Here is a 1,058,008-nt window from a genome sequence, read left to right as displayed (position 1 = left end):
AGGCTTGAAAGACAGCAGCTAAGGTCAGTTTATGTTCCATTGACTTTAATAGTCAAGTTGTGTTTCTGATGTTGAACCAAATGCATTCATTGATTTAAATTGCAGATGGGATCTGATTTGAACAGCAGGTATTTCCTTTCATCTAAAGAACAGTTCCATTCTTAAAAATAGTGTACATCCAACAGATATGTAGAGTCTAACTCACGACTTTGTCGCAAATGAATTATGCACTGCCCTACAACCAAATGTAATGGTTTTAGCTTAGCATGTGCTTCATTTATTCTGTTCATATTGCCCAAATCAAGGATCGCCAGCCAACCAGACAAGCAAAAGAAAAAATTACCTCATTGCCAGCACTTTTAAACAAGCGCCAACATATCGCTTGGTGCTGGTGAGCAAGGTTCTGCACATCAAGTCCTTCATGTGCAGCTGGATTCTCAGCACCACTGCACAAGGTTCTTGAGACAGCTACAGCAAGAAAAAGACCACCAACCTTCACCTTCTGGATTGTACATTTACAAAGCAAGTCTGGAAAGACACAATGGTTCATGGCAAAATTCACCCCCATCAACTTTGTAATACAAGACTCCATGGTCTATGGGCTATTCCCAGACAAACATCAACTGCTGCTGGAAGGTTAACAACTCAGTAAAAGGTGCCCTTTGTTCTGTCTGAAAGTTGCCACCTGCCACTGCCAGGAGCTGTCTGTGATCTAATATTGTGGACTGGCACATTCCAAAGCCCAGGACATGTGCTGAAAGACATGTTGAAGCTTTGAACAGACATGGGAAAGACCACTGATGGCCTTCCTGGCATTACATACAGAGAAGCAGGAAACACTGTAAAAATAACCCATGGAATTATTGTACCAGAAATAAATACATTACTAATCATCTTTGTAATAATATAAAGTGAGTCCCATCTGCAAGAGGATAGAAATACCATAATGCACCATACTCTGTACATAACCACAACAATTGTACTGCACAATATGAAGAGTGACATTTTGAATAATATATCTTTGAAAATTTTAGGAATAAAATGCTTTTTTGAAAAGAGAAAGAGAAGTAAATGTTAAGCATTAGGATGCTCCATTAGGATTGCATGTTGAGGGGCTGGAACCCATATAAAAACATATTGGACTCCTTGCACCAGAAATGGATGTAAAAGAAATTCTCTCTGTAATCTATTTTGTCTATAAATGCAAGAAGACAGCCTGGTATGTCATACACTGAACTTAACAAAAATGGTCTGAATTGCATAATGTGAGGTATGACATTTTAAATGTATTGTAGTGTTTCTTGGTTAATTATATGAATGAAGTTTAGTTTGGAATAAGTAACCTTCATTGTAGCTCAACTAATTCCTTTTGCACTGATCCCTGTGAACACAATATGCATTGCATTATATTATAAATTGTAATGCAATTCAAATTTTATGAATACATGTGTACCTTTGAAACAAATAGAAAAGTGACATTCCCTAGAGGAAACCTTGAAGGATGATTCGTATGCTCTGAACTTATGTTATCAAAACCACTTGACTGAGCCTTCTCCATCACGGTGGTGGTAGGGCCATCATGGATAGGTTCATATCCGGTGACACTTTGAATCTGACCCACTGCCAAGATCTTGAGTCTGTGTGCATGCTCAAATTAGTTCATGCACATCCTCATTTGGGGAAGTATGCACACAGGGGGCACAACTAATAGGACAATCACCTCACAGCTGCAGCGACTAAGGTTCAATCTGACCTCCAATGCTGTCTGTGTGGAGTTTGCACACTGTTCCTGTAACCACATGAGTTTTCCTTGCGTGCTCTGGCTTCCTCCTGCTTCCCAAAGACGTGCTGGTTGGTAGGTTATTTGATCACTGTAAATTGCACCTAGTTTGTGGATGAGCTGTAGAATCTGGGGGAAGGGTGGGGGGGGGGGGAAGTTGCTGGGAATACGGGAAAATAGGTTACAGGGAAAATTAGTGGGGGAATGGGATTGCTTTGATGAGCCTGCATAGTTTTGATTGGCCAAAAAGGCTACCTCTCTTATATCATACACTAACATAGTATACATAAGGGATTTGGGAGTTGGGAGTTGTCATGTGTCAATTGGAACTTGTAACACACAGCCTGAAATATCTGAAACAGCTCACTAGGAAAGTCCTAGTATGGCTAGGATTTTCACCTAGCCATTACTCCTGCCCTGACTGTGACCACCTTCAGTTTTGGTCAATGAGAACAGCATTATCTGCTAGTTCACCTCCAGCACACACCATCCTGATTTGAACATATGTTGCCATTCCTTCACTTTTGCTGGGTCTAAATTCTGGAATTCTATTTTTTCCACCAGCTCTCTGGGAATAATTTCATCACCCTGACTGTGTGATGGTATAAAACAAACAGTATATATCATCCATAATAACTTAAAAAATAAAATGTTATCCTGCCACATTAAACATTCTCGTGGTTTGATTAAATGCTTAATTTATATCCTCTGTGTCTGAATTTTACTTATTTAGCTTATTTTCATGTTTGTTTTTATTGAGCACACCATATATTAACATTAATTCCAAGCTAAATCAATATTGCTTATTTTTATAAACACATGGGGGCTTTTAATCTCATCCCACCTCACATTAAGTTATGCATGGGAAGATTTAATATCTCCCAAATCCACTTAAATCTGATTCAATGCTCCCCAGCTACACTCATTCTTTCAAGCCCCAGTTAAAAAAAGGATAATTTCTATCCTGACTCATTTTACTTCAATATTTAGCCTATTTTAACACTCTCTTCTTGCTGGTCTTCCACCCTTCTCCCTGAACAAAACCCGATTTATTAGCATCTTGCATTATGACTCATTGAGCCAACAACACAAACTCCTGTCCTTACCATCTCCATTGGTTCTCAGTCTTCCTATGAATCACGTTTAATATTCTTGGACATAAATCCCTCAGGTCATTTCCACTGGCATACCTCAGAAACTTCCATCAATCCTATATCTCATTCTTGCATTCCATTCCACTGATATCCATTACTCAACTTCCCCCCCTCCCACCTTTCTCCAAACAGTCTCACACTATGGTCACATCACCATATGCCTTCATCTGCTTTGGATCTACTTTGCAACTTCCTTCCTAATTCTCTCTTTCCCACTGGACCCTATATCCAAGTTTTGTTATTATATTTTCTATTCTCTCTTGTTTGGCTTCTATTTTCTTTAGCCCTCTTTGTTCAGTGCCTATGTTTTCTTTATTGTATTATATAACTAGAACTTGGTGTCATTGTTTTATGGAATTTAGAAATAACCGTAATTCCCCTTGAATGTGGTTGCAGTATTTGCAAATGCTTGTTTCTAAATTAGCATCAACTTTGCAGTGTTTGTTGGATCAAATGGGTAATTGGTGTATAGTGAGCCAGCTGATGTGTTTGATTGGGTGGATAATGTTGTTATTCACCTAATCACGTTGGTTATTTTTGAATCCGCAGGTTCTTAGAGGAGTCCAGGAATGAGTTGAAAACAACTTGGTGCTTCACAAAGTTTTATTGGGAAAGTTTAAAACAAAGAAACAGTCACAGAACACATGGCCCTAGCTCTACTACTAGGAGATGAGCTGAGCCAAAAGGAACTAAAGATGAGCTCGGGACGGGGGAGAGAGAGCAAGAGAGAGATAGAGGCAAGAGAGAGCTTAACAAAAAATGACACCTTTTATACCTGAGATAAGAAGTACTCCTTGGCTAACAGTAGTCCAATCAGGAAACCTATGAGATACCTGTGGCCAAACCAACCATGAAAGAACACATATTCACCTGATGGACGAACCAATAAGCTAAGAAGCGGCCATTCCTTGTGCATCCACTCGAGGTGTATTAAACACTATACATGTTGAAAAACTAATTAAAATAGTCGAATCCAACAATAACTTCTAGCCATACACAACTATTTTGTTGATGATTAGGAGTCTCACTGATTCCACAATCCAGCAGGGGACATTATATATGACCCTTCTCCTCATCACCCATGGCTTTCAGCAAATGGCTCAGTGAGCCTCCAAGGCTCCATTTGTAACCTTGACAAATTCCAGGTATTGATCAACCTGGATTTCATTGATTCATTCTCTTTTTCTTGATTCCAGGGAAAGTAGGCATGAGAAGGTACTTGAAAGAATTTTATCCTTGTTAGCTTCCATCAAGCGGAACAGTTCAATCAGATAAACGATTGCTTCATAAATAGAATAAATTGATGAGATTTTCTTGTGTAAGTGAATGTTTCATATGGCAACTGTCCACAGGGATGTGTTTGAAATTAGGAAGAAGCTGCCTAAGGCTTTTAAGATGAAAACCCACTGACTCTCTGCTTCCATGTATTGGAGCATTCCCTGAGGCAAGGCATCGATTTGGATTGAGGCATTTAACAAAAAGTTACTGAGTAACACACCATCTGTCACAGTATATAATAATCATCTGAAGTATTAGAATATTATGTCTATCTCCCAGTGCTCTTTATTTCTGCTTGTGACAAGAGGCAGTTTCTGTAGATCTGTGCCCTTCATGAGCCCAAACTTAAGGATTTTAGTAACACTTTGGCTGGGAACAATTACATTCGGTACTAGTAAGCTGCATAACACAACTGTTGTGTAACTGCTCTCGTGTTACAACAGATGAAACATTGTTGAGTTTACCACAGACAAGGTCTCTTATTATAAAATTATGTCTTAGTGGTTCCAGATACCTTCATTCATATAAGTACTATATTGTATTTATGCTACCCAGCCCATTCAGCTGTTCACAGCCCATCCAATTACTAAGGCTAGCCCATCCAACTACTGTTCACAGCCCATCTGACTACTATTTGCAGCCTTTCACATAATGTCCCTTATTCTTTTCTGTGGCTCCTTGGAGATTGCCTTTCTTCTGTGGACTGACAGGTCTACACTGGTGAATCCTCTGTCTCAGACTGGGCTGATGCATTTCATACCTCGGTCAAGCATCCCAGTGCTGTCACACATAGATCTAGATTTACTAATGTCAGTTCAAAACAATGTGGCATGACTCAAGAGAGATCAAAAGTAGTCATGACGACACACAAGAGACTGCAGATGCTGGGATCTGGAGCAGTCCTGATGCAGGATTTCAACCTGAAACATCGACAATTCATCTCCCCCCACCCCACCCCACCCCCGCCCCCAGATGCTGCTGGACCCACTGAGTTCTTCCAGCAGGTTGTTTATTGTTCCAAAAATAATCATGGTGGATTTACGAGCACTGAAGATAAACCAGGGAAGGAAAATCAGTGGAAGTGACCTTCCAACTTCAACTGAGACAGCAGGAGAAAGGATAGGTCTGTTCACAGGGAATTAGAGAGGAAGTCAAGAAATATACTGTAAAAACAGAAGCATGAAGATGGGGACCCTTCAGAAGGAATCAAAGAGGAAAATTATGAGATCAAACTCATGCGATTTACTAATAAACCAAATGAGATGCATAATCATAATTGATGTCGACACAAGAGAGACTGCAGATGCTGGAAACCTGGAGCAATGCACACAAGGTGCTGGAGGAACTCAGCAAGTTAGGCAGCATCTATGGAGGGAAATGAACAGTCAACATTTCAGGTCGAGACAAAGGGTCTTGGCCTGAAACGTCAACTGTTCATTTCCCTCCATAGATGCTGCCTGACCTGCTGAGTTCCTCCAAAACTTTGTGTGCATTGTTCATTGTAATTAATGTAGTATTTATTAAATATTATTAGCCTTTGTTAACTTTAGTGTTAACATTTGATATTTGGAAAACATGTAATACAATGTCTTAATAGTTATGGGATAATTGGTCAAATGATCCATGAGAATTATCAGGACATATGGTAGTTTCTGCAGAGATTGTAGGTACAGGTTGTAAAGAACACTAAGAAATTTACCTTCTTATAGACTGATGGATAGTCAATGGCTGACATTTAAGGAACAAATGTGAGATCTGCAACAGTTAAATTCTTGTGTAAACTGCACCAAAATATTTTTCTGTATCTAATTGTAAAATTTCATATATATAAATAGTTAGCTGATGTAATTAAATATATCTGGATGGTCGATGGTTTTCATGGATTTGTTACCTTTTACTTAAAAGGGAGCCTGTAATTTGAGTGTTTACCTTTATGAACCATGTTTACAATGTGATATGACTTTTGATACAGTGTTGTATCAGACACTACCAGTAACTGGGAGCTAACTACCTTCAATAAAGAACGTTTTGTTACTTTGTGAACATCAACATAAAAAAGCCTACATGCATTGCAGTTGTGGTGAGAGTAGCAGAGCTTTGAGTGCTCAAGAAAGACACTTGGAAAACTTATTTTTGAAATTTTGTCTTGACTTCAAACAAAAGTTCTTGTCTGCTTGCTGGCAATAAAATATGTTACAGATTAATGAAATGTCAGCACATTTTTCAGACCATCAAAGAGAAGAGCACTCCAATGAGAAACAGAAACAAAAATTAACATGCAATTCAGATTTGCTAAATTTACCACATTATGTTCAAAATGATTTAGCAGTGAAAATGCAGCAAATATATATTTGTTTCCTATGAAATGTCTTATGTTCCAAATTAAAACTCATCTTCTCCGCACTTGCCATGGCTGGAACATTTTCCTCAGCGTTCATATAAACTACCTCGGATCTAGACCGATTGGTAGCTGAAATAGTGTTATCAAGCAGAGATAATAGTGTTAGTGACAGGTGAAACACTGATGAGATTAGGTCGCAACATTTCCATCCATGTTACTATGATGCAGCTGCAAAGGAAACTGGCACTCACCTCAGCTAACATTAGTTTAACCATCCTATGATACTAGTTACCTATATTCTGCTATAGGTGGTAATATTCACAAAGATTTCAGGAACATAACTATTGATGAACTTTGGAAATACAGATGTCCAGTGAATTGAAAAGATTGGTACTTTTAGTAGTTTTTCACAAAGTATTACCTGGTACTGAAACACTGCTGATTTCTTTAATCTTGAACTCCATTGTACCCCATAATCTTTGATACTTCTTTGGATCAGGATGATTAACTCCAGTGACTTGGAGCTTCATCACGTGGCTAGCTCCTCAGTACAGGACTCAAGATGTGCTGTTCTGTCAGAAGAGCCGTCTTGAAATAGAACAAGGGCCAATCCTTACCCCTCAAACCATACTACAGGAATACCCGGTCATTATCACAATGTTGCTTGGTGTCTGCATATTTTATTCCATGTTTCTCTCAGTGCAACATTGACCCCCACTGAAAACAATATTTCATTGTTATAAGACTCTTTGGGACAACCTGTCATGAAAGATGATATGGAAATGCTAAATATTTCTGTATTGTTAGTTCAGCTGATGCATTGTATTTTCTTTATATATTACTGCAAATCAAAGCATTCTGCTGTTCTGAAATGAATTATTTTGCCTTTGATGCAAAGACATTAATATGAAACTTCAGCCCATATGATGCAAATCTGATACTCTGCAATACCAGTTTCATATTCACATGATGTTTAATATGATCAAGACTCCCTGAATATAAACTTGATCCACTTCCATCAATATTGATTTACTTTGCATCTATTCTTCAAACTGTAACAAATGCTTTCCCTGTTGTTACTCCTTTAAAGCCTGTGGGTATTTCAACATTAATTTGCAACTCCCAGAAAGCTTTTGCTGGAGGATAGAATTTAATGACACCTACCATTAGTTGGATCTGCTGCTGCCTGATTTCTTTCCCATTTTTTGCATTAGAAGTTGCTGAAAGTGCAAATTGCAGCAAGGACGCAGAACTCTTGGGACCTAAATAAATAGGGCAAGCAATTCTGCACTCGTTTACCAATCAGATGGAGAGATTATTGCCTAGAAGAAGAATTGCACCAAATAGGAATGCTAAACCTGCACTGCTCAGTTAACCCAGGATGATTCATGCTGCTGACATCTGGTATTTGAGTGTGGTCCTGGTGAAAATTACCATGTCCATTTTGAATATGAAATTCACCCTTTAAGTTGTTAATATGCAGGTTATATTCACTAGTAGATCAATATTGTGCATCTGCCGAGCAATTCCTCCTCTAATTATCATTGTTTTTCCAGTTCAAGGAGAAGTCTGCAAGCAAATATGACCAACTGGCACTTTCCGACGTGCAGATGTACATGCTGAGAGACACACTGAAGCCTGGTGCAGCCACCACAAAGGCTCTGTGGAGAAGGACCACAGTCTAGGGTCCATATGACCAACTGGCACTTTCCGACGTGCAGACGTACATGCTGAGAGACACACTGAAGCCTGGTGCAGCCACCACAAAGGCTCTGTGGAGAAGGACCACAGTCTAGGGTCCTGCTACCACGGGACACTGAGGAGCTGGTCCCTGTGTAACTGCCTTTCAAATTATTTCAGTGTTTAAAGATGAAATATTAGTGGCATTGAATTGCTTGGTACAGTAAATAAGGAAGATGACATGTCTTGACTATATTTACTGTATATATTATACTGATTATATTTTTTGGAAGAAAAACTGACGTCTTTGTCAAGGTTCATCCTATGCAGCTGTGTAACAGGTCTCTGTGCTTTACAGGTGTTCCCTTTGATGAACCCTAAGACTAGCATTGGCTGTTGCTCAAAGATCATGAAAAAATGTTTGTTGCAAGGATATTACTGTAATTTTGCATGATTTTGTTCTATGTATAGACTGACCAAATTAAATCAGTAATATTACAGTGTAGGAAGAATTCCTGGTGTGTCCAGGATGGGTTTTCGGATTAGTATGTTGTATACCCAACTATAGAACAGGTTATCCTAGACCTGGGTATTGTGCTACGAGAAAGAGTTAGTTAATAATCTTATTGTGCAGGATCCATTAGGGAAGAGTGACCATATCTAGGGTCCTAAATCTAAATAAAGGAAACCATGAAGGTGTGAGTTGCCTTTGATAGATTGGGGAAGACAAAAGAGACTTCAGATGCTGGAATCTTGAAAACTGGGTCGATAGGTAAGTGTGTGTGTGTGTGTGTGCGTGCGTGCGTGCGTGTGTGCGTGCGTGCGTGCGTGCGTGCGTGTGTGTGTGTGTGGTGTGAAGAAACCAGGGGGTCTGGTTTACTTGAAATTGGAAAATTCGATGTTCATACATTGTACGCCACCCAAGTGAAATATGAGATGTTGTTCTTCCAATTTGTGCTTGGCCACTCTGTAGCAATGGAGAAGGCCAGGGACAGACAGGTCAATGTGGGAATGGGAAGGAGAAGTAAAATAACAATGAAACCCAGAAGCTCGAGATGGCCATTGTGGACAGAGCACAGCTGCTCTGCAAAACTATCATGTAGTCTGTTGGTGGGTCGTCAATGGCTGACATTTAAGGAACAAATGCAACAACTGCAACAGTTATACATTCCTGTTTGGTGTAAAATAGTAAAATGTAAAATAATCCAAGCCAAAAGAAGTTAAGAAGAGTATTAAATCCAGAGAGGAGTCATATATGAGAGAAACATTTTTTTTCAAGCACAAACTGGAGGAACAGCACCTCATTTTCCATCTTGGAACCTTGCAGCCTAATGTCATGAACATTGAATTCTCCCACTTTAAGTAATCCCCACACCCACCCCCCACAATGCTTCTTCTTTTCTTCCCTTTCCTAGCCTATCTCTCTTTTTTCTACTCCACCTTTCTTCTCTCTCCTTACCTTTGACCCATCCCCAGCAGATCTGCTCTCATCTCCTCCCCCACACCTGCTTATCACTATCTCTTACCGGCATCTACCTATCACCACCTTGTGTCCACCCCGCCTCCCCTCTTTTGTCACTGCTCTGCTTTTCCCTCCTATATATTGGGCTTCTCCTTTTCCTATCTTCAGTCCTGAAGAAGGGTCCTGACCCAAAATGTTGACCGCCTGCTTTTCTCCACGGATGCTGCCTGGACTGTTGAGTTCCTCCAGCATCATCGTGGTTTTCATGAGGATATGTTATTGACAGACAAAGTAGCAACCTGAGGAATGGGAGCAGTTTAGATTTCAGCAAAGAAGGGCAAATTGATTAAGAGAGCAAAAGTAAAGCATGAGAGTGAACAGGCAGGGACAAAACAGTGGACTGTAAAACCTTCCATAGATACAAATATAAACAAAATATAAGTGCAGTCAAATGGAGGTCCCCTAAAATCAAAAACCGGAGGATTCATAATGGCAACAGGGAAATGTAGAGAAATTAAACAAATACTTTGGTTCTGTCTTCAGTAAAGAGGACACAGTAAATTTTAGGGAACCAAAAACCAAGGGAAATTAGCATTACTAAGAAAATAGAGCTGGAGAAATTAATGGCACTGAAAGCTGATGATTCCCCAGGGCCTGATAATTTGCATACCACTGTACCAAAAGAAGTAGTGGTAGAAAGTGTGGATACATTTGTTATTATTTTCCATAATGTTATGTTATCTTCCATAATGTTATAGATCACAGAATAGATCTTGTTGGTTGGAGGATGGTAAATGTAACCCCCCCACCAGTTCAAAAAATAGGCAGAGAGAAAAACAGAAAACCACACATCAGTTAGCCTAATGGGGAAAATGCTAGTGGCTGTTATAAATGTTCAGATAAGCAGACACTTAGAAAATATCAATGGGATTAGACAAATTCAATATGGATTTCTGGAAGGGAAATTGTGTCTGACAAACCTACTGGAGTTTGTCAAGGATGTAACTGGTAGAACAGATAAGGGAAACCGATGGATGTGGTGTTCTTGGATTTTTATAAAGTCTTCGAGAAAGTCCCACATGAAAGCTTAGAATGTAAAATCAAAGCACATCATGTTGTGAGTAATGTATTGGTATAGAAGAAAAAGTTGTTGACAGAAAACAGAGTGTTGTAAGAAACTGTTCTTTTTCATGGTGGCATGCAGTAATTAGTGGAATTCTGTGGGGATCAGAGCTTGGGACTCAGCTATTCACAATATATACCAATGATTTGGATGAGGGAGTAGATTGTAAGATTTTGAGGTCTGCTGATAACAAGAAATTGGGCGGGACTGTGAATTGTGAGGAGGCTTTGAGGAGAACACTCTATGCAAAAGATGCATTTCACTGTGTGTTTCAATGTACATGTGACTAATAAAGATATTTCACCTTATCTTAACTTCAACTAATTGAGTAAATGGGCAAAAACATAGAAGATGCAGTGCAACATGAGGTTATTCACTTCAGTCAGAAAAAGGTGCCATATTACTTAAAAAGTATGAGATTGGAAAGTGTTGATGTACAAAGACACTTGAGTGTTCTTGTAGTCCAGTCAATGAAAGTAATCATGCAGGTGCAGCAAGCAGTTAAGGTGTTGGACTTAACAGCAAGAGAATTTGAGTAAAATGATAAATTGATTTATTATTGTCACATGTACTGAGGTACGGTGAAAATCTTTACTTTGCATGCCATCCATATAGATCATTTCATCATGTCAGTGCATTGAGGTTGTATGAGGGAAAACAATAACATAATGCAGAATAAAATGTTACAGTTACAAAGAAAGTGCAGTGCAGGCAAACAATAAGGTGCAAGGCCATAACAAGATAGATTGTGAGGTCAACAGTCCATCTTATCGGACTAGGGGACAGGGTGTTTTGCTGCAATTATACTGGGCCTTGGTAGGATCACACCTGGAGTATTGTATTCAACTTTGTCTGCCTTATCTAAAAAAAGATATATTTGCCATAGAGGGACTGTAGCATAGGTCCACCAGACTGACACCTGGGATTAGGTCAAATCGGTTTGTATTCACTAAAGTCTGGAAGTACAACAAGGGATCTAATTGAAATTTACAAAATTCTGCCAGTGTCTGGCAGACTGGATGCAGGGAGCTTGTTTCCCCAAATCAGTTGTCTAGAACAAGGAGTCACAGTCTCAGGTTACAGGGCAAGAGGTGCAAGACCGAGATGAGGAGAAATTTCTTCACTCAGAGTCTGGTGAACCTATGGAATTTGCTACCACAGAGGACTGTGGATGCCAAGTTACTGAATATATTTAAGGAGAAAGACAAACTTCTAGTCATAAAAGGCGTCAAAAGGTATGGGGAGTGGGAATATGGTATTTAGCTGTGATTGCATTAAATTAGGGTGCAGACTCAAAGGGCTGAATGGCCTTCTCCTGTTCCAATTTTCTATATTTCTATGTTTGCCACATTTTTCATATGTTATTCAACTACCTAAAGCAATGAAATTAGAATATCAATGCAATGATAAGATTTCAAGGCTTATTGGTGGTTTGTTGATATCCTTAGAAGACAAGAGTGACTTACACACCTGTATGATTGAACTATCATAAAAATCTGCATATAAAATTTGAGAATGGAAACATAAATTGTATCTTGAGGACTCAAAGTATTAATCACTCCGATCAAGGCAGGCACAGTAGTGTAGCGGTTAGCATAACGCTTTACAGCGCCAGTGACCCGGGTTCAAATCTGGCCACTGTCTGTAAGGAGTTTGTATGTTCTCCCCGTGACTGCGTGGGTTTTGTCCGGGTGCTCCGGTTTCCTCCCACATTCCAAAAGACGTACGGGTTAGGAAGTTGTGGGCATGCTATGTTGGCGCCGGAAGCACGGTGACACTTGCGGGCTGCCCCCAGAACACTCTACGCAAATAGATGTATTTCACTGTGCGTTTCGATGTACATGTGACTAATAAAGATATCTTAACATCAAAGCACATCTAAACACATAAAGTAAAATTAATTTACTGGCAGTTCTTCCAGTTAAAAGAATTTAATAATTGTTCAAGACTTAAGCAAATGCAAAATATTCAATGTTTTGCTTTTAACTTTCCTTCCAGAATAAACAATACATTATACACCATTTCTCCTCTGCCTTCTTCTCCATTTGTTCGTGCAAGAAATGCTCAGCAGAACAATTATCAACATAAACATAACTAATTTATTCCATTACCCTGTAATTAAAAATATCTGCCAGTCGTACTGAACTACACCCATCTAATAATTAAACCTTAAAGTGGTTATATTCTTGTGTTGCCTGTGTGTATATAATTTCATCAATTATCACAGAATCTGATTTTAGATTTTGTCTAATTCCTTTCATGGGTTAATTTAGAGCAGTTGTTGACTCGTTTGTATGGTTTCCTTCATGCCTTAGTTTAACCCAGACATGAACTGAACAAAAATACTTTAGCTGGTGTCTACAGTGAAAAAACTAGAGCACAAACATGTTAATGTTGATACTAAAAGCAGAATGAAAAGGTAATTAAACCTCATGGTTTATTCATTGTGTTAATTTTGTTTTACAATCAAAGGATTTCCTGCTTTTTACATGTTGTACAAAAATTTAAATCAGTCTTCTTTTCAAATGGCCTGTAAGTAAACCAAGGATGTTGATTCAGGAATATATTTTTGCACCATTTTAAGGAACCGTAAAGATATGTAAGAATGAGCTATTCATCAACACATCAACACTCATCTTATCGGTGAATACTAAAATCTTCCCTCAACTAATGCTTCTTTAAAAGCTGCCATTGCAAATTAGACTTTTGATCACTCTAACACTGACAAAGCACATACCAAGAGATTGAGAGAAGTTTCCAAGCCAAATGAGGAAAACAAACAAAAAAAAAGCTCAGGCATGCATAGAACTGGAAGAAATGTGAAGACCTAACCTCAGTCACATGATCACCTTACCAAATCATGTGCAGGTCACAAACAGGACACAAAAAGACCCTCCTTCCTCACAAACCCTCTTTCTAAGTTTATTCTTTCGTCCAGTCAAGATAATGCTGAGAAAATATGTTTCTTTCTAACAATCTCTATTTAAATATCACTTTCCATGATATTAAACTTGGAAATAAATTAAACATTTGTATTAGAAAATTCCCTTATTGTGTTCATACCTTTGAAAGAACTGTGCAATTAAAGGCAAATAATGTTAAAAGATATTGTGTGGATTTATGGGGCAGAGAGTTATGTGTTCTTAAAAATAAGGCTGGGCATTTGGCAGTGTGTTATTTAGATGCTAGTAAAAATAAAATATCTTTTAAAATGTGCATTGAAGCAGGCAGCCAAATTAAAAGTTGCAATAAAAATGAAGTAAGAAGACTGTAATTGGAATTACACAGATTGGAAGTCAGTTTGCAAACACCCAAGCTAAACCAAACAATATGTGGATCAGGATGATGATCAGCATCTGATGCTTTAACATTACAAGAAGGTCCAAGTTTCTGGATCAGTCTGAAGATTTATGCAAAAGAAATTTCATCAGAACTTTAATAACCATTTGGTAAATCTATTCTGAAGAAATCATTAAATTATGTCAAAGCTCTGTAAAACATACAAATAACAACTTTACAGTTTCATTTATACATTGTAAAATAAAATCATTGGAATTGATTCAAAACAACTCATCAAGCAAATAAGATTGTTGTTGGTAGAATCTCAGATGGCGATGAGGAGGTCTACAGGAGCCTCCTCATGTACCAAAGACTCTTACAAGTTTCCTGACTGGTTGCATCACCGCCTGGTATGGAGGCTCCAATGCACAGGATTGCAAGAGACTACAGAGGGTTATAGTCTCAGCTAGCTTGTTCATGGACAAAACCCTCCTCACCATCGAGGACATCTTCAAGAGGTGGTGACTCAAGAAGGCGGCATCTATCATCAAGGACCCTCACCCATCCGGGACATGCCCTCTTCTCATTACTATCATCATGGAGGAGGTACAGGAGCCTGAAGACCCAAACCCAATGATTCAGAAACAGCTTCTTCCCCTCCAGCATCAGTTTTCTGAACAATCTATGAACTCATGAACATTACCTCATTATTCCTTTTTTTTGCACTATTTATTTTTGTAATTTACAGATTTTTATGTCTTTGTACTGTACTGCTGCCACAAAACAACAAATTTCATTTCATACGTCAGTGATAATAAATCTGATTCTGAATATGCATAATATGTACACATTTCTTGAGAGCAGAGCAGAATTTTTAAACAATAACTGCTGTGATCTGTAAAATATTTTCGGACACTCACAACAATTTTAAAGTTTACAACCAAATACATTAATGTTTGAAATAAAGTCTTAATAAAATAGTATAGAATGAAATTTATAAATGGGTTATTTATACAAAATTACATCACACCTTTATTTATTAACCCACAGTCTCTTTTAACTCATCTGGTCTTTGTTGGTATTTATTACCATGTGAGGCTCTTCCTACCATTATTCATCACAATCTTTCTGCATATCTTTCTATTCCTTTCCCCCATCTAGAAGTATTAGCTTCCCCTCAGAAGGTAATTTGTCATGTGGTACAACATTCAGCATTCTCTTGCTAATCCTATGAATTCTTATTTAGATTCATCAATGACTCTTAGATCCACAGCCCCTAATTCTATTTCATTTTAAATTTAAATGTATTTGCCTGCATGGCATTAAACCAAACAGCTTAAAATTTCCCAAATTCCATCCCTGGCCATGTTAGCTCAGAACAGTTTGGGCAGCAATTTGGAAGGAGCAATTTATCTCTGTACTGAAAGGAGATCACATCAGGCTCCCATTTGCAATCACCATCCCCTGGTATCTGCTAAACTGTCTGCATTTGATGGTTTCAAGTATGCCCTTCACCCTGAGGGCGGTGAATCAGTGGAATTCCCATCACACAATGCAGTAGTTGCCAAATCACTAAATATTTTCAAAGATGTAGACATATATTTTTAATGCTACATGGATTAAGGGATATGGGGAGATGGGAGAACAGGGTTCTTCAGTGAATATGATTGTGTTGAACAGTATGCTCAAAGAGCTAGATAGCCTAATGATAGTGGTAGAATAAATTCACATATGAAGGGAGCTACTTGGAGAGATAATGTAAGTCTGCTGTTGCCTTTGGAACTCCCCATCAGGTGAGTCAGCACTCTGAGGAGACAAGCATAAAGACAGAAAAAAGGATTGAAGACATTGTACAAAAAGACATTGGACAATTAAGAATTTAAATTTGTAATGTTCAGTATTTTTCTTCCTCTATTTTTATTCCTTTTTGGGATTTGGGGATAACTTTAACTCAGAACAATAGCATTTAGTATGAGATATCAGATGAAATTGAAGTCAATAGAAACAAAGTAAATTGGTGGCTCAAACATCGCCATTACCCTTCAGCTCTGATGTCAAGCCATTCTTCTTTCAAGAAACTGAGCAAACTGCTCAAAAGCATGGGCCAGGGATACTCCATCAGCATGAGTAAGAGTGGCCCATATTGGATTTGTTCTGTCACACCTCCATTCAGTTAACCCAGCTGCTGTCAGGGACTGTAGTGAACTTCCCTCTATCACACCGTACATTGAAAAGTAACACCCAGCTCCAATATTACATTGATGATTTAATATGGATGTAATAGAGAATGACTACAATGCTTTAATCAAGCAAACTCTTGACAAGTCAATAAGTGAACAACTCAATAAAGAATCATGTTCAGTTCTTCATCTCTGCTCAGTGAACTTATTTAACTGAATGTCAATGCCTTCAATTACTCCCAGCACCACTGGCAAACGTGCTTGGACTTCTGGTTCTGACACTATCAGTAACTCCGGATTAGAAATGTCAGGTATAATTATGCCTTGGTTCTAAAGCTTTGATTCTAAAAACAGAAAGACAGATTATTATCTGAATGCTGCTAGATTGGGAAAAGGCAAAGTGCGACAGGACTTGTGTGCCCTTGTATACTAAGCAATGCAGCAAGTGTTAGGAAGGCAGATAGAATGTTGGCATTTATTGTGTACAGCAGCAAGGATATCTTGTGGCAGCTGTACAGGACCTTGGTGAGAACCCCGTCTGTAGTTTTTCTGTGAATTTTGGCTTCATTATCTGAGGAAGGACATACTTGGAATGGAGGGAATGCAACTGAAGTTTACCAGACTGAGATGGCAGGACCGATGTATGAGGAGAGATTTGGCTGATCAGTATGATATTCATTGGCATTGAAAAGAATGAGAGAGAATGGCATAGAAACCTGTAAAGTTCTGATTTTACTAGATAGACTAGATACAGGGAGGATGTAGCTGATGTCTGCGGAGTACAGAACCAGGATTCACAGAATCAGGATGTGGGGAATGCCATTTAGAACTGAGATCAGGAGATACCTCTTTACCCAGAGGGTGTTGGAATTCCCTATTGTGGAAGGCAATAAAGGCCAAATCATTAAATATATTCAGGAAGAAGGTAGATATATTTCTTAAGGCTAAATGTATCAAGGGATATGTGGAGATGGGGGAACAGGGTACTTCAGTGAACATGATTGTGTTGAATGGTGGAGTTGTCTCAAAGGCCTGGCCTACCTCTGCTTCTATATTTCTCTGTTTCCATACTTCTTGCCATTCTTGAGCAAATTAATTTTTGTGATTCATGCACAAGGTTGGCCACAGGAATGGCTGGCTCGCTTATAACTCCACATCAGCATGTCAGGATTCAAGAGACAAGAAGAGTAAACTTTACATGGAAGTCAGCAATCTCCAAGGAAAATATATTTTCATGGAACCATCGAAATCACTGGGTATAAATTGCCAAAAGTGTAGGTGGATAAAATCAAAGGAAGTGCATACATAGAGATAAAATTATGAGTGCTTTCGAAATAACTTGTGCTGCAAGAGTTCCAAGATGAAACAACTTATAAATTAGTCCCTACCCATTACCATTAAATTCACAAAGTATCAAACTTACATGAATTTATATATTTCCAGTTTCAATAACATTTAATCCTTTCCTGGAGTCTGCCCGGGATGGTTTAGTGGAAAAATAAGACTTTAGATCCATCAAAGTTAGTGCTCTGACACTGAGCTGCACCTCACAAATGGAATTGTGAAAATATAACAGCTGATCATTCATAACCCTCAGATCTCACCTCACCATAGGTGATGCAACACTTGTCCTTTCACCTCGTCCGTTCCAACCAACCAGGGACCCAAACAGTTTTTCCAGGTGAAGCAGTGATTCACTTGCACTTCTCCCAATCTTGTGTACGGCATTTTGTGTTCACAATGTGGCCTCTACGTTGGAGAAACCAAACACAGACTGGGTGACTATGACCACCCATATTCAGTCCACAGTGGTGACACTGAGCTTCCCATTGTCACAAGATCACAAGATAAGGGAGCAGAAGCAGGCCATTCGGCCCATCGAGTCTGCTCCAAGGAAAGGGAAATAGAAATGAGAAATGGGGAATGGGAGAAGAAGAAAAAAAATATTCTAATCCCAATTACCGGCCTTATCCCCATATCCCTTGATATCCTGACTATTTAGATATCTATCTATCTCCTCCTTGAACGCCCCCACTGATCTGGCCTCCACTGCTGTACGTGGCAAGGAGTTCCACAAATTCACCACCCTCTGGCTAAAGAAATTTTTCCTCATCTCTGTTTTGAAACTGTACCCTCTAATTCTAAGATTGTGCCCTCTGGTCCTGGACTCACCCACCAAGGGAAACAGCCTAGCCACATTTACTCTGTCCTTTCCTATCAATATTTTAAATGTCGCTATGAGGTCCCCTCTCATTCTTCTGTACTCCAGCGAGTACAGTCCAAGAGCCGACAAACGCTCTTCATACATAAGCCCTTTCATTCCTGGAATCATCCTCGTAAATCTCCTCTGAACCCTCTCCAACGTCAACACATCCTTCCTAAGATGTGGGGCCCAAAACGGCGCACAATATTCCAAATGAGGCCTCACTAGTGCCCCGTAGAGCCTCATCAACACTTCCTTACTTTTATACACTATACCTCTCGAAATGAATGCCAACATAGCATTCGCTTTCTTTACCACCGATCCGACCTGGTGGTTAACCTTTAAGGTATCCTGCACGAGTACCCCCAAGTCCCTTTGTACTTCTGTGCTTTGGATTTTCTCTCCTCCTAGATAATAATCTGCCCGCTTATTTCTGCTTCCAATGTGTATAACTGCACATTTCCCTACATTGAATCTCATCTGCCATTTCCTTGCCCATTCTCCTAAACTGTCTAGGTCCCTCTGCAACCTTCCTATCTCTTCAATACTCCCTACTCCTCCCCCTATCTTGGTGTCATCCGCAAACTTAGCCACAAAACCATTTATTCCATCATCCAAATCGTTAATGTACAAGGTAAAAAGGAGCGGTCCCAACACCGACCCCTGCGGCACACCACTAGTAACCGGTAACCAACCAGAACGAGATCCTTTTATTTCCACTCTTTGCTTCCTGTCAACCAGCCAATGCTCCACCCATTCTGTTATCCTACCCGTAATTCCATGACCTCTCATCTTATTAATCAGTCTCTTGTGAGGCACCTTATCAAAGGCCTTTTGAAAGTCTAAATACACAACATCTACCACCTCTCCCTTATCCACCTTACCTGTGATTTCTTCAAAAAACTCCAATAGGTTGGTCAGGCAGGATCTTCCCTTCACAAAACCATGTTGGCTAGGACCTATCCTGCCCTGCGCCTCTAGGTATTCCGTAACCCCGTCTTTGAGGATAGATTCCAATAACTTTCCCACCACTGACGTTAGACTAATAGGTCTGTAATTTCCTTTATGCTGCCTCCCACCTTTCTTATACAACGGAACTACATTTGCGACCCTCCAGTCCTCCGGAACCACGCCGGAATCTATCGATTTCTGGAAAATTATCGCCAATGCCTCCGCTATCTCTAAAGCCACCTCCTTCAGAACCCGGGGATGCACCTCATCTGGTCTGGGAGACTTATCGGTCTTTAGTCCATTTAGTTTTCCTAGCACCTTCTCCCTAGTAATCTTAACTGAACTCAATTCCATTTCGTGAGACTCCTGACTAACCGGCACATTGCTGATGTCCTCCACGGTGAAGACCGATGCAAAATATTCATTCAATTCCTCTGCCATCTCTCTATCGTCCATTATAATAGCTCCTGCACTGTTATCAATTGGTCCTATATCAACCCGTGTCTCTCTTTTACACTTTATGTATTTAAAAAAAACTCTTAGTATCCTTTCGAATGTTATCCGCCAACTTCCTTTCATAATTCATCTTTTCTTTCCTAATGACCTTCTTAGTTTCTCTCTGCAGGTTTTTAAAAGCTTCCCAGTCTTCTGTTTTCCCACTAATTTTTGCTTCTTTGTACGCCGCCCCTTTTGCTTTTATTTTAGCCTTCACCTCTCTCGTTATCCACATTTGTGCCTTTTTTCCATTCAAAACCTTTTTTCTTGGAATATATCTATCCTGCAATTTCCTTATTTCCTGTAGAAATTCCTTCCATTTCTCCTCTGCCGTCCCTCCAGTCAGCTTACTCTTCCAGTCAATTAGGGCCAACTCCTCTCTCATACCATTGTAATTTCCTTTGTTCCACTGAAATATCAATACACCAGTTATCAGTTTCTCCTTCTCAAACTTGAAACTGAACTCAATCATATTGTGATCACTGGTTCCCAGTGGTTCCTTTACCTTTAGTTCCCTAATCACCTCCGGTTCATTACACAGCACCCAATCCAAAACAGCCGATCCCCTGGTGGGCTCTTCAACAAGTTGCTCTAGAAAAACGTCCCTTAGATATTCTACAAACTCCCTCTCCTGAGTACTACCGCCATTCTGGATTTCCCAGTCCACCTTCATGTTAAAATCCCCCATAATTATCTTCACATTGTCACTCTGGCACGCTTTTTCTATCTCAAACTGCAACTTATCGTCCACTTGCTGACCGCTATTAGGGGGCCTATATATGACTGCTACCATTGTCCTTTTACCCTTGCTATTCCTTAGCTCCACCCACAAGGATTCCACCTCCTCTGACCCAATGTCCTTCCTTTCTATTGATTTTATATCACTACTAACCATCATGGCCACACCTCCCCCTCTGCCTACCCGCCTATCCTTCCTATACACTGGGTACCCCTGGACATTCAGTTCCCAATCACATCCATCATAAAGCCATGACTCGGTGATTGCCACAATGTCGTATTTATTAACCTGTAGTTGTGCCACTAGGTCATCTACTTTATTCCTAATGCTACGTGCATTTAAATATAGTACGTTTAGTCTGGTATCTGCTATTAATTTTGTTGTACTTCTATTGTTCAGCAGATTATCCTGGCTTTCCACCTGTCTATCCTTCTTACCATCTTCACTACATACTACCTTAGACATGTTCCTATATACCTCATCCCCTATCCTAACATTCTGTATCCTAATATCCTGACTTGTTGTACTTCTATTATTCAGCAAATTATCCTGACTTCTCACCTGCCTGTCCTTCTTGCCATCCTCATTGGACTTGTTTCTATAAACTCCCTCCTTTACCTTAGCATCTTGTAACCTAACATCCTGGTTTCCATCCCCCTGCCAGATCAGTTTAAACCCTCCCCTACAACTAAATCAAACATTCCCGCCAAGATATTGGAACCTCTGGAGTTTAGGTGCAACCCATCCTTAGCGAATAGGTCATGCCTCCCCCAAAAAAGGTCCCAATTATCCAAAAATCTGAAGCCCTGCCCCCTGCACCAGTCACTCAGCCACGCATTCATCTGCCAGAGCTTTCTATTCTTCCTATCATGACACGTGGCACAGGTAGTAATCCTGAGATTACTACCCTTGAGGTCCTACTTCTCAACCTTCTCCCCAATGCCTTGTATTCCTCCTTCAGGACCTCTTCTCTTTTTCTACCTATGTCATTGGTACCTACATTTACCAAGACTTATGGCTGCTCACCCTCTCCCCTCAGAATATTCTGGACCCGGTCCGTGATATCCCGTACCCTGGCACCAGGGAGGCAACACACCATCCGAGACTCATTGTCGGTATCGCAGAATCTGCTATCCGTACCCCTTACTATAGAATCCCCAATAACCACTGCATTTTGCTTCCTCCGCTGGACCACAGTACCAGGCATGGTGCCAAGGTCCCGGTTGCTGAGGTCTTCCTCTATCAGGTCATCCTCTCCAACCGAATCTAAAATGAGATATCAGTTTTTGAGGGGGACCGCCATAGAGGTGCTGTCTACAAACTCTTTATAACTCCTATCTATTTCCTGCTCGCTCTCCCTAACAAACCGAAGGTCATCGAGCTGCAGCTCCAGACTCTCAATCCATTCCTTGAGGAGCCGCATCTCGGTGCACTTTGCGCAGGTGTAGTTATCGGGGAGTTTGGTAGTCTCCCAGGGTCCCCACATCTGACACTCCAAACATAAGACCAACCCTAGATGCATCTTGCTGAATACCACTGAGTTCAACAAATAAACTAATAACTTACCCCCTCTCTATTAGTCTCGCCTCTTTCCCGCTCTCGCCGAAGCCCGTTGAGCCAAAGCCTAACCCACTCTGCTCCCTCTCACTCCGCTGCCCGCTCCGACGCTGCCCGCTAGATATGTTGGTCTGCCACTTTAATTCCCCATCTCACTCCCACTCTAATCTATTGGACTTTGGCCTCCTGCAGTGTTACAATGAGGCCTGACACAAGCTTGAGAAACAGCACCTCATCTTACATCTGCACGTTGCAGCCTTCTGGACTCAGTATTGAATTCTGCAACTTCAGGTAACAGTTTTCCATTTGTGATATTGGCTCAGCTTGGTTGCTTTTTTCCATTATTACATTTTTTTTCCCCTGGGAGTGGAGGGCATGCCGAACCTGACCTGCAGGGCATGTCTTCCAACTCTGCGTTTTGCAATTCCTGCAGTCTATTCCCGTCTATGTTTTTTTGTCTATGTTCCCACCTTCCTACTTACTACCATTCACTCATGGAACAGATGACCATGTTTACGGCTTATCCCCATGGTCACCCCATTTTTACCCATTCAGAGACATTCCCCCCTCCCCCACCTTCCCTGCTGCTTAATGAGCTCCTTTTGATCCTTACCAGTTCTGACGAAGAGCCATTGATCTTAAACGTTAGCTTTGTAGCTATAATTGTGGCTGTATCAAATGGGGTGTTTCTGTCAGGACCACCATACTGAAGCTAAGTTTCCTGAAGAATTTTTCCTTACAGATTTTCATGTAGAATTGCTGACTGAAGACCCTTGTTGGTGGGGCCACCTGCTGAAAGCACCTCCACCCCTTCCCCTTTCCAGATCCAGTAAATTGCCCCGCCCAGCCCTGCCTATCCTCTGCAACAACACACAAAGCACTGGAGGAACTCAGCGGGTCAGGCAGCACCTATGGAGTGAAATGGACAGTCGACTTTTTAGGTCGGGACCCTTCATCTCGACCAGACCTGCTGCCTGACCTGCTGAGTTCCTCCAGTGCTCCAGATTCCAGCATCTGCAGTCTCTTGTGTCTCCTGTATATCCTTTCCTCATTTTTCAATCATACAGTATTCCCAGGAAAACATTACTCAACGCTCTCCTATCTCTAAGTGAAAGGGTCTGCTGAAGCTGCAAAATGAAAGCAGAGTCCTTCTTCCTGACACAACACACACTCTTAACTTCAATGAAGTCTAAAAAAGCACTGCTCCAACCTATAGTCAGGAAAGCCTCTAGCAACAAGGCTGCAAGCAACTGATAATCAATTTCAATAGATGGGGTTCCTTCCTGCCGCAAAATACTGGATCCTCCCTGGGTGTTGAATGCATGTCATTGGCTGCATCGCTGATGTTCAGCTTGTCAGGACATTGTGTCAGTACTGCCCACAAATAGACATCATGATCTACATAACTTCAGCATGTGGGGGTGTTGCATGCCTTGACCAGTGACCTATGGTGACCAGCCTGAATCATGTAACAAATGAAATAGTATTAACCCTAAAACAGCCCATTCCTCATATCGACCTTTCTAGTGAAATCCTCAACAAATCTCTTAAACTTGTGAAAGAGAATAAAAGTTGCTCCCCTGAAAAAAAAAGAGAGGAAGGTGAGTAAAACATAAGAGCAGAGGAGCAGGTGAGGGTACACGAACTAAATCAGTGAGTTTTCTACAAACACATGGGAGTATAATAACATTTGGATAATCCAACACACTCGAGACATAGGTGGTGACAGATTGGCTGATTTGCTCAACTATTGACTGTTATTCCTATTAGTACCCCAGCACACTTTTCGTTTACTTTTTTTTTAAGATGCTACACAGTGTTATAACAAAATTTTCAGTGAAATGAGTAAGTTTAAAGGGAGTGCAGGAAACAGGACCCTGCTGAGTTTAAAGGGAGTGTGGGAAATATCATCTGGTTAGCCAGACGCCAAACCGTTGGGATTTTCAAATAGTCAGATAGCATAATATTGGACTTTTGAAGTTTTGCTGTATAAAGAACAATTTGCAAGTGCAAATTCAATTAGTAGAGTGTACTGATCACTTAACATTCCTCACTGTGCCATATTTGATACAATAATCAGCAATGTATCCTTATTTATGGTAGAGATGGTTTCATTCTAACTGGTCCATAATTTGCTGGTTTCCCTCTCTCACATTTCCTAAATACACTACTCATTTAATCTGTACATCTGCTCTTGTAAACCCTTTCGACAGCAAATTTTGAATAGCTGACAATGCAAGGATCGATCCTTGTGCCACCTCAGTGGTTACAGCTTGTCAACTTCGTTTATTCCTGCTTTCTGTTCTTAAATCAATCCTTTCCATGCTAATATACTTCCCCAACTCTAAGAGCCCTTATTTTGTGTAAAAATCTTTTGTATGGTACTTCTTCAAAAGGATTTTTGCAAGTCCAGATATGCAATGTCAAGTCATTCCACTTATCTATCCTTCTTGTGAAATCCTCAGAAAAATCCTGTGCTAGTATTGTTAACACACACTAACATCATGGAGGTTTGGGTAGCCTGCCATATTGGTTTTTAGGGTAATACAGATGTGAGCTTCAAAACATCGAATGTTATTTTTTCCCTATTGTTTTCCCTCAAAATTGCAGCAGCTTGCTTCCCGTTTACCATCTCTTCCAGTGCCCAGATTATTCCAGCCAAATTTAGAAGCTGCAGATTGTATCCAAGGGCCACAGCTGCTCAAGTCCATCTGAAATGTTCTCAGTAGATTTCCACAGCATTCCACCTCCTAAACTACAGCCTCAGGGGAAACACTTCACAAGAGAAACCAGGCAGAAAAATTAGATCTCTTAAAGGGGGGGAGGGGTGCACAAGGATGATGCATATTTCTATCTGTTCACTGTTAAATATGGAATTGAAATTTTCAGTAAAGCACACAAAACAAGTCCAGAAGCTAACCAGCAGCCTGCAATGTTAAACTAGTGACGGAGCTTAAATATTTCATGATCCCTTTGAATTGTATAGTTAAACCGCTCAGTGTGCCTGCTAGCAGCACAAGTAGTGGGCAGATTCAACGCAAGGTATGTTATGCATCTGAGTAAATCAACATCAAAAAAGGACCATAATTTACATGAATGGCTTAGGCTTATGCTCTTGACTCCAACAGAGAATTCCAATCCATCCTGGCAGCTGGCATATTTACAGCTGCAAATGCGTGTCTACTTCCTGCTTATCATTTCGAAGGCTTAGGTTGTCATTCGGTGCATGAGAGATGAGCTTTTCTAGGCCACTGAGTTATACACTGTTCTCTGGCTAAAGATGCCAAAAGGCATGTTGCAAAAGGCTTGGATGTTACAAAAATTTTTTTTCAATAACCCAGTTTGGCTATCCAACAGTTTTATTTCCAGGGCAGCACAATGGCACAGCAGTCAGAGTGCTGCTGCACTGGTTCAATCCTGACTTTGGTTGCTGGTGGTGTAACGTTAACACATTCTCCCCATGACCACTTGGTTTCCTCCTGGTGCTATGTTTTCCTCCCACATTCTGAAGCTGTGCTGGTCAGTTCATTGTTAAATTCCTCCATCACAGGTGGGTAGTAGGAGAATCAGAGGAGAGTTGATGGGCACGTGAGAGGGAATAGGTTAGAGGGAAATAAGTGGGGGAATGCGACCGATTGAAATGTTCTGAGAACTGGCATGGATTCAATGGGCCAAATGGCTTCTTTTCATGACATAGGGAAACACAAGAGAGATGTGGGAAAATGCAATCCCAGCTTGGCACCTCTCACTGGTGTAATAGTCAAGAAAAGGAATTTGTTGAGGAGAGCGCTTTGGTGAGAGGGGGTGCAGTGATGATACGTGGGCAATTCACAATTCAACTTCATTATAGGCTGGCATTGGAAATATTTTTATTAATATTTGTTTCATTATTTTGACAGACAAATATAATCAAAATATTAGAAAGAAACTTTTTAATGAACTATGATGGTTAATCAAATTGTGAAACGGTTTATGATTTTCCAAAATCAAAATATTTTGGATGCTGGAAATCTGAAATAAAAACAGAATATGCTGGAATTACTCAGATACCTCTTGATGAAAGACAGTCGAAACACTAAATCTGCTTTTGTTTTCCTCCACAGATGCTGACTGACCTACTGAGTATTTCTAGCATTTCCAGTATTAATTTCTGGTTTCTAGTTGGTATTTGCTGGTTGCCTTTTTGATCTACCCTGAAGGATATGAACTGAAAGGAATGTCCAGAGGCTAAAAGAAGATCACTCTTTCAGTATTAACAGAATTTCATTTCTCTCTGATAATGGTTTTCAAATATTTCTGTGTGGAACCCTCCCCTGCAAGTATCAGTTTAATCCCATGGACTCCAAAGAGTTACAAAAGGCTATGGAACTGTTCAATAATTAAATTTTTTTATGCTCTTTATTTATCAATTGGAGCAAGCTAAAACAAATTCAGCCTTTGGGAACTGCTGTCTCTTTTGATTTTATGACACCTAGCCAGCTGCAGTGTGGGCCTGTTTCCTTCTACAAGCTCTCCTTGAACAAGAAGCATATTGCAAATGCATTTTTCTCACAAAATATAGCAAAGACATCCCCTCCCTGCTGTCAGCACAGATGTGACTGCATCAAGGTTGCACACAACTCCAGTTTAGCTATGGAGCTAATATCCGCCCAGTGCATCATTTGAAAGAAAACTGCTAAAGCTCTGTGAATATTGAAAATCCTGAAACCAGCTCAGTCAAAGGCACTTAAGGCAACACAGATAATGAACTCAATGTCTGAAGGCCAGACTTATCTTCCTCAAAATACATTTGTAAAATTTGCTAATTACAATTTGCCTTGATTACAGTTAAAAAAAAGATTCCTTTTTCTTTGATCTCTGTTTTAACAACTGGAGTTTTCTAAGAACTGCAAGTCTTTCTTTTTAACTGAAGTTGAAAATTCAATGGGGTAGTTTGGCCTTTTCCATTAAGATCAAGCCTTTGATTTTAATACACCAGGCAGACAGAAATATCACAGTTGCAGCTCTTTAGCGTAGATGTAATTACAGTAATTTTATTTATGGCTAACTGTGCCCTATTAAAAACAGGCCATCTTACAATATGTCAGAAAAACAATTTGTGAACAAACAGTTAAAATCACTTAATTTTCTAAATATTTTGAAAAGGATTCTATTTCTCAACTCCAAATGGAACTTAAAAACAATTGCAACTTCTTTGTTAAGCTTTCTCTAGGGTGAATTACAAGTTTTAAGTGGAAATTTTCAATACATCAGTTTTATTGAGTTTATCCCCAAGTTGGACATCACTGTAGTGGATTGTAACCTGAGATACCAGGCCCCAAAATGTTGAATAAATCAACATTAAGTCAACTCTGATGTCAGAAATAAACCGAGAATCATGTCATGCATTACTTAACCTGTTGGCAGAGCAGTGGAACGGATCTTGATTGCTTCAATTGAAGCAGTCTGGCCACAACAATTTCTCCAAAGACTGTAATATTTTTAGTTTGTTCCGGTATGTAATATAACTCCACCCCCCCCCCCCCCCACCCCCATGGTAGTGGACTGGTTCTGGGAGGAATAGCTAGTAGGGCTGCAAAAAGTAACAGCTCTGTGAATATGCCTGATAATCAGGATTTGACTTGCACTATTTTAAGCCAAAGGTCAGAGACAACCTTTATATTCAAGGACTGGAATTCATCGAAGCAACCAAATTTGGGTCCAGAACCAGGTGCCATCACTGACCATGAACAGGGGTAATGCCAGCATATAAAAAGTGTTTTTAACCTGCTGCCAATTAGCTGGAGAACATACAGAGCAGGCTTGACCTTGCAAATGATACATTAATCACCTTCTTCACAAATCTGAAAAATGCTGCCATACTTATGGAAATTATACCCTGTGTTGTTTCCTGAAAGTACGCTGTGATGTTGTCAGCTAACGTCAGTGCCAAGCCACCGGTGCTGCCCAGCTAGAAGTTGGTTTGCAGTAAGTTAAAAAAACTCTGTCATAGACTCTCTTGTGAAATGCAACCTTTGGAGATCCCATTTCCCAGGTAAGTCCCAGTAAATGCTGTGACAATGACAATAAGTTGGAAAACATTGTGGAAGCAGTAAATATCCAAGCACAGCTGATGAACATCTTTTTATTATTCCAATGACTAACTTGAAAATATCTATTAGAGTAGAATCATAGAAAATTTACAGTGCAGGAGACCACTCAGCCCATTGAGTTTGTGCTGTTCAGAAAAGCTACCCAACCTAACCTCACCTTCCAGCAGTAGATCTGTTGCCTTGCAGGCCATAGCTCTTTCAGAACACATCCAGACATTTTGTAAATGTGCTGAGAGTTTCTCCCACTAGCACCCTTTCAGGGTTTGAGTCCCAAATTCTTCCCACCATCTGATGAGAAAACCAAGAGGAATAGGTTCTTTCTTATCTTGATCCCTCATAATCTCTTACATCTCAGTAGGTCCTCCATAGATTCCCCTATGGTCCACTATGCCCTAACAGGCATTGGAAACAATTCTAGCATAACCTCCCTTTTTTTATAATCTGTCCCTTAACTAATAAAGGAAAGCATCCCATATACCTTTTTATCCACTTTATTGACTTTCCAGCTGCTTTTGTGGGCATACACTCCAAGATCCCTTGTTCCTCTACAGCACTCAATACCATCCCATTTATTGCACATAACCCTGCTTTGTTGCACTTTCCCAAACACATTACCTCACGCTTCTCTGGATTAAATTCCATTTGCAACTTTTCTGCTCAACTGACCAGAATATTTGTATCCTCCAAAAGTCGAAAGGTTTCCTCCTCATTATCAACCACATGACCAACTTAGGTATCATAGAACATAGAACATAGAACACTACAGCACAATACAGGCCCTTTGGCTCACAATGTTGTGCTGACATTTCATCCTGTTCTAAGATCTATCTAACCCTTCCCTCCCACATAGCCCCCTAGTTTTCTATCATTCATGTGTCTATCTAAGAGTCTCTTAAATGTCCCTAAAGTTTCTGCCCCCACAATCTCTGCCGGCAGTGCATTCCATGCACCCACCACTCTCTGTGTAAAAAACTTAGCCCTGACATCCCCCTTCTATCTTCCACCAATCACCTTAAAATTATGTCCCCTCGTGTTAGCCATTGTCACCCTGGGAAAAGTCTCTAACTGTCCACTCGATCTATGCCTCTTATCATCTTGTACATCAGCTGCAACCTTCTTTCTTACTCCCCTATATTTAAGTCTAACTCATTAATATATACAGTCAACTCCCAATTATCTAGCAGCAGTTCACTGGTTTATGAGTCCACCATGTTGGCAGAACATCCCCATCCTATGACACACAGCACTGCTCTAGCATGACCTCTGGTCACCTCCTAAGAGACTTCCTGCCTGGAGCCCTGATTTGGACCATCACTGTCCAGGCTGTTGCCTAGACCAGACCATCAGTGTCCTGCATGGAGCTCTGCAACTGCTGGTTCTTTCTTCATCTGGGGACTCATGTCCTGTGATCAGTTTCCTGTGCCAAGCATAATTAATCACAGTGTTTACTTTGTTGTTGATCCACTTTTTGTTGAGAAACCTTCTTACCATAGTGCATAAAGAACAATGTAAGATCTGTGCAGTATGCCTGATACCTGTTTATGTGCTTTCATGTGTTCTGCATTATCCTTTGCATTATCTATATTTTTGCGTTATCAATGGAGACCCTCCCCTCCATCATGCCAGCTCATGAAGAATCAACTGTACAACCAGGTACTGAACCTTACCAACCCTCACCGGTAACTCAGAATCTTCTGGTTCCTGCCACTGAGCCAACTTTGGAGCTAATTTGTCACTCTCTCTTGGACCACATGTGCATTAACTTTTTTGACCAAACTGCCATGCAGGATCTTAACAAAAGCCTTGCTGAAATCCAGAAAGAGAACACCAAAAGCACTACCATCATCAACTCTCCTTGTTACCTCCTCCTCAAAAAATTCAGTTGTTTATAAGCCACGACCTTCTCTTAACAAGTTCATGCTGATTGTGTCTGATTAATCAGTGTATTTTAAAATGAAGGTTTATGCATTCCCTCAGAATTGATTCCAATAACTTGCCCAATATCAATATTAAACTAATTAACCTGCAGTTACTTGGTTTATCCCTTCCTTTTTTAAACAATGGTACATCAGCAGTTCTCAATCCTCTAAAGCCAATCCTGTAGCTGGGGAGGATTGCAAAATGATCATCAGTCTCTCTGCAATTTTCTTCTTTGCTTCTTTTAACAGCCTGGGATATATTTCACCCAAGCCTGGTGATTTATCCACCTCTGTTATTATGCTTATTCGATCCAACCTTTTACACATTTCTTCCTTAATTACAACATCAAAATCACCTCACTCTTTTGTAAACCCAGCTGCAAGTATTCATTAACAACCCTACCCACATCCTCTGCCTCCACGGATAGGGTACCACTTGGTCCCTAACAGGCTACACCCTTTCTTAGTTATCCTTTGCTCTCAATGGATTTTTAGATTTTTTTTAAAGTTTGCCTGCCAATATTTTTCCCGTTGAGTTCCTTCAGCATTTTGTGTGTTGCTCCAGATCTCCAGCATCTGCACTCTCTCTCGTGTCAATATTTTTCCATCCTCTTTCTTTGCGTTCCTAATTTCCTTTTAAATTTTACCCAACAATAAACCCTACCATTGCCATGAGTAAACAGGATTACAGAGTTGGAGATACAATGAATTAAGATGTGATCTTATTAAGTGGTGTAACAGGTTCAAGAAGCCAGGTGGCCGACTCCTAGTAAGTACATACATAAGTTTATTACCAAAAAGTTAACAGTAACAGAGGACTACCAAAAGATGGCATAAATTGGCACATTATATTCATATAACAGATCCTGTTGTATGAATATAACTGTGAATGCTCCTTTAAACCTTCTGTGCTGTCATTAGAACTTCTTTGAAAGGAGACAAAATAAGGCACAGTGCATTCTCTATTCTCATTCCTTTCAGTTGCAACTGTACCAGTTGCTTGACTTCATTTGCTGGGATGCACATTAGGGATGGAGATCTGGTAAGTGTGATCTCCACTGCATTTTCAGCTCCCCACCCCCTCCTCCGCACAACCCCATCCCCTAGCTCATAAAATATTCACCCTCTGCACAACCCCATCCCCTAGCTCATAAAATATTCACTTTATGTCTTATTGCCTGAGACAAATGGGTCCTTCATGGCTCCACTTCTAATATTTTCAAGTCGTCTACTTTTCTAAAAGGAAGTTAATGTCAGGTAGATTTCATGTTTCTGGTGAGCTACATTCTGTGTGACACCATATTTCATTAAATTGTCATAGGTTGAGTTTAAATTTCGTGCTCCATCATGCTTTAGCAATCTTAAAACTTAGAAAAACATCCATGGGCTTCATTACCAAAGGCAAAAGCAGCACTTCCAGCAGTACTAGAACTAAAAGACTTCTCAGTTCACCGCATATGTACAACCGAAAAATATTTACATTGCCATTGAGTCGTGGACATCTAAATTGAGAATGTCAATGAGACAGATTATGATGTGATTTTTTTGGGCCATTAAGTCAGGCAGACCAGGGGTGAGGGAAAGTTGGAATTCTGTCTTCATGATTAAGTTGAGCATTTGGGAGAAAGCTGAATAACAAAATATGTTACTCAGTCTGGATTCCCAGTGAGCTGACTTTCTTACTCTAAAGGCATATAAAGTTTAACCCCTGATTCATTCAAAGAAATCTTGGTAAAGTACTTCACTGGAATTTCAAGAGTCTGCATTACCTTATAATGTGAGGCAAACAGTGGAATAAAAGTAGAAATCCTAAAACCTGCAATGTGCTGATTTGGTGGGTCAGAGGAGTAGTTAGAACATAAAGCATAGCCATGCAGCCCAGGAACAGGCCATTCAGCCCAACATGTCTGCATGGACTATGATGCCATTCTAACGAATCCCATCTTCCTGCACACAGTCCATATCCCCTTAGTCCCTGCCTGTTCCTGTGTCTGTCTAAATGCCTCTTAAGCATTGCTATCATAACTGCTTCTACCATCTTCCCTGGCAGCACAGTCCAGGCACCTGTCATTCTCTGTGTAAAATAAAACTTGTCTTGCAAATCTCCTTTAAATTTTTCCCTTCTCACCTTAAATCTATGCCCTCTAGTATTTGACATTTCCACCCTGGGAGAAAAGCTCTATCTACCCTATCTATGCCTCTCATAGTTTTATATACTTCTAGCAAGTTGCCCATCAGCCTCCTATGCTCCAGTGAAAACAATCCAAGTTTGTCCAACCTCTCCTCACCGAGTGACCAGAACCGCACATATGTGGGCTAACTGAAGTTTAATACAACTACAACGTGACTTGCCAACTTTTATACTCATCGCTTCGACCGATGAAGGCGAGCCTGCCATATGCCTTACTCTACTGCCCTATCTATTTATGTTACCACTTCCAGGGAGCTATGGACTTGCACCCCAAAATCCCTCTATACATCAACGCTCCTGAGGGTCCTGCTATTTAGTGCATACTTTCTTCTTGCATCTGACCTCCCAGTTAGAAATTATATGGTGTATAATATATAAGAAATATATATTTCACAAACAACAGAGGTCCCAACACTGATCCTGTAGAACAGCACTGATCACAGACCTCCAAGTCAGAGAAACACCCCACCACCACTACCCTCTGTCTTCTATGACAATGTCAGTTTTGTATACAATTTCCCATCTCACCTAGGTAAAAACTTTCTATGAATTAAAGGGGGTAAGATATGAAGTATCTGAAATCATATGTAATAGAAAGAAGTAATGCTTTCATCCAGAGAGTGTTGAATTTTGGAATTCTCTTTAGGCTGCTGAAACTCAGTCGCTGAGTATATTCAAGACAGAAATCAATAGTTTTTAGATGTTAAGGGAATCAGGGGACATTGGTTTAGAGCAGGAAATTGGTGCTGCGGTAAAATATCAGCCATAATTTTATTGAATGGCAGCGCAGACACAATGGGCCAAATAGTCTACTTCTGTTTCTATTTCTTATGTTTCCTACATCATAGCTATGTTAACTACGTTGAATTTTACTAAAGCTAGATTTTCAGATTAGCTGGTTTGACTAATACTTGACAGTATTGGTGTTAATGAAACAGTAAAGAGCTCAGAACAGGGTGCAGTAGCCTCAAATCACAATGCAAAAACCTAATCGTGTAGTCTGTTCCCTCTGGTAAAAGGCCTTTTGGTGAAAAATCTGAGGAAAGAAGTTTAGAATCATGTTTCCAGGGCCCAAATAAAGATGAAAGTAAGACAGGAAGGTCCAGTTAGAAATTTAAGTTACTTAAGCGGGTCCAAACCCGAAACATTGACCGCCTGCTTTTCTCCACGGATGCTGCCTGGCCTGCTGAGTTCCTCCAGCATCATAATGTTTTTCATCTAAGTTACTTTCACCCTTGGGTCCAGAGCAAGAGAACACCCATCACCCCCCTTAATTAAAGTATTAACATGACAAGGTCAAGTTTTCAGGAAAACCTGAAGGGCTCATTGTAGGAATACAACTTCTTATCATAGCTGGAAAACATGGATTCCATCTCAATAAAAGGCACAGAAATGACAATCAGATATGTTTGTGACTTATCATTGCCTACCACTACTAAAAGCACAAACATCCATGATTTTAATAATGGCAGGACTGCTGTTCATCCTTGCCCAAGCCTCCTATTGCCTCCTAATGCTGGAGCCCTGCACTGCTGTGCAACATAACAGATACAAGTCCTGCTGAGGTGATGGTTCATATACGCAGCCTCTTCCTCTTTATGGTCATGTGGGTTCAGACACTCCCAGGTGACTTGCTGAAGACACTATGGATGATGAAGTGATTGAGACAAAACATGTTTGTTGAGTGGCAACAAAAATATTGAGTTGAAATTCAGCCTTGCGCTAACTTCATCTGTCAGTATTGGGGCAGTCCACACTGATCACTGGGCCTCCAGCTCTGCTGTTTTAGATGGCATATGTCAATGTGATTCTACTTAATCCTCAGTCATGTGCAGACACGCTCCACTGATGCTGACATGGCTGGCACATTGCGGTCGTGAGAAGGAGAAATTTTGTGACCTTCCATGATACCTCCTGAGCTGTAAATTTTCTTCTTCAAGCAATTCATGATAGTTCAGTGCTCATGTCCATGACCAAGTGAAACTGATCTGCTCCTGGTGAGCTCCTTGTATATAAAGGAAGGGATGCTTTCATTGAGAAGAGAAAGACATGTTTTGATCTAGCAGCCTTCACTATCTTGGAATGTACCAAAGTGCTTTACAAACAATTCCATCCATTTCAGGTATTGTCACTGTTGCGTAGGAACTACACAGAAAGATCCCACCAATGGCAGAGTAATGATGACCAGGTAACAAAGAATTTTTCAGTGATGTTGAAAAGTTTTAGTTAGGACACTTCTAAGGTACCTAGGGGAGGAGATGGCAGGGAGGTTAGGGAAGGAATTGGGAGCAAGCCAGAATTTCCTCAAAGCAGCTCTCCACTCACAAAGCAGTTCACTTTTACATTCTTCTGAACAAGAAGACATGTTAAAAAACCTGCTGAGCACTTCCTGATCCCTTCCTGATAAGCTTAATGCATTCTATGCACATTTTGAACAGAAGGGGATTGGTATAGAACATAGAACATTGCAGCACAGTACAGGACCTTCGGCCCACAATGTTGTGCCGACATTTTATCCTGCTCTAATATCTATCTAACCCTTCCCTCCCACATAGCCTACATTTCTCTATCATTCATGTGGCTATCTAAGTCTCATAAATGTCCCAAATGTATCTTCCCCCACAACCTCTGCCAGCAGTGTGTTCCACACACCCACTGCTCTTGTATCAAAAACTTACCTCTGACATCCCCCTTGTACCTTCCTCCAATCACCTTAAAATTATGCCCCCTTGTGTTAGCCACTTTCGCCCTGGGAAAGAGTCTCCGACTGTCCACTCGATCTATGCCTCTTATCATCTTGTAGACCTCTATTAAGTCACCTCTCATCCTCCTTCTTTCCAAAGAGTATGTCACCACCCACCCCGACAACCTCCAATGCACCTGAACCCACGATGAGGACATAAGACCAGTCTTCTGGAGAGCAAACCCGCAGAAAGCATCTGGCCCGGATGGTGTCCCTCACCATATCCTTAAATCCTGTGCAGATCAGCTGGCGGGGGTATTTTCAGACATTTTTGACCTCTCACTGCTTCAACCTATCATCCCGGTACCTAAGCAAAACACGGTAACGTGCCTTAATGACTACTGCCTGGTGGCTCTGACAGTCTAACATCCACCATCATGAAGTGCTTCAAGAAGCTGGTCATGGCACACATTAACTCCAGCCTCCCAGACAACCTCGACCCACTGCAGTTCGCCTACCACCAAAACAGGTCTATGGCGATGCAATCTCCCTAGCCCTCCACTCATCTCTGGAGCATCTGGACAGTGAACATGTTAGACTATTGTTTATTGACTGCAGCTCTACTTTCAATACTATAATTCCTAGTAAACTCATCACCAAACTCCAAGACCTGGGACTCAACACATCCCTTTGCAACTGGATCCGTGACATTCTGACCAACAGACTGCAATCAGTAAAGACAGGCAGCAACATCTCTGCCACAATTATTCTCAACACTGGTGCCCTACAAGGTGTCCTCAGCCCCCTACTCTACTCCCTATGCACTCATGACTGTGTGGCCAGATTCTGCTCTAACTCCATCTACAAGTTTGCAGATAATACCACCGTAGTAGGCCGTATCTCAACTAATGATGAGTCGGAGTACAGGGAGATACAGAGCCTAGTGACATGGTGTCATGATATCAACCTTCAACATCAGCAAAATAAAAGAGCTGGTCATTGACTTCAGGAAGGGGGGCAGTGCAAATGCTCCTGTCTACATCAATGGTGCTGAGGTCAAGAGGGTTGAGAACTTCAAGTTCCTAGGAGCGAACATCACCAATAGCCTGTTCTGTTCCAACCACATAGACGCCATGGCCAAGAAAGCTCACCAGTGCCTCTACTTCCTCAGGAGACTAAAGAAATTTGGCATGTCCCCTTTGACACTCACCAATTTTTATCGATGCACCATAGAAAGCATCCTATCTGGATGCATCACGGCTTGGTATGGCAACTGCTCTGCCCATGACTGCAAGAAACTACAGAGAGTTGTGGACACAGTTCAGCACGTCGTGGAAACCAACCTCCCCTCCATGGATTCTGTCTATACTTCTTGCTGCCTTGGTAAAGCAACCAGCATAATCAAAGACCCCACCCACCCCGGATATTCTCTCTTCTCCCTTCCCATAGGGCAGAAGATACAAAAGCCTGAAAGCATGTACCACCAGGCTCAAGGACAGCTTCTATCCCACTGTTGTAAGGTTATTGAACAGTTCCCTAGTACAACAAAGTGGACTCTTGACCTTACAATCTACCTCGTTATGACCTTGCACCTTATTGTCTACCTGCACTGCACTTTCTCTGTAGCTGTGATACTTTATTCTGCATTCTGTATTGTTTTACCTTGTACTATCTCAAAGCATTTTAATGAATTGATCTGTATGAACAGTATGTAAGACATGTTTTTCACTGTACCTCTGTACAAGCAAAAATAAAAAAACAATTCCAATTCCAATCTATTCAGCAATATTGCAGAATATTTACATACATCTCCCCTAGTCCGGTGTCCTCTGCAACTCTCCCTGCTCCGACATCCAATCCTCTTACCCTCCATCTGCTATATCACAGAATCCTTGTAAAAGATTCAATTATTTTTATCTTTTGTTTCCAAAGGGACAAAATAATTTCAGATTCCTTAAAACATCCTATGTGAAAATAACACATGCCAAGCAACCTTATATGCAATATGCCTCACATATTTGGAACAGATTGGAGTAGATTTCCTGCTTGAGCAAGAACTGTTCAGGCCAATGCCTTTGTTGCAAAATTGGGCTGATGATATACCAGATGCTGCCATGGACTGATAGAAAATTGTAATCAGTTCTTGAAATAAAAGTTTCTTTTTCACCAATCTGCAATGCACTGATGCTGACGAGAATGTTTCAACTCCATTGTTTTTTTAAGCGTCTTTCAGAGATGTGGGCATCATTAGTGAAACCAGTATTTATTATTCATCCTTAAATGCCCCTGAACTGAATGTCTTGGTAGGCCATTTCAGAGGGCAGTTAAGAGTTAACCACATTGGTAAGTCTGGACTCACATGCATGTCAGATCAGGTAATAATGGAAGAATTCATTCTCTGGAGGGTGTCAGCAAATGAAATAGTTTTTGAATAGGGCTGACACTTTATCACAAAAGGTAAAAAGAAAATCCATCATTTTTTTAAATTAATGTTCATGATTAATCCATGAGTTCTGATTAATCCATGAGTTAAGTCTTCCTGAAGCCATCCCATACATTCAGCCATGTTATCTGAGAGAAAGGTGTCCAGAACAAACACAACCCACAAAGCTGCTGGGAAAAGTGTTGACAGGCAGCAAGAAACTCTTGGCTTAGCTGGTATAACGTGTTCTGAATTCCTCTGACACTTGGTACCATTAATAGAATACTGTAAAATAATAAGTTATTTTAATCTTCTGTCTAACTAGCGCAACTGTGATAAATTGAATTTAAGGTTTGTAAACCTCTGTAGTACACTGACAAACAGAAGAGGGATGACGTGTTATGAATGCTTCAGAGAAGTCTCAGCAGATATAACTTTTGTTTGGTCAAACTCTCTGCATGTCATAGCATCTCAATGTATCTGAAGTAATGATATTCTACATTACCATGAGCCATTTAGTTAGGGCTGATTTTAAAGGTCAGAGATAGTCGAGATCAGTTGCACATTGACAATTTTTGTGTGGCAACTTGCTGTAAATGAGTGTGAGAGTGGAGTTCCAAAGTATCTCTACATCAGCCCCTCAGGTAGTGCCTGTGAGTTCGTGGATTATTTTAATTCATATATTGGTCTTGCTGATAAATGCTGGTGATAGGTCAGCAACTTTCAAAGGTCAGTCCAAGGTATGTTAGTGTCAGGTCATGGCGAACTTTTTTTCCCCACAGAGGGTATTGTCAAATGTTATGGTTTCCAGGCAAATTGCAATGTGGAATGCAGTGACCATAGATTTTTGCAGATTTAGCCACAGCCAGTGCTTCTGAAAGCATTCAGCCTTTATAGTTGTGTCTACTGTCAGAATGTGTTTCAGGTTCCTGAAGTTCTATTCATAAATGCTGTGATATCAGTGTAGGCAAATGTACTCAACTTTGTGGCAGTCATATAATTGAGTATTGGGTCGAGGACATTCCCTGGAGATAGACTGTTACAAAGAATTTGTTGCTTTCTATTTTATTCCAAAGGTGAATCCTTTCGTTGCAGTTGCCTGGAGATAACCATAGAAGGTGAACTTGGCAAATGACAGCAGCTTGAGCATAAGCCCATGCTTCCAGACCTGTGTCTGGTAGATGATCATTCAATGAAAGTGACCTGTCTTAGGCCACAGTGGAATCCAGTCTTAAACTTTCTCCCTGTTGTGGTATACCACAACTGATGTGATCAGATCAGAACTGAATGCGAAGATCTGCCAAGCAACAGAATAACATTTTAAATAAAGTACACTCGTAAACAATTAAAAGCAATAAAAAATCTCAATTAATTCAAAATGTAAGTTACCGGTATATTATTGTTTAACAGTGCAATTAAAAATGCAACTTTTTTTGATCCTGCAATTAATTTCTTTAAATTGCTCATAGACTTAAAAGAATAATCTGGTAGTTTCACAGATGTCATTAATGATACCAGCTTTACTATTCCAAATGTATTTAATTGAATTTAATTTTCACAACTTCCACAGTAAGATCCATGTTCTCACCTCAGGATACATGTCCAGTAACTTAACCACTGTACCACATTATTTTAAAAACTCTTTGGTGTTCTACTGGAAGTAAAATTGTTTTGCTGTCAAATAATTTCAAAAACTATTCCTGGATAGAGTCAATCTTCTCCAGTAAACTGCTCAGATGTGATTGTAGATCTCTCTCTTAAAAGTAGAAAATGTAACAACTGTCTGTTTTTTCAATAAAGGGTACTAGTAAAACAGAATATTCTCTCTGTGCTTTTAAAATGCCAATTTGTGATTTCCTTTCTTTGGGGCTGTAAACCGTAGACCTGTAAATGAAAGCATTTTGAAAAATATGCTTCACATCTGGACATTGAGCAGATGTACAACTCCCCATTCTCCCATGCAAGACTGTCATTAGTACAGCAACGTTCACATAATGGTGAAGTATGATGCTGTTATCAGATTTAGACTTTCTTGACAAATATTCATCAAGACTAAATTAATTAACTGCAGTGTAATCTAAGAGGACTTGCTTTAAAATAATTTTTAAAATGCAGAATAGTAAAAGGAAATTAAATTAACCAATAAATCTCTCCATCTGATGTTTATTTTAAAAATGTTTTAATACTTACATTTAACCAGAGGATCTGTATGAGATAAATGTGTCAACAGAAAGATTTTTTCCTGATTATTTTCATTCCATTACATCATTTTGCATCAGATTTCAAAGCAAATAATTTCTCTGGTGATTAAGCTCCAGCAGATATTCTACATCCTTCACTGTGAGTTGGAATGACAAAGTTTCAGAAATTTGTGATTTTACATATTGACCACAGATGTGCATAGCTTTCTAAAGGCACATGAATTCAAATTTTAATATAATTCACTGTTGTCACCTAAGCTTATGTTATAAATTGTATATAATTTAGCAGACACTAGCGGACTGCTGAAATACTTAAATGATAAATACATTGAATTGTGGTGGATCCCAACTGTTCGAAATTCAACTAAATCCACTTTGGATTCCATTTTTCTTAATAATAACCACAGAACAATTTAGAAAAATCATAATTTGTGCATGATTGAAATGATCTTACAAATAAAGTTTCCCAGTGGTCTATGTTTCATGCAATGATATAATGGCAAACATGGAACTGCAGCTTCAGTATGTTAGCAGGATAGCTGATCTTATGGCTTGGGCAATGCTGAGATTTCTGACAACAATGCTGTCCGTAAGTTTTTCCATCTTAATAGTGGCAAATAAACAATCTCTGGTCCTTGCCTAAAGGAAAATAAAAAAAACTGCAGATGCTGGAAATCTGAAATAAAGAAACAGAAAATGCTGGAAACACTCAGTAGGATAGCAACATCCATGCATATGATGAGGCTAGGATTGTGGTGAGGATGAATAAAACACCTCATCTTCCATCTGGGATCTGCGGACTTTGTCGTCTTCCAGACTCAATAATGAATTTTCCAAATTTAAGTAACTTGCATTCCCTGACTATATCAGAATGGGCAACTTCTGTTAAAAGTGTCAGTCTGTGATATTGCTTCAGTTTATCTCTCTCCATTAGTACAACTCGACCTGCCAAGCACGTCAACAAGACGAAGCACGGCTACAAGACGAAGTCAGGCTGCATAGCTAACAACAGCGCATCCCTTCCAGATGAACTTAACGCATTCTATGTGTGTTTTGAACAGAAGGGAAGTGGATTGTCACCATCCACCCTGACAGCCACCAATGAAGCTGAACCTGTGATCACAGTGGAGGACATAAGATCAGTCTACCGGAGAGTGAACACGAGGAAAGCACCTGGCCTAGATGGTGTCCCTGGCCGTGTGCTCAGATCTTGTGCTGATCAGCTGGCAGAAGTATTTGCGGACATATTTAACCTCTCCCTGCTTCAAGCTCAGGTTCCCACCTGTTTTAAGACCACCATCATCCCGGTACTGAAGAAAAGCAAGGTAATATGCCTCAATGACTACCAACCAGTGGCTCTGACATCCACCACCATGAAGTGCCTTGAGAGGTTGGTCATGGCACACATCAATTCCAGCCTCCCAGACAACCTGGACCCATTGCAATTTGCCTATCGCCGAAACAGGTCTACAGCGGATGCCATCTCCCTGGCCCTACACTCAGCTCTGGAGCATCTGGACAGTAAAGACACCCACGTTAGACTATTGTTTATTGACTACAGCTCTGCCTTCAATACAATAAGCCCAAGTAAGCTTGTCACCAAACTCTGAGACCTAGGACTCAACACCTCCCTCCATAACTGGATCCTTGACTTTCTAACAAACAGACCGCAATCAGTGAGGATAGGCAGCAATACCTCCAGCATGATTATTCTCAACACTGGTGCCCCAGAAGGCTGCGTCCTCAGCCCTCTACTCTACTCCCTATACACTCATGACTGTGTGGCCAGATTCTGCTCTAAATCCATCTACAAGTTTGCAGATGATACCACCGTTGTAGGCCGTATCTCAAACAGCGATGAGTCGGAGTACAGGAAGGAGATAGAGAACTTACTGGAATGGTGTCATGACAACAACCTTGCCCTCAATGTCAACAAAAGAGCTGGTCATTGACTTCAGGAAAGGGGGTGATGTACATGCACCTGTCTACATCAATGGTGCTGAGGTCGAGAGGGTTGAGAGCTTCAAGTACCTGGGAGTGAACATCACCAACAGCCTGTCCTGGTCAAATCACGTAGAAGCCATGGCCAAGAAAGCTCACCAGTGCCTCTACTTCCTCAGGAGGCTAAAGAAATTTGGTTTGTCCCCTTTGACTCTCACCAACTTTTACAGATGCACCATAGAAAGCATCCTATCTGGATGTATCACTGTTTGGTATGGCAACTGCTCTGCCCAGGACCGCAAGAAACTGCAGAGGGTCGTGGACACAGCCCAGCACATTACGGACACCAGCCTCCCCTCCTTGGACTCTGTCTTTACCTCTCACTGTCTTGGTGAAGCAGCCAGCATAATCAAAGACCCCACCCATCCGGGACATTCCCTCTTCTCTCCTCTTCCATCTGGTAGAAGATACAGGAGCCTGAGGGCACGTACCACCAGAGTTAAGGACAGCTTCTACCCCACTGTGATAAGACTATTGAACGGTTCCCTTATACAATGAGATGGACTATGACCTCACGATCTACCTTGTTGTGACCTCGCACCTTATTACATTGCACTTTCTCTGTAGCTGTGACACTTTACTCTGCACGGTTATTGTTTTAACCTGTATTACATCAATGCACTCTGTACTGACTCAATGTAACTGCACTGTGTAATGAATTGACCTGTACAATCAGTTTGTAAGACAAGTTTTTCACTGTACCTTGGTACAAGTGACAATAATAAACCAATACCAATACGCCCCTTTGCCCAGCTATTAGCAATACAACAGAGATAAAGAAGTATAATCATCCTCTAACTGCCCCATTAACTCATTTTACTGGACAACTCATCCTACAGCAATTCTGGTCTCGCCTTATCACAGCTATTCCATCCCTCACACCACTTAAAACTATCTTTTTAATCTCTCATTCCTATTTCTGACAAAGGCTCTCTGACCTGAAAGTCTGACCCATTGAGTGCTCTGCACCGAAAGCCCAGTTCTTTATGCCATGTATTTGGACAAATCTTAACTGTGATTGAAGCTGCTAATTGCCGAGTTCATTTCATTTTAAAGCTTCTCCATTTCCAGCTTCATTTTTGGCTGTATAAACCATAAACCAGTTAAAGTGTTTGTAGTGACTGCAGAACATTCTGTACCCTTTACAGGATTTCTGGCATTTGCACTTGGGACAAGACACACCCAGCAGTTTCCTGGAATGTGTAATTTGATCCCTTCTGTTGAAGAGTAATTGGAATCTCTTTGTAATGTACAATTTGATCCATCCATTGTCAGGGAAGCTTCTGAGTTTAAACAAAATTTCTGTATTCAAACAACAATATGACATCTTTAACACTGCAAAATTTGACTAGGTAACGGTGTACAATTTAAGCCTAAACTAAATTACAAAGGCCATAAACTAGTCAGCATTAAATCTGCCCTTTTATTCAACACACGAAAATGCTGGAGGAACTCAGGGGATCAAGCAGCATCTATGGAGGGAAATGACTCTTTGATTGACTGCTTGGAATTCTCTGGAGTTAGCAGTGTAATCACTATCCTTTCTCTGAAATCAGTACTGTTACTACTGTGTGTTCCCTAATGTCAGGAGGAGGCCAACATAGATATTGACAGTGTGCATTTGTTGAACTTGGTAGTGTAGGAGCTATGCAATCTCTGAAATCGATGGTGGTGGTCCCACGTTTTATTTATTCATTCATGGGACTTGGATGTCACTGGTAATGGCAGATTTATTGTCCATCCCTAATTGTCCCTGAACAGAGGAGGCAGTCAAGAGTCACCCACATTTGTTGATCTGGAGTCATTTAAAGGCCGGGTCAGGACAGCAGGCTTCCTTCACTTAAGGAAATTATGGAACCAGATGGGTTTTTACAAAATCTAGTAGTTTCATTCTTACCCTGACTATACACTCTGTAATTAGTCATGTTAGCCAGCATATTCTCTGAAATCAGTAGTGGAAAAGCTGCATGTTCTCTGAACACAGAAGTGTGAGCGGAGTGCAATTGCAAACTATGGCAGTGTGAAAACTGTGCACGTTCTCCGAACTTCATAGTCTGAGCTCCCTGCATTCTCTAACCCCAACTACGTGACTGAGTTTTCTGAACTTGGCAAACCAGATCCATTCTCTGAATTCGGTCCTGTAAGTGGTTTGAATTTATGCAATGGCTCCCTGTGACTAAGAGCACCTCCTGCAAAATTATCAGCCCTGCCTTTAAATCCTTCCATGCCTTTACCTCTTGATTTTCTCTGCAGCCCACAGCCAACTCATTCCAGTGCAGAGGAATTTATTTTTCCAGGAATCTAGTCTTGGATAGGTATAGAATCCCACTGTTCCTGTTGTTGTGCTTTGGGTATATGAAGAAATTATTTGCCCAGACATATACAAATCTTCGGTGACCTGATGAATGTAGTGGGTTGCTAAACAGGTGGCCATTTCCCTGCTCAAGAAACCATGGTATGGTCAACAGACTTATTTAATATCTGAGGAAAGACATGCTTCTGCGCATTTTTGAGAATTCCTGTCATCTGCCAGGTTACTGAGGCACAGAAAGGCTTCCAAATAAATTCCCATCTAAGGTGCTTAAACAGAGAATTAAACTTGCTTTCAATAAGGGAAAATGCATGAAGAAAAGGGGTGGTGAAGTGGTGAGAAGTTGGTGCTGCTGCCTCACAGCTCCAGGGACCTGACTTCAATCCTGACTTCAGGGATGTCTGTGTGGAGTTTATACGTTCTTGCTGTGACTGAGTGGGTTTCCTCTGGGCATCTGGTTTCCTCCCACTGGTAGATTAATGCTACTTTAATTTTCCCCTAGTGTAGGAGAACCAGGGAGGAGTTGATAGCATGCGAGAGAGAATAGGTAACAGGGAAATTGTGGGGCATAGGTTTGATAGAAATACTGTGAAAGCTGGTATAGACTTGATGGGCCAAACGGCCTCCCTCTATGGCATAAGGAAATATCGGAAACCTGAAAAAGACAATGCAGCTATCTAAAATCTATCCTGTAAAATAATGTGCCACACTTATAAAAAAGCTGTTAGAGTCAGAGTCATACAGTATGGAAACATGCCCTTTGGCCCAACTCATCCATGCTGACCAAGTTGCCTACCTGAGCTAGTCCAGTTTGCCTGCACTTGGCCCATATCCCTCGAAACCTTTCCTGTCCATGTACCTGTACAAATGTCTTTTAGATGTTGTTATTATACCTGCCTCAACCACTTCCTCTGGCAGCTCATTCCATATATTCACCACCCTCTGTGTGAAAAGGTTGCCTCTCAGGTCCCTTTTAAAACTTTAAACTTATGCCCTCTAGTTTTAGGCTTCCCTACTCTGGGAAAATGACTGTGACTATCCACCTTATCTGTGCCCCTCGTTACTTTATAAACGTCCATAATGTCACCCCTCAGCCTCCTTTACACCAGGGAACACAGTTCCAGCCTGTCCAATCCCTCCTCATAACTCAAGCCCTCCAATCCCAGCAACATTCTTGTGAATCCTTTCTGCATTCTCTCTTGCTTAATCACATCCTTCCTATAGTACGGCAACCAGAACTACACGCAGTCTTACCAACATCTTGAACAGCTGTGACATGATATCCCAACTCTTGTACTCAGTGTCCCAACCAAGGAAGGCAAGCATGCCATACATCTTCTTCACCAGCCTGTATAACTGTGTCACCACTTTCACTGAACTATGAACTTGTCTATCTGTCCTGCAACACTCCCCAGGGCCCTGCCATTCACAGTGTATGTCCTGCCCTGGGGAGTGTTTAACTTCCCAAAATGCATCACTTTGCACATGTCTGAGTTAAATTCCATCTGCCATTCCTTTGTCCACTTTCCCAGTTGATCTAGATCCTGCAATAACCTCAGTCAATCTTCATCACTGTCCACCACACCGCCAATTTTTGTGTCATCCACAAACTTACTAATCACGCTGCCTACATTCTCATCCCAATTATTCATATGTATGACAAACAACAAGGGAATCAGCATCAATCCCTGCAGCACACCACCAGTCACAGGCCTCAAATCTGAAAAACAATCCTCCTCTACCACCCACTGACTCCTTCCACCAAGCTGATTTTGTATTCAATTGGCTAGCTCATCCTGGTTCCCATGTCAACTAACCTTCCGGACTAGCCTACCATGTGGGGCCTTGTCAAAGGCCTTGCTAAATTCCACGTAGACAACATCTACCACCCTGCCACTGTCAATCCTCTTGGTCATCTCCTCATAAAACACAATTAAATTCATGAGACACCATTTCCCATGCACAAAACCATGCTGACTATCCCTAATCAGTCCTTGCTATTCCAAATGCAGATAGATCTTGTTCCTCAGAATCCCCTTCAGTGACTTTCCCACCGCTGATGTAAGGCTTACCAGCCTGTAGTTCCCTGCCTTGGCCTTGTCACTCTTCTTAAATAAAGGCACAACATTAGCCACCCACCATCCTTCTAGTACCTCACCTGCGGCTAACGCACATACAAAAATCTCCGCCAGGGCCGCAGCAATTTCTTCCCTTGTTTCCCTTGTCCTGGGATAGATTTGCTGAAGCGGCAGGGATTTATCAACATTTATGCACCTCAAGACCACCAACACCTCTTCTTTCATAATGTTGTTATGTTTCAGGACATCACTTCCTTGAACTCCTTAGCATCCATGACCTTCCCAATGGTAAATACAAACATGAATTAGTCACTTTAGACCTTGCGCATCTCCCGTGGCTCCACACACAGATAACCACACTGATCCTTAAGGGACCTATCCTCTCCTTAGTTAACCTTTTGCTCTTAATATATTTAAAGAATCCCTTGAGATTCTCCTTTACCTTTTCTGCCAAAGCTATGTCATATCCTCTTTTTTAACTCCTGATTGCCCTCTTCGGTGCACTCCTACATCCCTCACACTTCTCAAGGGATTTGCTTGATTCCAGCTGCTATACCTAACATATGCCTCCTTCTTTTTCCTGACCAGAGCCTCAATATCCCTTGTCAACCAAGGTTCCCTAATCCTGCCAGCCTTGCCTTTCACTCTAACAGGAACATCTGGCCCTGAACCCTCTCTGTCTCACTTTTAAAAACCTCCCATTTGCCAGATGTCCCTTTACTTGCAAACAGCCTCTTCCAATCGACCTTTGCACGTTCCTGTCTAATGCTATCAAAATTAGCTTTGCCCCAATTTCCTGGATGCACTTCTAATCCCTTAGCACTATTCACAAAAGGCTTAAGTAAATAGGGCTCAAGAAACAGAGGATACGGTTCAGGTTTCTTATCTGGAAAATAACATTGCCTAAAATGACCTCAAAGCTGTTTCTGGTTTTCTGCTGTAATTTTAGGAATTCTCAGGAATAAACCACACACAGCAAAGAGTTAGAAAGCCCCAATCCCGACAATATGATTTTAGAACCTCCAATGAATCTGCATTGTGCCGCCATTGAAAACCTAGACAGAGGACAACACGACCTTATCACCAAACAAAATCGTCTTTATGATCCTGGAACTGCACTGATGCAAAGCTCACTAACCACTGCTTTAATTATTTCCCACTCATGAAATCAAAATAGGTGACAATATACTCTTTGTCAGTTTCTCAAAAGTAGGTCAAGTATTATTGTCCACTGGCATTAACAATCATAAAAATCATAGAAATCATAGCATTTGGACTCTGCCAACTTATTCTAAGAGCACTCCAGTTCATTCTAATCTTTGGCTCTTCACCCATAGCTTTGCAAATCTTTTCCTTTAAAATACTTATACAATTCCCTTTTGAAAGTCACAAATAAATCTGCTTCCATCACACTTTCAGGCAGTACGTTCCAGATCATAACAAATCACTGTAAAAAAAACATTTCCATTGTTGCCAATCACATTAAATCTGTGGTTTTCAACTCTTCTGCCAGATTCTCTTTATTTACTTTGGCTAGAACCCTTCATGACTCCGAATTCTTTTTGCAGCTTTCTCTGGTTGTAGAAGAACCACACTTTTACCTCAGTCTATCTATCTGCATATCTTCTTCATTAGGTAAAATTATAATTGCATCAGCGCACGAGGAAGACAATATGTTAAAAACACTTCTCACTGGGTAACATATTGTTTCCCACACAGGACCATCACTGTCATTTAATCATATCTTATAATATTAAAATAGCATTTTTAAGTTGCACGAAGATTTCACTATATGGCCTTCATAGGTCATTTCAAACCTCCACTATGTACAATACTATGCATGCTCCCATTAAGAGTACAAATAACTAATAAACTACTGTTGAAATAAAATTCTGAAAATCAGTGAGGTACAGGAACTGAAGTGAAATTTCACATGTACTCTATGGAAGCAGTGCTGATGCAATTGTAGCATTACCATGATTTCAGATAGAAAGCAACATATTGAGGGAAAGTAACAAAAAGATTTTAGTAAGGAATTTGACAAGGTACCTCATGGGAGGCTCACCCAGAAGATTAAGATGTGTGGGATCCACGGTCAATTGGCCATTTGGATTCAGAACTGGCTTGCCCGTAGAAGACAGAGGGTAGTGGTCAATGGGACTTACTCTAGCTGGAGCTCTGTGACTAGTGATGTTCCTCAGGGATCCATTCTGGGATGTCTGCTGTTTGTGATGTATATAAATGACCTGGATGAAAATGTACATCGGTGGGTTAGTAAGTTTGCAGATGATACGAAGATTGGTGGTGTTGTGGATAGCATAGAAGATTGGCAAAGGATACAGTGGGGTATAGATCAGTTGCAGATAGGGGCAGAGAAATGGCAGATGGGGTTCAACCTGGCCAAATGTGAAGTGTTGCACCTTGGGAGATCAAATGTCAAGAGACAGTACACTGTTAATGGCAAGACCCTTAACAGTGTTGATGAGCAGAGGGAATGTGGGGTCCAAGTTCATAGCTCACTGAGAGTGGTTATACAGGTTGATAGGGTGGTAAAGAAGGCATATGGCATGCTCGCCTTCATTAGTCGAGGCACTGAGTTCAAGAGTCAGGAAGTTATGCTGCAGCTTTATAAAACTTTAGTTATGCCGCATCTGGAGTATTGCATTCAGTTCTGGTTGCCCCATTATTGGAAGGATGTTGAGGCTTTGGAGAGGGTGCAGAAGAGGTTTACCAAGATGCTGCCTGGATTAGAAGGCATGTGCTATGAGGATAGGTTGGAGAAACTTGTGTTGTTCTCTCTGGAGCAACGGAGATCTGATAGAGGTTTATGAGATAATGAGAGGCATAGATAGACAGCCAGTATCTTTTCCCCAGGGTTGAAATATCTAATACCAGAGGGCATGCATTTAAGGCAATAGGGGGTAAGTTCAAAGGAGATGTAAGGTGCAAGTTTTTTTACACAGAGAGTAATGGGTGCCTGGAGTGCGCTGTCTGGGGTGATGGTGGAGGCAAATACAATAGGGGTGTTCAAGATGCTCTTAGAAAGGCACATGAATGTAAGGAAAATGGTAGGATATTTACATTCTGTAGGCAGAAGGGATTAATTTAGTTGGGCATTTTATTACTGATTGTATTATTACTATATTACTGATTGTATTATTGTATTATTACATTTTATTACTGATTACTGATTGTGGGCCAAAGGGCCTGTTCCTGTGCTGTACTGTTCTATGTTTTGTGTGCTATGAATTTCTGAGTTGAATCCTTTTCCCTGCCATTGAGTCATATTAAAGGCCCAGATTTTGTTTTAATCTGAAAACCTGAAGGGAAAGAATGCAGCCAGGGCTAGGGTTGAAATTTTCTTTTAAATAAGCATATGCTTTGGGAATAGTATAGACTTTCTGAAACATTAATCCTCTTCCATCTCAAGCAACAGTGCACCTACATTACCAACCATCATGAAGAGCACCTCATCAATGGATTTTATCTCATGGCTTCATGATGAATATTCTCTTTGTTCATTCCTTGTCTTATAAAAACAAGTCACATCTTCTGTTGTGCTTCATTCTCAGATTGTGGGCAGTATTAGCCAAGCTGTATTTCTTTGCCCTTGACTTTACGCTGGTGATGCTTTCATAATAACGTATATAAGAAATTCCTCATTTCTGACTCAGTGATAATGATAGAATCATGGTACAAGCCTAAATCAGAATGCTACAATACCCAAAGCAGAATTTGGAAGTTATGGCATTCTCCTGGCTTTGCTGCTCATGCACTCCTCAGTAATAAATTACGAGGACGAAAGCTACTGTTATAGATTGTTATCATCATAGACTGCAGCCACAGCATGCTGGTGATGGAATGATTCCAAAAGTAGACGCTGCAACCTTGTAGGCTACTTTTTCCTGGACAGTGTTAAGCCTCTTGAGTGTTGCGATTACAATCTTCCAGAAAAAACTCATTTCTAAAGCTTTACATTCCTGGCTCCTTTACAGAGAGTGAAGAGACTCTGGGAGGTCAGGAGATGAGGCACTCATCACAGATGATCCAGATTTTGCCCTGCATTTGTAGCCAACGTTTTTTAACCTTTGCATCATGAGGCACTACAAACTATGACTAATGATTTTCATTTTTAATGCTTGGTCCATTTTGTGCATTGCTTTGGGGAGGATATATTTCAGAAAAGACAGGTTGAAAGTCACCTATAGCAATTGCATATAATGGGCGAAACTAATGAGAAAATAACTTGTTACTTCAGGGTGCATCATGATAAATCAGTAAGGGTTAAAAACTTTCTTCATTACATCAGGACCACACTTCCAAAGTACCTTACTGGTCGGAAAGCATTTGTACATGTGAAAGGAACGTAAATGGCACTATATTCAGCCAAGTCGTTCCTTTTGTTTGAATTAATTCACATTGCATATCCTAAAACAATCATGGAGCAAAGAACGTTTACTGCTAATAATCAAATCAATGAAAGAGCAAGATTGCATAAATGCAATATAGAGTCATAGAAACATAGCACAGAAACAGGCAGTTCGGCCCAACTCGTCTGTGCTGATCAAGGTGCCTCCTGAGCTAGTCCCATTTGCCTGCATTTGGCCCATATCCCTCCAAACCTTTCCTATCCATGTACCTATCCAAATGTCTTTTGAATGTTGTAATTGTTCCTGCCTCTACCACCTTCTCTGGTAACTCGCTCCATATACTCACTGTGTGAAAAAGTTTCCCCTCAGGTCCCTTAATATAGTCTGTACAATGCCTGTGGGTACAACTCTGATTGCATGTCGAAATTTTGATTTCTTGCTGCAGCATTCATTTGAGAACGTGGAGGAAATGCATGCGAATTGGATATTACAAATTAAACTTAAAAGCATTTTGAAAGACATTGTTCAGTCTTGCAAAGCTCCTTCATCAGCGAAGAGAAATGGCAGTCAAGAATAAAGGATAAGTATAAACAATCAAATCAGAATATGCAAACAATCAAATCAGAACTGCTCCCAAAGCCAGTGGATGGCTGATGGCTGATTGGGATATAAACTTTTGGAGATAGGCAGGTACAGACTTTTGTGGTGGTTTGGGAGTTTCAGAACACCTACTCCAGAGGATAGCGCTTCTGGGAAAACTAAAATGTAGCAGAAGCATTTTTGTGCTACTTAGGAGCTCCTCCCTTATTCCTATTGCAAAATTTCCAAGAGCAAATATGGAGCAAACACTGCAGATTTTCATTCAAATTAGTGCATCAAGCTGGGACCTAATGAAGCTGAAGCCTGAATGAGTACATACTGAATGCTGAACACTGCTGAATTGCAACCCAAGCAGGAACTGGTGCAGAACCTGCTCTTGCAATTCTGCACCCCTCCATGCATCTTGAACACCTCTGAATCTGCTGGAATCTGATCTGTTACTTGCAAGTTGTTTTAACTCAAAATATGCTGTTGTTTAAGATAATAGACGTCCACCGTAACTATTGAAATCGGTGCTCTGTAATTTACAGTGGTAATCATTTACTGCTGCTGTAAAATTTAAGTGATTTGTAAAGGGTGGCTTTAATATATTACAAATAATATACAGACTATTTTATATTGCTTAGGCATTATACAAATGATAAAATAATTGACTTTTTAAAACACCTGGCTCTTTCATTTCACTCTGCCATAAGATTCTGCAACAATAACAAGGCAAAGTAATGGCAGCAATTGGTTTGCTCTCTAAATGAAAATAATAACTTAAACCATTAAAAAGTACAGTGAACAAAGCCTGGGACCTTCTACTGTACAGTACTTTGCACCATATTGGGCTGTCCCTTTACCAAGTGCAACTGGAAGTTGGTCCTTCGGTGTCTTGAAAATACAGAGGATGTGGAAAAATCAATTTTTTTGAGAAGCTGAGGGAAATATCCTCCACCCTTTGCTCTAAATTTTCACATCTAACAAAATGTTTAGTCAATACCTCTCAACATTATGTGCATATGCAGGGAATTATCCCTGGACAATAAATTGGAGCCTTACCTTCCAAATAATCATTAACATTCCAAGATATGTTAATTGTGCCATTTAGCATGTGGCAGTATCACTATAATTATGTGTTCTTGCTGATCTCTTCAATAGTCACCTGTGGACACATCAATAAAACAGCCTAAAGCATGTGATATGGTCATTAAGTAAAGATGAAAGAAGGTGCAGATCTCTTTAAAGATCCATCTATAGTAATGGTGCAATTTTTAATTACAGGATTAGCCAATTACATTTTTATTTTCAGATAATGAAGATCATCATTTATATTCAGTCAGCTTAAAAAAATAGAATGCTGAAAGCAAAATATCAAGTCCATATGTACATTTATAATTTTTTTCACATATAGCTGGACATTTGTTTCATATCCTTTTACCATTATATCACTATTCCCATCATATGGTTAATTTTCGCTTCGCAATTATTTCACTTATTGGAAACAATTCCACCATAGTAAATGTAAAACAGTTCTGACATCTTTATTCTTACCAGCAGGATGATTCAAGAATAATAATTAAAAGCCATGACTTAGCCCATTCATTCCCAGCAAAGGCTTTTGCAGTATCAGCCACACTGGACACTAGCCTTGTGATGTTATATTGGAAATGAGACTGTCATCCATTTCTAGAATGCATCTTTGCCACCAGGAAGTGATGGGGAGAGATGCAGGACTATTTGTCAAAGTTCATCCCAAAGAGCTGATACAGCCAGTATGAGCATTTCCCATGGCACATACTGAGACACATATCAGCTGCTGATTGAGAACCATCAATTCAGTGGAAAGCACCTTCCTATTTGGCCAAAACACACTGTTATTGTCTATGACCATATGCTGCAAATTGGCATACTGTACGTTTCTGGACAATGTGCTAAGAAAAATGCCAAAGCCTTGAGCAGCCATTACAAGGGCCACAGTCTAAGGCTCTCCCACCATTGCATACTGGCATTCTCCAGCTGTTAAAATATTGCCCAGCCTTTTGACTCTACAATTCACCTTCTTCAATTTCAGTTACTTTGCTATTTCCTTTGTTTTTTAAAGTTACATCCATTTTGAAATCTCAATTCCACTGCATGTAGCCAAACGCGACACATTGCTGAAAGGAAAACTCAGAGACGTGGAGGCTGAACCGGAGCGCACTTTACTGTAACAAGCAAAACACGCGCACATGCACAAAAGTACCCGAGATCATCTCCAGCGGACGTGATGTAAGATTCCTGCCGGAAGGTCTGCCCCGCGGTTAGTCTACGACGCGCTCCTGCGCATCTGCCCACGGCCGCCGATGGCGGTTCAAGTCCCATGAGCACAGGCCACTACACTAACCCCCCCCCCCCCCCCCCAGAAATGTCCATTGGGGGCGTGGGACCCCCAGTCTGTGTGTCCCTCTTGGGTGGCCTGCCCCACCGGCGCAGTGAGGGTACCTTCACCAGCTGCTCAATGACCAAACACGCCGGTTTGAGGCGGTCCACTGTGAAAGTCTCCTCGCGGCCGCCCACCTCCATGACACACGTAGATCCATTGTGCCGGATCACCTTGAAGGGTCCTTTGTACAGCCTCTGTAGAGGTGACTTGTGCATGCCCCTGTGAATGAAAACATACTCACAGTCCCGGAGATCCTTAGGGATAAAGGACGGTGTGGTGTCATGTCTGGAGGTTGGAAGTGGTGCCAGGGTCCCTACCTTGTCCCACAGCCTCGTCAGCAGTTCTGCTGGCGTCGCTGCTGGACCTTGGGCCTCTGGCACGAACTCGCCCGGGACCATCAGGGGAGTGCCATAGACCCAACTCCACTGAGGAGGTGCCCAGGTCCTCCTTGGGGGCCGTGCGGATGCCGAGTAAAACCCAGGGGAGCTCATCTGTCCAGTTGGGCCCTCTGAGGCGCGCCATCAGGGCTGACTTGAGGTTCCTGTGGAACCGCTCGACCAAGCCGTTGGACTGTGAGTGGTACACCGTGGTGTGATGTAACCGGGTGCCCAGCAGCTGTGCCAGTGCTGTCCACAAACCTGACGTGAACTGTGCCCCTCTGTTGGAGGTGATGTCCGCTGGGAGTCCAAACCTGGTGATCCAGTTTGCAATGAGCGTCCTGGCGCAGGATTCGGTGGACGTGTCCGCTAGTGGCACGGCCTCTAGCCATCTGGTGAACCTGTCGACCATGGTAAAGATATACCTGGTGCCCCGGGAGACAGGCAGGGGGCCGACGACGTCCACGTGGATATGCTGAAACCTCCCGAGCATCGGCTGGAACTGCTGGAGGGGGGCCTTCACATGCCGCTGGACTTTGGCGGTCTGGCAGCGTACACAGGTCCTGGCCCAGTGTCCGACCTGCTTGCACAAACCATGCCAAATGAATTTGTCCACTACCAATTTGATAGACGCCCGGATGGACGGGTGGGCCAGGCCGTGTCGAACACCCGTCGCCTCCATGCTGCTGGTACCACAGGCCGAGGTCTGCCGGTAGATGTGTCGCACAAGATCCGAACCGCTGTCGGGCCGACAGGGACGTCCTCCAACTGGAGTCCCGAAACGGCGGTGCGGTAGGCCAGGATCTCGGCGTCTGCCTGCTGCGCCTGCGCCAGCGCCGTGTAGTCGATCCCTGGGGCTGAGGTGCTCACTGAGTGGATGTGGGGGTGGGACAGCATGTCGGCGACCAAGTTGTTCTTCCCTGCAATGTGGTGGACATCTGTGGTGTACTCCGAAATAAAGGAGAGGTGCCTCTGCTGCTGAGCCGACCATGGGTCCGATACCTTTGCAAGGGTGAAGGTGAGGGGCTTGTGGTCTGTATACACGGTGAAATCCCTTCTTTCGAGGAAATACCGTAAGTGCTGGATAGCCAGGTAGAGCGCTAGCAACTCCCTGTAGAAAGCGCTGTACTTATCCTCCGGTAGTCGCAGGTGTCGGCTGAAAAAGGCGAGCGGTCGCCACTGATTCTCGATGAGCTGCTCCAGGACTCTGCCGAGCACCGTGTTGGAAGCGTCGACTGTGAGCGCCGTGGGTACATCGACTCTCGGGTGTACTAGGAGGGCCGCCTTCATCAATGCCTCTTTGGCCCGCTTGAAAGCCTCCGTGGACTCCGCGTCCCATGCCACCTCTTTGGCCTTGCCGGCCATCAGACTGAACAAGGGTCTCATGATGTGCGCCGCCGGCGGCACAAAACGATGGTAGAAATTTACCATCCCCACAAACTCTTGCAGGCCCTTGACCGTGCTGGATTTGGGAAACTGGCAGGTGGCCTGGACCTTGTCTGGTAGAGGGGTGGCTCCATGCTGGTTGACCATGTGGCCCAAGAAGTCGATCTCCGTCAGCCCGAACTGGCACTTTGCTGGGTTGATTGCCAGTCTGTGGTCACTCAGGTGCTGGCAGAGTTGGCGCAAATGTGCCACGTGCTCTTTGCGTGACCTGCTAGCCACCAGGATATCGTCCAGGTAGATGAAGATGAAATCCAGGCCTCGCCCCACTGAGTCCATAAGCCTCTGGAAAGTCTGGGTAGTGTTCTTGAGGCCGAAAAGCATCCTTAGGAATTCGAACAACCCGAAGGGGGTGATGAGGACTGTCTTGGGCACACGTTCGGGGTGCACGGGGATCTGACGGTACCCCTGGACCAGATCGATTTTTGAAAAGATGGTCGCCCTGTGGAGGTTCGCCGTGAAATCCTGGATGTGGGGCACCAGGTATCGGTCGGCGGTTGTGGTGTCATTGAGTCTCCTGTAGTCCCCGCAGGGCCTCCAACCTCCTGCGGACTTGGGCACCATGTGCAGCGGAGATGCCCAAGGGCTGTCCGAGCAGCAGATGATCCCCATCTCCTCCATCTTCCGGAACTCCTCCTTGATGAGGTGGAGCTTGTCGGGTGGGAGCCTACGGGCTCAGGCATGCAGCAGTGGTCCTTGTGTGGGGATGTGGTGCTGCACGCTGTGTTTGGGACCGGTAGTGGAGAACTGTGGGGTGATGATGGAGGGGAAATCCGCCAGCACCCGGGTGAACTCGTCACCTGAGAGTGTGACGGAGTCTAGGTGGAGGGCCGGGAACTGGGCTTCTCCGAGCTGGAAGGTCTGGAATGTCTCGGCGTGGACCAAACACCGGCCCTTCAGATCGACCAGAAGACGGTTGGCTCATAGGAAATCCGTCCCTAGTAACGGCCGTGACACCGGTGCTACCGTGAAGGTCCAAGTAAAACAGCTGGGCCCGAAATGCAGCGGGATGGTACGCAGGCCATACGTCTGGCTGGTGGTGCCATTCGCAGCGGTGAGGTCGGGGCCTGGGGCCATGTTACGGGTGTCCATGTTTGAGGGGGGAAGGACGCTGATTTCAGCCCCGGTGTCCACTAGGAAACGTCGCCCGGAGTGTCGGTCCCAAAAGAACAGGAGGCTGTCGCGATGGCCAGCCATTGAAGCCACTAGCGACATCCGGCCCTGGCGTTTCCCGGAAAGGCACACGGTGGACGGCAGCGGCGCGTGTTTGACCCCCATCTCTGATGGTAAAAGCACCATTGATCCGAACCCTCGTCCTTGTCCCCTGTGGGTCTCAGTGGCTTCGGTTGTGGGGTCTTGGCCTTAGGCTGCGTGATCATGGTTAGGCAGATGGAAGCCGCTCCCCACTGCTTACTCTGCCACAAAATGTCCACCCTGGCCGCGAGGCTGCGCAGGTCGCTGAAATCTTCACCTGCGAGGAGGAGGCGAATGTCCTCTGGCAGTTGCTCGAGGAACAACTGCCCGAATAAAAGGCACGGCTTGTGGCCATCCATGAGCGCCAGCATGTCGTCCATCTGTTACGGACTCAGTGAAAGTCCCTTTAAGATAGAGAGTGTGTGTGTATGTGTGTGTGGGGCGTGCTTACGTCAATAGAAGATAAAGGACGTAATGACGTTGTTGAAGAAGTCAGAAGAAGAAGAAAGAGAGAGAGAGAAGGGAGAGAGACACCAGCCTGCTTGTTTTCTCTATCGATGGATGAGAAACAATAACTGTGTTTGCCACTGAAATCCATGTATGGAAGTTGGAAGTAATCCGGTGGAGTTCACTTTGTTGCTGACCTGTAGAAGGAAACAGGTATTTGTGTGTGGACGACCACGGTTCGGATGCTTTTCGGGGTGAGGAAGTCACTACCGAGTAAACACTGAAGTGTCGTTTGGGTTCCATCGTGGAACATTTGGATTTCGTATGTACTCTCTCTATGTTTTTCTACATCTACATCTTATCTTCAGACAACGGTGGTTGTTGAAGAAGCCCTTGCTCATGTTTCACCTTATGGCTTGCGGAACTGAACTTTAAGAACCATTCCGGAACTGGGAGTTTTGGACTTTGTCACACACACACACGAAGAGTTTAGTTTTGGGGTTAACGTTCGAGGTTTAACATTTTTGAATTCTAACATACTAAAATTTTTACTTTTATTTTACGTATTATCATAAGTAGTGATTAATAAAATAGTTTTTAACACTGAATCATGCTCAGTGTGTTTCTTTTGTTGCTGGTTCGTGACACATCAGCTCGGATGGCTTGCAGTCACCCAGGCCGTCCATGTGCAGAAGCCGCGTGGCTTGTTCACGGCGGGAGAGTCCGAAAATGTGGATGAGGAGCGCTTTGATCTTAGCGTACCTGTCCTCCGTTGGTGGCTGGTGTAGGAAGTCAATGATCCAGCCTGCCGTGTCCTGGTCAAGCGCACTGACCACGTAGTAGTACCGCATGGCGTCGGCTGTAATGCCGCTGATCCTGAACTGGGCCTCAGCCTGCTCGAACCAAACGTGGGGCTGAGCGGCCCAGAAAGTTGGGAGCTTGAGCGAGACTGCGTTGTGCGAGTCGTTGGAATTCACGCCGCGGGTTCCAGATGCCATCTGGAAGCATCGGGGTCACCAAATGTAGCCGAATGCGACGCATTGCTGAAAGGAAAACTCAGAGACGTGGAGGCTGAACCGGAGCACACTTTACTGTAACAAGCAAAACGCGCGCACACACACAAAAGTACCTGAGAGCCTCTCCGGCAGACGTGACGTAAGATTGCTGCCGGAAGGCCCACCCCGCAGTTAGTCTATGACGCGCTGCTGCGTGTCCGCCCACAGCCGCCAATAGCAGTTCGAGTCCCATGAGTACGGGCCGCTACATGCATATCTTTAAAAGGATCTTGAAGACCTCAGAAGGGATGCGTAATTGTCATTTAATGATGAAATATTTTGCTTGCTCACAAGATTGATTTATTCATTACTTACTTGTATGTTCCCAACTGCATGGTAGCATAAAGGTATTTTGCACAACTTCGGAGGAAATATAATGCCTTGTGTGGAAACATTTCTCAGATGTAGGGAAAAAAAAATCACTATTTAGAGACCAAGCCAGAGGAATAGTGTGAATGGTGTGGCATGAAACATTAGGCATTGTAACATCACATTACCACTGGATGTAGTTTCTTCTGGTCATAATCAAATATGGAGCATCAGAAAAGTTATGAATGCGTTATTTTTGGATATGCTCATTTCACTAGAAATACTAACAAAAGGAAACCTTTCCCTATTTGTTTATGATGTTTCTACAATTCCCATCAGTCTTGCTCACTCATGAAATGAGTTAGGTTTTCTTTTCCACTCCATTACATATATTCATTATATCTACTTCTGCTTATATGAGCCATGCAATAGATACTGGAACTTTATAGCTGGCTATAGAGATTTTCTTCTTGAATTATGCACAGGATTCTGCATATCTATTCATGGGAAATGGAGCACATATTTTATGTGCAGCTGCTTTTATTTCCCACAATCTAAGTTGCTTATGTTTGCCTAATCACCAATTTAATAGGTTCTATTTAATCACTTTGGAGTATTTTTTATCCAGGATTAAAAAAAAGGCTCATTGATTCCTTTCATCTTATAGAATGTTTAAAGCTGATAATCAAACAGGGATTTGATAGAGTGGGCTAATTTGGCTAGTATCTAAAACCTGGATCATTGGGTTAGTGTAACACGTTCATGTCTCATCACAGCAGCAGGGAAATCAAAATGAAAGTGTTTAATTAACTTTGGTATAGAGCAATATATTATCAGTAATGATGGCGATGAGACTCAAACTATTGAAAAAACACTCATGCTCTCCTATCCTTACCCAGACTCATCTGTATTTAACTCCAGACCCATCAATGTGGTTGACTCTTGATTGACAACTGAAATGGACTGGCTGGCCACTCAATTCAGGAAAACAATTAGGGATGGATAACAAGTGCTGGTCTTACTGGTGACATCCACATCTTGTGCACAAATAAGTAAACAGCAAAAACAGATACTGCTGAAAAATACCAGAGATGTTTCAAGTCTATAAAAAAGAACACTGCAAACAATAGTTACAAAAACAGGAAAATTACTTAAGAAAATAAATGAAAGGATTTAATAATTGATATTTAAATTATTCTTGAAATATATTGCCATAATTAATCATAATAAATCTTCTTCCTCCAGAGTGGAAATGTCAAATACTAGGGGACATAGATTTAAGGTGAGGGGGGGAAAGTTTAAAGGAGACTTACAAAGCAATTTTTAAAATACATATACAGAGTGTGGTAGGTTCCTGGAACGTGCTGTCAGGGGACGTGGTGAAAGCAGATACCACAGCAACACTTAAGAGGCGTTTCAACCGATGCATGAACAAGCAGGGAATGGAGCGATATAGACAATTTGCAGGCAATGTGTACGATGTCTGTGCCGACCGTCAATTGGCATCACAGTCGGCACAGACATCATGTGCCGAAGGGCCTGTTCCTGTGCTGGACTATTCTATGTTCTAAAAATGGTCCCTTCTGAAACTTGAAAGTAAAATTATGCACAATTCATAAATTGTGTCAATTAAACATGCAAAATAATATCATTCAAAAAATGTAAATTAGCCTTTGCTTACCAGCTGTAGTGTCTGGAAACCCACTCCACTATTTTGCACATTGATTAGAAGTTTCTGCTCTGTTAGATGCTTCCTGATTCTATACAACATCTGGGTGCATTAGAATTCCCAGTACATGCAGTTCATTACAGTATCATCTTATAATGAGTGATTATATCATTTTGTTTATTATATACAGCAGTAAGTCAAGATCAGATAGGGAAAATCATTACATAAGTTTTTTCTTTAGAAAAGTTTTATAATCAAAAGAAAAATTCCAAACAATTTGACAATCAAAGAGCAAGACACCTGTATAGTTTTTTTCCCCCCACTATTATTTGGAAATTAATGAGGCAAGCTAGTGTCTTTGGCTAAGCTATCCTCAGAGGTCAAGAAATCACATTTCTAGGTCTATCGCAGCCTCAACATAGCCTAAAACACTTCATGGCCAATCAACTTTCATGAGTTTAATCATGGTCAGAATTCAAGAAATGGTGCAGCCAATTTGCAAACAGCAAACTCCTACAAGCATCAAAGTTATAATGACCAGAGAATTTGTTTTAGTGCATGACTGAGTGTGATTTTGGCCAGTCATTGAACATTTCAGGTTTTCAGCATCCATTGTATTGTACTTGCTGGAATTAACAGTGCAGCCACCAGTAATAATAGAATCTGCAATATACTGTAAAAGCAACATACATATTTGCCTATTGTTGTTGTTAATAATCTGAGATCATGATCACCACTTGCGAGCTTTTTGTTAAGAAACATCAGGAAAAACCTGCTGCTGTAGAGTTTGCCCTGATTGGCAAGAAATTCTCCAAGAAATATTATAATGCACCACATCAATCATGCAGCACAGAAACAAGCCCTTCAGTCCACTATGTCCAAGGCAACCATCAAGTACCTATCTATACCAGTCCCACCTACCAGCACTTGGTTCATGGTCTTCTATGCATTGTTAATTCAAGTGCTTGTCTAGGTACATCTTGAATATTGTGCCAGTACTTAACTCTATCATTCACTCAGGCAGTGTCTTCCAGATTCCAATCATCTTCTGGATGAAAAGGTTCTTCCTCAGATACACCCATGCCCTCTAGTTTTAGATACCTCTGTCATGGGGAAAAGTTCCTTACAATAACTATGCTGCTCGTAATTTTGTATACCTCTATTGCCCCCTCCAGCCTACTCTGCTCCATCCCAAACAATATCCTGGTGAATTTTCTCTGCACTGTCTCATATGCAATCATGTCCTTCCTATAGTGTGGCAACCTGAACTGTACACAATACAGCAGCTGTTGCCTAATTGATATTGCATAAAGTTGTACAAGAACCTCCACGCTCTTACATTCGATGTCCCAGCTAATGAAAGCATTGTATCCCATCTGCCTTCTTGGCCAGATTATTGATTGGTCACATTGAAAAACAATTGCACTTGAACACCAGACTTCCTCAATACTCCCTGAGACCCCATGAATCATTGTTTATATCCAACGCTTACTAGTTTTCCCAAAGTGTTTCATCTCATACTTATCAAGATGAAATTCTATCTGCCACTGTTCTGCCTATCTTACCAATCAATATTATTCTGTAACCTATGACTATCTTCCTCACTCTCAACGCTGCAAGGTTATTTACTGACCAGAAACTACAGCCATTCATCATTAGCTATTGAATATTAATTATTCAAAATTACCTATATTCACAGAAGAAAACAAATAATGTAGAAGAGCCACTGTCGAGATATAATTAATAAAGACTGTTAATTATAGCTTGTAGACTGTCCCACAATTCCATGTTTATATGACTTCTGGCTGTGAGAAAACAACAGTTTCTTGTTTATGGTTTGGCATTGATTTGCAAGTGAGAATCTTCATAACACATGCAATGTTGTAATGCTAACCTGTCATGAAACAGCTCTTAACCTTGAAAGTAAATTTAGACAACCACGATCAAGTTTAGCAATGATTTAATATTTAGCTGATAGCTTGTTTTTAAGGAATTCAATTCAGAAAGGTATCTAAATTATCTTCCTCATAATTATGTAACATACAATGCTACTAATTCTCCAAAAGAATGACATTTCCTGTAGATTTGTTATATCAAGCTTTTTAAATCAATATTGATGGTACACCATTCTATTCTGTTATAAATACATATTTACTTGTAGCACAGCAAATAGCAGTAAGATCAACAAACAATTAATCTGTGATAGTTGTGGTTGAGAAAAAAAATATTAATCAGTATTTTATCACACTGCCAACACTTCCTCAAATTGTGACAAGGGATCGTAACTATGTACCCAAATATTCAGAATAGACTGAGCAGAGTTTGATTTAATGCATTATCTGAAGGACACCACCTCCAATTTTGCATCATTAATTTAGTGTTACAATTAGAATGCCAATCTGAGTGGTGGGTGCATGGAACACACTGCCAGCAGAGGTGGAGGCAGATACATTAGGGATATTTAAGAGACTCTTAGATAGGCACATGAATGAAAGAAAAATGGAGGGCTACGTGGGAGGGAAGGGTTAGATAGATCTTAGAGCAAGATAAAATGTCGGCACAATATCGTGGGCCGAAGGGCCTATACTGTGCTGTAATGTTCTATATTCTATGAAATTGGGTTTGCACCTATATCATGAGATGATGCAAATGTTAAAATACAAGCTACAGAATTGACTGATCAATAAGTGATCATAAATGCAATAACTTTCAGAATAAATTACCAGGAAATTTACTTTTCAGTATATTACCATTTGTATGTGGCTGCTGTGTGCAAATTGTCTGCCATGTTTCCTACATTTTAACACTGACCACAGTCAAAAGTACTTCATTAGTTCTGAAGTGCTTTGGGGTGTTCTGAGAAGAATATGAATAGTTCTTTCTAAAGGCAAGTCTTTGTTTTTTTGCATCTAACAAAATGTAATATCTGGTCTAGGTCACAAAGCAAAGAAGTACTTGATTCAGGACTAAAATGGATGGGCTGGGTGATCCTCAATCATAATGTATTTTGCATTTATTAGAGTCATTACAAGAATTTAAATACCTTCATCACAAACAAGTAATAAAATTTGGAGGCATTTATTTCAAATAAAGTAATCTTTCAGATTAGCCAAATTTCCCATCAGTAAAAAGTGAGTTAAACCAAACTATGTTCACGTTATATTCAGCTAAAATCAAGATTTTAACACAATATTTCCAAGTTATGTGATATGACCACCCTCCACACATCATCAATCAGCTCTTATAAAGGATAAAAATTTGCATTTACATAATGCCTTTCACTGCCTCAGGATATCTCAGAGCACTTTACACTCAAAGAAGGACTTTGTAATTATTGTTTTAATGTAGTAACCTGGCAGCCAATTTGCATAAAACAAATTCCCACAAACAAATATCCAAAAATGGACAATAATCACTTTTTTGTGATGTTAAATGAGGGATATATATTGGTCAGGCCACATGGTTAACCTCCCTGTCCTGCTTTGAAACAGTTCATCCCTTTGAAAGAGCAGATGGGACCATCCCATACCAAAGATGTACTCTGCAAAAGTGTCAGCCTAGATGGTTGTGCTCAAGTCTTTAATGTAAGACTTGAACCCACAACCTTCTGACATGAATGCTATCAAATCAGGCACTGCTTACATGATTAAATTCACACAGAATTTAGCATAATTCATAACCTAGATCATGATAACATGTTAACTATATCTCAAACATGATGCAAAGATTTTTAAAGTAAATATATTATTCCGTACTTTAACACAGTATTTAGTCATCCAATAGAGAATACACAATGAACCTAGAATTATATTTATAAATGAGGAAGTGAAAGTTTCCAATGTGCAATTCATAATTCCCTTCAGGATAATTAAGTAATTAAGATTCTTAAGACAAGTGAGTTACACAAAATTTAAACCAATGGAATAAGGAGTAATGTGCAAATTTAAAATTACAATCACATGCCCCTTTACCTCACAGATTCTAACCAACTCCAGGTTTCACTCACATCATTCTCCAAACTGGAAGTTCCATTCTATGTGATGATCAGTACATTTGTGAACTTCCTGACAATAGTCTCAAATCTTTCCTATAGTCCAAGTTTTTTGGGATGCACTGCAACTTTGAAAGGTGCTACATAAAGAGCCTGGAAGTTGCTCCATACCTTTTTTTGTAATCTTAAGAGTTTTGAGAATCGCATTAACACTGTTTGCGAATGTTGCCTAAAGAGCAAGAAAATCAATTGTAAGGTTCGCAGAATGATGTGTTTGGGATTCTCAACTGACATGTGTTTGTTCCACATCACAGATCCTGTGCCTGTTTTTGGGAACCATCATCTTTTGCCTTCCCAAAGTTTACTTCCATATTATCATGTGGATTTTTCAACACTATCTCCAGAGATTTTTTTTCTGGTGACTGGAAATGGGCAAAGAGCTCAAGATGCAGTCTGATGAAGCAACTTCCTAAAAACTTGAAAGGGCAGATTTTTCTCCTTTCTCTGCTAGACAGCAAACCACCAGTGGCAAATTAACTACATATTAAAAATCTGCCTGAATTTTCTTTCCATTGTCTTGCTGACAGCTGCTTTTCACTTCAACAGAATTAGATTTCAGAGGAGCCAACTGAATTTATTCCTCAGATTTGAGATCAATTAGTGATAAAATGCATCCACTGCAACTGCAGAATGAAATACATATTTAGCGCCAGATATGAATGAAGGACAATAAAATCAAAATCATGCTCCAATAGTGTTTAAAATGTGATTATGGAACTTAGTTACTTAGTACTAATATACAGCACAAAATATTTTTGTAGGGCGTAACAGAAAGATATTAGAATAGTAATACCCTATGTAAGAACACAAGAACTCTTTCAGTCTGATATTGAGAACAAGAAGCAAGATACCTTACATTTAAAGGCACATTCCTTTACAAATAGTTTGCTGGGCAATAAAATAGACTTTGACAAAATTTTCCAGGATATTTCTGCAGTTAAACGTTTCTTCTGATACATTCTACTACACCCTGTAACAAAACAATTAACTTGAAACTGGTGCTCACCTATAACACTATATCCTCTAGTTTGAATACCAAGAAGTAAGATTAGTATCTATGTATAAATATCACACTGACACAGAACAGTGTTTCAACCATAATAAAAACATAGTTTGTATCAGGGTGAGACAAAAATACTCAAGAAGCTGAGTTACTTTTTTGTGTGAGAAAACTTACGTTTATCTAGATCCTTCACAGAGCCAAGTATATTTTAGTACCATTTTTTACAAAAAAAAAATTCATGTCCTTATTGCACCAGAGAGGAATGTTCCTTTAAGATTTTTAATAGCATTGTAAACCTATTTGTATTTTTATTTCATCAACATTTGTAACTCTCTTTAAGACAAATTATAGAACATTGTAACTTTAGTATTTAAATTATGCTTTTTTCCAAAACTAAAGTTTTTTTTTGCATTGACAGTGGCGGTGTTGTGGCTGATAAAGGCTTCCACATTAGAAATGCTATGTTAACAGTCATCCAATTCACCTAAATCAGCCTCTGGTCTATGAGTTTCAAACGATGCAAGTTCAGAATAGAATCAGCTATGATTCGAGCTGTGGACCTTTGGTAGCCTCCAGATGTCACCATAAGGATGGGTATCTTATATTTGCGGGCTGCCTTAAAAATTGCTTCATCTCTTTTAATAATTCCCTAGACAAAAAAAAAGAAATAAGATTTATATTACTAGGACACATAATAATTTTAGTTCCTATCATTATAAATTATTCTACAAAATTGTTGTCTTTCCAAATGTCAATGCAAAAAGCAATTCCAATTTCTTATATATATAATCAATATAATACTATATTTCCAACCAGGCATAATTATGAATCAGATTTTGTTTTAAAACAATGATGTTAAATGTAATGTTGAAATGCCCAAGATTAAATTATCGGATAATAAGTTCTTTAGCAAATACAAATTAAATTTGTAGCATTGATGCAGTGATATTTTTCTAGTTAGTTTGAACAGACTTTTGTATACTCATTTATTTACAAATCATAGACAAGCATAATTATTTAATAGTTAAGAGATTTTAAGAACATATGCATCTGAATTAGTGGTAAATGAAGCATTTCTTTTAAAGTGCTGTTACTTTCCTACTGGATTATGTACATGACAGTTAATAGCAATTGTTGCAAATTCCGAAAACAAAAGCTAACTAGAAATGAGGAACTGATTCATTTAATTTATTTTAGCTCAGGGTGGGAAAAAAATGTCAAATTGTAGTGAAGTACTGCACAATACAAAAGCAGAAATTACATACATCACTTGCTCAAGCTAATGAAACTCCTAGAACAAATGTCCATTGAATTGAAAAAATTGCCAAGTATAACAAGGCATTCCATTAGATTTCTACAAGATAGAGTGCAGGTGAATTTTAATTTGTCTGTATTTAATTGGGCTTGGGTGTATTTCAACATATTGCATATTTCAAATTTAGGGCTAACTTATTTCTGAAAGCAGCTTCATTTATCTGCATGCAAAGTACAAACCTCTGGGTTCCCCTGAATTGATCTCACAAACCTGAGGTGAAACAGCCAGTCCTCCCAGTTGATCACCATCTAAGATGTCAGTGCCTGCATTGTACACAATGATGTCCGGAGTGACTTCATGCAATGCTTTTGCCACATGTGTTTCCACTTTCTCCAGATACTCTGAATCCTCTGTGTCCCATTCCAGCTCAATTTTCCACTTGATGGCTCCTGGTAACAATTCATGAATAAACTATGTTCAGCAATCAATCATTTCACACAGCTAACTCAACACAAAATAAATCTTTTAACACCTTGGAAAACAATACAAATCAAAATCCACCAACAGTTATTTAATACATTATTAACAAGTATCCTTTATGTTAGATTATTCAATAGAAAATGCTAAACATCACAATGACAAATTATTTTTGATTAAAAGGCATTAAACATACAAAAATCATGGATGGATTTCAAAAATATTAAATGTGCATACAGTACTGATATGCATCAGCAACTATTATATCATAACTATCTTCAATTAATTACTGTTCAATTTTTTTCTCAAACAGTAAAGTGAAGTATTTAACCACCAACATAAAGAACCCTGATACTACAACTAATTCTAACTATTCATTAGAAACAGGAACATTTAGAAAACTCAGTGGGAACAGAATGAACATGAAGACTAACATGCCTTCACTTGACTTACAAGCTGCAACAAAAATTACTTCTGCATGGTAAAGTTGAAGGAAGTTCAAGAAATGATGACTGAAGAGGATCAGAGAAATGCAGAATTGTGTACCAAATTACTGCAAATGGCTGGCTCATTAATTGTCTTTTTTCCTCTGTCTATCTGTATATCAAAGTAAAGGATCTGGTATACTGTCTGCATACCCTGTACATATTCTGTAATTTGCATATATTGAACATTTTTATTAATGATTTTCGGACAGTTAATATGGTTCCAATGGATTGATTACAAGGAGTCTGCCAGAAAACAGTTGACTGTGCAAATATTTGGAATAAAGAAAAATCTACCCAAAACACAGCAATGAATGTTGAGAAGGCACAGGATGTGAAAAGATCTTTACAAACACAATTACAAATGTCACAAGGAGCCAAATTTTTTGCATGCAAAATATACTTATAAATTTAATTTAGGCTATTGACTTTCAACATCAAAGGAAATGGGAAGGTTCAGATGCAAGATAGAATTAACTCTTTTTTTTGCTCTGCCCCAAAGATGTTCCTTTCCCATAAACCTCAGACATTTGTGCTCAACAAATGTAACTTGTCTTATTTCAATCATCCTCCCTGAATGAAAATGACAATTTCCTACATGTCTGTGCTGATTCATGAACAACATTGTGTCGTGGACTTAAGCCAAGTAGGAACTTGACTGATAGTGCCTAAAGTCATTGCGTACAAGTCCGTTACAGTTAACATCTCATCATCCTTGTCTAGATCTAAGTCCAAGTACCAGAGTCAAACAAGAGCATGCTGTTGTACTGCAACTTTGCACACAAGAACATAAAAACAGGAAAAGAAGTAGGTGCAATCGTCCCTTAAGCCTGCTTCACCATTCAATAAGATTATAGATTTATCAAAACTATGGCCTCAACTCCACTTTCCTAACTGATCCTCCTAACTTTTGGTAGCCCTTTAGCCAAATAAATTAACTAACAATAATCTAACTAATCAGACGAATTCCAAAAGATGGCACAGTAGTACAGCTAGTAGAGCAGCTGCCTCACAGCTCCAGTGACCTGGGTTCAATCCTGACCTCCACTATTATCTGTGTGGAGTTTGCAATATTCTCTTTGTGACCACGTGGGTTTCCGCCAGGTCCTCTGGTTTCCTCCCACATCCCAAAGACATGCAACTTGCTAGGTTAATTGCCCACTGTAAAGCATCCCTGGTATATAGGAGTGTAGTAGAATCTGAGGGGAGTGGATGGGAATTTGGGTGGAATAAAAAATGGGATTAGTGAAAATGGGTACTTGATGGTCGATGTGAACTCAATGGGCCGAAGTCTGTTTCCATGCTGTACTACTCTATGACTCAAAGATTCACCGCCTTATAGAGAAATTTTGCCTCATCTCTGCCTGTGGCTGCCCTGTATCCACGACTATACCCCATAGTTCTAGGCTTCCCCATGAAGGAAAATCTATCCTGTCAAGCTCCCTGAGAACTTTGCACACCTTAGTGAGATCACATCTTCATTCTTCTAAACTCCACTGGCTCATTCTACTTATACTTTTCTCACCACCCCAGGAATCAATACTGTGCCTCTTTGTGCACTGCCTCCAAAGCAAGTATATCCTTCCTTAAATAAGGAAACCAAAACTGCACAAGGTACTCCAGTTGTGGTCTCACAAGGGCTGGTGCAATTGCAACAAGACTTCCTTACTCTTATGCTTGCAATTTTAATTGGTTGCTCTATCAGAATGCTGTAAGATTGCATTTTTATTTTGGTGTACAAGTTCACTCACATCTCCCTGAAAACCAGCATTTAATAGTGTCACACCATTTAAATAACAGACTGAAATGAGTTGACAGTGGGTCCATAAGAGCTACCAGCTAGTGATAGTCTGCATGGAGGTGTCTTCTAGATATTTGTGCCTGTGCACTGCATTGTGGATGTCAGGAACACGTTGAAGGTCAGATGTTCATATTCCTGCTCCCTGAAAACTTAACAAGCTGAGCCTAAGGGAGTTCTACATATTATTGAACTCCCTTGGTCAGTGATGCCCTTCAGATTAGCCAGCATTACCAACCTTCATTTAGAAGTTTAGGAAAGATTTTGTTTTATTTTTCTTTACTTACATTTATGTTTGATAATTAACAACAGTTTTCTGTTTTAAAATTAATCTTAACTTTTTTTTCTTGTTAATCAGGTACATTTAGAAGCAGTGAATAAGCTTCTGACAGTATGAACGGTTCGAAAATCATTAGGATGGTTTATGGGCTATATCTTAGTCCCTACTCCATAGCCTACTTACTGCTCAGAACACTCCATGCATTGCTGAAGGGATCAGTCTGTCAACAGTGCCAGAAGTGTTTACTGGCCTGAGTAGGTCAGCAAATATTTAGTGGAGATGGAGGGCTAGTGTGGGTGCCCACTGCAAGGCATCGGCTGAAATCAGTACAACCTGTTTACTCAGTTTTTCTAATCTTCTTACCAATATAGGTAACCTCATACATTTCACATTACACTCCTTCTGTCCTCTTTTTGCCCAACCATTTAGCCTGTCTATATTTCTTTGAATATTGGTTATGCTCTCCTCATAGCTTTCGTTTCCACTTATCTTTGTATTGAATGCATACTTGAAAACATTACATTTTGTTCCTTCATCTCAGTCATTAATACAGATTGTAAATAGATGAATCCCATAGGACTGACCCTTGATGTACCTCATTAGTTACAGCTTACCAACCTGAAAATAACCCATTTATCCACTTGCTTTGTCTACCATCTGTTAATATATTACTCTCATTCCCTTGAGCCCCATCTTGCACAGTACTCTTTTATGTGGTAACTTTTTGTTGGGCCTTTTTAAAAATCCAAATACATTATATACAGTAGCTCTCTGTATCTATTCCACTGGTCACAATCTCAAAGAACTCTAAATTTGATAAACACAATTTCACTTCCATAAAACCACATTGACTCTGCCTAGCCATGTTATGCTTTTCCAGATGCTCCATTATCACTTCCTTAATACAATAAAGAATTCCAGCTCACTGGCCTGAATATTGCTGAATAATAGTTGTGTCAGATTTAGCTCTGTGTAAAACAAAAGACTGAGACAAAAAGTTGTGGATTCCAGTGATCACATATTCAAGCAGTAGTTAAGAGATTGGTACACTATCAGTTTGATGGTTTTCAAATAAAATGTTATGCTCTGGTACATGTAAAGTTGCTGTGCCACTATTCAAATCTCCTAATTCCCTGAACAAGGTTTCCTCAGCCAAAAATCTCTAAAAAGAGATTATCTGGTTACTCATCATTCACTGGCCATTCAGAAGAGAAATTAAGGCACACTTTTCATACAAAGGGTAGTAAAAGTGCAGAATTTGCTCTCACAAAGTATGCTGAGAGATGTGGAGCCAAGGGAGATGGAGGCAAAGGAGTTTTAAATTTTTTTTAAATTTTACTTACAGCGTGGTAACAGGCCCTTCTGGCCCAACGAGTCCGCGCCGCCCATTTTAAACCCAAATTAACCTATCCGTACATCTTTAGAATGTGGGAGGAAACCGGAGCACCCGGAGAAAACCCACGCAGACACGGGAGAACGCACAAACTCCTTACAGACAGTGACGGGAATCGAACCCCAATCGCTGGCTCTGTAATAGCGTCGCACTAACCACTACGCTACTGTGCCGAGGGCAGATTATCTGCAATATAGCAGATTGAGGTGGTTGTTGATAGAATAAACAATACCAAGGCAGACTGCAAGAAGTTACATTAATAAACTTTCAGAAGAGAAATATAACTGGCAAATAAATTTCAACAAAGTGAGAAGCGTTAAGCTTTTGGTAAGGAAAATAAGGAAGCTCTAGATAGAACTTAAATTGTGAAGGGGAACAAAGGATTCTCCAAATACAAATTATTGAGACACAAGAGAGACTGCATGAAGGGTCTTGGCCTGAAACATCAACTGTTTAGTTCCCTCCATAGATGCTGCCTGACCTACTGAGTTCCACCAGCATTTTGTGTGTGTTGCAATAAGACTATTGAACAGTTCGCTTATACGATGAGATGGACTCTGACCTCACGATCTACCTTGTTATAACCTTGCACCTTATTGCACTGCACTGCACTTTCTTTGTAGCTGTGACACCTTACTCTGTACTGTTATTGTTGTTACCTGTACTACATCAATGCACTCTGTACTACCTCAATGCACTCTCTACCAACCCAATGTAACTGCACCGTGTAATGAATTGATCTGTACGATCAGTATGCAAGACAAGTTTTTCACTGTACCTCGGTACAAGTGACAATAATAAACCAATACCAAAATTACTCGGGTTTATTTCTGGGATAATGGAATTAGAAACTAGAGAAGCTTGAACTTTAGTAATAACATGCTACCTGCAATTCATCAACAGGTTGGTCCAAATGGCCAGATTCAGTGCTGCATGTACTTTGTTAATACAAATAAATTGATGTTACAGGTTTGAGAGGATGATTGGCAACACATGTTCCTTTTTTAAACTGTTGTTTATGGACCTGGTGTGAACAAATTAGCTACTGTGTATGCCTATATTAAACAGTAATTCTATTTTAAGAAAGTGCACCATTGGATTTAAAGTGTTTTGAGATACTAAGGGCAATAGAGCTGCTATCTAAATACATGATTTTTTTCTTTACACACAGTTTACAACAGTTGGAAATGAAAGTTCTGAAACAATAGTTGAGCAGATAACAGTACATAACATGTTGCATTACAATACATTAAGGCATTTCAGTTCGACCTTTATTGACCCTCTTAAACTGAACTTGATTATTGCTGAGGTTTGCAGCCATAGTTGTATTCTTAACAGTACATGCATGTTAACTCCTATTGTCTGCTGTAGGAGTCATTACTTTTGGTTTAATGTTCTTCACCCTGAAAGTGAACAGAGGTCTCTGTGTTTAAATGAGTTTCAAACCCGTCTCACTCTATTTGATCACAGATGTCACTTCGACTATTCGTCTCCAATTTAAAGGATTAAAGGGTTGGTTTGAAGGCAGCAGAAATCTAAATATAATTGTGTTTGGGAGTTTTGCAGAAATCAAATTTCTGCAGATTTTCAGTTTGCCATCTGGCTGTAAAGTTGACATTGCAGATCAGTTGCCAGTTCAAGAAATCATCTGATTTTCATTTCCATTTAAATGGTGCTCAGTTATTGTAGACTAAGCATCTGCTGATGAGCGAGCAGGCATTATTCCATTACCATTTTGTTGGCTTTTTGTGCCGTCTGCTTTAATTTTATTTGAAATTCAGTAATAAATTCTATTTTAAAGGAGAAAAGGTCAAAATGTAGAAACATACAAAATAAGCATCTTAGCACTGCTATCAAAATCTCTTGTCCCTTCTCAGTGCAAGTTAAATTGTCCACTTAACACAATTTGATAAATAGCAGCTGAAAATATTGAATCTAATGTAATTATGCAGGGATTTCAGCCTTTGTGATCATTCATTTTAACGATAAATGTAATTTGAACAGAAAAGCTTAAGAATATAAGAAATAGGAGCAAGAGTAGGCCATCTGGTCCTTCGGGACTGCTCCATCATTCATCAAGATCATGGTATAAATTAAAAACAAAATAATCCTTATATATGATTTGACAGTTTTGACATGTGCAGCCTCCCAAATCCAGCATGATAGAGAATGTAATATAGCATTTCTCTGCTACAAACAACTAAAGTAAATTTAGGAAGTATCAGCATCTACAAACTTTTAAGTGAAGCATTGTACCAGTCGTACACTGCAAACAGCATTCAAACTCCCACACACACTGCAGGATAATATTAAAGACTCTGCAGGTAACACAGGGACACTGCAATTTATCCAATACTAATCAAAAAGATGGCCAGTTGTGGATAAAATAGTGCCAAAACTAGGTGCTTCTCATATTTCCAGTACATAGAGCCAACAAGCAGATACACATGGAAGGACCACCACACAAAGCAGAAGACCTACATAAGATCTATGTGAAAGCTCATTTGACTCATTACTTATTTCTCCATGGTATGAGAACACAACCTTTTGCCTCTGATCCAAAAGGTTTGATGCGGTGAGTGAAATTTTCTGTGGAAGATATCTAGACTTGCATATTGAGAAGTTTTGAATAGTGGGGACATTCGCTAGTAAATAAGAAAATTAAAGTCACAGTTTCCAAACAATCTGGATAAATAAAAACATCAAATGGACAGGTGACATCGCTCCTATCAACTTAAAAATTGGTTATGAAAGACCAAATTTGTCACAGTTGTAACTGACTTCAATGAACATGAAATAGATGTCAGACATATTCCAAAATACACAGGGCATAATCCAAACTAAATTAAATGAACATAGTTGCATTCAATTGCAACAAAGGAACAAGACATTTGTCCGAATTGATCTATTGCAATGTTTACACTTCATGCAGGTCTCTTTCAATATTATTTCATCTAACCCCACGTCCCCTCTGTAGCATATAACTAACTTGTTATCTATCTTTCCCATATCTGAAGAAGGGTCTTCAACCTGAAACTTAAATTTTGTTTATCTTTCCACAGTTGCTGCTGAGTATTTCCAGCATTTTCTCTTCTTGTTTCAGATTTCCAGAATCTGCAGGGTTTTTAAAACAATTTTTTTCAGCATATTCTTCTATTGCTTTTTGCTTATAATGCTAAACTAGCTTCCCTTAAATTCATCTTTTCCATTTGCCTCTGCCACACCATTTTTTTCTGAATGTCTCACTGGATATACTGGTGACCATCTTATAATTAGTTTTGGACTTTCCCCCAATGGAAATGTCTTCTCCACATCAACAGTACCAAATTACTTCATAATATTAAATAGTTTAGGTTACTGTCAGTGTACTGTTTTCTAAAGAAAGGAGCCCCAATCTGTCCAATTTCTTAATTCTGACGTGAATATTATAATTTTTTTCTGTACCTCCTTCAGTGTCTCTGTAAACATTCTGTGTGCTTTGAAAAAGTTAGACAAAAGTTTTGATGGATTTTTAAAACTGATCTACTTTAGTGTTAAATTTGATAAGTGAAGTACATTAGCACAGAGCTCAGTGAATATGATCCAAAAGAAGGCTTTAATAAGACATCAGGCAAAATCCCATTTGGGATTTTAAAAAAACCTGTGGATATAATAACTCTGTTCTAACAATAGTCACTCAGCCATTTTACTGCTCTCCTTCCTGCTTTTCTAAATCAGATCTAGATTGTTGAATCTTTGCAGGCTTAGGTAAATCTAATTGGTCGTCCTTTGATGCAAACAAGAGTATCTCAGTTTCAGCAAATCAGTGCTGGCTCTATTCAGTGATGTGCTCCGTGTTTATTCAATATTCAGTGCACACAAGATCCTAGATAATACTTCTATTTTCCTCAAAATCTGTTCCCCCAAAAAGGAATCTATGAATACCCAGAGGGATTTCTCACACCCAATGAAAATGTGAAAATGAATGTGGATGGGATTCATACCTTTCCTCAGACAGAAGAGGAATCTGGAAGAACATGGCCAAAATCATTCTAAAATCAAATCTTCTTGGTTTTAATTCAGCAAGGCCCTAATGTTTGACATTGATTGGGGAAGTATCAGAAGGACTGTGCTATGCCAACTAGCACTGAAATCATAAAACCACCCAAATGCACTGAATTGAGAGGTCACTGACTGTTAGGAAATGATTGTTTAATTGACTCCTGATTTACATATGATTAGGCGCATCTATTTCATTATTAACAACTAAAACAAAGGCAGTTCTCGTGGGTACATGTTTGAACTTGAAACATATTATCTATTCATGATGTCAAGTTTGGGGGCAAGCATTTTAAAGAATAATCATGATAATCTTGAGCTACAATTGGGAACCAAATGTGGCATTTTGCAGAGTTTTAAAAGCTTTAATCAGACATTGTGGTAAACATACAAATTCAGCCATGGAGCCCTCTGGTTTGTTTTCAATGTGGGAAATGCATCACATCACTATTTGTACTTGCCTGGAAACACCTGATCCTGTCTGATCTCAGAAGCTAAGCAGACTTGGGGCTGATTCATGCCATCTAAGAATACCTGGTGCAATAGACCATACTTCAAGAGCAGAAGGACAAAATAAGGCTATTCACCCAAAAAATCATCTATAAAACAAAGCATTTTGCAACATCTAAGGTTCCCCAACAATCATACAGGCCTCATGATGGACCATGACACTAAATGTGAAACACTGATCAGTGCCAAAGGTTAAACGGTCAAATTCAACTGGTACATATGTTCTATGATGAGTTCAAAGTTCTACTTTGTACTGTAGCTCCTCATACACTAATGCTCAGATTTGTTTTTTTCTTTCTAGCACTTATTCCAAAAAGGACAACCAAGCTTGATATTATTTTTTGAGGCTAATCATTAATGCTGATTATGACCACTGTTGTCACTGTAGGACTTCTGTAGCCAAGGAAAGGAAAATTTGGATTTGTCAATTCATGCAACAGAATTCTTAATCCTCTTATGTCTGTCTAATCTTACCTCCTCCTGAAAATTAGATCTGACGTTAAGAACAGAAGATAAACTGGTGCAAGGGTACATCATACTTTTAATTTGATACAGAAGGGAACTTGAGGTGAGTTCCTTTCCTGTATTCTGACATTCTTTTTCACCTGAATACTCAGTACATAGTTTCTCCAGAAACCAAGATGTTCTGAGAAAGATGCAAAATGAAAAAGATTTCTATGATCAATTGTTCATGCAGATTCTACACAGGAGCAACCATTCAAATGTCACACAAATTCTGGTTCTATTTCAAAGGTGTTTTCAAATTATTTTTAGATCTTGCCACACTAGTAAAAATTCACTGCATATAAATCTGATGCAATACTAATTACATTTGAAATTTAGAAAATGATCACTTACGCTTGGCAAATCCATCCCCTGGGTAGATGTATCTATTAAAAACATCCATAATATAGACTCTGTTGTCATCCATAAAATCTCTCTCATGTCCATTTCCCTAAGAGTAAAAAAACTGATGATTATTTTAAACAGAAAATTGTTCTTTGCTGGTCTTCTAAAAATAACACTGAGTATTTTTTAATATGGTAGCATAATGTTAAAGTGCATCTGAGGCAGACAACACCCTTGAATGTATTCTATTTGTTGAGATTTTACAACATTTCAAGATAATCAAGGAGGTTCACTTACTCCTTTAGTAAGCATTATGTTTTACAACTCTGCTTGGATATCCAAATGATATCTCTATTAATTATGTTATTATTTGTCTGTAATATCTTTATTTACAAAGGGTAAGCAGATAATATAAAATGGTATTTGTGTGTATGGGACAATCACAGTGGCTCTAAAACTCTAATAGCCTGACACTTTAAAAGCCGAAATGGGAAAATGCCAAATTCCCGTGACCTCATCAGTGAGGCACCCAAGCAACCTTAGCTCCTGGGTCTTAGCAACCTGTGGTTGCTCTGCTAACTAATATAAGTCAACACGAAGCAGCAGGTGGGTGGTGGATAGAGGCCAGACGTCCTGATGTACAGGCAAGCACAGGAAGGGGAAATCTCTAAGGCTCTTGCAATCTTGAGGTAGAATATGAAAATTCTGTGCAGCTGAGGCCAATGTGTTCCTTGTAACCCTGAACTTTCTGGCTCCACAAGGAAAAATTTAAAAAAATCTAAAATAAAAGCCTCTTGGTTTCTCTAGGCCCCTGCTCCTGCGCCCTCTAACTTAATCTGATAGGAATGTCACAAAAGATTCTTTGCTCAGGCCACGTGTTAAAATAGCAGTCAAATCCTAATGATGTTGTAAGGGTCTGGTTTGAATACTTAATTAGCAGATCAGCCAGTTTTAGACAAATATCCTAGCCTGATCCTCAGGAAGACAAGCAAAGGTTCCAAAACATAGGAACAAAGTCTATGTTAAATCATCTGGTTGAACTTAACCACCGATCGGGTTTCCATTGGCAAAATTCAAAATCCAACTTTTATCCTCATTTAGTGATGTAGAGGGAGGAGAATTCCACCGTGAATAATATCAATGTTTGTTAATTTGATTTTATAGGGCACTATTAAAGTTATAAAAATCACAAAGTATTTCACAGAAGCAGGTGCAGAAAACGACAGCAAGCAACACCAAGACACATGGGATAAGGAGCAGTTACCAACAGCTTGCTCAGCAAGAGGAGAAATCATAAAGGAAGGTGGAGACAGGAAAAAGTCATGGAAGAAACTCCAGAGTATGAAGGTTGTGGCAGAAGGGGAATCTGCCAAAAGAGGAGGGAATGCTCAAAAGGGGAGGGAATGCTCAAAAGGGGAGGGAATGCTCAAAAGGTCAGAGCTAAAGGAATGCAGATGGTTTAGGGTAAGAGCTGATAGACTGAGGAGGGAGGGAGGGGTGGTCTTGGATGAAATTGAGCAGGACATCATCAGGCATTATGCGCATGTGAGATAATGCAGGTTGGGTGCAGGAAAAGGTAGCAGTAGCAGGAGAAGTGTACAAAGCAGACTGGTCAGGAAAACAATGAAGCAGGTAAGCCTGGGGCTGAGAAAGGCATGGATGAGTGTCTCAGCCAAAGTGGAGCCAAACTACTCCGAACAATCAATGTAAATGCTTATCAGTCATTGATCATATTCATGTAAGGTCAAAAGATTCTTGGGCAATAAGGGCTGATATGGAAGAGGACACAAAATAACTGAGGCAGTGGAAAATCAGCCATGATCTTACTAAAAAGCAGAGCAGGTTTGAGAGGCCTTCCTGCTCCTGTTTCTTATGTTCCAAAGAACAGAAATAGCTATAAATGATATTACAGAGGTCTTTGTGATGAGAAGGATATGGAGCCCATGTTTAGTTTCACTTGACTATTAATGGCTGTCTCATCTGTCCACTGAATTCATATAATAATCTGATGTGTGCTATACTCTGTACACTATTACGAAAGAAAGCTATGTTATTTATGTTATAATAAACCTCTTTCATAAATTCTAACCCTGCTTGTGTTTACCACAACATAAAGTGCTGTGCAAAGGGATTTTATAGTAGTCATTAATCACATCCCACTAGAGCAACATCTGAAAAATGCCAGGACAAAAAGGGCACCTCTAGCATTTCCTGCATTTTATAATCTTCACTGTTGAAGTTGAAGTCAGCTAAGCCCCTGTGTATTAATTTAAAACAAACTGGATAGGATTTGATTTTCTTGCAATGTCGCTGTGATCTTATCTTTCCCACTGGTTCTGTAGAATTTATTTTAAAGCCTTATTCATTTAGTAACCAGAAAGCATTTCAACAAAACATCCCAATAGACTTTATTATAAAATTATTTTATCATAGAAGCACACCAACAAATGCTACCAACTTAAAAATAAATTTCAAACCATAGCTTATAAATAGCATTAATTTGGTGTTAATAGTAACATTTGTGCTGAGAGAACTGAAAAAAAACCAAGAATACATGTGGGTTCTCTTTAGTTTATTGTATTAAAAATATAATTTTTAAGTAGATATGTACATTAATCCAAATTATATTTTATTGCTTTACAGTGCTAACAGTCAAGAGGTTCAGGCAGATTCATCACTTAACATTAGGCTTTAAAAGTGGTGGGAACAAAGCAGACAATGTCACAGGCTAACATTTAAAGAATTATTACATAGTTTACAACAAATAAAGATACCTTTAAGGCACAAAAACCCAACAGGAAATGTGGTCCAACCGTAGTTAACAGGGGAAGTCAAAGAAAGTACTAGATCAAAGGAAAAGGCTTATAATTTTGCTAAAAAAAACAGTAAGCCTGAGGATCGGAAAAAATTCAGAATTCATCAAAGAAGAACCAAGAGATTGATAATGGAAAGTAGAATAGGATCATAATCTAGCCAGAAACATTAAAACAGAAAAGCTTCTATAGATACATTAAAAAGGAAAAGATTAACAAATGCTAATGTGGGTCACTTACTGACTAAGACTGAACAAATTATGTAGGAGAAAAAAGGAAATGGCCAAGAAATGAAACAAATATCTTACATCTGTCCTCATGAAAGACATTAAAAGATTAAATGCCCAGAAATTGTGCAGAACAACAGGTCTAGAGTAAATGCAGGGATGAAAGGAATTTGCAGCAACAAAAAAAAATTAGTGATTGCAGCAAAAAAATTGCAAATGCTGACAATTCAAAACAAAAACAGAAAATGTTAGATGCACTCAGAATGTTCAGATGAAGGATCCTTGTTCTGAAACGTTGACTCTCTTTCACTCCCTGTGGATGCTGCTCAACTTGCTGAGTGCTTTGGCATTTCCTGTTTTTGTTCACTGAAAAAAATAGTGTTGGAGAAATTAATGGAACTGAGAAATCTCCAAGACCTCATGACCTGCATCCCAAGGGTTTGAAAGAAATGAATATGGAAATGGTGGGTGCAAAGGTTATCACCTTCCAAAATTCCACTGACTCTTAAAAAGGTTCCAACTGATTGGAAGTTAGCAAATGCAAACCCCTAGCAGAATAGATGAAGGGGACTTTCAAAAGGTCTTTGGGAAGGTGCCACAGAGGAGGTTATTGAACAACATGGGATCAGGGAGAAATATATTGGCACAGATTGAGGATTGGGAGGCTGTTAGCAGTGGGGCACCAGAGATCATTGCTGGGGCTCTGGTTGTTCAAAATTAATAATTTGGATGAGGGATCCAAGGATAATATATCCACATTTGCTGGCTGCAGTCCAAGTGTGACAATGATGCAAGAAGGCTTTGAGGGGACTTGGATGATGTAAATTAATAGATATGGCATGCAGATGAAATATAACGTGGGAAAAGAAGTCATTCACCTTGCTTGAAATATAAAGGTGGATTTTTTTTTAAAAATGATGTGAGATTGAAAAGTGTTGGTGATCTGAGAGACCTGGGGAGCATTTGTACACGAACCACTGAAAGTTAACATGCAGGTACTTACTATGACACAAAAGGAGGCCATTTGGCCCAATGGATTGATCGATGCAGTTCCCATCAGACCAAACCCATCCATCACATTCCCCCCTCACCTTCCTGTAACATATCCCTATCAAATTCCCTTTGATCATTTTGCAATTTACTTACTCTACAGATAAGTTACAGTTAACCTAGCAGCACATCTTTGGGACATGGGAGGAACAGGAGCACACAGTCACAGCGAGAACATGCAAACTTCACACAGTCAACACCTGAGTTCAGGAATGCATCAGGTTCCTGGAGCTGTGAGGCATCAGCACTAACTGCTGTGCAACTTCCTGAAGGCAAACCGTAAGTTGTTTTTTTATTGCAAGAGGTCTTGAGCACAAGACTAAAATTATCATCCTGCAGTTATACAAGCCATTGGCAAGACTGCCTCTAAAATCCTATGTACGAATCTGATATCTTTGCCTAAGAAAGAATATACTTGCAATAGAACATAGAACAGTACAGCACAGTACGGGCCCTTTGACCCACGATGTTGTGCCGACCTATATAAACGCCTACTCCACAATCAATCTAACCCTTCCCTCCTGCACTGCTCATAACCATCCATTTTTCTTACATCCATGTCCCTATCTAAGACCATGTCCCTATCTAAGAGTCTTTTAAATGTCCCTATGGTATCAGCCTCTATCACCACCTCTGGCAGTGCGTTCCAGGCACTCACCACTCTCTGTGTAAAAAAACCTACCTCTGACATCTCCCCTTAACTTTCCTCCACTCATCTTAAACGGATGTCCTTTGGTATTGGCCATTGCCGCCCTGGGAAAAAGGTGCTGGCTGTCCACTCCATCTATGCTTCTCATAATCAGAATATCAGAATCAGGTTTATTATCACGGACATATGTCGTGAAATTTGTTGTTTTGCAGAAGCAATACAGTGCAAGACATAAAGACACAAAAATTACTATCAGTTACAAAAATAAGGAAATAGTGCAAAAGAGGAATAATGAGGTAGTGATCATGGACCGTTCAGAAATCTGATGGTGGAGGGGAAGAAGCTGTTCCTGAATCGTTGAGTGTGGGTCTTCAGACTCCTGTACCTCCTCCCCAATGGTAGTAACGTGAAGAGGGCATGTCCCAGGTGGTGAGGGTCCTTAATGATGGATGCCGCCTTCTTGAGGCACCACCTCTTTAAGATCTCCGCGATGGTGGGGAAAGTTGCGCCTGTGATGGAGCTGGCTGAGTCTACAACCCTCTGCAGCCTCTTGCGATCCTGCACATTGGCGCTTCCACACCAGTCGGTGATGAAACCAGTCAGGATGCTCTCCGCCATACATCTGTAGAAATTTGCAAGAGTCTTTGGTGACATACCAAATCTCCTCAAACTCCTAATGAAGTAGAGCCGCTGGTATGCCTTCTTCGTGATTGCATCAATGCGTTGAGCCCAGGATAGATTCTCTGAGATGTTGACGCTCAGGAACTTGAAGCTGCTCACCCTTTCCACCACTGACCCCTCAATAAAGACTGGCGTGTGTCTTCCCGACTTCCCCTTCCTGAGGTCCACAATCAATTCCTTGGTCTTGCTGATGTTGATTGCAAGGTTGTTGTTGCAACCAACTGATCTACCTCACTCCTGTACACCTCCTCATTGCCATTTGAGATTCTGCCAACAACAGTGGTGTCATCGGCAAATTTATAGATGGCATTTGAGTTGTGCCTAGCCACACAGTCATGAGTGTAAAGAGAGTAGAGCAGTGGGCTAAGCATGCATCCTTGAGGGGCGCCTGTGTTGATTGTCAGTGAGGAGGAGATGTTACTACCAATATACACTGACTGTGGTTTCCCAATACGTACTCACCGGACAATGGTCTAATCTTATACACCCCTATCAAGATGCTTCTCATCCTCCATCACTCCAAAGAAAAAAGCCCTAGCTCATTCAACTTTATCTCATAAGACACGTTCTCTAATCGAGGCAGCATCCTGGTAAATCTCCTCTGCACTCCCTCTAAAGCTTCCACATCCTTCCTGTGATAAGGCAACCAGATCTGAACACTATACTCTAAGTGTGGTTTAACAAGAGTTTTATAGAGCTGCAACATTACCTCACAGCTCTTGAACTCAAACCCCTGACTAATGAAAGCCAGTACACCATGTGCCTTCTTAACCACCCTATCAACTTGCACAGCAACTTTGAGGGATCTAGGGACTTGGACCCCAAGATATAGAGTTTTTCGAGGAGGTTACCAAGAAGGTTGATGAAGGAAAGGCAGTGAACGTAGTCTACATGGACTTCAGCAAGGCCTTTGACAAAGTCCCGCATGGGAGGCTGCTCCAGAAGGTTAAGTCGCTTGGCATTCAGGATGAAGTAGCCAATTGGATTCAACAATGGCTTAGTGGGAAAAGCCAGAGAGTGGTAATAGATGGTTGTCTCTCTGATTGGAGACGTGTGACTAGTGGTGTGTCGCAGGGATTGGTGCTGAGTCCATTTTTGTTTATCATCCATATTAATGATTTAGATGATAATGTGGTAAAATGGATCAGCAAACGTGCGGATGACACCAAGATTAGGGGCGTAGTGGACAGCAAGGAAGGCTATCAAAGCTTGCAGCGTGATCTTGACCAGCTAGGAAAATGGGCTGAAAAACTGCAGATGGAATTTAATGCAGATAAGTGTGAGGTGATGCACTTTGGGAGGACAAACCAGGGTAAGACTTACACAGTGAATGATAGGGCTGAGGTGTGCAGTGGAACAAAGGGACCTGAGAATACAGATCCAGACTTCCTTGATAGGGTCAGAAGGAGAGTTTTTGGCATATTGGCCTTCATAAATCAGGGCATTGAGTGCAGGAGTTGGGATGTTACGTTGAAGTTATACAAGACGTTGGTGAGGCTGAATTTAGTGTAATGTGTGCAGTTTCAGTCAACTACGTACAGGAAAGGTATCAATAAGCTCGAAAGAGTGCAGAGAAAACTTACGAGGATGTTGCTGGAACTTGAGGACCTGAGTTATAGGGAAAGCTTGACTAGGTTAGGATTTTATTCCCTGGAGCGCAGGAGAATGAGGGGAGATCTTACAGAGGTATACAAAATTATGAGGAGTATAGATAGGGTGAATGCATGCAGGCTTTTTCCTCTAAGGTTGGGTAAGACTAGAACTAGAGGTCATAGGTTTAGGGTGAAAGGTGAAATATTTAAGGGGAACCTGAGGGGAAACTTCTTCCCTCAGAGGGTGGGCAAGTGTGGAACGAGCTGCCAGCGGAAGTGGTCGATGTGGGTTCAATTACATGGATGGGGGGGGGGGGATATGGACTGGGTGCAGGTAGATGGGACTAGGCGGAAGATCGGGTCAGCATAAACTATATTGGCCAAAGGGCCTGTTTCTGTGCTGTAGTGCTCTCTGACTCTATCCCTCTGTTCCTCCATGCTGTTAAGAATCCTGCCATTAACCTTCTACTCTGCCTTCAAGTTCGATCTTCCAAAGCGCATCACTTGAGGGAATGCAATGAATGCATTCACCAGATTGACTACCTGGAATGGGGTGGGAGGGGTGGTTGGGGCTGTGTGCTAGCTATATTAAGAGAAGTTAATTGGATGGGACCTTTAATCTATACAGTTCAGAAGAATGAATGAGAGGTGATCACACTGAAATGTACAAAATTCTTTCAGGACTTGATAGGGCAGATGGAAGGATGACATTTCCCTAGATAGAACCAAGGGACACTATGTCAAAATAAGGGACTGGTTATTCAGGGCTGAGATGAGAAGAAACTCCTTCAGCTGATGTGAATCTTTAAAATTCTCTTTCCAAGAGGGCTTTGGAGATTTAGTTGCTGATATAATTTTTAAAAATTAAGGGAAACAGGGAATATGGATATTTGTACAGGAGAGTAGAGCTAAAGTAAAAGATCAGCCGCGATCTTACTGAATGATAGAGCAGATGTAATGAGATAACTGACCTGCTCCTGCTTCTATTTCTTACGTTCACCCTGACCAATGAGTCAAGGATGTTTTCTGGAGAATTATTCAACAAATGTGTATTAAATGTGACCACAAGATGGAGCTATAACATAACAAACAGATTGGTGAATGGGACATTGAATTTAATCTGAGCCATTAATTATTTTCTCTCTTAGGAAACAAGTTTCTGCATACCTACTTTGTGACTTGTGTCACCCAGCCACGCACAGTTTAGATTGCAAGCGTATAATACTTTGTGGCTAACCTAATCTCTCCTTGAATGCTTTTCAATATTTAAGGTGTCAATTATCACAAAATATGAACTGTTTTATAGCTCCTTGATAATATGAATTAAGCTTAGAAAAGATGTGTGAATTTTTATTTTATCTTTTTTTATACAAGTAACTATAGGTGTGGGCAAATACTGATGAATGGGAATGCATTCAGCCTACATCACTCCCACTCCAGAACCAAATCATCCACTTTAACCTCAATCAATCTGCAGTACACAGAACAAAGCTTGTTTCTGTGCACATAGAGAGGCTGAACTCCAAGTCATCATCAACTCGTTCACTGAATAGAATGGGCCTTAAACTAAACATTCATAAACAAAAGGTGCTGTACCAACCTAACAATGCCAGCCCCAAACAATAAAGGTTCATAATCAGAAATAGAGGATCACTTTCTGTATCTCTGGAGTCACCTCTCAGTGAAGGCAGACATCAACAACAAAATTCACAGTGTGCCCGGGCAGCCTTTGGCTGTTTGGGGAAAAAACGTGTTCAAAGATCAAGACCTCAAACCCAACAGCAAATGCCTGGTCTACCTGGCAGCAGAGATCCTTGACCTCCTGTACATTTCAAAGACAAAGACCATCTGCAGAATTTACCTGGAGTGGTACCACTAACACTGCCTCTGCAACATACTCTATATCCATTAGAAAGTTCAACATAACCAATACCAGCATCTTCTTTTAGGCCAACCTCCACTGCATCTACGCTCTAATTCCAAGCTCTGGTGGGCAAACAACACAATACTCTGAGCTTCATCATGGCAAGGGGCTGCTTGGAGGATAGTAAACACATTTCATGGATGTCTTTAAAAAACTATCTTCCCCAAGTCATAGGAATCGCTAGCCTGTGACCAATCAAAACGGACAAAGAGTATCCAGGAAGGAACTCAGAACATCTGAATGTCTTCGGTAGGAGCAGACAAAAATGGTGAAAGCAGCACCCTACCCGCTGAACTACCCACCCATCTGATCACGTACTTCTACCCAGCCTACACCAGAGCCTGCGGATCCCACAAAGGTCTTATCAGCCATCCCAGCATCCAAAGAGCTGTCAGGGAAAGTTGCCATCCTTGATCTGGAGAGACTGACTGTCTATAAAGCAGACTTGCAAGTGAGGGACTGGGATCATGATTGAAAATGCTCATTTAGGTGATATCAATTTTTAGCTAGCTCAATCAAGCTGTACTTTGATGCATTTATGCCAGTGGTGTGAGGTGATGTTAGATTGTCGGCCACGCAAGTTCTGACATCATGCACAATTTTAGAGTGGGCCAGGGAGCAGTATGGAGTATAGGAACCAAAGGAGACTTTAAATGAAATGTTGAGGCCTGTCTCAGGTGTTAAGAGGGGTTGAACTTTTTTCAGCCTACTACTGTGGAGCCCAAAATTATCCATCATCTTGCAGGTAGCTCCTGTTTTAAGTAATCTTCGGTGTGCTCACACTAACCCTCCCCACCACCTTGGCTGCTAGAAACTTCAGGGTCCAATCACAAGTCTAACCACCCCACAAGCCACCCAGATCACCCCCCAAATGTGTGAGCAAAACCTGCTGCATCATTCACTTGCCCTGGGCCTCATACTTGATAAACTAGGACTGCAAGGGCCTCTCAAAAGCAGCCTCCCCCCCCCCCCCCCCCCCACCCCCCTTAATGTGCCCTTCTGTTGCTGTAGAATTGCTAGCTCAATAGGTTTAAAGGTCAGTTATTCATTGCCTGCAGTTACTGGTTACTCAAAGTCAGAAAGTCTTTGAATTTGAAGATGGACAGAAACAACTTCAACAAGGGCATTTATTTGAACTGTACTATTTAATGAATGGGTTGCTGCAGGAAATGCTGTGAAAATATTCTTTGCAGCACAGAGTTACCTATAGATTAACAACTGCAGTAGATGACCCTGGAGATGACAACAACTAAGGCCTCCAGCAGCTGGGATTTTGGGGCTAAATGGAGAAGGTATGCTAGTAATAGGTCCATTCACTCCATTGGGTAAATTCAAGCTCTTTTCCACACTTTGAAAGAGGAACACCAATCTAGATTTTTTTTGTTCATGTGAATGGGTTTTGGTGTATAATCAGCTGATGAATGAAGAAAAGGGCGTTGAACATTAAAACCTCAAACCCAAAACAAAAATGTACGCTCTACTAAGTGAACCCTGCCCCCCTATGTTGCTAAGTTTTGGACGACATACAGCAGGCACCTCAGGGCACTCGAGACACCTGATGCTGCCTTCAGTAAGTTCTCCAAATCTACTGGAAGAACAAGTAAGCCAACATCGGTGTCCTGTCTGATGCCAATGCCCCCAGCCTTGAGGCCCCAAGTACCTTCATGTCACTCCATGAGGCAGGCCACATTGTTCACATGCCTCACTCCAGAACAAACACCCTACCCTCAAGCTCTGTCACAGGTGGGGAGAGGAAAAGATTTAAGACTGTTCAAAAAAATCCTTGAAAAAGTGAAACAATCAAGCTGATCCCTGGGAACCCCTGGAGAAGAAGCATGCATGATAGCACTGAGAAACTTGAGACCCTGCATCAGGAGCAGTTGGAAGTCCAATGTAAACAAGAGTAGTATGCCACTCAAACTACCTATCCACTAATCCTCTTGGGTATCTCAAAGCCTATGTGTGGTATAATTTACAGGTCCCACATTGGCCTCAATCACCTCAGAATCCAGAGCGAGGAAGCAAGTGCTGCCTTAGGCAGCAACTTCAGATGAGTTTCTGCTCAATAGGTTCTTCGAGATCCCAAGATACTAATGGTGAGGAATTCCGTGACACTTTCCTCATTGGCCCTCTAATTCTTGCCCATGTTTACTGGTATCCTGTGCATCAAACTTGACCTTATTTTTGTGGATCTGTAAGTGTCAACTTCATGTAACATGCAAGACTGATCTTGGAGGAAGAAACCCTGTGCATCCATAGGGTTTGAGTAGTGTGGGGTTGGTGAGCAGATGCCAGAACAAGTTCCGTTCATGATACAGCTGCAAAACATTTCAACAGCTGACTTAGCCATGGCCCCTGGCTTAGCTTTCATCAAATTTGACAGCCAATTCTTAATATTTCTGAATATGATTATGACATCCTGTTGATTATTATCTTACACTCCCTGTCAGCTCACAAATCAGTACTCTTCCATTTGGATCTTCAGTTGACCCAAAACATTTAAAAATTAATACTTAATAGTGTTGCAAAGTACAAAATTTCAAAAACCAAAAATACAATAGCTTAAAACTAGTAAAAACATTTAATCAAACTCAGTTAGTCCAAAAACTAAATTATCTAATGCTATCATAGTCCCCTTCAGCCACCTCTCACAATTCAGATGAATAAACATGTTATTTAAATGTTTTAATTAATTTGGTTTATTGTTGTCACATGTACCGAGGTACAATGAAAAATTTGTCTTGCATACCGTTCATACAGATAAATTCATTACACAGTGCATTGAGGTAGTACAAGGTAAAACACTACAGAATGCAGAATAAAGTGTTACAGTTACAGAGAAAGTGAAGTGCAGGTAGACAATAAGGTGCAGGGTCATGTCAGGTCAAGAGTCCATCTTATCATACTAGGGAACCGTTCCATAGTCTTATAATAGTGGGATAGAAGCAGGTGTTAAGTGCTTTCAGGCTTTTGTATCTTCTGGCCGATGGGAGAGGGCAGAAGAGAGAATGTCCAGGGTGGGTGGGGTCTTTGATTATGCTGGCTGCTTTACTGAGGCAGCATGAAGTATGGACTGAGTCAATGGAGGGGAGGCTGGTTTCCATGATATGGTGAGCTGTGTCCACAACTCTCTGTAGTTTCTTGTGGTCATGGGCAGAGCAGTTGCCATACCAAGCTGAGATGCATCCAGATAGGATGCTTTCTATGGTGCATCGATAAAAGTTGGTGAGGGTTAAAGGGACACGCCAAATTTCTTTAGCTTCCTGAGGAAGCAGAGGTACTGGTAAGCTTTCTTGGGGGTGGCATCTATGTGGTTGGACCAAGACAGGCTACTGGTGATGTTCACTCCTAGGAACTTGAAGCTCTCAACCCTCTCAGCCTCAGCACCATTAATGTAGACAGGAGCATGTGCACTGCCCCCCTTCCTGAAGTCAATGACCCGCTCTTTTATTTTGCTGACATTGAGGGAAAGGTTGTTGTCATCACACCATGTCACTAAGCTCTATCTCCTTCCTGGACTCCAACTCATCATTATTTGAGATACAGCCCAGTACAGTGGTACCATCTGCAAACTTGTTAATGGAGTTAGAGCAGAATCTGGCCACACAGTCAAGAGTGTATAGGGAGTAGAATAGTGGGCGGAAGATGTTGCTGTCTATCCTCACTGATTGCGGTCTGTTGGTCAGGAAGTCAAGGATCCAGTTGCCAAGGGAGGTGTTGAGTACCAGGTTTCAGAGTTTGGAGATGTGTTTACTTAGAATTATAGTATGGAAGGCAGAGCTGTAGTCAATAAACAACTAATGTTGTGTCTAACGTTAGGTGTCTTTACTGTCTGGGTGTTCCAGCGATGAGTGTAAGGCCAGGGAGATGGTGTCTGCCATAGACCCATTTTGGTGGTAGGCAAATTGCAATAAGTCAAGGTTGTCTGGGAGGCTGGAGTTAATGCGTGCCATGACCAGCCTCTTGAAGCACTTCATGATGGTGGATGTCGGAGCCACTGGGCAGTAGTCATTAAGCAACGTTAGCTTGTTTTTCTTAGGTATCGGGATGATAGTGGCCTTCATCCCAGTGTGAACCTCTGATTGAAGCAGGGAAAGGTTAAAAATGTCTGCAAATACCCCCACCAGCTGATCTGCACAGGATCTAAGGATGTGGCCAGGGACACCATCTGGGCCAGATGTTTTCTGTGGGTTCACGCTCCAGAAGACTGATCATACCTCTGCAATGGTGACTGTGGGTTAAGGTGCATTGGAGGCTGTTGGGGTGGGTGTTCAAATCTGCATAGAATGCGTTAAGCTCATTGGGAAGAGATGCGCTGTTGTCGGCGATGCTACCCGACTTCGTTTTGTAGCCCAGTTGTAGCTTTGATTTCTGCCACCAGTTGAATTTTTAACAATATTTACTGGCCTGAATATTCTTTTCCTCCACAATCTTTTAATTAAAATGAAGATTAGATTCTCAGATTGACATCATGGGATTTGAATTAATATTTTGTGAACAGTTAGCCAAGGCCTCCAAGTTACTTGTCCAATAATATAATCACTATACTACCACACAGCACTCTTTGCCTTCTTCCTCCAGAGACTACAACTGCAAAAGATCAGTACTTGAGTATTTGATGGTGTTATTTGGACAGATTGGACAAATTTGTTTGCAGCAGTTGTAAACAAAGGTACCTGATTACATATGCACCAATTTGATACAACCATTACGTAGAGCAGAAGCACATAGGAATGGATGAATAGGCAACTAGCTCGAACAGTTTAATTAGATGTAATATGGAATAAAGATATCAACAAAATTTTTTTCAGGCCTTACGTGTATCATTTACTGTCACAGTTGCTTCTTCATTGCGTTATACCTGCTATATGCAATGTGTGCACAGCACATGACTAAATACCTGAGAATACAGATGCAGTTGCCTGATATACATCAGTGCTAATAGCACCAAGTTTTACATATGGGCCTTAAAAAGGTAATGCAATGCAGAAACAGAAACAACTTGCCAAATCATATTGGGGAATTCTAGTGAGGTTTGTCTGGAGTGTCAAGATTTTCATATCTTTTGTCACCCTCAATGCTTCTCACAAAAAATAAACTACGATTCAAAAACTGTATTATGTCTTTGAAAAGCTTAGTAAGACACTTATCAAAGCAGCAATACTTGGCTTAACAAAAAAAAACAGACAAGAAATAAAATGCAACACAAATAAAAGCAATAAAGCGATCCTACTTCCTTCCCAATGCAATGGCTATATTTACTGCACTGAATAAAGTTTAAGGAAATTATAATTTGTAACTTTACACTACTTTTGTCATATTTCATTACATGATTGATTGTTGGTGTTCTGCTATCCACCATATAAGACTGTTCTTGTAAAAATGCCAATATAGATCAACAATACTTATCTAAGCCTACCATAATATTTTGTAATTGATTGCTATATGTTTGGTGCTTCATGTATCATAATGCTAAAAGATATTGCAACATTGTAACCTGAACAAAAATTTACAATTATTCGAATACACAAATACTTTGCTGGAAAATAAATATAAACATCTATCTTTACAATTAAATTTTATGACCACTCATCAAATCACTTAAATTTTATGACCACTCACTTAAATCAAGATGAACATTTTTCAATGTCAATTTTTCCTTTCACGGTTATCCATTTCAGATTACTGCGAGACAGAACTTGGAAACTTGGTGCAAGCCCATTCTGCCATTATTGTCTGCAATTAATTTAGACTGAAATTTTCTATTGACCTCCAAGAAATTTTAATACTATTCTCGACTTACCCAGTGCCTTTTTAAAGTTGCAATATTGATTATTATATTTTGCAAATTATGACTTTAAAATACATGTAATTGTACTTCATTACTTGAGGCCTGCTCAGCATACGACATCAGGATGTGGAGGCCAGCAGGTCAGGGACAGCAGGTTCTGGCTCATGAACTGGAATTCTAGAGCCACAGTCTAGGTGGACATTGCCACCCAATGTTACATTTAATTTTCTTTGGTTAATTTTCAAACTTTACATTTTGAAATGCAACAGCAGTAATTTTCTGGAAGCTAAGCAGCACCTTGAAACAGGTAGACTCTCAAACATCTGTTTTTTTGACATCATTCCCACAACACAAGGCTCCTTTTCTCAAATAGTGGCTTCACATAAGAAATAAATACTTTCCAAAACAAGAGTTAATTGAAAATGAACACAATTAATAAAAACAAAACTACAAAGCAAGTAATACATCAGGGATTCAAGATTTTTTTTATCCAATGCCAAAGCTTCTTGACTACATTAAAACACACGAATTTCTTGGTAGAAATGAGCCATTAAAATTTTAAACAAATCACAAGATAAGGAGAACTCAGTTTAGAACTCCAGAAGAAAAATGTATACAATTTTCCTATGACAGGAGAGAAATGGATCTTGAACACCCACTGTACTTTAACTAATTTTTAAGAAAAACTTCTCAACATCTGACCCAAGTTCCTTTGTCTGCAATATCAACCCAGGCTATGACTCATCTTGCAATAAATCCTTGAATTCATCTGCTTTCAAGACCATGATCCCAGTTCCTGCAGTTCAGCCTCATTGATCAATCCTCATGACAATGATCAGCATTGTAGCTATTCTCCCAACAACAACCATGCTAGAATATTTCCACAAAGTATAGTTGGCCAATACCATAATCAATATTCAAGGATGGGCACAACATTATGCAATTGCATTTTGATCTTCCTATACTTTACTTACATAGCAAGGTAGTGCAGTATTATGTTCCTATTATGAATTGCAGATTAATATTGATCTGATATATGAAAATATATATTAATTGAAAACGTAATGTACTGGAAGGTTGAAATTTGAGCATTAGTTAAAATGAAGAAAAAAACCTTGAAAAAATTTATCCCTGTACTCCACTACTCGACAAGTTAAAAAGGGGATAATTATAAGCACAATTCCATGAATAGCATTTTTTTTTAAACAAGCTCCTGGCAGTACAGTAGTGCAGCTACCTCCTAACTCCAGTGACCTAGGTTCAATCCTGACCTCTTTTTCCTTCTACAGAGAAGTTAGCATTCTTTACTCTGTGACCAGATGTTTTCTCCATGTGCTTGGGTTTCAATAAAGTAGATTGACGTGGATGACTATTTGATGGCCAGGGCAGATGCAGTGGGCCATAGGGAGACACAAGAGACTGAAGTTGCTCCAGATTCCAGCACCATGCAAGGCGCTGGAGGAACTCAGTGGGTCAGACTGGATCTATGGAGGGAAATGGACAGTCGACGTTTTGGGTTGAGACCCTTCATCTAGACTGAAAGATGGAGAGACAGACAGTACAAAAAGGTGGAGGAAAAGGGGAGGAGCAAGAGCTGGCATGCACTAAGTGGATCCAGGTTAGGAGGGGTGATAGACTGATGGAGGAGGGGAGACTGGGAAGTGACAGAAGCTGAGAGGTGATAGGTGGAGGCAACCAAGGGCTGCAGGTGATGAAATCTGATAGGAGAGGAAGGTGGAGCATGGATTCAAGTGAAGGAAGTGGGGAGGGCAGATGGGACCAATGGGGGCTCCATCACCAGTGGGAGTGTGTGGGTGATGGGAAGATAAAGTGGGTGGAAGAGGGGAAAGAAACATTGTTTCTGTGATGTATGATGTTATGATAATGGCTCTTCCAAGCAAAGTCCAAAGTGGAGGTGTAATTATCACCACCAGGCAAAAGGAATGAGAGAATTTAAACAGAAAGGTCCCCATTTGTCACCTGAAAAGGTCATGATCGGCCATTCAAATCAATTGCCGTCACATTGATGTCATATTCAGGGAACATTATAAATAGCAACCGGGCCCCGCCCAAAACTGGCAGACAGCAATAAGGCTACTTAAAATGCAAATCAAAGTTCTACACAATTTGTAGGAACATGATGGGAAAGTATAGATGTGTGCAGCTACAGCATATATCATGTATATTCTGCCTATCTCCATCAGACAATGAATGGGTTCATCATCGGTAATTGATGTGATTGTTGTAAGCCAGCCTCCGGATGGGTCGATTTCATGCACATTACTACCTCCCCCTGCCAACTCCAGATCAATAGGATACGCTTTCTCTCCATCCCCTCCAACCTTCCCACCATCCACCGTGATCTCAGACCTGACCCACCAACCAGTATAAGTGCTGTTTGAATATTTGGTTTTTACTGTGCTTAAAGAATAGGTAATTTCCCTACACCATTTATAACTCCATAAATAAACTTGGCTTCTCATCAGCCCATTCTGACATACTTAGAAACCAATTATCTCAGCAAGTTAGTTATCTGCTTCAGTTCATGAAATAAGAGGGAGTAAAAGAGAACAGTTTGTTATAAAAAAAATTGTGGTAAATTACCTGGTGTGCATCTAAATCAATGATCATAGCCTTAGAAACTCCTTCCACTCTCTCAAACAAAAACTGCAACAAGAAACAATCATAATTACACTTCAGGAATGCAAAAGTTGTTGCATAACTTTAAAACTAAAACTACTGCACACATCACAAACTTTCAGGAACTAGGAAATTTTTAATCAATGGAACAAAAGAGAAATTTAAACAGTTGATACAAGACACACGAAAATTGTCAAATATATTTACCTATTATCTGTTTATACCTGGCACAGACTTTGAAAATGACTCCTTGGATTTCAATAAATTACAGGAAACTGCACTGATAAACAAGGTGTGTGTCTCCATATGCAATTTTAAAATATATATTTTTTAAAAGTATTTGGCCATGGTATATGGTCTATGGAAAAATGATATTGTAAGCTCATCCAATAAAATGCTCAAGGACAACAGGACCTTACTCTATCCATGTTGTCCCATGGGCATTCTATTGTCTACAGTCCATGCTGTGCTGATTCAGATACAGTGCTCATGGCTACTGTTCAATGACAAATTTGCGCACCAGTAGCAGTAACCCACAAGATAATTGTCAGCAGTCAGCTTTTGGCATCCTTATCAACACTAAGCCATAAAGGCCACTCAGCACAATCCAGATGCACAGAGAAATGCTTTGCCTTGTCTAAGCAGTGCATGATAATCCCAGTTTCCAAAGGACATTGATAATTTCTTAGAATAACTATTACTGTGACTAGATTACACTCATAGTTTTAGGAATTCCAAAACTCAGGTCATGTAGAACTTCTTCGTATGACAGAGAGAAACAGGACTATCACTTGTGCGCTCAATTCAAAACAGGCACCAAGGGGGTAAATTCTCTATTGAGTTTGATGTAGGTATGGCAAGTCAATTTAGGTCTGCTCCCTAATTTTACATTCAGTCTGTAGCTTCAAAGCTCTGTTACTGTTGATAAATGTAACTGAGGACCAAAATAGGAAGACAGAGCAGATGAATGCATGGCTGGAGAGGTTGCACCTCATCATGTACTGGACTAATATCCTTGCGGTGTTGGGGGAGTGGAGTAGGGGGGATGCTATGGGGTTGACGGGGGAAGGGTTCAAACTAGATTGGCAGGAGAATGGGATGCTAAAGGTTGAATCAGTTGGGAGAAAAGCTAAGCTGAAAATAGAAGCTAGAGCTCAGGTGAAGGGGTATTTAGGCAGGCAAAGAAAAAGGAGAAAGCAACAGTGCAAGGCAGTGAGAGAGGTAATGATAACTAGAGTGTAATCGAGAAGGGCAAGAACATACAAGCATAAATGTGCATCAGCACAAAGAGCCACAGTAGCAAAAAAATGCAGAAGGAAAATTAAAGGTTCTGTATGTGAATGAATTCATAACAAGATCGATGAGTTGACAGCCATTACAGAAAAGTGGTTGCAAGGTGACCAAGGCTGGGAACAGAACATTTGATCTTTCTGAATGATGGGCAAGAAAGGTAAAAACAATATGATTACTCCAGTGGCAAGGAATGATAATGGTTCAGAGATCAGTTTGGGTGGAAATCAGAAAGGATCAGGATAAGATGTCACTGCTGGGAAAAATACAAAGGCCCCCTAACAGAAACTACACTGTATAAATTGAGAAATAATGGGAGCTTGTGAGAAAGGAACCACAATAATCATGGGCATTTGAGGATGGGGGGGGCATTAATATATTGGCATAGATAGGGGTGTGACTAACTAACAAGAAAGTGAGTCAGGATGAATGGGTCATCTTTAGATTGGCACTGATCCATATGGCATTGTCAATGCCTCAATTATTTATGACCAATATTAATGACTCAGATAAAGGGACCAAATGTACTGAAGCCAAAATTGCAGGTGGTAGCAAGTTCTGGGAAGGAAACAAGGAGCCTACAAAGAGATTTGGATAGGTTAAGTGAGTGGGCAAGAATCTGGCAGATTTGGAAAAGTGGGAGGTTTTCCACTAAGGAAGAAGGAATAAGAACATAATGTAGCAACTCACCGTCCGGGCAAGCGAACCGGCTCGGCGGTCGGGTTGCACGTCGTTGAAGTGGCGAGGCCCAAGATGGCGGTGGGCCTTCGTCTTCCCCGAGCGACAGGGAGAACCCGCGCGCAGGAAAGGTTTGATGACGTGGCGTATACGTCATTGCCGTTTTGAGTGGGCGGGAACAGGATCTCTTAAAAGGCCTGCGCAAGGCGGGAAAATAAACCAGTTCTGTTCTGAAACTCTATGACTAGTGTCTTGTGTTCATTCCACGGTAGCGACCGCTACATTGGTGACCACGACGGTCCAAACGGATTTTGAACCCGCACAATGGACGACAACACAGCATCCAATGCAGTGGCACTCAAGCTGCCCACCTCTTGGACGCTTCGTCCCAGCGTCTGGTTTCACCAGGCCGAAGCGCAATTCCACCTTCGGCGGATCACCTCCGACTCCACAAAGTACTACCATGTGGTCAGCTCTCTGGACCAGGAGACAGCCGCCCAGGTCAGTGACTTCATCCAGTCTCCTCCAGAGGAGGATAAGTACCCGGCTTTCAAAGACCTTCTGATTCGGACCTTCGGCCTCTCCCGTCGTGAGCGCGCCACCCGCCTGCTTCATCTCGTTGGCCTGGGGGACAGATCCCCATCCGCCTTAATGAATGAGATGCTGGCATTGGCCGAGGGACACAGCCCTGCCTAATGTTCGAACAGGCCTTCCTCGAACAACTACCCGATGACATTCACCTGCTGTTGGCCGACGCTGATTTCAGCAACCCGCGTGAGGTGGCTGCCCAGGCAGATGTCCTGTGGAAGGCCAAACGCGAGCGTGGTTCGTCCGTCGGCCAAATCGCCAGGCCGCGAGCCCAACGTCTGCCTAAACCAGTCCCAGCAACCGAGCGACCACACCCCAGAAACACAGACGACGACAATGGCAACCAGCTGTGTTTCTACCATCAGAGGTGAGGCACAGAGGCCTGTCGATGCCGCCCACCCTGCAAGTCAGGGAAACGCCAGAGCCAGCCACCGCTAACGGCTATGGCGGCTGGCCGCCGACAAAGCCTCCTATTCATTTGGGACAAGCAGTCCGGGCGGCATTTCCTCGTCGATACTGGAGCAGAGGTCAGTATTTTGCCCCGACTGGCCGTGACACTCGTAACAGGCAACAAGGTCCGGTACTCAATGCCGCAAACGGCACAACGATACGGACTTTCGGTACCCGTACACTTCAGTTACAATTCGGCGGCAGCCATTTCACCTGGACCTTCACCCTTGCCACCGTCGCCCGACCACTCCTAAGAGCCGATTTCCTTCGGGCCCACAACCTGTTAGTCGACCTGCGGGGGAAACGGCTAGTCCACTCCAGAACCTTCCAGACCTACCCCCTGGGAGAAACCAGCCTACCAGCCCCACGCTTGGACTCCATTTTCCTGTCCGGCAACGATTTCACCAAGCTCCTAGCCGAATTCCCATCAGTTTTGGCACCTCAGTTTACGAATTCTATGCCCAAACACGGGGTGCAACACCACATCATTACCACAGGGCCACCCCATCGTGCCCGAGCACGACGACTACCTCTAGACAAGCTCCGCCTGGCAAAGGAAGAGTTCCGTTGCATGGAGGAGCTGGGGATTGTTCGCAGGTCAGACAGCCCCTGGGCCTCCCCCCTGCACGTGGTCCCCAAAGCCACCGGCAGGTGGAGGCCCTGCGGCGACTATCACAGGCTGAATGACGCCACCACCCCAGACCGCTACCCCATCCCTCACATCCAAGACTTCGCAGCGAACCTACATGGGGCCCGTATCTTCTCCAAGGTGGACCTTGTTCGGGGATACCACCAAATCCTGGTCCACCTGGATGACGTCCCCAAAACTGCGATTATCACCCCATTCGGCCTCTTCGAGTTCCTTCGAATGCCGTTCAGCCTTAAGAACGCCGCGCAGACGTTCCAGCAGCTGATGGACGTGGTAGGCCGAGACCTGGACTTCATGTTCATCTACTTAGATGACATACTAATCGCCAGCCATGACCGCCAAGAACACCTTTCCCACCTCCGCCAACTGTATTCCCGTCTCCGTGATTTCGGCCTCACGATCAACCCAGCCGAGTGCCAACTCGGGCTTGACTCTATTGATTTCCTCGGCTACAGAATCACCAACGACGGAGCGACACCCCTACCTGCCAAGGTGGATGCTATCCTCCATTTTGCCCGCCCCAACACGGTCAAAGGCCTACAGGAATTCCTGGGGATGGTCAACTTTTACCATCGGTTCATCCCTGCAGCAGCCCATATCATGCGCCCTTTGTTCTCGCTGATGGCTGGTAAGGGCAAGGACATCACCTGGAACAACGAGGCTGCAGCTGCCTTTGTTAAGGCCAAGGACGCCCTGGCAAATGCCACGATGCTTGGACACCCTAGGACAGACGTCCCAACCGCCCTCACGGTGGACGCATCCAACACCGCGGTTGGTGGGGTACTGGAACAACTAATCGAAGGTAGTTGGCAACCCTTGGCATTTTTCAGCAGGCACCTTAGACCACCCGAACTGAAATACAGCGCTTTTGATCGGGAACTTCTAGCACTGTACCTGGCGGTCCGGCATTTCCGGTACTTTTTGGAAGGCAGGCCTTTCACCGCCTTCACTGACCATAAGCCTTTGTCCTTCGCCTCCTCCAAAGTCTCTGATCCCTGGTCAGCCCGGCAGCAGAGACATATGTCCTACATTTCCGAATTCACAACGGATGTCCAACATGTCTCCGGGAAGGACAATGTCATTGCTGACGTGCTTTCCAGACCAACTATCCTCAGCCTGTCCATGGGTATCGACTACAAGGCCCTGGCTGACGCACAGCAAGCCGACGACGAACTGCCCAGCTACAAAACCGCAATCTTGAGCCTGCAGCTCCAAGATTTCTTAGTTGGTCCTGGTCAGCAGACCCTCCTTTGCAACATCGCAACAGGTCAACCCCGCCCTGTAGTTCCTGCAGCCTGGCGGAAACACGTTTTCAATCCGATACATGGGTTGGCGCACCCGTCCATCAGATCAACTGTCCGGCTGGTCGCCAGCAAGTTCGTCTGGCATGGTCTGTGCAAACAGGTCAGGGAGTGGGCCAGGACTTGTCAGCACTGCCAGACATCGAAAATCCAACGATACAGCAAGGTCCCACCACAGCAGTTCGAGCCTACCCGTAGAAGGTTTGACCACATCCACGTCAACCTCGTAGGCCCTCTGCCGGTTTCAAGAGGGGCCCGGTACCTCCTTACCATCGTGGACAGGTTCACGAGGTGGCCCGTGGCAACCCCTCTATCTGACATCACGACTGATTCCTGTGCCCGGGCGCTGCTCACAACTTGAATCTCACGTTTTGGTGTTCCAGCCCACATTACTTCAGACAGAGGCACCCAATTTACCTCCAGCCTCTGGTCTGCATTAGCAAACATGCTGGGGACGCAGCTGCACACCACCACGGCCTACCACCCTCAATCAAACGAGTTAGTGGAACGTTTCCACCGCCATCTGAAATCAGCCCTGATGGCCCACCTGAAGGGTCCTAACTGGGTCGACGAACTGCCTTGGGTCCTGCTCGGCATACGCACTGTCCCCAAAGAAGACCTCCACGCTTCGTCAGCTGAACTCGTGTACGGAGCACCCCTGGTCGTCCCAGGGGATTTCATACCCTCCCTTTGGGACCAAGGGGAACAACCCACAGCAGTCCTGCAAAGACTGCGCGAAAGGCTCAGCAACTTGGCCCCGATTCCCACTTCGCGGCACGGTCAAGCCCCATCCTGTAAGCCCAAAGAACGACGAGACTGTAGGTTTGTTTTTGTTCGCAGGGGCACACCTCGGGCACCGTTGCAACAACCATATGAGGGGCCGTTCCGAGTCATCAGGAATAATGGGTCCACCTTTATTTTGGACATTGGGGGCAAGGAGCAGGTCTTCACGACGGACCGCCTCAAACCGGCCCATTTAGACCTACAACAACCAGTTGAGGTTCCAGCACCGCGACGCAGAGGCCCACATCCTAAGCAGCGGCTAACACAGCCCACGGACCTTGGGGACCGTATCGCCGGTTCGAGGGGGGGGGGGGGGGGGGGGGGGGGGAGGGGTTGTGTAGCGACTCACCGTCCAGGCAAGTGAACTGACTCGGCGGTCGGGTCGCGCGTCGTTGAAGCGGCAAGGCCCAAGATGGCGGTGGGCCTTCGTCTTCCCCGAGCGACAGGGAGAACCCGCGCGCGGGAAAGGTTTGATGACGTGGTGTATACGTCATCGCTGTTTTGAGTGGGCAGGAACAGGCTCTCTTAAAAGACCCGCGCAAGGCAGGAAAATAAACCTGTTCTGAAACTCTACAACTAGTGTCTTGTGTTCATTCCGCGGTAGCGACCACTACAATAACTTACTACTTAACTGGAGGGAAACTACAAAATGTTGCAGTACAAAAAGATCTGGGGTCCTGGTACGTAAAACAGTAAAAGTTAGAATCCAGGTTGGTTGAATGTCAATTTTAATCAGGAGTTATGTGGAAAGCAGCCATTAATACAAACAAGAACCTGTCTTCAAAATAAAAACCTGTTCATGTACAACTTACAAGCATTAATCATTGTCTGCAAAAATTGAAGGCTACCAGTTCAAGTGGGAGATAACTTAAGAGATATACTTGGGTGACAAGGCAATCTCTTCTATTGACATTTGTACAAAGATACTTTATTAAACAATATAACATCCATGAACACTTTAAAGACATTGAAACCAGTCACTGGGTGTGGGACATTCTGCTTTTGCACCATTGTAAATTATACATGGGAAAACAATAAATGAGCTTTTTTTTCCCTCCATATTCCAGTACCTGTAGTCTCTTGTGTCTCCAAATGAATGATTATATTAATTATCTCACAATGCAGCACCCAGGATGAGATCAGGTAAGGGATTAAGTGGCCATCCTGTCACATAAAGACATATTGCTGCCACTTAACACATAATTAAAGATGTATTTGTTTTGTCAATCAATATGTGGGGTATTTATATATTCAGGCAGCAGCCCCACAATACTGTGATAAAAGAAGTATATTTTGAATGTCTGGGGTTTTCCAAACATCTCCATGCGTTTGGATATTCAAAGCTGTCTTGTCAGTAAAGATATGCTCCCACTGGAATAATGCAACTCTACAGAGCCATTTCTCCACATCCAAAATGTTGAAGTTGAAACTGTATTTAATAACCTGGCGTTATGTTTATTCTTAAAGTGTATAAAACCTTCAAAGAGAGATTCAGAATGCCTTCTCGTCATGCTGAATAAAGACCTATTACATCTACGGCATATTCACAGTCACAACATTTGGGGGCTCGTCCGGGATATGTTTGTGACCCACTATGCAACCAATGACTCCAGCAGTCTAAGGGGGAAGTACTTTTATGGGTAGCACCTCATAATTAGATCTGTTTGGGCCAACAACCATAGGATCTTGACATATCAAAGAAAAAAGCAGACAGCTGGAGAGGAAGATGTAAAATGTAATTGTGTGTCTGTGTAAGGGACCAGCTACATTGAACTACCGAAGGTCATCGGTTATGGTACATGGTTAATCACTGTTCAGGATGTTGGGTGGTGGAGGCATATATACTCAGTGCTAAGTGGACACACACAACTAAGGGTGTTATCAGTAAATTATTGAGAAGTAAAATTCTTATAGGGATTGACAGGGTAGAAACATAAAGTAGGAGCAGGAGTAGGGTACTCAGCCCTTTGAGTGTGCTCTGCCATTTAATATGATATGATCATGGCCAATCTTCATTCTCAATTCCATTTTCCCACTCCTTCGCCATTCCCCATAAACCATTTTGTGTCTCGAAAGGTTGAAAACTGAGAGTATATTTTCCTCAGTGGAGTATCGGGAATGGGGAAATAGTTGCAGACAAGGGGTCACCCATTTCACAAACTGACAAGGAGGAATTTCTTCTCTCAGAGGGTGAGGAATCTTTGGAATTCTCTATCCCAGAGTAGAGGCAGAATAATAATCTATATTCAAGGGAGAGACTGATAGACACTTTAAAGTACAAGGGCCTCAAATAGCAAGTAAAGGATATCAACCCTAAACCAACAATTTTGGGTGTACAACTGTAACTAACTCATTATAGTTATTGCAGTGTACTCATGAAAACAGAAGCTTAAATAAATACTCTCACTAAATAGTGCGGAAATGAAAGGTTGTTTAAGAACTTCAAAATCTGAATACCTAAATGACCTGCACAATCAATGAGCAGGTTGAAGACTGTTGAGGGTGTCACACTGTAACTCTGCTCTGACAACACATTTAGAGTTTTGTAAAGTTCTGGTCATTATGCCACAAGAGGGATTCAAAGTTCTGGAGTTCAGCCTGATCCCAGGTGAGGTAGTACTGGGTTATACAGGAAGGTTGTGAAAAAAATTAGAATGCCTCAGCTTTGAAAAGGCATGAATTTGTGAGGGTGACAGAATAAAAAAAAAGTTAGAAAAAGCCCAGGATACTCCTTCAAACTGAACCATGACATGAGAATAAAAAGAAATTGCTTTCATCAAGTGTGCATACTATAGTTCAATCAACTATGTAGTACATTTTGAACTAAAACTGCAAAGTTCTCATCTTCACAAAATGAAAGCAACATTATGAATAGACATCTGAGTAAGAAGTGAAAATAAAGACAAATGATGGGAGAACAATAAGGTTTTTTCTGGATGGATGAACAAGGACTGGTCAAATGGCCTTCCTCATACAATTCTCTACTGGACCAAGATTAATGAATTACACACACTGCTGCTAAAACAATGAAACTTGAATATTTTGTGGACATTTGCTTTGAAGGAAATGAATAAATACCAAGTGGAATGAATTACAAAATTGTGAATAGAAATGAAACGGGTAAGATTTTGTCGGGTAATGCCAGCAGTTCTGCTCACAGTCACCAGCAATTCCCTATATAGGTGCCAACAAGCTTGGGATTCACATACACATGGAAAGACACCTGTAGACACCTGTTCTGAAGTATTTTCCTGATTAAGCTCCATTGATGGACTCCTCATGCACCAGGTTTAGATCTAGTGTAGGTACAGCATATGTATTAATTTGAAAGGAGAGGAATAGCTTTGAGAAATCATGGTAAGTTTTAGTTAAATTGCATATTTTCCATTTGTTTTTATTTACAGACATGACTTTTATTATACTTGTTATTTAAGAGTTTGATGTGATTCTCAATAGTTTCTGAACATTTAGGTATATTTCTGAATTACAAAAATTTATAAACATTATTTTGACAACTTCAATATAGTTAGCCAGGTGTCAACAGTTTTTTCAGCATTTCTATGGGCTGGGTTTGTTTTAGTCTCATTTCCCCACCCCACCCAGCAGCATATGGTAAGTTTTACACCTGGAAGGCTCCGCCTCAGTACAAGGCCTTACCACCAAGGATAGAATTTCTTTTGTTCAGCAAGCTGCGCTCAATATGACCTGCACAAGGTATGTGTAATCTTTCTCGTATCTCAGCAACAATTAGAGGTAGCTTGCTACTAAATATATATTCTGAACAAGATAATATGAAATGTCTGGAAACAAAACCTTATGTTACAAAATGCATTGTGATCCTAAAATGGCAAACATCTAATGGTTTCCTAGTTCCATAAAAGCAGACAGAATGAAAAAACGTAGACCTAGGAGAGTTGATAGCACATTTAAATGAGTCTGGTACTGATTTTGAATGATGTTGTTTTACAGGACCAAATTGCATTCTTCCCTTCATAGTTTTAATGGAGGGATAAAACTATTACTTTTGGAGATCTTGAATTGGAGGGGAATTCAAATCAAATGGATTGTGCATGCATGATAATATTGCTCCTAATGTACAGGCTAAAATTTTATCTTTGCATTTAAATGCAGTAAGATGAATACAATTCAACAATTGTATACAGTTTGCCAGGTTGGGAAAAAATAAACTGATAATGCAAGGGTCACTTCAACTGAAATTTCCTTCCCACAAATTTGCTTTGCTGCTCTAAGCAGTTTATCAAAAGGAACTATGAACATTAGCCTAAGCTGATACAAATTTTAAAACCAATTGGAGTTACCATCACTTTGAGGATTTTACACCAAAAATATATCTATAATATCTGTATCACACTAGTCACTAAATTCACTTTACATTCAAAGCAATTCAAATAACATGTGCTGTAATGGGTGCGATATGGGCTCTCATGGGTGCAATATTTTCATATTTTAGAACCTAGTTTTCAAATCTTAGGTAATGAGAAAATATTATTTATTTACTTTCTATTCTCACCTTAATTGCCAGAGTTATGTCAGCATAAGCACAAAACCCTCCTCCTTGGTCACTCGAGCAATGATGGAAGCCCCCACCTAATAGAAGGAAAGCAGAGATAATTATAGAATCTATACAGCTGAAATTCACTATACACAAATTTTTATTTAACACAAGATGATTAAGTCAACTGAGAAACAATATAAGAATGAGTACTGGCACTTCAATATCTAAAACAATTATTCAAAGTGTCAAAAGGAGATAAGTGGATAGCCATAGAGGACGGGTTTCATACAAGGAGTAAAACTAACCACATAACCATGTGCATAATGGAACCACAGATAAGTTGTGAACTGCCTTAAGCTATTTAAACGTAGTAAGTTGCCAAATATGGATTAGAGGCTCATTTTGGAAAGCTGACTACATCATCCACATCAGTGCATTACTGATGGAGTGCTACCTTTCAGAGGAAAGGTTAAACTGAAGAGATTAACTTCAATAGCAAGTTTCCCCATTTAGGGGAATATAAGAGATTCTGTGGGACTATTCAAAGCTGACCAAGGGAATTTGCCTAATGCTCTAGCCAGCATTTATCCTTCAACTAATTTATTTTACAAAATGATTACCTGGACTGCCATCTTTAGACTTTTACTAGGGCATAAACTGTCTGAGTGATTTCTCTATATTACAACAAAGACCATTCTTTGGTGGTTCATCTCTTTTGGACATTCAAGGGATGTAAAAATGCATAAATTTTTCCAGAAATGTTCACTGAATGTCCTTTTCGTAAATTGTGGTGAAAATATAGTTATTAGAAGAAAATCGGTGGACTAAAATCACGCATACATCCTTCAGATGGAAGCCAGGTGCTTCAAATACTTCACATGGTGTTATGAATGTATTTTCAAAACAAGAAAAATTTTCAATAATACTGTGCAGTCACCACATTTTCTCGAAATTACTAGTATGCTCTGAAATGACGTACAGCCGTGCAAATGTCCAATGCATCAAATATAATTCTTTTATCCCCCAAAACTAATCTAAACACTACAATGTTGATAAAATGACTCAGAACATGGCATTTTTTATACAATTGATTGAAAAGGAAAACAGAGTCATCTTCATCACAACTGAAATGACTTTTGGAATTAACAAACACAGCAGATGCGTTCAAACTTAACATCAAATAATTTAGCATGTCTTATAAATCTGGTTTCTACAAGTCTTCATTGGAGTATTTAAGACAAAATATTACCAGCTATTATTAAAAGCTTGTAATAGTCTCCACAGTAATAATTTAGTCAGTTGCTGGATATACTGCAAGACTAATAACCTGAGCTGTCAAGGTGACAGAGATGTCTGATTTAATAACTCATCACTCAGCAAACTGTAGCAGAAGGACAGTGGAAATATCTGATGAAATCCATTTGCAAGAATAATATTAAGTTACACGTTATACAGTGTAACACTATTAGAAAAACTGCTTTTGCAACATACCTTATCAAGCATATTTAGCACTTTTACATTCAATTAGCCAACTGATGAACCATGAAAAACAACACCATTTATCACTTTAGTAGTCCAGAATTGTGGTTTTGTAGTAAATTAAAGTGCAGACAAAGATGAAGACTAGATGGCCTCCAGATACTTCTAACAATTTTCTGCTACCTACCAACGTTGATTGCCCATCCTCGTTCAATAGCAAGTTTCCCAGCCTAAATGTTAGAAACAAATAAAGGAAACAATTTATTATTACAACAGAGCTTGCACGAATTAAATGATTCAAATATGCAACAGTAATGTATGACCAACAGGCCATAAAGACAGCTTTATTTACACAATGTGGTCATTATAATGTAAAGTTTAGAAATAAACCACCACCTACCAGTTATTTATTAGCTCGAAGAAAATGCAACAAAATTCAAAAATCACGCAAGACATTGGTCAGCCACATTCATTTCAGTGATGACAGTTCCTTGTGAAATGCAGCAAATATTGCAGTTCAGCACTAAATGACATGACCACTTGCTCCTGGTCTGAGAAATTGATGATAATACTGAGAGGCCCCCAGACAAGGAGATTCACATGAGAGTCGGGCATATGACTGTTTTGTGGACAGACATTTGTTCAAGTAGTATTCAAAGGTTGGGCTTGCACTCCATGTTCTACGGTCTTTTAAGCCACAAATTTTCATCAGAGTATGGGTGAATTGGTGCAACCTAAAGTTCCTTATTGCTCCAATTAGTCAACACAAGTTTAAAACGATGTGAAATATAATTTATGATGAAGTAACGTACTTAGTCTGGTTCCCTAACACTGATGATTGTGAAACCCTAATCGGTGATAACTAATTTTCAATACCTAGCAGTTCCTTAAAATAATTACAGGAAAACATGACCAGAATCCAGTCCCATACACATAAACATTAACTCCACACATACAAGGGAGTTATCCAAAACTTAACAGTGTAGAAATGTGATTCTATGGCACGGTTTAACTTCAATACTGCATGATTGGTAATGGACCTTTCTCAAAGTGAAATGCTGTATTAACCATTCCACGTCATTTTGGATCACACTGGAAATTCAACCAGATATGCACTGGCACAAAGTCACACTTTCACATCTGATGAGATTCTGGTGCTGGCATAGAAATTAGACCGCCAAAGGAATTAGGTTTTCATACCCCAGCTTGGAACTCCACTAAAGCAAGTTCTATTACTTGTTTTCTTTCATTCAGAGGCACTCTCCCAAAGCAGGTACAACCACGCAACCCCCACAACATCCCACTGACCTCACCCCCAACATCCCAAATCAGCCCAGGTCATGAAAACTCCCCACCCCAACTGCTGCTCCTTCAATTGCCCCTGACCCCAACTCCCTGATTAAACTTGGCCCCAACTTGGTGCCAATCTCCATTACTCCCTAACAAGGGTCTGATCAACCACCAGCCAGCCACACTCACAAATGCAATTCCCAATCAGGCCTCTGAACTCCACAACACTTAGTCTCAATTTGACCTCTGACCACTGGCCCTCTCTCCAGCCTGGCCCTCCAAACCCACCCATTGTCCTGAATGCTTTATTTGGTGCACTGTAGCAGGGGAAGGAAAACATGTGGCAGTCATTCAGCAACATCTAAGCCACTGAAACCTCTCATGGTTTTAAATTTCATACAAATGCATATAAAGCAAAAGTTGAATTTAAAAGTTTTACTGATCTGTTCCAATATTGATTTATTTTAACTACGAAGTTCTAAGAAAAAAATAGTTGAAGTGACTGTAAAATTTCTCCTAAGATTTATTCTAATAAAAAGTTTAGCATTACAGTAATTAACAAGTGTCTCTTAAAAAGTGATTGGATTTTTGCTGTAACGTGATTGAATCAGAAATTCAAACCAAGGACAAAGGTCTTGTGTGAATGGTTACTTCATTGAAAAGGGAAAAAAAGATTACCATGACAAACGACAGGCACAAGTTTCATTACAAACCATTGACTAAACTAATTCAATGATGTAAAAAAAAGGTTTTGAAAAGTGAGCAAATGTCAGTGCTTGAAATGTCGGGTATGAGTTCTCTGCAGATTTGCTCCATTGAAACGGTGTAAACCATAGAGGGTTGAAATTCCTTGTCAGTCGCAACTGTCATGTGTGACACATTAATGTATGCTCATTGTACTCCTGTCCTGAAATTCAGTTCCATTGAAGTCAATGAAATGAACACTGGAAACAACAGCACATCCACACTACTATAGTGCAACCACCGATGTGCAGGTAGGCTACTGGTCCTCTGTGAGGATCGCTGAAGTTGTGGAGTTGATTTTTCACTTTGCTCCTCTTGGACTTATATCTGCAATTTTGCATATGTCACACAATAGCGTACATGATCAGGTGTCAAAAAGCAATATTTTCAGAGCCACATGTTGACAAAAGTTGTAATGGCTTTGCCACTGTTTGGCGCTATAATGGATGAAAAGGATGAGGAGGAGGAGCAAAAGGTTAAAAGACACAAGGCACAATGACTAGAGATTGCAGCATCACTACGAATTAATTTGGCAGTGAAGGAGAAAATAACTGATGGATTCAAAAGTATGAAGTAATGGCAGATGACACTATTCCAATGCCAGAACATGAAATTGCAGCAGATGACACAAGTGTCCACATGCAGCAACCCAGCAGGTGGTGCAGCACACTACGGAGATCCTGGAAGCTCAACAGGTAAATTGGAGGAGGGCGAGGGGCAGTGTTAATGTACAGCACATCCAAAATGCAAAGTGGGAAAGATTCTAATGCCAGGACGTGAACTGCATAGTTACACACTGCAGAAACATAGAGGCCAAGTAGAATCAAGGGACAATAAGCTGATTGATCCCAGAACCCATGGGTGATGCCCTATTGGAGAATTCCACACTGGTAGCCACCAGGATAGTCAGACTGAGAGCATGCCAATGACACTGGTCTCCAACCAATGAAAAGTTAAACAAGGTCAGACATCAACGGCTGATAAATGACCAACACCTGGAAAATATTCAATCATCAAGATACAAAGTCAAAAATTGAATGGTTTTAAAATTTAAAATCACATGCCTCACCAATGAGCACAATTCCTGGGCACGCAGTGAAGGTGGTAACCACTAAGTCAGAGATTTACTGTGGCATCCTTATATTATTATAAAATATGAGCACAGTCTGAAAATCTAGCATCAATGATAAGTAAGAAAGAGATGTTTCTGTGATTAAGGTTTTAATATTTTTTAAATCAATTATGAAAAGGTCTACATGACTGATTCTTTAAAGGAGAGCCAAACAATAAAAATGTTATTTGAGGAATCTCTGGCAGTGAGGAACAAAAAGTACTTCATGGTGTGTGGTCATCACCAGCAAGCCTAGCAGTTATTGCCTTCTCCCAGTTTCCCTTCATACGTCAAGAGCCACCATCTTCAATTGTTGTGCTGCATTGAGTACAAGTTAAAGGAATACAAGCAACCTACTCCTTCAGACATCTCATTGCCCTCCATGAGCCTGGGTATTGATGGCTCAGGAGCATAGTTATCACCTGCAAGGAGGTTGGCAAGACTGCAACCTAATCCCCAAAACCCTGGACAATCTTCTGATAATAGGTAGCTCTCCCATGCTATAATCCCTGCATACCATCGCTGACCACAATTGGCTCAAACTACAGTACTTTTGATCAACTCCAAATTTTGCAGGAATCTTAACAGCCCTTGGTGTTTCTCTTCTCCAGAGATCACTAACTACACAGTTAGTTCCTCTCACCACACAGTCCCTGCCCACTGTACATCCATGGGGACTGAGGCACATGCACCCCACCCTCAACTCTAACTCTCTCTGGTCTCCTACTGATAAGCCTTGGACAGCCAGTGAGGTGGGTATAATCTGCTGCAGAACATAAGGAGACAAGAGCAGATGAGAAGGCTGCACCTCCACACAAGGAGAGGAAGGGTAAACTGGTCTCCTACTTCTAGCATTTCAGCATTCTCCTTACAAAGGCGGTGTTAGCTAGTTTTAGTTGTTAGTGTTAGGTGGTGTATGCCAGATTGGATCATTATAGTTTTCCCCTCACACCTGTCCGCTGTCTATGACATCAGCGAAGTGGCACATTGGCCATGGCCACTTCCTCTTACTAGCCTTCCTCATCAGCAAACTGAATAACCATATAGGGAGGACAACCTGCAAGTTTTCATCCCTGCAATTTACATCTCATCTTTACTTCATCTTGTAACATTTCTACAAAAATGGAGATGCTGTGATACTTTTTTTAAATGCAATTTTTCAATTAAAGTCAACAGTTTAAAATGATTTATTATTTTATGTAACACAGATAAAGGATACTGACACTTTCAGAAGTTGCACTAAAAAATGACATCTCTTCTGACTTTATACTGAGGGGGATGTGATTGTTTTCACAGTAGCTTATTGATAATGCTCTTTCCAAGTTCTTAGATTCATCATTATGCCCAACATGATGCAGTCAAATTGCTCTTCCAAGAAATGTTGCTATAAATTTGCAACAGGAAAGCCAGGGTACAAAAGGGCATCATTAATGCCACATGTTGTCATTTGTGCTGTTCCAGGAAATCTGGACTGGTAAATCTGCAACTAAACACCAATAGCGATTTCTCCTGCATAATTACTCGACATCTTTTCCTCACCATTCTCTCTTGGGAAAACATTATAATTGATCTTTTAAAAAAAATGTTATCATAAAAATGAGAAATACTGCAACCATTACAATATGTAGATTGTAGACAAGATTGCCTCTGATAACACAAAATTAAATAAGGATTTAATGATTACTTCAATATTTTTACATGATTATCAAGACTACATTTAGCAAGGATATCAAATTTAAATGTAAAGCTAGCCAAAACTTAGTAACACGTCATAGTGAGAAATGTCAGAAGTTGCTTTGGCTTTAAACAATGAAATAGTGATATGATGCTTCATATCCATATATTGATAGGGTGAAAAAATATTACTAACAGAGCCAAAGATGGTGGCAATCAAGTGTCGGTGGATGACAAAGGACAAACAGAGAAAGCCTCAGCAATATATGCAACTAATTTTTCGAAGGGCAATATGAGAATATGAATTTAATTTTCAGAATCATAAAACACTGGCATCAGTAAAGTGAATGGGAAGGGGTTGTATTGTCAAAAAAAAACAATAGACACTGTTTCACAATTGTTCTCCAGGAAAGAAAAGGCCATCCTTTCCTGGACTGATTTACATGCAATTCAATTTCAATTTGTGAACTGATTAGAAACTCTGTCAAATTCAGAAATTTATTGTGTTTAATTTAGATGTTTTATGACTGCTTTCCATTCTTCAATTTCATCCCTGCTGCCTTTTAGTCTCTCTCAAGTAATTTAATCTTTTAAAATTTCTCACTTAATTTCTTATGAATTTTAAATACTTTCTATTTATTAGACACTGACCTCCAGGTTCAAACAAGTTCTAGTCAGCTCCAATTTCTGACTAAACGAGGCCCAAATGTTGGGCATTGTTTCTCCCAATTAACTGTTTAGTTTTAATGAAATTAAATGTGTTTTAATTCATTGCTTTAAAGCATGAATGATCCCACATGCCTCATCTTCAGCTCATTTTTCTGAATTAAATTTGAATACCTCCTCAGTCCGGTTCATCACTTTGGTACATTGCTTGCATTTGCATAATTAATTCCATTAAACACCATCAAAGATGATCTTATTTTGCGTAGGAGAAGGGGCCTGCAGCTGATCTCCCAAATCCAACAATGGGAGAGGATCCAAAATTATACAGTAGCCATTTTTATGTGCCTGTCAGCACATCTTTTGAAGATCACTGTAATTTCTCAGCAAAAGTAATTCGTATAGAGAACTGGCTTAAACATTAACTTTGGAACTAAGCATTCTTCTCTACAAAATATTTAGGAAAAATAGGGAAGAAGTTAAAAATCTGTTGAGGATACAGTGTGTGATCAAAATTATACTACAGTCCTAATGAGATAAATTTCTAGATACGTCAAAGACTGAATCAATGATAAGGAAATGCTCCATTTTAAGACAACACCTCAAACTGACCCCAAATATCAGAAGCAAATAGAGGAGCAAATCTCCAAGACAAAATACAGCAAGTAAAATTAAAGCAGCAATAAAGGAACGGACTTCAGTTACCCTAATATAAATAGAATTAAGTCTCTGTTGGAATAAGGGTGGCAAATGTGTAGTCCTCTCACCATGATTCTTGTAAGGACTCAATTCCATTCTCCCCATTTCTCCTGCTCCATTGTGTCTGTTCAGCTGACAAGACATTCCATATCACACCTTCCCAGATGTCTTCTTTTCTTCTTAACCATTGTTCTCCCTCTACTGTAGATGACACAACTCTCAACTGCATTTTTTCTATTTCCCACTGATTTCACCTTCTCCTTTCCCAGCCAGAGGAAAAACAGGGTTCCCCTTTTCCTCTCCTTCCACCCCATCTGGCTTCCAAATTCAACAGACCAACCTCTGCAAATTCCAATGAGATTCCACCAGACATATCTCCCCCTCCTCCATTTTCAGCAATCCTAAAGGACAATTCTCTGCTAATTCCTGGTTTGCTCTTCTATGCCAATAATCACTCCCCATCCCATGCAATTCTAGCAAATGTAACACCTGCCATTTTACCTCGTCTCTTCCCATCAACTAAAGTTGCAAACAGTTCTTCCAGATGAAGCAGCAATTCATTTGCACTTTTTTCATTTTAGTGCATTACATTCAGTGCTCACAATGTGGTCTCCTCATTAATGGGGAAACTAAAAATGCAGACTGGGTGGCCACTGTGCAGAACACCTCCATTCAGTTTGCAAGGGTGATCCTGAGATTTCAGTTGCCTTCTAAATTTTTCATCTCATTCTCACTTTGATCATTCTATCTTTGGTCTCCTACACTGTTCCAATAAAGCCCGATACAAGCTCAGGGAACAACATCTCATCTTCAATTAAGGTACACTGCAGTCCTCAAATTCAATAGAAAATTTTCAGATCACCAACCATGTGTGTGTGTGTGTGTGTGTGTGTGTGTGTGTGTGTGTGTGTGTGTGTGTGTGTGTGTGTGTGTGTGTGTGTGTGTGTGTGTGTGTGTGTGTGTCAGAACAGATAGTTCTGATGCAAGGTCATCCACCTGTAACATTAGTTAGGTTTTTCTCTCCACAGATGCCATCTGATCTATTCAGTATTTCCAGTGTTATCTTTTTATTTCAACTGATGTGTTCCGCAAATCACAGTTCCATCATTGTTTTTTTCCCTCTCTGCTGTCTCATTAATTTCCCTCCATTTACATTCCTCTGGAAGATTAGCTGTGATGAACAAGCATTCATCATTGTCTCTTGGTCAATAGTGTAGGGGAGTTATCCTCGTTGGCTTACCCAATATCCCAAAGTATTATTCATCTTTTCTGCTTTGCTGCGTACAAGAATTCTTTAATGTGATTGGTTGCCATGACTGCTCGATTTCCCAGCTGCTGGATGCCTGGGATCTCTTTGAACTGATGCACAACAACTCATGCCAGGAATGTGGTAGTTCAGCCATAAAAATTACATTTTCTGACTGTTTGTGGAAAAGTGCTGTGTACAAATTGATTGCCCTAGTTCCAGTATTACAACAGTAGCTATTCTTTAAAAGTATTAAAGTGCCTCAAGAGACCATGAGGTTGAGAAAGGCAGTATAAAAATGGAAGTCCTTTCTTTTAAAAACAATCTCTGTAAACTATAGCCAATTGAACTCCTGAACAAAACCACAACATCTCCTGAATATATCAATGTAATCTCTCTATGATAAAGGACAGCAGAGGACAAGCATCTGTAAAATCAATTTTATCCATCTCTCTCAAATATCAGTACAGGATTGACATATTTTACAGAAGGCAAAGTCATAGGTCAAGTAATGCAATATTTTATTATACTGCTGTCTCAGGCCTCACTTTATCCATCTGAGTTATCCAGATCAAAATGAATTCCAAAATGCAGGGGAAATATATACAGAGATACACTACCTTTCTATCTGCAACAATACAAGTCTTAGAAGAAGATGCTTTTGTGACTTACAATTGCTAAAAAGTTCTTAATGTTTTGTTAATTGTGTCTCCAATTAAAAAAATGTGATTATAGTTCACTGATCTAGGTTTCCTATCATGTTGATGGCTGCATTGTGCTTTGCCTTCCTCATTAAACAATGGATTCAGAAATATACTAGAGTGACGATTGAGTTTTCAGTTTCCAGACCCATGTCATGCACTGTAATGAATGTCCTTTCAAAAAAGTCAATGCAGTTTCTTATGTAGTATATGTAGATTTGGTGAATGTCAATTTTTGGTACATAAAATCTGGATGCATTTCCTACATCTACAAATTTCCAGTTGAGTGATAAATATGTACATCTCTAAACATTAATACCACACATTTTATAATTGTCTTAATATTTTTGCAATTAATGCTGTAAAAACTCAAAAAATTCAATATCCATATTACTCTGTGATCTCAAATGTATTGGGCATCCAATTCTTAATCCCCTAATTATGTATATTGGTCTGCCTGCAATTTTTTTTAGTTTTACAAAATACAGTATCAATATTAAAACACTATGTAAATAATATCTGGAGAATTACACATCAACCAATACTCTGATTTTCTTCTATGGTATGCCGGTCTCCTCCTAATCCAATCCTATCTACTTGCATCGATTATTCCACTTTATGCTTTTGCTTGAAATCTTGTACTGGTAAATTCAATTGCTCTCACAATGCAACTAAATCACATCTTTTATTCTTCCATGCCTTCTAACAAGCATTACTTATAAGTATAACCTTACTTCAATCAAGTTTTCAAAAACAGTTTGTTCAGTTCTTTTCATAAATCCAACCTCTTCTCTTTGGAGAATAACAACAAGAGATCATCAGGAATTAGCCATATAGCCTTTGAGCCTGCTCTGCCGTAGTCATAGAGTCATTCAGCATGGAAACAGGCCATATGGCTCACCACATCGATACCAACCAGTGGGTACCCATCCGTATTAATCCCATCTTCCAGCATTTGGCCCATAGTCTTCTATCCCTAGATAATTCAAGTGTGCATCCATTCACCTCTCAAATGCTGTCAACGACTCTGCTTCCACCACTGTCTCCAGCAGTGTATTCTAGGTACTCATCACTCTATGGGTAAAAAAGGTCTCCCTCAGATTCCCTCTAAATCTCCTTTCCCCTACCCTAAATCTAGCTCTTTAATTCACCTCTGATAAGGAGAAAAGATTCCTGCAGCCCAGACTATCTATACCCATCATAAACGTTATATACCCCAATCATATCCCCTGTTAACATCCTCTTCTCCAGAGTGAACAACCTAGTCTCTCCTCTTAACCAAAACATCTATCCCAGGCAACATCCTGGCAAAACTCCTCTGCATCCTTTCCAGCACTCATTCTTGTTTTTTGTCCACTTTCCTCAGGAGACATTCCCACATTCTCCTCACAGCACACTTCCTAAAGGTACATTCAAAGATACAGCAATAGGTGTAAAATCAGATGAAAATGATTATTTGTGTTGTAGCTCAAGTTTGATGAATGCAGGTTGATTGATAAATGTACTTAAATTACATTAATTTATCTTCAGCAATAAAAGACCAAGTGCCCAAAAATTTCCTTTGAAAGATGAAATAGGAGGGGTTGACTTTATCATATGGTATATAACATTTAATTTACTGTGGAAGTTTTTCCTTTTCCACACTATGTTCATTCTGATTTCCTAGAATCACTCCAACATTCAATGTCACTGGAAACACCATAACAACCACATTAAATTATATACGTAGATGTTAAATGAATTACCTGCACAAGTTTGATCTTTATCTGAATACAACTGACTGAATCTCAAAATGATTCCGAAACCCTAGGATTACAGAAGATCTCCAAAAATGTTCATAACTAATTTTGCAACAGTCAAATTGCTGGAAACATTGTACTCAAGGATTTAAGGATAACCCCAGTGCTTTGCAGGAGGTAATAATCTTAGTGATATTTATTGAAAAGGCAATAAAAACAGAAAACAAAACATCTAAGAGGTAACTGAAAAACAGGAAAACATTGATTCTACCTTTTGCAAGCCCAGATGTACGTATTTACCAGAAGCTAGGAAAGAAACAGGAAGCAATAGTAGAAATACATCTTGCCTTAACAAGACCACACTGGGAAGACTGCATATACTTCTAGTCTCCTTATTTGAAAACTAAGATATTAGTGGGAGTATAACAGATTATTTAGTTAATTGCAAAGTAGAATTAGCAGACTATACAAGGAGTTACTTGGCATCTTCACCAATTTCAAATTCAGTTACTGATTATGTAAGAGCTATTTAAAATTATGAAGACACTGTAGACTACAAATTCACGTTTACCCACCATATGTGATGGGTTAAAGAAACAGGGGTTGCAGATTTAAGATGATTAAAAAAAGCTAGAGATTCATGCAGATATAATTAATGCACAGAACAGTCTACCAAGGATGGCAGCATCACAAGTTCTGGACCAAAACCTGCCGGTAAATTCCAACAGTTCTTTGGCAAACTGCAGGCATTTACTTGCACGATGCAAGTAAAGTCCCAAACTTGGTGATAGCTTGATGATGCGCCTTGCAGACCATGAACTTACTGAGGCAGCACAGCACTTACTCTGGAGAATCTATTCAGGAATCCTGCACCAAGTTAAACATGGCACAGGATCCATTTATCATTTCAAGGGAAATCTTACAGCTGCAAGAAATAGAAAATACAAGTTACATTTTAAAAAATTATTCATTTTTACAGTATTCATTAAAAGTGCTTTATATGATTAATCTTTTGTAAAAAGGTTTAAGTTTATTGGGTTTTTTAAAAAATAGTTTCAGAATGCCAGGAACTTTCAGCAGCATTCAAAATGCTAATAACTATAACAGATTACAAGGCTAAAGGAGTGATTTTGCCACCGAAGTTTTTCTCAGCAATTTTGTGGGTGGGGGCTTGTTCTGACCCAGTTACATGACCTCATGAGGCCCTGGCATCACAAAAGGCCTCTGCAGGTACAGCCTTATGGACAAGGTAAATATGGAAATAGGGCATCCAAGTGATTAGTGCGGGCAGAGGGCTCCACTCAGCAAAATTCAGGCCTAAAACAAGAGTTGAACAAGGATTGGTCAGGGTTATTGTAAACAAATGGGATTCACAATTACTGGATTGGAACTTGTTGGGAAATGCCTGTAATTCCACACTAAACTGCCAGCAATTACATCCCACAGTTGTCCAGAAAAAAAGGACACCTCTGCAAATGCAGAAGCTCTAAACTTGCTGGTTTCCCACTTATGGTCAGATGGTCACCATATCCAGCAGAACATGAACTTGCTGAATGAGCCACAAATGCGCCAGGTGAACAGTGGGTGCATTCATTTGAATGGAGAGGAACAGCTGGGATGGAAAAAGTACATAAGTCTTGCAATTATTATTTTTGTTTGTTTTAATTCTTCAAAAGTGTTTATAGGTGTTTTAAAGTCATTTATGCTTTCATAGCTTTTAAAATTATTCACTATTTCATTTTTAATAGCTTGTGAATGATTTTGAACATTGGGACATTTGGAACTAAGACCGATAGAATGACAAAGCAAAGGGCATGATCTGTGGGCAGGCTTGTTCTGACCCACTTACTTCTGCCATTATGTCAGGCAGAGCCTGCTCTACACAGAGTCTCACAACTTAGAGTTGGTCCCTATGTATCCGCAAGTGATATCTGCAGAAGCCAAATAGAAAACTCCTCCACTTGTCAGCAGCAAAAGCATTCCAATTCTTACATCTAAAATTGTATCACATTGGTAATCTGGTGGGAAGCCAGGCAGTTAAACATGATGGACTATTTGTTTAATCCTGCCTGAAAAATGTTTTATCTATTGCATTATGTCATCAGGTCAGAGCACTGTGGGGTCAAAAGGACTGCTGCTGTATGCTGAAGTACCATTTCAAATGAAGCATTTTGTTTTCAACCTAATTCTAGCCAGGAATTTTAAAATATGAAACTGGTAATGAGACATGACAGGCAAATGATCAGATGTTTATGTTCCAGAATATCTGGCAATTTTGTAGAAAAAAGGTCCAGATCTCATCACCCATTAGGCCTCAGGCAGTATTGTGAGGAGGGCCTATTCCCGAAAAGGCCCTGACAGGCTTCTCAAAAAACACAGCTGGGTGCAGTGCATTGCCTTCTCTCAAAGCTGTCATAGATTTTGACAATTTTTAAATGACTCTGACATTCAGTGACATTTAAAAACTAAATAAGTCAAAATAAACTTTTTTTTAAAAACTGGATAATCCAAACACATTTTGAAATAATTAAACACAATAAACACATGCAATATTTTGTTTTACTTCATTTATTTTTGGGATCCAAGCCTTGCCGATAAGGCCAGCATTTATTGCCCACCCCTAATTGCCCATTAGAAGGTGAAGATAAACTGTCATTTTTAACCACTGCAGTCCTTCTAGTGAGGTAATATCACAGTGCTGTTGGGCAAGAAGTTCTAGCATTTAGAACCAGCTGCAATGATGGACTAGTTATGTACTTCTGAAGTGAGGATAACCTGCAACTTGCAAGGGAACCTGCAAGTGATGGTAATCCCAAGTATGTGCTGCCCTTGTCCTTCTTTGTGGTTACAAACCAGCAACAAACAAAACACACTGAGTCATGATTCAGTGTTAAAAACTACTTTATTAATCACTACTTATAATAATACAAAAAATAGAAGTAAAAATGTTAGTATGTTAGAATTCAAAAATGTTAAACCTTGAACATTAACCCCAAAAACTAAACTCTTCGTGTGCGTGTGGCAAAGTCCCAAACTCCAAGTCCAACGAATGGTTCTTAAAGTTCAGTTCCGCAAGCCATAAGGTGAAACATGAGCAAAGGCTTCTTCAACAACCCCCGTTGTCTGAAGATAAGACGTAGATGTAGAGAACATAGGGAGAGTAATTACGAAATCCAAATGTTCCACGATGGAACCCAAACGACACTTCAGTGTTTACTCGGTAGTGACTTCCTCACCCCGAAAAGCATCTGAATCGTGGTCGTCCACACAAATACCTGTTTCCTTCTACAGGTCAGCAACAAAGTGAACTCCACCGTATTACTTCCAATTTCCATACATGGATTTCAGTGGCAGACACGGTTATTGTTTCTCATCCATTGATAGAGAAAACTAGCAGGCTGGTGTCTCTCTCCCTTCTCTCTCTCTCTCTCTCTCTCTCTCTCTCTTCCTTCGACTGACTTCTTCAATTTTGGTTACACTGTGTGCTAGTGGTGGAGGAAATGAATATTTAGGGCAGTTGATGGAATGCCATTCAAGTTTGCTGCTTTGTCCTGGATAATGCCAAGCTTCTTGTGAATTGTTGCTGCTGCACTCATCCAGGTAAGTGGAAAGAATCCATCATGCTCCTGTTCTGTACCTTGTTGATGGTGGAGTAGCCTTAGGCTGTCAGGAGGACAGTCACTCGCCACAGATACCTTCTCCTGGCCTGTTCTTAGAGCCATGGTACTTATGTGGTGGGTCCAGTTAAATTTCCTATCAATGTTGACCCAGAAGATATTGATGGTAACAGACTCAGTGTTGGTAATGCCATTGAAATTTGGTGATTTAACTTTCTCTTGTTGCAGATGGTCATTGCCTTGCCCTTCTGTAACATACCACTTATCAGCCAATATCTGAATCTTGTCTAAGTCTTGCTACATGCATGCATGGGCTGCTTCACTTACTGAGATTTTGCAATTAGAATTGAACATTATGTGATTGCATCCATACTTTGACCTAAGTTTGAAGGAAGGTCATTGAAGCAGCTGAAAATGGTTGGGTCTTGGACACTTACCCAAGGAACTCCTGCAGTAATGTCCTGGGGCTTGAATGACTGACCTCCAACAACCACAATCATCTTTCTTGTTTGAAGTATAACTCCAACCACAGGACAGTCTGGTCTTCACTGACTTCAGTTTTAGCAGGTCATCTTGCTGCCATACTTGGTCAAATGCTACCTTGATGTCAAGGGTAGTAACTTTACTTCACCTCTGGAATTCAGCTCAAGAGTCCATATTGGACCCAGTCTGGAATGAGAGGAAGCTGAGTGTTCCTCATGAAACCCAAAATGGGGATCAGTGTGTAAGTTATTATTAAGCAACGGCCACCTGACAGCTTCCTTCACTTTGCAGATGATCCAGATTGGAGTTGTCCTGCTTTTTGTGAATGGGACACACCAGGGCAATGTTCCATATTGTCAGATGGTTGCCAGTGTTAGAAATGTATTGGAACATCTCAGCTAGAAGTGCAGTTAGTTCACTACCATTGTCAACCAGACTGGTACGACTGCAGGGTTTCAATCTGATCAATTGGTTGTAAGATTGCTTTGCTTGGTCTATTGCTGCTGTATTGCAACTCCATTGGGCTGGCACTCTGGTCTGCCTGGTGCTGCTCCTAGCATGCCCTTCTGTACTCCTCACAGAATGAAGGTTGATTCCCTGATTTAATAGTCATGGTCAAGTGAGGGAAGGTCTACACTGCTGCTGATGATGGTGTCTCAGAGATGGCCAGTGGAGCTGCTAGAATCTGTTGAGTCTGTTCCATTTAGCACATTCATAGTACCACACGCGACACAAACTGTATAGTGGTCACTTCTACCATTGTTATCAGGGATAGATACATCTGCTACCAGTAGATTAGTGAGCACGAGTTCAAGTAGATTTATTCCCCATGTAGATTCGCACACTACCTAGCCTAATCGAGCAGCCATGTCCTTCAGGATTCAGCCAGCCTGGTCATTGGTGGTGTTACCAACCCACTCTTGGTGATGCCTTTGAAATTCTCCATCCAGAGTACATTCTGGTTCTTCCAAATATTGGCCAACATGGAGCAGCACTGATTCATCAGCTGATGGAGAATGGTAGGTGGTAATTAGGAAGAGGATCCTTGCCTATATTTGACCTATAACCTTAACACTTCATGGGTTTGGCAGCAATATTGAGGAATCCAAGAGCTGCACCCTCCCACGTACATCACTGTTTTGCTACCTCTGCTGGGCCTGTCCTGCTGATGAGATTAGACCTGTTCCTAGCAACCACCACCACCCCCCCCCCCCCCCCACCCCACTCTTCTAAGGGCACCTTCCCTTGCAACCACAGGCGATTTAACACTTGTGCTTTCACCCCTTATGTTCCTAACATCCAGGGAACAAACTCTTTCCAGGTAAAGCAGTGATTCACTTGCACCTATTTTAAAATCTAGTGTACTGCATTCAATGTTCACAATGTGGTCTCCTCTACAATGGAGAAACCAAACGCAGACTGTGTGACTGCTTTGCAGAACACCTGTGTTCAGTCCACAGGAACAACCCTGAGCTTTGTGTTCCCTGCCACTTTAATTCTCCATCCCACCTGCACTCTGACCTATCGGACTGTGGCATCCTGTACTGCCACAGTGAGGCTCAATGCAAGCTTGAGGAACAGCACCTCACCTTACATCTGGGCATGTTGCAGCCTTCTGGATTCAGTATTGAATTCTATAACTTCAGATAACTTGATTTCAGTTATCCATCTGTGATATTAGCTCAAGTTTGTTTTTTTCTCCCCCTTTTATCTTCCCTGGAAATGGAGGACACGCTGGGCATGTCTTCCTGGTCTGCATTTCACAACTCCCATGTTCTTTTGTCTATGTTCCTATTCACTCATTGACCAGATAACCTTCTTTGCAGCTTATGTCCATGGTCATCCCAGTTTCACTTTATCAGAGACATTCCCCTATCCCACCATCCCTGCAGCTTAACATGCTTCTTTTGTATTCTTTTCAGTTCTGACAAAGGATCTCCAACCTGAAACGTAACTCAGTTTCTTTTCCGACTGATGCAGCCTGACATGCTGAGTATTTACAGCATTTTCTATTTTTGTTTTAGAGCTGTTCAAGGATTCAGATGGCAGAGTCTGGAACATTGTCTCCACCGTATGATCTTTGAGCATAACCATGTCAGGCTGTTGCTGGACTAATAGTCTATGGAGAAGCTCTACCTATTTAGATACCAGTCCCCACGTTCGTCAGGAGGACTTTACAAAGTTACCTGGGCTGGGAGCAACTTGTGTCCAAATATGGTGCCTTGGACAATGTCTGATGGTCTATCCAGTATTTAAAAACAAACTAACTTCCTTTAGCTCCTAATATGAGGGCTTAAAATTTCCACTGGAATTATCGGTTCTCAGATCCTATGCCAGTTTGGAGGCAAGTTTCCAGCATCACTGGGTTCTGCCATTGGACTCTCACATGGAATCCAACAAAGGACTATAGTGATATATTCAGTCCCTAAACTTTTAGTAAGTCCCAGACTCTCAGTACAAATCTGGGACTTCAGGACCACTGCAACAGCCAGTAAGATTCTGACCAATATTTCCTGTTAAATCAAGTGGCCAGAGTTATTATAGACTATGAGAATGCACACTGGATTAGATATTTCAAGTGCAGTATACTATTATAAATAGGTTTCCATTTTTTTCCCCAAAGTTTTGTGTAGCTTATTAATATACTCTCATTCACGAACAATCCATCTATTAGTCAAATGTTAACAAATGAAAATTTAAATCAAGCAACAGCCAATCCTTCCCTAAAAGTTAGAAATAATAAGTTATTTCATCAAACTGTAATTTTTGAAACAGGAGCCATTTTGAGCACACAAGCTACACTGCTTACATACACTAAATGTCATAGCATTGCCAAGAAGATGACTATGGACACAGGTCCCAAATCTGAAAACAACCAGCAAAATAAGAATAGATGATAATGACCACTCAAAATTTGCAGTGCATAAATAGAATGTATTAACAGTCAATATTAATATAGAATAGGATATCCTAATTTAAAAAGTTATGGGTACTTTTTTTGAATGTCATCATCACTAGCTCTTCTTGTTACTAATCAAGACTTTCCACCAACTGCTCAATACCTGGTTAATACAATGGCATGCATGGGGAATAATTATAGTAAGTTTTGTTATATGAACCACATAGTACAAACCCATACATCCCTTCACAGGTATGCGTATTTTATCAGAAAGGCTAACTGATAAATATTGGCACAAATTGCAATCTAACGCTGTTTTTGTCAACAAACTAAACATTTACAGTGGATATGAATATACTGTATAGTGCACCTTAAAATCACAGGAAAGAGCAAAGCACAATATGTTATCACTATTCACTCTTTTGCATCAAGTAATTCTCCAAAACTGGTTAGAGCTAAACTTAATTATCTCTTTCTGATTTCCATTCCATCTGTCCTTTTATAGCTGATCAGGAAGTCAAAGGCTAGATCCTCCTCTATCTGCAACAGGGGATTTGTCCAATTGAGCTACCAATTAATACAGAATCTTCCCTCCAAGCTATGATCTTCCTGGCAGCTACTCTCAATGGACTAACTTAAATGAAACTATTGCAACTTATCATATGCAAGTATTGATTGGAATGTTATCCAAAGTTTCACTTCCTCAAACTCAGTCTTCATTTGGATTTTAGCTGTGTTTGCTAAAGCATGACTATTCTCTGGATTAAGCCCAAATTATGTGCTGGATTCAGATTGATAGCAACATTTTAATAGCAAAATTTCTGCTCTGTCAAATGTGTGAGCAGGTAGAACTAAATAGTAAAGGTGGGAGCCATGAATTATTTACAAATTACACTATGTATTCATGCACATCAAGATTTTGCTAATGAACATAGAGATCTTACTGAAAAACTGAACTCTCTTAGCATCATTTGCTGGTGCTGGGAACAACTTGAGCATTAGTATTGAAACATTTTGTTCTTTTTCTCGGAAATTCTGTTGTCATAGTGCAAAAGTTGCCTGTTTTCTAGTGGTCAAATGTTGGCTGGGAATAGTGCTGCTGATTTGCATTTGCTTTCCAATCACAGGGAAGCAATTTGGGTGTTTGGCAAGGGGCTTTTACAAATGAGTCTCCATTAACAGACCTCTGTTATTTTGACATTTCTCCTGTTCAGGGGAGAAAGTATCAGTTATTTACATTGTAATGCATGTGCCATCAATGTTGAAAAGGGAGGGCAAAAATAGACATTCCACCCCCCCCCCCCAACACACACACACACACACACACACACACACACACACACACAGAGCAGTGAAATATATTGCAGAGCCAAATTTTGGTGGAGAATGATCAAGTTCACCTACAAATTTACACACGTGCACAACTCAGCAGCAACTCTGTCCTCAAGTAAAATAATTTTCTCACCATTATTGTTCCACCAGTCTGCGTCCTGAATGGCCTTAGTACTTTCCGTTGGATGATAAAATTAGGCAGGAATGCCACAGGTAGTATCTCAGTAATAGTGGCAACTATAAATGACCACTGCAGGAAAAAAAGATACAAAAGAACATTAGGCATTATTATAACCAGGTAAATTTTGCCTCATGATGAAAGGAATATTGGGTCCAAAGTCAAAATGGATGAAATTCAGTTCTAAAAATTTTAGAATTACTGCCAGAAATTTGTTTGAATGCTGTTCTTAAATTCCATTCATTTAAAATTGCACGAATGATAAACAGATCATGTGTCAATTATAATAGTAAGGAAGCATTTTGACAACTAAAATTAATAATTAATTACTAGTGAATAAAAACAAGTTCAAATTTACATTTGGGTAATATGCATACTATACTCAAGACAATTAGTCAAATATCTTAGATTATATCAATTTTTACTTATTACAGCTATCATAATTTCTACTGTTCACACATTTTTGTATAACTTAAAGAAACAAAGCAGCAAACTGAGGTAATTTTTAAAAATAAATTGCAACAGTAACCTTTAACATATTAATTTTTAACTCTGCAATAGCACATTATCACCAATCTTTTTTTCAAACTGCTACAGAAGAGCTCTCTATTGCTCAATCTTCACCTCCATGAGGCAAAATTAATGTGTCTCTTGCATATAGCACTTGTGCCCAAATAAATAAGGATTTACTTATACACCTACACTGGTGGCATTAAATCTCACTTGATCCAGATCAAAAAAATATAGTGAGTACTTTCACAGCAACATAACAGAACACAGCAAACCTTTGAATAAAGTGGTCATTGGAAAATTAATGGTATAAATCATTGCTGTGACACATTTCAGCAAATTGTAGTGTGGGCAACAAGCCGTCATTTACACCAGATAAAGTTTTCCTGGGACTTGCAGTGGTCTTCTCTGAAGCTAGGCATCATTTTCATTGCTCTGCCCTACTGTAAAAATCACTACTGGTGTCTGCCTTTGCTTTTATTCCCTCTACCATTGAGACCGAATCTGAATGGTACTGGTGATGAGGCTGCACCATTATCTGTACACCATTATCTGTACACCATTATTTTTCATTAAGTGAAAAATTGAATGAAAACTCTTCAAGAAGCTGGAAGGGACACTAGGCATGTGCTTAACTAAACAACATTCATATTTAGTGCAAAACACACAAGTTAAATTATGCATGCAAATAGAAGAGCTGGACAAACGTACTGCCTTTGAAGGTACTGGCCCAGCTAAAGCTTTTCAAATGTCAAACAGCAAAAACATTTCTATAAAAAAAAGCTATAGTAATCTTAGCATCTACTAGTTGCTATACAAATAAACACACAAGCGCGCGCGCGCACGCACACGCACACACACAGATCACAAGATTCAAAATGGTAATAGATCTCTAGAAAGATGCCTACTGGTTGCTCTCTCTGATCAGAGTCTGGCAGTTATTCCATCATCAAGCTTTTTTTTTAAATTTCTTTTGTTTTACCATTTAATTTTGGCTGAACACCCAAATAAATCATTTAGTGTATCAGTATATCCTAAGTGGAGCTTGATAGCTTTTTAGTTAGTAGAATGAAAAGATTAATGCATTGGCTTCACTGCTTCAAGAATGTCACTGCCTATGCTTTTAAAGATCTTTGCATAAAGCAACTTGAGGATCAAGACACACAACAAACTGACTTGTTTACTTGTGCCCAAAATATACCATGCTGGCAAATTCCAGTTCAATGTTTATTTGTATACCATTTTCATGTTCTGGAATTTATTCCAACCCAAACCAAAATACTGTTTTCTTCACTGGCCAATATCTCCATAAAACTCAGGTACAAGTCATTCAATAACAGGATAGGCAACATCTTTGTTTTAAATGAGGGAGGAGAACCAAAAAGCTCCCAACAGCAGTTAATTGTACAATTTTCTTTTAACAGCAATGGAATGGGTATATTTGTTAAATTACATTAATTCAAAAACAATGTCACCAACAGCCATCTTAAAGGTTCACTTTTTTTTCTGTGAACGTTTCTGTGTACCTACTGTAATGAATCCAACATAAATCATTAAATCAAAGTACCAGCAATACCATCGAATAGTTTCACAACATTATACAAGATTTAGAATGTGGAAACATCATTTTCCTATTTATACACTAGATGAAAATTCTGCCTTTAATGTTTATGAACATAAAACATATACACAAACAGTAAGCATTCTGTAAGCACATACAGCAAGCCAAAAAAAAAAATCAAGAACACAAATTGGAAAACAACATATAGGGCCAAATTTCCCTGCCCCTCCACACATAGATATCATTTGTTTACAAAAAAAATATTCACATTGCAATTGCAAAGCAACTGGTAATGTGCTTGCTATTACTGTACTTAAAAAAAAAGGAAATATACTCCCATACCCACAGATTGCTGGGAGAATTCTAAACTGTTCTGTTTGCTGCATCTTACAAAAAGTTTGTTTTTTCCTCATGTATAAATTAGATTAATCTGAGAAATCAAACATTTCACAAGTTGTTGGTTTGTTGTGGTTATTAGGACAAAACAAAATCAATGAACGATGTGCAAATTTTACTTCTAAATGCTGATAATATCAAAATAATTGAGGTGGTTTACACAAGGTTTTCAACAATGATGAATTCCTTTCTATAGAGCTTCCAAATGTCCATTTAAAATACACTTGTGTACTTTTTAAATTTGATCACAAACTCAGATATCAGACATTTAGATCAATCATAGGTAGGAAGACTAGACTTTCACTCATGAAGGTAAAGCACCAATTTTGTACTTCCAGTGCAAGGGTGGAGAACTGGGCCCATTCTACTTAACAGAAACAGCGAATTTGATCTGTATTAAGGTTGCATTTTCCTTTAATGTTGAATCACAAAAAATGATTATGCAAAAAGTTTAATTTTAATAATTAATAACCACCGCAGGCAAAAGAAATGTTAAACACAAGATCACAATCTTGGACTAGCTTTCAAGTTTAATTCACTTTCACAAGCATGTACACAGCAGAAGCACAAGATTGACTGGGATACCTCTTGTAAGCCTTCCAAGAAATGGTTCTGTATGCAGCAAGAAAAGAAAATATATTCACAGAATTTAAACTGACATAACAATGAACAAATCCATTTTATGTTCCAGGACAATAGATTAAATAAAACCAAACATCATGATGAAAACTAAGTCCACCATGCAAAGACAGCAAGGATAGCACCAAATCAATACAAATGACGGTTATGTATGTACTTCCAGATACAACATTCAACACTAGGAATTCAGAATGAAATGGTCTTGGAAGCATTTGTTAAAAAGTACCAAATATGTCATGTTATCCCTCATCACATTTATTTAAATTGTATTAATAAGTTATTATAATACAACAATTTGGGATGTATATGAAATAATATAACTACAATAAATCCTCTAATAAAGAGCAATTTATAAAAGGAAACTCCGTGGCCAAGGCAAAAATTTATGCTTACCAGTAAAAGGGAATTGCTTTGAATACCAGAGATATGGGAACTGGTATTTACTGAAAATTAATCTCAAATGACAGATATGTGTCCATGATGACAAAGCATGAAAAATAAAGAAACAATCTGACAGATTATTAAAAAAAGAGTCCCACCTTATATCTTATTTATAATCCACAGTGACTATGAAAGGTTTCTTTGCTAAAATATGTAAGCAACATTTTATTTTGTATGTATTTTCTGCCAAATTCATTTGGTTGAATGCTGTTATTCAAAACTGGTTCAGAATGAAATTCAGAGAGCTAGCAGACATCCCTGCTCTTTTAAAGGGAAGAGTAGTGCACAGATTAGGGATACTGCTTTGAATGAATTATCCTTTCTATGTATCACAAGTTGCTGAATGCTTCTGCACTAGCTTCTATATGCTACAAACTGTTAATTGTCATACTAAAATATTCTTATGAATTACTATTTTTTTCTATAAGCCAGTACTCCATCAAACTAAATAGTACAAATAAATCGGCATCTCCAGATCTTTTTGAATGAAACCTTCCCTGCACCACAAAGCTGTTTAATGATCAAGCACAGATTTGCAAAAATACTGCCCTGGGATTTCAACTAGACTGCACTGTTTTCTCTCCAGTGCAATGTCCACAAATGGAAAACAACTAAAGCAGTGCAAAAGATGAAGGAATTTCAAGTGAAAATTACATTAGCGCAACCTTTGCATTGATTTCAAAGTATCACCTTTTAGTCTGTCTACACATCTAGTCAAGCCACTGACACAATTATCAGCACCAACTCCATCTATTCACAAGCCTTAAAAAAATAAATACTTGATTTTAAGAGCATTTAAGTCCAAGGACACTAAGTTTTTTTTAAACACCTCTTCCCCCAGTTTCCAAGCCTGACAGGTGACATAATAGGTTGTAAACAGTTCTCTACAGCTCTTAAAAGTCATTTTCAGATACCATTTTTTTACTAACCCCATATTTCAGCTGTTTAATCAAACAGCACCATTAACACTCTTAATATAATTTTTCAAAGCATTTATTTTTAAATTATGTTCAAAAACACCGCCAAATTGCATTGCGTCATATCAGATTTTACATTTGATGATATACAAATAAATTTCATCACATACCTTCAAAAACTAGGAATAATTAACACCCAGAGCATCTATTCCAGCTAAAGCAGAAACTTCAAGCCTCTAACATTTGGTCTCATGATCTTTATTTTTCTCAGAGCAAAGCTATGTCTAACATTACACCTCATATCATATCTTTGTATAATAAGTTTATTTCTATATGTAAATAAAATTGATAAGAAAACAATTTGCAATAAATATAATTTTATCCTAGTCACAGAAGCAAAAATTTTGCAGCATGGTGTTTGACTGGTGATTCATCTCATAAGTGCATTGCGTAATGTTTTAATGTGCCATATGGGTCAACAAACCCCAAATCTAGTCCCCAAGTCTTTATTGAGTTTCCTGATCCTAGACACAGTAACAGGGTAATGCAAATGGCTTTTGTCTCTCTCAGGAAATGGGATAGATTGACAGTGCCCAAACCAGGATGCCAAGGGTTCCTGTGGAAAATATATTCACGTTAAGAAACTCAAAACCATTTTCAAAAACAACAGTGAATTCAGTAAGCCTGCATTTGACAGCAATAAAATGGAAACAATGTTGACTAAGACTTTGAGAGAACTCTTGCTCTTAGGGACTTTAGCTTCCACTTGAACAATAAAAATGAAATCCTTAAATCCAAAGGACAGTTAACAATGAAGTATATCAGAGGGACTGAAAAGGTTACAGAATGAAAAGAAGCCATTCAACTCATCATATCCATGTCATTGTTTTGCAAAAGCAATCCAGCTAGTCCCACTCCCTCCATATCCCTGCAATAGTCTTTCCTTTCAAGTATTTATCCAGCTCCTATTTGAACATTATGACTGGATTTGCCTCTACCACCATCCCTGGCAACATATTTCACACCCTAACCAGTTACTCTCCAAAAAAAATTCCTCAAGTCACTTTTGTCATTCACCTTCTTTCAATTCTCCTGGTTCTTGACTCTTCTCCCAATACAAATAAGTTATCTCTATCTGCTCTACCTAGATCTTCCATGATCTTAAAAACCTGTCAGGATCCCCTCTTAGCCTTCTCTGTTCTGAGGAGAGCAACTTCAGCTTCTCTTCCCTCATCTCCCGAATCATTCTGGTAAATTTCTTCTCCATCCTCCCTAAGGCTTTCACATCTTTCTTAAAATGTTATGTATAGTTTTGGGCATTGTATTCCAGTTGCTGTTGAACCACTGTCTTACAAAGATTCATCATGCCTACATAAATAAAGCCCAGGACCCCATTCATTTTCAAACTACCTTCTCAACCTAGCCTGCTGCCTTCAATATTTATGCACAGAGAGTACTCTCCCACACCTCAGTTTTTGTTCCTCTTATCGAAATCTAACACTCTGCATTTTTTCTTCATTGAATTTTATCTGCCTCCTCTCTCTGCATTCCATCAGCCTGTCTACATCCTCTATGTCAATCCTCTTTATTGTTCACCATGCTTAGAAGTTTTGTGTCATCTGCAGATTGGGTGAATTGTGCCCTGTACACCCACTTCCAAGTCATTGATATATTAAAAAAAAGTAGTGATCCTATTCCTAGCCCCTGGGAAAGACATCTTCAGTCCAAAAAAAACTACATTGTTTTCTGTCACTTTGCCAAATTTCTATCTATGATGCAAATGTTTCTAATCCATTGTCTTCAATCTTGATTATAAACTTATCAAATAACTTAAGCATGACACCACAAGAACCACATTTCCCTCATCAATCTTCTCTGTAATATCAAAAATGTCTATCAAGTTAGACAAACACAAATTACCTTAAACAAATCCGTGCTGGCTTTCCCTAATCAATCTACACTTGTCCAAATGACTGTTAATTCTGTCCCTGATTATTACGTCTAAAAGTCTGACCATCAAGGTTGAACTGACCAGCTTGTAGATGCTGGGTTTAAACTTCATTATCAGGGTAAAGTGATTTTTAGCCCATCCAGCATCCAAATCAGATCATTCTTTGCTGAGAGTCCTGTAGCATCGGGTTCCTTGGTAAGGATCAATGTAAGGTATTCAGTACCTCAGCTTCTCGCTCCATGAGAAGACCTCTTTCATGATCTGTAATAGGCCCCTTCTCTTCCCTCACTAATCATTTATTGGTTATATGCGAATGGAAGGTTTTTGGATTCCCTTATATTTACTGCCAATCTTTTTCTCATTTTCTCTCACTTTCCCTCTGAACTTTTCACATTCAGTCTGGTTCTCAGCACCAAACATCAGACAGTCCACACAGGATCTTCAGTTGATTTGATCCACCCAGGCTCTGGAACCCTCAAAAATCTGGTCAGCTTCATATTTTTAGTTACTAAACTATACTGGTCTAGGCACACAAACACTTTGAACATAATATTCTATTTTTGTTGAAAATTTTTTAAAAAACTCAACGGTTCAGGCACCATCTGTGGAGAGAGAAGTACAGAATATAGAACTATTCTGACAAAGGTTCTTTGACCTGATGTGTTGCCTTTGTTAACTCTCTTCCTAGATTCTGCCTGACCTCCTGAATGTTTCCAGGATTTTCAGTTTTTACTTGCAATCTTGTTTGTGTATTTCATTTTTCAAAATTTCCAAGGAATTTTGTAATTTTCAATTCACAGCAGTTCCAACCTGTGTTGCCAACCAAAGTTGCCATGCATTATCAGGGTAAACTGATCTTAATTTATTTTCTATTAATCAGACTTAGTACAATGTTTATTTTGAAATAAAGAAGGCAGGTCAGCGATTTGTCCTCTACACGATAGATCTGTCAACTACCAAAAATCAAAGCACACAAGGCAGTCCAGATACATGCAACAGGCAAACTTAAAATTACAGCAATGGAATTACACTGCAAAGAGTCATCAGTTTCGGTTGATCATCTTCGAGTACAGATTAAGACACAGAAGTTCAGTTTAAGGACCACATGATGGAATTGCATGTACAGCAGTTGAGTGACTGCTCTGCAATTCATTGACTCTAACATTTCATCATACTAGGCTACGAGATAGGCTTGGCGAGCCCAACGTGATTTTCCCCCCTCTCTTATCCCAAACATGATGTGGATATTGTAACTAATAAAACTGCAAACAATGAAACATTATCTTCTTCTTTTTCTGTCTCCCCCTTCCATTCTGTCCTCTTCTCCACTGTTTTTCTCTTGGTGTCTTCTTTTCATTTAACACTTTCCCTAACTTTTTGCTTTCCCTTTGACTGTCATCTACTTCACACCACTATATAGGCCTTTATTTTGCTTTCACATTTATCTCAACAACTTTTCTCTTTTACCCTTCCATTAATCCCTAGCTCCCAATCCCACACACAATTTTTTTGTGATGTTCATTTTTTTTTATGTAGGAAGAAATTCAAGTGAAAGAAGATTGGGTCTGGAATGAGGGACAGGAGTACTAACAATATGAAGGCAAGAACAGCATACGAAGAGCTAGGCAATGTAGCAACTCAGTTCAAGAGCACAATGAGGGATTTGCCAAGCAATTATCCAAGCAACTCACATGGACCTGGCTTATAGTTTAACCACCATCACATTGGTAAGTCATACTTCAAAAATGATGTATATTACCAAGTTAAAACTAGATGACTTTAAAAACAACAAGAAAGTATACTCATACTACACAATCTTCAAGATTCAATTTTAAGAAAAAAAAACAACTGAGGCAAAATAAAAGACATGTCACCAGAAGGAGTCTATAATCCACATATTATTAGTTTTGAATTTTAAATTGATTTATTTGTTTAGTACAAGGCAATCTGTGAGATACTGGTTATATCCCAAATTTGGAACTGGCCAATTTCAATTTCATTTTTGAGGTTTGCAGTTTTAATTTCAGGTAACTAGTAAGTTAATTGCAGGTTCTTGATTTCATTCCTAGTGCAAGGCAAATGAAGAGTATTAAATAAAAATCAGAGAAAATGGAAGGAATTATATTTATTTAAAAAGACTTCAAGGAGGAAAATTACATTATCTTCTGTTCACTGGAACACTGGATGTTTCTCTCAAGCTTCTATGAGATTACAAAACAAAAAAATATAAGATTAATTCTATTTTTGGGTTAAAGACAATACTGACCAGGAGTAAGAGTTTTGCTTTCAGTACATTTTATTTTTCAGAGGCTAGACTCTTCTGGTATCCTGTAAACATTAAGGCAGAATAAAAAAAACTGAGTGCAAAACAGTTTTTTTTTTTAAATTTTACATCTCCGTTAGTATTTAATTTTTCAAATGCTGTAAGGTAACATATCTCCCAATGGTTTTTAATACTTTGGCACATAAGCGTGACTTAATGAACTGGACATTGATCATTTCAGTTTAATTCACATAGATAGTTTTCCATCCATGTGCAGTTAAGAACCATGAAGAAACTACTGAAATCAAGTTACCTTCAGTTTGTTGAGGTACCGCTTTGAGTGCACAACTAATAGGTCATCTTCCTGTGCTTCTAGGGCTCTTACAATGGTTTCATCCTTTATCATCATCTCTTCTAAAAGTAAACAAGTACAAGAGAAGTAAAAAGTTAATGATCTGCAGTGCATTTTTAACCAAAACTTGCATCAAAGATTCATTTAAGACCAACTCTTCCCAAGCTGTTTTTTTTCCTCCAGAGCAAAATATTACTCTTATGCTTACAATCATCCACTTCCCTATGCTCTCAAATATATATCACTTTTCAATGTAAAACAACTTGACGAACAAAATGCAATTTATGAGCAAATCAATTAACTAAAAATTCATTTGAGTTGCAAAATATTTCAAAAGTAAAAAAAAGATAAATTCTTCAAAAAAAATGCATACCTTTTAAAAAGTTGACAATTTTCCCCCATTTTCCCGAATCGAAAGGATGAAGTTTTTCCAAGCCCAAGAATGTGATATTGTAATCAGGAGAATATACGATAGGCCATAGTGTTGATGGAAGATCAATGTATAGGTTGGTTCTATGTGGCCTTTAAATGAGCAGTAAAATATCAAGGACCAGAAAGATAGATACATAAATAAAAGAAATGAACAAAGCCAGCTATATTTTTAATTCATAATCCACAGACATTTAGGGGTTACTGAACAGAAACTTAAGCAATCCTCTTCTGACCAAAATCCCTAAACCAAGTCTGAAGATATGGAGACCACCTAGGTACAATAGCAGCAAATCTGAGGGATTGAATACAGGGCCGTCTCACACAGTAAAGCTCCGCACAGCACTGAAAGCTCACAGCAAATGTAATTAGCTCAAACAATATTCTTGCTATTAACTTCACATTGTTTTTGCTACATTAATTAATACTAAAGTGAACCTCATTCATATCTAATTGCAAATGTCAAATATATCTCAACATTAACATTTTTATATAAAGCTTACAGTTTGTCTCCCTTTCTGCTTTGTTCCACTGACATCTTCTTTCTTACATATTCGTTCTTTTAATTAATCCTGGAAAAGAAAAAAATAATTAACACTTTCTTGAAGTTACTAAATTTGACACTAACCCCACACAAGGAAATGTTAGTGCAATGACCAAATGCTTAGACAATAAGGGAGGTTTTAAGGCACATCTTAAAGAGGAGAGAGAGGTAGAAAGCAGCAGGGAAGGATTTCCCGAGTCTAGAGCTTCAGCAGGTTACAGCTAGGACACTGATGATGGGATATTTAAAATTAAGGATGCTCAGAAATGCTGATATCTCATAGGCACATTGACTTGAAGAGGTGGGAGCTCATGAGGGTTGAGGCCATGGAGAGACTTGGAAACAAGAATAAGAATTTTTAACCATGCAGAAATAGAAGCAGGAGTAGACAACACAGTCCCTCAAAACTGGTCTACCATTCACGGATGATCTGGTCTTGGGCTTCTACTCTACTTTTGACCCTGAGCCCCATAACCCTCAACTCCATTAAGGATCAAAAATCTCTCTCTCTTAGCCTTGAATATATTCACCAATTCAGTCTCCACAACACTCTGAAGTAAAGGATTCCAATAATTCACAACCATCTAAGAAATTCTTCTTCATCTCCATTTTAAATCAGGTGACCTTTTATTCTGGAATTATGCCCCCTAACTCTGTATTCCCCATAAAGGAAATTATGCTCTTGGCATCTATCTTGTCAAGTCCCCTCAGAATCATATGTTTCATAGAACACAGAACAGAGAATAGTATAGCACAGGAAAAGGTCCTTCAGCCCACAATGCCTCTGTCAACCATGATGCCAATTTAAATTGCACATCTGCCTGTACATGATCTATATCCCTCCATTGCCTATTCATGTGTCAGTCTAAATGTGTCTTAAACTTTCAATAAGATCACCTCTCATTCTTCTAAACCCCAGTGGTATGGGCACAACCTGTTCTATCTTTCCTCATAAAGCAACCCCTTGATCCCAGGAATTAACACTGTTGAACCTTCTCTGAACTGCTTCCAATGTAAATATATCCCTCCTCAAAGAAGGAGAACAAAACGGTTATGTAATATTCATCAAAGCCCTATACAATTGTTGCAAGACTTCTTTATTTTAATACAAATGCTCTGTGCAATAGAGACCAACCTTCACAATCTTGAGATTAATTATAGACTGCACCTGCATGCATGTTTCATTTAAGAGGACATTCAGATCCTTCTATACAGCAGTATTCCATTGTCTCTGACGAATGAATGGAATTTGTTGTGAATTAGGGCTCAGGCAGCAGAATTTTACATGATCTCATGTTTATGATGTGTACAACATTGTAGGCTGGACAGCAGAACCTTGGGTGAGTCATATCTAAGAGTAACAAAGACGTGCAAGGGGATTGCAGAGAGAGGCTGAGTTACAAAAGGTGAAAATAGGCAGCTTTATCTGAGGCACTGACGGGGTCATATACTAAGCATAACACCAAGATAACAAACAGTCTGTTTCATTTTCAGATGACACCAGGCAAAAATAAAACAACTGGTCACTTGGAAATGTATTTACCTAAAAAGAGTGCTTCATTGGCTGTGAAGTAATTCAGGATATCTCAAGACTGTGAAAAACTACTGCGAAATTATACTTCTTTGCATTAGATGCATTTTCTCTTGCTCTCTCAGTATTTTTTAATTACTTTACTGATGATTGATAGAAGGCTGATGGCACCATAACTGAACAAACAGGATTCATGCTGCATTTTCAAAACAACATATCTGAGAAATAGAACCATAGAACACTACAGCACAGAAGACAGGCCATTCAGCCCTTCTAGTCTGTGCCGAAACATTATTCCGCTACTCCCATTTACCTGCACCCAGTTCTTAACCCTCCAGACCTCTCCCGTCCATGTATCTATCCAATTTATTCTTAAAACTCAAGAGTGAGCCTGCATTTACCACGTCAGGTGGCAGACTGTTCCACACTCCCACCACTCTGAGTGAAGAAGTTCCACCTAATGTTCCCCCTAAACCTTTCCCCTTTCACCCTAAAGCCATGTTCTCTCGTACTTATCTCTCCTAATCTAGGTGGAAAGAGCCCACTCGCATTTACTCTGTCTATACCCCTCATAATTTTGTAAACCTCTGTCAAATCTCCCTTCATTCTTCTACGCTCCTGTTCAATCTTTCCCTGTAACTCAACTCCGGAAGACCCGGCAACATTCTAGTAAATCTCCTCTGCACTCTTTCAATCTTACTGATATCCTTCCTATAGTTAGGTGACCAGAACTGCACACAATACTCCAAGTTTGGCCTCACCAATGTCTTATACATCCTCACCATAACATCCCAACTCCTATACTCAATACTTTGATTTAAGAATGCCAGGATGCCAAAAGCCTTCTTTACACCCTGTCTACCTGCGATGCCACTTTCAGGGAATTATGTATCTGAATTCCCAGATCCCTTTGTTCCTCTGCACTCCTCAGTGCCCTACCATTTACTGTGTAAATCCTACCTTGATTTGTCCTTCCAAAATGCAACACCTCACACTTGTCTACATTAAATTCCATCTGCCATTTTCTGGCCCATTCTTCCAGTTGGTTCAGATCCCTCTGCAAGCTTTGAAAGCCTTCCTCGCTGTCCACTACGCCTCCAATCTTAGTATCATCAACAAACTTGCTGATCCAATTTACCACATTATCATCTAGATCATTGATAGAGACAACAAACAACAATGGCCCTAGCACAGATCGCTGTGGCACACCACTAGTCACAGGCCTCCAGTCTGAGAAACAATCATCCACTACCAATCTGTCTTCTCCCACACAGCCAATTTCGAATCCAGTTTACAACCTTTCCATGGATACCTAGTGTCTGAACCTTCTGAACTAACTTCCCATGTGGGATCTTGTCAAAGGCCTTACTAAAGGCCATATAGACAACATCCACAGCCTTTCCTTCATCTACTTTCTTGGTAACCTCCTCGAAAAACTCTACAAGATTTGTTAAACACGATCTACCATGCACAAAGCTATGCTGACTATCCTTAATCCCTTGGCTGTTCAAGTACTTGTATATCCGATCTCTCAGAACACCTTCCGATAATTTACCTACTACTGATGTCAGGCTCACTGGCTTGTAATTACCTGGTTTACTTTTAGAGCCTTTTTTTAAACAACAGAACTACAGCACCACACCTGTAGCTAAGGACATTTTAAATATATCTGCCAGGGCCCCTGCAATATCTACACTAGTCTCTCCCAAGGTTCGAGGAAATATTTTGTCAGGCCCGGGGGATTTATCTACCTTTATTCACTGTAAGGCAGCAAGCACCTCCTCCTCTGTAATCTCTATATGTTCCATGACACTACTACTTAGAACATAGAAAAACTACAGCACAATTCAGGCCCTTTGGCCCACAAAGCTGTGCTGAACATGTCCCTACCCTAGAAATTACTAGGCTTACCCATAGCCCTCTATTTTACTCAGCTCCATGTACCTATCCAACAGTGTTTCCTTTCCTTCCATATCCACTATGCCAGTTTCCTGAGTAAATACTGATGCAAAAAAACTAATTTAAGATCTCCCCTATCTCCTGAGGCTCCATACATAGACGACCACTCTGATCTTCTCGGGGACCAACTTTGTCCCTTACTATCCTTTTACTCTTAATATACTTGTAGAAACCCTTCAGCTTTACCTTCACATTATCTGCCAAAGCAATCTCATGTCTTCTTTTTGCCTTCCTGATTTCCTTCTTCAGTATTTTCTTACAGTTTCTATACTCTTCAAGCACCTCATTTGTTCCTAGTTGCCTATACCTGCTATACACCTCTCTTCAAGGGATATCGCCAATATCCCTTGAAAACCAAGGTTCCTATGCTACAACATTTGTTCAATGTTCAACATTTTCTGGTATATGCCAGCATTGTAGCTGTACTAGTGCAGTTTGGTTAGATATGCAATTGGTACTGGAGCACAAGGTTAAAAGCACTATTGCCAGGTTGACATTAAAGCCCATATATTTTTAGTAAATCAAGACATTTACTGATGATATATAGAGCAAATTAAAACTATTGGAGACTTGATTCTGTGTTGGTGAGAACCTCAGTACCAGACCAAGAGGGATCATCCACTCAAGTCTTCTAGATGAATATAGATGCAAACACTTCACCCTTATCTTATGCATTTGTTTATTGAACTCTGCCATTGTTGAGGATCCTCCAGTCAATCATTTACCACCACTCATTGCAAGGAGAGGTAGGACTGCACATTTTTGATCTGATGTGTTGTTTATGGAATCTCTCTATAGCATGCTGCTTCCACTGTTTAGCATGTATTTAATCCTGTGTTGTAGCTCTACCAGGTCCAAATCTCATTTTTAAGAGCACACAGTGCTGTGTTAGGTGCGCTCTTTAGCAATCCAAACTAAATAGTGGTTGGTCCACAGGCCTCATGGTGATAGTAGAGTGAAGGATGTGTAGGTTTCAAGAATACAGATTGACATATAACACAATTTTGTTACTACTGAAAGCTGGAGTGCATGATCAATTCCCAATCTTGAGATGTGGCAGAGAAACAGAAAATGCTGGGGAAGAAAAAAAAATCAAGTCTGGCAGCTTTAGGGGAAAGAGAAACTACTTAACTTTTCAGGTCAAAGACCTGTCATCAGTTAACTCTGTTTCTTCATCTACCGATGCTTCCTGACCTGCTGAATGTTACCAGCATTTTGTGTTTTTATTTCAGATTTCCAACATTTTCAGTTTCTTTGATTTGCATTTTTTGAGGCACAAGACCTGCTTTGAAAACGTCTCATTTAGTGCTGAACATAACGTAAGAAATAGCAGCAGTAAACCATTTGGCCCCTCTTGTCTGTTCTGCCATTCAATAAGATTATGACTGATCATTTGGCTCAGTGCTACTTTCCTGCACTACCCCACATCCTTGATTCTCATAGTATCTAAAAATATATTGGACACTCAGCTACTGAGCCTCCACTGCCTTTTTGGATAGAAAATTCCTAAAATGAAATATCCTCCGGGGAAAAAATGCTTCTCAGCTCTGCCAGAATTGGTGACCCCTTATTATGAGACTGTGACCCTAGGTTCCATGCATCCCTATTAGGGAAACATCAACTCTGCATCTCCCCTCTCAAACCTCACACAAACTGGATCAGAAGTGCAATGCCCAAGAATCTAAATGATTAAGAGGTTGATTTCCCAGGGTTAACTGAGCTTTAATAGAGCTTTGAGCACATCCTTGTATCTTTTCAATCCACCTAGTAATCTCTTCCCATGGCAGAATGGAGTGTCCAATGTCAGGCATACAAAGGATGCAGCCTGCACAACATAACCAGGGCATCAATGCCACATTTAGTGTTATTCTTATTATAGTTTATAGTAGCAATTTGGTGCAAATGAGTAGCTTGTTAAAACAATTAGTTGGGCAAAAATCAACGACAATGACATGGGATTGGAGTTAAATGTATGCCAGATCAGTAAATTCCTTTCCCTAAAGGACATCATAACAACAAAGGTTTTGAACACTCTGGCAGTTTCATAATTGTCATGACTGATAATAGATTTTCATCATATTATTAATGATGTAACAACTTAATTTCCCCAGTCACCATCATCAGGTCTGAACGCAATGCTTCTAGATCAATTGTCCTGGCCTCTAAAATATCAACAATGTAAGCACTGTGTTATGGTTTCCTTTGGTTCTGCAAAACAACAAATGAATTGAATGGACTGGAGTTTGGCAACTATGTTGCATTCCTGGGCAAAGGGGTCAAGTCCTTGGCTTGTCCTGGAAAGAACTAATGTTATTCATTGCATTATGTTCAGAAATCACACATTTGTTGAAATATTGCCCTTGAAATTATTCATTTCTGCAGTTACATCAATTGAAATCTATGGCTTCAATGTGACTTACAATATTAATAGTAAAATTTAGTGGTTGGTATATAACTCATTAAACTCGATGGCTTTCATATTGTCTGCTTAATCAATCAGCTCCAATATTCTATTAGAATCATACTTAGTTGAAGGGATCAATGCAAAAACAGTAATACAAAAAGAGGCACCAATCCCAAATGATCCACCAAAACCTTCCAGTAAGGCAACTAAATTAATTTGCTTCAACTCTTGGAAAACGGATGACCATATTTCACATTTAAGTAATCTAAATTGCTAAAGATCCAAAAGGAATATTTTATACAAATTAAAACAGAAAATCATACATCACAAAAGGTTTTATTTTAATCACTGAATCATCCATTACATCTTCAGGCTCAATGTTTGCTTTAATGTTTGAGCAGTGCTTACTCAACTATCTCTGCCCAGTTTCCCCATGGGTCACTTAATTAAAAAAGTTTCACTTCATGCAATATTTTGTTTTCAAATTTTTAAAAAAGTTTACCATTTAACAATTCAGCCAGTTAACAATGGTCAATGTATATCAAATTTATCTTATTTAAATACACTTTCATTTGTGATGAATTTTCCTTTACAAATTTAGCACCAAGAACAAAGGGATTATAGCTATGGTAGTGGCCTTCGATTGTTAATGAACAACCATTCACTTCTAAACCTGGTACAACCTTTTCGATTGTCCAGTCCAAAGCATTGTTCCAGAAAACTGTCCCAAATACATTCTAGAAATTTATTTTCTTTACAACTAAGCTGTTCTGCTTCTCCCAGTGTATGTGGAAATTAAAAAATCATCCATTACATCTTCAGGCTCAACAGGCTTCTCAAGTTTCCAAACGAAACTATACAAAGAGGTGTAAATACTAATTAAAAATAGACTTTACAGGAAGGCATTAATTTGCTTGTGCCTGTGCCAGATTTTTTGAAGGAACTGTCTGGTTAGTCTCATTCTCCTGCAATATTTTCCTTTACAAATCTTTACTTATTTCTGAATTTTCTCTGAATGATCAGATCAATCCTGACCTTGGGTCTTGTCTGTGTTGTGTTTGCACATTCACCTTTTAGCCAAGTGGGATTCCTCCCACATCCTAAAGAAATGCATGTTGGTAGATAAATTGCCAATAGTGAGTAGGTGAGTGGTAGAATCTGATGGTAATGTGGAGAGAATAAAAATGGGATTAGTGTGAATGGGTGCTTGATGATAAGCGTGGGCTCAATGCGCCAAAGAGCCTGTTTCTATGCGATATGATTCTAGTTGGGTAGTATTGCCTCCTACAACCTATTCTGTATTGATGCTATCTTTATTTCATTTTACACTTGCTATCATTCCTTTGATATGTTATTTCCAACCAAAACCCATCTCTACATTCCATTGCTCTCCCTCTCTCTTATCTGTTTAAAAGTTCTTTCAATCGTGCGATTTAACTACCGCACCCCCCAGCAACACAATTTATGCTGGTCCAACACAACCACCGATATCATTATCATATGATACATAAATGCCCTAGATATGCATGTTTACAGTGACACAAATATTTATTTCCCCTTCCTGAACTATGGCCAATATACAAACGTAATTATAACCAAAGAAATTAAAATATATTTGTATTCCTCATCGAATCAGACCCTTCTCGATGCTACAGGTGGCGTCCAAATATAAAAAGCCCCAAAAACTACAAATCCCATGACGAGTTGCAGCTGCCGTACATGTGCACGAGTTCAACGCCCCAGTTCAGGATATAAATAACACACGTTTTACGCAATTGGGGTAACAACACTTATTGGCAAACCTAGAGTAGGAGATGAAGTGCAACATTCGCACGTACCTGTCGGGATTGCGCGCTGATACCCACAACAACCCTGGCAACGAGAGAAACTCCGCTCCCGGGGCCTGACGAATGCAAAATCCCAGCCGGCAGGGCAGCCCAGGGGCTAACAGAAGCTGCGAATCCAGCCCGACTTCCTCGGCGCGGCTGTCTCTGCAAGCGAGGCAGAATTTGCGTCTTAGAACACTTATCCGCTTTCACCTTTGAAAGGTCATACTCTGCTATTCCGCCTGAAAGGTGAAGACTGCGCTGTACATGAGCTGCGGGCACAACGCGCTCTCATCACGCACCGCCTCACGCCGATTGTGCGCAGAGCCAAACGTCACCGGAGGCAACACCAGAGTTTGCGCTGCTTCTGCTTCAGTCGCAGGCGCTCTGTTCAGACGGTGCGGAATGTGGGCGAACGTAGAACTGCCTGAACGGGGTGGGGGAGGGGCACCCTTCAGTGAAATTGCGAAGCTGTCAGAAAGCACGGTGGAGAGCAGCTTTCGACATCACTATGTGGTCGAATTCTGCACTTCCCAATACATTACATTAATGAAGAAAATTAACACATTTACAATGTGCCAGCGGATTTGTGCTGGTGTTACAAGGCCATTCAATAGTGCAGAAATCACTGGTTCACCAATGGCTTTACAAAACTGGCTTAATCTGCAAGAATTTCTCTACTCTTAACTATTGTCAGCTTTCAATGTACTTCTGCTCAAATTTTTGACAGGATTTGGTCATTTGGTGCCTCAAGCCTGTTCTGCCATTCAACAAGATATGGCTGATATTTGGTCTTAAACACCATTTTCTTGACTTATCCCCATATGACCCACATCGCTTAATTCCTCTACTATCCAGAGATCTATCTATCACTGTCTTGAACGTGATCATACAAAAGCTTGAAAACCTGTATCACCAGGTGCAAGGACAGCTTGTATCCTGCTTGCATGACATGGCAGTTAGCATAACACCATTACAGTGCCAGTGATGTGGGTTCAGTTCCAGCCACTGCCTGTAAGGAGTTTGTATATTCTCCCAGTGTCTGCGTGGGTATCCTCCAGGTGCTCTGGTTTCCTGCCACATTCCAAAGACGTACGGGTTAGGAAGTTGTGGGCATGCTATGTTGGTGCCGTAAGTGTGGCAACACTCACAGGCTGCCCCCAGAACACTCTATGCAAAGACGCATTTCACTGTGTTTCGATGTACATGTGACTAATAAAGAAGTCTTATTATAAAGATGAACTCTTGATCTCTCAGTCTACCTTGTCATTGATTCTTGCACCTTATTTTCTACCTACACTGCACTTTCTCTGTAACTGTAACATTATATTCTGCATTCTGTTATTGTTTTTCCTTTTGAACTACCTCGATGTACTCATGTTTAGAAATGATCTGGCTGGATGGCATGCAGAACAAAGCTTTTCACTGTATCTTAGTACATGTGACAATAATAAACGAATTACCACTGATTGGGGCTTTTCAGCCCTCCAGAGTAAAGAATTCCAAAGAATCACCACCTTTTAAAGAAATGTCTCCTCGCCTCAGTCATAAATAAAGTACCTCTTATTTTGAGACTGTGACCACTGGTTTTGGACTTAGCCAGGGGAATCACCCTTCCTGCATCCACCTTGTGCCCATCTACCCTGTAGAGCCCTCTAAGAATTTTGAATGTCATAGAGTCATACAGCATGAAAACAGGCCATTCGTCCATGCCAACCACTATGTCCATCCCAATTGCCGGTGTTTGGCTCATCACTTTCTAAACCTTTCCTAGCCATATACCTGTCCAACTGATTTTTAAAAGTTGTTATTGTACCAGCCTCAACCACTTCCTCTGGTAGTACATTCCACATACGTACCCCCCATGTGTAAAACAAAAAATTGCCCCTTAAGTTTCTATTGAATTTTTCCCCTCTCACCTTAAACCTATGCCCTCTAGTTCTTGATTCCCCAACCCTGGGGAAAAAGACTGAATGACTTCACCCTATCTATGCCCCTCATGATTTTGTACACCTCTATCAGATCACCTCTCTGTCTACTACGCTCCAAGGAATAAAGTCCTAACCTGTCCAACCTTTCTCTGTAACTCAGCCCCTCAAGTCCTGATAACATCTCTGTAAATCTTTTCTGATTTCTTTTCCAGTTCAATGACATCTTTCCTATAGCAGGGTGACCAAAACTGAGCACAATATTCCAAGTGCAAAGTAACAATATGGCAAATGGAATGCAGCGTGAAAAGATGTGAGAGTACTCCTTTCAGTAGAAAAGCAGAAACGCCGAGTATTTTTGTAAATGGTAAGAGATAAGGAAATGTATTAACTTGATTTGCCAGGTCTGTACAGTCCCCCATGATTACTGTAATATCCCTGTTACGTGCATCATTCAAACCATTGCTGAGACACTTCTTCAAAACAACTCAAACACCTCTCATTTACCCGAGAGAAACAAAGGACTGCAGATGCTGGAATCTAGATGAAAAACATGATGATGATGGAGGAACTCAGCAGGCCAGGCAGCTGAGTTCCTCACCTCTCATTTAGTTCCTGCTGAAACTTGTTTTTTTAAGATAAAATACTGTATCCTAAGCACCGCTTGTGCTGGATTCCACCTCAAGAGCATAATCTAAGAGGGTTGGCAGGGGGTGGTGGTAAATGGTCACTTACACTTTTCTGTTGATCTTATGATTGTATAATGACATTCTGCACATTGTTTTGGGGGTATTGTAGTTCAATACTGAAAGTGAAATCATCATTTCTACCCATCTACATATGGGGTAGGAATTCATGCTTGGTTGCATGCACTTCACATGTTAAAAAATCAATTTGATATTCCACTTCCAAAATTAAGTTCCTTTTAATTACAGGTGTCATGCTTTGAATTATATTATAACTGTAATACTTTTTCTTTTTGGTTGCTTATTGCTAAATTATCTTCAGGTGTATTTGTGTAGGTTCCACACAGAGATTTCAGTATATCTTAATATATTATTTTATGAGTGATGGCACTGAAGAACTTCAAATACAGGTTTAGTTGCTGTTAAGTGCTCAGAAACTCTATGGATAGAAGTTTAGGAACTTTTTTGATTACTTACGTGTAAAGATATTACAGTTTAATGATTTTTACTAAATATTTTCATGAATTATTTAAGGTGGTAGAAATGCACACCACTTTTCATTTTGTTTCATTAATAATATAAAACACCACTAATATAGAAGTAATATTCTATAAAGACTATATTAAAAATGATGAAGAATGGAGGTGTAATATAATTTTGATGTTGTGTGATTATAAATCATGGCCTGCAAAACTGAGGAAGTGAATCAATAACTTATTTTTGTAACTTGCCACTTCCTGTGATATAACATCTACCTAGTCAGACAATATCATCTTGCTTTCATTTCTAATTTAATATGTTTGACTCTTGAGCTCAAATATAGACAGGGCATTTTGTTTTCATTATTTACCAAAAGCTTGTTATAATTCACTCATTCTTGAATTAAAATCACTGAAACACCAGGTGGAATGAGAACAGTGAGTCAGTAGGAGACTCAGATGACATATTCCTGAAGAATGAAATAAATGCAAATGAGAGGAACAAGGGAGTAATTGCCTGTCAGCAAAAAAAAAGAATGTTAAAAAAGATCTTTAGCAAAGCACAGCCAAACACCAATAAACCAATAGCAAATCTATAAAAAAATGTCAGTAATAGTACATCATATTTACTTTTATATTTTGTTTTAAAGTATTATATCAATGAATACAGATATATGAAAAGTGAATCAATGGCACAAGATATTGTAGTTACAGAATTTCACAATCTACAAAAAGTAAACAGAAAATGCTGGAAAAAATCAGCAAGTCAAGCAGCATCTGTGGAAAGAGAAACAGTGAAATTTTCAGGTCAAAGAACCATCATCAGACTGTTCTGTTGAAGGGTCTTCAACCTGAAATGTTAGCTGTTTCTCTTTCCACTGATATTGCCTGACCTGCTGAGTTTTTTCAGAATTTTCTGTTTATTTTAGATTTCCAGCATCTGCAGTTTTTAAAAAATTTTCATTTACAATCTACGTGTATTTCTCTTGTCATATTGATATTCTTGAGTTACAATGCATTCTGTGAGTTCAATTGATAATGGCTACACTGTTTGCATAGACAGAAATTTGGCTTATTTGGTAAAGCACTTGCCATTTGGTGAAGTATGATGTGCCAAAGGACCGTACTATTATAGAATATCACTCCAGTGCATTAAGGAGAGAATTCTGCACTGTCAGATGTGTTCCTTAAGTTAATGATTTAGGGGCAGCATAGAAGAGAGAGATGCTCTGGGTACAAAGAATCTGTGAATTTAGGAGTGGTGTGGGAAACAGAGGCCCTGTAGATTTAAAGGCAACACAAGGGACTTGAGGCGCATGGATTTAACAGCAGTCTTACAGACAGAGACTGTGTGGACTTAGTGACAAGGGTGAAACATAGAAGTCTCATAGGTTCGGGGCAGTGGGATAGACCGAGGTCCTGCGGGCTCGGGGCATTGGGACAGACTGAGGTCCTGTGGGCTCGGGGCAGTGGGACAGACCGAGGTCCTGCGGGCTCGGGGCAGTGGGACAGACCGAGGTCCTGTGGGTTCGGGGCAGTGGGATAGACCGAGGTCCTGTGGGTTTCGGGCAGTGGGATAGACCGAGGTCCTGTGGGTTTAGGGGACCAGAGCAGAACAAGGTCATGTGGGTTTCAGGGCAGTGGGTAGACTGAGGTACTGTGGCTTTAGGGGCAGCGGGGTAGACCGTTTTGTGGGTTTAGAGGCAGTGGGGTAGTCTGACATTTTGTGGGTTTAGGAGCAGCTGGGAAGCCAAAGCCCCATGTGTTTAGGGTCATGGTGTTAAGGGATGATGGTGGCTGATACCAGGAAACTGCGACCTGCGGACACCAGGCAGGACCATGAGTTTCGCTCGGATGCCTGAGAAAATTTAAGGGAGTCCAGAGCAGGGAACCCGGCTGACAGGAGAGTATCTTGCTCCCTACCTTCTTAAAATCAGAAGGGCAAGTTCAATGGTGCTTCTAAATCGGTGATCAATTCTTGGGGTCGTTTGCCTCTGAGGTCAAATATAATAGCAGGCGATATAGAAGAGAAGGTGGTGGAGGAGGAGGTCAAAACAGAGGGAGTGAGCCCTTTCCAAGGTGGATCATATGAGTCTTGAATTAGCACCTTGACCAACTCTGGAAGAAAGCCAAATTGAAGACCATTGCTGCTTAAAGCTTGACTGACTATTCCATAGCAAGTAGTTCATCTTTTTATAAGATTATATTGATAATTATGGTCTCTTTCATTTCTTTTGAACTAATAGACTACTCTATTCCTTAACTATCTGGATAATGTATAATTTATGGTGAAGTTTGAAATCTCACTGTGCCGTGTATAGTTGGCTCTTCTGTATGTATTTTGTAATGCTAGATTATGTTTTGTAAATCAGCTGTTTTCAGATGAACTTCACATTATTAAGGCCCTTTGTTCACACTAGAACAGAAAACATCCAGAGAAAACAATAAGGAGGCATATTAATAATAGATTACCAGCCCTTCCCAGTAGAATAACTATGTGTGCCTGGAGAATATTTGTTTTGTTCTTCATATGTGTCCATCACTAACAGGACAGCATCCAAGTTCCATAGTGTTTAGTAGAGCAGATAATGTTGGCTGGTTTCCTTCATCGAAGATCAACAGTGAATGGGTTTAATGTTTCCAAAAATATAGCACTTTTCATCGTTTTCACTGGGTGTTGTCCAACAAGATAACAGAATTATTTACTTTCATATGTATTAGTCCAGTACTTCAATGGATTATATAACTGTATCTGCTTGTACATGAGTAATCATGATCGATCTGACTTGGGGTTTAAGCTGAGCTCTTGTTGAAATGGCATCATATTTCACATAGTCTGACTATGTTTGGGAGGAGAATGAGTCAGTAACTTATGGACTTCCCTGCATATGATATGATCACAGAAGATGATAGCAGCTGGCATGGACTCTGTGTATCAAATGACATCCAACTGTGCTAAATAATGGCGACCATGGTGGTGACATTGTGGGGGTGGGAAGGAAAAGTATGGAGGCAGCTGCGCAAATTTCATTTGGCAATTATATGATAAGTGAAAGGCTTGAGAAAGAAAGCCAATAACAACACTGAGAAGCATGAAATCAAAAGTGAATGTGAATTTGATGGTCAAAAATTTATGGAGAAGGGATTGAGGAAATAGAAGATATGTGTCATGGGAGAAGTGATGTAGGTAAAAAGGGCAGAAGGTAGGGATGTAACTATAAATAGATTACTTCAGCAATTTTTAAATTTCATCCCTGTTTTCGAATTCCTTCAAAAGCTTGCCCCGCCCAATATCTGTGACCTCATCCAGACCTATAAGCCACAGGGACCTCCACATTCCTCCAGTTCTCCACATTCCTGACATCCATTGCCCCACCATTAATGAACTACTCGGGCCCAGATCTATGGATATCTCTTTTTATATAACCCTATCCCCCATTCCCATTTTAAAGAACTAACTCTGAAACCACACTTCTGGTCATTTGGCTTGATGCAGTCATTGTTAATCTCTGAGTTTTTAAATGATAACATTCTGTGGAGTACAGGAGGAGAGAGAGAGCTTAGTGGAATGGTGTCATGACAACAACCTTTCCCTCAATGTGAACAAAACAAAAGAGTTGGTCATTGACTTCAGGAAAGGGGGTGGTGTACATGCACCTGTCTACATCAATGGCGCTGATTTCGAGAGGGTTGAGAGCTTCAAGTTCCTGGGAGTGAAAATCACCAACAGTCTGTCCTGGTCAAAACACGTAGATGCCACAGCCAAGAAAGCTCACCAGTGCCTCTACTTCCTCAGGAGGCTAAAGAAATTTGGTTTGTCCCCTTTGACTCTCACCAACTTTTACCGATGCACCATAAAAAGCATCCTATCTGGATGTATCACGGCTTGGTACGGCAACTGCTCTGCCCAGGACCGCAAGAAACTGCAGAGAGTTGTGGACACAGCCCAGCGCATCACAGACACCAGCCTCCCCTCCTTGGACTCTGTCTTTAGCTCTCGTTGTCTTGGCGAAGTAGCCAGCATAATCAAAGACCCCACCCACCCAGGATATTCTCTCTTCTCTCCTCTTCCATCAGGTAGAAGATACAGGAGCCTGAGGGCACGTACCACCAGACTTAAGGACAGCTTCTACCCCACTGGGATAAGACTATTGAACGGTTCCCTTATACATTAAGATGGACTATGACTTCACGATCTACCTTGTTGTGACCTTGCACCTTATTGCACTGCACTTTCTCTGTAGCTGTGACACTTTACTCTGTACTGTTATTGTTTTTACCTGTACTACATCAATGGACTCTGTACTAACTCAAAGTAACTGCACCATGTAATGAATTGACCTGTACGATCAGTATGCAAGACAAGTTTTTCACTGTACAATAATACACTGTGACAATAATAAGCCAATACCAATACCAAAAAACATGTTAGAATTCTTTTTTACATTAAAGCTACTATATAAATGTAAATTGCTATTACTTTGAGAGAAGAACACAGAGTGCAGGAACAGAGGGACCAAGAATGTTTATTACGTGAAGTTTTGAAAGTAGCATGTTGAGAGAGTGGTAGGTAGAGCAGATGGGCCCCTTGGCTTGATATGGTGAGATGCAGAGTACAAAACCAAGGAATACATTGTCAGGCCCTCACCGAAGTATTGTGTCGGGGAAAGATGTGAAGGTCCTACAGAGGGTGCAGAAATTATATAGTAGAATGTTTCTGGGAAATATGGATTTCAGGTATGAGTTTATAGAGGAGAAGCTTAGGCTGTTCACTTGGTGCAGAAAAGACTGAGGTGAGATTTGATACAGTTGATATTGGGTTAGATAGGATAGGGGGAAGCTGCTCCTCTTAACAGATGGTTCAGGGGCCATGGAGCAGGAGCTACATTTTGGGGCAAATGCTACAAAGCGGAATGATACAAGGAGGAAAAATATTTCTGTGCAAAGAACAGCTATGATCTGGTATTCTGGAGGGATGGTGAAAACAGAATCCAGATTCAATCAAGAGGGAATTGGATAAGCATCTGAAGGAAAATAGTTTGTAGGGAAAGGACATGGCAGTGGGACTAACTAGATTGCTCTATTGGAAGCCAGTATAGATTCAGTGTTTCAAATGACATCCTCTGTGCCAAATAATTCTATGATTTCAGCAGTGACAACAATTACATCAATGGTTCAGTCATGACATTTGCATATTGAATTGGAGGTGGGATTGAATGTACAGGTAAAAATATTTGAGGAGCAAGTTCATCAGTGAAGGAGATTAGAATTTTCTTTCCATAATAAAATGATCTTTGAAAAATCAAGATGGTTAGTCGAGATGCAGAGAATGTGTGAACTGGTAGAGTTAACTCTGATGATAAATGCAGCAACTGCTTGTTCAGTATTTTATTTTGCACACAAATTATTGGATTATGCAACTAATTCAAGTTTAGCAAAAAAAGAAGAGGCTTTATACAAAAATGAAAATGTCACACACAATCCCGATCTGTTAATAACCTTCCTTCTAACTCCTGGAATTCCCCACCAATAGCATAGACTACAGCAATGCAAGGTTGTGGCTCACTCAAAAGCAGATAAGGCTGGGCAATAAATGCTAGCTCTTGTCATATCCCATAAATAAATTAAAACATTTTGCCGCAATACTGCAACTGCATGGGACCTTTCCAGAATTTTTTGAAAGAGGGGTTAATTGGACTGGCTTGTGCAAATTGATCGTGGAAGTCTTTGTCTCCTCTTTTGCCTTCAATATTCTGTTCATTGCCAGGAATCCTACTAATTTGCAGAGGAGATGGTGAGTGCCAGTGGGTCTACTCCATCATATTTGCCAGTATCAGCCAGGAGCAATGTTCTAGATTCCTATGGGGGCCATTGGACACTGTGACCTCTCTTCCTGTTATACCACCAAGATACAGAAGAATCTCTACTGAGTCAAAAGGAATTACTACTGCGGCTCTGAGACTCTCTATTAAGGAGGCTGATCAGGTGCCGATGTGCATCTGAGCCCACGTTGAGATTTTCCAACTTCAAGCCCCACCAAGTTACCTGTACATTAAGAAACATCCTCAATTTTGTGTAGTTACGATACTTTTTCCACTATATGTATGACCTCAGTTAAAATGTACTCAGTAGGAACACCTTTGTCTTGTGAAATGAGTTACTTATCTTTAACCAAGAATGAGTTCAATTCTATAACATGGGGCTGGATTGTTTGACTGGCATCAATCTACCACTTACCTTTCAATTATGACCATAATAGGCACCTCTTGGCATTTCCTCAGTGATCCTACTGAGCCCCCAGCAAAGCTCAACAGTCCCTCCACACTATAAAATCGCACACACTGCTGACCCCTTTAGTGCACGTGGGAGGTCACGTGACAGCTCCTCATGTGCACTGATGATATCAACACTATAACCAAGCAATCCCAAAAGCCTGTTTTTTTTAAAAAAAAGGCATACCCAATGCCTGCATGTAAAGATTGACACAGATCAGCTCCAGATTGTTAGCAGGTTTATCGTATGAGAGAACAAGCAGATTGGGCCTATACTCCATTGAATTTACAGGGAGAGTGATCCCACTGAAACACACAGAATCCTTCCTGGGACAGACAGGGTAAACACAGGGATGACAGGAGATGAAATTTCTTTATCAAGAGAGGACTAAATATTTGGAATTCCCTACTCAAAGATGATCAGCCATTAAATATATTGAAAACAGATCAATATTAGATATTAAGGGAAGCAAGGAATATGTGGTTAGTGTGGGAAAGAGGTCCCGAGGTAAAAAATTAGCCATGATCACATTTAATTTTGGCACAGGCTGACTGGCCTACTCCCTTTATTTGTGTTCATGTTTTTACGGCTTTCTCTAATTCAAGATGGTCATTGTCTGGCACTTCTATAGCGCAAGTGTTACCTGCCATATATCAGTCCATGACTGAATGTTGTGGACTGCCGCATTTACCAGAATGCTTCAAAGGAATTGAACATCACACAGTCAGCAAACATCCACCTGTCTGATCTTGAGATGGAAGGAAGGTCAGTGATGAAAGAGCTGATGATGGCTGGGCCTAAGGCATGGCTCTGAGAATCTCCTCAGTGATGTCTTGCTGCTGGGATTATCAATCACAACCATACGGCTTTGTCCAAAGTATGACTTCAACCATTTGAGTGTTTTCCTTTCAATGCCCATGGCTTTTAGTTTAACCAGGGCTCCTTCATGTCACACTCAGTCAAATGCTGTCTTGATATCAAGGGCAATCACTTTCACCTCTTTGGAATTCAACTCCTTAGTCCAAATTTAAACTGAGGCTGTGATGAGGCATGGAGCCAAGTGTTCGTGGTGAAACCCAAAATGAGCATTGGTAAGCAGGTTATTAGCAAGTGTCGCTTGATAACACTATCAAAGACACCTGCCTTCACTTTGCTAATGATTGAGAGTAGTCCAATTAAGCAGTAATTGGTCAAATTATATTTGTTGTGAGGCTTCCCTTTTGGTCACCCAAATATCCTTCATGGCTGTGAAACATCAGGCCTGGTCTTCCAAGGCTGGCGGGCACTAGAGAGACTGGGGTATATGAAAAAAAGTTAGAACATCCCCCTATTTTGATTCATTTAATTTTCAAATAAAATGTTTTAAACTGTACAAATAAAACTAACAAATGTAATACCAGGAGGCCTTATTAAGAAATCAAGAAAAATCAAACATTGAGTCAATAAAATAATCCTAATATCTATATGTTTTGCTAAATCACAGAAATAATGGATTTATTGTCATCAGGGTGTTTAGACAATAAAGAGAGATTAAATAATTAGCACTAATCTGTAAAAAGAAAAATGTTCCATTTAGCTAGAGGTCATCCACAGTCCATCTGCTCTAACCTCAAACTGTATTTCCGTGGCTTACAAGGGGATGGATTTTATTTATAAGGATAAATGAAGAATGTTGACAATGGTCTAAGCTCTGTGATGCTTTTATTATAAGGATTGCAATTAGATAAATAGTTTATACAAATTATCCAAAGTAAACCAACTCCTCTGAACAGTCCTTTGGGATTTTGCACTTGTTCATCTTACAAATACATTCTTTGAAAAATATACTTTAAACATAAGGTCATACACCACGGAAGCAGGCCATTTGGCCCACCAAGTCTGTGCTGACCATCTATACTCATCCTATTTTCCAGCACTCAGCCCATAGAGTTCTATGACATGGCATTTCAGGTGCTCATCTAAACATTTGGAACAGGTACTGCATTCCAAAATTAATCACCCTCCTGGTGAAAAAAATCCTGTCTAAATGTTCTTACCTTAAACCTATGCTCTTTGGTTAAAAACCTCTGCTAAAGGTGAAATGTTTCTCACTATCTACCCTCTCCTGCTCCTCATAATATTGTGTACTTCAGTCAGGACCCCCCATGGCCTCCTCCACTGAGTGTGACATGACTAAAATCAATAAGCATCAAAAGCCTATCTGGTCTCTTATAGCTGAATCGTTCCATCCCAGGCAACATCCTGGTGAATCTCCTCTGTGCCCTCTCTAGTACAATCACATCCTTCCTATAGAGTGGTGACTAGAAGTGCACACAGTACTTCACTGTAACCTAACTAATGCTTTATATAGTTGTACCATAAACTCCTTTCTCTTATATCTTATGCCTCCAGCTAATGAAGACAAGTATCCCATATACCTTGTTGATCACCTGTGCTGTTCCCTTCAGGAATCCTTGGACATATACATTCCTGTTCCTCGGTACCCCCTGGACTACTACCATTTATTATGTATATCCTAGCCTTATTAGTCTTCCCAAAATGCATCCCTTATATCTTTCAGGGTTAAAATCCACATATTTCTTCATAAAATTTGCATTCATATATCACCATTTACATCGCAAGAAACATCATCTATTTACTTTCAATACTTACATTATACCGGGATCGCAATATGATTTTTTCCCTTCGTTATACATTCGATACGTCTGGGTACAAAGCCCCCAGTTGCAAAAGCGGAAGGATCTTAAACTGCGAGTTGAAAGGCAGTCTTTGTACATTTCTAACAGGTTTATTGCATTGCAACGAGTTTAGGGAGGAGGGGTATTCAGCCTGGGACTCTCGGGGAAGCAAATGAACGTGATCAGGAGAAGCAGCTGAGAAGGACTTCCTCTTTGTTATCGCATTGAATTGTGACTTCTCGGTGCGATGGGGAAGGAGAGCAGCTGTCAGCTGGTTAGCTTATCTCATTCCAAAAGCGCATGCGTTACCTTTCAGGCTTTTGAGCTGGTGCATGACGTTGGTCAAATGGTTGGAAAAGGCGGGTTTTTCTTGTGTGGAGAACGGTAGTATTAGTTGTAAGAAAGATTGCGCGTTGCAGATATATTTTTAAGAAGATAACAGCACAAGGAAACATCCCCCAGCTCCGTTATATCCAGCCTGGTCTGAGAAGAGGCCGAGTGTGCAGGGCCTTTAAGGAGAAGCGGGTGAAATCAATGGTCTCCGCCAACAGTTACTCCATGCGTTTACCAGTTGTCCAGTGAAAGTTGTATTATCAGCAATGCACAGAGTACAAGACTGAGCCGGGCGCCGTGAAGCGCGAGTTACTTTGTTACCCTCAAACTGCAACCTGTCTGATGGTCTTATTATCCTCCTTGAAGTGGAGGCACTTTCTCTGGCTGAGCCCTAACCTTGAAATTTTCATTTTGAAACCAGTTTTTAACCTCGTGTTTTGGACTTGAACTCGAAAGCAATAACTGCAATTACTTGTCGTAATTGAACTGTCAGGGAGATCATGGCTCTCTGCTTTCATAACTGGATATTGATAGTGGCGAGCTGCGTCTGTTTTTGTTCTGAAGCCTCGAAACTGAACATTCCCAAAGTTTTGCTCCCTTTTGCTAGGAGCACAACGGTCAATTTTACACTGGAAGCGGCGGAAGGATGTTATAAATGGTAAGAATAAACACGCCGAATTGGTCAAGAGCGATTATCTGATTGTTTATAAACGTTACTATTTAGTCTTTTCCTTTCCAGATCTAGCAACAAGTAAATTAACCAGTTACTAAATGAATTTGTGATTTCAGTTCAGTGACTAGCCATTGAGAACACGTGAGCGGTTGATTTTAAGGTTATATATCATGCCTTCCTTCTGGAAACACAAATAGGAGCAGGGTTAGGCCATTCATTATGACCCTGGCCCATTCCTGATCTCAATACCTTATTTCCCTGTTCTCACTCTACCTCTTGATGCCTTTTTTTTTGTGACTAGAAACCTTTTTCCGGCTTTAATATTTTCTCCCCAGGCCCACGTGGTAGAGAACGCTACAGGTTCACAGTGCTCTATGTAAAGAAACGTGTTCTCGTCTCATACCCGAAGTACCTTGCCCCCGTATCTTGAGGCTCACTCCACGCTAAGGAATCCAAGATTCACGGAGTTGTACAGTAGAGAAACGGGCCCTTCGGTCCATCGCGTCTATGCTGTCTATCATTCCTATCTATGCTAAACCCACTTTCCTGCATTAATTCCATATCCCTCTAGGCCTTGCTCATTCAAGTACCTATCCAGATAGCTCTTAACTGTTACTGTTCCTGCTTCCACCACCTCCTCTGGCAGCTCATTCCAGGTACCAACTACTTTGCGGGTGGGGGGCGGGGTATTTACCCCTTGGATCCCCTTTAGATATCTCTCTCTCTCTCTCTCTCTCTCTCTCTCTCTCTCTCTCTCTCTCTCTCTCTCTCTCTCTCCCCCCTTGCCTATGCCCTCTAGTTTTCAAACACCCCTACCATTCCCTTGCCAACTTTCCTGGTTGGACTATGTTCTGTTGTAACCTTAAACAACCACCTTCACTATACCACCAAGTTCAATTCCGGCCACTGTCTGTAAGGAGTTTGTATGTTCTCCCCGTGTCTACATGGGTTTCTTCTGGGTGCTCTGGTTTCCTCCCACATTCCAAAGACGTACAGGTTAGGAAGTTGTGGGCATGCTACATTGACAATGGAAGCGTGGCGACACTTGCAGGCTGCCCCCAGAACACACCTTATTTTGGTGTCATCTGCAGATTTACTAATTATGCTGTCTACATGCTCATCCATATCATTAATATATTTGGCAAACAACAGAGAATCCAGCACCAATCCCTGCAGCGTACTGCTGGTCACAGTCCTCCAATCTGAAAAACAACTCTCCACTGCTACTCTCTGCCTCCGACCACCAAGCTAATTTTTTTATCCAATTGGCTAGCTCACCCTGGATCCTATCTGTTCTAACCTCCTTGTCCAGCCTACCATGTGGGACCTTGTCAAAGGCCTTGCTAAAGTCCATGTAGACAATGTCTACTGCCTTGTCCTCATCAATCCTCTTGGTCACCTCTTAAAAACAAACTCGTACAAATTCGTGATATGTGATTTCCCATGCATAAAACCATGCTGACTATCCCTAATCAATTCTTGACTTTGCAAATGCAAACAACGTATCTTGGAATCCTTTTCAATAACTTTCCCACCACTGATGTGAGGCTCACCAGCCTGTAGTTGTCCCTGCTGTCCTGCTTGCTTAAAGGCACAAACAATATTAGCCATCCTCCAAACTAGTTTAAAGCCACCCAAGTAGCACTAGCAAACCTCCCCGCAGGATATTATGCCCCCTCTGGTTCAAGTGCAGCTTGTCCCTCTTGTATAGGTCATTTGTTGTGTCCTTGATTACCAACAAGGTTGTATGAGTGAGATTGATAACACAGGTTGCATAATGTTCTGCATGAAATTGGTGCAAATTCTCATGGGTATGCTTGGCATTCATATGGGCATACTGGATACCTAACTTTTGGTCAGTTTGAATAACAGAGCCAACAGATTAATTTGCTGTGATTTTTGAAATACTTTTTTTTGTCTCTGCACCCTTTGTATTTGGAATGTAAGATGTGTGAATGTATTTGAGGTACGGTATTCGCCATAAAAATTGTCAATGGCAAATTGGTATATTATAAGAAGATATCTTCATTAGTCACATGTACATCGAAACACAGTGAAATGCATCTTTTTTTTGCGTAGTGTGTTCTGGGGGCAACCCACAAGTGTCACAATGCTTCTGGCGCCAACATGGCATGCCCACAACTTCCTAACCCGTATGTCTTTGGAATGTGGGAGAAAACCAGAGCACCCGGAGGAAACCCACACAGACACGGGGAGAACGTACAAACTCATTACAGATAGTGGCCGGAATTGAATCCAGGCCGCTGGTGCTGTAATAGCATTACGCAAACCACTAGACTACCATGCCTGCCCTCTACACTAATTTAAAATAACCTAACAGATGAATCATAAAGCATAATTTGGTCAAAGAAAATAAAGTAAAAAGAGCAACAAAGCCAGAATTATGCCACTTTTTTGTCTCCTTCCCAATTCTGACAAATGGTCTTCAACCTGAAAGGTTAGCTGTTTCTCTTTCTGCAGATGTGGTCTGACTTGCTGAGTATTTCCAGCATTATCTGTTTTTATTTTAGATTTTTATTTTTGATTTTCATTGAAGGGCGGTGTCTGAAAATGCTTCTTCACAATATGAAACACCCCATTCTCTCTTTCCCCAACCCCTGAAAAATATGAGACTGAGGTTACTCAATTAAAAATAACAGGAACTCTCAATTTTGCCATGCAGAGCCAACATAAGTAGACAGTTTAAACATTATCTGACCAAAAGTTAATCAAGCATGAATAGGCAAAGTCCGTGATCATCTTTCTAAAGATAAGGAAAGCAGACAAGATGTCACAAAGTGTAAGCCCCATGAAGCACAGGGGAAGCACACTGAGAGCACAGGATGTTCTTGAGTTGCCAGCCATTGATCTGATTAGTACCATAGGTATGTGGTGGCTCAGAAAGGATGTGGTTGTTTTAAGATGTGCTGTCATGGCTCCTGCTATCATTATGAATTACTTTTGTTTCTCTGGTCCAGTTTTTATTGTGAGAATGGCAGTAAAGTTGTTGACTCGGTCATTAGTGAAACCAACAGCAGCTTTGGGTTTCTCTTGCATGTGTTGTTCAATGTGGGAATCTTGAGATTGCTCTCAGAGACTTGGGTGTCACCCACTGACACTCCTGTTTGCAGCCATCTTAACTAGGGCAATTTCATTAATTGCTGTAAATTTATTTAGAGAGTAGGCCTACTATAAAATATGTTTTGAACCATAATTATTGCTTGGCAAATCTTATCTTTAATTTTGTAATTTCTTCTATGAACTTGCTTTTAAAATGATCCTTTATTATTTTTGAGCTTCTAATCATATTTGCATGTTTTAGCTTTCATTCAGGTCACTATTTGTTTCTTTGTTGGCTGCTGACCCATCTGTAGCCAGTTTTAAATTGCTACTGAATTTCTTGGCACCTCATGGAGTCATAGCATCATAGAAATTTACAGTAAAGAAGGAAGCTGCTCAGTCCATTTTATCAATGCCAGGCAAAAATGGACATTGAATTAATCCTACTTCCCACCTCTTGGACCATATCCCCACTGTCTTTGGTTCTTCCAATGCTCATTTGGATACTTTAATCTAATATGCTATGGATCCCTTGGATTCCAGGGGTTTTCGCTCAATAAATTGAGTTCCCCGACTCTCATTGTGTGTATTTTTTTCACAGTACCCTTCTAATAATTCTACCAATTAACATGATTCTTTGGCACATAGTTACTGAGGTTTATTCCAGGGGAAACAGTTCTTTTCTGATTACCCTGCCTTGGCTCTCCAAATTTGGAACAAAAGTGACTAAAATGTGTATCAAAAAAAACAACCTACGCCTAGGGAGTCTCTCCTCAACTATAATTCATCAACCATGGCAGGAATCTTATATCTATCTTTTTTTCATGCTATCATGTTTCTTTAGTGTTGTGACTACAACAGTACACAGTAATCTAACTGGTTTTTCTGATCTTTTGTGCAGCACTAGTAAAATCTTCCTGCATTATGTTCTATGACTCGACCATGAAAGGAAGGTATCACATTTGCTGTCTTAACCACCGTTATCTAACTATTCTGTTATCTTCAGGAATTTGTTGATATGCACTCACAGATTCCTCTGTTCTTCTACCATTCTTCATATTTTATTGTGTATTCCCCTGCTTTTTTTTGCCCTCCCCAAATGTACTACTTCACATTCCTCCTGATTGAATTTGATTTTGCCATTTGTGCTGATCTAATGAGTTCACTTACATTTTGCTTTGGCTAAAAAAAATTTTTAAATTGTTATCAACCGCATTGTGAATTTTAATATTATCATGAGACTTCTTAATTTGCACTTAAACATAGAGATCACAATTATTTATAAACCATAAAAAGTAAGTGGCCTTGTACTGAGCCCTGCAGAACCCCAGACTATACAGTCCTGTGTCTTTAGCTTTCTGCCATTGAGCCAACTTTTAATCCTACTTGCTACTTCCCTCTGGCTCCTTGACTTCTTACTCAATCAACCAGCTGCATGGAACTATGCTTAAAAATCTATTTAGACTATATCAAGCACTTTAATCTTAACACTTTGTTACTCTCTCAAAAAAATGCAAATATATTAGTGAGAAGGGAATGACTTCTATTGGATCAATGTTGACTCTTGTGCCTCTAAATGCTGATTTGTGCCATCCTCTTTTTAATAATTTGCCCATGACCAATAACAGACTAACTGGCCTATGGTTATTTGGTCTATTTTAAACAATGTTACATAAGCCTTTGTCATCTGGAACAATGCCTGTAACCAAACACAGTCATACAGCATGGAAACAGGCCCTTCAGCCCAACTGGTCCATGCTGACCAAGATTCCCATCTAAACTAGTCCCATTTGCTTGCATTTGGCATATATTTCTCTAAATCTTTCCTATCCATGTGCCTGTCCAAGTACCTTTTAAATGTTGTTAATGTACCTGCTCAACTACTTCCTCTGGCAATTATATATAGAGCCTGTGCTTTCTCCTCCCTTGCTCCATTTTATTTAAGGCCTTTTGATATCATTGTTAAAGACGTTAAACTTCTTACTATATCTTTATATAATTTCCATTACTTTACATTCTTCCATAAAATTAACACCTACATCATCCCCCTTTTTCTGTGAAGGCGTAGGCAAAGTATTCATTTAGAAAGTTACTCCATGGTCTGCACACTTGAATTGCTGTTTTGCTCTTTAATACAGGCTACTCTTTCTTATCCTCTTTTCCCATTAGGTATTTGTAGAACTTCTTGGGGTTTGCATCAATTTTATCTGACAGGTTTTTTCCCCCATGCACCATCTGCCTTCCTGATTTCCTTTCTAATTTACCTCTACGCCCTCTACAACTCTACAACTTTTCTGTGGTGTTGGGCTCCTGGATTCTGTCATTAGTTTCCCTTTTTTTTTGCTTTATTGTGTCCATGGGGATTAGATTCAGGACTTCTTCTTTTTCTTTTCAAGGGTACATGGTTAAGATTTAGAACAAATCTTTGAATGCCTGACTGCTCTGGTACTGATTTACCTTCCAGTAACTCCAGTCCTTTTTTTTTTAGCCAAGTAAAATTGGCCTTTGGTACATATTATTAATCCTAGTCTATGCTTGTCTTTTTCCATAACTAAATGTAATTATGATCATTGTGCCCAATATGGTCTCCCACTGTCACTTATTGCACTGTTCAGGTTCATTCCCCGTTTACTGTTCCTTGTGAGGCTTATTAGATTTTTTAAAATCACTAATTCTGTTCCTTCTGCCCCTTTGTTCTGTTACAGTTTGTTGGGATAGTTTTAATCTCCACCATGCTATTTTTGCACTTCTCAGAAATTTACCAATATCTTCCTTCCTGATGTTACTTCCTACTTCCTGAGCTTTGGTTTCAGTGTTTCTGGGTTACTGTGGGTACCTTCCCCAGTGTTCTGCTGTTTATTTGTAACCATAGGTAGTGGTGATGGTCCAGACTGCTGGGTGGAGTTGGTGGTCCCAAACAGAATGTCCTGGTTTAGCTGTTTATACAGCAATAAGTCTGGACTTCAGTGTATGTGTTGTGAATCACAGAAGTCCTGAAATTATTGGTCAACTTAGAATGATTGCTGAGATTTGCTGGAGGAATCAAAAGCTTTATTTATTTCAATTTTTATAGTTTTTGAATGTCTGAATGTCAGAGTGATATAAATACCCTGAGAAAGTGGGGATTGCCTGTTGAAGCTTTCAGGGACAAGCCTTCCCCCATCCAGATTACAATGCAATTCTTAAACTATTCTTAAAAGATAGATTTATTATCAATGGCTCTTGTTCCTTTTTATATAAAAATCATAGCAACTTTAGGAGTATCTTTGAAGGCTGAAAGGGGTAAAGTTAATGGAAATTGCTATGATAATTGTATTGATCCTTTGGGAGATAACCAGGCCCTGGGTAAGGTTGTGTTTCACAGTTATGTTTTCTTAGGATTGTTCAAAAATGTTATAGAAGCATGATTTGTCCTGAATGGTACTTGTGCCACAAATTTAAATTATTTTGGACCAGTCTGGTTAAATCCAAGCAATTTCCAATGGGAGGACCACTGCAGGGATGAGCAATATTTAATCAGACTGGCAAGCGGGAAATACTAAGGGGAAGTGAACCATTTGAATTGGGAATAGAGTACAGTTTCAAAATTTCAGAAAATACCCATCTGCAGAGATTAATAAGGAGAAGTCACACAGTGTTAATGTTTATACACAATTCTTCATAAGTTGCAAAATGTTCTTGTTTAAGCCCAGACTAAAAGAATTTTGCCAGGTTTTTCCAAGAGTTGCATCAAAGATTTGAGGTGAAGGATTCTGATGGCAACAAAAATGTCAAAAAGCTCAGGAATAAATCAAAAGGATAGGTAATAGATATTCATTCTACACAGATGTGAGGTGCTGAATTTTGGAATGAAGAAAGAGGTTGCCAAATAAATGTCTAAAAGATGTTGGAGAAACAGATCTGAGATTTGGATAGATAAATCTCTAAAATTAATAATGCTGAGTAATGAAGCTGATTTCACACATAAACTGGGATTTCAATCTAGATGGATTGAATTTGGAAAGCAAATAAATTCTGGCAAACTTGCAGTAAAGCTTGGTTAGACCACAAAGGAACTGTTAACTGTTGTAGTCGCATTATGGAAAGGGTGTGTATGGAAGCACTGGTAAAGGTCTAAACTGGATATCTTTTGATCTAAATCAAACTAGATTTCTTTACTTGTTTGTAGGTTCATTTGTCAGTGAAACTAAATACTGATGAGCAAAATTACCTAACAACTATATTCTGAACTAGCACTGCTATTATGTACTAATGCTGTGAGATTATTCCTAATGGCAGTTTAGTAGTTTTTGAAGGCAAAATTTTAATTATGATTTGTTATTCTAGGTGGTCAACGAGACCAGATGTTGCCAGTATTGAACTTCTGAACCCAAATGATCAACAATGTTCGCAAAGCGCAGTTATTTTGTCACGTGCATCTCAACCAGCTCGCCTCACCAGCATTATTTTTGCTGAAGAAATAGGTATGGTCTTCTGAATTAAATCAAGTTACACAGAAGCTAATATTTGCCCATCCTTGTCAAGAAATGTTGCCATTCTTTTATCACCTAAACTTTGTCACTGAATAAATCCATTAATCCATTTTTTAATTAATAGCCTGAAAGTAATACATGGCTTTCTTTCAAGGTACTCAATGACTCTGTGTAACCAAATAGGAAAATAATCTTGGAGGTGTCTGAGGTTGCATGTTTACTCAATAAAAAATTTGGATGAGTATGTAGGTGACATGATAAGAAAGTGTGTGGGTGACACCAAAGTTCATGTGTAGTGGACAGTGAAGAAGATTGCTCAATGTTACGATAGGATCTAGCTCAACTGGGAAAGTGGGCACAGAAATTGATGGAATTTAACGCAAAGTATGAAGTGATGCAACTTTGGAAGTTAAACCAGGGCAGGACAAACACAGTGAACAGTAGAGACCCAGGGGTACAAGTACATAGTTCTTGAAAGTGTAAGACCAGAGTAGTGAAATAGGTATATGGCATGCTTGCTTTCATCTGTTGGGGCATTAAATATAAGAGGAGGGATATCATTGTTATAGCTGAACAAAATGTCAGGGAGACTGCACTCGGAGCATGGTGTGCAGTTCTGGTCACCATCAATAAGAAGGATGTGATTAAGCTAGAGAGAATGTAAGAAAGATTCACAAGGATGCTGCTGGGCCTGGAGGGCTATGTCACAAGGAGAGACTGAATAGGCTGGGGCTGCTTTCCCTGAAGTGAAGGAGGCTGAGGGGTGACCATGTAGAGGTCTATAAAATCATGAGCGGCAGAGATGGGGTAGGTGGTCAGTCTTTTTCCCGGAGTATGGGGTCTAATATGAGAGGACATGGGTTTAAGGCTAGAGGGGAAAGATTTAAAGAGAAATAAAGGACTGCAGGTGCTGGAATCTAGATGGGGGGGAAAGCACAAGATGCTGGAGGAACTCAGCAGGTCAGGCAGCATCTGTGGAGAAAAGCAGACCGTCAATGTTTTGGGTCAGGACCCTTCCTCAAGACTGAAGGAAGGAAAAGGGGAAGCCCAATTTATAGGGGGGAAACAGAGCAGTGATAGGTGGACAAAAGAAGGGAGGCGGGGTGGGCACAAGGTGGTGATGGGTAGATGCAGGTGAGAGATAGTGATAGGCAGGTGCGGGGGAGGAGGGGAGAGCAGATCCACCGGGGGAAGGGTCAAAGGTACGGAGGCAGGCAGTATGGGGGAGGGGAGGAGAGGAATAGGAGAGGGGAAAAAATGGTGTGGAGAAAAAAAGAGGCTTGGAGAGGGAAGAAAAATGAGGTAAGCTGGGGGGGGGGGGGTGTTGTGGTTGGGGGTTGGTTGGTTTACATAGTGGGAGAGTTCAATGTTCATCCCGTTAGGCTCTAAGGTCCCAAGATGGAAAATGAGAAATGAGGTGTTGTACCTCCAGTTTGTGTTTGCACTCCTCTCGGCAGTGGAGGAAGCCGAGGACTAACATATCAGTGATGGAGAGGAAGTTGATGTGACTGGCCACGGGGAGATGCAGATCAGTTATGGACAGAGCACAGGTGTTCTTAAAGGGGACTTGAGAGGCAAGCTTTTTCCTACAGAGGTTGGTAGGTATATGGAGCGAGCTGCCAGAGGAGTTGGTAGAGGCACAAACAATTACAATGTTGAAAAGACATTTGGACAGGTTCATGGATAGTAAAGGTTCAGAGGGATATGGGCCAAATGCAGGTAAATGGGGTGAGGTCAGGTAATCACCTTGATCGGCATGGACAAGTTAGGCCAAAGGACCTGTTTTCATACTCTATAACATCTCTATGAATGCTTTAGCCTTTTCTAAGCAGTCCCTTGAAAGCAATTAAGATTTAGAGATGCTTGGGTTTTTGAGACTGTTAGTTTTCTTTTGTTCTTAGATATTTTAAGTGTTCATTGTACCCGTGATAACTTCTGTACTGCAGGCTTCATTTAGTACACAACACAAATCATTATCTTCCTATATGTGAAGAAATTTCCTGTGCTGGTTCAAGACTGATATGCTCAATCCTCAGTTCTTCATTTTTTTCTCCAGCTAGTGTACTCTTTTAGGTGTTGTGTTATCTCAGCACTGACATCACTAGTTGGAAAACTTGGGAATCCACAAGCACAGCTTGTTCAAGGATGAAAAATGATGGTCATGATAATCACTTTAAAATTTTAAATTTAAGCTCATGGGATTTAAGGGTTTTGGTGAAAATTAGACTGAGAAGTGTAGTAAGTGTATGATTTAAAAGAAATTAAATTTTTATAAGACATGTTTCCAATTTATCATGAACAAATTAAAAACTTTGACTTCGAATGAAATGTTTGTGTTTTTGAAAAAAGTCCCTTTTAATATTTGTCTTTTATTGTGCACATTTTTCCTTTAATAGCAGTTGGCCGGGTTTTGCGGTGTGACGTGATAGTTGATGTCATCAGCGAGATTGAAATTGTGTCTACAACTCGTGAACTTTACTTGGAAGATTCTCCACTGAAATTAAGAATTAGGGCTTTGGATTCAGAAGGTATGCAAATAATTGTATGGCAACCAGCACTTAAGTTTTGTATGAACACAAGTTCTAGGTTTCTTGGCTATCTTATTTGTCATGGGATCATTTGGATGCACCATCCTTTCCATTTTTGAATACTGATAGGAAGACAGTTATTAAGTGTTTTGTTCTTATTTACAGTGAGAAAATGGATTGCCACATGAGATGCATAAGTCAAAGATGAAGTTGCTTTTCATAAATTTGTGGCCAATTGCAAACTCAATGTACTTGACCTGTCTACTTGCCTCCAAAAGCAAAGAACTCATGGACTTGATTGGCACCGAGATTACTCTGCAGTCAGATGTCTCTGCTGCTTTCATCAATTTTCTTGCCCTTCAAGCCGTGCTGCTGCCATTGCGCCCATAGCCCTGACATTTTTTTCCTCATTTTTCTCTTATCTCTCCTCTTGCCACTTCCATGCTTTTAATGTTCTTGAGACCCACCAGCTGCTTTGACCCTTTCACCCCTACTAAATTGCAGACTGCTCAATTTCTTTATCCTTGACTACTGCCCTCTGTTTCATATATGGCATCATCACCTTTTCAACTGTTGATTCTTGAGTCCTTCCACTAAACTTCTTTCTTTGGAACGTATTTGTGCTTCTTTTATTGAATTCCTTGTTGAACTTCTGCAATCCTGTCAGAGTATGAAAATGTTTTGCATTAAAATCACCAATGAAATCTTAGTTAATTGTGATGAGTTAATCAGTTCCTCTTCCTCCACTTGACTGCAGACTTTGATTTTTCTTAACCACACCATCCACCTGAGAACAAAAAATAGAAGCAAGAGTAGGTCATTCAGCTCCTCACATCAACTCTGCCATGGCTGATTTTGTTTTTAATCTTGTTGTTACTGCAGGAAAGTGATGCTATGTCCCTTGATTCCCTAATATCCAAATATTTATCAACCTGTCTTGAATATGTTCAGTGACTGAGCCTCCTTGAGTAGGGAATTCCAAAGATTTACTGCCCTCTGGTTGAAGAAATTCTTCTCATCTCAGTCCTGAATGGTTGACCCCTTATTTTGAGACTCGTGTCTTTGATTCTAAACATCCCAACTGGGGGAAACAGCAACTGTGCACCTACTTTGTGAATCCCCATAACAACTTCGTACATTTCAGTTCTTCTAAGCTTGGGCATTTGTTACAGTCCCTCTATTGCAAGTATATCCTCCCTTGGGTAGGGAGACCAGGTATGTGCATGATATTCTGGAGTGGTCCTGTCACGGCTGTATATAATTTCAGTAAGATATCTTTACCCGTGTAGTTAAGCTCTTGCAATGCAGGCCAGCATATTGATTGCCTTCCTAACCATCTGCTGTACCTGCACATTACCCTTCAGTGATTCATGAAAAATACCTAGGTCCCCCTGAACAATTTTCAATCTCTCACAATTTTCCTTTTTTATAAATCCAGATTGATTCTGCTCAGTCCTTTTTTTAGGTGTGTTGCTACCACTTTTTTAATAGACCCCATTCAACTCCTCGCTACCATTGCTGAGTTCCACTCTTGTATATCAAGTCATATTAGAGAACTACCTGTAGTAGCTTCTTTCTTCATCATTACCTCTGCTATCTCTTCAAGTATCTGTTATTGGTTTCCTCTATCTCATCTGTGTGCTGACAAAAGTCCTATGAAAGTACAGCATCACATTTATGGTGATGACACTGCTCTACCTCAGCACAAACTCTTTCAAGCCTTTCATTAATCCTAAATTATCAGACTGCTTATCCAGCATTCAAAACTGGATGAATGAAAGTTACCTGAGGCTGTCAGAAACTGAAATAGACTACTTATAACCTTGGTGTCATATCTAATCATGCATTGATTAGAAATTAAAATTGATTTCATGCATATAAATAAGGGCAGATCACTTTGAGATTATACTTGTAGGCCTCCAAATAGTCAGCAGGATTTGGAAGAACAACTATGTAGAAAATAGCAACAGGATTTAAAAGCAATAGGGTTGTAGTACTGATTTTAGCTTTCTTAATATTGACTGGGACTACCTTGTTATGAGGGGCCTAGATGGGGTGGAATTTGTTAAATGGGTCCAGGAAGGGTTTTTAAAGCAGTTTGTATAATCATACTTGAGAGGGAGCTGTACTTAAACTTAGTTTAGGGAATGAGGAAGGGCAAGTGGTAGAAGTGTCTGTGAGGAACTCTGATCGCTGACACAATTCAGTAAGCTTTAAGGTAGTGATGGAAAAGGATGAGGTTGGACCTTGAGTTAAGGTTTTAAATTAGGGTGGGCTGACTTCAATAGTATAAGACAGGACCTGGATTGGGAGCAGCTGCTTGAGGGAAAAACAATATCTGATACATGGGAGGTGTTTAAAAGTGAAATAGAAGTTCACTGATAGCATGTACCTGTAAGGGTGAGAAGCAAAGAAGGTAAGATAAGGGAACTTTGTTTAACAAAGGAAATTGAGGTTGATCAGGAAAAAGAAGGAAGTGGTTGTCAGTTATGAGGGTAAAAAAAGTGACATAAAATGGCACTTTTCCCAAAACCTTATAAATATATTAGAAACAAGAGGGTAGCTAGGGTCAGAGTAGGTCCCATGAGACCAAAAGGGAAGCCCTTGTGTGGAGTCGGGGGATATGTGCGGTGTCCTGAATGAATATGTTTATCAGTATTCCTCAGTAAGCCTTGCACCACTAGAAGAGAAATTATTGGCATTGTTAGGGATAGGATTTATGAACACTTAGAAAGGCAGGGACTGATTAGGGGGAGTCAGCATGGTTTTGCTCATGGAAAATTGTGCCTCACAAATCAGATTGAGATTTTTGAGGTTTCTAAGAACATTGAAGGCAAAATGTTAGATGTGGTGTACATGGACTTCAGTAAGGCTTTTGACAAGGGCCCACATAGTAGGCTGGTCCAGAAAGTTGGGGCACAAGGTGTTTTGGCAAACTGCATCCAAAATTGGCATGGTGGTAGGAGGCAGAGGTTAATGGTAGAGGAATGTTTATCTGACTGGAAGTCTATACCCAGTGGTGTACAGCAGGGATTGGTGCTGGGATCAGTGTTGTTTGACATGCATATAAATGATTTGGATGAAAATTCCTGCATTCAGATAAGTGTGCTGAGAACATGTAGATTGGTGGAGTTGTAGATAGTGAAGATGGTTGCCTAAGGATACAGAGGGACATGGATAAGCTGGAAAGTTGGGCGGAGTAGTAGCTGATGGAATGCAAGTACAAGGCAATATATTTTGGGCAATCTAATAATGGCAGGACATGTACAGTAAACAGCAGATATCTCAGCATGAAAGTTCATAGCTCCCTGAAAATAGTGACACAGGTGGATAATGTAGTGAAGAAGGCATTCAGCTTGGTTGTCTTCATAGGCAGGGGTATGGCGTATAAGAATTGGGACATCATGCTGCAGCTGTAAAAGACATTTAGGCCAGATTTGAAATATTGTGTGCAGTTCTGATCAGGATATGGTAGTGTTAGAAAGGGCACAGAAGAGATTCACCAGGGTGTTGCTTGGAATGGAGGGCATTAGTTACAAGGAGAGATTTGGAAAGGCTGGGATTGTTCTTACTGAAGCACAGAAGGCTGAATGGTGAAATTAGTGGTTTATACAATTGAGGGGCATGGGCAGGATAGATGGTAGGTGTTTTTCCAAGGACAGGGGAGTCTAAAACTAGAGGACGTAGATTTAAGGTGAGAGGGAAATATTTAATGGAGCACTGAGGGTGAACTTTTTCCATTGGGTGGTGAGTATATGGAAGAAGCTTCCAGATGAGGTGGTAAAGTTTTTAAAAAGCATTTGGACAGGCACGTGGATGGGAAAGGAATAGAAGGATATGGGCCACGGGCTGGAAAATGGGATCAGTGTAGATGGCCATCTTGGTCAGCATGGATGAGTCAGGCCAAAGGGTCTGTTTCTGTGCTGTGGCACTCTACGACTATTGACCTTTGTACTGCATTTATACCATCACTTACGATGGCTTATTTCCACCCTAACATCACCTGACTCTGCCTTTGCTCCTATTTATTTCCTTCCAACACTCTCAGTCCATTCCGTTGCTAGCTTTGAGCTTGAATATTCCTGTCCTGGCTGATCTCCCTCATTCCAGCCTCCATAAACTTGAGGTCCTAACAAATTCAGCTGGACATTTTCCCAACTTGCAATGAGTCTTCACCATCCACCTTTGTGATTGTTGACATGATTGGTTAAACAAGATCTTAATTGTAAAAACTTTAGTCTGGCCTTAAACTATTCATGGCTTCAAGTGCCTTGTATCCTGGTCTTAACTCTATACTCTTCAATTTGGTTCTTTTTGATCAACCTCAAATGAAATGCTCCATGCTGGTCTTATTTTCATCTGCCATAGCCAAATTATTGGAGCTCCCTCCCTAAAATTCTCTGATCATGTACATGCTCTCCTTTTTAAGATGCTCTTTAATGCCCCCAGACAAAGATTTTAGTCACCTGCTCTAATATCATCATTTAGGTTAATGCCAAATGTTGCAAAGTTGTTGCATCTGGGGATATTTACCAGCTTAAGGTGATATGTCAATAAATATGCTGCATATGGAATTTTTTTTAAAAATTGCTTTGTTGATGTTCTTGGTAAGGATCATCTTGGATTTAATTTACTTTATGTCCTCTACCGTAGTATGCAGTGTTCTAACACCCCTCCCCAACCACCCTACAAATAAGTTTTATTTTAAATGGCAGATACTTGTCAATTAAACCTTGGGAGATGCTTGTTACTCTTTTTGACAAGCTTTTCCTGTATCTATTACAGAAACTGATTGTCTAATCTTTGGGCTATAATTGCTCCATGCTGCTCGTGGCAATGCCTGTAGCATAATGTTTTGCATTTCCCAAGCCTATTCTGCAGTGAAATTCTTGCTTTCCATTCAACTCAGCTTCTCAATATTTAGAGCTTGGCTGTTTCAGCACATAAATAGCAAAGGTTTGAATGTTTGTTGGTTTTGGATACATTTTGAACAGTGTATAGCTTTTAAAATGTTGGCACCTTTTGGGTCCAATTGCTACCCACCCTGCAAGGACATGGGTGGTTTCGACTTGATTATGTATCCTGGTGGTCTCCATATGTATAGGAAGTTTTGAGACTTCCTTTGTATGTTGATGTGGCTATAATATGATTCCTTACACTATTTTCACTGCACTGACAAGTTAGTGTGCAATATCTTGGCCAGTTATAGAATGCAGAAATATGTACAGTTTAAATTTAATTATCCCTTCTCCAGAAGAAATGCGTTAAGGCACCATTTATTTTCCTTCTGTGCCTCATTGATTCCACCTCTCCAATCCACTGCCAGTGGCCTAAATCTTCCTCTTTGCTCTCTCTAACCCACAGCCTTAATAGGACTTTTGTCATCATCTATGATGATGAAATCCAAACAGCGAAACAATAACTTGAAGCTCCAAAATAGACTAAAAATCAGACTACCAGATCAGAATGAGAATGGTGACTGGACTAGCAGAATCAGAGAGATGATGGACAATAGCAGAAGGGGTAACTCACAAAATGGAGCACCAATAGCACTGGTCCAGGGAGAACAATGTTAGGGAAAACGATGTTAGACAGAACACTGGTGGAACTGGAGAGGAACAGGTGCGGTATACAAACTGAATTGTTGTAATGTCATAGAGTCAGAGCACTACAGCACAAACAGGCCCTTCAGCCCATCTAGTCCATGCCAGCCTGGTTTTCAGCCTAGTCCCATCCACCTGCACCCAGACCATAGCCCTCCATACCTCTGTCATATACGTACCTATCCAAACTACTCTTAAATGTTACAATTGAATCTGCAGCCACCATTTCCACTCTGAGTCAAGTAGTTCCCCCTCAGATTTACCTTAAATCATTAATATAGATGATAAACAACGGACCCAGCACTGATCCCTGCAGCACATCACTAGACACTGTCTCCAATCAGAGAGACGACCATCTACTACCACTCTAGCTTCTCCTGCTAAGCCAATGTTGAATCCAGTTGGCTACTTCATCCTAAATGCCAAGTGACTTAACCTCCTGGAGCAGCCTCCCATGTGGGAATTTTGTCAAAGACCTTGCTAAAGTCTGTGTAGACAACATCCACTGCCTTCCCTTCATCAACCTTCCTGGTAACCTCCTTGGAAAAACAAAGATTGGTTAGACGTGACCTACCATGCACAAAGCCATGTTGACTATCCCTCATCAGGCCCTGTTTATCCAAATACTTGTATATCCTGTCCCTCAGAATACCTTACAATAATTTACCCACGACTGATGTCGGGCTCACCAGTCTATAATTTCCCAGCTTATTCTTGGAGCCTTTCTTGAACAACTGAACATTAGCTATCCTCCAGTCCTCTGGCACCTCATCTGTGGCTAAGGACGTTTTAAATATCTCTGCCAGGGCCCCTGCAATTTCTGCACTAGCCTCCCACAAGGTCCAAGGGGACACTGTCGGGAGCTGGGAATTTATCCACCCTAATTTGCCTCCAGACAGCTAGCACCTCCTCTTCTGTAACCTGGATACAGTCCATGACATCACTACTCTTTTTTTTTACCTCAGTTCTATCAACTCTGTGTCTCTCCTGAGTAAACACAGATGCAAAAAATCTACTTAAAACCTGCCCCATCTCTTTCGGCTGACCACGCTGATCTTCAAGAGAACCAATTTTGACCTTTGCTATCCTTTTGCTCTTAATATAGCTATAGGAACCCTTTGTATTCTCTTTCACCTTGTCTGCCAGAGCCACCTCGTGTCTTCTTTTTGCCCTCCTGATTTCCCTCAAGTGTTCTCTTACATTTCTTTTACTCCAAGCGCCTCATTTGATCCTAACTGCCTATACCCAATATGCACCTCCTTTTTCTTTACCAGGGCCTCAATATCCCTGGATAATAAAGGTTCCCTAAACCTGTTAGCCTTGCCTTTTATCCGAACAGGAACATACAGATTCTGTACTCTCAATATTTCACTCTTGAAGGCCTCCCACTTACCAAGCATCTCTTTGCGAGAAAACAACCTATCCCAATCCATGCTTGCCAGATCCCTTCTGATGCCATCAAAATTGGCCTTCCTCCAGTTTAGAATCTTAACCCTAGGACCAGTTCTATCCTTTTCCATAATTATCTTGAAACTAATGGAATTATGATCACTAGATCCAAAATGTTCATCTATACTCGCTTCTGTCACCTGCCGTGTCTCATTCCCCAAGAGGAGATCCAGTATCGCATTCTCTCTATTTGGGACCTATACATATTAAGGAAACTTCCCTAAACATTTTGACAAATGTAATCCCATCCATTCTGTCACTTACCGGCAACAAAAGAAACACACCAAGTCATGTATAAGTGTTAAAAACTATTTTGTTAATAACTACTCATGATAATAAGAAAAATAAAAGTAAGAATGTTAGAAGTAAAAATGTTAGATCTTAAATATTAACCCCAAAAACTAAACTCGAAGTGTGTGTGTGTCAAATTCCCAAACTCCAAGTCCAGGAATAGTTCTCAAAGTTCAGTTCAGCAAGCCGTAAGGTGAAACGTGAGCAAAGGCTTCTGCAAAACCACTGTTGACTGAAGAGGAAATGTAGAGAGAAAATAGAGAGTAATTACGACACCCAAATATTCCATGAGGGAACCCATATGACACCTCAATCACTGATGATCTCCATTCCTTTGTTCCCAAGTATCTGCCACCCCAAAAGGCATTCGAGATGTGGCCGTCGACACAAATACCTGTTTCCTTCAGGTATTTGTGTCGACAAGGTGGACTCCACTGGATTATTCCAAAAATCCATACGTGGATTAGTAGTGACAGACACAGTTCTTGTTTTTCGTCCATCGATACAGAGACCAGCAGGCTAGTGTCTCTCTCCCGCTCTTTGAATGACTGCTCCAAAAATGTCATTACGTCCTTATCTCCTGTTGTTGTTGTTGTCGTCATCACAACACACACACACACACACACACACACACACACACACACACACACACACTACTGTGCTATGTCTTAAAGGGACATTCCCCAATAGTAACCTAATCTGTAACAATTCCTTTTACAGCGTTGGAGTCCCAGTCAATATGTGGCAAGTTAAAATCACTTACTATCACAACTACTCTCTACAAATTTGCTGCTCTAAATCCTGCTGACTATTGGGAGGTCCATAATATAGTCCCATTAACGTGGTCATCCCTTTTTTTATGCCTCTGTTCCACCCAAATTGCCTCAGTAGTCAAACCCTCCAGTATGTCCTCTCTGAGCACAGCCGTGCCATTTTCCCTGATGAGTAATGCCACCCCTCCCCTTTTAATACCTCCCCTCTGTCATGTCTAAAACAGTGGAATCCTGGAACATTGAGCTGCCAGCCCTGACCCTCCTGCAACCAAGTCTCACGAATGGCTACAGCATCATAATCTTACATATGGATCCATGCTCTAAGTTCATCTGCCTTACCTACAATACTCCTTGCATTGAAATATACGCAGCCCAGAACATTTAATCCCACCATGCTCAACCTTTTGGTTTCCATCTTTTTGTAACATCTACTTTCCCCACAGCCTCTCCACTTGCTGTCCTGCCACTCTGGTTCCCCCCCCCCCCCCCCCCCCCCCCCCCCCCCCCCCCCCAAGACCTTCCCGCAAGGATATTGGCCCCCTGCCCCCCCTCCAGTTCAGATGCAAACCGTCCTGTTTGTACAGATCCCACCTGCCCTGGAAGAGAGCCCAATGATTTAAATGCCTGAAGCCCTCCCTCCTGCAGCATCTGCTTAGCCACACGTTAAACTACACTATCTTCATATTCCTTGCCTCACTAGCACCACATGGCATGGGTAGCAATCCTGAGATCACCACCCTGGAGGTCCTGTCTTTTAACTTGGCACCCAATTCCTTGAATTCACTTTGCAGGACCTCCTTACTTTTCCTGCCTATGTCATTGCTACCAACATGTACCATGACCTCTAGCTGCTCACCCTCCCCCTTAAGAATGCTATGGACTCTATCAAGACATCTCTGACCCTGGCATCTGGGAAGCAACACACCATCTGAGAGTCTCATTCTTATCCACAGAACTCCCTGTCTGCTCCCCTAACCAATGAATCCCATATCACTACCACATGTCTCTTCTTCCCCCACCTCCCCCCCCCTCCCTTCTGAGCCAAACAGCCAGACTCAGTGCCTGAGATCTGACTGCTGTGGCTTTCCCCTGGTAGGTAGTTTTCCAAATGCAAGTGACTTTGGAAATTTTGGAAATCTGTCAGAACTTTTGACTTTTCCCACAATGTCAGCAAAACAAAAGAGCTGGTCATTCCCTTCAGGAAAGGGGGTGGTGTACATGCACCTGTCTACATCAATGGTGCTGAGGTCAAGAGGGTTGAGAGCTCCAAGTTCCTAGAAGTGAACATCACCAATAACCTGTCCTGGGGTAACCACGTAGACACCACAGCCAAGAAAGCTCACCAGTGCCTCTACTTCCTCAGGAGGCTAAAGAAAGTTGGCATGTCGCCTTTGACACTGACCAACTTTTATCGATGCACCATGGAAGGCATCCTATCTGGATGCATCATGGCTTGGTATGGCAACTGCTCTGCCCAGGACCACAAGAAACTGCAGAGTTGTGGACACAGTCCAGTGCATCATAGAAACCAGCCTCCCCTCCTTGGACTCTGTCTATACCTCTCGCTGCCTTGGTGAAGCAGCCAACATAATCAAAGACCCCACCCACCCAGGTCATTCTTTCTTCTCCCCTCTTCCATCAGGCAGAAGATACAGGAGCCTGAGGGCACATACCACCAGGCTCAAGGACTGCTTCTATCCCATGGGTGATAAGACTGTTGAACGGTTCCCTTATACGATGAGATGGACTCTTGACCTCACAATCTACCTTGTTTGACCTTGCACCTTATTGTCTACCTGCAATGCACTTCCCTGTAGCTATGGCACTTTACTCTGTATTCTGTTATTGTTTTTACCCTGTAGTACCTCAATGTACTGTGTAATGAATTGATCTGTACAAACGATATCCAAGGCAAGTTTTTCACTGTACCTTGGTACAAGTGACAATGATATACCAATACCATGGGATTTTTGAGATGAAGGGAATTTTTGCCTCATTCCATTGCAAACAAATTTAACGAATTGTTCAGTTTTTAAAGCTCTTTCCATATTTGAAAGAAATTAAGTGATTAAAGGAATGTATTTATGAAATAAAATATCCCTTGAATAATGAAATGAATGCATGTTTTTGATACATTACAAAATTTAGATCATTAATTGTCTCCTGCAAGTGGGAATGTTATATGAACTGTTCCTCCCAAAGCTCTGGTTCTCTTGGGTTTGATGGAAAATGCTAGATGCTTGTGCCAAAAGTTGATTTTTTTTAAATTTAGTAGTTGACCAATTTGATTTTAAGGTATGTAGCGTAACTTCTAACTTGCTAAGAACTTGATGTCAGTTATGGATTTGCTTCATAGTGAAGTAAGTATGAATTGAACTCCAAATTTTTTTAGGGACATGACCATTCACATCGTAGGGACTGTTAGTGCAGAAGAGGAAATAATGGAGTAAGTGACCTGAACCAACAATTGTACCAAGCATATTCCTGGGATTTCTATAAAGTTTTACATTGTCTTTGCTGAAAACTGTTAGGTTATTATTGTTGTTCCTGTGGCAATCCAGTCTTTTGATGTATGTTTACCAGTCCTTTTCAAAGCTACATAGACAAAAATAATGTTACTGATGGCAATTGTGATTCATTGCTCCAAGATGGGTGCAGAAAATCAGTCTGCAATTCAATTTGTATTCCATTGTGTTATTTATGTTTACTCTGAAGCATGTTACTATAATTTTCTGATGGTAATTATACTGAGATGTTTTCATCTCCATCACATCATAAATCATGATGTAACCAATTCAGTTTTCACTTGTCATTGATTTAGCTGAGTCTGTCATTTTCCTTAATCTTTCTGTCGTGGTCATGTGAATATCTCAGCAAACTATTAGCCTTGATGCGAAGCTGAATTGTAGATTAAACTTATTTATGAAGCTACACTTCAATCCATTTAGTGTCTCTTTTGCCTGTGGAAAGTGAATGTGCTTTCATCTTAGCTCTTTGATCGGTGCCAAGTCTCTAATTTACTAATATATCAAAACTTACAAAATTTAAGATGAGTTAGCTACACTGAGATCTACCAGCTAAACTGTGAGATGTATGCATGCATCACTAATCATGCTACTCTAAGAAATAATGGACCACTATCAAGGTTACAGATGTGGCTATTTGCCATGAGAAGAGATTTTTGGTTTCAATTTGTAAATAGATTAAAATCCTTGATGTTAAGAGAATTATATTGGAATTGGTTTATTATTTGTCACTTGTACCAAGGTACTGTGGAAAAACTTGTCTTGCATACCGTTCATACAGATCAATTTATTACACAGTGCCTTGAGGTAGTACAAGGTAAAACAATAACAGAATGCAGAATAAAGTGTAACAGCTACAGAGAAAGTGCAGTGCAGGTAGAAAATAAGGTGCAAGGTCACAATGAGGTTGATTGTGTCAAGTCCATCTTATCAAATTGGGGATCTGTTCAATAGTCTTATAACAGTGGGATAGAAGCTGTTCTTGAGCTTGGTAGTATGTGCTTTCTGCCCAAATGGAGAGGGGAGATGAGGGAATGTCTGGGGTGGGGCCTTTGATTATGCTGACTGCTGTACCGAGGCAGCAAGTAGTATAGACTACTTCATTTCCGTGATGTGCTGTGTCCACAACTCTCTGCAGTTTCTTGCGGTCCTGGGCAGAGCAGTTGCCACTCCAAGCCGTGATGCGTCTGGATAGGATGTTTTCAATGGTGTATCAATTAAAAATTTGAGTGTCAAAGGGGACATGCCAAACTTCTTAGCCTCCTAAGGAAGTAGAAGTGTTGGTGAGCTTTCTTGGCTGTGGCGTCCACATGGTTGGACCAGGACAGGCTATTGGTGATGTTCACTCTTAGGAACTTGAAGCTCTCAACCTCAGCACCATCAATGTAAACAGGAGCATGTGCACTGCCTGCCTTCCTGAAGTCAATGACCAGCTCTTTTGTTTTGGTGACATTGAGGGAATGGTTGTTGTCATGACACCATGTCACTAAGCTCTCTATCTCCTTTCTGGACTCCAACTTGTCGTTATTTGAGATATGGCCCACTACGGTGGTATCATCTGCAAACTTGTAGATGGATTTAGAGCAGAATCTAGCCACACAGTCTTGAGGCTATAGGGAGTAGAGTAGGGGGCTGAGGATGCAGCTTTGAGGCACCAGTGTTGAGAAAAATATTGCTGGAGGTGTTGCTGCCTATCCTTACCGATTGCATTCTGTTGGTCAGGAAGTCAAGGATCCAGTTGCAAAGGGAGGTGTTGAGTCCCAGGTCTTGAGTTTGGAGATGAGTTTGCTTGGAATTATAGTACAGATGCAGATAAAGCAGTCTGTGATTGAGTCCATTATTCTTAGTGTGAATGGGAGAACTTGTGAACCAGAATTTGCTGTTTGTCCTCCACCTACCATCACAACAGGTATTTGGTGAAATTTCTGGTGAGCAAATTGGAAGAATGGAGTGTCAACAGCTGAATTTTGGATCTCTGGAATAAATTTCTGTATTTCTTGAATCTTGAACTGGAAGAGTCTTTGGCACATTGGCTTCCATTTGGCCTTCTGTGAACATAATGGTTTGGGGAGTGAAAATAACAGCAGGAAGAAACTTGTATTTTTTTTAATAGCACCTTTCATGACCTGTGGCATCCTGAAGTAACTTGCAGTAAATTAACTACTGTCGAGGAGTAACCATACTTGTAAAATTTGGAAATATATATACTAGTTTGTGTACAGTATGGCTCAGCAAACAGCACCAGGATGAATAATTTGTGTGTCCTTAGGATTAAATGTTCACAGACCATCAGCAGAGCTCCCATTCAGTTTAAATAGAGGAACTTGTGTGTCCACCCAAGAGAGTAGAGTTGGTTTAATGTGCCAGTTTAACATCACAGTTGAAAGATGGCACTGTTGACAGTGTAGCATTTTCTCCGTACTGGAGTGTCAGCCTAGATCTTTGATCCATCCCAGGAGTCGAGCTTGAATAAACAATATGATTCATGAGTGGGCTGCAGAAAAAGAAGTTAATGCCAAGCATCCATTTGTTTAATGTAATTTACATTGGGAGATGGAGTAAACAGCAACAGAAGAGGAAAAAAAAGTTAGGATAGACTTCACCTTAGACCCATCCCTTGTTATTCATGAATTTGTTATTCACTGTTTCAAGTATTCATGACTGCATCAGTGGGACACTGGGAAAGATGTGCTTTCTGAAACTTTAGAAAGTGTTATGGTTTTGCATATCATGTCTCCCCTGCTTGCTGGTGCAGCAATGTGCTGTGGCACCTCCTGCAAGCCTCTCTCCTTTCTCTTTCTCTCTAAAAGTGTTCATCATTGAATGTTTATTGGCAATTAAATCACATAAGCACCTTTTGCAAAAAAAAAACAAGCTGCTGGAGGAACTCAGTGTGTCAGGCAGCATCTGTGGAGGGAAATTTTCAGTCCGTGTTTCAGATGGAGTCGCTTCATTTGGATCCTCAGGCTGGCATTTAATCAGCTGAGAGATCGATAGCAATACGATCTATGAAAACCTGATCTATAGAATACCAACTTGGCATTCCAAAGTGCACACCAAGCTAGAGTTCTGGTTTCTGGAAGTGATAACATAAAAACAAATTAAACTTGCATACAAGTCTGCTTGGCTGGGGTTGCAAAAGAGGCAGAAAAGGAAAACTGATGCAAATTGAAGATCTAAAGTGTTATTTCTTTGTGATACTCGAATGTTCACAACATTGATGATCTTACTGTGAAATTTCATTTAGTTGAAGTGCAATTGACTGGGGGAAAACTGTCTGCTCCACCTCTTACTCATTGACATTCTAGCTGAAGTATATTCTTCTGACAGATGTTGGAAAATATGGAACACCTTATCAAGGGCAGGATTTGCTCACCAGATAATTTTAGTTGCAAGTCAATGATGCCTCTCGTGCAAAATCTTGTTCAATTTATCCAAATGTTATCATGAGTTTCCACTCGATTGGCATTAATGCAGACACTGAGGAGTCCAATTCATTGTAGTTCCCTGTAAGAAAATGGAATTGTTTTGATGATGTGACCCAGAATTCCATTCTTTCTTTATACTACAGCTGATCTGCTTAGAATTTACAAAATTTTAAAGAAAGGGGTTTCCTTTTAGAAAACTAGTTTTATGCATAGAGATCTAATCATCACGACGCAGACTTTGCACCTTAAACAGTAGTGTAACTTTTCTTTCCTCCTTTCCTTAGTGCAAGGTTCATTTGGAGTGTTTCCTTGACAAGGCAGACTTTCTAGTACCTGCTGTTATGGGCTTTCTACATTATGCACTCTGTTTCCCAATCTGCAGTCATTAAGGTCAATTGTGGTAACTTGCATATCACACTCATTGTTATCACAACTCTGAGGAGACCAGCAATGGAGCTTTCATGCTGTTGGCCAGTAGAACACTATAGATGGTGGGGTGGAGATAAACTAATGAAGAATTTAGACCCAAGGAACTGACTTTTTTTGTATAAATTGCGAGTTCTCATTAATATTGAGCAGTCCAAATGGTTAAAATGTGCTACTTCATTTCCAGTGCTGAGGGGCAGTGAAGGAGAGGTGGGTCTTCAAGTTTGGAGGAGGACTAAGTGGCAAATCCTGGTTGCTTTTGTAATGGGAGGGACATGAAAGATTAAAAAACCACCCTTGAACTGGGTGGGTGGAAGGGGTAGCAAAATGCCAGTGTGAATCAAGGAAGAGAGGCTGAAAGTAGCCAAGGCAATTAAGAGAACAAGTGACAAGAATTGTATCCTTTCCATAATGAAGCATCTTCACGTAGACACAGAGGCTCCCTGTGTTACGGAAGACCTGGCTTGCGGAAATCCAACTTTATACAAATTCTCCCATAGGTTTTTAAAGAATTTTTCAAGGTAGGAAAGTGAGGTACGGAAATGCAAACATCTTCAGGAGTTATGGAATATGGGCAGCAGCTAGTTATTTCAAAAGAAAGCTGGTCTGTTTGCATGAAACTTTCCTGCAGTAATCAAGTAGACACCAGAACGCAGGCTGCCAGTTCACAACGGGGGGCTACTTAAAGGATTCGCTTTGGAAACTTACAAAGCAGTCTCTTCTATTGACACTTGTAAAATACTTTATCAACCAACATAATATACATTAACATTTTAAGGCTATCAAAACTGCCATTGGATGTGGGACATTCTGATTCTGTACCAATGTAACTACACAAGGGAAGACAATAAGTAAAAGATCGTGTTAATCGAACCTCACTGAAATTGCTTGTTTCTGACGATTTATGAACTTGCATAACCCAGGGACTACTGTAGCAGTCTTCAAGGAAATTGTAACCAATTGATGTAGAACTATACCCATTGCTTTCAATTTCCTGCTGTGTGTAAAAATGTTACTTTTGCTTTAATATTTGATATTGTTTTGCAATGTTGGCAACAACTCAGTGCATTTTTCTTTAGATGTGCAGTACAATTTGTCTAATTAAGAGAGCTACCAAGGCTGTGGGTCCCAATATCCCCATTAGTTGTGACACAGTCATAAATGATCTACTTGTGTTATGTGGTTAGTAAAATAAATTGGCTCACTGAATATTTGGTTTGAAATACACAAATGTCATGTTGAAAATACAACTGGTGCAAAATCCATATTAAGACCCCAGTTTTATCCAGCTTCAGGGATCACTACGCAAGTTGAAATTGCAGTAGTATTTTTGGTGGGATCTCCTATTGTGCTTTCATTCCTTTAAGTACCTGTTTACTTTTTCCAGGGGGTCCTGAAATGGACATTTCTAATAGTTAGAACCTGATAGTAACCAGTTAAGCTGCAATTGCAAAATTAACCTGTGGTGCAGATACTGAGTTTCTTATCCCCTCTTTTACAGGAAACACATTCAGCACATTGGCAGGAATCGTATTTGAATGGAGTATAGTGAAGGATACTGAATTTGCTAGATATTCAGATTCCCATAATGCCTTAAGGTAGGTGTCTGGACTCTTCAGGTGCAACTCTTTTCCACTTTGAGTGATTTATCATTTGCAATAAAATAGTTTATCCTTTTGTTTTTAGGTCTTAAAAATATAACACTTCTCTTTAAAGCAGCTGGTTCGGCTAATAGTTATAACATATTCAGCAGGTTCTGTAGAAGCTGCGCAGTGCTTTAATCAATGTTCAAGAAAGATGAGGCTAGATCATTGGGAGTATTTAATGAGGAAGTAGTTAATTTTTTTGAAAGATGAGGGATTGAGGGCTATGGGGAACTGGCACAAAAGAGATGTGACCTGAGGAAGACCAACCATGATCATATTGAATAGTCGGGCAGGCTCCTACTCCTACTCCTACTCCTATTTTATTGTGCTCTTCATTCTGATATTGGTGTTAACCAATGTGGAGGAACTGAACCAATGTTTGGTTCTTGGATATTTTGGAATCTGTATCTTGTAATTTTTCACCTTTAAGCCAGGTTGATCATAAATCAATAGGCATGTGGAATCAAGATATTGATAGAATATATCAAAATATTCTATCCATTTTGTTTCTTGGTTGTAGATATTGTTTTCTTCCAGCAGAATTTAACTCTGAGGGTCTTGATGTATAGATTCTGAACTGTGTGATAATGTAGCTCTGAGTTCTCCACTATCAGTTGTCACACAAACTGCTTTCCATTTGTTTTACCATGTCTTCTCTCATGCAAATGCATAGTGAGCTCAAGGAAGGGTGAAATAATTTAGATTGCAGCTTCTCATTGAGATTATTCGGCTAAATTGGGTTTGCTTTTTGAAAATCCAATGCAAAGGGTCCAGTCAGAACAGAAATGTCTGAACTATTTCTCTTTGACCAATTATACAAGCATGATATCATTTCTCATTCATGAGTGGTTTCTAAGTTTCCTCCCATACAGCTGGAGGCAGGAAAGTGCCATGACTTTGCAAGATCCTGCCAATATCCACAAATAGTTCACGTGATTATTAAAAGAACATTCAGGCACTCCCATCTGAGTGCAGATATCATCAGGACTAGATCAATTTTGCATTGGGGGGGGGGGGAGAAGCAAGCCTAAACTTCTAAGCTGGAAAGTAATTGAAACAAAACCAGAAGCTGAGTGATGCACTCAGTGGGTCAGGCAACATCTGTGGAAAGAGAAAATGAATTGATGTTTCATGTCAGACACTCTTCATCAAAACTAGGAAAGAGGAAAAAAACAAATTAGCTTTGAGTTGCAGAGGGGCTTGGTGAGGAATGGATAGGACAAAAGGAGTGTCTCTGGGGTCTTGGCCAGAGTCGCCATGGTGCTAAGCTGTTGCTGAAGTCATTTGGAGACTTCCAAATTTTCCCATGTTATAGTCCACTTGCCAGATATTTGGCCACTCATTCAGCCTATCTATATCCATTGGTAGCCTCTTTTTTTTATAAATAACTTGCTTTTCTACCAATCTTCATGTCATCAGCAAATGTAGTGACCATACATTTATCCAATGTACTGTAAAAGTTTTGTGATATCTTGTGAACCAGAAAAAGACCCAGTTATGCCTCTTGTGTTTTCTGTTGGCCAGCCATTTTTCTACCATGCCAAAATGTCATTATCTAACCATTTCTAGGATTCAGTTTTTTCTTGTACTTGTCCATATCACAGATTTCATTTGAATCCTCCTATTTACTCTCCTCCTCAGATGCCTTTATCAGGTGCACAGTCAGTTGTGTCATGCAGTCTCTCCTGGCTCCCTATCATAGATCTTCTATTTGTTCTCTCCACTGTCCTCTGCCTTTCTCTGCAAGTTGAAACTTGTTTAATTTCTAATTTTTCCCAGTTCTGATGAATGCTTATGGACCTGAAATATTAACCCAGGTCCTTCCCACAGATACTGCCTTACCTGCTAGGTGTTTGCAACTTTTTTTTTATTTTGTTTTGACTTTTAGTAGCTGCAGTTACTGGATTTTCATATGGAGTAAATGGCCCAACTCACTTCAGAGACGGTCCTATCTATCTGTTAATCACACATCTAAAGCTTGGTGTCTGAAGCCGACAGCAAAAGCTGTTCCCAATTTAAAATGGGTGAACTTGCAGAATAACTGCTATGCAGGACCTTCCTGCCATGCACTTGATGTTTTTTTTTGTTTTGTTGTTGTTACTCAGTGCACCTAAGATGCTTGTAAATTACAGACCACAACCTGGGCATCAAGCTGGTGTTGTCTGTCGTTTTTTTTTTTAAATTTTACTTTCCTTGCATCAGTGAATCAGTCCTCAAGTTTGTTTTTCTTAAACACTTTTGAGAGTAGGAATCGAGGACTTGAATCTGTTTCTGACTGCAAGCATATTGCCCATTAGTGTTGACAACTGGGGTATATTTTTGCCAATTTGATTTTTTTTTTAAAGAAATGTTTACTTATTCCTCTGTACATAGTATGTAATGGTGCTGACTCCTATGTATTATGCACAACTTCATTTCTTGTAGGTGTGGCCAGTAGTCATTTTCTCTTTAATATTTGCATTTTAACTAATATTGTGCAACATTGCCATGATGTTTCAGATAATTACATGTTTATTACTCAAGTAGTTTGTGAAATGTTGTAGTTCCTGAATAAGATCAGATGCTTTCTCTTTTGGCTGATACAGGTGTTCATACACAATAAATCCATTACTTGGGACATTAGAATGGAGCATTCTTTTTGTTGTCTTTTCATAAATGACACAGAGGTGTCTAATAAATAACTAAATACCTAAGAAAATGTTATGTAAACTGAGTCAGCTGATTTGAAAATTTCTTGATACTTTAGTTCTTTAGAGAGAAAGATAAATGATTTGAGTAATTACCTCACTCTTTTTATTGCAGGATTGTTAAGTTTTCTGAATCTACCTACACTCCACCAATGTACATATCAGAGATGGAGAAACATGGCAAACAAGGGGATACAGTTTTGGTGTCGGGAATGAAGACAGGAAATTCAAAACTGAAAGGGAAAATACAAGAAGCAATTTACAAAGTAATTTAATATTGGCACATTTCCAAGAGTCTCTCTTAAAATGCTGTGATTAATGCATGAGACTTATTTTCTATGCTGTTTCTTCTTGCAAATGGGATCTAAATGCATTTTTTACTTGTTTTGTGTGTTTTTTTTAAATGGTGGTCTCATTCAAAACACCTCTTGGAGCAGTGATACAATGAATGATGGCAGTGAATTTGGGAGCTGTATCCACAGTTTTTTCCCCACACATTTTGTAGAACATTTGTACTTTCATGCATTTGTGTGATTAGAGTATGTGTACGTATGTGTCCATGGAGCCTGGTCTCTGGTCATCTTGACTTCCTTGCTGTTGGATCATGGCCTCACTCCATCAATTCTAGTGCACAAATCTAGTGTGCACCAGCCATCCCTTAAAGAATCTGTGCACAGGCATCTTCTACTCAATGAAATTATTATCTTGGAATGACAGATCCTTCATAGGGTAGCTAGGGTGGTAAAGAAGGTGCATGGCATGCTTGCCTTCATTGGTTGGGGTGCTGGAGTGATCATGACCCTCAAAGGTGCTCTGGGCAAGAAAGTAAGGAAAGCTAACAATGGAGTTGTCTTCCTGACAACGGTTAGATCATGATCATGACCCCATGGCCATACACCACCAATCCAGGAACCCTCATCTGTTAAGACTGTCCCATCATCTCGATGAGCAATCTTAAAAATGTTCGTATCATCTAATGGACCAGTCTCTACCTTCACCAATGTCTGCTCAGTCACATTCACCAACCACTTCCCTAAAGGGTGATGGCCATGGAAGCTCTGCTACAGGAAAACTTATTTTGGGGGTGGGAGGAAGAATTCAATCAATGAATTGTGCCCAAACTCACTATTCCCAACTAGCAAGAGCTGCTGTGTGTCCATAATGTGACATGGTCTCCCTTGAAGTTCACAATAAATAGCACTTGTGAAGAGGCTGGTTTCTTTACCAGAATACACACGGACTGGCTTTTTTTGAATGACCAAAGGATTTGGGAGCTAACAAGTAAATGCAAGATGTTCTTGAATTGGAAGCAATGAGGGGGGTGGGGGAGAAAGGAAGTGCAGATAAGATCTTTGGGCATCAGAAATCTGGGGTTCAACAAAAAAAAATCATGACCTAGAGAAGATACTGTTGATGGAAAGTGCAGGAGATCCAGCAACTAGCTAATGACCATGCCTTGCAAAGATTCTTCAGCACTGTGCAAGGTCCATTAACCTATCCAGCTAAGAGCAAAGATCAAAAACAATTGAGGCTAGATTATTACAACAAGTAGCCATTGGTCGGAACAATAGTTCAAATGGTGACAAAAATGTCACGCTTTTTTGTTTGAACCCTTCAATTACTTCCTGAACTGCACTTAATGTGAGTGTCTTTGTCAGCACTCTGCAGTCTATCTGCAACAACCTCAGTGCTACCGTAGCCCAGAAAGAGATTGATGAGGCCAGCCAGTGGCTTAAAAGCAATAAAGCCTCTGGAGAGACTGAGCTGGAATTTCATTATTAAAACATGGTGGCAAAGTACTTTTAGCCCGAATTCATGACTTTTTGTCTGTTATGTGGGAAGAGACTAGAAAGCTGAGACTGTTTTCCCTTGAGTGAAGAAGGCTGAGATATATAAAAAAAAATAATGAGGGGCATAGATAAGGTGGATGGTCAATGTCTTTTCCCCCAGAATAGGGGAGTCTAAAACTAGGTGAGGTGAGAGGTACAGGTTTAAGGTGAGAGTGGAAAGATTTAAAGGGGACCTGAGAGTCAAGTTTTTCATACAGTAAGTGATGGCTCTATGGAATGAGGTTCCACAAGAAGCGATAGAGATGGATACAATCACAACTTTTAAGAGACATTTGGACGGGTATATGGATAGGAAAGGTTTAGAGGGATGTGCAGACAAATTGGTCTAACTCAGGAAGGCACCTTGCATGCTTTCGGACTCTGAGAACATGCCCGGGGAACTCTGCTGTAATCTAAATATCTTTAAGAAAGGGGACCTATCGAATTGCTGTAGTTACTGCAGGTTCTTCTTGCTGTCTGCCACAAGGAAAGTCATTGTGAGGATCCTCCACTGCTTATTGGTCAAAGAGCTCCTTTCCACTTCCTGCCCACCCCTCTTTCAAGGAGCAGAGTGGGCAAGATCTTCACTGCATGCCAAATCCAGAAAAGAGAAGAAAATAGCATCAACCACTGTAAATGTCCTCCCCTGACCTCCCAATAGCCAGGAGGATTCTGACATTTGGTTGCCTCAAAATTCATCTTCATCCTCAGTCTCTTTCTTGATGATATTAAAACTGGAATCCTCACCAATAAAGATACCAATCCAAGTGTAGACTGAGATCCAGCAAAATTTTCATTGCATGAACCCTCTTAATCTTTTTCACTATAACACATAACCTCACTTCCAAAAAGCTCCCTTGTTGGAGTGCGGCTAATCTACAGGACAAGCTGGAAACACTTAAATCTTCAGCTCCATCCATAACCAAGATCACACCAGTTTCAGTCCTTAAATTATTGTGCAGATAGCACTTGCGTATGTGCACTTTTGCTCTTGAACACCAGACCATCACTGATTCCTTCACTGAAGTGTATTAGAATATGAGCCTTGCACTAAACATCTAGAAGGCCAAGGTCCTATACCTCCCACACAGCACTGCATCCCAACTGACAGGATCCATGATGAGACCCTGGCGAACAAGGATCACTTACCATATCTTGAGAGCCATCTCTTAGTAAAGCATATCATCAAAACCTGTTGATGCTGGCACGTTGGAGACATAGTCTTTGGTCATTTGTGGAAAAGCATTTGTAGACCTCATTTCCAATGCGAAAGTCTTAGCCCATTGAGCAGCAGCTCTCCTCGATGTATTTGAGATGTCCTTACCTCTCAGGCACCTCATATCAAAGGAGTAGCCTTGCAATATCTACCAAATCCATGGGCATGACAGGCAATCCAATATCGGCATTCTCTCCCAGGCCAATCTCCCCATCACTGATGCTCTATTGGATGTAACCAGCTTTAATGGTGATCCACATCATCTACGTGCCTGATGCCAAACTCCTGAATTATTGCACTACTGGGGTCAGTAATACCAAAAAGTTTCTGGACAAGAAAAAAATAGTTTATGTCTTTAAAACTCCTTGGGTAGAATGGGGAATAAGTATGGAAATATAACTTCCTCACTGACTCATGGGAATGCTGGTCCAATACAGCTCAAACCAGTGGCAAAGGCACTAAGTATTCTTGGAGGCCAAGTGAAAGCAGAGGAAGGGATCTTTAAGAAGCTCATCAGTCAATCGACCAACCCACCTAGCTCTGTGTCAGACACTGAAAATTCCTGCATGAGACTCATCAGTTGCTGCAGAACCATAGCACAAGCAGGTCATTGAGGAAGTGACTAAGGAAATGATAATTTTGTTTGAATTCTGATCCACTTTTGTCTGACTTTAAAGAGGGGAGATGAGAATTTTTACAGAGTATTCTGTGATCCAGCAAAGGAGAGAACTTGATCTAAATTTTGTTTCACTTTTTAAATAACTGTAATACGCTGATAAAAGTGGCAACTGGTTACTTTGTAGAAATGTTCTCCGACAGAGAAAAGTTTCTTTTTCTTTTTAATCCCTCCCCTTCCATTAACAAAGTAGAGAACAATTTGGTACATAATGGGATGAATTTACAGTTGCATTCTTTGTAATACACTGGTGTAACTTTTTTGAGTGAGGAGTTGCTGACTATTGAGATTCACTTCAGTCCCCGCCTTCACCAGCCTCTTTACCTCCTTGTCCCCATTTTTGTACTATTCTAGACCCAATTGCTGATTTTACAAATGTACACAGCCTCTACTCTTGAAATCTGTTCCACAAAGTAAAGAGAAGAGTAAGATGCAGTTCAATTCCAGAATCCTGCAACTTAAAGAAAGTAAATGTTCACCATTTTGGATCCTGTTCTTATTTGTTAGAGCAGTAGTCTCAGCCAATTTGCCACAATTGCAGCACTCAATGTATTGTAGGCTACACCCACATAATTTAGTTCCCTCGTATCCATTTAAAATTGTTTGTAGAATGTATTGGTATTGGTTTATTATTGTCACTTGTACCGAGGTACAGTGAAAAACTTGTCTTGCATACTGATTGTACAGGTCAATTCATTACACAGTGCAGTTACATTGAGTTAGTACAGAGTGCATTGAGGTAGTACAGGTAAAAACAATAACAGTACAGAGTAAAGTGTCACAGCTACAGAGAAGGTGCAGTGCAATAAGGTGCAAGGTCACAACAAGGTAGATCGTGAGGTCATAGTCCATCTCATTGTATGAGGGAACCGTTCAATAGTCTTATCACAGTGGGGTAGAAGCTGTCCTTAAGTCTGTTGGTACGTGCCCTCAGGCTCCTGTATCTTCTACACGATGGAAGAGGAGAGAAGCGAGAATGACCCGGGTGGGTGGGGTCTTTGATTATGCTGGCTGCTTCACCAAGACAACGAGAGGTAAAGACAGAGTCCAAGGAGGGGAGACTGGTGTTAGTGATGCGCTGGGCTGTGTCCACAACTCTCTGCAGTTTCTTGCGGTCCTGGGCAGAGCAGTTGCCGTACCAAGCCGTGATACATACCGTGGGCCTCAGCAGCATGCTGATCAAGTCACAGATTGAGAATTACCGTGTTGGAGTATCTTAATCGGAATGTTTAGATTTCTGTGCGTGATGTATGTCCCCTGTTATCAAACAAAACCTGAGGATAAGGGAAGATGTATGTTATAGCAGAATTTGTTGTTTATTCAAATGAAATTTTAGTAATAGATTTAAGTAATTCTGCCACAAAATTGCATCTGATATCTGAACAGTATTTTTGTTTTTAATGACTGCGTTGTCATTCTTTATCTCTAAGAATGTGCCTGCTGCAGAGGTTCAACTCCTAATCCTAGAAAACATTATGCTGAACCCAGCTTATGATATCTACTTGATAGAGGGCAGCTCTATTCGTTACTGTGTGCAGAAACTCAAGCAAGGAAAGATCACAGGTTTGTCCTTTGCCTTTTATTTTTGAAGCCTGATAAAATGTGAAGGAAAAGTACATAAGCAAACATTATGACCTGAACCATTCTAGCCACATGATTGTAAATACAGTCTGGGTTCACTTAACCAAAGGATAAAACATTGCCCCTTTTGGAACATACAAGGGTTTTTACTTTTACTACCCCCTAGATATTTAATATTCTGCATTTTCCAATCGCAAATCATTCACTATTTTGTATACCTCCAATGGTAGTCACTAAAATGTAGAGGACCAATTGAGCATTGAAAGAACCACAATATTGATGCTTGATATCATTTTGGCTTATGTTGTTAAGGGGATCCTGGAGAAACTAGAGCTTTCACTTTGCAAGGAAACATAAGGGAATTTATAAAGTATCTTTAAAAAAAATTTAACTATGTAAGAAAAGTAATTGGAAAAATTAATCAAATTAAGGGGCATTCAAAATATCAAAATGTTAATTTAATGCTTTTTCAGGCTTGTATTCTTTACTCTCTACAATGGAAGGAAACTTCCACCAAAAATGTTTCTGCATCCAAAATATTATAAAAAGTGGTTCCATTACCAATCCATGGAGACTTTACACTCTTTTCCTTTCTTCTGCACTATAGTGAAACCCCATAAATGTACCCACACAATTTTTTTTTCAATGTCTTTTGGAAACCTGACCAGATTATCTATGTTCCAGTTTTTGGCAATAAAAAAGTCCATTTAGGTTGGTGAGGCAAGTTACATTTTCCTCACTGCAAAACTTATTATTTTATTAATATTTAATTAAATTAAAACTGATTCTGCAGTTGCTGTAATTTGTCTGCCAGTGGCACCATGATAACACAACTCCAAGCAAATCTTTCTGAACCATTGTTGATATCTCTCAAATCTCCTTCCTTGTCCTTTTCATGAAATCAGCAATAAGTGCTATGCCCAATGATTTATTCTGAGTCTTTGAGTCTGCTGAGAATTTCCTTCATTTTTTTTAATTAACAAAAGGATCACAACAATACTTCTGACACAGCTTTCCTCTCCCTTACAAGTTCATTTAAATTTCTGGAATCCTCTGCTTAATGATCTGAGCAGCAACTTTCAGGTCAGGATGTTGCTTTCGGGAAGGTATTTCAGAGATTTTCCCTGGAATCCAGTTTATTTTTCCCCACCTAAACTTGCTATGACTTTGTGTCGTGGGGCCATCTTACCATTCTGCTCACATCACAGTAATGATATCTGCTTATATAATTTCTGAGATTTTTAGGTCGGATATCAAATGTTTAATCCTCTTCCCATTAGTACAGATTTTTTTCATGTTTTTATAATGCAAAGACTGATATAAATATGTAACAAACTGATGTTTTTTAAAAAGTTATTTGAAGTGAATAGCAGCATCAACAGTGTGACTGCAGACAGGCTATTCTGACAAACATGATTTTTGCATCTGCTTTGCACTGTAATGTGGCTAAAAATTTCTATAAATTATCTTGGTAAATTCTTCATTTTATTTCAGATTACTAAAATTCATTTACCCTTTTCCTTCCAGAACTAATGATGCCTTCTGACCAATATGAATTAGAACTGCAAAATAGCATAGCAAGTCCAGGGGGAGATGCAAATCGACCGGTGGGCAAACTAGAGCAAGCTACTTCAACGGTAACCGCACTGCAGCAAGGGCAAATAAACTTGGTGCTAATGCACAAGAGTATCCTTTGATGTTTTGGAAAAACAAGCTTACACCTTGCAGAAGCTGAATGATAAAATTTTTGACAGGAACAATGCTATTTGTACAATTATGACTGCCCCTCACACTAACTTAATAAGCCTATATGGTTGTACTTTGAGGAGCCAGCTGTTTATTTTGCTGCACTTGCATTTGTTTTTCCTGTTTTGGCATGTTTGCTGCTAATGGTCTTTGCTCAATGCTTATTCTGCATAAAAGGTGCGAGCATCATTTGCTGGATGCACAATATTTCCATCCTTGATGCATGAAGGGTCAGAATCTACATAGTTTGTACATCTGTCATACAGCATTGTGCAATTAATCTAAATTATTTGGAGTAAAGAGCCAGGTTTTCAATTTAAAAACAAAACAGGGTAACTATGTAGAAATTAAAATAATATGCTAACTGTTCAGTTTGTCGTATGATTCAGTTTGCAGCTATGGTATAAATGGCTTTTTGTAGATTTCAACTGAGTACATCAATAGCAACCAGCTGCTTGCATTTATGCTTAATGTTTGGTTGTTTTCAGCTTGTATAGCAAAACAAGTGTTAGCAGTCATAATCTTAGTCTTACATTATTGTGAATTTTGTTTATGTACACTGACTCTGTTTCTAAATGCAATATAATTTCAGCTTTCACTGTTGATTCTGATCTTTATCTGATGCCCAGTTGTACTCGTCTTTTCTGTTTCATCAGCACTCTTCTGCTAACTTCTAAAATATGTAGGAAATGTTAGTAGTTGAAGCTAACTTCTAAAATATGTAGGAAATGTTAGTAGTTGAAGCATCTGCTTGGGTCACTCTCACCTTATGCACAAAAAACCTGCTCTCCCACAAATTCTTTTTGAAATCAGTCCTCTTCTCCTAACTCTGATTAAACTTGTCTGACTGTAAGTTCTGAACTGCATCCTACTAAGGACTATCTTTTTAAGCTACTCTATTAATATGACATAGAAATGTCTTTTCTTTGGATTGAAATTATGACTTATGAGCATTTCTGAGCAATGGGAGACCAAGCAACAATATAATGTAGTTTGAGCTAGTTCTAGCCATTGAATTAATCAATGAAATATTTGATGGGTTGATGTGGAAGACAGCAGCACCTGTACCTCCTTCAACCTGCATCATGACCATAATTCAAGGGCATGCTGAGAAATTATTTTAGGTTCATCTCAGCTTCCAATCTGTCATTTTGTCTTTGGGTAGGGGTGCAAGTAAGTTAAATTTTCCAATATGGTCATATCACAGACTTGGTGTCAGACACTTTTTTTTAACCATTATGCCTTACAAGCATATTTTTACCTGTGCTTTGGGTCCATCCAAAAAGTAAGTGTATTCCTGTGCCACTAATTTAATATTATTGAATTTTGTTAACACTTATCCTTAAAATCAAGAAGCCTGGATGACACAGGAAAGTTGTGGTTCTTTTTAAAGCAACAAGGTGTTCGTTGAACCTTTTAATAGCATCATCAATTATGTTAATGATCAAGACTTGGCAGAGGACCATAAGGAGGCATAAAGCATAGGCATTTGCACCACCAGCAAATTGCAGGTCTGAAATAATGGGGGTGATGGAATGTCTGCCTTTGCAAGCACTTTGATGTTACTCAAAATAAACAACTTAATCATTTGTGGGCCATCAGAATGCCACTTGAGGAATGTTTTTGCAATTTTTGATTATTTTTATGAAGGCTTTACTGGCAGGAATTGAATTATGTGGTCGGGTGGGGGAGGGGGGATGAAGGAACTTTTTGATCCACCACTTTTAACTCCAATGGATAATTTTGCTTTAAAGCTTCCCCCTTTTGTAGAGAGTATTTTGGATTTAAGTGAGGGAGACTGATGATTGGAACTTCGACTAAATTAGGAATTAGCCCTTTGATGTCAGGTTGGCAACAAGTTCTTGCAGATCTAAGAATGTTGTTGTCATTAGTATCCGAGAATGATTTATAATCCATGTTGGTATATGTTTATTTGAATAAATAGATCAGTAGCAATTTGGAAAAAAAAATTGACCTTAACAAATGTGTAGATATTCGTATGCAAGGTGTATCTCGGTTACCAAACTGCACAATATACGTTGCTGAAGCACGATACCTAGGTTAGTATTTGAAAAGGTATATCAGCAGGACATCAGTCAAGAGGTATGTGGTAGCAAGGCAGTTCAGTTATTAGACTTGCAGCCAGATTTCTGGACCATCGGTTCAAAGACACAGAATCAGGGAATGATACAGGCAATACAGGAGGTGGCCATTAGGCCTATTGTGACTGCATCACTTCTCTTTTAAAAGCAGTTCACATTCACCTGCCCTCTACCCATTGCCTTGCAAATTTCTTTTTCAGCTACTTGATCAGCATCCTTTTGAATCCTGCAGTGTAACCTGCCTCCACTACTACGCCTGGCAGTACATTCAGGACCCTTGACACTAACTTTATTCTATCAAAAAGAAATCTCCTTGTCACTTTTGGTTATCTTTTCCCAATTGCCTTCATTCTCTGTTGCTTGGCTTTGGCTTTTTACCCTCCACCAATGGGAATAGCTTCCATCTACTCTCTACCTTTCATATCCTTTCAGATCCCATCATAATCTCTTCTGTTTCTTGGAAAACAACACAATCTTTCCCAGTCTATCCATGTTACTAAAGACCTCATTCTTGGAATCTCTTTGCCAGATCTCTTTTCAGTGCTCTCCAAAGCCTTTTACTTCTTTCCTGACTGACAGTGCCCAGAAGTGGAGACAGTAATCCAATTGTAGCTGAACTGGTGTTTTATCAGTGATTTGAACTCTATTATGGCAGCCGGGGAATTTAAGTTCATTAGACACTGGATCCATCCATCAAGTTCCAATCTGGTCCCACTTTCCAGCACTGAGCCCAGAGCCTTCTAGACTATAGGGTTTCACATACTCCTCTAAGTACCTAAATCTTGTGAGAGTACTTGCTTCCAGCACTGCTCAGGCAAAGCATTCCTCATTTCAGTCATCCACTGGTGCAAATATTCTTCCTCAAACTTCCTCTTAGCCTTTCACTGTTACCTTCAGCCTATGTACTCTTAGACACCTCTTCTAAGTTGCACACTATTCACCCAATCTGTGCCCCTCATTTTATATACTTCATTTGGGATCCTCTAGCCACCACCTTCAGCCTTCTCTGCTACTAAGAAAACAAACTATCCAGTCTCTCCCACAAATTCTCAATCCCAATAGCATCCTGGTGAATCTCCTCTGCACCTTCTCCAGTGCAATTTCATCCATGCTATAATGTGGTACTCAGAACTGCACACAGTACTCCAGCTATGGCCTTATTAATGTTTTATATAGTTGCACCAGAAACTTTGCTCTTAGCTAATGAAAGTAATTAATCCTTATGCTTTAATAACTGCTTTATCTACCTGTGCTGCTGCCTTCAGGTATCCTTGAGATGTGCATCAAGGTTCCTTTGTTACTCAGTGCTTCCTCAGGTCCAACTGTTCATTTTGGATGGGTGTTATTCTGGCTGGACATCCATGACCAGTGGTGTAATATATACATACATACATAAACTTGGATGAAAGAATACATGAGTGGGTTGGTAAGTTTGCAGAGGACACAAAGATTGATGGAGTTGTGGACAACATTGAAGACTGTCAAAAGATACAGCAGAATATGGATCAGTTACAGATATGAGCGGAGAAATAGCAGATGGAGTTTAATCTGAGCAAGTGTGAGGTATTGCAGTATACCACTGGCTTCCAGCAAAGAAGCAACCCTTACACATCACCTTCCACCAATTTTGGATCCAATTTTCCAAATTGCCCTGAATCCCATTGTCTCTAACCTCACTCTTGATGTGGTCTAGATGGTGTTCAGTAAGACCTTGCACAAAGTCTTATTGAACACCATCTAAACTACATCAATTGAATTTACCTAATTGCTGTTAGTCAACTCCTCAAAATTCAATCTAATTACTGAGACAGGATTGCCCCTTGCAAAGCAATGCTGACAATTCTTAATTAACCTTTGCCTCTCCAAGTGCTAATAAATCCTGTTCCTCAGAATATTCTGGAATTTAAGATGTTAGTCTTGGTTACAGTAACCACGAAACTTGTCATTTAAAATAAAAATCATCTGATTCTCTAATGTCCCTTTAATGAAAGAAATGTGCTATCCTTGTGTAGTCTGGTCAATGGTGGGTCTGGAGTTACTGAATAGGGTTATCTCTTACCTGCCTCTCCAGTTAGGCATGATTGGGTATGGACAATAAAAGTGTCTTTGTCAACAAAATTACTTTCTTGTGTTTCATGAATGGTCACTCCCCCAGTGTTAGTAAGTAGGACATTTACTCAGAAATGGAATAGGGGTAGAGAACTCATGATTAATGTTTGTCTTAATTTTATGTTCCTATTCAAAAAAAATTAACAATGGATTTTTTTTCTGCACTATTCCTCTTAGACAAGGGAGATTGAGACACATAATGAAGACAGATAAAGTTTTGTTTAATTTGCATATTCATGCATTTATCATGTTCAATCTTCAATTCAGGGTAATAGAATGACTGCAGAATATGTTATTATTCCATGCTTGTATTAATGCTAGCATGAAATTGTTGCAGTGAAACTCTGATAATCTGGCATCCTTGGGACTTTGGTGACAGACTGACATTTTTTTGGACTGTTGGTTAATACTCCTATTAATATCACAATGCACTTTTCACACTTTTAATTCTGTTTTTAAATGTTACACAATAATATATTTTCTAGTGAACCTAATTAGTTTAAAGGGAGTATGGGAGACCAAATCCAGTGAACCAGATACCGAACCATCAGGATTTCGGAACAATCTGGTAATGGATTATCTGGGTTTTACTGTAAACCCAGTTTTAGATAGAAGAGGTTTTTAAATCAAGAAATATACTAGTAGTTCATAACCTAAAACATTCGTTCAACAGCCAAACAAACCACATTGTTCTTCCTTGATCTCTGAATACAAGGATTTATAATATATTCTTCATCTTCCTGTTCTTCATTTCTGAGCAGTGCTGCTCAGGTGCAAATATGTTTGTAATTTTTTTTGTCATTTATCTTTTTAAATACCTGGGGCTACTCAAGTAGCTCTTTCTTACTGCATAGAGAAATATTTCTCTATGCTTAGTCTTAAGACTGCATTGGAATTGAACCAAATACATGTCTATGAATATTGCTGCATCTTAAGATAATACATGTCTTTGATAGATGGACCAATCCAACGATTTTATGGCAACCTCTGTGACAGATAATTGCTGAGGTTTTGCTGCAGTAGTGAAGAGTTGATAAGCTGTCAAGGACAATTGATCCATCTTTTTGGGATTGATTATTCTATTCCTCTTTCTTGAATATCATGTACAACACTCAGGTGAAACAATAGACATTCAGTGGTGGCTTAGAACTATATATTTTTTGGTTTACTGGACAAGTATTGCAATTTAATATAAAACATCCTGATGCACTTGTACACAATATAATAAGTACTGACATCAGTAAATATATTACGTGAGAAATCCATTTTATTGAATATTCTCAGATTTGTAATTGCAGTTGTTGAGCAATAGTTGTGTTTGTAGATAGCTTTTGTCACCTTAATGACTATCAAATATTACCAACTTTGTGTGGTGAGCAATGTATTAACATAGAATGCAGGAACATTTTCCATAATGTTATTTAGGAAGTTAACTGATCATAATAAAATAATGCCCCAATTTTGAAAAGACCTCTTGTAACGCAGGACATTCACAACTCATCTCAGCTGAGAAGAATTCGAAGTGACAACTCTCCAGTATCCAACTTGAGCCTGGTCTTCCTAATGGTATCAATATAATACAAACTGCCCTTTAATATGAGTCATGCATTCATTTTGATCTGCTCTGGGTCAGTCAGAAGAATTATGGCACAAACCTAGATCAAGGACATTTTATCGTAGGTGTTTACTGACATGGCCACTGAAGATGCAAAACTTAAAAGAGGGAATGCTTTCTAAATATCGCCTGTTTGTATAACATCTTTATGTGAAAGTTGAGCTGTGCTAAGGCTATATTGAAATTGAGTAACTTTTTTTATAGGTTTTACAGTTCATCCTGGTGACAGATGGATTTTGGAAACCGGCAAAGATTATACTCTAACAATTGAAGTGTATGATAAAGAAAGTAATAAATTTTATCACTCAGATGTAAGTATTCTACCTGAGAAAAAAGATGTAGTTGGTTCAATTGTGAAACTTAAAAATTCCCAGCAATTTATCTTCAAGATGATTGTGCTGTGTATGTATAACTTAGTTTGTTTTAGTCAGTTGCTATCTCTTGCTTATTTTTGGAATATATGCACAGTGTTTTCAATTGACAGTGCAAAATGGTTTGGCAGCTGGCTCATTCCTCACTTCTCCATTTAATTAGAAATTTGTGTCAATCTGTGCAAGGAGTAAGAAAACCAATCAGATGTAAAAGATGTGGTACAAGCTCAGTTATCCAGTATTTGCTGGACTTTGACAGGTGCTAGTTAATCGAGAGTTGTTCCGGCTGCTTCCATGGCATTGTCCCTCCCTCTGGCCTGGCTGCTGCCTGAGCATCACCCCTGTTACTGTGCTGGGCAACCAAGTTTTTATTGTAGCATCATTAATTGTGACTCTTTCCCTCAATGTAACTGGGTCTAGATGTCACTGAGCCAGAATTTCTCAAACAAGACAAACTTCCTGATTGGTTCAACTTTTTCTTGTATCCTTCAGCTCAATCTTGCTTTACCCTGGAAGTATAAGGAGGGGTAAAAGGCATTCAGGGCCTTGAGAAATGAAGGGACCAACAGTGTGCCTCTTAATCAATGAGAATTGAACATTAAGAAATATACAGAGGAAGAACCAAAGGCCGCAATTGAATAAATTCATTGTTAAATAAATTAAAGAGAAGGAAGCATATTAAGTTTCCTCTGACATTTAAATTCTCAAGTGATCTACTACCAGAAAGGCCAGGGCTCCACACTGATTACCCATCAAACTTGAGCCCAGAAATGAATTCTCTTTAACAAGAGTACTTGTGCTATGAGTTACAAGGTTGAACTTTCACGGCACATTAAGTGAGCAATTAATGTTTAAATGCAGAAAACTCATGAAATACACAGGGAGGCGAAGGACAAGATGTCATTTTCACAAAGCTAGTTACAAATTAGAAATCATCCAGCAACTTGTGATTTTCCATTCATGGGATAATTCTCCCTCGGCACAAGTTATGGCTGATTTATGGAATAACTGTATGTGTCATTCACAATCTTAGCGTTTCAGGAAATTTTAGGTCAAGGTCACGCCATCTATACACTAGATAAAGCTTTAAAAACTAATGACTGCTTATTTAATTTTTTTTTAAACCCAACAATGGAAAAATGGAATTAAGAATTGAAAGTCACATTGTCAATTTTGAAGTCTGTTGCCTTGTTGGAAACCATGAAAGTGGCAATTTTCAAAGAGAAATTTTTAAACTTCAATACCTCCCCTCCCCCCCACTCAAACCTCAGAAGAAGGTTGAACCTTACCTTTGAAATGACTTGTGATTTAGCAATCTGAAGGCCATGTCTTATCATGATCATGTTTATGCAATATCATTTGCCATTCTGTTTGGTCCATTTGTTGACTAATTTTACATTCCTTGTAGGGGTTGTAGCTAGTTTTTTTTTCTGCCAGATTTTGGTTTTATAAATTGAGACCATGAAATACAAATTAGATTTTGGTTGCTAGTGCTACAATGATTCCAAAAGTAACAACTGTCCTTTGTTTTCCCCAAGTATTTGATTCCAAAGTATCAGGAGGAGAATACAATGAATGACTGGTACTTAGACCCCACTAAACAGTGGCAAAAGGCTAATTCCTGCCTCTTCCTGTTATAATTGTGCGTATCCTATCCACTGTATACAAGTTGAAATATGCATTGTTGAATGTCTGTAGCTAATATTTTGTGCTAAACCATTTTTTTGTGACAACATAGGATATCAGAATTAACTCTGAAATTCCAAAGGAGTATTTTGAAATATTGGAGAGCTCTCTAAATGGATCATATCATCGTGTGAGGGCATTGAAGAAGGGACAAACAATCATTGATGCATCGTTAAATAAAGTGGTATCTCGGGTGAGGTTGCATTTTGTGTCCTGCCATAAGTATTAATATATTGAATTTAATAGACAAAGCATAGCCCTTTTCTATAGATGAAGCAGTTATACCCTTCAGTTTCTGACCCATTAGGACCACAGGGTTATATAAATAAAGAGCTTCTTTATAAATTGAATGGTTGACATGCGTTAGATTTTGAAGTATTTATTTCAATTGAGGTTCTTTGGACATTTCACATATTCATGTAAAGTGCTCTTAGCTAGTTTTCAAAATTGATGAGAATTCTGTTTGCAGTCCTTGTTATGGAAAGAAATAAAATCCAGTTACTTGAGTAGTGTTTAATACTGTAATAACTTTACAATTAGTGCTTAAACCATTATCCAATTCAGAATTTAAATTTTGATCAGTCACACAAAGATTACATGTGGATGTGACTGAATGCAGGATCAATTTTCAAGCAACTAAGTATTTAATACACAATGATAAACTTTGAAATGCTGATTTAATGCCGTGTTGGACACAGTCAGAACAATTCTGAGGAATTCAGATGCTCTGCTTAAATTTGGAATATGATATGGTATAAAATGTAGCATTACTGTAGTTTCTGTTATGAATTTAATCCAATATAGTTTAAGCCTTTTTATTGGGCTTTAATAATTTATCCCACGTCACTGTATCAATCATGGCACAATTGCTATTTTTACTTCGAGTTACATAATTGTGGGTTGAATCCCTTCAGGATTAGGAACACATCAGTTCAGCATTTAATTGCTGCTTGTGGCATCATTTGAATGAAATGATAAAACCTTCTACCTGGTCCAGTCGAAGTAAAACAAAAATACCATTCAGTCAGCAGAGGCATGTTCAATGTGCACTGAACAATCTTTGTTCCTGAACCAACACTTGGAAAAGAAACAGTGGGCTGACTCAAGCAGGCTTTGTCTTTGGAAATGCCAGTATTCAGCTGGTCCCAGATAAGTAAATGCCAGACTTGCAGAACTCATAATAGGTCCAGTGCAAGTTAACTAACAGATAATGGCACATCTGTTCTAGTACATCTCTGGATTCCCTTGTGTTGTCCCCAGATCTGGGTGGGATCAGAATCCACATTCATTTGCATACAGGTGTCTGGTTGTGTAGAAAATTTCTTTGGCTTTTCTTTGCATTGTTAAATTTAAAAAGTAATATTTTTTAATTGAACTAATTTTAAATAACTTTTAACTACTGAGGCTTCCACACGTTACCTGGGGAAGAAAATTTTAAAAAATTCTCATCCCTGCATACTTATAAAAATAATTCATAAAATGTTGAAAATTACTGCAAGTATTTAATACATTTTTCTCTACCCTATGCAACCGGCCCAGGTAAGTGTGGGTGGGTGAGCAAGAACTGCAGCAAATCCAGGTGACAGGCAGAATCCAACTCAATCGGGTCTGTGATATCCTTTTATTAGCTGTTTCTGGGACTAGGTGCAAATTGTTTGTCGTACTTAACAATTTTTATGAAACTCATGCAAAAATGTTAATTTTAACAGATTGTTCTATATCTATCTAAATAAAAATAAAAATATGAAGGAATAAGAATTTTATTTTGTGTCACTGAATATGGAATGTATATCTTAGTTTTTGTAATTCCAAGAATCTTAAAATAACTATATGCAAATTTATAATTACTACTGTGGTTCTTTGAAGCAGAAGCAGACTTTTGCCAATTTAGAACCATAGAACACCACAGCACAGAAAAACAGACCATTCAGCCCTTCTAGTCTGTGCCGAAACAGTATTCCGCTAGTCCCATTTACCTGCACCCAGTCCATAACCCTCCTGACCTCTCCCGTCCATGTATCTATCCAACTTATTCTTAAAACTCAAGAGTGAGCCCGCATTTACTACATCAGATGACAGCCCGTTCCATACTCCCACCACTCTTTGAGTGAAGAAGTTCCCCCTAATGTTCACCCTAAACCCTTTCCCTTTCACCCTAAAGCCATGTCCTCTCGTACTTATCTCTCCTAATCTGGGTGGAAAGAGCCTACTCACATTAACTCTGTCTATACCCCTCATGATTTTGTAAACCTCTATCAAATCTCCCCTCATTCTTCTGTGCTCCAAGGAATAAAGTCCTAACCTGTTCAATCTTTCCCTGTAACTCAACTCTGGAAGACCCAGCAACATTCTAGTAAATCTCCTCTGCACTCTTTCGATCTTACAAATATCCTTCCTATAGTTAGGTGACCAGAACTGCACACAATACTCCAAGTTTGGCCTCACCATAATCTTATACAACCTCACCATAGTCTTATACAACCTCACCATAACATCCCAACTCCTATACTCAATACTTTGATTTAAGAATGCCAGGATGCCAAAAGCCTTCTTTACAACCCTGTCTACCTGCGATGCCACTTTCAGGGAATTATGTATTTGAACTCCCAGATCCCTTTGTTCCTCTGCACTCCTCAGTGCCCTACCATTTACTGTGTATGTCCTACCTTGATTTGTCCTTCCAAAATGCAACACCTCACACTTGTCTGCATTAAATTCCATCTGCCATTTTCTGGCCCATTCTTCCAGTTGGTTCTGCAAGCTTTGAAAGCCTTCCTCGCTGTCCACTACGCCTCCAATCTTAGTATCATCAGCAAACTTGCTGATCCAATTTACCACATTATCATCTAGATCATTGATAGAGACAACAAACAACAATGGCCCTAGCACAGATCCCTGTGGCACACCACTAGTCACAGGCCTCCAGTCTGAGAAACAATCATCCACTACCACTCTCTGTCTTCTTCCACACAGCCAATTTCGAATCCAGTTTACAACCTTTCCATGGATACCTAGTGTCTGAACCTTCTGAACTAACCTCCCAGGTGGGATCTTGTCAAAGGCCTTACTAAAGTCCATATAGACAACGTCCACAGCCTTTCCTTCATCTACTTTCTTGGTAACCTCCTCGAAAAACTCTACAAGATTTGTTAAACACGATCTACCACGCACAAAGCCATGCTGACTATCCTTAATCCCTTGGCTGTCCAAATACTTGTATATCCAATCTCTCAGAACACCTTCCAATAATTTACCTACTACTGATGTCAGACTCACTGGCCTATAATTACCTGGTTTACTTTTAGATCCTTTTTTAAACAACACAACTACATGAGCTACCCTCCAGTCCTCTGGCACCGCACCCATGGCTAAGGACATTTTAAATATATCTGCCAGGGCCCCTGCAATTTCTACACTAGTCTCTCCCAAGGTTCGAGGAAACATCTTATCAGGCCCAGGGGACTTATCCACCTCTATTCGCCGTAAAGCAGCAAGCACCTCCTCCTCTTTAATCTCTATATGTTCCATGACACTATTGCCTGTTTCCCTTCCTTCCATATCCACTATGCCAGTTTCCTGAGTAAATACTGATGCAAAAAAACTGTTTAAGATCTCCCCCCTCTCCTGAGGCTCCACACATAGACGGCCACTTTGATCTTCTAGGGGACCAATTTTGTCCCTTACTATCTTTTTTACTCTTAATATACTTGTAGAAACCCTTCGGGTTTACCTTCACATTATCTGCCAAAGCAACCTCATGTCTTCTTTTTGCCTTCCTGATTTCCTTTTTAGTATTTTCTTACTTTTTCTATACTCTTCAAGTACCTCATTTGTTCCTAGTTGCCTATACCTGCTATACACCTCTCTCTTTTTCTTAACCAGATCACCAATATCCCTTGAAAATCAAGGTTCCCTATGCTTGTTAACTTTGCCTTTAATCCTGGCAGGAACATGCAAACTCTGTACTCTCAAAATCTCACCTTTGAAGGCCTTCTACTTACTGAGCACATCCTTGCCAGAAAACAACTTATCCCAATCCACTCTTCCTACATCCTTTCTCATTTCCACAAAATTGGCCTTTCTCCAATTTAGGACCTCAACCTGAGGACCAGACCTGTCCTTATCCATAATTAACTTGAAACTAATGAAATTATGGTCACTGGACCCAAAATGCTCACATACACATACTTCTGTCACTTGACCTGCCTGATTCCCTAATAGGAGATCAAGTATTGCATTCTCTCTCATTGGTACCTCTATATATCGAGTTAGAAAACTTTCCTGAACACATATGACAAATTCCAAGCCATCCAGCCCTTTCACAGTGTGGGAGTCCCAGTCAATATGTGGAAAGTTAAAATCCCCTACTATTACAAGTTTCTGTTTCTTACATCCGTCTGCTATCTCACTATAGATTTGTTCCTCCAATTCTCTCTGACTGTTGGGCGGTCTATAATACAACCCTCTTAGTGTGGCCACACCCTTCCTGTTCCTCAGCTCCACCCATATGGCCTCAGTAGACGAGCCCTTCCGGGCTGTCCTGTCTACGCACAGCTGTGATATTTTCCCTGACTAGTAATGCCACTCCTCCCCCTTTCAACCCTCCCCCTCTATCACATCTGAAACAACGGAACCCCAGAACATTAAGCTGCCAGTCCTGCCCTTCCCGCATCCAAGTCTCACTAATAACAATAATGTCGTAATCCCATGTGCCAATCCACGCCCTAAGCTCATCTGCCTTACCTACAATACTTCTTGCATTGAAATAGATACACCTGAGAACATTTCTATCACGTACAAACCTTTGATTTCTGTCGATACCTGCAGTCCTTGCATGACCTTTTTCCTCCTCCACCTCACTATCTGCTCTAACACTCTGGTTCCCCTCCCCCTGCAAATCTAGTTTAAACCCCCCGGAGCAGCACTAGCAAACCTACCCGCAAGAATGTTAGTCCCCTTCCAGTTCAGGTGCAAACCGTCCCGTCGGAACAGGTCCCACCTTCCCTGGAACAAAGCCCAATTGTCTAGAAACATGAAGCCCTCCCTCCTGCACCAATTCCTTAGCCACGTATTTAGCTACATGATCCTCCTACTTCTAGCCTCACTAGCTCGTGGCACGGGTAGCAATCCTGAGATTGCAACCTTGGAGGTCCTGTCCTTCAACTTTGCACCTAATTCTCTAAACTCTCTTTGCAGGACCTCCTCCTCTTTCAAATTTGAATAGAGTGCATAGCCACAAATGGTGTTTAAATGGATGTGACCAAATTGCAGCATTGACATGAAGCTCTGGAGCTCTGGGTGTCTTTAAACTGATGTTAAACTTTTTAAGCCTCTGCTCATCCTTGTTTTCTTTCATACCAATTGCATTCATCATGGCTATTTCAGTACTGTTCACAGTTTTATTAATACCATTCAATATCTTGTTAATTTTGACTTTCAGAGTGGAATTGTGCATTCCATGGCTGCCCCAGTGCGAAACCAACAAGAAGTCGAAATTTATAATCCAATCATTCTTACGCCAAATATTTTGACATTTCCTTGGCAGCAGGTGGCTGGAGCTTACCAATATGTAATAAAGGTGCACATTTTGTGAATACAATATACTTTACCTATACATTATATTTCAATTTTTAATTGCATTCAGTAGAAATCGTTAATTGAGTGCAGTTTGCTTCTTTCAAAAATTGACAGAGAAATAGCTCTCTTGATCTTTATCTTTATGATCATGTAACTTTATCTGCTTTTCAAGTTTTCTCTTATCTTATGATAAGAATCTTTATATTTAAATTTAAGCTCAGTCGAATGGCTCAGATTTAATTAAGTATTAATGTGAAAATTGGGTATGTCATTGTAAAGAGTAGGGATGTAAAGTTTTCTCATTGGTTTTGACCTAATAAATAGAGCCTACCTACTGAACCCTGATTGGCATTGCCTGCTTTTTTGTTACTGGCCCAGTAAGAAATGACAAATACTATTCCTGTACACAACTCTTGTAGTTGGCAGCTATTTACTGCTTCAGTGCAAAAGAATGTATACATGTGATTTTGTTTTGGACTTAGTAATAGTCTTGAGTGGCTAAGCACTTGAGTTGCTCATTAGGGATGACTGCCAGGCAGTTCAATGCCACTGAATGTTGAGAGGTGATCGAGCACAGTTGTCACTGAGATGGTCATTGTCTGGGACTTGTGGAGCCAGGTACAATTTGTCAACTGTTGGATGTTATCTTGGCCTTGCAGCATGTAGATATGGATGGCATCATTAACAATGAAATGTGAATAGCTTAAAGACTGCAGTGCACAGCCCCTTTTCTGACTGCAATGGAAGGAAGATCATTTGGTGAAGCAGCTGAAGATGGTCAAATTTAAGAAATAAAAGCATGAGTAGCATCTTCAGCACCTTGTGCCTGCCTTGCCATTCAGTAAGATCATGACCGATCTTTACCCCAACATTGCTTTCCTGCACTAACTCCATATCTCTTAATTCCCTTAATATCTAAGATGACACTGCTCTGATGAATTTCTGTAGAGATGATTAGCTTCCAATTCATAAAATAACTGTTTTCTTTACACCATTTCTGACTACGGCACTAGGCCTGCTTTGACTTCATTTTTAACTGTGCTTCTTGTGTCTCTGTAGGTTGAATACAACCTTGATGTAATGCTTCAGGAATTTAGTTCCTTTTTAGAGTAGGCTCTAACAACTTAGGATATTTTGTTCTGCCTAGTCCATTTGCAGTATAACATCCTAATAATTCTGTTAAGATATTCAGTATGTGATACCAAACGTACTTTTCAAAAAAAGCAAAAAAAATTGCAGATGCTGGAAATCTGGAATTAAAAACAATAAAATGCTGGGGATTCTCAGGAGGTCAGGCGGCATCTGAAGAGAGAGGGCAACGTGTAACATTGATTAAAAATTTATTTTAAAAAGGCATATGCTGGAAATTTAAAATAAAAACAGAAAACGTGGGAAATACTTGGCAGTGCAGGATGCATCTGTGGGAAAAGAAATAAAGTTATAAGTTTCAGGTCAAAGACAATTCGTAATATTGACTGCTTGTTTTGCCACAGATGCTGCCTGAGTGAGTGTTTTGAGCACTTATATTGGCATTGAAATGAGATTCTGCTCAATATGATTGAAGGTATGATATATTTCAGTGACAGATGAATTGCATTTTTATTTATTTTAAACTCTTTATTTGTTGTATAGGCGGAAGGTGGGAGTGGAAATTTTATTTGGTCATCATCCAATCAAGCTGTGGCAACAGTGACAGTTAAAGGAATTATGACAACGGGAAGTGATACAGGGCTAAGTGTAATAAAAGCACATGATGTTCAGAATCCATTGCACTACGGACAAATGATGGTAATTTTCTTCATTTTTACCCTTGCATTTCATTACTATTTACAGAACATTATCTATAAAAGAAATATGAAATGTATCTAGTGCTGAAATGAAGTGTTCAGAATTTATGGAATGATAAAAGTAAACAATGGCCTGGATTCTGTGGTTTAAGAAAAATAATTATGATGCTGAGAGTACCATTAAGTGTAACTTGTTCAGTGACTTCTGGTTAAGTGTAACTTGTTCAGTGACTTCTGGTAACAGTATGTACAATTAAAAATGAAAAGCAAGACACTGCTCTCCAATTTGATTTTTTTTTTGACCAGTAGTTGGAATCTTGCCAAATGGCTTGGGATTGAAGCGCATGGAAAGGTGTGAAGTTGTGATACTTAAGTGATAGACACTAGCTAAATTTACCAGAAAAATTGCATATTGTATATACTAATATGTGCATTTTTAATTATGCATTAAGCCTTTATTGCAGCCAAACAAACCCCTCTGGCACCAAAAATTAATTTTTGTAGTCATAGAGTTTTATTTATTCTATATTTTAATAATGAACAATTAAAAACTTTAAATGCACCTTTTCTCCCTTGTCCCTTATAACCCCATCTTTGTTTTCTCCCTTTTTTATTTTGTTTTCTAAACATGTTTTGGCAACAAATTCACTGTTCCAATGCTTCATAGTTAAGACTCTGTGCAGCAGTAAGGATTCTTCAATTTGACTGATCTTGCCCTAGTCATGCAAGTTCTGGAATACCAGTGGTTGGTGCTCTAGTGTCTTGGCTCTCTTCATAGAATTTCCATGGGCCAGTATAAGTGGAATGAATGTCTTCTCATATGCTGTTGACATAAATATTAACTCTTAAGAACATACTCATTTTCCAAAAGGGTTATTTATGTGGCCACTTGTAGAATAGCTTGTGCAAATTTAAATTGAGCAGTTTATGGCCCAAAAAGATGCTGTGTTGTCCTGTGCATCTCCAAGTCTTTGGAAGACCCTTTACAAGAAAGACAAAAAAGCTGCAGCTTTTGTATTATTGGTAAATGTTACTGCAGTACGAAAATTTTTTTGAGGGGATTAAAGACAACTTCTAGTGCTGTTTCAGCACCTGTAAAATTCATTATAGCTAGCCCTTAGTGCATGTAACTTTTCAATGCATTTTCCACTGGTATCCCAGAAGAATTTTAGAAAACAATGAAGTATTTGATTTAATTTTTAGTCCTATTGATCAGTTTTGTAATTAAAAATGTTTATTCCACTTTAAAAATTTCCTTTTTGATTTAAGTAGAAAACAATACGAATCTGGTATGGTGTAATGTATGAATGACACATGGCCAAGCATGGAGAAATCTGTTTTATCACATTGAAACCATTGACTTGGATCTTCTCTTAGAATGTTTACTTCTCCATAGTATTTTTTTGTGATTCTTAGTTGGCTGAAAATGGCACTAAAAATATATATAAGTAATAACAAAATTGGGACTAACCATTGTATTCTGCAAAACTCTGACAGCTGATCAGAATGTTTTCAACCAGAGATATAATATGCACGTTATAGTGGTCAGTTTGGTTTGGAAGTTGGTATTGTCTCCTGAGTCAAAAGGAAATGGGCCCAAATCCCACTGCAAACTTGAGCACAAAACTTTGCTAATATTTCATTGTATTGTGAAGGAGTGCTATATTGGTGGTGCCAATATAGGATGAAACTTTTAAAATAGTTGTGTCCCCTTGCTTGTGAATGTACAAAATTCTGGGATGTTATTTGCACATGATCAGAGAGTTTCTGCCAGTTACCTAGCTAGTCATTTTAAAATAAGTAATCTGACACTGTAAAGCTAAGTGTTGGTATGGCAAGTATCATGATTTAGCTGTTAGCTGTAATGTCTTGATTTGTCATAAAATTATAACTCTTTTTACTTTGAGGTATATGTAATCGAGCCAATCCAAATGGAGTTTGCACCTTGCCAGGTGGAAGCTAGAGTTGGGCAACAATTGGATTTGCCCCTCAAAATTTATGGTCTTATGAACATGGAAACACAGGAAAAAGTTATGCTAACTGACTGCTCCCATTTTGACCTTGTGACAGAGATTGAAAATCATGGTGTTTTCAAAAATATAGAAGGTAATGAAAGAGAGCATTTTTTAATTAATAGTAGTAAAAGAGTAATATTATTTTGCGGCATTCTGCACTACTTGTCTAAATGTAAGAAATTGCATTTTTCTATAAATGGAGGAATATGTATTTACAGTGGAATTCTGCAACATGATTAACCATGAGGAAGTAATGGTGCTCCTGTAAAAGCAGGAAAGAATTGAGAGTTCAAACATTGCATTAAAATCAATGATTCTGTATTGAATTGACATGTAAGCATGTGAAACAGATGAGCAGGAAACAACTAGATGGTCCTTCAGATATGTGCCTCACATAATGAGTGGCAGTTCATGAATAAGCTTCCTGACCCACTCCCTGCAGTTAAGTACAGTACTTCCCTAAGTTATACAGAGGGATTGCATTCCTAGAAAACCATTCATATTATGATTTTCTGTAATGAGAACCCTTGACAAAAATTGACAATTTACATTGTTTATATTTGACCTTTTTTCTCACATAACTTCCATTAGAGCGAATTTTTATCCTGTATCTCGGAGTATTTGGTAGTGGTTTCTGAATTCCATAAGGGTGAATTTCCATTACAGGAACTGCCACAATGCAGGAGTACACTGAAAAGGCAGAAGAATGAATAAAAAATCATGGCCTATATGGGGGCTGGAGGAGATGAGCTCTGGAAAGTTCCTCTCTGGTTCCCTCAGGCAATCAAAATGAGTACAGTAGATCCATATAAACCAAGGATTATCCATAAAGACCTTCCCATATAATGCACTTTTTCCCAATTCAATGACCAACAGGATTCCTTCTGGGATTTAAAAAAAAATGAGCATGCATCACATCAGCCACTACCCTGGGAAAAGAACAACATAATATCCTTTCTGTTTCTACCCTTAAGTGGGTTAAAGTCTGTACCTCCTAGACCGTGGCAAATTATTAAACTGGAAACTAAGATCATTCCGGTATACAGCACTTCAATTATTTTATAAATTTCTATCGGGTCACCTCCAAATCTAAGCTACACTAAATTAAACGAACCCATGTATATAGATTTCTGAGTAGCTGAAGTTCATTAAGCTGAGAAACAATGTTATGGATCTCCTTTGGACTATTTCCAGGACTGCTATAATCATCCACTATTGTTAGGTGAAGCAGGAAGGTTTTTGTAACTGCAGTATTGTTCTATGAATTAAACGTAATGCATTGCTTTTCTTGATGGAACTGGTCATATCTTAAAATGTCAACAAAATTATATTTTTCACACACAACCGTTTTTTGGAGACTAAAAGCTTAGCAAGCAGTGGTTGGTGGGGTGGGGGGGGGTGCATGGAGGAGAGAGAGAACATTAACACATTAACAGGGAAAGGAATGACTGTGGTGGTGTTAATATAGGAAGGCTCTAGCATTAACTCCTGACTGATTTCAGCCACAGTAATGAGTGGGCCGAGACACTTTGCCCCTGGCTTGAGGGGGACACAGTTATTCGCAGGGTGTGATGACCAATGTTGAGTAAGATCAGCATTGGATTTGGTACCTGTTCTCTTTTTCCAACCCCCTCCCTCCAGGCCATGCAATGCATGATATACTGCTTTATAATGTTTTTCAAAATGAACTTATTGAATCAATGTACCCAGTACAAAATGTAGTAATGGTGTATTTAAATAACTTCAGCTATTAACATACCGTAACTCAACTGCTGGAACTCAATATAACAATTTTACACCTGAATACCTGTTTAATCCAGATGAGTCAGTACATTATAATAGGCAACTGACAGTTGCAATTAATGCATGTGCCATTTAAATTTGCTTTGTAAGAAATTTAGAGCATTGTCGAAATATCATAGCAAAATATTTCTGGAACAGAAGAAAATTTCTGCAGTTAATGATGGAATGACTCATGCTTTATCTGAGGAAGGGATAGATTGGATAACTTGGAGAGCCTGTTTCATTCCATGTTGCCTGTATTATCAGTGGAAATGTCTCCTTCCAATCAGGGAAAATATATTTTGCCAATTATCTCACAACCAACTCATTGGTGGAACAATGGGAGTAGAATTATAATGCAGTCTATAAAATTGATTTGAATGTTAAGATTTATATTTCTTTATGTTTTAACAGGGAGATTGGAACCAGGTGCTAAGCACTGCAGTGGAATAAGAGTTCAAGCCGAAGCCCCAGGCTACACAACTCTTGTAGTTAGTTATAGTCACGGCCATGTGTACCTTACTGCCAGCATCACAATTGCTGCATACATGCCACTTAAAGTAAGTACTTATAATGAAGACTTTCAGAGAGTCATAGAGTCATACAGTACAGAGATGGGTCCTTTCAGCCCAGCTTGTCCCTGCTGACCATAACGTCTATCTAGGCTAATCCTATTCGCCTCCATTAGGCCCATAACCCTCTACACCTTTCCTATCTAAATAACTGTTCAAATTCCTTTTAAATGTTGTAGTTGTATCTGCCTCCACCAGCTCCTCTGGCAGCTCATTCCCACCCTTGATCACCTCCTTTGTGTGGAAAAATGTACCCATCAGATCTCGTTTAAATTTCCCCCTTTGGCATAATTTGTAGATAGCTGATGGTCGGTATGTATCTACTGCTTTTACGACTATTGTATTAATGTAGTTATCTCCATGATTATGAAGATGGGCTCAGTGCTCCTCGACCTACTTTCATGTGCTAAGTTTTCTCAATCTGAAGTTCCCTGAGGAACATCAATCAGATATACGTGGTTAGTGGCTTGAATGATGGAAGGCATGGTCAGTGCCTTCTTTAAATTTCCTTTCTTTTCACGTCTATTTTTGTTTGCACTAGCCTTGAATATCAATTCTTTTCGCATCCTGGTTTCAGAGTGGCAACTAAATTCCCCTCCCCAGTCTGTGATACTTTTTCAAGCATAGCCTTCATACCTGACTCCTGGAGTGTCTGTTGGTTTTAGACCAGCTCCAGGCATCCAGGTTCAATCCTGACCTGCTGTGTCGTCTATGTGGAGTTTGCACATTCTCACTATGACCTTTGAATTTCCTTGGTGCTTGTCTCCACATATTTCCCAAAAACTTTCTGGTTCATATGTTAATTGGCTACTATAAATTTCCCCTTATGGTAGGTGGGTGGTAGGAGATTTGGAGGGGACCTGCGTCATTGACACCCCAGTAATTCCTTGCATGTAAGTGTTAGCTGTCAACAGCTTGGTCTTGATCACGAGTATGAACATAACTGAAAATGCTGGTACTTATTGTCTATCCCTAATTGCTCCTGAACTGTGGAGGCAGCTCTGAAAATTGTAGTTCTTTGGGTACAAAATATAATCTAACTCAAAGTGAGCTTTGTGCAATGTTCCACCTTAATCACTGTTGGTTGTAAGCAGTAGTTTTAGAACCAAGAATGCAATGAATTGAAGTTACACATAGGAATTTATTGAGTTTGTGGTATTAGTGGCAAATGAATTTGTATAATAATTTTGCAATGTGTTGTTATACAAGTACAATGTTTATCTTCCTGAATATTGTTTCTAACTTCAGGCTGTTGATCCAGTATCTGTTGCTTTGGTAACTTTGGGATCATCAAAGGATATGCTTTTTGAGGGAGGACCCAGGCCATGGGTCTTAGAGCCTTCAAAGTTCTTCACTGATCTTACAGCTGAAAATGAAGAAAGTATCAGTCTTCATCTTATAAGCTCCCCTGCATTTAGAAACCAACCAAAGCATTTGGTTAGAGCTACCTGTACAGCACTGGGAGAGCAGGTGAGAAACAGCAGCCTTTGCTGTGCCTTGTATTGTAAATTAAGCTACTTTTAACAACAGATGCCTGACATGTATATTACAACATTATGCAATAAGATGTTTGTTATATCAGCTTCTTTCCAAGATGAATATAGTACTTTGTGTGTGTATCTAAGTAGATCTGTGAATCATTTGTAAACATTCATGATATTTGATTGAAAATATCTTTTTCTTTAAGTTGAGTTTACAGCTGGCTGCATCTCACCCTATCCTTAGTACTTTGGGAATGTTGCAATAGCAGAGGGTCATTCATTGCTTGTTATTTTAAACTATTTAAGCTTTTCATTGAATGTATTTTTCTTTCCTTTTTAGGTCTTGGCTTTGACCATTGGCAACAAACCTAGCTTAAAAAACTCCTTCCCTGCAGTGGAACCAGCTGTCGTCAAATTTATTTGCTGTCCTCCTACAAGGCTTACATTGGTTCCCGTGTACCTGAGTTCTCAGCTGGACCTATCATGCCCTTTGCTTCAACAAAATAAGCAAGTTGTATGTCAAATCTGAGTTTTTAAATTGTAAATTTGAAATTTCTAACAAGCTTAATTTTTCATGCCAAAATATCAAAATGATTATCAAGTTCATATGAAACTTTGGACTTTTATACATATGTTGGTTTCTTTTGGGCACCTATTGTAGTTTAGATCCTTTTTAATGATTTGTTTTGAGGAAAAATTTAATTGAAATTATTACATTATGCTAATAGTACTGTGTCTCTTCTAGGTTCCTGTGTCAAATTATCGTAACCCAGTACTTGATTTGGAAGCATATGACCAGCAAGGGCGTAAATTTGACAACTTTTCTTCCCTTAGTATTTTGTGGGAATCATCAAAACCTTCCTTAGCCAGCGTTGAATTCAGCATGCCTATGCAAATGAATTTGAAAGATCATGGAAATGGACAAAAGAAGCAACATGGTATTGTTAATATGTAACTAAATTGGTTTACGTTGCAAAAGTTAAATAGTTTGCTTGGCCTCACTATGTGGACTTCATTCTTTTAAGGTTTACAAACTGTACTGGTTCATCGTGAATCAGGAACAACTTCTGTCACAGCAAATGCAACAGGCTACAAACAGGAACATCTCATTGCAGCTAAAGTTAAATCCAGGGTATGTCACCTAGTTTAAGCAAAATGATAGAGTAAACTAAAGCATGTGAGCTTATTCAAGAATGATTTGCCAAGGGCTGATTCACCTATTGGGGGGGGGGGGGGGGGTGCGGAAGTAGTTTTAATCTAATGCTAGCTGATAATGTAATTAGAGATGAATATTGGCCACTCTAATTCTGATTCTCCTTTGTAACAGTATGATCCATTACTACCTGTATCAGCTACAATTGAATTGTTGCTTGTGGAAGATGTTAAAGTCATTCCAGAGAATGTTACCATTTACAACCATCCGAATATTAAGGTAAAAATTCATCAAATATTTTGGGATACATGTTCAAAAAGGATCTCTTTAGAAAATATTGATTGAAGTTTGGAGTTTTCTTTTCTTTAATCTAAAAGGCAGAGCTTTCACTTAAGGAAGGATCAGGATACTTCTTTATTAATACAAGTTCAACAGAACTGGCAAAGGTTGTGTATCAGGAGGCCCAGAACACTGCTCAGGTGAGTCATTCTCCTTAATACTATGGGAGGGGCAGGGTGAGGGGAGGAGTTCTTGGTGTTCTTAAATCTTTGATTACAGTAAAATTAAACTATCCTGTGGTATTTTAACAATGGATGAATGGAAATATCATTGGAGTTCATAAAGTCTTTTGTAGCTTTGGGTAATTTAGGAATATTAAATTGTCTTTAATTGAAAATACTCAGCAATTATTAATTACGATATCTAAACAGATACATGTAGAAGCTTTAAACCAAGGAGGTATTCAACTAAGTATGTTTTGTTTTGTACAGGTGTGGCCAGTTCATCCAGGAATTTTAACCGTTTTGGTCCACGATTTGTGTCTGGTTTTTCTGGGGCCTGCTAAAGCTGAAGTGCACATATCTGATATTTTAGAGTTATACGTACGGGTGGTGGACAAGGTTCGTCAATGAAAGTTACTTGCAAGTGCAAATGAATAAAGACATAACAAATAGCACTAAGTTTTATAAATAGATTCTTGGATCTTAAGAGCAAAGAAATAAGTTTCAATTTGTTCAAGGTAATGGTTGGAACATCGGGTAAAAGTACGGCTCTTCAAAAGTTGAGTTTAATGTCATTTACACAAGTACACCTATGCACAGGTGCAATGGAAAACTTATTTGCAGCACCATCACAGACACATAGCATCATATAGGCAGCATTCACAAGAAAAACATAAATTAAACATAAATTGTACACAATTTTTACAAGAAAGAACGAAATTAGAAGAAAAAAAACAAAGCCCATTTTAGTGCAAAGTGATCAAAGTGGTTATAGTGTTGCTAAACTGTAGTGTTGTTGCTAAATTGTAGGGTTGTGCCAGTTGGTTCAAGAACTGAATGATTGAAGGGAAGTAGCTGTTCTTGAACCTGGTGTTGTGGGACTTCAGGCTTCTGTACCTCCTGCCAGTGATTGAAAATATTTTTTAGGATGTTCACTATACACTACAGCTTGAACAGGATGATAAAGATGAACAACTTAGGGAGAAAGACGAGTGATTGAGAACCAGTTATACTGGAACAGAGAAGGTAAAAGGAGATTTAATACAGAATTTTTAAAAGTAGCAAGGGATATGATGGGATGAAGTGGAAAATAAAATTTCTCTGTGGCAGTGATATGGATGGTTTGTCAGTTTAACACTGTTTCATCATGTAAGGAACGAATTGAGGGAGAATTTTCTTCATGGTGTGTTTGAGCATAAAATGTGTTACCATAGTAAATAGTTGAGACATCAGTAGTTTCTTTAAAGAGAAAACTATTCTTCAAGCAGAGCAAAATGATGAGGTTATGAGGAAAAAGTAGAAAATTGTTATGAACATGATGGCCTGAATTATGTTTGTAAATTTTTTGCGGTTTTAGAATGTGTATTAATTTGTACATCTAGCAAAATTATAATTGAGGCATTCCATCTGTATTTGACAAATGTTTAGTTGCATTTATCTCTACTGATTTTGGTCTTGAATAAAGCCCATTGCCCAAATTATTACATAAAAAATATACAGATTTTATTATAACTGTGCCAGTACATGAAGTAGAACTGTTTTATTAAAGGGAAAGGGTTCAGGAGCAGGAAGCCAAAAGAACAATTGTGTGATGTATAGGAGTTATACAACAGGTAATAAACAATAGAGACACAAGAGACTGCAGATGCTGGAATCTGGAGCAAAAAAACAAGATGCTGGAGGAACTCAATGGGTCAGGCAGCATCTGCAGAGGGAAATGGACAGTCAATGTTTTGGGCTGAGATCCTTCATCTGAACTAAAAGACAGAGTGGAGAAAGCCAGTATAAAAAGGTGGAGGGAAGGAGTGGAGCAAGAGCTGGCAGGTGATAGGTGGCTCCAGTTGAGGAGGAGTGACAGGCAGACAGAGAAGTGGAGCATAAATAGGAGGTGATAGGTGGAGGCAATAAAGTGCTGAAGATGATGGAATCTGATATGAGAGGAAGGTAGAGCATTTTTATTATATCTATGAAAATTAACTGCATGCTTGGCTGTAGTGACATGGAAAATATAGATTATTGTTACCTGCAGGGGGAATAATTGGTTTAGACATTTAGGGACAACAAACTATGAGAATCTTAACTGAATGGGGGAAAAATAATAAATATTTTGTTACTATTGTATAAAGCTTGATGAGCTCATGCACAGAGTTACCAGAAATCCACTTTGTTTCTCAAATTATTTAAATTACACTTATGAAAACATTTGGTATTAAAATAACTTTGTCTTCCACAGGTGGAGATTTTTAAAACTGTGAAAGCCTATGTGAGAGTTCTAGATTATTCAAAAAAACCCTTCATGTCCAAATACTTACCATTCATGAAGTTAAAACTGAAAGCAGCTTCTCAAATACTTTCTTTGGAGTAAGTAACATCTTTTGACCTTGAAAGAGTGATTAGCTCCATCTGTATTAATCTCCCAATATTGAAGATCAGGTTCTGCTGGTGTAACTATTTGGCTCGTGTTGCATTTTCGTTTTTAATCATTAATGTCTGAACTAATTTTGTTTTTAACCCTGCCCTCCCTCCACCCCATCCCACTCTCCATCCACTCTCACTAAACACACTTTCTGTTTTAGGCCACTTGATGAAATCCTTGATGATTATACTGTTGGCTTTACTGTTAAAGGTGTAGCTATAGGACAGACTAGCTTGACAGCAACTGTAGCAACCAAAGATGGCAAAAAACTAAGTTCTGCACCTCAGCAAATTGAAGTAAGTTTGAGCATGTTTTCTCAAATTGATTGAGAAATCTTATTATTGTGATATTATAAACCAGAGAACAGTCATACAGAATTGTAATTTTCTGGACATTTAAAAATTAAGAAAATATCTGATGTAATTTTGATCTTTAGTCAATGAATCTATATCTGTTTTTGTTCTCTCTGTTCTGTAGGTATTCCATCCTTTTCGATTGATTCCAAGAAAGGTAACACTTATTGTGGGTGCAATGATGCAGGTAGGTTATGATCAGAAAGTGATTACTTCTGACAAGATGTAAACATGCTGAAACATTTTAACTTTAGATAAAAGGCACAGAATATTGAATGTTACAAAATATTTCTAAGCCTGAATGTTTAAATTTACTATGTTGCAGATTACTTCTGAAGGAGGTCCGCAGCCTCAGTCCAACATTCTATTTTCCATAAGTAATCCAAACCTTGCTACAGTAAATAACATTGGGCATGTAAAGGGACTTGCAATTGGAAGTGGGAAAGTGACAGGTGTAGTCCAAGTCATTGATACTGAAAGTGGCAAAGTGGTGGTCATTTCTCAGGTAAGCATGGAGGAACAAAAATCTGATGTGCCGTAATTGTATTTTATATCATTCCATACATTATTTGTATCTGTTAGTTACAGAAGTTGTTTTGATGAGAAGGATCTCTGAGGGTATAAGCACCTTAAAGTTCCTACTCTACTGAAATTCCTCAGACACTTGTACTGCTAATGCTCTATGGAGAAAGCAGATAACATAAATTGTATCCTTGGGTTAATCCTCTTTTTGAAAAGGGAACTTTCAGTTAAATCTTCTGAACATTAATATTGCATGCAAAGGGGTCTTTTAAAGGTACACAGCAAAATCCTTGCAACATTTATTCACCAAATCAGACCTTCAAATGTATTTTATTAACTTGGAAATTGTGCTGTTATGAACTAACTTAATTTCTGAAATTTTTATGATTAAAATAATTTCATCTGGTCTCATGACAACAATCATGAACTGATTCTTTTATGAAGGCAGTATTCCAAATCAATAACTGTCTCAGAATAGTTAATGATCATATCATGGGTTAATTGTCAATAAGAGGTGGGTGGTCGGTGGCTGGCAAGCTACCAGCAATGCAAAACTTTATTTATCAGAAACAACTCTGCATTCCCATACCTCCAAGTCTTGGTCTTCACTGGTTTTCATCTCCACTATTCTATTTGACTTTACCTTCCACATAAAGAAAAAATTGTCAGTATCAATTAGAAGTTTACCTAATAGTTTAAAACTGCCCTTTTATCTTGCTTTTACATTGAGTAATATTTCAGACCTAGTCAAGATGAGCTTGTTGTCATATGCACAAATATGGTGAGGTACAGGTACAGTGAAAAACTTGCTTGCAGCAACATCACAGGCATGTAGATTCAGACAGCATCACACAGAACATTAGTTGTACATAAATTATACATGACAGTGAAGAAGAAGATGACTGCAAAGCAAGACATTAGTACAGGAAAAAAACCACTATCAGGGACAAGTCCATGGTAGTTCCATGGTAATGCAATTGGTGGTCTGTAGTGTTCTGTTGCTGAGGTAGGATTAAGGTTGTGCAGGTCAGTTCAAGGATCCAATGGTTGTTGGAAAGTAGCTGTTCCTGAACCTGGTGGTGTGGGACTTTATTCAGACTCCTATTTTGTGAACAACTAATGGTTGCTAGGGCTTTAAAATGAAAAGTTTCTCCAGTCTTTCCTCATAACTTGCAACCTTTTACACACTGAAAGCAATGAGTCCAGTGTCAACCGTCTCCATTGTTTCTCAGCAACCAGAAATAATGACCAGATGACCAATTCATTAACAACCTCTTCTGATTTGAAGTCTTTTCTTTTGATATATAGTCGAGTCTTATCTCAGCTTTGCTGATTGCTACTCTACATTGGTTGGACATGCCAAGATCTTGCCTCGGACTCGTGGGTATTTTTCCAACAACATTGTTGGCAATTGCTTCATCATTTATTGAGTATATGTCATCCATTTTTCCCTTGTGTGTAGTACTTAAATTGCATTTGGCTCTTTTCTGTGCACATACATAGTTTTTATTTCATGAGCAGCCTTTTTAGATTGCTGTGTTTCTCCCTAGTTTAATATCTCTGTAAATTTGATAAATTTACCTTGAGCTTCTGATCCAAGACATTAATAATGTTGGGACTACTATAGTTTCTAAGTTACAACTCCTGTGGCACCCATTCAGTACTCTAGACTCTCTCCCTTTTCAACTCCACCTTGATTCCTCTAAATTTTGTTTATTATTACTGTAGCCTAATACCTTTAGCAAGAAGAGCATTTACCTTGATAAACCAAAATTAACCAAAGATTCTATCCCATTATGCCTTGAGACAGGACCATTTTAAAGCAAATTTACGAGAAAAACTGGCCATAAGCTGAAGAATCCATAAGAAATCTTCTTTTCCCCCACAGACAACGTCGACCCCAGGATACAATTTATGTTACCTATTTTTCTCCACTGAGTAATACGAGGGTCTGAGGAATTTCAGCAGAGTAGGAACTGTTCAAGGTGGTGTTAAGCTCAGAGCTCTTTCCCATCGAAACAATCATCAAAAGTTCATAACTAAAACTGATTAAGTGATGTACAGACTTAAAAGGAAATAAACTGAGCATAGAAGGAATAATCACAAAGGGCAGGGCTTGAGTCAACACGTCATGGGTGTAGCTCTTATCACATGGTAAAAAGAGAGGCAACCTGCAACAAACCTGTGTAGAAGGGAGCCAGATCTTCTTAATCTGATCACCAGGGTGCATTGTGTTCAAAATTAGAGTTTGAGCTATTACAAGAGAGTTGAAGTTACAGTTAAGAATTAAAAGCTACTGAAATTGTTATGGCCCAAAGGCTGCAGTAGTGCATTGTACTTTATTACAATTTGCAGCATTTCTTATCCTATAATCCTAAATCATAATTTCTTTGAATTTCCATATAAAATGTTATAAATGATATAGCAATAGTGTTACTTGGCTTCAACAAACTTTTGGAGTGTTCTGTGTTGTGCTGCACTGTTCTGTGTTGTGCCAGTTTAACCTCTGCCAGACAAGTTATGAGTACAAGGGAGGACTGTCTACATTATATGACCTGAACAATTTTTTATCTTCTTTGTCAAATGCCCTTATGGAAATCTAAACCATTCAGTTTCCTGCAGTACATTTGGGTATTTGCATTTAATGCAAACTGTAACCTGTGCAGCACTAGTTTATATTTTAAATCAAAAATAGATTGTGTATGTGTTTAGTATAAATTCCTTTGCACTTGTGGTTGATAATTCCTTCATGATCTTACTTGTAACTTGTCAGAACTTCATACCGTTAAAATAAATTTGGCTGCATTACTTCCATGGAAGTAGCTTGTACATGCAGTGGCAATAATAACACACTGTTATCTACATTACATTTACCCTGGTTCTTTAAAAGTGCATAATAAACTGCGGTGGGTAGGAGTTTTAGCTGTGAATATACGTGCAGCAACTTTGTTGCAGCTTGTGTAGTTGTATATTGTCTTTTTTCAGGACTTTATACAACAGACAGCAATATATTGAGATAGTTTTACCATCAAATTTTAATTAATCTGTATTCTGCAGCAGTGGTTTTCTTGAGATCCTTGGGTGTGTAGGTATCTCCTCTTCATTAACAAAAAATATGCCTGTCTGCCAAAAGGAGAACTATTAGGTTGCATGGGGGAGACATTTAGTTAAAGTTGTTCACTTTAATAAGAAGGGTTTGAAAACCACTGCTTTGCAAGGCCCAACCTACACTCAACAAAATACGGGTTGAAACTCTAGCCCAGCATTCAGTGGTCCAGCTTAGTAGTGATCTTTTAGGAATCACTGGAGTCAGGGAGGGTCCCAGAGGACTGGAAAATCACAAATGTGACAGCCCTGTTTAAGAAGGGAGGGAGGCAAAAGACAGTAAATTATAAGCTGGTTAGGCTGACCTCAGTGGTTGGTAAAGTCTTACAGTCCGTTATTAAAGATGAAATTTTGGGGTACTTGGAAGTACATGATAAAATAGGGCAAAGTCAACATGGTTTTGTTCAGGGGAGATCTTGCCTGACAAATCTGTTTGAATGCTTTGAGGAGGTAACAAGCAGGTTAGACAAAGGAGAGTAGGTGGATGTTATTTACTTGGATTTTCTGAAGGCCTTTGACAAGGTGCCACACATGAGGCTGCTAAACAGGGTAAGAGCCCGTGGTATTAGAGGCAAGGTACTAGCATGGATAGGAGATTGGCTGACTGGTGGAAGTCAGAGAGTGGGGATAAAGGAGTCCTTTTCTGGAAGATTGCCAGTAGCTAGTGGAATTCTACAGGGATCAGTGTTGGGACCGCAACTTTTCACTTTATACATTACTGATCTGGATGAAGAAACTGATGGCATTGTGGCCAAGTCTGCAGACAATACCAAGATAGGTGGAGGGACAAGTGGTGTTGTGGAAGCAGGGAGTCTGTGGAAGGACTTGGACAGGTAGGGAGAGTGGGCAAAGAAGCGGCAGATGGAATACGGTGTAGGGAAATGTGGGGTAATGCACTTAGGGAGGAAGAATAAAAGTGTAGACTATTTTCTAAATGGGGAGAGAATTCAGAAATTGGAGGTGCAAAGGGACTTGGGAGTCCTAGTTTGGGATTCCCTTAAGGTGATCTTGCTGGTTGAGTCGGTAGTAGAGAAGACAAATGCAATGTTAGCATTCATTTCGAGAGGACTAGAACATTAAAGCAAGGATGTACTGCTGAGGCTTTATAAGGCATTGGTCAGACTGCATTTGGAATATTGTGAGTAATTTTGGGTCCTGTATCTAAGGAAAGATGTGCTGGTCCTGGAGAGGGTTCAGAGGATGTTCACAAGAGTGATCCCAGGAATTAAAGGTTTGACATATGAGAAGCGTTTGATGTCTCTGGGCCTGTACTTGATGGAGTTCAGAAGGATGAGGGGAGATCTCATTGAAACCTACTGAATATTGAAAGGCCTGTATAGAGTGGATGTAGAGAAGATGTTTCCATTAGTAGGAGACTAGCATTCAAAGGCATAGCCTCAGAATAAAGGGACATCCCTTTAAAACTGAGATGAGGAGGAATTCTTCAGCCAGAGGGTGGTGAATCTGTGGAATTCATTTCCACTGAGGGCTGTGGAGGCCAAGTCATTGGGTGTATTAAGGCAGAGATTGATAGGTTCTTGATTGGTAAGGGGGTTAAGAGTTATGGGGAGAAGGCAGGAGAATGGGGTTTTAAAAAAAAATCAGCCATGATTGAATGGCGGAGCAGACTCGATGGGCTGAATTCTGCTCCAATATCTTATCTTAACTCCCAGTTTCCAGAATCTTTTGAATCTGTAGTACATATCTATACTAATTCTAACTAAGATCTAAAATTAACTAAGATTTGTGCTCATTAACCTACCAGAACAAGTTTTGCCATCTCAGCCAACAGCATTTCCGAATTACAGAAACTTCAGGTTATGGACAGTTCTCAGAACCCTTACATGAGCTGAGGAGAGTCTGATCGGGGCAGTTTCTGTGGTCTGGTACCAATCAGGTCCCAAGGGTACTGTACTAAAAATTTCAGAATAAAAACACAAAATGCTGTAAATGTACTGTGGGGCAGCATCTGCAGAGAAAGAAGATGAACTTTCGTGTTGATTTCAACCTTTCACCAAAATGGAAGCTTGGGAGAGGGATAAGTACGATAAGTATGGTCCATGATGGAGTAAAAGACAAGGAATGGTGCAGGACCTAGGCTTAGTAATGGGACAAGTAAAGAACTGTTTCATGGAAAGCTGCAGTTTTTCCTTCTCTCAATGCAGTATGCAGCATTGAGAATAAACCATGCATCTGCTCAACATGTTGTATCATCTGGTAAGGTGCTTAACTTCTACATCAAATCCATTTGCCTGTGCATTGCTCACATCTTATTTTTCTTAGTTCCCAAAATATTAACCTTTTTAATCTTAAATGTATTCATTGACTGAGCACCTACAACTTTTTGAGACAAAGAGCGGCAAAGATGTACAAATCTCTGAATAAAGCAAATTATTCCCATTGCAGTGTCAAATGACTGCCTCTTATACTGTGCACCTAGTTCTGGAGTCACCAGCCAGAACAAACAGCCCCTCCACATAACTCTGTCAAGTATTCTTGGACTTTTATATATTTCCATGAGAAGACTTCTAATTTCTCCAAATAAAGACACATTCTACTGAATTCCTCCTCAAAAGATAACTTTCAGGAATCATTTTAAGGAAACACCACTATATTCCTTCTCAGTAAGGAGAATGAACTTTATACCCATATTCTACATGTGTGCTCAGCTAACCCTATTTGATTAAGTTATCACCCACCTAGCAATAAAGGCTAATGCACCTTTCCCTTCCTAATTGTTTGATGTAACTGTGAATAGCATATTTCATTTGAAGCTGGATTTGGAGTACTTCAGCTTTTATGTGATCGAAAGGAAGTGAGCCACAAGAGGTAGATTTAGCAATCTGTTGACCTGTGTATAATTCTTGTGAAATTATTTGAGTAATAGTTTGACTGGCCAGGGACTGCTGCATCCACTCAGTATTCAGTGCTGTATGTACCTTTCAGGAGTCGACATGAGAGATGATTAAGTTGAATTTAGTCTACTTTACCTCGAACCAAACAATGGAACTTGCCTTTTCTGTAGTTTGTCATCCTTGCTTTTTGCAGAAATATGACAGGGAGACATAGTCTCAACACAACTATAATTGCATTATTTATGTTCATTTTGTTCTACTTAATCCACTGCTCTAATGTTATAAGATTTAGCATTCTGCATTTTGTACTTGTCACAGCTTTTTTTCCTCCAGTTGAGAGAGCCATTTTCTGTCCTTCTTGGAAAAGTGCATAATGCATTGGCACTTTCACATGTCTTATGCTTGTTACTGCACTTGCTACTCATGAGTTCTATTCAAGCTCTAGTTAATGTTTCTCTTCAGTCTCAAATCTGGATCAATCAGTCAGTTCACCCTTGTATTCACCCCTTTTTGTTTTCAATTTATGGAGGCCAAGCAGTAGCAGCACCTCTTGTCACAGCATGCTGCTGTCAATTAAGATATGACTTTTCACCTGCTGATCTTTTTAACATTGTGTCTTGGTTCCATTGTCAGTGAAGATCTGACCAAAGAATCAGCTAAATGATTTTCCTCTTTCACGTCTCTTGTTTTTGACTTCTCTAAACAAATTTCCCATTCCGGCAAATGCAGTACTATTTTTCTTCAAGAACTGCTCAAGCTCATTTACTAGTGTGGCTGTTCGCCATCTGGATGTTATACAGCTTCAACTTTTACATTTCATATCAGTTGTAGTGGTGTCTTTGCCTACTTTCCTCAGTTTTCCATCCAAAACATAACATGAAAGAAGTTCTTGTCTATTTTGGCAATAGGAATTCATCCTGATTTATATGAATCCTGATTCGCTTCTATTTCCAACTGCCCTTGGAGCTCATCCAGGGTTTATCTTCTAACATTACAAATAATGGAAAACATTAAATCTTACTCATTAGTTCTGCCTTATTTGCATCAGACCCACCTAATGATCTAAATCTATTCAATCAATCAGGTTGACATTGGGTTTTAGTCAGTTTTAACCTTTTGCTTTAACCAACATATGTCGTCAAGAGTCAGCTTTCCTCAGATGTTGGCAGTCCTGCTGCTGAGTCATAAAGTTGAATGTTCAAGCCCTGCTGTGGAACTTGAGCATTTAAGCTAACAATGCAGTAGAATCCTACTCTGTTGGAGCTGTTGCCTTTTGAATGAGATGTTAATTTGAGGTGTTGCCTTCAACTTTGAACAATACTTATCTTGTTACTGATGTGGCAGAATAATGGAAAAACAACAAATCAAAATGTCTTATGCCTGTGTCTGTAATATCTCTAATACTAACTGATGTAGGTACAAGTTTATATTACCTTCAAACACAAATGGTCCCTTGAGTGCAATTTGGAATAAAGAGCTGGAGAGTTTCACCAACATTTTTGGCTCACACTGTATATTTATGTACTAGCTGCCGCTTTTGACAAGGTAACAATGACAATGCTTCAAAGGTAACATTTTGCCTAGGGTCTCTTCTTCAAGATGTAATGAATGCTTTGCACATATATATCAGAACTTGCCTAATTCAGTTTTGTGGCTGAATCTGTTGATATCGGAACCTTATTAATGGATTTGTATATCAGAATCTGGTTTATTATCACCAACATATGTCGTGAAACTTATTGTTTTGCGGCAGCAGTACAGTGCAAGACAAAGATGTAAAGGTTACTGAAAGTTACAAAAATAAATAGTGCAAAAGAGGAATAATGAAGTAGTGTTCATGGGTTCATGGACCATTCTGAAATCTGATGATGGAGGGGAAGAAGCTGTTCCTGAAATGTTGAATGTGGGTCATCAGGCTCCTGTACCTCCTCCCCGATGGTAGTATCATGAAGAGGGCATGTCCCAGGTGGTGATGGTTCTTAATGATGGATGCTGCCTTCTTGAGGCACTGCCTCTTGAAGATGTCCTTGATGGTGGGGAGCGTTGTGCCTGTGTTGGAGCTGGCTGAGTCTACAACCCTCTTTCGATCCTGCACATTGGAGCCTCCATGCCAGGTGGTGATGCAACCAGTCAAAATGCTCTCCACCATACATCTGTAGAAATTTGCAAGAGTCCTTGGTGACATACCCAATCTCTTCACTCCTAATGAAGTATAGCCGCTGGCATGCCTTCTTCATGATTGCATCAATGTGTTGGGCCCAAGATAGATCCTCTGAGATGTTGACACCCAGGAACTTGAAGCTGCTCACCCTTTCCACATCTTGACCCCTCAATGAAGACTGGTGTCCCGACTTACCCTTCCTGAAGTCCACAATCAGCTCCTTGGTCTTGCTGATGTTGAGTCTGAGGTTATTATTGTGACACCACTCAACCAGATGATCTGTCTCACTTCTGTAGCCTCCTCATCGCCATCTGAGATTCTGCCAACAACAGTGGTGTCATCGGCAAATTTACAGATGGCGCTTGAGCTATGCCTAGCCCACAGTCATGAGTGTCAAGAGAGTAGTGTGCTAAGCACGCATTGTTGAGGTGTGCCTGTGTTGATTGTCACTACCAAGCCACACTGACTGTGGTCTCCCGATAAGGAAGTCGAGGATCCAGTTGCAGAGGGACGTACATAAGCCCAGGTTTTGATTAGTACTGAGGGGCTGATGGTGTTGAACACCGAGCTGTAATTGATAAACAGCAGCCTGATGCGTGTTTTGCTGTTGTCTAGGTGCTCCAAAGCTGAGTGGAGAGCCAGTGAGATTGTGCCCACTGTAGACCTGTTGTAGCGGTAGGCAAATTGCAGCAGGTCCAGGTCCTTGCTCAGGCAGGAGTTAATTCTAGCCATAACCAACCTCTCAAAGTACTTCATCACAGTAGACGTGAGTGCTACCAGGTGATAATTGTTGCAGCAGCTCACCCTCCTTGGGCATTTCTAGGACATTTTGAGTGTCATTGTAATGCTCCACTATAATTTTGCCACATCAGCCCACAAATATTGTTCACTCTTCACCCAGGTGGAAATCTCTATTTTGCAAATAAAGCTGCCTATAGAATGAGCTTTGGCACTGACTATCCAAAAGAGTGAAATACAGTCTAGTGGTTGCTGGTATTATTTGCAACCTTTTCACGAATATTGACAATACTGACCTTTTTACATTAGCTGGTTCATCCATAAGTGATTGTGGTGTAATCCTAATGTTGTTCCCTTAATTTGGAGATACTTTCCTTCCCTGAGTGGAATAACCAGGTTCAAACCTTTTATCTAAAATCAAATTTGTTTAAATATGACCACCAGTTCATAAATTCAAATAGACAGCAAAACAGGAATGCAGATGAAATATTTTTCTGTGCTGATTAGTTCTAACTTGTACCTTCTGCCTACCTTTTATGTTGCTATACTGCTACAATTTTATAACTAGAGGATGAGAAATATGATTGAGATTTATATTAGGTTATATTACTACCTGAACTTTAGTTCTAACATTGGATGCATGGTAATACCCAGTTATTATCATGACTAATATATAAATCCTGTGTTTTTAAAATGAAGTTAGTCATGTGGATGAATTCTTCAGAAAGCATTTTTAAATAAATCCTTCCAAGTGCTTAAGTTATTGTCTTCTAGAAATTAATAAAGCAGTACGAATTGAGAACCGGTAGGATGAGGCAAATGTTTTGCCTGCCTGGCTCTATAATGCTGTATATAAGCTGTTTTTATTTCATTAAAGGATGAAGTAGACGTGGAAGTTGTTCAGCTTAAAGCTCTGAGAATCCATGCACCCATTACGAGAATGAAGACAGGCACTAGGGTAATGTTATATTCTTGTATTTTTTTTAAATCTCTGGATTCTTGAATATTTCTGATTATCCTTATATCTCTAAAAATACTAAATATTAGCAAAGCAGTTACAAACTCATAAATTCAAGACAATTAAAACACATCTACTGTTTTTTACATGTACACTGTTTTCAGTTTGGTGATATACATTGAAAATGTCAGTAGTTTTGATTAACATCATTCATTCACAGATGCCAATCTATGTAATGGGAATTACAAGCAATCAAACACCATTTGCATTTGGCAATGCAGTACCAGGATTGACATTTCATTGGTCTGTCACTAAAAGGGACATCATTGACTTTGACACAAGACACTCTGAGGTAAACTGAGCTTCTAAGATTCCAAATTCAGTTTTGCTATTTACATATGAATATTGTTCAAAGTAACTGTACATTCGAACTTCAAGAAATTGACTCCCAATATTGAAAGTATTTTAATTTTTTGTGCTAAGTTTGTCTTATGTGAATTTAGAGAGCTTTCTTTTCTGCATTTTCTGTTTTAAGGCATCTTTTCAGCTTCAAGCAAGTAACAACTTTGCAATGAATGTGTACAGTCGTGTAAAAGGTAGAACTGGACTGAAAGTTGTTGTAAAAGCTACAGATCCAGCAGCTGGACAGTTTGAGAACAACGCCAGGGAATTGTCAGATGAAGTGCAAATTCAGGTATTGTTCCCATCCCTTTTTCACTTTCTTGGCATCACTGTTCCTGCAGCATCATTCAGTGGGGGGAGTGAAGGCAAGAGCTGAATGGTGATAAAATGCAAGTATGGGAGAAAATTATCAGAAAGCTGCAACTTGTCGCCCTTTAATCATAACCAGTTCGTATAAGGAACCCAAAAAGGAATTGCATTTATTAGTGAACAGTGTGCAGAACAGTCCATACTATAATCTGATTATTAGAATTTGAGAGGAAAAGGAGTAAGGGTTCATTGCCTGTTGGATTTGTGTTTGTTTCCTTGCCCTAATCCAACTGCCATAGAATGCAGTTTGCAGCATATTTAAAAAAAACTCTTGATTTGTTCTGTAATTGTTAATCTTGCCAGGCAACAAAGTCACAGTCCTCACCACTAACCTCGGCCTACAAAAATCTAGCAATATCTGACATAAGCTTACTTTTTGTTTTCATGTCGGTTCCAAGCAACTGGGAAGCGAGATATTATTGATCTTATTGAGCAACCAATCATGCCAGCTCACAGATAGCAAACCAGGAAATGAAAAAGCATAATTTCAACCACTTTTTTTTCATGATTAGAGTACAAAATTAAAGTAGAAGCTGAACTCAACTTTAAGAAAGAAAGAAATTATTTTTAAATGCTTTTTAAATATTTGGGTAATTTACAGTCCATGCATATAAAAGATTAAGGTCAGGGAAGCACTAAAGAATTCACTTCCACAGCTCTTTCTTTTACTGTGCACTTTTCATTAGCTGTATTTTTACATATTACAGAAATGTTAAATTGTTTTTCCTTTTAGGTGTTTGAAAATCTGCAGTTATTAAACCATAAATTTCAAGCAGAACAGATATTAATGTCACCAAACTCTTTCTTTAAAGTTCGAACAAATCGGTAAGTTTTAAGATGTAACAAGCAATTTGAATTTAGATCTTGCAAGATTTAAACACTATCATTTAGATTTTCTGAAAAACTAAAATTAGAGGACCAGTCCAACTCTTTTTGTTCAAAAACATTACTTGGTCTAGGCGATGGTTCTTATGAATTTAGATGCTGTACTATTGGTTGCTATTGTAAGCAGCCCAAGTAGTTTTTTTTTCTTGCTGAAGTTAATGTATGCTATTGTTTCATCTGCTTATGTTAATGTTGGATCCAGATATTCTTTTGTTTTGCATGATTTTATTTAACTGAAGGCATACTAAGATGGCATTAAATATTGAGAAACATGATTCAAATTATTGAGCCATTTTATTCTACAAAAAGGTACAAATGAGATGACTGGTTAAGATCCAGTATAATTTTCTTCAATTGATGCAGTTGACCTTCATGTAGTAACACACAAGTAATGTACACAATTTGCAGGCTGACATAAGTAGGTCTATTCTTCCTTTACCTGGATCTTTGCTATCCAAGTTGAGGGTTCTGTTGTAAACATCAAACTGCTTTAAGGATGTCTGGTATTCTGCTTTAATTCTGGTCACTCAAGGAGATCAAAACCTTCCAACAGAATGGAAAGGAGACGAGCTAGCAAATTGGTTATTCTATCTTTGAAGAAATGGCAGTAAGGCTAGTCAACCACCTACTTAATCTTTCTAGCTTTTGGGAGTCTTTTATTTTGAGTTAATGCTTCAAGTTGATCATCAGGTTTCGTCAGAACTTCAGAGTTCCCTTATTTTAATCTTTACAATAATACACAATGCATTTAAAACACTGAAGTACATTTCCAGATCCTTGTGTAGAGAAAATACTTCAAAACAATCATTATTCATGGTTATGGAAATATTGTTTAATTTATTAAATCTATTTAAAACAAATGGTATGCTTACTATGTAACCAAAGGGCCACACTGGAAGGAGTTATAAAGTACGACATTAGGGACTAAAGATCATTACACCTGTTTGGGGAGCTGGTTTTCTCAAGTACCCTCTTCATTCTGAAAAACAGTACATTGTCTTAATACACTTTCTTTCCATGAGGCCTCTGATTTGCATCCTTAATAGAAATAAGCCAAGATTGCAGAATGAATTTGTGAAGTATTAATAATAATCATAGAATATCATGTGATGATAAAGCAATTTGAGTTAGTGGCCTTGATCTCAACAAACACAATTGTTGAATACAATCCCAAAATGATTGTATTCCTTACAAATGATAAATCAGCGGCCTACTTTATCAACTGGACCAATTTTATCTCTGTGGTACGTCCTATGGTAACAGGATACCATCTAATAGTATTTCACTTGGAGCTAGGATTGTACATATGGAGTTGTGATGGTGAGTTATTTGAGTGGGGGAGGATATTAATTATACAATGTGAAATTGTCCATTTTAACAGGAAAAATTATTTAAAAATGCTGAGATTTAGATAAAATAGCAGAGCTCTGAGATACAGAAGGATCCGGCTATCCTAGTGCATTATTTGCAAATGGCTACTGTGCACATACAGCAAGCAATTAGGAAAGCTGACAGACTGTTATTATGTTATGATAGGGGAATTGAATGCAAAAGTAGGGAGGTTCTGCTTCAGTTATACAGAGCATTGGTTGTACCATTTCAAGAGTACTCCATACAGTATTCATCTCCTTATTTAGAGAAGAATGTTAATGTGTTGGAAGCAGTTCAAAGAAGATTTCCTACATTAATATCTGGAATGGACAGGTGGCCTCACGAGGAACGGTTGCACAAACTAGGTTTGTATCTGTTGAAGCTTAGAAGAGTGAGAGAGGACTTTATTAAAACAAAATCTTGAGGAGTTTTGACAGGATGGATGTGGGGAGGATATTTTTTCTAATGAGAGGATCTAAAACCGAGATCACTGTTTAAAAAGTCAACTTAAAACAGAGATGAGGCAGAATTATCTCTGAGGGTTGCAAGTCTTTAGAACTCTTGTTCAAAGAAAGGTGGAAGCAGAGTCTTTGAATATTTTTAAGGTAGACAGATACTCAGTAAGCAAGGGGATGAAAGGTTACCAGGGGTTGACAGGAACATCGAGTTGAGGTTACAGTTAGATCAGCCATGAACTTATTAACTGTAGAACTTGCTTGGGGGAGGGGGTGGGTGTAGGGTAGGGGCAAGAGGCCCATTCTAGCTACTAAATAGTGTGCTTACCTATGTGATTAAAAAGTCTCTGCAGTTTTGCTGGAAGACCCATCACCATCAATTGTTATCTATAATTAATATCCCCCCCCAACTCAAATAACTCAACACTACTATCACAACTCCATATGTACAATCCCAGCTCCTAGTGAAATACTATTAGATGGTATCCTGTTACCATAGGATGTACCACAGAGATAAAATTGGTCCAGTTGATAAACGAGGTTGCTGATTTATCATTTGTAAGGGTCTTTTGAGGATTGTACTGAATAATTGTGTTTGTTTGAAATCAAGGCCACTAACTCAAATTGCTTTTTCTTCTTTCCTGTCTATCTTTGTCATCATTGTACAGTATATGGAGAAAAATGGATTATCATTGCCACGTCTTGGCCCACTCTCTTAACTTATCTTTACCCATTGTAGTTTCCTTCATTGTAGCTTTCTTTCCTGTCTATCTTTACCATCATTGTACAGTGTATGGAGAAAAACGGATTATCATCAACAAAGATTCAAAAGAACATAAATAATAGAAACAAAAGTAAGCCATCCAGCCCTTCAGGCATGCTCTGCCATTCATCGTTCGTATCTGATTTTCCACCTCAGCACCATTTTCCTGCACTATCCCCATTCACCTTGATTCCCTTAATATTCATAAATCAATGTACTGTATGTCTTGAATATACTTGGCAATTGAACCTGCATCACCCTGTGGGTTAGAGAATTCCAAAAATTCACCACCCTTTTAATGAAGAAATTTTTCCTCATCTCAGTCCCAAACAGCCTATCCCTTGTTCTGAGACAGTGTCCACTGGTTATAGACTCCGCAGCCAATGAAATAGCTTCCCTCGATCCAGCCTATCTAGCCCTATAAGAACTTTGTAAGTTTGAGTTGAGATCACCACTCATACTTCTAAACTCGAGGGAATATAAGCCTAGTATACTCAATCTCTCCTCATGCTACAAAGTTGATATCTCCTAGAACAAGACCATTCAATCTTTGCTACACTCCCTCTATGACAAGTATATCCTTTCTTGGGTATGGAGATCAAAAATATATATACTATCTCGGGTCTGGTCTCACCAAGGCCCAACACAATTGCAGTACAACGTCCATATTCCTGTATTCACTCCTTTCATAATGCCTGCCTAATCACTTGCTGCACTGCATTTTGATTTTCAGCAATTTGTGTGCAAGTATGTCTTTGACATTCCCTTGAGCATCAACAATTCTTAATCTCTTACTTTTTTTTGAAAATTTCAACATTTCTGTTATGTGCACCAAAGTAGATCTCGCATTTTGCCACATTATATTCCATCAGTCATGTTCTTGTTCACTCACTCAGTTTGATCTATCCTCTTAAAGCCTCTTTATGCCCTCTTCCCTACTTCCACCTAACTATGTAAACTTCGAAATGTTACATTTGACTCCCTGAGCCAAATCATTGATAATAGATCCCCACTATGCCTTGCTAGTCTGAGCCTCCCAAGACTGAGATGATTCTGTTATTCCCACTCTTTGCTATTTGTCAAATAACTAATTCTCAATCCATGACAGCATGTACTCTAAATTTGACCAACTTCCTGGCCAGAACCTTATTGAAAACCTAGCATAATCCAAATGTACCACATCCACTGTTTTCCCCTTTATCTATTACTCATAGAGTCATAGAATCGTACAGCATGGAAACAGGCTATTGGACCCATCTTGACCTCGTGCAAAGGGCACCCTTCCATATTAATCTCATTTCCCAGCACTTGGTCTATAGCCTAGATGATTCAAATGCTCATCAACTGAGCTTCAACCACTCTCTGTCGTCTCCTCAAACAACTGGAGTGGATTAGTCAAATAATTTTCTTTTCATAAATCCCATGCCGATTGCTGCTCAATTCTATTATTTTGAAATTTTTCTGTTGTTATATCCTTCATTATAGAATTCAGCATTTTCCCTACTACTGATGAAGTATTAGAGTATTGAATTGATAATCTGATTTGTAAATTATCCAAGTACTTGCATTTTATGCCTAGTTATAATTAAATTCAAGCTGTTATAACTTTTTTACAGTTTATTCTATTTTGTCTGGGATTTTTTCAACTCTGTTATGGTTGTTTAGAAGGAATTGACAAATTTAGGTAATGAAGTGTTATCCAGAAAGCTTTGAATGAGTACACTTGGCTTCCCTTGGAAGCATTACTGTTTATTGGTAATAACCTTCAGCAGCTATTTGTGGATTTAATTTCACTTTATTTTAAGTGGATTTTTGAAGGTTACCATTTGAATCTGCTTTATTTGATTAGGTGTTTGATGATGTGAAATCATTGCCTAGCTTTTAAGTGACTTTACAAAATAGATTTGATACAGTAACTAAATCTGTAATTTACTTTTTGAAGCAAGCATCCCAGTGATAAAAAAACTAATTTCCAAAGAGCACAACAATTACTTGGTTGTCACTGCTGTAATCTGTATGTTATCAAATTTGCATTTCTCTCCCTTTAAGGAGCCCAAACTTAGTTCAAGAGGACAATGCCTGTGTAGCATGAAATTATCACTTTTTCTTCAGTAGTTAAATATTAACTATTTTCTATATGCAAACTAGGAAGAAGAGTCTGACTCAGATTTCTCTTGAATATTCATTTAAGTTATAACCATGCAAACCCATCCTATACAGGTCTACAAGAATTCATTACAGTATAAAACATGTGATGCTAAAACTTTGGAGGTACTTGGTTAATATTCTGAAGTGAATTCATTTAATACAAATAGTCTGGCTTAATTTTCTCAAGGGAAGTTAAACTAGCACTAAGTAATGGCAAAGCACAACACAAGGTGGCACTTAAACTTTGGCAGAAGGAGGTAGAAAGTTAGTTCACAATAAGTTTCTGTGGGTTCAAATAACATGGATGTAAGGAATAGTGATGCCAATATATTTGTTCTAGCTGAACCATTCTAACTTAACTCATTTAAAGTTACTTGTATTCTTTCCTGATTAGGGAAAATTAACCATTTCATAATCATTATGAACGTTGTGGATAAGACAAATGGAGGAAAAAACGGAGACACAAGATGTTTCTGTTTCCATCTCTGGAGACAGATTATCCACCAATATCTTTTACAAACCCACTGACTCCCACAGTTACCTCTACTACATCTCTTCCCACCCTGTCACTTGTAAGAATGCTATTCCCTCCTCTCAGTTCCTCCACCACATCTGTTCTCATGATGAGGCTTTCCATTTCCAGGACATCTGAGAGATCCTCTTTTTATTTTCCCTAGTAAACCAGGTTTCCCTTCCACCACCATCAATGCAGCCCTCACCTGCATCTCCATTTCCCATACGCCTGCCCTCACCCCATCCCCCCCACCGACATAACAGGGATAGGGTTCCCCTTATCCTCATCTACCACCTCACAAGCCTCCGTATCCAACACATCATTCTCCACAACTTCCTTCATCTCCAACGGGATCCCATCACCAAGCACCCCTCCCCTCCTCCCACACCACCATTCAGGGGCCTGGACAGTCCTTTCAGCTGAGGCAGCACTTCACCTGTGAATCTGAGTGTGTCATTTATTGCATCTGGTGCAGCCTCCTCTACATCGGTGAGACCCGACATAGATTGGGTGACCGCTTCTTCGAGCACCTTCGTCCAGTCCGCCGCAACACCCAGGATCTCCCAGTACCCAGCCACTTCAATTCCACTTCCCATTCCCACACTGACATGTCTATGCACAGCCTCCTTTATTGCTGCTCTGAGGCCAGATGCAGGTTGGAGGAGCAACACTTCATATTCTGTCTTGGTAGTCTCCAACCTGACGGCATCAACATCGATTTCTCTAACTTCCGGTAACTACTCCCCTCTGTTTTCCTTCTTTCCCCTCCGCCTTTGTTTACCCTTATTCCTGTAGCTTTCCCCTGCCCCACCCTCATGACCTGCCCATCTCCTCCCCCTGGATCCCCACCTCCTTCCCTTTTACTCCATGGTCCACTGTCCTCTCCTATCAGATTCCTTCTTCTCTAGCCCTTTGCCTCTTCCACCTATCACCACCTGGCTTCTCACATCATTCCCTTTCATCCCCCCCCCCCCCCCCCCAACCGACCTTTCCCCCCCCCCCCCCCCTCACCTGGATTCACCTATCACCTGCCAGTTGGTGCTTCTTCCCCTCCCCCTACCCTTTTACTCTGGCTTCTGTCCTCTTCCTTTCCAGTCCTGATGAAGGGTCACGACCTGAAAAGTTAACTATTTATTTCCCTCCATATATGCTGCCTGACCTGCTGAGATCCTCCAGCATTTTGTGTATGTTGCTAGAGGAAAAAACATCTTCTTTTCTGTTTTCTATGAGTTGACTTATAGAGGTAGAAACATTAATCGCATTTCCAAAAGAATGAGGAGAGAAGTTAGCAACTTCTAGTGATTGCATAATTTAACGATTTATATTATGTTGGTTGGTCCCAATCTGTAATAGCTTTTAAATGGAAGGAAGATGCCTTTTGAAGAAGACAAAAATTAACAAGGTGTGGGGGAAATGGCAGACGAACAGAGTTAATTATTGTGTTCCTGCAGACAACTGTCACTAAGGCAAAGTATAATTGGCCATGACTGAACTGCAAATTAAGATTCTGAACATCAGTATTAAATTAGCAGAAATGAAGGAACTGAATTTGCCATGCAATCTTTCTTCTTAACTTACAAATGCAAACTTGTTGAATACGCTGCTGGGTATTTTAAACTATTTTAAAATTGAGAATCAAAACTTCAGCTCCATCGATATTCAAATACTGTGCATCTAAAAGCTGTTGTACATGATTGATGTCTTGGGTTAATAAAAAATGTACAGTATTGGTGAAAGTTGTGTGGGGGCCAAATGTATAAATGGTGGTACCTAGTGACATATGAACTGATAACAAGCTATTGTACCTCCAGCAATTGGTATAGACTACCTAGAAATGAGCTATTTATTGGGTAACTGCATGTTTTGATGCTTCAGTAATTGTAAGTGCAGTTCAGGTCTTGCTCCTCCAAGATAATGTTGCTTTTCCTGTCTATTATTGCTATGGGACCAATTTGCTTATGGCTGACTGTTCTTTGCAGAAGAGGTTCAGGCACCTATTTGAACATGTACTGATTTTTAAGAGGGAAATGGGAAGGAATGAGCTGACCCAAGACTAAAAAGGTGAACAGCCTTTATTAGAATAAAGAACTTGGTTGATCTCATCACAAGTAAAGCCATTTGTTTTTGTACTATATGAGAAGTCTTTACTTTGAGGATGCAGGGTGATGGTGGAGTTTCCATGGAGCCACTGGTCAACTGTATGCCTGCAGCTTTGATGGTTTAATGAACATTGAATTGCCATGGTTGGTTTAAAATCAATGTGCATGTACCACATCCTGCTGCCTTATTACTCATGATCTTTTCATCTCTTTGAACTGTATCATAGTTAACTCTACATGCCTATATGCCATTACTTTGGGTAGCAGGGCTGAAAGCTTTCTTATAATTATTTGTATTTGCTCAACAAAGATGTTTTTAAACTGATAATGTTAATGCTTGTTTGATTGGCAGAGATGGTGTGGCTTCTCTTAGTTATCAAGTACAGGACTGTTCTGACAAATCTCCTGTGATACAAGTGGATGAAAATGGACTTCTGACATCTGGTTCCATAATTGGATCTTGTACAATTGAAGTGAACTCTGAAGAACCGTTTGGTATCAATCAAACTATCACAGTTGCTGTTAAGGTCAGAATAAATCATATCTTTTTTTGGTTCTCTTTTGATATTTTTATTACAGTTTTGAATTCATTGCCTTTACCAAATGTCTAGGCTTTGACTTGATGTTTTTGAAAAAAAAATAAGACCAGATCTTGCTGCCTCTCTACTTTGTGCCCAGTCCCTTCCCACCCAAGCCTAGAATCACTGTGCACCAGTTTCACACACCTGTACATGACTTGGATATGAAGGGCCAATCATGTTGCCCTGAAACATCCTGCATGTTGGGGGCATGGTCTGAACATTCATAGCTCCTCATCTTCATAACATTTCTGATTATTTGAGTAATGCTATTGGGGAGATGCTACTAACAAGTTAAATATATTGCCAGATTATATTATTGTTCACCTTGATACAAGTTTCCGTTTCACATTTGAATCAGGATCCAAATATCTGAAACTTAATCTTAAGTGTTTCTTTTTGCTCCAACCCAAATATTCAATTGAATATTACAGTAATTACACCATGCTGCTTTAAAGGGACAACAAAATAACGTGATGTTTTACATTAAACTACATTCATGCTGCTTCCTGATATTTGACATGATGCTTTGTAATTTTTAGGTTGCACCTGTCTCATACTTGAGAATCAGCACAAGTCCTGTAATACACACACTCAACAGGGAGCCTGCACGAGCCATTCCAGTGGGAATAACTTTAACTTTGACTGTTCATTTCCACGATAGCTCTGGAGATCTCTTTCATGCCCAAAATACAATGATAAATTTTGCTATGAACAGGTAAACTGATGATGGTTATATAAGGTTTTTATATTTGTGGATTTAAAAAGTAACATTTGATTACTCAGAACATAATAGGGTGTTAAAAAAATCTGTTTTAACCATGGTTTAATAAATAGCATGTAATAGAAGTTTGAAGATTTATGAAGCTTTGTTAATTTGCAATTTATTGTTCAAATATTGACCTTATTGAACAGGTGGCAGAGGTGAAGATTTTTCCATAGTATTGTTCATCATAAGCCAGAGGTTTTAAAAACAGTAATTTTGTGGCAAGTTGTAAAGTCAGCAAGGTGCATTAGAGGGCAGGAAATGGCAAAGAAAAAAAACAATGGAAAGGGGCTGGAGTGTTTGATCTAAAAAGGATTAAGGCAATATGGGGCTTAATGTTCCTTTTATCTCCCTGCATGTTAAACATGATAGACTCTGAATCCATCCCAATGCTACCAGACTTTGACTGAGTCAGTATTCATCAATTCTTTGCTCCACCCGACTATGGATACTGAAGCTCTCCTTCTGTGACTTAATTGTAATATATTTCCACATGACAATTTGCTGCTAACCACTTTATTGGATTTGCAATGAATGACAGCACAGGAGATCAAATGATGTGCGATGTACTTTGTAAAACAACAAATCACTACTCGGATGTTTGGGAAGATTTTCTGGTGCACTAATGAGCAAAGGCGCAGGCTGCTAATAATGAATCTACTGCCAACAAATAGCCACCAAAAAGTCAAATAGTTAAGTGTAGTTTCATTCCAAGTTTAATTCAAATGAAATTCTCAAAATATTTTTTGGAAATTCCATCCTCTGACAGGAGCATGAATTAGAAAAGAAGGTCTCCAACATTAAAATATTTAATAAATTGGGCAGGGAGGAGACTTGGATTTCTTTGTGTACAGGAATTCCATTATTTTGAGCTGCTGATCTGTTTGGGTTTAGCAGAGCAACAACTACTAATTTCATTTGTGTAGTGGTTTTAACACATCCAAAGTATCCCAAGTAATTTCAGTGTTATGAAGCAAACAAAATCATCACCAATGCACAGATGGTAAAGTTTGGTCAAAGCAATAGGTTTTAAGGACTGTCCTTGAGGAAGACTAAGAAGTGTAGTGGGCTGGGGATGGATTTTACAAAGCTCAGGTCTTTGACTGCTGAAGCCAATGGTGAAGTATTTAAACTTGAAGATGAAAAGGAGGCCAGAATTGAAGGAGAACTGATATTTCAGTATATCATTGGGCTGAAAGTCAGTAGACATTGAAAGAGCAAAGCCATGTGGGCAAGGATCTGAAAGCAAGGATAAAGTGGGTATTGCTTAAACAGGGCCCATTTTAGATTGACAAGCATGGATGAAGGGTGAATGGGGTGTTTGGAAATAAGGACATTATCAGAAGCATTTGGTTTGCCCTCAAGTTTAAAAAGTGAAATAAGAGAGGCTGACGATGATGTTTAAATAGACAAGTCCCAAAGTACAACAAGCATGCATGAAACTTTCAGCAGTTAAGTTGGATGGTGGTAACGAAGGTGGAAAGAGGGGATCTTTATAAATGGCATGGATGGGTTACCTTAGGCTTGGCTTGGAGATGCATCTGACACCAATGGTCTGATTCAATTTCAGTTGCCAGGGAGAGAGATTGTGACTGGGACTAAAGGCCTTGATCTTCCTAATATTTAGTTGGGAGAAATTTTCTGCTTATTCAGTACAGAAATGTTCTGACAATTTAGAGGCAGCGGAGAAGTTGGGAGAGATGGTTGGATGTCATATGTGCAAATTGAGACTGTGCTTCTGGACAATGTTGCATAGCACAGCACATAGATGAAAAATAGAAAGGGCCAAGGACAGATTTTTGGTGTTTGTACCAGTATCCAGTATAAGAGAACCCCAGATTTTAAAGTGGCCTGAAAAATAAACAGCAGCCCTTTTTTAAAAGAGGAAGAGGAAGAATTTTCGGAATATTTTTATCTCTAACCTCATTTACCTTTTCACACACAACTTTAATTCAAGTAGGTGCCTGTTGTTAACTTTGAGAACAATAAAGCTTCACGAGAGATGGGGAAAAAAATTAAGGCAGCATGTGGCTGAGACTTGGGATAAGTCAAAGCAGAAAGGGAGAGAGAAAAACACTCCCATTCCACCTTGCACATTTAATTCTCTTTGAGTGGATAACTACATAAAGGGGACTTCACTAGCAACATAACAACAATTTAGGAAAGCTCACATATTTTGTTTAGAGCATTACCAATGTTGGAGACGATGGATTTCAATATTAAGTCTTTTTAGTGCAGATGATGTTTTAAAATTAGTCAAAATGAGTAGAAAAACTGATTGCTATTGACCATGCACACTTTAGTAAATCATTATGTTTGGTTGTAAATACCTGCACTGAAATCCGTGGGGGTTTGCTGTAGACATGAAATAAATAACTGAACAACAGGATCCAAAATTAGACAAACAGTCTGCAGAACTTGTATATTTTTTGGATCACAAATATGAACATGAAAGAAAGAAATATTCATTTATCCACTGAGGTTCAGGTTTTGATATAAAGCAGAGATATGGTATGGAATACAGAATTATGATTCATTATTTCTTTGTGTCATTGTTAATCAATGTTCATTTTGATTGCTATAGGGATGACCTCCTGCAAATTGGCAAAGGATCCAGGAATAATACCTTTGTAATAAGGACTGTAAACGTGGGACTCACATTGCTGAGCATATGGGATACTGAACATACTGGCATTGCTGATTATGTTCCCTTGCCTGTAGATCATTTCATCCATCCTGAATTGCTGGATGAACTTGTGGTTGGTGATGTTGTATGTTTCAGCAGTAATCTAGTTCATCAGGAAGGTAAATATCTTGTATTTTATTTGATATTCAAATCAAGATACAATGTACAACTGCTTGATGAAATTCAGCATTTAATCTGTGTTCTTACAGGTCAATTAGGAGTTTGGAGTTCATCTTCCAGTAACATTCTTCAGATTAGCCCTAAGGCTGGCACAGCAGTTGCAAGAAATTCTGGGCTTGTCACAGTATATTATGAAATACCAGGATACTTAAAAACCTACAGAGAGGTAAGCTTTTCTAATAACAAGGAACACCTGCTGAGTCTAGTTTTTTTTTGTGCCTAGATTTTGTCAATTAATCATTTTTGTTGGAAGAATACTACAGAGCATGACTTAAAATAATTAACTGTTTCCTGTGAAACAACTGGGAATATATATTAATATTTTACTAAATTTCTAATGTCCATACCAAAAGAAAGTCTGCCATCTTTTGAGGGTGGGAATCTTTAAAAAGCCTTGGAAGATTGGGGTACAGATCTCAAAAGATTGGAATGGTTTAGCCAGATGCAATCAAAACAAGTGTAATGATGATAACTAATTGTAGCAAATGTGAATGCAATAAAATCAAAAGTGATAAGCTATTCAAGCCTGGATGCATATTCTGCCCAGGGTCCATGGAGGATTATTCTATTATACATTTTCCTTCCCTCACCACACCAATTCCCCTATCCCTGACAACCTCCACCCCTCACGTCACCTTATCGATTTATTATGGCTTTTATTATGATTAACCTGATACCAAATAATGCTGCAGTGAACTTAGATTCACAGAGTTCTTCAGCCCAAATTATCCATGTCGACCAAGATACCTATCTATGCTAATCACATTTATCTGCATTTGGCCCATATCCCTCTAAACCTTTCCCATCGATTTGAATAGTTTTTTTGCTGTTTACCAGTCACTTGCTGTGATTTTAAGATATTCTGAGAGTGACCTGTTATATTGGCAATACCTGCCGCAGTGCACATGTGGTACTATAGGAAGTATGATTGTGTCTGAAATGTTGCTACTACCAAAGTCCATTTGGCCACAAATTGGCAACACAACATGAAATATAGTATTTTTCTTTTATATGTTTAGCAACATACAGCAAGCTTTCACAATCACCCAATTAAACTTCCAATCTTATCTGAACTGAGGTCACTAAGTACTTTGGGGAGACTGCTAAGTATTCAAGTTTATCAGTCTGCATTCCCATTTCCTTCAACTTGCACAACTAAATGCATTCCTCACTAAGTTGATTGTATATTTAAGTTCTGTTCTTGAGGGGGGGAAAGACGTCCTTTTGGCTTTGATAATAGTAAATGCTGGAAATACTCAGCAGGTCAGGCTGCATCTGTGGGAAGAGAAATGGAGTTAATTTTGCAGGTTGAAAACCCTTCGGTAGAACTGGGAAGGAGAGAAGTTTGTAAGCTGCAGGAGGTGTGGGGGAGGGGAAGATGTCTCGATGTCGCCTGACATACTGAGTATTTCTAGCATTTTATGCTCTTTTCTTTTAGATTTCCAGTATTGTGGATTTATTTTTTGATTTTCACATTGTTTTTGCTCCAATCCTTTTTATCTCTGTTTGCACCATTACTGGATGTGCTGCCTACACATTTTAAAGTTATTTTATCATTCCAGATTAATGTTACTATCCACAAATCTGTCCTTCCTTTATTAGTGACTTCTAATGGATTAAACATATTCAGCAAACACTGTTGTTTTTTCAGCTGGTGGTTAAGAGTACAGGAAAGACTCGTGTTCTAGTGCAGAGTGGTGCACTTCTGTCATCCCAGGCTCGGACTGTGCCATTTAAGTTTCCCGTTATCATAGGAGAGAACAACAACAACTTGAAAGGTATTTTTCTTGGGTAGGTGGGGGGGGGGGGGGGAGGGTTGTGTTTGCGCAGTGGTTGAGTAAGCCAGTCTGCCTTGTACAGTTTGCAACAATCTTAATAACGAACAGACATGTAATAATGTCAACAGAATGAGGCTGAGCTAAAAGATGGAAGTCTTTACTGCATACCATTTAGATGGCTATGGTAATCCATATTGTCACTGAAGCATCTTTTACAAATGTCAGCCATCCTTGTCTATTCTATATTAGTCACTGAGGGCTGTTGACATAATAGCTTGCATTGCTTTGATTTCTGAGCAATCATCTCCAAAGATTTGTACTTCCTATAGTATTCCTGTAGTATTCACAAATAACAATGAAGCAGGTGTCAAAGTTGAAACTGTTTGTCCTTCGCTGTAAGAACTTGTCTTCCAATGTACTGGAAGGAAGGGAATAGGTTTCAAATCAAGTTAATATTTTGCTGAAAGTGCGTGGCTGGTCTTGCCACTATAAATCAGCAAAATTAATGTTATGTCGATAACAAGGAATAGAAAATTGTGAAGGTAAGTAACAGAAGCAATAATTCAAATTAATGTCACTATTTGGAGAAATAGTTGAGTATTATTATTACTGTAAGATTTAAACCATTCATGGATCAAATTTTAGTTTAAACTCAACTTTCAGAACTTTTCAGATACATAGTGCAAGGGCTGAAGAAAAATGTGTTATTATACAGATATTTTATTGATGTATTGATATTGGTTTATTATTGTCACTTGTACCAAGGTACAGTGAAAAACTTGTCTTACAAACCGATCTTACAGGTCAATTCATTACATCAAGTTAGTACAGAGTGCATTGATGTAGTACAGGTAAAAAAACAATAACAGTACAGAGTAAAGTGTCACAGCTACAGAGAAAGTGCAGTGCAATAAGGTGCAAGGTAACAACAAGGTAGATCGTGAGGTCATAGGTCATAGTCCATCTCATTGTATAAGGGAACTGTTCAATAGTCTTATCATTGTGGGGTAGAAGCTGTCCTTAAATCTGGTGGTACGTGCCCTCAGGCTCCTGTATCTTCTACCGGATGGAAGAGTAGAGAAGAGAGAATGTTCTGGGTGGGGTCTTTGATTATGCTGGCTGCTACACCAAGACAACGAGAGGTAAAGACAGAGTCCAAGGAGGGGAGACTGGTGTCCGTAATGCGCTGGGCTGTGTCCACAACTCTCTGCAGCTTCTTGCGATCTTGGGCAGAGCAGTTGCCATACCAAGCCGTGATACATCCTGATAGGATGCTTTCTATGGTGCATCGGTTAAAGTTGGTGAGAGTCAAAGGGGACAAACCAAATTTCTTTAGCCTCCTCAGGAAGTAGAGGCGCTGATGAGCTTTCTTGGCTGTAGCATCCACGTGGTTTGTCCAGGACAGGTTGTTGGTGATGTTCACTCCCAGGAACTTGAAGCTGTCAACCCTCTCGACCTCAGCACCATTGATGTAGACAGGTGTATGTACACTGCCCCCTTTCCTGAAGTCAATGACCAGCTCTTTAGTTTTGTTGACATTGAGGGAAAGGTTGTTGTCATGTCTCCAGAATTAAGAAAATTCTTATTCTTTAGTTGCAGTCCTAAAGGACAAAGTGTCAGCCATTGGTTGATGTTCATGCTGTCGCTTCTGTGTCAGGAGGATGTGAGTTCAAGCACCATTCGGACAGTTGAGAAAATATTTTGAGCTGAAACTCCCCAAACCAGTGCTGAGAAGTTGTTGCAATAACATGAAACTTAAACTGTTACTATTGTTACCACTGTTATGATAATAGAAAATCTACCTGCATTCTCTCAAAAATAAACTTTCTCTTTTGTGTAACCTTGCTCCATTTCCCTACAATTTTAGGACTAAAACCACTTCATTGGCTGTAAAACACTTCTGCTATGCATTGAGTTATCTAACTGCAAATTCATTCCTTAAAAAAACTCACTTAACCCCAATATTCTGCTTAAAACAAAAAAACAGCTGAGTCACTGAAAATCAAGACTAGTAAGTATAGAATGAACCACTTCAGCTTAACTGAGAGCCAGCCTCAACACCTGTGCCATGCTGGTGGTTTTCTGTTAGATTCCAACAGGCAGTGCAATTCTCCACAGATTTCCAAACTCATTGGCTGGGAAATCTGCATGATGAGTCTGCCCCATTGAACTGAATGGGAACAAACAGGTGCAGACAGATGAGCCTTTATTTTATTTTGAAAGTTTAAAGCTATTTAATTGTCTTGTGTGTGCGTGTGTGTGTGAGAGCGTGTTTGTGTGTTTGTTTAGATGTTTCCTTTACAAATGTTAATATTATGTTACAGTTCATTAGTCATTTTGATTGCTTGAATGCCAACGACATTCGGAAATATTCAGTTTCATTGATGGAGAGTAACCCAGAATACCATTCTGGCATCACAGCTGGTTGCTTACAATCAGAGCCCTTGAATTGGACTGCACTATACTGGGCCAAGGGAAGACAATACCTTGGATCATGCTGGAAGAAAGAGCTTGGTCTAAAGGCAGGCAGTTTGTAATCTGTTCTATTACATAATCTCCATATTCAAATTTGCAATCAGCAGTCACGGATCTTTGCAAGTGAAATAGTTGATATTGCCTTGAACAACAGTGAACACTAGTTTACATAACTAATGTCCTCTAGACCCCGTAGAAAGAAAATATGAAGGTATATATCATTTCTAAAATTAGGATAGTTTACATTGTGCTTAATTTGGTCAAGGTTTGATCTGATTTGTACCTCTCTCAACTTACAAACATTTTAAAACATATAATTTAACGAATGCTAAACTAATATTGTTTAAGAAGTTTGACATATTTAACATCTTTTTAAGTATATTGAATAATTTCAACTCTGTGCCATTGTAGCATTAACAAGCTCTCATATAACTTTTGGAAGCTACTTCAATCAGTATAGAATTTCTTGAAGCGAACTCAATGTTCCAGCAAATTCTCATGGAAAGACGATTTATTTGAATATTTGAGTCACTTCAGATGCTTGATTGAAGTAACTAAGTTCATGTTTGGAAGTGAAAGGAGTTGGAATTTTTAGGACTTTGAGGCAATGTTACAGAGGAATTAAATATCTATTGTTAAAAACATCTACATCCTTTGTGAAAAAGTTGCTTAAAATTATTTCAGAAAACATCTCACAATTACAGCCAACATGTATTTAACGTACATTCATTGTGTCCTAGGATAAAAATCAGGTGACCAATGTCCATTTCTATATTCTGAAATTGCATCCATTTATATGAATTAATGCTGGTTCCTGCTGTTACTAAAGTTATGTTTATGGTACCGATAGTAAAGTTCTGTTGCTGACAAGTTCTGAACATATAAGAAAGTAATGATTAGTACAAGTTTGCATTCAGGCACACAATTCCACATAGAAAAAGATTTGGAGTTATTTTAATGTTGTGATTTTAATGGTCTGTATTCATCCAAGCTGTGAGTGGGGAAACATACCAGTATAAAGGTAAGTAAACTATAGACAAAATTAAATTTTCAGTTGGATCTATTGGCTAACTGTTTACCAGAGGGTATGATGGGCTTTCCCTTAAAATTATGATCAGTGGGAGATTCAAAATAGAAAAATCAAGTGTTAAATAAGCTGCAAGGTCAGTAAATTTTTGTAAAACAAAGTTGTGAAGGGATGACTGTGATGAATGTAAAAGGTAGTTGAGACTTCTCAGACTTAAATTAACTTTAAGGTGGCTGACTGATTTGAGGAGGAATTTAGCCATTTGCAATTATTACATGAAGGCAGGCTGTACCAACTAAACTAGGTAAATCCTTTTTAAAACCATTCTTTTAGTTCCTCTGAAATTAAATAACTTGTCTGGCTGCCTCTCAGCAAGAATTTCTTCAGTCCACATATGAAGAGAGTAGAGATGCACATGCACCTAATTTTGTGAAGGTCAAAAGTGTACTATTGTTGCACAGCTATTTAAGTTTGTATGGAAGTTTGTACATGTCAATTAAACATAAGACAAATCCCGCTGTTCTGAGATCTGTTCTAACAATTGACATAATTCCAGTTTGGATGCTCCTATTCTTGGTGAACAGCATTAATAGCCATTCCTCAAAATATCTAGAACTAAGTACTAATTAATAAAGAAATTCAGAAATTTGAAAATGATCTGCTTGACCTCAAGCTGTCATGCAGAACCTAATGCTGCCAGAGTTCGTATTTGTCAGTGGTTGTACTGGACTTCCTGACAAGTTGTACAACTGTACAGATATGGCTTTGTAAATAGTACTGTACACTTGAGATTTAATGTTTTTCTACTATCCTTCTTAATCCCCATTTGTATATTCATTAGTAGGAAGGTGAAATAAATTGCCAAACTGAGTATCTACTTGGGCAGATTGCTCCCGTCCTGAAGCAATCCCTTGACTCTCCATAAACAGCTAATACAACACATAGTACAATGGTACTTCTTAGAGAAAAGTGACCCTTTTCCACCAGTGTTCAGTAGATCAGCTTTGTGCCAGTCCATTCACTCCTTTGTCTTGTAGTCCTTCACTCGTATTGGTTTATTATTGTCACTTGTACCGAGGTACAGTGAAAAACTTGTCTTGCATACTGATCATACAGGTCAATTCATTACACAGTGCAGTTTCATTGAGTTAGTACAGAGTGCATTGATGTAGTACAGGTAAAAACAATCAGAGTACAGAGTAACATGTCACAGCTACAGAGAAAGTGCAGTGCAATAAGGTGCAAGGTCACAACTAAGTAGATCGTGAGGTCAGAGTCCATCTCATCGTATAAGGGGACCATTCAATAGACTTTATCACAGTGGGATAAAAGCTGTCCTTAAGCCTGGTGGTACGTGCCCTCAGGCTCTTGTATCTCCCGTTTTGTATATAGTGAAGATAGCATTGTTGGAAGTTGTGCAGAAGGAAGTCGTATAGAATTTTTCACTAAGCTAAAATTGCCATTGACAGTTTACTGCTGTAAACAGCAGAATTTAGCGTAAGTACTTGAGCATGATATCTATATAGGTCCAGTTTTGAAGGAGACATTTGTACCAAAGGCATCAAACTGTACATTTGCCTTGAGGTTTAAGTGTAGGATATCTTAAAGATCTCTCTCCAAGCATAACCTTAATAAAGTATATATTTGAAAATGGGGTGGGAGGGCAGGGAAAGAAAAAAATATCTGCTACTTATATGCTGTGATATTTTTGCCCTGTGTTATATTCCTAAAAGTTGTGTTTACATTTTTAGAAACCACATGTTGCCAGTATTGAAACATTGGGCTTAATAACTTTTAAGATGTAACTGTGAGCATTTGACATCAATAAATCAATGTGTTTCTACGTCCTTCAATGTATACATGACCTTCTCTCCAATGGACTTGGTACTTCCGAGTGAGCATTCCACCAGCATTGAAGTGTCAATTTAAACCAAAGGTCTTATTTCCAAAAGTACTGCTGTTTCTGACTGCTATTAATCACTTTTCAGGTGGAACAATTCCTAAAGGTCCATAGGATTCCAGTCTACAAACTTTGTAGGAGGCTACAATTGAAAATAACAAGCATCATGCTTTGTGTTATGAAGGATCTTTTAAATTTAAGACTTAAGCTGGGTAGAATGATAAAACTTTTTGTAAAAATGACAAGCTACTAAATGTTGTAGTACATACTTTCACATGTTGAAGCTAAATTGTTCGTATTATGTACAAATAGTTTTAAACATATTTGCTTTCAGGAGACTGTACAGCTGCACAGGTTGAAGCAATTGATCAAATACACCCAGAGTCCATTTTCACTTGCAATCTGCAGTTTAATAATGCAGTAGAAATACCAGCTGAAGATGTGTTCAATGTCCAAACTGGATTTGATGCCCATTCGGGTAAGAATTAAGACTTAATTGTTGTATTTTTTGTATTCACTTAAAGTAGTTTAAATATTATAGTTTAAAGTAGTTTAAATATTGTAGGAAACTAATATTAAATTGAAGGAAAATATTTTCACATAAAATAATATTTTAGCTTTTCATATGTATTTGGCATTGCTATTCATGATTTTGAGTTTGCTTTCCATTATTTAAAAACTAAATTCAAGTAAGTGCTCTAATAATATTTTTCTTCCTTCCTTCTTAGGACATTACACTTGCGCCGTTACAGTGCAGAAATTGACTGATCACCAGCTTAAAATGCTAATCAAAGACAAAACCACTGTCAATGTGAAATCCTCAATACTTGATGGACAATTCATTGGAGAACAAATTGGGGCCAGTGTCTCATTTTTACCTGATTTTTACACTGATCATTCAGAAATTTTTTTGAGCAACCTACATACAACTACTGAAGTTATAGTATATGGGACTTCTGAAATTCTGGCGAACTTGGAGGTAATGATCTGACTGGTATATTGATACATGAAGTTTTATTACATTTTGAAAAATTAACTGCACTCCACTAATATATTGAACAGTCAATTTTACTTTGTGTTTCATCACACCATTTCCAGTAATGAAGCAAGGCAGTTATTTAGTACTGGAGTGAAAATACTTGAACTCTAGTTATTATACTGGAGCTGATGCATTACTTTGAAATGAGTTTGAACCTCCCCTCTAATCACCTTGTGGACTGAAATTTGCATTACTAGGTAGATGCATATTGTCTGTTGACTGGTAATAGTTGTCGAAAGTGCACTGAGAGTCATTATATATGGACAAACTCGCCTCTGCAGTGATTTGTACAGGTATCTGTATATAGAAACAACATGATTCCAAATTTTGAAAGAAGCTAGAACACCCAATTTCTTTGGCAAGTAGGACATAATATACTGCTTAATTATAGCGTTATTTATAAGGAACGAGTCAACAGAATTGAATCTTTTGAAAAATCATTGTAGTCTTCTCGGCTATATATTTTGAATTTGGGAAGCCAATCAATAAATTTGTAAATGTTCCATACAAATTGCTTTTGTGAATATCATCTAGAAATTGAATATATTTTCTTATGTCTTGCTAACTAATAACTTGAACTTCTAATCAACTACATATCTTCACATTTCTTTGTAAATGTAGAACTGTACTCTCAGAGCTAAGTAGAGTTGATGTTCAATGTACTTGGTACGAAAGCATCCTTGTCATATCAGCAGTAAAGCTGGCTTTTCGCGTGGCCAATTTCGATCATTTTCACAACCCTGTCACCATTGTTGGGAAGGTGGGAGTGAAGAAAAGAAGGGCTGAAGCACAAGATGCAAGTGCTTTTATTGAAACAAAATTAAATCCCACCATTCTTCTCTAGGTGAAAAATCAAAAAAACTGCTGATGCTGGAAATGCTCAGCAGATCAGGCTGAATCTCTGGAAAGAGAAACAGAGCGAACGTTTCAGATCAAAGACCCTTTGTCAGAACTGGGAAGGAGACAAAAGAAACTTGTTCATTTACAGGGAGGGTGGGGGCAGGGGGATGTCTCTGATAGGGTAAAACAGAGGTGACCATGGTGATTAGCTGTAAACAAGGTTATTTGGTCAATGAGTGAATGGGAGCAATTAGTGAGCGAGAACGTAGACAAAAGAACATAGACAAAAGAAAGTAGGAGTTGCAAAACTCAGAGCAGGAAGACATGCACAGCATGTCCTCCTCTCCCAGACAGGGAAAAAAAGAAAAATGTGGGGTTAAAACTACAACCAAGCTGAGACAGAATCACAGATGTTAAGCTGAAGGCTGCAATGTGCCCAGACGGAAGATGAGATGCTGTTCCTCAAGCTTGCAATAGGCCTCATTGTAACAGTGCAGGAGCCACAGACCTATAGGTCAAATTGGGAGTGATTTGTGGACAATTAGTGTTCAGCATGCAGAAGCAGCCCTGACTTCCTGCTGCCTGTCACTTTAATTCTCCAGTCAAATTCCACTCTGACCTAATCTTGACATAATATTGCATTCTACAACTTCAGGTAACTTGATTTCTGTCTGTATCAGTCATCCATCTGTGATCTTGGTTGTTTTTTTTCTCTCTGGGAGTGGAGAAGATTTTCCTCCTCTGCATTTCACAACTCCTACATTCTTTGGTTTATGTTTTCATCCTCTAACAGCACATTTTCCTCCTCTGCATTTCACAACTCCTACATTCTTTGGTTTATGTTTTCATCCTCTAACAGCTCCCATTCACTCACTCACATATACATTTGTTTACAGCTTATCCCCATGGTCATCTGAGAGGTCTTGATGGTGTGGACATGGAGGGAATGTTTTGTCGTCTGTGGGAAACTAGAAGTGAGGGCCTCTGTTTAAAAATAAGGGGTCGCCTCTTCAAGACAGATAATGTGAAATCCTTTCTGTGAGGGTTATAGGTCTTTGTTCCGCAAAGGACATGAAAGCAGATACTGAATATTTGTAAGGCAAATCAAAGGAGTAAAAGACTGCTGGGTATAAGCAGGAATGTGCAGTTGGGGTTAAAATCAAAAAAGGCACAACAAATGATGGACCAGGCTTGCCTGCTCCGAATTCATATATTTGTTATTGAGTAATGAATGTTCTTTTGCCCCCTTTTAGGTTACACCAGGATCATCACTGATAGTCATTCAAGAAAAGGAAAAAATCTGTGGATCCCATTGCTATGTGAAGTTTGCAATCTCCCTGTCTGACACTCGATTAATTAGCCAGGAACCGATATTAACTACTCTTAGTATTTCCAGCTCGCTGACAGACCAGTCAATCTCTCTTCCAGTCAAAGTTTTGTATATTTCTGATAAAAATAATGAAGCACAATGTAAGTTTGTACATCTGGATAACCTTTAGAATAATTAGTTGATACACTCTTCTGGGACAGGATCATTCTCCATAAATAATTATGGGTAATCTAGATATCACTTCAAAACTAAGTCCAAACTGAAGGTTGTTTAAAGTGCTGTCCTATTCTGGTGCAACTCTAAATTCATTCCCACTTATCCTGGAGAAAAGCAATGTTGGTGAGGGTGGGAAGAGAAATGAGTCGAGGGCACTCTATAGTGGAGACTTGCATCCTACCCATTGCTTTGTTCATAAATAATAGCATTGATATTATTTATGATATTTTCCAAATTGATATTTTCTGTACTGACAAAAAAAACAAAATGTGGAGTTTGCCCCACACTCATGATGTCTGGGACATCCTGATTGGACAATCAGGAAAATGCCACCTTCTAGGGAACTGAAATCCTTAACTAATTTGCATCCCTCCAAGATAGAAAAATCAAACAAAGTAATTTGGAACCAAATGAGTAAACAATGCCCCTCTCTTTCAACCAAGATGCTAGCATCTGATATACTAATCATGAAAGTTAGCAATTTTGAAACTTAATCCACATCTCATTAGAAAGATGCAACTGAACCTTGCAGTTTAGACCTCAGTGCATGTCACATTCCTTGACAAAAGAATTAAAATGTGTTTATTGAAATGTTTTCTTGTTAAACTTGTGTGAATTGGAACATGCAGCTCAGTCACAATTTTAAGGTGGAAGTGATTCTTTTGTTAAAGTTTTACCTGTTCAATTTTTCTTAGCAGATATCACAACAGCTCGATTAGAAGGTGTTGGTCTCTTCCAGCAATTCATTAATTCCTATCAAGTTGTGTTCTTCACATTCTTTGCTCTACTCACTGGGACTGCAGTCATGGTTATTGGTAGGCATCACTGAATTGAAGTAAAATTTAATTTGTTATGATTTTACTGTTATTAAATATGTCTTTTCATTTTCAGCCTATCATGCATTCTTTTCACCACGGGAACAATTTCATCACCCAGCATTTGCAAGGACCCCATCCCCACCCCCACGTCAGACAGGTAAATAACACCTATCCCCTTACTATTTCCTGTGTATTAGCAAAACTTCTCCATTGAAAATTGATATACATAACAATTTACTTTGATGTCAAGCCTATGCTTTGGACATCTTTTACATTTAAATGAGTTAAGGTTTTGTATTTCCCCCCATGTTTTTGAACTATTCAATGAAGATGCATGATTTTAGTTGTGTGAAAATGTTATCTCTTTTGTATTGGATTAGTCTTGGTATCTTAATTGCATCTTATTGATCAATGCTTTCCAGAAAGGTTTGATATCACTGACCTTTCTTAAAAAAACCCTCTATGCAATAAATTCTTTTTCAGAAATATTTGATTTGTTGCTAACTGTATTCATAGATAGAGTTAGTAGATTATGAACAAATGTTTTAGCATGTAAATACTATGAAGTCTGAGAACACCAGGAAAGATTCATATGTTGTGTTGAATATGCTTTCTACTGATTAAAACCCAGTTGAATAATATGCATAGAAAGTAAGTCCTTTAGAGTTTTCAGACTAATAAGAATACAATGCTATTGATTTCTTCTAGAGTTTACGCCATCCCCTACTCATTTCAATCCAAGCCCACTTTCCAGCAGATCTCATTCTCCACTGTGGAGTGTACATCCAGCCAATCGATCTTAAGTAGAAAACAGCTGACGTGAAGAAAATTTTGTCTAATATGGCCGAGGAGCATTTGTTCACCATCTTTCTAAATTGTGGTGCCTTTGCCTTTGCTCATTTCTAAAGTGTTTTTATCCCTACCTCACAGGAAAGTTGATCATTTGTTGGTGTCTGGTTGTACAGACACCTATTTGTGCTGCAGTACCTGCCTGATGGGTGATTCATAGATGGGTAGATTCAGTCGGCTCTTGAATAATAGGAATAACACAGCCATACCACACCTGCCCTGGGCTGATGTTCACGAAGAAGCACTGCAGTATGGTTGTGGTACTGTCAGGAGGGAAACTACTTCTCTGCACAGAAGAAATAAGGTCGATTTATTGTGTATTTATTGAAGTCTGAGTTGGGTAACTGAGCACAGACCAGTGATTGAACCAAGGTCTGCATGGCTCATATTTTACAGTCAAATTTTTAGCTTTTAGGAAGCTTTCCAATGTCTCTCCAGCAGATTGAAGTGAAAATTCTTTGACTAATCTGTAACCTGATGGGAAAAGGTACATTGTAGTCGATAAATAAGTTTGCTGTGATCATCACCAGTTCACTTTATGCAATAAAGACTGGTATTCAAAATAAATATTTAGCAGTTGATAGTTTAGACTTTTCATTCATGTTGCTTTGTTAATAATGCAGAGTGGGTTTTTACTGTTTGAATTTGTTTAAAATGTACTTGACCAACAGTATGAAGTAGTGGTTATTTGTAAAAAAAAATGTTTTGTAATAGTTACTTTGAGCAGTTGAGAGCCTGAATTGCTTTTTTTTGTGTGAAATTGCAAGAAAATTTATTTAGACAAAATTGTTTTGTGGTATTAATCTTGTATTTTGACTATTTCAGCAAAGGTCAAGTCTCTTCAAAATTAGTAAATGGAAACTTTTTAATTGCATACCAGATATAATTTGGAAAATATGCAATCTTTTTTCTCAGGCAAATTACAATGTGAAAATGTAGTTCACTTTTGTTCAGCTACTGTACCACAAAAGCAATCATTATAGTTGGAATGTGATAAAATGTGAAGACAGTCTTAAATGCTAAGTGTACTTGAACAGACCAAATACTTGGCATCAGGCAGTCCTTTAATTTAGCCCACTTCATCTGTTCTTGTGAATGTGATTTTAACCTTGAAGTTTTATTATGGATGTGCCTTAAAAACCACTGCAACTAATGAATGATAGAGAAATGACTGGTTGTGATTTTTTTTACATTATTTTTAATTTAATGCTTTCAGAGTGATGTACTGCTGTTTTTTCTAAGTGCTTGGCAAATAATAAATGTCATCCAAATCTTCTTTACTATTGATGCCTTTGTTTAGTAATTTGTTTAGTTGAATATATACATTCTTATCAATCACATTTAGATTGCTGACTCTTGGGACATTCACCAGTAAGTATTAAATATTCATGGAGACTATCTGAGTCTTTGGGAAAACTCTGCCAAAAAAACATTATAATGCAGCTGTCAAATGTAGCTTAGTTCACCAGTAAATAAGAATTCTCCTAAACTTAGCTACATGAAGCCCACATGAGGATCTGAATAAAATACTTTTGGTTAAACATAGCAAGCTGTTAAACCAGGTTAGATATACTGTTACAGGTGCATAGAAGGTATCAGAGAAGTAAAACAAGAAATTCAAGCTTTTTAAATATTAACCCACCACTGGGTTAATTGGAGAATTCTGATACCGGCTAAGAGCACCTCAGGAATCATTAGGGACCCAAACAACTACCCTTCCCCTTCTGAAGGAGTGGCACTCCTTTTATCTTCCCTGCATTAACTTCCTTCACCACTTGATCATACAAAGAGGTTTTATATTCTCTAGTCCAACCACATTTTATTTTAGAGACACTGTGTTTTAAAGGGCACTTGCAAATTATCAGGACCCTGAAACTAAATTCACCTTGAGCATGCTGGTGATTTGCTCAATGAAGCAGCTGGGTTTTGAGTGGTATTGGTTGTACGGGTCCTAGGGATGAACCCAGGGCAAAGAGGTTGAAGACAGTGTTAACTGCCACAACCCCACAACCGCTGGTTTACTGATCAGCAGGGGTCATTCCAGAAGGTTCTCATTGTATATACACCCCATGATGATGATGGGTATAGCCTTCTGTGAGCTGCACAACTCTGCTGAAACTTTGCTGATCCGCTCTATCCTGTGCACCTGGAGATAAGAACTATCCTGCTTGCGATCCTGAGACTCTTAATACTATTTGTTCAAAACATAGTAGCATTTGCAGCACCTACACTGATGTGGGCATTGAGAGCAGCCAAGTGTGGGTCACACATTTTCACCTCACATCTAGAAAGCAAACTGCCAAGTTTATGAACTTAGCTAACCATATACGTGTGTGTGTGTTTTATATATATGCACACACACACATATATGAAACGCTGGAACTCAAATTTTTAAAGTAACCTTGCACCGCTACAAATTCTGTGAACAATCTTTTCAAATGGCTGTGAGGTTGTTCAGGGACTTGCCTGTCAAGTCTTCAGCCGTTTCCAATGCTCTGCCTTTCATTAACTGTTTCAGGAAGCTTGAAGAAATGCATGCATTCAGTTGCTATACAAAATCCTAGCAAATGTCACTCCAATTGAACCATTAACGTATAGCAACTGGCAGCAGATCTCTGCCAAGGGAATTGCTTCCATGCTCTCTGATGTGTTCTTGTTAAAAGTGGAAGTCAATAAGTTAATAGCAGCTTCCTTACACAGTCACTTTGGTGCATTTAACTTTTCATTCACTCCCAAATCCACATGGATTTAAAGTTTAGTTCAAAGGTCTTTAAAAAAAGTGAAAAATAACTTCAGTATTGACATCAAAGAATATGAATATCATATCAACTCCCCAGTAAGGAAGTTCTTGCTATCCGTCTTAATTCATCGTTAAATTCCACTATTGTTTCTTCCAATCACCATAACTCTCAAAAATGCCCTGATTTTCCTCGATTTCTATGTTTCTTTAATGCCAGCCATGTTTATCATATCTCATTGTTCACAGCACTTCAGCTGCCTGGAATTCTTTCCCTGAATTCTTCTCCTTTTCCATCTCTAAACCTGTCACGAACCAGCAACAAAAGAAACACACTGAGCATCATTCAGTGTTAAAAACTATTTTATTAATCACTACTTATGATAATACGTAAAATAAAAGTAAAAATGTTAGTATGTTAGAATTCAAAAATGTTAAACCTTGAATGTTAACCCCAAAACTAAACTCTTCGTGTGTGTGTGTGACAAAATCCCAAACTCCAAGTTCCGGAATGGTTCTTAAAGTTCAGTTCCGCAAGCCATAAGGTGAAACATGAGCAAGGGCTTCTTCAACAACCACCGTTGTCTGAAGATAAGACGTAGACGTAGAGAAACATAGGGAGAGTAAATACGAAATCCAAATGTTCCATGATGGAACCCAAACGACACTCCAGCGTTTACTCGGTAGTGAAAAGCATCCGAATCGTGGTCGTCCACACACAAATACCTGTTTCCTTCTACAGGTCAGCAACAAAGTGAACTCCACCGGATTACTTCCAACTTCCATACATGGATTTCAGTAGCAAACACAGTTATTGCTTCTCATCCATCGATAGAGAAAACAAGCAGGCTGGTGTCTCTCTCCCTTCTCTCTCTCTCTCCTTCTTCTTCCTTCTTCAACAACGTCATTAAGTCCTTTATCTTCTATTGACGTAAGCACACCCCACACACACATACACACACACTCTCTATCTTAAAGGGACTTTCACTGAGTCCGTAACACCTCCCACCTAAAAAAAATTTTTCCCAAGAAAAATTTAACCGCGCATACAGTTAGTAATGTTAATAATTATCATGCTACACAACTACAGACTATCAGATTAGTACAGATACATGTTTCCCATTTAACATCGGGAAAGACAATCAGCAATCACATTATCTTTGCCTTTAATGTGAGTTGTCATGAGATCAAACTCTTGCAAAATTAAACTCCAGTTTAACAGCCTTCTGTTCTTGTTTTTGACTCGGCTCAGAAACACCAATGGGTTATGATCTGTATATACAGTCAATGGTTTCTGAGCGGTGCAAACATATACACTGAAATGTTGCAAGGCTAAAACAAGCGACAGTAATTCTTTCTCTATGGTGGAATAATTCTTTTGATGCTCATTAAATTTCTTTGAAAAGTAAGCTACAGGATGGTGAATATCATCAAGGTCACCCTTCTGCAATAACACAGCTCCTGCAGCTTCATCACTGGCATCTACTGCTAATGAAAATGTCTTTTCAAAGTCAGGTGTTTTGAGCACAGGATGGTAGCATAAAATGGCTTTCAGCTTCTCAAATGCTTCTTGACAAGAATCTGTCCAAACAAACTTTACTCCCTTCTTCAGAAGATTAGTTAGGGGAAGAGCAATATCAGCAAAATTTTTACAAAATTTTCGGTAATATCCAACCATTCCCAAAAACAGTCCTCGTACCTGTGGGAATAGGGAACTCAGATATTGCTTGAACTTTTGCCTGAACAGGAGCTTGCTTGCCTTGACCTACAACATAACCAAGATACGTCACAGTGGCATGGCCAAATTCACTTTTAGCCAAGTTAACTGTAAGGTTAGCCTTGGAAAGTCTTTCAAACAACCTTTCTAATGCAGAGATGTGATCTTCCCAAGTATTCCCAGTCACTAAGTCGTCAATGTAGGCATCTGTATGTTTTAACCCATGAATCACTGAATTAATCATTCTTTGAAATGTTGCTGGAGCATTTTTCATTCCAAATGGCAAAACATTGTATTCATACAATCCAGAAGGGGTTACAAAGGCTGAAATCTCCCTTCCTCTATCTGTTAATGGGACACACCAGTACCCTTTTAATAGGTCAATCTTTGTAAGAAATTTTGCCTTTCCCACTCTATCTATGCAATCATCCACCCTAGGAATAGGGTAAGCATCTGACTTTGTTACAGCATTCACTTTCCTGTAATCTGTGCAAAATCTAACAGTTCCATCAGGTTTAGGTACAATAACACAGGGTGAACTCCAATTTGAAGTAGAATGTCTAATAATATCATTTTCCAACATGTACTTTAGTTCCTGATCAACAAGTTTATTTTTTTCCACATTCATTCGATATGGGTGTTGTTTGATTGGTTTTGCATCCCCAACATCAACATCATGGGTAATTATCGATGTTCTGTTTGGAACATCTGGGAACAGATTTTTAAATTTTAAAATTAATTCTCTCATCTGTTGTTTTTGTGAAACTTGTAAATGGTCCAACTTCGTTTCAAGGTTCTCCATGATATTTTGGTTTTTTAGTTTCGATGGAACAATATTTGGTCTAAATTGGCCTTCCTCAACATCAACATCAGGCATTCTAGAAACAACCTTTACATCATCCACCAAGGCCACAACTGAATCCCTCTCATAATAAGGTTTTAGCATGTTTACATGACAGGGTTGTGTTTTCTTGCATCTATCTGGTGTTTTGATTATATATGTTAGATCAGTCACTCAAGATTCAATAACATAGGGTCCAGAAAAACGAGATTGCAAGGGATTATTTTGGCTGGGGAAAAATACCAACACCTTTTGCCCCACTGCAAATGTCCTAGGCCGAGCACGTCTATCAAAATATGTCTTCATTCTTATCTGGCTGGTTTTCAAATTCTCTCTCGCTAGCTGGCAGACTCTCTCCAACCGAGTTTTAAATTTTTGGACATAGTCCAACAGACTCAAGTGCACTTCCTCATTAACCCATTGCTCTCTCAACAACTCCAAAGGTCCTCTCACCCTATGTCCAAATACAAGCTCAAACGGACTAAATCCTATTGACTCCTGGATTGATTCTCTAACGGCAAACAAAAGTAAATGAATACCTTCGTCCCAATCCTTTGTGTTTTCAAAGCAATAAGTCTTCAGCATATTTTTGAGAGTAGAATGAAATCTCTCCAGAGCTCCTTGAGATTCTGGGTGATATGCAGATGATACAATCTGCTTTGCTCCCAGCTCATAGACTAGTTGTTGAAAAAAATTTGACATAAAATTACTACCTTGATCAGATTGGATTTCTTTTGGCAAACCAAACAAGGTAAAAAATTTTAAAAGAGCCTTTGACACCGTCTTGGCCTTAATATTTCTAAGGGGTATTGCCTCTGGAAATCTAGAAGTGGCACACATGATGGTTAACAAATACTGATTTCCAGTCTTAGACTTTGGTAATGGGCCAACACAGTCCACAATCACCTTCGAAAAGGGTTCACCAAAAGCAGGAATTGGTTTCAACGGAGCCACAGGGGGTTTTTGATTTGGTTTACCTACCATCTGACATGTGTGACAGGTTTGACAAAACATCACCACATCTTTTCTCAAACCAGGCCAATAGAATTGTTTCAAGATCTTCCCTACAGTTTTATTCACACCAAAATGACCACGCAAAGGCATACTATGGGCCAGGTTTAAAATTTCATCCCTATAAACTTTTGGAACAACAACCTGATGAATAACTTCCCATTCCTCATTAACAGGAACATGAGGAGGTCTCCATTTCCTCATTAACACTCCATTTTTGACATAATATCCCATTGGCACTTTTTCAATCTCCTCACATGAGAGTGCTTTTTCTTTCAATTCTGTCAACTCAGGGTCCTTTGTCTGTTCCACCATAAAATCCTTCCTCGACAAAGACAAATCTTTAAATTCAGGCTCACTATAAGGATGTTGATCCTCCAGTGAAGACAGAAAAGTCTCAGATAAGGCATCATAATTTTCTTCCTGTTTAGGACTGTCACAAGGAACCACATCAGACTGCATCAGACTGTCTATCTTGGCTAATTCTTTAGCTCTAGCTCGAGTCACCGCACATGATGGGTAAACATCTGGATCATTCTCAGACTCATCAATCCTTGGTTTGGTTGTCAACCATACCACAGGAACAATTTCTCCATCTGCAAGGTCATTTCCCAATAACAAAGAAACTCCTTCCACTGGCAACCTAGGTCTTATCCCTACCTCGACTGGTCCTTCTACGAACTTTGACTTTAAAATCACCCGGTGTAAAGGGACAGATATGGTGTCATCTGTAACGCCTCGTATTAGATTTACCTCACCAGTGTCACTTTCTTCACCAAAATTTAAAACACTGTCCAGCAAGAGAGATTGACTAGCCCCAGTATCTCTAAGAATTTTCACTGGCACCTGGGGTGACTCATCATTCAGTGAAACAAAACCCTCTGATACATAAGAACGGAATTCCTTTCTCACCTCCTCCAACTTTTCCGCTTTTACCTCTTGCAAGGACTGATCTTTAACAGCATCTCCTAAACCTTTTTGATTTTTAATTGCCTGAAAGCAAGCATTGGGCACAGCTTCCTTCCTTTTCTTCAAAAGGGCACAATTAGATATCACATGGCCAGGTTTCCTACAGTAATAACAAGTACGCTCAACAGGTTTCTCCAGCCCTGGCTTCTTTTCATCCTTCCCTTTTTGATTACCTCCCAATTTAATCTCCGGTTTACCTGGATTGTCCTTGTAACTCTTTTGAAAGGTTTTAGGTTGTCCCCATTTGGATTTATGGGTTAAAGCATAATCATCTGCCAACCTAGCAGTTTCTTGTAAAGTTTCCACTGCCTTTTCATTTAAATATGTTGTTAATTCAGCTGGAACACATCTTTTAAAGTCTTCCACCAGTATCAATTCTTTCAATTTATCAAAATCCCCATCTACATTTTTAGCCATGTACCATCGTTCAAAACATATTCTCTTTCCATTGGCAAATTCCATATAAGTCTGATCTGCAGATTTCCTCAAGTCTCTAAATTTTTGTCTATAAGCTTCAGGTACCAATTCATAGGCCTTCAATATAGCTTGTTTTACCTTGATATAATCAGCTGCATCCTCAGCAGACAAAGCAGAACAAGCTTTTTGAGCTTTACCTTTAATCACACTCTGTACCATAAGAGCCCATCCTTTCCTTGGCCAGTTTGAACTCACAGCAACCTTTTCAAAATGTTGGAAATACTGATCAACCTGATCTTCTTCAAAAGGAGGGACTAATCGAACCTCCCTGCTGGCTGAAAAACCATCATCAGAATCAGATTCCAAACTCCTACGCTTCATTTGTAACTCATGCTGCCTCTTTTTCTCCTCGTTATCCAGCTCCATCCTCCTCAATTCCATCTGCTTCATTGCTAGATCAGCCTCTATCTTCATCCGAGTTAGCTCTCGTTCCCGTTCAGCCTCTAACTTCATCTGAGTTATCTTTTGTTCGGCCTCTATCTTTTTTTGTCCCAACTCCACCTTCAGTTGTGTTTGTTCTAACTCCATCTTTGCTATCTGCACCTGTCTAACAGGTCTCTCTGACTCACCCCCAGAAAACTCTTCTAACTGTTCTAATTCTTCCTCCTCCAGATCCTCCACCTCCACTGGTTGAAAAGTCACATCAGAAATTACTGGTTTACTCTCAGGAAACTCAACTACCTCACTCAACTCAAACACTTCCTTCTCCAAATAATAGTCAACTATCATTCTATGAATAATTGCTTTTCTCATAGACTGCTTTACTTCTGTAAGGTTCAACCTTGTAGCAATCTTTATCAAATCATCCTTTTTTGCCATCTCCAATCCCTGTAGGGTTGGTGACTCCAAAAATGCCTTAATATCCATTGCTGCTGGTTTCCACACACACAAGCCAATTAAAAAGAATTTATCAGACCTCCCTCAAAATTCTTTGGATTGAATCCCGAACAAATCTCGTCAATCTGGGGAACGATCCCAGATGACACTGAAAAATCCTTGGATTGGATCCGGGACGAATCTCGTTAACCTTGGGAACTATCCCGGACGAGCCCCCAATTTTGTCACGAACCAGCAAGAAAAGAAACACACTGAGCATGATTCAGTGTTAAAAACTATTTTATTAATCACTACTTATGATAATACATAAAATAAAAGTAAAAATGTTAGTATGTTAGAATTCAAAAATGTTAAACCTTGAATGTTAACCCCAAAACTAAACTCTTCGTGTGTGTGTGTGACAAAGTCCCAAACTCCAAGTTCCGGAATGGTTCTTAAAGTTCAGTTCCGCAAGCCATAAGGTGAAACATGAGCAAGGGCTTCTTCAACAACCACCGTTGTCTGAAGATAAGACGTAGACGTAGAGAAACATAGGGAGAGTAAATACGAAATCCAAATGTTCCATGATGGAACCCAAACGACACTCCAGCGTTTACTCGGTAGTGAAAAGCATCCGAATCGTGGTCGTCCACACACAAATACCTGTTTCCTTCTACAGGTCAGCAACAAAGTGAACTCCACCGGATTACTTCCAACTTCCATACATGGATTTCAGTAGCAAACACAGTTATTGTTTCTCATCCATCGATAGAGAAAACAAGCAGGCTGGTGTCTCTCTCCCTTCTCTCTCTCTCTCCTTCTTCTTCCTTCTCCAACAACGTCATTACGTCCTTTATCTTCTATTGACGTAAGCACGCCCCACACACACATACACACACACTCTCTATCTTAAAGGGACTTTCACTGAGTCCGTAACAAACCCCAGCACATTATCCAAATTCTTGATTGTCCCTCATTGCTTTCCCAATTGGTAATTCTATTGTACCTTGGGACATTTAAAGATATTATATAAATGCTGGTAAACATGGACAACATATCATGGGAGCCATCTCTCAGCGAAGGCGGCCATCAATGATGAAATTCACCATTGTCTTTGGTCAATTAAGAAAAAGGTGTTTGGAGATCAAACTTCAGACCTGGTACAAAACTCAAGCAGCAATCCCTGCTTTCCCATCTTGATACTACCTACAGCAGGCACCTCAAGTTACTGGAAGGGTAACCACCAATGCATTCTCTACAAAATCCTCAGGATTCATTGGAATAAATTAGAATTGGTTTATTTTTGTCGTGTACCAAGGTACAGATTAAAAACTTGTCTTGTATACTATTCATACAAATCAATTCATTACACAATGCATTGAGGTAGTGCAAGGTAAAACGATAACAATGTACATAAAGTGTAACAGCTACAGAGAAAGTGCAGTGCAGGTAGACAATAAGGTGCAAGGTCATAACAAGGCAAGGATAAGCAAACCAACAGCAGAGTCCTCTCCCAGGCAATATCCCCTGCATTAAGACTCCAATTACACTCAGCCAACTCTATTGGGCAGGACCTCATTCAGATGCCTGATGCCAGACTCCTGAAGCAGATGCTCTTCTCTGAGCTCTGTTGTGGGATGAGATTACCAGGCAGACAGAGGAAAAGATGTACTCAAAGCTTAGGACATTGAAGGTAAAACATAGAACATTACAGCACCAGAACAGGTTCTTCAGTCCATGACCACGATGCATTCCAAACTAATTCCATCTGCCTGCACATGGTCTATATCCCTCCATTCACAGCCTGTTCATGTGCCTGTCTAAATGTCTCTTAAGCGCTGCTGCCATATCTGCATCCACCACCTCCCCTGGCAGCACATTCCAGACACCTACCACTTTGTGTGTAAAAAAAAATTTAACACAAATCTCCTTTAAACTTTCCCCATCTCACCCTAAAGGTATGCCCTCAAGTATTGACATTTTCACCCTGGGGAAATGGGCTCTGACTATTTACCTTTCTTTGCCTCTCATAATTTTATATTGTTTACATCAAGTCACCCCTCAGCCTCTGACACTCCAGAGGAAACAATCTAAGTTTGTCCAGCCCCTCCTTATAGCTAATGGTGTCCAATCCAGGTGACATCCCGGTGAACCTCTTCTGCACCCTCTCAAAAGCCTCCACATCCTTTCTGTAATGTGGTGATCAGAACTGCACGCAATACTCCAAATATGGCCTCACCAAAGTTTTGTACAATTGCAACATGACTTCCGAATTTATATACTCAACTCGTTCACTGAAGAAGGCAAGTATGCTGTACATTTTCTTTATCACTGTATCTACTTGTGTTCACCACTTTCAGAGAGCTATGGACTTGCACTCCAAGATCCCTCTGTACATCGGTGCTCTCAAGGGTCCTGCCATTTACTGCATATTATCTCTAGCATTTGTGACCTCCCAAAGTGCAACATATCACACTTGTCTGGATTAAACTGCATCTGCCATTTCTCTGCCCACATTTCTCACTGCTCTATATCCTGCTGAATTCTTTGACAAACTTCCTTACTATCTACAACTCTGCCAATTTTGTGTCATCTGCAAACTTATTGATTAGCCACCTACATTTTTGTCCAAATCATTCATATAACTGAGGTCCCAGCGCTGATCCTTGCAGAATACCACTGATCACGCAGACCTCCAGTCAGAATAGCACCCCATTCATATTACCTTCTGGGTTCTGAAACATTTTAATCCTGAAATATTGAGCTGCCTACTATATCGAAAAAGAAATGCAGCATCCCCAGTGACACTTGGGGATTGCTGGCCAATACATTTCAAAGTTTCCAAATTTCAAAGGAGGAGTATTAGGGACAATGTTGAAAGCCTCAAGTCCATGCATTGGGAGCACGAATGTAAATGGTAGAAGGAATGTACCTCCTCTCAAACTACCTACCTGCCCGCCTCCCCCATCAGGTATCTCCTACCCCCTCTCTGAAAGAGTTTACAGTTCCCAAATGGCTTCATCAGTCACCTCTGAACCCACAAAAATCAAGCAGAATGAAGTCATCCTCAATCCCAAGGGACTGCCAGTGAAGACGAAGGGTATCAGTAGAGACACAAGAGATTGCAGATGCTGGAAATCTGCAGCAACACACACTTGACACAGAGTGGGTGACTGCTTCGTCGAGCACCTTCACTCCGTCCGCCACACCAGCCAGTGGCCAGCCATTTTAATTCCACTTCCCATTCCCGCAGTGACATGTCTGTCTATGGCCTCCTCTACTGCCATATTGAGGCCAGATGCAGGTTAGAGGAGCAACACCTCATATTCCGTCTTGGTAGTCTCCAACCTGACATTGTCATTGATTTGTCTAACTTCTGGTAACCCCTCCCCTCTGTTTTCTTCACCCCCCTTTGTTTTCCCTCATTCCTGTGGCCCCTTCACCCCTTCTCATCCCCCCCCCACCCTCACGACCTGCCCGCCTCCTTCCCTTTATTCCATGGTCTACTGTCCTCTCCTATCTGATTCCTTCTTCTTCAGCCCTTTGCCTCTTCCACCTATCACCTCCCAGCTTCTTACATCATTCCCTTTCACCCCCCTCCCCCACCTACCTACCTTTCCCCTCTCACCTGGATTCACCTATCACCTGCCAGCTGGTGCTTCTGCCCCTCCCCCTACCATTTTACTCTGGCTTCTGCCCTCTTCCTTTCCAGTCCTGTTGAAGGGTCTTGGCCTGAAATGCCGACTGTTCATTTCCCTCCGTGGACGCTCCCTGACCTGCTGAGTTTCTCCTGTGTGTTACTGACTGGTATCAACGATTGAGACTGGCACAGCTTCACAGTCTTGTCTCTCCCCCAACTTTGGCCACCACAGATCCTGGCAGGAATATCTGCATTATTGATAGCGCTCTTTGAAAACTGATAGACTTGCATTTACATAGCAGCTTTATACATCCTTCAGAACGTCCCAAATTGTTCATAGCTAATTTACTGTTTTTTTGAAATGTGGTTACTATTGTAACGTAGAAAATGCAGCTGCCAATTTGTGCTCTGCAAGCTCCCACAAACAGTAATATGTCAATGACGAGATAATCTGTGCAAGAAGTGCTGACTGAGGGATGAATGCTGGCCCAGACACCAGCAATAACATATCTTGACAATATGAAGTAGTGCATTTAGATGTTCTTCAGTCACCTGAGAACAGAATGGTGTCTCATCTAAAAGACTAATTGTATAGGTTTCCCTTTACTGCAGTGGGGTGTTGACCTAGATTTTTGTGCTCAAATTGTGGGAGTGGAGCTGGAAACCTGAACTTTCAGACTCAAGAAATGCTGCTCGGAACTGAGCTATAGCTGATGTACATTGTTATTTGTCAGCATTAACTTTAAATGATGCCACTTGATCAAACTAGATTAGCAACAATGGAACAAATTACATCTACCTTCTACTTTTCTGCTACAAATTGCGAACAAAATGCAAGATATCATCCCAACAGGATCATCTTAATATTGGATGTGTTGATTTATGTTCCACTGATTTAGCAATATAGTTCACAGTGGCCTGACAAATTGATCCCCAAGCATACTATTACTTACCTTTTTTGACTTTGCAGTTTATGAATTGTTCACCATCCATTATGTGATGCAAGACAATGTACAGTTCCTTGCAGTTATCTGCCACTGTTTTGATTTGCAGATCTTTTGTCAATTGTAACTGATTCCTCTGACTTGATTGCCAAAATTTCCAAGTTCTCACTTCCCTGCCCAAGTTAGCAGAGTTTAATATTTCATTACTTTGCTACTTAATGTAAGATAATTGCCCAGATTAACTTTATTGAATATTGATATGACATTACCTTATTTCTGGTCTTAAGGAACTTGAAGAGATGGTTCTTTACATGGAGCACCTCTCACACAACCCTATGACCCCAACCAACAGGAACCACAGAATATCCACTCCCTAAAGTTTACCATAATGAGTGGTCATGTGTCTTGGTTCCTCGACCAGAAAATGCCTGGACAGGTTTGATGAGAATCCAGGAGCCTATTAACCACAAATGGAAGGCATTCTTGGACTGGAAGGTCCGTCCCATGCATCAAAGGAAAAGAAACAACACCATGGGTGCCTGGAACCTGAGCTAGAGAACAGATGGTGAGTGGAAAGTACACAGGAGGTCCAAGATCTCTCTGATAACCATGACAAGCAGATTCTTCAATGCTGTTAGGACTATCAACCATCCAAACACCCAAGGAACCTTTGTACTCAGAGCCAAAGAATGGTGGTGAACTTATCCATGACAGAGACGCAGTCAGTATCCACAAGAGAAAGCACTTCAAAGAACACCTCAACCTAGTTTCTTGTGGTTCTTCAGTTGGCATAAGAACTTTCTGACTTATTGTTCAGGGTTGGTGACGACGTCCTTGCCTTCATTCCACAGCAAACTGTCCGGTTCAGCCTCGTCACCAACCCTGACCAACAAGAAGTTGAAAATGTCACACGCCAACTGAGAAACAAGGCCTTGGAAGCAGACACTTTCCCTGCTGAAGTTCTAAAACTTAGGTAAGAGGAAGCTCAAGCACAGGTTCACAACTTCATCTTACAGGGAAGAAGAGGACATCGAAGGGAGCTCAGACTCTGTAATCGTGACTATCCTCGAGAAAATAGACAAATCTCATCATGGTTCTACAGCAGGGTCTCCCTGCAATCTGGTACAGGGAAATTCATCTCCAGGGACCTCTCCAACCATGTCCTTACAGTGGCCGAAGAACTGCTACATAAATTGCAGTGCGAATTCCATCCATCCAGAGGCACAGTGCATGGAACTTTCACCACAGAAAATATATGAAGCAGCATCAGCCACTATACATGGCATTTTTACACCTCAAATAAACCTTCTCAAATGTGTCTGTCCATCAAAATTCCATCTCCATTCTACATTTGCCACATGATCCCATGCAGATAGTGATCTTGAACAAATCGACAAGGAACCCAATCCTATGCAGACTGGTGTTAAGCACTTGCACTTCCCTCAGTGTTTCCAACTACAATGCTACTCCTCACCTCCAACAAGCTTCCTGTTGGAGTGGAGCTAATCTACAGGACCAATCGGAAACTGTTCAACCTACAGTACCCACACTCCAGAAAAAATATCACTCAGACATTAGTCTTTGAGCTGCAGTGTACAGATGATGCCTGCATGTGTGCGCATTTCAGAAGCCATAGTCTAAGTCATCAACTCATTCACTGAAGAATACAAGAGAATGGACCTTAAATTTAACATTGGAAGTCAATGGCCCTCTACCAGCTTCCCCTGCTGTATAACACTACCTTCCATCGATATGGAATACGTGGTCCTCTTCCCATACCTTGGGAGCCACCTTTCAGATAATGAGAATTGACCATCACCTATAAGTACACCAGAAAAGCCTTTCCCATCCGAGGGAAACAGTATTTGAAGATCAAGACCTCAAAGCCAATTCATAACCTATTGGACCACAGTAATCCCTACCTTATTATATGCTTTTTGAGACATGGGCGACTTACAGCAGACTCTTCAAAGCACTGGAGAAATACCACCAATGCTATCTCAACAAAATCCTCCAAATCTATTAGCAGGATATATGAATCTTTAAGGAAATAGGCTGTTGGCATCTTCTCCAAATACTATGACCATAATTACACTCAGCTGACTCCAAAGAGCAGGCCATGTCATTGCCATGCCCAGCACCAGGCTCCTGAGACAAATACTCTATTCCAAACTTTGTAAACATAAGAACTTACCTGGTGGCCAGAAGAAAAAATTCAAGGATGTTTTCAAAACCTTGAAAGTTCGCCATGACACAAAGGAATCCCTGACGCATGGCTGCTCTTAATGGAGAATGAGAATGCGAGAAGGCATCGAGAACCTTGTCCGTTCAGCAGGAGCACACAGAAGCCCTGTAGAAGTGGCAGAAGGAGTGCGTCACCACCCAGATTACCCACTCACTTGTCCTGTTTGTGAAACCACCTGGAGTTCTCACACTGACCTCACCTGTCATCTCAGTACCCATAGAACGGGTGTAAATGCAAATCAACTTTGATTCTGGGGGATCGCCAATTAATAAGAATAATCTTACAAGATCCTCTCAATTCAGAAACTCCTTAATTTTGAATACTTTGCACATTTCATCTTTAGTCTACATTCAAACCCTGAAATTGATGTCATCTGTCCCATGGGTTTACTTTGAGTTCTCTTGAACTTTCATCCTGCTGAGGTCAAAATTGGAAAATCTAATTCTATTATCACTACAAATGACACGTCTGTTAAAATAGACTTAGCCACTGACAACTTAAACCAAGCATTGTCAATATTAACTATTCCCTCTTCGTTCATAATTTAATCCTTCATGCTTTTATCCTCTTTCTTAACCATCTTTTGTAATACAGGAAGATATTCTTGCTGTTTCTGGCAAGTGCAATGATGTTAATTATCACTTTTCTCTTTGCCCTTCTTCTAACCCTTCTGGTATGTTTCTAAAGTTTCTTGCATTTCCCCACGGATTCTCTTGTCTTTCATCCCTTTCTATTTCACTTCATTTGTGCCAGTAATCCATTTAGGTTTAAGCTTTTTATGGCTGTGTTTAGTAATCTTCATAATTACTTATCCTACATGCTCAACAATGCACATTTTGAAGGTGTTCCTTTTAATCCTTTACTGAAGAATCAAATGATTTTTCTCAGTTAATCTGTTTCAGCTTTTGCCTTGTATCCTTGAAGCTGACTTTTCAAAAAATTTCATCCTGGAATTAATTCCATGTATTGAACTTCAGATCATGGCAAAATAAATGATATTGTGGTTGTGATTGACTGAGGGTACCAGGCCAGCTCACAAAGGGTAGTTATAACTGATCATTACCACCCTAAGTTAACGCTCTCTAAAGTTTTGTCTTATTTTAAATTGTGTTCCAGTTAATTTCCTACTGCTATTTGAAGTTCACACATTTTCTAATAAGTGCAACTAAGTATTATCTTGGCTAAGTGGCAGTATTTTCACCTCTGAATCAAGAGTGTGAACTCAAAACCCAGTCCAAAGAAACAAGCATGTAAATCTAGGCTGACACTTCTGTAAACAGCCGGAGCTGTCAACTTTCAGCTGAAATGTTAAACTGAGAATCGATTTGCTTGTTCAAATGGATATAAAGGATCCCATGAAAATATTTGTCAGGAAATATCCCACAATATGTAACCTTCAAATAAAAAAAAACAGGAAAAATCATCTGATTATTCATTGTTTTAATGTCATAAAAGGTGTTAAATAAATCCAAAATCTTTGTTCCACCAAATTTGTCCTTAAGATGGAAGAGAGACATCCTGAGGAAAAAGCTGTTCATGCAGTTTTACTGTCCAACCTCCTGATAAGTGAAGTGTCCCTTTGTTTTTCTCTCTAACCTACACCTCCCAATCTCATTTCAGCCACCTCACCCCACAACCTGCAAACCCCCCAGCAAATCTATTTGGTCTGGGGCAAAAGGTCTCACGTTGGAAGTCAATATAATTTTGTTCTTTAATAACTTAAGTTTCAACATTTTCATGTTTGCGATTTTAAATGTATTTAACCACAATCAATTTACGGTTAAGCTTTGTAACACAAGTACACAAATTGTTTTGATTATATAAAATGTACAGTTTGACATATTGCAGCCATAGTATAATATTGTGTACAAAGACAAGGAGTTGTTTAATCTACATGCAGCCACTAAAACTTAAAGATGGTGAGTGGTCTCAGAATTTCAGGAATTCATATTTTGTGCTGTTGCTGGTGACAACAGCTTAAAACATGGGATCAGGTTCTGCACAGAAGCATTGGCAACCGACTCCACATCATCACCTTTTGTCCCTTCACTGCTTTTGGCTTGTCAGATTGTTTGTCTGGCATTCAGTCTTGGAAGAGTTGCAATTTCCTTTATTTAAGCATTGGGATGACCAAAGTCATCATTGTCAGTCTCTGCAACATATTCCATTCTCATGCTGCCAATTCTATCCCACTCCACAGGCAAACCCAAATTATTAGAAACATTGCCGTTTTGTGTAATCCTAAACTCACCGTCCACTTCCAAATTCTTTATACCATTAAATATCAACTTTCCTTGTTCTTCCTCACTACCCCTCAATCCATCTGGTGGCAAAACTCTCATATCTTTTCCTCTTCCAGTCTCATCTATTTCAATATTCTTCAATCTGGCCTCCCATCTTTCAACCTCTTCAGTTGCCCAAAACTCTGCCACCAAATCTTATACTAACTTAATCTCACTCACCTCTAAACTCTAATCAGCATCCATTGGCTCTAAAATCCTCATCCACTTGGTTAAATTCCTTCAGTCATTTCCTTCCCCAACTCTATAAAGTTCTACAGCCTTACTTAACGAAAAACTTATGGCCTATTGTGCAGTTCCTCCACACTTTCTTTACTCCACAAGTAGGTCACTGTGCTTTCAGGTATCAGGCCCCCAAGCTCCAAAATCTCTCTCCTAAACCTGTCATTGTTATTCATCATTATCCTCTTTAAAAGCTCAGTGCTTTTATTCAGCTATTAGTCTACCGTTCTAATGGAAGGGCCCTGCAGTAGAACAGCGTGACTGAGGGGTACAGGTACATAGTTACTTGAAAGGGACGACACAAGTAGATAGAGTGGTGAAAAAGGCTTTTGACACAAGGGCCTTCGTCAGTTAGGGCAATGAGTACAAAAGTTGGGATGCCACGTTACAGCTGTACAAGAAGTTGGTGAGATGACATTTGGAGTATTGTGTGCAGTTCTGATTACCTGGCTATAGGAACAATCTCTTTAAGCTGGAAATGGCACAGAAAAGATTCACAAGGATGTTACTGGGACTAGACAGCTTGAGCTATAAGGAGAGACTGGATAGGCTGGGGCTTTTTTCCCCTGCAGTGTGGGAGGCTGAAGGGTAACCTTATAGAGGTATACAAAAATCATGAAGGGCATAGATAAAGGCGAATGGTCAGTCTTTTTTCCTGGGTAGGCAAGTTTAAAACCAGAAGGCATAGATTTAAGGTGAGAAGGGAAAAATTTAAAGGGGACCTGAGGGACAAGTTTTTCACGCAGAGGGTGGTGGGTATGTGAGATGAGTTGCCAGAGGAGGTGGCAGAGGCAGGTACAATTACAATGTTTAAAAGACATTTGGACAGGTAGATAGATAGAAAATGTTCAGAGGGATATGGGTCAAACTCAAATGGGACTAGCTCAGGTAGACAACATGGTCAGCATGAACAAGTTGGACCAAAGGGCCTGTTTCCATGCTGTGTAAACTCTGTGACTCTTTGGTTCAGCAAAGATTTTCCTCTAACTACGAGGAAAATATTATTTCTGTACTAAATTGAGGTGAAAAGCAGGTGAACAAAAAAGTAAGAGGAAGTTTTCATGTTCATGTTAGTTGAATTATAAAGTCAAATAATGAATTCACCATTGTTATGTTGTATATGACAAAAAAGTGAATGCTTATGGGTTCCACTTACAAGACAAATATTCTACTTTCTAATACAGCAAAAGAATCAAGTAGAGAAAGAAATGGAGATTATTTAAAGTAAATAGAAAATCAGGTATCAAGGTGAATTTGCGGAGAGTAAGGTGTTTCCAGCCTCTCACCATTTTCCCTTGGAGGGAGCAAGGAGGAACATGGGCTGTGGATGTGGATTTGAGATCTAGTGGAACAAATTAATTTAAGGTAGAAGGGCAGATTACAAGAGCTAATATTGTAAATGGAAGGACTTGTGCAAGTCAGGGTGTGGATGATATGACATGACAAAAAAAATGAGGGAGGCAAAGGGATAGCACTACAATATGATTAAAGGGATGGGGGAAGCATGAGTGAATGAAGATGTTTGAGAAGGAAGCCACTGAATGCCACATTTTCCTCCCCCACAACAGTCAACACCCAATATAATTTTCTTTACTTGAGGGACGCAGAAGGAAATGAAAAAAAAACCAGGATGTTGAATATGGCTTCTTGTAGAAGACAATGGGGATAGTAAGAGATTAGCCATATTCAACCATCTTGTTCTGACACAAAATGATAATGATCTGTCTCTTATTTAACATAATTATCTCAACTTTTGCAAATATAAACTCAATCAATATGAAAATCACTGACCTATGCCTTATGGACTTAAGGCATGAATGAAGATTTTTGAGTCTGTTTTACATTTTATTTTACAATGAATACTTTGGATGGGATGTAGGGATGGGGTTGGGGTGGGTTGCTGTTAATAGGATTGATGCATTTTCTCTGAAAGCCAGTGTAGACTTGAATGGCCAAATGGCCTTCTTCTAAGTTGTACAGAAATATAAAATACAGAGATATTTTACATTTTATTTTACAATGAATACTTTGGATGGGATGTAGGGATGGGGTTGGGGTGGGTTGCTGTTAATAGGATTGATGCATTTTCTCTGAAAGCCAGTGTAGACTTGAATGGCCAAATGGCCTTCTTCTAAGTTGTACAGAAATATAAAATACAGAGTATAATAAATTAAAGTTATTCATTTCTTTATCAAGCTAATTCTAATGTTCCATTTAGTATTACTCATATACCATTTCATAAACAATTTTACACCTTATACATATGTATGGTGCTTCAAATAAAATCCTTCATTCAGATTCCACTTTCCTCCTGTTTTCAGTGCTTTGTGAACATTCAGACTCTCATTTCAAGGAAGCCCAAAAGGAGATGGGGAGTGTCCCAAAATATTCTACAAAGTTTTTTCCAAATCTGAAGGACAAATTAAGGCACAACCCTAATCAGAGCTTTATATTTGATACTTCTCTAAAATCTGGATGAACATATCTTTCAGCAATAGAGGCATAATTGCATGATTTCTGCAGCATGGTTACTTCCTACATGAAAGAAAATCACAAGACTTCAAATTCCACTGAAATTTCCAACATACAGCACTTTATTATAATTGAGAAGTCCTGACTTAAATTTAAGGATTGATTTGGGTCCCTGCCAAAGTTTGACATCTGCCATTGATTTAAGCTTTTCCTATATTGTGCTAGCAAAGCACAAAACATTCAAAGTTAATTTCATGTGGAAAAAGTGTCAGCAGCTAAATAATAAATATTATTCACACCGATTTATCACTGGCCTCATCTTGACAGGCTCAATACTTTGCAATATTAGGATGGAGTGTTGAGAGAGCCCCATCAGAATGAGAACTGCAGCAATTCAAGGTGAAAGTCCACTGCCATCTTCTCCAAGAAAAGGGATGGGCAATCCAATCATGGTTAATTAGGTGCTGGGGTTGGAAAAAAGAATGCCAGGAAAATAATATTTATTGTTTTCTGCATCAGATCTGAAGTAGCTACAGCCAATAGAGCAAAAAAACAGACTTGTTAATCAGATTTACATGATCTACATGGCAACTGTAAATCACAAATAGAGTTATATTAGTGATATAAACACCAGCTTTTAGGGTAATGAACCAGTTCTATAGGTATGTTTGTTCAGCAAAGCAGGTTCAAAAAATAAGTGATAAGAAAGAAATAGGTCTTACAGATATGACTGGAAACCCCTCATATTCATCCGAAGCAATGATAGCTTTATCAATATAAGTATCACAAATACAGCAGGTGGGAATGTACTCCATACATTTGCAGGTAATTATGTTCAGTCAGAGACAGGCCATTTGGTATCAGTAGCAGCAGCATGTTGAAAATCCAAAACAGTCACTATGGATTGTTGAGGGCATGTAAGAAATGTCCACTAAATGTCAATGCTTCTTCCCTTTTGCCACCCCAAATTAATCCAATCTCTACTCAGATATTGGCTAACAATATTGGCATTCAACCAAATAATAATTTTGGTCCCAAAGACCATGAATTCATGAACCCTTGTCAAAGTGTAAAATTACATTTAACTATTTTAATAAAATATCCTTAAAAAATAATCTTCTCTTGTGAGAATGCAAGTGCTTCACATGTTACCCCTACCCTTTCTGACTTTTAAGTTGAGTCCACATTGTGGGATGAAAAATGATTTTCAACATTATCCTGTTTCAACAATATGGCAATCTAATGCTAAACCCAATAAGCAAGTAGGTGTTTAGAAGAGTAGGGCAAAATAAGCTCATAGTGAATCAGTAGCCTTTCTACACAGCACTTAAATGGACTGATGATTGGCCATGAGTCACCTTAACTCTGCAATGGGCAAAAATTGGCAGCTTGCCAAAGCCAATGCATTAAAAAAAAACATATTTTAAGAAAATTGCACTCCAAGCTACAGGCAGCAAATTCTATTTCACTGGGTCTGGGAGAATACATGAATTGAACTGAAACTGGGTATTATGTCTTGTTCCAGAAAGATGTGATTTGCTTAAAAGAAAGTTCTTTATAAAGATTGTAAACCAGATGGCACATTTTAAATGTCAAGTGTAACAATGCTACACGGACTAACAAATGACCATACTGCAACATGAAACATTGTCAGTTTGGCACACACTGGCCCTGCAACACATCTTATTTTTGTATAGTTTGTGCGCTGATATCACTTGCAGACCTATAATAATTTTGCTGTGAAATGAATAATTCATAACGTAAACTCATAAGCACATTTTCTGAGTTCACACGATTAAGAAGCAGCGGCAAAATTATTTGATGTTGTCCAGGTACAAATGCTTTCATTGGTATAGTCTCTGCTGTGCCTTATAGGACAGGAAATCAAATTTGGACCTATTTAAAAAGCAGAAGGTATATATTTTTTTATTTACAACTGTGCGTCTTCTTAGTTAATTGTAATACACAATTCAATTTGAATGGTGTGCAGCAGTCTGTCCTTTTGCCAGCTGTTTTGAAGTTGTCAGGAAAGCAATTGTTTTGAATGAAATGATTGGACTGACAAAGCAACAAGAGCAAATGAACTACATGGGTATTCTCTGAGAATGGGAGCAATTTTTTCCCCCTATTTGATGCATTACTCTGATACAAAGAAAAGGAAAAAAAATTCAATTTTTGGAGAAAATTACTTGTCGGAAAAAGAAGCATGCTTGTGAGTCTTAATCACTTCTCCAGTATTCTGCTTTATAATGATCATTAAGATATTTGACAACCAGGTTCATTTTAATAAGAAGCCAATGCTTTGTACACGAACTTTGTACATATTTGCATATTACACATTATTTTTAACAACAATCTAAAAAAGCACTATGGTTATTGTGTCATTTTTATCTCCCCCTGTCTGTCTTCTCAGATGGTCCAGTTGCCTGTCCATCAAAATTAAGTGGAACCAAGAACACTTGCATGGGCCCTAGCTACATACCTTTTCGTTGGTTATGTGGAACAGTCTTTGTTCCAAACTTACTATGGCACCACTTCCCAACTCTTTCTCCACTACATCAACAACTGCATTGGTGCTGCCTCCTGCACCCATGTAGAACTCAACACTTTCATCAACTCCACTACTAACTTCCTCCCTGACTATCTCTGACACCTCTCTCTCTTTTCTTCATCTCACTTTTTACATTGGAGGACACAAACTATTCACTGACATTAACGACAGACCTACTGACCCCCAGAGTTAGCTAGACTATAGCTCCTCCCACCCTGTCTCTTGTGAGGATGCCATCCCTTTCTCTCAGTTTCTTAGCCTCCGCCGCATATGTTCACAAGGTGAGACCCACTCCAGGACATCCAAGATGTCCTCCTTTTTCAGGAAATGGGGCATACCCCCATTGTGGTTGATGGAGCCCTCACCAGCATCTCCTCTATTTCCCACACTTCTGCTCTCAACCCACTTCCCCCCCGCCCCCAGGTAGAACACCTCCCCCCACCCTTACCGTTCACCCGACCAGCCTAGAAATCCAGCACGTCATTCTTCGACATTTCCACAAGCTACAACATGATCCCACCACTGGCCACATCTTCCCCTCCCTACCCCTTGCGGCTTTCTGCAGGAACCACTCTCTCCCTGACTCCCTGTTCCCTCATCCCTCCCCACCCATCCTTCCCCCTTCCCAAGCTCTTACCCCCTGCAACCATAAAAAGGTATAACACCTATCCCTACACCTCTTCCCTCACCACCTTCCAGGGACCAAAACAGCCCTTCCAGGTGAGGCAGAGATTTACATGGACCTCATCCAATCTTGTCTATTGCATTCGGTGCTCTCGATATGGCCTCCTCTGCATCAGTGACCAGCACAGACTAGGCAATGCTTTGCCAAGCACCTGCAATCCATCCACCTAGGCCATCTGGAGCTCCTGGTTGCCAGCCATTTTACTTGTCTTCCTCAATCCCACACTGGCTTGTCTATCCTCGGCCTCCTCCAGGAGGAGGCCAAATGCAAACTAGAGGAGCAACACCTGATATTCTGCCTGGGTAGTCTACAACCCAAAGGCATGCCCATTGAATTCTCCAATTTCAGGTAACCTGCTCCCCCTCTATCCCTTTCTCTCTCCTCCTGGTCTACCCAGTTCCTCCTGCACACACCCATACCCCCTCTCCCCCCACTCATCCTCTTATCACCCATTTTCTTTCCCCCACACCATCTGCCCATCACCCACTCACTCCTCCCACTGGGCCCACTCACCCAACTGTTCCCATCTTGCCACCACACCTCTCTTATTTGGTTCCATGCTCCACTTTCCTTTCCTATCGGATTCCATCACCTGCAGCCCTTTGTTACCTCCACCTATCACCTCCTGTCACTATTTCCGCCCTCCTGTCCCCTCCATCTGCCTATGACCCCTTCTCATCTGGATCTACCTATCACTGGACAGCTCTCACCCCACCTCTTTATACTAGCTACCTTTCAGCCTGGATGAAGGGTCTTGACCCCAAATATCCATTTCCCTCTACAGATGCTGCCTGACCTGCTAAATTCCTCCAGCACTTTGTTTTATGCATTGAAATTAGCCGTTTGATAATACCATCACTGCTGCAGGAGGTGTATGTTTCCTGTAAATGGAGGACTTGATTAGAGGTTAAGCTTCATTAGAAAATATCAGCAAAATGTTTTCACATAGTAATAGAAAATATTGCTGGCAATATTTTATGAAATAAAGCATGAACCTTTGGAGGAACTTAAGAATGTGTTGCTGAACTAGGCAATCAATCACATGCAATTAGATAATTAAAGAGGACTGGACTATTGATACTTTGTATGTACGAGAGAGTTTTACTTGCAGTTTTGAAGATTTTAAGGAGCACTGGCTTTGTAAAAAACATTCAAAGGATAACTAAAGCTATGAAGATTAAAAGTGAAAAACAAAAAGGAAACATTTGTTAAGTCAAAATTTTAATTCAGTGGGGACACAATTAGAAAACAAAATATAGAGAAAATAATAAAACTAATAGGGACAAAGAAAATATGGCAATGAGAAAGGGAAACAGAAATTTTTTCATAAACATGTAAATAGCAAAAAGGTAATCAAAGGTCGGGCTGATGAAGGACTAAAAACAGAAGTCCAGAGTACAAAAGCAGGAAAGTTATGCTGAGTTTACTTGGGCCCAACTGGAGTATTCTAGCTAGTTCGGGGAACTTCACTCTCAAAAAGACATCATAGACCACAGAGTGTTCAGGACAGATTTACTAGAATTATATGAAGGACAGAAGGCTCCATTTATGTGGAAAAACCAGGGAGACCGGGGTTCTGAAATGAAAACAGAAAATGCTGTAAGAAGGTCAGACAGTATCAATGGAGAAAGACACAAAGTTAACAAGCAAGTTTTTAAATTTTAAAGAACTTAAAATGTTATCCATTCTCTCACTATTTGCTACCCTCGAATCCAGAGAAACAATTCCAGAATCTAAAGAATATTGGAAGACGATATCCAGCCACCTCCATCACAGCCAGTTCTCCCCTCATACATTCTTTTGTTCTGACAAGATTCTGGTTTCGTATTGAATAACATCACGTTCAAACTCAATGTAAAATGTCATCATATTATGGTTCCTTTTCCTGGAGCCAGGGTTTTTTTGACGTTCTCTCTCTCTCTCTCTCTCTCTCACTGCCCTCATTAACCCAGTAACCTGATGAACTCATTTACAGTTTATCCTCACTGCAACCCTGGCCATACCTTATCAGCGATGTCCATCCCTGTCCCACCCTCTCTGCACTTAGAACCAACTTGTTCTCTCTCTTTCCCAGACCTGACAAAGGGTTTTCTGTTTATTTTTTCCACAGATGCTGCCTGATCTGCTGAGCGTTTCCAGCATTTTCTGTTTTTATTACAAAGGAAAAACAGGTAATGGGCAAAGGAGAGGGGAATGAGACTAATTGTGTTGTTCTTTCAAGGAATCATATGATGTACAGCATATAAATGGCTTCCCAACCAGTCCATACAAATATTTATGTTCCACTTCAGCCTCCCTGTCTTTTCTTATTCCAGCATGACTCTGTAATTCCTTCTCTCTCATATGCCTGTCCAGTCACCTCAGTGGAAGTGAATTCCATGTTCTCACCATTCTTTGGATAAAGATGGTTCTTCTAAATCCCCAATCGAATATCTCAGTAATCATTTTACACTGATGACCTCCAATTAAGTCCTTCCTCACAAGTGCAAACATTCTCCCTGTACCTTTCTTTCATCAATTCAAATGTCTACGATCATCTCTCAGCATTCTTTTCTCAAGAGAAGAGGCCCAATCCACTCATCCTTTCCTGATATATATCTTTGCACTTCTGGTATCATCCTTGTAAATCCTCCTGTAATCTCCTCACTTTCTCGATATCATTTTTATTATCTGGTGATTAAAACCACATGCAGTACTCCAAGTGTGATTGAACTGGGATCAATATAGATTTAGCATAACTTCTTAACTCTTTAATTCTGTTTCTCTAGGAATAAACCTTAGTGCTTGGTTTGCTTTCTCTTTGGTCTTGATAACTTGTAGAACAAGTTTTAATGATTAGTGTATTTATATTCTGAGATCCATTTATTTTTCTACTCCAGCTGGGCTCACATCTTCCAAGTAATGAGCAGAGATTCTGTGGACCAATGGCCTTCTTCTGAGCTGTATCACTGTATGATTCTGTTAAATGTATCAAAACAGAAGATGCCTGTAATAATATTGCAAAAACAAAAAGGTGTTTTTCTCCTCTCAAATGTCCACCTGACTGCACCATAAGATCTGAAAATGACCTTTTCCAGACCATTTGTGTGACCATGTATAAAATAATATTTTAAATTATTACATTTACTTTTTACATTGTTAAAATAATTATCAAATTAAATATGTTGTATTTCATATACCAATATTCAGACTAAGGAATAACACATTATCTACTTTAACATCTGTTTGCATTCATTTTGAACCATACGTTTTGAAAACAAATGTCATCTAATATTGCACTTATTGCATATTCTGACAGAGGGTCTTCAGCCTGAAATTTGAACTCTATTTCTCTTTCCACAGATGCTTCCTGACCTGCCAAGTGTTTCCAGCATTTTCTGTTTTTATTATAATCGTAATTTATTATTTCCTTGTTAAATGCACAATGAAATAGTTCTAATACCAAGATAATCATGCTTCAAAAATAGCCACAAAATCACTTGGATTTATGCCACACAAAAATACAATTTATTAAGTCTAGAATTTAATTTGATGTATTTCAGGAAAGATAAAGGATTAAGGGATTTGGTGAATATCGTGGCATTAAGAAAGGTAAATTGTTTCCTTTAATTTCAGTTTTTTTTCTCTTTTAAATATTTTTATGCCTTAATGTAGGTGTCCCAATTCTACCAGTAGAAAATGACGGTCTGAGATAGCTGAATTAACAAGTATACTAGATGTAAAGATTTTCCATTACCAACACCAACTTTTGGATGACAACTTTGAATTGATTAGTCATGGATTCAATGTAGCTCACCAGCAGGTGCTAGAATATGTTGTGACTCCTTTGATAATAAGTCAATTTGGAGCAAATGAAAGCAAACACAAATGGATTAATGTTGTAATGTAGACTTTGATGATTGTGTCACATTTTCCCACACAAGTTTGTTAAATGTATGTTTGAATTTAACGACGTGAACTAAAATCAACATTGGATGAGAATGCTGTGCTCTACTTTTGCTAAACCTTTGCTCGGACAGTCAGGTAGGAATCTAACAGAGCAGATTCCAAGTGAATGATTGTATTACAGGGTGATATTTACCCAAATTCTTGTATGAACTCTAACCCTTAGCTGAAAAATCAACATCATTTTTACATAGCAACTTTAAAAGTTGTTTTTAAAAACCTGTTGTAAAAGAATATATTGATAAATATTTGAAACAACCTGATTTGTTTACCAATTCAAAGCTAGTTGGTTAGTTGGGAGAACGATCCCTGTGAATTACTGTGGGGTATTTTGAAAATATTAATAGATTGTTGACATATCGTGCTGTGCCTACTGCAGGCAACTTTTTTCGTAATGTTAGAGCAGGATAAAATGTTGGCACAACATCGTGGGCCAAAGGGCCTGTATTGTGCTGTAATGTTGTGTTTTCTGCAGAGGACACGATGAATAGCCATGTACCTGAGCTAATGACGCTGAACCACTTAACGTAACAGCAGCTACAGAGATAGGAGCAAAAGCACAAGCCAAAATGCACCAAAGACAAAAAAAAATTGGAGACCCAGAATTGAACTACATAATCAAAAGATTGGGAATTTACAAAATCATGAGGGAAGTATTTCCGGAATGGATGAAAATGTTTGCAAATAATATCTGCTTCCTGGTGGGGCTGCCACATTCTTGGACTCTTAATTCAACCTCACTTGGTTATTCTGTTATTGTCACCTTAGCATTTCCCTTTTGTATTACTTCTGATCGCACTGTTATCTTTGCACCACTCTTGTGCTTGCTCTATTTGTTGTTGTATTTGTATTACCATTTATACTGTTTATTCTGTAAGCTTCATGTGAGCAAGGAATTTCACTGCGCCCTAGTGTACATGACAATAAACTAATCTTATCTGATCTGATCTAAAGGAAGCCATGGGAGTAGGCAAAAAAAGCTCATCCTGCTGGTTGAGATAGGCTCAGATGTGATACGAATTAATTTATTAGTGGTGCATGAACCACTAATCCGAGAAATTGAGAAGAAACTTCAACTGGAGCCCTCAGGAATTTTATGGACCCACAGGCACATGCCAGGAGAGGTGACTGGTTGTTCTGATATTGTTGATCAAAAGTGCTTAGCACAGTACTGCAAACACAGGGCAATCTTAGTCTATGCCTTGAGTTTAATAGCAATGCAGGAGAGAGAAGAGCCCCGAGTTTAATAACAATGTGACTAAGATTCCATGAATTTAACAGCAGCACAGGAGGTAGAGGTGGAGGTGGAGGCGGAGGCAGAGGCCCCCCCCCCCACCCCCCAAGTTTAGATACAAATGCAGGAGACAGAAGGAATGAGCTTAAAGTCATTGTATACACTGAGTGATGATGGGAGCTGAGCGAGATGCCTTTGTTCCACCAGGATGAACTCACCCCCACCAGCTGGAAACACGAGCCAGGACCCAAAAGATTTCAGTATCTATCAGGTTCAAACTTCACATTAATAACCAACCATAACACCTGTGGTCATTTTCGACCAGGGTCAGGTATCCCTACAATGGCAACACTTAGGCATTTCCAAAAAAAAAGAATTGAAAATCATATCCATGCTGTGGCCTCAAAGCTGACAGGACATCTGTAAATATTTGTTTGCATTCACATTACTCACAAAGATGGAGAACACTGCATGGAAGCCAGAGCTGGGCTTGACATCAATGAATAATCTGCACCTGTCATGATTATCAGTAAATTGCTATACCTCCTGCACTCTCTCCATCCACTGCCTGTTCTTTAGTTTGGCTGTTTCTCTGATGAACCTTGGCCTTCAGGAGCCTGTAGTCCTTGAGGCTTGGTGAAAGTTCCATTCTGAGAACTTTGTGTTTGTGGTTAACGGACAGCTGGATTTGCTGGTCATTCTCATCAAACCAGTCCTGGTGTTTCTGGTAGAGAAACCAAGACCTTGTTCGTAGATGCCAGTTATGGGGGACTTCAGAGCAGGCCAGATGCCACACTCACTCCGCACAACCTGTTCACTGGGGGAAGTTGATTTTTGTGATTTCCCTTGATATGGAAGAGCCATTGCAAATCAGCTTCCAGATGGTCATGGCAGTGGTAAGGGGGTGCAAGACGATTGCTTCAGATGCATAGACATTGAAACACACATAGGAGGACACGCACCTAAGGACCTACCCCATCGAGGCTCAAGAACAGCGGTAAACTTAACAGGCAGAGGGACAGTCAGCACTTGGTGGAAGGAACACTTCAAAAACTCCTCAACCAACGTTCTGTCCATGACATGAGTGTCCTTAACTCCATCTCACAGCAAATTATCTGGTCCTGTCTTGCTGCCATCCCAGGCCAAATTTTGTCAAAATTCCCATGTGCCAGCTGTACAATAGAACTTCAGGAGCAGACAGGTTCCCTGCTGAAGTTCTCACAGCTGACGGAGACAAACTTCAGTTGCAAATTCACAACAGCATTTCCCAAACTTGGGTGGAGGAGATGGCAGGGGAACTCAGAGACACCGTAATAATATCCATCTTCAAGACAGGAGACAAAAGCACCTCCCTACTGTATGCCACAGGAAAGTTCTCATGAGGATCCTCCACAATGATCTCTTCCTAGTGGTCAAAGAGCTGCTTCTTGAATTTCAGTGTGGATTTCATTCATCTGGAAGCACAATTCTAGACCTTCATTGTGTGTCAATCCCAAGAGAGGAGAATGCAGGGAACAGCAACTGAAATTTGCCTGCATTTTACATCTGCTACATGATGGCATCTTAACCAACAGGTCCACAATGGGCCAAATCTCAGTGCAGACTGGTGTCAAGCAAGGCCATGTCATCATTGTGACATTTTTCTCAGTCTTTCTCATCACAATGTTGTATCACACCTCCAAAAAGCTTCATGCCAGGAGGAACTACTCTGCATGTTCAATCCATGATGCCTGCACTCTTCAGTCATCAAGTTCTAATATGGAGACAATGTCTGTGTATACACATGTTTGGATGCTGAGCTCTAAGTCACTATAGACTTGTTAACTGAAGCACAGGGGAGAAGGGCCTTACTCTTAATGTTTGCAAAACAAAGATCCTCTACTAACCTGCCTCCATTATACAACACCACCTCCTAACGAAGGTCGGTAATGAGACCATGGAAAACGTGGATCACTTTCCGTATCTCAGAAGCCATCATGTTGATGATGAAATTCACAATCACCTCCAGTGCACCAGTACAGTTTTTGGACATCTGAGGAACCATGTGCTTGAAGATCAAGACATCAATCCCATTACAATGCTAATGGATTACTGGGCAATAGTGCCCTCCTGAAGACAGGGATGACCAGTGCTGTCTTCACAAAATCCTCCAAATCCACTAGCAGGATAAACAAACCAATGTCAGCATCCTCTCCCAAGCCAACATGCCCACCAGTGGAACCTTAATTACATTCAGTTGGATCAAATGGCCTGTCCATGTTGTTCACATGCCAGACATCAGACTCCTGAAACAGACATTCTACTCTGAGCTCAACTGTGGTATGAGATTACTAGGTGGACAAAGGAAGCAATTGAAGGAGATACTCAAAGCTTCCTTGAAAAAGTGTAGTATCTCCATTGACTCTTGGGAACCCTTGGCCCTTGACAGCTCATGCTCATTGGGAACATGTTGGTATCCAGCATAAGCAGCAGAGGCACCAGCTATCTAATCACCCATCAGCACCACCTGCCGCACTTGTGACAGACTTTAAAGGTCTCACATTGGCCTCAACAGCCATCTGGAGTGGAAGCAAATCATCCTCAACCCCAAGGAATGAGCTAAAAACAGAAGAAGAAGAGAAACACATAAAAGCACAAGATTACAAAGCAATGAATTAAATGGGAAAAAACATGGAAAATTGATTTCAAATATGAGATCATTCATCTTGCACCAAAAGCAGACAGATCAGAGTACTAGCTAAAGGGTGATTAGCTTGAATAATGGCAGAGGTTCAAATAGACTCAGAGGTCAATGTTGATACTTCATTAAAATGTCATGGACAGGTACAGAAAATAATTAAAAGGGATTCAAAGTCATGCTACAAACTATGCAAAACCTTGGTTGGACACACCTGGAGTCTAATGTTCAGCAATGTGTGCCACGGAGGGAATGCAGCTCAGTCTTATCTGAATGACATCTGGACTCCAAGATTAAACAATGAGGAGTTAATACACCACCTTGGGTATATTAATTAGAATTTATAAAATATGGGATGATTTTGTTGAAGTTTGTAGGATATCAAAAGGACCTTAAAGAGATATTAAGATAGATTGAGAAAATATTCCTGCTGGATAAGATTCAGGCATTTGCCTAAATATTAGTGTCAGACATTTCAGAGGTGTATTAAGAAACACTTCTTTGATCAAAGTATTTGGCAATGTATGGAAATCCCTTCCATATCAGTGGCCAGTGCTAGGTTAATTATTACATTTATATTTGAGATTCCTGGATATTTGTTGAACAAATGTACTAAGTGACATGGAGATAATGCAGATGTTACAGAGTTAGGTCACAGATTAACCACAATGTCATGACTGACAAGCAAAACATTGTGTGTCAGTCCCAAGTTGTCTTTCTTCATAACCCAGTTGCTTGCTGTGCCATTTCAGAACAATACTTGATGTGTGTTCCGTGATACATTTGGCCAGAGAAGGACTTTAGATTTCATTTCTTAAAAGGACATTAGTGAACAAACTAAGTTTTTTTGTGACAATCCAGTAGTTTCATGGTCAACATATTTATTCCAAAATTATTTAATTAACTGAATTTATTTCCTCGGCTGCCATGTGGGATTTACACTTGCCTTTCCAGATCATTAATTCAAGCCTCTGGATTTCCAGTCTGGTAACCCAACCACCACGCTAGCATACCCAAATGTTTTTTTACATTCCTTGAAACCTTAGGATGCAGGTCATCGTCTCTTTAATTTCCCAATAATAATGTTTTACTTACACTAATTCTTTGCGCTCCTCGGTCTGGAAGTTTTCTGGCGCCAGTAAGTCTATTGCACGTGACACTGCAATAAAGATGGGCTACTTTTAAGAGCCTTTGCTGGATCTGAACAGGTAGTAAATTAAGGAAATCCACGGGATTTAAAATATTTTCCCGCAATTACAGTAATATAATGTAGATTATATTTGGAAGAATCGTAGATCGTGCAGTGTTCATTCATAGCTACCTGCTCTTATAATATATTTTAAAAGTGAATTAAATTAATTATTAATTTATCAGTAATGTTCGTTTAATGAAATTTTAATCCATGAAACAAATCAGATTTTCTAGATCCAAAAGCAAATTAGAATAAATGTGCCGCAAAATAAGAGAAACTGGGAAAGTCCATAGCAGAGTAGGTCTTTAAATCTAAACTACATGAAAGATGAACATCCCACAAAAGAGAAGTGTGCACGTTTAGAGTGTAGCTGTTTCTTTCCTCAAGTCTACTTCCAAATCGTAAAGAGACGTCGGAACCATTTGAGCACAAAAGGAGACTTCCCAATGGGCGACTGTTGAAAATGGTTTACAATCAGTGCTGAAAGATCTGCCCGTTTATGAAGCAGTGGCCGTGCGAGCAGACCCTCGCTTAATTAACTTAGAAAAAGTTTTTACTTTGTTTTTTTATTCGTTACGCGCCGGAACAGTTCCTGTGCCGCGAAGCCTTGACATGTGTAATTATTAATGAACTAAAATATGTAGTTAAGAAGAACACAGGAGAGATGTCAGGCTTATTGAATACTTGGTGCGGGATACTAAGTATCTTTGTAACCCACAGAACATTTGTTTTGATTGCGCATTGAAATATGGTATCTGTCTGTGTTTCCGTTTGAGCTCCCAACACTTCTTGCTTCCGTCTATTGTTTTGGCAATTATACCCGACGAAAATTACATCCGTTATACAAGGAAACCTCACTGAGTGCTGAGGAAAAAGCCACATCAGAGCAGGGTAGAACAGCAGCAGGGGCAAGTGAAGTGTGTCATTCCAGTGCATCGGACGTTGTGTTGGAATGGCTGCGAGAAAGGATATGTGATATCCCAACAGAAGGCGGTCTGTTTATGTACGCTCTCGCACCTCAACATAAGCATTTCCACTTTTTTGGCGACAACTTCAGGAATAGCACGTTATACTTAAAAAAAATTAAACCACGGGACTAATTTGAGGAACTTGGCTGGTCTCATCAATTTTTATACCCTTCTTCCACACAGATAGGCAGTTCGTACCTTATCAATTTGGCTAAGAGAATGACGACTGTTTAAATGAATGGTTGAGAGTAATTTATAATAATAGAGTCGTTGTATTCAATAATACAACTTACTGCGATTGAAGCAGATTAATGGTTCTGGAAAATAGTTCCACATAGCAATGGCGGTATTTGTAAAAGTTGGAGTTGTACAAAATGTATTTTGTGCCTCCTGGTATTTGTCGCGTAGCTGTCCCGGCCTTTGAATGGTACTGCTTTGCAAGGCGGTCGAAGGTTGATTCTGCTTAACATTCCAGTCGTAACTAGTTGTAGAGGTGCCAGAGCTAAAAAAAAACACTTCCTTTATTCCACAATTTATCAGGGTGGAGAAAGCCACGCAACATGGAATTTTTTTAGAAAAGTGTTTTTCTCCCAAATACAAAAAGATGAAACGCCCTAACTTTCTCTCCAGTGGATAATTCCAGCGTCATCATTATATCTTCGCCTATTTCAAAGTCAGCTGGGTACATCAGATATTATTCATACCTTGGTTAAATTGGCGTTTCACATAATACATAGATAATAACGATATCAGAAAAAAACACTACAACATGAAAAGAAAATGACGATTTTTTAAAAGGGTGATATGTGCATCAAATGCACCTGACACCAATGTGGTCAGATTTTGTTTTTGCCGGACCTGTGCATGGAAGGCAGGCAGCAGCCACTTAATGTTTCTTGTCACAGATCCTTGTGATCCCCACCTGGGTATGACATGCCGTATCTACAGTGGTGATTTCTTCATGGATGGCACAAGACATTGGGACAATCAACCAGAGTCATTGGGGTCCCGGAGACAATCATGCCTGGAAGTATGGTGCAGACTAAGCCAAGGCGCAGATTGTAAATGAGTACCCGGTGACCAAATCCAACAGCAGACTCTATGAAAAGCAGCTAGACACCAAGAATGTTATTGCTTTGTTTAGAATATGTTCAAATATTCAATAAGTAAATTGCCTGCTGCCTCCAAAATCAGTCCCATAGGCTAATTATGTTTGTTGTGGTTTTGAGCTATTAGGAAAGGCTAAACTATTATTGGACAGTAGACTTGAAATGCATTGTTATCTCATGGTTTAGCTCTGATAGAGAATGAGCACTGATAGAAAAGTATCAATTTATTTCTATATACAGAAATTCCCATTCACAACTGTGAGAGACAGAGTACAAGGGGAATGACTTGTAAAGTTTAATCCATTGTACCCGGCTCTAAACTTGGTCTGATTTGTTTTACTATTTTCCAGGTTGCAAGTAGGAGGAGTTGTGTCAGTCTTCAGCTCTTTGTGAGCTTTTAAAAGGCAGCACTGGAGATGTTTCAGGGATTTTGCTGCTTTTTCTTCAGGTGAAGCATTTTTGGACATGCAAGGGTAGGGTAATATAGGAACAAAGGACAAGAAAAGAGATTTCTGATGAAATTTATGAACCTTTAATGAACAACCAGTATTTTTAATATATAGACAAAAAACATTGGAAGCATTCAGCAGGTGATGCAGCATTTATGGGAAAAGGAATAGAGTCGATGTTTCAGGTGAAGGGCCCTTCATCACAACCGGAAAAAAGCATGTTTTAAGTTGTTACTCCTTCTTCCTCTGCAAATTAGAACATGCTTGTTTTTTTCTCTTTTCTTGTTATGATGAAGGGCCCTAATGTTTACTATGTTTCTCTCCCCAGGGATGCTGCTTGACCTGTTGAGTACTTCCAGTATTTTCTGTATCTCCAGTATTTTCTGGTTTTTTTTTGGGATTTCCAGCATCTGCAGTTTTTGTCCCAACTATTATTAATACATTGCACATGATGTCTTTCTTATACATGTACATTCACAGTGTGTGGATGATCTGCCAATACCGGGGTTTATTCTCTTTCATTAATTGCCCCTGAACTGAGGAGGCAGTTAGAAGTCAACCACATTGGTGGGTCTGAAGTTCTAGATACGCCAGAGAGGGTAAGAATGGCAAATTTCCATCCATGAATTGCATTAGTGAACCAGATGGGTTTTTACATCAATCTAGCAGTTTCATGAATACTGTTGCTAATACCAGTTTCCTTTTAAATTCCCTATTTATGTTATCACGGAACTTTAAAATTCCCACTGCAATGATCGGATTCAAACTCATGCTTCTGGATCAGTGGTCCAGAATTCTGTCTGCCAGTCCAGTTACTTAACAATAATTTATATTGTTTTAGAAAGAATATATTCACAAACAGTAGGTAACCAACACTGTGAACACAATGTATTTGTTTAGATGGCTTCATACTTTTGAGATTGGATTAAATATTGGGCTAGAATGTCTGACATCATTCAATATCTTTTATCTAATTGTTATGCCTAAGCCATAGCTGATGCTTATGATGGAGTCTGTCTACCACACTAGCAAATCACAAGCTGCACTAATATAATCAGCACACACAGGAAGTTACATGACCACCCCTTGCATGTGCTGATGACAGCAGTCTTAAAGGTAACCCCCGCCCCTTCAATTTTTTTTTTCCAGATTCATCAGTTTGACTTCCTGGTTCAGAATGGGATTTGGAACTTTAGATGAGAAAGAAATTATTTTGGTCGCATATAATGTAATAATTATTCTTGGTTAATCCTTTGCACATGTGATATTATTTCACCAGCACCTGTCCTCAATATGTAGCCTTTGTTCTGTCCCTTTTATGTTGTGTGTACTGCAGGAATCTCTGAGTCATGAGTATTCTGGTGCAAGGTTTTTGGTGAGTGTTGCATATAAAATGCTGCGTTGTGTTTTTCCATTTTCCACTTGTCAGGTACAATTTTAAATTGTGACAAAGTAGTGAAGGTTTATTGCCCAAACTGTAGTCCCTTTCTAATTGATGTTCAGCAATGTTTAAATACTTCTAGATTATTTAGAAACATAAGAGTAGTTGTTAAGCTTGGTCCTAGTTTGACAGGTTATCTGTTGTTTTCAATGAGAAGTTAAAATTAACACCAATATTGTAAATCTACTGCTGCAGTACGTGAATTTTTAAATTATGTTTTATAAAATCTGTCATGTGTATTCATAATTAAAATTTTAAGAGATTTTTACCATTTTGATAATTGATGCAATTTTATGATGCAGGGTGGAACCAGAAGCTGCTACCTGAAACAATTCTTTGGTTTAAAAATTAGACTTTAGTCTATTCAAGCTAAGTTTTCATAACTGCATAAAAATGTAATTCTTTCAATATTGTACTCTGTTCATAAGTAACATATTGTACTGAATTGTTTTAAACACTTGTTGTGAGCCTGCAGATACTGTTCCATTCCTTCAGTGACAAATTTATTGTTTTACTTGCAGTAAACTCTTTTTAAATGAAAAACGCTATAGTTTTTTTTTCCTGCTGGATTATGCCATTATTGCAATATTATATCTCCAACCTTAAATTTTGTTTATATTTCCCTTGTTAGACAATTGTATAAAGCAATACATACAGAGTTCTTTTCCATTTTAGCCAATTTCAGAGGTGTAATTTATTTTGTTGCCTTAATGAATATTTAATTGTACTAAAGTTCAGCATAACATCCAGCAATAAATTTCCTCCATAGGAAATTCTACACTCCATCTTCCCCATTACCATTCCCTCCAATCTTAGACTGGACCAGTGATCCAGTTCCTTCTCAGGTTCTCACAGAGCCAGAGACCTCCAACCATTCAGCAGTCCAGATGCAATGAAAAGTCTTGATTGTGCCTCGAACAATGGCAATAGATGCTGCCTGTTGATGCAAGGGCCTGGAGATTCTAAGCTCAAAGTGGTATGGTTTGGTGATCTGGTCATATTTTGGCCCAAAGTAAGGGTAACTGCTGGTTGACAGGTCAGACAAACCAACCATTGCTTTTATGGTATTGATATTTTTGACAGGGGTGATACCAAATACTTTGTGGCCATACTTATGCTGCATTTCTGGTTTCAGTCTACATATCAATTTTAACAACCCAACCAGCAAGAATGTAGGTAGAGTGGAAAGTTCAGATTACTTGCAATTCAGATCTTAATTTAACTCTAGCACAATCCCCAAGTCTTCTCCCTTCTCAGTGCTAATGGTGCATGAAATGGGTTAAGATATGGCAAAATTCCACTATTGGCTTGAGACCACACCATTCCCACCCAGCTCCAGATATAAACATCAGCAGCCTCAGCTCCTGTTGCAGGTAAGCAAGAAGCTAATTTCATTTTTTTTAAAAAAAGAGTTGAGGCCCAATAATGTCAGCTGCAAGTTGGCCAGAAAGGTCAAATTACATTAAAAAAACATTTCTGAAAAATCCTTGTAAGCAAGGGGGAGCAGGAATACCTTCCCTCTGTCCCACAAGGAGCCCTCGGCCAACCCACCCTTTGTTTCTTAAACCTCATTGTGGTATCAGCTGTCAAAGCCTTCACCCAACACAAATGTTCCCATTCCCTTGGGTCCCTAGTTTCTTAAGAGTCCTGAGCCACCAATCCTAATGTTGGTCCTTTTAGTTTAAGATGATAGTCAGTGCTGGCATATACAAATCAATCCACATTAAAACAGCCCAGCCTTCAAACTGGGACCAGAGTGGATGTTTCCCTATTTTCTGTACTCCATCTGTGACAGTCAGTATTGAAGACTTTGCCTCAGATCGTCACTGATACAACAAAAAAAAATGAAAATGGCCATCACCTTCATTCATCCCAGAGCAGTCAGCTTCTCTGGGGCATCATTGTCCTTGGCATCAGCAGAGCAAAGGATAAACCAGGACATTTTACTCAAAAGGAAAGCTGTCATCCATCAATGTCCAACCAATCTAGGATCACTGCCAAGAGCTCATTCAGTTTGTTACAGATCTGCTGTTAGCAGCACTGTGCTTTAATCCTGATGCACTTCCATCCCACCACCGTTCCTTCCCTCCAGATAATTAAGAGGATTATTGGTGGGACAAGCAGCATCTATTGCACATCTACCTCTACAAGTGAGGTAAGTTTGAGCAGCACCCCTACAATAGTATCCTTGTGATGACTGGCAATGCTTTTGACAACATTAATAACTCTTGGAGCCATCTACAATATTTCTAAGTGGGAATATCATAGTTGTGTGCAACATTTTGCACCATATAGATATACAACAAATGAAGATATTGGAAGAGGCACAGCAACGGTAAATGGCAAAGTGCAATGTGGAAGGATTGAGAGAAGATGAGAAATGGCTGAAAGAAAGAAAACAGCACAGTTTCTAGTGGACGGTGAAGCCAGGGAGCAGTTGATATGAGTGTCTTCAATAAGCCCCATTGATTTAATCAAACAACTTAATCTACATCTGGAAAGTGACAAATAAATTCCACTTTATACGCATGTTACCACTTCTGTCATTACATATTAAAGATTAACCTATTCAGCCAACCACTGTGCCAGTGAAATTCCAACAATGGAGATTAACTAGCCAAAATAAGAGAAGATCCTAACAAAACACCAAAATGTGAAAAAGGATTTGAATTTATTTAGAAGTAATAAACTAGGGTGGCACAGTGGCAAAGCATTAGCGCTACTGCGACACTGCTTCAGTGACTCAGGTTCACTCCTGACCTTGGGTGCTGTCTGTGTGGAGTTTCCCATTCTCCCTGTGACTGCATGGGCTTCCTCGTAGAGCTCCACTGTCCTTCCACATCCCAAAGACATCATGCTGACAGATTAATTGATCGGCCTCTGTAAATTGTCCCTATTGTAAGTGGACGGCAGGAGAATTATAGTGGGGGAGGGGGGGGAAAGAGGGGGGTGGAATTGATGGACATGTGAGGGAGAGCTGAGGAATGGGAGTGATGGGAATGCTCCAGGACCTGGCATAGACTTGACAGAATGAATGGCCTCCTTCGATGTCATAAGAAAATATGAATAATGAACAGAATTAAAATTTAGACACACAAATGGTTTACCGAGATAATTTTCAGAATGCAAGTTTTCTTCATTCTCTGATCACTATGAGGCCCTCAGCTGGTCGTTTCACTGGAGCTGATGAGAAACTGCAGTTGCTCATGTGGAAATGCCTTTGATATGACCATGGCCAGCAGCCTTGCTCAAACCCGTAGATTGTCAAACTATGGCTCTGCCAGGGCAGTCTAGAAAGAGATCAGATTTGCCAATGTAAGAGAGGCCAAAACATACCGTTCCTGTTGTTTCTTTTCCCACTTCCATTGCATTTATCATATTCACTGTTCAAACTGCAGAAGCTGAGTTTCTTTTGAAAATCCTCTAACCATTTGCTTCACTATTTAGCCCGAGATGGTGGTAGCCATATGATATTCATGTTATACTGCAGATTGCTGATGTTATCCAAGAAAAATGCAATCAAACTGGAAATAATCTCCTCCAAAACTTTCAACAATAGTGGTAAAATTCATTCAAATGTGGTGTGAAACAAGCAATTTTCTACCCATTGCTTGGCTCCTAAACCTCCAATGGGTTGTAGCCCAAGCCTTCCCTGCCACCACTACTTGCTAGGTGCATTATCAGAGAAAGATTTATTTTCTATTTATTCATTCACTCACTCTCACAAACCTCCACAGATGTACTGTTGAATATATCTTGACTGGTTGCATCATGGTCTGGTACGGCAATTCAAATGCACAGGAACACAACAAGCTGCAAAGTGTAGTGGACTAAACCCAATACATCATGGGAACGTCCCTTCCCATCATCAAAAGTATCTACATGAAGCGCTGCCTCAAAAAAGCAGCATTTATCATCAAAGAACTGCACCATCCAGGCCGTGACATCTTCTCACAGCTACCATCAGGCATGAGGTATAGAAGCCTGAAGACTTATACCACCAGGTTCAAGAACAGCTACTTCCCTTCAACCATTTAGTTCTTGAACCAACCTGCACAACCCTAATCATTACCTCAGTATAGCAACATTATGATCACTTTGCACTACAAGCAACTTTGTTATTTTTTGGTTCTAATTGTGTTTTTTTCTTGTACAATTCTTGTATAATTTATGTTTTTCCTTCTGATATTATGTGCCTGCGATGCTGCTGCAAGTAAGTTTTTCATTGCACCAGTGCATACACATACTTGTGCATATGACAATAAACTCGACTTGACTGAAAGTAGTCTTTTGAAAATCCAGATTTATTTAATTACAGAAATTAAATTGCTCAATTGCCATGGTGGAACTTGAACTCACGTCTCTAGGTCATTAGTAGAACTCTGGCTGCTCTAGTCCAGTAAATTAATCACTACTCCTCTGTGTACCACCTCAGAAGGACTCTATTATTATGCACTTCTGCCATCTTTGGGAAGCCCTGGTTATCAAGAAGACTTTTGGGGAAACAAAGAGTAAAGATTGTATTGGAAGCTGCATTGTTGCAAAAGATGTACATCACAATCCCATTTAATGTAGTCAATCTGACTGAATGTATTCTTTTCTGCATATAGTTGATAATAACAGTTTAATGAAGCTTTCTGCCCCAAAATGACATCAGCAGTATACAAATTTTCCAGGACCAAGAGATTGAATAGTACTCTATTGATCCTCTGAAATAAAAGCTCAACTGCCCAAAACATTTTTAAAATTAAATTATTTATTTTGTATAAATCTGGGCATAGCCTGCATTCATTAATAATCCCTGACCGAAAATTTTTAAAAAACTACAGATGCTGGAAATCTAAAATGCTTGTTGCTGAGAGGAATGGAAATACTCAGCAGGTCCCCAATTGCCCTGGAGAGGAAGTGATGAGCCACCATCTTGAACCACCCCTGCCATTCTTGTGAAGACATTCCTCAGTGCTGCTGGGGTAACAGTTCCAGGACTTGCACCTAATGATGATGAAGGAAAATCAATATTAGTAAGTTTATAGATGACATGAAAATTGGTGGTGATATCCATAATGAGGATGATTATCCTCAGCTAGAAAACAATGTTAATGATTTAATACGATGGGCAGAGAAATGGCAGATGAAATTTAATCCTGAAAAATGTGAGGCAATGCATTTTAGGAGGATAAAATAAGGCTAGGGCATACACCAAGAGTGGCAGGATCATAGGAAGCACTGAAGAACAGAGACTTTGATGTACACGTCCAAGGATCCCTGAAGGATCAGCACAGGTGTAATAAGGTGGTTAAGGAGGCTTTCATTAGACAGGGCATAGAACATAAGAATAAGGAAGTAATAGTACAATTATATAAAACATTTGTTTGGCCATTGACTGAGGATTGTGTGCAGTCTGGTCACCACATTGTAGAAAGTATGTAATTGCACTGGAGGGGATGAAGACGGAATCCACAAGGATATTAACTGGAATGGAGCTTTTTATCAATGAGGAGAGGCTAGATAAGCTGGGTCTGTTTTCCTTGGAGTGGAGAAGGTTAAGGGGTGACCTACTGAGATATACAAGGATAGATACTGAGAAACCTTCCCTCACAGCAGAGGGGAAAGAGAGTTTAGGTTTAAGGTAATTGATAGATTTAGATGAGTTTTGAGGAAGAATTTTTTTTCACCCAGTGGATAGTTGAAATCTGGAACACACTGCCTGTGGGGATGGTGGAGGTGGATACTCTCGCAACATTTGATAAATATTTAGATGAGCACTTGAAATATCATGGTGTAAAAGGCCACAGGTCAAGTGCTGCAAAATGGGATTAGTTCAAATAGGTGCTTAATTTACCCCAGAACATTGATGGTGGTAGTGCAATTGAATTTCAAGAGTCAGACCCTCCCTTGTTGGAGATTGGCATTGCCTGGTACTTTCATGGCGTGATTTTTACACTACTTATCAGCCCTTCCTATAAATTGTTTAAGTTTTGCTACATAAGCATGGACTTCTTCATTCGTGTGTGAATGGAATTGAATATTGTGTACTCGTCAGCAAACATCCTTGTTTCTGAGCTTATAATGGAAGGGGAGGTCATTGATGAAGCTGCTTACAATGTTGAGCCTAGACAATGTCCTGAGGAATCCCTTCAGTACTGGCCTGGTTCTGGGAATGATCAGCCTCCAGCAACAATAACTTTCATTATTTGTTCAAGATATGACTCCAACCGTCAGAGTGCTCTCCCCTCAATGCCTTCAATTTTATTGGGGCTCTTTGATTACATGCTGTGTCAAATACTGCTTTGATGATTGCAAGTCAAAATGAAGGTCAGACTTTGTTAATATTTTTGATTCCAAATGTATGCTTAAGAGCAGCTTTCCATATTTTGAAACTATTCTATATGTATCACTTGAGGATTTGCTCTTTCTATGTATTTAAAATAACAACAAGTAACTATACAGAGTGCTGAAAAGGCCAAATGGATTACCTTAATTCATCACATTTGAAATTCACGTAATGTGAGATAGTTTTCCCTTGTGGATCCCACCCTCTGAAGTCAGTTTAGGCCCTAGATTTGTAGGTTACACTACAATGTGCTAAGCAGGCCTACACCATGAGTATATATGTGGCACAAGTAATTAAAAACAGAGAATGCTGGGTTTTACTCAGCTGATCAGACAACAGCTGTAGGGAAAATCAGAGTTAACATTTCAGGTCAATAGCTTTCCATCAGAACAAAAAACAAAGTTGGTTCTGGTAAAAGAACAGTGAGTATTTCCAACTCTATCTGTTTTTATTTTAGATATACAGCACCCATAATATTTTGCTTTTGAACTATTGTGAGCTAGGCAAAACAAACAGTTGGTAATGCAGGGAATGAAGTCTAGGTTTTGCTGTAAATATTTTATTATTTGTTTTTAAGAGAGAGAATAGGCAGTCCAGATGTTTGATGAACACTGTTATACATTACATTTTAATCTTCACTTGCATGTGTAGTTTCAGATAACCTGGGAAAAATGTTCAATAAATGACAAAATTTCAGTGAACCAAATCATTTCCAGTTCAGCCACAATGTATGCTATTCCAAGGTCCCAAAACACATGCCATTCAATTACTTTTTAAATGCAATATTTCTGATTCATGAGTGCTATTGAATCACAAAAGTCAAGTCAAATCTGGAAATATCTTCAGATTCTCTATGAATAATTATCAAAGCAGAAAAAATAATAGCCATATTTAATATGCAACAGTTTGGTGAAAACTATCAAACTATTTACTAAAAACATGACATAATACTTGTCAAGGTTTCACTTTTAGGTGATATCATGGCAAAATTAACACTTAATCACAGAATTACAGCAAATAAATACTTTGCTTCAGCAGCCAGCACTGGCTTTTCAACCACCCTATCACATCCAATAACATTATGCTGTTCTTCTCCATATCCTTTAAAATATTTATTTTTCAAGTACTTATCCAATTCTATGTTAATTAATATTTTAGCCTCAGTCATAATAGTCCCTGTGGTAAAGCATTGCCTGTACTTTGTGAAAATTCGTAGCATGTCCTCCAACCCTAACTCATACAGGTTTTCATCAAGATAATGGTAGCATACTCACGTTTGAGTTGAAGTTTTAAACCTTACTCCAGAACATGGAGCACAAAATCCAGGCTGGAATCCGCTACAGGACAAGTTAGAGGGACCACACTTGGGTTGAGATAACCCTGCTCTTGGGGATGAAGGGAAATGACTTCATGGCACTATTTCTAGCCCCTCCCCTTCCTCATTTAAGGCACTTAATGGTAACCTTGCCCCTATTTACCGGACAATTCATTGTTCAGTTCCCCTTCACCTACGATGCTCAAAGTGCCAGAAGTTCAAGGCCATCATTGACCCTGGAGCCCTTATGGCCACAAGAATTTCATTATATTTCACTGCTCTCTCGGCCCCATTACACTGTTTGCTAAAAAATTGGGGAATCGTACTAAAATATGTAACCATCAGTAATTTTGTCATCTGTTGGTTGGTGTCATCCTTTTCAGGGTGGTCACACTGTCACCTTTGAGTCAGAGGGTCTTATGTTCAAGTCCCAGTAGAGGAGCACAAAGTCTTGGCTCACACTTCTCTCGGCTATTGCGGGAGTATTGCACTGCGTGAGAAACCTTCCAGACACTCCTTTGAAAATAGACGATAAACTAAAGCCGCTCTGCTCTCCGCTGGATGCACGATATCCCAATACACTTATTGTTTGAACAGCTGTATGGTCCTCTCCGTGTCCCGTCCAATATTAATCTCGCAAACATAAAATCTGGTGACATCATATCGTTGTTTTTGGGATCTTCCCGTGCGCAGAATGTAAGGGTGTCGCTTTTCTATGAAATGGAATTGTTGAACAATTAAATGGGCTGCGTTTCAAAGTTTGCAATGACATTATTTTAAAACACCTTGCTGAAATTCTGTCACCGTGTATTTCCCCCATCTGAGCACAATTGTTTTGACTAAACAGTTACATCCTTCACGCTAACGACATGATTTGGTGGGACCCACAGAGTCACAATTCGAAGTTAACGCTTTGTCCTGTCCTTTAAACATTCTCTTTGCACTAATTTCTCTTTTTTCCTTAAAGAGACATGCAAAGCACACGCTGTAGCATCAGAAATTATACTGGAAATTGCCTCTTTAATTGAGTTCCCTCAATTAAGTACAGCTAGCTGGTAAAATCACGTCGAGCTTGTACGTGTGATGAACATTGAGCTCAGCTGGACGGCATGCGGCGGTGGCCAAACCTCCAGCCACACGTTCACTCATTCACTCAGTGCAATACAAACAATGGCGGAAAGCAGCTAGGAAAAGGCGTTTTGTGTTTACCTCAGTGTTAAGGAAAAGCTGAGATTCATTTTCCCGCGGGCGAACGAACTTATGCACAGCTTGTATGTTCGCCATGGAAGGCGCAGCGGAGAACCCGAACCGAGCTGTGGAATATCTGAAAGAGCTAAATAAAATAATCGAGACTCAGCAAGAGTTGCTGGAGAACCAGAAGAAGCGCATCGAGGAGCTGGAGCAGCAAGTGGCCGAGCTGTGGAAGGAGAATGCTTCTCTCAAAGAGGAACACCAGCGGCATCTGGCCACTTGCCGTTTGCAGAGCGCCAATTATACGCCTCTAGCATCAATTAAAGAGGACTTAAAACAAGAAAAGTAAGATCTGATGATACTCTGTGCTGGTTTATATGTTCTATGTAATTCCATTTGCCAAGTGTTACCCGTTATTCTAGGCTATGATTGAATTTTGCCGGCTGCTTAATGTTGTAAGTTTAAAATTGAAGTGCCGATATTTTACAAGTATAGCAAGGGTTATTATCGACACTGTAAGGTCTGTGCTTTCTTGAATATTCATTGGAATAGTTGGCATGAGGCATACTAGATTTTTTTTTTGCCAGCGATATAAAGTAAAAGCGCAGGGACTGAGTGAAATGTACTGATTTAAGTTCTATGGGTACGGATTTAGATGCTCCATGGAAAATCAAGTCTCAGTCGAAACCTAAGCTATTCCTCTTAAGGATCTCTAATTGCGGGGCAATTTTAATAAATTTCCTGTAATTTCCTTTACAAGGAATCAAGTGATCATATGACTGTGCCCATTGCTCTTGACTTTACTGTCATTTTGGAAACGGGCTGCAGAAAGTGAAGCTACTGCATTTTATTACAGGTCCCCAGCTGTTATTTATTTGGTAGCTGGTTATGAATACAGATCTGGAGAGTTTTAAGGAAGAAACCCTTTTTTAAAAAAAATATAGTCTCAAATACTTTTTGAAGAAAATGATTTTAGATAATGGACAGTTTTGAGTTATCGATGATATTTAAATTAATCTCAAAATGTAATTCAATTTCATATTCTCCTTAAAAATAAACGCGAGTCGTTATTTCTAGTTCTTAAAACAATTTAGAATCATCTGCTGTTCTTAGCTGTCCAAGTAGTCTACGTGATGTGAGACTAAATAGAAGATAACTTAAGTATTCAGAAACGCAAATGCCGATGTTTTATATTCCAAGTGTTTATACACAAACGCGGTAGATATTTATAATTTTAAATATGAGACGAAATAACTCGAATAGGTTTAGTTTCTGTCAAAAAATAGATGTCTCCAATTAATGCGAAGTATTTCAAAATATTGAACGATCTTTTAAGCGCGGAGGACTTTCTGCTAGCTTATTGCATGCTTTTCTGAAGCGAAGTAAAATACTGCTTCAGTGAAACTGGTATAATATTCGTTACCATCTGTGGCATCTTGGTATTTAGGACAGTGTTCTGATAAATCCATTTAGTTAATCTGTAATCCGCGGTATTTTTGGTATCTAAACTCGTGGAATAGTGGCCTTGACTTTTCCGATACTTTAAAAGCCTTCTCGTGTTAAGGATGTCCTTTATATATTTACAAACACTTCTGAGATTTGTGTATTTCAGCAACAAATCATTCTTCATAAATTTATTCATGTGCTTGGGTGAATGAAATAAGTAGGCGTATCTGTCTTCATGATTGCTCAGGATCAACGACGAGATAACTTGGACACTGCTACTGCTAGTTTCAACACATCGCGACTCATTTTTAGTGTCAAAATACTTCAAAACAGGAAGTATTATTCTTGTTTGATGAATAATGCATTGCAACCCGCAATTTCCCAGTGACACTCTTCCTTTTTAACGTTTTGATATTTCTTAGATAAAGTGAGCCCGAGGATTTTTCTCTTGAGGAAAACTGTAACAACAGCACCGTTATCCGTCTAATAATACCCGAGAACTGGAAAGAAAGGTGCCGACATGGGTACCTGTACATTCGTAAACGTAAAGAGAATCAATCCATTCATACTGTAAGCGAGATCGATACATGACAGCGGGTAAAATGCCATTTAGCTGTAATGAGTGCAGTTGAAGCGAGCTTTGTTAAATTCCAATATGAAAGGACATCAGCAAGTACATATTCTAAAGAAGTCTTCGGTAGAATTTCACAATGCATTTAATGGGACGTTCAATTTAAAAGAAAATGCAAGAGTTCGGCATTTAAGATTGGCTTTATTCCCTGATCAGGGAAGGCTGAATGGCTCAGAATGATGAAGGCTGATTGCACTATACTTGCTGTGGTTTTGCAACGCGACTTTCCTGTCATTGTTTTTATACATGCATGCAGGTTGGATCTTTAATCGCAGGTGACGTTAAGGCTGTGTATATTGCTGTTTCCGATCACTAATGCACGCCGCCGTGATCGATCTCACTGAGTCCCCCGTCCAGCTCGCCGCCAGCTCCTGTCGCGCTGACGGAACAGGACGGAGGAAGGGGCGGCGGCGCGCATGCGCGGAGGCGGGGAGCACGAGGGAAGGGGGCGCCATGTTTCCGATGGTCTTTTCAGCTCGAAGATGGCGTTGGCCGATGTACTTAAACTACTTTGTTTTTGCAAGTTTCATGATGCATATTTGGCTCAGCAATGCAAACTGTAACGGTGGCTAGATTCCCCTCCCTCCCAACTTGCAGTAACATCTTGAAGGAAAGGAGTACAGTTTGAGTCCTGACGAAAAGTCATCCACCTGAAGTTGGTAACTTGTTTTCTCTCTCCACAGATGCTGCCTGGCCTGTGGAGTATTTCCAGCATCTTTCTTAAATTTCTTTTGTTATAAGTGCAGTTTTCTGATTTGGGTTATGCCAGTGGCAAAGAACTGAAATGCTGTAAATACGAAATTAAAACAGCAATGCTGGAAACACTCAGTAGCATCATTGGGGAGATCAACTGAGTTAACCTTGCAGGTTGATGACTCTTGAGGAATGTGAATGTTTAGGAAACAACAGGCATATTTAAAGTTTCAAAGAAAGGGAAGGTTGGCTGGAAGAAAGGGAATGTGTGCGTTGGAGTTGAGACCAAGACTGTGATTGACGTAGATTGGAATTAATTGAGAGGGTGAAGGTGGCTTGTTAATGACAGGTGATTTTGTCTGAAGGAGGTGCAAATCCAGGGTAAGTATAGGAGGAAACAAAAACCATGATGGAAGTGGGAAATACAGAACCGCACCTGCTGGGAATCTGAAAGCAAGGAAAATGCTAGGAAAGCACAGGAGGTCAGGCAGCCTTTGTGAAAAGAGAGTAATGGAAATAGATAAAAATTGGACCAAGATTGAAAAGCAAAACAAAAACATACAGGTGCTGGAAATCTGAAACATGAGATTTTTTTTGAGGAGAATATGTACCATTTGACACAACAAGACAGTATGTATTAGCTTGGGCTTCCCATTATTCTCTCAATCCCTTCATGGTACAGAAACGCATCAAAGATATTGAATTTATCACCTAGGATTTTACTAGCTCCTTCATAAATTTTGTTCACCAAGCTTCAATGTAGCTTGTCCATAATTTGTTGCCTATCCCTTGTACTTGTCTATACACATGTTTAGCAGCATAATAGCAGTATGGAGATATTTTTGGATAGTAAAGATTCCAGTATTACTTTGAGTCAAGGTAGGAATTGGGTAAAATTGTTTGCAAAATTGTTTTTTTTAAAGCACCTGAAGCTCACTTGGGGATCGGGGCCTGTTGAAAGATACTGGTGTTGATTTTGCAATTGTAATGATAAAAGAACTGCTAATGCATCCTGCTAGTATTACACTGGAGTGAAACATACTTTCCTCCAGTCAGCGGTTCCGTCGAGAACTACCAGTGATATCATTCTCACGGGCTGGTTCTTTGATTTCCCTGTCTGTACATTGAAACACATCCAACTACTTTGTTTTATTCAAGCTAGGGCTGTAAGTACTGTGACCTCTTTCATTTGAATTGGGTTGATGACCTTGATTATTTTTCTTTGTTATCTTTAGTTTTAGGTATTTGTAAGTAAATCTTATTTTTTAAATGTTTCTTTGAATTATAGAGACATTTTAAAAGGCAGTTGCGCCAAAGGAAAGTGCAGTTGCGCCAAAGGTGCAAAGATGAGAATGGGCAGCAAGCCATACATACAAAGTTAAATGTGGTTATCCAGAAGTTGCTACCAGTAATCCCCTGTTCTTTCACAGTCTAAATGCATTGTTTTAGCAATCATCTCCAGTGTAAATAAACAATATTATTGAGCAGATGAGCGTAGGATATTTATAAACTTTCAAAATACCCTGAAAATGTTGCACATTGAGGTAAAATAGTTTTTAATAGCATACAAAGGTATAATTAATGCTTGGCAAACTTTTTGGGCTTAAATTATGACCATTGAGTAGATGTTTCAAAATGCAATGCATTTTAATTTTATTGAAATGTTAATATTTAAATATTAACATTCAATCTTTATTTCATGCTCTGTAAAGTGGTTAAATTAGCACAAATTGGCTTTTGACTTCCTGATTTGCTTGCTGAGAATACTTCAGTAATTAAACTGGCCAAGCATCCAATGTCATCTGTTATTCACATGAACAAACACTTGACAGCAACTAACATTGGGGAAAATATGGTGCATGTGATAGTCTACTGGATCTTTTGCAAGCTGCTTTCTTCATGAACAGTGAATGCCTTTAATACTTACCACAAAAACTAGACCATGACACCTACCATGAAAGTGCTCTTTAATCTATGATGTGTGAGACATAAAAACATAGAAGAGCAGGACATTCAGTCCTTTTGAGCCTGCTTTACCATTCAATACAGTTGTGGCTGGTTGTTGATCTTAGTACCATATTCCTGTCTTCCCATACCCATTGATACTATTGCATCTAGAAATTTATCTGTCTCAAATATATTGAGTGACTTAGCCTCTACTTCATCATAGAATCATAGAACAGTACAGCACAATACAGGCCCTTCGGCCCACAATGTTGTGCCGGCCTTTAAACCTCGCCTAAGACTATCTAACCCTCCCTTTTGCACTTACTAAATTGAGTAAACATATGACTAACCCAATAGTTAAACATACAATACGAATATGGTTTCAATTCTGTAAATTCTTTGGATTGAATAAATTTAATTTATCAAGCCCCATTCAATCTAACTTTTTCCTTCAACCATCCAGAATTGACTCAGCTTTTTCTTTACGGAAAATGAAGGGAATAACATGTTTCCGTGATTTATTCATTGGTAACTTTTATCTTTTGAACAGTTGTCTAATAAATACAATTTGCCTAGATCACACTTTTTTTGATAATTACAGATTAGAAATTTTTTAAAAGTTACTATGCCTTCTTTTCCAACTCCATATAAAATTGAAATTAGAGAAAAAATTTTAGGCTTTAATCCCTATCAGAAGGGCTTGATAGCAATAATTTATGATCTAATTATGAAAATGCGTCCAGAGACACTTGATAAAATTAAGAATGAATGGGAAAGAGAACTCCAGATACTTTTACCCACAGATACATGGAAGAAAATTCTTCAATTAGTTAATACATCTTCAGTGTGTGCCAGACACTGTTTGATACAATTTAAGGTGGTTCACAGGACCCATATGTCGAAGGACAAGTTAGCCTGTTTTTATCACCATATAAATCCTATATGTGATAGATGTAATTTGGAGGTGGCTTCCCTGACACGCATGTTTTGGTCCTGTCCTCTTTTGGAAAAATATTGGAAAGACATTTTTAACATTATTTCAACTGTATTGAATATTGATTTACAACCTCGCCCAATCACTGCAATTTTTGGGCTACCAATGATGGAATCTGGCCACTTAGCTGCTGCTGCTTGTTGTATGATTGCTTTTGTTACATTAATGGCCAAGCGATCCATTTCGTTTAAATGGAAGGATCCAGTACCTCCCACTACTTTTCAATGGTTTTCTCAAACTATATCATGTTTAAACTTAGAAAAAATTAGGAGTGGCACTGTTGATTCTTCGCTTAAATTTGAGGAAGTTTGGAGTCCATTCATTTGATATTTTCATATGATATAGATCCCTTTTCAATAATCTTTGAACTTAGAGGAGCGGAGTTGACGACATAATAATGCTCTTTGTTCATCGAGAAATGTCAGTCCAGTTTTTTTTTCTTTCAAATTTTTTTATTTTTGTAGTTTGTTTCATTTCATTACTTATAATTTTTTCGATTTTGGGTTTTTTTTATACAATAAATCTTTTTCTTTCTCTTTTTGACTTTCTTGTAATATATTCGTTTACTAAGAAATTGTGGGGCCTAGAATATATTTTTTTATTCTTTATGATTATATATGTCATGATTGTCCTCCCAATCTCTTTGTATTACGTGTATAATTACTGATGTTATATGTATTAATTTGAAAATTAATAAAAAGAAAGTCTATCTAACCCCTTCCTCCCACATATCCATCAATTTTAAATTCCTCCATATGCTTATCTAGTAATCTCCCAAATTTGACCAATGTACCTGCCTCCACCACTGCCCCAGGCAGTGCATCCCATGCCCCAACCACCCTCTGGGTAAAAAAAACCTTCCTCTGATATCTCCCTTGAACTTCCCACCCATTACTTTAAAGCCATGCCCTCTTGTATTGAGCATTGGTGCCCTGGAAAAGAGGCACTGGCTGTCCACTCTATCTATTCCTCTTAATATTTTGTACACTTCTATCATGTCTCCTCCCATCCTCCTTCTCTCCAAAGAGTAAAGCCCTAGCTCCCTTAGTCTCTCCTCATAATGCATACTCTCTAAACCAGGCAGCATCCTGGTAAATCTCATCTGCACCCTTTCCAATACTTCCACATCCTTCCTATAACTTCCTTCTGTGATGGTGAATTTCATAGGTTTACCACCCTCCAAGTGAAGACATTTTTCTTCTACTCAGTCCTGTCCATATCTTACCCATATTCTGAAACTGCAAATCCTTGTTTTAGATACCCTAGCTAGACAGAATATCTTTCTCTCATCCAGTCTGTCTAGCCCTTTCAGAATTTTATAAGTTTCAGTTAAGTGCCCTCTCATTGTAAATTCTAGAGAACACAAATCCAGTTAACCTAATATCTCCTTGTATGGCAGTCCTGTTATTTTCAAAAATCCATCATGAGAACTGAGAAGTGGATTCTCCTGAAGAAGCTTGATTGTATATTTTCGAACTGGGAAAAGATAGTTATCATGTATTTTAGCAGCCTTCAAAGCATTCCAATTCAGTTGAAAGATAACCGACAAAAATGAGCAGACTTTAATTGAGGAAAAAATTGCAATTGAGCACCAGTTCTCAATGAATAATCAGATTTGTATAGCACAGAAACTTGCCTTTCGGACCAAGTTGTCTACCTGAGTTAGTGCCATTTTTTTTCTGTGTTTGGCCCTTATCCCTCTAAACCTTTCCTAATTATGTACCTGTCTAAATATCTTTTAAATGTTGTAATTGTACATGCCTCTACATTTTCCTCTAGCAGCTTGTTCCATGTACCTACCACTCTGTGTGCAAAAAGTTGCAGCTCCGGTCTTTTTTATATCTTTCTCCTCTTACCTCAAATCTATGCCCAACCCTGGGGAAAAAAACTGCGACCACTCATCTGTGTGTCTCATGGTTTTATAAGTCTCTGTAATGTCACTCCTCTTCCTCCTATGCTCCAAGGGAAAAAGTGCCAGGCTATCGAGCCTCTTCTAGGGGTATTATATACCTGTACCCATAGATCTCTATTCTATAACACTCTCCAGGGCCCTATCATTTACTGTGCAAGTCCTGCACTGGTTCAGTTTGCAAAGTGCAACACCTTGCACTTATCTGAGTTAAATTCCATCTGCCATTGTTTGGTCCACAATCCCTAGTTGGTATTAATCTTAGACAACCCTCTTCACTGTCTACCATACCACCAATTTTGGTGTCAACTGCAAACTTAATAACCATGCCAACTACATTCTCATCCAAATTGTCCAAATATGGAAGATTATTTTCTACTTTAAATTTGTCTTTTTTAGTTTGGTTTTGTCTCTGCCATGAGGTTTATAGCAGCAATGGAAGTAACTTCAAGGAACTTAAATCCCTTTAGTAATAATATTTTAAGAGAAATTAGGAGAACAAAAAAAAACAATGTTGTGGTTTCAATAGAAATCTGGGATACAAGTTCATGGGTAGATGCATGAGAGGTAAACTTTGGAAATCTCCTTAATTCTGGAACTGTCCCAACGGATGACGAATGTACCATTGTTATTTAAGAGGTGGGAAGAAATGGGAACTGTTTCCTAGTTAGCCTGTCATTTGTTGCTCGTGAAATATGGTAATTTGAGGGTATTGTAAGAGCGCACTTAAAAAATCAAATGATTATGCAGCTTCAGCTTGGTTTTACAAACTACAAGCTGTGTTTGACACTCCTAAGATTTTGGAGAATATAAGTATAGATCGGGGAAACTGGGGGAAATAGTTGATTTGGATTTTGAAGGCATTTGAAGTACCACAAGGTTGGTACCATTTAAAATATGAGCCTGTGAGGTTGGGGATAACTTCATAGCATGAATAGAGGATTGGGTTAAAGACAGAGAACCGAATAAATGTGTCACTTTCATATTGATTTGCATTTACTACTGGGATGCTTAAGGGATTACTACTGAGCCTCCAGCTTTCCACAATTTTATATTAACAATTTTATATTATATTAGATGAAAAGAGCATTAAGTTTATTAATGTTACAAAGCTAGGTGGAAAAATGAGCTGTATGGAAGTCACAAAGGGATCTATGTAATTTGGTTGAATGGACAAGATGGTAACAGATGAAATATAATGTGGAAAATGTGAGATTATTTAATAGAAATATAGAATTGTTGAGGGACTAAATATTGCTGCATAAGGGTCTTGGTATGCTGGTTCATAAAACTCAAATAAATGTGAAGGTAGAATAAACAAGAAGGGAATATGTGATATGTTGGTCTTTATTGCAAGGATGTTGGAATATAAAGTAAGTCTTGCTTGAGATTTGATAGCTCATTTGGAGTACTGTGTTCAGATTTGTTTTTCATAACTAAAAAGAATATACTTGGTGTAGCTTGGAATCATTGGAATGAAGTGGGATTAAGTTTAGTCTACGCACTGTGAAGTTCAGAAGACTGAGAGGTGATCTTGGAATCTTTTAGTGAGATGGCTTGTTTAGGGTGTTTGCTAAGATACTATTTCCTCTACCTGGAGAGTCTAGAACTAAGGGCTAAAGAGACAGCTAATTGGGACTGAGATGAGGAGCAATTTCTTTCTGCATAAGGTTGTGTGTCTTTATTTTTCTAACTCAGAGGGAGGGCCGTGGATGCTGAGTTGTTGAGTTTATTTGATACAAAGAGAAATGGACTGAACATTGGATTTGAGACTGAGTCAGAGTCAATGGTCTTTGTGCTATTGTATTCTCCATTTGTTTTGGTATAGCACGTTGACGTGGAAAGTGTCTATTTAGCATTTATTTTTGTGGAGACTTGGCCAGCCATTCTTCTGCTATTGTTAACTGCCCAAAGGTTATTTTTAGTTGCTAGTTCTGATTAAGCATGATTGACCTAAAATGTTAATTGTTTCTCTGTCCACAGATGCTGCCTTCCCTGAGTATTTACAAAATCTTGAAGAAGCAAGAGATCTGCAATAAAAATTTTTTTTGGGATTTTTCACTTTTAATTGCTTGACTAGTTCCATGTGTTTTCAAAGTGTTACTGGATATGGTCTGTGGGCTTCTGATACTGTCTAATCATCCAGGTATTGAGGGCAAGCAGTTCAACTGTTCTGTTTTCCATTCACACCATTTTAAGTGGTCTAAATGAATACTATGCCCAGAGAGGGAGTCATTTTTTGATTGATGAAGCCTGCCTCCTGTTCAAAAGAGAACCTATCTGGACAGCAGTCTGACAAGTTTGGCTTAAGAATGAACAGAAAATGTTGGCAATACTCAACAGGTGTGGCAACATCTTTGGATAGAGAGAAGCAAATTCAATGTTATAGGTTGGTGACGATTCATCAGAATTGTATAAATGGAGAAAAATAAACAGGGTTAAGTTGCAGAGGAGTGAGAAAGACGTGAAGATGACAAAGGGAATGCCTGTTATAGGGTGGAACCAAAAGAATCCAGATAACTTGGATGTTGCTGATGCCATTAAGAGGAATGTTTGTTAATCATTGCTGAATTGACTGGAGGAAGTTTAGAGAATGAGGAATAAGGGCAGAAGAGAGCAAGCAAGAAACTATGCTGAAACTAATATGCAGAACACAGCACTTTTTGGAGGTTTGAAACAGAATGCTGGAAGTATTCAATGGATCAGTGTGGAGAGAAGAAAAATTGAGATAATGTTACAGGTTGATGAACTGGCCAGTTCAGACACAAATGGGAAAAGCTGGCTATCTGAAATTGCAATCCTTGGGATATAGTATTGAATTCAACAATGAATCTCAAGAAGACGAGGTGCTGTTGTTTGAGCTTTTACTGGATTTTTTTTGGAACAGTAAAGAAGTGAACGTGGGATAGAAAATTAAAGTGACAGGCAACTGAAAGATCTGGGTCATTCCTGCAGGATCAAAGGAAGGAAACCAGACTTTGCATAGTACTATTTCCAATGGAGATGCCTCAAAAGAGGCTGATGGAGGTTTTTGGCATGCCCCATTTTAACATTGAAAGAATTTGCAAGTAATCAGAAAAAACTTCTTGGTGTCTTGTTATTTAGGCATGCTTCCAATAACCTGTTCGTAATCTTTCCTTTCAGCCCTCAGTTTTCCTAATATTTCCATTTATTTGCTGTTCCAGTGTTCTTTGTTCACCCAATGCCCTTCTTTCAAGCCTCTGTGAATCACTTCTGTTGGATTTAGCTAATGTAATGTTAGAGCAGATTGTGTTATGTCTGCAAATGTAAGCTGAATTGTGCTTGGATTGCTTTTTATTCAAATCCTGCCTTTATTCATGTATTTTCACATTTTACTTGTCAACTTTTATTTTTGGGACAATACCCGATTAAGATCTGTTTAAGATTTGATGACTTTAAGGCACCTATTTCTATTAGTACATATTCTACTCTGTACATGTGGATGTGGGTCTTAGTTGGACGACCAGCATTTTCTCGGGGAAGGGCTAGGCTTGGATGACTAGCCTATCCCTTCCCCTAGCAAAACCGGTAGTGTCTCCTTGATTTGATATAGGGTAACTCCACAGCAGGGACCATGCTGTTTTTAGGTAGGGGATTCCAGGTTTCTGCTCCATCGATTATGACAATACTGTATGTTTCTAAGTTAGGGTGGTATATGACTTGAATGGTAATTTGTGGGTTGTGGCACCTGCTTACCTTGATCATCTCGTTATGAGAAATCAAGAGTTTGGGACTTGCATTTGAAGAAGCTATGGTGAGTTGGTTTCTTACGTAGCTGCTGAGTGCATCTACGTTAGGCAGATGGAGGAAGAATATTTGTTTTAGATGATGGATACATTGATGCTTGTTTTAGACATTGTCAAGGTTATTGTGTCTTTTTTTTGGGGGTTGCACTTAATCAATGTGTACATCAATCTGACTTCCAAATTTATTGATGGTGGAAAGACTGTGGGGAAGTTGGGAGGCAATTGAATAACTGGAATATCTGGCTTCTGATCCGCTTTTGTAACCTTGTTATTTGTGGCTGGTTCAGTTAAATTTCTGATCATTGGTGACCACTAAGATGTAGTTGAAGGATTTAATATAATTGTGATTGCATCTTGGGAGTAGGTGGTTAGACTTGTTAAATGACTATTACCTGTCTCTTGCGGTATGATGTTCCATGTCATGTGTCAGACTGTTTTCATCTGGTATAAGAGGGTATTTGACTCACGGAATCAATGACATTAGCCAAGTCTATGCCAATTAACATTTTCAGAGCTCTCTTTTGTATATTAATTTTGGGACTTGGCTATTGCTGGTAAGGTTGGCATTTATTGCCCAGCCTCATTTACCCCGAGAAGGTGCTGCTGAGCAGCCACCTTGAACTGCTGCCATTGTTAATAGAACATAGAACACTACAGCACAGTACAGGCCCTTTGGCCCACAATGTTGTGCCGACATTTTATCCTGCTCTAAGATCTATCTAACCCTTCCCTCCAACATAGCCCTCCATTTCTCTATCATTCGTGTGTCTGGTGTAGATACTCCCACTGTGTTGTTGGGCATGAAGTTCCAGGATTTAGACCCAGCTATGATACATTTCCAAGTCAGTTTGTGTGCAGCCTGGAGGAGAATCTGCAGGTGGTGGTGGTCTGTGCCTTCTATGCACTTGCCCTTCTTAGTGGTAAAGGTTATGGGCTAGGAACTGTTACTGGTGTAGGCTGGGCAAGTAACTACAGTGCATTTTGTAAATGGCATACTGCAGCCACTGAGCACTGATAGTGGAGAGAAAGAATCTTTTAGGGCAGTGAATGGGATGCAATTAAGTAAGCTGCTTTGTCCTGGATGGTAACATGGTGCTTGAGTTTTTGGCACTGCACTTACCGAGAGAAGTAGGGGGTATTGCATCCCAATTTGATTGTGGGAAGGTCTTGGTGTCAGGAGGTAAGGATAGGTGGTTGGATTTTCTCATGTCAGAGATGGTTATTGTCACTTTTGTGGTGTAAATTTTACTTGTCACTTATCAGCCCATGCCTGAATGTTATCTAAGTTTAGCTGCATGCAGGCTCGGTTTGCTTCATTCTCTAAGGAGTTGTGAATGGAATTGAACATTACAATTATCAGTGAACAACTCCCCTTCTGACCCTGTGATTGGAAAGAAGGTCATTGATGAAGCAGCTGGAGATGGTCAAGCTTGGGGCATTGCCCTGAGGTGCACCTTTTTGGAATGATTGGCAATCTCCAACCACAACCATCATCTTTTTAGGGATTAGTAAATTCCAAGCACTGGAGTGCCACACTGGGTCAAATGCTGCCTTGATGTCAAGGGCAGTCACTCCTTGCCTCCACAAAGCTCTTTGGTCCTTGTTATTGGTAACACTGTCGACAGTGGGTTCCATCACTTTTTGGTGATTGAGAACAGACCGATTTTACATGGTAATTAGCTGGATTAGATTTGTCTCTGAATGTGACATACCTGGGCAATATTCTACATTTGTCAAGTTGTTGCTAGAGTTGTAACTAGGCTAGTAGTACAGATAGTTCTGGAATGCAGGTCTTCTGTACTAAAGCTGGCATGTGTCTGGTCCTGTCGCCTTTGCTGTGTTTGGCATCCTTGATCACTTCTTGATATCACATGGACTGAATCAACTTGGCTTGAGACTGGCTTCTGTGATGGTGGGAATCTTAGGAAGAAACCAGGATTTATCGTCTATTTGGCACTTCTGGCTGACTGTGGTTGTGAATGCTTCAGCCTTGTCCTCAAGGATGGGAATGTTCTTGCAACTGTTTCTTTCCATTACTTGTTTAATTATCCACTACCATTCACAACTGTATGTTGTAGGACTGCAGAGCTTTAATTCCAATCTGTTGGTTGTGAAATTGCTTTGTTTTATATATTGCCTGCTGTTTCTGTCGTTTGGGAGGCATGTTGCACCTCATCAGTTTTAATTGGGTTTGGTTCTGCTCCCAGTTAGTACTGGTGCACTCCTTATTGAACTAGAGTTGATCACATTGGTTTATTATTGTCACTTGTACAGAGGTACAGTGAAAAGCTTGTCTTACAAACCAATCGTACAGGTCAGTTCATTACACAATGCAGTTACGTTGAGTTAGTACAGAGTGCATTGATGTAGTACAGGTACAAACAATAACAGTACAGAGTAAAGTGTCACAGCTACAGAGAAAGTGCAGTGCAATAAGGTGCGAGGTCACAACAAGGTAGGTCATGAGGTTGTGACAGTATTCATAGAGTGAGCAATATGGTGGGCAGTGAGATTATAAGTTGTAGTAATGTGCATTATTGTTGCTGCTGATTCATTGATGCCAAGTTTTGAGTTGCCAGATCTGTTCTGAGACTATCTCATTAAGCAGATTTGTAGTGCCACAAACACAATAGAGGGTGCCCACTTTGTCTCCGTAAGCTCCGTGCAGTGGTCACCTCAACCATTGCACTCCCTGAGCAGGTGCACCTGTCATAGATTGCTGAGGATGAGTTTGAATAGGTATATCCCTTGAGAAACAAAGGACTCCAGATGCTGGAATCTAGATGAAAAACACTGATGCTGGAGGAACTCAGCAGGCCAGGCAGCATTTGTGGAGAAAAGGTGGTCAATGTTTTGGGTCAGGACTCTTCTTCAGGACTGAAGATGGGAAAAGGAGCTATATATTGGGCTTCCCCTTTTCCTATCTTCAGTCCTGAAGAAGGGTCCTGACCTGAAACATTGACTGCCTGCTTTTCTCCATGGTTTATCCCTTGTTGCTTCATGTGCTACCTGGCACAGACCCAGTCTTGCAGCAATGTCTTTCAGTTCCCGGCCAGTTCGGCCTGCACTGTCATTCAACAGTTGGGTAGTAACAATGAGATTCCTCACCCAGAGGATATTCTGTGCCCTTGTTGCTTTCACTGCTTCCAAGTGTTGTTTAACAGGAAACTGTTCGAGGAGACTCTTATCAGTTGAGGAGGGATGTTAGGTGTTAATCAGGAGGCTTCCTTGCCCACATTTGAACTTCTGCCATGACATTTCATGAGATCTGGAGTCTATGTTGGGGACGTCAAGGGCTACTCCCTTCTGCCTATGTACCACTGTGCGGCCACTTCTGGTGAGTATGTCCTGCTGGTTGGACAAGTTGCATCCAGATATTTTGATACTGTGAGTGTGACCATGTCAGGCTGTTTCTTCATTAGTCTGGGCAGACCACTTTCTCGATTTAAACGCCATCCACTGATTTTTGTGAGGAAGACTTTTCAAGGTTTGCTGGGCTGAGAGCAAGTTTGCTGTGTCCATTTCAGTACCTAGGTTTATGTGTGGGTACAAACTCCTTTAAGTGGTTGTTATTGGCATTGAAAACTTTGCGTTCGTCAGGAGAGATCTTTGCTGTTGAATTCATGATGGTGGCAAGGTATTTTGAGCAGCTGAAAATGGTTGACTAAGGATGTTACCCTGAAGAACTCCCTGGATTTAGATGATTGGTCTGCAGGAATTGCAACTATGTTAGATGAAATTACAACTAGGAGAGAGTTTTTCATCTTGACCATTTTATTTTGTATTAACTAACTTATCAGGGCTACTTATTTAAGTGTGCATGTGCTGTCCATACTGTATAGCATTGTTATGGATTAGGTTACTATTGGTGAATGTCCCTTTAAGACATAGCACAGTAGTGTGTGTGTATGGCATGATGATGACGACAACAGGAGATAAGGATGTGATGACGCTTTGGAGCAGTCGGAGTCAGTCAGAGAAAGGGAGAGAGACACCTGCCTGCTGGTATCAGTATCGATGGATGAAAAACAATAACTGTCTGTCACTACAATCCATGTATGGATTTTTGGAATAATCCAGAGGAGTCCACTTTGTCATTAACCTGTAGAAGGAAACAGGTATTTGTGTGGATGGCCACGTCTCAAATGCCTTTCGGGGTGGCAGATACTTCGGAACAAAGGAATGGAGATCATCAGTGATTGAGGTGTCGTATGAGTTCCATCGTGGAACATTTGGATTTCGTAATTACTTTCTATTTTCTCTCTACATTTCCTCTTCAGTCAACAGTGGTTTTGCAGAAGCCTTTGCTCATGTTTCACCTTACGGCTTGCTGGACTGAACTCTGAGAACTATTCCTGGACTTGGAGTTTGGGAATCTGACACACACACACACTTCGAGTTTAGTTTTTGGGGTTAATATTTAAGATCTAACATTTTTACTTCTAACATTCTAACATTTTTATTTTTCTTATCATGAGTAGTTATTAATAAAATAGTTTTTAACACTTATACATGACTCGGTGTGTTTTTTTTTTGCTGGTACGTGACAGCATAAACAACAAAACCATTAATTTGCTTTGAGCAGCAAAGAATTGGTTTGTTGGTATTACATTCCTTGCTGGAGATTATCTATTGAGTTTGTGCAGGAATAGATATTGTGCAAGAATTGTTTTAGTGACTTCTTGCAGACCAATATATTTAACTCTTCCCAAAAAGAAAAACTATAGTCCTAATATAGTGTAACCAATTTTACTTCTGATTTTTCAGGACAGATAACTGCATTCAGTATCCATTTCAGTTCTTTAAAGGCTTCTCTATTTCTCCTTCAACATTGTGAGACAACTTATAGGTTTTCAAAGGTTTTGGGTGAATTCCATCCCTCGTTGATCCAAAATATTTCTCCAGAGTGAGTTTCTCATTTTACCAAAGATCCTTCATTAATTTATCATCAGTCTGTCTGATCCTTGACTTTCTCATCACTGAAAAGATTAAGACTGGGTGTCACTGATATGCTGGGTCTAGCCCCACTACTCTTCTAAAGAAGAAAGTGTTAATGACATTTGTGAAATAATTTGTTAATTAAATGACTATTTCTCTGAGGGGAAAATACTTGTCCATGATAACTCGACGATGTAAAGAATATGAATTCCTTTTGCTGTCATGCTTTAGATTATCTATCCCACTGAGTATTCTTGGCATCTGGATAGCACATGTGTGCCTTGGAAAAGTTATGGTTTTACATTTTGCCTCTGCAGCACATTATAAAGTCTGCAATAGCAGGTTTTGCTGCCAAGCCTCTCATTTTGTTAGTTTTTTAGTTTGTTAGTCTATCATTTTGTTGACTTTTTACTCAATGTCAGCTTATCTTTTCACTTTTCCAGTTGGCTCAATGAAGAATCAAATTATACTGTCCATTGAAATTTAGGTCATTGGGAATTGAAAATCTATTGGGGAAATAAGGGAATAGCCAAGCTCAGTGTATATGTATTTGACTTGAAATGGGATTAATTAATGCTTTCACTGTGGCAGTGATCATATTGAATTTTACATTCAATTTGATGAATGAAAGAATGGGTCCAAGATTACTATTTAAACATGAATGTGCACAATTATGAGGGCATTAAAGTAGACACAGCTAGAGTGCACTAGCAAATTAGGTTAAGGGATTAAGGAGAGCGAAACATTCCGTGGTAAGGACCCACTCTCTATAGTTAACTGAAAAAAATGTAAAGATGGTACCAAACTTTTAAAAACTATATAATTGTGCAAAGACAGGTGGTAGGTTTTAAGATTGTAAAGAGTATTTCATTAACATTCCAGTTGTTACTTTTTTAAAAAAAAAGGAAGAGAATTGGATTACAGGATGAAGGTAGCCAGAAGTGTCAAAACATTAGTAAAAATTGGTCTCAGAGAAAGCAAGTCTAGAGAATAATAGGAAACAAGGAGAGAGCAGCAGATTAACAGATATTTTGCATCAGTCTTCACTTCAGAGGATGCAAGTAACCTTGCAAAGTAGCTCCAAATTGGGAACCAGGAGAGGAAAAACTCAGAAAACTGCAATCACCAGGATAAAGATACTGAGGAAATTGAGCTGTGGGCTGACAGATCTCTGGGTGCTGATGGATTTCATTCCCGTGGTCTTAAAAGAAGTAGCTAGTTAAATAGTTGATGCCTTGATTTTAATTTTCCAAAAATTCCTAGATTTGAGGAAAGTTCCATTAAATTGATAAAAAGCAAAAAGCTAGGGAGACAAATCGATAAAGTACAGGTCAGTTAGCCTAATATCTGTCAAAGGTAAAATGTTGCAAGTTGCTATTAAAAATATTAGAGTTGGGCACTTATAAAAATTCAAGGTAGTAGAGCAAAGTCAATGTAGTTTTGTGAAAGGGAAATTGTGCTTGGCCAGTTGATTGGAATTCTTTGAAGAGCAAATGTGCCATGAATAAGGAGGAAGCAGTGAATGTACTATTTTAAAATTTCCAGAAGGCATTTGATAAGGTGCTGCATCAAAGATTGTTGTAGAAAATTATAGCCTATGGTGCAGGCGGTAACAATGGCATAGATAGAAGCTCGTTAGCAAATGTGAAATGGAGCAGACACAAATTGTTCTTTTTCTGCTTGGCAAGGTGTAATGAATGGTTTGCCACTGAGATTGGTGTTGGGGCCTCGACTTGTAACAATTTTGTATGAAATATTTGGAAGAAGGTGCCAATGACACAACGGTAGATAAGAGAGCAAGTTGTGAAGTCAAAAAGAGGCTATTATGGGATGTAGATTAAGTGAATGGGCAAAGAGCTGGCAAATGGGTACAATGTGGGAATTGTCCACTTTCAGAAGAAAAATGTTTTTAAAAAAAATTTATCTCCACAATGAGAGATTGCAGAGCTCTGAAATCAAGGGATTCAGCTGTCTGAGTGCATGGCAAAAAAGCTACAGTGCAGGTACAGCAAGTAATTAGCAATGTTAATGGGAATGCTATATAAAGGGTATTGGTGAGACCACATCTGGACTACTAAGTACAGTATTGTCTTCATATTTAAGGAAGGGTTTTAATACATTAAAAGCAGCTCAGAAGGTTTACTGGACTAATATCTGAAATGAATGAATGTCTTATGAAGAAAGCTCTATATATCCACTGGAGTTTAGAAGAGTGAGAGGCTACATGACTGAAATGAAAGATCATCATAACAGGGTGGATGTGAAGAGCATATTTTTTCTTGTGGAGAACCTGAAACTAAGGGTCACTGTTTAAAAATAAGGTGTCACCTCTTTATGATGGGTGAATTTTTTCCCCTGTGAGGGTTGTGAATCTTTGGAGCTCTCTTCCCCAAAGCTCAGTGGATGATGATATTTTGAATATTTTTATGACCTGGTAGACAGATCATGATGAGCAAGGGGGTGAAAATTGTGGATGGGAATTCAAAATTGAGATTACAGTTAGATCTGTTATGATCTTAAATGGCAGAACAGTCTGGAGGAGCTGAGTAACCTACTTCTAATTTGTATGTACAAATGTGTTTGGTAGATCATTGAAGACAAACATTCTGCCTGCTGATTTGCCTAGGAATTCATTGAGATCTAATCTCCTGCAAGAGGGAGAAACTTTGATACATTTAAGGCAAAAGGAAAAATTACAATGTTTTTATTAGCTGCTCTTAACCCATAATAAGATTATATGTGCACACTTCACTCCAGACATTCTGTATCCTGCTGTTTTGCTATCTATGTTATCCTGCAGTCCCACTAAAGAAACAAGGGAGCAAAAAACTGAAAATATGATTGAAATGAATTATTGTTCAGCCTAATTCCCACAATTCTCACAAAAATCAGAGTCATTGCTGCAGTGATGGAAGCCAGTTCAATCCATTGAGCCCCCACTGGAAGAAGAAAATTTCTTCTCGGAACTCTTCCAGGGTAATTGAATGAGGAGGATTTAAATGTGAACACTTGGGATTCTTTTGTTTATGATCAAATATTATTTGTACATGTTGAATAAGTGTTAAAGGCAAATCTTGTTTCTATATCCACTAGTGTATTTATAAATACTCCATTGCATTTTGATGGGACCTGCAATGAGGTTTCATTGTGGTTGCCAGCCTGCCTATGATGATAAAATGATCATTCCTTGAATATTTGTTGTGGGAATCTGGAAAACTGACTGCTAAATTTTTGGGGAGTATTGAATATTAGTGTAATACTTGGAAGGCCCAGATTTTGGAATTGCAGCAATGACAACTGTTGACATTGATAATGTAAACTTCTGGACATGCAGTAGCTGTCATTGATTCCCTGTTTCCAGGTTATACTTTTCCAGCAAAATCTTAAGGACTTGGTAGTCTGAAAAACTTTCAAATGTTTACAGACTATTGTTTACATTTTTTTTTAAAAAAAGGCCCTGGTAATGATAAATTTTGTCCCTGAGGCGCAAGTGGGTTTAGTAACATGTTAAGCCATAATTAATGACTCTCACTGTTTTATAAAATAACTTGTTTTCCTCACAATTATAGTGGATTGTAGATTTATAATAAGTTCTATTTAATCTTGTATGCTGCAATCTTTATTTACAGTCTGTGAAATGTTAGTGCTTTTAGTTCCAGGTTTGCTGCCTAAGAGTTCTTCACTGTAATTGGCTATTTACCTAACTTGATGCCATCACTATTGCTGGAGGCCAAGGATCATCCAGAATTGACATCGGATAGCAACATGCATGGGCAAAAGAGGTTGCTAGTGTAGTGGTGAGCCCCAGTTGCTTCAAAGCTGATCATAAAATCTGGGTTTGTTTCAGACTGCAATTGCATTTCCAGCAGTAAATGCATGTTTTATTTTATGAACTAGTGTTTCTCTTGTGGAGCAAACAGGAAAGTTATACCACTGGAATATGTACAGCTATGTCTTCAGGGGCATCTGTTGAATTTTTAAGTAAATGCTGCTTCATAATCTTTTTTATTTTATCATTCATTTCTTGTTTCAGCTCAAAGCATTACTGGCATATGACCACATCATATGGGATCGAAAATGCAGCTGTTTGCTAAGGATTGCACAACATTAGGGTGAAGTCCGTATGCGAAGTAACCTCAGTAGGAGGTAACCTGGATGTTGGGTAACATTCACAAAACGCAACTGTTGGGAAATGTAAATCAAAGTACTGCTGGAAATCTTAAAATAAGAAATGGAAAATGCTCAGCAGTTCAGACACCATCTGTGGAAAGCGAAACAGAGTTTAATACTTCAGGTCAAAGACACTTTGACAGAACTAGGAAAGAGAGAATGTAAGTTGCAGGGAGGGGAAGGGAAAGCTGGGATAAAGGGAATAATTGTGATGGGTGAGCCCAGGTTGCTGAGGTGATAAACTGTTGGTTTGAGAGAGAGAATAAAAAAGGATATGTACAAGCTGTGAAATGTAGGGCTATAGGAAATGCCCAAATTGAATTTAATATTACCAATGGATTGCTTTGAGCAGAACTGGCCAGTTCAGATACAAGCTGAGAAAGTGAGTTATATGAGGTTGTTGAATTCTATATTGAGTCCAGAAGGTTACAATGCATGCAGACCAAAGGTGAGGTGCTGAAGACCAGAGATTCTAGATGCTAGAATCTGGAACAAAGAAAATAGAAGACTGGAAGAACTCAGTGGGTCAAGCAGCATCTTTGGAGGCAAAAGGTATAAGCTGACATTTCAGATCTGGGCCCTCCTTTTCCCACACATCTGTTCTCGCCACCCCCCATCCCCACTCCTTCCCGCACAAAATAACAACAGAGTTCCCTTGGTCCTTGCCTTTTCAACCTGCCTGCTTCCATATCCAACATGTCATCCTCCACCATTTCTGGCAGCTCCAACATGATCCCACCACCAGTCATGCCTTCTCCTCCCTTCTCTCCTCTTTTTTTTCTCCCCCCCCCCCCCCCCCCCCCCAAATCCCCCTCTGCTGGGGCCTCTATCTTCGTGACTCCCTACTTCGTGACATCTACTCATCCCTCTCCATCCCTGGCACATTCCCCCACAGCCCCAGGAGGTGTAACTCCTGTCCTTTCACCTCTTACTTCATTGCCATCCAGGAATTTAAACAGCTATTCCAAGTGAGGCAGTGCTGCACCTCTTCCAATCTGACCTACTGCACTCAGTGCTCACAATGAGTCCTGCTCTGTAATCATGAAACCAAACACAGACTAGGCAACAATTTTGCAGAGCACCTGCACTTTATCCGCAACAGTCATTTCAAGCTTCCAGTTGCATGTCACTTTTAACTCTTTACCACTCACACACCTACCTGTCCTTGGCCTTCTCCATTGTTACAGAGAGGCCAAATGAAAATTAGAAGAACAACATCTCATATTCCACTTGAGTAGCTTACAACCCAATGATATGAACATTGAATTTTCCACAGCCCCAGTGCTCTCCTCCCACACATGCTCACTTGTCCATCTAGTTTTCTTTTCCTTTTGTTCACCTTTTGACATCTGCTTCCTTTACCTGGGTCCATCTGCCCATCATCCCCTCCATCTGGTTCCTCCTATCACAAACCAGCCTCCTCCCCCCACCCCTTTTACTGATTATATACTGGCAATCTTTCCTCTGAGTCGTGATGCAGGGTCTCGACCCAAAACATTGACTTACACCTTTGCCCTCCACAGATGCTGCTTGACCTGCTGAGTTCTTCCAGCGTTCTGTTTTTTTTTGTTCAAAGATGTGGTGCTGTTCTTTGAGCTTATGGTGGGCCTCATTATAATAGTGCAAGAAGCCACAGACAGAGATCAGAGTAGGATGGAGAATTAAAGTGAAAGCAGTTCGAAGTTTAGGATTTCCTCTGCAGATTTGAATGCCAGTGCTTTGCAAAAAGGTCACCCAATCTAAGTTTGATTTCTCCAACATGGAGGAGATCACATTGTGAGAACTGAATGCAGTTTGCGAGATTGAAAGAAATGCAAGTGAATTGCTGCTTCATCTGAAAGGGCTGTTTTGGTTACTCAATGGTGAGAAGGGAAGCAGTAAAAAGATGGGTGTTGCATCTGCTGTGGTTGCAGAGGCAAGTACACTGAGAAGGGGATTGCCTTTGTCACTATTTTACAGAGGCTAAGTGTCAGATCTTGCAACAACTCATACCTCCCACTGGACTATGACGCCACACTGACCACCAGGCTATTGTCTTCCATAAGACATGGACCTTGTACCCTCAGGAGGTCTTTCCTTCACAGGCTCCAGCAGGTGATCCTAGCCCTGCACAGTCCACATCTACCTCCTAGCCAGGATCCACAAAGACGACTTTGGGCAGATGCATTGTTTCAGCTTGCTCATACCCTACTTTCTTTTCTCCCCCTACCTTGGCTCCTTCCTTTGTCCCCTTGTCCAGTCCCATTTGTCTTTGCATCTGTGACAGCATCTTGATAGTATCCAATCTCCTGGTCCTAACTGGATCGTGTTTACGTGGATATACCAACCCTCTACACCTCAATCTCATACAAGATGGTCTTGAGGACTCTCCATTTCGTCCTTGAACTGAGGCCAAACTAGTTTTCCACCAAACTCCATATACCTGGCTGAATTCATTCTCGCATTGAATGTCCTCCCTTTTAACTCCAGTCACTTTTTCTAGATTGAAGGTGTAGCTATGAGATCTGGCATGGGCCCAAGCAATGCCTGATGTTTTGTGGGTTACTTAGAGCAGTCCTTGCTTCAGTCCTTCTTGAGATCTACTCCCTTAACTTTTTTCCAATACACTTGATAACTATATTAGTGCTGCATCGTGCACTTGTACAGAACTCAAAGATTTAATTACTTTCGCTGTCAACTTCCAATCTGATCTCAGTCCATTTCAGACTTCCCTTATTGGGTCTCTGACTAAAAGGCTAGGTTAATGATAAATATGCATTACAAGCCCATAGCTGAATATTCTTTGTCACATCCTGTAATAATTCCACTCCATTCTTCCTTTTCCAATGTCGTATTTGCTTTGATGCTGCCTTCCACATGTGTATCTGAGATATATTCCTCCTTCCTGAGCCACTGCTTCCCCTTGTCATGGTCTACAAAACCCTTTAGAGTCACAAAGCTATACAATATAGAAAACAGGCCCTTTGGTCCAACTTGTCCATGCTGACCAAGTTGCCTGACTGAGCTATTCCCATTTGCCGCCTTTTGGCCCATATCCCTCTAAACCTTTCCTGTCTATGCACCTAACCAGATGTCCTTTAAATTGTACTCGCCTCTACCATTTCCTCTGGCAGTTTGTTGCATATATGGACCACCCTCTGGGGGGGGGGGAATAATTGCCCCATGGGCCTCCTTTACATTGGAGAAACAAGATACAGATTGGGTGACCACGTTTGCAGAATACCTGCATTCAGTCCACAGAGATGACCCCAAGCTTCCAGTTCCCCATTACATCTCCATTCCATTCCCACTCCAACATCTATGTATGGCCTCCAGCACTGTTACAGTGAAGTCCAAAATAAACTTGAGAAACACCACTGCATATTCCTTCAGAGCATATCGTAGCCCATACCTCACGTGGGCCCAAGCGATGCCTGTCTTTTTGTGGGATACATGGAACTGTTCTTATTTCAGTCCCTCTTTGGATCCTCTCCCTTAACTCTTTTCTAGACTTTATCAAATTCAACAAAAGTTGTTTGCTTTTTGATTGCATCAGAACTAGCCAGTGAAGCTGGACATCATCCATCTGTAAAATTGACTGTTTTTCTTTCATCTCTAGCACAGCCTGACTTGCTGGGTACTTCCTGCAGCTCTGCATTTCAGTTTTTACATGCCCCTTTGTGTCTACTCCCTGTGTTTCTTTCACATGAATGCATCTTTAACCATGCCCATCATCATCAATATCTGGGAGGCACGGGCAACAAACGACACAACGCAAGCTATAAGTTTGGGTGAATACCACACTTAGCAAAATTCTGGAACTTGCTTCCTGACATCTGCACTGTGGGTCTGCCTTCAGCACATGGTGATTAGAGGCTTGGCTTCATTGATCTTTTGGGCTTTGGATGAAATGATATACATTATGTTCTTGAACATTAGTAACTATTTGCCTGGAATAGGAATACAAAATGAAAGTGGGTATTTTTTGTCAATTTTTTTCCCCAATTTCTCCCTGCACTGTGATGAAATAATATGTATCCTAGTAAAATATCAAAGCTTTCAGTAAGTTTGGATGATAGGTGTAAGTGGGGAGGTAATTGTGAAGCAAAATATTATTATTATTATTACTCATCCATTATGCATTTTCATTTGTTTTATGTATATCTTTTGAGGTTGGACTCTAGATTTGGGCAATGTAAACAATATTGAATTGCTCCCTTTTATTCTCGTTACTGTAGATGTTACCAACAGCAGTAGGATAGTGCTTTAAAATCAATTTAATATAGTAGGCTGTAGTTCCACTACAATTTATGATGCCATGTTGTTTACAGTTGGTTAAACATTACCATGATTTGTACCTTGGTCAGTAACTGTTGTGCAAATTGGTTTGGCTACTTTTAGTTTAAACTTGGTCTTCTAATCTGTTCTATGTGCATCTATCTAGTTTCAACAATATTGAGAGTAACTGAGAATCTGATCCTTTTATAGCTTTGTTCCTGGAAGTTAGAGCACTGTTTAATAACCTATTGCTTTCAGGATTATTACATGGCACCATTGTTAAGCTGAAGTAAGTTTCATTATACACAATGCAAATAACCTTACAGATATGAGATCATTTTGGGCAATATGACCACTCATAAATTGGAGTTAAATATATGGAAGGTTTATGTACTATTTCAATATGCTTTATAGGTAATTGTGTATTTTTTTTAAATCCTCAGGATTTTTGTCATTTTGATGTTTATGTACAAGAATCCCAGGCTGACACTCCAATATGGTACTGACTATGTGCTAACTTCAGAGAACATATTAAACTAAGGGTTCTGACGTTGTTTCAGATAATGGCGAGTTTGTTGCTCGTGCTTTGATCAATATTTATTGCTTAAACAAAATTACTGTGCTTACTGAAAGAGGAAGATATTTGGTGGTGGAATCTTATCGAAAGTTGTGAAAATTGTGAGGAATGTTCCATTGAATGTGGAGGCTGGTGGGGTGGAAGGTTAGAACCAAGGGCACCCTATCCTTACTCTTGTGAGAAGGAAAGTGGATGAGAGCAGTGACTCTCTGGTTGTAGCTCCCAGTGCAGGTGCTTTGCCTTGGAGAGGAGCAGTTTCTTGGATCTTGAGGTAGGAGTTGAGCAATAAAAGCTAAGTGAAATATAGTATTCTTGATGGGAGGGCCAATGCTTAGAAAGACAAGGAACTGGAACAGAATATCAAAAGGCAGATATTTCTGGAGGGAAATTTGTATATATTAAAAAAAATGGTTGCTTGTTAATTTGCTCACACTTTCAAATAATTTTAGTCTTGCTTCCATTTGTTTACTCAGTCCAGTACTTCTACTCCATAATGTACTTGCTAAGCTATTTCAATGAGTCAATGAGGTCCAAAAGGAGATGAATAAAATAAGTGTCAGTTTTAATGAATTACCATACTCCAGGAAGGCACAGGAGTTTCCTAAACTAATTAGTATTGATATAATGCCCTTAACTTAGTATAAAACTTGAGACATTTTGCAGGATTGTGATGAAATAATTTTTTCATCGAATCAGATATGTGTGAAAAATGCTCGATCTGGGATGCACCTCAAGTATCCTCCCTGTAGCTGCATCAAATTTTTTGCAGGTCAAATCAAACACCCTCAACGCCATAACTGTCCTGTGAAGTAGAGTTGTTTGCAAGAGGTAACTTGGCTTTGCAGATGGTGTTCCTGTGGTTTTGCCCCTGGACTCCCCTGCTGACAGTTGGATAGCTTATGCTTTTTTGGATCTTCTAACTGTTTCCAAATAGCTTTTATAATCAGATGCATTTCAGAAGAATTTAAATACCTATATTTTCTTGGGAAAAAATTTTTTTGGTTAACTGTGTTAAAACTTTAGACTAGCTTGTATTTTTTGCCAAACTGAATTCTGAAACCCCATTCAATTGATTGGGTCATTGTTCAGAGCTGATATAAAGCTGAGTGGTCAGATACAAAGCATTGGTGGCCCCTTAGTTCAGCATATCTATCTCCGTAGCAGACAGAAGGTCGGGTGTCCTGGCATCTCGCCTCCATAGTATTTGATAATTTCTGCATTGCTTTGTATAGATGTGAAGTCGAGAACATGCTGGCAGTTTTCTACAGAGCTACTGGCTGCAGTTCTGTATAATTTGGCCATAATTTAGTTGAAGGAAGTTTCTGCTTGGCTAGTGTTCAAAGCAAAGCAAAAAGGCCTAATGTTTGTAGTAGAATTGTTTGTCATCAGTGACATTGGAAACCAGTGTTTTATTGATGTTGCTGAAGGACCTGTTTCCATGCTGTATGACTCTCAGTGTAAGACCAATAAGTAATGCTGCACGAATAGGGTAAGAATGGAATCAAGCATGTGCACCTTGTGTAGCTGGATAATGGAGAGAACTAGAGGAGCATGATGCAGTCAGGTGTGTGTGTGTGAGAGAGAGATATTAAAGTCATTTTGAGGGTAGGTGGGAACCTTTTTCAGATTATTTGTCTAATGGGCCAGGGGAAAGGAGGGAAAGCCAGATCAATAGATCAGATTATTTCAGCCCAGGTAGCAGAAGTCCCTGAACTCCTTGCATTCCTTCTGTAAACTGAGGCTTGGGAACATATGTAACACAAGTATTTTAAAATTCATTCCTGGCTCTTTCCTGATTTTAGCAGCAAGATTTATTCGCAAACAAAGGAGGCACTATATTCGTGATACTTTATTAAAGTTATATCAAGGATAAAATATAGAAAGGAAGAAGAATACTTAAAATACAGAAGGAAGCAAAATAATACTTATCAACCAATCGACGAACTGATCTTGTATAATGCTGGAGGGAACCTCAGATGTCCAACAGCCTTTCACGCAGCCTTCTGTCTGTGTCTTAGCTCCCAGCCTAAGGGAAGGTCCCAATTTGCACAAAGAAGGTACCCCCTTTTATACCCCTCAAACTTAACTTTTATCCCAGTACTTTTCCATTCTTTAGGGGTACCAGCTTGTACCACCTTATCGCTCGTGACCTTCAGCCTAACCACCTAAATTAGAAACAAAGACAACAGGTTTGTAAAGAAGGAAACCTCCTCCACCTAATCTCAAGGATGTGCATCAGTACTCCCGTAAGTTCTCAAAACATACCCACATTCTGAGCTGACACCATTTTGTGTTACACACTACTGCACATACTAAGGAGGAATCAGAAATGACTTTTGGTTAATTTAACTCTTTCTTTACAACATTGTGGTGGGTTCAAGAAGACTGCTGACAGTAAAAGTAAAGGGACAAATTCTGGAAATCTGGATGATCTTAGAGTAGTGAGTGGTAAACCAGTTGTCCACTGTTCCAATTTATGTCTGTATCTCTGGTCTTGGGGTAGCAGAATTGAGTTCTGAACCAGAGAACATATGGGGATGAAAAAAAACCTTAATGGGTACAAGGAAATCAAAGGTGAGGTGTAGTTGAGCAAATTGATGGTCATAGAGATGCAAGTGAAAATGGGGCCAAGGTGAATTGTTGGGATTTCATTAAGTGCTCTTTCAGTGTTGGATGTAGGAGGAAGTGGTATGGAGTAAAGAATAATATGAGGAAGTGATCAAAAATAGTCTTCTAATCAAGCTAATTGTAGTAGTAGTAGCACCAATTGATATTGCAAGACCTAGGGAATGGATGAAATTTTTGTAGAGGGAGAAATTAAGAGCAAAGGAGGGTAGAGAATTTGGTAGCATTATAAGTTAAAATGGTGCTTCAAATTGTATTTGAGGGAAAGTATACTTGGCAGGGTTTGAAATCTAAGATTCTGATAGGGTAGACACTGAGAGGCTGTTTCCTCACACCGGAGAATCTGGAACAAAGGTGTGTATTCTCATAATGAGAAGTAATGTCATTTAGGATTGTTAAGAAATTTCTTCACTTAAGTAAAAACAGAAAATGTTGGAAACACTCAGCACATCAGGTAGCATCTGTGGAAAGAGAAACAGTTAACATTTTGGGTCAAAGAACCTTCAGAACTGGAAAAGAGAGTAAATGGGTTAGTTTCAGATAGTAGAGAAGTTAGGGGAGGGATGGGTAGAACAAGGACTATCTCTGATAGGGTGTGTCGGATCCGGTTATTTTCGAATCCGCAGGTTTTTTCAGGTGTCCAATAATGAGTTGAAAACAACTTGGTGCTTCACAAAGTTTTATTGGAAAAGTTTAAAACAAAGAAACAGTCACTGAGCACATGGCAGCTTTACTACTAGGAGATGAACCGAGACTAAAGGAACTAAAAATGAGCTAGGGGCGGGTGGTGGGGAGGGCGGGGATGAAGAGAGGGGCAAGAGAGCGAGAGAGAGCAAGATAAACGAGAATGACTGACAAAAAAAGACTCCTTCTGAGATAAGAGGTACTCCTTAGCTAACAATAGTCCACTCAGAAAACCTATTAGATACCTGTGGCAAAACCAGCCAATAAGAAAATGTGTATTCACCTGATGGACAAACCAATAAGCTAAAAAGCAGCCATTCCTTGTTAGCCATTTGAGGTGTATTAAACACTATACATGTTTTTTTAAAAAAAAGCTACTTAAAACAGTGGAATCCAACAGATGAGACCAGATGACAATGTGGCAATTAAGTTGCAGTTAGATTCTTTTTCTATTTAATGTGTTGCTGATAAGGCTGTGAGATGTGCTGAGCATGCCACACAGTAGAAGAATTTGATATCAAGTCTTGGAAATTGCACTGTGTCCATAGGGAAGTTGAGGTGCTCTTCCTCAAGTTTGCATTGATCCCTCTTGTAACGATATGGGAGGCTACAGATAGAAATGTGGAACAGGAGTGGGATAATAAAGTGGAAAGTGGCTAAAAGCTCCTGCAGATTGTGTACAGGTCCTCCATAAAGTGCTGGCCCAATGTGCATTTGATTTCTCCAGAGCAGAGGAGACTACATTGTGAACATGGAATGCAGTACACTACGTTAAGGTCCCAGACCTGAAATGTTAACTGTTTCTCTTTCCACACAGCCTGACCTGCTGAATGTTTCCAGCTTTTTCTGTTTAAATCCCAGATTTCCAGCATTTGCAATTAAAAATTATTTTTCGATCAACGCTGTTGTCTTCAGAAGTCTCTAGAAGGCTGTGGATACTCAGTTAAGTATATTGAAGACTCTGATCTTTTAGATGTTCAGATGTGTGTAAAGGGAAATGAATGTGGAGAAGGTGAGAAAATAGAAGTAATGTTGAGGACCAGCCATTATAATCTTGTTTTGGTTTGGCCTGCTCCTGACCCTGTTAAGTTCCCAAAAATGCAAGTTGCTTGGTACAGATGATGAGGGTAGAAAGTTTTCATGCTTTTGAGAGTTTAAGAATGGAAAAAAAATTAAATGATCTGAATTGGACTAAACATATTGAGAAGCTCCAAGAATGTGTTAGGGAGCAAGGGAATGGATCAGTGAATGATTTGATAATTGGAGACTGCACTGAAACTGTTGAAAGGGATTACTAGGGAGGCATAGTACATCATTCCTCAGGGTAGAGTCTGTTAAGGTTGTGATGGAATCATCTGTAGTAGTTTATGATTAGCAAAAGTTTTTGTTTACAAGAGGATGGTCTTTCTGAGATTTGGATCAGGCATCACATAGGAGAATTCACTGGGTCAGCAGCAACTTGGATGAATTGGATGGAAAGATTACAGCCCCTGCACCCTCCTCCCCTGACTTCCTCCAGTCAGGTATGTTGAGGAGGGAGATTGAGAGAGTAGGATAGAGGAACTGGGGTTGCATCTTGTTAGGGGATGGTGATCAGTGCTTTGATCCCTCCAGGTTATACCAAGAGATATAGAGGGATGCTATGGGTTTAATCAAGATGTAGGCTAGCCTAAAAGTATCAATAGAGTAGGAAGATCAAGAAATATTGAAGGTTTTAAGGTGGAGATTTAGGAGTGTGGAGAGGGGAGAAACAAAAGGAGGCATGATGATGAGAGAGATCTATAAATTCGCCGATGACGACAATGTTGTTGGCACAATCTCAGATGGTGACGAGGAGGCGTACAGGAGTGAGACAGATCGGCTGGTTGAGTGGTGTCACAACAACGACCTCGCACTCAACGTCAGGAAGACCACGAAATTGATTGCTGACTTTGGGAAGGGAAAGTTGGGAGAACACATACCAGTCCTCAATGAGGGGTCAGCGGTGGAAAAGGTGAGCAGCTTCAAGTTCCTGGACATCAATATCTCAGAAGATCTATCCAGGGCCCAACACATTGATGCAGTCACAAAGAAGGCATGCCAGCATCTCTACTTCTTTTGGAGTTTGAGGAGATTTGGTATGTCACCAAAGATTCTTGCAAATTTCTAGAGATGTACAGTGGAGAGCATTCTGACTGGTTGCATCACTGCCTGGTATGGAGGCTCCAATGTACAGGATCGCAAGAGGCTGCAGAGAGTTGTAGACTCAGCCAGCTCCAGCACAGGCACAATCTTCCTCACTATTGAGGGTATCTTCAAGAGGTGGTGCCTCAAGAAGGCAGCATCCATCATTAAGGACGCTTACCATCCAGGACATGCCCTCTTCTCATTACTACCACTTGGGGAGGGGGTACAGGAGCCTGAAGACCCACACTCAATGTTTTGGGTACAGCTTCTTCCCCTTTGCCCTCAAGTTTCTGAATGGCCTGTGAACACCACCCCATTATTCCTCATTCACACTATTTTTTTTGTAACTTGTAGTAATTTTTATGTCTTGCTCTGTACTGCTACTGCGAAACAACAAATTTCATGACATATGCCTGTGATAATAAATCTGATTCTGAGAGTGTAGTTCAGGAGGAAGAAACAAGATAGGAAATAAGCAAAGAGGTTGAAATATGTTTAGTATGGGTCCCACTAATTAGATTTTTTTTTGATGACCATGCACTAAAGCTTGATAGTGCAGCTAGAAAATGTGAGAATTAGACTTGATGATTGTGAAACTAAAACAGCGTTGTTCATTTTAATTTGCACCTCAGTACTATAAGCCAAGATGTACCTGACTAACTTGAAACCCACATTATGATTTTATTTTTCTATCTCTTTGCATAATTATTGATTTTTATTTTCAACAATGTGACTATGGATGGTCAAAGAATACTGTTCTACTTCCTTCTTCTAAATTATTAAATTTAAAAATAACAAACAGGTGTTCTGCAGAAGACTATGTTTCATTGCGAATACAATTTAATGTTTGGACCTTTCCTTGTAAGAGGCAAAGCCAAATTAATAAACTTGTTGTTTCCTAGCATTAAACATGCAGATAAAAACATTTTTAAAAAAACCAAAGCCAATTTCTGGGTTTTTTTTGCGGTGCCTATTACTGCCATTTAATCCTTTATAATTACTAATGAGGAGTGAAGTTCTTATTTTAAGGACCTAATAGGAAATTGGCCTATTCCAGTCAGGCTTTTGGAATGTGTTTCTGGTCTTGCTTGTAGCTATAAAAGTAAGCAAAAATATTTTCACAACAATAACTGAAGCAAGAGAAACACTCTTGGTTGCCATTTCAACCCACGACTTGCTCTTTCTCTTCCTCTTCCACACCTCCTGAGAGGTGGCATTAAGTTGGAAAATTTTCTGCAGAAGTTGTGAAAGATGCCTTGTAATTTTAGTCTTGATCTCTAGCGCACAGTGATTGCAGTATAAACATCTAGCCAAATATGTACTCTAATTTTGGTGCAAAAATCATTATATCAATGATGTAAATTCTATTAAATCCTTTGGACAATATTGTGCCAGTTTGCCAACATGTTTTGCATCCTGGTCTTTAGCCAAAGAGTTGTTGGGTTGAAGCTCTGCACTGTTGCCTGAGTGGTACTGAGCGAGTGCTGCATTGGTTTTGTGCATTGGATAGACTGCCTATTGAGGAGCGTTTTATGAAACTTGTAGCCCTTTTTCAAATTATAGAGAGGTCAATTATTGCCTTGGCTAATGTGCTCCAGTCAGAAATATTTACTAGTTGTCAAATCAAAAATCTTGTTACTACTAAACCCAGTTTTTAATCAGGGTTGAATTCTTTCTTTGTACAATCTAGTGAAATATTCCTTCCCTGATCAGCATATTTGTTACATATTTAATTTAGATGGGATGCTGGCACTGAGCATTTAAATATAAAATAGTTCTTCCCAGAAAGTTGTTATGTGTAGTATACTTTGCTTAATTTTTGAATGTTTTCATTTTTTTCTCATTCATGTATTTTTTTGTTAAATGAGTTTCAATGCTGCTTCCTTGGGAGAACCATTTATCACATTCTGCCAAGTTAATATTCTCTCTTTTAGCCTAAAGCTCTGTTTTCTAGCTCCTATTCATATTTTGGCATCAGTTCCATGCACCAGTTGTGCAAAAGATTTTTTGTGCAGTGTTCCCTCACTCCTACTGTTCATAAATTTTAAGCTTACTTTCTAAAATAATGTTTTTCCATCACCCCTCTGGCAGTGATAAAGAATTCTAAAGTGGGTGACAGAAGTTACTGCCACATTGTGTAATGAGCTTTTTCAAGTTGTGGTGGAATCCATTGTACAAATGTAAAAACAAAGCAGGCTTTTTTTCTGAAAAAACCCCCCCGCAATTAATTGGGTTTAAAATGTTGACTATTAAAAGATGGGAGAGGTTTTGTATTTATTTAAGCATTGCTACAGGATATCAATTTGCATTTCATGGCTAGTATTTATATTAAAATCCCTTGTAGAGCAAGAATGTACATCAAACTTTAAGTTGGTTTAAAGTCAAGGTCCAGAAATTTAGAGGCTTTCTTTTCATTCGACAAAATTGGAAATATTCCTTTTTGTATTTCGATAGTACAGAAACTGAACATTTGTTAAAATTGTTCTAGATTGTGAAATTGCCATTAAAATTCCAGCAAATAGTCCGAAGAATTTCTGATGGGGGTACAGAAGGAAATAGACTTTGCAGATTGGCATTTGGAGGCAGCCTGCTTCAATCCTATTAGGAAGCAGAATTAGAAAAGACAATTAAGTTATTTTTCATTAGAGATTTTTTCCAAATATATGTAATGGTCAATGTACAGAATGTAAATGGTGAGATTTTAATAAATATTGCAACTGTAAAGCACTTGTTCTGAACATTTTAAAGGTCACTGGAAAGCTAGAGATAGTGGAATCTGCATTATCTGTTATAATAAGCAACAGCTCTCCCCACCAAAAAAAACATAAAGCAGGTAATTGTATTTTTATATTTATTAAGAACATGAAGATGTTACAAATAACCAAACTGAAATTCAAAATAAAATTATGGACAATGACAAATTACATATATAGCATGTTTTTTACAAATGGAAAGAAACCTGTCTCAAAGACTAATCTAATGATAATGAAGGTATGTAGAATTTTTCCTGCAAACATTGGGAGGTGATTGGAGTACTCGGGCTTCACTGTTAATTGATATAAGGTAATCTAATTATCAACTAATTTGGGCATAATAAAAACTTGGCTGAAGAATCTCTATGCAGAGAAACTGATTATCATGGAAATTATTTACCTGATAGGATATCCTAAAAATTTAGATTATGGCAATAATGTTTGTGCAGTGTACAACAGGAAAGGATCATATTGTTACCTTGAACAAAGATTAAAGGAGGGGGAAGTAATCTGATACTTTGCATTGGACTGTCATCCTTCCATTTCTTTTCCCTTACTTGCACTGATCACTGATTCATGAATTTATCCTAATGCATTTGGAAGTGGAATTTTATATCCTAGGTAACTTAGATGTTATCTGCATTGGATTACTGTAAATCTGTTCAGAGTTCCAACCAAATTTCTGGAAGAAATTTTAACAAAAGATGGAACTGTTTGATTAGTGGAAATGTGCAGTCTTTAGGTAAATTGGGACTTTGACTTTCGTTGTGTGAAATTTCAGCCAAGCACCATGGCAGGATGGGATGAGTTAATTTAAAAAAAAATACACGAGACTTAAAAACACTTGAATGTTTAAAGGAATTGAAGAACTTCCTGCACCGGGTCCAGCCTGATGGAGGAAAAAGAAAATAAATGCTGGAATACTTGGCATGTCGGGTAGCGTCTGTGGAGAGAGAAGCTGAGTTAATGTTTCAAATAAATGACCTTCAGCATTTCTGATGTAAGGTCATCCAGCAATGAGATTAACTCTCTTACTCTTCTGATCTGAATATTTCCAGCACTTTTTTTTATTGATTTCTGGTATGCTGCGTTCCATAGTGTCTAATATTAAACTGCAGCTAAAGGAATGCCAGGCATGGATACCAGCAGGATGGAGGATTCACATTTATGCATGTGTCATATCTTGAATTTGCCTGCAGTTGTGCCAATTGTCTTTGCAGTGAACAAAGTTCACTTTCCACAAAATAAGTGACAGAAACTAAATTATGTAAATTCCAACTTTCCAAGAACTTATTAAACTGTGTACTTGCTTTTCCAGCTTAATGCAGAAATCTTGCATCTTACTTGTGATCAGATTTCAAAATCGGTGACAACATTTCAAAATTACTTCATTGTCATAGAGTCAGAGTTGTTCAGCATGGGAACAGGCCTATTGGCCCAACTTGTCGTTGCTGTTAGATGCTTTAGGATATCCTGAAAGGGATGCTAAAAAAGGCAAAGCAAGCCATTATTGTGTTTGGATACATCTGGCTTGCAAATTGAAGATTCTGTTGATGAATGGGGCAGTCATTTGTTGAAAGACAGATTTTTTCAGTAGAATTTTATGCACACAAAGCAATTCAGATAGTATTTACTTTTAGTAAAGTTGTACTATGACTTGAAATTTATTTAAATTGAATAAATTTCAAGTCCTACAAAACCAAATGTGCAAATTATCTAGTTTCTAATCGTATCAATAAGATTTCATTAAGCTGGCTATAAGATAAGATTTCTTTACTAGTCACATGTACATCAAAACAGTGAAATACATCTTTTGCATAGTGTTCTGGGGGCAGCCCGCAAGTATCATCACACCTCCAGCGCCAACATAGTGTGCCCTCAACTTCCTAACCCATATGTCTTTGGAATGTTGGAGGAAACCGGAGCACCCAGAGGAAACCCACGCAGACACAGGGGGAATGTACAAACTCCTTACAGATAGTGACTGGAATTGAACCTGGGTCGCTGATGCTGTAATAGCATTACACTAACCGCTACGCTGTTATTTTTCTAGTGTATGTGTATTTAAAAGATTTGAAAACTACAAGCTTGCTGAATTACTGAATAGTTTGGAACTGGTATATCTAAATGGGACAATAATGCAGGAAATGCTTGGTGGGCCTGCTAATGTCTGTGCGTGTAGTTGTGGGAGGGGTGGATTTTGATAAACTAAAAATAAAGATGTAACAGAACAAGGAAGGGGGAAGGAAAACCATTTTATTTTTTGTTTTTCTTTCATTTTCTTTCAAATGTTGACTTTTTTATGGTTCTTTTGAAGTGATGACTAATTCTCTGTATCTTGATACTAATGGATTTGTAGGTTGCTCTTCCTGGTATTATTTTCTTTTGTGTTTCTAACAGGTTTAAAAGGGATACAATTGGAATTGTTCATTTGAGAATTAGTATTAAAGCCAGCAAGAAGATGAGAAAATTGTTACTTCAAGGAATGCTTTTCTAGTGTGTTTGGACACATCATAGTTTGGTTCTATCATCTATTTCATTGAATCATGCATATTGACTGCTTGGAATCTGAGATAAGACGTCATGCTGCAATGCAGGAACAACTTGTAATTCATAAGAACTTTTATTATTTCTCTAAGTTATTGGTGACGTAGTTCTTAATGTCAATCTGGCTATGCTTTGGAATTTATTGATTTATATATATTTTCAAAATCCACACACAAATGTAATTGTTTTCTTAGACCTTCAAATGGATTTCTTTGTTTTTCTTTACAATCCTTTACCTGGAAATTTCAAAGGCCAATGCTCATTTAAAATCCTGATAACTAATGTTAGTTTTCTGCGGTCATGATTAAACTTTCAGTACAGTTCTGAGGACAAAAGCACAAGTTGATTCTTGTTGTGAGTATTTTTCAAAGAAATTATTTAATAATAATTTAATAATTCAAAGAAATTTTTTATTATTGCTGTGAATGTCTGTCATTGAACTTCTTTGACCACCCCTATTTAATTACTGTAAGCAACTCTCAAATTCTGTCAAAAAAGTGGTGCCAGCAAAATATAGTAATTTCATCTATTTCTTTAAAAAAAACATGGTAAACGGCTTTAAATAATTGTGGACCATAGTTGCTATCCAAGGAATTACTGCTACTACCATTTTATTGAAGCTGGAAAAATGCAATAATTAAAGAATTTCTTAGCTGCACTCTGATGCACAGGAGGACTTTTGCTATAAGTATGATGTGAAATATAAATGGCAAATGGAAAAGCATTGTACTGATCAAATTAAGGCAGCATCTTTCGTATCCAGTTATAGTGAACAAGGGTTCAGTATCGCAACGGGTGGGTTTGGAGGTCATCAGATTGCTGTTCATTTGGGTTAAATTAAGCTGGATGACTTGAGCTGTGTCTGATGTTTTTATTATTTGTTGTTTTTTTTCACCCAATGTGTACAACAAACTTTCTTGTGCTATGTACATTTTTTGTTACAGGCGACCCTTGCATTGCAGCTGTTTGGATAATGGAAATTCGCCCTTACAGACTTCAGAAATCACTACCCAAAAATTTGAGATGTAGAATAAAATTCACACGTTCACAGACTTTATGTGGAGGAGGGAAATAATTTTTTTTTCAACTCTTGGTGTTTTTTTTTGACACAAGTACAGATGGAAAATCACAATATGGGCCATTTTCTAGAAATGCAACACTTGGGTTACCTATATTGATGTTTAAATGGAGTCCCAGACCAGCTGTCAGTTGTGGCAGGGCATACAGGCTACAAAACTAAGTCAGATAGCATCACTGACAACAGTACATCCATTCTTAATGAACTTAATGCATTCTATGCATGTTTTGAACAGGAGGGGATTGGTATGTCACTACCCAGCCCGACAGCCTCCAATGTACCTGAACCCATAGACACTGTTGAGGATGTAAGATCAGTCTTCTGGAGAGTGAACTCCCGAAAGCATCTGGCTTGGATGGTGTCCCTGGCTGTGTCCTTTGGATCCCGTGCAGATCAGGGTATTGCAGACATTTTTAACCTCTCCCTGCTTCAACCTGAGGTTCTCTCCTGCTTTAAGAAGACTACTATCATCCCAGTACCTAAGGAAAACAAGGTAACATGCCTTAATGACTACTGCCCCATCATGAAGTGCTTCGAGAGGCTGGTCATGGCATGCATTAACTCCAGCATCCCAGACAATCTCGACCCACTGCAATTTGCCTACCGCCGAAACTGGTCTATGGCAGACGCCATCTTCATGGCCCTATACTCATCTCTGGAACATCTGGACAGTAAAGACACTTACATTAGACTATTGTTAAGTGATTACAGCTCTGCCTTCAATAATAAATTCCAAGCAAGCTCATCTCCAAATTCCAAGATCTAAGACTCAACGCCTCTCTTTGCAACTGGATCCTTGACTTCCTGACCAACAGACCACAATCAGTAAGGACAAGCAGCAACACCTCCGGCACTATTTTTCTCAACACTGGTACCCCACAAGGCTGTGTCCTCAGTCCCCTATTCTGCTCCTGATACACTCATAACTGAGTGGCCAGATTCTGCTCTAGCTGCATCTACAAGTTTGCAGATGATGCCACCATTGTGGGCTGTATCTCAATGATGAGTTGGAGTACCGGAAGCAGATAAAGAGCTTAGTAACACATGGTGTCATGACAACAATGTCCCTCGTTATCAGCAAAACAAGAGTTAGTCGTTGGCTTCAGGAAAGGGGGGGGTGGGTGGTGTGTGGTGGCGGTGCACATGTTCCTGTCTACATCAGTGGTGCTGAAGTCAAGAAGGTTGAGAGCTTCAAGTTCCAAGGAATGAATATCACCAATAGCTTGTCCTGGTCCAACCACGTAGGCACTGTGGCCAAGAAAGCTCACTGGCGCCTCTACTTCCTGAGGAGGCTAAAGAAATTTGACACTCACCAATTTTTATCGATGCACCATAGAAAGCATCCTATCTAGATGCATCACAGCTTACTATGGCAACTGCTCTACCCATGACCGCAAGAAACTGCAGAGAGTTGTGGATGCAGCTCAGTACATCACAGAAGCCAGCCTCTCCTCCGTGGACTCTGTCTATACTTCTTGCTGCCTTGGTAAAGCAGCCAACATAATTAAAGACCCCACTGACCCCAGATATTCTCTCTTCTCCCCTCTCCCATCAGGCAGAAGATACAAAAGCTTGAAAACCCCTACCACCAGGCTCAAGGACAGTTTCTATCCTGTTGTTATAAGCCTATTGAACAGTTCCCTTATATGATGAGAAGGACACTTGGCCTCACTATCTACCTCGTTATGCCCTTTCACCTTATTGTCTACCTGCACTGCACTTTTTCTGTAGCTGTGACACTTTATTCTGCACTCTGTTATTGTGTTACCTTGTACTATCTCAATGCACTGCGTAATGAATTGATTTGTATGAACATTATGCAGGACAAGTTTTTCACTATACCTTGGTACAAGTCACACTAATAAACAAATTCCAATTCCAAAGGGCTTCCTCAATGTATCCTTCGGGTACCTCACCTGCGTTACAGTCAGTCTTAAAAACCATTGTTCCAACAGTATATTCTTATTTGAATTCAAGTTGGAAAGAATAGATTTATTGGTAAACAATAATCCCTCTTTGCAGGAGATTGCAAACAATGGAAATGAAATAACACTTCCTCAATTTTTAGTGTGGAAGCTATAGAATTTTTTTGGTAAAAACCTTGTTCATCAATGCAACCTGCGCTACGATGCAACTTATTGGACCCGTGTGCATTTTCTTCTAGCTTCAACCATGAGTGGACTTCTAATTCCACTTTCCCTCAGAAGTCTTTTGAATGAGAATCATTAAGCATGTCCAAAATCTGGATTAATTCTGTAAATGCACTGGACGTGTTTATTGTCCATGCATTTTGTAAAACAAAGTTGACCTGATCCCATCACAGGTTCCAGTACATATTAAAATATGTTTAAATATTTGGGTATGTATATTTGGTAACAGTATAACAACCTCTTAATCCTGTGTAATACTTGGTTGATAAATTACTTTGGTTGCTTAAATGAAAATCTTGTCAAGTTGAGTAATCCTGCCTTGCCATGAAGGAACATTGTAACTATTTGCTCACATTTCAGTTCAGATTGAAATTTGGACTGTGAAGTATTGTATATAATCTAATAAAAAGTAATTATTTTTATGATCAGTATGTTTGTATATTCTGGTAGTTGAGAAACTATTTCCATTAATAGGAAGTGGTATCACAGTTTTTTTGATATTTAGTTAATGATCACCATTTTTAATTTGGAATATACAGTCATGAAAATTTCCTGGACGATCCAGAAAGATAGAATTGTGGTTTGTTGCTCATAACTTACTGGTTGAGACTGTGTATCCACACTAAGTTAACAGTGTAAGATTTTACCCAGTTCATTTCAATAACATTGTTTATTTTTCCAGTTGAAATCCAAACCATTCACAAACCTCGAAAGAGCATTTCAGGACTGGGGACTGTGGGGGTGGGTGGAAGTCAAGGGAACGATAGTTGGTATAATGAAGTGCGGGGGAGGGGTGAGAAGGAGCTGGTAGGCTATAGGTGGAACCAGATGAGGAGGGGAATGATGGGCAGATGGAGCCAGTTGTGGGAGGGAAGGAGGGATGGAAAAGGTAAACAAAGGGAGAGAGAACCTGGCTGGACTGAAGGGAATGGGAAAGGAATACTGGTGTGGGTTACCTGCAGTGTCTTGACTGGAAACATTGACACATCCCTTTTGCCTCCAAGATGCTGCCTGACCCACTAAGTTCTTCTAGCAGCTTTTTTTTTTGCTCCAGTATCCAGCAGTCTCTTCTGTCTTCAAAAGAACATTTCACATTTCCAACATCTGCTGTTTTTATTTTATAAACAGAATTGCTGGCAACACTCAGCAGGTCATCTGTGAAAAGAGAAACTGAGTTAATTGATAAATCTCTGCTCCTTATAGATTCCAGACACTCAAGTGTTGTGCTTTGTTGCTGTGAAAAGGTATTATTGGCTTTTCTTTAACAATACAGGATACCTGCTTATTCTGTACCTAGTAATTCAGTTTATATATTTTAAGAAAAGCCAAGATACCAGTTCTTTTATCCAGTAAAACCCTTTGAGTGTGTCACATATTGTGTGTGCTGTGCTTGATAAGCTTGTACTTAAATATAGCTAAAGATTACAATCTCTCCTAGAAGTACCAAGAATGAGGTGGTGGAAAATGATACTTTTATAAATTGATGCACTTATAAATTTGATACCGGAAGATACCTGGTGTCACAAAAATACTTGAGCAATGTGGTCGGCCTTTTGAAATGGAAGGGAAATAGTAACAAGGGAAAATGGAAACTTTTCAGAATTGAAAATGATGGGATCAGAGCAATTGGATTTGGCCTTCTCTTTTTCAGTATTGAGGTCTTGAGAGTTGTAGCTAGACCCAGAAATGATTTTGTGGGATCCTGAGATCTTACCTGCTGCAGAGCCAATTTTTTGACCTGGATGGTGTTCCAGTGGATGGAATTGTGGAGATGTTCCCAAGATCACTCTTGTTGCACTTCAGTGCCTTGGTTGGAATTTATTCTGGGCCCTTCCCTCAGTTTGGGGATGGAAGAGGATGGAGGTGGTAACTGGTGATCATTAAGAGGTCTTTTTTGATGTTGGAAGAATTTAAAGATTATACAAGTATCCACAGTTAAGGTTACTTTCTATGTTGACACTCCTTTTGAGTGGATATTTCTGTGAATACAATCATGATGTTTGACTGACTGGGTTGAGATAGTTATAGTGCCTAGTGATCTTTAAATAATAAGCATTGAGGTCAACCTGCTGTTATGAAACTTGAATTGTATCTGGTTTAGACTTTGAGGTGGCAAATATCCTTCCCTGAAAGACTTCTATAAAATAAAGTTCTTTTGGGTGCTTGCTTGCAAAAATATTAGCTTTGAAGTCATTGCAACTTTTTAAAAATGAGGGGGGGGGGGGGAAGAAAAGAGTTCTTGACTGCTGGATTGCCATTATTTCTAAGCCATGGGTATTGAACTCAATTTGCATAGAGGGCCTGCTCCACTATTCTGTCATGGATTGTAGCCCACAGACTGTTTAACCAGAGTGTAAGATGGGTTCCAGTTTTACTAGTTTCTGGACATGTGGCCACAAGCATATTGGTCTTCCCTATTTTTAGGAATCTCAATTCTGCATTTGATGAATGTAACTAAGCAAGGTGTGTACTAATTAGTTTCTGGAGCCACTGGCTAAACTTGGTAGAGCATGTGATGTTCCAATTTGCAGTTGTGATTTTAAAGGGAAAAGCCCATTTAAGAAATGGTGAGCAACAGTTCTATTTTACTTCCTCTTTTGGGGAAAATAGTTCCAAAAGTCCTCCCATCTCCATATTGCTACAATGGACATAACAAAATGAGGTAGAATTGGGGTACTGCTGCAGTACAAAATTGGTCTCTCACAAGCTGGAAGGTTAGTACCCCATTTCAGAATGCAAGACAGCAGTTAAGTGCAGTCCAAGTTAAATGTGCCATATATTTGATATCTTGAACTAGGCTATTGTACCTCGGTTGTTTCAATTAAAATACCCCCTTGTGGTGTTGGTTGCATATTTTGAGTTGTCCTTGAAGAGTAAATGAGTATTTTCTTTGCTGTTTCGCAACACGAACCTAACCCATGCAATACTACTTTGGGATCACAAACGTTTTTTTTAAAAAAATCCTGCAACAAAATACTAAATTGGTGCAAAATTCTCAAACGTGAATGACTGACTATTTTGCTTTACAAGCTGAAATACAAAAGCTAGAAACAACATCTTCGGCCAAAGACACAGCTTAATAGAAATTGAACTGCAGATCTGAAATTGTTTTGAGAAATATTCCATTGAAATATTAAAGATTGTTTTTAAAATTTTATTTAGGAAATGCACTCAAGTTCTTTTGTCTCCAGTTTTTTTTAAATTATGTTTATTGCAGGTGCTGCTTTTACAACCCATGAAGTTAATTCTATAGTATGGCAAATGTTTTATGCAATGCATTAAATATTGAGTTTTGTAAGTTATGCAGGACCTTAATTAGCTTTGCAAGAAGATATAATTGATTACACTTTTCTACAATAACAAAGGGTCTTAAACTTTTAAAATCTTGTACAAATATTATTATATTATTGGAACAGTTTTTAAAAAAGAAACTAATACCTTGAGCTCGTGAGCTGGATTTAATTTGTCCGTTTAACTGTAGAGAGTTAATGAAGTTATGCTTTCCCAAGGAGATGTAAGCTGTTTCCCCTGTGCATATTACTTTTGTATTATAGATTCATTCCATAATAGTCATTTTGGTTGTGGTGGAACAGTGTTTTACCATTTTAGTTTGAGTACAACTGGAAAGTGCTGAATTTAATTGCAATTTGTATTTCATTCAAAGCAGAATCGATATTCACTCTGGGGTTTAATTTAATTGCTCTACCTGCTCCTTTCTGCACTTTTATTACTATTTCTAGGATTTGCTTGAGTATGTTTCTCTCTCATCTGGCTGCAATGCTTTTTGTTACTGTTCTTGGAATTCTTTCCTTAATTCGCCCCATGAGTTTGCTACAGGCGATATGCTTTCTCTTCCTTCACTCACTTGGTCTTGCAGTATATTCCATATCCAATTTCCTGATGAGAGAAGGAGGCCATTCAGTCCATTGAATCAATTTTAGCTCTCAGACCAATCCCATTTCCTACTTTATTTCTCTGTAATCAATTATTTCTCACATGCTTACCACACCTTGATTCTCTTGCCACCCATCTACACTAGAGATAACTTAGTGGCCATTTAACCTTTCAGCGCATGTATGGGATGAGAGGGGAAACCGGAGTACCAAGCAGAAACCCACACAGTTACAAGGAGGGCATGCAAATGTGTAGCACCACTGTATCACTCTATCTTGTCTTTGTATTTTGGCACTGTTTACTGTTCCTTGGCACTCTCAACTATAGTGTAACTTCATGCTGTCACTTCCAGTAGGTTATGTGGTGATGCTTACAAATTTTGGAAGAATGCTGTATTTCAATTGCTTGTCATCAGCATTATGGGGAAAAATAACTCATGTTCCAAAGGTGGATAAAACACTCTGTCCACAATTGACAAGAACCAAATTTTTTTTTTGTTATAAAATCTGATTTGTGGCATGCATATACACAGCTGGATTTGGATGAAGGCAGTTGGGCACCTAAGAATAGATGCTGATAAACTGTTGTACTCCTGCACCAAGTTGCCACACAGAGGCATACCCTTGCCAAAGATCTTCCAGTCCACCCTGGATGAAATTTTCAAGGGAATTGACAATTATCTGTGCAACAAAACCGCCTCCTTAAACCTTGCACACTATCTGTAGCAATAGCTATGCATTTTGAGGGAGCACAGAAGCAATGATTTCATTTCGACTTCATTTCAATTGTACTGCCTTCAGCCAGAGGTGGTATATCTCAATGTGAAGGTGGATCCTTTAATAGGTTTAAACCTGTTAACCACTAGACAGATGTTGTCATGAAGCCTAAGCATGATAGAGCTTTGTTCTTTTCTGGAAATGATTCAATATTATTCCAGGTGTTTGCCTGACCTAGTAGTAATGCTAACGACATTGCACCAACTTCTTCAGAAGAATGAGAAATGGAATTGGACTGATGTGAATTTGATTAATAGAATCAAGGAGTTGTACAGCATAGAAATGGACCCTTCGGCCCATCATGCCCATACTGACCTTTTTTGCCTATCTCGAGTATACCATTTGCCTGCATTAGGTATGTATCTTTCTACGCCTTGCCTATTTAAATGCTTGTCTAAATGTCTTTTAAATGTAGTGATTTGTATCTGACTCCAACACCTCCTTTGGCAGTGACTTCCACACATCAACCACTGTAAAAAAAACACAAAAGAGCATAACTTTAAAGGGGAAGAAAGGAGTTTTAAAGGGGATTTGAGGGGAATTTTTCTGATATAGGGGTATCCTATCTGACTATCTATGCCTCTATGCCTCTTATTTTATAAACCTATATCAGGTCATCCCTCAGCCTCCTTCATTCCAGGGCAAACAAGCCCAGCTTGTCCAATCTATCAATGTGACTAAAGCCATTCAATCCAGGCAACATCCTAGTGAATCTCCTCTGTACTCTCTCCAGCACAATCACATGCTTTCTATAATGTGGTGATCAGAACTGCCCACACTACTCCAAGTGCAACCTAACCAGCCTTTTGTAAAGGTGCAACATAACATCCCAACTTTTATATTTCATGCCCAGACCTACAAAGGCAAGCATGCCAAGTGTACATAAAAAAAAAAATCATCAGGTGACACTCCAAAAGGAAATTAGATGGGCGGATTGACCACAAAGCTTCTCTGGTAGACAGGATTAAGGTAAATCCAAAGGTGTTCTGTAAGTATATTAAGTGCAAAAGAATAACCAGGGAAAGACTAGGGCCCACTGGGGGCAATCTGTGGAGCCAGCAGGTATGGACAAGGTCCTAAATGAATGCTTTTCATCAGTTTTCACAAAGAAACTGACTTTGTAGTTGGAGTGCTCAGTGAAGGAGAAGGTGAAATTCTAGTGCAAGTCTCCATAAATAAGAGGAAATTCTTGATGCTTTAGCAGGATTAAAGGTGGATAAATCCCCAGGGCTGGGTGAGATTTATCTCAGGCTGCTGTGGGAGGTGAGGGAAGAAATTGCTGGTGCTCTTGTTGAGATTTTTAAATCCTTGCTGGCCACAGGTGAGATGCTTAAATCTTTGCTACCAGATGACTGGAGGATGGCAAATGCCCTCCTTTTCAAGAAGGGTAGCAGGGAAAAGCCTGGCAATTCCAGGCCAGTGAGCCTAACATCTAGTAGGGAAGTTATTGGAAAAAATTCTGAGGCAGAAGATTAATGTTGAGTTGGAGAGGCAGGTACTATTCAGAGATTGCCAGCATGGCTTTGTCAAGGGGAGATCTTGTCTGACCAATCTGATTTGAGTATTTTGCAGTAAATATGTTTCACGTGGACTTCAGTAAGGCCTTTGATAAGGCCCCACACAGGAGACTGGTCCAAAAGTGATCCAGGATAAGTTGGCAAATTGGCTTGACAATAAGAGCAACGGGGCGATGGAAGAGGGTTGTTTTTCTGATTGGATGCCTGTGACTTGTGTTCCACAGGGTTCGGTGCTGGGACGTTTTGCTGTTTGTAATATACAGGAATGATATGGATGTAGGTGGTATTATCAGTAAGCTTGCAGATGACACAGAATGGTGAAGTTGTTGACAGTGTGGAGTGTAACCTTCCTTTATAGGGTGATGTTGATGTGCTGGTGAAATGGCAGATGGAGTTTAACCCTGATAAATGTGAGGTGATGCATTTTGAAGATACTAATGAGGATTGGACATACATCATGAATGGTAAGGTCCTAGGGAATAGTGAAGAATGGGGACCATGGTGTGCAAATCCAAAGATTATTGAAGGTCACAGTGCAGGAAGATAATGTGGTTAAGAAGGCATATGTGATACTGGCCTTCATTAGTCTGGGCATTGAAAACAAAAGCAGGGAGGTTATGCTCCAACTTTATAAAACTTTGGTCAGACCTCAGCTGGAGTACTATGTGTGCAGTTCTGGTCACTGTGCTATAGGAAAGGTATAATAATGCTGGAGAAGATGTGGAGGTGATTCAGCAGGATGTGGTTTGGGGCTGACCATTTTACTTGGGAGAGGCTAGGTCTGTTTGTCGTAGAGGAGATTAAGAGGGGACATGAGGTATATAAAATTGAGGGTTATAGATAAAGGGTAAAGGTTCCTGCAGTCTACTTTGAAACGTGAGTACAACTATAAGATTAAACTAGGTTGCTTAGAGTATGAATTTTATTTTTAATGGTTAAAACTGAGCATGTAAGATGTAGTTAAAAGCTGAGATATTGGTCAATAACTGCACATTTAGTGCACCAGATAACTTCATACCATAATCTTGCCATCACCAAGACCACTTCCTCCCCACAGTCCACACATCTGTGTCTCAGCTCAACTATGCTTCTGTTGCCTGCAGACTTTTTCCAACACCATGCTATCTGCCCTCTCTTGTTCTACATTCCTTAAACTCGTCCAAAATTCCATCTGCCTCTACCACAAAGCATATTGGACTTCTGGCTCCCAGTTAAGCAATTCCGCACTTTCAAATCCTTCTGCAGCCTCTCCTTTTACTACAAACCTCTGATATTTGCAGTTATTCAATGTTGGCCTTGCACACAAAATGCTGGAGAAACTCTTAATCAGGACTGGAAAGGAAAAGGGCAGAAGCCAGAATAAGGTCAGGGGAGGCGGAGGGGTGCAGGCTGGCAGGTGATAGGTGAGTCCAGGTGAGAGGGGGAAGGTGGGTGGAGGAGGGGGATGACAGAGTGATGCAAGAGGTGTCAGCTGGGCTAGCTGAAGGAGGAATCTGGTAGGAGAGGACAGTAGAACATGGAATAAAGGGAAGGAGGTGGGTAATGGATGAGCAGGCCATAAGGGTATGGGAGGGGAAAGAGAAGGGGTGAGGGGGCCACAGGAATGAGGGAAAACAAAGGGAAGGGAAAAGAAAGGTGGTGGGAAAGAAGGGAGGGGTTACCATAAGTTAGAGAAATTGATGTTGAGGCTGTCAGGTTGGAGACCACCAAAGCGGAATATGAGGTGTTGTTCCTCCAACCTGCGCCTAGCCTCAACGTGGCAGTAGAGGAGGCCATGGATAGACATGTTGGTATGGGAGTGGGATGTGGAGTTGAAGTAGCTGGCCACCAATCATCGCTTTTGTGGCGGGCGGAGCGAAGGTGTTTGACAAAGAGGTCACCCAATCCGTGTTGGGTCTCACTGACGTTGAGGAGGCCACACTGGATGCAATCAATTACACCCTCAGATTTACAGGTGAAGCGGTGCCTCACCTGGAAGGACTGTCTAGGGCCCTGAATGTGGTGAGGGAGGAGGTGTAGGGACAGGTGTAACACTTTGTATGGTTGCAGGGATAAGTGCCAGGGGGTTTCATCAGTGGGGAGGGACCAGTAGACAAGAGAGTCGCGGAGAGCGTGATCCCTGCTGAGAGTGGGGGAGGGGAAGATGAGCCTGGTGGTGGGATCCAGTTGGAGGTAGTGAAAGTTGCAGAGAATGATGTGTTGGATGCGGAGGCTCGTGGGGTGGTGGGTGAGGACAAGGGGAACCCTGTCCCTGTTATGGAGGGAGAAGGGAGGCGGAAATGGGGTGAGGGCAGACATACAGGAAATGGAAGAGATGTGGGTGAGGGTTGCATTGATGGTGGAATGGAAACCCCATTTACTGAAAGAAGAGGACATCTCTGATGTCTTGGAATGGAAAGCCTCACCATGGGAATGAATGAGGTGGAGGAACTGGGAGAAGGGGATGGCATCCTTGCAAGTGACAGGGTGGGAAGAAATTCAGTCAAGGTAACTGTAGGAGTTGGTGGGTTTGCAAAAGATATCAGTGGTTAATCTGTCTCCGGAGATGGAGACAGAGAGATCCGGAAAAGGGGCAAAGGTGTTGGAGATGGACCAAGTAAATTTGATGGTAGGGTGGAAGTTGGAGGCAAAGTTGATGAATTTGACAAGCTCGGCATGGGTGCAGGAAGCAGCACCGATGCAGTCGTCAATGCAGCGGAGAAAGAGTTGGGGAGTGTTACCTCTGTAGGCTTGGAACATAGACTGTTCCACGTAGCTGACAAAAGGGCAGGCATAGCTGGGGCAGGCATCACTTGCAAGGGTTCTACTCCTTCAGAATGAAAATAATTTTTAATACATTTTAATCAGGGTATTAATACTTTAGGAGTAGCAAACACATTAAGTTTCTGGAACTTGGCCATAGTTACATAAATTTCAGTGTTCTGAATCTAAAAACAACCTTGATCTCCATCATATCTGATTTTTATTTCAAGAAAACATAAATGAAACGTATGTTATCCATCAGTTCTATTGTCAGTACTGTAGCAGTACTAGCTGTGTCTTGTGGACTGCTCTGATTCACAGGATATCCCACAGCAGCACGGCCTAGAGGAAGTTTAGACCCATTAGGCTGCAAAAGTGTACCAGATCAAGCACAATCTTGCCCTATGTTTCCATAGCAATTTAATGTAGAAAAACATCCCAAGGCGCTTCATGGGAGCATCATCAAACAAGATTTGCCACATAACATTAGGACAGATAGCCAAAGCTTGGTTCGAGACGCAGATTTGAAGCAGCAGCATTGAGAAGAAAAAAATCTAGTTGGAAGCTGAAAGTAAGCATTTATGAATCTTTTGTTCTGGTTAGCAAGAAGAATAAGTGGTATGCCACAGGGGCCACAACACTTTACAATTTATTGAAATGATTTGTACAAAGGAAACAAAGGCATGGCTGCTAAATTTACTGATGATACAATGGGTAGGAAAATAAATTATGAAGAGGATTAAAGGAGGCTAGAATGGGATATAAATAGATTAAGTGAGTGGGCAAAGGTCAGGCAAATGAGGTAAATGTGGGAAGATACAAAACTAACTTTTGACAGAGAAAATAAAAAAAAACCTAAATGTTGAGAGCTTGCAGAGCTCAAGATGAATAAGATGAATGATCAGAATGTCTGACTGCGTGATTCACTTGGAACTGGTATGCAGATATAGTAAGTAATTGGGAAAGCTAATAGAATATTATTGTTTATTGTTGGGGGATTTGAATACAACAGTGAAGTAGCGCTTCAAATATCAGTCACTGGTGAAACCACATCTGGAGTGCTGTGCAAAGTATCAGTTTCCTTGTTTTAGGATGGATATAAAGGCATTAGGAGCAGCTCAGAGATAGTTTACTGCACTAATGTTTGAAGTGGGCTTGTTGTCTTCTGAGGAAAAAGTTGCATCGGCTAGGCCTGTATCTGCTTGATGTTTGAATGGAGAGAGGGGACTTGATTTGGACACACAAGATCCTGAAGGGTCTTGACAGGGTGGATGTGAAGAGGATGATTCCTTGTGTGAGAAAATGTATAACCATTAGTTTAAGATGCAGGTGAAGCAAAAGTCTTTTATTAGAGGGCTGAGAGTTTGGAACACTCTTCCTCAAAAATATAATGGTAGCATTGGATATATTTAAGGCAGAGGTAGATGAATATATCTGAAGGCCATTATTATTGAATTCTACTTCATTTTTGCATGTATGCCAACAGACAATAGGAAATATGAGTTCTGACAATTATATTGATATTTGTTTTCTTGATCTGGGGAAAAGAAAGTTACAGATCAACCTACCTTTGCCAGGTCCAAGATTGCATAAATTAATGCAGCATAAGCATTGACCTTGTGATTTCTTATCCATAGAATTCAGCTATTGACCGAGCTCAAGTATTTCCAATCTCCTTGGATCTGTATTTTATCAAAAAGCATCCGCAGACATATTGAATTATTCCTCCTAATCATATGTTCTGTTGTTCAAAGTTGTGTCATCTGGGGGTCAGTTTTTCTCCAATCACTTCATTGCTTTAAAAGCTGTTATTAGAAAAGGCTAGCAAAAAAATCCTAAACGTTCTCTAAACATCCTAAACATTGACAGCAGCTGCCAATCTGGATCAAGAAAACCTGTGTCAAAATGCACTGGAGTTACTCACCAAATACACGACCTCTACCACCAAGAAAGATGAGGGCAGCCGGTGGAGTGCAACGGCATCACCGTGGATGTTCCCCTCCAAGTCGCACACCATCCAAGTTGGAAATGTATTGCAGGTCCTTGTGCTAGGTCTAATTCCTAAAAAAAAACTGCCCATGCAACAAAGCAGTTGGAGTACCTTTACCCACAGAATAGCAGTTCAAAAAGAAGGCTCCGGGCAATTAAGGATAAACAATAAATACTAGCCTTGCCAGCGACTACCAGATCCCAAAAATGAATAAGAAAAAAAATTGTATGTAGAATGATTAACTTCCATATTAGGAAGTTTATTGAAATTTTACGGGATCTGAAGCTAAAGAAAAATATTAGTCAACATGTTGTGAGAATATAGAAGGCCTTGCTGTGTAGACTTTCAGACAGAAAATACAAGAAACCACTGTACAGTTTGACCTCTAGTCTAATATTTTATTTTGCACATAACCCCAGTTTTGTGTCCTTTTCCCATGTGCCCTATTGCATTCCCTTTTGAAAGCTCATTAAGTTATGGTGCGTGTCTGAAGAACTGCTTTTGTTTTGGAGAGATGCCATGCAACATCTCTAGACCAACCGGTAAATGGCCTTGCCATTTTCATATTTGAGATATTTAATGACATTATTTTGCTTGTCTACTATCAATTAACTCTGAGCAAACCAAAATTGAACATTTAATCCTTCTGATTAGATTTTTGTTATGTAGTTCACTTAACATTCTGTATTTTAAAGAATTTTTTGAAGATCAAATTTCTCCATATTTTGGTCAGTACTATAAGGAATTATTATTCACTCCTCTGTTCAATATGATAACCAAAGTTGCCATCAATTATAAATTTGCAACTGTTTTTATCTGAAAACTATAACCACTGTGTTCAAACTTGTTACTGCATTTGCACTATTTGAAACAAGAATGAGGCTTACAGGAATTAGCCCTGTATCACTGGAAGAGCCAGAAATTAATTTGTCTATCATGGACGGGCAGGAGAATACAGGGATCTGTGACAGTCATCTGGAGGCTAGTTGAGAATGTGCTGCATATCACTTTGCATTAACTCTTCAGTGGTGTGTAAGTGGTTCTTCAATAGCAATTAAACATATTCCATGTTAGATTTAGTTTTAAGATGTCAATTCTGTCTGTTCTGAGGTTTGATTTCATTGTAATTTTTCATATCAAACTTCACAGTGGAAACCATATTTGATGAGATTCAGATCTGTCCCAAGCATTTTTGTGCACAACCAGACACCTAGAATTATTAGTTGTTAAAATATAACTTTTTAAAGTGGTGATAGCAGCTTCAGAGAAACCAATTCTTGCACTGTATAAAGGCCCAAATCATGTTGATTGATAATCAGTGGGTCCTTTTTCTCAGAATCTCTTGAACTTTTGTGCATAGACAGAAGTTGGAGACACGCTGGAGCCAACACATCTGCTCCAACACAACTTGCCATCTTCTATGAATATGGGGATGTTATGACTTTGCACCTTTATTGTCTACCTGCACTGCACTTTCTCTGTAATTATAACACTTCTGCATTCTGTTATTGTTTTACCCTGTACTACTTCAATGCACTGTGTAATGAATTGATCTGTATGAATGGTATGCAAGACCAGGTTTTTCACTGTACCTTGGTACATCTGACAATAAACCAATTTCCAATATATTGTCTCAGAGGACAGGAGAATTGTAAACCTGATCAATTAAGGAGAGTAAATAAACCAGCAAGTTCTTGCTCTCTCTTGCTCTCTTTCCCCTGATTCTGTTGAAGGGTCTTCAACCTGAAAGGTTGCCTCTGTTTCTTTTATTGTGAGACATGTCCCTTATTTTTTCTTGGTATTAGTTCAGGATGAGGGCTTTGAAGCTGTTTTGTCTCCAATACATTATTTTTGGTTGTGTATTTAGTACCTGCTGTGCTCAGCAGTTTTGGTATTATAAATGCAAAGATTTGAAGGAAAGCTGTCAATTGGTTCTTAGGTGCACTTTGGTGGAAATGAAAGGAACACAAAATCAAAAGACAATATATGGTGCCAGGAAGCAACTGCACTACACCTTTATCCTGTTAATTGAGAAACATATATGCGTGTTTTGGCACAGTCAGAAACAGGTCTTGAAACTCGAGAGGTAATTTTGACTGTAATAGCTTGTCTAACTAATGCAAAAGCTGTCTCTCACCTAAAGCAGTGTTTATTATATGGAGTATAACATTTTTTGTTGCCTGTAAATAAATCATGCCTTTATTTTATGAGGCAAGCATGGTTTACTTTTGTACATCAGAAATTCCCTTGATTTAAATGGAAAAGCAAACTTCAACCTTAAAGTTTATGCATCATTTGAGCAATGTATAAATTTGAATTTATGTCAGTTTTGGAAATTTGAAGACAGTGAGGACATCTGCAAGGAAAAGAGGGCAGTTTGTTTCTGGTGGGTTGGGGGGGGGGGGGGGATGGTGGTAGTGGAATCCAGCCAAAGGATTGTTAATGAATGTTCTATCCTTTGAGTTCCAAATGACAGAAGATGTTGGAGATATATAGACTGAAAACTAAGTTAGGCCATAACCATTATCAGAAATTTCATTTGAGTCTTCAATTTATTTGAAAAAGCTGTTCCTATAGAATTGATGTGAGCAAGGCATGATTTAATCAACAGGAAAAGAGGGCAAAGAAGAACAATAGTTTAAAATTAAGAATTCAAATATACTTCCTACTTTAGCAGGCAGCTAATTAAAAAGGTGATGAAGGTCTAGAGCGTTCACAGTACAGAGTTTTCATAAGGATTAGATGTGTTGCTACATGGAAGCTGAAAGTATTCAAAAGTCAAAGGTGAATAAAGTACAGAAAAGAAATAAAAGTGAGTAAGGTTTAAGATGCCTTCTAGGGCCATCTGGCAAGAAAGTGGAAGAGAGATCCAAGATGTAAATGGCAGTGTTAACCAGAGAGATGAAAATTCTATTTAGCAGTTGCTTCTCTGGAAGTTTCATTGAGCTTATTAGGGTAATTGAAATCTAATGTAGAGGAGAAACATGAAATTTGCGCGCACACTGTGCACAAGCATACTACATGTATTTCAAGAGTGCAGGAATTTTGTGAAGCAAGGAAATTGCGTGACTTGCGGGGGTGGGGGTTTGTGGTGGGAGTGCTATCTTGGTTGCAGAGGAAGAAATTAAATGAAAGCGTGACATCACCAGAAGGCAGGCTATCTGCTGTATATTTTATTTTTACTTCAATGGGTTTGTTCCAAATCATAATATTCTGGAACTAAGAAAACCTCATTGTTACCATTAAGTGACTTATGAACCAAATCAAATTGTAAAGAAAAATGGTAAGTGACTGTATAGTTGAGGAGGATGGGTACTATTCTTTGTAACTGTGAGTGGGATGTTCTGGAGGCTTTGTTGCCTGCTTGGTTCTATATTTAAGGACATCTTAGAGCTGTAGATGAACTTGGAATTGGAGGGAAAATATCTATTTGTTATGTTCCATTTCTGTATCAGTGATATGGGTAGAATGTGGTTCTGCTAAGGGAATGTAAGCAGCTAAGATCAAAACTGAAAAGCAGAGCCACCAAGGGAGTAATCTCTGAATTGTGTAAATTAATCACTGAGATATGAGTATGAAATGCCTGGCTCAAAGAATGATGTTGGCAACAAGGGTGCATTGGCCCCAGTGATGGAGCATGAGGGAACTGTAGCTTTGGGGCAAGCTTCATTTCAACATCTTATGAATCAAATAACCTAGCCCACTGAGTAGGCTTTAAAGGAAATAATATGGGAGAGGTTTGCGGTGAGGGTAATTTGGAAAGTTAAAGAGAAAGTGCAAGGTGATAGTGCAGTGTGTGTAACTGTAGGTTTTAACAAGATCACAAGTGTACAGAGCTTGTGAGTAAAGTCATGGTAGGGGAAAAAAAAGATTAAAATTAGAGGTACTCTATCTGAATACAGACAGCTTTCATAATAGGATAGACTTGGTTGCAAAGTGACCAAGCCCTGGAACTAAACAGTCTGGGGTATTTGACATTTCAGAAGCAAAAGGGTAGGTTCGCTAATAAAATGAGATCAGAGCAGTAGTGAGAAATTATCTTGCTGCAGAAGATCAAGACATACATTAAAATTTTGTTCATCCAGAACATTTTGGACTTTGGTGCTGGACTGGCAGATTTTCTATTGAATGTTATTCCTGCACAGAGTACCCCAGCACACTTAAAATGCTACCCAATAATGTAATAAATTTTGAAATGAACCTGTTAAGTGTAAAGGGAGTGTGGGGAATAGAACTAGGTGAGTTTCAAGGGAGAATGGGAACCGGAACCCTGTTGCATAAAAGAGAGAATGGGAATGAGCACCTGCTGAGTTAGAAGCCAAACCATTGGGATTTCTGAACAAGCGGATAATGGATTATTGAAGTTTTACTGTAAATTAATTTGGGTGGAGATGAGGAATAGCAAAACAAAGGAGTCACTGGTGGGACTAGCTCACCTATCATCTTCCTTTTCGTCCATTTTAGCCAACTCTGCCTTTTTATACCTTTTGCAATTGCCTTTATTGAAGTCTTAAGACACCTGCTTTAGAAACAGTCTTCTCACCTTCAAACTATGAAATAGTACGTTGTGATCACTCATTACCCAAGGGATCCTTTCCTCTGACATTCCCATTCTCAGTCTCCCAACAGTAGTAACACTGGACGCATCAAATCAGCAAAGGTAGCTTGAGGCCATGTTCGTAGAATGTATTTGAGGAATTTCTTGGAACGGTGTTGTGGAAACAACCAGCGAATAGCCTGTTTCAGATCTGGTCATGTGTAATGAGCCAGGATTAATGTCAGAGGAAAGGATCCCTTGGGTAATGAGTGATCACAATGTACTATTTCATAGTTCGAGGGTGAGAAGACTTTCTGAAGCAGGTGTCTTAAGAATTCAATAAAAGCAATTGCGTAGGTATAAAGGCAGAGTTGGCTAAAATGGACTGGGGAAATGGACAAAAAGGAGGATGATAGGTGAGCAGTGGCAAATATTTAAGGAGGTATTTTGTAAATCTTAGCAAGGATATATTCATTGAAAAATAAATATTCCACAGGAAGAATGATCTGTGGAATCATCTGTGATTAACCAAAGAAATTAAGGATGTAAGCAGTGTTGCAGAGATCAGTGGGAGGTTAGAAGATAAAGAAAATTTGACAAATTGACTTAAAGAAACAATGGAGAGAAAATGGATTGTGAGAACAATCTAGCAAGGATTAGTAGTTAGTAACCTAACTGGCTGGCCTATTCAAGGACGTATTCAACCTCTTGCTTCTGGGGCCCCAAGATTCCCACCAGCTTCAAAAGGGCATCTACAGTACTGGTGCCCAAGAAGAACACCGTCCGGTAGCATTTTCAATCACCATAATGCAATGCTTTGAGAGGTTGGTTATGGCGCAAATCAACTCCAGCCTCGTGACCTGGATCCCCTTCAATTTACCTATTGCAACAACAGATCAACGGCAGATGCTATTTCACTGGCTCTCCACACAGTTTTGGATCATCTGGACAACAGTAATGCACGTCAAGCTGCTGTTCATTGACTACAGCTCGGCATTCAACACTATCAAGCTCTCCAAACCTATCATCAAGCTCTCCAAACCTATCACCAAGCTCCAAGACCTGGGCTTCTTTACCTCCCTTTGCAACTGGATCCTTGACTTCCTCATCAGCAGACCTATCAGTACACCTTGCTAACCTCTTCTCCTCGCTGATCATTAACACAGGTGGACCTCAAGGCTGCGTGCTTAGCCCCCTGCTTTACGTTTTTTACATCCACGAATATGTGGGGCTAAGCACAGCTCCAATACCATCTATAAATTGGCCAACAACACCACTGTTGTTGGCTGAATCACAGGTGTTGACGAGTCGGCATACAGGAATGAGAGAGAACATCCAGTTGAGTGGTGCTGCAATAAGAACCTCATGCTCAACATCAACAATACCAAGGAGCTAATCATTGACTTCAGAAAGAGGAAGTTGGGAGACCATGTGCCAGTTCTCCTTGGTGGGTCAGAGGTGGAGGTCAGTAAGCAGCTTTAAATTCCTGGGCATTAACATCTTGGGTGACCTGTCCTATGCCCAGCACAGAGATGCAATCACAAAGAAGGCATGGCACCACCTCTGCTTTGTCAGAAGCTTGAGGAGATTTGGCATGTCACCAAATATTCTAAAAGAAAAACTTCTGCAGATGCACTGTTGAAAGTATCCTGACTGTTGCATCGCAGCCTAGTACAGCAATTCCAATGCATAGGAATGTAAGAGACTGCAGAGAGTAGTGGACACTGCCTCCCCCTGCCACCACCATGTACCGTACTTGTACACATGACAATAAACTTGAATTAAGGATTATGAGAACAGACAATTAGCTCTCAAAAGTGTATGAAAAGGAAGAGAGAGGCTAACATAAATGTTGAACCCTTGGGGAATGAGACTGGGGAATTAATGGGCATTGATGTAATGGCAGAGACATGGAACAGTAGGAAATTCTCAAAGCTTCCAATAACTGAAGAAAATTTGAGGACAAAAGAGAAACTACAAAACTATATGTAATGTGCCTATTCAAGAAATGAGGGAGGACTAAAATTGGGAAACCATAGACCAGATGGCCTCTCATTGGGGGAAATACTGGAGTCCATTTTGAGTCAACATTGAAATTTTGAGTCCATTTTGAATCTATTTTGAGTCAACATGAAATCATGTTTGACAAATTCTTTGAGGATATAACATAGCATGGATAAAGAAAACCAGTAGTTACTTGGATTTCCAAAAGACATTTTATAAGGTGGAGCAAAAGTTTGCTGCACCCAAGAGCCCATGGCATTGGGGTAATAGCATGTAGAAAGGATTGGCCAACTAGAAGAAAACAGAAGGTTGGGAGAAATTGGTCATTTTTGGGTTGCACATTAACTTTGGGATGCTGTAGGGAACAGTGCTGGGGCCTTTTTGCAATCTGTATCAATGACTTAAGGGACCAAATGTGTTGTAGCCAAATTTACTGATACAAATGTAGAAGGGAAAACAAGTTGAGAGTGCAAAGAGCCAGCAAAAGAATATAGATAAGTGAATGAGCAAAAATATGACACATTGTGTATGATGTGAGAAATATGAGGTTATCTATGCACTTTGAGTGGAAAAATAGAAAAGTAGAATATTGTTTGAAGGGAGGCTGCAGAACCTGTTGAACAAAGTCATCTGAGTGTCTTTGTAAATGAAACAGCTTGTTAGCTTGTTGGTAATTAGGCAGGCAAATGGAAATGCTGTTCTTTATAGCAAGGGGAACATAGCATAAAAGATAGCAAGCTTCGCTACAGCTGTACAGGTGAGGCCACACCTGGACTACTGTTTAGAGTTCTGTCCTCAGTTAAGAAGGAATAATAAACTTGGGTGCATTCCGAGAAGGTTCACCAGGTTGATTCCTGGAATGAAAGGGTTTTCTTATCATTCAGCAGGTTAGATCTAAACTCCATTAGAGTATAGCAGAGTGAGACGCGATCTTACTGAAATGCACAAGATTTTGCAGGGGCTTTTCAGTGTGGATGCTGGAAGGATTAGGGAAGATCTAGAACTGGAGTATATAGTTTCAGAATAAAGAGTTGCCCATTTGAGATTGATAGAAATGAGCAATTTCTTCCAAGGTTCATGAATTTTTTTGGGATTCTCTACCCCAGAGGTTTGTGGAGGGAGGGTCACTGAATATTTTCAAAGCTGACAGATGGGATTATAGGGGAGTTGAAGGTTATGAGGAACAGAAAGGAAAGGACAGCTGAGGCCGAGATCAGATTAGTCATGGTCTTAATAAATGTTAGAAGAAGTTTGAGGGAGCACACTGCCTATTGCTGTTCCTATTTCTTTTGTTCATATGTTTTTGAAAACTAGAATGGGAAGGGAGGAACTTGCACATCACTTCACTTCAGGGTAATGTTTCTGGACAGAATGCTTTTCGTAAAAAAGCTGTTGTCCCATCTGTTTGCTTTATCTGAATACACCATGATGACCAGGTATACGTGTTAAATATGTAAACTAGTATTTAACATGGAAACAAAATTCCTCCTGGAAATACAAAACCAAAGGAACAGCTGTTGCACTTCTAGCAGAAAGTGATTGTACCAGAGCAGGCATCTCTCAAGAAGTGGTAGTTCCTCGGCTTGGATGATGCTATAAATTTAGATGATCTGGCAGGGGCGAAGATCAGTGAAGGGGAAGAAAATGAGACTTGGTCCTAAACAAATAGAGGGATAAATTGAGTGAAGATAATGTGAAAATGCCATTTTTGAAGCTCTGCTATAAAAATTATTTGAATTTGATTTCCACTTAGAAAGTTGAGCTAAAGTGACCTTTTGACGACTGTCAGAATGGGTATACTTTCAAAGCAGCAGAAATTCTCTCTTCCTGCAACTTTTTTTTCCCCCCAGAATATGTCATGATATTGGTAATCCCACAGAATTAAACTGCATTGAGAGAGTGGTACTCTGTTAGTTTGGTACAGTGACAGAGGCTGTGGTTTGAATGCTGTCAAAAAGGTGATTTAAAAACAATTGCTCCTAAAATGGAATCCACTTTTTTGCTCCTGTTAAGCAAATGACCAGGTACAAAAGAGAAGCTTGGGAATGCAGTAGTACCTTCGATTCCAGGATGAAAGGGTAGGTAGACAGCTCCTTGATCACTGTCTGGGCAGGAAGTTTTCAAGAATAGTATATTTTTTCTTCCTGCATCTTGGATTTTTCAACAAATTAGTGTTTGCTGTAGGCATACTGGCCTAATTATTGGAGAATGCTGTTGTAATGGCATACAAAAAGTAACAAGATAAGTCTACAGTCATTTAACTCGTGGGCTCACTGTTGTAATATTGGATTGCATTGAAGGTCTAGGGATTCAAAAGAGGGAGATTATGATCAAAGAGATTGCACAGTTTCAGGATTGTATAATTTTCATGATCAGTAGTGGCTAAGAAGTAAGAGCATCAAATTAAAGCTTGAGGAGTGTGTTATTGGCTGCTAGTTGGAGATGGTAGTTGAGTTTTATGGTGATCAGGGGGTACAGTGGGGGCGGTGCATAACTGATTGTGGTTTTAGGTGAGGTATTGTGGGTAGAGATTGTTAAGGGGTGATTTGGTTGGAAAGGGCTGCATCAACTTAACAGATGGATATGGGTTGGACTTGCTGGGAAGCTGGAGTTTGGAATTGGAGGCTAGGGATTCATGGGGGTATTGGGGCAAAGTTAGTGGTGATGGGGAGAGGATCATGACTTCAGGCTAGTGGGTGTGGGTCAGGTATGTGTGTGTGTGTGAGGGCCTGGAATAAAAGGTGAGTGGAGAGACTTAAATGGAACTCCCTTCCCCTCTATAACATGATCACCAAGCAATCATGATTTGTGCAAAGGTTACTATGGAAAAGGTCTTGGAGCTAGGGAATTCGGGAAAGAGAAGAGTGATGTTATGAAATATATTGACATTACAAAAGAGGTGGTGCTGGCAGTCTTGGGGCACACTAAGGTGAATAAATCCCTGGGGCCATACCAACTTGTATCTGAGAACATTGTGGGAAGCAAGGGAAGATATTGCAAGGGCCCTGGCAGAGATTTTTACATCTTCCTTGGCCATGGTAAGGTACTGGAAGACTGAGTGGGTGGCTAATGTGACTTTATTTAAGAAGGGCTGCAAGGATAAGCCAAGGAACTGCAGGCTGGTAAGCCTAACATCAGTGATAGGAGTTACTGGAGGGGATTCTGAAGCAGGATCTATCTGCATTTGGAAAGGCAAGGACTGATTAGGAATAGTCAGCATGGTTTTGTGTGTGGGAAATGGTGTCTCATGAATTTGATAGGGTTTTTTTTGGAGGGGGTAAGAGGATTGACTAGGGCAGGGTGGTAGATGCCGTCTATGTGGGCTTTAGCAAGGCTTTTGACCTGGTCCTGCATGGTAGACTGGTCTGGAAGGTAATATCACTCGGGATCCAAGGTGAGGTAGGTAATTGGATACAAAATTGACTGGGTGGAAGGTGTCAGATGGTGGCAGTGGAGGGTGATTTTTCAGATTGGAGGCCTGTGACCAGTGGTGTGCTGCAGGGATCATTGGTGAGTCCACTGTCATTTATTACTTATATTAATGATTTTGATGAGAATGTAGATGGCATGATTAGTAAGTTTATGGATGACACCAAAATTGGTGGTGTGGTGATCAGTGAAGAAGGTTTCTGAGGCGACAACAGGATCCAGAGCAATTGGGAAAGGAGACAAAGAAAAGGCAGATGGAATTTAACTTGGGCAAGTGTGAAGTGATGCATTTTGAGGAGTTAAACCAGGGCAGAACATACACAGTGAATGATGAGGCCCTGGGGAACGTTGTTGAACAGGGAGATGTACAACACAAGATGGTGAAGGTGTATGGCGTGCCTGCCTTCATTGGAAGGGGTATTGAGTACAAGAGATTGGATGTCATGTTACAGCAGTACAAGACGTTGGTGCAGCCACACCTGGGAATATTATGTCAGTTCTGGTTGCCATACTATAGGAAGAATGTGACTAAGCTGGAGAGGATGCAGAAAAGATTCACAAGGATGTTGTTGGGACTGGATGGCTTGAATTATGAGGAGAGACTGGATCGGCTTGGTCTATTTTCTCTGGAGTGATGGAGGCTGAGACATAACCTTATGGGGGTTTATAAAATCATGAGGGGCATAGATAAGGTCAGTCTTTTTCCCAGGGTAGGGGAGCCTAAACTTAGAGGGCATAGGTTTAAGGTGAGAGGGGAAAGATTTAAATGGGACCAAAGTGGCATGTTTTTCCACGGAGGCTGTGGGTATATGGAACGAGCTGCAGGCAGAAGTGGTACAGGTGGATTACAATTACAGCATTTAAAAGACCTTTGGACAGGTACATGGATAGGAAGGGTTTAGAGGGATATGGGCAAAATGCAGGCAAATAGGACTGGCTCAGGAAGACACCAATGTATAGATCATTGGTTTCTTTTCTTGCCACCTTCCTTTTCCTTGGCCAATATGATTTGAGAGAAAAATCTTTTTTTCCTTTTACAATGGTAAAGTTCCTTCTGGTTGATGAGGTACTGCCATGTCAGATTCTTTTATCTATTTTCAAAGTCTCTAATAATGGGAGACTGTTATTTGTCATTTGTCCTGAACCAGGCCAAGAACTACTTACATTTCCTTGGTCTTGGTGCTATTACCTTTTTTCCTTCCTCTGCATGCCAGATCTAATTTAAAAACGTGAGTCAACTTTTGTTTAATATCTGCTAGATAAAGTAATGATTTAACATTTTTGCACTTATCCTTGTGCATTTTATTTTTAACTAGTTTGCTGAGAATTAGTGTTACAGAAGCAGAGATAAAACTACAGTGCTAATGTGACTTATTTTCTCAACAGATGGCAGAGCTCGGTATTTGTCACCTTTTTGAGCAATTTGTGTCTTTTCTGTTTGCAATGTTGTGAACAGAATTTGATTGCTCTATTTCCAGTTAACTACTTTTCAGGATTTTTTTTCTACTTTCTGTGCCTGCTTTCAACAAGTTGGATTCTTGAGGTAACTATAAATGTAATATAAAATGGCTGTGTGATCTTTTGAAGCTCTGATGCTAAAGATCATACCTTCAGGTGTGTTTTCTTTGGAAGGTTATGTAATCAAGATAAATGATTTACCGACACATTGATTTTTTTCATACATTTTGCCAAGATGTCTTTTTCAACAGTGTTATTGCCATTTGATTTATTAACACTATTTTAAAAATAAAAGTGCAAGTCCTATTACTGAATGATTTGAATTTTATTTTGGTAAATAGGAATGTTAGTGAATCCCTCGATTTGACTTGACTCAAGTCATATCCTTGGCCCTTAAGTTAGTCCTTTAAGGTTGAGGATGACTTGCTTCCACTTTGGCTCTGTAGGTTTGGAGATGACTGATGTGGCCAGTGTGGGACCACGATATTTTGCCTCCAGTGTTGGTTTACAGGGTGGGTAGATGGTTGGTTTGTAAGGTGGTCTGCTCCTTTTTAGATGGGCTTCCTTGTGCTCTCAACAGAGACTCCAGATTCTCAGTGCCAACATGAATGTTCATTCTCTGCTTTGAACACCCATGGGCTTGATGTTCCCAGGATTCAGTGGGAATATTGCATTATTTTTCAGAGGTTTTGAGAGCATCTTTGAATCTCTTAGTCTACGTTAAGTACTCTCTTACCATGTTAGAGTTCAGAATAGAGTGTCTGTATTAGGAGTCTGGTATTAGGTTTGTAAATGAGCCTGCTTAATGGCACAGGTTGTGTTTAATGAGAGCCTTAGAGTTGGGATGTTGGCCTGGGAAGCAGGCTGATGTTGATTTAAATCCTGCCAGTAGATTTTACAGAGACTGCATTTGTGGTCTGCCTCTGGTGTTCTGAGGTGCCTGCTGTGGGTACTCCAACTCACAAATAGGTGGGCAGGGGTCACTATTGCTTGGTAGACTATAACTTTTGTGCCAGGTTTGAAGTATTGTTCTTCAAATACAATTTTCCTCAGACAGCCAAAGGCAACAGTAAATTTCAGGAAAATAAATCTGAGAGGTGTTTCCTGGCTAAAGTTTTCCGAGGCCTTGTTGTGGATCGTATTAAAATCATTTCATTGTTTAATATACCATTTTAGGGAATGCAAGCTCTGAAGGCAGAGAGAGTACTGATATTTTATCCCATTTTTTTCTTCCCCACCAACTTCATTCTCCCTCTCTACATTCTGCCCCATCCCCAACCAAAAGGCAAAATTGTCACTAATGGGTCATTATACTATTATCAGTTATGGATGTGGGTCATACACCAGATCATCCTGTTGTGTGTCTTAAATGAAAAGTGAGCCTGTTGCTGCCATTCTTATCACCACAAGCTTAGATAAACTATTGAAAATAATTGTTCTGGTGCAGAGGTCCAGCAACATCCTTTTGCTTTTTTCTGGCTATAAGGCTTTTTAGAAGGTCTTGTTCAAGTAATTATCATCTCTTACTTCAGAGTTCCTTTCATGTGCAATGCGAGCATGACTTTCAGTCCATGTGAAGGATCTGGAAGTTATAAGATGAGGGAACTGTATCAAAGGGGGGAATGGTATATGCAGGTTGGAAGACCTTGTATCAACAACAAATGTTGTTGATTAACTTGCAGCAAACTTTGGAGACCTGGAGACAATTTTTACTTTCAAATATACATTGTTACGTTGGACATGTATATCATAAGCAGTCATATTAAATAGTCCATCTTAGTAATAGATTTTCATCTTGTTCCAGATTGTTTTCCTCAGGATATGAATTTTACTAGTTTCTGTTTGGAAACTAGATTTCAAAGTTTTTTCATATAGTTTTATTTACAGATAAAATGATGTACAGAAATGGTAGGCTAGATGCTATAATAGTACAATTATCTAATTTTATGATCCTTGTTCCCAGTGAATATTTTAGAAAGACTTTGTGGAATGTAGTTTTCTTTTGTAGTTCTGATAATTCCCTTCAAATCAGAGTTAAATAGTAAACTAAGGTCGACCTGTACTAACTCAACCTTGGTGCTTCAAGAAAGGTCTGACTGACCCTCAGAAGTCAACAGTGACCAAGTAAAAGCTGCTTCTTTTTGATTGACCTGGCTTTAATATATGGCATTGTTGAAAATCACACTTTCAGATTGCTAACAGGACTTCACAATAGGCTATTCAATGAAATAAAATGAGTAGTCCTGAATACATAAAACTAATATTTGCAGTTATTCTGGAAATACAGCTGACCTCTGCCAGTTTTAATGTAGATTGTTGCTAATCATTTGACTTCCATCAATTCCTGTATTTATCACATCATCTATAATGCTGTTGCAGTGCAAGAATGACCTAGATTTATTGGACATTGTCTTTGCTACAGAAAGCTGCTTGCCAAGATTTAGCAAGCTCTGTGGATTACTCTTACCTGATCAGGTATCGCTGTCTAGTGTCCAGAAACAGATGTACGAATGGACTAAGCAATAGTGTTAAAGAACTCTCAGACAGCAAACCAAGAAGTTTAAAGGACTAGTTTGTAACCTTTCAAATAATTTTCAGAAAGCAAAATAAATGGATATGTGCACAAGATACTGGAGGAGCTCAGTATCTCAGGCAGCATTTATGGAGGGAAATGGTCATGGACATTTTGGATCGAGACTCTTCATCTCATCTCTCCAGATGAGGGGTCTTGACCCAAAGCGTCAACTGTCCATTTCCCTCGACAGATGCTGCCTGACCTGCTGAGTTCCTCCAGCATTTTGTGTTGCTCCAGATTTCATGCATCTGCAGTCTCTCTTGTACACAAGATTAAGTTAGAAACTAAAAAATCAAATATTTGAAAAAATCTTGGAATTAAACTAATCAAGGGAATTAAACCTTGGACATATGAAATGACGCTTTTAAGGAGGAACAATAATGATTTTGAATAATAGATTACTACTGGAACAGAGAACTTCTGTGTTTAACTGCTCATATGCATTCCCCAGAAGTTGCAGTCAGATTCCTCCATTGTAATGCTGATTAGCCTTGCCATTTCCTAATTGCAGATTCCAGGCCATTGTTTCAAACCACAGTGGTCAAAGGCTGTTGTCAGACTGGAAAAGTTCTTGCACATGACAAAATAAGAAATAACCAGTAGTTTGCAGAAAATAATGAGAGTCAAAGTCAAAAATTATTATGCTTAGCCATAGGCAAAAGTTGATGAGTAGGTCACAGCTCTTGGTCTTTGGAGCCCACCTGGACACAGGTGACATTATCTCATGTTCTCTTTTCAGTCCAACTGTGCAATTCTCAGACAAAGGCCTCTTGATCAGTTTCCATGCATGATCTTTCACTGGCCATTGTGATTTTAAAAAAAATGCCATAGCCATTGAAGATTCCATGTGATCTTTTCCTCCAGCCTGGTCAGCACTTAATGGTAATTTAGCTATTCTTTACTATTATCAGCATCACACCGATCACATCCATTTTAGCTGCAGAGCTGTGGTGTCATGAACAATTGCTCATACCTTCTTGTCTCAGTCAGTTTACTGGCTTGGTTCTGGCCTCTTTGTTCAATCTTTCTAAACAACAAACTCTCTGCAGCGTTTCCTTGTTAATTGCAAAACCAAAAACCTTCAATTGCATTTAAGAGAAACAACACGACATATTAGCTACTCTATACTTAACCCTAACTAGCTGGGCTTCTCATCACTTATTGCAATTTTACAACTATTCACAAATAAACAACCAAGAGGTGTTTGAAGATCAAAATAAAACTGGAGATGCTGGAAATTTGAAGCTTAAAAAAGCAGAAAATGCTGGAAACACAGCAGGTCAGGCAGCATCAGTGGAAAGCAACAAGTTAATACTTCTGGTCCGGGATTCCTAATCAGAACTTTTGCATAGTTCTTGTGAAGAGTGCTGGATCTGAAACGTTAACTGTTTCTTTCCACAGATGCTGCCTGACTTGCTGAGTACTTCCAGCATTTTCTGTTTTTGGCCAAGAGGAATTTGTTTGATAGCACACCATTTCTCTTAAAGAGCATTCAAACAAAACTGAAGATGTTGGAAGTCTGAAAGAAATCAGAAAATACTGAAAACGCTCAGTAGGTCAGGCCTCATCTATGGAAACAGAAACAGAGTTAACATTCCAGGTTGAAGACCTTTAGTTAGAGCTGGAAAAGAGAGAAAACTTAACTTGTTTTCTAAGTTGCAGAGAGGGTTGGGGGGGGGGGGGGATGAATAGGACAAAGATAAGATCTGTCAAGGGGAGGCGAGGGTATGGAAAAGCTGGAATGGAGGTAGGGGTTGTAGAAACCCTGCAGATCAAGCAGTTTCAGCAGAGAGGAAAAGAAGAGTTAATATTACAGATGGAAGACCTACAGCCCAACTGGTCAGTTCCTTTACTGAGCAAGTGAATCAGCTGTTGAATTTGATGTAGAATCCAGAAGGCTGCAGCGGACCCAGACAGAAAGTGAATCTTCATTTGCTTGCACCTTGGTAGAAGGTAGAACAGTGCAGGAGGCCACAGACAAATGAGTTAGTGGAATGGAGCATGAAAATAGCAGACAACTTGAAGTTCAGTTCATCTTTGTGGACTGAACACAGATGCTTTGCAAATCTGCATTTGGTTTCTTCAAGGTGGATGGTTCTGGATTGTGAACACAGAATACAGATTGGAAGAAATGCAAGCACATTGCTGCTTCACGTGAATGGACAATTTGGGTCCCTGGATAGTGAACAGGGAAGAGGTAAAAGTACACGTGTTTCATGTTCTGCTGTTGCATGGAAAAGTACTGTCAAAAGGTAAGAGGGTGGTGGAGATGGAAGAGAAAACTAGGGATTCTTGAAGATGATGATTTCTTTTGAATGCCAAAAAGAGATTTGAGGTGAAAGCATGTCTCATAGTGATACCTTGCTGAAGGTGGCAGAATTTGTAAAGGATGATTTGTTGAATACAGAGAATGATGAGGTGTGAAGTTGAGATCAATGGGAATTCTGTGCTTGCTCTGTGTGGTGGAGAGAGGGTGAGAGCAGAAGTCCAGGAAATGGATGGGGTTAAGGGCTGTGAAAATAATGGTAAAGAGGAAGCCACAATTAAGGAAGAAGGAAGACCTCTGAGGATGTGGAAAGCCTTGTCAACTCCAGGGTACCAACTGTTGAATCCTTCGATGCTGAAGAATAAACGCAGTCTGGCAATATTGCTGTATTTGTGCTGACTAATCATTTGCATTATCGGCTTGCTTTCCATGAAAAACTTAAGATATTTCTGCTCACTTTAAATCTGGGAAGGAATGTTGTCATTATCAGAGACTAAAGCTTTTACAATAAAAATTAAATATGAAGAAACATATGTAATGTTTCAGGTTGATAATATTTCCATCTGAGTCATAATCAAAAAGGTAATCCACTTGCAATGTTAACTGTTTCTATCTGTAGATACTGTCCGATATGCTTACTGTTTAGAATATTTAGTCTATTTGGACCTTTAAGCATTGGCAGCATTAACTTTGTCAAATCACTAGTATTAACTAAATGCTTCCTCACGATTGTAATCAGATGCATAGAATTTGAAAACTTTGGATATTAATATATATCATTCATCAAAATGAACTGTAACTGTGATTTAAGAATACTTTCAGCTTTGCTCAGAAATGTTTAAAGTTATGAGAGGCATAGATAAGGTGGACGGTAATGGTCTTTTCCCTAGGATAGGGGAGTCCAAAACTAGGGGCATAAATTTAGGGTGAGAGGGGAAAGATTTAAAAGGGACCTGAGGGGCAACTTTCTCATGCGGAGGGTGGTGAGTATATGGAATGAGCTGCCAGAGGAAGTGGTCGAGACAGGAACAATAGTATAATTTAAGAAGCACTTGGATCAGTGCATGGAGGGGTGGGGGTTAGAGGGAAGTGGGCCAAATGCAGGAAATTGGGACTAGCTGGTGGGCACAGTGGTTGGCATGGACTCGTTGGGCCAAAAGGCCTGTATCCATACTGTATTGCTCCATGACTCTATAATGCAAAGTAATACTTGATGTACTCTCCTTTTGGATTACAAAGGAACTGCAATGTTTTTATAAAGTCTACTTAATCAAAAATCTCATTTATTGAAAAGGTAATAGATGTAAAATGAATGAGGAAGTGTTAAGGGGTCCAGCATCTTTTGAACATGGATGCCAGCTTGGATGAAATAAGGAAGGAAATGGCAAAGGCTCTGATCCATTTTTTAATCATCCCTGGCTATAGAGGATTGGAATACTACTAATGTTGTATTTCTGATCAGATTTTTTTGATACTTTGAAATAAAGGAACTGGGGGATTATGGAGTTAGTGCAGAACCTTGTGGTTCCACAAGGGTCAATATCCAGTTCTTTGATTTTTGTTGCATTTATTGATGATTGAAGCTTAAATGTAGTGTTGCAATAACAAAGTTTGCAGATGGTATAAAAGTCGTTTGTTGTTGATGGTGAAGAAAAAAGCTTTTAATTTCAGGAGGATGGAGATGGTTTGATGAAGTTGTAAATGGAACTTAATCCAGAGAAGTGTGACGTAGTTCAATATACAATAAGTGAGAAGTGTAGAGGAAAAGTCGGATCTTGGAGTGTGTGTTCACATATTTTCAAAGGTAGTTGGATAGGTAAATAAGGTGATTAGAAAGGGATATGTAATGGTTTTTCTTAGCTGGGGCATAGAATACAAGAGTAGGGAGGTTATGCTTGAATTATGTACAACATTTGTTAGGCCACAGCTGAAGTAATATATGCTGTCCAGAACTGCATACATGCAAGTAAGATGTGACTCCACTGGAGAGGATTCACATAAAATTGGGGAGGGGGTGGGTTCTGAAGGGGGAGGAGTGTTGCACTGCTGATCGGAGAGAGCATTACAGCAGTACACAGTGAAGATATCCTGGAGGGATTGGCAAATGAAGCTATGTGGGTTGAACTTAGAAATAAGAAAGAGGTGATCACTTTGGGCTTGTACTATAGGTCTCCAAATAGTCAGCAGGATTTGGAAAAACAAATATATAGACGAATAACAGTAGGATGTAAAAGCATAGGGTTGTTGTAGTGGGTGACTTTAACTTTCCTATTATTGACTGGGATTGCCTCAGTATAAGGGGCATTGGTGGGGTGGAATTTCTTAAATGATCCAGCAAGGGTTTTTAAAGTAGTACCTAGGGAGTCCTATTAGGTAAGGAGCTGTACTTAGCCTTATTTTAGGGAATGTGGATGGGCAAGTAGTGGAAGTATCTCTGGAGAATGCAAACAGTGACCACAATTTGGAAAGCTTGAAGGAAGTCATGAAAAAGGATAAAGTTGGATTTAGAGTTAAGGTCTTGAATTGGGGGGAGGGCTGACTTCAATGGATTGGGAGCAGCTGTTTAATAGGGAAGAAGAACATCAGATGGAAACACTGAAAAGTGAAATAGTAAGAGTTCGGAGTCGGCATATCTCTGTAAGTGTAAGATGAGGGAACCTTGGTTAACAAAGGAAATTGAGTGTTGATCAGGAAAAAGAAGGAACTATATGTTGGGTATAGGAAATAGTTGTCAAGGAAGTCCTTTAAATTTAGAGGATATAGGAGAAACCATAAGGTAGTTAGGAGGGCAGAAATGGCCCTGGCCAACAAAATTAGAGAATGCCAAAACCTTTTATAAATACATAAGAAGCAGTAGGCCTGGTGCTAGAATGTGGGATGAGGCTGGACAGCTTTTTTTGACCAGCATGGATGGAAGTCATTCCTTCTGTTTTTCAACTTTTCTATGAAATGATTTGATGAAATTTATTTTGGTTTGGGATGGCAAAGGTGGAAGGAGAAGCCATTACTAATGGAAACAAGGTCCCATTTGGAATGGTACCTTTCCAGAAAATAATTTTGTATAGTTGAAAAGGTTTGTTTTCTGTTGGGAGTTGGATTTTATTTCATTTCCAATGGAGCATGTAATCAAGGTTAAATTTGACTGAAGATGAAGAGAATGAAAACTTGGTAATGGACTGAAAATGAGTAACAGTGATATTTTTAGCCAAGATCTTACTAACCTGAATGGAACATAAGAACAATAGTTGACCATGTAGTTCCCTTGTAATTGTTGGAACCAAAATTCATTTACCCACAGGTGTACCATCCCTCCTAGTAACATTTGGTTAATGTCTGTGAATTCAATTTAGTGTTTCTGTGGTTTTCAAACTTTTTTTTGTATACTTTTAGTTGCCCAGGAATCATACTATGCAATTCCAGCACCATGTCTTAAATGCCCCCTCCCAGCACTTATGTATTAACATAAGCTACATTGACTATATTTTTCATCAATCCTCCTAATATCTTCCCTCCATTGTACAGTTTTGTCTGCTAACACCTTTCATGAAATGCTTTGTATGCTTTCTTCAAAGTTGCATAGTACAATTTATCAGTCAGTTCAATTTATTCAATGTTATCAATATCCAGCTGGGAAAACTGATTTTGGTAAACACCTGAGCCCAGACCACAACCTGCCTCTATTTGCTCCAGTTCTATACATGTCACCTAGCTAAGCGATCCTAGTACAGTGACTGAGTTGGTATCTACCAACGAAGAACTTGAGTACGCTAGAACAAATGAAATCCAATCACTTACTCAGTAGGAGTTTCTCAAGATAGTATCTCAGATGCTAATAATTAGGTCAGATGTTGGCTTTAAACTGCAGTGTTTAAGTCTATTTGCAACTCCAGATAATGCAGTCCATGCCATATGCAGTAAGACCTGGGGTATATTGAGGCTTGGGAGGACAAATGGCAAGTAAAATTATTGTTCCCACTGTCAGGCAATAATCATCAATAAGAGGGAGTCTAATCCTCTAGTCTACATCTTGGAGGTCGCTATTGACCTAATCTCTCAAATTTTGTGTAGGCCTTAGTCTGATTAGGAGCTATGCTGATGGCATTGTAAGAGGAATTGATTGGAATGGTCATTAGCACTAATCTTCTTTCGCATTAGCTTTTGGCATATGATTTGTCCTTTGGCATAATATCTGCAAACTCAGTAATGAGAATCATGTAATCTGTGTTTAATCTGCATAATTTAAACTCTAAAGATTTTTCCTATAACATGTGAGCTGTGTGTCTAGCTATACTCCACCCTCAGATTGTTGTACCAAATGAGGTAGGTATTTGATCTGCTTGGGGAAAATTAGCACCCCCCCCCCCCCTTAGGAAATTTGACATTCTACTATGCTACAAAATATCGTGTCTCTCTGGCACTGGTAGGGATATTTCTTTTTGATTTCAACTTTGCTCTGGCTTTTGTCCTTTACTGAGAGGGAGACCTGTGGAAAGGTTATCTGCTGCTCTGATGTCATTTTTTGTTGGGGAGGTAATTAATCTTCAATTCTGCTTGAGTTGGGTTCCAAAGTAAGTTGGAGATCCTCCTCTTTTGGGAAGGAAGAAAGAGTTTGGAGCATTCTTGACTGAGGTAATATTGTTAGTTTCTCACTACAGGTAAATAAGCAGGGCAAAATGTCTATAGCTGATTACTAACTAGAGTCTAGTTTCTTTATTGGTCAGATGGGAAAATTTATGCTAATTGTGCTAGATCAAATGAAACCCTATCGTCTCAAGGCTTGTATAATTGCTGCAATATTGGAGTGCACTCAGTAGAAATAGGGTCCTGGTAACAAAAGCATGTGGGGATCAGGGGGAGGGGCTGTTATAAAGATATTCTTCTCTGTAATAGATTGCAATCAATTTTGGCAAATGCATGTATCTAAGCATTTGCAAAGTATGTCTTGAATCTCTGTGCCATTGTGATTAGAATACAAGTGCCATTGTTCTTGCTGACACTGAAGGTATATCTGAACTGTCCAGCAATGAGCTTCAATGTTTGTGACTGCTCCCAAAATTCAAACACTCAGTAGCATTGTATTGGCAATGCATCCATGTTTAATACACTATGCTGGACCTTTTGGACATGCCATCATAGGGAATAATATTACTCTGATTATATCTCCAGCAGCTTATCAAACTTCCCCTCCATCCCTGAATGTTTCTTTTATTCTCGTTCTTCTGTCACCTCCTGGGGTTCCAATGGCCCAGCTTCCACAGTGGTAAAAATGGACTTTCCTTTTTCTCAGGATCTCTTTGCCATCCTGAGATCCCATTGTGGATTTGCTTCTTGCTGGTCTTTTGAGTCTTTCCACTGCCAGCGCCCATCTGGTTGTCTTCCTGTCATCCTCACCACTCCCCACCCCCCCACCCCCCTCCCCATTGTGAAGCCAACAAAATCTTGCAAGCACAATGTACAAAAGGTTATCTTACTCATGTGACGACAGCACTGTTTAACATCCAGCGTTTGCAATTCTTTCAAAAACTGGATATTGTTTAAATTGGCACCAATAACCACTGTGTTGTGTATATGTTCGTATATTAAAAGGACAGCTATATTTGCCCTGAAGTGTGTGGAAGTCGTCTTTGTCAACACAGCATTATTAGGTTTAAATTTGTTTATACCTATCTAATTGGCTAACTCCACATACAAAAGGTTCATTCTGCCTTCTCATTCCCATTTCAATGGGCTATTGACATTAACTCTTTTGGCCTTTTTGTATGTGGATGCTTGAAGTATCAGGCCATGAATTCTGGATGGATAAGAGTTATTGAGTCATCATTGAGCGGGGTCACTGAGTCCCAAGTGCCTCACTAGGGTCTGCATCTGTAATGATACGCCAGATTGTGTCTTGCTCTTTTGAGTTAGAACCTCAGTGATTTATGATTAGTCATACAGCACGGAAACAAGCTTGGTCCAACTGGTCCACGTCAACCAAGATTCCCATCTTGTCCCATTTGCCTGCATTTGGCCCATATCCTACTAAACCTTTCCTATCCATGAACCTGTCCAAGTACTTTTTTAAATCTTGTTAATGTACCTGTTTCAACCACTTGCTCTGGCAGTTCATTCCATGTACCGACCACCTTCTGAGTGAAAAAAGTTGCCCCTTGGGTTCCTATTAAATTTCTCCTCTCTCGCCCCCAGTTCTTGATTCCCCAACCATGGGAAAAAGACTGTGCACATTGAGCCTATTTCTACCCTTCGTGATTTTGTACACCTCTGAGATCATTCCTCATTCTCCTACACTCCAGTGGGGGGTGGGAAGTAAAGTCCAAATCTGCTCAACCTCTCTCCATAACTCAGTCTCTTGAGTTAAAACAACATTTTCATAATTCTCATCTGCACACTTGGAGGCTTGTGTGCCAAAAGCCTTCTTCATCACCCTGTCTACCTGCAACGCTACTTTCAAGGAACCATATACTTTTGATTCAACCATAATTATTTTACTGGTTGGGATTTGTCTTGTGGTTTCTTTTCACAATGCAGATTATCAGAACAAACTGCCTCTCCTCTCTCAATTATTCATTCGTTCTCAGCCAACTCTTATAGTAATGGGAATGTGAGCAATTGCCACCTCTTCAGTTTTTCCTTTAACTCCATGAGGCATTCAGCATGATCTACCTTGATAGCAATCTTATTCATTAATCCCTGACATTCTTTTTCAGCTGAACATTTCATTGGTTAGCTCGATCATCACTTGTTTTGACTATTGCGAATCAACTGCTCGAGCAATCGCAATACAGCTGCTGGCATACAGTCCCTGGAGTGTAACTGTCAGTTCCTGACATCCAGGTTTCTTCCAAATTGTTTTATTTTTGACAGTGTTTCCTCCAGTTCCTTTCTAATTTTGTTGCCCTGGACAGAAATATACTGCATACATCAAAAGTTGCCCACCTGCATTTATCCTTTTTGTTTGCATAATTTAACTCTTCGCTTTCTCATATGTTGTCATTTCACTGCCAGTTAAACCCCTCCTCCATTTTATTTTTCTGTGCCACAAATGGAAGTAATAGTTCTTTTACATGTCTTTGGTCATTTTTTTTTCCTCCCTAAATCAAAGCACACATTGATTAAGTTCACAAGTCTCAGGCTAATCTCCAGAAGTCTAATAAATTTAATGTTTTCAAGTTGATATTTGTTGGTAATGATGACATTTATGAGGTAGCCTTAAGCAGCAGTTTACAAAACCAGAAGTGAAACCTAGTACTCGTGGTACTAGGCAAAAGTGTGCAGTAGCCTTCTATTTTCCACTTTATTTCTGTATCTAGATGCAGAGCACCCCAGCTGCCCAGTGCTCCTTCACCAAGTGTAGATTAACAAAAGGAATTAAAATGCACGAGTGCAGGATCCTAAAAGTTGATTAGCAACGTAAATGCAGCTAGCCCACATGCCTTACTGGCTGAGGTATAGAAAAGAACAGAAGGGAGGCAGTGCTGGAAGGGTATGAATTGCCCATTGTAGTAGAGGTCTGAAACTCCAAACACGTTTGAATCAGAAAACCTGTCCTATTTTAAAATCTACCTGGATACTTGATTCTTGATTTGCTCCAACCTCCAAGACTTTAAACCAAGGGCTGGAAAGTGGTAATAGTCACAAGTGTTTTTTTTGATGGCTTGGTCACAATGGGCCAAATGGTCTCTTTTTCTGCCATTTGTGATTCTGTAAAACAGGTTATCTGGTAGAGCTCGTTTTTTAAAAAAAATTATAAATGGTAAGGTAGACATAAAGGAGATAATCACCTATAAATCCATAAGAATTTGGAAGACACTTCCTTTATGCAGAGTAATTAGAATATAACATTTGTTACCATGAGGGTAAAATTGAGTTATCCAGAACTGATGCATTTAAGTGGAAACTAGAGAAATATGGAATATTCAGATATGTTTAGATAAATAAGTTGGCAGGAGGTTCCTGAAGAGCATTACTCCGGCTACTCTCTAATAGTTTTGATACTGTTTAGGTACTTTTTTTTTGAAAAAGGGGATTTGCCAAAATGCCTGCAGAAACTGGTATGAATGCTACTCTCAACTGGAAATTCTTTCAAAGTTTAAAAACAACTGGCACAGGCAGTATTGTTGTGACCACTGTGTTTTTCTTCCACATCTGTATTTTAAATTATAAACTGGGATTTACACTTCCAGCCAAGTTGCGATTTGGCTAGTGCAGTGTTTCCTTAACAGTTTTACTTGCATGTCATTGTTTTCTATGTAGTAAAGTTGGTATCCCTGACACGGAAGTATTTTTGATTAAATTGCCTCCCTTCCCATATCCAAGTCACTGTCCTATTTCCCAAGTAACAATCCAGAAAATCTAGCTGGAAATAGTATCTTGAGTTTCAAATTTCCATAAATGCAGTGTTTCTACATTTAGTCTGAAGCATTGCATTTTCAATTACGGAGGAGCTCAGAAGACTTGATCCCTGCTGCTGTTCTGGTCTTTCTCTTTGTTAAAACAAAGCTATGGTTTATAATTGTACATTTTTCACCACTTGCTGTTTTGAAACATTATTGACCTGCTGAGAAATACTCCGGCTAACTTTTTTGTGTTTTGTCGGCTGCTTACATTTGTGATGACTGCTGCCCATCTTCTGGATGCTAATTTAATCCTACTGTGCCTGCAGATATGTAAAGCTCTAAATCCTCATGGAAAATATCAGAGAAGTCATATAATTGCATGGGTCAGACAGATTATCAGTTCGCCTTTGCGTGGCAGCTGGGCAATAGATTTAAATTGATTCAAATCTATAAACTTAAGCTCCTGTTCCATCACAGTTTATTACCAATGAAGTCAGTTCCTCTCCGACCTTCTACAAAATGGTATTTACTTATCGGAGATGCAAAGGCAACATTGAAAATGGATTTTCTGTTGGATAATTTTTGAAGCAGAAAAATACTAAATTTGTTATAAATACTTCAAACATACAACCAAGTATTAGTAAATCACAGATTAACCATGTATTTCAACAGAATTCACTGCTGGTCATGATTTCTGCCTGAACAACGTAACATTAACTGAATTCAGTTTATGGTTCTATATTCATTTAATTTGTCTGCAATTTACTGTTCATAAGTTTCCAGTAATTGGTCATTATTATCTAAATTGACCAAATTTATAAAATTTTATGAAGTTAAAGAACATTAATCACCTGTGAAATTAATTTTCTACCATTCAGTATTAATAACTAATTCCTGTATTATGTCCTTCAAGAAGTAGTTCATTATTTCTAAAACTGTTTTCCTGAAAAGCACTATATCAATCTAAGAACATCTATCTTTGAACTTGATGCTCCTTTAACTTAGAATTCAACAAGGACTACCCCTACAGTAAATTGTGTTAGACATAGGAATGCACATACATAGCTATCTTCAATCTTGGATCTGTATTAGACTTGTAAGGTTTGTATTGATATGGCTAGTCAAATTATTAAAGGAAACAATTTTCTCAATGAACTAGAGATCTTGTGAATCTTAAAGTTACAAATTTACATTCCCAACAAGAACATCTTTCATTTATAAGGTTTTTGTTACACTGCCAATTCCACTTTGGCAAATCTATGCCTCAAATACTCTTTTTTTTGGAAAAGGCAAACACCTTCTGCCAGTTTCATTTGCCAACTGACCACAAGGGGATACATGCATAGTTTGTTGAAATGAGCCGAGCTGTTATTCCTGGTGAAAATTGTAAATTTAATGTTTTGAGAATTGTAAACAATCTAACAATTCAAGACACACTATGCTGAAGTAGCAATCTTCTTTCATTTACCCCCTATAATTCAGCGGCTCTGTACATTTGTACCCTTGTTGCATTCAAATGTCTTTATAAAAAAAACTAAACATTCCACTGTTTTTGTTTTGTCAATCCCAAAATCTGGAACTGATGACTTCTCAGTTCTTATTAGAAAATTTCTTGCCAGTTATCCTATAATTAATTGATTTTATTTCTGTTTTATCTGACGAATGGCCAAAACAAAATTGAGCAGGTTGAAATGTCACTGCCTCTTTGAAATTATATGTTAGAAGTTGTTTCTAGACTTCAAATAACCTACACCATAATTCCATGAGTGAAAACAGGAAATGCTGGAAGCACTTAGCAGGTCAGGCAAAACTCATGAAAAGAGGAACAGAGTTATAGAGTCATAGGGGCATCCAGCATGGAAACAGGCCTTTCAGCACACCAGGTTCATGCTGACCATCAAACACCCACTCTCACTAATCCTATGTTAATCATAATATTCTCCCCACATTTCCATCAACTGCCCTAGATTCCACTACTCACCTATGCAATGGAGGTAATTTAGTCCAATTAACCCACCAAACGGCACATCTTTTTGGGATGTGGGAGGAAAGTGGCGGACCTAGAGGAATCCCTGCAGTTAGGATTGAACCCAAGTCATTGGAGTTGGGGGTCTACTGACTGTGTCACTGTGCTGCCAAGATTTAATTGTTTGAGGCTGATCCTAATTCTGATGAAGGTCAAAATTAAAAAATAAATATTTATAAGTTGCAGAGAAGGGTTGTGATAACAAAGAGAATAACTGTGATAGGGTAGAGACCAAGAGAGACTGATGCAAATAGGGGTGGTGAAGGTTGTAAATTGCAAGTTATGTCTGGAGGAAATATAAATAGAAAGAGATGAATGAGAATGGAGGGAGAAAGAAAGAATAAAAAGCAGTGCTGGAACTGAATGTTACTAGAAATCTGAAATAAAAGGGAATGCTGGAAATGCTCAGCAAGTTGGGGCTGCATCTTAGGAAGGAGAAAAACTGAGTTAACGTTACACAGTGGTGCCTTTAGAACGTAGAAGAGTAGAGCACAGGCCCTTCAGCCCAAGATGTCTATGTTGACAATGCCAACTAGCTAATCCCATCTGCCTGCACGGGGTATGTACCCTTCCATTCCCCACCTGTTCATGTGCCTGTCTTAAATGCCTCTTAAACCTTACTATCGTATCTGCTTCAACTACTTTCTCTGGCAACTTGTTCCAGGCATCTACCACTCTCTGTCTAAAACCAAAAAAAAATGCCTCATAAATCTTTAAACTTTTCCCCCCCTTCAACTTAAAGCTATTCCATCTAGTATTTGATATTTCTGCCCTGGGAAAATGACTGACTATATAACCTATCTATTGCCTCCTGTAATTTTATATACTTCTGTCAGGTCACCCCACAGCCTCTTTCTATCAAAACTGGCCAATTTTTGTTTTGTTTTTCCAACAAGATTGTCTTTATTCCATTACTAGTGTTGTTTAGGCATGATGACCTTATTAAATTGGTGGTGGGGAATAGCATGGGTGTTATTTATATTGTGCTAAATCCAGCTTGGGCTACTCATTGTACCAAAAATTCAGTTGTTGATATTGAACTTTCATTTTTAATTTATTTGCATGGCAGCATTGTTAATATTTGCACACAGAAAAATATAAACCACCTTGTTATAGATCAGTTTGAGGCTACATGATGTATTTTATTGCCACAACATTTAGGAAATTATTAATCTGTTGCATAGTTTTCTGACAGTGAGGTGGTTGGAAAACTTTAAATTTAATGTAAAATGTGTGTTTTTTCTTAAAGAACATGTGAAACTCCAAGGTTAAATTGAATGATTTAGTGTTAAACTTGTAATTGTGGGGGGGGGGGGGGGGGTACAATTGGACATGATCAGCTTTTTTTTCATGCTGACAAGCATAAATATAAATGGGGAGTTCTCCAAGAATGCAGGACCATAAGATGGATATTTTAAAATTAAATTTTAAATGTGATTGCATATTGAGACCCCTTTTCCCTTCCTCCAGGGATAGGGAAGAGAATCTCACTCACAATGGTTAATTTCATTCTAGCTCATTTCTGAAAAGGAGTTTGTTAAACATCTCTGTATAGGATTGGAGTTATTGTTAGAGGCATTAAATGTGAATTTTAGTACAAGAAGTTAGTGGTGGTATGGATAGTAGAAACCTGGGATTTGGGGAGATGCTAATGTTTTTCAGTAAAATTTAACAGGTATGTAAGTACTTTGCATTGAAAAAATACTGATGCCCTGATTTAAAAAAAAATCTGCAGATGTTGTTAAAGCTGAGCAGGTCAGGCAGCATCACTGGAAAGGGAAACAGTTAATATTTCAAGGTGAATGAAGACTCTTCATCAGGACAGTTTAAAAACATTTAAAGTATAAACTTCAGCCATTTTTATTTCCAGGTCAAAAATCCACAATTAAATAAATGGGGATTCCATCCTCTGCCAGATGGGTGCACTTATCTGGGAGCAGATTTGCCTGACAAAGGGTCTTTGATGTGAAATCCTTTTTCTCTTTTCACAGACGCTGCCTGACCTGCTGATGTTTTCGAATTTGGTGTTGATGATCATGTGTGGTCTGTTGAAAATCAATCAAGTGAAAATAGTCTTTTTTTAAAAATGTTAATACTTGCCAAGTGCAGTTTTTTTTAATTATGCTTCAAGTCATACTTTGTGGATTATTTGTATTTAAGCAAATTCTAAATTTTATCTATTTAAAATGAGGAATATATTGATAAATGATTTTAATGAGAATAAATGAAATACTGAGGCATGTCAATAGACAAATATCTTTTTTAACATTTACAATCTGTGCTTCATAAAATATTCATGCCTAGAATTTCAATCACATAGTGCTGTTTGTTTCAGCAAGACACACAATTTAAAATGGATGCTTCCTGGAATGAAATATAATAACAACCATTTCTGATTTGCTTCATGTCACTCCAGAAAATTTAATCAAGCACTACCTGAACTAATTTCCATTTCAAAATGGGTGTTAATTATTATCATTCCTCGTAGATTAGACCTATATTGTCCCAGGAGCAACGGTTATTGGACCCTCCTGAGACTCTTTGGCCAACATTTGGAAATCCTAAACTGTGCTCCATTAAGTACTTAAGAAGCTGGCAGATTTGAGTCAATCTAACATCCTTGAAGGGGAAAGTCTGGACTGATATTTTGTTATTCACTGTTTTATGTTACTGTTGTATAGAAGTGTAACTGAGATGTGAACAAGGTCAAAAACTAAAACTAATTTCATCTTTCGTTCTAAGTTAGTCATGGAGTAAATATTTTACATTGATTAATACTTCAGACTTGGATTTCACAAATACTTTAAGACTCCAATATATAGAATGATTTATTGTTCAAGCAATATTCTGCAAGTGCTACCTGAGTGAATTCTTACTAGCTGTATTTATCAAAATCCCTCATTTATGTCTTAAAAACTAATAACATTATGAGTGATTTGCTTTTTAAACATTTGCCCAGATTTTGTTTTATTGAGCTAGGAGCACTTGATTTAACAACTGCTAATTTACCTAGAGCAATCATTCCAGTGATATATTACATAAAAAGCTGTGGTAATGTGCAGCTTCTCTGCATTGTTGTTTCATGTTGCCTTTTTTAAAAAAAAAGAGACACATGAAAGTTGAGGCTAGATCTGCCAACAAAATCAAAAACTAATGGGGTAAAACACTCCCAGACATGGCTTGAACTGCTTTGAGGGGTAATTAGTATTTAATGATCCTCAAAACCATTTGCAATCTTTAGAAACTAATTCTAAATTAATAAGCTATTGGAGAGATTTTACAAATTTTTAGATTTTTTTTAGAAACCTTCTTAAGTTAACAAACTATTTAAAATCTGTTACCTGGGTCGCTCATGGTCTTATTCACCTTTCATTTAAAATCTTCCACGTTAAATCATTCTTCTGAGCTGATGTAAAATCTTCAGATGATTTAATTTCTTAAACAGTAGAATCAAATTCACATTGGCTAACTGGTCTTCTGACTCTGGATTGCTGAGAGCAATTTTAGGATTTCCATGATAAACCATGTTGACTAGTTTCACAAAGTACTAAGGCTACCACCTGTGTTTCTATCATTACTATTACAAAATAGCAGCATAGTGTATTGAGGAGGAAATGGGAACAATCCTATTGGTGTAGAAAGATGACAAAATACAGTTCCGATTGTGTTAATTATGTATTTTGTGGGGATTGTGTCCATATGTTTTGTTTTTGTGGCTCAGAACTTCAAGACATAACAAACTGATAAACCCATCTGGGAGACATTGAGCTGTCTGTGGTCAGTAGATCCAAGGGTAATCACTGCTGATATTCTTTATTACCTGCCACTATCACCTATCCTGCTGAATATTTACAATTATTTTTAATTTTTAATTAAAATTTAGCATCTCTCTTAGCACCACAGTTGATCCAGTATGTGAATTTTGAATATCCTGGTCAGAGGGAATTTGGAGTTTGGGAAAGATTTATTTATCTGGAACACTTCACAAATGAGACACTTAGAGAGGTTGCATCTTGTAACCACTCCCACTGTGGAAAGAAGTTAAGATCTACTCTTGTAGCTTATCTAAGTTACCAAAAATGTGACAAATGTGATCCAAAGTAGCGAAAGATAGTTTGTGAATGATCACTGTGTAAATAGAAATTAAATACATAGAAAAGGAAATAATCAAATCAATCCTATAATTGTAGAATGGTAGAAAATTTACAACTCAGAAGGAAGCCAGAATTAAAACAGAAAATGGTAGAAACACTCAGCATGTGAGGCAGCATCTGTGGGAAGTGAAAACCCTTCATTGGAACTGGAAAATAGGGGAAAAACAATTTAGTTTTAGGTAGCAGACATGGTGGGGGAGGGATGGATAGAATAAAGGAAGTATCCCTGAGAGACTAGAACTAATAACTTAATGTGGCAGATAAGTAGCAGTTAAAATCGGATTAAACTGCTTTGTCTACATATTGTGTTGTTAATAATAAGGCTGTGGGCCATGCAAATAAAAAGGAAAAAAAAAACTGTGCCAAAATGATAACAGGAAGAAAGAGCAAGTTATCTAAAGTTAGAGAACTCCATATTGACTCCTGAAGGCTGCAACAGAACAAGACAGAATATGAGCTTGTGTTCTTCAAGCTTGTGTTGGGCCTCATTGTAACAGTGCAGGATGCCTCAGACAGGTCAGAATGGGAGAGTGCTCTTCAATTGCTTGTCCAAGTCTCTAAGGGATGGCATAGTGACGCAGTTAGTACAGCTACATCAGAGCTCCAGTGACTCTGTTGAATCCTGACCTTGGGTACTCTCTGTGTGAAGTTTGCATGTTCTATCTATGTAGGTTTCCTTCAAGTGTATCTCCTAAAAAGATGCAGATCAGTGGGTTAATTGGCTAGTGTTAATTCACCCTAGTGGGTAACTGAGTGGTAGAATCTAGGGGGGAAGGCAGGTTAATGGCTATACTAATTACACTAAATCCTCAAATCCAGGCAATATCCTGGTGAACCTCCTCTGCACTGTCTCCAACACAACCTTGTAGTGTGGCAACCAAAACTGTACACACTACTCCAAGTGTGGTCTAACCAGTATTTTCTAAAGCCACATATAAGGCCCAACTTTTATTTTCTATGCCCCGTTCTATGAATGCAAGCATGCCGTATGCTTTCAGCACTTTATCAACCTGTTGCCACTTTTAGGGAACAATAGACTTGAACACCAAGGTCTCTTTGATAATGAACATTCCTTAGTGCCTTACTTAGTGCCCTATCGTTTACTAGGACTAGGTTTATGTCCTGCCCCTATTTGACTTCCCAAAATGCATCACCTCACAGTTGTTGGAATCAGAATCAGGTTTATTGTCACTGACTTGTATGATGTGAAATTTGTTGCTTTATGGCAGTAGTACAGTGCAAATACTGTACATTAAGAAATTACTATAATTTACAAAATAAATAGTGCAAAAATAAAAGGAATAATGAGGTAGTATTCATGGCCCATTCAGAAATATGATGGCAGAGGGGAAGAAGCTATTCCTAAATCATTGAGTGTGTCTTCAGGCTGCTGTACCACCTCCCCAATGGTAGTAACAAGAAGAGGGCATGTCCCACGTGTTGAGGGTTCTAAGTGATGGATGCTACCGCCTTGAGGCGCCGCCTCTTGAAGATGTCCTCGATGGTGGGAGGGTTGTGCCCATAATGGAGCTGGCTGAATCTATAACCCTCTGCAGCCTCTTGCAATCCTGTGCATTGGAGGCTCCATACCAGGCAATTAGAATGCTCTCAACCATACATTAATAGAAATTTGCAGGAGTCTTTGATGATATACCAAATCTCCTCAAGCTCCTAATGAAGTAGAGCTGCTGGTGTGCTGCCTTCATGATTGCATCAATGTGTGGGGCCCAGGATAGATCCTCTGAGATGTTGGCGCCCAGGAATTTAAAGCTGCTCAACCTTTCCACCGCTGACCCCTCAATGAGGACTGGTGTTGATTTTGGTCTTGCTGACGTTGAGTGCAAGATTGTTGTTGCAACACCACTCAACCAGCTAATCTCTCTCACTCCTATATACCTCCTCGTCGCCACCTGAGATTTCACCAACAACGGGTGTCATCTGCGAATTTACAGTATAGATGACGTTTGAGCTGTGCTTAGCCACACAGTCATGAGAGCGAGTAGAGCAGTGGGCTAAGCATGCATCTGTGAGGTGCGTCTGTGTTGATTGTCAGCAAGGAGGAGATGTTATTACTGATCCATACTGACTTTGGTCTCCTGTAAGGAAGTAGAGGATCCATTTGCAGAGGGAGGTACAGAAACCCAAGTTTGGAAGCTTGGCGATCAGTACTGAGGGGATGATGGCGTTGAACCCTGAGCTGTAATCGATTAAAGAGCAACCATTTGCTGTTGTCTAGGTGCTCCTAAGCAAAGTGGAGAGCCGGTGAGATTAAATTCCATCTGCCAATGGTCGGTCCAACTTTTGACCTGATCTATATCCTGCTGCAGCCTTAGACAACCTTCCTCATTATTTACCACACCACCAACTTTAGTGTCATTTGCAGACTTACTAATCATACCTTCCTACATTCATGTCCAAGTTATTAATGTGTATCACAGACAACAAGGGTCTAAGCACCTATCCCTGTAGTGCACCACTCATCACAGACTTCCAATCAGAAAAGCATCCTTCCACCACTCCCCTCTGCCTCCTATCACCCAGCCAATTTTGGATCTAATTAGTCAGCATGCTTTGGATCCCATGTGTTTTAACCTTCTGGAACCAGCCTACCAGGAACTGTCAAATGCCCTACTAAAGTCCACATAGGTAATGTCTACCATCCTGCCTTCATCAGTCTTAATTTCCTCCTCAAAAAAACTCAAATTAGACAGACTTTCTTCCTTGCACAAAGCCATGCTGAGTAGTACTGATCAGTCTCTGCCTTTCTAAATGCACATAAATTCTATCCCTTACAATTTTTTCCAGTAATTTTCCCACCACTAACGTGAGGCTCACTGGCTTGTACTTATCTGGCTTATCCCTGCTGCTTTTGTAAAATCGAGTTTATTGTCATATGCACAAATACAGTGAGGTACAGGTACAATGAAAAACTTGCAGCAGCATCTCAGCATGTAGATTCAGACAACACACAGAACATAAATTATGCATAAATTGTACAAAAGTTATCCAAAGCAGTGATGAAAAAGATTGTGCAAAGCAAGACATTGGTACAGAAAATACAATTAGAAACTAGTCCATGGTAGTGTTAGAGGTGATCCATTAGTATTCCGTTGTGGAGGTGGGATTAGGGTTGTGCAAGTCTGTTTGGGTTGTAGGAAAGTAGCTGTTCCTGAACCTGGTGTTGTAAGACTTCAGGCTTCTGTACCTCTTGCCCAATGGTACCATATTAGCTATCCTCCAGTTTCTGTCATCCCATTTGTGCCTAACAAAGATGCATAAATCTCCATAAGGGCTACAGCTATCTCCTCCCTTGTTTCCCATAGCAACCTGGGATAGACTTTATTTAGCCTTGGGGATTTTTCTACCCTTATGTGCGCTGTAATATCTAACAATTCCTCCTTAATGCTGATCTGCTTCAGATTATCCAAGTATCCCTCCCTGAATTCACTTTTTCCCATGTCCTCTTCTTCCACCCCCCCCCCCCCCCACCCAAACCCCAAACTCCTGATATACAATGTCTTGGGGTTATCCTTAATCTTGCCAAGGATATTTCATGGTCCTTTTTTGTGCTATTTCTTTAAGTTCTCTCTTACACACTCATTATTTCTCAAAAGACTTCCTCAGTCCCAGTTGCCTATATCTGCCATGTTTCCTTTTTTTCCTCGATCAAACCTTCAATATCATTTGTCACCCAAGGTTCTCTAACCTTGTTATTTTTGCAACTTGCTTGTACTGAAATATGCTGGCCTTGAATTCTTACTAACTCTCTCTCAAATTTTTAAAGACTTCCATTTGTCTGCTGTCATTTTACCTGCAAGCATCAACTCCCAATCTACTTTCAAAACGTCCTCTCTTGCACTAATGAAATCTCCCTACTCCCATCTCAAGAACCTTAACTTGAGGATCAACCTTATCCCTTTCCATAACTACCTTGAAATTTATAGAATATGGTCACTGTTCCCAAAGTGACACTGTTCCCACTGACCCTTCCACCACCTACCCAGTTTCATTTCCTAAGGTAAAGTACTGCCCTGTTTCTAATAGGGCTCTCCGCACATTGTCTCAAAAAACTTTCTCGGGTGCAATTAACATTTTTTACCCCATTTTAGGAGTAGTGACCACTAGGCTTGGGGAGTAGATGAGACTAATTTGTTCAAGTTCAAGTTCATTGTCATGGGCATGCACATGCTGGGTATAAATGCCATGAAAATTGACTTTTTTGCAGTAGCGGCACAGTATATTACAAACATGATAAATGTATTAACATGAATTAACATAAATTATTTATAACTTGCATGACAAAATAAACATAATGACATCAGTGCGAGTTAAGAGGTAAAAAAGAAATATAGTCCAAGGTAGTGTTTTAATTTATCTGTATCTTCATTAGCTTCAAAGTTGCCAGTTATTTTCAAATTGTGTAACAGTGGCTTTCTCATCAAGCATCCTGTGATGTTTTGAGCATGAATAATCTGCCTGTAGATCATTCATTGTCTATAGCAGAGCACGAGTGATAGCTTGTATTCATATACATGCCGTCCCCAGGTTATGAATGTCCAACTTGGGTACTATCTTACAAACGAGCTCCCATGATATTAAATTCAAAAGTTTGACGTATGTATATATACGTTAGTTCCTATGAATGGCAGAACTAGTTTCCTTCCTCTTTCCACTTCTAGTAATTGTTAATTTTTTATCAGTCTTCTTTGCTTTTGGTGCCGTTCATTACAGTACTGTGGAGATATGGTTAACATATCGAGTTTTTTTTTGTGTGTATTTTCCAACTTATGGACAATATCTTCTTGTGAGCATCTGTACAAACAGAACCCATTTGTTACCCAGGGATGACCTGTAATGCCTTTAATGTAGTGGGATGTTCATATATATATGGGCATTATCAAGTAAAACTTGGCACTCAGCCATCATGTGACTTTTGGATCAGATGACTAAAAGCTTGTTCAAGGAGAAAATTTTCTTTGAAAGTTTTAAAGGGATTCAAAGAAGTGTTTGAGAGCTTAGATGGCAGCTGAAGGTGTGGGAGAGCAATTAAATTTGGGGTTGATGGAGGCTAGAATTCAATGAGTGCAGATTTTTCAAATTTATTTGTACATTGGATCCAAAAATCACTTGCCCCTTTAAAAGTCAACCACATCCATGGGACTGTAATTACGTAGGCCAGAATAATTTAAATTCCAGATTTATTTAAGTGAATTCCCCTGTAGCTTTAGTGGATCAATCATCCAGAGCTTTCACAGCTTGTCCAATGCTTTGACCACTACATTACCATACCCTTAAGAGGGTTGTAGATTACTGAGAAGGTGAGAGGTTGAAGTGTTGGTTAAAGTTGTAAGCAAAGGTAAGAACTTTAAAATTATTTCCCAGTTAAGAAGCCTTCGATGTGGGTTAGCAAGTACACAAGCAATGAATGAATGAACTTGTTGAGAACTGCAATACAGGAGGCAGGCTTTTGAGTGATCTTCAAGTTTATGCAAGGCATTTAAAAAAAAATCTCCTGAAATAGGAGAATTTGTGATTGGAGTCTGAGCAGATTATCAAGGTGATGCTTAAACTCAACCCAAGAATATTAGACAGCAGTGTATGGGGAAATGTCAGATCTGATTTCTTTATTTCTGACTGCTTATTGATTTTTCATACATCAGTTATAACTTTGCATAGGAAGTAAAAGACTTTCCTTTTGATTACTATATTAGTTGTTCAGTTGTGACTTTCCTGCTGTGCTATGAATATGAAACTTGAGTCAAGTCAGATCAAATATGATGTCAGTCACATACTGAGTACGTTTGGGAAGAAAGATCTCTCAAATGGAGTAGAATTGCGTCTCATGAAATTAATGTCTGGGTGTTCTGTAGATCTTGTTGGAATGTTGTTTATTATTGAGCTGCTTTTGGTTTCTGACTTTGCAGTCTTTCTGGAAATCTGTCCTGGGTGACATCTGGCAAGAAGCTGCACGTGGGGAAGGAGCAAGTGAAACTTCAACTCAGTGGTGACCAAATAAGACTCATTACCCTTCCAAATGATGTAAAGATTCATGATATTATAATATCCAGTTCTAAGAATTGCTGGAAAAGTAGGCTTTGTTTCCCTGGAAAGTTTTACCACAACAGCTCTTACAATAATACCAGCAACCTACTGACACAGCTGATCACATGAGCCCTGAACTAATCTTCTGGATATGAGAGAGTGTGAAACCAAAACCTTAAAGAAGTTGTAATTGCATTCATGAAAGCTCACAATTTACCAAAATGCAAAGTATATTTGTAGTTACTGTAGCAGATGAGAAATGTTATTAGCATATATTAAGTTTAATGTTTAGTGACATTTTGATGTTTTGGAAACAGTGTAGTCAATGTATTTATAGCTGTGCATTTTTATTGAGACAGTTAAGTAAAGGTAGCAGTTACAGTGGTGGATGTGGGACCTGACACATATGAAGTCTGGAAATAGTCCACTGAATGATTAAACTTGGTGCAGGTGCTGCAGAAATGTAAAGTCCAGCTCAAGAGTGAAGCATTCCATTGTTGAAGAAACTTGGAGGCTCTGAGTAAATGTGTGTTTAGGTTCATGCCATTGCTCTCAGTAAATATAGAGCAAGTTATCTGTAAATAATTTTATGCATATAAATAGCTAATAATTTGGGTTCTTTAAAGAGTAAGGGGATAGTATATCTTTTTAAAAGCTGCATAAAATGAATGTAGATTTTATTATACCAGCCTGCAGCTCACAGTTGAATATCTGCAGAAAAGCTTGTTTTGTTGGTAGCTGCTCTTTGGATTATATTAAGCAGTTGTGCCAAAGAGCCTGCAGACACTATAACAGTAGTGAGGAAAGTCCAGAAATAGATAGATAATGGTGTTTTGTCAAATGTCTAGTGACAGGATGCAAATTCACTTTAATACCTTTTTTTTGATGTAGGTGCAAAAGCTGTCAGCTCACAACTTAGTCTTGTACCTGGTGTTTGCTATCAAAGATGCAAAATTTTTCTGCTTGTGATATGGTGCAAAGTGGAATAGGTATAGATACTTAACTTCTGTTTGACCAGTAATTTATGGTACATGATTTTGCTTTAGGGAAATATATCACCCCTACCCCCGCCGTCATTCTGGATTTGTTTTTGGATATATATACACTTCCTTTTAATTTTGTGTGTTTGGTGGTCATGTGACTAATACCAGTCACTTATAATCTTTGGATTGCTTAGAAAAAAGGTTTTTCTACAGTCTTCAACAGTGAAATATAGAATTCCTCTATTATTATCATAGTCATTCTAGCAGCAGATGCAACTAGAACTTGGAGAAATAACTAGTTATTTGTTATTTTAAAGAGATAATTTATACTTAAGTTTTCATTTGGATTTTTAGAATTATCTTCCATGTAAAGATTCATGCAAAACTTATGCACAAATTATTTTTAAACAATTTATAAATCAGCAAATGAAGGCATGGTGATGTCTTTGGAAAACCTTTAATTTCTTAAACTCTGTAGTTGCAAATTTTATGCTGGAGACAAAACTAAAATTTCTAGGTATTAAGTAGTTTCCTGGGACAATGGTCAGTATTACAAAGGGAGTTGTGCTAAAAATTGAAATGTAAGTTTTCAGCATTGATCTACCAATTAGGCTTTTAAATGTAGTTATGGCCATACAGTGGATTAATTTTTTCTTAAGGATGTAATTGAAAATAGCCAATTAGGTTATTTTAAATCGTAACTATATGTAAAATTTATCAGAGTGGTTTATGGACAGCTGTTGGATTATGCAATAGATAAGAATATTTTTCATGCATCCTAATAACGGAGGCAGTTGTTATCAGTTATTGAGATTTTCTATTTTGGAATACATCTCCAAATAAGTAGCACAAGGCAGCACAGTGGCACAGCTAGTAGAGTCACTGCCTCACTACTCCAGAGACCTGGGTTCAATCCTGACCTCAGGTGGTGTTTGTATGTTCTCCCAGTGATCACATGGATTTCCTTCCAATGCTCTGGTTTCCTCCCACATCCCAAAGATGTGCTGGTAGGTGTGTTAATTGGGCACTACAAATTGCCCCGGTATGTAGGTGAGTGGTAGAATGTGGGGAGAATAAAATGGGATTAATGTAGGATTAGTGTAAATAGGTGGTTGATGGTGTGGACTTGGTGGGCCAGAGGGCCTATTTCTGTGTTGTATCTCTTTCATATTATGATGAATATTTTAACTGTTAACTTCTATTAAATTTAACATTTAGGATTGCAGATTGGATAAATATAACTTCCACCAAAACATTCAGTTAAAGATGATCAGCTGAATGAATTTGTGGATTCTTGTATTCTTCAAATCATTGACAGATTATTGTCTGTTTTGCATTTTCTTTGCATATTGCAATGGTGTTGGCCATTCTGAAAGATGCTGAAACATCAGGCTTTCAAGAGGATCCAAAAGCCAATTGTGGCAGTGCAACTTGGGTTACACTTATGTAACACAGTGACTGGGACATAACATTACTCTTTGTTGGAATTGCATTTCTTGTCCGTCTGTATGTTCATAATTTTTCAACAAATTGAAAAGCTTTTGGAGCCAGGATGCTTGCAAATTTCATAATTTGCTTAACCAATTCAATTTTGATTAATTTCTGGCCTCCTACAAAGAGCATAAGATAAGATTACTTTATTGGTCACGTACATTGAAACACACAGTGAAATGCATCTTTTGCGTGGAGTGTTCTGGGCGCAATCCGCAAGTGTCGCCATGCTTCTGGTGCCAACATAGCATGCTCACAGCTTCCTAAACATTGGGGTATATCTTCCACTCCCCACCAGTGGGTAACTGTTAGCACTTATGGGTTGATTGGAGGATAGGCTTAAGTGCCAAACTTTTTTACCTAATTGTCTATTTTCCAGTGGCCCAATATCCAAGACCCTGCTTCAGTGATGAGCTCTCCAAGCAGAATTTCCTAGAGCTTGCATTGATGGATAGTCTCCACTACAAGCAATCCAAGGAAGTTCACCCCAAGTCAGATTGGCAGGAGAGCTCTGTCTTAATCCTGGAAATGGATGGGGGTGGGGTTCTGTCATGGCACCTAGAATGGAGTGGGGGCATTCTTGTTTTGTATTTCACACATTGAATGGTAATAAGTGGTATTTCTCTGTAACTAAACGGTACTTATTAGAGCTTCTGGTATTGGTGAAGCTGTATGTCATGGTGTGATTTATATATGCTCTATGAAAGCACTTCTGATGAAGGTGGTTGAAGGGTTAATAATTGCAAATGGACAGAATTTTTATCTTTCTGATATGCTAGTAATTCAAATCGGTTAAGAAACAACTAAGGGTTTGACAAAGATGGAGAAGATGACTTGCTGAATTAAGATGTTATGGTCCTTTTGGCATATAGAACTTGACCCAGATAGGGTGGAAATTAAACAAGATTTAGACTCTCCAACATTTAAACACCTTTGTCCCTTTCTAATCACATAAAATGGGGAAAATAAAATCGGCTCTTAAAATGTCCAGACTAGTGGCTCATTTTTGTTTTAGTAGCATCCTTCCCCTAAAAACCCATCTTTCTCTGAAAGATCTGAAGTGTTATGATTTTCACCATAAGTCTCATTTTTAAAAAAATTTGTATTCAATTATTAGAATATTGCTAAACATTGTTTATAATCAAAATAATAAAGATGCATTATGTTTCACCCTCTCCCCTCACTAAACTTGGATCTCTTGGATTGTCAAAAGGTTTTGTGGACCCCACACTGAAGACCACTGATGCAGAAATCAGCCAATTGATCTGATAGGGGTGGATGGCAATAGCTGCATCCCAGGGTACTTCTGTTCAATTTATCTGCGCATGTAATTTCTAATTGCTATCAAACCACCCGCTTCAACTTCCCTCTATAATCAGGACAGAGATCAATGCATTAAAATGTTAATGCAATTATTTATTTTGCCAATTCCTTTCTGCTTTATCAGTGTTCATAGCATTGATTTCAGACTGCTACTAATAGCTGAAAGGAAATAGTATTTTGGGCAATGGGTGCCACTGCTTTGACAGCTGGTGAGCCCTGCAGGTGGAGCCTCACAGGCTGTCAAGGCAATTTAAGGGTGGAGCTGGTCCTGTGGTTGGAAATGCAAGACTTTGATTAACAGGGGATCGGCTTCCTTTTGGAAAATTGTGCCCAGGAGCACACTGTCCAAAGCGGCGTGCACTCAAATGGCATGCCAACTGATCACTGGCAACTTGCCATCGGAAGAACTGCCCTGATCTGAATCTTTATTAGTACGCTAAGATGACAATTTTTCTGGTCAGCCTTCTAGTGCTTGATGTGCTGGTTTTAACACAAATAAATCTCTCATCTAATATGGCTTTTCTCTCCAGATCTGACAGGAATGGCGTTGCATGTATATTTTTACCATCTTTCTTCATAACCCCTAGAAATTGAGTTAATTAAAATGATATGTAGTTGTAGTTTGAAATGGTACTTGATCAACGATCTTTCGTAGATTTGTCCACCTAGCTTTGATGAAATCAATGTCTGGCTCATAAATAGTTTAATGCAGTGGCAGTGGCTACTGGGTGCAAAGATATTCTAAACTTGGGTTCATAATTTAATTTGAAACATGCTGCTTAAATGTAACTCATTTCTAAATGCCCTTTTTTGCAGGAAAATATAAAGTCCAAAATATCTTTCACATCCATAAAAGTTTTTCAATGATTGTACTTCACCAATGACATTACATTTAAATGAAGTGAAGAGTTTGAATTATCAGTGGATAACTATTTTTAAGCAAAGTTCTTGGAACTTGATATATTTTGTCAGTGTTTTTCAGTTAAGCTACAAAACTATTTTCTTAGTTTTAGATTTGCTGAATGCTTTTAATTTTTTTCATGTGTTGACATGATAAGTTCAAAATATCATTTTCCCTGAATATTCTGTTCAGTTTTCAAGTAACCTGCATGTAATATTCCTCATGCTGCTATTAATATGGTATTTGGCTTTTCTTCAAATTCTTTATAGATTCAGAACTTGAATTTTGACAGTTGAAATTAAACCATGAGCCTTTTTATTAGAGCATAACTGGTTGTTAAATGAGTGCAATTATCAATATTCTGTCATTAGTTTTGTTTTTCAAGGACTGTTAGTCTATTGGATTAGGGCTATAGGTAAATCAACTAGGTATTGTACATTACAAACTATTAATTTAGCAGATATGAACTGATTTGAATTAGATGAGTGTCAAAGGTCTTTGTAGAAACTTTATGGGTATTATTCGTGGAAGTTTAGTATGGATCAATGAAGAAGGGAGTTCTGTTCAATACAAAGTACATCTTGACTGATTCGTTCAGCTCATATTCAATGGGGTGTAATGAATGAGCTTTTAGAGAGCACAAGTAGTCAACGTAGGTTTAGACATAAAAATAATTTCTGTTATTAATAAAGGAGGTATCTAAGCTGGCATTGGAGGTAATCTAGTACTTGCAATTGGAGCAAAAAGCTTGCAGATGTTGGAAATCCAAAACAAAAACAAAATACTGTAAGTATTCTGCAGGTGGGAAAAGAAATGGTTGACATTTTGGGTTGCGGGTCCTTCACTGGAACTAGAAAAGTGAGAAAGTAAGTGTGTTTTAAATTGCAGAGAGGGATACAGTGAAGAGATGGGATGTTTGTGATAGGGTACAGAGGAAAGTTGTCGAGCTAACAATTACTTCTAAAACTGGCATTTAGAGACCCACAAGAAAAAAAGAAACAATGGCACAACCACAGCTTTGGAGAGAAATGTGGAAGAAGAAAGAGATTAACTGAAACTGAAAATTTAATATTAAGTTCAGAGGGCTTCAACATACCCAGAAGGAAGAAGTGATGCTGTTTCTCACGTTCGGCATCATTAGAGCAATGTAGGAGGCTGAAGACAGAGGTCAAAGTGGGAATAGGATGGTAAAAGGCTACTGGAAGTTCACAGTCACCCAATCCAAAAAGATTCCTTTTTCCTTTCACTACTGATTTTGAACAATATTGTTACTTTGACAATTTTGGCCTGTACCCTATCACAGATGTTGCCACTGATCTCTGCACCCATTCCCTCTCTGCTAATTAAAACATGCTTTCACTTTCCAGTTCCAATGAAGCGTCCTTGACCTGAAAAATTGAGGGTGTGCCTGTGCTCCTGGATGCTGCTTGAACTGCTGAGTGCTTCCTGCATTTTTTGTTTTTGTATCCAATACTTGTATCTTTCTTGAAACTTGAACATATCATTGCCAAAGTTTCTTGTGGAAAGAAAGTTAGTCATATAAAGTTAATATAATGTTAATCACAGTGGGCCTGGGAATTCAGGAAAAATGTCTAAGCCAGCTTTTTTTGCACATAGCAAGGGTATTACTTTGTATCTGTACCAGTACTCCAACTTATTATCTTAGTCAGAAGTGCTCAATTTAATTGCATCCTGGCTTTACCACCAAAACATGTTGTGCAGTCTATGATTATCACAATGTCTGGAAATTCAGATAGCTTTCGGATTAATTTCCTTTTGGAATAGGCATGACAAATAGAAACCACTAGATCAAATACAGATTTTGTTTCAAATCTTAGATTAAGGCTTGTGACAGTAGCAGAATGGTTTGTATAAAGCAGCAACAAGCAATTTAAAATATGTAGGAAAGTTTCCACTTACAATTGTCTACCCTGTAAAAAAAAAATTGTTTTCTACATGTAATAAGACATTTACCTAACAAAAAAACTTTTAATCATATAGTCATTAAAAAAACTTGTTAAACTTTGAATGTATTTTATTTTTATTATATAGCATCACCTAAATGCTGTTTTTCAGATTTTTTGTTGTTGTTGTGGAATGACATTTAATTTTAAACATTATTAAGTACGGAATGCAATGCCTACTTTCGAAAATAATCATGAAATATAATTTATAAAGACTGCAACTTAGTTTTCCAATTTTTCTGTAGTTTTATGTTTATTATAGAATATTGTAAATAAGCCTTATGATTTTGTAGTTAAATTCTATGGTCTCTACCTAAACTCCACAAGCCCAGAAAGCCCTACTTGAAACTATGGCTGATTGCTAGATATCAATAAAGAAGTTTAAATTTTTTCTTCATTAATTCTACTTCTCTATAAGTCACATCTGAGACGATGGTGAAGGTAGTTATTATGCACTTGAGCTCTTTATAACGTTTGTATGAATTTATAAAGGTATTTTCTTCCTTTGAAAATTGTTTGGATTTTAATGAAAATGATCTTAATTTTGCACTTTAAAAGCAATAATTTCCAAGTATCTGTCAAATTTTATGAGATAAAACAAAACACAAAAATTCAACTTGTGGGTAACAAAAAAAAGAAACATTTTCTGTTTAGTATTTAAAGTTATTTAAACTAGTATTTAAACTATATAGAGTTCTTTGAGGATATAATGAGCGCAATGGATAGACGTGAACTTGTATACTTGAATTTCCAGAAGGCCTTCGATAAGGTGCCACATAAAAGACATCCATAAGATAAGGATGCATGGAGTTGAGGGTAATGTATTAGCATGGATAGAGGATTGGTTAACCAACAGAAGGGAGAGAGTTGGGATAAATGGGTGTTTCTCTGGTTGGCAATCAGTGGTGAGTGAGGTGCCACAGGGGTCGATGCTGGGCCGACGACTGTTCATGATATACATTCATGACTTGGAAGAGGGGACCGAGTGTAGTGTATCTAAATTTGCTGATGACATTAAATTAAGTGGAAAAGCAAATTGTGCAGAGGATGAAGAGTCTGCAGAGAGATACAGATAGGTTAAGTGAGCGGGCAAGGGTCTGGCAGATGGAGTACAATGTTGGTAAATGTGAGGGTCATCCATTTTGGAAGGAAAAATAGAAGATCAGATTATTATTTAAATGGTGAAAGATTGCAGCATGCTGTTGTGCAGAGGGACTTGGGAGTGCTTGTGTATGAATTGCAAAAGGTTGGTTTGCAGATGCAACAGGTCATCATGAAGGCAAATGAAATGTTGGCCTTCATTGCTAGAGGGATTGAATTTAAGAGCAGGGAGGTTATGCTGCAACTGTACAGGGTACTGGTGAGGCTGCACCTGGACTACTGCGTGCAGTTCTGGTCTCCTTACTCGAGGAAGGATATACTGGCTTTGGAGATGGCACAGAGGAGGTTCACCAGGCTGATTCTGGAGATGAGGGGGTTAGCCTATGAGGAGATACTGAGTTGCGCTGGAATTCAGAAGAATGAGAGGGGATCTTATAGAAACATATAAAATTATGAAAGGGATAGATAAGATAGAGGCAGGAAGGTTGTTTCCACTGGTAGATGAGACTACAACTAGGGGACATAGTCTCAAGATTCGGGGGAATAGATTTAGGACAGAGGGGAGGAGAAACTGCTTTTCTCAGAGTAGTGAATCTGTGGAATTCTCTGCCTAGGGAAGCAGCAGAGGCTACCTCATTAAATACTGTATATTTAAGACAATATGTTAGATTTTTGCATAGTAGGAGAATTAAGGGTTATGGGTAAAAGGCAGGTAGGTGGATCTGAGTCCATGGCTAGATCAGCCATGGTCTTATTGAATAGCAGAGCAGGCTTGACAGGCCAGATGGCCTACTCCTGCTCCTATTTCTTGTGTTCTTAATCATTCAGTGTAATGTTCAGTGCTTTGTTAATATCAAGACTTGTATCCATCTAATTAATGCTGAATAAAAGAAGGTAATAGGGTGCTAGTGAATTTTATTTCTGACTAGGTCGAGTCAGAATTGTCGCTTCTCCATTGCTTTTAGATCTGAAAATAGCTAATTAAATGAAAAGCATCTTAAAATTCTTTCCATGTTTTGCATTAACTTTCCCTCTTTTTTTTACTTAACAGGTATGAAGGAGAAAGCTCAAGAAGTGTCAGGTTTGTGTTCAGTCACCATTCTTCATGTCATAGTATTCCTTTTGGAGTGCAGTACTTAAATGAAACTCTGTCCTTTTGACCTCTCCCTTGTTGGTTGACTGATTGCACCTAAAATCTGGATGCAGTGGATCTCATGCTTTGAATGCAAGATATTTTGGGTTCATTAATGCTTACCTTCTCATACCTTTAGGGTAGTCTAAAATAAATGTTATTAAATCTGTGTTGTTCATTTGAGCAGTACTTTTCATTTGGTATTACAATGTTGTTGAATTGTGAAGAATACTCTCTGAATAGATCAGATTTTGTTTTGATAGTTCAATCAAATAATTTGTTTGAAGATTCTACTGTCATTGTTCCATGTAGAAATTTAAATTTCTTGTCAATATCCATTGTAGAAAATATGTTGTTGAACATACCATATGCTATCTTTAAAGTTATTAGTGATAGTCTTTGTATATTCTAATTGAGTATGATATGAGTAGTTCAGGTCCAATGCTTGAAAGCATAAAGAAGTAATTAATTACAGGTTTTGGGCATTAAGAAAGGTTTATGTTTAATATTATGTTTAATATATCTAGTATATAAGTTTTACTGCAACTTTTTTGAATTTTTCACCAAGTTGACTTATTTAGTGGCTTCCAGGGTATTCTTACCACATGGATTTTTTGACTACTTTGCCAATTAGTTATATCATTAACTTGCAGTAATTGGTCAAAAGAATTTTGTTTGTATACAGCCTTACAGCTAGAAATCTATTTCTAAAGAGGAACAAGTTACACAAGTGTAATGAATTGACCTTTACGATCGGTTTGTAAGACCAGCTTTTCACTGTACCTCAGTACAAGTGACAATAATATACCAATACAAAATGTTTGGATCTAGTAATGTTAAAATTTGACAGAAAGATAGTTAATAAAATGGCAGGGAAAGAAAGTGAAGGCTTTGTTTTATAAATTTCACTTTTCTTCCAGATAAAATCTAGTTAAATTCCTATGAATCCTTTGGAGTTAGCAAATTCAATTGATCAAACTGAAAGATGTTTGCAATGAAAAGATGTATTCATCTTAATGGTTTTCTGAAAATGATTTAAAATGTGTTATTTGATGAGTAAAAGACTAATCTGTTTTCATGCATTTGTGATGTTGCTTTCTGAAATCCGGATCAAAACCAGAACATATTAATAAGGTTAACTTATCTGTGCACTACTTTACAACTAAAGCAATCTGCAGAGAGAGGTGGTAGGTTAAGGGGAAACCTGTCCCAAAAGAGAGATTTGAAGCATGCTGTGCTCCTGCCACACTTCATAGCTGTCTAAAGAAGAGTCTAAGAAAGCAAATCGCTTTCTTGTCCTGTAAACCATTTTCCCACATTTTGTACATCTTAAGTGCTAAAATATTTCCTTTGTAATAAGATGAAATCAACAAGTGGTCCTTTGGGTTGTATCTTCTAAGCAGAGTGCTGAACAAAGCTCTACACAAAACAAACAAGTGCCTACCAAATGGGTTAAATTTCAAAAACATCGTGGTCTTGAACAAAACAAATGGTGGAAAATGACAAATTTAGGAATTGCCAAATTTGAACTATTTGCTCTATTTTGTTTGTACTTAACTCTCTTGAAATGTTGGAGCTTTTAATTTTGGAAATGCTGAGGATTTGTACATTGCAAATGATTTTTTTCTTGCTATTTATTTATGGAATGCAGGTATTGCTAGTAAACATAGTATTTTATTACCTGTCCCTTGAGAAGGTGATGTTGGGCTGCCATTTTGAGTCACTGTGACCTTTTTAGTGTATGTATTCCCATACTGCTGTTGGGTAGGGAGTAATCCCATCCATTGACTACTTCCTATTGTAAGTTCTGAGCATTCACTTTGCAATATCTTCAAATCGCACACTGACCACTTTACATGTATTGGAACTAGTTGCCCCTGTTTAGGGATTAAGCTAATTGGGTGATAGAAATATTTTTAGACATTTAAATTGATAAATGCATGCATAGTGAACACTTAAAATAACCTTTGTTCCCCCCAAGTAATAAATCTTCTAGGCAGATAGGTGTTTCTGCAGCTGAAAATGTGATCCCAGGATGGTGTTTTGCCTCTCTGGTTCCAGGAACAAAGATGTCACTAAAGGGCAGCCAGAATGTTTGAAAAGTGAGAGATAGTTTTCCATTTCAATGTTTGTTTATTGTGTCTGTCATTTCCTTATTCCCCAGTATAATTTCTTCTGTGTTCATCTTGAAGGGCCCCACTTTCACTTACTATTTTTTTTCCTTTTACATACACTGATACTTCACCTGCAGACTGCTGATTTCTTACAGCTCTCCTGGTCCTACAGTCTAAACGTTCACAGGTATGAACCCCATTGTGATTTTTTAAAAAAAGGCACTGGCTCTGGTCATGTGCTGTACTCTGTGCTGGAAACCCAGCACGTATCCCTGACCTCCATTGGAGTTCTCGATGTGTGTGGAGAAGTGGGGCATTTGAGTTCTCCATGTGTGTGGAGAGCTGGGGCTGTTGAGGTTGTTACTATGGAGAAATCTCAGGAATGGGGAGAGCAGAGCAGCCAAAGGTAGACAGACAGGGAGATAGCAGCTTCCGTCACATCCGACAGGAGGTGATGAGGGTGATGATCCAGGCAATCTGTCAACATGTGGAGCAGGTGCTGCTTGATCTAACAGTAGCCTGTACTCACTGTGCCAGCCAGCGGAGCCCTGGGCCCCACATCTCAGTACTGCACAGCTGTAGCTTTTTACCCTGGCTTGCCCAATACCACCTCCCACATATGGTCTCTACATACCAATCTACTGCTACAAGAGGGCAGGGATTTATATTATATTCCCAACAAAGCCCTGCTGTTAGTAATGCATCCATTTATATAAAATGCCAGAATGGTCCCTTTTTAAAGCTTATTTCATGAACGTTCTTGTTCGTGGGAAAGCATCCTGAATGCTAGATGAAGTGCTGGTGTATCTGTAAAAGTTCATAATTTGTTTTTATGTATCTTGCCAGCCTCCTTTCTCCTCTTTATGCCTTGGTCCTGGTTTTTTTTAAATTCTGAAGATTCTCAGTCTTCAGGATTGCCGATTTTTTTTTAGGCAACATTATATGCCTTTGACCAAATAGTACCATTTAAGTTCTCTTAGAAGCCATGCTGGATTACTTATTCCTGTTAGATTTTTATTCCTTATTATGAGAGGATAACTACCATTCTATTACTGCAAATTCAGTTTGCCCAGTCTATATATAGATTAAAGTCCCTCTTGATTATGGTAGTACCTTGGAACATCTACCTCTAATTTACTGATTTATACCATGTCCTTCACTCCATGCCTATTTACAACTCTCATCAATGTTTTCTCCCCCCTTGCTGTTACTTTCCTCTACTGAAGCTGATTCTGTACTTGATTTTCTGAGGTAATGGCCTTCTTCTCTCGTTCCTTTGTTATTCTTTAATATCAGAAGTAATTTGCCACATTTTCTACTTTGCTTCTCTACTAAAATTCAAGTATCCTTTCATGTGCATCGCTCCCAAATTTGGTCACTTTGCAATGACGTTCCTGTCATACCTATTAAATTGTGCCCATTTATTTCTCTTTCTATTTCTGCTGTTCATTCACATAGCTTGCTAAGAGTGCCATGTGCATGTAGATAAAGAGCCTTCAGTTTTGTCACAGTACTACTCTGACCCTAATTGGGGATACACTGTTTTGTTTATAATCACTGTCCCTTCCTGAACCACACAACAAACTGCTGGAGGAAACCTGCATCAGAATCTCGACCCAAAACTGCATTTCTTCAGCCCTCAGTGCCACTTCCAGTTTTAAGGATAATTGAAAGCAACATACATAAATGCAGTTCTGATGAAGGGTCTTGACCCGAAACGTCGACTGTCCATTTCCCTCCAAAGATGCTGCCTGACGTGCTGAGTTCCTCCAGTGCTTTGTATGTTGCTACATAAATGTCCAATTATCCTTAGAACTGGTATTGATGCCAGAGGTCTGGAAAATTGCTAAACGTTATAACGTTGATCAAAAAGAAAGGAGCAAGGATAAACCCAGCTATCACAGACCAAAGTGGTACACAGTACTGTAGGTACAGTCTCAGCAAGTCCCAGTATAATTGCAATAATTATTACTGCATACAAATCCTCTCATAATAAAGGCTAACACATGATTATTCCTCATAATCACTTGCATGTTAGCCTTCAATGACTTGTAAACAAGCATACCCAAGTCCCTTTGAAATCAACATTCCAGTCTCTCACTATTTGCTTTTCTGTGCACCACTGTGGATGACCTCACGTTTTTCCCACAAGGTCTTCCAACTGCTATGTTCTGCCCACTCACTCAACTTGCCTGTATAACCCTGAAGCCTCTTTGCATCCTCTTCTGTATTCACAGTCCCTGCCAGTTTAGTATCATTGGCAAACTTGGAAATATGATAATTGGTTCCTTCAGCCAAATTATTGATGTAGATTGTGGGAAAAATGAGCCAAACTCTGATCCCTGCAGTTAATTCTCTAGTCACAGCCTGCCAACCAAAGATCAATCCACTTATTCCATTAATTAATTAAACAGAAAAGTAACCTTTTGGGATCCTCCATGATTGACAGCCCAGTGGGCTAAGGCTCTCATTCCCACCCCTTTGTTATCTTTTGTTCTGTGTGGTGTTAGATTTTCATGTTTTTGTAGTAATTTGATGTTAAACTTGTTCAGCAACCACCATTGTTTTAAACCACTTATTATGCTGTACATTCCCAAAAAACAGTACATATTTTATAAGATTCTTTTGTACTTAATATTTACCTCGTGGCGACTCACCTTACCGGTATCGAACCGGCTCCCGAGATCGCGAGTGTCGTCGGAGGCCCTGACCAAGATGCGCGGGGCCCTCCTTCTCCATCGTTGGGCTAGGAAAGCCCGCGCGCGGGAAGGTCAGGTGGTCCGCGCGTGACATCAGTGCGGGAAGAGTTCGAGAATAAAAGGCGCACTGCGCCCCTGTCGAGCATTTGACTTCTGACTCCAAGCAAACCGACTCCAGTGTCTTTATTTTATAGTAGTGTAGCTAGACGCTACATTGGTGACCCCAACAGGCCCAAATGTTTTTGGACCCACGATGTCTGCACAGCAAGAGGTACAGGCAGTAGCCCTTAAACTGCCCACCTTTTGGACCCTCCAGCCACATGTCTGGTTCGACCAGGCCGAGGCCCAGTTCCAGATTCGCCAGATCACCAGGGATGACACCAAGTACTACTACATGGTGAGCGCCCTCGACCAAGACACCACAGCCCAGGTCGAGGACTTCATCCAGGCGCCCCCGGAGGAGGAGAAGTATGATAAGTTCAAGACCCTTCTTCTTGAGATTTTCAGCCTTTCCTGACACAAACGGGCCTCCCGCCTCCTCCACCTCGATGGGTTGGGTGACAGACCTCCCTCGGCGCTCATGAATGAGATGTTGGCCCTGGCAGACGGCCACAAACCCTGCCGATTGTTTGAGCAGGCCTTTCTAGAGCAGTTACCCGACGACATCCACCTGCTTCTTGCAGATGCCAACTTCAGCGACCCCCGGAAGGTGGCCGCCCATGCTGATGTCCTTTGGCGGGCGAAGGAGGAGAGCGGGGCATCTGTCAAGCGTGTTGCCACGCCACGTACCCAGCGGCCCAGCAGGCCAGACCCAGCAATCGACCGCCCTCCACCCGCCACCAGGTCTGAGACACCAACCGACCAACTGTGTTTCTACCACCAGTGGTGGGGCGCAGATGCCTGCAGGTGCCGGCCACCATGCAGGTTTCCGGGAAACACCAGGGCCAGCCGCCACTGATGGCTACGGCAGCTGGCCACCCGGATAGCCTCTTGCATGTGTGGGACAGGCGTTCCGGCCGTCGTTTCCTGGTAGATACCAGAGCCGAGGTCAATGTCATGCCTCCCAACAGCTATGAGACTGGCAACCGCACACCAGGACCCGCCCTCAGAGCCGCCAACGGCAGTGCCATCTGGACCTTTGGCACCCGTTCGGTGCAACTCAAGTTCGGCACCAGCAACTTTACCTGGAAATTCACCCTGGCCGCCGTGGCGCAACCAATCCTTGGGGCAGATTTCCTTCGCGCCAACAGTCCACTGGTTGACCTGCAGGATAAGCATTTGGTACATGCCAGGACCTTCCAAACGTTCTTGTCGGGTGAGGCCAAGCTACCAGCCCCACACCTCGACTCTGTCACCATGTCGACCAACGAGTTCGCCAGGGTCCTGGCAGAGTTCCCGTCTGTACTAACACCCCAGTTCTCCACCACCTTGCCCAAGCACGGCATCCAGCATCACATCCCCACCCAGGGCCCACCCCTCCACGCCCGTGCCCAGACGGCTACCCCCGGACAAGCTCCACCATCGCGAAGGAGGAATTTAAGAAGATGGAGGAGTTGGGGATCATCCACAGGTCGGACAGCCCATGGGCCTCTCCGCTACACATGGTACCCAAGGCAGCCAGAGGCTGATGACCCTGCGGCGATTACCGACGCCTGAACAACATAACTACTCCGGACCGGTACCCCGTGCCGCATATTCAGGACTTCGCTGCCAACCTGCACGGGCGGTCCATTTTTTTTCCAAGGTCGACCTCGTCCACAGCTATCACCAGATCCTGGTGCATCCGGATGACATTCCAAAGACGGTGCTGATCACACCTTTCGGCCTCTTTGAATTCGTCCGGATGCCCTGTGGCCTCAAGAATGCTGCTCAGTCTTTCCAACGACTGATGGACGCGGTCGGGTGCGAACTTGACTTCATCTTCATATTACCTTGACGACATCTTGATTGCCAGCAGCAGCCGCCAGGAACATCTCACGCACTTCCGCCAACTCTGTTCTCACCTGAGGGATTTCAGCCTGACCATCAACCCAGCCAAATGCTAGTTCGGGCTCGAGACAATCTATTTCCTGGGCCATCGGATTGACAAACACGGCGCCTCACCCCTGCCTGAGGGGTTCCCAGATCCACCTCACCACCGCCTATCATCCGCAATCCAATGGGCTGGTGGAGAGGTTCCATCGACACCTGAAGTCAGCACTCATGGCCCGCTTTAAGGGGCCCAACTGGGTGGAGGAACTCCCCTGGGTCCTGCTGGGGATACGTACCGCGCCAAAAGAGGACCTGCATGCCTTGTCGGCGGAGATGGTGTATGGAATGCCCTTGGTCGTCCCGGCTGAGTTCCTACCAGCCCCTCGGGGACCAGAGGAAGAACCTGCTGCAATGCTTGACTGGCTGCGCGAGCGGCTTGGCAACCTGGCCCCGATACCCACCGCGCGACATGGACAGGTCCCGACCAGTATGCCGACGTCCCTCCGAGACCATAAGTTTGTCTTTGTCAGGAGGGGCGTGCACCAAACACCGCTGCAGCGGCCGTACGAAGGGCCATTTCGGGACGTCAAGAACAATCGGTCTACGTTTGTGCTGGACATTGGGGGGCATGAGGAGGTTTTTACAATTGACCGGCTGAAGCCTGCTCATTTAGATCTGGACCAACCGGTAGCGGTCCAGCAAGCGCGACACGGGCAGGCCACCCAAGTCATCGTTTATTTAATTCCGGGTTTCGCGACAGTATTGCCGGTTCTGGGGCCGGGGTTGGGGTTATGTGGCGACTCACCTTACCGGTACCGAACCGGATCCCGAGATTGCAAGCGTCGTCGGAGGCCCTGACCCAAGATGGCACGGGACCCTCCTCCTCCTCCATCGTTGGGCTAGGAAAGTCCGCGTGCAGGAAGGTCAGGTGACCTGCGCGTGACGTCAGCGCAGGAACGGAAGCGCGGTGAGAGTTTGAGAATGAAAGGTGCATCGCGCCCCTGTCGAGCATCCGACTTCTGACTCCAAGCAACCGACTCCATGTCTTTATTTTATGGTAGTGTAGCTAGACGCTACAGCCTCATTATTTTTGTTCAAATTCTGCTTCAAGCTTTCCTTTTCAATACATAATTGCTTGTGCCTGTATCATTGGAATAATCACTTTGCGTATCCAATGCAAGTGAGTTTTCATTGCCTTTGCTAGGTTGGCAATAGCTTTGTTCATAGAATTTAGTTTTTCAAGAGTTATGATCACTCTTGTAGATGTTTCTAAAACCATTTTAAACATTTTGGTTGTGTATCATAAATTTTGCAATCTGAATCTGATAATTAAGTTGACTTCATGGAATTGACGACATTGTCAATTTCTTCTCTCTTGATTTAAAAATGCTTAAGTTAAAAAAAAATTCAGCCTGAAGTTATTCTTCAGTGAGGTTACGCAAAATCTAAAAATTCTGTGTGTAACGCTGAAGTTGTTCTGTGGTGCATACTGTAGTGGGTAATAATTGGTGTGTAATCACATTACAAACTCAACCTTTATAGGATACTGTACTCATTGCTTCTAGACCACACATGGTACTAATGCAATCTGCTTATTTGTATGTGTTAAGCAGCTTAAAGAAAAATGTAAACTAATGCTTGAACCTGGAAAGTGAGTGGTGGTTTTCTGAAGTATTCTCACCCAAGGCTCATACACCTATTAGAATTAGCCACCTTGAACCTTTTTGCTGATACCTGGGGGGTGGGGGTTTAATTTTAATTTAAAGGCTGCTTAATTGATGTCTTAAGTGAAAACCTGAATAAGTAATTGTTATGAATTGTAAACACATAGCCAGATGCAAAATTGTAAGAATATTAATTTAACCTACTAGTTAATGCCAAAGTGGAATATAGAAGAATGGTTGTGTGAAGTCCGCATAGAATGTAAAACATTCAGACTGGAACAACAAGTTAAGACATTGTAATCTTGGGGAAGATTCTTTTCACAAGATTAAATGCTCAACTGCTGCCATTTCCTTTCCCTGCTATAAAGTAATTATAAATGTACAGCAAAGGAAGGATCAATAATAATTCCAGCATCCACAATAAGCAAAATGAAAAGGAATTGATTAGAATGGGTACAGGAAGTGTGGGGGGGGGGGGAAAGTGTTATGTCATCTAATCAAAGGAGAAATTCTGCTGACAGGTCATCAAAGGTTTGTACAAATCTTTTCAAAAAAATCTTAGCAGGAAGTTTGTAGAAATCTGCAGTTCAATGATCATAAAGTTGAAAGTTGGCAGCAATGGCAAAGGCAGGCCTATTGGTAAAACAAACAGCTAATTTATCCTAGTCTATATTATTATGTTGAATTGTTGGGCTATAGGAAAAGCAAGAGATCTCAGAATTGATATGATAAATAAACTGGACACAGGCATGTTAGGAATTGTTTTTGTTTAAAAAAAAGTCAAAGTGACTGAAAATGGCAGAGAAAATCTGAAAGGCACTGATGGTGGGAAGTGTTTGCCTAAGAGTGGTTCAACCTTGCATTTGAGCAAATTCAGATGAATTGGAAGATTTCAGAATTAGAAACTAGAGCAAACCTGTCTATTTGATCCCCTATGCCTATACTTGCCTCTGGTCATTTAACCCTTAACAATCAACAGATATAATGCAAATTATTAACTGAAGGACCTTTGAAAATGTCTTCATAAAGATTAAGCTGTGAAGATTCTTTTTAAGAATTGGACCACCTTCTTACACACCTGTACATTGAAGCAGGAGCAAAGTAAAAAAAAAAATCTGTTCAGTCTGAAATGAAAAAGAGAATATTGAAGATACTCAACAGGTCAGGAAGTTTAGATGAAAGGTCTTTGACCTCAAAAATTGGCTCTGGTTTTCTCTTGGGTGCTGCCTGATCTGCTGGAAGTCTCTGTGGGTTTGATGGCTAATATTTTAACCATTCTGAATACAAGAGCACAGAGATCTGGAAGAATTGGCATTAGGAATTCAGGAAAGGGATATCTGGAGATAAGGAACGTATTTTCTTATAACAAAGGAAGAGGCTATTTGGCCCATTGAGTCTATGGTTGCTCTCAGACTATTCCAATCAATCCATCAATAGTAGGTGATTTTAACATTCCTAATATTGACTGCAACAGGCATAGTGTTAAGAGATGAGCTGGGGCAGAATTTGTTATGTGTCCATGAAATGTTTCTCGAGCAATATGTAGATGGAAAGATTTAAAAGTGATTGAGGGGTAACTTTCTCACACGGTGTGAGGTGGGTTTATGGACTGAGCTACCAGAGGAGGTGGTAGAGGCAGGAGCAATTACAACATTTAAAAGACACTTGGGCAGGTACATGAAAGTTTGGAGGTATATGGGCTAAATGCAGGCAAATAGGACTAGCTCAGGTAAGCATCTTGATCGACATAGACGAGTTGGGCCGAAGGGCCTGTTTCCATGCTGTATAATTCTATGACTTAATTCCCTGTAATTTCCTTGCACGCCCATTGATATCCCAGATTCTTACAATAGCCAATTAACCTACAAACACATTTTTGGGATTTGAGAGGAAACTGGAACACCTGGGGAAGCCCATGCATCATAGGAGGAATGTGCAAATTCTATGCAGACTGCAGTCATTGTGAGAACTAAACCCAGGTTGCTGAAGCACTATCTATTCTGTCGCTGTGTCAACGTTCTGTACTGCTCTGCTATCCCTAAACCCTAAACAGGATGTCGTGGTTGTTCTTGAAGAGCAGACCCAATTGAATCAATTAATGAGGATTCAGAACTGATAAAAGGAGAGATCTGGGAGAAGAGAAATTGAATGATATCAAACAATAAAATCATCATTTGTATGTGTACTTAGTAAGTGAATTAATTGAAGCAATTAACAATTAAGTGAACAGTGTCTGAAATGTGTGAAATGCACAACACATTGCTTTCAATACCTACTCTTGATGTTGAGTCTAATTAATGGACCAGAATAGCCAACTTTAGCTATCAGGTAATGGAGCTGACGGCGTGCATATACAGACTACAACACGATGGAAGGTATTTTTCATTCATTCTGGTGGTCCAGAGAAGAACTTGTTTGTTGTGATTGAATTAGTTTATTGATTTAATTAAATTGCTTGTAATTTACATAGTCCCTGGATAACTCTGTTCACTTTCACAATTAATTAGTCAATAAATGAAAAGTAAGTGTAACATTTAAATCTTCTCCTTGTGGCCATACTACAATGTTTCAGTAACAGTAGTACATAATGAAAAATGAATCCATGTTGCACTGTTTTAGTTTTGAATCTTGTATAATGAGTAGTGCATAAGCTTTATGATATACAAATCAAATTGAAAACAAAGATTTTGACCTTGTTTTGAAAAACTGAAGGTTAATGAGTGCCAAAAATTAAATAAAGTATGCAGAATTAAATTGACTTAACCCTCGTATAGATTTAGGTTTTCCTTTGATTCCATTAGTCATCACTCTTTTCTTAAAAAAAACTTCAGGGCTCTAAACAGCTTCTTTCAATTCCTTCTACGGATCAAAACAGTAGCCCAGGGTAATCACATGGGCCTTAGATATGCCTGTCTTTCATTTGGCTATGTGGAACAGTCCTTGTTCCAAGCCCATTCTGACACTCCCCCTACCCCCCCCCCCCCACCAAACTTTTTCTCCGCTGTGTTGACGACTGTATTGGTGCCGCCCTCTACACTTGTGTAGAACTAGTCAGTTTCATCATCTTTGCCAGCAACCTTCATCCTGCCCTGAAATTCACCTGGACCTGACAACTCTGTCATTTTTCCTTTTCTAGATGTTTGTCATCTTCTTGCCACTGACACCTTTTATCAACCCACCGATTCCCACAGCTACTTTGACTATACTGCTTCTCATCTTGCTCTCCTGTAGGAATGCCAACCCCTTTTCTCAATTTTTCTCTCTCTGTCACCTTGATAACAGAGGTAACAGCCTTCTGATCTGGGGCTTCTTAAAATGTCTTCAGTTCAGAAGCATGGCTTCCCTTCTGCCATTGTTAATGAAGGCCTTGCACATTTCCTACACTTCCTGCACATCTTCTCCAACGCCTCCCCAACCCACCACCCTCTCCCCAGGCAGAACAGCAATAGAATTTAATTGGTCCTCACCTTTCACCCCACCAGTCTCCACATTCAACATGTCGCAATTTTCACCAGCTCCAATGCGATCCCACCACCAGTCGCATTTTCTCCCCATCCCATTTCTGCTTTCTGTAGGGATCACTCTCCTCTGGTCCACTCATCCCTCCCTATCCCCTGCATCTGAAAATGGTGCAACACTTCTTCCTTCACTCACCCCTCTCACCACTATCCTGGAACCTAAACAGCTCTCCCAACTGAGGCAGAAGTTCACCCACATCTCTTCCTACTTGGTCTACTGCATTCGGTGCTCATGATGTGGCCTCTATAAACATTGATGAAACCAATCGTAGATTAGGTGACTATCTTGCAGTGCTATCTGCAATACCCATCTCCAGCTTCCTGTTGCATGCTATTTTAAGTCTCTTTTTATCAGTCCTATGTCAATCTGTCTATCTTCTGCCTTCTCCATTGCTATGGGGATGCAAATTGTCACAACCACTTCATATTCCTGTTGGACATCTTACAACCCAATGATATGAATATTGAATTATCCAATTTTGGATAACCCACATCCCCGATGCCCTTCTCCCACTCTCATTCACCTGTCCAACATAGTTTTCTTCTCCCTTTGTTCATTGCTCCTTTCTTGTCTATTGTTTGATAATATCAAACTTTCTAAGTCTTGTTGGTGCTCTGCCTTACCAGGCAGGTAGAGCATACTACACATCGCACTTCTGACTTGCATGAGGCATGTTACTGCTGCAGGATGCACAGCCTCAGACATCTCTCTCAACCAGTGTTTGTGACTTGATTGAATGAGGACTCGCAGGACAATGAAATAATTGATGAAAGAGTTGGTTATGGAGTAACGATGGTATTAATTAAGGAGTTTTTAATCCAGTCACCAAAATATGTGTATTTGTCCAAGTAAACCTAAAATAGGAAGAGTTGCAGTAATCTTAAGCTTTAATAGATCTGGAGCCTGCTATCATTAAGAAATGTCTGTGGTCTATCTGAATAGAGAGTAAGCTAAACTAAAAGATGATTGCCTTGTGTCCATCTAGTGCTTCTAAGATTTTAATGCTCTACCAGGCTTCGGGCAGTTCCATTTTAATTGCAAGATTTGTTCCCACAATATTTGTTATCTGCGGATAAAGACTGAAGGCTCCAAAGTATAAGTAATGGTTAAGTGTAACCAAAGTACTACACTTAAAGAAAATAAACACTTTATCCAAGTCTTTGAATATGTTACTCGGAAAATTGAGAAAATGTGCAGAATGTCAAACGATTATCAATGTGAGAGCTATGTGATAGTCTGCACAGTTTCTCAGGAGGTATGCTAATAATAAAAGATGCTCAGTACTTATTGGTTGAAGCTTTACACTGTTAAGTGCAGTTTCCATAAGTCCTACATGCCATATCCCCCATATTTAATATGTCATGCATTACCTTCAGGTAAGCATAGGCATAATTGAACCATGATAAATAGACTAAAGATTTCAAATTAGCATATTTATTATTAACTTTTTCCAATATAGTTCTCATCCACATTTAAGGTAAATTGTTGAGACTGTGAGTAATCGGAGAGACATCGAAGCTGGTTGATATAAAAGGTCTTTATTCATCACATCAAGCAGGTGTTCTACTGTACTCCCTCCCTGAACTCAAAGTACATCATTTTTATAAAGAACAAAGGTAACAGCAGGTGATTCAATACAATTTCAATACTTACAATGACATTTTTTGTTTGACAAATGGTTCCACTGAATTACATATTTACAATGAAAGCACATTGTAACTGACAAGATACCTCTGAATGTTCAAACACCTTTACTAGGACAAAATAATTCACGTGAATGGTCTAACAGCTTCTGAGGACAGATCCCAGACATCCAAAGTTAATATTGTGAGGGCTGACTCTTTGAGTACACAATAATTTGGATATTTGTGTATACTTTGAGTATACAAATATCCCAATTATTGAGTACTCAAAGAATCAGCCCTCACAACATTAAGGAGGGCTGTTATTTCCTCCTTTATAAGCCCTCAGAAAGCCATGCTGCCTGTCCCTAATCAGCCTATTCTTCTCCAAATGCCCATAAATCGTGTCTCTATGAATCTTCTCCAGTAATTTGCCCACCACTGAAGTAAGACTCGCTGGTCTGTAATTCCCAGGGTTATCCCTACTCCCTCAAAGGAACAACATTTGCCACACTCCAATCACCTTGCACTACTTCTATGGCCAGTGAGGATGCAAAGATCATCGCCAAAGGCACAGCAATCTCTTCCCTTGTTCCTATAATAAATTTGGATATATCCCATCTGGCTCCAGTGACATATCTATCCTAATGTTTTTCAAAAGTTTCAGCCCATCCTCTTTCCTCATGTCAACATACCCTAGTGTATCAGCCTGTTGTGCACCATCCTTACAAACATCAAGGTCTCTCTCACTGGTGAATACTGAAGCAAAGTATTCATTAAGGACCTCCCCTTACCACTTCTGACTCCAGGCACACATTTCCTCTTTTATCCCTAATTTAGTCCTACCCTCACTCTAATCATCCTCTTGTTCTTCACATACATGTAGAACACCTTGGGGTTTCCTTGATCCTACTTGTCAAGGCCTTCTCATGCCCCCTTCTAGTTCTCCTAAGTCTGTTCTTAAGCTCCCTCCTGGCTACCTTGTAGCTCTCCAGAGCCCTGTCTGATCCATGTTTTCTAAACCTTAGGAAGCTTCTTTCTTCCTCTTGACAGGATGTTCTACGTCTCTTGTCAACCACAATTGGTTCCCTCACCCTACCATCCTTACCCTGCCTCAATGGGACAAATCTATCCAGAACCCTATGCAAGTACTTCCTAAACAACCTCCACATTTCCGCTGTGCACTTCCCCAAGAACATCTGTTCCCAATTTACGCTCCCCAGTTCCTGCCTAATAGCATCATAATTCCCCCTCCCCCAATTAAATACTTTCCCATATCATCTACTCCTATCCCTCTCCAAGGCTATGGTAAAGGAGTTATGGCCACTCTCCAAAAGAGATCTGAAACCTGATCAAGCTCATTGCCTATTACCAGCTCCAGATTGGCCCATAGTCCACATACTGTGTCAGGAATCCTTTCTGGAAACACCTAACAAACTACACCTAACCATCTATCCCCTTTACATTAAGGAGGTGCTAATCAATATTACGGAAGTTGAAATCACCCATGACAACAACCTTGTTCTTTTTGCACCTCTCCAAAATCTGCCTCCCGATCTGCTCCTTAGTGTCTCTGCTGCTATTGGGGGGTCTGTAGAATACTCCAAATAGAGTGATCGCTCCCTTCCTGTTTCTGACCTCCACCCACACTCTCTCAGTAGACGATCCCTCCAGGACGTCCTCCCTTTCTGCAGCTGTGACACTGTCCCTGATCAGCAAAGCCACTCCCCCACCTCTTTTACCTCCGTCCCTGTCCCTTTTGAAACATCTAAACCCTGGAATATCCAGCAGCCGTTCCTGCTCTTGTAACAGCCAAGTCTCTGTAATGGCCACCACGTCATAGTTCCACATACTTAACCATGCTCAAAATTCATCGCCCTTGATCCTGATACTTCTCACATTCTGAAGTAGACACACTTCAGTCCATCCAACTGATTGCAATTTGCCCTTTCAACTGCCTATCCTTCCTCTCTGTTTTCTACACGCTGCATCTACTTGTATACTAAATGCACCAACCTCTGACCTATCACTCAGGTTCCTATCCCCCTGCCAAACTAGTTTAAACTCAACAGCTCTAGCAAAACTGCCCGCAAGAATATTGTTTCCCCATCCAGTTTGGGTGTAACCCATTCCTTTTGTACAGGTCATATCTTCCTCAGCAGAGATTCCAATGATCATCAAATCTGAAACCCTGCCCCTGCACCAACTCTGCAGCCACTCATTCATCTGCCAAATCAACCTATTCTTACCCTCACTGTTGCGTGGCACAGGCAGCAATCCAGAGATCACTACCATTGAGGTCTTGCTTTTCAGCTTCGTACCTAGCTCCCTATATTCCCTCTTCAGGACCTCATCTCTTTTCCTACCTATGTCATTGGTACCAATATGTACCACGACCTCTGGCTGTTTGCACTCCCCCTTCAGAATGCTGTGGACCTGTCCTTGACCCTGGCACCTGGGAAGCAACATACCATCCGGGAGTCTCTTTCATGTCTACAAAATCTCCTGTCTGCTGCCCTTACTATCAAATCCCCTATCACTACCGCTCTCCTCTTCTCCCTCCTTCCCTTCTGCGCCAGACAAACAGGTTCAGTGCCAGAGATCTGGTCACTGTGGCTTTCCTGTGGTAGGTCATTTACCACCCCCCCCCCCCCCCCCCAAAACAGTATCCAAATGGTATACCTGTTATTGAAGGGAATAATAACAGGTATACTGCCACAGGGATACTCTACACTATCTGCCTATTCTCGTTCCTTCTCCTGACAGTCACCTATCTACCTGCCTCTCTGTAGCTCTTATCTATGAATTCCTCAGTATCCCGTAGGAGCCGAAGGTTATCCAGCTGCATCTCTAGTTCCCTGTTACGGACTCAGTGAAAGTCCCTTTAAGATAGAGAGTGTGTGTGTGTGTGGGGCGTGCTTACGTCAATAGAAGATAAAGGACGTAATGACGTTGTTGAAGAAGAAGAAGAAAGAGAGAGAGAGAAGGGAGAGAGACACCAGCCTGCTTGTTTTCTCTATCGATGGATGAGAAACAATAACTGTGTTTGCCACTGAAATCCATGTATGGAAGTTGGAAGTAATCCGGTGGAGTTCACTTTGTTGCTGACCTGTAGAAGGAAACGGGTATTTGTGTGTGGACGACCACGGTTCGGATGCTTTTCGGGGTGAGGAAGTCACTACCGAGTAAACACTGAAGTGTCGTTTGGGTTCCATCGTGGAACATTTGGATTTCGTATGTACTCTCTCTATGTTTTTCTACATCTACATCTTATCTTCAGACAACGGTGGTTGTTGAAGAAGCCCTTGCTCATGTTTCACCTTATGGCTTGCGGAACTGAACTTTAAGAACCATTCAGGAACTGGGAGTTTTGGACTATTGTCACACACACACACGACGAGTTTAGTTTTGGGGTTAACGTTCGAGGTTTAACATTCTTGAATTCTAACATACTAACATTTTTACTTTTATTTTACGTATTATCATAAGTAGTGATTAATAAAATAGTTTTTAACACTGAATCATGCTCGGTGTGTTTCTTTTGTTGCTGGTTTGTGACAAAATTGGGGGCTCGTCCGGGATAGTTCCCAAGGTTAACGAGTGTCGTCTGGGATTGTACCCCAGATTGACGAGATTTGTTCGAGATTCAATCCAAAGATTTTGAGGGAGGTCTGATAAATTCTTTTTAATTGGCTTGTGTGTGTGGAAACCAGCAGCAATGGATATTAGGCATTTTGAGTCACCAACCCAAAAGGGATTGGAGGTGGCGAAAAAGGATGATCTGATAAAGATTGCTACAAGGCTAAACCTTACAGAAGTAAAGCAGTCTATGAGAAAGGCAGATATTCAGAGATTGATAGCTGGCCATTATGTGGAAAAGAAGGTGTTTGAGAAGGAAGTGTTAAAACAGTTTCCTGGCAGTGAAATAGCAATTTCTGAGGCACAGGTGCAGCTGGCAAAGATAGAGGCTGAACGAGAGCAAACCCAGTTAAAGATAGAAGCTGAACGAGAGGAAAAGAGATTAGAGGCCGAACAAAAGCTAACTCAGATGAAGATAGAGGCTGATCTAGCAATGAAGCAGATGGAATTGAAGAAGATGGAGCTGGATAACGAGGAGAAAAAGAGGCAGCATGAGTTACAAATGAAGCGTAGGAGTTCGGAATCTGATTCTGATGATGGTTTTTCAGCCAGCAGGGAGGTTCGATTAGTCCCTCCGTTTGAAGAAGATCAGGTTGATCAGTATTTCCAACATTTTGAAAAGGTTGCTGTGAGTTCAAAACTGGCCAAGGAAAGGATGGGCTCTTATGGTACAGAGTGTGATTAAAGGTAAAGCTCAAAAAGCTTATTCTGCTTTGTCTGTTGAGGATGCAGCTGATTATACCAAGGTAAAACAAGCTATATTGAAGGCCTATGAATTGGTCCCTGAGGCTTATAGACAAAAATTCAGAGACTTGAGGAAATCTGCAGATCAGACTTATATGGAATTTGCCAATGGAAAGAGAATATGTTTTGAACGATGGTGCCTGGCTAAAAAATGTAGATGGGGATTATGATAAATTGACAGAATTGATACTGGTGGAAGACTTTAAAAGATGTGTTCCAGCTGAATTAACAACATATTTAAATGAAAAGGCAGTGGAAACTTTACAAGAAAACTGCTAGGTTGGCAGATGATTATGCTTTAAACCCATAAATCCAAAATGGGGACAACCTAAAACCTTTCAAAAGAGTTACAAAGACAATCCAGGTAAACCAGAGATTAAATTGGGAGGTAATCAAAAAGGAAAGGATGAAAAGAAGCCAGGGCTGGAGAAACCTGTTGAGCGTACTTGTTATTACTGTAGGAAACCTGGCCACGTGATATCTAATTGTGCCCTTTTGAAGAAAAAGAAGGAAGCTGGGCCCAATGCTTGCTTTCAGGCAATTAAAAAATCAAAAAGGTTTAGAAGATGCTGTTAAAGATCAGTCCTTGCAAGAGGGAAAAGCGGAAAAGTTGGAGGAGGTGAGAAAAGAATTCCGTTCGTATGTATCAGAGGGTTTTGTTTCACTGAATGATGAGTCACCCCAGGTGCCAGTGAAAATTCTTAGAGATACTGGGGGCTAGTCAATCTCTCTTGCTGGACAGTGTTTTAAATTTTGGTGAAGAAAGTGACACTGGTGAAGTAAATCTAGTACGAGGCGTTACAGGTGAGACCATGTCTGTCCCTTTTCACAGGGTGATTTTAAAGTCAAAGTTCGTAGAAGGACCAGTCGAGATAGGGATAAGACCTAGTTTGCCAGTGGAAGGAGTTTCTTTGTTATTGGGAAATGACCTTGCAAATGGAGAAAGTGATCCTGTGGTACGGTTAACAACCAAACCAAGGATTGATGAGTCTGAGGATGATCCAGATGTTTACCCATCATGTGCGGTGACTCGAGCTAGAGCTAGAGAATTAGCCAAGACAGACAGTCCGGTGCAGTCTGATGTAGTTCCTTGTGACAGTCCTAAACAGGAAGAAAATTTTGATGCCTTATCTGAGACTTTTCTGTCTTCACTGGAGGATCAACATCCTTACAGTGAGCCTGAATTTAAAGATTTGTCTTTGTCAAGGAAGGATTTTATGGTGGAACAGACAAAGGACCCTGAGTTGACAGAATTGAAAGAAAAAGCACTCTCATGTGAGGAGATTGAAAAGGTGCCAACTGGATACTATGTCAAAAATGGAGTGTTAATGAGGAAATGGAGACCTCCTCATGTTCCTGTTACTGAGGAATGGGAAGTTATTCATCAGGTTGTTGTTCCAAAAGTTTATAGGGATGAGATTTTAAACCTGGCCCATAGTATGCCTTTGGGTGGTCATTTTGGGGTGAATAAAACTGTAGGGAAGATCTTGAAACAATTCTATTGGCCTGGTTTGAGAAAAGATGTGGTGATGTTTTGTCGAACCTGCCACACATGTCAGATGGTAGGTAAACCAAATCAAAAACTCCCTGTGGCTCCTTTGAAACCAATTCCTGCTTTTGGTGAACCCTTTTCGAAGGTGATTGTGGACTGTGTTGGCCCATTACCAAAGTCTAAGACTGGAAATCAGTATTTGTTAACCATCATGTGTGCCATTTCTAGATTTCCAGAGGCAATACCCCTTAGAAATATTAAGGCCAAGACGGTGTCAAAGGCTCTTGTAAAATTTTTTACCTTGTTTGGTTTGCCAAAAGAAATCCAATCTGATCAAGGTAGTAATTTTATGTCAAAAATTTTCAACAAATAGTCTATGAGCTGGGAGCAAAGCAGATTGTATCATCTGCATATCACCCAGAATCTCAAGGAGCTCTGGAGAGATTTCATTCTACTCTCAAAAATATGCTGAAGACTTATTGCTTTGAAAACACCAAGGATTGGGACGAAGGTATCCATTTACTTTTGTTTGCCGTTAGAGAATCGATCCAGGAGTCAATCGGATTTAGTCCGTTTGAGCTTGTGTTTGGACATAGGGTGAGAGGACCTTTGGAGTTGTTAAGAGAGCAATGGGTTAATGAGGAAGTTCACTTGAGTCTGTTGGACTATGTCCAAAAATTTAAAACTCGGTTGAGAGAGTCTGCCAGCTAGCGAGAGAGAATCTGAAAACAAGCCAGATAAGAATGAAGACATATTTTGATAGACGTGCTCGGCCTAGGACATTCGCAGTGGGGCAAAAGGTGTTGGTATTTTTCCCTAGCCAAAATAATCCCTTGCAAGCTCGTTTTTCTGGACCCTATGTTATTGAATCTCGAGTGACTGATCTAACATATATAATCAAAACACCAGATAGACGCAAGAAAACACAACTCTGTCACGTAAACATGCTAAAACCTTATTATGAGAGGGATTCAGTTGTGGCCTTGGTGGATGGTGTAAAGGTTGTTTCTAGAATGCCTGATGTTGATGTTGAGGAAGGCCAATTTAGACCAAATATTGTTCCATCGAAACTAAAAAACCAAAATATCCTGGAGAACCTTGAAACGAAGTTGGACCATTTACAAGTTTCACAAAAACAACAGATGAGAGAATTAATTTTAAAATTTAAAAATCTGTTCCCAGATGTTCCAAACAGAACATCGATAATTACCCATGATGTTGATGTTGGGGATGCAAAACCAATCAAACAACACCCATATCGAATGAATGTGGAAAAAAGTAAACTTGTTGATCAGGAAATCAAATACATGTTGGAAAATGATATTATTAGACATTCTAATTCAAATTGGAGTTCGCCCTGTGTTATTGTACCTAAACCTGATGGAACTGTTAGATTTTGCACAGATTACAGGAAAGTGAATGCTGTAACGAAGTCAGATGCTTACCCTATTCCTAGGGTGGATGATTGCATAGACAGAGTGGGAAAGGCAAAATTTCTTACAAAGATTGACCTATTAAAAGGGTACTGGTGTGTTCCATTAACAGAAAGAGGAAGGGAAATTTCAGCCTTTGTAACCCCTTCTGGATTGTATGAATACAATGTTTTGCCATTTGGAATGAAAAATGCTCCGGCAACATTTCAAAGAATGATTAATTCAGTGATTCATGGGTTAAAACATACAGATGCCTACATTGACGACTTAGTGACTGGGAATGATACTTGGGAGGATCACATCTCTGCGTTAGAAAGGTTGTTTGAAAGACTTTCCAAGGCTAACCTTACAGTTAACTTGGCTAAAAGTGAATTTGGCCATGCCACTGTGACGTATCTTGGTTATGTTGTAGGTCAAGGCAAGCAAGCTCCTGTTCAGGTAAAAGTTCAAGCAATATCTGAGTTCCCTATTCCCACAGGTACGAGGACTGTTAGAAGATTTTTGGGAATGGTTGGATATTATCGAAAATTTTGTAAAAATTTTGCTGATATTGCTCTTCCCCTAACTAATCTTCAGAAGAAGGGAGTAAAGTTTGTTTGGACAGATTCTTGTCAAGAAGCATTTGAGAAGCTGAAAGCCATTATATGCTACCATCCTGTGCTCAGAACACCTGACTTTGAAAAGCCATTTTCATTAGCAGTAGATGCCAGTGATGAAGCTGCAGGAGCTGTGTTGTTGCAGAAGGGTGACCTTGATGATATTGACCATCCTGTAGCTTACTTTTCAAAGAAATTTAATGAGCATCAAAAGAATTATTCCACCATAGAGAAAGAATTACTGTCGCTTGTTTTAGCCTTGCAACATTTCAGTGTATATGTTTGCACCGCTCAGAAACCATTGACTGTATATACAGATCATAACCCACTGGTGTTTCTGAGCCGAGTCAAAAACAAGAACAGAAGGCTGTTAAACTGGAGTTTAATTTTGCAAGAGTTTGATCTCATGATAACTCACATTAAAGGCAAAGATAATGTGATTGCTGATTGTCTTTCCCGATGTTAAATGGGAAACATGTATCTGTACTAATCTGATAGTCTGTAGTTGTGTAGCATGATAATTATTAACATTATTAACTATGCGCGGTTAAAATTTTCTTGGGAAAATTTTTTTTTTAGGTGGGAGGTGTTACGGACTCAGTGAAAGTCCCTTTAAGATAGAGAGTGTGTGTGTGTGTGGGGCGTGCTTACGTCAATAGAAGATAAAGGACGTAATGACGTTGTTGAAGAAGAAGAAGAAAGAGAGAGAGAGAAGGGAGAGAGACACCAGCCTGCTTGTTTTCTCTATCGATGGATGAGAAACAATAACTGTGTTTGCCACTGAAATCCATGTATGGAAGTTGGAAGTAATCCGGTGGAGTTCACTTTGTTGCTGACCTGTAGAAGGAAACAGGTATTTGTGTGTGGACGACCACGGTTCGGATGCTTTTCGGGTGAGGAAGTCACTACCGAGTAAACACTGAAGTGTCGTTTGGGTTCCATCGTGGAACATTTGGATTTCGTATGTACTCTCTCTATGTTTTTCTACATCTACATCTTATCTTCAGACAACGGTGGTTGTTGAAGAAGCCCTTGCTCATGTTTCACCTTATGGCTTGCGGAACTGAACTTTAAGAACCATTCAGGAACTGGGAGTTTTGGACTTTGTCACACACACACACGACGAGTTTAGTTTTGGGGTTAACGTTCGAGGTTTAACATTCTTGAATTCTAACATACTAACATTTTTACTTTTATTTTACGTATTATCATAAGTAGTGATTAATAAAATAGTTTTTAACACTGAATCATGCTCGGTGTGTTTCTTTTGTTGCTGGTTTGTGACATTCCCTAACACGGTCTGTAAGGAGGAGCAGCAGCTGGATGCACCTCATGCAGATGTAGCTTTCAGGGAGACTGGAGGTCTCCCAGAATTTCCATATCTCACAAGGTGAACACACCACTGACCCTGGAGCCATTCTAACTACTCTGGCCTGGAGCATTACTGGAACAATTTTGTTAGATTGCTGTGCTGCTGGAGGATTAGCCTTTGAATAGCTGTTTAGAGTCCTCGGGTACGCCACATAATAGACCAGGAGAGGCTTCAGTTTACAATCACCCTAGCACCACCTCCAAGGATAACAGTAAGGTGATCTTTGGCTGTCTTGAAGCCTGGAGTAGCTTTCTCATTCCTCAAGATGAATGTGTGCGAGGATATTCTCTTTCAAAATTTCTTAGTCTCATCAATGTTAAACATTTGTTTAGGAGAGTAGTCACCTTCCTCCAATTTGCTGTAGCTCCTTGGGAAAAAATGTCTTCTGCTATGGAATCTGTACCACCCCGCCCCCCCACCATAAGATAAATATTATGAAGGTTTGCATGTTTCTCAATGTTAAAGCCAGCAATGGGTGGCTTTGAATACATCAGCAACTTCAGAAAATTTATTGCCACCTTCCCATTTCTTTCACATGTTGGCATAGTGGTCAAGTTTTTTTCCTGCATCATCATCAAACTGTGGGGTATTTGGCATTGATTCTGATCTTCTAATCACATGCTTAACTCTTTTTCCATTATGACATCGCTGCCTTTCATAACATGTAATGCAGTTCCAGTGTTGACACTTCAATTTGATTTTGTCAGTGTTGTTAAATTGTTCATACGACCATACATGTAAGATTTAACAAGCAGCTTGGGTTGACCAAACATTCAACTTTTTTTGCTTCAATTTAGTATTCAAGTTGGAGCTCTTTGTGAAATATTGGGGAAAGTGCAATCCTTAGTATTGCTTGAGCGTTTTGAAGTCATCTTGAAGAATGCACAAAATGAATTGCCAACAATGATGATAAGCACAGCACTGCTATCTCTATGAAAGTACAATGGACTGGGAAGATAGAGATATGTGAAATGTATTATGGACTGAAAGTGAACTCTGTGATAGTGAAAAATAGCTTTGTAAATCAAAGATCCCCAAAAAATAAACAATATAGCAAAATTTAGTCAATTGATTACTCATAAATTAAGGAATTTCTGTATGTACTTTTTTACTTGAACTTTTGTAAATCATTTTTTCTACCTTTTTGAGGTGTATTCTTTCCAGGATTTTCCAGGTCTAGAAAGTCATTACAAATTGTATTTTGGATTTTGAAAAATTCTCTTGCAATAATGTGAACCAAGCAAGCCAAAGAAAATAATCAACTATGCGCAAAGTTTTCTATCCACTTTTATTTCTCAGTAAACTGACTACAAGTTTGAGATTATTTCAAACATAAAGATGCACATATTTCACTGTAATGTAGTTTTTGGGTTAGAGTCATCTGCTAATGAATTATTGATTCTGATAGGTTAAGGAGATAGAGGGAAAAAATAACCTTGTCTATCTTTTGAACATTCATTAAGAATTTACTGTAGTTGATGAATGAATGTTGCCTACAATTCATTGGACTTGCCCTTCCTGTTTAATTGCCATGAGCTTCTGTACTACAAGTTGCCATTAGTGGTTCAACAGCATGGTTCAGCTGACTTTCCTTCCTTCACTATAAGTTGAGCTTTACTAGAATTTTGCCAATAAATGCATGGGACATGTTAAGTACTGATACTTAAGAGATACATAATAAAAATGGTAGAAAAAATTGAGACTTGCCTATCCTAGATTAGGTGGATTTTTAAGAAGTAATTCTGAATTGTAACTAAACAATTTTAGACACTGAAAATTGCTCATACTATTTTTTTAAAAAGATTTTAGTTATTGGAAACTTTTATAAAACAAATTTTCATCTTATTTCTTCCATTCCATCTTCCTCACCTGTTATTTCACCTTCTGTTTAACTTGGCATTAAAATAAATATTCAGTTTGACAAATGAATATTTATTTTAATGCCAAATCATAAACAAAAATATTCTTTTGCCAACTAAAAATTCTTCAGACCCATTGTTTAGATAAAAGCTGTTCAGATCCCCCGTAGAGGACAGAACTGAATTAGACTTCTAATTACTGAACTTCCAGGACAAAAGTTAGTGTGGATGAGTACAAGTGTTATGAATGGCTTATATGTCCATATCTTACTCACTCCCAAATCCGAAACCCTTATTAATAACCAGTGTCGAGTCTGAACCAGTTAAAATAAGAAGACAATGTGCAATTTCAAATTGAATACAGAAATTAAAACAGGGAAAGAGAGATTTGAAGGATGAGGTTAGGAGCTAAAAATAATCTCCTACACTTGGAAGCTACAGGAATGAGACTCAACATTTAAGTTAATTTTCAGTCCTAGAGAGATTGGTTGGCATTATTTAAGAATTCATCACAGTTTAAAAGGGTACATAGATATGGTACTTTTGAGAAATAACTGCCAATCTGGGCTCCTCTGAACTTGCTCACCACTGTTAGAATCATTAAGTTATACAGCATGAAAACAGGCCCTTCGGCCCAACTTGTCCATGCAGACCAAGGTGCCTTCCTGAGCAAGTCCCATCTGCCTGTATTTGGCCCATATCCCTCTAAACCTTTCTATCTATGAACCTTTCTTTTAAACTTTGGCTCTATCACTTTCTCAGGCAGCTTGTTCAATATACCCACCACCCTCTATGTGGAAGAAGTTGCCCCTTGGGTCCTTTTTTTTTAATCTTTCCCCCTCAGAAACCTATTCCCTCTAGTTTTAGACTCCCTTACCCTGGTGGAAAAGACCATGACCATCCACCTTATCTGTACCCCTCATGATGTTATAAACCTTTCAAAGGTCACCCCTCAGCCTCCATCATTCCAGCCTATCTAGTCTCTCCTCATAATTCGAGGCCTCCAATCCTGGCAACATCCTTGTGACTTTTGTTTTGCACCCTCTCCAGCTTAATCACATCCTTCCTGCAGTATGTCAATCAGAAGCACACACAATACTCTAGGTGCAGTCTCACCAACATCCTATGCAGTTGTAACAAGATGTTCCAACATTTGTACTCTATTTCCTCTATCTAACAAGGGTAAGCATGCCAATTTTGGTGTCATCTGCAAATTTATTAATCATGCTACCTACATTATCATCCTTTTTGCTACCTTGATGTACTTGAGTATGGAATGATCTGTCTGGATGGCACGCAAACAACAGCTTTTCACTGTATTTCGGTACATGTACTATAATAAACCAATACTGATATATATGACAAACAGCGAGGGACCTAGCACAGATTCCTGTGGCACACCACTAGTCACAGGCATTCAATCTGCATAACAATCCTCCACTACTTCCAGCATGGCAATTTTGTATCCAGCTGGCTAGCTCATGCTGGATCCTATGTGATCTCACTTTCTGGACCAATCTGCCATGCGGGACCTTGTCAAAAACCTTGCCAAAGTCCACGTGGACTGTGTCAACCACCCTGCCCTCATCAATCCTCTTGGTCACCTCTTCAAAATAAACTCAATTAAATCAGTGAGGCACAATTTCACATGCTCAAAGCCATGCCTACTATTCCTAATTGGTCTGTGCCTTTTCAAATATTTTACCATAAATTCTGGCACGATATTTTTGCCACAAAATCTGGATGACCAAAAAGTTGATAAAATTTGCCTGCTATAATTTTTTTTAACCCAAAAGCGAAGCTTTCAATACAAAAGTTTATAAACATTAAATAAGAATTTACTTTGGTTGATGAATGAATATTGCCTACACCTCATTAGATTTACCCTTTTGTTTGATAACCGTGAGTTTGATCTGTTGAGTATATCCAGCCTTTTCTGTCTACTTCCGGTTTGAATGATTGTTTGCAATGTGTGCAATGCTGGAGTTGCTTCAGTGGGATTTTGCCATTTAACAGGAATATTTCCCTGCATTATCAATGTATATGATTGTTGTACACCCTGGGCAATTTTAGTCGAGAAATTTTCAGTGTTTTCTCCAGATCAAGCTAGCATTAGGTACTTTTTGTTTTGAATTAATGTGACGAGATAGGAAAACAGATTATTTCAAATTTGACAATACATTATGCAGGCCACCCCCTGGTTAAGAATGCTTGACTTATGGACACCCCTACTTATGAATGAGATCCCATAATGTAGTTAGTTACAAAAGTCTGACATATGTACATGTTTGTTCCTACGAATGGCAGAACTAGTTTCCCCCCTACCCCCTCCATTTTTAGTAATTGTTCTTTCCTATCAGTCTTGTGTGCTTTTGATGCCCTTCATTACAACACTATGGAGGTACAGTCACCATGTTGAGTGATTTTTTTTGTGCATTTTCCGACTTAAGGTTGTCTGTAAAGACTGAACTTGTTCATTACCTGGGGAAGGCCTGTATGCAGCTGCAAATTCTGGGGCAAAAAAATTGTTTACTTGACAGCTGGGGTAAATGCAATTTCTCTACATGTAATTTCAACATATTTGGCTTTGTTTGAAAAATAGTTTCGATATAAAATGGAGGATGACCAATAATGTTTTTACCTAAAGTTTCAAATTAAAGCTATCAACTTTTTATGTCTAGTCAAAGAGCAAGATTAAGACTTTTTTTTATATAAGTTCATACATCATAATTCACATGACATTTATCCTGCTGAAGTGGTGAAAGGAAATACTGTTTTTCTTTTCTTGGTTTGGGAGGTATTGTCAGAATTATAAAACTGCAGTAGCATAAATATCATAGTTTTAGATTTACAGCCAGGCTGGCTATTAACAGGACTTGTTTATCAACCCTACCTCATTAAAGTGAAGTGGAGAAACAAAACAGTTTAGGGTTAATTGGCTTTGCTGCATCATTTAAAACCAGTTTCAATTTGTGTATGGGAAGTGCAGGGTCATGCACTTTGGTGGAAGGAATAAAGTCATAGACTATTTTCTAAGCGGGGACTGAATTCAGAAATTGGAGGTGCAAAGGGACTTGGGAGTCCTCGTGCAGGATTCCCTGAAGGTTAACTTGCAGGTTGAGTCGGTAGTAAGGAAGGCAAATGCAATGTTAGCATTCATTTCAAGAGGACTAGAATATAAAAGCAACAACGTATTTCTGAGGCTTTATAAGACATTGGTCAGACCACATTTGGAGTATTAGGATCAGTTTTGGGCCCCATGTCAAAGGAAGTATGTGCTGAAGAGGGTCCAGAGGAGATTTACAAGAATGATCCCAGGAATGAAAGGGTTAACATACGAGGAGCATTTGATGGTTCTGGGCCTGCACTCCATCGAGTTCAGAAGGATGAGGGGGGTCTTATTGAAACTTACCAGATACTGAAAGACCTGGATAGGGTGGGTGTGGAGAGGATGTTTCCATTAGTAGGAGAATCTAGGATCCGAGCACACAGCTTCAGAATAAAAGGACGTCTCTGGACTTTAGAAGGATGAGGGAGGATCTCATTGAAACTTATCAAATATTGAAAGGCCTGGATGGAGTTGACGTGGAGAGGATGTTTCTACTAGTGAGAGAATCTAGGACCGGAGGGGACAGTCTCAGAATAGAAGGATTTGGTTGTGGAGCCAAGTCATTGGCTATGTTTAAAGTGGAGGTTGATAGGTTCTTGATTAGTAAGGGTGTCAAAGGTTATGGGGAGAAGGAAGGAGAATGGGGTTGAGAGGGAAAAATAAATCAGCCATGATCGAATGGCGGAACAGACTCGAAGGGCTGAATGGCCTAATTCTACTCCTATGTCTTATGGACTGAAGATGAGGAGAAGGTTTCCTTAAATGATAAAAATATATTTTCCCAGCAAAGTTTTTTGAGGTGTGCTATTTCAGTAACCTTGTCCTTTTTATTTATTCAGTAGGATGACTTTTATATGCCACTTCCATTGTTTATGAGGTGGTGCATCAATAGAAGCAGAAAATTATATTTGTGTACCTCCACATTACAGCTGTTCGGGTAACAAAAATTCACCCAATCACTCGGGTAGGCTGCTATTGAAAGTTAGATTGCATAGAATCCAGGGAGAGCTTGCTAATAGGATATACAATTGGCTTGATGGTAGGAAGCAGTGGGTGATGGTGGAAGGTTGTTATTCATACAGGAGGTCCATGACTAGTGATGTTCCCCAGGAATTGGTGCTAGGCCCATTGCTATTTGTCATGTATACCATCTATATCAATTGTTTGGATAAGAATAAACAAGGCATGGTTAGTAAACTTGTATATGACTCTAAAGTAGGCAGGGTGGTGTCACGGACAATGAAGATGGTTATCAGGATTTATGGAGGGATCTGGATCAGCTCGGTAAGTGGGCTGAGAAATGGCAAATGGAGTTTAATTTGGATAAGTGTGAGATGTTGCATTTTGGGAAGACAAATGAAGGTAGGACTTTTAGAGTGAATGGTAGGACCCTGGGGAGTGTTGTATAACAGAGACACCCAAGAGTACAGGTACATGGTTCCCTGAAAGTGGTGTCGCAGGTAGATAGGATGGTGAAGAAGGCTTTTGGCATGTTGACTTTCGGTCAGGGCATTGAGTATAGGAGTTGGGATATTATGTTGCAGTTGTGCCAGATGTTGGTGAGGCCACATTTGGAATATTGTGTTCAGTTTTGTTCACCGTGCTATAGGAAAGTGGCTAATAAGCTGGAAAGAGTGCAGAGGAGGTTTACAAAGATGTTGCCAGGCCTCGAGAAACAGAATTATGGAGAGAGATTGAGCAGTTAGGACTATTTTCATTGGAGTGGAGGAGAAGGAGGATTGATCTTATAGAGGTGTATAAAATCATGAGGGGGTAAATACAGTCGTTTTCCCCAGGGTTGGGGAATCAAGCATTAGAGGACATAGGTTTAGGGTGAGAAGGGAGAGATTTGAGCAACCTGAGGGGCAACTTTTTCACCCAGAAGGTGGTCAGTATATGGAATGAACTGTCAGAGGAAGTAGTTGAGGCAGGTACATTAACACCATTTGAAAGGCATTTGGACAGTTACTTGGAAAGGAAAGGTTTAGAGGAATATATGGGACGAGCTTAGATGGGAATCTTGGCATGGACTAGTTGGGCTGAAGGGCCTGTTCCTGTGCTATATGACTCTATGATGCTACTCAAAAATAAAGTTCACTGTCACGGAATTTATGTGAATCTTGACACATGCATAGATGATGTGATTTCATGTCATGGAAAATCGTGGTATGGACTGTTTTCTCGGAATGCACCCACCTTGCCCAGTAACGTAAGTGATATGTTTGTGATGGATTCTGCACAATTCAACTATTGTTCATAAATGTAATTTAAATAGGAAAATGTCAATGCAGTTTTGCACTGGCAAGAAATCCCATTTTGTCCTGCAGTTTGTTGAAGAGCTGATACTGAAATTGAATGGAAGGTGCAAGAAATGTTGGTCAGTGACTCTGAAATTGCAGACAACATGACTTTGAGTCTGATATTTTCTCTTAAAAGTGCAGGTTCCCTGTATCCTTTCCATTGAAGTCTTTCATGATTCTTATTTAGATTGGCAGCTCCTTCTGAACTAGATGAATAAATGAAAGATGCTCTCTATAACCTCTGTGTTTTGATTGTCAAGCTGGCATAAATTCTATCGATATGTTTAGTAGAGAACAGAGGAAAAGAATAACCTTCATTCAGGTTATTGAATCGAATGTTGCCTTTCATGTTTTGCGGTACTCATACTTTTTTGGTGTAGACAGCTAATCGAATGAAATGAAACTGCTTGACTGATTTTACAAAATTAACATTTCAAATTCATCTAAAAATCCTTCTCACTTTATATATAGAATAACAATCTATAGCTGAACTCTGTGGAAGGATGAGTTAGTAAGTTTGCAGATGACATGAAGGTTGCTGGTGTGGTAGATAGTGAAGAAGGTTGTTGTAGGTTGTAACAGGATTTAGACGGGCTGCAGAGCTGGGTGGAGAAGTGGCAGATGGAGAAGTGGTACACTTTTGGAAGAATGAAGGCACTGTACATGGTTAATGGCAGGATTCTTAGCAGTGTGGAGGAACAGAGAGATCTTGGGGTCCAAGTATGTGGATCCCTTAAAGTTGCTGTACCAGTAGATAGGGCGGTTAAGAAGGCGTATGGTGTGTTGGCCTTCATTAGCCGGGGGATTGAGTTCAAGAGCCGAGAGGTAATGTTGCAGCTCTATAAGACTTTGGATAGATCACACTTGGATTATTGTGTTCAGTTTTGGTCACCACGTTATAGGAAGAATGTGGATGCTTTGGAGAGGGTGCAGAGGAGATTTGCAAGAATGCTACCCGGGTTGGAGAACATGTATTGTGAGGAGAGGCTGAGCAATTTAGGGCTTTTCTCTTTGGAGCAATGGAGGATGAGAGGAGACTTCGTAGAGGTATATAAGATTGAGAGGCGTAGACAGAGTGGCCAGCCAGCACCTTTACCCCAATACTAGAAGTCAGCTGTTTAAAGTGCGTGGAGGAAAGTTCAGGGGAAATGGCAGAGGTAATTTTTTTTTTACACAGAGTGGTGGGTGCCTGGAATGCACTGCTGGGGGTGGTGGTAGGGGCCAATACGATAGGATCATTTAAAAGACTGTTAGATAGGCACATGGACAAAAGAAAAATAGAGGGTTATGAGAGGTGAAGTGGAGAGGGGGATAGATTGAATGTGGATAAGGTTTATACAGGTTGGCACAACATCGTGGGCTGAAGGGCCCATACTGTGCTGTTATGTTCTATGTTTTTGATTCAGAAAGTACTTGTGAAGCAATATTAGGGATGTGCAATTTTGTTGCAATCTTAGGCACAGATTCTGGCAAAAATATATTTTGCCAGTTTAGGCTATTGGTCTACAATTAAATTCATCCACCAACAAATTCAAATTTTGAACAGAATTGGTGAGGACCAAGCAGTCTATTTGACTCCCTGTCGGAGTGTTAATCATGTAAAAACAAATTTTAAAATTGGTCATTTTTAATCTTACTGATAGGGTAAAATGGGTGACCATAGGGATAAGCTGTAAATAAGGTGATCTGGTCAATGAGTGAATGGAGCAGTTAGAGACTGAGGACACAGACAAAAAACAGAATGAAGAATGTTGGAGTTGTGAAATGCGGAGCAGGAAGACATGCCCAACGAGGCAGGCAGGGCACATTTTCCACTTCCAGAGGAAAAACAAGAAAAGAAAAGGGACGAGAGAAAACAAACAAGCTGAGCCAATATCACCGGTGACTGATACAGACAGTGGAAATCAAGTTACTTGAAGTTGTAGAATTCAATATTAAGTCAGAAGGCTGCAATATGCCAAGACAAAAGTTGCTTCTCCTCAAACTTCCGTGGGGCCACGTTGTAACAGTGTTTGCTTTTTTCTGTTTTCCAGTGTCTGTTCTCATTGACTCATTGGTGAGATAACCTTGTTTATAGCTTATCAGGAGTGTGACTCTCTAAGTTTTGATCACAGTTGAAATGTTGGGATGGCATTCTTGAATCTTGCAAACCTAATGGTTGAACTGCAGACCTGCAGTAAATAATAACAAAAATTCTTGTATCTTGCCTTTTGTTTTTAATGAAGTGTCAGGAGATCTTAGAGTACCCCCCCCCCCCCCCCCATTAAGTATACCTATAGAGAAGGGAATTGATTGCATAGAGGTGCAGGAAATTTGTTTTTATTTTGGAAGTAATAAAAATAAACTTACTCAAGTATGTCCTAAATTGTTCTTCCCTGCATATTTTTCACTTGCTCTCCTCTCCTTGATTTCTTTCTTAATTGATTCTACTTTTGTGCTAATATTCATTGGTTCATACCAGTTTTAAAGATGATGAAGTTAGGAGATGACATGCAATCTTTTCCAACAAGAATCAAAATGATTTGGGAGAAACCCAAGTAAGAAAGACCTCTCCACAAAAGCCCAGACTTGTCTCTTTGGCATCTTCGCCTCCCTCCCCTACCACCCCACCCACCCCCCATCCCCACTACACTCAAGCACCTCACTTAGTTTTATGCCTCTTGCCATTCCATTCCATTCAATTCATTGTTGCCTACACATTACCCACTACCCCAATTTTCTCACCAATGTTCATTTTTTTTAAGCCAAGCAGTTGGTTTCTCCTCCACTCTGATCTAAATTAATACCTCATTCACCCTTTCTCACCTAAATTCACTAACTCATTTTCCTGATTGAGCTATGCAAACCTTTTAACTTGTACTCTAGCCAACTACCCAAATTTGGTTCAGAGATCGTAGAGCTCTCAGGGGTAGAGGGATCTGGATATCTGAAAATCTGGCATGGAAGTTCTGCAAGTAATTAGGAAAGCTAGCAATGTTATTGTTTAATAAGAGGGGAATTGAATACAAAAATTGGAGAGCTTATATTGGGCTTTGGTGGGTCACATTTGGAGCACTGTGTTAACCTGTTGGAAGCAGTATTTCCAGAGGATGTTTACTGGACTTGTACCTGTCATGGGTGGATTGCCTTCTGAGGAAAGGTTGGACAGGCTAGGCTTGTCTCTGTTGGAGTTTAGATTAGAGAGGACTTGATTAAAACATAAGATCCCAAGGAGTCATGACAGGATGGATGTAGAGAAGTTTAAGAGACTCAAACCAGGAGTCACTGTTCAAAAGTAAGAAGTCACCCAGATAATACAGATAAGATAAAATTTATTTGAAGGTCTTGAGTCTTTGAAGCTCAGCTCCCCCACTCTTTGAGGAAGAGAACTTTTGAATATTTTTAAAATGGAAATGGGCAGATTCTTGATAATCAAGGGGATGAAAAGTTACTGAATGAAAGTGGGAATGTGGAGTTAAGGTTACAATCAGATCAGGCGTTATCCTGTTGAATGGTGGAGCAGGCATGACTACCCCGCTTCTAATCTAATCAGAATCAGGTTTATTATCACGGACATATGTTGTGGTTTGTTGTTTTGCAGCAGCAATACAGTGCAAGACATAAAAATTACCATAAGCTACAAAAATAAATAGTACAAAAGAGGAATAATGAGGTACTGTTCATGGACCATTCGGAAATCTGATGGTGGAAGGGAAGAAGCTGTACCCAAAACATTGAGTGTGGGTCTTCCCCGATGGTAGTAACAAGAAGAGTGCACGTCCTGGATGGTGAGGGTCCTTAATGATGGATGCCACCTTCGTGAGACACCGCCTTTTGAAGATGTCCTCAATGGTGGGGAGCATTGTGCCCGTGATGGAGCTGGCTGACTCTGCAACCCTCTGAAGCCTCTTTTGATCCTGAGCATTGGAGCCTCCATACCAGGCAGTGATGCGACCAGTCAGGATGCTCTCCACCGTACATCTGTAGAAATTTTCAAGAGTCTTTGGTGACAAACCATATCTCCTCAAACTCCTAATGAAGTAGAGCCACTGGCATGCCTTCTTCGTGATTGCATCAATGTGTTGGGCCCAAGATAGATCCTCTGAGATGTTGACACCCAGGAACTTGAAGCTGCTCACCTTTTCCACCGCTGACCGCTCAATGAGAATCGGTGTGTGTTCTCCCGACTTTCCCTTCCTGAAGTCCACAATCAATTTCCTGGCCTTGCTGATGTTGAGTGTGAGGTTGTTGTTGCAGTGACACTCAACCAGCTGATCTATCTCACTCCTGTATGCCTCCTCATCGCCATCTGAAATTCTGCCAACAACAGTGGGGTCATTGGAGAATTTATAGATGGTATTTGAATTGTGCCTAGCCCCACAGTCATGAGTGTAGAGAGAGTATGGTAGTGGGCTAAGCACGCATCCTTGAGGTACGTCTGTGTTGATTGTCAGCCAGGAGGCGATGTTATTACTGATCCCTACTGATTGTGGTCTACTGGTAGAAGTCGAGAATCCAGTTGCAGAGGGAGGTGCAAAGGCTCAGGTTTTGAAGCTTGTTGATTAGTACTGAGGGAATGATGGTGTTGAACACCGAGCTGGAATTGATAAACAGCAGACTGACGTATGTCTTGCTGTTGCCCCAAAGCCGAGTGGACAGCCAGTGAGATTGCGTCTGCTGTAGACCTGTTGTGGCAGTAGGCAAATTGCAGCGGGTCCAGGTCCTTGCTCAGTCAGGAGTTAGTTCTAGTCACGACCAACCTCTCAAAGCACTTCGTCACAGTAGATGTGAGCACTGCTGGGTGATAGTCATTGAGGCAGACATTTGAACTCTCATGGTACATACATGACCATTTACAATGACTTTTGACACTCTTGTCACTTGTTATTTCACAGAACTTCTCAATGGGGCATAAGAATTCCACCCTTCTGAAGACCTAGTTGTTGCCAAATTCTTTTGCTGCTGTGCTGCACTCCTGCAGCTGTAGGAATGGAACATGCAAAACAAATCTTTGCTACCTGCTACATTTACTACAGACATATGGCACTCTGAAAGTTCATTAAGTTAACCTACTTTTTTTTCTCCAATGTGATCAAGATGATTTCACATTTTTGTTCAAATCAGAGCTTAGTGTACTGGAATGAGGTATGGTTTCTTGTAAAACTGTTTCCAGAAATGTGATACTTGTCTGAAGTGTTGTGCTTCTGAAGATCTAATGATTCTTCAAGAAGAAGGATTGCTTTGATTGCTGTACGAAATATATATTCATAGTATTCCTGTATAAAAACAAGGACTAGTTGTGGCAGAGAGAAGTTTTGTGTCTCTTCCTCCAACTACATAAACTGACAAATGAATAGAAATTCCTAATTTGTGTAAAACACAATTGTTTAACGAACACGTGACTAAATGCATATAACTCAACTAGTAGAAACTTTATTGATGTGGTAAAGAAACTTTATTTATGAAATGTGGGCATCACTGTCAAGTCCAGCATTACTTGCCTTCTGTGGTGGTGGTGATGGTTTGAGTTTTTGCAGAACATGTTGTGCTCCTGCATGGAACATGGTATTCCTATAGCACCAAGGGTTTGTTCAGACTTTGAACTGGGGATGGTCTCATTTTCTTAAATAAATTGATTTTAAGAGCAGCTTTATTTCATAGTAGAGCATAATATATATTGAGCATGATTTAAAACAAAAATGGATAGGAAAAGCTGACTATCTGTAATTGTTGAATTCAGTCGTTCATGATGGTTATAATGTACCTAGTCTGAAGAAGAGATGTTGTTCCTCATGCTTATATTGGGTTTTGCTGTAAAAAATATAAGTGGCCAAAGATTGATATCAGAGTGTGAGTGGAATGGTGAACTAAACTGGCATGCACCTGGAAACTCGGGGTCATCAACTGAAGACTGAACAGACGTGATCTGCAAAGTGGTCATCCAGTCTGTGTTTGGTTTCTCCATTGTAGAGGATACCAAATTGTGAGTGCCAAATGCAATACACTGAATTAGAAGTACAAGTGAATCACTGCTTCACCTGAAAGGATGTCTTATGAGGATAAGTTGAGCGAGCTAGGGCTTTTCTCTTTGGAGCAAAGAAGGATGAGCGGTGACTTGATAGAGGTGTACAAGATGATAAGAGGCATAGGTCGAGTGGACAGTCAGAGATTTTTTCCCAGGGCGACAATGGCTAACACGAGGGGACACAATTTTAAGGTGATTGGACGAAGGAATGGGGGGATGTAAAAGGCAAGTTTCTTATAGAGAGTGATGGGTGCGTGGAACGCACTGCTGGCAGAGTTGGTGGGGGCAGGTACATTAGGGACATTTAAGAGATTCTTAGAAAGGCACATGAATGATAGAAAAATGGAGGACTATGTGGGAGAGGAGGGTTAGATCGATCTTAGAGCAGGATAAAATGTCGGCACAACATCGTGGGCCAAAGGGCCTGTACTGTGCTGTAATGTTTAGATCCCTACATGATCAAAGTTAAAGTTGAGTTTATTATCATATGCACAAATACATGTATGCACAGGTGCAATGAAAAAATTTGCTTGCAGCAGCATTGTAGGCACACAGCATCATATAAGCAATCACAAGAAAAACATAAATTAAACATAAATTATACACAATTTTTACAAGAAGAAAAGCACACAAGAAGAAAAATTAGAACAAAATAAAACAAAGTCCATTTTGGTGCAAAGTAATCAGAGTGGTCACAGTGTTGCTAAACTGTAGTGATTAGGGTTTTGCCGGTTGGTTCGAGAACTGAATGGTTGAAGAGATTGATAGGGAAGAGAGGAAAAAGCCAGGTATTACATCTCCTGCAATTGCATGAGAAGGTCCTGTGAGGGGGGGGGGGGAGTGGCTGTTGGAGATTTGATGTGTGATGCAGGGGATTGTAGAGGGAATGGCTCCTTTGGAATGCTGAAAGGAAAGGAAAATGTGGTTATGGCATCAAATTAAACATGGTGGAATTTGGAGGATAACTCATTGAGTATGGATGCTGGTGGCTGGAAGATAAGGACAAGGGAATCCTTACCTTTGCTATGGATAGACGGAGAAGGGGTAAGAGCAGAAGTGTGGGAAATGGAACAGATGTATTTGTGAATCATGTCAACTATGGCGGAGGTGAAACCATGATTTAGCAAAAAGAAAACCTTTTAGAAGCATTGGTGTGGAAGTTGTCATCAGAAGGCATGCAGTGGAGCTAGAAAAATTTGGAGCATGGAGCGGAGTCTTTGTAGGAAGAAGGTGGGAAAACTGTAGTCAAGGAAGCTGTGGGAGCCTGTGGACTTGTAATGAATACCAATTCCTAATCTATCCCCTGTAAAAGTGATGGTGAGATTGAGGAAGGGAAGAATCAGGTATGGACCATGTGAAGGTGAGAGCAGGATGGAAATTGGCAGCAATGGTGATTAATAAATTTTGAGCTCTATATGAGAGCAGGTTATCAGTGATACAGTTATCACTGCATTGGAAAAAGTGAGGGAGGCTGTCTGTGTCAGACTGAAATGTCAAACTGTTCCATCTATCCCACAACTATAGCACGGTCCATGCAGGATCCCATAGCTACTCATATTTTGATTTTTGACAAGGTGAGTGGAGTTGAAGGAAAAATTGTTCAATGTGTAAGGAAGTTTAGCATGGTGAAGGATCGTGATGGCAGAGAGGAACTGATTAGATATTTGTAAAAGGAAGAAATGAAAGGCCCGTGGGTCCTCCTGGTATGGGATCGATGTGTAGTGGGGTTGATCAATTTTTTTCCACCTGCCTAATTCCAGGAAAGGGCTTTCTGTGAAATCATCAGATGTGGCAAAGAATGAACTAGAACAGTGGACCAGGAGAGAGAGCAAGAGATTGTATGTGCTGACACAGAGCATTAAGCTTGGATCTTAGCAAGTGATTTAGAACAGTGATGTGGAAATGCTGAATTTCTTGAACATGTCTGAAATGATGAGTCGACCTGAAATGTGAAGGGAAGAATTTTCTTTGCAGGACAGTCATGATGTGTCTGGTTCTCAACAATGCAATAGTTTCACAGACATTTTCAACAATGCAATAGCTTGTCTTTGGTCATTTTGCTGTGTTTCAAAACATTTATAAGGACATTATAAAAGGGAAGATTTTTTTGATCTGTAAAAGACTGTATATAATATGGTTTTTTCATCAGGAAGATAATCTTTTATGGGAGATCATTTACACATTTTGGAGATATGGTATGACTGCTGTTTTTCGTCAGTAAATATATTCACATTTGCAAAGTAGGTGACGTGGATGTCACTGAAAGTATATAACGGACATTTTAAAAAAAAAAGCTTTTTTTAATGTTTGGTTATTACCTGGCAGTTGGAGTTTATTGTGGGGGTTTGCAAGGTTTTGATGTCAGAGTCAAATCCAGATATTTTTTGGGGAACTAGGAACCATAGTGAATGAATCAAATTAATTTGGGTGTTAACATACACAATTCATTAAAATAAGTGCAAGAAAAAACACATGAATGATGGATTTTTTTTAACCAAAAGAGCTTTGAAATTCAGAAGTGAGAAAGCAAAACTGCACTTGTATGCAGAAACCATTTGGAATCCTACATACAGTTTTGGGCTTTGAACCCTGGAAAAACTGCATTGGCTCTGGCTGGATACAGTGTGTACCCACTAGATTACAACAAGAACAACTTACTTGATTGTTTGTATATTAATACACATTTTAATTATCTGATTATGATTAAGTAATTTATCCTTGCAATGTTTGTTCTGGAACCCTCTTATAAAAATGCTTAATTGCACTTGTGGAAACTTTCATAATATTGTCATTGCTCGCAGTTCTGATCATTTCAGGTTACCCAGATTTGTTCCCTTTCTAACTTTCAGCTCGTTGTCCAAGCTGGATATTGAAAACAAACTTCATTGTTACCCCTGTCATAATTCTTTTAGTATCTAGATGATACTCTAATAAATTGTGAATTTCAATTTAAAATTATAATAATATTTAAAATCAGTACATTTCACATTTTGTAAAGTATTTTCAATTTCAAACAACACACCAATAATTAATGATAAATTAATCGAATAAGCCTGCATCCCCTCTCGACAAGCATTCACTAAACTGTTCAATGCAAGGCTAAATTTAACTATAATTAGGGCAATAGGTTTTAAGTTAGAAACTACAAATTTAAGCACAGAATCATGTAAATGTACAGCACAGAAACGTGACTTTTGGGCCCACGTAGTCCATGTCGATTATGATGCCTATCTACGTTAATCCCATTTGCCTGAATTAGGGTCATATCATTCTACGACTTTCGTATATCTGTCCGAATGCCTCTGGTAGCTCCATCCAGATAGTCATCACCCTCTGTGTGGGGGAAAACACTTGCATCTTAGATCATCTTTAAGTTTCTCCCCTCTCACCTGAAACCTGTGTCCTCTAGCTCTGGAATCTTTTGCCCTAGGATAAAGATTCTGACCATCTATCCTATCTCTGTCCCTCAAAATTTTATAAACCTCGACAAAGTCACCCGTCAGCCTCCTATGTTCTAGTGAGAATGAACATAGCCTGTCCAACCTTGCCTTTATAACTACAATCCTCCTTTCCAGGCAACATTCTGGTGAATCTATTCAGCATTCTCTCTGTTGCTACCACATCCTTCCTATAGTGTGGTGATCAGAACTCTACGCAATACCCCAAGTATGATCTATTCAACATTTTGTACAAGTGCAACTTGACTTCCCAACTCTTGTATGCAATGACTCAGTCAATGAAGGCAAGCATACTAAATGCTTTTTTTCACTACCCTATCTACCTTCGTCACCACTTTCAGGGAACTGTGGGCCCCAAGGTCTCTCCGTACATCAGTGCTCCCAAGGCGCTTGCTATTTACTCTCTGTCCTGTGAGAACTTGACCTCCCAAAGTGCATTACCTCACACTTGTCTGGATTAAATTCCATCTCCCACTGCTCCGCCCAACTTTCCAGCTGATATATATCCCAACGTACCCTTAGACAACCTTCTTTGCTATCTATGACTACATCAATTTTTGTTAAACAAAAATAAGATGGTAGAAATTGAGAATTTTTAAACCTACAATCAACAATTGTCTTCAATTCAAGTGGTGGCCAGTGCATGTTTGTGTAAATGCATTGAATTTCTCCGTTGACAGTAGACTTTGAGGTGAAGAGATATGTTATGTAATTATTCAAAACTCAATTTGTATGTTCATACAGATTCTTCATGGGCATAAGTTGATTGTTAATTAAGATGAATCTTTTATTGTGAATCATAAAACTGCAAAATTAATCTCTTTAGGTGTTGACACTAACTTCATTTCTAATTATACCTGACTGCTCTGGCATGTAATTGTAGACATTAATGGTTACCCATCTATTCAGCCTTTCAAGCTTAAAATGAATATCCAATGAGTTGCCTCTTTATATCTCAAGCAGGATGATTGCTATTGGGAGAATCTTCCTGGATTAGGCCTGCTGGTTAGAATCACTGCCTATCTTCAAATCATCTCTGGAAGAGATCAAATACGGATGTTGAACCACTTGATGAAGTTGTCTGAGTTTTGCAATCTGGAGGTTGCATAATTTGCATAAGCAATGATTTTCTGGTTAGGAACTAGAATTCATCATGGCTGTAAAGATTTCGGAACCCCTAACAAGGCAAAAGAAATTTAACATCTGTTCCAAATCCATGCATAATCCATTGAGACATGTATATTGCATGTGTACAATGTACCTCCCTTAATATCATCTACTGCATTCGATGCTCTAAGTGTGGCCTCCTCTACATTGGTGAGACCAAATACAGACTAGGTGACCATTTCGCAGAATACCTGCGCTATGTCCGTTACAGCGATCCGCATCTCCCCATTGCCAGTCACTTCAAATCCCCCTCCCGCACTATCACTGATATGTCAGTCCTCGGCCTCCTCCACTACCAGGAGAATTCTAAGCGTAAACTGGAGGAACAGCACCTCATTTTCCATCTTGGAACCCTGCAGCCTAACAGGATGAGCATTTTTTTTTACCCTTTTTTTTCCGTCCTTACCTTTTGGCCCATCACCCAGTGGATCTGTTCTGCCCTCCTCCCCTGCATCTGCCTATCACCATCTCTTACCTGTATCTACAATCACCGCCTTGTGCCCACCCCGCCTCCCCTCTGTTGTCCACCTATCACTGTTCTGCTTTTCCCTCCTATATTTTGGGCTTCCCCTTTTTCTATCTTCAGTCCCGAAAAAGGGTCCTGACCCAAAATGTTGACTGCCTGCTTTTCTCCACGGATGCTGCCTGGCCTGCTGAGTTCCTCCAGCATCATTGTGTTTTTCATCTGGTGTACAATTATTCCTGGGAAGTATGTGAAACCTCCAATTGAATAGTTGGCCAGGTAGAAGGTGATCAAAGATGCATATGAATCTGTATGTCTCAAGAATGATTATCTTAAGAAAAAACTGGGTATGGTGTAATAAAGAAATAAGCTGGTATTGCTCTTGCTAGAAAGTCATTAACTGTGTGAATTTTCACCAGAAGTGTTTAACTAATGTTGCTTTGTAATTAGTACCTTAATTATCACTTCAGTGGTAGCAATCCTGCTGTTACTGCAGAAGCAAGGCAGGACACTTACATAACTTGAAACTTTAAAGGTTTTCCTCTGTGCAAATTGGTATGAAGCAATTTAACCAGATACTAAAAATGAGCTAGAACCAGTGAGAATTTCTCAGTAGAAAAACAATGAGGACAACACCATCAACTCGGTATTATTGGAGTGAGGTTTCAAGCCTGAAAATGCTTGGCTGTTACCAGCACGTCGAACAGTTTGACAAATTATTTTTTTTAACTTGTAAGCTCAAATCTTTTATATTAAAATCAGGTGAAATGAGCATGGGTGAGTGTGAATTTTAAGATGTGTTCACTGGGTAAATGACATGCAATTTTACTTTATAAAAGATTACACATCTGTTAGTTAAGAAAATGATTTGCTGATTCATGGGAATGTTTAATATTTAGTTAATTTCATCATTGTCACCTTGAACCTTGATGTCCTAGACCCTTTATCACTTCCACCTATCACCTCCCAGCTTTTTGCATCATTCTCACACTCCCTCCTCCCTCACCTGGATCCACCACCAGCTCTTGCTCCATTCCTTTCCCCCGCCCCCGCCTGTTTATACTGGCTATCTCTTTCCAGTCCTGATGAAGGGTCTCGACCTGAAACGGTGATTGCCCATTTCCCTCCACAGATTCTGCCTGACCCACTGAGTTCCTCCAGTACTTTTGTGTGTTGTGGCAGTTATATTGTGTTGGTTTGCCCATAGTCAGTGTTCATGTGGTGCAGATTTTGGGCATTGCACTGTGATGCATCATCTTAGTTATATAATGACTGGGATCAATGAAAACAATGGTAATTTTTATTCTAAAAGACAAAATCCTTGGAGCTAACTGTTCAGGGCCGTCATGACTGTAAAGATGAATCCAACCCCCCCCCCCCCCCCCCCCCCCCCCAGCCAATAAACACTTCTGGTACCATCCCTACTTTCCTGATTTATGCAGATTCAGTCAGGGGCAGTCTCTTCCCAACCAACTTTCCACTTCATTCCTATTGGCATCTTCACTCACATTGTTGACTTCCTCTCACTCCTTTTGAGCGAGTTGTCAGCATCATTGGTTAGCCAGGCTGAATCTAATAGGGATTAAGGCTTGCATACTTTGTCAGTTAGAGGCAGGAATATAAACTGGGTTACACATGGTGATGAAGAGTGCTGATGAGTACAGTGTAGGAGCCAGTGGCATGGTGCTGGATAGCCAGGGAGACCAACTCCACGCTTTTGAACTTTTGCATGGTAAAGTATAATCATTGGTTGATGCAAAAATGCCACTTCAAAGTACCAGGGTATCTGTTCACCTCTTGGGAATCTTAAATTATATCTCTCTAATTTTAGAGTAGGCTTATTCTACCCAGCGGAATAAAAATAACTGGGTGTGTTTGTGTGGCACCTTGAGATTGGGGAGTTCTACTTTATTATATCCTAACTTCAGTGAAATTTATATCCACCAACATATTTGCACCAACATTATAGAATCATCAAATTGTTGCAGCATAGGAGGAGGCCATTCATCCTATTGAGTCAGTGCTGGCTTCTACACATTCAACATGTGTAGAATTTAGCGTTGAGGACTCTATACCAAAGACAACAATCCGGGTGTTCCCAAACTGGAAACCATGAATCAACAGGGAGGTCCATTCCCTACTGAAGTCTAGGACTGCAGCATTCAAATCAGGTGACCCTGACTTGAACAAGAAATCGAGGTATGACCTCTACAAAGCTATCGGAGTTGCCAAGAGACAATACCAGTCCAAAATTGAGTCCCAGACCAGCTGTCAGTTGTGGCAGGGCTTACGTGCTATAATCAGCTACAAAACAAAGTCGAGCAACATCGCCTACAACAGCACATCCCTTCCCGATGAGCTTAATGCATTCTATGCACATTTTGAACAGAAGAGGATTGGAATTTCATCACCCACCCCAACAACCTCCAGTGTACCTGAACCCACAGTTACTGTTGCAGATGTAAGATCAGTCTTCTGGAGAGTGAACCCACGGAAAGCATCTTGTGCTGTGGACACAGCACATCACGGAAGCCAGCCTCCTCTCCATGGACTTTGTCTATACTTTTCGCTGCCTTGTTAAAGTAGCCAACGTCATCAAATACCTCACTCACCCTGGACATTCTCTCTTCTCCCCTGTCCCTTCAGGCAGAAGATACAAAAGCCTGAAAGCACGTATCACCAGGATCAAGGACAGCTTTATTTCCTGTTGTTATTGGACTATAAACAGTCCCCTAGTATGATAAGGTGGACTCTTGACCTCACAGGCTACCTTGTTATGACCTTGCACCTTACTGTCTACCTGTCCTGCACTTTCTCTAACTGTAACACTTTATTCTGCATTCTGTTACTGTTTTACCTTGTACTACCTCAATGCACTGCTGTAGTGAATTGATCTGTACGAACGGTATGTAAGACAAGTTTTTCACTGTACCTCAATACATGTGACAATAATAAACAAATTTACATATTTTCACAGAGGTTGCTGAAGGAATAGTCTTGGACTGAGAATCATTAATTATGTTGATTGGCTTTCAGCAGGATTGCAGTTAAACTGAGGAATCCTCTTTTGAGGGAAACGAAGAACTAGCATATCATATAGATGGCACATACCAACCTTGTGGAGATTCTTATCTATCCTAATGCCATTTAGGATGAGTTATAGACTGAGGGAAGTGAATAGAGGAGTGCATTTGAGTTTACCATGGTGTTGCACACCTATTTTTGTCTTGTAAAACTTAAATAGGTGCCTTTTGGTTTTGCATTTAATAAATGATGTTTAATTCAGAATTGTTAAGAAAGGCATAATTTCATTTTGTGCTCTCTGTTTCCTCTTGTGAATATAGAAGTGAACCTGTGGTAATTCACCACCACAAAAAACTATGATTGTGTGTGTGTATATATTTCAAAATATGAAGTTTTTACTTATTTTAATTTGTTTAATGCTTTCATTTTAAGATTTTTTTCTGCAGCTGTTAAGTATGAATATTGATTAAAAACAAAATTCAAAAGCTGAAAGCATGTCATTTGTAAGCATGGCTGCATTTCAGGGACATATTTTGTTTTATCATATAGGAACAACATCCTAATCAGTCAAAGAATGTCAGTTTCATTAAATATACTTATAGGAAATATTTTGTGGAATGGATCAATGTTCAAATTCTGGTATTTTCCCCCTCCCCTTTAAACAGTCCCTTCCCAGCTCCTATTCTCCATTCCCCACTCCCAATGCTTTAAAAAAGACACCCAACTAATTTAAAATATGCGTGACATCTTTTGTTCATCTCTGAGATAATTACAGTAAAATTTATTTTTGGAATAAATTTGGCAAAGATGCTTATTCATATGCGAAATGTAGTAAGATGCTGTGCAATAAAATTTAAAGACTTATTATGTGGAATTCTGATTGCCCCATTTCAGGAAGGATGTGGAGGCTTTAGAAAGGGTGCAGAAGAGGTTTACCACGATGCTGCCTGGATTAGAGGGTATGAGCAATAAGGAGAGGTTGGACAAACTTGGTTTTTTGTCTCTGAAGTATCAGAGGCTGAGGGGAGACCTGATAGGAGTTTATAATATTATGAGAGGTGCAGATTGGGTAGGCAGTCAGAATTTTTTTCTCAGGATAGAAACGTCAAGTACTGGAGGACATGCATGTAAGATCAGAGAGGGAACGTTTAAAGGAGATGTGCAGGGCAAGTTTTTTTTACACAGTGAGTGGTAGGTGCCTGGAATGGGCTGCCAGGGGTAGTGGTGGAAGCAGGTATAATAGTGGCTGTTAAATAGACACATGAATATGCAGGGCATGGAGGGATATGGATCACGTACAGGCAGAAGAGATTTAGTTAAATTCGGCATTGTGTTCAGTGTAAACGTTGTGGGCCAAAGGGGCTGTTCCTGTGCTGTACTATTCATATGTTCTATCACATGAGTGCGCATTTTGTTTTGGCAAAAAAAAGTTATCCATTATAACAACCGAAGGAGTCTTTTTTTTTTCACTCCAGAGCACTGGAAAGTTCTTGATTAATAACAGCTGATCTGTTTCCTTGTACCTATTAAATCACCCCCTGAACAGTAAATCAATAATCCGTGCCTTGTCCAGGATAGCTTGAATTGCAATTGTCACCACTTGTTTATGGATCCTTTTGACTAAACTGTGAATTATACATATCCATTCGTTCTTACTTTTCAAGTATACAAATGTTTTTAATTACAATGTAACTAGAAAAATCATTTTTGTCCCAGGATGACTTTTTCTAAACAAAAGACTAATGTATTGAACTGGGTTTAATAATTAGTATCAAGGTGGCTCACGACATTCGGGGAATTGGAAATGATCAGAGTTGGCTTTCCTCTAGAAACGGTTTCCCACTAATGGATTTTAATATGTAGGAAGATATGAACTTGACATACTTGTGGGGTTCATGACCGCAAACTCTAATTGAAAAGGGAAGGCCTTATTGTCTTAATTTCCCCTAAATAAATTTGGCACTGAAAATTAATGTTAGTAATCATTTGACCAGTTTTTAATTACTGTTATTGGTTTAAATTTTTGAAGTACTTTTTATTTCTCTCCTAATCACAGGGAAAATGGATGCGGCTAATGTTGTGCCTTTATTTATGAATGCGTTGCAAGGACAAGCCAGGGAACAGCAGGCCAGTGAGCCTAACATCAATGGTGGGAAAATTATTGGAGGGGATTTTGAGAGATGGGATCTACTTTCATTTGGAAAAGCAACTGCTGATTAGGGATAGCATTCTTGATTGTGCTTTTTGAAAAGGTGAGCAAGAGGATTGACAAGTGCAGGGCGATAAATGTTGTCTACATGGACTTTGGCAAGGCTTTTGAGGAGGTCCTGTATGGTAGATTGATCCACGAGGTAAGATGACATGGGATGGAAGGAGTCAAGAGGGTAATAGTGGACGGTTGTTTTTTAAATTGGAGATCTGTGACCATTGGTGTGATGGAGGGATCAGTGCTGGGTTCATTGTTGTTTGTCACCTATATTAATGATTTGGATGAGAATGTAATTGGCATGGTTTGTAAATTTGTGGATGAAACAAAATTAGTGGTACATCAACTGAGGAAGTGGGACAAGGAATAGCAAATGGAAATTAACTTGGACAAGTGTGAAGTGCTGCATTTTGGGAATTAAACCAGGGTAAGACTTGCACAGTAAATGACAGGGCCTTGGAAAGTGCTGCAGAACAGTGTGACCAAAGGGTACAAGACATAATTCCCTGAAAATGCAGGGTCTCAACCCAAAATGTCAACTTACACCTTTTGCCTCCACAGATGCTGCTTAACCTGCTGAGTTCTTCCAATGTTCTATTTTTGTTCTAGATTCCAGCATCTGCAATCGCTTTTGGCTATATTTCAGGGAGGCTGTACAAGCACGTGAAAGAGGCAGGAATAGATGGTTATTCCACTAGAGTTTGAGGTCAAACAGGTTCCAGGGGAACATACAATGGCACTGGGTTGAATGGCCAAATTCTCTGTCATTTTGGCTCTAACAAGGGGACATAAGTTTAATGTAAGAAGGATTGGAGGCAAGTTGAAGAAAAATCTTTTTATCCTGACAATGCAAAAAATTTGGAACATGCTGCCTGAAATAATGATGGAGTCAGAAACCCTCATTACATTTAAAAAGAACCATGGATGAATGCAAAACAACTAGAAAGTTGGATTAGTCTAAATAGAGATTATTGTAAATAAACAGACGATGAGCTGAATGACTGCCTTTATTATTCTGTCGGTTACTGAGAGCAAAATTGAATTTTGTCTCAATAAAATTTGGTTATTTTTGTATATTCAGATAATCTTAAAATATTTCAGCATGAAGTGCTTGAAGCCAAAAAAATCCTTAGAATGGTCAGCATTATGCTTTTTTTTGGTGAAAGAGTCTGTGGTTCTCAAGTTGGCCTTGCTAACCACCTCGGAACCCACAAAACCCACTATCCAAAGGAATCGCCAAAGGAGGAGAATTTGAAGCAACTTCAGACTGCACTAAATAACCCCAAAGTAGGTAAAAATATCAACTTGAAACCCTTGTTTTATTTTGGTGAAGATGAAGAGTTTAAATTTACTACTTACCTTTTTAAGCTTTGTGACAATGCTATGGGTTGTGAAATGTCTACTTTTTAATGAGTTGAATCCTTATTTTGTGAGCTGTGAGGATGACGCAGAGAGGCCTTGGGTTATAGACAGATTGAGTTAGTGGCAAAGATGTGGCAGATGGAAAGTAATGTGGAAAAATGTGAGCCAGGTATTTTGACAGAAAAAATAGAAAGGCAGAATGTTTTTCAAAAATAGTGAGATATAGAAAGTTGTTTGTGTTCAGAGGGACCAGGGTGGCCTTCTACACAAATCGCTAATAGTTAATGTGCAAGGATGACAAGCAAGTCAGAAGGCAAATAACATGTTGGCTGTTATTGCAAGAGGATTTGAGTACAAGAGTAGAGATGTCTTACTCCAATTGCATAGATGCCTGGTGGAACTACATGTAGAATATTACATGCAATTCTAATTTTCCTTACAATGTAAAGAAAGATATCCTTACAATAGAGGGAATGCAACAAAAATCCTTCAGTTTGATTCCTGAGATTGGGGTTTGTCTTATGAGCAGAGATTAAGTAGAATGAGCAAGTATAATCCACAGTTTAGAAGAATAAGATGGTCACCTTGAAATATGAAAAAATCCTTGCAGTTTAACATGGTGGATGCAAGGATGAAGGGTGATGGTGGACCAGGAGTCTCAGTCTCAAGATAAGCGGTTGACCACTTAGGACATAACAGGAATTTATCGGCCAGAAGTTAGTGAATCTTTGCAGTTTTCTACCCAAGAGGTCTGGAGGATCAGGCCCTCGGTGTATTTAAAGAAAATGTTGGTTGATTTTTGGATATTAAGGCTATCAGTGGATATGGAGTTAGTACAGCAAAATGGTAGAAGATCAGTCAGGATATTTCTGAATGGAAAACAGGTGCAATGAGCCAAGCAGTATACTCCTGCTTCTATTTCACATGTTCTACTTTGGTTATCAAAAACTTGATTGGCTAAAATGAAAATTATGGGACGAGGCAAAGGGGGTTATTAGAAACCATTAATGATTTGTGGGATCAGATTATCCAATCTGAGTGTCTGTTTTCAATTCTAATTGTGGATATATGAAAGCAAGTCATGAAGAAAGTCAGTCACCAAAATATGGTAATAGGAAGTCACTTGTCATACATCAGAAGCACATACAATTTGAAAAACCTTACTTGGATTTTGTCTTCCCTCTTTGTATTCTGTCTTTGTCTTAAGTAACTGGGAAAATGTTTCTTGATTTGATCTTATGTAAGATTTCTATTTATTGCAATTATTTTTTCATAAGATGAGCATTAGCTAATGTTATATTATGCTTTGTTATATGATTGAATCTGACATTTGTTCACTTGTCCAGAGCTGACATTTGGCACAATGAGTGGCATCTCCACTTAGCTTCAATGGGGTGAGTCACTCTGGCTGTCTGTCATTCTTCCACTGAATTGTCTGTGCTACTAGGTCCTGGAGAGGGGTTGTGTAGTTCACTCGAATGCTTGGACTTCTGTGTATGATGGCACTGCAGAACATTAACTGCATAATTGAGCACAACAGCAAGGTCATGATTTTGTTTAAATGATGTCTCTTTTAGTTTGATTGGACCTTGGGTTAATTTATTTTTGATGTGCACTTTTCACACTGAGGGGGTCACTGAAGAAGTTATTTTCTCTTTAACAGTGGACTTGCTTGGGACCAACTCAAGTGGTTCAATGGAAATGGCTCTCCTTGCATCACTGAACTATTCTAACTGCTTAATGATTTAACATTGCCGTTTTAAAAATAAAAATACTGCTAATTCTCAGAATATTTACAATTTTTATTGTAATCAGTTTTGGATCCCCTCCTTTCCCTAGTTAAAATTTTACAAAAACACTTCTGTGAAATGGTCTAGTCTCAAAATTCAACCATTGGTATTTGTTCTGAATGAATAAAGTTGGTTCATTAAAGAAAGAGTCACTTTAAGGATTTTGATAACGCTGTGGAATTTCACTGTTTTGACTGGCATGAAATCTTGCTTCAGTGATAAGCATCAAACTACATTGGCGGTATAATTGCCAATTCTTTTATCTACTATGCAACAATAATAACTTTTAAGAAGGTATCTCACACACTGCAATTCATGGTCAAGAATTTGAAAATGTATAACTTCCATATTTATCTAGCTATGGTGGAGTAAGTCAAAAGCACTCAGCACCATTGATAGAATCAGATGGTAGTAAGAACAGAGCTAACATTTCCAGTCATTGACTTTTTAATCACTGCTAGCAAAAGTTAAAAATTAAATGTTGCCAGAGGAGGGGGAGGAGTGGAGAGAATAAAGAGGATTCCTTTTATATGATGGAGTTATGACACAGTGAATGACCTAACAATTTCCTAACAATTCAGCTTTCCCCAAGAGCTGGTTATAATAGAAGACCAAACACAACTTTACAATCTTACCATCTGATCCTGTTGATGGTGGTAGGACCCACCTATAATTGAGGAAATTACTTTTTACATATGATATATGTACTCTGGTTTGTAGGTGGCTTTGCTGGTTGATGGCTTTATACTCTCAGCTGATCCTTCTGGAGGAGATTTAAATAAGAGGAGGTCAATTAAGGACAGTGGAAATGGGAAATAAAATACTGGTGCTGTTTTTCTTTAGCTTGACTGGTTAACACATCAGACTGTGACTCGTTTATGCATGGTATCCTAGACTTGCTGTTTGTAAACCTTGACACACACTCCTTGTCCAACTCTACCCTCAAAATTTTCTCCCAAATGGAAGGAGACTGACCAGGGAGTTGGTAAGGTGGAATGAGTGTAACCTTATAAAAGCATTTGAAGATTTTTTAATTGTACATGAAGCCACTTGACTGTAATTATGATGCACTGATCTAGGCTGAGTCATAACTCTTATCCTTTGTGACAATGCAGCCTTGGACTTGTGGACAGCACCTTAAGCATCCTAGGAAGTGAGCAGTCATGAGTAACATTCATGTTGCTGTGACCAGTCCCAATTGGGAATATATCATGAAACAGTCCCCAGGTGTGACATTTTCACTGCACTGAAGGCAAAGGCAGAAGCTTTTACTTAATTAAAACTGCTGATTACAGCTACCTTTTCCTCACAATTAAGCTTTCCCCAAGAGCTGGTTATAATAGAAGACCAAACACAGCTTTACAATCTTACCATCTGATCATGTTGATGGTGGTAGGACCCACCTATAATTGAGGAAGTTACTTTTTACATATGATATGTGTGCTCTGGTTTGTAGGTAATGAAGATGCAGGTGACTCTACCCACGTGCATTGAGTTTGGAATTTTGTATCGGGTTCCGGTGGAGAGGTTTTAAATACATACTTGAGAAGTTGCCTTGGCAAAGGACGAAGAGAAAATTGGACATGAGTCAACCTTTGCTGATTTTTTTGTTGTTTAATAGCTTCCTCCTGAACCTTTGCTTTACAAAGTTTTCAGGGAAGCAAGTTGCAGAGGATAATGGAGGGGGATTTTTTTTGTAATGTTAAAAAAAAACAGATTACTGACCATTCTGTGAAGTATAATTTTGATTGAAATGCTTCAATTAAAATTTAGATTATTTTGAAAGATCAAGTTAAGAATTGGGAGCCAGGACTCGGACGCACTCTTATCAGGGGAGTACTACTGTAGGACTCAAATTTTCTCTTCTACTAGAAGAAGCAAAGCTAGTTAAGCACAAATCAATTGCAGATGGCTCCAACTTGTGTTCTTGCACTGAATAGCTTATCTATCCAGATAATTTGACCTGAGTCACAAAGTCTTTTATTATTTTCGATCTCATCAGCAGGGTGCAGTGATTTAACTTAGCAAGTGAAAGTGATGCTTGGGTGATTTCAGCACGCACAATGCATCCAGGAACTGATTATTTTGTGTAACACTATAATCACTTTGAACTTGAAAATCATTGGGCTAGAAATTTATCAATGCATGGCCCTATCATGACTACCCATCACCATGGCAGAGAGCAAAGATTGTGGAGAGGTTTTTCCAAAACATATTGTTGGCTTCATGGAGTGGTAGAGGGAGCAAATCAATAATGAAGAAGTTGGATTGGGGGAGATCTGATGGGGATGTTGGTGATACATGGTGTGTGCTGATAGCTGGAATGTGTATGAGGATATTATCAGGATGCTTGATGAGGGGGTAATTGTCAGTGAGAGGAAAATGGAATTGGAGGAGTGGAGGTCTTAAGATAACTAAGGAAAGATTTGGAAAAGGACACTGGGAAATTGGGGATCAGCGAAAAGGTGTAGCTCTTAGGAGTGAGGTGGTTGGGAAGTGGGGATGATAGATGAAAGATCCAAAGTCCCCATGGAGAATATTGGGAGGGTGTGTTGACAAAATGCTTGAGAGCTTCAAAGAGGGGTGAGAGCTGGTGGAATGGTTGAACACTTGAGATGAAACCATCTCAAAAGTTTTCTTGTTTATGCAGTTGGTTTCAGGAAAAAAAAGATTGATGTGATTTGTCTACCTTCTTTTGCAAATAAAAATACCTTGCAAAGGTGATAAATTTTTCAAGTTTATAGATGTCAGTTAAAAGACTATTTAATACAGAAGCTGAATTCAACATTTAGAACAGTCTTTTTGGGCAAGTTCCATCATGTGCCTTTTAATTACAAATTAGTTTTCCTCTCCTTTTTGTCTACAATTAGCTTGTGAATGAAGGATGTATTTGTGGAGCAGTGATGCAATATTTCTCAAATAAAGTTTTAAACAGTACAGTCATTGGAGGTTAGAATGATTCTAATTGAGGCACCTAAATATCCAGCAATGTTAATTGAGTTTTGAATACCACAACTTATTTGCAAACAATACAGAAAATAACCCCCAGAGATGGTATTTGATTGGGTAGGAGAGCTGGGAGCATAATTCTTGTCAGTGAATGAGACATGGCATACTAATAATTTTGTCAGAACTCAGAAGACTAAATTATAAATAAACTGGGTTTGAGCTTTAAATGTGGTGAAGAATTGCAGCTTAAGCCATTAATTAATGCACCTTTTGAAAAGGCATCTTGTGCAATGATATTGATGGCCACTGAAGCAGTTTTGATGTTCATGTTGAACCAGGTGCTTTGAACAAACATTTGAACAACTTGACCTTCTGACTCTTAATAGTTTTGAATCCTGGATAATGATCATTGGGGCTGAGATACCTTAAAATATCATTGCTCTGCAGCTTACAGGTTTGCAAGTGTTAGCGCTCCAATGAGAGAAGCTTTACCTTTTCTACTTTTTGCCATTATACACATCCATTTTGTTGGTATCAAAAATAAACCCAATTACATCACCATAATTAGTCATTGGAGAGTTCGATGACTAGAGTTTAGCCAGAAGAAGAGTTAACAAAAAGTTAACATTTTTGTTTGCCTGGGCAACTTATTGTGCAGCTATATTATTTTTTACACAATGGACATTTTTACAGGACACATTGTCCCTCTTTAAAACCTTTTCCTCCTTTCTCGCTATTACATGACCAAGAGGATGGTGGTTGTGACTAGCAGAGCAGTTCCTCAGTTAACTGGTGGGAGGTATCAAAGGGCAGATTTCACTGAAAGACAAATATTCCCAGGGGAGGGGGGCAGGGAGGAGGAGAAGGCAGCGCAAAATGCAAATATTTCCTTGAAAGTGGCTGAGATTTGGATTACTGTATTGGCAAACGTGGGCCATTTTAGAGAATCTAATAAGAAAAAAATACACCATTTGATGACCTTTTGGCTCAGTTGCTACTTCAGAAAGGTTACCTCTGGAAAAAGAACTTGAATATATCACTTTCACTATTTTATTATCTGTTGTTTTAAAATTTTAAATGTAGGCTGATAGTAATACTAATAGATGTGCCTATTTATGTTTTTCCCCGGAATCCTTGCTGAATTCCCTTTATCTCTTTAATTTGAGGTGGATATCTTTCAGTTAAAATATGATTTCCTGTTTGCTTCATCAGGAACAGTAATATAGTCTTCTGAAATTCATACGTGTTGAATTGATATTGATACCAAGATTTGAAGAAAAAGCAATTCCTGTTGAAATCTGAAGTATTGGTAAATGTTCACTGATAAAGAACGTATTTGATGCAGACTGTACTGCTGTCATGGTAAACAAGGATGCTTTACTGAATGATTTGGGGGAGAAAATACAATGAGAATGAGGATATAAATGAAGTTGAAATGCACATAGAGTAAAGGGTGAATTTTAAGATTTATGAATCTTAGAACCAAGACATTCTGTGTTTGTAATTACAGTTTTATGCAATAAATGAAATACCGCATAGAATAGAAGAAAACACTATTTCATATGGACTTGGATAACCCATTTTTTATTTGCATGCAACAGAAGCTGTTCCACAAAAATGGGAGTGTAGTACATTCCCATCACATGCAGGTTTTGAAATGTTAGTATGTATGATATCAGCACAAACTATAATCTTAATATTTAATTTAATTTCCTATTTCTGGTTTAATTAAAAATAAAGCTTTGAGGGCAAGTATTGTAAAACATCTTTGGGAAATTAATTTGATTTACGCTAGTCTTGGTTTTGGTATCAATTTTTGTTTAGATTATAATCTTATTGTGTTGTAATTATCTGAAATTAGCAGTAGAAAAGGGGAAAAATTACATGTTTTAAATGTGAGACAAGGGCTGGAAGTTGTGATTATCTGAAATTGTTGAACTCATTCTTGAATCTGAAGGCTGCAGTGTTTCTGGCTGGAACATGAGATGCTGTTCCTCAATCTTAAATGTGAATTCAGAAGTCTGAGTGCAAGTGTCAGTCAACTAGGAGCTCTAGGTCATGCTTGAAAACTGAATGGAGTGTTTTGGAAAGCAGTCACTTAATCTGCTTTTGGTATCCCAACTGAAAGAATACTTCATTGTGAGCAACGAATATAGTATTTTAAATTGGAAGAAGTTTAGGAAAGGAAGTGAAAAACTGGGAAAGGACCATGTGACAATGAGAGTAGGATGCAATTTGGCAGCAAGCATGATGCAAATTTCTAGTCATACAGTCACTAGAGAACCCTCCCTCACGTCCCTTATTGGTACAGTGATCTTTGCCACATCCTAACCTTGTACTGAACTTACAAAGTCTCATCACCTGTACATTGACTAGTTGAAGTCTAAAATCAGAATTCTATTCTTCATTTTTGTACACTTCTTAATTATTTATATAAGAAATTTAGGAGAAGGCCAAACAACCTATCGACTACTCCACTATTCCTGACTGATTAATTGGCACTATCAGCCATGCACATCTAAAACTCTCTGCAGTAGAAAGATACATAAATTAACAACCCTGTGAATGAAGTTTTTCCTTAGTCCTAAATTGTCAACCCCTTATCCTGTGAAGGACTTCTGGTTCTTGACTCTCCAAGCAGAGGAAATTACTCCTCAGCAACTGTTGTCAAACCATCTCAGGAGTTTACAAGTTTCTGTGAGATCACCACTCAAACTTTCTTCATGATATGAAAGCATTCCTGGCAAGGTCAGGTATTGCCTCTGAATTGAATGCTGATGCAATTAAGAGTCAATCAAATTGTTGTAGTCTCTAGTCATATAAAAGGCAGAAGATTTCTGTCCCTGAAGAGTATTTTTGAGCCAGATAGTTTTAATGACAACCCAGTGTTTTCATGCTCAGTTTTAATGGTTCTCTTTATTCTAGATTTTAAAAAAAAATTCTTGAATTTAATTTTGTCAGCTGCTATGATGGGATTGGAACTTCTTTCACCTCGTCAGTTGTCCAGGTCTCCTGATATTAATCCAATAACTTGACCAAAATGCTACCTTTGAAAATGAAATACATTTTGTTTAAAGTATTTATAATTTGTAACATGGGTTATTGCTTGATAGTTTACAGGTACAAACAGCAGATCTGCCATCAGCCGGGATGTCAGTAGCCACAACCAACCACCAGACTCTAGTCTGCATATAAATAATGAACTACTGTAATAATTAACATGTACATTCAAACAGTTTAGTGCATGGGATAATATATGATTTGTGGTTCTGATACTGTGTATTGAACTGTCGAGAAAGATTTGTAGTTTGCCAGATCATCAGAACAAATAGTATCTTGGGTGTAGTCTAGCTTCTTTATACCTTTCATTGGTTTAGCTATGTGATTGGAGACCTGGAAATGCAGCATACAAAAGCTTAGCAGTGAGAAAGTCCCGTGACACAATCTGCAATCCAGTTCTGATAAAACCTTTAACCCATGCCAAGGCTTTATTTGCCTCTCATCTTGTTAGCTGCATTATTTGGTTTCAGGATTTTCATAGTGTTCTTGTTATTGACTTTCTTACCTGGTTGGATTTAACAGAGATGGTGTGCCTGCTTTATGCCTCATGTTTTGACTTAATGTCATTATGCCCTATTATTTTTTTTATAGGCAAGGATATGTTGTAATTTTTCCTAACCAGGAATAGCCTGTTCCCCTCAACCTCCTGCTGGTCGTAATCTCATCACTGCTGATTTTTTCCAAAACAAAAAGCCCTGAAATAGGAAATAACAGTTTGATTTTGGGCTGAGACTTGCAATTGAATTCTTTTAGCTACCAAGTTAAAATTGATGTTGTATTTCGCCTTTTCAAATGGGGGTAACTTTAATGATTTACAGGACACTGGATGAAAATGAATTGAAAGTTATTTTGCAGCAGGTGTTTTTTCTGAATTTCTGCAGTTGTGCAATATTGTTGCTGGTTGTTAACACTGGGTTAATGCAGTGTTCTTCAGAAGTTGCTGATAGGGCCAACCATTATTGAGGACAGCTGAGGTAAAAGGGTAAATGCAACTTCAGACAGATATTTTAAAAATACAATTGAATAAATTGAAGAAGGGTGCTGTCCTCTTAAAGAGTATAAAATGTATTGATAACTGATGGAAATGCTCTGGTTATTTGGCATTCCTGAAAAGGAACATAGCAATCTTGGGTGTAGTGGATTCTTTATGATCAGTAGTTGTCCTACACTTTCTGAAAATGTAAAATACACATTCTTGCATGGAAAGTATAATCTTAAAACACTTTTAATTAGGGAAATCAGTTTATCATTTAATGATCAGGCCAGAATCTCATGAACAATTACTTGTGTTTTGGTGTATGTAGTTGGATTTCCCAACATAATTTGTAGAAATATTAGGTGCAAGATGAGGAGAAAGGAAAAAAAAAGTCGCTCAGAGATTAGTAGAGATCTGGAACTAACTTTGTGAAAGGGTGGAGGAGGCAGAAAACCTCAATGCATATTTTTTTTAAAAAAAGTATTCAGATGTGTCCTTGAAGAGCTGCAATTTGTAGGACTATGTATCTAGTGCTGGAAGGTGAAATTAGGTTGGGGAGCTCTTGTCAACCAGCCCAGACTAGGTGGGCCAAATGGTTACCACCTATGTTGTAAATTTTCTAATTCAGACACTGTAGTTCTTTGTAAGTGTGGATGCTATTGAAGTACAAGCATCACCAAAAAGGAGAAAAATACAATTTTAGAAAAAAAAGTTTCCCAAAGTACATTAACATGACAGAGGTCTTATTAATTTTTTTATCAGATGTACCTTCTGGTGGTAGCAGGTATCTAGACCTGATATCTCAATTTGTCTTCCAGTTTCTGTGATTAAAAATTGGTTCAGTGTATGCTTGAGGTTGCAATTGCATCTATCCATTTTGAAATTTGACTTGACTTATTTGCTTTTGATCATTTTTTAAAAAAGTAATTCTGGTGTGTTGCTTTCAAAGATTACTATCTTATCTTTAAAGCAACTAGTTAATGTAGATGTATAGACTATTAATTTTTGAGTTTTGCTAATATTTTAAGGTTGACCTATATGCATATGGTCATGTTGTTAATAATTTAGATTGTACTAAAATGTTAGATTTGATACTGACCATAAGCCATGGACTGGTACTGGGAGATGACATTCTCAGCTGTTTTACAAAATTGCTCTCCTGTGTGAGGTGGTTATTTTAAACAATGATTTTTGCCTCAGGTCATCATTGTTAAATGTCATTCAGCAATCTTCTCTCTGTAGCACTTGGTGATCTAATCTTCGGTGAGTTTTACAAAAAGATACTTTCATGGAGGAAAATTACTCCTATGTGGCCTTTCATACTGTGCTACATAATTTCGATCAAGATGCATTTTAAAACCATAGTTTACATCGATCAACAGCTACATGGATAAATACTTCAGTTACATAATAGCAGTGGTTAGGGAACTTTTTCCAATCACTTCAGTGGTTACCTGTCTAAGAAATTGACATTCATTTTCCAATTCTACTTATTTTAAAAAATTGTAAGTGCAATTGTTGAGCAGAAGCAATAATCTTGATTTCACTCTTACAGCAAACATCATGTATGAATGCTCATTTTATTGCCACTCGAAGATGTTCTTCTAAACTACATTGCTCAGTTATCAGTAGAGCTATAAAGAAACATTGGTACTATAGGTCTCTGCATAGACTTTTTCAAGCAATGCTCACAATAAGTGGGAATCATAGGCTTTCCTCATTTTTTTAAAGACGAGTTGAACAATTGCCTGCTCAGTGGTATTGATTAACTATGCAGTAAGAATTCGGCATAGAAAGAAACCTGGAATGATGTTGATATATCTGAGCAGTGACCTTGATAGATATTTGTATTAATGATTATCAAATACTTTACAAGAGTCGGAAGTTTTGTATCCAGTGTGCCTCAGTGGGTTATCTGTTGCAGAAAATAGATTCTCTCTAGCAGAGTATATCATGATGGAAAGGAAGCGACTGGAAGCAAAGGACAGGAAAAGGCAGACCCTGCAGGCATTATAGGATCCTTTCCTTCATCTGGAAAGAAGGAACAGCTTGCATTTATATAACAACTCTCTTGGCCTTGCAATTCCCAAGCAGTTTATCATCAATGAAGTATTACCAGAGTTGTATTCTATTTTGTAATGCACCGAAATGTTGGAATAAATTAGGTAAATAGGTTTATTATTGTCACATGTACCAAGATACAGTGAAAAACTTTGTTTTGCATGCCATCCATACAGATCATTTCATCACCTCAGTGCATTGAGGTAGTACAAGGGAAAACAATAACAGAAGGCAGAATAAAGTGTTACAGTTACAGAGAAAGTGCGGTGCAGGCAGACAAGAAGGTGCAAGGCCATAGTGAAGTAGATTGAGAGGTCAAGAATCTATCTTATACTAGGGGATCATTCATTAGTCACATAACAATGGGATAGAAGCTGTCCTTGAGCCTGGTGGTAAGTGCTTTCAAGCTTTTTTTATATTCTGTCTGATGGAAGGGGGCAGAAGAGAGAATGTCTGGGCTGGGTGGGGTCTTTGATTATGTTGGCTGCTTTACCAAGGCAGTGAGAGGTGTAGACAGAGCCCATGTAGGGGAGGCTGGTTTCTGTGATGTTCTGAGCTGTGTCCACAACTCTCTGCAGTTTCTTGCAATCTCGGGTAGAGCAGTTGCTATACCAAGCCATGATGCATCCAGATAGATTTTGCGCATAAGCAGGTCTTACAGAGAGCAGTGAAATATAGGAAATAAATATCTTTCTCTGTAAAGTTAGTTAATGAATAAATATTGACCAGGGCACACAATTTTCCTCACCCTCTAAAAGTGTAGTACTGAGTGGACAGGCTGGGCTTCAGATAACCTTATCTGAAATATAGACCCTTCCAAAGTAAAAACCCTCTCTCCAGCCTAGATTACTTGATAAATTTTGTAATTGTGGTTTGAACCCACAACCTCAGAACTCGTATGAGAATGCTGCCTCTGAGCCAAGCCTGACCAACCAATGCAAATTGCTGGTTGAGGAACAGATCCTGAAGGAAATGATGTTTGTGCACATTATGTAGAACATGGTCTCATGCAGCATTTTTGAATTAGATGGAGGGCTCTTTTTAGCAGGTGGGTAAAGAAGACATGAGATGCAACTTTAAATCAGAGCTGGGGTTTTCAGTCAAGAAGTTAGCAAAACACTATTTTATGCAGAGAGTAATAGAAGGAAGTCATGCAACTGGTTCAGCCACAATTGCAGTATCGCATCCAGTTCAGGTGCCTAATGTTAAGCAATATGTAACAATTTTGAAGAGGATGCAGAAGAGAATTACCTAAAAGATTCCAGAGTGTAGACTGAGCAGCTGGTGTGAAATTGGCAGAAGGGTCAAGAACTGGGAGAAGGAAAGAAGGTGATTGGTAAAAGAACAAAAACTGAGATGAGGATTTTTTTTTAAAATAGAGGGGGTCTAAATCTAGAATTCTCTGCCTGGAATAGTAATGGAGATGGATTCAAGTGTAACATTTGCAAAGAAGCTGAAACACCACTTTGTTCTTGTAACTGCTTTGTAAAAGAGTGGTAGTCTGGTGGCTGTTATTAAACAAGTAATCCAGGGTAATGGACTAAAGGTTCAGAAGGCAGAATTTCAAATTTGATTGTGGCAGCTGGGGTATTTAAATTTGATTTATAATGTGGAATAAAAAGCTAGGACCTATCATGGTTGTATCATGGTTGTATCATGCTCATTGTAAATCACCCATAGTTCACTCATACCCTTGAAGCAAGCGAATCCACTGTCCTTGTTCAGTCTATGTGCAATTCTAGAGTTGCAGCAAAGAAGTTTGGTAAATCTCTTCTGCATTTCTCTCCAAAGAAGTTAATTAATTGCCCTCTGAAGTAACCTGGTGAGCAACTAAGTTGTAATGAAATGCTAATACAAAACTTGTTGGATCAGTCAGTATTGACCTCAGCACTGGATTCTGACATGTCGGTAGTACAGCTAGTTTAGTTGACACTGCAAAGTCCTCTGCACTTTTTATTCAATTATTGAAGTGGACTCTCTTATATACTCCTAACAATACTCCTACATACTGTGAGCAGGAAGCTCCAGGATTTGGACACAATGACGCTAGAGGAATGGTGATATATTTCCAAGTCAGGATGGTATGCGACTTGGAATTTTACTGCATGGGAACAGCCCCTTCAGTTCATGATGTCTGTATCAACTATGATGCCGGATTTAAACTAATCCCATCTGCCTGAACATGATCCATATTTCTCCATTCCCTGCATGTTCATGTACCTGTCTAAGTGCCTCTTAAACATCACTATGTATCTGCTTCCATCTCCCCATCCCTGGCCTTGGAGGAAAGTTGAACATGGAATTACTACCAGTTGTCAGCTGCCCTTCCCCTTTGCTGGTGAATGTTGCAGATTTTGAAGCTGCTGTTGAAGATTCCTTGAGGCGTGATTTGCAGTATTTTGTAGATTGTGTACACTGTAGCCATGGTGAGTTGATGATGACTGGGATGCCATTCAAGCAGGCAACTTTTGTCCTAGATGCTAATATGTTGTTTGAATTGCACTGATGTAAGTGGAGAATATTCCATAATGCTCTTGATTAATGCCATGTAGATGGTGGAATGACTTTGGAGACTCAGGAGATGAATCATTTGATAAAATATCTAGTCTCTGACTTGCTCTTGTAGCCACTAGACTTATTTGGCTGGTCCTATTAAGTTTCTGGTCATTGATGACTCCTGTGATATTGATGGTGGCGTTTGCAATAACAGTAGATATTATTTTATGAGACATGGTAACTGAACAATTTGTGTTCACCTGTTGGATGCTAATTGTCATAGTATGCCTGAATGCTATCTGGATTTTGCTGCCTGTGAGCAAAAGTAGTTTCATTTTTTGGGGAGTTGCAAATGGAATTGAACATTGCAACCAGCAGTAAACATCTCTACTTATCATGTGATGGAAGGAAGGTATTTGATGAAGAAGCTAATGGTGATTGTGCTGAGGACACATCCATAAGGCAATCCTGCAGTGCTGTCTAATGATTTGAGATTGACTTCCAACAGCCAAAACTATGTTACTTTCTGTGAATTATGACTCCAGCCTGGGAAGATATTTCTCTTAGATTTCCATTTACTTCACACTTCTATTAGGGCTCCTTGATGCCTCTGATACATTTTCAGATAGGCTTCTGGAATGTACACTCCTCACTGCATCAATGCATTCTGGCAATGAAATAGTAGGCAATTTGGTCTCTTATGACTGTGTCACCATACAGTCAGATTACCACTGATCTCATACCTTAGCAGCATTTTATTACAATAACCCAATATCCTTTGGTTCCACTAATATCTAAAAATCCTGGATCTCTTTCTTGGATGGCTCAGCAGGCAAGCCTCATCATTCCTCTGAGTGTTAGTCCATTGTAGCACTGAACACGGTCACTTGCATGAAGAAACAGATGACTGCACCATTTAAAGCTTTTGCTACAGGCCAGAAATAATGGAATGGAACCATCAATGGACCAAAGATTTTTTGCAATCAGAGTTAAGTTGGAAAAAAAATTGGTGATCTGTTTGGAGATTACATCCCCACTGTTTGAATCCCAACCTTCTGCACAAACCCTTCCACAGTTGAGTCTGAACAGGTGATGTTTATCACTCTCATCAGGATGGAAGGGGAAATACGAGAGAACCATTTTGGACTTGGAAGCACTTAGATTTCTGCTGTGTATTCCAGAGTATTGGATCGAATAACTGCAGAATTATAGAAGTTGAATATCCTGATGGAAAGCATTATTAGTCCCTATTAAAGGACTAGTTTGCAGATGGTCTTGTTGTAGGATAGGGTAAACAAGGACAGGAAATAGAACAGGTTTTAGAATATACGCAACATTCAATTGCAGATTTGTTTTGCGTCCATTGATTCTGAAGAATTATTGGCAGTTGCTCATAAAATGCAAACCAGCCCACTGCCTCCAGCCAAATGAAACTCTTGGCAGGTGGCTTTGTAATATGAATCGTATTTTAATTGTGTATGTGCCACCATATGTGTTTCAATATTCTGAAAAGTTGTCTGAGGAGCGTGAAGGTCGAAGCCAATGATAAATCAACTGAATCTTAGAATGATAATGCATTGAAGGGATCATTTGCCGCATTATGCCTTGCGAGCTCTTTGTCCACTTCTGTTGCACCTTCCCATAATCCTTCAATTTTTCTCCTTCAAATAACTGTCCACTTTTGAAAATTATTGTTGAATCTGTTTCCACCACACGTTGGCTGTGCACTCCCGATTGCGTTGACAAAATCTTTTAAACAAACTTATTACCTTGCCTTTATTTCTTTCACTATAACACCAGTGGAAATATAGTATGAAAAAATTATCAAAACCTTCATGATGCATTTCACCTCAATTAATTGTCAATTTAATGTCCTCTGCACCAAGGAAAGCAACCCCAGAGTCTTTCCTCTAGCTATATAATTGATATCATTGTTTAAAACCCATTCTGTGCCCTCACTAAGCTTTGAAATTATTTTTATAGTATCCAGAATTGGATATAGTAATCGAGGTGGGGCCTAACCAGTGATTAATACAGATCTATTATAATTTTACATTTTATGTTGATATTTGTGACAATACAATATCTACCTTTTTTTACTACTTTTAAGTCTAATCACACATGGTCTCAAGCATACCTTCTGGGTGAAATAATCTATTAATGCTATTTTCATTTTGGCATACTGTATTTATTATTCAGGATATGGTGGTCTCTGCAGTGAAAAGATCAAATGTAAATCAAGTGACACTTTGTTGCAATACCTCTAAGAGTTCACAAGTGTGATTCCAAAAATTTATCACTTTATTTCTCTGTTTCATTTCCACAATCTCTGACTATTTTTGTTCTGTACTATCCCAATGAACCTTGATGTAAGCTTGAGTAACAGCACTTTGTTTGATTGGGTTCATTACAGCCTTCCTCCATTGAATTCAACAGTTGTATTTGCATTTGTACCTCCTCTGGACACACCTTTTGCCCTATTGTCATCTGCTTTTTCCTTGCAACATCAAACATTGATCTCCTTTTAAAAAAAATCTTCCCTTTTGGCTCTTTTCTCCTACCACTACCTTCTTTGTATTTTAAAACCCATTATTTTACACGTACCACATGGCTCAAGGACGGTTTCTATCCTGGTGTTATAAGACACTTGAATGGACCTCTTGTACAATAAAGATGAACTCATGGTCTCTTAATCTACCTCGCCATGGCCCTTGCACCTTATTTGTCTACCTGCACTGCACCTTCTCTGTAACTGTCACATATTGCCTTCTATAATTGCTTTTCCCTTTCTACTACCTTGATGTACTTATGTTTGGAATGGTTTTTTCACCTGTACATGTGACTTTACATTGCCACCTTTACATGTGACAATAATGGAACCAATTACCATTTTTATCCAGTTCTGATGAAAGATCATCAACTTGAATTGTTATATCAGATTGTCTCTGCACAAATGCTACTTGTCCTACTGAATTTTTCCTGACTTGTACTGTTTTTATTTTGGGTTTCCAGCAGTCTGCAATATTTTGCCTTCATATTGTGACTCCTTTTGGCAAGCTGTCCTGTGCAAATTAGCCATATTTCTGACATTATCAAAGAAATTACATGAGGTCATTAAAAACAATATGCTCCTAGTTTTTTAAAATTGATAAGTACCTTTAATCTAATTCCAAGTACATATGAACAATTATGTTACTATGCAGTTCTTTTTGGATTTAATATCCTTTTGTATTAAAGAATAGATAACATTTATGTTGATGCAACATTAGGCTGTTTACATTGTGACCATGGTTTTAATTTGTATTATTGACAAATTGTGTCATTGGTTTTAGTATTGTTCTTGCTATAATATGCATTATTTAGTTTGACATAAAACTTGGGTCATAAACTTTGTAAACTGTATTAGATTTTTTCAGATAACACAAAAGTTAAGAGTGGAACTTGTACAATATGCTAATGCTATTTTGAATAAATTTCGAACTGATCACACATTGTAGTGATGAAGTCTCTTAAGGTTACAGAACTTGACAAAGTATGGACTTTTGCAGTTTTTCTTTTTATAACAAAAAAAGTTTCAATATTTTGCACTGTGGAAGAGAAAAGAAGTAGCAATAAGAACAGAAATAAAAAAAAGTTTGAGAATGAAGGCATTTGAAAGTAAAGAGGAAAGAGTCCAGGTAGGGCACCGATTTGGTGGCTGAAACAGTGGCCATAAACAAAACGGGCAAAGGAGAAATCTAGTGTTTGTGGACGTACGTGTGTGTGTGTGTGTGCACACGCATGTAGGGATGGACAGCTGAAGGTTGTTCAGGCAGAATATTATAATTTCTCTTTTGAAATAGCTGAGAACCAATTTGTAGAGTATTGTTGGTGTAGCTGTATGTCATCTATACTTTGTGTTTTTTTTACAGCGTGGTAACAGGCCCTTCTGGCCCAATGAGTCCACACCGCCCATTTTAAACCCAAATTAACCTACCTGTACATCTTTGCAATGTGGGAGGAAACCGGAGCACCCGGAGGAAACCCACGCAGACACGGGAGAACGTACAAACTCCTTACAGATAGCGACGGGAATCAAACCCCAACCGCTGGCGCTGTAATAGCATCGCGCTAACCACTACACTACCGTGTCTGCATCAATTTTAATCTCCTTTTCCTTTTTGAGATCAATTCATTTATCCTTTTAAATTGCCTCCCTGACTCCTGCACTTCTGAGTCAAAATCATGGATTTAAAATGAAAACAGTAAGGTTCCTGAATCTGAGTCCTGGGACACTCCACTCAATATTTTCCTGTTCCCATTTTAAAAAATACTCAAAGCTTCTTCACTTCACCTAATTTCTTATTCACGACCAAGATTTACCCTGAATCTCCACAGCTTTGATATCAATTAATAGCATGTTATAATTTTGCCAAACTCATCTGGAATTCGTCTGGAAATCAAGGTGCAAAATGCATCAAATCCATGTTAATTACTCTTTATTATTTCTAAAATTAAGACTAAAACAGTGACTACACGAGTCATTATTTTGCATGTAGTTAAAATAAGACTAACGTTTTTCTAGTTCCCCACATCTGAATAATCACCTGTTATGAATGTTCACACCATATTGGCCTATTGTCAGTCCACCATAACTTGTGTCCAGTGATTTACTTGTATTGAATGTTAATATTGTTTCTTTTACAAAGCCTGCTTTAACACAGTATTTATTGGGTTAGATGGTCCCAGTTGCATAGACAATCTTAAACTTTTTTCTTCTATAATTTCTTTTAACCATAATGAAGCAATTTTATTCTGTTTACACTAATTTGTCAATATCTATTGCAGTAATCTTTAGTTCTCCCTCAATTTGCTATTATCCCTATCTATCATGTGCAAGTATTGATATTTCCTTTTGTCTGCATCATTTATGTACATGGTAAAACTAGGCTACAGCTGAAGACTCTGGACTACCTCACCAGCTGCAACAGCTCTACATTATGCTGTTAGTATTTATGGCTCTTTTCTGCTTCATTATCTATGTTTACAAATAAATATTAGTTGGTTTAGTTTGAGAATCTAATTTGTCTATCCACAATATCTGTGGCATAATAGTACAAGACTGTATCTAATCCAGTAGGCAAACAGAATAATTGCAGATCTTTAGGGAAATGTGTTTATACAAGAGCAGACTACTGGAAACGTAAAGCATCCAAATCATAAGCAACATGGGCTGCTTACAGCTACTGCTGTGAAATCATCAGAACAAAATAGTTCATGAAAATTAAATAAAATGTTCGAAGGCATTATTACAAAAGGAGCAATTTAAGATACAGAATGTGGTGGGGAGGGGAGAATCTAAGTATATCACATTGACAAAAAGTGAAGATGTTTGAGCTTCCAAATGTAGATCTGATATTATAAAGTTTTGTACCTTTTGTCATATTTTGTATTTCCAGCTCATTAAAATTTGATAATTAATCTGTTTACCAAATCACAATAGAATTGGTTAGACTGCAGCTGTCCAGGATGTACAGTGTGGTTTTTCTTTTGAGTACTTCAGTGCAGCTAAGATTTTAAAAAAATCATAAGTGGGACTTGAAGCTGCATCACTAAACTCAGTGGTGTTTAACCAATCACAAGGTGCTTGGTTCTGCCTAGCTAAATCTGCTGTGGTTTTAATTAGTTTATGGAGGTTTTATAATGCTACTGAGGCTGCAAAATAGCACAATTACGCAATTTTTATTCCCTTTTCTGAAACACTTTGTTTTTATGGCTGGATAAAAGGACTTTTATTTTGGCAGATCTCTTTAATTTTTAGGATCAGTCTAAAGTTTTTTTGCCTGAATTTTAAAAGATTAAAATTATAGCTTTTTTTTCCTTCTGCAAGCTATTTGAATTATCTTACTATATGCTGGTGATTAAGGTTTATTGTTAAATGAAGAGCTATGATGTGTTGTATTTCCTTTTGCTATTTTTTAAAGTACTTTTTAGCCTGCAGGACTCAATATTAAATTCTCCAACTTCAGATAACTTGGTCTTTCTGTTTGTATAAGGACTGGTCAGTTTTGCCTGTCACTCCTCTCTACCTCTTTCTTGCATTTGTATATTCTGGCTTGCTGGGCATGCACCCATAGGCCAGAATTTACAACATAACCAAGACATGAGCAAGACATTACACTAAGGATTCATCATTGCACCCTTGCATTCGTCATTGCACCCTTCACAGAAATTCCCTTTATTCTGCCCATTGATGTCCCTCACCTTTGTTGCCTAAACTAACTTATTTTCTCCCTTTCTCAGTTCTGATGAAGGGTGTTCAATCTGAAGCATTAATTGTTTTTCTTTCCATTGATTCTTACTGACCTGCAGAGGTTTTCCAGCATTTTCTGCTTTTATTTTATTTTTAGAATTGTGCGTGTGTATATACATGCTTTCCATGAGTACATGATAAGTTAGGGCTTGGAGATGAATCAAATAATTCTTCCTTGATCAGTTTGTATTGATCTAGAAAAACATTATTTTAAATTTCAAATGCAATACGGAATTTAAAAAATTCCTATGACACTGTTTAATAGCATTTAACTTGTATTGTTTATTTTGGCAATTAACTTGAATCCTTAATTGATAAAACATGGTAATCACTCTAGTAGTAGCATACAAATAACTTAGCCTACCATTTTTCTACTCTGTAGCATTGATTTTTTTCTTATAGTATTTTAGTCTGAGTGGTATATAAAGGGTTTGGAGAAAATTCCTCAAGTAATAATGAGCTTCAGAGTCTTTAGAGAATATTCTTATGCTTCCATAATTTATATTTCTTTTGGCTAGTCATACCTTGCATACAGATATAGCACTTTTCTGATCAAATTTCCTTGGAGATTCGATCTGTTAATCAGCTAGTGTTATACAAAATTTCTGCATGCATTTTATGGAATTACCATTTGGTTTTTGCTCATGTGTTTCTGCAATTAATTCAGCTTAACGTGTTATTAAAGCATAATATAATGTATTAAACTGCCTTAAAGTACTGGTCCCATAAATGCAGCTACCTTAGGAAGAGTAAAATTTTGAACTTTTCAGTCATCTGCAAAGAAAATGTTCAGTCATGAATTCCTGTATCAATGGAAGTCAGAGATTTTACTGACTTTCCAGATAGGAAGCTCAAGAGGTCCGGTGGAATGCTCGTGCTAACCCAATAGTACCCTACATTAACCAGTAACATGTAATATCAGCAGGATATAAAACCAGGATTGCACTTCCTCAATGGGTTAGAATAAAATTGTCTCCACTTATAATTCCATCAGTTGTTTAATCATATCTTTTGCTTTGAGTTTGCAATGTTATTGTCCCATATTATATTTTATATGATCATAACAATATAAGACCATCTTGTCATTTCACAAAGATTTAGTCTTCATTTAAATGTTTGGAAGAATGTCAGGAATCAAGTTTGTTTAATAGGTGGAATCCACAGGTATAGATTCCATAGTATTCCAGGCAGAATGTAGGTTTATGGCTTTGTACATGGAATAGTTGTGTACTATATTTTCAACCACTGATAGTATTTTCATAAGTTGCTCCATCTGAACCAATTTAAGTTCTATCACTAAATATTTAACTTGTAGTTATTCCAATAGTTAAATACCTACTATTCCAATAGGTATTTAAAACGTGCCCAAATGATATGGAGCAGTTTTATTAAGTTGTAAGAATGGCCAGACTCTGAACATTAAACTTATCTTTCTTTTTCATTGCACAGAAAACTTTCCTTCACTTAAATGTTCACTAAACCAAAGCTATTATCTTCAATTTCCACCACAAACTCTATTCCCATAATGTCAACATTTTCTCTCTCTCCCTGGCTCTCTGAGACTCAAACTTGGTGTTGTGTTTTGCCTTCAAGCAGAATTCAGATTTGACCTATCTTTGACAGCCAGTTACTACTTCCGTGCCATTACCTTACTCCTGGCTCGGCTCACCTGCTGCTGAAACCATTATCCATGATTTTGAACAGAAGAGCTTAACTATTCCTTGGCACTTCTGGCATGCCTCCTTAATTATTTTTCATTTCCTTGTTGATCCAAACCTCTGCCACCCACATTTTAACTATCTTCCAATCTCAATCATTCACCATCCTCTTGGTTATCCAAGTTGTTTGTGAAGAACTATATGGTGTACTCTATTTGGGCAAAGGTAAAATATTTGCTGACTGTTGTTCCTACTACTTTTGCCAAAATATTTATATATTTATTCCTTATTATTATGGCAAGATGCAAACCTTTCTTAGGCTGGCTATGTCGATTGTGAATTGCTTTCTATGTAACTCCATCACTGAGAGTAAAACAGTCCAGTTCTGGGACAATATTCACACTTTTTATGGTACTGAGTGGGAAATATTTATTGTTGGAATATACAGAGAAACTTGAGCTGTAATAGTCTTTGATAAGTGGTCCTAATAATGGTGTTTTGGAGGAATTTCCAATATTTTAATCCATGAACAGTGAATTGGTAACCATTATTATACAGATTAAGATTGTGTGTGCATCTCAAGGGAACTTCGAGGTGATGATGTTCCCTAGATATTTCTGACTTTATTCTATCCTTTGAGTAATTCATGGGAGTGCGCTCATTGTTGAATAGTACAGTATTATGAGCTACCTAAATGTAAGTGAAAAGAAATGTGAATTATGTGAATTAAGGGGTGTTCCAACACATTCCAGCTGCAAATTAAGTTTTACCAAGAAAATATTGACGTTAATTTAGCCACAGATTTCCTGCTTCTGACTTTTTTTAATTTATATGTTTCAATTATTATTGGAATACAGTGTATGTAGTTAGCTTAGAACCAGAAATAAGAGATGGAATTGAGTAGCATATGTTGTAAATTAATGTTCGTAATAAAAACAAGTAACCAAATAGTTAAAAAAAATGTAAATTCCACCTGAAATGATCAACTTTGTAAGTTTTTCTTTGGCATGTTACAGCAGTTGTTAAAGTATTCTTGAGACTTATTATGGAATAAGGAACAAATATTGAGCTTAATTAACTAAGATCAAGAAGGACATGTAGGAGATTGCATTGGGTCATTATATCACAGCTGAAACTAAAATTATTTACTATTTGCCACTGAGCTCCTCCACTTTTTTCAGTAATTTAATGTCACTATAATGCAGAGACTTGACTACAAAAAATTATGCCAACAACTGGCTGGACTGAGGGAGTGGTGTGTCTTTGGAGGTGGTCCATTTTGGATGAGGTATTAGACAAATGTCTGTTTTCTCTGGCAGGCTATTAAATATTCTATTTTAAATTATTCAGAGAAGAACAGGGAGCGAGTGTCCTGGCCAATATTTAGCTCTCCCTAACATCTAAAAACCGATTATCTAGTGATCATTGTACTAGTGTGCTGTGTGCAGATCAGGCTGCTACCTCTCCTGCAATGCAACATTGGTTACACAGGCAAACCTTCTATTGCCTGTAAAACACTTTGGGGTGTGTTGTCTTTGCAAGTCTTTTAATTGCTTTCCAACCTAATTGGAAGTGCAAAATGTGTCTCAATGTTGGACTTGCTTTTTTGTTAATGGAGTTAGTTGAAGAGTTAGTCATTGACTAAGCCAAAGCAACCTGTCTGACAACCCCCCTCACTGGCATATTGAACGCTGCAAAGTTGTAGTGCCATACACAATGTTTTCATGTCACTGATAACATCATTTTGAAAATTTCTGTAAAACATTTTGTGATGTTTGTTAGTAAAAGAAGCATTCTTAGTACCCTGTAAGTGAAAATAGGAATCTTTCTGCCCCCTTCTGGAAGTATGACAATAGTGCATTTGGTTAAGATTTTGCAAAATACAATTAAAGGTTGCATAAAATTATAAAATAACGTCATATAAATTTTGAAACAAACTTTCAGCTGGTTGATAAAACTAGTAATTGAGGATCTGTTTTTGAATCAGAAGCCCAAATTCCTGTATATTTGGCTGGATTGAGTACATTAAATGATTCATGACGTATGTTAATATTTTTATTGTTCGGGTACAATGATTTTATTTACTTTTACAAATGAGTACAATGTGTTCTTAAAATTTCATGCAACTTTTGGTTTTAAGAAATGAACATTGAAGTGAGTGATTTATTTTAGTCAACTAAAATGTATGTCTATGTGTAATTATCAATTTTAATGAAATACATGCACTTCAAAGAGAAATAGAGAATTAGATTATGAACATTGATTCAGAGTCAGCAAAAATTTCCGTGATAAAGGGTTGATTATAGCCTGTGTGTAGTGTAAAGAATTGAAAACAATCAATGCATAATTAGCATGCTACTTTAGAAAGTCTTTTAGAGCTAACATGGTATTTCTATTACACATTGTTTTTAATACTCCAGTTTTAGCTTGAACTCCTTCCAAGAAAGTTGATGGAAAGGAAGAGAAATGGTGCCGCTGTGGTGACGCATCCATCCTCAAATTAAAACTGTCAACAAATACTATTCAATAGATGTGCGTTGTTTCACCTGTAAACCACAGGTTACTTAAAGATAGCTCAGCTCTGCTATCTAGTGATCAAATTACAAGTTGTTAGTGCCGCATTGCTCAAACATCTAAAAGGTATCACGCAGTCTTCATGAAAAAATATCATATTCAGCTGAACTTTAAACCATAGAAAAAGACATTTCAATCACTTGGCTCTAGAATCATGGAAAATTTACAAAACAGACGAAGGCTGTTTGGCCCATCATGTCCATGCTGATTAGAAAACTTCCAATTCAAATAATTAATAGCCTTCACTACCAATTATTTTCAAAACCAATAACATGGGCTCATTGGCTCTTACAAGAATGAACTGAATCATGCAACTAAATTATTATTTTCAGCCACTTGGTTTTCTTCCCTTCATACTGTGTGTGCAGCTTAAAATATTTAATGTACTAAGCATAAAAGAACAATTCTAAATTAATTCTCATGTAGTTTCTTTACTATTCAAGATGCTGGAACCCAGTTTATCTCCCTCAGTCGAATGACTTAATTTCTATCTTGAGTCACAGAAAGTAATTTGGAAATAATTTGGAACTTGGATGCTAGAGAGCAATAATAAAAAGTTATTCTCAATCTTATAGCATTGATACAGTCACATTGTTAAATTCTCTGGCAAAGGGCTGATTGTGACTTAAATGGCTGATATACAGGCTGACCCCAGTTTACAGACATCCAACTTATGAATACCCCGCCCTCCTCCCTCTTTCTAAATTCACTTTGCCCTTCTTCTTTATGCCTTGGGATATTGTTAGTAAGTTAAAGTCAGCTGTATGTACTTTATCCCGGCCTTGTCTTTTATATGGTGGAAACAAAGATGCAGCTTCATTAAGGTTGTGTATTGATATTTGATAGCTACTTGATGATGCAGGTTGTCCCCAGGTTACGGCAGGGTTCCACTCTTGTGAACTGTGGCTGCTATCTGAGATTCCAGGTGGCAGAAGATGCCTGCAGCCCTGGAGCAGCTGGCAAATCTGTGCTGCTTGTCTCCGAAGCGCTTGTCCGTATTTACGGGCTGTATATAAGTCTGGTGGGACCTGAATTGGGAGCTGACTAAGTGGGTTGTTTCATTTATATGCAAGTTCTGAATTGGAGGTTGCAATGTAGTCCCTTGCTTCTGCAGTGTGGCAGGTCCTTTGTTCATCTTGTGCATCCGTTATAAAACAGAGTTCAGTGCAGTACAATGTTTAAATTATAAGAATGCAATATTCAAGCAGATCATTGACCATGTTTTTGCTGCAGACCATACGTTGTGCCAATGCACCTCAACAACCAGACTGTTCAATTAAAGTTGGACCCAAATATGATCAAAAAGGTCACCTTGACCTAAGCTTGCAGCCAATAGAAATGGGAATAATTTCGGTAAAGGGAAAGCTCTGAAGGCTTAGCGTTTTTGTTCATTTACTGTTGTTTTGTGACTATAGAGTCTATAGATCAAGTATTCATATTTGTATAGCACCCAGCAGGCAAAGCCATGGGCAGATATGCAGCTTCTCTTTTCATTGGTCATTTCAGAAATGCCTTGAAAGAAATTGCTTTATATTGTCTCCTAAAAATTCTGACTACGAAAGCTGTAGACATTGGAATAAAGGTGAAAGTTACACTTTGAGGATGCAACTTGGCAGCACTGACTATTTTTGGATTTTTTTTAACCAGTATTCTGGGCTTGTAATCTGTTTCAGAGTGTACATTGATGATATTGATGTAGTAGAGTGGTAGAGTCAGTGGAGAAAATGGAAAGTGAAGATTAGCTGGACACAAAGATGGGCATGTACTTCATTGTTTCATTTATGTAAAATGCAAAAAGTCTCCAATGATCTCTGAGACTCTATGTTGACATCTGTTTTTATAAACCCATCACAGGCATTTAACTACATTGGTTTTCCTCTGGCAATTCATAAATAGTGCTGAGTATTCTCCTAAAATAATAAAACATACCCTGATAAAATACCCAAGTTGTCTGGACATCTGCCAGGCTAATAGCCTTATTGCAAAGGACTTTAAACAGAATTTTGGCAAGCCTAGAAATCCAATGTTGCCTATTTATGAGAAGATTTTATAGATGTTGCCAAGACGCTTGTTTCCATTCCTACTTGTTGAATTATGGCAAAGAAATTCACTTCATTGCTTTATTTTGCATTGTTGTAACAGAAACCTTTAGAATCCCCCAAAGATCAATACTTGGCCACTCCATCAGAACTAAAAGTAAAATTAAGATAAAAAGGATGGTCAGGAGTAATGTGGGTCCTTTAAAAAGAGTAAAAGGTTGGAAAAGTTGAAAGATTAGTTTGTATCTGCATTTGTAGTGGAGAAGGGGGATCATGTCCTGTCAAACTGTTGAAAGTCAAAAAATTGCAAATGCCTGAAATCTGGAATTAAAAACAGGAAAGGGTCCATCCTACCTGAGTTTCTCCAATGCCTCAACACCAAATGTTGTACACTAGATTGGAAGATGTGCAAGTGAACCACCTGCTTCAGTTGGAAAGAGTGTTTGAGACCCTGGATGTTGGGAAGGACAGAGCTGACAGGATTGATGAGGCATTTCTTGCAGGTCGATGCCCCACCTGCCAGTAGAGCAGGTCGATGCCCCGCCTGCCGGTAGAGCAGGTCGATGCCCCGCCTGCCGGTAGAGCAGGTCGATGCCCCGCCTGCCGGTAGAGCAGGTCGATGCTACACCTGCCGGTAGAGCAGGTCGATGCCCCGCCTGCCGGTAGAGCAGGTCGATGCCCCGCCTGCCGGTAGAGCAGGTCGATGCCCCGCCTGCCGGTAGAGCAGGTCGATGCCCCGCCTGCCGGTAGAGCAGGTCGATGCCCCGCCTGCCGGTAGAGCAGGTCGATGCCCCGCCTGCCGGTAGAGCAGGTCGATGCCCCGCCTGCCGGTAGAGCAGATCAGGGATTTGCAAAGGTCGAGGGCTCCATCACATATGGTAGAGGTAAAGCCACAGTTCAAGGAGAAGGAAGATATTACAGAGGCACTCTTATAGAAAGTCTTGTCATCATAAATGTGATTGAGACAGAGGAACCGGGACATACCAGAGTTCCGCTGGTCCTTGCCTTCCATCCCACCAGCCTCTAATTTCAATAAATCATTCTTCACAATTTCTGCCAGCTTCAACAACGTTCCACCACCAAACACATCTTCTATGCTCCCCGTACAGCATTCTGAAGGGACTTTTCCCTTTTTGACTCCCTAGTCTGCTCTACTGTCCAAAAACCACTCCCCAAGCAGTCCTTCCAATTGAAGAACTTCACAGGGCTGAATCAAAGTTCCTGTTGCTATCCATTTTCATCCTCACTCCCACTCATACCCATCTGTTTGGCTTCTTGCACTGCTCAAGATAAGTCCTAGAGTGACAGCTTGGATATAGGCCCTTTGGACCACCATGTCCATGCTAAACTACCTGCCCATCTATACTAAAGCCCTTTGTTCACAGCAGGACTGTATCATTCTATGTCTCACCTATTTAAGTGTCTATCTAAATGCCTCTTAAACAAAATAATTGTATCTGATTCCACCACCTCCTCTGATTTGAGGAGCCAGTACCTCATCTTCTGTCTTGGCTTGTTGCTGTCTTACGGACTTGATGGGGAAGTCTACAATTTTGGGTAAATCCTTTCCTCTCTCTCTATCAGAACTGGCCATTTCTGTTGAAAGTCATCCATTTATGATATTGGCTCAGTTTTCTCTCTCCATTAGCACAGCCTGACCATGCCCTATATTTTGGACCTTCTCATGGTCTTTGTTTGTATTGTCACTCTCCTATTCCCCTCATCTCATGGCTTTCATCTCAATTTGTTTTTCTTTAAAAGCCCCCATTTAACAAAATGATTGAAAGACCATTAAAACATCACCATGGCAACTCTGACCTCGCCTATCAGATATATTCCCTTCATCCTATTCATTTCTCCCATACTTCTGCAACTTACAACTAGCTTGGTTTCTCTTTCTCAGTTCTGAAAATGGATCATTGACCTGAAACATTAACCTCGTTTGTTGCCTCACCAGCTGAGTGTTTCCAGTAATTTCTGTTTTTATGACAAAATGTTGAATTGGGTAGAGACTTGCCAAAGTTAACATGAACAAAATTGCAGCAATGAAGAAAATAATGGCATTAAAGTCTTGCACATGGATTCCATTAGAGTTTTAAAGAAAATAGATAACAACCTTTCAGGTGCCACAACTATAACCATCCACTTGGGGCCTATTTATTCAGATTGGAAAATCCTGCTATTATTCCACTATTTAGAGTGAAAGAGGGAAAACAGGGAATTATAGATCAGTTAGCCTAACATCTGTTGGAAAAATGCTACTGTCAATAATTAAAGAAGAGTATGATCAAACACCTTGAACATTTTCATTTGATCAAAGAGTATCGGCATGGATTTGTAAATGATAAGTCATGCCCGTCAAATCTGATTTGAATGTTTTTTTTGAAGAGGTGATTAAATCTGTGGACTGGGGAATGTCTATGAATGTTATTGATATATACATCTGCAGACATTTGATAAAAGTCCTTCCAAAAAGAAGTTGAAACTGATGGAATTGAAAGCGGTATATTGATTTGGTTAAGAAATAGCATGTTGTGATTGAAAAGCACATGTCCAAATTTGCTACTGAGATGGATGACGATGTAATTTGTGGAAAGGGAAGCATAGAATTGCAAAAATGTAATAAAACTCTGGCAAATTCAAGCTCATTTTCTTTGAATCTAAACTGGATAGAACAGTGTATTGTCTAACTGGTGAAAAGATGAAACATTGGAGGTCCAAAGACTCTGGGGAGGTTTGGTTGATGGTCATCTACATCTGTAGATGATTAAATACAATGGATAGGTGCAGAGGGCGATTGAGAAAGCTAATTGAATACTGGCTTTTATATCTCGAGGACTGGACTAGATGCCATTCTAGAGCAGTACAAGCCCAAGTTTAATCATAACTGGAATACAATAAAAAGTTCCAGAAACCAAATTTTAAATCTTGGGGAGAGTACAGGATGGGTTTACCAGAATGGTAGTTGGACTTCTGTGATTTGACCATGATGAGAGATTACACAAACAAAATTGTGTTCCCTGAAAATCAGAAAGTTAACGTGTGTTTATCTGGGTACTCTGGTTTCCTCCCACGTTCCAAAGACATACGGGTTAGGAAGTTGTGGGCGTGCATTGGTGCTGGAAGCGTGGTGACACTAGCGGGCTGCCCTCAGAACACTCTGCGCAAAAGATGCATTTCACTGTGTGTTTCGATGTACATGTGACTAATTAAGATATCTTAAAAAAAGTAAAATTTTGAATTTTAAAAACCAGTTATAAAATATTGTGAAAACATTTATGGAGAAGACTTTGATATTCATATAGAATAACATGTAATTTGAAATAAATGGTCCAATAAATGTTCAAAGTTTTTACTTGTGATTACAATTGGGACAATTGACCATAAGAGTTTTGGTCTCAATAGAAAGAATTTTAAAGGAATGATGTTTGTTTACCGGAACATTAAGTTATTTATAAATAATATCTATTTGCACTTTTGATGTTTTGGGAAACATTCTAAAAGAAGTGTGGTGTGGTAATATCTATTAAATATTTAAAATAGTTTTTTGTTACTCTTACAGTTTTTAAATTCCTAAACTGTTATACACTGCTGCTAGGAAATAATGTATTTCCTTCTGTCACACAAGACTTAATATCCTAGAAACCATGAAGTAGTTGTGACAGTGATTTACTGTGATAAGAAATGAAGAGTCAACAGCAGCACCTGTCACAGCAGCCTCATTAAAAGTTTTTTGCTTGTTACAAATTTGAGTTGTCCCAAAGTTCTGAAGGGAGCAATGCACTATAATCATGTTAGCATGTTAAATTCTGCCTCTGAAATTCAGATCCAAGTATCATGCACTGATGTGATTATGTGGAACTACTAAGGTATGAATTTTTCAATAAAAATGTTTCAAAAATTAATTCTGCTATTAATCACGAATGCTCTTTGATCTGATGAGTTTCCAGCATTTTCATTTTTTTAGCTTGGAATAATTGTTGTGACATCTTTGTGAGAAGCAGTTCACAGGTCTTTGGTATATCCCTGAGATGTTTTTTCTCTCCATTAAATAGATAGAGGAAATAACATTTGGACTAATGGCAAAGGACTTGGGAAATATAACTAACATGTTGATCTGGGGGTAAAAACTTGGTTTAGAGAACATAAGTCAGAGGCAGGAAGGAAAGTTTGAAGGCAGTCTCGAGAGAGGAGCTTAAATAAAATATAGTTCTGAAACCAACGATGAAGGAAGATGCACTAATGATTCAGAACCTGGAGGAATTGCTGAACTGCAACCTTAGAATTAGAAATTTTATGGCACAAAAGGAAGGAAGACATTTGGTCAATCATATCCAATTTTCAAGCACAAGATCCTTGGCCTTCCTACTGATGGCTCTTCAAGTACACATCCAATTCGTGTTTAAATTTGACATGACTTTCGGCCTCTCCATCCTTTCAAGCAGTGAATTCCAAATGCCTAACACTCCCTGGATGATAGAGGGCTTAGCTTCCATCTTTTCTAATCTTCTACCAATCACTTTAAGTTTATGTCCCTGATTTTTGACCCCTCTGCGTAGAGAAATGGGGCCTTTCTATCCAGGCATCTCATAATTTTATATATCTCAATTAGTCTCTCCTTCACTACATCTGTTCCAAAGAAAATAACTCTTAACCGATCTTTGCTCATAGCAATAATTTTCCAATTATGTCAACATCTTAGTAAATCAGCACTATGCCAAATTAAATTCTGTTGAAACCTAAATTTCCATCTTTATCTGAATTAACAAAGGTGTGTGGTACAGCCAATGGTTTATACTTAGCAATTTCAAATGGCATTAATATCCATCTATACTGTCAAAAATTGTAATTCACCTGCCACCATTGCTCCTCACAGCCAGTCTTATAGCTGGCACCTTTCAATGTAGAACTGGAACAGTTTCAGGGGACAAATTTCCCATCATAAATGGTAGGAAATTGTAACAGGTTCAGACGTTGCTGCTGGAGTTTTATGAGGAGCCCAACATTGGAATGCAGTCAGCAGAACCTGAGGAAGTTCGGGATTTCTGTGTTTGCAAACTTCCTGACGTGGGAAATGATGGCAGGTCAGTGTGGGGCTGTTGGTATTTCCCAACAAATTCTAGCCCTATGGAGACCCTACTAAAGGAGAAAATAGAAAGGCATTTCAAGCAATTGAGCCAAATGGCTTATTTCTGTATTATATATTTTATGTAATAATAGCAGTATTAAGTTTATGTTAAAAGTTATGCTTCTGATTACTTTTTATAGCTACTCTTGTAACTTTTAAGAATGCCAATTTTCACCTTTCTTTCTTTTCGATTCTTTTTATTAATTTTCAAATTAATAAACATAACAGTAGTAATTATACACATGATACAAAGAGCTTGGGATTACAATAATAACAGTTAACGTATACAGACAGAGAGTAAAATGTGTAATCTGAACCTACCAATCTTTTGATAATTGAGCATGAAAAAGATTTAAAAAGAAATTTGATTATATGAAAGAAACCCAAACCAAAAAAAAAGAACAATAACAAACCAAATAGTAATAATAAACAAAAAAATAACCAAAAACTAAACAAAGACTGGGCTGTTGTATTTCATCGGTTAAAAGCATTATTATGTCATTAACTCCGCTCCTCTATATTCGAATAGAAAGTTATTGAAAAGGATTCAGAAAAAGTCAGCTTACATCATGTGAAAATGCTGAATAAATGGGCTCCAAGTTTCTTCAAATTTAACTGAAGGCTCAATAGTACCACTCCTAATTTTTTCTAAGTTTGAACATGTTATAGTTTGGGAAAACCATTGGAATGTAGTAGGGGGTTTAGGATCTTTCCATTTAAATAGAAAGGACCTTCTGGCTATTAATGTAACAAATGCAATCATACGACAAGCAGAGGCAGATAAATGGCCAGAATCCATCATTGGTAACCCAAAAATTGCAGTAATAGAATGAGGTTGTAAATTGATACTCAATACCACTGAAATAGTATCAAAAATGTCTTTCCAATATTTTTCCAAAAGAGGGCAGGACCAGAACAAAATGTGTCAGGGAAGCCACCTCAGAATTACATCTATCACATATAGGATTTATATGGTTATAAAAAAATGAGCTAACTTATCCTTAGACATATGGGTCCTATGAACCACCTTAAACTGTATCAAAGAGTGTCTAGTACACATTGAAGAGGTATTAACTAATTGGAGAATTTTCTTCCATATCTCTATAGGTAAAAGTATCTGAAGTTCTCTTTCCCATTCATTCTTAATTTTATCAGATATCCCTAAATGTATTTTCATAATCAGATCATAAATTATTGCTATCAAGCCTTTCTGATAAGGGTTAAAACCTAAAATTTTTCTTTAATTTCAATTTGATATGGTATCGGAAAAGTAGGTAGAGTAACATTTAAAAAGTTTCTAATCTGTAAATATCTAAAAAAAATGTGATCTAGGCAAATTGTATTTATTAGACAACTGTTCAAAGGACAAGAAACAGTGATCAACGAATAGATCACGAAAGCATGTTATTCCCTTCATTTTCCATAAAAGAAAAGCTGGATCAATTCTGGATGGTTGAAAGAAAAAATTGAATAGAATAGGACTTGATAAGATAAATATATTCAATCCAAAAAATTTATGAAATTGAAACCATATTCGTATTGTGTGTTTAGTTATCGGATTAATCATTTGTTTATTCAATTTAGTAAGTGCAAAGGGGAGCAAGGCCCCTAAAATAGAAGCCAATGAAAACCCTTGCACTGACTCATGCTCGAGATACACCCATCATGGACATTGAATTACATCTAAATCTTGTGTCCATAAAATTAAATATTGAATATTAATTGCCCAGTAGTAAAATCTAAAGTTAGGCAAAGCCATACCGCCATCCTTTTTTAATTTCTGTAAATATTTCTTACTTAAACTTGGGTTTTTATTCTGCCATGTATATGAAAGAATTTTAGAATCAGTAATATCAAAAAAGGATTTAGAGATAAAGGTTGGAATCGCCTGAAATAGATACAGAAATTTAGGTAAAATAGTCATCTTAACAGCATTGATTCGACCAATCAATGATAGGGACAATGGGGACCATCTAGTAAGCAATTGTTTAACATGATCAATTAAGGGTAAAAAGTTAACTTTAAATAAGTCCTTATATTTCTTGGTAATTTTAACCCCCAAATAAGTAAAATAATTGGTCACTAATCTGAATGGTGATTGCCTATAGATTGGAATTTGCATATTTAATGGGAAAAGCTCATTCTTATTAAGATTTAATTTATAGGCAGAAAAACCACTAAACTGAGCAAACAGTGATAATACCAGGAATGGATTTCTCAGGGTTAGAAATATAAAGTATCAGGTCATCTGCATATAATGATACCTATGCGTCCCATCTCCACGAATAATGCCAAATATGTTGGAAGAGTCACGAACAGCAATTGCCAAGGGTTCCAAGGCAATATCAAATAGTAAAGGACTTAAAGGGCAGCCCTGTCTAGTGCCTCAAAAAAGCCTGAAAAAGGAGGATCTCTGATTATTGGTAAATACAGAAGCCAAAGGTGTATGATATATCAATTTAATCGTGGATATAAAATTTTGGCTAAAATTAAATTTCTCAATTTGTTAAAAGTTATGCTTCTGATTACTTTTTATAGCTACTCTTGTAGCTTTTAAGAATGCCAATTTTCACTTTTTACTCCAACAAATACAGTTGCCAGCTTTCCACGAATAAACTTCGAGGTTATGTCTGTCTCTAATGAACATCAGAAAGAAGCTTGCACTATTACTTCTTTTTCCGTGTGACAATTGTGCCTTTACCTTTCTCATTTACTCTACATTGCACTTTTCTTGTCGTCCTCCACTCATCCACACTGTTGTTATAACAGTGCTCTTCTGAACTACATACTTCCTAAGTAGAGCAAAAACTATCCTATATAGTGGACCTCTTTCATGCATCCCTTCTAATAGAGTTGCTTGTCTCACACTTTTCTACTCTACCTTTTCTTTTTAAGGTCCTGGATATAGTGGAGGTTTTCTTTTCCTTTTTCATGCAGTCTTCAGACTGTAAAGGCAAGTGCTAATTGCCAGCTAACTATTTATTATATTTATTTTGTTTATCTTTTAATTTACCTTTTATTTTACCTTAACTTCATTCTTTTGCTCTTTTATTTTTCTTGTACTTATTATCCAAATCTTTGCTCTCCGTGCCCCAAAATAATTATACTTCAGACTTTGAAGTATTAATAACTTTTTCAATCAATCCTGTTTGTTCAGCAGCAGTCTGACCTGTCCGTATGCAATTTTCTTGATTAATCTACCTGCTTTTTTTAAACTCTTGACTTGTCCATTTTGTAGGGAGCTCTAAGGGTGTGTCTTTTTTTAATAGCTTAATCAGTGCTGTGAAGTTAGTTTATCTTTAGGGAGTATTGAACATGTGGGGGAGTTTGGCATTATCCTGCTTGGTAGCATTGCACAGCTTCCATTGTATTGAGTATGAGCGAGGAGGAAAATGAAGGATTTTGTGCAAGGTCTTATCAATGTTTCTGTCATTTGAAATTACTACACAACTTTGAAAGTGTAGTTATTGCTGAGTAGGAAACAGCAGCCATCAATCTTGTACCGTCTGCCATCTGGATTGGTAATTGACTGCATTTGTTTGAAGTAGAATACTGAATATGTGAATAGGGCTACAGAATCTTTGTTAACCTGAGTGTTGGAATAAGTGGAGTTTTTTTTTGATTTGATGCTTCATCCAAAAGATGGTATAACTGATGCTGCAATTCTAAGATACTGAGATTCATAGAATTGAGGCATTCCACTTCATGTCTTAATTTGAGTCTGTAACTTTTCTGAATTGTAAGTGAGTGCTCCCAACCCAGCCAAGCTGGTGCAATCAAATCAATAGATGAAGATCATCCTTTGTAGAAATAGGCATGCATCAAATTGTCCTGATATGCAGGGTTTTGACCCGAAATTTTGACATTTCCCTTCTTCACCCCCCGCCCACCCACCCACGGATGCTGCTCGACTAGTTGAGTTCCTCCAGCAAATTCTTTGTTGCTCCAGATTTCAGCATCTGCAATCTCTTGTATCTCCAAGCATCAAATTGTGTTTTTTGAAATAACTTGATTGTGCCCCTAAATAATTTTCATTCACACTTTTGTATTTGTGTCAAATCTATACACTATGGAAACACTGTTATACTGCAAAGTATTTCTTAACCCTGTACTGGGACCAACTCACATCCTGTCTAATCAGGACTCTAATAAGCTGTTTTGGAACTCTTGTAATAATGGCATCTGGCTATCACTGTGGAATATTGCTTACTATGTCCCAGCCTTAAGAAAAAAAGGATCATCTATTCTGGGTGATTATTGTCCAATGTCTACTGTCAATCCTCAACAAAGTGATACTAGGTGTTTACAACAGTGCTATAGGGCAAGGTATGGCATTTGTTCCTTTCACTGAAAGATCTGCACCTTACCTGTGCAGATTCAGATTTCACTTCTTATATTATTAGGTCGATGGAGTTCTGGGAACCTGATTAGGGGGAAATAGTAAATTAAGCTTGGTGAAAATTACTTGAGGAAATGAATTGCTTGATCAATTCACATGCATATCATTGTTAACTAACAGCAAATGTATTTGATGTTTTCATTTGTTACTAATACTTTACTTTATAAATTTTGTGTGCATATATTCTGATCAGACATTTTGTACAGCTATAGTTGTGAAAGTGACATACATCTTTGGATCACATTTAATATACCATATCAGAATTGGGAGGTCAATTATTCAAGCGTGACCTCAGAGACTTTTATTACAACACTGAAGGAATATTTGGAGGTGTTGTCTTTCAGATGAGACATTAAACTGAGCCCTATCTGTCCTTGGGTAAATGTAAAGGATTCCTCAAATGAAATCATAAAGTGCTATAAATGCTTGGCAGATCAGGCAGAATATGTGGAAAAAGAAATAGTTTCTAGTTAATGCTTTTGTTTTTTATCAGTTTGGGAATAAGTTGGGGATCAAACAAGTTTTATGTTGCTGCACTTGCCTATTATTAAGCTTGTGCCCTCTACAGATCAATCAGGACCCCAAAAAATAATTATCAGATGAAATAACTTGTGCTGTTCTCAACTTAGTATTCTCTTCTGTTACTTACCTGCTGCCTTCTGCATTTATGAGATCAAATGCAGATCAAAAAACCAATTGCAAGAAAAACTTAATTCAGTCCATAAGAATGACCCCCCAAGCTTCTGATTAGTTGTCATTTTAATTCTCTATCCCACTACCCCTCTGCCTGCGCACGCGCACGCACACGCGCGCACACACACACACACACACACACACACACACACTTTTTGACTCTCATCATTGTACTGTGCTGTCATTTAATCTTTTCTGCCCTGCTACAGACCTCTTTCATTCAATCCTCTCCTCTCTCTGTTTTCTTTGCATCATAAAACTTGTCTTATTTCTAATACTTTGCATTTTGTATGAAAGGTCATTTGCCCAAAATGTTGACTGGATTGTAGTCAGTCCAGCCCACTCCCCATGAGTCTGAACAAACATAAAACTTTGACTCCATAGCCATCCTGCACAGTGAAGAGGTCTGCAAAGGTTGACTAGGTCTCGGATGGAAGATCTGAGGCTTTGTTATTGATGCCATGAACGTTTTGCCAGCTCTTTTTGGCCTACTTTTAAATGTCTTGGATCATCAGAGACATTTTTTAAAAACAACTGCTCAAAAGGTAAAAATAAGAAGTACTTATATGTTTGTTTGTCATATAAATTAATTAAAACATTTAAATTAAATAAAGAAAATAAATCCAAATCACTTTACTGTATTTACCTTTTTAATCCAGATCAGTGCTGCCACAAGACATCTGTTCTCCCAGATTTACATCAGCCGTGGCTGACACATGTAAAGCATATCCTGCCCGTCAGCTCAACTTGACCGAGCTCTGTCCCTGCTCTCTGCATGAGACAGGCAACACGAGACTGCAGATGCTGGAAATCTGGAGCAAAAAACAAACTGCTGGAGGGATGGGTTGAGCAGCATCTGTGGGGGTGGGGGAAGGGGGGCGGAATTGTCGATGTTTTGGATCAAGACCCTGCATTGGGACTAAATCCAAGGCTCATCAGGAGGGAATTAGCTGAACTCCAACTCATCCCCAACTTCCACACCAAATTTGGATCTCTACCAAACTTCCAACAAAAGAGGTGCCAAGAAAACTGATGAGGGCAGGGCAGTAGACATTTTCATGGACTTCAGTAAGGCTTTTGACAAGGTCTCACGTGCTAGGCCAATCCGGAAGGTTGGATCATATGGGATCCAGGGTGAGCTAGCCGATCTGGCACAAAATTGGCTGGTGGAAGGAGTCAGAGGATGGTAATGGAGGGTTGTTTTTCCAGTTTGGAAGGCTGCGACTGGTGGTGTGCCACAAGGATGAGTGCTGGGTCATGTATGTTAACAATTTGGATGAGAATGTAGGTGGCGTGATTAGTACATTTGCGGATGACACCAAAATTGGTGGTATGGTGGACAGTGAAGAAGGTTGTGTAAAGTTACAAAACAAAATTTAGATCAACTGGGAAAGTGGGCCAACAATTGGCAAATGGAATTTGACTCAAAGTGTGAAATGATGCATTCTGGGAAGTTAAACCATAGATAATGAATGACAGAGTCCTGGCAGTGTTGCAGAATGGTGAGACCCAAGTTCCCTGAAAGTGGCAACACAGGTAGACAACGTGGTGAAGGCATATGACATGCTTGCCTTCATCAGTTGGGGAATTGAGTACTAGAGCTGGAATGTCATGTTACAGCTGTACAAGAGATTGGTTAGACCATACCTGGAGTATTGCATGCGGTTCTGGTCACCCAGCCTTAGGAGGGATGTCATTAAGTTAGAAAGGTTTCACAAGGATGTTGCCAGGACTGAAGGGCTTGAGTTATAAGGGGAAACTGAGTAGGCTTGGACTGTTTTTCTTGGAGCAGAAGAGGCTGAGAGGTAACCTCAGTTGTTTATAAAATCACGAGTGGCATAGGTAAGCTGGATGGTCAGTCTTTTTCCCAGGAATGGTGAGTCTAAAACTAGAGGGCATAGGTTTAAGGGGAGAGGGGAAAGGTTTAAAGGAGATCTGAAGAGCAACTTTTTCCACACAGAACATGGTAGGAATATGGAACAAGCTGCTAGGGAAAGAGGTCGAGGTGGGTACAATTACAATGTTTACAAGACATTTGTACAGGTACATGGATAGGAAAGGATTAGAGGGATACTAGCCAAATGCAGGCAAATGGGACTAGCTCAGGAAGGCACCTTGGTCAGTTTTTGATGATTTTCTGTGCTGTATAACTCTAATTCTTAGACTCAAAAAGGTAGGTACATATGGGGCCCTTTAACACTTTCTTTCTCCACAGATATTGTTTTAATTGTTTGTTTTTCCGGAAAGTATGTCTGATACCTTGGCTAATAATGATCCGTCAATAACACTGAAGTATATTTGGGGCCAGTAATTTTATTGCTTACTGCTTTCTCTAAGCAGTAGGATCAATAACTTGTGACCAAAGTGCAGGTATCTGTAGGTGTCTATCCTCACAGCTTCAAGGACCTGAGTTTGATCCTGACCAGTTTTGACTGGGTTTTGCATATTCTCTCTGGGTGCCATAGACTAAGCACTGGGAAGTACATTTAATCAGAACAGTTTTTTGTTGACATAAACATGATGGCCCACATGGTGGCCTCCTGTACCATCATTTTTTTCATGTTTCGACATATTGAGGTCCCCTATGTTAATGACTTGCCACCCATATGGAGGTATTGGGCATGGAACAGAGAATTTAATCAGAGTATAATGTGATTACTGTCATTGGTGCAATATAGAATGGAAGCAAGCTTCAGAAACTGAAAATATCTTAATTGGTATCCGAAGGCATGTTCCAGCTCCACCATAAGTACCTAACAGGTTGTCAGCAGCTCCTCAACTAATATTCACAGTTAATTTGATGTTTTAGAATCCACAGATAAAGCTGGCTCCTTTCTTTGTTGAGGCTGTAGGGGTCAGAACCACCATGAGTATAAATATTAAGAATTATTTTGGTAATTGCTGTCATGATAAGAGATTACACTTTTTAAAATTGCACTTCTCAATACTTTGCTGATAATAATCCCACAGAAAGCCTAGGATTTGCAGCACTTGTGCATGTTTTGCTGATTGTGTGCAAAAGAAATGGATCCACACCCTGAAAGAAGTTGCACGGTACTCTGTGTCTCCGTTTTAACTCATTGTTTTCAGTGCAGAAGAATTTCTATGCCAATATTTGGTTAATTATTGTCGTGTTGTGTGGGGAATTGGGGGATTGTGCAGTGTATGAATTGGCCACCGTGTTTCTCTCCAATGATTATACTTGAGAGAGTGCATCTTTGGCTGTAAAGTGCTTTGTGATGTTCTGAGGTCATGAAAACTAATGTGTGTGTGCAAGTTTTTTATTTGAATCTATGTGTCAAAGATCAAAGCACTGCCTCATTTCAACACAAAGTGCTGGAGGAGCTCCGCTGCCTCATTTCAACTTGACAATTGCCTTTCCATGCAAAACTTACAGGTCATGTGGTTTCTCCTTTCATTACTAAGAATATGTCAACTCAACATATTTAAATTTTTAATGTAGCTAAAATGAAACGTTGACCTCCCTACCTTCTGAGGCTGTCAGTTAACAACGGTGTCAAGCTGTTTGTAAAAGAGAAACTAATTAATTAACAACATTAAGATTAAGTAAAATAAATCATTTATCAGCTAGGTTAAGTATCTTCTGTCAAAAATGGTGTCTTTATGAAACCTTTTCAAAAATGTATTGCCAAGGAGCAGTCATTAGCAATGATGTATATTCAAAGCATAGGGCTACTTATGGACATAGAGCCCCATTTTGTTCTGAATGAGAGGTCCCTGAAAATGTTTCATTGATATTAGTGATGCCCAATCCAAATGGTCCTGACACAAGAAATGCTTCTGTGACGGCTTTTTGGTGTACATAATCTATTTATCTTTTCTACCGGCCCAGAACAAAGGAAATAGCGTATGATAATGACATTATAAGCGTCTTGCCTACGTTGGCGAAGACCAATGAAGGAATCTTTGGAGTTAATTTCTCACTTAGAGTTTTTATTTTGATCAACTATTACACATAAAGGCAGTTGAAGTATTGCAGGAAGTTTAATATAGACACAATATTGTAATTGAGCAAAATAATTTCACCTGCTTCTGCTGCAGTTCCCATTAATTTGAGTTGTGAGTTTTGGCCTGAAACATGATCTGTCAATCAGAAAGATCAAATGTATGGAGACATAAGCAATTGCAGATGCTGGAATCTGCAGCAAAATACAAGCCACCAGAGGAACTCAGTGGGTCAGACAGCATCTGTGGAGGGAATTGGACAGTGAGTGTTTAGGATTGAGATCCTTCATCTGGACTGAGAGAGTAAAGGGGAGATAGTGAGTATAAAGAGGTGAGGGGGGTGGGGTGGAGGAAGAGCTGGCAAGCGATAGGTGGATCCAGGTGAGGAGGGGTAGATTGGCAGATGGAGTGGAGATAGCGACAGAGGCTGGGAGGTGATAAGTGGAGACAACAAAAGGGCTGCAGCTAACCTTTCTTATGAGATCCATAATTGCTATTGGTTGAACAGTCACTTAGGTTTTGAAGGTTAACTGCACTTCCACGGGAAATTTGTTTCAAGTGAGTTGCAACATTGTGGTGAGAAAGATTAAGAAAAGCCTTGATGCAATGATGTAACCTTGTTTAACAGCAACCTTCACAGAGACTGGTTGTGTTGTAGACCCATTGGTTAGTTTCATAAGCTTGCATGCCATCGTAGACCAAATGTGAAAATGAGACACATTTCTGTGGGGAGTTACATTTGAGAACTGTGTTTGATAGTCCCTCCTGGTGGAGTCAAAGGTTTTAGTGAATTCATGTAAGCCCATGTATAGAGGCTGGTGCTGCTCCCTGCCTTTTTCTTGGAGTTTTACACAGTGAAGATCGTGTCCACAGTACCCCTAATGGACAGTGTCTGCACTGCAAGTTGGGAAGCAGCTCTTCAGCCACTGGGAGGAGGATATTGAGGAAGACCCTTGTGCTTACTTTCTATGTGGTTGATTGTAAGGAGACCCCTCTGTAGTTACCATAATAGGATTTGTATCATTTTTTTGGAAGATGGTTGTGGTATCATTCAGGTCCCAGTTATATCCTCCTCTTCTCAGATGTGGCTGATGAGATTGTGAATTTGTGACTGAAACTCTTCACAGAATTTTAGGATTTCAGCAGAGATGCAGTCTGCACTTAGGGCCTTGTTATCTTAGTACTCCTAACTTTATAAATAAAAATTACTTTGGAAGGCAAATTTATTCTTGTTTTATATCATATGACATAATGCCACATATTACTTTGTCAATATCTCACAGAAATATGAGATGTATTTGATCTTGAGAGTTATTTGGGCATACAACTGTAATGATCACTCATGCATTATTAAGTTAAAGAAATGGTACTGTGTGATTGAAACGTTTACAAAAAAAATGCTTGATGTCTGTAAATATAAAATATTATGTGAATTTGCACACTAAATTTGGAAGCTTTTCTGAAGTTTGTTGTAATTAAATTTCAAGGATTTTACAATTAATCTTTCTCTGCCTTGCTAATTATGCAAATGTTCATTAAACCTAAATACATCTACAGCACCACTCATTACGTCGTGACTGCTTATAAATTGATTTGCCATTGTCAAAGGGACTAAGATTTGCCTCAACTGATAACTGCTGTTGCCATGGTGATATGGCACCAATCGGCAATCACTATTTTGGACTGAACTATATTGGTTAAATAGAGGTGGGAAAATAGCTTAAATGTGACTATATTTCTTGCATGTTTGATTTTGAATGTAAATTAAATGACTGCAATTTTGTTTAATTTGTAAAGAAGTATTTTTTAAATGAGGTGGCACATGCAGAAAAGCAATCTTTTGGCAAAATATTATAACCCCATCATATCTTACCCAGTGCTCAGTTTAGGTGATGCAGTTATTTGCTAGTTGCATCAAACCTCTCTGCTGTATACGTTGACCCTTTTAACTGAGCTGGAAGAAATGTAGAAGTCCAGTGATTGTAGTTTTTGCAAATAGCCTAATGAACCATCTTTGCTTTTTATTCGATTATCAAGGTGACACAGCTTCAGAATGGCCTTTAGACACTGTCATTTGTAAGTACATGGTTACCCCATATTTCTGAAACATTTAAAGGTTATGGCTTAAATAGTTAGTGTTCGGTAACATTAAAAGATGAGCAAAAGGTCATCTGATGATTGGAAGCCCCTTTGTAGTGATTTAAATATAGCATCTGTCTTCAATGCTGTAATTTTTCATTTGTCCATATTACAAGTAGAAGCAGATTTTATAATATACAAGGTGACGTATAAGATGGTTGCAATCAGGTGTACTGCGAGAAGGTGATTTAGACATCAAAGCAAAATTCTAATATTGAGGCACGTCTGACAGTGGTTCATTGCAGGTTGTATTCAAAATACAGAAATGTATAGACAAGGATAGAATGACAATTTTGTAATGTGTCATGACGTATTATTGTTAAAGTACTGGTCTTTCTCAAAAATAAACTGTAATTAGAAAAGTCAAATCTTGATTTCTGGGTGTGGAAATGTGTTGCAGGTGGGGTAAGAACCAGAAGATCATTCAACATGGAAGCAGTCACGGTTTTTAGATGGATTGTAATAAATATATGCATGATCAATTCCTTAGTGTGGTGAAATATTTTGTGCATAGGACTTCCCAGATTTAACCGATGATAATAAAGAAAAAAATTTCTGTTAACAAGCAATTTGAGCTAATCTCACTATCTCCGGTGCTAATTTGTAAATTGGATTGCTTTGTTATAACAGTACTTGTAACCTGCACTAGTCTCAAATGTGCGTGGAAAACAAATGTTTTGTGTAATATAAATGAGAGATTAAATGGGAATTGAAAGCTAATGTCTGTCTATCCTTATCTTCTATGCACAGAAATAGATGTATTGCTCAAGGCCAAAGTGGAAAACCTTTACTTACTGTGTTAATACTGCATTTAATGACAGTAATTGCAAATAAATTATGAGTGACCAGTTTATGAAGAGAAAAGCCATGACTGAGTGCCATTATTGATATGTTGTAATTATATCAGCTCTCAAAGATTTGAAGGTAAAGTTTATCACAAAAAAATCCTGACTTTATTGCTTGTTCAGTTCCAAGATGTTTGAAAATGTTAATTTACCCAAATGTGTTCATATAGATGTATAATATTTCAACTCCTTGCTTAGTTAATACTTTCATCCAACTATAGGCTTATTAGCTGTTTTCAGATGCAATAGATCTTGGGTCTACATTGATCTCTTGAAGTAATGGTATTTGTTGAGGGCAACTAAAGTTTTTAGAAAAAAATTTATCTCTGCAATCTTCATTCTCTTTTACTATTTTAAAAGAATAAGGGTCTATATTTTATTGAAGATGTGTTTATTTCAGATATTGCAACTCTAATTTGTGAAGTTTAGTTTTACATTATCTATTATATATACACAATATCACACAATTCATGTAGTTTTTATTTGGAACTATTTGAAAAGACTGCTCATCAATATATCTGTAAGGATTAACAAACCAGGCTGTTTATACAGGATGTTCCTATTTGATATGTTGAACGGTACGGTAAAAACATTAGACACCATTTAAGCTTCATTAAAAATCATCATAGCTGACCACAGACGATTTGAATTTTAGATAATTTGAAGTTAAGTGAGAGTTTGTAACTAGAGCACAACTTTAAAATTTATGCCACCAGTGTGAGTTGGCATAATCTTAGATGGCTATGAGGAGGCATACAGGAGTGAGATAGGTCATCTGGTTGAGGGGTGTCTCAACAACAACCTCACACTCAGTGTCAGCAAGACCAAGGAATTGATTGTGGAGGTCGGGAGAACACACACCAGTATTCATTGAGGGGTCGGGGTGGAAAGGGTGAGCAGCTTCAAGTTCCTGGGTGTCAACATCTCAGAGGATCTAATCTATCTTGGGCCCAACACATTGATGCAATCACGAAGAAGGCACGCCAGAGGCTTTACTTCATTAGGAGTTTGAGGAGATCTGGTATGTCACCAAAGATTCTTGCAAATTTTTGGAGATGTATGGTGGAGAGCATTCTGGTTGCATCACCGCCTGGTATGGAGCCTCCAATGCACAGGATCGCAAGAGGCTGCAGACGGTTGTAGACTCAATCAGCTCCATCACGGGCTCAACCCTCCCCACCATCGAGGACATCTTCAAGCAACAGTGCCTCAAGAAGGCGACATCCATCACGAAGGACCCTCACCATCCGGGACGTGCCCTCTTCACGTTATTACCACTGGGGAGGAGGTACAAGATCCTGAAGACCCACACTCAATGTTTCAGGAATGGCTTCTTCCTCCCACCATCAGATTTCTGAACGACCCATAAGCACTACCTTGTTATTCCTCTTTTGCACTATTTATTTTTGTAACTTATAGTAATTTTTATGTCTTGCACTGTACTGCTGCTGCAAAACAACAAATTTCACAACATGTGTCAGTGATAATAATTCTGATTCTCTGACTCGCTACAGTGGGTGAATTCTAATTCTGATAATGGCCACTGCATGCTCCAATACTTCTGGCAGTGGAAGGCTGTCAGATTTTTTCGATGTGACCCCCACATGCATCCTGCACTACTGAGAAACAGATGTGCTACCGTAGCTTTGAATCCAGATGGAATGAAGTGCATTGCTTGTAAGGTTAGTTTTCATTTTGTCTGAATCTGCAATTCATTATCCACTAAGCTTCAAAAATGAAACATGTACGTAAGTTTCTCTTTCTCCCCACCCTGTTTAGAAATAAGGGACCAATAGGGCCATTTAGCATGTTTTCTCAATGCTACAGGTAGCAAGATGATTCTAATATAAATCGCTTAGCCTGACCACACATTTTTAACCCAACTCAGTAAATTGTGTAGAGCACCACCTGTGCCGCATGCCAGATGTTATGCAGGAATCCGCAGAGCAGACAATTTATGACATTGATTCTTGTGTAACACTGAGGTGATGCCAGTCCTGCCAATTTGACAATGCACCTAACACAGCGTTAGGTACACAAGGGAAACTTGTCATTTAGTATCAAGCAGGTACCACCAAATCCATCGGCACAATTTTAGAAAATCACCTCAGTTATGTACGGATCTGTGTGATTTGAAGAAGTATTGGTTTACGAAAGATGTTTTGGTTTGTGAGAAATTCTATGGCTAAGCTCATGATATGGCAATTTGTCTGGAGCCTTGAGACTTTTTCTATGGGTATGAGATCGTTGGGAATGGACTGTCGTAGGGATAATGATGAGTGGATCTGCAGAGCATGTCACACTGCAGGAAGGAGATTGCAATAGGAGAAATGTTCTCAGCGTTAGGAGGGGACTAGTAATAGCATCTGGTGACTAGTTTTCCTTTGTGCGTCCGACTGATGCATAATATTATAGGAAACCCTGCTTCAAGAAGGAGGTTGTCACTAAGATCTGCTACAAGATGCAGGCACAACAGCAGCTACAGAAAAGACCTAGAATTTTCTTGGACTTGGCATTTAAAATCACAGTATCCTTGAATTTCTTTGCCTTGGGTTGGTTTCAAGCTGGTGTGATGTCTTGTCCAAAACCTCCCATTTTGCTGTGCACAGCTTTATTGGGGAGGTTACTAGGGCTTTCTGGTCAGGATGAGTTGAAATCATCCTTTAAAGCAAGCACAGGGACCACTGTAATGGTTACAGACTTTCCAATATTGCAGGGTTCACCTTGAGGGCTGAGATGTACGTCAACTGGAAGATGTAAAGTTGGGTTGTAGCCTTCAACCAGAAAAAAAAACTTTTTTTGTAAGTTCAAGATACCCAGAAGCAGCTGCAATGCCTTTATCCTGAACAATCGGCAGTGCCTTCAACTATTGACAGACCAGATATTTGCTTCCATGGAATAAGTATTGCTGCCTTATTACTAGTTACTGACAGCATTGCATTGATCTGAAATGAAGGCCCAGTGCTTAGGTGAGAAGATGATCTCTGAGTTTAAGTAACACTTCTGCCTGACCTGCTCCAAACTTTCTCAAACAATCCAGAATGGGCGTCAAGATTTCTGGTGGTTTTCGGGTTTCTCACAATCTGAATCTAATTTTGAGGGCTTGTATATTGCAAGTAGCTGGACAATAGGGGCAATATTTGCATCAGGAAGAGGAATAGTAAGGCTAGAGGCAACATCAGCAGCCCATTAGCAAAATATGGCAGATACCCAATATCTGCAAATAAAACAGGAAATGCTGGAAGTACTCAGCAGCTCATTCTGTATTTGTGAAGAGGGAAAGAGTTAAAATTTCTAGCATGATGACCTTTCATCAATCTAAAATGTTAATTCTGCTACCTTTTGTGATTTCATCATGACTGGCAACTTGGCGTGGAAGCGGCTGAAATTGGTCTTGGGTAGTTCTGAGGGTGGAAGGCCTGGCTTCAGACTTTACCATCCTGCTCTGATTGCCTGTCAGACAAAGACTAAGGCTATTGCCAATGTTAAGGTTACTAAAGGAATGGCAAGAGTGGGAGATTAAATGTTATCTTCTTGAAATGGGCATCCTCTAATGAACTCCTCCCTGAAGCAATGCATTAGCAATCATATGAATTATTAGAGTACACCCTGTTGACTGCTGTGGCATGTTTGAGTTCCCATTTCAACACTCAGACATTGGGTAACTTCCGTTTATGCTCCAAAGAAAAGTGCTTCATTGGCCTTAAGAGGTACTTGTTGGTAAAAGTTGTTAGTATTAAAATAGAGGTGCTCGTTGATTCCAGGTTGGCAAAGTGCAAAGCCCATTGTGATGTTAGAATTGGACTTCTTCAAAGTCCTTAAAATTACAAGCAAATTTTTTTGGAAGACAGGCTAATAAGTCAAGCACTTCATTGCACATGCCCATCAGCCACGCTCTGCAGGCAACCTATCAAAGTTTATATCTGAGACTTTGCAGTAGAATTCAGTGTTACTTTACGTTCTGATGAGCTGGCGTCTGGACTGCTCTTTGTACCCTTGTCCTGGTCCAGCCCATTTGTGCGCTGTAACTTGCCATATGGAGGTTCTGCCTCTGAATTAGACTCTAAGTTATGTAAAGTGACTGTGCTGTGACTGTTAGATAAAGTGGGCTGCTGTGTTCCTCCCTGCTAGTGGGGCAGGTGGGAGTTGTTGGCTATGTGAAGAGAATGTAATAAAGATAGGATTATTATAAAGGCAGTAAAGGGTCTGTGGAAGCAGATGTCCACAGTCAGCATTTGAAGTGAGAATGTGAGTTAAATGGGAAATGGTTGTGAGAATGATTTGATAAAGCATATGGCCAGAATCTACAGTCAGGGTGGCAACTATGGCCAGAACATCCTGGATAAAACCAGGAGGTTCTCCTTCAGCATAATGAACATTGGAGAGGTGTCTGACCCCTACTGGAGAATGCCATGGCAAATTGTATCCTACCTTGTCTTGCATGAAGGACTTGTTTGGCCAAGATGCCTGCCATAACTGAAGAGGTGGCAGCTTGTGAAAGTTGCAAGATATGGATGTGAGATTTAGAGTAGTGGTGAATGTATGAAGATGTGGTGGAATTTGTGAATATTAGGCCCAAGTTATGCTTGATAGAGATTGCTGGTTGGTTGAGTGAGCATTGTAGTATAGCTGTGTGTGAGGATAATGGTGCATTTGGGGAAAAGGGGAATAAAGTTGCATCACCAATCATAACTACTTGTTGAGGTTATTAAATGGCTTCCTGCACAAGATTCTGAACTTTGGAGCCTACTTTTCATGCTTTCTCCCATTACCCTAACCCTTGTGAGCAGAAGATGTCTTTTCTGCTTTCACCAGTACCTCCAGTGCTGTGGCAAAGAAATGGGGGGACTCCTGCTCCCTGTCACAATTGCACCAGGTCTGTGTAATCACTCGCATCTCTGTTTCCAAGCGCAAATACCCTCCCCTTTACAGGGTATAGGCCTAACTTTGATTTGTTCTCAGCTATCACCAACTTGTGGCAATCACATTTAAATTTTGATGCACATTGGTAAGATCAACAGCAGTGGAGCTAGCACTAGCTGGTCTCTTCAATCATAATATGGCAGGATGAATTTTGGGTGTAACCACTCCAGCTCTGATGATTGCACTTAATAGCACGTTCTAAATGTCAGACCAATCTTCTGGTGCCAACCAGTTTGCTCCATCTTTTCATTATTTCCCCTAGACTGGCTGCCTAATAGTCCCCAGATATTAACATGTGAAACTAGTCAATATGTGAGCAAGCTATTTTTGCTATGAATTGAGTCAAATCCCGTTTTCATTAGCAACCCACTTCACTCCAGAGCAGGTTGGGAGCATGAGTTTTTATGAGCTTTTAAAATAATAACAAAGTGCTAGAAACACAGTAGGTCAGGCAACATCTGTAGAAAGAGAAACCGAGTTAATGTTGCAAGTCAAAGGCTTCATCTAATGATAACTCAGTTTCTCTTTCCAAAGATGCTGTCTAAACTACCAACTGTTTCCAGCATTTTCGACTTTCATTTCATACTACCAGCATCTGTAGTTTTTGTTTCAATTTCTAATGAGCTTTTCCTTTGCTTGACCATGGACACTAAAACTAATGCCAGCTATTTAAAACTAAAACTGAAGAAATTTGGCATGGCCCCTTTGACACTCACCAATTTTTATTGATGCGCCATAGAAGGCATCCTATTTGGATGCATCACAGCTTGGTATGGCAACTGCTCTGCCCGTGACCCACAAGAAACTGTGGCAAGTTGTGGACACAGCTTAGCACATCACGGAAACCAGCCTCCCCTCCGTGGACTCTGTCTATACTTCTTGCTGCCTCGGTAAAGCAGCCAGCATAATCAAAGGTCCACCCATCCACCCACCCCAGACATTCTCTCTTCTCCCCTCTCCCATCGGGCAGAAGATACAAAAGCCTGAAAGCACGTACCGCCAAGCTCAAGGACAGCTTCTATTGCACTGTTATTAGACAATTGAATGGTCCCCTAGTATGATAAGATGGACTCTTGACTTCACAATCTACCACGACATGACCTTGCACCTTATTGTCTACATGCTTTGCACTTTCTCTGTAGCTGTTACACTTTATTCTACATTCTGTATTGCTTTACCTTGTACTACCTCAATGCACTGTGTAATGAAATGATCTGTATGAACGGTATGCTAGACAAGTGTTTCACTGTACTTTAGTACAGGTGATAATAAACCAATTCCAATGATGGTATCAACTCTTCCTCTGCCTGAAATCAAATAACTCTTTACAATTGTAATCTTCTGGTCTGCATGCCTTTGTGTTGCTTTAGAGAAATCTTGTATGTAAGTTTTTATTGAAATTGACTTGGCAATTCCTGTCTTCATATTTTTGGGATTTAAAAAGATACAATATCTTAAAAGTGTATAAACTCATTTTTGCAAAATAATGCATGAAGTGTGTTAGGCATAACCTTAGTTTATTTGATTTACATGCTTTCAGTTGAAGAAATTAACTAATGCATTAAATTTGATTTTTTTTTCAGATATTTCCTTTTATAGTTGCAGTTTCACTTAATGTTTGCTGTTTATTGTATCAGACGTCTTCGACAAAGGGTTTTCAACTTGAAACTTTAACCTTGTTTCTCTGTTCACACATGCTGCCCAACTTGCTCTGTGTTTCCAACATTTTCTGTTTCTATTTAGTAAAAAGAGTAGTCTTCAAATGGATCCCTTGGGATCATCGCATACATGTTCTTCTTGTACTTAAAAACAATTATTCACTATACTGTCTTATTTTCTACTACTTGGTTGATTTTTACATCTATGCTGCTACTACCCCTTTTATTCCATAAGCTTTAATCTTGATGACGAATCTTTGGACGGCACTTTGAAAGTCAATTGACATTACATCAACCACAATTCCTTAATTGATACTCTGTTACTACTTTCAAGTTGGTTAAACATTATATTACCTTTTAACAGATTCATGTTGGGTTTTCCTTAATCAATCTATGCCTGTCTTAGTGATTGCTAATTCTGAGCCTGATTATTATTTCCAAAGGTTTTCCCAGCACGGAGGTTTTAAAATGACTGACCTGCAGTTCTGGATTTATCCTTGCATTTTTTTCATAACATAATTTTCAAGTCACCACTTCCATATCCACAAGGTGTATGAATGATTATGGCCAAGACCCATGCTTCCCTCAGTAAACTAGAATGCATCCCAACAGGACCAGATGATTTATTCACATTAAATACAGACAGCAGTGCTCATACCTTCTCTTTATCAATTTTTAGTGCATTTAGTGAGGTAACTCTTCTGCTCAGACTCCAGCATCTTGTCATTTTACCTTTTCCTCTGTGCTACAGTGAACATCCAGTCAGCTCTGAAGGTTATTGAAGAAAGGACAACAAAACTTGGGAAAAGGTTAATTGCTGTCGCCAATCAACCTGAAAAAATCAACAGAATTTGCATGTTCCCTCAATATATGAATGAAGATGATAGATTTTTAGAATGCCAAATGCACAATGGTAGCATTCTCCGAGAAATATTTCAACATTTTGTTACAAGGTAAAAAGAGGCCATTTGGCTTATAGACACGTCCTTTTCCTCCACTAGGTTTCCTGATGCAGATCATCCCCAAGTTATGGCAGAGTTCCGTTCCTATGAACTGTTTGTAACCCAAACAGTTCGCAAGTCAGAAATGCGGTTGCAAACTGAGTTCCCACATGGCAGAAGAGGTCTGCAGCCTCGCAGCAGTCGGCGAATCCTTACCACTGATCTCGCAAATGCTCGATTATATGTATGGGCTGTGCTTAAGTTGGGCATTTGTAAGCTAGGGAGGATCTGTAACTTATTCTCCCTACATTCCCATCAACTCCCCGTAGATTCTACCACCCACCTATACCAGAGGAATTTACAGTGGCCAATTAACTTATCAACCAGTACATCTTTAGGATGTGGGAGAAAACTTGGAAACGCACACAGTCAGTGGAAGAATGTGGAAACTCCACACAAACACTGCCAAAGGTCAGGATTGAACCTGGGTTGCCAGAGCTGTGAGACAGCAGCTCTACTAGCTCCGCCACTATGTCACTCATTCATAAATAATAATGTCAGAGGCAATGTAGCACTAAGGCTAACAGATTATCTCAGTTATTCATTGCAATACAATTTGTGTTAAAATGGAATTTTTTTCAAAAAGAAAGCTGTTATCAAGTTTGATTAAATGACCACATGGAGGGGATTTTCCAAAATTTACTTCCCTTTAAATGTTGGATCAAAAGCAATGACTACAGGAAACACCATTGCACAGATTACTGTTGGAACATCTAAGTGTTCAGAAGTCCATCAAAAGGTTTGATGAGATATTCTTTGTTTAATAGGATAGTTCCAAGTAGTCTGATTCAGCCAAAGGTTGCTGAGGAGGAGAATGGAATAATTGACAGGGATATAAATTTAGTGGCTGAGTACAAATGTTTAGGTCATCTAAATGTTTAGCTGAAAGAAATTGCAGATTATCCAATATTTGGATGAAGTAAAACTAGCAGAGGTTGAAAGAAATGTTCAAAAGATAAGTAAGAGTTATCAGCATGTGAGTGAAGATGGCCCCCATTTCTGTAATTTATATCACCCAGGCACGACATTTGAATCATGAAAAGGAAGGTGCCATTTACTGATTATGGAGGATGATGGAAATGACTGTGATATCTGAAAGAGAAGGCAGAATTTTTGAAAGTTGAGCTCAATTAAATAGATAGAGTATGTAACAGCTATAGCATTCTCACCAAACTGATAGAAGGAAAGGGTAGTGTGGTTAATTACATAAAGGCTGCAGAGCATTTGAGGATGCTGAGTTAATTAAGTGCATTATCTCTTTCAGTCACCAAATTCATTTGTAATTTTGATAGAGGTGATTAGCAAAAGCCAAAAATTTGGGAGTTAATGCCTCATTAAAGGACTTCAGACACAAAAGTTATAAAATGAAGACAGTGGAACTTTGCAGGACCTCAGATTAATGAAGAGAAAGTAAAATAAAGGAGCAGATTAGACTATTTCTCCTCTTTAGGTTTTGCAGATTCAAGGACAGTGTTTAAACATTGTACATCTAATCAGCTGAATATTTTAGCTTTTTATGAACTTAACATTTTCTTATGCTGCCCAGGCAGTTTTGTTACTGATTGTTTAAGAGGGTGGGTCGAAGGCCTCTTGTTGCTCTGTGAACAAGGTTGACTGAAAAATTCTGCTGTATCCAGGATCACATGCACCAGAGGCTTTCTGTCGATGCAAAATATGGGAGATTTGTCATTATCAGCAGCATGACAAAGGACCTGTGAGTGCGCAATTGGAAGGTTGCTGGTTCAGAGGTCAGCAAATGACTGCCAGTTTGGCCATCTTCCAGCATAATGCCAGATATGTCCGATGATCTGGACATTGTACTGTTTCACAGAGAAACAATCCATATTAGTATACTGTTTAATGTGGTGTAATGATATTTTAGCAATGTCTTAAGATTTTAACTCCAAATGCCAACAATGCCATTATATTCCTATATTTATTAACCATATAAACCTTGAAAATAAAAAAAAATGCAGATGCTGGAAATCAGAAATAAAAACAAAGTGCCTGAAAAACTCAGCAGGTCAGGCAGCATCTATGAAATGAGAAATAGTCAACATTTTAGGTCTGTGAGCCTTTATCAGAACTGAAAGAGGGTTCCAGCAACAGCAGTAATATTTTCTGTTAATCTTTCCAGCAACAGCAGAAATATTTTCAATAAGCAACCACAGGTGTGAGCAGCTTCTAATGTGTTTGTTACCAGATATATGACTGGTACTATTAACTAGATTGACCTTGAAACCTAATCAGGGTTGTACATTGTGAATCGTATTGCTTTTAAAATATTTAAGTAGCCTCCTTTGTAAATTTTTCATGTATGGTTAGTTTCGAAGGCAAGAACTGCATTTCAGTTATCAAAAAGGATATACTCTGGTCCTGCTGCTGTTCTGATACTTCATTTGGTGTTCTTGCCAAGGTAGGCTTTAAATATTGGTTGGTCTGAATTTTTCTTTTTGTTTTAAAAAAGGACACCCAGCACTTTGAAAATCTATATTGAATAGTTGTCACAAATGTGTATTACACTTGAGAATGATACTGATCCAATTTAATTGATTTAACAGAATTGTTTATAGTGCATTCTGCTCCACTTCTGAAATTTGGTTCAATTGACTGAGTTATTAAACTGATTCAAGCCTGTAACTATTACTGTATAGCATGTTGAACATTACTGAATGTATGGGATGAATTTCTGGGCATTAATCCTTAAAATAATTAATGACCTTTTCTGCTACTGTCAGCAGCCAAGCTGTAGGAATAATAGATTGAGGAGATTTTCTTTTTGCCAAGAGTTTAGTGATGTCTCCACAACCTGTTTTATTCTGACATTCTATTTTGCATTTGTTTTTCTTCCAAAATTAATTCTGTCATCCTACATAAACCAGCTGATATAAAGCTTCCTAGCCATATAATCAGCAGAGGAACCAAACGCAGTACTGATTTTATATACTTAATTTGTGAATCTTTACAGAGATGCAAAGGACACAATTTAATATGTGCCAAGTTATTTCATTACAACATTCATTGCAGGAACAAGCTAATTGAGTATCATAATCATGAGAAATGAGCCAGTAACTTGGTTTTGAAGATTGTTTTGCTGTGTTAAATTCAACATGCAGTAATCCACAAAAGCAAAGATACGCAATAAAACCAGAAGATGCTGGCGGCATCATTGGAGAAAGATATGACATTTCAGGTCAGAAATCTTTCTTCAGAAGGTGGGTATGGCCGAGAGAACAAGGGAAGGACGGTGATATGGTGGGGGCGTGAACAGAAAACGTGATGCAGGTGGCGGTGCTGATGGCTGAAATTGGCTGGTAAAAGTTAATGAAGAATGAGGTATGCCCGGAGGTGTAAATAAGAGAAAATGAATGAAATATGACAAGTGACAAGATATGAAGTGGGGGAAAAAAAAGATTGGTTGTTGTAAGTGTGAGGTACAAGACTTGATAATTTGATATTGTTGAACTCGATGTCTAGTCCTGAAGGCTATAATGTGCAGATCAGAGGATGAAATGTTGTTCCTCAAGCTTGCATTGAGCTTTGATGGAAAAGTGTAAAAGACCAAAGACATAGGTCAGAGTCGGATGAGAATTGAAGTGACAGGCAACTGGAAGCTCAGGGTAACTCCTGGACACCAAATATAGATGTTCTTCAAAATGGTCACCCAGATTTTGGAATGCCGAGATGGGAGGAGCCTTGCCTGGTGATAGCATCATGTTGAAAGTTTTGGAAATCTGTTGCATGGTGGAGGCTGGTGGGTTGGAAGATGGAGACACAGAAAACCCTTCCCATGTCCTGAGTGGAAGGAGATGGGTTGAGTGCAGTGACTTGATATGATGTACTCGTACTCTGCCTCCTGCAACGTTTCCATTCCATTCTCCCAATTTCTCCCTCTCTGTTGCATCTGTTCTGAACACAGTACCTTTGTTACCAGTGCTTCCAGTATGTCTTTCATTTTCTTCAACAGTGGTTCCCCCCTCCACCAAAGTTGACAGGCTTTGAAGTTCGTTTGTTCCATTTCCATTACTTTTGCACTCCCCCCTTCTCTTCCACCAGCCCCCCCCCCCCCCCAAATGATGTTTTCATCTGTGTCAGCAAAAACATGAGGAATAAATGGCCTTGGTCACAGTCATATGGAATGTTATTTGGAGAGCTGGATGTGTCCAAATAAGTAAATTGCTATATGCTTATACTTTTAAATGATATTTCTTTCCAACCCAACCTAATCAGCAAAGCTTTTATATTAATCATGCTCAGTATTATAAGTGGAATAGAATCTAGGTCTGTTTTGATTTATTCCATCATATTTTGCGATGCAGCAGAGCACCTGCTCTTGCTAGGTTTATTTCATGTTACTGTGTTTCCCTTTTTGCACAAGTTACTGTACTTAAAGAAGTAGATATAAGAAGTCCAGGACCATGCCATTACAAATGTTGAATCTACCAGACCCCTCTGCATGTCAAACCTGTTAATATTTTAAATTGCTGTATTATAGTATAATGAGACAAAATGCATTAACATGTATTTCTGGGATTGGAGAGACTGGATAGGCTGGATCCTTTTTCCTTGGAAAGCAGGAGGTGGAGGGGTGATCTTATGGAGGCATATAGGATCATGAGGGGCATAGATAAGGTGGATATCACTGTCTTTTTCCCAGGGTAGGGAAGTCTAAACCTAAAGGGCATAGGTGAAAGCAGCAAGAGGGCCTGAGGGGCAAGTTTTTCCTCACAGAGGATGGTGGGTATATGGAAGGAGCTGCCAGAGGAAGTGGTAAAGAGGAGCTTTTAAAGACATTTGGACAGCGACATGGATAGGAAAGCTTTAGAAGGATATGGGCCAAACACAGGCAAATGTGAGTAGCTCGGGTAGTAAGCTTGGTCAGTACTGACCAGTTGGGCCATTGAGCCCATTTCCCTGCCATATAACTCCTTTGACTGTAATACAGCTCCAAAATATTTTGCATGCAATGCATGGTAATTTAAATCCTTGGAATTAAGATTTGATTAAGAAAGGCAAAATGCATTGTAGTTCCTTTACATGGAATACAACGCATGGGAATAAAAAACACAGCCAATTTCGTTTCAGGTATTTGAAAGATGTTGCAGAAATATCTAGTATCACCCAGAAATTTCCACAAAATTACTGGTTGTTCTGTACCAAATTATCAGTAAAAAAAAAAACCTTTAAAATATAAACATTCTGTGCTACCTCCTTTTTGTGCACTCACATGTGGAACCACTGATAGCCACTGTCATTTAGATTGCACTCTGAAGCTGGACTTCACATGGAGCCCATTGATAAAGTGTAAACTTCCACAATTTCACCTGCCCACTGAAGCCCTGGTGTAGATGCAGTGGTTCCATTTCTCAGCTATGGGAGATGGATGTAAGTTACTAGTAAATTAAATACTTTGATTTAATGGAATTAATTGAAATTGCTTTAAATTTTTCTAGATTTTTAAGTTTATAATTTAATTTAAATTCAGAGAGCATTTAATTTTTAAAAATTGTGTATTTTGAATATCAGAGGCATTCACCAACACTCAAGTGCTTTGACAGGTGTTAAGCATGGGACCTCAGTGTAACCTCCTGTAAGAGTTTCTCTGGATGGGGCTGGTTATTTGCATTTCTGTGGCCTTGCTGGTCCTGTAAATGTACATGCAATATTAATAGGCGGCATCCGTCAGCAGTGAGCAATTCCAAGGAAGTTCTGGGCCTTAGCTTTCCCCAATGATCCATATTAGGGCCATTGCTTTTTTTTAAAAAAAAATCTGTGTTAATGATCTAGACTTGGAACGATGAAAGCCACAATTTCTAAGTTTGCAGATGAGGCATAACTTGCCAGTATTATAAACTGCAAAGAGGATAGTGATAAACTGCAGCAGGATATAAGCAGGCTGGTAGAATTGGCAGGTGCTTAGCAGCTGAAGTTTAATGCAGAGAAATGTGAGGTAATACATTTTGGTAGGGAAAATGAGGAGAGACAATATAGAATAAAGGATACTATTCTAAAACGGGTGCTGGAGCAGAGAGTGTGGGTGCACAAGTCATTGATAACAGCAGGGCAGGGCAGTTCATGACGAATACAGAACTCTGGGTTTTACCAGTAGAGGCATAGAGTATAAATGCAGACAAGTCATGCTGAACCTCTCTTAAAAATGAGTGGCTCAGCACGTCTATACTCACTGCATCGGTAAAGCAGCCAGCATGCTCAGAAACCCCACCCACCTGGGATATTCTCTGTTCTCCTCTCTCCCATAAGGCAGAAGATACAAAAGCCTAAAAGCACATGCCACCAGGTTCAAGGACAGCTTCTAATCCTGCTGTTATAAGACGACTGAACAGTTCCCTTGACCTCACAATCTACCTGTTAGCCTGACATCGGTAGTTGGGAAGTTGTTGGAATTGATTGTCAAGGATGAGATTACAGAGTACCTGGAGGCACGTGACAAGATAGGCTGAACTCAGCATGGTTTCCTTGAAGGAAAATCCTGCCTGACAAACCTATTGCAATTTTTTGAGGAAATTACAAGCAGGCTAGACAAAGGAGATGCAGTGGATGCTGTGTATTTGGATTTTCAGAAGGCCTTTGACAAGGTGCCACACATGATGCTGCTAAACAAGATAAGAGCCCATGGAATTACAGGAAAATCACGAGCATGGATAGAGCATTGGCTGATTGGCAGGAAACAGAGAGTGAGAATAAAGGGATCCCAGTCTGGTTGGCTGCCGGTTACCAGTGGTGTTCTGTAGGGGTCCATGTTGAGGCCGCTTTTTACGTTGTATATCAACGATTTGGATTATGGAATAAATGGCTTTGTGGCTAAGTTTGCTGATGATACAAAGATAGGTGGAGGGGCGGGTAGTGTTGAGGAAACGGAGAGTGTGCAGAGAGACTTGGATAGATTAGGAGAATGGGCAAAGAAGTGGCAAATGAAATACAATGTTGGAAAGTGTATGGTCATGCACTTTGGTAGAAGAAATAAATGGGCAGATTATTATTTAAATGGGGAGAACATTCAAAATTCAGAGATGCAAAGAGACTTGGGAGTCCTCGTCCAGGATACCCTAAAAGTTAACCTCCAGGTTGAGTCGGTGGTGAAGAAGGCGAATGCAATGTTGGCATTCATTTCTAGAGGAATAGAATATAAGAGCAGGGATGTGCTGGTGAGGCTCTATAGGCATTGATAAGACCTCACTTGGAGTACTGTGCGCAGTTTTGGGCTCCTTATTTAAGAAAGGATGTGCTGACGTTGGAGAGGGTTCAGAGAAGATTCGCTAGAATGATTCCAGGAATGAGAGGGTTAACATATGAGGAACGTTTGACGGCTCTTGGGCTGTACTCCTTGGAATTCAGAACAATGAGGGGGGACCTCAGAAACATTTCGAATGTTAGAAGGCCTCGACAGGGTAGATGTGGCAAAGTTGTTTTCCATGGTGTAGGGGAGTCTAGTACAAGAGGGCACGACTTCAGAATTGAAGGGCACCCATTCAGAACAGAGATGTGGAGAAATTTCTTTAGCCAGAGAGTGGTGAATCTGTGGAATTTGTTGCCACGGGCGGCTGTGGAGGCAAAGTCATTCGGTGTATTTAAGGCAGAGATTGATAGGTATCTGAGTAGCCAGGGCATCAAAGGTTATGGTGCAAAGGCAGGGGAGTGGGGCCAAATGGGAGAATGGATCAGCTCATGATAGAATGGTGGAGCAGACTCGATGGGCCAAATGGCCGACTTCTGCTCCTTTGTCTTATGGTCTTGTTATGACCTTGCACCTTATTGTCTACCTGCACTGAACTTTCTCTGTAGCTGTGACACTTCACTCTGCATTCTGTATTGTTTTGCCTTGTACTACCTCAATGTACTGTGTAATGAATTAATCTGTATGAACAGAATGCAAGACAACTTTTTCACTGTACTTCGATATAAGTGACAATAATAAACCAATTCCAATTTCAAACTGGGGAATTTTTTTCATCTCTGGTCACCTCTTTATAGAAATGATGTGTAGGCTGGAGAGGGTCTAGATGAGATTTACAAGAATAGCTCTTGAGAGAAAGGGCTACGGTTATAAGGTTATATTGGTGAGGCTGGGGCTGTTTACTTTGGAGAAGAGTGGAGGTCGAACAGACGTGTATAAAATGATGAAGGGACAATGGAAGGCTGATCTCATGGGTGGAGGGATTAAGGATGAAAAGTCACAGTATAATATAAAGGGAAAGAGAGTTTGGAATTTGAAATGTACTGCTGCAGATGTAGTGGAGGCAGCTAACATTATATCCTTCAAGAGGGAATTGGATAAAGATATGGTGAGGAAAAATCTGTAAGACTACAGAGAAAGGGCTGGGTTGTAGAACTTGAGTTGCTCTAATAGAGAGCCGGAATGGAGACAGTGTGACAAATGGCTGCCTTCTGTGCTGTACCCTTCTATGATTCTATGACATTTCAACTAAACTTTAGTAGAATTGTACAGCACATGAACTTATGAGCCCAGGGTGACTCTGCCAACATCTGAAGAAGTTATCCATTTTGTCCCTTTCTCCAGTTTTTCTGAGACAATTTTTTAAGAATGAAAAAAGTTGTATGGAATCTGACTTCACCACTTTTGTGTTGCCCCTCTATTTCCTCAACATTTCATCCACTCATCTGAAGATTCATCTGTAGTGTGAAACCTGATGCCGTATGAAGTGCTGCTGCCAGAAGATTTTAAGCTTTTATTATAAGGTTATGATTATCTTTTGGCATTTACTTCATATACCTCTTTGTAATGTTTCTGACTCGATTGCATTGGCTTATAATCAAAACAAATCTCATGAGCTCATTCCCTTACCTTTTCCATGTTCCTTTATTATAGCTTTTGAAATAATTAAAATATCACCTATCTGGTATAAATTTGAGAACTTCTGCCCAGCTGTTGTGCAGATCATTACTGTTGTATCAATGTAGTGATCCAAAGTTGTATTCTGAAAGCCATCTTAAGTTCTGGATTGTGCTTCATGAATGCCAGCAATACTGGTATACAACTGTAGTTAACGTGGTGTACTGTGTGAATTTTTCTGTCTGCATTTGCACTTGGTGCTATCCACCATCTTCCATTTATGGTTAAGATGTTTAGATCTGCCATGGGTTGTCCTAAAGCAGTTGAAAGCAAATCTGCCGGAGGGAGAAGCCGATCATCAGATGTCTGATCAGATTGTTGTAAGGGATTTGGCTTTCTGATTGAAGGATGTTGATGAACCAGAGAGGTTTTTCAGATAATCCTGTAGTTTCCCGACTACCATTCTTGAGGCTAGCTAATTAAAGATTTATGCAGTAACTTGAATTTAAATTCCCCAGCTACGAAGATGGGATTTGAATTTATTTCTACATCAGTAGTTCAGAATTCTAGCTGTTAATCCAGTAACAACCAGTACATTACTGTACCTCTAAATGTGTACCCTGAGTGTTGTTTTTGATACACTTGCATTCCCCGATATTGGTAGTTTCCTGGTGCATTTGTGATGGATGACATTTTGCAAGCATTGCTGGCCAAGACAGAGGTGTTGGCTGAAGCACATCTTTTAAAAGAATGACATTTTACAATGGTAAGATTAAAGTTTTAAGACTGGTGAAGTTGCTTGACTATAATTATCACTTATCAAACCATTTGAAGATTCACATGCACCTGAATGTAATAACACTACATTTTAGTGGGAAGTTAATGAACAAGTTTTCCAGCTTAATGCTATTACGTTGATCTCAGTGCCAAGTTGGACTGAAGGAAGGACTGATTCTGTGCCACCTTGGAAAAGAAGGGGTACCTCATGACTGATTGGAAGTTTAACTGCCGATGTATAGACTACAGAAATTATTGTTCATTTGCTTACCAATGGGCAATCATTATTATCCATGTTAATTCAGACTATTCATCTTTACTGCATTGTAACATCTTAATAAGATACAGATGTGTATAACTATCATTGAGACAAAATTTTTTATGTCAAAATCAGAATTAAATATTTGCAGAGCAGCATTTGAATGGGAGGAAACTATTTCAGTAGAGATGTGCCAGTTTCTGTTTTGTTTAATTTTTAATTGTTTTCTAGTTTTTAAGGATTTTAATTTATTTTTGTTAAGTAATTGACCGTAACTTTTGAATATTTATGAAACATTCAAGCTCAGACAATTTTGACAACTGGGAGCCTGGGAATATGGTTTAACTGGCTCGCAAAGCAATTCTGTGGGTGTAACATGCTTGGGTCTTGCCAAATGAAGTCACTTAAGCTTGAAAAGGTCCAGTGCTCCAGTGGGCCTCATCGAGCAGCTCACAAATAATAAACCTGTGGAAGATTGTGTTTGGAGAGCTGCACAGTTTGAGAGGTTGCATCATATGGAGCACAGCTATTAAGATTTGCGTGGTCAGTGCTATCACCCAAACAACTTGCTATTGCCCAAGGCAGCAGGCATGAATTTTATAGCTACATTTACCTTTATTAGGTCTGGGTTCTTTGATTTTATTATAATATATATTTTGCTTTCCTCAGGAAATTATTTGGCTGCTAGGGATAAGAGATCCCTTGGGCATCATGATTTTGTGGCACAGGTGAAGGAGCAGATGGCTTCTCACTATTTTTGGATGCCCATATTATTTCCGTAGTTTTCAACTGAACTTGATGATAGCCAGTTTTCCCAATCTGCTTTACGTAATGAGGAAAAGAAAGGAACATGTTATAAATAATTGATTGACATTTTATATCTTTATTGGAATTGATGTGCCTGAAAATTGGTACTAACCCATTTTACTGTATCATGATGCAAACTAGATTGGTATATTTAACATGCTTCATTGTTGTTTTGATAATGACTGGAGCAAGGAGTGAGAATGTGGAAGGGGTTTGGAAAACTTCAATTCTGTAATTGCTTTTTATAAGAGGTGAATAAAAGCAGAACAAATGATTTCTAGATATAGGTCTCTCTCCAGTCAGGAGTATGTCAACTCCTAGTCACAGACCTCCAGCTAGAATAAGTCCCATTGACCACTACCCTCTGTGTTTGATGGGCAAGCCAATTCTGAATCTAAACAGCCAACTACCGTGGATCCCATATATCTTAATCTTCTGGATGAGCCTCCCATGAGGGACCTTGTCAAACGCCTTACTAAAATCCATGTAGACAACATCCATAGGCAATTACCCTCGTCACCTCCTCAAAATAAAATCAAGTTAGTAAGACATGACTTGCCCTGCACAAATCCATGCTGTTTGTCCCCAATTAGGCCAAGGTTTTCCAAATGCTCATAAATCCTATCCCGAAGGATTCTCTCTAGTAACTTCCCTACCACTGATGTGAGACTCACCGGTCTATAGTTTCCAGGATTATCCTTGTTTCCCTTTTTGAATAATGGGACGACATTAGCTACTCGCCAGTCCTCCGGGACCTTGCCTGTGGCTAGAGAGGACGTGAAGATCTTGGTCAAGACCCCAGCAATCTCATTTCTTGCCTCTCTTAATAACGTGGAGTATATCCCATCAGACCCTGGGGACTTATCCACCTTAATGCTCTTTAAGAGATCCAACACTACCTTCTCCTTTATCTTGAAGTGCCCTAGCATATTAGCACACTCTGCACTGATCTCCCTATCCTCCGTGTCCTTCCCTTTGGTAAAAACTGACACAAAGTACTCATTTAGGACCTCACCCACTTCCTACACTTCCAAGCACATGTTCCCTCCTTCATCCTTGAGTGTTCCTACCCTCTCCCTAATTATCCCCTTGCTCTTGATGTATAAATAGAATGCCTTGGGATTAAATAATCAAAAACAAAATCATTTAAAAACAAAACTAAAGCTCCCCCCCCCCCCCCCCCCCCCCAGAAAACCGACTTCTATTTGCATTTCCTTTATCCTCATTGCCTTAGGATCTGCACTAAAATCAATGGAGTTGTGAGTATTGTGTCAGGATTTCCCTGACATTAGATCAGGGCACTAATACCCTGCTTGGCGTAAATGCTAGGAAACCTCAGCAAAATGGAGCTCTGCTGCTTGATTCCATGTGGAACCATGTACAGCAGAGTAATGTCCTGACAGATACATTCAGTAAGTTTAAAACACCTGCATTTGATTACATAGAATCCCAGATTTGTTGCTGTTTAAACAGGTTCTGGCTATACTGGTAGCCTTCACCCTTCCTCCCTAAATGGACGTGGGGTATGACTTATTTCTGGATGATCTTCATTTCCTGCTTACTGTTTTGTGTCAATTTAGTCTGTTTTGCAATTGAGAAGAAATAAGTTTGTGCCTTTCATCTTGTTCTTGGTACATTAGAATATTTGTTAGAAAAATGCTCAAGCGTAAACTCGCATTTAATCACTGTCTAATTACACCATTTATTATTTTTAATGCAAGACATGGTATAATTAACTTCAATACCTTCATTCTGTTCAATTTAGTATCGATGATCAATGTGATTTAATTTAGTATGAGACACTTGATCAGCAACCCGACTGTTGAGAAGAATGGACTGTAACATTCTGGAATTTTGGATATATCAAATTGAAATAGATAAAGTCCTCCTTGGGCTTGGATAAGGCTGAGAGGCTTTTTCTCCTTGCAATAGTGGAAGATTGGCCATGATCTTCTGGAATGGTGAAGCAGCCTTAGGGTTTTAATCCTGTTCTTTTATGTTCTTCTTGATCCAAGTACATATAGTTGAACTTAATATTGCGCGCACAACAAAATAATACATTGGGATGCATTTCACAACAATAACAGAATTGATTCAAACCTTTTACCTGCTTTGACATTCCAGTACAAAGGATGTGCCAGTTTTGCTCATGTTTTCTAGTCTTAAATAACAAAATGCAATTGAAAGTCATTGTAATGCTAACTGCATGTCACTGCAGCACTACAAATCATATACTTTGGTGTCAAAAATCTACTATCATGCATATAAATAAACTTTTAAAAATATTGTAGTAAAAGTCACTACCAAGAGCTCACTTGCAAATATTGCTATTAATTGCTCTTTCCATTAGCAAATTTTCATTACAACAGTATATTTACATAATTCCTGTTCTTCATGTAAACAGAAGCGAAATAGGAAAAAAAACCCTCCCAGTAGAACAAAATGTCTGCCTTCTGTGAACAGGTTTGTGGTTACAGGGTTGGGTTCTTGAATCATTTTGGGACTGAATTATAAGTGTGCAACCTTGAATTGAGAAATTGCCAATGTGTGTCCATAATGAAAGCAAAATGCTGCAAATGTTGGAAACAGAAATGGAAAAACAAATGCAGAAAATCAGTTGATCCAGCACTATCTTGGGACACAGTTGTTTTCATGTTGATGACCATTCATTTTCATCACTTTCTAATGCAATGAATAATTTTAATGAAGACATAGGGCCAAAAACAAAAGTAGTGTGGCAGGAGAGGAAGTTCTGTAATTGGGCAGATGTGTATTAATTGACAAATTTGCCACTGATGAAAGGCAATTTTATTGGTCATTGCACAAGCAGAAATACAAAATATGGGTTCAGAGAAGTGTAAATTGTTAACATGGAATCGGAAGGGGGCCTGGAAAATCAGAGAAGTGCAAGGCTCCTTAACCTATGAATGGGGCAGAAAGATGTTGGGGTGCTGACTACCCTTCCAGTTGATTGCTAAGGGAGCACCATTCCTGGTAGGTCCTGGTATATGGCCCCCTTCATTGATCCAGCTATTTTCCTAATAGTGGCAAAGGGGAAGTACTTGCTACTGACTGTGAAGAAACGTGTCTATAAATGCTACTTCTTTGGGATCTGTGGTCTAAGATTTCCTTCCTTGCTGAGATCATTTTCTATCAATCGCCTTCTGTAAGGTATCTGTGATATCCAGCAACAGTGATGTCATTAGCCGGCTGAAGAAATATGATGCAGCAAACCAAGGAGCAAAAGCTCTAATTTTTTTATATAACTTTCTAAAGACACTTTGGAGAGTAAATAAATATTGGCTTGAGGTGAAAACGTAACATTTTTTAAAAATTTTGAAATCAATAGAATTCCAAAGAAGTTCTGAGCCAATTATGCACCACACATACGATTTAGTCCCTCATGACCAGAAAGTTTATTCAGTTGGTAGGGCTCAGTAAGATACTTAAAAACACAGTCACACATCTTTCAACAAAGCATAATATTTTCATTTTCTTTCAGTGAGAATAGTGCGCAAAAAGTTTGTTTAATATCTATTTACCATGCTAATTGCCTTGGTGAAAACTGCAGCAATGCACACTGCAGAGCAATGGGGTGTCTTTGACAGTAAATGCTGGATTTTTTTCCTTTTGCTGAATTAGCACAGCAATCAGAACCTGCTTATATTTTCACAGTATAATCACAGCAAAGGCTGACTTTGTCATTGCAGTCATAAATTATAGACATTAGAAGGAGTTATTTGAATACACACTGAAACTGCATTTGAATAATGTAGGAGAGAAAAAAGCAGGATAGAAATGAGAAAAAAACTGTGTGGTTCTGTGTTTTGTTTTAAACTTAAAGCCTGCTTTATTCACAATTATTAAAATGAACACCATAAAAGAAGTATTTTGGAAGAAGTGAAGATTGAGTGATTTTAATTAATCCTATTGGGGAGGTTTTGCCATGAGCCCTTGAATTTTTGTATTTATTAGCTGCTGAAATTGGTAAGCCCCTTCGGCAATAAGGGTTGAGGATATATTTTTTGAGGGAACCAATTAAGTGGGAAGTTGAGCTTGACTAGTTGAAGCAGCTACCATTCTTGATATTAATATAAGGAAGAATTTTATTTGTATTTGGTACTGTTACAAGCGTTTGGAAGAGAAGTAACAAGAATTACCTTATAAATTAGTGTAGATCAGAGCTCTGAAGAACTTTATTTAAGCTAGGAAATATTGTGAATTGCTGACATTCACAAATGTAAATTGGTGAAATAATAATGAGAAAAGACTTTATATTTTATTTTTAAATAATAGAATTATGGTGCACACCTTTATGCCACCATGACATTCTAAGACATCCTTTTTTTAAAATTTTAATATGCTCTGGAATATTCCTGTCCCTCTCCCTGAAATCTGCAACTATAAAATCTTTCTTCTTTTTAACATAGTTGGGAAACATTAAGGCTTCGCCCATGTCCTCTGGTTCCACGAAAATAATATGGTAAAATTCAGTTAAAAACTATTTTGATACTAGTTCTAAAGTTAATTAAGGCAAAAGTGGATTGCTTTTCGATAAGCAAAGGGGTGAAATGGTACAGCATTGCATAGTTCAAGTTAGTCAGATTAACCTTATTGAATGGCAGAGTAGGCTTGAGGAGCTGACCAGTCTACACCACTTTCTAGTTCATATGTTATTGTAAAATTTTGTTTAATTCACCTTTTATCTAAATTATTTTATCAAGGAGGTTGTATAGATACATAGGGATGCAGTATGGAAACAGGCCCTTCAGCCCACCAAGTCCTTGCCAACCATCAACCACACATTTACATTAATTCTATAATCCCATTTTTAAAAAAATTCTCCCCACATTTTTGTCAATTCTTCCCAGACTCTACCACTCATCTCTACACTAGGGGCAATTTACAGTGACCAATTAACCTACCAACTTGCACATCTTTGGGGCATGAGAGGAAACCGGAGAACCTGGAGGAAACCCAGATGGTCAAGGGGAGAACGTGCAGACTCTACACAAGCAGCATCCAAGGTCAGGATTGAACCCACTGTATGAGGCAGCAGCTCTATTCGCAGCACTACTGTGCTGCCATAGTATTATGGAGTGTTGCCATATAGTTAAGGCTTCCTCTAAAGCAATTGGATGTCGGTAGGTTACCTCCCAGGCCAGGCTGTTATAACCAATGGCCAGCTGGAATTAAAACCTATTCCTATGTGATTGCCAAAATTTAAAACAAATTATAACAGCAGCAATGGGAAATGGAAACGGATGTTGAGGCAGAAATAAATGAGAAAGTTGTTGTATATTGTGGGGATGATGAGATGAAAATTGAGAATGCTTACAAGAATGGGACCAGGAAGATGAGAGACACAACACACCATAAATGAGGAGAGGGAGAGTACAACCTGTGTTTGTTTGTGCATGTATGCACACACAAGCAGAGGAAGCATGATAAGGGTACACAAACAATATCAGTTAGAAATGAAGTTGGTCACATTCCTGTTTGTGAATATTATATGGTTATGCAAGTTGTAAATGCCCCTTCCTGTCTCATTTATATTGCAGCAACAGGCAATTTTCAGGTGCATGCACAGAAGTTACTTCAGTGCAATCTTAAATGAAAACTGGTCTCAACCTCTTAACCATAAGCAAAGGTCGTTAAAAATTAAGCCAGTAAATTTTTATCTTGCATTGTAGTTAAATTGTAGGAGTTACCTTACAATTGAATCTTCTTTACTGATTCAACCACTCAAGTTAGTCGAAACAGTTCACAAGTCGGCCACTGGACTGTAACTAGTAACAACATAAAAAAAGTAGGAGGAGCAGGCCATGCGGCCCCTAAAAAAAAACTTGCTACGCCATTCTATGAACTCATGGCTGATTTTCTACATCAACACCAGTTTCCTGCCCTATCCCCATATTTCCTTGATTCCTATAATAGTCAGAGATCTATGGGTTTTGAGTTCGATCAGTGATGGCCTCCATAACTTTCCAAGGCAGAAAACCCCAAAGATTCTTTACCTCTGGGTGAAGAGATTTCTCCTCATTTCAGTCCTAAGTGGCCTACCCCTTATTTTGAGAGAGTGATTCCCAGTTAGATTCCTTAGCCAGGGGTAACACCCTCCCTGCATTACCCTGTCAAGCTCACTAAAGTATTTTGTTGGTCTCAATGAGATCATGTCTCATTCTTCTAAATTCAAGAATAGAGGCTTAACCCACACAATTTCTCTTTAGATGACATATGCAACATCCCAGGAGGCTGTCTGGTGAACCATTGCTGCACTCCCTCTTTTGGATCTTAAAGTGATAAAGTCTCTAAACTTAAATTGAGTTGAACCACACTAGAACTTAAATTCATGATTTAGATTGATAAACTTGTATTATATTGATGGTGCATTAACTTGATGTCGAAGCCTTGGTTTGAATGAGGAGTTAAATAATAGTTTAGTTTGAGAGTTCAGATGGTTATAACATTTCCCTTGTCACTAATGGAAGAAAACCAGGGGGTTTGAGACCTTTCTATCTGCTAGATATGTCCATGTAAGTGCACTACTTAACTAATCCTTTTTATCGCAAGTGTAAAGTGATCTGTAGATTTAACTATACAAATCTTCGATGTTTCTTATCTCCCTCAGTTTGTCTCTCTATTTGTCTGTTTGAATTCATCTGTGCCTGTATGTACAGTACATCTGCCTGTCTGTCTCTCTGTCACTTTTTCTTATTCTTTCCCTGTGTTTCTTTCATTCTTGGTTTCCTTTTTTCTCTACCCCACCCCCCATCTTTCTCCCTTTTGCTCTTTTCCCCCTCTTTTCTTTTTCTCTCCTTTTCTCTTTCCCACTCTCTTCTCCCCTGTGGCCATGCATGGTATATTTGTGCATTTCTGGTCACCACACTGCAGGAAGGATGTGGAGACTTTGGAAGCGGTGCAGAAAAGATTCACCAGGATGTTGCTTGGATTATAGTGTTAGCTATAAGGAGAGGTTGGATAAATCTGCATTGTTTTCTCTGGAGCATCGGAGGCTGAGGTTTTCTCCGCCTCCCTTTCTCTCCCTCTCCTGCTGTTGTGCATTCACTGTCATACTATCTTGTGTCCCCTCTGAGCTAAACTTGTTTTCATTTTCCACTACCATTTCACCAGGACAAGAAATCCTATTTATATTACCTTTTTTGACAGTCAATTTTGTGTGTGTCACTGGTATTCCTTCAACCAAAGTGTGAATGCTGAATGTAAATTTGTTTTGATATTACATGAACCATAATGTTTTTATATATACAGTTAATGTGTAAACCAATTTCATATTTTGGGTTGAGCAGTACAGAAGCACCTTTCATCTATTTTCTTAATAATTTTAAGCAGGGTTTTGAAAGCTTCAATAGATTACAGTATAGAAATTCATTCTGTCATATTTTTTAGCTTTGATACACTTTTTTAATTAACCTGAGGCCACTTGTTAAAGGTGTATATTTTTAAGCTAGTCAGCAAGAGTGTCAAGGCATGAAATGTTTTTAAAACTCCAATTGTATTTTGGATTTCAGTGTTGTATAGATTGCACTATTGACTCAGAGGAGATTACTATCATCAGCAGAAAATGGGGAACAAAAGATCATTGCCCTTTTGTCCCTTGAGTGACATGTATTTCAATAGCATGTCACAAGACAAATAACCTCCAAGTTAATCATCAGAAACTTTTGTGTTGGTGAAGTATTTTTTAATTCCAAATTATTTATGGCTAGGAGCTGAAGAGAATGATATTGAGGAGTTAAGATTCCAACCATTTAGCTTAAAATGTACAGATCACATGGGTGCATTTTTAAAATGCAGTGCCATTATCCATCTAGAAGAGAGATTTTCTGACTCAGCCATTCCTCACTACTTCCTACCCACTTTAGGAACTTCAGTGGAATCGCCAGTCCAAAATGTAAAACTAGCAATGCCAGTAATGTTCACCCCTAACATAGTAAAGTTGTTGCTTTCCTGCCTGTCCTCTCAATACTGCAATTATTGGGAAACTCAGGAAACCATAAAAATGAATTGTAACTTCTCCCTGGGACTGCAAGCATCCTTGTCCATCTCAGTGATGCCACCATTCTCAAACTTCAATCCTTAAATCCACTATTCCTTTATTCCTAAACCACCATCAAAGAAGCATGTCAATAACAGTATTAGAATGCATGCAGTATTCATTTGGTTGAGTATCCGTAAGATTTTATGATTACCTGATTTGTTTTGTCATTTTCTAAAACTAGCCAAAAATGCTTGGTGGTACAATATCACAGAGAAGTATAAACTCCTCTCTGCCACAAACCACCGGTTCTTTTTCTTCCATAACGGCATGTTTAATTTCAACTCTAATTCTAAGGGATTCATGAAAAATTTCACATCTTAAGTCGGGGCAACCTGCCTCTTTTAATCGTCTCCCAGTTTATCTCAAAGGCCAGCTTTCCCTCTTGTTACTCATGATTGTTACCTATATTGTTATTCTTTTTTGCTTTCTTTTGCTTCCCAGAACTCAACGTGCACTTTGTGCATTAAAATTACCATCCATTTTCTCCATCCATACCTATTTGGGCCTGCTAAATGTGCTCACAAAACTCATTTCACAGGCCACATGGCACCCTTTCAAATGCACTTTAGCTGATCCTTTTTGCACAAGTTTATGCAGTATATATTTCTTACAAATGCATGTGTAAAAATAAGAAGTTTGTCTTTTGCACGGAGGAGCTATAAAATGGATCACAGGATTTAGCTAGATACAAGATTGAAGTGATACAAATAATCATGGAAATAATCAAGCAATATTTGAGACAAGATCTTTGTAAATCAATTGCATGTATTTTCTTCAAAGAAAACAGGCTTCATCACTTTTGCATTATGTTCTTGGCCAGCTATTTCATTTTTAGAAAGGGTCAGGAGATGTACTGTGAATGGAAGTATAAAAAACTGCAGATGCTGGAAAAAAACAGGAAATGCTGGAAACCCTCAGAACATCAAGTAGTATTTGTGGAAAGAGAAGTAGAACTTGCATTTCAGGATGAAGATGCAAAACCACACCCTTTAGAGTAACATTGGGAAAAAAAATCTTTGAATCTTTTTTTTAACAAATTGTGATAAAGAGATTATTGAAAAAACTACAGGTCAATCAGCTATGAATTCAGGAAGGGGAGCTCAAATTCAATCAAATTTGCAAGCTGTTATCACTATAGTGAACAGGAGAAATGTAGTATGTGTTGATGTAAACTGAAAATGCATTCTACACAGCTGTATGTTCAGTAATTAATGACTGTGATTAAAAGTAATAGACTGGGCTGGATTGTCCAGGAGCTGACATGCTGCCCCCCCCCCCCCCCCCCACCCACACTTTTTCTCCCAGATGCAAAGGGCTGAATGAGCTGACCCTGTAGGTCTGATGGGCCTCTTGAAAGGGAGAGTGTAACTGAGTCTCTGCCTCCAGAATACCTCAGGCAACCTTTTGAGAACTCACCAGCTGACAAAGGCATTTTAGCTCTTTTTAAATTCTATGATAATCAGGGACATTTAAAAATTATGCAAGTACATTCAAATAATTAAAAACAATTAAAATGGTATAAGTTAAAAGTAATTGCATTAAAATTCTAACAAATAGATAAAATTGTTAAGGTAAAATAAGTCAAGACTTTACCTGCACATGCGTTTTTCCACAGGATCAGGTACCCCATTCAACTGAGTGGGGCTGCTATTTCTATACCAGAAGACCAGTATACAAAGTGCAATCACACGCTTTCTTCACATCTTACTATTGAAAAGCCTGACACTGCGTTGAGTCCAATAGTGGAATGGAAGAGTCAGATGCAATTAGTGGGATGATTTCAGCCAATGTGTCAAGTAGAATGCAATGAGTACCACGGGAGTAGATTTCATCACCCCTTTTATTTAAGGATGTCAAAAGCAAAATATCTGAAATTGAAAATATCTGAAATTGGCAAAAAAAAACTTGCCATCAGATTAAGAAAAAATCCACTCTATCAGGAAAAATGTAATTACTTATAATGTTCCAAAATGTGCATTTGGTCGTAATACTGAAAATTATTTGAAAGATGGGAAAGATCTGTGAATAAGTCAAATAGAAAGGATGTATTCCAGATGTCCCCTTGTTTGGTTTTGTTTTTACATTCGAGCAGAGTGAGTATTTTTCAAAAATAGTTTAATATTACTGAAGAGCTTAAAAAATAACTGAGTGCGTCTGCTGCATACAGCTAGAGGGAGTTGTAGTGCAAAATATGTGATTGTCTTGTCCAGTTTCCATCTTTTATTTGATAATTCCAGTTCTAATTTCCTTAATGCAGTATGTAGAATAATTGAAAATTCACAACACAGAAGGAGGCTGTTTGACCCATGTCTGTGCTTCTCAAAAAGCTACCCAACTTTCCAGCACATGATTCCCAGCCTTCGGCTCAAGGCTCTTCAACCACATGTCCAGGAATATTTTGAATGTGGTGAAGATTTTTTCATCTACCGTTCTTTCAGGCAATAAGTTCCAGACCACTACCAATGTCTGGGTGAAAATATTTTTCCTCATCTCTCCTCTTGTTCTTGTACTGATTACTTTAAATCCATGCTCCCTTGTTTTTTGCACTTCTGCCAAGGGAAATAGATCCTTCAGATTTACTCCATTTTACCCCCTCATAATTTTACACACAGCAGTTAAATCTTTCCTTGCCTTCTCTGTCCAAATAAGATAATCCTAGCTTAACTACTTTTTCCTCATAGCTTCAGTTCTTTAAAGGAGAGAAACTAAGGACAGCAGATGCAGGAATCTAGATGAAAACTACTATGATGCTGGAGGAACTCAGCAGGCCAGGCAGCATCTGTGGAGAAAAGCGGGCGGTCAACTTTTCGGGTCAGGACGCTTCTTCAGGACTGAAGATAGGAAAAGGGGAATCCCAATATATAGGAAGGCAAAGCAGAGCTGTGATAGGTGAACAAAAGCGGGGAGGCGGAGTGGACACAAGGTGGTGATAGATAGATGCAGGTGAGAGATAGTGATAGGCAGGTGTGGGGGAGGAGAGGAGAGCAGATCCACTGGGGAATGGGTCAAAGGTAAGGAGGAAAGAAGGGAGGTAGCAAAAAGAGAGGCTTAAACCCATGCCCTCTAGTTTTAGAATTCCTTACACTGGGGAAAAAGACTGACCAACATCTTATCTATGCCCTATGAATATGAATAGCTATGAATATGATCAGAAAGGGCAGCAATATTGTGGGAGTAGATTCAGTTAAGGAAATAATTAGATGAATAGGTTGTGAGAATGAAGTTAGTAAGGGAGGTGGTCAGGGAGGGTGGAGGAATTATTGAGACTATGGCAATAAGGAGAGGTGGGAGTGATCAGTTACCATGTGAATTTAAAGGAGATGTCCAGCTGGTGGAAAAAATGGGTCCCTTGCACTCCTTGGCAGTGCAATATCTAAATAATCTAGTTGCAGACATCAAATCCCTGGTTGAGAATAGTTTGTGGCCCAACACATTTTAGGACTTGGTATGCATGGTACGGCTGCATGAATGTGATTTTAAAATGAGTGTTGTATACTTTTTGACTTCCCTGTGCGTGCTTGTGTATATGGATATTATGTACACACAGGAGCTGGATCTAATTTCAAGTATGCCACCCTGTCTGCATTTTATTTAAATGCCATTACCTAATGTGCACAAAGAACCACTCTACAATGAAATACTCAGGCCAATGCTTTTTAAAATCTCTTCTATTAAAAATTATCTATTAGACTGGATGAACTAGTATAGTAAATTATGCTCATTTGCAAACTTATTTTAAATGTTCTGTAGCTCTTTTAAAAAACAAAACAGTATTTTGGTATCTGCAAGCTCCAGATGTCATGATTTATCAGAGTGAAAAGCATTTCTGCTTCCTACAGGCATGTCCCTTCCTGCTGCAATTTGTATTGTAAGAATACTTAAGATGAGTCCTGTACTTATTTATGAATTAATCAAAAGATGACGTATTAAATGTTTTACTTGCAGGTGAAATTTAATGTGTTTTGAGTTAAACTATAAGAATACTAAAATAAATTGCAAACCTGAATTGCCATTCACGTATAAGCATTACGCACAAATACTTGGAATTTGCAGGACAGAAATACCCCCATTTCATGTAGGGAGTTATGAACCTCAAAATTCTCCTGCCATTTCAAATATTACTTGCAGTATATCCTTCAATTCCCTTCATATGCCAGTCAAGCCTTCACTTAAATTCATGTGTAATGGTTATCTCACTTCTGTATGCATAATTCTTTATAGATTGAAGGGGTATCATCTGAATTCGCAATTTAATGATTCCTTGATGACTGTCTGACATTTATAATCTCTAGGAATTTGTTGATACAAATGGAAAGATTCTAACTGACTGCTCTAATATCTGTCATGATTTTATAGGTCTCTTTTCACTCCTTCCATCCGTTTTTAAGAAAGAAGAGACCTACCTTATTCTTCCTTTCATGGGTAACCTTGCATTTCTGCTGCCAGCCTGGCAACACCATTTTGCAAGCTTTCCAACACCATTTTATCATGTACATAAAATGGTGGTCAGAGTTGTATGTAGCTTAATTGAGGTTGGTACAAGTTTAGCATAATTACTTTATCATCCTAACCCTCCAGTAATAGGCCTTGGTGTTTATTTGTTTTCATTATGACCTTGTTAACCTGCATTGCTATTTTGTGATTTCTGTATTTGTATTCCAGGTTCTTTCATTCCTGTACTCCATTTGCATTATTCTCCATGTAGAGATCTTTGTATCTTCTTTAACCACAGGCGAAGTCACTGAGGACTGGAGAATAGCCAATGCTCTTCCTCTGTTAAAGAAGGATAATAAATAAACCAGGAAATTATAGGCCAGTGGGCCTTGAATCAGTAGTAGGGAAATTATTGGAGAAGATTCTTGTGGAGATTTACTCATCTTTGGAAAAGCATGGAGTTATTAGTGATAGTTAGCATGGCTTTGTACTGGGGAGGTCATGTCTTACAAACTTGATGTGAGTTTTTTGAGGAGCTGATGAAGATGATTGATGAGATAAGGCAGAGGATGTTGTAAACACAGAGTTTAGTAAAGCTTTTGACAAGGTCCCTGGTAGGCTGATCCAGAAGATTAAGGCACATGAGATCCATGGAAACTTGGTAGATTGGATTCGAAATTGGCTTGGCCATAGAAGATACAGGATAGTGGTAGAGGTGTGTTATTCTGATTGGAGCTCTGTGAACTGGCAACACAAGCGGACAGGATGGTAAAGGCTGTGTATGGCATGTTTGCCTTCATTGGTTGGGGTGTTGAATTTAAAAGTTAGGAAGTCATGTTGCAGCTACGTAAAATATTGTTTAGGCCACATTTGGAGTGTAGTATGCAGATCTGGTCACTGCATTGCAGGAAGGATGTGGAGGCTTTGGAGAGGGTGCAGAAGAGGTTCACCAGGATGTTGCCTAGATTAGAGACCATTAGCTATAAGGAGAGAGTGTACAAACTTGGATTGTTTTCTCTGGAGTATCAGAGGCTAAGAGGTGACCTGATAGAAGTGTAATAAAATTATGAGAGGGAGAGATATGGTAGTTAAATTGGTTTATTATTGTCACATGTACTGAGGCACAGTGAAAAACTTTGTTCTGCATGCCATCCATACAGATCATTTCATCACATCAGTGCATTGGGGTAGTACAAGGGAATATAATAACAGAATGTAGAATAAAATGTTATAGTTACCGAGAAGGCGCAGTGCAGGTAAACAAAAAGGTGCAAGGCCATAATGAGGTAGATTGTGAGGTTAAGAGTCCATCTAATCATACCAGGGGACTGTTCAGTAGTCTTATAACTGTGGGATAGAAGCTGTCCTTGCGCCTGGTGGAACCTGGTTTCAGGCTTTCATATCTTCTGCTTGATGGGAGGGGATGGAAGAGAGAAGGTTTGGGGTAGTTAGTCAGAATATTTTTCCTTGTCAAATACCAGGGGGAATAGCTTTAAGATGAGAGGGGAAAGTTTAAAGGAGATTTACAAGATTTTTTACTCAGCTTGGTTGGTGCTTGAAATGCTATGCCAGGGGAGGTGGTGGAAGCACATATGAAGGCAACATTTAAGAGACATTTAGACACTTGCATGAACAGGCAGGGAATGGAGGGATATGGACTATTTGCAGGCAGATGGAATTAGTTTAATTTGTCAACATGGTTTACACAGACATTGTGGGCTGCAGGCCCTGTTCCTGTGCTGTACTGTTCTATGTTCCATATAATAGCTTGCACTTGTGTTGAAATTCATTTGCCAATTACATGTTCATTCTGTAAATATTTTAATACCACTTTGTAATTTGTTATCATTTCCTAGCAGTGACCATCTCCTTGCCACCCCTAATTGGATATCATTTCCAAATTTTGGAATCATCTCTTTGATGCCAATGTCTAAATAAATTGTTACTCTAAATAATGAAACTGGGAGTGATCCTGGCCCTAGTTTCCACTTTCCATCTTTCACCATTACATCGTACAAATCTCTTTTTAGATCCTACATGAATTACAGTGAGCGGTTTTGGACATTACAGCTTAGGGATGATATATTGGCCTTGGAGGGAATGTTACATAGATTCATAAAGTAATATTAGAGTGCCAGTGATCAAACTATGGTTGTATTTTCTGAAATTTGGAAAACTCAGAAGTCATTTGGTTAAAGTGTTGAAGTTACTTGGGGGAACTGATAGGATAGACATAAAACTTTGTGTTGGTTAGTGAGTCAACGACTCGTGGGCACTGCCTTAAAAATTAAGGCTGGAACTAACAGGAAGCAGGACCTCTTACAAATGACCATTGATAGGTTTTTACTGACCTAAAATATGAAAGTGTATAGGGAAAAGGCAGTTTATATGGTGTTGGATCAAAGATTGTCCACGATCTAATTGACTGCTGGAACTAGAACAAGGGCCTAAATAGTCTAATATTATTTCTGTGACAGTACCACAATTTCCCTTTATCCATAAATTACAAGGATCACATCAGTTTTATGTTCCAATATATTTCAGGCCTCTACATCATGCCTAATTTTAAAATGTTTTCTCCAATTGAATATTTTGGCACAAAGTATCAGATTGAACTGCCTCCAATTTGTCTGCAACTGGTTTCTAAAAGTGCAGACAAGCTAATAAGGTGGATGATTCATCAAGAAAGATGAGCAGGAATAGACATGGAACTCTTTGGGTCTCCTCTACCAATCTGTAAGATAACTTGTGCTTTATTTCACCACTCTGTCTCCAAACTCCGTTAATTTTCGTAGTGTAAGGGGGATTATTCCCCCTGTTGCTCTTCAAAATCATGGCAATGGGACCTTTGGTGTTTATTTGAAGAAAAATGGGGAACGAGCTTAACATTTCTTCTACAAAAGAGAGAGTCAGGGGGCAGAAGTGAGTGTAGTCACTATTACTGAAGAGAAGGTGCTTGGGAAACTAAAAGGTCTGAAGGTAGCTAAGTCACCTGGACCTGATGGACTGCACCTCAGGATTCTGAAAGAGGTAGCTGAAGAGATTGTGGAGGCATTAGTAGTGATCTTTCAAGAATCACTAGAGTCAGGAATGGTTCTGGGGAACTGGAAAATCATAAATGTTACTCCACTCTTTAAGAAGGGAGGGAGGCAAAAGACAGGAAATTATAGGCCAGTTAGCCTGACTTCAGTGGTTTGTGAGATGTTGGAGTCCATTATTAAGGATGAGTTTTCCGGGTACTTGGAAGCTCATGATAAAATCGGCCAAAGTCAGCATGGTCTCCTTGAGGGGAGATCTTGCCTGACAAATCTGTTGGAATTCGTTGATGAAGTAACAGGCAGGATAGACAAGGAGAGTCAGTGGATGTTGTTTACTTGGATTTTCAGAAAGCCTTTGACAAGGTGCTGCATATGAGGCTGCTAAACAAGATGGGAGCCCATGGTTTTATAGGAAAGGTATTAGCATGAATATAAGATTGGCTGAAGGCAAAGAGTGGGAATAAAAGGGGCCTTTTCTGGTTGGCTGCCGGTGACTAGTGGTGTTCAGCAGGAGTTAGTGTTGGGTCTGCTACTTTTCATGTTATATGTTAATGATCTGGATGATGGAATTGAGAGCTTTGTGGCCAAGTTTGTGGATGGTTCAAAGATGGGTGGAGGGACATGTGGTGTTGAGGAAGCAGGGTGCCTGCAGAAGGACTTAGACAGGTTGAGAGAATGGGCAGAGAAGTGGCAGATGAAATACAGTGTAAGGAAGTGTATGGTCATGCACTTTGGTAGAAGGAATAAAGGCGTAGACTATTTTCTAAACGGAGAGCGAATTCAGAAATTGGAGGTGCAAAGGGACTTGGGAGTCCTAGTGCAGGATTCCCTAAGGATTCCCTCAACTTGCAGGTTGAGTCGGTAGTAAGGAAGGCATATGCAATGTTAGTATTCATTTCGAGAGGACTAGAATAGAAAAGCGAGGATGTAATTCTGAAGCTTTATAAGGTTTTGGTCAGGCCACATTTGGAGTATTGTGAGCTGTTTTGGGCCCCATATCTAAGGAAGAAGGAGGAGATTTAGAAGATTGATCCCGGGAATGAAAGCATTAACGTATGAGGAGTGTTTGATGGTTCCTGGGCCTGTACTCGCTGGAGTTTAGAAGGATGAGGGGGGAATCTCATTGAAACCTACTGAATATTGAAAGGCCTGGAAAGAGTGGTCATGGAGAGGATGTTTCCAGCAGTGGGAGAGTCTAGGACCAGCGGGCACAGCCTCAGAATAAAAGGACGTCCCTTTAGAACAGAGATGAGGAGGAATTTCTTTAGTCAGTGGGTGGTGAATCTGTGGAATTCATTGCCACAGACGGCTGTGGAGGCCAAGTCACTGCGTGTATTTAAAGTGGAGGTTGATAGGTTCTTGATTAGTAATGGTGTCAAAGGTTATGGGGAGAAGGCAGGTGAAGAGGGTTGAGAGGGAGAAATAAATCAGCCGTGATCGAATGGGGGAGCAGACTTGAAGGGCCAAATGGCCTAATTCTGCTCCTATGTCTTATGGTCTAAAAGCCATCTCAGAAATGGTATTCTGCTTCTGAAATATTACAGAATGGTATCTGCTGTGAAAACAACATTTCAGAATTATTCTGACTAATTATTGTGCTGTGATAAATTCAAAGTTTTGATATTGGCAATATCTCTAAGTGGGTAATTTCAGTGTTTTAACTGAAAACCTTTGTCCAGGTTGCCATAATCTCCAGGAAGGATTTGCATGTAGTACTCCTGGTATCACCTAAAGCAAAGCCTGAGGAAATTGGAAGCTCTGCTGTTGGAACAAAAGCAGCATAATAACACCAATTACCCAGCAGCTTAAAACACTGTCAAAATACTGCTAGGCAAAGAGTAAGAGTTTTTTTTAGTGAAATGTTTACATTCTGTATTAGGGTAATAGCCTGGTTTCAATAAACTCTTTTCAGAGTTTAAAGATAGGGGGAAAAATCAAATTATTGAAACAATGTAGATAAGGTCTATGCTGAGAGTACATATTAAAGCATTTATCTCCCTTTAGCTAAAACAATGAATCATTGCTAAATAAAGCAGCAGATGCTCTCCATAAAGAAGTGAAAGCAAGCCACTTGGAAAGCTTGTATATCACATATTTCCCATTTCTTCTTTAATTGGTCATCAGTATTCTTCAAGATCTAGCAATATCAACTGGTGATGAAAATGTGGATAATGAGTGCCATTTTATTCTAGTTAGAGGGCAGTGTAAGTCAAACTGTAAAACAATTTTATTAGCCAATAATGAGGAGTTAATTATAAAATACTAAATTATTATTTACAATATTTTTTGCTCAGTTTGATTTCACCATTGGCTCCTGGACAGTTTTTCTTGCTAGTTTTAATTTGGCACCTGATTGACCCAACACCTCCATTCTATTATATTGCAATTATTCATATCAGACATGGAAAAATCATTTAAATTTGCAAAATCAGAGCCACTGCACATACTAAGAAGAAATGTTAACCTGAGAACCAATATGGATTTGCAATGATTGGCCACATCCCTAAACTTAATGGAATTTCTTGAGGGGAAACAAAAACTAATATCTATGGGTATAGTTGGTATTGGTTTATTATTGTCACTTGTACCAAGGCACAGTGAAAAACTTGTCTTGCATACCGATCATACAGGTGAATTCATTACACAGTGCAGTTACATTGAGTTAGTACAGAGTCCATTGATGTAGTACAGGTAAAAACAATAACAGTAAAGTGTCGCAGCTACAGAGAAAGTGCAGTGCAATAAGGTGCAAGGTGACAACAAGGTAGATCGTGAGGTCATAGTCCATCTCATTGTTTAAGGGAATCGTGCAATAGTCTTATCACAGTGGGGTAGAAGCTGTCCTTAAGTCTGGTGGTACGTGCCCTCAGGCTCCTGTATCTTCTATCCAATGGAAGAGGAGAGAAGGGAGAATGTCCTGGGTGGGTGGGGTCTTTGATTATGCTGGCTGCTTCACCAAGACAACGAGAGGTAAAGACAGAGTCCAAGGAGGGGAGACTGGTGTCCGTGATGTGCTGGGCTGTGTTCACAACTCTGCAGTTTCTTGTGGTCCTGGGCAGAGCAGTTGCCGTACCAAGCCGTGATACATCCAGATAGGATGCTTTCTATGGTGCATCTGTAAAAGTTGGTGAGAGTCAAAGGGGACAAACCAAATTTCTTCAGCCTCCTGAGGAATTAGAGGCACTGGTGAACTTTCTTGGCCGTGGCACCTACGTGATTTGACCAGGACGGGCTGTTGGTGATGTTCACTCCCAGGAACTTGAAGGTGTCAACATCAGCACCATTGATGTAGACAGGTGCATGTACACCGCCCCCTTTCCTGAAGTCAATGACCAGCTCTTTTGTTTTGTCGACATTGAGGGAAAGGTTGTTGTCGTGATGCAGTTTTCCAGAGGCCTTTTGTTACGATTCCACATAATGTAACTGTTAGCTAAAATTAAAGGTGAATTGAAGGCAAATTATTGATCTGTATAGAAATTAATGAGAAAATAAAAGACAGTAATGTTATGTACTCGTATTGGAAGAAATGACTGGGGTTGTTTAACAAGAAGGCATGCTGAGGTGTCAACTATGTATATTTATTAATGTCTTTTTTTTTACATTTACTAATGTTATGGAAAACTCAATAGTCACATATCCAAACTGGATGATCCAAAAATTGGTGATTCAGAGAGTAACCTAGATTAGGAAATAAAATTAAATAACTATTAGAGTCATGTCAGTTGAATCATAAATATTAATAGACTACAACTCTAGTAAGTGGATTTTGACACAGTTAAGTGTCAGATATCTCCAGCCAAGAATGGTCAGACCTTATATTTTTTTAATATTCCTGTCTAGCAATGTTTTCGTAAAGGGGTCAGCCATTCAGCCTTGCGATGAGAAGGAAGAGGCTGATGAATCATTAGAAATGTTCATTCAAGAGGACTGGAATCTCTGTTACTAATACATTTAGGACTGAAATTGATAGATTTTTGAATATTTAGAATATAAAGGGATAAGGGGTTGGTACAGGAAAATGGTACTGAGATAAAAGCTCAACCATTTTGTAATAAATAGCAAGAGGGCAGGCAAGAGGGGCCAAATCACCAACTGCTTGTCTTTTTATTCTTGTAAATATTTCAAAATATAATGAACTTAAATATTTTTTGAACTGTTCCATTATTTCATCTTCTTTCGTTTGTGTATTCCAGTTTTTATTTCACCTCCTGCAAAATCTTTAAAATAAGTCAGATGTTTATACTTTGTCCTGCTATCTGTGTGAATTGTCAAAGTGATTGGCTGCTGAGCAGCTTGATGACACAATAGTTGCTGGATGCCAGAGATCTGTTGAACTGGCAGGAACACAGGTGTTGAAAAAGGGGAAGACTGTGCAATCATGATTGCTAAATATTTGTGTTAGTTTATGAGATCAGTGTTGTGTGCTGTCACTTTGTTGCTGACTCTTAAATCCATTGTTAAAAGCTTTGAATACGTTATGCTTGTTGAATTGTGTTGAAATACATTTTATCACATCATTGAAAAATCTCAAGTGTTTCCCAAACAGAATTGTCTTTTTGACTGCTGATATCCTCCTCTTCAACCTTTGTTTTAACACTGTTTATTCCTCCTCTAATTTCAATCCGCACCTTATTTTATCATGCTTTCTTTCCTCTTTCACTCTATTAATTCCTCCCTTTTGTACAAGGCCCTCAAACTATATTTGTGCCTTTCCTCTTGACCTTGCCATGTCATGTGATTTCAGTACTGCTATTGTTTCAATTAGAAGGCCACTTGTGATTGCTTTCATGTATCACTGTCCACCACATCCTCCTAACTTTCACGTACAGAGCTGGAAATAAAACTGCCATTTCATTTCTACATTTAAAAGAAATCTCATCTGCTTTAGTATTTGGCTTTCCAATCAGTAAAACATTTCTGCTTCTACTTATCTGCTCAGCAACCTCTTTACCTCCACCTTTGATGTCTGAGTACCCATTAAAATGACTACTCTCTCTCACCTTGGCTGCTCCCCAGTATATTCCTCATCTCTGCACATTCAAGTGCAAAGAGATGCAGATTCTGAATGGATATGATAGATGACTAGTTTAGCCATTGACCACAAAATCAGCTGGACTACACAAAGCATTATAGGACTATGCTCTTATTAGCCAGAACTATTCACTCTTTCATGATCTTACTGGTTAGCCTGAGACTGTTCTAATGATGATATTCTTTGGTGTTTACCACCAATTCTAAAATGCCTCATTATTGTAGTTTATTTTTCTAAAACAAAGGAAACCAGAGCCATCATAACCCTTTGAATTTTGGCTGGTTCTCCATTTGATATGTTTAATTTAATACCAATAAGTAGTGAGGTTATTTTTAAAATGCTCATCCTTTGAATGATGCTTCAGTCACATATTTCTGTAAAGACACTGAATTTCTTTTTCTTCATTGCAGTAATTTTCAAAACATTTCCATATAATGATACCAAAGGCAGGCTGATGAGAGACATAAATGGACTATTAAGCTTATAAATAATATTGGTACTTTTTTTTGAATCCATTAGTGTTTTTACAGTGTAATATTTACTAAGTGCAAATAACATCCTCATTCTATTGTACTTTCTGTGGTATCTACATTTCTCATTCAAAAATGTTATTTTAGAATTAGTAAGTGGATTGTTAGACATTCGTCACTCCAGATTTTATCAATGTGATTCAGTTGCTACAGCAACCATCATCAGCCTATCTGTACTACTCAAGCTTGCAACCTCCACGGTCAGGAGGGTGCCCACTGAGCACCATGTGGTACAGATGATTAGCTTCTCTGCTCACAGAGCTGATTGGCAAAGGGTGACGGGAATTAGATAAAGCATAATTAGCACCCTGATTGAGTAAGGTATTGTTTTCGTTGTCATTCCGGGTTACTGGGAAAGGCACATTTCTCACACTGAATAGAAGACAATGGAGCAGCTGTAGTTCCGAAATTAAGTGTCCAGTGAAGACAGTTTTGTTCATACTGTACTTGCTATAGTTGAGCTTCTTATTTCTTTGTTAGAAAAAGAAGTCTGAATTTGAGATTATCTTTTTGAGCAACTATCATGCATTTTTTTTCCAGATTTCAGCATTATTTGATGCATCTTTGGGAATCCAGGGAACAATGAACACTTAAGGTTTCTCACGCCGGGATTAAAATTACATAGTAAAAAGCAGGTTTCGAATGACAAAGAAGTACCGATTACCATGCTCAGTATGTTGAATAGGCTTTGTAAACTCGAGACGATGTTTAAAAAGTCTGATGACTAAAATAGAAATTTGCTGATTTTCTTGTCATAAGTTTTTTATCTCAGGAAGTGTAATGAGAATAAGAGCTACGTATCTGACTTCTGTAAATATTGTTGTTTTGAAGAATGGAACTCCAAGATCTGTGGAAGAATATTGAACTACTTTGTGAATATAAATGCTTCTGAGATCTTAATGCTGAATCCTAAACAGTAATTTCACTGTGAATTATTTAAAGACAATTTAGTGAAATAAAAAAAATCAACTGGCAACTTGTAAAATGTTAAAATTGAAAGCCTTCTGCTTGGATTACTGGCAGTTCTTGTGTCTACAACCGATCCATGGATTTTATAAAAGGTAAGACATAGATTATATTGCATCATTTGGTCCATGTGCATCATACTTGTGTACAACAATGTAATTTGCAGAATGTTCTGGTGTTATTCTAATCTTGCTTTTCGATTTGAAAGAAATTAGTTCAGTGAGTTTCCACATTTGGAAGATAATATTAATTGTTAGCACAGCCTCAAACAAAAGTAGCTAGGGTCAGCTTCTGTGGAAAGAACTTTTATATATTTTAATGTTGGATTTTCTAGTTTTCTAGAAAATTTTCTAGTAAGCTTTTTGCACATCAGCATTTTTTTTAAAGTTTCATTTCAACAGAAGGCGTATGAATTATATCAATATATTGAGGTACAGATACTTGCGTAAAGAAATTTGCTAAGTAACAATTGAAACTTAATACAGTTTCTGGATCGCCAAAAAGGGAGTGTTACTATTCATCTGGCAAGCAGCTCTCTAAAGAATGACTTCAGTGTTAGTGAATTTCCAATGAAGTTCATTGTTGCCTGCTGCTATGGTAGCCATTTGCATCGTAGTTACCAAAGCAGAAAAAAAGCTGGATAGTTACAGCTCTTCAAAAAGGAGTGCCTTTTGTAATTGATTAAGATTCGGGGAAGAATGAGGGAGTACTAGTAGTTACTAAGATGGCAAGCAGGAAAGAGAAGACCAAACATGATTTTTTTCTAAGCATTCTGTATGGTCCAAGTTGAAAATCACAGGTTAATTACTTCCCTTAAATATTTTGGAAGCTGGAAAATCTGGGGGAAAAGTTGTCCCAAATTTTTTTTTGCTACTCCCCATTGCTCGCCATCAGGACATTTCTCATACCTTCCCAGTAACCCTACCTTGCTCAGCAAACTTTGACATTATGGTGTAAGACCATCAGTGACCAACACAATTCAGTGGAATTCTACTTGCTGTTGTCAGAGTATAGTGGGCACCTATACAATACTTATGTTACATGGTGAGATGTGGCTGAAGTGCTACCTGAAGTTGGAAGCTTTGGAACTTACCATAGTAGTCATTTGTTCTTGGTGAGATCAAACCATCTTCACTCTGGATCTGGCTTACTTTTCAGTGGCATTGCCTTTCAATTGCTAATTGCTGTTGCTCCCTCTCACCAACTCTCTTCCGAACTGTTTCACTTTCCATTTCTTCTGAAGTTAATGATACTCCTGATAGTTATTTTCTTGCCTAATTGGTCAGTCTTCACTTGTGAGAATAAACACAAACTGTTGGTAGGAGAATATTGGTGGAATTAACAACTGATCTCCAGCTCCCATATGTATTTGCGAACCGGACAAAAACCAAATCAGGAACAATGATTTTTTTTTATTTTCTCCCTAAAGAAAATAAGGAACATAAGAAACAAGAGCAAAAGAAGACTGATGGCCGCTTGTGTCAGCTTGCAAATTCAGTACGGATTCTGTAAGGTCATAACTATCAGATCTTTGATCTTACCTATGTGTTCCTGCTTAACTTTCCACCCTTCATCCTGCCTAATAATTTGGATACACTGAATCCAAGTAATTCTTTTACTATTCATCCAGATTCAATAAATGTACGTGAAAAAGCTCAGCTGCGCTGGGTTTACCTGATAACATCAACATTTGAAAGAAATTAATTGTAAAAGCTGGGACCTCCCTGGATTAGTACTCTATTGCACAATTACCCCATTTTAGAAGGAACTATTATTGCCACTGGCTGCCTTCAGTGCTCAGGGTTTTGTTGAATTGTTGGTCTGTGGAAAGATACTAAGGGCAAAAAGAGCATTTAGAAATTAAATCACCTGTTTACATTCTTTTAAAATGTGATTGCATTTGATGCTAATGCTACATTGTATCCCCTACAAAAGGCCATTCAGTAAGATTTTGAGATATAACAAGCCACTTAAGTAATTGGAGTAAGGATTCATTCATGTGGTATAATTTGTGCAGGTAGACCTGCAGAATGAGATGAGGGATTTTTATGCACCTCTGCTCTGTCACCTGACAACTGATGTGCTCTATAGTTGAAGGTAATAATTGGAGTGTGGAGTGGGTCACTTCACCTACTTTTACGCAGCATACAAAGTCGTACTCCCCAGAGTAACTTCTGTATGTCAGCGAGTCCCTTTCTTGGCCTTCCTGACAATGCTTCCCTCCTCTCCAGGCTCTGCTTCATCACTCTCGGGCACGAGATCTCCTTGCTGCTTGTCCTCTGTTAATAGCTGCTGCCCTCAGTTTGCAAGAGTGCATGCTGTGCAGCACAAGATATAGTCTCTACATTTGCCAGCAAAAAATTCTTACCTTGAGGAGACTAATGACATTTCTATTATCCTGGGATATGCATGGCTGCTATTGGATTCATGCTCAGCTGCTGTGGTTGGAGAGAGCTTTGATGTAAGCAGCTATGGAAGTAGAGGATAAGACTTATTCCCCAGGATTCTGGAGTACAAGTACTAAAATAAACTTCCATGACTGCTGTCTGCTGAGTTCGAAAGTTGGTTGAACAACCTGCAGTGAGATCTGAAGCTACCCAGTTTGATATCCCAATGGCAGAAGTGTATAGTTTCAAGTAGTAAAAAAAAAGCAAATGAACTCCATGTGTTCCTAGTACAGTGTAGGCTATACCATGACGATCACAGCTTTGAGCTCCAAATTATTCTGATGTGGACTAAAATAGGTGTAATGCAAATACCTGTGGCTAAGGAAGATCAGCTGCACTAATGTGGACAGTGTACAGAAATTTAACTGTTTCAATTTTGTGATTGTCGTGACTTCATCTGAAAAAGATTCCTGATGTGACCTATTCTGGATAAAATTGAATTTTGTGTGATTGATGTCTAAAAATTGGATGCTGTGTGGGGGAAAAAGATGTTTAGTCAACAACGTTTTGAACAGAACTGAATTTCCAAACTAAGTGTACTTTGTTTATGTAGTTTACATTATTTTTTTCCTCAACCAAACATGAGGGTAGCTTTCTCAAATTATGGAAATAATTTTCCTTTTGTTTGTTCTTATCCCTGTTGAGAAAATGATCAGAATGAGATTTATTATCATTGCCGTGAAATTTGTTTTGCAGCAGCAGTACAGTGCAAAGGCACAAAATTACTATAAATTACAAAAATAAATAATGCAAAAAATGAGGTAGAGTAACAGCAGAACCTCCCTATCTTTCTTTTTCACTGTTTGTACTTGATTATTGTTGTCATAAATATAGCCATTATCTATTGTACTGTGGGTGCACGCAGCCCCAATTGATCTCATAACACGACTGCCAATGGGAAAATGTTGATCAAGAGAAGGGTTTCTTTGTTGATTTTCTTCTGGCAACTAATTGAGAGATAATACCTAAGTAAATATTGAGGGTCATATTTAGGATTTTACTGGTTTATGATTTTAACAGGGAAAAACCTCCCTATCTTTCGTTTTAGATGATCAATACAGAAATTTACAAGTCCATTCATGTTGTTTTTTGCACAACAGAGCAGTCAGTTTGGACAGCAATGGTTTCTTTTGATAGATTGTGACTGTTGTGAACAATAGCAGCACACATTTTACTTGTGTCCTGACACCAGAATAAAAGATCCTTGTACAATAGGAAAGTGAGTCAAGTTTTAATCACAAAGAATTTGTGTTTGTCAAGGCTGAATTTGTAGGATTGTCTCTGTGTTAATTGCATTCAACGATCTGACTTGGATGTCAAATCCTGATGTCATGACTGGAAATGAAGCAGGAAATGTGTTTCTATTAATTCTGTATTGTAAGATACAAGTTTCCTATTAAGCTTGTATGGTTTCAAAAATAGTGACTTAGCTAGTACGTGGAATGAAATATCTAACCAACAAATTGTCAACTTACTGATGATATTGGAAAATAAAACCAATGGTGTATATTGAACTGAAATACCTCTGTATAATTTTACTTAATTGTATGCTGAAGAAATATATTCTTTACAAAATTTTAGTGCATTAACTCAAAGTTTCATCTGTACTTTGGTATAAACCCAAGAGGAAACCTTACATGTCAACTAGGAATGCTGCTAAGTTTTAGAACATCCCAAGAATGGGAGATCAAAAGCCCTTGGATGTTTTTTTTAAGTAGATTATGTAGGCATTGTAATTCCTATTGTCAGTATGCACTACATTCTTCAACTCAATTGGAGAAAGAAATGATGAAAGCCTGAAGGAAAACTTCAAATATCCAAGGCACAAAATTCTTCTTGGAAAATGTTGAAATTTTACATTGAAAATAATATATACATGTTAATTTTAAACACTTGCAATTTTTTCAATTATTAACTACAAGCCAAATTGAAATGATATTTGGAACCTAATAATCACTTCCCCAAAATTTAACCTCTGTCATGTTTGCATCTAAATTTCACTAAGAGCCATGTTGTCTTTTCTAGAATCAGTTTAGACACAATGACCTCAGATTTACATACATTAATGAACAGATGATTGCACACCAACCCCTCACAGTATTGATGGGATTGCTGTGTAAATTGCTGATTACACTAGTTCCTATATGACATTCTACACGCAATAACTGCTTAAACCTGCACAATATTAAATGCATAAGAAAATATTTGGGTTATATTTCTAGGTACTTGACAGGACCAAATATTCTTATCTAAACTCATAATTTCATACACATAGTAAATATTTATTTGTATATCAAACTTGACACTGAGGGAGCCCGAGTGTGAGACGTAGGATTATGCCGCTTGAGGTGGACACTGCCCTGTTACTTGAGACTGAGAGATTGTTGAAGGCTAGTCTACATTGCACAACTGTAACATTACAAATGAGCTTAGCATCAGTATTAAGATGTATTGCAAAAGTTCTTGGCAGTATCTGACTTATGACCTCGTCCTTAACAAATGACATTTCTTTAATTGTCCCATTACTATCCTCTTCTGACATGTGTCATTGTCCTTTTTTTGTTATTTAATCTCTTGGGCCTTCCACCCTGTCACAGACCTGACCACTTTTGTTCTTACCACCTCTTCACCTTCCACTCCATTTTAAAGCACATTTTTGAAGAAAAGTCATCCAAGTTAAATGTTCCAAAAGCTAAATACTATAGATGTTGGAAATCTGCAATAAAGATAAAATATTATGGAAGCAGTTAATATATCATCCAGACATTTTGGAGCAGCTGTTGTGAGAGTGGTTGTTGTTGAGGTGGCACCAAAGACTCTTGCAAATTTCTACCGATGTATAGTGGAGAGCATTCTGACTGGTTGCATCACCGACTGGTATGGAGGCTCCAATGTACAGGATCGCAAGAGGCTGCAGAGAGTTGTAGACTCAGCCAGCTCTATCACAGACACAACCCTCCCTGCCATCGAGGACATCTTCAAGAGGCCTTAAGAAGGTGGGATCCATCGTTGAGGGCCCTCACCACCTTGGACATGCCCTCTTCACATTATTACTATCGGGGAGGAGGTACAGGAGCCTGTAGACCCACACTCAATGTTTCAGGAACAGCTCCTTCCCCTCTGCCATCAGATTTCTGAATACTACCTCGTTATTCCTCTTTTGCACTATTTATTTCTGTAACTTAAAGTAATTTTTATGTCTTTATTGTCTTGCCCTGTACTACTGCCACAAAACAACAAATTCCATGACACATGTCAGTGATAATAAATCTGATTCTGATAGATGGGCTTTAGTGAGATGGTTACACCTAATGTGCAGGCAGCAGGTTATTGGCTGACCAACAGGAAAGATAGAGGGGGGTAGGCAGAAAGTGCAGGATTCCACTCTGGTCGTTCCCCTCAGTAACTCATTTTGTACAGTGGTGGTGGGGGGTGGGAGGGATCACCTTTCAGAAGAGAGCAGTAGCAGCAGCCAGGTTTGTGGCACAATGACTGGTTCTGATAGACAGCAGCAGGGGGGGGGGGGGGGGGGGGGGGGGTGGAAATAAGAAGAGCTACGGTGACAGGAGATGCGATAGTTTGGGGGACAGACAGGAGATTCTGTGGCTGCAAATGAGACTCCAGGATGGTATGTTACCTCCTGGGTGCCAGGGTCAAGGATGTCTCTGAGTGGTTGCAGAACATTCTCAAGGGGAGAGGGTGAGCAACAAGCGATCATTGTACACATTGGTACCAATGACATAAGTAGAAAAATGGATGCGGTCCTGCAGAGTGAATATAGGGAGTTAGGCAGAAGGTTAAAAAGTAAGACTTCAAAGGTTGCAGTCTCAGGATTAATTCCCTGGCCACATGCTAGTGAGGGTGGGAATTAAAGGATAGGGTAGGTGAATGTGTGGCTGAGGAGCTGGTGCAGGAGGGAGGGATTCAGGTTTTTGGACCATTGGGATCTCTTCAGGCAGAGGTGACCTGTACATGAGGGATGGGTTGCACCTGAATCGGAGGGGGATCAATATCCTGGCTGGGAGATTTGTGAGAACTACTTGGGAGGGTTTAAATTAGTCCAGCGGGTGTGGGAATAAAGCAGTAGTGTGGCTGATGAGAAAGTTGTAGCAAATATCGCAGTTAGAGCAAGCAAATTTAGTCGGCAAGACAGGCAGGGGCAAGGAGAAATGTAGACCTAAACTGCATTTATTTTAATGCAAGAAGCCTGACAGGCAAGGCAGATGGATGGATAGGTACACAGGACTGGGATATTAAAGCTATCACAGAAATGTGGTTGAGCAATGGGCAGGACTAGTAGCTCAATGTTCCAGGGTACAGATGCCACAGGTGTGAAAGAGATGGAGGTAAGAAAAGAAAGGGTTTTGTATTTTTGAGTAGGGAGAATGTCACGGCAGTTCTGAGGGATCATCCAGTGAGGCCATATGGGTGGAACTTAGAAATAAGAAGGGGATGATCACTTTGGGATTGTACTATTGGCCTCCTCAGTTATCGGTGAGAATTAGGGGAGCAACTATGTAGGGAGATTGCAAAAGGCTATGAGAGTAATAGGGTTGTAATAGATGTTGATTTTAACTTGCCTAATAGTGGCTGGGACTGTCATAGTGCTGAGGCTTGGATGGGATAGAATTTAAGTGTGTCCAGGAAAGTTTTCTCATGCAATGTGTAGATGGCCCTTCTAGTGTAGGGGGCAACACTAGACCTCCAATTGGGAAATAAGGCGGGGCATGTGACTGAAATGTCAATGGGGGAGCATTTTGGAATCAGTGACCATATTTCTATTAGTTACAGGAAAGGATAGAGCTGGTCCACAAGGTTAATTTTGATGGTATTAGACAGGAACTTGCAAAAGTTGATTGGGAGAGGCTGTTTGCAGTAAAGTGATATCTGGAAAATGGGAGACTTTTAAAAGTGAGATGGGAAGAGTTCAAGGCCAGCATGTTCCAGTTAGAGTGAAGGGCAAGGCTGGCAGAATTAGGGAACCCTGGTTGATGAGGGATATCGAAGCTCTGGTCAGGAGAAATGTCAGGTATATTCAGCGTGGATAAAGTGAATCCCCTGAGGAGTATAAAGGATGTAGAAGTAAACTTGAGGGAAATCAGGGGAGCAAAAAGAGGACATGAGATAGCTTTGGCAGATAAAGCAAAGGAGAATCCTAAAAGATTTTACAAGCATGTTAAAAGGTTAGCAAGGGAGACAATAGCTTCCCGTCAGGATTAATGTAGTCATATGTGTGTGGGACCACAGGAGATGGGGGGAGTCTTAAATGAATATTTCTCATCTATATTTACCATGGAGTAGATCATGGAAGATGGGGAATTCAGGGAGGAGAATGGTGATGTCTTCAAACATATCCACGTTACAAAAGAGGAGGAGAGGAAGATTTTTGAGGTGGGGGCATAGAAATACGAAGGTGAGGCCTTTGCTGAGTCCAGACCGCTCAGCATCAGAGAGGGGGAGGAGAAGGGGGGATGGTAAAGACTCGGCAGGGATTAGAGTTGGGACTGGAAGATTTTTTGAGGTGGGGGCATGGAGGTACAGTACGACCCCACCAGGATCCTACCTACCCCTGAACCATGACCCCACCGAGGACACCAGAACATTATCTACTGCACCATCACTGACCTCATCACCTCGGGAGATCTCCGCTGCCCCCCCACAGCTACCAACATGATAGTCCCGCAACCTAGGACTGCCCGCTTCAATCTCCTTCCCAAAATCCACAAGAAGGACTGTCCCGGCAGACCTATTGTCTCTGCATGCTCTTGCCCCACGGGGCTCGTACCTGGACACTATCCTGTCCCCTCCGGTCCAATCCCTTCTCTCTTACGTCTGTGACACATCACAAACAGAGATTCACCTGCACCTCCCTTAATATCATTTACTGCATTCGGTGCTCTAAGTGTGGCCTCCTCTACATTGGTGAGACCAAATGCAGACTGGGTGACTGTTTCTCAGAACACCTGCGCTCTGTCTGTAACCATAATCTGCATCTCCCCATTGCCAGTCACTTCAACTCCCTTTCCCACAGTATCACTGATATGTCAGTCCTCGGCCTCCTCCACTGCCAGGAGAATTCCAAGCGCAAACTGGAGTATCAGCACCTCATTTTCCGTCTTGGAACCTTGCAGCCTAACAGCATGAATATTGAATTCTCCCACTTTAAGTAATCTACATCCCCTTCCCCACAACCCCCTCCCCTCATCATGCTTCTTCTCTTCTTCCCTTTCCTAGCCTAACTTTTTCTACCTTTTTTTTCCTTTCCCTCCTTACCTTTGACCCGTCCCCCAGTGGATCTGCTCTCCCCTCCTCCCCTGCACTTGCCTATCACTATCTCTTACCTGCATCTACCTATCACCACCTTGTGCCCACCCACCTCCCCTCTTTTGTCCACTTATCACTGCTCTGCCTTTCCCTCCTATATATCGGGCTTCCCCTTTTCCTATCTTCAGTCTTGAAGAAGGGTCCTGACCCGAAACGTTGATCACCTTCTTTTCTCCACGGATGCTGCCTGGCCTGCTGAGTTCCTCCAGTGTCATAGTGTATTTCATTTACAAAAGAGGAGGTCCTGGCGGTCTTAAAGGACATAAAAGGAGATAAATCCCCTGGTCAAGTGTATCCCAGGACGTTGTGGGAAGCAGGGGTAGGACTTGCTAGGGCCCTGTCAGAAAGCTTTTAATCAACATTAGCCATGGGTGAGCTACTAGAAGACAGGAGGGTGGCTAATGTTGTGCCTTCATTTAAGATGGACTGCAAGGACAAGGCAGGTGTTGAATTGTCTGTGTTGTCTTGTCTGTTTTATAGAAAATTAAAACTTGTTGACTGTCATATTATCTCTGCAGTTGATAATGCTGATAAAGGAATTTTTTTATTCACATTTTGGGTAGGGAATTCGGCCCAGTGACCATGATGGAGTGCATTATATTTCTAAATTGGAATAATGTGCAACTTGGAGAGAAACCTGCAGATGGTATTGCCCTTGCCCTTGGTGGTTAAAGTTGTAGGATTTGGAGGTGCCAGCAGAGTAGGCCAGTGGATTAACCATAGAATCATAGAACAATACTGTACAATACAGGCCCTTTGGCCCACCATGTTGTGCCGACCTTTAAACCACGCCTGAGACTATCTAACCCCTTCCTCCCACATATCCCCCTATTTTAAATTCCTCCATATGCTTAGCTAACAATCTTTTGAACTTGATCAACGTATCTGCCTCCACCGCCACCCCAGGCAGCGCATTCCATGCACCAACCACTCTCTGGGTGAAAAACCTCCTTCTGATATCTCCCTTGAACTTCCCATCCATTACCTTAAAGCCAAGCCCTCTTGTAATGAGCATTGGTGCCCTGGGAAAGAGGCACTGGATGTCCACTCTACCTATTCCTCTTAATATTTTGTACACCTCTATCACGTCTCCCCTCATCCTTCTCCTCTCCAATGAGAACAGCCCTAGCTCCCTTAGTCTCTCCTCATAATCCCTACTCTTCAATCCAGGCAGCATCCTGGTAAATCTCCTCTGCACCCTTTCCAACGCTTCCACATCCTTCCTTTATTGAGGTGACCAGAACTGGACACAGTACTCCAAGTGTGGTCTAACCAGAGTTTTGTAGAGCTGCATCATTACCTCGCGGCTGTTAAACTCGATCCCATGACTTATGAAAGCCAACATCCCATAAGCTTTCTTAACTACCCTTTCCACCTGTGAGGCAACTTTCAGTGATCTGTGGATATGAACCCCCAGATCCCTCTGCTCCTCTACACTGTCCAGAATCCTGCCATTCACCTTGTACTGCGCCTTGGAGTTTGTCCTTCCAAAGTGTACCACCTCACACTTCTCCAGATTGAACTCCATCTGCCACTTGTCAGCCCAGCTCTGCATCCTATCTTTATCCCTCAGCCCTCCACACTATCCACAACACCACCGACCTTTGTGTCGTCTGCAAACTTGCTGACCCACCCTTCTACCCCCTCATCCAAGTCATTAATAAATATCACGAAAAGTAGAGGTCCTAGAACCGATCCTTGTGGGACACCACTAGTCACAGCTCTCCAATCTGAATGCACTCCATCCACCATAACCCTCTGCTTTCTACAGGCAAGCCAATTCTGAATCCACACTGCCAAGCCTCCCTGAATTCCATGCCCTCTGACCTTCTGAAGAAGCCTACCATATGGAACCTTGTCAAACACCTTACTAAAATCCATGTAGACCACATCTACTGCACTATCCTCATCAATCTTCCTGGTCACTTGCTCAAAGAACCCTATCAGACTTGTGAGACATGATCTTCCCTTCATAAAGCCGTGCTGGCTGTCCCTAATCAGTCCATGATTCTCTAAATGCTCATAGATCCTATCTCTTAGAATCCTTTCCAATAGCTTGCCTACCACATACGTAAGGCTCACTGGTCTGGAATTCCTTGGACTATCCCTACTACCTATTTTGAATAAGGGGACTACATTTGTCACCCTCTAATCCTCCGGTACCATTCCCGTGGACAATGACTCAAAGATCCTAGCCAACGGTTCAGCAATCTCCTCCCTTGCCTCGCGGAGCAGCCTGGGGAATATTCCGTCAGGTCCCGGGGACTTATCTGTCCTAATATTTTCTAACATCTCCAACATATCCTCTCTCTTGATATCTACATGCTCTAGAACATTAACCTCACCAACACTGTCCTCAGTGACACCAAGGCCCATCTCCTTGGTGAATACTGAAGAGAAGTATTCATTGAGAACCTCACCCACTTCCACAGCTTCCAGGCACATCTTCCCACCTTTGTTTCTAATCGGTCCTACCTTTACTCTCGTCATCCTTCTGCTCTTCACGTACGAGAAAAAAGCCTTGGGATTCTCCTTAACCCTACTCACCAAAGCCTTTTCATGTCCCCTTTTTGCTCTCCTCAGCCCCTTCTTAAGTTCCTTCCTAGCTACTCTATATTCCTCACGAGCTCTATCTGATCCTTGCTGCTTATACCTTATGTATGCTGCCTTCTTCTTCCTAACTAGATGTTGCACCTCTCTTGTCACCCATGGTTCCTTCACCCTGCCATTCTTTCTCTGCCTCACCGGGACAAATTCATCCCTAACATCTTGTAAGAGATCCCTAAACATCGACCACATCTCCATAGTACATTTCCCTTCAAGAATGTCATCCCAGTTTACATTCCCAAGTTCTAGCCTTATAGCCTCATAATTTGCCTTTCCCTAATTAAATATCTTCCCGTCCTCTTTGCTCCTATCCTTGTCCATGGCAATGCTAAAGGTTATGGAACAATGGTCACTGTCCCCCAAATGCTCACCCACCGAGAGATCTATCACCTGACCCGGTTCATTATCTAATACTAGATCTAATATGGCATTCCCTCTAGTTGGCCTGTCAACATACTGTGACAGGAATCCGTCCTGGACACATTTAACAAACTCTGCCCCGTCTAAACCTTTGGCACTAAGCAGGTGCCAATCAATATTTGGAAAGTTGAAGTCTCCCATGATTACAACCCTGTTATTCTTGCAGCTTTCCAAAATCTGCCTCCCAATCTGCTCCTCAGTATCCCTGCTGCTACCGGGGGACCTATAGAATACTCCCAGTAGAGTAACTGCTCCTTTCTTGTTCCTAACTTCCGCGCATACTGACTCTAGAGAGGATCCTTCTACATTATCCACCCTTTCTGCAGCTGTAATAGTATCCCTGACCAGTATCGCCGCCCCTCCTCCTCTTCTCCCCCACCTCCCTATCCCTTTTAAAACACTGAAATCCAGGAATATTCAATATCCATTCCTGCCCTGGTGACAGCTACAATATCATAGTTCCATGTACTTATCCAAGCTCTCAGTTCATCACCCTTATTCCTGATACTTCTTGCATTTAAGTAAATGCACTTTAGCCCATCCACCTTTCTACTTTTATGCCCCGTACTCTGCTTCTCCTTCCTCAAAGCCTCTCTACATGTTAGATCTGACTTTTCCACATCCACTTCTTCCTCTGACCTACCCCTCTGGTTCCCATCCCCCTCGCAAACTAGTTTAAACCCTCCCGAACCACCCTAGCAAACCTGCCTGCAAGGATATTGGCCCCCCTCAGGTTCAGGTGTAACCCGTCCTCTCTGTACAGGTCCCACCTTCCCCAAAAGAGATCCCAATGTTCCAAAAATCTAAAACCTTCCCTCCTGCATTAACTCCTCAGCCACGCATTCATCTGCCATCTCCTCCTATTCCTACCTTCACTATCACGTGGCGCTGGCAGCAATCCTGAGATTGCTACCCTTGAGGTCCTGTTCTTCAGCCTTCTGCCTAGCTCCCTAAATTCACTTTTCAGGACCTCATCCCTCTTCCTACCTATGTTGTTGGTACCAATATGTACCACAACCTCTGGTTGTTCTCCCTCCCGCTCAAGAATACTGTGGACCCGATCAGAGTAACCCAGTGCATTTTATAGATACAGCATAATGCACCCACATTTGTGTGCTGTTACTGGATTAAATGAATGATTAGGGTGGTGGATGATTTGCCGATCAAGCGGGCTAAGTTATCCTGGATGGTATTGAGCTTTATGTTGTTGGAGCTACAGATAGTGAGACGTGTCGAGTATTCCTTCATGCTGCTGACTTGTGCCTTGAGCATGGTGGAAAGGCTTTGCGTTGTCAGAAGGTAAGTCAATTGCTGCACAATGTGACAAACTCTATGGCTACAGTATTTACCTGACTGTTTGAGCTGAGTTTCTTGTCAATGGTGTCCCCTCAAGATATTAATTGAGGATGACTTGGTGACAGTAATGCATTTGAATATCAAGGGTAGGTGATAGACTCTTTCTTGTTCTTTACACGTCTTGCATGGTGTGACACTTATTTGGACTGAATGTTGCCTAGATCTCATTACATGCTGGCATTGAAATTGGAATGGAAGCTTGTGTGATCCCCATTGAACATCCGTACTTTTGTTCTTATGATGGAAGGAAGGTAGTCAGACCTAAGATACCGCACTGAGGAATTCTGACAGTGTTCTCTTGGGGCTGGGATGATGGACTTGCAACAACCAGTGATCTTCCTTCATAGTGGTACGATTCCTTTGATTAGACTGTTTTCCCTTTGATGTTCATTGACTAGTTTTATTGGGCTACTTATTACCACATTCAGTCAAATGCTGCCTCAATGTCTAATAGTAATCATTCTCTCCTCACCACTGAATGCAGCTCTTTGGTCCATGTTTGTGATGAGGTCTGGAGTCGAATGGTGAAACCCAAATTGGACGTTGTGAGCAGGTGCCATTTGCTAGTATTGTCATGATTGAGAGTAGCAGATTGTGTGGTAATAAACCAGGTTGTATTTGCCCTGCTTAATGTAAACAGGACCTAGCTGGACAATTATCCACAATGTTGGGTGGATGCCAATTTAGCATTTGTATTGGAACAGCTTGGCTGGAGTCTCAGCTAGTATTGAGACTCTAATGTAATTGAGACTCTAGTAATGCAAGAGCAATTCAGTGCTGCTACCAGGATGTCTGCTCCTGCAGGTAGTAGAGCGCAGCTGTTTCTTTAGAATGAATTTAGTTGGCTGAGCAATGGCATGTGAGATGGTGAGGGACTTTGGGAGGGAGCCAAGATGTATTATTAATTTGACACTTACAGCTGTAAGTACCTTAGTATTTGGTATTCTCATCTGGACCATGCCAAGGTAAAGGATGGGATTGTTCTTGGAGCTGCTGTCTCGCCTTAGCTTACTTACTACTTTCATAAAGAAGTTAGTTGGCCCATCGGGTTGATGTTGGCTCTGAGCAGACCAAGCCTATCTGTCCCACTTACTGCTCCATATTTTCTTTCAGCCCTGAAACTCATTCTCTTGCACATGTTCATGAACTCCTCTTTGATTCTTTTATCATTTGCCTACTCTAGGAGTAATCTATTGTAATCAATAAATCTACCAGAAATTTTTTAGGATGTGGGAGGAAACCAGAGCACCTGGGTAAACCCACAGGGTAATTAGGAAAAATGTGCAATCTCCAGACAGCACCCACAGTCAGAATTAAACCCTGCTCACCAAAGCTGTGAGGCAGCAGCACTACCTGTCGAAACACAGTGTACCACCATTCATGAATAGATGCTTATGGTTAATCTTGAAGGTAATGAGGAGACACTTAAATATTGGCAAATTAAATATACAAAAATGCACCATGTCTTATAGTGGATCTTAGAATGCAAACTTGAGAACAAAAGCTAATATTGTGTTCCAAAAACTTACCTCCATTATGAGATCAGAAGAGGTATTGTGCTCTCACCAGTATGCCCATTCCACATTCCTCACTGAATGAAAGTTGATGCCCCGGCTTGATCATAGTGAATGAAGGATTATGTGGAAACATGAGGTCCACAGGGTTGTGATTGCTCATAGTCTATTGCATGTCATAAATGCCAGCTGTGAGCTGTCAAAGCCTTTTCTGAATTTATCCCACTGAGCACCATGGTAGTGCTGAGGGTGCTCTTTGTGTCAAGATTGGACTTTATCTTCCACATTGGTTAGACTGCACTTAGAATATTATGTAAAAATTCCGGTCACCATATTATAGGAAGAATGTATTAGAATGAAAAGAGAGAGATGCAGAAGAGATTCCCTTGAGGTTGCCATATGGATGGCTGTAGTTATAACGAGAGATTGGATAGGCCGGATTTATTCTCCTAAGAATTTTGGAGGCTGAGGGTTGACCTTGTAGAGATTTTTAAAATATGATATGACAGTCGGAGTCTTTTCCCCAGAGCAGGGGCGTCTAGAACTAGAAGGGACAGGCCTTTAAGGTGAGAGAGGAGCGCTAAGGCTAAGTTTTTCCATACAAGGGTGAGTGAATATCTGGAAGCAGCTGCCAGAGGAAGTGGGTGGGAGGCAGAATATCCATTACAATGTTTAAAAGGTGTTTGGGGAGGGTACTTGGATAGGGAAATCATAGAAGGATAAAGGGCCTAATGCAGGCAAAAGGGGATTAGTGTAGTAAGCATCACGGTCGGCATAGATGAGGTGGCCGAAAGGGCCTGTTTCTGTTGCTGTACCTTCTATGATTGAAGAACTGTTTGGTGGTCACATAGCAATGCTTTGTGGATATTGCACCTGCTACAGGTAGATGAGTGAAAATGAGGTCAAATAGGTTTATTCCTTGTATTGGTTGGCTCTTTACCTGCCACAATCTGGACTTGCCTAGCTTAGTCACTGGTGGTGTTTCTGAGTTACTCTTGATGGTGGGCATTGAAGTCTCCCATCCAGAGTACCTCCTGAGCCCTTGCTTTTTTCAGTGCTTCAGGAAGGTTTTCTTTCCCATGATTCTATGAGACCTTATGGTTAATCGTGAAGGTAACGAGTCAATGTTAAGGATTCCCAGGGCTACTCCCTTCCACCTGTATTCCACTGCCTCTGTTTAGTGTGTCCTACTGATGGGATGGTGGTAGAGGTAAGGATATTAATGGAGGAATCTAATACATTGTAAAGTATGTTTCAAGTGAGTATAGACTGTGTGAGGCTGTTGTTTGGCTAGTCTGCAGGACACCTCTCCCAGTTGAAACGCTTGTCTGCAGATGTCATGAGGACAACAATGCAAAGTTGAACTGGGATGAGAACAATTTGCTGTGTCTGAATTCATTGCAAGATCAATGCTAGGTAGTTTCTGTTTTTAATTATTACCATTTAATGGAGGAATCCAATAGGTGGTAATCAGCAGTGTCTTTGCCTTTGCTTGACTGATGCTATTTTGATGCTCATGGAATTAGTGTTGAGAGTTCCTTGGGCCACTCCCTCCCACATAAATAACACTGTATCACCATCTCTAGCCCAAGATGCAATAACTTGGATGTTGCTTGAAATCAATGATTCTGTGAGTATGGCCCTGTCAGGCAGTTGCTTTGGCAAGTTCAGTTGAAGCACTAGTCCCCAGATGTTTCTGAGGACTTTGCAAGGTCAACTAGGTGAATGTGTCTTTGTCATATCCTAATCCAGTCCCTTGGTTGATGGCCAGGTGGTCTGCGTAGTTTTATTATAATTGTATTTTTTTATTAACTGTTTTGGAGCAGCGAGGCTAATTCAGAGATTATTTTAGATTTCATGTCGGTGACATTTTAAATGCCGTCCCATGGCTCAATGCATTCTAAAATGCATTTATACGACTTATCTCCAGTTGGCAACTATTTTTAAAATGGATTTTTGCCATTATTGTGACAGATTTACTACAGTCTGAGTTGCAAATGAAAGTTTCCCAAAATTTTGTATGCCATTTATTCTGACTCATTTTGAAGTCTGCATGAAAAGGCAAATCCGTTCAAGAACACAGTGGGCAATGACAGGTAGACAGGCTGACATCAAATGAATGTTGCATTGTGTCTGCTGAAAATAATAGCATTTCTCTCAATATCACTTTAAAGGGGAAATATAGCTTATTTTAACTTTATTCATTTTGAGTTGCATGTTTATGTTTGAAATTCAGTTCATTGTATTTGTGGCATTTAGTGCCGTTTATTTACAAGATGAAAGATTATGATTTTAATTTGCACTTCTCTCCTGACTGAGATGCCCAAATAAAATTGATTTTTAACAATAAAGTGTCGTAATTTTTCTCATATTATTATAAAATGAGGATCTGTATCTAAAAGTATACCTTTCTTTGTTGATTACAGACTTTTGGTCAATTTAAAAGATACCTTTGGATGTATTGTATGAATCTAGACCCATCTGGACTTTCAACTTTGGCTTCTTTTGCTACAGTTTAGGATAAAAATAACCAACTTTTAATACTGATTTTTAACTCAAGAATATTCTTATTAACTGCCAATAAATCTCATCAATAGGTTCTTTATTGCACTTGTGTAATTTATGATGAGTCCTGTCATGGAAAGGATTTTTCCTTTACACTTCTTGGGCAGACAACTCCTGTCCCAAACAATCAATGTAAGAGTATTTCTGAGGATGTAATCTTATGCCAGATTGTTAGGACATCTGCCTGAGACTCACCAGTAGTTTTCGATTTCAATGCCACTCACTGTCCTGTAAACCTCCAACTGAATTTGGTAGGCTAGGCCTCTGGAGATCTCCAGATAATCAATGTGCTGCTCATTGATTATGTGTTGAGCAGTGACAGGGCTTCCAGAAACTATTGATCCACGTATAATGCTTGATCTTCCCAGGTAGTTGGCAGGGCGACACTTGGGGTTGTATCCATTTTTGAGGTGGAGAACGAATTTGTATCCAATCCCACCACTGTATCATCACCAAAGTTGCCTTGTTAATCACCCAGGAGTAAGGGTATATTTAACAAAAAAATGAAAAAGCTGCAGTATTCCTGCCCTCATTTAAACTGAGCCACTATTCCTCCACCATATGATACAAAGCCAACTTCCTCCAGACCTCTGGATCCATTCCTGGTCCACCTCTCATTACAAGCAATACACCTCAGTCAGAGTCCTTGGATCACTCAGCAGACCCCTCCACTCCTCCACATTGATGCCCATTTACCTCCATATTAGCAGACAGCAGCCATCATCATGCAGTTATAAAATGGACTGCCAAGTCCCATCCCAAACACCTGCACTGGGGCATGTGAATGAAGGCTTGCTTGCTATGACAATCCCATCTCATCTCTTTTTTCTTTCTTCTGTTCTCTCTTTCCCACTTCTCATACCACTCCCACCCCACATTCCCTTGGTGTCATACTTGATCCCGTGATTAACCTCTCAACATCGCCAAAGCTGCTTTTGTAAGCTCAATGTGCCTTGGCTTAGCTCATCCCCGCCTTTTTGTTACTTCTGGACTTGACTATTCCAATACCTTCTTGACATATCCTAATCAATATGGAATCGCATTCAACTGCTTCTAGCCTCGTTGAAACTATGCAGATGTCCATTGAGTGAAGTCTTGAGTTCTCAAGACTCGGTCTACTTTTAAAATTCCTCCAATATATGTCTGTCACTGCTTCAAACAATTATCTTCTACGCCAACAATCTTTTGAGATTTCTGTGCAACTCTAATTCTGGTCTTCTGCTCCACACTGTTGATGCTTTGCAGATGCTAAAGCTTTAAGTTCCCAGAATTTTTTTCTCAATTTCTTCACCTTGCTACCTCTCTTCTTCCTTTAAGACAGTTTATGAACACCATCAGCTAAGTTTTCTTGTTCTTTTGCAGTATGGTGTTAATTTTTGTTTCATATTGTTCTTATGAAGCACAGCTTTCCTTTCGCCATGTTTAAGTGCACCAGTGCCTCTACTTCCTCAGGGAGTCTAAAAGAATTCGGATTGTCCCCATCGAACCTCACCAATTTTTATAGATTCATCACAGAAAACATCCTATCTGGATGCATCATGGCTTGGTATGGCAACTGGTCTGCCCGGGACTGCAAGAAACCACAGAGTTGTGGACGCAGTTCAGCATATCATGTAAACTAGCCTCCCCTCCATAGCCTCTGTCTACACTTATCACTGCCATGGTAAAGCACCCAACATAATCAAAGACCCTACCCATCCTGCACATTCTATCTTCTCCCCCCTCCCATAAGGCAGAAGATACAAAAGCCTGAAAGCATGTATTACCAGGCTCAATGACAGCTTCTATCCCACTGTTATAAGACTATTTAATGGTCCCCTAGTATGATAAGATGGCTCTTGACCTCATAATCGACCTCACAGTCAACCTCGTCATTGTCCTTGCAGCTTATTGTCTGCCTGCACTGTACTTTCTCTGTAACTGTAACACTATATTCTGCAATCTGTTATTTCATTTCCCTTGTACCACCTCAGTATACTGATGTGATGAAATGATCTGTATGGATGGCATGGAAAACAAAGCTTTTCACTGTACCTGGGTACATGTGACAATAATAAACCAATTTAGCAATTTAATAGAGTTGTATGCCACTGGAACAGGCCCTTCAGCCACCATGTCTATGCTGACATTTTTGCCATCTACACCAATCCCATTTGCTCATTTTTGACCTGCATCCTTCTAGTCCTTTTAAGTTCATGTTTAAGGCGCACCTCAAGGATGCGTGCTTAGCCCGCTGCTGTACTCTCTCTATGCTCATGACTGTGTGGCTAAGCACAGCTCAAACACCATCTATGAATTAGCCAAAAACACCACTGTTGTTGGGAGAAACTCATATGGCAATGAGGCTTACAGGAGTGAGATTGGCTGGTTGAGTGGTGTCGCAACAACAACCTCATACTCAATGTCAGCAAGACCAAGGAACTGATTGTGGAATTCAGGAAGGGGAAGTTGGGAGAACACACACCAGTCCTCATTGAGGGGTCAGCGGTGGAAAGGGTGAGCAACTTCAAGTTCCTCGGCATCAACATCTCAGAGGATCTGTCTTGGGCCCAACAGATTGATACAATCACGAATTGGTCACTCCAGCTGCTCTACTTCCTTAGGAGTCTGAGGAGATTTGGTATGCCACCAAAGATTCTTACAAATTTCTATAGATGTACGGTGGAGAGCATTCTGACCGGTTGCATCACAGCCTAGTATGGAACCTCCAATACACAGGATCGCAAGAGGCTGCAGAGGGTTGTAGACTAAGCCAGCTCCATCACTGGTACCACCCTCCCCACCATCAGGCATCTGCAAGAGGCAATGCCTCAAGAAGGCAGCATCCATCATTAAGGACCTTCACCATCCAGGACATGCTCTCTTCTCGTTACTACCATTGGGGAGGAGGTACAGGAGCCTGAAGACCAAACTCAGTGATTCAGGATCAGCTTCTTCCCCTCCGCCATCAGATTTCTGAACAATCCATGAACACGACCTCATTATTCCTTTTTTTGCACTATGTATTTATTTTTGTAATTTATAGATTTTTATGTCTTTGCACTGTACCTGCTGCCACAAAAAGAAATTTCATGTCATATTGTCAGGGATAATAAATCTGATTTTGATTCTGGGGGAAAAACGTCTCTTGAATGTAATGATTGTATCTGACTCCACCACCTCTTCTGGCAGCAAGTTCCAGATATCAGCATCTCTCTGTAAACAAAACAAATCATTCCCTCAGACCCCCTTTAAAACTTCTTCCTCCTCATCTTAAACCTAAGCCCTCTTGTTTCCCCACAAGGGAAAGTGTTACTGACTGTCTAGCCTATCTACACCTCTTGTTATTATTTAAATACCTCCATCAGGTCATCCTTAGCCTCCTGTGTTTCAGTGCTTTAGAACTCTACATCATCCGTTGTCACTGGCAGAACATCATTGGGCTAAATCACACCGGCTGTGGCCAGCACTTCCAAAGGGAACATCAGCGTTTAGCCAGGCCACCTTATGTCAGGACCTATGCAGAGCCCAAAGCTTGAAACATGCTGAATTATGGATGTTAGTACATCTGCCTCTGTAAACCTTCACAGGACCTCAGATAGAATCTAATACCATTACATCCAAGAATTCCCCCCTACCCCACCTTCCAATTTCCACACAGATTAGATCTGACATAGGATTGGAGTCCCCATTTTATTGAAGAGGGACTTTTGACCTCTAGGTAAGAGGGAAAAGGGTAAGTTAATGTATTTTTTTAAAGATTTGTTTTAATGTGTCTAAATAGTTCTTTAGTGTGTCATTGTTTATTTATTTTTGCTTTCAATTATTTACAGCAATTTTAAGATTTTTAAATTTCTCTAAATAGTAGAGACATTAGAAAACTGTAAACAGAGTTTCATAGGCTTTGGCAGGAGCACAGCTGGAAGCAGAGCTTTGCCCTCTGTCAAAGACCATTGGAGCATTCTGGGCCAGAGCCTCGGCAGTGTACCTGCTCTGAGCTTGCCAGATGCTTTCCAGGTGTTTAATTCTGAACACCTCTGAAATAATCCTCTTTGCTCCAAGGAGAACAGCGTCAGTTTCTTTTCACTTACAAAAAGTGAACAGTCATTCAAATCTGGTATTATTTAATGAATCTCTTCTGCACTTCATATAATCTCTTGAAATCATAAACCATGACGCCCAGGTCACATCACAGTACTCTATGGCCTGGCTAGTATTTCGTAAAGATTAGCATGACTTCCTTATTTGATTGAATTCTTTGAGACCTTGCAGAAGGTTCATGAGAGTAATGTGACTAATGTTTGGTGCATGGACTTGTGGAACATAGAACATTACAGTACAGTACAGGCCCTTTGGCCCACAATGTTGTGCCGACATTTTATCCTGCTCTAAGATTTATCTAACCCTTCCCTCCCACATAGCCCTCCATTTTACTATCACTCATGTGTCTATCTAAGAGTCTCTTAAATGTCCCTAATGTATCTGCCCCCACAACCTCTGCTGGCAGTGCGTTCCACGCACCCACCACCCTCTGTGGGGGACAAAAAACTTACCTCAGACATCCCCCTTATATCTTCCTCCAATCACTTTAAAATTATGTCCCTTTGTGTTAGCCATTGTCGCCCTGGGAAAAAGTCTCTGACTGTCCACTCGATCTATGCCTCTTATCATCTTGTACACCTCTATCAAGTCACCTGTCATCCTCCTCCTCTCCAAAGAGAAAAGCCGTAGCTCCCTCAACCTATCCTATCCATGTCATCCTTCTAAAATGCTAAAATACTTTTAAAAGGTATTTGATGAAGTACCACATGGTAAACTTGGAAAAATCACATGGAATTAAAAAAGCAATGGCTGCGGTTATGAAATTGGCTGAGGACCAGAGAGCAAAATGTCTGGATGAAAAGCTGTTTTTCCCAGACTGGATAGGATTGTTGCATTGTGCAGCTGCAAAGGGTAATTTTAAAGTACTTTAAGAAGGCTGATCACACATTTATCTTTCCTTCATCTGTTTTTATCCTAAATTAACTTTTCCACTATCACCTCCTTTATGGAGATATTGGCATGTTTAGTGAAGACAGTTAGAAAGTAAGTATTCAAAATGCTGTCATGTTCTCTGGCTCCTTAAAATGGTTGAGCTCTTGATTCCTTAAGTTAAAATACAAATAACAGCTGCCATATTTCAATCATTTGCATTGATACGCACTTAGTTTAAGTAATGGTAAGAATAACTTAATTTTGTTTCAAAATTAACATAACGTGTCTGGAACCAGAAAATTGGGTGCGGTACTTCGCATCAGTATTAACCAAGGAGAGGGCCATGGAGGATAGTGAGATCAGGAAGGGGCATGCAGATATTTGAGGGCATGTTGATATTAAGGTGGTGGTGTTGGGGTTCTTGAACATTATGGTAGATGCGTCCCTGGGGCATGAAATCTAGCCCAGGTTATTAAGAGAGGAGATTGCAAGGACCTTGACAGAGATCTTTGTATCCTCTTTGGTCACAGGTGAGGTCCCAGAGGACTGGAGAAGAGCCAGTATTGTTCCTCTGTTAAAGAAGGGCAATAGAGACAAACCAGGAAATTATAGGCCGGTGAGCCCTTGCATCATTGGGAAGTGATAGAAGCAAATACAATGGCAACATTTAAGAGGCATATGTACAGGCAGGGAATGGTAGAATATAGGCAGATGGGATTAGGGAAATTATTGGAGAAGATTCTAAGGGATAAGGTGTACTCGTAGCTGGAAAAGCATAGGCATGTTCAAGATAGTCAACTTGGCTTTGTGCAGGGGGAGGTTGCATCTAAACTTGATTGAGTTTTTTGAGGAGGCGACAAAGATAATTGATGAGGGAAAGGCAGTGGATGTTGTACACATGGAGTTTAGTAAAGCTATTGAAAATGGTAGGCTGATCCAGAAGATTAAGGCGCATGAGATCCATGGAAACTTGGTGGATCGGATTCAAAATTGCTTGACCATAGAAACAGAGGGGTAGTGGTGGCGGTGTGCTATTCTGACGGGAGGCTGTGACATGTGATGGTTCTGTAAGGATCAGTACTGCAACCTTTCTTTGTGATGTATATAAATGATTTGGATGAAAATATAGGTGGGCTGATTAGGAAGTTTGCAGGCAACACAAAAATTGGTGGAGTTATGGATAGTGATGAAGGTTTCCAGAAGATTAAGTGGGATATAGATCAGTTAGAAATGTGGACAGAGAAAGTTTAATTCAGACAAGTGTGAGGTGTTGCACTTTGGGAGGTAAGCACACAGGAAATGGCAGGACCTTCAGGAGCACAGGTGTACAGAGGGATCTTAGGGTGCAAGTCCATAGCAGCCTGAAAGTGGCAACACAAGTAGATAGGGTGGTAAAGAAAGTGTATGGCATACATGCCCTTCATTGGTCAGGGTGCTGAGTATAATAGGAGATCGTGCTGCAGCTGTATAAAACTTTGGTTCGGCCACATTTGGAATATTGTGTGCACTTCTGGTCGCCATATTGCAGGAGGGATGTGCAGGCTTTTGAGTGGGTGTAGATTACACTAGAATCCAGGATTTTGCCTGGATTATAGAGTATTAGCTATAGGGAGAGGTTGGACAAAGTTGAATTGTCTTCTCTGGAGTGTCGTAAACTCAGGGTAGATCTGATAGAATAATAAAATTATAAGAGGCCTAGATAGGATAGATGGTGTCTTTTTTCCAGGATGGAAATGTCAAATACTAGAGGGCATAGCTTTAAGGTAAGAGGAGGAAAGTTTAAAGGAGATTTATGAGGCAAGGTTTTTTGTACACAGAGAGTGGTAGGTGCCTGAAAAGTGGTGCCAGGGGAAGTGGTGGAAATAGATACAATAGTAACATTTAAGAGGCATTTAGATAGCCACATGAGCGGGCAGGGAATGATGGGATATAGGCAGATGGGATTAGTTTGGATTGGCATTATAGTCACCACAGACATCATGGGCCAAAGGACCTGTTCCTGTGCTGTACTGTTCTATGTTGAACCTTAATAAGCTCGAAGTAGTTTTAGATTTATCAGGAACTTAACACTGTAATTGAAAGAATAAATATTTCCTGTTTTACTTAGGAAATTTTGTGAACTCCTTTAGGCCTTCTGAAGAATGTGCTTTGAAAATCCTTAGTTCTGAAGAATTTTGCCTAATCCAGTCCTTGTTTTGCAGTATTATTAACTAAGCTTCCCTCAAAGAATAGCTGAACAAAATGTTTCCAGATTTAGCTATTTAATTAGATATTAAAATTCTACTAGAAAAGTTTTAATTTCTGGAGCTCTGAATTTGTAATCTTCAAGTGGTGACTTCACTGAAATAAACAGTTTCTAAAACCACAATTTATAGTTCCTTGCCAAATGTTTTATGGGGGAGAGACACAGATCTATTCATCACTAACTCCATATGAAATGTTTTATTATACTAGACAAGTTTAAAAAAACTTAGCAGACAGCTGAGAGTTTAAACAGTCCCTACCAGATGATTTGGGGTGTGTTGTTGATTGCTTTCTGTCTTCTGGTAAGTAATATTCAGAGGCCCAACCAATCTTATCCAGTGCTGAACTCGACTGTCAAATCACATAGGCTTGTTTGGACTTTTACCTTACTTGGTAATTGTGAGCATCATACGTTTTCAGTTACTCTTTTTCTTTCAACAATCAACAAAATATTTATCAGGAAAACACATCAATGTTGCAAGTACAGTGAAAAACAAAATCTTGGAAAAATGTTAACAATGTTCTCTTGAGGCTTCAGGACATGCACATTTTCCTTAAATAAGTTGGGATGGAAATTGTTTCATGCCTGTGAGTCATTTACTGCCTGCTGGTTGCACCAGGAAATAATTTGCTTGGTCTTGAAAGCTCCCTTTTACTCTGCTGCAACTGTAAAACTCCATGATCTTTAGAAATAAAATGACCAAACTGGCAATTTTAAAAACATGTGGAATCTGATGTGGAAATACTGTATCTCTGTGCGGACGATCAGGTAAGATGTGCTTTAAGTTCATTTATTTGTTGTGGCAGAGTTGTGTGTATATCATCTTCAAGAATTTGAAGACTTTCGAAGGTTTTATTTTCTCTCTCAAAATAGGCTGATAGTCTAAAACATAAGGCAGACATAGTATAAACAGTGACATTCAAACATTAAATTCTTGAGTTTTGATTGAAATGCTTTTAAAGCAGCTGCTTATGATATTTATACCTAGGTAAAGATGCACTGTTGGTGCCAGATTTTACTTGTAAATGATAGTGGTGCTAAATAGGACAGCAGATATTTATGAGTTTTGATGCCAGAGAGTACAAAACTTATATAGTCAAAGACAGAAGTCCCGAACTTCCTAAGGTTGCCCAGCATTTACACTAGTGATTCAGCTCATGGATCCTGTGCTACTTAGACTCGGCATAGAATCAACAGCTCCATTGATTTCAATGGGGATTGTAGTGATGTGGAGGAAAAAACATCTTTAACTTTAACACTGTTAATTATTTGTGTTTTAATTGTTAGCCAATTTTATTTTAACAATTTTTAATGACTATGAACAGTGAAGTAAAACTTACTGAATTTCATAGACAGTAATATATTTAAAACCCTTGTAGCTTTGAGAACTCACAAAGGCGGGGACAAACTTCTGCTAGCTGTGAAAACTTTAAAGGCTGAAAAAAAGAAAATGTTGAGAATACTCAGCATGTCAAATTTTCAAGCATTTTCTGTTTTATTTCCAATTGCCAGTGTCTGTAGTTTGTTGATTTTTGCAAACTGAAAATCTGAAAACTTCACCCAAATCAGGCAATTTGAGTCTGGGACATTTTGGACCAGCAAAGTAGGTCCTCTGCATCCAGATTAGATATGTTTATGCATAGGTTGGGTAGGGGCTCAATTGCAGGCAGTGGGCCCATTCCAGCAGGATCTAACCCTGTTATTAATAACATCTGACTTGCTATTTCAATGATTTCTGGTTTGAGCTAAGCTCACTAATCTCTATGTGCATCACTAGGCTCAATATAATTGGCTTCTGTGAGCTGACCTGGTCAAAATACAAAATCTACAAAATAAAGATCCTGGAATCTAGGGATAGGCTCTGCTTTGATGCTCTTGGCAATTTAATAAAATTGAACCATAGAACAATACAGCACAATACAGGCCCTTCGGCCCACCATATTGTGCCGCCCTTCAAACCACACCTAAGACTATCTAACCCCTTCCTCCCACATATCCTTCTATCTTAAATTCCTCCATATGCCTATCTGACAATCTCTTGAACTTGTCTAATGTATCAGCCTCCACCACCACCCCAGGCAGCGCATTCCATGCACCAACCACTCTCTGGGTGAAAAACCTCCCTCTGACATCTCCCTTGTACTTCCCACCCATTACCTTAAAGCCACGCCCTCTTGTTTTGAGCATTGGTGCCCTGGGAAAGAGGTGCTGGCTGTCCACTCTACCTATTCCTCTCAATATCTTGTATACCTCTATCATGTCTCCCCTCATCCTCCTCCTCTCCAACGAGAACAGCCCTAGCTCCTTTATTCTCTCCTCATAATCCATACTCTGTAATCCAGGCAGCATCCTGGTAAATCTCCTCTGCACCCTTTCCAACGCCTCCACATCCTTCCTATAATGAGGCGACCAGAACTGAACACAGTACTCTAAGTGTGGCCTAACCAGAGTTTTGTAAAGCTGCATCATCACTTCGTGGCTCTTAAGCTCGATCCCCTGACTTATGAAAACTAACATCCCATAAGCTTTCTTAACTACCCTATCTGCCTGTGAGGCGACTTTCAGTGATCTGTGGATATGAACCCCCAGATCCCTCTGCTCCTCCACACTGCCCAGAATCCTGCCATTTACCTTGTACTCCACTTTGGAGTTTGTCCTTCCAAAGTGTACCACCTCACACTTCTCTGGATTGAACTCCATCTGCCACTTGTCAGCCCAGCTCTGCATCCTATCAATATGCCTCTGCAAGCTTTGACAGCCCTCCACACTATCCACAACACCACCAATCTTTTGTGTCATCTGCAAACTTGCTAATCCAGCCTTCCACCCCCTCATCTAAGTTGTTAATAAATATCATGAAAAGTAGAGGTCCCAGAACCGATCCCTGTGGGACACCACTAGCGCTCCAATCTGAATGCACTCCCTCCACCACAACCCTCTGCTTTCTACAGACAAGCCAATTCTGAATCTACACGGCCAAGCTTCCCTGGATCCCTTGGCCTCCGACCTTCTGAAGAAGCCTACCATGTGGAACCTTGTCAAACGCCTTACTAAAATCCATGTAGACCACATCCACTGCACTACCATCATCAATCTTCTTGGTCACTTCTTCAAAGAACCCTATCAGGCTTGTGAGGCAAGATCTTCCCTTCACAAAGCCGTGCTGGCTGTCCCTAATCAGTCCATGATTCTCTAAATGCTCATAGATCCTATCTCTTAGAATCCTTTCTAACAGCTTACCCACCACAGACGTAAGGCTCACCGGCCTGTAATTCCCTGGACTATCCCTACTACCTTTTTTGAATAAGGGGACAATATCCGCCACCCTCCAATCCTCCGGTACCATTCCCATGGACGATGAGGACTCAAAGATCCTAACCAACGGTTCAGCAATCTCCTCCCTTGCCTCACGAAGCAGCCTGGGGAATATTCCATCAGGCCCCGGGGACTTATCTGTCCTAATATTTTCTAATAGCTCCAACACGTCCTCTTTCTTGATATCTACATACTCTGGAACATTACCCGCACCAACACTGTCCTCAGCATCATCAAGACCCCTCTCCTTGGTGAATACTGAAGAGAAGTATTCATTGAGAACCTCACCCACTTCCACAGCTTTCAGGTACACCCTCCCACCTTTGTTTTTAATCGGACCTACTTTTACCCTAGCCATCCTTCTGCTCTTTACGTATGAGAAAAAAGCCTTGGGATTCTCCTTAACCCTACTCGCCAAAGCCTTTTTATGTCCCCTTCTCGCTTTCCTCAGCCCTTTCTCAAGTTCCTTCCTTGCTACCCTATATTCCTCACGAGCCCTGTCCGATCCTTGCTGCTTACACCTTATGTATGCTGCCGCCTTCTTCCTAACGAGTTGTTCCACCTCTCTCGTCACCCACGGTTCCTTCACCCTGCCATTCCTTCTCTGCCTCACCAGGACAAATTTATCCCTAACATCCTGCAAAAGATCCCTGAACATCGACCACATCTCCATAGTACATTTCCCTTCAAGAATGTCATCCCAGTTTACACTCCCAAGTTCTCGCCTTATAGCCTTATAATTCGCCTTTCCCCAATTAAATATCTTCCTGTCCTCTTTGCTCCTATCCCTATCCATGATAATTCTGAAGGTTATGGAACAATGGTCACTGTCCCCCAAATGCTCACCCACCGATAGATCTGTCACCTGTCCCGGTTCATTACCTAAAACTAGATCTAATATGGCATTCCCTCTAGTCAGCCTGTCAACATACTGTGTCAGGAATCCATCTTGGACACACTTAACAAACTCTGCCCCATCTAAACCCTTGGCACTAAGTAGGTGCCAATCAATATTTGGAAAGTTGAAGTTTCCCATTACAATAACCCTGTTATTTTTGCACCTTTCCAAAAACTGCCTCCCAATCTGCTCCTCAGTATCCCTATTGGTACCGGGGGGCCTATAGAATACTCCCAGGAGGGTAACTGCCCCTTTCTTGTTTCTGACTCTAGAGAGGATCCTTCTACATTATCTACCCTTTCTGCAGCTGTAACAGTATCCCTGACCAGTACCGCCACCCCTCCTCCTCTTCTCCCCCCCCCCCCCATCCCTTTTAAAACACTGAAAACTAGGAATATTCAACATCCATTCCTGCCCTGATGTCAGCCATATCTCTGTAATAGCCACAATGTCATAGTCCCAGGTACTTATCCAAGCTCTCAGCTCATCTCCCTTATTCCTGATGCTTCTCGCATTAATGCACCTTAGCCCGCCCACCTTACTACTATTATAGACTGTACTCTGCTTCTCCTTCCTCAAAGCCTCTCCACCTTTCAGATCTGACTTTCCCCCATCACCTTCTTCCTCTGACCTACTCCTCCGGTTCCCTTCCCCCTCACAATCTAGTTTAAACCCTCCTGAACCACCCTAGCAAACCTGGCTGCAAGGATATTGGCCCCCCTCAGGTTCGGGTGTAACCCGTCCTCTCTGTACAGGTCCCACCTTCCCCAGAAGAGATCCCAATGATCCAAAAATCTAAAACCCTCCCTCCTGCACCAACTTCTCAGCCACGCATTTATTTGCCATCTTCTCCTATTCCTACCTTCACTATCACGTGGCACTGGCAGCAATCCTGAGATCGCTACCCTCAAGGTCCTATTCTTCAGCCTTCTGCCTAGCTCGCTAAACTCACTTTTCAGGACCTCATCCCTCTTCCCACCTATGTCGTTGGTACCAACATGAACCATGACTTCTGGCTGTTCTCCCTCCCGCTCTAGAATCCTGTGGACCCGATCAGTGACATCCCGGACCCTAGCACCTGGGAGGCAACATACCATCCGGGATTCATGCTCACTGCCACAGAACCTCCTATCTGTTTCCCTGACTATCGAGTCCCCTATCACTCCTGCGTTCCTCTTCTCCTCCCTTCCCTTCTGAGCAGCAGGACTGGTCCCAGTGCCATAGACCTGGCTACTGCTGCTCGGCCCCAGCAGGTCATCTCCCTCAACAGCCTCCAAAGTGGAAAGCCTGTTACTGAGGGGAACAGCCTCTGGGGTCCTCTGCTCTATCTGCCTGTTTGTTTTCTTTTTCCTTTTCCCTCCCCCAACAGTCACCATTCTATGTACTTCCTGGACTCCAGTAGTACCTGCTCTAAGGGGGGTGACCATCTCCTTATGTACAGTATCTACAAAACTCTCCCCCTCTCTGATGCTGCACAGTGTTTGAAGCTGCAACTCCAGCTCATTGATTGTGAGCTGAAGTTCCTCCAGCCTCAAGCACTTACTGCAAGATGTGGCCATCGTGGACCGCAGCAAGGTCTACTAGCTCCCACATCAAGCTGCTGCAGCACACCACCATATCCTCCATCTGAACTAATTCTTTCTTCCCCCTAGTTTTTCTACTTAAAAATTTATAACAGATAACAGGTAAACCTTACCTTTACCTACCTACCAGCTACTCACCTGCCTTGCCCCTTTTCGCCAAAGCCCGACCACTCTGCTCCCTCCACTCCACTGCCTGCTCTGACACTGCCTGCTGGATATGGTGGTTTGCTTTTTAAACTGCCCACGCCTTACCTGCCGATGTCACGTGCCTGCGCCATCCAGCCCCTACTATTCCCGATTAAAAACTTATAAAACAACTTAAAGAACCTTATAAAATCTAACCCTTATAATAAAAACCATATTAAAAAAAATTGTTCCAGGATCTTTTGTCAAATCTGAAGCATGTAAAACGATGCTGCCCTCAAGGTTTCAGATGGCACCTGGCGTCCATAAAGCCACACTCATTCATGTTAAAACACCTCCAAGGGAAAAAAAACTAAAGGGATTTTTAAAAAAATACTGTTGTGAAGTTCAGACTTTTTAATGCAATGTCATTTTTAACATGATAAAATATCTACATTTAAAAAAAACACCAGTTGCGATATCAGAATGGCCCTTTGTCTTTGGGGAACCACTTGGTCTCCTCTTGGTTATTCAAAGGCATGACATGGAATTTGGGGTCATGACATGTGATATGAAAGGTATATGTCTATTTGGTTGGGACATGGGCATCCAATTTGAATGCTTTTCGCACACATTTTTAATAATAATGTTATGTTTGAAAGTGTAGGTTAATAAGAATTTATGGGCATCAGATTTGTCACGAGGAGGATTTTATTAAGGGTGTATACTCTGTATTATCATATTATTCCTTGGTCTTTGATAGTTGCTTTATACAAGCATCAATTTTGAATGGAAGTTTTAAAAATTGAGCCGAATTTAAAAATAAAGGTAGAAGTAAGGAAATGAAAGTTTGGATTAAATGTGCAGGATATACTTATATGAATAATGGAAAAAGTCCTGTTCAGGACAGGAATTTAGGAAGAACCACAGTAAATCCCTTTTGGTTGAATGTTTAAACTTGAGCATTTGATGAATACTTAATCAAATCATTTTACTTGGCATTTCTAATGGACTTAAACCTCTGTGGTATTTTTTCATTATTTTGATTTAATAGTTAATCTACAACAATAAAACTTGTATCTGGGCCAATTATAGTCTTTTGAAACTAAAGGTTTCAATTAATACCAGTCTGCCTATCAGAATATATAAGCATAGGACTTATGTTGATAGTAGTGTGCCTTGCTCTGCAATATGCATTACATGCTACTCTACTGCCTTTAATAGAGTCAAATCATATTGGAAAGAATGCAATAATCTCAGCAACCTTTTGTTATTACACTGCAGTCTTTGCTCTGGTGATAACCAGTGGATCTGCTGAGCCTTGTTTTTGTGAAAATCAGTGGGATTCTAACATTGGTCCAGATTTTGTGTCAGTGGCAGAACAATAGCAATTGGCTGCAATAAGAAGCTGTCTGCAAACATCTAGCAATCTGTGTGGCTTGTATTTATCTTCTCCTGAGACTGGTTACTGTCTGGTATTCTAACCAACCTCCTGGGTCGGAAAGTAATGATGTGACTAAGCAGGCTGAATGTTGAAGAATTCACACCAACAGCAAACCAGGAAGTTAATCAGCACGACTTTTAACTAATATTTTAAATATTTTATAAAGAGCAAAATAGAGATTGGGGCATACACTGTAACTTTTTTCTTATTATTTCAAATGAAGGAATGACCCACCCCATATTCTAAATATGTTTCTTTGTGCTAGAGGGATTTAGTGCCATGTCCCATTAAGAACATGGCCAAACAACATCAACATTTTATTTGTTCATTGGATATAGATGGCAAGGGTGGCATTTATTGTCTCTTCCTGAAGGTCAATTCAGTGGACAGACAAAAGTTAATCACACTGGCAGATCTGGAATCTCAAATACAACACAGCTGTAGGTCTACACCACTAAAGATGGCAGATTTTCTTCTATGAAAGATGTTAGCAAAAATTTTTTTGTAATAACAATTCTGTAGTTTTCTTGGTTATTTTTTCATTTTTCAGGATCTGGGCATTTCCAGCAAGGCCAGATTTTACTGTCTATCCTTAATTGCCCTAAAATAATGAACAATGTGGTGAAGGTATCCCTACCCTTTTAGGTAAAGGCATTCCAGGATTTAGACCCAGCAATGATGAAGGAACAGTGATGTAGGTCCAAATCAAGATGGTGTGCTATTCCCATGTACCCACTGCTCTTCGCTGTTTAATAGCAGAGGTTGTGGTCTGGGGACATGCCAGCAAAGTAGCATAGATAGGGAAAAATCTACCGTGTGTTTTGACAGTAGCACACAGTACAGCTATGTTGCAGTGGTGATAGAGCGAGTAGATGTTTAGACTTGTGGATGGGTTGCCAGTCAAGCCAATTGCTTTGTCCTGGATGGTAAAGAGCTCCTTCAATGTTGCTGGAGTAGGCAGTCAATGCTGCCATTGCCAGAAATGTCCACATATTGTTAATTATTTTGAATTTTAAAAATGAACGTGCTCCATAAGTTGCTGTTGTTTCATGAAGTAATGATGTCCAATGTTGACAGTTTTGCCATAATCACATTAACAAACAAGGCCAATTTACAGCAAATACTAAGAGAATTTGCGGTTGAATCAGTGAACATAGACAGTGTGCACATTCTGATAATGAATTAGCTGATATACATGTTGTGGGGTAAGTAGTGGCAGTCAACTTTAATTAGCATTCGTGTTTTACTGAGTGATAAGTAAACTGATGACAAAGTGGCAAGGCTGCTCTCTTGTCTTAGGATGTCAAAGTTCATAAAGTTTAAAGTAATGGGTCATGGAAGACCTATCTAAGATAAAAGACGGGGTGTTATTGGTTCCAACTTTGTGTAATTTGAACATTTCACATTTTTAATGATTGGAATTGATTAAAAATTGCCTTTTTTGGATGGCAAAAATGTCTGTATTAAGTGCAGCTTGCAGTAGAATGGACTTGAATCTGAAACAAATGTGATGATGTCCTCCTGAAAGAATGTCTCAGACGTGCAAAATACATTTTCCTAACAGCAGAGCTGCTCATTTTATTCATGTGTCTAGTATTAATTTGGGGCCAGCAAACTGAACATATTTGGAATGAGTCCATCATTTTGACTTTTAGTTGGCTGAACTATACATATGAAGTAATGGTGAAACTGGGACCTTCTGGTTTTGACTGAATGCTATTGTGTTCCAGTCTTTTTCATTTGATTGTGTTGTTTTGTTTGTCATGGTTCTATGGTACACCTGCAATTTGACATTTATTGTATATTTTCAAGGGATAGTAATGGATTTTGGTGATCAGAGGTTGTAGAAAATAGCAAAACTGACAAGTTCCATTTACTCTGTTTCTGCACATTTGAGTCTACGGTAATACATAATTCAAAATCTGGAGTCTGACTAAACTGTAGGAGACATTAATAGTCCATAGTAAAAGTATGATTGTGGATGTGGCCAAATGTTGATGGTTGTAAAGGCAGAAAACTTAAAGAAGCTGGGCAGGCAGGTTCATAGAACTGAACATACTTTACACATAACCTGATCATACCATGGCTAGATTGAGACACATCTTTATTTATTTCTTCTAAAAACAACAATAAAAAAAAAGTTCCTCTGTATATTCTCTTCTGTATTTTCTATTTTGGTTAGCAGTTCTGGATTTTCTTTCAGTTTTTAATCTTTTGAACTACCCTGTGTTTGGCCCACTTATTTCCTGAAATGGGGAAATTTCCTGTAAATTATTATGCTTTGATACCTTGTGTGTATATGATCTTGTGGCCTAAATCACTTTTCGTTTATTTCAATATGAGCTAATTTATGCTACTCATGCTGGACTGGTTTTTGAGCTGATCTTGTTTTTGAATTTAGTTTAATCAGTTCTGTATCTAATATTTCTGGCACTGTTCTCCCTAAAATGATACACGCCATAGCCTCCACTCTAAATAAAGATTTTCAATGGGATTCAAAATGAAAAGTTGCAAGGCTATTAATGCTAGTGCATTCATCAGCAAAGTCGGTTGGCCCTAAACATAACAAAAAAATCCCTCTCTGCCAAAACGCCCCAAAGCATTCATTAGTTGTTTAACTAATGTACTGCTTATAAAACATTGGCTGCCGCATTTGCCGAGGAAATGGCCCTAATGCTTAAATTCACCAGTTGAAACCGTATGGGGCAAAGTGAAAGGCTCCATGTCAAAGCAAGCACTTTTTCTATGAATTCTTTAAACAAAGATTGTCAAAGCCAGATGTTTCCTGAAGACATGTGTTAGGCTGACATCATTTATACAAATGTGATTGCCATACAAAATGAAAAACAGAGAGTCATAGTCATATGACATAGAAACAAGCCTTTTGGCTCACCACGCCCATGTTGACTTTTTTGCCTATCTACACTAATCCTGTTTGATTCCATTAGGACTATATCCTTTTATGCTTTGCCCATTTAAGTGTTTGTCTAAATGCCTCTTGAATGTAGTAATTGTATCTGATTCAACCATCTACTATGGCAATGCATTCCAGATATCAACCACTCTCAGTGTGAAAAAGATACCCCTCAAATCCCCTTTAAAACTCCTCCCTCTTGTTTTTGATACCATACCATGGGAAAAAGATTTTGACCACCTACCCTATCTATGCTTCATAATCTTATATACTTCTATCAGGTCAGCTTCAGCCTCCTTTGCTACTGGGAATAAAAATTCAGCTTATCCAATCTCTCCTCATAACCAAAGTTTTCCAATGCAGCCAACATCCTGGTGAATCGCCCCTGCTCTATCTTCAGCACATCCTTACTATTGTGTTGCAACCAGAATTGTACACAATACTCCAAGTGTGGTCTAACCAGTGTTTTGTAAAATTATAACATAACATCCCAATTTTTATGTTCCATCCCCCAACCCATGAAGGCAAGCATGCCATATGCCGTGTTCACCACCGTTTTGATCTGTGTTGCCACTTTCAGGGACTAATTAACTTAAACCCCAAGGTCCTTCTATTTATCAATATTCCTTAGCACCCTACCATCTACATGTATATAGTGCATCCTACCCTATTTGACTTCCCAAAATGCATCACCTTGCACTTGTTGGGATTAAATTCCATTTGCCAACATTCCACCAACTTTCCACCTTCCTCGCTATCCACATCATGACCAACCTTCTTGTCATCTGCAAGCTTACTAATCGTACATCCTACATTCATATCCAAGTTGTTAAGATGTATCATAAACAGTAAAGATCCCAGCACTGATTCCTGTAGTACATCACTAGTCACAGACTTCCAATTAGAAAAACATCCTTCCACCACTACTGTCTACCTCCTATCACCAAGCCAACTTTGGATCCAATTAACCAGCTTGCCTTAGATCCCATATACCTTAACCTTCTGGACAAGCCTACCATGTGGGAACTTGTCGAATGCCTTACTAAAGTCCATATGGACAACATCTCACATCCTACCTTCATCATTCTCCTTTGTTACTTCCTCAAAAGCTCAATCAAATTACTGACACAGAATTTCCCTTGCCCAAAGCCATGCTAACTATCTCGAATCTGTCCCTGTCTTTCTAAGTGAACATAAATCCCATCCCTTAGCACTTTCCCTAATGATTTCCCTACCACTGACTTGAGGTTCACTGGCCTGCAGTTGCCTGGATTATGTTTGCTGCCCTGCAAACCCATCCCTGCGGATTTATCTGCCCTTGTGTGTTCCAAGACATCTAACACCACCACCTTAGTACTGACATGCTTCAGACTATCAACATATCCCCTCCTGAACTCACTATCCTCCACCACCTTCTCCTTGAGGAATACAGATGAGAAGTATTCATTTAGGACCTTGCCACATCCCCAGGCTCCTTAAACCATCCCCATGGTTTACCCACATGGCCCCTAAGGGAACCCACTCTTTCCCTAGCTACCCTGATGCTTGTTATAGAATAATTTAGGATTCTCCTCGACTTACCTGCCAAGGATATTTCAGGGTCTTTTTTGTCTTCCTAATTTCTTTCTTAAATACTCTCTTACACCTTCAACTTCATTTTGCTAGAACTCATGGGAAAAAAATATTTAGTTAAATTCTGCCCCGAGGGCAACTACATACTTCTTTCTGCCATTCAGTTTGCATTCATGTCTGTAATCAAGTGATCAATGAAGTGGAGCCTGAAAAATCAGGAGATTACTCTGGAATATGCATGCAGGTGCATAAATCTTCACTATTACAGTTGGAATATTTATGAGGTTCAGAATATTCATTGTTTCCCGTATACTCAGATGTCTCTTACAGTTATATACATAGTTGAATACAAGCCCTGTATATTTTGTTATTAGAGGAATAAAAAGAAAAATACTTGCCTCCTTAAATATTAAGAAATTCCTGCCTGAGATTGTGTTTACTCAAAAGGTTGTGTCCTATATTCCAGTTGTTTTACATCTTTGCACGTGGATGTACACAGCTGGCATCAAACATATTAAGCACATCGGTCAGGCAGTCCAGAAATCATATTTCACTTATAAAGTAGTTAGTGGTAGAAGCTGTTTTCCAATAGCACAGTATTGGTTGAGTTTCATTATCAACACAAAGTACTTCATCTTGTGTCATGTTATGAAATGACATGCTTTCAGTTGGAAAATATGAATGAGATGAAATATGAGTAATCTCCTGATTTTTCAGGCTCCATTTCATTGATCACTTGATTACAGACATGAATGCAAACTGAATGGCAGAAGGAAGTATGTAGTTGCCCTCGGGGCAGAATTTAACTAAATATTTTTTCCCCATGAGTTCCAGCAAAATGAAGTTGAAGGGCAAAAATGGCACTTAAGAAAATATTTATTGTTGTTGTGGACAATTGTCATACTCCTAGAACATTACTCCAGGAGTTCCTTGGTGAGGTCACTTTTAATAAGTGCTGCTTCACTGACTTTCCTTCAACCAGACGATCAAGAATAGGAATTTAGCTAATGACTCCTACGTTCAATCCATTCACAACTTCAATATTATAGCAGGTCATGCAAACCCACAATGCTTGGGCTTGGTCTGATCAGTGGCAGATTAAATTTGCAGTGCTAAATAGCCAGCTGTAGCGACTCACCGTCCGAGCAAGCAAACCGGCTCGGCGGTTGGGGCGCGCGTCGTCGCAACGGCGAGGCCCAAGATGGCGCTGGGCCTTCATCTTCCCCGAGCAATGGGGGAGAACCCGCACGCGTGAAAAGTTGATGACATAGCGCGTACGTCATTTCCGAGTTCGGAGGGCGGGAACCGCGCTCCTTAAAAGGCCCACGGAAGGCGCGAAAATAAATCAGTCTTGTTCAACAGATCACAGACTCACGTCTTTATTTTCATATCACAGTAGTAGCTGCTACACAGCCACCAACTTCAATAATTATCCAAGTCTGAGAAACTTGGGATGCTGGGATCTAGATTTAAAACACAATGACACTGGAGGAACTCAGCAGGCCAGGCAGCATCAATGGAGAAAAGCAGGCGGTCAATGTTTCGGGTCAGGACCCTTCTTTTCCCTCTTATATATTGGGCTTCCCCTTTTCCTGTCTTCAGTCTTGAAGAAGGGTCCTGACCCGAAACATTGACTGCCTGCTTTTCTCCATGGATGCTGCCTGGCCTGCTGAGTTCCTCCAGCATCATCGTGTTTTTCATCAATATCCAAACTTGGCCCGATTAGGGTCAGATAAAACTTGTAACACTAAAAAATTCAACCGCCACCCTTTGACCTTCAGTGCCGTCGTTATCTTATAAAACAATGAAGTTTTAAAATATTCTTGTTTTAGATGTGGTAAACTTTTACCATTTGTTCGATATGTATCTAAAAGATTTGCCAATTCTTTGCAGAATTATACACTTCTTACATCCATCTTCTTGTGTTGCAGCTCCATCATTTGTTAAATTTGAATGTTTGTATTGTCTTATTTGTCCTCTACCTTTAGGCAATGTGCCAGTTACAGTTAAGTGATATGAGAGGGTTTCTTAATGTATTTCACCTAGTGACCCCTAGTTCCTATATAAACAGGATAATTCTGTTCATGGTAGTAATCTCACTTTCGTTGCAATACTTTTGGATAATCTTACATTTTTAGCCAATATTACCAGCACAAGGAATTGGTTTGAAACCACACCAAAGAAGAATCAAAATCTGGATCTGCAATGAAGATACAGATTATGATTTTTCTTTGGTGTGGTTTCAACTCCAAGAAAATGCTAGCTATCAAGCAAAGCTAACAGTTCATTACATGAAGTTCACTGCACTGTAGTTCATGAATATCTGTCTTCAGCTAAAGCAGTCAAGATCTGGAAATGGTCTGGCAACTCTCCTTCAAAAGACCAGACAATACCTCATTTGTTATTGAAGAGGGTTACTTGACTTCACTGGTGTTTACCTTTCTGCCATAATTTTCTATATTTTGAATTAATGACTTAAGCTGAGTAATCAAACCATTTTTGACATTCCTTCTGAGGAATGTTTTCTTTCTTAACTGTAAAAGTCATAATTTTAAAAGTCATAATTCAGTAAATCTTTAATGCTATTTATTGAAACTTGACCAAGAACATGATTTCCATTAAATTCCACCTGCACATGAGTTTAGGTCATTGAGATCATGTTGTCCAGAAAATGAATTGTCTAATAAGGCAAAAGATATTTCTATTTATTGTCACACATGCTTGTTTACAGTCACCCACATACAATGCCTGTAACAGTTATAAGCAATAAGTCTCTATTCTTTTGTTGTCCCTTAAATGCCTCAAACAATGCTTTAACAATCCATTCTTTCCTTTCTAAAGTAAAAATACATGTCATGCTTCATCAAGTTTAATTGAAGATGAAAAGTTCTAAGTGTCTTTTAGCGTCTTATTGATTTTGTTTTTTAGTTCAATTATTCCATACAGGCACTCCCTAGGTTACAAATGCCCAACTTATTGACACCCATACATACGATCGAGCTCCCATAAATATTATTTAAATGAGAACCAGTCTTGGGGGAAAAATCAGTTTACATGTAATCCCCTGCAGTAATCAGAGACCATTACACAGGTTGCCAGTTTCATCATGGGAGGCAACTTAAGAGGAGTGCTTTGGAAATTGATAAGCAATCGCTTCTATTGACACTTGTGCAATGATCCTATATTAAACAATGTAGCATCCACTGATACCTCAAGCCCATTGAAACCAGCCATCGAGGGTGGGACATCCTGATACTGTTGCATTGTAACTAGGCAGAGGAAAGACAATAAATAAACGTTAATGTCAATTGGCCCTCATCAACACCATTCATTATAAAACTGTGGAAGTATGGTTACTATATTGAGTGATTTTGTGTATTTTCCAATTTATGCACAAAATGGACTTACAGGCATCTATAACTAAAATAAAAGGAACGCGTTCATAACCGGGGACTGCCTTGTAACAGAAATTTGTACGTTGCCCTATTTTAACTGGAAATTAGTGCCTATATTGCTTTCCAATAATTGGTTTCCATAGCAGGTGGTTCTTCAACAAATGATATTGCCATCCATATAAATCTGGATTCGAATGGTAGAAATCTTTTTGTGATTTTTAAATGACCCATAAATCCATTTCTTCTCTTCAGAGCATTATTGGACAAATAAAACTCTCATTTTTGTAACCTTTAGTTAATGCAAGTTTATTCCTATGATTTACATAACACATCCCACCAGAATGCGCAGATCCCAATGTTCTCACTGACTCAGGAAAGGCACTTATGGCAGAAAAGTCCAGCTTTTCTTGGTAGGCTCAGACAAGATTCCTACAGCCATTCCGCATGACCTACATTTGTTTTGTTAAGTGACTTTTTTTTCACTTGTGTGAAATAGCCAATGTTACATGTTACAAAACACGATTCTCCAAGGTGATGTTTGTACCCTGGTGGTTTGCAATATTGCCTCATTCTGCCCCTTAATGGTTCTAATTATCTAAGGGTGGTGAAGTGTATTGATCCTTTTCACCATAATATGGGCTGATTTGTAAAAGGACCCCTTCTGTCATGGGGACGAGAAAGCCATCATGTAACTGGTGCAGCTTTCATCACTTAAGAGAAATGAAAGTTAGTCTTTTAATTTTTAGTGGAAGAAAGAAAAAAAACATTTTATTTCAGTATAAGGATAACCACATTTTCATTCTTCTCTACTTGTATCAGTCTTTCCTTGGCTTGCTGTTGCAGCTCTGTCCCATTTTTATGGCCTCATTCCTTAGTCTGTTATCCTGGCCTTGATTTTCCACAATCAAGGCAGGTATTGTTACAAGGAAACCATAATGCTTATTGCTTTCTGACCACCACATCTTTCTGTCCAATTGAATAATTAATATTTGCTGTTCAAACGTGTGTTGTGATGACCCTATCATCTCCATGTATATTGTGTGTCAGTACAATAATTATGACTTCACCATGATAAATGTATTTGAAACTAATCCAATTAGTTGTAGTAAAATGCGCATGCATCAAAAACAGAGCTCTAGGTATGTCAAAGAGATAATTTTGTGGGGCAAATTTGTCAATTAAAATGGATGCACATTTCATACAGTGGAATCCATCCTGTGGTCTACTTGAATAAGCATTAAGAGCCAGTTTAAACCAATTATGGTGGTTTTCTACTGTATGTAAACAAGTGATCTTACTTTGTTCGGCTGACAGAATAGCCTAAACATGGATTGCCTACAATTTAAAAAAAAACCTTATTGGAGATGGAAGTCAGGAAGAGTCTTGCAGGATACTGTATTGGACATAATCTCAGTAACAAAGACACACAACAAAAGGACAGAGACATAAACTCCCTGCAAAGTGCTTAATTTTTGGTGTCTCGTCATTGAAGGCTGGAAAAAGGAGAGCAAGTGTAGAACAAAACTGTTTGAGCCCAGGAAAAGGGAGGAAGAGAAAACCACCTGGAGAAATTTTACACTTGAAAAATCAGCATGAAGGAGAGTGACTTAGCACTCTATGTTCCATCCTGTTGTGGCGTAAAGCCAGCATTGAAATTCAATATACTTGAAATACATTGTGTCAGCATTTGTGGAGAGAAAAAATATTGTGATATTTTGGTTGTTTCTTACCAAATTGAAATGTATATAGTACAGTTATATCATTAACCAATATGTTTTTGTCACAATCTGTTATTAATTTTATGGAATATGCATTCACTTGGTCATATATTAACCCTGAGCTTAAAGCATTTGTCAGTCCAGTGGAAGAAATGTCCTTTTGTTCAGCAAAGAAATATACTTTTGTTCTGTAAAGGAATATGAGCTTTTAAAAGATGATATTTTTAAAACAAAAATTGGAGTACAGTATTCAATTTCACACTGCCGTACAATCTGTATGAAATTCTTTTTAAGAACCGACCTATAATAACTGTATTGTAAGAGTCCTATTTAGCAGATGATAGAAGAACTTATTTACTCAATTTATTACTTCCTAATTATCATCAATCAAATCGCACTGTGCATGGGCCTGCAGATGGTGCATCCATTTCTATGGTCTCGGTATAATGAGCAGATTCACAAAAGCATTTAACTTTCACAATGCTAATGGCTTTTCCAGAGAGGCTGTTTGGGGCAGCTGGTGGATTTTCTTTTTGTTATACCTTTCGGCAGGAACACTACTTTAAATTGGTAGTCTCCATATCGCAATCTGTTCTTTTAGGACTGAATTAGAAGTAATTTTACTTTGAGATTATCCATCTAATAAGATGTCAATGATTATGTTAAGTAACAAACACACAGACACTGACAGTAGGAAAACAGGCTCCATAATAAAAGTGCCATACTTTATATTAAACATTTGTTCTATTTAGTAATCAGTTTCTTTATGAATCAAGATGCTCTGGGAATATTTGTTTCCACATTCTTTTAATTATTTATATTACAACCAATGTTTTGCATATACCTTGTGTTAGGTACTTGAGAGTGCATTATAGGCATAAGTACCTTATTTGGATAAGATGCAGAAGTATTGTTTGGAGAGAATATTTTTTGACAATTAAACATAGATTAAAGTTTAGGTAAAACATGATTGCATATCAATGGGAATTAATGAGACTTGAATATTTTGCTAATAATATTTTTGTAGAAATCTCTTTCACATTTGAAATGTTTACTTTTACAAGTATCTTATGAGTAGTAAATTTGCATTGATAAATATGGATGCTATTATTCTAATTTTTACCTATTGGTGATTGTTTTTTGATTTAGCATGCGAGAAACCTAATACATAATGCATTATGCAGAGTAATAAATAGTATTAATGTTTAGATAGTTTATCATCTAAGAACAGAAGGGGCTTTGCAGAGTAAAGTTAAAGCACATGAATAATAGCTGAAGATAATGACAGCACATTTAATGAAGCAGATTGCCCACTAGCCTAAAAATATGCAAAGTTTGACTGTTGTGACTATTCCAGCAGATGCAAGAGCCCTCCAGTCCTACACAAACCCTGAAGAGCAGACAAAAATGATATTCTCTTGGATGAAAGTTTTAACTATTCATAACTCAGTTCAGTAAGAGTAGAACATGAGCATAATTGCAGTTATGAGTTAACTGTGTCTGAAGCTAATATCTCATGATGGATTCCAGTTGTTGAAAATAGTTTTTTAACAAAGCAAAATCACCATTTCCCCCCTTGTATTTCAATGCAATTTCTTATCCATCTTAATCAAGCTGTTGTAATTCAGATTAAAAAAGCATTTTATTTTATGAGTTATTTAAAAAAAATGAATTGCAGTGAAAGTCCCTAGCTATTAATGCCTAGTGTACAGGAGCCATTTTCCACACCTCACTGAATTGATTTCATTGACTTCTCTGGTTCAGGGCAGAACAGCTGAAGAAATGTAATTGATCAGCATCATCGGAATTACCTTACAACATATGGTGCAATGATGTGGAATGCTAAACATTTGTCTTTTTTATTGTTATTATTATTTAGAACGGCACTAATTAAATAGAAGATTTTCCAAAAGGATTAGATATGATGTTAGAAAAAGAATTTATTGTCAGTTAGGGTGGAGGGCATCACGATATTCTTCAATCTGTCAACTTCTATCGTCATGTTGCACTCTCCTTCAACATCGATTATTTACTCTATTTTTGCTCCCATATATCTTTCTGCTCTTCCTGCCACTTCTTCACTCCTCGCTCCCATTTTCCCACCAGAATGACGTCCAAGTCATTTATTTTTCTAAAGTTCTTCTGGTACAAAGGAAACACAATATCCATTTAGAAATAAATGTGATTTCCTGCAGATTAGCTCTGGGTTACAAGTGAAAGAAAAGAGTGATTGAGACCAGCAGCTCAAGGGTGAGTAGCATTATCAGGAGGCAGCAAGAGTGTGAAACCCCAGCAGTCAAGAGAAGGGGAGATAACACAACAAGCAAGTATTACAAGAACAGTAGGTCAAAGGAGGGGAGATGGCCTGAATTGTAAGTCTGGAACATGTAAGTCAGCAAGTGGGAAAGCAGGACACACTACTTGTAATGGGAGCAACTGTCAAAACAGCATTTAAAATTAATTGTAAATAAAACTGTCTTGTTTACCTGCAATCATTCTTGGAGAAGGACCTTAGCAAAATAGCAATAATTGAAAGAATTGAAAGTAATGACGTAATTTTAACATTGCATGGGAATAACAAATAGCAAGTCACAAAGATATAAGGTATAAGATATTTATTTATTAAAATTAATTGTAAATAAAACAGTCTTGTTTACCTGCAATCATTCTTGGAGAAGGACCTTAGCAAAATAGCAATAATTGAAAGGATTGAAAGTAATGACGTAATTTTAACATTGCATGGGAATAACAAATAGCAAGTCACAAAGATATAAGGTATAAGATATTTATTTATTAGTCACGTGTACATTGAAGCGCACAGTGAAATGCATCTTTTTGCGTTACTGAGAATATGCTGGGGGCAGCCCACAAGTGTTGCCACTCTTCTGGCGCCAACATAGCATACCCACAGCTCCTAACCCATATGTCTTTGGAATGTGGGAGGAAACCGGAGCACTGGAGGAAACCCACGCAGACACGGGGAGAACGTACAAACTCCTTACAGACAGCAGCGGGAATTGAACCCGGGTCGCTGGCGCTGTAATAGCGTTAGGCTAACCACTACACTACCATGCTGCCGTAAGACAAATATAGTAGTTATAGAATGTATTGCAGAGCAGTATATGCCGATTTAAGACTCTGTAATGCATTTGTTGGGCTGGATTTTGCAAATGAATATCTCCAGCCATTGCTTACAATTGCATTTGCACTGGAAATTGCACTAATTGCAGTAATACCTATTCATCTATTGCAGAGGAACAGAGAAGAAAATAGTATATTTCTTTGTCCACTGTACGGTACATCTCTAATGATGCTGTCTGATTTGCTGTGTGCTTCCAGCTTTTTTGGTTTTGTTTTGGATTTCCAGCATATGCATTTTTTTGTCCCAAATAGTTTGTTAATTAGATAAAAAGATGCATTATTGAATAGTAGTGTACCTTTAAGCATAAACATGATATTCTGTCTGATTCCAGATGTATGTTCATACAGTGGTCCTATTGGACAGGAGAGTCATGTCTCCTTTGCAGCAGAGTAATGTTATCATAGACAGTCTTGAACATTCATTTATTCTGCCAGATTAAATTCTTAACATGGAAATAGTTTAATTGTGTGCTTTGCAAAAAAAAAACCTCTTTAGATACAATGCATTTTGGTTGGAAGACGGTGGAAATTGGTGATGAGGGTGGTAGTTTTCAAGATTGTTCAAGAAGATTGATGACTTGCTCTTGAAAGAAAAACTCATCATTTTCAACTCTTGAAAGAAGTGAACTCAAGTATGCAAATATGAAGAAGGAATGTTGGTTGGAATGAAGAAATTCCATTTTTTGTCAACAGATCCTTTACCTGGTAACAAATCGTAAGTCGCTATTCCAGATCAGCTACTGTCTACTTGAATTAGCTACTATCCCAGATCGGTGAAACCTACAGTGGAGACATCAAAGATGAGCAATCCTCCTACCCTATTATTACTATACATTTGCATACAGAAGTTGCAAGCAAATATTAGAAGTGAAAATGTGATTTGCAAGACTTTGTGAAGAGTACCTGAAAATGCAGATATGGTCTGGAGAGAACTGGTGTTTAAAAATATCTCTGGACAAAATTTGAAAGCATCATTAGGATTTGTTCAGTGTGCAAACAATGAACTGCAAACCTTTGTCACAAAGAATTGTTGTGTTGAGTGAGAAGTAGCTCATAGACTGGTAATATCTACTACATGGAGAAAGAAGATTTTGGTTGAAGTTAGTATGGAGTGCACAGGAATGATCAGTATGAAGCAAATACAGAGTCTGTTTGAAGAATTTGACAGCATTGGTAAATTGGTTTATTATTGTCACATGTACTGAGGTACAGTGAAAAACTTCGTTTTGCATGCCATCCATATAGATCATTTCATCATGTCAGTGTGGTTCATGCACAAGGACCCCAAATCCTTTTTGTATTACATCTTTCTGCAACTTCTCTCCATTTAAATAATAGTATGTTCTTTTGTTCTTCCTTTCAAATAAATAATTTCACATCTTCTCACATTATATTCCATTTGCCATTTTTTCCCACTCACTAAAGCATTCAACATCTCTCTGTAATCTTTATGCAACTCCCCTTCCTACCTATTTTTGTGTTACTTGCAAATTTGACTGCTGTACGTTTGTTGTCTTCCTCCAAGTCATTACTATATACTGTAAACAGTTGTAGTCCCAGCACTGATCTCTGTGGTATTCCATTGATCACAGATTGCCAACCTGTAATTGAGCCCCTTATTTCTACTCACTGCTTCCTGACTGTTAGCTAATCCTCCTCTGTGCATCAACGTTGGATTGAAGTTCACATATCACAAATGTACAATAGATGAGTTGAAGTCTGCATAGTTTACCTAAAGATCATAGTATGCCATAGTTTACCTAGTTACCAGTTTTTATCTACTCTGGCAAAGTTAAAGAAGCAGAATGGTATCAAACATACTAATTTCCTATCATCTGGTTTCAGATGGAGTAGCTGGGAGGTCAGCCAGAATAGTTAAGAAAGCATTCAAAGCAAATGTTACAAGGATATTCAAAGCTCAGCAGGATAACTTGCATGGCCGATTTCTTGCTCAAGTACAGAACTGTTCCACATGCTACCACAGGGAATACACTTACAGAACTCTTGACAAAGAGTAGATTAAGAACATACTTGAACTTTATTCAACCAAATTTGACTGTCAGAGTTGAAATGAAACAATTGAGTCAAAAGCATCACTATGAAGCTAAACACAAATAAAATAGTTTTGAGAAATGCGAGCAAGTTTATATTTTTATCTCATTTAGCAAATCAAATTCACAGATAGGGATACAGAAACAATAGTAGTGGTTTGCAAAACCAAGAGACATTTGGTTGAAATTGCTGGCAGAATACAGAGATGTCATGTAGATCTTTACTAGGGATGAAAGTCAAAAAATGCAGATGGTGGAAATCTGAAATATAAACTGAAAATGCTTGAGACATTCAGCAGGGACATGTCTGTAGAGAGAAATAATATTTCAGATCAACAACCCTTCATCAGATCTAGAAAAGTAAGAAAAGGTGTATTTTTAAGTAGCAGAGGGGGAGAGAACCAAGGAAATGTCTGTGATAGGAAGGAGACCAAGGTTGCCCATCTGACAAAGCTTTTGGTACCATCTGGTTAATAGATGAATGAGGTTGGTAAGATACATGAAAAGAAACAAGAACATGCTGGAACAGAGAGAGGCAGAACACAGCAGTTACTAGAGATTTGAAATATAAGAGAATGCTGGAAACACACAGCAGATCAGCCAGCATTGGTTGGTCGGGGGGGGGGTGGTGGGCGGAGGTGTTAATATTGAGTTAATGTTATAGATATATGACCATGCATCATGCCTTTTTATTTCTGACAAAATCTGAGAAGGCTGGGTATCTGAAATGATTGATTTTAATGTTGAATCCAGAGGACGGCAACATGCCTAGAAGCAAGTGGAGTGCTGTTCCTCACTTATGCTGGGTTTTCTTAGAACAGTGTAGGATGTCAGTGTCCAGGAGGTTGCCCTTGTGTACTGCACAGAGGTATTCTGCAGCAGAACTCTGTTCAGACTGCAAGGAACTTCATTATTGCTTCAGTTCTCCATCCCGCTTCCAATTGGGCCTCACTGTTTCTGGCTTCCTATCCTGTCCAATGATACAGTTGCTCATCAATTTGAAACATTAACTCTGTTTCTCTCACTATAAGTGCTGCCTGACTTGCTGATTATCTCCAATATTTTGTGATTTCTGTATCTGAATTAGTAGTTCATCTTCATCATCATCATCTAATGTTTAATCATAAACATTAGAATTCTGCTGCTGAAACCACAGTCATTCCCAAACGTCACCTGTTGTCAAATATCCTGTGGCTAGCTACGGGACCCCAGTTTTGATCAAACCTATCAGATACTTGGCACAATATATGAAACCTGATTGTAGGGTAAAGGATTAAGAGGCAAAGCGGAAACATAGAAACATAGTAAATGGGAGTAGGATTAGGCCACTTGGCACCTCAAGCTTGCTCTGCTATTCAGTATGATCATGGCAGATTGTCCAAATTGAATACCCTTGATCTCTTTAGCCATTAGTACTATATCTAAATCCTTTAATATATTTAATTATTTGGCCTCATTTACCTTCTGTTGTAAAGAATTCCACAAATTCACTCATTGGTTGAAAAGATTTCTCTTTGTCTCAATCCTAAATGGCTTGTTTCTTAGGCAGTGACCCTGCTTCTGGACTTTCCTAATGTCAGGAACATCATTCCTGCATATAGTTGGTCCAGTCCTGTTAGGATTTTATAAATTTCAATGAGGTTCCCTCTCATTCTTGCATACTAGAGAATACAAGACTAATTGTCTCAATCTCTCTTCGTAAATCAGTTCTGCCATTCCCAAGAATTAAACTGGTGAACCTTCACTGCACTGTCTTTCATAGTGAGAACATCCTTCCTCTGATAAGGAGACCCAAACTGCATATAATACTCAAACTGTGGTCTTACCAAGCTCCATACAATTGCAGTAACACATACCTGATTCTGTAGTCAAATTCTCTCACTATGAAGGCCAACATACTGTTTGCTTTCTCAACTGCATATTGCACCTACACACTTGCTTCCTTTGATTTTGTGTACAAGGGCACCCAGGTCTCTTTGTACCTCTCCCTTTCCTAATCTGTTGCCATTCAGATAATCTGTTTTTCTCTATTTGGCATAATATGTTTATTCATATTATACTGCATCTGGCTTAACGTTTGCCCATTCCCTCAACCTGTCCAAAGCATACTGAAGCATTTTCACATCCTCTACAAAGCTTGCACTCCCAACCAGCTTTGTATTACCAGCAAAACTGGAGATGTTACATTTAATTCTTTCATTTAAATCATTAATATATATTGCAAATAGCTTTGGTCCGATCACTGAACCCTGTATTGCCCACCACTTGGAGAAAGATCCAGTTATTCTTTGTTTCCTGTCTGCCAACCTAATCTTTACTCATGTCTGTGCATTCTATCTAATCCCATGTGCTTTAATCTCTTGCATGGGACCTTGCCGAAAGCCTTCTGGAAGTACTAATACACCACATCCACTGGTTCTCCCCCATCTATTCTGCTACTTTGATCCTCAAAGAAAAAATACAGCAAATTTGTATATTCGTGTTGGCTTTGACCGATTCTGTCACTGATTTCCAAATCCTCTGCCATTATGCATTTCTAACATTTAACATGGATTCTAGCATTTTCCTACTATGTCAGGCTAACCAATTTATAATTCCCTGTTTTCTTTCCCTCCTGTTTTAAATAGTGTGGTTACATTAACTACCTTCCAATTTGTAGGAACTGATCTAGAGTCTAAACAATGTTGGAAATGACAACCAATGCATCTAATATTTCTAGGTCCATGACTCTGGATGCAGACTCTTGTGCCCTGTGGATTTATTGACCTTCAACCCATCAATTTCCCAGATACCTTTTCCCTGCTAATGCTGATTTCCTTCAGTGTTCCTTCGCACTAGATCCGAGGTTCCCCAACAATTCTGGAAGGTTATTTGTGTCCTTTGTGAAGATAGAGCCAAGGTTCAATTGTTCTGCTATTTCTTTGTTCCCTCTGATAATTCCCTCTATTTCTGACTTTACATTTATCTTTACTAATCTTTTTCTCTAAATCTATTTATATAAGGTTTTACGTACACTTTATTTTAACTCTCTTAATTAATTCCTTGATCCTCCTTTGCTGAGTTCTGACTGTTCCCAGTCCATAGGTTTGCTGTTTTCTTGGACCTATGTGTAGGTCTCCATATTGGACCTAGCAGTGCCTTTTTATTTCCCTTAGCCACAGTTCAACAACACTCCTTGTTTTATTTTTGTGCCAGACAGACATGAACAATTATTGCAGTTCATCCAGGTGCCCCTTAAATGTCTGCCATTGCTGATCTACCATCAACCAACAAACGTAATGTTACCCAATGAATCTTAGCCAACTTCTGTTACATACCATTGTAATTTTCTTTATTTAGATTCTGGATGTTAGTCTCGGAGTCAACCATGTAACTTTCCATCTTAATGACAAATTTAACCATATTAATAAAATTAATAAATCACTCATCCTGAAGGGGTCTCGCATGTCAAAATTGCTTATTAATATCTTCTCACTGTACAATACCCTGTCTAGAATGGCCTGTTCTCTAGTTGGTTATCCAATGTATTGGTTTAGAAAACTATCATGCATACACTATAGGGATTTCTCCTCCACAGTATTGTTTCCAATTTATGTGTAAGTTAAAGTCACCCATCCATTTGTGCAGTTAATTCATCCACCTTATTAGAAATGCTCCACAACTTTTGACTTTTTTTTAAACATTCTTGGACCCATTAGCATCACTTTGCACTGTGCCCTTGTTTGTTTCTCGATCTTGACTTCTCTGCCTTTCATTTCTGTTTTTCCCCTTCCTATCTTGTATTTCTATCCTTGTTTCCCCTTCTTCTGTCTTCCTATATAGGTTCTTGCCATTTTAGTTTAAACCCTCCCAACATCCTGCCTTGTTGCTGTCCATCCAGCTTTTACTGGTCATCCCCTCCCGAGAATCACTTCCAATGTCTCAATACTTTGAATCATTCCCCTTTATTCATCTGGCAGATCCTACTTTTCTTTTTACTCTGGTAAGCATGTGGCACTGGTAGTAATCCCGAGATTCCTACCTTTTTGAGGTCTTTTTTTTCAATTTACTTCCTAACTCTTACATTCAGCTTGAATACTCTCATTTTTTTTTATTCACAATGACATTGGTACTGATATGCACCACGACAACTGACAGTTCACCCCTCCCCTTTAGAATATCCTGAATCTGTTTTGAGACATCTTCGATTCTGGCACCAAAGAGGCATCCTAAACTCTCAATTGGAGACACGAGAGATGCTGGAACCTGGAGCAACAAACATTCTGCTGGAGGAACTCAGTGAGTTGTTTGTTGCTCTGGAGTCTCATTTGCTGCTGTAGAAATGCCTGTCTGCCCCCTTTCAATCAGAACTCCTCATATTAAAGCCCCTCCTGTGTCACACAATCACCTGTAGTGCCCTGGACTTGGCTGCTGCTGCCTTCTGCTGATAAGCCATCTCCCCCATCCCCCTCAATAGTATCCACACTGTGGTACATCTGTTAGAGAGGAAATGGCGACACAGAATTCCTGAACTATCTGCCGCTGCCTTCTGTGTCTGGGCGTCACCCGTTCCCTTCCTGCCTGTGCACTTTTTACCTGTGGTATGACCATATCCCTAACGTGGATACTCCATGGTGAATCCATAAGCTGGATACATTCAGACTCCTCTGCCAGGACTTGCCCTTCCATTACTTCAAATTAAAGCCTACTCATTACACCAGGGCTTTATTCTACTCTTAACATGACTCCACACAATCAGAGGGCCTTGTTTGTTTGCCAATCAGTTGCTTTCTTCTCCACACGTAACTTGTTAAATCATGATGCTAGCTCCAAGTTAAGGTAAATTTTAATATTAGGTTTTACTTACATGTTTTAATTATTTGTGTTTCTGGTTCACAATTGTTTTCTAATTTTTAATAATTCTAAAAATTATTTTCAAATCTCAGAAATTTATAAATCAATAACAGCTTCCACAGCCAGCAAAGCCTCCTTGCTCTCCCCTCACTTTGCCAGCTGATAACTGCTGTAAGGGATGTTTCTGTGCAGTGGGCAGGGGCAGGATGTCCACCCAATGATGCCACTCAAGCTACGGGTCCAGGCTGTAGAAGGCCAAAGAGAGAGAGGCTGACCCTGTGCACCTGGCAACAAGGGTGGCAATTCTGGGCTGGAGAACTGGCCACCATAATGTATATACCTTTCCATGGTGCATTTTTTACCAGGGAATCTTTTGGCACATATGGAAGTGGAGGTGAGTACAACTGTATTTTATGTTTCATCTGGATAAGTTTTTGAAAGGAAAAAGTTCCCTTTCCCACACAGGAAGTAGTTTGTTATGCTGTTTTCTCTCCACAGTCTCTCAGAATTCTTGGGGTGATTTTAATTTAATTCAGACAAGTGTACAGAACTTCAGTACTCATATCGTAACTGTCATTTCTAGAATATCAAAGATACTGGTTTACCTCAAATTTATAAATCTATGTAAGTAATGGCTGCTTCAGCTTAGTTACTTCCATCTTGCTGATCTGAGCCCTTGAGTTGTATGCTGTTTATTTGCATTAATTAATCAAGATCATTTGCAAACATCCCAGTGACATTAGTGTAGCAGCACATAACCTTTGGGCAAGCAAATAAATTAGTTACTTTAAACTCTAGTCATATTGCAGCTGCTGTTCAGTTTTACAATGAAACCTCACCAGTTTTCTTGTTTCTTAAATCTGTGAATCTTTGAAATCTTCTAATATGTGGGTATTACTGAAACTTACAATTTTTAGTGCAATCTATACAACCTCTCTTGCTCTGCTATGTGGAAGTATCATATTGATGCTGTGTTTTTTTTATGCCAATATGGTAAAGTGAGTTTCACTTTACAGGGACTTGGGCCTGAGAGCAGGAGAGTTTAAAAGGAGTAGGTCTCGTGGCTTGCCTGTGAGTTTCACTCTACAGGAATTTAAGAGACAACTTTGCTAATTGTTAGTTGATAGTTGATTGGCTAATTAGCTAATTAACTGCAGCCAATAAAAAGAAGATAGGGTCAAGCAGAGTGGCCATTTTGGAGCGGCCATTTTGGAGCAGCCATTGTGAGAGTGGCCAACGTAGGAGTGGGAAGCTGAGGCTTTGGCATGATTCAGTGCAGGCAGATGGTAGTTAGGGCAGTGGAATGCTCCTCCTACGAGGTGTGGGAAGTCAGGGAACCTCACGGTCTTCCTGATGACTGGATCTGTAGGAAGTGCACCCAATTGCAGCTCCTGACAGACCAGGTCAAGGAACTTGAACTGGATCATCCCGGAAGCTGAGAGCTTCATAGGTGAGACTTTTACTGAGGTGGTCACACCCAAGGTACAGTCTTCAGATAGATGGGTGACTACCAGGAAAAGTAAGGGGAGTAGGGAGTCAGTGTAGGGTTTCGCTGTGGCCATTCCTTTACCGGGTATACCTCTTTGGATACTGTTGAGGGGTATGTTCTTTCAGGGGCTAGCATCAGTAGTCAGGTCTCTGGCATTGTGACAGGCTCAGAGGGAAAGGGTGCAGTCATTCAGGGTGATGATGATTGGAGACTCGACAGTGAGGGGGACAGACAGGAGATTCTGTGGCCGCAGAAGAGGCGCCAGGATGGTGCGTTGCCTCCCAGGTGCCAGGGTCAAGGATGTCTCAGAGCGACTGCAAAAAATTCTCCAGCGGGAAAGCAAACTGTCAGAGGTCGTTGTACCAGTTGGTATAAATGACATAGGTAGAACAAGGAATGAGGTTCTGCAGAATGAGCACCGGGAGTTAGGTAAGAAGTTAAGAAGCAGGATCTCGAGGGTGGTGATCTCTGGATTACTCCCGGTGCCACTGCTAGCGAGGTCAGAAATAGAAAGATAGGCCAGATGTTTTGTTGCTGAGGAGCTGGTGCAGGGGGTGGGGATTCGGGTTCTTGGACCATTGGGATCTCTTCTGCAATAGAGGTGACCTGTAGAAGAGGGATGTGTTGCACTTCAACCAGAGAGGGACCAAAACCAGGGAAGTTTGCTAGTGCTGCACGGGAGGGTTTAAGCTAGATTGGCAGGGGGATGGGACTCTGAGCAGGAGCAAATCATGGGATGAAGCAATAGCCAGCGAGAGCAAGTTTAGTAATCAGGACATCCAGGGGCACAATAAAGGCAAGGAAAGGAATACCCAGTTAATCTGCAGTTATTTCAATGCACGAGGTTTAACAGGTAAGGTGGATGAACTCTGAGCATGGATTGGCTCTGAGGGCTGGGATGTTATAGCCATAATGGAAACATGGCTGTGAGAAGGGCAGGACTGGGCAGCTCAATATTCCAGGATACAAATGCTGCAGGCGTGACAGAGGTACAGGTAAATGAAGAGGGGATGTTGCCTTTTTGATAAGGGGGGACGTAACAGCTGTACTTGGAGATGATATTCTTGGGGGATCGTCCAGTGAGGCCATATGGGTAGAACTTAGAAACAAGAAGGGGGGTGTCACTGTAGTGGTGCTGTGTTATAGAAACCCTGATAGTCAGTGGGAATTTGAGAAGCAGGTGCATAGAGAAATTGCTCATAGTTGTCAGAATAATAGGGTTGCATTAGTGGGAGCTTTTAGTTTCCCTGGTATTGACTGGACTGCTCAGAGTGTTAACGGACTGGACAGGGAGGAATTTGTGAAATGTGTCCAGGAAAGTTTCGTAAGTCAATATGTAGAGGGCCCTACTTGGGAGGGTGCAATATTGGACCTTCTCAGGGCAGGTAACAGAAATGGTAGTCAGGGAGCACTTTGGCTGTAGTGACTATAATTCTATTAGTTTTAAGATAGTGATGGAAAAGGATAGGACAGGTCCACAGGTTAGGGTCCTAAATTGGAGCAGGACTAATTTTGGAGGAATTAGGCAGGATCTAGCAGAGGTCAATTGGGTGAGCCAGTTCGAAGGGAAAGGAATGAATGGCAAGTGGGAGGCTTTTAAGAGTATGATATCATGCATCCAGGAGCAGCATTTTTCCTGTTAGGGTGAAGGGTAAACCTGGCAAGTTTAGGGAACCCTGGCTGATGAGAGATATTGAGGCTCTGGGTAAGAAAAAGAAGGAAGTATACATTGGATTTAGGAAGTTGGGGACAAGTGAATCCCTTGATCATAAAAAGATTAAGAATACCCTTAAGGAGGGAAATAAGTAGGGCAGAGAGAGGGTATGAGATGAATCTAGCAGGTAAGGTTAAGGAAAATCCCAAGAGGTTCTATAGCTATATTAAGAGTAAAAGGGTGGCTAGGGAGAGAGCAGGTCCCCATAGAGACCAGCGGGGCTGCCTATGTGTCGCGAGTCGCAAGAGATGGGTAAGAATTTTTAAACAAATATTTCTCCTCATTGTTCACTGAGGAGAAGATCATGGTTGCTCAAGAGATGAGAGAAACAAATGGAGATGTTTGGAGGACATTTGTATTGCCAGGGAGGAGGTGTTTGCAACCTTGAGGTGCATTAACGTGGATAAATCCCCATGGCCTGACTGAGTGCATCCTTGGACTTGTGGGAGGCTAGAGAAGAAATTACGGAGGCCCTTGCAGAGATATTTGCTTCATTGTTAGCCACTGGTGAAGTTCCTGAAGACTGGAAGGTGGCTAATGTTGTTCTGTTGTTTAAGAAGCGCAGCAAAGACAAGCCAGGGAACTACAGGCTGATCAGCCTGACATCAGTAGTGGGGAAGTTACTGGATGGAATTCTGAGAGACAGGATCTACCAGCATGTGCATAGAGAGAGTCTGATTTGGAGGAGTCAGCATGGCTTTGCATGTGGAAAGTTGTGCTTGATGAACCTTTTTTTTGAAGAGGTAACCAAAAAAGGTAGATGAGGGTAGGGCAATGGATGTTGTCTATTTAGACTTTAGCAAAGCCTTCAACAAGGTCCCGCATGGTAAGCTGGTCTAGAAGGTTGGGTTGCGTGGAATCCAAGGAGAGCTAGTTAGGTGGATTCAAAATTGGCTTGGAGGTAGGAAGCAGAGGGTGGTGATTGAAGGTCGTTTCTCAGAATGGAGGCCGGTGACTAGTGGTGTGCCGCAGGGGTTGGTGTTGCGATCCTTGTTATTCATTATTTATATAAATGATTTGGATGTGAATGCACAAGGCTTGATCAGTAAGTTTGCAGATGACACAAAATTAAGAGGTCGTTGATAGTGATGAAGGTTATCGAAGATTACAGGGGGATCTTGATCAGTTAGGGAAGTTGGCCAAGGAGTGGAAAATGGACTTCAGTACAGATTAGTGTGAGTTGATGCATCTTGGCAAGTCAAACCAGTGTAGGACTTGTACTATGAATGGTAGGGCACTAGGGAGTGTAATGGAACAGAGAGACATAGGAGTACAAGTGCATAGTTCGTTGAAAGTGGCATCAAAGTAGACAGGGTGGTGAAAAAGCCATTTAGCCTGCTGGCCTTCGTGAGTCAGGACATTGAATATTGGAATTGGGTCATTATGTTGCAGTTGTATAAGTCATTGGTGAGGCCATACTTGGAGGACTGTGTACAGTTTTAGTCACCCTGTTATAGGAAAGATATGGTTAAACTGGAAAGAGTGCAGAAAAGATTTATGAGGATGTTGGCAGGACTAGAGGTCCTGAGTTATAGGGAGAGGTTGGTCAGGCTCGGTCTTTGTTCCTTGGAGCGTATGAGATTGAGGGGTGATCTTAATAAAATCATGAGGGGCATAGATAAGGTGGATGATAGCAATCTTTTCCCAGGGTAGGGGAGTCCAAAACTAAGGGGCAGAGATTTAGGGTGAGAGGGGAAAGATTTAAAAGGGACATAGGCAACTTTTTCATGCAGTGGGTGGTGAGTATATGGAATGAACTGCCAGAGGATGTGGATGAGGCAGGTACAATAGTATCATTTAAGCAGCACTTGGATAGGTACATGCAGAGGTGGAGCTTAGAGGGATATGGGCTAAATGCAGGAAATTGGAATTAGATGGGTGGGCACCATGCTTGGCATGGACTCACTGGGCCAAAGGGCCTGTATCCATACTGTATTACTCTATGACTGTTTCCTTTTTCCTTTTTGTAGAAATATCTGCTGAGTTTCCCATTTAAATCTGTACTGGTTAAGAGTCCATATGATGCTTTGAGGTATTGTAGCAGTGATGAGTGCAGAATGACATTTGTCAGTAATCTGTTGCCTTTCAAACAGAAATACTTCTTCCAAAGCTGCCACTTTGTTGACTTGTAACTCCTGCGTGTTTGGTACCTTGAAAATAAATAGTTAAATAGAGGTAACAACTTAGACTTGGAGAAATTGGTTTTTGTCACACAGCTTTTTTGAGTGAAAAATGTGTGTGGGAGTGGACGAGGAGGGAGCAAATTTGTGGCGCTGTATTTCTCGCCCTCGCCATATACAGAAGTGAGTGCACTACTGAAATGGAAGCTGGTGATTTGAAAGAATCCAGAGTGCCTGCTGATATTGGTGATAACAAGAGTGTGCAAATCAGTCTTAAAGCCTATTTATAGTAACCTTCTTCAAGTGAGTCATTATTTAGACAGAGCATGCACCGTTTTTCTGACACAGTAAACTAAATGATGGTTCATTCAAGGGATCAGGATCACAGGAACAGGATGCCCAGAAAATGTTAATTAATATTTTACACTTTAGCTTCTGTGGACTTGGGGAGTAAAATACTGTTGGAACGTAATAGCAGCCCCAAACCTTTTCCATCCTCCAAACTCCACTTCCAAGATTGAATTGTGTGCTGGACAAAGCTCCATCTGCTGAGAAGAACCAGGAGCCTTGATTAATGCTGACAGTTACATAGAATAGAATCAAACAAACCTTAAAGTACAGAAAAAGGCCATTTGGCCCATTGAGTCTGTGCTGGTTTTCCTGAATCGAAATGTAGTCAGTGCTGTCTCTCCAATCTTTCCCTATAGCACTGCAGATTACTTCCTTCAAGTAGCTATTTGCATTATAACACCATCTTAATTTTTTTCTTGTCCTTCCCCTGAATCTTTTTCCAATCACTTCATAATTATTCCACAAGTCTTTGAATGTCAATGTCTTCTGTGTTTGTTCTGTCTAAATCATTGTAATCTTACAAATCTCCAAAAAAGCCTACTCTTGACCTTCTTTACTCTGGAAGAATAACCCGAACTTCTCAGTTTTGTAGCTGAAATCCTTGTTTCTAAAACCATTCTAGTAAATCACTTCTGTACTCTCTCTAGGACCTCCACAACCTTCCAGAAGTACGGTGATCAGGTGTAGGTCCAATATTGTAGTTGTGACTTCACCAGTGTGAAGCCCAGAATCTATTTTATTTGCCATGTCTGCCCATTATACCAATCTGTTTGTTCTCCTGCAGTTACCATCCTCCTCACAGTTTAACAAGCTTCACACACAAAATGCTGGAGGAACTCAGCAGGTCAGGCAGCATCTATGGAGGGAAACAAACAGTTGACATTTCAGGTCGTGTTCCTCCAGCATTTTGTCTTGCTCCAGATTCCAGCATCTTCAGAATCTCTTGTGACTCAGTTTAACAAGCTTGCAAGTTTTTCATCTGCAAATTTTGAAGTTTATCCGGCTTACCCATATCCAAGTAATTTATATAACAAAAAAACAATGGCGTTTATCACTGATCTCTGCGTAATATACTAGCTGCTGTCACCAATTCTGAAAAACAATCATTTATCATTCTTCTAATTTCCGTCCATCAGCAATTCTTTTTAATCCATGAGTTCACAGATCATTTTGTTCCATGGGTAAATCATGTCTGACAAATTTGATTTTTTTTTGAAGAGGTACGCAGAACAGAGAAAATTAAAGGATTTAAGAAATGTTCAAATAATATGAATCACAGACCAGTAAGTAGAAATATAGATCAATTAATATCCGACTGAATGATAGAGCAGGTATGAGAGACTGACCACCCTCTGTTGTTATGGTGCTAAATTATTGCACCAGATTTCCAATTAGAAGTATATCTTTAAGCACGAATGTGTTCTTTATCCATATGCATGGTCATACTTTGTTTGCATTGGAGAGGTGAGGAGTGTGAGGTGCCTGGTTCTTAATGGTATGACATTATCAAAGGCATTCAGTCTTCACCAGCGGCTTAAAGATTTGGTGTGCAAGTAGTATAAGAGTGCTGCCTTGCAAGTAGTAAACCACCACTATATACACACCCATTTGTAGCCTACGTTGTTTCTATGTTGAAGAATCAGGGTCTGAACCAAATATAATTATTCTAGATCTGTTTAGGTAGAATTAATTAGTGCCATTCTGTTAACAAAGGGTAGCATTTTGTATTAAATTCTGCCAAACATTTTAATGGCAATTGTTTTCTGTATTCCATATTTAATTATGTCAGTTAGTTTTTGAGAAGCAGTAAGCATATGGTGATTGATATCTGTATCAGACAACATCAGATGAGCAATGAAATGCTGTAATTTATAGTGAAGCTATTTGATTTTGGGTACTGACTGGAAACACCAATTCAATAATGTTGATTGCAACAGTTAACCAAATTGATTCCAAGACATGAATAATGGCAAACAATCATTTTAAATTTGTCATAGGTAGCATCTGTTGGCTCATTCTGTATCAGTAATTGATCATAATGTAAATACAATATAGTTTTAAATATTTCATTGTAATTAAATTTAGCTATCAGACTTGTAAAGAATGACTGCTTCATCATTCATAAATGTTGTGGTTCATTGATTATACAGTGAAAGAAACTGACCTACTAAAATTCTTTGTTGTCTTTCATTAGCATGTTCTTAGCACATAATGTACATATATTCAGAAGAAAGCAAAATGATACTGAACAGGGTCCTAGAATGAAGAGCATATCTTAAACTAGGAATCTGTTTTTGCACCAATTTGCCTGCTTTTCATCATCTTATATTGTCATACAACACAGAAACAGGCTTTTCAGCCCAATTAGTCCATGCCAACCAAGATGCCCATCTCATCTAGTTCCATTTGCCTGCGTTTGGCTCGTATTCCTCTAAACCTTTCCTATCCATGTACCTGTCCAAGTGTCTTTTAAATGTCATTATTGTACCTGCCTCAACCACTTCCTCTGACAGCTCATTCCACATATACACCACACTCTGGGTGAAAAAGTTGCCCCTCAGGTTCCTTTTAAATCTCTTTCCTCTTGCCTTAAACTTATGCCTTTGAGCTTTTGATTCCCCAATCCTGGGAAAAAGACTGTGCATTCATCCCCATATATGCCCTTCTTGATCTTATACACCTGTATAAGATCACACCTCATTCTCCTGTGCTCCAGTGAATAAAGTCCAAGCCTACTCAACCTCTCTCTATAACTCAGTCCCTCAAGACCTGGCAACAACCTTGTAAACCTCTTCTGCACTCTTTCCGGCTTAATGGCATCTTTCTGATAGCAGGGTGACCAAAGCTGAACACAATATTCCAAATGCAGCCTCGCCAATGTCTTGTACAACTGCAGCATAACATCCCAACTTCTATACTCTGACTGATGAAGGCCACCGTGCCAAAAGCTGCCTTCACTATACTGTGATACCACTTTCAGGGAACCATGTACTTGTACTCCTACGTCCCTCTGTTCTACAACACTTCCCAGGGCGTTATTCTATTTAGAATATACAACAAAGAAATTACTTCTCACTCCTGCTAGTTTGTTTCCTCATTTTCTGTTTGGTTTTGAGGAAGATGCATGATGGATTGTACAAATCATGGTAATGTAGTCTTTACCATCGTATGGCAATCACTTGGAGCCTGTACTGACAGTTTTCTGTATATTTACTGAGGTTCTTTTGAAATATCTTTTTTGAACATAGAACTAGTAAGCAAATATGAGAGTTGAGCATAAACACTGGCACAGATTTGTTGAGCCAAATTCTGTTTCTGTGCTGTTAAATTCTGTGCAATGCGACTTCATAGTGTCTTTCATCAAAAAATCTTGTTACTGGCAATATTTATTTAATGATAGTTGTTGGTTCCTACTCCGATGAGCTGTTTACTTAAAAAAAAACTACAGGATAATAAATATTGTCATTTTGATAATTCTCCCAAAACAATGAACAATTTTTGAGCAATTTTATTAATTAATAAAACATCACATCTTTATAGTGTTTCAAACATTACATTCCAAGGTGCTTTATAAAGGATAAGAAATGAGGAATAGAAACCAGTAGATATTTTTAGTATATTTGAAGAAGTTTTGTATTTTGATTTGTTTTGGATTAATCTTAAATTAAATTCAAACAATTTTGTATTGTTTGGAAACTAAATACTAGCTAGCATGAGTAATTACATTTTTTCAAGGAAAAGATTGATTATAGAATAATACAAATCCAACTAATGGTGTACAGACTGCTTATTTCCAAATTGTTTAGGTATACTATGACATATTTCTTTGCTACATAGACAGAGGCCATTAAGTCTATGTCAGTTTGCAGAACAATGCCATTCCCTCACTTGTGTCCCTGTAATCTATCTTCCCTCAAGTACCCACGAACTCTCCCCTAATTCTCCTACCATTCATCTACACCAGAGGAAATTTACAGTAACCAATTAAACTGCCAACCAACACATTCCTGGGATGTGGGAAGAAACTCATGCAGTCATTGGAAGAACTGCAAGCTCTGTACAGATTGCACTCTATCAGGATCAAATCTGGGTTGCTGGACTTGAGGCATTAGCATTAGCTGCTGCACCAGTAAAGTCTGGTGTATGTTGCACTTTTATATAAATTACTTCCCATTTTGGGGGCCTCATTTTTTGAAAAAAGTGTTTTTTTTCTAAAATAATCTTTTCACAAATTGTTCTCAGTGGCTGAGAGCTACTCACTTGGCAATATGGGGAAAACCTGCTTTCCAAATGGCAAGGTTTGAAAGGTTTGCAGCTCAAGGTTGAAATTTGCACCCATACCTGCAGTCCATGGCTGCTGAAAGTAAAGGACTACAATACTTACCTGTTCTATCAAGGTAGTGGAAATTAATACACGCTGGGGGGGAAATTGCAAATTGGAGAATGACAAGGAGTCATATAGGCAGGTCTAGTTTGGATTTGAAAAGACAAGGGTAGAGAGGGATTGAAGGGGGGAGAGAGAGGGACAGGGGGGGAGAGAGAGGGACAGAGAGGGAGCTCACAAATGCTCATGCCACTGTACACCTCCTTCCTTCACTGACCCTCTTGCCCACCCCATCTCGTCTCCTCCCCCAATCTACATCCCCTCTCTCCTCTGGACTCCTTTCCATCTCCCCTGCCTCCACTCCCAATCCTTACTCTTCCGCTGACTCGCACTGTCTTCCACCTACACCCCCACCAAGACCCACCCTCTTTCCCTTTGCCTCCACCGATTCCTTCCTGCTCTTTCCTCCACCTCCACCAACTCCCACTGTCTGACCAGCTGCCCCATCACTTCTTTCTCTTTTACATGTCCTCATACATGGGAAGAAATCTATACAGTCACTGGGAGAAGTCCAACATACAGATAGCACTAGAGTTCAGGATCAGACTTGGGTTGCTGGACTTGAGGCAACAGCATTACAGGGACATAAGTGAGGAAGTGGCATTAACAGGGTCCGATCCCTTACTGATGTTGGAGTGTAGCAGGGCATGTCAAGTGAATATAAACTGCATCTGCCTTTCATGGAAAGTGTGGGTCTGGCTTCCATTGGCCAACGTCGTATTGCATTGGCAGTGTAACTTCCCCACTTGCTATGGTCAATGGAAAGCTTAACAACTGGGCTTCTATGAGGTACCGTGGAATATCAACAGCAAGAGAAATGGACAGAATTAGTATCCTCAAAGACAAGATGCAATAGACAGAGATAGGGAATTCCACAACTAACAGATCAGATCAAATCTCTGCAGTCCCACCATATCTACTTTTGAAAGGTGGTGACCTAAGAAACGTCTAATGGGTGGAGGTGGCTTTGGGAAAATCTCATCCTCAACAACGGTGGGCCCAGCACGTGTGCAAAAGATAAGGCTGAAACATACCTAAACCGTGTTCAGCCAGGAGTGCCAAATAGATGATCTATCTTGACTTCCTCCTGAGATCCCTACCGTCACAATGGCCGATCTTCAACCAATTTGGTTTACAGTACATGATATCTCCCAAACTTCTGCAGATTCTGGAATTGTTCTTAAATACCAGAGGACAACAAATATGACCTTCCTGTATAAGAAGAGAGAAAGAGGGAAAACAGTGAACTGCTGACCTGTTAGCCTAACCTCAGTGGTGAGGAAAATGCTTGTATCTATAATGAAGTAATAACAACAGAACACCTTGAATAATATAATTGGATTGAACAGAAACAATATGGATTTATCACAGGAAAATTACATACAACTAATTTGCTGGGATTCTTTCGGGGTGTGTTGATTGAAGTGGATTGGGGGAACCAGTTGATATGATGGTTTTTGGAAAGTCCCGCACAGAAAGTTGGTCAACATGGTTAGAGCACGTGGCATTAGGGGTAATATTCTGGCAAAGATTGAGAACTGAGAGGAGGCTAAATTACTTCACTTGGAAGGTAATGAATGTTTTGGAATTCTCTGCTTCAGAGAACTGAGGGTCAGTTGCTATGCAGATGTGAAAACATAGATCAGTAGATTTCTGGGCATTAAGGCAATGGGATAATACTGGAAAATGGCACTGCAGTAGAAAATCCAGTGTAGAATGAGTGAGCGGGCCAGAAATGTGAGATGGCTTACTTCTGCTCTGACTACTTATGTTCTTAAAAAAAAAACAGCTAAGATCCCTGGATACAACAAAATCGAAGGGACCAGATAGCATCCACCATGTAGTTCTGAAGACCCATGCTACAGATTGAGATATGCCTCTATACGAGCTTTTCCAATATAGCTACAGTACTCCCTGACACTAGAAAATTGCCCAGTTGTAACCTTCTGCAAAAAGCAGGACAGATCATGTCCCATTTGACCCGAAATTCAACTGGTCCAGACACGTAAATATGTTGGATAAAAGAGGTGGTCAATTAAACCAGTCTGCTCTCAATCATCAACAATGTGATGGAAGGTGTCACCAACAATGCTATCAATAGGATTTATCCTCTAATAACCTGCTTACCAAAGCCCACTTCTGTTTTACCTGTGGCTTTTTGACTCCAGTGCTCTTCATAGCCTTGGTCTAAACATGCACGAAAGAACTGAATTCCAGAGGTAAAGTGAGAGTGGCTGTCCTTGATCAAGACGGTATTTAATAGAGTGTGGCATCAGGAGCCCTGGTAAAATAGATGTTAATGGGTATCAGGGTGAGAATGGCCATTCATTTGGCCTAACTTGAAGTAGCTGTTTGGAGATCAATCATGCCAGACCCAGGGCATGGTTGCAGGAGTTTCTCAGGGGAAGTGTCTTGCATCCAGCCATCTTCAGCTGTTACATCAATGATCATCTTTCCATCATTAAATTAGAAATGGGAATGTGTACTGAGAATTGCGCAGTTTCAATTCTTTTCATCACTCATCAGCAAATGAAGCAAGACCCAGACAACATTCAGGCATTGGCTTTAATAAAAATAAAATCCTGGAAATACTGGCAAGTGACTTGACTTTGGCAATTCCACTATCTCGGAGGCATGTCAGCAGCATGCTGGGATATTCTGCACTTGCTGGATGAGTGCAGCTCCAACAGCACTCAGGAAGCTCAACACCTAAAGGAGAAAGTAGCCTGGTTCATTGTCAATGCATTCACAACCCTGAACACTTATTCCCTGTTGCTGCATTACACTGTGGCTGCAATGTGTGCTATCTGCCAAATGCAATAGTTACAGACTGCAGACCTGCAATCTCTACTACTGGGAAGGTTAAGGACAGCATGCACATGGGAGTACCACCACCTTCAAGTTCCCCTCCAAGTCGCAGATCACCCTGACTTGGAAATATATTGATGTTCCTTCAGCATCACTAAATCCTTTCACTAGAAGGACCTACGTGGTTCAGGAAGACAGATTACCATGACTACCTTGATGGTCATTGAGCGGTCAGTAAATAATACTGAACTTGCAAATGGTGATCAAACCCCTCAAATGAATTAAAAAAAACAAATTTGCATATTTTCCTGGTGGTGGGGAGAATCATAAAATCATAGAAATTTACAACACAGGAGACATTTCGTCTGTGTCCATTCTGAAGCTGGCCAATCAGGTAAATTCTTGTGAAGTGTCCATTTGCTCATTTGGATGCTTACCATTCATTGATGTATGGTGCAATATTTGCCAAAGTCATGCCTTTTGTGAACATTATTTGTATTATCCTTTGATGTGTTGTAGAATGAAAGATTAATTTTAGGTTTCCTAAAGGATTTCTACGGAAAAAATTATATTTCTCTCTCTCTGCTGATAAAGTGTTTGTAAAATGATTGTGTCACTCTATTTGCGTTTCTCAACATTCAAATTTTTATTTAACCCTGGATAAATTCACAATGCTGTAAATTGAATTTCATAATGAAATATTTAATGTTAAGTAGGGGGGCCAGTGGAAAATGATCAAATTAGTATTCATGACATCTCATTAATTCAATTGCAGGCTAGTTGAATGCAAAAATGCTCTTAAGATGCAATTAAATACATTTTCCAATTTTAGCAATCGCATAAATATGATATTTTGTGTAGTATGCTGGTTAGAAAACCTATTTGATGACATTGTCAAACATCTTTAATAATTATGATATAATTAAATTCTTATCTCAGTTTTTTTTAATTATATAGTTATTTTGTTGGGTTAAAAAAAAGTTATCCTTTGATTCTTCTCAACTCGTTGCATTGAGGGGGAAAAAAAAGCAGCTCCAAAAGTAGTGGATTCTGGGGAGTGAATTTCAAGGATGCAGATGACCCAAAACCAGAAAGGTGGTTTTCAGGTGCTCTTATGAGAGTGGAGTTTCCTTTTTTGTTCACTCACGATCCATTTGATCTGTCACAGTCTTGACCCTTCAGGGAAGCATTTCTCTATCAACCAATTTGAAGGTTATCCATTTAGTGGGACCTTTTCCTCTTGTAGTCTAGATATGACTTTCTTCCATAAGCTACCTTTATAGGTTTCATAGTCTGTGGTTTAATAACCAGCTTGTTAGTAATAAAGTTGTGCAGTAGACCATTGGAAATCTTGAGCAAAGATTCCATCTTTGCAGAGGAGAATTTTTTTTGTGGGCTGAAGAAACTAAAATATTTTGGACAAATTGGCAGAAATTGAAGTACAAGGAAATTGGAAAAAATAAAGGTGATTCCATGTAATATCAAAATATATTGAGCAAAAGAACAATTTTACTTGAAGTATATCTTTCATTCGGAATCTCAGAATTAATAAGTAATCCAAAGCCATTAGTGATTTCCTATAGCTAGCCTCTTAATTTCCTTTGAAGTAAGGTTGGCAGCTAAAATTAAAATTGGTTGATACAAGCTGATTCATTCACCAATTTGGAAGCAATTCAAAAAGGCTTTACTCTATTCAAACATTGATTTCCATATTTACAAGGGGTTGCACAATTCCCATGATGCTTTTCATTTCTGTATACAATGTTTTAGCTTAATACAGATCAGGCATAATTATTACCTAATACCAAAATCTGCAGTGTCATCAGTTAGGTATTGTGCACTTTAATTCAGCATTATAGTTTTATGGAGTTGAACCTTTCCAATCTGCTGGCCTTTAAATGCATTAAATCAGTCAACACTTTGATATACCACGCAGAGACATCATTTAGTCTCCTGCTTAGTCCATGAAAAACCTGTCCAATTAACCCCATTCTGTTGCTGTTTTGCAGCTATGTTTTTATCTTCTTCAAGTATAATTCCAATTTCCTTTAAGACTGTATCTTTCAGTATGTTTCACTATTCTTTCAACAGCAAATTCCAATCATGCTATGCTACATAAATAGAAATTGACGAGGGCAGGGCAGTAGATGTTGTCTACGTGGCCTTTGACAAGGTCCGCATGGTAGGCTGGTCCAGAAGGTGAGATCACCTGGGCTCTAGGATGATTTAGCCAGTTGGTTACAAAATTGGCTTGGTGGTAAGAGTCAGAGGGTGGTAGTGGAGGGTTGTTTTTCAGATTGAAGGCCTATGACCAGTGGTGTGTTGCAGGGATTGGTGCTGGGTCCCCTGGTGTTTGTCATACATATTAACAATTTGGATGAGAATGTAGGTGGCGTGATTAGTAGTAAGTTTGCAGATGACACCAAAATTGGTGGTGTGGTGGACAGTGAAGAAGGTTGTCTAAGGTTACTTAGATCAAGTCTAGATCAACTGGGAAAGTGGAGAAATGAATGGCAGACGAATTTAACTCAGTCAAGTGCGAAGTGATGCATTTTGGGAAATTAAACCAGGGCAGGACCCCGGGGAGTGTTGTGGAACAGAGACCTCGGGGTACAAGTATGCAGGTAAAGAAAGAGGTGAAGACTATGTATGGCATGCTCACTTGTATCGGGCGGAGCATTTGGTACAAGAGTTGGAACACTGTGTTACAGCTGTATAAGATGTTGGTGAGACTGCACCTGGAATATTGTGTGCAGTACTGCTCGCCATACCGTAGGAAGGATGTGATTAAGATGGAGAGGGTGCAGGAAAGATTCACAAGAAGGTTGCCGGGACTGGACAGCTTGAGTTATAAGGAGACACTGGATAGGCTAGGCTTGTTTTCCCTGAAGTGTAGGAGGCTGAGAGGTAACTTTATGGAGATTTATAAAATCATGAGAGACATAGATATGATGAGTGGTCAGTCTTTTTCCCAGGGTAGTGGAATCTAAATCTAGAGGGCATAGCTTTAAGCTAAGAAGGGAAGATTTAAAGGGGACCTGAGAGGCAAGTTTTTCACAGAGGGGGTGGTGGGTATATGGAACAAGCTGCCAGAGGAAGTAGTAGAGACTGATACAATTACAATATTTAAAATACATTTGGACAGGTTTGTGGATCGGAAAGGTTGGGAGGGCTATGATCCAAATGCAGGCAAATGGGATTAGCTCAGGTAAGCACCTTCACCACCATGGACGAGTTGGGCTGAAGGGCCTGTTTCCATGCGGTGTACCTCTATTACTCTAAAGATAGATGTACCTGAGTATAAACAAAATGATACTTTGAATAAGGCGTTGGAGTAAAAATGAAAATCAAGTTAAAAGCTTTCAAGATCTTCAGAGGGTAAACAATGTTAGTTTATGGATTAGGAATGGTGATGCATGGACTGAAGGTTATCAAGAATAATTAAGGAAGAAATTGGAGAATTTTTACCATTGTACAGTAGCTATGAGACTGACCTTGTGAATTCATTTAAAATTGAATTGCTTAAGTGTTTGGTGGGAAAAAATATAGCATATGGAAATGACATTGGGGTTGGGTAGCTCTGGTTGAAAACCTAACAATGATATTGATATAATAAGCTGAAGGGTATTTTGTTATACTGTGGCGACTCACCTTACTGGTATCGAACCGGCTCCCGAGATCACAAGCGTCGTGGGAGGCCCCGACCTAAGATGGCGTGGGGCCCTCCTTCTTCTCCATCGTTGGGCTAGAAAAGCCCGCGCACAGGAAAGTCAGGTGACCAGCGTGGGAAGAGTTTCGGTATTAAAAGGCGCACCGCGCCCGTCGAGCAATCGACTTCTGACTCCAAGCAACAGACTCCGTGTCTTTATTCTATAGTAGTGTAGCTAGCCGCCATGTTGGTGACCACGACAGGCCCAAACGTTTTTGGATGCACGATGTCTGCGCAACAAGAGGTACAGGCAGTAGCCCTTAAACTGCCCACCTTTTGGAACCTCCGGCCACGTGTCTGGTTCAACCAGGCTGAGACCCAGTTCCAGATTCGCCAGATCACCAGGGACGACACCAAGTACTACTACGTGGTGAGCACCCTTGACCAAGACACCGCAGCCCAGGTCGAGGACTTCATCCAGTTGCCCCCGGAGGAGGAGAAGTATGATAATTTCAAGACCCTCCTTGAGACGTTCAGCCTTTCCCGATGCGAACGGGCCTCCCGCCGCCTCCACCTCGATGGGTTGGGTGACAGACCCCCCTCTGCGCTCATGAACAAGGTGTTGGCCCTGGCAGACGGCCACAAACCCTACCTGGTGTTCAAGCAGACCTTTCTAGAGCAGTTACCCGACGACATTCACCTGCTCCTGGCAGATGCCGACTTCAGCGACCCCCAGAAGGTGGCTGCCCGTGTTGATGTCCTTTGGCGGGCGAAGGAGAAGAGCGGGGCGTCTGTCGAGCACGTTGCCATGCCACGTACCCAGCAGCCCAGACCCGGCAATCAACCGTACTCCACCCGCCACCAGGTCTGAGACACTGACTGACCAATGGTGTTTCTACCACCAGCGGTGGGGCACAGATGCCTGCAGGTGCCGGCCACCATGCAGGTTTCCAGGAAACACCAGGGCCAGCCGCCACTGATGGCTATGGCGGCTGGCCACCCGGATAGCCTCTTGCATGTGTGGGACAGGCATTCCGGCCGTCGTTTCCTGGTAGATACCAGGGCCCAGGTCAGCGTCATGCCTCCCAACAGCCACGAGACTGGCAACCACACACCAGGACCCGCCCTCAGAGCCACCAACGGCAGCGCCATCCGGACCTTTGGCACCCGTTCAGTGCAACTCCAGTTCGGCACCAGCAACTTTACCTGGAAATTCACCCTGGCCGCCGTTGCGCAACCACTCCTCAGGGCAGATTTCCTTCGCGCCAACAGTTTGCTGGTTGACCTGTGGGGTAAGCGTTTGGTACATGCCAGGACCTTCCAAACGTTCTCGTCGGGTGAGGCCAAGCTACCAGCCCCACACCTCGACTCTGTCACCATGTCGACCAACGAGTTTGCCAGGGTCCTGGCAGAGTTCCCATCTGTACTAATGCCTCAGTTCTCCACCACCTTGCCCAAGCACGGCATCCAGCATCACATCCCCACCCAGGGCCCAACCCTCCACGCCCGTGTCCGATGGCTAACCCCAGACAAGCTCCGCCTCGCAAAGGAGGAATTCAAGAGGATGGAGGAGTTGGGGATCATCCGCAGGTCGGACAGCCCATGGGCCTCTCCGCTACTCATGGTCCCCAAGGCAGCCGGAGGCTGGCGACCCTGCAGCGATTACCGATGCCTGAACGACATAACTACCCCGGACTGGTACCCTGTGCAACATATTCAGGACTTCGCTGCCAACATGCACAGGCAGTCCATTTTTTTCCAAGGTCGACCTCGTCCGCGGCTATCACCAGATCCCAGTGCATCCGGACGACATTCCAAAGACGGCGCTGATCACACCTTTCGGCCTCTTTGAATTCGTCCGGATGCCCTTTGGCCTCAAGAATGCTGCTCAGTCCTTCCAACGACTGATGGATGCAGTTGGGCGCAACCTTGACTTCGTCTTCATATACCTGGACGACATCTTGATCGCCAGCAGCAGCCGCCAGGAACATCTCACGCACCTCTGCCAACGCTGTTCTTGCCTGAGGGATTTCGGCCTGACCATCAACCCAGCCAAATGCCAGTTCAGGCTCGAGACAATCAATTTCCTGGGCCATCGGATTGACATACACGGCGCCTCGCCCCTGCCTGCAAAGGTCGATGCCATCCGCCACTTCGCCAAACCCACCTCCATCAAAGGCCTGCAGGAATTTCTCGGTATGGTAAACTTTTATCACCGGTTCCTACCATTCGCAGCCCGCATCGTGCACCCATTGTTTGCTTTCCTGTTGGGCAGAAGCAAGGACATTGTTTGGTCAGAGGAGGCTGACACTGTGTTCGTCAAAACCAAGCAGGCCTTGGCGGATGCAGTCATGTTGGTGCATCCTCGTACAGACGTCCCGACTGCCCTCACGGTCAACGCCTCCAGCACAGCAGTCGGAGGCGTTCTAGAGCAGCTCATCGAGGGGCATTGGCAACCGCTGGCATTCTTCAGCAGGCACCTTTGACCACCAGAGCTCAAATATTAGCACCTTCGACCGCGAGCTGTTGGCATTGTACCTGGCCATCAGACACTACCGATACTTCTTAGAGGGCAGGCCGTTTACAGCTTTCACCGACCACAAGCCATTGACCTTCGCTTTCAACAAGGTCTCAGATCCCTGGTCAGCACGGCAGCTGCGGCACTTGTCGTACATCTCAGAGTACACCACTGATGTCCGCCATCTGTCTGGGAAAATGAATGTGGTCGCGGATGCACTTTCACGGCCCACCATCCAAGTTTTGTCCCGGGGGTGGATTTCGGTGCCTTGACAGAGGCACAACAAATGGACATGGAGATGCCCAGCTATTGCATCACAGTCTCAGGCCTGCAACTGCAAGACCTACTAGTAGGCCCCGGTGAGCGCACCCTGCTCTGTGATATCTCCACCGGTAAACCCTGCCCCATCGTTCCAGCTGCCTGGCGTCGATGGGTGTTCGATTCCATCCACGGCCTGGCACACCCATCCATCCGGACCACTGTCCGGATGGTGTTCGACAAGATCGTCTGGCGTGGCCTGCATAAACAAGTTTCCAAATGGGCCTGGTCCTGCACACACTGCCAAACCTCGAAAGTACAGCAGCACGTCAAGGCCCCCCTGCAGGACTTTCAACCTACCCGCCGGAGGTTCAACCATATCCATGTCGACCTTGTTGGTCCCCTCCCAGTCTCCCGAGGAGCGTGGTACCCCCTCATGATTGTCGACCGCTTTACCCGCTAGCCTGAAGCCATTCCCCTCACGGACACCTCCACCCAGTCCTGCGCACGGGCCCTTTTGTCAACTTGGGTGGCCCGTTTCAGTGTCCCAGCCCATATCACCAGGCCCTGTCGAGCAATCGACTTCTGACTCCAAGCAACAGACTCTGTGTCTTTATTCTATAGTAGCGTAGCTAGCCGCCACAATATTTTAATTTCTGATTCTTATGTCAGATGCTTGCATTGGCTTGTCTTTATATAATACAGAATGTTATTTTTTTTACATTGGAGAGGCCTGACTGAGCAGCAATGGAAGAATGACATTGTCCAAAAACACAGTTGGAAAGATGGTATGGAAACTTTTATTGGTAGTTAGGGATGTGATGTTGTAATAGTTTAATGATGAGTTGTCATTGAATAGGACCAATACGTTTTAGAATTTGCAGCCAAGTGCTGAGTGAATCTTATAGGTGAACATTGGAAGATCTTTCATTACAAATGGCTGCAGCAGTTGCTTTGCCCTACTTCTGATTTCCATTGGGTCTTTTTTTTCAAATGTTAAATTCAATAGATATATCATTAAAAAAATCTTTCAAATTAGTTCCATCTGGGGTAGCCATCATGGACGGTCTAATGAAAGGCCATGCTAATTGACAGGGGAGCTCAATTCACCTCCGGCCTGTGGTCTGCCGTCGCCGACTTCTGGGGTTCCCAGATCCACCTCACCACCGCCTATCATCCGCAATCCAATGGGCTGGTGGAGAGGTTCCATCGACACCTGAAGTCGGCACTCATGGCCTGCCTTAAGGGGCCCAACTGGGTGGACGAACTCCCCTGGGTCCTGCTGGGGATACGTACCGCGCCAAAAGAGGACCTGCATGCCTTGTCCGCGGAGATGGTCTACGAATGCCCTTGGTCGTCCCAGGTGAGTTCCTACCAGCCCCTTGGGCCAGAGGAAGAACCTGCTGCGACACTAGACCGGCTGCGCGGGCGGCTTGGCAACCTGGCCCCGATACCCACCTCGCGACACGAACAGGCCCCAACCCGTATGCCGACGTCCCCCCAAGACTGTAAGTTTGTCTTTGTCAGGAGGGGCGCGCACCGAACACCGCTGCAGCGGCTGTACGAAGGGCCATTCTGGGTCGTCAAGAACAATGGGTCTACGTTTGTGCTGGACATTGGGTGGCACGAGGAGGTTCTTACAAATGACCAACTGAAGCCGACTCACTTAGACCTGGACCAACCGGTAGTGGTCCAGCGAGCGCGACGCAAGGGCAGGCCACCCAAGTCATAGTTTATTTAATTCTGGCTTTCGCGACGGTATCGCCGGTTCTGGGGGTGGGGTGGGGTTTTATGTGGAGACTCACCCTACTGGTATCGAACCAGCTCCCAAGATTGCGAGCGTTGTCGGAGGCCCCGACCCAAGATGGCACGGGGCCCTCCTTCTTCTCCATCGTTGGGCTAGAAAAGCCCGCGCGCAGGAAGGTCAGGTGACCAGCGTGGGAACTGAAGCACGGGAAGAGTTTCGGTATTAAAAGGCGCCGTGCCCCTGTCGAGCAATCGACTTCTGACTCCAAGCAACAGACTCCGTGTCTTTATTCTATAGTAGCATAGCTAGCCACCGCAATACGTTAATTTCTGATTCTTATGTCAGATGTTTGCATTTGCGTGTCTTTATAACACAGAACGTTATTTTTTTTACATTGGAGAGGCCTGACTGAGCAGCAATGGAAGAATGACATTGTCCAAAAACACAGTTGGAAAGATGGTATGGAAACTTTTATTGGTAGTTAGGGATGTGATGTTGTAATAGTTTAATGATGGGTTCTCATTGAATAGGCAAAACGTTTTAGAATTTGCAGCCAAGTGCTGAGTGAATCTTATAGGTGAACATTGGAAGATCTTTCCTTACAAATGGCTGCAGCAGTTGCTTTGCCCTACTTCTGATTTCCATTGGGTCTTTTTTTTCAAATGTTAAATTCAATAGATATGTCATTAAAAATAAAATCTTTCAAATTAGTTCCATCTGGGGTAGCCATCATTGATGGTCTAATGAAAGGCCATGCTGTCATTGCTCACTCTTTATGCAAGTTATTTATTTGCCAATTTATCATTCACTCTAACTGCCTTGAGAGATTTTGGACCAAATCATGTTGGGCCCTGCTTGCCACATGCAGTACTTGCCCATGTACACAAACCTAATCCAGGTACGGAAGTTGGACTGAAATGATCCTGCACTCCATGCAAGGACTGTCAAAGATGGGGTGAACTGCAAACGATAACTAGGTCTCGTCAGTGGACCCAACACCCTGCCTCCAGAACATCCTGATGGGCTTTTGGCAGCTTGTTGCTACCAAAGAAGTTCAACTGTCTTTAAACATCTCTGATTAACAGAGGTATTTTTAAAATTTCCAAAGAATCATAAAATTATAAACTAAGTAAAAACATTTCAAAGTGCCAGAAATTGATTAAAAAGTTCAGATGAAATAAAATTAAAAATAGTCAAACCATTTATCGGCAATTATCTTTTAACTCATAACTAGCCCTGCAATGCTGGCACAGGGGCAAAATCAAAACACTGTACCATTGTGTAACTCTTCTGTGCATTTAAATTTTCTAAATAATCTGGTTAGCGTCTTTCTCTTCCAGCTCAACATCATTCATTTCTTGTAGACGCCATTGTTTTTCATTCATTTGTAAGATGTGGGTGTCACTCACAAGATCAGAATCTAATGAAAATCAAAACAAAACTGCAGATACTAGAAGCCTGAAATAAATACTAGAAACATTCAACAGGTTAGGTAGGAGAAACAGTTAATGTTTCAGGTTTGGGACCCTTTTCAAACCCTTCCCTCCCCTTCAATAGTCCATCTCTGACTCCTCCCTTTATGGACTCTGTCTCCAACTTGGGAGTGGGCCAGCCACAAACACTTATTACAAGCCCACAGATTCCTAAAGCGAAGTGAGATACCCTACCAAGTATGAGTGCTGTTGGCTTGGAGGAGACTGTGCAGCTGACTGCTGCCCTTTTCGTCTGTAATTAGAGGATATGGGTTCAGGAGATTGAAGAAGCCTTAAGAGTTGTTACAGTGCATCCTGCACATATTATGCATGGATTCTGGGACAAGTGAAATTTTACGATGGTGGATAGAGTGCCAGTTCTTGATGATGTGTCGTGGCTTCAGTGCTGTTGGAGCTGAATTCCTCCAGGTAAGTTAAGAGTGTTTTATTGCACTCCCAACTTGTGCCTTGTGCATGGCCTTTGGGGGTATGGTGTCAGTGTCAGGTGATGGGATACTCACCACAGAACACATAGCCTCTGATCTATTTTTGTAGCCGCAGCATTTTTGTGGTTGGTCCAGTTAAGTATCCAGTTAGTGGTAACCCCCAGGAGATTGATGTAGGAAGTTGGTCATAATGATGCAGCTGAATATTAAGAGAGTTGGTTAAACACACTCTTAATGGAGATGGTTGGTCTTGATACTTGTGTTGTACAAGGTTATTTACCATATGTGCCTGAATTGTCTGTTGTATGTAGGCTTACCCACTGGCACTAGATTCGATCTTCCCCCAAATGATGTTCTTCATAAAGGAGGATTGATTCATCTGAGGGAAGGTGGTTGGTGGTAATCAGCAAAATGTTCCCTTGGTGAGGTTTGACCTGATCCCATGAGACTACAGGGATTTGGAATCCATCTTGGACTATTGACTATATGGTACTTGTTGTCACCACTGGTTGGTTTGTCCTGCCATTGAGATGAGATACCACAGGTCCATGAAGAAAATGTATGGACCTTTGGCTGAAAGATATGATTGTAATGGCTCACTTGTGATTTTGGAGGCTTTAAGTAGTACAAATACAAAAGGGAATTATTTTTAAGTTTATTTACACCATCACATTTGGTGCTTCATATTTTTCTGTATATTTTGCACAGTTGTTGGATCTGTGCATATGTATTTAGAGGTCTCTTTGTTCTTCTGCCCTTTTTAGTTCATGCATTCCTTCCCTTATTTGTTCTCCCCGAATGGTGGTTTCTCATTATTTCACACTGCTTGCTTTGGATTGAATTATATTTGTCATATTTCTGGCCATCTGACGCATCCATGACGGCTTCCTACAATTTACAGCTTTCTTCCTCACTGTCAAGCACATGACCAACTTTGGTATCAACTGCAATCATGATTCCTATATTTAAGTCTAATTCATTGATTGTACCTTCAAAATTAGGGACCCAGCTCTGCATTCTGCACAATCTCACTGCAAAAAGCCTTCCAGTTATTTAAATGCCTATTGTCCTTTGCTTCTGGCAGCTAGTTTTGGATCCAACAATGTTCAGTAGTAGGGTGACCATTCTGATTAAAGGTCATTGAACTGAAGTGTTAACTCAATCTCTTCACAGATGCTGCCTGACCTTCTGTGTATTTCCAGTATTTTCTCTTTTTGAATCAAACTTGCCATTTTTCCTTGGATCCCATCTGATCAGGACTCATCAAAAGCCTTGCATAAGACATTCTACACCACACCAAACAAGTTATGATCGTTGGCACTTCATGTAACCTTAAAATAAAAATTCAAATGTTAGCAAATAATATCTTCCCCTATCAAATCTATACTAGTGGTCCTTAATTAATCCTTAATTAATCAGTCTTTCTAAATGAGTACGTAAGCTTTTTCTGGTGGTTTATTCGTTAGTAGTGTTATGCTGATTTGTCACCCGGGACTTTCTTGAAAAAGGGCAATACCATATTATCCTTCTCCCAGTTCTCTGCCGCCACACTTCTAATGAAAGAGGGGCAGAAAATTATGTCGGAACTGATAGAATTTGCACTCTGGTTTCTCTTGGCTGCTGGAACACATTTCATCCAGGTTTTGTGATTTGTCTACTTTCAGAGATGATGGAACCTTTGGTATTTCTTCTCATCTATTATTTCATACTCTTTCTCTTTTTTTCGTCATGTGGAGATGTTCTCCTGAAGACACAAGCAAATTAATCATTGAAAACTTTATCAAAGTCTTCCATTTCCACACCTGTGCTATGTTTTTGGTCTTGATGAGGGCTCTGGGTCTTTATAATTATCTCAGCAGACACTTGATGCCAGGAAATTATTTCAAACAAATCTTGCACCTGATCCAACTGAATCAATTGTGGGATTCCCAAAGACCTACATTCAATTCCAAGTTTTGTCTCTAAGGATTACGATCTGGGATAGGAACAAAATTTTGGAAAACTTAAGTGGAAAGGGAAAATAAACTTTATACACCTTATAATGTCCCCATCCATTTGGATGTGTAAATTTTTTCTTTGTCATGTCTTCAGACTGGCCTTTAATGGTCTGCTCCCAATATTCTGAAAAGGCCATTTTTTCTTGTAATTGGCATTGGCAAACCTTGTGAAGTCCATTGCAATACTGTGGGGCATCTCAAGCGATCATCCATGGTTTGCTTCTAGTGATGTATTGAATAGATAGTTATTTGAAGGCCTGATAATTGTATCAGAAAGTTGCATCTATGAAATCCCAATGTTAACCTGTTCAAGCTTATAATATGTTTGGCATATGTAATTAAACCAAGGCTAATTTCTCACTTCAAATAATTCTTCGCAAACTCTGTTCAATAGTTTTGATGTCTCAATTCTCCAATTCTGTTTGTCAAAAAGTAATTCTGGCTACATGATATATACCTTCTCGTGATGCATCTAGATAACTTATGGACGTCACCTTCTACAGGGCCAGCACTAGCCAAACATCTGTTTTTTTTTTAAACTGCTGTTGTTAAATACTCAATTCATTAAATTGACATTCAAATTTTTTAAAAACTTAACGTGAAATACTCAACAAGTTGGCTGATGTTTCAAATGAAAGGTCATTACCCTGAAATGTTAATTGTCTTTCTCCATAGATGCTCCTTGACTAGTTGAGTATTTCCAGATTTTTCTGTTTTGTTTCAATTTTCAGCATCTGCATTGTTTTATTTTGGACAATAGTAAAAACTCTACCTTGGTAGTTGCAATCAGTGTTGGAGACTACTTATCAACGTTCTAACAGAGGCACAATCATGGAAGCTGCAAGTGCAAGTGACTTACAAAAGATAATTTATTATCAACCGAACCAAGAGGTTATAGAAGTGAAAGGAGTTTAAGAAGCAGGAGTATTCTGGGCACCAAGCAAATTGTTAAGTCACATAAATAGAATCTGAGAACTGAAGCAGTGAGTTATTTCTTATTTTATCATTGCACTTTGTTACTGTGGAATAAGACTGGAAGAATTACCTGTTGTTTGGAAATTGCAGCAGGTAGCTTGCACCCTCTCTAGGCTTATAAAAAGACACAAAAAATTATAAACAGAAAAATCTTTAACAAAAATCTTAAATTTATTGACTTTGTAGTCCAGCCTTTACAGAAGTAATTTAATCTCAGATATTCTGGTAATAGGAAAATGGAATGAAATCTTTCCTAATTTATCAATGCAAGCTATGTGGGTTTGATGTGCAGAATGTCATTGCACTGTCCTTACAGATGCCTATTGCATACATTGGCACTACAGACCAGCTGATTACTGTCACCTGCAGTGTAAAGACTCAGTGCACTGGTATTTATTTGTATAATATTTAGAGCTAAAATAGCCTTGGCTATTTGTATGTAATGCTGTTACATGTGTGCTATTCAAATTCAATATTTGCTAGTTCCTGATTCCCATTCCAGATTTATACTGACGTTTTAACAGGCGATGACCTTGAAACATGATTGTTTAACAGAAGCAATTATCAGGGGAGCATGCATTAGGTTACACTAGATCAGGAAAGCTGCTGAATAGGGAAAGCCACAAAGTACAGCCCATCACATCAACATTATATGATTTTGCTGATCAGTAAATCCATCAACTTAGGCCTGCCCTGAGCTCCACAACGAGGCACAGGAACAGCTTCATCTTCCTTCAGGCCACGCAGTCACTGCAATTCCACTGCATCCGGAACCTTGACAGCTTCAGCTGAATATTTTTTTTTATTTATTCATGGTCTGCAAAAGCATGAAGTCAGAGGTAGGTAAATTATGCAGTGCAGCAAGTGACTGCAGTAACGTTTGTAATCTGATGAATAAGCAGTCTGTTGAATCTTCTACTTCATCGGTGTTTACTTCCAGTATAACAGTGGGATAATATTGATGTTATGAGTAGATTTACATGCAGTAGACTATAATTTGTTGCGTGTTATAATGAAGGAGAGAAATTGAAGGTGTAGGTAGAGGACAGATTTAATTATGTAAGTTGAAACTCTGTTTTAGCGGAAGTGAAGCCTTGCAATAATATGATGACCCTTCTTTCCCTGCTCCTTCAGTTTAATGTCTTCACGTACACTGTTTGTATTTCTTTTGAAGAAGCACGACAATAAAGCTCAATAAACTGAGCATCAATTACAGCTTTGGGCAGAGGTCATTTATTTGTGTCTTGTCAATGAAGTGTGCAGTCAAACTGATGGAATTCTGGTTTGTACTGAGATGTTTCTAAATGATCCTGAGGTTTTTTATTGTTCTATCGTTTGTAAGTTGATAATCTGATGAAGGGAAATAGACAAGGTGACCAAGATAATAAAGGGTAAACTAAAGGGGGCAAGTTAAAATCATCGTGGATCTCAGTATTTTAATAGGGAAGGGAAGAAAGTCCAAGTTGTAACTGGAGTTTGACCTGATTTCATTATTAATTGATTAACAAAAGATATCTATAATAATTAATTGGTCCCTTTATTAAATAGTTGCAAGACTGAGCAATTGTGATGACTTCAGTCTGTTAGTACTCAGATCATCCTCAAGCATGCATAAATACTTGAAATTATAAAGCTATACTGGTGTTTGTAGCAGTGTTCATTGAAAATGAAAGGTGAAATATGGTGGAGAATATTTTCATTTCTCAGACATCCTTTGGAATGAAATCTCTGATACATTAATGAATACTTCAATTGTTAATAGAAAGCTTTGTAGTTTATTGGGTGTATTCTGATCTTTTCTCTATGATAAGAGGTAGCTAAAATTATATTTCTTTCTTCATTAAATATTGTGCATCTTGAGATGGTTCACGCATTAATGCTCTCTGGGGTGAAGACACAGAGGGCAGAATTGCTTTTATGTGTTTACTATAGGTTTATAATAGCAAATGGAGGCGATTCTGGCAAATGTATGGGTGGAAATGTCAATGCTTTCAATAATTACTGTATGTACCTTGTACATTTAGTTGATCTGCACTGATAATTTTAAAGAATGATATGTGTGAACTTATTTTGTCAATCTCTAGCTGCACATTTTCACATAACTCGTAAAGTGAGATGTAGACATTTTCAAAGTTCTTTTTTTAAAATACTTCAATTTGGAGGGAAAAGTATCTTCAGAAGAATCTGACATTTATCATGTAATTTTTTTTATCATTAGAACAATAACTGTGGTAGATTTTGAAGAATTTCAGAACTTGTAGCCTGTTGGTTTATCTTTGTGAAAGATAGTTGGGAGATTTGTAGTTCTATCTGTTCATTTTGAAAAAGTGCAAATCCAAAAGCTGATGTTTTTATTAGGAGGGGTTGATTTTTAAATTCTATTTTACTGTTTTCCCAAATTTGCTCTTGAGTTCTTTCTGATCTTTTAAACCGGAGAACAATTTGTTATCAAGGCAGTGGTATTAAAGTTATATATTTCTACCTAATCTCAGAAAATTACAAAGTTTGTTTGGATGACAAATGCCATTAATTTGCCTTGGTTCATTTTTCCCAAAAAAAACTGCAGCCTCCATTGTGAATTGCAGCTTTCTTGCACCATGCTATAGTTTCTGTTTCCATAATCCATTCTGGCATTTCTTTTGCATGTTGTTACAAGTTTAAGTAAAAAATCTTGCTGTCATTCCCAAATGTCATTCTATCTAGTCCTGAATTGAGTTTTTGATCTTATTTTCGTGCTTCATATCACTAAGGGAATTCATTTCCACTTCATGAATTGCTGATGTTTCTCCTGTCTCAGCTCATCTACTGTATAAACCCTCATTCATGCCTTTGTTACCTTCTGGCTTAACTATTCCGAATTGGCCTTGGGTGGTCTCCCATGATTACTTTTTGCAAACTTAATGTCAGTAAAACTCTGGTGCTTGTGCCCTACCTCTTACCAAGTCCTTTTCACTCATTATCCCCACATTTTCCCTTTGTACATCAGCAATCAGTTGTTGTTTTGATAATGTACCTGCAAAGCCCATTGGGACACTTTTGCTATATTTTAGTCTCTAAATAAAATTGTTGTTCAGTTTACTTGATCCTTGTCTGTCATTATTTAACTTAAAGGATGTACCCTCTGTGCCAATAACCATCATGTACCTCCCCATTGGGTCCCTGCTGGTTGCCTCCATTCAAGGCAGAAAAGTTGTGCTAGCTTCTACACTCTTATTGCACAAACTGGTCCTCTGCTATTCCTGTGTGGGATTTTTCCATACTCCTGCTTTGAGGCTTAACAATTTCTTTTTTTATCTCAACAAAAAGGGCATTGGATGTGCTCTAGCTGAGTAGACTAATGTACTGTGTAATTGAAGTATAATTCATTTAAACTTGATTATATATTTCAGGATAGTTTCCTAGTAGCTCTTTTGGTCTAAAATTTCTTGAAATTTTAACTTTATTCTTGTTTATTTCAGCGATATCTGTGAAGTAAGTACTTCAATAAAAATAATTTTAATTCTGAGATCTTTGTCTATTAATTTTATGCTGTGGTAACCCTAATGGATTCCAGCATATCTAGGAAACATTACCATTGCTATTCAGACATTTTGTCTTTTTGAGAGTCATAGAATCCTTTGATGCAGAATTGAGTCAAGTTGATTATCTTTGGAGTAGAAAGACTTTTATAAAGGTAAATTCTGAAATTGCGCTCTCAGCTGAAAGTATTGTTCTTAACTGGTGTGTCAGTTATTATAAGATTAAGTGTTCCAGCATCCAAATTAACTGCTGAATGCAGAGAACCCTTTGATTCCATAAATTGCCAGGCAAAACAGATCCATTGTAAAGTGTGTTTCAGGTGAGCATTATTATCACTATGGCAGGACCTGGTTATACTTTGATAATTAACATAACTAGATGAGAAATTTACTGACATTATAATTCTGTGCCTCTTTGCTGAGGTCATCTTCCCCAAAATGCACAGCAGTAAGGAAATGTAGTTTTGATAGAAGGGTTTCAATGGAACATTTTAAAGATAAACTACTGATGTGCTAGTATTCCCCTTTGCTGAACCGGGTATTCTGTTTTGTGAATAGAAAATCTTATGGTTTAAGAGGGGAAAAAAGGAGGGATTGGATAAATAATGGGTTTAATATTTAAACAAATAAGCATTCTAATATTTCTCTTCAAATCTTGCATTTTAGCTAAGCTGGCAATTAAAATTAAATAAAATACTGTACATTAATTGGGATTAAAAATAATGGAGGAGGAAGAAAGGAACTGGAGCTAAAATGGATGGCAGAGAAGATGAAGGCAAGTCTGAGATAAAGAGATAATCACCAAAGAATTAAAAATTAAATGTGTTTGAAACCAGGGAAACAATGCTCTCTCTAGTAGGTTCTAGTCAACTGCCCATGAAGTTGCTGGTATCAGCAACATATAAATGATACAAGTGGAAACTGGCCATCATTATCCACAATGCTTGTTGGTGTCTGTTTAGTGAAAAGGAATGCAACGTCCACTGATGAGTCTTTTGAAATGAGGATTACTGGATTGGTAGTTATGGTATTGTTTGTTAACAGGATTAGAATGCAGAATAAACAATAATTGTGTGCAGCCTTTCTGACAGTCAAGAGGTGAGGTCACTTTTGTGCTTTTCAATAGCTTGTCTTTTGGACACAAGTTACAAGATGAGATCTTCCTTTCCAATAATCAAAACTCGTTATATCTCAATTGTTCAACTGTATGCATGATAAAATCATAGAAACCTGTAAACAGGAGTAGGCCATTCAGCCCTTGGGCCTGTTCTGCTGTTCGGTTAGATCATGGCTGATCTGTATAGTAACTCCATTTGCTTGCTGTGGTCTGTTTCACTTAATACCAAACAAAAAAAATAACCAGTCTGAATTTCAAATCTTCAAATGACTAGTCTCAATAGCTTTTTCTGGGTGCAGAGAGGACCAGCTTTTCTAGCCGTAAGCTACTTTAGCATGGTTAAATGCTTGTATAGTTTCTTCTCCCCAAAGTTGCTAGATGGTAACGTGACTCCAATAAAATGCCACATTTAAGCAGAAGCCTAATGGAAAATCTTGAGATTCTCATCTTGAGAAACCTTGAGATTCACTGTTGATTTAATAAAGCCTTGTGATATCAGATCAAAAACCTCCTGCGGTCCTCCCTAAGCTAAACAACCACAGCTGCAATTTCTTGAATGCTACTTGAAAGAAACACTGAGGGAGCACTGAATGTACACTGGGTGGGAACTTCAGTGCAAAACAAGGCAGATTCAGTAACATTTATCATGACCAAGCTGGCCTAGACCTAAAGTGTATAGCTGCAATACTGGGTTTGTGGCAAGTGGTAATAGAACCAGCTCAAGGAGAAACCAGCTTGATCGCATTCTTGCAAATCAAACTTGCATAGGTGCACCTATCCATGACAGTTCTCCAACCCTTTGTTTGCAATGCCCTTGGTTGTATTGTGAAAAATTACATTAAGTCAAATGCTGCCTTAATGTCAAGGCCAATCTCTCCTACTCTTCTATTGCAATTAAGCTTTTATCCTTGTTTGGACCAAGGCTGTGATAATGTCTGGCACAGTGTGCCATTGCAAAATGCAAACTGAATGTTGGTGGGAAAATCATTTGTAAGTGCATTATTCACAACTCTCCAGTAGACTGATAGGGCGTTAATTAACGAGGTTAGATTTGTCCTGCTTTTTATGGACTTGTGCATACCTGTGCAATAATTATACTGGAAAGACACCGCAAGTCTTCAACACTACTGTTTGGTTCTGTAGATGTTGGGATACTCTTTGTTCCTGTAGTTTTTGTGGTGTCCAGTGATCTTTAGTTTTTACAGTCCACATGAAGACATGGATTGAATTGACTGAAGACTGGCTTAAGGTACAGTGGAAACTTTGGAAGGAAACTGAGATTGACACTTCTGTCTGAAGATGGTTGTAAATGCTTCAGCTGTGCCTTTGGGCATTTTCCCTTTTGAGCTCTGCTATTTTTGAGGAGGGGGATGTTCTTGGACCTGCTTCCTTCACTTGTTTAATTGTATGCCATTATTCCTGACTATTGTGGTAGGTTTGCAGATCTTTGAATTGATCTATTGATTATGAATCACTTTGATTTTGTCCGTTGCATGCTGCTTTTGCTCGGTAACAAGCATGTAATCCTCCGGAGTTTAGCCAGGTTGGCACCTCATTTTTAAACATGTGGGTACTGTTCCCAGCACAGCCTTCCGCACTCTTCATTGTACCAGGATTACTTGAGTGGGTGTCACGCCAGGCTATAAGTTTAGTTTGTCAATTGTGTGACTGTTGCTGATTTGCAGCATTGTATGGCTTTCCATTTTTGAGGTACCACGTTCATCCTGAATCCATCCACTTCACATTGTCAAGACACAAGATTCTGCATGTGCTGGAATCAGGAGCAACACACACAAAGAATGCTGGAGCAACTGCTGAGTTCCTCCAGCACTTCTTGTGTGTGTTGCACTTAACATTGTTGTAATGTACAAAAATGAGGTGAGAATTACTTGGCATCAAATCACTAAATGCGGAATCAAATTGAAGTAAAACACAATCAGCAGAAAGATCTCCATTGGCTAGGTACAAAGCTAGGACAAGGGAACTTAGTTGCACTTGTTAGGAGCCAATCCACTACTACTTCAGTAATCTTTATTCTGTGGTAAGATTAAGCAGAAATGATACCTAAGGCGTGCATTTTTCTGTTCCATTCAAACTCTTCGTATACTGAAGCATTTAATGCCTCTGAACAGAAATAACTGGATGTTATTCATGTTTGGGCTGATTACTGGTAAGTAACATTTGTGTCAGAAACATGCCAAACAATTACCATTTTCAACCAGCACCCATTGACATTCAACAGCATCGTAACTATTGAAATCTCCACCATCAGTGTTGCTATTGGTCAGGTTTTTAAAAGGGCCGGTTTCTTAAATACTATGCCTACATGAACTAAACAGAGGATGGGACAATTGATATGCCTCCTAACTGCCCGAAAGTGTTTACATTATTTACTAGGTATACAGCAGGAATGTTATGGCCATTCTAACAGTGCTTATAGCTCAAACCAAAGAATAGCAAGCAGCCTCACAACCTCGCACACATTTCCAGCATCTGCAGTTTCTCTTGTGTCTCTGTAGTAAGGAGTCTAGTTGATTGAGTCTCCATTTACCACCCTAATTACCACAGCCTATTGTACTTATTGTTCACAAGGTGTACTGGAACAACTAACCAAGGCTTCCATGTAGGTTGCCAAACCTATGACCTCCACCGTTAGAACAGTGGTATCCAATGTTTGAGAACACCACCATCTACAAAATCATCTGCAAAGTCATACCCTGTCCTGACTTGGATATGTATCTTAATTCCTTAATCTTTACTGAAGTTAAAGGCTGGAACTCCTTACCTAATGACACTGTAGGAGTACCTTCATACAAACTGCAGAAGATCAGCTGCAGCCTTTCATTATTTCCTCAGGGATAATTAGAGATGAGCCGAAATACCCATGTCTCATGAAACTTATTTTCAAATTCCTTGCAAGTTTTATTTTTAAAAGATTTGACTGTTTTTCAGATATGTTTCATTTAAAATTTGCTTGTATCGTGAGTTGTTTATAATTCCCTATGAAGTAATCTTTGCCATATTATTCTTCTAACAAAACACTTTTTCAATATTTCGCCATGGAAAATTTGATTCCTGCAAGGGAAACTATATAAACTAATGTTATCTGCTTTTAAAAGAGTGTCATGGTTTAATTTTGGTGACTGGTGTGTTTATTGTGTGTTCTGCAAAAATTCTGTTTGGATTGGAGTAACCAATGTTTTTTTTCCCCCTGACAGAAAAATAACTTGGACTTCTTAGTAAGAGATGTCTCTGTTGGGGATATGAGCTTGAGTTTGAACTTGGTCTATATTGCATCACAGCTGTAATGCCTGTCTTTCACTATTTTTAAAGTTTCCACATAATTTTAGTTTAATATTGAACTATGATGCTTTTTAAATGTTTCACATGTGTGTGGATGATGTTTATTTGCAAATACAATATTTAGAACTATATTGCAAACCTCACTCTTTTTCCTAATAGAACACTGTCATTATGGGTGCAACATATACTATAATTTCTTTTGACACTTCATTTTATTTGCTAGAAAACCACAAACTGTGATAACTGAATACATAGAAAATAGTCAGCATCCCAGTTTTGATTCAGCTATTTAGTTTTCATTGATCTTTCCCCACTTAATTATCTAACTTTGTGTTTGGTTGTCTTGATTCTGTTGCCAAGATGTTGGATTGTTCATGGCCCCAGAGTTCTCACAGGTTTGCATGAGTTGTACTTTTAACTCAACCTTGCAAATGAACAGTGCATCAAAAGTGCAGTTTATCAGATCATCTATCCCTTTATCTAGAACAAGAACAGGGCAGAACTACTACCATTAAAGAAGTGTTTACATTATGTTAGTTCTGAGGAGAGATCACTGACTGGAAAGATTCATCCTAATCTCTACACAGATGCTGCCTGACTTAGAGTAGAACATAGAACAGTACGGACCCTTCGGCCCACGATGTTGTGCTGACCTATATAAACCTTATCCACATTCTATCTATCCCACTCTCTACTTCACCTCGCATAACCCTCTATTTTTCTTTCATCCATAGATGACCCTATCGTATCAGCCCCCTACCACCCCTCTCCCCCTCATTAATACATTTCAGGTAACCACCACTCTCTGTGTATTAAAAAAAAACCTACCTCTGACATCCCCCCTGAACTTTCCTCCATGCACGTTAAACGGGTGACCTCTAGTATTGACCATTACCACCCTGGGGAAAAGTTGCTGGCTGTCCACTTTGTCTGTGCCTCTCATAATCTTATATACCTCTATCAAGTCTCTTCTCATCCTCCGTCTCTCCAAGGAGAAAAGCCCTAACTTGCTCAGCCTCTCCTCATAAGACGTGTTCTCCAATCCAAGCAGCATTCTTGTAAATTTCCTCTGCACCCTCTCCAAAGCTTTCACATCCTTCCTTTAGAGTGGTGACCAGAACTGAACACAATGTTCCAGATGTGGTCTAACCAGGGTCTTATAGAGCTGTACCATTGCCTCTTTGCTCTTGAATTCAATCCCCCCAGCTAATGAAGACCAGCACACCATATGCCTTTCAACTCTATCAACTCTATCTACTCAACCACCCTATCAACTCGCGCAGCAACTTTGAGGGAACTATGTACTCGAACCCCAAGATTTCTCTGTTCCTCCACACTGTAAAGAATCCTGTCATTAACCATGTGCTTTGCCTTCAAGTTAGATCTTCCAAAGTGTATCACTTCACACTTCTTCTGATTGAACTCTATCTGCCACTTCTCTGCCCAGCTCTGCATCCTGTCAATATCCTGTTGCAACCTATGACAACCTTCTGCACTATCTACTACACCACCAACCTTCATGTCATCTGCAAACTTACCAACCCACCCTTCTACTTCTTCATCCAAGTTATTTATAAAAATCACAAAGAGCAGGCAGGGGTCCCAGAATAGATCCCTGCTGAACATCACTAGTCACTGACCTCCAGGTCAAATAATCCCCTTCAACAACCACCCTCTGCCTTCTGTGGGCAAGCTAATTCCGAATCCATTCAGGCAATTTTCCATGCATCTCATTCCTCATGACCTTCTGGATGAGCCCACCATGGGGAACCTTGTCAAATGCCTTGCTAAAATCCATATATACCACATCCACCACTCTACCTTCATCAATCTGTCTTGTCACTTCCTCAGAAAAACTCTATTAGGCTCGTGAGGCACGACCTGCCCTTCACAAAGCCATGTTGAGTATCCCTTACAAGACTATGCTCATAAATCTTGTCCCTAAGTATCTTCTCCAATAGCTTGCCCACCACTGATGTAAGACTAACTGGTATATAATTCCCAGGATTATCCCTTTTACTTTTCTTGAACATTGGAACAACATTTGCATTCCTCTAATCCTCTAGAACCACTCCTTTGGCCAGGGAGGACTCAAAGATCATTGTTGATGCTCTGGCAATCTCTTCCCTTCCTTCCCATAGTACCCTGGGCTATACCCTATCTGACCCTGGGGATTTATCTATCCTAATGCTTTTTAGTAGCTCCAACACTGCTTCTTTCTTAATCTCAACATGCTCCAACACATTTGCCCATTCTACGCTAACCTCCCCTTCGTCTAAGTCCCCCTCCTCAGTGAACACTGAAGCAAAGCATTCATTTAGGAGCTCCCCTATCTCCTCTGCCTCCAGACACGTTCCCCCCCCCCCCCCAATCACTGAGCAGTCCTATTTTCACCCTAGTCATCCTTTTGTTCCTCAAATATGTGTAGAACGCCTTGGGGTTTTCCTTAACCCTACTTGCCAAGGTCTTCTCGTGCTCCCTTCTAGCTCTCCTAAGTCCCTTCTTAAGCTCCTTCTTGGCTACCTTATAACTCTCAAGAGCCCAGACTTTCTAAATCTTAAATAAGCTTCCTTCTTCCTCTTGACTAAATCTCTCTTGTTAACCATGGTTCCTTCACCCTACCATCCTTTCCATGTCTCAGTGGGACAAACTTATCTAGAACCCCATGCAAGTGGTCCCTAAACAATCTCCACATTTCTGCAGTGCCTTTGCCAGAAAACACCTGTTCCCAATTTACACTCCCAAGTTCCTGCCTAATACCATTGTAATTTGCTCTCCCCCAATGAAATACTTTCTCATATGTCTGCTCCTATCCAGTATTTCCAGCATTTTCTATTCTACTTCAGATTTCCAGCGTTTGTGGTATTTTCTTTATGTATTTAGCTTTAGCCTGGTTAAGGAATCAGTCTTCCATCATGCTGTACTTGAGAAGTTTAGACAAATGCAGTCTTCAGAATTGTAGAGTGAATAATTAGACCAGGACATGCAGCTGTATTTTACTTCTTTACATAAATCTTATTTTTATAGCACTTTTCTAAGTTCCCAAGTTTCCATGCAAAGTTTAAATTTCAGCTATGAAATCACCAATACACAGTTTGCTTACTGATTCTATGAGGAGGCTAAATATTCAATAGCATGGCTTTAGACCCTTAGTGATACTATATTCTGACCAAGGATGCCCATTCTAACTTTCAATCTCCCTGTCTCCCCTTCCCCAACACCTGTCCACAGACTTGCCTGAGAGTATTACATGGAGATATTAGAAGATATGGAGTTTTTATCTCGTTTTTCAGATTAGAGGGGAAATTGTTTGTCCAGATCTAGTGGATTGGCTTGGCTATTAACAATGAACAAAATAGCAGTCCTCTATACTTAAATTTCACTTGGCCATGACTGAACCTTCCTGAGAACTTTACATTTACCATCCTTTGATGAGATTTAAAATAATATTTCACCCTTTAGTTATATTTAGATCTTATTGATGTACAGATTTTTGCAAGTACTCATCACTTCTGTTCAATCTTCACATGTAATTTGGTCAAAAATAATTCTTGCGTGTAGAAACTCAAGAACATTGTAGAACAGAGGGACTGAGGAGTACCAGTACACAGTTCCCTGAAAATGCCGATGCAGGTAGATAGGGTGGTGAAGAAGGCTTTTGGCATGGTGGCCTTCATCAGTCAGGGCATCGAGTATAGATGTTGGAATGTTATGTTGCAGTTGAACAGGGAAGCAGTAAAGGCTACCTCATTAAATATATTTAAGACACAGATAGATTTTTTGCATAGTAGGGGAATTAAGGGTTATGGGGGAAAGGGAGGTAGGTGGTGCTGAGTCCACAGCCAGATCAGCATTGATCCTATTGAATGGCGGAGCAGGTTCAACAGGCCAGATGGCCTACTCCTGCTCCTATTTTTTACGTTCTTGTGTACAAGATGTTGGTGAGGCTGCATTTGGAATATTGTGTTCAGTTTTGGTCACCCTGCTACAGGAAAGGTGCCATTAAGCTGGAAAGAGTGCAGAGGAGATTTACGTGGATGTTGTCGGGACTCAAGGGACTGAGTTATGGAGAGGGTCATCCTTTGAACAATTGTCTAACAAATACAATTTGCCTAGATCACACTTTTTTCGATATTTGCAGATTAGAAATTTTTTAAAAGCTACTATACCCTCTTTTCCGACACCTTACAAAACTGAAATTACGGAAAAAGTTTTCGGTTTTAATCCTTGTCAGAAGGGCTTGATAGCAATAATCTATGATCTAATTATGAAAATTCATTCTGAACCACTGGACAAAATTAATGAATGGGAAAGTGAACTCCAGACATCTATACCTACAGAGACTTAGAAGAAAATTCTTCATTTAGTTAATACATCTTCAATGTGTGCCAGACATTCTTTGATACAGTTTAAGGTAGTTCACAGGACCCATATGTCCAAAGATAAGCTAGCTCGTTTTTATCAACATATAAATCCTATATGTGACAGATGTAAATCGAATGTGGCTTCTTTGACACGTATGTTTTGGTCCTGTCCTCTTTTGGAAAACTATTGGAAAGATATTTTTAACATTATTTCAAATGTATTGAAGATTGATTACAACCTCATCCTATCACTGCAATTTTTGGATTACCAAGGATAGAGTCTGGCCATCTATCTGCCTCCGCTAACCGTATGATTGCCTTTGTTACTTTAATGGCCAAATAATCCATTTTGCTTAAATGGAAGGATCCAATACCCCCTACTACTTTTCAATGGTTCTCTCAAACTATATCATGTTTAAACTTGGAAAAAATTAGGAGTGGTACTGTTGATCCTTCGTTCAAATTTGAGGAAGTTTGGAGTCCATTTATTCAATATTTTCACATGATATAGATCCCCTTGTAATAACCTTTCAACTTAGAGGAATGGAGTTGACGACATAATATTGCTCTGTTTCTACTGAGGAATTTTAGTCCAGTTTTTTTTTCTGTTTGTTTTTTTTGAATTTTTTTTTCTTAGCTTAGTTTGGTTTGATATACTGTTTATAAATTTTCTTATTGTTTTGGGGATTTTTTTTCTTTTATAATAAATCTTTTTCTTTCCTTTCTTTTACATTATATTCATTCACTGAGATTGTTGGATCTACAGATTTTTTTATATACTTTATTGTTTTTTATGATTATCCATGCCATGATTGTTCTCCTGATCTCTTTGTATTACATGTACAAACATTGATGTTATATATTAATCTGTATTAATTTAAAAACTAATAAAAAGATTGAAAAAGAAAGAGTTATGGAGAGGGCTTGAACAGGTTGGGACTATTCTGATTGGAGCGCAGGAGAATGAGGGGTGATCTTATAGAGGTGTATAAAATTATGAGAGGCATGGATAGGGTGAATGCACACAGTCATTTTCCCCAGGGTTGGGGAATTGAGGACTAGAGGACATAGGGTTTAGAGCGAGAGGGGAGAGATTTAATAGGAATCTGAGGGGCAACTTTTTCCACCCAGAGGGTGGTCCGTATATGGAAGTGGTTGAGGCACTTGGACAAGTGCATGGATGGGGAAGGTTTAGAGGGATATGGGATAAATGCAGGCAAATGGGACTAGCTTAGATGGGCATCTTGGTTGGCATGGACCGATTGGACCGGAGGGCCTGTTTCCATGCTGTATGACTCTAACATTAAGTAAAATTTACAGCAAATGGGAGCAGGAGTATGCCATTAGGCCTTGTGATTCAATGTGATTATGGCTCATCCTTTAGCTCAACACCACATTCCTGCTTTCCTCTAGACCAGTTGATGCCTTCTGTGTCTAGAAATCAATGCATCTCTTTGTTAAATATATAGTCAGTAATTTGACCTTCATCATCTTTAGTGGTAGAGAATTCCAAAGGTTCACTACCCTCTGAAAGAAAAAAATTCCATGAATATCTTGCCCTATATCTTAAGACTCTGATTCCTCACAACTTGCATTCTCACACAGCTTCATGTCATTAGTAAATCTGGAAATATTACCTTTGGTCCTCTCATCCAAATTTTGATAATGTAATGTGAATAGCTGGGCTGCAAGAAATGATCCCTATGGCACCCACCCAGTCATTGCCCACCACCTCAAGAAGGACCTGCTTATTTCCACTCTTTGTTGTCATTCTATCGACAATTATATTACTCCCAATCCCATGTGTTTTAAACTTGCACACGAATCACTTTCTGAAAATCATTGTTGGACTAGGGTTTGAGTGTATTGAGAGAGATCTCTTCTGCCAAACAAAAATGGAGATGAATGTCAGAAAAGATGGTTAGATAATCAACAATACAACTTATCTGAATGCATCACAGGAAGAAGAGTTGGGCATTTTGCACCCTGTTCAGCCATTAGGCTAATAGATACCTTGGCCCCATTTATCTACCTTAGCTCCAGTTAGCCTGGCATTTTCAAAGTTTTAGAAGAGAGAATGCCAGATGTCTGCAAACTTTTCTGTGAAGGATGTGCCTTGCTATTTTCCCCTCCTGGTTAGAGGTTAGCTGTTCAGTTACTGAACCACCCAATTGCTGTAAAAATGCAATTTTCCTTTTTAAGGATTTTTGTAGGGTGGGAGAGCATCCCATTTAAGGCTTTGATTTAAGGAAAATATATTCATGGGTATTTATTATTTAAGCAGGGTACTGATTTGAAATATAGACAGAAAATGCTGTAAATACTAAGGACATGGAGCATCTGTGGAGAGAGCAACTCGACAGAACTCTTGTGGATATTGAGCAAATCTTAAGATGTAAGGAAAGGTGGAGGAAGGGGGAAATGAACAAAAGTGAAAGTTCATGATAGGACTAGAGAATTTTAGATAATGATACTTCAGGGTGAAAGAAGGTTTTTTTTTCATTCAAGGGATGCAAGCTTCACATGCTGAACCAACATTGAATTGCCAATCCCTAATTGCCCTTGAGAAAGTGGTGGTGAGTTGCCACCTTGAATCGCTGCAATCCTTGAGGTGTGCGTGTACCCACAATGCTGTTAGGGAGTTCCAGATTTTGACCCAGTGACAGTGTAGCTATGGCTATATATTTCCAAGTTAGTATGGTCTATGGTTTGGAATACAACTTTCAGGTGGTGATTTCCATGCTTCTGCTGCCCTTGGCCTTCTAACTAGTAGAGGTCATAGGTTTGGGAGGAGCTGCCTAAGGAGTCTTGGTGAGTTGCTCAATGCATCCTGTAGATGGTACAAACTGCTGCTACCTTGCGCCAGTGATGGAGGGAGTGGGTGGCTGTGGAAGGGCTGCTTATCGAGTAGCTGCTATGTCCTATGTGGTGTTGAGCTTCTTGAGTATTGTTGAAGCTGCACTCATCCAGGTAAGTAGAAAGTGTTCCATCACACTCCTGACTTGAGCCTCTGGGGACTTAGGAGGTGAGTTACCGGCCACAGGATTCCCAGCCTCTGACCTGATCTTGTAGCCACATTCTGTATATGGCTAATCCAGTTCAGTTTCTGATCAATGTTGTTGGAGGTGAACATCAGATGTGCTGCATTTATCAGTGCTACAGTATGAATGACCCTGAATGGTGGAAGGTAGGTGTGTGGTGATTTTAGCCAAAGTATAATCTAGCCAGTGTTAAATTTGAGATGCTTTAATGTGCAAAATTGCATGATCAAGTGCTGTTCCTTGAGCTTGCAGTTGTTTTTTGGATCAGTGAAAGAAGCAGAGTACAGAGAGATCAGACTGGGAGAGAGAGATGTGGAGTTAAGTTGACCGATGACTGGTAGCTTGAGCTCTCATTTGTGAACTAAATATACATGTTATGCAAATCAATTATTCAGTACAGAGGAGATCACATGGTGAGCAATGAGTGCCATTTATAAATTGAAAAAATTCTCTTTCCGCAGATGCTGTCTGACCTGCTGAGCATTTTCTGTTTTCTTTCTGATTTTCATGATTTTCAGTATTTTGCTTTTGTAATATTGAAATGAAAGATTAAAATGTTAATTTCCCCTGCAATGAATGCAACAAATTATTGCAATGATCAATAAAAGTTCACACTTAATATGATGGAAATTTACTGGTCTTGAACAAAAAGTAGGATTTGGCTGAGGAAGCCCTCCATTTGGGAACAGTCTAAAACAATGTGAACAAAAATTGGTAAGTTTTTTTTAAGGAGAAACATGTGAGAATAGACTCAACTCTCACTTAGAATGCAAGATATTATGCAGCACTAATTCACTCCAAGGCACTTCATAGGTGAATTAAGAAAAAATAGAGCGCTCTACCAAACAAAAAATGTTAGGACTGAGCAAAAGCTTTTTCAAAGAACTTGATCTTAAAGTAGGAAAGGGGAGTTGGTTAAAAATCTTTCCTTAACTTTCAAACAAGAACCCTGTTATTGCAGAGAAGCAATGTGTGCTCATTATTTTGCGTAGTTATGCAACACAATAAATCATATCTAGCATTGACCTCAATGTCTTTTCTTAATTTGTCTCTGAAAAGATTGGAGAGGTACATGGGGGACTGACACTTAGCCCATTGGGTCCATGCTAGCTCCCTCCATTCCCACTTCCCCTCCTCATTTCTCTGTGATCCTGCTGCTTTATCCTCTCTCATATGCCCATCAAGTCTTATTTGGTTCCTTTGCCATTCTCCTTTGCTGAGTGGTAATTTAGAGTGGCCAGTCAATCTACCAGCACATCATTGGGACACAGGTGGGAACTGGAGTATCAGGTGCAAACCCAGGGTGAATATACAAATTTTGAATGCTTTAAGTTAGTCATGGCGTCCACCGGGTAAGTTCATCGTGCACATTTTTTTGTTTTTATTTCAGTAACAATTTGTAGGTTACCAGCTGCAAAAGAAGAAATATTAAGAAGTGACAGTGGTGGAATTACTGCTATTGCTGTTTCGGGCAAACCAGTGCATGGATCCGGTTTAGCTGTGTAGTGACAGAGGGAAGAATAGGAATTGTCCTGTACTCTTGTGTTTCAACATAAGCCTGGGAGCAAGACCCTCTCTATCCATCCCTGTGATAAAGAATTCCTAATTACTTAGCTAACACTTGCATTATATTTTATAGATTTCATTTGTAAGGTAGTATTACTTTAAGAAAATAATACAAGTACTGTTTTTGGATTCACTCAGTTTTAAAGCTATTTTTTGTTGGTAAAATTTTAGCCTTTACAATTTTGCATAATGACTACTGGATTGGTATTTTCCTTTTTTTCCCCCCAAAAGAAGAGGGAGCATTAAGAAAAGACTACATCCAGTTTTTACCTAAGCAAAGTCAACCTAAATTCCCAAGGTAGGATGTTCTGAACCTTATTTATTTGTTTACATATTAAATAGTACTTATGCAAAGAAGAGGCACTGTGATATCCCGAGTTCTTTTTTTTTATGTAACTGTAATGGATGGTAATCTAACATGATGATTAAAAATATATAAACATCAGCCTTGGCTTGGTGGAAGCACACTCCAATCTGTCGGCAAGTCCTGAGTTGAAGACCCTCACCAGAACTGGAATACATGATGTTAGACTACAGTTTTGATGGAGGCTACTGGGTAGATTCAAATAGTGGCCCCACTTCACGACTGTAAAATATTATTTAATTTCTAATATAGTAATATGGTTTTGGATAAAGGCAGAAAGGTTTGGGGAAGAGCAATAAATATTGTACAGCAATATAATGAACTTATTGAAACCTTGGAAAATTGCCAAGTTAAATTTAAATTGTTTTTTTCTTATAATTTGTTTTCTTCTTTTATTCCTTACCATAATTTTCACATTATTATGTACTTCACCTCAAGTAAAACATTTAATTATTTTAGTAATACTAATAATTCATCTGCAGCAAATGTAAACATAAACTCCATATAGAAAAAATATGCTTTGGAATAGAATCATTTATCCCTCCAATGAATTCTCTTTAACTTGCATTCTTCAGCAGTTTAGAATGTATTATTTAGTAGCTTCTGGTAACAGTGTGAGGTATTGAAAAATACACCAGAGTGCACTAAATATTTGAAATAATTGGAAAGCTGATGGTTTGAACATTAAAAAAGTTCCCGAGGCATAGATTCATAAGTTGCAATTTGTTAGATAGGAATGCTAAAATCTGTGCTATGCATAGTGCCATTTGTGTGAAATTTGGGAAGCAAATGGAGTAGTTTTTCTTTTTTCTCCAAAAATAGTGTGAGCTAAATGTGAACAGTCCATCATGTAAAATATAGGACAGCAACGTGCCCATTTTGTCAACAACTTTATAATGTCTGAGGTCTAAATGTGACATGTGCTGTGTGATAATCCTGCAGTTGAATTAAAAGTTTTATCATAGTCACACTTGAAGCTTTTTGTGAGATGCTGGAATGTTAAAGTGCTTAAAGTGGTTCACCTTGTGAAATACTCCCTCTTCTTTTGGGGGAGAAAAAAAAGGAAAACACCAATCCAGTGGTCATCATGCAAAATTGTAAAGGCTAAAATTTTACCAACAAAAAAATAGCTTTTTAACTGAGTGAATCTGAAAACAGTACTTGTTTTATTTTCCTTATTTTTGTCAGCATGGATCTATTTTTAATTATACTAATTACTGTGTAATTTACTTTCAGTCAGCATTAACCGAACATAATAATACCATGCTTGCCAGACTTCTTCATAAAGGTATTTTCTGTATTAGTCATAATTATATTTGTGCTGCAAATAGGTAATTAGTGTTTTTCCGTTAATTGGTGATGTGGAAAAGCTGACATTGTTTTCAAGTTTAGTTTCACCTTGTTTCAGGTGTTAAGGAACTCTTTTAAATATCAAAATATTCAATTCGTTTATCTTTATTAGGCCTAGTCACAAACTTGCATGTTTAAACATCAACCTTTTTTTTGTTGTAAGTATACATTAACATAAAATGTTCCAAGTAACTTAAGTGCAATTAAATAGTTAATTAGTGGTGTATTTACATCAAATGCAGTCAGAACTTATTTGTTTTATGTCTGTTTTAAGTGTCCTTCCTACCACCACAGACATTTTTTAGGACACGTCACAACAATGGAAAAGCAGGAGTCGATATGAGTTATAGAATTTTAGATGAACTCTGCAAATCTGGACCCTGGAAGTCCAGTAAACAGATTGTGCATGAGGTATGAGATTCAAAAATTAGCTTAGTCACACAGTATACTGAGTTTGTATGCATTTTTTTTTGAGGCCTGTCAAGCCACTGGAAAGGTGATGGAATTGAGAATGGCATGAATTGAGAATTAAAGCAGTTCAGTTTTTGGGAGGAGAAATGATTTGGGTGTTCAAAAATCATAGCATTTTGGGATTGGGCTGTTGGAAGACTATTTCAAGTGTATGGACATTCTAAACTAATGACACTTAAAACAAGATTAAATGCAGGAAGTGTTGAATAGAGCAAGAGCTGCAAGGCTACGGAATTCACTTCATCAGAGGATTGAGTAATTAATACATCAATGTTTTAGATTAGAGTGGATGTGCTGATAAAGGAAAGTAGAAGCAGGATGGGTATGAATTCAGAAGGCTCTCAAATGTTCAAGGGGTTTTGTAGAGGAAAGGGTGATTGGACAAGGTGGAGGAATTTTAGAGGAGTTGGGCAATGGCAATGTGCAGGAAACAGATGTGCATTTGGTATGCTACATTTAGTCGACAAACTCAATGGTAGTCATTGGCCATTGAGCTTTTACCATGAAAGAACTTATGGGCAAAGGGGGGATATGGCAGCTTTCATTGCATTCAGTAAGAGTAGATGTCCTGGGTGCGTTCTTGAGCCCTGCATATCACCATTGAATCACCACACTGCTCGCCCTGACCCACCCAACAGCAGCCCTTGCATCCAGCCTTTCTTCATCAAGCCATGGGCTATGACGACAAGGGTTTTCCCCAGATTCTAGACAAAGCTACGCACAGCAGTGGGAAGGGCATGGGGTTTGTGCAAGGATTGTGTCCTGTCAGCAATGAATCTCTCTACATATAGTGCAATATAATGACCCTTTTTATTAATAGTCCTTTTGTTCCTGGGCACATGCCTTGAGTGCTAAGTAAATTACAAGTGCACTAAAGGAGGAGAGAACTGTTAACAGTATCAGTTTGTGTATGAACCAGGATGGGAAATTGGATGGTCTGTGGTTTAGTGTTGAGAAGGCAGTTGGTGGCTTTGGTATTTAGTGTTGCCAATCGTTAGATTTTTAAAAAATCTATGACATTTTGGTGCTGCTTTTGTTTTCTACTTAAAAAATCAACTAAGCATTCTTTCTCTACTGTGTCTGAAGATGCACAAATTAAGAACCTGAAACAGCAGCATTGTAATGGTTTGCTTGAAGCTTGTGTTCACTTTTTTTTGTGTGTTTCATGTTTAATAAAATGGAGATAATGTTATGTCAGGGGTTTAAAATTAATGAGTAATTGAAACTGAAGTTTATTTGGTAATAACATGTTATGTTAACGTGAACTCATTAGCAAAGTGTTACAAATGCCAAATAGCAGATACTTGTTCTAAAAGTGAAAGGTGTGTATTTTCTAACTTAAAGGGCTGTTTTAGCCACTGTCGCAAGCTGCCTTGCAATGCAAAGTTCTGCCTTGAGTGTCTTCTGGCCATTTTCTCCTTTTGCAAAGTTTTTTTTCCTCAAAGTGAATCATATTAAGTTTTAACTTGCAGCATAGTTACAGGTTTTGCTGTTTTTCTCCCAATTTTTGCCTTTTGGTGTCTTGCTAATTGCCAAAAATTGATTTTTATAAAAATAAAATATTGAAATATATTTTCTGTTCTTTTACATTACCAAGACAGATATTGTTGTGTGGAATTTGATCCAGGACAGTTGATAGGCCATGTTGTTGATTTTTTGCATTACTACTTAGTAAGTTATTAAGTGAAAATATCTCCCTACAAAAGGAGATCTCACCTAATCTTCCATATTCTCTCTCGTCCTCCCTCTAACCTTAACAATCTTACCATTTATTTTTTGCATCTGACCCTAGCCTTCCATCTTTTGGCTCCCACCCTGTCCACCATTAACCCATCTCACCTTTCAGATATGAATTCACTGTAGTTCAAAGATGACCTTGTATCCATATTAATCTGTATGCAGAAATAATTACTGCTGTATTTCTTGGCTCAAAATTAAAGAAAATTATATAGAAGTGGTAGCTTGCAATTATGGTTGAAATCACCTATCTGATAAGTTATTGTTGTGAATAGAAACTTGGAAAGTTGAGGCTTCTTTGTTACAAAAAAGGAGTAACCTAATATTTTAAAAAATGCCGCCATTGAGGTAATGATGATTGTTCCTTCTGGTTGGTACAATGGTAATGAGAAGACATTCAGATAATAAATAATTAATTGAGGTTGAAAAAATATTCTTTATATTGTGGTTAAAATGTGGAAATTGCAAAGGGAATTAGGGTGCTATTAAAATCTAAGTGCCAAGTGACTAACTTGGCTTAAGGCAGGAGGGAAGCAATTTTATTGCTTCTATGTATTCTTATATTTTTGCTTTAGTTTTATTCTTATTTATTTATTCATGACATCTCATTCTTGACTAATTATTTATAGTGGACTAATTTTTACCTGAATTTGCTATGTTTCTTTAAAATAGTTGTTTTTGTTTTTCTGTCTTAATATTTCTCTCAAGTTCACTTTCATCAGTTCTTTCCTCCTTCCTCATAGTTGGCTTTTTCCATTGGATTACTTTAATCCCTGAACTATTAAATCTCCATTGATTAAGGATCGACTAAAATGAATAAGTCTGACTTTAAATTAGAAAAAGAACATAACCAACAAACAAAAAATAATATCCAAAAAGATTGTGATAAATAATAAAAACAGACCAGTTAAATCATTAGAGGCACAACCACAAACAGCTAAACAATGGAAAGGAAGTGGTGGGAGAAATACAGAGGCAAACCTTTCAGAATATGAATAAGAAGTTCTGCAAATTGATACTTCTTTTGATCTGAATTGGTCATAAAATTGTTCATAAAATTATAGAGCCATCACGTCACTTCTGTTTTATCCCTTTTGTATTTCCCCAAAAAGTTATTCCATGAACATTTGAGCTATCTCAGCGTAATTATGCAAGATAAGAAGTTCTAATTTGATCTTGAGTTTATGATGCTAATCTTAACCAGTAAAATTAACAACCCCATCTTCAGGTTTGAGGGTGATGATTTCTAAGCTTTCGATCTTTTTTTAGCCTTTTTTCAGAAACCTTTTGGTGAAAATGTCAATTAAGGACAAGAGGTGTCTCAGCTGTGTTTCCTGTAGTCAAACGTCATGCTAGTTGTATTTTTTAAAAATTACTATTCATATGGGCATTGCTGGGTAGATTAGCATTTATTGCTAATTCCTGATTGTCCTTTTGAATGTGATAGTGCGCCAATCTTCTTGAACTGCTGCTGTCCTTCTGGTGATGGTACTCCCACAGTGTATAGGCAGCTCCGGATTTACATAAGGGTTCTGTTCCTCAAAACTGTCCATAAGCCAATTTATCTAAGTCAGAAAGGTAAGTTTTCTATAGTAATCCATATCATATCACTCGGCATACACTCGATATTCTTTCATTTCATTGAATAATCACTCTAACCCTACCCATAATTAAACTAATGGAATATGTATTGTATCCTGTCATTAATGAATACCATAAAATGTTACTACCTTGAGAAATGCTTAAAAAAATATGTGGGAGAATTTGGGTAAAGTCAGATTTGCACAAATGTACTTGGCTGGAGGGTTTCGGGATCTAAACCCAGTAGCAATGAATATATAGTTACAGAAAAGATGCTGATGGACCAGAAATATATGTCTTAAACTGGGGGAAGGCCAATTTCATCAGAATAAGATAGGACCTAACTAAGATTGACCGGGAACATTTGCACAGTGGGAAGCATTCAAAGGAAGAATAGCAAGAATTCAGGGTCAACATTTTCCTCTACGGGTAAAAGCCAGGAATAACAAGTTCAGGATGTTGAAGGTTATTGAGGATTGGATAAAGATTTTAAAAAAAAGGAAACATATGGCAAGAAGCCCATCAGGAGTACAAAAAGAATAAGGAGGTGCTTAAAAAGGAAATAAGGAAGAGAAAGAGGGGTCACAAAATATCACTGGCAGACAGGATTAAGGTTAATCAAAGATGTTCCATTAATATATTAAGGACAAAAGAATAACCAGGGAAAGAGTAGGACAATGGGCAATTTGTTATGTAGCCAGAAGGTATAGGACTGGTTCTAAATGAATACTTTTCATCAGTATTCATAAGGAAACACACTTTGTAGTTGGAGAATACAGCAAAGAGGAAGGTGAAAGTCTCAATAAATAAAGAGGAGGTAGTCAGTGCCTTAATGGGCTTTAAAGGTGAGTAAATCCCCACAGCTGGATGGGATCTATCCCAGGCTGCTGTTGGAGGCAAGGGAAGAGATTGCTGGGGCTTTAACTGAGATTTTTAAATCCTTGTTAATCATATGAGGATCCTGCTGACTAGAGGACAGAAAATGTGGTCCTCCTTTTCAAGAAGGACAGCAGGGAAAAGCCTGGCAATTATGGACCTGTGAGCCTAATGTCGGTAGTAGGGAAGTTATTGGAGGAAATAATGAGGGCAAGATTAATGATCACTTGGAATGTTAGAATTTAATGAGAGACAGTCAACGTGGCTTTGTCAAGGCCAGATCCTATATGATCAATCTGATGTTTTTTGTTTAGAAGAGGTAATCGAGTGTATCGATGAGGGCAGAGCAGGTAGATGTGGTTTACATGAACTCTTAAAGCCTCTGATACAGTCTCACATGTGAGATTTGTTCAAAAGGTTAGGGCCCATGGGATCCAGAGCAATTTGGCAAACTGGATACAAAATTGGTTCGGCAATAGGAGACAGATGGTAGAGGGTTGGTGATTGGATGCCTGTTACTAGTGGTAATCCTTGGGATCAATGCTGGGACCTTTGCTGTTGTAATATACGTAATAAATTGACAAGGGTCCTGTTTCCCATGCTCCCTTGAAACTCACCAGGGCCCAACTTCCTATGTTCTCCTTAAACTTACTGGGTTCTCTGGAAAATGTATTACAATGCCATTTAATATCTAAAAAGAATGAATAAAAAGTATGTTGAGGTATAGTATTAATAGGAAAAACATCCAATAGTCTGGTACCATCAAAGATGCAAGTGTGCTGAATAATTGAGTTTTCCTATAAAAGTAACGTTAGCACACATTTTGGGAATTTCAAACTAGATTTATGCAGAGTGGATGTAAGGGGCATGATCAGTAAGTTTGCAGATGACACGAAGGTTGGCGGATTTGTGGATAGTGTGGAGGGTAATCTTTGGTTGCAGAGTGATGTTGGTGAAATTGGTTGATCAATGGCAGATGGAGTTCAATCCAGATGAATTTGAGGTGACGCATTTTGGGAATAATGAGTTTCTTCTGGATGCTCTCATTTCCTCCTACATTTGGCACAGTAGCATAGTGGTTAGCGTAATGCTATTACAGCGCCAGCGACCTGGGTTTAATTCCCGCTGCTGCTCGTAAGGAGTTTGTACGTTCTCCCCGTGTCTGCATGGGTTTCCTCCAGGTGCTCCGGTTTCCTCCCACATTCCAAAGATGTACAGGTTAGGAGCACTGGGCATGCTATGTTGGCGCCGAAAGAGTGACGACACTTGCGGGCTGCCCCCAGCACATTCTTAGCAATGCAAAAAGACATATTTCACTGTGCGTTTCAATGTACATGTGACTAATAAATAAATATCTATATCTATCTATATCCAAAGACGTGGATTGGCAAGTTGATCATTGTAAATTGCTCCTACTGTAAGTGAGTGTAATGTGAGTCAAGGATAATGTGAGGATAATAAAATGGGATTACTGTAAACTGTGTGTTCAGTGGTTGATGTGTTCAGGTCAATGGGCCAAAGGTCCTGTTTCTGTGCTGTATGACTGTAAGGTGCTATGGATGTCCTTTCAACACACCCTTGTATAATTGCAGCAACATTTTCTTGCTCCTATTTCCAACTGTCTTGCAATAAAAGCTAAAATACCATTTGTTTTCCTAATTGCCTCTTGTAGCTGTATACTAACTTTGTAATTGAAAATACAAGGATCCCCAAATTGCTCTGAGTACCAACATTAGTTAACTTGGAAATCTTGCTATTGAAATTTAAAACTTTTTAAAACCAATAATCACACAAATAGCTTTTTTGATAATGTATTCTCAATCATGGAGTCATCTCCAGCATTGGCTTTTAATCAGTGCTGACTACTGTTCCATACTGACTGAACTAATATGATTTAGACCCTGAGTCCAAAGCTGTAAGATTGGAATATTAACTTTGAGTCTAAATGATTGTTGGCATTTCAAATTATTGTTCATTTTCTCCAGAAGCTGGCATGAATCCCCAACAGCTCTGCTGTTTGCTAAATTTAAATATAGAGAGTTAAGCTGAGCAATATCTAATAATAAACTCTGATTATTCAGCACACTTGCATCTTTGATCGTGCTGAACTATTGGATGTTTTTCCTATTAATACCTCAACATACTTTTTATTCATTCTTTTTAAACATTACACAGCATTGTAATACATTTTCCAGTGAACCTAGGAAGTTTAAGGAGAGCATGGGAAGTTGAGCCCTGATGAATTTCATGGGAGCATGGGAAACAGGACCTTGGTCATTTATAGGGAGAGCGGGAACCAGGGCTCCTGCAAGTTGAAACAGTGTGTGGAACCCGAGGCCTGCGAGCTGAAAAGGAGCAGGGCAAGCATCAACTGATGAGCCAGATGTCAAACCATCAAGATTTTCCAATAGCCTGAGGGACAGGATGTACATATATTGGAAAGGCAGGGGCTCATTAGGAGGTCAGCATGGCTTTGTGCAAGGAAGGTCGTGTCTTACAAATTTGTGTTCTTTTGAGGAGGTAACTAAGAAAATTGATGAAGGCAGTGTGTTAGACATGGTTTACATGGACGTCATTAAGGTTTTTGACATGGTCCTGCATGGTAAGCTAGTCCAGATGGCTAAGTACAAGGGATTCGAGGCATGTTGGCAAACTGTCTCCAAAATTGGCATGGTGATTGGAGGCAAAGGATAGTGGTGAATGAGTGTTTTTCTTACTGGAAGTCTTTAACAAGTGTACCTCAGGGACCCTTGTTGTTTGTAATATGTATAAATGTCTTGGATGAGAATGGTCCACTTAATAAGTTTGCAGACACACAAAGGTTGGTGAAGTCGTAGATAGTTGTGAAGAAGGCATTTGGGTAAATAGAGGCATTGAGTGTAAGTGTTGGGATGTCATGTTGCAGCTATGCAAAACATTGGTTAGAGCATATTTGGAGTATTGTACACAGTTCTGGTTGCCATGTGGTCATAATAGAAAGTGTGCAGAAGAGATTCAACAGGATGTTGCCTAGAATGGAAGGCTATAGTTATAAGGAGAGATTGGATTGTCTGGGTTATTCTCACTGGAATGTATAGGCTGAATGGTGATATTATAGAGGTTTATAAACTTGAGGGGCATAGATAGTCAGAGTCTCTTTCCAGGACAGTGGCATCTAGAACTAGAGGGGCACAGGTTTGAGGTGAAGGGAAGAGTTTTCTAAATTTCTAAGAGTTTTGCCACACAGAGGGTGGTGGTTATTTGGAACAAACTGCCAGAGAAGGTGATAGAAGCAGATACAATTGCAGCATTTAAAAAGGCATTTGTACAGGTACTTCAGAGAAGCATAGAGGGATCCAGACCTAATGCAGGCAAATAGGATTGGTGTAGAATGACATCATGGCTGGCATGGATGAGGTAGAGCAAAAGGGCCCATTTCTACTGTATGATTTTATGATTCCATGAGTCAGCAGATTATCCAAACTTTACTATATATGGTAACGTTGTGAGAGCTATATATCATTTTTTTGTTGACTATTCAAATCATGAATGAAAAAAATTATATTGTTTCTACAGACCAAATAACCAGAAAATTGTATTTAAATCTAACAAGTACAGCATTTACACTTTATTTATGTGCCAGATGTGGGATTCTTCCCAAACTGAAAACCATACTGCGGCACAGAAATAGGCAGTTTGGCAACAAAAAAGGCCAACAATGCCAATGTGGATGATCCGCTCACACTTCCTTCCATTCTATTCACTTCATCTCAACCTATCAGTATATCTTTCTCTTTGTTCCTTTCTCACATTCTTAAGTCAGATGGTGTTGCCCCACATACTCACCAGCTTGGGTAGAGTAATTTCTTCTGATTTCCTTATTTGATTAATGCAATTGTTTTATATTTATGGCATTTAGTTTTGAACTTCCAAGGTGAAAACATTTTTCTTTTATGGAGAAATAGAGCAACAGTTTGTTCAGACATTCCTCTGATAGTTTTACCTTTTTGTTTGTATCATCTTGGTAAAATGCCTCACAGTTTCTCCAGTACTTGAATGTCCATGTTGTAATTTGGTAATCAGAGCGCTGAGTAGAGCAGGTATTTTATCTCTCAAACCTACCGGAGAATAGTGTCATAACAGTTTTTTTCTGTTTAAACTGCGCAGTTCTTTGTTATGAACGTATAATAAATCCACAGATATGCTTTTATCATGCTACTCATGTGAGTTCCTGGAGGCCAAGGTTCACTTTTTGAGAGTTCAAACCTACTTAGTTTTTATGTAAAGTTATTCTCAGAATGAGGATGTTGCTGGCGTAATTGACCTTGATGCGGTGATGATGAATGGGCATCTTGACTAAATACATTAGTTTCAGGATCTCTGCCCCAGCAGTAAATGAAAGAGCAGCCACACATGTCCATTATATGTCCAAATCAGGATAGTGTCTGAGTTGGGGGTAACTTGAATACGGTGGTGTTCCCATTTACTTGCTGTCCTTGAGACTTCAGGAGATATTTTGATGAACTTCATCATTAAGGCAATGACCTCTTTTAAAAAAAAAGCTGTTCATTCTCTTATTTGTAGTTATTATTTCCCTGAGAATTAATGAAGTGTAAATACATAAGAGTAAGTAATTAAAATCTTCAAGTCCCAAACTAGTATGTCTGGATTGTATGTTGTTAAGTGTTATGAAACCTTGAGAATAAGGATATCACACTAACTCTAGAGATCTACGTTTAGACAAAATCGAATACGACCAATAAATTGGTGAAGACCGAGTTTAGAATTCATCAATCTGAACGTGTCTATTAATAGAGCTGCCTGCACAACATCACATGGTCTACCTCCCAGTTGTATTGCTGTTTACACTGACAATCTGCATCAAATGATTACAGCATTGCCTTCCAGTTGCAAATACCTCCCTGGGAAAAGCTTTCAACAAATCAGGCTGATTAACTAGATCAATCAACCACTCCCAAGAAGGCCAATCATTTCCTCCTCCATGTCCTGTTGAATTTCCTTCTCTTCTGAAGCCAAAAGAATATTTTTTGCTGAATGGTTTGTGTCTCCTGAGTTCCGTTAGAAAATAGATTTTGTTTATCACATAAGCGTGTTACATCCTCCTTGTGTTTTAAAATGCTCTCCTGAACTGGAGCTTTATTAACACATTAGGTTCTCCCTTTTGCTTACTGTTCTAGCCATGTGGTGCATGCATTGTACGTCCGAGAGAACCCAGTCATTGCTGGAGCTTGAACTGGACAGTAGGTAAGCGTGTACGGTCTGCTATTTCATTATTGTAAGTGAAACAGCATACCTATGATTGAAACAATTAAGAAAACTTATTAAAAGCTGAACATTACTGAACAAAAAACGTAAATGTAAATAGATGCTTTATTGCTAAAAAAAAATGCATCTAATTTCTTAATCTTTAAAAATATACTGGCAGTTAAGCACTTTTTACAACCACCCTTAAGATGAGAATTGTTAACAACTGAAGTTCTGCACAAATCAATAGAACCCATTTAAATGTGACTGAATTTGAAAGCATTTTTATTTTTCAAATGTTACATTGCCTGCATCTGACAATTAGTGGGGAAAGCACTACTCAGGTTTTGTATGTCTGTGGTAGTTTCCCAGACATGGTTTCTTGCAGCATATTTGATAGCATTGACAATCCATGTTATAATTTACAATAAGTGAAATTAAATGCCATAGAGCTTGGCTACTGCAGCATTGGTCATGCAGACCTTTGCAAGGTACTTGCGTATTTGCGTTAGATATGTAGGAGCAATGTTTGAAAATCACAGGAAAAAAAACCTCTAAATTTTCAAGTCAAGTTATAATGAGAATGTCCTAAGATTGATAAACTGTGGTTTCTAAATACTTAGCCAGTCAAAGTTAAATATACTTGAATTACACTTGTCATGCTAGGGGGATTTCTATGTTAAGATGTCTTTCTGATTTGTGGTACATTTGATTTTATGAAATAGATCTTGCAAGTAGCCTATGAATTCATGATTCATTGAAGTCAGTAATTAAATAGTTCAGATTCATTCAAGAATGCAAAATTGCATTTAGAAAAATGTTCATCAGAATGAGGTTGTAGGAAATATTTTCCAGATTCGGAGGAAGCTGAATGTACTTTCGCTATGCAAAAGGTCATAATCCAGTATTCAATGCTCTGATGCAGTTCAATAATGACAGGTTGATAAATCTATGAAGACAGCAGCACTGCAGTTGATATGCAGTGGCTATGTCTTACTCCTCAATTGCCAGTGGAGTAGATTATTTGCTTCATAAACTGCGTGATTATTATTGCTATTTATAGTTCTCTCCACTGCACCGTAATTTGATAATATGAAGAGCACATATTTTACTTCCTGTGCATTTCCTAGCAACTTAGAGGGTCCATTTTTGAAGCAGTGTTAGTACTATTGTTATTGGTCATGAGTGCTTAGTTTCTATAAATCTGAATTCACCTTGGTGCACAGAATCTCAAGTAAATCTTGCACTAAATTTACTGGATTCCTTGCATATGGGAAAATCCAATCTGATATTTCAATGACATTCTATAGTACCAATGTTGTCTCGAGCCCTTTAGTTCATTTCCAGTTTATTCTCCTGTATTTCTTCCAGGTGTTTTTTTTATTTGGATTTGAAATCCACTTTCTTAATTATAGCTCAAAGACTATTGAATGATCAAGCTAATCACATGTATATTTATCACTTGCAGACAAGTGAATGATCATCCAAATCATGAGCACATTCATCTCTTCCTGAGGACCACTATTGCAGCTCAAGCTGTGATATAAAGAGCCCAGATTGTCAATTGTTAACCCACAAAACAGAGGCTTTAATGATTTCAATGCACACTTCACATCAACAGCAGGAAGCAGATTGTTGTAATGCATCAATTACAGATCTTTATTCCACAAATATGCACTGTATGGGATATGTTACATTGGTATTTTTCCATTTTTGGAAGACCTTGTTGACAAATGGATCTCAAGTGTTTATCACCACTCAGTACAAGCATTCGATTAGCTTCATTTTGTAGTATCTGAATCCTGTTTGATATTTAGGTATAAAAGCAGTGTCATTCAGTGCAGATTGACATTTAATGTTGATGCATCATTATCTCATCAGGAATACATTTGAAATTCTATAGACATTTTGCCTGTTCAGTATTTGGCAGAATTTGTTCAGATCAACATACTATTATCAGAGAGGCTTTACTCCCTGTGCTGCTCATTTATATTCAGATAGTTATCAAATTCAGCAGAAATGGAACTTATGACTGAGGAAGTAGCAATGGAAGTAGGAGATTTGATTTCCTGTGAAGCATAAACATATTTTTAAAAAATGGATATTATCTGCAGGCTATGTCATCCTGTGTCGCAATCATTTCTGATTGGTGGTTGTGTGCAGCTGAAGACTTGTAATGAAAGAAGCAGCAAGAAATGGCATTAGGAGAACATATTGTATTTACTTGTCTTAGCTGTGGAAAAGACAGATCTATACACAATGGTTTCACTGGAATAGACTTTTGTACTCACCTTTAACTCGATCCAAGGCAAATTGACACTTTTTACTGTCAAGATGGAATTAAAAGGCATTCTTTATTCGCATACTCTCAGACATTGACTCAACTCGTTTATGGAATATCAAGTGTTGTTTTTTGAACTGGCAGTGAATCTACCTAAATAAATTGTTGATCTACAAAATGTACAGCGTACTCCATGAAATCAACAGGTGAGGATGGGCTTTATTAATTTATTTAGAAACTAGCACATTTGTTCTGGAATATGCTTCATTTCACCTGTTTTGGGTGTAGCACACTGATGCATTAGAATGGAAACTTCGTTGTGCAGTATTTTCTTTCCAACTTCATTTTTGCCAAATATTTGCAACATAGTAGAAATTTAAATATAGTGTCATATTTTTCTGATCTAAATTGCAGACATTTGAGTGCAGCGATTCTCTGCTGCTATTTAAGTCCAGTAAAACATTTAAAACACAGCCTGTACACTACTGAAAGGTGTATAAATTAACATAATGATTGTGAAACATGACCCTAACAATGAACTTGGGAGAGGGAATAGAAATTAGATGATGCAACTTTTAAAAAAATGAAATTGTACAGTTTTGATTTGTAAATGTACCAATTCAGCTACAGAATACTAAAAGAGAATATTTGGTCTTTGGCTTTTTTACCATAATAAAATAGAATATTTTGCTTGGTTGAAGGTGATTTATAAATAAAATGTGTTGGTTTATTTATTAAAGTCTTGATTTATTACAAAAAATTGTAACCGAGTAGGTTTATCCACCTTGCAATGAGGGGAATTGGTCTGCTTCAGTTGTCTGTAACATCATTGGCTATGGAAGTTAGTTTGGGTCTATACTTGCATTGGCTATGCGAAAGAACTTCTGGAAATGCCTGTACTTGGGCATAGGGTGAGAACAGGATTGGCTTGAAAGAGATACAACAGTGATTAAATAGTTTATAGGCATCTGTACAAGGAATCTTTTGGATGCCTCTGAGGGGCTGCTATCATATGTAGAATCATCCTATAGGAAGAGTCAGCAAGTGCAAGAAAGAGGGAGAAAACTGAGAGACATGATTGGTGGAAAATGCATATAAAATGTATTTATTTGTTTCGAGCAGACTGCTATGCAGATGAATACAGTGGCTGTTTAAAACCAGTATTACGTCAAAGGTGGGTCTGTTTGATTTTATATTTGATTCATTCTGACATTGCTTGGAGATGGTGACTCCAACCACTGATGTAGGTGGAAACAGATGTGTACTGAATTACATTAGCCTAGAATATTTTGTACTGTTATATTTGGAAGTCTAGTACACAGGACTTGTAGAAATGAGGTCTGGTGACAGATTATATGCAATGGATTTAATCCTAGTGGATAAATGTTGAAAATTATATTCCTCTATTTCATGCTTCTTTGCATCCACAATGTTTGTTGAAGAGTTAAATGAAGATCGCCATCCCCCAACGGTTCTTGTGTTCAATCATCTGCAAAGTGCATCTTTGTAAAGAGTTCACCAGTGTAGATATCAAATGAGGCTTGACTCTGATCTTATTCACAGCTCAATAAACTGCCAGCACTTGCTATGTAGACTTCCTTATAAAGAGTGTCAATTGTATGATGTCACAAAGTATGGCCAATGCTGGGAAAGTGAACCCTAACAGGAGATTCTTGTCTCAGAAGACAATAAGTTGTTTTAAAAAAATTGACTATCTAATGGTTATGATATATGTGTTGCCAAAAAATGTTTGCTATGGAGTGATTATGTACTGTTATGTGTCCAACATTTTAAAAGTTAGCATGCTATTCTGGAGGGTTTGATTCATCTTTGCATAAAGTTCAACAAATATTTACTTGAAAACAAAATTATTTTTCAGTAGAAAATTCTGGAGAATGGACAGTAAAGTGAAAATAGTCTCTGCCCATGTTACAAAACATAGGTAATGTTATACTCTTTTGTACTATGAGTATTCATTACTACTGACCCTACCTCTGCTACCCCACGTCCCTCCAAAAAAAAACCCAGGAAAAAGGTCCATGTGAGGTAGCTAGTCTCGTTGACAAAACACTTCAGACCATTTTAATTCCATTTACTTTAGTGTTGTTTTAGAGAGGTGCATGAGCATAGATGTTGAAGGAGGAGATGTTCACCAGATTGATTTTTGGGATGGCTGGTTTATTGTATGAGAGATTAAGCAGACTAGGTTTGTATTCTCAAATTTAGAAGATAAATGATCTCATTAAAGACATACAATTCTTAAAGGCTTGACAGCATAGATGTTTTTCCTTGGCTGTGGTATCTAAACCATGGATTACAGTCTCAAAGTAAGGATCCACCCTTCACAATGAGGGATGAGAATTTTTTTTCAATAAGAAAGTGGTAAATCTTTGGAATTCATGACCCAAGAGGGCTGTGGAGGCTCAGTTGCTGAGTCTATTTATGACGGGGATCATTAGATTTTTAGATATGAATGGATTTGAGGGATATGCAATTAGTATAACAAAGTGGTACATGTGTCACGAACCAGCAGCAAAAGAAACACACTGAGCATGATTCAGTGTTAAAAAACTATTTTATTAATCACTACTTATGATAATACGTAAAATAAAAGTAAAAATGTTAGTATGTTAGAATTCAAAAATGTTAAACCTCGAACGTTAACCCCAAAACTAAACTCTTCGTGTGTGTGTGTGTGACAAAGTCCAAAACTCCCAGTTCCTGAATGGTTCTTAAAGTTCAGTTCCGCAAGCCATAAGGTGAAACATGAGCAAGGGCTTCTTCAACAACCACCGTTGTCTGAAGATAAGATGTAGATGTAGAAAAACATAGAGAGAGTACATACGAAATCCAAATGTTCCACGATGGAACCCAAACGACACTTCAGTGTTTACTCGGTAGTGACTTCCTCACCCCAAAAAGCATCCGAACCGTGGTCGTCCACATACAAATACCTGTTTCCTTCTACAGGTCAGCAACAAAGTGAACTCCACCGGATTACTTCCAACTTCCATACATGGATTTCAGTGGCAAACACAGTTATTGTTTCTCATCCATCGATAGAGAAAACAGCAGGCTGGTGTCTCTCTCCTTCTCTCTCTCTCTTCTTCTTCTTCTTCTTCTCCAACAACGTCATTACGTCCTTTATCTTCTATTGATGTAAGCACGCCCCACACCACATACACACACACTCTCTATCTTAAAGGGACTTTCACTGAGTCCGTAACACATGGTAGAAGATCAGCTGCCATCTTATTGAATGGCAGAGCAGGCACGAGGGGCTGAATGACCTCCTCCTGCTTTTGTTCTGAAGTACTTAGCAAAAAAAAATGGGAAGCTCTTTACTAAATGATGTACAATCCGATTCATGTCTACTCATTCACCATTGGAATGTGGGATTTATCTAATTCCCAGTAGTCTTGAAAAGACAATTCAAGGGGCTGCTTTAAAAACATTTCAACCCACTACAACTGAATGGCTTCAGGGGGCATTTAAAAACCTAGCACATTGATATGGGACTGGAGTTGGATTTAAGTTACACCCATTGAGGACAAGTGAGTTCTTTCTCTAAAGGATGTTAACGAACGTGTTGGAAATTAATTAGTGTTTTGATCATTTTACTCATAACAGGGTATTTCAACCACAATTTTAAAAAAAAACTAGATATAAGCTTTCCAATTGCCCTGACGAGATTTGAACTCTGGACTATTAGTTTAGCCTCTAGATTGCTGATCTGGTAACAATAAGTTACTTTCAGGGAAAGAAAGTGTCCTACTGTCTAATAGCAAACTGTGATTAAATGTATAAGAATACCTACAGTACTGTCTACTTTCTATTATAATTTATTTTCAAACTGAAGCATTGCTTTTCAGCCCTGTTTAAATGTATTCTTAATGTTCCTTAAGGTATGCCAATAAGCTCTATTCTGCTTCTTGTAAATAAATGTGTGATGTCAGAGAATCCAAATGAGATTCTGTTTTTGCCCTTATTTTGCATTTACGATATTATTCTTACAATAAACATTTAACTGTGGGATGTTTAGCTAACTCTGACTAATTCTCAGTAGGCAATGTTATACGCTTCCATACTACGGGTATTCATTACTACCGTCCTGGCCTCTGCTGCCATGTCCCTCCAAAAAAAAACAGAAAAAGAGGTCAGTGTGAGGTAGCTAGCCTCATTGCTTTGTGTGCAAAAGGAAACTTGTCCAATATATACTGAATAATTGATTTCTTATATTAAATGACAAAGTAAGTCCATGGTTTATTCACAAGTACTGATTAAAATTATGTCCTTCCCACAGAGGAATTAGTACATTTTCTTCATTACAGTTGTACCTTTCACTCTTTATTGTAGCATTTTAGGCACCCAGAGCATAAGAAAACATTTAAAATATTTGCATAAAACTGAAAAATGTAGTTGACCAAAAGAAAGAAAATGTTTGTTTGAGAAGACGTGTTGTGTGTTGTGAAATTGAACTAGTGTTTGTAACCAGGGCCATAAGAAAATATTTGAGGTACATAAGGTACTGTGGCCGGAATCATCAAATCACTCATGGTTATTAGAGAGACGCTGCTGGTGCTTAAGAAACATATCTGGCCAGTGCTATACCAATGGTAACTACAATAGATATCATAAGGGAACAGTGGAAACTGGGTTAAAAGTCTGATATTGCTTTTGCAGTGAGATACTGATGGTTACCTGCTTGCATGTCAACAAGTTCTGGATTGCTAAAATCCCAAATTTTCATTGTCAGCATTTGCCTGAGTGCGTTCCCTTGCTGCCTCATGGAATCCAGTGGCAAATTGCAAAGTTGATGTAGTTCCCCAGTGCTTATGCTCGGTTAGATCTGGCAAAGAATGAAATCTTTATTTATTTGAATGGAGAGGAACTATTGCAAGGGACCAAGATACTGTGTGTTAACTTGAGGATTATTTAATTATTTCATTCATAATATATCTGTAATTTATTTGTTTAAACTGTTTTAATTTTATTATTTTTGAATGATGCTGACTATCAGAAGCATTCAATGACATTCAGTTTTTTATTAGGTTTGACAGCCAACTAAGCTGGGGATGCTACTTAGCTGGTTATCAAGGTTTTCAGTATTTTCCTTGACATTATGATGGGATTTATGTCTAGTAGACAGTGCTATAATGCAGGGCACTGCCCTTGAGGATGGAGCAAAGACTTTCCAGCCCTAGGAAATCTGCACAGACTCAATTGTAGAACAGACTCAATTGCAGATGACTTGCCAGTTACTAGATAATTTGGAATGTATTATGTAATCATTACAAGTAATTAAGACATAAGGGAAAGATTTTTGAACTAAGTATAAGAATGGAAGGATAAGTAATCAATTGCATTTTGTAATATGGCGGTTAAATAAGTTTTGTGAAACTTGATCCTTTTTAAATGTTTGCTTGAGAACTGGTAAATGTCAAAAGCAGCTGTCCACCTCCTGAGTTGTTCATGACCAATGCCATGAAAGATTTTTCTTTGTCCTTCTGTAGTGCTTGTAATGGGCATTTACTATCACAATTATTTTTCTGTTTAAATTATTAGAGATTGAATAGTTTCATCTGTGACTGCAAGCTTGTAGTGAATTATGGATTTCTTTTTGTCTGACATTGTGGAAGCCTATTGATTTTTGTAATTACTATTTCTGATGGCAGAAGCTCATGAGTTTTAAATAATTAAAAAATACAGTCCTTTTTATTCCTGAAGACTACATTTTATTTACTGAATTTCACTACAGCTTTGAAGATATGGCACAGATTATGTTTTATTTGGTCCATTGCTTGTGCTCAATATCCATGCCACTGTCCCATTTTTATAACGGACAATTTATGCAGCATTGTGGTACCATTCGACTGCAGAGTTCGGCTGTTGTGGCCATCGTGTGAGGCATAGTAGGCCATGAGTGACACAGGCTGTTGAACTGCCTTTGCATATTCTCTGATAGTCAATGTAAATAAAATGTTTTTTTTAATCCTACTAGATATTAATTAAAAATGTAAAAATAAACAAAGCACTTATCTTTTTAATTAAGGTTAGTGATCTCATTCAGAGCTGAGTACATCAATGCTCCACCCCAGACTTGACAGTGAGTACACCAATGGAGCATGGTCAAATGAACTGACATTCGACCTCCACACCTCCAACTTTTGCCTTTCAATGCACGGGTGGGAAGTCAAAGATGAGCTGATTTGCATTTGATTCTTTAAGGAACCACTTACCTGAGAGTTTCAGCTCAATATTCTCCTCCTTGATTTCAAAGCTTTAAAATAAAATCACAAGTAATTTTTATTTCACTACGTTTCAGTTACTTGCCATTACTTTCATGGAAAATTATTTCATATTTCATAGAGTGCATGCTCTAACAGAGCTCTGTTCATACAGAATGCTTTCATCCGTTTTTAAATAACAAAATGTCACCTTCTTTAAGTATTTGTTTAAAATGCTTCCTAGCTTTAAATAACAAAACTAATATTTGATATCTGGTTGAACTGTGTTGTCAAAGCTTGGATGCATACCATAAAGGATAAGTGCTTTGCCATTGCTCCAAAGGTCAGGAAAGTAATAGAACAAATGTACTCACAGCATGGGATCAGCACAGGATTGTTTCATCTGTCAGAAAGGGGTAAAATAATTATATTCATTCATATACTATTATATCTTAAATTACTTGTACAATATTTATGAAAAATATGGCACATGAAAGGTGTATTGTGTACTTTAAAGTGTTTAATGTGTTGGAAAGTAAAAAAAAATTAGATCATTGTGAAAGGCAAGAGTGCAGTGTATTCTAAACTTGCAGCAGAGTTTGATCACTGCCAGTTGAATTTAGGGATTCTTGCAGAGTCATCCAGTGGTAATGACCACCTTGATTCCTTCCAGGGTTTGATGTGTACTTTGAACTGCCAAATAATAGAAAACTACAAGCCTGTCACACGTGGTTTATATTAACTCTCTTTGGGTGAATCTGAGCTTTACTATGTATCACTAAGTAGATAGGACTGTGGACAGAAGGTTTAGTCATCTGTGGCTGATCTGAATTTCTTGTCCTTTTTTGCAGTGTGGAGGGTGATGCTGCAGGAAGTGAGACCGGCACCTCTCTTGACAGCCCCTCTAGCTACAGCCATGGCCCAATAACACTCAGTGCTGCTGCTAGCCCTGATCAGTTTGATGGTTCTTCATTGGTGTCGTTCCCTGTCTCACCTGGTCAGCAACGTCCTAGGAGGCCAAAGCTTCAGCATTCCACCTCCATATTACGAAAGCAAGCAGAGGAAGATGCAATCAAGCGCTCAAGATCTTTGTCAGAGAGCTATGAACTCTCCTCAGATCTTCAGGATAAACAGGTAATGACCTTTAGGATATGTCAATGCATACAGCAAATGAATTGAAAAAAAAGTAAGTTGATATTGTAATATATGTAGGAGCTCTAAATCAGAATACTGTTCAGAATGTGAATGTGAGTTTGTATCTGTAATCACTCACTAGCTCAGGGAAACCACATTCTTACTCATTCAGACTTATCCATGCCCCTTTTAAAACCGCCGAATTATTCCTGATGGTTAGCCTTTGTAATTCTACTTGTGTAAACTTAAGGTTAGTCAAAACTGCTGCTTGGACGCTAACTTGCAACAAGCCCCATTCACCGATCACCTCTCAACATGCTGGCCTATGCTGGCTCACAGTTAAGCAGACTCCTTGACTTCAAAAATTCTTATTGTTGTTTTCAAGTTTCTCTGTCTTGCATCTCCCTATTTCTATAGTTACCTCTGACATTTAACAATCCTATTACTTATCCCTATCCTTCTCCAATTCTGACCCCTTTAACTAAAACATCCTACTGGCAGCTATGACTTCAACACCATAGCCCTGTATGTCCCTCCCGAGATAATCTCTATATTTTTTTCCCTTGGACATGTACTCTAACATCTGCTTAATGTGGCCTGGCATAATTTTTTTGTTTGATAACATTCCTACAAGTGCCATCCGATTTTGTTGCCATGTTAAAGCACGATGGAAGTTGTTGTAGTAGTAGTGAGAGTGTCAGTCTTTCCTACGCAATCTGTGGTATTGGGGTGACGAGCCACATATGTATTCCATATCCATCATAGATGCCACATATTCCCATTCATTTTGGTGTTGAAATGCACTGTTCAGTGTTTCAGTATCCTAATGACTAGAAATTACAGCACACCCTGCTGGGTGCAATGGTGGAGCAGTCCATAGTCCACTGAAAACTTGATTGCAGGTGTAACTGACTGAGCATTGCACATTATTGGTAATAATTTCTTCAAAGGGTTGACGGCCTAAGGCCCAATTGGGCCTGTGTTCTGACCTGAGTTGGAAATCAGAGCCCAATATTTTGAAGTACAAATCAGGGATTTGAACTGAGGACACACGTCTGATTTGGATGGTGTGGGAGAAGAGGAAGGATCGGGGCCAGACCCAGCACATTTGATGTCAGGGAGGCTGGTATATCTGGAAAACAGTGGTTGTTTGGGGACGCATGAGAGGTAAGCTAGTTGCTTGCTGGTTGATGCAATGCAGCACAGATTTGGAGATACGAGAGCTGATGCTGAAGGATGAAGCTAAGTGTTTCACTTAGTTGTACCCCATGTTCCCTGTAATGCACGAAAAGGAGAGCTGCACAGAGTATAGTGCCATGTCTTATGCCCCTTTTTTTTTTACAGAAATCATATAGGAAGTGTAATGGTGACTAGCAGGTGGAAGTTCCTGGTTAAGTTTCCAGAGTGACATGCAATGCACGTGTATTGTGTTTCACTAGGGGGAGGAAAAAAGTTTTCATTTGCTCGTTTTGAGGAAAAAAATTGATTTGCAATTGAATTTCTTGGTATCAGTATCTAACCAAATACTACTTGCCGTCACCACAATGATATGCCTGTTCTGCTTATTTATTTCTTCTGCTGAAACTCTGATTCTTATCTTTATTGGTTGTAAAAGGTTCTAATACTCCTGCCTTGTCTTTCATTTGTACCAGCTCCATTTAAACTCCACTTCCCATTTATCATGCTTGCTATCACATTCCATGCAACTGTCATTCATATTATTTTTGGTCTGCTTGGTCTTCACTGAGTCTCATTGTTTCTTCTTTCGTTTGGCATACATTTTTATCTAATATGTTTCTATTCAGCAATTCTATGAACAAATTGCCAGTATCATTAAGCTCACCTTAATTCATTCATCTGGGGAAAAACAGGTCTGCAGCCTCTACCTCTCTTCCAGAATTGTATTCTTAAACCATTTAGTATTTTACTGTTACATGGCTAATGTGAATTTCCAAATGTTGAAATGATTATTCAGATTTGTGTGCTAAGTTTTATGCTTCAGTGTTTTGCCAAAACACTATGTTGTTCATTTGCTTTGGCTTCTTTTCAATGCATCGTGCACAAGTCAGTGTTTATAATAGATCAGTCTGGTATCCATTTTCATGCATATAAACTTTATGCTCCTCAATTCTTATGGCCAAATCTGGTCATGATGTATTTACAAGGAATACTTCTTTTCCTATCCACATTTTTGCTCTTCCATCCAAGCTCTTCATAAAGATTGATGTGTTAATGTAATCAGCCACTATAATTGGTAGCATTGCCTTTTGCACATTTCATTTATCACGATGTTCTCAGAATCCTGAAAGACTATTTCTTGTAATTTTAAAATGTTTCTCACCAGTGATTCCTGACAAACCTTGTGGTTCTAAGTATTCCTTCGCATGTTGGAACAGTCTGTGGCTCCATTACTGTTCATAATCAATGTTCCTTTCATTAATACTGTAATTTTTTTCTGCAAGTTGCGTCTATAGTTTTCAGACTGCATTCCTTACGGTACTCATCCATCTCAATATTGTGTAAACAATCCTTCTGTTTTTTTTTGATGTAATTATTGACTTCCTTTGGGACTTTGTTTGACTGTCAGTATTCTGGTTTGCTATGTTCTGTCAAGCCTTGCATGCAGAAGCTATATGCCGATGCTTGATTAATGTAGTTTTTCTACTCTGACCAGTCTTGAGTGGTTCCCATAGCAATGATAACAGAGTTTCTTTTCATGGCTGTTTTACTTGTAAACTACTCGGGCAGAAATTCCTTTCAAATTTTAGAGGTAATTTTCATGGATGTGGCTGTCCTGCATGCCCATTCAAATTTTAGATCTTCCATCATTAGTAACCTTGAATTGGATATATTCATCAATGAGTCCAAACACAAACCCATGACATATCCATCCTAATGCCACACTTTTTTTTCAGAATAACTTTTCCCCCGATCTCTCTTTGTGGGTCCCAAACACATAACCCTCTGTGATTTCCGGTGGCACTGTGTTCTGCATTGTATTTTCTTTTTACTACCTTGATGCACTTTTGTATGCAATGATCTGCCTGGATGGCACACAAACAATAGTTTTTAACTGTAACAACAATAAATCAATACCAATAGTAATGGAACTAAATGAGTCCCCTGAACTTGATGGCCTGCATCTTAAAACAAGTGCCACGGAAAAAGTACATGTATTGGTTGTGAACTTCCAAAGTTCCCTGGATTCTCAAAAAATGCCAGCAAATTGGAAAACAGCAAATGTAGTAACTCAATTCAAGGAAAGAGGCAGACAAAGCAGGAAACTATAGGCCAGTCTTTGGATTTCAAGAATATAGTTAAGGAAGTGGAGGAAAACAAACATTGTTTAAAAGGAGAGAGACTACAGAATTCTGATGGGTGTCTTTGCATGTGAAACACAAGAAGTTGGCATAAATGTGATAAAAGTAATTAGGAAGGCAAATTGAATGTTGGCCTTTATTGAAAAGAAATTGATGTTGCAAGTACGGAAGCCTTGCTGCAACAGTATAGGGTACTGATGAGACCATAATTGGAGTACTACGCAATGTATTGGTTTCATTATTTAAGCAGGATATACTTGAATTAGCAAAAGTTCAATAGTTTGATTCCTGGGATGAATGAGCTGATTGGTTGAGCAGATTAGACCAATACCTAATGAAGTTGAGAAGAATGAGAGGTCATTGAAATGTATCAGATTCTGAAGGTACATGGTGCGGTAGGTACTGTGAGGATTATTCCCTTTGTGGAGAGATCTAGAACTGAAGGGCATAGTTTCATATTTGTCGGAAATAAGAGAGAATTTCTTCTCAGAGTCCCAATGAATCTTTGGAATTATCTGCCAGAGAGAGCTGTTAGTTCTGAATGATTGACTATATTCAAAACTGATAGATTTTTAGTCTGAAGGGAGAGAGAGTTAATGGGGGCAGACACAAAAGTCGAGATGAGGCCAAGATTACATCACCCAAGATCTCACTAAATAGCAGGGCAGGCTGATGGAATGATGTGGCCTACTCCTGTGTCTATGTACTTGGGTCTGTTCTCTTTATGTAAGCACACCTCAGAGTCTGCCTCTCTCCCCCCTCCCTACCTCTCTCTACCCTCTCTCTACCCCCCTCCCCCTCTCCCCTCTCCGCCCCCCCTCTCTCTCCGCCCCCCCTCTCTCTCCGCCCCCCTCTCTCTCCGCCCCCCCTCTCTCTCCGCCCCCCCTCTCTCTCCGCCCCCCCTCTCTCTCCGCCCCCCTCTCTCTCCGCCCCCCCTCTCTCCGCCCCCCTCTCCGCACCCCACCCCCCCCCCCCCCCCCCCCCCCGCCCCCCCCCCCTCCGCCCCCCCCCTCCCGCCCCCCCCCCTCCGCCCCCCCCTCTCCGCCCCCCCTCTCCGCCCCCCCCCCCCGCCCCCCCCCCCCCGCCCCCCCCCTCCCGCCCCCCCCCCCCCCCCCCCCCCCCCCCCCCCCCCCCCCGCCCCCCCCCCCGCCCCCCCCCCCCCGCCCCCCCGCCCCCCCCCCCTCCGCCCCCCCCCCGGGCCCCCCCCCCCGCCCCCCCGCCCCGCCCCGCCCCCCCCCCCCCCCGCTCCGCCCCCCCCCCCGCCCCCCCCCTCCGCCCCCCCTCTCTCCGCCCCCCCCTCCGCCCCCCCCCCTCCGCCCCCCCTCTCCACCCTCCCTCCCTCCGCCCCCTCCCTCTCCCCCTCCCTCTCCCCCTCGCCCTCCCCCCCTCTCTCCTCCTCCCCCCCCTCTCTCCCTGACAGTGAGACAATGGGAGTGAAGATGTGAGCTATGATGTTTTGGAAGAGTTGAAGCTTGTTGAGGGTTAATGTAGGGACCCAGTCAGAAAGGTGATGAGATGATGAATACGTGGACTGAAGTGTCAGCGGCAGTGGGAAGGTGAATGATCAGAACAGAAGCAGGCAATGTTGCGTATTGAAATAAAGCAATTCTGTTGATAGAATAGATTAGCCTGAAAAGCAGGCTTGGTGTTGAACAGAATAATGATACTGTATTATCTGTAAATGCTGTTTGCGCATTTGAAGAGCCTTCCAGAGCAATATCCAGACTATTATGTCCAAATAATATGCCATCCTTAGATAAAAATATACATGTGTATATCCTTTATTCCAGGAAGGAAATGTGAATATCAGCAAACAGTTAAATTGCCCACAGTAAAATAATCTAGCTTCCTTAAACATTTTCCAAAAAATTTAATTTCAGATTTCCAGCAGTCATAATGTTTGTCTTTGCTTTCTCAGATAATGATTCCACTTCTCCCATTTAAGCCTCCTTCTGAACCAACCTTTTCTTTCTTTACTTACACTATCATCCCTTTTTGCCTTTTAATCTCTCACAACCTTTACCCCATTACAGATCTTGTGGTTTGTTCTCTTCTCCTTTTCCTCCACTTCTATTAATGTTAAAACCATTCATTTTTAACTTTTCCCAACTCTGATGAAAGGTCATCAATCTGAAATGTTATCTCTCTTGCTTTCTGCACAGTTGCTGCCAGATCTGTGTTTTCAATATTTTCTGATTTTATCTTGAAAGAAATCTAGGCTTAATCTGTATAATCCTGCAATGTGCATTTAAGACCTGTTACTTCAATTATGGTTTTGCTCAGTTAAGCTGTTAGTTTACCAACTGAATAATTATTTGAGACTTGTAATAAATTGGATTAATACTGAATTGTAAACTAAGGACTTGAGCCATTTCAAAATATGCAAAATTAGAATCGTTAATTAAAGCACAAATTTACTTTCTAACCTGGTAACTGAGTTATTAAGTATTTGTCTTTTCCAGGTGGAGATGCTTGAGCGTAAATATGGAGGACGTTTCATAACCAGACATGCAGCTCGAACCATTCAGACAGCATTCCGCCAGTATCAAATGAACAAAAACTTTGAAAGACTGAGAAGTTCTATGTCTGAGAATCGCATGTCCAGACGCATTGTTTTGTCCAATATGAGAATGCAGTTTTCTTTTGAAGGACCTGAGAAAGTCCACAGCTCATTTTTTGAAGGAAAACAGGTGTCTATGACTGATGATGCAGGAAAATTAGGAGCTATAGTTCAGTCAGATTGTGGCGATCTAGGAGATTCAGCGGTGATCAAGTCTCCAGCTACAAACAACGATTTCGCTGATGCAATAACTGAGCTTGAGGATGCTTTCTCAAGGCAAGTAAAATCACTTGCAGAATCAATTGATGATGCACTAAACTGTCGCACCTTGCATACTGATGATGGGCATCCTACTGACCAGGCCAAACGTTACAAAGAAAACATGCAAAAAGAGGAAGAAATGGACAGTGTGTCTTATGCTAAGTCAGTGCATGATGCTGAGCGCAGAAAATTGGATGAAATGTCTGCTTCATACAGTGACGTCACCCTGTATATTGATGAGGAAGAGCTTTCTCCTCCACTTCCTTTGTCATTACAATCTGTGGACAGGCCATCCAGCACAGAATCAGATTTACGACTCCGTTCAGTGAATTCTGCCCAGGAATACTGGTCCATGACCCACAGGGATGACAAACTGGACACTGATACAAGCTGCAGGAGCACTCCTTCATTGGAGTGTCAGGAGTCGAGGCTTCGTGTCGACCACCTCCCTTTACTAACAATTGAGCCACCCAGTGATAGTTCAGTAGATTTAAGTGACCGTTCAGAAAGAGGATCACTAAAGAGACAAAATGCATATGAGCAAAATCCCAATAGCCAACGTGGAAGTCCCAAGCATATATCTCACTCAGTTCCCACAAGAGTGCACCATCGTGATGAAGAACCTGCTCGCCATCGACCACGGCAGATTGACAGTCATCTTGCTATCAATGGCTCGGCAAATCGGCAAAGCAAATCAGAGTCTGATTTTTCTGATGGGGATAATGACAGTATTAATAGCACTTCAAATTCCAATGATACAATAAACTGTAGCTCAGAATCCTCTTCGAGAGATAGTTTACGAGAACAAACTTTGAGCAAACAAACATATCACAAGGAAACCCGAAACAGCTGGGATTCCCCTGCATTTAGCAATGATATCATAAGGAAACGCCACTACCGGATTGGTCTAAACCTCTTCAATAAGTATGTAACTTTTACTAACCTTTCTATCTCTAATTTTGTTCAGATTCTGGTGTTGGTCTGTGGACTTTAAAGCTGGCACTCTGTTGCTCTTTAATTGAACTACTGATTTTCAAGAGGCTATCATCTTGGCCCATACTTAAACAGTGAATTTGTTGACTTTTTTATTAGAGTGATAGAGCATGAAAACAGGCCCTTTGGCCCAACTGGTCCATGCTGACCACAGCATCCTCCCTGCTAGTCCCAACTGCCTGCATTTGGTCCATAAACCTCCATGCCCCTCCCCTCAATGTACCTATCCAAATGCCTCTTAAATGTTGCGTTTGTACCTGCCTCGGCCACTTCTTCTGGCAGCTCTTTCCAGGTACTCACCACCCTCTGTGTAAAGAAATTACCTCTCAGGTCTGTTTTAAATCTCCCCCCCTTATCTTGTATCTGTGCTCTCTAGTTATGGACTCCCCAGTCCTGAGGAAAAGTCTATGACCGTCCACCTTATGCATGCCCCTCGTGATTTTATAAACTTCTCTGAGGTCACCCCTCATTCTCCTGCGCTCCAAGGAATAAAGATACAGCGTGGCCAACCTCTCCCTATAACTCAGACCCTCTAGTCCAGGCAGCATCCTCGTAAATCTCTTCTGCACCCTATCCAGCTTGTCAATGTCTTTCCAATAACGGGGTGACTAAAACTGTACACGGTACTCCAAGTGTGGCCTCACCAAAGACTTGTATAACTGCAACATAACGTCCCTACTCCTAAACTCGATGCCCTGACTTATGAAGGCCAGCATGCTAAATGCCTTCTTCACCACCCTATTTGCGCACCCGCTTTCGGTGAACTGTGCACTTGTACTCCCAGGTCCCTCTTTTCCACAATACTCATCCGTGCCCTGCCATTCACTGTATAGATCCTACCCTGGTTTGACTGTCCAAAATGCATCACCTCACACTTATCTAAGTTGAAATTCATTTGCCATTCCTCAGCCCACCTCCCTAACTGATCAAGATTACTTAATCGCGAAGCATATAATGTTTAATTCGGAGAACCTTTAAATTATGCTGTTATAATATTATCCTGATTTTATAATAATATCCTGATAAAACAGATACTTCTATTCACATTATTAAAGATACTGAAAATTTGTGCAGGAGCATCCCTTAACCAGAAGTGACCCTACGAGTACTGTGGCCATTCTTTCAATTCTTACTTCTGCAGTGGTAGTTAATCTTAGGTTGGGCTCCTTTTGTCCTCCCTTCTCAAGACCTGCTGAATCAGCGATAAACTAATACATGGGCAAGGAGTGTCCAGGCCCAGGATCCCCCAAGAAAAATGACAAAGCTGCGAGTTATGTGACCTTACACCTGAGGTTAGGGTTGACAGCAATCTCATTTGGTACAGGACTTCCTGCACCTGAAATGAACACTTCTACTTTGTATGCCAGGTTTCCTCTGACACCAAAGGAGATTGTTGGAACATGGCCAGCTGTGGTCCCTTTAAAGGAGCACCTGGCAGCACTAAAAATTGCCCCCTCCCTCCAACCTGGCTGTTCTGCTGTTCCTCAGGGCCCACCTGTTACCAGCCTAATCCAGGAGCCAGACTGGGCCGGGTTTGAGAGATCAAGAGCTCATAGACCACGTCAAGCCTGATCCAACCTTCTGGGCCACTGAGTCGGATCCAGTTGTTGACCCAAGATTACAATATCAGTGGGCACTAGTCTATCGATATAACACAAGTACAGCACTGCTAGATACTTTTTTAAATATATTTTTTGGATTTGACTACTGATGAGCACAAATTTGTTAACCTGTCAACATACAGGTATAACATTGGTGGGCAAAAACCTGTCACTATAAAACCAGCACCAGAAATTTCAAGAAGATCTTTTAAAGAACTAGTTGAGGCACAAGGGACTGTAAGCCTTTGATTTACTATCCCTGCTGACACATTGATTGCCCTCAGCATGTGAACTTTAACTTGAGGGAATCCTAGATGAAGTTGATGGTGAAGATATAGTGGATAAGCTGCATTTATTTCAATGCAAGAGGCTTGACAGGTAAGGTGGATGAACTCAGGGTAGGGACTGGGATATCATAGCCATAGCAGAAACATGGCTGAGGGAAGAGCTGGACCAGCAGCTCAATGTTCAAGGATGCAGATGCTACAGGCGGGACAGAGGTGCAGGTAAGAGAAGAGGGGGAGTCGACTTCTTGATGAAAGGACATGACATAACGGTCCTTAGAGAGGATATTCTTAGGAGGTCATCCAGTGAGGCCATATGAGTAGAACTTAGAAATAGAAAATGGATAGTCACTCTGATGGGATTATATTATAGGCCCCTCAATAGTCAGCGGGAATTGGAGGAACAGATATGTAGAGAGATTGCAGCTAGTTGTAAACATAGTAGGATAGTATTCCTGGGAGATCTTAACTTCCCTAATATTGATTGGGCCAACCATAGTGTGAAAGGCTTGGACGGAGTGGAATTTGTGAAATGTGTTCAAGAAAGCTTCCTTGATCAATATATAGAAGGACCTTCTAGAGAGGGTGCAACACTGGACATCCTCCTGAGGAATGAGATAGGGCAAGTGGCAGAAGTGTCTGTCAGCGAGCACTTTGGGTCCAGTGACCATAATTCTATGAGTTTTAAAATAGATATGGAGAAGGATACGGCCGGTTCACAGGTTAAGGTCCTGAACTGGGGCAGAGCAAATTTTGGAGCCATTAGGCAGGATCTTGCAGAGGGTGATTGGGTGAGATTGTTTGCAGGGAAAGGAGTGTCTGCCTTTAAAAGTGTGATGTCAAGAGTTCAGGGCCTGCATGTTCCTGTTAGGGTGAAGGACAAGGCTGGCAGGTTTAGAGAACCCTGGTTGACAAAAGATATTGAGGCTCTGGTTAAGAAAAGAGGGAGGCATACACTGTGCGTAACCGATTAGGAGCTGGTGAATGTCTTGATGACTACAAAAAGTGTAGGAGTGGACTTAAGAGACAACTTAGGAGGGCAGAAAGAGGATATGAGAAGAATCTGGAAGGCAAGGTGAAACAAAATCCCAAGAGATTCTATAGGTATGTTAAGAGTAAAAAAGATGGCTAGGGAGAGAATAGGCCCCCTTAAAGATCAACGTGGCCATTTGTGTGTGGAACCAAAGGAAATGGGTGAGATTTTTTAATGAATATTTCTCTTCAGTTTTCACTGTGGAGAAAATGATGGAAGCTAAGGAAATGGGGGAAATGAGTGGTGTTGTCGTGGACCACATACGAATTAACAGGGAGGAGGTATTGGAGGCCTTAAAGTACATTAAGGTAGATAAATCCCCAAGGCCTGATGTGGTGCATTCTCAGACCTTGTAGGAAGCTAGGGAAGAAATTGTAGAGGCCCTTGCAAAGATTTTTGCTTCACTTCTGGCCACAGGTGAGGTTCTGGAGGACTGTAGAGTGGCTAATGTGGTACCATTGTTAAAAAGGATAGCAAAACAAGCCAGGAAACTACAGGACAGAGAGTCTGACATTGGTCATGGGTAAATTGCTGGAAGAGATTCTGAAGGACAGGATCTACCAACGTTTGGAGAGACAGGGTCTGATCTGGGAGAGTCATCATGGCTTTGTGCATGGGAAGTCGTGTCTGACAAATATCTTGGAGTTCTTTGAGGAGGTAGCCAAGATGGTAGATGAGGGTATGATAGTGGATATAGGGTAGTGGGTAGTGGGGCGGCACAGTAGCGTAGTGGTTAGCACGACGCTATTACAGCACCAGCGATCAGGGTTCGATTCCCATCGCTGTCTGTAAGGAGTTTCTACGTTCTCCCATGTCTGCATGGGTTTCCTCCAGGTGCTCCGGTTTCCTCCCACATTGCAAAGACGTATGGGTAGGTTAATTTGGGTTTAAAATGGGTGGCGCAGACTAGTTGGGCCGGAAGGGCCTGTTACCATGCTGTAAATAAAATTTAATTTAAAAATTTAAATTTAAAATTTGTCTATATGGACTTTAGCAAGGCCTTTGATAAGGTCCCTCATGGCAGACTAGTCCAGAAGGTTAGATCGCATGGGATCCAGGGGGAGATAGTGGATTGGATTCATAATTGGCTCAGTGGTAGGAAGCAGAGGGTGCTGGTTGAGTGTTGTTTCTCAGACCGGAGGCCTTGTGTCTAGTGGTGTGCCACAGGTCGGTACTGGGAACTTTGTTGTTTGTAATTTTTATAAATGATTTGGATTGGAATGTACAAGACATGGTTAGTAAGTTTGTGGATGATACTAAAATAGGTGGTAGTGTAGATAGTGTAGAAGGTTATGAAAAATTATAGGGGGATGTTGATCAACTAGGTATGTGGGCTGAGGATTGGTAAATGGGTTTCAATCCAGATAAATGTGAGCTATTGCGTTTTGGGAGATCGAACCAGGATACAGTGAATGGTTGGGCCTTAGGCAGTGTTATGGAACAGAGGGACCTCAGAGTACAAATGCACAGTTTGCTGAAAGTGGCATCACAGGTAGATAGGGTGGTGAAGAAGGCATTTGGCACACTGGCCTTCAATCAGGGCACTGAGTATAGGAGTTGGGAAGTTGTGATGCAGTCATTTGAGATGTTGGTGAGACCTCACTTGGTGTATTGTGTACAGTTTTGGTCCACCTGTTATAGAAAAGATGTTATTAAACTAGAGAGAGTGCAGAAAAGTTTACCAGGATGTTGCCTGGACTTGGGGGCCTGAGTTGCAAGGCGAGATTGTGCAGACTAGGACTTTATTCCCTGGAACGTAGGAGATTGAGGGGTGACCTGATAGAGGCATATAAGATCATGGGGGGCATAGACAAGGTGAAAGCACATAGTCTTTTTCCCAGGGAGGTGGTGCTAAAAACAAGAGGGCATAGGTTTAAGATCAGAGGCAAAAGATTTAATAGGGACATGAGGGGCAGCTTCTTCACACAAAGGGTGGTGCATATTTGGAATGAGCTGCCAGAAATAGTGGTTGAGACGGGCACATTAGCAACATTTAAAAGCCATCTAGATAAGTACATGGATAGGAGAGGTTTAGAGGGCTATGGGCCAAACGTATGCAGATGGGACTAGCTCGCTGGGCAACACAGTCAGCATGGATGAGTTGGGCTGAAGGGCCTGTTTCCCTACTCTATGACTCTACAGTAAATGTATACAGCTTCTTGACTTATGGGAATGGAAAATGTTTGTCTTCTGAGAGGAAGAAGTAAACTGTTAAATGGTTAGCTTTTTCAACTTAAGCTATTGTGTATTTTTCTGATGAATTATCTTTAATACCTTTGAATATAAAAGCACACAGTCTTAGGACTGCAATGCTTTCAAAATAGTCAGATTTCATGAATGAGTAGAACATAGAACAGTACAGCACAGGAACAGGCCCTTCGGCCTACAATGTTGTGCTGAACTAACTAAATGAGTAATTAAACACCTAACTAAACTAGTTCCTTCTGCCTAGATAAGGTCCATATCCCTCCATTGCCTGCACATGTATGTGCCTATCTAAGAGCCTCTTAAATGCCAGTATCATATTTGTCTCCACTACCACCCCTGGTAGTGCATCTATGCATCCACAACTCTCTGTGTGTAAAAAAAAAACTTGCCTTGCATATCTCCTTTGAACTTGCCCCCCTCACCTTAAATGCATGCCCTCTAGACATTTCAATCCTGGGGGAAAAAGATACGGGCTGTCTGCTCTATCTGTGCCTCTCATAATCTTAAACTTCTGTCAGGTCTCCCCTCTACCTCCGCTGCTCCGGAGAAAACAACCCAAGTTTGTCCAACCTATCCTCATAGCACATGCCCTCTAATCTAGGCAGCATCCTGGCAAACCTCCTCTGCACCCTCTCCAAAGCCTCCATATCCTTCCTGTAATGGGGCGACCAGAATAGAATGCAATACTCCAGATGTGGCCTAACCAGGGTTTTATAAAGCTGCAACATAACTTCCTGACTCTTGAACTCAGTGCCTCAACTAAAAAAGGCAAGCATGTTATATGCCTTATTTATTACCCTATCAACTTGTGCAGCCACTTTCAGGAAGGGATTTGGACCCCAAGATCCCTCTGTACATCACTGCTGTAGGGGTGCTGCAGTGGTAACTGTGTGCTGTCCCTTTGCATTTGTTCTCCCAAAGTGCAACACCTCACACTTGGCTGAATTAAACTCCATCTGCCATTTCTCCCCCCCATAGCTGCAACTGACCTATATACCACTGTATCCTTTGGCAATCTTCTACACTAAGCACAATGTATCATCTACAAACTTGCTAGCCCACCCATCCATGTTTTCATCCATGCTTGTCATTTACATGTACATATATCACAAACAGCTAGTACCTAACAGATCCTGTATTAAGACACAAGAGACTGCAGATGTTGGAATGTGGAGCAACACACAAAACACTGGAGGAACTGAACGGGTCAGGCAGCATCTGTGGAGGGGAATGGAAAGTCAATGTTTTGGTATAGATGCTGCCTGACCCGCTGATTTCCTCCAGCGTTTTGTGTGTAAATCCTGTATTAAGTTTTGTTTTTGTTCATTTCTTTGTATCATTTCATACAATGTCCATAATTATTGGAGCCAATTTGGCTCATTGAGGCTGTGTAGCTCCCAGAATATTTATTATATGGTGGGGCTTCCTATTATCTATTTGCTAAGACCCCAGTAATACTTAATCTGCCATTAGGTGGGAAATGTGTCTTATTTTTAAGAATTGCAGATCCCCATGTTATAGACAACTTTAAATATTGTTATAGTTGCCCTTGGTTCAGATTTCCAGGTTGTGCATTGGCTATTAGGTTGGATCTTCTGCTTAAAAGCCAACAGTTCGCCTCAGATCTGCCAGCCTTTATCTTGTTAACAGACAGAAAGTCAGTCTTACGAACACAGCAGAAGTTCCGAGTCTCAGTCAGCTAATTACTGACCCAGGACATCTACGATCCACCATGTGGAGTTCAACAGATGTTCAATCTTCCACCGATTTCCCCAGTACTAAGCTGGATAATGTGCTTGCTGAAGACTAGCAGGCCAATTGAGTTCAAGGGTAAGGACTGGTTAGTCAGAAGACCTGAATACAAACTAACTTTTTTATTTGGACTTAATTAAGTTTAACTCTGTTTAGCTTTATTTTTAAAATGTATTAATTTTGTTAAACGATTTACATTCTTAATACAATTTTTATTTTGTAATGCTTTTTTCAATGTTTTGAACATCAAAGATATTCACAAACATTTCAGTTGATGCATTAAACCATGGCGGCCTCCACACTCTTGGTTGCACATGAAAGATCTCATGCCACAGTTTGGATGAAGAGCTGGGCAGTTCACCGCTGTTCTTGCTGATATCTATCAGCACGACTGAAATAAAAACAGATTTGGTCACTGTTCTGTTGTAGTTTTAGGGAGCATGCTATGCATAACTTGCTTGCTGCTGGGTTTCCGGAATTACAGCAGTGATTGTACTTAAGAGTGTTTCGTTGTCTGTAAAGTGCTTCAGGAAAGGAAAGGGGTTGGAAAATGACAAGCTTTTTTCCTAACAGTGCAGGAGAGTGAATATTTTGAATATCTATGGACTAGCCCACTTCCTTATGAATTGAATGAAGCTCACTATAATGCACTCAATGGAATTATTTTCGTAAAAATTGGAAAACCAATCTGTTTAATTGAGACATTGTAACCTCTATGTCACAATGCTGGAAGAATAGGTTTGTAAACCTGCTGAGCTAGGCTGTAGATTTCATTCCTTCCAGATACATTTGATTGACAGATTAAATAGGATTATTCACACAGTGAGTATTACTATTGGAGAATTTGCTTTCCTTTAATTTACTCTTGGAGATTTCCAAATGATTAACTTTTACATTTTCTATTTGAAAAATCCCTATTATCTGGTATGTGCATTTTCTTGCATAGCGTGAAGTGAACACTTCATAGCGTGAAGTGTTCAGTTTGCAATCTATGTTGGACTAAATAAGAAATAGATTTAATTGTATAATGCATGAAGAACAAGTCCCTTTGTTAGGATAGCATGCAATTAAAATCTTTTACACAGATTGTGGTTAGCTTCATGAGGCAACATTTAGTTTAGTCATGTAGGCCTAAACTAAGAATAGTTTTATATTAGGAGGCTCAGACACTATTGTAAAATTAGGGTTCCTTTAAAGGTTGAAAACTTGGGCATACTGATACAGGACTATCAGGTAAAGATGTTCCATGTATCATTGTATTTACCTTTCTTCTACTTATTTTGCTAATGACATTTAACAATACCTCTTCATTCCTTCATTTGATGCACCAACAATTAAACATAAAATCTAGGTATTTGGTTTGTTTAGTAACCCATCATTTTTTAATTACAATACAAATACTCCATAAATATCTTGGCAATATTTGAATCCACTATGAATTTTTAAAGACTTATATTTTAGGAAATGAAAAATTTATTAAGGACTCCAAAACTACTTGGAACTAAAGATTGACTGCTGTAGATTGGCATGAGAATTATCAGATGATGCATACAGTATGTTGTGCACACAAGGCAAGCAAAGATCAAAAGAACCATCTTGTCCAATCAATATAAAACACAAATATGAAAGCAAAAAAGTACAATAGGTTGCAGTAGGAAAATAAGAGTATAAGGTAGGAGAAGAATTATGAAGCAGCACTTTTACTATAAAAAATATATTTGTGAATATTTCACATTTTACATGGTTTGACTGAAACAAGCTGTTGGAGGGAACTTGTATGTTTTGAGTATATTGGAGAAATGAATGGATGCCTGCTTCATTATCTGAGGATTTGTGAATGGTGCTGAGCATTGTGCAATCATTGAACATCCCTACTTCTGACATTACAATTGATGGAAGGTCATTGACGAAGTAGCTGAAAAAGGTTGGGCCTAGGGCACTACCCTGAGGAATTCCTGCAGAGATGTCCTGTGGCTGAGATCATCCACAATCATCTTCCTTTGTGTTGGGTATGATTCCAACCATTGGTTGGTTTTGCCCTTGATTCCCATTGACTCCATTTTAGCCAGGGCTCCTTGATGCTATACTCATTCAAATGTTGTCTTGATGCCAAGGGCAGTTACTCGCATCTGGCCTCTGGAGTTCAGCTCTTTTTTCCATGTTTGGACTAAGACTGTAATGAGGTCAGGAGCTGAGTGACTTTGGTGGAACGCAAACTGAGCTTCTGTGAGCAGTTTGTCGCTGAGCAAGTGGCACTTGATAGCATCATCGTCCCTTCAATCACTTTGATGATCAAGAGTAGACTGGGGCAGTAACTGGTTGGTTTGGATTTGTCCTGCTATTTGTGGACAGGACATACCTGGGCAATTTTCCACATTGTTCATTAGATGCCAATGTTGTAGTTGTACTGCAGTTGTAACATTGTTATCTTGAGCACTAAAACAAGTCAGTAGAAGTTGATTTTTATTTGTTGTATATTAGGAAAAATTGTTATAAATGCCACCACTGATGCATTGTTTTAAATTCTATGCACAAGTCATCTGTGCAAATTCTTGTGTCTTTTCCTGTGACATGGAGGAAAATCATCAACAACCTGCATTCTACGGTGTTTTGCTGTACCACCATGTTACCTTGTGTTGCATATCCAATTATCTTATTGCAAGCCTATCATCTTGTGTTTTCTGTCAGTGCAGTCCACCATAGGCACACTCAATCACTCATGCACAAACACATCTGGGCTTGGGCACTGTCTCCCTCCTAACTTTTTACCCCATATGCCCATGTACCTGTGAGCATTAATATCCATGCAGTAAAGCCTGGTTTTCAGTAGTCTTGGGGTCCCCCTCACCACTGGATCAAGATCTTGTTCTCTGAAACCCATGGGATAGTAGGTGTGAAATAGTTACCCTGTGTTAAAAGATTTTTTTTCCGTGCATCTTCCATTCCACAATGAGGTTCAGGAACTGGAATGTCAAGACCCTAGTGAACAATTCCAACAGCAACAGATCTGCACACCACTCTGCTATCATAATTCAGGAACTCGGATGCTTTGACATCAACAACATTACACTGAGTGAGGCACAACAGGCAGGAGGTGGACATTTTAAAGAACAAGGCAGTGAGTATACTTTCTTTGACAAATTGGAGGAGAAACAGTCTTCTCAGGGTGAGCTTTACTACCAGGAATAAACTAATCTAGAATCTCAGGAACTCGCACTGCAGAATTAGTGAGTGCCTTATGACTCTCTAGCTCACCCTAATACAGAACCATGCCACAGTCATGCATGTGCCCTCACTCTTCAAGGTTCGGAAAACATCCGGAAAGACTTCCACTATAATCTTAAAAATCATAGCCCACGTTCCAAAGGGAAGCAAACTGATCATCCAGTGCAACTTCAATATCAGGGTGAGAAAGAGCACAATCTTGTGGCAAGGCAAGAGTAGGGAAGGCTAACTCTAACCATCATGTTCACTTGATAAAATGCTTGGAGCACTGCTTTATCATTAACAAACACAGGTTCATTGGAGAGAGAATCCCAAGATATCAAGGCCAAATCCTTACCTAGTTGCAGAAACAAACTGCTAAAGGAACATAGCAAGTTGAGCAGCATCTATGGAGGCACAGGGATAGTGGAGACCCTGCATCAGAACTAAGAATGTAGAGGAAGATAGCCAATATAAAGAGGTGAGAGGGAGGGTTGAGGCAGGGCTGGCACGTGACAGGTGGAATCCGGTGAGCAAGGAGATGATGGGCAGGGGGGGGGGGAGCGGTGGAGTCAGGAGGCAGTAGCTGGTGGGTGATAAGTAGTGACAGATAAGAAAGAGGACAAAAAAAAGGGGGACAGATGGAGCAGGTGGGGGGAGGGCAGGGTGGACGTAATGATAGAGGCTGGCAGGTGATAAGCGGAAACAAAAGCCTGCAGACGAGGAATGTGATAAGTAAGGAAGGTGAGGGATCCTGAGCAGTTGGAACCAGTTGGGGAGAGGACAGGTGAATCAGAGTGTGCAGTGTGGCTGATTGGCAGGTGGGGGAGGGGATTGGAACTGGGTGAATGGGGTGCTGTGGGGGTAGGGGTGGAAACAAGAAGGAGAGAGAAAGGAGCAACAGGGAATGGTTACCTGAAGTTGGAAAATTCAATGTTCATATCATTGGTTTGTAGATTATCCAGGCAGAGTGAGATTCTGTTCTTTTAGCTTGAGTTTAGCTTCACCATGAGTAGAGAAGGCCAAAGACTGACAGGTCGGTGTGGGAATGGGAGGGAAGCTGAAGTGGCATGCAATGGGGAGGTCAGGTGGTCATCATCCAATCACTGGCATCTGCTGGATTACATCATTTTCTGAGCTAACAATTACGAAGATGTGACGTCACCTGCACCAAACTGGCGACGATGACTGTTGGGCTAACTACCACAGATCCTCGCTTTTATCTCCATCAACCTGGCCCTGAAACATCAGCATCAACAGAAGCATTATTGTGTAGATGAATGTTGATGCTCACAAGGACTCCACAGAGCTGTCTCTTCTCAGACAGTGCCTCACAGGCAACCTGTCAAGTCCTGGCCCACAGGCAGAACTCAGAGGCCCTGTGTAAGCAGTAGGCATCCTCACATATTACCCACCTACCTGACCCATCTGTGAAAGAGTCTGCGGTTCCATCAACGACTTCATTAGCCATCCCCGAACCCACAAAATTGGAGTGGAAGTATGTCATCCTCTGTCCTGAAGAACTACCTGAGAAGAAGTAGTTTTCTATAAATATTTATTGCATGCTATTTAGAAATAATGGACATCCAAAATGTAATTATTGTAGAATGACATTCAAAAATAAAACAATACTGAAATTTGAGCAGAGAATCCAGCACATCAAATTTAGATGATCAACAATTCAATTAGCTAGCAGAGACCTAATTCACTAATGTATTCGTTTATTATTGTCACTTGAACCAAGGTACAGTGAAAAACTTGTCTTGCATACCATTCATACAGATCAGTTCATTACACAGTGCATTGAGGTAGTACAGGGTAAAAACAATAACACAATACAGAGTAAAGTGTCACAGCTACAGAGGAAGTGCGGAGCAGGTAGACACTAAGGTGCAAGGTCATAACAAGGTAGATTGTGAGGTCAAGAGTCCATCTCGTCGTATAAGGGAACCATTCAATAGTCTTATAACAGTGGAATAGAAGTTGTCCTTAAGCCTGGTGGTATGTGCCCTCGGGTTCCTGTATCTTCTGCCTGATGGGAGAGAGGAGAAGAGAGAATGACCTGGGCGGGTGGGGGTCTTTGATTATGCTGGCTGCTTCACCAAGGCAGGAGAGGTATAGACAGAGTGCATGGAGGGGAGGCTGGTTTCCATGATGTGCTGGGCTGTGTCCACAACTCTCTGCAGTTTCTTGCAGTCCCGGGCAGAGCAGTTGTAATGCTGAAGGCTTTGGCCATTTGGATGATTGTCAGAGAGTATGTTTTTAAAGTAGTCTGGCTTGACATTGTTGGAAGACCTTGGTAATATCATTTGTGTTTTAGTATGAAAGTGCCATGGCCGAATGCAAAATGATCCAAAAGTGGAAAAATTTGCAGTAGTTCCATGAGTGTATTGTTGTCCAAATGTAAACAAATAAGGTGACTTCGGGTAGCTCTGCCATCATTCCTTATAAAATTAGCAAATTATTGTAAAAGTGAACACCTACCAAATGGTTCAGAAATGAATATTGAATCTATAACAGCCTAATGAACAAGATAGGAGAGAAATTATGTAATCAGTTTGGAGTAAATGAAACAAGATAGCGTAGAAATAGGTATGAATGTTGCAGTCAGTAGCAAAGGGGTGACATTTTACCACTAACTTTAAATAAACGGGATCTTCACAAAGATTTAGGCAGGCTTGAGCAAAGATTTCATTATTTCATATGACAATTTGAATGTGCTGCTTTTGTGACATTCAGCAGTTGTGCAGGCAAGCTGATCAGCCAATTAAAGTCATGATCAGCAAAACCATAAAAAGTGGGGAATATAATCCATTCTAATCAGTGCCCAGAAATAAAATTCAAATTTAAATGTCAGTCTGAAGAGAATGAAAATAAATTTATTCACTTTTTTTCACACAAATTTCATGAGTGAATTTATTGTGTATCTCACATTTTTGGGCAGTGATTGTGAATTCTGTCCGGGCCGAATTTCGTACAGCCTGACAGTTGTAATGCAGGGATTGCCTATAAAGCATAATATTTTTGAGGTACTTCACATAAAGCTCAGGTTTTTATAAACTAGGATCTATCACTTCAATGATCCCTCATTAACAGTGGATAAGGCGGCAAACAACATAGCCTGTGCCTGAGTGCTGAATCGTTGGAAAACTACTATAAATTTCTTTGGTAAGCTGTAAACTCCTGAAGCAGCTGTCAGATTTAAGGTGCAATGATGAACATTTATAGTTTTTCAAACTCAGCTGCAAACCCAGGCCATTGAATTAAGATTAAGTGACTGATGTGGCTCCAATTAGAGAATCAGATTGGAGAGAAAATTACTCTGTCAAGGAACATATATGCACATAACTATATATATGTTCCTTATTAAAGTAATTAGTATTATATTTGGTTGAATTATGTATCTGGCTGTGGGAACACCCTAACACATGATATTGTTCAGTTATTGGTGATCAGCAAGATTAACTGCGTTCAGGAAATACATGAAAACTACATCACAAAAGGTGGCCTTTCATTCCAGTTCGGTGACTGAAAGATGTTTTGGTCCCAGCTAGGACTGCTAGTTGTTACTGCAAGTTGTAATGAATCATTGTGGAGAGACAGAGGGAGGTGGGGTGGGTAGAACTTGTTTTGTAGTTCTTTCTTTGCATTCACAAAGTGATGAACCAGTGGAAATAATCTTTCACTATGTTCTCAAGATCATTCAGGATTTCCAACTTTTGTAGATTTCCCTTCAGCATTCTAATCAGGGCAGGAGAATGGTGCAGGTGGCCAGTGGTGATATGTTTTTCTTCATTACTATAGCCTTTTATTTGCACCATTTTTCACTGAACCACTTGCATCAATTGTTCTTGCAGCTATCCAGAACTGCTACAGTTCTCCAACTGTGACCTGGCCAATGTCCTATTTAAATTTAAACTTGTTTTGTATTCATTGCCTTGATATTTAAAATCACAAATTCCATTTGCCCTTTTTATGGTCTTTTCTCCCTGTGCTCCAGCTTTTAAAGATAAATGTAGTTGCCTCTGTGGAACATCTCTTAGTCCAGAGTGTGTAGTAATGATCTGTCAGGCGGTGATGTTGCTTTTTATCAAGCACCCCTGAAATCCATTTATTTAACAATTTCCTGGCTTCTTTCCTTTCTGATCAATGCAATGAGGTATGCATTGTAATTCTGGTGAAACTGATCTCTTCTAATATTCCCTTAATAAAATGCATTAATGAGAATGGATTTTGAAAAACCAAATTAATAATCCAGCATTCTAAGCTTTAATGATGGCTCTAATGTTTTAGCTCATGGGCATACAGATCAGGAGCATCTAGGGTTCAATTTCCACTTATGAGTGAATTTGATGATTTCAGTTGAAGAGGAGTTGAGAACAGAGCAACTGATTCAGCATATTGCCCAGCCTTTTAGTCTGAGCTATCATCGTATGACACTTGTTGAAGAATAAGTGACATGAGACCAGAATTGAGGTTGGTTCTGGTGTCTAAAGCAAGGTGTTGATGGTTTTAGTATAAGTCTTGCTTATAATGTGTCCTTGCATCTGAGGCATCAGATTGGCCTGGATTTTGCATTGGCAGTAACAGTGAAGCTATCAGCACCCACTGTGATTATGGATTACATTGCTCAGTAACTTCCCAAGTATGCACATTCACAGTTAAATGCAGAAATCAGAAGCTGCAGTCCGATCTACCCTGTTTGCAAGCTGTGTTATTACAGTTCCTTAATGATAAATATAGCATTGAAATCCATGGATGGGTGTGAAATTACATTACTTAGCCAATAAATGTGCCAAAATAGATGGGAATGATATAATCAAGCGTAGTGAGTTTTAGAGTTATAGAGTAATACAGCACAGAAACAGGCCCATCAGCCCAATTTGTCCATGCTGACCAGAGGCACATCTAAGCTAGTCCTGTTTGTCTGTGTTTGGTCCATATCCCTCTAAACCTTTTAACTCTGATAATTAATAATTACTGCCAAACAACCCCCAATGGCACTTAAAATTATATTTTCTAAAGTGTTGTGTCTCATTGTTTCAGAATTTAATTATGCAGGAGATTAAAGAAAAATTATTTCTTGAATATCTCTCAATCCCATCATTCTTTTCCCTTTAATTTTTACTTTCCACACATCAGTTAATAATTTAGACTTACTAATTTAGATCGTTGCATTTCTCAGTAAGGATTCGGATCATCTCCAACTCTCCCTCCCTCTTTCTTCCGCTAATAGATACTAAATCAACCTCTTGGGCTGTGGTCTCCAATACAGGATTTCTACAACCAATTATCAATCAAGCCTTTCAATTAGCTTTTGCTAGGGATCTCTCTGTAAAAACAATGTTTTAAAAAAAACCTCCACTCCCAAAAAGGTCCATTGCTTTTACTTACCTTCCAATGAATAATGAGGCCACAGTATCTAACTTGCATCTAAATTAAGTTTTCAGGATTCACAATATTACAGCATAAAACCATACTGGTCTTCAAACTTCGAGCTGTGCATTCCTTCTGAAGTGTGTAACACCCGGCTTGTTTTTATGCATTTGTAATGGGCATGTTTTGAAAAGTTATCCTTAACATCAGGTTTATATGCAATTTTTGTTGGAATCGCATTACTTTGCAGATTGATTCTGCTCTAACTTTCCATGAAAGTGATTTACTTTCTAGATACCCATTAGGATTATCTCAAAAGGATGCTGCCTGCTTTATGGTAGTTGTGCTGTAGCTGTAGTAACTGCACAGAGATGAAAGATGAGGAAAATTATAATCTTATATTGCTAACATACCATAGCATGCATTCATCAGTGTATTAAAATTAGAGGAGCAGAAATGGTTATCTGTTTTTAAAAATCCATTGCGCATCATTCCCAATCAGATTTTAGGTGCTTCCTTTGGGTGGGCTGTAAGTTGGTCATGTTCTCCTGGAGGAGCAAGAGAAATTTAAAGATTTCTCTTTACCCTGCACTGCTGTCATTCACATTGTACTAGTTAGCTGTGAAGCAGGATAGAAAGTGGCCTGAGGAAGGGTCTTCAGGGTGTTTTGTCAGCTGGGGGAAAATGTGTGATTGGTGGAATGAAGAAAATTCATCTGAAAATAAGCATTCTTCAAATGTATAAATTTAATATCTTTTCCTTAATCTATGTAAAACTCAAACACGTACAAGGCACCCCTTCAGCCTGCAGAAATAGTTAATAATTGTTTCTTTGCTGATGAATGTATATGTTAGTAATATGTAAAAGGATGATAATTTTCCTCTTCTTTCATCTCCCCAACAAGAGTATAAGAGGCGAGGTCTGAACATTTTGAATTTATAGTGATTTCAGTGAAATTCAGAATATACAATTCAGAACTGATTTATCTTGAGCAAGCAGATCAAGCCCACTAAACGAAAAGAAGGGGCAGGAGGAGCAGTGAATTCTGTCCGTAGTACAATTGATTGAAATTAATAGAAATGCAACAACAAGGTACTTTTTCAAATTCATACATGGCTGTGATCATCACAGACCAAGTTAGTACTAACGCTCGTTCCTGATTTCCCTTAAGAAGGCAGTAGAGTGCCGTGTTGTGGTGACGCACTGGTTTTAGGTAGGGAGTTTCAAGATTTTAGCCCAATGCCATAAAGGGAAATAAAGCTGTGCTTTCAAGTTAGGTGTTGTTTGATACTTGGAGGTAATGGCTTCCTTTGTACCCATGCCTTTGTCTGGCCTTGTGGTGGAGATGGATGGTCTTGAGAAGTGGTGCTAAAGAAGTCTTTCTAAGTTCCTGCAGTGCATTTTACAGAAAGCATATTGCTGCAGCTACAGAATGCAAGTAGTGAAGGGAAGCCATGCTTAAAAACTGGAGGATTGGTTGCCAGTCAGCTGATATGAAGCTGTTGAAGCTACACTCATCCAGGCAAGTGGAGAGAGTTTCATCACTTTCCAGACTTGTCTCTTTTGGATGATTGCTAACATTTGGGGGAATTGGGCAGAGATTCTTGCACAGCAGTATATCCAGCTCCTCACTGTCTCACATTGCCATAGTATCTGCGTAGATGATGTAGATCAGGATGTAGACCATGGAGGACTTGGGAATGATAATGCTATTGATTGGCAAGAGGAGGTGATTATCTTTTGGAAATGTGAAAATTATATTACTGCATTTTCCATTGATGCTTGGCGCTGCCCCTTGGATTAACAATAGGCAGAGTATTTGTGATATTGGCAAACATATATGAATTCTATCCTTGCATGAAAAATCAGATGCTGCAGTGCAACCTGAATTTCTCACAGGTTATTTGCTGCCTCAAAGGGTCTGAATGAAAGAAGTTGATGCCTTTCATGAGGCTTTCTCATTTTTCTTCCATTTGTACAACATTACTAGATGCCCAAACTTTATTCAAAGATAAAACTCTATGCAAGTATGTACAGATTTCAAATTATAAACATACAAATGCTTTGCAAATAGATTTTTTGCTCTAGACACTGAGCACACAATACATCTTAAAATCTCTAACTCAGCTTTTTGTTTTATTTTTACATAGGAAACCTGAGAAAGGTATACAGTACCTGATAGAACGTGGATTTGTTCCTGATACCCCTGTCGGTGTTGCACACTTCCTCTTGCAGAGAAAAGGCCTCAGCAGGCAAATGATTGGCGAGTTTTTGGGCAATCGTCAGAAACAGTTCAACCGAGATGTACTAGAGTAAGTGTTGCACAAAGATTTGTGAACTTTGTCCAGTTTGAAAATACCTGACCTCACATGTGGTTCTATGTTGGGTGATAAACTCAAGTTCCAAGTAGTTTTTGTTTGGCAGTTGGGGATAGAATCCTGACCATAACCTGGGAGAGTTCCCTTGCACCCTGGAACAATTTTGTGGAACCTGTTATGGACTTAAAACAACCATATATTTAATATCTGAATCAGAATATAACACAGCAAACAATAGTTTTCCTTCAGTAGTATAATGAGCCTTTGAGGATGCAGTGGCAGGCCTCCTTTGAACCCGTGCAGACCTTGCAATGTAGGTATTATAAAAATGTTATTATATACCGTGTTCCAGGGACTTGACAAAGAAAGGTGGAGCCTGTGGAGCCTATGTCCAAGTTGATCTCCAACTTGGGGTAGGAATTTTGAAGCTGATTGTATCACTCCTGTTGTCCTTGTCCTCCCAGGTGATGATATCCTAAGTCTGGGAAGTATTGCCTCAGAAGCCTTGCCAGTTTACTTCATTGTTTTCTGTAGATGGCACAGTCACAAACCATAGGATGCTCACGGTGGAAAGAATGGTTGCTTAAGCCACAGATTAGTGGTTGTTTGCTGATAATTGCGTTTCATTTAGCTTTATTCAAAATAGAAAAGATTGCTTAGGTAATGCAGCAGTCTTTGATGACTTGCAAATCGGGATGATAGAGAGCAAGTCATTGATATACCAAGAAAGATAATTGAATCAAGCACGATGCCCTGAGAAACTCTTGCAATGATCTGGGCTGATATAAGTGGCCTCAGAGAACCACAGACCTCTTCCTATATGTGGCTATGACTGTAGCAAGTGGTGAGCTTTCTCCTTGATTCCCTTTGACCAGTATTAATCTGCTGAATGCTTCACTGCCAGTCTCTCTGGAATTTTCCTGATGTTTGGACCAAATCTGTGCAGATATCCAGAGTTGAGTGATTCTTGCAGAACCCAACAACATTGGTGAGCAGGTTATTTTAAGTGCTGCTTGAAAGCACAGTTGACAGTTCATTCCATCATTTTTCTGGTAATTGAGAGTTGTCTGATGGGTCTGAAATTGACTAGGCTGGATTCTTGAGCTAAAATGACAGGATTTGACTACAGTTTTGATTTTGCAAAAAAATGATATTTTTGACAAGTCAACAGATTCCTAATGCTCGAATGTTTCTACTTCAGGTTCTTTAAAAATATTGCCTAGTCTTTGTACAATACAAACCTAAAATACATACTTTGCATTCTTTTTGCATTCTCTTTCCATTGCCTTTTATTTTTAAATGCTCTGAGGTTTCCAATTTAGTTCACTGCTGTTGAGAATTATATTTTTGATATATTATCTTGAATATTAAAGATCTGCAAGTGTTTACTGCACTGTTACGATTTAAACATATTATTCTCTTAAATTTGCTGCCAAAGAAAGCTCTCAGCTGAATCCTCTCTCCATTTGAGTGGAAGTATTACTTGGTAACATACAGTTGCTAAAAAGACAAACATAATTCCATATCATTATTAATAGCTCACTGAAGCTGTCATGAATCCTCTTGCAATTTCCACTTCCTGATGTTGTTTAGATAACATTAGACTGAACAAGAGAGCTATAAACTAATGTGGTTTATTAAAAATAAAAGTTAAACAATAGCAAAAAAGATGTTTGCACAACTTTTACCTTGTACCTTTATCTTGGGTACATAAGTACACAGCCTTAAATTAAACAGATCTGCTCACTATAACCATACTCATACAGCAGGATTAATCTGGAACTTACGATTCCCATGTTGTGTAGTTCTATCTCAATTGATCAGAAGATCTGATGTTATAATTGACTTAGCAATGACAAACCTCCCAACACTTAAAGTCCAATTTATGATTAAGGCGTACATGTACTTTTCCAAAGTTTAAAAAACATTTCAGCCATCTGTAGAATCTCCTCAACCCCACCCTCCCTTGCCCTGAACCCCCAATCTCCCCTCCCCAAGACGAACCTCGCCCCCCCCCACCATGCTGACATCCCTCTCTACCCCCACCTCCCCGACACCCCTGTCACGCTTGCATACACGGAGGCTGCATGCTCAGTGTCATATTTGCAACCCATGTATGAAAACAGTTTATTAATTACATCAATCCTAGTATGTATCCATTATTTCCTTGGAATAGCTTCCCTTCTGTTATATGCAGGAAATAAATTATGCAGTTTTGATTTCAATGTGTATTCAGAACTTCTGAATTTACTGAGTAAAATAAATAGAAGTTGAGTCAAGTTCAAACAAGCCTTTATAATGGAAGATCATCAACTTGAAATGTTCTTTCTATTTTTCTTTCCATGGATGCTGTCTGATTTGCTGAATATCTCCTGCATTTTCTGTTTTATGATAAGAGACAGCATTTATCATTCTAGCCTGGTGGAATGCTCTTCTATATAAATGTTGTCATGCAATTAAATTATTTTTGAAACAACTGCTACCTCATCAGAATTGAGTCACCACCTTGCCCTAATTTAGCATAATCTGAAAATGTGAGCGGTGTGTGCAGTGGTGATATAAACTGCTGTCAGTATGAACCCCAGGATAAGAAGCCAAGCCACTTCTCTCCAACTTCAGTATTGAGGATTTGTTCTTATTTAATCCTTTAAACTTACTGTGCTGCTGACTTATCCCATTCAGTGCAATAGCAAATACTGCAAGAAGGATTTAAGGTTATGTAAAATCACTTCAGACTGGCATTGTGGGATTTTATTCTTTCGCCGTCTGGAATCTCTATTCTTGTTCATGTGTCATGATCTATTTCTGACCAATATCCAAAACGATATCTGGACTCCTTGGTTCGGTTTTACATTCAGTAGATTACTAGAATTGCATTCTTTTCTACTCAAAACTTGTACTAAATTTAAATGTAAAGTTTTCATCAGTCCCATAAAGCTGCTATGAAATGCCATTTATTTTTGGCCAGTTTTTATATTAAGAACTTTTATTGAATTTTATCAATTGTGGCAAATATTTTGTGGAACTTTTTCAAAAGGTCAAATGCTTACATTAAAATTCTTTAAAACCAACAGTAAGATAACAATAAATACTTGCTTTCATTGTACCTTTCTTAGCTCTCAGTCTGACTGTTTCAGGGTTCTCTTCTTTACAGCAGTATACTGTTGGAAAGGGTAACCAATAGTTTTGTGACTCCTTTCCCTTTGGTGGCTTTGATTAAATGGAAAATCAAAGGAAGAATAATATGGCGGGGCAAAATCTCACGGCTGCTTCCACCACTATTTAATCAATAGCCTGGATTGTTCCTAGTATCATCAATGCTGAACAGTTTTAGCAATCTTCCAAAGTAGCTTTGCAATTTGTAACTTCATTCCAAATTGTTTTATAATATGAAATATATTATAAGATCTTCATTCTTTATTCAAGTCTTTGTTGCACTAAAAATGCCAGAATATTTTTTTAAAAAACATACCATGGTTTGATTTTTATTTCAGCTGTGTTGTTGATGAGATGGATTTTTCAGGAATGGAATTGGATGAAGCACTCAGAAAGTTTCAGGCACACATTCGGGTCCAAGGCGAAGCTCAGAAAGTAGAACGTCTTATTGAAGCTTTCAGGTACACAGTTCTCAAATGATGGGCATCATTGCAGGGGCAATCAACTTTGTAAGAGGGTTTCCCTCTAAGGGCTAAACTGTTATGTGGCAAGGAGTTTGAAAGAACCTGCCATTCACACAAGGAACTTTGTAAATTATTTTTAAAGATTTTTTAAGAAAGTATTTAGCACTGGTTTATCTTTTTAATGATTTCTAAGAAATTGAATATTTTTAATTACGGTTATCTTTATAAATATTTCTTAAAAACTACTAAACTGCTTCACAGCCTTGTTACAAAGCAAAGCTGTTTCCTCCATCTGTGAGGAGCTGTCTGGAGCATTGCAGAGACCAGACTCCCTGAGGCTCCACTAAATTTATAGGATCTGGAGGCCCAGCAAGGTTTCCTTCGCATATCTGTATCTGCTAAGTACGGGTATGGGGACAGTGTGGGTTGCAGTTCCAAGCAGCAGCCCCACCCGAGAGAATTCTCTTGCCTCTACCCCAAAACTCCTTGCAATATGAATCAACAATGTAACTTTAAGTTGTGTTGTGCTTTGTTTCATTTCTTTGCACATATGTTGTTTAGCAGAACAGTTGCTCCACTATACAAATATAAAGTAAAGCTGTTGGTGTCCAGTTTATTCAAGTATATTGAGATTTAATATTAAAGTTCTAGTGGTGACTTCAAATAAATTGAAGTTGATTATTAATCGCTTGGATTATTATTTATTAACATGATCAAACCATTTCACATGAAAAATTAATGAACCTTTCCTCCTTCACATCTTCATAAATATCTCAGTCTGCAAGTAGTTCAGCTTCAAAGCTCATTATTTAATTGCTGCATATTTGAATCGCAGTGGGATATTTATATTGTGTGATGTTCAAAAGGGTCATTTAATGTTTCCTCTTTCATTGTTGTGAATAGCCCTGAAAATTTAGATCAATTATATTTGATCAATATCAGTTATGTTAATGTTATTGTAAAACTAAGGACCTTGCAGTTCATGTGATTATGTATTGTGTGTTACATATATTAAGTTCCTGGTGGAGCCATAGCTAGATGTACCCTAGGAAATACCTGAGGTCTTGGGGGCTTAAGCAAGATGTAGCTGTTTATTTGATGTCTTTCTTTCAGCTGCTTTCTAGTGTCAGTGCAGCCCATTTGACAGTGACATCATCGACAACATCATCATTACATTGCTTCCCCTCTTGCTTTTATTGTTAGAAATGAAAGAAAAGAGAAGAGAAATCAGTTAAACTTACATGACTTACAAGTCTAACTACATTGATCTTTTTGGGACCTTCTTGGAGGTGTCAGCGTGGATTGTGTTGCCTCTTAGGTCATCTGTGCTACAGAATTCACAGCTGTGATCTCATTTGGACTCTCAGTAGCCAATGAAGAACTGTTAATTTGCTGGTCAAGTTTGATGAGAATCTGGCATAATACTGCAGCCTATCCTGGAGGCACCTTGGTTCTATTACATTCTCTGACCTTCAGGTTTTCAGTGCTTTTGGTATCCTCCTCTTGATGGGTTTCAGTCCATTTTCATCTGTCCAGTGAATCTGGATTTGTTTCAATTTATGTTATGATTATGGACTCTGCTTGATCATTCTCAACCTTTCTTCCTCCATTGCATTGGTAATCAATATACTTTTTTTTATTACGGAGACTATGCTTTCCAATATCTTATGCACAATGACTTGAAAATAATTTGGAGACTATTTGACTCCCTCCTGTAGTTTTGAGTATACAGTTCAGCCTTTGAGTATTATTCATTGAGCAGCATTGGATCTCGTGGTTTACATTGACCTGACCATATGTGTTGGATAGGTCAAGGTTACTAAAGAGCGTGGGACCTGCCAACTTCACACACAAGTCTCGGGATGTAGGTCGGGAGTATTGTTTGTCATCTGCTGCTTTTGCACAGTCGATGCCACTGGGAGGGATAGTGTTATTTGACTTGGGAACCTCTTCAATGAGTGTCAGCCAGTCATTCTGCTGTATTTTCACCTGCATTCTATGTTCCATTTTCTGAAATTCTTCCTTTAACTTCGTCTTGAGGTCACCAGGAAAAGGACTAGGCCTGCAATACATCAGTTTTGCATCTTGCCAAATGCGAATAAGAGCCTTGTGTCCCTCAATGCAACTGAGAATCTTTTGAAGAAAGTCATGTACCATATTTACATAGACCTGGGTATACTGAGCAAAAGTTGAACACTTTTCATCAGTCAAACTTGAGTGTCTTCAAACCAGTCTCTCTCAACAAGGCAATTTTGATTGTATAATCAACCACAGTTATTGGTTCTTAAACTTAACCACTTGTGTATAACTACACACCGTCTCCCCCTGATATCATACGGAATACATACATAGAACTATGTTGCAATTTGTTCATGAGATCTTGCTGAACTTCAGAACGTTTTTTGAACCTGATGAATATGTGCCTTTTGCCATCTACAACAGTGTCAATGTTCATATCAAAATTTTCACAACCCAGTAACTGGTTGTCTTGAAATCATTACTGTTGCTCTTCATGTCATTGATCATGGTGAATATGAGTATCCTTATGTGATTGCTTATGAGATTTACAGCCTCATTGATGGGAAATCTATGGGCTGTTGTTATCTGCAATTATTATGCATTTGCTGGTATTGCCAAGAAATCAAACTAAAGGTATTTTCTGTCTGCAGACTGGACTACTAATGTCAAAAAAAAGTCTCAAAATTGGAACGTCCTTGAGTTAAAAAGTTACTAAGATAGTTTACTTCTGGACCTGTGCAATTCACAGATGGCAACTGCTTGAAAGACAAGTACTGCATGTCATTTGAAATCTGATGGGAAGTGGATTAGCACTTTTAAAGAAATCATTCCATGGCAGTTACAGGCATAGGGAAGTGTTGGAGGAAGCCATAATTGCATGTGGGCCCAAGCCCTGCAATCAGCAGCAGCTATTAAATTCAGGGCTATGTGAATTACACTTAGTTCATGGAACTCTTGATCTTTACTGAGACCTGACGGCATTGATTTTATTTTCTAATGAGAATTTCCTGGGAGGATCTTTTGAGTATAAAAACAATATCCCAAGAAGGACATTATATATCCTATATAGTTCATTGAAAGTACTGTAATTGTTAATGCAAGTTAATGATAGTTGAACGTAATGACCTTTTCATCCAATTTGTCATTTATAAATCATGGCAAGCTTTGTATATTGATAGATCATCACATGTTGGAAATATGATGGGCACATGAAGCGTCCTTTGGTGAAAGACTCCTGGAAGTGCCCTGTCCGATATCCCAATGAGTGGGACTTCTGCTGGAAATGACACAAAACACATTAAGACAGGCAAATTTTGCTTTTTAAACAGGATTTATACATATAAAAGGAGCAAGTGGTCCAGATTTGGGGCATGTATGTCCCACTTAACAATTAAAACAATGACTTTAGCTAAATGGATGTAGTTTTGCTGAATGGTTGCCCTGGCAACAGTAGGAGCATTTCCACGTGACTCTGGACCAATGAAGAAGATTACTTCAGGCTTGCTTGCCGTGTGCATGCTTGTATCATGTGCTGGATAAAATACATTAATGTTTTTTTGAAACCATCAGTGATTTTTATATGGCTTGACCAAGCTAAGTTTTTCCCTGAACGTACTTCCCTCTAAGTCAATAGATAAATCAATACCTCAGTGCCCAGTTCGGGTCAATCATTTCAAGTTGTCACTCATCCCAGAACTGGATAAACAAAACATCATCTTTCCTTATCAGGCTCGAGAGTTCTTAATTATAAGGATACCTGTTTGTACTTCTCTCTTCATGCAGTTATAAAGCTGTCTTGGCTGTGCTCTCACCAGGTGGCAATCAAGTGACCTTCCTTCACTTTGCTTCTTTGTTCAATGGTTCCCAGCATCTCTCTCTCTCTCTAACTTGCAAACTGTCCTCCCAGAGCCTGTTGGGAAACCTGACGTTTTGTCTCCCTCTACACTGGAATGCGACTCTGGGGACTGAATGCAAGTAGGGATCCAGGCTGTAGCAGGGGTCATGATCTGGACTTCGGGCTGTGTGTGCGCCAGTTTTCTCCCACATCACAAAGATGTGCAGGTTGGCAGTCTAATTGGCCTTTGTAAATTTCCCCTAGTGTAAGTGTACAACAGAATTTGGGGGGATTTTATAGGAATGTGAGGAGACTAGACTACAGGAAAAACTAGTGGGGGAGGATGGCATTGCTCAATCTGCTGGCACAGATTCATTGTGCTGAATGGCTGCCTCCTATGTTATAAGGAAATATGGAAGATTTCACAGAAACACATTGCACAATTTTTGATGGTATTTGGACAAGCTGGTCATCAAAAAACAGTTCTAAAGGTCTTTACTCCACGGAGGCTGCCTGGTCTGCTGAGTTCCTCAAGCACCTTGTTGTTTTTTCATCTAGGTTCTCGCATCTGCAGTCCTTTGTTTCTCTAAAGGTCAAGAAATTTTGGTATTAACTCACTTGGAAATGTGTGCAAATTGGTTAATGCTGCATTAACACACTTGTCTGCACAACACTTTTTTGGGTATTGCACCAATGAAGTTTTTGCTGATGTGTATTAAACAGATGATTACTTGTAATACTTCGTCACGGTCAATCACAATTAATCTCTGCTGTAGTTGCTACTGATATTATTTTATGTTGTGAATTCACAGTATAAACTGAACTGTCTTCAATCCTTCTATTGTAGCCAACGTTACTGTATCTGCAATTCTGGAGTTGTTCGACAGTTTCGAAATCCTGATACGATCTTTATCCTAGCCTTTGCAATCATTTTGCTGAACACAGACATGTATAGCCCTAATGTGAAACCAGAACGCAAAATGAAACTGGAGGACTTTGTCAAAAACTTGAGAGGTCAGTGGCATTGAGATGACTTTGTTTGTATTTTTATTTTCTTGAACTGGCCACATCAGTTTATTTTTTCAGAAATTAATTTCATCCATTACTTTGATGGAATCTTCCTGTTAAATTCCAGAACAGCCATGATTAGCTTGAATATGTATTGGCATCTATTAGAGATTTAAACTGATAATTTTATCATGCTACAGAAAATATTAATTTCAAAGTTGCATATAAAATATACAAATTCATTTTATTAGTGAAGGAAATATAAGTATGATTTTAATAACAAAATTATTTCCAAATGTCACGAACCAGCAACAAAAGAACCACACTGAGCATGATTCAGTGTTAAAAACTATTTTATTAATTACTACTTATGATAATACATAAAATAAAAGTAAAAATGTTAGTATGTTAGAATTCAAAAATGTTAAACCTCGAACGTTAACCCCAGAACTAAACTCTTCGTGTGTGTGTGTGTGTGTGTGTGTGTGTGTGTGTGTGGCAAAGTCCCAAACTCCAAGTTCAGGAATGGTTCTTAAAGTTCAGTTCAGCAAGCCATAAGGTGAAACATGAGCAAGGGCTTCTTCAACAACCACCGTTGTCTGAAGATTAGACGTAGAGAAACATAGAGAGAGTAAATACAAAATCCAAATGTTCCACGATGGAACCCCAGCGACACTTCAGTGTTTACTCGGTAGTGACTTCCTCACCCCGAAAAGCATCCGAATCGTGGTCGTCCACACAAATATACCTGTTTCCTTCTACAGGTCAGCAACAAAGTGAACTCCACCGGATTACTTCCAACTTCCATACATGGATTTCAGTGGCAGACACAGTTATTGTTTCTCATCCATCGATAGAGAAAACTAGCAGGCTGGTGTCTCTCTCCCTTCTCTCTCTCTCTCTCTCCTTCTCCTTCTAACTTCTTCAACAACGTCATTACGTCCTTTATCTTCTATTGACGTAAGCACACCCCACACACACATACACACACACTCTCTATCTTAAAGGGACTTTCACTGAGTCCATAACACAAATAATGAAGCAATCGTTAAGTTTCTTGTGTGTAGAATCAATAAACATGATTAGGAGCCAAAAATAATTCAATGAGTAATTATTTTAAAGCTGTCTTTTAAACCTTTGTTTAAATGCAGGTTCTGAGAGTCTGTAAACTGGCTGCTGTAATTAATGATATTAACTATATTCTCCATTACCCAGCAGCAGAGTTGTAAATCTATTTTAACCAAGGTGTATAACCCTGTCATTAAGTATAATTAATTAATTTAGCAGCATAAATGTATACTCTCATTTTTAGAATCCAAATTAAAAGAACATTATGAAAGCAATTTGAAAGTGTTTAGCTATTAGCACAATGGATACAAGCAGAGAAAAAGCATTGAGACTACTGAAATTAAAATGGCATTATGCTCACCTTCTGTGTCACATAGTCCCTTGATTTTTAAATATAGCTTTTTTCTCTCCTTTCTTGAAAAGTAGTTTGTTTAAAATTTTAGTCTACCCCACCTCTTATGCAGTCTTTCAGCTGAGTGCATTTAAATGTGCAGAATAGATAGAAAGGGGAATTGAGGATTCTGAAATTCAAAAGCAAAGGATACGCCTTACCTGTATGTTTATGCTTCCATTTTACATGAGTTAAAGAGGAATTAAGAGCGAGAAACCAGGAAATTTTCAACCATTCCTCCTAATATTTCTTTGGGAAACCACTAGTCAATAAATAACAGTGACTGCACATCTTGATCGTTTTGAGCTGATCAATAACAGTCAGAATTAATTTGTAGTGCTTAAGTTCTGTCTAATGAACAACTTTTCTTTTCACTGAGATATGCAAAATAGTGACAAAGAAGTATCTGTAATAGTTATTTATATGAACTTCCAAAAGGGGTAAAATTAAAAATTATGGAAATGAGGGCAAAGTGCTGAATGGCTTCTTGCATTGCTGTGTAATTTTATGAATTATTAATAACCCTAATTGCAGAGAGTTAGTTTGTGGCCTGAAAGATATGAACTCCAAATCATGAAGTTTTATTTCTTGGACATTTCACACATGTGTGCACATACTCACATACTTATTTTACTTCTTTATTTGTTTGTTGATGAGTTGTCAAAGGTTGTCAAAGCGCATTGAGGAGATAGACCACTGAGTACAGGCAGTCAGCTCAATTGATGTCCGTATTTGGAGAAAATAAACGATTTAGTGGGGTCTACAGATGGTGGGTCTGGGTAGCAAGCCTATCAAGGAGGATCTGACCAAAAGTGTGACAGTTTTCCTCCTGCTAAAGCCACTTATAGCCCACTCAACTATTATATTTTTATGCAGATAAAATGTAGAATTTTTAGTACACACCTGGAGTAAATTGTGAAGTTTCTGAACCACTTTAACATTTTACTGTGGAAAAAACTGTAGCAGCAGATTCTGATCTCTGTGAAGTACTTTGCTTTTGAACTAAGGAAGAGCTAGTAGATGTGTGGGGGGGTGGGGGGTGGGAATAGAATAGATGACTGCTTTTTTGGATTTAATAGGAGACTAACCGGGATTTCTGTGTCTTACAGGTGTGGATGATGGAGAAGACATCCCTCGAGAAACATTAATAGGAATTTATGAACGAATCCGCAAAAGGGAACTCAAGACCAATGAGGATCATGTGTCCCAAGTTCAGAAGGTCGAGAAATTGATTGTTGGAAAGAAACCAGTAAGATCTTACGTCTTAAAATTGTGAAGTATATAATGTTGTTTTGAAACTATAGGGTAACTGTTCAGATACAGCTGTTCAAAAGAAAAAATGGTATGAATATAATTGTTTGCAATATGGTACATAAGTGTTGACTCATTAATCCCAAAATATTCTGATCGCATCAAGTCTATTGTCTGGAATTAATCTGTTTCTGAAAATAATTTAAGTACATTTTTTTTGTGAAAGACAGTTGACTATTTGAATTAGGCATTGCAACTGCAGTGCTGAAAATTTGATTAAGAGTGCCTATTAATCCGCTCTACTCTAAGTACACTGCCTGCTTTATGACAGTGTGATCAATTAACTGTGGGTATGATTAACTTGTAGCTATATGTGGTTATAAACTTCTTTACGCAATTGCACACTTTATATTTTAAATCAGTTCAAAATGGTTTGTAAATCTTTTAATGGTAATTTGGATTTTCTTGCACAGCAAGCTTTGCAAGGTTACCGGACAAACAAAAGAGATCTGGAGCATGCAAGGGACAATAGACCATTCATTCCAACAGACAATAGTTTATGCACTCATTCATTATCCCATTGGTGTCGGTCCCTGAGAAAAGGAATAATATGTATATAAGATTTTTTTTATTACCAATAATCTAACTCTAAGCACACAGCCTACTTTTAAATTAGCAATGCTAATGTTGTAAGATACTTGAGGGCATATAGAACATAGAACAGCACAGCACAGCACAATACAGGCCCTTCCACCCACGATGTTGTGCCAACCTATATAAACCTACTCCACGATCATTTTTCTTACATTCACAAGAGTCTTTTGCATGTCCCTATTGTATCAGCCTCTACCACCATCCCTGGCAGTGCATTCCAGGCACCCACCACTCTGTGTAAAAAAAAACCAATGGTATAGTTGGAGTGTGATTTCAGCCTGTATTCTATTTGATAACACCAACAAAAGACCTACTATCTCATCACATTTATAATACATATACATTAAGGTAAATAAGTTGGAGAGAATAAAAAAAACAAAATCTAGAATCCTGTACACTGATTTCTCTATTGCTTTGGCCGGTGGCACCTTAATGGAACATTTAAAAATGGTTAAAAAATTGGATGGAGTTTGTTCTTTACCCCTCTAATGCATTTTGCATAACTTCAAATGTCATTATTCCCTTGCTCAAAATGGACACAAGTTGTGTCTAACTATATCAGCTATGTGGTTTCACAACTTTTTCCACTTAGTGCATGCTGTAGTCAAGACAACTGTGATACCAGATGATTTATGTGTGAGAACAGTACTGGCAAAATCTTGATGGACCGAGTGAGCTGAATCTAGAATTCTAAGATTAAGAACAAAGTTCAAACAGCAGCAGATTATACACACAATTATTCAATGTGTAACTGATAGCTTGAAGCAGAACTGGGGGAAACTTGTAAAACAGCCCACTAGGATCATCACAATTATTATTATTGTTACATGTTATGTTATGTTGCTATTCAGAATACCTAACATTGAAGAAATGCAATCTGGGCTGGTCTAGTTAAAGAGCAAAATCTTTGGGAAGGAGAAATTTTTGGTGTAATAGCATTCCAAAAAAAAAGCATAGTCTCTCATTTAGGAGACCTTCAGTAAACTTCCACGTCCTACTGATATATTAATGGTCCTCTCTATGTGTTAGCATTATATCAAATCCAAGTATTAGCCCAACTTTTAAAACTATTTGTTCTTTGAATCAGAGCAATGCAGTCAGGACAGCAATTATTGTTCATCCACAATTACTCCGTGAGGAAAGTGGTGGGCCATCCACCTAAATGGCTTGTGATAATGCTCTGATGCAGTGCAAATGAAGATAGCACAATTGTATATGTCCACGTCAGAATGATATGCATCTTGTTGAGGATCAAGCAGATGTTCCATAACAATTTTTATTCTGAAATGACCATGTCATGTAGTCATTTCTGAATTTATTGGCAAACCTATTTTCCCCAAAAAGATGGTGGTGAGCTGCTGTATGAAGTTATCATAGTGCTGCTGGGGAGTTCCAAGATTTCAACCTAGTAATGAAGGAATATTGATATTTTCCATTGTCAAGATAGTGTGCAGCCTGGAGAGGAACTTGCAAATGGTGGTGTTCCTGTAAGAGACATTAAACATTATATGTGAGGACAAGGAAGTTTCAGGAACAAGCCCATCCGGAAGAATGGTGAGGCTCAGCACATGAATGTTAAAAACAAGGTTGAAGATTTCTCAACGATGTTCAGCCAGAAGTGCTGAGTGAATGGTCTATCTCTGATTCTTGAGATCCTGACCATCACAGAAGCCAAATTTAGCCAATTTTTGTTACCTCCATGTGGTAACAAGAAACAGTTAAGAGTGGTGGATACAGCAAAACTGTGGGAATAGACAATCCTATCTGGAGTACTGAAGACTTGTATTCCAGAACTAACTGTACCTTTAGCTAACTTCTCCCATTATAATTACAACGTTAGCAAATTCCCAGAAGTGTGGAAAGTTGTCCAAGTAAGAGGACAAATCCAATCCAGCTAATGACCACATAATTTACCTACTCCCGGTCATGAGCAAAGTGATGAAAGGTCTTGTCAACAGTGCTATTAAATGGCATTTGTCCTTCAAATGTAGACCGAAGAGCTTAAAGAGTGACCAAACCTCCTTGACATCAAGACAGCATTTGACTGAGAATAGCATGAAAGCCCTGATAACACTGAAAGCAAAGGGCATCAAGATGAAAACATTCCAATGATTTGAGTCATATTTTAACACAAAGAAAGGACATCACTGCAGGAGTTCCTCAGGCCATTTTCCTCGACCCAGTCATCTTCTGTTGCTTCATCAATCATCTTTCCATAAGGTCAGATACGTACATTTGCTGACTGTGTAATTTTCAATTCCATTTGCAACTTCTCGGCAATTGAAAAAGTCTTTTAGTCTATATAGTCAAGGTCAAGGCATCAGATGAAAGATGACAAGTAATATTCATGCCATAAAATGGCAATTATTATTTCCAACAGAAGAGCATCTAACTGTTTATCCTCAATATTCATTGGCATTACCAACACCAAGATCATCTACTTTGGGGTCTCTATTGAATCATCCATATCAGAGACTGCAGGAATGGTCAGATACTGGGAATCCAGGAAGTGATTCATTTGACACACCAAAACTTTTCCACTCACTACTAGGCATGAGATTAGGAGTATGATGGAGTTACTGTCTGCTTGCTTAGTTCAGTACACCTCCAACAACCAAGAAGCTCAACACAATCCAGGACAAAACAATTGCCTTGATTGACCTCCATTTGACCACCCTGAACGTTCATTCCCTCCACCACTGGCACACCATAGCTATCTATAAGTTTCTTGCGAGATGCAATCCAACAGTACCTCCTAAATCAACAACTTCCATCAAGTGAAGAACTAAGGGCAAGACTGACCTACCAAAGGGAACTGAGGTAATGCTGTGTGCTATGTCTTACCGAAATGTGGCTTACACCTGCTTCACCTGATGCGTCATACAATCTGAGGGCTTCTCAATTCACCAGATGGACAGTACAGCGTCCTCAGCCAAAGTTAGAGGCGTAGGGGTCTGCTTAATCAACACCTCCTGGTGCTCAGACATGATGGTCCTGGCGAGTTCCTGCTCACCCATCTTGGAATATCTAACGGTAAAGTGTTGCCCATACTACCTGCCATGGGAGTTCACTTCAGGTATCCTGACGGAAGTTTGCATCCCACCCCAGACGAATGTGAAACCTGCACTCAATGGACTATACTCTGTGGTCAACAGCCTAGAAGGAGGATACCCTGATGCCCCCTTGATCATTGCCGATGACCTCAACCAAGCTGACTTCAAGAGTGTGTTACCAAAATACTACCAGCATGTCTCCTGTCCCATCAGAGGCCCAAACACCCTTGAGCTTTGCTATCCACCCATCAAAGATGCCTCCCGAGCCACCATCCACCCATACTTTGGTAAATCAGACCACCAGGCTGTGCTGCTTCTCCCTGCGTACAGACAGAAGCTGAAACGGGAGGATCCAGTACAGAAAGTCATACAGTGCTGGTCTGAAGAAATAGATGAGCTTCTATGCGACATGTTCAAAGACTCAGCTGCCAGCCTAGATGAGTATGTAACCACCATCATGGACTTTATCAGCAAGTGTGTTGAGGACAATCAGGGTGTTCCCAAACCAAAAACCATGGATGAACCGGGAGACCCACTCCCTACTGAAATCTAGAACTGCAGCATTCAAATCAGGTGACCCTGACCTATGCAAGAAATTGAGATACATCCTCTGTAAAGCTATCAGAGATACCAAGAGACAATACCAGTTCAAAATCAAGTCCCAGACCAGTCATCAGTTGTGGCAGGGCTTACATGCTATAACAGGCTACAAAATGAAGTCTGGCAGCATTGCCAATAACAGCACATCACTTCCTGATGAGCTTAACACATTCTATGCACGTTTTGAACACAAGGGGATTGGTTTATCACCCCCCCCACCCCAACAGCCTCCAGTGCACCTGAACCCATAGTCACCATTGTAGACGTAAGATCAGTATTCCGGAGAGTGAACCTGCGGAAAACATCTGGCCTGGATGGTGTCCCTGGCCATGTCCTTAGATCCTGTGCAGATCAACTGGCAGGGGTATTTGCAGACATTTTTTACCTCTCCTTGCTTCAATCTGAGGTTTTCACCTGCTTTAAGAAGAATACTATCATCCCCGTATCAAGGTAACGTGCTTTAATGACTATTGCCTGGTGGCTCTGACATCCACCATCATGAAGTGCTATGAGATGCTGGTCATGGCACGCATTAACTCCAGCCTCCCAGACAACCTCGACCCACTGCAGTTGGCTTACCGCCAAAACAGGTCTATGGCAGATGCCATCTCCCTGGCCCTACACTCATCTCTGGAGCATCTGGACAGTAAAGACAACTACGTTAAACTATTGTTTATTGACTACAGCTCCGCCTTCAATACTATAATCCCAAGCAAACTCATCCCCAAACTCCAAGACCTGGGACTCAACACCTTCCTTTGCAACTGAATCTTTGACTTCCTGACCAACAGACCGCAATCAGTAAGGATGGGCAGCGACACCTCCGCCACGATTATTCTCAACACTGGTCCCCCACAAGGCTGCGTCCTCAACCCCCTACTCTACTCCCTATACACTCATGACTGCGTGGCCAGATTCTGCTCTAACTCCATCTACAAGTTTGCAGATGATACCACTGTAGTGGGCTGTATCTCAAATAATGATGATTCAGAGTACAGGAAGAAGATAGAGAGCTTAGTAACATGGTGTCATGACAACAACCTTTCCCTCAATGACAGCAAAACAAAAGAGCTGGTCATCGACTTCAGGAAGGGGTGGGGGGGAGGTGGGGTTGTGGTTGCACATGCTCCTGTCTACATCAATGGTGCTGAGGTCGAGAGGGTTGAGAGCTTCAAGTTCCTTGGAGTGAACATCACCAATAGCCTGTCCTGGTCCAACCATGTAGATGCCACAGCCAAGAAAGCTCACTAGCACCTCTGCTCCTGAGGAGGCTAAAGAAATTTGGTATGTCCCCGTCGACCCTTACCAATTTTTATTGATGCACCATAGAAAGCATCCTATCCGGATGCATGATGGCTTGGTACGGCAACTGCTCTGCCCGTGACCGCAAGAAACTGCAGAGAGTTGTGGACACAGCTCAGCACATCACGGAAACCAGCCTGCCCTCAATGGACTCTGTCTGTACTTCTCACTGCCTCAGTAAAGCAGCCAGCATAATCAGAGACCCCACCCACCCCAGCCGTTCTCTTTTCTCCCCCTCCCATCAGGCAGAGATACAAAAGCCTGAAAGTTCGTACCACCAGGCTCAAGGACAGTTTCTATCCCGCTGTTATAAGACTATTGAACAGTTCCCTAGAATAAGATGGACTCTTGACCTCACAATCTACCTTGTTATGATCTTGCATCTTATTGTATACCTGCACTGCATTTGCTCTGCAACTGTTACACTTTATTCTGTATTGTTTTACCTTGTACTACCTCAGTGCACTGTGTAATCTACAGTGGATGCCATCTCCCTGGCCCTTCACTCAGCTCTGGAGCATCTGGACAGTAAGGACACTTAAGTTAGACTATTGTTTATTGACTACAGCTCTGCCTTCAATACAATAATACCAAGCAAACGTCACCAAACTACAAGACCTAGGACTCAACACCTCCCTCTGTAACTGAATCCTTGACTTTCTAACAAACAGGCCACAATCAGTGAGGATAGGCAGCAATTCCTCCGGGACGATTATTCTCAACACTGGTGCACCTCAAGGCTGCGTCCTCAGCCCTCTACTCTACTCCCTATACACTCACGACTGTGTGGCCAAATTCTGCTCTAACTCCATCTACAAGTTTGCAGATGATACCACTGTTGTAGGCCATATCTCAAACAGTGATGAATCGGAATACAGGAAGGAGATAGAGAGCTTAGTGGAATGGTGTCATGACAACAACCTTTCCCTCAATGTCAACAAAACAAAAGAGCTGGTCATTGACTTCAGGAAAGGGGGCGGTGTACATACACCTGTCTACATCAATGGTGCTGAGGTAGAGAGGGTTGACAGCTTCAAGTACCTGGGAGTGAACATCACCAACAACCTGTCCTGGACAAACCACGTGGATGCCACAGCCAAGAAAGCTCACCAGTGCCTCTACTTCCTCAGGAGGCTAAAGAAATTTGGTTTGTCCACTTTGACTCTCACCAACTTTTACCGATGCACCATAGAAAGCATCCTATCAGGATGTATCATGGCTTGGTATGGCAACTGCTCTGCCCAGGACACAAGAAGCTGCAGAGAGTTGTGGACACAGCCCAGCGCATCACAGACACCAGTCTCCCCTCCTCGGACTCTGTCTTTACCTCCCGTTGTCTTGGTGAAACAGCTCGCATAATCAAAGACCCCCCCCCACCCAGGACATTCTCTCTTCTCTACTCTTCCATCGGGTAGAAGATACAGGTGCCTGAGGGCACGTACCACCAGACTTAAGGACAGCTTCTACCCCACTGTGATAAGACTATTGGACAGTTCCCTTATACAATGAGATGGACTATGACCTCATGATCTACCTTGTTGTGACCTTGCACTTTATTGCACTGCACTTTCTCTGTAGTTGTGACACTTTACTCTGTACTGTTTTTTTTTACCTGTACTACATCAATGCACTCTGTAATGAATTGACCTGTAAGATCGGTTTGTAAGACAAGTTTTTCACTGTACCTCGGTACAAGTGACAATAATAAACCAATACCAATACTAATGAGTTGATCTGTATAAATGGTATGCAAGATGAGCTTTTCACTGTACCCTCGGTACACGTGACAATAATATTCCAATTCCATCACTAAGAGGGCCATGGGCAGCTGATGCATAGGAACACCACCATCTCCAAATCTGACTTGGAAATGAATTGCTATCCCTTCATCTTTGCTTGGTCTAAGTCCTGGAACTCTCTCCCCAGCAGCATTTTAAGAGCATTCTTACCAGAGAAGTGAGTAAATAAACAAGCCCACCTAAATGATAATAGACATGGGTTTAGAAGGTGTAGTCTAAGAAGTTTTGGTGAATTGATGTAGTGCATTTTCTAGCACACACACTGCCAGCAGTGAAAGGAGTTGGATATATAGGGTAACAACCAAGCTGACTGCTTTGTTCTGGATGTCATTGCTACTTGGTGGTTCTTGAAAGTAGAAGCTTTAGGTCTGGAAAATCCTGTCAAAGTCAGTTTGTTAACTTTCACCAGTGCATCTCATAAATAGTGCATCTAGGAACAATAGCATGACAATTGTGGACTAGCGGTTATGTCACTGTATTAGTATTCCAGACAATGTGTTCAAATGCCAACATGGCAAATTAGGAATTTAAATTCATTAATCCAGATATTTCTTTAAGAAAAAAATTAAGAACTGGTGTCATTAAAAGTGACCATGAAGCTGTTAGGCTATACATAAAACCCCATCTGGTTGACTAACAGCCAAAACTGCTTCTGCTTCCCTGTAATTAGTCAGTCAGTTCCAGGTTTCAATTACTTAGAATCTCCCACCTTTAAAATTTTAACTGCTAATTATTTTCTGCTCTCACCTCTGTGCCCAATCCAATCTTGGAAAGTTGCACAAGTTAGGCCTGGTGTGCTGTTGGCAATTTTTAAGTTTCCTGTACTCCAATCCTGCCATTTTCCTCTTGGACCAGAGAAGAATAAATCCTTAAGTCTCATCTCAAAACATTACTTCACTGAACTAGAGAACCACATGATGCTGCATATAATGCATTATGCTAACAGTATAGTACTTGACAGTAATTCAAAAACAGTCAATGACATTTGATCCCTCTTTCTACTTCATAACTTGAATATTAATTTTGATTAATGGGAAGTAACAGTGACATTGTAGATTTATACACTATAGATTTACAGATGACAGAGCTAAAAGACGTCTTAAAAACAAATGATAGAAGCCGTTACACTTGTCTGACTCATCACATTGAGAAGAAAATTAACAATTGGAGAAAACAAGAAATAATTTTAACAGGTAGCCTGGCTGCTATTGCAACCATTGCACAGATATATGACACATGGAAATAATTCTATTTTCTGCAGAATTAGTCTTACAGAACCATATTCACTCTGCTGTGACTTGAAGTTTTTCTGCAGTTTAATAAGCTGTGTATATCTTTCCCTTGTAGATCGGATCTCTGCATCATGGACTTGGTTGTGTAAGTATTACTTTTCATTTTTATTGCTAAGTTTTTATTTGCATTTCTCTACAAATCATAATCTCTAGTTAAAATAGCTGACTTTAACACGACTAAAATTTTGATGAACATAATCCTAATGTTTAGAAATGGTACACAAAGAAGCTTATTTTTGCCAATGTCTGGATAGTTCAACTCCCCACCCCACACTGTTCTAATCATGAAAGGGATCACAGTTACAAGATGAACTGTTCACTATCCATATTTAATCATTTTGTTTTATCTCTTCATGGGACGAGGATAATGCTTTTAGTGCATTTGCCCTGGAAAGGTGTTGGACTCTCACTGGAGCACTGTAGTACAGCTTTTCACTCCTGGAAAACAGTTTCCCAATAAGTTCATTGGCTGCAAAAAAATTATCGTGCTGGCTAAATACTTAAACTGCTTTTAAAAGAATACATCGACCCTGATCTTACAGTTAGCAGTCAATTAATGTTGCTGGTTGTTCATTGAACGTGGACTTTCCCTTTAACTATGGGCATTTATACTGGAATATGCTGTGACTGGAACCCCATTTTATCTCAGAGCTCTTTATACGTTATCTATTACCTGAGACCTGCCTGAACAAGTAACTGATCATGCACCGTCTTAACCAATTAGGTCAAAAAAATCCATACTGAGCAGGCATGGTCTAAGCCAAAAGTGACAATTAGAATAATTAACTCAATAGCCAATTAAGTACAGAAACAAAATACAGAAGTGAAAGGAGTAATAGGCTTAAGAGATGAAGGGTTTTTGTGAATATCACTTAAGTATTCAGTTTAATGTCATTCAACATGTTACAATGTTGAGTTTCCTAGTGATTTAGCTATATAGCATGAGTTCTACAGAGCAACTTTGGAATTTCTGCATTTCACTGGTTATCTGCAGCTACTGGAAGTTGCTGCCCAGTTACCTGTTTAATTATGATGAGGAGTGTATTTGATTTGTCATGTTAAACTTGCCCTTGGATGCTGACGTTTTCAATCTTTTTGCATGCAAAGTTAATGAAAGCATAAATTAGTACATTGCTTCTGAGACCTGAGTGAACAGAAGAAAGCTTTAGTCAACAGTCAAAGTAAAAGTTATAAAACTAACAATGCAAGGACCAAGAAGGAAATGTAATTAGACTGGCTAAATTGAATACCAAATTTGAGACAGTAAGAAGAGTAAAAGGACTGGATAACGAAAAGAGGAAAATGACAAAAAAATTTAAACAGAAAAGTTAAAATTAATTCTCCATTAATTAAAACCTGCAGGAATAGGGCTGCAATAGTTAATTTGCCAAAAGTTGTACCTATAGCACTAAACACTTGCATGCCAAAAATGTGTTTGGCAATAGTTAACATTTCCACGGTGTTAAAGGGTATTCAGGTTGGAATGGACAAGGGGGAGAGGATGGTCAGCATTTTAATACGATTAGGGTTGAGGGAGCATGAAGTGAGTCTTGTGAGCAAGATGAGCTCTGAGAGGGTATGAAGGGAGGTAGGGGAGAACTGAAAGAGAAATGTGTGAATTCAAGGTGTGTGCGTGTTGGTTAAGGGAACCTTAGTAAAAGCTTGCCTAAGTGAGCAAGGTGACCTAGGAGCCTTGAACAGTTGAACAAATAGTCTCAATCTTAGTGACCAAGAAATCCATGAACTTCTAGCATTTGTGAAAGGCAAGGATTGAAGAGGCAGGGGAAGTTTAGTGCTTTATGTAAAAGGAGAACATACTTTAATTCAAGTAACACATTTCACCACCTCAGGAGGTCCCAATAAAGCCGGTGAAGAAGTTGCTGTTGTAATATAGGAAATGTAGTAGCTAATTTGTGCACAGTGTGTACCCACAAATGGCAAAAGGATAGCAATTCAATGACCTGTTTCGGTGGTATTGTTAAAGAATAGAAACCAGCCAGGGCACTGGGGAGAATTCAGATGTTTTCCTGTGAATAGTACCCTTGGGTCCTTCACATCCTCCTTGGAGGCAAATAGGATGTCTCATCAGGAAGGGGAAGGAAGTGGGTACTTATACACTCCAAAGTGAATGTTGAATAGTTTTCAGTTTGTAAATGGAGAGCAGGGCCCAATAATCTTTTATATCCAATATCAGTACAGAACAGCGTTCTTTCTAAATCATTGTTACTAAGCTTTGTTTAGAAATGTTTATTTAATATTTCATTGCTCTTACAATAGCTTGGGTCTTAACCTCTGGACAAAGATGCACTTCAGCACAGCAAAGATCTGTTTGCATGTAATAGAAAATTAAAATGACAGATTCCTAGTTAATAGGATGATATATTTGATTTTGGAGGGCAAAGTTCAAAAATGTAAAAGAACAAGCAGGTGGTTCATAATGTACTATTTTTGAAAAATTGCACGTGTATCCAGGAATTTTGAAAATGCTGCATAAAGGATAAATATTGATTTCTAAATGTTTTTTATGCCCAGATTAAAAATGGCATGGTGATTTATATGCTAACTCATATTTCTTGACTCTACAATGTAAACTTATGGTACATTTGCTATTGAAAGGTTTCAGATGCAAGAGCAATGCTTATTCCAGTCACTAATTATTTAAGTTTTCAACATATCTTAGCCCCTTGATGATTTTAAAAGATAAATCTTAACAAAGATTTGTTCAGCATTTCCAGATAATTGAATCATACTTGTTCATTTCTGTGATAGTATGCTTGATTGAATATCTTCACTGTCTCTTCATTAATTAGGTACTTTCACTACCCCATCGAAGATTAGTTTGTTATTGCCGATTATTTGAGGTTCCAGATCCAAATAAACCTCAGAAACTTGGCTTACACCAACGAGAGATCTTCTTATTTAATGACCTGCTTGTGGTATGTAATCACTTTGCTTAATCAGATGTGTCCATTGATTTGTCCATAAGATTTACTTTAAACACCAGATTTTTGCCAGCATGTCATTCCTATTAATCATGAAACTGTTCCTTGGTGTAGTGCATCATAAAGATATGTTCACCTTCAAATGATTGAGGCATAATCTGGTAAACCTAGTTTATGTATGTATTTCTCAGATTTGTTGGAATAAAGTGACAAATTCTTTTAGATGGAATTTTGTTCCTAATTAAATGTCCATTTGCAAAACGGTATATATAGATAGAGTTCACATGGGACAGTTCTGCAAATTATTGTTGTAGGAAAATACTCAGCATTTCTATTCTTCTTATCAAAGTGGTCAATTTCATATTTCCCTGTATCACTCCATGTGCTACCTTCATCCCCACTTTCATTGAAACCTTTTTACAGCCTTGTCACAAGATACTTTCCCACCTAACTTTGTATGATCAGAGCATGGATATATTTACAGTTTGTTCGTCTGATCATGGATCATAACTAATCATGACTCAAGCGCTGCTTACAGTATATTACCAATTACCTTTCATTCTAATTTTTTTTGTTCATTAATCAGTTTCCAGTTCATGCTAATATATTAACCCAACCCTAAAAGCCCTAATCATGTAATGACCTCTTTTGTAGCTGTTAGATTTAATTGTGTAATAACTTTAGTTGTGAGGCCTCATCAAAAGACACAAAAATTCAAGCATAATGTATTTTCACTGGTTCTACCATTACCTACCCTGTTGGTTACAGACTTAAAAGAACTCCATTTACCAAACACTATTTTGCCTTTTTGAAAGCCATTGTTGATTCTGCCTGAACATATTTCAAGCACATTTTCAAGTGCTCTCTTATCACATAGTGAGTAACAGGTTCCAGCAATTCCTCTCTTACTGATGGAATGTTAACCGGTTTGTATTTGATCTGCTTTCTCCCTTCGTCATTAACAGTGAAGTTACATTCCACCTTCCAATCTATGGGAACCATTATGGAATATAGTAAATTCTAGAAGAACAACGCTAAAGTGTTCACAATCTATGTATCTACCTTGTTAAATAGTTTAAGATATAGGCCATAAGGTCCAGGTTTTGGCTTTGTTATATTTTTAAAGTACTTCAGATTCATAGTTATGCAGCACAAAATCAGGCCCTTCAGCCCACCTTGTCCATGCCAACCAAGATGCCTATCTATGCTGATCTACACTACATGCATGTATTTCACCCATATCCCTCTAATCCTTTCCTATACATGTGCTTGTCCAAATTTCTTTTAAACATTGTAATTGTAGCTGCAACTACCACCTCCTCTGGCAGCTCATTACATATACCCACCACCTAGAGCAATGGAGGCTGAGTGGTGACCTTATAGAGGTTTATAAAATTACCTAACTATATTCAAATACATTTTCTTTACAAAATTAAATTCCTCACTCTGATTAGATGTTTACTTGTCCATTGTACTGGATCATCCTGGACCCTTCCTGCTTTCTGGACATGAGCCAGTGATTCCATTCTATCTAATCTTTTTCCGGGTGCAAGGGGTGAAGAGGCCAGCTCTCTATATACTGCAAAGGTCTCACAAGGTACAGCAGGCTCCAAGTGGCAAATAGGCATCAGATATTGTACCTTGAGGTCCCACCCTGAAATGCCTTGACAGCCTTTGCTTACTGCTGCCAATAGATTTTTAACTATTCTTAAATGTCTCTGATTGTTCAAAGACATTTAAAAACTGCTTAATAATCTTAAATAATTTAAAAATATTTGAATATAAAATGTAAGAAAAAATAATTAAAACCTAATAATTAGATAATTAAAGTGAAGTAAGCAAAGCATTTATTTGCACTTACCTTTTTCCACAGAACCATGCTTTGCCAAGGCAGCCACATAGAGTATAAATCTGAAGATTAAATACAAAGTGCACCTGAACCTTTTTCAGCACGACACTGTTCTGCTGCTGGCTTCAGCAGTCCAGCAGTGGATTCCACCAGTATCTGATTTCAAGCATATCTCGGTCTTCTGCCTTTGACCATCTGTGCACAGAAGTCCAAAACATGCTGATTCACAAATGTCTGACAGCCAGCATGTTTCAGCTCATTAGTTCATTGTACCTTAGCCAACTCTCCCCCTCTCTCTTTTGATAATTGACATTCATTAACTTTAGGGTTCTAGTTGAGTACTTAAATCACATCACTCTCAAACTCATTATGGCATTCTAAGACATTTTGATGACTCTTCCCTAAGGATTTCTTCATTTATGATTACCAATTAACCCTGTCTCATTTCACAATTTTAAAATGAAGCTTAATTTTTGCTCTCCTTAAAACGCATTCAATATTTCTGTTAATGAAGAAAAAGGACAATATTTCTGTTAATGAAGAATGTGTGCAAGGAACCTCACAATAAATTTATCATTTTAAAATAGACAGAATGCTGATTTTAAATGTGTCTTGTCTCTTTTGCTGAGAAACTCCTGAAGGCTTGCTGCTACTTAGCTCATCGTTCAGGATTGGCTGTGAATCGTTTCCACTCCAGTTCTATAGGTTCTGGGGTGGCTAAAGAATCCACAGATTGGATTGAACACATGGTGCTTGATGGGATGGGTGGGTTGCTTGGGCTGTTATTTGCTCCTTCGGTTGTTTGCGCATGATCGTCATGTGCTCCTGTCATGGAGACTCAGAGTGTTCAGTGCCTTCCCTGATGCTCCTCCTTCATTTTGACCAAATAGTTGCCAGGGATTCCATAAATTGGTGAGTATGTTACATCTTGTTCAAGGGGACTTTGAGGATATCCTTGAAGCATGAACATGATCAGAGTCTCAATACTGGGCTGTTAGCCTGGGGGAGGATGCTGACATTGATTTGTCTGTCTTGCCAATAGACTTGAAAGATTTTGTGGAGACAGCATTGATGGTACTTCTCCAGTGACTTTAAGTTGTCCATGCTCTGAACTATACAACTCGGCAAGATCACTATTGCTCAGTAGACCATGAGATTGACGCTGGGTTCGAGGTCTTAGTCTTCAAATTTTTTTTCTTTAGTTGGCCGAAAGCTGTGCTGACAGACTACAGGCAGTGATGAATCTTGTCATTTCATTTGTTGAGAGGTGCTCCTGAGAAATGGAAAATTGTTTTTTCCTGCCTGGGTCTCAGTGGATTTTAATTGTTGCAGGGGAGCAGGAGGGAAGGGGTGTCCCATTCATTTATCATCCCTGGGCTCCCCAGAGCACATTGTCTCCTGACCAAAATCCTCATTCTTGTTTTCAAGTACCTCCATTACCTTGTTCCTCTTTCTCTCTATCATCCCTATGGGGCTTTTCACTCTCTAAAATAACTCTCCATAATTTCAACCTTTCATCATCCCATGAATTTAATGGCTGTATTATTGGCAGCCACATTAAGCTTTGGATTTCTCTCCTGATATTCCTCTTTCTCTCTTCCACTATCTTTCCTCCTCATGGTGTTATTGAAAACCCATCTCCAACTCAGTTATTTGCCCTAATATCTCTCTAGTCTCTCTAAAAATAATTTTTATGATAAAGTTCCTGTGAACACTATATTAATAGAAGCTGTTGTTTTCTGCAAATAATATAGCAGAATTTCTAATGCATATTTTGTTAATTTGATGACAGATGGAGATTCTACACAAGAAAATTGGGAGAGCGTGTTTGTACAGACCTAAGCTCCATTTGACCATTAATGTAGTTCATGTTCATGCAAACATTTTAAGTGAGGAATGCATGGACATTATTTCAAAATACTGACTACTAGATTTTCAAATGATTTTGGACTTTTGAAAGGTTAACATTAATAAATATTTCTTGTTATAAAATGTTTGCTTGCTGAAGTGATTTGAGGAGCTGGTACCCGCTTGCTTAATGGCTATCTTAATGCTCATGTTTATCTTTTAACTGATGCATGATTGGTATGTAATCCAAGACCTTTCTTGTCCAGGTTACAAAGATCTTTCAAAAGAAGAAAAACTCAGTGACCTACAGTTTCCGTCAGTCCTTTTCCTTGTATGGGATACAAGTTCTTCTTTTTGAAAATCAGTGTAAGAATTAAAAAAGCTCTCAGTTTGCATTTTCAAATATTTTATATATAAAAATCTTTCAAAAAGCTGTTCAGCTCTGTCAGAAATGGTTCTCTGTATCGTAATACTAAAATTTTTAACACTAAGTTATTTTTTTAATATGTTCCTTTAGATTACCCAAATGGAATCCGACTTACTTCAGCTAATACAGGTGCTGACATCAAAGTCCTTATTAATTTCAATGCCCCAAATCCACAGGATCGTAAAAAATTCACTGATGACCTTCGTGAGTCTATTGCAGAAGTTCAAGAGATGGAAAAGTACAGGATAGAATGTAAGTACAAAATTGTTTGAAATAGTCTTGAATTTGTGTTTCAACTTTAACTCTAAGATGTGAGCTTCAATAGGTTTTGTTTCACTGCTTTAAGTTGCAGCTCTTCCTTGATTTAGAGTTGCTATATGAAATATTTTAATATCGAAAGTTCCATTTAAACAAATGTAGTAGTTTTACAAAATCAAAATAATCATACTCTTGAATGGTTTCTCTTGTTGACAGATTTGCACAATTTCAAAATGCACTGTAAGGAAATGTAATTCAACATTTTATCTTTAGCTGAACTAGAAAAACAGAAAGGAGTTGTACGGCCAAGTATCTCTCAAGCATCAGGCCTGAAAAAGGAACCTGGTATTGGCACGTTAAGCAGGACCAGTCTGGATGATAGTTATACCACTGGGGAGGGGTTAAAGAGGACCGCCCTAAGCAGTTCGCTCAGGGACCTTTCAGAAGCAGGTATGATGATGGCAATTACGCTCAATTTCTGTTTTGTGTTGTTATTGCCAAATATGATTTTAATATTACTCGATCAGGTGAAAATGTTCTCAGTTTTGACAAAAGTTGAAATACAAAACATTAATTTACTTAGCCATTTTGGTATTGTAGAATGTCAATAAACTTTTGCAGTCTGTTTCAAGTTTATTCCAAGAAAAATCCAGTGTATTTCCTAATTTTCAGCCTTTGAAGTTGTGTATTAACTTTATTAATCTTGCATACAGATTTTATCTTTAGCAAATGTGGTACTCAATTTGTGAGCAACATCAAACAATGTCATGTGAAATTATTTACAATATAGTTAACAATAAATACTGATGTTTCATTATGTAAATATTAAACTGTTTTCAAGCACATTCATGTTGCATAGTCATTTGCAGAATCCAAACTTTGATCAGGGTAAACAAATAAGTTTAATACTGCTGGATATTGAAAAATCCACTTTCAACATTTTAATCCAACAGTTACAATGTATGTATTTTAAGCAAGTTATTCAATTGTGCAGATTTTAGAAATCATTGGAATGATCAGAAATCTAACCTGCTGTCAGATTAGTACATCATGTGATTTACTGAGTCAAGAAATGATCAGCATGGAATGGATCACATCTAGGGTGAAGAGAATGGTCTGCAATGTACACAAAAAGAAATTCTCTGTGCTTTGTGCTTGGATCAGTACATGTTCAACCATCCTCAAGTGTATTGTTTTTGTTTAATGTGAGGAACGGCAGTGTGCAATGGCAAACCTAAATCAAAGTGAACTCAGGGAAATAATTCAGTTGTTGCAGCTTGCTTAGTAATGTTTGGTCTCAAGTCTGTTTGTTCTCTTTTAAAGTTGATTTTAATTATGGATGTTACACTGTTATTTTGTCATATGATGTATGCTTGTATTCAAAAAGAAACTTTTATTGTTAGGTTTTAATGAAACTTTAAAATGACGACTTACCCTAATTAGTCCAGGATCATTCTCTGATACAATTCAAACACTTCTGATGTTAAACAAAAATATTAACACAGAATGTTCAGCTTTACACATCCCATATTCAGTAAAACATACCATGTTTAGGCAAGGTCATTGGTTAGAAGATTGGAATTGCATCTCTTTTAAAGAGGCTCTTTCATCTTTCACCATTTGACCTGGTTTCCACCAGTTTCTTATAAGCCATTGCTCTTTCGTAGAGTAGAAAAATGAAATCCACTTGAGGTCCAGTTTTTCAGATCAATGGATGCTACTTGAAACAATTCAGTACAAGACCACATTAAAGAAAAGTTTAGCAACATGTTCATTCTGTTGCTTCTACCTATCCACAAACACTGATAAATCTAGTCATTTATGTAGTTTCCATTGGTAATAGAATAACCATTACCCATGTTGCTGAAGTTTGTTTTTCTTTTTACATCTGCAGTATATGTTTTTATACAATATACACCCGTATTTGTATGAATTGAAACAAAAATCAGTTTTTGAAACAATAGCATTAATTGTTTGATTTATTTCATTTTAAAATGCTGTTTTTTCAATCAACAATGAAATATAACAATGAGCTATTGTTACCTTTAAGCTTTTAAAAAAAAACTAGATTCCCTACAGCCATTGTCCCACAATATGCTGCTTAGTTTCCTTCAAGTTTGCCTGCTGGTTCCCAATTAGATGTGCTCAGCTTCTACCATGTACAGAGACCAGTCAATGTGCATTGGGTACGAGGATGTGGCCCCTGGGTTAATTCTTGGTTTCTAATCTTTGGTATTGCATGTCCTGGGCAGGCAAGCGTGGGCGCCGCAGCAGTGCAGGATCGCTAGACAGCAATATGGAAGTAAGTAGGAAGTAATTGCTCTGTAGCTGGATGTATAATGTATATATTTAAAGCATTTGTTTTGCATCCTTTTGCTTTCTTCCAATAAGTAGCCTGCCTGCCACATAGAAATGCATGTGTGAACTGCTTGCCAAGTGCATCTAATGCTCGCGCAGAGTCAGGCTTCTTGTCAAGGCACACCATTGTTGATGGAATCAGTTGAATGTGGTTCTGCTAGCAGCAATCGAGTCTGAAGCTTTTGAAATCATCAGCATGTCATGCTGAATAAATTTAAAAAGTACCATGTTATAACATTTTCAACATGGATTGTTTATTATTTTGCTTTGTATGAGCTGTACTTCTACTTATTCCTTTTTTTGGCTCTCAATTTTCAGAATAACACTTAAGATCCTCAGTCAGGGTTTTGAGTTCTTAAGATGTTAACCTTTTTGTAAATCAGTTCAAAGCAATGTATGGAAACACATAGAAAAACTGGATAGTATTAGATGATCTGAGTGTGGATTTCATGAAAATCATTCATTTTACAAGCATTTACCCACACTCCCCTGCTCCAGCTCCGACTTCATGTATTGCCCATGCATGCTTACAATGTGATGGCATAAGGATTAATAGACTTGCTCTTTTGACATAAAGTTGCCAGTAATTCTGTAAAATAACTTCTTAATTTCTCTCAACATTTTTAACGTCTTTACAGTTTTTGTTTCGTCTGTGCAAATGTCCTTGTTGTAATAGTCGTGTGTTCTTAAAGGATGACTTGAAATTTGTTGCCTATTGTAAACAATTGATCACATGTTTGTCCAATTTGTACTAAAATCTTGAAGAGAACAATTAGACCATCTGCACAAACAGGAAGCCAAATAGAAAGAGTCAGTTCATTTTATTTAAATGTGTGTTTTTGTGGAAGAATGGCCAATTAAAAACAAATATTCAAATTCACCATTGCAACTATTGAATTTGTAGATAATGCAGAGATTGCTGTTTGTTTTCTCTCTGGATTAATCTTTTGCAAATTTTACACCTTTTATACTTGGGCATAGCAATTAAGATAGTTTATGAAAGCACAAAATCTCATATTGAAAGCCATGTAATCAATATAGATAAAAAGATATATATATATATTACATTAGTCAAGAAAAGGGGAAAAGGTTTTATGAATAGCGTACTTTGTTCTTTAAAATGTATATAAAACAGCTAACATGTAGCCAGTAGTTCTAAAGGTCAAGTATTGGAATAATGAATAATCATATAGATCTGGGAAATCCATGATGATTTGAGTTTCACAATCTTTGAGCTTCTCATCCAAGACACAAAAGGAAAGAAAGAAAAACTGAATACTAGTGGAAAAAAATTCTGTCCCTTTAGCAGTGCTCCTGCTTTCAGGTTGGAGAATCAACCAGACCTGGAAAATGTACTTGATTAGATCAGGCTGTTCACCTGACAAAATTATACAAGTTCTTGCACAGAAGTTTGAGGGGAATTGCTACAGAATAAATTGAAGAAAGGAATTAACTATAATTGAAAAGCAACTTAAACATTGTGAAGGATATATTTCATATCTCTAATCCTGAAAATATGGTATGAAAAATTGGAAATAATGCTTGCGTCTTTTATATATTTGTCTTAAAAATTCTAATCATAATAACTTGACAAGCCTTTTGTTTTTATGTGCATGTCTGGATTTTATCTGGTAGATGATTATATCCAACCAAAGATGCACAATATTGTTAATACATGCTAAGACAAATGTCATAATTTGATAGAGAAGGTTTTTGGAATCCAATATAACTGTTAAGGTTGTAAACCTCTCATGGTTTGCTTCAGCATATTCCTCACCAAGTTGAGAATAGGCACGCTCAATAGAAAGCCAAAGTGAAAAGTTGCTCACTTTGTACCAATGTAGCTTTATAGTTGTATGGCCATTCAATGAGTAGGTTATGGCACTCTCGGTCTGCTTTGGTATTCAGGTTTGTTTTGTGCTCCATTCATGAATTCATCCAGATTGCAATCAATAATTTCATTTAAAAAACACTGTCAGCACCGCATTACAGACCTCTAAGAATAAACAGGTAAAGGAAATGGATGATACACAATTATGGGACCTTAAGAATAACAGCTGGGTGCCCTTCAAGAAGATAACTTTGAGGGTTTTGAAGGTAGAGAAAACAGTGGAGAAATGCAGAGAGTGAAATATCATGAGAATCAGAAGAAATCAAACATACCTCCCTCTTAAAAGGATTTGTAATTCATCCCTCTATCACAATGATCTCACGACATTGAAGATCCATCAACCAATTATTTTTCAATCTATTCTTGTGCAAATAGCTTTTAGCTATTGAATTAAGCATGGTTGTCTTTTAAGTAAGTTGGCATCAGTCACTTCCTCACTGTTCTTTAATGTCAAGGCATCTGCTGGTCACCTATTTCAAAACCTGGGCATATAATTCATAAGAAGTGTAGGGTAGCAATGGATTTTGCTTCCCATGAGATTTAAAACTTATAAATTAATCGGGTAAAAATCTGTATACATGATATTTATGAAAGTTGTAGCTGTAACATAAAAGTAAACGCTTTAATTCGATGTGTTTTTTTGTTATTAAGTATTCTTAGCACATGAGAGCATAAGGTATTTCATCAAATAATAGTTAGGAGTCTTTGTTCACTAAAAGTGTAACTTTAACAAGAGAGCACCATGGGTTGCCCAGGCATGCATGATATCTGCAGAAGAATTCTCTAAATAACAGTAATCTTAAAATGAATTTAAATAACTTCTGAGAATGGGCCTTATTATGGGGGGGAGGGGAGGGAATGGGGTGGGATGGTTCAGGATTACTGTTACTGCAAGTATGAAAAACTCCAATAATCCACCACCTGATTGTTCAGAAATCCCGATGGTATTTCAGAATCAGGACCACTTTAACATACCAGGGCCCTTTCTTGAAACTTACCAGGTTCACACTAAAAAATTTATTATACTTCTTTACTGCTTAACGTTTTAAAAAGTGAGGTAAAAGAGCATCGGAGTGTTAATTGGGAATAACATCCGATAATCTGGAAAATCTACCAATCTGGCAACACTAAAGTCCCAAGCGTACTGGTTTAACAGATGTCTACATTACATAGTAGAATAATGTCTGAGGTAAAGATGAAGATTATCTGGAAAAATACAAAAACTGTTTTTTTCCTTCATATAAAATAGTGTCTGTAAAGACTTTGTCAAAAGACTATACATCTGTAGATTAATGTTATAATCAAAATGTAAAATATACAAATTTTACCATTCCTTTGAAATTTGCCATTCATTCAGAAATCCAATCACATTAGTTTGTTGAAAATAATTTGTGTGACATCTGATAGTACAATGCATAAATAATCTGTGCAACACTTTATTGAAGAAAGGGATCCAATTATTAAAACAATGCAAAAGTGTTAATGTTGTATAGTCAAAAATAATATAATATTACTTGTCAAATTTAAGTAAATTTCAACAGTTTTTTTTCTTAAATAATTAAAATGTTTTTCTTTTTCCTCCCAGGGGTCAGTCATTAACAGCCCTCATGTACATCGAAGAGTCAACTCATCTACACGAGGAGAAAATCCAATCCGTCCACATCAGACAATGTCAAATTCATCATCATTGCTTGGTACTTTATTTGGCAGTAAAAGAGGAAAATCATCCCAGGGTTATTCTCTACCAGGGCCATCTCAGCAGCTTCAGTATCCTCCACATCAGCAACATTCCTCAGCTATACATCACACAGGTCAGGCAGAAGTACAGACACAGCAGCTGCATGCACACCATTCCCAGTTCTGTCATGTACAGCAAACACAACCTCTACCACCTCCTTATCACCACCACCATCACTACCACCCTCCTCAACATGCACAGTTCCCTCATCAGCATCACCAGCACTTACAGCATTCCCAGCACACGACTCATTCCCAGCACGCGACTCATTCCCAGCACACCCCCTACGTGCAACAGCACCCCCATGCAGCTCACCCTCCTGTGCCCATTTCCCATTCCCAGCATCCGGCTCATGCTCAGCACCCTCAACATCTCCATGGCCAGCAACCCCCATCTGCTCCTACCACAAGCAAGACCAAACACACAAGTGGCATCAGTACAATAGTGTAGGAGGAAAGGAAAAAATTAGGAACCCTTGTATGCTTGTAACTTTACAAGAAAGCTGCACTGGCACTTAAATGCAGCAATATATGAACCTAACATCCTAACTTGAAAGTACTTGAAAATACTACTGTGTATTATTGATAGTAGCCCATGGGAAAAATGGAATTTACAGTCCCAGTACAAAATTAGAAATAAAATAATTGATATTATCCTTTAGGCTACCCAGGGGAAAGTTTTCCTAGGTTTCTTTCTTTGCCTTGCTTGAGGCAGGCTGAAGCCTTTTGTGCTGCTTACCATTCAGTGCTTGTGCTGTTATTTTTCCAGCAGTTAAAACATAATTTCTTTCCCTTGGTGTACTGCCTGACAGCTGTTTTGTTATTTCAAATTTGGTAGCCTATAACAAAAAACTGATGTGGGTCAAGTGATTTGAGAGTTGCTTTGTAACAATGGTTTCTGACAGTGGAAGAAACCCTTTATGTAAACAGAAAATTGTTATGGTGGCTTTGTTTGAATTCTAGTCTTTGATAGTTTAATTGCACATAGAAAGTAATGTTTAGCATCCTGAAGCTGCAGAACATGCCTTGTTTTTCTTTAAAAAGAAGTTCAGTTAAACTATTCACAGAGACTTAAAATGGTAGAATTTTGGGCAATAAACAATTTCAGTATTTATTCAGCTGTAGCCCCTTGTAACAAACACATCATAAATAATCTTTATTAAGTGTGCCAACTATATCATCACTTAATATTTTAATCAAAATTTGCTTTATGTATAACATGCATATTTTAATAGGCAACACTGCACACCTATTTGACTTCAGTATTGAAATTAGTATAATTAATATTCTAGGTGAGCTAACTAATGAAATTTAATGCTGTTTGCTATTGAGTTGGCATCTGATTATCTGAATTTGCCATCCTTCATTCCAAAGCACTGCTTATCAGTTGGAGACAAATGAAGGTAAAACATAAAGAATAGGTCAGAATTTACTTGATCTGTTTACGTGCAGTATAAACATAACTTCATGTACATACATACACAAATATTCAGAAGTCCGCACTGAGAGCAATTAGCAGGTGATAGCAAAACCTTCAAAGATGAAATTCCATTTTCTTAAGAAAGAGAGAGAGATATATTTTTTTGCTTCAAAGTACATTGCACTCAGCAGGCTGAGTACATCTCGCACTCACATCACTGTCATACTTGTTTCTGAAATTTAAAATTTGGTCCCTTTATTTCAAATGTGGATTGGTGATACCACCTACTATCAAATTATTGCAGCAGACACACTGTTGAAGTGACAGCAATAGTAAGCTTGCAAAGTACTGTATTCAGTGATATAGTGAAAGGTCTGCTATAAATGAAGGAACATCACTGGCATGGACCATTCTAGAATAAGACCAGCTCAGAATTTTTTTTCTCTAAAAATAACAGTTATCCCTACATAAATGCCAGCAAATCTATGAACTGAGCACTTTGTTAGCTGCCATAGAGAGCAAATACAGCAAATAGAGTTTAGCCTTTTTTCCTCAGTTTTGTTTCCAGTGTGTGCAATATTTTCTTACAGTTATGTACTATGAAGTGAGAATATATGTCAGGTTTGTTAATTTAATCATTCTTGAACAACTTGGATCACGAAGTCTTATCACCCGAGTTGGACTAATTCCTGAGATTCTGTTCCTTTCTGTATAAAGAATGATGTGTTCTTAATGAAACAGACTATCTTGCATGTCATTTAATGTTAATATTGTGAGGCTACACTCTACATACTGTATATTTGCAAAATTTCAGTGTGACATTAAATATAGTTGAGGTAAATTGATCTTATATTAAAATACTTAGACTGTTTATTCATACCTCTGTACTTATAACTATAGTCTAACTGTAATCTAAAACTTGTTCCAAAAAAGATCTGGTTGCCATTCTAGATGATTGTGGTGGGGAGGGTTTGTTCCAAGTCCCTCTAAGAATTGCACAATAACTCCTTCATGAAGACTTCTGTCTGTTACATATACTGTGCATAAATTGTTTGAGATTATCGTGAATTTTCATTGTAAATAAAAATGTATTAAATTGGGAATAGTGTGGATTATTTTTTATATTTACTGCTTAAATATCTGCATAATCAATTTGTCCTGGCTTCTGTATAGATGTGCCTAAGTGTTGATGTGTAAATGAGTTCAATCACATGGCATATGTCATTTGTCAAAATTTGACTAAAGCATATACTTTCATGAAGATGTTGATCACATTTTTGATTTATGCAAATAATTTTTACCAGATGATGCCAGACTGAGAAGAAAACACTATATGGCTTGTAATTCACCCACTTTATCTTACAGATGTTGCAGACCTGATCTTTTCTGGAATAACACAACTAATATGTATTTGTATTGGGTTTTTTAAGTTAAGAATGAAATGTATCATAATGTGATTTTTTTTGGATAAGATCACTTTAATATTAGTGTACAAGTATTGTATTGCTTACAAAGGAGAGAAAGCTGCAACCATCTGATGTCAAATGTTTTCCCATCTTGCAATGCATGCCGCAGAAGCCTCTTGCTTCTGGTAACAAAGAACTGAATGAAAGTCAGCAAATACAAATAAAACTTTTGATGTTCAATTACTGTCTCATGTAAAATGATGTGTTACTGCAGTCCAGCATGTATTTAGATTTGTACTCATTGTACAAAATCATTTGACACTGCCACATCTGCCTGCAAATATAGCAAAGTAATTGTGTACAGAGACTAAAAATAGAATACCTTATCTCAAGGGTGAGATGGGAAAGGGAGTGGGAAACTAGATTGAAGGTGGGATTAATGAATAGACAGTTCTTTAATTTGTATATATTTGTAAATTAGTTTTACCAATATGTCCATAGTCATTTTGGGGTTGCATTATTTCTGTTCCTAAACTATCGTAATGCTTAGATCTGTTGTAATTCTGTGGCAGCCATGTCAAACTATTTGCTTATTGCAAGCAATGAGTTCTTGAAAACATACTCATTAAATGTTAGATGCTTTCAAAAATCCATGCATTGCAACTAATTTGCAACTAAGATCCATTTACTATGTACATGACAAGAGGAGTGGTTTCATTCTAATATGCATTATGGTTGTAAGTAGTACACAACCCTATCCATGTCAAACTATGACTGTGATAATGTGGAGAACGCAAAATAAATCAAACAGAACTACTGTGTTTGTCTTTTTTTATTTGGCGATTTGCTTGCAATTTTAGAAAGAAAGCTGCCTGCTGTTGCCTCCTATTTTCCTTCTGGACAATTCCTGTTTTTTGATTAAAAGCATATCTTGCACCATGCTTTTTAGGTATTTGGAATTGTTATTTAGATGATGTACAGTAGATGTTTTATGCTCTGTAGGCTTTGATCTTCATAGTAACAGACTAGTGTAATTATGCAATTATGATGCAAGGTGCAATTTTAAACTCTGCACAGTAGTTTCTGAGGGAAAATTCAAACCTTCACCCATTTTTGAAAGTTATACAAGCCATTGCAGACAAAATATTGGCACAAACTTTGTGGTTGTAATGGCAATATGGTTGTTATGTAATAATCAGTGATAACAAAACCTTATTTATGAGAAGTGGCTGTCCCTAGCAATGTCAGCATTATTGTCCAACCCTAAATGCCCTTGAGAAGTAGTGTAGTAGCCATAATGAACCACTGTTGTCCATATTGAGTAGGGAGTCACAGTGTTTGGTCCCAGTAATAATCAATAGGAATCTATTTCATATCAGGATGGTGTGAAACTTGGAACTGGTGCCATTCCCAAGCACCTAGTATACCTGTTTTCCTTTGTCAGAGAAGTTTCAGGTTTGGAAAATATTGTTGAAGAAGTCTTGGCAAGTTTCTGCAGTGCATTTTGCAGATAATATACACCACAGGCAGACTGCAAGTAGTGGAGGAAATTGATGTTTAGGCTGAAGGACTGGATGTCAATCAATGGACCAGTTGGTCCTAGATGGTGTTGAGCTAATAAATGTTGGAGCTGCATTTATCCAGATGAGTGAGAATATTCCATCACATTTCTGAATTGTGCCTTGTAAATGGTGGAAATGTTTTTGGTAGCCTGAGAGTGAGTTACAGCTGCAGGACATCTACCTTCTGGCTGTGTTCCAGAACCACAATTATGTGTCTGGACCAGTTTCTGGTCTACAGGTGTCCCCAGCATGTTGATAATAGGTAATTATCATTACCACTGATTAATATTGATGGGTAATGTCTTTGAAGATCAAGGAGAAATGGTTATTATCTGAAACTTAATTGGTGCAAATATTACTTGCCTCTTAGCCCATAACTGAATGTTGTCCAGATTTTGCTGCATGCAGGCATGGATGCTTTGTTATCTGAGGAGGTGCAAATAGAATTAAAAATCAAGAAATTATCACTGAACATTGGCATTTTTGATCTTCAGCTGGAAGGAAGGTTATTGATGAAGCATCTGAAGATAGCTCTACCAAAGACATTGCCCTGACGAACTCCTGCAGCAATACAACTGAAATGATTGTTCACCAATAATCATAATCACCTTGCTTTATATTCAATACAATTCCAGTTTTGATTCCCATTGACTTAATTATACTAAGATTATGATGCTGCAGAGCAGCTCACTGTAGCTTTAGGAGTCTGAAGCTGTTTATAGTGACTTAGTTCTTCATGCTGCATTCCTATTTTGAAGTTTCCCCAAACAATTGAATTGTTATGAATTTTGTGCATATACAAACTAGACGTTGTAATTTTTCTCTGAATATGTTACATTTTATTGCATGAGGTCAGAGTGACTTTTAAGATAGCACACAGAGCCATAATTGCTGCTCATCAATCTCCTTGGCCCTAAAAAAAAATGCAAATTAAACGTGTTATCTAAAAACTGTTCCAATAAAAGATGTGGAATCTTGGAGGGAAGAGGCAGGATTTTAGAAAGTGCTGTGCATGTGTTAGATGAGTGGAACCACTGCTGCTATTGGTGGGGCACAAAGAATACACATGCATAGTGGCATTCATAAATCAAAGTATTGAGTATAGGAGTTGAGATGTTATGGTGAGGTTGTATAAGACATTGGTGAGGCCAAATTTGGAATATTGTGTGCAGTTCTGGTCACCTAACTGTAGGAACAATATCAGTAAGTTTGAAAGAGTGCAGAGGAGATTTACTAGAATGTTGCCGGGTCTTCAGGAATTGAGTTACAGGGAAAGATTGAGCAGGTTACGACTTTATTCCTTGGAGCGCAGAAGAATGAGGGGAGATTTGATAGAGGTTTACAAAATTATGAGGGGTATAGACAGAGTTAATGCGAGTAGGCTCTTTCCACCTAGATTAGGAGAGATAAGTACGAGAGGACATGGCTTTAGGGTGAAAGGGGAAAGGTTTAGGGGGAACTTCTTCACTCAGAGAGTGGTGGGAGTGTGGAACAGGCTGCCATCTGATGTAGTAAATGCAGGCTCACTTTCAAGTTTTAAGAATAAATTGGATAGATGCATGGACGGGAGAGGTCTGGAGGATTATGGACTGGGTATAGGTAAATGGGACTAGCAGAATAACGTTTTGGCACAGACTAGAAGGGCTGAATGGCCTGTTTTCTGTGCTGTAGTGTTCTATGGTTCTAGTTTCAAGGCGTTGTGGAACTTGAAGTGGGGGGGGGGACAAAAGAGTGAAAGAAATGAACAAAATTATAATCTTTACACTAGTTTTATGTTGGCTCGTGGTTCTACAACAAGGACAGGACTGATTTGTAAGTAGGATGCCCTGTGGGATTGGCTTTGGATGGGCTGAAGTTAATGGAGAGTGGAGAATGAGCAGTTTGGTATTCAAAGAAAGATAGAAAAGTGAAGTCTGGAGATGACTGATAAGGATAAGGCAGCAAATAAGTTTAGGCATGGACAGAGGTGGGCAATGTCACAGAGTCAGAAGTTTGATTTGGTCATCTAAGCAGCCAAACTTAAGAACGGTTTGTTTCAACCTTACTCAGCAAGCACACTTCAGAGTCCGTAGTATCCCTCAACCCTGCCATATAAAATATGGAATCCATTACAAGACCAGAACCAGGTCGAAGTCCTGTCCTTTCCTGGCATACTCCTACTTTGATATAGCTGCAAGTTTTCAGTCCCTTTCTCTCAAAGAGTAACAATTATAATAAACCAGGCTGAGAAGTTGGCACCTGATGCAGAGCCGCCTCCTCCCAACAGATTTTGATAAGTTGTGATATTATTTATATCCTTGAGGAAAATAAATAACTGTAATTGAAACACTGAGTAAGATCTTGCTGGGTATTGCCAGAGATTTCAATCAGAACTCTAGCATTCAGCCATTGAAACTGGAGTAAGTCCAGGACTCTAACAGATTTGAAAGGTGAAAACTGTTAATTCTCTCTGTTAATGGACTCCCAGTGGGATTCAATGATGGCATCTTATCATGCTGGACTATGGGAAATTGCTCTCTAATCCAACGTCAAGTCAGATCTACTGCAGAATCAAACTCTGCTGATTTGAAGTGTGTGGGACAATAAAATTAAGGTTTTTAATTATTTTGCATTTTTAATGTTAATATTTGTCATTTTTTTTAAGTATCTGATGTCAGACATTTAAAAGCTATTAAATATCTATTGTAGTTTTTACAAATGTAAAGCATTGCCTCATGCTTTGCTGGCTGTCACAGGCATTTGAGGGTGGGGTCTCTACACTGCCCCACTGAAGGCCCTGTCACCATGTTGACTATGCCACTGGACTCTGGGATGTGGAAAACCAGCAAGTTTGGTCCTCAGTTAAGTGTGGGTGTGGTTGTTTGGGGAGGGTGAGTAGGAAAGCATGAATAGTAATTCTGAATGGGGAGACTGGGTCAACAAGATATTGTTACTGAGCTTATAGGCTTGCAATTAATTCCAAATCATAAGTACGAGGTACTAGCTCTGGAGAACGTGTCCACCGAGCAGATCCAGGAGGTGGAGGAGGACCTGGACTTGTACGACAGCCTGGAACTGTACAACCCAAGCAATGGTGGCCCTGAGATGGAGAGCGTCTTCAGCACCCCCAAGCTGAAGTATATGAGCCCTCACCTCCCCACCACCCCCCCCCACCCCCGCAATCTTCACACCGAAGCCCAGCAACCAGTCCAACACCCAGATATTCATCACTGGCTGCAAGGGGTTTTATTTGCAGGAGATTTTGTTTGTCTTCCTGAACCCTGGAGACAGCAAGGCCTTGAAACCTGTTCCCATGGAAATGGGCAGGCCCACTCCAGAGGGAATGGACAGGTGTGTTCCCATGGAAAAGAAGGGGGGGGGTGGCTGCTGAGATTCGGGTGCTTTCAGAAGAGTGATGTTGAGCTCAAACCCTGATCATTCCTGGCACCGTCAACCCTTGATGGACCCATTTTGTGTTGGGCATCTTGGACCCACCATGTCTTGCGTCAATTCCTGTGTCTGCTGCAGAAGCCAGAAACCTAATCCGTGGCCCCCAATCGTCCCAAGACATCCCAACTCCTGTTCTCTGCGACCCATTTCTTCCACTACCCAGCCCCCCACCCATCCTCCCTCAGGTCTCCTGTCCCGCCCCTTCCCTTTTCACTCCATCTCTCTTTCTTGCTTGCTCCCCTTTTCCCTCTCCAGGCTCTTCCTTACACTCTCTCTCCCTCCCCCTCCCTCTCTCTTGTTCTCTGGGTTAGTAAGTTTGCAGATGACACAAGGGTTGGAGGGGTTGTGGATAGTATAGAAGGTAGGTTACAACGGTATGTAGACAGGATGCAGAGTTAGGCGGAGAGGTGGCAGATGGAGTTCAATCGGGAAAAACGTGAAGTGATACGCTCTGGAAGATCGAACTTGAAGGTGGAGTACAAGGTAGGTTTCTTAGCAGTGTGGAGGAACAGAGGGATCTTGGGGTCCAAGTCCATAGATCTCTCAAAGTTGCCACGCAAGTTGATCGGGTGGTTAAGAAGGCTTATGGTGTGCTGGTCTTCCTTAGTTGGGGGACTGAGTTCAAGAGCCACGAGGTAATGTTGCAGCTCTATAACACCCTGGTTAGACCTCACTTGGAGTATTGTGTTCAGTTCTGGTCACTTCATGATAGGAAGGATGTGGAAGTTTTAGAGAGGGTGTAGAGGAGATTTACCAGGATGCTGCCTGGATTAGAGAACATGTCTTATGAGGAAAGGTTGAGCGAGCAAGGGCTTTTCTCTTTGGAGTGACAAAGGATGAGAGACGACTTGATAGAGGGGGATAAGATTATGAAGGGCATAGAGTGGACAGCCAGCACCTTTCCCCAGGGCGGCAATGGCCAATACCAGAGGACATCCGTTTAAGGTGGGTGGAGGGAAGTTTAGGGGAGCTGTCAGAGGTAGGTTTTTTTTACACAGAGAATGGTGGGTGCCTGGAATGCACTGCTGGGGGTGGTGGTAGAGGCTGATAAAATGGGGACCTTTATAAGACTCTTAGATAGGCACATGGATGCAAGAAAAATGGAGGGCTATGGGCTGTGTCGGAGGGAAGGGTTAGATTGATTGTGGGGTAGGTTTATATAGCTCGGCACAACATTGTGGGCCGAAGGGCCTGTACTGTGCTCTACTGTTCTATGTTCTATAAGTACCATTTCTAATCCATATTATTAATTAGAAAGGTATTATTAATGTTCAGCAATATTCTAGGTGACAAAGCCTCTGACTTTGTTAATAGTTTCCTCAGAATTTACTCTGGAGACTTGAATTATCATTTATAGTTTGTTAATCTTAAAGCAATATTTGACTGTTAGAACCGTAAAACACAATCTCCAATCCAAGTATCTGTTCATATCACCTTGGAGCCATACATAATGCTGGCTGTTAAAGTATCAGTGTATTTTGCATCTGTGAAAACACCATACTGAAAAAATGGAAAGCAACTTCTTGCAAAAAAAAAATTCAACCTGAGGGGAATCTTCTAAATTAAGAGGATTACATTCGCCACATTAAAATCTTCATAGTAAGTTTTTTCAAGTGCCTAATGATTTTAAAATGTAGATACAAAATAAGAATGCATGCTTCCTATCATTTTGTAGAAGTATGCTGAACCAAGGCAAGACTTGTTTCCCCAGACAAATAGCAAAACACCAAAAGAAAAATTAATCTGTATGGCTAACTGGGAGACCAAAAGGTAACCTTTGTTTAGAATTTCATACAGTGGTTATTTATATTACCAAGTATTGGAATTCAAACCCATTCTGGTGCTTTAAGTACTTGAAACTTTTTTAAGGAAAGTCTGGAAATAAAAATCTAGTTCTGATGGTTGTAAATATCCGTCACTAGGTTCATTGATCATTGCCCTGTAGTGATTCCAGTCCCTTGCCAGTGTGGCTGTGTTAAGGCTCTGGACTGGCCTAGTGCACCTCTCAGCCTCATAGACATGAGAAATAGATGCCATCCTTGTAACGTCCACATCTCGGAAGGAAGTTTAATAAAAATAGATTGGATGTAATCTTTGAAGCTGAGTGGTAAACAATGGTGCATTAATGAGATGTGTTTTAGGATTTTTACATTATCCTGGCAAGGATCAAAGGAATATCACATTTGCTTTACAGTTATTTTCAACATTTTCCCAAAAAAAGGTATGCATTCTGAAAGTGCTACTCCAATTGAAAATAACATTCAAATCAAGGTTAATTACTAGCATCAGAGTTGATTTCAAGCTGATGTTGCTGTAGCTATTTTTAAAGAGCTCTCATTAAGTGCTGAAGGTGAGAACCTTACACTATTGGAATCAAGTACTGCACAGACAGAAAGCTAAAGAAAATTGCGAACTGCTGTCCCAGCTGCAGAACTATTATTAGAATGCCCCATACTCTTCAGGTCTCAAGCTCTGCAAGTACAGGTCCTCCCAGGTTACAGCAGGGTTCCGTTCCTGTGAACTGTTCATAACTTGAACAGTTTGCAAGTCAGAAATGCGGCCGCGAACTGAGTTCCCACCTGGTAGAAGGTGCCTGCAGCAGCTAGCAAATCCATCCTGCCAGTCTCCCAAAATGCTCATGTACGGGCATTTGTAAGCTGGGGAGGACCTGTAAGATAGGATATCTTTATTAGTCACATGTACATCGAAACACGCAGTGAAATGCATCTTTTGCGTAGAGTGTTCTGGGGGCAGCCCGCAAGTGTCACCACGCTTCTGGCTCCAACATAGCATGTCCACAACTTCCTAATCCGTACGTCTTTGGAATGTGGAAGGAAACTGGAGCACCCGGAGGAAACCCACGCAGACACGGGGAGAACGTACAAACTCCTTACAGACATCGGCTGGAATTGAACCCGGGTCACTGGAACACTAACCACTACAGTACCGTGCCTGCCAGTAGAGTCACAGTCACAATTATAGATACTCGCTTTTTATTCCAGATCTCTAAGATACTCGAATTTAAATTTTCCAGTTGCTATGGCAGAATTTGAACATCTTTGGATCACGGTTCAAATCTCTGGGTGCTGGTCCTGTAACTTAATCACTTTGATATTGAACACAATGGGGCTCTACAAGAAAAAGATTGGTGAGAAGTAATCTGATTAAGAAACAACTTCCAAGATTATTAAATTATTTAATAGGGTAAATGAAGACAAGATACTTCAACATTTGGGAGGTATCAAAATTGGGACCATAAAAATAAGAGAATGGCTTTTAAATCAAATAGGAAAGTCAGGAGAAGCTTCTTTCTCTCAAGAATTACTCTATGGCTCTATAATGATTGGAATGTAGAACCATCAACGAATATAGCATTTAAGGGGAGATTAAAAAAAACACTGAAGAAAAGAATAATAGGGTGTTTATGGAAATTGGGGTGGGAAAGACTTGTTTGAAATATAAACATCTAACAAATTAATCCTGATAACCAACCTCACCGATTTATCCCATGTGGTCAATGGCCTGTTCCAGATGCTTTACGTTTTTGTTCCTTCTCTGAATTTTTCAACATGCGTGTTTATGGAAATATTGGTCTATATGTGATGCGGTTATACTGAAGGAGATACTATCAGTATTTCTTATAATTAAGTTGCAAAATTTCTGGAGTCTACAAATGTTTAGTTAAATATGTTGATCCAGAAGGTGCTGTTAGTGATATATTAGTACTTCACAGTTGCATTTTTGAAGTCCCCTCAGACCTTTTAGAAGTTGTACTTGTAGTGAAACCTTCAACTTTTTACAAACTATTCTTGCTGTAAAAATCCTTAAAACATGGCACCTTGATGAATGAAATCTTCCACAGCATATTAACCCATAATTATTGATGAATAATGTCTCTGACCCTTAATAACTAATTTTATGCATGGTCTAATCTCCTCAATAAATGTTTCCAGGAATGGGGCATGCGGTCTCCACTGTCAGACCCAGGCTTTTCACAAGTGGTGGGCACTCAGGAACCGGAGAGCATGAACACACATGAGCATAGTTCATTTTTCTGATTATTTGCGATGAAAGGTTGTTGGCCCGAATTATTTTTCGTGTTTCAGGAGTTTTTTGTTTGCTTGTCAGTTATTTAATTTGTCTATCACTTATCCCCAATCCACCCTATCAGTGAACCCCAGCCCATCACTGAACCTTTGGGCTTGGACATTGGACATCCACCGACGTTGGTTCAGGGAAGGGGCGCTGCCTGCTGGTGCTGCCACCCCCCGGCGGTGAGCGGCATTTCAGCAGCCCGGTCATTGTGACGGGAGAGCGGCGGGTGTGAAGGGTCAGGCGGGCCTAGCACTGGTCGGGCGCGATGCCGCTGTGGGGCATGAGTGGCGCCGCTCTCATCCGCCTCTCCCTCAGGACGCTGCTGTCGGCGGCCGCCAAACCTCCCGGAGTCCGCCGGACATTGCCCTCCTCTATTCACCGCCGCGGATTCAGCTCTCACAGCCGCACGTTGGCCTACGCTAAGGACTTGCTTCTGGGCAAAATTAACCAGGTACCTGGGAGTGGGAGCCGGGTGGGGGGAGGTCCTGGTGGGTCGGGTGTGGAGGCTGGTGGGTGGTGGTACTGGGGGTAGGGTGTGGGGGCTGGTGGGTAGTGGTATTGGGGGTAGGGTGTGGGGGCTGGTGGGTAGTGGTATTGGGGGTAGGGTGTGGGGGCTGGTGGGTGGTGGTATTGGGGGTAGGGTGTGGGGGCTGGTGGGTGGTGGTACTGGGGGTAGGGTGTGGGGGCTGGTGGGTGGTGGTACTGGGGGTAGGGTGTGGGGGCTGGTGGGTGGTGGTACTGGGGGTAGGGTGTGGGAGCTGGTGGGTGGTGGTACTGGGAGTAGGGTGTGGGGGCTGGTGGGTGGTGGTACTGGGGGTAGGGTGCTGGGGCTGGTGGTGGTACTGGGGGTAGGATGTGGGGGCTGGGGGTAGGGTGTGGGGGCTGGTGGGTGGCGGTACTGGGGATAGGGTGTGGCGGGTGGTGGTACTGGAGGTAGGGTGTGGGGGCTGGTGGGTGGTGGTACTGGGGGTAGGGTGTGGGGGCTGGTGGGTGGTGGTACTGGGGGTAGGGTGTGGGGGCTGGTGGTTCTGGGGGATTGGGTGCTGGGGCTGGTGGGGGTAGGGTGGTGGGGCTGATGGATAGTGATTCTGGGGGGTACAGTGCCAGGGCTAGTGGTTCTGGGGGATAGGGTAGTGGTATTGGGGGCAGGGTCCTGGAACTGGTGGGTGGTGGTACTGGGGGGTAGGGTGCCAGGCTACTGGGGGTTGGGTGCCAGGACTGGTGAGTGGGTGGTGGTGATGGGGGTAGGGGGTAGGGGGTGAGGTGTAGGGTGCCAGGTCTTATGGGTGCTGGAGTTGGGGGTTGGGTAACTGGCAATAGGCGGTGGTACAAGGGACAGGGTGCTGGGGCTAATGGGTGGTGGTACTGGGGGTAGGGTGCCAGGGCTGGTGGATGGGTGGCGGTACTGTGGGTTGGGGCTGGTGAATTGGTAGTGGGGGTTTGGGTGCTAGGGCTAGTGAATGGGTGGGTGATGCCACCAGGCAGGTGAGGTTGCTTGGGCCAGTGGCTGATGCTACCAGGAAAGGAGGTGCCAGGGCAGAGGGTAGGAGAGATTGGGGTGGCCCAGTCCAGGTAGGAACTATAGGGAGCCAGGGTTAGATGGAACGCAATGGATGTGCAGGGTCAGAGGGAGGAGTAGGGTGATATGGGGGAATACTAAAGCAAGGGACTAGGGGTGTGATTTCAGGACCAAGTGGTTTTAGGGTGGGTGGAAGAGCCAGGGGGTAGGGTTTGCCAGGGCCAATGAAGATAACCAGAAGTGGTGAAGGGGGGAAAAGAAGGTGGAAGTAGCCTTCAAAAGGTGATAAAGCATGTGACAGTGAGTGAAGGGGGAGTGAATGGGGATTGGATGGTTGGGTATTGGGACTCTAGGTCGCTACCAAACTGCTGTACATAATCCAGTTCAAGCCTTGTAGTAAAACCATAGACACATTTGTGCTGCCTTTTTATCAGCAGCAGCTAAGAGGAAGGAGCTTTTGCCCTTGTGGCATATTGGATGCTACCGGTGGAACGTGGTGTCCTATTGTTGTGCTGAGTCCTCATTGGTACATGGTTATAGCTTTGGATGAATGTATATTTTTTTGCAAAATTATTATGCAAGAGCAAATTGTGGTTACTTTTGTTTTACATTTTGTAGCAATACAAGTAAGTAGGTTATGGAGTAAGGCAGGAGGATGTCTGATGAAGTGGAGACCATGGTTGTTCAGGTCTCTGGAATTTAGTATAGTATGGTATTTTATTAGGATTTTTCACCCATGCCTGACTGTTGTCTAGGTCTTGTTGCATGCAGGCCTGGACCATTTCATCTCATAGGAAGTTACAAATGGAATTGAATAACATGTAATCTTCAATAAATGTATACACCTCTGACCTTATGATTGAAGGAAAGTCATTTATGGAAGCTGCTGCAAGTACCTGGGACACTGCCGTGAGGAACTTTTACAAGGATGTGCTGAGTCTGGGATGATTGGCTTCCAACAACCACAACCATCTTTGTATGAGGGTTGCCTCCAACCAGTTAATTGTTGTCCCTTTGCTGCCTATTGAATTTTACCAGCGTTCCTTAATTCCTCACTAAGTCAAATACTGCCTTGACTCAAGGACAACCTTCTCACCTCATCTCTGGAATTTGGCTCTTTGGCATCTGTTTGGTCCAAGGCTGTGCTGAGTGGTCTTGATGAAGCCCAAATGAACATCAGTGAGCTTGTAATCAGTGAGTAGGCATTACTTTCATAGCACTGTTGATGACATCTTCCATCTTTTTACTGATTGACAGTAGACAGAATCTGGGCAATTAACTGCTTTTGTACACAGAACATGACTGGGTGTTTTTCACATTGTTAAATACATGCTGGTGTTGTAACTGTACTAGAACAGTAGCTAATTCAGAAGCTGCTGGGATGTTTTTTCTGTATGTGGGGTGAATTGATTGAAGACTGGCTTCATTGATGGGGACCACAGGTGGAAGCCAAGATAGATCATGCACTTTGTACTTTTTTTGCTATAGATGGCAAATTACTAAGTTTCATCTTTAGCACTAGGATGCTATGTATTTCCATCACTGAGGATGGGATGTTCTCAGATCCACCTTTCTTATTAGCTGTTTAATTCACCATCACTCTTCGTGATTAGGTGTGGCAGAGCTTGAATCTCATCCATTGGGTATGGAGTTGTTTAGTTCTGCCTAATGCATACTGATATTTCCACTTAGCTTCATCTAGTAGATGCCACATTTTAAGTATGCTTTGCGCACCTGACCTTGGGTTGTGTCCTTGGCTTGGTTCAGGTGATAGAATGAAGGATACGCCAGACCTTAAGGTTACAAATCCAATCTGTTGCTGTTTTTGCACTGTTCTTAATGGAAGCCCATTTTTGAGCTGCCAGATCTATTGGGCTTATTTTATTTATTTTCCTTAGATACAGTGGAGAATGTCCTTGTCTCCACAAGGATGTGCCCTGTTTCTCCTACTGATTCTGTCATGGAGACGTGAAACTGCTGCAGATAAGTTAGCAAGGACAAGGTCTCATGTTTGTTTGCTGATAATCATCCACTGATGTAGTCTGGCTGCTGTCTTTCGGGTCTCAGTCTGGCTCTCTATCTAGCCATCCTCGATGGTTACTGAAGTCCATCTCCAAGTGTACACTTCATGTTCTTAAAGTTCTTGCTACTTCCAGTGCTGCTTCCAATTGTTATTCATCGTGGAAGAGGGAGAATGATGAGTAGTGGTCAGGAGAAGGTTTCCTTGCTCATATTTGACATGGTGATATGGGGTCTAAAGTCAATTTTGATACCCAGGGTCCCTCCTTCTGCCTGTACACAACTACCATACCATATAGGTCTGGCCTATCAGTTGGACAGGACATACTGAGGAATCGTTGTGCAGGATTTGGCACATTAGTTGCAAGTATAACTGTTGTGCTGTTGTCCGACTTGTTAGTGGAACAACTGTCCTAATTTAGAGACCAGTTGCCAAGATCAAATCTAATGCCTGAAGTATTTCTGGGTGATCCATCCAGTTTCATCCTTATTGTGTTTGAACATAAAAGTTTTAATGCCTGGTAAGTCATTTCAGGGAGCTGTTAAGGGTCAACCATCCTGCTGTAGGTCTGGAGTGTCCAGCCTCTGGTTTTGTAGCTGGTCCATTTAAGTTTCATTTCAGTAGTGATTAATCCATCATCAGACTAACCATGTGGATGGTGGTTGATTCAGTGATGGTAATGGCAGTGACCTTCAAGAGTAGATGATTAGAATATCCTTTGCTGGAGATGGTCATCACCTGGATGTTATTGGTTTTTTAATTCATTTTTAGGATTTGGATGTCACTAATCAGCATTTATCGTGCAATGCATTTGTGTGCCACAAATGTTACTTGTTCCTTGTCAAGCCAAGCCTGAATGTTGTCCTGATCTGCCTGTGTGTGGGCACAGATTACTTCATTATTTGGTGAGATGTGGATGGATTGGACCACTGCAATCATCAGTGAATGTCCTCTCCTCTGACCTTCTGATGAAAGGAGGATTAATGATGAAAATGTTAAAGGTGGTTGCATCAAGGACACTGACCCAAGGAATTGTATGGCTTCCTTAGACAACAATGTTTAGTTCACAATGATATAAGAATTACATATCTTTCATTTGTGAAAAATTTTAATCTATGTTCGGGGGGGGGACGACAAAAGGCAGCGTTCATCCCTTAAAGTCAGATGCAGATAGTGTGAACTTCCTAAATAGTTACTTTGTATAGGTCTTCACAATAGAGTTTGAAGGTTGTGGATTTACCTAACTGGTAGCTAGTATAGGTTACTAAGTGCAGGACTTGGTGTGGGTTAAAATATAGCCAGCAGAGGTTTGGAAGGTCTCAACTTTATGGAGAACTGATGATGGGAGACCAGAAATGGAGGCCATTTGTAGAAGTGATTAAAAAGATTGGATGAGAAAGAAGACACCAAGTTGGAAAGTATAACAGTATTGAGTTGAAGTGTTGACCTGTGTTACATGTGCAAGCCTTGAGAGTTGACCTAAATCTAGAGCTTTCTGATTCCAATCAAGGCTGCTGGCAACGAGGAGGGACGGATAATCAGTGTAAGATTTTGTTTTAAGAGGATTTTGGGTTGTAAGTAACTTCATGTTTAACAAACATTGTAATTCAATACATTTATATATTTTCTAGCACGAAGCTTTTCCTTACCCAGAGATCAGCAAGGAAGAGTTGGAGGAGATTAGCCAACTTGTTGCACCCGTGGAAAAGTTTTTCAGTGAGGATGGTGCGTTTTCTTTTTGTCTAATGTGGATTATATGTCTTTTTTAATGGTTATGCTTTATCATTTGTTCTAATGGTAACTGTCAAGTCCACCCTGTTGAGAAAAAAATTGTACAATGTATATATCAAGGAACTTAAATTCTGCCCTTCCAATGGCTCAGTATGGCCGTAGGTGCTGGTGTGCTCAATGCACTGTGTAATGAACTGATCTGTACAATCGGTATGCAAGACAAGTTTTTCACTGTACTTCGGTACAAGTGACAATAATAAACCAATCATAATACCTTCTGTGGCCGCAACATAAGGCATCAGCCCGAAACTTAGATTTCGCCTCTGGACCACACCTTGTGGGCATGTATCAATGCAAGTGGCGCAGGTTCCCTTCATGTTTCATCAGTGTGCATCCGAGTCTGAAGAACAGGTGGATAAATCAAAGGCTAGAGGGAATGTTTTAAAAATAAATTGTGATTTAGTGTTGTGCTGAAGTTTTGGCAAAGTCAGGAAAAATATTCACCGAGAGTTGAGAAACAAAATAGCCTCACTGAAAAGTAAGTGGAACAAGACATGCTGAAAACCTCAGAGAGAATAAATGCTTCCAAGAGCATTAATAAATTTAGAGACAATGTCCACTGAACAGAGTTAAACATGGATATAGTTCTCAACCAACTGTTCAACAGTGGTTTAAAATAAAATGAATCATTGCTGCTGTGGATGCTCCTCCTTGAAGTGTAAACATGGGGTATGTGCCGTTAAAGAGTCATCTGATGGTGACATTTATGAAGAGTCTATTTGTAAGAAAAGATATGGTTGCACTGTGTGAAAATGAAGATTTTAGCAAGTTTTTTACTGTGCCCCTCTTCTGAGATAGCAGATAGTGTTCATTTATCTGGAACTGCCCTTTCCAGTTCTGCAACTGTGGACAAAGTTCACAGTTTCTGATCAGCAGGGAAGCTCGACAAGAATTTTACAGGCAAGTGAAATACCACCCTTTCACTGGAGCTACCTGCCCTCTGTCTTGCATTGCCTCTTATCTCTACTTGAAAAAATAATTTGGAAGAAATAGTAAAGCTAAATTGCTTTGTGTAACCTTTAATTTTCACTTTCTCCAAGTCTATCGTCTTCATTGGTGGAATCCCACATATACTCAATTTAAATTCTTGAAATAAACTTGGTTTAATTGTAGCTGGCTGAGATGTTTATCCCCCTCCTGTTTATATGTGGAGGAGTGGTGGGTCCATAAACATTTAAATGAATTGCCTGCAAAGAATTTTTATTGATAGGCAGAGGTAGATTATAATAGTTGCCCTTTTCTGCTGCCAAGCTGTCATTTGCATCATCCCTTCTACTCAGCCCATCATTGTTCATTCAGAATTACTAATGGAGTCCAGAAAGCCTTTGCCAGGCAGGCTACACCCCTTTTAGGGGCAGAATGCTGTCCATGTGCTGACAGTGAAAGTCAGTTACATAGGCCACGTGGCACTTAGGAGCGAGGTGGTGGTCGTGGATAGTTGTTAAGCCCCAGCATTCTCTGTCACCTGCTGAAAGAGACAAGGTTGACTTGAGGGAACATTGTTTTACATTGCAAATCGTACCTCGAAGGTACAGTCAGATCTGGAAGATGTTGCCTGTATGTGTAATGTAAGCACATGTAGTCATAACACAGATGGTGGGCCAAATGGTATCTGTTGGTGCTCTTTGATGTTATGATTCTTGAGAAGGAATTCGTCAATGCTTTGATTCAATAATCATTTACCTTAATTGGGATTCCTATACCTGTTGTGTATAATTTGGGGTTTGGAATGGATGGGTCTTGCATGCCAGCTAGAAGAGTAATATCACTTTGACCACCAATATGATGTCCCTAGATGGAATATGTGTAAATCATGTCACAAGACAGTCCCTGTTGAAATCACCCCCAGTGACCACAGGACATCATTGCCTTAAAGTATGTTGCAATAGTGAGGCAGTGGTGCTTTAGTTGAGGAAAATTGTCAATAGATGCAATTTATCTGTATTTCTTATAGACAGGAAACTAGCTATTGCTGGAATGGAAATAATAATCAAAACATTGGAAACTAGGTTCATTTCAAGGAATGATGGAGATCTTCATTGGTAGATGGAGCTTCCTTTCCAGAAAGGAATCTCATTAGGAAGCTAATGACCTGAGCTACATAAAAACTAACTTTATTAATAGGCCCTGACTGCCTCATTTTCACCATAGATGACAAGTCTCTGTGTACTTCCATCCCCCATTGGGAAGGCCTTAAGGCTCTCTGCTTCTTTCTCGACAACAGACCCAACCAGTCCCCCTCCACCACCACCTCCTCCGTCTGGCAGAACCGGTACTCACCCTCAACAACTTCTCTCTCGGCTCCTCCCACTTTCTCCAAACTAAAGGTGTAGCCATGGGCACTCGCATGGGCCCCAGCTCTACCTGCCTCTTTGTCAGCTATGTGGAACAGTTCATGTTCCAAACCTACACCAGTAACGCTCCCCAACTCTTTCTCCGCTGCATTGGGGCTGTTTCCTGCACCCATGGTGAGCTCATCAATTTCATCAACTTTGCCTCCAACTTCCACCCTGCCCTCAAATTCACGTGGTCCATCTGCGACACCTCTCTCCCCTTTCTGGATCTGTCTGCCTCCATCCCTGGAGACAGGTTAACCACAGACATCTTCCACAAACCCACTGACTCCCACAGTTACTTTGACTGCACCTCTTCCCACCCTGTCACTTGTAAGGACATCATCCCCTTCTCCCAGTTCCTCTGCCTCCACTGCATCTGTTCCCATGATGAGGCTTTCCATTCCAGGACATTAGAGATGTCCTTTTTCAGTAACCAGGGTTTCCCTTCCATCACCATCAATGCTGCTCATACCTGAATCTCCTCCACTTCCCGCATGTTTGCCCTCACCCCCCCCCCCCCCCACCCCCCACCGACATAACAGGTACAATGTTCCCCATGTTCTCACGTACCACCCCACAAACCTCTGCATCCAACACATTATTCTCCGCAACTTCCACCACCTCCAACGGGATCCCAAGCACATCTTCCCCTAACCCTCTCTCTCCACTTTCCGAAGGGACCGCTCTCTCTGTGACTCCCTTGTCCACTCGTCCCTCCCCACTGATAATCCCCTGGCACTTACGCCTGCATCCGCACCAAGTGCTACACCTGTCCCTACACCTCCTCCCTCACCACCATTTAGGGTCCCAGACAGTCCTTCCAGGGGAGGCAGCGCTTCATTTATGAGTCCGAGGGTGTCATTTATTGTATCTGGTGTGTCCTCCTGTACATCGGTGAGACCCAACGCAGATTGGGTGACTGCTTCGTCGAGCACCTTCGCTCCGTCTGCTGCAACAGCCAGGACCTCCCGGTGGCCACCCACTTCAATTCCACAGCCCACTTCCATACTGACATGTCTATCCATGGCCTCTACTACTGCCACGTTGAGACCAAACGCAGGTTGGAGGAACAACACCTTGTATTCTGCCTTGGGCGCTCCAACCTGACCGCCTCAACATCGATTTCTCTAACTTCCGGTAACCCTACCCCTTTTTCTCCCCCCACCACTCCTTTGTCTTCCCTTATTCCTGTGGCTCCCTTCTCCCGCCTTGATGACCTCCCAACTCCTCTCATCCCCTCGTCCATCCTTTATTCCATGGTCCACTGCCCTCTCCTACAGGATTCCTTCTTCAGCCCTTTGCCTCTTCTACCTATCACCTCTCAGATTATTACATCTCCCCCCCCCCCCCCCCACTACCTTCTCCCTTTCACCTGGACTCGCCTATCACCTGAACTCACCTGTCCCCTGCCTGCGTGTGCTCCTCCCCCTCCCCCCACCACCTTATTCTGAGAGGTACATTTAATTTACACTTGGAATACCAGGGGAATGGTCACCACAAAATTGTCATTGAGAAATCTTGTGTGACTAATTAAGTTTTTTGAAGACATCACTAAAGATATTGATGTGGGCAGTGCAGATTTGGAGTCATAGAGAGATACAGCCTCTCGTCCCACTGAGTCTGTGCCAACCATCAACCACCCATTTATGATAATGACGTGGTTCACATGCACTTCAGTAATGCCTTTGACAAGGTCCCACATGGAAGGCTGCTCCGTAAAGTTAGAGCCCATGGGATAAAAAGAAAGTGGGCTGAAAAAAATTAGGAGTGGTACTGTTGATCCTTTGCTTAAATTTGAGGAAGTTTGGAGTCCATTTATTCAATATTTTCACATGATATAGATCCCCTTATAATAACCTTTCAATTTAGAGGAACGGAGTTGACGACATAATATTGCTGTGTTTCTATTGAGAAATTTTAGTCCAGTTTTGTTTTGTTTTTTTTTAATTTTTTTTTCTTTAGCTTAGGTTGGTTTGATATTGTTTATAATTTTTCTTATTGTTTTGGGGATTTTTTTTCTTTCTTTTATATTTTATAATAAATCTTTTTCTTTTATATTATATTCATTCACTAACAGATCATTGGATCTACAGTTTTTTTTATACTTTGTTCTCCATGATTATCCATGTCATGATTGTTCTCCTGATCTCTTTGTATTACATGTATAAACATTGATATATTAATCTATATTAATTTGAAAACTAATAAAGAGATTGAAAAAGAAAGAAAATGGGCTAATTGCATCCAAAATTTGGCTTGGCTGCAAGGAGACAGGATGATGGTGGAGGGTTGTTTTTGTGATTGGAAGCCTGTCACCAGCAACATACCACAGGGATTGATGCTGGGCCCTTTGTTCGTTTTATATATATAAAAAAAATTGGTGGCATTGTTGATTATGAGGAAGGTGGTCTTAAGCTAAGGATGATATTGAAGTGCTGGTAAACTGGGCAGGGCAAAGGCAGATGGAATTTAATCTGAAATCTGAGGTGATGCATTTAGGGAGGTCTCATAAGGGTGGGCCATATCCAATGAATAGTAGGGCCCTGGGGAGTATTAAGGAAAAGGATCTTGGTGTAAAAGCCCAAGAGTCCCTGAAGATGACAGCACAGCAAGAATGGGTGGTGAAAATGCATAAAAGATGCTTAACTTGTAATCAAATCAGCTTCTTTGACAGCATGCAGTTAGATTAAAAAATGTTTAATGGGAAAGAACAAAAATCGTATGCTAGCAGAATTATAATTATGAATATTTTTTAAAAATAATTTCTGAATGCTTTCCATTCTTTGCTAACATCAGGGACATTAACAAATATCCCAAGCACATTCACAATTGGAGACATGGCTTAACTTGCTCTCATGTGGGTGGAATGTACTCTTGCATTAGAAGGTCCCTACATTGCACAGGGAATTGCCAGTCAGGATCTAGCCTCACTACTTGTTACAGAGATGGTAGAAAACTGCAGTTCATTCAGGGAGGCCATACAGAAACATCCTGTGGACCACACGCTGTGCGCCATTGTATTGGAGCATAAAATGAAGTAAACTCAATGCATTGTAAAATTTGCGCTAAAACTGCACAAATGTCTGTGATATAAATCAATCAAGTTGCACAAAAAAAGAACAGTGGAAACTCCATGTGATTTTTTTTGGATGTAAGATTGATTAATAATGGCACATGCATGTTATATATGTTAACACGTATTCAGATGAATATATAAATTGGCTTTTTCCTCTTCAACAGTTGATTCAAAGAATATTGATTTGGATGCAAAAATTCCAGCAGAAACTATGAAAGGGCTCAAAGAGCTGGGCCTTTTTGGGCAACAGATTCCTGAAGAGTATGGTGAGTTTATAAGTATTGAAGAACAAAATTACTACTGATACTTAAACTTGCAGGCCAAATAATTTGCATTCAAATTGTTATACATTCATAATTGGGACAATGTCCATTAATTCCTAGATTTATTTGAGTTTTGACAAAAACACAGTGACCTTGCTAATTTATTGATGCATGTTCTCTGCAGGTGGTCTTGGCCTATCAAACACTATGTACGCACGACTTGGTGAAATTACTTCCTTAGATGGGTCCATTGCTGTTACTCTGGCAGCTCATCAAGCAATTGGGCTGAAGGTATTACAGATATTTATGATTCTTTTGTCTAAGTAAATATTAAGCATTGATTTGAATTAGAAAATTGAGAGTAAGGTAACATTTCATCAGTATGTCCTTTGAAAGAAAAGCCCCTAAACTTAAGTGGCGATGATACTGTGAACATTAGTTTAGATTTACAAGGACTAACCATAAAATTGAGCTAACATAAAGTTGAAGAATTTCTGCAGAGTCCAGCCCTCAAGTCTTGGTTTTACAGAGTTCATTGTTTTAATCATTGTGCAGACACAGTCAAGACCTCCTTTGCAGAATTTGCTAATTGCTTACATTGATGGTAGCCTAGAAAATTTTAGTAAGATTTTTTCAAATTAGTTTTTGCTAATTTCTATTTGTGACTGAAGAAAACTCAGAAGTTTAGAACTCAGAAGATATATTCACTGTTATCCAGCAAGGGGGAATTCATGCCAAGATGTAGCAAATTTCCATTAAATGGATAGAATTAGATAGCAAATGGAGGTCAGGGCTTGAGAGGGCGTGAGATAGGGAAATAGAAGGAAGGCCTTGAAGGAAGCGGAAAAAGGAGCAGTTAGCTGAGGGCAGCAAATATTTTGGACAAGTAATGAAACAACAGAAGCAAACAAAATTATAAATGCAGTAAATCCAGATTATGGGGAAGGAAAGAATCTAGAAGTATCTAGAGAAAAGGTTGAAAAAATCTTTGTCTGGATAAGTGGTTTCCTGGAATTAAACTATTCTCTAATATATGTGACATTAAAATAATAGACAAAAATAAAATTAGACTTGTTAAGTAGACAAATTTAGACAGTTTTTTTTTAGAAATGGGATAAGTAACACCAGGGGATGGACTGGAAGAAAATGAAGTCTAGAAACAAACTATTTTTTCTTTTGTGTTGATGTTTGTGAAATTAGTTTCATTGACTGCTTTATCTGCATTGATGCATTTTGTAAGTATATTTGTGGTTGTAAAAGTAGATCGAATCTGTCAAATAGTCTTTTACGATGTGGCATCAGATTACTATATCAGAGATTTGGATGTACTCTTTCAGTAAATATGATTGAAGATGAGTTATCAATGTGGTGCAGCAGAAACTAATCTTTGCTAATTTGTATGAATTTAGGGAATCTTGATTGTTGGTAATGATAAACAGAAAGCCAACTACCTGCCTAAACTCGCAACAGGAGAGCATGTTGCAGCTTTTGTCTCACAGAACCTGGAAGGTAAGAAGTGAGCTAAACTGAATCAGATAATTATTAAATGTGTAAGAGTCATTTATCTTAAGAATAATTTTAAACTTTTGTGAAAGAGTAGTCTTGTGTTGTAATATTTGGAAGAATTTTGTTATGCTATACTGTGAATAACGAAACAGTTTATTAATATCACATCGCCAAGATATGCTGCCTGACCTGCTGAGTTCCTCTAGCACTTTTTGTGTAGTGCTTCTACAAATGATGTTTTTCAACATAATGACTTTCTAGTCTCAGGTCACTGGTATTTGGATTTAAAATGTACATTTATCATGTGTAGGTTTAGCAGTGATAATGTTAGACTTTATTTCACAACATCATTGCAGCTAAATAATGTATATGTTTTAGAATATTTTGAAAAATATGAAAGATTGAACTGCTATTATAGCTGGTCCCTGCTCTTTCTCACAGACTAGTTAAATCGTTAACTGGTGTTTGGAAAGTGAGGCCACTATTTTGTTTCATGTTTCTAATTGTTCGGTAAAACAGTGGGTTTCAATCCTTTCCAAGTGGGGAACCCTTGTGTATTTCACGGAGGCAGAGCTAGAATTCTTAGCCTAACTTCTAAAACACAGTACCTGCTTGGCAAAGGAGATGTTTTTTTTTTATTTTAATACCTTGCCAGAAATAATGTGCATGTTAAATACGAAGTGCTGAAACAGTTTTCCATCTGGCCATTTATATTAGAGGGACTGCAGTTTGAAAACCTATGATAAAAATATGTATACTTATTGTAATCAGCTTTGTATGGCTTCATATAGCTTAAAGCTGAGGTTGGTCCTCATTTCCTTCAGGGTCATTTGGTTTAGAAAAAAATAAGTCTTTGTTCTGTAATTATTTTAAAGGAATTGCTTAGTCCAGCATTGATTTTAATTAACTACACGTGTTCATCTCGCCTTTATATAAACGTGATTAAAATCGCATGTTTATCACAAGCCAAAATGAACTTCTGGAAGGGGTTGCTTTAGAAGAAGCACTGAGTCACTGGAATATTACATAAGGCTAACAGTAATTCAGTATGTTCCAAGCTGGATAGTTTTTGCATCTGAAGAAAGCTACTACAATTGTAATATGCCATCTGTCTTGTAAACAGTAAGGCATTGTGCTGTTAAGTTATAAACATGATAGTGGGGGAAGCTATTACTAGGATCATTGAGGATTATTGTATTATGCCTCTTTTGTTATAGCAAGGTCACGTAGACTGTGAAAGATGACAGAAGCCAATCAAAGTCAGCCATCATCCTTTTGAATAATTGAGCAAACTCATTGATATCACCACTTTCTGCCTCTACCACTTGTGTTGTCTTGCAATCTCCGAGACTTTAATTGCTTTACTTTAGGAGCTGGTGAAACCTCATTTCAATCATTAATTTAATTACCTACAGTTTGAGTTGTCAAATTACAGGGAAAAATACATTGAGAAATCATTTTGTCTCTTGTTTCTTGCAAGTGCATTGTAAGTTTACTAGAATTTGACTGTTCCAGACTCTTATCACATCTATTTCTGATTAAACATTGTTTCTGTCTTCACAGATGCTGGCTGCTTGTGCATTTCCAGCATTTTCTGTTGTTATTCTTATCATGTAGAGCTGTATCTAAGCTAACCAAGCATGGTATTCTTGGTCATGTGAGAGAGCCTCATTTGAAGATGCCACTCTCTCTTTCAATTTCCCAGGTGCTAAACTGACCTTGTTCTGTGATAAATGTGAGCAAGAAAAAAGAGCAGGCAAGCTAGCTGTAAGAATAAATGTGTGAATGTGTTATAAATTAAATATTTCAACAAAGGATTAAAAAGAAGACATGATTTGATGAAATTAACCTTAGTTATTTTTCACAGTTAGGATTGTTGTTCTTTTCACATTTTGTGATGCATCTTTTCTCCAAGGTGTTTTCTGTCAAAATAAAATTGGGCTTTTATGCCCTTTCGAATTTTCCATTGCTTCCTTAGTACTGGCTGGCCATCTTCCTGATGCTATACTTGTTTGCTACTTCCAATAAAATAGATAGTTTATTTGTTGTCCATGATTTATTCTTGAATGGGAAAACATTAAAATATAACAATTTATTTTCCTTTTGTCATTTGCTCCTGCTACATGCAATGAGTGTTTTATTAATGTTTTTACTTGCTATCCTTTGAAATAGCACTGTAATCCTGTTTTGTTGGCTGACTTCAAAGAAACCTTCCCACATAATCTGGTGATCTCTGTAATACAGACTTCATCTTTTCTGACATTGCTGTAGGGAATGGGTCTCTGGTGTCCTGCAGCAGTGATGTCAGCAAGCAGGCTGAGTTTGCTTAGCAGTATTTTTGGCTTAGTATGCCAGTGAGATCTCACTTGCATCTCTTGCAACAATGCAGAACATTCTCAAGGTAATTTTGGACATTAAGCAGTCTTTGGACATTAAGTTGTCTTCGTGAAGCAGCCAGCGTAATCAAAGACCCCACCCACCCAGGACATTCTCTCTTCTCTGCTCTTCCATCGGGTAGAAGATACAGGAGCCTGAGGGCATGTACCACCAGATTTAAGGACAGCTTCTAACCCACTGTGATAAGACTATTGAACTTATACAAAGAGATGGACTATGACCTCATGATCTACCTTGTTGTGACCTTGCACCTTATTGCACTGCATTTTGTCTGTAGCTGTGACACTTTACTCTGTACTGTTATTGTTTTTACCTGTACTACATCAAAGCACTCTGTACTAACTCAATGTAACTGCACTGTGTAATGAATTGACCTGTACGATCGGTTTGTAAGACAAGCTTTTCACTGTACCTCAGTACAAGTGACAATAATAAACCAATACCAATCTTGTTTTCTGTAATTAATCATCTCATTTGTTTTTAACATTCTTTGAATGCTGGCGCATCATTGCCATTATTGTACATTCCAAGTTGCCTCAAAGTTGATATGTTGCCACCTTGATTCACCACAGTTTGTTCAGTAATATTTATAGTGGTTTGATACTGCTGAGTGGCATAAAGTGCTACTTCAAAGGACAGTTACGAGACTGTCATGAGAGGATTTGAAATGTGTCTTTGTGTATTGCCTTGGTGAGACTGCACCTGGAGCATTGTGTATAGTTTAGGTCTCCCTGTGGCAAGTGTATTCTATTTTAGATAGGGAGTAAATTAGTTTTGCATTCTCTAGAGTTTTTAGATGAATCAGATGTCATTGAAACTTGCAGAATTCTTACAGGGCTCAATGTGGTAGAGTCCAAAGGATGTGGAGGCTTTGGATATTTTGCAGAAGAGATTCACTAGGATGTTGTCAGGATTAGAGAATATTAGCTATAAGGAGAAGTTGGACAAACTTAGATTGTTTTCTCTGAAGAGCCAAAGGCTGAAGTATATAAAACTATGAGAGGAATAGGCAGGGTAGGTAGTCAGAATCATTTTTCCCAAGTGGAAATGTCAAATACTAGAGGGCATAGCTTTGTGAGAGGGGGAAAGTTTAAAGGAGGTTTATGTGGCAACTTTTTTTTACACAGAGAGTGGCAGGTGCCTGGAAACCACATTTAGGCACATGAACAGGCAAGGAATTGAGGGGAATAGACCACATGTGGGCAGATATGCAGTTTAAATTGGCATCGTGGTTGGCACAGAAAGGCCTGTTCCTGTGCTGTACTGCTCTATGTATGTAAGATGAATGCAGGGAGAAAGTTTCCCCTGGTTAAGGAGTTTAAAACCAGGAGTCACTGTCTCAGAATAAGACGTATCCCAATTAGGATTGAGATAAGAAATTTCTTCATGTAGGGGCTGATAAATCTTTGGAATGTTCTACTCCCAGTTGATTGTTGAGGTTCAGTCATTGAGTTCATTCAAAATGGAGATTGGTAGATTTCTGGACATTAAGGGAATCAAGGGGTATATGGATAGTGCAGGAAAACGATATTGAGGTAGAAGATCTGCTATGATTTTAATGAGTGGCAGAGCTGGTTCGAGGGGCCAAAGTTGTTTCCTGATTCAATCCATATGTATAATGAGCATTTACTGGGACAACCTGTCACTATGCCAGCTTATCAAGTGTGAAGTTTACCAGCAGGCCGCTACTTTTTCCTTTCATGCACCCACTGATTGAAAGTAATTTTAGTGAAAAATCATAGTCTTGGGTGATACCCAACTTTTAACATGCATCACAAGTATTTATTCATTTGTTTTCAGTGGGAGTGATGCGGCATCAATTCAAACCAGGGCAACACTCAGTGAAGATGGACAGCACTACTTTCTCAATGGATCAAAGGTGAATACAGTGTTCAAGTGGTTTGGCAATCCCCATTTTTTTTTCCGTTCGTCTAATTTATTGTTGGATTCAAGAATAAACTACCTTGGAAATACATTAAGGCAGGTAGCCTATAGTTTTCTTTCTTTGGTACCATATATTAATAAGGGAAATATGTTAGTAAAATACAAAGCAAGATTTTGTAGTCTTGTGCTTTGGAATTTTAATTATCAATTTCATCTATTAATGCATAACTTTAAATCAAAGCTAATGCATTATATTTTGTCTTCTCACGTTACTGTTCCACAACATGAATTGGTGTTTCATCATTCTGTCTTGCTGACCATAATTTTCATCTTGTTTGCTTTTCTGAGTGAGATCCTCATATGACCAATTCATCAAAAGTGATGAGTAGCTAAACCATATAGAAAATGGAGCTCCCTAGTTTCATCAAAGGCAGGTGCAGCGTCAGCTGATCTTACTTGGCTGATAATATTGAGCTTATGATGTGGAAAACCATATCAATTAGGTTCCATATTGCTTCTGGGTGGGCAAATCTCTGAAGTTGGAGTGAGAACAGGATTTTCTTAATTATAGTTTTAATTAACTTTGAATTTATCCTGTAAACTTTGAGGTCTAATAAAGACAGCACAGAATAGTTAGTGCTATTCCTCATAGTTTCAGGGACCTGGGTTTGACCTTGATCTTAGGTGCTGTCTCTGTGGAGTTTGAGAGTGCTCCCCATGGTTTTTTGCCAGATCTTCTTGTTTCCTCCCACATCCCAGTGATGTGCTGGTAAGTAAATTGGTTCCTGTAAATTGCTACTTAGTGTAAGTAACTGACAAAAGAATTGAATGGGAGTGGATGGGCATGTGAGAGAGAAAAATTGTAGAGAAATAAGGGGAAGGAAAATGATGGGATTACTGTTGGAAGCTGACCTAATGGGCTGAATGGCCACCTTCTGTATTGTGATAAGCAAGTTAAAAGAACAACTATATCTCCTTATTCAAACATTATTAAAACAAGATCATTTTGATTATGAATGCTAATATTTACTTGCATTTTGTTGATTAAATGGGAAAGAGACCATTTCGTACCAACGTAAGCTATCTTCACCTATCATGGTAAGTTCTTGTTTAGCTAACAGATATACCATGATAAGAATGCCATCGTGTGAGTAGGTGGGATGGTCAAGGAAGATGAGCACCTCCTACAGAACCAAGAAACTGATAACTAAATGAGCCTGGTCGCAATACCCTTGAAATGTTTCTGACATTCAGAGACATTAAAAAAAATCACATTTTGAACACACAAAGATGAAAGCATGAAAAACACTGTGGAGCCTTTGAAATTCAAATGTTCGAGAGAAATAGTCATTGAAAAAAATCACAATCAGCTGAACACTATTATCTGAAATTATTCTTTTTCTCATTCCTGATGTCTATCCAATGGCTTCTGCTGCAGATCTGGATATCAAATGGTGGAATTGCAGATATTTTTACAGTGTTTGCACGGACAGAAGTGGTTGACAAAGATGGTACAATCAATGACAAGATCACAGCTTTTGTGGTGGAAAGAAAATTTGGTGGTATTACCAGCGGGAAACCAGAAGACAAACTAGGAATCCGTGGATCCAATAGTAAGACATTCCTGATTCAGGCGTGAAAGCATTTAATTTTCTTGTTATTAAAAGAATCAAAGGCAAGTTTATTACATATGATGAGCAATTAGTGTGCTGCTACTTGTGGTTAAATTAGTAATACAATACCTTTTTCATATATTGCTGGATGTTTATAGTGACTAGTAAATTCTATTATTGTCACCTGCTAATCTATCCAAATGAGTGTTTTTCATTCACAGAAACTGTTCTCTCTGAATTTTACCAGTATGTTTTTGATAACTTTTCTTTTCAATGGATTTGTTCAGAATTATGAGCAGACTTGGGAATCTTTTCATTTACAGCAATAGCCTAAGCTGCTAGGGAAAAATTGAAGGGTAAAGGCGAAATCCTATTTTGCATATACTTGGAGCAATTCACTGTTCAAATAAAGGTCAGATTGAGCTGGATTCAGCCCATGGTCTGCCAGGGCAAAGGGATGATAAAACTGAACCACCTTCCTTGAACTCATCCAGCAAGATGTAGTATTATATCAACAGTTATTAAAAATCATTGTAAACAAAATAGAACAAACTTGATTTAAAAGGAACTATGAGACTGGGAAATAATCTTAAAATTTGAAATCAACTTCTTAAAAACATTCTCTTTTTTTCTCCTGGCCTCCAGACCAGGTTCTGATGTAGGACAGTGGATGGATTCTGCAGTGCAATGCTGAGCAATCCCAGTGTGACTGTGCTGCTCTATTGAACTCCACATGAGTGGAGTGTCTGTCACTGAAGCAGATGAACAGCATCAGTTCACTTCCCTACTACCAGGCACATCCAACATAATTCAGACCAAGATGTTCTTTGGCAAAGATATTTTTAGTAAAATATTTTCCTTAGTTTTCCTCTATTGATCCTCAAAGACGAATTGGATTATTTACATTTCCACCCAGTTCACTTCAGTTTCAAAAAATGTGTGTGGAAATGAAAGACGTTTCTGCTTTAAAATAAGTTTTATAGTTTAATTTTAAAATCTGTCCAAGATTAGTCAAAAAAAAGCAGGATTCCATATGTCAGTCTGCAGAACAGTCTGCTTTAGATATTTGAATTCATCTTAATTACATGCTGGCCACGTTCATTATTCCCATTTGGCCATAATTTGCTGAAGTTGGACACTTGACAATATTTGCCATTAATTGGACATCCTCGACATGTCAATCTCTCTGCGGGTCAAGCTGCTGAAAGTGTGAGCTGATAATTATGTGGAAAAGGAAATTAGTTATCTGGAATCCAATTAACAGAAATGTCCAACATATTGTAAGGTTGAGAATTGGAAAGAGGAAGACCAAGAAATATGTATAAATTAGATGCAGAAAGAGAAATAAAGCGAGGGAAAGAAAGAATGGTAATGTTTCCGGTATCCACAGTATTTCAATACAAGAGATACTGACAGAAAGGAAAAGTTTTTTTCAAAATATGTTTGTAATTCTCTTATGAATTAACACAATGAGGTGCTGTACATTTAACAATGGCTGCTGCCACTGTACATGGACTCTTCCAATTGTCCATGGTTGATGCTGAATCAGTAATAGTGTTGCTATTTATTTGATACAGGTATGATGAATATAATAGTGTAGTGTTCATTTACTGTTTTTGAACAATAATTTACACAGGATATTTGAAGATTGTATAATGGTATACTTCGGAAAGAAACTATAATCTCCTTTTTAACATTCCCTCTGCTGTTGGTTCTTCACCTTTGGGTGCTTTTGAATTTTCTACTTGGTGGTTATGAGTCCTTTAAGATATGCTCAATAATAAGGACTTTTTGTAGCAATTTTTCTCAGCACTAGTTCTCCCATTCCTCTCCAGTTTTTGATAAACATAGGCGCAGGTGGTTCTTAGATGCCTCTTTGCTCCAGTCTCATCACAAGTTTGTATTGTCTCCATGTTAATGGCTATTCATACAAATACTGAAACTAATGTCCTTACCATAATGAAGTTTCAAGGCATCATCTTTACCAATTTAGTTAGTGGAATCAGTGTAACTGGCATTTCAAAGCTAAATAATTCAATGTAGTCTGCCAAGGCCCACTATTGTAATCTAATTAGTGGTCGAAGATGAGATAAAGGAATAAATAGCATTTCAATTTCCCCAGATGCCTTTTACAACTACATTTCCATTCATGTACCATCATTGCTCATCTAGCTTGTACTACTTGGAGCAGGGGAGGGTGGGGGGGCCTGACTGAGGTATACAAAATTATGAGGGGCATAATTGACCTCCATCATCCTCTTGTTTGCTGACCTACATTGGCTGCCAGTTACACCTAGCCTTTAAAATTCTCATTCGATTCCTCCATGTCCCTGACCTTGCCTATTTCTATAATTTTCTCTAGCCCTATAATCCTCTGTGCATTACAGAAAGCTAACTGTTAGTTTTATATTTTCAGCATGTGAAGTTCATTTTGAGAATACCAAAGTACCAGTAGAAAATGTCTTGGGAGAAGTTGGTGGTGGGTTTAAGGTAAATAATAAAAGTTTATTTATGTCATTTAGAATAGTAATTTAAAATTCAATTCATTGATGATTTGTCACTGCTTGTAACAGTTATGTTTTAATGCTACATGGGAAGATAAACGATTGCAATTTTCTTTTGAAATAAGCAGTTTTAAATTTTGCTAATATTTGTCTTTTATGGAATTGTCAGAAGTTCTAAACTCTAAAAGAAACACTGGTTGGTTGTCTTCCACTCCATTTTCTCATAACCTTTATTCTTAATCCATTTTATCTTTATTTCTGAAGCAAAATGGTGAGATACAGAATTTTGAGTTGTTCTGAAGCATTGATCTCGTAACCCACCTTGACACTTCTAGCATCTCTGTGTAATACAGTTAAGTGTAATACCTAGCATTATAGTAATCAGCATTAGTTTTGTGATATACTGAAATAAAATTTCTTAAATTATCCTAAACAAAGTTATTAATCTACCATGCCACCAATGCATGTTGTTAATGCCAACAGGAGCTGAGAGAAAAGGTCCATGTTTGCCAGACTCTAGTGGCTTTTTTTTTATTCATTCAAGAAATGTAGGCTTTGCAGGCTGAGCCAGCATTTAATTGCCTGTCCCTAATTGAGAAGTTGTTGATGAGCTTCTTGAACTACTTTAGCCCTTGAGGTGTGGGTGTACCCACAATGCAGTTAGGGAGAGAGCTCCAGGATTTTGACCCAGCAACAGTGAAGGAACGACAATGTATTTCCAAGTCAGGACGGTGGGTGGCTTGGAGGGCAACTTTCAGATGCTCATGTTCCCATGCTTTTGCTGCCTCATCCTTCTCACTGGTAGAAGTCATGGGTTTGGAAGACACTTTCTATAAGGAGTCCTGGTGAGTTGCTGCAGTGCATCCTATAGATGGCACAATCCGGTACAAACTGCTGTTACTGTGTGTCAGTGCTGGAGTGAGTGAGTGGTTGTGGATGGGGTGCCTAACAAGTGGGTTGCTACGTCCTGTATGGTGTCAAGCTTCTCAAGTGTTGCTGAAGCTGCACTCATCCATGCAAGTAGAAGGTATTCCATTGGACTCCTGACATGAGCCTTGTAGATGGTGGGCAGGCTTTGGGGAGTTAGGAGGTGAGTTACTCGCCACAGCCTCTGACCTGCTCTTGTCGCCACATTTGTATATATGGCTACTTCAGTTCAATTTCTAATCAATGCTAACTCTCAGGATATTGATAGAGGGGGATTCAGTGATGATAATGCCATTGTATGTCAGAGAGGTGATAATTGAATTTTCTCTTGTTGGATATCATCATTGCCTGCCTCTCGTGTGGCGTAAATCTTATTTGCACCCTATCAGCCCAGGCCTGGATATTGTCCAGGTCTTGCTATATTTGGATGTGGACTGTTTCATTATCTGAGGAAGTGTGAATGGTGCTGAACATTGTGCAATCATCAGCAAACATCCCTACTTCTGACTTCATGATTGAAGGAAGGTCATTGGTGAAGTAGCTAAAGAGGGTTGGTCTAGGACACTGAGGAATTCCTGCATAGGTGTCCCATGGCAGAGATGATTGACCTCCAACCAGCACAGCCATCTTTCTTTGTACAAGGTATATGATTTCAACCAGCAGAGGGGTTTCCCCCGATTCCCATTGACCCCAGTTTAACCAGGGCTCTTTGATGCCATACTCAATCAAATGCTGTTTTGATGTCAAGAGCAGTTATTCTGTAGCACTATTCTGTTTGTTGCTAAATCTACCAGTAAAATGGAAAAGGGAAACAAATCAAATCACTCATGTAACAAAATAAATTGTGTTAGCCTATCTTCAGTAGAAATACCAAACTGAAAGGGCTCTGCTAATGTAAATGAGGAAAAGCTGTTTTAACTGCAGTAGTGTTCCTGTGCACCTGCTACTCTTGCCCTTCTTGGGAGATGTTGTGGGTTTCAGAGGGGTAATCCGAGTACCATTTGCAAGAAAGTGGTACGCACTGGAGCCACTGCACATTGAGAGAATGCATGTTTAGGACGCGTGTTTAGGAAGGCATGCCAGTCAAGTGGGTTGCCATGTGCTGGATAGTGCTGAGAGTTGTTGGAACTGCACTTATCCAGGCAAGTGGAGATTTTTACACCACAGAGAGACTATGGGTTTTCTAATACCTTGTAGATGATCAAAAGGCTTTTTGGTATCAGGAGATGAGCATTCTCCCTACGATACCCAGCCTTTGACTTGCTCTTAAAGCTACAGTATTTATTTGGCTGGTCCAGTTGAGTTTCTGATCAATGGTGACTCACAGGATAATGATGGTGGGAGAACTTGGTAATGGTAATGTCTTGGAATGTCAAGGAATGGTGATTAGACTCTTTCTTGTTGAAGTAGACTATTCCCTGGCACTTTATCCCATGACAGAATGTTACCTAGATCATGCTGCTGCTTTAATTGCAGAGGGGATGCAAATGGTATTGAACATTGTGTGAACATTCCCACTTTCTGACTTTGTGATGGAGTGGAGGTCATTAATAACAAAGCAGAAGATAGCTGGGCCTAAGATATTAATCCCAAGAAACTCTTGCAGTGATGACCTGGGGCTAGGATAATTCACTTCCAACAATGCACAACAGTCTTCCCTTGTACTAGGTATGACTCCAACCACTAGAGTGTTGTCTTTTGGTGTCTTTTAACTTCATTTTAACTAGGATGCCTTAATGTTACACTCAGTCAAATGCTACCTTGATGTACCATGGAAATGGAAACTCTAGACAGTACCAGGGGTATGATATGTCCCTGTTTATGCCAATTGAAGTAACCTATTGCAGATTATACCAAGGAGTCTAACACATTAATGCCTATACCAGAACATTATTTATGAATTAATCTGTTGTAAAGAGCTCGTACTGTATGTAGAAATATTAATTCCATTGAATCATTTGGAAGGAGGCCATTTGACCCATCATGCCTGTTTAATGTTTTTTGAAAGAACCATCGAAATAGTCCCACTCACCTGCTATTTCCCAATAGTACTGCAATTTTAGCTTGTTTAATGTTTATATTCAATTTCCTTTTGTAAAATTATTATTGAAAATGCTTGCACCTCCCCTTCAGACAGTACATTTCAGATCATAACTCCATTTAAAAAAAGTTTTGGTTTTTTTATTGTTCTGTCAGTTATCTTGAAGTTTCTCTCTTGTTCCAAAAGATAAACTGCAGGAAGAACTCAGCAGTTCATTTTTTGGCTGCTTAACCCCCTGAGTTCTTCCTGCAATTTATTTTTTGCTCCAGATTCCAGCACCTGCAGTCTTTTATGTCTCCATTCTCTGATTCCTGACCTTCTTGCCAGTAAAAACTCTCTCATCCGTCTTATTTAATCTTCCCTACCTTTCCTGTTCTAAAATCAATCTCTATATCTCTGACCTCACAATGTTGGTTAACACAATACGTATGACGAGTTACCGGGTCTTGAAATTGAATCATATGTGATTTTAATATGCGGTGATGTTGTGAACTATTGTGCTGATTCAGAAAAACATAACTTATATATACTGTAAAATGAGTTAGAGAGTTGGTGAAATGCCATAAGAAAACCCCTGGTCTCTTGTTTTCTGTGCATCACAGATAATCACAACATTTATGGTGAATTTGGACAGTAGACTCATTGCTGAAAGTAGGCGGCACGGTAGCGTAGTGGTTAGCGCGACGCTATTACAGTGCCAGCGATTAAGGTTCGATTCCCATCGCTGTCTGTAAGGAGTTTGTACGTTCTCCCGTGTCTGCTTGGGTTTCCGCTGGGTGCTCCAGTTTCCTCCCACATTTCAAAGACGTACGGGTAGGTCAATTTGGGGGTTTAAAATGGGCGGCGCAGACTCGTTGGGGCCGGAAGGGCCTGTTACCACGCTGTAAATAAAATTTTTTACAAAATTTAATTTAAATGGAGCAGTATTATGCTTTAACCAGTAGAAATTTTGATGGAATTGAAATTATTTCTTCCTCTTTACCTCCAGGTGGCCATGAAGATCTTGAATAGTGGACGATTTAGCATGGGTAGTGCATCTGCAGGAATGATCAAAAAGCTTATTGGTGAGCTTATATAAAAAAAATTTGAATCTTGCTTACTTGCAAACTAATTGCTGAATTGCCTGTACTGTGCTGTAATGTTCTATGTAATCATCTTCTACCCATCAGTCATACCAGCTGAAACTGTTAAACATTGTAAGAATTATCACGTCACAGTTCTAGCAACTCCGAGTTTGAACCTGATCTCAGGTGCTGCCTGCATGCAGTTTGTATGTTTTCCCTGAGAGCTCCAGTTTCCTCCCACCTCCTAAAGACCTGCATGGTAGGGTAATTGGCTTTTGTAAGTTATCTCTTGTGTGGGCAAATGAACCAAGATGAGCTGATAGGCATGGGGAGGTCTACAGGGAAATACAAGATGGGGAAATGAGACTGATGGGATTGTTCTGCTGGGAACTGGCAGGGATGTGATGGGCTGAATGGCTGCCTCTTCTGTCATTATAAGTCGGCAAGTATGATCCATTGTAGCCTTCTTTATGTAATGCTGGCAAAATGGAATTGTCCACTCCTAGGTGGCTTGAAAATGTACTGATGGGCTTCTTTCTTAATATTAGAGGTAATTAATGTTAATGGACCAGATCATGCTGGATCCACCCACTGTCTGGAATCCCTGCTCACCTGTAATTACCTGGTACAGATGTAGAGGTAGAATCTCACTGGGCCTCTGGTTCCCGCAGGCAACCACCGATGTCTCTGCGACATCTTGGCCTCTGCCCCGGAACCCCTCTAACGGGCTTTAACAAAAAGCTTGGGACATTCAGCAATATTTAAAAACTACTGAAATTGAAATTAGTACATAATTTTCATTTAAAAACATTAATGAAAATTAATAAAGTAATACTATTTCAAAAGTAACTTGCCTTCAACAGGCTGAGAATCCTCAGTCATGTGAGTGGGGTCTCCGTGTAGATTCCTGTGAGGGAGTTTAGCGACAGATGTCACCACACTGTTACTCTGTTGGTCCTGGACTTACAGTTGCCCCACTGAAGTCTGGGTCGACATCGCAAATGGCTGAATGCCAGTGCAATTGGGCCCACTTATAACCTTTAAACTGCTTATAGCCAAGTGCTCCCTTATGAAGCATGCTAGTGAACAAATTGATTTTTTGGCAAAATAATGGTTTTGCTAACTATTCCTTATCTGAAGATAACCTACCACAATGGGAATCACATACCACAGACGGAGAGTCATACAGTTGAACACAGAAACAAGCCCTTAAGCCCACCATGTCCATGCCACCTGTTGTACCTAGCTACAGTAATCCCCTTTACCTGATTTAAGTATGTAGCCTTCTTTGCCTGGGCAATTCAAGTACTTGTCTAGATGCTTCTTAAATCTGCTGCCACCACCTCTTTAGGTAGCATGTTCCAGCCTAATCACCCACTGTGTGTGTTTAAAAAAAAATAAATAGAATGGGGAAAAAAAAGTCCCCCTCAGATCCCCGTCCTCTGAACTTCCTACCTCTCACCTTAACCTATGCCCTCTTGTCTTAGACATCCCTGTCCCAACTGTGGGAAATAGATCTTTCATATCTGCCCTACCTATTCCCCCCCATAATTTTATATACCTCTATCAGGTCACCCCTCAGTCTCCTCTACTCCCAGCCTATCCAATCTCCCCTTATTACTGAAATGCTCCAATCCAGACAGCATCCTTGTAAGTTTTCTCTGCACCTTCTCCAGCACAATCACATTCTTCCTAACGTGTAGTGATCAGAACTGCACACAATACTCCAGTTGTGGCCTAACCAGCTTTATAACTCTTATATTCAATGCCACAGCTGAGGAAGGCAAGCATTCCTCATGCAGTCTTCCATTCTTCACCACATTATCCATCTGTACTGTCACTTTCAGGGAATTATGGACTTGTAGCCCAAGGTACCTCTGTTCATCAGCACTCCATGGTGCCCTATCATTTACTGTGCATGTCCTACCCTTCGTCCTCCCGAAATGCATCACCCTGTATTTATCAGGATTAAATTTCATTTTCCATTGCTCCACCCAACTTTCTAGCTGATCTCTATCAAGCTGTAGCCTTAGACAATCTCCCCTGCTATCTACTACACCACCAATTTTCACATCATCTGTAAACTTACTTATCATACCTATATTACCATTACACGATCCAAGACAGAATGGAATCTTACTATAACATAAAACAGATAACACTTCTGAACTGATAATTTGATTAAACTAAATGCCCACCTTCCTATTCTATTAATTTGGCAGGACATTAGTGAGATTTTACTCTGGCATTTCATTTCTATGTGGATAATATTGGCAAGGTCAACATTTAATACCCTTTTGGAATTGCCATTGACAAGAAGGAAGTGAGCTGCTCTCTTCAAACACAGCAATTGGTGTGGTAAAACTATTCCCTCAATTCCAGTTTGAAGATTATGACTTGGTGACACTGAAGGATTGGGGATAGATTTCCAAGTCCAGATAGGTTTTCCCACGTGCCTGCTACCTTTTCCCTAGAGGTTGGAGGCAGTGGGTTTGGGAGGTGCTGTCAAAGAACCCTTGGCAAACTGTTGTGGAAAGCAACCGTGATGTATTAAAGCAGATGGGATGTGCCAGTGATGGAGAAAGTGAATGATTGGCAGGTGATGTGCCAGTCAGTCATAATACATGGCCTTGGATGGTGTCGAGTTCCTTGTGCATTGTTGGAAGTGCAGTGAAAAATAGAGAAAATTTCACTGCACATTCCAACCTTTATCTGCCATGTATATCATGAAAAGATGTTGGAGAGTCCAGTGCTTGATCATTTGTGTAAATTTCAGGCTGAGATGGGAAGATTTCAGATCATTAAGGGGATCGAGGGTTATGAGGATAGGGCAGGAAGCTGGACTTGAGGAATATCTGATCATCCATGATCATACTGAATGGTGGAACAGGATCGAGGGGCTGAATACCCTACTCCTGTTCCTGTTCTCATTTTTTTTTATGGTCCTATGGTCTGTCATATCCCTACTTGCTGCTTCCTGCCTGTTAGTCATTCCTTTACCCATGCCTATATGATACAGTGGGCTCTTGCCTTGTGACTTAAGCTTTGTGAAGCACATTCTAGAAGTCCAGATACAATCTACTTTTTCCACAATGTCCACTCTGGTTGATGGTTCCTCCAAGAAAACTTGAAGTCCTGATTATTCTGCTCGATTAGATTGATTTTCCAAATATGCAGGGTGGATCCTGAGCGGATATTTCCCTGGTGGCGGAATCTAGAACTAAAGGGCATAATTTTGGAATAGGGGATTCTCATTTCAAATGGAGCCCTTTGTATTTTTGTGGGCCATGAATCTTTGAAATACTCTATCCATAAGAGTTGTGGAAGTAGAGTTATTGAATATATTCACAGTACAGTATTGAATGCCAGTTATTGAACATATTCACATGCACAATAAATGATAGGGTACTATGGAGTGCTGATGAACAGAGGTACCTTGGTGTACAAGTCCATAGTTCCCTGAAAACAACAGGACAGGTGGATAATGTGGTGAAGAATGCATATGGGATGCTTGTCTTCCTCGGCCAGGTGTAGATTGACAGACATTTAAAGAGTCGAGGGCTATGGGCAGAGAGAGGTTGTGGCCAAGATTGGATCAGGCACAATATCATTAAATGGAGGAACAGGAACCAGAGGGCCTACTCCTACTCCTGCTCCTATGTATTTTTTTTTGTTCTTACAAGGCGCTATATAAATGCAATTCTTCAATTTCTATTGTGCTGTTTTTTGTAGAGATGACAGCAGAATATGCTTGTACCCGCAAGCAATTTGACAGGAGGCTGAGTGAGTTTGGATTGATCCAGGTAGGACCTTTTTGTTTTCGATACTTATTTATATCATTGCTGCTAATAGCCAAGACATTGACAGAACAAAGTGAAATCTGTACACTTGTAAAGGTATGTTAATGTTTGCCTTGCAATTTCTTAATGTCAGAAGTTATTCTTAGTGGCGACACAACAGATTCTGCAAATGCTGGAATCTGGAGCAACACACACAATGCTGGAGGAACTCAGCAGGTCAGGCAGCATCTATGGAGGGAAATAGAGTCCATGTTTCAGGTCCTGATGAAGGGTCTCGACCAGAAATGTCGTCAGTTTATTTCCCTGCACAGATACTGCCTGACCTGCTGAGTTCCTCCAGCATTTTGTGTGTATTATTCTTAGTGGCAACGTGCCTGAATCTTGTAAACTTCACTTCTTGTTTTTCACTAATAAATTTACAGAAATAAAGATAGATAAAAAGGTAGGACAGTAATTAAAAGTAAACTAACTTGGGCAGTGCTCTACCTTTTTGATTTAAAATGCCTTCTTCTCTGTCCCCTTCCCCAAGTAACTGATCGTTTAGAATAAAATCAAGATTGGGATTGGCAGGTTGTATCTCTGTGGGGATTTGTATCTAATTTGTTCTGAGGCAAGTATAGTAGTTACTGCTAAAATTATTGCAGACTTTTTATTTCATTTGGAAATGGACCATGAGGGAATCATTTATTTTTATTTCTGTTTGTTTCAGGGTATTGTGAAAACTAATTGTGTAATTTACAGCATGCACTTTCTGAGAACATGAGATTTTATTTCAGATGTCTCTAGAAGAAAGCAAATTTAATAAAGAATAGTCAATAAGCAAAATGTTCTATTTTTTTAAAGATCCATTAGACATTCCTGCGTATCCAGAATAAATCTTTTAAGTGTGCTCAATTTGTTCCTCAGCTGATGTCTCTGTGATACACCTCAATTCTTCAAGTTTTGGGAGAGAAAATGAAAGGACTTGCATGTACGGAGTTCCTTTTACATCCCTGGATGTCCCAAAATGATGCCTCATAAACAAACACTTAATTTCTAAAGAGTAATCATTATCGTGTATGCAACCAGGGAGTGAAACCTGTAGTCAATTATTGTTTATTTCGTCAAACATTTGCAAATGTGTTATTACAAACTTCACAGGTTGTGGAATTGGCATCAACATTTTTGGAACTCTTTCAAATATCTTGGGGCTGAGACACTTGGTTAGTTTATTGCACCTGTAGTTTTTGAATTAGTCATTTGAATTTGTTGAGTGAGTTGCTGAATCATTGGTTTTAAAATTACCAATACTGCTTGCACTTTAAGGGAGGGAGCAGCAATTTAGGGTACCTTAAGAAGAAGGGCTGAAACTAATTTACCTCTGGCCAGTGAATTGTCTCGGACTTCTGCACGTATGCATTGAAACAAGGATGTTAATAAATGAGCTGGAGGTCAGATACCATTGAATCTGATCTTTTGCTCTGTTGTCGGGTCTCACCCGCTGGCTCCAGTGGCGAAACAGAAACAGACTGACCTGACAGGCTGGATGAAATATATGGCATAAATTTAAGGTCTCTTGGGACAGTCAGAGCACCCAAGCCTCCAGGCTAATCAGACCCACTGAGCTGTGAAAACTATGAATGGCAGCAAAAGTTTGGGCGTCCAGAGAAGTAAGCAAGCCAGATTGAGGACTATCTAGCTCATTATCTGAATATATTTAATCAGTTTTCATAGAAGTTGCAATTTCTTTCAGGAGAAATTTGCTCTGATGGCTTTGCAAGCATATGTAATGGAGAGCATGGCTTACTTGACTGCAGGAATGATGGACCGTCCTGGAGAGCCAGACTGTTCTCTAGAAGCAGCTATGGTTAAGGTAATGAATGGAAATTCAAAACTATTCTTAAAGCTAGTTTAGAAGATTGCAGTTGTGATTTTTTTTACATTTGAGCGGGAACAGTATCCACATTATATAAAAATTGCTTTGCTTTACTTTAGAATGAGGTTAAATATGAGAATGAATAATTAAGTTTGTCACTTTTCAATATTTAGAAACAACCTAATGCTCTATAAAATGTCGACTGCATGTAATGTCAAAATATAAACTGTTTAACTGGATTAATCATCTGTAGATTTAATTAAAATGTTCTTTGCCAAGCCTTAAGCAACTGTCTGGAATTAGGAGAAATTTTTTTTTTATCATTTTCCTGTTGAGGCAAAGGACACATGGGTGACATTTTAAAACTAATGTTAATTCATAATGAAATACTGAATTGCTTACTGTATGCAGAATGATGCTAAAGGGATCTTGCCTTCCTTAAAAAATAAAATCTTAACTTTACGAAGAGCCATCATTGTAATCTGGTTCAATTATTATAGAATTCAAAATGCCTGTAAACTTAAATCATGATTTAAAATAAAATTATGTACACTGTTTTCTTTCTGTAAATCATGTAACTAATTACTGGGTAATTAACTGTATGCAGTTTGGCATCCAAATGACTTCTAACTGAGTACATCTTTGAATCAGATTTTCAGTTCTGAGGGAGCATGGACATGCATAAGTGAAGCACTGCAGATTCTAGGGGGCCTTGGTTATATGAAAGATTACCCTTATGAACGATTCCTCAGGGATAGCAGAATTCTTCTGATTTTTGAGGTAAGATAAATATCCACCTGTTTAGATACTAAATTTAATCATAACAATTGACAATTAAGCATAACTAGAAAGAAAGAAAATCTTTGTATATAGTAGGGTATTTTTATGGATTTTATTAGCTGTTTTAATGAATTGAGTTAGTTTTTGATTCTTAAATTGGATAAGGTAAAACAGTTTTTAAAATGTATTTGTTATTTCGGAAAATAGTGCCAACTAACTTCAGTTTGCTGTATTGTGTTTGTAGTGGTAGACATGCTATTGATATGTTTCCATACGACCTTTGTAACAAAATTGTGAGTGGCCGATTAAACCTGTGTTTTATCTTTTTTAATGTCTTCTCTCAGCTCAAAGATCCTGCATAATTATACTCTTTGTAAAGACCTTTCAGCATACAGTATATTTGAGTAGCTTTATTTCATTTAAAAAAAACATCTCCTGCAAAGAAACATAATGCCTACCTTCTATTCATTCAACAGTTTGTAGTCGGATGCTGTGATCCAATGGAGTTTGACCTGCGATAAAATATTTCTGATACTAATATGATAAGCGGGCTTCACGAAACATGCCAACTTTGTGTTTTTGTTAAATCAATGGGGTTAATGTTGTAAATGCACACTAATTTCAAAAAAATGCCTTGTAGAGAAGACATAAACTGCTCTGTTTGGGCCACTGATTTGGATATTTAATATGCACGTACTTAATAATGATTGTAAGGATCACTCAGTTCATTAGTATGGCTGTTGTGTTTGGCAACCATATGCTGAATTAGCTTGAGTGATCATGAAAATCAGCAAATTGTAAAATTTGGCTGTTTTGCATAAATGAAACAGTGAATCAAGTGCTTGTTGTAACTGTGTTAAGAAATGTAACCAAATAGATCACAATTTAAGTCTTTAACTTGTAACTAGTAACTTCCATTTTCCTATACATAAAATTATATTTTTATGGATTGCAGGGCACTAATGAAATTCTAAGGATGTATGTGGGATTGACTGGATTACAGCACGCAGGAAAAATACTTACTGGAAAAATAAAGTAAGCTGGCCTGAACATGTTTTTTTGCTCTGTTCTAAAGGTCGTTTTTCTAAACCACATTCTAAATATTAACCCTCATCCACATTGACTACTATTTAGTTAATGAGACATAGTTGACTCAACCTATCAGTGCTTTCTTTGACCTTTGACTGTACCTTCACTGCTCTGAGAGTACTGTGCTCTTGCTTTGTAGTTAGTGGCTTCAATTATGTTCATTTTAAGCATGTATCTTATTCAATGATATTCTGTAACTTGAGGTAGTTGAATGTATTTGTAGTACAATTGCAGAACTGATGCAAAGCTAAAATTTGAATACAAGTCTCAATTTTGCTTTAGGGCAAAATAAAGTGGGCCTGCTGGAGAAGTATTTAGTTGTACCCTGATTTGGGATTTGTAGTATAAAACCCAAAGTGTTGGTGTTTGTGGTTTAAGTTAGTTCAAGTATTTAAACTTTAGGCAGAATAGAACTGTAAAACAAAATGATCAAATAAAAAGGAAGTCATGGTGTCCTTTAGCAACAGACACAAAATGCTGAAGGAACTCAGCAGGTCAGGCAGCATCTATGGAGGGAAATAAACAGTCCACATTTTGGGTCAAGATCCTTCATCAGGCCTGGAAAGTCTGGCTGCAGCATTTTGTGTCTGTTGCTCCAGATTCCAGCATCTGCAGAATCTCTTGTCATGCTATCCTTTAAATGACTTTAAGGTCAGTGGATGGAGTAAGCAAGTGGTTCAGAGGTCAAGACTGAGACTTTGGATAATCGTTTGAGAAAACCACAGATCTGCACGCATTCAAATGTCTTCCTCTTCTAGTAACTTAAATTTCACTAAATGTGTTGTCTCAAAAATAGCAGTATTTGAGGAAAATGCTGCATGTGTTCGTTTGTATTTGGAGTGATAACATTTTTCTAGGAATAGTTAATATTCTTAATCTCAGACTTCAAAATTTTCCAAGGTAGGTACTACTTGCATCTCTTAATTTTCAGGTGCTATGTGGAAACACTTGTATCATATTTTAAAAGTTATTCCTAGAGGAAGAAATGTCCTTTTAAAATCTTTGGGTGTTGATCCTATACTTATATTGATGTAATAGATCTTTTTTCAAAAAAGTAACACATGCTGTTATATTTCACCACTTGTTGAAGTTATATAATGGACTGACCATTTATGTGCTTAAAATAAGAATCAAACTATAAATCAAAAATTTAACATGAATATGCATTTCTGATTCCAAGAAGTCGAGACCTTTTTCTGCTTTTGATTCTAATAATTGTTTTACTGCATATAAGGCATTTTTGGTAACTGTTGCCATCTTTTGAAATGGTATTAACTGTAACCTTGTTGGTAGCTTCTGAGCTAGAAATCAATGGGTGAAGTCTTACTTCAGGATTTGAGAATATATCTGGTATAACAATTCAATGCATTCTGCTTTGTTAGAAATGGTGTCTTTCTTAGGGCTGTTCAAGCCACCGTAGAAGTTTGCACAGTAAAGTTGTAGCAAAAAAATCTTCAACCATTAACACCAGAAATAAATGATATTGCTAGTTTATTATCTTGTGTGCTATCCGAAATCTCTGTTATAAACAGGCACCCCGCCCCCATATTATAATGGGGGGAGGTTGCATTCCTATAAAATGTTCCATAAAGCGAAGCTGCAGCATCTGCGCACGTGTCTAGAAATAAGAGTTGAAAAAAAATTTATGTTGACTTATTTACTTTTTTTTTCCACATAAATTTTGTGAGAGTGAATTTTATTCCATAGCTCAAATTTTTGGATAGTGATATGCGAATTCTCAAAGGGCAAATTTCCATAACCTGAATGGCCGTAAAGTGGGGGTTGCCTGTACTGTACAAAGCATATTAAATGTATTTCAAAAATAACTTGCGGGCTATGAAGCTATTTTTTTTAAAGGACACTTTTTCTGTTTGTTTCCAGAGAGATGAAGAAAGGAAATATCGGAGTTGTTCTGGAGCTTTTAGGAAAGAAATTGGGAGGTTCTTTGACCACCAAGGTGGATTTCGGTCTCACAGGCAAAAATGGTGTAGTGCATTCCAGTTTAGAGGTACTTATTCATGTGTCACAATTTCTGGTGTGCGCATATATCTGTGAAGTGATGTTTCTTTGGGGTGTAACGTAATAACAAGCTAATATTTATCATGCAGAGCAGACCTTCAAGTATACTATAACTGAAGACTTAAGTTCTTGGCAAACAAAGATTATTGTTCATGTGGATATGTATGCTTCTGCAAAGGGAGATGTCATCGAGCAAAGTCTGTTGTTTGATTCATAAATTTGTAATACAAAATATATTTCAGTATTCTATTAAGTCAGGTTCTAAGTTTGTTATGTGTTTTGCTGATCAAAATCAGTAACAAAATTTCTACGGAGGATGTAAATTAGTGGTTCTTTCTTATCTTAACAAACATTAAAGACAAGGTGTGGATTTGAAGCAGAATTTAAATGAACCGTGAATTGGGTTTTAAAGTCATTTAAAGCCCTAAAAGGAACGAGATTTGCCAGGACAAAGCACCGTGGGGAGGAACAGGCAAATCTTTGCCAAATATTCTTGCATAAGCAGCTCTATTAACTAATTGATGTTGAGATAACTGTCATCTGAAATTGAATTTAGACATATTAGCCCATTACAAAATGTCCCTTAGAAAATGTTACATCTGTGCTACTGCTGTCCCTTCGATCTCATGAGCTTTAATTTTGTTAACAAATCTAATCTGTGGTACTACGTCAAGTTTTTTTTAAAGCATATGTACAATTGCAGTACCTTCATCAAACCTATTATTTCATCAAAGGGCTCAATCAAGTTAGTCTAACATAATTTGTCTTTAACAAATCTGTGCTGATGTGTAATTTGAAATTAGTAATAACAGTGAAGGATGATTGGATGTACCAGAATTGTAAAATTGGATGAGAGGAACAATTTGATTTTGTTTCCTTTAGGACAGTGCCAAAAAATTGGAGGAGAATGTGTACTTTTTAGGCACCACAGTGGAAAACCTGTTGTACCGATATGGCAAGGTAATGAAAACATTGCTTTTCTTATAGAATGTGGTCAAGAAAATATTTAAATGTACTGTTAAAGTGTAAAAGCACTGTTAAGGTGAAAGTTGGATTTTTGATATCTTCACCACAACATCTTCACCACAAAAGCATCTTCTGAGGGAAATTCATATCTCCAGAATTTGTAACTGTAAATTGAAAAATACAGTGCCAGCTGTTGTGGGAAATTCTGCACGAGTTGCCGGCAGTCTCTCCCCTCACTCCCATAGTTGCCAGGTGGCAACCCTCTGTGCAAATGACAACATTCATGAACTCATGCTCTGACATTGAACTTTAGAGTGGAGGTTAGTCACCAAGAATGAACTTCTAAATCTGCTCCTTGAACATGCACTAATTTAGTTTTGTTGCAGCAATGGATAAAGGCTGTGGGAGAAATGAGTAAATTTACATTTTTGAATGAACTATGTTTTAATTTTAGTTCTTGAGATTTTAAGTGATTTAAATTCTTATATTTAAAATATTTTTAACATTTTAATTTGTTTTTTTTACTAATTTTTGAATGCTTCTGAATATCATGGATATTGAGAAGATTTTCACAGCTGGCAAAGCTGGGCCATGTCTTGGCTGTCAGATCTTATTTTCAGCCATCTCGTGAGTAGGAATTGTTCAGGCCTACCCTTGTGAATTTTCTTTTAATTTTTTTTGGGATCTGAGTGGCATTTTATTGCCCATCCCTATCTAAATGCCCTTGAGAAGTAGATAGTTATCTGGCACCTTTGACTTACTGAAGTCTAACTAGTGACAGTACTCCCACAATGGTGTTAAGGAGAAGTTCCAAGATTTGTGACATGCAAGGAGTTCCCATTAGGAACTCCAACTTTCTTACCAGCTAAATGAGATAAGGAGATATGCAATAGGTAAGTATCTACTTTTTATTTTTGGCTGCAAGTTCTGGCCCTTAGTTCCAGTCTCTATAGTTTTTTCTACTCTTGCTCCTGGTTTTCTTGTCTGAACTCTTTTTTTTCTGTGCTTGGTTCTTCTTTGTTTTGCAGTTCTTTTCAGAAATGTGAGTGATGTGATGAGGGGAAAAATATCATTGAAAGATATGGACTGAATTTGGTTGGATATTTCAGAAACACATTGGCATTAGTTTATTATTGTCACATGTAATGAGATGCAGTGAAAAACTTTGTTTGCATGCCATCCAGACAGATCATTTCATACGCAAGTACATTGAGGTAGTTTAAAAGGAAGAACAAAAGTACAATAACAGAATGCAGAATATAGTGTTGCAGAGAAAGTGTAGTGAAGGTAATGATTCTCTTCAGAACCTTTCTTATATCATCTATTCCCTTTCCATCTCATCACAAGCATGATTCACTTCCGCCACTTAATGCACGCACTCAGAATTTGCGAGCTGAGCTCCACTAATCTTATCAATCATTTTAAGACCAAGACTCAGCTTTTTAGAATGGTTAAGGTTTTAAAGTTTAAAACAAAATAATGAAATTATTCAGGTACAGAAGTTAATTTATTGTGTAAATATTGTTCTTCCAGTTTTTAAGCAGAAGAAATTGTTTGGAATCCTATTTACGACAGTCACCCTTTTAGTTATTGAAGAAAAAAATACTTTAAAAAATGCCAGTGATGTCCGGAAAACGTAGTACAGTGCCATCTGTTGGTGACAGCACATATTACAGATTTTCATTAAGATGGCCTCGCCCTGTCTCAAACACTGCACAGTGATATCATTTTGTAACATACAAATCTGAACATAAGGGTTCATAATTAAGGGAGCTTATACAAGAGTGTAACTGTAATGAAAAAGTGGAATGAGCTTCTGTTAATAGGACATACACAAATATAAAATTTTGAGATATACAGTGGCATGCAAAAGTTTGGGCACCCCTGGTCAAAATTTCTTTTACTGTGAATAGCTAAGTGAGTAAGAGATGACCTGATTTCCAAAAGGCATAAAGTTAAAGATGACACATTTCTTTAGTATTTTAAGCAAGATTACTTTTTTATTTCCATCTTTTACAGTTTCAAAATAACAAAGAAAGGAAAAGGGCCCGAAGCAAATGTTTGGGCACCCTGCATGGTCAGTACTTAGTAACACCCCTTTTGGCAAGTATCACAGCTTGTAAACGCTTTCTGTAGCCAGCTAAGAGTCTTTCAATTCTTGTTTGGGGGATTTTTGCCCATTCTTCCTTGCAAAAGGCTTCTAGTTCTGTGAGATTCTTGGGCCGCCTTGCATGCACTGCTCTTTTGAGGTCTATCCACAGATTTTAGATGATTTTTAGGTCATGGGACTGTGAGGGCCATGGCAAAACCTTCAGCTTGTGCCTCTTGAGGTAGTCCACTGTGGATTTTGAGGTGTGTTTAGGATCGTTATCCTGTTGTAGAAGCCATCCTCTTTTCACCTTCGGCTTTTTTACAGACGGTATGATGTTTGCTTCCAGAATTTGCTGGTATTTAATTGAATTCATTCTTCCCTCTACCAGTGAAATGTTCCCCGTGCCACTGGCTGCCACACAAGCCCAAAGCATGATTGATCCACCCCTGTGCTTAACAGTTGGAGAGGTGTTCTTTTCATGAAATTCTGCACCCTTTTTTCTCCAAACTTTTCTGTGTCCTCACCACAAAATTCAGCGTCAGAAGTTTGCAAAGGAACATCTAAACAAGCCCGATGCATTTTGGAAACAAGTCCTGTGGACTGATGAAGTTAAAATAGAACTTTTTGGCCGCATTGAGCAAAGGTATGTTTGGAGGAAAAAAGGTGCAGAATTTCATGAAAAGAACACCTCTCCAACTGTTAAGCACGGGGGTGGATTGATCATGCTTTGGGCTTGTGTTGGGGAACATTTCACTGGTAGAGGGAAGAATGAATTCAATTAAATGCCAGCAAATTCTGGAAGCAAACATCACACTGTCTGTAAAAAAAAAAAGCTGAAGATGAAAAGAGGATGGCTTCAACAGGATAACAATCCTAAACACACCTCAAAATCCACAATGGACTTGCCTCAAGAGGCACAAGTTGAATGTTTTTCCATGGCCCTCACAGTCCCCCGATCTAAACATCATCAAAAATCTGTGGCTAGACCTCAAAAGAGCAGTGCATGCAAGACAGCCCAAGAATCTCACAGAACTAGAAGCCTTTTGCAAGGAAGAATGGGCAAAAATCCCCCAAACAAGAGTTGAAAGACTCTTAGCTGGCTACAGAAAACGTTTACAAGCTGTGATACTTGCCAAAGGGGGTGTTACTAAGTACTGACCATGCAGGGTGCCCAAACTTTTTTTCTTTGGGCCCTTTTCCTTTTTTATTTTGAAACTGTAAAAGATGGAAATAAAAAAAGTAATCTTGCTTAAAATATTAAAGAATTGTGTCCTCTTTAACTTTATGCCTTTTGGAAATCAGGTCATCTTTTACTTGCTTAGCTATTCACAGTAAAAGAAATTTTGACCAGGGGTGCCCAAACTTTTGCATGCCACTGTATGTGATGCTTATAGTTTGTAATTTTTGCTGCTTTTCTTTGGAAATAATCACGATGACATTTTTACAATGAAAAATATGTAAAAATAGGGAGTGAATATACACAAGCCATTTGCCTGCTATGAATTAACTCACAAACAGTAAGTGCACCATTGTGCCACGCAGCACTCTGATTTTGAGGTTTACTCCATTTTGTAACAGCTTTAGCTTCACTCAAAGTTGTTCAATGGTGTTTTTAATGATCATTTTTTGCAGTCATAGTTCAGTTCATATGTTATATGGTCCATTTCAGTTGAGCGTAATTGTAGGAGTTCAGTATTTGTTCACTAGACTCTCTGTTTATAGCACAGAACCTGGAAAGGGATTATCAAGAGCAGGGAAGTTAAGTAGGAAATTGGGTGAAATCAGTCTATTAGAATTGAGTAAGTAGCAAGAAGAAAAAAAACAAACCTGCCCCACAACAAAGAGTATGAATGGAAATTGGACTCAAAGATGGATATAAAGCAGGATAAAGCAGAAACATGGAAGTATATTAAATTATCTTTGAAAACTATCTTTTGAACAGTATCTACCCTCAGTAATGGTGGCCACAAAACTACTGGATTTTCATCAGAACCCATCAGGTTCACTGATATTCCTCAAGAGAGGACATCTGCCATCCCTACCTGGTCTGGCATATGTCAGACTCAAGCCTACAGCCTGCTCATTGTTAACTGCTTTCTGAAATGGCCCAGCAAACCACTCAGTTGTACCACACCTGTTTTGTTAAAACAGAACAAATTCACTGGAAGGATTGCAGCATTTCAATCATCAGTTGTTGAGAATATTCAAGAGCGATTTCAATCGACTTCTGGGCCCTTAGGAAATTGAAGAATATGTGTGAAATTTGACTTGAACCATGGAATTTCAGCCAGGATTTTGTTGAAAGGTGGACCAGTCTTGAGGGGCTGTACAGCCAATTCCTGCTTCTATTTTGCATGCTCTTACTACGTTCTTGATGTGTTGTAGTACCAAGCACTGAACTGTTGAAAGGTGGTGTCCTTCAGATGATAGGTTAAGATCTTCACCGCCATCACCATAGACCTGTAAGATTGCTTTGCACTATTTGCAGAAGATCAGGGAGTTCTGTTAACCGGATCAGCGTTTATCCATGCCCCAACATATAAAACAAATGAATTCATCATCCTTTCATTGTTTGAAAGAGATTGCTATGCTAAAATTTATCATTGTGGATAATGCATTTATGAAGTGACTTCACTGCGTGAGTGCATTTTTTGGGACTGGACAATCGGTTCAGGTTGAGATGGAGGGGAAGGTGTGAGAAAAGTACCTCCAAATGTTCCTTGTGGTCTTGGGCTGAGGTGGAGTCAAGTATTTGACTGTGTAAGGGATCTTTATCTTGTTGGTGTTTCAACAATTTTCATATCTTCGTTTTCAGAATCCAAAAAGCTGTTTGCTAACTTCTCAAACACTTTCACCAACAGGGGCATGCATTGGAGTGCAAGCAGAGGCACTGCCCTCTCTCCAAATAATCATTGATAAAAATCGAATCTGGTGTGGCCATGGGCATTCACCACATATTGTTAAGGATGTGCACCTGTACTCTTTCAAACACTGGCAAATTTAAATTTCTGTGAATACTCTGCTAACAAATTCTATGAAAGTGTGATTTTCCAATGAAGCACAGTCAAGGTGAACTGAAATAGCTTTTAATTTTCAAATACTTTCACTGTGAAATATCAATCTACCATGTGGTTACTGGGCTTCAAACCTGTCTAGACAAAACGTACCCCCTAGCTTTAGAACAGGCGCAAGAGCAGCTGTTGTTAGTCAGGCTTATCCCTAAACATTAGCAGAACTAGTGTCTCTTACGTGACTGGCATTCATAGAAAAGAGAATAATTTAGTGAGTCAGGCAGTAAATGGAAAGCGCAGTCTCTCAGCTCCCATAACCTGGGTTCATTTCTGATGACTGGTGCTGTCTGTGTAAAGTTTGCAAGTTCTCCCTGTGACTGTCTGTTTCTCCTGGGTCCATTGGTTTCCTCCCACATTCCAAAGATGTGCTGGTTGTTAGGTTAACTGGCTTTTGTAAATTGCCTGCAGTGTATCAGAGTGGGAATTAATGGGCACATGCAAAACAATGGGTTACAGTGAAATGTGGGGGGATGGGATTAACTGAGCTCAATGGGCTGAATGGCCTCTTCCTATATTGTATGCAAGGATGAGAAATTTGAGGGAAAATCTGATCTGACTACTATCACTTAAAGGCAAGCACAGATAAACAGCTTTTCTTTAAGTTTATTTTGTCTCATAAACTGTTCCTTTTATATAACCAGGGCATGTTGTTCTGGAATAATAAACCTGCTTGTAGGTAATGTTGTTATCACCCTCAGCACTTCTCCTTCCAAAGACAGCAAGAAAACTTTTATTTATCGCTCTCATTCTCACATTGAAAGAGTCTGAAACCCATCAGAAAACTTGTGTCCCTACTGTGCAAGATGTGAAAAAAGCTTTTGAATTCAAATTATTAAAACAAAACTGCAGTTGTAGTTTGAAGAAGAGCAGAGCTTGTGCTTATTAAGAATGTATAAAATATCAGTGCAGTTATTATATTACTCTGGTCATGACTGATTTTATTTCAAAATGTATCGTCTCGAGATCATTAGAGCTTGGTCACCTGGGGGAGGAAAAGCAAGTTAGAATTTTAAATAATGAATGCTGGAGAACATGAGAAAACTGAATGCTTTCTGTAAGAGAATTAAAATATCAAATTGATATGTGGCTGACTGGGACTACTATCATTATCTGAGTGATGTTCCAGGATAAAAATAAAGAGGGGATTAACATTCACTCCCATACACCAATGTCATTTACATTTTACTGAACCTTAACTTCCAAAATAAAACTGACAGGATTGCTTATGAGCACACATGGATGATAGAGTAACAGTGAACGGTCCTCCTTCAGGAATTTGAGCACAAAATTTAGGCTGATCATCCAGTGTGGAACCAATGAATTGCTGCACTGTTGGAGGGGCTGCACTTTGGATGAGATGTTAAGCTTGAGGCCCATTTGTTCTTTCAAACAGATGTGAGATATCTTAGTGCTACTTCAAAGAACATCAGTTATTCCCAGTGTCACAGCCAATTTTTACCCTTCCATCAACATCACTAAAACGGTTTATATGATTATTATCCCATTGCTGTTTGTGGGAGTTTGATGTGTCTAAATTGACAGCTATGTTTCCTGCACCTTGATAGTGTACACACTTTAAAACTACTCTAGTTGGAAAGTGCTTTGGGAGGTCTTCAGACCGTTAAAGGCATTCTATAAAGATGTTTTTTTTTAATTCTATGTGAGAATAATGAAGCAAAATGGAGGGTGTTACAGGTGAAATAAAAACAAAGTGCCTGAAACACTCAGCAAGTCCACCGACATCTGTGGAAGGAAAAATAGAATTAACATTTTGGGTTGAGGACCATTCATTGGAGGCCACAACCAATTTTTACCCTTTCATCTTTATCACTAAAAGAAATGGTCTAGGCTATTTTAACTCTTGGTTTCATTTAAATATTCAACTGTTGTGTGCTCAGAACAAAAAAGCTGATCTTGAGGCAGAGAAGCTGAAGACTCAAAGGCTTCACCCATTACATAAGGACCTGGAGTGTGGAAATACATGTAAATGTAGCACCAACTGATCTGGATGTGTTCATCGGTTCACATACATCAGGATGGATTATGCAGATCTTTTGTGCTCCTGGGCTGGAATTTCATAAATTGTTAAAGATTTAAAACAGCTTGACACTGATTCCTTTTGAGAAAAATCAATATTCACAAAGTCCTGCTGTGAATTAGAGCTTTTAAAATGCCTCTATTATCATTCTGTAGAAAGATGTAGAATTTACAAATTTGGCCCTAACATCACATTTTGGTTTTTGGTATTTGCTATCTGCACAAGCAGAAGATTCAATCCTACATGACCACTTTAATGCCAAAACACTTTATCACCATCCTTCAAGCCCCCAAATCACCCAGCAATGTTGCAAATGCTGCCTAATTCAGCCACTAGCAATGTTCTTCTTGATGTTTCTCTTGCTTTCTAAAACTGTTGTCTTTTATTTTATATCTGTGTCATCATATGTCAGACTCTTAGTCACTGGAGGGGGTATTTGATCTATGCTTGCTCGCACTCGATAATTTTAATTACCTCTTTCAGATTACCCTGTTCAAGTTGGCCCCAGGTTACGGCAGGGTTCCGTCCCTGTGAACTGTTCGAACCCAAACAGTTTGCAAGTCAGAAATGCAACCGAGTTCCCAGGCAGCAGAAGGTGCCCGCAGCCCCACAGCAGCTGGCAAATCCATCCCGCCAGTCTCCCAAACGCTCGATTGTATGTACAGGCTGTACATGAGTTGGGCGTTCATATGCTGGGGAGGACTTGTGATCTCTTCTAATGAGAACTGTTTTTGCTTTTCGTGTATCTACTCTTTCACAAGGCAATATCATAGGGGATGCAGTCGTATAATGACTATTATTGGATGAGCATCGAGAGATTTGGAAAATTAATCCACAAGTTCAAATCCTGCTATGGCAGTTTAAGAATTTAAATAAATCTGGAATTAAAAACTAGTAGTAGTAATGCCAACCATGAAACTACAAAAATGTTGTTAAAAACCCATTTGGTTCATTGATCCAAAGAAGGAAATCTGCTGTCCTTGCCCAGCCGATGCAGTTCCAGTCATACCAATGTACTTGACTCTTAACTGCAAACTTGGTTATAATAATCTCTATTGTATCTTCTCTATTTCCTCAGCATCTTTGCTGTAGTGTGGAACCTCAAACTGATCAGTCCAGACCAAAGTGATTTCATTAAGATATTATACTGATTCACCACTCTATCTTGCCTTTCATGTTGCAAACCTCATTTCCTAAAATTTAGCATTCCTAAAAGTTTTAAGGCATATACGCATGATGAACTGGAGTTAATGTCTTGTCAACCTGTCCAACCCAAACCTCTTCCTTGACTTTAGCTCACCCCATTCTGTAACTACTCGGTGTGATTTTTTTATGACTTTCCACAACAGGAAAATAATTAAATGATTTGTTTCTACTAGACAGCTCCCATTTTCACTTCCAAATAAGAAGTCACCATAAGATCAGTCCAGCAAATGTCTTTCTCACTCTCTGCCTCTATTTACAGACTCCATGGGCTCGTGTGCTTTTTGTTAACCAATTGCTATAATTTATGTTCACATACACCCTGAGCTCTCTGTTTCTGTACTCCTTTTAGAATTGTACCACCTTGTTTATATTTGCCTTTTATTTTCCCTACCAACATGTTATTGTGCATGAGTCTCACTGGAAAAGATCGAGGATTACCAGTTTGAAACCTAATTTAAAATCACAGTTATTGCAGAAATTCAGAGAGCTGGGTTGGGTTAAGCGTAAATGTCAAAGAGGTAGAGGGTTTTAAAATAATAATTTGATTGAATGTGTACTTGTAGAGTGAATTAATTAAATTAGGGAGAATAGTCATGAAATATAATAAGTAGGTCAATATAGGAGGAATTTCATGAAACCTTTGCATATATGATCTGACAACATTAACTTTGAATTTTTCTGGCATGTTTATCATGGAATTATGTGTACCTCCCTCTACAGACAATAGTGGAAGAGCAACTGGTGGTAAAGAAAGTGGCCGATGTTCTTATTAATCTGTATGCCATGACAGCAGTTATCTCAAGAGCCAGTCGCTCTATCAGCATTGGCCTTCGCAATCATGACCATGAGGTAGGTACATACTACCTAATCAATCAATATTACTCCCATTGAATCTGTAGCAAAGCCATCTGAATTACACTGGTCTACCTAATTTTTGAAACCAAAACCCTTTATTCAATAATTGAGTTAAATATTAAATATTATTACTGTAAACGCTAATTATATAGAATTTTAATTTAAAGAAAAAAGAGGCAAGGGCTCTAAACTAATAAATCATTAGTACTGCTGCAAGAAATTAGAATCTTTCACCAGAATCTTTTCTCCACTAGTTGATAGAGAAACCCGATTCAAATCTATGAAATAAAACACCTTTTCTAAAGAGTTTCTGGTGAAACAAATGTGATTATTACAGATGAGCTTTTGCTTTATGATTTAATTTTTAAGCTACTTATGTCAAAATGTATATATTTCCATACTTCTGATGAAAAGGGAAATGCAATTGATTAACTGAAGTTACGAATTTACCAAACACTGGCAATTGAAAGTAAATTTAAAAGAAGGCTAAAAGAAATTGTCAATTGGGAGGGAGGAGGGAAGGAAGATAATAGAGTATCTATGTACTTCTATCGGCGCAGAAAATCTTTTTATCTAGTTCTGCTTTCATTTCAACTATTCTAATTGTGTGCTGTTCTATCAGAAATATTCTGCTGTTGTGCCTACAGAAGGTAGAGAACAACTCTAAACTAACTATCCTCTGGTTACCATCTCCCCAAATGGGATTATGTAGAGATCACAGTAAAAACAATGCAAAACAATTTCCTGACATGCCTTATGATGCATAAGCCTCTGTTCCCAACACAGTTGCATCTTTCTGCTTGTGTTAGGTCAGCGGTATTTCAACAGTTTTTCTTTTATGAAATGGAAAGATCAGCATGTAATAATAACCAACTATCACCGCAATACTGTGCCACTGATTGATCTGGATGGCTTATCTTGTGGGTCTCATGACCAATTTGCCAGAGTCAGAATAAGCCTGTGACAGCTCCAGGCTGGTAACTGTTCAGTAGATTGCTTTTCCACATTCAACTCACAGAGAACAGATCTTTGCACATCTAAGAGTATAAATTTAAATAGTAAGCACACACCACTAGTCTCAGTTGTATTGCCACATTTCATATATATGGAATTGCATAACATAAATTTCTAGTATGATTTCTGCACAATAGAAGAAAATTTTTAAGCTTTTTTTTATTTAAAATTTTGGATCTTTTACATCAAGCAAAATGGTAAAATGTTTGAGTCTTGCTTGGCTTTCTGTCAAACAAGCAGAGGGTATTTTTTTAAGTTTTAGAAGTACAAACACTACTTGTAAAGCAGATAGTTCTCTCTTGAAATGCTAGCTTGTTATAATTCATGATCAAGGTGTTAATTAAGGCCTAAAACCTGCTGTCAGCAGCAAGCTGTCCAAACTTGCCAATGACTTGTCATTTCAGATACTCTTTTTCCTGATCTACTTGTGTCAATGTGCAGCCCTGATTCAAATTAGCAATGCCCAAGGCAGGATCTTGCATGATATGGTGCCGCCATATAAATGGCATTGCTCAGTGGACATTGCAAATGGGCATTGCTCAATGGACAAGCCCCATTGACAAAACAAATGAAACAAATTTTGACAGTCAGTTAAGTCATATCCCAAGAGCTAGTCATCAAATCTGTGAAGGATTCTAAACATTCCCGAGTACCTCTAAAATACAGAAATATACAAAATATTCTGAACTATTAAAAATTAATGATACAAGTAAATGATAATTTAAAAAATAAAGACATGAATCATTTAAAAACAATTTTTTTTCTAAACAAAATCTTTAAAGCAACTTATCAATTCAGAAACAATTAAATTACTTTATAGATACCTGAGTGCCTCGCAGTCATTCCTCTCCCTTCATATGTGTAGACTTGGCACAGAGGGACCTTGGTGTACATGTCCAAGGAATCCTTAAGGCACCAGCACAGGGAGCAGATGGGAATACTTGTCTTCATTAACTGGTGCATAAAAAAAAAAGAAAGGGTGGGGGGAGGGGGGGTTGCTTGGTATAATTATTTAACATGTTGGTTAGGCACAGCTGGAGTGCTGGTGCTAGTCTGGTTGCCACACTATTAGGAAGAATGTCATTGCACTGGAGGGAATACAGGAGAAATTCTCTAGAAGGTTATGAGAAGAAACTGGAAAGGCTGGGTTTGTTTTCTTTGGAGCAGAGAAAGCTAAAAGGGGATCGGACTGAGGTACATAAAATTATGAAGGGCATAAATAGACTAGAGAGAAACATTTCCCCTTAGCATAGGTATTTTTAACAAGGGATTTTTCTTGAATTTAAAGATGACTGCATCAGACTATCACAGTCTAAATTTAACTTAATGTCTAGCAAATCTTTTAGCTTTCTTCAAAAATGATTCAGACCTTTTTCAGTAACATTTAAGGAACACAAGGATCTGGTTTCTGAACTATTAATAATTTCATTTGAAATGCCTATAGGAGTTAATTTTAGTATTTTTGTTTAATTGTATATTTTCTCCATTTATAGAAACATGAATTAATGTATTTTGCAGGAGTAAAAGAAACAGACAGCTAACATCTGTTTCCTCTATGGTTTGACATGATTTTCTGAAGTGTTTCCCAGATGTTCTGTTTCTATCATCAGATTTTACTTGCCAACACCTTTTGCTCTGAGGCCTATTTCCAGAATAATTACCTAATGGCGAAACTACAGAAAAGTAAGTACTTTCAAGAATTCAAGAATAGTAAATGCTGCTAACTAGTGCATAAAGACCTTGACATTTTCATTTGAAACTGAAAGTGCTGTCGTCTGTAGCAATATGCTTTGGAAAAGGCTGTTATCATTGGTAAATTCTAAACAATGCCCTTGTTTCTCCAAAGCAAAATACCACAAATACTGGAAGTAAAAAGATACAGTGCTGAAAATACACAGCAGGTCAGGTAGCATCTGTAGAGAGAGAAACAGTTAATGTTGCAGGTCAATGACCTTGCATCAGAACTGCCCATACTTCTGACCATTTTAAAAAAAAGGCCACACCACTCTGTGATGGATTGAGATCCTATTCCATTGCATTATGAAATATTCAGTGTAATTCTACTGGACAAATAGACTACATTTTCTCAGATGTGAGCATGGGAGGGAAGCAGGAAGTTATTTGGTCTGCATTACTTGCTGGATAGTAGAAGCTAACTGGACATTGATCACCATGTTGGAGCTCAGAGTAAGGTGCTTTTTAGGGGAGTCTGGTGTAAGACATGGTCTGCTAGTTGAGTGTGATCAGATCTTCAATGGTCAGGATGCTAGCCTGGAAGAGAATGCTGACCTTGATTCTAGAAACCACTTGGTGCTTTTGAGATGCATAACGTAGTATGTCTGTGTCTTCGAAGTGGGCATCACCGAATCTTGGAGTCAGGTTTTAGGTTGCGGTCTTTGAACAGTCTTCCTTTCAATCAAGGGCAGTCTAAGGACACGAAGTAATGGTGAGTTTTATCACTTGTAACTGCTTTTGCTGAGAGGTTGCTCCTGAGATGTGCAAATTGATTCCCATCTCCCAGGGTATTGTGATGGATTTTGGTTGGTGGTGTCATTCGGCATCATCAGGTTGGGAGAGGACCTTTGTCTTCCATTTGATAAGTGCGAGGCCCATCCTCTCAAATGCTTTGGTGAAGAAATCAACAATGACTTGATGCTTAGACACCTTGGGGGGGGGGGGGGTGGAGGAGAGAGTGTAATCTCCTCACTGACATGGGATTTGCTAGTCCATGACCACTCAGAATAGAGGAACATTCAAGAAGGCATTGAGCACTTCACATTCTCCTATCATAGAGACTTGAAGGCCATGCAGAAACAGTGGATGGAGTGAACAGCTGATCCACCCACCGTGTGAAGCACCACCACATGGCAGAATCACCTGATTCCTCATTTGACACTACAGCCACCTCAAAACCCACAGAACTGGAGTGGAAGCGAGTCATCCTTGACCACAAAGAACTGCTCAAAAAAATGAAAACCTGATAATTTAATTTGTGTGGGTGGGGCTGAACATAGGAAGATCCAGCATTGTCAATGAATAGAGATGGAGATTTTTTTAAATCCAACTAAAGACTGGGCAAAGTTCACCAAATACAGGTAAGTATTTTGGGAGGAAATATTCCTTAAGCATTACTTTGTTGAGGTTTTTTGTATCCAGCAATTCCCAGAGCGTTTGGTATAATTAAATTTTGCAGCACAGGAGACCCTTCAACTCATGAAGTCTATGCCAGCTCCCCAAAAGAATTATCTACTTTTTTCATTTTTCTGTAAATGAGTTAAAATGAAAAGTTACTGGGTTCTTTTTGAAGGACTCTATTTGGTTCTTTGAGCATCCAGTATTAAACAATAATGTGCATTAACATTTATCTGGTACTGAATATTACTGTAGCACAGTGCCACTACTTCATCTGTAAGTGTTTTGTCTTCCCAGTTAATCTCTAGAAAATGAAAAATTTGATTGTAATATACAGACTGTTTTATTTCCTGTCACCAAAACGGGACAGTAGGGAGGGAATTAAATAGGTTAGATTTAAAATCAAAGCCATTTGTAAAAAGAATAGGTAGTGATGCTCTTAGTTGAGATTTAAAGATGGCCATATTGTGAGAGAGGAGCAAAGCAGACTAATTGTCCTCATAGATACGAGTGTAAATCAAGCATTGAAGAAAACGTTGATGTTGTAGCTTGAAGGTTTTTCAATTTGCATCACAAAATATCACTTGGCTAGGTACAACAGTGAGCAACACAGCATTTTCTATTGCTTCACCTTGCACTTGCCAGGATTAAATTCCAGTTGCCATTGTTCTGCCCAATTTACCAGCTGATCTGTGTCATCCACAAACTTATTAATCATACCTCCTATATTCATTAGCTATAAAATGGCTTGGAGTTCAAATCCCACCACAGCTGAGTATTTTAAATTCAAAATTAAGCAAAAACCTAGTTTCAGTCATGGTGAGCTTGAAGCTACTGCTTTGTTAACAATAAAAGCTCATCTGGTGCACTGAAAACCTTCAGAGAAGGAAATGTGCCATCCTTACCCAGTGAATCTAGACCTCACCCACCAGCAGCCCCCAGCAATGTGGTTGAGTTTAATCGTCTCCTCAGCAATACATAGGCAATAGAGTCATAGAGCAGGGAAACAGGCCCTTCAACCCAACATGTCCAGGCCGACTCTGTTGTTCAATGAGCCAGTCCCATTTGCCTGATTTTGTCCCATTGCCCTCTAAAACTCTCTTATCCATGTACTTAGCTAGATGACTTTTAAATGTGACTAATGTGCCTGTCTCATCAACTATTTCTGGCAGCTCATTCCAAATATGCACTGCCCTTTGCATGAAGCTGTTGGCCCTGATGTCCTTTTTCAATCCCTCACCTCTGATCTTAAACCTATGCCCTCTTGTTTTTAGCACCCCCTTCCTGGGGGAAAAAGACTGTGTGCTTTCATCCTGTCTCTGCCCCTCATGATCTTGTATACCTCTATCAAGTCACCCCTTAATCTCCTACGTTTCAGGGAATAAAGTCCTAGTCTACACAACCTTCTGAGAAATTCAGCATTGCACTGAACACTTTAAATACTATTGAAACATAGATTGAGAATTACGTGCACTTTTTGTCACCAAGATGCAAGGAATATATGCAGACCAGAGTGCCACTGCATTGAAAAGCTATGAGCATCTACTGCAGTGTCAGAAGGTTGACTAACAACCTAGGCTATAGCACCTCAAAAGGAAGTGATAAATGCTAAATTCATGTACAAAGATAAACTTTCTTTGGAGGACAAACCAGAAAAAGTCATATTTGACTGATATTCTACATAAAGGTTCTACATACAGGGTAAGCATAGGGAAAAGATTCCTGGCTGTGGTCTTAGTGACAAAAAGAATTTAAACAATTGTTGCTATGATGAAAAGTTTCTTGCGAGAGAGCCACATCAGTCTTTATTTATCTTGTAATCCCTGATCTTTATTAGCATGACAAATTACTCTAAATGTTATAAACATTTTAAGTATAAATATGCAACTTGTGCTACTTTATAGCTTTATAATGAATTAGTGTAATGTGTAGAGTTGGGCTTTGGAGGAATTGCTATTTCTTAAACATAGTGAAACCCTTTTTCTAAATTATCCCTCGACTTGTGTAACAGATGAGGAAGATTGGTATGTAAAAATTATTTTTCTGTGCACTGGAATAATCTTAATGCAGTACTGTAAACTTTAATTATCACTCCTTAATGAGAATACTTGTGCATTATAGAAACTATCGCATTATAGAAACTAACTCAGGCCCCCAAGTCCAGGCAACATCCTGGTAAATCTTTTCTGCACTCTTAATGCCAACACTGCCATATGAACAAGTGTTTTTTTTTCTTAATTCTTGGCTTTATCAACAATATCTTCTAATGCTTTTTTTGTTTTTATTAGATTCTTCTGAAAACCTTGATGACAGCATTAAGAAAATAGCACAGCAAGTGCTGGACAAGAGAGCATATATTTGCTCACATCCACTTGATCGAACTTTCTAGGAAATACCCAATCATGGTTATAGTTAAGTTGTAAATAAACCTGGATGTTACTATTTGGCAATAAAACAAATGTTAAATTTATGCTAAGATCATTTACCGAATAATTAAAATGTATTAATTTTGTACATACAGTTTTGAATTAATTATACAACATCATTCAACAGTTTTGTTCAGTAACAGATTAAAGCTATTTATTTATTATAGAAATAACCAAAGCACTTAAATATGGACCACATTAGTTTGAACATAAAGTACAAATATTGTCAAGCAATGAATCAGTTAACTGGGTATATGTTATCATAATGTCTTAGAATAATTACGTTGGCCTAATGTTCTCTTGAGAGTGATGGATTTTCAGCACTTTCTTACTTCATCGATTACGCTTTCAGGCATAGGTGATGTGAATGCTCACTTCAGTATATGCTAAGAAAAATGTGCAAAAATAGCTTTAATTTGAGATCAAAACTAACCTATGATGTTGTTATCATTATCTTTCAGAAGGATTAAAGACCTGGGAATGGAGGGGTAGCCACTTGTACAATTACACCATGAAGCCTTAACATAGCATACTGAAGCAATTCATAAAAGTACCAAATATTTGTTGCAGAAAACAGAAGGATCAGTAGGTAGATATATGTTGTCTCTGCATCTGGAACCACCATTAGTCTGTTGCACTTTTACAGTAGATAAATTGTTAGCCTCTACTGGTATTTAATGATTACTCAACTTGTGCCTAGGGGTCTCCCATCAGAGTTCATTCAGTCCCAGCTCAGAGCAGATGAATATTCTTCCATAGAAGAAACCTGTGTGCAGATGGGTTGGTCAGAACCTGTCCCAGTTAGGAGTACAGTGTAATTGGTTGAGTTTAAGTAGTAAGGGGCCATTAAAGAAATTGGATTAGTTCAAATATTAAGTGGTTCATCATGGTTCAATCAATAATTTGTTTGATATGAAATCAATTGTGCTAAAGTACTGGTAATCTGGATAAAGAAAATGATTAAGAGGATCTTGACAGAGGTCAGCAAATTACTTATGCTCCTAGTTGTAGAAAGACTTATGTTAGATGCATTTTCCATTTATGCTCATCACTTAAACCTGGTGCAACTGTTTTTGTAGCTTAATTGTCAATCTGGAGACTTGTATAGCAAGAATGCCAACAATTACATGTAATTAGCTTTAAGAATTTTGAATAAGATGAGGCCTTTTTTGGTAGCATGATATACCCAGTGCTATTTTTTTAATAATGGTTATTAATAATGATTAAATTGGCTAAACCAAGACAAGACATTAGTAATGGAGGCCTTTCAACAATTTCTGTCTCAGGCATTTTGAAATTTTAATCAAAAACATTTGATGCCAAGCTGGAAGTTGAGGATAAAATGGAGAGAATTCCTGTGAGTGGAACTTCTGGCAGTTGAAGGAATACCCAATAATAGTAACAACTGGGAGTAACACTTAACTCTGAGTACAGCGGATTTATAAGGACGGTGTGCTTTGTGGTTGGAAATTGTGCTCACTACTGGATAGGATACAAGACAGAAGAGTTTTGAATGGGCTAAAGTTTGAGGAGTATGGAAGACCTGTTATGAAATTTGATGGCAAAAAAATTGAGTTGGTAGATGACTAAAGCACACTGGAAAGCAACAGGTTATCTCTGAGTGGGTGAGAATATTGAGGTTATAGTTCTCTCAAAGAAGCAGTTTCTAGCTATTAACAACTTAATACAAATTATTTGGAAGTGAAAGACAAGACTAAAAGAGATCAATATTACTTGTAAGGATGCCATGTATCCCAATGCAATAAGCTAGAAAGGTATATTTATAGTCTTCATGTGGAAGTTAACTGAACAGTGTGGTGAACCTTTCAAAAAAGGATGAAAAGGCATACCAAGTCAACTAAAGATTCATTTTAGCTCGATTAGATTAATGCAATTGACTTAACTGCCTTGGCATTTTGAGGTGAGGTAAGTTAAGCTCTCCCATAGACTATGGTTTACTATTTTGGATGGCTTTCCAATATCCAAAGGAGACTTGGCAAAGTTATGCAATGAGAAGCCATCTGCCTTCAAAGTTCAAAACAAGATTCATGGTTAAAAATCTGCAAATAAATAACAATTGGCTGAAGAGCAGAAAGCAGCAACTATTTTTATGAAGAGTTTTATACTAGCTAATGGAAAAGCAGAATAATATTAAATTTGAATTAGCCATGATACTCAAATCAAAAATAAGCATGGTACATCTTACCATACTGACTTTGGGCTTGAGGCCAATCCTCAGTACCAAAGAAAGAAACACACTCAACTTTCCATCCGGACAAGATAGCTGAGCAGTACGCTGTGCCAGGTTTAAGGAATTGGCCACATTGAGAGTGGTGTAAAATACTAAGCACTGAAAGTTTTGTTTTGGGTGATGTTGTTTTGATTAGACCTAAGGGTAATAAAAAATTGGCATTGTTTTGGATTAGTAAAAGATAGACATACACCTATATATTGTTCATAAAAAAAATAAATAATATCTCAGGGTACAGCAAAAAAGTTTGGAATCATTTTTAAACAAGAATACAATATCTTGAGTGACAATATTATAGTGTGGGTCCAGCTGAATGTGCCAAATGCCTACCATCATCCACATTTAGGAACTGAAGATATGGGAGAAGAAAGGTCTTACATTAATATATTGGAAAGACAACAGACAAAATCAGGCAAGGATACTGGGAGATCCTCATTCTTCAAGAAGTACTATTAAATATTTTATTTGCATCTCAGCCTTTATCATATCCTGAAAAATGTACCTCCAATAATGCCACAATTGCATTGAAGTATCAACCTAGTTCAAGAGCAGAGCTAGAAGCTGCAACTTGATTAGTCTGGATTGATATAGCAAACACTTGAAATGGATACAGTGGTCCAAACAACCTCTACCTGTTTAGTAATTTTTTTTTACAATTCTGTTTAAATTTTCTGAGGTCAATTTCAGGAATTCACTTGATTGTACACATTGCTGAAACCACTCAAATACCATTGACTAAATTCTTAGCTGTTTAATTTCAAAGATAACCAGTATTATGTTACGTAAGAAAAGGTTGCTCAATATATATGGTCAATTTTGAATAAATTAATCATTTATTTTGTGAAATACAAATAATGAATACCATGAAATACAAGACAGGTCATCTGTAACCCAGGGAGCCCTGGTATGTGACAAAAACAAAGTACTGAAAACACAGCAGATTGGAGAAAGAACAGGAAAAAACATTTTGGGTGCAGACCCATCACAAAAACAAGTTCTTTAAAAGATGTGAGGACAGTACCTTTTGAAAAATCGCCGGCTTGAGACAGACTGTCACACACTTGTCTAACTCCAGCTTAGCTTCTAGCCTGGTTGATGATAACTTGGAGTCTGTGGTGCCTCTGTAAGGTTTAACCTTTTTATGCCAATCCTTGTAATCTTTGTGAATGTTTTCAAGCTGTTCAGCTCTTAAAGTATCACCTAAAATTTAAAAAAAAGTATTTCATAATTAAAACAAAAATCACTGCAATTATACAAAATATTGCGCTCAATGTCAGCAAGACCAAGGAATTGATTGTGGACTTCAGGAAGGGGAAGTCGGGAGAACACACACCAGTCCTCATTGAGGGGTCAGTGGTGGAAAGGGTGAGGTTCCTGTTCCAGCTTCAAGTTCCTGGGTATCAACATCTCAGAAGATCTATCCTGGGCCCAACACCTAGATGCAATCACAAAGAAGGCATGCCAGCAGCTCTACTTCGTTAGGAGTTTAAGGAGATTTGGTATTGCAAAATTTCTATAGATGTACGGTGGACAGCATTCTGACTGGTTCTATCACAGCCTGGTATGGAGGATGCAGATAGTTCCACCATGGGCAAAACCCTCCCCACAATGAGGACATCTTCAAGAGGTGGTGCCTCAAGGCAGCAGCATCCATCACTAAGGATCCTCAACATCCATGACATGCCCTCTTCTTATTACTACCATTAGAGAGGAGGTTCAGGAGCCTGAAGACTTCTTCCCCTCCGCCATCAGATTTCGGAACAGTCCGTGAACATTACTTTGTTAGTTACTTTGTAATTCCTAGTAATTTGTATACCTTTGCACTGTACTGCTGCCAGAAAACAACTTTCACATCATATGTCAGTGATAATAATTCTGATGTTGAATAGTGAAGACCTGTTGGCTCAGCATCCCACACAGTAATACGTTGCCATTCCTAACACAGTTGAATCCCAAATTGGTAAAGAGTGCTCAACTAAAATTTTGGAAGGGGATGTAAAATAAATTATTCCATGAAATGTGAAAATAAAGCAGGGACGATGTGGTAAAATAAAGGTCCAGATAATCCAATCTTTGCATTTGATTACAGAATGGACTACACTACTATTTGGCAGGGAACATGTCATAGGGAGAATTAGGGTTTTACTGACCCAAAAACAGAAATACCAAAATTTTTTTTGTTTAATGCAGATCACTTTAATAGTAATTTGCATTAAACAAAAAATGTTAAAACATTTAGATTGGCATATTTAAATAATACAAAGGCTTACTTAAAAGTTTACCATTTTAGACTAAAGACTTTAGTTAATAAAGCAATCCACCCCTCCCCACATAAAACAGTAATTTTTATCCAAATTCAACATTTTCTTAATGGTTTCCCCAAATTTGTTTGATAACTGAAAGTTCTCGATGTAAATGTGATTACATTTTGATAAATGCAAGATAAATTCTTGAATTATTTTTGAATCTGATACCATTACTTCTGGTCCTATAGCACAAAACCATTCCAGTGAAGTTTGGTCAGTAACATGGGATATAGCTATTTAGTAAAATGAGAGCTAGACAGATCAGGGTAGGGGGTGGGTTCACAAAGTTTTCTCTTCTGCACCTGTCCATGTACACCCCTCCCATTTCAAGGGTGGTGATGTTTTACTAATCCAAAATTTAATTTCAGCCTCTAAAGCTCATGATTCCCTACCCAGACCATCCACTGTTCTCAATCTCGCCATACCCATTATGTTGAAGCAAGTTAAAATGAGTAAGTGCTCAGTTATCCTAGCATTAGTTCCTGTACCAGATCAATTTAGGCACACAGCCCTAAGTTACATGGGTATGATGAGCTCATGAAAATAAGGAAATATGGCCTCCACTGTGTGACTATCTTGGGGCCAGTATTTAGGTCCAGGCATCCAGATTTTAGTTGTGAATGCCTTGAGCAGAAACAAAAGCCAGCCAGCACCCCATGAGTATACCCATGCCTCATCTTTGAGCAAGCATCAACTTCACTGGGACGACCTATAAACAGGGGCCATGGAGCTCACATCCTGTCTCTTAATGACTCTGCATCCATAACATGATCAGGTATATTAGCTTTTATAATTGTAATGTTGGAATATAAGTTTTATTTTGGTTATACAAAGTAGAGATTAAAAACAGCTGGAATAGAGTTATAGGTGACATGCCTTAAAGATACTGGTGGTGGAAGGAGTCCAACTCAGATTCTGGTACACATGAATATTACCAAGGCTCCAAGCATTAAATTATGAGAAATCATTTAAATTATACTATTATTCCTGCCTTGTAGTTTAAGGGGTGATTGAGCTTTTTAGGATTTTGCAAGTAATTAGTAGGTGATATATAAACTGGTTCTCTTGATGAGTAGTTCAGGATGAAAGGACAACTTTAAATCAGAGCCTGTCCACTTTAGAAAAGTTAATGAACAAGTGTGCTGGAAATATAACATGCTAAAAGCATTAGATCTCTACTTAATTAATAATTTTAAATCTGAGGTCAACAGACTTTGCTGGACAAGAGTAGAAATGGAAAATCTCACACCAAAGGCAGCACATTCATGTGCACCTCTCTCCATCCTGGCCTCATCATCAGGTTCAGGGTGTTCTGTGACTTAGTAAACCAAGGAGATATATGCAGTTCTGGCCTCTCTGCATTATGCCAGCTGCAATTGGTGTGGTCCCATTTGTTATTTTGTTTATTTCACTGTGTAGTTAAGCCCAGAGGACAGGTTGCCACTCACTGTCTGATCTGCTGCACAGGATGGTCACAGAATGTAGGCCTTAAGATGACCAGGAGCTGCATGGCTAGCACATAGGTGTACACAGGCAGCCGGCTGGATCAAGCATGATCCAGTACAATGAGTAGATTGTTTATCATCTCTTTATAGAGGAGATGAAGGGTGTAATCTTGTTCTCATGGTCAATGGAAAATGCAGCTGCTTTCATTATCAGGTGGCTGATCTCCGATGCCATTTTTATGACTGGGCAGCCCACTGAAAATCAACGCTGAAAACTTGCATTTATACAGCACACTTAATGACCTCCTGCCTTCCCAAAGTGCCTTACACCCAATGAAATGTCTGAATTGTTGTGCTGCTTCATGCCTGCCCAAAATCCTCCACCTACAAATCTAGCAAGAGCAACATTTTTAATAAATGGAGCAGCATCTCTACCAAATTAGAGAGTTGTATTTCAGTCATGTTAACAATTTGTTCACTTAAATCCTGAGACTAATTTCAAGCTGTTATAAAAATCATTTCTGCTATTATTTTTTGTGAGAAATCATATAAATTAGACTAGTATTCCTGCCTTATATTTTAAGGGGTGATTGAGCTTTTTAGGATTTTGCAAGTAATTAATAGGGGATATAGAAACTGGTTCCCTTGATGAGTAGTTTAGGATAAAAGGACAACTTTAAATCAGAGCCTGTCCGGTTGCTGGAGGCATAGATAAATATTCTATCTTGACCCTGCAAACCTTAGTAATAAAAGATACTGAAGTTTACTGATCAATGAAGTGCCTACCTGCCAAATGAATGCTGACTGGTGTTGACCCATCCTGCACTTTCTTATACAATTCAAAATCCTTATGCCTTTCATTCCATATCCATCGGCCTCGATGTATGAGTGGTGCAGTTAGGTTACCATGGAGAACATTTTCCTTCCAAGGCTAGAAGAAAAATTGGAGAGTTTGTCATATGCCATGCAAAATATCATCTGTGAAAGATCCTGTGAGGAAGCTAGTTGCACAAATCAACTCCATGAGCTACGTCCAATATCTATCTGAATTGAGGAAGAAACTGGATCTTTTGCCAGATTGGAAGCCCAAGGACTGTGCTAAATATCTCCTCATTAATATGTAATGAGATCAATGACTCAAGGGCACCAATTGGGTGCTCCAGAGCAACTTGTTCAGAGTTCCACTGCTTTGGACACCAGGCCTAGAGCAGAGAGGATAAATGCAAGCTGCAATATTAATGTGGGGGTAGACTGGGTGTCCCTACTATTCCTGGATCAGTGTAAGGGTATATTCAGCGACCTTTACAATGGTTTTGACGGCCTCTACTACTACTAAGACTGCTGCAGAGTCTGAAAAGACATTGAAAGTTGCAAAGTCTAATACTGAAATGAGGGCCAATTTCAACAAAAGCCACCTTAAATAAAAATACATACTGCTGAGTTAGCAGCAGCCCAAATGCCTGTGCAAATTCTACAGAGCTGTTACAGTGCTGAGCACATCACTGCTGTGTTTACTTAATGCCCATAACAATGCTCAGTTTATATCAGTGAATGTGGTGGCTGCAGTTATTTTATCATTGACATTTAAGCAGCTTTGAAGTGATGTGTATACTGACACATAAATGTATCCACAGTATTTCTTTTCTGCAGCCTTAATCACTGTCTGATTACTGGAGTAATGGAGTGCAGGTGACCTGTTGAGGAAATTTAGTTCTATTTTTGTTAAAAATCCTTTACTGTGAGCAATCATAATTGTTTTTGTCCCCAGAAATATGGAATCTGCAGCAAGGAGATCATTTAACCTATGCTGATTACATCAGCTGTTTGAAAAAGTTCTCCAATTACCCCCACTCCTTTGGTTTCTCCCGACTGCAGAACTTTGCTTCTCAATTATATGCCAATTTCCTCTTAAAGGCAATTGCTGAATATGGAGCCTTGCTTTAAAAATCTGTTTATCTAAACTATTCCCTCACTCTATGCCAGCAAGCTGGGTTCAACTCCGGCCACTGTCTGTAAGGAGTTTGTATGTTCTCCCCGTGTCTGCATGGGTTTCCTTCAGGTGTTCCGATTTCCTCCCACGTTCCAAAGACGTGCGGATTAGGAGCTGAGGGCATGCTATGTCAGTGCCGGAAGAGTGGCGACACTTGTGGGCTGCCCCCAGCACATTCTCAGTACACAAAAAGACGCATTTCACTGTGTGTTTCAATGTACACAGAAACATAGAAAACCTACAGCACAATTCAGGCCCTTCGGCCCACAAAGCTGTGCCAAACATGTCCCTACCTTAGAAATTACTAGGCTTACCCATAGCCCTCTATTTTACTCAGCTCCATGTACCTATCCAACAGTCTCTTAAACAACCCTATCATATCCGCTCCACCACCGTTGCCGGTAGACCATTCCATGCACTCACCACTCTCTGAGTAAAAAAACTTACCCCTGACATCTCCTCTATACCTACTCCCCAGCACCTTAAACCTATGTCCTCCTGTGGCAACCATTTCAGACCTGGGGAAAAGCCTCTATCTACCCAATCAATACCTCTCATCATCTTATATACCTCTATCAGGTCCCCCCTCATCCTCCGTCGCTCCAAGGAGAAAAGGCTGAGTTCCCTCAACCTGCTTTCATAAGGCATGCTCCACAATCCAGGCAGCATCCTTGTAAATCCCCTCTGCACCCTTTCTATGGCTTCCACATCCTTCCTGTAGTGAGGCGACCAGAACTGAGCACAGTACTCCAAGTGGGGTCTGACCAGGGTCCTACGTAGCTGCAACAATACCTCTCGGCTCCTAAATTCAAGTCCCCGATTGATGAATAATATATATGAATAACAGTACATGTAACTAATAAATAAATATTTCATCTTAAGAAAAATGCCTGGAAGTGTTTCATTCTCTGATCCCTCCTCCAACTGTACAACTACACTTACTACTCATCATTCAAAGCCTTTAGCAGTTAGAAAAAACCTGCAATATAATTAATTACCTTTCATAGACAAAACAGTGAAATTGGAATTAATGCAACAAGGCTGAAAATTTAATTAAATACCTTTGAATTTTGCGAGTAGAAGTTAACCTTCTCTCATGGATCTCTACCCATCTCCCTAACCTTTCATGTCCCAATACATCCCCTCACATTTTGCACAGTTCCCTTTTGGCCTTTAATTTGATATTGTTATTGTATTTTAAATCCTCCAAATTATTTTTGCATAGTTGTACAATTCCAGCAAGAACTAATGCAACACATCACTAAATTAATTTTCCTATACTAGGTAATATGAAATCACTCCTACTCTTTTCAAAATAAATTTCACATTACGGTGACATTTGCTGGCTAGATGCTCTTAAGAACCACATTAATTCTTTAAAGGAATTAATGTAATCCATGGGGATAAGTTTCAAAGGTTCCTTTCTAATTCACTGAACATTATTCTGTTCATTAATGAATACTAAATTGGTTAATAGATGATTTTATTTTTGTATGCACTAAATATGTAGGTAATCATCATCAATTTTGACATTAATGATCATCTTGGTCTTATAAATGTTGATGTGTTCAACAAACCACTCAAGTTCTAAAAACTAAACTACTGTAATAGTCAAGCATCAGTGATACCTTTTTAAGTTCGTCTATCCGTGCTTGATCAGGTTTGCTTGGGTGTTCATTTGCCTCCAGGCTGCTTTTGAACCCTGGAAACCTGAATCCATCGAAGGTTAGCCAAGCTTCCTTCAATCTTTTCTTTATTCTCTTCTCCTCATTGACAATGTCCACAGGAGCCACTGTTCCTGACAAGAATTTTTGACTGTATGTGAATCTCTGCTTTGGCTTCTGTCAAGAAGAAACAGCAAATAAAAACATGAATTTAATGCTCTGCCATTTGCAGCAGTATAAAGATGTCTAAAACCATTCTTCATACACGAGCTAAAATTGTATGGAACTCTTAAACACAACTTTGAACTCTGATTTAACATTTGGACTGGAATGCAAACTTTCAAAGTTAAGGGCTGAGCATAAAGTCAAGGACATAATTGACTTGGGGGGCATGCCACCCCTGCTATTTTTAGACTAAAAAACAGGGCAGTACTGAGACAAAAATCATCTCATTAGTTACTTCTCATCCCACTGGCTTTACCTTTGTCAACATGATTTGAAATGTTACTTCAGCTGACTACAAAGTGATTGGAGCATAATTATGAAAGATAATGTGCAGACAGGAAAATTATGTTTTGTATAAAATCTTCCACATTTGGTCCACAAAAACACAGCTTTTACTTTCTTAGCCCGGGCTTTAGATTTATAATGTGGATGAAACTGTCAATGTTTCTTCTCACCGCAGCAACTATCATTAAGTTCAGGATTTCAGAAGCTATTGTCAATGATTCACCGTTCCTCCACAGGTGCACTATGGTGACAAGGGAAATGAGTGCAATTATTGAGAACTTAAAGCGTTTATAAATCAGTCTTGCAGTCAAATGTGCTGAAAACATTATGCTTTATTGCTTCAGGTCTAAATGAGTTCTCATTGAAGTCATAATTATATGTTTAGCAAATTCACTGGCCCTAAAAACCTGATTTTATGTATGCAGTTTTAATTTTATCACATCTTGCAACATGTTTAAAATCTGTTGTTTGATGTATCCACATTATTTATTTAGTATTTTGCAAAGGTTTATAACATTAACGCTTTTTCAGCAGAAAAGCTGTGCTCTCTCCTTGGTTTGTTGTCTCTGTAAATACATCAGTGTGACTGGATGCTTGAACTGATACCTGACCACAAGTAACGTCAGACAAAATATAAGTCCACATTGCATTAGATTGTTGAACATCAGGGTCAAAGGGGAAGGAGCAGTTTTAATTACTTATTCATTCACGGGATGTGGATGGTATTGGTAATGGTTTATTATTGTCACTTGTACCGAGGTACAGTAAAAAGCTTGTCTTACAAACCAATTGTTCAGGTCAATTCATTACACAATGCAGTTACATTGAGTTAGTACAAAGTGCGTTGATGTAATACAGGTAAAAACAATAACAGTACAGAGTAAAGTGTCACAGCTACAGAGAAAGTGCAGTGCAATAAGGTGCAAGGTCAAAACAAGTGAAGTGAGGTCATAGTCCATCTCATTGTATAAGGGAACCATTCAATAGTCTTATCACAGTGGGGCAGAAGCTGTCCTTAAGTCTGGTGGTACATGCCCTCAAGCACCTGTATCTTCTACCCAATGGAAGAGGAGAGAAAAGAGAATGTCCCGGGTGGGTGGGGTCTTTGATTATGCTGGCTGCTACACCAAGACAACGAGAGGTAAAGACAGAGTCCAAGGAGGGGAGCCCGGTGTCTGTGATGTGCTGGGCTGTGTTCACAACTCTCTGCAGCTTCTTGTGGTCCTGGGCAAAGCAGTTGCTGTACCAAGTCATGATACATCTAGATAGGATGCTTTCTATGGTGCATCGGTAAAAGTTGGTGAGAGTCAAAGGGGACAAACCAAATTTCTTTAGCCTCCTGAGGAAGTAGAGGCACTGGTGAGCTTTCTTGGCTGTGGCATCTACATGATTTGACCAGGACAGGCTGTTGGTGATGTTCACTCCCAGGAACTTGAAGCTCTCAACCCTCTCGACCTCAACACCATTGATGTAGACGGGTGCATGTACACCGCCCCCTTTCCTGAAGTCAATGACCAGCTCTTTTGTTTTGTTGGCATTGAGAGAAAGGTTGTTGTCATGACACCATTCCACTAAGCTCTCTATCTCCTTCCTGTACTCCGACTCATTGCTGTTTGAGATACGGCCTACAACGGTGGTATCATCTGCAAACTTGTAGATGGAGTTAGAGCAGAATCTGGCCACACAGTCGTGAGTGTATAGGGAGTAGAGTAGAGGGCTGAGGACGCAGCCTTGCGGGGCACCAGTGTTGAGAATAATCGTGCCGGAGGTATTGCTGCCTATCCTCACTGATTGCGGTCTGTTTGTTAGAAAGTCAAGGATCCAGTTACAGAGGGAGGTGTTGAGTCCTAGGTCTCAGAGTTTGGTGACAAGCTTGCTTGGAATTATTGTATTGAAGGTAGAGCTGTAGTCAATAAACAATAGTCTAACATATGTGTCTTTACTATCCAGATGCTCCAGAGCTGAGTGTAGCTGTCACTATGTCACTGGCAGTTATCTACCCCCATTTGGTCCTGGACTGGGGAGCCAGTTAAGAATGAACAACACTTTGAGTCTGGAGTTGTCTACAAATCAGACTGGGTAAGGATGGTGCACTCCCTGCAGGACACTAAGTGAACTACTTGGAAGTCTATAACAAGAAGTGGTTTCAAGGTTAACTGTACAAAGACTAGCTTTAAAATAAAAAAAATCAGACATACTTAATAACTAGAAATGGAATTCCCCATCTCTTGCAGTGGAATTCACATTCATGGTTAAGAATTCTGGTTGCCACTCCAGTTATTCAACCACCACGTTACCATACTCATTGTCCACTGACTGCAAATCTAGATCAAGTTAAATATTAGTGCTTTTTTCAGTCACATTGTGTCAATGGATCAATTCTAGTTACTATGATAACACAATCCTTGATCCCATTATATTCCCCCTCTGAATTGAATATATAAACAAATTCTTAAAAACAAACCTTCATGGTAAAAAGGAGTTAGTAACGTATGTTAATTATTGAAAGAAAATATATTTCAAGATATACTGGAAATGAAAAATCAACTTTTTGAATGGGTTTGATATTTAAAAGTTTAAAATAGAATAAATCTTCATTTTTTCCTTGATGTAATGGAACCCTGACTTAGGTTATTCTATTGTATTTACTCTCTTTGAACTATAGACAAAATAAAGATCCTGAGCCTGAAATTTCTCTGGTACTTTGAATTTTCCTGGGATTTGGACTGAATGCTGATATAACCAAGGTGATATGAGTCAGTGCTTCACCCCTAGGTAATTGAAAGCAGGAGTGCTGCAGCTATGGTAGTTACACCCGTCCTGTTACAGACTGTTGCAGTAAGAGGTGAGAGTGATAGTAACAGGCTAGAAGAATTCCTTCTTAACCCACCTCCTGACCCTCCACATACTGCATGCATGAAAGGCACAGGTAGTAATTACTGCTGCAGTCTGACACAGCATCAACAAGTGCTCTTCCAGTCTGGATCACTAAGAAAACATTTTGCTTTGATGTAGCTTTTTTTCTATTTCACTACCAGTCTTTAGGAACTTCGTCAAAATTTTCAACGTTGAGCCAGATTATTGTAAAGTATGGGCATCACAGCAAAACTGCTCCAGCATATTAATGCTGTTTCCAGAATCATTTGTTTATTATCTAAAACTCTTGTGCAGTTCCATGGCTCCTTACAATACAGGAGGCCACCTCAGCCTATCGAACCTATGCCAGCTTGCAGAGCACTCCTGTTCCTTCACTAATTTTCCCAAAACCTAATCTCCCCACATCCCCATCAACACCCTCCATATTCTATCACTCACTTACACCTAGAAGCAACTTTCAGGAGTCAATTAACCAACCAACCCACTCATCTTTGGGATGAGAGAGGAAACCAGAACATCCAGGGGAAACCCATGTGGTTACAGGGCAAATATGCAAACTTCACACAGGACCAGAAGTCAGGATTGAACTTGGGTTGCTGGAGCTGTGAGGCAGCAGCTCTATTACCTGCGTCACTGGTGTGTTCCAGATGTTAATAATGCTTTCACTTCTTCCAATTACTGGTTGTCTTATCTGAAATTAATTAACTATTATTTACTAATGGGAATTAACAGCCTGTATAAACCATATGACATGTATACATGTGTTTGAGTCAATCCCTACCTTAGCCAATTCCTCCCGTAATAATTCTTTTGCCTGGTCAGTAGAGTTGAAGGTCTGAATGGAGTAGTTATGCACCTTTGTCCCTTCAGGAGGCACAACTTTTATTGACCTTGGCTTGGTTTCCTTCAGTTTTTTGCTGGCTTCATAAATGGCATCAATATTATTCTAAAAGGAGGAAAATGGGTGTTCAAAAAACGTAGTTGCTTTTAAAAGGGCGTCAGATACCAAGGTGGAGTATTTACATTTCAAAACATATTACTTGCTTACATTAAAACTATCACCTATCTGAGAATGGTTCTGAATGAACTCTCAGACTTTTGCAGCCCAAGATCATTAGAATCCATCAGGGTTCACTGAATAGCAAATGTGAATTCAGCTGTGAATGAGTCACTGAAAGCAGCATTCGATACTAGGTCCAACTTTGAAGCTAAATTCTTGAGTACCTAAAGTATTTCCTCCTTATAAACTAGTGATTTTTTTTTTGTTTTTTTTTTGTTCACCTTTAGTACTTATCACCAGTAGTGGACAGCTTGAGATTGGTGAAGTATTTGCAAACAAAAGTTTGCTTGAAAAGTTAATGATAGAAACCCCTTGTACTTTTGCAACCACCTTGTGCACATTCTTAAAGTACAAAAATTAACACTGAACTGCAGGAATAATATTAGACAGTCATCGAACAGAAAGGATTTGCTATTGTTTTTATATATAGATGGGATTTCTTTTCAATTGATTAAAATAACACATCAAACAAGGAAATCAATTTTTCTTTCCAGCTTTAAAATAACCTTCCTATTGTTCTTAGCCACAATGCCAAAGTATTACCTGAATGTGATTTGTGGGTATTATTTGATGCAGTTTGCTCTGAATATATTTTTCATTGTAAAAGTCCAGTCGAATGTGAGGAGTCTTTTTAGGTGGTGCAGTTTCTGTGATGAGCAAAGTTGGGATGGTTAGACAGTCCTTGACAATACGTGGATCTGTTTCAGAGGTTGGGATTCCAAATTCCCGGCTCAGGACTGTTATCATTGCTGCTGTTGGGAAGAGGTCACCCTGTACTACTTCCCTCAACTTTTTAGCAGAGCAAAGATATTGAAGTCTGAGGAACAAAAAGAATCTAAATTATAGTTTAACTGGAGAAATAAGTGATACATTTTCCCTAAAGATTCAGGAGTACAAAAGTCAATTAAAAATCACAGCTAAAAAGATAGACATTCATCAGTCACTGAAAGATCAAAGCACAACAGATCTTTGTGTTTTAGTAGTACTTAATTTAGGCAAAAATTTAATTTTACATGTTGAGATAGTTACTAAATATTCCTGATTCGACTTTTATTAACTCTTTAGGATTTCAGCATATTTTACGATGTGTTATCATACTAAGAAACACATCTGATGGATTTACAGGACCCATTGTGTTTGATTCCATTGTTGCTTGTACTTTGGAAAAACAGTTAAATTGCTTATCCTAGGATTTCTGATGCATTTGAACTTTCTAATGTTTTATACAAACAGCTGAATGACAGAAGAGCATGTCAGAAATTTGCTGTTGCTATTTTATATAATCCAGACTCAAGTTGGAAGTCATATCATTCAGCCTTTAAGCTGATATCCATTTCGTAGAAAAATAAGTGAATGCTTTGGTTAGGATTGTGTTTAGTAAATGAGTGCTATTAGTCTGAGTGACATGAGGCTGCAGTTTCCGTGTGCAGTTGTTCAGTTGATTTAGGTCATCCATGAACGGTCATCAGATTTTCCATGAAAGAATTGTTTCTAAAATTGTATGAAGCACTGAAGTAATGCAAGAGCCAAATGAATGATAGTGTTTTTTTTGAATAATTTCAGTGGTGAACCTATAATTTTCCACATGCAGATTCCTGATCACAGCTGAACCATCAAAGAGAAACAAACAACACATCTGGGATCACCTTTTAAGTGTGTCCTGATAAATGCTCAGTGGAAGCAAGTCCTCTGCATTTCTTTCCAGCCATTCCTTGTTGAAATTTAAGGAAAACCTTAACTTTTGATAAGTTTAAAAAAATAACTTCCAAAGCTCACTTTTAAGCAGAGATGTTGGCAGGGAAGTTTTATAACATTTAAAAATTATTTAAAGAGGGATGACTTATTTTTGCCTATTTTAATTGGACAATTTGGAAACAGGCTTCAGGCAATAGAATGGAAGAAGTTGCATTTATACTGTCATTAACTTACTCGGGATGACCCAACCCACTGTACAGTTAATTAAAGATTTAGGAGTATGATACCCAGTTAGCACACTCCGAAAAGCATAAAAAGAGCAGATAAACTGTTTGGTTATGGTTAAATCTTGGGAAGAACAGACCTGACCCTCTATAACCAATATCATGATATTTTTATATCCACCTGAAGGCCAGGGTCAGAAGTTAGTGAATCACTCAACAGAAGGCACTTCTCACAGTGTGGCACTGTCGCAGTGCTAGATTGAAATATCAGGCCAGATCGTATACCCAAGTCTACAGAGTGGGACTTGGATATTGAGGTGTGAGTGTTACCACTGAGCAAAGGTTAATACGCAACATCCCTTTACTTCACATTGCATCAACTGTCAGATAAATTTGAGATCGATGATATAGGGAGCTGCCACACATTATGGGCTATGGATCAGATGACTGGATTTTTAAAATAATTTTCACACTTTGAAGTTTTGACCTGATATTTTAGTAGTCCAATACTATTCTTCAACTCTAAGTTTAACAAAGCGTCGATCACGACCTCTAATTTGAATATATGGATAGGAATATGATGAGCTGATTTAGTTCTCCAAGATATAGGACTTATTAAAAAGTGAATGTATAAAATACAGGTGGTGTTGTTTAGAATATTCCATCAAATACCTTATTAATTCACTATACCTGTAAAGGAAGATCTCACCTGTGCAATGCCTGAAGACAGTCCCGAGGTGTCATATCCCTGACGTATAACAAAGGTTGCTTTATAATATTACTTAAGGGCTCGTGGAGGTAGATGTGATAAATTCGATCATCCAAATTGGCATATAGCCGGTGATGAAAACTGAAGTCAGAATTGTACAGAACCTTAACCCCTTCTTCGCCAGCCACAGATCTTGAAAATATAAGTAGAAGGTTAATATTTAACAACTGCAATTCCCCTGAAGAGGTGCACTTAGAAATAGGAGCTGGAGAAGGCTATTCAGCCCTGCTTTGCCATTCAACAAAATAGTGGTTGATATTTTACCTCAACACTATTTCCCCCCCTTTATTCCCATTTCCCCTAATTCCTTTAATATCCAGAGATCTGTCAGTCTGTGTCTTGAATGTGACGAATGATCGTGCCTCCTCTGGGGTAGAGAATTCCAAAGATTCTTCACCTGCCGAGTGAAGAGATTTCTTTTCACTTAAGTCCTAAATGGCCTCCTCCTTATTTTAAGACTAATACCCAGCTCCAGCCTCCTTAGCCAGGGCAAACATCCTCCCTGCATCTACCCTGATAAGCCTTCTAAGAATTCACATTTCATTCTTTGAAACTGTAGAGAACGGAGGCCTGACCTACTTAAACTTTCCTCATAAGATAGACCTGCCATCCCAGGAAGCAATCTGGTGAATCCTTACTGTGCTCCCTTTTATGGCATACATATTCATTGTTAGGCAAGGAGACCAAATTGTGCATAATACTCCAGATGTGGCATCACCAAGGCCATACTTAATTGTAGTAATACACCTTTGGTCTTGTACTCGAATCTTCTTGCTATAAAGGCCAAAGAATTAAGAAGGGTATGAGATGGATATGACAGGTAAGGTTAAGGAAAATCCCAAGATGTTCTATAGTTAAACAAAGAGTAAAAGGCTGGCTAGGGAGAGAGTAGGTCCCCTTAGAGATCAGCAGGGCTGCCTATGTCTTGAGCCGCAGGAGATGGGTGGGACTTTTTAATGAATATTCCTCCTTGGAGTTTACTGAGGAGAAAATCATGGTTGCTCAAGAGATAAGGGAAACTAGCGGAGATGTTTTGGAGGAAATTCATATTACCAGGAAGGAGATATTTGCAGCTTTACAGCACATTAAGGTGGATAAATCCCCAGGGCCTAACCAAGTGCATCCTCAGACTTTGTGGGAGGCTAGAAAAGAAATTGCGGAGGCCCTCATGGAGATATTTCCTTCATCAGTAGGTACTGGTGAAGTTTCCAAAGACTAGAAAGTGGCTAATCTTGTTCCATTGTTTAAGGAGGGTGGCAAGGACAAGGCAGGGAACTACAGGCCGGTCAGCCTGACATCAGTAGTGTGGGAGTTACTGGAGGGAATTCTGAGGGACAGGATCTACCAGCATTTGGATAGACAAAGTTTGATTAGGAATCAGCAGGGCTGTGTGTGTGGAAAGTTGTGCTTGATGAACCTTTCAGAGTCTTTTGAAGAGATAACGAAAAAGGTAGATGAGAGTAGAACAGTGGATGTTGTCTATTTGGAGCAGACTCGATGGGCCAAATGGCCTACTTCTGCTCCCTTGTCTTGTGATCTGTTTGGACTTTAGCAAGGCCTTCGACAAGGTCCTGCATGGTAGGCTGGTCTGGAAGGTTAGGTCCCATGGAATCCAGTGAGAGCTCAAAAATATCTCGGAGGTAGGAAGCAGAGGGTGGTGGTTGAAGGTTGTTTTCAGAATGGAGGCCGGTGACTAGTGGTGTGCCGCAGGGGTTGGAGTTGGGACCCTTGTCATGACTTGGATGTGAATGAACAAGGCTTGATCGGTAAGTTTGTGGATGACACAAAATTAGGAGGTGTTGTTGATAGTGAAGAAGGTTATTGTAGATTACAGGGGGATCTTGATCAGTTGGGGAAGTGGGCTGAGGTATGGTGAACAGATTTCTATACGGATAAGTGTGAGGTGATGCATTTTGGAAAGTCAAACCAGCATAGGACTTAAACTACGAATGGTAGGGCCCTAGGGAGTGTAATGGAACAGAGGGACCTAGGAGTACAAGTGCTTAGTTCATCGAAAGCAGTGTCACACATAGACAGGGTGGTGAAAAAGGCATTTAGCATGCTGGCCTTCATCAGTCAGGGCATTGAGTATAGGGGTTGGGACATTATTTTGCAGTTGTATGAGTCGTTGGTGAGGCCACACTTGGAGTACTGTATATAGTTTTAGTCACCCTGTTATAAGAAAGACGAGGTTAAACTGGAAAGAGTGCAGAAAAGATTAACGAGGATGTTGCTTGGACTAGAAGGCCTCAAATATAGGGAGAGGTTGGCCAGGCTCGGTCTTTATTCCTTGGAACGTAAGAGAATGAGGGACGACCTTATAGAAATGTTTAAAATTATGAGAAGCATAGATAAGGTGGACGGTAACAGTGTTTCCCCCAGGGCAGGGGAGTCCAAAACTGAGGGGCATAGATTTAAGGTGAGAGGGGAAAGATTTAAAAGGAACCTGAGGGGCAGAGGGTGGTGAGTATATGGAACGAGCTGCCAGAGGAAGTGGTTGAGGCAGGTACAATAGGATCGTTTAAGAAGCACTTGGATAAGTACATGGAGGGGCAGGGCTTAGAGGGATATGAGCCGAATACAGGAAATTGGGACTAGCTGGGTGGGCACCATGGTCAGCATGGACTTGCTGGCTAAAGGGCCTGTATCTGTGTTGTATTGCTCTATGACTGAAATGTACACTAGCAGAAATTGGTGTGACCATGGCAGATAGTTGTAAATAGAAATGACCTTAATGTCATTACAGAAATGTGGTGCAGGGTGACCATAGCTGAGAACCAAATATTTCCAGGGTATTGAACATTTTGGAAGGACATGCAAAAGGGAAAGGAGGTTGTGTCGCGTTGTTAATAATGGATATCATTAGTGTTTAGAAAGGATCTTGGCTATTCTGATGATATGGAATTAGAATTAGCTTGAGTGAAGACAAGAAGCATCAGGGACAGAAAACATTGCTGGAAGTTGCTCATAGGCCTCTGAGCAGTAGTTATATAGGGCACTGTATAAATGAGGAAATTAGAAATGGCTTCAACAGGGTTATACAGTAATCATTTGGGACTTCTATCTATGTATGGACTGGGAAAATCAAAATGGTATTAACAATAGAGGATGAATTCCTGGAATTTATAAAAAATAGATTTTTAAATTAGTGCATTGAGGGACATGAAGGAACAGGCTGTTTGCAGTGAGAAAGGGTTCATTAATAACCTTGTTGTTGTAAAGAGACCACAATGAAAAAAAGTGACCATAATATGAAAGAATTTCATATCCACAAGATAAGGATGCATGGAATTGGGGGTAATGTATTAGCATGGATAACCAATAAAAGGCAGAGAGTTGGGATAAATGGGTGTTTCTCAGGTTGGCAATCAGTGGTGAATGGGGTGCCACAGGGGTCGGTGCTGGACCCGCAACTGTTCACGATATACATTAACGATTTGGAAGAGGGGACCGAGTGTACTGGATCTAAGTTTGCTGATGACACTAAATTGAGTGGAAAAGCAAATTGTACAGAGCATGTGGAGAGTCTGCAGAGAGATATAGATAGGTTAAATGAGTGAGCATGGGTCTGGCAGATGGAGTACAATGTTGGTAAATGCGAGGTCATCCACTTTGGAAGGAAAAATACAAGATCAGATTATTATTTCAATGGTGAAAGATTGCAGCATGCTGTTGTGCAGAGGGACTTGGGAGTGCTTGTGCATGAATCGCAAAAGGTTGGTTTGCAGGTGCAACAGGTTATCATGAAGGCAAATGGAATGTTGGCCTTCGTGCTAGAGGGATTCAATTTAAGAGCAGGGAGGTTATGCTGCAACTGTACAAGGCACTGGTGAGGCTGCACCTTGAGTACTGTGTGCAGTTCTGGTCTCCTTACTTGAGAAATGATATACTGGCTTTCGGGGTGGTGCAGAGGAGGTTCATCAGGTTGATTCCGGAGATGAGAGGGAAGGTTGAATCACCTGGGACTATACTTGCTGGAATTCAAAATTCAGACTAGAACTAGGGGACATAGGCTCAAGATTTGGAGGAATAGATTTAGGATGGAGATGAGGAGAAACTGCTTTTCCCAGCGAGTAGTGAATCTGCAGACTCTCTCTGCCCAGGGAAGCAGTAGAGGCTACCTCATTAAATATTAAATACCTCATTAAAGACACAGTTAGATAGATTTTTGCATAGTAGGGGAATTAAGGGTTATGGGGAAAAGGCAGGCAGGTGGAACTGAGTCCACAGCCAGATCAGCCGTGATCTTATTGAATGGCGGAGCAGGCTCGACAGGCCAGATGGCCTACTCCTGTTCCTATTTGTTATGTTCTAATTTAAGATAATCACTTTTGAATTTAATCTGAAACTAGAGTTTTCAAGGTAAAAAATAAACTATAAAAATATGAAGGGTAGGCTGTCTGTGGTGGGTTGGGAAATGGCATTAAAGGTTATGGCAATGGACTGACCATGGGCAGCATTAAAAAAAACATGATTTGCAACCAATATACTTTCCTTTTTAAGTGCAAATAAACATAACAATAGAAGTGGTCCAACCAGGAATTATGGGGAAAATTAAGGCAGAAAAAAACTTGGGAGTTGCCAGAGAAAGCAGTAAGCCTGAGGTTTGGGAGTGTTTTAGAATTCAGTAAAAGGCGACAGAAAATGATAAATGGAATTAGAGCACGCGAGTAAACTAGCAAGAACAACAAAAATAGACTGTAAGAGCTTCTATAGGTGTGTAAATAAGAGACTACCAAGGGCAAATATGGGTTCCTTACAGATAGATAGGCTTATTTATACAAGGCATTGGGGAGAAGGTTGAGAAGTAGGACCTGCAGGGTAGTAATCTCAGGATTACTACCTGTGCCACGTGTCAATGATAGGAAGAATAGAAAGCTCTGGCAGATGAATGCGTGGCTGAGTGACTGGTGCAGGGGACAGGGCTTCAGATTTTTGGATAATTGGGACCTTTTTTGGGGGAGGCATGACCTATTCGCTAACGATGGGTTGCACCTAAACTCCAGAGGTTCCAATATCTTGGCGGGGATGTTTGATTTAGTTGTAGGGGAGGGTTTAAACTGATCTGGCAGGGGGATGGAAACCAGGATGTTAGGTTACAAGATGCTAAGGTAAAGGAGGGAGTTTATAGAAACAAGTCCAATGAGGATGGCAAGAAGGACAGGCAGGTGAGAAGTCAGAAGTACAACAAGTCAGGATGTTAGGATACAGAATGTTAGGATAGGGGATGAGGTATATAGGAACATGTCTAAGGTAGTATGTAGTGAAGATGGTAAGAAGGATAGACAGGTGGAAAGCCAGGATAACCTGCTGAACAATAGAAGTACAACAAAATTAATAGCAGATACCGGACTAAACGTACTATATTTAAATGCACGTAGCATTAGGAATAAAGTAGATGACCTAGTGGCACAACTACAGGTTAATAAATACGACATTGTGGCAATCACCGAGTCATGGCTTTATGGTGGATATGATTGGGAACTGAATGTCCAGGGGTACCCAGTGTATAGGAAGGATAGGCGGGTAGGCAGAGGGGGAGGTGTGGCCATGATGGTTAGTAGTGATATAAAATCGATAGAAAGGAAGGACATTGGGTCAGAGGAGGTGGAATCCTTGTGGGTGGAGCTAAGGAATAGCAAGGGTAAAAGGACAATGGTAGCAGTCATATATAGGCCCCCTAATAGCAGTCAGCAAGTGGACGATAAGTTGCAGTTTGAGATAGAAAAAGCATGCCAGAGTGACAATGTGAAGATAATTATGGGGGATTTTAACATGAAGGTGGACTGGGAAATCCAGAATGGCGGTAGTACTCAGGAGAGGGAGTTTGTGGAATGTCTAAGGGACGTTTTTCTAGAGCAACTTGTTGAGGAGCCCACCAGGGGATCGGCTGTTTTTGATTGGGTGCTGTGTAATGAACCGGAGGTGATTGGGGAACTAAGGGTAAAGGAGCCACTGGGAACCAGTGATCACAATATGATTGAGTTCAGTTTCAAGTTTGAGAAGGAGAAACTGATAACTGGTGTATCGATATTTCAGTGGAACAAAGGAAATCACAATGGTATGAGAGAGGAGTTGGCCCTAATTGATTGGAAGAGTAAGCTGGCTGGAGGGACGGCAGAGGAGAAATGGAAGGAATTTCTACAGGAAATAAGGAAATTGCAGGATAGATATATTCCAAGAAAAAAGGTTTTTAATGGAAAAAAGGCACAAATGTGGATAACAAGAGAGGTGAAGGCTAAAATAAAAGCAAAAGGGGCGGCGTACAAAGAAGCAAAAATTAGTGGGAAAACAGAAGACTGGGAAGCTTTTAAAAACCTGCAGAGAGAAACTAAGAAGGTCATTAGGAAAGAAAAGATGAATTATGAAAGGAAGTTGGTGGATAACATTCGAAAGGATACTAAGAGTTTTTTTAAATACATAAGGTGTAAAAGAGAGACACGGGTTGATATAGGACCAATTGATAACAGTGCAGGAGCTATTATAATGGACGATAGAGAGATGGCAGAGGAATTGAATGAATATTTTGCATCGGTCTTCACCGTGGAGGACATCAGCAATGTGCCGGTTAGTCAGGAGTCTCACGAAATGGAATTGAGTTCAGTTAAGATTACTAGGGAGAAGGTGCTAGGAAAACTAAATGGACTAAAGACTGATAAGTCTCCCGGACCAGATGAGGTGCATCCCCGGGTTCTGAAGGAGGTGGCTTTAGAGATAGCGGAGGCATTGGCGATTATTTTCCAGAAATCGATAGATTCCGGTGTGGTTCCAGAGGACTGGAGGGTCGCAAATGTAGTTCCGTTGTATAAGAAAGGTGGGAGGCAGCATAAAGGAAATTACAGACCTATTAGTCTGACGTCAGTGGTGGGAAAGTTATTGGAATCTATCCTCAAAGACGGGGTTACGGAATACCTAGAGGTGCAGGGCAGGATAGGTCCTAGCCAACATGGTTTTGTGAAGGGAAGATCCTGCCTGACCAACCTATTGGAGTTTTTTGAAGAAATCACAGGTAAGGTGGATAAGGGAGAGGCAGTAGATGTTGTGTATTTAGACTTTCAAAAGGCCTTTAATAAGGTGCCTCACAAGAGACTGATTAATAAGATGAGAGGTCATGGAATTACGGGTAGGATAACAGAATGGGTGGAGCATTGGCTGGTTGACAGGAAGCAAAGAGTGGAAATAAAAGGATCTCGTTCTGGTTGGTTACCGGTTACTAGTGGTGTGCCGCAGGGGTCGGTGTTGGGACCGCTCCTTTTTACCTTGTACATTAACGATTTGGATGATGGAATAAATGGTTTCGTGGCTAAGTTTGCGGATGACACCAAGATAGGGGGAGGAGTAGGGAGTATTGAAGAGTTAGGAAGGTTGCAGAGGGACCTAGACAGTTTAGGAGAATGGGCAAGGAAATGGCAGATGAGATTCAATGTAGGGAAATGTGCAGTTGTACACTTTGGAAGCAGAAATAAGCGGGCAGATTATTATCTAGGAGTAGAGAAAATCCAAAGCACGGAAGTACAAAGGGACTTGGGGGTACTCGTGCAGGATACCTTAAAGGTTAACCACCAGGTCGGATCGGTGGTAAAGAAAGCGAATGCTATGTTGGCATTCATTTCGAGAGGTATAGTGTATAAAAGTAAGGAAGTGTTGATGAGGCTCTACGGGGCACTAGTGAGGCCTCATTTGGAATATTGTGCGCAGTTTTGGGCCCCACATCTTAGGAAGGATGTGTTGACGTTGGAGAGGGTTCAGAGGAGATTTACGAGGATGATTCCAGGAATGAAAGGGCTTACATATGAGGAGTGTTTGTCGGCTCTTGGACTGTACTCGCTGGAGTACAGAAGAATGAGAGGGGACCTCATAGCGACATTTAAAATATTGATAGGAAAGGACAGAGTAAATGTGGCTAGGCTGTTTCCCTTGGTGGGTGAGTCCAGGACCAGAGGGCACAATCTTAGAATTAGAGGGTACAGTTTCAAAACAGAGATAAGGAAAAATTTCTTTAGCCAGAGGGTGGTGAATTTGTGGAACTCCTTGCCACGTACAGCAGTGGAGGCCAGATCAGTGTGGGCGTTCAAGGAGGAGATAGATAGATATCTAAATAGTCAGGATATCAAGGGATATGGGGATAAGGCCGGTAATTGGGATTAGAATAGTTTTTTTTCTTCTTCCCCGATTCCCCATTTCTCATTTCTATTTCCCTTTCCTTGGAGCAGACTCGATGGGCCGAATGGCCTGCTTCTGCTCCCTTGTCTTGTGATCTTGTGATTTACAATGCGAAATAAGAAAATGGCAAAGGAATTAGACAAGTGGAACAACAAAAAAAAACCCTCCCAGACCAGCAGCGAACCAAGGGTTCAAAGCAAATGAAGTACAGGAAATTAGTATTAGTGAAAAAATACCACTCAAACTTAATGACCCTAGGAACTGATAAATCTCATGGACCCAGTGATCTACATCCCATAAAGAGGTGGCTGTGGAGATAGTGGATGCTCTGGTTATAATTTTCCAAAGTATAGATTCTGGAATGGTTTCTGCAGATTGGAGGGAAGCAAATATAACCACACTATTTGAGAAAGGAGAAAGAGATAAAGTAGGGAAATTGCTGTAATTTGTAATAAAGGATGAGATATCAGGACAGTTAGAAAATAATATGTTTGAGTCGACATGGATTTATGAAAATAAAATCATGTTTGATTGGAGTTCTTTGAGGTAGTATCTAGGAGAGTAGATGAGGGGGAACCTGTGGATATGCTGTTTCTGGTTTTTCAGAAGTCTTTTGATCAGGCCCCACATAACAGTTGAAGACTGGAATTTAGAGGTTCTGTAAACAGTTCTTTCTGTTGTTGTCAGGCTGTGACTGTTGAAGTACTGCAGCAATCAGTGCCTGGGCCCTGACAATTCACAATCTACATTAATGAATTGGCTGTGGTGACCAAGGTTGGTGATGACATGAAACAAGTGGGAACGTGAGTGGTGTTGAGAATGCAACGAGGCTTCAAGGGAACAGGGAATTGTAGCCAAGTTAAGTGAGTAAGTAGCAGCATGGCAGATGAAGTCAAATGTGAGGTTGAGTGAAACAGAAATGTTGAGTATTTTATAAATAGTGAGAGATTGAGAAGTGTTGATGTTCAAAGGGAGAGATGTCCTTGGACACAATGCATGAATTCTAACACGTAGCAGGCAATTAAGAAGGCAATGAAACAACTGAAAAATTATGTTCTAGTGAGTTCAGTGTTCAATGTGAAATCTGGTCATAGAAATTTATAATGCTAGAAGGTGACACACAATTACACAAAAGGAAGTAATTTTCTGTAGCAGGAAGTGTGCACATTTAATGTTAAAATAATAATGTATGTAAACAAGTACATCTGGCATTGAATGCCCCAGTGTGACTTTTATGTTAATGATATCATTTTTATATGATCTAACTACATGAGGTACAGTAGCATATTAATTAAATTACTGGATTAAAAGCCACATTTGTGTACCCACTAATCTAAAGAAGCAAGTTTGAATTTCACTATGGGAAATTTAAATTCAAGTTATCAGATAAACAAGGAATTTTTTTTAAAACAAAAGCTGGTCTCAATAACTGCAACCACAAAACTATTGGATTAATGTAAAAACACATCTGTTTCACTAATATCCTTCAGGAAAGGAAATCCACTGTCCTTGGGTAGTTTGACCCATATGTGACTTCAAATCCACCAATATGGTGTGGTCTTGACACCTCCCTAGGGAAAGTAGAGATGGACTATAAATGCTGACATTGCCAGTGACATCCATATCCCCTGAAGACAAACATAAGGAATGGAATAGTAGGAATGAAACTGAATTTGGTAAAAATCTCGCATCAAATCAGCATCCCATGTCCAATTCTTTTCATCAAGCAGTCACTTATGCTGTAAAAGCTAATTTAACAAGTGCACCTCTTGTGCTTGTTGATGAATGATTTTATTCCCTATTCATTCAACAAATTAATATTTGTAAAATTACAGTGTTTATGTAAAATCTCTTACATGCCCTATTTTCTCACACTGACTGTTAAGACATTTTTCATAATAGGGCAGTTCTTTGCCAAGGTTGCTTTCTTTAGGAGCCAGATTTTTCTCCTGATGGGAAGAACAGTTAACTCTACAATGGATTCTTCAAATTAAAGACTGCACAGCTCTATCTACTTGTGGAATTATCAACACGAAACTTGGAACAAAAGATGTCTTATGGGAACTACTTTTCACTTTCCCCCATGGTACAGATCTTGTTCCCCAGTAGCCTGTTTCCTTAGGCCTTAAGTCAGCTGCTAAGCAGGTTAGGCTTGACCTCCTAAAAAGAAAAACACAGACAGTAACCTTTTAAAACGAGATGTTGTACTGACTATTTATCATCCACTAACAATGAATAAAGGAGATTGGGAATATCTTGCTGGACACAATGCATCCCTAAGCTCCTGGCAGTAACTTCTGTTTATGGTAAATCCTCCTGGATTCCATCACCTCACTTACTGAAAGACTAGTTTTAAAAGCAGCATTTTTCACCCTTTCTTTTATTTAGTTACGAATTGTCAGCAGCCCTTTGATATTTTGGATATGTATTTCAAAATGAATTTTTAGCAATTTTGTCTTTACAGTTTTTTTATAAAGTCTGTAAGTTGCATTGGATCATCTCACCTGACCGGCAGCTTCTCCCATAGCCCTTTGAGTCCTTTGTTCTTCAGTCCCTCCAAAACAAAGAGGTGAATTATTCCATCCATTATGTGAAAACCCGTCACAACGTCCAGATTGGAAGCTGTCACAACATCTGTACTGGAAACACTATCCAGATTGGAAACCGAAACATTTTCCAGATTGGAAGCGGCTTTAGTTTCAGAATCTGGCTTAAGTTCCACATCCACTGACCCACCTCCGCTTCCTTTCCCACTTGACTGAGAATCCAGGCAAAGAGCTAGAGAGTTAATTGAACTAATTTGCTCTAGTAGACTGTGAAGAAAGGTTCTGTTTTTATAATCAAAGATGTATATTATCCGACCAAATTGGCACTCCTCTATTTCATCCAACACAGAATCGCTCCTTCCTGATAAAGGATAAGCGAGTTGCACTCTAACATTAAGCACAGAGTTCGATTCCAGGTAATGGCCTTTTGGTAGTGGTCGGTCTTCTGGTCCATCAATAGCTCCTGCAACACCTAGAATACGTCTGCCCAATCCATCGGTTCGATAACCTATTGGATCTGGCAAACTACTGTTCTGTATGGAAACAGCAACGTTCAAGCATGTTTCACCATATACCAATTCTGAAAAATCCAGTTTAGCAATGCCATAAGGATCCCAAGATTTATCTGCATCCACAAAGGGGTCGTGAATAGTTCGTTTATTACTAACAAGGCCGACATTGCTCAGTTTGCTATCTTCAGGTTCAGTACCAAACAATGCTGGTGGTTGGGACTGGGCTTTCAGCTTCCTGTCACGGTCATGGATCTCTATCACTAGAGGTGGCCCACGGAAATACTCTCTGAGTTTATCAGGATTGATGGTCCCAGTCAGAATCACATTTACATCCTTGAAGGAGACCTCAGTCCCATGTTCTCTGCCTTTAGTCTGATGACAAGGGAAATCATAGAACTGATACTGACAGTACACAGGACCACATCTTTCCTTGGAAGGGAAATAATAAAAAGACAATTATTATTCATTGCTTTTCTTAAAGTATAGATAATTAAAACTTCTAAATATATACTTCAGTGCTGGGTGTACAACCAGAAGTATTAGATTGAATAAATAAATTGAAAAATACAGTTTACTTCCCATTTTCCACTGAACTCATCGTTTTTCCCCATACAGGAAATCCCCGGGTTACGAACACCCAACTTACGAATGCATGTACTTATGAACCAACCTCTGTAAAGCCTATTATTTTTTTAAAAATCGTGTTACACACAATGGTTCATACAAACGAACGGGTGGACTACCTCGCGCGATGCTCAAAACACTGCGTGTTTTAAGCATTTTAAGCATTATTACATTTATGATGTTTTAGGTAAAATATATACTAGGACAAACATTTGACTAATTGACACTAGATGTGAACTGTACGTAACTGTTCCGACTTACATACAAATTCGACTTACGAACAGACTCAAAAACGGAACTCGTTCGTAATCCGGAGACTTCATGTATAATTATTATTTTGCCTAAAAAATCTTTGTTCAGTGATGAGAAGCAATTAACATTTAAAATACAATATATTACTTTGATGCAATAGATTATGTCCATAACAGTTTTAATTGAAAGATTATTAACCTGACCATTAACTGTTTCTCTCTTCACAGATATTACCTGATCTGCTGAGTATTTCCAGCATTTTCTGTTTTATTTCAGACTCCAACAGCTGCAACATTTTTAACCACTTAGATTCTTATCAACAATGACTTTTTATAATTTATTCCACTTCTGAATTTAAATTATATATATTATACTCACTGATGCAAATGGAAATTGAGTAATTGGTTAGAATTATGGAATAGTATCATGACACTGTGGATTAATACTCAGCCCATTGTGCCCACACTGACTCACTGCAAGTTCAATCCAATCAGTCCCATTTCCCAGCTCTTTCTCAATAACACTGCTCCTTTTCTTCTTCAATTACTGATCCAATTCTCTTTTGAAAGCCACATTTGAATCTAAGGTGAATTCAAGATTGCAAATATTACCAACTGAGGACGTTTTTTCTTCAAATCCCATGGCTCTTTTGCCAATAATATTAAAAATAATCTTTATTTCGCTCAGGAACCTCTTTTCTCTTTTAGATCAGAAGACGATGACTGTTTCATAAAGAATTCTTTTGTCTCATGACCCCACCACTTCTTCTGGAACTGGGTGATGGAGGAAAGGGTAGGTCCCATGTTGTCCAATTATAATGTTATCTCCATGCCTTTCTGCAAGTGTTTCTTGAGCTTAATGTTTTTATTACAGGGCGGTCTCTTGCAACAAACTAACCATCTGAATTATTCCCAATTCTAAAAACATTTACACAACATTTCCTGAACCATATGATTCTTCCCATTCTTAGGCCTCAGCAGGCTGAGAGAGCAGTATTTGAGAACAAATGTCAGACCAAACCATTCCTAGATCACAAGATGTGTTGGAATATGGAAGATCATTTAATATAACAGTAGGATCCTACCAGAATATCTAGTTTTTTTCCCCATAAACCTACATTGGATTTTTGACTACTGTTCCAACTGAAATTCATTCCATGTATTGAGAGGTCAATTTCCGTGCAAGTTAACCGAACTTGTGGTAGACCTTGTTGCTTGATATTTCTGCCACTACTAAACTTGGTGTAGGATATTAGAGGGAAGTAAGGGCCATGCATGTTGTTAGTAAGGTACCTGAAACTCAATTACTTTTCAGCACACTGTGCCACTTATCTAAAGCCTGACACTTTCACAGGTACCTCCTCTCAATAGCTGCCTATTATATCAAACTGCAATGTAATTTTGTTACAATTATGAAAGAATAATTAACTCCATGTGCCACTCAATTGCCAATCAAAGATTCTAAATTATTTGTAGGTGAAGCTCCTAAACAAAATTTGAATCACTGACTCTCCTCAATCCTTCTCTCAGAAATAAAGATTAAACCAGAACATAGAAGTAAAACAAGTAACAGACCAGACATTTGATATTAACATCTAACCTTGTGACCAGAAACACTGAACTGAGAACATCCCTGGAGCTGTTCCTGCTACACACGAGCTAAATAGGTTTACCAGTGCATCTCCATCATTGAGTGGGAACAGCTTCATAGAACTTCACAGACTTTGGTGGAACCCTAAGCATAGAATAAGTAGCTCTGCAGGCAGGGCAATACATTGTTCCTTTAAATAAAGTGGTGATGATCTCACAAACTGGGAAATAAGCCACACAATAAGCAGAATAATTATAATCTATTTTCCTGAGTGAAAATGCCCAAGAGTGTATATTTTCCAGTGTTTATGGCAGTGGGGCAGGAGAGCAAGAGCTGCTGGAAAACCTGTCTCCATTGGCACAAAGTTCAACTTTCCAACAAGCTATTTAAATAGGCCAAAGTGATCTTCCTGAAATGGAGCAGCTGATACATTTGAATGTTTTATTGTGCCTTATACACTTTTCCATCTGCTTCGGACAGGATTGCACTGGGCACTTCCCTCATCTGTCTGGATTGGGTCTAGGGGAAGTCTCCATGAGTACTAAAGCTCTTAAATGGTTCAAGGCCAATACTTACATTTCCTACTACACAGTAAATTTCCAGTTGTTGGAATTCTGTGGAATTTCCTTAAAGCAATGTTTTCAGATTTATGATTTTCCCAATTGTTTTAGTTGTTGTTTCCTTCTGAGATTTTCTGTTAAAAGCTGACTGGCAGTGGCTGGTGGAGCATCTCTGTGTCACACTAGATTGTGGCAAAAACAAGTTCTGTGCTGTTTAAACTGGAACTTTCATTAAAAACATCACTAAACACAGTTAGAAGCATTTGCTGCATCAGTAGAATTTGCTGCATCAGTACACAACCCCCAATCACAACATCCTTAGCACATCTGAGGACAAATGATTTTAAGCTATTCTTGGAACCCTTCAGTTCCACATCTCATTCCTTAAACGGGAAAGAGCAATGTAGTCAAACCTATAACCAAAATATTGCTTGGTCATATAGCGCACAAGGCAACATGACACAGGGAGGACAGAACTTTAGCATCAGACAGACAATGTGTGTCATTATGTGAGGAAGCAATGCTTGGGTTGTGCTGGAAAGCAGTTACCCAATTTGCAGCTGATTCCTCCAATGATTACCCAATTTATCGATTACAGCTCGGCGTTCAACACCATCATCCCCTCAGTACTAATCAACAAGCTTCAAAACCCCCTCTCTAACTCCCTCTGCAACTGGATCCTTGACTTTCTTACTGGGAGACCACAGTCAGTGCAGATCAGTAGTAACATCTCCTCCTCACTGAGGATCAACACAGGCGCACCTCAAGGATGTGTGCTTAGCCCACTGCTCTGCTCTCTCTACATCCATGACTGTGTGGCTAGGCACAGCTCAAACGCCATTTATAAATTCGCTGATGACACCACTGTTTTTGGCAGAATCTCAGATGGCGACGAGAAGGCATACGGTAGTGAGAGATTGGCTGGTTGAGTGGTGTCGCAACAACAACCTCACACTCAACGTCACCAAGACCATGGAATTGATTGTGGACTTCAAGAAGGGGAAGTCGGGAGAACACACACCAGTCTTCATTAAGGGGTCAGCGGTGGAAAGGGTGAGCAGCTTTCCGGGTGTCAACATCTCAGAGGATATATCCTGAGCCCAACACATTGATGCAATCATGAAGGCGGCATGCCAGCACCTCTACTTCATTAGGAGTTGGAGGAGATTTGATATGTCACCAAAGACTTTTGCAAATTTCTACAGATGTATGGTGGAGAGCATTCTGACTGGTTGCATCACCACCTTGTATGGAGGCTCCAATGTGCAGGATCAAAAGAGCTGCAGAGGGCTGTAGACTCAGCCAGCTCCAATATGGCCACAACCCTCCCCACCATCGGGGACATCTTCAAGAGGCGGTGCCTCAAAAAGGCAGTATCCATCATTAAGGATCCTCACCACTCTGGACATGCCCTCTTCACGTTACTACCATTGGGGAGGAGGTAAGGGAGCCTGAAGACCCATACTCAATGTTTCAGGAACAGCTTCTTCCCCTCCACTGTCAGATTTCTGAACTGTCCATGAACCCATGAACACTACCTCATTATTCCTCTTTTGCACTATATAGTAATTTTTATGTCTTCATGTCTTGCACTGTACTGCTGCCACAAAACAACAAATTTCACGACATATGTCAGTGATAATAAAACTGATTCTGATGATTTCCCTTTAATCTTCCCTGCTCTAAAGGTGAAAAGTTCAGTTTCTCTAGTCTCGCTGAGTAAGAGATCCTTCATTCCTGGTGGCATTCTAGTAAATCTCTACTTTCAAAGGCCTTGATATCCTTACTAAAGAGTGGTGTTCAGAATTGTACTCAATACTTTAGTTGAGGTCAGAGTCCTGACTGGAAAACATTCAAGAGGACTTCCATTACCTTTGTACTCTATACATCCCAAGATCCATTATGCTTTTTTAACAGGCTTCTCAACTTTGGTCAACCACCTTCAAAGATTTGTCTACTGATTTCCCCAGGTCCTTCTGCTTCAAATCTCCTCTCCTTCAAATTGTACTATTTAGTTTTACTGGTGTTACTTGAAATCAACCGTTTGGATGAAAACATTGAGACAACCATTGTTTTTTTTCTGAAAAATATTTAAAGGTGACACCATTACATCAATTTGCATTTACATACAAGAAATATCCCAAGGTATTTCTCTGTGAATGAGTAGATTAAAGGTAGGCAAAACAACAAAGTTCACACCATACAAGACAGTGATAATAAAAATGCTTCTGATTATTAATAGGAAGATTAGGGGAAATGAATGGGAGGATTGTTATAAGGTGGATTTTGAAGTGGCACTTGAAGATGGGGATAGATGTTACAAGACAAAGAGACTTAGCGTGACAGTTCCAAAACATAGGTCCTACTGCAGTCTGAGTTTACAGTAATCCTCTTTGCATTTCTATGGGTTTAGTTTGCATTGTACATTAATGACTCTGAAGTGGGGCAGTGATAAAAATGTCACAACTCTATGTACGATAAACCACGATGTACTGTTTATAACAAGAAAGAGAATGGTCAAATGGTGAAGAATTGAGATAGATTGCGTAGCTATTTGATCCAATTTAGTATAAATATAAATTTGTGAGATTAGGCAAGAACAATAAGTCATATATAAAGTAATCTAAATATATTATAAGATATGACACAAGAAAGTGATTTGGGAGACTGATGGATGGCCAGCTCAAACCATCAGAACAATGTGCAGCAGCAAAAGAGCAAACACAAGACACTAGGCTGCAATTTCACTATTGAGTTCAATGCAGAGCTTTAATCCAGTTACAACAGCAAACAATATGTTAAGTTAGATCCATTTCTAATGTGTAGATACTGAATTGAAGAAAAACATCCTTGTGAAGCTAAGGGCAACCAAGTTGATGGCTGAAATTGGGAACCCGAGTTGGTATTGGTATTGGTTTATTATTTTCACTTGTACCGAGGTACAGTGAAAAACTGGTCTTGCATACTGATCGTACAGATCAATTCATTACACAGTGCATTGAGGTAGTACAGGATAAAAATAACAGAGTACAGAGTAAAGTGTCACAGCTACAGGGAAGTGCATTGCAGGTAGACAATAAGGTGCAAGGTCAAACAAGGTAGATTGTGAGGTCAAGAGTCCGTCTCATCATACAAGGGAACCATTCAATCGTCTTATCACCGTGGGATAGAAGCTGTCCTTGAGCCTGATGGTATGTGCCCTCAGGCTCCTGTACCTTCTGCCTGATGGGAGAGGAGAGAAGAGTGGATGGGTGGGGTCTTTGATTATGCTGGCTGCTTCACCAAGGCAGCAAGAGGTATAGACAGAGTGCATGGAGGAGAGGCTGGTTTCCGTGATGTGCTGGGCTGTGTCCACAACACTCTGCAGTTTCTTGTGGTCCTGGGCAGAGCAGTTGCGAGTTGCAAGAGCATAGCAGTTATGAGACAAGGCTGGAATAACTGAAGATGAGGAAGCCTGTGGTGACCTCACTGCTGAATTCTAAGACGAACTATAAGAGGATTCCATAGTGTCAAACGTTACTGAACTGAAATTGTCATTCTTTTTAATTTCATGCAGATTCTGATTACAGTTTGGAATGAAGTGCCAGGAAAGCACCGTGGGACTGAGTGTATCCGCTATTTCAAGTGATCACCAGATAAGTACCTGGTGGAAAACTGCATACAAGGAATCGAGTGCGGGGGCTTCCTGGGTTAAGGATGTCCTGACTTATGGAAATCTGACTTTACACAAATTCTCCCATACATTTTTAAAGCATTTTCCAAGAATGCAATAATAATAATGATGTTTCATGGTATTCACTTAAAGCATTTTCCAAGAAAGTAATAATAATCATTATTATATGTTTCATGACTGGAAACAGCACATATTCTATTAGTTTAATTATAGGTAGTTTTAGGGTGAATGTCCAATGAAATATAGCAAGTATATGTAGAGCAATATGATATGGGTTACTATAGAAAATGGACTCTGACTTGTGGAGAAACCAGCTTATAGACAGTTCTCAGGAACAGAACCTGGGGGCTGCCTGTAATGGGTTAGTGTAATTACTAAATATTGGAATAGACTGCTATACGTCTGTACATTCTTATGTTTCCCTGATCCAAATGCAAACATGTGCAAAACTGCAAACTGGGCCAGATATAACCTCCCCAAGACCCCTGCAAAAGTGTGTTTATCTTCTATGTTTGTGTTCTTTGGAACCAGACTGGGAGGTTTTTGATTTCGATGCTTTCATCCAGTTCAATGTAAATCACATGGGAAATCTATGCAACATTTTCCTTTGATCCCTCAACTGGACTTCTGCTTACCATATCCCTTTTTGATTTCAGTGTACAGATTTATTGTTTTTGTTAGTCACTGACCAGGGAGGACAGTATGTAGGAGAAGGGGGATCTTGATCACATGTCAATCTATACATCAATAATCATTACAATGGTTTAAAAAGTAAACACTCCCATGAGTTTTAAGTTCATAGTTCACTTTGGCTGACATCATAAACTTGATCAATCAAATGGTGTGCATTTTCTAGTTCTTCAGCAAGTCACCAGTTACATGGGGTGGAGGGAGAGATCATAGTTTGGGAGTAGAACAGCAAAAAAAAATCACAGGCATATCTCATCACTGATCAGCAGTGAACATAGGCCAGATAATTGTACAGTTATGAGCATTCTGCCATTACAGTGGCTAAAAAATTGGATCAGGAGTCAGTCTGGAGAGGCAGGATATAGTTAGAAATGAAATCAGAACATACATGAGAAATAAAACTGTTTTATCTGTAAGCTAACCAATAATATGTCAAAATTATGAATACACTGGTACCCCACTTAGGTGCTAACACAGAGTGCTGATGTGTTATACAGGTCCTCCCCATATTACAAACACCCGACTTATAGACAGCCCATAAATACGATCGAGCGTTTGGGAGACCAGTGGGATGGATGGGGATGGATTTGCCGGCTGCTGTGGGGCTGCAGGCACTTTCTGCCGGGTGGGAATGGGGTATTTCCGTGTGTCTTCTCTTCCCACCCGCACACTTGAGCTGCAACAATCAGGGCTGGGTCAAGCAGAGCAGAGCTGGGAGCACTGAGCAGACTCATTCATGCTCTCACTCACTGAGTCAGTGAGGCCAGCTGACACCCACTCTTCACACGCCTGCTCGCTCTCCCATCACACCCATTTCTGTTCATTTCAGTGTTACAAGCAGGACCAGAACCCTGTCATCCCCTGTAGTGTTCTCAGTCTCACTCACAGATGCATATCCACCTGTACTTAAAAGAAAAACACATATGGGCTGTACTCTGGTGTTCCAAGAACTCGAGACCCAGGAATCTAGGTGCCAGGGACCTGGTGCAAACCACCATCCTCGGCTGACATTATCACAGCAAAATATCGTGCAGGACTTGGTGTGGAGAGACCACCTGAGGGGGGTGGTGTTGTGTGGGCAGGGGCAAGCATTGTGGCCATTCAGCACTGACATGTGAGACTCAGTGTTACACCCTGGCCAGCACAGTGTGTGCAAGCCACAGCAGGGGACTGGCTGTACCTGCTACACCTGCTGACAGACTACCCAGACCTGACAGTCTCTCTTATCACCTCCTCTTGGACCCGATGGAAGCTGCTGTCTCCCTCCCTCTGGCTGCACAGCTCTCCTCAGTCAGAGATTTCGCTAGGGTAACAAGCTCATTGGTGGTCGCTGGCTATTGAAGTTGTTATCACGGAGAAATCCCTGGACTGGGGAGAGCTGTGCAGCCAAATAAAGAGAAAACAGCTGTGAGACCGTAGGATCCGAGTGATCTGTCAACACAAGGAGCAGGTGCTCAGTAGTGGCCCACACTCATCGTGCTGGCAAGGATGCAGCCAGGAGCTCCATATCTCCATGCTGAGTGATCTTCCAAGTTCCAGCAATGGGGAGCTGGATAGAGGGCAGTGATATTAAAGATGCAATTTGCTTTTTAAATCAGGGTTTTAGATTATCTTGCATTTTAAATCACATTGTCGGCCTTGTTTGTTCCAACTAGGTTTACTTTTTTGTTAATATATATTATGCACTTGGGGAAGTAGTCAAAATAGTACATGACATCAAAGCAGATTGATCACAGCTAAAGCCAGATGCATCGATGTAATATTAGAAAATGTACAGACTTTGTAGCATGAAGTTTTTGCGTAGAAGTTTAAAATTATTCATCTCTTTGGCACTTTGCTGAATTCAATAAAACAGGCGGTTTCAATCCAAATAGATTTCAATGGAGTCATCTGGAAAGGAAAGCCTTGCTGAAATCCCACTCAAACAAAAACACTATTATAATCTTTATTGTTCCATTAAAGGACAGTAGGCCTATGGAAATTTCTGGCACCATTATTCAATGCATATTGGAAAACAGACATTAATCCTTTCACTGCAGATTGCCTACAAGATCTCACTAAGTTACCATATCTGCTGTTCATGTATTTTATGGTCATCATGAATGGTTTCATACTCGAAATCATCAATGTTTTAATTTGTCTATCTAGAGTACATTTGGTACTCTAGATAGTAACTAGTTTCTAAATTGCAGCACATTATTCATGCAATAAAAAACTTGCTTAAAATAAGTAAATACGTTTTCCTGCTAAAGCCTGGCTGTAGGCAGTTTGATCTGCATTCCATCTCTGAACTAGCTTTCAGATTTTAATCATTACAGACTACAAGAACTGCTTTTAGAAATTAATCCTAAAGCCAAGTATTTGACAAGGACATTCCAGTTTCACTGAACAACCATAGGAGGCTCACAGAATACCAATTTTGTTCAGTTACTGGTCAGTGCAGACAAATGATCCATCATGAAAGTGGCTGCATTTTTACAAGCTTTGAATAGCCTTCCAGGTAAACTGAGCCATCTGAATGCAATTACATTGCAACGTTTGCCCTAGAGTAAATAGATCCAGTCCAATGACGCAATTCCTAGTTAAGCTAACACTAAATATGAAAGAGGAGCCAGTTTTGAATTGGAGGATCCTCAAGGGTATGATCCAGGTTCGTGGAAGGAGACGACAATGAATGCCACCTCCATCAACCACTACAAGTCACTCAGTACTGAGATACCTACTGATATTTTCAAAACAGCAAAAATAACAGGAAGCAGTCAAACCTTACAATATTGACTGTATTAAACATATTTTCCATTTTCAATACCTTTCCACAAATTACCAATCTGTACCGTATATACTCTTGCTTTTCTTTTTAAAAAAGATTTCTCTTTCCCCTGCAAGTGTTCCTTCACACAATATGGGGAACAGTGAAAGACTAGAAAGGTGTTCCACTGCTAGCACTTCTTGAACATGTATTCTCTGCCATATGATGGCATACAGTGCCTTCACTGTCTTTACTTCTTAAAGGGTAAATAGACCATAATCACCAGACAAGAAGTAATCTATTGAATTTCCGAGGATATCACTGTAAATAACCTCGGAAACCCGTGTGGCTAAGGCTAGGATTGAAATCAGTGGCAGACACCAAGAGAAAAATGGTGTGGTTTTTTTAAACAGTAAAAAAACTGGTCGAAATTTTTTGGGGTGGGGGTGGATATAGTACACTTAATGTACTGAGAAAAGCGAGGGATTACGCGTACAAAAAGAAATCAGAATAATCCCCAGGTGAAGCCACAGTAGGTCTGGAAGGAGACCTCATATCAGTGAGGAGCAGAACTGATTTTAGTATCAATGGAAGCCAGGACAACAAAGCTCCTTGGCAGTCAAAACAAGTGCCTTTCAATGCCAATGGCAAAAAGAACACCAGCACAAGGATCACCATCTTCCCTCATGCCTCTCCTGGTTACTCCACTTTGACGAACGGGAGAAGCAGGTGATCACTGCAAATACAACCGAAGTTGAAGGCTCCTACTCACTGCTATCTATGCCTATTTATCCAGATAAGATTACTTCCTCTTGTTCTCTCAGCAGCTCCTGAATAGCCTTCCCAAAGTCCTATCAATTGTTTCTTTGGGTTCAGTTGGAAATTATAAACATAAAACAAATCTTCAAAAATGATAAAGTAATTAAAGCAACATTACAATAATTGAAAGGAAACATTTAAAAGCTGTTAAACTTCAATAAATAAAATGAAAACAAAATTACATGTTCGTCAACAGGATACTTTGGGTGTCTTCTTGCCCTTAACTTTAGAGCAGGAGTCTTGTGGCTATTCACTAAAGACTACCCTCACTCTAAATCAACAAGCTGTTGCGAATTCATCATTCCAGTAGCATTAAGCTTTCCTTGCGTGCTGACGCTGTCTCAATACCAACAACTTGTATTTTTATAGCATACAAATAAATGAATTAGGCCACTCAGCCCCTAGAGATTGGCCCTCAAGATTGATCCGCCAATCAATAAAATTGTGACCCTCTAAAACCTCCATCTTAAATAGGCTGCCCCTTATTTTTAAATAGTGACTAGCTCAAGAACTAGAATCCTTAGTGCCTCTTATGTTATAAACTGTACCAAAGAATACAAAGTACCACTAATCAAATTTTGACAGAGAGTTTAAATAGAAATACTAAGGTAGATGAAAAAAATGTAGGCAAGGACATGGGTTTTAAGGAATGTCGTGATGGTGGAGGGAGTGAATTTCAGAGCTCAATGCCTTGGCAATTGAAAGCACAGCCGTTGATGGAGAAACAATTAAGTTCATGGATGATCAAGAATATAGAATTGGAAGAACATATTACACACAGTTATCGGGCTAGAGGAAATTAGAGGATTAGGAGGCAGTGAAGCAATGGAAGGTTTGAAAATGAGGGCAAGAATTTTTAAACCTAGGTATTGCTTATTCAAGGGGTAATGTCTGTGGGAAAGCATGGGAAAATGGCAATGGACTTTGATGCACAAAACCAAAGTATTGGATGACCTCAAATTTACAGAAGATAGAACAGGGGATGCCAGCCAAGAAACTGTGGAATAGTCAAGTCAGATGTTGCAGCAACAGCTGAGCTAGTTAGAGCAGGGGCAGAGTTGATCAAAGTTAGTGGTGGAAATAAGCAGCCTTAATAATAGCACAGATTATGGTGTGAAGCTCATCTCAGGTTCATTACAACAACCGAGTTGGAACAATCTGGTTCAGTTTCAAAAAAGTGCCAAAGGGAGAGGTGTTAAAGGCCTAAAATTAAGTTTATCATGGAAAATGAAAACATTGTTTGGGCTGGATCCATTACTCTCCAGCACATTCCTGAAGTGGGGGAATCAGCCTCAGGCTTCCTTTCCCTACTGTCCTTTTATTAATATGGTCTGAAAATGGACGGATTCTCGCAGGAAAATACAATCCACTATGTTTTGTGCAGTTTGAACAATCCAATTCCTGACTAAATATTAAACGTTCACAGCATTTTTTAATGCTTCCCGTTAGAAAATATCTTTCAAGAAAAGTTTAGTTTTATAGCTTCTTCTAAAAATATATTTTCACAATCATCTCTTTATGCCAAGCTTACCTGCAGTACGTGTATTGGCACAGGTGTTGACGGCATTGAGCTGGCTGAAATAATACGAATAACCATTGGATTCAATTCTTTCTCCATTTCCTTCGACATTAGTGATTTATCCACTGACACAGTGAAAAGAACATCCAGTATTCCAGGGATTAATTTTTCCAATTTATTTGTAACCGATTTTTCTCCTGGAGGTGGAATGGAGAGAATCATTAGCAAAAATACTCAAGGATAATGAAAAGATAAGTTCTTAAGTACAGCATAAATTTAAGCAATGTGACACTAGCACCTAGAACTTGGTACTTTTCAACAGAACTGTTGAATATTGAGAACTACTTTAATTTTGAAGAAACCCATAGAAACTTGCAACATAAAAGGAGGCTCTTCAGCCCATCATATCAAGGCTGGCCCTTTGCTAGAGCAATACAAAACCAGTGACGTTGGCCATCTCTTTTTGCGTAGCACACTGGTTCATGTATTTCTCTATTTATCTCAAAAGAGGCATAATCTCTATCCCAAATGATCTAAGCTTCCGATAATCCAAATACCTTGCTCTTTTTTTTTGTACTCAGCTACCATTTTAAAAAGCCTAATTTACTTTTGATTTTTTTTCCGTAAATTAATTTTGTGCTCAAGTAGTTTAGCAGCTTTCAGACTATAATTTTCCTGTTGGCAACTGGTATTAGCAGTAACTCTTCCACAGTCAGTTACTAAATTCCAGCTGGAACTGATAGCTCTCCATATTCACTTATAACAGAGGAAAAACATGTTCTGTTTTTCTGCTCATCATTTATCCAAAAGTTGTTGCTGTATCCCTCACGTCACTAACATTACAAACCTAAAGGACCAGCCACACAAATAATATGGGTGCAAGAACAGGTCAGGAGCTGGGTTTCCTAAGGCAGTGAAAGATGAAAATTGAAATTGCCATTCAGCACAACATGCAGTCTGCTTCTGGATTTGGAGACAATAATAATTAACCAACTACTCACCCAATTAAAGTAAAATCAACTAGGCCTTCTGAAATTCTATGAGTTTCCACAATTGATATATAATTAAAACTCCAAAGAATGAACTTTCTACATTGAAGTTACTGTATTTCTGAAAGAGCACAAGTACAAGTAGCTACATATACCCAAGGCACTACCCCGGTAGAAAAGTTTGTTGTTGGAAGTCTAACGTACATGAAGTTACTTGTTATACCATGCAACATTCTTGATAGTTAAATACGCACATTAGTATCTGTGTTGATTGTTTAAATTAGCCATCATTAGTTTTGATGTGTCATTGGCCATAAGTTGTGCATCCAACATCTGCCCAAATATATTGTGTATTACAATCAATGACTTTTCATCCATAGCAACTCATAGCTCTGAATGAGCTATGTGTCTGCAAAATTAAATGACTTAGCTATCAAAAGACACCTGTAGATTTTATGGGATTTTCCTTTACATAATTATTCAAAGCTCCTGGGGCAAATTGGGAGTTATTGGGTGCTTTGCAATGGCAGGGATAGGATTATTTAAGCTTCAGAAGTTTGTATATGCTTGGTACTGAGCTTTATGAGCAACCTGCACTTTTATGAACCATTTTTTTAAAGCAGGAAGCATTTGTAAAGGATGCTGAGAGAACAGGAGATGAAAGGGATTGGTCAATCGAGATGCAAGGGCAAACACTTAACAAGGAAGAAAATTCCATGGGGGGGGGGTGGTTGGGGGAGAGCACCATTCATGGTTAACTAAGGAAGTTAAAAATAGTATCAAACTTAAAGAAAAACCACATAATTGGGTAAAGAAAAACAGCAGGTCAGAAGATTGGACAGATGTAAAAAACTAAGAATGGCTAAAAGATTAATAAGGAAGGAAAATTATAGTATAATAGCTTTTGTAATTTATTTATTCAAATTAGAGTACAAAATAAAGTTGGCCAGAAATATAAGAGATCATAAAAAATTCCATTGATGCTATATAAAGAGTTAACAGAGTGAGTACCAGTCATATAGAAAGAGTGCCTGGGAAATTAATGGCAAGCAAGGAGATGCCGATAAATTAAACAGATTCACTACACAGTATACAAGTAACATCACAGTAAGTAATAGCTGTAAATCAGGAACTGGAAGGGAAAGAGGAACTTGAGAAAATTGAAGTCACTGGGGAAATGGTACTGAGCATACTGTTAGAGCTGTAGGCTGACAAGTCCCTGGGTACCGTTGGATTTCAACCTCACATCTTCATAGAAGCGACCAGTGAGATAGTTGATGTGTTAATTTTAATTTTCCAAAATTCCCTAGATTTGGGTAAAGTTACATTAGGTTGGAAAATAGCAAGTGTAAATTTCTTTATTCAAAAATGGAGGGAGACAGGGAACAGAAAACTACAAACCAGTTAGTTTAACATCACTGGATAAATACTAGAAGCTATTATTAAATTATGTTAAAGCAGAGCACTTAGAAATAAATTCAGGGTTATCATGCAAAGTTAACATGGTTGGTGAAAGGGTAAATTATGTTTGAACTATTTATTAAGAGTTTTTTTAAAAAGTAAAATGGACTGTGAATAAAGGGTAACCAGCGGATGCACAGTTCTTTGATTTCCAGAAAGCATTTGATGAGGCACCACAACAAAGGTTATTGCAGAAAATAAAAGTTCATGGTGTAGGGGGTAACATTTTGGTATGGAGAGATTGGCTGGCCACCAGGAAACAGGGAGAAGGTATAAATGGGGTTTTTACTGGTTGGGAAGTTGTAACGAGCGGTGTGCTGCAGGGATTGGAAGTAGAACCCCTTTTTTACAATTTATAAATGACTTGGATGAAGGGACTGAAGCTTCTAAATTTGCTGATGACACGAAGATCGGAGAGTACATTGTAAAGAGCATATTTGGAAGTTATAAAAGGGATATAGATGGGTAAGTGATAAGCAAGTGGAGTATACTGTTTTAAAAAATGAAATTGCCTGTTGTGCGAAGAAAAGTAAAGAGCATAGTATCTAAACAAGATTGCAGACCTCTTACCCAGGTAGAGCTAGGTTTTAGAAAAGCTAAAAGAATGATTTTTTTTTACTAGGGCAAATGAATACAACAATAGGGTAGTTGTGATTTACTTATATAAGGCACTACATGTGAAGTACCAGGTATTGGTCTCCTTATTCACCGTTGGATATTAATGTATCAGAAGCAGTTCAGAGGGGGTTTAAACAAACTTGATTGAAGCATACAAGATCCTGAGGGGTCTTGACAAAATGATGATGGAGGGGAAGTTTCCAATTGTGGGAGGATCTAGAACTAGGGGTCACCTATTTAAAGCAGAAAATAAAATTTCTTTTCTCTCAAAGGGTCGTGAGTTTTTGGAACTCTCTTGCTTGAAGTGTAGTGGAAGCAGATTCTTTGAACACAGAACATACAGCATAGGAACAGGTCCTTTGGGCCACCCTGTCTGCATCAACTATGACGCCAAGTTAAACTAACTTCATCAGCCTCACATGATCCATATCCTTCTATTCCCTGCCCATTCACGTGTCTGTCTAAATGCCTCTTAACTGTTACTATCGTATCTGCTTCTACCACCTCCCCTGGCAGGGCATTCTAGGCACCTACCATTCTCTTGTGTTTAAAAAAAAATTACCTTGCAAATCTTCTTTAAACTTTCACCTTAAACCTCTGTGCTCTGGTATTTGACATTTCCACTCTGGGGAAAAAACTCTGACCACTTGCCCTATCTCTGCCTCTCATCCTTTTATAAACTTCTATCAGGTCACCCCTCGGCCTTCGACGCTCCAGAGAAAACAATCCAAGTTTGTCCAAGCTCTCCTTATAGCTAATACACCTCAATCCAGGCAACATCCTGGTAAGTCCGTCTGCACCCACTCCAAAGCCTCCACATCCCTCCTATATTGTGGTGACCAGAACTGCACACAGTACTCCAAATGTGGCCCAACCAAAGTTTTATACAGCTGCAATACAACTTGCCAACTTTTGTATTCAATGCCCTAACCAATGAAGGCAAGCATGCAATATTCTTTCTTCACATCGCTCTCCACCTGCATTACCCCTTTTAAGAAGCTATGGACTTGCACCCCAAGATCCCCTTGTACTTCAATGCTCCTCAGAGTTCTGCCATTTACTGTACACTTTCTCTTGCATTTGACCTCTCAAAATGCAACATCTCACACGTGCCCGGATTAAACTCCATCTGCCATTTCTCAACCCAAATTTCCAATTGATCCATATCCTGCTGTATTTTTGACAACCTTCCTCATTCTCCAAAACTCCACCAAGTTCTATGTCGTCTGCACACTTACTAATCAGACCACCTACATTTTCATCCAAATCACTTATCTATCACAACCAACAGAGGTCCCAGCACTGACCTCCAACAGAAAATCACCACTTTGTCACTACCTCCTGCCTACTTTGATCAAGCCAACTTTGTATCCAATTTACCAACTCACCATGGATCCCATGTGACTTAATCCCCTGGACTAGCCTACCAGGAAGAACCTTGTTGAATGTTTAACTGAAGTCCATGTGGACAACATCCACTGTCCTACTCTCATCAATCATCTTCATTACTTCCTCAGAAAACTCCAATGTGTGAGAGACAGGACCTCCCTCTCCCCCAAAGCCATGATTAAGCCCATTCTTTTCCAAATGTGAGTAAAACCTGTCCACAAGAGTCACCACAAGGCTCACCAGCTTATAATTTCCAGGTTTGTCCCTTTTCCCTTTCTTAAACAGAAGAACAACATTGGCTATTCTCCAGCTTTCTGGCACCTTGCTTGTGGCTAAAGAGGATCTGTCAAGGCCCCAGAAACCTCCTCCCTCGCTTCCCTCAGTATCCTGGGATAGATTCCACTGGGTCTTGAGGACTTATTCACCTTAACGTTTTTCCAAGACTCCCAACAGTTCCTTCTTAATATTGACACGCCCCAGAGTAGCAACATACCCCTCCCTAATCTCACCATCATCAATGTCCTTCTCTTTGGTGAGTACTGATGCAGAGTACTCATTAAGGACATCACCCTCTTCCTCTGACTCCATGTGTAAATTCCCTCCTTTATCCTTGAGTGAACAGGAAGAGCAGAGGTCTGGGTTTCTGCTATTCTTCCACTCAAATTCCCTTCCCAGACCCTTTACCTCACATGGAGACTGTACAATGGACTCTGGCAGCCCTCTCCTTCTTGCCCTAATTTTAACAGCTGAGGTGGTGGGTGGGGTGTTGTGGCAGGAAGTGCTTCCCGCCAACATCCTTGCCATGTAACCTCCAAAACCAGCAAGCGGTGTGCTAATGATGCCCACCTTGTTTAAAACAACTGAGCATGCAATCTGCCACCTCTGATGAGCACACTGCTTGCTTTACTGGATTCCTGCCAGGAAGTTTGAATTGTGCCCATTGAGTGTATATATGCCAGCTCAGACAAACCTTATAATTATTGTATGCCAGTTAAGTAGCTACCATACTTAGGTTAGTCTGGTTCCTTTTAGATTTGTAACATTGCTTTCACTATTCTTCCCAAGATTATCCACTTTGGGAATAACTGAAAGTTGACATCAAAAGAAAGCTGTCAAGCAGACAAGCAGGGTCTGGTACCAGTCTACAGGCAGTTATTAAAATGTTCCACCCCTACCTCCTGGAGAAGACTTCAAAGTCACACAGTAGACACAACTACAAAATAAGCATCATTAAATCTTTAAAGAATTGCTGAAGAATTTAGGAAGTGCAGCATGTGTTGCTAATTTGTCACAGGATGTGGCATAATACATATGTATTCTCTTTTAAGTTCTGTTTTATTCCAGTTCAACAAAAACTGCAAGATTATAAAGGAATCATTTTGACATATACCATCTTAAAATAATGATAGTGAACAAAAATACCTCCCTTCCCACATCTGCAGATTTTAAAATCACAATATCAAATTTTGCTTGATTTTCTAAGCCAGTATAAAAACAAATAAGATGCATCAACACCATTGAATAAATGAAATTCAACCATAAAAATTTAACTTTTGATGGATACGTACTAAAAAATAGTACAGATGTAGCAACAATTGGTAAATTTACAATTGTGATAATGTTAGCTTGTAAACAATTTCACTGTCTATAGTTCAGATTGCTGGACATATTTATTAACCATCTGTCAGATGTGGTTCTGAAAAATGTGGAAAATTGATAGTGACACATTTAGATATTTCCTGATTTTAATGTAATATTTTTGATTTCTAATAAATATATTGCGATTCACTAAAAAGGATACATCCTACTGCACAAATACATTGTATATCAATAGCATATAAACAGGGTATCATTAAAGCAATTATACTTTAGATGTAAATCATTATGGAGACTGTAACAGAAGCACTGGAAATTCTGATTGATGTAATGACAAAAAAACAAATTTCAACACCATCTGCTGGTTGAACCACTGCTGTGTAATCTCATCAGCCTAATGGAATACCAAAATGAGATGAAAGCACCCAATAGCTAGAATAAAGCAAAACCTTGTTTCAGGCAAATGGAAGTCCAAGCTGGGGATTGTGGCAAAGTTAAATTAACATGATAAGCACTTAAAGGTGAAATTAACAAGCGATAGGTTAAAATAAATATTGGTAGTTAATGTAAAAAATATTACAAAAATGAAAATTGAGAAAGCACACAGACCATAGAGAGAATACAGAAGGAAACAAAGCAAAAGTCAGGTTACTACATCATTATTCCCGTGTTTTAAGGTATTTATTACAGCAATAAAGGGACTCCTATCAAGGTGCAAAATATTATTGTTGTATTAACATTTTACAATTTAACATTTTGGACAAAAACAGCTTGTCCAAAGAATGTGGTGATCTTGGCGGTCTAGAAATTACATATCTGGTAACATACAATGTTATCATAATAAGTTCCACACAATTCTGAATGACACTGGGCCAAACTGAGCATAATTCAGACAGCTTGGCAAGAATCCTACCCACCCACACTTACCCAGACCGCATGCAGAGGACTGACTCTCCACAGCTCGAACTGCTTCCCCAACATTCCCCCGAGATCCCGCCCGAAGATTACCCCGACAAACTTTGACGGGGGTCACAATTTAGGGCTGAGAAAGTTTGTAACAATATTTAAGTGTTTCTGATATTTAGAGACATACAAAAACTACTAAAATTATTGTAAACTAAAAATTAATTTTTTAAATAAATAAATCAATATATTAAGCAGTAATTAAGTATTAAAATAAAACGTGTAAGTAAGTAACTGAACCTAACCCTTTCCTCCTAATCTCCAAGATGGGGAACCCGATCCAGATTACCAGGGTCTCCAATCCACTTGCATTACATCACAGAGGTGAGTTCCCCAGTGCATTGCTGGGAGATCCCAGTATAACCTCAGGCCGTCATAGGACCCCAAGGGACCAAGTCAGTCCACGGATTACCTACCCAAGAGCAGCTAAACACTCATAGTTCCCTTTGCTAACGCTGGACATGGCCCGCCACATTTGGCCCACACTAACATTACGAAAACATTTAGAAATTAATTGATTGCTCTCGCTGTCAATTTAAAATCCTGACCATCTTATTTACTATGAAAAAATGCAAGAATCGTTGCCCAGATTTATAGAGGAAGATAAACAAAAACCATTGTATCAATTTCATTTAGTGGAAAGAAATTATCTCTCTTCGAATGGCGGGTGTATTTGCAGAAAACAATAAAGGAATGGGAAGTCTATCAGGTTTAAACCTACAGGATATGTCCGTTCTGTCATATCTGCTGCATTTTTTCCCCATTCCCCGCCATTTAGAATTACATCTGACATCTGTGTCCACTCACCAGCAAGGAGAAATCTGATGTCCAGGTTTATCAAAGCAGGGACTGGTTTCTCTTTGACTTTCTTTTTCTTCTGTTGTATTTTTGGAGGGATGATTTTGATTTTATCTTGCATCTTTGTTGCTGCTGCAAGAAAATCTGGATATGTTTAGGTACCGTTTGACTATAGCACTAGATTTTACAATGAAATAACATTTCATTAAGCAATGTTTTCCATAATAGCATTTCATCTTGGAAGTGCATAACCTTTAGTCATTGTTGAAAACAAATGGTGTAATGGCACATGCAGCAACACAAAGCAGAAGGCAAAGCAAAAGCACTACATTTTCAACATAATAAGTTCCCCTGTTGAATAATGAGGAGGCTACCAAGTATGGAGGAAGTGCTGACCCCAGTCCTTTTGGACTGATAGTAATACGAGTTCCCCTTAGGATATCAAAGCATCTGCTTCCCAACCACCCACACAACCAAAACCATTATCGTGCAAACAATCCATCTGGGCCAAGCAACCCATGAAGCTGCCTAAGTGCTACAGTCTGCAACCAAGCTCTCAGAGGCTCAAGCTCCAAAATGTCAACAACCAGGAGCAAGTCAAGGGTTCCCACGACTAATACCAGCTCTGTCAAAAGCACCAGGGCAGCACCTCATAGGAGAAATAGCAAAGGAAAGCAGAGTAGGTTGATCACTTGGGTGACTAAATTTACTAAAATATTGTAAATAGAATTAATATCAACAGATTTATTACATTGATTATATACCTGATCTATAGTTTTCTCACCATTGAGTTGATTGTCAGAAGATATCTGCCATAAAAATTGGCTGCATGTTCTTTAGAGCACAACTAATGGAGTAATCAAAGAAAAGCAATGGATCGAGAAGATATTACTCAATTGCCAGGCAAGGTGAGTGAGGTCACTGAAGGCACTGTACTATCAGATGCTTCCTGACTGATCTAGGTGCTGGCCTGCCTCCTTGGGTTGTTCCTTGCCTTCAAGCATTTTTTTCTTGCACTGGTGCTGCTTCCCCCTTGTTGCTGCTTTACCTTCTCAGACAACAGTCTTCACTGAATTACCAGGCTATGCACAATAGAGCAAACTGCAATAATTCAGCCCGTTTTGTCAGACTCGTATTGGTGTTGGTATTGGTTTATTATTGTCACTTGTACCAAGGTACAGTGAAAAACTTGTCTTGCAAACCGACGATAAAGGTCAATTCATTACACAGTGCAGTTACATTGAGTTAGTACAGAGTGCATTGAGGTAGTACAGGTAAAAACAATAACAGTGCAGAGTAAAGTGTCACAGCTACAGAGAAAGTGCAGTGCAATAAGGTGCAAAGTCACAACAAGGTAGATCGTGAGGTCATAGTCCATCTCATTGTATGAGGGAACCGTTCAATAGTCTTATCACAGTGGGGTAGAAGCTGTCCTTAAGTCTGGTGGTACGTGCCCTCAGGCTCCTGTATCTTTTACCAGATGGAAAAGGAGAGAAGAGAGAATGTCCCGGGTGGATGGCATCTTTGATTATGCTGGCTGCTTCACCAAGACAACAAGAGGTAAAGACAGAGTCCAAGGAGGGGAGGCTGGTGTCCGTAATACACTGGGCTGTGTCCACAACTCTCTGCAGTTTCTTGCGGTCCTGGGCAGAGCAGTTGCCGTACCAAGCCGTGATACATCCAGATAGGATGCTTTCTATGGTGCATCGGCAGAAGTTGGTGAGAGTCAAAGGGGACAAACCAAATTTCTTTAGCCTCCTGAGGAAGTAGAGGCGCTGGTGAGCTTTCTTGGCCGTGGCTCCTACGTGATTTGACCGGGGCAGGCTGTTGGTGGTGTTCACTCCCAGGAACTTGAAGCTCTCAAACCTCTCTGCCTCAGCACCATTGATGAGAGCTCCTAGAATATATGCTTCAAAATGCACCATAGTTCCTGTTGGTCTCAAGAGTCTCATTGTACCTGTAGGTGCTATCGCACAAAAGGGAGATTTGCAGAGAGTATCCATATTCCATCAGAATTTCTCTAGAATGGGTAAAAGGGTGGATGGACAAGAGTCACTGAACTAAGGTGTAATGGCACTGCCCATTAAAACAGATATCCATGTGCATTACCCTGCCATGACAATTATGCACCAATGGAACAAAGATCAAGCAGGAGATCTTGCTGTTCACATAAGCTGCTGGCTCTCTGGTAGCAGCATAAGTACAGTTTATTTTGCTGTGGTCACAGGAAGCTGGCCACTCTTTAAGGTTGCATAGATTTCTTATTCTGGCCATTGGCACCCATTTGATGTAACTATGGGCAATAAACTAGCATATTCAAGTGACAATCCCAGCTTCAGGCTAAAAGGAATAAAAATTAGTACAGTACAAACACAAGAACAGGTCCCTCAGCCCACAAAGAGTAAAGAGTAGTAGTTAAGAGTGGTGGTGGATCTGACAAACCTGTGGGAAACATTTGATCCACTGGTCAGCGGGGTTGCCTGGTAAACCACAATTTTTTTCTGCAATGCTCCGCAAAAGATGTCCAAGAAAGTAGCTCCTGGTCTGTGTTAAGACTATTACTCAGTATGTTGCTTCTCTTCCTCTAAAGGTTCATCCGTCCAAAGGAAGGAATGAAGAACAGAAACCACAATAGGTAATGATGCTTAATTAGAGTATGGAGAGATAAAATCCAGAAGGAATGAAACAGGAATATCAAACATCTGCAAAGACACAGACATTCTAAGAACTTGAAAGCTGGATTTATATGAAAATTCACCCGCAAGTTACAAAGTAACACCAGCAACTTTTACTTAAGGGTCCCGTTAAAATGACATGGTCCAAATGACGTCATTGAAACCTGAAGTTACGAGAAACCCTCCTTTTCTGGTGGATGTGTTTTCGACTTGACGTGGGGAAGTTATCTGTTATTCATGATTTCAACTGAGTATCCACTACTTCTTGCTGCATCCATTGGCAAAAATTAGACCAATGTTTTAATCCATTTCCATTTGTAAAGTTCTATCCCCTTAAGATAATAAAACACTTTGCTGTACTTCATTGTGAATTATCTCTATGCTAGTCTAATGCAGAAAAGTACAGTTTTATATCAGGTTTGTAGAAAAAGAAATTGGTCAAGTGATTATATTTTGAAAAGTTCTCTTCCTGTCAAATAATGCTCAATAACTTTATGAACAGCAGAAAGATTTGGTAGGTAGAGAAGCTATAAACTTCAAAAGTGTAGAAAAAATTTGCCAGCTACAAGATAAAACAAGCTAAACTATGTGACAGTAACCAAAGATGTGAACTTGGATGGTAATTTTGATCCAATAACAAGAAATTGAATGCATCGTTTTTGTTTAAATCCAAGTTTGCAGAGAGTTTGGACAGGTTCTGACATACAGTACACTTAGTGTTGTGACAGTTGTATAAACTAGTTTGTATGTCGTCTTTATTAATAGTCTTACAATCCTTCATTCTATTGATTTAAAATACAGGTTCCTATTTTTATTACTCTCCAGAGGTCATTTCATTTCAGTTGCATGATTATTTTTCCTGTCAAATTATTTAGACAGCCTACTTATGATGCTGTAAGATTCTATGATTCTATGCACACTTCCCAAATCATAGCTAAATCAATAATCTCCAGTGTTTTATAGAAACATAGAAAAACTACAGCACAATTCAGGCACTTTGTCCCACAATGCTGTGCCGAACATGTCCCTACTCTAGAAATTACTAGGCTTACCCATAGCCCTCTATTTTATTCAGCTCCATGTACATATCTAACAGTCTCTTGAAAGACCCTATCGTATGTGTATTTATGTGGAATTGAATTTTGATTTGTAGCATCTATCTGTCTTTATTCAGTTTAATGTGATACCTTTAATCATCCTTGCATACAGACACAATGGGCTAAATGGCCTCTTTCTGAGCTATTAATTTTTATTCTATGAATCTGTGAGAATATTATTGGATAGAAATTGCTGAAAACCAAAGAGACTCAAAGCAGATACGAGTGCATGGAAACAGAACCCATGAAGCATCTATTGCCTGAACTAATTAAGATAATTATTCTAACATCTGTTAGTTTGCACTGAATCACAAGAGGTATTTGAAATGCAGCATCTAATAAATAATTGTTTGTCACATCTCGGTTTAATTTGTCAGTCAAAGTTGTTTATTTTTTTTGAGAACTTAATGAAGCCAGTCTGAGCTAAAGCTGCCACACATGCAAATATAATAATAATTTGGAACAACTTCTTGCTGAGAATTGGAAAAGCTGTAAGCAACAACATCGCTCACTGGGTTCCAGTTAGTATTTCTGCATTTGTCAATGACCATGTTGTTTTCAATTGGAATGCTGCCTTGCGGGGATTACCCAAGCTTCAGCAACAACTGGTCTTCTCTTTTGAACAGGATATTTCAATTGTCCTGTGGCTTGCTTAACATGAAAACAAGGCTGTGTGTACAGTTAAACAGCACAGTTCATTTAGCACTGCCAACCAGTTTTCAAACTTCAGGGGAATTCTTAGCCAACAGCTTTAAAATGTATAGCTTTTCATATCCCAGTTAAGGAAGTAATTAAAAAGTATTTTTTCTTTATGTTTTATTTTGTTACATTATTTTATATATTTAATAATGCTTTAATTTAACAATATTTTTAGATGACCAATTAAGATTCCCCCTTTAATGCAAATCTTGCTTGAAATATATTCGTGAAAACTAATGGAATAATGACTCTTTGGAAGTCGTTATTCCGTTAGTTTTCATGAATATATTTCAAGCAAGATTGACTATATAAGGCTTATGAGTCCATACCAAATGATATAATTTATTTTTTGCTTTTAAAATGAATGAACTTCGACTGAAAAGCTGAGTGGGCTACTTTACTATTGCATGCTCCAGAAAGGAGATACCAAAGCTCTTGTACCATACCATCACAGCAGGAGCCAGCAAAAGTGACAATGCTGTGAGGCGAAAACAAAAATTCTGAACACACTTAGCAGGTAAGTGTTGAAAGCAGGGAAAAAAAAACAAGAGTTATTGTTTGAGAAAGATCCTCTGTCAGACCTGCTGAGTATTTCCAGCATTTTCTGATTTTATTTGTTTCCTGGCATCATCACAATGCTGAGAGGATTTGAGTGACTAATTTTGTTTGAATGTATTTACAAATTTACAACTGTTATTTGCTTTACCTACAAAAGTTCTAATTGTTGTTTTTGTAAATTGTAGCTTCTTCAATCTGAAAGGAAGAACAATGGCATATAGTAACTGTACAATGACTGTGGCATTAGCTTTTTCTGCCATGTTCGTTGTCATTTTCTTTCTGAAATTGTGAATGTCTTCTACCAATATAGCTTGTTACATTCATTCACTTGGCATTCACCTTGAAGGATCACCATCTGTGTCCTTACCCTCTCATTGACTCATAGAGCACGGAAACAGACCCATGTCAACCTGCAAGTCCCTATCAATAGTAATCCCATTTACCAGCATTTGGTCCATAGTCTACTAAACTTTTGCAATTCAAATGGTCATCAGATGCTCCTTAAGTTTTGTGAGAGTACCTGAATCAACCACCTTTTGGGGCTGCTCATTCTAGATTGCAACCACCCTCCAGATGGAAAAAAAATCCTTCCTTAGATCCCAGATCAACTGCTTGCTCCGCACCTCAAAGCTATGCCACCTGGTCATAGATACCTCTGCCGTGGGCAAATGTTTCTTGCTATCCATCCTCTCTATGCCTCCCATAATTTTGTATTTCACTGTCAGATACCCTCTCTACCTCCTCTGCTCCAAGGAAAGATCTACCCTCTCCAGTCTCTCTGCATTACTGAAATGTTCCATCCTAGGTAACATCCTGGTGAATCTCCTCTGCACCCTCCCCAGTGTAATCACATCCTTCCTACAGCATGGCAACCAAAACTGCACACAATATTCCAACTGTGGCCTAATCAATGTTTTGTAAGGTTGTACCAAAACCTTCCTCTCTTATATCCTATGCCCCAGCTAGTAAAAGCAAGCATCCCATATGTCTTCTTCACCATTCTATCTATCCGTGCTGCCACCTTCAAGGATCTTTGGACTCGTACACCAGGGTCCTACCATTCATGGTGTATGTCCTGCCCTTATTTGACCCTGCCAAAATGCCCACCTCATGCTTATCAGGATTAAATTCCATCTGTTCTTGCTCTTCCCAATTTACCAGCTGATCAATATCATATCTCAAGCCCACCTTTCACACTACCAACACCACCAATTTTCATGTCATCTACAAGCTTACTAATTGTATCTCATACATTAACATCTAAGTCATTAATGTAAATAAGGAACAGTAAGGGTCATGATTTCTGTGGCAGACCACTGGTCATGCGCTTCCAACCACAAAAGCATCCCTCCACCATCACCATCTATTGTAATCACTAAATGCCTTCTAAAATAGAATCAATTTGTCCAGAATTACATGATGTAAAGAACAGTATACTTCTCAAAGAGCATCTCCACATTACATTAAATAATCCATGTGATTATCTATGCCTATCATTCTGATATTCTATGAGATTTCATGTTGCCTACAAACATTTTTTCCAAAACAAATTGAAGCCATCACTATTTGAGTTTTGACCCCCCCCCCCCCCCCCCCCCCCAGGTCACGATTGCTGAATTGATTCTCCTATATTGCCCATGGCTTGCGCAACTGATGGGAAATGCCACTGCCAAATGCAGACAAGCATTGCTCCTAGAAAATATTTGTGCGAATTGTCAGTGTAGGCGAGACTTCCAAGATATCCAGATGATCTTTTGATCTAATGAATAAGGAGGAAACAATTCTGATTCTATAATTGAAAGACCTGTTTAGATCCATAGCTACCTCACACTTCAAAGGAGAATACCTGCCAGTGTGAACAAGTTCCCTCACAGACTACTTCATCTTTATTAAAATAAATATTTTATAGTCTGTCAACATATGCCAATGGCAAGTTCAGATCTATTATGCTTGTTGTTGTTGTTGATAGTCTGTTGGATTCTCCTTGTCCAGAAGATGAACAGAGTATACATTAAAAACGTATTTATTAATTTGGAGACTGCATTGTCATTAGTGCTAAATACTTGTGGGCATTGTGCATGATTGTTTCTATAAAACATAGTAGACTGTATTCTGTTAAATATGGTTCAAGTTACGACTCCAGCCAGTGCAGAAATTTCCCCCTTCTTTCTAACTGACTTTAAGCTTACTTAAGTCATTAGTAATTAAGGGCAACATTTTCCACTAGCTAGACTTGTTCCTCACCCAATTTGTGGATGGCACAGTGGCACAGCCAGTAAAGCTGCTGACTTGCAGTGTCAGAAACCCATGTTCAATCCTGACCTCAGGTGCTGTCTGTGTGGAGTTTTCCCTGCGACTGTATGGGTTTCCTCCAGGTGCTCCAGTTTCGGGATGGTAGGTTAATTGGCCACTGTAAATTGCCCCTAGTGTGTAGGTGAGTGGTAGAATTTGGGGGTATTAGAGAGAATAAAGAAAATGGATTAATCTAGGATTATTGTAAAATGGATGGTTGATGTTTGATGCAGCCTGTTTCTGTGCTATATCTCTGTATGACTCTGAACACTTGATAGTGGCCCTGACAACTCCATCAGCAGTGAACAACAACCCCAATTTCCATGCTCTTGCACAACCTCTCGTCACCACAAGCCCTCCAACTTAGCCACTTTCCTCTGCTCACTCTATTAGAGAGAGAGAGGAAGAAAGTGCAGACCCTAGGCCTATTTAATTGCACGCAGTGCCTTAAGTAGACCTTAAGTGTAATAGAATTCTGCAGCGGCTGGCCACGCACATTGGCCTGCCACACATGAACTATCTAATACATCTTTCCCAGGGCAGGAAAATTTCAAATTATGATTACAAACCTAGCTTGTTTGAAGTCTGAGATGGAATGGATTGGTTCTTCCATATTTTTATGGTTCCTAATCTTGTGAATAAATTTTAACATTTACTTTTATGTCAAGCTTGAAGCAATTATTGGACTTCTTAGAGACATGCAATGGTTGCCCACCCACTCATTCCAAAGGCACGGCAACTTGGCTCTGTGTACAATCTTAACCTCATCACAAAGGGAAGCTTTTTCTATTGATGTCTTCATTATGGAAAATTTCCCAGATTTTTTTTTAAAAAGTGAACCAAAGAAATAATTAAAGACCAAAATGTTTGGAACACTTTGGTTTCTTATTCATTACCTTTGTACATAATCCAACCATTGCATTTTATCATTTTTCAATAATTGCTAAAGATATTTCAAAAGTTTGAAAAAGTAAATAATTTAAAAAATGGACATTAGTATACATAAAGGTTTTTTTTTAAATGAGGTGGTCAATTTTGGAATGATTTGATTTAAAAGACAGAAAAAGTAAAGTTCTCTCTTCATAAATTCTCAAACTTGTGGTTATATACGAGGCAGAAAAATGACTGATTTTCACCTTTTTACAATTCTGCAAGAAATAAGGTAGCATCAGCTTTATAATAAAGAATCTGCTCATCCCATCCACTTACTGCTCCATTTACAATCTGTTCCAGGAGACATTAATTCTGGTACTTGTATTAAACACAAGTCTGGTGAATAAATTCAAATTGGGATGAAATAACATTGTTACAACTTTCAAATTGTCAACTCTAGACCTGACCACCACACATCTTGGTCCCATTCATCAATTGTGAATGTTGAGTCCTAAGATAGCCATTCCAACTGCCAGTCAAAGGAATCTTCTGTTCCTCTTGTGAAGCAATTACTTTGCAGTAACTTGCTCTTTTTGACCAAAGGTTTGAAAGTGTAATCCTTATTATAAATATTGCACAATTCAGTGGTTTCTGGTATTTCAACTGGTTTCTTGAGGGAGGGTTCTTCTAGGAACTACAGGAGGAGGAGTAATTAACTGGAAATAGAACCCTTTCAATTTGATCTTTTTCCAGTCAGCATCAGAGGAATTCTTACCTCATCACAGAAAACCAGTATAATGTCTGGGTCCAGGACCACACACCTGTGGGTTTTGAGCTGAAATACACATGGAAACTTCAATTTTCTGGGCAGTAACTGATGGATGCAAGAAGAAATTCTGCAGCTCACATTCCAGTGCCCATTGTTGTCAAGGTCATTGCATGCCCACAACTTCTTTGCCTTTGGCTCTATTCATAGAGTCACAGAGGCATACAGCATGGAAACAGGACCTTCGGCCCAACTCGTCCATGCCGACTATGTTGCTCATTGAGCCAGTCCCATCTGCCCACATTTGGCCCATAGCTCTCTAAACCTCTCCTATTCATGTACTTATCTTTTAAATGTTGCTAATGTGCCCACCTCAACCAATATTTCTGGCAGCTCATTCCAAATACACACCATCCTTTGTGTGAAGCTGCTGCTCCTGATGTCCTTTTTAAATCTCCTGCCTCTGATCTTAAACCTATGCCCTCTTGTTTTTAGCACCACCTCCCTGGGAAAAAGACTATGAGCTTTCACCCTGACCATGCCCTTCTTATATACCTCAATGAGGTTGCCCCTCAATCTCCTACGTTCTAGGGAATAAAGTCCTAGTCTAAGCAACCTCTCCTTGTAACTCAGGCCCCCATGCCCAGGCAACATCCTGGTAAATCTTTTCTGCAGTCCTTCTAGTTTAATAACATCTTTCCTATAACAGGGTGACCAAAATTGTACAGATTACTCCAAGTATGGTCTCACCAACGTCTTATATGACTGCATCATAACTTCCCAACTCCCATACTCAGTGCCCTGATTGATGAAGGCCAGCATGCTAAACCCCTTCTTCACCACCCTATCTACCTGTGGTATGTACTTGTACTCCGAGGTCCCTCTGTTCCATAACACTTCACAGGGCCCTACCATTCACTGTATAAGTCCTACCCTGGTTTGATCTCCCAAAATGCAATAGCTCACATCTGGATTGAAAGCCATTTGCCAATCCTTAGCCCACATATCTCACCGATCAAATCCCCCTGTAATTGTTCATAACCTTCTACACCATCTACAACACCATCTATTTTAGTATCATCCACAAACTTACTAACCATGTCTTGTACATTCACATACAAATCATTTATACAAAATACAAACAACAAAGGTCCCAACACTGGACACAGGCCTCCAGTCCGAGAAACAACCCACGGCCATCACCCTCTGCTTCCTACCTGAGTCAATTATGAATCCAATCCGCTATCTCCCCCTAGATCCCATGCGATCTAACCTTCCAGACTAGCTTGCCATGAGGGACTTTGTCAAAGGCCTTGCTAAAGTCCATATGGACAATATCCACTACCCTACCCTCTTGATTACTTCCTTAAAGAACTCCAAAAGATTTGCCAGACATGACTTTCCATGCACAAAGTCATGCTGACTGTCCCGAATCAGACCCTGTCTTTCCAAATGTTGGCAAATCCTGTCCCTCAGAATCCCTTCCAGCAATTTACCCACCACCAATGTCTGACTTGCTGGCCTGTAGTTTCCTGGTTTGTTTTTGTTACCCTTTTTAAACAATGGTACCACATTAGCCACTCTCCAGTCTTCCAGAACCTCACCTGTAGCCAGAGATGAAGCAAACATTTCTGCAAGGGCCTCTGCAATTTCTTCTTTAGCTTCCCACAAAGTCCGAGAATGCATCAAGCTCAGGCCCTGGGGATTTATCCACCTTAATGCCCTTCAAGACCTCCAATACCTCCTCCCTGCTAATTTGTATGTGGTCTACAACAACACCACTCATTTCCCCAATTTCCTTAACTTCCATTGTTTTCTCCACAGTAAAAACTGAAGAGAAATAGTCATTAAAAATCTCACCCATTTCCTTTGGCTCCACACACAGACAGCCATGCTGATCTTCAAGGAGACCTATTCTCTTTTACTCTTAATATACCTATAAGAATCTCTTGGGATTTTGCTTAACCCTGCCTGCCAGATCCTTCTCATATCCTCTTTTTCCCCTCCTGACCTCTCTTAAGTGCACTCTTACACTTCTTGTCGTCAAGAAGAGATTCACTAGTTCCCAATTGCTTATGTACAGTGTATGCCTCCCTCTTTTTCTTAATCATAGCCTCAATATCTTTCATCAACTATGGTTCCCTAAACCTGCCAGCCTTGCCCTTCACTCTGACAGGAACACACAGGCCCTGAACTCTTGACATCACACTTTTAAAGGCAGATACTCCTTTCCCTGCAAACAATCTCACCCAATCAACTACTGCAAGATCCCTCCTAATGGCTCCAAAATTTACTCTACCCCAGTTCAGGACCTTAACCTGTGGACCAGCCATATCCTTCTGTATAACTATTTTAAAACTTATAGAATTATGGTCACTGGGCCCAAAGTGCTCACTAACAGACACTTCTGCCACTTGCTCTACCTCATTTCACAGGAGGAAGTCCAGTGTTGCACCCTCTCTAGAAGGTCCCTCTATATGTTGATCAAGGAAGCTTTCTTGGACACGTTCACAAATTCCACTCCGTCCAAGTCTTTTACACTATGGTTGGCCCAGTCAATATTGGGGAAGTTAATATCTCCCACTAATACTGCCCTATTATGTTTATAACTAGCTGCAAGCTAACAAAACAACTACCTCCAATGCAAGCAAGGTTGCTGTCCATTTTTTTGCGTCAGAGAATTGTGCAGTGCCTTATTTAGCCTCTAGTGTAAATATATTCATTCGTATCCCTCCACTGAGGACCAGGAAGGTAGGCTTACACAGGTTGCAGGATTTTCTAACCTTCTATCTAACCACTCAATGGAACTGCCTTCATGAATTGCAAGGTATTTCACTCGATTAATTAGTGTTACCTATCATTCAAATGCCTGCTTTTCTGGAATTTTCTATGCTTTTATATTGCACTAGTGTAATTTTAAATTGTGCCTTCTCCCATCCCTCCTTTTCAACCACACTTGCTTTTTTGCTGAGTGAGAGTTGGTTATGTTGGTGATAGTCCTTTTCTTGGCTTGAATGGAACTGAAGACAAAGAAGTTCTGGGTATGCAGTAACCTTGACTACAGTAGGCATTGGTATATGAGCTGCAGAATTACTCACAGAACATTTTCTTGGCTATCTTACATCCATCTGTTTTTGCCTAGAGAACCAAAGTTTCCTTGTGTATTCTGCTCAAAACCCACAAGTGTGTGGTACTAGATCCAGACATAATAATGGCTACTTGAAGCTAAAGGCTATCCTTAGGCTAATGATTTATTGAAGGAAACCAAACTCAAATGCACATTCTGTTAAAATTTTATCCATTGGTCATGTAGTGGCCTTACTGAATGAACAGTTTAAGCCTTCAAAAAAATCATTCTGATATCCGAATGCTGTGTGACTTCCAATGGTAGTATCTTCCCCATCAGCAGGTGAGTACAGAGTTGTTTGCCAGCTTTGTTGTGTATCAGCTTCAGATCCATTTGTTGCACGACAGCTTCTTGTGCAAGAAGTGTGAAATTGTGTTAATATGTGCCGTGACAATGGAGTTCAGCATATATGAGCCAGATTACCATTGTATGGAAGAAACAGGAAGCCATAATAAGTATGTTCAAGTGGAGAAGTAACTGAGAAAAATGTGTTTGAGTCCAAGAAGAAAGCAGGTGCAGTGAGGTTTTCCTTCTTGACTACTTGAGAGCTTTGGCAAGTGGGGAAGTGAAGGATCAGTAGTGGTGAGGTAAAGAGAGGATTCTAGATAAGTGTGTGGAAAATAGGAAAGACGTGAAAGGGTGTCACAGCCTGGCATTCTTAGTATAATCATTAAATTTCTTTCAGCACTGCAGCCAGATCCTGTTGAAAATATTAATCATATTTAGATATTTCTACTTCTCCCCAGTCACACATACCAATTTGCTTTGCTGCCTGTAAATCATCTCTTGGAAAGAGGACCATTGTTTTATTGCGAAACTCCAGTATCTCCAAGGCTGCATTTGAAAACTTGGAAACCCTCCTCACACGTGTCACCCACAAAGGTATTCCTTTCATGTTTTGTCCACCTCTCATCTTTAAAATGATGCAGCCACTTAAGACTCTATATTAGTACTTAATTTCCCACCATTTCAATAGGCAATGCCTCTGGGGAAATGAGGTTTTATGCTTGCAACCTGCCTCAAGTTGTGAAGATGTAGAGTGACTTAGAAAGTGAATTGGGTCCTTTGCTGATTCCAGAGTAGCCATTGCTTTCACCTTGCTCAGCTTCTGCCTGCTTTCTTCTGGGAGATGGATTTTTTTAAAACTACAAACCAAAATTTATATTTACATACCTCCTTTGCCTTTTTTGTGAGAATTTCCCTTTGTAGGCATCCGAACTGATAGCTGTTTTTTTGCACCCGGTATCTTCATTGATTTTGGCTTTAGATCTGCACATATTTTCCTGTCATTGAACAAACAATGACAGTTGGGTAAAGTTTAAATCCTGCACATCACGATAAGGCAGGTTTATCTGTAGGTGCATTATTTTAGTTGTGTACTTTAAACTGTTTTCACAGTTAAACTCTTTTCACTTAGTTCGCTGTAAACAGACATTAGAAACAAAATTCTACCAACCATGTACATTAAATGCAAAAAGCATTACACAATACAAAATTATCAGATGTCAAGGCTAAAATTAATTAGAACAGTTATTTATTTTATACAGATCAATGGACCTTAAATGTAATGAGAACATCCTGATACAGTTTCAGCCAAATACAGTGATATTCACTACTGTGGCATGCATTTTATTACAGGTTTTACTCCTCTATTGTACAGTTGATCACATTACTGAAACCAGCCATAACCACCTTCTGACAAAGAGAGGAAGATCAACTCAGTGAGAAAGGTTTTGAAGGCAGCCAAAGTGGAGTTTCCCCTGGTGAAGAATAGCACCTGCTTCTAGTCAAAAATGTCATACATGAAGCCAGAGCAGATTGGGAGAGCAAGTTGACAGGTGCAAATTCTTGTTACATCGTTGGGGCTTTCACACAACCAACTGTTGGGAGAAGCAAACATCTCGTGTGGTATTTGCAAGTTTTGGCAACACCTACACCAGAACCTGTAGCCTGTACAGGACATTGTGAGTTTAAGAATGTTCTACTGGAGACAAAGAAAAATGACTGTTATGAAAAAGATCCAAGAGGAGGCAGCCTGTCATTTAAACATAGTTCTTGCTGTTAACCTTATTGCCCGTGTCATGCTTCTCCCATATACACACCTTGTCTGAATGATGCTTTCTTACAACCAGTACTGCTCTAAACTATTCATATTTACCACTAAACTTAGCTTCTAGGCCACCCAGCTTCCACTGGCCCCGACGTAACATTTCTAATTCTTTGGTTGGCATTACTGGTTAAGATTCCTTTTTTGTTATTAATTTAGGGATTTGTTTAAATATAGGTATTTATCAAACTACTTTTTCCACTTGTCTTTATGTACTTTTGGAGTTCTCAAGCTACCTTCTCAGATGTTCCCACTACTTTTGTATTACATCTCTGCAATTTCTTTACCAGCTTGTATCTTGATTGCGGCTTTTTATCATCTGGTTTCCTGTGCCTCCTCCCTACTCAGCCAAACAATCCCAGTTCTCACTGAGCAACCTTGGTGCTCTTCCTGTACTAGTTTTCTTGAGTCAGTCTGGCCTTGGGCATCAGGCACTCTCTAGAACCACCAACTTCCCAGGACATTAGAAATGGCTGTTACCAGAGCCAAGTACAAGATTTAACCTGCTTTTCTGAGAGTGCTTTAAAATAAATTTGACAATGATCACAAGTGTATTTACATGGCCTCTGTTTATCACACGGTCGTAGGGAATTACAGCAAGAAAACAGGCCCTTCAGTCCACTGACTCCGCATCAACCATCAATTCACACAAATCTTGTACAATACCTTGGTGTAGGATAAGTGTAATGTGCCAGAAATGGCTACAAATTGGGAAATGAATGGCTGAGAGGAACTCAAGCAAACTACAATCACAGAGGGAGTGAGCAAGTGAGGTGTGGGTTGACATGTCCTCATATCCTGATGGACTTCATCCTAAGGTTTTAAAAGAAGTGGTTACTGTGAGAGTTGAGGTGTTGGTTTTAAGTTTGCAAAATTCCCTAGATTCAGGGAAAGTTCCATTAGTTTGTAAAATACCAAATGCATCTCCCTTATTCAAAAAGGGAGGGAGACAGAAACCAAAAACTACAAACCAGTTAGCTTAATATTTGACATAGAGAAAATGTTAGAAGATATTATTAAAGCAGGGCCATTGGAAAAAAAACAGGCAAATATCAATGTGGTTTTATAGAAAAGTGGAATCATATTTGAGCAAATGATTTGGAATTCTTTGAAGAAGTAATGTGCTGTGGATAAAGGGGAACTTGTGGATGTACAAAGATTTCTGAAGGCACTTGATGAGGTACCACTCAAGAGGTTACTGCAGAAAATAAAAGCCTGTGTATTGGTGGTAATATAATGGTGTGAAGAGAACAGGAAACAAGGAGTAGGCATAAATATGTATTTTCTGATTGGCAAGGTGTATCAGGTGGTATGTCACAGGGATCTGTGTTTGGACTTATTACAATTTATAAAAGTGACTTGGGTGAAGGAACCAAAAGATATGGTTGCTAAATATGCTCAAGGCATAAAATAAGGAAATAAAGGCTACAAAAGGATAGAAATAAGTGAACCAGGTGAAAAGATTACAAGGTTAAAAGGTCTGGCAAATGGAATATAAAAATGGGAAAATGTGCCATTGTCCATTTTGGCAGTAAAAGTACAAAGAAGCATTATTTAAATGGTACGAGATTTCAGAACTGAGATGCACACGGATCTAGTTGTCCTACTGCATGATTCACAGAAGGCTAGTAGGCAGATACGTATATAAAGTTATTACAAAAACTAATAGAAAGTTATTGGTTATTGTGATGGTAATGGAATACAAAATTAGGGAGGTCATACTTCAGTTATGGAGGTCATTAGTAAGACCACAACTAGAGTACTTTGTATAGTATCGGTTTCCTTTTTTTAAAGAAAGGATGTTGGAGCAGTTCAAAGAATGTTTGCTAGACTAATGTCTGGAATGAGTAGGTTGCCTTTGAGGGCACGTTAGACAAGCTTAGGCTTGTATCCAATGAAGCTTAGAAGAGTGAGAAGAGACATGATTGAAAAATACAAGATTCTTGAAAGGATGGATGTGGAGAGGACTTTTCCTCCTGTGGGAGAGTCTAGAATTAGAAGTCAGAGATTCATGAGTCTTTGGAACTCACTTCCGCAAAAGGGCAGCAAAAGCAAAAGCAGAGTCTTTGAATACTTTTAGATAGATGGATTCTTGATTAGCAATGGAGATAAAAAGGTAACCAGGGTAGGTGTGAGTACAGAAGTGAGGCTACAGTCAAATAAGCCACAATCTTATTAAATGAAGGAGCATGTTCAAGGGGCTAATTCATATGTAAGTTTGTGTGTTCAATTGTCAACCAAAATGTTGGTGTTTAAGTTTCCGGTTAAGTATTTGAGCCCAGAATGTTGTGACTCAGGAGGCAGAAGTGCTGCCAACTGAGCCAATGTGAGGAAAGCGTGACAAACTAGTTATAGAAAACAAGATTACACAGCCCAAAATCATAGGAAATTACCAAGGTATATCCTATACACAAAAAAAGGCAACTCAAATCCAATCAGTTACTTGCAATCATCAAAGTGATAAGAGTGATTCAGTGGAAAATACTCACCAACGGCATTCTACCAGGACCTCATTATAACCTTAGTACAAACGTGGATAAAAATCTGGATGGGAGGTTAAAGTAGCTTTCCTTGACTTTAAGCCAGCATTTGACCAAGAGTAGCATCATGGAAAGCTGCCAAGCTGAGGTCAATGTGGCAGTCTAACCACTTGTCCTTGACATTCAACAGCATTGCTGTCACCAAGTTCCCCAGCATACACATCCTGGTGGTTACCACTGACCAGAAATCCAACTAGCCCATTCACGTCAACAGTGTTTCTGCAAGAGCAGGTCAAACTGCATCAAGTGACTCAACTCCTGACTTCCCAATACTTGTCAACTGCCTGGATGAATACAGCTCCAACAACACGGAAAAATCAACATCATCCAGCATAATGCATTCTGCTTCATTAGTTTCCAACCACCACTTCAAGCATTCATTCTCTCCACCACCAGCGACATATGGTATCTACCGGAACTCGAAGGCTCCTTCAAAACGTCCAATGCCTGTGATCTCTACGAGTCCAGGAGAACAAACACAGCAGGTGAAATGGAGCACCATCATTTTTGAGCTACCATCCAAGTTACAAATCACCTTGAATTGGAAATATATTGCCATTCCTTAATCTCTGGATCAAAATTCTAGAAGTCCCTACACACGAACACTGTGGGGACATTTTCAACATAAGGACTGTTTGCATATTCACTACCATCATTTAGGGGTAAGTAGAGGTGAATAATTAATACTGGCTTTGCCAGCAATGCTCACATCCCATAAGGAAATAATACAGCTTTTTTCCCCTTTTTCTTTGCTGACACTATCAGAAGTCCCATAATGGCAACTGCATCAGAAGACACACATTTTATAATATTGATATCGTCAGCAATGAGATAAAATAAATGTGATATTTATAGTTGGTACACAACATGTACAAAATAAACTTTAAAAGTATTAATAGATATAATGGAAAAGAGCATCCTACCCACACAAGGATTAAATTACTTGCCTCAAAATACTTGCTAATTTATGTAAACAGCTGGAAGACATTTACAAGATTTAACGATACAAACCTCTTTGAATGGATTAAATTAGCAAAACAAAGGTCTATAACAATATACAATAATGTATATTTGAACATTTGAAGCTTGCTGATATAAATATTACATTTGCCAATACTTAAAGTATGGAAGATTCATGATACATTGTCCTTGCCTACAATACAATTAAAATGTAATAGTTCCATTTCAGTTCTATCTTTAATATTACTGAAAATCAATGTTACTTTAAATTTAAGAGGAACGCCATTCACTAAACTATCAGTCCCAATTTTTAGAAGATCTACATATAACAGTAAAACAGAGGCCTCAAGATTTACTGGAACAATGGGAAGGAGCTCTGATAGAGTAAGAGCCCAACTCATCCATGCTGACCATGGTGCCCACCAAGCTAGTCCCATTTGCCTGCATTTAGCCCATAGCCCTCTAATTCCCTCCTATCCATGTACTTATCCAAATGTCTTTTGAATGTTGTTATTGTACCTGCCTCAGCCACTTTTTCTGGCAGTTCATTCCATATACGCACCACCCTCTGCATGAAGAAGTTACCCCTCAGGTCCCTTTCAATCTTTCACCTCTCACCTTACATGTATGCTCTCTAGTTTTTAGTTCCCCTTTCCTGGGAAAAAAGACTATATGCATTCAGCCTATCTATGCCCCTCATGATCTTATACACCTCCCAGTTCACCCCCTCAATCTCCTATGCTCCAAGGAATAAAGTCTGAGCCTGCAAAACTTCTCCCTATAATAACTCAGGCCCTTGAAACATGGCAGCATCCTCATAAATCTTCTCTGCACTCTTTCCAGTTTAATGACGTCTTTCCTATAACAGGGCAACCAAAACTGTACACAAAACTCCAAGTGCAGTCTCACCAGTGTCTTGTACAACTGCAATATTACGTCCCAACTCCTAAACTCAGTGCCCTGACTAATGAAGGCCAGAATGTCAAACATCTCCTTCAACACCGTCTACCTGTGACACTACTTTCAGGGAACTATGTACATGTACTCCCAGCTCCCTCTGTTCCACAACAATCCCCAGGGCCCATTCACTGTACAAGTCCTACCCTGGTTTGACCTCCCCAAATGCAATACTTCAAACTTATCTGAATTGAAAGCCACTTGCCGTTCCTCAGCCCACTTACCTAGATGATGAAGATCCCCCTGTAATTTTTGTAGCCTTCTTCACTGTCTATGATACCTCCTACTTTAGTATCATCAGGAAACCTACCAACCATGCCTTGTACAGGTACTGCCAAATCATTTATATATATTGCGAACAAAGGTCCCAATATACACCCCCTGGCACACCACAGATGCCCCAGTCTAACTTGCACGGGGTCCTGTTCACTCACCATCTCCGAGCTTGCATGATGTCCCCAGTTGCTCTGGGGTTCTAACACATTCCCATATGTTTATTATTAGCAGGTTCACTGACTGACAAGTTTGGCTCCTTCCAAGGGGCCACTGTCCAGGATACTGGATTTCCACAAATTGCGAGAGTGGTGAAAAAAATTGGAGATGGTGGAGAGAAGAGGATGAACTCTTATTGTAAGGGATGGAGAAAGAAACTGGTTCTGACTGGAGTAAAGCCCAGATTACCTGGAGTGGGAAATAGGTTTGCCTGTTTTCTTGTTCTGATAAAATGTTAAATTTTCTTTCTCCCTCCCTCAATATGGCCTTACCTGCTGATGCTTGCCAGTTTTTTTTTTGCATCATTTCAGATTTCCAGCATCTACATATATTTTCCCCCAACATACAAGATCATTTCTGATCACTTCCTTCTATCCTCTTTGCCATATTATCCTTTCATCCACCCAACTCAAATCCCTTCTGCATTCATCCCTGGAAAGAACTCTCTCTCAATTCAGTTGCAATTGGACTTTCCAAACCCTATTTGTCCAGCCTTTGGTATACACTCACAACATTTATGCAGGTTAATATCTTTCAGCAGTTTCTTGCTATTCAGAATTTTGATATTTTATTTAAACCAGAGAAAAGCATGCAGTCACATATCCATGCCAAGTCCACAAATTTCCACCTCACAAAACCTCCCACCCTACCTCAGCTCACATGCTCTGCTGCCGACACCCTGATCCGGGCTTCTGTTATCTCTAGACACGAGTAACCCAATGCATGAGCCTACCTCCCTTGTTCTATTTTCCATAAACTCTACATAATGACTTCTCAATCTTTCAAGACCATTCATTAAACCCAACTCTTTGATAAGTCTTTTGGTCATCTGCCCTAATATTAAATCCAGTAAAGTTTTCAATTGCTGTGTGGGAAATAATTGATAGAATGAAGGGTCAAAGGGCAATAGTTTGCTTTAGAGTAGATTGAGTTCATAAAACCTGTATAACGCAAGCAAAAACTCCAAAAAAACAACCCTATACTTTGCTGTCAATGACAAAGTGACAATGATCATGAAGAGTTAAAGAAAGGTGCAATGAAGAGCAAGCAATATTTGTGCTGTTGTCATTAATTTGTCTGACTTCGATTGTTGATAACAGCAGAAATAGAATCACGTACAAAGATATTAAAGCAAATAGATGGGATGTAGATATGATAGCAACATTTAAGCAGCATGCAGATAGACACATGAACAGGCAGGAAATAAAGGGGTATGGACCTTGTGCAGGCAGATGGGATTAGTTTAGATTGGCCTCATAGTTGGCGCAGACATTATGGGCCAAAGGGCCTGTTTCTGTGCTGCACTGTTCTATGTTCCACGTCAAAGCAAAATAAAAAACAAAGTGGGGGAAATGCCCAAACAGTTACATGGACAGGATGACTTTTACAATGACAAACTTCCCATGAAATCAAATAGTATTGTTTAACTAGGAAAATGAGTTGTGAATTAGCAGTGAATTACACTGAGCTCAGAGTTCTTCAACACATCGATTCCATCGGAAAGGAACTATGCCGCACCAGACTGTGCTACAAAAGCATTGATAGAGTGAAACATAAATTCCTGTTCGGAATAAACGTTAAAAGGAAACAAGGGAAACAGCCTTAAAATTAAACTCTTGAAATATCCAGCATTTCCAAATAAATGTTATGTGTTGTAATGGAAAGATGTGAATGGTGTATTCACCCAACTGACTGCAAAATAATGAAAGGCAATTGTATGTCTATTGTAAAATATTATTCTTGAAAACTTTTCTGTCTGCTCCTCATAAACTATCTGGACAACGTTCCTTAGTATTACGTGAAAGTGACCTGTTAAAAATATGACAACACCATGACCCAATTATAGATTCATTACAAAGCTAGGATTTATTAATTTTTCAAAGATTGAAAACATTGATGCTCCAACTTTTAAATATTTAATCTTATCACTGACAGATGATCAATCCAAATGTCAAGAGCTCAGCCAGTTTTCAGTACGAAGGAATTGCCAACACCTGCTTTACATTATATCTGGAAAATATAGCTAGCACCTGACCTCCCCATGCACCCTTCTCAGTGACAGCTGTAGCCTATGCTGCTGAGTTCTACTAAAAAATAAAACATGTCAAAGTGACAAACTGCACAGACAATATCATCCTCCAGATAGGTCTTCTGTGATGAAGTGATGTCACCCTGTATCATGTAACACCAATGCAAACTTTATTTGAAGGTCACATTTTTCAGATTGCTTTCTTCACTAATCATATTCGACAAAGTTCTGTATATAAACCGTAAGAAAGAATCCTGTAGATATTTCTATATGAAAGTTAAGTTTCAGAATTTAACATACAAATAAAATGATGTATACCATGATAGTTTAACCAGTTATCTTTGACAAATCCATTACCAATTTTACCCTAAGACTGCTTGGTCACTGGAGAAAAGTCTAGTCATAAATTCACAGGGGTTTAATCAGCACAGCCACAGACACTTGCCCACATACATTTGACTTTCCAATATTTGTAACCAACAAGCAGGGCTTTTCATCACCAGACACATTTGTAAAATCAGCGTTTGAACACCTAATGATTAAAGAGTCCTTTTGTTACGATTACAATCCATCACAAAATACCTATCCCAAACATGTAAGTGAATATTGGATACTTCTTTGTTCCATTTGGGATATTCAGTAGAATAATCCTTTTGAAGCACATTTTCTAAATCATTGAGGCTTGGAAATATTTTTCTGCATAAATTTCTCAGTATCATATAAATAATCATGATGTAAAGCTCATTAACTGTACTCTCAAACAGCATACTTGTACATTGGGCCAATATAATCATTCCAATTGATGCATCAAGAATCCTGAAACATTTAGAGTATTAGAGTCATACAGTATGGAAACAAGCACTTTTGCCCACTGAGTCCACGTCAACCTCAAGGCCCAACAATACTCATCTCATTTTATTCCCTCCATATTCCCATCAACTACCCCCCAGAGTTCACCATTCACCTACACACTCGGGGCAATTTACAGTGGCCAATTAACCTACAAACCTTTTGAGATAATGGGAGGAAACTGGAGAGCACCCAGAAGAAACCACAAGGTCACAAGGAGAACATGTCAACTCCACACAGACAGCACACAAGGACAGGATTGAACCTGAACTGCTGGAACTGTGAGGCAGCAGCTCTATCAGCTGTGCCACTAAGATAAGATAAGATTTATTAGTCACATGTACATCGAAACACACAGTGAAATGCATCTTTTGCACAGAATGTGCTGGGGGCAGCCCGCAAGTGTCGCCACACTTCCAGCGCCAACACAGCATGTCCACAACTTCTTAACCTGTATGTCTTTGGAATGTGGGAGGAAACCCACACAGTCACGGGGAGAACATACAAACACCTTATAGACAGCAGCGGGAATTGAACCTCAGTCGCTGGTGCTGTAATAGCGTTATGCTAACCACTACACCACTGTGCCTGCCTTACTATGCCAGCCAGGTAACCAACAGCAAAGCTCAGGTACCAGATACAGGATGGCAACATGAATGTCACAAACTCCCAATTTAGATACAGCTAATGCTTGTGCTTTGTGATGTCTATTTTGATCATCCCTAATGTCACTCAGCAAACAGAAAGATCAGGAACAATTTACAAGTAATAATGAAAACATTGATTACAAATTCAAATCCTTCAGCCTTTTAATTATTTATTTCTATGATTATTTAATTCTATGAATGTAAACACATTTGACGTTCCATGAAGTACAGTAGTATGAAAACACTATGCAACACTGCCTATAAAACTAATGTAAAATAGATATCAGTATTTAATTACACGTCAATAATGATAAGAGAAAGCAGCTTTGGCATGTTTTTTGTATTGCCTAGTACATATTCAATAATGGTCATCCTAAAAAGTGAATGCCAATTTTACCTCTGTAGTTGTTCATCTTCAGTGGTTCCTTCAGCATCAGGACGGCCTAATGTGGAAAGCGTTCCTGTGTGATACAAGAAAAAATGTTGAGGAAATGAGGCAAGGGAATTCTAAAACTAGAACCAAGTTCCAATGATCATTAATTATATTTTAATACCAGCCACAACTATCCAGCAGGATTAATAGGTCTGTGCAGTTTTACAGACAAGGGAAATAAAGATATTGTGGTGTGTTTATGTTTTCCAGTAATTTCACTAACCATTAATTATCAAATAATTTATTCAACGCAATGCCAATTTTAAGAAATCCCATAAGAACATTCTATTCATGACGTTTTCTAGTAAACTTGCTTGTTGCAGGTGATTTAATTGCTCCACAATGATGATAACAGCACAAGATAGTTTCAATAATTCTGGTTATTTATCGAGGGTTCTTTGGCACATGATAATGTAACCACTGTGTGTCCACTTAATTGTTTCCATTGACTTCAATGCCATTATTAGTATGTGGGAACAATATACCTAGAAATTATACTGATCATTGTAGCGATGCTTACGCAAAATATTTAGGATGCTGCAAATATAAAAAGAAGGAAATTGTACAGATGTGTGCTTAAGAGGGGGCCAGAAATAGATATTGTAAAATACACATGTACAAATTCCCTTCACTTCTTCATGTTTTGCCTTGATTAATATTCCATTGGTTAAATAGTGCCCCACAAACACATTTAAACTAAAAGTCCTACAATATGCATGGAATAAACAAGTATCATTCTACATGCTAGGCTTTTCAATGTTTTCAGAAAACTCATTATTCATATAATTAAATAAAAATGGAAGTACACCATCTGCAGTGCCCATCATGCTAGTATTTTGTAGGGTGCTCTGACTCTTACCTTGCGCAGGAATGTTCATGGACTCTGGTGGCACATCATCTGTTGCTTTATAGGTTGTCAAGAGGGGGCTGTTTTCTAACAATTCCAATTGCCCCTTAACCAAATGTTTTATACCACCTGCCAAAATGAAATCAGCTAGTCAGAAAGAATATGCACTACTTCAGAGTACAACAATAATTTAAGCTCATCCATTTTACATTCTGCTCCTAAAGATACTATTGGTATGTTATTTATTAATTTATTTGTCCTCACGAAAAACACAGGGATGCCTTTTGTGTGAGGGGAAATAAGTCAACAATCCAATCAAAATGTTTTCCAGTTGTTCCTCTATTCTCTACTTTGTTTCTCCTTTAATGTAACAAACTTCACTTTGGGACAAAATATGTCAGCAGACCAATCTACAGTCACAGTATGCTGCCAATTTTCATGCATCTTATTAAGAATACAAAGCAAAATATTTTACCTTTGATAGTTTTAACAGTCTATTTTTTTTCTCTAACCCCAATAATCAGTATCATTTCTAATGGTATTTAAATTATAAAAGTAGTTTTTATTACCCAAATATGATAATTATAATGTTATTTATATCATGGTTTTGCATGTTTTAAATAGTCTTTTTATCTTTTACAATATTTATCATTGAGACAGCAGAAAAATACACCTCCTCTTACTCACCTAAACTTGCTCCTTCCTTCTCCACTTGATGATGTAAGTTCTTAGGGCGATCAAACTTGGCCTTTGGGCTCACTTTATCTTTACCTTCCCAAATCTGAAGTGTCATTATGTGAGGAACAAGTGTTAATAGTAATTCTTTAGTAACAGGCAGCTCCACATTATGGCTGAAGATCAACCACCTCCGTTCACCTTCATTCCATGGCTTTAGAACCTGCCATAGAGGTCACATGTTTAAACATGGTTTAAATATATTTCAAAAGCAAGCAATGCCATTTTTATTTTGTTATACTGAAAATAATGAATATCCTCAGAATAATGTCAAAAAGCAATCTCAACAATGATTGGCTTAGATGCCATCATGAGTGACGCTTTACATGTTGCATTTGGGCAACATATCCTCCAGTTGGTTCCCTACTCTCTACTTAATTTCTGCTTCAATATCACAGAAACTTCACATGGGGTCAAAATTCATTGGCAAACCAATCAACTATCCCAGGATCAACACAAAATTAGTCTTTAAACGATTTCCAATTCTGTCCATGGATCAGCACACTTATTCTGTGTACAAAGCTTACTTCCTGATGTAACATTTTTGTGTCAATTTATGCCATTGTAAATTGCAGTGTCGACATTGCAATTAATTGGTTTATGTTAACTTCACAGTTTCTTGATAAACTAACTAAATGACTCAAGCAGCATTCTCGATAACAAATGTCGAGTTTTATTCTCAGTAACAGAAATTTCTAACGTCTAAAATAAGCTTACAAAAAGCGAATCTGGCCTTATTATTACTTCCTAAAACACAGTGTCAAAAGCTGCACATTGTACTCTAACTGTGCCTTAACTAAAACTGAGTATAAATTAATAATTGTTACTATTATACTGCATTGCCTCTTTAACAAATCCCAAATTAAAGGCATAAAAATGAAAAGCATTTATATTCAGTCAAACTTTAGGGGAATTTTGAATCGGAGGTCATTCTGTCATTCTTATCCCCTTCAACACCAAAACAAAACTCCATTGTGTTACCTATATTTTAATTACATACCAATTATCTATCTTAGGGCATTCCATTAAACAGAATACCTTTGAAGGTATGTTTCCATTTATTGCCTGCTCTCCCACATTGTATTAAATCATATGTCTTATCTTATACCTGTTAAATTGACCCACCATCTGTCTGCCCATTATGTTATCTTATTTATGTTTTCCTGAAGCCTTTAAAGTCCTCATTGCTGTCTATCAGGCTCTCACTACTGTCATCAAATTTTGAAACTAGGTTCCTAATATCTAAAGTCATCCAACAGAAAAGAGAACCAGACTGACCCTAATATGTTCAATCCTTCTCTAGTCAGAGCAACACTCACTTATCCTAACTTAGTTTCATTTTTGCATGCCAATTTTCTTTTGGCAATTTACTATTTCCTGTTATAGCTTTGAGTTAAATTGTCTAACAAACCTTCTGTGATGCACCTTAAGAAAATTCATAGTCTACTTCTAACATACTTTCTTCATCCAACCAATTATCACATCTTCAAATAAAGTGTATTTCTTAAAGACAGCTTGCTTTTCTAGCTACTTACACATTTTTACTTTTCATTATGGATGCAAAGAATTTACATTTGCTGATATTAGACTAACAGGTCTATAATTGCCCAGTTTATCCTTCACTTTTATTGAGCAAGTGTTATACAGGTTATTCCTCAGTGAATATATAATGCATATTTAAGAATAAATATAAAATCTGCATTCCTTATGACTACTAGAAATCATTAAGGCATGGTGATTTATGTACCTCCTAATTTTTTCATAACCTTATTCCTTGTCTACATTTATCTTTAAAAGTTGCTCAATAATTTTCCTATAGTCCACAGTGTTGAGCCCTAGGATTAGTTTTAGTTGTATCACAAAGTTGGTGCCCAAGTAACATCTTTCATTAACGTATCTATCCCTGTGAACTTTAAGCTAAAAATCTATTGTTTCCTAAGATAGGCTATAACATTAAAAGGAAAACTTACTGTACATTGAAATATGCAATCAATAACTAGATTGGTAAATATAATAAGTGAATTGATTGATCAATGGGAAATGACCAGAAAAAACATATTTCTCACATCTTTCCTATTTTCTCACAACTTAAAAGAAAACCATTTGGTCCACGTCAGTTCCCACAGAAAGCCCACTCTCCTACTTACTTTCCGATAATGCACTACTGCAATAATCCTGAAGGATGAGGATACTACATGCTAAAACACAAATCCCATGGGTAAAAAAAATACAACCACCTAAACCTATAAGTAAATCTTGAAACTGAATTCACAAAATATTTATTTCACAGATGTGAATGACATGCAACAATGGAAGTTTTATTTTACAAACTTTTCACTAATAAAAACATGAACAAAAATAATAACAATAATGGTTTTGCTTGGCATTTGAAATAATCATAATAATCTTTTTATTTATTGAAACACATGCTTATTAATAATCAGATACAATGACAAATTCACAGATAATGGAATCAACTGCCAAAAGAACATGTCAAAAAGTTGTACAGTCTAACTCAATGATTTTTATGTTTGTTTTAAAAAGCAGATAATTTATGTCCCAAGAGAACCTTTGCCCCAGTCACAGGTCAGAAATCCCTATGGAGCATTAGTGTGTCCATAATACCAGGACAGGCTAATGTTCTCAAAACGAAAAGACTCCCAAAATCTAGAGACACTATATTTCCTCCAATAGGTCCTGGTTTTGACCCAGTGTTCCTAGAACCCATCTTTTACATAGTCACAGAATCATAAATAATCCTCACAGCTGCCTCTCACTCACAACCTTCCCTCTGCTCCTCAATCATTTGGTCAACAACATCCTTACTAATTGACCCTATTTTTTTAGTGTTTGGATTCCAATGTAAACTTCTTATTAATACATGTTCAGGATATCCTTTTGCAGTTGAAACATGCCAAAATCTTTCTTCAAGTAACAGTTGTTATAATTGCTGCAAGATATTTTGTCTAAAACTTGACAGCAAACAACTACCAGGAAATAGCACAACTTATAATGCATTCAAAAAACTTGTATTTCTATTGTTTCTTTCATGAGCTGAGATATACCAGACCACCTTCTAGACAATGAACTGCCTACTAATGTTTAGACATGTTGTAACATTGTAAAGACAAGTCAGTTTGTATAGAGCTATCTCTGACAAACAACATTATATTGGCCTGGTAATCAGTTTTAGTGACATTGGTTGAGGAGTGAGAATTGACCTTGCATACAGGGTAAAACATCCTTACTATTCTTTGGAAAAATAGAATGGGATCTTTTGCAACCACCACAGAAAGCAGTCCAGACCTCAGTTTAATGCTTCATCCAAAAGATAGCACGACTGTAGTTCATTTCCTCAGAGCCACACTACAGACTCACACTAAGTTTTGTGCTCAAGTGTCTGGAGTGGGACTCCGAACTCTCTGTTCAAACATTCTACCTACTAAGTCAAGGCTGTCATTAGAGGGTATCTGATATTGCTGTAAAGTATGAGATAATTGAGCACAGACATTGACATTTTTTTTATCTTTTGAAGCTTGCTTACAATTATTTAAATTTTACAGCTGAGGATTCAAACGGTAATGCAAGGGCACTTGGAATGTCTCACAATGCAAGGTGCTCTGTGCAGAGCAGTAGTGAATGTAAAAGTATTTTTCAATGTGTGGAGTCTCATTCCTTCAGAATATCATTTAAAAATTGGATGTATTTAAAATTATGTATATTTTAAAGTTGTTTGATATTTTAGTGTCTTCCTTACCCATCTATGCATGTCCCTTTTTATTTCACTTACTGACAATGATTAAAACATTAATTATAATCCTTATTTTTGCTGAATATGAGAAATCTTTAATCCAATTGGTTAATAAGCCTGCCAGATGATGCCTGTACCATTCCTTGGCATCATGGATACCCTATAAATAACACCACATTCAAAGTACCAGTAGTATAGAAGCTAATGTTTCTATATACAATTCATAATTATAGCATAAATGTGTTAAAAAATTCATGTACAATTGCAGTCCATTTCCCAGCATTATTCTTATCAAAGTAGAAATGAATTAAATTTTAACAGCTTAGCAATTCCATTATTAGATCCACAACCTCCCAATTATTGGACCATACATTTTGATTCTAATGTTTATCTGTTTTCATTACCCACTTGTTTCTAAATGGAGGTTTTGTGATGGAAGGAACACCTTGCTGGATGCTAAGAACTCAAAGTAGCTGGATATACTTCAGGTTCAACTTGGCAATAGGGCAGCCGCCACATTGTGCCAACTCTTCCACAATAGTGAAACATTACAAAAGACTTCTATTACATTTTGAATTGTATGGAACTCAATTACATTCAAATTTACTTTCACCTCTGTCAACAATGTTTCAGTAGGCAAAGACAACTGTCCTGCACAACAGTGCAAAATAAGTGATAAACTTATTACTATTTGGAAACTTCCTCTCTCAATAAACATATATATGATTAATTTATTGTGAAGATCTTCAAAGTTTATCAATTAAGTAAAATAGGTGCAAATATTTTGTGGAAAATAACCACAACCATCTGCAGTATATAAACTAAATGAAAAAATGTTCCAAGCACTGACAAACAAAACTTAGCACCAAATCACTGGAAGTTTCAGAAAACAGCCTTAGAGAGGAGAGATTGGAGAGGACTAATGAAGCAATTCCAGTATGTTAGGACTAGACAGGTGAATGCATAGCTGCCAAATGTGGCACAATTAAAACTGATGAGGTACAGGTGAGCAGAATTGAAGGAATGAAGAATTCACAGAAGGTTCCAAGTCTGGAGGAGGTTACAGAAATAAGGAGAGGTAAAGCCATGGAAGCACACATTTGAAAGTTCTTTTTTGTTTAAAGAGCTGAATATTTGGGAATTTGCAATTTATTCCTTAAAGCATGGTAGCTGTTAACTTAATGAAAAACTGCCACTCACAATCCTTGAAACAGCTGTTTAAATTCATACTCATAACAAAAGATTATACTTGGGCATAATTCCAAGCTTCCATTGCCAACCCAACAGAAATTAAATAAAAACAAGGAATTAAGTCAGTACGTCTCTGTACCATGCCCATTTACACACTGGGTAAGCAAGTTATAACAACAGTAGTGAATCTGTTGAAAACTCAGTGCAGCACTTCGTCTCTGCAAATCCATGGCCTTTCAGGGACAGAGTTCCAGTGGTGCTTCCCAATGGAGTTTGTGGGGTCATGGGAAAGCATTTGCATTGGGAAGGGAAATTTACACAATGACTTCAACTATATTATAGAATCATTACAACATCAAGCCCAAAATCCAGGATCACCCATTCTCCAGCTCCTTCCCTGCAGCCATGCATTAACTTTTCCCCCCTCAGTATTTATCCAATTTCCCTTTGAAAAAAAATCACATTTGAATCTGCTTTCACCATCAGCAAATTCCAGATCATGTTCATTTCAGTCCCCCATCCACAGAGGCCAATCCAGCATAAATTTTAACAGAATAGATAAACCTGCACAAAATCTCCTACCTGGGAATCATTTGTCATATAGAGCTTAGCAGCTTTTTCAAAGGTCACTATATCAAATCTTGTTGGTTCAGCATTTGGGAGAAGAGACACTTCCAAATGAAAGTAGCTGAGGGCTTTTAATGCTTCCAACATCTTCAGTGCTTTAGACTTGCGATCTCTCTTTTTGCCACTCTCTTTCTCTAAGAAATACACATTTCATAATTAATAAAAATTAGTGTTCACTCTACTAAAAGCAAATATACATCATGACTGGTGTTGAAGTGCAGTGACTCTGGTTATCTCCTGCTGTTATTGTCGTGTTTCAGGTGTGAAGTAAGTACGCAGAGAAGCTGTCTGACTTCACCAGGCCCCCAAATATTCAGGCAGCGCTGCAAGTGTCTGAATGAGCTGATAACCAATGCTCTACAACATGTCCCAGACATGTTGTAAATACCTAAAACAAATTGATCTATACTGCTTAGCAGCAGGTGTCTGAACTGTGTGGTTTCTATGAGCAGTATTATTTGTAGTGGATAATTAATAAAATTCAAAATGGACTGGTGATGATCACCGGGCAAATCGATTAAGGTATGTTCAGTACTGGAAGAGTACTTTCAAGACACTGTGTGTGAATGGACATAAAATCAGCCATTGAGCAGAATCTATAATTTATACATCATTTATAATGGAATTGAAGGATGCACAAGGGACAGTCCCCCAATACAAGATTGCCATTCTCCTCACCAATTCCACATAATCAAAATATGAACTGTTAGTTTAATAGCCATCATGTCACTCCAGACTTGGGCAATTCTATTTTTCTAAATCTTGGCAGTACCAAAGAACATTTGTTTCTCACATGCTAGATCAGGGGACATAGAGAAAATAACTGAAAGGAAAAACAATTATGCATTTCCGAACTATTACCAAAATTAGGTTCCTCTGTATGCCTTTACAGAGAGGCATTGAAGCGTTTGGGATTAATCCCTTCATTTAATAGCAGAAAGAGGATTATCCACTATTATCAACAACAGTAAATTTCTAGTTCTTATTCCTTTCTGCAATATTGTTCCCAAGGTTCTCTGTCAACCATAAACAGAAACATTTAAGTGGAGAATGAGCTACTGGCATTTTTAGAGGATGCATGTCGGGGCTAGGAATCACAGCAAAACACTAACTGTGATTATCTCTTTGCAATGACTATTTCATTACTTCTTTAAACATGAAAAAAAGACATGCTGGAAACAGATAGTGGTCAGGCAGCAGTTGTGGAAAGAAAAACTGAGTTAACATTTCAGGACGGAGACTTTTCGTTTGGTTTTTATACAAGGTGTATCATGTGTTTGTTCATAGAGTTGGAGGGCCTTAAAATCAACAACAAAAATGTGCTTGAAGACAAAGCAGAAAGTATAGTAACTGAAAAGAAATAAATCCCAGTCACAATCAGTTGTTACTAATTGTGCAATTAGCATATTTTTCAAAAATTAACTTCGAAAATTCACTATTAAGTGTTTAACATTTTAACAAGTAATCCTCGTTTCTTGACCCTTAACGCTAATGCAAAAAAAGGTTGTGTCTGTGTGTAGTTTCATGAAACTGGGATTTACATTCCCACTTTATAACAGGTTGGGATGTTTTGTTTGGATTAGTGTTAAACCACATACCAGTCGGAACAGCCAGCGTTACAGTCACGGTGAATGTGACAAGGTGAGGCACTGGTTCGGTGTCATTCCCGATTTGGAAATAATCTGGGACCTCGGACGCGCCGGAACTCTGCTCTGCGCTAACGGGCTCGGTAACTGGCGCCGGGATTGCGAGGGTCTGATCGTAGTCTGAGGTCCCTCCTCTTGCGCCATCGCCAGGGGTTACTTCACCTCTTTCTCCATCCGTAGGGGTGCCGCTACCTAGCAGCGTGGGAGCTAGGTCGGTGGAAATCGAGTCAGTGAAACGTAATTCTTCCGAACCATCCTGTGGAATAGTAATTGGAAATGACAATACAGCTATTATCAAAGGAAAAAATTGTGTCTCGCTGTAAATTCAAATTGGATTCTCTGCAGCTTACACTGTATTTCTCAGCAAGAACCTGACTTTCCATTCTGGGGAGGAGGAGAAAGGCTATAATTGCTCATAAAAAGATTGAATGCACAAATTGTTGCACTTCAAACCGGCATCAAATAAACAACGTCTGCAAAAACTAAAACCGATGCATCGGATGCAGGTGACAGCGGCCTGCTTGCAGCCCACCCTTGGCCGGGAGACCACCGACACCGCTGTTACATCTGCTGCCCCGTCCCGGGCTCGGCTGCTCCCGCCGCTTCCTCCCACCCCAAGTTTGATTCCAACTTTCGGTTGCCCGGCAACGGACACAACTCTTCCCGTCGCGCAGCAACAGGCCGCCCCGCGCCACGCTCTGCGTATTCCTCCGCGGCGGTGGAAATTGTTACACTTCCCCGGTCAGTGGGACACAGACAGACAAGTCCAACCCGGGGAAGGCTTCAGCAGGCTAGAAGCAAGCCCCAGAGCATTCCTCTGGCCTTCCTGAAGTATTTTGTAGCTTTATGAAGTTGCTGTGCGCTTTCATGGATCTTTAACCCACGCCTCCGCCGCCTAATTACTCATTTTTCTCTCCCTTCCTGCCTCCATTCCTTCTTCATGCTTCATCCCACGATGGCCGCACAGCACGGAAACAGGCCGTTCGGCCGAAGTCGCCAATGCTGATCAGGATGTCTATCCCATTTGCCTCTGTTTGGCCCATTGCCCCTCTAAACCCTTTCTCTCCATGTACTTGCCCAAATGTCCTTTAAACAATTTAATTGTACCTGCCTGTATCACTTTCTCTGGAGGCTCGTTCTATATACCCACAACCTCCCTGTGTGCAAACATTTACCCCTCAGGTCCCTTTTAAATCTTTCCCCTCCCAGGTTACACTTGCGGGCTGCTCGCCAGCATATTCTTAGCAACGCAAAAAGACGTATTTTACTGTGTGTTTCGATGTGCATGTGACTAATAAATAAATATCTTTATGTCCTCTAGTTTTCCACTCCCCTGGGAAAAAGACCGTGATCATCCACCTTATCTGTACCCCTCGTTATTTTATATACTTCTAGAAGGTCACCCCTTATCCTCTTACACTCCAAAGAAAACAGTCCCAGTCTATCTAGCTTCTCCTTGTACCTCAAGCCCTCCAGTCCTGGTAACATCCTCCTGAATGTTTTGCATCTTTCCAGCTTGATGACATCCTATGGCTGGGCAACAGAACTGTGCACAATGTTCCAAGTGTGACCTCATCAACAATTTGTACAGTACTCAGTGCCAGACAGTGTCTTCACCACCCTGTCGACTTGTGTCACCTCCTCGGGCCAAAGCTCATTGAAATGAACCAAACCAGACACAACAACTGCTTCCATCAACATAACACCTTTATCTGCTCAGGTACATGTCAGAGAAATTCCTAGAAGTTCAGAGAGACACTAAATATTCTTAGGATTCATTATCTCCATTTGCTTCCATCTTGCTGGCAATAATCTTGGCAGCACAAACTAAGATCTTGATGTTATTGGGAGGAAACTGATTTATGGATTTGTAAAATGAAATACGGGTCAAATGCAAAAGTGAAATCCTGTGACTACTGGGAAATCTGAATTAAAAATAATGCTGGAAATACTCAGCAGATCAAGCACTGTGTATGGAAAAGTAGTTAACATTTCAGGTGAACCCTTCATCACAAGATGAAATATTAATCCTTTTTCACTCTCTGTAGATTTTTCCTAGCCACTGCATACTTTCAGCATTTTATTGTTTTCATTTTGGCAGTATAGCTTGCATTTTAGCAGTTTTCAGAAAGACAGCTTTAAAGTTAAAGAGTTGGAAGCTTATCATTCATCTGGAAACATCAAAAAGAAAACTTGTTCCACACCAAACTACCCAATTCTCAAACCAAGACAAAAGCTCAGCTGGTCAAGCAGGATATCTGGGATCCCTCTGCTTTTGACCCAAATTCACAGAATCATAACATCACAGAATTATAGTGGCACAGAAAGAGGCCATCCGGCCCATTGCATCAATGAAAGCATCGTTGATCAATCCCGTCAGTCCCATTTCCCAACACTCAGCAGCAAACTTGGAAATATGATGTTTGGAAACATCCAGGTCAAGAGCATTGACAGCTTCAAGTTCCTAGGAGTGAACATCACCAACATCATGTCCTGGTCCAACCATGTAGACCCCATGGTCAAGAAACCTCTACTTCTTCAGGAGGCTAAAGAAATTTGGCATGTCTCCCCTTACACTCACTAACTTTTATCGATGCACATAGAAAGCATCCTATCTGGATGCATAATGGCTTGGTATACCAAATGCTCTGCCCGGGACCGCAAGAAACTGCAGAGGGTTGTGGACACAGCTCAGCACATCACAGAAACCAGCCTCCCCTCCATGGACTCTGTTGATACTTCTTGCTGCCTCAGTAAAGCAGCCAGCATAATCAAAAACCCCACCCACCCCCGACATTCTCTCCTCCTCTCTCCCATCAGGCAGAAGATACAAAAGCCTGAAAGCAAGTACCACCAGGCTCAAGGACAATAAGATGGATTCTTGACCTCACAATCTACCTCATTATGACCTTGCACTTTATTGTCTACCTGCACTGCACTTTCTCTGTAGCTGTGACACTTTACTCTGTGTTCTGTATTGTTTTAACTTGTACTATCTCGATGCACTGTGTAATGAAATGATCTGTATGAATGATATGCAAGACAAGTTTTTCACTGTACTCTGTACAAGTGACAATAATAAACCAATTCTAATTCCAATTCCAATTTTATCTCCTCAAAAAAATCATTGATATAGATTGTGAATAGCTGGAGTCCAAACACTGATCAGTACCCAACTAGTCAGCGTGCCACCTTGAGAAAGACCTATTTATTCCCAATCTCTGCTTTCTGTCCATTAACTAATTCTCAATCCATGCCAAAATAAATAGAACTGCAACAAGTACAGACTGGATTTAGATAGTGCATTTTCAGCTGGACTAAATGCAAGAGTGTTTGTTATAGTGGTGTAGAGAAGCTCAGGCATCAGTAGCCCAAGTTGCTTCTGGAGAACTCTGACTCAGCCACATAAAATAATTGAAAGCATCGTTTAGAAGCTTCATAGGCCCAATTACCAATAGAACTGGTTGGAGACTGCAGGGTGCAAGTGCGAACCAGTTCAATGTTAAAATGGAAATGGAGTCCTGTGTATGTTGTAGAACCCATATCAATATTGAAAAGGACCACTACCCTAAATAGGCACGTGCTTCCAGCTCTCTACAGAAATATGCTGACTGTCGACATTAACAGTTTGGTAGATCTCCTGAACGCCTCTCAAGATCCTTCTTACCCTGCTATCAACAGTGTCAGCAATGGCTTTGGGAATTTTTGCAGTTTTACTGATGTACATTTTTTAACTGAACATTATTAAAAGAAAACAGATGGCTAATGAAGCAGCACAACAAAAAGCCAAATGTTCTCTAAAATGTCTTGCTGCTTTACTGCAACCCAGTTCAGGTGGAAATTGCAGGTGCTACTGAGAAGTTTATGCTGATGGAGTAAGGGCTTTTGCCATTGCCCTCAATCTGTGTGGTTGATGGGAGTGGTGGGTTGGGAAGGGGATATTGGAAAAGGGAGCTGGGATGGATTCTCCACATTTCTCCATACTTCCAGTGTTCCACTGGATAACAGTGTTTTATTTTTGACAAATTGACAAACCTTAGTTCAAATATTGTCTCGCGTGAACAAAATTATGTTAAAAATAGTCTCCACTAAATTGTATTTCTGCAGATTTCTAGAGATTTCAAGATACAGTTTCAAAAGTTCAAACACTCCTACATCTGCTGAACATTGGATGTGGGCGTAAAGATTTCATGGAAGCACTGTTAAATTAACATAGAAATATTAGCTTGATTATTTGCCAACCATTGATAGGAGCTTAGAGTGCATACTACATTTAGTCATTGTTATATCCACAACTTTCATTTAATGTTAGGAAAATAATTACATATGGAGTTTGAAAGTTATCAGCCATATTGATTTTAACTGCTCATGCTTGTCATTAACTTATTTAGTATTTTGTGTACTCATTGAAATATACATTTACAAAATAATTATTGAATTGTATTTATCAAGCTGAAGTTTATATGCAACCAGCAGGAGGCTAATCTGCTATTCACATAATGGCCATGAATTGGCAAATGCAGAACTTACTTTCAGATGATTTTCATTTAGATCAAGGAACTGACAAATCTGCAATGGCTGCATGATGAACAGATGTTGAATTTGTTCCTGTTGCCACTATTCACATGCAATACATTAGGGACATTTATTAGATTAAACTATTGTTTTTCGTATTAATTTATTTCTAATGTTATGTTATCTTTATCCTTTCTTTCCATTGCAGTAGATCAGAAGATGGGTATTCTGCGGCCATGGGCTTCCTCCTTCACTTTTCAATTTATAAGGAACAAGTCAAGGTGTATATTAGAATACTCTCCACTTGACCAGAGGATGCAACTCCAGCAGCACTCAAGATGTTCAGAAGTATCCAGGAGAAAGCAGTTCACTAGATTTGCACCCCTTTCCCCAGTTCAAAATTGCCTTTCAAGTATACCATCTTGACTAGGTCATCTATCATTTTTTTTCATCTCTCTTTGGTAAAAGTGTTGGAACTCTCTGCTTAAATGCACTTTAGAAGTACTTTCATCACAAGGATGAGTTGTTCCAGGGGAAGGTACACCATTGTTTTCTCAAGGGCAACTTTTGAAGGACAATGAATGCTGGCTTCGCTGGCAATGTCCATATCCAGGATCAGTGGAATAAAACTGAAAATGGTCAAGTCAATGCAATTAATCCTGCAGTTTGCAAAATAAAATCTAAGATCTAGAATTGATATTATTACAGTAATTCTTACTTGTGCAGCACATTCCTTCAAGTGATGTGCCTTTTGATTTCACTTACTGTAGTTTTTCTTCATCCAAACCCTCCACCAATTGGATCCAGGGACCTCTTCTTCTCTCCATAATAATCTTAAAGTAAAGAGATTCTCAAGCTTATAACTTTGCTGACAGAATTAATAAATAGTGCAATAATAATAAGCTGGGAAGGAACACAAACTAGCTGTGCAGTTTTCAAGTAGCTTAACTTCAGAACTGTGTATTGGGCAGATTACCAGACTGCCTGCACCCAACCTGCTCACTCTCTTCTCAAAAAGTTTCAACGTCTGATAACTCATACAGGGCTTGTTCTGCATAGGGTAATTACAGCCAAATTCCATGCATGTTTATGATTGACACAAGTAAGGCTGCAGATCCAACCCCAAAATAAAACAATTTTACATTTCACCAATTTTACATGATCACCAAGACCATCGACTTTCATTTCCAAAACATCACCTGCTTCTGCTTCTACCTCAACTCATAGGCTACGAAGCTCTCTGATACTGTTCCAAAATTCTTCTGGCCAGCCTCCCAAGTTCTACCCTTCATAATCTTGAGGTTATGAAAAATACTGCTTCCTGTGTTCAAACTTGCATCAAATATAGTTCAGTCATCACCCTTGTACTCCTGGCCTACATTGGTGTCTGGTTATGCAAATTTAATTTAATTTTTTTATCCTTGTTTTCCAATCTGTCCATGGCTTTACTCCTCCCCATTTCTTCAGCCAAGCCAATATTTGATATCTCTGCTTTTATCCATCTCTAGTCTCTTGACCATCTTGATTTTTAAATGCTTCACCATTGGTATCTATGGGCCTAAGCACTGAACTGACTTACTAAACCTTACTAGTTCTCTTTCCCCCTTTAAGATGCTACGTAAAATTTAGCAACATTTTGTTCATCTGCCTCAATATCTCCTCCTGTGGCTCAGTGCCAAGTTGGATTTGACAATGCTGAAATGAAGTGCCTTTGCATGTTTTAGTATTTTAGAGGCTCTAAAGTCTTGTTGGGTAGTCCCTCGTGGTCAAGGATGACTTGGTTCCACTCCATTTCTAAGGTGACTGATGTGGTCAAATGGGACCTGCAGATTCTCTCACAGGTGGAGAAAGAGGTGCCGTACTTAGCAGGTGGGTGGATAGATTGTGAGGAGATGCTCTGCTTCCACCACTTTATACTGGATATCTGCATGCTCCTGGTGAAAGGACTTGAGGCTCTCAGTACCATCCTGAATGCCCATTCCATTCTCTATTTTGACCTATCATGGGCCAGGTATTCCATGAGTTCTTGAGAATGTTGCACTTTTTCAAGGAGGCTTTGAGAGCATCCACAAATTGTTTCAGTCTCTATATAAATAGTAAATTGGCCATATTAAATTATATTGTAAGATCAGCCCATAAATACCAGGACCCAACACAAGTCCACTCAATTGATTCAACATAAACTAATTTCAATTCATTCTCATCAAAATGAACACTAAAAACAGCAGGTTACCACTTGTAAATTGCTCCATTTCCATATCAGAAGATATTATTGGTCACCTGTATTCAAGTTATGACAAATAGGTGGTTGGACTTAACAGGTGGTTGGACTTAGAGTTTAAAAAAAGTTCACGCTGTATTTTGGAATGGATCTTGTAACGGTCCATTGTTGATAACTTCAATCAACATTGACATTGTTCGATCTTTCTTTCCTCAATACACCAACCACCACCACCCCAAAAAAACTTAAAAGAATAAACTACTAAGAGATACGCAGCGGGTCAGGTAGAATCTGTGGTGAGAGAAACAGCGTTGATGTTTCAGGTGGGCAACTTTTCAGACCTGGAACTTTCTTTCTCCACCACCCCCCCCCCCCCCCCACTCCCACCCCACAGATGCTGCCTGACCTACAGTCTACCGTCAGAATTTTCTGTTTTAGTTTCTCAGATTTCTAACATCTGCAATTTTTTTTAAAATAGTTTCAGTGCAACGATTCTGTGAAATTCTGTAACGTTTCTTCGGACATGTTCGGAAGACCTCTTCTGAGAATCCAGGGAAAAAGACACGGGTTTGATCCAGACCTCCCCGAACCCGTGTGAATCCATTTACATTATTAATAAAACATGCGATACTCAACGTCTGCAGGTAAGTCAGAAGGGATTCTCTGCTTCTACAGCACTGCCTTGTGGATACAAGCATAGAAAGACAACCACAACTTCTAGTAAAAGAGGGAAAATATCGAGTCTCTCTGAAAAGGAGACACTTGAAGAGACCTGTAAAGTTCCCAGCCCGGCCCTCCCTGAGTTGCTCCCTCCCCCGCTGGCGTCACGTACGCGTGGACTCTGATTTTGACGAGAACTTCCAATTGCGGCAGAGAACTGCTGAAACTCGCAGCATCGGGCAAGGCGCACTTAATCCGGTCAAAGTGGCAAACTCAACCGGGTTTCGGTGTCAGCGCTCAGACTCACTGCTGAAGCACTATGCCCGGTGGAAGAGCCGGATCCGCGCCTTCAAAGTGCAGCCCGGTCCCGATTCTCAGCGCTGACCCTAATTAAGGGCATTGCTTTCTCGGAAGAGATGGATCGATCAGACACTTGCGATCCTTACAGGTGTCCCGCTCGCCGGACCCAGTGGATCGTCAGCGCCTTGGCTTATCACTACGGGCTAGACCGGGGGGTGGAAAACGAGATCATAGTGCTGGCCACGGGGCTGGACCAGTACCTACAGGAAATCTTCCATCACTTGGACTGCGAAGGGGAGGGCAGGATCCCGGGAGAGGATTTCCAAACCCTGTGCGAGATCCTGGGACTGGATAACAATTCGGAAACAGAAGAGTGCTCGGGGGTCCTGGAGAAGGTGCCGAAGGAGCTGAACTTCAGGCAGTTCCACGCCAAGCTGTGCGGACACTTCAGCACCAAAGCCGGCTGCCGGTACGAGACGGGGCGGTTGCTGGTCGGCGAGGACAGCGAGCACATCGAGACGCAGATCCGGCTGAGGAGCCCCCTGCGACGGAGGAAGAAAGCGACAGGCGCCGCTTCCTCGGCTTCTCCCGGGGAAGAGAAGCGCAACAGGGCATCCTCGCTGAACCGGGAGCGAGGTGGCCCGTCCTGGGAGCGGCACGGTGCCTGCACCAAGGAGTGCTATGAGGACATCGTAGCCCTGGAAGCCGCTGAAGACAAGATCGCAAAGCTGGAACAGGAGAACGAAAGCTTGAGGGAACTCGTGGAGGACATGAGAGCCGCCTTGCAGAGCAGCGATGCCCGATCCCTGGCACTCCAGGTAGGACTGTGGAAGAGTCACGCCAACCATCAGTCCCAGAACTGCTTCCTCGCCTGGACCAGATCGGCCACTTACCGAAACCTCCGCAGCCACGCCAGTCCCAGCAACGGGCTGCAGAGCGTGTTGAAGGAAATCGAGCTGATCCGTAGCTCCAGGGATGGGCAGATCGAAGAGGCGATCAGGTTCAACCAGGAGATGGAGAGGGAGCTGAGCAGATCGCAGGACGCTCTGCTGAAACTGGAAGAGTGTAACGGCCACCTGAAGAAGGAGCAGCTGCAGACGAGAAAGCGGGTAGAAGAAGCGCGCCGCGCGTTGTTGGGAAGCCTGGAGAAAGTGAAAGAACTGGAAACTAGAGCTAAACAAGTCCCCCTCTTAGAGAGGAACATCGTGCAACTGGAATCAGAACTGCAGTACTACAGGTAGGGCACTCAACCATTTTAATGTATCCTCCCAGGGTGGTTTGCATAAACCGGTGTTGGCATAAAACTAATCTGCAATTAGACAGGCAGGTCGTCAATGTCAAAGCATATAACGTTAAATGTTTTACTTTTGCATGGAGATTAAAATCAATTCTGAAATTGTCCAGTTCGTTTTCCGAATTTAAGCTGTGGTTACGATTGAGAGAAAAACAATTGAGCCCATCACACAGTTACCCTCAGGCAAATGCACTTCCTACTTTTTCAAGATCCCGTGAATGGAAGGAAGATGTGCTGTTTGCAATATAAACATCCTCTGTCCTAACTTTTTTTCATTTACTACAACCGTTTCCAACACTGCCACCACCCTGCTCTGTACTGTCACTCCAACGTGCATGAGGAGTTCATAGACATATAAAGTGTTATGATTCGAAACATCTGTCCACAACCTCTGCTACATCCTTCCTTTCTTGGTCACCAGGTAATTCTTATCCCAAGCTATTCTCTGCCTTAGCCCTGAGCTCATTCCTTTTTTCTCATTCACTTCCTTCTGTCCTTTTGTGTTCTCTAAGCTTATCATATCCATAGGAACCACTTGTTGCTCCCTTGCCTCTATCCCTACTAATTCAGTTACCTTAAAAACTACCCTCCTGGCCATCATATTAGATGATAAGGTAAGTTGATATGATTTTCTTCCCTTCCAAATCTGCTTTCATCACCTCTTGACCTTTTGGTTCTTCCAAACTACTGCTTCATCCCCAAACTCCCTTTCTCCTTCGGAGAGTTTTGTGATACTTCTGTCTATCTTTCTGCAAATCCATAATTGAACCTCTGGACTCATTCTTTTGCCTTGCCATAGTACAGAAATTATCTTCATCAAAGGCACAACTTGCATCCTCAGGTTTAGGTGCATTAACCCTGTTCTTTCTTCTTGACCTCTCTGCGGCCTTTGACACATTTGACTACACCATCCCCCTCCAATTTTACACATCTACTTGGGAGTTGTCTTTGCTGGTTCCAGTGTTATCTATCCAGTTATAGACAGGAAATCTCTTGCACTCAACTTTTCCCTCTTTAGTGCAAGGCACCACCTTTTACTCATTCCTGTTCCCATCTGTATGTTTTAAGCAGGACGTCAATAGCAGTTAACCTGATCTCTGACTGAAAACTATTGGAAATCCAGGAGAAATGTCTCAAATAGCCATTTATACTATTTCATCAACCTGAAAATCACACATGGAATCATTTTCATTGTGAGTTTATGTCAACAGTATGCTGTTTCCCTTGCTTTGATTGTACTATTTTAATGTTTGATTTGTTCCAGTATGTAAACAGTGGCTGCAAATTAAGTGATGGTAAGTAAAATGATGGGTATTTGAGGAGAAGTTCCCCCAATTGATTTATAAATGGAAGACGAGTTTATAAGTCATGGGTGGAGGACCAAACTCAATGTATTATCTTGAGATCTGTCGGTTATTTGTAGTACTTAGCACATTAAAAATGCCCATCTTCACCATCGCTGCTTTTTTATGGAGAGATTTATATCCTCTCCAGTGGGCCTAAAAACAATTTCTACCACAACGATAATTCTTCCCACAGGATTGAAGATTGTTAAAATAATAACCTTTTGTACCACTGGATCCTTGCAAGCAACTGTGAAGAACATCTACCACATTAGGCTTTCTGCAGTCCTTAGATGCACTAAGCAACTGAAAGGTGTGACATTTACAAGATTCGGTACATTCATCAGTTTCTCTGTGTATGGAATTACTATCTGAATGGGACAGAATGTTCAATGGCGGCATGATTTCCAGGGATTTAGTCATCACGTCTTGATGCATCATTAGTGCTCATCAAACCCACTGTCCATTTGAATAGAAATAGTTTGCAATGTCCCTTGCCAAATCTCCATCTGCGTTATAGGTGCCCATTCAGTACCTAGAGTATTATTTAAGTACCATACCACCCCTTACAATAAAGAGCATGATATAGAGTTAGGATTCAATGGAAAAAAACAATCAAGTTCTAAAACAGTATGTTGCTTCAATTTTACCCCTTTTTTTACTGGTAGTAAAATTAAAATTAACTCCTCTGCACCCAGATCATGGCAGATCCAATCAATTTCTTTACTTACAGTCTGCCAACCCCACATAAAAACCCTTTGAGATTCCCTGAAACTAAAGCTTAGATGGTTCATTTCTGGGTCAGCTTGCTTCTTTTACTTCCCATTTTGATTGTTACTCTTGCTAATCAAATCTATTGTTAATAACTCCAAAGAAATGTCAAGCCCTACTGTACATCAATTTATTATAAATTAGCCTAATGTATATTTGAAATGTACATATCCTTCTCTATGTTTGACCTGATGCTTTGATACATTTTTTGGGTCCAGAGTCAATATTGAAGACCCCCGGGGCCATTCTTTCATGTTTGTATATCTCTAGGCCACCACCACCGATGAATCTGTCTGCACATCAAGAATATTAATAATAATATGGATCATCAGTACCACTGAATCATGAGGAAACACTATCCAGACCAGCAATGGTAACAAGTGAACTTTTAAAATCTGTAACTTTTCCATATCTAATTATGAGAAATAACCTCATAACACATTCCTCAAACATATGATAAACTGGCAATCTACTGCACTCTGAGTTCAATATTAAGGAAATGGAGGCCATGAAGTAGGTAAACCATAATCATTTTGGCAATGCTTGGTTATTCCTTGTTCATGCAATACATAAACCACAGATTTTTTTTCTAAGTCCAGTGTTTGTAAGGTTCAGCATGATAGTAAATGACTGACATTCATTGTCTAAATCAATTTCCTACGTTGAGGGTAATTCACAGAAGTACAAGAAATCTGACACAAGGCACAAATTTTATATTTAATGTAAAAAAACAGATTCCACATAATATAATGAAAAATATCAATCACCAATTTTTTTCAACCTGCAATTATACAGTCTGTCTACTAGATGAGAATTTCTTGTGTCATGGCAACTTGCATTCAAAATAATGCAGTCATTAAATACTTCCATTCACTTTACATCAACAAAAATAATTGAATAATTATCAACCTAAGATTGATTAAAAATAACATTTTATAATTTGCCAAGTTTGCTTCTAAATAGTAAATATCACATGCTCATTTTCATAAGCGTCAAAACCTGGTTGGTGTTAACCTTTTTATACTGCATGGGTCTGCATTCTTTGGAGTTTAGAAGAATGAGCGGGGATCTTATTGAACCACACAGGATCCCAAGGGGACATGACAGGGTAGATGTCGAGATGTTTTCACTAGTGGAAGAAACTTGAACAAGGGGACATAGTTTCATGATGAGGGGCTGCTCATTTAAAATGAAAATATGTAGTAATTTCTTCTTGCAGAGAGTGGTGAATCTCTGGAATTCTCTGCCACAGAGAGTTGTGGAGGCTAGCTTAGTTACATTGAAGGTAGATACATTTTTGTAAGATTGAGAGATTAAGGGCAATGGAGATTTGGCATAGAGGAGCAGTTGAGGCCTGGGGTAGATCAGCCATGATCATATTGAATGATAGCAGACTTAAGGGACCAGGTGGCTGACTCCTTCTCCTAGTTTCTTGTGTTCATGTGTCAGCTTGTGATAAAAGCTCACAATTTTGCTAAAGGATATCTCAACTTATATCTGCTTTATGTCAACCGTATTCACAGAAAATCATCAACATGTTATTGTATAAAATCCAAAGCTAAATTGATTACTCTTGATTTGCATCCAGCATGCAGTTCCTTCGACCAAATGTGAAAGCAAACCAGCAAAGAGGTTGAAGAATAGGGTGACCAGAAACAGTGAATTTCTGCCTCTGCAGACCCACTTGCAGAGCAGAAAGAATGCTGGAACTGGTGGGCAATATCTCAAATTTAGAGCAGTCAGCCATTATATGAGATCCTAACGAGATGCAATATATAACCAGATGCCAGAAATAAAATTGCTTAATTATCACCTGGTATATTTGAGAATGATGTATTATGTGAAGAATAATTGCTGTGAGAAGTAGGAAGTAAATGTATTTAGCAACTGTGAGAATTATAATCATCAATTGTACCCAATACTATAAATTTAAAATTATTCCTTGCAATAATTTTATTGTTTAACTTTTTTGAATATTTTGTTTTCTGTGGGAGGATGGGGGAAATTTAGTCACATCTAGTTTTCTTTGCATGAATCCAATACCCCTATGATTTTGAGGCAAAGGGGTCTTTAAATTGAATATAACAGTAATATTAATGTAAACTTATTGATAGACAACAAGATTGGAGCCAAGACTTTCTATGTTTTAATTGTCCAAGTGATCCTTTTATAAGTTTTTTTTAAAAACTGCAGTCCTGTTGGAAATCTTCTTGCCAAGGTGGATGGTAAAGAGTGACACTGAGTGGAAAAGTTTTCGACCCAAAGCTTTCACTTGTTCATTAACGATTTTGTTTGCTGGTGGGATTTCATGTTTTTGTATTGGTTACTTGTTCCCCCTTTATACAGCTGACAGGCTTCAGTCTTGTGCCTTTAGCAATACTCTGAGAGTTTCCTCAACTTCCTTATGGTTAAATGACATATAGACAAATACTTTTTACCTTGGGTTAAAGAGGGAAAAAAACATGTTATTCAACAACATTAAAAAATAATAGCTTTACATCACTTATCAATCTTATTTAATCTTGTTTCATTAAACTTGCTTGCAATCTTTTTACCGCTAGGACCATTTGGCAGAAAGTAACAGTAAAGTTGATTGAGCAGTTCCTTCTTGACAGTTTATCCTCTTTGCCACATATGGGAAACATGACACTTTAAGGATAAAGGCTGCTGGGAATTCTTCCATCAGCTATTCTCATCCTTTAAGTGAGTATTTTAATTTGACCGACAGTGAGAGAATTCAGTGACTGTACTTGTTCCTCTTAATGCTATAAATGTTGCCTATGAATTATCAAATAAAGATGCTCTTAGCAGTGGCATAGTTAATATTATTGAGTTAAATTGTACAAAATCCAGTAAGTTACTGTAGCCTATCACCCCCTTTAAGCATTAACTGGATAAATCTTAAGGGTGCAAAATTTGATTCTGTTATGCCCTTAGATACCAATTAAATTTCAAAATTATGTCTGACACATGCATGCTCTTTATGGTGAGAGTCATAGGGGACATTATGTTGCTGAGAGCCTCTCGCTGTAAGTTTGCAAGTGGGCAGATCATGACATCATTTTGTGTGCAATACTGACTTGATGGTAGTGCTGCCATTTTGGAGTTTGTGTTGTAGCTTTTAGCTTTGCTTAACCATCTATATCTGAACAAACAATCACCCTGTCTACCTGTGTTGCACTTTCAAGGAACTATGTACCTGCACCCCTAGGTCTCTCTGTTCTACAACACTCCCAGGACCCTACCATTTACTGTGTAAGTCCTGCCCTAGTTTGTCTTAACAAAGTGTAACACCTCATACTTACCCTCTGTATTCAAGCCATCAATACAAACCAAAGGACCACCATTGTGTGACATTTGCAGAAACTATTGTCAGTATTTGAAATATACCCATGAGCACAACATGAACAATTAAACTCCATTCCTGCCATTCCTCAGCCCACCGACCCAGTTGATCAAGATCCCATTGTGCTCTTAGACAACCTTCTTCACTGTCATCCAAATCATTAATATATTTGAAATACAACAGAGACTGAGCACCAATCCCTGTGGCACACCACTAGTCACATGTCTCCAATCTGAAAAACACCCTCCACTACCACCCTCTGACTCCTACCACCAAGCCTATTTTGTATCCAATTGGCTAGCTCACCCTGGATCCCATGTGATCTAACTTTCTGGACCAGCCTTGCTAAAGTCCACAGAGACATCAACCACTCCGCCCTTGTCAATGCTCTCAGTCACCTCTATTTTCTTAAAAAACTCAACTAAATTTCTGAGGCATGACTTCCCACACACAATAGAGGACAAATGGAATGGAACCATCACCACTACTATTTACAATGATCATATACTGCTCCTGGGTTGGCAGGTTAGTTGCTGATTAACTTGATTCTACAAGGGCTTGGTACTTTTAACAGTCATAGAACATAGAACATAGAAAACCGACAGCACAATTCAGGCCCTTCGGCCCACAAAGCTGTGCCGAACATGTCCCTACCTTAGAAATTACTAGGCTTACCCATAGTCCTCTATTTTTCTCAGCTCCATGTACGTATCCAAAAGTCCCTTAAAAGACCCTATCGTATCCGTTGTCCTTTAATGCTGCTTCCAAGCTGGAGTGGAGCTGGAGATATTTGCAAATCTCCCCGTTTGCTACCCATTGTTGCATAAGGAGGTCGCAGATGATCTCTGTTCAAAGAGAACCAACAACATTTCATTATTCCTTGCCAGAGAGCAGCAGATGGAGTGAACCAGACACTTTCTGGAGGGTAGCTGCTGTCTCCATCTGCAGAATGTCACTGTCTGTAGGCCAGTGTTTTGCAGGTGATTCACATCAATTCTGAGATATACTGCAACCAAAATGGATTCCACTTTCTCAGTGTTCAGCTCATTTGTTACCACGAATACCCGCTAGTGCACATCAGTGCCAATATTTTGGCAGCAACTATGATATCTTCATTATTTGGCCATCTGCCTTGCTGTCTGTATTCAAGCCATCAATACAAACCAAAGGACAGCCATTGTGTAACAAAGGCTACTTAGTGACATTTGCAGAAATGATGCCAGTATTTAAAGTATACCCATGAGCACAACATGATACAAAGAATGCCTTTCTGCTATGTAAATTGGATCTGGAATCAATACTTTCATTGCTGGACCACTCTGAAGGAGCCCTGCAATACTCAGTGGAGCTAGGAGCAAAATTCAAGAATGAACTGAGGGCTACTTTTGATCAGATAGGAAATTCGCTGAACGACAGGGAGCAAAGTATACTACTACTAGTCTTCAAATTGGCAGGACGTGACAAAAGATATTTTGCAAGGATCATCATTGGAACTTAAATATTTACCATATCTATAAACAAATTAGATGACTTTTCTAAGTTTGCCAATAACACATGGAGACGCCACATTGTAAATAATTTGGATTGTAGCAATAAATGACAAAGGGGTAAATGAAGCTGACTGTGTTCATTGATTCCAAAAGGAATAGTCAAATTCCTTCTTAACTAAGTACCAGTATTACACAGCTTGCCAGAATTTGGGACATGCTGAGTGACAGATGCTAGCCTACCATAGGATCGGAAACCCGATTCATTTGACTCCTGAGTGCTGAGGCTCAGCCCCAGTGGCTCTCCTTGTCAGTGTTACTTCTAGTGGAGATCTTAGTGGAGCTAAAGTAATACTTAGCCTTCATAGCCTTCATATCAATGATGGCAGTGCCAGTTACAGTGAAGAAGAGTGCCACCTTGTCTTGCAGGACCGAGAAAGTGTGTTAGTGAGTCCTTGTGTTTGACATCTCTGCCATCACTAAATATCTGACAATGTGTGCTTGCTATGAGATGTGGGTGTAAAGCTTGGAGTAATGTTAAGTGTGTGAGGTTGCAGTGAGGTATATGAATGTTAGCAGTGAGTCCTTCTTAATTGAAAAACTTGTTAAATGAATGTGGACGTGTACAGTATTTAGCAGTATTTGAGACTAATGTTGCATTTTGAGAGAAGGGAGATATAGATGTATCAAAGACTTGCATAGATTATTAAATTTCTTCCTGCATTTGAGTCCAGCTCCTTAAAGGCTTTATTCCTCGTGATCACTTTCACTGCAGCCTCCTCACACTAATGATTGACCATCTACAGTACCTATTCAGCCTCCTATCCATTTGAGGAGATAGGTCATCTCTCTTCCTCTCTACCTCATCCCCAGGGTCTTAAATGCTGCATTAGAGAAATGAGGAGTGCTTCCTGCTGTGGTCAGTCACCACTGTCTTGCCACGGGGCATGATCTGTGATTTCCACCATTATTTGCTGCCATAAACCATCACTTTATAACGTGCAGACTTGTGTTAAATTATCACTTGCTAGCTCTAGCTGATGCTAGTCACTCCCAAAATTAGAGCAGATCTATATGGATTAAGGCCAGTAACATTGCAGTTAGCACTGGCTGGTCACACCATTCATGATAATAATTTTGCAGCATAAATTCTGCAGGCGACCTCAAGCAGACCCAGACTAATCACATATTTCAAGGTCCACATCTGCTTTCCAGTGCCAATCAGTCTCAGCTCCTCTATCCTTTCAATGCAGAACTTCAAACATAGACTTACCCATAACTTTCCACACTAGAGTTAAGGAAATATGGCTATTTCAAATCTGCTTGCAGATCTCTAACTTTTAATTAGTATTCTTGTGCAATTTGTCTTCTACTCCTGCAAATGCCAAGGTCAAACTTAATTGCCAAAAGTGTTGGCTGCAGTACTAAGACTAAAGAAAAAGTTGATGATATAAAAATCCTTAAAAGAAATCAGCAAATTAAAAACACATTGAAGAACATGTTGGCATCTGGATTTTAGTGAAACAATGCAGCTGAGGAGAAAAATTAATTTATATTATTCAACAGGTTCAATAATCACTGTGTGCAAAATCGTAGTGAGTTAGGTTGCCGGGATTGAATGTAACGGCATCAGAATTCCAAACAAATTCCACTAATTTTCTTCATTTGGAATTTTCACCAGTGCCATGAATCATTGTAAAATTCTGCCACACAAGAGTTTGCCAGAATACCATCTGCGAAGACTAAGAAATGCTAATGTTCATTGTCTGCAACAAAATGACCAAACCCAGTAACTTCTGAGATTTATTGCACTTTCGAGCAGGAATTATCATGAGAACGTCTTAAGGGCAGAAAAATAACCTGAGATAACATTGAGATAGTGCTACACCAGCTTTAGTTCGACAGAGATTATAACACAGCTGTTCACTAATAAATGTAGTGCTCAAAATATTCTTAATAGAGTGAGAAAAATATCTGGTTAAGCTTGAAGTAATTGTTTGAAGAAAGTGTCAACTAAAGCTGGAGAAACTATGGTGGAAAATCACAGATCAAGCCCCTTTGAGAACTCCTTCTATTTATTACATCATATCTTGGCCGCGGTAGTCTTTCAAGCTTTTGACAGATGGATTTGATCATTTTTAGTTCTTTTTCATTGTTGGTGCATTTTTTCCTCAGTACTGTTCCAGCACACACTCCACGTAACCTTATGTGTCATCCACTATTCCCTAATTGATAGAATGGACAGTTTGAGAATGCCTCCGCAAGCTAAGTCTGCACTATTTTCACTCATTGTTACTGAGAATTTTGGTAAATGTTACTTCATAAAGCATGAATGAAAGGAAGACTATCCAAGAATGAGATCAATATCTACATACATGTGCATGTTTGTGGAAAAATTTGCAGTAATTGTTTTCATGGTATTTTATAGATTCAAAAGAGAGAATTTCCACCTATTTTAACTGCAGAAAGAAGGATACAAATAAAATGAAAAAAAAGAGAATGAGAAAGAAATGTGGCTAGCCATTCAAGAAGAGTGAAAAAATAAACATAAAGAGGGAACCGTGAAATTCCTAGATTTAGAAGAACAGAGGAAGTACAAATGTGACAAAGATGGGGGTGATGCAATGCTAGGAATTTGAGGAAAGCGCTGCTTGCTTCAGTCTTGGTTTCCATTTTCAAGGGCACATTGACCACGCAACTATGGGGCTCAACCAGAAATCCCAAAAATTTATTTTCCCAAAAATATTCTTTGTCCATAAAATTTACAGTCATATAATACAAGACATTCATTTTTCATATTCACTGTTTCTAGCAAGTTTGCTTATAAGATTTACTTTATGTCAGCACGACCTCAAAAATCCCAGCAGTTTCTTCATAACAGGCAAGTGCCCAATGGAAATTCAACTGAATGATCAGTTGACATCAGAAAAGAGCCACCAGAATATGGTGATGGAACATTTTCAGCAGCCTTTAACAGAAAAACATCTGAAAATCTCCACCTGCTCACCTCCTTCCTACCAGAGTGGCAAGGTGTCAAGCTGACTTTGCTGAACACCAGAAAAGTGGACATATCTGCAGTGCTGTAAGACATCTGCTCCTTTATGCTAATGAGCCTGTTGAGCCTGTTGAGCCAAGATACTGACAAGAATCCCCAATGCCCTTTTAGAGATGCGGTGGGGCTCCAGAGACTTCAGCTCAGAGAGAAGGAAAGGGAAACAATTACTGAGTGGACAAGCACCGAGTTACAGAAAGTGAATGATGCAACTCTTCTGTACTTTTATCTGTGAGCTGAAAAGGTGCAAAAAAATACTACATTGGCCATGTTTTGTTAATCATGCTTTACATCATAAATCTTTGCACTCGATGCAATCAAATTTTGCATTTATACAAAAGCATCAAGTTATACCCAAATGCAAGAAACTATAACAATTAGCAAATAGCATTAGAAATGAAAACTAGGAGTTATAATGTTCAAAAAAAATTGTTAAAATGAGGTTTTGGTGCATGCGATGTGAGGAAAGTTTCCTTCTGTGGCAGACTGTAGCATCACCCAGTTGGGTGTTATTGTCTGGAATATGAGGCTGTCAAGATTCAAGAGTTGAAAGTCATTGTCTCTATATATGCGTAAGCTCTATGTTGCATTGTTGCTGCTGGCAGTTTTAAAGCAGTCGGCAAAGATATCCAATATATTGATCCCTGAGTAGGAGCTTATGACAAATATATTTTCCAGGGGTCACTAAAATGAAATCTCAATGTTTGTGACAAAACAGGCAGTGCTAGTGACCCTCTCACACATACCCTTCTTTCCAAGCCCTCCCCCAAGTCCTCCATCTCCCAGTTTCTTTCCCCTGCCTTTGTTGCCTACCACCTCCCAGCCTCTATCGCCATCTCTACCCTTCCCTCCCCCACCTGACTCCCTCTGCCAATCAACCCCTCCTCAGCTGGATCCACCTATCACTTGCCAGCTCTAGCCCCACCCCATCACTTCTTTATACTGGCCATCTCCCTTCTACCCTTTCCGTCCAGATGAAGGGTCTTCACCTGAAATGTCGACTGTCTATTTCCCTCCACAGTTGCTGCCTGAACTGCTGAGTTCCTCCAGCTGGCTTTTTTACCTTCTGAACCATGCAGAATTTGGCATATGATACAGTGATTGGGGTGCCTCAGAATCAGCCTCCAGCATCATGCTAAATCAGACATTCACATCTCATAGATTTTAATGAAATGAAAAACAGTTGAGTTCCATAATGGAAAGCTAGATAGAATCCAAGCAGTAGAGAAAGAATGACCCTGTTGTTTTAATTGTAGGAAATGTGTTTACAACCTATACAATAAAGTTAATTTTATCAAACCTATGAAACCAAAGGAATTGGGCAAGGAATGGGTCACATTTAATCATTTCTTGCCTAAAGCATTATTTGCCTTGTAACCATGAAGAAGCAAAATACATTACAGAAGCACAAAACAAGGATCAGCAAGTAAATAAAACTAGACACAGCAATCCACTTTGCAGGTCACCTTTCACATCCCAGTATTTGGTTCTCAGTCACATTCTTTGTTTCTGGCCTAATCTTGTGGGTCTGCCAAAGCAAACAATCTCGTTATAATACAGATTTCTTGGTGGTCAATTTTCAGCCCAGACTCTCGCAAAGCTTTATGAAAAGCCCCTGTGTCTTTGCCCATTAATCCAAATGTTTGTATCTTCAGAATTAATGATCTGTTGCTTAATAGCATAAAAACTTAGTGACCTTTTTAAGTTGAGAATATGAGCTGTCCTGGAAAAGGCTGGAACCAGGATATGGTGAACAAGTCACTCTAGGCATCCTTACACATATGAAAAACCAATCATGTTAGTCGCTTATGCACAAGGCTGGAACCAGGCTGTCTGTTCAATGTGTCCCCAAAGTAATTTGTTGGACAAGATTCAATAAACTAAGTGGGCTGGAGAGAATCAAACAACACCATAGGGTCAAGGCATCAGTCTTGTGTTTCAAATAAAGAATTGGAAGGGATCATGGATTACGAAGGCTACATTACCAAGTTATAGGCTTTGATCCAATCTGCATCCTCTTCAAACTAACTTCCTTTCTGAGAATGAGAATTTGCTAAATATACTCTTATATAAGAGCAGCATCCGCCTATCTGTATTTCCCATGTACATTAGGAGCTACTGTTCTTACAGTTCTTGTTCAATCATCCAGATGCCACTTTATAGAATTCCTATAGCTATAGCCTGTAATTGAATCGTCAGTTGGCTAGTAAGAGAACCTGGAACAATGATATCAACATAGCCAGCACTAAAGTGATCTCAAGCAACAGTTTACTCAACAGTATGGAGCTCTACTAACACAATAACCTCACAGTGAATTGGAAAAACTTGCCCAATAAGAACAAAACTTCAAGTCTGGGATTTGAACTTATAACCATTTTGCTTTGGAAAACGTTGCTGCAATGGATGCCTGGCCATTTTATCTCAGGCAATTTTTAAAGTGCTGTATCCAGACTATTGAACAGTTTCCCTTATACAATGAGATGGACTATGACCTCACGATCTACCTTGTTGTGACCTTGCACCTTATTGCACTGCACTTTCTCTGTAGCTGTGACACTTTACTCTGTACTGTTATTGTTTTTACCTATACTACATCAATGCACTCTGTATTAACTCAATGTAACTGCACTGTGTAATGAATTGACCTGTACGATCGGTTTGCAAGACAAGTTTTTTACTGTACCGCAGTACAAGTGACAATAATAAACCAATACCAATACCAACCTGTTCCCCCATCCCAATTTAAAAACTTATTTTCTAGTTCTCTCTTCCATGCCACAAACAAACTCCCTGTGATTTTCCTAAAGTCTTTTTCTATACTGCTTTGCAACCAAATATTAGAAAGGATCTGATAAACACATGTTAACTTGCCTATCAAAGACCTCAGGGAGGAAGGAAGAATACCCATTATGATTTATGGTTGGATTATGAGGGAGAGATATCTATAAAATCATCCATGCAATCCAAAAGAAAATGTCCAGTGCTATTAAAAATCTAACCAGCATAGGGCAATCTTGTGTTTATTTCTGGATGCCTTAGCACCTGGAATATTTTCCTGTTCATTGCTCATTTTTGGCAGGATTTTCATGCTCCCCAGCACTATTTCCTGCTTAAAACACCCCCAAAATATGTCAACTGCAGTGAAACATATAAAATTATTTTGAAGTGAAATTTTGAACCTCACTGGTCTGAAAAAATATTTACTCACAGTACCACCAGGTTTTACTAACTCAGTTTCCCCGAAACCATGTTCTTTAAAGCTCGGTACTCAGACTTCATTCTTATCTTCCACTGAGATCTCTGAGCTCCTATAACTTCAAAGACAACCTCACGTGAGTACATCGACAGTGTAGCTTGTGATAGTCAAGGTCACAGAGCTTCTTATCTTCTAAGAGTTCAATGGCAGCTCAGACCAATCCAGCTATGTCAAGAGCATTGGAGTCCAATAAAATGTGGAGGTCTTAAGTTCTTAACAGAGATGTTTCTCATGACAAACAATATCATGGAAATTGAGGGTGAGGACAAAATGGTGCCTGCTCAAAATGAAGCCATTCAAGAATGTAAGAAAGCAGTCTTAAGAGATGGGCTGTGCAGTATACCACTGCACAGACCCTGAAAAATGAACAATGTTTCTTTGATGAGATTTCAGAGATTCACTTCAATCCATCATCTGTGGAGATCACAGTAAGTTACACATTCAGGACAAGAAACCAGGGAGCAGGCAAAACTATCAATGATTATATAGAGATTTAACAGGATTTGTTGTGACCATGTAATTTTGGTACCTTCCTGAATCAGGTGTTGCAGGACAAAATTGTATGGCAGATGAGCAGATGAATTGTTGAATGCACAAGACAATGTTTGGGTGTGCACGTAAAATAGTCACATTGATGGAGATGGCTAGAATTTTAGCAGTGGATAATTTAGGTATTGACATGGTCTACAGCAGTATCAAAGGCAGGAGCACCAGTATTAAACTTGAGTCATCTAAGCAGGTTTTGCACAAATGATGAAGCAGGCAGGAATACCTGCTACCAATGTAATGGCGATCACCTCGCACAAACATACCATTTTAGAGCAGCAAAATTCTTTAACTATAAAGCAAAAGCAGCCTCCATGTGTAAGGCTCAGGATGGCAAGCCAGAATAATGTCAGCCAAGTAGGCTCTCAAACACTGACAGAAAGCCATGGAGGAGAAGCTTATATAACATTGAAGCTGATTAGCAGCAAGAAGTGTGAAGTATACTGTATATGCTATTCATGGCAATAGTAGAAAATGTAGTGGTTTTAAAATTAAAAGTAAAATTGATGACCAATTTATCAACATGAACGTCAGTACAATAGTGGCTGCTCAATTTGGAGCAGAAGTATGTATGCGGTTTCTCAATGTGACATTAGCGAAAAGCATGCTGAATCTTAAGACATGTTTGAGTGACACACTAATTTACAAGGTTGTTGCCAAGATTGAGAAAAAACATAGTTATAGGCTAAAACTGGACGTACTAGAGTTGTTTTCCTTGAAACAGAGAAAGCTGAGGAGAGATTTATTTGAGGCATATAAAATGAAGTCGGGCTGGATGGTGTAAAGTAGGAAGGAGCTATTTACCTAGCAGAAGAGTCAAAAACCAGGGGCATAGACCTGAAGTAATTGGTAGAAGGATAAACAGTGAGATGAGGAAAAATGTTTTCACCCAGAGTCTGATAGAGTCTGGAACTTATTGGAAGCAGAAACCCTCACCACATTTAACTAGTACTTGGACATGCACTTGAAGAGCCATGGCCAGCAGGGGTACTGACCTAGTATTAATAGTAAGGTAGAATTAGGTTAGGTATGTGGCGACTCACCGTCTAGTCGGGCGAACCGGCTCGGCAGTCGGGTCGCGCGGCGTCGGAGCGACGAGGCCCAAGATGGCGGCGGGCCTCGTCTTTCCGAGCGACGGGGAGAACCCGCGCGTGGGAAAGTCCTGATGACGTAGGACTTACGTCATTGCCGGTTTTTTTTGGGCGGGAGTTTTTCTCCCTTAAAGGGCCCGCACAAGGCGGGAAAATAAACCAGTTCTGTTTGGCAATCCTCCGAGTAGAGTCTTGTTTTATTCCGCGGTAGCAACCGCTACAGGTAGCTCTTTTTCCACCAGCTTAGAGACTGTGGGGAAAATGGCCTCCTTCTGAGCCATGAATTTTCTGTGATTATTTGATTCTAACTCCAGGTCAGATGTGATGTGTCATTTCTCAAATGGTCTAAAAGTGAAATTACTAGGTACAGCAGTGACTTACGAAAAGGGATCAACTCTGTTACAGAAAGATTAGCTCAATGAATTAAAGGTGAATTAGAAAGACGAGCCACATTTAAATAAGTTTCAAGAGCAATGTGCAGATCTGTTCAAAGACCTTTTATCCACACTAAGGGACACAAATTCACATATTCAATGAACCGAATGGTGAGGCAATTTGAATGTTCTGTTTTCAATGTTATTGCCACATTGGGATAAAAATACATCCCACTTCTGCGTTCTCAAGACCACCATTGTGGGAATTGCAGGCTTGGTTTTAAGAATGACCAATGAGGATTTGTGATCAGTGATCAATGTGAATGGTCCACCTAACAAGAACCGGTGGAATCCTGTGATGCCAAATATGATGCCAATGCCTCCTTTTCTATCTAAGCATAGTTCTTCTCACTCTTTCTTGGTGTGCAAGATGCCAAAGCAATGAGCCTTTCCTGACCATTGTCCATAATGTGGCTTATTTCTGCCCCAACCCCATAGACAATTGGAAAGATGAAAGAGAATTTGAAACCCAATTGAATGGTTAAACTAGTAAACTTGTAAATGTCGTTTTCCTAGTTTCACACTTCTTTTAATAGGGGGAAGCAGTGTAACATATGCCAATGTGTGACATCATGTTGGAGGTATTTGATTATGTGTGTATTGTTCCGCATATGTGCAATCTAAACTTGAGGAAAACAGACACATCACTTGGAGAACTCTAGCTTTCCCAAGTATGATTCAACTGCACCATAAACCCACAAAGTACAGACTCTAGAGTCATATGTGCATCTGGGCTGGAACCCCATGATAAAGCTGCAACACGAGGCCACTTCAGACAACAAGTGCAGAGTAGCGTTGCTTGCAGCCTTTAGGAAACACAGAAGCGGCCCAAGCAGAGTAACCATACAGTGGTAATAAAATGACAGCTGTATGGTTTACATGATCCAATCAAGTTGTTTATATAATTAGAAAGGATTGGATAAGGTTATTCCCACTTCCCAGAAAGCAAGTCATTATAAGACAACACAGACTGAAAGGGTAATTAAGATGAAGCCAACACAGAAGGTTGTCCATTTGGATGGCTAAAAAAATCCTGAATACAAAAGCAAAGTAGTAAGGACGTTTGTATCCTGAAATAAAAACATGAATTGCTGGAAATACTAAGTAGGCCAGTAAGCATCTTTGAGAGGGAAATACAGCGTTAATGTTTCAGGTTGAAAATTTTTCATCTGCTTACTTTTGACTGCTTCTCTCCTCAGATGTTGCTTGACCTGCTGATTATTTCCAACAGTTTCTGTTTTTATTTCTTGAATTCACATGTTTTCATTAAATAGATGAATGGACACATGGATAAAGGTTAATAACAAGCCTTAGATCTAACTAAATGGTTTAAAAAACAAAGTTAAAAGGCATAAATGGAAAATGTTTTTATAAGGTTAAAGGAATGAAGGAAGGAAGAGGTTATAAAATATGAAAATAAACTAAATGCTAGAATTTTAAAAGTTGGAAAAGTAAATACTGTATTTCAGACACTGTCTCTGTCTCTGGGGGGTTGCCACAGGCTGAGTGAGTATTGGCATTCTTCCCAGTGCCAAATATTGATTCTTGTGCTTGAAAATACTAATAAGTTAAGAGACATGGATCTTAATTGGTCTTACGTCATTTTGTCCATTTCAATAGAATATTTCTGGAAAAAAAATTCCAATATTATCAAAGTTTTCCAGTCATCTTTGCAGACCATTCTGTTCAGCTGCTGATAAGGGCTGAAAATACAGGCATTCATAAACAGTTTCTTTGTAACTCCAAGGATTCAGCATGATATGAAGGATCTGCTGTAAACAGTTAAATTTACTTGTCAGGAAATTGCTGCAAGGTTACTTCATTTGAGAAGAATGGCAAAAGGTTTGCAAGGCATCTATGGTTTCTGCTTCCAATGGGTAGCAGAAGCAAGGATGTCATGGGATGATGCCAACAATTTTGAGCCAGTGCAAAGATTATTCCAGGAAGAACTTACTGATTTGGAAAAGAGCAGAAAGGAATGTTTTGCTGCGCAGGTGAAGAGAAAATATGATTGACATAGGTCCTTAAATCATGAATGGTTTGGTGAAGTAAATAACCAAGAACTATTTGCAGTGGCAGAAGGGTCATCCACTGAAGATACAGACTTAAGGCAATTGTCAAAGGATCCAGGAGCAGCAAGGAAACTTCTTGTTTTATCTATCCAACAAGTTGCAATCTAGAAGGAATGGTGGAAACAGATTCAGTAAAAACTCTGAAATAGAAATTGGATAAAAATATATGTAAAACAATTGCAGGAAGAGGGAAAGATTAGGAGACTGGGATGATTTGGTTAGTTCCACTAACGTGCAGAACGGACTCCTATTGCATTGTATTGTTCTGTGAATCTGTGATTGTCATGTGGCTTTGTAAGTGACACTTTAAAATGCCTGATAGTGAACTGAAACTTACAAGTCCTATGGCTATCTGACAAGACTTGAGCAATGCGCAGAAACATTTTTGCAATGATCTTTATCACCCTGGTTCTGGGACATCCCATACAGAGGACTGTTGAAGAGTATCAAAACACCAATGCTAGTGAATTTGTCTGTTGGCCAAAAAAGCGGACCTAAAATCATGAAAGCAAACATATGAAGTCAATATATAAGCCTCTCACACTAATGACCAGGGCGTCTAAATGCTCTTGTTTAACATGTCAAGTGTATTTGATCTTGGTGTTGTAAGGTCTGCGTTCTACTGGGGAGCGTTTAATACTTGTCCATTTCAGCACACGTCTGGAGCCCAGATGGAAGTACAAACATTTTTTCAGGAAATTAGGACTGAAACCTTGCCAAGTATTTATACATAGCACATTGTTAAGGGTGAATCTTCAAAATAAAAACTTTCAGGCTTTGAAACTGTGCTTAGGTGCCGGTGAGTTGCTGTATGTGACTGGAATGCTACAAATGTTCCCTGTTTATATTTATAGTGACCTTTGCAGCAAATTCCCACTAAGATTCATGCTTGACTTTTCTCAGTAGCTGTGCTTTTTTTTCAAGCTTTGTATCAGGCTTTTAAGTAGATTAGTAATAGGGAATTAACGAGTACAGTTGCCAAAAATGTAAATATAAAAATAATACACTTGATTTCAGGTTCTGTATATTTATTAGTACAGAGCAGTTCACTCTTACAGGGAATGAGCCCTCCTCTCATTGCCCCGATCGAAACTCAATTTCCTAGGTCAGTGGTTGGGGTAAAGGTTTATCCCAGCTCCCTGCAGATTTCTGGCAGCAAGCCGGGAGCTGAGCAAAGATTCTCAGGAAAATAGAAATAAAGCTTTCCTTTTACTCTGCCACATTTCCAGAGCAGGGACAAAAGATGTTAAAGAGGCCCTAAGACGGTTTCAAACCATCCACCAATCATCCTGAATGATTCTCTGACAAGGAGTTTTCAGCTTGAAAGTGTTTCTCTTTCCACAGTTACTGCCTGACTTGCTGGGTATTTCTAGCATTATCTGTTTTTTGTTTCCAGATATCTAGATCAGCAGTTCTTTGATTTTTATCCATCAAGTGCCATGGCAGACCTATTTAGAGGATGATACAGTTCATAAAGGAGAATAATGATGCCAGTAACAAAAAATGTAAAGCAAATATTAATTATGCCTCAATAACTCCATGCTTGGTGATATGTATTTCAGTGCTTAAACTGTGCTCTCTTGAACTGAGTTTGTAGAATAAAGGACAACTTGAAGATATTTCTATAAAGAAACAGTTTTCAGAGACTCCTGTTATCCTTTTCTGATAGTGACAATAAGCCAAGTACAATTTTGTTGACTTCATTTTGATTTCCCTTTACATTTGTGTACTGCCATCAGAAACATAGATTAGTTCATGAATGTAGCTGCTAATGATTACGTTGGCAACATAACCTTTTTGTCATTACACATTAAGAAATTTCACAATAAATATAAAATCATGGTTTTACATAATGGATGCTGGTAAAATATTGAGGAAAAAAATCTGACAACATTTAATTTCAGTAATGTAAGTCAAAAAATAATTGCACTAGTATGTTGAGGGATTTATCTGTGTGGTGGGAAATGAAAAATAATGTTAATGTGGAAGATCTGAATTGATGCTATACATTGTTTTTGCTTTTGTAGAGGGTGATATAGCACTCCATTTCTGGCCTCTTACATATCACTTATTTCCCTATATTAATCATTCCACCAATGGCATTGTGCTCTGAAATTTCCTTGCAAAGCTTTGTCTCATCTTCTTAAAGACTCTCATTAACATCTACAGTTTTGACCAAATTTTTGGTCATCTGTCTTTAGTTGTTCGTCATCAGATTTTATTTAATAATACTCCTGCAAAGCATCTTATGTCATAATACTACTTTAAGAGATTCAATATAAGGAATGAAACAGAAGCAACTACAAAATTGGCCTTGGCTTTGATTAGGACACAAAGCTGATCATGCTGCTAAATGTGATTGCACTTATGCTACAATACTTAAGTAAATTGTGGCCCCATGTGCTGCTACATCCAATACTTCACTGTGGGCTGAAAGGATTCTAGTGAATTGCAGAAAATCATGTAGTCCTATTGCTTGTGAAGGAAAGAAACTGTAGACCCACCAGATTAGCATTAATTGTAGGGACGTGACTGGAGGGCACATACAGGATGTCATTTATAATCACTTATGGAGTGCCATGGTCCTTAGGGATTTCCAACATTTCAGAAGGTGAAGAAGAGGCCCAGGTATATTTTAATAATTTTAACTATGTAATTACTGGAAATGGACAGTTTCAGTTCAGAGAGTTTTATATTGTCCAGGTCTGATATTGTACCAGTTTAGATGCTCACTTTAAATTACCTTGTGACTTCAAATACTAAGAGTGAGAAACATTCAGATGTAACTGTTGCTACCAATTCATGCATTATAAGGTAGGTGCCACTTGGTTAATTGTTTTATGTTAAGAAAGGCAACTTGCTTCACTTCATCCCATAGCAAGGGGAAACTGCTGCTGGTTATGGGAACAGAACTGGCACATACAATTAGGGAGCACAGTCCTTTGAGCCAAAGTGAGTGCACGTTATGTGAATAAGTGGCTCTCTGAAAAAAGTTAATGCAGTATTTATTTTACAACATGGACAATACCCAGGGTCACCCAGCGAAATGTTCACTTTTGATAACTTATACTTTCTGATAGCCTTATCATTTACTGGAAGAAAAACTGTAGAAGTAGAAGAAAAACTGTAACACCGGCTCATTAGTTTGATGATACATGCTCACAAAAAGACGCTGGAATCTGGAAAATCCTCCCATCAACTAACAGCTGATTTGCTCCCAAAGTTTGTGAGTTCATACTTACAGAACTAAAGTGATTAAGGGAATAGTCCAGCTGAAGAGAAGGAGGATGGGGGAGGGATGCAACCAAGAAAAAAACTGTTTGGTTCATTGCCGTGAAAGAACAGAGGCCATCGAACCGTCACCTTCTTTTCATCCTTTCATTTCTGCAGCCTTCTCTGACCTAGAGAAGCACTGTTTAAATCAAACAGTCAAAGTGACTGATGAAAAACTTGGTCCCTTTCCAAAACAATAGAGGCCGTTTGCAGCGGTAAAAAAGTAATGCCATCTGGAGGGTGCTGAAAACACTTGGCCATTTGTTTCTGGTTTTTATTAGCCAGAGCCTCATGTTTGAAGAACCGCAAAGGGCAGAGCCTTTCTATCCCTCAGAATGGGTGACAGTTTACACAAAGCTCCTACTGCTCTATAGCAGGCATCTTGTGCCTATGGTAAAGAAGTAAATGTGAATAAAAGACCTGGCAATCATTCCAGACTCTGAAAGACACTACGTAATCGATTGAGTACTTCTTTTAAATTTTGTCCTCTTGGCTTACAAAAGTATAATGAGTTTCTCATGGTGGAGTGAAAAATTATAGATAGGAGGGAATTCTTTTAATTTTTTTGAACTGGCTACTGATTTTATACCACCCAAAACTGAACAGCCAAAACAAGCTGTTGATTGTGAGGTGTCTTTGACTTGAGTTTATTCTAAAGAATGCTTTCAGAGGGCTTAGGAAGAGGATTTTAAACATTTTTTAAAGTTTATTTGCCAACCACATGACCTGTGGTTCTGTTATTCAACTTATCCATCTGCTTGTGGAACTTAAATCAAAGTACACTATAGTTAAATGAAGCAATGTTGCATTTCAACCACCCACAAAGGTAAAGCATAAACTGGAGCTGGTTGAATAAAAGACAGTAGCCAATTTAAAAGCATACTGCATGTGTCAATTACCAAAGCTGATACTTTGGTCAGAATCCTGATGAACCTTGCCATGGTTGTATTCCATATTATAGTAGGTTGTTTGTTCAAATTTGACAGCTCTGCACGCAAGGGAATATGTAGTTCAAAAGTTTCAGTAAGAATGTTGTCATCTCCAGATGCTTCAAAAGTTTAACATCTCTCGAAAACACTTCATTCTGCTGCAAAGCCAAATAAATATACTTATGGTGGTGCAGCAGTTAATGCTGCTACCACACAACTTCAGGGACTAAGGTTCAATCCTAACGTTGGATACTATCTGTGTGGAGTTTGTACGCTCATCCAGGACTGCGTAAATTTCCCTCAGTTACCTCCCACATCCCAAAGATGTGCTGTCAGGTTTATAAAGAATGTGTTGCAGAGATACAGAGAAATAAGGTAAGGGGTAATGGGATCATTGCGATAGGTCTGCTGGGAGGTTGCATGGACTCAATGGGCCAAATGGTCTCCTCTGTGGTATAATAAGCAGGTAATATTTTTGGGCAGATCTGGGCACTGAGGGATTGTTTAAAAAAAACGTAACTAATAATAATTATTGCTTAAAAGATTACAGTAACATTATTTCTGAGGTCTTGTGCATTTCTGAAACCTCAGCAAAAAATGTAATTGTCTATTTTTTCTCTTGAACGCACTTTATTGTGGCTGTGTTGTGTGGGATAAATGAATGGCATCATAGCAGTAGGACTGACCTATAACATGTCATTTTCAGTTAACCATCTCCTTTATTTGTGTTTACTGTCGGATTTTTAAGAGAGTTATATCCTAAGCAGGAAGATCATCAAAATGCTACACATTCCTTATTGCATACTGTACAGCATGCTGAGGTTATAATCAAACATTTTCTAGGATCCACACTGAGGCTGCAAAACCAAAAATTGGAGCAAGTTCGTATACTCCAGTCCTTGCAGGAAATACTCAGGTTATTGGAACACTATGTCTAGAAGGACTGGGGACTAACTAGCTAAAAGTATTGGAGTTAATTTTAACTTGCCAAAATTTAAATAGATAATAACAGCCTCAAGTTGGGGCTTGGAAACTTACTACCCAGTTAACACTGAGGAAAGGATTGTAGCCATTTTCATAGTTTCCTATTGCCAGTGCCTAGCCTGTTTCAACCAATAGGATTCTTTTAATCTGCAGCATATGAATGTGCCATACATAGGACCCAATTTAGGAAAGATTGACACTTCTCCAGTTTCCCAAAAATAATCCTGATCACAGCTGACACTGGGTCCCTGTCCATCTCCCCAAATTTACATGTGCGCGCGTGTGCGCGCACGAACGCACACACACGCACGCACGCACGCACGCACACACACACACACACACACACACAATCCTGGTCTTCAATCAATAGCTTCTGTTTCAAAGAGATTACCTCTCATTCTTCCAATTTCAATAGAGTATATGGCTGCTTAATCCCTCCTCATTAAAAAAAACCCATATCCCAGGAATCAATCTGGTTAAGCTTCATTGCACTTCCTCTATCACAGGCATACCCTTTCTTTGATATTGAGACCAGATGTAAAGACAATATACCTACTGACTTACCAGAGCACTATATAATTGCAACACAACATCATGACTCTTGTGCTCAAAGCTCTCTAGCAATAAAGACAAATGTACTGTTTGCCTAATTGCTTTCTGTACTTACATGTTCATTTTAAGTAATTCATGTAAAAGGACATCCAAGTCCTCCTGAACAGCATCACCTTTCAATCTCACACCATTTAAAAAATACTCAGCTTTTCTATTTTTTTTCTATCAAGGGAAATGACATCACATTTTTCTACATTATATTAAATCTGTCATATCCTTGCCCATTCACTTAAGCTGTCTGTAAATCCCTGAAGTCTTGCTATATCCCCTCTACAACTCACCCTGCCATCAAGCTTGGTATCATCCCCTGAGTTGGATATATTACACTTTTTCATCCATTCACATCATTGCTATAGATTGTGAACAGCTGGGTCTACAACAGTGATCCTTGTGCCACCCCACAAGCCACAGCCTTCCAACCCAAATATGACCCATTTATTCCTCTCTCTATTTTCTGTCCATTAATCAGTCCTCAGTACCTTAGCTCCAACCCTATTTCCTCTAATTTTGATTAAGAACCTTTGGCATGGCCTTCTGAATACCCAAATGTACTGCATCCCTGACCCACTCTTATCTATTCTGCTAGTTACAGCCTCAAGAATTCTAATATGAATTCTAAATTATGAATTCACTTTCATAGATCCATTGACTTTGCTCAATCCTATTATTACTTTCTGAGTGCTCTGCCACCACTGCAATTTTCCTACTTCTGTCTATTTCCTCTCCTCCTCCTTCCTGTGTAGTGGGGTTACATATGCTATCTTCCAATCTATGGGAACCATTCTTTTTAAAAGTAACGACCAGTGCATCCATTATCTCCTTAGCCACTTCTTCCCACTTTTTTGGATGCAGATCATCGGGATCTTGGGATTTATCGACATTTAGTCTCTTTAATTTCTCCAGGAAGACAGATAAAAAATATTTGTTTAATTTCTCTGCCACTTCTTTATTCCCCAATATAATTTTTCTTGCTTCAGTGAGGGAGCCAGATTAATTTTTGGTAATCCTTTCCTTTTTACATCTCTGTAGAAGCTTTTACATTTTGTTTTTAAATTTCTTAGCAGATTTCTGTTATATTCCACTTTCCTTATTAATTTCTTGCCCCCCCCCCCCCCTTTACTGAAATCTGACTTTTTTTTCCAATCATCAGACTTACTGTTCTTTTTGGCTACAGTGTAAACTTTTTTCTTTTATCTGATACTTCCTTTAACTTGTTAGCTATGGCTCAACCACTTACATGTTAACAATGGCTGGACTGTCTTTCCTATTGGGTGTTTGCATTTAGTGGTGCTGGATATTTGCTGTAAACTATGTTTTTATATAAATGTTGGCCATTAATTTTTACTGACATACTCTTTTTAATGTAGTTTGCCAACCTGCCAACTCATACCTTTGTTGAGATTTAAGACTCTTATTTTAAGAGGGAAATCTAATCAGACTGGCATATGCTCTCTGGAGTTTAGAAGAATGGCAGGTAATCTTATTGAAGCCTACAGGATCCTGAGGGATTTTGATAGGGTAGGTTCTGAAAGAACCTTTTCTCTGGTGGGGGAACTTTGACATGGGGAATGTAATCTCAGGATAAGGGATCAAACATTTAAGACTGAAATAAGAAGGATTTTTTTCTTTCAAAGGGTGGTGAATTTTGGGATGTCTCATAGAGCTATGAAGGTTGAGTCATTGAATATATTCAAGGCTGTGATGGATAGTTTGTTAGTCTTTAGGATTTGACTTGACTTGGATTATGGGGGCCTGGCAGGAGAGTGGAGTTCAAGCCAAGATCTGATCAACCATAATCTTGAATGACAAAGCAGGCCCAAAGGCCCATATGACCCACTCTGTTCTTATTTCTTATGCAAATCCCCTGAAGCAGAGGTTTTAAAGCAGGCATCCCTAAACCACTGATATGTTGCTACTCAGGCCTTGTGGATATAATTGATCATTTTCAGTTCCTCCTGAAAAGCAGAGCCACTGTATGCAATAATCTATTGTCAGAGCAACAGTGTTCCTCCAACTCTACAGATGTGGACATCTGGAGACACAAAAGACTGCAGGTGAAGGATGTTGACCCAAACCGTCGACTGTCCACTTCCCTCTACAGATGCTGCCTGACTCATTGAGTTCATCCCGCAGATGTGGACATCTGTTACAGCATCTTTGGCCTTGAATCTATCTTTCAGTCTTTCTCACTTTCTTCCAGAAAACTATTTTCCCATAATGTATCATCCTTGTGATCAGACTTTGTTTAGTGTCTAAAAGAGCTTTGGAAATGAAAATGTGCATGATGCTATAAATATAAGGAGATCCACCATAATGAATCTTCACTCTCTTTTCCCAGTTACACCTGTTTTGTGAAGCCTATTTGAAGATCTGCTGTATAGATTGCAATCATATCCTCATTGGTTTCCTGCCAGAGGCTGTGATTGAAGCTAGAGGTCAGTTTGACATGAATAAATTTACAGAGGAGCAGCTCTGGTGCTTACACTTTCTCCACTGTTTGTACTTCTAAAGTACTTCACTATGGTTACCTCTGTCAGCATTGCAACCATTTGAAGAAACAGCTAAGTAACCTGGTCAAAAGTAATTAGGCTTTTACTTGAGAAACTAGAAAGATGCTGCATCACTGTCTTTCTTGCCTTTGTTGTTAACTACACATTGTCCAGATATTGTATTTGTTAGCCTGTCTTTACAAGATGTTAAATAAATATTGCAAGGTATCTTTTAAAAATGTTAAAGAAATATTGTGGGGTACATAACTTGGAATCTACAATAACCAGGCTGAATTTACATTTAGCATTATAACGGCTAAATTGAATGCTGTAATTTGAAATATTAGGGCTGTTCATTCCACTTAAAACAATGGAGTGTAAATTGGGCAGATTCTACAATCCAATTCACAACTTAAAGGCTTTCATAAAGTTCATGTACACTGTGTTCACTAATCTCTTCCCACATGCCATGTCTGCCATCTTCTCAAATACATGCACCGGGTTTGTCAACCACAAGTTCTCTGAAATCCCCCTTCAGTACTTAACTTATTTCTAACTTAGTCTCTGTACCAGAATATTTTAATAGTATAATAAATACCACACTTGAACAAGTGAAAATGCATGAACTGATCTTTTACATAAAGTTAATACTAATAATTTTACAGCTGTATTCTAAGTAACCATTTTTTTTGGTTTTATGGGTTTTGAATACAGTGTATTTAAACAATCCATACTCAATGATACAATATACTTTACCATAATTCCCTCCTGTTCAATCGCTTATAATCATTGCTAATACTTTGGACCAAGAGAAACAATGCCTTCCCACTGATTTAAATCATTATTGGAAATTGATATGGAAACTGTGAGCACTTGTACCAGGGTGCCCCCAAATGGATGCCAACGGCACTTTTGACTGGCTGCTGGATAGCAGATAGAAACAACTCTACTAGCTGGCAAACTAAGCAATGACAACAAGGCCGATTATGTGACAGACCTCACCCCCACCATGGAGCTTAGGATCACTCATGCTCTAACCAAGCTCCCTCTCAAAGGTTTCTTCCGCAGCTTTGTGAAGCAGGATTCCTGTTAGATAGACCTCCAGGCTGTCTATCAGACTGCCGGTGGCTGGCAACTCATACAAAGGAGTTCTGCAGTTAAGCTTATTGCAAAAAAGCAACCATCCATGCACTCAGAACTCACCTCCATTGTAAGAACTTGTCACAGATCTCAATCTTGGTAGATTATAATATTTTAACTGTTTTTTATTGAATTTTCTGTCCTGATTCCAAAATACATTTGCCGTACCTTGTAAAAAGAAAATTGCTCGAATTTTGAAAGGAAAATATTGTCAGTCTCATCCAAACTGTATTAGAAATCAGTGATGGTTCACATTCCTGGCTCAGTTTGGAAAGACAATCATGAAAATACCTACATAATCATTATTGTTAGGCTCTTGTTACTGAATTCGAAATTCAGGTGAACTTGAACTGAGCCAGCCAAATTTAGCTGTACCTGCTATGATGCATTTTGCAAACAAGAGTTGCTGGTATCTGCTTCTACAATTTTCAAGTTGGAATTAATTTTATAAGCTCAGTGCTGTATACACAGGAGCTCATGCATGCTGAGCTGGACATTTTCTTGGATGTCAATGGCACCACACTCTGTCTCCACCAATACTCCTCACCATCACACCTCCCCCCCATCCCCCCCCCCCCCCCCCCACACACACACACACACACACACACACACACTCCTAAAGCAGAACTGGTGTTAGCTTGACTCACTAAAAACTCTTCCATCTAGGTGCAACCAAGCCCAGATTTTATATTCAGCTTGCGGAAGGAACTAGATGTTGTGACCTGATAGTATGAGTGTGACTTGCTTTTGATACAGGAATGCTGCTGCAGACCCTAAACTGGTTCTGCTGCAAGATTATATACTTTGGAGATTTTCAAGTGCCTGGAGACTTTTGCTCTGACTAGTCTCATCTTCTATACTAATACAGTCCTGAGTAAACACATGAAGCAGCTTAACCAACTAACCACTGACTGCTGACTGCTGAATGCTATCATGGAATTAGCTCCATGTGAGTTGAATAACTCAAACTGACAGTGATGGTTACAGCCTCATGATCTGGACAGCCTAATTCAAGTGATATTTTTCCTCAGGTTTTGAGATATTCGTCAGCTCAGATCACTCAGTTCTCATTGATTTATGAAAACTTAGATTGCAACAATTTGCTGTTTAGAAATTAAAGATACAAAATTCTGAAAATATTAAATGAATCAGGCATCAACTGCAGAGAGAGAAAAGCTAAGTTAATGTTAAAGTCAGTAACCTTTCATGCAAACTGATTAAAATTCCAGTTCTGATGAAATATTACTGAAATGAAAGATTGACTCTTTTTCTCTATCCAAAGGTGCTGCCTATCTTTTAGATTATTTCCTTCTTTTTCTATTTTGATCCCAGGTTTCCAGAATCTGTGGTATTTTGCATTAATCTTCCTGTATATGCTTGATAAAATAATATAGAGAGAACAAGAATGTCAGGAAGAATTTCATTTAGGTAATGAAACTGTTATAGGATTGCAAATTATATAAAATTGGGTTCAGTTACTTATGATTTAAAGTATTTCATAGAAAGAAAAAGAAAGCCAACATGGAAAGAAATAACTTTGCAGATTTTCTCACAAGAGCTTATCACTATGGAAATAAAAGCAAGAAAATTATGAGATTGATTACCCCAGGGATCACTGATGGCCCTTTTCTGATTTTTTAAATCCACATGAATGACTAGATTCAGACATGCAATAAATATTGCTCAGACTTGACAGATGGTGCTAACCTCATGGGTGGGATCAACTGTGATGAAGCAGCCATGGGTCTAGCAAAAAAAGATTGAAAAATGCAACCATGATATGAGACAATGCCTGCACTGTATCCTCACCTGATGAAATAAAATTAGTGTTGGCGGTGCAGTTGGTGGAGCCTATGAATAATTGGCAAAGTATAGCCTGGGGGAGAGGCATCAGGAGCTACTGCAGCACCATTAAGAGTCCCTGCTGAGACTTTATCCAACTGATGTTTTCATCATCCATAAGGCAGGCCCTTGATCTAAATGTTTTAATAGAACAGCTCAATTAAGATCCAAGATCTAAATACCCATCACTTCTAATGAATAATAAATAATTGTTTTAAAGATATCATGTCATTTCTCTGGCATGTCTCTATCGAACATTTATCATAGGTTACTGTCCCTTTACTGGAGTCAATTATATCGGCTGCTGGTTTGCATAGAGCATTACATAATGTAAACCAATTAAAATAAAATGAGAGCATTTATGAAGTGATGAGAAAAGCAATTTCTTTCAAAGACTGTTGAACTTCCATTTAGAAGCTTTGAAGCATTTTAATTGATTGGTGTAGTCTTAGAAACTGGATTGCAAAATATCTGTAATGTTGAGTAGTAGTTGTGCTGTTTACTGAGTTTGTTCTAGAATTTTAAAATGATTTATTTTTGCTCTAAGTAAATGAATATCTATGATGGCTATTTTTTACTAAGTCATTCTTAGCTTGCTTTTTAGGTGTTAATAATTATAAAAAATATTTTCCCTCTGATGTGGCTTTCATATTTTCTATTTCTCCAAATCATGTAAATATACAACAGAAAATCACTGTTTATAGACATGAAGGAAACACATTTCCACTAAAAACTGGATCTCATGATTAAAGAAAATAATCTCAGATTATCCTTAATTGCATATTTAATTGGTGGGCCTTAATATTAAAGAGTTAGACCTGTAGGAGAAAATAAATGCAAGAAGAAAATGAGGAAGAGGACATTTATGCACACAACACCCACCAAGAGTCCTGTCCTTTTCCTATTACTGCACAATATCACCAAGATCTCTTCACATCCAACTTTTGTCACAAGTTACAGAAGGAAAAAACATAGTCAGGCTATTGGCAGAATAGAATGAGGTACCATGAGCTTAGGTCAGTGGAATAGGTTGCAATGTAAATTAGAATATAAGTTGCCTTTTGATTCAATTTTATGTATATAGAAAAATCAAGCATTTCAATGAATTGAAGTTAATTTATTTGATTAATGTGTAAAATATCATCTTTAAAAAATAACTTAATTGGCAAAGTCGAATGTGATTAATTTGATAGTTTTATTCCAAATGCTTTCACTTTTCATAAGTTTATGAATCCAGGTATTTGATAAATATTAGAAGCATTGGCAGTTCCAGCATCAATCCCATTCAGTACTTAACTGACATAACTTCTCTGAGGCGAAATTCTTTCCTGCACTTCTGCCATATTCTTATCCATTCCCAGTGATTATGTTGTATGTTTTGAATTTAGCTTAAAGAATTTTGCATGGAACTTTCCTAAAAGCTTTGGTTCCACAGTAAGTGATTTTAATTATAAATGAGACTTTGATTTACTTTATACTATTTTTCAGCACAATCTTTTCTGCATCCAGTTCTGACTTAACATTGTACTAATTTAAGGATTCTGAGCTCTTTAGGTATTTAATGTTTAATTACATATGGAGTAATAGAGCAATACAGCATGGACACAGGCCCTTCGGCCCAATGAGTCCATGCCAACCATGGTGCCCACCCGTGTAGTCCCAATTTCCTGCGTTCAACCTATATCCCACTAATCCCCACCCCTGTATTTACCTTTCCAAGTGCTTCTTAAATGATACTATTGTACCTGCCTCAAGCATTTCCTCTGGCAGCTCATTCCATGTACTCACCACCCTCTGCATGAAAAGTTGCCCCTTAAGTCCCTTTTAAATCTTTCCCCGCTCACCCTAAATCTATGCCCCCTAGTTTTGGACTGCCCTACCCTGGGGAAAAGACTGCTACCATCTACCTTATCTATGCCCCTCATGATTTTATAAACTTCTATAATATCACCCCTCATTCTTCGACACTCCAAGGAATAAAGACCTAGCCTGGCCAACCTCTCCCTATAACTCAGACCCTCCAGTCCTGGCAACATCCTTGTAAATCTTTTCTGCACTCTTTCCAGTTTAACCATGTCTTTCCAATAACAGGGTGGCCAAAACTGTACACTGTACAAGTGTGGCCTCACCAATGACTTATATAACTGCAACATAATGTCCCAACTCCTATACTCAGTGCCCTAACTGATGCAGGCCAGTGTGCTAAATGCTTTCTTCACCACTCTGTCTACCTGTGACACCATTTTCAATGAATTATGCACTTGTACTCTTGGGTCCCTCTGTTCCATTACACTCTCTAGTCCCCTACCATTCATAGTACAAGTCCTACGCTGGTTTGACTTTCCAAAATGCATCACCTCACACTCATCTGTATTGAAATCTATTTGCCACTCCTTGGCTCACTTCACTAACTGATCAAGATCCCCCTGTAATCTACAATCACCTCCTTCACTATCAGCAACACCTCCTAAATTCATGTCATCCACAAAATTACTGATCAAGCCTTGTGCATTCACATCCAAATCATTTATATAAATAACGAACAACAAGGGTCCCAACGCTGACCACTGTGGCACACCACTAGGCACCACTACTGTCAAAAGTACCAAGTTAATACCTTTAGAAATGTGCCCATTTGTGAAAACTTGAAACAATGGCCTTTAATTTAATTTAAACTCCACTAAAGCATTGATATTGACACTTAGCAGCTTATCATTTATTAGGAAACAAAAGATAGCATTTTATGAGAATGAAGCTTATTTACAATTTGTAGATCATCATCTCAAGATATCTAGTTGAACCCTGATCATATCACCATAGCAATAAATGATAATTTGCTGTTCTTTCTATAAATTCAGCCATCCAGTTAAAATATATTCTATTATTACCTTTGCTGTGTGACTTGTAGTGGCCTATATCAGATTTCATTAAGTTATTATGATTGGGGATAGAAAAACATAGTTATCTCCAATTATAGCTTCCGTTTAATTTCTCATGTTAAGAATCTGTCAGAGTTCTCCTTTCCACTTCCCTGTTTCTCTACCCAAATGAACAGTACGCTTAGTAGAATTCTACGTACTTTCCCCAGAGATGTGTGGATGGTGACAACACTTCAGTGTAATTAACCGATCAATTATATTTGATGTTTGCATCAATCTTAGTAAATGAGATTAATTTTGTGCACATAATTTGTACATAAATATCCTCCACTCAACTGCGTTTTCATGAATAAGTTACCTTACTTTAATTGGGAGGAGTCACTGTAGCTTTGGCCGTATATTCTGTCTCTTTTGCTCTTTATAAAGACTCGGTTCTATGAGTAAGGTTACTTCGTTTGTTTTTTATAGACTATTTGCTGTGGGTCTAGATATTTGTATGTCCCTAACTCCAACTCTATATAGCGCTGTCAGCAGAAACTCTGCTGCGGACAACAAAAAAGCTAAATGTTGTGTTTTAAAGAAAGATCGCTAAAAACAGAACAAAAAATTACAAACAAAAGTATATGAAATGAAATGTTTGTCATTAAATTTGAATCACTCTGGACAATGAAATCTGAGTTCTTCAATGTTCATTATCAATCGTATAGCAGAAGATTTCTGAGCAGTCTTCTTAAAAATTCTACAGTTAATTGAGTTGAAGGGGAAAACTTGATAAGTTACAAAGTATTTTGCGAATGTTTGATTGAACGGAGAAAATAATCTTTTTAACAGAAGCTGCAGGAACCTCTGTTTTTGTGATCTCCTAGCTATTACTGTGAACCGAGGGCAAGGCTTGACTGCAGGCATCACAGCTGAATCCAATCTAATTAGGGATCTGGTCCAAATCCTTCCTGAAATGTTTGACTCGTTCATTGTTCTAGCCAGCTAGTGTAATGGTTCTTTTGTTCAAAACTATTTTTCTCTCTTCAGTCTCCTTTACTCTTATCATTCAATTCATTTTACTGTACTTGGAAATCTGCTTGTGCTTGTTGTCTCATGAAGAAAGGTAATCCATCCGATAGTTTTGTCAATTACTGTATTGCCATTATGTTAGTACTTTATTAAGGTCTGGAACTTGCTTGCTATTAACTCTCCTTTAAAGAATCGTAGAAATTAAGCCATCCTGATTTAGCTCAATAGGACCAACCTACTACAATATAATATTTTTTTTCTCTCTTCTGAGAAAAACTCCAATTATTTAATTTTTTTTCTTGGAAATCTGTTGATCTATGGCATCTCATGAAGAAAGGTGATCTGTCTGATGGTTTTGTCAGTCGTGCTGTTGACATTGTTTTGGTATTTCAATAAGGATTTTTACATGTAATCCCTAGTCATAAAGTCGTTAAGTCATACAGCATAGAAACAGACCCACCACATCCATGCCAACTTTTTTGTTCACCTACATTAATCCAATATGCCTGCATTAGGACTGTATCCTTCTATGCCTTGCTTACTTAAGTGTCTGTCTAAATGCCTCTTAAATGTAGTTATTGTATCTGATTCCACCACCTCCTCTGGCAAGTTCCAGATACCAACCACTCAGATCCCCTTTAAAGCTGCTGCTTCTCGGTTCTTATTTTTGATGGCCCTAACATGGGAAAAGATTTTGACTATCTACATTAATTATGCCTCTTTTAATCTTATATACTTCCATCAGTTCACTCCTCAGCCTCCTTCACTCCAGGGAAAATAATCTCAGACTTCCCAATTTCTTCCCATAACTAAAGTCCTCCAATCCAGGCAATATTCTGGTGAACCTTCTCTGCACTCTCTCCAGCGCAATCACATCCTTCCTATGACGTGACAATCAGAGCTGCATGCAATACTGCAAGTGTGGTCTAATCATATTTTTGTGAAGTTGCAACATTAAATCCCAAGTTTATATTGTCTGTTCTGACCGATGAAGGCAACCGTGCCACATGCCTTCTTCACCATCCTATTGACCTGTGTTGCCATTTTCAGGGAACTATAGACTTGGACCCCTAGGTCTCTCTGTTCATCGACATTCCTTATTGCCCTACCATTTGCTGTATATGTCCTAACCCTATTTAACTTGCATCATTTCACACTTGTCAGGATTAAATTCTGTCCGTCAATTCTCCACCGACTTTCCATCTAATCTATAATCTTCTGTAGCCTTTGGCTTTTTTTTCTTTTTATGTACTGATGTTCTCTATAAATTTAAATCATGTTCATACCAGGGTTTAAATATGAAGAAGCACACCATGTCATTTAATTACTTTAACCAGTGGAATTTTGAAAGGAATTGAAGATCATAGAGTTTCCATTATTACAATGTTTATGAAAAAGATAGGAAAATATCCAGATTATAAAATATTTTTAATGCAGAAAATGTCTTTAAGCTGCACTAAAGAACTAATTCCCAATGTATATATTACTGTAATTTGTGTATTTTTCTGGTAGAGATGTAACAAAATGCACATGAGAAAATCTAGCTCCTTTTTATGTTAGTATACATATTTTGTTAAAAGCAAACAATTCCTAAATAGTTTAGAAATTTTGATTACACAGAGACATTTTTGAGTCTATTTCTAAGTAAAAAGCCTCCTCTGAAAGTAAATACAGTGAAATAATTTTTGCCATCTGCTTTCCTCATTTATTGCTCTTGCTCCTTATGAGACTGCCAGGATATGTTGACATGCATCCCCTAGCAATAGTTCTGGTGCTCAGCATTTACTGCACTACAGGAAGAGTCACTTCCATATTAAATCTTCTGAGAGAGTAATACCTGTCCACTGGAATGTCTGTTTTCATCTAATGAGATTACCTTCATCCCTGGTGGCAAAACCTATAAAAATTTCAAACTGACAGTTAATCACATTTGCAGGATTTGTCCTGAATGGTCAATATCTTGATTCCAGCAAATTTGAAAACATGATTCCAGTATCTCCAATAGATTGGATTGTTAGGAAATGAATGGGACTTAAGTATTTGACAATGTTGGGTGAAGAGCATGACTAAAAGATAAGACACAATAGGTAGATTTTCTAAGCCCTCACACATGTGCAGATATCTTACCCATTTCGGATAGGTATTGGAAAGTCACAAATGTTCAATCTACACAGGTTGCAGCATGCAAGGTGAAAGTTATATTGCAAGAACCGGTTGGCATGGAATGAGTTGAAGTGGAAGATTATGAATTATTGAAAATTGGTGGTTAGAAGAGTGTGTAGGTTGGCAGGTTTGCAGCTTGGAAGAAAGTGAAAGGAGTATAAGAATAAATAAAGGGTTAGAGATGAGGAAGTCTTCGGTAATCACCTAAATATTTTCTTTACTCATATATTTAAGCAAAGGATAGCCTTGTTTCCATGTACTTTACAAACATATTGAAAGAAAAAGTATGAAAAACATAACCTTGCAAAATGATTAAAAGGACATAAATCATTTCATTTAATGAGTGCAGCATCTCACAAGAGATCTTAATTCAGAAAGTTCTGATTTGATTAAAAAAAATTCAGATTCATCCTTTTTATAATGTAAGTGGTGTTGAGATAAGAACTAGTTACAGATCTAGAGACAAAGGTCAAAAGCCCCCAAGCTCTAGAACAGCCTGTTGGTTTAAAAAAAGTCCAGGTTAGGCAGTTAGGTTCATCTATTGCATGATCAGATGCAGAGTAAAGCCTCTATCTGCTTTGGCGGTGTAATTTAGCCTCAGACTGGGGACATGCTGGATGAGTTCCTACTTTACACACACAGGCTATCCTTGTGACCTAATTGAGACCTGCACACAACTGATGTTGAATTGAGACTTCCAAACCTGAATAACTATTGCCAACTTTGTGATTGTGGGTGTGTGCTGACCCATCCAACATTAACAATCTACATGTCCATAAAATATAATAGATACAATAATTCATAAAATAGTTTTGGAAAATGATATATATCTTTGTATTGGCCTCAATTGATGCTTGAGGCATGTAAGTCTCTAGCATTTATTTGAACTTTACACTGAGAGAAATACCTCTCTAAATTCAAGGAGTAAATTTGTTTTAGATCCATTCTTCCGTGTAAGGTAATTCATCACAGAGTCAAATCAAAGTATCAGAGGTGAAAGGGCATCATGCTAATTTATTATGTTATCCAGTGCTCATAGATACTTTTCAGTTCCAAGGCTAACTAGAACCTTCATGCATCCCAAAACTTAGTACAATTTTGTACATGGAAGTTTGAAGTTAGGATAAGTTGTTGATAGATATTCCTGTTAAATATTGGAAGTAATTTCTATTTTCAGTAAAAACAACTTTACTAGGAGGAGGAATTATTATAACTAAAGTGTTTAACTCTTACTGCATTTTGGCTTCTTGTTTGCTACTTCAAGCACTCAACCAGTCAGAGGAGCATTGATTAAAATGTCATTAGTCATGGGTAATATTTCAGGACCTATCACTTTACACTCTTTCACTCTCTATGACATTGTTTCAGGATCTAAAGCAGCTTGCTCCTATTGCACAAAAGAACAAGAGAAATGTTTGTCTCTCACTATGGCGACCTCTTTCCACCTTGTTTGTGTACTGATACATTATCAGCGTTTCTAATGCTTCTGAATGTCATCAAAGTGAGCTGTGGATATTACCACATGGATTTTATATTTGGGTTTGTTAAATGTTGCACTGAATTGTTTGTCAAAGGATTCTACAAATGATATCATTTGCTACTTTCAAAAAACTTAGGTTTGTTCTGTGGCTCATTTAAGCAAACAGTGGGAATGTACAATTAACAAGAGCCAATCTCTGTCAAAAAAACTCAACATTAAAACTTATCTCAAAAGGAGGATTGCCAGGACAATTAAATGTTTGACATTTTACAGTGAAACTACAAAAAGTTACCCAACACTGAAGCTTTGATGAATTCAGGATCTTTGTGCAAACTCAGTATTCCTATTTTTCCCATCTTTTTTAACCTTCAAAATTCTCTGGTTCTCAAATAAAATGAAACTACAGCAAAAAAAAGTACAGTGACTAAAATTGCTTAAAGTTTGTTGAATAATACTTTTAGTGACACCAAACTAATTTAAGGATCTGATTTGGCACTTATAGGTTCTTAGTTCTAATGTAAGAACATGCATCAAGTATTGTTGATATTGAAACATTACAATTTCCATCTCTTTCTCAAAAATGTCAAGAGCATCTGAGAGTAGAAATGCATTTTCTGTATTTTTAAGCATTAGTTTGTACAATTTTACTCTATCTCATTTTACTTTTAACTGACAAACACTGACATTTTTACTCTATACTTATCATGTATCTCCACATGAACCAAAACTATCTACACCAGCCTTTGTCTTTGCATTTTGATGGACCATTTTATCGTTTTATTTTGAGCTCTTAAAATTGAGCCTCAAAAGGACACAATCAAACAGATGGAAAGTTCAATCTGCAAGAACTGGAACACTCAGAACTTAATTTAGATCACTGCACATCTACAGCTATTAAACTGTAAGCTTCCAACTTATAGCATTGCAATCTTCAATTAGTTCCAACTCAGTGTGAAACCTGCAAAATGTTCTCATTGGATTGTTTCTAACACTGATATATTGATGGGGGTATTTTATGTGCTCATTTGTTTGGCTCAACCAGTGAATTCAATTCAACAATCTTTAATTGACTGACAGCTGTGGTAATGGATGATCAGTGAAGTCACTCCATTATTTTTTTTCTATTTTGGTTCTTTCCATATTACATATACCACTATCTTTGTCTTATTACTGGAGGATTATCTTCTTAGATGCTTCTCAAGACCAAATCTCTCTGCAGGAAGAATTGGGCAACTGCTTTTCCTAGCTCCTGTGTACTGTGAAACATTTAGCATTGTTTTAAACATTGTTTAACATTGTTTTACAGTTTTGCTTAATATTATATACTTTTGCTATATATTAAAAATATTTTTGGTTTTAAATCCCACAATAGAAAAAGTTAAACATAATTCATTTTTAATTAACTTAATGTAATATGTTTTGAGATAAAACAGTAACAAAGGATAATAATTCCTATTTATCAGCAGCCAGCAAGATGGCCATTTACCCTACCTGCTTTGGAATTCAGGTCACTAAAGTGAAAGGATTAATTGCTGACTCAATGTACCACCCAGTGACTTATTGAAAAGCTCTTATGTTTATTTGATGTTGCATATTAAATGATAAGGATATCAAAATTGATGTAACTACTTGTTATAACAAACAGTATACTCCTCTTCTACAATTCCAGCATGAATCTGAGTTGATTCAGTAGAAGACAGCTGTATTTGTTATTATGGTGTGAAAACGGTTGCATTTTCATACAATGAAATGTGAGTTTCAGTGAATGCAAACTTTCTTTAACTAAATCATGGGAATGAAGCATTTGTCTCACTGAGCTTCACTGATAATGTCTTGGATTGAAATGAATTTATTATCCTGTAAATAAAACAATCAATGGTGAGCAAGCAATTCCAGGCAAATCACCAGGGCGCACCAGAAAGTGTATGGTACTTTCTGCTTGTTATGATAGCTGTAAATGTGTGTCGGAAAGGTGTTTACATATGTAAGCATAGTTTAGAACCTTATAAAGGGCAGTTATGGTAAGAAAAGCCCAAAAATGACAGTAATCTTAAAGGGATTTGCTCTTACAATTTATTTACTTTTCTTTTAGGTCAGAGGTCATGAAGTTTCAATTCCTACAGTCAAATCCTCTGGAGGGGAAGCCTCCTCTTGCATTGTACGAATGGAAGGGATGTCCTCCGGTGCCTCAGGAACGCAGATCGCCAACAGGCGATACAGAAGCATCAGCTTATAACAGTAAGAACATTCGGAGGATGTTCATTGTAAAATTCTATGATGTATTATTTAATGCAGATGCACCTTTATTTCTTCTCATCTATTTTTCATATTTGTTTACTTTATTTCATTTCATTTTACTCTTTCAATTCTAATTTAGTTCTTTTATTTGCTATTTATTGGGATCACTTTTGATGAGGTTCTTCATCCACATGTTATCGATAGAGCAGTCTGTCATCCCACTGCCCTGGACTAGAATCAAATCCATACCCAACAATCTACATGTTATTGTCTAACCCATTATACCTGCTGAAAACGACTATAGGCAGGTTGGATTATAAACTATTAGGCAAGTTTGAAGAGTCATTTGCAACATTTTGATCTATTCAGGGGCATTTGTTAGTTAGTTCCTGCGAATATATAGATTCAGGGCATGGTTTTCTTCCTGATTGTTTCATAGTTGTTTCACAGTTGCATGCCTGCAATCATACTTTGAAAGGTACCCTGAGTGGCAATAGAGCAATGCAGCTGCCTGATCATTTGCCAATATGAGCTGAATTGAGTGCAGCTGCCTATGGTTAGCTCCTTATTGCACTACTGTTCAACTTTCTCATTGCCTTCCTGTATCCAAGTCTAACCCTGCAGTTACCTTTGGAACTGCCACATTGCAGAACCTCAAAGTCCCACTCCAATAGCTATTTGGTAGATTGTTGTTCTTGCTGTTGCTATGAAGCAGTTTTCACCATTGGAACTTCTTTAACATTATAGTCTACCCAGCGCCCAAATACATAAGTGTCACTTCATGAGACACAGTCCTGCACCCAAAAGTGGGAGCTTTGGTAGGCCTGATGTTTCTGGTGCTAACTCCATTGCATTGATTAACTCAGAGAGGTTGGAAAAATCTGCTGATGAAGTGAGAAGAGATAAGTTGGGACAAATGGGAAATATAAAACTGCTTCAACTTTAGATACAAAATTCTTCTGTGATGGCAGAAAAATGGAAAATAGAGATAAAATCATCCAGGAAAAGAAACATTATCAAAATCCAGTTAGACGGCAAATGGACCTGTGCTCATGCCTGAACGGGACTCATGATACAAAAGGAAATATATTGTTATTTTAAGGAAAGACAAAATATTTTAGATTAAGTTGGACATTGCTTTTTAAGGGCAACTAATCACTTAAATATGGATAAGAAAAAATGCTAGTGCTCTACAATATATGTAGTGTAGTTAATGTTTTGCCTTGTAAAGTTATGAAAAGGGTGTGGAGGATAATGCCTTTTGTGGTTATTGTGAAAGGAATTAAATCTCAGCAATCATTCTCAGAAAAATTAAGGGCAATGCAGACATCAGGATTGTCTGATACAAACAAGAGCAAGTGTTTGAGTCAGGGACCGATACTGCCATGAGGGGATAATGATGCAACAAGGCTGAAAACTAAATCTTTTATGAGCCCATTCATAGTAAACTTTAAATTTTAAACCACGTGTATTAATGCAAACAAAAATCCATACAAATGCATATCAGAAATGCACGTAAAGCAGATTACGATTAGTAATCCCTATTTATATAGCAGTTCTAGAATTTTTACTGCAGGATCACAATCATAATATAGGTTTGTGAAATAGATCTCATGATATTTTCTTATTTCTAAACCAGAGCAGAACTCTAGAGACATATGCAAACTATATTCAATATAATTTTTATTAATAAAGAGGACCAGATCCAGCTACGTTATTATTCAATTGCAAAATGCACAGCTCGTATTTAAAATTTTATCATATTTTAACACAGCTTGTATTTATAGTGTTTAAAACAGTGCTGAATATTCAACAGATTCTGACTTTTGCTTTTCCTGTCCAAGCTATTACAGTCAGAATATAAGAAATACTTATTCACTCATAGATCTTCAATGTTTTGATTCCTGACATGTGAGTTATTATATGCAATTATCATATTATCCTAATGTATTTTCCATTGGAGCAACATCTGATTAGTTTGTGGATTGGAATTGTGGTGAATTAAGGCTTGTAGTTCATAAATTTCTAAGCCAAAGTCTCAAAGACAAGAAGCTTTGGGAAAATTCTGAACTGCCAGTGCCTATAAATAGTTTTTTTTGTGTGTAATTGATTTTGAAAGCTAAGTATCTGAACATTTCCAGAAAAATGAATAGTGCAATCACATCCCGGTACTGAAGTGTTGCAGATCTAAAAATTTAAATGACATTAAATGTTGGCTTCTCTACATCAACTAGTTGAAGAACAGCTGTTCCGCTCAGTAGAAGGTCAAGCTGCCTCAGATGAGGAGGATGAGAAGTGGACTGAAGATCAGAAGACCCAGGTGAAAGAATTGAAGAAACTTTTGAACCGGCTCTGTTGCTGTGGGAATGGGTGAGCAGGACTGCTGAACTTAAGTAACCATAGAACATTAGCTTTCTCACTGCGAACAAATGCAAAAATCTAACAGAAGGGATATGCATCCCTATTACTGAGTAATCAACGGCCTCCAATTCCCCCCAGTCCCATAGATTAAGGAATGCCAAACCTCCTTAATTCTCTCAGAGAGAATACAGCTCAATTTTTGAAACAAGTATTAAGATGGAGGCAATTTCGTTGCTGATGTAATATTTGGTAAACGAGGATAAGACTGGTTCAGTGTAGCAAAATCCACACAATGTGATCCCTGTGCCAGTAGCTGATCTAAAGGGACATTTTTTGCAAATGGCCAAGATGAACAGTCAGGAAAATGTTAAGTATACAGTATTTAATCTAAAAGAGAAGAGGAATATGAAGAAAACATCAGATTCCAAAATAACTAATAAAAAAATAATGTTAATGTACATTCCTTTCCCTGAAATATATTGTTGAATCATTTGGGCTTTAACAGCAGCCTGATGATTTCATGGTTATTTTTCCTCTTACTGCCATGGTGACTCTTGGTTGCTCGTCTAGCATAAGCTTTCAGTGTCTTTCAGTGCACAGCTAGGAAGAGAAGAAACTTTAAGCTGCACTTTTCTGATTTTTTTTCCAGGTGTATGGGATCATAAGTAACTAATTTGCAGATTAAGTTATTAGTTTCCAGTGGCCTGGTGTTTTAATCCAGAAACATGAGTTCAAATTCCACAGCTGCAACTGTGGAATTTAAATTCAAGTAATTAAATACATTTTAAAATAAGTTTCTATAATAGTGTCACAGAGTCATACACCATGGAAGCAGGTGTATGATTCTATGACACTATTCAGTTCACCACGTCCATGCTGATTGGTGGGCACCTATCTGTATTAATCCCATCTTCCAGCACTTGGCCCATAGCTTTCAATGCCCAGGTAATTCGAGATGTCTAGATGTTGCTTGTCTAGACACCTGCTTCCACCACTCTCTCACCAGTGCATTCCAGGTACTCGCCACTCTGGGTGAAAGAGGTCCCCCTTAGATCACCTCTAAATCTCTTAACCCTTGCCCTAAATCTATGTCCTCTCATTTTATTCATCTCTGATAAGGGGAAAAGGTATCCTACCTCATAGTTCACAAGATCACAAGATCACAAGATAAGGGAGCAGAAGCAGGCCATTCGGCCCATCGAGTCTGCTCCAAGGAAAAGGGAAAAAGAAATGGGGTGGGAAAAAAAGAGAGAGAAAAAAAAAACTATTCTAATCCCATTTGCCAGCCTTATCCCCATATCCCTTGATACCCTGACTATTTAGATATCTGTCTATCTCCTCCTTGAACACCCCCACTGATCTGGCCTCCACTGCTGTGCGTGGCAAGGAGTTCCACAATTTCACCACCCTCTGGGTAAAGAAACTTCTCCTCATCTCTGTCTTGAAACTGTACCCTCTAATTCTAAGATTGTGCCCTCTGGTCCTGGACACGCCCACCAAGGGAAACAGCCTAGCCACATCTACTCTATCCTTACCTGTCAACATTTTAAATGTCGCTACGAGGTCCCCTCTCATCCTTCTGTACTCCAGCGAGTACAGTCCAAGAGCCGACAAACGCTCATCGTACTTAAGCCCTTTCATTCCTGGAATCATTCTCGTAAATCTCCTCTGAACCCTCTCCAACGTCAGCACATCCTTCCTAAGATGCGGGGCCCAAAACTGCGCACAGTATTCCAAATGAGGCCTCACTAGCGCCCCGTAGAGCCTCATCAACACTTCCTTACTTTTATACACTATACCTCTCGAGATGAATGCCAACATAGCATTCGCTTTCTTAACCACCGATCCAACCTGGTGGTTAACTTTTAAGGTATCTTGTATAAGTACCCCCAAGTCCCTTTGTACTACCGCACTATCAATCTTCTCTCCTTCTAGATAATAATCTACCCGCTTATTTCTACTTCCAAAGTGTACAACTGCACATTTCTCAACATTGAATCTCATCTGCCATTTTCTTGCCCATTCTCCTAAACTGTCTAGGTCCCTCTGCATTCTTTCTATTTCCTCTATGCTCCCTACTCCTCCACTTATCTTGGTGTCATCCGCAAACTTAGCCACACAACCATTTATTCCATCATCCAAATCATTGATGTACAAGGTAAAAAGGAGAGGCCCCAACACCGACCCTTGCGGCACACCACTAGTAACCGGTAACCAACCAGAACGAGATCCTTTTATTTCCACCCTTTGCTTCCTGCCAACCAGCCAATTCTCCACCCATTTTGCTACCCTGCCCATAATTCCATGACCTCTCATCTTATTAATCAGTCTCTTGTGAGGCACCTTATCAAAGGCCTTTTGAAAGTCTAAATACACAACATCTACCGCCTCTCCCTTATCCACCCTACCTGTGATTTCTTCAAAAAACTCCAATAGGTTGGTCAGACAGGACCTCCCCTTCACAAAACCATGTTGACTAGGTCCTATCTTGCCTTGCGCCTCTAGGTATTCGGTAACCTCCTCCTTGAGGATAGACTCCAATAATTTTCCCACCACTGACGTCAGACTAATAGGTCTGTAATTGCCTTTGTGCTGCCTCCCACCTTTCTTATATAACGGAACTACATTCGCTACCCTCCAGTCCTCCGGAACCATGCCAGAATCTATCGATTCCTGAAAAATAATCGCCAACGCCTCCGCTATCTCCACAGCCACCTCCTTCAGAACCCGGGGATGCACCTCATCCGGTCCGGGAGACTTATCAGCCTTAAGCCCCTTTAGTTTTCCAAGCACCTTCTCCCTATTAATCTCAATTGAACTCAGCTCCAATTCGTGAGACTCCTGACTAATGGGCACATTGCTTATGTCCTCCACGGTGAAGACCGATGCAAAATATTCATTCAATTCCCTTGCCATCTCACTATCATCCATTATAATACCTCCTGCACCGTTATCAATTGGTCCTATGTCAACCCGTGTCTCTCTTTTATTCCTTATGTATTTAAAAAAACTCTTAGAATCCTTCCGAATGTTGTCCGCCAGCTTCCTTTCGTAACTCATCTTTGCTTTCCTAATGACCTTCTTAGTTTCTCTCTGCAGATTTTTAAAATCGTTCCAATCTTCTGTTTTCCCACTAATTTTTGCTACTTTGTACGCCGCCCCTTTTGCTTTTATTTTATCCTTCACCTCCCTCGTTATCCACATCTGTGCCTTTTTTCCATTCAAAACCTTCTTTTTTCTTGGAATATATCTGTCCTGCATTGTCCTTATTTCCTGTAGAAATTTCTTCCATTTTTCCTCTGCCGTCCCTCCAGCTAACTTACTCCTCCAATCAATTTGGGCCAACTCATCTCTCATACCTTTGTAATTTCCCTTATTCCACTGAAATATCGATACACCAGTTATCAGCTTCTCCTTCTCAAACTTGAAACTAAACTCAATCATATTGTGATCACTTGTTCCCAGTGGTTCCTTTACCTTTAGTTCCCTAATCACCTCGGGTTCACTACACAGCACCCAATCCAAAACAGCCGATCCCCTGGTGGGCTCCTCAATAAGTTGCTCCAGAAAAACATCCCTTAGACATTCCACAAACTCACTCTCCTGAGTACTACCGCCTTGCTGCATTTCCCAGTCCACCTTCATGTTAAAATCCCCCATAATTATCTTCACATTGTCACTCTGACATGCTTTTTCTATCTCAATCTGCAACTTATGGTCCACTTCCTGACTGCTGTTCGGGGGCCTATATATGACTGCTATTATTGTTCTTTTACCCTTGCTATTTCTCAGCTCCACCCATAAGGATTCCACCTCCTCTGACCCAATGTCCTTCCTTTCTATTGATTTTATATCGCTACTAACCATCATGGCCACACCTCCCCCTCTGCCTACCCTCCTATCCTTCCTATATACTGTATACCCCTTGACATTCAGTTCCCAATCACATCCATCATGAAGCCACGACTCAGTGATTGCAACGATGTCATATTTATTAACCTGTAGTTGTGCCACTAGGTCATCTACTTTATTCCTGATGCTACGTGCATTTAAATATAGTATGTTTAGACTGGTATCTGCTATTGATTTTATAGTTCAATCGTGTCCCATCTTAAACTTCTCCTCTCCAGGGAAAACAGAGCTATTGTCTCCAGTCTCTCCTCATAACTAAAACACTCCATCCCCGGCAACATCCTGCAGACTCTCCTCTGCACCCTCTCTGGCATTATTGCATCTTTCCTTTTGTGTGGTGACCAGAACTGTACTCCAGTTGATGTCTGACCAAAGTGGATTGTGGATTATAATCTCGCTTGTTATAAAAACTTGGTTCACTATTGTCCTTCAGGGTAGGAAAGTTGCCACTCTTTAGCTGGCCTAGCATGTTTGTATCTCCACTGTCACCAATGTAGTTGACCCTTAACTGTGCTCTGAAATGTGTAAACCAATGTAATTGGGAGTCAACACAGTAAATACTGATCTTACCAGTAACATCCACATTCCATGGAGAAATAAAAAGAAGGCTGGATTATGACTTCATTTAGATCAGCAGATTGTGTGAATTGTTTTCTATTTAGACAGGAAAAGTTGAGAGGCATATGGGCCAAATGTGGGCAAATGAGATTATTTTAGATAGGCATCTTGGTTAGCATGGACCAATTGGACTAAAGGGCCTGTTTCTGTGCTGTAAAACTCTATGAATCTATGAATGTATATTATTGAGCTATACTAGGACAACATTGGCCAGCATTTGCTGTTAGTTAGATTTGCTTCTGGATATTTTGTATAATGACACTTTGAGCCCCAAATGGTCAAAAGTGCTAATTGTTAGCTTTGCATTGAGCAAAACCAGCTATCTGAGCCCTAACTTAACAGGGAAGGTAACTGTATATTTCCTTAACCAATCAGAATGAACAATTTGGGCATATTGGCACAAATAGTTCTCCACGTGACTTTTGCCTTGAACACACCCCTTACACTAGTCCCGTGGTCCCTAATGCTTGCATCCACATGGCTCACAGTGTCATGGAGGCTTTCACATCCACCCTGTGAGCTGGAAATAGCAATGAATGGGAATTAGGCCTCAGGCAGAGGAACATGAAGACCTGCCCCCAGACTGTCCAAGTGATTGTCTGACTTCTTGTGCTATCAAAGGCTTTTTTCACTATCTCAAAAAACAATTGAAAGGCATGGAAGTTAATTTGAAAATATTTTTTAAAAAAATATATAAAAATACAAATTTTGTAAAAACGCATTTAACATATGGAAGTAATTAAAGACATGAATATGAATCAAATAGTAGAAGGAAAAAATGACCTTACTTCATTTCCATTTTTAATGAAGGTCAGCTCCCAAGCTCAGTACAATCTGGACCCACTGAGTCCATTGGAGGAGCAGAGTCTGGAAGCTCTTGCATCTGATCACCAGCACATTCAGTAATCCCAGGCTGCAGTGTGCAGATATGAAGGTCTAGGTAGATTAATTGGCCACAGTAAATTGTCCATTGTGTGTAGGTGAGTGGTAGAATTTGGGGGGAACTGATAGAAATGTGATGAGAACAAAGCGAAACAGGATCAGTGTAATGGGTGCTTGATAGCGGACACAGATACAGACACAGATTCAGTTGGCGGAAGGGTCTGTCTCCGCGCCGTATGACTCTATGACAAACTGATACACGTACTGAAGCTAGTTCTATACAGAACCATCAGCCAGTTATAAACGTCATCTGGTCCATTAGACCAAAGACTAAGAATGAAGTGTGAATTATGATGGGTGAAATTTGTTACAGAAAGGGAAATGAAGAGAGGGAAAGAAAGATCAGATTTAGAGAGAGGAGAAGGGTTGCTTCAAAACAAAAGTGTAAATTTGATATTTATAAAATATTAAACAAATATGAAAGATAGTTAACAAAAGGTTGCAATAGATAATTTTCAGTGCCAGAGAGATTGTTTGGCAATAATTAACATTATGTTAATACAAAGAAGTGGACAAGACCTAACTTTTTGTAGTGGTTTCAGTTTATATCTATTGTGCAAATACTGCAACATCGTGCAATTGATTGCATTTTAATGGTTAGCTACTAAATGCAAAGCTAGTGTCAGAGTGGTGCAATGCAGACAACAGCTTTTGGATTCTCACATTGAACAATATGCCCGCTACACCTGGAATTCTGCACAATTTGCAAAACAAAACAATGAACGCTATTGGCTTCATTGTTATTTTGACTCCAAATCATGGATCTTTTAACTGAACAGCTTTTTTAAAAAAATTGTGCACATGGATAACATGCTCAGCCCCATGATAGTTCCCTGTTACATATTATGTTTTCACAGCTGTGATGATAAAACTGTAAGAAAGCTACTATCAGAATTTGGGAACATACGGTGTGATGAGAGCAACAGTGCGGTTTGGGAACTGGTTGAAAAAGTGGCAAAATTAAAGGAACAACTGGAGTTAAAGGAATATGAAACCCAGCAAATGGAGACCGACATCGATCAGGTGACAAATCGGAACATTTTGATGCATTTCTTTTATGTCAGCAAAGTGTAATGGCAAAAATATTCAAGGGGTGCTGTTGTTGTTAAAACATTTTTGAACCAAATTTTGATGCAATGATTCAAATCCTTCATTCTCATAAAATAGAAAAATGTAGATGCTGGAAATCAGAAATGAAAACAAGATGCTGAAAATACTCAGCAGGTCAGACAGCATCTGTTGAAAGAGGAGGAGAGTTGATCATTAAGATCAATGATCTTCCATCAGAACAGGCAAAACTTTGAAATCAAACATGCTTTAAGTTGCAGGGAAGGGGGAGGGCTGAAGGGAACAAAGGGAGTGTTTGTGATTGGGTGGAGACCAAGGGAAACAGAACGGCATGAATGGTGGTGCTGCCAGCTGAAAGAGAGTGGAGCAGGCTTGTTATTCATAGCTGATCCATCTGAAGGAAGGACGTGTGCCTAACCTGCCAAGTATTTCCAGCATTTTCCATTTTCATTGCATTGGTTTCATATTTGTCTGCCATAGAAAGAATGCAACTTGGAACAGAATTCTTATTACATAGAGGATAAATTTTGCTAGTTATGCTTTTGCAAGGAGACTGAAATTCTATGCATTCTTGTGAATGAAATGTGGACATCCTCTTAGATAGTAAAAGTAACTACAGAACCCTACAAGAAGTTTACAACCACGTTATTGCAAAAGTGCACTACTTCCTGGAGAACTCAGAACATGGCTCTCTGCATAACATTATAGAGGATTGACACGTAGTGAACTTCAAATCTGACCGAACACCACATCATCCTGTCTTAGTTAAAAATTTGTAATACACCTCAGGCATGGAGCAGTGATTATTTCAAGTGGTTATTTTAATAGTTCCTCATCCTCCTTCGCTTAGATTCCTTTTAAAAATCAAATTTCATGCCAATAGCCTAACTCAGTTTTGGTTGATGTTTGTTAATTATCAATGTCTCAAAGCCAACTTTTAGAGATAGACAATTCCATTAATGATATGAGAAAATGAACCTTCCTTCAGGTTAGATTTCATTGACTGGACACTTTAAAAAATGATGCCTTGTCAGATGTAACCCAAATATAAAATCGAACTGTTTCCCCACTAGGTTCTGATGCAAGATAGAGCCATTTGATTTAATAATTTGAATTACTTCTTTCGGAAAGAAAATACTATATCTGGAGCTAAATGGCTTGAAATAGTGACTGTATAACACCTGTATCAGCACCAATTTCTGAAATTCCTGTGATTACAATTTTATATGGATTAACAAGTTTGTTAAAAAGCCTTTTCTTAGAAATGTAAAAGTTAACATTAGCTCTTAATGTTATAGAGTGTAATTTTATACATAACCATCAGTAAAAAACTGACAACCCCATTTTGACCCTGTTCTTTGCCAAACTACTGTCAAACTCCTTTCAGCTTGCATTGCTGTGGCAATTGCTATAACATATGGATGGGAGTTCAGAGAATTTCTCTTGATGGTATACATCATAACAACAGTGCGAACAGGTAGTAGCTATGAACTAACGTTTAAGAAAGGCTAGAGCAATGTTTCTTAAGAGGAGAAAGAAAAATAATTCAGAATGACTTGAGGCACAGGAGGGATTGAAAGAAATGAACAGCACTAGGGAAGGGGAGGGGTGGAGAACAAAATCAGCAGCACATGAGAGAGGAAAACAAATATACGAAGAGAAAAAAAGAGAAAATGCAGCAGCAATGAAAAGAAAAACTAGTTAAATTTCCTGTTCCCATTATACAGCCTTACCTAACTTAATGTAAACTGCAAACTTCAATTTCTAATTCCCTATTTTTCATCATTAATATGTTTGATGAAAAGCTGAGAATCCCGTACAAATCCATCAATTACCATATCCTACTAAATTTAGAATATTTTCTTTATCTCTACTCTCAACCTCCTACATTCCAACCTAATAAAAGTCACAAGGTTACCTCCAATTCTGTATACTTCCATTTCAGCTGAAAGTAATACATATAGAACATTGCCAAATTTCTTCTGTGACCTCCATAAAAAACATTTATGGACACTTCCCTATTTACACACATCTTCAAAAAAATTCCACAAGTTAGGAAGGGCTGAGCTTTAACTAATCCATGCTTTCTTTGGAAAGGTCATACTTTCTTCTGTATTGAAATATTGTAATCTCTATTAAATCCACTAAATTCCTTCCCCCAACTTACTTTTAAGGTTTCCTGAACTCACTATACTGAATAACGAGAGACATTCTCTGTTTAAGTCAACAGTTCTGCTGAGAGGCACTGGTTAACAGCATGGTGTGGATCAGATAATTCATGATTTCTGTGCCTGTGGATTGTAGTGGTAGATAGTTATGCAGATGGGGGTTCAGATGCCAGAATCTCTGTCTTTCCTTCAGCACTGAGTCAACTGGTAGAGGTCAGTTGTACTGCACTGAGGGGCTGGATACACTTTGTATCTTGCTGCTTAGCTTTATTCCAGCAGTGGCCCCATTCACTTGAATGGGGTCACTGACCTGGTTGGAAAAGGTAATTGAAGGTAAGTGGTTGCACTTTTTTATTTTAAGTAATATTAATGATTTTAATTAATTTATTTCTGTTAAATGTGTCTATATATCAATGTGGTACTTTTTAGGAAAGACCTTTAGAAACAGTTGAAAAGGCCTTTGACAACTTGAGCTGGAACAAGGCTACTAAAGCAGTCTGGGTGCAGGGACTTAGGATCCACCGCCCAAGGCCAAACTCTAATCACTGATCACTTGGCTTCACAGAACAGCTGCAGCAGTGAGGCCTGATTCTCAATTTGTCCTGTGGGGCTGCGAAGGTCAGTACAACTGCAGAGAGAATGTGGGCGAGCACAGGTTGAGTCAAACATAATGTGGCCCACTTTACTCATTTTATAAGACAGGTTTCTCCCAATTTCTCTTCATAGTTGGAACTGCACCTGTTTATAATGGATCTGTGTTCCCTTTATCTGTTCGTTTTCTCATGAAATATATAACAAAACATTTAATAGCTAGTTCAGCATTTAATAGCTGCTATTTTATTGTGAATGTAAATGTCATCTGGCTATTCAGTTCTAAAAGAACCTTTCAAAATGGTTTCTAAGATTTCTTTTATTTGTTGCTTCCCCTCCTGATCACCAGCAAGCCATCGCTGAGAAAAAGGCTGGACCAGATCAAGACTCCTTACCCATCCAGTATCTCAATGTGTTATTGTCAAGGTTCAGGCCTCACATTTCCAGTTCCACTAAGCCCTGGGATTCTCGTGCTTTGCTGCTGAATCCCAGCACCACTTGTCGGTGGTGTGTTCCATGGTGCAACATGATATTATATTTCATCCTTGGATGCTTGTGCTAAGTGTAGTTTATGTACATTGGATCCTGCTTCCATAGACTTCAATGGCATGGAATTTTGGAAGCAGAGTATAATGCACATATGTATATTCTACAAATGTCTACCTTTTGATACCTTCTGCATTAAATTTTACTACATAATCTCAGTTTCAGAAACATGAAGGGGTAAAAATTATGTTTTTAATTATATGTCACACATTTAAAGTTTCAATAAAATAGTTGACCTTAATCCCTAAAACATAAAGAAGAAATTAGAATTTCAGTTATACTATCCTGTAACTGATTGTGTCCTCAAAAAGGCATAAATATCCTTCAGCAAATCCTTAAGTTCATCATGAGAAATTCTACGCCAGAGCCATTATTTAACTGTTTTTAAGTTTAGAAGTGTAACTGTATTTTCCTATTTGCTTTTCAGCTGAAGGGGTCATTACTGTGTGAACTACAGCGCAAAGTGGATGAGACAGAACTGCTGCAGATGGAGCTGCAGATGTTGGAGACTGAGAGAGTACGCCTGTCACTGATTGAAGAAAAGCTGATGGATGTACTGCAGCTCTTGCAGCAATTACGTGACCTTGTGAGTGAATGATGCTCTGACAACTTTCAGTAATTTAATGCAATGGGCTCTCTCGATAAGGAAAAGCTCATTTCCAGTTGTGCATTAGGATTGATTTATTACATTTCAGAAAAAAGATAGGAGTTTCAGCCTGTGTAGAAATGAATACGCCATGGGGGTTATTAAATGTGACTTGGAAAGTATTTGAGTGCCAAAATGTTAATTAAGCATATTTTCATTTTACAATGTAATCAATAAAATCCTTATTTTATCTAGAATGTGTCCAGGAGATCACTAGGAAAAATCTTGCTCAGCACTCTGGAGTCCTGCAATAATCCTCAGCATGGTGAGTAAACAAATTAAAAAGTGTGAATGCTCTGGTTCTTACTTTGTCCTTCACAGCTTATACAAAGAGGAAATAAAAGAATACTCAACTGATTTACTTGACAGTAATGCATATAAGTCAAATAGAAGTCATTCTATTGCATCTGTGGTGGAAGGGAGAAGATGTGCAACATGTGATAAAATGGAGAAGGCTCAGTCAAGATAGATAAAGCAAGAATAGAATGAGAGAGTGCCACATGGATATCAAAGTCCCAAGGGAATTCCGTCTCTGCTATCCAACGATAGTAAAAATAATGGCATCAGGCCAAATCCTTGAGACAATGATTAAAAGTCCAATGAGAAGGCTTAGCTTCGTTGCATAGGTAAATTGTCATACTCCAAAATGTCATTCCTGCCAAGTTACAGTGAGAAAGTTATATAACCATTTTTTGCTGATGAAATACTAAGATGGTCAAACATAGACAGGTGCAAAAAAAACTATCTGTTGAAGTTCTCCACCAGATTTTACTTAATGTGCTTCACCCAGGTGTTGCTAACTTTTGGGAGGTAAATGTGAAATTTTACTCCAATACCATTTATTGTTTTGTCATTAATCAAGAAATAATGGAAGTTTGTGAGGAGTGAGTAAACATAAACATGTGACTGAAATACTAGCTGTTGATGGAATTCCCATAACTTCACCATAGAGGAAAAAGATTATAGATAATTGAGGGGAGGAGATTTGGGAAAAAGGAGAACGGTATTATTTTTGTCATAGATACATTTTCAATATAGTAAGTGGACTGTATCATAAATATTATAACTCTGTAGCTTTCAGAAGTAATAAGTACTTGTTGAAAAATTTGCAAATCCAATGTCATATTTGGCATTTTAAGTTTATTGACAAATCTACTAATTTTGTCAGGTGCAGAAGTTTTCGAATTCATTAAAAACAAATTGGTAGTATGATTTATAAAACGTTACATGCACTGAGAAATTCTACTAGAAGTTCCTTATGGTTAGCTAGTAAATTAAGACTTTGTGGTTATTGTGTAATTATGTACTTCAGCAGAAACTAGTAAGAACTTTAAGAACATATCTACAAAGCTGTTCCATTAAATCCATTTCAATGCATTAAATACTAAGTCCGCATGACACACAAGTTATCTGGAAAAGGATATTTGGTGCAGCAATTGGGTGCAAAGTGTCAGTCAGAAGTTTTCTGCTTAGAGAGAATGGGGTTCATCAAATTGTTCCAGTGTCATTCATATATACTGAAAGATGACTGTAATCACTTCAACCCAGCAACAGATAGCAAAAGATGAACCGTGAAGTTTGCTGGGAAGTTGGCACTAGCCTATTTGACTCAAATGGGCATGTGCAACAAATGGAGATGGAGAGAATCAGAAATCACACATAGCTGAAAAACCTGTTGAGTCTGCAGCTATTTGGATTGGAAACATTTAAAGAAGGAAGGGACATAATTTCCAACTTTAAGTCTGATTGGTTGTAAGCATTTTCTAGTTTCTAAACTAAATTTATTTGTCAGCAGGACTGGGAGGGGTGCTTTAATTTTTTTTTGTCGTGATCAGGCAGAGAAGTATTATATTAAATTTGAGTGAAAATTGCTTACTAATTATTGAAATAATACTTTAAAATAAAAAGAGTGGTCTCTTAATTATGAAGCCTTAGTATCTTGCCGATTAATGGACTAAAGGTAAAGACAGCATAAGTAGAATATACAGTCCACCCAGTCTGCTCCACCATTCAGTTAGATTGTGGCAGAATTTCTACATTAAATCCACCTTCCAGCACTATCTTGAGGTGCCTTGATCCTTTTCAAATCCCAAAATCTATTGATCTCAGTCTTGAACATAATTATCAAGTGATTAGTGGGTAGAGAATTCCGAATGTTCACAATCCTATGAGTGAAGCTATTTTTTCTCATCTCAGTCCTAAATTTCTGACTCCTTGTTATGAGATTATGATCTCTCAGCCAAGGGAAGCAGCCACTCAGCATCTACCCCATAAAGCACTCTAAGATTTGATATGTTTTATTGAAAGTACCTCCCATCTCAAGAATCAATCTAGAGAACCTCTAAGATAAATATATTCTTCCTTGGATATGGAGACTAAAACTGAGCACAGTACTCCGCGCATGGTCCTACCAAAGCCCTGTATAACTGCAGTAAAATTTCTTCATTCATTAACTCCAACCCCTTACAATGAAGTCATGATTGTACAATACATTGTAATCTGTCTACAGGAGAGACTGATGTTAGTGAAGCCCAGGGGATATGTGGTCTTGTTATAGAGGAAATGGGCCCTTTGGCCCAACTCACCCATGCTGACCAAGTTGCCTACTTGATCTAGTCCCATTTGCAAACATTGTCAACCTGACCCTTGAGCTTTTGGTTTAAATACCTATCCTTCTCATTCAATCTATACCTTGAAAGAATATCATCTACCAAAGTGGAATAATAAAATCCATTGGGTATAATAGCCCATTTTCATGAGATATGAAGGCCTTGGTGAAATTGCAAAATGATGCCAGGGTAAGCGACTTTAGTTGGAAGGATAGAATGGTGAAGTTGGAGTGTTCTACTTAGAATGGAGACACAATTTATGATCATAGATGATTTTAGTATGGTGAATAAGGAAAAACTGGCAGACAAGTCAGTAACTAGTGGACACAGATTTAAGATGATTGACATCAGAACCAATGGCAATATGGGAAAATTTTTCTGCAAAGATCAATTGATTTGATCTGAAATGCACTGCCCGAATGAAGCAGGGACTTTCTGGTGTAGGACCTGCAAATTTCCTGGATTATTGGATTTTACTCCTATTGATATCCCTTTTAATTTACTTCTTTTTAGATGTTACACAGTGACATAATGCATTTTTCAGTGAACCAGGTGATTTTAATGGGAATGCAGGATATAAAACCCAATGAATTTAAAGGGAGCCTGGGAGATGGAGCCCTGGTGCGTTTAAAATGAATGTGGGACCAGGGCCCCAGTGAGTTTAAGGGGAGCAAGGGAAACAGAAACAGGTGAGCCAGATGCTGAAATGTTTTCTGTTAACTTCTAGTAATTTAAGGTGTTTTAAATTAAATGTACTTATTTCAAATAATCTTTTTTTTTAAGATTACTTAAGCCTAATTAAACAGTTTTTGAATAGTCTTGATTATCAGAGACCTATAAGCAGTTCAAAGGCTTTGACAGCAGTGAACTGTCACAAGGCACCTGGCCATTCTAGAAGCAGGGCCTGAGTACTAGTCACCACTTACAGCCCCCTTCCTCTTGATGTACATCTATCAGGTTTGGAGGATCAGCTCGTATCAGTCACAGGTTGGTGTGGGCCAATGGGCACAATGGTGAGCAGGCCAGACCAAAGACAATCCAGTCCAAGGGGGAAATAAATTTCAGAGCAATGAGGGAAAAGGCAGGGGCTAGGGATTAATTGGATCGTTCTGCCAAAGAGTCAGCCCAGGTATTGTGAACTGAATGTTCTCTTCTTTTCTGCATTATTCTGTGATGCTATGATGCATTTAATATGCCAGCACAGCAGTACAATGAAAATACTTTTCTGTAGCATAATGTCTTTGGAAGACTAATGTTTGTCATGTCTTGCATTCCAGGATTATTTCAAGTACATAAACAGCCGTTGAACTATCTAGCCAAGCAGGATGTTAAGTAATGACATTTTTAAAAAAGTATTCAGGTTAACAAAAAACAGATTTTGCTGATGTTGTCCTCCTGATTTGACTAGTATGTCACCAGTTTTTCAATTCCTTCTCTATTCCTGGTTATGCCATACATTTGAAATTTTAAAATCATGTCTTGTATGTTATTATCACCCTCAAGTTTTCTTCTAGGTCCTTTCACTGTCTTGCATCATTTTATTGGCATCATGCTTTCTTCATTTGTACCCTATTTGGGTTGCCGCAGGTCAGGCTCCTTCCCTGACCGTGGAGAATATAGTCTGCTCCTTGGCCACTCCCAATATTGCTCTTGAAGTATCCAGTAAGAAGTGCTTCAGATTAACAAGATAGGACAGCTGGGTATGGAACTCACCATGTGGGGAATTCCACATACATACATACATACATACATACATACTGTACATGCATACATACTACCACATATTACCTAATTCCACATACTAACAGGCAAATCTTTAGTTTCCTTTTCATGACATTTTCATTTTATTCTGTTGTCCTTACTGAATCTTGAATCTTTACATAATATACTGCCAAAGTCTGCTGATTGTAAAGAAGTATCATCAGGTTCATATAAAGTAGCTAGAACTTAAAAACCCAGTGTTGAATATATCCTGGACTGTAGAAGAGAGCGAGAGAACATTTTTGCCAATTGAAGGGAATAGAAAATGTGAGAAATAGAAGACAAAAGGAGCCCTGAACCTGTGTCTGAATAAAGAGAAAATAAAGGCAATGAACAAAAACAGTTAATTAGTGTTAAAACAGTTTGTTTTTAGAAATTCATCTGCATGGTTAAAAACATGTTTAAAAGTGGTTGCGTAACCTTGGGCAGAGCATTTATGGGTGGGAGATAGCCAACAGTTGGAAGCCAGTTGAAGTCCAGGTGATCTGGGTGGGTGGTCAAAGATGGAAGCCTTGAGATCAAAGTCAGAGGGGGAGGGGTTGGTGATGGCATAAGGATGTCTGTGTGGTGGTACAGTACTTGGTGACCAGGGTCTCAGGAAGCCCAGGGAAGTGTGCCTGGAGATCAGGGCCTTTGGCCTTCTGGAGATGGGAGAGTCTGAGACTGTGGCCAGGGTTCAAAGATTAGGATAGAAGAGGTCATTGGAGGTCACTGTCATAGTGACAGAGCAGTGGGGAGCCCCAGTAATGCAGAATTAAAAAAAAACAAACACAACATTCTTGGGGTGGGTACCCATCTTAGGATGGCCCACTTTAAAACTATGAACCTAATTTCATAGGCAATGTATAAAATGATGCCATCTGTGCAGGGCTGGCATGGAAATTGTATCAATGACGCAAGGGTAATTTACAACAAGAAATGTCTGGTCAGATTTCTAGAGAGTTGTGATTGACTTGGAAACATTCTCAATCACATTCCAACCCAAAAACAAGCAAGTTTCAGATATATAGCAGTGAAATAAATGTGGTATGAGAATGTATTTCAAAACATACAATGTGATTTTTGTCTGCTCAACAGGAACAGGTAAACATGCAAGGTTACCTATTCGACCTAATAATACTCTTACCTCCAAGGTTGCACTTTTAAGTCCTTCTGAAAAGATTGAACTTTAAATATAGACTTGTCTGCCTAAACACTGGAGATTGCATAGTGCAAAGAACAGATTACAACCTGCCACACCTGTGTTACTCCACTGACATCAAGAAACGATCCTGAGTACTTCACAGAATTAAATGTGGGGCATAATAATAAAACGCTTGGGCAAGGGTGTGAGTTTTATTAATGGCATTAAAAGAGCAGTGAGAGGCGGAAAAGTGGGGTGAGTTTAAGTGAGATTTCCAGAGAATGGGAATTAAGTGACCGAAAGTATGGCCACGAATAACAGGACAAAGAATGAGGGGGTAGGTGGGAGAGTTTAGAATCAGGGTACTAGATACTTATTCATACAATTCCAATAAAAGGTGTTATTGAAAATTGTTTTACCTTGGGATTACAGGATTTTGCACACATTTTTGGGTGTCTAAGTACCCATCAAGAAGTTTACCTCCTCATTTTACAGTGGGATTTTTGTTCTCAGATTACAGACAGTTTGTTGTCATATACACCAGAGTGCAATGAAGTTCCTTGCTCGCATGAAACTCACAGAGTGAACAGTATACATGGTAATAATCCTAGCACTTTTTCCCCAACATGTCACTCCCCCAGTGATGCCTGCATTGATATTTTCAACCTCACGGGTCTGAACTGACAGTTCTTTGGACGTAATGCGATCTCTGACCTCCTTCAACTTCAAACACAATCTCAGTTATGTGCTTCATTGCTTCACCGGTGGAGGTCAGGATCACAGTCAGTCTCAGGTCCCCAGCCTCAACCTGCTGCTGGTGCTGATCTCCATCATGTTTCACAGATTGCCACTCACTGATGCATTAGGAAGGTCACCCAAGCTCCATACTCAAGGTGAGGAGACCATCTCTTTTTCTCTTAGCCCACAGGAAAATACCAAGCAGATGTAGGCAGTTACCTCCATTGTAGGCTTCCCAAAAATACAGGCAATCGGACACTGTACTCACACCTCCCAGGTAGCCTTATACCTGGAAAGTCTCACCTTGAGACTCTCTGTGGCTCCTGGAACATAGAACATGCCTTCTGTGTGTGCATTTTTCTTCACCAGCTTGAACAAGTCTCTTTACCCTCACCCCCCAGTGCCCTTCTGCCTTCCCCATTTATCACTTCTGTATCCATGTTCAGTAGCATTACTCCTATGTGGCAGTAAGGGTGTTGTCTGTATGTCCCATCAAGAGGTGACTGCAAAGGTCACATTTGCTATGCTACTTGCTGAGAACTGTAAACATACGTAACACATCAATAGGGAACACTGTGCTGAAACCAACAATATCAGTACTACACAGGAAGACCTGTCATCATTGTCTTTGAACTTCACAATTGAAGTTCTAGCTTTTCATGTGGTTTTTACAGACATCGTTAGGGTGACCCACAATGCTATTTTATTGCCAAGAAAATCAGCTGGGAGCTGTCTCTAGGCCTGGGAGTTGAGGTGATGTAGCACCAAAATATTTTCTGGTGATAAAGAGAATGGCCACAACCACAGGTGGGGAGAGGTTCTGAAAAAATCCTGAGGTCTTTAGGGAGAGAGACAGAAGAAGCTGACATGGAGATTGAAATCGTCAAGGATTAATTGATCAAGTTTATTTGCAGGTTTTAGCTGTACACAGTGTATCTGCTGCAGTTACCTATGTTGTTAATCATTACACTGTGTTGTAATTTACAGAGCCTGTTTTGAGTTTGAGTCATATTTTTGAGTAAAGTTTACATTGTGCTACTCCCCTCCTATGGATTTCTTTTGTTTTTGTTATTACAACTGACAGCATCATTCTCTGTGGTATGTTCTGGGTCAACAAAGAAGCACTTTATTATTCCTATGAAAACGGGAAAGGCTGCCTTATACTGCATATCCTAAGAAGTTAGAACCTGTGTCTAACAACCCCAAGCAACAGTGGCAGAAGAGATAAATTGTTCATATATGAAACAAATGATAATTGTCTCTTTCTTACAGGAAAGGCTCATATTCTGGAGGTACTGAATGCCTTGTATCAGGAACTTGCTGCTTGTGAGCTTCTATCTGGCAAGTCTTTGGAAAAGGCTCAGAGTCACCAGTCCCTGGTAAATCCACTGCTTATCTCGTGTTGAGGTTCCGCAAGCTGGCTTTGCTGATTTGTTCATCAAGCACTTCAAATGTTTCCTATAAATCTACAACTCCTGTATCCTGAGCGAGTTTGTAAAAATATCTTATGCACCTTACTTAACACAATGTTAAACTTGTCAGCTAGATCAACTTGCTTTACTGGATAGAGTCTTAACTGTATAGTTCTGGATCATATTTGTTAATCTTTACTATTAGAGGAAGAAAATTCTAGGAAATTGTCCAATAAAGAATGGTTACATTTGGGTCAAAAGAAATAGTTGTGTCCTTTAGTAGTATTAAATGAACAGCCAAAATATTAGATTATCGTTAAAATGTGTGTAAGTTCTAACAAGAAAACATACAACATTGGCTCAAAACACGTTTCATTTGGGAACCACAAATATGAAATATATATTTTTTATTAGACAAAATCACAAAAAATGACAGATTTACCTCCTACAGAGTACCACTGAGTATACGAAATATTTATTGGGTCAGGCTTCCTGACGTAAATAGCTGAAGTGAAGAATACAGATAGCAGAACAGCTCAAACGGGAAATTAAATGCTGTAGCTATGATCCAGACATAATGGCAGGTACAAGTGAAAACTAAGGGGAGGATTTCTTTTAACCATCAGTGCTGCTGCTACTACAGATACTATTACAGCATTGCATATATGTATTTATTCCAGTGTCATATTATACACAAAATATACCTGATAAATTTAGAGAACAATTCTAAAATAGCTGTACTGAAATTTATGCCCACAAGCAGCCAGCTATAACATTTGCAATTTGTACGCTGAACTAAGCAAACTTAGAACCATGGAGCCAATTATAATTGAAACAGATATTTCCATTGGTCCTGGTAGCCAAACAAAAGTTAAATTAATTGGCATCACATCAGTAAAATGTGGTCTCTGGAACTGAAGTCAATCAACAAGTCTGTACTGATACTCCTGACACTTCTCTCCAGGAATCCTTCAAAAAAAATCGAAGGGAGCTTGTGACTGATGATGTGAATAACCCAGCAGCAAAGCACAGTCAGAATCTCCAGCTCCAAACAGTGGAGTTATTGGGCAAGCTCCCATGCAGTATTATTTTGGCAACAAGCTGTAACTGTAGCCATTTCCAAGTTCCACATGGTCCTATCTAAAGGTTGTGAGTGCTTGGTTTAAGTCCCTAACCTGACCAGTGAATGATCCATTAGACTGCTTAAGTAGATATGTTCAGACAGCCATAAACTGCACCACTTATAAAGGAAATTAACTAACAATTAGCTGACTTTCCCTGAACTTGAGCCAGTGTGTTTCACTGTATTCTCTCAGAAGTTTTGTGAAGGGGTCTATAATAAAGGTTGTCAAGTGAAATGTAAATGTTTTGTGAAGTAATAGAAGGTCCTTGAATGAAAGCATAAACAAGGCTTGGGAATGTTGAAGTTAGTAGACTGTATGTGCAAAGTGGCAGATATTCTATATGCATTTCCAACCTCAAAATGCACTTCCAAATTAAAGTCTGTTACATATTTTTTACTTTGGAGAGGGCAGCTGCACAATTTATCATGTACTTCAAGAGTGAGGCAAACAGTATTTTTCTTTATTTTACTATTTGTGTGACTATAAAAATAAAAACAAAATCACTTTTCTCTATTGTGTTAGATTATTCTCTAGTCAATGGCTGCTAGGGCAGATTGATAGCTGTAACTACCCTGCACAAAAGCTCTCAAATTGATACTATTCCATGTCATAAATTTGCCAGATCTCATTTCTGTTCTTGCAACTAAGATAGGATCAGTCTGATCTTATTGAATGGCAGGGCAGGCTCAAAGGGCCTAGTCTTGCTTCTGTTTCTTATGTTCACTGATGTCACTGGTATTTGCATGGATTCAATTTGGGCAATTTTATCAAAGGTACCACAGTCAACTTTTGTGTCTGCACCCTATAAATTCACTCAGAGTTCAATATGTTGTCAATGGCATTAAATGGAGCAAAGATTGAAATAAAATAGCAGCTTTTCCAAACATGGGAGTGGTTTTAATTTTATGTGTTTTAGTTTCTAACTTTCTCTCCTGTGCTTTTGTTTCTTAAAAAGTTTGTTTGCTCTCTGCTCTGTGTTTTTTCCTTTGCAAGCAGGAATTTGCTATAATGCATGTGCTGGGGTAGAACCCTGAGCTCATTTTATAGGTTTTGATGGACATTTGCAGGGATCAGCGTCCTGCACCCAAAGTGACATGAAACAACTGTACTGATTTGTTCAGTTCAGAGAGAGTGGATGCTGATAGGGCCATAATTTTTTAATTAATTTTTTTAGAATTAAATGATTTCTCTCGGGTACTGGAATTATTGATTCTACCCCTGCTCTCCACATACAAATCCTCATTTCATATGAACTGCAAAGGTTTCATTCCTCTAAAACAAAATAGATAATTTTCACCAACAGATGTTGCTTCTTGCTCAGAAACTCTCAATACGCTGAGAGCTGCTTTGATGCTGCTCTATCAGATCAGTATACAGGTTGCATTTCAAAAGCAGGAGCAAGGGACAGTGATTATTTCTGGATAACAAAGCCCGTAACACTACTTCATAAGATCACAAGTGTTCCAGAGAAGTGTGACAGCGAAGCACACGTGCAGGAGAGGGTAAGAACTCAGCAGACTAGAGAAAGCTCAAAGGAAGGTTTCAGTGTCGGGTCCAGAGGTGCAAGGCTGAATGGATTCAGCACCAGTTTATATAAATTATTGTAATATGCTCTGCCCATCATAATTTTACCATTGAATAACAATAGATGGTAGATATCACAATAGATGCTGGAAAGACTATGTTCACAGATGCTGTAAGCCTGTGCCATTAAGAAAAGGAAACCGAGGATGTGAATAGTGTTAGTAAATATTTGGCAACTAAACTCATCGGGATAGTTTCAAAATTACATAGGGTAGTGTTGCTTCTAAGAGGTCTCAGCTCATCAAACACTAGTCCCTTTGATCTGAGTAAAATAACTAGAGCTCTGTATCTCATTACATGTCAATTCCTCATCAACATTATCTGCCTGTCTTCAAACTCAGTGCAAAAACAAGGTGAATGATTGAAGCCCGCTTTTGTCAAAGGTCTTGTTCATCACCGTAAATCTGACACTGAAGCTTTGAACAGCCGAAAGTTTAAAGCATAAAACTTTACATTCTTGCACAAAATTATACATCGGCATGTACTATTGTTGCAAGTTAATCAGAATTCCTTTCTTCTGCCTTTTAAAATTATCTTTCCACAAAATGATAATCAATAAGTTAAAATTTACAGCCTGTGAGGTACATTTTAGAAACCTATAAAATTTATGATAGCAAAACAAAGTAAGGTACATTGGATAATGTTGATCTTTCCATTTAGAATTTGTACTTTGCTTTCCTACATTCTTCAAAAAAATAAGAGAAAGAGCAAATTCACTCACTGCACATCATCCCCGCAATGTGTTTTTCTGTAACAGTGCAGTCTCCATCGCCACAGGGATTGAAATGGAACTTTTCATATTTGTGTGGCTCAGTACACATCATGAGGAACATCTGACCGGTGAACTATTGGGAAGCTCATAAAGGAGTCTTTATGGTTATATATCAGTTTTACAGGGTAATGTACCAAAGAAAACAAAATGCAACAGTTGGAGCAGAATGAATATGAACAGACTCCTTTAGAAAGTATTAGTCAGTGTTAGCTAGGAGTTTTCCAGAAGTAATGGCCCAGAATTTGTTGTAACCAATGAACTAACTGCCATTAGTTAGGCATCCTTTCCCATTTAATCTCCATGGTATTTTGCATTGCTGTAAATGCCAGATTGAAGTAGCACACTCCCTCTACAGGGCATCTGGGAATAAGACAAGCAATGGCATTTCCCCATTAATCAATCATACCTGAATGATTCTGAAATAAACAGCACAAGGAATGAAGCTGAAGTGTAAATGAGAATGGGTGAATTTAGTTTCATGTCACATACTGAAAGAGAAAAGTAAAGATTGGATATTAAAAACAAGACAGAAAGTAAAAGAAAATATCTTAATAAATAAATCTCCAAAGATATTTAAGATCCAAGGGAACAAGTTAGTTATGGTACAGAGAGGTCGACAGGTGCTTGTCACACCTGGAAAGGTAAGTAGAATGAAATAGACTCACTTCTAAGGAAAGCTTATTTTGTGTTGACTCTGCAAAGGCAGAAATGTTACGTCAATCTGAATGGTGAATCAGTGAGCAGAATTTTTGCAAAGCTAGCCACAGTGAGAACATCATGGACAGAAAACTCTTAATTTTCAGATTTAATTGTGCTTCTGCTACGTGACTTGAAATTCTGGTGTGAATGTCATGTGCATGCCGTGAAATTCTGCCCGATATCTAAAATTTAGCAATATGTCATCCAATGTTAGCAAACCTCTGAAGTTTGAATGAATTTTTGTCTTTTTTTAAAGTCTTTGCCTTGGTGTCAATGGCATTTTGACATTTTAAATTGCATGGTTTTATATGAGGAATGGATACGATCACCTTCTGTAAACCTCAAGATGAAGGGTGACCTGCATCAGGGATCACTGCTCTGATTTTTCACATCTGCCAGAATCTAAAACTGCCTGAGCCTGTGGGCTGAAGAGTGGTGGGTTGTCCTCACAGAAATTTCAATAAACTGCCTGTACATCAAAGGCCTGCATGCTGGGATTTTTTTAATATGGAAAATCAGACAAGCCAACATCTGTTAATGGGATTATGTTTGCTGTTAATGGAGTGCAGCAGCTGGTGTGGCAATTTAACTGTGTTTTTAAGTAAAGGCTGTTGGATGCATGCTCGCACTAAACCCTGCTGCGTTGAAATCATGCTGCAAGGAGTGTAGCAAAGAAGGATCTTTCCTCTGAGTGAGCTGTGCAGAGTGATCCTGGGCTAATTGCACCAGAAGAAAATCAGCATAAAAACATCTTAAAAGCCTAAGTCTTCATTGTAGAGGAAGAGGGTAATATGTTACGGCATTCCAGAAGTATTCACTGAAGTATTCAAAAGTAGCATATTAACATCTGACCTATCATTAGAAAGGGCCAATTAATACCACACACCTTAGTAGATTTGCATTGTATTTGCTATATGAGATTTAGCAATCACAATGTTCCATCCCTGCACTCTCAAAATAATGGCATGCTTAAGAATATAAGAAATAGAAAACAGGAATAGGCAGTTCCATCTTTCAAGACTTCTCCATTTAATATGATAATCTTTTTACCTCGCCTTTAATATCCAAAAATCTACCAACACATGTCTTGAATATACTCAGCAAACTGAGTCTACATGGTCCTCTTGGGCAGACAAGTTCTACAGATTGACTATCCTCTAGGAGAAGCAGCTTCTTGTCAGATCAGTCTTCTCACAGAGTGTGGATGAATCTCTGGGGGGCTGTGCAGGTTAGATCATTGGAGGTATTTAAAGAGGAGGGAGATAAATGTTGAAGGGAACTGAGGGCTATAAGGAATTGGCACAGATGAGAAGGTGAGGCCTGAGGCAGAAAAATCATGATCATTGGAATGGCAGGCAGACTTGAGTGACAAAGTGGCCTACTCCTGCTCCCGTGTTCAACCCTGAATGCCCAACCTTTTACTTTGAGACTGTGATCCCTGATTCTAGTCACCCCAAACAGGAGAACAGGAGCCCGTAGAAATGTCATTTGTTTCCATGAGAAAACAATTACGATATGATTGGGCAGAGTCACATGGACTTATGAAAGAGAAATCATGTTTGACAGATCTTCCAAAATTTCATAGACTTTGGAACTAAGCCCACAGATTGGTAGTAACTATAACCCCAGTATTTAAGAAAAATCGGGAGAGAAAATGGGGATCTACAGATCAGTTACTTATACATCAGCAGTAGAGATCTTTCGGGAGTAGGACAGCGCAATGGCTCAGCTATTAGATCTGCTGCCTCACAGCGCCAGAGCCCTGGGTTCGATCCTGACCTGTCTACGTGGAGTTCGCATAATCTTCCTGTGACTGCATGGTTTTCCTCCGGGTTCTCCAGTTTCCTCCCACATCCCAAAGACATGCAGGTTGGAGGTTAATTGGTGACTGTAAATTAGTCTGTACATGAGTGATAGGATCCAGGGGAAGTCAATGAGAATGTGGGGAGAATAAAAATGGGATTAATATAAAATTAGTCTAAATGGGTGGTTGATAATCAGCAGAGAGCTGGTGGGCCGAAGGGCCTGTTGCCATGCTGTATGACTCTATGACCCTATTAAGGAAGTGGAGCATCTTATATTAAGCAAGCAGAGTGAGGGCAGAGTCCACGTGTGTTTGTAAATGTACTTCACTCCCTTCCCTGGATCTCTCTGCCTCCATCTCAGGAGACAAAACTATCCACTGATATTCACTATAACCCACTACTGCCTCCCACAGCTACCTAGACAACACCTCTTTACAGCCCGTCTCTCATAAGGATGCCATCCCTTTCTCCCAGTTTCTTTGACTCGTTAGTCCTCACCTTTCACTCTACCAGCCACCGTATCCAGCACATCATCCTTCACTCATTTCCACCAGCTGCAACAAGATCCCACTACCTGCCGTACCTTCACCTCCCTACCCCTTTTTTGCCATCCACAGGGACCACTTTCCCCATGACTTCCTGATCCGCTCATCCCTCCCACCCACCCCTCCCTGACCACCGGCATTTTCCCCTGCAACCACAGGATGTCCGGACACTTTGTTCCTATATCTCCTCCCCCATCACCATCCAGGGGAATGTCAGGGAGGGCTCCATCAACCACAGTGGAAAGGAAGCCCATGTTATCTGAAAGAGAAGGATATTTCAGGTAACCCTACTTTCTGTGGTCCCCCCCCTCCTTCCAATCTACCTCCAGTCTTGCTATTTTTGTCCCCCCTCTTCCCATACCCCCCCACAACCCACCCCATCACCCATTTTATTCACCTCCCCCTCCTGGTTCCATCCATCTATTACCCACATACTTCACCCACTGGATCCCCTCCCCCATCTGGTTTCACCTGCCTTTCATTTCTCCCTTAACGACTTCCCAATATAACTTTCCTCACTATCAGATTCCAGCACTTGTGGCCTCTTGTGACCCGCCTCATCACTCTCCAACCTCTGTCTCCACCTTCACCCACCCCTCATTCTGAAGATTTTTCCTTGTCCTGCTTCCACCTATCACCAACCCGGCTCTATCTCCCAACTCCACCCCTCCCCCATCGTCCTTCACCCCTCCTCAGTCCACCTATCACCTACCAACCTTTGTCACACTCCTCCCCACTCCTCTATACCGACTATCTTCCCTTTCACTCTCAGTCCTGATGCAGGCTTTCGACCCGAGACGTCGACAGTTCCTTCCCCCCCCCACAACTGCTGTTTGACCCACTGGTTCCTCCAGCAGTTTGTTTTTTGCTCCAGATTCCATCATCTACAGTCTCTTGCATCTTCATGGATTTATACATCCTGTTCGGCAAGTCATTTGGAAACTTTGAGGTTGTAATGAGCAGAATAGATAAGGGGGAACCTGGATGAAAACACAACAAGATGCTGGAGGAACTCAGCAGGTCGGGCAGCTTCCGCGGACAAAAGCAGATGGTCAAAGTTTCAGGTCAGGACCCTTCTTCACAAATGAAGATGGGAAAAGGGGAAGCCCAATATATAGGGGGAAGAAACATGAGCAGTGATGGGTGGACAAAAGAGGGGAGGTACGGTGGGCCCAAGATGGTGATAGGTAGATGCAAGTAAGAGATGGTGATAGGCAGGTGCGGGGGAAGAGGGGAGAGCAGATCCACCGTAGGGTGGGTCAAAGGTACGGAGGCAGGCAGCATGGGGGGAGGGGAGGAGAGGATTGTTTCTCCAAGGAGGAGCCTGGCCTGTAGTGGTTTTGAAGTTCCAGAAGATTTTGATAAGGTGCTACACAAGAGACTATTAGACAAAATTAGAGCACGTGAAATTGGGGATAATATACGAAGATGGATTGAGAACTGAAAACAGAGCATAGGAATCAATGGCTCATTTTGGGGTTGGAAGGTTGTGACCAGTGGGATACTTGTAGGGATTGGTACCTCAGCTGTTCACAATCTGGATCAGTCATTTGGATGACAGAACCAAGTGTAGTACATCCAAGTTTGCTGACAATATTAAGCTGGATGACAGGTTCGGATGTTAGGAGGCTGCCCAGAGGCTTCATAGGAGTATAGGCAGGCTAAATGAATGGGTGAGGACATTGTAGGTGTTATATATAGTGGAAAAATGTGGGGTCATCCATTTGGTAGAAAAACTAGAAAGGTGGGGTGGTTTTAAATGTCAAGATTGAAAGATGTCAGTGTTCAGGAGGAACCTGGGTGTAAAGGTATCATTAAATGTTAACATGCAGGTACAGCAAATAATTAGAAAGGCTAATGATATGTTGACCTCTATTACAAGAGGATTTCAATACCATAGTAAACATTATATAGTGCCCTGGTGAGACCACACCTGGAATAACGTGTACAGGACTGGTCTCCCTATCTACTGATATTCCTGAGATAGAGGGCAATGAAGGTTCATCAGATTAACCACCTGATTAATCCTACAATCTCATCAAAACATACAAAATTCTGATGCAACGACAGGGTAGATGAAGGGATGACATTTCCTCTGTCTGGGGTGTCTAGAACCAGGGCCACAGTCTCAAAATGCGGTCAGCTATTTAGGACTAAGATGAGAAGAAATTTCTTTGCCTAAGGGTAATAGATGTTTGGAATTCTGTACCCAAGAGAGTTGTAGGGACTCAGTTGGTAAGTATATTCAAGACCAAATATTGATATATTTTTGGATATTAAGGGTATCAAGTGATAGGGAATTAGTGAGGGAAAAAGATCAGAAAAGGCTGAGGTAAAAGATCAGCCATGATTTATTGAATGGTGGAGCAGATATGAGGAGCTGTGTGACTACACCTGCTTCTATTTCTTTTGTTCTATCGTTCTTATGAGATGTCCTCTTATTTTTCTCTGGAGAGTAAACACCAGCTCTGCTTAATCTCTCTTCACAGGACAAATTCCCCATCCCAGGGATCAATCTGGTGAACCTAGAAGCTATTTAATTATGTGGAAACTATTTAAAACTATAAAAGAACAAGTAGGTGGTATTTATAGAAGAATTAACTGTTAGGTAACCCTACAGGAAAATAGTAATACTTAGCAAGGAAGGCCATAGTCAGCAAGGAAGCAATGAGTGAGATAAAGAGCATGCAGAAGTGCAAAAATAGAGCAGAAATGAGGGATATAAAGAATCACAAATGAAGATAAAATATGTATGCCTAGAAATGGGATTACACCTATTTTTAGTAGCACCAAATCAGGTCCTCCTGAAAACATTTGTGAAATTGGTCAAAAGCAAGAATGTGGCAGCCAGAGAGGTGGTTATGTTGGTGTAACAATTGGAATATGCATGGGGGATTACTATTTTCTAGAATAGCTCGGAGAGGTCTTTCTCTCTGTCTCTCTCAGGGAATCCCTTATTGCCTGTCCAAGCATGTACTTCCCTCCCCTGCTGAGGTGGTGTTATGGGACAGTTGATGTTGACCCCTCATGGTCTTTATCATCCTCCTTCTTGTCTTACTGCTGCTTCAGGGTCTGCCCCATGGCCCTCAGGCTTTGTAATTCTTCACAGCTGAGGATGTGGATAATAAGCCTGGCATTCCAGGAATACAATAAAGAAATCAGGACTGGGTCTCACTAAAGTCAATATATATAATAATAACACTAAGGATTGACAAATCATTTGGGATCTGATGGTTTCAATTAGGATTAGGAAGTGGGTGAGATAATTGAAAGTGCTTTAGCCATAAAACATTTATACTTTACAAACTCTGTTGATTTAGGATTTGCCCTGTATATTGGAAAGTTGCAAATGGAACTGCTGTAGTTATTGAGATCTATACTTAAGAGCAGAGTGACAGGCAATGGGCTGAGTGGCCTCATCATAGAAAATAACATTCGAAATTGGAGTAAACTCTTCGCATTATGTTGAGTCAAACATTTCTTCTAACCCAACATTAATAACTACAAGCAGCTTGGAGAATTTAATGCTGGTGTTTGACAAAGGGTTACTAGATGAATTACATATCATTATGTATCCCATGTGAAGAAGAACAAATGGAGATGTTAGCAAAGGAAGTAGACAAAAAGCTGAGTTACAACCCCATACTATTGTCATGTTTATTGTCTGTGGATTGACTACAACTGGACCTGCATTCAAATTGAAGTTAATGTAGGAGCAAACTGTATTTTCCCTGCCTTTGAGCCTTCCATTAGCAGACTGTGAGCTGGAGATTTAACATTACTTCTCACTAGCAGGGGGGATTTGTACTATGATGAATGTTATACAGTGAATGGCACCTTCTGAGCCACAAATCAGGAAAAAGCACAGAACAATGTTTTCTCACTGTGACATTGACAGGTGCCTTCTGAAACCCTGGATATTCACACCAGCAGTGTTAAGCTGTCAGAACTGACAGATTAGAAGGTTGTTTGAAAAGAGCAATGAAGGTGAATTTATCAGAAAGATGATGAAGGCCATTCACATGTAAATCACAAGTCATCCGTTAAGACATCGCGGGGGAAGAGTCTAAAGTAATGCAGCAGATTGTGTCTGACCCAGCTCACCTCCACAGCCCATGGTTCCTGTATCCCTGTGCTGATCTGGCTGAGGGTTCATCTCATTGGTGTCCCCAAGGATTATTCACTAAGGAACAGTAAAAATGCAGTGAAATGCTCTCTACTTGGCTACATGACCTGCAAATACAGCAACCAGTCAAGTGTCCTTCCAGCCCTATGACTTCCATCAGCTAGGAGGACAGAGAATTAGGCATAAAAAATACCACCACCTACACATCTCCCTCAAGTCACACACCATCCTAATTCTGACAAAATCACTCATCCCCTCCTGAATCCCAAGTCCTTTCTCATACTAAGCAAGCGCAAGTGAGAAGTGTGATGGAATCCACCCCACTTCCCTGGATGGATGCATCACCGGCAAGAAATGTGACAGAGTAATCACCGAGTTAACCTTCTGATTGACAAAGGGTGATTGCCACCAAGTCAACCCTCTGAAAACATTTATTCTCTCTACTGCTGGTGCATCATGGTACACATTTTGTGATGCGAACAATCTACATTTTGCACTGAACAACTCCTCAAGTCTCTTTATGACAACATTGCTAAACCCACACCATCTATCACCTAGGAGGTGACAGTAGGGCGCCTGGGAATACCACTACCTCCAAATCGTACGCTGTCTTGACTTGGACATATATTTCCTTTACATAACCACTGCTGCAACAAACCCAAATTTCCCTAACACCATTATGCCTTCCAGACACAAACTGCTGCAGTGCAAGAAAGCAGGTCACCAGCCAATTTTTAAGGGTAATTAGAAATATGTAATAGGTGCTGGACTTGCCAATGACACCAAACATCTCATCAATGGGAAAAAGGCCTTCAAGCAGGATTTTCTATCTGCATTGCATTCTTTGGGCTGTGAACTTGATCAACATATTCAACTTCTGTAGCTGTAGCCTGTGATGAACTGTGACCAAAAATCACCCCAGTATTTCAAGCAAACTGATCCAAGTTCAACTATGGGTTCTATGCAAATTATTTTTATGCTTTATTTATGTTTAATAAAAATATATGAGGTTAAACATACTTGTTTTTATTCACCTATTTAAGTTTATTTTATGGCACATAAGCCTACTTGTAACAGTAAATTCTTGTTTTTTAAATGATTTTTAACAAATAAAGGCAAGTAAAATATGTATGCATTATTGAACATTTGTTCCTTTTTCTGGCTTGCTTTCTTCAACATTTTTCTCTTGCTGATCATTTGTGCTTTAAGAGACTTCCCTCAGCAGATGTGCTTTCTTTTATAGGCTCAAAAATATCTTCAGCAAGTGTGCTTTCTGTAGGCCCAGGGATAAGCTCACTTTGACTCAGTGTATGATGACAGAACAAATCGGTTCCTTCTCCAAATATAGTGGCACTGGTCTCCCAAGTCTTATTTTTCTTTCTGCTTTTCTCAGCTACCTCTGTTCATTTTGAGGGTGCAGTTTACCATATTTGCAATGATTTGCTCAGGGTTAGCAAGTTTAGCTTTATCCAGTTTTTCCATCACTGGCTAATTAATTAGGCTATTTGATGGAAATCAGAGATGATCTTACTGAAAGATCATATTGTGAGTCTGCACCTGGAGTATTATGTACAGTTTTGGCTTCCTTATCTATAGAAGGATGTCCTTACCATAGATGGAGTGCAATGAAGATTTACTAGACTCATTCCAAAGTCAAAGTCGAGTTTATTGTCATTTGCAAATGAAAAACTTACTTGCAGCAGGATCACAGGCACATAGCAACAGATAAGCAGCATTCATAAGAAAAACATAACATAAACATAAATTATACACAATTTTTACAAGAAAGAATACTATTAGAACAAAAAAGCTGAAGTCCATTGTAGTGCAAAGTGGTCAAAGTGGTCCCAGGAATGATCGGTTTGCTGTGTGAGGAGAAATTGTGTCAACTAGGAACATGTTATTTAGGGTTTAGAAAAAAGAGAAGTGAGCTCACTGAAACCTTTAAAATTCTTAAAGGGCTTGGCAGGCCCTTTGTGGGAAGGACGTTTCCCCTGACTGAGAAGTCTAGGACCAGGGAGCATAATGTGTGGCCATTTAGGATAGAGATAAGAAAAAAATCTATGCTCAGAGTGTGAAGAACCTTCGGAATTATCTGCCCCAAACAGTTATTGTGTTCATTCAAATTAGAGATTGACAGATTTCTGGATATTTAGGGAATCAAGGGACATGGCGATAGTGCTAGAAACATGCTGCTGAGGCAGATGGTCAGCTATGATCTAGGTGAAAGGCTGGAAAGATGTTGATGTCCCTTCCTCTTACGTTCTTAAGTTTGTGTGGTCCAGCAACAGAGCAATGTCAGAAGTAATGCATACAAATCTGAGTTAATGAAAAAATAAAACAGGGATTGGACAGAGAGTTTGTTATTTTGATATTGACTACATTTGCTGTTTTATTTAATGTTTTTATGTAGGCCATCCCACTGGCTGCTGGGTTTACTGGCCTGTCTGATATTTGCCAGAAATGCTGGATGGACAGTCAAGGCTTCAGCTCACTTTAAGCAAACACAGGGAGCTAGTAAAGTGGCCTGAGGAACTCCTTTGGCAAAGTCCTAGGACTAAAACGATTGACCACCAAGAACTACAACCATCTTCCTTTTGTGCTAGTATGACTTCAGACTGTGGAAAGTATTCCACTCTATTCCAATGACATGATACAACTTCAATCAAAGTCCATGGTGGGACTTAGTGCATTTCACAGTTTGGCAGGTCCTTATATAACCTGTGCTTTATCTATATTGTTTGATGAGGGTAATGTTTGCAACATGTCCTTGTGTGCTTGCCTCCCATTTGCTCCATCCTCTACTATTGTTCTTCCTTCTCCTCCATGATTCCTTTTAATTGTGTTCCCCCTTCTCTCCATTTATCAGTTGGGTTTAAAGATGAAAATCTACCATTATTCAGAAATACTGAGATGCCAGTCTAACTCCATGTAGGAAGAACAAGTCCAAACTGCCGAAGAAGCTGCTATGAAAACCTTTGGCCTTGGAGCTCATAAACATCTCAGCTGATCACAAAAACTGCACTCTGATCGCCAGCCTAAATTATGCTAGTTGTTGTGTGAGTTGTAAAATCAAGAAAATCAGAGCTACGGGAACACTGGCCCGCATTATTAAATTAATTCATTCACGTTTCAGTAAGCCAAAAATTGCAATGGAATCCAGAAAGGAATAGTTTCTGCCCCATTTTATTCCAAGAGTAATTTCTTTTTGCCCACATTGTTATAATATTGAAGACAGTGAAAAAATTCTTCCTATGATGATGCTCATGAGAATCTGATATTTTTGAAGAGATGAACTGGGATCCTAACTTCAACTGTTTTGCCAACAATTAATAACAATGCTCTGCGAGGATTTCTGTGGGTAGATATGCAAACTTCCATTTTGCTTGACTATGTTGTGTTGATTGTAATTATCATAGAATCGTACAGCATGGAAATTAGGCCAGCCCAACTAGTCCATGTGACCAGTAGGCATCTTCCATATTAACCCCATCACCATAGCCTTCTGTGCCTAAGTGATTCAAGTAGTCATCTAGGCACTTTTTAAATGCTGTCAGTGATCCAGCTTCAACCATTCTCTAAGGCAGATACTTACTTGTCTCTGGGTTTAGAAAGTCCCCCTCATATCCCCTCTGAACCCCTTACCCTAACCTATGTCCTCTAGTTTTATCTAACTCTGATATGGGGAAAAGTTTCCTGCAGTCTATCCTGTCTATACCGCTCATAATTTCATATATCACTGTCAATCAATTATATAGTTAGCCCTGGATTGAAAGTGACTGTTCATGTCAGTTCATATGTGGGATGTTGATGCTTTCTAAGAGGTTTCCCATAAATTTGAATGTAAGAATCTGACCTTGAAGTTCAGCAGTGTTGTGAATTGACATTTGAACAATGGCTCTGATCTCTCTGATCTACAGGATTAACAGAAGGTTTCAATGCATCACACACCTACTAGAATAAACTGGGAATGCAGAAATAAGGCAAACAAAGTAAAATCCCCAAACCCCTTCTATGCCAATGTATCTCGGTTTACTTTCTTTGTCTCTAATTTCAAGTTTAATTTTCATTCTCTGAAATCATTCATTTTTTTTCACTTTTTATTTGTTGTAGTCCACACAATTCCACCTTTTATTCCAAACTTTTCTTTTTGCTTGATTGCTTCTGTTTTCTCTGTTACTGATCTGCTCACTTGCTCTGCTCCCTATTTTTTCACAATTCAAAACTAAAATGGAAGAGCTGTAGATCCTAAAGTAATCAGTTTGATGGGTCAAACTTCATTTGCCCAGCTTTGATATTTGAAATCATAGAGAGATACAGCAGGGAGACAGGCCATTTACCCCCCACCCCCCCACCCCCACACCCCAGTCTGCACTGACCATGAAGCATCCATTTTTACACTCCTACCCTAACATATTTTATTCTTTCCACATTCCCATCAATTACCCCGAGAGTCTAGCACTCACCTATACACTAGCGGCAATTTACAGATTCCAGCTAACCTACCAAACCAAAGCATGCAGAGGAAACCCACACAATCACAGGAAAAACATGCAAACTCTACACCAACAGCACCAGAGGTCAGGATTGAACCTGAGTCATTGGAGCTGTGATGTAGCAGCCCTACTAGCTTTGCCACTGTGCTACCTGTTATGTTCTTTCCCTCACCCTAGTACCTCGCTCTGCCTCAGAATTCAGTAACCATATTACATGACCTCCACAATGTATTCATCAGCCGGCTCTGGTTACAAATTTTACTAACACAATTATGAAGTGCATCTGTAAAACATATTTTACAAATGTATTTCATAAGCCATTGCATGAATAATGCACCACCTCACTTTATCAATGTCTCAGCTTGTCCAGCAATTAATGCCTTCTGTTAGGCACCAAGGATAGCTGAGATTTTCTCTTCAGTCTGTTGTTCATAACCATTAAATCTGGCCTCAGGGCTCCATACTTAATGAGGGGAAGACCAACCATTCTTCCTTCTCTAGTGCCAGCCGATGATCTCTTCTGGAAGTTCACTTCATTGCTAAAGCAAAGAAGTCATTCAAGCACAATGTTGGACAGTGACTATTGCCTGGAGAAATAAACCCACCAACTACTGCTTTCAGGAGGAAGTGACTAGGTAGAAAGAGCAGACGAAAATAGAAGCGAAAAATAATGGAATACTTCAACAGATCAGGTGTATTGTGGCATTTGGTGAACCTGTGAAATTTATTGGATAGACATCTCCTACCACTCTCTCCGTTCTTATCACACCAGCTGTGACATCTCTTCTCTGTTTATCCAACCTCCAGCCAGAATGGGTTGCAGGTTCAATGCTAAAAGTCACGTTCAAAATCATAAAGTTGCAAATGTTGAGTAAATTCAATATTTATTAATTATCCCACGGTTTGTGCATTTTCTTAATTTAGTCATCATAGAACCATAGAACAATACAGCACAATACAGGCCCTTCGGCCCACCATGTCATGCCACCCTTCAAACCACTCCTAAGACTATCTACCCCCTTCCTCCCACATATCCCTCTATCTTAAATTCCTCCATATGCTTATCTAACAATCTCTTGAACTTGACCAATGTATCAGCCTCCACCACCACCCCAGGCAGTGCATTCCATGCACCAACCACTCTCTGGGTGAAAAACCTCCCTCTGACATCTCCCTTGAACTTCCCACCCATTACTTTAAAGCCATGTCCTCTTGTTTTGAGCATTGGTGCCCTGGGAAAGAGGCGCTGGCTGTCCACTCTATCTATTCCTCTTAATATCTTGTATACCGCTATCATGTCTCCCCTCATCCTCCTTCTCTCCAATGAGTAAAGCCCTAGCTCCTTTAGTCTCTCAAGTAAAGCCCTAGTTCCTTTAGTCTCTCAGTAAAGCCCTAGCGCCTTTAGTCTCTCAGTAAAGCCCTAGCACCTTTAGTCTCTCATTTAATACCATTTAGTACTTGTTTGAAATTTATAAACATGCTGAAATGCATTTGGCAACTTAAGAGTTAATCATTCAGTGAGAAACTGTCTGGTACGCAGGAGCTAAAAAGAACCCCTAAAGGAACCTCATTCACATCCTACTTAATGCATCCATGGCAACACAGCAACTGATGCCTGCTATCTCATGGGATTCTACTTCAATATATTCTGAGCTGCAATAAGCAGCTGTTCAGTCTGCCTTAAATCTAAATCTCATCCCAGGAAACAGTGATTTAGTACAAAGAGTATTAACATTGTGCATTAAGAATGAAATTTAAACTGCTCTGCAAGTATGGATTAGATAAGGAGGCCAACAAGGATTCCTCTAAATTTCTAGCACTTGCCTCAGTTTTAAGTTTCATAATTTACAACACCTTGTTTAATATGTTTAATAATTGAATTGTGAGATATAGATTTTACCATCTACTGTTAATTTATAATCAGAATATTTGAAAAATATCAGCAGTTCCCTGGGGATTCATAAAAAGGAGTGTCTTCTGAAAAGGGAATGTGCAAAGCTCAGCTTTTAAAGATATTTCCGAACTGAGGTTCCAAATGGAGCGGCCATTTCCATAGCTTCCTGGCAGAGGATAGCAACATTCTAACCGCCTCCTCCATTTATCCCTCAGCTTGAATTTAATTTGTCTCTGCTTTCTACTTTTGTTAACAATATCAGTCACATTGTGGTGATTGCCCTTGATCTTTATTGGCCTATTTTTAAATAATAAAAGAGAAATATTGTTAACTTATCATTTGAAAACCTGCATATGATGCATATTCATTTCCAGTGGCACTTTCTGCATCAATCAGGGGAAAGTCTTGCACGGAATCTGCGATGAGAATAATAGTGAAGTCATTGCTCATCGTTACAATGAAGGAAATCTAGCGGTGGATCCTGGAGTATACATGGGCACAGTTAAACATAGCTGCTGTCATAAGTACCTTGCTCCTCCGCGGGAGGTGCTATTGTAGTCTTCACCATCAGGCTTGTCATTGAAATAACCGATGTAGTCTGAACTTGCTCACTTGGCTTGAGAGTTAAACACTGTAACAGCTGAAAATGTTTAAACTGATGCATCCGAGTTTTTAATGGCAAAAATTCCCCTGGCCCTGAAAAACTAACTTTACTCGAATGGATTCCCGTTCCCTCAAAAAGGAAATTTAATGCTGAAGATTTTTTTTACTGTCTTTTTCTCTCTCTTCCCTTAACCTCAAATGTATTTTCTTTCATGTGCATCATTTAAATCTAAATTATCCTGATTTTAAATCTGCGTGTTTCAGTGAAAAAGCTTTAAACTGCCTGGTTGAAGAAATATATTATTACTTTTTCTGTGTACATATGCCACAGAATTCCGTGGAGAGCACTGTGTTAATATGGACACAGATTTTCGGAAATCTCACTTACCAGATCGAAGAATATCTCTAGGCTGCTGTCAATGAGAAGGTTGCAAGCTCTATTCATTCACTGCTGAGAGGAAAATCCATATATAAATATGTTATGATGGGACAGCTATATGTGAGTCCATTTGTTTGTTAAGGAAGCAAACATTCAAAATACTGAAAAACTAACAGAAACTTTTAATGTTCAGTGGAAGGATTTAAATAAAATTAAAAATGAAAGCCAAGAAACTGCAGGTGCTGGAAAATATGAAATAAAAACAGAAAATGGTGGAAATAGTCAGCAGGTTAAGCAGGTCTGTGGAAAGAGAAACAAGATTAACATTTCAGGTTGAACGCCCTTTGAATGTTTCCAGCATTTTCTGTTTAAATAAAATTGGACAGGCCACAATGTTTCAGAAGACATTAATAAATTTGTGAATTGAATTGTCTTTTATCTGCTTAATACCCTACATTAAAGCTTTTATTTCAAAGCCTCGAGGCATCACAAAAACATGTGCTTCAACTTGCTATTTCTAGCTCACCACTTTGGAGAGAGGGTTCAGCTGCATCTATGCATTCCGATTAGGTCTATACAATGAGGATTTGAACATTTGTTTTATTTTCCCAAAGAACTTTGGAAGAAATTAAACATTGAATTATCTGAGGTTTATTTCAAGTAGGTGACTTAAATATAGCCGTGTTCAATGTTAAGCTGCTCAGACAAGCATCATTTGCAACAATAATGATTTTCTTTTTAACCATCAGAAAGCAAAAGCAAAACAGTGGATATGGAATGAATTTCTACCTTGATTTATTATTTCTTTGAAATAAAAGAAATAAAGATAGAAATTCATCCCATGTGGTAAAATGAGCAGTGGCAAAAGAGCAAGGAAAATGGGGCTAATTGGATAATTCTTTAAAGACTTTAAACAACAATGATGACTCAAGTTGTTTTCTTCAAGAATCTGTGATTCTAAAGATTTTGCAAAAGATGAAATTATGAGAATGTTACAGGATATTTTATTATAGAAATGAATCTTTATTATCTTAATGGGCTGGAAACTTGATGGTACAGTTTTTTTCAAACAAGGAGCAGGTAGATAAGTGTTGAAAGATCTAATATGTAATACAGCAGGTGTGCCCTCTTGCCATGCAGTCTACAAAGCACACATGTTGGTTAAGACAACCTGTAATCACCCAGAGAGCCCACTGAAAGGTTAAGCCAATTTCACAAATAAATCAAAAGAGGACTATTTCAGGCACTTGTGAAGTTGCTAACTGATTACAGCATGCACATCCTGGGTTCAAAATTTTTCCATTAAATGACAATCAAGCCTTTATTCCTTAAAGGGACCACTGGCAGCTGCGAGTCACATAGTAAGGAAAACATTTTCACTCACTTGAACTTGAATCTTGGAGGAATAGCCCCTCATTTTCTGCTTTCCCTAAAACCAGAATGTTTCCTGACCCTTAGTGCAATGTCATATATTGCAGTAATGTCAGATCCCTGGATTATTTTTCCCAATGTTCCAGGATTATTCCTGAGGCCAATATTCTGTTAATGTTCTGGCAATAATTTTATCTAACAGTTTAGGCATAAATCTTCTAACTCATCAAGATCATTATTACTGGAGTTCTGTTAATCTTCATGAAAAAGCATTTTGCGATCATTACAAGCACCTGACATACTAAACCAATTCATGTCAAACTGGATTACAGCCACACCAGTAACAAAATTGCAGAGTCATTCCCAGCTACAAATGGTTCACCATCCTTCTTCATGAAGCCTGAGGTCATTTTAAAAGTCCTTTTAATGTCTTGTATCAAATCAGGTTCAACTTTGCTTAATAGTTTTGTTTGTTTCTGGCTTTGAATCAAATTATTGGTTAGTATATAGATCAATTTTAATGCCTGCTTCAGAGACCAGAAGTCTTCATTTATCAGTTATCAGATTAAACATTTTTTTATATTTTGTAGAGGATATTAATGAGCAAAGGTGAATCCACAGTGACCCCTAAGGGCCACAGTACAACATTACACTTGCCTGTATCATATTATGCAGCACCTCTCTCCATGTATTAGACATGAAGTCAGTGGAAACTGCTTTTCATTCATCAGGAAAGCAAATTTAAAAAATAACTTGCAGGCAGACCGAGAGCTTGGTTCTACTATGTGATGCCAGTATTAGCATTAGCTGCCTCAAAGCAATCCATTCTTCAAATGAGGGTTTCAAATAGGGGTTATGTCTTTTATTTGGATAAGCAAAGAACGTAATATCTACTTCATGTGTGGACCCTTGGAAATCTATATTTGTCCTGCACCAATGGGCTGAATAATGACCACTAATCTGAAATATTCTTACATAAAATGCCATCATATTGGGCATTGTACGTTGATTAGTATCTAAAAAAAATGGGTGAAGTGTGACTGAATTGAAAGGCCATGGATTTTGCAGTAATTTCTACTATGTTTTTACAAACAAAATGTAAAGTATTTTTAACCCAAACCAATGTTGGAATTCGCTAAACCCAACAAACCTTTTATGATTAGAGATCTACATTCATGTACATTAAATAACAGTATTATCTATGAGGGTTATATTAACTTGCTTTCCATTTCAGAACATCAGTAAAATTTAAGTCTTGGGATGTGGAGTTACAGCTACATCTCTGCTAGTCCTGCCCATGCAGGGACTTTAACAAAAGAACATCAGGCCTACATGAGGCAAGAGCCTTGTTGAAGTATACTGATCTCCATTTTTTTCTTCTTTTATTTCTCTGCTCCTGATTCAACTGGTCCCCATCACCCTTTGTCTTCCCCTTCCGCTCTCCCTCTCCCTCCTAACTCTCCCCTCTTCCCCCTCACCTTCCCTCCACTCCTCACCCCTCTCCTCCCCCTCCCCCTCTCTCTTGCCCCTCCCTCCCTCCTTCTCTCCCTCCCCCCTCACTCCCCTCCCCTTCCCCTCTCCCACTCCCCACCTTTCCTGTTCCCCATCCCCCCTCCCCTCCTCTTCCCTTTACCCCTCCCCTCTCTTCCCCCTCCCCTTCTTACCCCTCTCCCCCTCTGCCCCTCCCCCCTCTTCCCCCACCGCCTCCCCCTCCCCACCCCTCCCTCACTGTCCGTCCTTTCTCCCCACCCCTCCCTTCCCCTAACCCCTCCCCCCTCCCCCACCCCTCTCCCCTTCTCCCTCCTCTTCCCCCATCCTCCCCCCTCATCCCCTTCTCCTCCCCCTCCCCTCCCTCTTCCCCCTCCCATCCCCTCCCCCTCTCCCCTCCCCTTTTCCCCCTCCCTCTTCTCTCTTCCCCCTCCTCCACCCCCTTTCCCCCTCCCCTTCACTCCCTCCCCCTCTTACCCCCTCCCCTTCCCCTCTTCCCCCCATTTTCCGCCTTCAACCCCACCTCCCTCCCTCCCCCTCCCTCCCCCTCCCCCCTTCTCCCTGCCTCTCCCTTCCCTCCCTCCACAGGTGTCACTTTCCTGTTGGTTTTCATTATATTACCTGCCAACAGCAATTGGCTCAGGTTGCAACCTACAACTCTCATTATTAACTCGCGGTTCAACAAGGAGTGAAAATAACTGAAAGTAGTGAACCACAGGTGATTTAACACGTCCCCACCTTTAACATTCTAATTTTTAATGCATTAGAAACCTCACTGCCTGTATTGCTGAGTGCAGATCTAAGCATTTATGCATTTGTATCTTTGGATAATGGATGATTGGATCAGTGGCTCTCCTACTATCATTTCAAAATTAGCCCAACATCCAAGCATCAAAATCCCACTCCTCCCCATTTTCCCTCACCTGGAGACTGTGACCCCTATGACATCTGTCAGCAGGCCCAATTCAACCCAGTGATGAAATGTAGTGATGGCACTAGGCTCAATCATTCCACTCTACAGTACAAGAGGACAACCATCCCCTCATCCTGATTCCCCCTACTCCCCATTTCCCACAACTCCAAGGCAGCTGACAACTACCCAGCCAATAGCATACAAACAAGAAGGCAGCTTTCTGCAGCTGCTTACTGTGAATGTGCAAGTTGGGATTTAATACCTCTTTAAGAAGCTAAACCATGATAATTATTTCTTAATGCCAGGATATCCCAATTTTGTTTTCTTTTTGGTGACCCCACTGAGGTAAAACATATTTAGTACAGCCCAAGAGGGTAAAATCCAATTTCTAGGGTCCCTCTGCTCTCCCTGGCTCCATTTCTCAGCCAGCTGAGCGTGAAAACTCATGAATTTCTGGCCTTCAGAGAATCAGTGAGCCACAGCTGCACAACTGTTTGGCACCTGCATTTGTGACAGGATTAAAATGAGTCTGATCCTTTCTTTCTTTTCCCAATTCTTATAGACTGCTCTGTATTTTTATTATTTTTACCCTACCTGGCACGCCACCATTCTCTGTTGGTCTTTAGGAGTAAGAGGTTCGTCAATGCAATCCTCACTAATTCATTTTTTAATCTAATGGAATCCTGAGTTTAATATTCTAAGATAAAATGTCCTTAAAGTATGTTCCTAAACTAGCCTGACTAGAAACCAATGAACACTGAGAAAATGATCTTTGGTTCTGCTTAATATTTTAAGAATGTTTGACTTTTTATCTGAAAGGAATATAATTTTTCATTCACATACTCACTTAGTAAACCTGCCTAAATTCTCTGTGATCCAATTTGCTTTCTCTTTCAATATTTTATAATCTTTAGATTTGGATGAATAGTTAATTATTCTCATACTAGGGCCATTTATGAAGATTGAGAGGACCAGATTCCAGGTTATTATGCCATAATCCAATACTCAGTCATAACTGTTTACTTCCTATTTTTCAGCTTGTGTCTAATCAGTAACATTTCTTCTCTAATTTCATGAGCTGTCATGTCTCAGTCCTTCTAGGAGTGGTGCTGGCATAATTGGGTCAAGACTGTGCCCCTGAGGTGCTGTATGCATCTGTGCTCTGCAGAATGAACTAGCCTTGTGCTCTTATTTGAGACCAGCTCATTTACATTTTAATGAGGGACTCTTCTCTCATAGCACATGACAAATTAGGAGTGTACGTGGGCTTGTGGGTACTGTGAGCTAGAGGGATTGTGGTGTGAGAATTGATACCATGGAAAATAACTCTTCATGGTCTTAAAGCAATTTTTTCATAGGCTGAAGTGGCTGCAAGAAAATTGTCAAACTATCAACTACCTTTGAAGAAGCAGTTTTAGAAGTTGCAAAGAATGTGGTCCTTTTTTGGAGCAAAGGATTCTTCTTCTTTCATATGTCCAGGTCAAGCAACAGCAGAAGAGGCGCCTGTAAAAGTTTGATAACAAGATGATTCACATCTGGGTTGCTTCAGTCCTTCACAATATGGAGGATCATGACAGGAATTTGCAGCATCTTCATCAGGCTCAAGGACAGCTTCTATCCCACTGTTATAAGCCTATTGAACTGTCCCCTAGTACAATAATGTGGACTCTTCACCTCACAATCTACCTTGCTGTGACCTTCCACCTTATTGTCTACCTGCACTGCACTTTCTCTGTAACTGTAACACTTTATTCTGCATTCTGTTATTGTTTTCTCAATGCACTGTTGTAGTGAACTGATCTGTGTGGATGGCATGCAAAACAAAGTTTTTCACTGTAAGATAAGATATCTTTATTAGTCACATGTACATTGAAACACACAGTGAAATACACCTTTTGCGTAGAGTGTTCTGGGTGCAGCCCACAAGTGTCGCCACGCTTCTGGTGCCAACATAGCATGTCCACAACTTCCTAACCTGTACGTCTATGGAATGTGGGAGGAAACTGGAGCACCCGGAGGAAACCCACGCAGACACGGGGAGAATGTACAAACTCCTTACAGACAGTGGCCGGATTTGAACCTGGGTCGCTGGCACTGTAAAGCGTTATGCTAACCGCTACACTACTGTGCCTGCCTCGTACCTTGTAAGATATCTCGGTACATGTGACAATAATAAAATAATTTACCAATTTATCTTGCTGTAAGCAGTTTAATGAATCAATGATGCCCTTTTTATTCAGTAAATAGGTGCACCTTCGCCATCTTGTACTAATATGGTTAATTTTTTTCTGTTCAGTCTCAGTGTTCTAGTTCTTCAATACAAGTTGGAGCACATGTAACAAAAAGAGTTTCCTGACGTTAACTGACTTTTTAGTTGGGTTTCATCTTTTTACTGTGGAAGTTCAGGGTCGGCCACAATCTTTTCATATTTGTGAAGTACAAGCAAATTCCTCCTTGCTCAGCTGGGAGCAATATTCAAAAAGGAGTGCTAGTGATTGAAGCAATATGGGGCAAAGGGTTAATTCCCAAAGAAGGTGATAATATGCCACGGAGGTAATGGTGGAATGAATGAACACAAGGTATAATGATTATGTGATCTTGACTACTTATCACGAGTCTGCATTCTAATGGCCTTCCTTGCTCAGGTGGACCTTGTCTTCCCCTATAACGCAAGGTCAGCTGTTTCTTGTCCATTTACGGTTTTTCCAACACACATTACAAGATACACTAGAAGCACCCAAGGCCAGGGAGTCCAGTTTCAAACATAAGTAGCCAGTTAGGTGTTGCTATTTGCCCATGAAGTGCTACCAACTTTTCAGGGGAGGAGGAAATGGGGTGAGGTTCGGACCGTCCTGTTAGTGAGCTGCACACAAAGCACATGGTAAAGGACCAGACATGAGAGAAAAGCAGGTTCAGGTACAGTTGTAAATTGCACAGAGACATAAGACTTTTTCGTATTTGTCATGGGATTGCAGATTGAGATAAACTGGGGGACCAGGGGAAACAAGGCCTTTTTACTTCCGGTTTGGGCATTTCAGGTTGAAAGGTTTCTCTAAAGTCTCCTGCTGTCTATCAGTCACATAAGAGCAGTGTACCTCAGCAGTCTTTAACTGAGCTATTCTTCCTGGGAATTGCCTATTGAGGTCTGGATAAATGATTATCTGCTGTTATGTGATATCCAGTGGGATCAAAATGTACTGAACGTGTAAAACATAAAAAATACATAAAGTTACAGCACAGAAATAACAAGATGTTCAGTACAACTGTTCCTTTACAGTATCTATCCGTGAGAGAAAGTGGCTTCAGTCACAACTATCTAGCCTGTTGCTTTCTCCATTTAACTCATTTCCTATCACTCTATTTCCTTCTATCCTTTTTCTTTAACTTCTCTCACATTCCAGGATACATTCTAGAGTTGTCATCCATTGCTTCATAATGCCAGCAAAGTCTAAAAAATAAATGCCTGGTCAAATGCACACCTAGGTGAGCATTTGAGATAGGAACACATCAATCTGGGAGATCTCACTAATCTTCTAGTTTTACAAAAGCGTTCATGGGACATGGGTGTTACAGCTAAAGCAAACATGTATTGCCAATTGCTAATTGCCCTTGAGGAGGTAGAGGTGAGCTGCCCTCTTGAACCACTGCTGTCAGTGTGATGAAGATGCTCCTTCAGTGCTGTTAATTAAGAAGTTGCAGCGACAATGCAGGCAAGTGGAAAGTATTCCATCACACTTGTGTCTTGGCAGATAATCTCTGGGGACTCAACAGGAGCTCATCTGTTAGATAAAGACCAGTCTCTGATCTGCTATTTGTAGCCACACAGAATTTGTGTGGCTGGTACAGTTAGCTTTTAGGTCAATTGTGACACCACCCCCAGCAACACATCAAGGACACTGTTAGTAGGGATAATATCACTAAGTGTCATGGGCAGTTGGACTCTCTTTTGATCATTTGTGTATTGTGCACATTACTGGCCATTTACCAAGCCCAAGCCTAAATGGTTTCCATGTCTTGTTCTACTTCAGAGGAGTTACCAATGGAACTGAGCATTATACACCTTCAGCAAATATTCTTACTCCTAATCAAATGGAAAGAAGGACTTGGAAAAAGCAGTTGAAGATGATTTGTCCTTCAACAATGCTCTGGGGAATTCCTGGAGTTCCTGGAGCATCAGAATGTTAAAAAGGACTAGATGTACTTTGTATCCAAACCTTAGGATATGGTCAGGGAGGGCTAAGAATCATAACCCTATTCATTTGAATGCTTGCTGTCCCAGTGAAAGTTAAATGCAGCTAGTGCTTTACCTATTTTATTTATTTTGAAGTGTTTAATTATTTGCAAGTATTTGGGGTATTTTAAATTGCTTTCTACCTACTTAAATCTACTTGAACACTTTTTAATTGTCTCTGACTATCAGGACTCTCCAGGGTTAGGGATCCCTCAGGACCTGCTGCCTGATGCCTGGTGGTCCAGGTCACCTCTTGCATCTGATGGATCGGTTCACATCCAGAAAAGCTTATCCAGCTGAGTGGCCAATGTGGAAGGAGAGTTCTGGCAACTTGCCAGATTCAGGACAATCCAGTTTGCTATATTTTATCAGAATGCAGGAAATGTGACACAGGGTGATATGTGAAAGTTTGCAAATTCACGTCCGTCCTAGTTTCTCGAAAGCTAATATATACTTTGCTTAATCATTCAGGATAACAGACTACTTCTGTTTTATATGAACTATTCAGTCCTGAGCCTTTATTTGACCAACAAGCCAAATTAAAACTTATCTGGACTGCAAGGTAAGAGATTAAATTTATCACAAATGGTTTATGTGTATTTGTTTAAATTCCTTTTATAGTGTATAAAATTGTAGTGAGATTTCAGTAATCACAATATTATCTTTATTTATTAAGACCATAAGATATAGGAGCAGAATTAGGCCATTCAGCCCATTGAGTGTTCTCTGCCATTCAGTCATGGCTGATTTTTTTAACCTCATTCTCCCGCCTTCTCCCTGTAACCTTTAACCCCCTTACCAATTAAACGTAAAGAGTGAACTGAAAATCAGAATTTTTTATGCTTTCGGAAAGGTGTTCTCACATTTTAAATTGCCTCATATTCTTGCCCTTCCTGTCCTGAAACTGATCTTTCACTCTGGTTACAGGAGCCTACTCTCAAGTAACTACTCATGTATACTCCTCTGCTGATACAATAGGGACATTTAAAAGGCTCTTAGGTAGGCACATGGAAGAAAGAAAAATGGAGAGTTACAGGCTGTGCAGGAGGGCAAGGTTAGATAGATCATGGAGGAGGTGTTCAGAGAGTTCGGCGCAACATTGAGGGCTGAAGGGCCCGTACTGTGCTGTACTGTTCTATGTTCTATATGCTCAAATAATAGTGGAAGATTAGCCATTTGCAGGGAATGCTAAGCCATCTTTATCTGTAATTTCATATCTCCAATAGAGATCTGAATCAAAATCCTTAAGTTCATGTAAACCTAGGTTTGAGCTCTCAAGCAATACTTCCCTTTTGCCAATCTGACTTATTTCAAGTCATGTTGTACTTCTGCCCTTTTCTCTTAACGATGACTTTTAACTCTAAGCAGATAATTTGGATAATCTGAGTTTAATAATTACTATAAATATAAAGAGTTGTTTGATAGTTCTCACTAATATTGGGAGAGTCATTCTGAGCGAGCATTGCTGCAAAAGTTCAATTTGATATGCATGTACTACGTACTCAGATAATTTATTAAACCAGCAGACTGAACAGTGGCTGAAGAAGGAACATGAAGTTAATGGGACTAACAGAATAATGTTTCGGCACAGACTAGAAAGGCTGAATGGCCTGCTTTCTGTGCTGCAGTTTTCTATGGTTCTATGGTTCTAAGTTAATGTTAGGGAGGTGCCTTCCATAGATAGCACAGGTATGGTTACTGCATCTATAATGAAAATGCTGAAAACTTAGTTTAGAAGTAAGTTGCTTAACTGCAATTTCAAGATTTTGGATGTTTGGAAACTGTGTGTAATACCATTTCTATTATCAGGTTTGGTATGAGCACTATAGCAATCTAAACGGTTAAGTTACTGGACGAACAACCAGAGTTCTGGACTGTTGATCCAGAGACATGAGATTGAATGCTACCATGGCAGCTGAATTTAAATTTAAGTTACTAAAATCAAGAATTAAAAAAGCAAGGTAACCATGAAACTACAGAAAAACCCACCTGGTTCACTAATTCCTTATCTTATTTGTTCTAAATGTGACCCAGACCCACCAATGTGGTTGACTCTTAAATGCCTTCTCAGTTAAGGATTGGGATGGACAATAAATGCTGGCACTGCCGAGTGAAAAAATAAATTTGGAAGCAAAGTAACAAGAACAGGTAAAAGCAGCATCTGAGGCATACTTTAAAGCCTGCAGTTTCACCACACAGCAGAATTTGTCTGAGTTCTCTGCAAATGGCACCTCTTTAATTGCACGTAGACTCTGCTATCTAAATACTCTCCTCCTGTTCCAATATTTCCATGTTTCTATATCCAGTATCATCGTGCACATGACTAATGGTTATTGGTCCTCATGGAATTTTATCCCAGTAAGGGAGTGAACATTTTTGGGAAAAGAGAAAGATCTAGAAATTGTAGCAAAAAAAAATATTACTTAGCAACTTTCACTGATTTTTTAATGTATTATTTTACAACCATTTGTTTTAGCGCAGCACAAGATGTTGGCCTCTGCTGGGTTTGCATTATTTTTCCTGCTCAATTTGCCATTTGCTGAGTTGTGTCCAGTGTCCTGCGAATGTACAAAACTCAGCCACCAGGACTTCAAAGTTGACTGCAGCTCAAAACAGTTGAAGGAGGTTCCTGTTCTTCCTGAAAATACAATTGAACTCTACCTACAGAAGAACCAATTAACCACCGTTGCTCCAGGCAAGTTTGACATGCTTCAGAACTTGAGAAAGGTAGATCTTTCCTCCAACCCATGGAACTGTGATTGCCATATTGGATACCTCAAACACTGGCTAGAAGACCAAAAACTCATTTCAGATTCATCAGTTCTTTGTTCAACTCCTGTTTTAACTAAAGGCAAACATATATTGAACCTAACTGGGAATGAGTATCCTGCCTGTAAGAGTCATGAATATATCCATTGTAAGTCAATTGTTTACAGAAATGTCTGGATTTTTACTGCATCTTTGCTTGTTTTTCTTTTGTTGGTATGTGCAGTTTTCACTGCAAAGTACTTGAGTTGTTGGGTTTTTATTACAGAATCCCCTAGAAGATCGAAAATCCAATAAAAAAAAGTGATAGAGAAAATGGATTTTGCTAATAAGAATATTTTCTTTATTATTTTCTAGAAGGCATTACATGCCTCAAAGAGCCGCACTTCTAGATAATGAAATAGTTTCAGTATTTTTATAATACTTGGAGGGGAATGTGGGAGGGGCTTGAATCTTGAGATCAGTGGCTTATTTGGATAAAGGTAAACCTACTTGCCAATTTGCTTTGTGTTATCACACAAATGATTCCGAATGTATTTCAGAATTCCTCCATCTTTTAGCCTTTTCTTTGACCACAATACCAGCTATTAGTTAATTGACGTGATATTAAATGGTCTTTCTGGGATCTATTCCAGAAACTGATTACTCTGCAATTCCATACAAATTTCTAACATTAAACGATTTGCTTATAGCCGCAGAATCAAGCTTCTCCTCACTTTAAATCATATCCTTTCTCAGTCATCAGGGATCCTCTCCATCAAAATGCAGCATGTTATTTAAAAATGAACTTACACTTTGCAGTGGTATAATGAATTTTCAAAACCTGGGAGAAATATTTGTTAGTTCTGGTAGTATAATGGTGATGTTACTGGTAATTGGGAAACCAAGATTTAATAATTTAGAAAACAAGAATTCAGATCTCACCTTGAGCTAGTGTGAATATGAATTCAATGTCCATCACAAGAAGGATGTAGTTGCGCTAGAGACGGTACAGGGAGATTTTTTGTGGATGTTGGTAAGAATGGAGAATTTTAGCTGTGAGGAATAAGTATAGCTGAGGTTGTTTTCTTTGGAACATAATTTATGAGATTGAAATGGAATAGACAGGAAAGACCTATTTCCCTTAGCAGAGGTGTCAATTATGGAAGATGTGGATTTAAAGAAATTGGTTGAAGGATTAAGAAGGAAAAGGCTGAAAGACTGGCAGAAGCAGAAACCCTTCCCATGTTTCAGAAGTTCTTGGATATGCACTTCAAATACCCTAACCCTCAAGGCCAGCGACCAAGAGCTGGAAAGTGGAATTAATCTAGATATCATTCACAGTCGGAATGAAAACAGTGGCCAAAATGACCCCCTTCAGTGTGTCAAAAATTCTGTCATTCCATGATTCTACATATTCACAGTCATGAACTTTTTTAACTGCCTGAGGACCCTGTTGGCTAGAGAATGGTATAAGGTAGAGCAATAACAAAAAGAAGTAATGAGCATCAAAGAAATATGCAACCCATTATCTGCTATTGTATCTACAAAAATGGTTGTAAATTCCTATGGACAAATATAGAAAATTGAAGTAAATATGCTTCTGCCATTTAATTAAACAACAAACTGTAACTTTGCTTTGCTTTTCATGTTAATAGAAAAAAAGCAGTGCGGCTACAGCTGTGTAAGGAAATAAAGGTTCTATAATGCTGGTATTTCCTGTGTCCCAGTTTTTTTTATCTAAAGGATGCAGCTGGCTGGTGATCATGACTTCCTGCACTACATGACGCAGGAGATGAAAAAACCTATGTGAGAATGGAAGACTGTGTATCGTTCCTACTTTGTTTCCACATTCATTTGTCCTGTGCTCTGTAAATTCTTAATTCTCATTTTTAATTGAACAGTAAAATAAAATTGGTTCACATTGTCACTTGGGAAATGATTGCCTTGCAATGAAACTGTAAATGTTTCATTAAATTTACTGCATGTTGAATGGCTTCTTTTCAGATTCATAACTAACAGCTAACCTCTAGAACAGCACTGGCCAAAGCAAGCTATTTGAGGAGTGAGAGGGATTACACCTCAGGCTTCACTGTAGTGCTGGGTTCTGACACATGTCCAGAGGCACTTCGCCCAGCTCCTCCAATTTGAGTTGGCTGCCACAGTGGAAGCAACTCTTTCATAGGTACTGGGGAAAGAAAGCAAAATTGTATCTAGCAGAGGATCAGTGATCATAGGATGGCTGTGGTCTTGGAGTGTATGGTGAAACCAAGAGGAGAATTACCCTTCCCAGAGTGTGTGAGAGAAATATTAGGGGAATCCAATTGTTCTGAGAGCCAGCATAGACTTGTTAGGCTAAATATCCAAATTTTTTCAGTACATTAAATATATTCCTCATCCTACTGTATATCTGTCTTTCCTGTATCTGTCGAAATTATCATTAAAATAAGTTGGTGGCACAGAAGCTGCACAGGTGGAGCTGCTGCCTCATGGCTCCAGCAATCCGGTTTGATCCTGACTTCTGGTGCTGTCCGTTTGGAGTTTCCCCCGGAGGCTCCAGCTTCCTCCCACAAGTTAAAGACATACTGGCTGGTAGGTTAATTGGTTACTGTAAATTATCCCCAGTGTAGGCGAGTGGAAGGAGAATCATTGCGGAGTTCATGAGCGTGTGTGAGAGGATAAGTTACAAAGAAATATTGGAGGAATCCAATTGTTCTGAGAGCCAGCATAGACTTGATGGGCTGAATGGCCTCCTCTTGTGAAATTATGAAAATTCAAATAGACGCCCCATTCACACATAAACTGGACTTAACACCAGCTTTTCATAGGTGCCAGAGGTAACTGGGCAGCTGCCAATGCCTATGGTATCATCGGTACCCCAACACAGTTTGGAGGCGAGATGGAACAAACACAATGAGAATTATTTTCTATCCAGTAGATCTAACCTATCCACATCCTAACCACTTGTATTAGAGGAATTTTAACTCTGTTGAAGTGGGAGCCTGGCCTACTTTTGAAACTCAATCTTGCTAACATACTACCTCACTGCTCCTCATCTGAAATGTTTGTCACTGGACCAGTGCACTGTTGACAGCCTTGAGGTAGGTGAGGTGGTAGGCAAGTTGTTCCAGACATTGGAATGAAATCACAGAGACACGGGCAGTGGCCCATGTTACTCTCTCAAAGCTCTCATTTTCTCTGAGCCCGATCAAAGTAATTTCCACACCAAAGTAAAAGCAAGTAATGTTGGAAATATTCAGCAGCTCACACAACAGCTGTGGAGGGGGAAGTGGAGTCAATCTGAAATGTTAACTCTGTTTTGTTCTGCACAGATGCTGCTTGACCTACTGAGAATTTCCAGCATTTACTGTTTTTACTTCAAATTGTTAGCATCTGTATTATTTTGTTTAAGAATTTGCATTTTTGGGCCTCTTTCCCTTGCCCACAGATTGAATGGAACATCCATGATGCAAAAGCTGCCCAAAGGGCTGTTAAAACTGCACCAAGGTTCTGCTTGATCGTAGGATTCAAATAACATTTATAACACAAAGACATACGGCTAATTCAGGACAGAGTTTCCCAATGAAAATGATGGTGGAGTAGGAGACAGAATGAATAAATTTACCAACTTTAACTTTGCCTGTCAAATGGAGTTAAATTCCCTCCTTATTGCATCTGGTTATTTGCAAATAGTTTGCTCTGTCCCTAAATAATCACATTATTTAAAAAAGTTGGAAAAATCCCAAAAATATAAAAGGCATTGCAATGGTAATCTTAATCTGACTCCTGCTGTGGGAAGTGGCTTTTCCCAGAAGTGAACAAAAAGGAAAGGAGACTGTGTTGTGAGAGGATTCTTGACAACAAAGTTTAAGCATTGCCAATAACAGTACGATCATAGAGGCTAATGGACAGCATCTTCAAAATTAAATGTGATCATCTCTACATGCAGCCCCTCCAATTCCTCAGAAGAGGGAGACAAAGTTAAAAGAAGAAAGGGTTTGTGGAATGTATTGGAAATAATAATGTTTATTTTTGATGTATGTTTCCTTAGCTAAAGTACATGCTTCTTTAATCTATGGTTATTTACCAATTTAACCCTACATTGGAATCATCATTCTTTTCGACCCTTGCTGTCACATTATTTAAGATTCAATGCAATGATATCTTGTATATAATTTGTAAGTAATAACATCATACTTTGCAATGTAGTATGCATATATTTTTCTCTTTTTTTGTGTAATAATGATAGAAATTCAAAAATGGTTTACTGTTTTAACCTTAGCAATATACTGTATTAGAAATGCCACATTTTTTTAAAGCGGTGGGGGAGGTGGTTAAAATAATTCGTCAAGGAATTCTTATCTTCCAAAAACATTAAGTTCCCCTTGGTCACATGGTTTGCTTTTGCTTATTAGATTATTGCAGCTGACTGATCGTTTTGGTGATTACAATGTTTATTGCACGTTTGCCAATTGTAAAAACGCTCTACTGAATTGGTCTCTTAGACATGCCAACTAAAGTGTTGTGCTGGTCTGACTGACAGGCCAACTACTGGGGAGACATAATTTGTTTATCGGTGAAGAATGCAGCATAATCACTTGACAACTTTGCAAATTTTTGTAAGATATAAAGGTACGTGTGTTAACCGTCTGAGCTTACAGTTTGGAGAATTTTTTACCTATAAACTGTACTTATTGTTTAAGGATTAACATTGTTCTAAAATAGGTTAATCTGACATTCTTTAATTTGCTGTTGTATTGACAATAGATCACTATTATAGTTCATCCAATTGATGAGATTCAAGATATTTATTTGCTGGAGAAAAGTAAAAAAAATCATGGCCCAGGAAGTCAAGTGGAGTGCAGAGTGTAGGGCTCGATCCCTGTTGCTGAATATTTGGGCTTGGAACTTTCTATAATGCTACATGCTGATATCTTCTTCAAGCATTCCCACTCATCAGGTTTAGATAGTGGGGCAACTAGATAGCCACAAAAATTGATGAGTTTTTGCCAACTTCCAAACATAGGCTGGAGGGAGGGCAGACCATTGATCCAGAGCTGTGCGGCCTCTGAGAATGGTCCCTAGAGCCCACAATCCACATCAGGAAAGATCTTTCTTCATTCTAAAGATATCAGCGCCACAGGGAATATCACAATTGGAATCTGCAGTAAACTACCATATTTGTAGGGGCCAGGGACCAATCTGTACCTCTTCATTCACCAGAGCACGGAGTGTACTGTACCTCAGGCACAGAAGAGACAGCACCATGCTTAGCAAGGTCGGACCAAAATACATCTTTCTATTTGTCATGGCACTCAGATTCTATTTGCTCTCTTCAGGCCAACCAGCTTGATGATCACTTGACAGGCAAATCTGAGGCCTTGTGGATGAGGGCATTAATAGACTCATCTAATGCTGTCATTGCACAGGACTGCATTGCAAGCCAGCCATCAATGGCAGAAAGGAGGGAACACTAAATTGCCAAGGAATAAGCCCCAAAGGTGCACCTGGATAGATAGTTCCCCCAAGAACAAACTTCCATGAGAAGGGTGCCTCTTCAGTCCCATGAATCTTTTGGAATGCAGGATCAGCTAATCAAGAGTGGCCCTCATGAAGCATTGAAGACAGAGGAGGAAGGGGATGTTAAGTCTTCTGGGGAAACTCTTTGTGAAGAAGTTAGAGGTTAATCTCTTTTCACTTTGCATCAGTTATACATTTGTGGGTACATTCTGTTATTTGTGCACATCTGTTAGTCAAGCATTTGTAGAAGGAAGTTTGCATTTGTTTTGTACTGTTTGAAGGATTAATATTTTATCTGATCATGGCTGTGTGTCTTAGGAATTCTAATCCACCTGTGAGGAAATGGGGCTTAAGTGTTCTAGCAGTTTCATAGTCCCACACATTGCGTAGGGAAACTAGTTCTTGCCTTTCCCCGTTCCTTCTAACTGCATACAATGTTTAGACTCAAAGCAAAATAAGTCTTTAAAAAGACTTTTTTTTCTAGACAGCAGTAATTACTATACAAGAGAGTAGATCTTAACTTCTGAGCACATGATTTGAGCATGAAGAGGACTGAGCCATTGTAGGCCTGGGCCCAATCTCACTAAAACCAATTAATCACCAAGAAGGTGCCTCAGTGCGACTTGCTCGATGCGGAACTCCCAATATTGGTTTGACCCAGCAGTAGCAAAATGAGTGCTGGCGGGTGCAGAAATTATCCAGGTTATTTTGTAAGGTTAATTGGTGCACTCCTACTCCTCTAAGCTGACAAAAATATTTTCAGACCTATCTTATTTCATCTACCTGCCCCCATTATACTGCTCAGAGCTAGCTTGGTGCATTATATCAAGTGATGTCACAAAATGACATTATATGCAACTGGAATCTTAAGAAGTTCATCTGTTGGATGTTTTGGATACAGAGCTGTAGGTACTTTAAAAAATGACAGTGCTCTGGTGTTGACATGAATTTATTGCCCGTAGCACTTTATCAAAGATAAACATTTCTCATTGCTCCCACTCTCAGTTTTACCTCATAGTTCTCACTGTAACTTATCCCCAATGTACTTTGAGTGTAACTTCCAGAAATAAGGCACTTGTTACAATTAGCATCTTAGAGAGTGGATCTTGGACTGGTTTAAAATGCCTTTTTCTTGGAATAGATACACTTTTCAAATCAGTTTCCTGTATAGGAAAATAAGTTGCTCTAACTTAAACCTCCAGAACTACCAAACATGGAACTTAAATTTTGGGGGCATTGTGTGACCTCTGAGGCCAGCCATTTTTGAAATTGATCATGGATTTTCTTTTATTCTAAGTCACTCGACTTGCTTTTATGTGCCCAAAACAATCAGTAATGGGTACTGGCAATGTTCAGCAGGGAAGTTATGCATAAAACAAATCATCAAAGGCAGGGTTTTGCCCCAAAATGTCGACAATTTCTTTCCTCCCATAGGTGCTACATGACCTGTTGAGTTCTTCCAGCAGATTGTTTGTTGCTCCAGATTCCAGCATCTGCAGTCTCTTGTGTCTCCTTCAAATTATTTAAGCAGGAACTTGTAGGGAAATAGAATCTCTACATGAAAGCTCATAGTCCAAAAGGATGGAGCATAGCATCCACTTCATCCCCCAGGCTAGACATTGTGTTTCCACCCATGAGACATTGTTCTTGAAAGGGTGATATATGTGGGTGAATAAATGAGTTTTTTTTAATAGAAAGGCAATATGTTCAGGCTACACTGCTGTGTCCCTGAGCCAAGCTCTTCTCAATTTCTTCCCATCCCCAACTCATTAGAGATCTGAACATCCCTCAGCCTTTCCTTCCCCCAGCAATGCACTTGCATCAGTGCAACCCCAAGCTTGCTGTCATCATGGCTACAAGATGCCAGGAATTAAATTGAAAACATCCTCTGAATTGGCACCAAACTTTGCTAGTTAACTCCAAAGAATTTGGATTCAGGGAATGATAAAGGACTTGCATCACGTATTGGCTTTTTTTGGAATTAGAAACTTCAGTTATGGTTTGGGTATCTCAGAACTAAAGGTTTCACCTTCACATATTCAAAAAACACTGACTGTTTCCTCAATGACTCAGCAAATATATTAAGCAGGCTGGTGTACAGAAGAGGGATGTCCCACATTTAATACAATTTGAACTGACCAAAGTGATCTCTGTGGAGGGCACGAGAGGGGAAAATAATTCATCCTCTCTCAGTCATGATGTCAAGAGACAATGCACATTGGTAAAGATTCAATTACAATATGGTTTGAGATGAGCAATTACAACCTTAGTATTTTTAGAATTTTCCAGCAACTATTAGTCAAGGGAAAGAAATTGTTCTTAATTTTTCTTCCTTAAAGATTTGTCCCCTTCACTCTTGCCTCCCCACTATCAATGTCCTGAGGATATCACCACCCTTTTGCACCTGATCATTTATCTGACTCTATCCCCTACTCCCCCACATCATGATTTGCTCTCCAACTCCCTTTCATGGCCCTAATCATCCCACAACACTTTACAGCCAATAAAGTGAGATCCCTGATGTAGTATAGGAAATGTGGCAGAAAGGTTGCTTTTCAGACAGGAGGCTGTGACTAGTAGTGTGCCACAGGGATTGGTGCCGGGTTCATTGTTATGTGTCAGTTATCTAAATGATTTGGATGAGAATGTACAAGACATGGCTAGTAAGTTTGCTGATGGTACTAAAATAGATGGCATCGTAGACAGTGAAAAAGTTCATGAAAAATTACAGGGGGAATCTTCATCAGCTAGGTAAGTGGACCAAGAAATGGCAAATGGCATTCAATTCAGATAAGTGCAAAGTGTTACATTTTGGGAAGTCAAACCAGGGTAGGATTTTCACAGTGAACGGTTGAGCGCTGGGGAGTGTTGTGGAACAGAGGGACCTGGGTGTACAAGTACATAGTTCCCTGAAAGTGGTGTCACAGGTACACAGGGTGGTGAAGAAGGCACTTGGCACGCTGGCCTTCATCAGTCAGGGTACTGAGTACAGGAGTTGAGATGTTATGTTGCAGTTGTACATGACATTGATGAGGACACACCTGGCATATTGTATACAGTTTTGGTTACCTTGTTATTGGAAAAATGCCTTTAAGCTAGAAAGAGTGCAAAGAAGATTTATGAGAATGTTGCCAGGACTTGAGGCCCTGAGTTATAGGGAGCAGTTGGGCAGGCTAGGACTTTATTCCTTGGAGTGTAGGAGACTGAGGGGTGACCTTATAGAAGTGTATAAAATCATGAGGGGCATAGATTGGGTGAGTGCATACAGTCTCTTTCTCAGGGAAAGGGAATCAAAAACTATGGGCCATAGGTTTAAGGTGAGAGAGGAAAGATTTAAAAGGGACCTGAGGAGCAACTTCTTCACACAGAGGATGGTGTGTATATGAAATGAGCTGCCAGAGGAAGTGGTTAAGGCAGGTATAACAACAACATTTAAGAGACATTTGGACAGATACATGGATAGGAAAGGTTTAAAGAGATATGGGCCAAACACAGGCAAATGGGACAAGCTTAGATGGGCAACTTGGCCAGCCTGTTTCGATAACTCTTTGACTCTAATTAGCACACAGCAAAGTCCCACAAACAGCTGTGTGATGATGAGCAGATTAAATGCTCAATTGATGTTGCTTAAGAGATAAATATTGATCAAGGCACTAGCGATAACTACTATGTTTTCCTTCAAAATATTGCCAAGGGATTATTTAAATCTACCTGAAAGGACAAGGGTTTGGTTTAATATTTCGTCTGAAAGATGATACACTGACAATGCAGCATTCTCTCAATCCTGGACTGAAATGTTAACCTTGATTTCAATGCTCAGGTCTCTAATGTGGGACTTGAATCTGCAATGTGAGAGTGCTAATTCTTGAACCTTGTCTGATTTGCAAAATCTAAAGCAGTCTTGTGTTGATTGGTATGGACAGTGGTTCATAGGATTAAATAGCAGGAATGGTTTGCCTAAAATACAGGACTGGAACACGTTAATATCTGGCCTGGAGTTCTGTGGGGGAAAGGAGACACATGAGACTGCAGATAGAACCATAGAACACTACAGCACAGAAAACAGGCCATTTGGCCCTTCTAGTCTGTGCCGAAATGGTATACCGTTAGTCCCATTTACCCACACCCAGTCCATAACCCTCCAGACCTCTCCCATCCATGTATCTATCCAATTTATTCTTAAAGCTCGAGAGTGAGCCCACATTTACTACATCAGATGGCAGCCCGTTCCATACTCCCACCACTCTTTGAGTGAAGAAGTTCCCCCTAATGTTCCCCCTAAACTTATTCCCTTTCATCCTAAAGCCATGTCCTCTCATACTTATCTCTCCTAATCTCAGTGGAAAGAGCCTACTCGCATTAACTCTGTCTATACCCCTCATAATTTTGTAAACCTCTATCAAATCTTCCCTCATTCTTCTGCGCTCCAAGGAATAAAGTCCTAACCTGTTCAGTCTTTCCCTGTAACTCAACTCCTGAAGACCCGGCAACATTCTAGTAAATCTCCTCTGCACTCTTTCAATCTTACTGATATTGTTCCTATAGTTAGGTGACCAGAACTGCACACAATACTCCAAATTTGGCCTCACCAATGTCTTATACAACCTCACCATAACATCCCAACTCCTATACTCAATACTTTGATTTAAGAATGCCAGAATGCCAAATGCCTTCTTTACATCCCTGTCTACCTGCGATGCCACTTTCAGGGAATTATGTATCTGAACTCCCAGATCCCTTTGTTCCGCTGCACTCCTCAGTGCCCTACCATTTACTATGTATGTCCTACCTTGACTTGTCCTTCCAAAATGCAACACCTCACATTTGTCTGCATTAAATTCTGTCTGCCATTTTCTGGCCCATTTTTCCAGTTGGTTCAGATCCCTCTGCAAGCTTTGAAAGCCTTCCTCACTGTCCACTATGCCTCCAATCTTAGTGTCATCAGCAAACTTGCTGATCCAATTTACCACATTATCATCTAGATCACTGATATAGACAACAAACAGCAATGGCCCCAGCACAGATCCCTGAGGCACACCACTAGTCACAGGCCTCCAGTCTGAGAAACAATCATCCACTACCACTCTCTGTCTTCTCCCACACAGCCAATTTCAAATCCAGTTTGCAACCTTTCCATGGATACCTAGTGTCTGAACCTTCTGAACTAACCTCCCAAGTGGGACCTTGTCAAAGGCCTTACTAAAGTCCATGTAGACAACATCCACAGCCTTTCCTTCATCTGCTTTCTTGGTAACCTCCTTAAAAAAACTCTACAAGATTCGTTAAACACCATCTACCACGCACAAAGCCATGCTGACTATCCCTAATCAGCCCTTGGCTATCCAAATACTTGTATATCTGATCTCTCAGAACACCTTCCAATGATTTACCCACTACTGATGTCAGGCTCACTGGCCTGTAATTACCTGGTTTACTTTTAGATCCTTTTTTAAACAACGGAACTACATGAGCTACCCTCCAGTCCTCCGGCACTGCACCCGTGGCTAAAGACATTGTAAGTATATCTGCCAGAGCCCCTGCAATTTCTACATTAGTATCTCTCAATGTCTGAAGAAATATCTTATCAGGCCCAGGGGATTTATCTACCTTTATTCGCTGTAAAGCAGCAAGCACCTCCTCCTCTTTAATCTCTATATGTTCCATGACACTATTGCCTGTTTCCCTTCCTTCCATATCCATTATGCCAGTTTCCTGAGTAAATACTGATGCAAAAAAACTGTTTAGGATCTCCCCCATCTCCTGAGGCTCCACACATAGACGACCACTCTGATCTTTTAGGGGACCAATTTTGTCCCTTACTATCCTTTTACTCTTCATATACTTGTAGAAACCCTTCGGGTTTAGTTTCACATTATCTGCCAAAGCAACTTCATGCTGGAACCTGGAGCAACAAACAAAATGCTGGAGGAACTCAGCAGGTCATTTCCCTCCACAGATGCTGCTTGACCCCCTGTGTTCCTCCTGCATTTTGTTTGTTGTTCTGTGGAGAAACACTGACTGGCTGCAGAACACATTCCAGACTTCCGTGCCTGTACACTGCAGCATGGCAGTACTCAGTGCCAAGTCCAGGGTTGATTCCTAATCTTTCAAGTTCAGGGACTGGATAAAATTTGAATTAATTTCTGGCATACAAGCATCAACCCCATTCACTTGAAACAAAAACTGAGAATTATGGAAATAGTCAGCAGGTAAGCCAACACCTGTGGAGAGAAAAACAGAACACACATTTCAGGGAAATGACCTTTCATCAGAACTTCATATGAAGGGCTGCTGACCATCACCAAAGAGGTAAGTGAAGTTGTGTTGTTTTTGTTACTTTATTCTAATTACTATTAATGTTTCTCATTAATTTACATAAACTGTATTTTAAAATAAATGCATTATTGTCAGGAATGTCTAGAGTAGAAAAAGTCTCGCGGATTAGAGAGCGAAGGCAAGCAGGTGATTGAGGTGGGGATGTCCTAAGAACTTTTACAGAGGAGGAAGGAGAGGATGGAAAGGGATTACTAAGACAAAAAAAACTTAATTTGGTAAATTGGTTTATTATTGTCACATGTACTGAGGTACAGTGAAAAACTTGTCTTGCATACAGTCCATACAGATCAATTCAGTACAACAATGCATTGGGGTACTACAAAGTAAAACAATAACAGAGTGCAGAATAAAGTGTAACAGCTACAGGGAAAATGCAGTGCAGGTAGACAATAAGGTGCAAGGTCATAACGAGGTAGATTGTGAGGTCCAGTGTCCATCTGATCGTACTAGGGAACCGTTTAATAGACTTATAACAGTGGGATAGAAGCTATCCTCGAGTCTGGTGGTACGTGCTTCCAGGCTTTAATAAGACACCTATCCGAAGAAGGTGGACCTCAGACTCCAGTTAAGGTTAGATTATGCTGATGCTCTCTGGTTAAGACTTGCTTCATTGTTAAAGACCCCTGCTATTCATGGGCCTGATGGTCATGGTAGAAGATTAGATTTATTTACTCTCATTTACACCAGAGTGCAATGAAATTCCTTGCTTGCATGAAACTCACAGAGTAAACAATATACATGGTAATGATAAATACAACAATAAGTACAGTGATGAGTGCTTAAAAAATGGAATGATGCAAAGTATAGTAGGCAGGCACGGTAGTGTAGTGGTTAGCATAACGCTATTACAGTGCCAGCGACCCGGGTTCAATTCCAACCGCTGTCTGTAAGGAGTTTGTATGTTCTCCCCGTGTCTGCGTGGGTTTCCTCTGGGTGCTCTGGTTTCCTCCCACATTCCAAAGACGTACGGGTTAGGAAGTTGTGGGCATGCTATGTTGGCGCTGGAAGCGTGGCGACACTTGAGGGCTGCCTCCAGAACACTCTACACAAAAGATACATTTCACATGTGTGTTTCAATGTACATGTGACTAATAAAGATCTCATCTAGTGCAAACTGAAGTAGTACAAAAAGAAATGCTGAAGTGACAATAATGGAAGAGGTAGAACTAAGGCTTCAAGAACATGGCACTAATTGTGCAAAATTCAATTTTACCCAGACCATAACATGCTAGCGATCATTTCCAGGTGAAATTGCATTAATGGTGGAATTGGACCATGCACTTTTTGGTCATGATAAGACATTTATTTATTAGTCACATGTACATTGAAACACACAGTGAAATGTGTCTTTTTGTGTTACTGAGAACACAAGTGGGACCTGCTGAGTTCATCCAGCATTGCAGGGGGGGCAGCCTGCAAGTGTCGCCACTCTTCCAGCGCCAACATAGCATGCCCACGGCTCCTAACCTGTAGGTCTTTGGAATGTGGGAGGAAGCCGGAGCACCCGGAGGAAACTCACGCAGACACAGGGAGAACATATAAACTCCTTACGGTGGAACACCTAGCTAGCGATTTTTTTCTTAACGGCAGCAAACCAGAATTCCTAATTTTGTAGTGAAATGCCATTGCTTGATGTTGAGAGATTAAGCAATCTTACTTTCACAGCTGTACCCTTCCCCGTCAGTCTTCATTTCCTTGCTATGAGCTAAATGCTACGTGTCTGCCAAAGATCCAATGAGACACGACTCCCAGTGAATGACTAGTTGACTTCTCTAACTGCAGTCCCTGTCTCAGTGGATCACTTGCTGACACCTACTGGTGAATGACCAGTTCGCCCTTCCTGACTGCAGTAATTCTCTGGCTTCTGTCCCAACTCCGGTAACTCTGCAGTTGTTCCACAACCAATAGAAACTACATAATTTCTATTGATTAATATTGTCTTTGCACTCTTCCTCCTTTATTGGCCTGAACAAACAGCCTCTCTCCTGTTAGGTACTTGTCAGCCGATTGATACAATTTTAATATTTCCTGTGGGAGCACGTTTCAAGTGAGGAAATAAAAACTTTTAAGTTTCCGGGCATCTGCATTCTGCTGTTGAACCAATCCAAACCCATGCCACATGCAAACAAACTAAACACTGCATGCTAGTATTTTGAAAAGCTTCTTAGAACAAAGTTCAATCAAAGTTCAATTAAGAAGGGGCTGAGGAGAGCTAGAAGGGGACATGAAAAGGCGTTGGCTAGTAGGGTTAAGGAGAATCCCAAGGCCTTTTTCAAGTACGTGAAGGGTAGGAGGATGGCTAGGGTAAAGGTAGGTCTGATTAAGGACAAAGGTGGGAGAATTTGCCTGGAGGCGGCGGAAGTGGGAGAAGTTCTCAATGAATACTTCTCTTCGGTATTCACCAGGGAGAGGCGTGATGACGCAGAAGGGAGTGCTGGTAGGGGTGATGTTCTCGAGGTTGTAGATATCAAGAGAGAGGATGTGTTGAAGTTGTTAAATAATGTTAAGACAGATAAATCTCCGGGGCCTGACGGGATTTTCCCCAGGCTGCTTCGAGAGGCTAGGGAAGAGATTGTTGAACCGCTGGTAAGGATCTTTGAGTCCTCGTTGTCCACAGGGATGGTGCCAGAGGATTGGAGGGTTGCAAATGTTGTCCCCTTGTTCAAAAAAGGTAATAGGGATAGGCCAGGGAATTATAGACCGGTGAGTCTCACGTCTGTGGTGGGTAAGCTGTTAGAAAGGATTCTAAGGGATAGGATTTATGAACACCTAGAGAATCATGGACTGATTAGGGACAGCCAGCATGGCTTTGTGAAGGGAAGATCTTGCCTCACAAGCCTGATAGAGTTCTTTGAGGAGGTGACCAGGAAGATTGATGAGGGCAGTGCAGTGGATGTGGTTTACATGGATTTTAGTAAGGCGTTTGTTAAGGTTCCTCATGGTAGGCTTCTTCAGAAGGTCAGAGGCCAAGGGATCCAAGGAAGCTTGGCTGTGTGGATCAGGAATTGGCTTGCCTGTAGAAAGCAGAGGGTTGTGGTGGAAGGAGTGCCCTCGGATTGGAAGGCAGTGACTAGTGGTGTCCCGCAGGGATCGGTTCTGGGACCTCTACTTTTTGTGATATTTATAGATGACTTAGATGAGGGGGTGGAGGGCTGGGTTAGTAAGTTTGCAGACGACACTAAGATAGGCGGTGTTGTGGATAGTGTGGAGGGCTGTCGGAGCTTACAGAGGGATATTGATAGGATGCAGAGCTGGGCTGACAAGTGGCAGATGGAGTTCAATCCGGAGAAGTGTGAGGTGGTACACTTTGGAAGGACAAACTCCAGGGCAGAGTACTGGGTAAATGGCAAGGTACTTGGCAGTGTGGAGGAGCAGAGGGATCTGGGGGTTCATATTCACAGTTCATTGAAAGTTGCCTCACAGGTGGAAAGAGCATTTAAGAAGGCCAATGGGATGTTGGCTTTCATAAATCGCCGGATTGAGTTTAAGAGCCGTGAGGTGATGATGCAGCTTTACAAAACTCTAGTTAGGCCACATTTAGAGTACTGTGTTCAGTTCTGGTCGCCTCATTATAGGAAGGATGTGGAGGCGTTGGACAGGGTGCAGAGGAGATTTACCAGGATGCTGCCTGGATTAGAGAGTATTGAATATGAGGAGAGGCTTAAGGTGCTAGGGCTTTATTCACTGGAAAGAAGGAGGATGAGAGGAGACATGATAGAGGTATATAAAATACTGAGAGGAATAGATAGAGTAGACAGTCAGCGCCTCCTTCCCAGGGCACCAATGCTCAAGACGAGAGGGCATGGCTTTAAGGTTATGGGTGGGAGGTTCAGGGGAGATGTCAGGGGGAGGTTTTTCACCCAGAGAGTGGTTGGTGCATGGAATGCACTGCCTGGGGTGGTGGTGGAGGCAGATACATCGGTCAGGTTCAAGAGCTTGTTGGATAGGCATATGGAGGAGTATGGGATGGGGGGATGTGTGGGAGGAAGGGGTTAGGTAGTGTGAGGGTGGTTTGATGGATGGCACAACATGGTGGGCCGAAGGGCCTGTTTTGTGCTGTATGGTTCTATGGTTCTATATGGAACCTCTATTTTACCACAATCATGGAATCATACAGCATGGAAGCAGGCCCTTCAGCCCAGTCTGCCCATACTAGCTATCAGGTACCTATCTATACTGATCCCATTTTCCAGTACCCACTCCTAGCCTTTTATGAGTAAGTGGGTCGAAGAATGACAAATGGAGTTTAATTTGGATAAGCGCACGGTGTTGCATTTTGGAAAGTCAAATCCAAGCAGGACTTTCACACTGAATGGCAGGGCCCTGGGGAGTGTTGTAGAACAGAGGGACCTTGGAGTACAAGTACATGGTTCACTGAAAGTGGAGTCACAGGTAGACAGGGTGATGTAGAAGGCTTTTGGCACACTGGCCTTCATAAGTCAGGGCACTGAGTATAAAAGTTGGGAGGTGATGGTGCGGTTGTACAGGACGCTGGTGAGGCTGCACTTGGAGTATTGTGTTCAATTTTGGTTGCCCTGATGTAGGAAAGATGTTAGTAAACTGGGAAGAGTGCAGAAAAAATTTACAAGGATTCTGCCAGGACTTGAGGGACTGAGTAACAACAAGAGATTGGAGAGGTTATAGGGTTTTATTCCTTAGAGCGTAGGAAACTGGGAGGTGATCATATAGAGGTATATAAAATCATGAGGGGCATAGATAGAGTGAATGCATTCGGTCTTTTTCCCAGAGTTGGGGTATCAAGAACTAGAGGGCATAGGTTTAAGGTCAGAGGGGAAAGATTTAAGAGGAAAAGGAGAGGCAACTTTTTTACACAAAGGATACTATCTATGTGGAATGAGCTGCCAGAGGAAGTGGTTGAGGCAGGTACAATAACAACTTTTAAAAGACAGTTGGATAGATACATAGTTGGAAAGGTTTCGAAAGTTATGGGCCAAATGCTGGTATATGGTCTAGCTTGGATGGAGCATCTTGGTTGGCATGGACCAGTTGGGCCAAAGGGCCTGTTTCTCTGCTGTATGACTCTATGACCCTTTATGGTATTTGGGAACTCATTTCTCTTCTGCAGGAATTGAGATACGCCCTGATGCTCACATAGGAAGTCCTTGCCCTGAATGACCAGGACCAATTTAAGGAACAATCTAGGCTGGGTGACTTGTGCAGCAAGGGTGCATGAACTAACTGAGAGGCTGTGGTGGAAGGTGGATTGGTGACCTCACGAAAAGGGACACCAGGTGACCCCCAGAGGATGTAGGTTGACCAAGGTGCAATGACCCTCCTGCACTCAGGCCTCTACCATTATTTCAACCTTCAGTCCCAAGGCCAACCCAGCTGACAAACCCTGAATCACAGGTGTCTATCTGATCTCGGTCTTCACTCTTTACCTTGGAGTTAGCTCTCTGTGTAATCTGAATTGGACTCTGTCACATTGAAGAGGTGAGTAAGTGCAGGGGCCATGCAGAACAGAGATGAGTTCCCCATCTACATTTTTGCCTCTGTAACAGAGTGATCTGCCCACAGGTAGATCACTCCACTGACATGCAGCATCTCTTTTCATGTAGAGCAGCCAACTGCTCACACGCAACATCCTTTTGCTTGTGCAGAACCACTAGCTTTTCTTGGGTTGAATCCCTGCATCCACCTAGAGTGTCAATCTACTCACAAATGGCACCTTGCTGCTCAGTGAGGTCAGTAATTTTCTCATTTGCTGTTCAGTGAGGACATCGGGCTGCCCCTGTGTGGTATATTGCTGTTCTTTTAGATCTTCACGTAGTTCCATTGTGGCAGAGAACAGACCTCTATCTGGATCAGTGAGATACTGAGATACTGAGGTCAGAAATTGGAGGGATTGAGAGGAAGGTAGATGTCATGACCAGTAAGAACAGGCAGGAGCAAGGCAATAGGCACAATGGGACATTTGGGTTGAAGTGTGTGTATATTAGTGCTAGGAGTATTATGGATAAGGGTGATGAACTTAGAGCATGGATGGAACTATGATGTTGTGGCCATAACAGAGACTTGGTTGACAGAGGGACAGGATTCCAGTGTTTTGATGTTCTAGAAAAGATAGAGAAGGAAGTAAAAAAGGTGGGGGGTGGGGGAGTTGTGCTATTAATCAGGGACAATATCACAGCTGCCTCAGAGGGGACAAAATGGAGGGCTCATTCACTGAGCCCAGAGTTAGGGTATCAAGAACTAGAGGGCATAGGTTTACGGTGAGAAGGGAAAGATTTAAGAGGAACACGAGGCGCAACTTTTTTACACATAGGATGGTATCTATGTGGAATCAGCTGCCAGAGGAAGTGGTTGAGGCAGGTACAATAACAACTTTTAAAAGACAGTTGGATAGATACATGGTTGGAAAGGTTTCGAAAGTTATGGGCCAAACGCTGGCAAATGGGACTAGCTTGGATGGAGCATCTTGGTTGGCATGGACCAGCTGGGCGAAAGGGCCTGTTTCCGTGCTGTGTGACTCTATGACTCTGTATGGTATTTGGGAATTCATCTCTCTTCTGCAGGTATTGAGATGCACCCTGATGCTCACATAGGAAGCCCTTGCCCTGAATGACCAGGACCAATTTAAGGAACAATCTAGGCTGGGTGGCTGTGCAGCAAGTGTGCATGGACTAATTGAGAGGCTGTGGTGGGAGGTGGATTGGGGACCTCTGTATTTTTGGCATCTGTATTTAGTCTGAAGACAGACACAGAGACTATAGAACTGAGGCAAAAGAGTAGTGAGGTCATGGACTGTATCCAGATAACAGAAGAGGAGGTGCTAGCTGTCTTTAGGCAAATGAAGGTGGATAAATCCCCAGGGCCTGACAAGGTGTCCCCCCGGACCTTGTGGGAGGCTACTGCAGAAATTGTAGGGGCCTTGGCAGAGATATTTAAAATGACCTTGGCCATGGGTGAGGCACCAGAGGACTGGAGGATAGCTAATGTTGTTCATTGTTCAAGAAAGGCTCTAAGAATAAGCCAGGAAATTATAGGCCAGTGAGCCTGACTTCAGTCGTGGGTAAGTTATTGGAAGGTATTCTCAGGGACTGAATATACAAGTATTTGGATAGACAGGGCCTAATTAGGGATAGTCAACATGGCTTTGTGCATGGTACGTTATGTTTAACCAATCCTATAGAGTTCTTCGGGAAGGTTAACAAGAAGGTTGATGAGGGAAAGGCGGTGGACCTTAGCAAGGCCTTTGATAAAGTCCCGCATGGGAGGCTGGTTCAGAAGGTTAAGTTGCTTGGCATTCAGGGTGAAGTAGCCAATTGGATTCAACATTGGCTTAGTGGGAGAAGCCAGAGAGTGGTAGTAGATGGTTGTCTCTCTGACTGGAGGCCTGTGACCAGTGGTGTGCTGCAGGGATCAGTGCTGGGTCCATTGTTGTTTATCAACTATATTTATGATTTAGGTGATAATGTGGTAAACTGGATCAGCAAATTTACAGATGACACCAAGATTGGGGGCATAGTGGACAGCGAGGAAGGCCATTAAAGCTTGCAGCGTGATCTTGACCAGCTAGGAAAATGGGCTGAAAAATGGCAGATGGAATTTAATGCAGACAAGTATGAGGTGTTGCACTTTGGGAGGACAAACCAGGGTAAGACTTACACAGTGAATGGTAGGGCTCTGAGGTGTGCGGTAGAACGAAGGGACCTGGGAATACAGATCTATAGTTCCTTGAAAGTGACGTCACAGGTAGATAGGGGCGTAAAAAGAGCTTTGGCATTTTGGCTTTCATAAATCAGGACATTGAGTACAGGAGTTAGGATGTTATGTTGAAGTTGTACAAGACATTGGTGAGGCTGAATTTAGAGTATTGTGTGCAGTTCTGGCCACCTACCTACAGGAAAGATATCAATAAGCTTGAAAGAGTGCGGAGAAAATTTACTTTGCTAGGACTTGAGGACCTGAGTTATAGGGAAAGGTTGAATAGGTTAAGATTTTATTCCCTGGAGTGCAGAAGAATGAGGGGAGATCTTATAGCGGTATACAAAATTATGAGGGGTATAGATAGGATGAATGCATGCAGGCTTTTTCCCCTCATGTTGGGTGAGACTAGAACTAGAGGACATAGGTTTAGGGTGAAAGGTGAAATATTTAAGGGGAATCTGAGGGGAAACTTCTTCACTCAGAGGGTGGTGCGAGTGTGGAATGATCTGTCAGCAGAAGTGGTAATGTGGGTTCAATTGTAACATTTAAAAGAAGTTTGGATATGTACATGGATGGGAGGAGTTTGGAGGGATATGGTCTGGGTACAGGTAGATGGGACTGGGCAGAAGATCAGGTTGGCATGGACTAGGTGGGCTGAAGGGCCTGCTTCTGTGCTGTAGTACTCTATAATGACACAGCCATGGAATGTCACCTAAAGATGGTGGCATATCATTCTCACCACCAATTATCATAATGTCACTAACGTATTCAAACATTTTGTAAAACAACGTTCCAGAGTTAGCAATTAAAACTCTGTGTGAGAAGCATTTTTCATACACATGTACATTAGAAGACATTGATAACAATAATATTGTTCAGATTTTCTTCAATATCTTTAAGTGCTCTCATAACACAAATTGTATTACCTGTTCAATCCAACTTATTGACCTTTATGTCTTATAACCAAAATATCATAGCAGATTGCTCATCATGACTATGAATGGCATGTAATAGGTCAATTATGATGAAACCAGTACTAACTGTCATAAGAACATAAGCCCCTGAAGCCTGCCTCACCATTCTATATGATCGTTGCTGATCTGCCCCAGCCCCTATCTTCTCACTGTGTGAGTTCCCCATAGCCCTCATTTCCCTGAACTTTCAAAAATGTATCTACTTCCTCTTTAAGTATCCCCAGTGATCCATTCTCCACAACTCTCTGGAGCAGAGAATTCCAGAGATTCACCAACATCTGTGAGAAGAAGCTCCTATGCATCTCAATTTTAAGTGATTGCGCCCTAATTATGTTCCCTTGCTTGAGATTCTCCCATGAGTGGGGAACCATCTCCAGATGCCCCCTCAAGATTTTATGTTTCAATAAGATCAAGCCTCATTCTTCTAAATACCAAAGAATATAGATCTAATTTCTTTAGCTGCTCATGACAGGACAACCCTTTCATCCCAGGAATTATCCTTAATGAATCTCTTCAGGACTGCCTCGAATGCTAATATTTCTTTTCTTAAATAAGGAGATCATATAGTTGCTTCATAATTGCCTTCAAACTAGAAAACACCTTCACCATAGAAATGCATTTTTTTAAATGTACTATTCATAATATATATTTACCATCTACCAAATGATTAATGTTCTTTTCTATTAAACATATTTTAAATGTAGATTGACAGTAGGTTACAAAGGACAGACACTGATCTATTCTGCAGGACACTGGAACAAAGTAAGTCCAAAGAATTCACAATTATTTAATCAAATTGTTCGACATCCACATATGTTTTATATGTTTTATTTATTATGTGCTGATGCTCACCCTCTTATTAACTAATTTTCAGGATGCGGGTATCTCCAGGTTTAGCCATGCTCTTTCTCTTGAGGAGTTCCACAGCTGAAGTGTGCCCAGAAAACTGCAAATGTAAATCTTCTTTTCAAGGTGTGGCAATTAATTGCAGTTTCAGAGGTCTACGGGAAATACCATTTATTCCAGAAGCCACAACAGAGCTTTATCTGCACAACAACTTACTAACTATGGTTGCGCCAGGTACTTTTGGCAAATTGGCTAACTTGCGGACTATTAGTCTCCACAACAATCCCTGGAACTGTGATTGCCACATTGCATATCTCAACCAGTGGCTGCAGAATCCACCGGTAATGGTTCATCCTAATGTCACCTGTTTTACTCCTACTTCTGTCAGAATGAAGCCTGTGGCAGCACTCAGAGGAACTGAATATTCTAGGTGTCGGTCTCTTGATGCATACCGATGCCGTGACTTGTGGATTAGTAGCATTATCCTTTGTCTACTCTGTCTGCTTCTCCTCATTCTGATGACGTATTCTTTCACCAGAATCAGATCAAAAGCTTATATATTTACACCATCCAACGATGTTAAAAAAACTGAATACATCCCTTTAAAGAAACAAAGACAAAATGAGAAAAATTGGTTGCCGACAGAATTTGAGTTGAGTAATGAATGGCCAGGAGATGACTTGGAGGACACCTGGCTCCATGAAAATATGGAGATCTTGCCACAAATAATAAGTACATTGAATACAAAATTTAACATTAAAATCAAGGGGAACTGAGCTTGATCTATGTTTACATGACACATCAATTAACAGTTTAAGGACAATTGAAATTCTGGATTAAGGCATGAAATCTCTAATTAGAGTGAAAAAAATCTGGGTGAAATATGCCAGTTTGAATAATGGACAAAAAAAGGAGCTAGTTGTAATTAGTTATGAAAAGCTATAACAATGATCTTAAATGTGGAGGTGATGGTATATGCTTACAGGAAAGAAAAAGGCAAGATGACAAAGACATATCTACCATTATGAATTGATATGTATATGCATCCACATAGCAGAATTAGCCAACAGAATCATTGAGAGTTCCACATGTTATCATTTCAATTTCACACATGGGAGATTGAGAGTCTAAAAATAAAAGAAAGCAGAAAAACGCAAGTAAAAAGCCTATCATGATATTAAGAAGGCTAAGCATTTTTTTGATTAAAACTAATCCAGATGATTGAAAGAACCAAAATATTCATTGTTTACAAGGTTGACATTGTCTTGTTTTGTACGACAGGTTGCATTTTTATTATGTTGTAATAGTGCAGGAGGTACATTTGATTTGGTTTGCAATTTTTGTACAGATTGACATGCAAAAGAATGTCTCTGTAATACTTACAAGGGGTGGCACAGTGACACAGTGTTGGGTGGCACAGTGATGCAGCTAGTACCAGCCTTGCAGCACCCGCGACTTGGTTCAGTCCTGACCTCTGATACTGTCTGTGTGGATTTGCACATTCTCCCTGTGGCTGCGTGGGTTTCCTTTCACTTCCAAAGATGCATGGGTTGGTAGGTTAATAGACCACTCTGTTGGTCCCTACTGTAGAGGTAAGTGGTAGAATCTGGGGAGAGTTGATGGGAATGTAGGGAGAACATGTTGTAGAGAAAAATTAGTGGGGAAATGGGATTGCTCTGTGAGGCAGCATAGACTTGATGGGCTGAATGGGCTCCTTTTATGCCATAAGGAAATGTGAAAATAAAACTTACACAACAAAAGTGTAAATACAGCCAAAAATAGGGAAAGTTAAAAATATCCAAAAGAGAGGTTAGTTAATACAGAATTTATTATATAAATGACCATGTTGTCATTCAGATCCATACAATAGGAATGAATGAAGTTATTGTAGGAGGATTGAAACAACAAAAGATAAAAATGAGTAGGACAGAATTCAAAACTGTGTAATATTCTCAAGAAAGGTTCTGGTCAAAGATAATCATTTTTGACACCAATTCCAGCCTGCCAACAGCTGCCAGAGTGGACTGGTAATTTGACAACAAAATAGATTTCCTCTTCCATTGGAGTAATATTAGTGCAATGATGACGTCCTATTTAAGGTTTAATTTTTTACAATTAATAGAAATGAGAAGACCAAGAGGTATCCTGATAGATGTCTTTGAAGATTGTGAAAGGGTTTGATAGGGTAGATGAGAAGGTATTTCCACATAAGAGAGGCCAGAAGTAGGGACCATGTATACAAGGCAAAACTTTTAGTAATTTAGGAGGAACTTACTTTATTCACCAATGATTATAATGCAGAAATGGTTACTACAATGAGTGAATGGGCTGACTAGTGAAATCTAAATGTACATATAAGCTAGAAAGGTATGCAAGGATATGTTGATGAGACTTATTGTTGCAAGGAGGAGGAAACTCCCAAAGAGTGTCAATACTGGAACAGGTCTGTAGGCCTGAATGTCCTTCCTCTGTGCTGTATATGCTGTAGAAAACAATACATTGTCTAACAATATTACTCTTCAATAAAATTAACTTGAATACGTACTTTTTCATTGGATAGCTAATTTGATTAGGAAAGACTGTTTTATCAATTCAATGCATAAATAAAATAAAAGATAATGTTGACATATTTGATTCTGTACATTCAAATACTTTGATCTTATTAATGTTATCCAATAACAATCATTCTATGTGTAGGCTATGAACATGATCACTATGATGGACAGCTGAAGCACAATCTTCACACTAATGAGAAATTATGTAAAGCTAATTCGATTAACATTTGCTTTTCTAAAGAGAATTGACTGATTTGTCTGTATCATTCCTTCTTAATGATTTCTTTTGAGTGAATTTCCAGCATTTTTGATCAGGGTGATCAGTTTAAACTAGTAAAGAAAAATAAAGATAACAACACAGGTCTGTATTAAGTGAAAATGAATCTTCCTCTTTAAATGCTTAGTTCTATTTATCCTTTACAGACAAAGATATGAGGGTTCATTTTCTCATCACAGCTCTCCTGGGCACCTCCCGCCTGAAGTGAATTGAGCCCAACTCAGATGTTCTCCATAGATTTGGTCTTGGGCCTCAGCTTGTACCATATATTGTTGGCAGTGGCAGTGGCAGTGGCAATACCTCTGTGCTTCAATTAGCTCCATTTTGAAATTACTTAGCCTGGGCCGACAAATCTGACTGAAGAAATTGAAACCATTTCTATGATTGGGAGGGCCGCTTGCTGGCCAAGAATTCCTTCTCTTTTGGCAGCGTAAAGAAACAAGTTCAAGTTTATTATCATGGGCATAATACCCAGGGTATAAATGCCATTAACATTTGCTTTTGTAGCAGCAGCACAGTACATTACAAACATGACAAATAAATTATATATAACTTACATGACAAAATAGACAAAAATAGACATAACAACATTAGTACAAATTGAGGTAAGTATAGTCTGAGGTAGAATTAGGGCTTTTCAGGTCAGTTCAAGAACCTGTTGGCAGTGGGGATGAAGCTGTTGTTGAACCTTGAGATGTGGAGCTTCAGGCTACTGTACCTCCTGCCTGATGGAAGCAACAAGGAGAGGACATGGCCCGGATGGTGAGGGTCCTTAATGATGGATGTTGCTTTCCTGAAACCTTGCCTTTTGTAGATGCCTTCGAGGGTGGAGGGAGCTGTACCCATGATGGAACTGACTTCGTCCACCAATCTCTGTAGCGTCTTGCGTTTCTGTGCATTGGAGTTTCCATTACCAGGCCATGATGCAACTAGTCAGAATGCTTTCCACTGTAGATCTGTAGAAGTTTGTCAGGGTATGTATACTGGTGGAGACTATAAGCATTACTTTATTGCTATATCCTACAAAACTATCACATGTCTAACTATGTCTACTGCTTCAGGTTCAGTTGAGTATTGACTGCCACAGATTTGTTTCCCTTGATACTCTTAGTCTGTGAGCTATGTAATACTCTACTCTAGTGTTTCCCTTCATGGCAGCCTGCACGTGATGTTGCATTGCATGGGGAAGCTGACATTCTAATAGTGACAACATAATCTTGACAACCAGCAGTTGTAGAGTCCAGTGTCAAGGAGAATCCAAGGCAACTAAAGATCTCTATCTTGCTGCATCTCACATCTACCCCTATATATCAATTTTTTTCTGTGTGATCTGCCACTGGGGGCTTTTGATGTTGGGTGGATGGTGGGATTTCACACAAGACCTGTTCACCATGAATGATCCTCCAGGAGTTTCAGACTCTCGACTATTTAGACCTGAGGGTCATTAAAACAACCAACAATAAGGTCTGGGGCCATGAGGAAGGCTCCATATATACACAATGAAAGAGTAGAAAATTATATATCCAAATTTTCAAAAGACTTTAAGTTGAGAAACACAGTCAGTAAAACTCCAATAATCCAAAATACAATTATTCAGAAATCCCGATAGTTTGACAATCGGCTCAGCAGGTGATGTTTCCTGCGCTCCCTTTAAGCCCACCGGAGTCTTGTTTCCGGTGCCTGTTTAAGTACACTGGGATCTCGTTTGCCATACTCCCTTCAAACTCAAAAGAACCTTTTTCCAGAGCTCTCTTTAAACACACTGGAACCCCATTTCCTGTACTTCCTTAAAATCACCTGGTTCAGTTTCCTGCATTCCCCTTAAACTCAGCTGGTCCTGATTTCCATTTAAAATAGCATCTCTTGCACTGCCTTGAAACTCACTGGGGTCTCATTTCCCGCACGCTCTTTAAATTCAAGACATAAGAGTCTGCCTGGAGCAACACACATCAAGGATGAAGGGTTTCAACCTGAAATGTCGACGGTTCATTCCCCTCCATAGATGCTGCCTGCCCCACTGGGTTCCTCCAGCGTTTTGTGTATGGATCCCTTTCAACTCACAGGGATGCTGTTTCCCATGCTCCCTTGAAACTTACCGGATCCACTGGAAAATTTATTATGCTGCCATGTATCATCTAAAAGAAGTGAATTAAAAGTGCATTAGGGTATTGGGTATTAATAGGGAATAACATCTGATAGTCCAGAAAACTGACCAGTCAGGTACCACCAAAATCCTGAGCATGCTGGATTAATGAAGTTTTACATTATAAGTAGGAGCTAAATATTATGGGGGGGGGGGGGGGGGAGACGGTGTAGACAAGTTAAGTAAATAGTGTAAGCTATGACAGATGGAATTCAAGATCAGGAATTAAAATGGTTTTGAGTGGCATCTTTAGATCTGAGATAAGCAAACTGAATATTCACTTATTAACAATGGAATTTATATGTTTTATTATACTTTATTATAATTCCGTACAAAATAGGAGGCCATTTGGCCCCTCTCAGAGCATTCCTATTAATCCCAAATCCCCACATTTCCCCGCAACCTATTCTTTCACATGATCATTAACTCCCCCATGATTCTTCTATAACCTACCTGCACCAGGGGCAATTTAAAATAAGCAATTAACCTACCAATCAGCACATCTCTGAGATGTGGAAAAGAACCAGAGTGCCCTGTAGACCCATGTATTTACAGGAAGCATGTGCAGACTCCACATAGCACCAGAGGTCAGGATTGAACCCAGGTTACTGGAGCTCTGAGGCAGCAGCAGTATCTGCTGTGGCACTGTGTTGCCCTCTACTGGTTGCACCACTGTGCAATCTTACACAAGAGAGTGAGGTAATTGAATCTGCAGCATTTAAAATTGAATCTGGAAGGTTTTCTCAGAATTGGCCGTTTCTGCTGTAAGCGATATTGGCTCAGTTTTTCTCCCTCCTTTAGCACAGCTGGACTGACTGAGCATTTCCCACAGCCCTGTACTTTGCAAGGCATGGTAGTGTAGCTGTTAGTGTAACACTTTACAGTGCCAGCAACCCGGGTTCAAATCTGCCCACTGTCTGTAAGGAGTTTGTACGTTCTCCCTGTGTCTGCATGGGTTTCCTCTGGGTGCTCCGTTTCCTCCCACATTCCAAAGACGTACGGGTTAGGAAGTTGTGGGCATGCTATGTTGGTGCCGGAAGCGTGGCGACACTTGCGGGCTGTTCCCAGAATGCTCTACGCAAAAAGATGTATTTCACTGTGTGTTTCAATGTACATGTGACTAATAAATATATCTTATCTTAACTTTAATGTTCCTTAGTTCATGTTCTCACTCTCCAATTGCCTTCATGTCATACCTTCTGCTCATTTCTCTCTCTCTGAACACCCCCATTAACACTTGACCAAATGACCTCCACAACTTATTCCTTTGCCTCACCCCATCAGAGATTTTTCACTTTGTCCTATCCATTCCTGCCCACCTTCCCTGCAACTTAAAACCAACTTGTTTTCACTTTCCTATTTCTGATGAAAGGTTTTCAACTTGAAAAATCAAATCCATCTCTTTTTCCATAGATGCTGCTTGATTTGCTGGTTATTTCCAGCATTTTCTGTTTTTATTTCTGATTTATCCAGTTTTTTTCAGATTTTCATAGACTATAGCTATAGATACATCCACTCATGTTCGATCAAAACAACAATATGAATGAGGCTCAAATCAGTTCAAGCACTGAAAGGTACAACAGGCCTGTCCAGTATAAATATTGGCTGGCACTTCTCTCTGATTGATTATCAGCTTTTTGTCAGACTAATTTATTCCAGTCTAACTTACAGATATTTTCTCCAAGATATGGAGGTGAGGTTTTTTGCAACAGAACAAATAAGTCACGCTATTTAATATGTTCCATACCACGGATCCACTGAAACTAAGAGGCAGTATTTTCCTCCTTTGCTCTGATGTTACACATGATGCAAATTTTCAGGTCAAAATAGAAACACTGTGACTAAAACAAGCTTAATACAAGTAAATGCTATAAAACTTCCTCATCCTTCTTCCTTTGATTAAAGGACAGTGACATGTTATAAGCAAATCTTCATTTCAATAAAGTGGATTGTTCCTTTACTTACTCAATATTCATGTGGTTTGCAATGAGACTAGGCATTAAACAGAACGCTCCCATTACTGTACAGTATTTTAGTTACTTGTTGCATGATCTTTCTCAATATTAGAAAATGGTTGAATAAATAGAACGAAGCCATACACAGCTAAAATGATGTTCTAATTGTGTATTAGTAGACAGAAGTAGTGACATATGGTAGACTTTTGGTGGCTTATCTCACCTCAAAGATAAAAAAGTGTGCTTTCCACATTAAACTGCAATGTAAGTTGGACCAGATAGATGTCCAACCTCACATGTCAGCTCTTTGTTGACAAGCCAACTAGTAATGGAAAAAAAGACTATAGGCAAGTGAAACTTAAAGACGTGGGGAGAATTAAAGGGGTTTTAGAATTTGTAGAATAAAATGTCTGAAAGCCTTTGCAAAAGGATCAAATGCCATTCCAATGTTTTAACAACATTGGTTACAACTGATAAAGGAGAGATAAATTGATAAAAATGAAATGAAAAGAAACCCAAGATTTAGAAATAAAATCAGAAAATGCTGGAAAAATGATGAAAGGCATCAACCTGTAATGTTGACTCTGTTTCTCTCTGCACAGATGCGCCTGACCCGCTGAGTGTTTCCAGCATCTTCTATTTTTATGTCTGATTTCAGACATCTGTAGTTTCTGCCTCACGTTGCAGGCATAAGTCTGCAGGCAAATGATGACGGTTGATACTAGTTGGGGTGGTTGAGATGTTTTGATTGGGTTTCCTTTAGCGTTGCTAGCAATATAGCACAAGAGCTGAAAACAGCCATGAGTGCAAAGTTATCTGCTTCGTCATCAGCTATATGTGTTATATGTGGCATTTAGCCACAGTTGTCTTAGGTGATACAGCTCTGCATCTGACTGCTGACCAACACTGATGGTTGGGAAGATCAAAAACAAAAGGTTCCTGCAAATACATTTGAACAATTCCTTTATTTAGGGTATGTTGACAAATCATTTGGTATTTTGTTCCTGCAGTGCCAATGAAAACATAGTACTGAAAGGGCATGGCAATTCCGAAAAAGAATCCAGCATTACAGTTCATCTAACAGTCACATATTAGTGGCACCCCTGACTTTGTATTTCACAGTCCATTTTAGTGAGTATAAATTTCTACTATTCACATGTCACTGTGAGAAATGGGTGGACGCATGGCAGCTGGTGGTGGGCAGTCTGACAAATCTGATGTACTGCTTCCCCCTTCCTCCTACCCTCGCCTCCTTTCTGTGGTCATATTAGATGTACGGTCCCAATTTGTTGCCTGTGCAAAATACAGTAAACTGGGACAAAAACTCAGGACAGTCCTTTGTACAGGGTATGGAAATTCCTGATAAGCCCAGTAGTTATTGCCCATCCCTTATTACTCTTACAAAGTTGAAAGTGAGTAACCCTCTGCAAGAGCAATCCAGTCAGTCCTACTTGCCATCTCTTTCCCTGTTGCCCTGAAATTTCTACCACACCCCCATTCCAATTGCCCACAAGTGCCATTTGAATCCTTTGCGATTTTGAACATGATGAATCAGTCCACTTCTATCACCTTTTCAAGAAAATGCAAGTATGTCTTTAAGTGAAAGCAACAACATTTATTAATATATAATAAATACACTGGACTCAGCTTTCCTTGTGCAGAAGTCTGGTGCTCCAAGCAATCGGGAGGAGAAGAAAATAGTTCAGGCTCCAGTAATCACGCATCTCTTAAAGTCATGCTGACATTTTCCTGTGGCAAGCGTGGGCAAAATCCCCATTTACTCCGGTACCCCAGAAATAAAAAAAGAGGTCGTGGATGTGGAATGTTATCATCCACCGCATCTTCCCCCGTACATACTTCCTTGCGGCTGATCATATTTGATGCCAGAAAAATATTAGACAACCAGTACAGAGCAGAAGACAATCATGCAACCTTTGAATTATTCTTCTGCTGAAAGGCAGTTCCAAGGTCTGAATGATCTTGAAATTCTGATTCCCACAGTCTGCCATCAGTGCAGCAGGATAGAATTTAAATGCAAACAATTTCACAATTGTTCGATGCTAGGCAGAACACAGTCAGGAGTTCCATCAGCGATAGACCTGACTCTCCTTTGTGAGACTTGAAAATCTATGGGAGGAGTAAAGGAAAAGGGGTTTAACTTCATTCAGAGGCATCATATGGATGAAGGTAAATGTCAATCAACATGAAGTATTACCAACGTGCCGTATATTTAACGTTGTATAACTTACAATTTGGTCAGAACTAATTATTCATTGAAAGGCTGTATTTTTCAGACAGTTTTATTTTCAACAATTTTAATCACAGCTATTCATTAGAGCTTGAGAAGTTTAAGTGTGGATACTGGCGACGTATTAAGGGCATATGGTTTAACCACGAGATGCAGGTAATATCGTCAGCCAAAACAGAGAAATCTCGAACAACTTGAACTTTGAACTCGCTTTGTGTAAACAAAACAAAATTCCGCCAGGTGGGGTCTATTTTATAACTGGAAAACGGGCGGTCTTGAAATTCTACCTCCATGTTCCAGAAAACTAGTTTAATACAATTAAAGAATACCGAGTGCTTAAAATCTGAAATGTGTTAAAAATAGAATATGGCGGAAACTGATCACACCAGGCAAGCATCAGCGAGAAACTATGACGTTTTCTCTAATTGTTTACCTTTAAAATGTTTTTTAAAAAATCAATTCAATTTCCTACGTACCTTTGTACTTCGTTCACCAAATGTGCATCGTTAAAACGTGTTTTATTTCCCATCGGAAAAGCAAGGCAGAACTCCGGAGATTATGTTGGTCTTCGTGCGTCTCCGGGGGAGGGGGGTGGTGGTGGTGGTGGTGGTGGTGGTGGTGGTGGTGATGGTGGTGATGGGTCCTGAAGGCACTGGGTGGCCAGCTGGCTGAAAGCGCCCTATCACTTGCATGTTACCGCCTCCAGGCGCTGCGGCGGGCGTTCGGCGGAGGTCCTTGCGTCTTCCCTTCCGCATTGTCAGTTCCGGGGTTGTGTATCCACGTCGTGTTGCGCGGCTTGGCGCGGGTTTTTGTGATCGTCGGGGCGACGGTCCCGGCACCCGAGGGGCCGCCGGGCCTTGGACTGGGGGGGGGGGCGGGGGCAGGGGGTAGCGGCGGCTCGCAGCTGGTCGGAGGCCGCCAGCGATGTCGGGGCCGGTGGATCCGGACGAGTCGTTCGACTTTCTGTTCAAGGTGGTTCTGATCGGAGACGCCGGCGTCGGCAAAACCTGCGTGGTGCAGCGCTTCAAGTCGGGCATCTTCGTGGCGAGGCAGGGCAACACCATCGGGGTGGACTTCACCATGAAGACCCTGGAGATCCAAGGCAAACGGGTGAAGGTGAGTGGCTGCAGTCGCTGGGACCCGGCGCAGGAGCTGCGGGCACCCAGCAGGTCGGGCAGCATCTGTGCAGAGAGGAGCAGGGTTGAGACGACGGGTCTCCGACCTGTAACGTTAACTTGGTTTCTCTTTGCAGGGGTGGTGCCTGGCCCGCTGAGTGTTTTTGCAGATTGTGTGCTAAATGTTTGAGTGAAGTTTTAGTGTGGATTCCCTTCCGACTCTTCCCCCGCACGCAGCTTTCGTTCAGCCCGAGCACCGGGAGGAGCCGTACAGAGGTGCCGGGTTGCTCGGCATCTCTCCCTTATTTCTAAACGATGCTCCACACTTGAGTCGATGATGATGCTGCCCCGAGCAACTCTATTTTTGCATTACGCGTGATGCACACGCACAAGTTGGCTTCTTGTTAAATGTACCGTGTTACAAAGTGCCATTAATAGAACAAAAAACCGCAATGAGTAATTTCGGATAATAACTGAAGGGTTAACAACTAACTTCACAATCAATTCTCTGTACCACATTCGTAAGGGGTGAGGTCTAGGAAATGGGAATAACCAGGATTACTCTTTCCTACGGTGTCTGCGGACTCGATGGGCCGAACGGCCGGAATCCGTGCTATAACCAGAGAGGAAATTGTTTTTACGTTACACTGTGAAGTGACAAGATGAGTTTTTGTGGTTATAGAATAGAAAAGAGGAAGTTAGCAGAAATCGTTTTGCATAAAATTTTATTCGTGCCTGCAGCTACTTGGCAGCATTCTACCGGACAGGAAAAAAAGTCGAACTGAAACTCAAATCAGTTCCATGCTTAGTACACGTAGGTTACTGAGTAAATCAGATTAATCAATATAAATCCCCATTGTGCTTTCAGAATTTTGTTTTTAGATACTTGTTAATAAAGTTTTCCAATTTGTTATTTTGGTATGTTTATTGTGTTGTTTTTAAACTTGTTTTCATTGTGCTCAGCCCCACTCGCAGGGGCAGTGCAATCTGTTCCCAGAATTTTTCTTACAAATTTACTTGAAATATTTAAATAGTTAAATATATTTTAAAACGTACACTCAATTTTTAAATCAGTCCAGTTCTGCTTTTCTAGTTTGCATCAGAATACACATCACTGGTTTTGTTTTGAAGTTTATAATATATTTGGGTTTAATCATATGGCTTTGATCATTCCGGTTAATATGATGTATTACAATAACAGTCAGGTCACAGCATTGTGCTTTAATATTTAAGCCACCTCTGACTTGGCAGTACCATTTCAGCTATTGACATCTTTAAATTCCCATCCGTGACTGGCATTTCTGTTATACGATATCTTAGTCCTGAACATTAAGCTACATCAGTCTGTTTTTTAAATTTGAGGGTAAAATACTCCCAGATGCTGGAAATCTGAAATGAAAACAGAAAATGTTGGAAGTACCAAGCAGGCCAGACAGCACTTGCAGAGAGAGAATAACAAAATTATTATTTGGCCTGGCAATCTTTTTGGAGATATCTACGGTACAAAAATAGTTCGAACAAGTTACAATATACCTGTCAACTTGGAGGATTTTCATAAATTTTGTTTTGTTTTGCCTGTGCGTTCCAATCTGCTGAATTTACCCTGGTCCTTTATTATAGGTCTGTATTTATGTCATAATTTTTTTCTTGTATTATTTTAGTTTCAGGTGAAGGTGACCCTACTTATTTGGAAACTAGTCTTGAAAGGGAAATAACCAAATACCCAGCAACATACCAATTAGTTCAGACTCTGATTCAAAAATTGCATCTGAGTTTCATCATCCTTTGACAAAACGTGAATTATCTAAAAGGGGACTCAATTCCACCCTCTGTTGAGCACGGATATTTCTTGTTTTTCGTTTAATATTCATGTGCTTTCCTGTTGTCTTCCAGTTGCAGATATGGGACACAGCTGGACAAGAACGATTTAGAACAATTACACAGAGTTATTATCGAAGTGCTAATGGTGCAATTATTGCTTATGACATTAGCAAAAGAGGAACTTTTGAATCTGTGCCACGGTGGATAGAAGATGTGAAGAAATATGCAGGTTCAAACATTGTACAGTTATTAATTGGTAGGTTTTTTGCAGGTTTGAATATTACACACTGCTTAATTGGTGATGTTCTCGCATAGTAGATGGAGAATATGGACAGTCATGCTTGTGAATACCCATTCCCTTGGCTAGGAAAGTAAGCACTGGTATTAATAGCTGCAGGGTTACCCTTGCATAAGTCGCATTTCTCCACAACTGTTTTGTTACAATTCATCTTAAATGAAGCTTCAGTGCATTAGCAGTGTAGATAATCATTGATTATAATATGTGGTTTGGTTATGCCCAGCTATTACCCTTTTGCACGTTAAGCACTTCTATCCTCCTAGCACCTGGTGAGAGGAACATATGAGGAGGATACGAGTATGTCAAGAATGGCAACGTTAAGCACTTCTATCCTCCTAGCACCTGGTGAGAGGAACATATGAGGAGGATACGAGTATGTCAAGAATGGCAACGTTAAGCACTTCTATCCTCCTAGCACCTGGTGAGAGGAACATATGAGGAGGATACGAGTATGTCAAGAATGGCAACGTTAAGCACTTCTATCCTCCTAGCACCTGGTGAGAGGAACATATGAGGAGGATACGAGTATGTCAAGAATGGCAACGTTAAGCACTTCTATCCTCCTAGCACCTGGTGAGAGGAACATATGAGGAGGATACGAGTATGTCAAGAATGGCGATAGATCAGTACCTCCTTGTGCTGGGTCATTTACAAACCTTTGCAATCTCAGGTAATGTGGGTTCTGCTGTCTTTGCTGACTGGATGTGATTGCCATTTTGTTCTTGTGGGTTGGATTAGACAATGCAGTTTCAATTTCAGAATGGAAACAAATGAGAATTGATGAGAAAGACTAATACTTTAAGTTTCACTAGACTGTTAACCTTCTCTTCCTCCCCATAGTTCTTTTTTTTACATGCAGAAATCTCCATCATCCTCTCATAAGTCAAAGAGCACAACTTCAATAACTTTGCACCTTACGGAAGCACATTGAGACAGATAGTTTGTTACAGACAGTGTAAAAAGTGGCCAGTCTATTCCTGAAACTTGCAGCATTCTGGTGCAAACAGCAAGTTACAGTTTTGACCTTTGGCACTCTAAAAGATGCAAACTCCTTAATCTCCCTGCGTGGTGAATGCCTTAAAAAAAAAATTTAATAGGATGCTCCAGTTCTTTAGTGAAGTGCATAAGCAGTTGGCAGAGTACTGTTAAATGTCCCATTGAGGCACCATAACAAGTTTACAATGATGTGTTTTAATATAATGCGATAAGCAAAACGTTAGTGGCACTCAGCAGCCTGCCTGAAACCAGAACATCTTTTATACTGTGTGAGATTCCATAAGAGGCTGCCATTTACATTCACTCTTTCAATTGTTTCCATCCATACACCCTTACTGCTGAATGCCTCTCACGTCTGAAAGGAGCCATCTTCTTTGCAGGGCCTCATGAGGCAGCTACCTCGTTAAATGGCCTGTAGTTTTGGTACCATCAGAATCCCTTGACTTGTTTAGATAGCAGTCATGTAATCCTTTTATTTCCATTCCTGTTTTTGGTGATCAGTTTTGGAAAACTCCCTTGTGTAGAGTGAACTGCTAAAGTGTAGAAACTTTACCAGTACATCTACAGTATCGTATGTACTGAAATGCATGTATGTAGGAGAGGGGTATGAGAAGGAATGAATGATGTAAGCTGTCTGATGGGCCAGGAACATGGATAGGAATCCAGTTATATATCAATCCAGGTGAAGGGTCTTGACTTGAAACATTGACTGTCTATTTCCCTCCACAGATGCTGCCTGACCTGCTGAATTCCTCCAGCAGTTTTCTTTTTGCTCCACATCTCAGCATCTTCAGTCTCTTGTCTCTTGTTATATGGGAGTTCTGCCCTGCTAAGATCTTAGCTTCAATTTTTCAGTTAGGATTGGGTTTTCCAAACAAACTGTCAGGAATATCAGAATACAAGACCACCTCATGCATCTACAGACAAACAATACAAGCTTCAGTGGTTCAGGAAGATGGCCCACCGCCGCCTCAAATACCATGAGCAGAAGGATTCGATGACTAGCACAAAGGATAGGATTTTTTTTAATGTAATTGAAGTGAAGTAATTCCATCAAAGAGTAGTTTGGTGAATGAAATATAGTTGAAGAACCGCAACTACAAACCATTCCCTACACAGATTCTGAATTCCTTTGCTATGATGTGTGGCTGGACTGTTGCTATTGCAGGACTATATGGCCTCACTCTGAGAGTTTGATCCAATCTTTGGCCTGCACCCCATGCACCAAAGGGACATGGTGGATGGAGTTTTAAAATTCTCTGGGATATTTTGTGCCTCAGCAGAATTTGTATAAGTTGAGTAATTTTGAAGGCAATTCTATATTCAAACTATAGGGAGAGGTGGCTGGTGTGATCTTAAAATTGGAAGGGGGCACAGTTATAAGAACCAGTAATTTTTATTCATAATTAGAACAGAGAATATATTTATTTATTTGTCACATGTGCATTGAAACACACAGTGAAATGTGTCTTTTTGTGTTACTGTGAATGTGCTGGGGGCAGCCCGCAAGTGTTGCCACTCTTCCGGCGCCAACATAGCATGCCCATAGCTCCTAACCCGTAGGTCTTTGGAATGTGGGAGGAAACCGGAGCACCTGGAGGAAACCCACACAGACACTGGGAGAAGGTACAAGCTCCTCACAAACAGTGGTGGGAATTGAACTGGCGTTGCTGGCATTGTAATAGTGTTACGCTAACCTCTACACTACCGTACCACTTGTGACAGGGACAGAAACCCAGAAAAATTCTTTGCTGCATCCCACATCAACAAGAGTAAGTTTGGGAACTTTGTCTGATGCTGTTCCTTGGATTTAGGATTTGCATGACAGGGATCAGGCTTCTATCTTTGGGTCATTTAGTTGTGTCTTTGTATAGAGAGAATAAATTGAAGAAGTTTTAAGGGCCAATTTCCTTAATTTTAGGTCTCCTAAGATTGAATGATGCTCATTTGCTATTGCTTTGGGTTGCTTCATGTTGCTTCATTACCAAGATGGCATCATCTCTGAGAAGATGGGTGGATACTCCTCCATGTAACGTTTAGCTTAAATATTCATTTTCTGTTTCCAAAATGATTTGAGATGGATCTTCTTTATCATTGCCGATGGGGTTGTTTGTTTCTATGTGCTCCAAAGAGATCATGGGACTAGCTCAGATAGATACCTTGGTTGGCATGGACGAGTTGGGCCTAAGGGCCTGTTTCTGTGCTGTATAACTCTATAATCCTATAATGGGAGAGAGCCTCTGTTTTTATAGCTTTCCCAGGAATCTTGGACCTTCAAATGACTGAAATAACTGGGTTTCAACCTTGTAGGCTCAGCCCAATATGTATGGGGGTGGGGTATTCACTTGCATCTTGCTGCAATCATTGGACACCAAACAAAGGGGCAACCCAAGAGCCGGAGAGCCTGATTTATCAGTGATGGTTTAAGTTACAGTAATGAGGTTTAATTTCTGCTCTCCTCTTGCTTCTCCAAGGCATGACTTTGATACAGTAGCAGATATTCATAAACTCATGCCTCCAAAACTTGTATTTATATTTGTTTTCAAAAAGGATCTAATTGTACTTACATGTAACTTTGAGCTAAACCCTGCGTTCATTTGCTCATTTGTGCAAACCTGTGGCAAGAAATACAGTTCTTAATGTATTTTGTTGATAAAATGGTGATGACTTTAAGGTATACTTTTTTTAAAAAAATTGGAATGGACCAAAAGCATTTCATAACCTTGTAATTGCCAAAGAAATACATTTGGTCTTGCTAGCCCTAAAACATATCCTTCCTCACTGTGAAGCAGAACAAAATGCACCATGGAGATGGAATCAAAAACAAAACATAAGGGAAGTCAGTGACATGGACTTGTCCAGGCATTCCTTGTAGAAATCGGGTATTAAATCCTAGTCTGACTGCCTGGTACTGGTAACTATCTAGCTGGATTTCACAGCCATAGCTTTTTTTTTCCCAAAAAGGAAGTGTAGAAAGCAAAATATTGACGTCTGGATCTTTTCAGGTTTCTGGAAATGGTTTTTTAAAAAAAGCATTTCCAGAAATCTGTTTAGGTTCAGTTACTATCCACTCTCTATTTGTATTATAAGATATTCAAATTGTTCCATTGGCACCAACCACTTGAGTGTTAACACGTATGCTAACTAGTACAATCCCAGCCAGCGCCATTCTTTAAAGTCAAAGTTGAGTTTATTGTCCGATGCACAAGTGCAATGAAATACTTGCAGCAGCATCATAGGCATGCAGCATCAGATACACAACATTCACAAGTAAAGCATAAGTTATACATAATTTTTACAAGAAAGAACACAATTAGAACAAAAAAATGAAGTCCATTGTAGTGCAAAGTGGTCATAGTGTTGCTTTACTGAGGTAGTGATGAGGGTTGTGCAGGTTGGTTCAAGAACCGAATGGTTGAAGGGAAGTAGCTGTTCTTGAACCTGGTGGTGTGGGACTTCAGGCTTCTGTACCTCCTGACCAATGGTAGCTGCGAGAAGATGGCATGGCCCAGATGGTGGGGATCTTTGATGATAGATTTTGTCTTCTTGAGGCAGTGCCTCATGTAGATACTACTAATGGTGGGGAAGCATGTGGTCATGATGTATTGGGCTGAGTCCACTATTCTCTGCAGCATCTTCTTGCGTTCCTGCACATTTGAATTGCTGCACCAGACCACGATGCAACCTGACCTAGCTGAAGCGGGGTGACAGTGAGTGAATATTGCTCTCACCTTGCTGCTTGACTTTAAAGAAGCAGTGTTATGGTTCTAAAAAGAGTGGTGAGAATGTTTTGAGGAGATTTGACAGAGGTGTACACCGTCATGGTGATTTGGAATAAGTTAAATAGAATCAACTCCCATCTGCGGAGTTGTTGGGGACCAGAGCGCACAGATTTAATGTGATTGGCTAAAGATCCAGGGAAGTTGTGATGAAAATTTTTTTTTTACATGGCAAGTAGTTATGATCTGAAATGTGCATGAAGCACGGGTGAATGCAGATTAAAATGCAGTTTTCAAGAGGGAATTGGAAGTTTAAGGGAGTAGACGATAAAGGTTCTGCAGGAGAACGAATTTGACTGGATTGCTGACACAGATGTGATAGGTCGATTGGCCGTGTCCTGTGTTGTAATATTTTGATTATTCTGTCACTAAAGGAACTGAGGTTAAAACTAAATAAGAAGTCTTTCAGGAGGCCACCAGCTAGGCTGCATTTTTACCCAGAGGATGATATTGACCTACCAGTGTTTCACAATTTGCCCTCAAAATTTTCTAAACCATCCGTATTAGTAAGAAAATTATTGGAACAAATTCTAAGGGACAGAATTGATGTTCACATCCTTCTTGTAATGTGGTGACCAGAACTGCACACAACACTCCAAATGTGGCCTGACCAAAGATTTTTACAGCTGCAACATGACTTCCTGACTTTTATACTTGACACCCTGACCAAAGAAGGCAAGTATGCCATGTACTTTCTTCATCATCCTATCAGCTTGTGTTGCCACTTTCAGGGAGCTATGGACTTGCACCCCAAGATCCCTCTGTACATCAATGCTCCTAAGGCTCCTGCTGCTTACTATATACTTTCCTCTTAACTTTGATCTCCTGAAGTGCAACACCTCCCACTTATCTGCATTAAACTCCATCTGCCATTTCTCTGCCCGTATTTCCAACTGATCTGTATCCTGATGAATCCTTTTGACAACCTTCCTCACTATCCACAACTGTGCCAGTTTTTGTGTCATCTGCTAACGTACTAATCATCCCATCCATATTTTTGTCCAAATCATATGCAATATATATCAGACAGGAGGTCCCAGCACTGATCCTTGTGGAACACCACTGGTCACAGACCTCTTCAGAAAAACACCCCTCCACCACTTCATCTATGGCCAAGCCAATTTTGAATCCAATCCACCCAAGTCTCCGTGGATCCCATGTACCTTTATTTTCTGGATCAGCCTACCATGAGGGACCTTGTCAAAAGCTTTCTAAAGTCCATGTGTACTACATCCACTGCCCTTCCCTCATCAATCATCCTTGTTACCTCCTCAAAAAATACTTGCTGAACATTGTAAGACATGACCTCCCCCCCCCCCCCCCCCATACACACAAAGTCCGTGCTTTTCCAGATGTGAGTAAATCCTATCCTGAAGAATCTTCTCCAATAATTTCCCTACTGCTGATTTAAGGCTCACTGGCCTGTAATTTCCTGGTTTGCCTCTCTATTGCCCTTCTTAAACAGAATAACAACATTGGCTATTGTCCAGTCCTCTGGGACCTTGCCTGTGACTAAGGAGGATACAAAGATCTTGTCAAGGCCCCAGTAATCTCCCCTCTTGCCTCTCTCAATAACATGGAATACATCCCATCAGGTCCTGGGGAATTATTCATCTTAATATTCTTCAAGAGCGCCAGCACTCCTTCCTCCTTGATATCAACATGTCCTGGAATGTGTCTCGCTATCCTCCATATTATTCACCCTGGTGAATGCTGATGTGAAGCACAGGTAGCTCTACTGTAACATGGCAGTTGTGTTCCAAAGAAGCTATGTTAAAGGCTACTAAAAACAATGTGTCAATGGGGGGAAAAGAGGGGGTTGGGGGTTAGAGAGTTTCAGACTCCCAATAACAAAGTTATTTTTCCCACAGGATTTTCAAAAATAAAGGTGTTTTTTATAGCTCTAAGTTTATTTTGTTAAAAATACTAAAGGCTGAATGTTACATTGTTTAATGAAGTATCTTTGCACAAATATCAATAGAAGCGATTGCTTGTCAATTTCCAATGGCCTCCTGCAGTGAAACTAGCAGCCTGTGTTCTTAAGAGACTGTGGTGTCTGATTTACTGCAGGGAGGTTACAGGGAAACAGTTTTCTTTTCCCCAAGACAGTTTTTTTCTTGCTTGTCGATTTCCAAAGTAACTCTAAAGTAGTTCTCTAATTCCTGTTCTAATTCAGCCTGCGTAATACAATTAGTGTTCCCTAATTCATCGATCCAATTCGGGTTATGGAAAAGTGTTATAGCAGAACTACCTGCACTCATTTAGTACCTCTCCCACTTCCTCTGTCTCCAGGCATAAATTCCCTCCTTCATGTCCTTGACTACCTCTCCCTCGTTACCCTCTTGTGTTTAATTTATGTATAAAATGCCTTGAAATTATCTTTTAATTCTACTCGCCAAAGATGTTTTTTGGCCCCTTTTAGCCCTCCTGATTTCCTGTTTAAGTTCTTTCCTGCTTCCTTTATGTCCTTAAAGGCCCTGACTGACTTTCAGCTTCCTAAACCTTACATATGCTTCCTTTTACTTTTTGACTAAATTTGCAAAATCTCTCATCAGCTAGTGTTGCCAGTCCTTGCCATCCTTGTCTGTCTTCCTCGCAGGGACATGTTGGTCCTGAATCCTGACCAGCTGGCCTTTAAACAACATCCACGTGCCAGATGTGGACTTGTCCAATATCAGCTGCTTGCAATTTACCCTTCAACTCCTACCTAATACCGTTGTAATTAGCTTTGCCCCGAGGTCCAGTCTTACCATAACAAACTGAAAACTTAAGAGTTATGATCACTGTTCACCTGGCCAGGCTCATTTCCTAATAGAAGATCTATTATGGCCCCTTTCCTCTTGGATTGTCTACATTGATGTCAAGAAACCCCACTGGATGCACCTAACAAATTCTGCTGCATCAAACCTCTGGTACTTAATAAGTACTTTGATTTCCGTTTTGTTTGATTATACTATAAGGCTTTGTTAATTTGTACCAGCAGTAGAATATGTGATTTGTAGTAAGTGCTTTGTATAAATTCAATGTAAAAAAATTATTAAATGGAACTAAAATGGGGGTTAAATATAAAGTGGTGTGCTACTAAATCATGTTTCTAAATCAAACTGCCAAAAAAAATTCTGAAGTATATAATTCATTTGGTCTTTCAAATTAAAAACAAAACTAGCTTTACACCATGTTTATTGTTGATTTGAAAATACATTTTGCATGTAATGTGTAAAGAAGGATAGTGAAAATAGAATGTTAATGTAAACATTTCAGTGCAGTGATAGGGGACATTCAGCTTGTGGCCACATGCAGTCTGCAGGATGTTTCCTTCTGGCCCACCACAGGAGCCACAAGCCAGTGTCATAGGGAAAGTTCTCAGAGCCAGCTCCTGATCGACCAGGACCTGCACAGCACAGGGCCTACCCACTAGGAATCCAATGGTGCAATGTTCCTACTGTGGTCCAGTTCTGAACTCCTTTGATGTTTGACCAAGCCACAGCTGAGGCTTATTAACAATCAAAGCCGTCACATTCTTGTAATGTCTCTTGAAAAACACTCATGCAATGAAAAATCATCATATTGTTAATATTTAAATTATTAGACTATTTACATTTTTGAATTTTACTTCAAAAACTTCAGTTAAACATGATGACCATGAGATGCATTTTGTCCTTTTGTTAATGAACCATTATTACAAAGGGTTATGTTGCAACACAAATTAAAACTCAACACTGGGAAAACCCCAAGTATTGTTTTTTTTAATTGTGTTAACATCAACAAGTAAGTTACATTAATCTTTTGTACCTCCAATGGAGCCATCCCTCTCCATTGAAATGAAGAGAGTTGTTGCATCTTCGGCAACTCTAACCTGGTGAAGATTCACCAGGTGAATTATTCTGTGTGATAGGAAGTTGGTGCTCTGCTGTCAGAATGACAGTAGCAAGGACCCGACAGGTTTGCCTGTAGGACCTTCCAGAGTGATTTAGATTGTCAGTTCGAACCACACTACAGAGTTGTACACCATTTGAAGAAGAGAGTCTGATGTGGATGTACTTTTCATTTTCATTAAATAGGATCCTCTAATATCACAAATCTAGAGCTGGCTAGTTGAAATTCCAGCTCAAAGCATTCCTAATTTTCTGAGTTCCACATGTGCTTGATGCTACTTTTCTGCAAAATAACTGTTTTGTAATGTACAGCTGGAAAGTTTGCTGGACTGAATTATTAAACACCATGCTCTTCCATGCTAATACTTTTGCTGTACTTTCAATTGAACATGGTATCCATGAGGTGCATTTTGTCATTGTGTTTATGTGATGGACTGTTATTACAAATGGTTAAATCGCACCTCCATAGGGTCATAGAATGGTTATAACGGAGGAGGAGGCCATTCAGCACACTCTGTGCTAGCTCTCCACCAGAGCTGCACTCAAGCTCTAACCACCAGCCCTTTTTCCGCAGCATTGCAAACCTTCCTGCACAATATATTTACCTAATTCCTGCCTGAAGCCCACAATGGAACCTGCCTCCACTACATCTGCAGGTAGTGCATTCCAGACTCCAGCCAATAAAGCCCAGAATTGCGTGTGTTATTAAGTGCTTTCTCAAACTGCTTTTGTCATTTTCAATGATCTGTGTGTATATACACGCACACACACCTCTGCTCCCAGAGTCCTTGTATCATCTTCATTCTATCGTGGCACTCTCATTTTTGCTACCTTGCATTTTTCCAGATTATACTTCACCTGCCCATTCCACCAGCCTGTTTATATCCTGCTGTAATCTTATACTCTTCTCTTCATGGGAATACTGCCAAGTTTTGTGTCCTTCACAAATTTAAAAATTGTGGGTGTGTACCCCCAACTTGGGTCATTAATATAGATCAATAAAAGCAGTGGTTGCAACACTGATCCCTGGGGACTTTCCTCTGAAAAACAACTTCACCACAATAATCTGTTACTTGGCCAACTTAATATCAATGTTCCTTTCATGACGTGTGCTACAACCATCTCTTCCTTAAAGGTAGCCCATTGTTCTGTTACAGTTTTGTCTGTCAACCTTTGGTTTCAATTTACCTGAGTCAGATCGCTCAACACATTGAACTCGGCCTTCCTTCGATTGATTACTTTTGGTTTGAATTTCTGCTTTTCTATTGATTACCTGGATCTTATGATGTTATCATCACTATCTCCTAAATGTACTCTTACCAAAACTTGGTGTGCTTGATCCATCTCATTTCTATTTTGCATTTCAGTCATTGTTTGTGCCAGCTCTTTGCTGAAGCTATCTGATTAGTCCTGATCATCTGCTCTTTTAATTCCTGACGACTTCTTCCATCAAATATTTATCCAGTTTCCTTTTTGAAAGTTGTAATTGAATCTAATTACGTTGCTCTTTAAGGCAGTACTTTTTGGATCAGAAGAACTTGCTTTTTTAAAAAATAATTCTTCTTGTCACTGTTGGCGCTGGAAGAGCGGCAACACTTGTGGGCTGCCCCCAGCGCATTCTCAGTAACACAAAAAGATGCATTTCACTGTTTCAATGTACATGTGACTAATAAATAAATATCTTATCGTATCTCTGGCATTCTTGTACATTTTCTCATTACTGAATACTCTGCCATTATAATACTTTATTTTTGCTTTTTCTTATCAATGTCTTTCATCATTTTGATTGCTTTTCATACCTTTTTAACTTCCTTTGCCTGAAGGAAAAGAACCTTAATTTCTGCAGTCTGTCCCAGGAACTTTAGCTTTTTGTCCTTGGTACCATTCAACAAGCTGCCTCTTCATCCTCTCCATCCTTCCTAAGCCGGGAGCCAACTAACGTTATTTCTCATAACTGGCGTGCTTTTGTACTCTATGCCTCAGTTTATGATCAATTGACAATTGATCGCAACTCATCTCCCTGCTGCTCTTCTCCCAGCCTCACCCAACCTTGTGGAAAAGGGTTTTGCTTCCTTAGTAAAACTGAAGTCTGCTTTTAAAAGAGAACCCTCTTTATTAGAGAGTTTTCTATGTATTGTTATAACAAGTCAATATATCGTATCTTAATCTGTATATTGTTGCTTAATTTCACCAAGAATGCAGTGTCCATTAAACTAAATGCAAAAGACTTGAGAGTAAATTATTTAAAACATGTCTTTAATATTTAAAGTAGTCCAGTGTGGAAGAACAATGAAATTATTGTTCAATATTATGCTTATGTGTGTTTTATGTTAATAGAACTTAAATTGACAGCCCCTTTATACATCATTTGTAATCTCATTTCTACTAATATAGCTTACTATATCTTAAGATACTGTTATAATTCCAATACACTGATCTTCACTGTTAATCACTTTTCCCTTTAAGATGTGACTTAGTCTCAGGAATGATTTTCATACAGAATGTGGCCCCTCATGGTCGCAATGAGAATATATGCAGAGCTAAATTCAACATACTCATTGACAAAAGTACAGAACAGTACAATGGTGACTAAAGAAAGCTTGGAATGACCTTTCTTTAATTCCAGTATTTCAGATGGATAATGAAAAATGCTCATCACTTATATAATGTTACACCTTGGTTAAGAACTTTAAAATTTGTAGCCTCCTAACTGATCCTAATTGGAGCAACTCTATCCCTGCCTTCTCTTCCCACACTGAACTAACCATCAGCTCTAGAGTGATCCATCTGTGATCAGAACTCTAGCCTTGATAGCATGCTGCCCTGTGGTGATCTTGTATCCATATGCAAGGTTGGGTTCACACAAAGGCTTAGCTGTATCTTTCTAAGCCCCTCCACTGTGTGCTGTCAGATTTCATATCCAATGGGTGGGCCATCATTTCTTCCAGCAAAACTTTGGGAAGACCAGTCATGATCTTTGGCTCCTGCCTTGCACCCTCTTCTCTAGCTGATGTTTGGGGTGAGCTGGTCTGCATGCAAGCGTCCTGCTGAATATTGAAGTGAGTTTTAATTTCTAATCCTCTGCATTACCAAATCCATCTCCATTGTCTCTGCCAGTCCTGATGTACCCCAGATCCTTACTTGTTCTCATTCCACTTTTGGTTCTGGTTACTCCCCTGCTGGCTTTCTATCCTCCATGTTCCGTAAACTTCTTGCCTTCATCCTAAATCATATGTCTTGCTTATCCATCGCTTGCATTTCCATTGACCTACAATGACACAGTATCTCAGGCAAAAAGTCCTACATGGAACTAAGCCTAACAGTGTTTAAGCTTCATGATTACTCTCTTCCAAGGATTTGCCTAACCACTCTTCTAATTTCCAACTTTCAAAGGCAGCTTATCTCTTTAAAATAAACTCAAGAAAAGCACCTAGTTTCTGCTTTAATTCTGTGCTGCTGATAATCTGGTGTTCAAGGTAGTTGTGGGGATTCAGCAGGAAGCCTGATCTCCAAAACACTATCAGTTATGTGATTGTTTTGTATGAGGATCTACATTTGAACTTCTGTGTATTAACAAATTTTTTAAAAATCTGAAATATCAGCTGGTTTATTGAGCTTTTAATGGCAGTCTGTAATTTAAAAAACTCATTAAAAGTACATTAATTAAGGGGTATTGTAGTGATAAAATATGATTGTAAGAATACAAAATTTGGGAGCAGCTACATCTAACATCAGTTGTTGAAACTAAATTTTGCCACTATTGCAGAAGGTTATGGGATCATTTTGAGATCCAATGCAGTAAAGAGGGAGTGCTGCACTGTTAAAGCTGCCATCTTTCCAACAGGATATCAAATAAAGGCCCTGTTTTTCTCTGCAGTCTCTTGCACCCTGTTAGTTTTCTGTCTGATAACCATGTTGAAGATGAGAAGGGGAATTATCCCCATTGTTCAGGCCTAATTTATCCCTAAATCAGCTGTTGGTGCCAGCTTGCTTTGTGTAGTTTGGCTGCTGTGGGTTTCCTGCACTGCAGACGTGATTGCATCTCAAAGGCACTACATTGGCTGTGAAGCAAGTTGGAGTATCCAGAGGCGGTGAAAGTTATACGAATGAAATTCTTTCTTTAGAATAAGGAGCCGTAATGTAAGAAACTTGGAACAGACAGCAGGAGAAATTCCTTAGAGATTTTGGAGGCAAAAATCTCTCGTTAAGTTTAATCAGTGATTTGAAGGGATAAGGGATATGGAACTTGGCAAGTAAATGTAATTATGACTTTTTGCCCATGCAGGCTGGTTGGCCTCTATGTAAAATCAGTTTGTGATAAACTTGTGGCTGACTATACTACAATAGAAATAAAATAAACTTAACCTTGCATTGATTTAGTGAAATGTTTTTGTTTATCATTGCAGGTAACAAGTCTGATCAGGATCATCTCCGAGAGGTTGAATACCAAGAAGCCCAAACTCTTGCGGATCACTACGATATAGTGTCTGTATTAGAAACTTCTGCCAAAGATTCTAGCAACGTGGAAGAGGCTTTTATAAAAATGGCCACGGAGCTAATGCTGAGACACGGTGGGCCAGTGTTCACTGAAAAAGCAACAGAAAGCATCAAATTAAATAGCAAGGATGTGAATGAAGGATGGGGTTGTAGCTGCTGATGTTGCAGGTTAACTTCATTGGGTTTTGCATCTCATTTTCAGATAGAGGGATAAACCACAAATGTGGTGTAAATCACTTGGAGCCAGTAACATTTTAGGCATGCATTCTTGAAAACTGTTGTGAAATGTGTCCATTCCTCCAATTTGAAGCTGACGGTCCAGTTTTCACTGATTGTGAAGTCTTGCCATTCCATGTACCTTGAAATTCCAATAAGAACAGTGGTCCTACTGCCTTAACTACTGATACTGAAACACTCATTTACTCTACCAGCCATTTTTGTAATTAATTTTATAATTCTGAACAATATTTTGTGGAGAAGACCTGAACATTTCAAATGTGAACATGTAATCGAGATTAAATTAGAACTAATACGTGGGACTGCTCATGGTTAAAACTGCTTGTAAGCAGTGGGGGGAGAAAGGCGGAGTGTACAACTAGCTATTTTTCTTTTGCATATCTATTGTTGCCTTACAATTAAAAATGCATTCCAGCTATTTTATGTGAGATAACAGTCCTACGAATATTGTTCTTTTAAAATCAGTTCATGCTTTACTGTGAGATATTGTATACTTGTCTGACCTACTTTTATAGGTGGTGATTTAATCTGAAACTTGAAACAAATGCATGTCTATAGCAATTACATTTTGAGAATGATTCTGCACCCTTTGCTCAGTGTGTTGTGGCCCACAACAGACTTGGCTGTTTTGTGCTCCCAAGACAACAATGTAATTCTCACTGTTGATTGGAAATTATCAAAGAGCAGCTTAGTGAAGGCATTGGCTAACCTAGCAACAGATAATTGCAACTCCTTGCCTGGGTATTGTGCTTTGTGATGTGTGGTTCTGCATGTAACTTGGATCAATGCCAGCCTTATTATTGATTCAGGGTACATGGTTTGTATTGATGAGAACAAAGCATTCAGCAACAGACGGTACAGATGTGGTCTTCGCCTTGCATTTGCAAAATGCCAGCAGGGAAAATCTGTCCTGGAAAATGCATTGTGCACTTTATATAAGAAGAAAGCTGGTTCCCGAATAACAGTAAAAATTGGTTATGAATTTGTTATTAGACATGCCTTTTGTGTTAGCAGTGATGGTGGGGGGAGCTGAGTTTTATTGAATTGACTGTATTACCCAACAATCTCTTAAAACTAAGCTTGATTTTATTGAAAGTGACAGCACTATTTTCTGATGATGCTTATTTCAGATCAACAGTAATATTTCACTATCCAAACCAAAGAATCCCATTAGCCAGAGAAATCATTGGATGCGGTTAGGTATAATGTTTTTTAGAAGGCCATTAAATAATTTTTTTATGCTTGTGATGAAATAATGAAATTCTAACAATATATATTTTAATAACTGGGTAAAGTGTAGTGCCTACAATATTTAACTATATATGGAAGACTTTTGCACAGATTGTTGTACTAAAATCTAGTTTATTAATTATAGCTTTTTTGGATATATACTAATGTAAAAAATTAATAGCATTGCTACTATTTTACTTAAATATTAAGTATCATATGGTAATATAATCGTTCAGTAGTGCAATTTGATCTGAGAGCTCTGTCTCAAGTCAGTAATTTATTGGGGGTAAAATTTGTCTTTGGTGACTGGCGCTGAATGCACATGGAACTTGCTCACCAGTTTTACCTTAATGTCGATCATATTAAACATGTTTCCCCCCACCCCCACAATTTTTTTGTTTGTGCAGTATTATTTTTTTCTTCACCCATCATCTCCAGTACAGTATCTATTCCTGCTATCTACAAGGTAAATTTTCTACAAAAATAATGCCTGGCATTTACAGCTCAACTCTTTATGGGGGATAAACTTGCAGTGAAGTGATTGTCATGGGAAATAGTCATATTAATGCAGAGACATTGCATTTCTAAGTTTGTGGGAAGATCTACTGGATTGGAATATTACCATGTCTGGCGTGGCTTGATGCATCTGCCAGTCAGGAACTGATTTTAGCTCCCAGTGGGACAAGGCAACCTTCCTGCTAAGCATCTGAAATTGGAGCAACAGCAGAATTTAACTACTAAGCCTTGTGTGAATGCTGCCTGTTGTTTGTTTGCATCTTTCAGAGTGAGAGGCAGCTAGACACAGCAAGGCCACAAAATCAAATGGCCTTAAGTTTGTGGGTCATCTTTGTGAGAAAGCAGCTGGCAATGTGATAAGTCTGGGAGGCAGCGGGGGTTGGGTGTTCTAAAGGTCATAGAAGAGGAGGCTGTAGCACAAAAGTACTAAATATTCCTTGGAGAGACCAGAGTAGTATCCCTTTTGCTCCTAGCCTCACCAAGGAAATATTATTTACCTTTTTTGTTTGCCCCCCCCAGCTTGCTGATAAGTTTTTTTTCTGACTGAGAGCTCACTTGAGATGCCTGGGTCAGGAGAAGGTTCAAACTCTCAGACTCTCATATCCACTGGGAAGCCAGTGGGTGCTGGACTTGCAGTCAAAATCAGCAGTGTTATAATGGGGTATTGGTAGGACTGGAGTTCTACCATTTTAACTGTTGCCTCACTGTTTTTCTGCAGGTTAGAGTATTAAAATTGAGCTTTTTAGCATGGAAATGGTTAAAAAAAAACACTTCCTTCCTCAACACCAATATGCTGCTACAGTGGTGCAGCTGGTAGAGCTGCTGCCTCACAGCTCCAGTGACTCAGTTCAATCCTAATTTTGGGTACTGTCTGTGTAGAATTTGCATGTTCTTCCTGTGGCTGCGTAGGTTTCCAATAAGTACTCTGGTTTCCTCCCACAGTCCAAAGATGTGCAGGTTGGTAGGTTAATTAGCCATTGTAAATTGCCCTTAGTGTGTAACCGAATCGTGGAATCTGGAGGAAGTTGAAGATAATATGGGGAAAATAAAATGGGATTAGTGTAAATGGGTGCTTGATGGTCAGTGTGGGTTGAAGGGCCTGTTTCCATGCTGTCTGATACAGTAACCAATTTTCTTCACCTCAGCTTCCACATTAAAGGTAAAGCCTCATTAAGGTAATTTGATTTTTATAGTAACCAGATATTTAATTCTATTAAAATCATTTGGAAACTAATCAAGATCCAAGTATCAAGACTAGTTCTGTTTGGGCTTTATTAAGTCTTGTGTTTAGGAATGGCTTGTGTATTTTGCTGTAGATTGATAGTAATTGCTTTCAGTAATTGCCTTTTACCTAAATGAAAAAATCTTAAAATTACATTGACATTTTCAATACAGTTTTCAATTGTTATACTCAATTTAAAACATGCATATATACATAAAATTGATGATTAGTCCAATGCATTGTGAAAAAATGTGCTTAAGTTGCCTCATTGAGCTGATTGTCAGTCTAGACAGTATAATAAGGTAGCAGCTCAACAAGTGTTGTAGATGTCTGGTTATTTATACCCTATGAATTCTGTCAGTCATACGGCTGTCCTCTGGTTATGATGATGACAGATGTTCAATGTGGTTTTCTCAATAAGCACTCTTGTTAGTTTAAAGACTTAAATAGTGTAAGATTTTTGTGACCAAGTTCAAAATGTTCCAGCTTATATAAATGTGACAATCTTCAGCAATGCATATAGCCTATCTAGTTTATCCATTAATCTAAAGAAATCTCTCCAGTTTGGATTGCTTTAAGCTGAGTGTTTACAGATCATTTTTTTTAAAAAAATCAGGTTCATGTATTCTTGAGAATGCATATTCATAGTTCTTAATTAAGTGACATGGAGCAGGTAAAGTTAGCCTTCAATAGTTTCAGTTTTGTAATGTTTTCCAGAATCTAATCTATTATATTTCCATATGAATCAATGTTTTTTAAAGCAAGTTTTAAGTTCACAAACTTTATGTGGAACTTGCACTTTGTGACATTAAGCAAATGTCTTAGCAATCTTCTTTTAGAGTGGAATTTAGTAAAGTTGCATGCAAAATCTGGTTCCATTGTAGCTCTTGCTACATTCAAAATTCTCAGACCAAATATTCCAGAACTAATACTGCACTTTATTACCAATATTAACATAAAAATGTAGACAAGGGCTCCATAATAGGTGTCAAAGTTATTAGCCTTTTGTATTAACTTTTACAAACCTTCCAGCTAATTTTAGTAGGATAACTATGTTAAAATATTGCTAGAAGAGGAGAGGAAAGAAAAGTGAGAAGATTTTTAAGAACTTGTTCAATATGCACACAATATAAGGGAGCAAACTGTCTTCATTATGAATTTCAGAAAGTTTAATGTTTTTTGCATAGAAGTAAAATGCACAATTAGTACAGACCAGTTCTAAACTGAATTTTAGCTTTTAAGATTTTGGGAGCAAACTGCCATTCGGGGTAATTTGAAAAGTTTAAGGCTGTTGGCAGATCAGTGGTAAACTCAGCTTATTGTTAAATGTAAATCTCATCACTTGTTCCTCTACCATGTCACACAGTGGCTAACTTGTATTGGGAATGCTCATGATGCTTGAAAAGCAGAAATGTCAGCAGTTGACTGGTTCTGTACTGTCAGTAATCAAATAACAGGCTTAAAGAAACAATGTGAAACCGAATATTTTAACTTTGAGCTCATTGCATGCAGTTTGCACTGCCTCATAGCTAACCACAGGGATGTGCTCTTGTGGTTGAACCCATTTTGATAGAATATTGTGTTGGTCTGGTGGGAGATCAAGCAATGCAATTACGATACCTTGCTGCCCCAGCCTGATCACTTGAAATATTTTACATATTCTTTTCTCCCTCTACTTAGGATCTGGTATATCTGTTACTTTTTGTGTATTGTCTATATTGTAAAACATGTAGAATGAATAATATGATGTAACTTGATCTTAAGCAAAAGGAGCGAAATTACATATTGAGGTTTATTATTGTAAAATTTCTTGGATTAAAATAAATCTTGGGCATTTAGTATTATTTTTTATTTTCCGTACCATTCGTAATTATGTAGGAAAAGGAATTGGCTGTACTACCTCAATGACTTGGACTATTTCAGCTTCTCCATCAAGAATACTCAGTCATGAGAAGAGACCCAGGTTGGCTGGTCTCAGCTGGAGCTTGGGTAAGAGTAGCACCTTTTGGGCTGACCACCTCTGGTAGGAAGAGAGGAACTCACCCACTCACCCTAGGCATCTGCTGCCAGCGGTGTGCAAATGAGACTCTCACCATTGGCCAGTCTTCTCCCTCCCTCCCCTAGTCAAATCTACTCGCATTGTCAAGGTCACACCTGTGTAATGACCACGTACTAGAGGATATGTGCAATGCAGTTGTACCCAGAAGTACCAACGGGAGGGAGGATGAATGGAGAACATAAGCAAGAAAATTAGTACTTTCACTGCAGGCACAATGTAACTAGCACTGAAAAGGTCTGTAAACATGATAAATACCTTTGTTGTACTAGTCCATTGCTGTCATTAGTACAATTTATTAGTTATATTGGGGGGAAAAATAAGCCAATTAAACTGGAGCTGATCCAATATTCATACAGATATTTATCCCAGTCAGATGATTCCAGATTTTCAGATTGAAAAGAGATTCCTTATTCCAATATTACTTGCAGATGTCTACACTACTAAGAGCTTGAGGATGTTAATTGTGGTGAAATCTACCTGCTGGGGATGGCCAGGTGTACAACAATATGGGAAGGGGTGCCATAATGTGCTCCTCTATGGAGGAACTTTTTTTAAAACAAGAACTACATATTTCAAAGATCCAGATGATATACCAGGCCCAGACTGGCAGATGGATGCCATTAAAGCTCCTGCAACATGTGGTAGATTTAGAATGGAGAATAGGAGCAGGTCCTTTGGGTCTGGTTGATCATTCAGTACACTCATGGCGGATCATCCACCTTTTATTGCACTGTTCCAGTTTTCTCCCCATATCCCTTGATCCCTTTATCATTAAAAAAATATATCTTTCTCCTCAAATATATTTAATCATTTGGCCTCCACGATGTATGGCATAGAATTTCATAAGTTCACCATGTTCTGGGTGAAGAAATTCCTTCTTGTCATGAAGCTGTGACCTCTGGTTCTGAATCTTCCAACCATAAGGAACATTCTCCCTGTATCTACTGAGAATTTTACAGGTTACTATGAAATCCCTTCATCTATACTCCAGTGAGTAAAAGCCTAAATTACCCAATCTCTCCTTGGATGGCAGGACTGACATACCAGAATCAGTGTGGTAAATCTTCATTACATTCTCCAAGGCAGGAATATCCTACCTTGGATCAGGAGACCAAATCCTAATGGGATCTCACCAAACCTCTGTACAGCTGCAGCAAGACATCCTTGTTCCTGTATTCAAAACCACCTTCAATTTAAGCCAACATACCACTTGCCTTTTAGTAAGAGCATCAAAGGTTACAGGGAGAAGGCAGGAGAATCGGGTTGAGAGGGAAAAATAAATCAGCCATGATTGAATGGTGGAGTAGGCTTGATGGGCTGAATGGCCTAATTTTGCTCCTGTCTTATGGTCTAATTGCTTGCTTCACCCAAATGCTCGTTTTCTGCAAATAGTCACATAGCTCTTCTTGCACCTTCCCTTTTCCCAATCAATTACCATTCAGATAATGTCACTCGGTTTATAGAACCAAAGTGGATAACCTCTTAGCCACATTAAACTGCAGCTGACATACATTTGCCCACTCAACCAACTTGTCTAAATCACAATGTTACATTTAGTTCCATCAGCCAAATCATTTGTAGTGTAGAAATGATTGTGTAAATGGGGCAGAGCAATGGTACTTGTGTCTACCTGTCACCCAGGAAAAGATCCAGTTATTCCTCAACTCTTTCCTAGCTCAGTTCCACATGCTTCATCTCTAACTTCTTATGTTGGACTTGTCAAAAGCCTCTGAATGTGAAAATGTATTTCATCCCCTTGTTCTTTATGATATCTATATCCTCAAAAAGCTGACTGTCAAATCCCAGTAATGTTTTCCAAGTATCCTGTTACTGCATGTTTTATAATAGATTCTAGCATTTTCCCCATTATTGATGTTAGACTCATCTGGTCTGTAATTCTGTTTATTTTCCTTCAAAACAAAGTGGGTTTACACTTGCCACCCTCCAATCTGGAGGAACTGCTCCAGAGTCTATTTTGGAAGACAACCATTAATGCATCCTCTATTTCCAGGTACACCTCCTTTAATACTTTGGAATATGGATTATCAGGCCCTGGGGATTTGTCAGCCTTTAGCCCATAATTCTCTCTAGCACTATTTGTTAATAGTAATTTCTTTCAGTTCCTCCCTCTCTCTAGCCAGTTGGTTCCCCAACATATCTAGGAGGTTCCCTAACACACCTCATAGATTATTTATGTACTCTTTGAAGTCAGACCCAAAGTACGTGTTTAATTGTTCTGCCATTTCTTTGTTCCTAATTATAATCTTCCCATTTCTGCTTCTAGAGTATCTACGTTTGTCTTCACTGATCTTTTTCTCTTCACATTTATTGCTTATACAGTCAGCTAATATGTTCCCAGCAAGCATACTCTTCTAGTCCATCTTCCCCCTCTTAATCATTTTGCCCTCTTTTGCTTAATTCTAAACTTCTCCCAATTCTGAGGTCAACTGGTTATTCTGGCAATGTTACATGCCTCCTCTTTGGAACTAACGCTACCCTTCTAATTTGCTTTGTAAACCACCATTGAGCCCTTCCCCCTGACTTGTTTTTGTGTCAGACATGAATGAATAGTTGTTGTTAGTCAGGTATACATTATTTAAGTATTATCCATTGCCTATCCACTGCCAACCTCTTTAAAAAGAAATTGACAATCTATCATGGCCAATTCACACCTCCTACCCTGTAGTTTTCTCTCTACGGATTCAGGAGTCAGGACACTAGTTTCTGATTCTACTACTTCATTGAAAGTGCAGACTTCAACTGTTCCTTCCCCATCTTGTCTTGGAAACATTTAGTTTAGGAGACCTTTTACCCAACTACATTTGTTCTGGCTAGATCAGTTTATTTGAGGAAGAATTTATCAGACTCATGGAGGTTTGCTGCAGCAAACAGTTTTGCACTTTGCTGGAAGAAATGTGGTTTTACTCTGTTGCATGTGCAAGAGTCCCAGGAGTGGAACATGGTTGAAGATTCACATAGAAAATCAAGGAAAGGTTTTGTGTGTGTGTGTGTGTGTGTGGATAAAATTTCTTGCCATCAAGATGATCCAAGGTGAGTTATAATGAATTAAATTATCATGACACCAAAAGTACTTAAATGCAGGAAATGATAGAAATGCCTAAAATTTTGAACCTCTGTCACTTGTTTCTTTGCCACTTGTCGAGGACCTCGCATTGCAATCCATTTGCTTAGCTTGTTATTAATTTCACAATTCCATTTATACTCCTTAAATATGGGATTGGAAAATTCAGCTATATAACTTTTATTACATCAAAAATGTTAAAATACTATGATTTGTAATGTCTTCAACACAGATCTTTGGTCACATCTTGCATGTTTGAATTCCTGCCCATTTTACATTTCCTGCAATTTAATCAGCTTCATAATTGGGTCACTAGTTACCATTAATTTCATTGACATTAACCAACAGATAAATACTGTATGGTAATGTTGCAACTATAATTTCTCTCTCTTCCTCTGGCCATGCCACAAGCAATCTGGATATATTAACAAGTGATATCCACTGTTTCATTTAATAGATTAATCTAGTATTGTAATTTTTTGAATCCAGTAAGGACAGCCTCTAGCAACTAATGGCAAAAATTCAAATTTTATTATAAAATTTGAGGTAATCTTTATATATCTTGCATGAATCCAAAACCATAACACACTGGTTTCCCCACATCATTTACAGTGTGATTATGCAGTGGCTCTCAAGAATAAAAATCAATTTGTAAGCCTGGAATGTATGATACAGGCATATTTTTAAAACATTTTCAAGCATCTCTGATTTAGTTTAACACACGTCATCTTATTCAGACTTTAAAACATTTCCTGTAAAAGCAAAATGTTTTCAAGATAAATCAGGATGCCAAATCAGGACTTTAAAAACATAACAGGAAAAGGATTTGTTCTGTGAAAGTTCTGCTGAGTACTTACACACGTCATAATTTCTATTGTGAGTCACTTCTCATGGCTTGGAGTTAGAATGAACAAATAAATTGTTAATGTTCAAATATTACAGCAGAATTAGTATTGTTATTTAAAATCATGAACAATGAAATCCATTTCCTTGAATTTGCAAGCAGCAAGTTACTGCTTTCTTGATGCAGCCCACTTAAATGCATTAGTCAATGTGAAATAAATCATCCTTGGGAACTGCTAATTCAACAAATTCCTGTTGATCGTTATGTTTTGTTCATGCATTCTCGTGTCCAAACTTAGCTGTAGAAGTTAAAATAGACAGTTGAGGGAACAGATCACCAGATAAAACCCACTCCTGAGTAGTATTTGCAGTGCCAGATATGACCAAAGAGTAAAGGGGAAGGATTGACAACCATATACAAAATTAAACAGCCATCAGAAAACTTAACGACGCCACATAGAGTTAAGCAGGTACAGAGGAAGATGTGTTCACAGCAACCTACTGCCCAAGATTCAGTTCTAAGGTTTACCATCTGACATCATGTTTTCGGGTTTCTAAAAGGTGCCTCCCCACATCAATTGTAGTGCAAGGATAATCTCCAGTTGATTTCAGATTGTGTTTGCTTTCCTCAACTTCAGGCATGGAGCAGAATCTGGACAATATCACTTAATTGTTTGACCTGCAGCACATGTCCATTTTTTCTGTGGAAGGGTTATTATTCTAAGAAAGCAGATTGATCAACTTTCCTAAACCATAAAGAGTAAATTGTTCAGTGACCTTTTTGGCTTGAAGCATCAGCATTAAGAGATGCTTCATACATCAAGTACTCTCTCGAGTCAGGAATTTCTGCAGCAGCCTATTCTCTGCAGTTTTCTCCACAGAGGCTTTAGTGCTTAATTGAATTTTTTTAATGGAAATATATTTGGAATGTATCAAATCAGTAAGGATTAATGTTCCATCAGTGGTTTCCAATTTTGCAAGTAAGGACTTTCTAGGGAAAAATTACTTTCAGGTACCCAGTGACAGATATGATATAGCCACACAAAGAATTGCACTCTTCCTTAACGATTGACGTTACCTGAGGCAGCAGTTCACTTCTCTGCATCGGTGACATTTTACATTTGCTACACCAGTCACATTCCAACATTCCTAGCTGATCTTACTGATGTCAAATTAAAGATGGTTACCTGATGTAAGCCCATGTCTGAGAGATTAAATTAAATCCGCCTAAACTCATTTAAGTAGCACCCTACTTAATTTCATCCCACAAATATTTCATCCCACAACCAGAGGTGAATTTGAACCCAAATCCCTGAGCTTGTTTAAAAAGAAAGTATCTAACCCACTCCACCATGATGTATACAGCATTTGATGTACAGTGTAACATTTTTAAATGACATAGTACTTTGACTCTAATTATGTTAACCCAAATCAGAAGGTGAAATATTTGTCAACAGAAGTAAATATATGTTGGCAAGATGCTTGATCAACCTACCATTTAGTAGAAGGTAGAGAAACAGTGCTTTTAAAAAAAATCAAATCACTTGAATTAGTGTGTTCAAGTTATTCTTCAGCAGCAGTTGAGCAGCTTTCTCCATGGAAATGTTTAGAATGTCAAGCAACCTTTGGTCTGCAATGGTGATTCCCCAAAGCACTCCACCAAACTAGGAGTCCGATGAAGTATTTCCCACTTGCCAAGATAACTGCAACTGGCAACAGCAACCAAAGCTCAACAACATCCAGGGCAAAGTGTTCCACTTAATTAGCACTCCATTCAATAAATCCTCCCTCCCCCCCCCCCCCCCCCCCCCCCCATTAATGCACTATAGCAACAGGGTGCTTTAACACCACCTACCAAAGTCAAGATACAGCCACCTAGGACAAGGGCAGACACCCGGTAGATGAGATTAAACCCTCATTAGCAGGATTTAGATTTAGCAACAAGCAGCACTGTGGGAGCACTTTCAGTAGAAGAATTGCAGAGGTTCAAGAACACAGCTCATCTTCATCTTCTTAAAGGGGGATTATGGTTAGACATAAAAAGATGGCCCAGATAGTGATTCACGTCCTGTAAATGAGCAAAAACAAAACTTCTGTACACAAACAGAAGACAGGTTTGTATCGTCACTGGCTCATTAAAAGAACAAACTAGGTTCAGTGTAAATAAACCGCTTCAATATTTATACAATTGGCAGGGTTGGACAACAGATGGTTCTGAGCACTCCCAATACCAGTCTTTCACTTACAAAGTCTGCAGTTATTTCTTCACCATTGCAAATAATTAGACAAAAAAGTGGTTAAACTTTAACACTGCATTAAAAGGAATATACAGAGAAAAAACAGAATTTTTACAACTAAAAATATTTTAAACCACCTCTTTGCAGTTTAAGTGATGAAATAAAGGGACCATAATCATAAACAGAGTTTATTGGTTTTAATATTTAACTGTGGGATTTCCACATTAGAATTGTTTGGTGAACTGAAAACCTTAAAAATATTTAGTAGTTAAAATTTTTAGGTTGCACAGAAGGGTACATACCAAACCTCCATTTTCTGACAGGGTTATTAGTTGTTCCATGTATAATTTTTAAAAAAACTTGTCTTTGATAGCAGGATTTGTTGAACATAGTAGGTCATCATATTAAAATTCAGCTTATTAAAGTGGCAAGTGCATGCCCACAAAGTTGAAATACTGCTTAAAATGTATAGTCATGTCATAGCAAGTAAAGTATATTAGCAGAGCATTCAACTTGAATAGCTATATTAGAAGATGACTATCTTCTCATCTACTTTCTGGGTAACAAAATACATTATAAAATACTGACAGTTTACAAAAGTTATTAACGTGAACTTGACCACAATCTTATCAAAAGAATAATTAAGAGTGGTTTTGCACTGTTGCTATCGCACTAACTAATTATACAAACAGGAAATAGAAAACTGTACAGGTACCAAACTGGTAACCATGAGTATACCGGCCTATATTTATACACATCTGCCTGGATATGAGCTGTTATTCAGAAGTGGGGAGAGGGAAGAAAGAGGCATTGTGACAAATGATTTGAATGCTTATATGTTAAACTTAACAATACTCCAGCAAAAAGTGTGAGATCGATAACATTTTTAAACAGTTTCATACCTCCAAAGTGTTGGCTTAATCAACATCAGCAGGTGTTATCTCTATCTCACAATTAATGCTTTTGTCAGGAATTTAAAATATACATTAAAAGCACCAACATATTTCACTAATATGTTTTGGAACCTATGTCCAGACAACCATTAGCAATATGGTTTTAAAGAAAGCCACAATCATTCTGACTGTGGGTAGAATGGTTTTTGTAGAAGTGATCCAGGAGAGGACAGTTATTCCTTTGCTATGTTATCAAAAGGAAATGGGATCACTGAATCTTTGTGTGAGACAAATTAAGGAGCTAGTTGGATTAAATGACCATGATCAAATTAACATTTTAGCTACAATACTTCCAAACTAACATTTATATCTTGGAGTAACCCTGCCAAAGCAGAGGGAAACCATATGGAAGACGATTAGATATCTGAACCAAACAAGGCAACTTGCTTTTATACAATTCTTTCTAAAAATCCGCATTTTCTATCTCCAGATGCAAGTTGAGCTTACAGGTAGAAGCTTTATATAAAAAAAAAGCATTAGCTTGGCACATATTTTTCCAGCTTATAGATCAGTTCCACAGCAGCATCAACGTTAGGTACTATATAGTCTGGATCACATAAATCAGCGTCAAAGCTGAAGTCCCTGTGGCCGTGAAATACAGGTCCTGTGATCAATTCTTCGTGGCCTTTTGTATCATCCTTACAAGGATTGTACACACCTGTGCAAACCAGCACAGATTTACAGGAAGTAGCAGAACCCTGTGTCAGTTCACCTGCCATTACATTAAGATCTTCATCCTGAGAAACTGTCGCTGTTTGTTTTCCTGCAGCAACTTTAGCATGCACCAAGGAGCCTTTAGTGGAAGATTCCTCTTCAAGGTAGCGGTTGTATAGATTAGCACCATAGATGTCAGTCATTAAATTATCCCTAAAATAAAATAAAAATTGACTTTAAGCACTGAGCAGTGAGTCTTCAAACACAGACTACAGGCTAGTGGCTCCCAGCCTTTTTGAATGAAGTTCCTACTTATTTACACTGAGCAAAATCCACACCCCACATAACTGGCTGTTTACATTACAGACCTGTGCTTTTACAGGGATTGAGCTGTCCCTAGAATTCCTGGGGACTGTGAGGAGCCCAATGGCTAGGGCAGTTAGCAACATATATTTTATTTTACTCCTACACTTCTTGTGAACTTTCTAACTAAATTGACTCTGTACTCTTAAGGACTCATGAACCTGCAGTAATTTTTGTCCTAAACCCCAATGGACTGAAGATAGAACATTACAGCACAGTACAGGCCCTTTGGCCCACAATGTCGTGCAGACATTTTATCCTGCTCTAAGATCTATCTAACACTTCCCTCCCACATAGCCCCCTATTTTTCCATCATTCAAGTGTCTATCTAAGAGTCTCTTAAATGTCCCTAATGTATCTGCCCCCACCTCTGCCGGCAGTGCGTTCCACGCACCCACCACTCTGTGTAAAAAAAAAACTTACCCCTGACATCCCCCTTATACCTTCCTCCAATCACCTTAAAATTATGTCCCCTTGTGTTAGCCATTGTCGCCCTGGGAAAAAGTCTCTGACTGTCCATTCAATCTATGCCTCTTATCATCTTGTACACCTCTATCAAATCACCTCTCATCCTCCTTCTCTCCAAAGAGAAAAGCCCTAGCTCGCCCAACCTATCCTCATAAGACTGCTGCTTCCATAAGTAATAGAGTGTACTTTAAATTAAAATCTCTCAATAAATAAAGTGTTTTTATTCTCTTGAACTTGCACCTTTTTATATAATTGCAGCCACTTACCCAATCGCGTAAAGTGTGTGAATAGGCTTCTGCCATCCTCTTCCAGCAGCTTGAGCTCTTATTAGACACTCTGCGTAATGGTAGGTTATTTCACTTGGTTTTCCCAGCAAGAGCTCATATTTAAGATCTTTGCCTGTGATTTTCTTGTAAATCTCTTCAAGACACAGCATAAATATTCCATGGCCAAACCTGTTGAGTCAAAGAAAAAGGTTAAAAAAAAAATCACCCTACAGAAAATTATTTTTTACTTCCAATTATTGATATAGGATTAGTAACTTTACTTTCTTTCTCAAGAGAGATTTGCCATACTTGATTACCCTGTTTAACAACTCTGGAAACAGGAAAGAACAATTTACAATTCTACTCTACTTTTAATGCAGTAACGTGTGCTAAGACACTTTATAGAAGTGTTATCAAGTATCATTAAACCCCAGAGGGTATATTAGGGCTCGTGGTCTGGTCAAAAAAGTAGATTTTGAGGAAGACTGGACAGAGGCGATAAATGTAGAGTGATGGAGACTCCCCCTCTTCAAAGATAAAATCACCCACAACCTCTTTGCATTGCCAATTATCCCAACTCTCCTCCTGCTCTGAAGACCTTGAAAAAGTTAATTTAACTGTATTAGCTTTTGCTATATGAGGTAGCCATCCAATTCCATCAGTTAATTGGGTAGAAAATGTAGTTACTGCACTCAACTTATGGCCCATCATCTACCACTCTCTTGCTTCTACATATTAATATACTCAAATAGGTAATTTAGGTGGGGGTTGAGGGGCCTGCTGGAAATGGCTTTGCAGGCACAAAAGAATTTCTTCTACATTCTCCTGTCATTGTGTGAGGACAAAGATCAGAGTGTGGGGTGCTGGTGAGGAGATGAGGTGGAGGATGATGAGAGAGAGAGAGAGAGAGAGAGATCGATCAAGGAGTTCAGGGAGGGTGTCAAGGCAGAGATTGATGGGAGGTCAGATTAAAAACCAGGGGTACTAGAGACAATATTAATGGGAGAGTTATCGCCAAAGTTGAAATGGCAAAGGATGAAATTTCCTTATGGAAAAATGATATCTCAGACTCTGTGGCAGCAGCCCAGGTAGAGACAGGTCCTTTGACATGGGAGCAGGCCTCAGCCCTCTTGTTATGTATTTAATGCCTGCATATTCATGAACCTTGTAGACACAGTAGAAATTCGTACTAGTCAGTCATGCGCTGTACACTGATTGGCATGCAACTTCAGGAAGTGTGCTGTGTGTGCACTAAGTACTCAATTGGGTTTAGATAAAACTCACTTGCTTAGTTTACAAGAACAATGTGCTATGAATTTCTAAGCCATGATACTCTTCCTGAGTACATTTCATCCCTCCTATAAGTAAACATTGATAGATTTCCCATGAGAAAAACTAGAGAAATTAAATGCTTCATCTTGCTATTCATCCTTTAGATTCATTTTTCCATTTAAAATTCTTTAAATCTATGGATGACTTTCCATTTCTTTTCTTCCACAAATAATGGTCAATTTTAGTACATAAGAACTGAACCTAATGGTGGATATTGTAATCAGTAAAGTTTGTGTGGTATGTATGTATACCAATTACAACCGACAATTTACCTGTCAGATTTTAAGCCACTGAGTTAAACTCACATCAAGGGGTGCTCTGCAGAGTTATGTTCCTAACTTGGAGCCTCACAAGAGGAATTAGGGTTAGAGAAAGGACTATAAAATTATTAAAAATTGGACCAATTTTGCAACCTGCAGTCATTCACAGAACCTTTTGGTTGAAGCTTCAGCTAATAAAATTCACACTGATTTTGATGATCTGAATTAAGTCCAGTGTTTGGTTTATTACTTTCTGGGTTCAGTCTCACTTCAGTTGTTCAAGCTCATGCAAATGCCTTATCATACCTTGGTGATTTGCCCTCTGCTACCCACATCAAATCAGTATTACAAGCCACCACAGGAATATGAGGGTTAGGCAACTGTCGAGGAGTTCTTTCTGGGTTTCCGCCAGTCAAGAGGACATCAATAATCAGCTGAAGATGTGTTTCCCATTGGATAGGCTCACAAAGCAGGATAATAGCTAAAAATAAAATTGTAGAAGGTAAGAAGAGATAGGTTTAATTAAAGTATTCAATGTCTTTATGCAAATTTAGACAAAAGCTCTAGATTAGAGGCTGTACCATTAAATTCCTTGCCAAACACTAAAATCCTTGCTATGCACCAATGTATGTTTAGATTCACAATCTCCCTCACACACTAAAGAAACACCCATGAAATATGTAAAAGACCACAACATATACAAAAAAATCAAATTGCTATTGATAATATAAAGATATTTAATTTGTGATGTTGTCCATGCTCTTCTGTCAGCAAGCCACTAGAGGGTGAACAAGAGTAGATCTTATGAGCTCCACATTTCCCTTCACAAAGGAAAAGCAACAGAAACTAAATGTCAGTTGCAACACCGATATCTATGAAATTGTCAGAAAGCAGAAAATGGGCATAGAGTTAATAATAGCACAGTGAAGCTGATAAGATCCTATCTATACCCTTAAAATTTAAATCTCTAATTTTCCATTGAAATTGACACAGCTTCAAGTGATTGCTCAGCACCTCTTTCAGAGGCACTCTTTCATAATGGTGATTCTTATACTCTAGCTATATCCTGTGGGATTCAATTCAAATACCGACATGTACAAGGAATTGTGTGAAACCTGGTGTGTAATAAGAGAAAGGAATTTCAAGTATATAACAAAATACTGAAGAAATTAATTGATCTAAAAGGCTGTAAAATCCCTTCAAAGCTCACATCCCAGGGATCCAAAAGTGGTGGAGAGATGGTGGTAATCTTACATGATCTCAGCAGTTTTGGAAGAGTCTCAATGGATTGTAAGGTAGAAAGTACAATACCACAATCCAAGAGAGAAAGTAGGGAACCACTTTGCAAAAAGGTGCCAAGTCCTCAACTAATTCAAGAGTGCAGGAAATGTTACTCTTCACCCCACCGCCCCCCCCATCCCCCCTGGGAGCTGACCACAACTTCATTCTGATGTCAAAGTGGATTCTGATCCTAGGTTTAGGCTGTGCCTCCTCAACAACAGGATCACATTGAGGCAAAAGGTCTTGCACAATATTACAGTCAGAACTTCCAAACAACCAAACTTTAGCGCAAACTATTTACATGCACAAAAATACAGAATGTCAGTTACCTTCAATGTTTGGAAGATCTATGGGTACAGGTGGCTGGAAAATAAAGAATTTTCATGTCAATAGATTACTTTTTTGTCACTTGAAGACAAAGGTATCATTGCAAAAGCCCTGAAGAAAAGCATTGCAATTTCAAACAAGATACTCTTGCTCCTGTAACAAAACCAGAGAATGCTGGAAAGACTTAGCAGGTCAGGCAGCATTTGTAGAAAGAGAATTGGATTTAACATTTCAGGAGATATGTTGTGACAAAAGGTCTTTGACCTCAAACATTAACTCAGTTTCTCTTTCCACAGATGTTGCTTGACCTTCTTAGTACTGCCACTGCTTTCTGTTTTTATTTCAGATTTCCAGCAAGTGCAGTTTTTTTGATTTTCGTAGTTTTGTTTCTAGATTCTTTGATTCAAATTTCTATTAATTCAAATTGAAACAGTACTATTTTACAAAAATCCTTTTATTAAAGTCATTTATTTTTTATTTTTGGTACACTAGATGTGTGGGTGAAAAGTGTGGAATTTTCAGGATGTGAAGTGAAAGAAATTGTTTGTAGGTCAGGCACTGTAGTGTAGCGGTTAGCATAACGCTATTACAGCAACCCGGGTTCAATTCCAGCTGCTGTCTGTAAGGAGTTTGTACGTTCTCCCTGTGTCTGCGTGGGTTTCCTCCAGGTGCTCCGGTTTCCTCTCACGTTCCAAAGACATACGGATTAGGAAGTTGTGGGCATGCTATGTTGGCGCCGGAAGCGTGGTGACACTTGCGGGCTGCCTCCAGAACACTCTACGCAGAAGATGCATTTCACTGTGTGTTTCGATGTACATGTGACTAATAAAGATATCTTATCTTGTCATAGCCTTTCCAGGATCTCCCAGAAATAGTGGAGAATCAAGGGTCCAATGCAAATGAGGAAATAATAAAAATGATGATACTACTGGGAAGAGATACTACTGGGAAGAAATACTACTGGTGAAGTTAATGAGCCTGAAAAACGATGAATCTCAGTGACCTGTTGATCTACATCCCATATGGTTGACGAGGCAGACGTTTTAACGGCATTATATTCAATGTGGATGATCTAATTGCAGTTAAATAAACATGGCTTCAGGGTGACAAAAATTACGATCTAAGTATTCAAGATACTTGACATTTAGGAAGAACAGGAGAAATGAAAAAGGAGGTGGAGTGGTGCAAATAATAAAGGTATGATGTCAGTACAGTAGTTAGAAGGGACCTTGGCTTGGCAGCTTGTGATATGGAATTACCATCATTTTGAACAGGGCTCAAAACAATGGTGGGAGGGGAGAGCAGAAAACATTGGTGTAAGGAAATTAGAGGTGTATGCTACAGGGTTAATATAATAATCATAAAGGACTTTAATCTACTTAAAGTTTTAATCTACTTATAAACTGGGCAACTCAAATTAGTACCAACAAAGGTAAAGGTTGAATTCCCTGAATGTATCCAAGGTGGATTTCTAGATTAACCAATTAGGGAACAGGTTATTTTCGATCTAGTACTCTGCAATGAGAAATGTTAATAAACTTGTTAAAAAGGGGGCCCCAGGAAAGAGTGACCATAATTTTACATTAAATTTGAAAGTAATGTGGTTCAATCTAAATAAAAAGAAACTCTGAGGGTGTAGGGGCAGATTGGCTGGGGTTGATGGGAAACAGTGGTGTATGACAATGGACAGGTGATGGCTAGAATTTAAAAAAAAGAGAATTTGCAATAATTATACTTTCCTTTAAGGGACAAATACACAACAGGAAATGTGAACACAGGGGAAGTTAAGGAGAATGGGCAAAATATTGGCATGGACGTGGTGGGCTGAAGGGCCCTTTTCGATACTGTGTAACTCTAGAAAGCTTATAAAGGTGCCAGAAAAAGCAGTAGGCCTGTGGATTGAGAAAGTTCTATAACTCAGCAAAGTGTGACCAAGAAATTGACGAAGGGAAGACAGAATCTGAGGGTAGACTATTGTGTCACATGCAGAGAGTCTGAGTAGCCTGGACCTCTCTCGATTTTAGAAGAATGAGACCTCATTGAAATGTACAAAATTGTTAGATGGCTTGATACAGTTGATGTGGGCAGGATGTTTCCCTTGGCTAAGAAATCTAGAATTAGGGATAGTATTATCAAAATAAGGGGCAAGTCATTTAGGACTGAAATAAGGAGAATTTTCATCGCTCAGTAAGTGGTGAAGCTTTGGAATTCTCCATCACAGAGGGCCCAAGGCTCAGCTGGAAGTTTCAGAGGACATTTGAATCAAAATTCTACCATTTATTCTCAAACTATGTCCACGGGCCTAGACTCAGTCAGGGAAAATATCCTCCCTGCATCTAGCCTACATGAATGAACACTTTGTAATACATGCAGCAGGACACAGGGAGACAATGAATGTTAGCACAATCAGTAATGATATGCAAGCAGGATTTAATGTGATGTTGATAGAAGAGGCTAGATCGCTCCTGATAAATCAGGAGCTGATAAAATGAAAGCTCAGTAGGCTGGTCCATTGGAACTACACTAGGCTGCAGCAATAACATAATACAACTTTTTGTGTAAAGAAATTGTAATATCTTTTATTTTTGAGTCTCATGCAAGTCAGGAAACATGTATCGAGAGGGTTTGTAAACCATCAAGATGAATATTAGTTCAAATATTAGTGTAGAATGAATGAAAATGGGTGCTCATTGATTGGGGCTGACTTGGTGGGCCAAAGGGTCTGTTTCTGTATTGTGTGACTCTATTTTCATCTGCAGAAGAAACCAGACAGATTGTCAACCTTCATTTAAGGCCCTTGAGACTCAAATAACACTGCATAATTCCCTGGTTCAATGTGATTTTTCCCTTAAATTCTCGAGATTAGAGCAAATAAACTTTGTAAATCCTGTAGACAATATTTCCCTAGATTTCAAGCTTCCTGCCTTGACCACCATTTTTTTTTAAAATAGAAATTTCAAATTATTATACTGCAATGTCTATAGTATTATTCCTTAAATATCAGGTCCACAATTATAAACAGTAATATTAACATTAAACAAATAAACAAAATCTTACACGAAAGTTTTGATAAAATTCACATTCCACTTCAGTTATTGTGTTAAAATCCATTTCTGTGACTGATAGGGATCCAGCCTGTAACTTTAAATTTACACACACACAGAGCAGTCTGCAGGATTTCTCATCATCAATGATTAACACAACTGAGCTCAGGATCTATTTAGTCGCCTTTGGTATTTAACTAATCACATTACTAAGGTAGCACAGAGATCCACTTATAGGTCACAGTCAAGTGTCAGACAAAGATCATCAAATGGTTTTAATTAAAAATAATTAAACACTCCACTCACCCGAACTTCTTCCCATTGGCAATATTTCCTTCTAATATTAATACTCGTAAACTTCTCCATTGATACAACTATTGTTTATAAAAAAATCTATAAACTTTTCCATAATCCATGCATCTTCTCAGGTACCAGGAATTTGTTTATTTCCTTTTGCAAACTCCTTCTATGAAGTACCGGCAGTAACTCTTCCTGCAATAACTTTTACATACACGCATTATCTGTTTACTTAAGTGAGTCCAAATTATCAAAGTCCTTCACCTTGTTGAAAACTTCCATCAACTTTCTATCAATCTTCATAAATCAGAAGTTTTAGAGTGATCCAATCAACTTATTGAAACTGGGTTTACACAATGCCTTAATGTTCAAATCAGAAACATCCCATATTGATTTCAATCTCTGATTAGTCTGAAGGCTTTAAGAGGGGGAGAAAAATTGCCTGTGGTATACAAAGAAGATGTATGCAGGTAAACATTATATCAATCAATTGAACTGCCTAATTACAAGAAGTATCTCAAATAAAACGCTGGTGGACTAATGGTGGCTCTGGAATGGGAGAGAGAACCAAGAAAAAAATTGTAATCATTTGTTGTCTTTCAGTGTTGAGGATGTTCCAAAGCAATTTGCCTGAATGATTTTCTCTCTTTTTTTTTTGAGTACAGCCATTATCTTTCTATAGGTAATTTAGGCCCAGTAACTTTTACAACAAGGAGATATATAACAAATTAGTTAGTTTTGATAGTGGTGCTGTTGGTTGAGCTTCAAACAGTGGTTAAGATATCAGGAGAATTCCCCCTCTTCTTCCGAAAAGGGCCATGGGACCATTTGTTACCCCCCAAACACTGGTTCAATTTATCATGTCATTGTGCAATGGCAGGTGCAAGCTCTTGCAAGCAAACTGTTCTATGTTCAAACAGTTCCACAAGCTATTGCTACTTTATCCAGTTGACTATTATTTAAATCGGGAACATACGGTGTGTATTGAAAGGTTTTTTGATTACAAGACAACACAGCTAAATTAATCCCATCAAACAGGGTCATTTATCAACAAGGATCATATACTAGGGCTTGATTTGGGGACTCCAGATCTCTGACTTAGTTTATCAGCTGAGGTACAAGGAAAGTTATTGTATGTGCATATATAAAAATACAAAATGAGAGAAGAAAATACCAGTTTATCCAAAGGAAAAAATCAAAATAATTGTTTCAAGATTCAAGTGTAATATAAAATCTCAGCTACTTCATAACTTAAAAACAATCTGGAAATTGGATTGATTAGTACGCATTTTTATGCCCGAATTGCTTGAAGAATTGATTAAAGGAAGAGTAAATCATTCTAGCCATAATTTCCCAGTGAAAGCATACATTAGACCAATGCATCCATGTACTATTCATGTTAGTGCACGTGACATTTTTCCAGGTTCAGACATGCACTTATAAGCATCACAATTCTAGCAATGTCCATTTCCTCCTTCAACTTAAATTGGAGCTCAAAGCTCTCAATAGATCTAGGAGCACATTGCATTAGTGTGTTGCTTTTCTCGCAGTAAAGAAACATTCTGCAGAAGACAATAATGCAGTTTCACAACATACTGCAGTCCACTCAGACAGTTTCCAAATCCAGAGTGTGCTAAACTTACCAGGGATTGCTTTCTCTAGCATTTAGCTACTGATGGATGCCTCAGTGTGAACCACTGGCAGGACTTTATTAGTGACCTTTCTGTGTGAGCTATGGCAGGGTCTGCAGCAATACCAGCAGCTGCCACATCTGCGTCACTTATCTCTGCACAAAGATGGATGTGATTTGCCCTATATGAGAATGCAGTTGAACAATACTATGTTCAGAATAGATACTAAAAACAAAAAAACGTAGTAATGCAAAAATCAAAACTCACAATACTTACACTCCAGGGTGTACATTAATACCCTGGTGCCTTTCCTGTATTACTACCTCATATATGAGTTTCAAAGTCCTCGGATTGCATTGCAGTGTGGCCTTGTAGTTGCAGTCTGTATGGTGGAAGGCTACCCCTTTTCCTTTTGAGTCTGCACAATACTCCTAATGACCCATGGAAAGCCCTTGCCCTAAAAGGGCCGGCCTCAGACTGCTGCTCTCCAGGGTCAACTGACGGAGCAGTCTGGGTCAGCTGGCTGCAGGACACAGGTGAGTGTACTGCTTGAGAGACCATGGTGGGATTGTGATTTGTTGCCTCTGTAATGGGTGGGGAGGGGGGTGGGGTGGAAGGAGTGGAATATCATGGCAGCCATTGAGTGCATTGCTGCCAAGGAGTGTATCTCTAAGGGCTAATGCATGGTGATGTGTGTATTCCATCCTAATGCAAAATGTCTTTTTGTTCAATTTCACAATTTTTTTTTGAAGGGGCTTGAACTGGTATTTAGCATATAAAAATCCAATGTTATAGCATATGAAAACAGGGTGAAATCCAATTTCTACACTTCTGTACTCCAGCTTTTTTTTTGAACAATATCATTATGAGAACTTAGTAAGAAATTAACTTATGCTCTGTTACAGAGTGCACACTGGCTTTGCACCTATACTGGTTCCTACAACACTTCCCAGTCCAAATGTAACACAGGTTTTACTTCAGTCTGATCTGGGTGAACACTATTTTTTGCAGGGAATCCTAATTATTATAATGTGTTCAAGTGTCGAATTCTTAGATCACTCTGTTGTTTCATTATCCTTTGAGGGTATTACAATATCATTGTAATTATAAAATACAGACATTGCTCCAAAAGGCTCCAAGCTGTTTTTATGAAAAAAAACCTTTCACACAAAAACGTTGTTTAGCACATTAAATGTCAGAAAAGCTTAATTATATGCCATCTGGTTAACTATACAAGAACTTCAGAAAGAAAGAGCAGTTATACTATTGTACAATCTGGAACTGACAAAACTATCAGCTTTACAACTTTTTATGGGATTAGACAGGTGAAAGTTCAAATAATAATAAGTTACAAAATGTATGAAATTACTTCCAAACATCAACACAACAGAAAGCTACTAAACTTTTTACACAGACCCTACCGGTCACCAAGTAGCTTACCAGCCTCAGAAACATGAAACAATTAAGTAATAACAAATGTAATAATTCTATAATTCTGTTTTATAACTACCAATATGTTAATAAAACTGCAGTGTGGTTATTTGCCAACTTTAGTATATTGGAGCAACACACACAAAAAATGCTGGAGGAACTCAGCAGGTCAGGCAGCATCTATGGAGAGAAATAAACAGTCGACGTTTCGGGTTGAGACCCTTCATCAGGACTGGAAAGTAAGAGGGCAGAAGCCAGAATGAGGTGGTCAGTGGAGGGGGAGGAGCACACATGGGCAGGTGATAGGTGAGTCTGGGTGAAAGGGGGAAGGTAGGAGGGTGGGGGAGGGGGAGATGTAAGAAGCTGAGGGGTGATAGGTAGAAGAGGCAAAGGGCTGAAGGAGGAGGAATCTGGTAGGAGAAGGCAGTGGACCATGGAATAAAGGGAAGGAGGTGGGGAATAGATGGGCAGGTCATGAGGGAGGGGGAGGGGGAAAGAGAATGCAGAGGGGGCCACAGGAATGAGGGGAGACAAAAGGGGGGGGGGAAGAAAAAGAAAAAAAAGGGGGGGGGGAAGAGGGAAGGGTTTACCAGAAGTTAGAGGAATCGATGCCGAGGCCATCAGGTTAGAGAATACCAAGGTGGAATATGAGGTGCTGTTCCTCCAACCCATGTTTGGCCTCCACATGGTAGTAGAGGATGCCATGGATAGGTATCTCCTACCTTCCCCCTCTCACCTGGAATCACCTATCACCCGCCTATGTGTGCTCCTCCCTGACCCCCAACCACCTTATTCTGGCTTCCGCCCTCTTCCTTTCCAGTCCTGATGAAGGGTCTCGACCCGAAACGCCGACTGTTTATTTCTCTCCACGGATGCTGCCTCACCTGCTGAGTTCCTCCACCATTTTTTGTGTTGCTCCAGATGCCAGCATCTGCAGAATCTCTTGTGTCTTAGCAAATTGGAGTAAGTCTAATTAGTAAGAAGAGGAATGTGCACTAAATTCACCACATTTTCACCAAAAAGGAAATTCAGAGGAATTAAGAAAAGAAAATATTTTTACATCTTCAAAGTGAAAAGGTGTCCATTTGGAGCAAATCATTAATAGCTGAAGCCAAAGAGTTTAAGTAAAGCCAACACTCACCGACAATTTGGGCCTCCTATCATGATCCATCATGTCCAGTAATGGAAATGCCTCACGTAACATTTCTATGGTAATAACACGGGTAAAACCAATACTGGTCCGGGAGTTAAGAATCATTAGTTTGGTCAAAATAAAACGTAAGTAGCTAAGAGTGACCTTCCCCAGAAAATGCCAGAATGGAATTGTAGGAAGAGAAAGAAAGAGGCAAGAAATTTCACCTAAATGAACCTCGAACACAAATATTTTCATATGACACTTTTTTTAAATTAATGTAATGGTTTTACTGACTTGGATAGAAAAACAAAAAAGCTTTAATATTAATTCATTAAACTCTGGAATAAAATGCTTTAAGAGGAAGAAGTGTGAGATATCTGTGGGATTGTTCAGGAGGTGGTGAGGAATACCAGTGGTGGAGGAGGGAGGTGGATATAGCCTGGTGAGACAGTAAAACAGCTTAACTGTAATTGGGTTTACAAGCAGAAGATTTCCATTATGTCTCAGTAATTTCTCAGGAACTCTTGTGCTCCTCTAATTCTGGCCTCTTGCACACTTCCATTTTTAAACTGCCCCAAACTTGTTGGCGGTGCTTTACGCTTTCTGGGCCCTAGGGTCTAATTTATTTCCTAAATTTCTCCAACTTTTTCTCTAATTTTTTTTTAAGATGCTCTTTAAAATCTCTCCCATAGTTTAAGTAAAAAGTCTTGTGCTTCAGTGTCACATTTGGTTTAATAAAAATCCTGTGAAGCACCTTGAAACATTTTAGCACTGAGAACAAAATCACTTTTTATATGTTCAAAGTAAAAAGGTGGGAGCTAAAGGTTTAGTTAACACCAAAACCCACAGATGCTATAAAAATCTTTTCTTCCCTCTAATTTCTCCTATCGTGGAGCAGTGTTGGTCAGAAAGTCAACAGATTATGTTGGGTGGAGGGAAATGATCAGGGAGAAGGGAGTCAGGTGGAAGTTTGAGGGTGTTGTGGCAAAGACTGGTGGGGTAAATGGCCACGGAGGACATCAGCAAGGAGACCAACGATGGGGGTGATCACTCCAAATGAGAAAGTAAAACAGGACATTACTTTAAGATCATGCCTTGGATTCCTGTGAAGTGCCCCAGTTATAAATCGGTGCTATAACTAAAGTGGGAGCGGGTATTAAACCTCTAGTTAGACTGTTTCCAGTGTCTGATGACTAGCCTGTTCAAGAGTTGTGTAGGCAGGAAGAAATATTGTGCAGCTAGTATCACGATGTATTGTATGCAGATTGACACCATTTGTATACCCAGCAGGCCTTGTGCATACACACAACATACATGCTGTGGATTAGGATCGCTATCTAGTGTGTAAAAATGTTGTACTAAGCAAGAGAATTTCTAGCTCATAATATTGGATTCACTACACCTAATCTCACTACTCAACACTTGTCAGACTCGGATATTGCTGACAAGCTTTAAGATACCTTAAAATACATGCAATGCACCTAGCGAGAATACCAAATCTAGAAAACAAGGAAGTTATTCAGCTGGGAAATGTCCTATTTGTCTTGGAACTTGGTCTGCCTTTGAAGATGTATGGAGATTATATACTATGAGATTAACATGCTCACAATGGGTGTGCTCAGACTGAAACTTCCAAAACCTGTTTCTCAACATTTGTCAGTATTTTCAAGATTCTTCTTATTCATTTATCTGCTTGGCTTTTGAATTACAGGAAGTCCCCGGGTTTCGAATGGGTTCCGTTTCTGAGACTGTTCGTAACCCGATTTTGTATGCAACTCGGAACAGTGTCTGCGCATGCGCACTTGGGCCGGGGATCGCGGCCGCGCATGGCCCCAGCTGCACATACGCACTTGGCCCGGGGTTCCCCGGCTGCATGTGCGCACTTGGCCTGGGGTTGGGCCAAAGAAGGTTTACCGCTGCCATGGTAGGATTGGGGGCCGGGCCCGCTTACGAACCGACCACGAAGGTCAGTTCGTAAGTACGGGCATTCGTAAGTTGGGGACTTCCTGTACATAATAATTTTTGCCCCAATGACCACCAAATAAAGCATTTAAAGTTACAATAATTTTCACGTGCAAAAGAGAAATTTGTTAATATTCTCTTCTGTTTTCTTATGGGAATCTAGAACCTATGCCCACTTTGTTAGCAACCACCAATGGAAATAATCTTTTCCCAATCTTTTTTTCAAAGTCATACGGAATTCATGCAACTTAAAAAACAGAAGTAGTCTAAGTTAAACTTGTAATGGGATAACTGGGATAAAGTTTCCTCATAATAAGCAATTTGTTTGCTTGTCTCAGTAAATTGTTGAAGGACCATGCCCACTGAGTGGAGAAGTTACTGATCCTAACACTCCATCTGCTCTTTACATGAGACAAAATGCAGAAGCTCACATTGTGAAGCTAATATGTGGGCAAGTTTCCAAATAATTAGCTCTGCTCACAAGGGAGTATCATTGATACTCTTGCAGGTTATGCCACCTCAAAAGTTCATAGAGAAATTCTTGCATTTTAACTTTCACAGTCTCAGGATATCCCAAAGCATTTTCCTGCTGTTGTAATTTTGAAGTGTACTACCTTCTGAGGCAGTCTGTTGGGACCTATAATGCCTTGCTTCCACTCCAGTTTTGTGTTTGGAGGTGCCAGAGAGGCCAATGTGGGAACTGCAGGCTCTTCTGCTGGGTGAGTGGTTGCAAGGTGGTGTACTCCTACCGTCATTAACCAGGGCTTCTGTGTGCTCCAGTTGCATCTTCATTTGAGGCTGCAGAGAATAGTTGACATGGCCCAGTCCATCGTGGGCACAGCCCTCCCCATCATTGAAAGCATCCACGAGGCGCTGCCTCAAGAAGGAGGCATCGATCATCAAAGATCCCCAACATCAAGGTCATGCCCTCTTCTCACTGCTACCATCAGGCAGGAAATACAGAAGCCTTAAGTCCCACACCATCAGGTTCAGGAACAGCTACTTTCCTACAACTATTAGGTTCTTAAAATGACCTGCACAACCCTAATCCTACCTCAGCAACAGAATACTATGGACCACCTCCTGCACTACCATGGGCTTGTCTCTGATTGTTTCTTTTTATTGCACCAAGGTCTTGTTTTGCACAGTTTTTTTCTTCACTGTATTGTGTAATTTATGTTCTGTGTGTTGTCTGAATCTACATGCCTGTACCTCACCATACCTGTGCATATGACAATACCCTGCCAAAGACTCCTCCATTTTGAACAGTTATGGAGGAGAGATTCCCAAGAGTCAATGGAGATGTTGCAATTTTTCAAGGAGGCATTAAGCATATTTTTGAATCTCTTCTTCTGATAACATTACCTCTTCCGGTGACAGAGCTGGGAATGGAATCATTACCCTAATGTAGAAAACCCAACCGATAAGCTACAGACTGCCAGATCCCACAAGATATATTATTACAAAAGATAACAACAGCAACAGAATTGTAGAAATATTCAGCTGGTCAGGCAGCAAGAAACAGTTAATTTTCTGGGTTGATAATGAATTGGAAAAAGAAACGTGACAAGTTGTAAATCAAGTACACAGGTTAGGAAAAGGGAGGAAAGTATAACAAGCAGAATTATGAAATGCAAAAGGGGATGTTAATTAGACAAGGAATGAGAAAAAGAGTCTTAAGGAGGTGCAAATGGAAATGGAAGAATTATTAAAAACTGTTGTCCGAAGAACTGGTGGTTATTTCTCAAAGATTACAAAAAGAAATAAGAAATAGCAGCACAACTGGGCCACATGGCCCATCAAGCCTGCACCATCATTAAATAATATCAAGACCTCACCCAGTCCATGAACCTGCCTGATTCCCACATTATTGGATTCTCTTAGTGTGAAAAAAAATCTATTAACTCAGCTTTGAATAAACTTAACAACCAAGCAGCTGGGTATCTCAAAGACTAACCACGTCTGAGATCACCTCTCATTCTTCTAAACTCCTTTGTGTTTAGATCCATTCTACCAATTTCTCCTCAAAGACAACTCCCTCATCATAGTTCTGCAATCTATGCTACACTGTCTTCAAGGCAAATATATTCTTTATGATAAAACTGCACGCAATGCTTCAGTTGTGGTTTCACCACAGCCCTACACAACTACAGCAAGACTTCTTTAATCTTGTACTCCAAACCTCTTGCAATAAAAGGTCAACATACAATTTGCTGTTTAAATTACTTTGTGTACTGGCATGCAAGTTTGCTGTGTTTCATGAACAAGTGTACCTAGATCCCACTGTACACCAACATCTACTCTTTCCTTACCATTTACAAAAATATTTATCCAGAAATTTATAATGCTACATTTGTTATATCATAGCCGCTGTGCATCCTACTCCACTTTCAAAATTCAGTTCTATTGACTTCAGTCACTATAAAATAGCACTACCAAATGGGGAGGATGAAGTTTTAGACAACTGTTTTTTGATTCTTCCAACCAAAATGGACAACCTCATATTTCCCCACAGTGTACGCCATCAACTATCTTCCTGCACATAAACAGTCTAGATCCCTTTGTAGATTCTGTATCTGCCTCGCAGCACAGTTTCCTAACCAGCTTTGTATCAACAGATTTAGATGAAAGAACAGTGTAACGCTTCACTGAACTAGACTGTAAAATAGCTGAGGGCCAGTTCTCATCCTTGTGGTAACCACCTGCCAAAATGAAAATGATCACTTTATCCCTACTCCGTTTCCTGTCTGTTAACCAATTCTTTGTTCGTGCATTTTGCATTACTCCAAACCCATGAACCTTTGTTTTATGTAACAACCTTTGTATGGCTCCTTATTAAATGCCTTTTGACAAAACACATTCATGGTTCCCTTTTATATCCCCTAGTAGCTACATCCTCAAATATTTCAAAATATCAGAATTGAATCAAATCAGTAAAGCATACTTGCCCCCCTCTCCACACTCTTACAAGGCCTAGTTGATTGCTCTTTCTGGATGTTCACCAAATTCATATACTCAACACACAGAAAAACTTTACTTGCTGCAGTGATCCTAGTAAATTTCCCAAAAGGATACCTTTTAGCAATGTCCATGACTGGCCCTTGCCCAGACACCAGAACACATTTGTCATGGTAGCGTTTAAACACCCGGAGTGGACTGTGAGACATCATAACCTGATCCTGAGAAATCTGCAAGATACATATAAAATAAAATGAATATCAGCAGTGTATTTATAGCAAATTCTTTAATTTTGAAAAGTAGCCCAAATATTGATGATTAACTTCTGTCACAAAAATCAATGAATAACAAATTTCTTTCCTGCTTCACAAATACATGTGGCAACAACAATATCTCAAAGGAGCTGCTTTCCTGTTATTCGGTCAATTGCTCTATTAATGCCTCCAAAATTTAGTGTTGGAAAACACTCTCTATTGTGCAAGTTGGGTATTTTTCACTCTCAAACTTGGACATCCATATAACCCAACTAATTTGCAAATCGGTAGGAGATACGTTTTGGTTTGGTCTCCATTAAGAGTCGGGCTGAGCCTATTTAGAGTACCTGTATTAAAGGTTCCCTTAAAGCTGGCAAGCAGATTGCCTTCAGCTTATCCATCCGAGTTAAATTAATGGAATTCTTTAACTGCCCTTCATTGGAGCACAAAATTCTATACTGTCCATATCACATGTGGGATTGTGGGACACAATGACATAAAGTTGGCTACAACAGCCAGTGATTATACAGAGATTTGAGATAAAAATCAAGCAGCTAGTTTACAAACATGTTTTGAAACAAAAATAACTAAAATATTAATTCCAAGAAATGTATTTAAATTGTTTCACCTGCTAAAATGTGAATACATCTTTCTATTGAACATGTAAAACAAAAATATCTTCCTTCTCCTTTCAAAATCTGCTTAAAAAATACACTTGATGATAAATCACTTGTATTCAAGTCCTTTTACATTAAATCTGAGTTAACAATGTTAAATGTGGGCTCTACTAATAAAAATATCTTATCACTATCAGCTCTACAGCACCGGCACAGGTGTTCAGGAATGGTAGATATATTTATTAGTCACATGTACATTGAAACACACAGTGAAATGCATCTTTTGCATAGTGTGTTCTGGGGGCAGCCCGTAAGTGTTGCCACACTTCCGGCACCAACATAGCATGCCCACAACTTCCTAACCCGTATGTCTTTGGAATGTGGAAGGAAACCAGCGCACCCAGAGGAAACCCACGCAGACACAGGGAGAATGTACAAACTTCTTACAAACAGCGGCCGGAATTGAACACGGGTCGCTGGCACTGACATTGCATTACACTAACCACTACACTACCATGCACTAGTGGTGCAGGAATGGGGTAAAAATTTACCTACAGAAATTGTACTGAAGACATAATATAGTGACTGGTGTGCATTGAAAGCTGTTTACAAAATTTAGTTCCAATAAAGTTAATGAAATTGAATTTGCACACATTGCTACATTGGGCATTTAACTCAAGCAACATTGGGCAATTTTCTACCCCAATGCTTATGGTCCAATGTGTCACCTTACAGTGAATGTGCCATAAACTATGATACTTTTTTATCTATGCTAATCTGTGCTCTTTGTTTCAGTGAGATGTGAGAATATCCCAGTGGTCAATTTTCAAATTTATATATATTGCTTTCTAAAATTTGCCAACAATCATTGCAACCAATGTTTTCTTTAAGTCATGGGACACCAGTTGTTCCATAAAGTTTTCTTTGTAACTACAGAAAGAAAATATAATCGCAGCACATTAGATACATCCAGACACTATTTCCCTTTCCATGAAATTCAGTTTATATGTTGGATTATGACTCTGAAATACTTGCATCAACCAGAATAGAGAAAATATTTGCATTGGAAATCATAAAATGAAGGGACAAAGAGATTTGGCTACATAGCATTAACTTCTCCCGCCCACCACAATGATCTTTCCAAATGATTCTTATATGAAGTCACTTCAGGATGTAGAAAATGCAAATTGAACCATTATTACTGGATCATTGGGTGAAATGATGCTTTCAGTACTGAAATTAGATTTGCATTTGCAAAACTGTTCAGAGGGTTCCTTGAGGTCTAGTATCTTTCTATAAGTGATTTGGTTTGTTTTTTGCATTTGACTGTTCACTGGGCATGGAATGGTTGCAATATACTTGCACAGATTGTCATAAGATCTCCCACAGAGTTAGGTTTTTATCTCCACTGGCAAATCTTCCTATGCTTCCTTTACCTTGTATTTCCCATCATCTTGGATGTTGACTTGTTTATTCTGTCATAGGGTCAAAATGTTAAGCTCTTAAGTACTTAGTCACTTTTTATATTCCATTGTCTCTCCAGCAATGATAAGCATTAAACATTGTAGGTTGCTGGATTATCATCTTTTAATAGTCACACATTCTAAGCACATCTTACTTCAAATTTTCACATTTTGATGTAAAATTGAAATAAGATGGTGACTAACTCTGGGAAAAGAAATCAATTTTTAGACTCAAGGAAAGATGGACTTACTACCCAACACTTTCTTAAAAACAAATACACTGGGTGGATGCAATTCTTTTTGTGACACACCTTGAGCAATTTTGCTGCAAAGGGTGACATGGAATCCGTCAATTCTGTACTAGCTCAGTGTAAGAATAATCCAACTGATCCCCATCTCCCACAGCCCTGTAAATTCTTTCCACACTCAAGATGGCATGGGAGGAGTTTGTGTCACAAATGTTGTTAGTTCTTTAAAGCAAATACCATTGGAAGTTAAGTTTCATGTGTCCATTCTCCAAACAGAATCTGAATGTTTCTTTTAGCATGATAAGATCATTCTTTTCAGGCTGCATCAATAATTGCTGCTTAACACCAATAGCCCATTGCACTAACTCCTCCTCTCCCAATGTTACCCATCACTATATTTCAAGCCTCTCCATTTTTCAGAAAATGCTAATCCAATTTCAAAGCTCCAATCCCTCTACAGCCCATTTTTAAAGTACTGATTCCATCAGAGGTCAGACTCCTCCAGCTAAACTGCTACAGAGAAAATTATATTTTTTTCATTCTAAGTATGTGCATGTGAGTCCTGTGGTTTTGCTGAGAGCAAAAAAAAAAATCATATTTGAGAAGATCCAAGTGTAACCAATAGGTTGCTAGCGGCCATCTGCTAAACTAAAATGAACTATATAAGCACATGTAAAACAGCAAATCTGCTTTTAATTGCTTTAAAACCAAGCCATAAAAATCAGCTATATTCTTTAGTACTTATTTTATAAGTCCAAATAATACACTAAAACTAACTCTAAGTTATTCATATCTCTATTAGTAATACTATTCCACACAAAACTCAACCACTATTTACCCAAAAGGTACACACAATACAATATGACGTTGGATGTTCTGCATGCATTATGCTTATGCTGGTTAGGCAATTACTTTATGCTCTATTTACCACACTACCATAAATAGAAACTAAATTTTAGACAAAAGAGCTGACTATTTTTCTCTCCTGTGTTCTGCAGATTATTAACACTTTATCTACTGAACTCTTCCAACTCAAACCACCCCCTGTCCCTCACCACCATCACCAACATTTGCAGACTCGGTTGTTGGATGAAACATATTCTTTCTTCTTTTCTTGAATTGAGAGGTATGTGATGGGCAACAAGAACATTAAAGGCAAAAACAAAAAGCTGTCTAAAAGGATGAGAGAGGTATCAGGATTATGCATGTGAAGTACTATAAACAAAATTAGGGAACATTAGAACCTACTCCCTCTGCCCAAGGTGGTGAGGTTGGAGATGGGCACAGATGGTGAGGGAAATAAGGATTTGCATTGAAGAGTGGAATTATAGGTGCAGTCCCCCGTTCTTGTAAGCTAAACACAACTGCTATTACTGCCAAATTTCAACCAAATTAAAGGACTCAGACCTTAACTGTGGTTTGATTTGCTGTTTATTTTTCTGATGACATTCACCCATGAAATACACCCCTTCCAAAATCAGTCTCAAGTGTCCTTCCTATAGATCTGTGACTGAGAAAATCAGGACTTTAGTTACTGTTATCACAAATCAAAAACAATACTCAAAGTTTCCTTTGTAATTTGTTTCCTATCTGAGTGCTTTGTGAGACCAGCCTCCGACTATCAATTTCCCATCTGTACAATGCAGATCATGTCACCCCAAGAGTGTCTAAAGTTAAAACTTGCAAGGTTGGCTTCTCAAATCTACTTCAATTAAAGTAACAGCCACAACTTGACAGTAGGTCCACACATTTTACAATATTTTAAGGCACGCCATCAATGCATCACTCTCAACTAATTGCAAATCAAGACATCTACTAATAGCTGACAAGGTGGTCAAAAACTTCCATAAAATATTTGCCAAATTAAATGTCTCCATCCCAGAATTTATCCTCAACTTATCTTCACCCACACTTTGCTTATCAGTTCAGAATACTGAGCTCCCATTTATGCTTCCTCACAGTTCACTAACCTACTGGATACTCAATAGCATGTAATGCTACTTTATGTTTGATCAACTGCTCTATGCCCTTGGATGTTCACCAGTACTCCACATGTGTGTTAGTCAAATGTAGTAGCAAAAATAGATGAGTGTAGTTTGTGATGAAATCAGTTCACGTGACTTACCAGCAAAGAGTTTGCTCAAATCTGTAAGATAAAAACTCGACTGACCAAATGAAGGAGTTATCCACTTTGTCCACAAGACATATCTCCCAAAAACAAAAATATATCACATCTGTGCCCTCAAGCGGGAATTGTACATATTTTCATAAGGAGCAATCAATGTTGTACATGCTTGAAGACCACATATAAGAGCCATCCTTCGCACTGATTCCAGGTCACCAAAACATTTGAGTTCTGGTCATAATAGGTAGAAGTGGCATGAATATGATCCCTAGAGTCATGGAGCTGAATTACAAAGACTGACTAAAACAATCAGAACACTTTAGGACAAACACAAGGCAAAAAGCTAAGTTTAATAATGGGGAAGGAGGTATCCTCCGCAACATCATTAGTGATCAGTGGATTGTAGTATTTTTACTTACAGGCAATTTGATCATCACTGCAAAGGACTACAAGTCCTAAATTGATGGGTTAAATTGACAAGACCCACCCATTTCAACATCTTTAAAACATACCAAATTTAGGTACTTACTTTTACTCCCAGTACCCTAGTTAGCTGGTCAGCTTTTGTTTGTCGAATACAATTTCCTGAATTTGTGACGAACACAACAGGCACTAAAAACTCCCCCTTGGGATTCACTATCTTCTTGAAAGCTTCCCTGGCAGCTGGTATTGGAGTTTTTCCTCGCACCAACACTCCATCAATGTCAACAAGGAGGCCAAAGGTGGGCTAAGAACAGAGCACATAAAGAGTTACTCAAGTCTTCAACAATGTTTGGGATGTATAACAGGAAAACTAGAAACAAATTACAACTCAGATTCCATTATCTACATAGCTTTTACAAATGAGACATATCATTTACTACAAGACTATTAAAGAGGAACTTGCTTAGCTTAAAGCACTTGGAAATATTCATATGGAAGTTTTAAATGGATGTGTTCACACTTAAATCTGTAAGGGTTTAACAATACATTTTGAAACATCTCAAATGCTCCAGTAATACATAACACCTTAACTTAGAATTGTTCATCTACAAAATTAAAATTCCTACACTAATTATGTATTGTAGCATCATGCCTGAAAATCATCAAAACAATTGAGAAAAGGGAAATTCAATTATCCAAACTAGAACAAAGTGGGAAATGATGAAATTTACTAATAACATTTAAACTGCAACAAATGGACAGTAAATTGAACATTGTAAGAATTACTATTTTATTCTCAATGTCATATGTCCCAAGAAAACTTTTCTTGGAGAAATCTGCTCCTATGTCAGGAGCCTGGATTACAATTAGAGTCATAGAGTTTTATTGCACGGAAATGGGCCCTTCAGCCTAACTCTTCCGTGAAAACCAAGTTGCCTACCTGAACTAGTCCCATTTGGAGCCCTTGGCAGAGCTCTACTTATTGGGCTACAAACTCCTGGAGACCGGCTGTATCTACACCAGAATCCTGAAATAGCCACTTTATTCTGAGCTCTGAGATGGGAAGGGGTTACCAGGCGGATGGAGGAAAAGATTCAAGGATGTGATTAAAGTCTCCTTAATGAAATGCAACATTCATGCCCATTCCTGGGAATCTCTGGCCCATGATCACTCAAGGTGGAGAGGAAGCATTCCAGATGATATTAAGAACACGGAGGCCACACATCGGGGATCATACGCAAGTCCTGCCCCATCAAATATCGCATTCCCCAACAGTGGAAGAATTTGCAGTTCCCACATTGGCCTCATCAGCTGCCTCATAACCCACAAAAATGGAGTGGAATCAAGTCATCCTCCATCACTAGGAACTGCCTCAGAAGAAGACACCAATCACTGCAACTCTCTAATCAACATTTTGTTTTTGGCATATGCCAGTGCTCTCTTCCCAGAACTAGCTATTCTATTTTTTGTTTCAAAAGGCCCAGTTCTGTCCCTTCAATTGCTTGCAACCCTTTCCATTTAGCAATTCTAAGGCAATAACTCACTAGTTCCATCCTCAAATTCTCCCCTCAGTGGTGCCAGTTCCCATCTACCCAGTTGTGTATGTGTGTTGCAGCAAGCAACACAGTCCATAAATATTCCATAACAATAAAGGTGCATTGAATTATAATACACAGGATTAATATGTTTAATACAACCTACCGCAAACTTTTTTGCGCCACAAAACAAAACCTAGTTATAATTTTATTGAAAGCTATTTGACTTAAGATAGTTAAATAACTTCAGCACAAAATTCAAATTATCTCTGATAGTGAATCAGTAGCAATGCTATTATGCTCAATAGTCTAACTTGCTTCAAAAACACAAATGCCTTGCAGTATATGCAATCAAGCGTATGAATCGATCTGACTTGAGATACTTTCTTCTGTTTTATTTTGTTACTTGGTTTGCTGACAATTAACATGCACACCAGTCAGAACAGATTTATCCTCTCATTTTATATGCTGATGATTAGAGACTGACTTTCATGCACAGCTGAAGCTGTATTTAGTAATCAGATAAAGCGTAGTGGTTTTGATAATTGGATACTTCTCTTAAAACACAAACCTCCAAATTCAAGTTTTCTGTTTACCAATTGTCTCAGCCAGCAATTTTCTGTTCATTTATATTTCCATTCACTCACTTCAATGGGTAGAAAATTGTGAATTATCAAGCGCAAAAGCAGAAATCCTCAGCTAACCAGTTTTATTTATAAAAATAACATTAAGTAAACTGGGAAACAACTTTAGCTTTCCTCAATTATAGATACACAATTTGACAAACTCTCTGCTGGAAAAAAAGACTTAAAGCTTGTGAATGCAGAGAAATTTCTTCAAGGTTTGAGCAAAAACAAAAAACTAGTTTTCTTCCAGTAGCACCACATCCAGGAGAGATGTTATTAACTGAACTCTTTAAACCTACGATTCAATCCATGGGTTCCATATGGGTTCATAACTTCCAGGACCATCTACAAACTCACCAAGTTCATATGAAAAGCCTATCAAACTTAAAAGCCCCTCCATCCTACTTATAATCCTATCACTGTTAATGCCTCGCCTTGAAGACAATGAGTTTACATAAAGGTACCATAACTGTCTGAATAAGGGAATCAGAATTTCCTGAATAGTGTCATCCTGTATTTACCTTACAAAATGGCCTAATGGTTCCTGCACCCTTTGTCTTCATGTTATTTTTAAGAACTTTCTGAATTTACATACCAAGTGGCACAGAAAGTTGTCTCCTGAGTTTAGAGCACAAATATTTCTTTAACATCATGGATAATTGTTAATGCAGTGTTTATCAATTTCTTAGATCCAGAATGGAACAATTTATATTGTGCCTTCTCATTCAAGTGCCTATTGTTTTCAAATATTTTTAAATGTATAAATTTGTTTTATTTACGACTCTTTTCTCTTCCTTGATCTCTCTTTTCAGTCCAACCTTTTTCCCCTCCCTTAATTCTCTTTCCAAATCCGATCTGACTCTAACTCACCCACCTTATCAACCCTACCTCTGATTCCTCCTCAGTTCTTTAACCTTGCTGAGGATTCCACCACTCACCAAGGCCCCAGATGACCTGTTGTACACACCATGCAGTCATCAGTTCTCAATTCTAGAACTTTACAGCCCAAAAATTCTGATGAGACAAACTTTCTGACCTGTGTCAAGCAGTTTATCCTTCACAGTAAAGGCCGACCAAGAATGTACAAACAGCAAGCTACAGCTCATCCTTTCTCTACTTCCAAATTATGCACATCTCAAATTTTTGTATGGACCTTAGGCTAGAAGAGTTCAAGCTCACAGATACACAAATTAGTCTCTTGTAAACCACAAAGCAACAAATGTCATAGAATCATAGAGGGGTTACAACACAGGAGGCCATTCAGCCCACCATGTCTGTGCTAGCTCTCTATTGGAGCACCTCACTGGTTTCAACCTCCGGCCCTTTCTTCATTGCCTCACCATATAGTTGTATAATTCCCTCCTGGTGGTCACAATAGAACCTGTCTCCACTATATCTCCAGGCAGTGCAATCCAGATTCTGACCACGCACTGCATAAAAAAGTTTTTTCCTCATGTCACCCTTTCTCTTTTATTTTGCTCTTGTGTCTGCTAGTCCTCGACCGCCCCAACCCCCACCAATGTGTTCAACTTCCCACTATCTACTCTGTCCAGACCTCTAATCCTTCCCTTCCCTAAAGAAAAGAGTTCCAGCCTTTCAGATCAGTCTGTGTAACTCTAATCCCTCAGCCCATTCTCGTAATTTTTTTCTAGACCCTCTCTAATGCCTTCACATCTTTCCTATAAAGAGGTGACCAGAATTGAACACATTACTCCATTTGAGGCTGAACCAGTGTTTTAGAGCCTGATTTCCTTGCATTTATACTGTGTCTCTATTCAGCCAAGAATTGTACATGCCTTATTAACCACCTTCTCAACCTGCCCTGCCACTTTCAACGTTATAAACATATCCCCAGGTATTCTGCTTCCGCAGACCTTTTAGAACTGAATCCCTTATTCTGTATCAGGATCAGGTTTATTATCACTGACATGTGTCATGAAATTTGTTGTTTTGTGGCAGCACCTTATTACTCTGTACTGTTATTGTTTTTACCTGTACTACATCAATGCACTCTGTACTAACTCAATGTAACTGCACTGTGTAATGAATTGACTTGTACAATCGCTATGCAAGACAAGTTTTTCACTGTACCTCAGTACAAGTGACAATAATAAACAATACCAGTACAGTGCAAGACACAAAGACATAAAAATTACTGTAAAAGTTACAAAAATAAATAAACAGTGCAAAAGAGGAACAACGAGGTAGTGTTCATGGACCATTCAGAAATCTGATGTGGAGGGGAACAAGCTGTTCCTAAAACGTTGAGTGTGGTTCTTCAGGCTCCTGTACCTCCTCCCTGATGGTAGTAACATGAAGAGGGCATGTCCTGGATGGTGAGGGTCCTTAATGATCTTGAGGCACTGCCTCTTGAAGATGTCCCTGATGATGGGAAGGATTGTGCCCATGATGGAGCTGGCTGTGTCTAAACCCTCTGCAGCCTCTTTCGATCCTGTGCATTGGAGCCTCCATACCAGGCAGTGATGCAACCAGTCTGAATGCTCTCCACTGTACATCTGTAGAAATTTGCAAGTCTTTGGTGACGTACCAAATCTCCTCAAACTCCTAATGAAGTAGAGCTGCTGGCGTGCCTTCTTTGTGACTGCATCAGTGTGTTTGGCCCAAGATAGGTCTTTTGAGACGTTGATGCCCAATAACTTGAAGCTGATCACCTATTGAGCTACTTACCTATATCTATTGAAGAGTTACTAACTAATTAAGCAATAATGCTATAAAAGTTTCAGATCTCCAGTCCCACAAAATGGAAATAAAACACAAAAGCTTGGAGTTGCCTGGGTTTTGACAGATAGTTTTCCAATACTTGGGGTCCCAGGTGGAACCCCACTGCAAAATTTTTTTTTAAAAAGTATATTACAAATAAAAGGCTAAATGATAGAATGAAACTGATACAATGGGGGAAAAATCATATTTTTAGATGGACGATGAGAAAAGGAGAAACCACGGGACAGAAAATGATTTGGCAAGAAAGAAACAGAAAGTTACCAAAAAAGATCATCCAAGCCAATCAGTTTCAAGCCAATGCAATTAGATTATTTAACTTAAAAGTTAACTGTTCAGAGGGAAGTAAAATGAGCTGTGGTTGTAAAATAAGAAGCCCATCTAATTGTCCATTTCCTGCCAGGCAGATTAGATTAAAATTAAGCATTTTGTGCATTTTGGGTAGGCACGGTAGTGTAGCGGTTAGCATAACGCTATTACAGCACCAGTGACCTGGGTTCAATTCCCGCTGCTGTCTGTAAGGAGTCTGTACATTCTCCCTGTGTCTGTGTGGGTTTCCTCCGGGTGCTCCGGTTTCCTCCCACATTCCAAAAGTGTACCGGTTAGGAAGTTGTGGGCATGCTATGTTGGCGCTGGAAGCATGGCGACACTTGCGGGCTGCCCCCAGAACACTCCATGCAAAAGATGTATTTCACTGTGTGTTTCAATGTACATGTGACTAATAAAGCTATCTCCATCTATATTAAAATACATGCTGTTATCAAATTGCAGATGCCCAATGTTAATTATAAGGAGCAGCATCACAGAAGCACTTTATTAAGAATAAAGTGCTCATTTTAACACAGCAGACCTGGTAACATTTTATTAGAAGTAAATGTCTTAAAATATATAGGCTAGTTGCACCCTCGCTACAAAACTTGATGAATGGAATCTCACCTGGAAATTATTTGTAGGTGCATCGTGCACAACTCAGTTCATTTTGCTGCGTGCAGCCTTAAAATAAAACCACTGTTATTCCAAGCAGATCCTCAATAAGACAGATTTTGGCCTGGAATTGGCTAATGTACACAGTAGACACACACCAATTTCAGCCACACAGCTCAAGCGACCCGGGGTAATTCCTCACCCAGCGTACTGACTGTGTGGAGTTTCTACAGGATCTTGTTTCCCTAATCCTAAAGCTGTCCTAGTAGTCCAATGGGCTATTAAAAATAGCCCCTAGGATCGGTGGGGGGCGGGGGAGAGAAGGGTTTGTTGGGAATGTGTTACAGGGAAAATAGGTTACAGGGAAATAAGTGGGGGAAAGGAACGGATGAGAGTGCTCTGAAAGCTGGCACATACTCGATGGATAAACAGTGTCCTTCAAAGTCATAAGATAAGATAAATACGGAAATTACTGATTTGAAGTACAGTATTAAGGATTTCGACATCCATATATTACTTGCATCAAGGAAGATTAGAGACACGCTGCTCCCTTTCCTATCAGAGTACCGGATCATCATTTCCTTTCTCTGACAGTTCAGCCAATCGATAGAAAGAAAATATCGTCAGTAGCAAATGCAACATCACGAAAGTGGTCTCCACATAAGAACTTGTACGTATATTGTACCGTTAATGTGGTAAAAACACCCCGAGCCTTTACAGCAACGTAACGAGTCAAAAGTTAACATTAAGCCATTAGACAAAAGAACAGATGGCTGGTAAAAGAGGTGTCATGTAAATAGCGAAGAAGTCCCCAAAAAGAACTGGTTCACAGCAAATGAGGAAATGCTGCTGCTGTCAAAGAATTCGCGACAAGCAATCTGAAACAAAACCGTACACATCTTCAGTGCGTTTCATCGAATGAGTCAACAATGGTAGCACTGACTGGGCATTTTTTAAATGATCACGTTAACTTCAGCACTTGCTGTGCAGCCTGTGCAATTAATTACAACTTTAGCGTTGACTCAATCATTTGTTAACTCCATATACCTGGAATAATGGAATTTATCTACCGCCTGGAACTACAACTTTTTAAGAAAAGCAGCTAAGAAAAAAAAATCAAACTGCTGGAGGAACTCAACGGGTCAAGCAGCATCTGTGGAGGCAGAGGGATAGTCGACGTTTCGACCAGATTTCAACATCCGCAATCTCTCGTGTCTCTATCTAGATGAGGTATTTTAAAGATATCAAATGAATGTCTACATATGTAAAGCATATTCTTTATTAAACCGTTCTATTGTTTTCTGAATAAATTGCAGGATTTCCTTCCTGCACCGAGGGACAATGAATGCCTAACAGTGGACGAATGACAGCCTATTTACAGGAACATTCATGCCCCGGGTCACTATTCTTTCCCCTTCCCGCGTTACTTGCAGTCGTTACCTGAGATCCTGCCGTGCCGCCCATAAGCCTGGAGCATGCTGGTGGTACTTTGTTTAACGTCCTCAGCGACGCCCGAGCGACCCGGCTCAACGAAAGCAATGCGCTCATTCTCTGGCGCCTCTTGTGCGCGCCAACCACCGCACCAGCTCACCCAGCGCCCGAGCTCATTATTGTGCTCGCCGCTAACTGGCGCTGCGCCTATCAATCCCTCGCCCTCACGTCACCGCCCCTCGGCTGATTGACAGCTCAGCCCTGGCGGCTTCACTTGCAGCGCCTCGTGGGGCATCCCAGGCAAGCGCAAGCTCCCCCACCCCCACCAGTGCAAGCGAGTGAGGGCATAAAGCCTTTTAACATCACAGCTGCAAAAACAAATCCTGTTGCAAGTCAGGAGGGACACAGCATATCTGCATCACAGCACCCACCCGTGCCACTCAACCCCAACCCAATGTAATTTGTGGAGGCATAGATCACATTAGCAGTTTTGTAAGTGAGTTGAGATCATGACAATACTGATTCAATCAAAAATTAAAGCGTTCATGGATCGAGATGCGGCGGTGACCGATCTTCCGTCGAGATGGAACCTATCCGAAGGCGAAAGCACTGTGAACACAGACCCTGTAGGTGAAAATATATAATAGGCAACAGCTCGGCGTGGTCGCTGATCAGTTTGACCACGTTTCATTTTCAAATAATTGTCCCCGTGTTCTTGTATATTCCAAATGGAACGGACGAACATTGGTGACTTTTAAAGGTACAGTAATTGAAATGCAAAAATACCTGCAAATCTGAAATAAAAACAGAAAATACTGGGGTGGGGTGGGAGGATGTTGAGCGGATCAGGTAGCATCTGAGAAGAGAGAAACAGCTAAAAGGTTAGACTCGTTGACTTGGAGCATTAACCCTGTTTCTCTCTCGATGAATGTTGCCTTAACTGCTGAGCGATTAACCTTTTCTAATTTTTAAAGATGTGTTTATGTCACCATTCACGGTACAAAGCATTTAAATCTTTTAAGCAAATGGTATGGTATTAGCATAACAATTTCTTTCGTTTGCATTGCAAGAGCAACGTCCGAGAGGTTTTGACACAGGTTCCATTCCCTCAGTATGCAGTGGCGGGAAGGCTTTAAATTCGGGCTATTGTTTGCAGAGGCTTTGTGGCAGCTTCACCAGGTTTCAGTGAGTCCCCAACATCTATCCTGGCCCTTGGAATGTACCGCCGTGCAACATTTGGTTGTGGGCCAGTGAGTTTCAGGCTGGCCAAAGTGCATCTTTCACCAATTCGAAAATCTTCTAACAGCAGTTGATGTTTGCCTCAGTGTGTATCCCTGGGAATAGCTCGCAGAGTGTAGTCAGTATGGGATAAACTTCAACAGAAACCAACAAATGGGCGGCGCAGACTCGTTGGGCCGGGAGGGCCTGTTACCACGCTGTAAATAAAATTTAAATATAAAAAAAATTAAGAAGAGACAACTGCATCCCTTTTCATACCTTCAGACAAACACAGTTATCAGAAGGACATGGATGATAGTCTCATTCCCACCGTAGCCAGCTCAAGAGTAGCGTGCATTGGTGCTGAGACTCTGGCTGTCCATAGAACATGGAACAGTACAGCACAATACAGGCCCTTCGGCCCACCATGATGTGCCAACCTTTAAACTTCGCCTAAGACTATCTAACCCCTTCCTCCCACATATCCCTCTATTTTAAATTCCTCCATATGCTTATCTAGTAATCTCCTGAATTTGACCAATGTACCTGCCTCCACCACCGCCCCAGGCAGCACATTCCATGACCCGACCACTCTCTGGGTAAAAAACCTTCCTCTGATATCTCCCTTGCACTTCCCATCCATTACTTTAAAGCCATGCCCTCTTGTATTAAGTATTGGTGCCCTGGGAAAGAGGCGCTGGCTGTCCACTCTATCTATTCCTCTTGATATTTTGTACACCTCTATCATGTCTCCTCTCATCCTACTTCTCTCCAAAGAGTAAAGCCCTAGCTCCCTTAGCCTCTCCTCATAATGCATATTCTCTAAACCAGGCAGCATCCTGGTAAATCTCCTCTGCACCCTTTCCAATGCTTCCACATCCTTCCTATACTGAGACGACCAGAACTGGACACAGAGAGTACTGTGGTCTAACCAGAGTTTTGTAGAGCTGCATCATTACCTTGCAGCTCTTAAACTCGATTCCACGACTTATGAAAGCTAACACCCGATAAGCTTTCCTAACTACCCTTTCCACCTGTGAGGCAACTTTCAGGGATCTGTGGATATGAACCCCCAGATCCCTCTGCTCCTCCACACTACCCAGAATCCTGCCATTAACTTTGTACACTGCCTTGGAGTTTGTTCTTCCAAAGTGTACCACCTCACACTTCTCCAGATTGAACTCCATTGGCCACTTCTCAGCCCAGCTCTGCATCCTATCAATGTCCCTCTGAAATCTTCGACAATCCTCTGCACTATACAGAACACCACCAATCTTTGTGTCGTCTACAAACTTGCCAACCCACCCTTCTACCCCCTCATCCAAGTCATTAATAAAAATCATGAAAAGCCGGGGTCCCAGAACCGATCCTTGTGGGACACCGCTAGTCACAGCCTTCCAATCTGAATGCACTCCCTCCACCACAACCCTCTGCTTTCTACAGGCAAGCCAATTTTGAATCCACACAGCCAATTTTCCCTGGATCCCATGCCCTCTGACCTTCTGAAGAAGCCTACCATGTGGAACCTTGTCAAATGCCTTACTAAGATCCATGTAGACCACATCTACTGCACTACCCTCATCAATCTGTCTGGTCACCTCCTCAAAGAACACTATCAGGCTTGTGAGACATGATCTGCCCTTCACAGAGCCATGCTGACTGTCCCGGATCAGACCATGATTCTCCAAATGCCCCTAGGTCCTATCTCTATGAATCCTTTCCAGCAGCTTGCCCACCACAGACGTAAGGACTATCCCTACTACCTATTTCGAATAAGGGGACAACATTTACCACCCTCCAATCCTCCGGTACCATTCCCATGGACAACGAGGGCTCAAAGATCCTAGCCAAAGGTTCAGCAATCTCCTCCCTTGCCTCGCAGAGCATCCTGGGGAATATTCCATCCAGCCCTGGGGACTTAACTGTCCTAATATTTTCTAACAGCTCCAACACATCCTTTCTCTTGATATCAACATGCTGTAGAACATTAACCTTACCAACACTGTCCTCAGCGTCATCAAGGCCCCTCTCCTTGGTGAATACTGAAGAGAAGTATTCATTGAGGACCTCACTCACTTCCACTGCTTCCAGGCACATCTTCCCACCTTTGTCTCTAATCGGTCCTACCTTTACTCCTGTCATCCTTCTGCTCTTCACATAAGTGAAAAATGCCTTGGGGTTTTCCTTAACCCTACTCGCCAAGGCCTTTTCATGTCCCCTTCTTGCTCTCCTCAGCCCCTTCCTTGCTACCCTATAATCCTCAAGAGCCCTACCTGATCCCTACTGCCTAAACCTTATGTATGCTGCCTTCTTCTTCCTAGCTAGGTGTTCCACCTCTCTTATCACCCATGGTTCCTTCACCCTGCCATTCTTTCTCTGCCTCACTGGGACAAATTTATCCCTAACATCCTGCAAGAGATCCCTAAACAACGACCACATCTCCATAGTACATTTCCCTTCAAAAATGTCATCCCAATTTACACTTGCCTTATAGCCTCATAATTTGCCCTTCCCTAATTAAGTATCTTCCTGTCCTCTTTGCCCCTATACTTGTCCATGACAATGCTAAAGGTTAGGGAGCGGTGGTCACTGTGCCCCAAATGCTCACCCACTGAGAGATCTGTCACCTGACCCGGTTCATTGCCTAATACTAGATCTAATATGGCATTCCCTCTAGTCGGCCTGTCAACATACTGTGACAGGAATCTGTCCTGGACACACTTAACAAACTCTGCCCAATCTAAACCTTTGGTACTAAGCAAGTGCCAATCAATATTTGGGAAGTTGAAGTCTCCCATGATTACAACCCTGTTATTTTTGCACCTTTCTGAAATCTGCCTCCCGATCTGCTCCTCAGTGTCCTTGCTGCTACCAGGAGGCCTATAGAATACTCCCAGTAGAGTAACGGCTCCTTTCTTGTTCCTACCTTCTACTCATACTGACTCTAGAGAGGATCCTGCTACATTATCCACCCTTTCTGCAGCTGTAATAGTATCCCTGACCAGTAATGCCACCCCTCCTCCTCTTCTCCCCCTCCTCCCTGTCCCTTTTAAAGTACTGAGATCCTGGAATATTCAGTATCCATTCCTGCCCTGGTGACAGCCAAGTATCTGCAAGAGCCACAATATCATAATTCCATGTACTTATCCAAGCTTCAGTTCATCACCCTTATTCCTGATGCTTCTTGCATTTAAGTAAGTGTACTTTAGCCCATCCACCTTTCTACTTTTATACCCTATACTCTGCTTCTCCTTCCTCAAAGCCTCTCTATATGTTAGATCTTGCTTTAATCCATGCACTTCTTTCACTGACCTATGAAGGATCTGACATGGAGGACCCTTCTCACCACCAGCCACACCTGTTTGAAAGTCTTGGTGAAGAAACATTATGTCAAAATGACTTTCTGCTCAGGGAACCAGCAAACAGAATCCATCATTTCCTTTTCCCACAAGACCTTGAAGATATTTCTTGCAGACCATTGCTTGACTGAGCTGTGATCAAAGACCTTCAGTACAAACATTTCTACGAGGCTCAGGCAGTTTAGCATACTCAGGCTGAATGGCACATTCCACGGCCACATGGTCAGACCATCCTCTGCATCAGGCAGAAGCTCGGGACATAATGACACTTGCTGTTTATGTACCAATGCAGAGCTTGAAATAACTCCACATCAAAGAATAAGGACCACATTGAGTACATTTCCTTTCTCTGGAGATTTATACATCATGGGGAAGCAGACTTGAAGGACCCAGTAACCTACTCTTGCTCTAATTCTTATGCTCTAAATTCTTATGTTTTTATTTCTCTGCAGACACCATCCATTTTTAATCTTCAGGTGAAATGGTTTGTATGACTGCTACAGCACAGGAGATGGGGTTTGGACTAATTAGGTTCTGTTCCACAATCAAGAGGTATTGTTGCTCCCACTATTCCTATTTCTGCTTCACCTTGGCTCTGTGCTCCACCCAGTTCTCTGTGCTTACCCTGGCTCCCCTGAATCATATTCCCAACAGCTTCAGATAATTTGAACTGACGTTGAAGTGAACTGAAGATCATCAAGCCAACTGCCAGAGAACATGACCTCACTTTTGCTGCCATTCACTCTTTCCCCACCACCAGGCCACTTCAAATTGGTTCCAGATACTCATCTGTGACTGACACACGTTCTGAGCAGAAGATCTGAGTATTGACCTGGATGCCTCTGCAGCCCGAGATCATCCGCACTCTTATGCATGTGTCCTTTTTGATCGATTCAGCCAAAGGCGCAGTATGACACAAAGAAGGTATAGGAAAGTGAGCAGCCTCATCTAACTCCAGATTTGATTGTGAAGCACAACTAGTATTTGAAATAACAATAAGGAAAGCTCAAGAGTGTTTGAGCAGACCGAGGCAACATGCCTTAAGAAATAAATATTGGATTTGGAGGACAGTGGTTAGATTATAAGAAGACATTGCACAAACTAGACTTGTATCAAACATTAAGTAGAATTTAAAAAATAAAGATAGAAAGGAGGAATTGATAGGGTTGATAGAAATTATTTCCACATTTGATGAATTGAGACAGGGGAGGGTGGGGGCATAGCCGGAAAACTTAGAACCAAGCTTTTCAGAAACAGTTAGAAAATACTTCTGAACACACAGGTGATAGAAAATTTCAACTCCTCCTCTGCAGGCGGCCTATTCCATGGGGCCTCTTTTTGTTCTCAGTCAGCGTTGTTCCTAGCCTGCTGTGGGTCTAGAGAAACAGCTACAAAAGTCCACATGCCTGGCCACAGCAAATTATGGCTAAAGTTTAGGCATAAATATTATCCTTCTTCAGCCACAGCACCTTGAGAGCTTTAGAAATTCTTACATTTTTCAAGTACCAAACAGCATCACTTTTCCACAACTGTCTCTCCTTCTAATTAATCACAAACCTGTGAATAATTAATAATCCCTTTGTATAGCTTAGTTTGGGGATAGTGTTTCTGCAGAAAACACAACATGCAGGTCAAACTTGGCACTGCTGGTATTAAACTTAAAATATGTGAGGATCAACAAGTTTTGGATAATTCCAGTATGTGTGAGTGCTGTAAACTCTCCCAATCATGGCAGACAGCACAAGTCACACTAAAAATGTGTGGGGATTTTGTGCTTACATTTCCAGCAAAATTGGCACCTGTATTACCCATACAATGACCTTTATGGCTGACCCAATGAAAGCAAAGGAACAGTTAAACAGTTAAGGACAGTGACCCTGAAGCTGCTATTATATATTCCCCAATATGTATCATATGACTAACTAAACATACACCTTTTAAGAAAGTAAAAAAATTAAAAAGGTAACAGATTTCTTGAATGTTCCTTGATTGTAGGGCCACTTAATATACTTTTAGTGTCAGCATTTTTTTTGGTTATTAATTTATGCATTTTATTGTCTTAACTTTGTCAGACAGATCTTTCATTAACCCTGCATATTTTAAACTTTGCCTGAACTATAGCAAGCTCACAATTGAATGCCTTCTTCTTTATAGTTAGCTTTTCATGGATTTTTCCAGATAATTTTGCAATTAAAAAAAATTGTACTGAATTATAAATGAAACTTTTGGAATTTATTGAATGATACAACTACTTAATTAGGTTTTGATAATTGTATAAAAAACAGCACATGAAATCCAACATTGTCCATTAAATGCATGCTCTTGTCACATGCACAATTTATAAGACTAATGATAGAATTAATTTCAACAATGGGCTTTTAGATGTAGACTGCAACTTTAACATAGTAAAAGGATTCAACATACTTCACAGGAACATCATCAAGGGGATTTTGGCACTGACCCACATTAGAGCAAGTGGGCAAAAACTTGGAACTAATTCAGGAAGGAACGGTTTAGGGAAGGAATTCCAAAGTTTAGAGGCTTGGCAGTTCAAGGCATCATTGACAACGGTACAGCAATCAGCAAAAGGAATGCTCAAGAGGCCAACATTTGGAGGAATACTGATTTCTTGGAGAGCTGTGGGCAGGAGTTTACAGACTCAGAGAGGGATGAGATCACAGAGAGGTTTGTAAACGTATTTGAGAACTTAAAAATCGAGATACTATTTAACCAGAAGCTTATGTAGGTCAACAGTCAAGGGGGTGATAAGTGAGTGGATCTTGGTGCAAGTCAAGGCACAAGCAAAAGTTTTGGAAAATCCTTTAACATGGAAGATAGGAAAAGGGAGACTGGCCAGAATTAATCGACCTGAAATGTTAAGTCTATTTCTCTCTCCTCAGATATTGCCTGAGCTGCTGAGTATTACCAGCATTGTTTTTATTTCAGATTTCTAGTATCTTCAGTATTTTGCTTTTGGATAAGAATAGTTAAGTAATTAAGGTGTGGATGAGATCTTCGGTAGTAGATAAATTGAGGCAAAGGCAGAATCGGGTGATGCCATGGAGGTGCAACTAGGTAGCCTTAGTGATGGTGCAGTTTTGTAACCATATCCCAAATCAGTCAATAAAAAGTCTGGTTCTTCTGCAAATAGTTGCCAGAAAAAAGGACAAAGTCAATGGTCAGGGCATGGAGTCAAAGACAAATGCAAACAATTGAAAATCACACTGACATAGTGTTAGATCAAGGTTTTCCACAAAGCATAATCTTCATCCAGGACACTTGCACTTCTAGCTATATCGCCAGCACTTTTTCACAGTAACTTAATTTACTGCAATATCAAGGGGTGATATTAAGAATAATATTAATAAGCCCTTTTAACTCAAGTATTGGTATTTGTGTTGAGAACTTGTTGATAATCAATTCTATATTGCATTTTACTAGCTCAAATTTGGGTCAGCTTGAAGACTTGAATCACCCTCACAGCTCTCCTGTGCCTAATGCTGGTCCTCCTTTATATGTTATTGATCAAAAATGGTCAGTATTTTAGCTGAAAGATTATAATTCACGCTAGAGGCATTAGGCGGGATCTTGCAGAGGTCGATTGGGTGAGATTGTTTGCTGGTAAAGGAACGACTGGCAAGTGCGAGGCTTTTAAAAGTGGGATATCAAGAGTCCGGGGCAGCATGTTCCTGCTAGCGTGAAGGGCAATGCTGGCAAGTTTAGGAATCCTGGTTGATGAGAGATATTGAGGCCCTGGTCAGGAAAATGGAGGCATACATTGGGTTTAGGCAATCAGGGACAAGCAAATGTCTTGATGACTATAAAAACTGTAGAAGTACACTCGAGGGAAATCAGGAGGCCAAAAAGAGGGTCTGAGATGGATGTGGCTGACAGGATTAAGGAAAATCCCAAGAGATTCTATATGTATATTAAGAGTAGAAGAGTGGCTAAGGAGAGAATAAGATATTTATTTATTAGTCACAAGTACATCGAAACACACAGTGAAATCTGTCTTTTGTTACTGAGAATGTGCTGGGGGCAGCCTGCAAGTGTTGCCACTCTTCCATCGCCAACACAGCATGCCCACAGCTCCTAACCTGTACGTCTTTGGAATGTGGGAGGAAACCGGAGCACCTGGAGGAAACCCACGCAAACACAGGGAGAACGTACAAATTCCTACAGACAGCTGCCGGAATTGAACCTGGGTTGCTGGCGCTGTAATAGCGTTACGCTAACTGCTACACTGCCATGCTGCTCATAAACAATAAGGCACTTATGACCCCGATGTGATTCAAACACGCAGCCTTCTGATCTGGAGTCAGATGCGCTACCGTTGTGCCACAGGTCTCCGTAAAGATAGTAATAGCCAATGTGTGGAGCCACAGGAGATGGGCAAGGTTTCTAATGAATATTTCTCATCAGTTTTCACTGTGGAGAAAATGACGGATGCCTAGAAATGAGGGAGAAGAGTGATGATGTGCGTGATGATGAGAGGGAAGGAATTGCAGAGGCCCTTGCAGAGATATTTACTTCATCTTTAGCCATGGGTGAACTTGCGGAAGACTAGAGGGTGGCTAAGGTTGTACCATTATTTAAGGGCAAGTTACTGGAAGGGATTCTGAGGGACAGGATCTATTAACATTTGGATAGGAAAAGTCTAATCAGAGATAGCTAGCACAGCTTGGTGCGTGGGAAATTGTGTCTGGCAAACCTCTTAAGAGTTTTTCAAAGAGGAAACCATGAGGATAGATTAGGGTAGGGCAGTAGATGTTGTCTATGTGGACTTTAGAAAGGTCTTTGACAAGGTCCCACCTGGGAGGTTTGTCTGTAAGGTTAGATCGCATGGGATCCAGGGAGAGATGGCTAATTAGATTCATGATCGACTCGATGGTAGGAGGCAGAGAGTAATAGTCAAAGGTTGTTTCTTGGACTGGAGGCCTGTGACTAGTGGTGTGACCTTTGTTTTTTATATAAATGATTTGGATGTACATGTACAAGTAAGTTTGCTGATGATGCCAAAATAGGTGGTATTGTAGACAGTGAAGGTTATCAAAAATTACAGGGAGATCTTGATCATCTAGGTAAGTGGGCCAAGGATTGGCAAATGGCTTTCAATTCAGCTAAGTGTGAAGTATTGTTTATTGGTATTAAAACCAGGGTAGAACTTTTATGGTTGGACCCTGGGGAGTGTTACGGAACAGAGGAACCTAGGACTACAAGTACATAGTTTGCTGAAAGCAGCGTCACAGGTAGATAGGGTGGTGAAGAAGGCATTTGGCACTCTGGTCTTCATCAGTCGGGGCATTGAGTATAGGAGTCGGGACGTTATGTTGGAGTTGTACAAGATGTTGGTGAGGCCGCACCTGGAGTAACGTGTACAGTTTTGATCGCCCTGTTATTGGAAAGACATCATTAAAGTGGAAAGCATGCAAAGAAGATTTATGAGGATACTGCCAGGATTCTAGGGCCTGAATTATATGGAGAGGTTAGGCAGGCTAGGACTTTATTCCTTGAAACATAGGAGATTGAGGGGTGACTTATAGAGGTTTGGAAAATCATGAGAGACAGACAGGGTGAACAGACATTGTCTTTTTCCCCAGGGAAGGGCAATTAAAAACTAGAGGGCATAGTTTTAAGGTAAGAGATGAAAGATTTAATAGGGACCTGAGGGGCAACTTCTTCACTGAGAAGGTGGTATGAATAAGGAATGAGATGCTAGAGGAAGTGGTTGAGAAGTGCAATAAATTCAGATGTCTTCTGAATGTTGTTGAGGATAGGAGGGATTTAGAAGGATATCGGCCAAGTGGTTGGCCAATATTTAGAAGGATATTGGCCAAGCTTGGTGGGTGCTAGATGAGTTTGGCCAAAGGGCCTGTTTCCATGCCACATTATTCTATGGCTCAGACTTGTTTTAGCTGTGATTGACTAATGTTTTTAGATTAGTCTCCAATTTGACTGTATTTCCAGTGGATTTCATCTGTAAATTTTACCACATTGTATTGAACTTCAAGATCCAAGTCACTGATGTAAATGATAAAAAGTTGTCAATATAATGACCTCAGGAATCAGTACGCATAAACACAACTCAGAGAAAAACACAGCTAGTCCCTCGATCCTGGCCCCACATCATGACCAATTACCTCTTTCTCTCCTACCATTCATCCACTATTTAATCACCTGCAAAAAAGGTGGAAGGACACACTCTCAGTAATGCCAAAAGACACATTTCCTTGTGTGTTTTGATGTACATGTAACTAATAAATAAATCTTAATTCCCTCAGGTAATTAAGAACAGTAAACAAACGAGTCAAATGTTATTCATAAAGATATTTCCTTTTAACATAATGCAATTTTTGGTCTGGGCAGCTGCTAGTGTAGTTCCCTATTCACAGTGTACCACACTAACACCAGTCATATACTCCAGAAACATTATTACTTATGAGAAAAGAGCAGCCCAACATCTAACCCATTCATAGTCTCAAATTGTTTAATCTCATTTCCCTTGGTCCTCCCCATTACTAAAGTGGAATTAGTTATCAATGGTTGAATTATCCCATTTTATTTTAAATAGGCCTCTGTTAGGTTGCATCTAAATTTACACTATTATAAATAGACCGTGATCCAAGCTCATCTAAATAACCAGGAAAGTAGCCAGGAATCATTCTGGACCATTTCCAAGGACATAAAATGCAGGGGACCAGACTTGCATACACTCCTCCAGATACGTTCTCACTGACTTGTCTAATTTTACTTCCACATTTTGATTCCACATTACATCCAACATCCTTTTAAGCTTTTGAGAAAATTTGTTTGCTAGTGCTCAACATGTGATGAGTATCAGCTGCCAGTGGTTCTCATTTCTACATATCTACTTCCATTGACACTGGTACCAGAGGAACAAAGTAATCACAATACTGCCCTGATTTTCTTCTCCCAAAATAGTTTACCAAGGACAATTATAGCTTCCAATATCAGGTTCAGCTCACTCAGATCAGGACAGTTTCTAAACTTGAGTTCTCTCTGCTATGGATGGCTCACCAAACGGTTAGGGCCTACTATATCCAGTGATACTCAATATAACAAGTATCAAGCATAGCAATAATTTACTTCCAGCAATATGTCAATAAGGTTTCTTAATAAGCAGCTTTAACAAATCTAAATGTAAAATCTTCCTTTCTTCCTCAGTCTACAGTTAGTTCATTCAAGGGTTTAGAAGGCAACAATTACAAAAGGGAGTTCAATTCTCATCAAAACAGTACAAAAGAGAAATAATTGCAAGCAATTCAATTTTGATAATGAAGAATCCAGATGCAAAAGGACTACATACTTAGTTACTGAAGTTTTTGCAAGAATATTCTGATTGAAACAGACTATAGATCTGCAACTGTTGTTAATTAGACGCAAATAATAGTCAAAAACGTGCCAAAATATAGAATAAGCAAAAATAATAAATGGCCTAGCAATTTGGTTTTAACAGCTGTAAAAATTGAGATTTAATAGTTAATAAAACAATCGATTAAAAAAAATGAACGTGTTCCTGCCATAAATAGAGCAATCTTGTTGAAAATAATAACTCTAATTTATAAATCTTTATTTACATTATGTTGATTTGATATGAACAGTTACCCATAAGAGAAATAGTTTAAAATCTTGAAGACCATTCAGTTTCTCTATCGTTATACAATTAATTGTTAAAAAAGGATTCAAAATTGATTGGGTATTTCTTATCTGTGTTGTTCTAGTTTTGGCCAGGTTTTTGACTATTATTTATACATTATCAATAACAGTAAATTTGAGGATAGGAACAGAAACTCAAAAAATATAGGAGCAAGGGAAAGTACAATTCCCTACAAACAACGGTCAAAATTATATTTATCCAAACTTACAGCAGATCTGGAGCTAAACAATTTTTAACCCCAAGTTTCTCCTTGAAAGTTTAAAAACAATACTTTATTGGCTTTAAGGTACACTACCCCATTTAAAAACAAAATTTTGTTCAATACCTTAAATACAATATGTATAGATACTATACAAAACAAAACCGAATGAACATTGTGAGCATAAAGAAAACAAACAAAATTCAGACCTACAATGTTGTATGAAAGAATATATTTTTAATTAAACAATCTATAAAAATTAGAAATGAAAAGTTGCCAATTCACATTCAGAAATAAAGGTCTGTTATATACAGGAAGAGTTGTCTAGACTCTCTTAGAACCAACGAATCAGACGTTAACAATCATGTTATTTTGATCACTGTGCAGAAGTTTAGTATTGTAACAAAGAGGGTCAAAAGTAGTCTGCAATCTTTCTTCTGTGAAATTTACATTGTGGCATTTTATAAAACAAGTCTTTGTGAATAAGTAATTTGTTACAGTCCCAGAAGTCTTTTAGCATCTTCACTTTGAGCCATTAAAGCTTCACTAGCATATTTCTGTAACAGCTCCATTTTCTTCCGTCGTACAAGTGCCTCCTCAATCTGTAATGATAAAGATGAAATGTTATCAAATTATCCAATACTAAAATATCCAAATTGAAAAATGTTAAGTGCCTAAAATTATATGCTGTAAAGTAGAACAATTTTCCACTGTTGAAAGAGCTCAAGATGTCATATATGAAGCACTCGTGACTTATATTTTTTATGAATGTCCTTTTGATGACAACCCGACATCTGATGGTCATTTTTTTTTAGAGCAACAAATATGAATAATTTAAAATAAGAAATGTACAAATGCCGTCACATGATAATGGACATCTTTAATGTAATTGTACTTGTTTAGAATTTCTTCAAAGTTCCCTTACCTCCTTCTGTGATGGTACAGGAACGTGAGCTATGAATTTTTGCTGGTCTTCCTCTCCTTCCATCTGTTCTCCACTGTCTTCATCAGACTGAAGAACAAAATACAAATAAAACTGATATATTGGGGAAAGAAATCATTGGTCTTTATTTTGTATATAATTATATATTTAAAGTAATTCTTAAAAACATATCTGGAAGTATTGAGATAACAAGATCAATGTTTTAGCTGATGTAAAAACATTAACATTTTGTTTCCTTTCAAGTTACTAAACATCATAAATCTTTCTCCAGCAGGAATCATAGAACAATTTTTTCCATTTCAACAAAAAAAAGGCACAAGCGCATATTTGTAAAACAATGTAACACTCTGATGAAGGGTCTTTGACCTGAAACATTAACTCTGCTTCTCTTTGCAAAACTGCTACCCGACTTGCTGAGTATTTCCAGCATTTTCTGTTTTTGTTTCAGATTTCCAGCATCTGTAATTGTTTTGATTTTCAAAACAATACTTTAAATGGCAATTTAAGTCTTACTTTAATACTTCAAATAATTTAATACCACTCTTATAAATACACATCTGCACTATTTAATTTTAAACATAAAAATAACATAGCCATGTTTTTGTATTGGTATTAGTTTATTATTGTCACTTGTACCGAGGTACAGTGAAAAGCTTGTCTTACAAAACAATTGTACAGGTCAATTCATTACACAGTGCAATTACATTGAGTTAGTACAGAGTGCATTGATGTAGTACAGGTAAAAACAATAACAGTACAGAGTAAAGTGTCACAGCTACAGAGAAAGTGCAGTGCAATAAGGTGCGAGGTCACAACAAGGTAGATCGTGAGGTCATAGTACATCTCATTGTATAAGGGAACTGTTCAATAGTCTTATTACAGTGGGGTAGAAGCTGTCCTTAAGTCCGGTGGTACATGCCTTCAGGCTCCTGTATCTTCTACCCAATGGAAGAGGAGAGAAGAGAGGATGTCCCGGGTGGGTGGGGTCTTTGATTATACTGGCTTCCATTGTACCAATGGAAACACAAGCTAAGACTTTCTGAACCATTTTGGTCACACATTTAGTGCAACTTGAATAGAAAATTTGCAGTGAAATCTGCTCCCATGGGTTTACATTCCTTTTCATGGCTGATCGTTTGACTTTCAAGGAAGGCAAAAGACCAGCCATGACCTTATTAAATGGCACCAGGCACGAGGAGCTGATTGGCCTACTTCTGCTTCTATTAAAAAGAAATGTGAGAATAGGCCATTTATCCCCTTGAGCCACTAATCAACAAGATTATGGCTGATCTTCCCAACACCATTTTCCTGCCTATTCCCATGCTCCTTAATATACAAAAAATCTATTGATTTAAATAAACAATTGAGCCTCCATTTATGTTCTTATAGCCTCAGTGGAGTACTTAATACCAAATTACATAAATTTACAACACAAGAGGCTGCCAATTCAGTTCATTGTGAAATTCCGGTTAGGCTTGTTGGTCTAGGGGTATGATTTTCGCTTTGGGTGCGAGGTGTCCTGGATTCAGATCCCAGACAAGCCCTTCTTTAGGGCGGGCACAGTAGCGTAGTGGTTAGCATGACGCTATTACAGTGCCAGCAATCGGTGTTCAATTCCCGTTGCTGCCTGTATGGAGGTTGTACATTCTCCCTGTGTCTGCGTGGGTTTCCTCTGGGTGCTCCGGTTTCCTTCCACATTCCAAAGACGTATGGGTAGGTTAACATGGATTTAAATGGCGGTGCGGACTCGTTGGGCCAGAAGGGCCATGATGTATAAATAAAGTTTTAAGTTTTAAAAGGCTATCTAACCTAATTCCACTTTTCAACTTTTGGCACGTAGCCTCGTACATTAACACATGAAGTGCTCTTTACTAGTGCAGCTATCCAAGCAGCTACTTCCAGACCGGTATTGCTCAAATTAAAAAAACACTTCAACTTCTATCTAATACTACCAGTAATTGCTTTTAAGTTTACGCCCACTGATTACTGCAAAAACTAATGTGGATGATTGGTGACTGGAGGGTTGTAATAAGATTATGCAGGACTTGCTATCAGGTCCCTAGTTTTTCACAAGATCACAAGACAAGGAAGCAGAAGCAGGCCATTCGGCCCATCGAGTCTGATCCAAGGAAAGGGAAATAGAAGTGAGAAATGGGGAATGGGGGAAGAAAAAAAACTATTCTAATCCCAATTTCCAGCCTTATCCCCATATCCCTTGATATCCTGACTATTTAGATATCTATCTATCTCCTCCTTGAACGCCTCCACTGATCTGGCCTCCACTGCTGTACATGGCAAGGAGTTCCACAAATTCACCACCCTCTGGCTAAAGAAATTTTTCCTCATCTCTGTTTTGAAACTGTAGCCTCTAATTCTAAGATTGTGCCCTCTGGTCCTGGACTCACCCACCAAGGGAAACAGCCTAGCCACATTTACTCTGTCCTTTCCTATCAATATTTTAAATGTCGCCATGAGGTCCCCTCTCATTCTTCTGTACTCCAGCGAGTACAGTCCAAGAGCCGACAAACGCTCCTCATACGTAAGCCCTTTCATTCCTGGAATCATCCTCGTAAATCTCCTCTGAACCCTCTCCAACGTCAACACATCCTTCCTAAGATATGGGGCCCAAAACTGCGCACAATATTCCAAATGAGGCCTCACTAGTGCCCCGTAGAGCCTCATCAACACTTCCTTACTTTTATACACTATACCTCTCGAAATGAATGCCAACATTGCATTCGCTTTCTTTACCACCGATCCAACCTGGTGGTTAACCTTTAAGGTATCCTGCACGAGTACCCCCAAGTCCCTTTGTACTTCCGTGCTTTGGATTTTCTCTCCTCCTAGATAATAATCTGCCCGCTTATTTCTGTTTCCAAAGTGTACAACTGCACATTTCTCTACATTGAATCTCATCTGCCATTTCCTTGCCCATTCTCCTAAACTGTCTAGGTCCCTCTGCAACCTTCCTATCTCTTCAATACTCCCTACTCCTCCCCCTATCTTGGTGTCATCCGCAAACTTAGCCACGAAACCATTTATTCCATCATCCAAATCGTTAATGTACAAGGTAAAAAGGAGCGGTCCCAACACCGACCCCTGCGGCACACCACTAGTAACCAGTAACCAACCAGAACGAGATCCTTTTATTTCCACTCTTTGCTTCCTGTCAACCAGCCAATGCTCCACCCATTTTGTTATCCTACCCGTAATTCCATGACCTCTTTTTTTGTGGGACAAATCAATGATTTAGATTTAAAGAAAGGGAGAATGATTAAAAGATTAACAGGCAAGGAAAAGAAAAACAAGGCTTTCTCACCCACCATCTTGGCCTTTCAAAATCTTATATACAAATTAAATTGTCCCCTCTCAACCTCCTCTGCTCCAAAGAAAACAATTTCTCTCTCTCTTCATGACTAAAATTGCCCAGTCCTAGCACTACCTTAATAATTCTTTTGTATCCTTTGGTACAAAAATCTTTCTTGTGTGATGATCATCTTAAATGTGATGACCAATCTACTTTAAATTTGAAAAACTACTGCATATTTGCGTACAGGAGATAACACCAGCCATGGAAGAGCATGATATTAATGGAAACAATTAAGTGGACTGTAACCTATTTTCACATCCACCCTGTAATAGCCAATGTGAACATATACTATTTTGATACAAATGTTTAAAATGCATTTACCTCATCATCTTTCACTGCATAGATATTTACTTCTTCCTCTTCCTCCTCTTTAAATCCTTCACTTGCAAGTCGGGCCTCTTTATCTACCTTCCATTTTTGCACAGCTTCTGCTATGACTAAAATGAAAGGAATTTGAAATGTTTGTAATCTTTGTCAGAAATTCATACATGTAAATTGTTTCCACATTGTTTGCTCCCTTGCTCCAGATACAAATGTTCAGCTTGAGTCACAAACTCATGTACTGTGGAGATGACTGCAATTAGCCAAGAAAGTGGGGTCCACTGGAGACTTGAGGACAATTTTTCTGTTTCCATTGGAGGCTAAGAGATCATCCAGACACACACTAACAAGGCAGTGGGGTGGGGGTGAGGGAGTAGATGGCAATGGAAGTCAATGATAGGAGTCAAATCGTAAAAGACATTCAATAAACTCATGTACAGTCTAGGTCTTTGAATGCATCTTCAAAATGCTACATCACATCAACCGCTACACCAGCTTCACTATTTCTCAGTGCACAATATCATAATTCAAATCATTTCTGTAAGTCAGGGCTAATTTATGTTTCAGTCACATCCTCATCATCTAGCACCAGTGGAAGCCTTGCATCCACACACCTGGTCAACCATGATTCAAAGGCACTTAATGATATTCACTAACGCACTTTACCTTTCTATTGCAGGCAAAAGTGGCCCATACTAGAGGCAGCAATAGCTAAACAGCAGGGACAGGCACACCTGAAGTCATTGAATGATCATTAAAGTCAGTGGCTAGTGACAGGATGGAATCTTTAATTATAGGACTCATCATCTATTAATCCTCATCACACCCCACTCCTCCTCATGCCACATGACACCCATGCACTGTGCATTTGACACACTAGAGTAAAGAGCATTGTAACCAGTTTATAAACATTATCACCTAGAGCCACTGTTAATTTGTACATTTGGCTGAAATACAAATGACAGCCATTGAATAAAATCATCATGTCTGCTCCCAGTAAAGGAGGCAATGATAGAGCTTCTGGTTGCAATATAATGAAGCTGAAGTGTAATCCTTACAAAACAGCCTGTTGGCAATAAACGCCCTGCGAGTGAGCCTGCAACTGTCATTAAGCCATGTGCTTGCTCTACCTGCTACTCTCCGGCAAGAAAGAAAGAATGTAGTCATCTCTCTTGCAATGGAGTATGACTGTGACCCTTTCTGTGGCAAGACTGATTTTCTTTTGACCTTATTTGTTTGACTAATGTGGGCAATAAATTGGTTCTAATATGTGCACACACATGAAGAACATGTCATACCAGCTGCCATGTTGGGAATCAGATTTCTACATCTGCTCGAAGTGTACAGTGTTGGTGAATGGTGAACCAGGATATCTCAAATATGTCCAGTTGCAGCCTGAAAGGAGCATGATATGTAAAATTCATGCCCAGTATGACCTTGATAGTTACTAGCCAACATGATCTTCACACTATCATGTAGCTAGAGTATATTGGATATTTCAGGGACAAGTCGTTTCTGAAGCACAGATGCTTCACACTTGGTTGAGCAGCTAGGATTGTTTCATGCAAACCAGAGGTGAACATAGCCAAATCCACAGAGTATTTTCCTTGTATTCCCCTTTTGCTCTCAGGTGTACGCTAAAGGGATATTTACTGACGCATCCAGACTTTTTCAGAACTTGGGACAATACTGCCTCTAGACATAGCAACTTTAAAGTCTAGAAATCACAAAACCATTATTCCATCAAACCAATAAAACTGTGCAATCAGCCTCCAGTCTGTGTATAATTTTTGTTCACCTTAAAGAGAGCAGGTGGATGTGTCCTTCCTGCTACTAAACATCCAAATCTCTGTACATGTTAAACTCATGGCATTAGAGTGTTGAGCTGCCATTTATGAGCACTGTGTCAAATCAGTGTAGCATGCTGTCATAATCTACCAACACTGCATACTTTCAACAGATGCAAATGTCAGATTCCCAACATGCAGCTGGTATGACACGTGCTACAAATGCATGTACATATTGGAACCAATTTAGTACCTGCATTAGACAAACAAAAGGTCAAAGGAAAAAAATCAGTCATGCCACAAAATTACCACAATTCAGGACATTATGCTGGTGATCACATGTCGACTAATAGAATTTTTTAACTACATTAAATTAAACTAATCTGATGAAAGCAAGTCAGTTATTAAAATATGACATTTTACATTCATAAATTATTCTGCATTAGCCCATGAAGAAAGGCTCAAAAATTGCCAAGGGAGTAGACAGCAGAATCAGTGGTTGACAGAAGGAAGGTATCTGTTTTGTTTTAAACTAATTATTTATCAACATTGCAGAAAATGATATGGGGTTTGTGACTTCATAAACATGGAGAGCATTGTAAAATACTTCCCACTTTTTGCTTTAAAATCACAAACACATGACCATCAATTTAATCACACACCCATGATCACTAGCCACTTCCCACAGAATGAGTTATGTTAGCAGCTCACAACATGCATATTGTCTGTGCAGCATAGTGCCTTCTCACTATATTTGCATGTAAGAATCAGTGGTTTACTTGGGTTTAAAATTAAAACCCAAACAGACTGCAGCTCACCTGGACATCACCCAGGAGTTAATTCTTTGCAGACTCTATCATCACTGTAAATATAATGAACTCCAACATGTTATCGCTCATGTGGGTAATTCTAATGTAGCACAAAGTAAATTCTGGAGAGCATTTGGAGAATACTGTAAGAAGGACTTGCTGTTGCTAAAGTGCATGTATAAAGTACTGAGCTGGCTTGACCGTGAATGTCTAATCAGACTATACACCCAAATGGAACTTAGGACATATAGTCGGGTTCCATCAGGGTCAGGCTGAGTAGCCAAGATCCACTGGTTGGAACATTGCAAGAGCGACTCTTAAGCAGGACACCGTCAACAGTAGTAATTTATGCCATTCAAAAAATTTACAGTAAGAGCACTGTTCTCCAGCATTTTACAATCTAGCATGCTCTGGTAACTAGCATTTCAGAAGGGAGTTGCTGGGCCAATGCAGGGGCTTGGTTGACTCAATTAACTAGCACACTTGATTAACTACCACTTGTCAAGCCCAGCTCTGTTACTCAATGGGCTTTTGCCCCAACTCTACTAAATCAATGTCATTATACATATTGATGTATAATTTCAGTCTTCAAAAGAACAGGTCGATGGAATTTTACCCTAAAGACCACTGTTACTACTTTGGGAGTTTGCAAGTAGATATTTGGGATCTGAATGGTGCCTCAGAAACAATAAACCTGACAGAAAAGATGCACATTGAATATAACTGTAAAGCACATCAGTGATTCAGTCAATCTCCCAAGTGCAGACTTCTTATACTAGATGATTGTATCACCAACGAAGGGATCACACGTTCAAGGTAGATGAGTGGATTGATGGTTCGCTTCACAGATGTATGTGCCCTAAGAATTCTCCATCATAAGCCTCATTTATGCATTCTTGGAGAGGCACAGTGTAGACTTCAGCCAATCTCTTTTTACTTCAAGTGACATCAAGACATTTCTGGGAGGACTGTTATTGCAATGGCTATGAGACCAGACAACATTGGGTGGTACTGAAGACTCCTACTCCAGAAACACTGCATCTCTTGACAATCTAGCTTCTAGTACATTTACAATACTGGTATCTTCTGTGATACCTTAGACAAAATGCTGATCTTTTCATCTCTCATGTCCTTTCTCCACTCTGATGCAGTGCAGCTTAAAACATGTCAATCCTTCTCACTTTAGCACTCCACTGGTGTCTGTTGGGGCAGAGGTAACTATTCTAATCAGGAAAGGTGCCCAGGTATGTCTGTCTATAAATAAAGCAGAGAATTGTCACCTCACTGTCTACCCTGAATCATCAGTTAGTGATCAAATCACTTGTTGCGAAGGCTACCAAGCAGCAATTACTCAACCAATAACCTGCTCATAAGTTTACGTTTGCCAAGATCATTCGGTTTCAGACCTCATCGCAGCCTTAGTCCAAACACGATCCAAAGGGCTGAATGCCAGAAGAGAGAAGAGTGACTGTCCTTGAAATCAAACGACGTTTGATAAAGAGTGGCATCAAGAAGCCCAAATAAAAGCAAAATGAAAATTGTGGGTAAAACTCATCATTGACTGGAGTCATACTTAACTTTTCCTTTTTCTGCCTGGATTTGTCATAGTCAGTAGATGGAAATTCATGCTGATAATATAGCATATGATCACATACACATTATCTGAACAAATTACAAAGCTGATACAAGCAAGACGTCTTCTACCAAGTGTCCTTGCAAAGACTTAAGCTACACGCAATCTCAGTCATCCATCTCTTATCAACGTGTACTGTTTTGTAGGCTCACCTCTCATTTCTAAACAGAGCTTCACTTGTTCAATTAATATACTTTTGATGCATCTAGCTTTGCCTCCTTGATATTTTACAATTCTTTTTAAATATGGAAAACACGTGCACGCTACATAAATATAGTGACTAAAAAAATTTATGCAAGCATTTAAGGATTGGTGTATAATATAAAGTTCATTATAATAAAAACACTAAAACTATGGTATTGAATATAGCCTATGTGAAAACATTTCATTCCAAGACATCATATTTAGATGCTTGCCAATAACGTCAATTAGCTCCATTTCTAAGTTCAAGAGTGAACATTAAGGAGTGTGCTAGAACTGCCTAATTTTATCAATATGATGCAGCTTCTCAATTATATCGCTTTAATAACTAGCTCTTTATTTTTATTTACCTTTTTTCTCAAGTTCTTGTTCCAAAGGTAAAAGGACACCATCATCTTCATCTCTGTAACCATAATAGTCTGCATCAATGTCTTTCATAAGCTCTGCACGAGTTTTCCGTGGTGGGGCAGGTGCTTCAAGCAAACATAAAAGGCATGTTGTCATTTCTCAAAACAGCAAACTATATTTTCTATACTTATTACACTAACTATAATTACATATTCAAATATCATTTAAAAATGTTGATTATTAACTTATTTTCCTATAAAATGCAGTGACATATCTAGATAAAGTAGCTTACAATCTAAACCAATAATTGCCTGCAATTTGGGATGTAAATAATGACATGGCTATTATAATGAAGGATTGAATTATAATGGAACATTTATGGACGTTCAGACTCAGGAGCAGTTGGGCAAAAGTCGTCATTGTTGGTTTTATGCCCTTACACTGAGTCTGCTGATACTTCCTACTCCATTGGAATCAGTGAACTGCTAACATCAGCTAATGGAGTTAATTTTTAAAGACTTTTTGTAACTGTAATGTTTTGTGGAAAAGATTTTGGCAAATAAACAATAACTTAATTTTTGATGACTTAACAAGCATAAATGACTGTTCATCAACCTCTCTGGCTTCTAAGGAAAACTGCACATGTGTGAAATGTCACTCCCAATTATTTCAAAATCCCATACTTTAAAATTAATCACTTCTTTAAAATAATTTTCAGTTTTTGTCTTAATATTACAAGTACATCTGAATCTTTATATTGCTCTCTGAAAAATGTTTAAAAAGTTAGTGTAAAAACTAGCGCTTGTACTTAGTTTTCTGTGAGATTGGCTGCTCAGCCTCCTTGGTGATACCACAACATTTGACAAATGCAGCCGTAGAAATACAAAATAGAAAATCTGTTGAGAGCTTTCTTTGAGTTCAAATCACTGTTGCTTTGCCTTAACTCCAAAATCAATGTGCATCAACAAGATGGTACACTGCAGTGGAGCATTAACCTAATGCTGCGCTGTAATAATTCCCAAAATGAGTCATCCCATAGCTTGCATTGAGTGAAATTTCAGAGGACTGACAGCAGGGTTCCTATATCCCTGATCACATTAGGCATATGAATCAATGACAACAACAAATTGGAAACTAGTATATCTACAAAAAGACAATTTTTCATACATATTTTGAATATTTTATTTTTTGGATAATTTTGATAAGATTGTTAAAAAAACTTTACCATGTTTACTTGTGATGAACCTCAGTATTGAAGTGGATAGGTAATCTGGACAGATTACAGCAAATTGATATCTATTGAATTAATATAGCTTACCCAGAGCATACATCTTGCTGCTTTCAAGCAAAGTGACTATCAGGTGCAAAATCGCATAAGGATATCAAGTGAGTAAAGAACTGGGTTTAATTAGTGTGGCTTCCATGATTGATTAAACAGTGTGGCAACAACATCTAGAATAACTAATGAAAAACTGAAATCTGTACATGGTACCAGGAGTGACAACACCCAAAAAAATTTCCAACAAATTAATATTCTCAAAACCGAAAATGGAGAAAATGAAACTTTTTTTTAAAAACATACGCTCTTTTTCAAATAGTTCTCTGACTCCCGGCAAATCTTTAGCTGCTCCAAAATATTTGTATCCTCTGTTGCCTGGAACTTCTTTCCCCTCATGATCCAACATTTTCGGTCCAATTTTCTAAATTGAAAAATGTTCAGAAAGAAAAACAAAAATTGTCAACAGCCATTTCCCCAAATCTATTCATCAGGCAACCAACCTTTATCTTACATTGATTAAACATATGCCCTAGAGTCAACAGGAGTAGATTAACATCACAGCCTAGTGATAAACGAAATCACAGCATCACAGTAGGACAGAATACAAGTTTGTGGCATTTACACACAGTCCCTGGTTATGAACAAGTTATATTTTTGAAAGCTGTTTGCAAGTCCATACATGTTGTTAATGTCAAAGCTCCAACATTAATGAAGTGGTAGCACAGAAGCACAGCAGAAAGCTCCGGGGATGTGGGTGCAATCCTGACTTCCAGTATTATCTTTGAAGAGTTTCCACCTTCTCTGTGATTCAAAGACATGCTGGTTGGTAGATTAATTGGTAACTACAAATTGCCCCTTGTGAAAAGGCTAGTGTTAGCAAAATGGGGGTGGAATTGATGGGCATATGAAAGAGAACAGGTTGAGGGAAATAGGTGAGAATGGGACTGATGTAACATTAGTGATTTATGTTATTAACAGCAAGTAAACTACATGGCAGATATAGAAAGTAGAAGAGAGCAAGGGGAAGATATATTGCTTTCTGCAGGTTGGGACAGGAGTAGGACTCACAAGTGAAGAAAAATGCCTATACTCTAGCCCCCAGGTTCAAAAACATACAAATTGCTTCCTTAGAAATAATCTGGAAAATTTAATCATTTGAAAAGAATAACAGGAGTCCCTAACCAGCATAGTTAACCCATTTAGCAAGTCCTGCACAGATAAAATAAAGTCACATTCCTGGCACCAAATGGACTGTGCTTTTTTTTTAAAATAGTTAAGCCATTTTATTTCTTTTAAAAGCCTTTGCCTAACTTGGACACAAAAGCTAAAAAGAATCCTAGGTCAATGATGTGTAGGTTGGACAAGATAGGAACAACCAGACGACTGCCCGAGCTTCAATAACAATATGCATGGCTTAAATAAAAAGCTCCTGTTAGCAGATCCAGTGTATTTCAAACTCCGAACCCATGTATCACTATGTATAATTTCTAATATCTACAGCTGTCAATGTTCAGAAAATTTGCATGAATATTTAACAAAGCTTTCTGTTACTTACTCCATAATCAGGACCTCCTAACTCTTTTATTCTGACTTCCCAGTGGCCTTTCTCTCGTAGCAACTTATTGATTTCATCATTCAGATCTCGTATCCGAAATTCTCCCAATCCAGCTTTAAAAGAGAAAATGTATTTCCCTCACATTAATTTATATTGAAAAAGTGAATACCTAAAGATGGAAGCAGTTTAGAAACTTACCATTTTGGATCTGTGCCACTTTTTTGGAGATTTCACTTATAATCTATAAAACAAAGGGTTTAGTCATTAAATAATTGATAGCTGTGAACACTATTTGCATACATAACAAACATATCTTTACAAATGACAAGATTCTGATTATTTCTAGAATCCTTATTATATCACATGGATAGGTTGGCTTTAAAGCAGATTTGAAACATTCAAATATCATCATCCTGCCCTTAAATTGTACACTCTAACATTAGAAATTTCACTGCTAAGAGAAGTCTGATGAGTAGAATTGCAGTAATGTATTTAGGTATTCATGCTTAAAACTGCTTTTCCAATACAATGTAGGAGTACAATAAAACAATATATACCATGGAGAAAAATGTGTCAGACACTACTTTATTATTGAAGTAAACTTCTGACTTGAACTATTTATGGCAATGCTCTTAAATAAAGCATTACTAAAATAAAATAATGGGCTCATGTGACCCCAGACCTACACCCCAATTTGTCAATCACAGTCTGTGCAAGCCTACACTTAACTGGGATAGGTGTGAGGGGCCCTTCTCACTGCCCTCCACACCCTTGGTCCAGCAGCAAAGTTTGGATGGAGACAATGGGAGACAGTGTGCAGGAAGTCCAAACCCTGACATGCTTTGCCATTTATGAAACCCAAGGCATTTTAATAGTTTTTAAAAATATATTTCTAACATTCACTCACAACTAAAAACTTAAAACTGAACTAAATAATTAAAAGCTAAAGACAAAGAAAAAGCACACAAATATGATTTGAAATAAATTTTAAAGAATACCTTGCCTTTGTCTCCTAATCTGCAGATCCAGCTTCCCCATTGAAACAAATGAGGTATCAGATCCCGTGTCAAATCTAACTCAAGGTCAGAAAGGGGATTTCCCAGCATTATTGTGGGGAATCCCAGAAAAGCTGGGCTCCATTATTAGAGTCCAGTGATTAGAATGGCCAATAAAACTCAACAACATTCAGCACAATTTGATTAAAATACAGAACTCTCTCTACTGCACTATTAATAGTAAATAACGTTTGCAATATTGACACAAATGCACTACACCAGAATGCATTAAAAATCTTTATGCCATTTCTTTACCTTTACTGTTTTCTTCCAAGTGTGACTGGAAGAATGGAAACTTGGGTTATAATCACTGTGTTATAAAAAGGAAGTTTCTTTAAACTAATGAAAAAAACTAACGAAACAATGTAAAACACACAAGTAATTATGGACTAATATTTTAGTATGATCTCATTCCTTATCCATCATTGCAAAATGGATTGCATATTGGCAATGATGTTAAACCCAGTTATTAGTTCAATTGAAACCTTTGTGACCTCTCATCTTGTGCCCTTTGATTTCATAATAAATGTTGTGCCTTTATCTCATTTGTGTCTGTTTCAGGAATTCCTCCATATTAAGGTGAACTGTGATACAATTTTAGGGCAGTATAAGAATCAGCACATTCTCTCTTCTTCCCCAGTCATACCCCTGCCGATGTGAAATTTAGTTTCAAAACAAATTTCTAAGCAGAGTGAAATAAGTTAAAAAAACACTAAAGACTGCACTAATGTAATGCTGTCGCTAAAACCACATGGGAGGTTATTGGGGCTGAAAAGCACAAGATTTTACTAACCTGTCTCCTCCATTTCTCTGCCTTATGCAAATCACTGCACTCTGATGCAAGGAATGGTCTCCTTTCCTACTGAAGAAACAGAAACAATAATCAATGTTTAACTTACACTAAAGGGTGTCACAAAGCTGACTGCAAAGTAACCCAAATAATGATCACATTAAAACCACATTATTCTACAACAGCCAACTGTGATAATATCAGAATGTACATGTTAAATTAAAGCTATTATTTTGCTGGAAAATTTTTCTGTTAGCCTGGCATTACTCCAGTCACGTACTGAATGACTTGGTGAACAAGCTACGTGGTTTGCACGCTCAATGCCTTCTAAGTATATTGCTTCAATTTATGTATCCTGGAAAATCTTGTATACTGAATTTTATACCAAATGGTTATCTTTACTGCATCTCTTTCATAATTGAAAATAACAATTCACTAACCTTAACTTTTCCATCTTCCAGCTGGGCTTGGCGAAATCTTGCCAAGGCCGTCCTAAATGAAGATAATTATGGATTATTAATTTACCTCTCACAAATTGACAAGGATCTGCCATTGCAGCAGAGCTTGAAAATTTATTGGCAAGTTAAAATAAATATGCAGAAAACCCCTAAACATTACTTTCAATATATAAGCTAACTGCAAGACTTTATAATCAATTTGTAACAAAAATGTTAATTGCTGATTTCTCAGGCTTAAAAATTCATGCCAATCCAAAAATTAGTACATTTTTCCTATAGAAACAACAGGCTTTAAATGAATCTTATGCAAGTCTGAGATCTCTTAATTTTAACTAAAATTCCATACTGACTTTTGCATCAAGAAGGCAAATGTCTTTGTACCTTCCAGCATAAATTAATAAAATGAAAGACAAGGCTAATGAATTTACATAATATTGCAAAATCAACAGGTACAAGGGATCATAAATTGAATTTTGAAACCTGAAGGAAAAGTAAAAAACTGATATTTTAGTTAATCTACAAAACATTAATCTTCATGCATGTTTAAAAAAAATTAAATATTTTCCTCCTAGCTTGACCAATGAGCAAAACATGAAATAGATACAAAATTCAGTTCTAACTACAATGATTGAACAATGCTCTTTAACCCAAATATCAGACTAGCAAATCAGTTCCAATATTCTTATGTTGGAGTTTCAAACTCTGATAAAGTTCCCAGTTCTGACAAAGGGTCTATGACTGATATGTTAACTGTGTTTTTCTTTCCATAGATGCTGCCTGACCTGCTGAGTGTTTCTACCACTTTCTGTTCATATTTCAACCCCCAGAGAAAGATTAATTGTTGCAAGATACTTGGGTAATGGATTAAAATCCCTTGAAATTAGATTAAGACTTTTCATGCTATTTAGTTCATGATCTGGTTTCATTCCATCATTCTGCGATGGATTCTAAAGAAAGCTACAAGGATAAAAGGACAATGGTAAAATCTAATCACCACTATATATTACTAACAACACAACCCAAATGTTCTGTCAAACATAACCCAACAATACTGAAAGGCAATCCACAATTAGTAATTTTATATTGGGTTTACTATTTGTTCACTTCCAACAACATCCCAGAATAAAACTTTAAGAAAAATGATTTGATATATGTTATTTTCTCTTGTGTCATAAACTAGAAGTTTAGCCAATTTTCTTTTATGATGATGATGACTTGATTCTGTTTTCAAAGTGACATCTTGTTTGTAAAAGCAAGTAAATTTTAATTGGATGATAAACTCCAACCAGCTGAAGAAACAGATGAGCACAGCAATTCCAATATTAACAAAATCAGCAAAATTTTGTGAGGAGCTATATTTCAATTTAATTTACTAAATTCTGTTCAGATACTTTACTTACATTGCCTTCTCTGCATTTCGAGCCTGGACAAGCATGGAAACAAAGCAAATGTAGGAAAGTTATAATTAAAAGATTTTTATACAGATATTTCAATCAATTCAAAAATTCTAACAGAAGACTCAAACAAGTGTCAGCCACACAGTGGTTAGTGAAAAGAGATTTCCACGAAAATATACCAACCCTACTTAAAAAGCTAATTCACCAGAAGGTATATCAGCAAGACTTTGTTTCACTGTCCTAAATAAACCCTTAAGATTGTACTGGACTAGAGCAACAGAATGTTATCATAAAACTGGGAGGCAGTATTGAATTCAACCATTATTCAAATACATATTTTTAAAAAATCTAAAACAGTTATCTAAACCAAGTCATACTACAAACAAAATGTACCAGAAGACCTAAAGGACAGGTTTGTCTCCTGGACTAGTAACATACAAAAAGTATTCCTTCCAAAATATCATTCTTCCAAGATATCAACAGTTCTCTGTCAAGCATTGTGTTAATCCACTGAATGCTTCAATTATATACAACACGAAAGACACAGATTACTCCTAAAATTGAATTAGGTCATCTCATGTCAACACCGTTGCAATTAACGACAGCAAGATAGGTCCAGCGTAGGAAGCTGTTGGAGGGATGGGTGGGGGAGAATGGAATCATAATTTCTGAAAAACAATAAATGGGAACGTCAGGAAAATGGGATTGGAGTTGCCTATTCCAAATACTAATTCAACATATGGGCTTATTTCCAAAGATGAACTTCCTCTGATTCAGTAACCATCAATTTATGCTTACAAATGTAACTTTGTTTTATAACCAAAAAAAGTACCAAGTCAATCACAACACATCATTAAAATGTTGGAAATAGAGACTGAAATGTTTACGGTTGTTCTTTCCACAGATACTGCTGAGTATTTAAAGCTTTTTTCTTGTTTTTAGTTACGATTTCCAAAACCTGCAATAATTATTTCTATTTCGTTGCATTAACTTGAACTTTATCAACTCTGTCTATTTTAATATAAAAGCTTGGGAGTATATTATCCACAAGACCGGGAGCTGAAAGTTGGCAAACATGAATGAGTGCCATGAAGGGCCACCTCAGGGGATCCTGTGTGTCGTGGACGGTGTAAACGAGATTCCGGTCCGAAGTAGTGCGTTTTGCGGTAGTTTAGTTAGCGTTTTCTGATGTAGTCATGCGTCTGCGTAGTTCTTTCTTGTATTAGTTGCTGTAGTTTTGACAATGTGTGTCATTTTGTAGTGCTTTTAGTGAAAAAACTTTCGTATATTCATAAAAAAATGCCACAAGATACATAGTGGGCTGGGGAATGCCAAATAAAGTGATGTTTTAGGGGCCGGCAGTAACCAATTATAGAGGATCACTGGTACGGAATCACCCGAAGCCACATGTCAAACGTCCTCATACACCCCTGGATCAAACAGAGGAGCAGAGGGTCCAGGGACAGACGTACCCCATTCCCCAACAGCAGTGTGATACGTACCATTGTGAAATTTACCAGCAGGAAGATCCCACGAAACACTTAACGCCAACGTGCAGCCGCAACCCGAGCAGAAGCACAACAGGAAACCAGGGTCGAAGGTCGACGACGAGGCAGCGATGCTGATTGCGCCGACGAAGGGGAAGCGGGGCCGATCGCGGCGACAGTCGGCGGGGCGGAGCCACCGGCGGCGTCACGTGACCTCTCCGTGCGCCCAGGGTCTCGGGAGGGGGAGGGGGAGGGGGAGGGGGAGGGGCGGGCGCCGGCGTGTTGGAACGTCTGCGTCGGTTTGTGACGTCAGCTGTCAATCTCCCAGAGCTGGCGGTTGCTCCGGAAGGTTCCCGCTTGAGTTTGCCAGGTGTAGTTTTAAATGTGCTTCTCCTGTCTGGGATCGTGGCCCCTTTCGATCCGTCGTGCTCCAGTCTGATCTCTCTCCCCACATCTTGGTCTTGGTTAGGGTACATCAGAGACCCATCAATACTTTTTAATTCTGATGAGGATTTCTGCCTCCACCTCCTTTCAGAAGTAAGTCCCAGACCCCTGTCTCTGAATCGTCTCCCTTCTCAACGCAGGGGAATGGCCCTGTTTATCCGCAGGGTAAATGCTTGGTGCATGCTGTTTGTCATATAAATTAACAATGCGGACGTGAATGTCCTAGATATGTCGCGGGTGACACGAAAATTGGTGGTGTTGTTGATAGTCTTTGCCTGTAAAATGAAATTGATAAGTTGATATGGATGAAGGAACTGATGGTTTTATGGCCAAGTTTGAGACGATACCAAGATAGGTGGAAGAACAGGGAGTCTGCAGAAGGACTTGGACAGGTTGGGAGAATGGGCAAAGAAGTGGCAGATGGAATACAGCGTATGAAAGTGTGGGGTCTATGCACTTTGGTAGGAAGAATAAAGGTGTAGACTATTTTCTAAATGGGGAGAGAATTCAGAAATCAGAGGTGCAAAGGGACTTGGGGGTCCTAGTTCAGGATTCCCTGAAGGTTATCTTGCAGG

The 1,058,008-nt window shown here is 39.5% G+C and overlaps 9 protein-coding genes and 1 long non-coding RNA gene across 16 annotated transcripts; 5 read left to right on the top strand and 5 right to left on the bottom strand.

Annotated features, from left to right (window-relative positions):
• Positions 1–61,934: 61,934 nt before the first annotated feature.
• hdac11 (histone deacetylase 11) lies at positions 61,935–153,490 on the bottom strand. Its single transcript, XM_052017292.1, has 13 exons — positions 153,349–153,490; positions 151,340–151,990; positions 141,343–141,495; positions 133,570–133,638; positions 133,011–133,159; positions 132,599–132,699; positions 123,563–123,679; positions 105,419–105,461; positions 103,768–103,844; positions 93,462–93,524; positions 76,140–76,236; positions 66,571–66,749; positions 61,935–65,694 (listed from the first exon to the last, which is right to left on the bottom strand). Exons 4-13 carry the CDS (start codon positions 133,602–133,604, stop codon positions 65,530–65,532), a joined length of 1,026 nt encoding a protein of 341 aa, XP_051873252.1. The 5' UTR covers positions 133,605–133,638; positions 141,343–141,495; positions 151,340–151,990; positions 153,349–153,490; the 3' UTR covers positions 61,935–65,529.
• A 702-nt stretch (positions 153,491–154,192) lies between these two features.
• nup210 (nucleoporin 210) lies at positions 154,193–252,938 on the top strand. Of its 2 annotated transcripts, none has more exons than XM_052017290.1 (40): positions 154,193–154,365; positions 161,767–161,903; positions 164,309–164,440; positions 180,437–180,533; positions 183,384–183,534; positions 188,420–188,552; positions 190,098–190,256; positions 192,308–192,376; positions 196,347–196,453; positions 198,252–198,392; positions 203,640–203,777; positions 205,409–205,564; positions 207,471–207,669; positions 209,775–209,920; positions 211,181–211,402; positions 211,754–211,927; positions 212,159–212,351; positions 212,439–212,545; positions 212,741–212,845; positions 212,944–213,045; positions 213,337–213,465; positions 215,300–215,427; positions 215,643–215,778; positions 215,960–216,022; positions 216,161–216,340; positions 226,094–226,174; positions 226,395–226,526; positions 226,710–226,868; positions 227,679–227,770; positions 235,533–235,707; positions 236,301–236,476; positions 239,109–239,329; positions 239,420–239,556; positions 241,042–241,168; positions 246,905–247,048; positions 247,299–247,549; positions 249,703–249,919; positions 250,694–250,810; positions 250,887–250,970; positions 251,522–252,938. In XM_052017290.1, exons 1-40 carry the CDS (start codon positions 154,208–154,210, stop codon positions 251,614–251,616), a joined length of 5,670 nt encoding a protein of 1,889 aa, XP_051873250.1. In that variant the 5' UTR covers positions 154,193–154,207; the 3' UTR covers positions 251,617–252,938. The 2 variants fall into 2 exon arrangements, with proteins under 2 accessions (XP_051873250.1, XP_051873249.1); XM_052017289.1 differs by having other exon boundaries at positions 250,691–250,810.
• Positions 252,939–293,042: 40,104 nt separating this feature from the next.
• LOC127571200 (uncharacterized) lies at positions 293,043–297,310 on the bottom strand. The gene is made up of 2 exons (XR_007956456.1): positions 297,163–297,310; positions 293,043–293,296 (listed from the first exon to the last, which is right to left on the bottom strand). It is a non-coding gene; the product is annotated as an uncharacterized LOC127571200 (long non-coding RNA).
• On the top strand, positions 297,022–701,572 carry iqsec1b (IQ motif and Sec7 domain ArfGEF 1b). Of its 6 annotated transcripts, none has more exons than XM_052017343.1 (15): positions 297,074–297,489; positions 393,037–393,066; positions 639,536–639,818; positions 645,601–646,883; positions 664,561–664,722; positions 668,223–668,345; positions 673,049–673,215; positions 675,778–675,917; positions 684,675–684,704; positions 687,430–687,555; positions 691,525–691,624; positions 691,776–691,937; positions 692,217–692,393; positions 694,196–694,245; positions 697,778–701,572. In XM_052017343.1, exons 1-15 carry the CDS (start codon positions 297,227–297,229, stop codon positions 698,378–698,380), a joined length of 3,699 nt encoding a protein of 1,232 aa, XP_051873303.1. In that variant the 5' UTR covers positions 297,074–297,226; the 3' UTR covers positions 698,381–701,572. The 6 variants fall into 6 exon arrangements, with proteins under 6 accessions (XP_051873307.1, XP_051873303.1, XP_051873305.1 ...); XM_052017345.1 differs by lacking the exon at positions 297,074–297,489 and adding an exon at positions 317,694–317,800; XM_052017347.1 differs by lacking the exon at positions 694,196–694,245 and having other exon boundaries at positions 297,022–297,489; positions 697,778–700,449.
• Positions 701,573–710,020: 8,448 nt separating this feature from the next.
• Positions 710,021–761,169, top strand: acad9 (acyl-CoA dehydrogenase family, member 9). Its single transcript, XM_052017737.1, is given in 19 exon segments — positions 710,021–710,292; positions 715,012–715,105; positions 720,748–720,849; positions 721,031–721,137; positions 722,256–722,328; positions 722,331–722,355; positions 726,550–726,628; positions 728,072–728,246; positions 730,663–730,736; positions 734,707–734,782; positions 738,515–738,585; positions 740,315–740,434; positions 741,089–741,217; positions 742,173–742,252; positions 744,188–744,314; positions 745,208–745,285; positions 754,419–754,547; positions 757,178–757,250; positions 760,988–761,169. Coding segments are annotated over 19 exon segments (1,899 nt in total). The 5' UTR covers positions 710,021–710,106; the 3' UTR covers positions 761,089–761,169.
• A 142-nt stretch (positions 761,170–761,311) lies between these two features.
• Positions 761,312–841,914, bottom strand: cfap92 (cilia and flagella associated protein 92 (putative)). The gene is made up of 16 exons (XM_052017738.1): positions 841,676–841,914; positions 841,278–841,581; positions 839,635–839,813; positions 834,063–834,273; positions 833,388–833,504; positions 832,493–832,556; positions 822,688–822,797; positions 809,437–809,571; positions 801,626–801,810; positions 788,584–789,566; positions 777,857–778,048; positions 775,772–776,045; positions 774,950–775,114; positions 770,746–770,958; positions 767,914–768,058; positions 761,312–764,576 (listed from the first exon to the last, which is right to left on the bottom strand). Exons 1-16 carry the CDS (start codon positions 841,706–841,708, stop codon positions 764,359–764,361), a joined length of 3,528 nt encoding a protein of 1,175 aa, XP_051873698.1. The 5' UTR covers positions 841,709–841,914; the 3' UTR covers positions 761,312–764,358.
• A 7,027-nt stretch (positions 841,915–848,941) lies between these two features.
• efcc1 (EF-hand and coiled-coil domain containing 1) lies at positions 848,942–911,235 on the top strand. Its single transcript, XM_052018171.1, has 7 exons — positions 848,942–850,258; positions 888,608–888,753; positions 890,988–891,123; positions 897,444–897,609; positions 901,387–901,545; positions 901,801–901,870; positions 909,109–911,235. Exons 1-7 carry the CDS (start codon positions 849,138–849,140, stop codon positions 909,240–909,242), a joined length of 1,932 nt encoding a protein of 643 aa, XP_051874131.1. The 5' UTR covers positions 848,942–849,137; the 3' UTR covers positions 909,243–911,235.
• A 58,110-nt stretch (positions 911,236–969,345) lies between these two features.
• Positions 969,346–989,978, top strand: rab43 (RAB43, member RAS oncogene family). The gene is made up of 3 exons (XM_052017702.1): positions 969,346–969,664; positions 971,557–971,740; positions 984,839–989,978. The coding sequence occupies exons 1-3, from the start codon at positions 969,473–969,475 to the stop codon at positions 985,087–985,089; spliced, it is 627 nt and encodes a 208-aa protein (XP_051873662.1). The 5' UTR covers positions 969,346–969,472; the 3' UTR covers positions 985,090–989,978.
• Positions 989,979–996,537: 6,559 nt separating this feature from the next.
• Positions 996,538–1,027,316, bottom strand: zgc:77375 (uncharacterized protein LOC402927 homolog). Its single transcript, XM_052018258.1, has 8 exons — positions 1,027,112–1,027,316; positions 1,019,954–1,020,151; positions 1,014,835–1,014,947; positions 1,009,804–1,009,897; positions 1,002,262–1,002,295; positions 1,000,958–1,001,132; positions 999,060–999,248; positions 996,538–998,175 (listed from the first exon to the last, which is right to left on the bottom strand). Exons 1-8 carry the CDS (start codon positions 1,027,217–1,027,219, stop codon positions 997,785–997,787), a joined length of 1,302 nt encoding a protein of 433 aa, XP_051874218.1. The 5' UTR covers positions 1,027,220–1,027,316; the 3' UTR covers positions 996,538–997,784.
• An 11,518-nt stretch (positions 1,027,317–1,038,834) lies between these two features.
• Positions 1,038,835–1,057,198, bottom strand: isy1 (ISY1 splicing factor homolog). The gene is made up of 11 exons (XM_052018181.1): positions 1,057,005–1,057,198; positions 1,055,506–1,055,528; positions 1,054,088–1,054,139; positions 1,053,651–1,053,716; positions 1,052,001–1,052,043; positions 1,051,803–1,051,915; positions 1,050,551–1,050,668; positions 1,048,971–1,049,093; positions 1,044,191–1,044,306; positions 1,040,482–1,040,568; positions 1,038,835–1,040,158 (listed from the first exon to the last, which is right to left on the bottom strand). The coding sequence occupies exons 1-11, from the start codon at positions 1,057,005–1,057,007 to the stop codon at positions 1,040,051–1,040,053; spliced, it is 852 nt and encodes a 283-aa protein (XP_051874141.1). The 5' UTR covers positions 1,057,008–1,057,198; the 3' UTR covers positions 1,038,835–1,040,050.
• Between the last annotated feature and the right edge of the window lie 810 nt (positions 1,057,199–1,058,008).

Source organism: Pristis pectinata, chromosome 6 (assembly GCF_009764475.1).
Source record: "Pristis pectinata isolate sPriPec2 chromosome 6, sPriPec2.1.pri, whole genome shotgun sequence".
In the NCBI taxonomy this organism is placed as follows: Eukaryota; Metazoa; Chordata; class Chondrichthyes; order Rhinopristiformes; family Pristidae; genus Pristis; species Pristis pectinata.
This window is presented reverse-complemented; position numbering and strand designations above follow the sequence as displayed.

Bases quoted from the DNA above. Each gene is read 5' to 3' on its own strand.
- hdac11 (XM_052017292.1), bottom strand. From the start codon at position 133,604: ATGTCAGTGGAACAAAGCAGAAAGGGAGACAAACT. The intron at 103,845-105,418 runs GTAGGTAGCAGA...TCCTTCTATTAG, and splicing joins AGGATGGGCAATCAACGTTG to GTGGGGGCTTCCATCATTGC. The intron at 66,750-76,139 runs GTAAGTGATCAT...AATTGTTACCAG, and splicing joins AGGGGATGGATTTGCCAAGC to GAGCCATCAAGTGGAAAATT.
- nup210 (XM_052017289.1), top strand. From the start codon at position 154,208: ATGGCTCTCTGCTTTCATAACTGGATATTGATAGTGGCGAGCTGCGTC. The intron at 164,441-180,436 runs GTATGCAAATAA...CCTCTTTTACAG, and splicing joins TAGGGCTTTGGATTCAGAAG to GAAACACATTCAGCACATTG. The intron at 241,169-246,904 runs GTATTTTTCTTG...ATTTGCTTTCAG, and splicing joins GAACAACAACAACTTGAAAG to GAGACTGTACAGCTGCACAG.
- iqsec1b (XM_052017343.1), top strand. From the start codon at position 297,227: ATGTTCGCCATGGAAGGCGCAGCGGAGAACCCGAACCGAGCTGTGGAA. The intron at 297,490-393,036 runs GTAAGATCTGAT...TTTACTTAACAG, and splicing joins GAGGACTTAAAACAAGAAAA to GTATGAAGGAGAAAGCTCAA. The intron at 646,884-664,560 runs GTATGTAACTTT...ATTTTTACATAG, and splicing joins GGTCTAAACCTCTTCAATAA to GAAACCTGAGAAAGGTATAC.
- cfap92 (XM_052017738.1), bottom strand. From the start codon at position 841,708: ATGGAAAGTCAGGTTCTTGCTGAGAAATACAGT. The intron at 809,572-822,687 runs GTATGTAAATAT...AAACATATCCAG, and splicing joins TCACAAAAAAGGCAAAGGAG to ATTTTCTTGCAGCAGCAACA. The intron at 778,049-788,583 runs GTGAGATGATCC...TATATTTTCAAG, and splicing joins TGGGAGAAGCTGCCGGTCAG to ATCTGTGGCTGGCGAAGAAG.
- efcc1 (XM_052018171.1), top strand. From the start codon at position 849,138: ATGGATCGATCAGACACTTGCGATCCTTACAGGTGTCCCGCTCGCCGG. The intron at 888,754-890,987 runs GTAAGAACATTC...TACATCAACTAG, and splicing joins AGAAGCATCAGCTTATAACA to TTGAAGAACAGCTGTTCCGC. The intron at 891,124-897,443 runs GTGAGCAGGACT...ATGTTTTCACAG, and splicing joins CTCTGTTGCTGTGGGAATGG to CTGTGATGATAAAACTGTAA.
- rab43 (XM_052017702.1), top strand. From the start codon at position 969,473: ATGTCGGGGCCGGTGGATCCGGACGAGTCGTTCGACTTTCTGTTCAAG. The intron at 969,665-971,556 runs GTGAGTGGCTGC...GTTGTCTTCCAG, and splicing joins TCCAAGGCAAACGGGTGAAG to TTGCAGATATGGGACACAGC. The intron at 971,741-984,838 runs GTAGGTTTTTTG...TTATCATTGCAG, and splicing joins CATTGTACAGTTATTAATTG to GTAACAAGTCTGATCAGGAT.
- zgc:77375 (XM_052018258.1), bottom strand. From the start codon at position 1,027,219: ATGAGCGCATTGCTTTCGTTGAGCCGGGTCGCTCGGGCGTCGCTGAGG. The intron at 1,020,152-1,027,111 runs GTAACGACTGCA...CTCTGTTCTTAG, and splicing joins GCGGCACGGCAGGATCTCAG to CCCACCTTTGGCCTCCTTGT. The intron at 1,009,898-1,014,834 runs GTATCCTTTTGG...CTCCCGGACCAG, and splicing joins GTCATGGACATTGCTAAAAG to TATTGGTTTTACCCGTGTTA.
- isy1 (XM_052018181.1), bottom strand. The intron at 1,054,140-1,055,505 runs GTAAGTAAAGTA...ATCTTCATTTAG, and splicing joins CGAAATGCAGAGAAGGCAAT to GACGGCCTTGGCAAGATTTC. The intron at 1,040,569-1,044,190 runs GTAAATGCATTT...TTTGTTCTTCAG, and splicing joins ATGCAGTGAAAGATGATGAG to TCTGATGAAGACAGTGGAGA.